This window comes from Andrena cerasifolii, chromosome 1 (genome assembly GCF_050908995.1).
Source record: "Andrena cerasifolii isolate SP2316 chromosome 1, iyAndCera1_principal, whole genome shotgun sequence".
Lineage (NCBI taxonomy): Eukaryota > Metazoa > Arthropoda > Insecta > Hymenoptera > Andrenidae > Andrena > Andrena cerasifolii.
The window spans coordinates 18,885,042-19,923,707 of NC_135118.1; the positions used below are offsets into that span (position 1 = coordinate 18,885,042).

General features: G+C 39.1%; 50 protein-coding genes and 5 long non-coding RNA genes across 129 annotated transcripts; 28 read left to right on the forward strand and 27 right to left on the reverse strand.

Moving 5' to 3' along the window:
* Positions 1-77,214: 77,214 nt before the first annotated feature.
* On the reverse strand, positions 77,215-125,529 carry LOC143368598 (uncharacterized). The gene is made up of 3 exons (XR_013085261.1): positions 125,334-125,529; positions 125,193-125,252; positions 77,215-77,419 (listed from the first exon to the last, which is right to left on the reverse strand). It is a non-coding gene; the product is annotated as an uncharacterized LOC143368598 (long non-coding RNA).
* A 985-nt stretch (positions 125,530-126,514) lies between these two features.
* Positions 126,515-132,358, forward strand: Sas-6 (Spindle assembly abnormal 6). Its single transcript, XM_076811124.1, has 4 exons — positions 126,515-126,885; positions 127,094-127,620; positions 128,469-129,217; positions 129,448-132,358. The coding sequence occupies exons 1-4, from the start codon at positions 126,697-126,699 to the stop codon at positions 129,993-129,995; spliced, it is 2,013 nt and encodes a 670-aa protein (XP_076667239.1). The 5' UTR covers positions 126,515-126,696; the 3' UTR covers positions 129,996-132,358.
* Positions 132,359-133,421: 1,063 nt separating this feature from the next.
* Plekhm1 (Pleckstrin homology and RUN domain containing M1) lies at positions 133,422-137,686 on the reverse strand. Its single transcript, XM_076811056.1, has 3 exons — positions 135,708-137,686; positions 133,682-134,317; positions 133,422-133,609 (listed from the first exon to the last, which is right to left on the reverse strand). The coding sequence occupies exons 1-3, from the start codon at positions 137,013-137,015 to the stop codon at positions 133,442-133,444; spliced, it is 2,112 nt and encodes a 703-aa protein (XP_076667171.1). The 5' UTR covers positions 137,016-137,686; the 3' UTR covers positions 133,422-133,441.
* Positions 137,687-142,743: 5,057 nt separating this feature from the next.
* Positions 142,744-196,488, forward strand: LOC143368864 (serine/threonine-protein kinase PLK1). 2 transcript variants are annotated; one of them, XM_076812048.1, is made up of 8 exons: positions 142,744-143,888; positions 175,707-175,811; positions 178,572-178,688; positions 182,337-182,551; positions 184,944-185,373; positions 186,892-187,382; positions 187,592-187,725; positions 189,190-196,488. In XM_076812048.1, exons 1-8 carry the CDS (start codon positions 143,094-143,096, stop codon positions 189,531-189,533), a joined length of 2,631 nt encoding a protein of 876 aa, XP_076668163.1. In that variant the 5' UTR covers positions 142,744-143,093; the 3' UTR covers positions 189,534-196,488. The 2 variants fall into 2 exon arrangements, with proteins under 2 accessions (XP_076668163.1, XP_076668173.1); XM_076812058.1 differs by having other exon boundaries at positions 187,595-187,725.
* Positions 196,489-198,190: 1,702 nt separating this feature from the next.
* Positions 198,191-225,640, reverse strand: LOC143368830 (uncharacterized). Of its 4 annotated transcripts, none has more exons than XM_076811953.1 (19): positions 225,334-225,640; positions 219,660-219,960; positions 218,757-219,026; positions 218,000-218,147; positions 216,435-216,649; positions 215,148-215,303; positions 213,373-213,525; positions 212,425-212,562; positions 210,514-210,784; positions 209,690-209,877; positions 209,017-209,318; positions 208,006-208,586; positions 205,874-205,968; positions 203,759-204,099; positions 202,986-203,425; positions 201,756-202,080; positions 201,389-201,641; positions 200,130-200,259; positions 198,191-198,769 (listed from the first exon to the last, which is right to left on the reverse strand). In XM_076811953.1, the coding sequence occupies exons 1-19, from the start codon at positions 225,418-225,420 to the stop codon at positions 198,364-198,366; spliced, it is 4,800 nt and encodes a 1,599-aa protein (XP_076668068.1). In that variant the 5' UTR covers positions 225,421-225,640; the 3' UTR covers positions 198,191-198,363. The 4 variants fall into 4 exon arrangements, with proteins under 4 accessions (XP_076668068.1, XP_076668059.1, XP_076668078.1 ...); XM_076811944.1 differs by having other exon boundaries at positions 219,660-219,965; positions 225,339-225,639; XM_076811963.1 differs by lacking the exon at positions 213,373-213,525 and having other exon boundaries at positions 219,660-219,965; positions 225,339-225,638.
* An 8,339-nt stretch (positions 225,641-233,979) lies between these two features.
* Positions 233,980-240,727, forward strand: Als2 (Amyotrophic lateral sclerosis 2). The gene is made up of 14 exons (XM_076811876.1): positions 233,980-234,606; positions 234,733-236,061; positions 236,145-236,711; positions 236,803-237,172; positions 237,257-237,458; positions 237,596-237,776; positions 237,908-238,074; positions 238,158-238,267; positions 238,348-238,559; positions 238,627-239,184; positions 239,280-239,456; positions 239,530-239,698; positions 239,784-239,966; positions 240,035-240,727. Exons 1-14 carry the CDS (start codon positions 234,266-234,268, stop codon positions 240,080-240,082), a joined length of 4,614 nt encoding a protein of 1,537 aa, XP_076667991.1. The 5' UTR covers positions 233,980-234,265; the 3' UTR covers positions 240,083-240,727.
* A 2,527-nt stretch (positions 240,728-243,254) lies between these two features.
* LOC143368810 (corrinoid adenosyltransferase MMAB) lies at positions 243,255-245,363 on the forward strand. The gene is made up of 3 exons (XM_076811901.1): positions 243,255-243,730; positions 244,397-244,760; positions 244,841-245,363. Exons 1-3 carry the CDS (start codon positions 243,654-243,656, stop codon positions 245,066-245,068), a joined length of 669 nt encoding a protein of 222 aa, XP_076668016.1. The 5' UTR covers positions 243,255-243,653; the 3' UTR covers positions 245,069-245,363.
* Positions 245,346-247,151, reverse strand: Sbds (SBDS ribosome maturation factor). Its single transcript, XM_076811887.1, has 2 exons — positions 246,808-247,151; positions 245,346-246,652 (listed from the first exon to the last, which is right to left on the reverse strand). The coding sequence occupies exons 1-2, from the start codon at positions 246,936-246,938 to the stop codon at positions 246,025-246,027; spliced, it is 759 nt and encodes a 252-aa protein (XP_076668002.1). The 5' UTR covers positions 246,939-247,151; the 3' UTR covers positions 245,346-246,024.
* A 1,651-nt stretch (positions 247,152-248,802) lies between these two features.
* Positions 248,803-388,515, forward strand: Ssh (Protein phosphatase Slingshot). Of its 6 annotated transcripts, XM_076811984.1 has the most exons (9): positions 248,803-249,026; positions 254,460-254,515; positions 293,331-293,490; positions 335,244-335,422; positions 344,599-344,664; positions 377,623-377,817; positions 381,401-381,670; positions 382,949-383,505; positions 384,046-388,515. In XM_076811984.1, the coding sequence occupies exons 1-9, from the start codon at positions 248,970-248,972 to the stop codon at positions 386,055-386,057; spliced, it is 3,552 nt and encodes a 1,183-aa protein (XP_076668099.1). In that variant the 5' UTR covers positions 248,803-248,969; the 3' UTR covers positions 386,058-388,515. The 6 variants fall into 6 exon arrangements, with proteins under 6 accessions (XP_076668099.1, XP_076668108.1, XP_076668150.1 ...); XM_076811993.1 differs by lacking the exons at positions 248,803-249,026; positions 254,460-254,515 and adding an exon at positions 277,019-277,428; XM_076812035.1 differs by lacking the exons at positions 248,803-249,026; positions 254,460-254,515; positions 335,244-335,422 and having other exon boundaries at positions 293,471-293,490.
* Positions 388,516-388,665: 150 nt separating this feature from the next.
* Positions 388,666-390,741, reverse strand: LOC143368923 (striatin homolog). Its single transcript, XM_076812156.1, has 6 exons — positions 390,644-390,741; positions 390,105-390,328; positions 389,747-389,936; positions 389,373-389,574; positions 388,983-389,177; positions 388,666-388,912 (listed from the first exon to the last, which is right to left on the reverse strand). Exons 1-6 carry the CDS (start codon positions 390,724-390,726, stop codon positions 388,751-388,753), a joined length of 1,056 nt encoding a protein of 351 aa, XP_076668271.1. The 5' UTR covers positions 390,727-390,741; the 3' UTR covers positions 388,666-388,750.
* Positions 390,742-391,475: 734 nt separating this feature from the next.
* On the forward strand, positions 391,476-430,640 carry Gprk1 (G protein-coupled receptor kinase 1). 2 transcript variants are annotated; one of them, XM_076812072.1, is made up of 15 exons: positions 391,476-392,090; positions 409,824-409,900; positions 417,216-417,289; positions 417,389-417,490; positions 421,053-421,127; positions 421,235-421,296; positions 421,417-421,468; positions 421,853-422,044; positions 424,010-424,317; positions 424,421-424,595; positions 427,702-428,079; positions 428,168-428,222; positions 428,305-428,453; positions 428,528-428,620; positions 429,034-430,640. In XM_076812072.1, exons 1-15 carry the CDS (start codon positions 391,978-391,980, stop codon positions 429,190-429,192), a joined length of 2,064 nt encoding a protein of 687 aa, XP_076668187.1. In that variant the 5' UTR covers positions 391,476-391,977; the 3' UTR covers positions 429,193-430,640. The 2 variants fall into 2 exon arrangements, with proteins under 2 accessions (XP_076668187.1, XP_076668196.1); XM_076812081.1 differs by lacking the exons at positions 391,476-392,090; positions 409,824-409,900 and having other exon boundaries at positions 417,216-417,313; positions 417,386-417,490.
* Positions 430,641-431,070: 430 nt separating this feature from the next.
* On the reverse strand, positions 431,071-433,970 carry LOC143368881 (uncharacterized). 2 transcript variants are annotated; one of them, XM_076812091.1, is made up of 8 exons: positions 433,772-433,970; positions 433,449-433,604; positions 432,989-433,309; positions 432,741-432,905; positions 432,371-432,570; positions 432,125-432,293; positions 431,848-432,007; positions 431,071-431,785 (listed from the first exon to the last, which is right to left on the reverse strand). In XM_076812091.1, exons 1-8 carry the CDS (start codon positions 433,841-433,843, stop codon positions 431,373-431,375), a joined length of 1,656 nt encoding a protein of 551 aa, XP_076668206.1. In that variant the 5' UTR covers positions 433,844-433,970; the 3' UTR covers positions 431,071-431,372. The 2 variants fall into 2 exon arrangements, with proteins under 2 accessions (XP_076668206.1, XP_076668213.1); XM_076812098.1 differs by having other exon boundaries at positions 431,074-431,785; positions 432,989-433,588; positions 433,772-433,952.
* A 138-nt stretch (positions 433,971-434,108) lies between these two features.
* On the reverse strand, positions 434,109-439,773 carry Mrpl50 (mitochondrial ribosomal protein L50). Its single transcript, XM_076812168.1, has 5 exons — positions 439,644-439,773; positions 439,419-439,519; positions 436,271-436,473; positions 434,424-434,543; positions 434,109-434,321 (listed from the first exon to the last, which is right to left on the reverse strand). Exons 1-5 carry the CDS (start codon positions 439,716-439,718, stop codon positions 434,188-434,190), a joined length of 633 nt encoding a protein of 210 aa, XP_076668283.1. The 5' UTR covers positions 439,719-439,773; the 3' UTR covers positions 434,109-434,187.
* Positions 439,774-439,883: 110 nt separating this feature from the next.
* Positions 439,884-473,688, forward strand: Skd (mediator complex subunit skuld). Of its 3 annotated transcripts, none has more exons than XM_076811915.1 (17): positions 439,884-440,020; positions 458,466-458,802; positions 460,360-460,528; positions 460,637-460,782; positions 460,882-461,311; positions 462,408-462,557; positions 463,710-464,280; positions 464,360-464,566; positions 464,637-466,349; positions 466,430-466,775; positions 467,408-467,706; positions 468,000-468,191; positions 468,382-468,693; positions 468,775-469,113; positions 469,220-469,504; positions 469,660-469,931; positions 470,028-473,688. In XM_076811915.1, exons 1-17 carry the CDS (start codon positions 439,952-439,954, stop codon positions 470,158-470,160), a joined length of 5,970 nt encoding a protein of 1,989 aa, XP_076668030.1. In that variant the 5' UTR covers positions 439,884-439,951; the 3' UTR covers positions 470,161-473,688. The 3 variants fall into 3 exon arrangements, with proteins under 3 accessions (XP_076668030.1, XP_076668037.1, XP_076668045.1); XM_076811922.1 differs by having other exon boundaries at positions 460,640-460,782; XM_076811930.1 differs by lacking the exon at positions 462,408-462,557.
* C1galta (Glycoprotein-N-acetylgalactosamine 3-beta-galactosyltransferase 1) lies at positions 472,968-477,728 on the reverse strand. Of its 5 annotated transcripts, none has more exons than XM_076812124.1 (7): positions 477,295-477,728; positions 476,139-476,232; positions 475,900-476,052; positions 475,629-475,804; positions 475,341-475,548; positions 474,423-474,561; positions 472,968-474,339 (listed from the first exon to the last, which is right to left on the reverse strand). In XM_076812124.1, exons 3-7 carry the CDS (start codon positions 475,946-475,948, stop codon positions 473,793-473,795), a joined length of 1,119 nt encoding a protein of 372 aa, XP_076668239.1. In that variant the 5' UTR covers positions 475,949-476,052; positions 476,139-476,232; positions 477,295-477,728; the 3' UTR covers positions 472,968-473,792. The 5 variants fall into 5 exon arrangements, with proteins under 5 accessions (XP_076668239.1, XP_076668257.1, XP_076668231.1 ...); XM_076812142.1 differs by having other exon boundaries at positions 476,139-476,220; positions 477,280-477,728; XM_076812116.1 differs by having other exon boundaries at positions 476,139-476,229; positions 477,126-477,728.
* Positions 477,729-481,561: 3,833 nt separating this feature from the next.
* On the forward strand, positions 481,562-486,607 carry Sax (type I BMP receptor saxophone). Of its 2 annotated transcripts, none has more exons than XM_076812189.1 (7): positions 481,562-481,617; positions 482,184-482,377; positions 483,402-483,642; positions 483,949-484,217; positions 484,695-485,335; positions 485,443-485,674; positions 486,054-486,607. In XM_076812189.1, the coding sequence occupies exons 1-7, from the start codon at positions 481,596-481,598 to the stop codon at positions 486,189-486,191; spliced, it is 1,737 nt and encodes a 578-aa protein (XP_076668304.1). In that variant the 5' UTR covers positions 481,562-481,595; the 3' UTR covers positions 486,192-486,607. The 2 variants fall into 2 exon arrangements, with proteins under 2 accessions (XP_076668304.1, XP_076668294.1); XM_076812179.1 differs by having other exon boundaries at positions 481,568-481,869.
* Positions 486,608-488,772: 2,165 nt separating this feature from the next.
* On the forward strand, positions 488,773-499,029 carry Usp16-45 (ubiquitin specific protease 16/45). 2 transcript variants are annotated; one of them, XM_076812213.1, is made up of 14 exons: positions 488,773-489,237; positions 490,282-490,418; positions 490,492-490,682; positions 492,037-492,193; positions 492,899-493,066; positions 493,533-493,754; positions 493,913-494,175; positions 494,712-494,896; positions 495,112-495,463; positions 495,545-495,874; positions 496,197-496,428; positions 496,758-497,024; positions 497,290-497,471; positions 498,002-499,029. In XM_076812213.1, the coding sequence occupies exons 1-14, from the start codon at positions 489,150-489,152 to the stop codon at positions 498,072-498,074; spliced, it is 2,847 nt and encodes a 948-aa protein (XP_076668328.1). In that variant the 5' UTR covers positions 488,773-489,149; the 3' UTR covers positions 498,075-499,029. The 2 variants fall into 2 exon arrangements, with proteins under 2 accessions (XP_076668328.1, XP_076668319.1); XM_076812204.1 differs by having other exon boundaries at positions 488,774-489,237; positions 496,194-496,428.
* A 2,121-nt stretch (positions 499,030-501,150) lies between these two features.
* On the reverse strand, positions 501,151-502,875 carry LOC143369009 (uncharacterized). The gene is made up of 2 exons (XR_013085321.1): positions 502,209-502,875; positions 501,151-501,520 (listed from the first exon to the last, which is right to left on the reverse strand). It is a non-coding gene; the product is annotated as an uncharacterized LOC143369009 (long non-coding RNA).
* A 66-nt stretch (positions 502,876-502,941) lies between these two features.
* LOC143368992 (uncharacterized) lies at positions 502,942-505,500 on the forward strand. Of its 4 annotated transcripts, XM_076812328.1 has the most exons (7): positions 503,155-503,287; positions 503,400-503,614; positions 503,765-504,016; positions 504,107-504,340; positions 504,415-504,644; positions 505,061-505,223; positions 505,295-505,500. In XM_076812328.1, exons 2-7 carry the CDS (start codon positions 503,470-503,472, stop codon positions 505,483-505,485), a joined length of 1,215 nt encoding a protein of 404 aa, XP_076668443.1. In that variant the 5' UTR covers positions 503,155-503,287; positions 503,400-503,469; the 3' UTR covers positions 505,486-505,500. The 4 variants fall into 4 exon arrangements, with proteins under 4 accessions (XP_076668435.1, XP_076668452.1, XP_076668443.1 ...); XM_076812320.1 differs by lacking the exon at positions 503,400-503,614 and having other exon boundaries at positions 502,942-503,287; XM_076812347.1 differs by lacking the exon at positions 503,155-503,287 and having other exon boundaries at positions 503,427-503,597.
* Positions 505,501-507,145: 1,645 nt separating this feature from the next.
* Positions 507,146-576,551, reverse strand: LOC143368957 (uncharacterized). Of its 10 annotated transcripts, none has more exons than XM_076812232.1 (16): positions 576,278-576,516; positions 566,050-566,393; positions 563,153-563,458; positions 559,527-559,715; positions 558,915-559,425; positions 558,487-558,717; positions 558,077-558,376; positions 557,560-557,694; positions 556,669-557,426; positions 555,854-556,043; positions 554,530-554,862; positions 551,811-551,847; positions 548,440-548,582; positions 528,148-528,582; positions 527,408-527,881; positions 507,146-520,770 (listed from the first exon to the last, which is right to left on the reverse strand). In XM_076812232.1, the coding sequence occupies exons 2-16, from the start codon at positions 566,352-566,354 to the stop codon at positions 520,699-520,701; spliced, it is 4,419 nt and encodes a 1,472-aa protein (XP_076668347.1). In that variant the 5' UTR covers positions 566,355-566,393; positions 576,278-576,516; the 3' UTR covers positions 507,146-520,698. The 10 variants fall into 10 exon arrangements, with proteins under 10 accessions (XP_076668347.1, XP_076668357.1, XP_076668338.1 ...); XM_076812242.1 differs by having other exon boundaries at positions 554,539-554,862; positions 558,077-558,379; positions 576,278-576,515; XM_076812223.1 differs by having other exon boundaries at positions 558,077-558,379; positions 576,278-576,515.
* On the forward strand, positions 566,387-568,112 carry LOC143369013 (uncharacterized). Its single transcript, XR_013085322.1, has 2 exons — positions 566,387-567,115; positions 568,013-568,112. It is a non-coding gene; the product is annotated as an uncharacterized LOC143369013 (long non-coding RNA).
* Positions 576,552-578,925: 2,374 nt separating the features above from the next.
* LOC143369025 (cysteine-rich PDZ-binding protein) lies at positions 578,926-580,800 on the forward strand. Of its 3 annotated transcripts, none has more exons than XM_076812391.1 (2): positions 578,926-579,045; positions 579,305-580,800. In XM_076812391.1, exon 2 carries the CDS (start codon positions 579,331-579,333, stop codon positions 579,631-579,633), a length of 303 nt encoding a protein of 100 aa, XP_076668506.1. In that variant the 5' UTR covers positions 578,926-579,045; positions 579,305-579,330; the 3' UTR covers positions 579,634-580,800. The 3 variants fall into 3 exon arrangements, with proteins under 3 accessions (XP_076668506.1, XP_076668513.1, XP_076668522.1); XM_076812398.1 differs by lacking the exon at positions 578,926-579,045 and adding an exon at positions 579,054-579,190; XM_076812407.1 differs by lacking the exon at positions 578,926-579,045 and adding an exon at positions 579,091-579,212.
* Positions 580,801-587,300: 6,500 nt separating this feature from the next.
* LOC143369017 (uncharacterized) lies at positions 587,301-605,291 on the reverse strand. Its single transcript, XM_076812377.1, has 4 exons — positions 604,716-605,291; positions 595,908-596,152; positions 593,203-593,353; positions 587,301-591,266 (listed from the first exon to the last, which is right to left on the reverse strand). Exons 1-4 carry the CDS (start codon positions 604,846-604,848, stop codon positions 588,406-588,408), a joined length of 3,390 nt encoding a protein of 1,129 aa, XP_076668492.1. The 5' UTR covers positions 604,849-605,291; the 3' UTR covers positions 587,301-588,405.
* Positions 605,292-607,392: 2,101 nt separating this feature from the next.
* Positions 607,393-609,512, forward strand: Not11 (CCR4-NOT transcription complex subunit 11). Its single transcript, XM_076812460.1, has one exon. The coding sequence runs from the start codon at positions 607,672-607,674 to the stop codon at positions 609,034-609,036; it is 1,365 nt and encodes a 454-aa protein (XP_076668575.1). The 5' UTR covers positions 607,393-607,671; the 3' UTR covers positions 609,037-609,512.
* Positions 609,513-609,652: 140 nt separating this feature from the next.
* On the forward strand, positions 609,653-611,303 carry LOC143369055 (uncharacterized). The gene has a single exon (XM_076812472.1). It carries the CDS (start codon positions 609,900-609,902, stop codon positions 611,136-611,138), a length of 1,239 nt encoding a protein of 412 aa, XP_076668587.1. The 5' UTR covers positions 609,653-609,899; the 3' UTR covers positions 611,139-611,303.
* Mfe2 (peroxisomal multifunctional enzyme type 2) lies at positions 611,304-617,205 on the reverse strand. 2 transcript variants are annotated; one of them, XM_076812437.1, is made up of 16 exons: positions 616,877-617,205; positions 616,673-616,810; positions 615,495-615,647; positions 615,138-615,410; positions 614,940-615,056; positions 614,731-614,861; positions 614,594-614,653; positions 614,457-614,517; positions 614,224-614,387; positions 614,043-614,166; positions 613,781-613,956; positions 613,427-613,603; positions 612,287-612,404; positions 611,977-612,174; positions 611,804-611,901; positions 611,304-611,729 (listed from the first exon to the last, which is right to left on the reverse strand). In XM_076812437.1, exons 1-16 carry the CDS (start codon positions 616,938-616,940, stop codon positions 611,610-611,612), a joined length of 2,172 nt encoding a protein of 723 aa, XP_076668552.1. In that variant the 5' UTR covers positions 616,941-617,205; the 3' UTR covers positions 611,304-611,609. The 2 variants fall into 2 exon arrangements, with proteins under 2 accessions (XP_076668552.1, XP_076668562.1); XM_076812447.1 differs by lacking the exon at positions 614,594-614,653 and having other exon boundaries at positions 616,877-617,203.
* Positions 617,206-617,916: 711 nt separating this feature from the next.
* Veli (L27 and PDZ_signaling domain-containing protein veli) lies at positions 617,917-620,204 on the reverse strand. Its single transcript, XM_076812485.1, has 6 exons — positions 620,060-620,204; positions 619,947-619,985; positions 619,785-619,826; positions 618,649-618,761; positions 618,340-618,585; positions 617,917-618,267 (listed from the first exon to the last, which is right to left on the reverse strand). Exons 2-6 carry the CDS (start codon positions 619,981-619,983, stop codon positions 618,109-618,111), a joined length of 597 nt encoding a protein of 198 aa, XP_076668600.1. The 5' UTR covers positions 619,984-619,985; positions 620,060-620,204; the 3' UTR covers positions 617,917-618,108.
* A 1,141-nt stretch (positions 620,205-621,345) lies between these two features.
* Positions 621,346-627,160, forward strand: LOC143369036 (uncharacterized). Its single transcript, XM_076812422.1, has 8 exons — positions 621,346-621,549; positions 621,640-622,168; positions 622,245-622,367; positions 622,435-622,643; positions 623,361-625,891; positions 625,972-626,105; positions 626,188-626,400; positions 626,789-627,160. The coding sequence occupies exons 1-8, from the start codon at positions 621,536-621,538 to the stop codon at positions 626,996-626,998; spliced, it is 3,963 nt and encodes a 1,320-aa protein (XP_076668537.1). The 5' UTR covers positions 621,346-621,535; the 3' UTR covers positions 626,999-627,160.
* Positions 627,161-628,623: 1,463 nt separating this feature from the next.
* Rab21 (RAS oncogene family member Rab21) lies at positions 628,624-630,910 on the forward strand. The gene is made up of 4 exons (XM_076813029.1): positions 628,624-629,053; positions 629,243-629,410; positions 629,480-629,598; positions 629,677-630,910. The coding sequence occupies exons 1-4, from the start codon at positions 628,913-628,915 to the stop codon at positions 629,915-629,917; spliced, it is 669 nt and encodes a 222-aa protein (XP_076669144.1). The 5' UTR covers positions 628,624-628,912; the 3' UTR covers positions 629,918-630,910.
* A 377-nt stretch (positions 630,911-631,287) lies between these two features.
* Positions 631,288-636,938, reverse strand: Rhogap68f (Rho GTPase activating protein at 68F). Of its 3 annotated transcripts, none has more exons than XM_076812813.1 (10): positions 636,727-636,938; positions 635,965-636,072; positions 635,156-635,299; positions 634,713-634,893; positions 634,423-634,641; positions 633,725-633,823; positions 633,454-633,641; positions 633,184-633,384; positions 633,003-633,097; positions 631,288-632,919 (listed from the first exon to the last, which is right to left on the reverse strand). In XM_076812813.1, the coding sequence occupies exons 1-10, from the start codon at positions 636,773-636,775 to the stop codon at positions 632,746-632,748; spliced, it is 1,458 nt and encodes a 485-aa protein (XP_076668928.1). In that variant the 5' UTR covers positions 636,776-636,938; the 3' UTR covers positions 631,288-632,745. The 3 variants fall into 3 exon arrangements, with proteins under 3 accessions (XP_076668928.1, XP_076668918.1, XP_076668937.1); XM_076812803.1 differs by having other exon boundaries at positions 633,003-633,109; positions 636,727-636,935; XM_076812822.1 differs by lacking the exon at positions 635,156-635,299 and having other exon boundaries at positions 633,003-633,109.
* Positions 636,939-637,098: 160 nt separating this feature from the next.
* On the forward strand, positions 637,099-658,379 carry LOC143369310 (uncharacterized). Its single transcript, XR_013085373.1, has 3 exons — positions 637,099-637,455; positions 654,747-654,900; positions 658,146-658,379. It is a non-coding gene; the product is annotated as an uncharacterized LOC143369310 (long non-coding RNA).
* On the reverse strand, positions 637,542-729,514 carry Mical (Molecule interacting with CasL). Of its 8 annotated transcripts, none has more exons than XM_076812538.1 (27): positions 729,162-729,514; positions 658,711-659,056; positions 658,307-658,631; positions 656,862-657,220; positions 656,497-656,754; positions 656,058-656,260; positions 655,553-655,683; positions 655,227-655,474; positions 655,027-655,149; positions 654,227-654,454; positions 652,926-653,165; positions 652,116-652,257; positions 651,882-652,003; positions 651,609-651,833; positions 651,033-651,192; positions 650,789-650,952; positions 650,512-650,714; positions 650,259-650,437; positions 650,063-650,187; positions 643,107-646,667; positions 642,968-642,997; positions 642,124-642,268; positions 641,896-642,043; positions 641,688-641,797; positions 641,442-641,615; positions 640,992-641,106; positions 637,542-639,868 (listed from the first exon to the last, which is right to left on the reverse strand). In XM_076812538.1, exons 2-27 carry the CDS (start codon positions 658,996-658,998, stop codon positions 639,772-639,774), a joined length of 8,103 nt encoding a protein of 2,700 aa, XP_076668653.1. In that variant the 5' UTR covers positions 658,999-659,056; positions 729,162-729,514; the 3' UTR covers positions 637,542-639,771. The 8 variants fall into 8 exon arrangements, 7 of the variants coding, with proteins under 7 accessions (XP_076668653.1, XP_076668673.1, XP_076668637.1 ...); XM_076812558.1 differs by having other exon boundaries at positions 651,609-651,812; positions 729,162-729,513; XM_076812522.1 differs by lacking the exon at positions 637,542-639,868 and having other exon boundaries at positions 640,157-641,106; positions 651,609-651,812.
* A 116-nt stretch (positions 729,515-729,630) lies between these two features.
* LOC143369283 (STING ER exit protein) lies at positions 729,631-731,382 on the forward strand. The gene is made up of 4 exons (XM_076813042.1): positions 729,631-729,845; positions 730,292-730,448; positions 730,635-730,863; positions 731,137-731,382. Exons 1-4 carry the CDS (start codon positions 729,725-729,727, stop codon positions 731,281-731,283), a joined length of 654 nt encoding a protein of 217 aa, XP_076669157.1. The 5' UTR covers positions 729,631-729,724; the 3' UTR covers positions 731,284-731,382.
* A 67-nt stretch (positions 731,383-731,449) lies between these two features.
* LOC143369103 (uncharacterized) lies at positions 731,450-744,557 on the reverse strand. 10 transcript variants are annotated; one of them, XM_076812573.1, is made up of 10 exons: positions 744,351-744,554; positions 742,814-743,038; positions 741,645-741,842; positions 740,057-740,185; positions 736,185-739,924; positions 735,690-736,105; positions 734,492-734,683; positions 733,878-734,414; positions 733,545-733,778; positions 731,450-733,454 (listed from the first exon to the last, which is right to left on the reverse strand). In XM_076812573.1, the coding sequence occupies exons 2-10, from the start codon at positions 743,005-743,007 to the stop codon at positions 732,375-732,377; spliced, it is 6,720 nt and encodes a 2,239-aa protein (XP_076668688.1). In that variant the 5' UTR covers positions 743,008-743,038; positions 744,351-744,554; the 3' UTR covers positions 731,450-732,374. The 10 variants fall into 10 exon arrangements, with proteins under 10 accessions (XP_076668688.1, XP_076668741.1, XP_076668706.1 ...); XM_076812626.1 differs by lacking the exon at positions 744,351-744,554 and adding an exon at positions 744,139-744,341; XM_076812591.1 differs by lacking the exon at positions 744,351-744,554 and adding an exon at positions 744,056-744,341.
* A 52-nt stretch (positions 744,558-744,609) lies between these two features.
* On the forward strand, positions 744,610-747,695 carry Cdk9 (Cyclin-dependent kinase 9). 2 transcript variants are annotated; one of them, XM_076812934.1, is made up of 7 exons: positions 744,610-744,860; positions 744,957-745,041; positions 745,310-745,400; positions 745,482-745,648; positions 745,883-746,124; positions 746,640-746,787; positions 746,861-747,695. In XM_076812934.1, exons 1-7 carry the CDS (start codon positions 744,754-744,756, stop codon positions 747,167-747,169), a joined length of 1,149 nt encoding a protein of 382 aa, XP_076669049.1. In that variant the 5' UTR covers positions 744,610-744,753; the 3' UTR covers positions 747,170-747,695. The 2 variants fall into 2 exon arrangements, with proteins under 2 accessions (XP_076669049.1, XP_076669058.1); XM_076812943.1 differs by lacking the exons at positions 744,610-744,860; positions 744,957-745,041 and adding an exon at positions 745,048-745,220.
* Magu (SPARC related modular calcium binding-like protein magu) lies at positions 747,647-800,033 on the reverse strand. 3 transcript variants are annotated; one of them, XM_076812751.1, is made up of 10 exons: positions 799,484-800,033; positions 770,190-770,349; positions 767,261-767,632; positions 765,195-765,419; positions 754,715-754,795; positions 752,328-752,408; positions 750,129-750,362; positions 749,886-750,058; positions 749,611-749,776; positions 747,647-748,323 (listed from the first exon to the last, which is right to left on the reverse strand). In XM_076812751.1, the coding sequence occupies exons 1-10, from the start codon at positions 799,571-799,573 to the stop codon at positions 748,235-748,237; spliced, it is 1,671 nt and encodes a 556-aa protein (XP_076668866.1). In that variant the 5' UTR covers positions 799,574-800,033; the 3' UTR covers positions 747,647-748,234. The 3 variants fall into 3 exon arrangements, with proteins under 3 accessions (XP_076668866.1, XP_076668875.1, XP_076668884.1); XM_076812760.1 differs by having other exon boundaries at positions 754,715-754,765; positions 799,484-800,029; XM_076812769.1 differs by lacking the exons at positions 752,328-752,408; positions 754,715-754,795 and having other exon boundaries at positions 799,484-800,028.
* A 7,042-nt stretch (positions 800,034-807,075) lies between these two features.
* LOC143369232 (uncharacterized) lies at positions 807,076-813,619 on the reverse strand. 2 transcript variants are annotated; one of them, XM_076812921.1, is made up of 4 exons: positions 813,340-813,619; positions 812,341-812,471; positions 807,486-807,693; positions 807,076-807,385 (listed from the first exon to the last, which is right to left on the reverse strand). In XM_076812921.1, the coding sequence occupies exons 1-4, from the start codon at positions 813,415-813,417 to the stop codon at positions 807,158-807,160; spliced, it is 645 nt and encodes a 214-aa protein (XP_076669036.1). In that variant the 5' UTR covers positions 813,418-813,619; the 3' UTR covers positions 807,076-807,157. The 2 variants fall into 2 exon arrangements, with proteins under 2 accessions (XP_076669036.1, XP_076669026.1); XM_076812911.1 differs by lacking the exons at positions 807,076-807,385; positions 807,486-807,693 and adding an exon at positions 810,003-812,048.
* Positions 813,620-813,755: 136 nt separating this feature from the next.
* Positions 813,756-820,292, forward strand: Med23 (mediator complex subunit 23). Its single transcript, XM_076812665.1, has 11 exons — positions 813,756-813,973; positions 814,280-814,524; positions 814,602-814,734; positions 814,803-814,985; positions 815,060-815,344; positions 816,688-818,833; positions 818,909-819,148; positions 819,222-819,381; positions 819,458-819,745; positions 819,812-820,018; positions 820,104-820,292. The coding sequence occupies exons 1-11, from the start codon at positions 813,929-813,931 to the stop codon at positions 820,240-820,242; spliced, it is 4,071 nt and encodes a 1,356-aa protein (XP_076668780.1). The 5' UTR covers positions 813,756-813,928; the 3' UTR covers positions 820,243-820,292.
* A 576-nt stretch (positions 820,293-820,868) lies between these two features.
* Positions 820,869-823,173, reverse strand: LOC143369260 (pyrimidodiazepine synthase). Of its 2 annotated transcripts, none has more exons than XM_076812985.1 (6): positions 822,822-823,173; positions 822,396-822,553; positions 822,146-822,310; positions 821,939-822,071; positions 821,754-821,869; positions 820,869-821,057 (listed from the first exon to the last, which is right to left on the reverse strand). In XM_076812985.1, exons 1-6 carry the CDS (start codon positions 822,844-822,846, stop codon positions 820,935-820,937), a joined length of 720 nt encoding a protein of 239 aa, XP_076669100.1. In that variant the 5' UTR covers positions 822,847-823,173; the 3' UTR covers positions 820,869-820,934. The 2 variants fall into 2 exon arrangements, with proteins under 2 accessions (XP_076669100.1, XP_076669108.1); XM_076812993.1 differs by lacking the exon at positions 822,822-823,173 and adding an exon at positions 822,651-822,671.
* A 195-nt stretch (positions 823,174-823,368) lies between these two features.
* Rhogap15b (RhoGAP_ARAP and RA_ARAPs domain-containing protein RhoGAP15B) lies at positions 823,369-845,833 on the reverse strand. Of its 6 annotated transcripts, none has more exons than XR_013085349.1 (16): positions 845,212-845,830; positions 844,031-844,235; positions 842,985-843,230; positions 839,958-840,744; positions 836,408-837,227; positions 834,491-834,956; positions 832,876-833,065; positions 832,142-832,274; positions 830,034-830,273; positions 829,507-829,719; positions 826,047-826,468; positions 825,672-825,911; positions 824,459-824,661; positions 824,333-824,374; positions 823,625-823,904; positions 823,369-823,537 (listed from the first exon to the last, which is right to left on the reverse strand). XR_013085349.1 is itself a non-coding variant. In XM_076812684.1 (15 exons), exons 3-15 carry the CDS (start codon positions 843,068-843,070, stop codon positions 823,766-823,768), a joined length of 3,981 nt encoding a protein of 1,326 aa, XP_076668799.1. In that variant the 5' UTR covers positions 843,071-843,230; positions 844,031-844,235; positions 845,212-845,830; the 3' UTR covers positions 823,369-823,765. The 6 variants fall into 6 exon arrangements, 2 of the variants coding, with proteins under 2 accessions (XP_076668799.1, XP_076668825.1); XR_013085350.1 differs by lacking the exon at positions 845,212-845,830 and adding an exon at positions 844,993-845,032; XR_013085351.1 differs by lacking the exon at positions 842,985-843,230.
* Positions 845,834-849,254: 3,421 nt separating this feature from the next.
* On the reverse strand, positions 849,255-853,981 carry LOC143369069 (uncharacterized). The gene is made up of 2 exons (XR_013085333.1): positions 853,084-853,981; positions 849,255-853,016 (listed from the first exon to the last, which is right to left on the reverse strand). It is a non-coding gene; the product is annotated as an uncharacterized LOC143369069 (long non-coding RNA).
* Positions 853,982-854,077: 96 nt separating this feature from the next.
* LOC143369218 (uncharacterized) lies at positions 854,078-874,251 on the reverse strand. Of its 4 annotated transcripts, XM_076812888.1 has the most exons (8): positions 872,107-873,914; positions 869,163-869,489; positions 866,473-866,616; positions 864,148-864,308; positions 863,287-863,574; positions 861,829-862,069; positions 860,097-860,361; positions 854,078-859,631 (listed from the first exon to the last, which is right to left on the reverse strand). In XM_076812888.1, exons 2-7 carry the CDS (start codon positions 869,487-869,489, stop codon positions 860,119-860,121), a joined length of 1,404 nt encoding a protein of 467 aa, XP_076669003.1. In that variant the 5' UTR covers positions 872,107-873,914; the 3' UTR covers positions 854,078-859,631; positions 860,097-860,118. The 4 variants fall into 4 exon arrangements, with proteins under 4 accessions (XP_076669003.1, XP_076668994.1, XP_076669013.1 ...); XM_076812879.1 differs by lacking the exon at positions 872,107-873,914 and adding an exon at positions 874,136-874,251 and having other exon boundaries at positions 854,078-860,361; XM_076812898.1 differs by having other exon boundaries at positions 854,078-860,361; positions 863,293-863,574.
* On the forward strand, positions 873,984-880,138 carry LOC143369290 (polyisoprenoid diphosphate/phosphate phosphohydrolase PLPP6). Of its 3 annotated transcripts, none has more exons than XM_076813074.1 (4): positions 873,984-874,106; positions 879,032-879,166; positions 879,244-879,343; positions 879,425-880,138. In XM_076813074.1, exons 2-4 carry the CDS (start codon positions 879,056-879,058, stop codon positions 879,817-879,819), a joined length of 606 nt encoding a protein of 201 aa, XP_076669189.1. In that variant the 5' UTR covers positions 873,984-874,106; positions 879,032-879,055; the 3' UTR covers positions 879,820-880,138. The 3 variants fall into 3 exon arrangements, with proteins under 3 accessions (XP_076669189.1, XP_076669179.1, XP_076669171.1); XM_076813064.1 differs by lacking the exon at positions 873,984-874,106 and adding an exon at positions 874,986-875,141; XM_076813056.1 differs by lacking the exon at positions 873,984-874,106 and adding an exon at positions 878,339-878,605.
* LOC143369255 (uncharacterized) lies at positions 875,143-876,674 on the reverse strand. The gene is made up of 5 exons (XM_076812971.1): positions 876,411-876,674; positions 876,226-876,347; positions 875,825-876,148; positions 875,481-875,748; positions 875,143-875,410 (listed from the first exon to the last, which is right to left on the reverse strand). Exons 1-5 carry the CDS (start codon positions 876,458-876,460, stop codon positions 875,332-875,334), a joined length of 843 nt encoding a protein of 280 aa, XP_076669086.1. The 5' UTR covers positions 876,461-876,674; the 3' UTR covers positions 875,143-875,331.
* Positions 880,139-881,624: 1,486 nt separating the features above from the next.
* LOC143369250 (alpha-tubulin N-acetyltransferase) lies at positions 881,625-918,173 on the reverse strand. The gene is made up of 8 exons (XM_076812956.1): positions 917,197-918,173; positions 906,540-906,689; positions 896,117-896,288; positions 889,462-889,603; positions 886,085-886,190; positions 885,803-885,890; positions 883,511-883,557; positions 881,625-882,021 (listed from the first exon to the last, which is right to left on the reverse strand). The coding sequence occupies exons 1-8, from the start codon at positions 917,298-917,300 to the stop codon at positions 881,739-881,741; spliced, it is 1,092 nt and encodes a 363-aa protein (XP_076669071.1). The 5' UTR covers positions 917,301-918,173; the 3' UTR covers positions 881,625-881,738.
* Positions 918,174-920,146: 1,973 nt separating this feature from the next.
* Positions 920,147-928,935, forward strand: Cyp4aa1 (Probable cytochrome P450 4aa1). 2 transcript variants are annotated; one of them, XM_076812790.1, is made up of 7 exons: positions 920,147-920,305; positions 923,132-923,300; positions 923,399-923,776; positions 927,456-927,528; positions 927,609-928,144; positions 928,217-928,396; positions 928,479-928,935. In XM_076812790.1, the coding sequence occupies exons 1-7, from the start codon at positions 920,291-920,293 to the stop codon at positions 928,670-928,672; spliced, it is 1,545 nt and encodes a 514-aa protein (XP_076668905.1). In that variant the 5' UTR covers positions 920,147-920,290; the 3' UTR covers positions 928,673-928,935. The 2 variants fall into 2 exon arrangements, with proteins under 2 accessions (XP_076668905.1, XP_076668897.1); XM_076812782.1 differs by lacking the exon at positions 920,147-920,305 and adding an exon at positions 921,610-921,772.
* Positions 928,936-929,690: 755 nt separating this feature from the next.
* LOC143369302 (selenoprotein K) lies at positions 929,691-930,901 on the forward strand. The gene is made up of 4 exons (XM_076813088.1): positions 929,691-930,100; positions 930,186-930,270; positions 930,347-930,421; positions 930,507-930,901. Exons 1-4 carry the CDS (start codon positions 930,082-930,084, stop codon positions 930,598-930,600), a joined length of 273 nt encoding a protein of 90 aa, XP_076669203.1. The 5' UTR covers positions 929,691-930,081; the 3' UTR covers positions 930,601-930,901.
* Hbs1 (translation elongation factor EF-1alpha (GTPase) HBS1) lies at positions 930,762-937,310 on the reverse strand. 2 transcript variants are annotated; one of them, XM_076812725.1, is made up of 10 exons: positions 937,196-937,309; positions 935,952-936,196; positions 935,790-935,855; positions 935,421-935,720; positions 935,308-935,349; positions 933,299-933,854; positions 932,775-933,004; positions 932,501-932,696; positions 932,214-932,419; positions 930,762-931,517 (listed from the first exon to the last, which is right to left on the reverse strand). In XM_076812725.1, the coding sequence occupies exons 2-10, from the start codon at positions 935,992-935,994 to the stop codon at positions 931,063-931,065; spliced, it is 2,094 nt and encodes a 697-aa protein (XP_076668840.1). In that variant the 5' UTR covers positions 935,995-936,196; positions 937,196-937,309; the 3' UTR covers positions 930,762-931,062. The 2 variants fall into 2 exon arrangements, with proteins under 2 accessions (XP_076668840.1, XP_076668850.1); XM_076812735.1 differs by lacking the exon at positions 935,308-935,349 and having other exon boundaries at positions 937,196-937,310.
* A 287-nt stretch (positions 937,311-937,597) lies between these two features.
* Cndp2 (Cytosolic non-specific dipeptidase 2) lies at positions 937,598-940,269 on the forward strand. Its single transcript, XM_076812835.1, has 6 exons — positions 937,598-937,799; positions 938,036-938,167; positions 938,260-938,710; positions 938,787-939,215; positions 939,474-939,947; positions 940,027-940,269. The coding sequence occupies exons 2-6, from the start codon at positions 938,127-938,129 to the stop codon at positions 940,069-940,071; spliced, it is 1,440 nt and encodes a 479-aa protein (XP_076668950.1). The 5' UTR covers positions 937,598-937,799; positions 938,036-938,126; the 3' UTR covers positions 940,072-940,269.
* Positions 940,225-943,951, reverse strand: Fuca (alpha-L-fucosidase). Of its 2 annotated transcripts, none has more exons than XM_076812856.1 (7): positions 943,837-943,951; positions 942,418-942,706; positions 942,104-942,355; positions 941,669-942,031; positions 941,000-941,218; positions 940,457-940,677; positions 940,225-940,391 (listed from the first exon to the last, which is right to left on the reverse strand). In XM_076812856.1, the coding sequence occupies exons 2-7, from the start codon at positions 942,686-942,688 to the stop codon at positions 940,299-940,301; spliced, it is 1,419 nt and encodes a 472-aa protein (XP_076668971.1). In that variant the 5' UTR covers positions 942,689-942,706; positions 943,837-943,951; the 3' UTR covers positions 940,225-940,298. The 2 variants fall into 2 exon arrangements, with proteins under 2 accessions (XP_076668971.1, XP_076668962.1); XM_076812847.1 differs by lacking the exon at positions 943,837-943,951 and adding an exon at positions 942,862-943,161.
* An 89-nt stretch (positions 943,952-944,040) lies between these two features.
* On the forward strand, positions 944,041-946,843 carry Uch (Ubiquitin carboxyl-terminal hydrolase). 2 transcript variants are annotated; one of them, XM_076813015.1, is made up of 7 exons: positions 944,041-944,182; positions 944,275-944,286; positions 944,502-944,630; positions 944,709-944,866; positions 944,939-945,080; positions 946,178-946,253; positions 946,340-946,843. In XM_076813015.1, exons 1-7 carry the CDS (start codon positions 944,147-944,149, stop codon positions 946,495-946,497), a joined length of 711 nt encoding a protein of 236 aa, XP_076669130.1. In that variant the 5' UTR covers positions 944,041-944,146; the 3' UTR covers positions 946,498-946,843. The 2 variants fall into 2 exon arrangements, with proteins under 2 accessions (XP_076669130.1, XP_076669123.1); XM_076813008.1 differs by lacking the exon at positions 944,275-944,286 and having other exon boundaries at positions 944,052-944,194.
* A 6,669-nt stretch (positions 946,844-953,512) lies between these two features.
* On the forward strand, positions 953,513-1,005,763 carry LOC143369315 (proton-coupled amino acid transporter 2). Of its 4 annotated transcripts, XM_076813102.1 has the most exons (12): positions 953,513-953,753; positions 967,008-967,052; positions 979,542-979,618; positions 989,350-989,466; positions 996,505-996,655; positions 997,769-997,896; positions 998,423-998,507; positions 998,634-998,906; positions 999,678-999,856; positions 1,000,684-1,000,716; positions 1,000,993-1,001,165; positions 1,003,121-1,005,763. In XM_076813102.1, the coding sequence occupies exons 2-12, from the start codon at positions 967,008-967,010 to the stop codon at positions 1,003,366-1,003,368; spliced, it is 1,509 nt and encodes a 502-aa protein (XP_076669217.1). In that variant the 5' UTR covers positions 953,513-953,753; the 3' UTR covers positions 1,003,369-1,005,763. The 4 variants fall into 4 exon arrangements, with proteins under 4 accessions (XP_076669217.1, XP_076669235.1, XP_076669227.1 ...); XM_076813120.1 differs by lacking the exon at positions 967,008-967,052 and having other exon boundaries at positions 953,514-953,753; XM_076813112.1 differs by lacking the exon at positions 1,000,684-1,000,716 and having other exon boundaries at positions 953,515-953,753.
* Positions 1,005,764-1,007,278: 1,515 nt separating this feature from the next.
* Positions 1,007,279-1,016,466, forward strand: LOC143371568 (cilia- and flagella-associated protein 99; the record flags this gene model as incomplete). Its single annotated transcript, XM_076816868.1, has 11 exons — positions 1,007,279-1,007,581; positions 1,007,659-1,007,800; positions 1,007,999-1,008,222; positions 1,008,947-1,009,078; positions 1,011,274-1,011,510; positions 1,012,323-1,012,405; positions 1,012,493-1,012,697; positions 1,013,007-1,013,148; positions 1,014,130-1,014,323; positions 1,014,500-1,014,642; positions 1,016,263-1,016,466. Coding segments are annotated over 11 exons (1,950 nt in total), but the record flags the coding sequence as incomplete, so codon positions are not given.
* An 8,526-nt stretch (positions 1,016,467-1,024,992) lies between these two features.
* Positions 1,024,993-1,033,655, forward strand: LOC143369328 (uncharacterized). Its single transcript, XM_076813142.1, has 8 exons — positions 1,024,993-1,025,418; positions 1,025,518-1,025,643; positions 1,026,398-1,026,605; positions 1,027,875-1,028,353; positions 1,029,522-1,029,699; positions 1,030,531-1,030,752; positions 1,031,812-1,032,041; positions 1,032,960-1,033,655. Exons 1-8 carry the CDS (start codon positions 1,025,392-1,025,394, stop codon positions 1,033,119-1,033,121), a joined length of 1,632 nt encoding a protein of 543 aa, XP_076669257.1. The 5' UTR covers positions 1,024,993-1,025,391; the 3' UTR covers positions 1,033,122-1,033,655.
* A 367-nt stretch (positions 1,033,656-1,034,022) lies between these two features.
* On the reverse strand, positions 1,034,023-1,037,929 carry LOC143369346 (zinc carboxypeptidase-like). The gene is made up of 6 exons (XM_076813167.1): positions 1,037,753-1,037,929; positions 1,036,822-1,037,340; positions 1,036,010-1,036,097; positions 1,035,683-1,035,885; positions 1,034,843-1,034,927; positions 1,034,023-1,034,367 (listed from the first exon to the last, which is right to left on the reverse strand). Exons 1-6 carry the CDS (start codon positions 1,037,894-1,037,896, stop codon positions 1,034,174-1,034,176), a joined length of 1,233 nt encoding a protein of 410 aa, XP_076669282.1. The 5' UTR covers positions 1,037,897-1,037,929; the 3' UTR covers positions 1,034,023-1,034,173.
* Between the last annotated feature and the right edge of the window lie 737 nt (positions 1,037,930-1,038,666).

A 1,038,666-nucleotide genomic window follows, 5' to 3' on the forward strand; every position in this document is an offset into this window, starting at 1 on the left:
TAATTAAATAAAAGCTATTTTGCAATTTTCAGAATTTTTATGAAATTCCAACGTTTCGGTCAGTGGTTATGACCATTTTCAGTGGTTATACCTCGGTCACCGTTCAACCGACTCGTACGTCGCACGTTCCCAGCAATGAAAGTGTTAATTGTTTGAGAGAAAAATTTTCTTGTATAAACGCATACGCAGTATTTTTCTGTTTATCTAACTTTCCTTGAAAATGGTCATAGCCACTGACCGAGACGTTGGAATTTGATAAAAATTCTCAAAATTGCAAAATAGCTTTTATTTAATTATTCTATAGACCGAGCCAGTGCGCCGAAATCATCTCTTCTAATTAGAACAATTTTTACGGTCGAAATTCAAATTATCATGTGATACTTCAATGCATGCATCCCATATTTTGTTCTATTATAAAAGGTTGCCCTACATTGCTTCACACTTCATACAGTAAAATAACGATGAGAAGTGTCTATCTCTTATTGCTTCACACGAACTTGTAACACTTTCAGATTTACGTTCCTCACGTTAAAAGATATGCAGACATATGGGGGTCACTTTATGCTACAAACTTTATATGTGTAATACTCATTCAGATAAACAGAAAAAATGTTAGTAAACATGGATTTGAAAAAAAAACCTTTAACTTAAATTACCTTTCTTAATTCTCAAAATACAAAAAAAATGCCGAGTTTGCACAGTCCGCAGTTTGCATGATTTTAAGGAACAAATATAAGAATTCTTTTTCTCAAGGTGAGCTATAAGATGAAAAATATGAAAACACTATTGTGTCATTCCACCTAAAAAAGCAAGTTCAACAAACACTCTGAAAGTATTGACCTTGAGAAATATATTTGCCTCATTAAAGTGTAATAAAATTGTGCAAATTAAATCCTTAACCTTTTTTCGTATTTTCTAACTAAACTAAATAAGTTCTTCAGACGGTCTGTTTCAGGTGGATCACCCTGTATGCACAATGGACATACCAAAGTACTTCCATTCATCGTAAGAGCTGTTGGATACGTCTACCGTCCATATGAATGTTTTATATGACTCAGCACGTCTCCCCGTCGAGGTACGCACCCAAACTAACTTTTCCCCTTATTTCTGGACAAGAATCCAACATTTGTTGCTTCAATTTATCTAACAGTAAACAAGACTAGCTGTCGATATTCCACGTTCTTCAACCTTTTTAAAACCAGTACTGTCTCTGCTAAATAAATATGTCCTAGGTTCCAGCCATTAAGCTACAGAAGTGTCTTCCCTGACGATATCCAAAACTGTTCAATTAAATCCCTAAACTTATCAATTGTCGCAAAACATGGTACTGTAAAAGATGCGTAATGTAAAAGTCGCGTCCAATTCAATCAGCTGTGAATTTTACTACTTAAGCATTCCCTAATAGGTGTCTATTTAAAACAGCGCTGCTCTGTGCGCCACTTTCATCAAACAGAATAACTTAGGCGTAACCTACACACGGCTAGCTTTTGGACCCATGTTGATTAATACCTTGCTTTTTTTATAAGCACTGCACAGTTTTTGTTGGGAAAGTAATTCACCAGGATTGGCAATAGTAACTATGGAGATCCTGGGTTGGCAGGACAGTCTGGTCTTGTCTTGACTTCTGGTGTGCTGCTCTGGCAGAGTTTGAGAGAGAGAGAGTATAAGGACGGTAAAAAGTAAGAGTAAAAGTAGCGTAAAGTATCCAGTCGATCCTGGCTCTCTTTAATTTGTGTTTCACTGAAGGATATTCTATCTAGTTCCTGTACACTTAAGCCTTATAATCAACACGTTATTTACGTTCATTTGTGAGTCGCCTGATTGAGTCTGAAATCCACGTGCAACCTCAACAGCTTTTACAACGAATTTGTGAAACTTGCGTACTTAGAAACAGAGTGGATTTCTTAAATTAATACTTGCACCTAAAATAATGAATGTAGGTAGAGTGCAGGTGGAGTCTAGGTTACTGATGGATTTTGTTAGAGGTGGAATCAATTGTTGGAATTTTATCTGATTTTCATCCGTCGTCTTCCGCGAGATCATATCGCGTCCGTGTAGTTGCAGCAGTTCTGATACATGCACAGAGATATCCCCCACATGTGCATAGCGTGACTCATGCCGTTCCAAAGGCAGCGTAACGTAACATTATTGTAACATAATCGCTTATACATGTTATTTCCACATACCGTGCCACAACTGAGTTACAGGAACGTTTATCGCAATAATGTGTCAGAATTTTATGCCGCGCATACAGCTGACGATAGGATTAGTCGTTTTCTTCAGGGTTACATTTAATGGCAGCATGATGTGTCTTCGCTGAATCTCACCACTACACTACCAGTTTTTTAATTTATTAGTCTTCTGTTTTATTGCTGTAACTTTTCTGATCCGTATTGTACATTTCACGTACAGTTCTAAATTCGTATTAGGGATCATCCTTAAATTATGTAAGGCTTCTGGGAGGGGAGGGGGTCGCGAATTTCTTACGTTTTCTTACAGGGAGGGAGGGAGGAGTCAGGTAGCGCCTTACGTATTATTTTTTAACCTAATTTTCAATAAATACAATTTCAATTCTCCCATTCATTTAAGAAGGAACCCGGGGAGTCAGGCAGCGCCTTACCTAATATTTTTTAACCTAATTTTCAATAAATACAAATTCTAGTCTCCCATTCATTTAAGAAGGAACACGGGGAGTCAGGTAGCGCCTTACGTAATATTTCTATACGTAAAATAAATACCTTTTTTCCAAAGTCTACTTACAAACTATTTTTTCTCTCAAAATATTATGTCTGAACAATAACTCTGTAGATTTTTAGCTTCTAACATTGGAATTTGTAAAAGTTAAAATTGTTCGAAGATTTTCTTCGTGTTTCCCCGGCACATGGTAATCTAGATTTTTTTTACAAAAACTGTGATGAAATTTAAAAAAAAAACTATTGGAATACATTCTACAGACCTTAAAATTGGCCCATGATTTTTTTCATAACGATTGAATACTTCAGATAGGAATGGCAGTCGTTGAAAAATTGTTCTAGGTGTGAGCCACCCAGGTGTGTCAAAGTTGACCGAAAAAAGAGGTGTGTCAACGAAGGGTTAAAAGACGGTTACAAAACACGTGTTGATTAGTTGACTTGTAGTATCACTGAAATGCGCGTTATTACATCCTATTACGATTACCGCCACTGTTGCTTTCCACACCGTTGTCACTTCTGCGTTGGTCACAGCTCCGACTCCAGCGCTAGGGGGTGCACTTTTTCGAGAGTACGGAGAAAGAAATAGCGGGCATACGTATATTTTGCAGTGTTCACTTCCACTGTGGTATAATAGGATGTGGTACCGCTATCATTCCCGCTATTATCGCCAGAGTGTTTGCCGTGGACTGTTCTTCTTTCTGACTCAACCTGTAGCCGTCGAGGTTTGAGCCACGATTTTCCTCGTGGCTTGGCACGCTTCCACGAGGAGACGCGAGGAGCTGTAGGGTCGATTTAAAAATAGGCTATTGGCTTGTCCTTAAAGGTACGCGTTACTTGCAGGTTCTCGCGCAAGAACCGAGGCCATCAATTTCTTTCGGCACAAGGGAAATCGTATTACAATGAAAGGATTTCCATAACGATAGATGTGGAACGGCACTCTTATGGTTATAGAGTATAGAAATATGGGTAGAATTTCTGATAAACACTTGTACTGGAAGGACATTTTAAATCCTTGCAATGATGTACAGGGTGTATAAAAAGTGATGGACACTACTTTCAGGGGTGAATCTACACTTGTGGATCGGTGGACACTTGTAAAAAAAGCTTGCCGCAAAATTCTTTATAAAATTGAAAATGAACTCTTTTTCTCCTCATAAAGCAGAGCATGTTGAAAAAGCATTTAAAAAAGCTTTAAAGTTTAATTTTCAATGTTATAAACTATTTTGCGGCAAGTTTTTCTTTTACAAATGCTCACTGATCCAGAGGTGTAGATTCACCCCTGAAAGCGGTGCCCATCACTTTTTATACACCCTGTACTTCATGCATATATGGTTCGCGAATGTAATGTTGGAGTAACATATGTTTTTGTAACGATGCTTTTACAACGTCACACTTTATAATGATAAAGTAAATGTACTGTCATGAGGGTGAACGGTCAGGCAGGTGTTTAGAAATTTAAGGAACAAGTAAACATGTATACTAGGGCGGAACGATACTGTATAGGCGAGAATTTAAATTTGAATTTTCAGGTGGTCTGGGTGCGGGATAGTTATCTTTTGATTAACCAAACACAACTGTAACAACAAAAAAAATTGGAAAAATATTCGTGTCTGCAGGTTCCTTTTTCTCTTAAAAATGATTATATGATCATGTTTAGGAGAACAAGGAACCTGCAGACATAAATATTTCTCCAAATTTTTTTTACAGTTGTGTTTGGTTAATCAAATGACAACTATCTCGCACCCAGGCCATCTAAAAACTCAAATTTAAATGTTCCCCTATATAGTATGATTAATTATATAATCATTTTGAAAAAGAAACCTGCAGACATGAATATTTTCCAAATTTTTTTTACAGTTGTGTTTGGTTAATCAAAAGACAACTATCCCACACCCAGGCCAACTGAAAACTCAAATTTAAATGTTCCCCTATATAGTATGATTAATTATATAATCATTTTGAAAGGGGAACCTGAAGACATGAATACTTTTGCAATTTTTTTTTTTACAGTTGTGTTTGGTTAATCAAAAGACAACTATCCCGCACCCAGGCCAAATGAAAATTCAAATTTAAATTTTCGCCTATAGATATAGTATGATAAATTATATAATCATTTTGAAAAGGGAACCTGCAGACATGAATATTTTTCCAATTTTTTTTTTTACAGTTGTGTTTGGTTAATCAAAAGACAACTATCCCGCACCCAGGCCAACTGAAAATTCAAATTTCAATTTTCCGCTCCGCCCTAATATACTATACTATTAGAATCACGAAGAATATATAAAACTAGCTTTACTACTCGGCTTCGCCCGAAATTTTGATTCTAATTTTATAAAAATAATTTTTTTTTAGTTTTTTTTTGTGAAAATGCTCACATTCATCTGGATTAATCAGGCATAATGAGCTGAGGCACATTTCTTGATCCCAGAGTTTATCGTTCGAAAGTTTTCAGGCGACAGGCAAACACACAAATCTGTATAAGCTTTCTTCTTTATATATTAAGATGGAGTGTAATTAAAAATTGAGTTATTCCTCTAAGAAAAATCGTGGAATTAATTTTCCCATTTGACGATTCCAAATACCGCCCCGTGGATTTGGCTATGAGTACTGAATATAAGAATTAAAATAGTCTCGTCGTCGTTGCGATGCACATAGCCATGGTAGCTTCGAATTAAAACCACCAAGCTCTTCTTAATTTTCCAAAAGCTTGGAGGATTTCTTTTTCACTTTAACAGGAGAAATAATATCATTGACTAACATGGTGCTGTCTCTTGTTTTAAACTAGCAATAATTCAGAGTAGTTTAAACTATTATTAAGAAGCAGATGTATCTGGAAAAAGTATACCTGTAGCCTTACAGATTTTAATTTGTTTTAAGAACACTCATTCGCTTCCTAAGTCCTGCATTGTGCGATTTATCCTTTTCAAAAAAGTGAGTGGTAATTAATAATCCTTCAAAAGCCAGAGTATCGTTCTATAGCAAATAAACAAAGGTATTAGAAATACATTTGGAAGTACCTGCAGATAAAGTTGAAGCGAATGGAATATCTGTAACATCATAGTCGAATGAACCTTAACCTAGCTGCTCAAACCTAGCAAACTTGAAATGCGGCAGGAGGGACATGGTGGGGTGCTGTATATTCAAATTACGGGGTGACCCTCCTCGAAAACTTGCCGAAGGGGAAAGGGGAATTACCGTGTATAAGCCAGCAGGCTTGCTTCTCTAAAATCAATAGGACCGCTCCGAACCCGTGTACTCTGTTCAGCTTGCCGAGGCTCGCTTTGAAAATTCGAATCTTCCGCTGCCACGAAATTTACGTCGGAATCAAGACTCAACGCTATTCGAATAGTAATTTAAGCCTCGTCAGACGGCACAATTTCACAACGTTAACAGACGGCAGAGGCACAATAATTGCACCCTCGAATATTTTATATGAATATTCTCACTGTCGGTATAATTTGTACGATAAATTAATAACATTTAGACTCAATGAAAATCAATAAAAAAATTCCCAAATTTTCGTTTATAACGTAAATTATCTATTTTTTTTTACTTTGTTTTATAACAAAATAACATTATCATTAAAAAAAATCGCATTCTTTTTTTCTTGCATTATCTTCATACAAAATATATAGGGGTGCCATTGTGCCTATGCCGCTGTTATCGATGCAACCCTAAACTCGACCCCTTATCTCGGAAGGGGGTTGGAGATATTTTTTTGAAATTTGGTCTATATAATCTAGACCAAAAATTTAGAGATGTCACGAAAGTCCTCCACGGCTTCTCGAAAAAATGTTATCGCAATTTAAAAACGCAAAAGTTGCAAGTCTACCTATGCCGTCTCACGAGGGTTAAGGGAGGTTTTCAAAGAGGGTTTACGAACAACGAAATGGAATGCATTGAATGAGAAAGAAAAACGAAGAATCTGTTCTAGTGAAATAAACAACTGAAATTCTATTACATTTCTACGAAATTTGTGTATCTATACTGCCATAATCTGAGCAGAAGAGAACATCGGAGAACTCATGTGGTGTACGAACAGCGTAATAAGCTCTTCAGTAAATTACCCAATTAAATAGGAAGCGATTTAACGAGCTATACATTTTACACGGGTGGAAACGTGGCCTAAAAACGCTTTCTCGTCGCTGCTGTCCGAGAAAAGCGATCCCTTTTTAAGTGCCTGACATATGTGACGTGCTCTGGTAAAAAGAGGCTAACGTGCGAAAACCACTTTTCGAGATAAACGCGTTTAAAGTTATGCACTCCGTAGCGGGGTTGTCTGTTTCGTTTTCAGCTGTTTTCTCTTGCGTTTCGATGTTTGTATTTCTAGCTGGATGGTGTTATGTGGTATTTCATTTAACGTGCATCAGAGTATGAATGCAGATGTGGTCCGCAGTATTCTTGAGCAGTGAAAAGTTTCGCAAAGAACTGGTAATTTTTTCACTGCTATATTTGCGAACGTTTTACTTGATAAATTACTTTGAAAGTTGATTTTCATGAATAATACTTGAAACTCGTCGAAATCGAATTGTTCGCACCCCTTTTCATCAGAGCGCGCCACATATGTTTGCCACGCGGTGCACCTGCAGGAACCTTCGGCTTAAGGGGGTAGTGGACTATTTCAGCTTAAAAAAATCGATATTTTTTATTTTACTGCTCCTGAAAGTCTTATCCTTTACGAACATTTTAAACAAATGTTCATGAAAAATTCAAATAACTGTCGAAGTTATAGCAGCGAACGCAACACAGTGTACCGCCGAGTAACCGCGCGATAAAGGTAGCACCCCGAACTTTGAAGCCGGTTTTCTCGAAACACCATTTTCAGAAACGGTGTACGTCATAACTCTTGAACGAATGAATATTTTCACTTGAAATTTTAAATGCAGCTGTAGAATTCCATTCTCTATCGTGCAGAAATTCCGCATCAATATTGGATGTTTGTAAAACATTTTATAAATAATTAAAGACGATTTTCCCCGTAAAATGTGGAAAGAAAATTGATTAGTGTGTAACTTCCACAATTTTTGTTCAAATTCATCGGAAAATTTCCACGCTGTAGATATTTGCGTATAGAATAATCACTTCAAAGCATTTTGCTTTCAGATGATTGGTTCACCTGAACCGATGTACACCACCTGCAGCGGCGCTCCGTACAGGACTATCTTCAACGATTAATAACTTCGACAATTTTATACATTCCGACGATTTTTTTTGCTGTAAATACTCGCAAACATGCCCACAATAGATTGCCTAAAGCACGACTATAACGATTGTTTGGTATCAAACTAATTTAGCGTCAAAGAAAGTAACGATTTTACGTATCCAGTAGTCCACTACCCCCTTCTTAAGGGTACTAGGCAGTCGTTCCTGTCTAAAATTAAGCATTTCTGTTTCAATTAATTACAAAGAAACATAATGAAACTGAGACTTGTTCCTTGGCATGAAGTTTATTAACATCATAAGCTTTAAAAAACTTGTTTGTTTATTAAAGAAAAACGTAGTACAATACAGCAGAAACTTGTTGCATATGAAACAGATATAACTATGCTGCTACAGAATCATCAGACAAGAAGTTATCACACAGAATGTATTTTCAATTCTCCAGCCGTCGAAATAGTATACAAAAACATCCCCTGCAAAAAACTACATATAGGTACACCACTCCTCATGGTTTCACACCGATAATCATAACATTCAAATACAAAGAGAAATGGTCCCCTGATTCAGTGGTAAATGACTAACAGTTAAATAAATTACATCCCGTCGAATAATTATATATCTGTCTCAAGCAAGATAAACAATAACAGCCCTTCTAAAACGCTGTGGTTTAATAATTGCAGGTCAAAGTACATCGAACTTTTACCTCTAAAAAGAAGACATTCTGTTGTAGAAAAAGAGAACAGTAACGCAAGGTTCCCCATAAGGGAATCTATGACGGTGTGCAGTTTTTTGTCCGGTCAGGAGGCAAACATTCGCGATCCCGCGCGTCTCTACGGTGAGTTGTCCTCCGTCGACAGGTTCCAGTCGAAACAGGATCTGACCAAGGAGGGCAGTTTTCTCGCGGTGGCTGCTGTATCCTTCTCCTTGCTTCTCTCCCTGTGCTTTTTTACTTTTACGACGGATAGTCGGATACCCTCGTAAAAGCGACGCGCACGGCCGCGGCGCAGTTCCGCGCGGCACAACGGGGTATAATCGTTCGGCTCCGAGTACCTAATTTCCAACTTTCTTCCGTGGAATCAGCCGCCTTCTGGGCCAGGACATGGAATTAGGAAGGCGCTGCTCGAGAAACTCCGGCCCTCGGCAAACTACTACGCAAGGGCTTGCTCGCAAGGTGGCTTTTGATCGGCTTAGAGCCGTCTATTTGCCGGCCTCCTGAATTTAAGCGGGTGAACTATCGTCGGACGTTAAGCGCACTGTTTACCAGCTAGACCCCACTGTTGGTTTACGAGGAAAAAAAAATATTAGTAAAATCTGTAGTTACGAAATTAAGGGGTGAGTGGTTTAAAGGTAATTGGGGAGCTGCCAGTATTTGAAAAAAAGGGGGAAAGTAGTGAAATCTACAGATTTATTAATGAAAAGCCTAAAATGATAGAAATATTAATAAAACACTTATTCGTTTTACCAAAATTTAATAAATAAAATTGACGTTTTTAAGTTCTGAGTCACGTGATCTGAAACGCCAATCACGGCGCGTGACGTCACAAATGGTCACGCGACCATGCAATGCGTTTTCGCGGCAATTTTTTTATTCCAAATAAAAATTACATTTTTTTTCATGTTAGAGGTGTAGCAAAAAATTAATATTAATTCACCTGTCTGGAATCGTGTTCACCATCAAGCGGTGCATCGCGTACACGCTCTCACATTTATATTCATAACTTTTTTTCCTATAAATATACTTCAAATTTTCTTTTTGCGGATTAAAGTCAACGAAATGACGCTTAAAAAGTAAACCAAAAAATTATCTCTATATTCATTTATTACTTCAGAATGTGCGTTTGAAGAAGGGCCTGATCTGGGTCTGTCGAGGGTAACCTACCCCCTTAATGTCGCGTATATTTAACGACGCCCTGCACACGAAGATACACCGTGCAGAATACAAATTCCCATGCGTTCTATTTTATGCTATAGAATCGTAATGCACATCACGTGTCACAAATAAAACATTAAATTACTATTCCCACTGTACTGTAACGAGAAACAGAATCGACGATCGACTGGATTGCAGGTTTATCAAGATTCGAACGCGAATCTTGCATTTATCGCGTGTCTGCTTTAATCAATCACGCTGCATGTACATGGTGTCGACGAATTCTTTCTGCCTGAGTCCCATGCCTGTAATGGCTGTCCCCTATAACGTGTACAAAAATATCTGACCAAGGGAGCGCGAAGCTGGCGGCAACGAAGCATGAAGTACAGAGAAAACTGTTCGTGTGATTTTATTGCTTTGGGGAGGGGGAGTATGGGACTCTGTTAGGCTGGAAACGCTTGGTTCGAGCAACGACCGTTCTCCTATATCCTAGGCGCGACTACATCCTAGAGGGTCTATCTAAGCGCGCATGTAAACATGTCAAAGGGGGCAAGGGGGCGGAGTAACAGTGAGAGATCAAAGATCGACAGCTCAGGAAAAAATAAGGATCTCGATCTCGGGTCGATCTCTAGAACGGGTCGTGCGACCCGACTGAACCGTCCGAAGAATTTATTCGTGCCCTGACTACGAATACGCGGAATCACTCTCAGTATGATCGTACCATTGGATCCTGACCACTGCGAGACTCTGTGGCTCCTTGCTCACACTTTTCATAAGTCTTTGCGCAACTGCTAGATGACCCAGCGTTCACTCTCTTCATTTGTTTTTACATAAATACTTTCCACTGATAATATTGAATCACCATTCTGATAGAATGTAACTTGCGTATCCAGAGACACTTAACTATAGATTCTATAGAAGTTAGAGAACTAGATATGATAAGGCAACCATTTCATCCAAACGTTTACATATCTACGCATACGATATTACTTACACCCTCTTATTTTGAGGCAAGCATGCATTAAAAAAATATGAGAAAAAAATTTTGTATTCTCAAAACACGTATTAATAAATAGAAAAAAATTCAATTTAGTAAACACATTTTTTTTGTGACAAATAAAGTTCTAAACAGCGGTACTTTATCAAGGAGTCACAGTGGAAAGACCCCTTAATTGAGTCTAGGTCGTAGTTTTTATTATATTTAGAGCAGTGAGACGAGTAAGTCAACCAACCCCGGCTGTGGGGTTAGCTGACAAATGGGATGGGGTTAGTTGACTTGACATTTACTTTTCAGTTTTAACCCTTTGCCTGCGAAAGGCGTATATGCTGTCACAATTATATCAATATATACGAAAGGGGTGTAATACGCAGCCAATTCCTTCAATATAGTATAAGACAGGCGTACATAAATATCCTAAGACCAACAAATTTTTTTTATTTTTTTCACTCCTTCACACTTAGTTTTTTTTATTAAGTATCATGGTGTTAGATACTGTAATTATTTTCTACTTGTTTGTTATGGTCTATTTGGAAACCCTGAGAGTTGGAAGGGTGGTTAGGGTGTAAAGCTGCTAGGGATAAGTTTGGAGGGATTTGTGGTGGGGAAAGTGGATTTGAGCAGTTAAACTCTTTGCCTCGGCTGCATCTTGAGGATAAAAAGTGCAATTTTTACTGACATTCCTACGTTTACAAGGGAAGATCTCGAACCAGAAAATTCAAAAAATTCTGAAACTTTGTGAATATGTAGGGGATTTCCACCTGATTACAACGAAATTTTCGTTTGCTGCCCAAATTCACTCGAAGCGGGTAAAATTAACCCCTGAAAAATCGGCTATTTTCGTAAGAGAAAGAATAAAAGTTTGTAGTATAAATTATAATTTTTTTTTACGTTTTTACAATTTCCACTAAGTTTTTCTTATAAGTTTTTCTTATATTTATAATTTAATAAAAATTAAAAAAAATATATAAATTTACAAAATTAAAAATTAATTAAAAATTAAAATTATAAATTTTTTTTTTTAATTTCTGGAAATCTTCAAAAGGCATCCCGACTCCTCCAGAGGGCAGTGTGGGATTTTTACCCACTAAAACCTCACGGCCACCATGAAATTTTTAATAATTTCCATGTAAATATCTCTACTATTAAGGCTCGGACACCTATTTACTTACTTTCGACACAGATCCATCTTGCCAAAGCTCATAAAAATCAGTGTCTACCACATGATGTCCTCCCCTTGTAAAATACAAAGCCGAGAAGTTTAAATCGTTGAGAACGGCCATTTCATTTGCAGCAACCTAATATCATTTTGTGATGTCATATTCCAGCGATTAACTCACAGCGTCATTAACAATCCTTTCGTTACTATTACTCCAGCAATTAACTAGCTTAGAATTATCATTAAGCTCGTTATAGATTTACATAACTTTTTCGTACAATTCTGCAGTTTTCACTGCGTTTTAAAATTCTAATTATGCGTTTCCGTGGAACTTACAAGAGCAACGGAAATAAATGGGAGCATAGTAATTAGCCCACACATTTCATTAAACATTGCACCGTGCAAAATGAGCTAAATTGTAAAAGAAAAAAGGGAAGCTTGTCGTTCGCAGCACAGTGTTCTACTTATATTCTCATACAATTTTCATTCGTGGCTATGTTTAGATCCAACCGGCGCCACTGTACGCGATTTGGGTACTACGCTTATTTATTATGTGCTGTTAATTAAGAATTAAGTAAAAACGCGAGTAACATTTCACAAGATGCACACTAATAGGCGCGCTGTGTGCCATTAAAAAGCAGTGGCAACAGTGTACTTAATTAGTACTTAACGAACATCAGGGTTGTGCATATTCATAAGGTAACAGAATAAAGAAAAACTTAGTGGAAATTGTAGAAACGTAAGAAGATAGTTGGGCGAATACATTAAAAAGTGGCGTGTATGTATCGTACGTATTAAGGCGAAAGGAGTCGCGAAGGCTTGGCGATTTACTAACATCAGGGCCATCTAACTGTTTTGTAGAACCATCCTACTTTTCTTTCGCCGCTCGCCAGGTGCTCAACTTGAATCATAGAATAGCCGTTTGATTTGGGATCGAAGACTCGATGCAAGTCCGCAGAGCAACTTGCCTGTGGAAAACAGCAACTCTTCACCGGCGCGTTTGCAGAGCTTCTTGGAGGAACGATAAATATTGAAAAAATATGGAAAACTTTTTACGAACATTGGTGATACAAGTATCGGTAATTTATCCAGCAACAATTTCTGTCTGTGCTGAGAAACGGTGGCACGGAACCGACATTGGCAATTTCAATTGATAAAATGGAACATCTTGTTCCTAGTGTTCCTTCTCGAGAATCTCTCGGGAAATTTTGTAAATGCGTATTTCTTATTTCTCAAGAAATACTATTTTTCTCGAGAAACTTAAGTCGACGAACATTATTATAAACCTCATTTATTTTCGGAATTGAATTTTTAGTTAGTTCGATTTATGTATTACTAGTTAATCGCGAACGTATAAACACATCTAGAATTTATAATAAATCTTATTAGTAGCATTAGAACCTGTATGAATTACAATAGAAAATCTCAGTTGAGAAGATTCGACATTATTAAATTCTTAAATTCTTATTTAACAATTTAGAAAAATTGTGTACTGAGTTAAGTACCTAATGAGTTTCTTGTGGCTATTAAAGAAGAAATATAGAAAAGAGGAGATAAGACTATTGTATCCCTTATAAAATTGTTGCATAGGTAATGGAGAATCTCTTCAAGAAGATCCAAAAGACGCATTTTTAAGTAACTAGACTTTTCGGAAAATATAACGGTAACCATGATTCTCCTGAAAATACTGGAAAATTTACGGGTCCTCAAAATGAAGAATTACCATTAAGAAAACAATTAGAGACAGCAATCGCAGAGAGCCTCCAAGAAATTAGTATCAACCAAGAAGACGATAAATTCTGGACTTTAAGAAAGGAACTTCATATTTTTGAGTCCACTGGTAGGACATCCAATTTGCCATAACTTTTCGATATGCTACATAGGATCAAGTGAACATCCACTCAAATCGAAAGAAAGTTTTGCTACAGCTACAGATTTTATCACAAAAAAAAGAAACAGATGAAAAACCATTTTAAAATAAAAAAGTAATGTTTCACTTTGCACAAGTTTTGTATTAAATAAATAAATATATCAATCATATTTAATATGTGTTTTCTTTCATTTACAGAAGGTTTGTGCAAATTAAACAGGAATGAAAAATTAGTTAAAGGTTTCTTGTGTTTTTGATAAATATTATCAACATTATTCCAAAAATATCAATTTTGCAATATTCCTTTCAATTTCTCGAGAATTCTCGTGAAATCCAGCCATCCGTCCACCAGCCATTTTGGTCTGTAACATTCAATAGCCGTTTCTTATAGATTTTTGTGCGCTGAAAACAAATCCGCAAACCGTTTGTCGAAAAAATGATAATTGTCTTAGTATTAATAATTCGCAATAACTCCCTTGCAATCTAAAATACATGATATACATATACATACTAGAAACGCAGTCAGATTTATTCTACATATATTTAATTCTAATATACCTACAATAAGCAAACGCACACATACACACATTCACGAACGCACGCACAAGAAAGAGAGAAAAAGATTAATGCAATTTAAACGTATTTATTCAGTTTAGCAACACCAATTCGGAGCGCAGCGCCAAGTACTTTGAATAAAATATTTATTCGTCTTAAAATATTTATTTGTACAAAAATATATCTGCTTAATATTATTTAATACATTTCTTTTTTGTATAAATAGCCATTGTTATAATTGGCGCAGTTTTTGTATACCATTAATTTTGTAAAACTATTAATTTACGACAATGCCTTTAAAGGGGATTCTTTTTGATGGGTTAATTAAAATGTCCGCGATATGAGTAATGGAATCTATACGAACACTGCTGTGTTTTAGCTGTGTATATGTAGTTGTGTAATCTCAAGCGCAGTTGGAAAGCACCTTTATGTACTCGCAGCTCATTTTGCTTTCACATCTTTTCTTTATTTCATAATCATTATTATCTTCTATTTCTTCTGATTTATTTGATAATACTCTTTTCAGTCCTCGACTTTGCCATATACTTGGCGTATTTATTTTACTTTTTTTTAAGTTTTTTACAGGGACAACCATTACTATTTCAACATAAAAAATGTTCAAACTTAAAAATTTGCATTTTTGTATTAAATTGAATTTCTCTAAAACCGAGGATGATGGCGACAAACGGTTCCCCGGATTCGTCTTCAGCGCACAAAAATCCGCAGGAACCAACTATCGACTGTTACAGAACAGAAAAAGAGTTGCATTCTGTTGGACAGTGTAATTGATGTTTGCCAGCTATTTGCTCGTTGCTTCTGAAGCAGAACGGTAATCCAAAGCAACAGTGGCGTCGTTTACGACACGAGCGCTTTGTCATTAAAACTGTAAACTAGAAACTGGTTTCCACGTAAAGCCGTGGATCTCGCGGGAGTGAGAGCACGGCGGATCATTGACTAGGTACCCGGGCGAATAAAATACGAAATTGTTGGGTGGCATGCTCGATCGCAGCGAAGAACGGGTGGGATAAATTATTGCCGGGACGCGACGACCGAGCTCAGACACGCGATCGCGCGTAAGGATCAGCAAGAGGCTTTTCGACGTGCTAGCTGGAGGAACGAGTCCGAGAGAAATTGCGGGCCGAAAGTTTGTCTATCGTGGAAGGAGAAGTTTTTTAAGCGAGATCTGTCTCTCTGCTGGTACCGGTTGCCGGTGGCTGCTATTATCTTGGCCAACGAAAATAGGTGTGCACGAAGTTAAATCAGAGGCCGGAGGAGCGGAAGGCTAAGAGAAAACAAGATCCCGATCTCTTAACCGGTCGTACGATTGAAAATGGGGCCCGCGCGTGTATGTAGGCACCAGACGGTCGAAGAGGCTCAGCATCAGGGCCGGATAACTGTTAGGTGGAACCTCCCCCCACGCCAAGGAAACTCTTCGTTCTACTTTTTTTCTTTCCCTCCTTTCGGACCCTTACAATGGATCGGAAGCGGTGCTCAGCCTCTGCCACGATGATGTCACTGCGACACCGCTTGGTAAGAAGGATCTGTATTTGGTTGAAAGGGGTATGCTTGGAACAGGGCTGAGGGGATTCAAATCACTGAATATTAACCCTTAAATGGTATCCTGGGGTCGCTCGTGACCCCAAGCACCCAAAGGTCGATGTTTTCGGTTGTCTAAGTTGGTAAACTGAATTTCTAATTCATTTTATAATAGTAGTTTAAGTTTCTACGCTTCTATTATTTTTTACATTACCTAAGAGGAAAATATTCATAGTGGTTGCTCTAGTGTCGGCTTTACAAATTTCTGTGTCCTTTTTTATTTGGGGTCTGCCACGACCCCAGTATACCAGTCACGTTTGCCAAAAACAGTATACCAGTTAACCCTTAACCACTACGAATATTTTCTTCTTAGGTAATGTGGAAAATAATAGAAGCGTAGAAAGTTAAACTATTATTATAAAATTAATTAGAAATTCAGTTTACCAACTTAAACAACCGAAAATTGTATATCGAACTTTGGGTGCTTGGGGTCACGAGCGACCCCAGGATACCAGTTAAGGGTTAAGGGTTAAGGTGGAACGAAAAAAAAAATAAAATTGTGACTGTTTCCTAATACTGAGAGAAACTTGGCTTTAGTGACACTGATCAAGCCCACAAAAGCTAGATTCTGTCGAAAATAGTTTGAGGTGTCGCAAGAACCTTGAAGTATTAGGTAACTTTTTGTTTTTTATCTATATGTTTTTAAAATTTTCTTCAAACGTCTTAACACGTTCACTGTTCAGCGCACTAGCTTACCTACTCGTCTTTCGTGCGTTCAGCAAAGCAACAGGACGCTTAATTTAACCCTTCGTGGTCACACGTTCTTATAATCTCAAATTGGTCACATGGAGTTCACTGTACCCGAGCGTCATTTTTTCAGGTACCATTTTTGCGATTTTGAATCTTTTAACTTTTCAGTGACAATTGTACATTAGGGCGGAGTGGAAAATTTAAATTTGAATTTTCAGTTGGCCTGAGTGCGGGATTTTGTCTTTTGATTAACCAAACGAAAGTGTAAACAAAATTTGGAAAAATATTTGTATCTTCAGGTTCCTTTTCCTCTTAAAACTGATCATATAATCATTTAATCATTTTTAAGAGGAAAAGGAACCTGCAGACGTGAATATTTTTCCAATTTTTTTTTTACAGTTGTGTTTGGTTAATGAAAAGACAATTATCCAGCACCCAGGACAACTGAATATTCAAATTTATATTTTCGCCTATATAGTATCGCTCCGCCCTATAATATACATTCGTAATACTTATACAATCATGGCCCAATAGTCTTTTTCTAGAAATATAAATTTTTATATGATAAAAGGGTCTAGCAGGGTAAGCATGGGCAAACCGCCCTCATGCCGATTCTTGGAGTTGTTATTTTTTCAACAATGCTCCTTGCCTGAAACACCATTATGTAATGTTTCAGATCGCTACCCCCCTGTTTAAGGATAATACGGGGGTTAACGCCCTTAACGTTATTATTTTTTTCTCGGTTACTACTTAAGATATTTAAATGAAAAATAAACGAAAAATAGTTACATACTAACTGCACTTTATATATGTTTCTAAAAATTACAAATCAATTATTAAGGGTAGAAAAAAGAAATTAATTTTTTGGGGGTGGTTTATGGAAACAACCCTTTGAGTGACCACCTCCAAAAAAATGAAGAATAATGCTCTATTATCGAGTTATTATATATAGAAACCTGAAGATAGTCGAGATGGTGGAACATAGATAAATAATTTAAAGAAGATCAATATATTATAAATAGGTGGGGTTTTGTGACGAGAAAGAGTATTTGTCGCGAGCCTGAGTACGTTTCATTTAAATGCGAATGGCAGAAACGATTGCGGTGCGTTTGGGAGATCGAAGTGTAAATGAAGAGTGTTTGGGATTTATTGTTTATGTATAGTGTCGGGCAAAGAAGCGAGTCCTTCGCTCAAATACTAGAAAATATTATATAATAAGTAAATTCTTTTGAATTTTTTATTTTAGATGATCGAATTTCGAGCAGCAGTGGTCACCGCAGAAGCCTTTTTTTTAGAGAACCTTCGAGTGACAATAACTTAGTTATTGATAAATATTTTTAAATAAAAAAAATACGATGCACGGTACTAGATGCAATCCTTTAAAGGAAAAAAGATTTTTTGAGAAATGTGTTATAGCTTTGGAGAAAAAAATTTCCAAAGACCACCCTTTTTTCGGCCTCCTGACTGAGCATGACCCCTTAAACAAGAAAGTGTCTAAGCATCAGTTAATTAAACTCCTTAACGACGCACTGCATTTTAGAAAAACGTTAAAAAATTACAACATTTTGTTATATTTCTATCTTACTAGGTATATTAATTTGTATAATCTGGGATGAAACACTTTTTTTTTAAAAAAAAAAGAGCGTAAAGCGGTTACTATCCTATCGAACGTAATATTACCGAGGTGGAATTTTGAGAGTGTTCGCAAGAAACGTAATATTACAGAAGTGGATCTTAAGGGGTTAATGCAAATTGCTCTAAATTAAATGCTTCCGTTTTTGAAAAGGCTGAACCAGAGGGGACAAGAAGAGTCACGTTTAACTTGGCTCTGTGGGCGGTTGCTATCTGATATCATGAGTATGGAAGCACTTCTGTAGTCCAACGTGACTACATTTTTGTCTGATGTATGGAAACTAATTTTTTAAGAGGTTGCCAGTTTTATGTAGACACGATTTTAACATGAATAAAAAATGATGCAACAAGTAAAATCTCCTCTTTCCCTTTCTTACATCTTATTCTGTAAACAGTATTCAGAACGATGCAAGATAAAGCAAATAATAAATTCAGCGCACGTTATTTGTTGGTTTTCAGTACATTCTCTTTTTTCCATTCTCTTCCTCTGAATTTGATACGTAGATAATATACCTGTGTACCTAGTTAAGGTGTAATCATTAACTGCAATTTTTAAAATTGTTTAACATCGACTATAATATTCTGTAAGAATGTAACATAAATAAATAAATTATAAATATTATAAATAATACCTTAATCTTATTAATGAACATCAAATCATAGTTCACAACAAGATCGTTCTATCGCGTTGTTATTTAGTCTGATTGTAATGTGAAAACGTGTCTAGTAATAATTAATATTTAGTGTTTTTCTATCATAAAATTTGTCGCACGTTGATGATAGATATGAGTTCTGAGAGGACTTACCAAATTGTTCTCAATTCATTTTCAAATGCTTCGGGTTTCTCCGAGAGCTGTGAAGTTTTGGTTGCACAACTTATCCAAGGATCTCTGCTAATCCATTTACATGTATAAAACCTGACATAGGAGAAGGTCGTCGGCTTTATGTAGACACGGTAGACACCCAACAAATGAAAAAATCCCGGCCCTCTAAAGGTTAATAAGACAGATAGCATTCAAACTCACCTTTCACCCTCTGCTGCTAATAATATTCAATAATGTATACCGTTTTAAACGCGCTAAATATTAATTTTCTTGAAAGCTACTTGATCAAAGCGGCAAGAAAATTTCAACTGCATTACTGGTCATCGAATAGAATAGTACGACCATTCTAAGCCACTCATTTCATAGCACAGAACACATTCGAATTAGCCCATTTCTCCACAGTCGTCTCGTCTCAAATGCTATGCGCGGAATGTATAAACGCTTCTAACGCGAAAAGCTCGCGACACGGGCAGATGCTTCGTCTACGATATCAGGGTCGTTCGTTTTATTGGTGTAGGTACTGGCGCAACCTTGGGTGTATCATGCTGGCATACGGGTCCTGGAATATTATTAATTTTAATACCCGTCCTGAACACGCATGGCTCACGCGTAATTTGTTGCTTCTTCTACGAATCCGTGTAATCGAACGCGAACGCACGCGAAAATTAAAGGATGGTAATGCGTAAGATTCCGAAGGTACAATGGAAAATGCTAGATACTGATGGAATAACATTGAACGTAGATTGCCGCCCCGCAAATTCAATTAGATTCATGACCATCGTAAATTACAGTAACGTGATGTGCGGACAATTAGTCTGTACGCTGCAACTGACTCGCAGCGAGTGGAGAATAATTGCGAACACGTGAATATTCTGGTATACCGTATTGTTTAAGGGGTTACCTGCCGTCAGCAGGTAGAAAAAGAATCGATTCTTTGGGAATTTATTTGGGGAAGTACATGCATATTTTTATACACTGGTTTTTGTAGTCAGATGAGGGACACTTTAAAGGGTTTTTATATTATGGTTTGGTGTAAAAATATTTAGTTATTGTAAAATTACGACTGATTTCCCGGAAGCTGTTTTTAGACCGGTGGCCACGGTTTTTTCAAAATCGCGTCACCAATCTTTCTGAAACTTTGTAGGTTTCTTATAGACAGTCAAATCTAGACTTTAGTCGAAGTATTTATTTTTCTAATGCATAGTTTTTATTTTATGCAGGAAAATAAGTGTTTCTTTCTATGAAAGTCGATCATTTCACTTTAAACATCTGCCATTTTGTCCCAGATTAATATTTTATGAAACGGAACGATTAAAGACTAGATAAACTATTGTACTAACTAAATCTTCCTGGTTTTTTTAATTCAGATAACCCAGTTCCGAATAATGTTGGTCACCGCAAAACGTGTTTCTAAAAACAGCTACCGGGAAATCAGTTGTAATTGTGCAATAATTAAATATTTTTATACCGAAACATAATATAATAACCTGTTAAAGTGTCCCTCATCTGAATAAAAAAACCATTACAGAAAAACATGCATCTACTTTCTGAAATAAATTCCCAAAGAATCGATTCTTTTTCTAACCCCTGACGGTAGGTAACCCCTTAAGGGAACTAGGCTTTCTCTTCTATATTAATCCTGCTTTCTCTTCTATATTAATCCTGCTTCCAGTTCCTTAAATAATACTGATTAAAAAAATATTCCTAACTTCGATATTTTTACCCTTAAATATTTCTTCAAAGATCTGCTCCAGAACTTTTAGTAATCAAACATAAAATAACTGTTAAAACTGAATTCTTACAACACAGTTAAAGCGCTCATGTAAAAAGTTAACTTAACCCTTCGTTGACACATCTCCTTTATCGATCAATTTTGACAAACCTGGGTGGCTCATACCCGAAGCAATTTTTGAACGACTGCCATTCCCATCTAAAGTATCCAATTATCATGGAAAAAATAATGGACCAGTTTCAAGGTCTCTAGAATGTATTCCAATAGTTTTTTCATTGAAATTTTATCGCAGCTTTTATAAAAAAAATCTAGATTACCACATGTCGAAAAAAGGCGTAGGCAATCTTTAAAAAATTGTAACTTTTACAACTTTCAATATTAGAATCTAAAAATCTGCAGAGTTATTGTTGGGATACAATACTTTGGGAGAAAAAATAGTTTGTGCGTCGGCTTTGGAAAAAAACTATTTATTTTGCATATAGGCTGGTAGAGAGCGTCAAAATCAGCTTATGGGTGGCTCACACCCAGAGTGTCAACAAAGCGTTAAAACAGAAACGAAATGATTTAAAAGTTCGATAAACAACTTTTATTTCTAAAAGTTAACAGTTTCATCCGACCCCTGTTTCTCACTGATGCATTTGGACGTAAAAAACAATGCAAATCCAACTATTGTCGAGTTTTAATGGTGGAGCTATCGTGCCACACGATCGGTAGCAAAGCGAGGTACGAGTACAGTTCGATGAATCGTTGTGTTTTAATACGACGTTGATCACGTAGTCGTAGAACATGTACTATTACGTTGCATCACCAATGCCACAGGTACTTTACGACTGATGTGACAGTCCCATTTTTCAACTTCAACGTTTCAAACATCGTAGCATATTATTTTCTATACAGGAATAGGGGGAATTTAGGTAAAACATTCCTAACATGTACATAATTTTCAGTGTAAATTAAATGAAACTTTTAAATACACATAATACAACAAGCGTTTCAATTTTTCAACCATTCACCGTTGAATTCAGCATAATTTCCATTGAACTTAACGATAACTTTCTGGAAGGACTTGTACATACAGTGGCGGACGAAAGAAGGTTTACAACTTTTAAAATCGCATAACTTTTTGCAGGTTTTTTTTTTGAGAAGCTAGAAGAATTAGTTTGCTAAGTGGCGTGTTTTGTTGTTTTGAAAATAAAATTCAATTGGTCGGAATATCAAAAAAAAAAAATATAGTAAATTTCGTCGTTTTTTAAACTTTTTCCGCCCCACTTTGCCGCGGTCTCCCCTATGTAGTTCATGAGCATTATGAGAAATGAATGTACATGCCTCATGACCAGCCGTAAGCTAAATAAATTGGTTTAGGAAATTCGGAGTCAGGCAGTACCTATACTACCTTGACCTTGGCCTTTCAGATTATTACCTGCTGGGGTCCCGACAGACATCCCTGTAAATTTATACAAAACGATGTGCCAAGGGTACGCGACGAGTATTTCTGCCCGCCAAACAAAGGAAATTGTACCTAAATGCGGGAGATTACCAAAATGAGGAAGTGTACTCATAGGAAATAGTGACAGCTACTATGTGGGTATTTTAGAAATTAAAGTAGAAGCGTAGAAAGCTGAAATTACAGACGGAATGCAAACGTAATATTCGCTATTTATTTTTAAAACATTAGTTTATTTAACTTTATTTGCTCCTAAGTTCGCAGGGCATTTACATAAACTAACACTGTTTCGTGTAAATCTTTTAAAACATTGGGCATTAAAATTCTATTTCATTGTAATTATGTAATTATGGAATTCTAAGTTACTACTCGCAGATATACATAAACATTTATTTTCATGGTACTAAAAAGAAAGGACAATATTCTTTGCACGGTCAGTGTTCAAGTATTTAATCACAGATTAAATACAGGACAAATAATTTTTTATTTATTAAAGAGAAAACGTCTTAATTTGTACACAAATTTTAATAGAATTCTTAAACAATCTGTTGATTTTAGTAACAAATTTCAATCAATTTACTTATTCTGTATAATTACAACGTTCCCGTGAAGTCTGTTGATTAGATATCCAAGTGCATTTGTAAATATCAAATGTGATAATATTCTTATTTTTTACCACGCTGTAGTCTAGTAAATCCATTAATTACAAATTATATCAGACACAGGCGAAAATTATTTGAAATACAAAGTAAGAGATAATATTTGAAATAATAAATTGACTTATCTATTTAAAAAAAAAAATTTAAAAGCACCCTATTTTGTGCCAAAACAAAAATAAATAAAGTATTTCAAAATGATTGTTTTTTAGGTAACTGTTTCAAATAAAATAATATTCACTGCAACGATTCCTTACAATTAGCCTCGGAAAGTATTTACGAGATTATTTCAGACAGTGATTCAAATATAAAATAAATTAGAAACTCATGAAAATTCAAATGAATTAACTTAAGAGTATTTGAAAATAACTTTTAGTCAAATAAGATACCTAATGCAGTATTCGAATAATCATTTCTAAACTATTTTACCCCATCAACGTCCAAGCCTGAATAATAAAAATTTCTTCCTGACGAGTTCAATATTGCCAAATAAATGCCCGTGAATATTTTCCATTCATTTTACAGAAATATTATTGCTTTCAACTCTGCCATCAATTCGCAGCCGACGAAGCAAAAAAACTTTCCGATAATGAGACAACAAAAAAGCAGACTTTCAATTACTACAGTCGAAAAACTCCCTGGAAGACCGTCAACGCTAATGAACAGAATCCTCCTGAGAGAGTTAATCCAACGTACACGGTAGATCTAATCTCGAGACTTTCTCTCTGCCGAACCTGTGCTATATTCTTCGAAATAATGTCGAATAGATTGCCTGGACCTGTCTGCTCTTGGAAAGTCGCTCGTTTTGTTTCGTTTCCCTCGTGCAACATCAGCAGAACTGGCGGCCACTTTGATGCTCCATCCAAGTTTCCGACTACGTCCCTCTACAATCACAATCACTTTTATCCTCCCCATTTCCCTCTGCTGCCTCTGTTTAAAAGAGCCTTTAATTGGGAAAGCTCCGCTGGGGATCTCGAAAGAGAAATTTCGGAAATATACGCGGTGTTCAAAGAAAAATGACTCAAACTTTTTAGGCTCATAATTCGCCTCCAAACGGATCAGAAAAATCTTAATAAATACGTATGCATACAGTAACACTTACCGAGATGTGAAAGCTGTCGCGTCATTAGCTTTTTACGACAGTAGTTTCATACCGATTTCTTCCGAATTCAAGGTAAATTTCAACTCTTCACTGCGAAGAAGTGCGAATGCAAATATAGATGCGCAGGCTGTTCGGTAACAGGTCTCAGAAACTTGAAGGGGCGATTCTATATGAAAATGTAAGTCGAAAGTATAGAAGAAATTTTTTTGATATCGCGCTTCGTTTTCGAGAAAATTGACTCTGAATATCAGCACAGTGCGCGTGCGCCGATGTACAATCTAGGCGCACGGGGTGGGGGTCGCGCTGAGGGAAGGGGAATCGTCTGCGGTCGGTGCCTGAGGGGCACAAACTGTGGTAAGGAGAATCGCCAAGCTACGGAGAACGCGGAGCGTTCCCCTTACCTCGGCATGCTCATCAGGCGCTAAACTGTACTTCGATGCACGCGTACTCGGCTAAAATTCAAAGTCAATTTTCTCGAAAACGAAGTGTGATACTGGAAACTTTTATGGTATATTTTCGACTTATTTTTTCATGCAGGATCAGCCGTAAAAGTTTCTGACACCTGTTGCCGAATACCCTGCAGATACTTTAATCTTAAGATAAATTCTTAAGATTAAAACCTAACTGTAAGAAGGCATATCTTTTGTAAATGTGCTGGGGAGCAATGTGTCCTATCTCCAATACTGCGCATATGTCGATAAGAATTATTTCCAGGGCGTCTGTTTGTTGGGATTTTTTTTACTTATTTCAATGAGAACCATGAGCTCTGAATGTTTGCAACGGTTGTTCTTGAAACACCTTGTATGATATAGATCGGAGTGGACGAACGTGATTATATTTATTTATCGATCTGACATTTTGATTCGACGTTGAATGAACGAGATCTGATACATGTGAGTGATCAAATCGATCACTGCGATATTTCTGTTTTGCTGAAGATTTGGTTTTTCCACTTTGCTGAAGATTTGGTTTTTCCACTTTGCTGAAACGTTTTCAGTTAGGACGTAACCGCGACTCGTTATATATGTGCATTAGGGTGGCTCTTATTTTCGACTTTTGAATTTTCTTCGGGACACCCTCCGGAATAGTTCCAAATAATTAAAGAAAAATCCGTGTAAAGTTTGACCGCGATCGGATAAAGGGAAAGGGTGCCCCTGGGTCGTTAAATATTTAAACCGTTATTTAACAGCTCGCGAAGTCGATTTTATATAATATCCTCCGAGTTATTGATTATATAAAAAAATATGTCAAACAAAAGTTGTAGATCCGGACAAGGAGCATATTTTATGTTGTATTACTTTTTCTCGTGCGACAAACGGTTTTCGAAAGTAGTCCGAGAAACTAAAAAAATTAATTTTTTCCTCAAATTTTGAAAGTTTAAATGTTTCTAGAACACTTTTTATTTATGAAGGCGAACAAAAAATAGATTTTTTTATTTTCCAGGACTCTTTATAAACTCTATATAGGCTCTATATCTTCGATATTTTGCGGATTTCGGTCCCAAAATTTTAGGAAACATAAAAAAAGCATAACATTGATATTTCTTTATGTTTTTCACTTCTCAAAATGGGGCCAATCACTGTCAGGTGGCCAACCACTGTACTCTTTACCCCTATGCCAATGTTCCCACAGTTTACGATACAACTTGTTGCGGATTAGTTATTTTATTATTTGATTGTTTTCGGTGTCATCGATCGTTAACAATAAGATAGATTGGTTAACATTTTCATTTGCAGTTAATAGTGAATCCGTGTATCTTCTTATTTTGTTTATATTAAAAATTTATATAAATATTGTATTAAATTTTTTTATATTATTTTCTTAGTTTAAAAAATTCGTTATGCAGGTATGACGAGTTCATGATGATATTTTATTAAACTACGAGGTGTTTCCGAAATTGTGGTACAACCAGAAAGGAAGTGATTCCTCGTGCAAAATTGAGTTGAAAATATAGAATGAAATTTTTCATTGCGAGAAAATTGATTTTGCAAAATCAGCAGAATTGATCAGTAAATATTCCACGACTGCAAATGAAATGAATCTTCGTGCAAAAATAGATTGAAACTGTGGAGTAACTTCTTTTCATCAGGACTTTGCCTTCGAAAACATTGGTTTCCAAAATCCGTTGAATCTGCTAATGGATTACGAATTGGTTCCAGAATCAAATCAGTTTTCTAAAAAATTCAACCACATTCAAAGAAAAGTGTGTAGAACGTTACGCCCCATCCCTCCTCCGAATTCGCCAAAAATGTTTCCCCCGAACCACTGCGTCAAAGCTGCAGTACTACTGGACGCGATTTCCTTAAATTGCTTTTATAACAAATTGTCAGCAAATGCAGGCATGCCGATTCAGTGTTACTCGCTCGTGTACATGTGAATCGGAAATTCGAGTAGGTATTCGTGACACGGAAACAAACTGTCGCTAAAATAATTATTCTCTCACTGCTTTACCAGTCTGTTCGATTCCTGATGTACCAATATCGGATAGAAACCAAACTGAAATGGCTGTTTCATTCTGTTTAATTGTTCCGTGATATGTTTCCCGAATATCGAGAATCAAGCGACTGTCCACAAACTCGTAATTCGCATTTTAAACTGGTGCCTCGCATTTTAATTGCTGCATTTTTAGGAATTAATTAAAGGAAAACTACTATATATAATTTAATGGGATTTTTTCCATTGTATTAAGGATGTTTTAGATTATAGAAATATATTTTTTATTTTATAATTAATCATTGCAGACGGCACTGGGGAGTCGTTAAAGTCAAGGCGTCAAAAAATTTATTCAAATCGGTGGGACCTGTATCCCCAAAAGTTATTATCCGATTCGACTAAAACTTTTCTTATATTGAAGAATGTACTTCCAGCTAGGGGGTGGGGGGCAGAACAAATTACAAAATAATATTATTTTAGAAAAGAACGGAGTTATTTAAATAAGTTCGCACCATTTTTCGTTCGTCAAGGTAGGAGACCCCTTAGGGGGTAGGTTACCCTCAAAATTTTCGAAAATTTGTTTTAGGATGCTTGCATATTCCGCTAGCTACATCTCTTCTACGTATTTTAAGCGCAACCGTGCCCCGAAATTCTAAAAATTGCACATCAGATCGGATAACGATGTCCAACTTTAAACGCGGTTTCCCAGAAACTACGTTTTCCAAAACGGTGAACATAAAATCTCGAAAACCACCCCAGCGATTTGAATGAAAATTTACAGGGAGTTGCAGGAAACTATTCCCCTCCATGTACTGAAATAATTATTCTTTTTTACTGTTTATAGTATTAACAAACATTACCCAAAAGTACTAGTCACAATTTGTATTCATCTGCTTGTAATTAATTCGCAAAACATACTTGATTTTCGAGCGATCTGACTGCCTAGTCCCCTTAAGGGGGTTACGTCCACATAGAGGTCCGGAGAAATCATGGAAGTTCAGGATTTTTTTTGAGAAAAGTACAAGTGAAAATCATACACAATGTTTTTCTACTAAAAGATACATCTTTTAACTGTATCATTCTAAATTATCATGAGATATTATTATTAACTAAAGGAGATATCGGCTTGGATATGAGTCCTGTTTTTTTAAGCAGTAAGCTGGTGGACATTCCCTAGGCCAAACGATGCATCTGATATCAAAGGTTCAAATAAAAATATATAACTTCCAGAAGTACCTGACGATCTCACATTTTTAAACTTTCCTTTAAATTTTGCAGTAATAAAAATACTTGCAAAACCTTCTTGAAAAATGAGAAGAATATTCCCACCGAAATACCATATTTCAACTTCAAACGGTCGCCCCCTTTTATCAAAACACACAATATTAAAATTCGGAGAACGTCAGGTACTTCTGAAAGTTATTATTTTTTAAAATCTATTTAAACTTTGCTATCCGATGCATCGTTTGGCCTAGGGAAAGTCCACCAGCTGCTGCTAGAAGAAAGTATCAATGAAGAAGGGTTTCGCGGGGGTTGATGTAATTTTCATTGCCGCTGCAATAGTAAGCAGGTTTCTTCTACATTTTAGAAGAGCATTGTGGTAGCCCGTTGGAAGCAGCACTTGTTTCGGCCGAAATATATAGTAGTTTATCCGATAAGCCATTTCCTCCGCGAGGAACACGCGCGCCTCCTCTCTGCCTGCTGAGGGAATTTCAGAGGTGGAAAATGATCCCTCGCAAATACCGTTCTAGCTCGGCTAACCGTAGACGGAAAATCAATTTCTGCTCTTGCAAAATTTCCTGGAACGTGTCCAATTAAGAGAAGGCCACCGGGAGGCGGCCGCAAGGTTTTTCTTTAAGCGGAAGCGCGAGCAAAACGAAAGAGTCGCCGTTGGGGAGACATCCGCGAGGACGAGGTCCTGTTATCAGGATAGATAACGGTGATAATAAGCGGCTCTTGCTTCAGCGGATCGCCTCGGAACTCGTTCCGCTGTCCATTAAATCGCCATGCTGTTAAAATAGTACGAAGTAACGATGAACGATCGTTAGGAAATACGATTTCACGCGACGAAGCAGCTTTTTAGACGCTCCTCTACTCCAATCGTTCGTCTTTACTGATACCTCTCCCACTTTCAGTTACTAAGGCATCCAACTGCAAAATATAAATTGCCACATTTCTGCTGACCTCGCGAACTTATCGTTTCGTAGCTGAATTGTAAGATACCATCGATAAATTATTCACGAAATTATTAAATTTCCTGATATTTTATTAAGGGGGATGCAATATTTCGGACGCTGGGAATAAGGTGATTCTTGGGAATTTTTTTCTAAGAAACTGTTGTGCGGATCTGCTCCAAACTTTCAGGGTATTTTATTTCACATTCAAACAACAAAGATTAATTTTTTCGTTAGAAAGTGTTCGGTAGAAATGGAGATATAGGAACACGTTCGTTAGGACTCGCGCGCCGGAGTTGCAAATTTGCGATTGTAATGGTGGCCCCAATTCTCCCTCAAATAAAAAAAACCAAGGATTTTCTTATTTCTAGTACAATTACATTGTGGATGAACCTAACAAACGGGAAATTCTTCGTAATTAATACCCCCAGAAATTCGAAAACGTTAAGTGTTTATTTCATTATAAAAACCATCACCGAAAAGTGGCTCGATTTTTCGGCCGAAAGAGTAGCACGTCCCCTTAAACTGTTATTTAACGAATTACTAATCTCCTCTCGAACGTGGCATGTACATGTCATTATTAATTATGGCCGCGTAATCGAGAATACACGAGCAAAATGCAAACTGACGTGATCAATACTCGATGAATGATAATTGAATCTTTGTTAAAGTAAACTAGGTTAAACAATATTCGATGAACATCTAATAAATATTATCGACTTTTTAATTAGAAGGTATTGAGAATGCTGAAATTTCTCTTTGACGTCATGTAATACGAAACTGGAACTACTTGAGGTAATGAAAATTGTGGAAACTTATACCTAATAAAGTGTAGAGAATTTTATTATTTAAAACCCCAAACCGGTCTGGGAAAAAGTGTCGAAATATTAAAAACTGATAAAGTACATTCATCAGACCCGTCTCTTTTTCAAGTTTCAACAGCCTTATTTAGCCATTATTATTATTAGTGTGACTAAAACAGACGGTGCTGATATCGTCAAGCAGCTCTCGGATGCTGTGGGTTACCAGATTTGTGGTTCAAAAGATTTTACTTATGTTACAATTTACCCCGTGTTACAATCTGCCCCGGTCTCCCCTACTATCTCGTGCCAAGTACATGCGTATTTCAAAACTGAATACAGAAGAGATATTTACATATTATTATACCTTTCCGAAGGAATATGTTTTATTGCAAAACCATCGAATTATTACTTTCTCGTAGCTTATTATTGGTTTATTCAATTTTTTAAAGTATATTGTTACATCAAACACTATTTCTACAGAAATAAATGTAATACCAAATGTCAAGTCTATATTTTACAAAATATTATTTGTTGTGTGTACACAATAATATTTCCTGAATAAGCAGCTGATAACTTTTAACGGAAAATTATACAGTGCGCTTCATAGCAGGTGAGCATAATTTCGGAGGCGAATTGGGTACACAGAAATAATTAAAAAAGTGCATAGTGTTTATCTATTTTTACCTTGCTCACGAGTTATAGGATTTTTTTGTATTTCCATAAATCCAGTTACAAACTGAATTGTAGAAATATCTAAGCAAGAGTGACGCTTATATGTAAACTTAAGGGGACCTTCCGGTCTAAAAGTCGATTTTTTTATTTCATTTTTCGAATGTTCAACCTTTTTGGAATAAGTGTTTAAAAGGATTTGTTGAAGTTCGTAAAATTTCCGAAGTTATAGGCATTTGAGTAGTGGCAAATGCATGGGCAACAACCGGCCACTCGGCGTCCACGTAAAAGTTTAAACGCGTTTTCGTCGAAACAGTGTTCTCAAAACGGTGGGACCTGTATTTTCAAAAGTTATTATCCGATTCAACTGAAACTTTTTTTATTTTGAAGAATATACATCTGGCTAGGGGAGATACGAGAAAAAAATACAAGAAATTGAAAATTTATAATTTTCAAAGACGTTGAAAGGGTGAACAATATAGGGAAAAGTGACTTCAAACTGTCGTTATTTTCTAAAAAAAATGTTATTTTTGTAATTTATTCTGGTACCCCCTAGCTGGAAGTATATTCTTCAAAATAAGAAAAGTTTGAGTCGAATCGGATAATAACTTTTGAAGATACAGGTCACACCGATTTGGATCAAGTTTTTTACCCCTTGACTTTAACGACTCCCCAGTGCCGTCTGCAATGATTAATTATAAAACAAAAAATATATTTCTATAATCTAAAACATCCTTAATACAATGCAAAAAATCCCATTAAATTATATACAGTAGTTTTCCTTTAATTAATTCCTGAAGATCACCTATTTTGGGGGCTCTAGACCAGAAGGTCCCCTTAAAGTGAGACTTGGCTACGCTGGCATTTTCAAATTGTCTCTCGGCATGCGCATTGGAGACTTCATTTAGCACATCATACTTGTAGCATAGTGCCCTCGCAGAAGTCTGCCCTGAAACGCAGAGATCAAAGTGACCTCCTTCGGCTTTAAATGCACACCGAATCAGTTACTAGTTAGCCAGTTATTAGTTTTTAGTTGTGGAACCAGTTAGCCTAGGCCAGTTTGTCACAAGAAGTATTAAAACACAAAAACGACTGTAACTTGGGGACCAGATCAGATAAGACAAAGGTCTATATCAACTTTTTGGTCGAATTTATCCCTCAACCTGGAAACGAATAATGTGAACTATATAATTATCTAAGAAATCCTGAAAGTTGATCCTACTACGGAACATACCTAATTGGTTCAATGCTCCAGAACAGTCTAGGAAATATAATGACGAGGACACACTTCCAGGGTAAGTCGAAATGCTGTCTATGTAATTTTTTGAATACATTTTCAATAACAGAAAATCAATTTCTCAAAATATACCAGTCAAATTAAATAGTATCGGTTATCTAAATTTTATAAACATCAACAAGTGAACACAGTGATTTTATAGAAATTATGTAATAAATATCATTCCACAGTACAAACGATTAAGAGCAAACATAAATTTATTTGATGACAAGCCTGCAGTTGGCCATTTAAGTGTTTTTAAGATTACACGATGAGGGCACAGGCTTTGAACGTTAGATCACATCAGGGTACCACGTATGCATGTACTACATGTCACTATTATTGCTTCAACCTTGGCTTGAATTCGTTTCAAGCGAACTTCGAAGCTACAAAGATGTCACGTTCCCCATTTGCTTGTTTCAGAAACATTCGTCAACTATCAGTTGCGAAAGTGATAATAAATGCGAACTTTCTTTTATCCGTCGAAAATTCATGTACCTTTCCTCCTGAGCCTTTTATTCCTCGAACTAAGAAAGATAATAATAAATATTTCTGTATGAAACAGTCGAGAACATTTTCTAAATGAACCTATTGCTCCATGAATGTACGTAGACGACAAAGCTGCGATGCAATTTCAACCGAATTTTAATGCACCATTATTTTCGTTCGTGCTGTTGCAAGTCGGTATTTCAAATAAATAAACTCTGATTAAATAATCGCATTCACTGGCAATAAAAATAACGCACTCTGAAATGTTTTTTAAAAAAAAACACGAATAAATTGTTTTCTCGGACGAACCAAGATAAAATGTCACTGCAAAAAATGTGCGGGATAAATCGTATAAATTTAGTTCCTGAATGGTGGAAATGGTTTTCTTCGTTCTAACCGATTCATTATTTTAGAAATATGCTTCGCTGCCTTCAATTTCCATGGTAAAATTCAGTTCGAAAATTTTCGCGTTGAAAAAAACGGTGTTTTTTTTATGTAGAGATTTAACCAGAAATTCTATTACCTACGTTAAAACCAAAGTGAAAAATAGGGCATGACGCAGCAGCGAATCATCTGCTGTAAATAAAAGAGACTGAGGAGAAAATTTCGATGCCGATATAAAGGAAGGAGAGACGTAAGAGCAAGAACAAGAACGCTAAAAAGACCCACGACTAAATGGTTTAAAATGTTCAATGCTGATGGCTTGAACGTTTCAAGAATTTGCTTAAAGAATCGTTCGGTGAATGTTTCGACGATTCGATCGTGCAAGCCTTGAAGATTGGTTGCAACGAGCCGTCGTTCGAAGCAATCAATTTTTATTATTAATAATTCGCCATTCACACCCCACGTGAGCCCATGACCTATTACGAACCCTACTCGTCTTTCATTTGCGTCACGTGTCTATTTTATGCGACCTGTGCTCCTGCAAAATCAATCTCGAGCCAATTTATTTTTAAACAAATATTTAAGCGACATCCTCCCTGAACAGAAGAAGTTCAACGTTACATTTTCTTCGACGACATCAACGAATACTTTACAAAATCAATACAAAATAAATAAATACCTAAATAATAAAAAAAGCGCAGAAAATTTGTTCAGTACCAAGCATCGATGTGAAATAAATCCTGACACCAAAACAATTCTTACTCGTCCGGTAATTCTCAGTTGATTCACGAATATTCAATCTCAAAAGATCCGCCAAAAATGTGTATTTACAAGGAACGTCACCCATTCATGCACGTCGATTATAAAGAATATTGGCAGGCAGATAAAGCGCCCGAAAGTATTAGACACATATTTTTTTTATCGGCGGACATTCATGCTTAGGGTGTGAACCCTCCAAGGTTGGGGGTAGACAGTTGGGCCGTGCAATAACTCGAAAAGCAATAGAGGTAAAAAAATATGTTAAATACACAAGTTGCATGGTTTTTTAGGGGGAGTAATATGACGTAAGCGAAATCTTCGCGAACTCATACGTGGCGCCACTGTAGCTGACAAATTACATTTTTTTGTCAATGTCTGTAGTACAACGTATTTATTTTTGCTGCAAATTCATGAGTATGAATAACAAACCGGAACTCACAAAGTTTAATTTTTCCAATTTCCAAAAAGTGATAGTACCTAAATCGAACTAAGTAATTCGGGTAATTACGTAGAATGCAGGTGTTTCATTGCAGATTGCAATGAATCTTGGATATATTGTAAAACTCAAGATTCTGAACAAGTTTTTCCTATACACGTTACCGCCGCACGACCTTCGTTTTCGAGATATTTGCGAAAAACTTCGGTTGACTTGTTCTGAGGCAACGCATTGTCGCATTTCCCTTCCCAACTTGTTCCGGGTGTTAGTATTGGTTGGGGATAGATCAGGAGTGTCGAACCTCCCCACCCCGAGAGCCGCACGAGTCGGGCCCCGGGTCAGCCGGTTCCCCCACTTATTTTTCTCCAGGCGTTGCACGAGGCCCGGCAGGGAGGGAGTGGGGCACCCGGAGGAGAAATTCATCAGAGTGAAGTAGGTGCGGAGGGGGCCGCACAGTGGTCCGAAATCCCCATATCAAGGAAAAAATATGATAGCATCAATGTGAAACCTTCAATTTATACAGAACTTGGTATCCCGGGGTTTATGAGGTCGCCGATTACAAATCTGAAGTCAAAATTAATAAAAACAAAAAATCTCCTTAGTATAGGAGATATTTGTATGTCAATATAAACGATTAAATTAAAATATCTCCTAAACTAATAGTCTTTCGACATAAGTAGGTTAATACTTTGTCGTAGGAAATGATGAACTGAATCCAGTAATGTATTAAAAAATACATGGTTCCGTTTAACAAAACATCGGTGACCTTCATACATATGCCTTTATGCGTCTACATATAAAAACTATTTATATTAAATTATGCCCTCCTAGAAACCATTCAACTTTTATCTAAAACATTTTTCGATATTATGAAAAACGAAAGCAAGATACTCCAAATACTTATTGATAAAAGTTATAGAAAAAATGCTCCCTACACCAAAGCCGCAGGTTTACGCAGCTGAAACCTGGTTGGTTATGTACTCAAAGGTATAACACACCACTAGTATTAAGTCTCACCTTAACGCTAGCTGTCGCGAAAAAGTTGCGTAATTAAACTTCGATTCTATTGTTAAAAATACCTATTTGTTCAACTTATGTCCTACTGAAATCAACGAGGGAGTCACTGAATTAATTCATGTAATATATATGTTCAGTACGAACACAATCAAACTACAAAATTGCGTTTTCCTTTTTAATTTGCAGATAGTTGAAATTCTATTTGAAAGATAGTGCGTTTGTAACTCAAAATTGCAGGTGTTCTGTTCCCCGAATTTCATATTATAATTTCCTTACAAATTAAGGGTATTTACAGAAAATTCCTGTTGGTTCTGGTGCTTCAACTATCCTACTATGGAATTGTGTTGAAAAAATTCTGTGTATTCAACATTCAAAAAATGACTTTTTTCCTCTATTCAAACCACTGTGGGCCGTTCTCCTACGGCTCTACGGAGCAGGCGAAGAGGAGAAGGAGCCACTGCGGCTCGAGAGCCGCTAGTTCGACACCCCTGGGAGGGATGAATGCAGGCGGAAGGGGGGCGCCCGCCTGCGGGCGCGTAAAGGAAGATAGCGAACCGATGTGACTTTGGGGATGTTCAAAATAAGACTGCGATTACAAGTATCGCAGGATGGGGTCTCAATATCGCTATTGTTGTCAAGGTCATCGTTCTAAACACTTCTCATTAAACCTTTTGGTGGTCGGCTTTGGTTTACGAGATATTCGCAAACAACACAACTTAACATTAGAATTACCTAGTTTAACACATACCCACATCGGTGCTGTGCACTATTCTGATGTGTGCTAAGTTGCACTTGTAATATTGCACTGTGTAGTTTTGATATGGAACCTACCCCCTCAAGTATTGGCATGCACTGATGAATCACCCTGCATCTATAACATGCCTACTTTCTTCCACCTGATATATGTACATACCCAATCGTAACATACCGCACAATGTTTATATTTTCCTTGTAAACGTGAAATAATTATATGCAAACCGTGATGGTTGTCTGCTTCTTCACGCGAGACTCATATTGCCGATCAGACCCAAGAAAAGTTTCCGTCAAAATTGCTTATTCCCTACGTAACGCATAAGCATTTATCACGGTAGATTGAAACCACCAAAGATTTTTATACTCGATTTTCTCCAATCCGAAACACCCGTATAAACAAAGTATAACTCCACATTTCTGACTGACTTTAAAAAGTAAAGTAAACGAAGTTGTACGATCCGTTGCGTGACACCCTGCAGGTACATACACTACTGCACAATTCTTCAAACTGTCAAAAGATACTCCACGAACCTTTTTCCTCGCTGTTGAACGAATGTGCTTGGTTAAGTTATACAAAGGGCAAAAACAGACGATGAAAGTTTAACGTCCACAAACGAAAGTGCCGCGAAGCTTAAGCCACAAAAACCCGATTCCGCTTTAATTCAAGTACACGTACAGCGGCTATGGGTCTCATTGGCACTTGGACCTATAGTCCCGTGCTTCTCACGCTCTTGTTCCTTGGCACAGCTCTGATATAACGATCGACGAAGGAGGTCGAAGTAATTTCCACGAGGGAAAAGCCGGGGCTGCGCGTTCACGATACGGTCGATTGTTGGAAACGCAACTGGCAACAATAAGCGGGTTGGCTGAAATTATTTAACGATATCGACCGTTCGGTCGAGCCCAACGGTGTGCCATAATTGCCGCGAAAATGTTCGCGGGAAAGGCCGCGACAAAGGCAATCAATCAGGGCGTGACGCCGGTATGAAATTCGGATCCTCTGTTTCGGTCAATTCATTTCGACAGTGCTATGGAATTTAGCAACAACCGCCACCTCGAATATGTTTTCACTACGACGCGAATGTAAAAGGTCGATATTAACTAGCGCTACAATTGGAAGAGAGGACATATTAGGTGGCAGAATAAACTGATAGTGTAATGTAAAATTGTACCAGTAAATTGTGTTGGTATCGCAGCAGGGGAGACCGGGGCAAAGTGAACCTCGGGGTAAAATGAGCTCTCTTAATTTATTCTTTAACAATAGAATATATTTACAAATTTTGGTGACGTAATAAATGTGTGTAATACCACAATGATAATTATGCACATTCAGGTATCGAAAAATGGAAATTCATTTAAAAAATTAAAAATGAAGTTTTAGAGACTTCCAATTTGTTTTCTTTTCGATTTAGCTTTTTGGATAAATGAATCTTAAATGTGATATTTTAACTCCAATTTTTTTCTGCGTGTTTATAGCAAGCTTGTAAACATACATGTACACGCGTTTGGGAAAACATTAATCCTAACATTATTAAATAATTAATTTTCCGCTGAGTACACATTCGGGGCAAAGTGACCGGGGTAAACTGAGCTGCAGAGAAAAGATGCGCGAGTGATGTGCGCAATAATCTAACCTGTCAGCTAGCTGGGAAACCACGCGGCGTGATGTAACAGAATCTCACCCCAAAAAAATGAAGAATCTGCCACAGTTTTTAACAACCAGGGTTAAAAAAAAAAACAGCAACTGACGTGCTACACACGCCATCCCAGCGCAAGGGGTTAATAATTACCTATATCCTTAATTAAAACTCGTATTTTATTTCAGCTCACTTTACCCCAGATAGTAGCTCACTTTATATGGGGTGAAGTGGTCGGTTTGGCATTTTCTTTTCAAGTTGAATTTTAATATACTTTCAGTTGATTTTAAGTATTGCTATTCGTCATTTATCAACAGCAATGTTCAAATTATATTATAAATCTATTTTCACACATTTTTATGGAACGGGAGAAATTTTATTCGACTTCAAACTTTTTTCGCGCCACTGTGCCCCGGTCTCCCCTACATTTGTTACTATTGCAAAGCTGTACAAGGGATGAGAAATATATTTTCACTTCATCTGATATACCTTGGGGAAACTGGAAGCCCTTATCTAATTTTCATTTCAGGTGTAATATGTACATTTTTATATTTATATTTGCGATGTAACATAAACTTGCTTTCGTGGAGTGTAAGAAAAGTATTTCGAGTAAGATTCCCACTACAGTATGTAGTACTTACCTACTGCAGAAGACGTTAGCGAGATCGTAAAACGTATTAAAAATACTGCAGCTACAGAGAATATGACACTATCAGGAAAACCACGTAACGTAAGACGACTACAATACGACAGGTTCGTCTTAGTCGGAGAAGACCTGTTATAAATCCTTTCATTACTGTGAGGCAACTAAAAGCAGAATTATATTTACCTATTCAAGAAACTCAAATTCGAATGCGAATACAAGACGCTGGTTTTTAATTAGGGGGGGGGAGGGGTAGCAAGAAAGCGACCGTACATTTCCAAAGTGAACGCTCGTAAACGTTACTTATTTGCTAAGCAATGTGTCAATCGGTTCTTGGACTTTTGGAAAACAGTAGTACTTATTCAGTGACGGGTCTGTGAGCTTCGATCGCACCCGAGACAGAAATACATATGTCTGGAGAAAACGCGGTGAAGCACCTATTGTACCCACCATTAAACACGGTGGTGGATCCATACCTGTGTGGGGTTGTTTCCCGGGTTCTAGGGTAGGTGATTTAAATTTTATTGACGGTCCTTTGACAGGGCAAGGGTATGCCAATCGTTTCATTCTGCAGCAGGGTAATGATCCAAAGTTTGAAGAGTTGCAAATAATTTTTTTGAGGAAATGGAAAATTTAAGGGGTGAAAAAATTGAAAAGAGCATGAAGTTTGAAATAGATAATCATACCATTGATAATCTTATTAAAAGTTTGCCAAAATACTTGAAGCAGTTATTCGTAGTAGAGGTTATCAAACGGCGTATTAAAAAATATATTTTTTAAATTTTATGTATATTATTCGTGCTGCCAAGCTACTTTCCGCGGTAAGTTAAAAATAAATGTTTATTTCTTCAATGGTTGTAAGAATATTCTCAACATTTTTTCCACTCACACGTTTCGCAACATACAGCTGTTTTGTTTATGGCAAGACCTACCATTTGTTTAATATTTTATGCTACTTTTACGTAATAAAAATCGTATTTCTGAGCGTGTGAACTCACTTTCCGTGGCTACTGTATCCGCATGTTTATTATAATACGTATAACATTCAGAATAACCTTCCAAATAATCTGTCAAAGTTTTTTACACTTTCATAGTTACTGCTTTAATTTTAGAGTACTGAATTTCTTGGACATGTTTGAATAGTATTGCACGATAATATGTATCACAGTATGATGTTAACTGCACAGAGGTTCTAGTCCAGCGTATTTTCGGAGCGGCCTTAAATTGTGCACGAATTAATTCAAGAAAGTGGACGTTTAGTATTACGTAGCTGTAATATTTTACTCAAAATTAGAATATATATTTAATACACTAATAATGTTGTTTAGTATGGTATTCGTTAAAATATTGCCCCTTATGAGGGGATACCAATTTTAGTACCTGCATAATAAATATGCTATAGATGTAGGCGTTTCACCCCTTCTTTTGTTCGCTGCGCAAATTCGACATTTCCTACAAGAACGTATTTTATTTCCTCTAAGAACGACCTTTTCTAACATATGTTTCCACATATTTCCTGATAGCCGTCCTGGAGGATCCAAATAGGGGACACTGGCGGTGTGGGTGTATATTATTTCTTTATATTTTCGTGCGCCCAATATTTCGCCAGATCTACTAGGAAGTGTACATACGTAATTCAGTGTAATTTTTAATTTAGTTTGGAAGAACCCTGGAATAACTGGAACAAAGCATAACCGACCATCCAGCAAACTATTTTCTTCGACCAATTCAATATTTTCTGTAGCATGAAATAGTAAGAGAAATACATACTCATCGGCTTTGTCAACACCCTTTATAAAGTTGTCATATTTGTCAATGCAAACTACTTGTTGCAGTATACTACTATTTAGAAGTCTCTTATCAGTTCTAGGATATCATTCCGAAAGGGACCGATCGAGATGAGGTTTAGTGGGAGGAGTGGGGAGGGGGGGCTGGCGAGTTTGTAGAAATATCGAAAATGCGAAGATACATTTTCCACGTTAAATGATTTGCAGTAACATTGATGCATCGCGTAGTATTGCAACGCAGGTTATTCCGATTTCAACTCTGTTCAGTTAAAAGCTGCATATTTCACAATAAATCGAAAGACAATAAAATAAATATTGACTGAAGTGCAAATATAACTTTTCCACTCGATAGAAAGCACGCGGAACACCACTGCTTTCCTTATTTTCCTGACACTTTCACCGACACAAGGGCAATTACATAGACTCCTGATTTCTCAGTTCAGTAATTAAATTGACAATATATCTTTCCACATAAGTATCATACTCTATGTATGTATATATTCCATACTAAATACAGTTTCGTTAGATATCTGATCTATAAGCTGGCTACGTGTCAGGCGGGCGTAGTTTACTAATTACGCCAATAAACTGTTGCTCTTTGTTTTTCAGCTGTAAACTGTGGTCTAACTCATTCGACGGCCGTAAGTTATTGCGCGAGGTAACGTATACGATACGTGCTCGCTGGAAAATACAGATCAGATCGTAATCGTGCAGATATAGTGGGGCAACCTTAAATTGCCCGCGCTACTTTCTCCCATTCGAGCCGCCAGTTCGCCACCGTGTGAAAACGGCGCATTGATAATAGCTCGATAAAAGAAAATTTAAACGGCCGTTAAAACTAAGGATTACGACTTCGCCGGTAAATATACACCGACCAACGCTATTTCTGACCCACAGATGCGATAAAAATATTCGCCACCGCTGTAAATATAGCACGCCTTTGAGCACCCGGATTCTCGTGACAGAAAGTTCGTAGAACTTACCGTGGGGAATTGTACATTGCGAGAATTATCCAGGATTCAACGTGTCCGCGTTCCCTTATGTGACGCGCTGTTTTTGCTACAAACTAACGGGAGCTTCGACCGAAATAACAAATCGCGTTTCTAAGAAAGTAACTTCCTCGGACGCTAGCTTGGTCGGTTAATAACAGCAGGGAGAGTTGCTTGCACGAGGGCGCAGGGAAATAAACTTACAAGGAAACATCCCCAACCCGGAAATTCCAGAAATTATGAAACTTTGGGGATGTGTAGGGGAGAGTGGGGATGGTTGAACCATGGGGATAGTAGAGCCACTAGGGATATTTGGTTTCTTCTAGTAATTTTCGGCTGCCATGTTAAATATAGTTAGGTCTATGCTAAAGCGACCAGACGCCCCGCATCGTGCGGGACTGTCCCGCATTTCAGCCCTTTGTCCCGCATTGAAAAGTGTCCCGCAAAGTGTCTCGGACTGGACATGTAACCTTTTACATTTTCGCAGTGGCATAAAGTTACTGTTTCCTCTACTGTTTTCGTGGGTGAAAAAAGAAATATTTTTAATTTCGTTTGAATGTATCAGTTTATAATCACAAGTATGCATTTGTTACGTACGCAGACCTATCTTTGAATGCAGTGACCCAGCGGGGTCACCGTTTCCTGCAGTGGTGTGACACAATCGAGTTTTCCCCGAAAACCTAATATTCAATTGTGATCGGAGGCTTGTTTCCGATCTGTTGTTTCTTTATAAGTTAACACACGGCCAAATTGACTGCCCGGAGCTCTTGGCAACTGTACGCTTTCACGCCCCACAACGGCATCTGCGCTCCAGACCCCTGTTTGTAACTAAGGAACCTGGGTACTTTAACTACACAGCTGATCCCGTCAATAGAGCTATGTATGCGGCGAACCAATATCTCACTGATTTTGATGTGTTCTCTATGTCGTGTGATTCATTCCGGCACAAATTGCTCAGCCGACTCTCCGAATAAATGTCCCCGATGCGTAAGCACATATGCTTAGGTTTTTAGAATAAGTTACCAGACTCATTTCTCTTTGTACTAGTTAACATGTTTTGTATACTAAAGGGTATTCCTGTTGATAATAATAATAATAATAATAATAATAATAATAATAATAATAATAGTAATAATAATAATAATAATAATAATAATAATAATAATAATAATAATAATAATAATAATAGTAATAATAGTAATAATAGTAATAATAATAATAATAATAATAATAATAATAATAATAATAATAATAATAGTAGTAGTAATAATAGTAATAATAATAATAATAATAATAATAATAATAATAGTAATAATAGTAATAATAGTAATAATAATAATAATAATAATAATAATAATAATAATAATAATAATAATAGTAATAATAATAGTAATAATAATAATAATAATAATAATAATAATAATAATAATAATAGTAATAGTAATAGTAATAGTAATAGTAATAGTAATAATAATAATAATAATAATAATAATAATAATAATAATTTTCCTACATTTAAGTTTCTCGAGGAAAATAGTATTTCTCGAGAAATAAGAAATAAGCGATTATAAAATTTCTGGAGAAATGAAAGAATTCTCGAGAAGGAACACTAGGTTATAAAGGGACGCAGAATCTTCAAGGCACAGAGTTCGGTTGTCGCTGCGCCGAATTGGAGTTCACGACCAACCGCCTTGTTGAAACCACGTTCGTTTAGTCGTTTTGAAATATATATATATAAGTATTGCAGCAGCTCATATATTTTTTGCTCACCCGTCCCGCTTCCTGTATCCTACCCCACAATTTCATACCAAAGTAGTGCGAACAGCATTCATTTTGATCGTTATACAAGGATGGAAGTACTACGTCCGTATCTGTGACGATATTAAATTGCATATCTACATGTTATATCTAATCACAGAAGGAAATATACTGTTCGGATTATACGTCGCTCTAATGACAGAACATTTGAATAACAGGTTTTCGGATGCTGGATGATCTACCGTGATTTTGCTAAGAAAATTTAATCTACGCCTCCTTGGAAAATTTATTTCACTCTTATCCGAATGTCAGACCTTCTTAAGTACACGTAAAAGATTCTTATTTCCGCAGGTAGAGTTGTAGCGACAAAAAAATTTCAATTCTGCTTCCTTGCCGCGCAAATCAGAGACCGGTGCGCTAAGAAATGCTTGCACAACTGAAATAGATTCCTATCGCTGATAAACCGAGGTGATAAAAAAAGTTAGCAATTGTGAAGCGATAAATCGCCGTCGACGGAGGCGTAAGAAGAAACGAGTTTGCACAGTCTTCGGCAGGCGAGCTCGGGGACTCGGGGAACCTTATTCGCCCGGCGATAATAACTCCTGCATATCGCTCCTGGAGAAACCCGACGAAGTCATATCTCGGTCATCAAGGATACACCTCGATTTAGTCGGAAACTTTTATGGTTTTTATACACGCTAGTTACTTGATAGCGACGAAGGATAATCACGCGCGTCATTGAGATACGAGGTACGCTGCTTTTGATTAATTCGAAGCAAGTTTTCTTTCAGTGAGATAACTCCTGCGGGAGAGTACGTATTTTTACGTATCCCTCGTCGGGGCTGCAGAATCTTGTTTGTAGAACAAGATCTTTGCGAAATATGACCCTGCTATGAGAATGCGTTGAGTGTTTCACTTTGATTCCTCATCCGGAATGTCAGGGCGGTTAAAAGAAGGAAGACATTACGTAAGTAGGTACGTTCGTCGATGGGAAGCCATTCAAATCATTCTCATTTAAATGCTTCTCTGGCCAGAGTGTATCTCACTTCAGACATCATCTGCCATTGCGGAGCAGAATCCCAAGATCTGGAATCTAGAATCTAGAGTACGAGGGCCAATGTATAACTGTGTTGGAACGGCCCCTCATTGCCAGGCGCAAGCATCGTCCACCATGTGATATTAATTTCATTTGTAAATGGACCGAATAGGAATTGCGACGTTAAGATTATTTATAACTTTCCCTGAAACTCCAAAATTCGAATCTGAGAAATACTTATTTAATATTCATTTTTTACCTAGTAACTGCGTTCGAACGCCGATTATTGTGCTGTACGCTGTAATTTACTATAATTGTTGTATACTATATACACTGCTTCTGGTTTGTAGCACTAAATGCGCAGATAAATAAATAACAATCAGGGGTGAAGTTGCATAATGCATGGACAGGATTATCTTTCGCAATTTACATCAGTTTATGTGGAAATTGCGTTGATTTGGTTTTCAAAGCTCATTTTAAAGCGTTGATACCTTCGTGTGTAATAGTGGAAATAACATTGGTATTATAGAAATTCCTTCGCGAGTAAAATTAAAAGCTCCGTAAAAGAAATTCGAGCTGAAGGCAAATGCTTCGAGAGGCTTTAAGTTCTAACGATAACGATCTGTTTTCTCGATATAGCGATAAATGTTTAAAAACACGATACCACGTCAGATACAGATATAACGTAAACTCGATGGACTGGAGGAAAGGGGGGGTGGGTGTACCAAATATTGCGCACAGTGAATTCGGATGAAACCAGTTTGTAATAGTTGTCTACTTTTACAAAGTTTATTGAATTGTACACAAGTCGTTCATTTAAAAGGATTGAATGAAAAATGTATAAAAAAAAATTATGTTAAACGATTTATTAAAAATGTAGTAGAAACTAAATTAAAATGCACTAAAAACTAAAAAATAATTATTTTCTTGTAGCTTAATTTCGATGGTTTTAAAATGGGGTTTGATCGCTTTAAATAAAATCGTGGGGCCCGATATTTCAAAACAGGATATGAATCACTTTAATACTTCACCTTCTGGTTGCACATGGTGCCCCACGATTTTATTTAAAGTGATCAAACACCATTTTAACACCATCAAAATTGAAGTACAAGAAAATAATTATTTTTTAGTTTTTAGTGCATTTTAATTTAGTTTTTACTACATTTTTAATAAAATCGTTTAACATATTTTTTTTATATATATATTGTTTAATTTCTAGTTTTTAGATTTTGTGGATTTACATTTCACAGCTCAGACTTCTTTACAAATATCTTTTATTGCTGTATACAGTTTAACAGTTTTTTTAAACGTTGTAGTGCTACAGTCACTAAAAAATAATTCTTTTCTTGGACTACAATTTCGACGGTGATATACGCACGCCTGCAAAGTTTTACGACAATTGGATAGTTGGAAGTGGGTTAAATTTGAGTTGCCACATTTGAACCATACATACAAACATACAAACATGCAAACAAACAGAGGATCGAATCTGAATAAAATCGTTTAAAAATAAGAAGTATTCTGCTGAGTGAACAAAGACATACTGCGTTTATTTTATCATTTATTTTAGAGATACAGGGTGTCCCAGAAAAAGTGGGAAATACTTTAGGAGTGACTTCAGCACATCTGAATAATAAAAAAAAATCATATAAACATATGTCCTATTTGATTTTCAACAAACTGTATCTGCTTACATTCATAAGATATGATCAAAATGACTTCCTCGTATCTGAGTGCAAGCCTTACTCTCTCCATACGTCTAGCTGTTGCTCGAAAGTGCTGGAAACCTTGTTCAATTCTTCCACGAAGAGTTTCAACACCGTCAGTGAGCGATACAAAATTCATTATAACTCGAAAACAAAGTCAAATAGGACATATGTTTATATGACTATTTTTTATTGTTTATATGTGCTGAAGTCATCCCTAAAATTTTCCCCACTTATTCTGCATATAACAGTAGTTAACAGGGTAGACACCCTGCACAGAACACGTAAAAAAAACTAATTTAATGTTTCAATAACTCACAAGGGAAGATGCCGAACCCGAAAATTCAAAAAATTTGGAAACTTTGTGAACATGTAGGGCATTTCCTCCTGATTACAGTACAATTTTTGTTTGCTGCCCAAATTCACTCGAAGAGGGTGAAATTAACCCCCGAAAATTCGGCTGTTTTCCGATTTTGCGTTATAACTCGCGAACTGTAAGAGATAAGAAAAATGTTTCAAGACAAAAGTCACTTCTTTTAATTAGCTCTAGCATTCGGTAAGAAATTATTTTACAATTCACGAGTTGTAACACAAAATCGGAAAATAACCGAATTTTCGGGGGTTAATTTCACCCCCTTAAAGTGACTTTGGGCAGCAAACAAAAACTGCGTTTTAATCAGGGGGAGATTCCCTTCATATTCACGAAGTTTCAGAATTTTTTTAATTTCTAATAAATCATGTGTAATAAGTATTGTTTTATTTTTTTTTAAATAAAACCACTAAAAAAAATTCCTAAAATTATTCATCTCCGCCGCGGCGAAACGCATGTAACCCCTTCAAGGTGGGTTTAGACGAAACGAACGATTGCTCGTTCGCCGCCCACTTCGACAGAATTCGTGCTCATTTAATACAAACAGCAATCTTAATTTGCAACTCTTCATCACTTGGATTTTGTCGAAGTGGGAGGCGAACGGGCGTTCGTTCGTTTGTTCTAAACGCACCTTAAGATGTGGTGCTACGACAAGACTATTGTATTCATCCTATCAAGATCTGCAATCGAAAAGAAGAAGGAAACCGATTCTGCGACATTAAAATTCCATTGTTTAAAGCCATGTTTTACAAAAATGGCTGAGCGTTAGCAGAAATTGCTGGTCCCGATCGTAGCCTCCGCTCGTTAGTGTACAAACGGCTCTGAGGTTAGGATGGGTTCATATTTGTAACAGACCAGTGAACAGAATGTTCATAACATCCCGGTTGCGTGCACACTTGTACCATCTGCGTGTAATCGGAGTCTAGCGAGCCGACACCCTACAACGACGCGGGCAAAACTTGCGACCCATCCGCTTCAAACGGTAGCCCCCTGATCGCCGCTACTGAACTCCGTGCGGCGATCGTGGGCCGAAAGGAAAGAATCGGAGCGTACTGTCGCCCATGCACCGCCACGCTTTTTCAAACTACAGTATGCACTATACAGGGTGGTAAACAGAAGGGTTAGGGACGTACAGACATTAGAGTAGACGCACAGTGGGGTAGGAGACCCCAAAAGTTGGCGAGAAATCGAAATACAAAAGAATGTTTACATACGTGATTTTTTATTCCTGGTATATAGTTCAAATATGTGCGCACAATAAAATGTATATCCACAGCCTGCTGCAACTCTTTCTTGCTTACCCGAGTCGGTCAAAAACAGTTAGCTGTAGGAACTCTTTTATTCGAAGCGACTTATCAAACGATTTTGCGTAGCTATTTTCTTGTTTTCTGTGTTATAAATTTTTGTTTCGCGACGAAGACGTCAATTTCAGGTGTTTATTTAACTACTTTTTGTTAAATAATAATACCTTCATAAAGTTTAATTCAGAATTGCCTCGTATAACCTTAAGGGGGTAGGTTACCCTCAAAAGTCCTAAATCAAGCCCTTCTTCAAACGCACATTATGAAGTAATGAATGAGTATAGGGATAATTTTTTCTTTTACTTTTCAAGCGTCATTTCGTTGACTTTAATGCGCAAAAAGAAAATTTTAAATATATTTATAGGAAAAAAAGTTATGAATATAAATGTGAGAGCGTGTACGCGATGCACCGTTTGATGGTGAACACGATTCCGGACACGTGAATTACCTAAAATAGAAAGTAAAGGCATTTTTATAATCTGTAAGACAGTCTCCATCTTGTGCAAGAAGCAAAATTTTGTTAAACAAATTAATACAATTTTTATATCGATGTTTCTGATGTTTTCCCTTTTTTGTTGGAAAAACAAGAATCGCGAAAAGAATCGCGAAAAATTTCCGAAATCAGCGATTTTCGAATCGCGAAAATTCCCGAAATCAGCGATTTTCGACCTTATTCGGCGATCTTTAAACGTTTGTAGCTCGGAGCAACGTTAACCGATTTTCATGAAATTTTAGGCACGTATACAACTTACCGCAATCTACAAACGGTTTTTTTTTTAATTTTCATTACAAGCTCACAAAAAAAGTTTAAAAATCGACCTTTACTATTCTTTTCGCTATTCCAACCAAATACATTTTTTTTCAAAACGACGAAACGCGTCAGTTAGCAAACTAATCCTTCCAGCTTCTAAAAAAAACTCAAGTTGTTTGGACCAATTCTAAAAAAGTTATGCGATTTTAAAAAGTGTCCGAATATTAATTCGAGTCACTGTATCAATATTTAATCCCGATCCGCTCGAGTCTAACCAATATTCCATCTATGCCGCATTTTCTTTGCATCTTACCCGAGAAACTGGACGCCAGTTATAAAATAACCTAAAAATTAGGGTCTCCATTTTTAATCATCAGTATTACATAGCTCCGAATTAAATTTGTGAAAACTCGAAAAGGGGAAAAGTAAAATTTAGAAAATCTGACCGAAGTATGTATCAACTAAAATCCATACGTTACATAGTACAACCACTTTCTACACTGTATCTTCGAATATTTCTCTAATAAAAAGCGTGGAACATCGGAGACACGTTACATACGCTTCGCAATGAGAGTAATAAAATGGCAGCAATAGATACCGACTGTTAAGGGGGTATACCCGTTTGAACCCTCGGAAAATGTATACATTTTGTGGATTTTTTTACAAGTCAACGGTTTGATGCAGATTTCCCGTTTTTTAACTATGTTTACATAGTATTATGAACTACTTATAAAAAAAGTTTCAGTTAAAAAACTATTGTTTTTCGGAAGTTACGGATACACGTCCGAAAGTCTCTCGATTTTAGACGGCTAAACGGTGGCCCTAAAAACTCGCGCTACGTTCAACCAATTTACTTCAAATTTTGCATGCAGAATCATAATAAGATTCCGCATCGTCCAACGAAGGCGATTTTGAAAATTTTGAAAAATAAAGAAATGGTGAGAGATCAAAGGTAAAGTTAAATTTTTCTAAGAGAAAAAACCTTTTTCCTTTATAAATAATAAACGGGGAATCGAAATAAAAAAAGCCTTCGTTGGACGATGCGGAATCTTATTATGATTCTGCATGCAAAATTGGAAGTGAATTGGTTGAACGTAGCGCGAGTTTTTAGGGCCACCGTTTAGCCGTCTAAAATCGAGAGACTTTCGGACATGTATCCGTAACTTCCGAAAAACAATAGTTTTTTAACTGAAACTTTTTTTATAAGTAGTTCATAATACTATGTAAACATAGTTAAAAAACGGGAAATCTGCATCAAACCGTTGACTTGTAAAAAAATCCACAAAATGTATACATTTTCCGAGGGTTCAAACGGGTATACCCCCTTAAGGAGCAGCTAGCAGTGAACGAAATATTCTATTTCACCGAGGCAATGATGTAGAGTGAAAACGAGTGTGAGCTCTGCGAGCGTATAAGCGCATATTAAACGGCGATAAGGATAAAATGAAAAGGTGACGGTACGTCGAATGATCGCAAGAACAGGAATCGTGTTTTTGTTTCTCTAGAAACGCGGAGTACGTGACCGTTCACACGGACGGTGCACGAGGCGCCCGCGAGGAAACGTTTCCTCTGGGGATCATTTGTCACGTATGACGCAGCCAACTGTTTTTCAATTTGGCACTACGTCGTATCTTTAACTCGTGAGTTTGGTCGCGTCCGTTTATCAGCGAGGCGACGCCGCAGCAGCTCGTTACAGCGCGCTTAGGAGAAAAGCCCAGGGCGTGAGCGCGCCGATCTGGCTGCGTCGGCGTGCGTCGTCCGAGAACACTCGCAGGCAAACGGGGTCACAGCATCTTTTAGTTGAGAGACGCGCGGAAGGATGAAAAGGGGGAGCAAGAATACGATTCTGCTGTGACGGGTTCCTTTCGCTGAGTGGGAATGCATAATTCTTTTAAAAAATAATACAAAGAAATTGACCCGACCTGAAGCACGTTTTTAAGTAAAGCAACAGGCATTTAGCAGGGGGAATGTGTCTAAAACGACCCCCCCAAGGCGTAATTCATATCAAAATACAAATGCACATTATTTAAATAAGAGTAAAGTAGTTTTTGTTAGTTAGTTTATCTACCTGATTATTGGCTTACATTAAACTTAGCTAACTGATCTAACTAAAGACACATAGGTGCACAAAATGATCCCTAAGTGGGATCCTTAGAAAAATAACCCCCAGGATCACTTTATATCTACTGATAATTAATAAGACGAACATTAAAAAGCACTGATTTATTTAAATAGAAACAGAAATTCAACCGAGTCACAAAATATGCGCCCATAATAAATTATAACAGTTTTTAAAAAAAAAATCAAATGTTAGATAATTTTTGGCTCATAATCAATGAGTAGGAATACTTAAAATCAACTAGCAAACATAAGAGAATGAGGTCAGCTTCACAGACTCAAATTTGTTCGCACCCCCTAGGATTCCTGGGATCATTTGACCCTACTAGAGAGGGATCATATGACCCCAAACATCCAACTCACATTCAGTGGTTGAATTTAACGTCAAATTATTACATTCGCTAAGGAAACATACGTTGAATTATTGTCGAATGAATTGTCATTAAACCCGCGAAAAAAACAGCTGTCGTACTAAACCGCTCATGACAAAAGTTACGCAACATTGAAAAAGACCTTACCTTAGATAAAAGGCAGTAATTTTGATTTTTTTCACGACGTACAGGCTGAAAAGGTATCATTTTACCCTGAGGGGTCGTTTTAGACACATTTCCCTTAATTGGGATTCATTAACGAAATACCTTGTACCTACAAAAATGCATAACGAAACGTTTAAGGACTATTTTAAATCAAATATACAATTAGCGCTTTGAGTGACGCAGGGTTTGGAAAAATGGCTCCTGAACTCGCTCGGAGCGATCGTTTCTGCTGGAAAATTTGTTGTCCAGCTGGCTTCGTACTTTGAACACATGCCGACGCTAATGCGAATTTAAATCTCTATATTTGCTATTAGATGTTCATAATAACACTACCAATGGATAGGTGAGGTATTCCGATGAAAACAAGTTCAAATATCACCTGATTCAGGCTATTTTCAATCACGCGATTCGAGTCGCTTCTAAATTCCGTAGGCACACGTATCGTCCATAACGTAAGACCAGAAATAATCTGAGCAACATGGAGTTCCCATTCTCTCTCGCCTCAAACATACTGTACTCTCTCAACAGGTGCTCAAACGAACCCTCCCCCTCTCTGAATAACCCGCATACTCTTTGCATCTCCTCACTCCAAAACACCTGCTAATTTCCTCCAAAATGCCACATATCGCCTTCGGTAATCAGTCTTTGACATCCATCTTTCTCTGTATCGACTAGGCATCTTGGTATCCCGTCTATTTCCATGAAGATATTATTATGCGATGTCAACAAAGTGGTGGTACAATTTAAAAGGGAGTGACTCCAGGTGAAAAACGCTTCGAAAATTTACAGTAAAAGTTTTTCGCTTCAAGCTTCGTTTTTGAAAGAAACAATTTGGAATATCCATTAAGTACGTGTGCGCTTAACAACGACCTTGCTTACGGTTGATTTAATGGGCGTAATAAACGTGCATTAACAACGTATCGTAAACAGAAAATTGTTTACAATGTACTGCGAACAAAATATTCTACAGCGATGCTCGTTGGCCCGAGGCATAGGCGAGGCCACGTACAAGCGCAGACGTATTTAACGGCTGTTTAAAATTATTTAAGGCAAACGAAATCCAAAATCAAAACATTATTATTCTACATTTTCGACTTGTTTTTGTCCGTCGTACAATACCACCACGTTCTTTCGAGCTGCGCAGCCAGTTCCAAATATTTCACTCATTGCATTCCATCATTGCAAATTTTGCACATGGCACGTAGCTCTGGAATTCCTCCAAAATTAAATTCTGCTGGATTTCCTATTACTCGAAAAATAGTGAATTTTAATTTTACCGCGGATAAGCACTGTATCTTCTGCTTCGCAACGTTTTTATAAAGAAATAAGTACCTCTTGTAGTATTCCTTTGTTACCGCGATGTAAAAGTAAACAACGGTGTTTGGAAAAATTTATCTAGGATTATTCCACTAGGCCGTATCCATTGATCGTTACAATTACATACCCATTGCGTACTCATTCAAATGTGTAGCCACATGTTGTTTACTTGAATGCACGTTTATCTGAAGCCTCTCGTGTGATACTACGTGTAATTGTTATAAGTGTGAAGATTAGATTGCTTCAGGGTCGCTTAACGTTGCCGCTTTTTAACTGTTTTCCTGGCAGCGACACGTTTCCGCAGCAAAAATCTCCGACTGTTCCCTGGCATTCCCGTATTTTCACGCCAGTGCGACAGGAAAAGTACGAATCTAATCGTACATTTCATGTAAATTCTAAACACTCCGGGGACCATTGTTAATTACAACGAGAAATCCAGCAAACTTTATGAAGACGAATTTGTGGAAATGGATTAAATAAAAGAAATGAATTATAGGAAATGAGCACTGTGCTAGGGCAGCGTCTGGGGATCGTTAGGGTTAGGGTTTGTGCCTAAACTAACCGATATTTTCTCACAAATGGCGAATGTGTGATAAAGTCAGCCAATCTCGAGGCCTACTTCCCTTTTCTCGCTGTCAAAGAGTCAAGGGCACGTTAAGAACAAAGAAGGTAACGCTAGTTGCTTTCTTACAGAGAAAGTGTATCATAATATGTGGGACCCACTTTGGGGATGAACAGGGGACACAAAAAGAATGAAAAGAGTTCATGTTCTATTTGACCTTGTTCCAGAGTTACGGCCATTTTTATATCTCGGTAATGCGCAGATTTGTTACCTTAAGGGGGTATACCCGTTTGAACCCTCGGAAAATGTATACATTTTGTGGATTTTTTTACAAGTCAACGGTTTGATGCAGATTTCCCGTTTTTTAACTATGTTTACATAGTATTATGAACTACTTATAAAAAAAGTTTCAGTTAAAAAACTATTGTTTTTCGGAAGTTACGGATACATGTCCGAAAGTCTCTCGATTTTAGACGGCTAAACGGTGGCCCTAAAAACTCGCGCTACGTTCAACCAATTTACTTCAAATTTTGCATGCAGAATCATAATAAGATTCCGCATCGTCCAACGAAGGCTTTTTTTATTTCGATTCCCCGTTTATTATTTATAAAGGAAAAAGGTGGATTTTTCTCTTAGAAAAATTTAACTTTACCTTTGATCTCTCACCATTTCTTTATTTTTCAAAATTTTCAAAATCGCCTTCGTTGGACGATGTGGAATCTTATTATGATTCTGCATGCAAAATTTGAAGTAAATTGGTTGAACGTAGCGCGAGTTTTTAGGGCCACCGTTTAGCCGTCTAAAATCGAGAGACTTTCGGACATGTATCCGTAACTTCCGAAAAACAATAGTTTTTTAACTGAAACTTTTTTTATAAGTAGTTCATAATACTATGTAAACATAGTTAAAAAACGGGAAATCTGCATCAAACCGTTGACTTGTAAAAAAATCCACAAAATGTATACATTTTCCGAGGGTTCAAACGGGTATACCCCCTTAAGGGGGAACAACACCTTGAAGCCGGAAAAAAGTACAATTTTTTGGAATTTTTTGTTAGATATCCATACTTCGTAGGAAAGTCACTGATATGGGGTTTAAATGTGCATGTAGTGGGCAGTATTTTAGAATTTTTATGTGACAAAATATACAGTTTTAATCAAGTTATAGAGGTCGCCGTAGAGCGCGCCGCGTCGAACACGATCTGATGGTTTCCCACTTAATTCGCGTCGCGTTCATCTGAGAAAAAAAAGGAGACCATGTTTTCAATCTATATTAATATAGTTACAGTTAAGCGCACGGAAATTTAATTACAATAACTTTTGGAGAAATGGCGGAGGTTAAAGGGGAAAGTTCTAAAATTTCGAGTCACTTTAAGGAAACAATCAATATATTTCGGGGTGGAAAAAATAGTAAAAATAATTTATTTTTAATTCCCGTACGCTTAACTGTAACTGTATTAATATAGATTGAAAAAATGCTCTCCTTTTTTTTCTCAGATGAACGCGACGCGAATAAGGTGGGAAACCATCAAATCGTGTCCGACGCGTCGCAATTTAACGGCGACCTCTATAACTTGATTAAAACTGTATATTTTGTGGCTAGCGCGCAAGCCACGTATCGCGCTTTTCATCGACGTCTGCCAAGGTCTTATCCTCCACTTGGAGGTCTGCCATGTTGCGTATCGTTCATTAAATGCGTAAACAATAAGTATATGAAATTTCGGAACTGCAAGAACGACGTTATTGCGCTAGAAATTTTACCTCTTTGACAGTCCACACCCCCGCGTTAGTTTCCCCGGACTGACGCGGCAGACCAGCGACTTCGTATTCGGCAACACTGATCCAACATTTTTAAGGTGACATTCTACTCTCTCGGTCGAAAAATCCGCCAATTCTCGGCGATGGCTTTTATAATGAAATTTACACGTAACGTTTTCGAATTTCGGGGGGTACATTGTACCACTCTTGAAATACAAGAATAAATCATTGTTCTGTGTTTATTTTACTTGTTCACTTAAATATTTCCCAGTGAAGTTGGCGTTTTCAGAAATAAAAAGAACCAAGCATATTTTTAATTTGCAGGAGTATGGCTATCCCGCTAACCACAAATATCTTAAGATTCCTTTAATATTTTCCAACATTTTGTAAATAATAACTGTGACTGCACTGACAAGGAGAGTATTTTAGCTGTCCGCCTCCGATCATTTTGATTTTTGGATATGTTATAGAGGACCGAAAAATAAGAAATACGTGTTTTTTTATTTTTCCCCGTTTTCATATTTAGGGGGGTGAAAACTGCGTTCAAAGTTAGGGTTGGAAAATCATTTTTGTGGAATATCTCGAGAACTATTAGAGATAGGGGAATAGTGTCAATGGACGAACTTTGTGTCTTTGAATGCGAAATATGACTGTCTCACCAGATTTTCAAAAATCCATAAAAATGATCTTTCAACCCTAACTTTGAACGCAGTTTTCACCCCCCAAATATAAAAACGGGGGAAAATAAAAAAACACGTATTTCTTATTTTTCGGTCCTCTATAACATATCCAAAAATCAAAATGATCGGAGGCGGACACCTAAAATACTCTCCTTGTGAGTCACGTTGACCCGTATGTAGCCAGTTCTCGGTCTATAAGGACCCAGCTGAAAGTAATATCATAAAAGTGTAGATAAAAAGCGTGCTTACAATATTTGCGAAAGGTAAGACTGTACGTCGTCAGGAGCAGCTAAAGTTTTCGTGAAGTCGGGCAGATAGATCGCATCCGTTTCGTTGACGTTTAAGGCATGTCGCGTTTCGAATCTGATTTCGTCGAAACGTCATGGCACGTCGGGGGAATTTACGTTACTAGACGCAGCGGGTATCGCGTTCAACGAACATAATATCCTCGGCTCGGTGGCAAAGCGGGGCGCAGATAGCAAAAATATTCGCCTCGAAAAATGCGCTCGCCGAGAGCTCTGGAGTACAGAAATAATCCCCGTTCGCGCAACCATTTTTCTCCATTAAATTCCAGCGAAGAAAGAAGCGAAGCGAATAGGAAATGGCGTTCTTCTTCCTCGAAGACGTGCATTGTTCTACCAGGGTACATAACGTAGTTCGTGAATCATGGATTATAGATCGTGAACGGAGATTCATCGAGGCCCCCCGCACTTTTGCGGGCTTCGTCCACAAGTAAGGGAACCTCGCACTCCTTTCTGTTTCTTTTTTTTTCACGCGTTTCAAGTAGAAAATGAATTCTATACAGGGTCATCATTTGATCTTGCAATCCGCGCTCGCGCGAACAAGTGAAATGGCAACAGCGCCTCACGGACGCATTCCACTACAACCATGCACCGGCCCGGCGTTCGGAGAGCTGTTAGCGCATAATATATAAATATATATATATATATATATTTACAATATATATATATATAATTTGAGATTTGACATCCTGTTTTATTGTATCTTCAGCTATTGTTCTGAACCTTTTTGGGACAGGGAAAAAAAAAATATATATATATATAATATTTTATAAATATATAAATATATAAATATATATATATATATATTTTTTTTTTATTGTATCTTCAGCTATTGTTCTGAACTTTTTCCCTGTCCCAAAAAAATTCAGAACAATAGCTGAAGATACAATAAAACAGGATGTCAAATCTCAAATTATATATATACATATATTGTAAATATAAAGCGATAGGATTAAATAGAATTAAATACCTAATTTATATATGTAGGTAATTCACCCCACAAATAAAATAAAAAAATTAATTTTCTGGCAAACGTGATCGCTTGCAAAGGCCTGACCGACACGAAGGGGCATTTTTCAAATCCTTGCGCCAGTCAAAGGTGTTAACATCGTAGCATCTTACTAGGTTATCGCAACAGTTCCATCCATCCGTCGATGTCTCGTTGGACACAGTAAGTCTTATCATTTCTAAGAAATTTCTGCTACACGCGCTGTCTGCAGAGGATAAACAGGACAGGTGAAGATATTTTCGTTAGCCTAGGGTTTATCAGGCATTCGGAGTATGCATGTACGTCGCGTGAGTATCAATGTGGTGCTTAAAATAGCTTAAACCGCTGCTTCCTTTACGGTGCCATTTTTATTGGAAAATTAAACAATTTTGATAAACAGAATAGCACGCGGATTGTAAGAAAATGAAAAAGTACCATAAACTCTCTTTGAAAAATACAATATTTATTTTTTAAAGGAAAGTACGGTAGGTGTAAAATTATCACGAGTGTCGTTGATGAGTGGAGAATTTCATTTTTAATAAAAGGCACTTTTAAAAATGAAATTTTTGTCTTCCTGTAACTAACCAGATATATGCAAGAACTTATACAATCGTTATTGGAAACATTTTCATATTAAGGGGGAATCCTATTCTTTGTGCTAAGAACATAGCAAAAGTGGGGATTTTTTTTTTAAGAAACTAGCGATTTGATTTGTCTGAAATTTATACCATATTTTGATGCACCTTTGTGGAAGCAATAGTTTATTTTTCATTAATTTTCCATAGCAAATATAGGAGTTATAAATGATCGACCAACATGCTACGCAGAATTCGTCGTCCCCTAGTGTGCAGGATATATCTTCCTGGTAATCTAAACCAGACAAGTGAAACGGCGTTTCACTGTATACGTATGTAGCCATAATTTGATGAGCCAGAAAAAAACACAAAAATTTGTTGAGGAATGTGGAGAGCTTTCAAATTGAAAGGTCTAAAACTTTAACCTTTGCTATACAATTCTGCGCTATTTTCTTATGTAATCAAAGAAGTATATAACTTATCGGTTCCCTGGTTCATGAAAGTATAAAATAATGTTTCTTGGACATACAGGCCAAATTTGAAGGTAATCGGTTCAATGGTTACAGAAAAATCGTGCACGCCAGCTTACCAACGGCGGCGTGGTAATCGCTCATGCATAACTCCTATATTTATTATTAAAAATTAATAAAAAAAAAACTACAACTTCTTCAGAGATGCATGAAAACATGGTCCAAATTTCAGATTATTCGAATCGCTAGTTTCCTAAAAAAAAAAAATTAAATTTCGCTATGTTTTTAGCCCAAAGAATAGGATTCCTCCTTTAATACTTTCTCATCATTTTGTCACGATGAATTTGAAATCTGAATTCGCATCCTTCTCGAAGAAAGCGCCATGTAAGGTACAACGCATGCGACGTTAAAATACTTAAAAAGTGTTAGGTAATTTTTATTTTTGTTTTTGAAGTGTGAATATATGTAAAGATGAACTTACTATTCCCTTTATTATTTTTGTAACGAAATCGAAGTACCACGTTTGAACTTCAGGAATGAAAATTAACATTCAACGGCCAGCAAATAGACTGAAAAGATATGAAAAGTACGGTAGCTTCTATTTTCAGTCAGGTGGAAGTGTCCCCTCTACTGTGTCTTACAAACACATTCGCGAACAGGTAGAATGGATTCGAACATTAGACAGAAGCGGCAGTCAGGAATCAGCAATCAGAAAAACATCGTAAATTGTCGACGCGCGTGCATAATCGAAATACTATCGCCGCGCTACGACGCACATCGCTATCACAGCGTTAACCCATAAACATCGCACATCGTCAGAGGAGCAATGTGTTTACTTGTCGTTGATAAAAAAAGTTTTGATGTTCGTCTTGTACTGGGGGGCAGGAAAACGAGTATCGACGCGAATATTCTTTCTATTAAATTTCCTTATGAAAATTCTACGAGCGCAATTTAGTTTAGTAAAAACGAAAATTCATATCAATATGTATAGTGTTGTCGACTAAACGTGAACAATGCGTAACAGATTCTAAAACATACATCCTCACTTTAGAAAAAAAAAATGGAGAAAACGATTACTCGAAATATTTGGAATATTCAGAAAATTCAAAAGTTCAGTAATCTCGCATAATTGGGTCACTATCTATCATTGTAGATTTTGAATAATGTAATTTTATTAAATTGTAATAAGACCTTCTAAGCCAGTTGTAGGAGCACATACTGTGCTTAAAGGCTCTGCACAATTATCTTACGCACATGTTGTAGTGGCAAATGTTTCCTTTGCAGAAATTATAAATTGGAGAGGCGCCGTGTTTCTCGCGAAATGAACGGATTTCTTTAAACGGAAAGTTTAATTTTAACGTCGAAATTTTAACATTCTCAACGAATTCGCTGCATTTTTCAGAAGTACACCGTACACTGAAACATAACGTCGGGAATAAATGCACGCGAGTATCTTGCGAGCACTTTGTTGTTCCTGATTATTAATTCCTCTTACATTATGGATGAAAACGGTAAAGATTTGCAGCATGGGTACCGGGAAATAAATGAAAATCTGTTTACCATAAACGTACATGCAAATACAAAAGCAGCATAAAAACATAATAGAGTTAATACAATAAAGTAAATTATCATATTAACATCAATTATTTTTAACGAAATCCTGGTCATTAACAATGCGCGCCTTCGGTATGTGTTATGCAAATTTGCATTTAACAAATGAAATTGTTATTTATCATTGTTGTTCTACTCTGGGGATCTCACTTTCCTTCGTGAAGCAATCAGAAACAGTTATCAGATGGTATGGCGCACAAAAAGATAGTAATACCGCGAAACTACTAACTTTAAAGAAAATATGCAATCTGGAATACGAACAGAATGATCGAAATATACAGAGTGACACAAAATAATGGGACGATAAGAAACATGCAAATTGTTCATGCAAAAAGAAATCGAAAAGTCCTTTGCCGTTTTGAGATCAGAGGCTTCGTTCTCGAGATATTAACGCAGTGGAGCTTCCAGGCCGCGCAGTTTAAAGCTGAAACAGCTGAGCGCGGAGCAGGGACCGCTCGCACGCACCGGCAGCAGGCACGCGTAGATACAGGCCCACGCACACAGTAGAACCGACCGCGCTGGTTCAAACTGTGAAAATGGGTTAGCGCGGTCGACTTTGTTGGCAGTGAGTAATTATAAATGAAAATTTTAACAGCTAGTTTTGCACGTGGCTTTTACTTTACAAGCGATATAGCGATCTGTACAAAGTCGAACAGGCAGGTGAACACCCTATTATGTCGCCACAGTACCCCGTCACGATCGTGGCTTCTCCAACAGGCTCTACTGTGTGTGTGAACCTGTATCTGTGCGTACAGCTGACTCGGTTTTAAAATACTTTGGAAAAAAAGTGAAAGAGAGACTCACCAGTAGTGATGCCTCTTAGAATCCGAAGTCGCGTCCTTTCTGAAATAAATAAAAAATAGCAATTTCTTATACAGTTATCGATGAAGCACACAAACGAAATAAGAATAATAATTTTTCACACCGTATTCGTGGACAATTTATTAATACCGGAAATCGGGGTTCATTTACTGCAACATTTACGAGAAGATTTATAACTGTTTGTTCAAAAATTCGGCGGGACTAATACAATTTTTTTATTATAAAAATAAAAGAAAGCCCTTCGACCTCGCAGTACTGCTTAAGTCTAACTAAATAATTATACAAACAGATATTTACTGCGTTAAAGACGAATAATTATATCACGGCCACGTTGGCAAAGGAATTTCAGAAACGTGCAATAAATTCAAAAACATGCAGCCTCGCTTGAAAAACGACAAGAATGTTCTCTAATCTCACGCGCTTTAGTGGATAAAATATCGTCGTCTTGTATTATCTTGCGAGAGAAGGTGTTTATGAATATTCTGCGCAGTTAATATAAAAACAAGGAACTGATTAACGGGAAGTTATATCAATTATGATTACAGTAGGTACACGTAGACACCCACGCAAGACAGATCAATTAAAAGCGATTAGCCACTGTGCTGGTTCAAAATGTTAGACCAGATCCACAATTTATTTTCCAGGTAAGCAATGCTTTTTTCATTGAACGTTATTAGTATAGTAAAACTACACTCTTCAAAGAGTACAATAAAATATAATCATTACAAAATATTAATTCTACGTAAAGTTACGTGTCATCGAAGTGGATCTGTACGAAAAAATAGTTGTTTTGTGGTTCTCAACATTTTTCGGTGTCTAATGAACAAATCGACGTCAAATGTTGATTTTCAAGTTAACAATGATAAGCCAGTATTTATTATCCAACTGGCAATAAATTAAATTTTTTGGCAAATTATTATGGCATATATATATTATATTATTATTATAAATTAATTGGCAATAAAATAAATTAAATTAAGCGACTAATACATACACAACGTTGAATGGAACCTTCTGTAAAAAGATTGTTACTTTTTTTTTAAGAATTTCAAATCTACAGCGAAATAGGGTAGATGTCCCATTTACTGTCAGTGTCCCTATTACTGCTACTTTATTTGTTTCGCTTTAAAAAAAACGTAACGTATAAAGAATAGACATATAAAGAATGTACTATAATAATAAGAAGAACAGTCCCAATTTCATGATAAATTCTTTTTTACACTATTCTTTATACATTGCGTGTTTATTAAGTAAAATAAATGAAGTGGCAGTAATAGGGACACTGGCAGTAATTGGGATATTTACCCTATGTACTATATTTAGGTTTCAGAAATTATTGCTTTAAATATAGTAGGTACATCATGACCACAACTTTCATTATAATATCTACTGATTTCACTATTCTGTACCTACGCGTTAATTTATTCTTGTCCTTTTACATAAAATTAACTTAACTATTTCTACAAATTTTAGATAGAAGGTTCTGACCTAATCACGTGACGGAACCGTAGAATAATCACTCCCGCCAAATAAGTGATTTTATAAAAGAATAATTCCGCAAGGTAAGTTTTATAAAAACACAGTGAGAAACATTTTTTGTAGCAATGACTACCAGTGCTCGCATCATTTGTTTCTTATTGTTTAGAATCCACCGGTTTATGGTGTCGCAATATTTTTACAATTTATCAGCACATTACACAACAGTAGTATCGTCGTGGAAAACAATATGGGGCCGTTTAATATAACTCATAATCATTATCATATGCTGCGATAATTTTAATCTTCGGATAAATTCGAAGATACGGGCAATGACGAGTTAAATTACACCACTTATGCACGTTTGTGCGTTTTCGGTGTACGCGTCCGAAATGGTAATTTTTCTTCGATCCACGCTTTCCTTTTATCGACGTTCGCCTTTGAGCGATAGATAAAAGTGGAATTCAGGGAATAGCAAGGCCTCTTTAAAGAACTTTGTATCATCAACGCTACATCAACGCTAATACGACATATTAGCATTAAGTTAATAACATTCTTAGAAGTAATTACATCGTGCGAGGGAATAGATACATACATACATAAGTACAAAACGAGAAAAGTCTGAAATACTAAAAAAGTTTACGACAACACCGAAATATTATATTATAAAAGATGGCATTGAAAAGGAACAGATAAAATTGAAGTAGTAATTTCAGTGATCATATTTAGGGTGTCCCGCAATCCCCTCTACCTACAGATAGTGTCGGTTTATTCAAGATCCAACTGACGCGCTGCGCTTCAGAGTTTCCTCTATTTTTGGAAAAAAAAGTTTTATGACGATTCTTTTCATCTCGATTCTTCCAGAATCGATTCTTTGGTTCAGATTTTTTAGAAGGATCGATTCTTATATTTCGATTTTGAATCGATTCAAAAATCGTTCTTTGAGGTGAATCGAACACCCCTAACACTGTACACTCTTTACCCCTATAGTACTCAGCATGCTACAACTGCAAGTGAAATGGGTATTTGTACAAAAATATACTAAAACTAGCATATCCCCCATCTCGGCTTCGCTCGAAATAGTAGCGTGACTAATTCATAATCTGTAAACTGCAATCCGTAAACTCGAGAGCCCTCGGCTACTTATTCCCGCCGCGGTGCTGTTTCGCAAGCGAGAAGCGCTCGCCCGGTCGCCGCCTGGCGGTCGCGTCCCGAACTACTATTATTTAAGTGTCAGTATTTAGAAAAAATAAAAACCTTAGAACCTTCCTCTCGCCAGGACGAACAAAATGATGTAACACAATTGTGCGTACAGTTCATATTTACTGCGAAACCGCATTTCAAAGTATGCAACTTCAATTTAATATAATAGTATAGATTATACCACAACTATGTATATTTCTTTCAAACGCGACCCTGTTTCTCGGTGAAAATCAGTTTCGAAAATGGAAACGATTGTAAGTCGAGTGCAAGTGTATTCGACAGATTTTCAAAATTGTTAATCAATTTACATTTTTTGTTTTCTCGAAAACAAAGCGCGGTCCAGTAAAAAAAAAGTTATTCCACTATTTCGACTTAATAATGTACGAAATTTTATTTTATCTGCAATTGTACCGTATTCGTTGCTACATCCTGCCAATTTTTAATCAAGCGTGATCGAAACATGAAGGACTTTCATTTTAATTTCGTCGACAACCAAGGCCCCTACAAGTGAATTTCTATTTTACTTTTTCGAGTTTTACTTACGTGTAAAATTATTATACCTCGTGATTACACTAGTTACTGCAAGTCGCCCCATATAAGTGAACCTTGACAACAGATCATCATTTGTTTTGGAGTGTGATATTGAATAAAAATTCTCAGCCGACTTTAATCGCCCAATTGTTATCGAGTGATTTTTAACCTCTGAGGTCGTACTTAGATTTAGATACACACTCTCGTCTCACTGAACCGTGATTTTGAAAGATGGTCGTATCATCTTAACAGACCATCTTCCAGCTCAGGGTGCGTATAGATTTCACGACGTAGATGCCAGCTTCCACGCAAACGCCTGTTCCGGCCTCACAAAGCACGCCTCTGCCTCGTCTGTATGAAATTACACTCTTGGTTAAGGGTCTTGAATTTTCTTCTAAACGAAGTATATGTACATGGTATATTCAGAAGCGCATGTATATAAAACTGGTCGTGACGTGCACCCACGTTTCCTCAGCCACAGTCGAGAAACTTGCGTAAGAACGTTTTTGGAGTCTATTCGCCTCTTAATTGAAGCCACGAAACAAAGGAATGGAAAGTAGAAAGTCTCTAAATTCTACAATCTAGATCAACGTTAGAAGTCAGAAATACTTTTTGGGACCTTCCTCTACCTACTTGCTAGTAGTGATGGGAGCTTAATCCGCCTTTTTACAAGTTCAGTCAAACTCAGTAATAACATCGTTAGGTGTCACTTCGAATAATTCCCGCAGACATTTCAATCAAAGATTCTATGTACAATAACAAATGCAACGTTGTATATTTCAAATCAAACATTACACAACGATCAGTGTGTACCTGTGGTCCAAATCACACGCAACGAAATACAGACACCGAAACTTAAACCACCAAAATCATGTAGTCAATGACTTGTCGATCCAGCATATCGAAAGGAAACTCAAGAAGACTTGGCCAGAAGACCTCACTAGATAAGCTCGATTAAACCGTCGATGGACGATTTCCGACTCAGGCCACTTAATATTCAACACGTTTACTCATTACTCTTATTTATAAATAATGCAGAGTAGATTGTAAATTTGCAAATAAATAATAAAAAAAACTTCGAATACTATTTTAATGTATGAATTTTTAAATCTTATTAAATCTTGAAAACTGTAACTTGTTTTTCGCCTATCATTTGACCAGGAGTGGATTTATGTATAGGCCGAGTCGGTTTGCCAGAGACGGTACACTTGGAGCAGAGATGGGCAAAGAATTATTTGAAATAAAAATTTCGTACACAAATTTTTATTTCAAATAATTTTTTGCCCATCTTTGATTTGGAGGGATACAAATTTTGGGGAGCGACAAATTTCGAGACAACTTTAAAAACATTCACTTCTTTATTATACAGCGAATTAGCAATAACTCATATGTGAGTTGTGATATTGAAGTAATTATGAAATTGCCTCGACTCGTTTGAATTAAAATATTTTATGATATTTCGCAGAAAGGGTGGCAGACACTTGTTAGCCTAGGGCTAACAACGCGATGTCTCCAAACTCGGCCCTTTCCACACGTACTTTCACAATTCTAATTTTAATTCCACACGTCTATCTCTACTATTAAAGCAACGAAAAATTTATTAAGATTTCGAAGATTTCAGACTCCTCACATTTTTTCAATTAGCTAGTCTAATTTTGACATATGAAAAAAAAGCAAAAATATGACCCAATTGTACCGTGTTAGCACATTCTTAAACAGCGTGGAGTCCAGTTCGCGTACTGCACAGTACATCCTGCACAACATCAAAGACAGGGCCACTTACGAGAGACTCAAAGAGTTTATGTCCCGAGATCTCAGCATGGACGTTGTAACCGATCCCACGCAGAGCACCACGTTGAGTAATTCCTGTATCGATCTGCATTTGATACACGAATACATTTCATGTCATAGGCCTGCGTTGGTTATAACAAATTAAATAAACGCTCATCTATACTCCCTGTCATTTAAGAAGGAACCTGCCGACCGACGAGTTTTAGACCGGTTCTGCGCAGGTTGACGCTCATTGGTGCCGGGACCCCCACCAACGCTTTCTCGGAGCCAATCAGCTCATTCTACATGCGCGAAACGGGTTCCTTCTTAAATGACTGGGAGTATAAAAGCAAAGTCGCTGTACACGAGTCTGTATATCCTTTAACTCAAAATCTACAAGGTGGAAGTCGGTCGAAAAAATTTCGAAAAAATTCAAGGAATTATACAACGGATATCAACTTTGAAGTCACGAAGAATACCTCCAACAATTACGTAATTACATGAAACTGAAAAAATGGATAACCTAGAAATTGGACAAAGGAGCGGGAAATATGAAAACTTTGCAAAGCATAGTAAAGGTACAAGTAACGACAAGAATTTCCACTCGTTCTGTTGGTTTCATTGTCAAAAAATGAAACAGTAAAAGGCAGAAAACGTAGTGAGTATTTGATAATGATATCAGAATAAGATTCTAAGGTGAAAAACAATCGAAACCCATGATAAGTATTCCTGGAATTTTCGCGAGCAAACAACATTATGTCACAGCGCCGACGAGAACGTTCATGTATTTTAACGAACAGCTTGAAATTGTAATTTCCACCAGCTCCATCGCTGGAAGAATAGATCTCTCGATATAGATTTGTATAATTACACGGCTCACATGCCCAAACACGTGTCTCCGCAGAGATGTATTTCACGAACCTACAGTTCTATCTCCCTTCCAACGATGCAATTACCATGGAAAGCAGTCTGGGGAACTTGAAGCACTTTTCTGAGTGTTTTCGGAGTCTGAATGAGATTGAAGAATGTACGTCGATGGAATCAGACATTGCCTTCGATCTATAGATACGGCAACTCCGCACAGTACACGCCTGGAATCAGGGCTGGCGCGAGGATGGTTGGCGCCCTCGTGCAAGAAAATTTTTGGCGCCCCCAAACTTTTGCACCTATTTTCTATTTAATATGTTTTGTCTTTACGAGGTACAATATATATAAAAAAAGAATTACATTTATATTTTGTTTATGTGGGAGTTGGTTTCCTTTATTATTAAGTGCGCGATATAGTTTTTATCGCCCCCTTCGGCTGGCGCCCTTATGCGGCGCATAACTTGCATAATATTACCTTTAATTCAAATAACATTCACTTTATTATTCCTGGCACGATTTACAATATTAATGCGAAATGTTTAAACAAATCGGGAATCTGCAAGACATTACCTGTATGATAATTAATTTTGTACCAGTAACGTATTACAAGGAAATGAATACAAATTATGACTATTTAGTAGTTTTGGGTAAGTGGGCGTTTTTCTGTGGTTTTGCAGGGATTGCAAAAACGGAGGTTCTAATAGAATTGAGAATTTTTACAGCATGTTCAAAATATATTTTTTTTCTGCCCCGAACCTCAACATTACAGTGTAAAAACTCTAGTTTCCGAGATAAAAAAAGAAACAGGTATCTGTGCACCCCGAAAATCGACATTTATCGAAAAAATCGCCTTCACCTATAGTCTGATTTTCGAGAGTTGAGACCTGAGGCGGGTCCCTCGGACGAGGCGTGGTTAAGGAGGAACCAATCCAAACCATTCATCTTTCAAGATGATTTTTAATATACTCCAAATTTATTTTGATTATTGCTATTCGTCATTCATCAATAGTACTGTTTAAATTACATTATAAATCTTTTTCCACACATTTTTATTTAAAGGGAAAAATTTTATTCCACTTCAAACTTTTGTAGGCTCACTTTAGCTCGGTCTCCCCTAACCTAAGTTTAACTGAAGTTCCTTGCGAATATCTCGAAAACTAAAGCCGAACGGCGGTAACATGTATAGGAAGAAGTTATTCAGGATCATGCTCCCCACAACATATTTCAAGGTCATCGAAATCGGCGATGAAAACCTGAAGTAAATAATTAACCATAAATGCAAGTTTCTGCAACGAAACGGTTAAGTAATGAAAAGTTATAGAATAGAATTGTAAATACATTCACCCTTGCTAAAAGGTTCCAAGCGAAATTACTATGTATTTGACATAATGTAAATATTAAGCAGGTCCTACAGGTCCAAATAATTTGGGGAAATGAATTTAATGAAAGAATATTCAAAGAAAGTGAAATATAAATATTGACACTTAACGTCTTCGTGATTGTTTTATGATGAGACTTGTATAACAAGAAGAATCATAATATGTTCCTCGAGTTTTCGATTCTGAAAAGCGACGACGTATCGGAGCTATTGTGCAATCACGGCCCAAGATTTATTGCCCTTTTTTGACAATACGTAGTCATACGGTACTGTAGAACATGTTGGCTAAACAATAGGTACCACCGATTCTTTTCACAGCTATTGTGCTCTTATAGTCGCGTAATTAATGTGGAATGCACGAGGCATGCCAGCACTGCCGCACCGTTATTCCAATTTAATTGGAACTGGATGGTTTCTTGCCACTTAACGCTGGCTTAATGACTTAAGTACAACTAAACATAAAGTTGCTCGTGAAAAAAGGTAAATGGAAGTTCTCTCGACGTGTTCAAATAACGAATCACTTTCGTGCAAATTACTTTCCCTAGTCTTTGGCAACAAGATGAGATCGATGTCGAATGTAGATTGACGTTGATGAGCAATGACAAATTTACCCACCCATTTGCTGCAGCGCTCAGCGTCAAAATAAGTATTCGCGCCCAAATAGCTTCCCCATATTTGACAATATTTATTCGTGGAAAATATACTATTTCCCTTAAAATTCTATCGAAAATATTCAACTATTAGGACTTTAACGTCGCGGCATCCTTTACTAGCTACTAGGTTAGCAGAGGATGCTGCATGCTTAAGCATTTGCTTAAGAATAAGTAGCGACTGCGCATACCGCCTTATGTCTTTGATATGTTGACAGATGGTTTTAATATAAGTGATTTTAAAACACAAAAATATGCCATTTTCTTTTATATTCGGCAAGTGGTCAACAACTGTACCTGGACCGGTCAACAACTGTACTTGGACCGGTCAACAACTGTTGTTGGACCGGTCAGCAACTGTTGTTGGACCGGTCAACAACTGTACTTGGACCGGTCAACAACTGTTGTTGGACCGGTCAACAACTGTTGTTGGACCGGTCAACAACTGTACCTGGACCGGTCAACAACTGTACCTGGACCGGTCAACAACTATGCCACAACCGGTCAATAACTACAATTTTAAGTTACGTTTCTTTATAATAGGTGACAAGGGCCCACCGCCCTAATATCATAACATCGAAACTACTGATTTCTCAATGTTTCTCTGGTGTTATAATCATCTTCGATACTGCTCTTTCCGCCTGGTTTGGGTTAGGTCTGGGATAGGTCCCCAGGGAACCCCAGGGAAGTCCCCGAGTCCTCGGGGAATCGGTGCGGAGTATGCATCAACATCATGCGCGTGAGGGGGGGGGGGGGCAAGCGGAGGAATCGCTAGCTTGCTCCCGCATCAAGTCCTCCTCCTCAGGCGCGCTACTCCGCACCCGAGGACGACCACCGTGGAGTTTTAGTGGGTGCAAGCCCCACATAACCCCTGACCCTCCCCCGAGGGTTAGGGGTATCCGTTAGGGATTTCTCCACGAAAAAAAAAAAAAAAGGTCTGGGATAGGTTCATACAAAACTTCATTTATAAAATTCAAGTTACTTATTCCATAGCGTTTACCTAAACTGAAGCTCTAAGGTGGCCAACTACCGTATCGTTAACCCTACCAATCGCGAGCCGCAAAAGTGTCTAGTGTGAAAATCCCCCTATTGTCGTCGACTGTATTCCTTGGTTTCTCCTGAAAACTTTGCGGCGACTTTACTAGACACACTCATCCCTCGTAAATAATAAGAGAAACGCAGGGAGTGCGGTTTAGCTCGCATCAAAATAACGAGGGGTGTAAACACAGTGTTCCCCTATGAGGCACGAAGACGACCGGCATGCTGCCAGTGCGTAGACACCGTGTAAACGTGACAATGAGAATGCGGAACGAGTGCCTATACGGGGTGATCCTTTCCTCCATATCGCGGCAAACCGACCGGAAATCGACCAAAGAAATCGTATCACTGATGTCCCCGACTGAAGACAAATAGACTGGAAGAGCGGTTGTTTTTATCGAAGCAATCATCTTTTACAACCTGACGAGAGGAAAGAGAACGCTTTGCAAACTGTGAGCTTATCGTTCGGCCCCCGCTTTGGCCCGCCGCGCCGCGCGACGAAAAACTACGTAGGTATACGTGTACATATACACAGTGCATCACGCGACGGGAATCGATAACTCTTGCGCGACGGGTCAAAACACAGTTCGAATTAATCGACAAGTGCTAGTCTACAAGTATGTGCATCAAGCTAGTTATATTACTTATTAGTTACTAGCAGCATTCTCGTAAGAGAAATTGAATTTAAGATGAAAGAAAAATCGAAATCTAATATAAAAGCTTATTCTAGAATGTGTACCAACGAAACTACCTTATGACTTAAAATGGACCATGCATCCGCCATGTAGGTGATTGACAATACATTCGTTGTCCGGGGGTTAATTAACGGTTTGGCGCAGGTAAGGTGGCAGAAATTAAAAAAAAAAAACGAATTACATACGTACACATTTCGGGTATGCATTTATGCGATATAAAATTATTGGCAAAAACGAACTGGGGAAGTGGTACGATAGAATCAATATTATTAAAACTTTATTGGAATCTGTATGGAGGATTAAAAATTATGAAAATGCAGGTCTGGGTTATATATATATATAACTTATATATATATATATATATATATATATATATATATATATATAACTGGGATATATATATATATAACCCAGACCTGCATTTTCATAATTTTTGATATATATATATAGGTTATCGAAAAATGCTGTAATTTTTAACAGAATCGGTGAAACTAATATATATATATATATATATATATATATATATATATATATATATACATATATTTAAAAATAACTCCAACATGAGCTATTCCACGTCAAAACGAATAGATGAAAAATTTAGTTTCACCAATTCTCTTTAAAATTACAGCATTTTTCGATAAACTTGCAAAAACAGAGTATACTGAATTATTATTATATATAGTATATATACTGTATATATACTGTACTATATATAATATTTAATAATAATTATATATGTATAATTTTATTTATTTATATAATATACAGTGAGTCCAGTCTACTAGGTTCTTCAAATATTTATATTATAAACATCTGAGTCGCGGTGCCATTACAAACAAATATGCTGGGTCACACGGCAAAAAGGTTAAAAAACGCTGCTCTGGTAAATAAATCGATAATTTCAAGGAAAAACCATATAAACTCAGGTACACCGAAAAGTTCAAGAAGTCTTAAACATAAAGTTCCGCAATGATTTCTCTCCATTATCCCCAATTAACCCAAAGCCGAAACCTCAAAAAGTTAGCAATTGTTCTATGTATATTTACGCGAAACTACGAGTACCTACGAAGATACTTTTTTTTTATCATATTAGTGCGGAACCTATAAACTTGGCCGTCGCGAGTAAACTGAGCAAGACCATACGGCTCAGCCACCGCAAAGGAAAAAGGGAACAAGTTTTCGACTGGTCTGTCCCTAGTGGAACGAATGTTGCATACTATGATTAGAACATTCTGGTCTGGTGGAGCCTACCAGTGGGTGTAATTAAATTAGTCATGCCAATAACCGGAGCCATTTTGGGCCTGCTGGCGAGAGGAAGTGGCAAAGAAAATCTCACTTCCGGCAGCGTCGCCAGGGCAGATCGGCGTCGCTTTAGATCCTCCATGGGGGACGACGGCGAAGAGCGAAAGAGAAAAAAAGAAGAAGCGCGAACAGCTAGGTACGGCGAATGGAAGAATATCAATTTCCCTGCACGTGTTGTTGGTTCCTCGCAACGTTTGCATTTCCAATTTCCTGTACGCTTTCCTTCTTCCTTCCCTCCTCCTCACTTGCCTAGTTACACCACACGGATTTACCTAGCAAACGTAGCACGTGGAAACAGATTCTATGACCTATCGAGCATCAGCAACGAGTCGAGCATAAGCTCGCACAGATTTGTATTTCTCAATTCTCACTGTGCACAGCGTAGACAGATTTTAGACAATTGTCGTATAATATAATTTTTTGTTGCTTCGTAATTAATTTAAATTTTCAACAGTTTCATTAGACCCCAGTTTCTAAGTAATTCAGACAAATTCATACAACTAGAACGAGATTTTCTATCATACAAGTTCGCTGCTTCAAACAGCTTCAGCACCAAAATCTAAAAAATAATTCCCCCTTGTTGATTTCACGTGGCTTCGCTTCACACAGGTGTAATTTTCGAAAGGTATCGAAAGATTTCGAAAGAAATGAAACTAAGTAAACATCAGTAATAAACAAACCACGATTAACGAAAATTTTGATTACCAGAACGTTGATTAACACCAATTAACCGAATGTTCGAAGAGATCAGATCACTCCTTGATATAATATACTATATGCTGTGGTTAATAAAAGAAAACCCTGTCGTTTTATCCCTCAACTTACTCAAAACTACAGTGAACACAAAAAGAGTAGAAAAGTAGGAAAAGTTGAAATTGAGGAGTTTAGGTAAAATTTTAATAATATCCCTAAACATTCTCTGGCACTTAGTGATTTGGAAGCAGCTGTGGGATAGCACGAAGTCCACTCAGAAACTACAGTCACCGAAATACTAACAGACAGAAAAATAATATCAATTCGCAGCTCACAAATCAGCAAGATTGGGAATTAGTGTAGAAGATTGAAAGAAATTGTTCAAAAAAAAAGTTTAAGGCTTTCTATAATCGAAGGGTCGGCTGCAATAAGGGAACCAGCGCTCGAAAATCGAAAAAATTATTGTCCAAATGCTAAGAAAGATTGGGGAACTAAATGTTGTTAAACTGAATTTTAAAAAAATATAGTGTTGTAAAGCTCGTCAGGACACACATTTTTTTTCTATTTACAGTTTCTTTATCCAATCGTTACTATTCGAGGTGAAAATTATAAACAAAATCTTTTTCATCGCCCAAAATCATTATTATTTAGGTGACACCGAAAGTCGAAGCGTCGCTGGACTTACGCCACTTAAAACTACTTAGTATGCCGAGTCAGAACAAAAACCGCAATAATGATTACGCGTCGAAAGGAAAGGGAAGACGGGAACAGTTTAACGAGCTTCGTTTCCGAAGGATCGGCCGCGCCTTTTCGGCCGAGTCACGAACAAAGGAAAGGGCCTGAGATCTGGCAACAAGGGAAACCTTTCGGAAAGGATACACCATGGTGGCGATGGTGGTGGCCAACCACGGTGCCTCCACCCCCCCAAAAAACATCTGTCGGTAGACGGGCCTGCCATATCCGCACGTCCGTTCTCTTTCTTCGGAAGCAGCGACCGTGCAGCAGTCGTGCACCATGAAAAGTACCCAGTGCGTCATTCGTCGATGCTATTCAACAAAACAGCCCTCCCCCTTTCCCTTAATGCAGGCAAGTATAACTTTGAAGTGACGGTGAAATGACGCTTTAACAAGTCTTACTCTTGAAATTATCATACAATAAGGCATCAGTGTTATTTTTGCTTATGAAAAGTGACTAAATTCTTATTTTTCGCGTGCCTGAGACTGCGTTTCTGATTGCGCTGTTTGAGAAATTTTGATGGTCAATAGCAGAAACAATGTTACCTTACGTCTCAGACATCTAACGATCATGAAACGATTGATTATACACAAAATAACAATAATATGAAATAATATGAAATAGTGTGAAATAGTGTGAAATACTATGAAATACTATGAAATAGTATGAAATAGTATGAAATAGAATGAAATAGTATGAAATAGTATGAAATAGTATGAAATAGTATGAAATAGTATGAAATAGTATGAAATAGTATGAAATAGTATGAAATAGTATGAAATACTATGAAATAGTATGAAATACTATGAAATACTATGAAATACTATGAAATAGTATGAAATAGTATGAAATAGTATGAAATAGTATGAAATAGTATGACATAGTGTGAAATAGTGTGAAATAATGTGAAATAATGTGAAATAGTGTGAAATAATCTGAAATAATCTGAAATAATCTGAAATAATCTGAAATAATATGCAATAGTATGAAATAGTATGAAATAGTATGAAATAATATGAAATAGTATGAAATAGTATGAAATAGTATGAAATAATATGAAATAGTATGAAATAGTATGAAATAGTATGAAATAGTATGAAATAGTATGAAATAATGTGAAATAATGTGAAATAATATGAAATAATATAGAATAATGTGAAATAACGTAAAATAATGTAAAGTAATGTAAAATAATATATAATAATATAAACAAATAGCTGGTGAACATATATAGGGCCAGCGAGGACTATCACGGAGTTACCAGAGCTATCACAGAGTAACCAGAGTATGCGTGAAAATTTAATTTTGCATATTTTCAATTAAATATACTTAGTAAATTTCTGCTAACCTATTATATGTTTGTATGAAATTCTAAAACTATGACGGACTTACCCGAGTTTACCCTACTTGCTTCTGGTCGTTGTTGCATCCACTTTCCAACTCTGTACGCCTTTCGCATTTTGTGTAAATGGGTACGGACTATTTTTTCGTTAATATGAAATCTTATTGCTGGTGTTTTGCACGTCGCCTTTCGACCTGTGTCAATGGTGTCCCGCAAGTCAACATCATTGACGGTACTGAGACGCCCTTACTGCGGTTCATCATCAAGAGTTTCATCTCCCGTTCTGAATCTTTTGGAAACACTTTCGCGACGTACATTTACTTATATAATCATTCTCGAATGTTATACAAACCTTCCTGGCTGCCGGAGTAACTTCTACTCCAACTTTGAACTCACGGAGCAAACACCCGTAAATAACAGCGTTCGTAATGGAGATTTTGAAGCGAGTTTCTGCACGAAAGACGATACGCTAAAGACGAATTCTTTCTATTAAACTGATGCACCTTAAGGGGGTTATTCTGGTCTGACGAGGCGTTTTCGTCGCGTTATATCGGAATTTTTTCACAAAGAACCCATCAATTTTATTATTATTTAGTTTATTGCTGCATGTTTACTGATGTTTGAACTATCTTTACAAATTTTATCAATAGAAAAAAAATTAAAATCAAACACAGTTGACTGCTTTAAAGTAATGATGAAAAAAGAAACATGGTGTCACGGTGCCCACGATTGGGCTCGTTCTAGTGATCTATAACAAACAATGAAAACAGATTCTTTATCTGTATGCCTGTGGCTATCGTTCCTACCAGAATGATAAAAAAATATTGAAAATGAAGCAAATGGCGGCGGTTTGAAAATTAACTTTCGATTTTCGCACAATTTTTCAACTTTAAGGGTCTCTGAAAGTTTAAAAACAAAATATTTTATCACAATTCTGGTAGGGACGATAGCCACATGTGTGCTGATAATATATGCAAAACTTGGACAGAGTTGGTCCAGCCGATCTTGAAATATCATGGTCACCGGTTCGAAAAACATGGTTTCGAGAAAAACGCGTTTAAAGTTTTGCGTACAATTTAAACAAATATGAGACCTAGGAGAGTAACGGTCTCTTTGTAACCAAATGGTCGATTTTTGTGTTTTAAAAGCCACAGAAATGCACCCCCCCCCCCCCCCACCACCACCACCACCACCCCCCGAAAGAACAGCCCACCGAAACTTTGCCGAAATACATTTGCAGGAACAAAACTGTTATGCGAGCTGTTATGAGCGCGCCATATACCTACCTATTCTGCACCCTGTAGCTCTGCAAATAATACGAATTGGAAAAAATCCCTTTGCACACGTATTACCCATATAATGTACCTGTAGAAAATGCAAACAAAAATCGATTTTTTTTTGCCCGTCAGACCAGAATACCCCCTTAAGTATTTCTGCCACTAAAATGCGTAGGTGCAATAAGAAAGTCGTAAAACATTTGTGCAGCAAGTGTCGAAGTGACCGCGCGAGAAAAACCGCACGAACTTTCTTGGGCACCTAATAAACTAACGATTTTAAATAACTATCAAATCACTAGAACAGAATCAACCTTCGAAGAAATCTAAAACATTTGAAACACCGCGAGCAGCGAAATAGCGGTTTCTTAATTTAGCTCCTTACATGCTCGAAATTGGTTTAATAATTGCTTTGAGGCAGCGCGAATTCCGGTTGCGAAGAGAATGTTCGCTTCGTTGCGTATAATTAGAAGATATCTTGAGAAATTTAAAACATCTGCATGAATTCCGTCTTTCCTTTGAAAACACGAGGCGGCTGGAATTGAGTTTTAAGTTCAGCACAAGCCAGGTTCTTATCATAAAAGAAACATAAGAGAAACACCATTCGCATACAAAGTATAGAATAATCCCGAAGCTATTCTCATATATTTATGGGAGAAAGATTTTAATGCCTCAGAGATGTATGAAAAATCTCTGTCAACAACCCGAATGTTATTCCTTTTTCACGTTCAAGTTGATGTTATCAATTCCTGGCCATTCTTCCCGGGAATATTTTTGCGCAGTAGGTCCACTTTACTGATACTTATTTTTCAATTTTACTAAGAGAAATCGCGGAAGAAGGCTCGCACAGGTAGCCGGACCTCTCTTCGAGTTCCAAAAGTCTTGGAGGACGCGAATGCACGCGAGTAAAGAATGCAAAGTCCCGTGACACTAACAAGGCCAGGTGTCGACAGTGCCTATACAATGGTCAGCGTTAGAAAAGAGTCTGGTGCATTTAAACTTGTAAGCCGTGACCTGGAGCACCGCGCACAGGCAAAGCATAGATCAAGCCTAGTCCCACTAAGCTTCGCACGAATTTATCTTGGGACTGTGCATTCATTGGCCGGTGGACATTTATGGCTAGGCCAAAGCGAAGAACGGAACTTCACTGTAGAAAATCCACGTCTTGATAGAAGCGATAGACAAGAGGCTGTGCGTCTAAAGGTATAAAAGGTACCGGGATAGTGGAACCAGCCACCACAGCCATTACTTTCAAACATCATTCATTTATCACGTTCAATAGGATTCGTGGGCGCCCGCTCGCCCCCGTACTTATTCTTTGCAGCCACTTCTGAATTTTAAATACCTTCCCTGCTGTCACTCCAGACGCCTCCTTAACAAACTTTATCTGTTACATGCCAAATAATTCGTGTATCTATTCCGCACAATTGAGGGGCCCGGTGGATAATAGGCATACCGTAAACTGGGGCGGCTTTGCCCGCGCTGGGGTGACATGGCCCAGTTTTCGGAAAAACTTTATTTTATTTTATTGTGAAGTGATTAGAGCATACGGTGTTTTGTAATCGATAGCAATAACTTCTCCAAGGTCAAACGAAAAAAAAAATAGTGAATTCAATCATATGGTGATTATTCAATCAGAGCAAAAAATTACACGAATAAAATTTTTTGTTCCAAGTGAATTTTGTGATCTCCGAATTTTGTGCTGTTGGGAGAAAATAAACCTTAGAATCTCGTAGAAAATTGTTAGACAATGCTAAATATTTTATATGGTCCACATATTTTATATTTGTTTTCTTTTTTGTTGTTGTAGGAGATGCCGAGAGTTTATAAAGTTAAGCTTGGAAGTCGGTCATTCAAAGCCGCCGAAGTTTATAAGATTCCCCGGAAAACCCTCGACAATAAGTTCAGGGGTTTATTCGTCAAAAAATGGAGGGCAGAGACATGTATTTCGGCGTCGGAGGAGAAGTCAATAGTAAGAAGAAACAAACATACATTCAGCGACGACGTTTCGGCTTTTTTAAATAATTTTTTTTTATAAACATATGTTTTGGTAATACTAGTCTTATGTATCCATTAGAATAAGAACGGTTGCTCAATCATAACTCAATAATGAGTTTTAGGCATGTTTTCAATGAAAAATTTCACGTGGGCAAAGACACCCCAATTGAGCGGGTAACTTAGCCCACCATGTTTTTTTGGCATTTCAAAAGCGCACGTTTAAGTAAAGAATTTTTGTTTAAAAGCCTATTTAAATCTATACACCATCTACCGTATAATAATATTTTTGAACAAAAAAATTGAATGCACTAGGAGCGCTAAAAAAGTTATTTGAAGTTCAAAAGTGGGCAAAGTCACCCCAGTTTACGGTACGCCACCGTTTTGTGATTTTAGAGAATAGCAAGTTGAAGAAAAACTTGTTCTCATGGGAAATGCGATACGAAATTGTAATTATTTGAAACGGTACTTGAATTAGATGGTGAATGACAACTGTTATCAAAATTTAGCTGGAAAATTTATTTTAAGGGCCTCCTTCTACTTCGCATTTTTTTTCTCAGGGCGAAGAAAATTTTATATGATTCTGCTTGGTGACACGTAGGGGAGACCGGGGCCAGTTGATACGTTCGCATAATCAAAATTGTAAAAACACCGTTTTTTTTGGACAACGCTTGAAAACTTGAAAGGTACAAACAGTTGATTTGAAGAAGCTCCTAATTCGATAGAAATAATTTATGCACTTGCAGCTCATTTTGATTTCACATCTTTTTTTATTTTATAATTATTATTATCTTCTATTTCTTGTGATTTATTTGATTTCATGCACTTGGCGTAATTTTTTTTATTGTTTTGAAGTTTTCTGTGGGGTTAGAAATAACAATCCCCTGAAAGTTACCAGATTTCCTTGGAATAGAACATATGTTTTTCTAAAGGTGGATGGAAAACAATGAAATGAATTCGACCACGCCATGTGTGGTGCGAGTGTACCGAAACATTTGGAAATGAAACGCGCTCTGAAAGTTGCGATTGAGAGGCAGATACATATAACAAACCTGTTTTCTTTCTCAAGCAGGGCTGCATGCAGGCCCGAGTTGCAACACAGAAAAAAGTCGAAAGGTGAATCGCCTAACGTTTTCTGTGTTGCAACGCTCGGTCTGCATGCGGCTCTGATCGAGAGGGGAAACAGGTTTCTGCCCTCTGTATCTCCGATAAAGCTTCGAACCTTCCTCGTGCCCATAGCTTGCGCAAATTTTTCCATAAATACCGAATAAAATTCGTGCCTCGGTGAAAATACTTTCTCCTGGATTTCAAGTGGTTTTCGTGAAATGGTTTCTTTACTCGAAAAAAAATAAGAATAAAACACTGCTCTTTCCGGCTCAAGCTGGCACTGTCAGATTAACGCTTGACAATGCTTTATTATTTATCGTTTTATTGTTAGACCACGTTTAAAAGTCAGACGTGTACACGAAATGTAAGACAGAACAAAAGACAAGCTCGGTTGCTGCTTAGTGTGTTCTTCTTTCCTTTACATCAATCGCCAGCCATCGAATGTATTTCTATCAGTGACAGGATATTTACCTGCAACAAGAAATTAAAAAGCGACTGTAAATAAATAAACAGATGGTAGAATATTCTAAAGGGTTTCCCGTCAATAATTATAGTAATAATATTTTATTAAAATATATGAACTGTTTTTAGGCCACTAGCATTATAGGTAACTCAATATTATATATACATAGTAGGGCAAACCAACCAGCGAATGACCGAATTGTTGAATCTATGGACCTTTGAGATTAATACTTGAATATATTTATGTATAACATCAAAACAGCTGTTGAAATTGCATTTAAATTTATTTCTCCTGAAATTTCTATAAAAATAATTATTTATTCTTGTTGTAATTAAAAAAAAAACAAATATAAAATGCAAAAAGTGTAGAAGCCCAGTAAATGACCGCGTACTTTTAATAAGAATTGTACTTGTTAATGTTTGCTTAATACGCGTAACTAACAATATAGGATATTAAAAGTGCAACTACACTCCATTTATAAATATATAATAATGTTTAAATTTATAATTGACATTTCTTTGCCTAATGGTCATTCACTGGTATACTATCAATTACTGGTTGGTTCTCTTTCTTTCGTTTGAATTTATATAATGCTAGCTGACGCTATGATAAACTAAATAATAATAATTATTTATTCATTTATTTATTTGTTATTTATAGACTATAATACAATCTAAGACGCGTGAAATGTATATTCAAAATTTCAATGAAATCCGTTCAGCCGTTTAGGCGTGAAAGAAAGACAAATAAACAGGCAAATCTGAAAATCATTTTAATGGACCGAGTCGCTAATAACCCAACTTAGAAGTTCATGCGACTTAAAATAAGTAAATTAAAAAAAAAAGAAACAGACAAAGTTTCACTTTTATATACTTATTAGTAGGGATTAATTCTGTATTTTGAATAGTGAGAACTTCCTTGCATTATCAGAAATCATATCTATTAAGCTGATTGTGGATACTGAATTTGTTCATATTTTAAAGACGCATAAAGTGTTTATATAGTTTCTCTGTGAGATTAAGTTGAGAATCTCAGGTTTCAGGGAATTTCTTTTATTCGGGGTGGTAGGTGACTTTCACACCTCCGATTTCACGCTTCACTGAGTTTTATGGCTTTCGAAGCTCGAGAATGGGGAGCGGGATAAAGAAAGATAACGTTAGCCATTAAGAAGTGAAAATGTCAAGTTCCGCATTTCTCATCGGATCTTCGCGAAAGTGGCGCCAATTGATTCCTTGTATTTTCTTGATTAAAAGACGCTAAAGCCCGTGTAAATCGGAGCATAATTAACGTAATTGCGTAGGAACTTAATCTACAGAGTTTAAAGCCAACTTCGTTAAAAATAGGCCAATTTACATGAAATTTGGTGTAACGTCCGTATTAGGGCGGAGCGGAAAATTTAAATGCGAATTTTCAGTTGGCCTGGGTGCAGAATAGTTGTCTTTTGATTAACCAAACACAACTGTGAAAAAATTTGGATAAATAGCAGGTTTCTTTTTCTTCTAAAAATGATTATATGATTATATGATTACAACACCATTTTTAGGAGAAGAAGGAACCCACAGACATGAATATTTTTTCAAAAATTGTTTACAGTTGTGTTTGGTTAATCAAAAGACAACTATCCCGCACCCAGGCCAACTGAAAATTCGAATTTAAATTTTCGTCTATATAGTATCGCTCCGCCCTATTGCTTAGCCATGCAATGAAAGAACTTGACTTTCTGTAAAATTGATGAAACATCGCGCTCGAGCGACCCCAGGCATGCGTGCGACTCGACGTCTCGTTCGGCGACGACCGATGCTGCGGCGCATTAAGTGTCGCTCGGGCATTTAAATCACAAAATCAAATTCTATATTTTTCATCGTGTCGATATGAAAGTGACAGCAATGGATTCCCGACAATGTCCCGATTAGGTGACACCAAAATCCATGTAAATCGGACTATTTTTAACGAAAATAGCTTTAAATTGTGTCAATTATTTTTTTATCTAATTTCGTTAATTATAGTCCGATTTACAAAATATTTGGTGCCTTTTAATCGGAAAAACTCGAGGAATCGATTGGTGCCACTTTCGTGAACGTCCGATGACAAATGCGGGTCTCGACATTTTCATTTCTTAATGGTTAGCGTTATCTTTGTTTCTTCCCGTCCCCTATTCTCCAGCGCCGGGCGCTGTATCGGGAGGGTTCCCACGCAAAAGAATGGTAGTGGGGATGATTGTATCAGCTTAACCTGAGTAAAAATAATTTAACCGGAAACAACTGCGTCTTAAAACGTTGTGTACACGACGGAACAAATTATAAATACTTGAGCACTTTGTATTCAGTCAAAAGTAAAATTCATACGAATATTTAATGATATTTTATTCCGAGAAAGGAAAAAAACAATAGTGATATAATCGACGATCAGTGATTTCAGTTTGAAAGATATAGAGCGAACGGAGAAGGTGATCAAAGTCGATAACCATGATACACGTATTTGTTAACTGAAAATAATCCATGGCACATCCATACGAGATAGTGTCAAAATATTGCGTCTTTCTTTCCTCGCGAAAAAGTTTGAGACTACAGACAAGTAAGTTTGGCATGAGAGTGATGCTTTTTTTGAAGCAACTACCAGCGGGGAATGAAAATAGAATGTACCTAGCGTTTGAGATACTGCATTTCCAGAAAGTATTGCTACCTGCGCGATGGAAGTGGGCGTTCTTGGTTACGAATTCGTATCAGAAAATCGGACAATTAAATACAGAAAAATATTGCATATAATTAGATTAATTAGTGACGATGATAAAAATTAAACACGACCATAATTTGCAGCGAGAAAAGGAATCATTTTTCAGAGTTATAAAGCCAGAACGACGCGATTCCTCGACGACACCATATATATTAATTCACCCTATATTATTCAGCAAACGTTGAAGAACGCATCCACATAGGTGGCGCCAAAACGACAGACCTAACCTAATGAAACTTAAAACTAATGACTAAATCTTATAGAACAGACTTGTACGCACACTTTATTAATCCTCGGTTGTCACACTGGGTCAAACTGACCCTGCAATATTTACTTTTTGTCGGAACTCTTGTTGCTCCAAATTTTTTGTTCAATCACGATGACACTTTAAATGTCAACTTTCAACGATGGGTATATATTCTACAATGTTTAAACTTTATCTCAGAAATTTTGAGACTTAATTTGACAAATAGTTTTTAAGTAACAACTGATTGAAAATTGGCAGGGTGCAAATAGACCCAGTGTGACAACATTTTTCAAAAAAGTAGGTGTGACAACCGAGGGTTAATTCGTGATAAATTCATTTTCAGGAAACTTTTACCAGAACTTTAATTCAACAACAATTCTTAAAATATTTAAATTCTGAATTACACAATGGGGAAGATGACGCAAAGCTCGGCGCAGAATCACTGCAGGTTTGCATTAGGGGACATGTGTGAATGGTTTGCGCGCAAATTTTTCACTTGTAGAATGTATGAAGTTTTGTAGTTACATATTAACGTTTTATACTTAGAGCATATATACATGGAGGTCTCATTGAGAGCTGGGAACTGTCGCCAACATGGTGCGAGAGAGAAAGACATGTGCGAACTGGTGCGAGAGAGAGAAGTATAGAGGTTCCCATCGACCGTAATGCGCATGCGCCGATATCGTGTGAGAGACATGTACGAACTGGTGCGAGCGAGAGAAGTATTGAGAGTCTATACTTCTCTCACTCGCACGATATCGGCGCATGCGCATTACGGTCGATGGGAACCTCTATACTTCTCTCTCTCGCACCAGTTCGCACATGTCTTTCTCTCTCGCGTGAGGTTGGCGACAGTTTCGAGGCAGTCAACTTTAGGCAATGAGACCTCCATGTACACATGCTCTAAGGTCTAAGGTTTTATACCACACCGGTGACAAATGGCACGTGTGCTCCTGGCGTCACGGGTGGGAAAAAGTTGCAGTGCTCTTCCCCATTGACGCTCGCGGTGGAAGTCTTACATTGAATATTTTAAACAAACTCTTAGGCCGCTATTCATAGTCGCTACTTGTTCTTAAGCATTAGCTTCCGGGAAATCAGTTGTAATTTTGCAATAACTAAATATTCTTACACCAAAACATAACATAATAACCTGTTAACTCGGCGGGAGGCGCTACTGGGCAAAATTTACCACAGTAACGCTAGTCGCGAAAATATGTAGACTGTTTGAGTTCTTGTTACAATTTTTTAAAGAACTTTAACCCTTAACTGGTATCCTGGGGTCAGTCATGACCCCAAGCACGCAAGGTTCGCTGCAAAATATTTGGTTGTCTAAGTTTGTAAACTGAATTTCTAATTAATTTCATCATAATAGTTTAACTTTCTACGCGTCTATTATTTTATACATTACCTACGAACAAAATAGGTATTCATAGTGGTTGATCTAATGTCGACTTTACAAATTTCTGTGTCCTTTTTTATTTGGGGTCTGCCACGACCCCAGTATACCAGTCACGTTTGCCAAAAACAGTATACCAGTTAAGGGTTAATAAAGATTTTAAGATATTTCATAAATTTTGTTTGATTCTTAAAACACTGTACTTCAACATAAAAATTACTAAGTTAAAAAAATATATTCTAAAACCGTGATTTTTTACGTTTCAATTTTTTACGGTAGGTAAGCCCTTAATACCCAAGCACGGAAACGTCGAATGGGCAATATCGCATTCGGCCCCAGTACAAATACTTCTGTCCTGCTTTTTCAGTGGTCTTGAAGTAACAGTTATCTCGAGAGTAATTATATTCGAAAGTTCCGCGTATAAAAATTACGCCCCGCGCTCCGCAAGCCGGAGGAGGAAGAAGTAGGTACCGACCAGGGGATCGGCAGAAGCAGTTAAATCGGTGTACCACAGGAAGTGGTACCTCCATTCGATTTTCTTGTGGGTCAGGAGCGTGGGTAGAGGCGAGGAAATGGAGCGCCTCTCCTATGCGTTGCCCCTCCCGTCTCTACTTTCACCGTGCACCGATACTTCTGTTTATCCAGCTCTGTGGAGGTGCACGTTGCTGCACGGCATCTGCCGGGCGTGTAGGTGGTCCATGGCACAACCGACGCGACGCCTTGGCTCAGCGTTATTTATCGCCGACAATAAATTCGGAAATGCTGGAAGCGTGGCAACGCGCGCCTTTGTATAACAACTTCACGGGGTTATACATAGGAGTTTGATTAGATAACGACATCAGCTACCGTTTATACCCGTGAGAATATGCAGAAACGCAGCATACCTGATGCATATGGAAAATTGTAAGAGCCGAGAGACTGCTTTTGTACACTACCGTTCTTCTAGACTATCTCAGCTCAAGAAATCGATTTTTTTTTATTGATTCTGAAAGGCTTATCCATTACGAACATTTTAAACAAAGTTTTAGGCCCGCCCAGGGCCCTATCTAAAAAAAATTTCGATTTCATCCAGACACTATTTTTTTTTTTTTGGTACTATTTTTCCCGAAACGCCATCGCCTGGACCTTTCTCCTTAAACCCGCTACTGGCTAACGGGTTATCTGTCTGGCGGAGAGCTCACTGATTACGAACCACTGTATTTCCTGCTTTAACTAAACTCACATATAAGATTCAACTCCCACAAATACAAATAAAACTAAAACTAAAGAATAATAAAATCAAAACTTGTTTAATCTGTAGTTTTCTAAAACTTCGTTAAACGAGATTCGACTTTCGCTTAAACAAAATTTCACGAAGAAACCCAAATAACTGTAGAAGTTATAGCAGCGAACGTAATTGAGCGCACCGTCGAGCAACGGCCTCGCAGAGCGGTATTGGCATCGAGGATTTAACTTTGAAGCCGCTTTTCTCGAAACACCATGTACATCGTTACTCTTGAACCAATGAATATTTTCGCTTGAAATTTTTACCCGACGTGTAGAATTCCTTCCTCTACAGAGTGGAATTCCCGCATCAACGTTGGATGTTTGTAAAACATTTTATAACTGATTAAAGACGAATTTTTTGCGTGAAAATGTGGGGAAAAAATTGATCCGTGTGTGACATCCAGAATTTTTGTTCGCATTCATCGGCAGAGTTCCCTCTGTAGATTTTGGTGTATAGAATAATCACCCCAAAGCATTTTGCTTTCAGATGATTGGCTCACCTGAATCGATGTACACCACCTGCAGCGGCGCGCCGTACTTTCTTCAACGATTAATAACTTCGACAATTTTATACATTTCTACGATTTTTTTGTTGATGTATTTACTAGCAGGTCGCTGAATTTCGTTTCGTTTTTTTAAAATCGCTGCCAAAGTAAAAAAAAAACTTTTTTTAAAAGCCTCTTTCCATGATCTATCTGTAACGTCATCTCTAATCTGTAACATTATATTTTTGGAGAAACAAATTTGCTTTTTAAAGCTTATGATGTTAATAACCATTATGTCAAAGAACACGCCTAAGCTTCAATTTATTTCTTTGTAATTAATTGAAAAAGAAATGCTGCATTTTTCGACAAAAATGACTGCTTAGTACGCTTGAGCCTTAAAATGTGTGCAGTATACCATGTGCGGAAATCCTCCAGCCTCGTTTGTTTAATTACGGTCGTTGAACGCCTGTCGGCGTTCCTCGCACAGACTGCACTGACTAAACGCAGTCTATCATTCTGTCCTATATAGGCGAAAATTTAAATTTGAATTTTCAGTTGGCCTGGGTGCGGGAGAGTTGTCTTTTGATTAATCCAACATAACTGTAAACAAATTTTGAAAAAATATTCATGTCTGCAGGTTCCTTTTTCTCTTAAAAATGTAAAAATTCGTAATGTGAATCTTATTTAAAAATATTTAAATATTTAATATTCATTTAATATTCATTTAATATTCATATTTAAATATTCATGTCTGCAGCTTCCCTTTTCTCTCAAAAAAGTAAAAATACAAAATGTCAATCTTATTTTCTACATTTTTAAGAAAAAAAGGAACCTGCGGACAGCAAATATTTTTCCAAAATTCTTTTACAGGCCAGCTGAAAATTCAAATTTAAATTTTTGCCTACATAGTAACGCTCCGCCCTATTGTACGATGTACATGCGTTCATGCAGTGTTAAGAAGAGCTACCGCTACGACCTTTATGCAGCGTTCTTAGCCTACATTCGACCAGATTAAATAGAATTTATTGCCGCAGCATTCTAAAAATCGATTAATTTTTATTGAATTCTAATTAGTTACAGTGCGAATGAAAATACTACACGCGGTAAGTAGTGTGGCTTTATTGACGTAAAAGGCCTAACGATTGCATAAAATTTATGTTATCGTTGCGTTATCAGATCCGACGGCGCTCACTTGTCGAAAACGCCACACCTTGGGAGACACTCCTACGAGAAATATCCCGAGTCGGAACGAAAGAACAGCTGATAACAAGTATTTGTGCCTGATACGGTATCTGTCAAGAGTTCGTGCAAATATTTGCAATTGTACCCGTGGGAGACGAATTTGTGATATTAGTAAACAAAATGACGTTATTTTGGCAAGGACAGAATTATGATAAGCTTCATAACCCGCATTTTCTACGATACGACGTTGTCCATGCCTATTAGACTCGAGAAATATATACTAAAATTTAGATACAAAGAAGTAGATACTATAATGCAAGTTTTATAACAAAAAGAAATTTTCAAATGTAAGCCAGTGATTTGTATTTCAGTAAAGTCTAATTTTATTCTTATACGAGCTCGTTGTTTAATAAAAGAATTTCAGTTGCAACGGAATTTTGCCAAATGAAGACGTCATATGCCTGCTGTGTAAATTAAATGATCAGACAAATTTGAGAACAGGAGAAACAATGTTTCTAACATGCTACTGTAATAAAATTGTATTTGCACATACTTCAAAACGTGAGTACTTATTTTTTTTTTAATTTTGAAGAAATAAAGACGTTCTATGGGTGTAGGTTGAAAAATAATTGCTTTAGAAATTTTAAGAAGTTCTTTTGAAAAGCTGATTCCCCATATGTTACAAGATAGGGGGACAGAAATCGAGGATGGTGTGTAGCACACTACACATCTGTCGAGGCTGTTGAGATTGTAGGCGGATCGTGCTAGCATTGAATAACAGAACGGAGAGCCGTGCTCGAACGTTCCAACTCCAGTCGCGCACCAGCTTGCATCCAGTTTTCAGAGGCCTGACTTCCACTCTGAAGCCATTCAAAAAATGGGATTTCCAAAAGACTTATTTCACCAAAACAACCCACATTATGAAATTTCAATAAAATTGTTCTTTCTTGTTTTATAAAATTCGTCCTCCACTACGGTTCTTTGCTTCTCACGTGTATACACTTACTGTACTTTCAATATAAAAACAATTATTCGTGATCAATCGTTCATTGCTCCTGAGTGAGAAATTATAAAAAAAAGGCTTCACTCGTTCTGGCCGAATGTTTTATTAATTGACGAGAAAATGGGTCTCATTTTTAAGTGAATCTAAACAATAATCATTTGGAAAGTATATAACAAAGTGGAGGCTTGGATTATTCTAAAGAAAAGTAACGGTGGCGTATTTGAAACTAAGTAAATACCAATTTACCTTCTAAAGATAGTAAAATACGTTGTATGAAATTTTCAGTTTGAAAATTTAACTTATAAAGTATTCAGTTTTTCGAAATTTGTCTTCAAAATTATCTTTGCAAACGAAGTATCGTAGGAAGATGTTCATGTATTAAAAGAGCAAAGATATGGAAAAATGTGTTGGAAATTCTGTGAAAAGATTCTGAATTAATGTAACAAAAGCGTGGAAGACTTTCAGGTTTGAGAACCACTGCCTAAATCCGGTGAATTTATGTGGAATATTAAAGCGTGCGTCACCGGCTCGAGGTTTAATTTGTCTTCGTTATTTGTTGCTGTATGGCAATGAAATCTCAAGGTGAGAACAGTTTGACTATCTTCAAGTTCGTCAATTATCTGACAAATGGCAGGCATAAAAGGAATATGAAGGGCACTTGCAAGAATGCGTATAAACGAGCACGTGTAGACATTCAGTCGTGCAATCGTAGAATGTATAAAAGGATTCCTTTCGTTTCTGATAAAGACTGAATCCGTCCGAAGATACTTGGAATGGATATGACACGATTTTCATTTATGCTCAATAGGTAAAGGACCCAGTTACTGTCACCCTAAGCTGTTTTACGTAAAATAACGAATAAATCTTGTGAAATGATGCATAGAAAAAAATCAGCACACAACTGAAACTGTTATTTATACGATACAAAAAACAGTACTTAATTTTTTCTCCAATAATTTGAATAAAACGATCAAAAACTTTACAGCGGATATTAGGAGAGTGAAACCGATGACTCTCTTACTAGCGAAAGAGAAAACAAGGCGTTAAAGAAAATGCTGTAATTTTTAATATTTAAGCTATTAACATAAAAGAAATATAATGTTCTAAATAATATAAGCATCGTAGAAAGTAATAAAAAGTCAAATTCAACGATTCATTAAGTCTTTTTACTTATTAATTGGGTGACAGTGATTGGTACATGCGTTTCAAGCATTTTGGTATTACTGCCATGGCAATAACTACTCGTGTAAAGACAACATGTCGTCATTACTGACACCCAAAGCCATGATTTTTGGAAAAAATGACAGTAAGTGCGACAGCAGTATCAGGTTGGCTGGCAGTAATTGAGGTTCAGTAATTGAGTTAAACACATTTTAAAGGTGTAATTTTTTTTCATCAAGTAAACATATTAAACAATAATAAATAACAAGGACAACACTATACATTTAATCTATAAATACAAAACTACAAGACAGTGTCAGGGTCAACGCTTAAAGTGTCAGTAATTGGGTCCTCTACCCTATGCGACACTCGGATCTTTTCCATCCTTTATTCTAATTTATAGTAACATTAGGACTCTCACTACAAACCCACTTATTATATTCTTCTGTATTCGACTACATGGCCAGTCCGAATATCCGAATTCATCAAAATCAACTGGAATATTATATAGGAATATTTATAATATATTATTCAAATATTATTACACGTTATACAAAGAATCTACTTTATACAATTTATTAGCTTCTAAAATAATGTAAATTCGATAGAATGGACATGCAAAATTTTTTAACAACGATATATCTTTTTCAAGTACAAAGTTTTATTTTGCAGTTAGTATGTTCTCAACTGTGTAAAACACCTTGAACGGAGGGAGGTGCGGCTGGAATACTTAAAATGTACTTAGCTGCACAGTTCCGCTACGACAGGAAACTTATTTGCATTTAATCTCCACCAATTTAAGAACCGCTCACCCGACGTGTGAGGCGAACATCTGTTACTAATGAAAAATAATACTTAAATACACCTAAATGTAGTATTACATATAATCTATTTCGTGTTCAAATATAACATTCGAAGAATCTTTGTTGCACTCAGGTATGTGTAAAGTGTTACATGTATATATAAACAATCTCAGTCCTAATTAACCATTTACACTCCCAACTGATTCGCCGGTCGATCGACCAGAGGCACTTACAATCAATGTTGGGGCTTATTAAATAGAAAAGTTTGAAACAGGAAATAATATAAGAGAGGTATTTCAAAAGCAGTAATTAATTTAACTCCACCAATTACCAATTCTTCCATTTCCAGAAGGTATAATGAACTCAGAATGTAACGTTAATTTAAACTTCGGTGTGCCTGGGGGGCATACTTCCGATGCAGAGTATAAATCTAAAATCTACAACCAGCATAGTCTCTGAATTTAATACAAATCTGCTTGCACAATGGAAACAAAACTATTAACAATAACCAAAATTCGCTAAAAAAAAAAACACGAAAACGATTAAATCGTGAGATTCTTTTTTACATTAGAGTAAGAATCGGTAAATAAATGCAACGCGAGATTCGTGCTTCCAGAAATCTTAAAAAGAAAAAAGTTGGATTAAAAAATACTGCAACCATTTCGATGCTGCACATTTATTAATTTTCTGCTATCAACTATTAGTATTATCAGTGACATCTTTCACTTATGAAGAATTTTCTCCGAGACTTTTACTTACTATATGAGAAGTACATTGTCTCAAAACATTCTATGGCTTATAGATTCGTTTTTCAAAAGACTGATAGAAGACAGCGACAAAAAAAAATGATAAAACAGACGTCTAAATGCTGATACTTTTCCGTCATAAAAATAGAGACACTAATGAAGGGGGCTTTATTAATGGGATTATGGATAAAACAAAGCACTTTCATGAATAAAACAAAGTTCTTTAAAGTTGTTTTCATAGACACGTAACACGCTGTACGTTTAAATTGTATAATGGTAAATCAGTTGTAGGAAAGAGAAATACTTATGAGCGGCAGCTTGTAGGTATGTGGGAAAGACGATGTGTGTAACTGTTAATTTATGCGCTGCCACTCCAAGTCATCCAAACGAGGGACTAATATTGGTACATTTAAATTAATTCTAACGCTTCCCGCGTAACAACCAGCGGAAGTGAAAATGTTTTCAAGAGCGCAGTTGCGTTTAAGGATACCGCCGCCTAATGAATCTATTTGAACCAAGAATGCTGACGGCAGTGGCGGATTTGCCGCCTGGGCCCCTACTTAGAAGGCCCGCCCAGGGCCCTATCTAAAAAAAATTTCGATTTCATCCAGACACTATTTTTTTTTTTTTTTTGGTACTATTTTTCCCGAAACGCCATCGCCTGGACCTTTCTCCTTAAACCCGCTGCTGGCTAACGGGGTACCTGTGTTCTTATTGTCAGGCGGAGAGCTCACTGATTACGAACCACTGCGTTTCCTGCTTTAACTAAACTCACATATAATATTCAACTCCCACAAATACAAATAAAACTAAAACTAAATAATAATAAAATCAAAACTTGTTTAATCTGTAGTTTTCTAAAACTTCGTTAAACGAGATTCGACTTTCGCTTAAACAGACTAATATAAATAGTGTATCAGCGTAGCGACTGTATCGTGACTATAAACAGTTAAAAATACCACCACACCTTACCGAATTTAATTTCCGCGTAAGGAGGAACACCACTGTGGTGGCCGGAAAAGTAAGCCGATTTTTGAGAATTTTTTTCAGGAATAATTTACAGCTTTCATAGAAAATTTTTATTACCTACCTTTAGTACAATGTCGTAAGAGACTATAAAAAATAAAATAGAAAAACATCCATAAATTTTAATGTATTAATCGTCTAAATGGACATTTGCCGACATCGCAGTTAATTCGAATAAAACAAACGAAGAAAAGAGATTAAAGGTTTGATTTGAAGGCAGCGCTGATTCATTCGATGGAACGGCGCGAAGAGAAATTGAATCTCACTGTAGAGGGAAAATGAGAGTTTGTACTTGATGATGAAATTCGAAGAGCCGTGATGGGCAAGATAATTCGACTGAAACACAATTATCTGTGTCGAACGGAGGAGGCGCCCCTGGTTTATATTTTCAGATATTGTGTCTATTGTCCCGCGTTTCTTTGACAGGTATCGATCGGGCATTGTGTAACGAGTGGCGTGAGCGGTCGCCTGTTTCGCCGTCATCTAAGTACACTCCACTCGACAGGATTTGAATCGAATCTCCTAAACAACAGACTTCCCTTTCGCAACTGGTGCATACCATGTGGCGAACGGCCACGCATCGCCGTTCGCTTCTACAATTTTTAGGCTTTAGGCCATCATTCTCATGCGTGCCACGTTCCAAACTTTATCCCAGTTCAGAAATTGTTACCTCATCTATCACTATAGAATAAACCATGGATATGCTGGTAGAACACATTAATCATGAGTAAAAAAAAAATGGTCATTTTTACCTTACGGTGAAAAAAAAAACATAAAAATTGCCCCTTTAAGTGCTGTTAATGCAAATAAAGTTGTAACAGGAAATAAAGGATTTTTTTAACTAAATCAAGCCATTTATTCTAGACTTATGTAATGTATAATATAATATATTAAAAGGGACCTGAGTTGAATTTTTAACCCTTAACTGGTAACGTGGCGTCTAGGAGACTCTGCAGAATTATTTTTTTGTGTAACACTTGTGTAACGTGTGGACTATCGACCACGTGGATTCAAGTATCTTCCTAAAGGTGGTGAAAGTTAATTTGCTTCTTCTGAGTGATAATGTTCTAGCAATTGTTCTTCTGTTTATTAACGGGGCCGAGACTCCACGTCACCGATAACGTACTTTTCACATATCGTTTATATTGACTTTTACTGAATTCCTTTATACGTTGTGCAGTATAGTGCAGTGACATTTATTAGTATTTATTACTTTTTACTCCCGCAAACGAACGACTTGAAAATTCTAAATATTCTTTCACATGTCCAGGAAAACTACATAGGAAAATATCTTCTATGTATTTTAAATGTAGAAAACCAATTTGTTTTCAATGTGTACTGCTCAAAAAGTTTGTAAAAATTGTTCCATAGAAAACGAATAACGTTCTCTGTCTTTTTGTTCTTGTAGTACTTTATGTATTGCAGTTTTCCTTATATTTAATTTATATACTTCGTTTTTATTTTGAGGAAGTTGTTTATTTGATACTGTAACCGAAACTAATCACACATTTTCGATATCTTTTTGTATACCCCATAAATAAAATAAAACGTAACTTCTATATTTGCCTTCTTTTCATTCGACGTTCAGTGGTTTTGAACAAAACATGCAAAAGTATCTCTTCAAATATGCAATAAAGTCATGAATAACTTCAGTAAGGTGAATGCCCCAATTTCTGCTCCTGTCCCCATTTCTGCTCATTTCGTATTTTTCTTATATTTATATGCGTTAAGTTTGTAATATAGTTGCAACAAAATAATTATAGTAAAATACTAATAGTTAGACATCTTGAAATATATTTCTTAAATAGATTTTTCAATTGGTTGATTTACTATTAAAGAATTAATCAATTACTCTGCAAATTTTGATCGCAAACAAATTTTTTACACCTTCTTTATGACGAGTTACCTCTTAAATGAGCAGAAATTGGGACATTCACCTGATATGTTAAAAATAAATTTAGACTCGACAATGTCAAATTATTAAACAGGAGTTTGTGAGACTCCGCGTCACCGTTTATATCACAATGGGAATAGGACGTCACCAGTTAAGGGTTGATATAGAATTTACTTAAGTATTTATCTGCATCTATTCAGTATTTACAGAATAATAAGATACAAATTATGATTTAATAGGACACAGAGAGGTGATAAGCGATAGGTCTCTCCGTCTCCATTTCTTAATACCCGGCTCTCTAGTCGATCGCGTCCAATTTCTGCGAACCGAGCCGAAATCGTACTGCCCGCTCATGCTTACAGCCCGAAACGAGTCTCGGATTACCGAAACTTTCGGAATCCCGAAATTTTATAGTATAAAGATAATATATCGACTTGCTGTGTTTCACCAATAAACCGAGGAAATATATATCTTGCAGCTTTTGGTGGACATGTTTATTTAGCTTTTTATAGCAATAACTCGTTAAAAGTTAAGAGTGAATTTTGAGAAATAATGTACCTTTAGCTGCAATTGTTCGTTAATATTCGTTTGAAAATAGTGGAAAATATTAGACGACGTTTCATTTGTTCATAGAATTTGTAAGCTGATACACCTGTGTGGAAAACAACTTATAATCTTTTTATTAAAAGAAAACATACTTCAAATCCAATTACATTTAGGGTTAAATTTAATATCAGCAAAATTTCTTTACATTGAACGTCATACATTACACACCTTTCATTTTGTTATTATAGTTTCTGCATCCTCCTTTTCGTCTTTTATATTTTGCTGGTACTAATGCCAGTGTAATAGACATTATTGCAATTGAACTTGCAACAACTGCATAGCTTTCTGGTATCTTGCTCATTTGCCAAGCTGCTTAAGTTCAATCGTTTTATTGGAGTATATGTTATTTTAAAAAAAACTACAACGACATTAAACAAAATTTATTTACACTCTGAGTCGTGGTAGTTCACATTTGCGTCGTAGTATGAGTTATTAAAATGAATGGTCACCATTTACTTCAGTGCGTAGCACTAAAAAATTATTGGATCAAAATGGATATTATTAAAAGAGATAGGCGGGCATTAGAACAAATAACACGGCACAGTTACAGTAGCATCATAGAACATTGTGCAGCGTGGATGAAGTATGGTTAATTAATAATGGTGTAGAGTTTTCACGATTTAATAGTTGGCTTTATTGCTTGCTCTGCTCCTGTTTCAATGCAATTGGAAGAGATTACTCGCGCGGCGGACATTTTCAGAGCAAAGTGCACGTACCGCGTATTCAACTAGGTGAACTCTTCCACTCTTTCATAAACACAAGAAGACACGCTCTAGATTTGTTTCCCCCTTGTGTCATAAGTGAACTCTGAAAAACTGGGACGTGGCATTTGCATCGAAAGAATTACCACTTACAACGGTCTGCAGGGCATTTGCAAGTACAAAGTGTGCACGCGTTTCGTACTAATTACATATTAGGTTGGCGCATAAGGTGTGCAATATTTATCGAAGGAGGTTCAGAGAGAAGTTATACAGTTCCGGAGTGACTTTAGCCAGTAGATATAATTCCCAGCAGCTTTGATACCATTTCTCTACCTTCAGAGGTAGAATTACTTCGGTCCCTTTTCGCGAACTGTGGAATATCATTTTCAGCGAACTCTCCGCTTAGGGACCTTTTGATATGTAAAGACTGATCGAAATGTTTAAACAAATGGAAATTGGAGGAATTTTTAGCGGATATCAAATCGATGGAGGATCTTGACATACTGTTTAAAACTAAAATGTAGCTTGCTGGGAATTATTCCCCAGACAAATCCTAATTTCACTGGACCAATTTCCCCACGTTTAAAAAAGACCAAAGAGAGAAACGATCCCTCGGCGTGAATAAACGCCAACGCCACTCGAAGTGCTACGGCGAGGAGTCGACCAGTGCATGCATACGCGTCAAATTTTCGAATTCGATTTTCTTGAAAACAATGCTTCATACGAAACAATATTCTTGTGCGTTGTCGATTTATTTTTACACGCAAAACCCCCTCCCCCCTCCCCTGCTCGTATGTACTACCCATACTGCCACATCCTGCACAGTTTGCTCTGTATATGACCGAGCATTGTCATGCAAAACTCATTTTCTATTGATCGGAGAGGGTTGTTTTGCAACCGATTTCTGCACGACTGCGTCGAATTACGAACAATACTGTCCTGTATTCATATTCTGTTTTATGCAATGAAACTCTATGCTGTTATTTAAATTAAGGCTTCGCCAACAAGCAACAAACGTTTTGCGCCAAGCTAATATAATAAACAGCAAAGTTTTCGACTTATATGTCCCCGCAAGACATTTCTTGGTACCAGTATATAAAATCCACAATTCATGCGCGATACTGTATTTGCTAATAAAACTAAATGTTTTAAAGGCGATATAAATAATTTTCATAATGTTCGCGTTTCGGTAATAGATAGTCTTTTTGGGCCTAGACAGCGACATAAGTCTTTCTGTCAGTGAATGGGTACGATTCATTGGCAATTGCTTTCTGTGGTCTTATTTGACCCTACCAGATTGACAACCGCAGCTCACAAGGGGAGGACACCATGTGGTAGACACCGATTTTGATGAGCCTTGGCAGGATGGATCCGTGTCGAAAATAAGTGAATGGGTGTCCGAGCGTTTCAGCCAATAGGCCTTAATAATAGAGATATTTATATGGAAATTATTAACAATTTTATAGTGGCCGTGGGGTTTTAATGGGTAAGAATCCCACACTACCCTGCCGCCACCAGGGGATTCCCCTCTGAAGGAGTCGGGGTGCCTTTAGAAGATTTCCCCAAGTTAAAAAAAAATTATAAAAAAATAATTTGTAAAAAAATTTGTAGTTTATTTCTAAAGTGGAGACATCTTCAAAAGGCACCCCGACGCCTCCAGAAGGGAATCTCTCGCGGACGCTAGGGTAGTGTGGGATTTCTACCCACTAAAACTCCACGAGCACTATGAAATTTTTAATAAATTCCATGTAAATATCTCTATTATTAAGGCTTATTGGCTGAAACGCTCGAACACCTATTTACTTATTTTCGACATAAATTCATCGTGCCAAGGCTCATAAAAATCGGTGTCTACCACGTGGTGTCCTCCCCTTGTCAGTTTTATTTTCTGGTGTATGTGTTATCATAACTTTTAGGACGTGGGCTCCTTTGGCGTCTGAAGCAAATTTGGTTCGTGCGCCAACAGATTTATAGCAAATTCTAGATTAAATGTTACAGAATACTTGAAGAACGGATTTAACGAAAAGTTGAATGGAAGGTTAGGAATCCATCGCCTGGTTCATTTCGTCACCAGATTTAAAGTTGAGTTATCGTTCCTCAAGATAAATAATGAGAAGTGCTGTATACTCGACAGTATTTAAAGCTTCAGATGATTTGGAATAACGAATACAAGACTGTCGTCAAGAAATAAAGGAAAAAATCTGGCGTCGTTGAAGCACGAAAACTTTATTCTTTAATGCAGCGATAAATTTGTCTTCAATCGCCTATTTACGAACACTCTTGCGAATTATGTATTCTGTATAATTCGTTTTTACTTAATACTAAAGATTGTCGTTTGTTAAGATAAGATGCTCGATTGGAAAATATACATCATGTTTGTACAAATGTCTCGTTTATATTTAGTAATGCATACACATATTTACACTGCGGTTTTGTGAATATCAAAATATGAATTCTATATTTTAATACATCAAACATTCGCAGGTCGCAGTGGCAGCGAAGGAAATAGTAATAAATGTAGAACATTCCCCTTTCTTTTTAATTTATCGTAGTTATAGTCAAGGCCTCGTTCCCACATTCTTTTTCTTTCTTTTTCAGAAATGCAGTGAACGCTCACGATTTACTCAATCTGTTAGGGAAAAAACATCCCCTTCCCTGTTTTTCCATTCTCCTTTATCTACCATCTTTTTCTCTTCATCTTCGCCCATACTGTATACATAATCAGTTCGCTAGCTGAACTAAATACTTACTAAATTATTCATTAAAGAGGAAGGAATATCTTGTTTTCATCGTTTCTTCCTAGAAATCTACAAAACTTCGTTGACCCTCCCTGCGTGCATATAACTAAATTTATAAAATACACATTTTTAATCCTTTTTTGTCAATGTAAAAACGTAGTATTTTGTTTAAAATAATCGTTTAATTGTGCACATGCTTCTCTAGTTTCGTCGTTGACAACAAGAACATTGTTAGTAATGTTACAAATGCAATTTGCAGTCCGTTACATTCTAGTTAACAGCAGCTGATACCATGCCGAAAGATCGCGTGTCCTGTTACATGCACCAGGCATTTCGTAAAGGTTGCTACATACCCCGAGGGTCAAAAGATGGACTACTACATCGATTCTACGTGGTTTTAGTTCTGTTATTAAATCCATTTATATTGTCACTATATAATTTATCACTTTATTACAAATCGTTGACAAAAGTTTCCGTAAATGTAACTGTTTTCGAAACGTACCGTCAGAATTATTACACTGACTCTCATTAAATTTTCTGGTTAATGTTAAATGTTTCCGAATTTAAATAATTATACAGTGTGCCTGACTTATCTGTAAAAGATGAAGTATTTCGTAGGTAATTCAAGATAAAAAAATTGTTATTACAAAAGTTTTACATTTAAAAAAGTCTCATACAAAGGTTTGTTGTAGGTGTAGACGTAGAGGAGATTTTATGGTCAACTTAATTTCTTTAAATGGAATACTATGCGTTTTTATACATAATAAAGCGTTTGTTCGGACATCGTTGAATTTGAATTAACAAACATTATCATGTTGTGATTAAAAAACCATAGGGATTCATTTAAAGAAATTAAGTTCGCCTCGAGATCTCCTCTGTACCTACACCTATAAAGGAAGCTACAATTTGTATGACATAATGTCCCCCTTTACATATAAAAGACACTTTCGTAGGAACAACTTCTTTACACCTTCAAATACATACGAAATGCTCTACCGTTCTCAAATAAATCAGACACTACATATTATATCCCCTTAAGGGGTTAGACCATCTTGGCCAGGTCAAGAAATATCGCATCTTGGGGAATTTATTTATAAGTAACAAAAACACTTTTATCGATACAAATTATTCAATGAAGATAGAGACATCTTTGAATAATATACACAATTTTTTGGTTCAAATATCAACGCATTCCGAAAATTTTAAATGCGTTTTTCTCGAAAGCACGTTTTCCGAAACTGTGCCTACACCGTACGCTGTCATTTGAGTAAAACTCTATGGATTTTTATACAATTTTGCACAGATGTTCTTAAACGTATTCTCTATCGTCCGATTGTCAATTTTTTTCGAGATTTTAATTTTTACCTGCCTTAAGCGGAAATAAAGTCCATTTTCTTGCACGCGAAAATGAGCTTTTTGCTTCAAAGTGTAGCGATTTTGTTATTTATCAACCATCGAAAAAATTGGCGTTCGGGCGATAGAGAATACATTTAAGAACATCTGTGCGAAATTGTATAAAAATCCATAGAGCTTTGCTACAGCGTACACCGTTTCGGAAACCTTGATTTCGAGAAAAACGCATTTAAAGTTTTCGGAATGTTTTGATATTTGAAGAAAAAAAATTCTACATATTATTCAAAGATGTCTCTATCTTCATTGAGAAATTTTTATCGATAAAAGTGTTTTTGTCACTTAGAAATAAATTCCCAAAGATGCGATATTTCTTGACCTGGCAAAGGTGGTCTAACCCCTTAAACAGTAAACACGTTGATTTATAATATTTTCCATCGCTATGCTCCAAGCGCGTGAGTTTTACAAGGATAAACGTTCAAGATTACGCAGAGAGCAGCGTTTTCGCCGGACCTCGTCTTTTCAGCATTCAAACGTATCATACTGTTCTTATATATCTTAAGATTATTTTTATTTATTTATTTATTATTATTATTAACGGGTAACCCTTTAGAATGCAAAAGATACAAAGCGTGAAGCAAAATATAAATGTAAGCTTTACAAAATAAATTAAAATAAAGTAGAGTAGAGTAGAGTAAAATAAAATAAAATAAAATAAAATAAAAAACATAATCAGTGTAAGTACTTAATATTAACGCAACAGGTCATGCGACCTATTCAATGACGAACGCTGAAACAAAAGTAATCTGAGGCCACTAAGAGAGACACCAAACAAATCAATGTCAGGGAAACATTGGTTAGCCCAACTCATAGCTGTACTTAAGGGGCAAGCCGTGTAATTACGGTAACCTGGTTCCCATTATATTTAAGCTTGGAACAATAAGGACCTTAGTGATATTAAAAATATCTAAATGTTTCCACAGATTTCTTTAAACCCTAACCCAGACCTAACCCAAACAGGGTATTTTCTAAAAAGAAAAGAAAACTGGATGTTACTCCTTAAATAAATTTTTATAATCACTTATTGAATTTGATTGAATTTGCAATAAAAATATGTTTATCCGCTCAACTCCCCCCTCCCAAAAAAATTAAATCCTGAGGGCGCCACGACTTGTTGAAACGCAAATATGATGCGAAACAAATGCGAAAGTAATGCGAGAGCTTCCAGTGGAAGCTGCTTCAAAGTTTCATTGCCCATGCAACTTCTATCAGGCACACGCGCAGGAACGCAGATTTCGCGGAAGTGTACAACGCGCGCAGCAATCTTTCGCTTATTTTCATTATCGACCCTAATACCCTAACACCTAATTCCGCCCGTGTTCCTGAAACCGAAGCCAGCGCACTCGTTAACATCGGGGCCCGCTCGGGACCGTCGATTTCAATGTTGAGCATTAAGCAGAGCTTTACAACTTCCCTGATCATAAGTCGCGTCCGGTGTTGGTCCTGTCCCGTACAAATAGACAAGGTATAATTAAACATCAAAGGCGTACTACTGGTGGTTAACAGTCGGCTGGTGCGCGACTGTACAATGCGCAAGCCTCTTCCTATTTTTAGCGATACCAGATAGGACGGTTTTTAAGCGAGCGCGCCCTTTGAACAAGTGGAAGAATTACGCGGTGGGTGGGAGCAGCGTCTGTACGCGCCAACGATCGCTGGATGCGGACCTCGTGGTCAAAAGGGTCGACGGGGAGCGGAACAGGGAGGGGGTTGGTACGGCGCGGCGGAGGGGCGAGGTTAAGGGAACAAATAAAACTAGACTGCGGGGACAGCTGGTCGCTGGGGCTGCGCCGCTCGAGAGCCGGCGAGGGCGAACAACAAGCCCATATGACGCACGCTCGGAGCGCAGCGCATGGATGCACGCGAGCGCGCTGCGTGCACGCCGCACGGTCGCGGGACACATGCATAATGCATATGCATGCGTCCCTCGCTATCGCGCCAACTCTCGTGGTCAACGTTCCAAGACAGACGACCGCCACTGATAAGTACCGACAAGAACGAAAACTGACCGACTTTTACTCCTTTTACTCTTTCGGCGATCGTTTTCTCCGAGCATCTGCGTCAATCTCGAAACCCAGGCTCTTCAGGGTACAACGTGAGCCAAGTGATTTGCCATTATAACAAATGCAAATAGAACAGAATTAGAATTTCAAATACCTATGTACGATTGCACAGAGCGAAAGAACATTCTGAAAAGTCAATAGTGTAGCTACTTATTTTTTATATTCGAATGGACTGTTAAGAATGTTATGGAAGAAGAATATCCTTTTTCTTGAGCACCTGCGACTCTAATATTATTACTATAATTTATGTAATTATTCTTATTATTTCCACAACTGTAACTTAATAAAGAATGTACAGTCATGCTTCAGAAACTGAACGAGGTCTATCCCTCAGAAAACGCAGGATCCCATAGCCTCATTTCGAGTTTTATCTCACTCGCTCTCAGCGTGTCTCGTTTAGGCCAGATCCACACTATCGAACCGGTCCCGATTAGGTCTCGATCAAAAGCACATCCCTGAGCGTCCACACTCGCCCGACTTGATACCGTGGACGCTCACGGATATGATTTTGATCCAGACCGGACCGTGACCGGACCGATAGTGTGGAACGGGCCTTACTGCCTCCTCGGCGGTGGGTCGGTAGGCTCGAACCCTAGATAAAAATCCTGACCATGCACCGTAAATCCCACAGGGGTAGCACTACAGACTGCATTACGAAGTGTTTCCCAATTTGTTAAAGATGAGTTTCCGTTGTACGTACCGATTTCTTAAACAAATTACTTTTGTATAAATGGTGCGCATTAGAAGAAAAGTTTCGAAAATCCGCGAATAAGATTGACAGTTTTTCGAGCGTGTGTCAAAAAATTTGTTTTCAATCAGAGAATCCGTAGGTACAACGGAAACTACACTAAGATAATTTATAAAATAAAAAAAATGAAATTTGATCTCGGACCTGCTGCTCCACAGTTACACATTCGACCAGCTAGCGCGGGAAAGGGGTCTAGAAGATTAATTAATACATTAAAATTTATGCATGTTTTTCTAATTTTTTTTGTATAGTCTCTTAAGACAGCGTACTAAAGGTAGGTAATAAAATTTTTCCATGAAAACTGTAAATTATTCCTGAAAAAAATTCTTGGAAATGGCTCCACTTTTCCGGCCGTCACAGTGCTGTTCCCCCTTAAGGTAGGCTATTACAACGCCTCGCCTCGCCTCGGCGCAACTTCTTTTCCCACTCGCATCTAGGATCGCGCCCCCTCGGTTTTTCCGTACCTGAAGTTATCCGAGTTTGCATCAGTTCATGTGTTTGGTCAGTTGCTCAGATAACCTCTTCCTGTGCAGTTGTCAATTCAGTAGGCTCACACTGCGCCTCGCCTCTCTTCCTCAACATCTTCTCGAGGAAGAATCCACGGCCCGGAGTCGCGCCGAGGCGAGGCAGTGTGAGTTAACCTGTCAGACTACATAAGAAAAGCATAGGAATAATAAAATGAGTCGAGGCGAGGCGAGGCGTGATGAGAGCCTGCCTTTATACCGTTGTAGTAATTTAGAACATGAAGACAGAAAAATTACATTTCCTATAAACATGGCTTCGATACGAAATTGTTTTTTAAGGGGTCAGGCTCAGTCAGGAGGCCGAAAAAGGGTGGTCTTTGGAAATTTTTTACTCAAAAGCTATAACACATTTCTCGAAAAATCTTTTTTCCCTTTAATAGACACTGAAGTTTTAAGAAAAAATTATTTCAGTTTAAAAAAAAATTTGAACAATTTTTGTGCAATTATTTTAAACAAATGCAGGTTTTTAACATCGGGCGCGATTTTAAAAATCTAGAAAAAAGGAGAATATAGTTCTGTCCTTTCCCTTGATGGACAAATTCTCAAAAATATGGACGTTTTAAAATTGGCCCTGTAAAAATTGTCGAAAGTTGACGCTGCGTCGCCCAGCAACGCGGTACTCGCAGCGGCCAAGCGGCTATACCTGATATTCTTATACAGGATTCTCGAAAATGGTAAGTATTTGAAGAAAACTGAAGGAGGAAAACTCTTACTGTTTTTTATATCCCACATAATACGGTATCTCAATTTTTGCTGTTCGCAATATTTTCCTTGAAACGGGGGTGACTTTCAGTTTTTTAAATGGAATGCTATATATTTGATTACCAAATATGAAAGCGACTGTCAAGACAAACTCAACCATATGGTACACTATGACCTTCAAGGCCACAAGGTTAGGAATGAACGGAAGAACCTCAATCTATTAGATAGATGGTTCAATATATTTACTTCATTCCTAATCTTGTGAGGCCTTGAAGGTGATAGTATACCATATGGTTGAATTTGTCTTGACAGTCGCTTTTATATTGGGTAATCAAATATATAGCATTCCACTGAAAAAAAAAGCTGAAAGTCACCCTCGTTTCAAGGAAAATATTGCGAACACCAAAAATTCAGATACCGTATTATGTATATGAAAAAACAGTAAAAGTTTTCCTCCTTCAGTGTTTTTCAAATACTTACCATTTTCGAGAATCCTGTATAAGAATATCAGGTATAGCCGCTTGGCCGTTGCGGGTACGCGGTGCTGGGCAACGCAGCGTCAACTTTCGACAATTTTTACAGGGCCAATTTTAAAATGTCCATATTTTTGAAAACTTGTCAATCAAGGTAAAGGACAGAACTATATTCCCCCCTTTTTTTAGATTTTTAAAGTCGCGCCCGATGTTAAAAACCTGCGTGTCTTTAAAATAATTGCACAAAAATGGTACAATTTTTTTTTAAACTGAAATAATTTTTTCTTAAAACTTCAATGTCTTCTCTATAAGCACCGTAAAGCTCATCTCCATCCGTTTACTACTTCCATAGCTATAATATATTGAAAAAAGGTAGCACTTAACTTCAAACAGCTGTAAAATCGTAAATTTTCAAAATTTCGAAAAATCCTTTGAGGTACGTTTAAATATCACTAAAGACTACATCATATTCAAATTTCAGCAATCCACGAAAACTTACTCCGACATTTGTCCGAGTTCGCATGGAATGTCTCGGAGGCTAACAAACTCCCCATCCATATATTTCAATATACATTACGTTAAAAAAAATGTATTTCAATATATCAACTACACTGCGAAAAGAAGAAGCGCCTTAGATTCTCTAGCTGAGAAACGTGTCTCGAGGACGATGAAATCCGTTCTGGATAGTTAAGCCGTATTTTATGCAAATAACGACGCGTCTCTAGTGTAAACTACACAGCCGTTCCACTTGCTTTGCTTTTAACAGGTCTCGCAACGCTTTGAAAAGAGGGAACATCGGCTGGCAGAGTTTTATGTCTTACTTCTTTTTTTGTTAAATAGGAAACGAGAAAAACACAGTAAACGAGGCCATACGATGCGAGATGAGAAACGGTATAGCAAAACGAGGCCAAACCGCAAGATTGAGGAAACTTTTTTTTCATCGTCCTTTCTTTAAAAACATTGCCCACTCCCATACGGATACCAAACGGTTCAAGGCTCGTCTTCAACGTTACTACACTCCTTTGGGGTAAGTCTTAAGAGTGACCCCACCCAGAAGCTAACAAAAAGTTTGGGATTTTTTTGTTCGTATAAATAAAAATATTGGGCTTGGATTTTTTTACATAGTGTTAAAGCAATCTTTATTTTGATAGAAAAAAAAATTTGTTATGGAAAATTGTACAAAATGGCGGCGAACAAATTGACTTCCCGGAGCACTGCAAAAAACTGGCCCACACTCCCGGGAATGACTGGATCATCTGAAAAGGAAATACAACAGAGATATATAAACAGGAATATATTCTCTACAACCTAGCGTAGGATTTTATTGATATTTCAATTATTCGATTTTTTACAAGCACTTCGGTACAAATTTTTATGTAAAAGATTCAGGTCAGTTCTTCAAACTGCTACAATTTCCAAAATAATTCGAATTTTGAGAAAATCCTACGCTAGGTTGTAGAGAATATATTCCTGTTTATATATCCTTGTTGTATTTCCTTCTCAGATGATGCAGTAATTCCCATTTTGTACAATTTTCCATAAAAAAAAATTCTGTCAAAATAAAGATTGCTTTAACACTATGTAAAAAATCCAAAGCCAATATTTTTATTTATACGAACAAAAAAATCCCAAACTTTTTGGTGGCTTCTGGGTGCGGTCCCCCCTTAACCCAGGCTCGAGGGCTGTACTAGGTTAAATATTTTAATTTCATCACTTTAACTTACGACCCAATTGCATTTTCATTTTCGTAAAAACTTTTCGTAGTTTCGGAATACTGTAAAGAGGTTTCTACCAATATGTGTCTTTCTCGTTTGTGTGACACTATGTTGAATATAAAATCGTACGGAAAACCGTAGCAGGGTTAAAGACATCAAGAATCAACGTCTGAAATTTCACAAAATTTGATGCGTTGGAAAAACATTTTTCCGAGTGGATTAAATCTATACTTTGAAAATGGTACGACTTCGAGAGACGGTAAAAATAAATTGGCAAACAAGTATAGCAAGGCTGATTCGAATCTTGCGTGGGTGCAACCAAACCGAGCATAAACAGTTACAGGGACGCAGATGCAATTAATCGTCAGATAAGCACACAATTGGAAGGTGATTAAACTTCAAAGTGAAAACAAGGGAGCGTACGCGCGATATCGAAAAGGCAAATAAGTATAAATACATTTTTGTCCAAGGCCTGCGAGAAAGTGCTTACACATTCCGCGCTGTACGCAGAGTATTGAGTTGCAATCTGTAAATGCATGTATTTCTGAAAAAAAACACCACGTCACAAAGCAGTTGAAAGAAATTCGAAATATGCTGGCGACTGATAGAGGTAATTCGAAAACAAATTAACACATGTATCGCAACAAATATGCAAGTGCCATAAACTAAATATAAAAAGGTATGGTTAAATAATATTTAATCTTCTTTAAGCGTCATCTTACACACGTGACTTATTTCTGTGGAATATTCCGTTCCTCTTTTTAATCTGTTCTGACTTTGATGCATATGATTCTTTTGTTTCATATACAATTCAGAAAGTACACAAAACTCGATATTATTGTATTTTATAGATTACAGTAATTGCAATGCAATCCCTTAATTTTTTATGAAATATTAATACGAATAATTTTTAATTAAGAAACCGTTTCTTGAGAGACGGTTACAAGGGTAACTTTATTTTCTCTTTCAAAAACAAAATTCGATATTATTATAATTTATAGATTACAGTATTTGAAATGCAATCCCTTAATTTTTGTGAAATATGAATGCGGATAATTTCCAATTAACCGTTTCTTGAGAGACAGTTACAAGGCTAATTTTATTTTCTTTCTCTTCATACCGACATACCACAGTAGATTAATTGCAAAAGAGAAAACTAGAATTACGTCAATTATCAAAATCACTCCGTTTCTTTTACAGTGCCAGAATCTATTCTATCGCTTTCACCGACACGAAATCTTGCGTGTTGCACCTAGTTGGGTCTAGTACACCTAAACTGATTGTTTTCTCTTTTCATTTGCATACAATGCTTCATTTATTTATCATTTTCGTCCGTGAAGATCTTGAGACTCGTCACTGACCACAGCTGAAATTAATTCGTCTTTCCTTTCTATTACTAAACACACTCTTAAAACCAATATAGATATTCTACACTATCGGTGTAGTTTTCTTATTGTTAAATGGAAGGGGAGGATTCTTCGATTTTGGAAAAAAATACATTTTTGTACTCGTACAAGTGATAATAATAAGGGAAAAATGATAAAAAAAAATAGTATTTTTTTTAATTTGCACTTATTCCGCCATTACGATTATGATTACTTAAAAACCGCGGAATTACAACGTTCAACGCGATCCATGTAAATGTTTAGACACTATGATGTGTCTCATTCATGATAAAGTAGTTACATCACGTGCTAGTTACAAAAAAAAAATAAAAAAGAATAAATATGTTGCATATTTGCAACAGTATGCAACGAAGGGTTAAAGTAATTAATTCTGACTGTACGTATGTAGGAAAAATGTTTTTTTAATTACCTCAAGTCAAAGTTATGTGATTGGTTTAACCTTCAACTTTTATTTTCTATTACACCTCATAAATTGTAAAGTAGGGCGGAGCGATACTAGATAGGCGAAAATTTAAATTTGAATTTTCAGTTGGCCTGGGTGCGGGATAGTTGTCGTTTCATTAACCAAACACAACTGTAAGAAGATTTTGGAAAAATATTCATGTCCGCAGGTTCCTTTTTCTCCTAAAAATGATCATCTAATCATATAATCATATAATCATATAATCATATAAGCATATAATCATATAATCATATAATCATAATCATTTTTAGGAGAAGAAGAAACCTGCAGACATGAATATTTTTCAAAAAAATTGTACAGTTGGGTGTGGTTAAACAAAATACAACTATCCCGCACCCAGACCAACTGAAAATTCAAATTTAAATTTTCCGTTTTTAGAAAATTTGAAAATATGCGGTTTCTAAGCATTCACATATAATCAAAATTACTGCGCATTTACTATCATTATCAGTAAACAAATAAACATACTAATTATTGCACCATGCCGCAGAAGGAGCAGGTGTTTTGCCTAGAATTCTACATTTTTAAATAAAAATTTGAACGACAGCATGAAAACAATTTTAATGGTAGGGGAGATTGTTAAAAATGCATAATTGGACTCGCTATCGCAGCACCTTTTTAAACGATTTTATTCAGCTTCGATCCTCTGTTTGTATGTTTTTGTGGTTCAGATCTGGCAACTCAAATTTAACCCACTTCCAACTATCCAATTGTCTTGAAACTTTGCAGGCGTGCGTAGTTTGGATGACAATACAATATTAAAAAAAAAAATTAACCCCGAGCGGGTGAAGAAATTACCCAGTCACCGATAAATATAACACAAATCTCGCGCGCCATCAACAGTCAGCAGCCACGTATAATGCGCTACTTAGCAGTCTTAGCACTCGCATTATTTTTCATTTTGTCCCGGGCTGCAGGTGGAAATACGACATTGTAAATAAGAAATAAAAAAAAATTAAGTTAAACGATTCTATTTAATTTGATCAAAAATGCACCAAAAGCTACAAAATAATTTAAATAAAATCGTGGTGCAGAATATTTTACCGCTTTTCAAAGCTCATTTCGACGCCTGATTCTGTATGAAATTGTTTCATATCCTGTTATGAAATATCCTGCCTCACGATTTTATTTAAATTATTTTTCAGTTTTTAGTGCATTTTTGATCAAATTAAATAATTCATTTTTTCAAAATATTTATATTATCATCAAAACTACGTAAGTACGCCTGCAATGTTTCAAGTCTATTGGATAGTTGGAAGAGGATTAAAACTGAGTTTCTAGATTTGAAACAAAGAAACAGATGATTGAAGCTGAATATAATCGTTTAATAAAAATAAATAACCTAACACCTGAGAACAAGTACGAATGGCTTTAAGGTATAAATTGTAGATTTAAATGCTAATGTGATACGTTGATACCGTGTTTTCTGTTTAAACGGATGGTTGATCGCAATATTATAATTCAAAGGCGTTGTAACAATATTCATATATTCTGAGGAATTAAAAAGTGAAATTTGTGATAATGGCCTGACAGTTGCCATTCGTGTGTCCGTAGCAGTTGAAAGGTGCACGGCATAGTATGTACTAGCCAGGTAATCAAGAATACATTCTTCTTAATGTGTTTATAACGTGCTGTTTACATGGAAGATAGTAGAACTGCGTGTTAACTACGAAGCAATGTGTAGGTACGCTTATTTCTTAGGAAGTGAACTCGCTAGGTTATGCTGCAATTATAATTTGTGATTTGAAACATGGTATTACCACATTTTGCTTCGAACAATTATAAAATATAATACGAAATGTTCTTTATGGGCATGAAATACGTTGCCGGTTGCAGATACGAATCGAAGTGGGGTGCACTGTTTCGCCAGCTAGATGCAGTACGTGTTATCGTTTTTAAACGATTTTAATCAGCTTCGATCCTCTGTTTGTATATTTATTGATGACTGGGGGTAATTTTTTTTTTAAATATTGCATTGTAAGAAAATTAGATAGTTGGAAGATTTTGTTAAGAAATTAGTGCCAAATTTTTCAAGTAAAATGTACACAAATTTTGTTTGGAGAGCTATTATTTGAAAAATAGATAGTATTAGAACACGATGGTTTGGTTGTTGTTCACCAATTTAGCGCATATTCCAAATCGTGTTCATACTTCGATCAGTAAAACTTCAAATTTCGTAAGCCAATGGGTATACCATACAAATATATCTTTTCTCCTCCCCACTTCAACTGATCAATTGTTTATTGTCATTTACTGAAGATCATACAATGCTTTCTCACGGTGTTTCACCATCAACAGCCAGTCCCTATTTGTAACGTTAGGTAATAAATCAGCCAAGGCAATATATATATTCCTGCCTTACTTGCTTCAATATGGTTTGATAATAATTATTGTTATTTTTATAACACGTGTTCTTATACACTTTTCCATTCCTGCCTCTATATGGTTTCATAATAAATAAATCAAATAAATATTATATATATATATATATATATATATATATATAACAATAATTATTATGAAACCATATTGAAGCAAGTAAGGCAGGAATATATATATATTGTATATATATGATTTATTTATTATGAAACCATATTGAGGCAGAAATGGAAAAGTGTATAAGAACACGTGTTATAAAAATAACAAACTACTTTTTTAAATACTTTGCACTGACAGGAAAGTCATACTTTGTTTTGCATCCTGCAGTTCTTATAAATCAATTGTACCTGCACGTGGTCGCTAGATTTTCAATAGCAATTTTCTCGAAAACGAAACTTCGGTCGAAGGAACGTTATTCCACAATTTCGAGTTACATATGTATTTGCACAAGAATTCATTTCATCTGTGTTATACTGCATGTACTATACTGCGTTCTCCCCATGCGAATCAGGCATAGATAAGTGGAACCGACGAGTTTCCAAAACCTACTTCTTCGAAATCGAATGTCCATATAAAAATATATTATTCTTTGTTTTCAATTTATTTTTTGAATCAAGATTCACCCCGTTGGAAATCGTATCAGTAGTCGAGGTGGCACCCTCTATAAATGTCTCACTATCTATAATCTCATCGTGAATTTTCATATTTTTTACCATGACACAAATCTAAAAAAAAAAGTCGCGCTTAATATCAAAGTTGGCCAAGTATAAAGAGACTTCATATTTTTGTACACGTACCCCATAGTGAGCACATAGTTTCCATGCTTTACGATTACTCTCAGCTTGAGACACTCAGGTGTGTATTATTAGACGCGTATTTTGAGCGAATCTTCCAGAAATAGGTAAATACCCGTGTGGCTTTCGTTTCTAAGAGGCCGCACAGTGGGGCGGATCGACACTTAAGTAGGGATTCACTTAATTTTTTTACATATTTCATCATTTAGTGATTACTAGCTTTAGATTGCAGAATTTAGATACTGATTTTATAAAAAGAAAAAGAAATTTATTTTTCTGTGAAAGTAGACACATTCGTCTGGATTTGCCAGGCATAATGAGCTGGGGTATATTTCGTGACCCCAGAGTTTATCACTGGAAAGTTTTTAGGCGATAGACAAACACACAAATGTATTAACTTTCTGCTTTATTACAGAGTATCTTACACTTAAGATAATCTAAGATTGCAGGTAATATATTGTACAATAAATACAAAAATCATTTAAATTTCTGATAAGAAACTTAAATAAAATACAGAACTTGATTATGTATCCGAATCATCTAGCAAAGATAATGTTTCTGGCCACGTTTGTTTTCTCCGCCCTGTTCTTATCAATGGGATTCTTGATGTTGAAATATATGGATAGTAATTGTTGAATTCAGGAGCGGATTGTCGTGGGTCGTTATGAGAAGCTGCTTGCTTCCTTTTTATTTGTTTCCCCAAAACTCGATTCCAATCACTCTCTGATTACACGCATGATTCATTCTTATTTATCTAGCGTTTCATTATTATTTATCTAGCGTTTCATTCATACTTTTGCACGTTTCACACTGTCTAAAATAATAAAAGAAAACTATGGATTATAAGCGTTGTTTGAAATAACCGATGCTGTTTTATTCATATACTAAATACACTTGGCACTTTAAATTTAAATATCTTAAGGAAACCGCAAATTTCCGCAAATATTCTCAATTGGATATCATACTGGACATGTTAGTTTATATCAAGAAACTTGTTACAGCATGACACTCGGTGACACTCATCTTTGTTTTCCTTCCATTTTATTAAAACATGACTTTATGACACATTGAGAAGGGAATTACAAGGGTAAATTTAAAGATATTTTACTTTCTTTCACATATTGATCTTTTCAGATAAACTCTGCGCATGAAATTTCGTCAACTTTGACCGCCTATATCTCAATAACCAATCGATATATTTAAGAAATTCAAGAGGTATTTGATGCACTGATATATATACAACAAATTTGCTATAATAGCAAAAAGCTGCTATATACTTCGAAAATTGAATTTTGGCCAGCTTTTGACAATTTGGGACCACTGTGCGCCGCTGAGCGCAATAACACAGAAATTATAATATGTAGATAAAACATCAGAAATCGGAAACATGAACTTCCCTAACAAAAGGTACGCCGTGTAAAATCCGCATTCTATGACAATTACTGTGGGTCCAAATGTACCCAGACACGTACAGCACTATTATAAAATACGAAATTAAAATTTTAATTAATTTTCATTTTCAATATATTTGACATTCTAATAGGCACATTACAAATTATATCAAAATATTTTGTTTAATTAGTAATAGCAATTATAAGTTGTTCGAAAAGATCCTGCATTTAGCAAGAATTATTTACTTCACAGTATCTATAAATCGGGAAATTTTTTAAAAATCATTGCTTTTGTCTTTGCAGGGCTGCCACGTTGTTCAATTCATTTCGTATGTTTTACTTTAAGATAACGGCTTAACTTCACAAATTATTTTAACTTATCCTTAACTTTTACTAATAACATTACAAACACATGGGATAATTACGTAAATAATTCTATGCTCTTTCCAAAAAATATGAACAAACGTATGACAACAAAAGATTTCAAACTTCTTGTTCTTATACTCATTCTTTATTTTAAATTTTAATGACAGTCACAGAAATCGACGCGCCAGTTGGTAATACCCCTTAAGCGAGTGTCGTTAATTATAAGTGACACCCGTTATATTACGTAAGTAGTTTCTAAAGTTAATGACAAAGGATCGTAACGTGTTGCAATGATGCCTCGCAGCGCAACCGACACAGTAGCGTTATTTCCACGAGTCAACATCGCAGCGTTACGCGTTAATAACGAGGAAAAGCCGGGCAGGACGTGGAGGATTCACAGATTTATCGCACACCTACGCCGCGATCAAACCGGTTCTTCGTACGCTTCGACTTCTTAACCTTTCAATGGCTCATTTCGATCGGATCGACCGCGAATCTTAACCTCGCACTCCAATCTCATTAAGAGAAACTAGCGTGTTTAAAAACACATAGAGAAGCAATTAAGAATTATACCTAGAAGAGAACGTTTCCAATTAATGTTAAATTTATGCATATTAAGGCATCGCGAGGTACTGCTAATTACCAAAAAAAAAATTATTATTAATAGTATGAAATAAAGGGGCATACTCCAGATAAGGTTTCGAAAAATCGTAATTTTTTAGAATCCGATTTATGTACTTACAATTTGGTTCACACGTGTAGAATGTCTCTGTCTATGGTGCGACGGACGACTTTTGAGAAATATTCTATAGTTTTCGCAAAATACACAATTAACTCATCGATTTCCTCCAAAAGAACCAATTTCTTTAGTCCGAGGACGCGTGAAATAGAAAATTTTCAATAGTTCGCAAAATGTCGTTGTAGAATGAAAATAATATGCGGGATAAAAATATGTATCTAAACAGAAACTTCAACTAACAAACAGAAGACAAAGAATTTTAGAAACCTTATTCATAAACTGGAGGTAAAAAGTTTCTTGAGCTAAGAAAATACCCATCGAAACAATTCACTTCGAATAAATTTATCTATGTATTATTCATCGAATAAAAACCGCTTTACTCAGCACTGTACAAATAAAGGATAAATATAAATTAATCATTATATCCTCGTACTATTTAGATATATTTTTCTGGCGCCAGGTAATGTCTGACTACAGGCATTTGCAACTAATCGTCTGCTTCACAAGGATCTCAGGAAGCAGAACATATACTGTTGTATGTCCACCGTGTACAGGAAAAAAAGTACGGCGATGAACGGTACGAAAGTTTGAAACTATCAAGAAAAACAATTGGCCAATGACGTACAGAAGCATGTTTCGTATGCAGTGCGCAACGCGCGTGCACACGGGCGCGGCGTGGGAAGGCATGGGAAAATTGTGTAGAAGGACCAGGGTTCACAGCTGGAGGGGAAACTAGAGACCGAAGGGAGCGCCGAGTCGTTGGACGCTCCGTTGGAGCGTAGAGAGCCAAGCGGAGTTGGGAATCGCGGCTCTTTCACGACGAGGGGGGCACGTGGAGGCACCAAGGGGCTCCCGAGGGGCGGGGGAGGGGGGATGATGCGGGCCGGGCTTGCGCAGCCTCCAGCGCTCGAGGGTTAAGGTCCGTTACGCAACGTAATAATCCTGCGTTCTTTTTCTTCGAAAAACATCGCTCAAACACAAACCAGTTGAGACCTCGGATTAAAGTCTGTTGTGCAAATCGTTCATGTTACTACGGAAAATTAAAACGGCTCTGTATTTGTATTTTGGTCTCGACGAATCTGTAGTACCGTTTATTTTATGTGGTGACAGATACTGTAATGGGGTTTATTCATTATTCACGAATCTCAGGATATTAAATTTTACTCCAAAACACTTTGGCAATTTTTGGTACTGGACGTGGGCTTATTTTAGAGATACGAAAATTGTGGTAGAAATTTATACTTCAAGCAATGTAAACTAAAGCTCCCGTAACTGTAGTTAAGGAAGATAAAATGGGCGAGTGGAGCGAAAGGGAAAAGTGTAGAGAAAATTATAAAATGGTGAGAAGTTTTAGTATCGTAAGAAACATTATGTAATAGATTACCAAAATAAAAGTGTCAGAGACACGTTTAATAGTGTAAAAAGTAGAAGAAAACCCCTAGAATAACTGTCTCCATTTAAATTAAATGCAATCCTGGTACATACATATATACAGAGGTGTATAATAGTCACATCGTAAGATGAAAACCATCAGCGAGTGTTAATACGAAACAACAATTAGGATTTGCCAAAATAATGCGCGTCAACTTATTGACTTTTGGTGCAATGTTACATTTTGCGATGGAAGCGAACGTAATATCTGAGGAGCAGATGGTTCTGCAAAAATATTAAGGAAACCAAACCAACTATCCAACTCACAAAATATCTGTCGGTGCTAATAATTTGATAATAATTCACCGCAGCCTTATGTGCAGAGGAGATACTTTCACAATGGATATCAGACTTTTTTTTTACGCGTATCAACATTTCTTTAACATTGCTCCGAATATCGATCGCCGTTTAACATCTGTCGACAGACATTACCGCAACTGCGAGTCGTAGGTAGCCACAAGAGATACTGTGTATTTTAATATACAGACAGCAGTAAGACGGCTTTTACTTATGGCGCTATATCGTCGTGTTCGCTCCATAAAACAGAGAAATTCTGGCGGCGACCAACTTTCGTCATTGATTCGCGCCGAGTTTTCGAGCCAACAAGATACTTCCATTCAGCGCGATGCTTGCCTACGACAAACGAAATTCGAGTATACGCCAAAGTGCCAATGTTTTTTTTTCTGTGACTTCACGTGTGCGCGCGGGGGCACGTATACACAGCGTTGCCGAATTTCAGTCGAGCGGAGAAAAATGGCCGTCGTGCACGGCCACGGGGAAGCGAGGGGTAAAGGGAGAACAACAGATGCGAGGAGGGAGAGTGGAGACAGAGGGAAAGAGAGACGAGAGTGGGAGAGTTGGAAGAGAGAAGAGACGAAAGCAGTTGTGAGAGAGACGCGTGAAAGCCACTGATACTGGGCGACAAGGAGGGGAAAGATTGAGGGGAGATATACTCGAATACTCGACCCAGTAGCGCGGCGCTGTCCAGCACAGGGGCCCCTCACGCGCCTACTTCCCCTTCCAGCCTTCCTTTCGAGCAGCGTGACTTGTCGTCAAGGAAACCTCGCGACGCTAAAAAGGAGACCGTGACAGTTCCATAGACAAGGAAGCTCAGACGCCATGCGCGACGCCGACGTTCATTGTTACTCTGACTCGGCCGCGTCTTTGCGCCATGGCAACGGCGGACGGTGGTGGAGACGGCTTTTGCCTCCCAGGAGCAGAGTTCGGAGGGATTCGGCTGCACTTATGAAGGGGGAAACACCTACAAGGGCGGTGGTAATGTGTGCGTGACCGACGCAGGCGCAGTTCATCCATACATTACCACCGCTCCTGTAGCTGTTTCCCCCTCCATCAGTGCAGCCGAATCCCTCCGAACTCTGCCCAGGTGGCAAGTCGGACGGCGCTGCAGTAGCGTAACCATGAAGCAAGTATAGAGGAGGAGACATAATGGAACCTGATTAATCTACACTTCGTGATAAAATGACAAAACAATGTTAGCGAGTTTAATATGGGTGCACAAATAGGAAGCACAAACGCCGTGTGAAAGTTGAAAAGAGAAAATCGTTCGTAGAGCTTAAGCAAACGCGCGGACGCTGTAAAATCAGAACTGTTTGTAAGTTTGAATCACGTCTAGCTTCATCGACTAAGAAACAGATAGATCGAATGTAAACTAAATATTACACTCGCACTGAAGTGGGTAAACGGCATTAGGAATGTACTAAAAATGCTCAGAGCATCTGAATGCAGATGAAAATGAAGCTATTATATGCGGTAACAATAAGTAGGAAACAATATTTACTAATCAACATGTTAAAATTATGAAAACTATACACTTACGAATTTATAAGGCCGAACACGGTTTAATCGTCAATAACATTCGAAACATGGTAGAACGCTGCAAATGATCTTTATTGGCGACGAACAGGTTAGACAAAACATTAAATTGATTGGAATAATTGTCAGAGTTAGTTCCTGGAGAATTTGCGTAGTAGCGAATACTTTTCAATAGAGCAAAAGCGTATAACTAAAAAGAGGTCCACATTCATCCCGCTGCGAGTGGTTTTTGTGAATGCTTGAGAAGGGAACCGAGCGACTGTGCGCTCCCCTCTCCCTATTACGCCATTGGCTCAACTTAGCGAGGCAGCACGGGCAACCGGCTGCGCTGTTGCCAAGCGGAAATCACAGACCTCTGCAGCATTTTCTTCTTCTACGAAGACACGTTACGTTTGCTTGCCGCGTTACCTCCTGCACCAGCCAATGCCAACATACAACCAACGCAATCACCGAATTGATCATATTTTATAACAATGCCATTAATAACAAGTAGGTACTTTCTTAGTCCACTCCTGCCCTTTAATATAGATAACATTTGATAGCATTTGAAGCAATCGCTGCTTTATATAGAGAACAAAAAAAAAACTATCAACAACCCGATATATCGGGTTTCGCGAAACGAAATGGTTCGTTGAAACTTTAATATGCGATGAGACACGATTTGAGATACATTGAAACGTGTATGAAGGGCAAGGTAGGTAGATTTACATGTATGAAAAACGAAATTCAGGAATAACAGGGAGTGAAGTATTCTTTTAACACTTTCACTATTGCTGTTGTAGTATTGACATTCGACGCGTCTCACGGAAGTCAAAGGAGCCATAAAAGTCCGATTGAGTAACGCGACTCTGTAGGTGTTTCTACGCTATGAATGAAAATGATATATTGGATGCGGAAAGGCATGTTGACAACAGTAAGATATAAATACAATGAAATAATTGAAATATAGATTCTGTAACATACCAGCCTTGTAGCCTTTCAAATAGATTTTGCTTACTGCCTCCCCGACCGAATTTCCAATTTTACACGTACAAATATATACTGTTCAAAATTATTGGAGGATTATGACTCGTGCTCATTACGAATTTCGAAATTCAATTAGGTAAAACTTCATTTATCAGAACCCGCCGGGGGGACAAAACAGTTTGGAGAACTAGATCGTTCGTATAATTTGAATTCACTGATTTTCTCCACTACCTGTAATTTTCTATCCAAACAATCAGAGTTCTGATACGGGTGAGTGGATTTGAACACACATTTTTTCGTTCTTCTGCTTACTAATGCTTCGAACCTCGTAACTTCAACTTATAATTAAATATGGAATACATAATTATGAAATATGAACTGTAAAGCATATAATTACTTTTAGTTTATTTAGTTGTTTTGTAAGGGCTTAGCAGAAGTTCAGCAAATTGTCAAGCATTGTCTAAAATTTTGTTCCAATAAATGGAATTTAGATAAGAGGAGTTCTAATGTAGTTAAATGTAACATCTAGATACTATCTATATAACAAAATACTAATCTAAGTGGTGCGAGGATTGTGTAAAAAAAATTAACGACGAAATTAAATACAAATGTTTTAATTGAAATGTAAATGCAAGGGTTTTAATTCCTAAATTGCAAATTCGCTCACCATTTCTGAAGACTTACATTAGTATTAGTTTCCGGACTGGATAGAAATGGATTTAATTTTCCCGATAAATTTTAATTGTCTATAAATATTGAACAGCAGAGATAACAAGCGTGGTTTTCTCAGTGTAATCAATCTACCTTTATTAATTAGTCCCCACCAATGGTCTGTTGCAACTGTTAATACACATGTTGCTCGTTTTCCCTTGTTGTTAAGAATGGTGCACGCGGAACGAAGTTTCGTAGGAAGCGATTCCACCGTATTCTGCGATCTTTAAGCGTTTGTAGCTCAGAGCAATGTTAACCGATTTTTATGAAATTTTAGGCATGCATGTAACTTACTTCAATCTACAAACAGGGTTTTACAAAGGGTTTTTTAATTTTCATTACAGGCTCCCCAAAAAAGTTTAAAAAACCACGTTTACTATTTCTTTTTATTTCCTATTCCGACCAAATGCGTTTTTTTTTTTCAAAACAGCGAAACATGTCACATAAACTAATCCTTCTAGCTTCTAAAAAAAACTCACGTCGTTTGGACCAGTTCTAAAAAAGTTATGCGCTTTTAAAAAGCGTCCAAATACTTTTTTTTACTAACTGTATATCCTTTCAAAGAAAAATCAAAGTTGCAAAATTACGCATTCAGACAGAAACATGAATTAAGATTCTGAATAACAAAACCTATTTTAGTAAAACACTCAGTCCACAGATTATTAATGGAACAACGTGACACCGTTTTATTCAGCTTCCTGTTTCATTCGTTAATTCGTATGTCGAAGCAGAAAGAACAAATCCTATTTATTCGAATTCAAGCTAAACAGCATCATATAATGAACAAAAGCTTTCAAATACGCGGGTAGAAAACCGATTTTCAATTCCAACATGAAATTAAATTATATAAATGTTAATGTAAGCGGAAATGAAGCTAAGTATAAATAAGCATACTACTAAGAATGGAAATTAATACGCGAATCTTCATCAATAACAGAACATGTAATATGTGTTATAAATTGAACGCCTTCTAGAATCCTCAAAGGGTTTTATTTGTGTATCTTTACACTGTTGGTTTTCATTAATAAACACAGATATTAATATAATAGCTATACATAGTATACACAGGGTGGCACTTGAAAGTACCTCTGTTGTTTTGGAACTTATGAAAAATGACAAAAAAGAAGGTGTTAGATTTAAAAGCAAAAATATGATAGAAACAATACCGATACATACATTACTGTTATAAAACCGATATACGACCGATATGGAATCGATATGACATCTACTCTATAAAACCGTAACCGAAATCCATGTAGTAAAAAATTTCGGTTCCTCGCAACTGTTTCAATCAGAACCGATATATAACAGTTTAAAACAGTTGCTTTACATGCAATTAAGTAGCAGAGAAATGTGCTGATTTTGTTTTGAATGTCACTTTTAAAGAAATATATAGTCTTGCTAAAAAAAATAGTGGTGACCCAGAGAACAAAAAAAACAAGATTTATTTTGTAGTGAAAAATTATGCTGCTACTACTCTAGTTCCCCTTTTAAATTGAGCAACTTTTATCTCGATCTCCTTTTCTTAAGTTCAGGAATACCAGAAACATTCAGATGTATACTTTTAAGTGCCCTACTCTAAATATATAATGGGCCATAATTTCTGACTAACTAGATTATGACAGCTTATATTTACATACTGCGGTTATATGTAAATTCTTTATTCGAACGAATTAGATCTCCCACCTCATCATATTCCACGAACTATCTTATTATTTAAACTGCCGGCGGTGGTATAATTCTGTAAAGGTCTATGTGGAAGAGCTACAACTGCGTCACTCGAGTATATTATCTTTTCGCGATTAATAAGAAGAAACATAAAATTAACGTTCAGCTATGGACACCTGGGTCCAACTGAGAGCTAATAACAGAAAAGATAAATGGAATAAGATGAGACAGAAATCTGTATAATCACACGTATTATTTCTGCTGTTTTGCCCAAAATTAGAATTTCTTCTAGGTACTCTCAAAAAATTATAAATGAGATCCATCACATAGAGCGAAGAGTTTAATGTTTATTTACACTACAATGTAATATTACTAATTTTATTTATACTTCATTCACTACGTACACATTAATAATAATTCGTATCGAAATTACTCGCATTAATATTCAGACATCGCACCACTCCTGAATTTATTGTTTTTCGTAATAAAGAAATACTGGAATACTCAGTTACTTATTCTATGATCAGTGACACTATGTATTCCAGTTTGCAAAGACGTAAACAATTTTTTTGTAACGTGGATACTGTATTGTATAACAGGTTTTAAATTTAGGCACCTTGTAAACGTGCCTAGGCATGTTACTATGTGTTATAAAAATATGTGCGCATTCCTTAAAGAAATTTAATGAGAAATACTAAGACTACGGAGGTTAAAAACGTTTTTAAATTTTATAAGAGTAAATAATGCAAAATCGTTTGTTTCAAAATTACCCTAATGTTCTAAAAAAATCGATCCATTCAAGAGTACCATTTCAAATGGTATGAAAGGAAGATATACCTATATTGATGCACCATATTCAATAAAAATCATTTGAAAACGTTTAAAGGAAAGACAAAAGGGCTGGCTCTGCAAAGTACTGAGACTGTATTTTGTTAGAAAGGTATCTAATTTTTTAAAAATTATTTTTATAACGTAATAATGTCATATTATGTTACATTAAAACCCATCGTACAGCGTACAATAATATTGCAACTACAAACAATAAAACTGTTTACCTCTTACCTTACTGCAACATAAGTAATTCAGTTTATAGTACACAGCAAATTCCGAATTCAGTAACGTCCAAATAGCACAACTAAGCAGTTGCACATCTTACAATGATCGTAAGATCGTAACTTTCGTTCCGTCTTACTAAGCTCGTAAGACGAAAACAATATCGAAGAACTAAGCTGCCAATTACTTTGCACCGATTACTCTATCGCACCGTCATAAACGTTAAAGATAAAGATTCGCTTAGAGAAGGAAACAGGTCATAATATCATCCAGATTATATCGAGAAGCCGTCGGGTTCGAGCCGTTCCAACTTTCATAGTTATAACGCGCTCCCTAGTTTTTCTTGGTCGTTAGGATTTTCGCCGTAAAGAGAAATCGAAGCGACGCGTCGCGTCGCCTCGGCTATCGATGCCATGGAAGAAGGCCGAACGCAAAGGCTCGGCTCGTTCCCCGTTAATTTCGGTGGCGTATCGATCGAGACAAGAATATCGATGGAGTAATACTACGGCGGTGGCCAGTTTCGACAAATCCATGTTGAAAAAAAAAGGCAAGAACCAATACGAAATGGAGGTCGATAGCGTGATGACCTCGAAGCGAATCGGCAATTTTACAATGCCGTGGCCTCTCGCACGAAAGATGTATGTGTGTATGTACGTGTGGCGTGGCGCTCTGTAGTATGGTGTACTCGGATGCCACGTTGCCACGTCTTCTTTCACTCACCGTGGACCGGCCGAAACGTTCTCGGCGAATACGATGCTTCCTCGGCTTTTTAAGCCGTACACCAGCAGATATCTTTTAAAAGCAGCGCTGTCCGCGGATGGAGGTCCTCACGCAGTTTTACCTCCCCCTGCCTCAGCCGCCGTCCGTATGTATTTCTGTTTTGTGCCGTGTTTATATCGAATGCGGCGCGCGCGAGCGCACGGCGGCGTCGCGTCGGCCACCGTCCGTGTGTATACCACGGTAGGGAGACGCGGTGGGGGAAGCTGGTTTACTCCGACGCGCAACTGTGGACAGCAACGCGTTTAAAGCCAACGACGGGCGATACGGGCATATCTCTTTAAGAAACCACTCGCTCAAGTCAGTGGTGTAGAGGAGACCGCGGCTAAAAGTTCCGATTTTGATAAAACATAAAAGAATGACTGGAAAATAATGTAGTTATTCTCTTCACTATTGACTAATTTTTTTTTATATTTATGTTTTATGATTTTAAGCTCGCGATTAATGTATTGTAATAGGTTTTTCATAGAAAGTAATTTATTTGTGGCTGGTCGAAGCGGAACTTCTTACCCCTTTATGGGGCAAGTTGTTATCGCATTGGGGTAAGTTGTTTCTAAGATATAAGAGTTGCCTTTTTAATAAATTATTTCATTTTCTAATGAAATAAAAGAGAATTTTATTAACAATGTTTATTTATGAAGGATCGGATCAACAAAAATCTTTAAAATGAAACCGAAACAGTATAATAACTACATTAGGGTCAGCTTTAGAGATGAAGCGTGACGTACATGGTATTAAGGGGGTAGTTTACCCTCAAAATTTTCGAAAATTTGTTTTTAGGATGCTTGCATATTCCGCTAGCTACAACTTTTCTACGTATTTTAAGCGCAACCGCGCCCCAAAATTCTAAAAAATGAAGGAATTACGGTAAAAAATGTACGAGCCTGCACACGAGATCGGATAACGATGTCCAATTTTAAACGCGATTTCCCAGAAATTACGTTTTTCGAAATGGTGGACATAAAATCTCGAAAACCGCTCGAACAGATTTGAATGAAAATTTACAGGGAGTTGCAGGAAACTATTCCCCTCCATGCATTGGCAGCACATTTTCAATATAAATTCTTTAAAAAAAAGATAAAAAATATTTTTCCTACAAAAAAGGAAAAAATCAGAAACATCGATATAAAAATTGTATTAATTTGTTTAACAAAATTTTGCTTCCTGCACAAGATGTATGCTGTCTTACAGATTATAAAAATGCCTTTACTTTGTGTTTTAGGTGAGTCACCTATCCGAAATCGTGTTAACCATCAAACGGTGCATCGCGTATACGCTCTCACATTTATATTCATAATTTTTTTTCCTATAAATATATTTATAATTTTCTTTTTGCGCATTAAAGTCAACGAAATGACGCTTAAAACGTAAAACCATAATTATCTCTATATTCATATATTACTTCAGAATGTGCGTTTGAAGAAGGGGGCCTGATTTGGGGCTGTTTAGGGTAAACTACCCCCTTAAGTACTTTTTAAGTTTACCCTCTATGACATATAAAGAAACGAATTTGTGCCCACTTACTCTCATTATTCATGCTACATATTGTATAATACTATGATAGTGGTTTCCATTTTGTTGTACGCAATACTTTTTCAAGAAGCGAGAGAGAAATTTGAAAAGTTACATGCGTGACATTAAATGAGAAATAGTTGTTACGTGCTGAACGAATAATAGCGGGTAAGGAGTTATCTAGAGATTTTTGGGAGATGGCCGTTGAGAACCACTGGTTTATGTAAGATTACTATTACCCACAATAATTTTGATATCTGACCCATTTTCCCACTGTTACGTATAACGTTCTTTTCACAATCAGTCCGTCATTATATTAAAGCTGTATAGTGTTCAATTTCTTTAACTACAAGTAGATAAAGTACTCTAAAATGAATTAAAGTAATTGATAATGTTAACATACCATTTTTTATCCTCAAATTGCGTACTATGTACTTGGGTACAAGTAAATTGTATTACTTTATTTAATAATAACAAGAATGTACTTACATTATATTTTGAAAGTTTAACACTGCAGTGGTAAACGTAATTTAATTTCAATTGGATATTGCATTTCTCCTTTAACACATTCTTTCTCCAATTAGGGCTGGGACTATTTGTCGAATTTTTCAGTATTCGAGTATTCGAATACTTCAGTAGCTCAATTATTTGGCGAATATAATTCGAATATCCAAGTATTCGAATACTATTCGAATATTGAAGTATTCGAATACTATTCGAATATTGAAGTATTCGAATACTGATGCATTCGAATAGTATAGTGTGAATTATAAATCAAGTTCTTTAGGTTCATTTGTCAGGGTGAAATCTTGTAAGCTAATTTTGACCCACTTCATACTATTCGAATAATAACATTCGAATGTATCAGTATTCGAATAATAACATTCGAATACATCAGAATTCGAATAGTATTCGAATACATCAGAATTCGAATAGTATTCGAATACATCAGAATTCGAATAGTATTCGAATAGTATTCGAATAATAACATTCGAATACATCAGAATTCGAATAGTATTCGAATAATAACATTCGAATACATCAGAATTCGAATAGTATTCGAATAATAACATTCGAATACATCAGAATTCGAATAGTATTCGAATAATAACATTCGAATACATCAGAATTCGAATAGTATTCGAATAATAACATTCGAATACATCGGAATTCGAATAATAACATTCGAATACATCGGAATTCGAATAATAACATCCGAATACATCAGAATTCGAATAGTATTCGAATAATAACATTCGAATACATCAGAATTCAAATAGTATTCGAATAATAACATTCGAATACATCGGAATTCGAATAATAACATCCGAATACATCAGAATTCGAATAGTATTCGAATAATAACATTCGAATACTCAAATATTCGAAGTTTATACGTAGCATTCGAATACTTGTAAAATATCGAATATTAAATTATTTGAATAGTCCCAGCCCTATCTCCAATACCTTGAGCAATAATTGTGAATACACACTTAAACCGTACACTTAATCGCTACCCCTTTTTCTTTTCTTTTATTGAACAAATAGACAAGTATTTAAAGCTGTTCAAGGAATAAAGTGTGAAAAACATTTATATCCTCCGTTTTCATAAAGATAACTACTCTTTAAAAAAAGATCATTTACATTGCCATGGTAATGAAACTTATCACGAAATGTCCATACGAAGGAGAAATGCTATTAATCATCCTGGCCCTCTAGATGAAAAAGGGAGATCTACGACAGATAATACGAAATCGTGGAGACCTTCGGCCTAGACCGAACGGAAAGAAAAGAAATTCTGGAGCTGCGTTGGCAGGTATACGCTTCAGAACCCGAAACCAGGTAGGTTTGCAGGTAAAACCTGTCCGCTTGGTTGGCTTTTTCTCTTTTGCGAGTAGGGCAGGTGGTTACAGCACTCAACTTTCAAATGCGGAAGGATGGAAAAAATACGTGACGAAACGCGATGGAAAATTGCGCGAGGAAACGATGGCGTCCTGCTTCCGAGGGGACGCCATTTTTCGCCGACTCGAGTCCCTTCCTCGTAAATCTTACCGCGCGGCGTTATTCTTCGAGGATGAAGAAGTTGCACGCTTCAACGATGATATCGTAAAGTTTCCAGCACGGGGAAACATTTACGATTTCTTTGTGCATTTTCGAAACACCCGCCCAGGAACCGTATTGTTACACCCGCCGCCGAACATGAGTCACAGTTTCGTCGATCTAAGATTCTCTTTGGAAAGTGTTCATTCCATATTCGACAGCCAGAGAGTTTCTTACCGCGTCGAATTTAGTTTGATTAACATAGAACATCACCCAACTGTTACGCGCCGATTTTTGCGAAACACGGCATACAAGCAGAGTACCCAAAAATATTAGAGATATTTTTTTAGTTCAGGGAGTGAAATTTATCTTTAAAGTTAGACCTGCAATAAAGGTGTTAGACAGGCACCATTTGAGGGGTAATTAAACATTGGTTAAACCCAGTATGTATAGTGTATTGTTTTATAAATTCATTCTTCAAACTCCAGTTTCGAGTTATTTGACTGAATAGTTTTCCAACCCCCAATTTTGAAAATTAATTTCATCTGCTAAACACGAATTTCCGCCGTTAAAAAAAAAGATGTATCTAATATTTTTATTTTTTTTCAATCTAATGTTTTCCATTCTAATGTTTTTATTCGAAGAATTATTAATATTTGTGTGCCAAGTCTCATCAAAACCGGCGTGCAACAGTTGGGTGATGTTCCTTGTAAGAACCTCCGTTCATTTCAAGTTAAATGTTCATTCTTTTTATCCTTATGAAGTATACTTTATGTTTATGTAATTTGTGTAATTTTAGGTGGTTGTTGAAGGCAGTCATTTGAGTTTGAATCTTCCTAATATTTTATGCGCCACATGTTTTGTAGCAAACTCATGCTCGTTGTATATTTTTCTTCAATTTCTCAACTGTTAATTTGCAACTTTTACAACATACACAACTGTATCTTGTAAGTGGAATAGAGATTTTTCAACGGTGCAGTTTTACCGGCGACGAATTTGGTATAATTCGAAATCGTGACATTAAATTTAATAAAATAAAATAAAATTTTTAGTGGTGTCCTAAAATTTAGAGGAATCGCATCTGGGATCAAGACATCGATTTTGCTCAGACTATTATATACGGTGTTTCGTAATAGATGATACAACCGAAGAAATAGTGATTCAGTATATAAAGAATAATGCAGAAAAAAAATTGGTCACAAGACTTGTGTAGCACGCGTGCATCTGATTAAATGTCAACAGAACTTTTAAGAAAATATGATACAAATGTGGATTTATTCATTTTCATTTGTGGAGCAACCAGGAATATTTTAGCTTTACAATAGTATAAATGTATTAAATGTGCGAAGTATATCAGAGCGATAATTATTTCTTCACATTTTTTAAATGTGCTTTTGAAAACCAGTATTAATATAATTTCGCGCATGATCACAGAATATATTTTACAGTAACCAACGCATACGATTCCATTTCAATGTGCCCTCGACTTTTCGTCAACAAAAAAGTAATTTCAATGTTTTAACTTTTTTTAGCAAATCATTGAAATTCGCCAAAAAAATTGTGACGTCCGCTGTGATGAACGTCCGGTGTATGCGTACGTGTGGAGTAAGACCTCGAGTACACTGAACTCTATTATACCTACTTATCATTCTAGACACAGCTGCAAAAGAAAGTGATGATTGGCGTTTCACGACAATGAAACAAGTATCCCTTTTGTTGAATCGGTTTGTACATTTACATTGTACATGTCGATTTCCAAGCGAAAAGTCCTCTATTTCTGACATGTAGTTAATGTAAATATTGCCTCTCGTGTTTTCTCTACGCAGCAACTGATTTCAATGCTTTGAAACGAGTAGCCTATGTATCGCCTGATATTTCACGTAGTTTCTGATATTTCGTTAGTAGTATTAAAAGCAAATATCTGTGTATCAATAAAACGGTGTAAAGAATATCTTACACGGAACTCCACTATTTTACAATTACACCACATCCAATTTTTAAATTCACTTAAAAATGATCGATTATTAAATCGAGACCTAACCTCCAAATTAGTGCAAGCGCCAAGAAGTAAATTTTACAGGAAAAGGTATTTTCGTCGTCATGCTGCAATACCAACAGCGTACGGCAAGTTTGTTCTCTCCGTTTCTCAGTAACAGTTCATTTTTGCGTGATAAAATTTTGCCAGCTGATGCGTGGTACAAAAAGGCGTCATTTTGCATGAAAACACACAAATCAGAAAAATGTCATGCCATTACACTAATTTAGTGGTTAGGGCTCGAAATGTTTGGACGAGCTTCTGCTGATTAAGCGAATTGTGTGCAGATATACTACGCGAATAATTTGGCGAACAGTTTGTCGAATGCCGAATGTGTGGTTCCGCCTTAATAAACAACTGCCGGTACGAATGTGCGTTTAGGAGTTTGTACAACAGCTTCAGATGTATTTGTCAGAGGGCAGCACAATGCAAAGAGTTAAAAGGCAAAAATGAACGAAAGCAGCGCTGTAAGCAAAACCGGTCGACGTGTTCTTGACACGAGACTTGCAGCAAAAAATATTCTTATTTTCAGAAATCCCCACTACAGAAATTATTTCGATGTTACATAATCTACCATGGATAAAAATTATGAGCTTACCAGTTCATGCTTACGCGTAGAACGCCTCGTCAGATTCAAACTGCAACTGTCGTATCCAACCTATAACCGACAGGGTGCAGGTTCAAGGTTTCAGTTTTCACAAGAACATCACTTGTCGCTTAGTAATAATTGCACACTCACTTTCACGATACTGTCACCTCGCAAGTTTCTCCTTCGTAAACAAGGACAATGACTTGTCAGACACTTTTCTGGCAACATATTCAGCAGGAAAATTGTCAGCCCCGAAACGGTCGCATGGCATGGCGACCGCGGTTACAACTCGACATATACGGTGGTTTAAACGATACGTCACATCCTTGAGCTTCGGTGCCATTGGCTGGTTACAAAAGAATCGACCAATCAATTTTATGATTTTCTTACTGCGCGGGAAAGTAAAGTAAGCTCTGCTATAAACATCGAAGATATATTTAAATAATTTATAGATTGCTTTTGGTAAAAAACTAAGAAAACATGACAAATTGGAATTTTCAAAGCTTAACATATGAAAAATGTACTTTAAATGTGTACTAAATTTAATAATGGCCACACATACGTGGCTGCATGCAGCGGCCATTGTATTATTCCCTCCATCGGATTCAAATGATATATTCTCACCTTAATTATAATAACAATGAAATGTGGTAAAACAAGCTCGGAATTTCAATTTTATGTCGATCAAGTAACATACAAATTTAATTTAATAATATTTCTCTATGCAGTGATTTATACAAATAAATTAATAATTGGTTTAATAATAAATTGAAACCTCTGTTTACAAAACTTATATTAAAATTTGCGTAGTATAATAATAATATTAACACTTGTCTTAATATAAATGATTTGCAAAAAGACAAAATTGCTGTCGTTATTTATGTATACCAAATATTCCAGAAATACATATTTTAGAATGTTAAAACTCAACAATATACTGCAGTTACAATATCTTTAGAAGTCTTGTAGGTGTTTAATATCGATACAGTGATTTATGAATCGCATTCTTCACAAAGTAGTTAAATATTGGCTTGCGTTATTAGGAAATGAATGTTTCAATTCCAGTATCATTCAGCTCTTCCTAATTTTTAACATTTTTACTGTAAGGTGGCGTACTTATAACATTTTTTTTTAATAGTAAACACGTATAACATTTCCAGTATATAACATAAAAAAATAAAATTTAATCACCGTTCTTCATACTCTTCATAGAACTGAGCGAAGCTATGAACCATATTGTCAACTGAATAGTAAAAGAAAAATGAATTTTACGAAAACTCGCAGAGGGAAGGGGGAATTAATATGAACGCTTGACGCTGCGGTGGCAGCACTTGAAACACGCGTGCATCAACTAAGCACGTAGTATACAGAATTTGAAAGTTTCGATGCAGATATTTTTTTTTCAATTTACGAAACATTGACAAATGAGACGAAAATCAAAACGCTATCCCCGTTATCTAAAGTACCGGGTAATTAAAGACTGACAGATGATCGTTAAACGTGCAAACGAACGATGAATTATTTAAACAATTCAATAGGTAGTGGAGTGACTGGTGATTCTGGCCTCCAATTGAACAATGTTGAAGTGTTGTATACTAAAGTGCAAAGAGTTTACATTAAGCCGCAAAGTAAAGAAGAACGTCAGCGCGAGCTTCGAGTCAACGTGGAAATTCATGCCGGTATTAGCCCTGTTTGTCGGAAGGTAACATCGTGTGCAATGATCGTATTAACCTATATTTTCTTCACGAGATTTACACATCACAATTATTCTTTGCCAACTATCATTTTTAGTGTACATGTACTATCTACTTATTACTGCTTTCCTTATCGCATATTTCGAAATGAATGTTCGGAAATGTTCAGAGAAATGTCTGAGCGGTTTAATAACACAGCGTATATTTATGTTACAGAGTTTGTGCGTCATGTTAGCAGACGATGCTGATCCTTGCTTTCTTTACTCGCTATTTATCACAGAAGACGATTTTAAAATTCTAAAGTCTCAGCAAGGGCTCTTGGTAGATTTTGACAATTTTGCGACGCAATTAATATGTCTGTTGGAGCAATGCCAAATGCCGACGGCAAACCTAACAAGAACACCCCCAAAATTTTTACTACTACTAGCAGAAGAGAGTGGCGAATGGATATTCAAACTGGTCGAAACAAATAACTTTAAACACTTGTGTCATTTAAGCCTGAATATATCGCCGGCGAGTGATTCCGATCTGAGGACCCACATGGCTTTGAAGATTAAGCAATTGAAGGAGAGTATTTTGCAACAGAATAGAGGCGGAGTTGCGCTTGAAACAAGACTGAACGATTTGTCGAACAAATTGGAAACGAAAACGAAAGAGCTGGAACACGTGGAGCAGAAATACATGACGGAGAAGAATCAAATGCAATTGTCTTCGTCGGAGCAAATAAGCCTTGAGAAAGACAGGTAAGGGCTGTACTCAGGGCTGTTCCTGGGTTTTGGCCGCCCAGGTGCGAAAACAATATTGCCGCCCTTATAAATTTAATATTTTTTAATTAAGAATTCGATATGCAGTGTTTACTTTTATATCTATACAGTGACGGATGAAAGCAAGTTTATAACTTTTAAAATCGCATAACTTTTTTAAAATTGGTCCAAACGACATGAGTGTTTTTTGAGAAGCTAGAAGGATTAGTTTGCTAAGTGACGTTTTCGTCGTTTTGAAAAGAAAACACAATTGGTTGGAATAGCAACAAAAACAGTAAAGGTTGTTTTTTAAACTTTTTTTTTTGAGCCTGTAATGAAAATTCAAAAAACCCGTTTCTGGATTGATGTAAGTTGTATACATGCCTAAAATTTCATTAAAATCGGTTAACGTTGCTGTTTCATTTCCAATCAAACCACTGGCTTGATCAGACCGGACCGCCGTAGCGAAAAGGGTACACTCGTGGCGCGGAGTCCCGTTCGCTAGCGGCGCTCCCGCAGACTGGGGTGCCGTTGCGAAAGGGTTACAAGAATTTCTACCTACTTTCAAACCTCTCAGGCTTGTGCGAACTTCGCACTACTCATGTTTTCCTCGTATCTAGTGTGCTTATATAAATTTTTGGAGGGTGTATTTTTGTGCAATGTTTAGTGCTTATGTATCCGGTTCTTCCGGGCGACCCGAAACGATTCGGACTACCCGGATTTTTCGGGCCGCCCGGATTTTACGGGTACCCGGCCCAGCCCGGTCGGTCGAGCCGAGTCAGGCTCCACTCGCTTTATTCGAGTACCCGACAGCTTTACGATGTATGCTTACTAAATATTTGCTACAGGTTTGCTAAAGCTCGCTTGGAATGGCAGTGCCAAAGCGAGAAAGAAAGAGTGGAAGTGGAACGTAGACATACGGATACTATAAAACAGCTACACACCGATCTTGCGGAATTGCGTACACAAAACTTAACGTACAAGGATAAAGTGTCCCTTCTCGAAGCAACGAACGTGGAACAAGTAAAGCAGCTGCAGAATCTTGAAAAAGACCTTAACGTAGCTCAGAGAGATTTGAATTCATTGAAGAAGCAAAATTCTAAACTGGATACAGATTACCATGACAAAGATAAATCAGTGAATAGTTTGAGGACAAAAGTTGCTGTACTCGAACAGGAATTAAAAGATAAAGGTATACTGATTACTAAACACACAGAAATGTTGAAAACAGTAAAAGAGCAGAAACAACAGCTGGAAGATCTATTGGCTGAAAAAGAAGGTCAATTACAGCGTAAACAGAATTCTTTACGAAACTTGAGCGATGAGTTGGTTAAAGCTAATGAAATATTGACAAAACTACAGAACGAACTTGCTTCGACTAAATCTAAATTAAAATTAAGAACTAGTATAGCACTCGAGCAAGAAAGGCTACTAGACACTAAACAAAAAGAAGTTGGTCAATTAGAAAATAAAATGGAATGTTTAATTAAAGAAGCCAAAGATGTGAAAACAGAGGTTGAAAATTTGAGAGAACAGCTGAAGATTCAACAAACACAATTGGAGGAAAAAGAGAAGACAATAAAAAATAATGACAACGGTAAATTTGTTTATATTTATCATTACGAACTTTCTTATTTATCAGTGACTGACAGAAAAGTAATGAATTTTTATTGCATAATATCAAATACCTTATTGCTCTGAAAGAATTATTAAAATTATTAAAAAAAATCTCCTCGCTTGTTTCGATTTCTATTTGTAACTTCCTCTTGCAAGAAAAGATGTTGGAAGTTCGTCTTATATAACTAAAATTAATTTATCTGCTTACAGTAATTAGTTGGTTAAATCGGCGGTTAGCGGACAATCAGTCTCCGTTACAAAGTGCTACTGTAGCAGCACCAATTACTGTGCCTTCCTCAATTCAATTGACATTGCCAAGAACAAATAAATTAATTACGAATAAATTTGAAACACGTACACCTGCGCCCAGTATGATGCAGACTAATCCATTGTCTGGAATGCCAATGAGGAATCCAATTGTGCAGAATCCAAATATCAATCAAACTACACGCATGACAGCACGGTCAATGGGCGTTGGTATCACAGATAGTACAATGGGCATATCAACGTTTAATAAAAGCGGTCAAATATCGAGTACTAGTACACCCATGGAACGTATTAATTCTTTAAATAAGTTACCTGGCAACGTGGCAGGTGCATCCTCGATGCCGACTGTCGCGGAAAATAACCCATCTCTACCATCAAATGGTATAAAAGCAAAAGGTACAAGCATTACGCTGCAGGGTGGATTGAGAAGGGCAGGCTTGTCCGATAAGCCAATTTTACCATCCGCATATTTTCCTAAAACTTTACATTAATGGAACGCGTGAGAGAGATTGCCAGGATAAATATATATACAGATGCTGCGCGCGTGGCATTGCCATAGAGAAGATATTACGAAGTGGCGCAGCATATTTGCGGTAAAAACTGGCAATATTTTGAGCCTGATGTTACAAGACAGTACAAAGTAGTTACTCAAATAAGTATTATCGAACGAAGTTCTAGATTTCAAGTTTAAAAATACTGTTCGAATAAGTTTACACGTATTGTGAGAAAGTAATACATACACTTATTTTCTTACGTTTTAATAAGAATGTTACGAAAGTGTCCGAAAGTATTTCTTTCGCTACATCTATATCCGAGTGTATTAATTGTAATATTATGGAGAAGCACATTATCGTTTTTTATAAATAATAACTATCGTTTTTAGTGATCAATTTGTAGTTAATTATCTATTTTCCACAGACAATAACAGTTTATAATAGTCTGTATTTCGGCATATAATATGTACCTGTGTCTATAGTATTGACCCATAAAAGAATTATTTAATTTATACATTAATTGCACGCACTTGACATTTTTTGACAGTATTGTACGAGTTTAAAAGTCACTTCTTGCGTTACACTTTAAACTTGTCAACATGCGTATATCTCATTACTGTACTACGTATTTTAAACTTTGAACCAGCAAAATGCCATAAAACGATCTAATTAGCAGTTCAATTTGCTCGCAATCCATCATGACATACAGTCGTTATTTTATTATTGGAAGTTACCTGGAAAGACTTTAATTATACAGATTTTGAGGATTATGTAACTATTATGTTTGTTATGAATCTATTAAAAATATCAAGCATCGAAGCAGGGCCGTTCCTGGCGGGGCTGCAGAATGTGCCCCCGCACCTGGGTGGCCAAACTATAGGGCGGCCGCAAGCCGTTTATTATATGTAAAGTTTCCACTAATAAGAATAATAATCGAAACTCTTTTGCATGATAACTGTTTAAAATTGTGTATATATAGATATAAAAGTAAACACTGCATATGAAATTCTTAATTAAAAAAATATTAAATTAATAAGGGCGGCAATATTGTTTTTGCACCTGGGCGGCCAAAACCCAGGAACGGCCCTGCATCGAAGTTTGGCTTAAGAAACGAAAGTATGAAATAATTAAAAGTAACAGAATCAATGTGCCTTATAATATGTGTTAGACTAGAAAAGTTCATATCATTTCACTACAAATCTATGTTTAGTAAAATTCGCATAATATTGTCTTAGTATTAATAAAAAATTTTGCAAATTGATAATACATATTGTGTACATATACATACATTCTAAATACAAGATATTTTTCAATTTCATTTGCCAGATATAACGTGATATTTTATACTCTCTATATTGGAATTTAGAATTATTTCTTAAGGGGTCATTCTGGTAATCACGCCGCAAAAATCGGCAACATTCAGGTTTGTTTTCTCAATGAATACAATGAATAACAATGTCAAACTTTTTTTCATTTATTAAGACGCGATTTTGAACTCCAGATAACAATGAAAAAACACAATTAAAAGTGTATGTAAAAAATTGTTGCGTATACATTACAAGTAGCTTAATAAATGAAAAAATGTTTGACATTGTTATTAACATTGTATTCACTGAGTAAAAAAGCCTGAATGTTATCGAATTTTGCGGCGTGATTACCAGAATGATCCCTTAATAAAATCAGAATGATAATACAAATGAACTTAATGACAAGCTTTCAAAATTATACGATTTGAAGAAATGTAAATATGTTAAGAGCATGTAAAATTGATGAATCGGAGCCATGCTGTGTTCAAGAATCGATTAATATTTTTTGTTATTTTATAATTTACTCGTATGAAATGTTTGTACAAATTTTTATTACACAACATATTTTTAGATGTATGATGAATTATTTCTAGTCTACAAGGTACTTGATGTGTCTCATTTGTCTCAGTAAGTCGACGACGCGATAATTTTATTAAAAACAAAATCTAAAGTTTGCATAGACTGGCTACAAATGCAGTGATAAATATGGCAGGAATATATCGTGTTAAATGATATGGTAAATATTTAACTGGTAAAACTACTCTTTCAACAAAATTTAATTAACAGGTGTTTCAGTATCTCGAAGCTTGAAACACAATGATAGCCAGTATATTCAAATTGGAAATTTTATTTACATTGTAATAAATTAAAGTCAACAGCTTAACAGCATGCACATGTATCTGTTGGTTACAAAACATGATTTCTCTTAATTGCGTACATATAACAACAGTATTAAGTATATAATAAATATAATAAGTATAAAATAATTTTATAAATTGGTATATTTTACAACCTTTTGTACATACAATTTTAATAAAATTTATATTACATAAATACCTTTAAGACTTATCCTTTAAAATATTTATCCCTCACACAATTAAAAGCTTTTTGGAAGCTAGAATGTAATAAAAAGTTGAATTCATTGTTTACCATAAATAAGCAGCAAAATAATTATGTGGAATAACAAATATTTCTAAATAGATGGCGAGAAAGGTACAGTAAATTCAAACTAGTGAAATGTTGAGATGTGGCTATATTTATAAGGAAATAGAACTGTAAGGCTGTAAGAGGCAAAACATAAGATAAAACAGTTTGGTAAAAATCTGCGAGTGACTAATTTAAATTGAGCGTGATCCATTACAGCTGTTACGTGCCGGCTACTTTTCACGCGATATTTTCTAAAAATATTGACAATTGTAAAATCGAATACAAACGCGATAATTGATTCGACCACTTAGTGGGTTACGGGATTTTCCCTCGATTAATTATTGCCGATCAATTATTGTCCTTCGTCTGTCGCCAACGTGTAATTGTAACCTCCGAAACAAAACCAACTATTGTTAAAGTTCTTTTATATTATTTATCGCTGTCAAACCCATGTAAATTCCCCATTTATGTTCCACCTTTAATTTCCCGTTCGCTTATTTTGTAATACATGGTAACATTCACTTTAAATCTGTCTCATTTGTTTCGAACCAGTCTCTCCAAAAATACCACATCCTGATTAAGTAATCTGTATTGGTTGTAGGCAAAAGCCGTACCCCAAAACAATCCTGATTTTTCGCGTAATACGTGCAAATTGCTAAAATCTTTAATTCGTTAAGCGTTGCGTGAGGAAAATTAGACTCAACCGCTGGGTCGCTTAAAATTAAACGCCCTCACGTAACACAGCTGAGGAGAAATAGTTTTGTGAAATGAACAGATCACTTGTGTGAGGCATATCTCTCCCGTCAACTATATATTTAAATGTTATCATTGAATGCTGTAATATCATAGACACGAAATACTTATTACTAAATTGTAGAAAAATAAATTTTTATTAAAAAAGCGTTAGTTAAAATATTTAACTTAAAAGAAAAGCAGAATACTGTAAATGGTTTGAAAAAATAAAAATATATAATTTATCGGAAATTGCATTTATTGGTTTGCGTTATCTGAAAGTGTTGCTGCATCATCCACTGATAATTCTGTGTATCCCATATCTAATAGTGGAAGGTCCATTCGTTTGCGTCTGCGTTCACATTTCGGACATGGTTTATTAGCATTCAAACATTTAGCATGAAACACTGCGTTACATGCCCCGCACTAAAATCATTTAACACTAAGTAATTGCGCTAGATTTTTATATAAACATTATAATAAGCAACATCAACTTACTCTATATGTAGATTCCATATCAAAGGGATAGATAACTTTCGGATTATTGCAAATTTCACATATGAAACCCTTCTGACTACAAAGCCAACAATTTATTACATGATTTCTTGCGAACTCTACTACTTTCTGTAGTTGTTGCGCAAGCGTTCCATTAGGTATGTCAAGAAGGTCAGAGACAGAATATTGATGAACGTGTTCATATAAATAGTCTCTAGGGGTAACCTTCTTTTGTAAAGATTCAATTATAGGCTCGCGACAGGTAAATAAATAAGCTCTTAGTAAATTTAACTGAATTCTTAATGATTGTAATTGAGCCATAGTATCTACAGCCATATAAATCCGTGGGTTCAAGGTTTTAAGATCCAATAGTATTGGACAGTCTTGCAAATACACTGCAGCTTTTTTGCAAACAGGATAACATTTTAAATCCCAATTATGAATCACTCGTGATGGGATAATATACTCATTTGGCGACATACACTTTGAACAGTAATAATTGCCCGAGTAAAAGCAAACGTGTGCTTTTGAAAAACTCATACCAATTGCGTGACCGCATTCAAAGCAGCTATAATTCTGTACATCTAGACCTTTCTCTCTCTGAATCCTCCCCAGTTGTTCATCAAAGTTTATTACAACCTACAAATAAATTATAACATTTCACGTAACATCGCTATTAAAATTATTACTTTCTTACAAGGGAACACCGGGAACCCGGACTCACCGATTGAAACGCAACTTTGTAGGTTTTTAGAGTGATTCAAAACAAGAACAAAGGTGTGTTTCATTTGGGCCCTATCGCTCTTTAAGGGGGTGAAACCTAACCTCAAAGTCAAATTGCCACTTCCACTTTTTCGCGTATAACTCTCAAAGTACAGCAGACAGAAAAAAATGTTTCAAACAAAAGTTTAATGGTGCAATAAGCGCTGCAAACTTCCGTTAGCAAAATTTTGAAAAGAGTTAAAAAAAACATATAACTGACGAAAAAAACGCTTTTCAAAATTTTGTTAACGGAAGTTTATAGCGTTTATTGCACCATTAAACTATTGTTTGAAACATTTTTTTCTTTCTGTTGTACTTTGAGAGTTATACGAGAAAAAGTGGAAATGCCAATTTGACTTTGAGGTTAGATCACCCCCTTAAAGGGCGATAGGGCCAGGGTTGCCAGATCTTCGGCATTCAGCCAGAGTCTCAGGTTTTGAACCGTTGTCTCCGGCCTCAGGCAGGCACAATAAAAAACCTTCGGCAGAATAGAGAATATTAGCGAATTCAACAGGCACGCACTTGCACTGGTGTAGCATGCCATAAAAAATAAAAAATAAAAATGATTAAACTCTGTAACAAATTCTAATGAATATTCATAATACTTGTATTATTATTATTATTATTCTTTATAAGAAGGCGTTACTATAATGAATTTTAGATATCTGTTTTCTTATTGGTCCCTTTTTTCTCTCACTCCTACCCCCCACCATCCCCACCCTCGCCCGAGTGCAATCCTCAACGAAATTGAAATCTCCAGCAAAATATCAGGCCTGATCTGGCAACCCTGGATAGGGCCCAAATGAAACACACCGTTGTTCTTGTTTTGAGTCACTCTAAGAACCCATAAAGTTGCGTTCCAATCGGTGAGTCCGGGTTCGCGGTGTTCCCTAGTTAGATGAAATTACATATTTCAGATTTAATTAAAATAACGTGACCAGACGTCCCGCATTTGAGCCCTTTCTCCCGCAAAGTGTGCCGGATTGGACATGTAAGCTTTTACATTTTCACAGTGGCATAAAGTTACTGTTTCCTCTACTTTTTTTCTTGTGAAAAATAAATATTTTTAATTTCGTTTCAATGTACCACATTATAATCACAAGCATGTATTTCTAAATATATTGTAAATGCTTTAATAAACTGCCGAAAAGATCTCCTCACGTATCTGTTGACCCTTTCTTATTTTGCTTGCTTGTCCCGCATTGGAACAGAAAATATCTGGTCACTGTAAATTAAAACAATCATTTGAGCACAATAAAAATTATACCTTGTTCTCTGGTTGAACTTTGCTTTCATTGCTTGTCGTTTCCTTTTTGGGGTACTTTTTCAGAAACTCCTGGAGGTCCGATGCTGATGCACTTCCAGCAGTATGATAGCTTTGAATAATCGAATCGTACGTAGGTCCCTCGCCTGGTGTACGAGGTGCGTCTGTCGCAGAATCAGGAGATATTACAGACGAAGTTAAAGAAGACTCACAATCCTCAAAGGAAGTGGACCATCCCAATCTTCTGATTAATGAATTCCCTACCGCAGTTGCAGCATTGTCGTGCGAAGCGTCATGATTTTGTACGATATTTTCAATTATCGAATCTTCTATATCTGATATTGCATTAATTGCCACGTTCTGCTTCGGATTACCAGTGCTTGAGATCTGGTTTCCTGCTCTCTCTCCCTCTTGCAAATCATGTTCCTCCTCCTCTATCGAAGACTGAGTATTTCTAGAATCGTTGATCAATTCCGCATCGATATTGCTTGGTCTAGTATTAGCTAATATAATTTTCAAAGCTTCGTCTTCCTTAATGCCAGCCACGTTATTAAGGGCGGTCTGCGACGAGTTGAACGAACCTAAACTACCAATAGAGCTAGCCGTTTCAACTTCATCGAAATTCTCACCGTCGGTCAATTCCGTGGTTATTGTTTTCGCGATATCTACCGCGCTAAATACAGGGCACGATTTCATTGGTGGCGACCATATACCTGCTAACAATAGAGGGGTGTTCGACCAGAAATTTAACAAGCTACTATTACACGCGAGTTCGAAGTGAACGTAATCTAAGTTCTCGATCAACCTCTGTGCAACTTCCACCAGATCGGTGTCCCTAATGAACGCAGAAGGACTGTAGTACGGCTTTAAAGCTGAATTGTCTCTTCTTATAGAACAAAAGTAGTTAGCTAGAAGACCTTCGTTTAACGCTAATCTTATCCAAGCTCTGGAATATCCAACTTCCGTAGTTAATTGGCTGAAGGCCTGTATTTGGTCTATAATTTGCCGATGAGAGAATATTAGCAACGGGCCCCAGAAGCTTGGTTGTGGCATAGCATCAAAATCCGGACCACTTAGAACCTCCGTTACTCGATTCAAAAGACTGTCCTTTAAGCCGTGTAAGAAAATGGCTTCCAAAACGGAGCAAAGGGTCATGCTTTCGTCGCAAATGCCGACTGTTCCGTCTTCGCCCACACCTGGCGCCCCTTGCATCTCCATTACGCAGGTATTTAGCTGCTTCTGCAACGACTCTTTGATTAATACATTCCTCTTCCTCGTCATGGAGTTGACCGTCTTCAGAAACGAATTCATTTTCACAGATTTGGTGTACCACAGCGGACGTAGTTATATCGTTACAGCCACTTCTTTCGAGCATCTTTGAAATCCTAATGGGGATGAATTACCTAAACTTCGCAAGGTAACTCGGTGAAATCGTTTTAAATCGGACCAATTCGACGTAGCTGATGTTACGTAAATTACGTTCGCACGATTCGAACATTAGGCTGATACTGACAACGAAACAAGGAAGTGCTGCGAGAAGGAATACAAATCACAATGCGATAAGAAAGGCACGCGAACTTCGAACCAGTTGTAATGCATGTCAGCGTTATCTCTGTTCCTTGGTGAATGTACGGGAAATAGGTTACATCACATAAAAAGACAACACTAAAATCACTCGATTGTTTATCTTAATCTTTCACATTCTCGGTGCCTGTTACCAACTAATTTCGGGAATGTCAGCTCCGTTATCCATCCCACGAAAACGATGATTACGTGCTTTTCAACATTCAAAACATTCGTTCGCTATCTACGTCGTTACAATAATCAACACCATCTCTGTCACTTCGTTGACTTTTCTTCAACCTTTTAGTACACATACTAAGAGATAGATCGCGTTGCGATATACGTATCGATGTAATATTCATCGGCAGCTGGTGCATTTGACCTTCTTAATGATGCTCGCCACTTGAAACACTGTTATAACTTCTCGTCACATCAATTACTTCCAATGATGTTAGAACCATCGATCGTTGCAGTACTGTAGTAATTATATTCTTTGATAAATATGTTGCATTGCTGTATACAAAGTGTTGGTTAGTTTCCCATACAAACTTTCTTCGTGCGTTTTGCGATAAAAAATAAGACGAAAATGTCATGTAAACGTAGGCCCGAAAATGTTTTATTAAACAGTTATACCAAAATCTGTATCTATCTATGTTTTGCAGTTTCAAGTGTCGCCCGTCTCTATTGATACGAACCTGACATCGATGTAATGTTGAATCCATTGCACAGAGCAAATGTCATCGTGATTTTGTGCAATTTCAACAATTAGGCTTGTATCAATAAAGGCTGACACTTCGAAATGTCAACATACGTATATATTCTGCTCATCCGATTCTCGCCTCTAATCAAGGTTGCCTGATCAGGCCTGATCTTTTGCCGGAGATTTTAATTTCATTGAGGATTGCAAGCGGCCGGGGGGGGGGAGGACCAATAAGAAAGCAGGCATCTAAAATTCATTATAATGGGCAAATTCCACTTATGCCCAAATCGCCTGTGCTTTTCATTAAGCTAGATTTCCCTGAAGGCAACGTCAAGAATTTCAAAGTCGGTTTTCTCGAAAATGAAGCGCGATATGAAAAGAAGTTACTCTTTCTTTTCGACTTATAACAAGTAAATAAGTCGGGAAAAAGGTATAACATTTTTTGATATTGCGCGCTTCATTTTCGAGAAAATTGACTTTGAAATTCTTGACGATGTGTCCAGTCGCGTATAAGGAAATCTACCCTAATGAAAATCTCGGGCGATTTGGGCGTACGTGGAATTCGCCCAATGACTTCTTATAAGGGAGTAATAATAATAATAAAAGTATTATGAACATTTATTAGAATTTGTTATAGATTTTAATATTTTTTTTATTTTTGTATGGCATGCTACACCAGTGCAGTGCCAGTGCGTACCTGCCGAATTCACTAATATTCTCTATTCTGCCGGAGATTTTTATTGTGCCTGCCTGAGGCCGAAGACAACGGTTCAAAACCTGAGACTCCGGCTGAATGTCGAAGATCTGGCAATCCTGCCCCTAATGCATATACACGGCGGCCAATATCGTGCTTCAGATTAGCATTCGTTTGACCAACATTTCTACAATATCCTACTAATCCTACTAATATAATAAATGCGAAAGTGTGTTTAGGTGTTTGTTACTCAATCACGTCGCAACTACGCAACGGATCTTTCTGAAATTTTGTATATACGTAGTCTTGGACCAGGAATAACATACTTTTGTATAGGATACTTTTTATTCCGATTTTTTTAACCGATCTGGACCAAATTTTGCATAATTACTCTCAAGAACCGTGCGGAAAATATAGGCTAATATGAAATCTGGGCATCCCACCCCTTCCCCCTTATTTCACCCCCTTGACACTCCGTGATAATCGGAGTTTTACCCGGACAACGCCGGGTACTTTAAGGTTGTGTGAATACAGTTTAGAGCAGGGTTACCAGGTGTACTGAATAAATGGCGGTACGACCCTCATATTTTTTAAGTCGGCGCCAGATTTACAAGTGCAAATGATGAGACGTCGACTTGAAAAATATGAGAGTCGTAGATTAAATAAGGGATTCAATTATTTTCTACTTTTTAGTGCATTTTTATTTTTTTTAAGTCGGTTTTAATTATTTTTTAAAATAAGGTTAAAAAAAACTTTTTTCATATTTCTCCATGTTATGTAAGAAGAGGCCGAGAGGGCTATAATTAAAATTAATTTCACTGATTAACTTATTACCTACATAATTCCGATTGTAATAATGCAACTACACAGGAGAATTTCAAATTCAGATTTTTAAATATAGACAGTTTTACGGCAACTTTAATGTGTATAAAATAATATCTAACTTCGTAATGCTTACAGATACTTTTGTCGAAACTAACTGTTGGCATTGAGGCCCTGCTTGCACCCAGCAGTACAATTAAAACCTTATTTATGATCAAAGTATTTTTTGTTTTTGTAACGTATTTATACAAGTTTGCCTATAAAACTTGCAGTGGCCTTAAATATTTTACTTAAGAATATATAGGTATACCTATGTACGTGTTTAATGGTTCAGGTGTCAGGTATTAGTTAATAACAGTGCCGTTAGATCACTTGCTAACTGTTTCCAACGAACAAGCACCTTCGTTTATAAACTTTGTACATTGCATTAGTATGTATGTGTTACACCTTAACATGGCATGTTACACTTTCTATTACGATGATGTAAGCGCGTATTATTACGACTGCTGTGACACTGAAAGTAGACAGTTTAAACAATACCAGTTCCATTGCATGCCCTAAGTAGTGTGAAACAGAATACCAAATGGCGCCCAATTTCTTTCGATTCGTTACAAATTGCTTCGGTATATCAATAATAATGGAAGACATATTTTTCCAATAAATCGTCGTCTCTAAACAAATATCTAGCAATTAAATAGCCCCGCTTTGGTCTTTCCCAAGTATTTATAGTAAAGAATGAAAGGTGCGAGTTAAGTCGCGTGTAATTAGATTTTGTGTCAATGCCAGCCAAGATTGTCAATGATTGCGTTAATATCGTGTCGTGTATCGGAAATTGCTTTTTAAAATTGATAGGTATACACTTCATAAATCCCTGATTAGATATAGCGCATTCGATTTATCAATTTAATCGATGCACATTCTGCAATTGTTTATAAATTAAGAATTATTCTCTGTACGTGTTTACAACTCATGTCATATTTTATAAATTCACATGCATGAAAACGGGCGAATTTCTTGGACGACGACGCAGAATGTTTATTTTCTTCGTGCCTCTATTCTAAGGACTAGGTTGGTGAACAGTGAGTTCAATGCATCAAGTGCTACAGATAGGCCCATGAATATTGTGGGGCTATTGATGCTACCATTACCTATATGTCCAAATTGTCTTAAAAGGGCAAAAAAAAGTGACTTTTTAGTTTTAAATGAAAACTTTAACTTTTAACTTCCAACTTCAAACAGGGTCTCATATTACGAGCAGTTTTTTAAAACCATTAATTTCGTATTTATTTTCTCTATTTTCATAATAAATAAAATAACAGTATCTGTGAAACTAATATTCGTCTTAAGTACCTGTGTATGAATGCCAAATATAGCGGCGCAAAAACTTTTACTTTCTTCCCTTTCTATTCCCCGATATTTAATCAAACATAAATGGGGTCTCGTATTCGGTGCCGTTACTCTATAGTTCATTATTTAAATTAGTAAACCTAAATTATACAATATCTCGCATTCTTCAATTTCTTCCAAACTGAAATATAAGTTCAAATATAAAACAAAATTATCATCCGGCAAATATTAAATTTATAGCCGTAATAAAGTGTAGGTATACAGGTACAAAAATCTCACAAAAAAAAAAACGAATAAAAGTCAAAATAAATTTAATCATTTCCCCGTGTCGAATCTCAACATGTATATATTACTTACGGTTGTTTATGTGTACAGAGCAGAATAACGAGATTGACTACTCTACTTATTATTATGCATGGCTCTGTTCCGCAAAATTTATTAGGAGTGTCCATGTGTTCTGTCATTCCCGTTAGTGTCCCTTGGTATTAAAGCGGGCACCTGAAATTCTGGTGAAACGTCAAACACTTAGGAAGGCAGGCTTATGAAATACATAGCCGTTGCTTTAGATTCTATAACCAGGTTCTTTCTTGCTATACCGTTCCTATATTTAGATGTGCACTTAGCGCATCTTAAATGTTGGAACAGGTATATGTACCTTGTGTGAATGACCGAATACGCATGATGGGACGATGCGTGTTCCCCGCTTGACGGCGGTAAAGTCCTGGCACGGGAGAAGAAGAAAGAAAGAGAAAGTACAACAGAAGCGAATAAGCGGAAAGAAGCAGGCAGATTGAACACGAGGACAACGAAGCAAATAGTAGAATCAGGGCCGTACGACTGTGCCTCCAATTACTGCCTCCTTAACCGGGGAATCGTTTGAGGAATTCTGCCGACTAGATTTTCACAATCAACCATAACATTATTTCTTACCAAGTACTTATCGAAGCATCCCTTTAATAATATTCGGTTCAGTAAATAACACCAGCGATTTGTTCGATATTCACCAACTTTGTTGCGATTAGTAATCTACTAATTTATCTAAAAAGTACAAAAAGAAGCGTGAGGAAAAGTATGTGCTCGATAGCTTGGGCATCCATGAAAACACAGATAAATTTTAAATGAAATAACGTCCTTTCCGGAAGTGAAAGAACAATGCGTACCGACACTTGATGTTTCCGCTTTACAATACTTTAAAAACAATGCACTCTCTCACGATTGCGGTGCGTATAAAATTCAACGTACTATTTTGTATTCATCAAGATAGGCAATGAAGACAAAGGAAGCAGGCACTTCGTTCCACCGATGTCACATTTATTAAAAGTGTCCCCTTACTTCACATCTTCCCAATTAATTTCCTAGAACCCATTCTATGAAAATCAGCTGCTTCAGAATCATTTCGCAGGCTTCAGTTTCCTCTAGCACGTTGCCAGACGCCGGAGACGCTTCCTTGCTCGGTCGGTAACTAGTGACGTTTCTCGTTACCGAGAAACTGGCTAATCGTGACTACCGAGCGAAATATCTTGCGGGCTTGAGACGCATTGTCATGTGCGTGCGACTGTGCGCGTGGACGACGAAAGATCCGCGCGATTCGTGGTTGCCCGACGCGAGGAAATATCAAAGTGAATAGGTTTTATCGACGGCACTGAGGGCTCGAGTGGCGAGGGTGGTGGAAAAGAGTCGTTGGTGGGGAGAATAGAGACCGAGGGTGTCGGTGGGTCGGTCGTTGGTGCGGTCGGTGCGCGTGGAACAGTGGCGTTTCGTCTGGTGGAGCGATTGGGGTGTGAGCGTCGCTGGCAGATCGGTGATAAGAGAGCGCGTGCGTCTCGTCCCAGCGGCAACGTCGCCGCGCACGTCCACGCGTTTCCGGACGCTTCGTTCTTTTCTTTTCTTCCGCGATCTCGGCCAGCTCCGACAGTCGTTCCGGCGGTCCTGCCGACGGACAAGTCGATCGTCCTTTCGCCGGCCGCGTTTAATGCCGCGACGTCGTTATCGAACGATCTCGGAGTGCACGTGTGCGTGATGGACGTGAGGGGGGCGGGGGGGAAGGCGTCGTCGTCCGTGTTAAATGCCGAAATCGCCTGTAACGAGGGGATGCGGAATCCCGTAGAGCGTGGATCGTCCGCCGATGGGGAAACGAGACACGAGCGGCCGCGGAGGGAAGCAGAGCCTTGCCTTCTACAGGGGGTGCGCTGAATAATTGATTTCCTACGCACGTAGAAGTACGAGTATCTTGCTCTAGAAGCGAGATCGTCGGGCGATTTAAATGAGACTAGAGATGCTACCGTCGTGCGCGTTCGAGGTGCAAGTGGGGAGTTCGTCGCCTCCGCGCGAGTACGACGCGACGAGCAAGAGCTTCCTCCTGGAGACGATGCCCGGTGACTCGCATACCGAGACGGCGGCCCGCCGTTTCTTAGAGCCGGGGGTCGTCGCTCGATGCCAGGAGGAGAGCAACGAGGCCAGCAAGACCAGCCCCGAGTCCGAGTGCTCGAAAAAGAAGATCGAATCAGCTGGTAGCAGCAGGCCCGTCGGCAATCGGCCGCGGCAGAGTTTCTCCAAGAGCTCCGCGTCTCTGCAGAGCTTGATCCGCAAGAGGAGCCGAAAGCACGGCGCGTCCTCGTTGCCCTTGGACGTAGAACTGTCCTCGTACTCCTCCCATCCCGGCTGCCCCGTCGACACGCCAAACGAGAACGGTGGCGCGACTTATCGAAACGACGAGGAGACGTGCACCACCACGCGCACCTCCACCCTCATTTACGCGCCCCCCGGGCAACCTTCGCCTAGATGCGAGAATAACGTTCAGGATGTATCAGCGACGACCAACGTTGGGAATCCCGCGAACATTGCGACCGCCGCGACCAGCACCAGCGCGAGTAACGTTACTTCGTCGGCCAGCGGGAGCCACTTCGGTAACACAGCGTCTTCTCTGATAAGGACGACCAGCGTGATCACGGCAGGACCGTCCACGTCTTCCTGGAACAATTCCGCCGAGCAGGAGTCGGATTACGTCGTCGATCCTGCTCAGGGGAATGCTTACTACAAAGGACAGTTCCTCGGCAAAGTAAGAAGCGCTCGTAAATAAACAGACACCTGTCATATATCCCTTGCTTCCTCTCGCGTTAAGGCGCGTTCACACGTATCAGCTCCGCGACGGTTCGGTGCCGTCGGCGTCAGTTTGTGTCAATGTCAACGCCGATAACTGACGGGGAGAAGCGCGGACTGCTCCCTTTCGAAACAGGGAGAGGATATTCTTCACCACTGACACTGGCAACGCCGCGGAACCGTAACGGAACTAATATGTGTGAATCCGCCTTTACCTTGCGCGACGAAATCTGGTCGCTCTTCGAAATCACGGTCACGGTCGTGACTCGCTTGCTCGGATCGACGAGGTTCTGCAACTACGAAACTTTATCGTTAGAAGCGTAGATAGTGCAGTCTTTATTTTCTATATTTATTTCGCAACATCATTCACAGTTAGTAAACAATTCGGATATTATTCCGAAGGGGACCGGTGGCCGATCGAGATGAGGTTTCGGAGGAGGGATGGGGAGGGGGTGTGGACTATAAATCTAAAATTGTTGCTTCGGGTATTTGTTAGTTTGCGAAATATTAATAAAAAGTTATTGTTAATTCTTTTTTATATTTTTTTGGCTGTACTTCCGAATGGCCCCAGTGGCTGATCGACACGAGATTTGTGGGGAGGGTGTTTGGACCCTAAATCTAAAATTGTTGCTTCGGGAATTTATTAGCTTACGCGATATTAATAAAGAAACTTTTAATATTTCTGTTGACTTATTCCGACATTACGCATTCCACTTTCCAACTTGTTTTGGATATTAGTATTGGTTGGGGCTAAATTAGTGCGGGGGGCGCGTAAAGCGATGTAAGTTTGGAGGTTTCAACCAGAAACTTGGAGATGCGATCCATCCTATTATACAGGGTGGATACCTATTACTGTATTAATAGGCAATACTCTAGGGGGTGATTCTACAAGCCAAAATAAGACGAAAATATAGAATACAATTTTTTAATATCGCGCTTCGTTTTCGAAAAAATTGGCATTGAATTTTAGCTAAACATGCGTGCCATTTAGGCGCCTGAGGGGCACGCGGAGGTTAGGAGAACGCGTCCAGCTGTCCGTAGGACAAATTGGGGGGAGGGCACGATGAAACCCCGTCAGGGTTACGTATATACAGTTGAAAAAAATAATTTGTAAAAAAAATAACAATACTATTTTATTAATATTTCGAAAACTAATAAATTCCCGAAGCTACAATTTTAGATTTAGGGTCCACACCCCCTCCCCACCCATCCCCTCAAGCCTCGTGTCGATCGGCCACTGGGGCCATTCGGAAGTATATCCAATTTTTTTTGGATATTGGTGCAGGCCCCCTACCTGGGAACTCTCCGGTCCTGTTTTTTTTTTATTTTTGAAATTTTGTAACCACAGTCCCATTTTTAGCATCGCCAAACTCACATCGGTTCGCTGCCATGCTTTATGCGCCCGCGCGCCCCCCGCATTAATCTAGCCCAAACCAGTACTACACTGCGTTCCATATAAGAGTGTACCAACGCTCCTACCGATTTGCGACCGATCTGCGCAGCTCCCATGGATCTGACACACGCCATTGGTCGTAGCACTTTCGCGATTGGTCGCAGTACTTTCCCTGCCGGTTTACTACCAATCAACAGTGTATCCCTGCGCGAAACGAGTATGCTCTAATGTGGAACGCAGTGTCATACTCGGGACAAGTTGGAAAGTGGAATGCGTTGTGTCGGTATAAGTCAACAGAAATATTATTAACCCGGCGGGAGGCGCACCCCATATTGTAACACAGGTTATCGCTACCGGGTCAAAAATACCCAAAATTGAAACGTAAAACACCACGGCTTCGGAATATATTTTTCTAACTTTGTAATTTTTATGTTAAAGTACAGTGTTTTAAGAATCAAACAAAATTTATGAAATATCTTTATTAAAGTTCTTTAAAAAGTTGTAACAAAAATTCAAACAGTCTTCATATTTTCGCAACCAGCGCCTCTGTGGTAAATTTTACCCAATAGCTCCTCCCGCCGAGTTAAGAAGGGGGACCGTGGTAAAGTGATTAAAAAGACTCGGTAACGTGTACCTTTTTATGCACAATTACCCCTGTATCTTTTGAAAGCATTAATTGCCGAAGCTAAAATTTTATATTTGTGGTCTTTCCACACCTATCATAATACCCACCAAGTTTCATCTCGATCGGCCATCGGTCCCTTTCGGAAGTGCAGCCAACAATTCTTGTACTGCGATGTTGATAAGCGTTAGCCGTTGATATTTATGCACGCCAAGAACACGGAGGAGTGGATAGAAGCAGCATTACTCTATTTATATTTCATTAATATTGCTGTTTAACAAATTTTGCGTGTAGGTATCATGGTTGTTTCGAAAAATTAGTAATTGAATGTTTCGACGAAGAGGGAGCCACCATCGCGCGTCGAGTGATTCAGCAAGTGAAATATGTTTACCTAGAGCACTAAAGAGGTGAGTATGCGCATCCGCCATGTTGGGTCCTCCGAAGAGAGAAAATTATTGAGTACCCGCCTTTTTGCGAATTGTCAGATTCACTTTATAAAAAAAAAATATGCGTTGCTGATATTGATACATGGTAGCACGACACATTATTAGAGTATTTTCTCACATTTAAGTTTATATTTGGTTTATAAAGCGAATTTGACGATTTTACTCAAAAAGGCGGGTACTCACTAATTTTCTCTCTCCAGAGGACCCAATATGGCGGATGCGCATACTCACCTCTTTAGTGCTCTAGTTTACCTACTCTTACTTCTATAAATATCTACTGTTTATGGGTTAGTTTATTTTTATTAATTTGCAACTGTGTTTAGGACATCATTTTTCCCTCTCATTCGTGATAATTCGCAGACAGGAACGTTGAAACGAGTGACGTACTCGTCATACAACTGTCAGCCATCTGTGTGTACATATTTCTGCGAAAGTATAGCAGCCCCGTATCCTCTTTCACTCAATACGCTTCCTGTTTTATCGGAAGCTGCATTCAGTGTACAGAACCGACAGTTGTTATATTTCACGAGAAACCATGCAGGATAAAAAGATTTGTCAATTATGACGTCAGCACTTGATGGCATACAGAAGTTACCCAATACTGCATAAATCGGTGGTCGAACATCATCCAGTAATAATTAACTGCAAAGGAAAGAGAAACGGAGAAGGTAACTTTGTATGACTTGTGTAATTTAATAATTTAATTCCCCATTTGTCGTACCGAATCTGTTCTTATTCTAAACCTAACATGGGGACAAATACGACTTCAAAGTTGGTAAAAAAAAATCGAATTAAGCTAAGCATAGTCCCAGTAACTTGATTACATACATTTATTTATTTCTTACGGACAACTGCATGTAGAAAAAAATGAAACACGCTACTTTTCGTAACGCGTGTCTTATGCATGTAATCAAATACTGGGACTATGCTTAGCTTATTTTTTTTTAACAACCTTGAAGTCGTATTTGTCTCCATGTTAGGTTTGGAATAAAAACAGATTCGGTACGACAAATGGGGAATTAAATTATTAGCTCTTTAAATTATTAGCTGCTTTAGCAAAATGATTAGGTCACCATGAAATGAACCGTTGCCAGAACGTTTGAAAAAGTAAAAACAATGCCACTAAAATTCCTTCGATTCTGATGTAAAGTCTTTCTAAACTGTGTACGAACTTGTTGTTTTACAAAAAATTTAACAATAAACCGCAAACATTTGCAGCTTTGGTTCAAATTGATCGGTGTACGAATATATCCTACACTCGCTGTAGGGTAAAGGACCCAATTACTGTCACCTTAGGCTATTTTACTTAAGGGCTCATGCTCAGTCAGGAGGCCGAAAAGGGGTGGTCTTTGGAAATTTTTTACTCAAAAGCTATAACACATATCTCAGAAAATCTTTTTTCCTTTTAAGGATTGCATCTAGTACCGTGCATCGTAATTTTTTTATTTAAAAATACTTATCAATAACTAAGTTATTGTCCATCACTCGAAGGTTCTCTAAAAAGGCTTCTGCGGTGACCACTGCTGCTCGAAAGTCGATCATCTGAAATAAAAAATTTAAAAGAATTTACTTATTATATTATATTATATTATCTAGTATTTGAACGAAGGATTTTTTTTATCAGACGCTTAGTTTTTTTTTAATTGACGAAAATCAGGCAGGATTTATGATAAAAATTGAAACTTTTACTTTAAACATCAGCCATTTTTTTCCAAATCAATATTTCGAAAAATCCTTCGTTCAAGTACTAGATAATATAATATAATAAGTAAATTCTTTTGAATCTTTTATTTCAGGTGATCGACTTTCGAGCAGCAAGTGGTCACCGCAGAAGCCTTTTTTTTTAGAGAACCTTCGAGCGATGAACAATAACTTAGTTATTGATAAATATTTTTAAATAAATAAATTACGATGCACGGTACTAGATGCAATCCTTAAAAGGAAAAAAGATTTTCTGAGATATGTGTTATAGCTTTTGAGTAAAAAATTTCCAAAGACTACCCTTTTTCGGCCTCCTGACTGAGCATGACCCCTTAAAATAACGAATAAATAAACGTTGTAAAGTCATACACAGAAAGAATTATGTAATTCAACTTATAATCTATACTACAGATTATATAGTATAATTTATTTATTCGTTATTTTAAGTAAAATAGCTTAAGGCGATAGTAAATTGGGTCATTTACCCTATATTGCGACTGTAAGGAGAAGCACAATCTCAGAGACGTAACCATTTCTCAGTCGTATTTTGTCGAATGGAAATTAGAACTGGGAATTAGACTGTGTCACAGATATAACTTTGCAAACAAGATGACACAGACTCTGTAATATGTATTATAAAACAGCGAGAAAATTATAGTAATGATTTCACACACAGAAATATGCCTTGTGTCATAACAGTTTTCGTTTAAGTAACACAGAACATATACATACAGTACATAGAGTGTGTAACATTCGTATGTCGGTTACCATTTAAACTTATTTACTTTGATATTAAGGTCAGTAGTGTCTGTGTTTACATCTTACCTGCTCTAATTAGTTCGAAAGTTATATTGGACGTACGGTGTCCATTTCTTCTCACAGTATATGTGAGCACTAGATTAATTCTTGCTAACATTCTTCCAAGATTCTTATCCCGATTGATATTCGGACAGTACCTACGTCCTCCTGCATTTGATATTTTATATACATATCAACTTTTCCTTCTTTTATATTACATTAAGTTATTTTCTAGTCTATACAACCACGTACATGCAACTGTTTCTTAATTGCAGTATCTATATTAAACCAGCTTTCGAAAAAAAAACTGGTACATAATTTTATTGCCACTTATACCTCTTAATGGGGGTACTGCCACTGCTTAATTACCACTTTTAAACGTTTTTCTGTAATATGAGCATTGTTTCTCATTTAGCTTGAAGCGTATTGCAAGAAAGATATTTCATTTGAAGAAAGCTGCGTAGGGTTTTATAAACTGGGATAAGTAACTCTGTGTTAAAGTAGTTAATATATTGTTTTAGTAATTGCTTCATACATACACGGAAATGGAAACGTGGAAGTACCGTAATATCCAAATATTTGGAAGAATAACCGTGTGTAATACAAATAACTGATCTAATTAGGAGAGATGATTTCGGCGCACTGGTTCGTTCTATTAAATAATTAATCCCAGCAATGAACGTGATAATTGTTTAAAAGAAAAATCTTCTTGTATAAAAGCATACGCAGTATTTTTTCCTTCTATCTAACTTTCCTTGAGAATGGTCATAATCACTGACCGAAACGTTGGGATTTGGTAAAAATTCTAAAAATTTCAAAATAGCTTTTATTTAATTATTTAATAGACCGAACCAGTGCGCCGAAATCATCTCTTCTAATTAGAACAATTTTTAAGGGTCGAAATTCAAATTATATTATTTACAAATAGCTAATGCTATTTTCGGTTCCGGAGAAGTGTATCTACTAAAATCATTAAGGGGCTGTTCCGGTCTAGAGCCTATATAAATAGGTGAACTTTAGGAATTAATTAAAGGAAAACTACTATATATAATTTAATGGAACTTTTTGCATTGCATTAAGGATGTCTTAAATTATAGAAATATATTTTTTGTTTTATATTTAATCATTGCAGACGGTACTGGGGAGTCGTTAAAGTCGAGGCGTGAAAAAAATCATCCAAATCGGTAGGACCTGTATCTCCAAAAGTTATTATCCGATTCGACTGAAACTTTTTTTATTTTGAAGAATATACTTCTGGCTAGGAGGGGGCAGAATAATTTACAAAAATTACATTTTTTTAAAAAATAACAACACTTGAAGTTTGAAATCACTTTTTCCCTATACTTTTCATCCTTTCAACGCCTTTGTAAATTATAAATGTTCAATTTTTGTATTTTCTTCTGGTTCCCCCCTAGCCAGAAGTATGTTCTTCAAAATAAAAAAAGTTTCAGTCGAATCGGATAATAACTTTTGGAGATACAGGTCCCACCGATTTTGAGAACACTGTTTGGAGAAAAACGCGTTTAAAGTTTTACGCGAGCGCCTCAAATGCCTATAACTTCAGGAATTTTACGAATTTCAACAAATCCTTTTAAACACGTATTCCTAAAAGGTAGAACATTCGAAGAATGAAATACAAAAAATCGATTTTTAGACCGCAAGGTCCCCTTAAGAAGGGAAAACTATCAAGTTCCGCATTTCTCATCGGATCTTCACGACAGTGACACCAATGGGTTTCTTGGGTTTTCCCGATGAAAATGATATCAAACCCGACATACTTCGAACTGTAATTAACGAAATTACCTACAAAATTAATTCGCAGAATTTAAAGCCAACCAACTTCATTAAAATTGGGCCCACTTGCGCAGAAAGCTAGCAACCCTCGAACCGACAAGAAATTAGTTAAACGCAGGATGGATTCCATAATTTTGTAATGTTTATTTCGCAAAAAATGACCAACCCATAGAACAACCCTTTCATTATACAATTATTAAAACTACCAGGCTACGTTTCGAGCGCTTCGAAGACAGTTACCTGTGTAGCTTTGATTTACGATTTGTATTATGGGGTATTAACCGCCCCCGCTTTCCTTCCCTGGTAGTCGTCGTAAATAGACTCGCTATGCTTCAGAACAAACGCATATTCTGTACGGGTAGTGACTCAATCTCACCCTTGTACATTTATTTCTCTTTTGCGTCACCCGCTAATCTCTCGTGCTCCTAAACATACACTTCGCTCTCTACTGTATCTTTCATTGAGCTTTCCGTGACTCAGAACCGTGAATTATCATTGCTCATAAACTGTCAGGAATAGTTTATCAACGCTGACGTAGCGGTTAAATTTGATATTAGGTACAGAGGACGCCCCTTGGTGCCAATTTATCTGTGTACTTTAATTTTCTAAATTCGACACGATGGATGCCATCGCAATTCGATCTACTTCATGGTTAGGCTACTTATATTCCATTATTCTACGACATGATTCTATTAACTCCAGTTTGTGTAATGACACCTGACGTTTAATACTCTCCAGAGTAATTATTCACAATCATTTGTGTTTGCACGATGTTGCCGCTTCTAGCTTTGACGAGTACAAATTCTCTGCTCGGTGGTAGATTCATTCTCTGGCTTTTAGTCAGCGATGAAATTGTAGACATCAGTTTGCCAAGGTGTAGGGCCGCAATCTTAATGCTCGTAGGAACAAAGTGTAGGAAGTGATTCACTTGCTACTACTCGTTTTCGCATACCAGGAATTCTAATGCGAAACGTTCAGAGAAGTTCTGTCACCATAGCGGAACCCATTTCCGAGAGAAGTTATGGCCAACAAAGGACCGTGAGAAAGAAAGAATTCTGCAACGATTAAATTAGCAACGCATTTCGCGATGACTGTTGCTGAGAAGGTTTAATTTATACAATTAAGAAGCCCTGTAAGCGAACAAACGACACCTGATTTCTAACCGAAGAAAAGGGAATACGGTGAATCAAGCATTTGTAATGAGCAATGATGGTGGATGATACACTTACTGACAGAAGTTAAGAAACAAAATAATCGTTTGGGAATTACTGTATATTCTTCATCTTGTGAGATACATACGTTGTAACTAAAATTAGCATAAAGAGATAACATTTAATACATCCACGTACTGTAAATGTTTTTTTGAATGTACGTGTCTGAAGACTACAATTAATATTGATCGAAAGGAACGAAACGAAAGCTCTGTGACAAAAGTTCAGAAAACTAAGTGACAAAAGTTAAGATACATAATTTATAATCACTTTTAACAACAAATAACGGTGTGTAATGTCTGTAATTTTCGTGGTAATCTAATAAGATGTTGGACAACCCTTGGAACTGATGACTGCATGGCATCTGCGTGGCATTGATTCGATTAATCGAGGACAAAACTCAGCCGGTATTTGAGACTATATTGTTGCGATTTTTCCCAATTGACGTTCAACGTAATCCCAGAAATGTTCAATTGGGTTCAAGTCTGGAGATTGACTTGGCCACTTGATTACATTACGTATGGGTATATTACATACACCTCTTACACTATTTACAGATTCAATACTTGAATCTAATTAAACACTAATGTCTATTTTAACTTTCTTAGTTGTCTACTAATATTCTGTGACGTATATGTTACTATATTTGTAATATTCATAAAATTGTTTGTTCTTTATGAAATTTATTTCTTATTTCTGTACCTCAAATTTTTCTGAGCATTTTGGTTTCTTTTACATAAGTTATTATTTTGAATGCATATTTCTGGTCATACTAGGTTCTGGTTCTTTGATGATTGTTGGAAGTTCTGCTTTTTCTCTTATGTTCTTGCTTACTGGACATTCTTCCATTACCTGTTTTACTGATGACTCTGTATTGCACATATTACAGGTATGTAATTTTAGTACCAATGCCACATTCTTATTCTAGTTATGCTTTGTTCTCTTCTAGACAGAGTAAGTGCTGAGTTTGTTGAGTAGATATTTCCTCTTTTCCCATGAACTCTAGTTCCTTTGCTTTGCAACCACTCCTGATTCTATTTTTTTTTTAAATCTTATGTACTTTAGTGCATCTTCAACTGGGTTTGCCAAATTCTTGAGATTTTTATCTATTAACCTTTCAATACCTACCAATGTCGAATTCTCCAAATCGAAACTGCACAATGGAAAAAGAATCCCTCCGTCATTCAGTAGATTTTTATATAAAAAATAAGCCCACAAAATTTCAGAAAGATTGGTGCAGTAGTTCTTGAGATATCTTGCTCACCGTTTTTAAAAAGGCTTCTCGGATGTCGTTGTATTTTTTATTATAAACGTAAATATTTTTCTACGAAAAAATTACCAAATGTTCTTTAAACGTTGCTGTTTTAAGTGCAAAAAGTTCTGCGAAGATATATGCTTCCACTTTTTCAATAAAAATTCATAAACATTCGCCTCTATTCGGCCTCCTGACTAGGTACAACCCCTTAAGGCGCTTTCGATTAAAATCAAAGTAACGCCCTTATTTAGATCCTACTTCAACATCGAAATTTGATAGCCTGTAAAAAGGCGAACCCTTGAATGCCTGCATTCTGGTTACATAAAATGTCACACGCATCGAGTCGCCGCGGAATTATTAATATAAAGTGCGGCGATCGCGTTATCCTTGTTGCGTGAAGAGGGAAGTGCTAAAAAAAGGTTGGCGCATGAAAAAGCGGGATCAATTTTCAAGCTCTGGGAGTGCGTCGCGTACGGGTCGGCTTGTTACGCGATGGAATCCGGCTTATGATCCCGGTAGAGTGATTTCGCGACATTTGGCAAGCGACATTTGGAGGATATTCGAAAAATAGCCGCGAGGCATCGGTGAGCATCGATCGGTATCGGTTCAGGTCTCATAGGAAGTATCCTCTGGCTCCGGTCGGCTCGATCGATCGGTAGCAAGATGCGATTTTGCAAGGTTTCGCGTCAGCGAGAAAGAGGGAAAGAGAGGCGGATAATTTCAGAGGACGCACGCTCAAACTGTATCCTCTGCTCGAGAAAACCGGTCGTCGTTTCGTCATCCCGATTATCCGCACCAGGTTGCTCTGGTGTTACTTGGTCTGGTTCGCAACCTGTGTTAGAAATATCAAACTTTCCGTTATGCTCGCCTCTTCGATACCACTTCCAGACAAAACTCACCTCTGATATTTCCGTGTTCTGTTGCTCGTGCACCTGTAATATAACCCGCGTCCTTATCTCGATTAGTCGCAACTGGCTACGTATCAGGAACTTCCTCTCCGCGGCACTGCCGCGAAAGCTGCGAGCTTAAGGATTCCGTTGCGGCAATTAGACGGGTTTGTCTTAATTGATCGCAGTGTTGAGACTCGGATGACTTCTCTTATTTGCATGCGAGTAGACGCTGTAGTCGTAGCCTGCTTTCTTGGAAATTAAACATACGAAAAGGTGGCCCCAGATAAGAGTTCAATGGATTTAGGGTTCTAGTAATCGTTCCGTTGTCTACATTTTTCTGCGTGACATTGTTATTATTATTATTATTATTATTATTGACGGGAAACCCTTTAGTGTACAGAGATAAAAAAATATTACCATTATACACACCTTCGTCTTCAATACTTACAATGGACACGTATTTTAATATTTGCTGTAAAATCTAAGGTAACCAGCTAAATTAACAATGCAATATACAGGGTATTTCAGAAATCGCGGTGTAAACGGGAAGATGAGTCGAAAATATATGTAGAATGAAAAATTTTCATGTAGGGCCCCATTTTCCAGAAAATTGAATTTGGAAACTCGTTTCACTTGACTACAAATTGGACAGAGTGCGGAAGTAAATATGGAACAATTGCGCGCGGAGTGGATCCTTGTTTCAAAAACGAGTCGAAATTGTAGAACAATTTTTCTTCGAACGTGATTGTGTTTTTAAGAAAATATTTGAGTATTCGAATGCTACGAATAAACATCGAATGTTTGAGTATTCGAATGTTACGCATAAACTTCGAATATTCCAGTATTCGAATGCTACGAATAAACTTCGAATATTTCAGTATTTGAATGCTGCGAATAAACTTCGAATATTTCAGTATTCGAATGGTACGAATAAAATTCGAATATTTGAATACCTATTCGAATTCTACGAATAAAGTTCGAATATTTGAGTATTCGAATGTTACGAATAAACTTCGAATATTTGAGTATTCGAATGTTACGAATAAACTTCGAACATTTCAGTATTCGAATGCTACGAATAAACTTCGAATATTCCAGTATTTGAATGCTACGAATAAACTTCGAATATTTCAGTATTCGAATGCTACGAATAAACTTCGAACATTTCAGTATTCGAATGCTACGAATAAACTTCGAATATTTGAATACCTATTTGAATTCTACGAATAAAGTTCGAATATTTGAGTATTCGAATGCTACGAATAAACATCGAATATTTGAGTATTCGAATGCTACGAATAAACTTCGAACATTTCAGTACTCGAATGCTACGAATAAACTTCGAATATTCGAATACCGAAAAATTCGACAAATAGTCCCAGCCCTACATTACACTAGACTGAGTTCATCTTATAAAATGTTTATAAAACTTCAATTCTGCGCCGAGAAGACCACGGGACTCTATTCTAATTGCAAGAGAAAGTCTCTAAAGAAATAATGCTCGCATCTCATTTATTCTATGAAACCGTTCGATGTTTGCATAGAAGAATATATTACCTTCGCCGGTAATTAACGAAATAATTACACGTTGTCCTGTATCTGCAGCGTACGTACGTATCTATAAGTCGTACCACGTATACGTACGCACACATCGTATTTTGGTAATTAGCAAAAGGTTCTACCGCGATGATAACGGTGTGGTACACGTGGACTGCGTTTTCTTGCAATGTTGACGGTACCTATCTTCACGACCATACCACGCTCGCGTTACACAGATCACTTGCGCGGATAGAATGCTCTTCTATCTCGGCTATTTATGCGTCGCTTGAAAGTTAGATGCATATAGTAGAAATTGTTCGTAACTATGCAAGCCGGCCTTTGTCCGTTTCTACTTGCATAGGTACACGTGTCAGTGACATGTGCGCCTTTCACTGATTGGTTGGTACTCGTGTGTCAGTGCAACCACGAGAATAAGTTCAACGGATGGGCCTCTTCCTCTCCTTTCTCTGTTTCTCCTCAGTTTTTCCCTTTCCCCTCCTCCTTCACTTCCTTTTTCTTTTCTTCCACAGGCGGTTCACATGCATAAAATATATGCGAGTTCTCATCATTTCTATGCGGGACGGAATTCCTCGCGTCTATTAAATTAATTTCATAGATCGCGCTTCCATGAGAATTCATTCTCCGCTTTAAATTGTATAAAGAGAATATGTATCTTAACGAATGTACATTATCCAATTAAACCTGCTATAATTATCTTCCGCTGCTTCTACATAAGTTTTGAGTTACCATTCCTTCTGCACGGTATAACATTTTTTTTTTATTTGGAACGTGTAATCGAGGGATGTGTAGTTTTTTTTTAAATGTAGCTCAGCTTTCCCTTGAACATTTTTATGCGGATTATATGTTCTCGATTATTATTACCTATTTAAACATAGCTGGTAAATTTTTATGTGATTCTTGTAATCATGTGTAATGATATTGCTTTGACGAGCGAATGTTTGAAGCTTGATTAAAATATTTTATATTAAAAGCAGAAATTTGTGGGTAACTTAGTTTTCAGATCGTTCAACTTTCACGGTTGTACTTTCGAATACAATGAACAAAAACTTTATAAAAAAAGTAAAAAACCGACTTCAAAGGCGCGCTAAGAAGAATAAAATAATTTTTCTATAAGTCGGTGCCAAAATGTAAAAGAAATTAAATCGACTGGACGCGTGACGGCCCACTAAATTTTTGCGCGCTGTAATTCCGGGGCGTTAGTGAGCTAATGGACTATAATTGATAAAGGTTTAGAAAGGTTCACTTTGGCACCGACTTAAAAAAAAATTTTTCCTTTTAGCGCACCTTTGAAGTCGTTTTTTAAACTTTTTTTAAAAAAAGTTTATTATTTTTTAATTTTTAGTTACCTTCGTTCGAAGTCGTTTGCAAAACATTTATTATGGTATGTACCAATTGGGGAACATACTCCATATAAGAACGAAAGAATCATTCAAATCGGTTCACGCGTTACAAAGTTATGCGCGAACATACATTAAAACTGGAATTCTAGATAATTCTAGAGTATCTAGATAATAATAAAAAAAATATCATGGTACCATCGGCTCTTCATACGCTTTCAAATAAAAAACGAATCATCGAAATCGATGCTCCTATGCGGAAGTTATGCGTGAACATACATACATAATGAAATATACGTGGCGAATTGAGTAACCTCCTCCTTTTGAAGTGGGTTAATAAAATTATAGCTACTATTTATTTCGGTGTATCTACCTATAAATAGTGGTTATCCATTTGCAGTAATGTAATGCTTCCGTTATGTCATGCTACTTTGAAATTTCTCAACTCTGTATTTTATAGCATACAGTTATAAATTTAGGAAAAAGAAAATATACAAGTAGAAAGTAACACTACTAAACTGCTATAAAATTTGAATTGCTCATGAATTGCTATGAAAAATAAGAATAAGGCAGATGTACAGTGCATTAGGTAATATGCATATAATAACCGTATAAAAAAGGGAAACATACTGCATAAAAATTCTCTGCAATAAAAATTAGAGACCTCGATGAACTTTTTACAAAGCTCCACAAAAAATTAATAAATTTTCACGACACAATCCATTTACTAAGGTACCCACTAAGGGATTGCTTCAAATGTATCATAATTCGATTATATTTCTCTGCGATAAACATGTATTAATATTATATTTACAATTTTGTATAATTATCATTATTAACACTGCAATTACTATTAATTAACAGCTTATGCTCAAACCGTAAGTAGCAACTTACAATAATTGTTAAATGAAGATTCAGATATTCGTAGTGTCTGCAGGATTCTGATATAATTATTATATTACCCAGTGTTACATGATTATTAACTTGATACGGTGGCGTGATCCGATCTTAAACAAAATTGTGTTCACGTTTGTATCTCTCCTATATCTCCGTTGAGGCGTGATTTGATGTCAGTAATAGCTCACTGTTACAATTTGCACAATAAGTTTAGCATCTTAAACGGAGCATGACATTTGTTAGTAATTATCCGGAAAAGTAATCGACCTGAAGAAATATTGTGAAATGGCATATAGGTAAGCGATATTAATGGCTCGTGAAGAAATCGATGCACTCTGTATACTTGGCCAGCAGATCGCGATACAGGCTGGCTGCTGTTAACGTAACTGAAGAACTGGTATACTTTTTCCTTGCACGAGCATTTACTCTGTCCTTAACTAAATGCAAAATGAAGAAACACTGTTTCTTTAATAGTATCTTATTCCTTAAGCTGTTTGAAGTCCTGGTTGAACGATACGATTCAAAAGACTAATATCTTTCCTTTGTTTTTATTTTTAATTTTTAAGCTGAGCCACTTTAACTTTATAGTTTCCGTATTAAAAGAATTTCAACAAAACTTCAATATTTACTTTTTGTATGAATTAATACTTATGTGTGTAGGTATTAATATCTCCATTTTTGCTTTTTGAATTTGTTAGTTATTTTATTCGTAAACTTTACGGCACTACAGCATCCACAATTTAATAAAATCCTCTGAAATTACTAATTTTACAAATAACCGTCGAACGAAGGTAGAAGATAGACTTCAGATTTTTATTGCAATATAATTTTGTTACAATAATAAATGTGGTTTAGCCTTCCGAAATTGGACAAACTACGAAGTAGCTGAAAATGATGAAAATATTTAATAACATGTTACACAGGATAATATATTATTATACGAAGTATCTGAATTATTTCGATTCTCATAAATCTGTGAAGATCAAATTTTCACTATCTTCCCTAGCCATTCACTACGCTCTTATAGTATCCTTTGCCTATAAATGTCTCGCTTCTCATAATCCTTTACTATACTTCTTCGAAAGGTGATGCGAAACGGCATTCCGTGCTGTCTGATTCACTGTACATACTTCGATCTTGTCGGAGCTGCAGCAAGAAGTTGCAATCGAAATTATAATGCAAAAAATTCCATTATATTCGAAACTTTTGCGGGCCTTTTTTCTTGTCTTCATAGCCCATGCCTTTCGCATTGCGTAGATACACATCGAGTAATAAGTGTGTGTATATACAGTCTGTCCCACAAGAGCGTGTTCCTCGCGTCTCCGGAAGGAATCATTAGATTTAAAAAAAATCTATATTGTAAATAAAAGTACGTTTTACGAACTAATACGCAATTACCTATTATATGGTCCCGTCTCCGTTGTTGTCGACAATCGCTTGACACCATTTAGGCATGCTTTCAACTAACTTCTTCGCATACTCCGAAGATAAAGACCATACTTCTCGAATTTCCCGAGGCACTTACTTGACCGTGAATATTTTAGTTGATTTTAGCATATTTTTGGGTGCTGAATTCGAAAAATGCAATAAAAACATCATAGCACATATCTCTTTTCACTAACAATTTCATTCAATCCTATATTGCAACATGAAAACATGAGAGCAAGTTGTAGGAAAACTGTAAGTGATGGAGCAAATGTGGGGTTACTTTTGCATTTGCAAGTCCAAGTTCCTGTAGAACCAGCATAGATTTTTTTTAAAAAAATTGACGACCTTCAAATGTGCAGCTGAGTTATTATTAAAAAAGAATACGACGCTAGTGCCCACTGCCCCAGCAATGAGAGAAACGAGGTATCGATTAGTCTGCTGAAGCACACTCCGAAGTCAGCTGACGCAAAAGATAAAGTGAGTAAATTAATGAAAGGTCAGGCTGACGGCTAAGGGAACGTCGATAGAGGACAGAAATAGGATGTCGAAAATAATAGGCTGAGCTTCTACACTATTAACGAAGCTGTTCGCGGTTGGCTACAGTATAAATATTCTGCTCCAATTAGACCAAAAGTCCCTGTTTATTGATCACCAGGATCGATAGTTGAAGAGCGCTTTTAATACGCTCACCGCGTATGCGGCCAGCCACTCGAAGTTGCAGCATAGCTTAGCTTATAGCTCCCGGGTGGATCCCCGGCTTATGGGTACTAGGCAGTCGTCGTTCCTGTGTAAAATCAAGCATTTCTGTTTCAATTAATTACAAAGAAACCAATTGAGACTGAGACTTGTTCTTTGGCATGAAGTTTATTAGCATCATAAGTTTTAAAAAGCATTTTTGTTTAGTAAAAAATATGCATTATATACGACGCTACAGACGGATCATTAAATAGGCTTTTTGAGAAAAAGTTTCTTTTGTTTTGTAGTGATAACTCAAAGATGGAGGTTCCAATCGATTCAAAACAAATTCGAGCATCTTCATAAAATGTGTAGTTTCGGACCAGACCTAAAATAAAGTTAATGAAAACTCTTATTGTTTATGAAAATGAACTAAGACCTCAGCTTTTGGGACTTTGGGGATGGTAAAACCTCATCAATGGGGTCTCAATGGGGTTTCAGTTTATTTTCATAAAGAATAAGAGTTTTCATTAACTTTAATTTAGGTCTGGTCCGAAACTACACATTCACAACTCCGTTTCTGAGTTATCACTGCAAAACAAAAGAAACTTTTTTTAAAAAGCCTTTTTAGTGATCCATCTGTAGCGTAATATATAATGCATATTTTTGACTACACAAAATTTTTTTTTAAAGCTTATGATGTTAATAAACTTCATGCCAAAGAACAAGTCTCAGTGTCAATTGGTTTCTTTGCAATTAATTGAAACAGAAATGGTTCATTTTACACAGGAACGACTGCCTAGTACCCTTACGGGGTAAAACCACTCTAGAGGTAGAAAAAAGACCTAAATTTGATAATTTATTTTGAGAGTATGACAAACGAAATAGAATCCCTTTTCAGAGGGTTTATTTAATACATATTGAAGTACGAAAAACAATTTTTTTATTGTCATTTTTATACAAAATGGTGGCGATAGAGCCCGTCGTCGAAAACAGTTTTTTAAAAAAAAAAAAACACCGCCACTGGACGACGGATTTCTCAGCACGATGAGTCCTGAAACAAACAACAAAAAAAATTATAATCTATATAGAATTGGCTTTGGAAGTACGTAGGGTTTTTTTTAAATTAATTTTTGTGAAAGTGGTGCCCTTTTTAAAAATGAATCGATTTTTTGCCCTAAAAATGAGCATTAAATTGTTTATGAAAGAAAAAGTTTACATTCAATCAAAAAACGGCTACGTACTTCCAAAGAGAATATTGTTGTGAAGCTACTGTAAAAATTTCAAATCGATCCATGCAATAGTCTCCGAGAAATCCGCCCTCCCAGTTTCAAAAAAGTGGTTTCGTGAAAAACGCGTTTAAAGTTTTATGAACACTTTAATCCTTGAAATATTTGTTTACCTCTAATCTGCGATGCCTGCACCATACATTTGGCCATCCAAGTCGAGGTTCGTCTCCTCCTCTTCCTTCCTAGATGCTTTTAAGGATATTCGGGCCTTTTTTTGCGGCATCGCTAAGCGATCTCTCGGAAAAGTCGATGCGGCGCTCGTCAGTTTCCACGCAGAAGTTATAACACTTCGGCCCAATTGTTATACCCAAATTCTGCATGAGCCTCATGACAGTTGATAGCCCGTCATTATATATGCCTGCACTAATATAAACTGCCGTGTCGAGAACATGTTTGCCGCTGGAAGTCGATTTCGGAGCCATTGACCAGACTGTGGCGTTAAGGGGTTATGCCTAGTCAGGCGGTCGAAAAGAGGCGAATATTTGTGAATTTTTTTTGAAGAAGCGGAAGCGTATATTTTTACAGAACTTTTTGCGCTTAAAAGAGCAACATTTAAAGAACATTTGGTAATTTTTTCGTAGAAAAATATTTACGTTTATAATAAAATAACAAGCGACATCCAAGAAGCATTTTTAAAAATTTGGTTTTGCGGTGAGCATTGCCATTCGGAACCAGATTATCTAAAATAAAAAAACAAAAAAGATTTCGTTAGTATATTAATGTATCCTCAGGTTGACGGAGAGAATTTTCCGAAATATTAAGTTAAAACAACATGGCAGCTATTTAAAGTTGAAATCCTGATTTTTTCGTGTAATTTTTGCATAAATTCGAGTACCTACTCGGTTCTCTTCGAGCCGCTCGAATAATTCGAGTACTCGGCTCGGCTCGCTCCGAATTTCAAGCCACTCGAATATTCGAGTACTCGCACGCTAGATATTATACAGGCGAAAATATGTCAGTTCGCAATTCAGAAGGTTTTGGAAATAAGAATGCGAAGTTAAGACAGCTATTACGTAAATAATTATTTAAGGCTTTATCTTCTTGTTTGGTATCTTTCCTTACGTAAAACCGCAGTTATTCGATTATCTAGGAAATACGATTATACGAACACCTTGTAACATGATTGGTTCGGATAATCGTGGTTCAACTGTACCTATTACTAATTTCTCGAAATTCTCGGCTGCGAAGCATAATTGTAAACCATTTAGCATGCACGAATTTATAGGCATTACGTATGATGGCTAGTCCGTGTTACGCAAAGAAAGACCATCACGATTCATTAATCTTATTCGATTTCTGGGGCGACAAGTTGTCATATGAAGCCATTTTTTCACTTCACGTGTCCGCTTAGGAAATCCTGTAACCTATCGGCCGTGCAGAAATTTTCGACGCTGATCGACGTCTGTATTCTGGTGCAGCCTCGCGAAGGAAATCTCCGCGACCGGTTTCTATGGTATGCGTGTATATACCTCATTGATTCGATTGTAAAGAAATCATTCGATCTACGGTTCATTCACTTTTTTTTTTGTCGATTGGCATTGCCATATCTCTTATACAGTTCCTGTTGTTCGGTCAAGCCTGGTTTTTCACTTATGGCGAAACGGTGTGCCGACTATCATTAGGCATTCGAAAAGGTCTGAACTGATAGTTTGTTGTTGATGCATGAATAAATATAAATGAAATTACTGGCCCGTATGTGTAGAAGCAAGTATAATCTTTTACTAGTGATTTTGCAAGCAAATGCTCAGCTCCGTATGCAATAAAGCATGAAGTATTTATTAGAAATAGTTTTTTTATTTATTTTCCAGTAAATACGTAAAATACGTATGCGTAACACATAGTAAGGGAGATTGGAGCAGATTGTAAGAAAAAATTTTCACAGTTTTTTCTAGAAAGTGTTTTCCTCAATCAGGAAATAATTTGCGTGATCTACTACTTACATATGTGGTGAATTAATTGCGCGAAAGTACGTGGCAAAACCTTGGACACTTAGACATCTAGCTTCGTCTTAAACAAATCTAAAGCTTTGTTACAATGTGCCGGGGTGAATTGTAACACATCTATTTTACTTATTTAAATACAAATATGAACACAAATAAACATTTCTAAAAAATATAAATGAAGACACGTATCATTATTAAACATATGATATACATGAGTTAAACAATAATTTTACTTAATCATCTGATTCTATCAAAATCTTCTTTTTCGCTTTCTTTACTCTTGTGTTTGTACGTTTTAATACTTTTTGGATTCTAGACTGTTCTCTTGTGCGTCTAGAGCATCTTCTTTCTGGTGTGTCAGCAATTAGCTTGCTTAATGAATTATTTAATAATTTGAAAGCAGTACAAGTGTAAATAAATATTTTTGCAACACCATTTCTAAAAAGTTCACTCACGAATAAGCAAGTGCCGTCGTAAACAATTTCCATATGAAACTACTTGCACAGGAGCACATGACAAAAAAAGAAAAAGATTTACTTTGCTAAATGCTGTCGTTATTTATAAATTTTTTAGGTGCTCCCAAAGGAACATCGCACGTAGGTACTTGAAAGTGTTTAAAGTAGTATTCGCGCTATTTAAACAAATAACGTAGAGAATTAAATAATCTAGCAGCAGCTAATTATTAATTATTTTCCGCTTGGGTTTTCTTAAGTACGCGTAATTACAAGGTTAGAAAATGGTAAGGTGTTATGGAAAGTAACTGAGAAGTTTATGAAATACCTTGTAAATGAAAGGAGATAAAACCCTGTAATAGACCTGTTAATTATGCGCGCTGTGGGCACGGAAAGAAAAAGGGCAACTTTAAAATGAAAGAAGAGGTGGAAATGAGAACAAGGTAAAAAGCAAATGAACCAGGATCAAAATTAGGTCGCTTCCAGTATCCTGAGTTAAACAGGATACGATTGAGGTTTTGCAGTCTCTACTCTGCTTAATCAGCGATAAATAGAAACATTGTTGGTGGTTTGTCAAATTTTTTTATTTTTTTTTTATTAAATACTTTGAACCTGGACAGGTCCTTAAGCAAACTTTTCAATACAGAGACGATATGTTACTACCTATGAACTAGATATTTACAATGTTTGAACAAATATGAAGGTAATAATGTCAGTTCTTGGTTTTAAAAATGTTAGTTGCTTAAGATTATTATAGTAAAAAATATACGTATAATGTGTTGTTGTTTCTTCAGAGTTTGGCGATTAACAATAACAAAACTGAGTTTCTGTGTAATCAAGTAATTATATTTCGTCGTTTAAGTTTATTTACAATACTATGTACAAAGTTCCTACCTGTAATCAGGAAACGACATTTAATGTCACTGATCACCCTGTTAATCTCTATTTCCAAGTTCTATTGATACCTTTAATTTATAATTACTCTGCGTGAATTGCCACGTGCACAACTGTTTTCTGTTTACCCTCTCCGTCCTTCACACGCTCTACTTTATTAGCGCTCGAGACAGCGCGGTTAAATGTTAACATAAGCAGAAATCATCGTACTGTATATTAATATGCAACGCTCATAAGCTAATGTGTTTGGAACTACATTTTTTTGTAAGTCCGTGATAATTTTTAAAATTAAATTTTACCCCGAAAATTAAGCCTCTCATAGTCGGGTAGTTTATTTATAAGTATTCAGGCCCGTGATCTATTAATGGCATTAGCAGTTTCATTCACCAAGTCAGATAATAAATATAGAACAGGCCGCTTAGAAGCAGCTGAGCACAATTTTTTGCGAGGCGTGTCGGTTTAATGCCTCCAGTAAATGGATCTGTCCTATTAAGTTTTCGGAATATCGAAGTAGTATTACTTGAGAAGCAGTAGAAAGCAGTAATATTTCACTGTTACTCGCTACACTGTTCCTGTTCCATTAAGGGGACTGGGCAGCCGAAAAATCGACTTTTGTTACTGCATTTTCCGAAAGTGCTATCTTTTCTGAATAAAATGCCGCTTGGTTTTTAGTAAAATTCGCAAAATTGTAGATTTGGCAGCTAAAAACGTGAAGCGGCAACCTATAGCGTCGCCTTTGCCCAGAAACTTTAAATGCATTTTTCTCGAATATTTTTTCCTCTTCATTTTTTTTCCTGATTGCGAACGAATTGAGGTTCAGATCGATTTGGAAAAAATTACAGGATGTGTAAAACATGTGCCATTTCGGGGCAAACTGCTTATTTTTTAATTGCCCTAATTAGCACCACGCAATAAAGATCCTCGTTTTGTTGTTGCTTATTACTGTGAGTAGTATAGCCTCTAGATCCGATAATTACCATTACATAATAGAAAAGTGTAAAATGTAAATGGGCTAGGTCTGATAGAAATGTATTTATTAACTGAAATATATTTTCATTAAGTCTGACACGAGAAATTGCAGTGAAAAATGCTTGGATACGTTTGGTTCAGATAAATCGATGTATATCCATTCTGACGTAAACATAGCATCCGTTTTCTTGCAGCTGTAGCATGTGGTATCAATGTCGTGCAGCAATTTGTTTTAAAATCCATGGTGATCCCATCTGCCAAACGGAAACAGGGACAATGATTCTTCTTTATTCGTTCCCCCATTTACCGTGGTTGTGTGAATTAATAACATACGTAAAGAATGTATTTAGGAGACTGTCGGGAATATTTCAACGTGGAAAGAAAAGTAATCTGAGGACAAAAAAAATCAAGACGAGTATCTGATATTATCAAATGTTTATTTATTATTTAAAAGCATTAAGTGGTAAATGTAAAGTTGTTTTTTTTTACAAATTTATAGTCAATCTCATGGATCGCTTAGAAAAATATTTGGTCGACTGCCATAAAAAATATCTAGTACCTAAATTCATTCGATATAAAAAAACACAACATTTTTATAATTTCCGTTAGTATCACTACTATTGAACGTAGAACTTCCTTTCTTTTTGAAATCTTTTCCGCGTTATGGCGGGAGAAATGACAGAAATACGGATTAAAAATCTCATGTTCATAATTGGGCCGCTACCAAAAATCGAAAATTGAACGGAAAAAAAATTCGAACGCTTAATAATAGCGCTACTACTGCAGATTACAAAACTTTCTTGTTATCTTATGTCAGCTGATTTACTGACCAGATATATTTTTCGTTAGTTGACCAGACTTTTTCTAGGTGATCTACAGGGCTGTCCATCACTCTTCCGAAAAATCAAAATGTTATAATAAAACATGGTAGATTTATAGTTTAACTTGTATGATTTTAGGTAATAATTAATATTCGATCACTTTGCATAGTGTCTGGAAAAAAATTTAAAAATTACCATACTTTTCAGTTCGCCACCCTTCGTAACTCCTTAACCCTTAAACCGTACGTCCGGTCTACTATTTATAGTGAATCACTCTTGAAACATTCTCTGCCTTCAGCGTAAATACATGAGGGTAAAGGGAGACTTTGTGTTAGGATTTGAACGAAGGGGACGTAACTCCAAGGAGGTTTCCTTAATCCACAGACTCTCGAGTCAGATCCGCAACAAGAGTTTATTGTAAGGTATGCCTTTTCAAGATGCTACCAGACAGAGGTCTCGGTGCGATATTTCCTTGACGTTTTACTGGCTCACTTGGATATGGCTGCAAGCGTTTTAATACGGTACTAGCAAAATACCCCGCGCTTCGCTTCGGGTCTAAGAGATATTAAGGACTCCCCGTGAAAACACAGTTTACCCCTTTTCACCCCCCTAGGGGTTGAGTAGTGGAAAATCCTGAAATTGATTTTTGGGGATTTCTGTGGAAAACCTTTGCATGCAAAAACCGAGTTGATATCTAATCGGGCCTAAGACATATTGAGAAATCCGTGAAAACACAGTTTACCCCTTTTCACCCACTTGGGGTTGGAATTTCCAAAAATCCTTTCTTAGTGGGTGCCTACGACATGAAGACAATGTACCTTCCAGATTTCACGTTCCTAGGTTAAACGGTTTGAGCTGGGCGTTGATAAGTCAGTAGTCAGTCAGGACTTCTTCTTATATATATATTATTTATTTTTTTACTTTTATATTTTATATATATATATTATTTATTATTTTCTTTACGTTATTTTACGTTATTACCTTATTTTTCACGCTTTTCTGAAAAGTTGTCAACTACTGATACCTTAATATATATATATATATTATTTATTATTTTCTATATATATATATTAAGGTACCAGTAGTTGACCATGTATCAGTAGTTGACAACTTTTCAGAAAAGCGTGAAAAATAAGGTTTTTAGAAGTGGCGAACTGTGGGTATTAGGAGCCGCGGCGCGCTGTTGAAAAGAGATAGTTGCACTTCTAAAAACCTTATTTTTCACTTTTTTTCTGAAAAGTTGTCAACTACTGATACATGGTCAACTGGTACCTTTACCCAATATATATATATAATGGTAAATAATGGTCAAATGGTGCGTTGATGGGGGAAGAATGAAGGAAGTCGCGTGGGCCTCCAAGCGTTGGAGTCTATGGTCGTTTTAGGTATTTAGGTGAGAAGATATCGTCAGATATCACTTGACTGGCGGAGGTCCTGCATGCCTCTGAGTCCTGCTGTTTTGGGGTTGCAGGCGTGTTAAATATCACGGCATATGGCGGTCATGTAGGATGTAAATAGGTCTTCGAGTTCCAGAGTTTAGGGTTGCATCGGTGATAAGGTAGTTATTCTGGAGCGTTCCTAACACCGCTACCCTAACGAACTCCGGTTACGAAATTCTTTCACCTCACTTCACAAAGGTTTATTAATTACTTGTCCTGGCTGTACGTCTGTCGTCTGTGAACCTATGGCACATGGATCACTACATGATAGTACCAGCTATACGTTTCCCTCGAACGAGTGTCGATAAATTTTTAAATTACATTTTTATACGAGACGCGCTCGTGGGTTGGCGTCCAAACAATTTTTACGTAACGTTTCTGAATACTCTAAATGTTCTTCTTCGAGCTCTTGAATTCTCTTCGTAATTCTCTTTCTTGTATAGTGTAGACTGATGATAGTTGCGGAACTACAATTTTGAAAAAGATGTACCGCTCAGAAAGTAGTCCTGTTCGCTTAAAATAGAATACTAGACCGTGTATTTCGGGTAGCTCATTTACAGACGCTTTTGCTGGTAACTTAAGATCGAACCGTGTCTAAAAAAAGGCACACGCGTACGACCCATTTTTCTTTTTAATTTGTTTCCATTGCTTTCGCGACTAACATTGTTTTAAAAAAAAATTCTACGATCACGTCGACTGTTTCGTGTGACGGTGTACCTACTATTATATAGCTGTATGCTTTTGGAAAACTTATTTCTGGCAGACTTTATTTTGACATTAGGCTAGGGGAGGTTCCGGTCTAGAGCTTCAAAAAATAAGTGATCTTTAGGAATTAATTAAAGGAAAACTACTATATATAATTTAATGGGACTTTTTGCATTGTATTAAGGATGTTTTACATTATAGAAATATATTTTTTGTTTTATAATTAAGCATTACAGACACTGTTTCGAGAAAAACGCGTTTAAAGTTTTACGTGGGCGCCGAGTGGCCGGGTGTTACCCATGCCATTTGCCGCTACTCAAATGCCTATAACTTCGGGAATATTACGAATTTCAACAAATCCTTTTAAACAAGTATTCCTAAAAGGTTGAACATTCGAAAAATGAAATATAAAAAAAAAGAATTATAAAAATCGGTTAAGTAGTTTTGAAGTTACACCACAAAGAAAAAATCTGATTCATTAATCGACTTAATTATTATTATTACGAGCAGCTCTTTTCGTAGGTCTACCCATATTTTTTCAATAAATGTAGTTATATGTTTAACTAAAAAGTAAAAATAAAACCGACTTGAAAAAAATAAAAATGCACCAAAAAGTAAAAAATAATTTTTTTCCTTATTTAATCTACGACTCTCAATATTTTTAAGTCGGCGTCTCATCATTTGCACTGTGTAAATCTGGCGCCGAATTAAAAATAGTGAGAATCATAGAATAAATAAGAAACAAAATTATTTTTTACTTTCTGATGCATTTTTATTTTTTTCAAGTCGATTTTTAAAAAAAAAATTGTATTACATATAACTTTTGCATTTGAGAAAAACGATTTTGAAAATAGATTAAATCGACTCTGAAAACCCAACAAATCTCGCAACAGACGATGTCTCGGTTGCTTTTATTTAAGAACCAGTGTCAGTATCAACGTACTATGTACCTACAATATGCATTTACGATAGATTTGTGTACAAGTCTGAAGTATTCAGTTTTTATCAAGATTTATTAATACAGAAGCTGTTGAAAATGTTGGCTGTGTTTTTGCGTACAACACACGTGTGCGACCTAAATTAATCCTACACTCGTTTTAGCATACTTTTAACAACGCTGCTATGGATGCTATTTATAAACACAATAAGCAATATGTGATTTTTAATAAGACTTACTACCTTAATTTTCAGCCTAGTGCACTCGTATCGGATAAAGTAGAGTCTCATATCTTCGATATTTTTGAGAATTTCGGTTCCAAATTTTTAGGAATCATTCATGACATATCAAACACTGAAAATAAGAATTTTTTTTAACTTTTCGCATATTTCAGTATATGCCTCCTCTTAAATGTTTAAAAAATAGTCCTCGAAAATAAAAATTCCATTTTTTGTTCACTTTCATAAATAAAAAGTGTTCTAGAAGCATTTAAACTTTTAAAATTTGAGGGAAAAGAAGTTTTTTTTTAGTTATTTGGACTTTTTTCGAAAACCGTTTGTCGCACGCGAAAAAGTAATACAATATAAAAGATGCTCCTTGTCCGGATTTACAACTTTTGTTTGACATATTTTTTTATTTAATCAACAACTTGGAGGATATTATATAAAATCGACTTCGCGAGCTGTTAAATAATGATTTAAACTTTACACGGATTTTTTTTTAATTATGTGGAACTATTCTAGAGGGTGCAACGAAGAAAATCTTGAAAAAAAAATTTCCCAAGAATAAGTAAGAGCCACCCTACTAGAACGAGCATGACTCGGCTCGAGGAACCGAACCGAGCCGAGTATTCGAAAAAACCGAGCGGCTCGAATTTTTTCAAGCGGGCCGAAAGAACCGAGCGGGCCGAAAGTACCAAGTGGGCCGAAAGTACCGAACAGTCCGGTGTGTCGAATAGTTTGAAGCTTGAATGCTCGGTCCAATTCGAACCGCTCGAAAAAATTCGAGTTCTCGGTTCTATTCGAGCCGCTGGAAAAAAATCGAGTCCTCGGTTCTATTCGAGCCGCTGGAAAAAATCGAGTCCCCGGTTTTATTCGAGCCGCTGGAAAAAAATCGAGTCCCCGGTTCTATTCGAGCCGCTGGAAAAAAATCGAGTCCCCGGTTCTATTCGAGCCGCTGGAAAAAAATCGAGTCCCCGGTTCTATTCGAGCCGCTGGAAAAAAAATCGAGTCCCCGGTTCTATTCGAGCCGCTCGAAAAAATTCGAGTTCTCGGTTTTATTCGAGCCGCTCGCTTTTTTCGACTACTCGGCTCGGTTCGGAAACGGAGTCTCGACTCGGTCCGAATTTCAAGCTACTCGAATATTCGAGTACTCGAGCAGCCCTACACCCTACTCTACACGTGTAAGGACTAAACTTAAGAACGTTTCTGAGCCTTTCAAAATTCGTCTTCCTTCGCCCAGCTTGTGACACGTTTCGACGTAGGCAGGTAAAAAATTCGCGACCTCGGAACGATTCATTTTCTGGCCGTGAGCAAGGACTAAACATACGCCAGCGGCTGCGTTTAGAGTAATTTGAATCGCGTGACGACCGCGACACTAGACACTACAGGAATTTCCCGTCTTGCTGATTCTCATGTTTCTCTTCCTCCTCGTCCCCATGGCATTTCCCTGCTTTCCTGCTGCGCTATCTAAATGCACGGGGAATTTGTGAAATGAATCTTACAATCATTGGCAAGAAATCGATGCTCTCTGACTTCGATTTTTATCGTGAAGTTTGACTATGAATTTAAAATATAATTTGACTGAAAAAGAGACATTGCAATATTAGATTATTCTATTATTCTTCCTGTGTAGAAATAAAACAAAATAATGTATTCGAACTGTTTGTAACAATTTCGTATGCGCGCCTCAGTAAATTGGTATTGGTATTTTAAATATATCCTTGCGGTTTTAAACATTTCTTAAGCGGAGAAAGTAGGAATGTGGCAGTTTGTTTCGCAAATTCCACCAGGTATTATTTGAACACGAAAACAGCAAATTAATAAACGTATTAACGAATGGATATTAATGACTAAATTTGAGTACATTAAGATTAATCGTCTGAAAGTAACTGTACTCTAAATTGCACCTATTTAAATGGCGAAAATATGTTGCAATATTTACTTTTTAAATAATTCCGCTAAAACCTGCGTTTCTGATAATATCGAAAGTCTAGTTTAATAACACCTGCTATTCACGGAAACGCACAATGATTGTTGTAAACAATTCATATCTTTCGTTTTTATACATATAAAAATAAATTGTCCGCCGCCATACGAAATTATTAGAAAACATAAAGATTTAATAAATCTCCACTAACAAGGGAACACCCCGAACCCGCAAAATTCCAAAAATTCCGAAACTTTGTGAATACGTAGGGAATTTCCTCCCGATTACAACGCAATTTTTGTTTCCTGCCCAAATTCACTCTAGGGGGTGTAATTGACCCCTGAAAATCCGGCTATTTTCCGATTTTCCGTTATAACTTGCGAACTGTAAAATATTTTTTTTTACCAAATGATAAATCTAATTAAAAGAAGAAACTTTTGCCTCGAAACTTTTTTTCTATCTCTTACAGTTCTCGTTATAACACAAAATCGGAAAATAGCCGAATTTTCAGGGGTTAATTTCACCCCCTTCCAGCGAATTTGAGCAGCAAACAAAAATTGCGTTGCAATCAGAAGGAAATCCCCTACATATCCATAAACTTTCAGAATTTTTTGAATTTTTCGGGTTTGGGATCTTCCCTTGTAACACAAATTTATTAAAAAATTTAAAAACAGAGGGGAATTACTGAAGAAACTTCTTGTTTATTTGGGAATGAAAGAACACAATTATGCAATTATTATTTTGTTAAAGCAGAAAATAAATACCTACGCGCAGAAAAATATGGTGCGATTAAAATTCTCATTCAATCCTTAATTCCGCAGTCGCCCGACAAATGGATGGCTCTGTACTTTCGATCGTGTGACGACACAGCCGCGACAAGCGAAGTTTTCGTAATGTCGAGGGATATTTTCGAACCAGTTATTCTGGCAATTGGCCCGCGAAATACACGCACCCCTGTTCGACGAAGGAAACGCCAACGCTGTCGCGTGAAGTTACGAGCCGTCTCATGACCAACTTCGTTATTGCTCCGTCCTCTTCCCTTCCATCGTTCGTGCCTAACGAGATTTTCAGGAAAAGCGCAACAGCCGTATCCTGCGCTGCACGTGCTTTCAAATTTTATCGTCGCGCGAGTTTTCTGGTCATTTGCCGCGTGAACCAGCACTTTATGCCAGCGAAAGGATGACGATGGAAACGTGGTTGCAATTCACAGCTGAAGTAACTATTTGGAAAAAAAGGAAGACGTGTTAACTCAGCGCTTGAAAATTCCTTCGCGTTGAATCAGACACGTTGATTCGCCGTGAACATCTGATAATTTCACTCGTACGGAGGGCGTAAACAGTGCATCAGGCTTGTAATAATTATTAAATACCCATACAAAAAGAACTTGAAAAAAAGTCAAAAAAATTACGCCAAGTACATGAAATCAAATAAATCACAAAAGAATAGAAGATAATAATAATTAGCGTATGAAAAGAAGATGTGGAATCAAAATCAGCTGCAAGTACATAAAGATGCTTTCCAACTGCGCTTAAGGTGATACAACTACATATGCACAGCTAAAATGCTGTGTTAATGCATTCCATTACCCATATCGCGGACATTTTAATAACGTGAAGCTACTACTAAAAAACAACTTCTTTGAAAACACCTCTGTCCGTAACCTTACAAGACCAAACCAAGTAGCAGTGTCATGCATCAGAATTGGCCACACCAAAATATCCCATTCACACATAATGAGTAAAGCAGACACTCCAATTTGTGATATATGCAACACCAAATTATATATATATATATATAAAATATATTTATAAAATAATAAAAATAGGTGAAAATAGTCTTTATTAACCAGAACTGGCAAAATATTGGGCTAATTTTATATATATATAATATAAATATATTTTATATTATATATATTTTATATATATATAAAAAATATATTTATAAAATAATAAAAATAGGTGAAAATGGTCTTTATTAACCAGAACTGGCAAAATATTGGGCTAATATTGATGCAGTAAGGGATGGGACCACCGGGGCATCGCTATCTTTCGAATAAAAAAAAGATATACTGACGAGTTGTGCGGGGGCAAACATAAAAAAAATACATACGGGTCGAATCTATAACCTTCTCCTCCTTCGGTTAAAAAATATATTTCTAGGCGCACCTAGGTAATTTCTGCTTGTTAAAGGATGATTATATCGGTTTGTCCTAACAGTGTCCCTCTGATGGTTGTATTATAAACAAATAAGGTAACAAAAGCTACTACCATCTCGCGCAGAAAAATCATTTTGTGCAAGACACCATGTAAAATGACAACAACCTGTGTGGGGCATCAAAGATATCCTTTGTCACACATATTTAACCCCTAGGGCTAGGCTACACATACCACTTGTAAGTCGTACGACAGTCGTGTCGTTTATGCCAGGGCCTACGTAACATGTGGCGACGCGCGCACAGAGTCGACAGGACAACGATCAGCCGTTGGGCACCTGCGACTGCTTCGGACTTTTAAGTCGGCCGACTGTCGGTGGTCGATGCATTGTATATGGGTGCGGACACACAAACGACAAAAGTGTCGTTAGATAGAACTATATTCTGTTTTTTCATCAGATTTTTAAAATCCCACCTGTTGTTAAAAAACTGCGTTTAAAATAATTGCACAAAAATGGTTAAAAAAATTTGTTTCTGAAACTGAGATATATTTTTCTTAAAACTTCAATGTCTTTTCTACAATTCGCCGTAAACCTCATCTCCATCCGTTTACTACTTCCATAGTTATAATTTATTGAAAAAAAGTTAGCACTTACCTTCAAACAGCTGTAAAATCGACATTTTTAATGTCGTAAAAAATATGTTCGTTTTTATTCATTCCCCCGCCAATTTTCACTACCAACATAAGTGTACGCTCAATTTTGTGAGTAACTGTACGTATATCCGAGGAAAAGTCGTGAAGTTTAAAGGCGATTCAGTTACGCTGTATATAGGAAATTCTAATCGAAATTTTAAAAACGGTCATTTCACCGGTCGTGGTAGGAATAGTGTTAAATAGTATCATAGCGTAACACCGGTGTTACACGAATTGAAAGAATTGTGCGCGCCATTTGGGAGCTTTTTCATGAACTTCAAAGCGTTACTTTGCTATTACCATATGTAACAAGTGTCCTTAGGTCAGAAATACATTCGTAGAAATTCCACTGTGATACACTGTCTCGTATTGTCGATTACGATTCAGTGGCCAGGGCCACTGAAAGTACCAGGTAGATGCTATTTTTTTCTCTCTCAATTATTTCGGTTTTCCTTTTCGAATAAATTTCATGTCGAACATAATAACGTACGCAACACTGGTGTAACACTCGTTACATATGGTAATAGTAACGCTTTAAATTTCCTGAAAAAGCTCCCAAATGGCGCGCACAATTCTTTCAGTGCGTGTAACACGGGAGTTACGCTACGATACTAAGGGTTAACATCGTTTCTAGTAAATCGAAATAAAAAAGAAACACATATTTAACTGTGTTGACATTAAAGAAATCGTTTCATACTTCACCAATTTAATGCACTGTTGCGTTTTTATTTTAATATTGAAGAGTAAAATGAATTAGCATCCACGAATAAGCCGAGGCAAGAAGAAGTGTCACGCTTCTGTTTAATTGCAAAGTAAAAGTGTCCCACAAAGATGGGGAACGATTTGCAGAGCAAATGAAACAGCGCATATCGTGGAGGCCGTTTTTACTTTCATGCCCGTTAAATCTACCGTGGCAAGGCAATAAACGATAATTCAGAGATGTTCTTGAAGGATGAAAGCAAGTGTTCTTGAGGAAGGAAGCCTTTCACTGCAGCAAGACCAATCGGATGTTGCGGGGAAAATTGTGGAATCTAGTTTAAGACCGCTGATTTTAAAGAACGTAACTTTTTCCCGTCTTTCTCTGGTCTCTCCTCCTGATTTTCTAAGTCTGTAGTTCTTTTGCCTTGGAAATGTTATCCGTCATGTCAGCAATGTGCCTAGCGTGTTAGACCCTGGATCTACGATAGCTTTATCGACAGACATTGCCTTATTGTACACTTTGAATAATGTACGCAACGGTGGAGAATAATATTAATTATTTTATAAGAATTATTTCACCGGCGACGCGCTAATTAGGTTTTACATTCGTGTCCATTTTTGTTCTCAGGGTGGTTTCGCGAGGGTTTACCTGATGACTGACGTCAGCAATGGAAATCAATACGCTTGCAAGATTATTCCGAAGAATCGGATGCAGAAAATCCATATGCAGAAGGTACGTCTACATTGACTACAGTATCGCGATCTTTTATTATTTATTCGCGCAAAGAAATAACCAGGAATTACGTGGATCATTTTTATGAGTAATGTTACAGTTACGAAAGCAAGCAGGTTACACAGTTGTTCGCTATTTGATATTCGATCATGCAATGCTCGCATTCCTACTGAAATCATCAGTTTTAATTTCTTTTATCATAAGCTACTCTGATTTTGCGGCACAAAGATGGCATCCATTTGCAGAAATTACCTACGTAAGGTGAACGTCCCAATTTCTGCTCATTTAAGAGACTACTCGTCGGAAAGAAGGTGCAAAAAAATTTGTTCGTGATGAAAATTTGCAGAGTAATTGATTGATTCAAGAAATATATTTCAAGATGCTTAACTGCTAGTAATTTGTAATTAAATATGATGCTTTAAATGTCCGTATTTCTGCTCACGGAAAATAGCGATGTACGTATTTCCACTCACCATTTGTACCAACTTCTGTTCACATAATATGTTGCCTTCTCAGGTTAAAATAAGTTACATCTTTTATGGAGATGTTTCATAACACAACAGTAAAGCATAAAATAATGATAAACAAAAAATAAAATGTAGAGTAGAAATGCGGACACGACAGTGATTCACTTGACCCTAAACCTAATCACCTGTTTTCTACTTAAAATAATAAAAAATAGTACAAAATCTACATCCAGAGCACAAGGCGGTATCTGTTTTTGTTAATAAATAAGAACTTTTACTGCAAAAAAATTTTTCTGCCCCAATTCCTTACCACAACCAGCTAGAACACAGTCGAAAAATCATGTGTCTCTCATTTCAAAAGTTTTGCGGCAATATTTGGTTATGCTGCACTTTGATCAGACCCCAAGCTCGTGCAACACTCGCGTAAATGTTCAAATAATTTAGAATTATTTTGTTGCAACTACAGTACAAACGTGACGCTTATAATAATAAGAAAAATACGAAATCAGCAGAAGTGGGGACATGAGCAGAAATTGGGACACTCACCTTATCTACGCGTGACAGTCATTTGATTTCGTTTGTTGTTTGTTTTTATTGTTTTCCTGTGTTTTAAGCAGGATGGTGTTTCAAGCTTATTTTTGCTTATATTGCCCAACGAACACTATAGTCCCATTTTTTTTTGTTCCCTCCTCTTTCCTTTGGGTCCCAGCAGCAGCGCACCGGATGAAAAGTGGTCTCCCATCTTTCCCCAGTACACCGCCCCGAGATGCTTAACTTCGGTGATCTAACGAGAACCGGTGTTTTCCATCACGGCTACGGCCGCTGGTATTTGATTTGGTTTTGAGATTAATTGAAAATTCCTCAAGCCCCTATTCGGTGTATCTTAATTTTAAAATCAAGTACGCGTTTATGTTACGTAAATATGTTATAACGGGTATACATATGTATAATTTTCACTTTTTAGAAAGTAACACGAAATAGAGGAGAATGCGGCAATATTTACGGTACTTCAAACTCGACAGAATTTACTCCCCATTAACATGTATCGTATATATAGTAGTCTCGTTTTGCTTTAAAGTACATATTCTGCAATAAAGAAACGAAATCAAAGTGACAAGTACGAAGAAAAAATTATCGTGAAAATAAATCCTCTATAACTGAAATTTTCAGATCATTGGTGAACATGAAATATTGTGTATAAATTAAAAGGTTAATTTTAATCTCATTTCATAAACATTTAGCTGCAAAATGAAGGGCGGTATTTTCTATGTTATGGTAATTTATTGATTATGTCTTTATATTACCACATGCAATATAAAACACAAATGTTATTATCATCTCACGTGTACTTAACCCTTCGTGGTGACACGGGGTGTATAGCACCCCAGGATATGTATTTGCCAACGTTTCTGTGAATTTTTACACCTTAATAATAAAATTTAAAAATTTGGTGAATTTTATAAAAAAAATCGCTTCTATCCACAACTATTTTTTCATATACAAATTTCAACGTACCAAAAGTTAAATTTACATCAGTTGAATCTGAAGGAATTCAAAGCCCAGTGCCTTTTAAAAATAAATATTCTAGCACAGATTCGTCTAATTTTTCGTTTTATTATTTGTCTTTCGGGAAGCACTCGGGAGCAGATAAAATTTACACCAAATTAAAGGGCATAAAAGGAACTAATTGTAGTAAAAAAAATGAAAGAACCGATGTTTCCTTTTTTTTTAATTCTCTCCAGAATTTACAAGATGCGACAAAAAATTTAATGTAATGTTAATGAGTCTGATTAGACATATATTTTGAAAATATAGAATAGAAATAATATTTTCTATTAACTTTAAATAAACATCTGAATAAACAACTTAATTCCAAATACAAAAAATAAATAAATTAATACACAAGAAAAATTTTATATTTAATGAAACGAAAGAATGATATATTTTGCTTATTTTCAAAAAAGAAGAAAAGAAAAAACTTATAAATACAACAAAAATGCAGCGGGTAAATATCTCCTATGTGTAGTCTGTGGCAGCTTGCGTTTGGTTATTCGACTTTGAATATAATTACTGACCTTAAATCCTTTATTTATGTTACTAAGTTATGATGTTTTTATATCGGAGGACTATTTACTACCAATTCCATCAAGTGAAATATAAAATTTAAGAACTCAAATTTTTGCTTTTTGCACGCGTGCTAGACTGCGCGATTAGAATAATCTAAAGCATAATTTCGAGTTCTCCAGGTGGCCCGACGTGACTGCGAGAATAATAATGATCCGTTTTGTTGCAGATCGCACGTGAGATCATGATTCACAGGGAGCTGAATCACGTGAATGTTGTTCAGATGCATCACTACTTTGAGGATAACCTGAACGTGTACATGCTTCTGGAAGCCTGTCCTCGAAAGGTATCGTATGTCCCATCCCCCGTATACCTACCTGCCTGCACAGTTTCCTACGATACATTCTCTGTATGCGATCGCAAGAATTTCCCAACCTTCTCCTTTCGAGCCACGGCCGATCCCCGTTGTGTTCGAAGAATGAGAGGAGTCCGCGTATATACCTGTTAGCAGTTAGATAAAGCCTCGTTCTTCCGAGGAACCTCGTCAGAATGATCAACAAGAGGCACCGTTCAAAGGGACGACCTTACATCCGATTGTGCAAGGATTTACAGGCACGTTTAAAGGAATAGAACGTTGCTTTACGTCGCGCGTTCGCTCGGAAGGTCCAGGGACCTACAGGTCCACCCTCAAATAGGCATTCGATCCTCAAGAACCTTTCGAAATAATTCAAAGGCCCCCTGCGTGAAGCTTCGACGAGAATTGCAGCCACCTCGACAGGTAGCTTCGTGACGTCAAAATTCAAACCGAATTATGGTTTTATGTAATGGACACAAGGATAAATGAACTTCCGATTGTATAAATAATATATATATATATATAAAGATATTTATTTAACTTCGTGAAGTATATTGGAGTTTCAACTGTTTTGGACTGGACTTCGTGACTGAGACTGGTGGCTTTTGGATTAGTAATGCTCTCGGATAAGGGGATGCGATGGGGTTGTAAAGGTTTCGGAATGTAAGAGAGGGAATGACGGGATAGGGCAGAAAGGCAGGGTTTTGGATAGGTGACGCATTAGCTTGGGCGACGATGGGTAGCAGGGGTGACGCAGTATTTACATTTACGCAGCATTTGGGTAGTTGGTCTGATTCATGTTTGCGGAAATAAAACGATAAGTAAAGGGTCAGTACATTACAGTATATCCTCTCTACGTAGGGTAGATGCACCATTTGCGGCCACTTTAAGGTATTGTACCAGTTTCGGCCACTTCTTAAAAAATATAATATTTTTTCGCGTAAGCAATAAACGTGACCTTATATTTCTGGCATACTAAACAAATTATTTGTGACGTGAAATTCTCCACTTAATAATGATCTGCGAACAATTTAAAAATAAGTCTTTCATTCTTCATAGAATATCAGTATTTTTAATTGTAGCTTACATTGTGGGGAAAATTGGTTTCCTGTTATTTGGGAGAAATTTAATTTTGTAGCACCATTGGCTGTTTTAATGTGCAATGTTTTACTGTTGTTGGGAGCCTGCTAACGCCTTTTCGTACGGTTGGAAAAGGGGACAAGCACTTGCACTCTCCACGACTGATCTGTCCACTTGTTTGTACCGTTAGGATGTTCCGGACCGTCAACTAATCACTCGATTATTTCTCGCTCCTTGAATCCTCGGCATTGCCAGTATGTACTAACTTCTTCCTCGAATAAGTTATTCAACAAACTATTAAAAACCTCACGTCTCGCAGAGGGGAAATCCTGCGATTTTATGGCCAAAACCACAACAATAAATTCCTCAATTCGATAAAATAGATGCAAATGTCAATTGAAGAACTAATATCAGTATCAAGTGCCACCAATTTTATACTGTTAAATGTTTTAATACAAAGCTCGTATATGTGAGCTTAGACCGATCGCAAAGAATTAATCCAGATTTTCAAGTTGCTTCAAACACTTGTACTGTGTTATCCAAAGATCTGAAAATAATTTCAAGGCATGGATTGAATTCCTGGTGGTGCGTAAGATATCTTTTTGTCCTCAAAATAATTGTTTCGGTTTTTAATACGTAATTTATACAATTTTTAAAGTAGTGTTTTAGAAATAACCTTTTCATATAAGAATCAATTTTCAATACATAAAATTTTACCTATTTTACTTGGAAAATAGGAAAAATCTTTATCCCTCGTAATTTTTGTAACTGCTGTTTTTCGGATAATTTAATCCCTCATATATATTAGAACGTGAAAGTGCCGAATTTTATATATTAAAAATAAGTCTTGCGGCTTTCACCACGAAAATGGATATAGTTCTTCAATTGACATCTGTATTAAATTTGTAAAATTAAGAAATTTCATTTCTGTAGTTTTGGCCATAAAATCGCAAAATTTCCCCACTGTGCGTCTGTGTTATCGACGTGCATGGAAAGTCTGGAAGTTAAGTCTGGATATTGTGTTTAATTCGTTAATAAAATAATGTTCCATTGGCAAATTTCCTAATAAAGAATTTTGTCACCACAAAATTCTATATTAAACGTTAGCGTAAATCAATGCACCTGCTGACGTTTCAAAACATAATGGCGTGCTCATAATTGCGTGTAGTAGGTATGTACATACTTAATCGATCGATGAATATTTTTATCGGAATATTCTGGTATAATGTGGCACACAGTGTCTTTCTATTATAAGGCAATTTTCATCTTATATTTTGCAATTTTATAGTTTGTAATGATCACAAGCTGTTGCAGAAGTGCTTCGTCTATCTTCTTTCCTAATAATTCAATCTAGCAGATTCATTCCTTTTGTCAAAGTGTATGGTAGTTTAGCGTTCTTCTTCCCCCAGTTAGAACTGAAGTCGCGTGTTTGCAAACAAGTTTGCAACCTTGATGAAGACAATTATCCGTGACGCACAGTGGTGGTTCTTTGGAACTAAGTAGCGACACATCGTAAATTCTTACACTTTAGCATTTGGGGTCAAGATAATCGTCTTTTTCTGCTGCAATTCGATTTTTTACATTAATTTACACGGTCATCCATAAAAGCTGCGCGAAGTCACGCGTGCTTCCTTTTTTGTAATATTGCTTCCTCGAACAGCTAATGGGAATCCATTTCGCGCACGTGTTTTCATTTAAGCGTTTTCAGGAAATAATAATCAGGTGCGTTTGTCTTTCTTTTTACGATCCTTGTAAATAAATTCCTCCACAAAGATCTAGGAATCCCTTATGTTCCAAAAATAGAACTACGCACGTCCAGGAGCAATTGGACCGATTGAAATTGATCATGAGACATCAACAGAAGTAAATAAGATTTGCTATGTTTATTGTTAACTTCGTGGAATGCATAATGTTTGTTTTTATTATATCTGTGACTTTGAATTTATGATCTCTTTTTACCGAAGATAACCAAGTTCCATGATACTGATTTTTTTATCCTAAACAGGCTCCTCCAATTTCGAATATTTTACAAAAATTTGGCAATATAATCTTCTGCCGAAATCTTATTTCAGTATTAAGTTGTAAGTTGATAGCACTTGAAAAATTAAAACAAGGTTTTAAAAACACTTTTCATGAAATCCTCTTCACACTTCAGCTTCGATTCCATCAAACATTTAGTTGTGATGGTACCTACTAAACAGGAATAATTTTATGGGATACACGTTTAGAGTTTGATAGATAATTTCGAAAATTTTCAAATCTAAATTTGGATTTCCCCCTCCCTCAAAACTCAAATTTGGGTTAGAACTGGCCTGGCTATACTACTTAGGTTCCCCCATAGCCAGAGATGGGCAAATTTTGTATTCAAATAAAATTTCGAATAACGAATAAAAAGTTAAAAAGATTTAGAGTTAGCTTTATTCAACACATGGCGAATAATTTTTTTTAACTTTTATTCATTATTCGAAATTCTATTTAAATAAAAATTCCGCCCACCTCTGCCCATTGCCCATCTAATTTCAAGACACAGAAACAACCCCCGTCATTTTTCCTCGACAGAGTTTGATGCACGTGCTGAAATACCGCGGCAAGGTCACGGAGCCAGAAGCACGGTATTACATGAAGCAAATGGTAACCGGCGTCGCGTATATTCACTCTCAGAAAGTTGTTCATCGGGACTTGAAGCCGGGTAACATGTTCCTATCGGATCGTATGGTCGTCAAGATCGGAGACTTCGGGCTGGCAACGAGACCTGACGGGCAGCGCAGGCGAGTGTAAGTCTTCCTCTGCATATCTTAATTACTCTACACGCTACATAGAACTGGCAATTGGACTTAGAAAATGTCACGAGTATAAAAAGATACGTATCGATATTTTCCGGTTCAATTATGTGGAACGCCGAGGGCAATAGTTCCGTGATCGTCAGATCTGATCGTTGGCTTCGTTTCTGTTTGTATGGGTATTGCACGGGGAATTTCACAACACGTCACGTGGGTACAATTTGCGGGACGAATTAGACGCACAGAATCAACGCGAAGAATTCACATAGACCTTTGTAACTTTGACTTGTCTCCCTAGTTACAGGTGTTTTGGTGTTTCTATAAGTTACATGCGTAAGGTTTGCGGGCAGAATTAAGATCAGGTTTAGTATCACTACTTAGCATGCTTGCATTGTTACACACGTAGGTACTCTTTGCTTACTATTGCTCGGCATACCTTATAGAAGTCTGCTTCCAAAGAAAACGTTTCACATTTGAAGTGCCCACGTAGAGCCGCAACATACAGTGGGTGGCCAAATTATAATACTCAAACAAAAAGGTTTGGGATCTGGAAAGTTTAAGCGATGGAATAAAATTAAATACATTTAGGTATATAGGTTTAAGACTATATTGCACCAGAAATACAATTACTCAATATCTGGTGACTCCACCTTTAGCTTTTATGACGGCTTGGATTCGGCGCGGCATGCTTTCAATGCATTCTGTGGCTACTTCCTAGAGTTTTGGAATATTCTGCCATAAGATGATATTCTCTATTATTTCTGTCTTATTTGCAATAATTTTAACCCCGCTCTTTTAAATCAAGCGAGATTTATATGTTGAAAAATTACTCACATTATTGCCAGATGTTGTAGGCTAATCGATAAATGAAAAAACAATAACATTCGCGCATTGTTCCTTTAATTACAGCCGCGACTTTCACAGACTTTGAGGAAAATGTTTGGAGTATAATAATTTAGCCACCCTCTGTATGTAGTATGTACGTCCAATGAAGTTACTAGTTAGTTATTATGATTTCAGTTGTAGAATCAGTCGGACTAGCTCAGTTTATCGCGGGAATTATTGGAGCACGAAGACGCATGTAACTGTAACTAATAACTCGATCAAATAGGACAAATGCGCAATGTACATAGGTACCTATATAAGAACTCTTCTCTTTGTTTCTGTGCGCTTAATTCGTAGAGGAAGCTATGCACACTTGTTATGGAACATCCTGTATACCACTGATTATAACTTTCTTTGTATTTAAATTGTACAATTATTTTAAGATCTACATGGAGACTAACGAGGACTGTATACGCACATGTAGAACCATATGTTTTTGTCATGCTCCTATAAATTAAGAGAAGAACTATTAAAAGTTATAAGTTAAGATTCCTAAGCTCTTACGAGTTTAAGGATTCAGTCCACTGTGAAGTCGCGAAAAATTGTCATTCTTTAGGATTTATTTTTTAGTAAACGGAACGTCCAACGTAAATAATTTTTTTTCTACTTATTAATACACTTATTGACAGTGTAAAAAAATATTTTTTAAATTTTAAACAGTTTTTTTTATAAATATATATCGCACTGATGTGAGCGCCTCGAGAAAGCGATGCAGTGCTGGTGCAGGTGATTCCGGGAGAACGGCGGATTTGAAAGAAAAAATTCAAAGTGTGTTGTAATCATTATGAGTGTGGTTATCGCCGGAACCAGGATTATTTTTACTGATAAAAAATTAACAAAATTACAGAAGTTTGAAATTTACATGTCGAAATACGGTGAATTCTTCAATCATTTTGCCTTGTAAAAAGTATGAAGTGGTTAATCCAAAAAGGTTTCCGTGGTCCCGGCCATAGCCACTGATGTCCTGAATAACGTGTAAAAATTTCAGACTGATTGGTCTAATAGTTTTTTTGCAATCACCTTTACCAGTTGCAAAAATGTTGTTTTGAGATAATTGCGTTGTAAGTTATTTATTATTTTTTTGTATAATATAAGAGTAGCTTAATAAATACCAAGAAGATCGATCGCATTATATGTTGTATCTACGAAAAAAAGAATCTTTAATAATAGCTTAATTTTTCAAACCGTCACAGTGGACCGACCCCTTAAAGCAGAGATAGGCAAGAATTTATTTAAATAAAACTTTGAATAACGAATTCTCGTTAAAAAAATTATTCCTCACGCGTTCGAAATTTTTGTTAAGTTTCATTCATTACTCGAAATTTTATTTAAATAAAAATTTTGCCCACCTCTGGCTTAAAGTAGCGATTTACATTCACGTTAAATTTAATTTATTTCACACTTAATATTAAGTTTATAGAACATTTAATTTATAGGAAAGAAAACTTCATACCTCGTGTAATTGATACTGGAATTATAAATAATTCGTTTGTATGCGCAGGACGATATGCGGAACACCGAATTACATCGCACCGGAAGTGTTGTATAAACAAGCGTACAGCTACGAAGCGGATGTTTGGGCCCTCGGTTGCATACTTTATGCCCTGCTGGTAGGGCAACCACCTTTCGACACCGCGTCCCTGAAAGAAACATACGCTAGGATATGTAATAATCATTATCGAGAAGTCGACGACTCGATAGCAAGTCGAAGTGGCCAGGACCTCATAAAGTGGCTTTTACAACCGAATCCTGAGCTCAGACCGTCCTTGGAAAGGGTGAAGGAGCACGCTTATCTCACCAAGGAACTCGTACCAGTTTCCTTACCTCATACCTGTTGCTACCAAATGCCACATGCGTCGATAATCGACCCCATGGCGTCACCCTCCTCGAATTCTACAACTTCTAGGAGTCAAAAATTCAATAAGAACCAGGTAGGTAAATTTCTAACCGACAAGCCACATAGTAGGTGCCAATATAATTCTTCATTCAGGATTACTGCATTCTGAAATATAGTCGTTCTTGTTTGACTTTTGGTTTTATTGCAGTGCACTTGCAATTTATACTGTACATGTAAATGGTTTGAAGTTTCTGAGTGTAAATTATGTGCTTTTGGAAACTTCGAACCGAACTCATTATAACTCATTATTTTATTATGAGATACTACTAAAAAATATACTGAGTGTTTAAAACAATTATAGAAGTTCCTTAGGATTCATATTATACCTGAAAATCATGAAAAAAGTTTTCATTATTACCAACAATTTCAAGCTTTCAGTGTCAGAAATTTTTAGCCTGTATTATTATTTTTATAAACAAAAGTACTATATATACCTACTATAAGACCGATTCGTCTTCTATATAAGTACTTATATAGAAGAAGTTTCGACTTTTAAAATAGATCTTGAAACTAACAAGGGAAGATCCCGAAGCCGAAAATTCAAAACATTCTGAAACTTTGTGAATATGTAGGGGATTTCCTCCTGATTGCAACGCAATTTTTGTTTGCTGCTCAAATTCGCTGGAAAGGGGTGAAATTAACCTCTGAAAATTCGGCTATTTTCCGATTTTGTGTTATAACTCGCGAAGTGTAAAAGATAGAAAAAAAGTTTCGAGACAAAACTTCTTTTAATTAGATCTAGCATTTGGTAAAAAAAAATATTATACGGTTCACGAGTTATAACAGAAAATCGGAAAATAACCGGATTTTCAGGGGTCACTTACACCCCCTTAGAGTGAATTTAGGCAGCAAACAAAAATTCCGTTGTAATCAGGGGGAAATTCCCTACATATTCACGAAGTTTCAGAATTTTTTGAATTTCCGGGTTCGGGATGTTCCCTTGTAAGTGATAATTAATATTTTTAACGAACTTAATAATTTCCTATCATTTTGTCTAAAATATAAAAGGAAGTTGTTTACCTTTTCGACAATTGGAATAAATATTTCGTTTTACCAAAACAATTTATTCAATATTCCACTATTTCTTTACTTAAGAAATAATGTATAAATTAATATAGAAATGTTTTCTTATTTCATATGATATTTCCTATTTCTCATGAAATATCCACGATATGATTAGTTAATAATCAGGGACCTGTTATTGGATTTTAAATGAACGAAACCGGTATTGCTGTCGCAGTACTGTTATCGCAGAGTTGTCAAACATTTAAATTCCCAATGTGACTTTACCGAAAGTACGTTACAGTAATGTAAACATTGTACACGCTGCGTCGCGTTGCAAAGAAATATAAACATGGTAAACTTATTTAGATCGTACTACAACATGATTTTCGAAAGTAAACCCTTGGTAGTTCTCAAACCTGAAACGTAAATATTGCGTCCAACATTAATGAAGCATTTAGCCTCCGGTACATAACCTCTTAATTTAACTTGCCGTTTAATGTTTTTCATGCCGTGCACACACTGACGGGTATTCTAAAATTTTCCTCAGGTTTGGCCGAGCATGTTGTCGCAAGAAGTGTCCCATCGATATCAGCAACAAACTGTACACATGCAGCCGCCGCCGCCGCCGCAGCAGCAGCAACTGCAGCCTCAACAACAGCAACAGCATCAACATCAAATTAATCGATCTCAGAAAAGTTTACGAAAACAGTCGAAAGTGATCAGCTGGCTAGCCAGAAAGCTTCCAAAAGTTCCGAAGTTCAGGCAACGATTGAACAGCGTACTCTGCCCTGATCAGAAGAAAATTGGCTACGTGGCGCAGAGCGTGCAAATGCACCGAGCACTGGAAGCATGCATTACCGAAATGAAGCACAAAAACATGTCGCAGAATCCCCCGATTGTAGAGGAAGTTGTCCCTCTTTTCATCACTAAGTGGATAGATTACTCTAACAAATACGGCCTAAGTTTTCAGCTCTCAGATAAAACCGTCGGGGTTCTCTTCAACGACAATACGAAAATTAGTTACACGCATGACAGAAGGTCCAGTATCCCCTTTGCAGTGAGCGCATATGCTTTAACCCTTTGGACTGAATCATATTTTAGGGTAAATGAATGGAAATGAATTTCTATAAAATAGATTAGAATGCAGAGAGAGGACGATTTTTTTTATAATTTATCACAGTACAAAGGGTTAATCAGATCTTTAATTCTGCTGAATTTGTGGGAAATATGTATTTCTATTTGCACAGAAGGGTGGAGTATGTGACTACCGAGGACGAAGTAACAAAGTACCATAGAGAAGAGGATGTTCCAGCTGCTCTGCAGAGGAAGCTGGAATTACTCCAACGTTTCACACAGTACATGGATAATTTCATGATCGAAGGTAAATTAACTTCAGTACGATCTGGTGTTAACATTATTTTATTAATGCAATATTAATTGAACGTGGAAGACCTCCTATGGTTTTACTACGGTTTTTTTTATATATTAAGAAATAAGAAGGCAGGATGTTATAGCGTAAAAAAGTTCTGTCGCTCTTTTAATTAGTTATATAATTTTACTTAGAATTTGCCCGAACTCGTGGCTAAAACTAATATCTTCAAATCTATGGTAAATTGTTGAAATAAATTACAATAACATGACTTTGGAAAAATATTCATGTACCTTTTTAATGAATTTTTTTTTAATTATACTATTGTATAAAACATTCTACGTGGTTTAATCGTAAATGATAACTGTTATAATACACTGTTGAATAGATGCAATTACATACGAACTACTTTTTAACTACAGAATTAAGAATTTCTGACAATTTTGGACATATTTAGAAATCTGCGAGAACGGGCGTGAGATTGTCGCAGCTAATTTCAATCAGAATTTCTGTGACCTTTAAACTTTACTTTAAAAAAGAAATCGAAGTTTGATTTCGCTTGATACACGACTATTCGCTCAAAGAAAGAAAATACATATGTATATAGGCCTTGCATTTTTATCTACCACAGCTGTAGAGATATTCAAAAAATAATACAATTAATGTAAATATGAATTTCGAGCATATTAGATAATACCAACGTCGACAGATTATCTTGTTACATCGACAATAAATCGTAACATAATTTCTAGTTTTCCCTAAAAAAAATATCATTTTCTAACGCTACTAAGCTTGAAGTTGCATATCTCTTAGAGAATTTGCAGATTAAACATTAATTTTAATGGAAACACATGCTCTGATATTTGACAAATGAAGTACAATTCACAGAGTCTTAAAATAAAGAAAAATTATTTCTGGCCATGATTTCGGGCAAATCCGCCACTGTGAGCCATTGTAAAAGATAAATAACTAATGCGATGAATCTATGTAGACTGGCGTTCATAAGTATTAGAAATCAAATAGCGTATTTGAGAAGAAATTCCAAATTTGATGCGTAACGTTACACTTTTTAGGCCCACCGTTTAGCCGTCTAAAATCGAGAGACTTTCGGATATGTATGCATAACTTCCGAAAAACAATAGTTTTTTAACTGAAACTTTTTTCTTAAGTAGTTCATAATACTATGTAAAGATAGTAAAAAAAACGGGAAATCTTCATCAAGCCGTTGACTTGTAAAAAAATCCACAAAATGTACATATATTCCGAGGGTTCAAACGGGTATACCCCCTTAAGCTACCAATTGCAGCTTTCCCTCTTCGTGACGACCCAATTAGGTCACGAATAAGAGCGACAAAACTTTTCCACAGACCTTGTACATACATCCATTTAGCATCATATTTAACCCCCCAACTCATTTTCGTAGACACATACAACGCATCTATACGTAATCATAATTGTTCGTTAATATTGTTGAAGGAGGTGAAATTAAGGAATACAGAGTGGCCCCAAAACCGTCGAAGAACGCGTTCGTACCGCGAATGAGACGGTGGCTGAGAACTGACAAAACAATCGTGATGGAACTGACAGTACCTCTTCTGCAAGTGAATTTCTTCGAGGATCACACCAAGTTGGTTGTCTCGCAGGAGTCGCCTAGTAGAGAATACTTGATAACGTACATCGACACTACTAGGCGTACCTCTTCCTATTGGCTGAGCGATTTAAGGGATTTCGGCTGCACGCCGGATCTCTACGAACGTTTGTATTACGTGTGCAAAGTGTCCAGAGAGTTCGCAGAACTGCATAACAACACTATCGCCTGACCATCAAAGACGCACCACAAAGTGCAATGTTCGTCGAAAGGCTGAGGTTCGTTTCACCTAAAAAATGATGTTTCCCTTTCGGCCAGCTGCACCCGTGCAAAACGCTTAACGTATTGCTTTATGTTACACCTTTGAAGATTGCTGATTAGAAGGATTTGTTAAATTTGATAGTATAAGAGAGGTATTTACGTTAAATCTGAAGTGGATATAAATTGCCGACTAATTATCATTGTTGCATAAATTTTGTTGTAACGTGTAAAACTACATAGTGGATTTATTTAAAGCAAATCGATCGGTAAGAGACCGTCGTGTGTTTTGTTATGTACATTTTATTACCTAAGAAATGAATAGATAAATTATATTAATTTAATTTCTACGATAAATCAGTTGCAAGCGAACTGTCCTGTTATCGAATTATCAAAAAATATTCATTATATTGAAGAAGTTTATCTCGCATACTTGAGTTTCTGCATTGAACGAAAAGCATTGCATCTACGAATGAAATGTTTGTTCGCAACAGTCCTGTCTCAGTTTCGAAGAATTCTATTAATATTGAAAAGTCTAATGAATGCTAAAGTAGGCGTACGGAATATACACTTAATAATATATTTTATTATATAATGTTAATACAAAAGAAACGTCTAAAGATAATAAGTACTAATTTTAGATTATCGTAAATATTTTTGTATATTAAGATTAATGAAGTAAAATAGTCCATAGTATATGAGATAGCGAAGTTGAAAACTGAAAAAAAAGATGAAAATAATTTTGTAAAAGTGCTTTAACGTCATACAAAAAGATCTAATGTTTACTACGTTGTTTCATACGAATGAGATTCAAGGAATAGTTGTTGGTAATGTCCCATCGAATCAGTTTAGAAATTTAACAAAATTCGAGGTGCAGCGAGTGCAGCTGAAAGAAAGACATTATTTAATAAATGTACACGGATGTCAGCTTCGCGATATTAATACTGTTTCAGCCTTCTTGGTGTAGACCATTTCCTTCTGAAAGTGTATCCCAATTGACTCTGTGAGTCATCAAATCTCTGATGAACAGACTTACAAAAAGGACAAGGTTTACACCCAGAGACTCTAAACTACGATATTAATTGTAAGAGCCTGGGTCATGAAAACCTCAGGTACCTTCGGTGCCCCATGTTCAAATTTTGCGATCGATTATTTCTTTTACGAGACGTAACAAAGTTGTGATAGATTATGTTTTGTACGTGATTAGAGGGGATCAGCAAATAGTTCACAGAGAATCGTTGATGCAGACGTTCAGAAGGAGGGCCACAATCTTATCTCGTTTTTGTTCCTTGAAATGTTTTGTAACCACTGTAGGGGTTGTTTCCATGGGACTTTCAATTACGAATAACAAACTTTCGTAGACAGCACCGGTGAAGAGAACCAAGTAAAGGTTTGATTTCGAACAGTCGCGTTATTTGCATTTGGCAAGAATTGTGTTACAGTTCTGCTGTGAACTATACACGCACACTAGTTCGAAGTTCTAATGATTACTGACAATGAGTGCAACTCCGAACACATTATCGTGTATGCACTTGCTACACCTACAGTACTTTATAAAGGTCTGAACCCTATACTTACCCCCAATCGATGCACCTAAAAGATATGGATAAAGTGTATTCAGGAGAGTGTCTGAGAACGACGATTTTTATTTTCAGCGAACATTTGAGAATCGATCTTCTAATATATTTCGAGTCGTAAACTTTGCACGGTGCAATAATACTTTTTAGTTTTGCATCGAGTAAAAGAAATTAATGAATCTTCGTTTTAATTCCTGAATTATACCTTCGTTGCTTCTTTATTACTATTTTTCAAATGTATACCTTTTTACCTTACACCAGACTCAAACGTTAAGTTTATTTACGTTTTACAGTTTGGAAATAAATTACTGTAAGAGTGGCAAGTTGAAGTTTGAAATGGTAAATCTTCCAACAAGTGCAATACACGCATTTCGTATTTGTCTTTTCATAAACCTTCAGTTCCCATCAAATCACACTTACGCTTAATTGTCAGCAAACATTCAATTTATGTGATACTATTTAAACACGGTATATCTATTTTAGTCGACCCGTTACGTTATGATAAAAAGCGTGCTTCCAAGATGTCTTTTCCAACCAATCTTTGAACCATTGTGAGCATTTTATAATGACGTTTGTTTTCGTGTAACGGTGATAAATCGTAGCGCAATTATTCTTGCCGTGAAAAAGTTAGGTCAGGGCTGCCCAACATTATGCTCTGGATCAACGTTGTTAGTATATAATAGCAAAGTAAATTGTTAAAGAACGAGACAAGAATTACACGACTTTAATTACGCAATTAAAATGTACGAAGATCGAGGGAATGGAATACATTAGTACGTAACATTGTATTAACAAAAACATGCTTAAACTGCAACAAAAAAGAGACTTTCATTAAATGAAACGTAGATGTAGGTACTGAAAGAGACAGTTTCAAATGATGCCAAACATTCGTAATCCAAGTGCCTATATTAAACAAGAGTCTGTCTGTAATGTAAATTGTAAATTTAGATCTCGGATCCATTTGCTTTATGGAAGCTTAATTTCTAATCTCTATGAGAAAGATTGGCGAGAAAGAGAGAGACGAATGAAAGATTGCAAACGCAAACTGGTGGCTTTTAGTGGATGGCCTTGTCTTAAATTATTTCAAATTGTATCTACGGTTTGATACTCGCAGGAATGAAAACGTAACGTTAAGTGGACCAATTGAATTGGCGTAAAAGCAGCGCAGTGCTGCTTAGCTGTTCTTTTGAAAATGGTCGTGATGCATGAACGTTTAAATCAATCGTGACATTTTTTATAGATAATTAAACACGCGTAGGGTATATTGAAACAGTACCGTTAATCTTGACGGTATGCAGCAAAAATTTGGGGTTCGGTGAATTTCGTGCCAAACGTTTCGATCACTCATTTCGTTTGACGGGATTGTACGACGCATGACTCACTCGTTAACCGCATTAGGCCTCGTAAATATTCAAAGATGATTGTACCACTTTGTACGGAGTGTAAGAAGCTTATTTGTTGCGGCTTTTACAAGTGATTACACACTTGTTTAACGTGTTCTACTCATGGAGGGGATGAAAAGTGTTAATGGAACGATTTTTTTTTGTATTCATTGTTTGGAAAATAGTTCCTTTGACACTTTTTATCCCTTCAACGAGTAGAACACGTTGAAATAAAAAACATTTGACCTCTTTCTCTACTCAATTATGAAACCCGCGAAATATAATTGTTTTACACTCTGTAGGTATGTGAATTCAGAAAACATTACATGTTTAGGTATTGATTACAATACTATCGATACCTTTATTGTTTTAACACCTTGTGGGCGCAATTAGCGTGCATAAAAGTACATCAAGTACTGAACGCGCATGGGCGTCCGGAGGGGAGTGCAAAAGGGGCAGTTGCCCCCCCCCTGGCTTTTGAGAAAAAATCGCTTATTTTTAAAAACTGATCTTTATTAAGTTTATATGAGAAAAGGTAATATTTTTAAATTTCGGTTTTAAATTTTTGATTAAATTGGCACTATAAATGGATTAAAAAAGCGAGAGGGGTATATTTTTCTTTACCATCACACAAAGTTGCCCTCCCCTGGAAAAAATTCTCCGGACGCCCTTGTGAACGCGTATTTCTTTATTCGATGAAAAATCTCGTATTTTTATTCTTTATACAGGGTGACTCGCGTAACTTGTCCACCTCAAAATAACTCCTAAAGTATTAAATTTTTAAAAAGTAGTGATTCTTCTATAAGTATCAAGCATTATTTGTCCTAAATCTAATAATAATAACAGGTGTATGGAGGTGAACGAGCATCACTTTAAGCATCTACCTAACAAGAGAAGATCCCCGAGCTCAGAAATTCAACAAAATTTGAAACTTTGTAGATATATAGAGGATTTCCATTTTTTTGCTGTCCAAATTCATAATGCGGGGGCGAAATTATCCCCTGAAAATTCGGCTATTTCTCGATTTTATTTTGTAACTCGCAATCTGTAAGAGATACAAAAAAGATTTCAAGACAAAAGTTACTTCTTTTAATTAGGACTATCATTTGGCAACTTACAGTTCTTACAAAATCGGAAAATAGCCGGAATTTAAAGGACCACTTTCACCCCCTTAGAGTGAATTTGGACAGCAAGCAAAAATTGCGTTGGAATCAGGAGGAAATCCCCTACATATTCACAAAGTTTCAGAATTTATTGAATTTCCGGATTCAGGATCTCTCCTTGTAAATAGTGAGACCATGAACAACGTTCTTGCAAATATCTTGCTAATTAGTAGGTTTAAGATAAATAAGGCTAATAATACCTTCTTATAGAAAACTTAATGCTGCTTTAAATTTTCATACATAAAGGTACGCATCCCATTTAAAAAAATTCAAGGTCACTTGATATCTCGTAAACAAATAGGTCATTTAAAAAAAAACATTTCATATAAAACACTTTTTCATAGAACACATACTTCAGAAGTTTTTCGAGGCGGACAAGTTACGCGAATCACTCTGTACATCAATCAAAGCTATTAGTTCTAATGATTTTGGTCGACTGGCCGCTAACAAGGCCCAATCCCGCTGTATCGCAGCACCTTTCCCTTTCGTGACACGTGGTAAAACCCGTGGGAACTGTCCACAAGGTATTAAAAGCATCAAAGGTCGAACTTTCATGTTCAAACTGATTAGCGTGGCCCCACGATTTAGAATTCTCATAAACTGGGCTGTAGTTTGTCAGATGCTATTACCAAATTGCACAACAAACACCAAATCACGAGAATCAGATGTTTAATTTAACTTAAAATTTCGTTGTTACGAGTGCTAAGAAGAATGATGAGTTAACAGATTGCGCTTCATTCGAACGATACTTGACACGGTGTATCTTCGAATCGGGCGGCAACACGTGCACGCATGATAGCGTATGTGGTGCGTATATAGGTAATATACGAATTGTATTTAACGGTGCCGTTTCCCACGTGCTTTTAATACGGTTCGATACAGTATGACCGTTCGAAATTGTCACTCGTTTGACACCTCTGCGGTGGAACCCTAAAAACTAGGCAGGTGCGATTTAGGTTAATTGCGTCGTATTGGACATCGTTCCGGGTTCGATTTTTAATTTGCACGCGGGTGTTTAAATTCGTTGCACGAGTCGGACCGACTTAACGATGCTATTCAACTTAGGATGTTATAATGTTTAATACGCGTCTATAAATTTACCTTAACGCTATCTATCAGTCTCCCGAGTACTCGAAGTATCAGTAGACCGTTTACAGCTTGCAAAGTGCCGAGCTTCCTGTAGCTTCCTGTAACACTTTTCAAACAATTGACACTCCTGAATTACTTGTTGGTATCGTTGAATGCCAAGTCGAGCTATACGAAGCTTCGACTAATTCGCACGTGCTCAACTAAGAGATCGGAGGATTCTTAGTAACCCTAGTCACGGTCGTTTTTCGTTTCGATAGGATAAGAGCGAAAAGAAGGGTAATCACTGCCATCGGTTAACGCCGCAGCAGCGTGTTGCTGCTGTATCTTCAGGCTGTTACGTTAGATAACGCTATTTATTATCATTCGTAGTAGTAATTACTATTGTAACTTTTTATTACGAGTACACTTGTTAAACATCGCCACGCATCGATACTGTTATTGGCAATTTCCTGCGTAAAATTTTCGCTAGATGCTTCCATCAAAATCGAGCAACGTCGCTAACACGTATTTACTTTCCAGCTCGCAGCAGCGCAAGTAACGAAACTGGTGCACGCACGCGTTTATGAAACGCGACAACCCGAGTCATGCGATAGCGATGAAACTTTTGTTACATATATTACGACGCTTTTCTAATCGCATTCTATCTTTTCCTTCCTGATAAATTCGTCGTCGAAATGTGCGTGTTGTGAAAATTTCGGAAAATGAGAAGCATCTAAATCAGTGTTGTAAAGACTCGTCGACACAGATCTCGTATGGAACCTGTAACTTTTGTTCTCGTACAATGATGCGCAGCTACAGCATGACTGCCGCTGTAACCCGAGTGAACGTAACTGCGTTTCGGGATTACATATTTCCTTGTAACGTCATTATGAGTTATCATAGAACTTGTGATGTACATTAGCAATGCTATTAATTTTATTAGCACTTTTATTATAATTATTATTATGTTATCATTATTCTCGTTACTAATATCATCGCTTCCGATAATATTATTGGTTCTATTACCTACTTTAATTATATTATACTTGTTAGTACAATGACCATTAACGATAACTCGCCTACTCATTTATACGTAGGGTAATTTACTTTTGAGCGAGCAAGATGTCGACCCGCCTGGATCGTTTCGAATTCTATACTGCTAGCTATGATTTATTTTTTATCGATACTTTATATCGCCAGGGAACTTTGCACGTGTTTCGCTCAACTAAATGGCAATCGATGCTAAGGATCTCAGATTCGTTAATTTATCCATCTCATGCGAGGAAAATCAAAGGTTTAGATACGTATGCGACAGAGTGTCCGTATATTATTCGCTCGTATTCTATGCATGTGTACAGAATATTTAGAATCTACTGTACATATACAATGTCGGAATCTAAAATTATAAGCATTTCTGCTTATTCCTTTTGAACGCTTTGTTTAAACATTTATGCGTCGAATATGGTACGTCTCTTTAGAACTTGCTGTATGCGTGCATAGAGTATGATGGCTAACGATAGAGTTGGATACGGTGGAGATCAGCGTTTCGTTATTGAAACGCTCTATGAAGTTGCGATTTTGACAAGGTATGTTCACGACATATAGTCATCTGGGAAGAATTAATTTAAAACGATTAATGTGATTTTATTTCGTTCTCTCACGTGTATACACTTAAATATACCCTATGTACATATAAATCTACTTATTTACCGGAAATATAGTATAAAATTATTGCTTCATTCTCTGCGATTCATCTTCCTATTTACCTACATCTGAAACTGATCTGGACAGCAGAATCTGACGTCAGAACTGCAGCAGTCTGTGTCCGCATTTGGCTGCGTTCTGATATGCAGAGCCTGAGGTGCAGTGCCTGATGTCAGATGGACAGCAGATCGACAACAGATTTCGCCGTCTGCTAGGCAATTGCTTGGTAATTCTGGACCTCAGATGGCGCTGTTGCTGTGCCTAGCAGACGGCGAAATCTGCTGTCGATCTGCTGTCCATCTGACATCAGGCTCTGCACCACAGGCTCTGCACATCAGAACGCAGCCAAATGCGGACACAGACTGCTGCAGTTCTGACGTCAGATTCTGCTGCCCAGATCTGTCTATCAGGGGACTCTATAGAACCATGCGAACTGTGGATTTTATTAAAGTATTACGAATGTCTTTCACAAAAGATTGAAAATCATCAAGGGAGATGTGTTTTCAGCATACTTTCTTCACTAATGTGACTTGCTCTATATACATTGCAAGCAGTTCACCATAAATAATCTATTTTCTTAATAATTCTTAATGCTATGTCTTTCGACAATTTTTGTCGATTTACCTTATTTGACAAATTTACAGAAACTTGTGCGAAACAAGATGCTCTGTCTATCTATCTATCTAATCTTCTCTGGACAACCTCCAAGCCAGCCTGTGCATCCCCTTTATTTCTATCCATCCAAGCCTGTGCATCCCCTTGAATTCTATCCAAGCCTGTAGGTCCCCTTCATTTCTATAATATAAGCTTTACATAAAAACTCTAAATTGCTGGTATACAAATATCTGACAATTTAAATACAATGCAATTTGTTACTACAATATATTATTATTGTAATATAGGTATCACTGACAGTATGTAATTAGTAGTATAAGTTAGAATCTGCAAAATTATAATAATAACTCGACAATAATGCTTGGAAGTTGGACATGCTATTGTAACCAAGTACAGAGGAGGACATACTATACTGAATGATATTATATAAAAATGAATGAAAGGAATAATACTGGAAATAATCTCGCTTCAATATTATATTTATTTTTAAAGTAACAGGAATAAAAAAGTAATTCGCAGTAGATATAGGAAGACTTCAAATTTTGTTTATTTATTGTTACATTTTTCCAAGACTATTTTCATCCAGTAACGTCTCCGGAGAGCAAATCAAAGAGCGGGAAGTGGCGCAGATGTTTGGAGACAGTGACTGTTTAACGAAGAGACGCAGAATTTTCGAACGCCTCTTGAAAGGCCTGCGCCTCTTATTTGCAACTTTAAGGCGATTCCTTTGAAGCTGAAAGGGTGTAGCCAGTTAAGATGGTCAAATGTGCCCTTGAACCGAATTCGACTCACGATGAATCATTCGAAAGCTTATTAAAGCAGAAACATTTGTGGCAATTTTCAACTTCGTATCTCCACCCGGAGGGTAGTAAGGGGCAAAAATAGGAAATCAGGAAATTATTTTTATCTTTCCATTATAAAGGTGAGAAATAAATGAGAATACCGAAGGGAAGGATTAGAAATGAAAATTAAAAGTTATTCTATTTATTATTATTACGTTATCAATCAACAAATTTTTGAATAATTTTAACAATCGGTATAATTAGGAGATTAATTAATAGAATCCCAAGTTAATTTACAACAGACACTGATAGAAGGATAAAGGAAAGAAAAAGGTAGACGTGTTTGTGAATAATATAATATTTAAAACAATTATTTGACACTTAAAAGTTGATCGAATCTGATAATTGGAATGGTCAATTTTCTCGACGATCCATACTGCATATGAAGTTTCATATACCAATAGAAAGAATTATACTCTTACATGACGCACTGCTTCCCTGAAAGTGATTCCCTTAGAATTCATATTGAGAAACGAAGATAAGGATTTTCGCCACTGCACTTCCTGCAAAGATAGCGTTGTGATAGACCTCCATGCTAAGGTCGAGCTCGATTTCCTGAGGACCTGGTATGCTTCGCGTCATCACCAAAACGGCTTGTGTCGGTTCTGGCCTTCTCAGAGCGAAACACGACTCTGTGGCACGTTGCACACCTGGCGGAGCACGGGCCTCCAAGAACGCCATGCTGAACTGTATGGCCGAGCCTGGTAGATGGTATCCTTTCATCTTGAACAGCTCCTCCGGACGGTTGGACGAAATCGGCAGCAGACTCACAAGGGTAATGAAGTTGTAGGAATAATGGGACGGTGACCTAATGCAGGCTGTGTCACTGATACGACAAGGCCATGTTCGCACACATCGGCTGAAATATAAATACTTTACTTTAATATTCGGTCGAAGCAAGTTGATGGAAAAGTAATGAACGAGTACAACATGTATGCACATTCTGCGACGAATAGTTTGAGGTTACTCGATTTTTTTATCTTTTTTATACAGGCTGTTCCACCTAAATCAGGCACCTAAAATCATCTTCTCTATGAGACAAACATTTTTTCATTTGTACATGGTTTAAATGGGTTCAAAGAGCGAATACATGCCAAGGAAAATTTTATTCAATGCCATTTTTCTCTACAATTTTTAAGGTCATCCATGTTCCTTCAGGTGGAAATACACATTTTTAAATGATCTTAGCTTCGATCTTCTGTAACTTTGTTTGTTTCTTTGGTGCATGGTTCAAATCTGGCAACTCAATTTTCACCCACTTTCGCTAATTCAATTGTTTTGAAACTTTGCATGCGTGCGTAGGTTGGATGAAAGTGCAATTTTTTTAAACAAAAAGGTCAAAAATAAAATATATAAAAGTTATGTATAAAAAAAAACCACAAACACTAGAATCTAGAGAAATATAAAAAATAAAAATTCACAAACACTAAAAACTAGAAAAAATATAAAAAAATATATAAATCCACAAACACTAAAAACTAGAAAATAAAAAATATATTAAAAAGAATTTGTGTTAAACGATTTTACTAAAAATGCACTGAAAACTGAAAAATGATTATTTTCGTGTACTACAATTTCGATGGTATTTTCTCACTTTAAATAAAATCGTGGTGCTTTATTAAATTGATTCATATTCTGTTATGAAACATCCCGCGTCACGATTTTATTTAAAGTGAGAAAATCCATCGAAATTGTAGTACAAGAAAATAATTATTTCTTAGTTTATAAAGCATTTTTAGCAAAATTGTTAAACATAAATTTCCTTTTTTCATATATTTCTTTATTCCTCTGTATATTGTAATTGGCGTGGATATACATTTGAATGAGTATAAAGCGTGATCTTAACATGTCCGCGAACTCGAAATTTTAAAATCCAGCTCCCAATGCTTTATTGTATGGTCGATCTACTAAGAGAAGTCTCAGGCTTAATGTATCGACTTCCACCGTAAATAATAATTGCTGCTGATGAAATGAAAACTTAATTTACTGATAAACATGAGTGTCTTTGAAAATTGTTCGAAAAAAATATCCTCGCAGCGTTTTTGCTCGTTGAAATTCTTCAAAATACAGTGAAACATTTTTCATATCGTCGCAACTGGAAAAGAAAACTAGAGTGGCCTAGTTTAAGTGGGACACTCTGTACTTGTGAAATGAAACAACCAGATTGATAAAAAGCGCATTCCGCTCGGAACTAAATTAATGGAAAGTACGACGCTTACTTTTTCCTTTCGTGATCACGATGATATCCTGATGGACAATTTATTCTGTTGCAACGAAAACTACCCCTGGTGTTGTGACAAATCTCGTCGGTTCCTCTGCAGACGAGACCCGCCTTACATTCGTCAATATCTTGAAGAAACAATACAAGATTAATCGTGGTCAAAGAAACGACGAAGTTCGTGTATCGTAATGCCGAGAAATCCAATAGCGATGTAGGTGTAATTTGGGATTTGAGTAATGGCCCAGATCTCTGGGAAGACTAGGTCAAGTACAGATTATACTACGTAATTGCAAGAAACCGGAGGTAGAACGCGCGTTAACAAACGGCTGAAACTGCGAGTATATCGTGTCCATACATTGCTCCTTGCAACTGTTACGTAGCTCTTTGTAAAAAATACATTTTTTTCTATAGAAAATACATAATAATTGACGAAGTCTTACTAGCAGTTAAGTTGAATATACCCAAGCAAGTTTTACACAAATAAATTCATTATGTTTGAAGTTAAAAATCAGTCCTTACAGGTACAAATGGCTATATGTTAATGACCCTGCTGTAGCTGCCAGTTAGAACCGCATTAAAAAATTTTAAATCCGGATTGATGCGGTTTTCTTCCCGTAAATTCCAGACTGAACCCGATGAAATATTTTCTATCGGTTTCAAACCGGATATGCATGTAAAAATCTTGACGGTATGCATCCCGTGAATTATTTGCTCTGCTAATCCGGATCGCGACGGACTCGAAAGAGCTTGTGGCATTTCCAGATTTAGTCCGTAAGATTTTTGATCCGCAATTTCAGATACGAAACTTTACGGGTTTACACAAATGGCAATTCCTGATAGAAATTGATAAATTTCACACATGCAAATCCTGTTTCATCCATCGATCTGGATATCCGCATTGAACCGGATTCGTTTTTGAACTGGCACAAATCACTGCTTGAAAATCCAGGTAGTACCGCATTCAACCAGATAGATCCAGTTCAAAATTCAACGCGGTTCTAACTGGCTGTTCCAGCAGGGGAACCACATATTTCTTATAAAATTACGTTCTATACAGTAACGCCATAGGGATGAAGAACGATTAAAGAACGTTACATAATGTCTTACCAAAAAATTCAACGCAATTATACGACAAATTATAAATCTTATTAAAAATCAAACAAAAGCAACAATAAAGAAATCGTGGATTGACGAGTATGTGTAGTCGAATTAGTAGCGACTCGGCAGCGGGGGGAGTCTTGGCAAGGGTATGCGTACCTTCGCATGTGCGACCGTCAGGGCTAAGCTTGTAACCATCCGGACATTTGCAACCGTAGCTTCCTGGTGTGTTCTCACAAATCCCTATGCAGAGATTATTATTTTTAAACTCCGTGCATTCGTCGATGTCTGTGCACGAACGATTGTCAGGATTGAGCCTGAACCCAGCGTTACAACTGCACCTGTAACTTCCCCAAATGTTCAAACACGTATGCTGGCACAAACCAGGTGTCCGTTGACATTCATTGATGTCCTGCAATTTCAAGCACATACAGCGGTGTAAAAATAATTAATCACTGCCTTGCGGTTTCTTCGTGCGATGGATATTTCGATTATTTAGTCCGAAGCAACAGGATTCGCTACATACTTGACATGCGCCGCCGAAACCCTCGGCGTTTTCAAAGCCACTTTCGCAGATGCATCGATAAGAGCCAGCGGTATTCTCGCATTGACTAGTCGACCCACATAGATTGCCGTAAAGGCTGCACTCGTCAATGTCAACGCAGTCCTTATTCGGTCCATTGACGTGACCAGGTGGACAAACGCAAACGTAACCACCCACCCTGTTCTCGCAGGTTTGATCCGGAGAACACTCGTGGCTGCCATCCGCGCACTCGTCTACGTCCACACAATACTGGCCTGATACTGTATCCAAACTGTATCCATTGCCGCATATCAGTCTCGATACACACCTGAAATTAATGTATTTAAAAATTACTCCAGAACATGTAACTGGCATTGCTATAGCTATTTAAATTCGTTAGACAATTTTGAAGTTTATGTGCAACATATTTCACTAGGTTGCTGGATACAGGGCGGTCCAGTAAGCAGTACCACTGTAATTATTCCTGAAACTAGAGTGTTTACAATTTGAAAGTGGCAAGGTAAAAAGGGAATATTCTGTGATGATAACGATTTTTTCAGGTAATTTCGCTTCCGTTAATGCCAAGCAGTGATATCCACCAACAGTTGTCCCGTAAGAGTGTCTAAAGGTGCGATCCCACGGCGCGTGGCGTATGACTCGGCGAGCCTATAGTCTGATTTTCGAGGGTCGAGACCTGAGGCGGGTCCCTCGGACGGAGCGTGGTTTAAGGAGGAACCAATGGTACGCTAGGGATTGCGTGCGGCGTTGCCACCATTGGTTCCTCCTTAAACCACGCTCCGTCCGAGGGACCCGCCTCAGGCTGTGATGCCAGATCGCGGACGGGTTCCCTCGAGAATTTCCCCCACCTCGCGCACACTACGCCGGAGCAGCGTGTCCGTGAGTTGGACTCCGAAGCGCCGAGCTCACGGACACGCTGCTCCGGCGTAGTGTGCGCGAGGTGGGGGAAATTCTCGAGGGAACCCGTCCCCGATCTGGCATCCCAGGCCTCAGGTCTCAACTCTCGGAAACCAGACTATAGTAGACTCCTCGAATGGATTCAGCGAACTCGATAACGCCGCTAGCCCGAGCTAATCATTCTAGGCGAGTTCATCGCGTAACTCACCGAGCCACGCGCCGTGGGATCGCACCTTTACACTACATTTCGCGAAGGTACGAAAAGAAGCCAATTAGTCAACCAGGTATCAAGCTTGTGTGAGAGTTTATATTACACACTTGTAAGAACCAATTGTGTTGACACAGCGCTGCATCGTCCTGCCACAGGGATTTGGATTTCGCTGACACTCGTCTACGTCTATGCACTTGTTTCCAGGACCAAGCTCAAATCCACGTGGGCAGTTGCGTGGTTCTTGAGGCGTTAACGACGGAGTGGCGGGTGATGCGGTTGTCGTTGTCAATGCCGTAGTGGTTGGCGCTCCAATTCGGGGCTGTGCAACAGGCCCGCGTGGGTTACGGTCGCATCGGTAGGACCCAAGCGTATTCCTGCAATGGTATCCCCCGCCACAGTCGTGAGTACCGAGGAGGCACTCATCGTCGTCTTCGCAGATTTCGGTGGCGGCGTTCAGAGTGTACCCTGTGCCACATGGTAGGAATCGCGTGCATGTGTAGCTTCCTATAGTATTGTCGCACCTCTGCGTCGGTAAACAATCATCTTCCTGCAACAAAACAATTTCGACTGTTCTACTATATGCATTCTAAATGACGAATTTTAGTTTAAAACACCGAGAACTTAAACTTTAATCTTTGGGGATATGTAGAGGATATATAAGTATGTATTACGCAATTTCTTTTTGCTGCCCAAATTCACAAATTCATTGAAAAGAATTTCGCAGCAATCATATTGTTTGTATCTTCGAAGCTAGCACCTTCTCGTGGGCACTATTTTATATCATAAGAAATGTCGGAAGCATTTCAAGCGACAACGCGAATACGAGTACCCTGTAGAAACATGTAAATTCAATTGACACAGTGTGGCGTGAATCCTTTACCTGCATTTGACACTCGTTGATGTCCACGCAAGCCTGCGTCAAATTTTCCCGCCTGAAGCCACCCTTACAGTTACAGGTATAACTTCCTGGTGTATTAACGCACTCCTCGTTGCTGCTGCACGCGCCTTCTACCTCGCGGCATTCGTCGACGTCGACGCAGCCGCGATTCCTGACAAACCTGGTACCGTCCGCGCACTTCTGATTTGCAGACGCTGGCGACGGCGTCGTGGCCGGTTTCCTAGTGATTGGCGCTGGAGGCTTCGAGCAACTGTAACCACCCGGCTGATTATAACAAATCTCACCTTCGCAGGCGTCCAAACCCTCTGCGCATTCGTCTATATCTGTTGGATGCAATAAGTCTGTTATAATAAACATAGTCTTCCACAACGGTCAAAGTCTTTACTCTACGGTCAACGATAATTTCAGTTACAACAGTTATTGCAAATAAACTTTCAAATACACTGACAACCATTATTTCAGTGTTAACCCTTCGACAGTGGCTGGCTTACCAACTGACCATAGGGTGGACACTGGGTACATTTCAACCGAAAATCTAATTTCAGCCATGCGCATCGTAGAATAAGTTTTTATATGAGATTATCATCTTGCTGTAGTCTGGAATCTCTAATTTTTCTTTTATAAAGATGTGATACTGCTAGGTAATAGGTACCTAAGTGACATAAGTATGGGATGGGCCCAAATGAATCCTGTATCAGATAGGCGAGAGTAATAATTGTTACTTACAAGGGAAGATCCCGAACCCGGAAATTCAAAAAATTTTGGAACTTTCTCAATACAGTAATCGCCCGTTATGAGTCCGTCGAACGGGACTGGTGGCGGACTCATAGCGGGTTGCGGACATGGTTCCGCGCGGCCAGTGACTGTGCCGACCCTTCCCTTTCCTCTCGCTCGTTGTCCGGTTCTCTCACTCTCGTCCGCAGGCTTCCAAAAAATGGTGGGGATAGTCGCCGGACTCTCAACGGGCAGAAGAAACGGACTCATAACGGATGGTTACTGTATGTAGGGGATTTTCTCCTGATTACAAGGCAATTTTTGTTTATTGCCCAAATTCACTCTAGGGAGGTGAAATTGGCCCCTGAAAATCCGGTTATTTTCCAATTTTGTGTTATAATTCGTGAAGTGAAAAGTAATTTTTTTACCAAATGATAGATCTAATTAAAAGAAGTAACTTTTGTCTTGAAATTTCTTTTCTACCTCTTACAGATTGCGAGTTAGAAAATAAAATCGAAAAATAGCCGAATCTTTAGGGGTTAATTTCACCCCCGCATTGTGATTATTGGCAACAAAAAAAAAATGCGTTGTACTCAGGAGAAAATTCACTACGTATCCACAAAGTTTCAGAATTTTTTGAATTTTCGGGTTCAGGATCTTCGCTTGTTAGGTATTTCCTAGCAGTATCACATCTTTATAAAACAAATAGAGATTCTAGACTACAGCAAGCTGATAAATAATCTGATATAAAGTATTTACATACACCTAGCACGCTATGTAACAATCTCAAGTATAACTGAGTTAATAGTACAAAAGATAACGAACTATCTACCAAACACTTCCCAAAAATCATTATTACTCAATTTCACCTTCTATTTCAATTATATTTGGAATTAAGATTAATTCTTAGTGGAATTATGACTTTATGTACCATATTTAAAATTTGCACATACGAAATACACAAGAGCAAAACACATTACGAGCAACGTTATGACAGTGCAAGACAAACTAGGACAATATGGCGCGTACAGACTAACGAAACCTAGATCACATGCATATAAACAGCTGACATTAAAGCTGACACATGCGTAGCCATAAAAAAAGTGTAACATCGTATTTCCAGACGTATTACACTTTGCAAGCAAGTAGAAAAACACTTTCAATCACATCCCCCTGAAAGGTTTTATGCAAGTAATAAGAATTAGATTATGAAGGTTGATTTAAAAAATTAATTTTCTTACTTTACCGTTCTCCAAGTTGAAAATATAGAAGCAAACGACATGCTATTAAAATTGGACAGAAATTTAATGATCGTAATAATAATAGTAGATAGTCATCTACGACTTTTTGGTACGGCAAAAGCTGGAATCTCTCAAAGTTTACCTGCGCATCTTCTTAATCGGGGGTGGTATCTATATCCTGAAGGGCAGGCGGGTCTCTGACGCTGGCGTTGTCTGACTGGCGTAGGCCTTTCACACCTAAATAAATTAAACTCGTGGAAAGCTATTGACTTCATCTTCTTTGACAATGTCTTACATAATTGTTAAATAAAACTTCAAGACCCTCTTTAAATATCTACGCGAAACTCTTACAGGAGTTCCGTAATCATATTATGCAGGCTGCAACGTGACTAAACTTTGTTGCTGTATTATTCTGCTCTCCCTGACAATAAAAAAAGGTCATATAAACATAGGTCCGGAAACTCTTCCTTGCCGAGGTATAACTACTTTTTGTTTATATTGAAATTTAACACGAATGCCTAGCACAAATAGAATTATAAGCACTGTTATCATTGCTGTTTAGTTAGAAGTAAATAGTGTAGTAGAGCAAGCTATCCTGACATCGTAGTGAGCGTATGCCGTAGTAAATCAGTCACTTTTGAACGTCATCGATAGTATTTGAAACGTCGATGCGAAGGGTGTATATTCGTTCAGAAGGAAATCATTTCCAGCAATTGCTTTAATTGCGGGGGCAAAAAATCGAAATTTCTGTTCGATTGTTTATGATAGCCACAAGTCTTAGAAGTATTTTAAAAGAGATTTCATTGAAAAATTCAAAAAACTGCGACAGTTACAGCCTACAAACTAACGGACCATCATTGTTTCTGTGCTACCAAAATCCAGTGACTTCTTAATTTTTTTTATGAAAATCTCGAATTTTCACAGACCATATCAGAGGTTTGCGCCGAAATGACACATGTTCTACATACCCTGTAATTTTTTCCAAGTCGATTTGAACCTCAATTCGCTCGCAATCAGCAAAAAATGAAAAGAAAAAAATATTCGAGAAAAACGCATTTAAAGTTTCTGGGCAAAGGCGACGCTATAGGTTGCCGCTTGACGTTTTTAGCCGCCAAATCTACAATTTTGCAAATTTTACTATAAACCAAGCGGCATTTTATTGAGAAAAGATAGTACTTTCGGAAAATGCAATAAAAAATCGATTTTTCGACTGCCTAGTCTCCTTAAAGCCGTTTTTCTCAAAACTCTGTTTCTCAAGACGGCGAACATCGTAACTCGAGAACGGACCGATATTTTTTATTGGAATTTTAACTGAACCTACAAAACACTATTTTCCACAATGTGGAACTCACTCACTAAGATCGCATAAATTTAACAACATTTATCACAGAATTACTGCAGCAAAATCCATCAAAGTTGATATTTGCGGTATAGCTCCTTGAATTTTAATTAAAAAATTTTCAACTGAGTTCCGCATTGTAGATTTTGAGTTAAAGGATACTCATATAGATCGATTTTGCTTTTAGACGAGTCGCTCGATCGGAATCGTGTTCACCACGCGGAGGCGCGCATTACGCAAGCCTTCACTTTGACGACTTGTATATTAATTAATTTTTAATATTTTGTAAACATTCTTACTTGATAATACGCCTTCTATCCCTAAGAAAGTATTTAAACGAGCGAGTAGTTTAAGTTATTACTGGCTCTACAATCTAGCCCAGCAACGACCGTTGATTTTAGCTGTCTAATACCCATGCACCCCGTTAAGTACGATTTAAGCGTCCTTACAATATACCCAAACGAAAAGTGTCAATATCTCGGGGAGGAAGAGTTTCCGGACCTATGTTTCTGTGACTTTTTTTCAACCTTAGGAATAGTAGACTACGGTACTAAAGTTCGGCCACCCACCACGGTTGCACCCTGTACAACGCGATTGGTATAGGAACAGAATTCTGCTACTATACCCACAGGGGCGAATCCAAAATTTTCTTGAGGAGGGGGGGGGGGCGTAGGTCTGAGAAATAAACCAGGAACCTTTCCCGATAATATTTTCCTGCTAAATAAAAAAGTGTTACTTTTTTATATCAATTTATCATATTTTCTCTCACATTGCTAAGTTAAAATAAGTATTTTGCAAATGAAAATAAGTATTTTTCCCTTGAGGGAGGGGCCCCATGCAAGCTCCCCCCACCCCTCTGAATCCGCCACTGTTTACCCATGGAAGAAAGCAAACATTAATTTTCTGCTTCAAGGGGTTGAATTCTTTAAATATACCTGTACGTGCCAAGTAGATTGATGCATTTCTCAGAGAACCTAGAGTCACACTTATATTGGCCAGTACTGCATTCGTCGATATCCTCGCAGCCTCTAGTAGCCAGAGAGTACTCGTACCCAGATTGACAAGAAGGCAGCCTGGTCAAGCATTCGAAGCTGCCGTTTTTATTCACGCAATATTGATGCAATTGCAGCCGACAACTGTGAAGATTCTCCGAGCATTCGTCAATATCGACGCAGCTGCCATTTAAGGAACGCTTGAAGCCGTTGCTACAGGGGAGTATCAGCTCGCAGAAGAAAGAACCATTCGTGTTCACGCATCTGTGAGTGCTCTGAGGACAATCGTGTCTGCCCAGAAGACACTCGTCCACGTCTTGGCAGCCTTTCATCGTCAGACTAAAATACCATCCAGTGGTACAGAGTGGCGAACACTCGTAGCCACCGGGGACATTGTGACATTGCTCGTGGTCCCGGCACCCTGGTCCCGCCACACACTCGTCAACATCCACGCACTCTCTAGTTCTTAAGTCCTTCGTGTATCCACGCTTACAAGGCTCTGAGATTGGAAAACGATTGACCCTCTGAAAAATTAATTTCCGTCCAATCTTTTCCACTGCTCGAATTATTTATTTTTAATACAAAGGCATTGAGATATACATTCTGCCAAGAATGGACCGTTGGGCTTAGTCACTCGCAAAAGTGTCGTAAATTAATTAGTGACTGATTAGTTATTTCGGGTTATTTAGAAGTGGTCGATTAAGTTCACTCAGATTAATAGAATGACCGAGGAATAATTTGATTCGTTATAAGATTTGTATCCAGAAAATCAAAGAGTATTCACAGTTAAATTTTTTGAAAATTGTCAAACGAGAATTCGATCGAGATCTAAATAAGCAGAAACAATGTGTTCAAAGACAATTCTAATGCATGCCATGGAAGTGAATTAATTAAATCTAGTGGTAACTGATGCTATTCTAAGGCGAGTAAATGTTTTCGTTCGTTCATTGGTACCTGTATTTTATTGTTCCTTGCCTCATTGAATGGTTGAATTGTTGTCGTCGTTGCGAACGCTTCGCAGAAATAGGAACCATTCGTGTTAATACAGTAATGAGTTAATAAATTGCAGGAATGCAATCCAAGTGCGCATTCGTTTATATCTTGACATGATTCATCAACATTACTGAAGTAATCAGTACGGTTATGCAGTTGGAAACCAGGTGGACACACTGGAGAACATCTGTAGCCACCCTCAACGTTCACGCAACGTTCAGCGATTCCACAGTTCGAGGAACCATCGATGCACTCGTTGACATCTATGAAAAAAGAAATTTTTATAAAAGTTACGAAATTATTTGTGTATAAAATAACGGTAAAAACAGTTTTAAGAAAAATGCATTTTTAATGCCTCTTAGAATAATTGCAAACTGCATTTCTGGTAATTATAAAGAACAGGGCACACGTCGCCGATTTTGATGACCTTGAAATATATTATCAAGGTCATCGTTCTGAATAACTTTTCCCTGTACATGTTACCTTGATAACATATTCCATCAAAATCGGTGAGGTGAATCCTTTTCTATATATAATTACCGTCTTTTTTTTAGTGACATGCAAATCTTTTGGATAACGATTTTAAATACATTTTTTTAGAATGTTAATTTTTAATACTCTCTCTCTCTTTTACCAATACAGGCTAGACTGCGCTGATCAAAGATGAATCCCGTCTCGCAAATCACCGTTTGATTAGCAACTGGGAAAACAGAATTTGGAGAAATTGCACTTTGTGGTTTGTACCCTCTGCTGTACGAGAAATTGCGACCCTCTTCGTCCTTTTCATACATATCCACACCTTCTTCCTTCAATAGTTCACATCTAATTAAATATATAAGAAATAGTTATTATTAACTCACTATAATTACCTGCTACCGAAGGAATTTGTGGCAAACGAAAATGTTAATAGATGTTCCTCGATGCTTTAATATACTTATACATGCAGGGTGTAATGCTTCAAGAAAGAACATGTCAAAAATATACAATAACATTTTTTCACTTGGAACTTCGTTTTCGAAAAAATGATTCAGTGACTTTTTTAAACAAGCGTGCAATCGACTAAGAATTGGCAGAATAGGTGCATAAATAAACTGTATCCTGATTCAAAAGCCAGTTGAAATTTTAGAATAATTTTTTTTATCGAGCGCAACTTCGTTTTCGAGAAAAACGATTTTGTAAATCCGTGGAATATGTGTGCACTCCGTCGTCAAAACCGATTTCATGGAAAATGAAGCCAGAATTTTACATTCACTATTGCGTTCTACCAATTTATTTCTTAGTTTCCTGTAAACGAACACCAATGTCAAAAAATGTTATTCTACATTTTCGATTTATTTCTTCGTGATGAATCACCTTTTCTCTATTTGTGTTGCCAATAACTGAGTCCTCTGTATATTTATAATGAGAAAATATTTCCAAGATCCCTTATTGCAGGTGAATGGAATTTCAGAAACCTACCTATAACTACCGATTTCATTGACACATCGTTCATCTTCTTCGCAAGAGGCCAAGTGCTCCTTACATTCATCAACATCGACACAGCCTTCCTCAGGATCAATCGACGGCTTGTACCCCGCAAGACAAAGCGACGATTCTGTTCTTTGATCAAGTGAAGCCTGAGGCAAAGAGTAATTCGCAGAATCCACACATTCGTAACTACCTATTGTGTTTTTACAGGTAGTATTCGGCTCCACACAAGGACGACTTGACTCGATGCATTCATCCACGTCTAAAAATACAGATTATTATACAAAGTTTTTGAGAGATTTCCGCAGAACTTTCTCCAAAATATTCTACGCCTAAAAATAGAACGAAAATGTTATATAAATGTAGGCTCATAAATGCTTTATTAAAAAGTTATAACAAAAATATAGAATACGAGGAAAATGCTGTGTCTATTTTTTACATTTTATCTCTAGTCTGCTGGATACAGTGTCCATTTAGACTTTTAGACACTCCGATACGTACAGGGTGTTTCACTAGGGTGGCCTGTATTCCGATTCGACTGAAACTTTTTTATTTTGAAGAATATACTTCTGCGTAGTGGAAAAACCATTGGCATTTAAAAATTTTTGAAAATTTGTAATTTTTAAAGGCGTTGAAAGGGCGAAAAATATAGAGAAAATGTGATTTCAAACTTCAAGTGTCTGAAAAAATGTCATTTTTTGACATTTTTAATGGTATTAGTGGGTTTCATGGCCTTTAATAATCTGGCACTGTTTTTTTTATTTCAGACCATGGTTTAGGTGCTAAACGTTCCACCGTTTTGAATGAATTCCATCTGATTTTCAAACCATTTATCATCTTCGGGAAGAATCGAACATGAGCTTCAAGAGCTTAGTATGAAGATTGTAACAACATACAGGGTGTCCCAAAATTTCGGGATTTCCCGGAACAGGCAATTCCCTGATGCAAAAAGACATCGAAAAGTCTTTTACAGTTTTGTGATCCGAGGCTTCGTTCTCGAGATATTAACAGTTGAATATCAGCGGTTCAAGTTCCGGAGTGCGCAGTTTAAAGCCGAAACAGCTGAGCGCGGGACAGTGGCCGTTCGCGCGCACACGCAGGAGGCACGCGGGGATACAAACCCAAACACACAGTAGAGCCGACCGCGCTGGTTCAAACCGCGAAAATGCGTGCTAAACGTACAGAATAAAAGTTTGTCGTAACTCGCTTATTGTTAGTTTTCGAGAAAGTTGACTTCGAATTTCGGTTAGGTACGCGTACACTGAAGTACAGTTTTAGACGACCTACCCATACTAAGCCCTTATTCTATATTTTTTACATATTTTTCATGTAAAAGTACTAGGTGTAAAAACATGTTTGTCATTATTTCTTTCACATTGTATGTTTGTTATAACTTTTTAAAAAAATGTTTATTACTTAATGTTTATTACTTATTTAATGACAAAGAAGAAGAGAAGTAAGCATACCAGGAAATAGATTTCAATGAAATGTCTAAAGGTATTAGTATATTTTACGTGTAATATTTGAAGGCTTTGAATTAAAGTCATAGCTTAGCAGATTTGTTTTAAACTAGAGTTGATGGTTTCTAAAATGTACGAAGAATATAATAAGTATTACTCACATGCAAGTACGAGTACGACTCATGCTACACGAAGCGCAGTCGTGTGTGGGAATACGCAGGTGAAAATATTCCCAGTAGTTTGATTAATTAGTTAGGATATGAAAGATTGTTTTCAGGTATGAATATATATATTCATGCATGAACAAATGTATCTATATATAGGAAAGAAGTTAGAGATTCGCAAAAGAACATGCATTCATTAGTATTGATAGAATAGATTCAATTTAATTAAGTAATCATTATATTAACGAAATATTTAAAAAAAAATCAGAATTATTTACCAACGCAGGTACCCAAATTGATATTATAAATAAATCCTTTTTCACATTTTACGTCGCATTCATATGCACCTTCAATGTTTCGACAGACTTCCGTGCCTTCGACGCAGCTATGAATACCTTCTGCACATTCGTCCACGTCTAATGACGGATAAAAAGGAAAAACAAAACAGTTTTACAATTTCTCCGCGCAAGCATGTAAAGTGACATTATTAAAATCTTATTTTATTCGGATTTATAACTACATATTGGCACGTGTAACTACTTAGGTATTTAACTTTTAAATGGAAATTTCGAGATTTTATACATCATATAGTTGCTCTTATCGAGAAACAACTTAAATCTTTATTTTAACCATTTATCGTTAATTCTTATGTTTTGCGTTTTACTGCTTAAATCTACCCTTTTATACCATTTATAACTCTAACATAAGTGTACTGTGCGACGTATCCTGCGCTTCAACACAGAGAGAGAGAGAGAGGGGGGGGAGAGAGAAAAAGAGAAAGAGAGAGAGAGAGAGAGAGAGAGAGAGAGAGAGAGACAGAGAGTGATAGTAAGCCGTCCAAAATTTCACAGTCTTCTTGTACCAAGTCGGTGCGTGAATCTATGCTATTGTACGGAAGCAGCAGTTGATACAACCACGTACAAGGAGAGGTTCATAAAAAAAAAATTTTACCTACAAAACTTATTTCTGAATTTTCTTCAGAATTACAAGAAAACGTTTTGATTAAACTAATGTGTACTTGGCTCTTTGGGCCGTGTAACTTTCTTCTGAGAAGTGTTTGCGCATATTCAAAAGAGACGAAGATATTTAAACGTTCCCAATTAATGCCCTACCCTGTATATTATGAAACGAGAATTTTTTTATTACGCCTTCACATAGCCTTGTAGAAATTTCATATCGTTATGCATTTTTATTCGTCTCTACGCTAGAAATTACGTAATAGATACCTTTACATTGTTGTGAGAATTTATCGAATTTAAATCCAGCAGGGCAAGATTTTATTCCTTTCATTTCGAGGCAACTGAAGCTACCTTGTGTATTAACACAAAAGCTTTTGATACCAGGGCATGGTTCAGGTAATATTAGACATTCATCAATATCTGAAAAATTATTCAAACTTAACTATATTTGTAAAACATCGGCACGCTAGCACACCCCGCTACTACTAACTTCAATGCGCGTGTTAATCTCGAAGTAAAGAATTATAAATTATGTACATATAGACTTCAAGGTGTTGCGATTTAATTATCAACTGAAAATCTAACACTACTAAGTTGCAAGAAGGTCGATTTTCCATCGAAATAACTATTGCTACGTATATAAAAAATGAGATTATATAATAGCTAGCTTGCATTTTGAACATTAATTTTGAGGCAAGGTTTATTGATTCGTCCAAATTTATTAATTTCTTTATTGAAAATGCTCCGTTAAATTCGTACCTGAAAATTTGAAATAGGGGAGATCGGGGCTAGTTGATACGCTATTCTGTTTTCAATTTTTTTCATTTTTTATTTGAATTAATTACTTAATAACAAATATGCCAAAATATGCTTTAGTCCTTCCTCTTTAATATATTGCAAATGAAAAGTTGAGAAAATACATACAAAATGAATGAAAAAATGTTATTTGGAAGATCAATTTGTATGTATCAAAACTATTTACTTTTTCTCTATATAAACGAAACCAGTTAAAAAAACGATTGTTAAAATGGAGCTACATATATACGGTGTCGAGATAATTCGTCTGTATTAACTAGCCCCGGTCTCCCCTACTCAGACTAAATATTAAAAAAATAATAATAAAACAATCTCCTCTTTGTGTTTCTACGAAAACTAGCATGGACAAGTGTCGTTCGTGCGTGTATACTATACATTGAAAAAATTACTGCAGGTATTATTTCGTCGAACAAGTTAAACTAAATTGCGTAGATCGTGTAATGAATCAAGCAACTCCATAATTAAAAGAATTTATGCGAAGAGGTCGTGCAAAAATCACGCGAAAAAATCAGGATTTCAACTTTAAATAACCGCTATTTTGTTTTAAATTAATATTTCGGAAATTCCCTTCGTTAATCAGAGGATACATTAATATACTAACGACATCCTTTTTGTTTTTTGATTTCAGATAATCTGCTTCCGAATGGCAGTGCTCGCCGCAAAACCTAATTATGAAAAAGGCTTCTCGCATGTCGGTTGTTACTTTACTAAAAACGTAAATATTTTTCTACGAAAAAATTACCAAATGTTCTTTAAATGTTGCTTATTTAAGTGCATAGAGTTCTGTAAAAAATATACGTTCCCGCTATTTAAAAAAAATCACAAACTTTCGCCTCTTTTCCGCGTGCATAGGTATGACCCCTTAATAACGAGCCGACAAGAGCCGATTGCATCCGAAGCTAACCGAAGTGCCCATGCTGAATCTCTGCCTTTTCCCCTCCAATCCTATGTTTCCCTCGCCTAAAGTGGCGGTTTACGCTCCGTTCATATGTACAGGGTGTCCCAGAATCGAGGGACAATCCGGAGCATGCAAAATCCTGATGCAAGAAGACATCGAAAAGCCCGTCACCGATCCGAGGCTTCGCTCCCGAGATATTAACAGTTGAATATTAACGGTGCCACTTCCGGGCCGCGCAGTTCAAAGTCCGTCAACTCTGGGACACCCGGTATATCTATGTACCCGACACATTCGATTACCCGCGGATCCCCAAATTTTTAACACATACCTGTACAAAGGTTCGTGGTAGGCTCCCATTCGTACCCAGGTGGGCAATCTTCGTAAGGTAGATTTTTCAGAAGATCTTTCGATGTGCATAAATAAGATCCTATAGTATTTTCACAGCGACCAGGGCACAATCCTTTTTCTGTGCACTCGTTCACGTCTAAGCAGTGGGGTACACAATGCCAAAAGTAACCATGGACACAAGCGAATGCGCAACGCAACATCACGAGGATTTAACGCTCAACGACAACGCTTTCTTCGTTTAAGCAAATACAAAATAAGCTCAAAGACAGATTTCAATGGTACGAGAGAAACTGAAACTTTTAGCGACATTGAAAGTCCTTGGCCATAAAGAGGAAATAAATATAAGCAGTTTAAATAAGTGAGCGACTTAAGGCGAATGTCCCAATTTCTGCTGATTTAAGAGGTAACTCGTCATAAAGAGGGTGTAAAAAATTTGTTTGCGATGAAAATTTGCATAGTAATTGATTCATTCTTTAATAATAAATCAACCGATTCAAAAGCTATTTAAGAAAGTTATTTCAGGGTGTTTAACTATTAGTAATTTGTAATTAAATATAAAGCTTTAAATGTCCGTATCTCTGCTCACATAATATGTTGCCTTTTCAGGTTAAAATAAGTTACATCTTTTATGGAGATGTTTTATAACACAACAATAAAGCATAAAATAATGATAGACAAAAAATAAAATGCCTTCGAGTAGAAATAGGGGTTACAGCATATATTGAATTGTGAGGTTGCTAAAATTTTGACGAGTAGAAATGCGGACACGACGGTGATTCACTTGACCCTAAACCTAATCACCTGTTTTTTAATTTAAAAAAATTAAAAATAGTAAAAAAATCTACATCCAAAGCACAATGCGGTACCTGTTTTTGTTATTAAATAAGAACTTTTACTGCAAAAACTATTTTCCGCCCAATTCCGCTTTTCACTCGCGTAAATGTTCAAATAATTTAGAATTATTTTGTTGTAACTACAGTACAAACTTGACGCTTATAATAATAAGAAGAAATACGAAATCAGCAGAAATGGGGACGTGAGCAGAAACTGGGACATTCACCTTATACGAAATTCAATTCCGTGAAGTCCGGCAAAATGCACGATTTATACTCTGATTAACATGCAGTATGTACATACAGTGTGGTACATTTCCAGACAATTGACAAAAATATTTCATCTACAGTAAAAAAGATTTTTCTTTCTTACAAATGTTCGAAGTGAATCTGTGGTTGTTATTTCATACATCCAATTTACATTTCGTACTCACCGTCGCAAACCTGATTGGTGGCGTTATAGCGATAACCAACTGGACAAAGGGCCGACAAGTCACTTTCCTCCTTTGGCACAGTGGTTTTCTTTTCCGAGGACTTTGGAATGCAAGAACGTTTATCATCCGCCAGGGCGTAGCCAGGGTTGCAACTGCACGTTATTGCATCTCCGCTGTCCGTGCAACGTTGCTCGCATGGGTTAGTCTGTTTGCATCTAAACAACATAGTGCGCAGAAATATACTATGTACAAGAAAGTTAATATTTCAGAAGAATTATTATATTGTACTTAAGAAATCAGTAATCTAGTATTCGATATTTAATATTGCTAATTGGTAAGTAATAATAATAATATAAAGAAGAATTCATATACAGGGCGTATTATTGTGTGTGGTGCAATCGCGAAGGGAATGATTGTACCTGCATGGAAAAGAAAGAATTTGCAAATGAGCCTTCAATTTAAACAAAAAAAGTGGATGCCAAAATCAGTCAGATCGTGAAATATTTTTATAATTGCTGTGTAGTTACAAAAATATTGTGTACTGTTCAAAAGTCAATGAACCTATATGTGGAATTTCAGAACAATCCACTCAGTAGTTAATTCTTTATAAATTCCTGAACATACAAATGTTTCTCCGGCCACCGAAGGTGAAACCCCTTCTAACCTTAGAACATCTACTAATCTCTTTCGATATGCACGTTTTACTAGCGATTAGTAAAATTTACGTATACAGCTTTAAATTTGTTATTTAGTGAATTTTATTTTTTATCAGTATTTTCAACAATTTTATTTTTGCTACAGTTGTTTTCTTTTTTCATATTCTTAATCTTAATGTACAATTCGAAATCATGTTTGACAAATTTTATCCAGTAAAAAATAGACAAGAAAATGAAAATAAAACACCGGTAGTAGCATTTCTGGTCGAGCAAAAAAGTGGGGGTAGAGCAGTCATTCTTATACAGAGGTGTTTGACATGAACATAAACATTACGTTTAGTATTTTAGGATTAAATTCAACTTTTGGAGAGAATTTTTGGAGAGAACGTTTGCAAAAAAAATCCCCCCAAAATTAATTCCTTTATATCCACCCTTGAAAATTGATCAGCAATTTCGAAAAAAATATATGTGGTAGAGCTAAAAAGTACCTACTAGGTGCATTTACGAAACATTGAAACATCTTAAGTAGTTGCTGAGAAAAAAAATGGTAAAGTTTAGGGTTGTTACCCCATATCATCCTAGCGAAAGGGGGTAGAGATCTGAAATTTCTCTCAGTGGTTTTTTAGGTAAAGAGCATTATTTGGTACACATAAATACTAAAATTGGTGCTGGGACCATTTTCCCTATGCTTACCCAGCTAGACCCTTAGTATTCTAGGGTTAAATTCAACTTTTGGAGAGAATGTGGGGAGAACGAATGAGGTGTGAACAAGGGTGTGCTCGATATTATTGTAACGATAGATAGGAAAGAGTGTGGAGTGAGAGTTGGTGTAAGAGAGCGAATTAAAAAATAATCATAGGCTCCAGTTTGTAGAAAATAAAACGACAGTTTAAAACTAGGCAAACATACCTATCACTTGGCAGGTCTTGTGTGCAAGTTTTTCCATCTTGCTGTAGGACAAAGCCCTCGCGACACTTGCAATAATAAGATCCTGGTGTGGGAACACAAATGTCAGAGCATAATAACCCTTTCATGAGTTGGCAGATGTCATCTAACGCTGAAATTTAATATCTTCTGTAAACTCAGTCGCGTCAATATTATTGATCGTAATTTCATAACATAGCAAAATAATTTAAGTTAAAAGGTAATTGACTGCTAATTGACAACAATAAAAAAATTCATACTTATTTTACGAAAAACCCCTCTCTATTACCCGAAGATAAGTTTTTTTTCTAATTAACGACCTCATATTTTTTATCAACATTTCCCTAATTTGAGGGATGAGTCTAGATGTCGAACGATGACGTTCTATAAAATATTTCGCGCCAATACGCATTTTCCTTAAACGACTAAGATCAACAGGTATGTAAAAAATTGAAATTGTTTACAAGGAAGTGTCTTGGGCAGTTACGAATACCAGTTGCTTCATAAGCTTAGAAGGCTTAGGTCTGATACCCGCCACGATTAAATTTTCTTGCAATATCTATAAACGTCTTACTGACGTCTTTTAAAGAACTGCATTGGACCTAATCCAGACCTGACGAAGACAAGACGTCCTTTACACTGGGTATTGCGTGACCAATTAAAAAATGCAATACCGACTTGACTGACTCGTCTTTGCCACAATTTTATAACTGCAATATAAAATAAGTGTTTCATAACTTACGAGGCGTAGGAATTGATGGCGAATTAGATGTCGAATCCAACTCAGACGTCGTCTGATCCGAGGTAGAAGGCGTCAAAGAAGAAAAAGAGGACGATGATGAAATTTCGGTGCTCTCACTAGGCGAAGTCGCGTTTGTAAAGTCTGAGGTAAACGTTGTTGTGGTACTCGGTGACGCTTCGTGACAGCACTCCAAAAACGCAGGGTCCCATGGAATTCCAAAGGTAAATTTCTTGAAAGCGCATCCTTGACCCATGGATCCAGTTAATATACCTAGAATCGTGTTGAAGCAAAATGTAGATATCTTTTCAACAACTGGACGGTCAGAAATCTTTTTGTAGACGTAATTATTTACGAAAGCATTCGCCACAAAATCTATTAAAATTAAACATTGGAAAATATTAGAGATGTACCGACTATCCGGCCACTTTTGTAATCGGCAACTAGACGATTTCTTGGGGGCCGATTAATCGGCTAGTCGGCCAAAACCCTAGTCGGTACATCTCTAAAAAATGTCTTATTCATTTTTTGTTTTATGTACTCATTGCCCTCAATAACGTTGTAATTTATGAGGTTTTCTTGCAAATAAATTGTAATGCATTATTTTATTTCAACAGGGGTGACCACTTGAAAATTTAAAGTTACGTTTTCAAGAACAACGACGCAACGCAAAAGAGAATGTAAAATATAGGGTTGATTTGATATTCTGTTGAACTTTTTGGTGCGGATGCTATCTGTGACCCTTAATCTGGCAAGATGCAAAATTAGAGTCAATTTCAGTAATTTACGTAATCAGTATTCAACTATTAGTCAAATGCAAATTTTGAACTGCTTCTGCTATAAAATCTACAGTTTTTGAATTATGCCGCTATCAGTGCTAAGCAGCGATACTTAATTTACGGTTACCTAATTTACAGCCTTCGCAGCAGTCGCGGTGGTAATCGCCGGGCCCCGTGCGTCTGGCTTTCGTGCCCGTAACGCATGCTAAACCAGCGCGTGCATCCGATTTTCCTTTCTCGCACTGTCGCTCGTGATACGCCCTCACGCAACAAATGTCCACAGCCTCCAAGCAAAGCCCTTGCTCTACTGTCGGCACTCCAGTCACTGGGCCCGAGAACTTTTCGCAACCGAGCCCTTCCATGGCCCACGAAGTACCGAGGCCGCAACATTTCTCAAACTGTGCTTCCATCCTGGCCTCGACCAATACCTTTCCTGTAGAACGAACATAAGCGGCAATAGAATTTTTTTCCAACATATAGGAGTGTTTCGACATCATTAGTCTCGGATAAAATATTTCCTCTCGTACAGTCGAATCTTCATTTCGCAGTGTTTGATAATAATGAGTTTAGTTGCGAGAGGTTTTAGTTTTTAACCGACTTCAAAAAGGAGGAGGTTATAGATTCGACCCGTGTATTCTTTTCTTTCTTTTTATGTTTGTCCCCGCATAACTCCTCAGCAAATGACCGATTTCGATGATCTTTTTTTTTTTCGAAAGAGGGCGATGAACCGGTGGTCCCATCCTACACTGCATCAATGGCCAATTCTGGTTAATAATAAAGACTATTGTCACCTAATTATTATTATGTTATGTACGTACACGCATACCTCCTAAGCATGGTATATATATTTATTTATTTTTTATTTTTTGTCTTTTTAGTTATATATATATACTAAAAAGTCGTAAATTATTTTTTACTTTTTGCTGCATTATATATATATATATATTTTTATTAATTTTTTTATTTTTTGTCTTTTTAGTGTATATATATATATATAAAATATATATACTAAAAAGACAAAATATAAAAAAATAAATAAATAAATATATATATATATATATATATATATATATAGTATTCATAATACCATGTAGAGATAGTAAAAAACGGACAATCTTCATCAATCCGTTGACTTGTAAAAAAATCCACCAAATGTACACATTTTCCGAGGGTTCAAACGTGTATACCCCCTTAACGTAGCTTTTGGTTGGAAACGGTTCCATAAGAATGTATTGAAGCTAATTTTTTTAAAATAGCATAGCATAGCATAGCATAGCATAGCATAGCATAGCATAGCATAGCATAGCATAGCATAGCATAGCATAGCATAGCATCGCATCGCATAGCATAGCATAGCATAGCATAGCATAGCATAGCATATCATAGCATAGCATAGCATAGCATAGCATAGCATAGCATAGCATAGCATAGCATAGCATAGCATAGCATAGCATAGCATAGCTTAGCATAGCATAGCATAGCAAGGCACAGCACAGCACAGCACAGCATAGCACAGCATAGCACAGCATAGCACAGCATAGCACAGCATAGCACAGCATAGCACAGCATAGCACAGCATAGCATAGCTTAGCTTCCCGATGGATTGCCGGCTTAACCGTTTATTTCTCCTCTCGATGATTGCCATAAGCCCTTATAGGTATAGCCATAGATCCGTTTCTTTTACATCCCGTATGGTATCCTCGATTTAATGGGTTAAATCTTAATATTTCGTTAGAAAAGATAGGATGAGAAACTTGTTTATTTTAGGTCCAGCGAAATTTGTTTAATTTGTACGCGAACTTTCTTGTCTACTTTAACCCCAGTAGAAGCTTGTAAAAGTAAAGCCATGGTCATATGGAGCACACAGTGTCCTTCCTACAGCTTATTTCTCTTTCGTAGCTTTTGTTATTTTTCAATACGTAGAGAAGGGAAAGGAATGGAGGAAAATTATAACAAATTAGTGACGTCCTTCGCTTGGGGTACCAGTAGTAAACCTGTGACATAGAGTTATCTCTTATTTGCATAACATTTTTATAAACTCCCGGCAGAATTTACGTCCACTGTGAAATCCTTCCTGAGAATGCAGCGATAAGAAGAACAGTTTCAAACAAGCATGCTTGTAACAATTTCTATGGCTACGATACTACATATACTTATAATTAGACTAACATATGGCCTTTATTGTCCTAGTATACTGTGTGTTATTCTTTCAAATATCGTTATGAGTAATTAAATACAAAGGACTGTGAAAGCTGTTGACGCACTATTCAAGCTATCTTCGTTTGTGTTTCATTCATGCCGCGAAGTATCTAATCACTTAGAAGTTCTTAGAATTATACATATTATACGACACAGAACGATTTGATTCCATTGTATCGTTAAACGATTTCAATCGTATAAATCGCATCAATTAAATCTTTCTACACTCCGCTGCTTTTACTGGCCAGTTAGAATATAAGTCTCAGCATTCGAAGTATCGTTTGTAAAGGATAGCCCAATAATTATTTGTAATTTGTGTTTCATTTTATATAAGGCACGAAAGGAGTGAAGTGTCTAACATTTTGAGTATACAATTACCTATGTATCCACTTGGTTTTTCATAAAACTTATTTGACTATAAAACATTCCATAAAATATAATATTTAATACGCAGTTTTCTTAAATACGTTTCCTTCTCTACAGAATTAGAAAATAGCCAAAATGAGGTAGTACTTGTATTACCATTGTACTTCCATTAAACAAATGATACGGCAATTGAATTTTCGACTGGTTAAGTTGAAGGTCGAATTACTTTTCCATGAAATTAGCGCTTGTGTGTTTGTGGAAGTGATTGTGCAACAGTGTTTAAATAGAAGTTACTATAAATCAATAGGGAGTACTGACGTCGAGTAGTTAAAATGAAACGCATGATTTGTTCAGTGATAAGAATGAAACGAGCACGTACGCATCGTTGTTTTGTTAGAAACCTGCGCACCCCTTTCCAACATATTCAGTGGAACTAAAGTGTGGTCGAGTTTGTAACTTCGAATTTATTTTCAGCTAGCAATTTATTTATCTATTAGCAGTGTATTTCTGCTTTGTCTTATAACAAAAATAAAACAAAATTTATTTATAATAGACACAGTTTCGTGAATCTGATCTAATGATCTTACGGTAGGTACACGTATTTACGTACTGATTCAGGGTGTAAGTCGCCGAATATGTTCTTTGTCACTCGTGACAAGAATACAATAACGAGGAACACATTTCGCAGATGACTCTGAAGGACTATCGTTGACTACTTGTTTAATTGTGCTACCGAAATCCTTCTATCCAAATGTCATTTTGCTACCCCTTCCATTATCTACAAATTTGCAATTATGATTGTTAAAGGGACCTTCCGGTCTAGAGCCCAAAAAAATAGGTGATTTTTGTGGCCCAAATTCTTCCCTGAAATAAAAAAAACCAAGGTTTTTCTTATTTCTAGTATAATTACATTGTCGAATGCTACGAATAAACTTTGAATATTTGAGTATTCGAATGTTATTATTCGAATACTATTCGAATGTTATTATTCGAATACCATTCGAATGGTATTATTCTAATAATATTCGAATGTTATTATTCGAATAACATTCGAATGTTATAATTCGAATACTATTCGAATGTTATAATTCGAATACTATTCGAATACTATTCGAATACTATTCGAATACATCAGTATAGGTGTGAAGTGGGTCAAAATTAGCTTACAAGATTTCACCCTGACAAATGAACCTAAAGAACTTGATTTATAATTCACACCATACTATTCGAATACCTAAATATTCGAATAGTATTCGAATACCTAAATATTCGAATAGTATTCGAATACCTAAATATTCGAATAGTATTCGAATACTTGGATATTCGAATTATATTCGCCAAATAATTGAGCAACTGAAGGATTCGAATATTCGAATACCGAAAAATTCGACAAATAGCCCTAGTACTAAATACGTTACGTTATGAATTATTTCTTATAAAGTGATTTTAATACTCCATTCGAAGTGTTCAAGATAGCAAATGTAAGGCATACAGGGAGAGCTCTCGATCATGGAACTCCTTCCACTAATCGATTCCATTTTTTCTTTGGCCTTACTATACCCCGTTGCAAGCCTGAATGATATACATAATTTACGGTACCTGCACAAGTCCAAGAAAATCGCTGCGCTCTCATCAACATCAATGACAAACTTTGAATTGCTATTGAAGCTAATCGCAATAAAAGTCACTCTAAGTATGTCATCAGAATAATGAAAAAAAAACAAAGATTGTATTTTGATGTATCATTTAGTAACACGTTATAACATTAGCTGCTGTTTACCACTTTTCTATTTTTCATGCCGGTATCGGGAGATTTTCAATAATTATTATAATACCACAAATAAGGGAGAAAATCTTTTTCGGTAAAGTGAAATATCACAATGAGAAGATCATTTTTCTCAAAGCTACCACTTTCTAACTTCCATGGTCATCAATGTTTCTTTTAAGTAGAACTACGTTTCTTCTTAATACTTACAGCGGCAGAGAAAAATATTTAACAATAACAAATCAGTCATATACATCTAAATATACCCAAATATATTTCATTATAGTTCTGATTTTTTCAGGTGAGTATCTTTTTATTATAAATGAAGAATCTTATTGTTTAATGTATGCTCAATTTTTCATACTAGCGTAAACGTATGAATATTTTCTCTCACTAATTTCTATGTCCCAATACGATATTTCTTTGATATTTTGCAATGAGTCGTCAATCTAGTGAAATACATATTCCTGAAAATTTATTTATTTTTCAACCACTTATTGTTGGTTGAAATTACGTGGTCGCGGCTTACGGATACTTTTCACTGGCACTGCGTGTTATAAACAAAGTAAGAAAAACTGCAACCACACATGCATATTTATATGCTATTTACATATAAGTACACGCCTATGTACGTCGCGAGAACATGAATATCTGAAATCTGCTGACATCTAATGGAGCGATATAATTACTGTGTACGCTGTGTTTTCTTTATATGAAATGTTTCTTGATGCTTTTCAGTAAGCTTTTAAGTGTTCACTAACTATTAGGGAAATGCATATACGGTTTCATATAAAGATAATTACTGGATGACCGTGAGAAGTTGCAAAGGATGTCCTTGGAAAAGAAAATTTCCCGTGATCTTCTCATAAGTTTAAAAACAACGGGGATGTTTAATTGCACACCTTCGGATGCCCCACCCTATATAAACAGCCGAGTAATTCGTATCTATATCACAGAAACTTTACAGCTCAAAATATTTTCACTTCAAAGTTAAACAAACATTCTTTTTCAGGGCAGAAGTTGCGCATAAAAGCCCAATCTCCCCGGACAATTATTCCGAGGAAATTACTTGTGTCTTTTGTTAAAAAATAAGAATTTTAATATCTGACTGACCGGACCCTACTACCCCTAGATTTTCCTCGAAACGTTCGCTAACGCGTAACTACAGGGTTCTAAGAATTAATTACAATTACATTCGCGTTACTTCTCGAGCACAACTCGACTGTCTTTAATATCTCAGGAACAATTATTATTTCAGCATTCGTTACTAAATACTAAACCGTTAATTATTTTCAAATTCCTCGTCTCGAAGACTCAGCGCAACTTCGCATCTAACAAGTGTGCGCTATCCTCAATTGCTAGTTCGGAGAAAACGGTTCACCTACCGCACGTGCGAGGAACGTTTAAAATTTGAGCAACGAGTTCGCCGAATTACTATCCAACTGTCGATTAGCGAATAATATTGAGAGACAGTACCTTGCCTCCAAGGGACGAACTGCTCCAACTGAACAGCCAGAAGCAGCAGGAAAAGGGCGCGTGGATCGGTAGGTCGAATCATCTTCCTTCCTCGATCGCCGTGGTCAATCTGTCGAATGTTCCTCGCGAATGTCACACTCGGCCCTCGCGATACTTATTCCCGTGTGAGATGGTTTCTGTAGTTTCGCCGACCTCGTGGATCGGTAACGCAAATCGCTTCGCGTCTCTATTCTGTCGCTTGCGCTCCGGCCGAGCGCTCAGCGTGCATTGAAACGTTTAGTTAGCCGGCACCTCGGTTTTCTTCTCTGCACCTTTCTATGCGCATCTCGTTTCTCCTCTTCCAGCATAGAATTCGCTCCCTCGTCGCTCCTAAACGTGCGCGCGCACGCATACTAGAGCGATCTTAGCGATGGCACTGATCCGAGACTTGTCGAGCCTTTGGATAAACTGTGAATGAAATGAATGGGCCCCGAGTTATTATTCCGCACGTTTACCACTTATCGATAAATCGTAGAATTCTACACTGTTCGTTCGGTAGGCGGGCTTGGGTCTGAAGAATTTATTCAAACTTTAGCGGATAATATAAGGATAATTTGAGTCGTATTTTCTGTTTCTATGTTCGCTGTGTATGGATACTCGTTATGGAATTACATGCTCGTGTTTTTGTAGGCATTATTCTCTTTTGTACTTCTCACTTTGCCAAGTATCCACCAATGTGTTATTAAAGTCCGTGATCAGCAACCCTTGTTTGGTTCACAGCGGTTGTCGACACTAGAGCTGGGACTATTTGATAATTTAATATTCGAATATTTTACAAGTATTTGAATGCTACGAATAAACTTCGAATATTGCAGTATTCGAACGTTATTATTCGAATACTATTCGAATACTTAAATATATACTGATGTATTCGAATACTTAAATATTCGAATACTTAAATATTCGAATACTTAAATATTCAAATACTTAAATATTCGAAAACTTAAATATTCGAATATTTAAGTATTCGAATAATATTCGAATATTTAAGTACTCGAAGAGTATTCGAATATTTAAGTTTTCGAATACTTAAATATTCGAATAGGATTCGAATACTTGAATATTCCAATTATATTCGCCAAATAATTAAGCAACTGAAGTACTCGAATATTCGAATACCGAAAAATTCGTAAAATAGTCCCAGTCCTAGTCGACACGATTAGAAGAAAGGTGGGATAGTTGATGACAGTTTTGCTTTTTTTTTTATTAAAATAATACCTACTAATGGTTAGCCTTGTTTGTATTTTATTATTTAAGTTGTAATTCTTAGAATATTCTCAATATACTTATACAAATTTGAGAGTTGAAAACTAAGTTTAATGACAGAGTTTAAATATTTTCTAGCAGTGACGCGTTGCACAAGTATCCCCCACTGAAGAAGAGACTTGATCAGCGAACTTTAAGAGTAAATAGCACATGGGCTTTCTAAAAAATATTTATTATCTTAGTCAATAACATGAAATAAAGGGAATATCATGAAAAGAAAGTAAGCTATACCTAACTTGAAAGAATCACTGAAAAAATAAAACCGAAGAATTAAACTCTATGACATAAAAGAGCATAAACGCATTTTTAAAAGACATTTCACTTATAAGGGTAGGATACCATGTGGTAAGCACCGATTTTGATGAGCCTTGGCACGAGGGATCTACATATGTCGAAAATAAGTAAATAGGTGTCTGAGCGTTTCTGCCAATGAACCTTAACAATGGAGATGTTTACATGGAAGTTATTAAAAATTTCATTGTGGCCGTGGGGTTTTAGTGGGTAGAAATCCTATACTACCCTGGCGCACGTGGGAGATTCCCTTCTGGAGGCGACGGGATGTCTTTTGAAGATGTCTCCACGTTAAAAAAAGAATTTATAATTTTTTTTTATAAATTTTTGTTAAACTTGGGGAAATCTTCAAAAAGCACCCCAACTCCTTCAGAGGGAAATCCCCGGCGGCGCCCCGGGTAGTGTGAGATTTTTACCCACTAAAACTCCACGGCCACTATGAAATTTTGAATAATTTCCATATAAATAGCTCTATCATTAAGGCCCATGGGCAGAAATGCTCGGACACCTATTTACTTATTTTCGACACAGATCCATCGTGCCAAGGCTCATCAAAATCGGTGTCCTCCCCTTGTAAGTCAGACATACCCTTATTCTAATTAAAAATTGAGCGATAATATAATCGGTGCTTGATAGTAACGAGTCTTCAAGAGGTATGCTAATGGTACACATAAACTGGGTACTTGAGTCCAAGTTTAGTTAATTATTTCAGCTACAGTTAGTATAGTATTACTGTATTCATAAATTTTATAGTCATACGTTATATTCTTGTTTATCCAGGTCCGATTTATTTATTGTATTTAACCTATTCTTATGAGTGAAATAATTTTGTAACAAGACAACACTTTTAGGTTCTTCTTTCTTCTATTTTTCCACCTTTCCAATTATATTTAATATCAGTTTTTTTCATTTATACAAGGTTTGTGCAAATTAGACAGGAATGAACAATTAGTTAAAGGTTTCGTGTGTTTTTCATAAATATCATCAACATTATTCCAAAAATATAAATTTTGTAATATTCTTTTTAATTTCTCAAGAATTCTCGAGAAGTATGATCTGATTTTTTATTCCTCGAGAAACAAAAAATATCGAGAAATCAGGAACACTAATTTAGAGTTTGATTTAGTAACAGAGAAATCTTTCTTCACTGAATCTACTAGCCGGTTATACCACTGTCTTATTAATTTTTTTCTGTTTGTTTGTAATCGAAAGACGTATTATTAATATTAGTATATATGTTTAAATAACTCAAAATATAGTTGGCCCAAGCTCAATTGGTCAAGACCACTTTACCAACTGTGAGTCACGTCAGATATGAGTACTACTCCACGTATCAGTTTGCAGATTCGCGGAGAATAATTAGGGATGAAATGACAGAGTAGCCAAATGATCCTGAGTGATTAAAATTGAGTTTGGACCAATCATGAAAATGAATACAGAGTATTTGTCTGTAAGTAAAAAAAATACGCCCGCTGAAAAACAACCCACCAATCTTCAGATTCGAATGAACTGAAACCAACCGATTTATTAATTTTTTTTTAATGTTTATTGGCAATGCTATCGAAAGATATAAAAACTAAAAATTGTATAAAGTAAATAATACAATTACATAGTTTATCCTATTACATCCTATTAGCCCTAATAATTAATACTCTTTAGGATGTGTCGTTGTATCTGCTTTTAAGATGGTGTTCAGCGTGTGAATATCTGTGTATAGTACGTATAATATAATACCTACGTATTCAGAAAATTAAAACTTTTGTAGGCAATAATTAAAAAAAAGATAGAATTCTGATTGAATCCTCGGACTGTGATGAAAAATTTTTAGTTGGAGGAGCTAAATTTTGGGTAAATTTGTTTGAAATCACCTTGATTTTAATTGATTATGTTAAAAAAATTTAGTTGGAGCAGCTAAATCTTAGTAAATTGATTTGAAATTAACGCGATTTTAATTGGTTACGTTAAAATTTTTAGTCGGGGTAGCTAAATTTTAGTAAATTTATTTGAAATTAACTTGATTTTAGTTTCAACTTTTTATTCCCATAATTTATGGTTTGACTTTGATGAAAATGAAGCTAATATACCATGCGTAGCACAATCTAATTGCACTCCTCATAATTTAAAATACATACGCAAGGTGGGTCAGGACGGGTGGTATAAACGAGAATTGGGTAATTCGTTGGACAAAAGTAAATCGAAAATGCAGAATATAATTGTTTTTTTTGCATGAACGTTGATTTTCGAGAAAATCGATGTTGAAAGCTCGTCATTCATATGCACACTCGATTAAAAGTCAGCAGAATTCACAAATGATGTGCAGTAATTGGAAGCAAAACGTATGCAGGGTGTAAAAACAAATTCGAAATATAGAATACATTTTTTTATTATAAAATGTAATTCTGTGGGGATTTGTTTTTACCCCCTGCATACGTTTTGCTTCCAAGCTAATTTGCATGGTCTCTCGTTTTCTTATTCTCTGATTTGCACCGAAGTTATTCCTACGAAAATATGGCGTATCAATATCAATAAATTTCATATTAATGAAATTGCCCTAGGATCAACCAATCAACGTTCTACACTTGACGCTATTGCGTTGCTTAAAATACATATTGCATACTTCATAACAACGTTTATCATAGTCAAAAGCTGTGGAAGACTTTCGCGTTCCTCCCATCAACATCTATTCACCCCTATCCATTTATAATCCTTTTTATCTCGAAAACGAGTAGTCGGTTTCGCCTAGAATTGGGTGTTTCTTACACAGCTCGTTGAGTTCTACGGTTCAAGGTACGTCTAATTAAAAAATTACGTTTCTATTTCGGCATTCTGCAGTGGCAAGGGTTTATTAGACGCGCGAGGGTGTTAGTCCCATCGCTACTCCGCGCTGGGTCTCTTTCTTTTTCAAAAGCGTGGTCCCCTCCAGGAGTTTGAAGAGCATCTTCGTCATAGTACTGGTGACTTCTTCCGTGGCATGTGCTCCCCGCTCTGTGTCACAAAGCACAAAGATCCTTTTTTTGCCGGTGTTCCGTGGACAGTGGACGCCTTGTTGATCTCACGAATTTCCGTAGCACCCACCACAGGGAGGAAGAGGGCAAATCCTGTGTCGCTTTCAGAATAGCTCGCCGTTAAGATACTTCCTCTTTGTATCGATCAGGAATCGGTGGCGAACCTACGGGGCTACCCTTCTTTCGAATTGATGCTGTAACTTATTTACGTTCCGACCAACACCAAGTTCTTCTCTCGTCGATAAATGCGAGAGTCTAAAACTATTCTGTAATTTGGGCAGCACAATATTTACCTTGCGAAATATGTCGACAAATGAATACGTAAAATTCACCGTCGATCATTGGGGGTGCAAATTTGTTATTAAGAGTGGCTTCTTTTTGTATTATTTATTTGGGGTCGAAGAACGTTTTTATCGTGAAATGTTAACTAATTTTATTATCACTAAAATACCATTCCACGAAATACAAATATAAAGATTTATTTTGCTCATATTATAGTAATCGCTAGAACCACCCCTGAAACTTATTGAATGAATCATTAAATTTGAAATTTAGCGTTTCCTTGGATGATAATATAATTTGGTGAAAATGTCCTAGTTTTATACGCTTCCCAGGCAGAATTAATTTCCGCAAAAGTTCTTATACACCCCTCTTGCTATAAGGGCCTCAATTTCATCGAGGGGAAAATAGAAAACAGCTGCATAACGATAGGCAAGTTCAAGGTGAGTGAGGGTTTTCACGGAGTTTAGTCGATTAATTAATATCGGGTAGTGGTGGGAAATTTTGATAACGGAGGCTAGCGAGAAACTTTCTTCGCGAGGAGCAGCCAGTAAACCAAAAACCATCGTTAAGTTAACGAGGTTGCGATGACCGTGACACGCGCAACATCGTGGCGGTCGTGTGTGTACTGTGTAACACCCAGTTCACAGTGTCCTGCGTTGTGAAAAAGTTGGATATTTCGCCATCCACATCAGCCGTCTGCACGCTTACGCATCGTCGTCGAACCTGACGTGCCTTTTTTGCGGGCTCCTCAATGGCACCATGTGGACGGTCTGCTCGCGTTCCAGAAGAGAATCAACGGGTCCGGACAAACAACGCGTAACGATGATATAACACGAGGAAGGTGAGGAGTTTCTTTCAATGACCGTAAACACTAAGCCGAGGAGGCCTTCAATCTCGCAGATTTACAGTGATCTCTATCATAATTTCCTTCACCACAGTGGACATAAATGTTCGGATAATTGATTATTTTGAATAATCAAACGATTACAGTTTGATACAAATTAGTAGCATGGATTGAAAATTAGTAATAAAATTAAAATTTTGAAAATCTGGAATCCGATTTCTGGAGGGTAAGTGGATTCCTAGACTTTCTTAAATTTAGTTTATTCCCTGAAGTAGGGGTGGTCAAATTTAGTAATTTGATTTAGGAATAATTGAAACAATATAGAATGTACTCTAATTAGTAGCATGGATTAAAAATTAATAATAAAATTAAAAATTTAAAAATCTGGAATCCGATTTCTGGAGGGTAAGTGGATTCCTAGACTTTCTTAAATTTAGTTTATTCCCTAAAGTGGGGGTGGTCAAATTTAGTAATACAATTAATATAATTTAATTTCTTTGATCTGAAGCGTTGGCTAGAACTGAAAATTTGAAAATCTGGAATCCAATTTCTGGAGGATAAGTGGGTTCCTAGACTTTCTTAAATTTAGTTTATTCCCCAAAGTGGGGGTTGTCAAATTTAGTAATTTAATTCATGTAGTTTAATTTCTTTGATCTGAAACGTTGGCTAGAACTGAAAATTTGAAAATCTGAAATGGAGTTAAACAAAGAATGATTTTATTTATAGTAAAATAATATTTCTCATTATTCCCTTCGCCCTACGCTTTGGTTTTCTAAACTTGTAAGCTACTAAGTCTTATATTCCCGTTAGTAGTACATACCTACGAATATTTCTGAAGGGTTAAATTGTGCTGCACTTCGTAGGTACTACCTTGAACTTGTGAACGCTTGAGAATGTAAAAGAAATCATTTTTAGAAATATAAACATCATCGTCGTTACTTTCATTATCTGCTCTGTTGTTTGTTCATTTTTACGAATATTAGTTCTTTTACCCTTTTCTCAATAAATTACTATTTTACATTTTAAAGTAGCATCTATCAAGGTAATTCCTCAGACAGATCTTTTGCCACATAACAACTATTAGCTACTACTATATTTAGATAATCGAGCGTTGAATTGAACGGCGCGGCGCGTGGCTCGCGCAGGTATTAATGCGCGATATTTATCGGTGACTGTGCATTTCGATATTTGCCTGTTGATATTTTCATATTTTTTATCGATATTTCAAACACTAATATTTACAGGTATCGATAATTTTCTTCAAAATATCGACAATTGTTACTGCACCTTCTTTCGTTCAAGCAAATTCAAGCTAGTAATTTTCAAATTACTACGTGTAAGTAAAATTCAGTAATTTTTTTTTCATACACTTATATTGAATGATGCCCATGATGTTTCTTATTGAAATATAAATTCTAGTTGCCTTTATAAATATGATTTGGAAAGTAAATTACTTGTTTTTATTTTAACACTTTTGAATATTAATTTAAATAAAATAATTTCTTAAGGGGGTAGACACGTCACGTGACCTGGCCGATTCGGCAGGTCGGTATTACAGCAGGTTTTTTCTTCACTGAATGGTATTACCCATAGATACGCCGCTGCCTGGTTCACGCGAGAGGGAGCTGTTTGCTATTTCCGTATTTTATTCTGAATAAGCACAGACGAGGTATAGAATTCTATACGTGTTATAATAAAGCCCAATCTTTGGATCAATCTTTAAATATCTTTGTTCGTTTCTTAATAGTTCTGGTTAATATTCAACAATTAAATTTAGTTCAGTTCAATAATCTTTATTTCGTTCAAAGTTATTCGTTACAAATTGTCTTGTTCAACCAACTTCGCACGATTCGCGAGTAGAACCCTTTTGGGTTCCACGGACAAGAGACCACATTGAAATTCCCTCGAACAGTCAGAATTCCCTGCCGGCTCCGCAACACCGCCCCTAGAAAGAATTTGGGAAAGGACGGTTTCCATGAGCAAGGGAATTATACTTCTTCCATACATGTAATAATTAACTCTTATGAAGAAAATCCTGAGATCAAAATTTTTCAAAGGGTGATCTTCGGAATTCTACGGAATGTTGAACTTTTCTCTACGGATTTTCAAAAATCTGAGTTGGCAACACTGCCCTCTGGTGGCATTGATGAATATGTTGATTAGTCGGCTTCAACGTAGCATTCGCATATTTCCAAATGAGAGTTATTCACTCGTTATACATAGCGGTGGTATGCAGGGCTCGATATTGGAGGGCGCGAGCATGGCATCTGCCCTAGTGATCCTCTAGGGAGTGATCGGTATAACCGCAGCCATTTTGGAGCAAAACCGGAAATAACATAACCTAAACGTTTATCTATCTCTTTCTATCTCTCTCTTTCTGTCTCTTTCTATCAGTATTTCTGTCTCTTTCTTTTTTTACAGTTTCTTTCTCTGTCTACTTCCGGTTTTGCTCCAAATCGCGGCAACCAATCAGCGACGATACACGTTGTTCCGATCACTGCCTAGAGGATCACTAATCTGCCCAGAGCGGCAAATTTGGGGTCGTCGGAATCGGTAGAAAAAGAAAATTAAAATCAATAAAAACCAATAAAGAAATAAAACTTTTGAAACGCGGTAAAAATGTTGACAATATACGTTTGAATTTACTATAAAACTTTATAATTAAACATAAAGGGCGGCAAAAGTCATTGTTGCCCAGAGCGGCGGAAGAACTAGATCAGGCCCTGGTGGTATGTGACGAAGAGAAGTAATAAACTGAAACAAACCACTCGTTATACATCGCACGTAAATATTTACGCAATCTTGTCATCTTGAAGAACATAAATGTATCATGAAATTTATCATGAAAATATGATTAAAAAATCTCTCCTCGGAGAAAAATGTTCATTTGTAAACTGCACTTAATGATACAAGTGTCCCCGCCTACAATCTGATAGAAGTATCATATGACAGCTGATATCAGGTATTCGAATGTTAGTTACGCATTCGCGATAGTTGGGTCGAAGGAGCAATCGAGGCTGTTAACAAGTTAATCATTAGTTTAATCATGTTAATATGTAAACTTCTTCGAGTACTCTTGCAGACAAGCCCAACGGAAGAGACTCAATCGCGAATCACATGACAAAAACGTTAATTAAGTCCACTGTCTTGTAAAAAGCGTTAGATTATGCAAACTATTTATCTGTCAAACATCTCGCAGAATGGAGAAGCATATGCACTTGTGGAGAGGCGTTGATAAATTGTCGTACACTTTTGGCGACAAGCCAAATGGCACGATCTGCAGACTGGTCACTATTAAAGACCACATTTTCATAGCGACCACTTCTAGCAATCTGTACCATGGAGAGGTATCGTTCTTGGCGGATGGCCCTCCTGTGTTGGTTTTCCAAAGGGCTGAATTTGAGGTGATAGACATAGCATCCAACTTGGAGTATTTATTTATTGTAGATAATAACGGACATGTTTTGAAGATAAACCCTCAAGATATGAGTGTAATAGACACCATAATCCTGAAAGAAGAAGTAAAATGTTGCAACCACGGGTGGGTTTACATAATTATACACGCTTAAAATTATAGCGAACAATCCCTCTTCGGTTTATATTACTTACAGCGAATTTGTCTACGAGTTACATATTAAAACGAATTAAACGAATTATGCCATTACAGATATAAACAGGAGAACGAAGTTGTTAAAGTAAAATCGATAGCAGTTAGCAATCAAGGAGCACTGTTCGTAACGGAGAGCGGACAGCTCTGGGCTAGCGGGAGTCAACCGCAAATAGACACCGATAGCCCAGAGCCTAGGAGGGTAAAATTTTTCGAGGGCAGAACTGTATCCGCTGTTGCGTGCGGTACTAATTTCAACGTGGTTGCTGTAAGAAAAACAGCGAAAGCTATAAAAGATGATACCGATAGTGAGACTGAGCTGGAGGAAGAAGTGTTTGTTAATTCCTGCCCTCAGTGTCTCAGTACCGTGTTGCTAAGTCCTGGGAGCTTAACATCGTCGGATACTTGTCCACCTGGACTTCATGTACAGCAATTCAGCGAAGATCGCTCGACTAATTCCATTAGTGCTTTATCGATCGCCAGTAAAGAGCACGATGCTATTTCGCCTGGAGAAATCACTAAAATGGATCGGGTGTCCGAGATAATTGGGAATGGAGAGCAATGTTCTAATAATCCTGTAGATTCCGATAAGGAAGAAAAAAGAAACGTTATTTTTATAAATACGGAAGCTGCGAGGCAGTTTCTAACTAGACAGCTCTCCTGGGTTTCGTCTTATGGAAGTATTAAAGAGGACATGCCCTTGGAGAACGCTGAGAAACCGACGAGGCTAATCAAGCAAAATATGTCCAATGTAGCTAATTTAGTTTACGAGGGAGTGAAAAACGTTGGCGGCAAAGTGGTTACGTTATCTAGGCATATGAGTGGAAGCTCGGACATCAATGAATTCAAGGATGATAGTAACGAGCATTTAGAAGAACAAGGGGAAGATTATTTGAAGCCTATAGCCACCAGTTTGGCACTAAGTTTGCGTTGCGAAGAATTTCCTTGGTCGTCGAGTACTGGCTCCTCGGAGCACGAATTATCTCAGCAGGGTTTGAACGAAAGAATTAACATGTTAACGCGTACAGGCAACAATATTCTATCTACCGAACTCTGGACATGGGGTGATGTGCAGTACGGGCAGTTGGGAACAGGGGATATGATTAAACGCTCGCGACCCGTTTTGGTAGCAGATCTGAGTAATACTGGGCTCAGGAAAATTTCATGCGGCAGATTTCATGTACTCGCGTTGACGTTAGATGGAAGAGTCTTCGCCTGGGGAAGAAATAATCATAAGCAAGTGACCCTGGAACCAAGCATGCATCAAAGTGCACCTAAGCTGTTCACTACACAGTTATATCCGAATGAAAGATCCAAAGACATAGCGGCTGGTAGTTTTCATAGTTTAGTTATGATGCATCATGGTTTGTACTTTATTGGTCAGTCTAGGTAAATAATTTAATTATAAATTATATCGATAAGAAATCAACTGAGTGTTATCTGCTTGTAGAAACTATTTATCATGATTTCAGTAAAGCCGGAGAAATGTTCCAGTTCGACACTGAGACGAGCATCGAATTCAGTACACGGCAAATTTTTAGCTCCGGGGAATATAGCTGTTGTTCTATGATCAACGAAACAGAAATCGATATTTCTGAAGATTTGATAAATAATCAAATCTTCTTGGAAGAGATATTAGTCGTTTATCAAAATTTAATCAAACCATTCCAAAAGAAGGGTGGTGCTATGCACGAATCAAATGTCTACGAAACATTATGCCGATGTTATACAGAGCTATTAAGCTTCAATGTATTAAATATTATTACTTTATGGGACTATTATAATCATATTGGCGAGGCATACGAGGTGACAATCGTTGCTAATGTTGAGGAATACATTACCGTGTACAAGTATTACTTAAACGCAATATGCGATGTTATTTCCCTCAGTGGATTTTCGTACATTGCAAAACTAATTGAAGTACCGCAGAAAGTAACAAACCTATTCAAAAACAAATTGAAAAGTAATGAAATTAAGAAAGTCACTAATGAAGTTATTATTACTATGGCATTGCAGCATCCACTGCGCAAGATAAATAGGTAAGTATTCGCGAACAGAAAGCTTCTACGCTATTGCTACTTCACTGGTTCTCTGAATATGCAATAATAAAAATGATATGTATTTACGTAGATATCAAAATATGATTTTGAATTTGATAAAGTGCAATGGTACAAGAATGGGGGTGGAACGGTTGCAAGAAGCTCTGATAAAGTGGGAGCACGTATGCGACGAACGGGAGAAGCGGCAGAAAGAGGCTGAAGCTACCAAGTCGTTTTGGGAAAGTTCTGGCAAGTTAGGAGAGTTATTGAGATCTCCCGATAGAAGACTTATAAGGGAATCACGAACGAATCCTTTATCGATACTTAACTCTGGAAGGTTTTCTACCCATTGGTTTGTTTTGTTAACTGACACGTTTATCCACGTAACTGGGGCTTCTTATACAGTTCATCCACTTCAGACATTGTGGGTAGAGATTTTACCAGACTCTGAAACAGTACAAGTACGTTAAAGAAGATCGCATGAAGATCAGCGTATCGCGCATTGGTGTATGCGTACCGCAATTTCTTCAACATTTATGTTTCAGAATGCAATATCGGTAGTAGCACCGGAGGACTCATTTGTATTATATACTCCGACACCCTGTGAGCGTAATGAATGGTTACACGCTTTACAAAATGCTATAAAATGTAGTCTACAAAAGGTTATTGGACACGTACCTCCAATAGTACGTTCTAGCTCCTTCACTTTTACAAAGCACAGTGTTTTCAAAGATGCAAAGTACGACGGTTCGTAAATCATTGATGACAGTATTGTGTAACACGAGTTTTATATTGCCACTCTCCGTCATTGAAAGTTACTTTAATTTTAAAATGTAGAGAACTGTTATATATAAGAAAGTAATATCGTTTACTTCAATGAGCAGGACGATGGCTGCATGGCAAGCCGCATGGTTCTGGGAAAATGGAATGGCTCGATGGTCGAACGTACACTGGACAGTTTCATAAAGGTGTTATTCACGGTAGCGGTAAAATGGAGATTCCCTCACAGGGTGTATACGATGGACAATGGAAAGACGGTCAACAAAATGGATATGGGACAATGAAGTCAGTTTCTTTTAATGAATATTAACCTTCCTGAAACTCGCGTGTTTGGGAAGGTTAACGATCTCGATTAGCAAGTTATACGTAGATAGGATAGGATAGGGTATATAACAGTGAAATTTGAAACATTGTAGGTATAATAATGGGGACTTTTATGAAGGATACTTCAAAGATGGATTACCACATGGTCATGGTGTTAAGAAAGAAGGTCATTTCATGGCATCTGTAGCATCTGTTTACATCGGAGAATGGGCTGCAGGTGTGAAGCAAGGCTATGGAATTATGGATGACATTATGACAGGTATAAGATGTGTTAATTTCGTTTTGTAATAAACGAAAGATTTATCGAAGGGCATGGAGTTATTAAATAATACATTGTTATAGGTGAAAAATACTTGGGGTCCTGGAGCAACGGTATGAAACATGGCTGTGGGCTAATTGTAACTTTGGATGGTATTTATTACGAAGGAGTTTTTATGCAGGATGTTCTAACGGTAGATACTTGAATATTTTCCTAAAATTGGCAAATGTAAATGTGAAAAAAAAATTATAAGCAGATATAATATTTTTAAAGGGCCATGGCGTGATGGTGTTTGAGGATGGTACGCACTATGAGGGTGAATTTAAATCAGCTGGCATATTTTATGGAAAAGGTACATTAACATTTCGAAGTGGTGATCGGTTGGAAGGCAACATGAATGGAGTGTGGAACGAGGGTGTGAAAGTTATCGCAACGCTGCACATGAATAAAGCTAGCGGAAATGTACAAACTAACTCGAAACCGACGTAAGTAATTTATTAATCAATAACTGTGCGCATTTATAATTAAGTAATCTTTCCTCCTATGGCATAGATCTTTTGGAAAGCTATGCGTGTCACCAGATCAAAAGTGGAAGGCTATATTTAGGCAGTGTTATCAACAGCTCGGTGTGCAGGAACCGGGCTCGAAAGTCTCAAGTGTGAACGACAAGTCCTTGGAGACGCAACGCGTATGGCAGAACGTCGCCAGTATAATAACTAAGTCGCGCCAAAAGGCCACGCAGCAAAAAGGCCTTTTGGCAACTATTTCTATTAGCAAAGAGAGAAACAACGAAGTCACTGACGAATTGGATACAATTCCATGCTTTGGAAAAGACAAACTCACTGTTCAGACTTACAATGACGTTTATAAGTATTTGATTACCGCTTTCGAAAACCCACATCATCCATTAGGTGCTCTTTTAACGGAAGTAGCGGCCGTGTACACAGCTACTTACGGCGGTGTAAGAGTTCATCCTTTGTTGCTCAGCCATGCTGTATCTGAACTTCATAGTATTACCTCGAGAATATATGAAATAGTCATTCTATTATTCCCGGCATTACCGCGAGGCGGGAAAGAGTTTGTACTGGAGACAGAAAATACAGAAGAAGGGTACGGTTTTGGCTTTAATTAACCATTTGCTTATTCGACATAGTCAATGTTTGTTTAACATTATAATGCTTTGCTCCTTTAAATTGTTTTATTAGACAAGTTATAAGTGCTGCCGCGATACTTCACCCTATATTATTGCCTCGTGTGCATTCGGCGCTCTTTGTACTGTATGCTTTGCATAACAAAAAAGAAGACGATGCCTACTGGAAACGATTAATGAAATGGAACAAGCAACCCGATATAACGTTAATGGCTTTTCTGGACATTGATCAGTATGTACCTATGCTATTAACACAAGCCACGAATCGTTACGTTCATTTTCAAAACTAAGTAGTGAAATTTCAGAAAATTCTGGAAAAACGCGACTGTAATGAATCTAAACGAAAATGGATTGTCGTATCAAAGTGAGTCGTATTTCAGCGATGCGATAGAAACGTTGCAGCAATTGAAAACAACGTTTTCTCCATTAGAAAAGTTGTTAGTTGTCAGGAATACATTTGAACAAATGACACAAGTAAGCGTACATATACATAAATTCATAATTCATTGTAGAGATTTTATCGGTTTCATATCAAATCGCTGTATTCTGTTTATAATAGGCAGTTCAAAAACAGTTGGGCTCCACATATTTATGGACAATGGACGAGTTGTTTCCTGTTTTTTATTTTGTTGTTGTACGTGCTAGTGTACTACAACTAGGCAGTGAAATACATTTTATAGAAGATTTCATGGAACCCTATTTACGAAATGGAGAACTTGGAATTATGTTCACCACTCTTAAGGTTGGATTTATTGACTCTAGTAATCGTAATTAGAAGTGAAAAGATTAGTCAATATACTCTTCTTACAGGCATGTTACTATCAAATATTGCAAGAGAAAATTAACGTGGGCGATTGAACATGCGGAGAGCATACTTCTGTAAACTAGTAAAACTATGAATGCAAAGAACAAATTCTTATAGTTCTTATTGTAACAAATTATTAAGACACTAATACAGGTAAATGATATTCAGTAAACTACAAAAAGGTACCTCAGAATTTAATATTACTTAATTATAAAGGGTCTTCCCGAAATCGTGATACAACCGGAACGGAGATGATTCCTCGTGCAAAAGTAAGTCGAAATTTTGACTATATTATCGACTTACTTTCGCATGAGGAATCAGCTCCTTTCTGGCTGCACCACGATTTCAGAAACAACCTGTGTATAATGTAATTTAAGAAGACGTTAGGCATATTGTAAAATGAATGATTCGTATACTATAATTGTTAAAAGGGATTAAACGTATTTGTTGCATTTAATATAAATAAAATTACATATTAGATTGTTGAGTCATAATACTATAAGTAGTGGAATTACATATCACTTTATTCCGCGAATGTATGAATGTACAGTGTACATATATTTAATTTGGTAGTGTATTAATTTGGCGCCATGTATTTTTATGCTACCAAAGTGAAAGTAATTTTGAGATCAAAAACTTATTTATTTATATTAATCGCACATTCATTTTACTTTTTAAGAAATAAACAGTGACTAAAATGTATATGTATATATATATACGTTATATTCAATATTATGTGAGATATTGTACAAATAATTATGCACTTAAGGGGGTACTCTAGTGTAGATGAAGAAAAATTTAAAAAAAAAATTCCGAGTATTACTTCAAACATACCTTAATATGCAGGATAAATGCAAGATAGTATAAACTTGTAGTTCTTGTTAAATAAATTCCCGAAGATGGCGTTGAAAAACGGGCAGTTACACTGCAGTACCCCCTCAACTTGGGAGTACATACGCAATATTAAAAAGTGCAAAATGAAAAACTTGTTGGTATTTGTTTCTCTACTAATGTTATATGTTTCTTTTAATTATCTACTGCCATAAGCATTACTTAATATCACAATAACATAGTATTTTATGTTACAATGAATAGCTGGGTTTGATAAACATCAGAAACCAGTAAAATGGTTATCCCATAGTAAGAATATTGTGATACTATCTGCAATAACATGAAATTAGATGCCATAATAATGATTATTAAAATTCTACATTTTATACTGTATGTATATTTTAAACGTCTCATGCCTATTCCATGTAATTTACAAATACATGTATTGGTTAAATAAGATTGTATATGAGAAACTAGTAAATATACTTAATCCATATGAAGTGCATTAAAAATATTGAATAAAGTGTGCATACCTTGAACTTTCATGACATCATTATTCCTCATAAAAACACCCCTTCTGTCGGTTATCTGGAGAAAACATCCAAAATATCGATCAAAAAGTATCTATACAGGGTGTTCCAAAAATGCTGCGATTGCATTGAAGGGGGTGATTGCAAACAACTTTTTCCTTTGCGAAAATATTTTCCGACGTTTCGTTAACGAGATATTAATAAAAAGCACCGACCAATCAGGGCGCGAGTGTGGCGGCTGAGTTCCCGCGCTATCGTGGCCGGCATGCATCGAAGAAAATTGCGTAGAATCATTCTAGAATGACAAATGAAAAAGACGTACCAAATAAAATCGAACATTTTGTCATGGTTTGTTTGTCACTTAAAGTGAATAATGAATAACGGATGAATGGGTGAAAATCATGTGTAACGTAAAAAGACGAATGCACAGTTTTTTTTTTAGAAGAATCGAAAATAATAATTATTTGAAGAGGGAGGATAAGGAATACGTAAATTTCCTTGTGTTAATAACGTAGCCACGAACAGGTAACGCAATAGGAAATGAAAAGTGATCGCAGTTCGTTATTGTGAAAAAAATTCCCTAATTCAATAACGGTCAACACTGTTGCTGATAATGAATAAGACTGTTTAAAAATCCCCAAGAAAAAATTACGTACGGAAATTTGGAGAATTATCGCCGGAAATTAGCCATAGCCTGCGTTAAATTAAAAAAATAATAATCACCAATAAAGTACCTAAAACTCACCTTTTCGGAAATTCACCTGCAGCTTGAAAACCTGTGTCACTGGGTCACTTGAACCGATCCTGGTCACCGATGGACGCGCCCAGTTCACAGCTGGTCCCAGGTATACGACACCACAAGATAATAGTCGCAACGTCAATTGCGTTTGGGTTAATGTATCGAATATTCACTTCACTGCACGCCTACTAACACTGATTACTCAATTTATTTTTCATGGAACGTGTTATTCCTACGTCATAAAAATTTGTGGAAATGAATTTTCACTTGGGGTTCGGAGCCGTGGGTATTCCCGCGCAAATTCTCGCGCAGCAGCACTTGCGTCCCCGTTGTTCGGAAGGTACACCCAGAACATCGCGTAACAGTGAGCAGAAAACACTTCTGCGACGTGATTCCTAGCTGACTGACAAGATTTTTTCCAAGCAACTTCCTCTACCCATAAGTAGTTTCTCTCGTTCCATTATGAGTTAACTCCCACCAGGATAACCGGCCTTAGGTAAAAAGAAGCCAGCACATTTCCGAAACACACGTCCTTTGCAGCCAAAAAATCATCAGGCTGATCGGCCTGAGCATTTCGCTAGAGTCGCGGTTTATGACCGTATTGACAACTTAAATTTTTTCGAGCGGCTCGAATAGAACTGAGAACTCGGATTTTTGCGAGCGACTCGAAGAGGACCGAGCGGGCCGAAAAACCGGACGGGCGGAAAGAACCGAGCGGGCCGAAAGTACCGAGTAGGCCGAAAGAACCGAGCAGTCTTTTTCATTTGCCATTTTACGCAATTTCCTTCGATGCATGCCGAATTGTTTGTTCATAGTCACAGCGCAGCGCACGACCACGCTATCGCGGGAACTCAGCCGCCAGATTCGCGCTCTGATTGGTCGGTACTTTTTGTTAATATTTATTTACTTAAAATTTACGCACATATACCACCAAAATGGCCGGCAAAGTATCCAAATTCTTAGGTAGCCACTGTAGTGGCGAGCCCGGCCCTCTAAAGGTTAACGAAACCTCGGGGAACATTTTCGCAAAGGAAAAAGTTGTTTGCAATCACCTCCTGAGTCACCCCCTTCAAGGAACCGCAGCATTTTTTAAACACCCTGTATAATAAAATGTTTTGAACCGCAAAAGTAGTAGTAAATGTGTAATATGTACGCACACATGAATCGTTAAAGTGTACATTGAAAAATACAGCCATATCAAAAGAAGATAAAAGTATAATGCTAACACATATATAGATCCCCATATCCTGACGGCCACTTTTACGGTTCGTCGCACACGTGAGACCTTTTCCGTAAAAATATGAAATTCATTGAAATCTGAGTCGCGTGTACTTCATTTGAATCTATTCCGTGTGTCAGTTGAAAACATTGAAGTAAGTAAGATGGTCTGTGACAGTGCGCAGGTTTTGTGTAGCGGCATAAAGCGAATTACCGATTCCAAATCGTAACGTTTGCTACGAACAAAATTGTGCACATAGAACGACAGTATTGACGCAATATCAGTGCAATTCGCTTGTCACAAATATGGAAGTAGTTAGAAGTGTATGGAGAAAGCCTCTTTTAATGTATAAGGTCGGAATGCAGGCATCTTTACGAAATAGGTACATGGTGAGATTATGATATAACCTAAACATCATTTCACATCTGTAGCATTTTCGGAAGAAAACTGATTACAGAACGTAAAGTAATTTTATCGCGACAAATTTTCAGTCGTGCCCCGTTAGCTTTTACTCAGCGGAAATACGAAGCAATCGGCATAATATTTCACGCCTTACCATCGTATCATAAGCATTAATATGCCGGTGTTCCGTCGTCTTGTTTTACTTCCACTGACATGTTTCTAATTACTTAGTTATTTCACGTTTGTTATAAATATTATGTCATCATTAGCGATGTATGGTAATACACAAGAAGTTTCTAAGGTAAAGTGACCAGATATTTAAAAAAAAAAGGGTTAACATATCCCTGAGGAGATCTTTTCCGTAGTTTATTAAAGTATTTACAATACATTTAAAAATACATACTTGCGATTATAAAATTATACATCGAAACGAAATTAAAAACATTCTTTTTTCACAACAAAAGAAGTGGAGGAAACACTAACTTTATGCCATTGTGAAAATGTAAAAGGTTACATGTCTGATCCGGGACACTTTTCAATGCGGGACAAAGGGCTCAAATGTGGGACTGTCCCGCACGATGCGGGACGTCTGATCACTTTATTCTAAGGTAAAGTCATTTTTTTATTAATCACATTGCAATAACAGTTCCAGATCGAAGGTAACAAAAAAAGAAGCTTCTCTAATCCGAGACGAGGATTCACGATTGATAAACACAGAGGTTGACATAAGTTCCCAAGATGATGTAACATTTAATGCTCTTGTCTCAACCGAAGAATTATTGGCACAGATAGGACTGGCTAGAGAATTTGCAAGTGATGGCAAAGTTGAGCATCCTTATGTTGATAAATTGAAAAGAGTACAGATGATTCTGTTCGATTTAAGCCACGCTATATCGAAGTCGATGCCAGGCGAGAGTAAGTCGTTTGAAAGCAAACACATTAGCGACTTGGAAGAATGGATATCGGAGTATGTGAATCAGTTGCCCCCTCAAGAAACCTACATTATTCCGGTAATAACGAAACATATTCATGTTTTACATCGTGCTAAGCAATTTCTCTTCGTGCATTTAATTTCATATATTTGTGGCAGGGCGGTGGCAAAGCTTGCTCCACTCTGCATTCGGCGAAAGCGATATGCAAACGCGTAGAACGAAGCGTTGCTTCGTTGGTTCAGGACGGTTTATTGAACAAAGAAGCACAAATATACTTGAATAAGCTGCAGAACTTCTTATTAACGACGTCGCGCATTGCAGCTAAATGCGATCAACGCACAGAAAATATATATATTCCTAGAGCAGAGCTCACTGAAAATAAGTAAATTACAAGTTCTAGCAGAAAAATTTATAGAGCGCTGTTTCCTGATCTGTTCCTTTCAAAAACAATAATACGAATAGTTAACCATGTATTAGAACTTTGCCAAAATGTTAATTGTTTTCAGATATATTTTCAGAACATAGGTAGGCTGTAAATATTTTTTAATCGAGTTATAATCGACAGTTATTAATTGTATTATTCTATTAAAAATGTACATAGTAGTTACGCAATGTATCAACTGGATCGTATTTAAAGGTTTTTAATAAATTGTAACGCTAAGGTACAACCCTTAAATATAACATTTTATATTTCCTTACATGCTGTTATTTACAAACGCTATGATTCGTACAGTTCATTTCATTCGATTAATTTCAGTGATCGCACGATGTCATGAATATTTTACTTAAATAAGTTTTGCACGTAACTTTTAATTGTACTATACTTGTACGCAGTAAAAGTTCACGTTTTATACTGAATTTGATCCACATAGATCAGGGCTGCACACGGAGCCTTTTTCAGCGCCTAGCGGCGAGCAACCGACCGTGCGTCGAGCTGTCCCGTTGCTAAGGGTAGAATCAGTGAGAACTGCCAGTGGTGTAGGTGCGGGATGGTAGTTCCCCACAAGGAACCTAGCCACATATGCTTACGCTACGCGCCTACGAACCCGCACCTACACTACTGGCAGTTCTCCTCACTGATTCTACCCTTAAGGCACATCCAGACGCTGATGCAAGAGTCATGAAACACTGATGCATGCAACGGGACAGCTAGACGCTGAAAAAGGCTCCCTGTGCAGCCCTGGCATAGGTGAATGGAAGGAAAACTATGAAACATATATGTATTGTAAATAGATGTATAATCTCGAATAATGTAATCGAACGTGTATAGAAACCATGACATTTAACTGTAACAAGGGCTATACGATTATAATAACTAACAACATTTACTTAGATTTATAATTTATTCCAAAACTTCATCTCCTTCAACAACTTCTTTTAAATTTAGCAGTTCGAATATCCCGGATCCTTTTGTTTCAGACCTTACCAACTCGTGTATTTCTCTGTACTGGCCAGGATCGATTAAGCATACCAAATTCAGTGTTCCGTTGGCCCATTCCTCGGTTTCCAGCTTCGTTACCAGTTTCTCTATTTTAGTTCGTAGCTTCTTTGCCTCCTTGCCAGAAACCAGGACCCTGAGTCTCATTTGAGCTCGCTCCAGTGGCATCACAGCCTTTAACTGAGGAATAACATCTAGAGTCTGTTGTTTGACGTTTCGATTCGGCTTCACGGAGAAATGTATGTCCCTCATAGCTTTCTCTATCATTGTCACTGTGTACGGACGTTTAGTTTCTGGATTTACGCATTTGTCAGCAACAGTCGTGGCAATGTCTTTAAACATAGAATCTAAGGCGGAATGCCTTTCTTTGTCGGAAACTTGGAGCTCCCCCTGTTTGAGAATCTCCTTACAGATTTCTGTCTGATCATCGGTATTGAAAGCCTTTAGAAGATCTTCCTTTTTTGCTACTTGTCCTTTCGAAACATTCACGAACACTGTATGTGTTTGTAAAACCTCGTCGATATCTTTCTCTCTGAAAATTAACACAGCTATCACTGTTGTCAATGGAGATTACGAACATTCTGTGCGAAGAGAACGTAATATGAGTAAACAAGGTGACGTCAAATTTTTTGGTTAGGATGTGTCAAGAACGTACGTCTTTGTTTTGATCAGCTGTAAAATACTTACAATTTATTCCTCCATGAGATTACTTTGTTTCTGTAACAGGCGATCTCAAATCGTTTCCCAGTTTTCTTCATGCGGACCACTGCGACGTTGGTCAATCTTATTTGGTTCGTTGGCGTAAAAATTAACGACATTTTCGGTAGTGGGCAGAAGAGCAACACTAAATAGTTTCAGCATACAACACTGGCGTTGAAGGAAATTTGAGTGCACTACATCTTAAACGTTCCACGTATAGTACATACGTCGTTGGTTCTTCTGCAAATTCTACGTATAACGAATATCTCCAATGCGATTTTGAACTCTTGCTGAGTACTCCCACCAAAATCCGTGCTCGCAACAGTCGCAACTCGCAGCTAAACGCAAATAAACTTCTTAAGAACATCACAAGCGGCGCTGGTGTCGTAGTTTTCAATGTTTTCATGACTTAACGCATGCTTTGGCGTAGTTGTTATTATAGATAACTATAGATATGTAGGTATGGTATCTGTCAGCATTAGTGGGACGTTTTACAGCGCCCAATCTCTGATCCATTTAAATTTATTAATATGTTATGTTTTATTGTTTTCCAGTGTTTTAAGCAGGATGGCGTTTCAAGCTTATTTTTGCTTATTTGCCGAACGAACTATAGTCCCATTTTTCCCCCCTGTCTCCTTTGGGTCCCAGCAGCTGCAGCGCACCGGGAGAAAGGTAGTCTCCCATCTTTCCCCACTACACCGCCCCGTGATGCTTAAGGTCTGCGCACACATATCCGTTCCGTGTCGGTACCGTTCCGGCGTACCAGTGGTAAGAAGAAGAGGGGCGTAGAGGGTCTCTTCTTCTTTCTCCGCACGACGGAACGGTACTGACACGGAACTGATATGGTTGCGCAGACTTTTAACTTCGGTGATCTAACGAGAACCGGTGTTTTCCATCACGGCTACGGCCACTGGTAAATTTATTAATAGCTTACAATTAGTGAAAGCACTCAATGACTGACCACTAGTGATTGAGACACGATCACGCATTTTCAGTCTTTTGTTTTTAGTTTGATGTTGCAAAAGATAGAAAATGCGTGAATGTGCCCCAGTCACTAATGGTCAGCCATTGAGTGTTTCTACTATATAATTGAGGCATTGAAAGCAACAACGGACTAACCCACAATGAAAAGAATAATAATTTAGTAGTGCTTATTAGAATACATTAATGCTATTAACTCAATTTCGAAGAAAATGTGGGTTAGTCTGTTGTTGCTCTCAATGCCTCAATTGTAAGCCATTAATAAATTCAAATGGATCAGAGATTTCCCGCTTCCGCGTTAGTTCACAGAGACATCGCATATGGCGCTGAAAAATGTCCTATTAATGTTATGAAAGATACCTATCTATATATACCTATGCTCTCGATTCACAATCGAATCGTCGATGTATCTAATTTCTTTCGCAATATCGATACGTTTGAAACGTTCTTTCGGAAATGGCTTAATTCATAAACTTGTACTTAATGTGGAGACACTTTCGCCGATTCTCATATATTTATCAATATCAATCCTTTAAACAGTAGACTATTTCAGTAATCTATAAAAATACAAGTCGTAATTAACTTAATACAGTTTCGTGCTTAAACAATGTTACAACGTCCTTAATCATTGTCCCACTATTTCTAACGAAAGTAAAATGAATTATATCGATCCCTAGTTATAAAATCATAAACAAAACACGAAACAATACGAAAGAGAAGAAGAACAAAAGAAACACTCCCCTCGATCTAGCAGGAATTTACAAAACTTTTTATGTCCGGCATGAAAAGAAAGAAGCGAGTGTCAATTGCTTGAAAAAAATGCAATTCTTTCAACGATTCTACCAAGGCTTGATTAGAAACGTTCCATGAGTTCCTTCAGACCAAATGTCCATTTGTTGAAAGAAGAACTAATTGTGGAAGAATTGCACTCGTGACGTCACCGCGCGATAAGGAGAATCGCGAAGCGCGCACTCCGTGACCGGGCGCGTGCGCAGACCGCCCGCCACAATAGACTGTATCAAACATGGCCGCCGCGAGCGTGATGCCGTTGGGAGTGCGTGAAAAATGATCGTTTTTTCGTGGTTCGAACGGCGCGATCGTTTGTACGCGTGTGCATAGTGGCAGTGAGTGTTATCTTCGACATTTCGACGACGTGGAAGGCCCTTATCATGGCGTTGGTCACCGTACAGCGGTCCCCGAGCGTGTCCAATTCCCCGCAGAGTTCGGTGAGTTTTCTAGCTTCGTGCGTCTCTTTGTTGTTACCCGCCGTCAATTTCCATCGAAAATGTGTTCCCTCGAAATTCCCCCTCCCTCCCCTCTGTCGCTCGTTGCCTTGCGAAAACGCCGTGCACGAAACCCATATCGGATAGTTTAGACTGGCTCGCGGAGCCTTTCCTTATTTGGAGGTGCATTGACAGCCGCGCGAGAAAGGGAATCGAGGAAATTCAAAGTTTCCTGCTCCGTGGACGTAGTGACAGCGAGCCAGGAGATCTCGCGTCGTGGTAACGCCACGGGCCGAGTGGTAAACAAAGGCCCGTGTTGACGTTTCCCTCCCCAGCGTATGCACGAGTTCGCGGTTAGCGTTTCCCTGTCTGATCCGCACGGAAGCGGCACGTTTCCCTCTGTGTCTTTCCGCCAAACCTCTGGCAATTTGTTGCACGGAACGACTCGTTCCTAGCACCAATCACCATCGCGCCCGTCGCATTTACGTGCGTATCTTGTTGCGCCCCGCGATTACACGCTCCCGTAGGCGTACGCAGGCTCGCCGAGAAAAATTGTGGTCTGGCCGCTGGTAAAAATTCACGTCAAGTAGAGAATCCGGGTATCTCGGCTCGTCAAAGCGTTCGCTTCGGGCACGCTCGCTTTCTCGGACACCACTCGGATCCTCTTCTCTGCTCACTTGTTTACGTTCTCGCACGAAATTGAATTTCAGACGGGTGGTTCGCGCTATCTTGTATTCGCGCGTGCACGTATTCTTTCAGCGTAGTTTTACCACTGCACAAACATGCTTCTCTTTCACCTACATACTTCCGAAGGGAACTCGGTTCGTTTTCTCGCGGCTTAGGTCCGCTTTTACCGACAATTTTACTTTCATCGGTTACCGTGAAACCGAGAGGTAGCTTGATTCGAACGTTCATCACGATAGGAATACATTCGAGCGGTGTCCAACTGTGGTCGATGTCGATCACGGGGCACAGCGCTGGGGCACGCGTTCGCGCCGTCGCGTCGCTTCGCGTTGCAGGCGAAAGGGAAGTGGAGAAAGAGAGCGAAAGGAACGCACGTGGAGAGCAGCCGTCCCGCTTGTATCTGCTCTCGGCGAACGAGCGGCCGTGACGAGTGCGTTCTCTATGGGACGGGCAGAGAATGATTCTGCTTGTGACAAAAGAGCCTGCCACCCCTGGCGGCCGATGCCAAACCACCCTCGTGTGGCGTGTCTCTCGCGTTCTTGTCCGACCAGAAACGAGTTCTTAGACGAGCAGTTCGCTGGTGGTTTTCGCGCGATCCGATCCAGGGACAAGGTCACGAGAAATGATACGCTTCACACGTGTTCCAGAGGCTATTCCACGCGCATCCACTTGAATTTTGTCGAAGTGTAGGGGGCCATCTTTAAATTACGTAAGGCCTTTTTTGGGGAGGGGGGGTCGCTAATTTCTTACGTTTTCTTACAGGAGGAGAGCCAGGTAGCGCCTTACGTAATACTTTTTAACCTAATTTTAAATAAATACAAATTCTATCGTTAATGTTCCAGAAAATTAGTTTTAGTTTAAATTTCCCCAAACCGAGTGAAATGAAGTATATAAACCTTTAACTTTTAATAACCGAAGTTAAATTTTAATAACTGAAAAAATGAAGTGTACAAAATATTATATAAGGAGTGGGTTGGAATATCGAATCTTACGAATTCTTATCCTGAGGGAGGGAGGGGGTAAGAATTCGCCAAAATTACCTTTACGTGATTTAAGGACGACCCCTAACTGCAGATGATATACATAGACTCGCGCAGCTAGCAACGCTGTTCTATTCAATGACTGTACTTTCAAATAATTTTTCTCGTATTTTTTCGTCTTTTCGTTATCTCTCAGTCTGAATATCGTTACGATGGAAAACTTTCTCGAAATCTGCTGTTACTAGTAAGTAGGGCACGAGCCATTCTGTTTTAATGGCATTCAAAGTCCCGGAATACAGTGGCGAGTCGGAGGCATCTGTTCGAACAGGGAGTTCTTTGAGCACTCGATAAAGTCACAGGCCGAATGGGGGCGGTCGGGAAGGAAAGTGTTTGCCAAAGGCGCGATGCTTGTTTTAAAAACAAAGTGCCACAGTGACGTGGCTGGACGAAGCTACACGTGCACTTACACGTGTACTTACACGTGTCTGATGCATACTCGAGTGTGCGCACTGAAAAAACGTCGGGACTTCGCCGAACGAGCACCTGTTAAGGCCGCCTTTGTTACACGATTTCACCCGTCGCGCATCGGACCGGCCATCGCTTGCTTGCCTCTCGCGGGCCGTCGCGCGATAATTCGCCTCCATTGTCGGGACTCTGTCGCACGATACACGACATCTTGGTGAAAATAAAGGCCGACGCATACAATGTAGCGAATCCCGTAAATTGTCGTTCGTTCGTACACAATTCAGTACGTGAAAAATGAATTTTGAGGTTAAGGATCTCGACCCAACAGTCCGTATTTTACCTAACGTAGAACAGTGAATTCTCTGCGTGTAGAATAAGACGTAGTAAATAGCTTAACTTTATTACGTTCGTATGTTTTACTGTATAAAATCATATTGTTTGAAAAAACCGTCGCAGACTGTGGAATGCCATAACCTGCACGGACATATTGTATTCATTAAATTCGGAATTGCAACAACATACTTATTGTTGGATGATGAATTTTTTCAACTATCTAAAAGCGGAACTGCATCTTTCGATTCCACACTGATCATTGATTTTTTGGAATCCTGAAATTTTGCGTTAAGTGAATTATTCAACAATGTCTTTCGAGTTGGAATTTTATAAGTTGGATTTAATTTATGAACAAAGTTCCTAAAGTGCTCAGATTCGATAATTCTAAATGGAGTGTTACATCCAAAGAAAATAATCTTCTAAAGCTTTATTAATTTCTTCAGAATCCATGTTGTATACATATGTAAAAATTCGAGTATCTTTTGCACACCAAAGATATGAAATTTACTAAACAATTTTAATTATTTATAATTTTTATAATGATATTTTAATCTTTTTTTTTAAAGTAATTTAAAATATTGTGCAGTAAAAATTCAATGTAATATGTAGAGGTTCATAATTTGTATTTGAATTTTTTACATTTTCTACATTTTATACAATTGAAGGGTCGGATGCAATAAGGGAAGCTAGCGTTCGAAAATGGAAAAAATTATTGTCCAAACGCTAAGAAAGATTGGAAAGTTAAATGTTGTTAAACTGAATTTTAAAAAACATAGTGTTGTAAAGTTCGTCACGACACACATTTTTTGTATTTTCAGTTTGTTTATCCAATCATTACTATTCGAGCTAAAAATTATAAACAAAAAATTTTCCATCGTCCAATATCATTATTTCTTTAAACATAAATTGCGATAACTTGAGTAAATATTAACGGATCCTTATGAAACTTAAAACATAACTTCAGAAAACTCTAGCGAAACCGTAAAATGTATGCACAAAACCCTTATGTTAACAAATGTAATGATATTTAATTAAAAAGTAGTATAGGACATAAACCATGCTTTTCAACGTTCGCCGTTAAAAAGTATCCAGACAATATTGAGGTACAGTGAGTAAAAAAAGTATTTGCACGGTTTTTAAAATCGCATAACTTTTTTAAAATTGGTCCAAACTACATGAGTTTTTTTTAGAAGCTAGAAGGATTAGTTAGCTAAGTGACGTGTTTCGCCGTTTTGAAAAAAAGCATTTGCTCGGAATAGAAAAAAAAATTGTAAAGTTCTTTTTTTTAACTTTTTTTTGTAATCCTGTAATGAAAATTCAAAAAACCCGTTTGTAGATTGAAGTAAGTTACATATGCACCTTAAATTGCATAAAAATCAGTTAACGTTGCTCTGAGCTATAAACGCTTAAAGATCACAGAATAAGGGCGAAAATCACAAAATTCCAGAAATCAGCGATTTGCAATCAAGCTCGTGCAACACTCGCGTAAATGTATTTAAATAATTTAGAATTATTCTCTTGCAACTGTAGTACAAACATAACGCATATAATAATAAGAAAAATACGAAATGATCCGAAATGGGGACATGAGCAGAAATTGGGACATTCACCTTACTCCCCTTATTCCATCCGAACCTTCAATAATTATTTACATTTTTTACGCGAGTCATGTATTAAATTCGATGTAACGTAGTTAGGATTTACATTAATTTTTTTTATTCACTTTTTAATTATTATACAATATCCATATATTTTAGGAGACCCCGATAATTTCCACCACTGCGACCCAGTTCCAGCGACAATTAACGTAAAATGTTCGCGTACCCCTGTAATTCCAAGAACGGTCTCAATAATTGAATAAAAGTCAAGAATTCGCATCGAACGAGCTGTCCATTAGCAAAGTACCATAAACGCCTAAGATGCCGTGTCGTCGAGCATGCCACGCAGAAAACGAGCCCTTAAAATCAATAGCCCCGCGCCCCCGACGAATTCATCCCCTCTGGACGCGCTAGAAAAATGCAACTACCCTTTTGGGGCGGTGAGTGCACTTGGTAGGCCGCGGAGCATTCAGCGCATGCAAAGTGCATACTGGAAAAAATGCCGACCCTCTTTCGGCTCCCTCGTTCGAGGGGTTCCGGGAGAGTTAGTCATCCCCTGGAATCTCTCCTCGCCTCCTATCTTCATCGATATCGCGTCGAGACCCAGGGGGGGTTCTGTTCCTACGAATCTGACGGTCGCAGATTTTTCGTTTGTCGAGCTGGGTGCGTGCAAATGTGGTGCAAGTTAGTAGGGAATACAATCCCGGGATCCCGACTGTTTTCTGGATTCCATTTTTTAACGATTTTATTCAGCTTCGATCCTCTGTTTGTACATATGTTTGTATGGTTCAAATCTGGCAAATCAAATTTATCCCACTTCCAACTATCCAATTGCCTTGAAACTTTGCAGGCGTGCGTAGTTTGGATGACAATAAAATATTTTAACCCTCGTCAGACGGCAGAGGCACAATTGCACCTTCACATATTTTATTTGAATATTCTCACTGTCGGTACAATTTGTATGATGAATTGATAACTTTTCAAAAAAGATAGCGCTCTTTTGTGCTTTCTGGTTGCTACCAGAGATACAACAGAGTTACCCCAAGCAATTAAAGCAGTTGCACCCCCCTTTGATCGAATAAGAGTTTCTACGGTAAACTTTCAAATCTGAATGTCCTTAGGTTTCTTTCAGTTCCTCCTGCTCGAGAGCTATTCTCTCCAAGCTTCCGTGCCGCTCATGTTTCAATTATTCTCAGGGTGAGTGGGATACAGAGTAGGTGCCCCAGCGATACCGGAAGCGTTCCTATTCCCGCCAAATTAAAGGCTTGCGCGATTTTCCAAACGATGATAACCGGGATTACTCTAGATTGAGACACGATCCCTGAACGATTATAGTTGGCGGTTCTTTGTTTAATTATGGTCGCTGTTGATTACAGGATTCGGGCGCCGGCGCGCCGGCGGACGATGACGAAGCGGCGAGGAGCTGCAAAAGGTGAGCTTTCTCCATAATTCTTAAGTTTGATATTGCTGTCGATGGGAAATGGATTTCAAGATTTTCAAGTGAACGGTCTATGCATTTGGAAAAGGATTTAGGTGCTACTTGATAGGCCATTAAAGTGGTGTAGGTGTACCGAGCAATAGTGAGGCCATTCAATGCGGATGATCAAATAAAAAGTAGGAAAGTGTATACTCCATACCGTGGAAATTCTATGGGGCTAGCGGTGGCTAAGTAAATTCGGGGTTTAACAGGCGATCTGGTGTTGAGACATTACGATTGGTGAGTGTAACAAAGAACCTCTCATGGGCTCTTTTGTTTCCTATTATGTTCTGTTAACTCTCTATGAACCTCACAATTCCTCGGTATGAAAATAATGTATCTTTGGGAGTAGTGTTCCTGATTTCCCGATATTTTTTGTTTCTCCAGAAATCAGAAATGAAATCATATTTCTTGAGAATTCTCGAGAATTCCCGAGAAATTGAAAAAAATATTGCAAAAATGATATTTGATAATATTTATCAAAAACACAAGAAAACTTTAACTAAATGATTATTCCTGTCTAATTTATACAAAACTTGTATAAATGAAAAAAATAGATGTTAAATATAATTGGTAAATTTATTTATTTAATACAAAATTTGTACGAAGCGAAACATTACTTTTATAAAAAAATAGCTTCCGTTTGGTTGGCATAAATCTAATGCTGTCATTGGTCAAGAATAAAAATACACAAATTGTTCTACACGTGGACGGCTATGAGTCCATCTGTAATAAACGAATATTATTAAAAGTTAGCAGACATAAATTTATAAATATCACGTCATCGATAATAATTTACAGTAAAACGAGATACTCACTTTATGTTTACAACAAATTTGAAGTCGATCCTTCCATTAATGGGCACAATCAGGGTTGCCACCTTATCACCATATAAATCCCGGAGTGCCACTCATTCTAACCCGGAGATTCGAATATAAACCCGGAGATGAAAAAAGCAAAAAAAGTTTTGTTCCCGAATATCCGCAAAACAGATGTGCAATTCTTTTAAGCTCAAACAATTCAGAATTTAAAGTATATATTTTTTTTAATTAATAACTTTTATCTATACTATTATATATATAGAGAGAGAGCCGATTTTTATGTTCGCGCAAAACTCAAGACCTATTGAACCGATCTTCCTCAAATTTTAGGATGGACATAGACTATATAGCATGTCTCAGAAACGCGTTATTAACATATAATTTATGTGTAAACATTTCATGTGTACGGCTGTTTTGCAGACCACGTGATCTGTGTATACGACAGTCTACTTCGCGCGCGCATGCGCATATTCGGCCCGCGCGATACCTAGCCCGCAGCAGTACCGCTATGTCACCACCAGATGGCAAAGCTTTTCGCGCGCTTTCTCGCTAGAGAAGTGGATTACCGCGGACATATATGTTAGAACGATCGTATGGATATAACTTGCTGCTGCAGAGTTTGAGCAGTTCTCCGAATTTGAGCAGTCTCTCAAAAACACACTTCCATGGTCCCAGATTATGAAAAAATGTAAGAAAGAATATCGATCTTCTCTCAAAGTCTTATGCCTTACTATCGCCTTAAGGAAATGTGTGTGTTAAACAAAATTAAAAGTCAAACGTGAATAATATTTCAAAGTTAAAAACCAAACAACTACAGAACTCTCAAGAGTTCGACTTAAACTTTCAAACTGATAACTATTATTTTCCTTTTTTTTTAATTATTAATCCTTCACAGATACAATTTACAATGTCCGCTCTTGATCTCAGAAGAATCTATAATGGCGAATCTCCGTTCTTCGTTTTTTTTTAATCTCGTAAAACCATCACCTCTGATTCCGCTCGAATTGTTTTCACACGATACATCTCCTTAGCGAAGATGGCTTCGCTAACATGCATATAACCGGGGAGACGCTGCACCCTGAGGAACGCCACAAACAGCTGTAAATGAAACTGCAGTCATTCAGGTAGATTAACGCCGACGCGTAACGAATTGCGAACACCCGGGCCGTTATGGAGGATAATTGCCTTCTGTTCGATTCTCCATCGAATCGAGTTAATTAATCGTCGTAGCGTAGGGATCCGCGCGCGTTCTCGAGGAATAGCTTCGGAGCAGGGAGCTGTTACTTAATCGAGCAGACGAGCTCCATTCTGGGAAAGGAGATTCGCGTTCCCGGCTTCCTCCTGGCAATAACTCAACAGAACCAGCTCTCCTCCGCCGGTGGAAAGTCTCGTGCGAACTTCCTCGAGCCTCCTCAAGAAATAAACATTCGCTAATTTGCAGGAAGTCGCCGCGACTCACTCTCTTCTTGTCTTAATCGTTTGACTTTCTACGACCAGATTGCTTGCGTAATCTGTGCAAAATCGAACTAGCCACCCTCTGTCGCGGGGTCAGGAAAAAAGTTAGGAAATTAACTTTTCCACGAGCAGCGGACGCGCTCTTCTACGTTCCCCCGCGGAAATTGTCCCTTCGCGTTTTCTGTAGCTGAGGAAATGAATTCCGCGTTGAAACGAATAACGAATTCGCTCGAACTTTGAACACTCGTGCACTTCTGGCAGTATTTTCTCAAAGTTAACTTCTAGGGGTTCATTCCCAACGAACAGGTACGATTACTTACAGTTGTTTGAGAGCAACTGTGTAGGCGCATATGTATATAATGCGTTGTTATTTCTTCAGAGTAATTGATGGTGATCAACGATAACAAAACTGAGTTCCTCTGTAATCAAGAAACGACATTTAATGTCACTGATCACCCTGTTAATCTCTATTTCCAAGTTCTGTTAATACCTTTAATTTATGATTACTCTGCGTGAATTGCCACGTGCACAGCTGTTTTCTGTTTACACTCTCGTCCTTCACACGCTCTACTTTATTAGCGCTCGAGAGAGCGCGGCAATATTCAAATTAAATTAAAGGAATTACATTTCCTTTACATGTGTATAAGTACAGTCGGGGGCAGGGATGCCAGGAATAAGTTTCATATGAAGTAGTAGGGAGTAGTAGATGGGGAACAGCTCGAACAGCTATGGGAATAGGGATTGCAAACCGGTAAATCGGTAAATCGGTTTGAAGTTTTTTTTTCACTGATAACGTAAAAAATATGCGCTATATTGCTATATATACAATTTTTACCGGTAATTCGCCAAATTTTCACCGGTAATTCGCCAAATTTTCACCGGTAATTCGCCAAATTTTTACCGGTAATTCAATAGATTTTTACCGGTAATTCGATAGATTATGTATTTCTCGCGATTTACCGGTAAATATCGAAAAATACATAATTTATCGATTTTCCGGTAAATATCGAGAAATACATAATTTATCGATTGTCCGGTAAATATCGAGAAATACATAATTTATCGACATACCGGTAAATATCAAGAAATATAATTTATCGAATTACGGTTAAAAATTTGGCGAATTACCGGTAAAAATTGTATGTATAGCAAAGCAGCGCATATATGTAGCGCATAATTCCGTCGATATCTACTACGTTATCAGTGAAAAAAAACTTCAAACCGATTTACCGATTTACCGGTTTGCAATCCCTACATGGGAAGTAGGAACTCAGTGACGTAATAGGGAGTAGTAGAGGGAGAATCCTCGCATGGTGTGCACAAGTCGTATTAGCATTTAATATAACTTTATACACGAGAGGATTCCTCCTCCACTACTCTCTGTAAGTCATGTGCGTCTTACTGTTGGCAACCCTGCTCAGGACTCTTCTTGTCTCCCGACTGTATACTATAGTCAGTTGCTAGTTATTCATAATGTATTATGACTGCGTTAGACTACAATTCAGGGTCTAGACCGAGCAACCGTGGGGTTTGTAGAAAGAGTTAACAAGCGAGAATGAGAAATGAAGGAGTCCATGGAAGATCGTTTGTTACCAGTTATCGTCGGGTTTAAGGGGGGAAGCCACTGTGACGGTCGAAAATAAAGGCTATTTTCAAGGCGTTCTTATAAAATGAAATTTAACTTTTTACGAAAAAGCTTTACTACCAACTGAAAATACATATATTTAACTAATAGTTTATGCTTCTAGATTAAAAAAAAATATTCGCTAGTATTACCACAACATAAGATAACGTTATGCTCTGCAAAAAAAATTACAAATTCAACCATATGGTATGAAGGGGAAGGATAGAACTATATTGTATTTAATTACAAACTACTAATAGTTAAACATCTTGAAATATCTTTCTTAAATAGTTTTTGAATTGATTTATTCATTATTAAAGAATTAATCATTTACTCTGCAAATTTTGATTACAAAAAAATTTTTTACACCTTTGTGACGAGTAACCTCTTAAATGAGCAAAAATTGGGACATTCATTTTACCATTCTCTCTGCTGCGATAATTATCATGATCATTGATTAATCGTACACGATTGCCAATCGTAACTCACAAAAGTACCCATTCCTTTGTTCCATTGGTAGATTTATTTTCCTCGCAGATGCTGCAAATTCGTCTGATTCAAAGTTGAAAAACCTTTGAGGGTCTCGAACGATCCCAGAATTCGAACTCGATTGAAGTCACTGTAGGTTTGTGATAATTGCAACGATACTTTTCAGTCAATTGTACTCACTGTCAGCTAGCGTCGATTCAAATTCTAAACAGTAAGTTCATCGAGCGCACGAATCATCTTCTTCGCGATGAAATCCAGCCACGTTTCACAAGCATCTCGAATCGCCATTTCTAGCTGCCTCGCTACCTTCCTCGCTATTTTTGGCACGAAAGCGTTTCAACGGAGCACGTATCTGATACGCGACCTTTAATCTGGCTTAAGTTAAAGGTCACGCCGCGAAATAATTCGACCCCGTCGAAGAAGCGGTTTCCGCGTGAACGAGGAGAAGGTTCGAGCCTTTTGCCAAGCTTACGATCCTCGAAACGAAGAACCGTTGCTATATCAGAGTGAGGGGAAGGTGCAAAAAATTGGCGCTTAGTTACGAGAATTATGATTACTTAGATGTCTCGGCAAACGTCTACGAAATTCATCATTTCACCGTTAACCCTCGATTATTCCCTATTATACAGGGTGTTTCGCAATAGATGGTACAGTTGAAAGGGTAGTTATTCAACATGAACAAACAAGTAGGAATTCTTAATAAGAATCCTTCCTCCAGAAAATCAATTTTGAAAATTTACCTGGAATAGTTAGATGTCGCTATGATTTGGGAGAAGACAGTAATAAATGTGGTAGAATCGAGGGTGAAATGGACCTTGGTGCAAGAATAAATTGGAATTGTGGGATAATATTTTTTAACGAATCTCTGTTTCGAGAGAACCATTTGAAGATGGTACCGATTTTTAAACGACCCCACGTAGGTAGGTATACTGGCAGAATTTTCAAAATAGACTTTTTTGAAATCAGAGCCTGGTTTGAAAAGAGGTAGGTAGGGGAGAGCGGGGGCAAAAGTAACATTTTTTACATTTGGCTTAGCCTACAATTACCTTTTATAGATATAAAAATTACAATTATTCATTAAAATAGTATGTTTCTTGGGCTATCATTTGAGCCCAGATTCAGCCTTACGTGATAAGTAGTCAAAGTGTTTATGGCAGTTTTACGCAGTGACTGTCATTGTTACTTTTGTCCTGCAGGGGTAGTACGAAAGTAACACTAATTATTTTCAGGAGAATTAAGTAAAACACTTCTTCCGACGATAGGATTTTTTATTATAAAAAAGCGAAAGAAAACATTTAAATACACATATTTTAAGTAACGCTAAAATCAAATAAATTTTAAATAACGAGAAATAGAAAACATAACCAGCTTCGGACATTTCTTTGGTATTGTGTATTTTGTTGAATGACAGGTATTAAATTTTACATACTCCGAATTAAAATTATGGCGTACGTAGCGAAGATCACCCATGCTGCAGTCTTCGTGGTCTAACCCTTAAAATCTAGACATTTGGGATGATTTTCTCTCGAACAGCTTTCACTGAAAGGATCCAATCAAATCAGACGTAGGGTAAAGGACCCAATTACTGACACCTAACCAATTACTGTTACCTTAAGCTATTTTACTTAAAATAACGAATAAATAAACTATAGTATATAATCTATTGTATAGATTATAGGTTGAATTGCATAATTTCTTTTGTGTATGACTTTAAAACGTTTATTTATTCGTTATTTGAATAAAATAGCTTAAGGTGACAGTAATTGGTTAGGTGTCAGTAATTGGGTCCTGAATTCCTATCCTATATGCTATTTTGCTCGCCCAAGTAACATGTTACTTTCGTCCCCATAGTGACGTGTTACCTTTGTCCCCAGTCATGGTTTTTCAGAATAGAACTGTTATGACATACAAACTGTACAAGACTTGTTGAAATCAAATACAGGAACTTATAAAGACATTATCTAAGAACGCTCTATCAAAAAATTGGTTTAATATCTATAGTTTAACTATGAATATATATAAAAAAAAAAAAATAATAATAATAATAGGAGAAACTTACCTGAATGATCTAAATAACAATTTTAGCTTGCCCACAGTATACGATTTGTGTTACTGCTCAGCGTCACTTAGTACAATAAAAGAGACACTATACATATGTAACTGTGTAAAGCAAACGTTTTGGAAATGTTTGTGGAAGGGGGTAGAAGGTGTGTTACTTTCATGACGCCGTTACGTTCGTCCCCGCTCTCCCCTACTCTATAATCTTTAAATTTTCACATCCACATCGAACGAGTTTTCGAAATTGATTTTCTCAACAAAAAAAAGAAAAAAAATCGAAGTCTTTTATAAACAAATTTTATTCTACTTTTCCTACTTATTTTATCATCTACAATCGGTATTACGAAACGCCCTGTACCGTAAATATATAACAAAATGTTTCAAAAACCTGCCAATGTTCCCCCAGTTTACGGTGTTATATTATCGGCCATACTGTGTGGCGTATAAAATTGTTTTTTTAATTTTGTGCAATTCTCTTCAAAGTGTAATTCCCTTTCAATGAAGTAAAAGGAGTTCCATGGAAATTCGATGGAATTTGTGTAGATAGAACACCCCGTACACGGTTCAGCAACGATGTAGATCACCGTATGAATCGAACGAGAAGTTCGATGCGAGGGAACGTTTTCGCGTTGAACGAGGCAGATTTATGGACGCGCGAAAACGAATGGATCGGACCGACGGGCGGCAGTATTTTACTTATAATTGAAGCTGTCTTTAGAGTAATTCGATTTGACTCGGCTAGGAACGAACAAAACGCTGATTATTTATGCGCTGTTTATTATCGCGGGAATGTCGGCTCTCGCGACTGGTGATCTCGAGTCGCCTTTTTGGAATGCTACGGGCGGAGTGGCCGCTGGGAGGAATTCACAATAAGTTTCGTCTCGAACTTGGAAAGCGTGTAGGAATCGCCGGAGAAAGATGATCGAGGCTGTACATTTGAATACGTCGTTGAATCCTTGTCTTCGTGCAAGCTAAAGCAACGTATAATGACAATCGATTTCAAAGAGGAATGTATTTCTGATCTTCTATCAGTGGATGCTCGAGTGTTTCCACATCTCATGCCCCTTTTGGGTTTTAACTTACAATAGCGAAGAAAATAGTTACCATTTTTTCGATTTGCTTTATTTATTTATTTTTTTTAACGTCAACTTCAGACCTGTGGCATGTGTTTAATATACACATTCCGATGGATAATTGAAAGCCGTATAAAACCCAGTTAAAATTGAATTTATGTAACTAACAAAAAATAAATTTTACGACATTGAACTGGATAATACATTCTTGGGGCCGACAAAGGAGTTACCACTTTTGGTATTCTTTTAGGCCGTTCTAAAAGCAGAAGGTGCCCTCACAAAATATCAGATTTTTTTATTACATGGCGAAACATATTAAATAGAGAACAGGTGCAAAAATTTAGGGGCGCCAAAAATTCGCTCGCATAAGGCCGCCAACCATCCTCGCGCCGGCCCTGCTGATGGCCGTGACAATCGAAGGAAGCTATCCTTTTGGGGACGGTAGTATTGTGCAGAGAGCAGATTCCGTTTGAGTTCGGAATAATGGATTCCCGTGGCGGACGTTAATAAGTTTGCGGTCGCGTTGTGAATCGGCGACAGGTCATACGGAACGTGAAAGTGCAGCACCGCAATCCTTGCTGCCGGGACGTCGCCGAGCACTCGTGCTCGATTCAGGTGAAATTCTATTTCTTTCCACGGAATACAGGGCAATACAGCTGGCTTTCGTGAACAGTAAACTCACCTGCTGTCTTTTGTGGTTCGTGAGCTGAATCGATCCGAGTGGATAAACTTTGTATTAACAAATGAAACGCACTCGGATAAACGCATCGATTCTTTTACAGCTAAGCCAGACAGGGTGGATGCACCATTTGTGGCCACTTTAAGGTACTGTACCAGTTTCGGCCACTTCTTAAAAAATATAATTCTCTTCCGTGTAAGCAATAAATGTAACCTTATATTTCTGGCGGTATACAAAATATTTATGACGTGAAATTCTCCAGATAATAATGATGTGCGAGCAGTTTAAAAATAAGATAATTATACACATGGCCGAAAACAGTGCAATGGCCACAAACGGTACGTTTACCCTACTGTCTCCGTGCCTCGCGAACTCGATCAATTCAAAAGGGAAATCTTTGTGCTGTTCATTGAAATAAATTCAGACAAGTCCATGCACTTTTTCCTTAGATTCTTCCGAACCTAACTCAGACTTCGCCCAGACTATCTTAGAAAAAACCTTATCCCGTAGAGAAAGCTTCAAAGGATCTATAGAGGCCGTCCTTAAATTACGTAAGGGTGATTTTGGCGATTTCTTACCCGCTCCCTCCCCCAGTATTCGTAAGATTTGTTATTGCAACCCCCTTCTTACGTAATATTTTTTTACATTCAATTTTTGTTCAGTTATTAAAATTCTTTTAAAGGTTTATACAATTCATTTAACTCGGTTTCGGGGAATTTAAACTAAAACTACTTTCCTGGAACATTAATGATAGAATTTGTTATTTATTGAAAATTAGATTAGAAAATATTACGTAAGGCGCTACCTGACAGTAGCGTAATATATAATGCATATTTTTGATTACACAAACATTTTTTTTAAAGCTTATGGTGTTAATAAACTTCATCCCAAAGAACAAGTCTCAGTTTGAATTGGTTTGTTGGCAATTAATTGAAACAAAAGTGCTTCATTTTAGACAGGAACGACTGCCTAGTACCCTTAACCTAATTCCCCCTCCTTCGCACTTATCTTTCCCTCTCTCTCGTTCCTTACCCTATCCTTACTCTACTTCTTATCCGATTACCCTCTACTTCTTACTTTCCCTCCTCCTCAGATTTTCCTCCGTGCTCCCTTGTCTTCTTTCCTCCATCTTTTTCATGCACCCTTCCCTTAATATCATTCTTATCATTTCCTGTCTTTCCCCCGCCCCTTTCCTCCTCTCCACTGCACCTTTCCAAAACGTGCTCCCACGTTTTCTCTTCTCCCCAGCGTACCCTACAGATCTTTCCTTCTTCTTCTTCCCAGTACCTCGCTTCCCTCAATTCGTTTCCCCACCCTCCATCCCGCAATCCTCTTCCATCTCTCTTCTTTCCACCCTCTCCTCAGGTACTTTGGAATTCCTTCCACTCTCACCTCCCTGTACACCTTGTTGTACCTGGCCCCTCTTAACCTCTCTTCCATTTCTCCTTCTTGCTTTTCTGTATTTTTTCTTTCCACTTCCCTCCATTCCATTTTTTCCTCCTCTCCTTTCCCTCTCCACCGTAACTCTGCTCCCATCCCCTTTCCTCGAAGTATGTACTTCCTTCTGCCTTCCTCCCATCTCGACACTCTCCCTCCTCCGTCCGCTCTTCTCAGTACTTTCTTCTAGCAAACCCTGGGCGAGAGTTTACTGTATAACCGACGTATAACCGTTATGGAACCGATATAATATCGGTTCTGTAGAACCGGAACCGATATAGGCCAGTACCTTTTTCACTCACAACCACGGTGTAAGATAGAGAGGTGGACCGACTCTATCCCCACTCCTGTGATCTTAAAGAAAAATTACCTGTCCCTCCTGCAGAGGGTGTAACATGTGAACAATATCACGTTTACTTTCTTATGGAATAAATCCTAGTTTAATGGGCAGTCCATCTTTTTTCATTTAAAAAAGAAATTAGATCATTTAATTAAATTTACAGAATGGGAGTGTGACGAAATTATTGAACACGATTACGAAATGGACGAGGTAATGCCCTGCATCCTTTATTATATTACAGGGTATATCTGCAGAAGAATGCTCAAAATAACTAAGTGTGAGCCATGCAGAAGTGCATTTATTTCTGCGTAGGAGAATATCCTTTCGGATTGCCTGGAAAGCGAATTAGTTACTGTAAAGTCGCGGGGTGGGCTGATTCACCCCAATGTACATTAATACAATTTTTTAAGAAAATTGAAATCTCGTATTAAAATCATTTAAATTGTACAAACGTATATGAATTGGTGATAAATGACCTAATAAATGAAAATTCAGAGAAATTTTCTTTCCCATGTATGAAGCATAAGTAATACACTGTTGCTTACTGCATACATTATTATTTAACCTCAAGGATGCGACAAGTAGCTCGAATAAAAAATAGAGAGCATTCTAAGAGCAAAGAAAAAAAAAGAAAACAGCTAAACTGTACAACAAATAAATATTTCTATAATTGAAGCAAAGTCTTAATGTGTGTTTATTATAATATTATCCTAAGTATAATTTATCTTCATAAAATAAGCATTTAATGAATAGACAATAACTGTACAATAAGACAATAACTTAGTTATTGATAAATATTTTTAACTAAAAAAATTGCGATGTACGGTACTAGATGCAATCCTTAAAAGGAAAACAGATTTTTTGAGAAATGTGTTACAGCTTTTGAGTAAAAAATTTCCAAAGACCACCCTTTTTTCGGCCTCCTGACTGAGCACGACCCTTTAAGATCACAGCAGTTTTGTGGTGGGGGTAGCGTAGTCGGTCCACCTCTCTATCTTACACCGTGCTGACAACTGTTTCAAGATTATTTCGGTTCCTATTACTGTTTCGAGAACCGAAACTCATATCATAACTGTTCCCAACCCCTGAAACTAATCTTTCCAGCTTCTAAAAAGAAACTCATGTGGTTTGGAGGACTTCTAAAAAAGTTACGCGATTTTAAAAGTTACAAACTTTCTTTCATCCTCCACTGTATTTCAATTTCACGAAATCAGTTCAAGATTCCTGACGCCAAGCAAAAACTGACCAATTTAACATAGAATGATCCTGAATTCTTCCAGACCAAATCCACACCTGCTGCCCCTATGGTCCGTCAATGAAATTTATTCAAACGGAGAAGCAATGCATTATTAATGGAAACGCATTGAAACAAATCCATGGGTTCTTCCTCAGTACCTACCTACGTTCCAATGAAATCACTCGGTCGTGATACTTGCAGAATTATCGGTGCCACTGTTCGATGGATTACCGTTCGTCGGCCCTAAGTTTTCATTCCGCCGTGCCAGGAGAGATCTCGAGGGATGGAGGGAATTGTTGGCGCGGTCGCTGGATCCTTTTTGTTTCACGGAACGATCGCGTTGCGCGACTGCTGGAGCAGTTTTCACTTTTCACGTCCATTGTACCGCGAGCGTCAGGTGAAAAGGAGAAACGAAGGATTCCGGACGACCCGTCTGGACACCGTGGCCGAGCCAAGGTGGTCTACCTTGAACGGAATTCTCGGTCGTTCGTAAATTTCGCTAACAAAGAGCCGCGGTCGCGCACGAGAATAATGGCCGGACGTTGCATGTCTTTCCCTTCGTTAACGATGCTGCTCGGACAATACCGGTGCCATTTTGCGCGAGTAAACAGCATAGACTCAGAACTCTCCACGCTACTGGGATCCTCGGCGCTCGTGCGCGGGGGATATTAAGGGGGTATTCCCATTTCACGCGTCTTTCTTGGTGTGGTTTTTAAAATTCAATTTGAAAGCGATTATATTGGGAGGTCAGCTCATAAGTTCGCGCGGGATTTTGTACCGAAATTTCGATCAGTATTTCAAACATACCTTTGAATTTTATGAAAAAAAAAAAAAAACGTAGATAGGTAATATTATTATTATGTATGTATAAGAGGCATCGACCGCTTATCGTTCTGTGTTTAGAAATCGTATCGTCAAGTTATAAACACACCGCGGCACGAACTTGTGAGATGACCTAATAAACTGAGTGAATTCGAGATTTTTCTCGCATATTTACTTATATTCCAAGAAAGTACAGAAAGAAACGGTTTGCGCGAAAATTGCACTTTTTTGGATAGATACCACTTAGAAAAGAAAAATTCTTGCCCGACATTTAAATAAAGTTTTCAGCATGTATACAACTTACTTAAATCTATAAATGTTTTTTTTTTGAGTTTTTATTACAGGCTTAGAAAAAAAGTTGAAAAAAAAACGACATATACTATTTTTTTTGCTATTCCGACCAAATGCCACTTTTATCAGAACGACGTAACACGTCACTTAGCAAACTAATCCTTCTGTCTTCTCAAAAAAACTCACTTCGAGTGATGGACAATAACTTAGTTATTGATAAATATTTTTAAATAAAAAAATTACGATGCACGGCACTAGATGCAATCCTTAAAAGGGAAAAAGATTTTTTGAGAAATGTGTTATAGCTTTTGAGTAAAAAATTTCCAAAGACCACCCTATTGACTGAGCATGACCCCTTAACACAAATTTTGTATATATGACGAAGAATGACATTTCGAATACACACATCCATATCCTAGCAGTATAGATACATAATGGACATGCATAGTGAAGAAAATAACTTTTCGATACCCTAAAGTAACTTTTGCTTACTGATTTAAAATTGTAATATAAATACTTTCTTCGCAAGTACGTGTTTTCTCTATTTTTTAATATTTAATCTGACCATTTTTAAAGTAATACTGATCGGCACTTGTCACTTTTAACTGCCTCGTTAATCAAAATTTATAATTTAAGTTCAAAAAGCTGGTCAGGGGCGATTGTAACATCGGCAGTCGGGGTCGGTTGTACCAGGACAGAACCGAGTAGTGACAAAGATTAATAATATTGTCTTGTTTAATAAAAAATGGGTGCAATCTGATGAATGTAAGGATTGATCACACGAAAAATGCAGCAGCCAAAACGTTTCCTATTTCTGCCACAATGGCGACGCCGCATAATTGGCTATAAATTTTACTTTTTTCATTTATTATAATAATTAAAACCAATAAACATATAAATTTGGTAAAGTTAAATTTGTGCTACTATCGACTGTATGCAGTGTTACAACCGACCCGGGGTCAGGGACGGTTGTAACACTTTCTCCGCTTCTCATTTCTTATTAATAACCGGAACATTACTTGCCATACAACGAAAATCTTGTGGCTCGAATAATGTCAGATAAGAAAGTATCATTTCCTTAAAAAAAAAACAAACTGTTGTTGTAACTGAAATATTTTTTGCGTAAGCGTATTCCAAAGTCAAAGTGTTACTACCGCCCCCGGTCTACCCTAACTCTGCCTACGGGATTGCCGCACCACTATACGTAGCATAGACTAACTACACCCAGGACTTTAGTCAAATCGGCAACTCGAGCCCTGTGCACTCCCCTCGCGAGCGACTTAAGTCTACGAGAATCCTCTGCAGGAATAAACCAGGGAACTCTTACGACTTCCCCTCCTTACAATCAGCAGCTTTTCTTTCCTTCGCGATGCAGTCACGCCTCAGACTCGCAGCGCGCGATATTTATGCGCTAAAAGCTGACGCGTAGAACAATCGCGCGGTTTTCGATGAATATTGCATTAGTTGCGTCGGAGGGACTAAAAAGCGCAGTGCGTTATTGTCAATCGTGACGCGCAAAGTTCGTCGAGCGTCGTTCCAACGCCGTTTCACGACGGGGGCTGATTCTTAGAAACTATCGCAGCCACTTGGTGGATCGTTTCACGCGGCGTTCGATGGGTTTCATCCGAAAAAATAAGCTACCCCGTCCCGATAGGGTAGCGGAGCCCAGCACACCCTCGTATCCTCGGAATTAATTACCTTGCCCCACAATAAATGACGTCGCTGCGAAGTAGGTAATGGCCTGTGCGTGCAGAAAACGCGCCGAGCATCGCAACGGATCGCTAAATGCGGCCTCGTGCGAACCCTGCGTGAAAGAGACGAGACGCGAGAGTAACACCTTGCGTATCTCATTGTGCTCGAGCATTTACGTAATCGCCGCCGCGATTACACTTTCTGCATTTCTTCTCCCGTTTGGTTTTTTATTGCTCGACCTGGCTGAAGCGTACTAGAGCACACTCCTGCACCCACCCTCTAGGTGTTCGCGGCCGATCTTCTCGGAAACGTATCTTCCCACAAGGAAAATATGTGGTAAACGCAAAACGAAATTCCATCACTTATTTGGGACTCTTTTATTCAGCTTGTAATGTATGTATTACGGTGGCTTTTAGTTATTTTTGGTAATTTTTTTCAAGATTTTCTTTGAGCCACCCTTCAGAATAGTTTCAGATAATTTTAAAAAAAATTTGTGGAAAGATTGAGCTCGATCGGATAACGGGAAAGGGTGCCCCTGGGCCCTTAAACATTTAAATCATTATTTAACAGCTCGCGAAGTAGATTTTATATAATATCCTTCGAGTTATTGATTAAATAAAAAAATATGTCAAACAAAAGTTGTAGATCCGGACAAGGAGCATCTTTTATGTTCTATTGATTTTTCTCGTGCGACAAACGGTTTTCGAAAAAAGTCTGAGAAACAAAAAAAAAACAAAGTTTTTTCCCCTCAAATTTTGAAACTTTAAATGCTTCTGGAACACTTTTTATTTATGAAGGCGAACACAAAAAATGGAATCTTTATTTCTCTTCCAACTATCCAATTGTCTTGAAACTTTGCAAGCGTGCGTAGTTTGGATGATAATAATATAATATTTAAAAAAAAATCAACCCAAGGGGTGAAAGAAATTACCACCAATAAATATAACCCCTAACCACAAATGCAAAGGACTTGAAATCAGCCACTCGCGTTCCTTACGAAAACGACAAAAAGCCGCTGCGTTCGGGGCGCCAGTCGCGTCGCGATTACCGAAAATACACAATTTATATCGAGAAATGATCCGTCACGCGTGTGCGAATAGTAAAACTAAAACTTTGCAGGCGTGCGTAGTTTGGTTAACAATACAATATTTTAAATAAAAATAATTACATAAAAAATCCACAGAACACTAAAAACTAGAAAATAAATATATAAAAAAAATTGTATATTAAACGATGTTATTAAAAATGCACTAAAAACTGAATTAAAATGCACTAAAACCTACAAAATAATTCTTCTCTTGTCCTACAATTTCTAATAACAGAATATGAATTAATTTAATACAGAATCAATTTGAAAATTTAATTTTTTTACTAAGTAAATCAGTGGCATCCTAACAAACATGGGTTCGGAAACTCTTCTTCTCCTGGCTAATATTCTGCGATTTGTTTATACTCGTCGTCGCCTATATTTTCAGCCCAGTTTCGTCCAAAAATGCTCGTGTCTATCACACTTACACGCGCGCAACATATTACTTGGTACTGTCCTTTAACCTTTAGAGGGCCGGGATTTTTTCATTGAAATTGTAAATTTTATTTTCATTGAAATTGTAAATTTTATTTTCATTGAAATTGTAAATTTTATTTTCATTGAAATTGTAAATTTTATTTACTTAAAATTTACGCATATATACCAACAAAACAGCCGGCAAAGTATCCAAATTCTTAGGTGGCCACTGTAGTGGCCGGCCCTCTAAAGGTTAAGGCTGGGTTTAACAGCAGTAGTGATATCGTATCTTAATATTTTCATCGTGGTAGGTACGATACAATGAAGACGATTAGCATCATCATTATTATTAATTGTTGGTAATATTCAGAGTTTCCCGCGCGACCGTCAATAGCCGCGTGACGCGCATTCGTCGATCCCCTTTTTTTTGTTCATTTGCAGCTCTCTTTTGGGGTCGTTCACCTTCGACTGGCGGCAGCTGCAGCCGCGGCTAGATCCTCCGCTGTACTCTCCGTTTATCGCCCACTTGTCAATGGGCTCGGTAATGAGACACGCAAAACACTCGCGATTTATGTTTCTATCGCAGACGCGAATTTTTTCTCCGTTCACCGGTTCGAAAGGTCCCGCTATCATTTCCTGCCGATGATTCCGTTCTGGGAATGATTGACATTGCAGTGGAGGAGCGTAGCTGGACTTCAGGTCTTTGGAAATACACGTCCATTCATTTACACGGACAATAATCGTCTGGAGCAGAAAATTGTACAGTGGTTAGACAAAATTTGTCTGTTTTGTAACTGCTCCAGTGGTTATCACTATCTGCGACTGCGACCTGAAAGAGGCAACGGGTCTAGCAAAAAGTCCAGTCTTTTGTAGCTAGTAGGGGAGAGCCGTACAATACCTACCAGCTTACAGTACCGACCAAAGCTAGTTCTCGCTTCTTCGACCAGATATTAATAATTTATATGTATTAACAAATGAAAATGACAAGCCTCTATAACCTATTTCGGGGTCATATTGTTTACTCCATTGCTCTCGATGTTCTCAGGCATTAAACGCAGGGGTAAAGAGCACAGTGGTTGGCCACCTAACAGTGATTGGCCACCTGACAGTGATTGGCCCTATTTTGAGAAATGAAAAATATAAAAAAATATCAATGTTATGCTGTTTTTAATGAACATATTCATATTCCTTGTACATTTTTGCTTCGAATGTAATCAATATTTCTCCACTCATTATATACTGTGATTATATTTCAAAGCAGATAGCAGACTCGGCTTTACAGCTTGAAAATTACAGCGATTCGATAAAAAAATCATAAGACTACAGTTGAAAGTTTTCGAATATTTTAATGTATTTGTGATATCTATATCTCTCATATTCTGTATATATTGATAAATAACGATCAAAACTTTATACAAAAAATTATTTATTTGTTAAAATTATACATATATTATGAAAATTACAGGAGGCCAACAACTGTCGTATGAATAATGTTGAATAGCAATAATTGGCCGGGCTGCCGGCAGCTATTTTATAACCGTGATAACAGTAAAACAGTTATACAAATATGAAGCGTGGTATTATATTCCGAGGGCGAAAATCGAAGAGGCGCGAGGTGTTGCTTGTTGACGCGTACGGAGCAGACATTGCGGGGCTCATAGACAATCGATACCACTTTCCAAGGATTTCCGTATCCATTGCACGACGATCTCTATGATCCATAGTTCATACGGTCGTAAGGGACACCTGTCTGGAAGGTTGTGGTCTGTTCGTTTCAAGCAGTGACTCATCTAGACGTCGCGGATCTGATTTTTGATTCTCCGCGCGGTTTCCAGCGTGCTTCCTTGTTTCCTCCGGCAAATACCGCGCAGGTTCATAAACACGGAATTCGTCCTTTCGTATTAACTTTTGAGTACCGACGTGCTATTTTAGTTACATAAGTACCGACGTGACGTCTGCTAGACCACCATAGCTTTACTAACGAAAACTTTTATGTTTCCTGATATTATTCTAAAAAAAAATAAAAAAAAACGTTTCTATGTATTGTTAATATATCTAGTTATTGTATAAGTAAAACAAAATATAGAAGTTTTCATATTTATTACTAATTATAAACATTAATATTGCAGTTTCAAATTATTTGAGGGAAAAAAGTAACATTTATCTTAATAATTAACATTTATCAATTAAACAATCACTTTTTCTTGACAACATTTTTTCTTAAAGATTACTAACTAGATAAACAATAAAAATAAAAATACAAGGCATCAAATTGTAAGAACTATCAAAGCTTACAAACAGTCTTTGCATACAGGCTTGCTGCATTGTAGGCACACATGTTTGACAGAGTTTTCTGGTTTGATTTCCCTCTGCTTCATTTTCTTCCGTCACATTTTCTGGTGCATCTGGCCCAAGAACTCTATTTATCGACAAGCGTAATTCTCTTGGTAAATGTTTGTTCAGAACCCGGCGCTGCATTTGTGGAACGACCAGAGATGTTGCCAGTAGTTTCAAGAAGACAGATATCTGTCTACTGTTTTTTTTCATGCGAATACATGGCTGATCCATTTCTATAATTGTCTGGAAATAAAAGGGAAAAACGATATAATCTGAAAAAAGTCGTGCCAAAAAAAAAGTTACATAAGTACAGACTTATAATAATCAAAACTTACCGGAATCGCACGCGCCGACATAGCCACTATCCACGAACGCTGCCGGGCGACTGTCCGAGGGGTAGAGAGAAGCGCCGGGGGATACGTCTTCGCTAACAAATGTAACTAGACTTTTCGAACTCTCAAAGTCTCTGTCGGACCACACGTCGGTACTTAAAGGTTAACTCCCAGACGATTAACAGTCTGCGGTAAACCGCCAAGCCGAGCAAAAATAAACGCGATCATCGATCGTGTCGGTGGGTGCGTGGAAAGAGCAAGGGGTTGATCATGGGGAGAGAAAAGAGGGAAGCGCGGCAGACAGACGATGTTGCGCGCGGGTGAGCGGATCAGTGATCGAATTAGCGATCAAACGGGTTGTCCTTTGTCTACGTGCAGCGGCTGTTAAAAACTTTTGACCGACGCCGACCGTCTGGGTTGCTGAAGGCAAAAATAGTCCGACGGTTTACGCCTTCGCTGATGCGCGCGTTCGCCAGTACTGACGGAAATACGCGCGTAGAACGTGATAGCTCAAGCTATCTAATTGTTAGTATGTCTTAAGTATTATTTGGATGTTATTATAGAGGTAGTTACGTACGCAGACCTATCTTTGACTATCTTCTTAACCCTTTCGGGTGTCCGGAACGCAGGTGACCCTGCGGGTCACCGTTTGCCGCAGTGGTGTGATGCAATCCAGTTTTCCCCGAAAACCTAATATTCAACGAAGGCACTCATGTTCCCACTACTTTCTAGCCGAGTTTCATTGTATAAAAAGGGCCACGAATCCATACTCGGGGGCTGATTTCCAGTCTAGCACGTTTAGACGAAAGAGGCTTGGCGAGATCGAGTAACATTCTCCTTCGAGTATTATTTTAACCTAAACCGTACAGTATGTAGAGCTGCTGATAGGTGTTGTAACTATTAAACTCTTTGAGACCCCCGCATTTCTCAGTGCGTAAAAACCGAGAAGTGGACCAGGTACCGCGACAGAAACACTAAACAATTGTAAAAGACTGAGCTTATATATAGAATATAATTAGTTATTTCTAAACTCAGAGTTACTTCTTTGAATCATTCATCATCTGAATCTCCTCTTCGGGACCAACCCACATAGATACTCCTTTACCGCTCAAGGTGTATCACATCTTTAAGTTACTAGGCTAAGCTAACATTCCTAGTGGCTCCCGGGGATACCAGACCCCGGTTCGTCCACGATATCCACCTTCCTAGTGGCTCCCGGGGATACCAGACCCCGGTTCGTCCAAGATATCCACCTTCCTAGCGGCTCCCGGGGATACCAGACCCCGTTCATCCGTGAAGCTTATCTTTCCTAGTGGCTTCCGGGAATACCAGACCCCGGTTCGTCCACGACATTCAACCTCCTTACAGCGGCTCCCGGGGATACCAGACCCCGGTTCGTCCGCTACTAACAAACCCTAATAAACAAATACAATCCTCGGCCTCGCAGCCGCCACTCTCATTGCCCTCAGCCTCGGCTCGTAACAAGGTTTAATTAGGAATCGAAATTGGGGAAGAAATAGCCGCAAGTTAACCCTTCGTGGTCACAATGGGTGTATTGTACCCCGGGAATAATTTTCGAGTTAAAGTGTCGTGTCTTTACGACTTCCAAAGGGGATTTATCGCAAGAGAAAAAATATATAAAAAAATGAAAAATCGCTTTTTTCCCACAACCGTGGAAAATCGCTCATTCTTAACTACAAATTTTATCATATCAAAATTTACATTTCTAGAAGAAAAAACTATGAGACCATGCTTTTATAAGTATTACGAACGTACAATTACCACTGAAAAGTTAAAGGATTCAAAAATACGAAAATGGTAACTGAAAAACTGACCACGGGGTACAGTGAACTCCGCGTGACCAACTTGTGATTATAAGAAGGTATGACCACGAAGGGTGAATTCCTGCAACGGTCTAACGAAAAACGCTGCTAATCAAGTTTCCCTTTATCTGTCGAACGATAAAGTGTCCGTAAATAAGAGGAGCTCTTCTTATATCGCGCATTACAATAAACAAGTCCTGGCTGATCACTCTTGCCTTCCCCGCTGCCACGGCTCTCCTTATCTACGGTTCGCAGGCTTATCCCAGCATCCTGTCCGACGCCTCGATCCTTCCTGAATTACGATAAGAAGAGAACGAGCCGAAGATAAGGGATGAATGTGTGCAGGCTGGCTCAGAACTGTATCTGCACCCTTGGCTGGGCAGGAAAAGTTGTAAAAGCAAACAGGAACTTTGCAAAAATTGATTAATTTGCAAATCCACAATTACAAGAACCTTATTCCTTATTTTTACAAGTTGTATTAGCCAGTTAAGGTTGTATCATCTGTCAACTCGACGTCCTAGGTTAATCTTCATAGGGTCTTACAAGGGAAGATCCCGACCCCGGAAATTCCAAAAATTCTGAAACTTTGTGATTATGTAGGGGATTTCCTCCTGATTACAACGCGATTTTTGTTTGCAGCCCAAATTCACTCGAAGAAGGTGGTGAAATTAACCCCTGGAAATTCGGCTATTTTCCGATTTCGTGTTATAACTCGCGAACTGCAAGAGATAGAAAAAAGTTTCAAGACGAAAGTTACTTCTTTTAATTAGATCTAGCATTTGGTAAAAAAATATTTTACAGTTCACCTGTTATAACACAAAATCGGAAAATAACCGGATATTCAGGGGTCAATTACACCCCCTTAGCGTGAATTTGGGCAGCAAACAAAAATTGCGTTGTAATCAGGAAGAAATCCCTTACATATTCGCAAAGTTTCAGAATTTTTTAAATTTCTGGGTTCGGGATCTTCCCTTGTTAGTTTAGTTTCACCCCTGGTGTTACTCAAGAACTTTCAAACTCCCATTTTATCAGATTTGAACTAAACAAGCTTGGCATCTCCCGACGGACGATAAAAGTGGCAGTATAGCAAGCAGTGGCGGATCTAAGAAAAAAGGCGCAGGTGGCAAAGGTTCAGAGGGGCCCATTTATGGAAGAAAATGAAGAGGTAGTTTACTAAAAACGGGCTAAGTGTAGTAGTACAGAAAAAAATATAGTGTTTGGTTAAAATCATATATATATATTTTTTTTTAAAAGGGCCCTAGGGCCTTCTGAGTGGGCCTATTTTTCGGGAAAATGAAGAGGTAGTTTACTAAAAACGGTCCAAGTGTAGTAGTACGAAAAAAATGTAGTGTTTGGATATCTATACGTAATTATAATTTTTTTTGGTTATGAGGCCCTGCGGGGGCCTTCTGTGCAAGGGCCTAGGCGGCAACTGGTCATCAGCCGCTCTGTTAAGGGGGTAGCCTGGTGTAACTAGTTGGATATCGAGGTATTTTTCGGGAATTTATTTTTTAAGAAAGTATGTAATCGATCTTTCTGAAACTTTCAGGATATTGTATTATCTGATTAAGGTAGATAAAAAAAATTGTATTAAAAAATTCATAACTAAAAAGATGCAAAATTGAACAAATGGCGGCCTCTTGAAAAAAGTTCACTTTTTCCAACGAAATTTTGCCTTAAATGTGTAAAAAAGTTATTTATTTAACCAATATCATTATACCAGTAGCTAATCTCTGTGAAGAAAATGTTTACAAATATCCGTGCACAAGGCCAAGTCGTGCGGTCGAATATTTTTGTAGTTACATTGTCCGCCAATTGTAAAACTGTCGTTTCGAGAGAAACGCATTTAAAGTTTTCTGGTAACCTGGTGCTCCGTAGCAAAACCGGCTATATCCGCTTTAATTGTTCGATTTTCCTTTTTGCGGCTTTGGGAGCATATTATCGTGACGTTTAACTATCGAATTATGCAAAAAAAAAATCGGTATCTTCGCCCCGCTACACCAGGCTGGCTCCCCTCTTAAATCCGCCAGTGATGGTAAGTGGAAACCGACTAAAGTTTGGCAAGCGTCAATGGAGCCCCCCAGAAACCCTGCTAAGGTTAAACAGCGGCAAGTTTTTGCCCGTAGTTCTGAAACACCCCGTATTGGGCGGTGCACATGCGCGAGGAAGCCTGTATACACGGAGAGGCGCGTGAACACAGGGCGGAAATGTGTTATGGTGCCATGGAGCACGTCCTTCCCTCCGTTTTCCACGCTTCCACGCTTTCCTCGATCGACCGAGTCGCGTTTCGGCCCCGTAGCTTAGGTTAGTGTCGTCTCTCGCTCGTAGGGTGGGGCGAGCAGTGGAGTGGGACGGTGAACCGCTCCCCCCCTCCCCTCCCGTGGTTCCCCGACTCGCGCCGCACTTCAGTCGCCTCGCGTACGTCGAACCGTGCAGGTCTCTTCGTTCCGCTGCGTTCCTCTCAGTCACGCCGGACACGGTGCGCGCGGTATCCCGTTTTGGTCGTGTCCCTTCGTCGAATCCCCCAACCGCGTGCCCAGTTACCACGAACATTCCAGTGAATAATCGCCGCGTACGTTCCGGTTCCTCTTTACCGACCGCGACAAGATTTTCGGAAACCGTGCGAGACGATGTCGGTCGAAACGCCGTCCTTGGAGGAGTCTGCGGCCGATGGAGCCGCGTAGCGCGCAGACGATGGATTGGTCGTGCGATCGTGCCGTTTCGTGTCCCTGAGTGACCTTAGCATCGCTGGACCCGTGGCATGCGTTGACTTAATGGTTTTCGAGAGCGTCGAGATGCGGAACCCGGGGTTCCTCCTCGAAGACGCCAGACACGGATATATTCAGTACATCAGGTACAGGCAGCTGCAATTTATTCCGTTCGGCTCTGTCGTTACTCCGGCCGTCGTTTCGCGAGAACGAGTGAAGCGGCCAGTCAGTCCGTAGGCGCGCGTGTTCGCCGGATACGCGCGCGGCTGCGCCCTGCAGCGACGCGAATAGGGTAATGTGTCATTGAAGCGGACGCCGAGCGCTTATTGTCCGGGGGAAAGAACGATATATCTCAGTGGGTATCGACAGTCTTCGAACTCGTTACGCGATCTTCGCTCGCCGTTAAGAGGTGCGACGGAGAAATGGCGGTTTCTTTAAGCTCCTCGTTGGAATATGCCGTGCTTTTGGATGTAACGATTATTCTATGGGTCACGGATTATTCCGCGTTTGCAGTTCTGGTGGATATATTTAAATTCTCTATATTTAGAGGCATTCTGTGGTGCTCCACGCTGCAGAGGCACAGGGACAAACAAGTATCCGTGCAGCTCGACCCTTGGTGTCACCCAGCAACGATCTTTTATCTGTCGCGCTAAATTTAAAAGCATATGTAAGAGGATATGGTCAGCGGATGATATGGGGGAATTATTATAGTGGAATGCAGAAATTAGTGGAAAGTGTACGTTAGCGCTATCTAATAAAAAATTAATGAATTACACAGTAGGATTCGAGGAAATTCCATCTGGATTTATTAATTTGGATTATATTTTATTTACTAGCGCGATTTAGTTTTGAAATAAACATCACTGATAGTAAATTTATTTGGAATTAATCGCAAATAAATTACTAGTTGCCATTTTTTACTTTTTGTCCATTATCGTCAAGTGCGATTCTGATTATTTCCTACGCGACAGTTCTTCCTCCCACGAGCTCAATCAGCCCACAAACATTGATTATGCAACTTCGAGACAGGTCACAGATTAGGAGCACCGAAATGGTGCAGTGTATATACAGGGTGGTTCGTGTTAATGCTGCTGTTTGCGGGCAAGGTGGCGAGGCTTTCACGTCAGCTGACTTGGAGCAACAGCTGCACCCTTTGTGCCGCGGCGGGCCAAAGGGGAACCCTCTGAAGCAATTATTTTTCAAAGGAGAGAGAGAGAGAGAGAGAGAGAGCTGCCGTGGAGAAGCATGCTTTTGTACAAGTTTCAAATCTCTCACGGTGGCTGGCTTATATCTGCTGTATCTTTCATCGTGACGCTGCGTTCCAAAGGCTATATAATTCTACTTTTCGGTTGTTAATAATAACAATAGTGCGCATACGTCTTCATTGCACGCGAAAATAAAATATTCTGCAAAGGGCGAACTACAGCTATAGGTTGCTATTAACTTAACTTAAAAAATTACCATGATATAGATTAAATCGTAATTGAAATAATAGTTGAAAATAAGAAGGAGGTCAGAACTAACAAGAACGAGTACTTGCCGAATATTGTAATGTACGCGGACGCTGTGCGTTTGAAATATGATAGGGAAGTTAAGGGGACCTTCCGGTCTAAAAGTCGATTTTTTTTATTTCATTTTTCAAATGTTCAACCTTTTAGGAATACGTGTTTAAAAGGATTTGTTGAAATTCGCAAAATTCCCGAAGTTATAGGCATTTGAGTAGCGGCAAATGCATGGGCAACAACCTGCCACTTAAACGCGTTTTTTTTTCGAAACGGTGGGACCTGTATTTCCAAAAGTTACTATCCAATTCGACTGAAACTTTTTTTATTTTGAAGAATATACTTTTGGCTAGGGGGGAGGGATACCAGAAGAAAATACAAAAATTGAAAATTTATAATTTTCAAAGGATGAAAAATATGGGGGGAAACTGCAGAGTGTAATTTTTTTTTATTATATTTTTTCAGTGGTTAAAATACATAAAACCAATTAATACAGAGTTCAGGTAGGTCCAGCTTTCTTGAGCGGATAAACCTACGCTAAACCTGTACTACTTAAACTGTTGCAAACAGTGAATTGCAAATGCAAAAACGCAAAAAAAAAAAAGAAATGTATCATACATTATACGTTTGGCGCTAAAGGGTTAACGCGAAATGTGTGTATTTGCCCGCGTCCACTGGTCCCAACATTGCGTCGATGCGCTGACAAGGGAAGATCCCGAAGCCGAAAATCCCAAAAATTCTGACACTTTGCGATTATGTAGAGGATTTCCTCCTGATTACAACGCATTTTTGTTTGCTGCCCAAATTCACTCGAAGGGGGTGAAATTAACCCCTGGAAATTCGGCTATTTTCTGATTTTGTGTTATAATTCGGAAACTGTAAAAGATAAAAAACAAGTATCAAGACAAAAGTTACTTCTTTTAATTAGATCTACCATTTGATAAAAAGATTATTTTGCAGTTCACGAGTTATAACAGAAAATCGGAAAATAACCGGATTTTCAGGGGGCAGTTACACCCCCTTAGAGTGAATTTGGGCAGCAAACAAAAATTGCGTTGTAATCAGGAGGAAATTCCCTACATACTCACGAAATTTCAGAATTTTTCGAATTTCCGGGTTCGGGATGTTCCCTTGTGAAGTCGATCATCGCCTCTGTCGGATTGTACAGCAATGCGGTGTTGCTTGGAGACCAGGAGGCCACAACACGGACGACTAATCGTTATTCAAATTTTGGTGTCTGCTTCCTTAGGTGTTTACCTAGGAACTCTGGAAATCTTGATTACCAAGGAACTTTGCCTGAATCTGACTTCCCACTGTTATTCGAAAGGAGGCGAGGTTTTTTAGGCATTTCGTCCAGTGGATTCGGTTCACTTTCTCTTGTAACGAATCGGTTATTTTTGGTGGATAAAATAATTCACTAGGTTTACTGTATCAAAGATTTAATTCACATGGTACTTACATATCTACTAATTATAATTTTTTAGAGGCATTCGGTTGAAAGGAAAGTGGGTAACTCTTGTGGTTTTTCATTTTTTCCCACGGTTTATGCAGAAGAAATTAATTTAAATTCGCTGTGCCGATTATGAGTAATTTAATTACGACGTTAAGTTTATAACAGAGCGTATCGCTGTATCTCGGCTTCGCACAGCACCGTGTGTATAGTTATCTGTGTTTTTTCACGACCCATTAATACCGCGAATAACTCTGCACGGCACGGGTGCAATAAAGATATGTATTACTGCTATCTGTGACAAGCGAAAGAGAAAATGTATGAATAAAGTTGATTCGAAGTAAAAAAGGAAGGAAGCCAGTAATACAGCGGCGTAAAAAGGTGTCTAATCTCGGCGGTATTGCTTCCTGGTTTCGCGTTAGACAAGCTGGCGCCACTACGGTCGGTCGATATGTCATCACCAGTCTGGAATTCATTTCGGTGGTCGTTACTTCCCTTTCCACCGTGAAGTAGCATGGATACGCGAACAAAACACCGCGCAATAACGCAAATGAATAATGTCCTCATTGGTATTCACTCCGTTTAGTGACATGAATTGAAAATCATAGAGACTGCCAATATTACGTAGGGCAAACCAACCAGTAATTGACCGCATACCAGTGAATGACCATTAGGCAAAAAGAAATGTGAATTATAAATTTAAACATTATTATATGCTTATAAACGGAGTGCAGTTGCACTTTTAATATCCTATATTTTTAGTTACGCGTATTAAGCAAATATTAATAAGTACAATTCTATACGTTTTGCATTTTATAATATTTTTTTAAATTGCGATAAGAGTAAGTAATTAATTTTATAGAAACTCCAAGAAAAATAAATTTAAATGCAATTTCAACAGTTCTTTTGTTGCACATGAATATATTCAAGTATTAATCTCGAAGGTGCATAGATTCAACAATTCGGTCGTCGAAAATTTGAGAAATTTCAATTTTTGTCAGCTCAGGTGAGAAAATTGTTCCTCGGTTCACGATGCTGACTTGGGCTAAACAAGTGGCGGGAATGGTTCATTCGACATTAGCCCCCCAAAATCCCAGCCAGCTTCGTGCCTCCCAGAATCCCCGCAGATCTCGGGTGCCCCGTACTCCCGTGATTTAAAAGCTGGGGGATTCTCGAAGGAGCAGGTAGCGAGAGAAGAACCATCTGTCGTTTCGTTTCAAACGAACTCGAGAAGGCGATGAAGAAGCTGGTCGCGAAGCGATGGGGAACCGGTTCGTCGTTCATCTGGTTTCCACGGGACCGAAACTCTGAACGCGGAGCACGTGTTCCTTGGCAGAAGCTCGGGGGACGCTTCTTTGTTGTGTCGCAGTGCATCTGGTGCAGCCCCCCCCCCCCCTCCCGCCGGGCGTGCACTCCTACCTGCGCTTTCCCCCGTTTCGGTAAGAGAATCGAAAGCCTTTTGGAAGGTTGCCGCCGATCGTCTGACCGCTCGTCGACGTTCGCGTTCACCGTTTCCGCTCTAGTTGGCTGGCTTCCAGCCACTCGTCTGCTGGGTATACGTGTGTTCTTTCTTCTACGAGCGAGACGCAATTTTCTCCGCGTAAACGTCGCTTTTCCCGTTCATCGCTCGTCATTGCGTCATAGGGAATCACGGCCCCCCGCCGGTGAAAGCGATCGGTCGCCGCCGAAGACGAATGGGGACGCGATGGATGCGTCCCCAAGAACGATCCAGCGAAGTTCGAGCCTCGAAGGGCGATCGACAACTATCTGCAACGTCGTGGGATTTTCAGCTGACATAGTTAGATTTGCGCACTCACAAAAGTATCCGTCCACCCTGTATATAATATGAAGCAGAGTTATGGTTATTGTTACATATTCTATCGTTTTGCAAATTAGGATGTAGTTGCAATACTAAATTCAGGAGAGTAAAGAGTGACCCAAGAAATAGCCTCTTTTTGGGCCCACGATTTTAGAAATGAATTTTATGCGAAAGGATACCTTGGGACTTTTAAGTTGAGGTGACAATTAGTCTCTGAGATATGGGAGGCGAAAGAAGTGAAAATTCGTTAACGCGTCAGCCCATACGCTTCGATGTACGGACTGTGTTTTGTGTCAGTATGATAATTAAAACAATTACTTCCAGGGGCTTTGCTGACTGCTAACAACGAATTTCAACTTACAAAGGGAGGCCGCGACATCTGGGACACGGATTTTGATGAATCTTATATATATATTTTTTATTAATATTTCGAAAACTCTGGGATAGTGGATATATATATAGTAGTGTAGGTGTAGTAGACCAATATATGTCTCACATGTTGGGTCCACTATCCCAGAGTTTTGGAAATATTAATAAAAAAAGATGTTTATGCGTTAACGAACAGAAGCGATAGCGAAGTTTATTGTAATGAAGAATAGCGACGCGTGTAAAGGGCAGGTCTTGCACCGGAACTTTCATGGGTGTTCGATTCATCGCTGGGATCATTTTTTTCTATAAATGTATTTTGTATTGTTTTATTCCCCAAAAGATAAAGTACTAATTTTTACATTCTAAAATATGACATTTACCGTAAAAACAAATGAAACAATAAAATTCACGACACCATGCACATCTAATAAAAGATGTATGGCCACAGGTACATTTTTAATTGTACAATTATTCTCTAGTGGACATTGCATTTAATTTAAAAGAAAATACGTCGCCTACACGGCTTATAAGCTTGCTTATAATAGACCCGCTATAGCGAGCACGTTCCAAATACAAAATACATTTATAGAAAAAAAATGATCCCAGTGAGAATCGAGAACCGGTGAAAGTTCCGGTGCGAGACCTGCCCTTTACACGCGCCGCTATTCATCTTTACAATAAACTTCGCTATCGCTTCTGTTCGTCAACGCATAAACATCTTTTTTTTATTAATATTTCGGAAACTCTGGGGTAGTGGACTCAACATGTGAGACATATATTGGTCTATTACGCCTACACTACAATATATATGAGATTCATCAAAATCCGTGTCCCAGATGTCGCGGCCTCCCCTTGTTAGATTTCCAAAATTCACGGGAAAAATTCAGAATCAAGAAATATAAATGACTGTGCAGTGGGTGTTTTTTTTTAATATATCGTCCACCACATTACGAACTTGAACTTAGATTTTCAAAATTCACAATGGCCGATTAAACACGCTGGACTATATATTTTAAAAAGCACCCACAACACAGACATCTATATTTATTGATTTTTATTTTTATTTGTGCATCTTGAAAATCTAAGTCCCATATCTCAGAAACTAATTGTCACCTCAACTTGAAAATTTGTTGTGATTGATGTCTCATCGTAAGGTATCATCTGGCACAAAATTCAGTTCCGAAATCGTGGGACCAAAAAGAGGCTAAAAAGGCCCAATTTTTGGGTCACTCTTTGATCAATTTAAAATTTAATTTACATTAAAGATTTAATGTTGTTATGAATAAAACTGCTACATTATGGTACCCATTGAATTCAGCTTAATGTCCCCTGCAGTATTATCAAAATAAATCATATGTTTCCACTAAAAAAACTCAAGATGCACTTGGTTTTGCTGTGAAAAAAAAATAGATATTTTCATAATCGATATTGTCGTTCTATGTTGCCCATTCAACACAGATAAATATTTGTTAATAACTTCTTTGTTATCACGCAATCCTACGCGGCTAAAAAACCGTACGGACCGTTTGAGTGAACAGCCTATATACATACTAATCGCTTCTGCTTTACATAGCAGGTGATTTAACCTACATGCATCATCTTCATCGCGAAATTAACTTCGAAAGAGTTTTTCCATTGTGTATCATCTCGAGGTGATGGTTTATTCGAGATCCATAGTACGTATATAGTGCTTTCTTTCGCTAATAGGCAACGGGCACGCGATGGGAATTCTCCTGCATCGCCGCCGTTAGCTTCGCTAAATTGTTTTCTTCGTTGCACGGGCGAATCGTTATAAAAGCACGCGGATAACTTCGAACTGAATTTTCAAAGAAACGCCGCGGATACGTAGCCGTGAGGTCATATTCTTGAACCTGCGTAAGTGTGCTCGGTATTTCCGCGGCGATCCTCCTCGAGCTGTCGTGCAGCTGCGTCTGCTGCATGCACGTTGAATCACTGGGACCGATTACTCGTGCTGCCGGAGGGTACGGGGAGGGAAGAGGTTATCGGGAAGCCCTGCGCGCGATTCAGCGGAATTATATCGACGATTTCTACCTTTCTTATTTCAACTGCACCGCGAGTGGCTTAACCACTTGGATTGGGAATTAATTTCTGTGCTCAGCTTATGATAATAGAGATTTTCCAAAAAAGCATCATATGCACTGCTGCTCATAAACGTTAGGGCGCCTGTATGTATTACAGCACCTATAGGTTTCGCTGCATTTGCACAAAACATGATGTTTGGTACAGGTTGAATACTTTCCACCAGGGCTTGAAACCGTTATTATAAAGATTTCGGTTCTTGAAAGAGTTATGATGAACCTTTATTCGGAATAACCGTTATAAAGACCCTAAATATCAGATTATATAAGTATAAGTTAGAGTTCCTATAGAGCTGTATATTTTTTATTTTTTAGGTTCTATAACTTTTATTTTTTTAGGTTCTATATAAGTTACAAAGCGGTAAAAAAAATTGTTATAAATAAGTATGCAAATATATATTATGTACACATTTGTACTTATGTATACAAGTGATCCTTGCATACCGCCGACTGTATACATATTCATATGTACAAATATATATTTACTTACTTATTTATAATAATTTTTAAATAATTTGGTTACACAGAGTAATCTACAGCTGTAATATGTTGTGATTACATTTACTGTAAAATTCTGTACAATTTTTACAAGAATCGGTTTTATAACCGCTTTGTAACTTATATAGAACCTAAAAAATAAAACTTATAGAACCTAAAAAATAAAACTTATAGAACCTAAAAAATAAAACTTATAGGACCTAAAAAATAAAAGTTATAGAACCTAAAAAATAAAAGTTATAGAACCTAAAAAATAAAACTTATAGGACCTAAAAAATAAAAGTTATAGAACCTAAAAAATAAAACTTATAGGACCTAAAAAATAAAAGTTATAGGACCTAAAAAATAAAAGTTATAGAACCTAAAAAATAAAAGTTATACAGCTATATAGGAACCGTAATTTATACTTATATAATCTGATATTTAGGTTCTTTATAACGATTATATATATTTTTTCACTTGTTTTTTGCTGATTCGAACACGGTGTTAGTTCCTATATTGTCTGTGCAAATTACTGTACTGCACATACTTGTTGTAATGGGCTTGTCCCGTAAAATAAATATATTATTATTATTATTATTATTATTATTATTATTATTATTATTATTATTATTATTATTCCGAATAAAGGTTCTTCATAACTCTTTCAGTCAAAACCTTTATATAACAGTTTGAAACAGTTATTTTCGAAACCTATTCAAGCCCTGCTAAATACTACTTACCTCATTATGTGTACGTTTCTGGCGCGATGTTTATAGCAACTTTACTTCGTTTATCCCTCCAAAAACCTCCCTCGAGGAGATCACACTTTCCCCATGCACCCTGTATAAGTGCATCCAGTAATAATGAGGTCTCCACTGCGCACGCCCAACCCTCCCCTTAGCTCCACCCACAAACCTCTCTATTGCTTGCTACATCCATACCCACAGCTACAATTTCCAACATGAAAGGATACGCTAGACATTTAAGGGTCAGTGGACGAAGTGAATCTCGCCAACCAACCCGTTCAATGCCCCCCCCCCCATCCCTTCAACATCCTTTCCTCGCGTGGGAAAAATAATCAATCGGACGAATGTCGGGCGTCGAAGGGCCACTCGGCGTCTCACTCGCGGCGGTAACCAGCCGTGAAATCGGACTCCCCGATGCAGAAGCACGGAGTACCGGTACGTGACACACTTTAACCGGGGTTATGCGAATCGCATTCTACTCGAAAGGTCTTGGTTGCACGCCGATGACAATTGCAGACGCGCGATTGCATCTCGGATGCACGTTCACCGGCGTCGAGGCGTCCCGCGCGCCCCGTCCAATGACATCATCCCTGTTTGCCCACCATTTGTATCCGTTCAGCGGGGCACGAGCTCACGATTCGAGCCACTTTCGCAATTTCGATAGTGCTGCCTGCCGGAGTCCTCGGCTCCGCAGCAGCGAAGTAGGCACCAGGAGTGCGATCGTTTCCGTGGATTTTGAGGGCGATTAAAAAATTAGTCCGGCGGACCCCGTCTGGAAGCTGCAGGGGGACAGTACGGATGGGCAGAAATTCGATTCTGCACGGATTCTCCAACGCGCGGAATGCGAGAACGCGCGACACGTCGAGGAGAGAGGCCACTGCAATTTCCTCGAGGGCTAATAATACAGGCCAGCAAAAGTTTGCTCCGCGAAGACGCGCCCACGCGGCGCGGATGGGCTCTAGCCCGAGGCCGCGAGATCATTTTAGTATCCCATCGGTCCTCTGCCTAATCGCTCGCGCGTATCGCGCACTCTCTGCTGGCCTCTTCACGCGCCCGAGGAACCCTTGCTCGCCGTTGTTCAACGGAAGGGCTCTTTTTCCTCGCACAATAGCGCAAACCTCCTCGTTCAAACTGGGATAGGGCCCCACCGAGTTCCGCGTTCATTCTTTTGTTCGCGCTGGCGAGCAGTGAATCTTCTGGTGCTCCGGGCGTGTCAGGAAGTAGTAGCGTTAGTGAGCTTTTTCGGAAATTCTTCGGTGTGCTCTGTCGACTTTGCTGTTCGCCGAGGCTGTCGAAGGAGTGCACCATTACGGAGAAAGCTGAGGAGGACGCCCCTGCGACAGGGAAGGCAGGGGTACCAACCATTCGCGTGGATGGTTACGTGGACAGGTAGAGATGGGACTTGTGATCGTTGGGGCAATTGCTTAGGGAATGATTTTTGTGACTCACCTTCGCATGTTTCTTCATTAACGCTCGCCTGGCGGGTGTAAGGCTCGTTTGTGCTTAAGCGAAACTACTTGTGTTACTCGTTACTTCAGCCTTACTGAAGTCACGTTGATCGACTTTAGTTTTTCTTAAAATTCTCCATTGTAGTTCTCGAGGATATGATCAATGATAAAGTTGCTAATATATTTATGTCTTTTAATTTGTAAAGTTGATCAGTTTCACTTATGGATAACCCACTTACTAAAATTATTATCTAAGGAAATAGGTACAAATTTTAGGTCATACCAACATTAAAGTCAGGCAGTGAAACAATCAGGTAAGGTGATTGTCCCAATTTCTGCTGATTTAAGAGGTTACTCGTCAGAAAGAAGGTGTAAAAAATTTGTTTGTGATGAAAATTTGCAGAGTAATTGGTTAATTCTTTAATAATGAATAAATCAATTCAAAAACTATTTAAGAAAGATATTTCAGGATGTTTAACTACTACTAATTTGTAATTAAATATAGTGTTTTAAATGTCCGCATTTCTGCTCACGGAAAATAGCGATGTACGTATTTCTAATCACTATTTGTAATTTCTGCTCACATAATATGTTACCTTTTCAGGTTAAAATAAGTTACATCTTTTATGGGGATGTTTTATAACACAACGGTAAAGCATAAAATAATGATAAACAAAAAATAAAATGCCTTCGAATAGAAATAGAGGTTACAGCATATATTGAATTGCGAGGTTACGTTGCTAAAATTTTGGTGAGTAGAAATGCGGACACGACAGTGATTCACTTGACCCTAAACCTAATCACCTGTTTTCTACTTAAAATAATCAAAAATAGTAAAAAATCCTGTTTTTGTTATTAAATAAGAACTTTTACTGCAAAAACTAGTCTCTGCCCAATTATCGATTACTAATAGTGACTCTGTTCCTTACCACAACCAGCTAAAAAACACGGTCGAAAAATCATGAGTCTCTCATTTTGAAAGTTTTTCGTTGCTTGTGATGCACTTTGATTAGCCCCATGCTCGTGCACCCCTCGCGTAAATGTTCAAATAATTTAGAATTATTTTGTTGTAACTATAGTACAAACGTGACGCTTATAATAATAAGAAAAATACGAATTGAGCAGAAACTGGGACATTCACCTTGGATACAACTGAAAATTGTCCGAATAATGTCGTGTTTGCTTCTATTCTCGTCGGAAAAATCTCGCCAATTCATTGGTAAAAGCTTTGCCAACATATCGCGGGACTTAAGGAAAATGTCATGTTACATCAGCTGTATTACTATTCTAATTCACACCGACACGTTGCACAGTGTTTCCAAATCGCTAAAAAGCGGCAAACCCCTCAAAACGTACTTCAATTTAGTCAGAAATCAGTGCACGGGGGTTTTTACCGTTTAAAAAAAAAAAACAAGTAAAATAAATTAAATGTGTTAATTTTTTATTTTTTTTTGGTATAATATAAGAGTAGCTGAATAAATACCAAAAGGATTTATTTCATTATATGTTGTATTTACTGAGAAAAAAATCTTTAAATACAGCTTGATTTTTCGACCGTTCACAGTGGAATACCCCCTTAAGGGGGTGAGTGGAGTGAATGATTCGGGGAGCGTAGGGTGAAGATCACTAGTGAAACTAACTCGCTCCGTTTTGCCACTAAGGCCGCGCGTTTTTAGCAACATTAATAGCCCTCCGTCACAGCGTGCTTGATCCCTTATCGCGTGAAAGTAATGGCAGCGAGCTCTCGATAACGAAGGTTGCGAAAGAGCGCGTCGCCGAAGATAGATTTTCAGGTTTCTCTTTTCTCCGATTACACGCGTGTAATCGCTACCCCTTTCCTGAAAGAGAAACTTCCCATTGTGTGTCGCCGGTACCGGAAGCTTACGCGTGCACACGAAATGCCGTGCTCGTCGTCCGGTTCGCTGGACGCTGCAACGAGAGTCGACGCTGCACTCGCGTCTTTGGACTTTCTTCTTTGCGAACGGTATCCAGAGCTTGCAGCTTCCGGGTTACGAACTTTCTCAGCTGTTTACGCCTGATGCGACAGCCTGAAGATGGCTGGAAGTGGCTCCTCTGAACTAGGGCTGGGACTATTTGTCGAATTTTTTCGGTATCCAGAGACTCGGTAGCGTCTCGACGCCAAGTACATGAAAGACACCCGTATATGTCGACTGTCGGTACCGCTATCAATTTACTCGTCGCACGGCTATTCCAACCTAACCTGAAACTTATTTCATTAATAACTCATTACGCCTGCAATATTTTCTAAATTTAAAGGCATTTTTCTCATGTATCCTCCGTTTCTGAGTTATCACTGCAAAACAAAAGAAACTTTTTTTAAAAAGCCTTTTTAATGATCCATCTGTAGCGTAATAAATAATGCATATTTTTGACTCCACAAACAGTTTTTTTAAAGCTTATGATGTTAATAAACTTCATGCCAAAGAACAAGTCTCAGTTTCAATTGGTTTCTTTGCAATTAATTGAAACAGAAATGCTTCATTTTAGACAGGAACGACTGCCTAGTACCCTTAATGCAGGGGGCGCGCAAAGCACGGTAGCGAACCGGTGTGAGTCGGGGTGTTGACAGGAGCCCCCACACACCCAACATGTGCTCTTGAAGGCACCCTCTTCCTAGCAAAAAAGTTATGTTTCAGAATCAGATTCATCCTAACATGCGGCGGCGTCGGCGCCGCCGAACAGAGTCAGGGTGTTGACGGGCATCCGCATGTTTCTGGTTCAAATCTCCAAACTCATATCCGTATCAAACACTAATACCCGGGACAAGTTGGAAAGTGGAATGCGTTGCGTCGGAATAAATCGACAGACGTTTTTCGCAAATATCTCGAAAACGAAGACCGTGCGGCGGTAACATGTATAAGAAAAGGTTGTTCAGAATGCTGAGCTTTACAACATATCCAAAAATCATTGAAATCGGTGACCAAACACCTATTCTGCATAATTACCGAATATTCGAATACTTCAGTTGCTCAATTATTTGGCGAATGTAATTCGAATATCCAAGCATTCGAATCCTATTCGAATATGCAAGTATTCGAATCCTATTCGAATATCCAAGTATTCGAATCCTGTTCGAATATCCAAGTATTCGAATCCTGTTCGAATATCCAAGTATTCGAATCCTGTTCGAATATCCAAGTATTCGAATCCTGTTCGAATATCCAAGTATTCGAATCCTGTTCGAATATCCAAGTATTCGAATCCTGTTCGAATATCCAAGTATTCGAATCCTATTCGAATATCCAAGTATTCGAATCCTATTCGAATATCCAAGTATTCGAATCCTGTTCGAATATCCAAGTATTCGAATCCTATTCGAATATCCAAGTATTCGAATCCTATTCGAATATCCAAGTATTCGAATCCTATTCGAATATCCAAGTATTCGAATCCTATTCGAATATCCAAGTATTCGAATCCTATTCGAATATCCAAGTATTCGAATCCTATTCGAATACCCAAGTATTCGAATCCTATTCGAATATCCAAGTATTCGAATCCTATTCGAATATCCAAGTATTCGAATCCTATTCGAATATCCAAGTATTCGAATCCTATTCGAATATTTAAATATTCGACTAGTACGGTGTGAATTATAAACCAAGTTCTTTAGGTTCATTTGTCAGGGTGAAATCTTAAAAGCTAATTTTGACCCACTTCACATCATTCTATTCGAATACATCAGTATTGTGAATTTTCCATCAGTTTTCGAATAGTATTCGAAGTTTATTCGTAGCATTCGAATACTTGCAAAATATTCGAATATTAATTAATTCGAATAGTCCCAGCCCTACTCTAAACGAGGGGCATGGAAAATTGTACTTACAGAAAGCATTACTCGAGTGTTGTGTTCACGTTTGCCTTCTTTCAACGAGGGCCGTGGAAAAACGTATGACGTAAAGTAGACTCCATCTTTTGACTAGATTCAAATACTTAGCGCACACCACGTGCGGAAATCCTCTAGCCGTATTCATCAAGGGGGACAGCACTATTGAAATTTCGAAAAATCCTGAAAGTTTCGTCCTCTGTGAATATTCACAACAAAGTTTCACGAGGAAATTCGATTAATTACGGAAATTATAACGCTGAACGTAATTCGGTGCACCGTCGAGTAACGGCCACGCGGAGCGGTATTGGCGTAGGGGTCTTAACTTTGAAGCCGCTTATCTCGAAACATTTTTAATCACCGTGTACATCGCAAGGTTTTGAACGAATGCATATTTTCGCTTGAAATTTTAACTGGACACTTAGAACTCCGTTCTCTACAATGTGGAAGTTCCCCATCAACATTGGACGGTTGCAATTTTTTTTTATAAATTATTAAAAATGATTTCCCCGTGAAAACGCGAAAAAAGTTTGTTTCGATCGTAATTACCACAATTCTTGTCCAAATTCGGCGGGGAAGTTCCACATTGTGGCTCTTGGTATAGAAATTACTCGCCACAAAGCATTTTGCTTTTAGGTCACAGGTGTTCACCGGAAATTATGTACACAAGCTTCAAGTGCGCGACGCGTGGTGCCACTTTCAGCGCTTAATATTTTGTTTGTATTTACTCGCAAACGCATGCAAAACGGACTGTAAAAGGTACGCGTGTCATGGTTGTTTAGTATTGAAGTAATCCAACATAAAAGAAACCACCGATTTTACCCTTCCAATACTGCTGTACCCCCTTAAGGGGACTAGGCAGTCGAAAAATCGATTTTTTATTGCACTTTCCGAAAGTACTATCTTCTCTGAATAAAATGCCGCTTGGTTTATAGTACAATTCGCAAAACTGTAGATTTGGCAGCTAAAAACGTCAAGCGGCAACTTATTGGCATTTTCTTATTTCCGCTACGCAATTTGGTGGTGAAAATTAAAGCAGTCTAATCGGGTTAGCTGTCACATGTAATTGGCAGTTTTGGGACTTTCGACTGTTTGATGATCGATTTTGTAAAATTTAACAGACTATTTCATGACAAAAATATTATTGCACTGTTTCAATACTTGTTGTGACACCAACCGATTGACCCGATTACCGAGCTTACTTTAGTAGATGGCGCTCTCACAATATTTCCCAATATTCAAGAGAATATCATTTTGGATTAAAAAGAATTTTCTAAGATAAGACTTTTTATATTAAAAATAATAATAATAATATAATAATATAATAATATAATAATATAATAATATAATAATATAATAATATAATAATATAATAATATAATAATATAATAATATAATAATATAATAATATAATAATATAATAATATAATATAATATCATTTTTTTCTCTCAGTTTTTCCCAATAGCGTCACCTTTGCCCAGAAACTTTAAACGCGTTTTTCTCGAATATTTTTCTCTCTTCGTTTTTTCCCGATTGCGAACGAATTGAGGTTCAGATCAACTTGGAAAAAATTACAGGATGTATAAAACATGTGCCATTTCAGCCCAAACCTCTGATCTCAGATAGTACTTTCGGAACATGCGATAAAAAAAATCAACTTTTCGACTGCCTAGTCCGCTTAAGCATATATTCAGAACGCCTATAGGTGCTCAACGCACGTACTGTATGCTTTAACTCAGTGTATACATACACGCGTCCATAGTGCTCGAAGATTTACTAAAATACACTTCAGGAAGCGTAGCTATAGGTGCACCAAGCCACAGCGAGGTTTCTAGGATGAGTTAAAAAAGAGGGGATATAAATCCGAGAAGTCCATAGGAGATCTTTACTTACCTATTGAATTTCGATTTTCATCATTGCTAACTCTTTCTTTCGCACATGCGCATTTGCAGACCTCAACTGCTGCTCAGTAGCATCGTAGCTGACAGGTAGGGAAAAACGCGAGGATTGTGTTCACTGAATTTCACTCTTAATAGAATTTTAATTACTCCGTAATAACGGCAACTACTTTACCACAAGAAACACACATTTATGCTCTGACCTCAATATGGAAATCGCACGTAAAAAATGCAGCCTTTTCACGTGTCTCAGAGTTAGGTATTGATTCCAAGACTTGATTGCATTGGTCAGCTATTTGGCAAGCAGTTTTACTGTGTGCTTATTTTTCTTGTTACATTACCAAGCTTACCGCTAGTATTTCTGTTGATTAGACTCGTTTCTGTTTCAGCCTGAGCGAATGCTACTTCGCTGGCAAGGGCGCGGCCCTGGTTCTACCGCCGAACGAAAGGGCCAGACCCTCCAGGAGGGTGTCCGCGGCAGGATGCGACATCCAGCAGCACTTGCAGTCCATGTTTTACCTGCTCAGGCCAGAGGAGACCCTCAAAATGGTGAGTAAAGAGCTTTCAGAAAATGTTTTCTGAGAACCTTCACCATTACCGGCGACCCAACTTCGGCTATTAAGGGGTCATTCTGGTAATCGCGCCGCAAAGTTCGGCAACATTCAGGTTTTTTTCCTCGGTGAATATAGTGAATAACAATGTCAAACTTTTGTTTTCATTTATTAAGCTGCTTATAATGTATGCGGAACAATTGTTTAAATACACTTTTAATTGTGCTTTTTCAATGTTATCTAGAGTTCAAAATCGCGGCGTTGAAAAGACGGCGGGAGTGATTTCCGCTTACGGACTCATCTGAAGCTAAAAAACAAAGCTGATTCTTAATCATTATGAGTACCGCTATCGCAGGTGCCAGAATTAGCCACGTAAGTCAAAATTTAACATAATTGCGCACATTCAAACTTCAAGATGGGAAATTTCGAAAATTTGAGAAAGTTTGAATGAGCGCAATTTTGTTAAATTTTTACTTACGTGCCTAAGTCTGGCACCTGCGATAGCGGTGCTCATAATGATTCAGTTTGGGTTTTATTGTTTCAGATGAGTCCGTGAGCTTAAGGGGAGGTTCCGGTCTAAAAGTCGATTTTTTTTTATTTCATTTTTCGAATGTTCAACCCTTTAGGAATACGTGTTGAAATTCGTAAAGTTATAGGCATTTGAGTAGCCGCAAATGCATGGGTAACACCCGGCCACTCGGGACGCACGTAAAACTTTAAACGCGTTTTTCTCGAAACAGTGTTCTCAAAACGGTGGGACTTGTATTTCCGAAAGTTATTATCCGATTCGACTGAAACCTTTTTTATTTTGAAGAATATACTTCTGGCTAGGGGGAGGGGGCAGAAGAAAATAAAAAAAATTGAAAATTTATAATTTTCAAAGGCGTTGAAAGGACGAAAAATATAGGGAAAAGTGATTTCAAACTTCAAGTGTCGTTGTTTTCTAAAAAAATGTTATTTTTCTATTTTTTTCTGGTTTGCCCCCTACTCAGAAGTGTATTCCTCAAAATAAGAAAAGTTTCAGTCGAATCGGATAATAACTTTTGGAGATACAGGTCTCACCGATTTTGATCAATTTTTTGACGCCCTGACTTTAACGACTCCCCAATGCCGTCTGTAAGGATTAATTATAAAACAAAAAATATATTTCTATAATTTAAGACATGCTTAATACAATGCAAGAAGTCCCATTAAATTATATATAGTAGTTTTCCTTTAATTAATTCCTAAAGATCACCTATTTTTGGGGGCTCTAGACCGGAACCTCCCCTTAAATTACTCCGGCCGGCGAGGTATTTCTCTTCAAAGGCGCGATTTTGAACTCCAGATAACAATGAAAAACACAATTAAAAGTGTATTTAAAAAACTGTTCCGTATACATTACAAGTAGCTTAATAAATGGAAAAAAAAGTTTGACATTCTTATTCACTGTATTCACTGAGAAAAAAAAAGCCTGAACGTTGCCGAATTTTGCGGCGCGATTACCAGAATGACCCCGTAATCCTTAATACAAGTCGTTTGCTAGGTAGGGGCAGAGATGAGCATTATTTAAATACTGTTTAAAATAAAAGCGACTTTGTTTGACTCGAATCAAATATTTGTCTTTTATTCGAACTCGAATTTTTATTTGAAATCATTTTTTGCCCATCTCTGGATAGGGGTTTGTATGTAATGAAAAAGCCTCATCTCATTTTTCGATAGAACTCTTCGTTGACCGATTTCTTTGCTTCTTCTTGTGATTGTACCTTTCCCCGGTTTCTTTGTTACGGGTTGGTCAGCATATAATTTTGTTTGACATGCGATGAATTCACATGGATGGTCACTTATAAAGTGTTCGAATATTTCAGCAGGAGTTTGTTTTTTTTCAACTGTTCTCCTTTGATTCCAGATTGAAATGTACATATTTGTAAATCTGGATCTTGTTAATTCTATTTTGTCTATATAATTTTCATCACATACACACTTTCATCGCTAAAATTCACTCTTGGAAAAACTTGAGTCTTACATTGTTCGAACGATTTTAGAGTGCTTTAAATCGACGAGATTCAGGATTAGAAATTCAAACATCCTCTTAGAAAATTGCGACTCTCTCTCTTTTTCACTATACACCGTAATGTCGTTTTCTACTTTCTTTGATAGTTGCAAACTTTTCCCCGCCAGATTTACGAACAGTCATTCAAAACTGTCCATGTAAAATTCAAATCACTACCCTGTCCTGCACTACACACCGTACTATTCCCTTTTATACTCTTTCACAATTTCGAACTTCTTCTCACCATACTCTCGAACAGTAATGCGTAAGCTCTCGCAGCAAAGTTCGAGTCGCGCTCATTGTGCCTTGAATTCAACAGGAGGGAGTCGCTACAACCGTCTTTACCGCGATATAATTCAAATGCATACATAAACCTAACGATGTTTAAGTATATGCCATAGAAACTGAGTATATAGACGATAAGGAAGCTTAATAGACGAATCAATCTATACTATTATATAAAACTGAAGTTGCAGGCTTTGAAATGCGGTTTCTCAGTAATTATGAACTGTACCCACAACTGGGTTACATCACTTTGTTCGTCTTGGCGAGAGGAAGGTTCTAATGTTTTTATTTTTTTTTTAAACAATTAAATAATGATTTTAAAATTATAGTAGATCGCAACGCAGACGCCGACTGGGCGAGCGCTTCTCGCTTGCAAAATAGCACCGCGGCAGGAATAAGTGGCCGAGGGCCCTCGAGTTTACAGATTACAGATTATGAATCAGTCACGCTAATATTTCGGGCGAAGCCGAGGCTGGGACGCTAGTACCTACATATAACCGTTCACGAATACGGACTCAGTGTTGGCAACTCAGATTTTTGAAAATCCGTAGACAAAAGTTCAACATTCAATAGAATTCCGTAGATCCCCCTTTGAAAAATCCGTTGACCTACGGATTTTCTTCAGAAGTGTTAATTATTACATGTACGAAAGAAGCTAATTCCCTTGCTCAGGGAAATCGTCCTTTCGCAAATCCTTTCTAGAAATCTTATATTTCGACTCTCCCCTAATATCCTCAAAAAAATGATCGTCACAACAAAAATTCACAAATTACGAAAATGGTTCACGTGCAAAAGTTGTGGAATCGACTTTTACTAATTCCACTTCAGTACAAGAGCTTTTCCCAAAAATAATGTTTTAAGAAAGTCGTTTTCGCCAAAGACATTCGTCGCGACGTAAATTCACGAGAAGGAATTAAAAAAGGTCACATGCAAAGATTCTAAAATCATCTTTGCTAATTCCTATTGTACTCGTTCAAAATGCAGGGTAGTAGAACAGAAAATAATAGCTTGAATTCCAGCGATTAAGTGTGATGAAAAGCTCTTGTAGTGAAGTGGAATCGGCGGTTTGGTTCGTAAAATCAATGGCGACAGATGTCGCTTAATAGCGACTAATGTCGTTAAAAAAAAAGTGATTCTTTTGTTGATTATAGGTTACTACCTCATGAAAAAGGTAAAAAATCCGTAGATTTCAGTTTACAATCCGTGGATCCGTAGATAAAGTAAAAAATCCGTAGATCTACGGAAAAATCCGCAGGGTTGGTAACACTGTGTGAACTATTCAGTTTCAAATTGCGTTTCGTTCTCATGCTACTTAAATAAGCGATAAAAAGAAAGATTCGCTCTCCTCACTTAACTCCTTGCCCAACGATTTCTCTAGAGGTTGCAAATGCAACAGTTAACCTAAATGGAAGAAAACACGGGTAAACTAGTGATTAATGAATGAAGTGTTAGATTAAAATGAACACATTAAAGACGTTAATATGTTTCGTGCCATTGCACAGTGGGGAGATTTCGCGATTTTATGGCCAAAACCACAAAAATAATTTTTTGAATTCGACAAATTAAATGCAAATGTCAATTGAAGAACTAATATGAATATCAAATGCCTCCAATTTTACTGTTAAATGTTTTAATACAAAATTCGTGTAGACTCTCAAATATTTATGTTCATGTGAGATTAGAACGAACGCAAAGAATTAATCTAGATTTTCGAGTTACTTCAAACATTTATATTGTGTTATCTAAGGTTCTGAAAATAATAAGGCATGGATTGAATTCCTGGTGGTGCGTAAGATATCTTTTTGCCCTGAAAATAATTATGTTTCGATTTTTAATACGTAATTTATACAATTTTGAAAATAGTGTTTTAGAAATAACCATTTCATATAAGAATGAATTTTCAATACATAAAATAGTTATCAATCCCATAATATCCTGCAATGATTTTCATTCCTATTTTACGTTGGACTATTTTCATTCTATAAATGCAATTATTAATTGCTAATAGTTGTTAATCTTGTAATTATATGCATTTTTTTAAACACGATCCAGTGTGTCTTGTCTAACATACGACGTAACTGTGACCGAGACTGGTTCACATGGTATACATTACAAACCTTTTTATTCTTTTTTAAACGATTTTATTCAGCTTCGATCCCCTGTTTGATTGTTTGTATTATCTATGTTCGTTTGTCGTCAGAAGCGATAACCCTTCTGTTATGCCCTGCTGCGCTGCATAATACGCGCTCTTCAACCAAATTCGAGAACATCGACTTTGAAAAATTCTAAATTCCCTTATATACAGGGTGACCAAACTGACGCTGTGATGCCAGATCGGGGACGGGTTCCCTCGAGAATTTCCCCCACCTCGCGTACACTACGCCGGAGCTGCGTGTCCGTGAGTTGGTCTCCGAAGCGCCGAGCTCGCGGACACGCTGCTGCGGCGTAGTATGCGCGAGGTGGGGGAAATTCTCGAGGGAACCCACGTCCCCGATCTGGCATCACAGCTCTGACGATCGCAGTCGATTCCTCCTTCTTTCCTTCTCTTTTTGACTGCGATCGTCAGACTCTGGGAGGTATGCAGAGAGCCGTTCAGCGTAGCATCAAGGCGGAGGTGCCCTCGGTGGCTCGCGAGCCACCAGTTACTCAACCCTGCTCTAGGGGGTGATTACACAGGCAAAAATAAAACGAAAATCAAAAGTGACGTAATTGCGGTAAAGTCTTCGAGGAAATTCACCCTGAATTTCACCTAAATACGCGTGCATCGTAGGCGCCTGCCCCTCGAGCTCAGGGGAACTCAGAATTTTTTCAAAGTCGATTTTCTCGGATTTGGGCTGGAAAGAGCGCGTCTTATTGCTTTGGGAAATTAATGTCCAAGTGAAGACCTTCGCGTGCACTAAGTATCAACATTTTCTGAAATTGCCAAACCTGAAGGTCCCCTTGTGAGAGTTTTGCAACTGACTGGTCTTCCTCCGTCTTTTTTTTTTTAAAATTGATCACCTGACTGCGTCTGATCCAGTAAGTACTTGCATGGAACAGAAGCCGCGTCATGGGCGTGACTCGTTGCCACGAGGCAAGGACTGAAGGGGTTAATCTTGGAGCGTCAAAGGAATCGTTAAATAACCAAGTCAGCGTATCGTCAGCCAGCTTGAAAACGAGGACAGTTGCTCGTACGTCTCGTTACACGGACGATCGCCGATAAAAGCGGTTATAAGTTTATTGGAGAGCAAATGACAGCGAAGGACATTCTCCATCGATTATCTGCTCCGTGCAATCGCCGAAAGTTCAAGGGCAGACACTCTGTTTCGCACGAAACGCGCGTCGCGATCGATAGCTCGGGACCCAGAAGAGCGCGCCAGTTCCGGGAAATTGAAATTGGCAGCCGCGCCTCGATTGCCGCGCTTTGGCGTTCAGTTTCGACTCGGGGAGTTTTTTTTTTGTTTTCGTCAATGAAACTCACAGTGTTTCCGCGACTGACGTTAACAACGTATTCAACAGTTCTGCGCGTCACGTATTTACGGCACCGCCACTCCACGTGTCAGCCCAACGTCACTTACACGCTACACGAATGATTTTGCACTTTACGTGGATAAAACAAGAAAGGGCGCATAAACTTTTTTATGCCGGCATTCGAGGGAATAGACTTGCAGAAATTTAAGCTGTGGAGTTTGCGGGTCTACAAAAGTTTAGTGACGTCATTAGTGTCACAATGTTTGAATGCGGAGAAGAGAGAAGAAGATAATTAATTGGGAACGTAGGAGATTGAGGGTAGTAATAATAACAGCGGGGGTCACTTTATGCAACCAGGGGTTAGATTGTGACAAATGGGGTTTTCCAATGTCCCTCCACTTCTATTGGATGTAGATAGCTTGTTTTAGTGTAGATCAAGGGGTTACGCCACCCTGAGGCGCTGGAAACAGCACTAAACTAGACGAATTTTTGTTTACTGATACTATGAGGTTGAAAATCATTTCTTTCCTTCTTATGTGTAGAACATGTATTAGCGCATATATTGTATAAATACTGTACAAAAATAGTAAAAAATGACCGAGTTATTTGTTGTCCCGCGGAGCTCGTCCGCCGTGACACGCGCGACTGATATAACAAATTATAACGCCCAGGCTCATCTGAAGTGAAAAACAGAGTTTTAGTGGGTAAAAATCCTTCACTACCCTGGCGCCCCGGGGGATTCCCCTCTGTAGGAGTCGGGATGCCTTTTGCTGATATCTCCGCGTTAAAAAAAAAAAATTAATTTTTTTTTTAACTTGATGAAATCTTAAAAAAAATTATATTTTTTTTAACTTGATGAAATCTTAAAAAAAAATTATATTTTTTTTAACTTGATGAAATCTTTAAAAAAAATATAATTTTTTTTAACTTGATGAAATCTTAAAAAAAATTATAATTTTTTTAAATATTTTTTTTTAAAGTTGGTAAAATCTTTAAAAGACACCCCGAAATTTTTAATAATTTACATGTAAATATCTCTATTATTAAGGCCCATTGGCAGAAACGCTCGGACACCTATTTACTTATTTTCGACATAGATCCATCGTGCCAATGCTCATCAAAATCGATGTCTATCACATGGTGTCCTCCCCTTGTGAGCGCCATGATATCTCTGGGATGGATGCAATACACACGAAGCAGGTTCCACTCACTTTTACCCGAATGGAGTCAATATCCACAATATCTTTATTTCGCGAGCTCTGGAGAACGAAAAATTCATGAAAAGTCATTGATATTGTCTTTATGAGGCTACCGTTTGGTTAAATTATATTTGTACATTTTTTAACACGCTGCAGGAAACAGCTAATGTCTTCTCAAATGCAACGACATATAAATAAATATGTGAACAATTTAAAATTCCTTAGCCTTATACCTAATCTTTTTAATATTGAATCCGAAAAATTGCCCAAAAACAGCGCACCAAACAAATGTGAATACTCTTTTGATTCGAAGAATATAATATGTACATACATATATACTATGTAATACCTTCATGCGGTTGGTGATCAATGTCGCCCGTTTCGCAAATTGCATGTTATTAGGTGATAGGCGTCCACCCTAAATAATTTTCCTAATTACGTAGATTTTTCTAAGCGCTTTACATTTCTGCCAAGTTCCTTTCTCCTTGGTCGTGGCTGCTGTAACGTAAACAGGACCTAGAAGAAAATCAACAAGGCTACGCAAGCTAATGCCCATACAGATAATAGAGTTAAAATTCTTGTTAACTCATTGTACCCAACTTAAACTCTGTAATATTTAACTCATAATCATAGTCCACTGTGCCGTAACATCTGTTCGCGAAACGAACGTGGCTACACACCAGCCGCATTGAAGTCAGGACATTCTCCTCTGCGCGTTTGTAGTAGTGAGGACAGAATCGAATAAATCCAGCTATACCTAATTAAAAATGTACATTCGATTGCGTAATGCTGTTGAAGATGTAGCGTGGCTTGTGGCAGGCGATTTTCCAAATGCACAGTGGTGAAACGTGTGCACGCATTGATGTAATTCCACAGCTGTTGCGTAACATTTCGGACGTTGTTTCACTGGAATCTTCGCCATTCCTCGGCAAACGAGCGAGCAAATTTCACATAAATCAAGGCAGAGTTGATTTTCCTTCTCGACAGGCGCGCGAATTCACAATTTAATGAATATAAAGTTGTTACGACGACGGACGTGATTCTTTACTACCGGACCAATGTGCCGGGAGACCTATTTGGGAAATATTGGAGCGCACCATAGCGGACCAATACGATCGGCTGCTTTTCGACATGATTCAGAAATGGCATCGATATTCTTACTGATATTGCAGTGACGAAAGGTTAGATTGTAATCAGAGAGAGGATTAAAATGGTTTCTGGATAGTTCTAGCGCATGGTCGTGAATCTTTCATAGATTTCATGCTTGTGGGGAAAGAGGAAACTGGCAGAGCGTAAGTCTTCTCCAAAAATGACTTCGTTTTACTATTTCGTTCACGTCGCCAGCCCAGAAAGTCCGGGAACCTGTGCAAACCAACGGCAGGGTAGGTATTCGCCGCGTGACGTCAGGCGATCCTAACGAGAGCAAACTGCCTAGCGGTCGGTGATTGCGAAAGCAATCTCTTCCGAACGTAGCTTTCTACGATTCGCGAACGAAACGTACATTCCGTTGTTTCGGAAAAAAAGCTGCTTCCTGATCGTATCGGGCAGGCTCGATTGCCTCTGAACCTAAGGGTACGTTTATGTTGGAGCTGCGATCATAGCGTCGGGAAAGAAATATTTCTTTCTCGACGCTTTTATCGTTGGTCATCTACGTAGTAAGCGTTGCTCTACTCGCTGCTCCAATGTAAACCGTTCCATCATAAAACAATATAATGTATTTCGACGCTTCGCTCTTACCGTCGCTCGGATCGTTTATCGCAGCTCCAGCATAAACGTACCCTAAGGCTGGGATGAGTAAACTTTATTCCACACTTTAGATTCATTTTTCCATAAGGAATCGCCTCCTACCCGTTTACATCACCCTTTCGGCCGGAAATCCCCTTATCCGAATAATCATGTCTCCTATAAATTTGGATACTGTGAACGCGGTCTGCTGTATTGGCAGGAGACTCCTAAATAGCTGCCTCTGGAAACCTATTTGGAAACAGCGCAAGAGCGAGAATAAGGTGCATCCGCAAACTCCCCGATTAGGCTGTGCTGGAAAGAGCGAGAAAGTCTCCTCCGGACCGTTGATAAGTGAAAAAAGGAAAGTAATAACAATAAAAACTGGTCGTGTAAATCTTTCGAAACACTCGAAGCACACGTCTTGAGCGGTTGGCCGAGCGGAAGCGGTCGTTTCCCATCGGCCGCGACCTCGTTGCGTCGCGTTCGCCGGCGACCCGCGCATGTGGGTCGCCTTTAGCCCACTTTGCGATAGGTTCCAGGCGACACCGATCGCCTGGATCGATCCCACGTGGAAAATTCCAGGTCGCGCCGTGCCGCGTGTCGCGTGCTGGCTACGCGACAGCGACAGTAGTTTTCGAATTGGAACGCGCTGCATCTCCCCGACTTACGTACGAATTAGCCGTCGCTTGTTTCACGCTTAAAACCAGGGCAACGGGGCACGGTGCTCGCGGTTCGGATCTGGCGTACTCACGTGAGGGGTGCTTCTTTAATAGAAGCCCCGCATCTCGATGAAATCTTATTCAAGCCTAGCTGCTTCTTAGATTGCCACTCTTCGAGAATGAAAGTACATTCGTTTAACCTTTGAATGGCGCCTGGCTTACCCGATGACCGCCTGGCGGATGCAGGGTCCGTTCTGACCCAGGATATATTAGGTCGTTCCATAAGCATTGCAGCTTTTTTTTCGCTGCGGTGTAGGTGAGGATAAGTAACCTTCTGTTAATAATCAATTAGGTAATCATGTAGGGGAGACCGCGGCTGGTAGGACAGTTTTTCAGTGTTTGATTTTTAATAAATTTTGTGGACGAAATATCATTAAAGTGGTTAGTATATTTGATAGGGCATACATTTGGCTATCTGATTAAATTATTAATGTTCACTCAATGTGACAACAATTAAGGTATTTTAATGTTTTTCTATAACCTTCCGTGCTGGTCAACCAGCCCCATGATCGGGGTTGGTTGACTTACAGTATGGGGTAGATTGACTATAGGTACAATCAGTTAGGAAAATGTTATTAGCAACTTGTCTCAGTGGTAATAAAATAACACAATGTCGCAAGAGTTGTTTCATTATAAAATATTAATTTCTCTCTTTCATATTTTAAGGATAAACGGAAATCTTTTTCAACTTAAACATAAATTATAATGTATTTATAACATAGTGCCATTTAAACTAAAAATTAAAATCGCTTTCTCAATAACTAAATAACAATTTAAACCTTATTGACGTTATCAGTCAATCAGCCCCCACCGATCATTTTGTCTTCAATAATCTATATAACCTTCAATTCTTCGCGTATAAACAAAATACTGTGTCAATAGATTGTCTAATAAACAAACTTTAAAATTTTCATACTTGTAGTATAATCAAAAACGATGCAATATTATAATAAGGATATCTAAACCAAATTTAGAAATGTTAATTTTTATATTACATAGCAAAATGTTCCAAAAACATGCCAATGTTCCCCCAGTCTACGGTACAGTCTATAGCGATGTCTTAATCAAATGTATCGATACCCGAAATTTTTTTCAAGTTATTTTCCTTGATAACGGAAAGCTGGATATATATATATATATATATATATATATATATATATATATATAAGTTCATTGACGGAAAGTAGGCTGAAATCGCGCTTCGAGTCCAATAGCTCGAGGCGTCCCTGACACAGGTCAGCTACGGCAGGGATGCAAACTGACCTCCAGAAAAATAAGCTTGGGCGAACCTCGACCCAGTTCGAACTCGGTTACGTCTGCAACGGGATGCTGGAAGGGGCGACTTGAGTTGCGTTTCAATAATAACTTCTGACCGTCCCGTTAACGGAGGTCCAGGACGCTGTGGAATGAAGGGCGAGGCGATAGAATCGATTTCGACGAGATAGCTCCAGTGATAAAGTAACGATAGCGATCCAACTACCCTGGGAAATTGAGGGAGGATTTTAAATTGTGCTCGAACTTGGCCTCTGAAGTAGCTTCTTCGTGGTCTTTTTATTTAATCGAAACTATGCTAGGCAATTCTGGCATATATGCATAATCATCAGCAGCGTGTTCAGCTCTTCATAACTTCTGAACTCCATCAACCAATTGTAGGAGAACCTGGGGCAAAGTGAAGTACTTAAAAATGATTTAATAACACAGAAAAATAACAAAAACAAGCACATTGTTTTACCATAGGTGTTATATTATACGATTTTGTTTTCTAAAATCCATAATACCAAAGCTCTGTCACTTTAGAATTTGACAAAATATTTAAAAAAAAAGATTAACCTCTGAAAACAGTGACCATCGCTTCTTTAACGCCTTGCACAGTTTATAGGCTACAATGGTTGTTGGTATGTTGAAGTAATTAAAGCTAATTTACCATACTCTCGTATAATTGATAAGCTAAAAAAATAACACGTATACAAATAAGGCGTTACTTCCCTGACTTGAATTTTGAAATCTTGAATAAAAACTCTAAATACTTTACTTCGCTAACCAGCAGTCTCGCAAATGATAATGGCTTCCTTTCGTGGCATACCTGCCAGAATATCCACTGCATAGTACTACTATATAAGTAGTAGCCTGTACAAAACATTATTTCACTTTGCCTCGCCATTTCGCTTTGCCACCATTTCCCTTACATCACGTGTGATTGCAAACAGTCGCAGAGTGAGGTCGAGTTTGACCTAATCTTCATCAGGAGAACCTCGCAAATGCAGTTGCGATACATTCGCGAAGGTCTACTAGAAAGAATAGGAATTTAAAATTCTACACTTAGGTGACTGATTCTAAGCTGGGCTGGCATGGGAAGGTGGCGAAATACAAAGCGATTTCCACAAGGGAGTCAAAGTAGAGGAGAAGGAAGCAGCCAAAGTTTAATAGCAAGGGCAAGATGCAGCAATATGGAGGAAAACAACAAGTATTGGAGAAAGGAAGGGGAAAGGAAATGCAGACTGCGTGAAAGAGAGCTTAGTATACTAAAGCACTTAGTAGAAGACTACAAAGCAGTCGATAGACCGGGGCACGGGATAGAAAAGATATTGGAGGGGTCAGCGTGTGAGAAGACAGTGGGATGGTTAAGGGGGGTGGGAAAAAAAGTTAAGAAGTAAAATAGTACAACAAAGACAGATTTAGCGTGTAGGCATAAGTTTAAGTAACGTAAAATTATATAGTTTACAGAAGGGGGGAGGGTAGGAGCGACGGGTGATGATATGAAAGGATGACTGATCGCTAGATTGTAAAGCCAAGTCCCGTTTCAAGGCTGATGAGGCCGAAATAAAGTATTTATCTACAAAGCGATCACCCAGCTCGACCCCTTCTCCTCAGCAAACATTTGGACACTCTCGAATACTTTCGACGCTTTACCAACACTATGCACATGAGAACCCCTCGCGGAAGTACCTCGGCGTGGAAGCACGCCGACGCCAGTCACAGTGCTGGCAGAAGTTCTAAGCGCATGTATCTCAGCTGATGATACGGTTCAATCGGACAGTCGATCACCCTCTTCTATTTCACCCACGGCCTCGCATCTCTCTCTTCCTATCTCGCCTCTCCGCTCTGGCAGTTGTTAGGGACGAAGTACAAGCAGTAATGTCAGAGACGTGGCGCGTTCAACGCAGGCGAAATACGGTCTTATAATTCAGAACGGGACACGCGTGTTAAAGCTGTCGGGATTCCTTCGCGAGCCGGTCTGGGACCGAGAAACTGGTCCCTACAAGGACAACGAGGTAAGGGGGACGCGTGATTCGCTACAGGTCGTTTCGTCGGCTGCTTTTCAACAGGGCCCCGTTACTTTTTACGCTCGCGCTTAAAAGCGCGCATGCAACTCTTGCCCTCGAACCGCGGACAGCCTTTTACGCGGAAAGTGTCAGTGACCCAGGCCCCCGACCATTAACCCGTTCGCCTGACCACTTCCGGTGCTTTGTGCGCCGATCTGCCCGTTCGTTTGTTTCCTGGATTCGAGCGATTTTCGGCGATCCAGGGCAACTTGGACGGTCGTTCGTTATGAAAGGTGCATCCACGCCATTTTTGTCCCCCCTTACGTTAACGGATGTTCGCTAACATTCGTGGTGCTTGTGTGCCATTACACAGGCTTGCAAAATCGAGCATCAAAAAAAACTTTTTTATAGGAACTTCGAATTTCTAAATGCGAAAATAATTCGATTTGCTCCGCCACTTAGTTTTTTCACAACTTGCTTTGACGTTGTTATGTCGTAATATCCGATTGAATGAAATTAGATAGCAGTGATGAATGGAACGTGGTTTGAAATTTGTATTGTTTTTTAATTCAGCGCCCAAAGATATTTTGAAAACAACTAGAATATTCGAAAAAGGGTTTCCATCGCTGTGGATTTTCATTGCTGTGAGTTTTCATCGCTGTGGATTTTCATCGCTGTGGATTTTCATCGCTGTGGGGTTTCATCTCTGTGGGGTTTCAATTACTGTGGGTTTTCACCGCTGTGGATTTTCATCGCTGTGGGTTTTCATGGCTGTGGGTTGGCATGGCAACTTAATTTTCCATATTTTCAATTAAATATACTTAGTAAATTTCTGTTAACCTATGATTTGTTTCTCTGATGTCTGACCTATCATTATATCCTAAGCTCACTTTCAGAATATGTAAATACATATTAGCAGTTAATAGACAAATTCTAAAACTATCACGGACTTACCAGAGTTTACCCTACAATTAATTATTTCCCGGTTCTATCAGCCTCTGGTGGCTGCTGTTCAGTTTTGTTAAAGTCTGTCATGCTCTGTAGCCGACACGGTAGCAAAGGAACAAGTTTAGTCGGGTCTAAAGCACGCTTCTGCGCCTATAGATCTCTCTGCCGTTCACTGGACGGAACTATCGCGATAAATTATCTTCGCCCACGCGACCGTCGGTTTTCCGGGGTTTCGTAAGGTCAGCCTCGCCGATAAAGCTACGGGGACGTCGATAGTCCGGCGATCATCTCGAGACCGAGGGTTTTTAACGCGTACCGCGGTATAACCGAGCGTCAGCTTTCTAGGAAAACCTTAAGAAATTCGACTTCAATATTTAATTGCAAGGAGACACACCGGCGGTGTGAAAGGACGGTGGTAAAAAGTGGCGAATTTTTGAAGTCATGGGAACAGTGAAATCCTTTCTCAGCATGACTGTGTATATTCTATGATGCACAGTAAATGCACAATCATAACTCCCCTGGGTGCTACGTTTCGTCCGCATTTTACTCGAATGAAAGTCTGTCGGTAAAACAATGATTGACAGAGTTGAAAAAATCATACGAAGAAGCTGTGGCAGATTGATGTGCAGTCAAATTGAAAAATTATAATGTTGTAGCTACATAGGAACAATCGATATCTACTTAGGTCCCTCTGTCTGTGACAGACGGTCTTAGTTCGCTGTTGACGCGTTCCATTGTGGAATATGATAAGACTCAGTTACACTGATATCATTCAAATAATGTTAAAAATTTCGTCTGCGCGCTGTTAACTAAAAGTAATAGTGGACTTGCTGCTAGTATTGAATACAGGTGCAGGATCGTCATATGGTAACAATTTTACGGTCTGTTTGACGCGAATGCTCCATTGATTTACTTGCAAATGCCCCAAATACTTATTTCTCGGATGGAACATCATCTAAAATAAATGAGACTAAAACATAGGAAGATAGGTGGTCTATGACAACGACCGTGCTCTTGCATTATGCAGGCATGTTTATTCCAACTGTCCCCTCGTTTCTAGGATAAATAATTATTGGTTTTCTGATTACTTGGAAAGTATGGAATCATTCTGTGACAGGATTGTTTCCCGATAACTTTAATAATCTGTTATTTTCTATTACTGTTCTCTCGATTTTTCAGCCGACTCCTTCGTTTTATTTCAGCATCGAAATGAAAGATACGGATGTCTGTTCGATGATATTTTTATTTTTGATAAATATCGTGGCTTACCCGCGATTCACGTGGCACAGGATATGTTAAAGCGTCTTGGCAAACACTCGTTCGCTGCCTTCCGGCTGCTTAACGGATTGATTGCGTCTTAAAATGTTATCCTCTCTGGCAAGCTGCAAAGTGGACTTGGTCCTTGGGAAGTGTAAACTAATTGTAAGGAAGCTAGCCACACAGCGGTGCCAGAAATTTAAATAGTTCTGCGCAAATACGTTTTTGCAGTTGAAAGAAAATTAATGAAGAAATTGAACAGTGTCTTGTGTGTTCAATGACGCGTCCACTTTTTTTTATGTACTACACAGCGATCACTACTGCGATCGTAATCGAACATATGGGGAGGGGGGCAAGTGGTTGATCGTGGAAAGATTTTTTATGAAAGATACAACACTTACAAGGGAACATCCCGAACCCGGAGATTCGAAAAATTCTGAAACTTTGTGAATATGTAGGGAATTTCCTCCTCATTACAACGCAATTTTTGTTTGCTGCCCAAATTCACTCTAAGGGGGTGTAATTGACCACTGAAAATCCGGTTATTTTCCGATTTTCTGTTAGAACTCGTGAACGGTAAAATAATTTTTCAGTTACAAAATAAAATTGGAAAATAGCCGAATTTTTAGGGGTTAATTCCACCTGCTTAGAGTGAACTTGGGCAGCAAACAAAAATTGCGTTGTAATCAGGAGGAAATCCCCTATATATTCACAAAGTTTCAGAATTTTTTGAATTTTCTGCCTTGGGATCTTCCCTTGTTAGTGAAATAAAACTTATTTGCGTTAGTTAATGCAGTGAATGGAATAAAAATAGAAATTCAAGGATTAATGCGAAGCTGTAATGTTACCAGGAAAGGCATTTTAGAAGGAAGCAATATAAGTTCTGTTGAAATTATATTTAGCAATTCTTTGGATTCTGTCGTAATATTTAGAGGGCGCAGCTTTTTTACTTCAGATAACAGATTATTCCTACACAGGTTTACTGACAAGCAAATGTTTTCAACCCGAAAATTCTGATCATAATGAAACTTTGCGTGAATATTGAAGAATTCAACGAGCAATTTCTTTTTCTGCGGAAATTGACTTTGAAGGTGCGAAATCATCCCCTAAACTGTGTTTTTCCGGTTTTTAATATAACTTTAAAAATGTATAAAAAAATAGACCAAATATTAAGAATAAGAATTGTTCAATTTTCTATGCTCTATCATACTATCAAAAGAAAAATAAGCACTGAATATCTAAGATGGCATTGAATTTTTCTTGCATCTCCCAATAAAATTCTATACCGCTCTATCTTCAATCTACAAATGATTCAGCATTGAAAAGGCGCGATTGATATCGAGATCAGTTTTATCCCTGCTAACCCAGACAGCTTTCTCAGAAGGAACGATTGAAGTTCCCGGAGACTTGTAGGATCTCTCGAAGCCAATAATCTCTAATTTCAATATCCGCACGCTTGCTAAAACGAAACTGGGCTATCACGGCACTCGAACAGCTAAAACGGGTTTTACGACCGGCTTCTGGCCACCTTGATCGCCTCTATTTGCTTCTTTTTTTATACTCCTTACCGCGCACCTTAGACTTGAACCCCAGAGCCTTACGAAAATTCACTTCCAATTCGCATGAATAATCTCTTACAAAATAAAATCCACGACAATTGTTTTCTCGAACTCGAAACTTCACAATCACTCACAAAGAGAGGTTCCCAGGTGTCCGCCTGCGATTGCTCTGAATTTTGGATATATTTTAGAGGACCGAAAAATAAGATATACGTGTTTTTTTTATAGCGGCCTGTTTTCATATTTAGGGGGTGAAATCAACCCCCAAATTTACAAGATTTTCAGGTTTTCATCTCCGATTGCTTTGGTTTTTGGATATGTTTTAGAAGACCGAAAAATAAGAAATACGTGTCTTTTTATTTTTTGTTGTTTGCCTGTTTAAAGGGTGAAACCACCTCTTAAAGTTCGTAAGAATAGTTGTTGCCTGCTTCGATTGCTTTTGTTTTTGGATTGAAGAATATACTTCTGGCTAAAATTGAAAATTTATAAGTTTCTAAGGCGTTGAAAGGATGAAAACTATAGGGAAAAAGTGATTTCAAACTTCAAGTGTCGTTGTTTTCTAAAAAATGTTATTTTTCTAATTTTTTCTGGTTTATCCCCTACTCAGAAGTATATTCCTCAAAATAATATTTCTTTATATATTTTCATTTCTCAAAATAGGGCCAATCAGTGTCAGGTGGCCAACCACTGTACTCTTTGCCCCTATAGCGTTATAACAAATGACACGCGTCGTCTCTCAATCACAGAGAGTATAATTATGAAAGAGGCTTCAGCTGGGAACATGACATATCGTTTGTACAGGTAGCGCCACGAGAACCGTTCGTACATAGTTCGGACTTGTTATAATGGATAGTTACTTTTATATATTAATCATTCCTTTTAATAGGTTTTCTAATATTCCCGCCAAGTTCGGTACGCGTGCCTCGTATTTGTCATCCCTTCCTTCCCCAAACCATGTGCACGAAATATTAGTAGAAGTGTCCGCGAAAAAATGACCAACCGTTTGAACTGACCGAGTGATCGAACACACCCAGCCATACTCGAACGAGCTTACTGTAATTGAGAGGGATGCCTCGCAGTACCGTTTCCCATTTTATTTTCCCATAAATCGGCGGGCAGGGCAGGGCGCCTGGATACTTGCCAGTGGCCTTTAAGGGGACTAGGCAGTCGAAAAATCAATTTTTTTATTGCATTTTCCGAAAGTACTATCTTTTCTCAATAAAACGCCGCTTGGTTTATAGTAAAATTTGCAAAATTGTAGATTTGGCAGCTAAAAACGTCAAGCGGCAACTTATTGGCATTTTCTTATTTCCGCTACGCAATTTGGTGGCGAAAATTAAAGCAGTCTAATCGGGTTAGCTGTCACATGAAATTGGCAATATTGGGAATTTCAACTGTTTGATGATCGATTTTGTAAAATTTAACAGACTATTTCATGACAAAAATATTATTGCACTGTTTCAATACTTGTAACACCAGGCGATTGACCCGATTACCGAGCTTACTTTAGTAGATGGCGCTCTCACAATATTTCCCAATATTCAAGAGAATATCATTTTGGATTAAAAAGAATTTTCTAAGATAAGACTTTTTATATTAAAAATAATAATAATAATATAATAGTATAATAATATAATAATATAATAGTATAATAATATAATAATATAATAATATAATAATATAATAATATAATAATATAATATAATATCATTTTTTTCTCTCAGTGTTTCCCAATAGCGTCGCCTTTGCCCAGAAACTTTAAACGCGTTTTTCTCGAATATTTTCTTCTCTTCATTTTTTCCTGATTGCGAGCGATTTGAGGTTCAGATCGACTTGGAAAAAATTACAGGATGTGTAGAACATGTGTCATTTCGGCGCAAACCTCTGATATGGTCCGTAAAAATTCGAGATTTTCATAAAAAAAATCAGAAGGGACCGTTGCCGCTTGGCCTTTTTAGCTGCCAAATCTACAATTTTGCAAATTTTACTATAAACCAAGCCGCATTTTATTGAGAAAAGATAGTACTTTCGGAAAATGCAATAAAAAAAATCGATTTCTCGACTGCCTAGTCCCCTTAAGACGGCCCTGCTGTTACGCGATACCGTAACTTTTTAGTACTTTTGCCGATCCCGCAGCGTGTCCGGGTGCGTCTGGCTAATTGTAAGTGAACGCAACGTGCACGCCCGTTTGACCGTGCGCTGTCTTTGGTACCTGTTCACCTTCGCTCGAGCAGGATGCCGTGAATTCGCAAACACAGCTCGCAGGTGTAATCGGGCAGCGCGCGTTGGATCTTGTGCCAGGTTTCACGTGCCCGATAACTTTTCCCTTTGCCAGCGAGTTCTCTGTCGCGGAGTCGTAGATGCTTCCTTCGACGTCTCGAGTTGTGACGGGGACGATCCGAATCTTTCTCACGATCTCCAAGCAATTCGATGATCAATTACTTACTTAGAAGATCCGAAATGTATTGCAAGGTGGAGTTACTTGGTATCAACATCTGATATTGATACTTGTCAAAATAAATACTAAAAAAATTCTGAATCTATCGATACTATCGCAAATAGAATCAAGTGTTTAATAGTCCAGTGAAATTAGGATCTGTCTTCGGAATAAATCCGAGCAAGCTAAACTTTGGTATGGGTAATTTAGTTGTTCGTTATAAACAATATGTCAAAACTACCCATCGAACTGACCGCCGCTAAAAATTTTACAGAGGGTTAAACAACGCGGTTTTTCACGAATATCTCGATATCTAGCAGCTTTACGATAAAAATAGTTATTATGAAATTTATAGCTTAGGGAATTCTCTACAGAAAAGGTCCTATGAGTTTTTTTCGTAGGAGTAATCATTTTCGCGTATGTCGGGTTACCAAGTTCAACCGTCATACAGGAGTTACTAATCCGCCAGGTTTGAAAAATGCCGCTTCGAGATGATCGCGTTTAAAGTTTTGACAGAAGTTATTTTCGCCGCGCAAAGATCGCAGATGTATACGGTCTCGTCATGACCAAAGACCCTCTACCTAGTTCTAAACAATATATTAGCTTATAGTCCCTCTTGTTACATACATTTGGATTAATTAGAAGAGATGATTATTTCGGCGCACTGGTTCGATCTATTGAATAATTAAATACAAGCTATTTTGCGATTTTGAGAATTTTTATCAAATTCCAAATAAATGATAAAAGGTAAAAATACTAAGTATGCTTTTATACAAGAAAATGCGTCGCACGCTCCCAGCAATGAACGGGATAATTGTTTAAAAGAAAAATTTTCTTGTATAAAAGCATACGCAGTATTTTTTCCTTTTATCTAACTTTCCTTGAGAATGGTCACAATCAGTCGGTCACTTTGTCTTTAACAAATATGGTGCCTAATTCTTTGTTTGTAGGTATGTCTGACCGTTCTCGAGTGAAATTCTATGAACGCCACCAAAGAATCTCTCTCTACACCTGTGTAAATATTTTCTCACGTAAAGACTTTTCATTTTTCATTACATAAAATCGTGATCAAAAATTATTTTAAACTTGGAGCCTGTTCATTTTGATAGATGAGGTGGTATTAGTTTATATAAAGGATACAGGATATACCTATGGTATTTTGATATTGATAGAGCCACGAACAGCAGTAGACGCATAAACTTTCTAGGTATATGATCGATTTCAGAGTCAGTGTCATGTTCATTTCGAAAGCAAACCAGACTTCTGATGTAGAGTTTAGGCAAAATATGTATAACAGACCTAGAGAAAGAAATATACAGCAATATTAAACTTCAGTGGTACTTACAGTAGTTTACTCAAATAGAGTTTATTCGAATACTTTCTATATAGGTATGGGCTTCATCTTTAGGAGATATTAATTGTGACAAGAGCCTAATATTGTTAATGACAAACATGGATATTTAATTGGGAATGGCAATGTAAATGAGAGACAGTGAAGGTGTGTTTATGTTGAGTTAAAATCAATCGGCAAACTATTTTTAAGAAAATCAATTTTGTATTTTCAAGTACCCACCCACAGATACCTGTGACCATCAAACTCCGAAGTCCTTATAAAAACCTTGGGCCATTCCCCCAATGAATTACAAGTTGAAATCAAATTAGACGTATAAACTTCCCAATTTGTCACACTGTCATACAATTCCATCGTAGAAAAATTGACAAAACACTAGAGCTGTCACTACCCGACCCGCCGGGTACCCGGGTACCCGTGAAATACCCGGGTAGACAAAAATTACCTGTGAGATACCCGGGTAGACAAAAATTACCCATGAGATACCCGGGTAGACAAAAATTACCCGTGAGATACCCGGGTAGACAAAAATTACCCGTGAGATACCCGGGTAGACATAAATTACCAGTGAGATACCCGGGTAAACAAAAATTACCCATGAGATACCCGGGTAGACAAAAATTACCCGTGAGATACCCGGGTAGACAAAAATTACCCGTGAGATACTCGGGTAGACAAAAATTACCAGTGAGATACCCGGGTAAACAAAAATTACCCGTGAGATACCCGGGTAGACAAAAATTACCCGTGAGATACCCGGGTAGACAAAAATTACCCGTGAGATACTCGGGTAGACAAAAATTACCCGTGAGATACCCGGGTAGACAAAAATTACCAGTGAGATACCCGGGTAGACAAAAATTACCAGTGAGATACCCGGGTAGATAAAAATTACCCGTGAGATACCCGGGTAGACAAAAATTACCCGTGAGATACTCGGGTAGACAAAAATTACCCGTGAGATACCCGGGTAGACAAAAATTACTCGTGGGATACCCGGGTAGACAAAAATTACCCGTGAGATACCCGGGTAGACAAAAATTACCCGTGAGATACCCGGGTAGACAAAAATTACCCGTGAGATACCCGGGTAGACAAAAATTACCAGTGAGATACCCGGGTAGATAAAAATTACCAGTGAGATACCCGGGTAGACAAAAATTACCCGTGAGATACCCGGGTAGACAAAAATTACCCGTGAGATACCCGGGTACACAGAAATTACCCGGCTACCCGGGTATGCATGAGATGCCCGAGTAAATGAGTTAGTTGAGAATTCCGATTTGACAGCCAATCCTCTTTCGACTATCGATCATTTTCGTACTCGGGTACCCGAGTACCCGGGCCAACAGAATTGCTCTAAAAACCACCCATACAAACGTACCGTAATTGAGCATGTTACTGAGTGTTTAACATCCTGAGCATATAAAGGTATTACATAACAAAAAGTATCTGAAGCCTTGACGACGCGACATCCTACCCGAGTTCCACTTTGACTAAACCGTGATATAGTTAACACGACGTTCCGACAATCTATCAACCTATCAAGCTATCAAGCTGACATTTAAGATCACTTCATTCCTTACCCAATTTGCTCGAATTGAGAACGAAACAAGTGTTAGCAGTTGATATTTCAACTGCTTATCGAAGCACGTACCTACTGCGCGATAGCATACCTAATGTCTTCCGCCAACGAATAGGTACGTCAGCTCCCGCGAACAAAGAGTCGCGTGAAATCAGCGCAGCTCCAAAGGCGTTAACGCTAAGCCGCTAAGCAGTGCTCGAAGTTGAGCAATGCCGATGCGCAAAGCGGATCGTGCAGACACCAGCATTTCGTTGGCGTGTCACGATCGTCCTATTGTGTGTCCCATTGTGATTCGGTCACGGCACACTTTCATCGCGAGATCATGCGACAACACGGGAACTAACCGATCGGGTCACGTGACAGCACTAAAAAAAGGCATGTGAACGATAGTTGATATTTCGGTGGTTACTAAAGATTTCGGTAGCTTCTGAAATGTTTCGGTGACTCTTGCAATATAACTGGTCCCTGCCAACTTTCCGCGGTTCCTGCAGTGTTTTGATGATTCTCACCAAATTTTGAAGGCTTCCGCGGTATGTCAGCGGTTTCTACATTGATTTTGGTGGTTCCTGCAAAATTTCGGTTACATCCGCGATAATTATTTATGGATTTACTTCCGTAAGGAATTGCTGGCTGATCGAGATGAGGTTGGGGGGGGGGGGGTGGAGCCTAAATCTAAAATTGTAGCTTAGGGTATTTATTAGTTTAAAAAATTGTTAATTGTTTTTGGAATTTTTTTTTGGCGTTGGTGCAGGCCTCCCTACCCCGGGAGCCTTTGCTTGCGTCCCCCTATTTTTTATTTTTGAAATTTTGTAATATGTATATTTTATAATATCAAACTGAAGAAATTTAAATGGTTGAAACACAAACTTGCAACGTTTCAGATGTCCCCAAATTAGGATGTGCAAAAAACATGGCATGAATAGAGAACATTTACGACCTATTCTTGAATGTGCATTCGGATGTACATTATGAGCAATAAGATACTTCGGTGGTCCTCGCGAAATTTCGGCGTGCCTTGCGAGTTTTAATGCTTCTTTTGTGGGGTTTTGGTGTTGGTTTGCAAAATTGTAGCGTTTTTGTGTGAAATTTTCATGCATTCTGTGAAATTCTATTGTTTTCTTCGATGGTTTCGGTATTTTCCGTGAAATTTTGGTAGTCCTCTCGAAACTTCGGTGGTCCTCAGGAAATTTCGGTGGTTCTCAGGAAATTTCGGTGGTCCTCAGGAAATTTCGGTGGTCCTCAGGAAATTTCGGTGGTCCTCAGGAAATTTTGGTGGTCCTCAGGAAATTTCGGTGGTCCTCAGGAAATTTCGGTGGTCCTCAGGAAATTTCGGTGGTCCTCAGGAAATTTCGGTGGTTCTCAGGAAATTTCGGTGGTTCTCAGGAAATTTCGGTGGTCCTCAGGAAATCTCGGTGGTCCTCCGAAAAATTTCGGTGGTCCTCGCGAGATTTCGGTGGTCCTCGCTAAATTTCCATATATTGAATGTAGTTTTGCGGTAATTCGATGAGTCCTACAAAATTTCCTGCCCAATCTCTAACGCGTCCCGCGGAACCGCAGCGGGCGTCCAAAAAAATTTCGCGTGCTTCCAGCGAAAGTGTCCCTCACGCCACACCTAACCATCGATAATGGAGCGCGTAACAGCCAACGAAATTCGCCAGCGACGATTACATAAAACGATTATATCACGCAGCGGGCTCGTCACGGTCCGCGACGAGGCAACTGGTCCGCGGGCCTGAGCGATTCCGTTCGCTGACAAAAGGCACGATTTCGCAACCGAGCCGTGTCAAAATGTGCACTCGTTGCTCGTGATATAATCACGCTTGCCCAACGTGAGAAAAAAAAAATACGGTTTCGATTGCGTAAGTCTGATCCGCGCCACGATTTCAACAAAATCCACCCGCCACGCAGAACAGGGCACGCGGTGCCACTACGCCTGCTTCTGGGCCAATCGATATTCGGACAGTCGAAATACCGAAGCGACAGCAGGCTCGTCCTTCCCCAGGTCCCTCAAATTTCTAACCACGCTGCATTCCTGTATGCACACCGCGGAATCTCAGGCGACACCTGCGCAACTGGAACGAACCTTGCCTGAAGAGTGCTGGCCTGGACCTGCATCCTGGAGAACCGGCGTCGTTTCACTGGTCCGCTTATTAGCTCGATAAAAACTCGTTAGTCTGGTGGCGGTTAGCCTGCGCGCGAGCCTCCCGAGGTGGAAAGAAGTCTACTTTAAAACAGGTTGCGCGTTGAACTTACCTGCTCCGCGGTATATCCGTATCGTTTCAAGCGGATACTCGCCGTTTTACGTCCGCGCTAGCGTTTCTCCGGGCTGGCTATTGGTATCCCATCGTGTCTTTCTTTCCGCCACTTGTAACGTCCATAAAATAATGGCCCTTTCTCTGCCAGCTAATGACAGTTCTCCCGGAGTCTTATTGCAGCGGTATATACGCGAACGGAGCACGCGAGGGCCTCGCGAAGAGTGCTGGAAATTAGTTTATTCGTGGGTAATGACTTGAAGTGGAGTTCTTGGACGATTCTCCGCACGCTAACCTTGGAGAATCCCAGACAAGTTCGTAGGAGGGGAACGTAAGAATTGTCTACTGCACGAGGATCTGCGGCGTAGAAATTCGACGCGAATGAAGTTGATCGGAAGTGTCAAGTCGACCGATCGCTGGCTTTATCGGAACGCCGAAGGTTCTCTTTTCGCGGGGACAAACTTTTACTCGGCAACGCAATTTTCTCCGGCCACTTCTCTGAGCTTTCGATCGAACGGGACACATCTCAGCGGTAAAGGCGATCTTAAGACGGTGTAATTAAATTCGAAGTGGTCTCGCTTGTTGGAAAGTTTTCGAGTAACCGGCTGCTCGCGACTAATAGTTAATATTAATGTCGTGGGCCTGCGTTAATCGTTGGAAAAAGGACGTTTATAATGCAATTTGACGGCGCTTCCTCGACAGGACGCGAACCATCGAATAATTATTAATCCGTCGTTTCGACTCGCACCTCGCGTTCATCGTGTCGATTCGCGTGTAAGTCATTACGCAATACCGTTACATACGAGCCACGTTGCCTGGGAACACGACTCGACATCAACACACAGTCTTTCACGCGTACGAGCGCACAATGAGTTCGATTTTTCCCATGGCCAAGAAAATGGTCAGAGGTCAACGAAACGTGGGGCAACTGGATGTATCGAAGTGAAGGTAACTAACAAGGGAAGCTAGGGAACCCGGAAAATCAGAAAATTATGAAACTTTGCGCGCAAGGAGAGTAGTTCATCCGTAACGCAAAGCTATTTTTTGTTGGTGCCACGCTACGGTTCCGCCGGGTGGAATTAGCCCTTGAAGGAAATGCAGAATTTTCGTTTACGTGGAACATGTAGAGTAACGGCGAGAGATGTCAGAAGAAAGTTTAAACAGATGTTGCATCTTGTTTTTATATTTACAAAAATTGGTAAAAATAATTATCCACTAATCCATCCTTTTCAAGTTACTCCCACCACCAATCCTTAAAATTACATTGTAAATGTACGTGAAAATAAGTACCTGCTTCTGGAGAACCTCTTTTCATATATATATATATATATATATATATATATATATATTATCAGTCAAACACGTCACTGATTAGTTTTAATGAGTATTATCTTTAATGCAATTGTAGGTACGCATTGTCTTGCGTAAATACTTGAAAGATGTCTAAAATATATATAAATAATAATTCAGACTTCAAATTACATAACACAGGTTTGATTTATTTACATAAATATATAACTTAAATTATTTGTATATATATATATATATATATATATATATATATATATATATATAAAATATATATAAATAATAATTCAGACTTCAAATTACATAACACAGGTTTGATTTATTTACATAAATATATAACTTAAATTATTTGTATATGTATATATACAGTCTGAATTATTATTTATATATTATTTTTTTATATATATATAAGACAATGCGTACCTACAATTGCAATAAAGATAGTACTCATTAAAACTAATCAGTGACGTGTTTGACTGATAATAACAGCACGTACGTACATTACTCGAAGCGTTATTTTATTAGCAATTTTGCAAAGCACGCGATAAATAACATATTGCGTGAAGATTTACAATTAATGCGTAAGATATATATGTTATCATTGTTTTGAAATATTTTTATGATGTCACGAATTTCGTTGTGCACGTCAATTTCTACCAAGTTCTACGTCTCTCAAGTCCTTGGGCACGATATCTCGAGAATTAGTTGACCGACTTATTTGAAAATTTCAGAGAACATTCTACAAAGCTGTTCGTACTTAGCTAAGCGAATATTTTTTTTACTGATTGCCTTCGCTTTATTTGAAACGGAAAGTACAACATATATGTCACAATTTATATTTAAGGGGGCTAGGCAGTCGAAAAATCGATTTTTTTATTGCATTTTCCGAAAGTACTATCTTTTCTCAATAAAATGCCGCTTGTAAATGCGTTTTTCTCGAATATAACTGTTAAGCGGATCTTTTCCAAATTTTCAGGGTATTTTAGTTCACATTCCAACAATAAAAATTAATTTTTTCGTTACAAAGTGTTCGGTAGAAATGGAGATATATATGAACACGTTCGTTAGGACTTGCGCGCCGGAGTTGCAAATTTGCGATTTAAATGGTGGTCCCAATTCTTCCCTGAAATAAAAAAACCAAGGATTTTCTTATTTCTAGTACAATTACATTGTCGATGAACCTAACAAACGGGAGAACAGTTAAAAGTTGGCAAATTGGTGGGACTTGAAAGAAAAAGTTACGATTCTGCTCCAAGATATTTCGTACTATTTGTGGAAAAAGAGTTGTTCAATTCAATTTATTTATCAAACTTATAGGTCCATCGACAATGTAATTATACTAGAAATAAGAAAAACCTTGGTTTTTTTATTTCAGGGAAGAATTTGGGCCACCATTACAATCGCAAATTTGCAACTCCGGCGCGCGAGTCCTAACGAACGTGTTCCTATATCTCCATTTCTACCGAACACTTTGTAACGAAAAAATTAATTTTTATTGTTTGAATGTGACCTAAAATACCCTGAAAGTTTGGGAAAGATCCGTTCAACAGTTTCTTAGAAAAAAATTCCCAAGAATCACCTTATTCCTAGCGTCCTAAATAGGGATTCCCCTTAACGTAATTGTCCAATACATAAAAAATAGAATAATAAATTAGCACCCATTTTGAGAAAACATTAACAGTTCCTACTGTCATGTCGGTGGCTTATTTCTAGACCAGCTTGCGCGAAAGAGGAATTGATATCTCGAAGAAGTAACCGGAGATGTCTTGAGTTAAGGCATATTTAAGGGATTAGAAGCACCGTCTGCTAGAAAACGAATTAACCGTAATTAAGTAGGCAGTCAGTAGGTTAAAACACAGCGCTGCTCGGCTAACCTAGCATCACGACACCCGATAAACTTGCTCCACTTTCGAAAGGGTCGACACGACGTTTTGCACGCGTGAAACTGGTTCAGCACGAGTTAACTCGACACCTTTCAGCGCCGAGAGCGGAACAATGGGGTTTCGAGTGTCTCACTCTCTTGGTTCGTTCGTTCTTTTTCATCGATTCGCAATTTTCCATTGAGCGGGCCTGTCGTGTACGGACAGCGAGCGCAGTCAAGCGGCCACGTACTCGCGTTTTCCCTTCGAAATGACGAGGGAAGCTGAAAAGGGTGTCCTATTTTCTTGAAGCTCTCCTATGTTATTTTTCCCGCTCGTTTTTAGATTGTCACGACAGAGATGTTTATTTTAAACTATACTATGTGACTTTGTTATAAAATTTTGTACCTTGTATATTTCCTGATGTTATGTGATTTTATTATAAATGATTTATAATTTTATGCTCATATGACTTATAAATTATAATTTTCTATAAATAGGCATTTAAACACTGCGTACTCGAATTTAATTTAAGGGGGCACTACCATGCTGAGGCCTGAAGAAGTATTTTTTAGGGAAAAATTCATTTATTTCTTCATTTTAAAATTTCTTTTCTTCATTCCTTGACGATACTAGACATCTGATAAAACAATTTTGGTTGGTATATTAGAAATATGTATTTTGGAGAATCATTGTATGGAATTTCTATGGAAATACTTTAGTAAAAATAGTTAATGCGGGAAATATGACCTTGTTAAATCCCATACTGCCCACTTTGACTCACAGCAAAGAAATTTGATTTGGTCGTGGCTATCATGCAACGTACAGATTTGTAAACGTATTGATTCGTTGAAAAATGGCAAGCTTTCAAAGAAAAAAGTGAACGTGAGCAAAAATATGAGCAGGTTTGGAAGCTTTTCTGGGAAAGTATTAGAGAAACGAAAATCCTTGTGTGCAGAGATAAGGAGTGGAAAACCCATTGTCCTGTTTGAGCTCTTGGGCAACTTATTGTTTAAAAATTCAACTTAATATTTCACTTATTTAAGTATTCTTGGAATGTTAACCCTTTGCACTGCAATTTATTTCCTTGCCAATGAACCATCTTTTGCTCACTGCTGCACTAACCAAATATAGAACATTGAATCAGGCAAAAATATAGTACAGTGATTTGAAAATCAACGATACTTCAAATTTAACCCATGGCACTTCGAAATGTGCATTTCAAGTACATCGAAATTTATATTAACGTTGAATGCTGACGCCACTAAATTTTACAAACACACAGAGAAAAAATTATTTTCTTAATATCGTGAAAATGGTGTTGCCCCTTCAGAAGTACTCATGCAGCTCGTGATCTATACTTATCAGAGGAGTTCACAGATGTTGTATTATTTACCTGTTTTAACAGCGTTAGATATTAAGAACTTGTTGAAACGGATGTGTACCGAAGGCTCGTGTTACGTTTGTGTTTATCGAGTAGCGCGGCCGATAATATTTTATCGTACAATCGGCCAGCAATAAGTAACATATACACAGTCACTGATTCCCTTTATTTGCACACAACGAGTCATAATTAGAAGCGAGTTAGTCACTCGCCGTATTAGAGCAGAAAATTGCAATTTACTTGTCTCAGGAGATACTACATGTTCTTCCAGAGGTTTCCACACAAATCTCTCCTGGTAAAAACACGCCACCACAATTTTCAACCCAATTACATATTTACTCCCTTTGACCAAAAGATTTCTCTGCGTTTTACACCTCTGAATTATTACGTGCGCACAAGTCAATAAAGCTTATTTTAATTATTCTTCTTTGATATCATGGTGGCGTTACTGCTGTTAACCTCTTTATTATTTAAATTATTTCATTCATTCTTGTATTGTTTTCCTTTATATTGTTCTTATTTAATTGTTGGAGTATGGTGTCATGGACCCTGTAACGATCCTTCTTTATTTCGACGTTTTTTTCACGCGAGAATATAAAACTAATTGCAGTTTCATATTCTTTACTAATAGGATTTTATTCGAATCACTTGCGTTAATATACTTACAGGAAAGGCTTGAATTCTCTGTTCGGAAAGTATGTCAAAATTTTACTGTGGAATCTCACCAGTTAGGTAACGAAGTTTACACTTTACAAGTTAAGGGTTAAATATTAAACTGTATATATTACTGTTAGTAATAGGATTACTTCTTGAATAAGATAAGAATTTTAGGTCATAAGAAGATCACGATGTAGGGTAGACCGGGGCGAACCGGATCACTTTGTGTTTGACGGTAAAAAAATACTACTTAAGGTAAATGTCCTGATACTTGGACACGTCCCAGTACCTGAACACTGGTGTAAATAATACTGATTATTACATGTAATATTCGCTTTATCCATAAAAGAACTATTTTATTCAATTATTCAGATATTTAATAAAATATATTTATGTGCATATTTTTTTTTAGTAAACTCGTAACACTCGTAATAAAAATAAATTTTCTTGAACTCTGTATTGCTCTTATATATATTGTTTATATATATAAAATTAAAAATTTAAATATATTATAATATGTACATCTGTAATAATTTATTCCTTTTTTTGTTTATGAGACGAAACAATATTCTATGCGACAGAAATAACATGCATATAGATATATAAATGTCAGTAAATAACCCACGATTTTTACATATAACTGCATTCTAACATATGTAATTTATGATAAACTTTTCTATATATAAAATAATAAATAATATAATAAAATATAAATTTTACCAAAAATATTATATATATATTACATATTTATGTTACATATTTTAATATATTTTAAATATGTAACATGTGTAATAATTTATTCTTTTTTTTGTGACCATAAAATTTCCTGTACAATGGGCTTGGAACTATTTATGTGGATAGTAATAGCAATATTCGCGTACCTACCCATACATACAAGTATACAACAACAATAATAGAAAGTTAAACAAGTAGATAACAGTTAAATAGGCTAAGAAAAATAAGAAAGCAAGGAAGCACACAAGGAAAGTTAGAGGAAATTAATTTATTATTTCTAATATTTAAAAATTACAATTCTAACAAACAGAAATTAATATTAACCTTTAGAGGAGCGGGCTATAGTGGCCACCTAAGAATTTGCATACTTTGCCAGCCATTTAGGTGGTATATATGCATAAATTTTAAGTGAATAAAATTACAATTTCAATGAAAAAACCCCTTACTCCAAAGGTTAATGTCAGTCCCAAAGTCAGCCAGAAATTATAACTCTGTCATTAAATCTACTCCTGAGCTGCAACTGAACACTACTTAGGCACATGTTATTCTTAGCAATTTTCAATACCAGTTTCGAAAATTTTCGTACGCAAGTCGTTGCAGAACTTCTAAATACTATAAAATCCCATCACATTCGACGAATGCTCGAATGGTTAGTACGCACTAATACTCGAGCACTGAATAAATTCGACAAATAACTGTTACTGGATTGCACAGTCCACAAAATGGGCCCTACTACCATGGCCGCCCTTTCTAATAGCCACGAATTCGATCGAGACTCGAACGCCAACGATTCCTCTTGTTTTTCGATCGGAAACCGACGGATGTCTGCGGTAAGCCAATGCTCGCGAATATCTGCTTCTCGTGTCGCGCGTAATTGGATCATCCTGAGAAAGTTCACTGACTTTCGGGAAGGCGAGAGTGTTCCACGTCTCGTGGCCGAACACGATTCCCCGCATCTCCGTTCGCCTAAATTTCACAACCGAGCTGCCCAGAAGACAGCAGAAACTTTCGACAGAAGTGTAAGGTACGTTGCCAATCTATAAACGTCCAGTCACTAGGTATCGTAATTTGCAACATGGATTGCGATACTTCGCGCGCAAGAACGTGGCACACTGGACGAACATGTATACAGGGTGGTCGAACGAATCTGAAAGAGGGAATCATATATACGAAAATATAAATCGAAAATGTGAAATAACGTTTCCCGTTTCGGCACTTTGTTTACAAGAAAATCGATTTTGAAAGTGCTTATTGTGCAGTTGGCTAATAATTGGCTGAACATAGTGGGCATGGTGCAGCTGCAGATGAAATGGATCATTGTGCAAAGATGATTCGTAACAAAATTGTGGAATAATATTTTTTTCACGAGACTGTTTTCGAGACATTTTTCTTTTAGAAATCTGCCGAGTTCACGTGCATTTCCATAGAAACGGATTCCATATACAAAACAGAGTTTCGTGAAAATAAAATCTTCGAAGAAAAGTTATTCTACAGTTCCAACTTATTCATAAGAATTATATAAATAGTTATATAAAAGTTCGTGTGATTTTTGCATGAAAAAATTAGGATTTCAACCTCAAATAGCCGCTATTTTGTTTTAAATTAATATTTCGCAAAATTCCCTCCGTCAATCAGAGGATACATTAATATATTAACGAAGTCTATTTTGTATTTAGATTTTAGATAATCTGGTTCCGAATGGCAGTGCTCACCGCAAAAGCAAATTTTTAAAAAGGCTTCTTGGATGTGGGTTGTTACTTTATTATAAACGTAAATACTTTCCTACGAAAAAATTCCCAAATGTTCTTTAAATGTTGCTCTCTTAATCGCAAAAAGTTCTATAAGAATATCTGTCTCCGCTTTTCCCCAAAAAATTCACAAACATTCGCCTCTTTTCGGCCGCCTGACTAGGTATAACTCCTTAAGCATCACGGTGCTGTGTACTGGGGAAAGATGGGAGACCACCTTTCTCCCAGTGCGCTGCTGCTGCTGGGACCTAAAGGAGAGAGGAGGGAACAAAAAATGGGACTATAGTCCGTTGGGCAATAAAAGCAAAAATAAGTTTGAAAACGCCATCCTGCTTAACCCTTAACTGGTATACTGTTTTTTTCAAACGTAACTGTTATCTTGGGGTCGTGGCAGACCCCAAATAAAAAAGGGCACAGAAATTTGTAAAGTCGACATTAGATCAACCACTATGAATACCTATTTTGTTCGTAGGTAATGTATAAAATAATAGATACGTAGAAAGTTAAACTATTATGATGAAATTAATTAGAAATTCAGTTTACAAACTTAGACAACCAAATATTTTGCAGCGAACCTTGCGTGCTTGGGGTCATGACTGACCCCAGGATACCAGTTAAGGGTTAAAACACAGTAAAACAATAAAAACAAACAAACAACTGTTCACGAACAGTATGGGAATGGAATTTCCTGCTCGCGAACTGTTCGCTGGTGAGGACGCACCTTTACGCGAGCAATGATTATAATAAGTTTGCGAACAACTCGCGAGCATTGTGTGCGAACAGTGTTCGCTAACTGCTCGCTGGTGAGGACCCACCTTAAGGGGGGAGCCTGGTGTAACTAAATGAAAATCGAGGCATTCTTCGGGAATTTTTTTTAAAGAAAGTATTTGATAGATCTTTCTGAAACTTTCAGGATATTGTATTAACAGGTTAAGGTATATAACAAAAAAATTTTATTAAAAAAGAGCGGCAAATAATAAAGTTATGCCCAGTCCGTTGGCGACGCAATTATTGCACTGCGGGCAACGTAGCGTCTTTTGGTTTCGTCTGAAACCAAAAATCGAACAATTTTCTTTTAGTTTATGAGTGTACGCACGGAATGAAGAAATTTGAAACTTAAAAGATGCAAAATGAACAAATGGCGGCCTCTTGAATAAAAAGTTCGCTGTTTCCAACGAAATTTTGCCTTAAATGTCTAAAAAAAAGGTATTTATTTAAACAATATCATTATACTAATAACTTAGTACTATGAAGAAAATGTTCACAAATATCCGTGCACAAGGCCAAGTCGATTGGTTGAATATTTTTGGATTAATATTGCCCGCAAAGTGTGAAACTGCCGTTTCGAGAAAAACGCATATAAAGTTTTGTGGTAGCCTGGCGCTCCGTAGCAAAACCGGCTATATCCGCTTTAATTTTTCGAATTTCGTTTTGCGGCTTTGGGAACATATTGTCGTGATGTTCAACTATTGATTTATGCAAAAAAAAAAATCGATTTCTTCGATCCGCTACACCAGGCTCCCCCCTTAAGAGCAACCTCTGCGAGCACACGCAGCGGCTCCTCGGTTGCACGCGTTAGGTCGCGGCGACGAAGAGACCGTGTGAATCGATGATCGATTCGAGCGGAGAGGGACGGAGGGGAGAGGCCCGATCAGGGGACCTTTTGGCCGCATGTTCTCCACGTCTCTCAGCGATTCGCTTTCGTTTCACGACGATACAGGCGAAGCGGCAGGCATCGCCGATCGCGAAACACTTTCACGGTGGCCTTTCGCGACTCCTCGCGTGGGATTCTCTTGCCGCGGAGGATCGAACGATCCTCGCGGGGCCTTCTTTCGATCGCGATCCAGATAGAGGGAGGCAGGGAAGGAGGTTGATCTCTACCGACGTCGGTGTACCGTTCGCGATCGTAGCTCGCTCTTCCAGCAAACAGTAAATCCTCCCACGATGACGAGTATTTATGCACTGATTCATCGCCGCCACCGAAATTATTCTATCTGTTTCCCTGCTTCTTCTGGACCCTCTAAGACCTTCCGCGAAATCCTCGTCACCGGAGAAGTGAATCATCTGTTGCAAACCCGGATGAAAAAAAGATGTAGACCGGTTATACTTTAACCTTGCGGTACTCGTTTTTGGATGAAAGAAAAAAACGTTTTATCGTGGTCCATTTTACCCAGCATCCCTATGTATCTTCCAGCGGACATTTTTGCATAATGCTACGTACTTGTCAGGTTCAAATTCAGTTTGGAAGTGTCTCTGAATGAAAACGAAAGTGTGCCACGTATCCTGCTGGCGAGCGGGTCCGTGTACTCGCAAGATTCCAATGTGTCCGCCTCCGATTTCTTTGGTTTTTGGGTGTGTTTTAGAGGACAGAAAAATAAGAAACAGGTGTGTTTTTATTTTAGCCTGTTTGTATGTTTAGGGAGGGAAACCACCCTTCAAAGGTTTTTAGGTGTTCGTTTCTGATTACTTTGGTTTTTGGATACGTTTTAGAGGACCGAAAAATAAGAAAAAGGTGTTTTTTATTTTGGCCTGTTTGCATGTTTAGGGGCTGCCTAACTACCCCCAAATTTCGTAAGGATTTAGTCATCTTTCTTAATGATACGTCACTGTGCACGCGGTGCACGACGCGAGTGCTCGCGAGACCGAAATAGACGCGAGTACAGAAAGGTTAAGGGGTCATGTTCAGTCAGGAGGCTGAAAAAGGGTGGTCTTTGGAAATTTTTTACTCAAAAGCTATAACACATTTCTCAAAAAATCTTTTTTCCTTTCAAGGATTGCATCTAGTACCGTGCATCGTAATTTTTTTATTTAAAAATGTTCAGCTTGCAATCTTTGTACACTATTTGCATCGCGTTGTATAATCCATTAGCAGCTAATACTGCCCTCCTTAGTTAATCTCTCCTAACTAGCATTTTTTCATTTTTGAGATACGCTGAAATATTTAAAGTTCCACGCGTCTTTTACCCTTTAAGAAAAGTTGGAAAACTGTAGGTGCTTCGTAAAGATTTATAAACAGTTTAATGTGTTTAACCTAACTTCTTTCGAAATGCTTAAAATAACCTATCTAAAACAATTAATTAATTTTAATTTGAATGAAGGAAAATAAGAACGGTACAAAGTAAATGATAAAACTTCAGTTTTTCTCGGTTGTTTCAAAATGTTAGATAGGACATTTTAACTAAAGGGGGCAGAATAATCTGTACATGATTTTGTCATTATCAAAGGTTTCGAGCAGCACCAATATTTATATACCGACCCCCTACTGAGAATGCTTCCTTATTAGTAGCTGACGAAATCCTAACAGAAAGCTGGTCATCCAACGCGTCACCCAGGCTCGTTGTCCAGGGGATGATGGGTGAGGTCAGAGACACGTTGTAGTGGCTTGGTAAACGCGACCTTGGCGAACTCGTCTCCGCCCTCTTGAAGGCCATACGCGCGAAGAAGCAGCGAACATATTCGCGCATGAGACACGGCGTAGCCGGTGCGCTTTCGAGTGCCGTCTGAGTGCAGCAGCAACGTCTGGAGATGTTATCGTCCTTCTAACTGCGAGTCGTGCCGAGGCTGTATCGTTGGACTCTCCCTCTCCGTGTCCAGCATGCTCGTTGGGATTCCTCTTCGCTTTCGACGGCGGACGCCTCGAGAAATCTTTTAACCCTCGGAAAGACGGACCCGCGGAAAGCGAGGACGGGTCATTCGTGACCCGCGCCGAATTCTCGTACAAACGGGTTAATTATTTAATTTTCCTACCGCTAATAACATAAAACTGTTTAATAAGAATTTTTAAGCTTGATATTTAAAAAGCTGACTTTATTATCTACTTCGTTTCCGCGCTTAACAATTCTAGTAATCGGGTCGTTATGTAGAAGAATATGCCTGTTAAATTTCAAATGGAAACATAATAAAAATTAGATGCGGAACGTAATCAAAATTAGAATAATCAAACTCACTAAATGGACGTATTTAATATCACCGTGGAGAATTTGAAACAGAGAAGGTTAAAAGAAATTAAGTCGACTAAGAGTCGGTAATCGTGACGTTACTAACAAAATGCTAATAGAAATTTGGTCGTCCAACATTGTTTAACTTCAAAATGGAAGGAATTTCCTCGCGAGCTCGGGGCAACGTCCGTGGTGAAGATCTCTGATAAGCCACGTAGGTCTAATTGTTAGACGGTTTCGACAGTTTTATTGGGGCGCTGCTGGCCGATGAACTGTAACAGTTGGTACCAACGAGAGCTTCTCGCGCAATCTTGTATCTCGTATCGCTCGGTAAACACGTGTTGCATGTATCAAGTTGGGCTGTGAGCTGTGAGGTAGCGTAGGTAAGGTAAATGTCCCAATATCTGGACACGTCACAGTACCTGGACACTAGTGTAAATAATACTGACTATTTTATTAAATTATTCAAATATTTAATAAAATATATTCATGTACATATTTTTTTTTATTAAACTTGTAACACTCGTAATAAAAATAAATTTTCTTGAACTCTCCAGTTTACACCATTTTAGTATTGCTCTTATCTGATTTGCTAAACAGTCTCTACTTTTTCTTAAGCGAATATAATTAATAATGTTTAGTATATTGGTACAACTAATACATTTTTAGAAAACTGGTACCTTGTAGTATTATTTTTTGATTGGAAGATTAAAATTAAAGGTCTTATTAGTTTTTCATTCGCGTGTCTATCTACTGGTACAGTGAAATTCCGGAACGACCCTAAACCTGTCCATGTGTGCAAACTGTGAAATAAATACGAGTTATTGTTAACACAATATTAAAATCGTTATTTAACACCTTAGCAATTATTATCTTGTTTTAATGATAATATTCAATTCAACATTCATGTGTAAAATTCGCGTGTCACACTCGAATACACGTAATCTTAAAATTAATCATTCAATAATAGATTATTTTTACTCAAGTTTGTTTACTGATTGGAATAAATTATTTATACAGAAAAAATGCGAGTAGAAAAAACTATTGTGCTCTTTTTTTTTAATTAATTTCCCGAGAAAATATCCAAATTGCCGTTGTTTCATCATGTGTCCAGGTAATGGGACAGTAAAATCGAGACACTGGGACATTCTAGTTAAGCTGTCCAGGAATTGGGCCATTGTAAGGACTATGAATTTTCAATATGTTACAAAATTATTCAATTCAATAACATGTTGGTTTTTTTTTCAAATAATAAAGTACACACAGTGCCCCATGTAATTGCAAAATCGTTTTTATATAAATCGACTGGTATAACTGCAAAATTCTCAATCGCGTTTCCCCCTTACCTTAACTGTCCAGGTATTGGGACATTTACCTTACCTCTGGCTGCGTTAAGGTGCGATCCCATGGTGCGTGCCTCAGCGACGGCAGTAGGCTCGTCAAATCTGTTTAGCGAGCGCGAGTCGGCAAGCCCTGGGCATTTGCGACGAGGCGGCTAGCCCAAGCTGATCATTCCCACGACGCGAAGCTCGCCGAGCCACGCGCCGTGGGAACGCACCTTTAGAGTCCGCGATAGCGAACTGGGTCGTTGTATGTCATACGACTATGCGCGTAATGCCGCGGATAAAACGCGAGGAGAAACGCAATCGTGTAACTAGCCCGTGATATCGATCACGGTGAGTGCATAGATCACGGCCTGCGCTGATTTCTTCGCTCGATTCCAGAATATTCGTGTTTTTCTTGCAATTCGAGCATTTGCGAATAATACTTAATAATGAAAATTCCTAACAATTAACGATTGTCTCGCTTGGGATAGTTGAATGTTAAGTGGAAAATGGAAGATAAATTCTCTGTAACATAATTTATGTGGTGTGTTTACATGTACGTTGGGGCGGGGCAGCTTTAAGGGGTTATGGCTAGTCAGCTTTCGAGAAAGAACGCGTTTTTGGGGAATTTTTTGTGGATTTTCTACTGTATATTTTTTTTACAACTATTCGCTTATTTTAAAAGTACATATGTGTACAAACTCTCAGTAATTTTGTTATAGAAAGACATTAAAAAATGAACGAATAACAGCCATTCTCGCGGGAACTGTTTTGATAAAGGCGCTGTGCGGTTTTCTCTGAGCCGGATCAACTAAAATTAAAAGTTCAAAAACATTCTGTTAATATATGGTTGAATTCTGTAGATGAACGAAAGCTTTTTCAACACATAAATATTAATTCATTTTTTTTAAATTATTCTTTTTACTTAACATGCCTAGGAGAGGATGCCTCCTCGTCTCTACCTATATGGTTGTCCGAGCGATATTTTTTAAGCAATTGTACGCTAGGACGTTGCACTTCCGGGCGTGGTAATTATCCACATTTAACCCTATTACGCGGTTAATTAGGCAGCCCACGTCTCCTTACGGGGCACCACGAACTGTGCACGTTTCCTTCCGCGACGTAACAAGCCGACAGAGTGTTATAATCCAACGTGAAGCGTTTTAAGCTGATTGGATCATATAAATTTACTTGAACCGTTCTTGAATTCAAGCACATTAAAGCGTTTTGGTTTAAATGTTTAACCCCATTGGTTGTTCACAATCGGAACGCTCAGCGCACGCCTCGTGCGGGACCCCTCTAGTCATATATCTTAACCATAATCGCTGCACGCCTATGGGCGTTCCCCGCACACGTTGCATGCGTTAGACGAACCCATATATGTATACACAGCTCCCAAAGGATTAATGACAAGCAACGTTGCGTACATACAGTTTCACGACTTTTTCAACTCGAAAGACACGGTTACATTATCGCCATGATATAATATGAAATAATAGAATCCCACTTCGAAATATAACAGAAGTCACTTATGCACCGACTTTATAATTATATAATGCTGTTATGTTGTCAAATTGGACCCTGCATCCTCTATTACAGGCGAGCTTTCCGCCGTCGAAGAATTAATCGTCATTTCATATTATCCCTTTCATCTCCACGTATGATAGTTTCTTCCTCTCCGTTATTCGTTTGCAATAAAGTATAAGGTGTCAGGTGTAATTAAGTATCAATGCGAACCGGGTCGCTGAATCTCGTCCTTTACACAATGCTATTGTACGTACCTACATTTACTTTTGCATCTGGTATTTTCCTCCTTTTTATTTATTTATTTTTTGTTTGCGTTGAGTGTGAAATAAAGACAATTTATTATTATTATTATTGTATAACGAATCATCTTGAACAGGCATATGCAACAGCGTTCCGTTTTGAGGGGGATAGAAAGAAATTACAGCAAGTCTCGTAGACCGAGAAATTTATACACTCGCGACAAAAAGAACGCTTAGGGTCAGTGGATAATTAACGGAACGTAATGGTAATTTATTTGCACTTCCTTACTTCGTTCAGTTCAGGCAAAGTGATCAGCATTACGTAATTAAATATTTCTTATTTAACAACTCTGTTTAACAAATAAACACGCAAAAAAAAAACATAATTCGTCTAAGCTTTGGTCTCCTGATGGCTACCTAATTTCTGTACAAAATAATCTAGCCACGGATAAAGCGGTCGCAGATTGTACACCTGTTGGCCGGGAAGGCATTAAGAAATCATACGCCATTTAAATATAATTTCTCCTTAATTATTCTACTTGAAGACACGTCCATTTTTTCACATTCAGATTTTTAGTTTTCCTTTGGATCAGAGTTGGTTCTTCGTGAGATACTTCGGTTTTCGTCTTTATTAGTAATTGAAGTGTTTTTTTTTTTCATTGGTAACGTAGTAGATGTCGATGGAATTAATGAACGCATATAGGCGCTATATTGCTATACGTATATTTATCGAATTACCGGTCAAAATTTGGCGAATTATCGGTAAAAATTTTAGGGTTTTTCTGGCGATTTACCGGTTTACCGATAAATCCCTAATATCGACAGGGAACCAGGAAACGTTTGTCAACGGGAACAGCACGAACGTTACGGTTGTGCAACTGCACTTCTCCGCCGTGTCGTTAACCCCGCGGCAACTTCTGTTTCGCGTCCCGAGACGACACAACGACGATAGTGATCTCCCCGGTCAAGTGTATATATACAAGATCGGATCGGAATCGCGCGACGTCTTTATCGCCGCTTTCTCTCCATTTCCTTTTTATCAGACGAGCTTGAAGCTACGTTTCACCTCTCTACGTGCCCACCGTCTGCGTCGAGTTTGTCAAATTTCTGAGACATCGATAAATATTATTATTAGGGGTGAGCGGGGACAAAAGTAACACTTTTTACATTTGGCCTAGCCTACAATTAGCTTTTGTAGATATAAAAATGCAAAATTGTGCCTTAAGATACTATGTTTCTTGGTCTATCGTTTGAGCCTAGATTCAGCGTTAAGTGATGAGTAGTTAAAAAATTACGGCAGTTTTCCGCAGGGATTGTTACTTTTATCCTGCAGGGGTAGCACGAAAGTAACATACCGTGGGAATGAAAGTAGCGCTAATTATTTTCAGGGGAATTTAGTAAAAACACTTCTTACAACGCAAAAAAAAAGGGTTTTTTATTATAACAAAAAAAAGAAACGGTAGAAAGAAACATTTAAATAAATATATTTTAAGTAACGATAAAAGCAAATAAATTTGAAATAACGATAGGCATATATTCTACAATGTTCAAACTTCAGCTCAGAATTTTTGAGACTTAATTTAACAAATAGTTTTTAAATAACAATCGATTGAAAAGTGGCAGGGTCAAATTGACCCAGCGTGACAACGGCGTTCGAAAAAGTAGGTGTGACAACTAGTGGTCCTTCTCGAGAAATTTTATAATTGCCTATTTTTTATTTCTCGAGAAATTATAGTATTTCTCGAGAAACTTAAGTCTAGGAAAAATATTATAAATCTCATTTATTTTCGTAAATGAATGTGTTACTAGTTAATCGCGAACGTATAAACACATCTACAATTTATAATACATCTTATTAATAACATTAATACCTATATGAGTTCCAATAGAAAATTACAGTAGAGAAGATTGGATATTATTAATTGTTGAAGGTGCTCTTAATTCTTATTTAAAAATTTAGAAAAATTGTATACTGAATTAAGTACCTAATGAGTTTCTTGTGGCTATTAAAGAAGAAATATAGAAAAGAGTAGATAAGACTATTGTATCCCGTATAAAATTTTGCATGATCCAGAATTTCTTCCAAAAGGGTCACAAGACGAATTTTTTCATTTAACAGCCAAGATAGATATTTCTAAATCGTCAAAATATAACAGTAACAGATTTTGCCACAAAAAATAGATTCGCTGACGCTACATTAGACGCATTGTGCTATATAAAAATAAATTTTAAAACCAAAAAGTAATATTTCGCTTTGTAAAAATTTTGTATTAAATAAATAAATTTACCAATTATATTTAATATCTGTTTCTTCATTTACACAAGTTTTGTATAAATTAGACAGGAATAATCATTTACTTAAAGTTCCCTTGCGTTCTTGATAAATATTATCAACATTATTCGAAAAGTATAATTTTTGCAATATTTTTTCCAATTTCTCGAGAATTCTCAAGAAATATGTTCTGATTTCTGATTTCTCGAGAAACAAAAAATATCGAGAAATCAGGAACACTAGTGACAACCGAGGGTTAAACCAAACAGGTAAAACTCAGCCCATTTTCATACTTGCCTGTACATAGGAATCATGGCGTTGAAAGGGTGAAATTATAATACTCCTTATAAGTAAGAACAATTTTGAAACTCGAAACAGACATACCGCGCTAAATGATATACCCAAGATTTTATAATTAAAATAAAACATTTTACTGTGACACGTTCGGTGCGGAACGAGAAACTCAGAAAACCAGCAGTGAACGTTTTAATCCAAACGAGTGGCACCGTTTTCACGTGCATCGATTATTTAAGAACGGTTGAAATTAGACGTGCACCACGAAGGGGCCAGAATTCTCAATAAAATTCTTTCCTCTTTTGGAAACAAATTAGCAACATTCGTTAGTCGCGATCGATCGCGTCAGAAACGCTCTTCGCCTGGACGATTCGTAAGGAGAAATTGTGTGGTCTGATTTCAGGCGGTGAAACTGGAGTCGGTGCATCAAGGGAGGACGAGATACCTGGTGGTGGTGTCCTGCACGGGAAGGCAGGATGCCGAGGAGAGTTGCCTTCTTGGTATCGATTGTCACGACAGGGCGACCGTTGGTCTCGTGCTTCGAGTACTGGCCGACACTGCCATTACTCTCGACGGCGACGGGTACGTTGGCTCCTTTCAAATTTCTTTACAGCTTCAGCCAGTCCTCGTACCCAAGTAGTTGTATACCTCCGTGTAGCCTTGCTCGCAATTTTATCGCTCGGTCTCTGCTGAACAGCCATGTACAGTAGTGCCTCGAAAGAAGGACGGGGTTTCTGGAAAGCATGCAACCACCTTTGTTCCGGCAGTGAAACTGCTAGGGGTGACGACACCCCCTAAAAAAAAATTGTGAGTTTTCATATTATCGAAAATATTTGCGAAACCGTAAAAGATATGGGGAAAGTGTTTTTTTAAGGTGGTGGGTTTACCCTGAACTGCCCAAAATCAGGCCCTTCTTCAAACGCACATTCTGAAGTAATAAATGAATACAGAGATCATTTTTGTTTGACTTTTTAAGCGTCATTTCGTTGCCTTTGATGCGCAAAAAGAAATTTTTTAATAGATTTATAGGAAGAAAAGTTATAAATATAAATGTGCGAGCGTGAACGCGATTCCGGACAGGTGAATTACCTAAAACACAAAGTAAAGGCATTTTTATAATCTGTAAGACAGTATCCATCTTGTGCAGGAAGCAAAATTTTGATGAACAAATTAATACAATTTTTATGTTGATGTTTCTGATTTTATCCCTTTTTTTGCAGGAAAAATATTTTTTATCTTTTTTTAAGAATTTATATTGGAAATGTGCTCCCAATACATGGAGGAGAATAGTTTCCTGCAGCTCCCTGTAAATTTTCATTCAAATCGTTGAAGCGGTTTTCGTTTTATGTTCACCGTTTTGGAAAACGTAGTTTCTGGGAAATCGCGTTTAAAGTTGGACATCGTTATTCGATCTCATGTGCAGGCTCGTATATTTTTTACTGTAATTCCTTCCTTCTTTAGAATTTCGGGGCCCGCTTGCGCTTAAAGTGCGTAGAAAAGATGTAGCTAGCGGAATATGCAAACATCCTAAAACCAATTTTCGATAATTTTTAGGGTAACCCCCTTAATGCAATGATTTACGTTTTTTGACGTCCTATGAAAACGGCGATACAGAATTTTCGAAAAGAATATTTTCTCCCGAATTTATCTCCATCACTCTTTTCTCGAAAATTATTTGTCAGCGTATTATGATATCAAAAAACATAAAACTTTGAAGCAAACTTTCTTTTCGAAATCTTTAACGATTTCACAGATATTCGCGATAACATGAAAGCTCACAATTTCTTCGAGGGGCTGTTTACCCTGCATGTAAAGATAATTAAAGTCGAATTAAGTCGTTTTATCCATATGAACGTTACGTGCCTACTATCTTTTAGCATCTTTACTGCTTTTGTGCAAGTGCGATTACTAAATTTTCGTGTTCGCTTGACTCGTCTCCTTTGATACAGGGAAAACTTTAAATGACCAGTTCGCTCGTATTTGCCAATTGACTGGCCAATCTCGTTACTGGCACCGGGGAGGTTAAGTTTTTATTCCACGCTGGAAGAGCCAGTCGAGTATGATTCGTGGAGGCGACGAACAGGCTCCTCGGAACTGCAAACATCCTGCATTCATCGCCTCGATATCTGCGGATCGGGGTATGCACATATTTTGCACGCGCGACGGAACAAAAGGAAAATCCGCCGGCGGATAAATAAATCGACCGCGGGTCCGTTTCTTCCCCTCCCCTCTTGCTACTCCCTTTGTACAGGATACGAGCGATTAACGCGGACGCCAAGCTGGAAATAAGATGGAGCGTCGATGCAAAAAGCGATATCACCCGAGTAAGACTCGCTTGGCTCTTATGTAACGCCGCTGACTGGAAGGCACGTGTACGAAAATGCTAATTAAATCAGCGATGGACGTTTCAGAAAATATTCAAGGGGCAAATAGAAATCTTCACTCGCCCGTAGACTTTGATCCTCGGATCCCAATTTCGGATTTATACTGAGCACAGATGAACGTGACGTCCACGAAGTTAATCGCGAAAAGCAGGCTTCTTTATCGGGCATCAGATCAAAGTTACATTTAATCACGCGCAGTCCCTTTGGTAATTTCCCGTTCTACCACAGCGCCGTGTAGAATCTGCTCGCAGATGTCGTTCGAGCGATCATGAACTACAATAACTACGTGGTCAGTATTACATCATGAACTAACAGATTTTGTAATCTATTAGGTCGGTGCAAAGGGTTTGTTCGCTCACTGTCAGGTGATATTATGTGTGCAGAAATGCTTTCTCGCTACGACTACTTGTCCATACATTTATCAGGAAAGCGAGAAAAGTTGATAGATAGCCAAGGAGAATACTCTGACTAGGAAGACATGTAAATTAAAATTTTCACTTTTAACGCCTCATGGTCATTTTGCGTACAATAGACCCGCCTTTTAACTTTGGAGCTTGATACCGGTTAGTTCCTGACTTCGAAATGGCATTGGCCTGACTTTTTACGGAAATTTGAGGTTTCCTCTTCCGATAGAGACAGGCAGTTTCTGGATCAGAAGAGCGTTCGTTGGTGAGTGACAGCCGTTAGAAAACCATTCAGATCTCAAAGTAAATACTTCTTTTGAAACGCACACTATGAAACTATATTTTCGAAAAGAATTATATGTTATTAGTATCAGCCAAAATCTGTACGAAAATGAATTGAAAAATAAAAAAGTTATGATTTTTTTTTAAGTAAAAAAATTCATTTTTATGTATTTTTGTAACTATTGGGATTTTTTTGTCCCATTTATATTATAATAATAATAATAATAATAATAATAATAATAATAATAATAATAATAATAATAATAATAATAATAATAATTTACAATTAGTAACAAGTAGTATATGGAACTTAGAAGTTATTCGAATTACGGATAAGAAAATAAGGGAGAGTGGGTTAAACACGAACGCGGGGTAATCGCGAATGCGATGGTTACGGCGTTTTAATAAATAAAAACTAACTTGCCACTCAACTAGCTAATAGTTTAGGTCGTATCCACTGCCGGCATAGGTGCGTTGAAAGCAGAGAGCCAGTTGGACAGAACTATCCTGGCAGATGTTACCATTTGACCAAGGCTTGACAGACTTCAAACAATCTCGCCAAACCTTGCGTCACTCAAAGGCCTATCGATGCTAGTTCGGGTTTTATTTGTTCATCGCTCCTTCGAACAGCAGGGAAAGCGAACAGGATTTTACGGGTTATCAGCCGTTTACTCCCGCAGATAGTTCCGTACTTTCTCCTCTGGCTCTACGCAGTTCTATTCCGCGTCGGATAAAAACGATAAATCGCTTGGCTGCAAGACAGCTAACCTGCAATTAACATTCTGACGACCATCGAAGTTATGCCTGATCGTGCCTTTTCTAAACATCGCGTTAGCGTTATGCTCAGGATCGTGGTATTATACATCTCTTCAAGCACTTGCCAAAACATTCGCCATGCCTCTTAAAGGAATAAAGCACTGAAGGTGTGTGAAAAGTATACGAGCATTCTTCGTACGAGCAAAGATGGATTTCTAACTTTACACCCCCCACCTGTACATGTTTTATCAAATTGTATATATTTTTTCAGACAAAAATAGATAATATTTTTACTGTTACGGGTTAGGTTATTCAATTGGATTGTTATTCAATTTAAGGGGTCAGTCCACTGTGACGGTTTGAAAAATTAAGCTCTTTTTAAAGATTTTTTTCTCCGTTGATACAACGTATAATGCAATAAATGTTTTTGTTATTTATTAATCTACTCTTATATTATACAAACAAATATTAAAAGAATTTTTTTAATTTGTTTTCAAACTTTAAACGCGATTATCTCAAAACGACATTTTTTCAACTGGTGCAGGTGATTGCAAAAAAACTATTTGATCAATCAGTCTGAAATTTTTACACTTTATTCGGCACATCAGTGGCTATGGTCGGGACTACAGAAGCCTTTTTTTATTAAACTTTTCATACTTTTACAAGGCAAAATGCTTGAAAAATTCACCGTATTTCGACACTTAAACTTCAAACGTCCGCCATTTTGTTAATTTTTTATCAGTAAATGTAATCCTACTCCCGGCCATAGCCACTGATGTGCTGAATAACGTGTAAAAATTTCAGACTGATTGGTCAAATAGTTTTTTTGCAATCACCTGCACCAGTTGAAAAAATGTCGTTTTGAGATAATCGTGTTTAAAGTTCTAAAACAAATTAAAAAAATTCTTTAAATATTTTTTTATATAATATAAGAGTAGATTAATAAATACCAAAAAGATTTATTGCATTATATGGTGTAACTACGGAGAAAAAAATCTTTAAAAAGAGCTTAATTTTTCAAACCGTCACAGTGGACTGACCCCTTAAGGGGGAGGTTCCGGTCTAAAAGTCGATTTTTTTTATTTCATTTTTCGAATGTTCAACGTTTTGGGCATACGTGTTAAAAAGAATTGGTTGAAAATCGTAAAATTCCCGAAGTTATAGGCCACTCGGCACTCACGTAAATCTTTAAACGCGTTTTTCCTGTTCTTTTCATTAATAAATAAAAACTATGAATAAATAATGCGTTTTCTCGAATACACATGCTATTACCTAAGAATTAGTAGATGTCCCGTTTTGAAGAAAAAAATAAACAGTCACGTTAGGTATAACTGTCCAAGCCGATATTGCTTAATCTCCGGTAAATGCAAATTTAAAGTTCAATCTATTACAATAAAATCTAGAAATAATGGAAAGCCATTGCAAAATACATCAGTGTTTCATATGCAGATTTTTATTAATCTACTGAGAAAACCTTAGAAAGTAATTGCTTCGATTAATCCTTAAGGATGTCAGGGTGGAATGATGGACTTGGTCAGATCTTCTTGGATACAAAGTTATGAAAGTATGTTTCGTGACAAAGTTTCCCGCGACTTTGCTTCATTGAAGGTCAGCTGAAAGTCAGCGTGCTCGCACCGTTGAATTCTTATTTTCATAAGTTACAACATTACATCAGAAACACGTCAGTCATCCCATTAAAAAAAAAAACATCAGTGACCTTGATATTTTTAAAAACTGATGTCGAAAAAAAAATCCATTTTCCGTCGGCGTATTTCAATGTATAACGATTCTTGTATATTTACAAAATTTATGTGCATTTTCCAAAAGCCTTATTCTCTATAAATTCCTAAAAAAAATACCTATATTATACTGGCCTTCGAAGGAGAAAGCTGTAAAAATCGTTTTTCTTTCAACCTTCTAAACGAGAATGCCCCCTTAGTCCGCAACAGGCTATACCATCTCGCAAAATTCGAACGTGATCCCTCCTCCTTCCGCCCAGCCCCAGAGACCACTTTCTAACCGGTCCCGCGGTGTCTGCGTCCGGTTCCTTTCGGTTCTCCTGCGAGTGTGACTCATTAGCGCGGCGCGCGCACTCGAGCCCGAACCCGGCAATTAGGTGAATAAAACGCTGCCCCCTCGAAACGGTACATCGAGCAGCGACGGAGGGGGCGGGCGCGTACCAGCTACCAGCGGTGCGCGGCGGAAAGGTGAACGCGAAGGTCAGCGCCGCTCTCTTTTGCTTGTCGAGGGGCATACGGGCGTAGGGAAATGGAGCGCGTTACCGTAAGCCACGTTAGAGCAAGGTGCTTGACAGGTGAGCACCAAGGTCTCGGTGGAAGGTCGTGCCAGTAGCTGGCAGAGCCATCGTAGTCGGCTCGCGTCGTTTCTCCTTGCTCCACTGTCATTTGGAGGCAGTGCGCAATATTCGCTTCCAAAACTCGCGTCTTTAAGCCTCGTGGCCACTAGCAACAAACTTGCGACGTTTATTGCGCAAGAAACTTGCACGAGTGTTTACACTACAGCAATATTCTTGCCTGCAAGTAGTTGCCAGGAAAATCTTGCTGAAGATATGTCCCTCGTGTCTAAACCACGGTGTAATAGACAGGTGTTCCGACTCTGCACCTTTTACCCCATCGATTTTGTGTGCCGATTACTGTTTAGTTTGCCTGGCCGCCGCGAGAGGCGTCGTGACTTAGAAGGCATATACATATGTGTTAATGAGATTGTGGTAGTAAAGATTGTAATGGTATCACTGGGCTTGCCAGAAAAATCCTGCGCGTAATGGAGGGGGAACATGCCACACGCATGCGTGGCGTGTTCCCCTTCCACTACGAGTAGGAATTCCATACCAGGCCTGTATAATATATGTAAATACCTTTACAACAGCCACGAAATCTGCCGGGCGCCAGAAGAACTAGGACGAAAGTCACCCATGCTGGACAGGAGTCGGAGAACACCTGTCTATTACACCACTCTACACTGCAGTGTTACGCCTGAGAGTTGACAGCAAATATTTATACATAAAGTATCTACTATACTGTCGGTCCAACAAACTAGAATTTAGAATTAGTCGAATAAAAATTTAGTTGAATAAAAACGTATTCGTTATTCTCGAATAACTTCACTTTATTCGAAATTTTTATTCGAGTTCATTCGAATACAAATTTATTCGACTAATGCCCAACTCTGCCGCTTCACTGATTTTACGATCTCGGTACGCATACCTCTCCCAGCTACTACATCAGACAATCGAGCGCGTAACGCAGACTAGTGTGCCGACTCTTCCCGCGTGAACGAGCTAAGAATCACCGGGAACGACGATGAAGCAGTCCGCCAGGAAGTCTCGTCCGCGACGTAAGCTCCTGTTATACGTCTCACATCCTGATGTCACGCTTGGGACGCCCTGCGTCAAGCTTGAAACCTAGTAATCTTAAACATTGGTACCGCTGCCATGCTCCTGTCGGAAAGTCGGCCGTGCCGCACACCCCAACGTCCCGCTAGGGGGACACAGTTACTTCTGAAAGCTACCCACGAACCAGGTACCCGCTTCAGCGCGCTTATTCCGGGGAAAAGGCGGCGATTACGCTCCGGCAGCGTAAAGTCTCCGTGGGTTTTTTTTTTCCTCTCTCTAACTGGTCGTTACCAACCCTCGGCGATGTTGGTGGCTTGTAACGGCGGGAGGTACCGTTTCTCCAGGGGAAAGCTGTTAGTGGAATTGTAACGGACTTCCCGGAAACCTGACGTCGAACTTGGGGCCGTTCAGTTCCAGGGCGACTGGCGGCGCTCGCGTGGTCGTCGATTTTTACAACGCATGGGCTTTTACATAATGCGTAATTAACGGTTATGCTGGATGTGCAGCGTGTGTCGTAACGAGCGGGAGGGGGTGGGGGAGGTGGTTGCGTTACCATTGCAGTTACGAGCTGAGAGTTTGTTCGGCTGCGTGACGCCAATTGCCGCCGCGAAATCGGGGCTGAATAATCGCTGGCCTAGAGGAGAAAGAGTAAACAAGGAGTAGCTGGCGAAGGGGGACGCCAAGCATTAGGAGTTTCAAACCTTCCCCAGAGCTATTTGATCGGTTAATCTTTTTCCTTTTATGTCTCAAAATATGGAGTTAGAATGTGTACAAAGCAATAGGGAGGAAATGGGGATAGTTGCGTACCTACTTGGAGCTCCGAACCTTTGCCAGCCATTTCTCTGCTTTTAAGCTTGGAAATATTTGCGGAATTACTGACGTACCAAGCAATTGCGAGACGAGGTCTAGAAGACAAGGATAACTGAACAAACACTCGGAGCTTCGAAACTGTTCTGTCGTTTAATGCGTCTTGCTTTGCCTGCGATTTTCCCTGCGCACGCTTCAAAATGTAGAATTATGTGTGATTATAAAAATAAATGTGGGTACGCCTAGCTGGGAACAGTGAGGTCTGGTAAACAAAGATAACTGAACGCTTGGAGCTGCGAAACTGTTGCAGTCTTATTTTTTCGATTAATCAGTACCTACGCCTTCCTTTGCCGCCAATCTCCTATTTTTAAGCTTCGAGCTATAAAATTACAGATATACCGAGCAATAGTGACGTCTCCAATGCATAGGCCCAAATTAGAAAATGAAACACTGAGTGGAACTCCGTAATCCAAGTTCCGTGTGCATAGTGAAGTGACGAATAGTTTGGAGGTTTGGCAAGCGATCTAGTATCGAGGACTATTTAAACCGGAACTCTTTTATCTCTCACCTTTTCCAACGCCTACGAACCCCACTATTCGGTTAAGTCGACTATCCGGCCACCTTTGTAGTCGGCGACTAGTCGGCAAAAAAGGCCGATTGATCGGCTTCCTTTTTGTGAATACTTACCCATTTTCTCTGTCTCTCTTTTTTCTAACGAGTTTTATAATTATGCTACATCTCTATGTACCGACTAGTGGCTGACTAGTCGGTTAAGGGGTTACCGCATCCTCAGGCGCTCCAAACAGCACTAAAATATTTAGACGAATTTTTTTTACTGATAATATGAGGTTGAAAATTATTTCTTTCCTTCTTATGTGTAGAGCATTACATTTCTACCGAACACTTTGTAACGAAAAAATTAATTTTTGTTCTTGGAATGTGAACTAAAATACCCTGAAAGTTTGGAAAAGATCCGCTCAACAGTTTCTTAGAAAAAAATTCCGAAGAATCACCTTATTCCTAGCGTCCTAAATAGGGCTCTCCCTTAAGCCAACTTATCTGGTCACTTTTGTAATCGGCGACTAGTCTGCTTCTTGGGGGCCGATTAATCGGCTAGTCGGCCAAAACCCTAGTCGGTACATCTCTAATACTTATAAATGAATTGGACATAAATGTCGCAAAGCTGAGTGGGCTCAACGACTGCCTCAGAGCCTAATTATGTCGCTTCGTTTCGACCGACGATAAAATAGTCGGTTAACCTGTTAACCGGCACATTTTTCAATCGAAAGTGCTCCTTAGCTGCGTAATGACAAATGGCAAAAAAGGAGTTAACTCGTCTTGCCCATAGCGGGCACGAATATGTCTTAATGTTATTTCTGATGCAAGTAGAACGGTAAACCTAAAGACAGAGGGATCTCCACCGATAAATAGGCACAGAATTTACTCTCGAAATATTATTAGTAAGCAAAGTGAATTTTTATTTTAATCTATTAATCATATATGATGAAAATGGCAAAGGGAAAAGGAACAAAATGAAAGCGAAGAGACATCGGAAGGTATACTGTCTCTGTAGTGGCAATTAGAAACAGATGATATTTGTATTCTTTCGCAACGGGCGCGGTTTCGTAATATCAGCGACGAGTTAACTCGTCCTCGCCGGTTAACAGGTTTAATGCGTGATCGGTGGTTTGCCCTGTATAACTTGAACGACATGACCCTCGAATGTTCCAGGACACTCGATACCTGATTCTTTTCTTCCCTTTTCTGTTACAGAGGCTTCAGCGTCAGCGTTTGCGGTCGACAGCACATTTTCAAGCCAGTATCGGTGCAGGCTATGTGGTAAGTCGAGTTTTTCAAATGACGCAAATCGAAATATGTAGCTTAAAATTTACGAAGTATCCTTTGTATTTCTGTTCATTTACTTGTTAAGCTTTCTAATCGATTCATTGTCAGAACAAAGTAACTTCATAGAAAAAAAACCCTTCATCCTTAGTGTTCTGTTTGGGACATTTTCACCTTTTAAGATTCGAGATACAGAATTGTAGGTACACCCAGATATATTGCGAGGTCTAGTAAACAAAGATAGTTGAACAGTTGGAGTAATCGTCGTACTTTTAAGCCTCAACATGTACCATTATAGCAAAGTATAGGTACATCGAGCAATAGCCAGGTTTAGGAAACGAGGATAGCTAAACACTTCAAGTTTCAAAGCAGTTCCAACCCTATTTAATACCTGGTTATACCCAGTCAGGCGGCCGGAAAGAGGTGAATGTTTGTGAATTTTTTTTGAAGAAGCGCAAGCGTATATTTTTACAAAACTTTTTGCGCTTAAGAGAGTAACATTTAAAGAACATTTGGTAATTTTTTCGTAGAAAAATATTCACGTTTATGATAAAGTAACAACCGACATCCAAGAAGCATTTTTAAAAGTTTGCTTCTGCGGAGAGCACTGCCATTCGGAACCAGATTATCTAAAATCAAAAAACAAAAAAGATTTCGTTAGTATATTAATGTATCTTCCGATCGACGGAGAGAATTTAACGAAATCTTTTTTGTTTTTTTGATTTTAGATAATCTGGTTCCGAATGGCAGTGCTCTCCGTAAAACCAAATTTTTAAAAATGCTTATTGGATTCGGTTCTTATTTTATTATAAACGTAAATATTTTTCTACGAAAAAATTACCAAATGCTCTTCAAAGGTTGCTCTTTCAAGTGCAAAATGTTCTGTAACAATATATGCTTCTGATTTTTCAAAAAAAATTCACAAACATTCGCCTCTTTTCGGCCGCCTGACTGGGTATAACCCCTTAATCGATCGATTTGTACACCTCATCTTTCTTTGCCAATCACATTCCTTTTAATGGCATATGTGATAAGTTCATGAAGAGACTGACCTAACTTCTTATAGATTTCATTCGTTTATCAGAGTATCTTCATTTCTGAATATGATGCTACCTTTTGTACCAGCGGCCATGGCCGTGATGGAAACACCGGTTCCCGTAAGATCACCGAAGTTAAACATCACGGAGCGGCGTACTGGGGAAAGATGGGTGACCATCACCTGTCTCCCGGTGCGTCGCTGCTGCTGGGACCCGAAGGAGAGAGGAGGGAAACAGGAAAAAAAAAATGACTATCGTTCGTTGGGCAATATAAGTGAAATGCTTGAAACGCCATCCTGTGTGTTAAAAAAACACACAGGAAAACAAAAAATACAAATACATGCTACCATTTGTTTGATCAGAACAAGAGGGTGGTTAAGTTTAATTTCACTGCCAAAGGACGTTCTGTGACCACTTCCTACCTGGCAATACTGAACAGCATACCTTCTTTATAAACGAAAAGGCCAAATTGCTTACCAGTAAGCTTAATTTCTGTGTCGTTTCTAAGATAAACGATTCAATTGACCGAGAACGGCCATTGTCGCGAACCTAATAACCATGACTAATAAATAACGTCGCGTAATTGCGATAGATGGTCCGAGACGACACCCACGGAAGACGCACAGAGTCGACCTACAGTCAGAACGGGCGCGAAAGGATCCGACCCACGTGCACGCGGAACACGATCGATCTTTCAAATGGAACTAATAATAAGTCCACTTCTCTTGTATCGCAGCTGCATCTTACCTTTCTCTGCTCGAGTAGTGCACTCACACCGAGGACAGTTGCGTTTTACAAAGAGGAGTTGGAACCAAGACCAGTGTTCTTTTCAACGAAACTGGCCAAGCAACTGGTAACTGGAAAATGAAAATATCTCGATATTTTGCAGAAATAAAATTCAGGTGGCCCCAGTGACGTAGATACTAGGGTTTGTCGGTTTTTATTTATGAATTGGTAAAATTCGAAAACCGGGTTTTAAATTTAAAAAAAAAAAACGGTTTTATGTATTAGAATTAATATGCAGAAATTAATAATTATTTAATTAGAAACGTTAACATTTTTACTTGAAACTCGCCTGTTTCAAACTGTTATATAAAGGTTCTGACTGAAAGAGTTATTCAGAACCTTTATTCGGAATAACCGTTATAAAGAACCTAAATATCAGACTATATAAGTATAAGTTACGGTTCCTATATAGCTCTATAACTTTTATATTTTAGGTTCTATAACTTTTATTTTTTAGGTTCTATATTAGTTAGAAAGCGGTTATAGAACCGATTCTTGTAACGATTGTACAGAATTTTACAGTAAATGTAATCAGAACCTAAAAAATAAAACTTATAGAACCTAAAAAATAAAACTTATAGAACCTAAAAAATAAAACTTATAGGACCTAAAAAATAAAAGTTATAGGACCTAAAAAATAAAAGTTATAGAACCTAAAAAATAAAAGTTATAGAACCTAAAAAATAGAAGTTACAGAGCTATATAGGAACCGTAACTTATACTTATATAGCCTGATATTTAGCTTCTTTATAACGGTTATTCCGAATAAAGGTTCTTCATAACTCTTTCAAGAACCGAAATTTTTATAATAACAGTTTCAAGCCCCGATCCTAACTGAACGAAATGAAAAAATTAACGATAAATAAATGACTTCATTCAGAAAATGTTTTGTGTCGCGTTTCGACCCGAAATGCCCCACTGTGCGTCGTGCAACCACAGGAACAATATTATCAATATTTCCCAACGTATTAAAAGAATTAATGCTTGTACAAACAAAACGATTCATTTCCTTCGAATCATACCATCGCATGTACCTATGTTGACAAACAGAAACGCGCAGAGGATTTTCTGAAAACCGAGTTACACCCCACTCTGTATAATTAAAAACTGTCCAAGTAAGATCGAGTATGGGTTCATTTCTACCTGAAATCCTGGCCCAGTCACTGGCAATACTTTCATAGAGATGTAATAGAAAACCGAAATGTTAATTCTCGGTGCTTTGGGGGAGGGTTTTTCAAAAATGTCGACGTGAAAACACGTCGGACCAGCGCGTGCAGGATGGGAGTCTCTCGGCGCGTAAACACGGCCACGTCAGTGAGAGCGTTAAAAAGAAATTCCCGCCCAGGGAATTCGCACCCTTCTCCCCTGCGCTTAGATTCGCCACGTGCTCGCCAAAAGGGCGCATTGCGCGGAGCGAGGCCACTTTTCGGCTGGGTAGAATGCTGGAAAGGAAGAATCGAGGCGCAACCGAGATCCTTATCGACGCGGAAGAGGATCAAGCTGAATGGAAGGAAAAATGAAGCGTGGGCCGTGGCTTAATTGGTCGGCATCGCAATTGTCTTGTGCCACGGGTGGACGATGAGGAACTTTCTTGCCTGCCCAACCTCTTCCGCTCGTGGATTTTTCAACGCGGGTGAAAACGCGTCCCGATCTTCCCACGCGAACCTTACATCCTTGCGATTATGCCTGACGGCCCCTTTTGTTCTCGCGCTTCCCCTTTAGAAACTGGTCTGTGCAATTTGGCCGCTAGGTCGGATTTCGATTTCTGACTCTAATAATGACCGATGGGACTGATCGAACAGTTTCTCACGGTTCTCAGGAAATTCGATGATCAAACACCGTAGGTAGTTTTTTAAGTAACTAGCGTCCCCCGCGTCGGCTTCGAGATACTAGCGTGACTGCTTCGTGTTTATTAGAATTAATATATTTTAAGGAAATTAAGTATTTAAAAAAAAAAGGTTAATTTCTTCATAATATTTTGGAGAAGAGAACATTCTCTCCTTTGGGAGATGTACTTTTCCTTCGACGCAACATATACCAGGCGCTTCTTCTTTGCATGTTAATAACGTAGCCTATGTCCGTCCTAGAGTATCCAGGAATAACGTGTTAAAATTTCAGGAAGATCGGTTCGATAGGTCTTGAGTTTTGCGCGACATAAAAATCGGCTCTCTCTTTATATAATAGTGTAGATGCAGATGCAGTGACTTCGGTACATGGGTTAGGCGAGGATAAACAGCTTTCTGTTAATCAAACATGTACTGTAGGGTAAATGTTCCAATTGCTGCCAGCGTCCTTATTACTGCCACTTCATTTGTTTTACTTAATAAACACGCAACGTATAAAGAATAGTGTAAAAAAGAATTTATCATAAAATTGGCACTGTTCTTCTTATTATAATAGCACATTACTTTATACGTTACGTTTTTATTAAGTGGAATAAATAAAGTGGCAGTAATAGGGACACTGACGGTAAATGGGACATCTACCCTACGTAAAGCTGAAGTATTTGGTCACTTGTTACATGTACGTTTGATAGCAGAGAATATATTACAGAATAAAACATAACAGTTGATTATTGCTTGCCTTCGTCAAATTACTACTTCTCTTTTTATCTTGGTATATTGGATTTGCCACTTTAATCAATAGATAAGCCTATCACTGCTACTTTTTATGCGATCGAACTGTTCATATCCTGATAGCTTGTATTCCATTTCTGCGCTTTAGAATTGTTTAATGGCATTTGATTTTTGGCAATTTTGTAAATATTTTATGATTGGTCATGTCGCTGGCAATTGTTTTGCTGTCAAGAAAACGTTTGTACGACCAAAATGAACAGCTGTGTCTCAGGGAAGAGGAGCCTTTGATAAAATCCCTTTAATTTTGTTTGACAAAAATCTTCGTGGCTCAGCTTTGACACCGACTTGCACTAATAAACTCTCCAAATACTTGACAAATAATTTTCACGAGAACTTCAAAATATATACTTTCGAATATACTACCGTTTATTTAAAAAAAAAGTCTTCGAATTTAAAAAAAAAATTCTGAATATACTTGCGTTTTCAGACCTTGCAGGTAGGCATAACCCCTTAACGACAGCTGGATAATGGAGTTCGTGACACGAATATCTAACAATATAGAAGTGCTAATACCCTTATGTACATACAGAATAAATAATGAATCCTCTGATGTATAGAACTGTGAAAGTATCGATACCTACTGATCGCATAAAAAAAAACTAACATAAAGAATCAATACTTACTAATATTATTTGATTATCGCATATTCACACATACTTTTCACACAGGTTTGCATACTTTGCTGCTGGGAATCAATAAATAAAAACTATCATTCCCATAAATACCCAATACTATCTTCTGTTAATCTCAAGTTGAGCCAATTAAATAAAATTAAATTCTCCTCTAACACTCCACCTCTGAAATGTCGAAAGAAAAAACAATTCCTTGGAATTAATCGTCCAAGTACGTTTCATCCTTCAGGTTCTGAGTTTTAATTGCTAAATAGAATAATTGATTTTCCACGTAGGAGCAAGATTCAATCGATTCGTCAATTGTCGAGGGGTTTGCACGATAACGTTTCGCGTGAGACTGCGCTGACAACTTTGATGTTGGTATCAATCGTTCCCCTCCACCATGTCGCCAAACTCTCTGCCAGTCCGCATCACTGGTGGCCAGATACCAGCCCCCTAGACGCGTATCCGTCAGTGACTCTATTGTCGAGAAACACGTGGCGAGGACCGTTACGGCACAGACGAGAACTCCGTCGGTCTATCGTCGTTGACGTTCTCGTCGTGGTCGTCCTATTTTTGGAGAAGCCTCGTTGGGCTCGACCATCCACGTGGTGGGGTTGCTCGCGACCATGGACCATCGACCGCGCCATTTATGGGCGCGTCGCGACGCATGGTCACTTTGCCGAATCGCGCTCTGTTGACCCTGAAACCCTGCTTCCACCCCCAACCGTTAATTCGACGCTGCATGCTGCACTTTTATGCGGGCATAGGTAACTCACGACGGAACTTCGATAACCCGAAAATTTCGATTTTTTTTTTAAATGCGCAGGTTTGTAGGGGACCTCAATAAAAGTACCAGACAATTTTTCTTTTGCTACTCTTTGGTTCCTCAGGGTGCAAACAACCCTTAAAGATTAATGCACGTTTCATTATGTACGTTAAACTATGCATCTTCATCGTTTATAAACTGTATTGCAAATTAATTTAAACGTAAAAATATGTTTTTTTTTTATCTTCAAATAAGTACTTAACGACTGGTCACATAGAATAGCCTGTTTTTGCAGACTTTTTCTAGGAGAAATGAAATAAATATTAGCATTTAACGTAACCAGATTTAAACATGTTAGATGTCTTCGTTTAAAATCTCATCCCACAATTTTTCAGTGCATTCTCAATCACAGCAATTTCTACAAAGTGCAGTTTATTTGAAATTGAAATACAAGAATTTTCAGCAATGGTTAAGCAAATACGTATGGCAGGCGTCGCGCGGTGCGTTAATTAAAATTAAAGAATGACTGTAAACGAGACGCGAAGTTTGCCCTCGTTGAATTAAAAGATTCTCCTAAGTGAACGAATAATTCATTTAATTTGAAAAATCTTCGATTAAAAAACCGTAATTTATATTTAGGCAGGCGTGTTTTTATAGTTTCTACAAAATCGACTGTACGCGAACTACGTGGCCTCGTGAAAACAGCAAGTTCCTCACCCCTGTTTTAGTGATCCTGAAACCCTTTCGCGGATGGTGGGATAAAGATTTGCAAGATATTTTCATGCATTCTGAGTGCAGCGCCTTGACACAGAAATCCTGGGCAGGCTTCTAGGTGATCCAGGAATCGTGCCAGTTGAAGGATCTTAATTAATGCGCATAACCTAATTAATCCGCGGTCGCCTTGCGTCCGAGACCAGTCACCGAAATTGCTATGAAGTTTTTGCCCTTCCTACTTCGTCCCGATCCCGAGGCTCCTTGAGCGAAGCATCAAAAAGGCGTGCCCCACATGGGCGGGCAATAAATAATTATCACGCTCCGCGTCACTATTTACATAGCTAATTAACGATCGCCGGCGAACAGAGCGTGGAGCTGCTCTGGTGGGAGGGGGCCGGGCGGCGGAGCTGGGATATATTTTACGTTCGCCAGTTACTTTCACTGCTGTCGCGCTGCACGTCGATTCGTAATGCTATCCGCGTGTTAGGTAATCGATGAATAACGAAGCGACAGCGCGGAAAGAAAGCGGTAATTCGACAGGAAATTTCGCGTTTGGCGCGCTTCGTGAATGGGACGTGGGATTCTGCGCGATTGGAGGGGGGTGTCTAGTAGCGATAGAAGCTATGCCGTGGATAGTATCGGAACGTGAAAAGAATCGTTGAATCTTGCGCGGATATTTTGAGGAACCGCAGGAATGCTTATAAGCATTATATTATTGGAATAAAAACATTATTCACAGATGTTACCGATTCCGAACAGAGTATGTAGCTTGGAATCTTAACCCTCGCTTGCAGGTGGCTGGGTCATTTCTGACCCGTATAACCAGATGCTTTCGGGAGAGAACAAGTGTATTATTAAGATATATTCGATTTTGTAATTTCAATTATCCAGTATAGTTTTTGTAGTTAGGTATGCTTTATCACAGTTTTGATAGTAAAAAATAAAAACAGAAAGGGAAACCTGCACATAGTCCAGATGTTTTATTTGTATGTAATAATTGCCAACAATACGTTTTTAACATACATGCAATGAAAGAAAGTGGAACTTAGTGTATACTGTGTAATAATAATGATAGGTAAATAATTTTTTTTTATAACATTTCCAAGTGTAGTTCCCTGCGTTTTGCCCCAATGTAACAGTAATATTCGCTTAAAAAATAAAATTGTTTATGTACTTTTTCATGGGTCAAAGTTGACCCACCTGTAGTAGTAGTAAACTTCCACCCCTAGTAAAGCTTGATTGGTGCGATGACTAGTTTATAAGTTATTTGTTTATTAATATTTTTTTTCTATAGTATGGAGTAATGTTAATGCTTATTTAAATCTATAATCTTTATCTACTGTTACCAGCGGCCGTAGCCGTGATGGAAACACCGGTTCTCGTTAGATCACCGAAGATGTTAAGCATCACGGGGCGGGGTACTGGAGAAAGATGGGAGACCACCACCTTTCTCCCGGTACGCTGCTGCTGCTGCTGGGACTTGAAAGAAAGAGGAGGGAAAAAAGAATGGGACTATAGTTCGTTGGTCAATATAAGCAAAAATAAGCTTGAAACGCTATCCAGCTTAAACACACAGGAGAAACAATAAAACATAAAACAACAACATATATCTACTGTTTCAGTTTTAAGCAGGGCCAGGAAACACAGTTTTAGGTATATATCGTGGTCAGTGAATGTTAGTTTTTACAGGTGGTCCATGAACACCCCACGAGGATACTTATGCTTCAGAAATTCACGTGCGCGCTGCGGGTTTAAAGGGGTATTCTAGTCTAGACACTCATTTTGAAGGTGATATTTGGAAATTAATTCTGGAAAACCTATCGCACCTACAGTACAGAGATTTTGCACACGTATTTAGTAGTGTTTGAACTATCAACACAAATTTTTGGAATGCGGTATATTGAAATTTGAACAAGTTACACGCCGAAGCGCAGGTCATGTCACCAGACAACGACCCCATCGGGCGCGCGAATTGCGGCCGCCCTAGTCATCTGAAACGAAAGTACCAAAGATTTTTTTAATCTATATTTTAGTGTAGTTATCGCCCGATAACTAAAACTAAATAAACTAAAACCCCATTGAGACCCCATTGATGAGGTTTTGCCATCCCCCAAGCCCCAAAAGGTGAGATCTTAGTTTATTTTCATAAAGAATAAGAGTTTTCATTAACTTTAATTTAGGTCTGGTCCGAAACTACACATTTTTAGAAGATGCTCGAATTTGTTTTGAATCGATTGGAACCTCCGTTTTTGAGTTATCACTGCAAAACAAAAGAAACTTTTTCTCAAAACGCCTATTTAATAATTCATCTGTAGCGTCGTATATAATGCATATTTTTTACTAAACAAACGTGCTTTTTAAAGCTTATGATGTCAATAAACTTCATGCCAAAGAACAAGTCTCAGTCTCAATTGGTTTCTTTGTAATTAATTGAAACAAAAATGCTTAATTTTAGACAGGAACGACTGCCTAGTACCCTTAAGCCCCTATAACTCTGGGGGCTTTTAGAATTTCACCTTAACATTTTAGGGACATATTTTCGAAACGCAAAAATAAATTATTATAAAATCAACAAAGAAAAAAAATCGAATTTTTGGGTAGAATATCGCCTTAATGTGCTAAATCTGTAGTAGGGTGCGTGTCTGGACAAAAAGTGACCCAGCTAACAAGCTATTTTACAATAGTGCAGATTTCCTATGACGCATTGTTCGATTCAACAGGTTTTTCTTCACGCCGGCATAAAAGACGTCGAGTTTGCCAGTTTTCAGGTCACCTCCAACAGGTTTGGGTGTGGTGAGCGCCCAGCGATAAGTGTTCCTCTTTCTCGGCCATGCAAAACGAGTCGCCTCCGATTTTAATTATCTCGCACCGTAGATTGCGTCGAAAGGAGGTGAGACGAAGGAAAGAAGTTGATAAAACAGGGGGAGCCGACGTGATTACTGAAATGAATGTCAACACTTCCTCCCTACATCATGCTACCAATTAATTGCTCGCTGTATCTGTCGATGGGTCAATCACTGTTCATGGAAGGCAGAAACCCTAAAGGCTTTTTCACACACGGCACTTTTGTACTCGCTTCACTTCACATAGGCAACGTTATGTTATTTCTTTTTATTGTCCAACTCATTCGCTCGTTAATCGAGCAGAGATCTTTTGCTCAGTGTTGCACTTAGCAAATAAACAACTCAGAAGAAGGAACAAATTTAGTTCTATTCAGTGTTCCTGATTTCTCGATATTTTTTGTTTCTCGAGAAATCAGAAATGAGATCATATTTCTTGAGAATTCTCGAGAAATTGAAAAAAATATTGCAAAAATTATATTTTTGGAATAATGTTGATAATATTTATCAAAAACACAAGAAACTTTAACTACATGATTATTCCTGTCTAATTTATACAAAACTTGTGTAAATGAAAAAAATAGATATTAAATATAATTGGTAAATTTATTTATTTAATACGAAATTTATACAAAGCAAAACATTACTTTTTGGTTTTAAAATTTATTTTTAAATAGCACAATGCGTCTAATGTAGCGAAGAAGCTCTCGAGAGTATTTCTCGCAAGTGGACATACGTCCGAGAGTGACTGTAGAAGAGCGACGTTCAACTCTGAGACAGCGGACGCGTTGCAATTTGCTCTCGAGTGGATAAATAATAATATTACTATCCGACAGTTGCTTCCGAAATACGAACCCCAGGTTCGTACTCTGCGAGTGCTGTAGGCTCGCGTCGCGGCAGACACGGTGTTGCCAGATAAGTGTTGCGAGGCACGGCGTTGCCAGAGAAGTGTTGCTAGGCGGTTAGCCGGGAGAAATGCGCGGCCGAGGCAGTCTGCGCCGAGCCAAGTGGCGAGACACATTTTATGTACGCCATTTATTAACCAACTCAAAATATATAACTATTTCATTTCATCCACCCAGCAATTCCTCTTTCTACGTTGCTTCTTTCTCTTTTTTAAAATATTATAAGCAATAATCAAAGCACTAAGTTTTCGTTTATCCATAATCACGGCCTCACTTCGTTCGTAGCTTAAAAGAAACCGAAAGAAACTGCAGAGAGTAGGCTCGCGTCGCGGCAGACAAGGTGTTGCCAGATAGGTGCTGCGAGGCACGGCGTTGCCAGAGAAGTGTTGCTAGGCGGTTAGCCGGGAGAAATGCGCGGCCGAGGCAGTCTGCGCCGAGCCAAGTGGTGAGACACATTTTATGTACGCCATTTATTAACCAACTCAAAATATATAACTATTTCATTTCATCCACCCAGCAATTCCTCTTTCTACGTTGCTTCTTTCTCTTTTTTAAAATATTATAAGCAATAATCGAAGCACTAAGTTTTCGCACATCCATAATCACGGCCTCACTTCGTTCGTAGCTTAAAATAAACCGAAAGAAACTGCAGAGAGTAGGCTCGCGTCGCGGCAGACACGGTGTTGCCAGATAAGTGTTGCGAGGCACGGCGTTGCCAGAGAAGTGTTGCTAGGCGGTTAGCCGGGAGAACTGCGCGGCCGAGGCAGTCTGCGCCGAGCCAAGTAGCGAGACACATTTTATGTACGCCATTTATTAACCAACTCAAAATATATAACTATTTCATTTCATCCACCCAGCAATTTCTCTTTCTACGTTGCTTCTTTCTCTTTTTTAAAATATTATAAGCAATAATCAAAGCACTAAGTTTTCGCTTATCCATCATCACGGCCTCACTTCGTTCGTAGCTTAAAAGAAACCGAGAGAAACTGTTCTATCGGATAGTAAGCTCTCCGCGAGTTTTCTATCGCCTACCTGAGGGTAAAAAATTTTCGAAATTGCTCTCAAGTGGACACACAATTTGAGAGGTAACTATTGAGAGTAACTTGCGCGAGTTCTCTCAAGTGGACGCGTACCTTAAGAGAAAGGAATCGAGCATCCCGGAATCTCTAAACATCAGACGAGCTTACTTGTACGTGAAGTTCGATCGTAATTGTATCGAGCGCCTCGTTCGAAGATGATTCCATCCCACCCGATTTAAACCCAACGAATGTAAGCCTAAAAGAAGAAGAGCGTGCGACGCTCGCAGTACCAGTGGTGATCCACAGAAGTTCCACGCGTGAAAAGGCCTCGCAGGCTGTCGAAGGGGGCCAGGCCAGTCGCGGATGGCGCGCTTCTAAATTCAGATTCCTGCTCGCGAACGCGCCTCGGAGCAGGAAGGGTTCTCGGATTAGCGGGGAATTAATGAAGCATCGCCAGAGGGGAACCGGTTCTCGACCGGATGACGAAGACGTTGGCACAAAGTGACACCTCGCCGGGATGATAAGACCGTCGATACTCGATACGAGGCCGTTCTCGATGCCCGGCCAGATTCTCGAGACGCGTCTCACCGGTTGCTCCCCGCCGCGGGCCACGAACCTCCGTCAATTATCGGTTCGATGACCGACTGGCCGTCGCGAGTGTTTCGCCAGGTCGTTTTACATCATTGGGTCGTTCCCTCGCGATCTTGCCCCCTCCCCTCGGCATTTTCACTTTTTGTCAGAGAAATCGCGGCGTACCCACGCGCGCACACCCCTCGCCCAATACTTTCGCGACCGGAGCAAAGAATACGCCGCTTTCCCGTTCAGAGAAAAGCTGGAAATAGACTCCGCGAGACGACTTCCTGGTTAGCATAGCGTGTCGCGGCGGTTGTGTCGCGATCTTTTGTTTGTAAAAGGCCGGCTTGACCTCGAAAGTTGGTGCTGCTGGTGTGGAATTGGACAGCTAGCTTAAAGTGGACTTGACGCGCGAAGTCGATGTTGATTTAATGCAAACGTGATCCGGATTCGAATCTAATCTCAGAGTTTTTAACTGACTTATCAGTTCGACCTCGGATCGCTATCTGAAACACAGTTAACCCTCGGGCGGCCGCGTGGTGAACTCAGCTCATCAGTTGAAAATAATCATTTTAGCCCCGTATTACGCTTCAGAAACGGTTTCTCTGTTGACAGTGGTAGCTTAAATTAAATGCGATGGGAAAATATTAGCAATGTATCCAAAAATGCAGTAAATGTATTTAAAGCACACAGAAATAGTATATTGTTAGAAACATTTAGGCACCGCGTCATAAAAGGGGCTGCACGGGTGAGCCTAACCAGATGTGGCCAGCGTGACGAGTGCAGCGACGATGGGCCCAACTAGCGCGACGCCATAGCTGTCATAAAATTAGCATCGGGGTCCGTAGGATTTTTCCCAAAAGCACAACTGAGGACTTTCCACAGGACGGAAAGGCAGTCTTCTATAGATCTCGAGTCAAGAAGGACTCCATCGTTACTCTTGTTCCAGTCATTGCAAAAAAAATATATATATATATTTTTTTTATATTATTTTTTATATTTATATATATATATATATATATATATATATATATATATATATATTCAGCAATAACTATTTCAGCAAATTCTCCCTGTTACATTTTAGACTTTCTTACAATATGTACAACATTTTGAACATCAGAAATGAGAATCAACTGGCACAAGCTTCATAGGGTTCTTGGAACACACCACGATCGCGCGGAGAGAATGTTTGTCTTACCGAGACCTAATGAAGGAAATACGCAGATCGGTGAACGGAGTTCACAAAGCGCGCCCGCTCGAGGGTTAAGGGCACTTCCCGGTAAAATTGCACAGAAAATAGGCGATTTCTGTGATCTTTTCTACAAAAAGCTATACAATGTAAGGCTGTGAAAGTTTTTGTACTCTATCCTACTACAAATGCAGTGAAAGTTTTTTAATTCAGTGTTATCCGCTACTGGCTTTGATATGCATTACGTGTTGCAATGGTGTAAAGATGAAAGTACAGCACTATCACCATCAGACCTCCAGACGGGGCCATCAAAGATAAAAAAACTCAAAAGCTTCTTTAAGGGGACCTTCCGGTCTAGAGCCCCAAAATAGGTGATTTTTAGGAATTAATTAAAGGAAAACTACTGCATATAATTTAATGGGGGTTTTTGCATTGTATTAAGGATGTCTTAAGTTATAGAAATATATTTTTTTGTTTCATAATTAATCATTGCAGACGGCACTGGGGAGTCGTTAAAGTCGAGGCGTCAAAAAGTTCATCCAAATCGGTGGGACCTGTATCTCCAAAAGTTATCATCCGATTCGACTGAATAGTTTCTAATTTTGAGGAATATACTTCTGACTAGGGGGGAAACCAGAAAAAACATTTACAACATCGAAAAATGTTTTTTTCGCCCAAAAGTGTCTGTAAGCAAAAATGGAGAGGTTGAAAATTCATAATAGTCTATAAGGCGGAAGCATGTGTAATTAATAATACAGTCCCGTTTGAATTTTTAGAGTCGGTAAGTGTTACATTTTTTACATTGGCGATGGTGCGAGAAAACCGTACGTAAAAAGCGTGTTTTTTTCTATTCTTTACTTAATTTTACGTTTATCAAGGAGTATTAAGGCAATTTACTGTTAATCCTCCCGTCTCTTCAAATGTAGCCTCAATCTCGGATATTTATTTTTCCTGGCACCAATTTACTGTATCTACTCTCAGCGACTGCTACCTGCGCTCGGAACTCGCGTCGCTTACCGGCCTGTAAAATCTGACGCGCTAAAATTTCACCTGATTTTTGATGTTTTGAGAGTTTTTGCAACAAACGTTTTCGAGATCTTCAGCGTTTCTCAAAGCTGCGTCAACGTTTTATCTAGCAATCGGTAGATGTATCTAAACTCTAGCGTTTTGTAATACATATTCTGTATTTTAACCGATAAGGAGGAAGGTTGGGTTGAAACATGGGCGGTCTTCGAGATTTTTTTTAAAGCGAACTACATAGCGTATCGGAATGAAACTTCTTGCGTTAATTAATGCACGCATAAATCTACGACATGAATTTATTTTATCTATAATGCATTAATTATTAGTAATACAGATAAATGGGTTGTATTTAAATGGAAATGGAAGAACACAGCCGTGGATTACCTACAAATTTAATGATGCATTAAATTCTTAGCCAGTTTTTATATCGCAAGTGAATGGCTGACATTCACGGTGGACGTTAATCGGGAAGGTTCATGTTTCAGGCTGCCAAATGGATGATGCTTGACATTTTTTTTAAGAAGCGGTTTACGATGTAATAAAGTGAAATTGTTCGTGTTAGTTAATATACCTACTTATCGAGATATATGAATTTATATGTTGTTTACTCTAATAAAGCACAGGAGTAAATCAAAGATAAAATTACGAATGCCCCACTGTTGTACCTACCAAAACTGACGTATATGTGGTTGGAGAACATGATTCCAGCTCGCACAGTAATCAGAAACACAGAAAACAAACAGATTTATATTTCACTAGCGTCCCCCATCTCGGCGTTGCCCGAGATATTAGCGCGACTAATTCATTTTTATTAGAATTAATATCTGTTAAGGAAAGTATTTTGAAAAAAGCTTGATTTCTTCGTAATATTTCGGAGAAGATAACATTGTTAGTATAATGATTTTCTGAAATTAGGATGAATTGTTGTTGCGCGTCACCTGCTGGAGCAATGATGGCAAATATTATCCATCGCTCCTGTTTGAACTTCTCCTAAGTTAAAATACCTAGTTAATTCCTGGATCATAATTCAATGCAAACCTTCCGGTAACGTTCACTCTAGGGACGTGCGGGTAATCGAATGTGTCGGGGACCCGAGCGGTCGGGTCGGGTCGGGTAAAGTCGGGCGGGCTCGGACGGGGGCCCGGGACAGTCGGGCCTACGGGTAGTTCGATTACTTCGGGTAGCGCGATTGTATCGGGTAGCCCGATTATTTCGGGTAATGCGGTGCTTGATAAGTTCATATACGTATTCAGCTTTTTTAAACAACCGAATACTCGAAAAAAATGTACAAAATCTTTACCTATTTGAAACTTTAGAATAAGATGATTTTCATATTCATATGCTTGTATATTTTTATTAAACACTATGAAACATCCGGAAAATATGCGTTTTTAAACATGTATTTAGTATTGCGATATTAAAAAAAGGAAGTTTGATGCATTATTAACAATATTTTCTGGACGTTTCGTAGTGTGTAATAAAAATATACAAGCATATGAATATGAAAATCATCTTATTCTAAAATTTCATATAGGTAAAGATTTTGTACATGCTTTTCGAGTACTCGGTTGTTTAAAAAAGCTGAATACATGTATCAACTTATCAAGCACCGCGTTACCCGAAATAAACGAGCTACCCGACACAATCGCGCTACCCGAAGTAATCGGGCTACGCGACACAGTCGGACTACCCGTAGGGGCCCGTCTGTCCCGGGCCCCCGTCCGAGCTCGCCCGACTTTACCCGACCCAACCCGAGCCCGAAAAGTCGGGTACCCGCACACCTCTAGTTCGCTCTTATAAGTCCAGGATTTACCAGTGTATCTTAATATATATGAAGCGGAAAGTGTTCGTGTGTTTGTCTGTCGCCTAAAAACATTCGAATGGTAAAACTCAGCGGTCACGAAATTTGTCCCAGCTCATTATACCCACCTAATTGCACGTGAACTATTTTCACAAAAAATATATAAATAAAAAACAATTTTTTTTATAAAATCAGAATCTAAATTTCGGTTGAAGCTGAATAGCAAAGCTAGTATTGCATACTGTCGAGCAGGAGTGGATGATCTTGACAAATTTGATCGCACCTGGGTTAATCCGATTGGTAGCAATACAATCTGCTGACACTAATATTCAAACGGAAAAAGAATATTACCATTTTTCGACCGTTTTACAGTAGTCTAACCCTTTAAAGCGACATGACGCTCGTACAGCACACAGAGGTCGCCTTCAAAGTGTTACCCCCGTTCAGTAAAGTTAGCAAAATTAATAAACACGACGATATTCAGAATATCCAGATGTACATTACCGTTGAAATTTATTATCCTCTATAGGAGCGATTATTTCACTAAACAGAACAATTTTATTTATTTTCATTATACTTGAAAGATTTATATCAAAACGAATTATTATATTTAAATTTAATCAAAGATCACTAGAATGATCACAAAATTATCCACCATTCAATCAATCATTCAACGAAATTCCAATTAATAAGTGTAAAAGGAATAGAATATCTAGCATCAAATCAAAGACATCCATTCCTCGGTAAGGAAGTCAGAAGAAACCGAGATAAAATAGCGCCGAACACACAAGTTCATACCAACGACCTCCTCTATTCAGAGCTTCGCATCTTCGCCAATCTTTCTGTCTTGACGCAACAGTTTAAAGATGTATTTCTGAAATCCTAAACTTTCCAAAAAAAAAAGTAAAAGACAAATCATTTGTTTTGCCCCGAAACTTAAAATACAACCCCTTCGATATCCAATCTGTTCGGGCTTCCATTGCGGTTTTGCAGTAAGCGTGATTTCCGAAGGAATCCCTTTTAACGGGCCTTGACCAGTGGGCGTGGGCCAGCTACGGCTTTCCAAACTGGTTCCGCCTATCACGCAGGCAGACGTCGATGGATAACAGCAGGTTGCGAGCCGTCGCATTATCAGGGTAACGCAGCGCTGGCTCGCCGATAATGGCAACTGACGAAAACCACAATGCACCGTGCCCGATTGACGCCCATCGAGCGCGTATCGAACGCTCGCGATCACTACTCTTCCACTGCGCCTGGCCCTGTCGCTGCGCCATCCGGTCACTATTATTCTCAACCCTTTCAGTGCACATACACTGTCTGTTCGCGCGCACCTTCTGTGCGGAGAACCCAGGATTCGCACACGCGATGAACACCAAAGGTCCTTTCACACTTGATGTGTACTTTTGTCGCTGGGGACCAATATGTCAGATGCATTCGCTTCGCGGAGTTAGCGCTGATTTAACACGTTCGTCCTGCACCAAAAATAGTTGACTGTCCTCAGATGCCGGAAACAGATTTTTGTGTTCACCCTTTTATGCTACTTTCGACATTTAATAACATTTTAACCAAAAACAATTTGTTTTTGTTAGAAAAAAAAGGGATGTTAGCAAGCAAAAAATCTGTTAGCAGCTTTCGTACAACTTTTTCGGTATGCCCAATAACTCCGTTCAACTAAACGCGAGGTAGATCCAATCCAACTCCACATCTTCGTCGCTCCCACTGTCAAACAAATAGTCTTCAACCGCTTCCTCCGGTTCAACATTCGTAGTACTCCTTGTGCATCTTCTGAACCCAGATGTCGACGGTTCAGGTGCTTTTGGGGGTGAAGGAGCATCGATGCATTCCGTCGAGTTCAAAATATTACAAAATATAATACAACAAATATTATAAAAATATCTCCACAAAAATATATGACTAAGAAATAATTTTGAAAAGCAATTACGTTAGGTAAGGGCGAATACTTTGCGCTTTTCAAAGATTCGCCTCTTCCCGACAAAATATTACGGCTGAAAAATAATAAAATATGATTTTTTAGAATATTTCAGACAACCAATTCATCATTTCCTTGTAATAGTAATGAAAATGGACGAAACAATAGATGAAGAAAGCGTACGAAATATAAAAGGAATAAATGATTAGAAATTACGTCGAACACCCCAAACTCGAAAATTCTGTCATTTCACACTTTTTTCGCGATGTTTACTCCTCAAAACTGTATATTCCAAAATATTTAATATAGAAATTGAATAAAAATATTGATAGGAAGTAGAATACGACAGAAAAAAAAACACAACTTACCTGGTTAAATAAAAAAAAAACAGCTGCAGAAAGTTGAAAAAACGCTGCAAATTTGTAACGAAGGCGTATGCAAAAGGAAAACGCGATACTTGAAAAATCCTTCTTCCCCTTCCACATTTATTGGGACCAGGCCCAAGACGTGACCGTACGCGTCACCCCGTACGCAACGTGTTAAGAAAGACGGGGTAGGAAATAAGTGAATAAATCAGAAAACACAGGCGGCGAATCCGTGAAAACACGCGGACACCACCGAGAGTGTTAATCTGAGGAAAAAAGCGACGAAGTATATCCTGGTGAACGACGGTCCCCAAGCACCGGCGCATGGGTGTCAGTCAGATCATTATCGACGGTAGTTAGTGGCCCAGGCCGGGCGTCGTTGATGTCACCGGCCGTTCTCGGCTCTGCTCTTGTGCATGTACAGTATAATCGTTTCCATTCCTTTCACTGTTGGTGACCACGGCGTAGAACAGGTCGAGGAGAGGATACACTGGATCGTACGCGTGCGTAGCTCGTTCTGCTTCGCGGAATAACCGCTGGCGAGATGGGCCGCCATGATCTAGATACGTTCGCGGTTCATTACGCTGGATGATTCCGGGCGATCGCTGTCCCGAGGTGATAAAGAGGAGCATTTAGCCGCGAACATCCCCACGGCCTTTCGAGGATCTGAATTTCCTCTGACAGGCGGTCGAGTTCGCTCGAGCCCGCCTAGATTAGGCAGCAACGATAACTCCTGCCCGATACGTACACTTGTAATGGACACAAGGATAATTGAACTACCTTTTATGAATAATATTTATAAAGATATTTATTCGACTAAATTAAAGATATTTGAGATTCAACTTTTTCGAGCTGGACTCCGGGACTGACAAGGGGAGGCCACCATGCGGTAGACACCGATTTTGATGAGCCGTGGCACGATGGATCTATGTCGAAAATAAGTAAATAGGAGTTCAAATTAGGTGTTGAAGCAACCAGTAAATGACCGCATACCAGTGAACGACCATTAGGCAAAGAAATGTCAGTTATAAATTTAAACATTCCTAATTATATTAATAAGTACAATTTTTATTAAAAGTATGCGATCATTTACTACATGTTTTGTATTCTATATTTTTTTTTGTTTAAATTACAATAAGAATGAGTACTTATTTTTATAGAAATTTCAAGAACAATAAATTTAAATGCAATTTCAACAGTGGTTTTGCCGTTATACATAAATATATTCAAGTATTAATCTCAAAAATCCATAGATTCAACAATTCGCTAATTCCCTGATCGGTTTACCCCACTTCCGTTATTTTTTTTCGCAATTCACCCGAAGCGGTTTCCAAGAAGCGTGTCCTCTAAGGGAAAGTACCGCTGAATTTTACAAAGCCGAATGCTCCACCGCCTAAGCTACAACCACCAACGATTACGTTGTCTCGCGGCGATCCAGTCGGCAGTGGTCGCGCAGCTGCTTTCCAATCACGAATAATCTCCGATGGCTGTCCTCGGAGAACACCTTCGCTTTCGATGACCATGGTCGATCGTCTCATTACGTGCCACGGGTCGCGAAAGCTCAATGGCCGCGTTGCCCGTTGTAAACGGCGGCCAGGAACGGGCGATCGTTGGCAACTTTCACGGTTATTCTACGAACAGAGGCCACGCAGTTTATTTCTGGGCGAGATTGTTCCACTTTTAAAGCCTAACGCCCAAGAGCCAGCAGTCCTGGCTACGAAACACGAGCAACGTGTCCGCGACAGAAGTCGGGCAAATTACCCTCGCCTCTCTGCGACGAATTTTCTTCGCCGCGAAGGCCCCCCTCGTTCCTGGACGCCTTCTACGACCCCCGCGAACCTCTCCACGTTTCGCAGCGTGGTTTCACCGTGGTTTCCACGGCAGTCTGCACTTTCGTTTCTACTCTGCATTCTGGGAACACTTCTGCGTCAATTAACGCCGTTTGTGATTCCGTCTATCGAGGAGAATTTAGGTTCCACCCCCTTGTAACGCGTTCCCATTTTTTTTTTACTTCAGTCGTGGAGATTTTACATTGAAATTAAGTAACCGCGACACTTGCGCGTGAATTAATTCGATTTGCGATGGTATTTTCTGTAGAGAATTTATATTCCTCTTATTCGGACGTGTTTACAATTTTTTTTCACTCGTGGAGGTTTTATATTGAAATAAATTGCTCTGACGCCTCCACGCCGAGTACCTTGGTTTGGGATTTCGTTTTCCATGGAGAATTTAAATTCCTCCTATCGCGAAATGTGTTGGCAATTTTTCATACCCAATCGCGGTGGTTTCGCATTGAAATAGAGAACTATAAAATCCCGTAATAGTGTATCGCAGGCATGGGTAGATCAGATTAAAGACGTTGTAAGCTCACAGAGTTTCTCGTTATTTACCCATTGTCTGCGATAAGTCTAAGTCCCATACGCGCGTGCTTCGAAAATGACTCACCGGCTGCTTCGAGGATTGCACAAACGCGGAGCAACAGCCCGCAGGTGCATCTTCCACTGCACCATACGCGTGTCCGCTTCAGCGACCCGCGACTACATTGTTCCTCCTCTCTCCTCTGTCGGAATGTACAACACTGTCGTTGGATCAAGCGATCCACCGAGTGACGCGAACTGAATTGTACGATTTCCTACGCGCGCCGGGGAAATGCGATTCGCCTTGAAATCCAGAAAACGAGAGTTCCGCGAACGACGTTGCCGCACGACTCGTGTTGAAATTTAGAAAGCTGTATTTACTCGAATGTTGAGCGCGCGCGCTCGTACCTCGAAATCACTTCGAACGGTGCTTCCACGAAGTACCACTGCTCTCCGCGGATGAAACAATTGAAACGCGGCGCAGGGTAAAGTCGTAGATGCTCTCCGCCTAGGAACGAATAATGTAGCCAAAGAGATGCGAGGAACTGTGAGTAAATTGGGAGACGAGTTGAAGAACGTTCACCACAAGAATTTGGAAGCGGGGCTATTTCCTTAGTCGCTATTTAAGGCTGTACTTCCGAATGGCCCCAGTGGCCAATCGACACGAGGTTTCTGGGGAGGGTTGGGGTGGGTGTTTGGACCCTAAATCTGAAATTGTTGCTTCGGGAATTTATTAGTTTACGAGATATTAATAGAAAACTTTTAATATTTCTGCTGACTTGTTCCGACATAACGCATTCCACTTTCCAACTTGTTCTGGATATTAGTATTGGTTGGGGGTAGATTAGTGCGGGGGGGGGGGGGTAAAGCGATGTAAGTTTAGAATTTTGAAGCAGAAACTTGGAGATGCGATCCATCCTGTTATACAGGGTGGATATTTATTATTTTATTGATAGGCGATACTCTAGGGGGTGATTCTACAGGCCAAAATAAGACGCAAATATAGAATACAATTTTTTAATATCGCGCTTCGTTTTCGAGAAAATTGGCTTTGAATTTCAGCTATACAGGCATGCCATTTAAGTGCTTGAGGGGGCACGAAGAGGTAAGGGGAACGCGTCAAATTACTGGGAGGGCAGGATGAAACCCAGTTGCAGTTCAAAGAAATAATTTAAAAAAAAAAAATTAACAATAATTTTTTATTAATATTTCGGAAACTAATAAATTCCCGAAGCTACAATTTTAGATTTAGGGCCCACACCCCCTCCCCACCCACCCCCTCAAGCCTCGTCTCGATCGGCCACTGGGGCCATTCGGAAGTATATCCCTATTTAAGGCCAGTTCAACAGCGCGTGATGCTTCACTAGTCCAGAAATAGATTTCGTAGAAGATCCGTCAGGAAATGGGCGCGAAGTCCGCATTTTTCGCGAAAGTGGCGACGTAACGGGCCCGGTCTCCAGCGGACCTGTAAAACTTCGCCCAGGTCAAGATCCACTTTCTTTCCCAAAGGTCATCCTCCTTTCTCACGTTTCCGGGCGGGTTCCTCGCACGGCCGCGTAAAAAACCGTCGGAATATCGACGCTAAATATGGTTGGACTTGCTCGTTTGTCATCCCCCCACCACCACTGCCGGCTGTCCTACGCACGCTATTCTCATTTGCCAGATCCTACGATCGGTTCGGAGTGTTTGCCAGTCGACGGAACGTGGCCGCGCTAAGAAAAACTCCTTCGTCGGAATTCAGCATCCCCGTGCGTCTCGTGCTCTCTCTCTCTCTTGCTCTCTTTCGCGAATTTAAGCGTTCAACTGGTGCGCAGATGGGTTCTAATCATACCCAGAGGTTTGAGGAACTGTGGCAAGTGACAAGTATCTCGTGACCACCGTTTAACTTGACCTTTCCTGGGCCCCCAGCCAGGAGCAGGTGTGTGCATGCTCAGAGGAGTCTGATGGTTCAGCGAGAATTGTACGCGTTCGTTGCGCATTTTGGACACTTTGGGGACCTGGATAGTTGGGTAGTGTCGTACAGGTGTGTCAGTGATCATCCGCTGAAAAGATTCATCAACGGTGAAGCTGGAGTCTTCGGGATAAACAGTAAGAGGCAACGCGATTCCTGCATTTGGTGGATCCTGAACGCTTCAAGAAGGAGCAGATAGCTTAGATTCGTGTTGTACCGGGCCAGTCGAGCGGTATTAGGCTTTGAGCCCTGGAACTAGCCAGAAAAGGGGCAGCAGACACCTCCGTCGAGGCACATCGATGACCTCGACGAGAATAACTTGCAAGGCCGCACATCAGCCCCGGGAGGAAACATGGTGACGCGTGGCTCCGTTTACGTGCTGATTCTGTTTGTCCTGCCCGTGATCCTGTGGCTGTTTGGAAGTCCCAGGAGGAGCAAAGTTCTGGGGAACGTCACCAGAGCCGTGAGGTAAGGCCCCGATCGATAATCTTGCCGGAGAAACTTGCGGGACGAGCGAACAGATGCGCGATGTACAACAGGCTCGTTCGATTGCGGCCACGTACCTACGTTCGATTAGTGAATTAGTGAAACGCTTCGCATGGTTAGCCTTTTTCTTCGCGGACATTTCTACAGTATTCCGTGAGCATTGCGTGGGCATTGCCGTAGGAATTATTTACTTCGAAGACTAATCAAGTTCATCATTTGCGGTTCATCGCTTTTATTTCCGAGGCCACTGATGTACGAATGATGTACCTGCTCCTGTGGAAATTTAATCAGTGGCAATAGGAATAGTTTTGCTGCAAAGGCTAATTGCAATTTTAGGATGACTCCAAAAGCGGAGGCCTTCGTTGAATGTAAAACTTTTTCGGATACATCAGTATGCGATATTAAAGTTATTCTTAGCGTCAGTCGACAAATTTAATAATTTGATTTAGGGATATTTGATGCAATATACAATATACTCTAATTAGTGGCATGGGTTAAAAATTAATAATAAAATTAAAATTTTGAAAATCTGGAATCCTATTTCTGGAGGGTAAGCGGATTCCTAGACTTTCTTAAATTTAGTTTATTCCCTAAAGTGGGGGTGGTCAAATTTAGTAATTTGATTTAGGGATAGTTGATACAATATAAAATATACTCTAATTAGTGGCATGGGTTAAAAATTAATAATAAAATTAAAATTTTGAAAATCTGGAATCCTATTTCTGGAGGGTAAGCGGATTCCTGGACTTTCTTAAATTTAGTTTATTCCCTAAAGTGGGGGTGGTGAAAATTAATAATTTGATTTAGGGATAATTGATGCAATATAAAATATACTCTAATTAGTGGCATGGGTTAAAAATTAATAATAAAATTAAAATTTTGAAAATCTGGAATCCTATTTCTGGAGGGTAAGCGGATTCCTAGACTTTCTTAAATTTAGTTTATTCCCTAAAGTGGGGGTGGTCAAATTTAGTAATTTGATTTAGGGATAATTGATACAATATAAAATATACTCTAATTAGTGGCATGGGTTAAAAATTAATAATAAAATTAAAATTTTGAAAATCTGGAATCCTATTTCTGGAGGGTAAGCGGATTCCTGGACTTTCTTAAATTTAGTTTATTCCCTAAAGTGGGGGTGGTGAAATTTAATAATTTGATTTAGGGATAATTGATGCAATATAAAATATACTCTAATTAGTGGCATGGGTTAAAAATTAATAATAAAATTAAAATTTTGAAAATCTGGAATCCTATTTCTGGAGGGTAAGCGGATTCCTAGACTTTCTTAAATTTAGTTTATTCCCTAAAGTGGGGGTGGTCAAATTTAGTAATTTGATTTAGGGATAATTGATGCAATATAAAATATACTCTAATTAGTGGCATGGGTTAAAAATTAATAATAAAATTAAAAATTTGAAAATCTGGAATCCTATTTCTGGGCGGTAAGCGGATTCCTAGACTTTCTTAAATTTAGTTTATTCCCTAAAGTGGGGGTGGTCAAATTTAGTAATTTGATTTAGGGATAGTTGATACAATATAAAATATACCCTAATTAGTGGCATGCGTTGTTGATGAAGTACCAACTACTTGAAGTTGAGATGTAATGTTGCCGCGCGAAATAGAAGTGTTCTAGGTGGGTACCTACGGCGTGGCAATGCCCACGTTCACGAAATACTGTAGAAATGTTCGCAGAGAAAAACGCAATTCGTGGGAAGTTGACTACTAATCGAAGGCACGCGGCCAGAATCGAACTAGCCAGTTGTACGCGCCGCTGTGTTTTCACGTCGGTGGGGATTCAAAGGAAGCCCCATAACTCGGTTCCGCGTCGTTTGGACCTGCTCCCAAAATAAGAAACTTCAGGTCGCGCACGTGCTGCTCGGCGACCATCATTCTTCCATTTTGGCGGACCACTGCGCCGCGTACCGTTGGCTGATCCTCTTTGTCTCATCGCACGCGATCTTTCCGGAGCCTTTTTCTTTCCCCGCCGCTGCCTGGCAGTTGTCCAGCGGAGAATTCGCGCGAAGAGAATACGCGCCTGCGACGAGCCGCGTTTCCAGAGACGGTGCAACGATCGTGTCGCGTTCGGGCCCTACAGCATCGAATCGTAAGCTTCAGTCCCAACTTCGTCGCCACTCGGTACAGCTCGTGGAATAAATACAGCGCACTCCTTGGGAGTCACACTCAAACGGACTGTGTATAAAGCGACACCCCCGAAAATAAAAGCGGTTATATGTGTTTGCCAGTCAAATAAAGGGCCTTGCAGACCCAGAATGCGCATCCACCATAGTGCCCTCAGGGCCTTAATTGTTAGACTCGTAAGCGGTTGAATCACGATCTCGAGTTGCAAGGCACGTTTATGCGTTTCATTCTTTGCGAAAGAAGTATCGCCAGGTTCAACTATATGCTTGTAGTTGGTAGTGGTGTTGCTTGGTCTCGCGTAGTTGTTAAATAGTCCTGAAGTCACCCAGTTTATTAGAAACTAGCATCCCCCATCTCGGCTTTGTCCGAGATATTAGCGTGACTAATTCATGTTTATTAGAATTAATATATTTTAAGGAAATTAAGAATTTGGAGAAAAAAATCTTGATTTCTTCGTAATATTTCGGGGAAGATAACATTCTTGGTTTAATGATTTTCTGACGTTAGGATGAATTGTTGTTGCGCATCACCTGCCGGAGCAATGATGGCAACTATTATCCATCACTCCTGTTTGAACTTCTCCTAAGTTAACATACCCAGTTAATTTCTGGATCATAATTCAATGCAAAGCTTCCGGTAACGTTCACTCTTATAAGTCCAGGATTTACTAGTGTATTTTAATATTCATGTAAAGCAGAAAGTGTTTGTCTGTCGCCTAAAAATATTCGAACGGTAAAACTCAGGGGTCGCGAAATTTGCCCCAGCTCAATATACCCAACTTAATCCAGATAAACGTGGCTATTTTCACAAAAAAAAGATAAATAAATAAAAAACAATTTTTTTTATAAAATCAGAATCTAAATTTCGGGTGAAGCTGAGTAGCAAAGCTAATATTACATACGTCGAGCAGGAGTGGATGATGATCTTGACAAATTTGTTCGCACCCGGGGCATAATAACATCCACACGGGGTACACAAAAAATCTGCCACAGCAATTTGTAACCATACGATCATTCGAACATATATGTCCGCGGTAATCCATTTCTCTAGCGAGAAAGCGCGCTAAAAGCTTTGCCATCTGGTGGTGACATCACGGTACTGCTGCGGGCGAGGATACACGGGTCACGTGGTCTGCAAAACAGCCGTACACATGAAATGTTTACACATCAATTACATGTTAATAACGCGTTTCCGAGACATGCTGCATAGCCTACGTCCATCCTAGAGTATGCAAGAATAACGTGTTAAAATTTGATGAAGATCGGTTCAATAGGTCTTGAGTTTTGCGCGAACATAAAAATCGGCTCTCTCTTTATATAATATCAGGTCGTCGAGGATGAAATTTGTAGAAAAACAGGCAAAGTTGGTTGATAACTTACAAATATAAGGAATTATTTTATTCATCAAAGTATGCACCCATATTGTCCATACCCTTTTGCCATTTAAGCGGAAGCTGGTTGGTTCAGGCCGGTGGTATAAAACCCTGGCGGACAAGAGTCAATGAATTCCTGAAAGGCCTGTTTTACAGTATTGTCGGAATTAAATTGTTTTCCTATTAAAAAGTTGTCGGAATTGCGGAAGAAGTGGTAGTCAGTGGGGCGGTATTCCCAGTCGCTACTTATTCTTAAGCAAATGCTTAAGCATACGGTATCCTCTACTAACCTAGTAGCTAGTAAAGGATGCCGAATGCCTAAGCATTTGCTTAAGAATGAGTAGCGACTGAGAATACCGCCCTTACAAAACCTATTCCTGCAGAAAGAAGTGTCAATATAAAGGTCCGTAGCTTGCGTTTCCGAATCATCGCCTCGGCGTGAAAACACGCCGATGCCAGGCGACGAGTGAAATTCTCTAATCGTGAAAAAGTAGAGTTAAAGAACCGATATCCAGAAACTATTCAGAAGTTGTTGCATTTTCCACTTGCGTTTACAAGTCCGTTGCATCAGTTCCACTAACTGCACGCGTTCTCATCTCTAAAGGTGCGCATAGTTGCTGGAAATGGTTCCTTTATGCCAAATGGAAGTCCGAAAATGTTTCTGCCCATCGCTAAGGTCTTCGGGTTCGAGGTAACGACACCTCCGTTCTTGCCTTCCATCCACGGCGAAGAGCAGCTCGATTAGCCACGTAACCGGTGACATCGAATTGGATTCGTGGCCAAGCAATCGGCCCGTCATTGCTTGCTTCACCAGCCGTTCCATTTAGGATCAGCCGATGACGCGGACTCATTATAATTACGATGCTACGCCCCGAGCTTCAGTCACTCTCGTGCTGTTGTCCTCGTCGTGCTGTTGCGCAAACCAGCATCGTACCGCGGACGCGCCTCGTTAATTGCCCGCGATTTGGCATGGTGCGCGCGCGCGGAAGTGGCCCGAAGCTGGACCCGGTGTCCAACAGAAATCGAGCCATCATCCGATCGGTGTATTTACCGCGCAGACCAGTCGATATATGAGTGGTCTTCGGTGGAGTAATAGGCGGAGCGATTCATCTGTCGTTGATTCATTCATCTTCGAGAGGTATATGCCTGTTCTGCTACGTTTGACGTTGTAGTTTTTGGTATGTGTGTACTCCATGATTACTCTGCACGTAAGAGCCGCAGCTCCTGCCTATCAGAGGAATTGCAAATTAAAGAAGGAAACAATTCGCTCCAATCTGTAAACAGTGACGACCGAGAACTATTCGAGTGATTTACATACGCGTAAACATAACGCACAACTTTCTTCCCTCCTACTTTCGACTCCTCATTCGATAAGCCTGAACTCTGTTGTATTTAGAATTTCACTACTCGATTGTTCTGCTCCCTCATCTTTTTCTAGAAAAGACATGGGTCCCTGTCGCAGTTACCAGTTCTTTTCTTTCGTACGAAAAGAAGCTTAGGTCCTTTTCACACGAGTCACTTTCGTGACAAGATCAGGGATTGTAACCCGCCCGGAGCGGGTTACTAGTGACATAAGACAGTCTGGTTTAGACAGCCACTTAACGTACTCTGGTCGTCCGGCAGAAAAAATGAGCAATCTTCATGAATTTTTTACTCAATGAATAGCAAACATAATCGTGCAAAACTTTTTACATAATATTCATCTACTTGTGCTCTGCTCGATTTTTCAGACAGATGACCCTCTTAAGTGGCTGTCTGGGCTAGACTGTCTTATGTTACTAGTAACCGGCTCCGAGCGGGTTACAATCCCTTCTTAAGATTTGACATTTTGAGCTGTGTTAACACAATTCTTACATTCTCTACCTTCTTCTATCCTTTCTAAACCAACGCGCAGTTTTATCAGATGAATGTACCTGTTCGAAATGCCATTCGCGAGCCACAGTCATGTCCCGTGTGAAAAGGCTCTTAACGCTTTCGTACCACCGATGGGTTTCTGTGTTGTTTAATGCTTACTTTATTATCACCTAATTGTCGTTCTATTACTATTGCCATACTAGGTACCACAGGTAGACGATGATGGTTTATTTACCGTCGATACTTATCCAAAGTGAAGCTTTCATCAAACCAGCAAGCGTTTGAATTCGATGTTAAAATCAAAGCGGGAGACGAAGAATCAAACAATTTCTATTCCCCCCTGTTATATTTCCCAAAGCAATTCTGTTTTTGCCAACTGAACACATCCCAAATTTTCGAATTCCACTGTTCCCCAGAAACCGGTTACACCGGTTTTCGAATTCCACTGTTCCCCAGAAACCGGTTACACCGGTTTTCGAATTCCACTGTTCCCCAGAAACCGGTCACACCGGTTTTCGAATTCCACTGTTCCCCAAAAACTGGTTACACCGGTTTTCGAGTTCCACTGTTCCTCAGAAACCGGTTACACCGGTTCTCGAATTCCACTGTTCCCCAGAAACCGGTTACACCGGTTTTCGAATTCCACTGTTCCCCAGAAACCGGTTACACCGGTTTTCGAATTCCACTGTTCCCCCAAAAACCGGTTATACCGGTTTTCGAACTTTCACAAAGAAATATATAATTATAATAGTAAATAAATATTTGTACTTATTTTAAAAATGTTCAGTTTCCTTAATATTTATGGAATTACAAAATTATGGCAAAATAAAATATACTGTATCTATACAAAACTAAATAAATAAAAATTAAATTAACTAAAATCCGCACAATTTTTTAGTTCACTTAATATTTATGGATCTACAAAAGTATAACACAATCAAATAGACTGCATACGAAAACCAAATGAAAAAAATACTAAAATCCGCACAAAATATAAATTTTCTACAGTGCGAAATATAAAAATATAAACTCATGAATACAGTTTTACAGTAACGAGTAAACTGTTACATACTACAATATGCTTGTGTCCGAGGCGAGTTTCAAGTAAAAATGTTTCTAATTAAATAATGAATTCATTTCTGCATATTAATTCTGATATATAAAACCGGTTTTTTAAATTTAAAAGCCAGCTTTCGAATTTTACAAATTCATAAATAAAAACCGGTTTTTAAAGCCGGTTTTTAAAAACCGACAAACCCTACGTGAAATGGTCCTTGCCCGAGGTTCAGCATTGGCGTGACGATGCTCAGGCCAAGCAATCGACAGTATCGGGTGCCGGTTAAATGCGAGCCTGTTACGTAAAATGTTTAATTATAAATACGTGGCTGTCCTCGTCTCCGATCATCTCAGTCGTCGGCTGTTACGCAAAACTCGCGGCACCGCGACATCAGGAGCAGCAGCCTGACGTCCCGCCGCCGACTGGGTGGTTCGCCCCCTGGCAAGGCCGGAAACGGCCTTATCTAATCACGCTGCGACGGGAAAGAGCTACTCGAGGATCTAAGAGCATCGCTTCGTATCTGTAGATAGCGATAAAAATAACCTTACTCTTAAGCAAGTTCCTCGTGGTACCTAAATATAGTTTTACGTTCGACGATGCGTTGCTGCACTTTTTTCGTTTTTTTTTTATTTATTTTATTGATCATAGTTAAAATTAATCTGAAGTAATTTCGACGCCACTGTTGTATAGAGAGTGTTGGAAAGTCCGCTGACAAGGAACTGACAATGAACAATTTACGATTTTGAGGAAACTTGGCACATGGGTAGAGTATTTGAATATGTTGAACACGCATTTCTGTTTATCAGCTGAAAGTCGTGTTAAGGGGGTGAAAAGTGTGAGAATTCCACTTGATTCTAGATTTGGGAGCTCGAAAAGTGGAGGAGCAAAGCCGGGAATCCACCTGCTGGAAGCTAAGCTAACAAGGGAACATCCCGAACTCGGAAATTCGAAAAATTCTGAAACTCTGTGAATGTGAAGGGAATTTCTCCCCGATTATAACGCAATTTTTGTTTGCTGCCCAAACTCACTCTAAGGGGGTGTAATTGGCACCTGAATATCCGGTTATTTTCCGATTTTGTGTTACAACTCGTGAGCTGTAAAATAACTTTTCCACCGGATGATAGATCGAATTAAAAGAAGTAACTTTTGTCTTGAAACTTTTTTTCTATCTCTTACAGTCTGCGAGTTATAACACAAAATCGGAAAATAGCCGAATTTTCAGGGGTTAGTTCCACCCCCTTCGAGTGTATTTTCTGCGTTGCTAACACAAGCGAGTTTGCAGCAAACTGCTCGCTGCCAAATTTTCTTAAATTTCTATATAAATTAGTTTTAACCTAATTCTATGATGATACTAATTTCCTTATTCTGGGTAGCCACTTCTGTTCGTATTTACATGTAAGTATATAGCACTGTAATCAACTCCCCAGAATAAAAATTGTCACAGGATTTTCGGATGCTTGAACTTTAGTCGCAGTAACTCTTACTTTCAAACAGTTTTCGAATAATTTTTATACAGTCTTGCAAAGAAGAAAATAACGTTAAAGGAAGTCCATATGATACAGAAAACGCTAAAGGAATTAATCTTGAAACAGTTATTACGATCGAGTTGTTATACTCTGTCCGGTGCTGTATAATATTTTATCAGATAAAAATAATAAATAAAAATAGAGGAGAAGGCACGAGTAAGCTGAACAATAAATCGTAAAGCTGACCTTACTTCTCGAACCAAAGCAACGGTGATCCCCCTTTAATCTCTGCGAAACATTCAATTCGAATATCCTCACTCCGAATTAAGCTGATGAGATAGAACTCTTAATCGCGTCGGAGTAAAATCCACGTTATTACGTGGTCGAGTTCATCGTTGCGACGCCAGCGGCGGTTATTAATTCTTGTACACGTACAGCCGCGATCCTCGACATTTAGAGAGGCGGATCTCAGCGATAGATCGTTCCATCTGAGTACTTTCGAGCTCCTCTTACGAGCAAGGCCAATAGTATTCCAGGAGTGAAACTAACAACGATGATTCCCTTGCGACCGAGCAAGCATCACGCCGCCTCCCGGGGCAATCTTGCGTCGAAAAAGTCTTGAATAGTTACCTTCACCGTTACCTAAGAGCTTCAGCACTTTACGTTGAACAATCGATCGCCACATTGCGTCGCGTTTCCTCCGTTGAACTGCGGTTTCAAAATATTCCGAACCGCGGCACTATCGGAATGGGGAACACTGCTGATTCATCGTTGAACTTGCACTGCCCCCGAGATCTTGCTAACCATGCCAGGTAAGGAGTGCTCGGAACAGATTAAAAGAAACACTTAGATGGCAACTAAAAGCGAGGCAACTAATATTCGATCCGAGATGCAAACGAACCACTGCACATCCGATTGCAGCCAACTTGTTGTCTTTATCGTCGCCTAACGATACGACTCTTGGTTCTCTCTCGATTACCGAGAGTTATCTGTCGTTAGCGGTTTCCTAGAGACGCGGTAAACCGCAAATTGTCCCGCGCTGAATCACGCCAGGAAACTGTGCACCCTGGCTTCCTGGACATTGGCATCCTTGGAACGTTGTAGCTCGGTTATCCACGGGGATCTTGACGTGTCGCGGAACACGTAAATTCCCTGGACACATCTGAAACAGTTGTTTCTCGACGTAGAAAGCATGCAATTATAGGATATAGCACCGATGGACATTCGAAATATCTCTTTCCGCGGTAAAATGTTCGTGCCACTTTGATTCTTGATGGTAGCTTGAGAAATATGAAAGGAACTAACAAGGGGAGGACACCATGTGGTAGACACCGATTTTGACGAGCCTCGTTATTATCTATGATTTTCGAACTCCCACTGATTACTCTAACGGCACGCTTCACGAGTCGCTTCTTTGCCCGACACTATACATAAACAATAAATCTCGAACACTCTTCATTTACACTTCGATCTCCCAAACGCACCGCAATCGTTTCTTCCATTCGCATTTAAATGGAACGTACTCAGGCTCGCGACAAATACTCTTTCTCGTCAGAAAACCCCACCTATTTATAATATATTGATCTTCATTAAATTATTTAACTATGTTCCACCATCTCGACTATCTTCAGGTTTTTATATATAATAACTCGATAATAGAGCATTATTCTTAATTTTTTTGAAGCTGGTCACTCAAAGGGTTGTTTCCATAAACCACCCCCAAAAAATTAATTATTTTTTTCTACCCTTAATAATTGATTTATAATTTTTAGAAAAATATATGAAGTGCAGTTAGTACGTAGCTATTTTTCGTTTTTTTTTCATTTAAATATCTTAAGTAGTAAGCGAGGAAAAAAATAATAACGTTAAGAGCGTTTACCCCCGTATTATCCTTAAACAGGGGGGTAGCGATCTAAAAATTTACATAATGGTGTTTCAGGCAAGGAGCATTGTTTAAAAAATAACAACTCCAAGAATCGGAATTAGGGTCGTTTGCTTACCCTGCTAGACTCTTTCACCCATAGAACAACTTGTCGATGCGTTAATGTGTCCCTATTATTATTTTACAGGTCTGCCCTGCAGACGTTGCACAAGGTGTCGAGCAAGGCGCGCGAGCAGAACTACTTCCTGGGTGGCCTGTCGCATGACTGGGTCAGTTACTATGAGCAACGAATCGAGAGCGATCGCTCGTGTCTCAACGAGTGGCATGCTATGGACAACCTGGAATCCCGAAGACCACCGTCGCCGGACAGCGTACGCACCAAGTGAGTCCGCTCTTTCCACAGACTGTCGTTTAACCCCCCTGTCAATAACCGGGTACGCATTTTACAACTCTCGCACAGTGGGGAAATTTTGCGATTTTATGGCCAGAACTGCGGAAATGAAAATTTTGAATCTCACAAATTTAATACAAATGTCAATTGAAGAACTATATCCATTTTCCTGGTCAAAACGTTAAGATTTATGTTTAATATATAAAATTCGGCACTTTTACGTTCTAATATATGAGAAACTGAATTGCCCGAAAAGCAGCACTTACAAAAATTACGAACGATAAAGATTTTTTTATTATTTACATTTATACACTTTCTTCTTTGTTAGAGCATGCCTCTGCTACAGTGCAGCAGGGCATAGCAGAAGGGTTATCGCTCCTGACGACAAACACACGTAATACAAACAAACAAACAGAGGATCGAAGCTGAATAAAATTGTTTAAAAAAGAATAAAAAGGTTTGTAATGTATGTAAACACTGGATCGTGTTTAAAAAAAGGCGTATAATTACAAGATTAACAACTATTAGCAATTAATAATTGCATTTATAGAATGAAAATCATTGCAGGATATTATGGGATTGATAACTATTTTATGTATTGAAAATTCATTCTTACATGAAAAGGTTATTTCTAAAACACTACTTTAAAATTTGTATAAATTACGTATTAAAAACTGAATAATAATTATTTTGAGGACAAAAAGATATCTTACGCACCACCAGGAATTGAATCCATGCCTTGAAATTATTTTCAGATCTTTGGATAACACAATATATAAGGGTTTGAAGCAATTTGAAAATCTGGATTAATTCTTTGCGATCGGTCTAACTTCACATGAACATAAACATGTGCGAGTCTATACGAGCTTTGTATTAAAACATTTAACAGTAAAGTTGGTGGCATTTGATACTCGTATTAGTTCTTCAATTGACATTTCCGTTTATTTTGTCGAATTGAAAAATTTATTTATGTGATTGTGGCCATAAAATCGTGAAATTTCCCCACTGTGTCTCGGTTAAAAGCTTTTCAGCATCCCGCCAAAACATCGGCGTCGTTACTTAGAGGACATATACATATGTGTTAATAAGATTGTGGTAGTAGAGATTGTAATAGTATTACTGGGCTTGCCAGAAAAATGCTGCGCGTAATGGAGGGGGAACATGCCACGCATGCGCGTGATGACGCTGGCATTTGACTGAACCTTGGCGTCTATTGGTTCGTCGTCACGGAGTTATCACGCGCATGCGTGGCGTGTTCCCCTTCCACTACGAGTAGGAATTCCATACCAGGCCTGTATAATATATGTAAATACCTTTACAACAGCCACGAAATCTGCCGGGCGCCAGAAGAACTATGACGAAAATGTCACACATTCTGGACAGGAGTCGGAACACCTGTCTATTACACCACTCTACACTGCAGTGTTACGCCTGAGAGTTGACAGCAAATATTTATACATAAAGTATCTACTATAATGTCGGTCCAACAAACTAGAATTGAGAATTAGTTGGGCCAAACACTACTAAAAGTGATACAAAAATGCTGACGTGCACGTAGATTCGAAACCGAATACTATGGTCCAGCTACTTGCTTTCTACTCTCGCCAAAAATTTCCAATTCGTGTGGAAGTAAAATCTTTCTCAGAGAGAGAAGATTATCGGGTGTCTACACTATGACAGAATTCACTTGCTGAGACCAACTGTCGCAAGTAATCAGAACTTGCTAGAGTTACTCTCAGGCGTATTTACACAGTGCTGACATCAACTCTCGCAATGAATGTCGCAAGTTTATTGCTAGTGGCCACGAGGCTTAATAGTAGTTGCATGGGAGCAAAATTGTTACTAAAAACCAATTTCAGGATTTTGCCGTAATCAACCCTTAAGGGGGTGGAAAGGGGTAAACTGTGTTTTCACGGACCTCTCAATATATATTAAGCCCGATTAGATATCAACTCGGTTTTTGAATACAAAGGTTATCCACACAAATCCATAAAAATTAATTTCAGAATTTTGCCCTAATCAACCCCTAAGGGGGTGAAATGTATTTTCACGGATTCCTCAAAATCTTTTAGGCCCGATTAGATATCAACTTGATTTTTTACCTCGAAAGGTTACCCACATAAATGCCTAAAAACCAATTTCAGGATTTTGCCCTAATCAACCCCTAAGGGTGTGGTGAGAAGGGGTGAAATGTATTTTCCTGGAGTCCTTAATATCTCTTAGGCCCGAAGCGAAGCGCGGGTATATTTCCTAGCGTTTAATAAAACGCAGAGAGTTGACAAACGCGCATAAACTGCGGTAAGAACTCATCAATTTTATATTATATTGCGGTCTGGTTATGATATAAAACTCTTATTTTCTCACCGCAACGTAAGTAGTTTCGAGTGGGTCGAAACTGACCCAGCTCCGTATCATGCCAGGGTTAAACTTATAGAAGTGTGTGAATTATTAGACTCAAGTTATAAAACTACAAGTAACAAGAGCTTCCTTTGCAGATAATACTTTATTCACACTTTACGGCTATAAATTCGGTTTTCAATTCATAACTTAAGAGTTCGCAGTTCGTCTTAATCTCTTTATTGTGATGCCAGCTGCGAATTAAGCGCTCTATTTCAAAAGTACGTAAAGGCGCAGCAAACATCATCTAGACTCGCGACGACAAGAGATACACGCACTAAAAACAGAAAGAGCTGCGAACAAACAGCTGAAATACCAAAGATTTCAGTTGACGAGTGACTGGCAAAACAGTTGCGGAGAGAATAACATTTCCCTACACTTTTCCGCGCTTATAATCATCGTGAAACTGGAATGAAGTATGCATCGACACGGGTCCGGTACATTCAACCAACAATATCCTCAGATTTCTACAGAAACCAGAGTCTAACAATTTGCACACCTCTGTGGAATCACGCGATTCATTGGCTCCCGTTCGCAGAGGGGTTGAACGTTACTCTCGCGAACACAGACATTCATCCCACCCGACTCATTCGTGGAGAACTTGATAGACATCCGTTGGTTACTTGGCCGGCTACTCTTTTTCCCCTCGCCATGTGCGAATTCGGCGCGAGCAAAATCAGAAAGCTGTTGGAAAAACAGCTGGCCGTCTAGGCGAGTTTAGCTTGGTGCGCTGCCAAAATCGCTGGTTTGTTGACGTATCTCTTGGCGTTTTCGATAGCTCGCGGACCGTGCCTTTATCGCTATCCTTCAATTATTTCCAGTTTCTGCGTCTATCTAGCGTCTATTTCGAACGGCATACTCGCGGCTGTTGGGGCCGCTGAAGCTGTTGGGATTTCCGCATACGCGGGGCATCAGAAGTTTCGCAATTCCTTGCAACTATCCAATTAAAACTTCATCTTCCGCTGGCGCAGAACTTTCTCCAGCTGCCGTCCGCGTCTAACCACGCCTATAATCCGCGTCTAAGAATATTTTGTTAGATCTGGAGAAGGCAGTTATCGTCGCTGATAATCGTCATAGTTATCCAGTTTACTCCGGGATATGTCCGAGCGCGCAGCTCGGAAACTAGGACGACAAAGATGTGCTAAACAGTGGTGCCCATTTGATTTTGTCGACGCAGGCCCAGAGAAAGGGACGAGACTGAGCGCGTGATCCGTTCGACGCTGAAGGAGATCATGATGTCCGTGGACCTCGACGAGGTAACCTCGAAGTACATTCGAGGTCGTCTCGAGGAAGACCTCGACATGGATCTCGGGGAGTTCAAGCCGTTCATCGATCAGGAGATGCTCACCATTCTCGGCCAGATGGACGCGCCGACTGAGATATTCGACCACGTGTATCTGGGTAGCGAGTGGAACGCCAGCAATTTGGAGGAGCTGCAGAAGAATGGGTGAGCTTGATAATTTCCTCGATTTCAGGTATTCCTTAACCCTCCCGTTGCAACTGGCGCCTACAGGCACCGGGAATATTCGCTGACAGTATGCTGCAAACGCCCGATGGCCGCCCAATTACGTTTCATCATCGGACGCTAATAGCAACGTAGTTTAACCCACTGACAAAGGAATTTCGGTAACCCGAAAATTCCGATTGCTTTTTAAACTCTGCAGGCTTCTAGGGAATCTCAATAGAAGTATCAGGCAATTTTTATTCGCCCCTACTTTTTTTTGTATTTGTATTTGTATTTTTTGTTATTCCTGTGTTTTTACACAGGATGGCGTTTCAAGCATTTTTGCTTATATTGCCCAACGAACATTAGTCATTACCATTTTTCCCTCCTCTCTCCTTCGGGTCCCAGCAGCAGCAGCGCACCGGGAGAAAAGTGGTCACCCATCTTTCCCCAGTGCACCGCCCCGTGATGCTTAACGTCGGTGATCTGACGAGAACCGGTGTTTCCATCGCGGCTACGGCCGCTGGTCCCCTACTTTTTTGGTTCTTCGGGTTGAAAACACTCCTTAAAGGTCAATGCGCGCTTTCCTGTTTCTATGCATGTCCTGAGAACTTGTTTGCCTCGCTGAAATGAGAATTGATTGGTTATTATGCTCTATAAAAGTGTGCAGCAAAGTTACTTAATCGTTCGCGGCGGAGCACGTTTCTTTATTTAACCTCCGCATTTCAAAGAATTTCAGTGCGACCTAAGACAAAATGAATTCTTCGTAATTTTTATTTTATTGCAACAGCAGTAGCCGCGAATAATCCTGAAAACAGTTGAATTTGTATTATATTTGGGCTCAGTTTGGACCAATTCATGAACAAACTTTGTCTCTATGTATGAAGTAAAAATTATTCCAATTTCAGTTTGGCGATAAAGAGCCAGATAGCTCTCGCCACCTGCCCCTCTCGACCATGGGAATATACATGGGTTCCAGGACGACCCAAAATTGAGTAACTGCAGATAAGGAAACGCGCCAGTGCTCCGCATAATGCGACACTTTGGTCCCAACCCAGTTGCATTTGAGCAGACATTACTGCAGTGCCCGTTAGAGAACACGCCAGAGCGAAAGTTATGCCCAACATTGCCCAATAGTGCCTTGCTGTGAATTCTTCCGCAGCGGAAGGGTTAAGGACCTCCTCGAAAACGATTCCCCTTATTTGAAATCTCATGTAACCTTAAGTTTCGTGGCCTTTCCACCGACGTCTTCTAAGCCGACCACAATTGTTGTCTGTTCAGCGTCAGGCATATACTGAACGTGACTCGGGAAATCGACAACTTCTTCCCCGGGATGTTCACGTACCTGAACGTCCGCGTTTACGACGACGAGAAGACCGACCTCCTGAAGCACTGGGACGACACCTTCAAGTACATCACCAAGGCGAAGAAGGAGGGGTCGAAGGTGCTGGTGCACTGCAAGATGGGCGTCTCGAGGTCCGCGTCGGTGGTGATCGCGTACGCGATGAAGGCGTACAACTGGGACTTCTCGCAGGCGTGGAAGCACGTCAAGGAGAAACGGAACTGCATCAAGCCGAACAACAGCTTCCTGCTGCAGCTGGAGACGTACCAAGGGATCCTGGACGCCATGAAGAACAAGGAGAAGCTGCAGAGGTCCAAGTCGGACACGAATCTCAAGTCTCCCACTTCGGTGAAGGATCAGTCGAAGAAGGAGGAGAAGTCTGACAACGTGGACAGCGGCCTTCAGGCCATTTCCGGCTCAGAGCTGAAGAAGACCAGTCAAAGGCCCAAGAGTTGGTCGCCAAATGTGAAGATCGCTGAGAACATGTTGCCTTCTGGTACGTTGCGTTTTATGAATAAAGACCCCGTAATGAGTGACCAAGAATAGATCTAGGATCCTGTACCCTCGGGAATATTCTTTTACACACCACTCGTGTGGATCTCAGGCTAGTCACTATATCTCTGCAAGGGACAATATTTTCAGTTTCATCTCTGAAATAGCGTCACAACATTTGCGAACGTATTCTATAACGTGGAGGTAGAAAAAAGTCGAACATGCACTTGACTAACAAGAAGATTAAAATCGATTTTCCCAAAAACATTGCCTCGATCGAAAAAAAAAGATATTCTACAACTTCGACTTATTTTTCTACAATGATCCACTTACAATTGTCAGATGTATGCGCTCTGAACAAATATTCAAAGTCTTTTTTCTTGAGAATGAAGCCCCAGATCAATCATTATTTTCTTATATTTTGATACAGTATGAAGATTTTTGACTACTTTCCCCATTCCTCAAGTGGGCCCTATATATTTCGGGTGACCCAGAATTCTATCCAACATTCACAATTCTCGATGTAATCGGTGCTTTGTTGCAGTTCCCCTTTCCCAGTCTCTCGAGAGCATCGACAAAACAGGGAGCACAGAAGTGACCAGGGAGGACCTCCTCCGCTCCACCAGCCAGAAGCCAGGCATGGCCCAGGAGGCTAGGAACGTCCTGATGCCCTGCGGCAACGGTCAGTCGTACAGCGTGTCTCAGAACCAGATCGTTCACTTGCCAGGCCCGTCTGCCGACACACCGAGCGTGAAGAACAGAGTCAGCAGGCTGGAGACTCAGGGCCAGAGGAGGAAGGGTCTGGTGCTGAACCTGACGAACCAGTTCGAGGCGGTGAGCAGCAAACCCTCGTCCCCTAGCTCGGACACCGACAGCAAACCGCTGCCACAGAGCCCCGTCTCCAGCGTGAACGAGAACGGGCTGGTGGAGCAGTCGTCCGAGGTCATGTCGGCCGTCACCGTGAAACAAGAGGTCTGGGACCCAGGCGAGAAGCAGGGGAAGAAGCCAGAAATTGGTAATGATAGTGATTGTCTAGTCTGGACTGCATCGACCGATGCAACGTGTACCAATTCGTGTAGTAACGCTAAGACTAACGGGGAAGTGGGTGGTGAGAGTGAGTGTGTCGCGACCACGACGCTAGTGTACCCTGGTCACCTGGGTCGGAAGCCAAGGAAGGACGGTGACCCGTTCAGCACGCAGGTGGACAGAGTTTTCGACAGGGAGGAGAGGCAAGGGGAGCCCGTGACAAGGGAGTCTCCGAGCCGACAGAGTTCCTGGAGCAGCTACGACAGCGCCGTGATCCTGGACAACAATTCTGTGCACAGTTCGTGGGCCACGCTGCCGTCGAGGAACAGCTCCTGGGGTTCGTACGACATGCGGCCGTCGGATCTGCTAGGCTCCAGCGGTCTCTTTCCTTACGACAAAGAGGAAATACCCTGGCATCCAGGCACGGTGAAGCGTACAAAGCAGAAGCTGGAGGAGAACACCTCCTCTGGGACGGTGAAACGCGTATGCACGCAGACTTCCGACGGGGACGAGAAGGACAGGCTGCCTGCAGAGGAGGAGTCGTACAACCCCGTGCTACTGCACCACACGGCGTCTCCCACGCTGCGGAGGAGAGACACTTCGCCTAGCCAGGAGAATAATTTAAAGGTGGATCCGGTTAGAAACTCCCCGAGCCCCGTCAGGAGGATCGACATCTCGCCAGCGTCGATGAGTCAGGTTGGCAGACTGTCCACGAGCGCGCCAGCCTCGTCGTCTCTCTCCTCCGACCAGGACCTACCGTCGTCCTTGAGGTCCTGCAAGTCGGAGAGCGAGACCTCGAGCCCCTGCGTCGTCAACACCACTCAGTTTCACTCTGTCAAGCACCACAAGATGGTGCTGGAGAATTTAAGCAACAAGTCGGTGTTGAACAAGCGCTGCCTGTCCGTGGACGACTCGCCGGAGGCAGAGTGTTCGCGCAGCATCTCGGGCATCGTGAAGAATCTGAAGAAGGAGTTCGAGGCGAAGTCGACGAAGCTGGAGAAGAGCCCTGAGAACAGCTTCGAGAGCGAGTCGTCGTCGATGGCGGCCACCCGGCCGAAGAGGGACGTAAGGATGAGGAGCCTGCCCTCGTCGCCAGTGATCCCCCACAACGAGTCGAAGATCCAAGCCCCGTCCGAAACCAAAGACAAAGAAAAGGTGTGTGGAGTGTCCTCGGAGAGCACAGAGGACCGCTCGGTTAGGGTCCTGGTGGGCAAGTACGAGGTGAAGCCCGACACGAGGAAATCGACGGACATACAGCTGCGCGTGCACAAAGACAAGGACACCGCGTGGGACTCGATAGACGCGCAGAAAACGAAAGTCACCCCTGAGTACAGTCGAAGATCAGCGCCAATCATGATCAACAACCACTCGTCCCCCCTGTTCACAGAGGGCCCCGAAGCGCCCGGCAGGCCGCCAGTACCGTCGATCGTGGCAGCTAGCAAGAAACAGCAACAGCACGGCAGGACCCATCCCCTCGCCAGGCTGCAGGTCAGACCTAGGCATAGCAGTCCCGTTTACAACACCATGTAGAAGGGGGGACGGGGCTGTTCACTCCTGTTTGTCGAATCTGTGCGCGCGTACCTGAATGCATAGGTATGTTGTGTCCACGATGAAATTGTGTGATCTCTATTGATGCCAACGAGTCGAGGATGACACGACGGTCCTCTTCGGGCTCGACGACAAAGGATCGACGGGGGACAAGGGTTCAGGACTCGGTTCCCCGGCCATCGTCGGTTGTACAGTTCACTGTGCCACGCTCCGCGACAACCAGATACCACAGGACACATCCAGCTCGATGTTTCTTAGGGCTGATGCCTGTGCACGGACCCCTCGTGTCGCTCTGCGCAAAGGTCGCGTCCTCCTTGACGGACTACTAGGTGATCGCGAGCAGAACAGAAGGCTGTTGGCGATACTTCCCGCGAGTTTCGGTGTCCACGATCTCCGTCGATCGCGACTCTTTCCTAGGTTCGTTTTAGTAGCATCGAGCGGGCGTCTCGGAGTCAATCGAATCGACTGAAATCATTCTCCTCTGATTAGGCGCGAGGACATTTTCGAAGGCAGCCACGGGGCAATACTATGTATTGGAGAAGACCAGTGTCTTTTCAGCCATTTTCGTGGAGTTCGTCCCCGTTCACTGCTGTCGAATGGTCCGACGCAAACGGCGATCTTTGCGTAGCGCGATACAGGCACCTCATATAGGCCGTTTCAGAACTATGGGTACAGATGTAACTGGTTTAATAAAGCTCCCACAAGGGAACAGAAGAGTTCTGATACAAGTACGTCTGATACAAGACTGATCGTCAGACTGATCAATAAACCCATATTTCTCGTCGTTTCCCTTACAGCGACCATCCTCGCGTCTCCCTTAGTCCCAGATGCAGATTTGAAATAGTTCCTCTGTGATCCATCGAAACTAGTTCGTTCCCTTCGTCGAGCTCCACCATCCGGTTCAACTGTTGGTACCCATACTTCTAAAACACCTTGACTAGCGCTTTAATTCTACGAGACACCGAATACACATGCCCCTCCCCCACCCTATCCTCTCCTGTGCGCCGTTTCGTCGTGGAGCGTGATCATAAGGCACGTTCAAGGTCCTTCAACGTTTTATGTTCCTTCTTCGTCAGACGTGTCTTTGGCCTGCTCTTAGTTCAATTATTTTTTAAGCTGGAAATGCAACAATTTTGTAGGAGGCCGACGGAAGACTTGTTATTCCTACGGCGGGACGCGTGTCGTCGCAGACCTCTCTATGTATATTGGGCTTGGAATCAAACGCGATGTGTTTCTTTCCCTTTTTTTTTTTCGTCTACGAGAAGAGACGTGTCGCGCAGAAGTTGGAGCCAGCGTGCTCAGCTGTTTCGACGTATGCAGAGGCGCCACGGCTCGGTCAGGCTGTGAACGAAAGGTCCGAGGCCCGCGTGCGCACTCGTGCTTGCTCCTGCTTCTGCTTCCGTTGTGATTTTACGCCGCTGAGAGCGTTCAAGGTGAGAGGGAGAGAAAGGGTGAAAGAATGGGTGTGAAAGAAAGCGCGCGCGAGAGAGTGAGAGAGAGAAAGAGAGTGCAAGAAAGAAAGAAAGAGAAAATGAGAGAGAGAGAGAGAGAGAGAGAGAGAGAGAGAGCGGGAGAGGAAGAGAGAGAGAGCGATTGTGTACAAAGAGAATGACGTGTAACGTTAAGCTATACACACTATTAGTAATATTAGAGCGAACAATGTGATTAGGAATGGTGCACAGTGCATGTGAAGAGACGAAAGTAGCGTACCCCCTATTTTCTCCGTGAGAGGAGTGCCACTGAATCGTTGGAACGATTCATGCCAGGCCTCTGCAATCGACCAATCGTAATCGATCAATTCTACACATTGTACTCCCCTCCATGATCGTGTAGCATCGCTGTGTGCAACCCACCCACCCCAACCCTCCCGTCACTATTCATTTGCCACCGTGTTCGGTTGATATATCGTTGATATACCGCTTCTTTCCGTTTTACCAACCAGTAACGACGACGACGATTGTCTAGCGAATATTTTATCGGAGGAGAGGAAACACGGCTGGTTTGGTCAGCGGTCGTCGTTCTCAGACATATCATCGGACTCGTTCGTTCTGTTTGCGTTCGCAAAGCCATGTCGACCAATTTTATACTCCCCTGATGATGATGATGTTAATGATGATGATGATGATGATAATGATGATGATGATGATGATGATAATGATGAAAGATGATGATGACAATGATGATGCATGCGAGGCCCGTTTTGATAAGATGCACCGCGACGATTGTGTGTGCGTGTGTGTATGTGTGCGTGTGCGTGCGTGTGTATTAGAAATATATTTTATTACTGAGATAATTTTGCAGATAATTTCTCATACGTTCATTCTAACCGCTGTTGTCTCTCGGACAAAGTATTCGAAACGGAAAACAATCCTGAGAGCGAACACTATTAAACTGTAACACAATTGAATTAGAATAAAAAAAAAATGTTACTTCGCCAATATATTGTGCTTTGCGTTGTCGACTCAGAAAGACACAGAGCCCCAATTCGAGACGATCGACTCGTAGAAGCTGCTGTGGAATCGTGATGCGATTCCAACGTAACCTGAGGTACCATCAACCGTTCAGTCATCCACCAATGTAAGAACGCGAGTTTGCTTTCGTGGAAACGTTTAATTCCCAAGGGCACAACAGACAGGCAAGTTCATGCCGCTGGAAACCATTGAGATGACCTCTGGTTAACCAGGTTGGGCGTCAATCTCGAAGATTCGCCTGCCGGCGCAGAAGGCGAGTTGCGGCACCACCGATATCGACCTCGTCTTCCTCGCGTGCTTCGGATTCACTGGACCGACGTCCAGGTCATACGTGCCTCCGCTTAGGTTACTGACCATCGCTATGCTCTGCCAAAGAGACATGATTGCCATCGTCGCGTGGACTGCTCAGCTATTGGAAAATCTACCGGCAACTTACGACGTGAGATCTCAAGTCGATCACCCTGAAGAGATTATCGTCTGTTCCGCCACAGGCTATGAACATATTCGTCACGTATTTCCCACAGTAGAGCATAGAGGAATAGCTGTCTGGCTCCAGAGTAACCAAGAGCTTCCCACTACCATAGTCCCATAGTTGGATAGAGTTCTCCCTTTGCCAGGCACAGGACAGGATCTGCGCAGAGATTGCAGGACATTAGAAACCAGCGTGCGTGGTGAATGCGATAGGAACTCCATCTGAACGATATTGGCAGAACTGTATCATGGCCACCGCCTTGTCGCTAGGATAATTCTATACTTTTGTATCTGCCTTGTGAGATGGAAGCTGTCGATACGAATATAGCTATGTTTGAATTTTCTACTTGAATACCTCCCTCCCGTTCGTACTGATGTCGAGCCCGTCGCCACACATGTGGACCCCGGATATGCGTCGAAGGGCGTACGGCTGTCTGCTGTCCCAGAACTGGATCGTGTCGTCCCAGCCGCCTGTGATCAACTCGTGCGCCGATTTAGGGTTGAAACAGGCACTGAAGACCCTCGACCTGTGGCCGTCCATCACCTCCAGTGAATCACTGCGAAATAAATTCGTATAACAGAGTTGCCGTGATTGGCAACCACTGTACGATGACACATCGCGATTTATATTAACGTAATCGAAACAAGGTTGACTCGAGGCGGTATAAGTACTTGCGTGTACTTCGAGTCGATCAAGCGAGATAGAAAAGAAATTACGTTCCGACGAACCTTGCCTGAAACACCCTTTCCTGCATCTTGGTCTCCTCGTCGTACAAGTAGATCTTCGCGTCGTCGCCCACAGTTACGAATTTTGGCAGATGGGAATGATAAACCAGGCCAAGGGTTTGCCTGTTTTCTCGTATCGTGTAGAGGCACTGAGAGCTTGGATAATGCCAGCATTTCACGCATCCATTGGCGTCTGCGATCGTCAAATAGGATAAGAAATGGTAAATAAGGAACTGTTAGTGTTTTTGCGATCTTGGATTTAAAGAAAAGAGCGATAAAATCATTCGACTAGGCGTAAGTCGAAAAATCATTCGAGTACTAGGTATAGAGAATAGATAAGACTGCTAGGATTTGTACTAACAGGTCGCAATTACTGTACGCGTGATGGGATGGGACCTGCGAACTGGTCTGTGCCTAATCGCAGTCGTTGGACTTGGTTTCTGGATCATTTCTGCGTCACGCAACGACAATGGGTCTGCGCCGCTGGTGGTTTTGTACAGTCTAACCGTGCCATCCGTCAGGCCTGCCGCCAAGAAGTCATGGGTCTCCGTATAACATATACAAAGGATATCTTGCTCGATGTCTCTAGAACCAATATTCCTTTATCTGCCAAATTTTGATCGATCGAAACTCTGAAAGCGTTAAAATCCCCCCGCCCCTCATTGGTTGCGTAGCTTTATAACCTATTAAGGTTCTCAGAATGGTGAGAAGATTCACTCTGAGAAAAATAACTCTTCCATCATTCTTTTTATCGTCAGTTTTGCTCCTACAGAAATACAGAGAGATGATCTAATAGCCGTTACAAATCTCCCACCTTTAAAGTAATTAACGAAAAATTGATTTCGCAGAAATGCATAACCAATTGCACCGTTCGTTTTGCTTAACGACATGTTTGCATACAACTGTCTGATGACCGTTACGTTGCCATCTATTCGAACTTGATCTTGCACCAATGGCGGAGAGCTACCTTGCGCGTAATCCATCCTACTCGGCCGCGACTCATTTGACTTCGCTTCATCGATGCTACTAACGCTAAGAAAACAATTCTCATGCAATTCCCACAACGGGTGAATTCCACTTACGCCCAAATCGCCCGTGGTTTTCGTTTAAAAATGTATGAAAATCTCCCGAAATATGGAAGAGAAATCTGCGGGAAAGGTATTATCGGAAAATACGAGTTTTTAAATATAAATTATCACTCGAAAACAGGAACATATAATTTATGATATTCGTTTTATTACAAAAAAAAACGGAAAATTCCTACCGTCGTGGGCGCGGGCGATTTCGGCGTAAGTGGGATTCGCCCTTGCGCATAATCTACGAATAGATTCCATTTTCGGAGAAAAAAGGAAACCAGTAATACATACCACTGCGAATCGAATTTTGACAAAGGTTGAAACTTAGAAGTTCGTGTTCACTGACCTACCTGCCGATAAAACAGTCATTCTAACATGGGAATTATTAAGCAAACTTTGGGGGTTACGGTCGTTATAAAAATCGGAATGACGATCGATTTTGCGTTGAAAGACTTCAGGCATGTTATCGGATCCATATCGACCATATCCTTACATTCTCATTTTGAACCATGGTAAGCCGCAATCTTATTAACTGTCGCTCGAGGACGGTGCCTCGTCTATGCTCCGTTAAGCCAGCCGAAAGATGTCGCCGCGGTCGGCTGGTGGCGTTCAACTAGCCACGGACCAATCAGAGCGCAAGTGCGCGCGGGCTCGAGGCTCGCGAGTTCGTTGGCTGTCAGTCCGTAAAGAGTCCGCTACAGAGGAGCGTCCGCGCGTTGAGTGATAGTAATCGCGTGCAAGCCCGCGTCTCCTGCGCGTTCCATTCATTCTCGGGGCGAGGGACTGGCGGATATGAGCACGTCGAGGTTCGACGCCGTGTCGCCCGCGTGAACGGTCAACAGTTTTACGCGGGTGAGTGTGTCGCGTACCACCGTGGGGGGAGTGTCGTTAACCTCGTAGAGCTCGTCGAGAGAGATCTCGGGGGTTTGATCCTCGCTGGAGTTATCGCGCACAGATTCCCCCGACACGGAACTGTCAGACTCGCGAATCCGATTGCACGGCGATCAGTCGATCGAAATGTCGGCGATAGCCGCGTCGTCCCCGGCGTCGCGACAGTGAGAAACAGCGTCCGCGACGGTCCGCCGAGCGTCGTCGACGGGAACGAGTCCAGGGTGAGCCGTGTTCGCTGGTCGAGAGATCTAGAGGCCACCAAGGAAAATGGCGGACCTCGAGGCGGTGCTGGCCGACGTCAGCTACCTGATGGCCATGGAGAAGAGCAAAGACATGCCGGCCGCTCGCGCCAGTAAAAGGATCATCCTGCCCGATCCCAGGTACGCCCTGACTCGTAGATCCGGCCGTGTCGTCCAGTGCCGTTCGCCGATCTGGCCACCCCAGTAACGCCTTGCCACTAGCGATGGGAACGATGCGCTCGTAAGCAAGCGGCAACTGCTCCTATTAACGTAAAACGCCTCGGTTACGCGTAATCGCTTCGGAGTTTCGATCTGCTTTGTTTCCTGCTAGATTGTCGGAGCGAACTGAAGGAACTTCTGCAATTAGGTGCTCTTGCGCGCAGCATCGCTCTGGTTATTAGCTCGAACGGGCTATCAACAAGTTTTCAAATTCAATCTTACAATTCGCAACGGGGGAAACAATTCATAACTATGCTGCTCGTAAAATTAACTAGCGTTAGTAGCACTGTTATAAATAATGGGATAATGAGATGCAAATATCGATCGATACATTTTCTACTTCGTTAATATTAGTACACAGACAATATTCGTACATGTGGGGTAGTAGATGTGATGTATTCCGATTCCACCTTGCTTTTATTGGCGTTCGACAGCGTCGATTAATCGATGGGGTTTTGATTGATTGTGTGCACATTTCGAAACGGTGGTCGAATTAGGCCCATCGCTACATCTCACCACGTTTCCTGCCCCTCCCTTTTTCGGTCCCGGAGCTCTTCCTTGTTTGACACGAGTTCGCCCGCTCGGTCTCCCTCTGCTGTTTCTCGGCGCATGCGCGTGCATGCCTCTCGGCTCCCTGGCTTCGGTCCGCCTCGGCGGCCGGCGCGCCGCGACCGTTCCGCAAAAATGTTTACAAACAGTGGGCTGTTGGCGATCGGAGGCGCGAATAATAAAAAAAAAAGCAATGATCTGAAATACCGACGGGTTTTGCGATGCGATTGAGAATGTTGGGCAGTCAATAACCCTCTGCGATCGAACAACAAACATCTGATGATGACCATCGTTGTTTAGCGTTATGTACTTGTGACAGCTGGAGGAGAATTAAGTTGGTCTAATTGCACTTGTTGTGTGACCTTAATAATCATCGCGTTGATAATGATAACAATAATACTGGTTTATCCCTCTAGATTCGACAGGATCTAAAAGTCGTGTGGATTAATTACATACGTGTAAGACATAACGACCTATAACCTATATCTTCTGTAGAGAACACGACGAGTTAGGAAAACAATGTTCGCAGTGGTGCATGATAATGCTTTTCTATTTCAATAAATTCTACAAGGGGCTGTCCTTAAATTTCGTAAGGGTAATTTTTACGAATTCTTACCCCCTCCCTCCCCCAGTATAAGAATTCGTAAGATTTGATATTCCAACCCCCTCCTTACGTAATATTTTTTACACTTAATATTTTTAGTTATTAAAATTCTTTTAAAGGCTTATATAATTCATTTAACTTGGTTTCGGGAAATTTAAACTAAAACTACTTTTCTGGAACATTAATGATAGCATTTGTATTTATTTAAAATTCGGTTAAACAATATTTGATATTCCAACCCCCTCCTTACGTAATATTTTTAGTTATTAAAATTCTTTTAAAGGTTTATATAATTCATTTAACTTGGTTTCGGGAATTTTAAACTAAAACTACTTTTCTGGAACATTAATGATAGCATTTGTATTTATTTAAAATTCGGTTAAACAATATTTGATATTCCCACCCCCTCCTTACGTAATATTTTTTACACTTAATATTTGTAGTTATTAAAATTCTTTTAAAGGTTTATATAATTCATTTAACTTGGTTTCGGGAATTTTAAACTAAAACTACTTTTCTGGAACATTAATGATAGAATTTGTATTTATTTAAAATTAGGTTAAACAATATTACGCTACCTGACTCCCCCCTTGTAATAAAACATAAGAAATACGCGACCCCCCCCCAAAAAAAGAAGCCTTACGTAATTTATGGGTGGCCCCCAAGGTCCGAAAATTATCAGGGCACAACGACCAACCTAACCTTATTTTCCTGTGATACAACAACTGAAATCGATGTTTATAACGGATTTCGAAATGAGAGCACAATCTTAATTTTCCGTTTTCAATGGAAAACTACGGGTGGAATAAAGCTTTGTCCCGTGTTAGTGACAGGAATGAAGTCATTGGCCGATTATTTGAGAATCGGATAGGATAGCATACGTACGTGGTATGTAGGATGCGTCGGTAAATAGGTATGCAATGTGATGAAGATTAGCCTCGCTATAATCACCATATGTATGCACCATATATGTACATATGCGTACACATACGTACACACGCCATTGAACACAGAACGTCGGTCAAAGTCGGTGCCCGGTGATTTGACGAACGGTCGAACCGTTGATCGATACTCCGCGTCGATTATAATGTGCCAATGTTTACACTGCCGATGTTATTTTCGACCCGTAAAACACGGACGTTACGAAGGTACGCCGTGAAAATAAGTCGATTGGATAGCAGCGGGCTTCCCTTTTGCTGGCAGCCCGCCAACGGCAAAGACGAACACGTTTCACGTGCTACGCGACCTCTGGATAAGGCGAAGTGACTTGGACCAAATCCGCGGAACAACTGTCTATCAGAATTTTCTTTATATCTAATTTCTTAATTCATTTTTCAGTTGAATATGCAGGTTATAGACGCGAATAGGTACGTGCGCTTCCGCTCTTGTATCGTTACGCGCCTATGTGTGTTGTACATACAATCGAAACCACTTAAAATTCGAAATAGTTCCTTTTTGCAAATAGGAAGTGAGGTAGAGAATAGTCGCACGCTATAAGTGCACAAAATACGGAGAACTTGGATCATCACGAATTTTATGGAAAATAATAGTGTAATTACAGTATGTACTTAGTGATTAGAAATAGTAAAATAATAGTGCCACTACATTGGGCATTAAGAACAATGGAGGGCTCGGATGCAATAAGGGGACTAGCGCTCGAAAATGCGAAAAGGTATTGTCCAAGCGCTAAGAAAAACTGGAAAATTAAATATTGTTAAACTGGATTTTAAAATATATAGTGTTGTAAAGCTCGTCACGGCACACATTTTTCTTATTTGCAGTTTTTTTATCGAATCATTAGTATTCGAGATAAAAATTATAAACGAGAAAAAATTCTTCGACCAAAATCATTATTTCTTTAAACATAAATTGCGATAACTCGAGTAAATATTAAGAGATCGTTATGAGACTTGAAACATAAGACTCAGAAAACTCTAGCGAAGCCGTAAAATGTATGCACCAAACCCTTATGTTAAAAAATGTAATAGTATTTAATTAAAAAGTAATACTGGACATAACCCATGTTTTTCAACGTTCACCGTTAAAAAGTATCGAGGCAATTTTGAGGTACATATAACTTGCAGCGACAAAGTTTTTCCTTAATATACAAGGAAGATTTTCACCAATTTTCACACTGATTAATAAATAATTGTAGAAGATATGACGATATATATAAATCTCACGCGCCACCAATAGTCAACAGCCGCGTATAATGCGCTATTTAGTAGTTTTATCGTCATATCTTCTACAATTATTTATTAATCAGTTTGAAAATTGGTGAAAATCTTCCTTGCATATTAAGGAAAAACTTTGTCGCTGCAAGTTATGTGTACCTCAAAATTACCTCGATACTTTTTAACGGCAAACGTTGAAAAACATGATTTATATCCAGTATTACTTTTTAATTAAATATTATTACATTTTTTAACATAAGGGTTTTGTGCATACATTTTACGGCTCCGCTAGAGTTTTCTGAGTCTTACGTTTCAAGTCTCATAACGATCTCTTAATATTTACTCAAGTTATCGCAGTTTATGTTTAAAGAAATAATGACTTTGGACGATGAAAGATTTTTCGGTTATAATTTTTACCTCGAATAGTAATGATTCGATAAACAAACTGTAAATAGAAAAAACGTGTGTCGTGACGAGCTTTACAACGTTATATTTTTTAAAATACAGTTTAGCAACATTTAATTTTCCAATATTTCTTAGCGTTTGGACAATAATTTTTCCCATTTTCGAGCGCTAGTCCGCTTATTGCATCCGAGCCCAATTTACAAACATGTATTAATATGGAAAATCTAACTTGATAGCACACGCCTCGTTCTACAAACTGTATCACAAATACTGTTAGTAGTTGGGAAACTGTTCCCATCACGGTGTAACAGCCGTGGTTCCCATACACAGAAATCTCGTAGCTATTCTTTTACATCGTGAAATCGGTTAGCAGCAGGAGCCATCTAGCATTGAATACAATAACTACTACTGTGCGCTTCGCGATCACACAGTACGCGACAAAAATCTAAATTAGGCATTACTCATCAGTCACACATATATACAGTAAATCCAAAATGAAATTTCGATTTGCAAATCCCTGTTCCTGACATCGAATGGGTATCCAAAATAATCCATAAATTGCAGAAAATTTGATTCACCAGTTATGTGCTCTCGGCAGGATTCGCGAGCTTTCTCATTTTCTTCGTTAATGAAACAGCTGACGCTGATAATTTTGTTTTAATAAAACAAAAACATCCCGCAGCTCTGCAATTACGGAGTTTTTTGCTTTCCGCGCGCAACGTGGTTTCAAAGTGACAAAAAAAAACTGGAAGGGGATGTCAAAATGTTCAGGAACCGTGTCGCCGAGCTCCGTAACGCGCGAAAAGCGTGCTAGAAGGGGACGCCGAGTGCGTGCGTCTAGCAATAATTCATCGCGGTTTCATAAACCGACCGAATTTTTCCAAGCGTTGTTTATGCAGCAAGACCGAACCGCGTTTCACGCGGTAGAAATTAAACGCGACTCGGAAATAGAAATATTCCGGGGGCCGTAACTCGAGGGCAGTGTTTCCCAACCTTTTTCCGTGGGAACGAACTTACTTCCGTCTTAGAAACACATTTAATGGTACACCCGAGCATGAATAGCAGACTGTTCTTTGATATTTTATCATTTAAATACTGCTTCTTAATTTCATCAGTAATTAGGGGAAAGGTGGGATAGTTGATCACAGTTTTGCTTTTTTTATTAAAATAATGATAATGGTTTGCTTTGTTTGTATTAAATTATGTAAGTTGTGATTCTTAGAGTATTCTCAATATACTTGTACAAATTTGAGAGCTGAAAACTAAATTTAATGATTGAATTTCAACATTTTCTGGCAGTGATGTTATGCACAAGTATCCCCCACTGAAGGGGAGACTTGATCGAAAGGTTAGGGAGACTTGGTCAGTGAACTTTACGAGTAAATAACACTGTGATTTAACAAAATGACAAATCGATCATCAGACAGTCGAAATTCCCAATACTGCCAATAATAGGTGGCAACTAACCCGATTAGACGGCTTTAATTTTCGCCACCAGATGGCGTAGCGGAAACAAGAAAATGCCAATTCTGTCGTATTGCTCCTGTCTCTGTTCTTCTATGTCTACGTTTATTAGGGTTGTTCCTATCTCTCTTCTCCCTCTCCTTGCTTTCTCTACATCTTCTATCTCCATTCCATTTCTTCTGTAATACTGCTCTCTATCTTTTCCCCATCTAGATTTATTTCTTTCTTATTTTTCTTTTATTAATTATTATTAAAACAAATTTCCAACATTCAGTTATCATTTTATTGTTCCTACCTTCTGTTTTTTTTCCTCGTATTTTTGTGCTCTTTTTCCTGCTTCTGTTCATATCTTTTCAATTTTCGTCTCTTCTAGGATGATATATGCATGTGGCTTTTACATAACTACTACGTAGTCAGAGAACAGTTTCGTAAACGTAGAAATGAAAACCAGAAAGAATCTGAAAGCTTGATGTTATGGTTAGGGATTGCAAATTTACCGACTTTTTCAATTACCGGTAATTCGGTAAAATGTTCAATCGAAATCGGTTTACCGGTATTTACCGGCATTCTAGCTGTATTTGCGAATGGCCCCAGTGGCCGATCGACTCGAGATTTGTGAAGAGGGTGTTTGCACCCTAAATCTAAAATTGTTGCTTCGGCAATTTATTAGTTTACGAGATATTAATAAAAAACTTTTAGTATTTCTGTTGACTTGTTCCGACATTACGCATTCCACTTTCCAACTTGTTCTGGATATTAATATTGGTTGGGGTTAGATTAGTGCGGGGGGCGCGTAAAGCTATGTAAGTTTGGAGATTTCAACCAGAAACTTGGAGATGCGATCCATCCTGTTATACAGGGTGGATACCTATTACTTTATTGATAGGCAATACTCTAGGGGAGGAGGGAGGGGGGGGGGGGGTGATTCTACAGGCCAAAATAAGACGAAAATATAGAATACAATTTTTTAATGTCGCGCTTCGTTTTCGAGAAAATTGGCTTTGAATTTCAGCTAAATATGCATGCCATTTAAGTGCTTGAGGGGGGCACGCGGAGGTAAGTAACGCGTCCAGCTGTCCGTAGGACAAGTTGCTGGGAGGGTAGGATTAAACCCCTACGTGTATACAGTTCAGAAAAATAATTTGTAAAACAAAAATTAACAATAATTTTTTATTAATATTTCGGAAAATAATAAATTCCCGAAGCTACAATTTTAGATTTAGCGTCCACACCCCCTCCCCACCCACCCCCTCAAGCCTCGGGTCGATCGTCCACTGGGGCCATTCGGAAGTGTATCCGGCATTTTTTTCAGCTATTGAAAACATAAGAGGCAAAAAAAACTTTCTCAACTCTAATCGAGCATTATAAAAAATATATGCAAATAAAACTATTTTGCAGATAAAATATAAAATGATATAACATAAAAGAGATATATTTGTATAACAATTGACTATACTTATATATGGATCTTCACCACGAAAACAATGAAAAGAATCTTAACTTACATACACAATTAATTACTTTTGTATTTAACAATTCTTTTTAACAAATAAGCACCCCCAAAAAACATAATTTGTCTGAATTTTGGTCCCCTGATCGCGACTTAATTTTTGTACAAAAAAATATCCAGCCACGGATAAAGCGCTCTCAGATTCTACAATTTGTTGGTCGAGTAATCATTAAAAAATCATATGCCATTTGTATATATTTTCTCCTTACTTTTTCTACTTGAGAATACGTCCATTTTTTTGACGACTTAATTCAGATTTTTAGTTTCCTTTCGGATCAGAGCTGGTTTTTCATCAGATAAGTACTTGGGTTTTCTCATTATTAGTCGTTGAATTTTTTTTTTTCACTGATAACGTAGTAGATGTCGACGGAGTTAATAAACGCATATATCCGGTATATTGCTATACGTAATTTATCGAATTACCGGTAAAAATTTGTGGGTATTTCTCGCGATTTACCGGGAAACCTGTTCACCGGTATTGCAATCGCTAGTTATGGTGTCTTCGTGTTGTGTTCCAGAAGGGGTTGTTTAAATCCATTTGTTTTATGGTGACCTTCCGGTCGAAAAGTCGATTTTTTTATTTCATTTTTCGAATATTTAACCTTTTAGGAATACGTGTTTAAAAGGATTTGGTCGAAATTCGTAAAATTCCCGAAGTTATAGGTATTTTAGTAGCGGCAAATGCATGGGTCATTCGGCGCTCACGTAAAACTTTAAACCCGTTTTCCCCGAAACAGTGTTCTCAAACTCGGTGGGACCTGTATCTCCAAAAGTTATTATCCGATTCGACTGAAACTTTTTTTATTTTGAAGAATATACTTCTGGCTAGGGGCAATACCAGAAGAAAATACAAAAATTAAAAATTTATAATTTTCAAAGGCTTTGAAAGGATGTAAACTATAGGGAAAAAGTGATTTAAAACTTCAAGTATCGTTATTTTCTAAAAAAAATGTCATATTTGTATTTTTTCTGGTTTCCCCTCTAGCCAGAAGTATATTCTTCCAAATAAGAAAAGTTTCATTCAAATCGGATAATAACTTTTGGAGATACAAGGTCCAACCGATTTGGATGAATTTTTTAACGCCTTGACTTTAACGACTCCCCAGTGCCGTCTGCAATGATTAATTATAAAACAAAAAATATATTTCTATAACTTAAGACATCCTTAATACAATGCAAGAAGTCCCATTAAATTATATACAGTAGTTTTCCTTTAATTAATTCCTAAAAATCACCTATTTATTGGGGCTCTAGACCTTAATGCAGGCTTTAAATTTATGGTGAAATTTGAATTTTTCTAACATCACTATCACCCGTCAGTTTTCTGTAAAAGCTCCCACTAGTCTTCTCGAATTCGAATCCTGAATACGAACCGCTCTCTTTGAGCGTCATTCAATTGCGATTCAATTCTGGCACGGAGTACGTTCCAAACGATTCGCCCCGCTACATTTAACTGACGAACCGTCCAGTTGCGTTCGATTTACACGACGGGCGAGGAAAATCGCCCGAAAAGTCAAAAGATCATGGACGCTGGGTGGCTGGGAACAACTGAGAAAGCGATATGTAGTCGTTTTCCCACTATATCATTGGCTCTGATAAAAGAATTTTGGTAGTTCAAAGTTCCCTCCAATTTTCAGAAATTCGACATTTTCCCCACTCGTACATTTCGGAGTTTAACAGAAAATGTTCAATTTTCAACGTGCACTTGCGGCACGTGATGCTATTATTAAAACAAACATTTCTCTTTGCGCAATCCGTGCGGGGAACGCCTATGGGCGTTCAGCGAGCATGCATAACAAATGCGAATGGAGGATATCCGCACACAGTGTATGCCCAACAGTTTTATTTCAGCCCCAATATGGTTCAACCCCTTAAGGATGTGTCGGACGTACAATATTAGACAAAAGTATATGAAATTTGAAATACTCGAATATCCACGTCTTACGCATAGTAAATATAGATGTAAGGAACTCGAACGACAGTTGGAGTCTTACTTTTAATCCTAGGAAGATATGTTTGACTTTACAAATGCTTTCTCAAACATTATTAGCTAAACTTTTGCCAGTGAAAATGCCCGGGATTCACAATTTTCTCAAGTAATAATTTATATCTTTAAAACGGTGTGGCGAAAAAGATTGAAACACGGCAGATATTTTCATCTCCCCTTAAACTACATGTAAAAAAAAAATTGAAAACATTGGCACCATTTCTTCAAGATTTCTTCAGCTGTTTTATCCGTCGAGATCGTCTCTTTCCATACGTGTAAAATGAGTGAAGATTAAAATCGTTATAACTCAGTAACCGTTTCGTGAATTCGTTTAGAATTTTTCGAGCATAACAGGAAGATTAGAAAGAAGAATCTCGCAAGTTTTAATCAACTATTTTGCAAACAGGACTAATACGCCCTTAAATTATTTTACGGCTCATACCGGCGAACCGCCAGCTGAATAAAAAAAGTTACTATTGGCTAAGCTACTCTTCAAAAAATCGGTGAAAATTTGAAATTTAAAATCGTCCGATCAAATACACGTCAGAATTTGGACGATTTTCCAGCGATCGGATAACCAGAAGGGCGAGTGTTCGCGGTTAATCCCCGATCTAATCCGTCGAATCCCATAAGGGATGTTCTTCCACGCGTCCCGGCTTCCCTCGGATGGCGGCGCGCCGACCGAAGAACGGGTTTCGCCACGATGGAAGGGAGCACGCCCAGGTTTCGGTGGATATTTACAATGCGAAGTCCCCGTCTAAATTTACGGCGTTTCTTTTTTATTCCGAGCCCGCGCTCTCGGCCCGACCAGCGAGAACGAGAACGCACGCACGCTTGCGAAACCGCGCGCCCACTGTTCGCGTGGCGAGAGCGGCAGCGGTGGAAGGGAAATTTAAATATTTGGGGGAACGTCAGAAGCGTTTCCAGCCGTAAAACCGCGATACTGGTTTTCTTCGTTCGGCAACAGTTTGGACTTCCCATTCCGGAGAATTATTTTGACTGCTGGCCGCGCGCGCGTACCGACGCGTTCACGCGGCCGCTGGTACGTAGTAGGGTGGCCGTACCTAATATCGCCTAGCAAAAGTTAAGTCGCTGCCAATTGAATAATAATTAATATTTTTGCACGCAATTCGTTTCAAAGTAAAGAGAAATTATACGTCTTTCATGCAGCATAAGTTAGGTCCGCCGAAACCTAGAAATTTTTAATTAGGAATTACAAAAACGTAAGACATGCAAAAATCTGGTTCTAAAAAAAGTGTACCTAATATCGCCTGTTCAAGAAATATTGATTGATTCTTGTATATATGAGTTTTCAAAGTCATTTTCATTTTCATGTGCTTTTATTATTTCTTGCTCTGTAAATGTTTTTTTCTTTATTAATCTTTGATTTTATTTTTATTAGAAACATATAGAAATAGGATTTTTAAAATATTTTATTGTTTTCGTTCGGATGTAGATATTGGAATAATAAAGTTTATTTCGGTCGCTCCGCAAATTTCGTGACTCTATCTGTAACAAACATTGCATCGAAACTATTATTCTCCGGTAGGCGGTGTCGAGAACACGCATACTGGTTAAAGAGAAACGGTATTTTCGTTACGAAAAATATTTGAATCGATTTCGATTACTTAAGGGGACTAGGCAGTCGAAAAATCGATTTTTTATCGCATTTTCCGAGAGTACTATCTTTTCTGAATAAAATGCCGCTTGGTTTATAGTAAAATTCGCAAAATTGCAGATTTGGCAGCTAAAAACGTCGTCCGTTTTTCTCGAATATTTTTTTCTCTTCATTTTTTCCTGATTGCGAACGAATTGAGGTTCGGATCGACTTGGAAAAAATTACAGGATCTGTAAAACATGTGCTATATCGGTGCAAACCTCTGATATGGTCCGTAAAAATTCGAGATTTTCATAAAAATATTCGGTGACTTCTTAATTTTTTTATGAAAATCTCGAATTTTTACGGACCATATCAGAGGTTTGCGCCGAAATGGCACATGTTTTTACACATTTTGTGATATTTTTATACTGCCGGAAATAAGAAAATGCCAATAGCCGAGTACAGTGAGTAAAAAAAGTATTTGGACGGTTTTTAAAATCGCATAACTTTTTTAGAATTGATCCAAACGACATGAGTTTTTTTTTAGAAGCTAGAAGGATTAGTTTGCTAAGTGACGTGTTTCGCCGTTTTGAAAAAAATGCATTTGGTCGGGATAGAAAAAAAAAATTGTAAAGGTTGTTTTTTAACTTTTTTTTGTGAGCCTGCATTGAAAATTCAAAAAACCCGTTTGTAGATTGAAGCTTATTCTGCGATTTTTAAGCGTTTATAGCTCAGAGCAACGTTAACCGATTTTGATGCAATTTTAGGTACATATGTAACTTACTTCAATCTACAAACGGGTTTTTTGAATTTCCATTACAGGCTCACAAAAAAAAGTTAAAAAAACGACCTTAACAATTTTTTTTTTCGATCCCGACCAAATGCATTTTTTTCAAAACGGCGAAACACGTCACTTAGCAAACTAATCCTTCTAGCTTCTAAAAAAAAACGCATGTCGTTTGGACCAATTCTAAAAAAGTTATGCGATTTTAAAAACCGTCCAAATACTTTTTTTACTCACTGTATGTATTCAGAAACATTTGTATGGCCGCAGGCGGATTTCCACGTATCAGTTCTGCCAGTGTCAGTGGTGAAATCGTTTCTCTGTTTTCGAATAGAGCAGTTCACACTTGTTCGTGTCAGCTACTCACGCTGAAACAAAAAGACCACTTGTTGACAACCGCCAACACTGAACCGTCACGGAACTGCTATGCGTGAATCCGCCTTAAAGGCACGAGTACGCAACAATATTGTATTGTATATTTTTTTTTCCTGTTAAACAGGATGGCGCTTCAAGCTTATCGCTTATATTGCCCAACGAACTCTATAGTTCTATCTTTTCCTCCTCCCTCTCCGTCGGGCCCCAGCAGCATTGAGGAAAATTCTTACCGTTGCATTATTGCCCACACTTCGTCGCAAAAATAAGCAAAAAATTCCTAGTGTAACAATTTTTTATATAAATGAAAAAAATGTGAATTTAACACCAGTGTTAAACCAAGCATAAAGGTACCTACGTATTACAATATTAAGCCAATACTCGATCGAGGTCCTGGTTACACAAACTGTGTAAACTGTACAGGAAGGGTTACAGTCTTGAGACATTACGAAAAAGAACGCATCAGGATATTTTCCAAAGATTATTGCTCCACTCTGACCCATATACTATGCTTTCTGATGCCATTCCGAAACACGCGAAAAAAAAATTTCTCCGAAGCTTCTCGAAATGGTATGTCACAAAGAAAATGTAAATGAAAGCACAGAGAGTACAAGTACGATATCCGATTTATCAGAATCTAAATAAATGTACTTGTATATAGGCAATAATATTTACTATCTGAATAAAATAGCATATTCTCTTTTATAAACAGCATTTATAATCCTGACTTTGTTTATTATTATTTTCAACAACATATTTGAACTATATAATCTTCTATAAACGTAGGAATGCTGCATTTTTCATGAAAATCGAAAAAAATAAAATTTTCACATTAATTAATTTCAAAAATGTTTTAAAATTAAGATCGCTATACTAAACTCGACATTTTGATTATATAATTTTAGGCGAACATCGGAAAATTATCACAATTTCCGCAAAAATTAATTTAAAAAACAGGTTTAGGCCAATGCTATTAGGTCTTCGATATTGAAATTTACATTTCGGACAAGATATTCGTAATCAGCGACTTGAAGAACAATTTTCGTGCAAATCTATCAATTTTTTAATATGCACATCCGTCATATTGGATTCGCCATTTTGTTTTAAAAAATTTGAAGTTCAGATTCATAATCTGCGACCCCAAAAACCCGCGTGCACTGATTTCTGACTAAATTAAAGTACGTTTTGAGGGGTTCGCCGCTTTTTAGCGATTTGGAACCACTGTGCGTCGATATGCTCTTACACGGAATACAGTATAGAATCTCTACGAATGTATTTTTGCTCTAAGACAACTTGTCACATATGGTAATAGTAAAGTATCGCTTTAAAGTTCATGAAAAAGCTCCGAAATGGCGCGCAAAATATTGTTCAATTCGTGTAACACGGGTGTTACGCTAAGGGTTGAACTTTACTCTACCGTTACTACACTGATTTCATTACACTTTTAGAATCACATCGAATTAGTGGGTTTGAAATTACTCTTCCATATTAGTTTCTGTTCCGAGGCATTGCGTTTAATAAGGCCAGCATCGACAAAATACCTGTTCGATCCACATGCGAGTAAGTAGCAGCACAAAGGGTTAATAACTGTTACACATAAAAGCACGTGTGAAACGCATCCACGCGCGACACAGAGAGGGTAGAGGGAAATAATGAAGAGGAAAAGGGGTGCAGTGCGTAGGGGAGGGGGAATTATGGAAATAACATCGTTATATCTTGAGTAGAAGTTATTACTTTTCGCGCGGCAAAAAGTGAGTTAAAAATATGTAGTCATTTCAGAATTCTTTTGATACTTCACGATAATATTTGAATATTTATGAATATAGACGGGGGGGGAAGGGGGAGCCATAACTACTGACGAATATTGCAATATTCTCGACACGATGCTCTTTTTCTGACCCCCTCCCATTTTAGCACCTTTCGCATTTAGGTTCCAGTTGACGACGCGGGTATCCTCGAACACACACGCTCTTTCGAGTCGAAGCCCTTAAGCGTGCCCCCTGTATCCATCGAAGATATCGATCGCGAAAGTGAACGACCCCGTGTCGTCCCCGCGATTTATTCTTCTGTCTCGTTTTCTGCCAAGTTTTAAGGGACGTCGAGCCGACAGCGGCGATATTAAGTCCCCTGGATTTATGGCGCTCGCTCACGAAGTCCATCGTGCCCCGCGACCTGTGGTTGTGCAATGTCCATCCACGTTTCGCAGGCCCGGGAGCGTCGAGTTTCAGCAATCCTTCGAGCGTTCAACAGAGCCGACGCGATGCCAGAAGCTATTGGTATGAATAAATGGATATTCAGGGGTCGATTCGACCGTCCTTTCATCTTCTACGCGGTGCTGCCGATGATGCCCCAATTGCGCTACGACAACGGAGGAATTGCTATTTCTTCTTTACGTTGCTGCAAGTCGAGAAATTGCTCCACAGATTTCTCCTATTTATTGATGTTAGAAACCAGGGGGGTTACAGTCAGTCGCAAATGTCTGCGTACAGACTATCTTCTGATATCGTAGAACAGGCCTTCCCAAGTAGGGGAAATGCACTCCTAAAACAGATGTTTCGGTTCTCCCTCCACCGGTGCGCCTTCAGCTAAGGTGGGACGACTCCTACAACCCTCTCTCCGAGGAGACAGTAACGTCGCTGGCAAGCATGTTGGGCGTTTTAGGGCGAAAGTATCAAATGTGTCAAATTTTTATAGGAAATTTCATAATGACTTAAAAATAGTAGTACTATTAATAGTACTTTTTAGTTATTTAAGCTACATAACTACATTTATTTGAAAAAAAAATGAGCACTACAAAAGGAGCTGTTCGTAAAATATATATAAAAAAATTGTATGTTAAACGTTTTTATTGAAAATGCGCTAAAAACTAAAAAATAATTCTTTTCTTGTACTATAATTTTGATGCTGTTAATGTCACTTTAAATAAAATCGTGGGGCACGATATTTCATAACAGAATGAAATAAATGAATTTGTTGTTAGAAAGCTTTCATTCGCATTAATGGAACAAAATATTTTAATTGCGAGATACAGATTGTAATATGACATAAATTTGATAAACTGTAATTGATAGTGTTCCCCCTGCCAATCGATACTTCCACTTCTGGTTGCACATGGTGTCCCACGATTTTATTTAAAGCGATATTAACACCGTCAAAATTGTAGTACAAGAAAATAATTATTTTTTAGTTTTTAGTGTTTGTGGATTTATATTTCATCGCGATGCGACTAGCGTCCCGGACGCAGCGGCTTTTTATCGTGTTCGTAAAGAACGCGAGTGACTCATTTCAAGTCGTTTGGATTTGTGGTTATGGGTTATATTTATCGATGACTGGGTAATTTTTTCACCCGCTCTGGGTTAATTTATTTTATTAAATATTGCATTGTCATCCAAACTACGCACGCCTGCAAAGTTTAAAGACAGTTGGATAGTTGGAAGTGGATTAAATTTGAGTTGCCAGATTTGAACCATACAAACATATCGAAGCTGAATAAAATCGTTTAATTGAAAAGATCATCACGTTATGAGCGGACAAACATAAAAAATACATACGGGTTGAATCTATAACCTCCCCCTTTTTGAAGTCGGTGAAAAAGTTCGCGTGCTACTATATTCGCCATTCATTTATATATACTTAAGAAAATTATTAGTTTCATATATACCATTATTTATTATGGAAATACAAAAAATATAAAGTGTATACAATATTAATGGTTTTAAAAAGCTGCTCCTATTTACAGTTAAAAGGTCACTTATTTTTTGCCTTTTTAAGACACTCTGGATATACCTATGAAGGCAGCACCAGTAGCCTCACAATATTCATGGGCCCATCTGTAGCACTTGATGCCAACATGGTCTTTAGAATAAAGGTCTAACAAAATAAACATTCTGTTCCACATCCGATTCGGAACTATCTTCTTTGCCCCTCTTCTGAATCATCATAAAAATAATAATAGGGTCTCATATTTGGAACATTCTAGTTTAAAAAAAAGAAGTTAAATTTATCTAGCAATGAGAACAGTTTATTAATCTTTCATTTAAGGGGTTATACCTAGCCAGGAGGCCGAAAAGAGGCGAATGTTTATGATTTTTTTTTTAAACAACGGAAGCATATATTTTTACAGAACCTTTTGTACTTAAAAGAGCAACATATAAAGAACATTTAGTAATTTTTTTTTGCAGAAAAATATTTACGTTTATAATAAAAATACAACGACTTTAAAGAAGACTTTTTAAAAACGGTGAGCAAGATGTCTCAAAAACTACTGCACCAATCGTTCTGAAAATTTGTGGAGTTAATTTTATATAAAAATCTACCGAATGGCGGAAGGTTTTTTCAGTGTATTGTTTCGATTATTTCAACGAAAAATGGCTTCATGGTTATCACTAATGGCCGTTTTTCGTTGATAAAATCGAAACTGTACAATGGAATAAAATCCCTCCGTCATTCGATAGATTTTTATATAAAAAAAAATAAGCCCACAAAATTCCAGAATGATTGGTGCAATAGTTTTTTAGATATCTTGATCACCGTTTTTAAAAAGGCTTCCTGGATATCGTTGCATTTCTATTATAAACGTAAATATTTTTCCACAAAAAAATTACCAAATGTTCTTTATACGTTGCTCTTTTAAGTGCAATAACTTCTGTAAAAATATATGCTTCCGCTTTTTCCAAAAAAAAAAATTCACAAATCACATTCTATGCGAGGTATAACCTCTTCAACGATAATAGAATTAATGGATAATACTAAAGGGATTCACCAGAGGCTGAAACATGTTGCGATGCATACGTTGATCAACAAGTTTCATGATACATGTTACTGTTCAGCATGAGAAGCGACTTGCATCGATGTAGGAATCATGCCGTCCTGGCTATTGAGCAAGATGCCAGTTTCACGAAACCTAGGAGTCGATGCATGCATCGGAACATGTTGCAGCTTCCGAAGACCCCTTTAGACTCCAAATTATTAAAGGAAATTAATCAAATAACTTACCTTTAGGCTGAGGGCACACGAGCGTTTCTTTTTTTTCGACGTACGTCGCGACGGCGTTAGTGGTCGTCCTTAAGGGGACTAGGCAGTCGAAAAATCCATTTTTTTATTACATTTTCCGAAAGTACTATCTTTTCTGCATAAAATGCCGCTTGGTTTATAGTAAAATTCACAAAATTGTAGATTTGGCAGCTAAAAACGTCAAGCGGCAACCTATAGCGTCGCCTTTGCCCAGAAACTTTAAACGCGTTTTTCTCGAAACGGTGGGACCTGTATTTCCAAAAGTTATTATCCAATTCGACTGATTTTTTTTTTATTTTGAAGAATATACTTCTGGCTAGGGGGGATACCAGAAAAATTTACAAAATAGTGAAAATTTGTAATTTTTAAAGGCGTGGAAAGACGAACGGTATAGGGAAAAAGTGATTTCAAACTTCAAGTATTGTTATTTTGTAAAAAAATGTCATATTTGTAATTTTTCTGGTTCCCCGCCCCTAGCCAGAAGTATATTCTTCAAAATAAAAAAAGTTTCAGTCAAATCGGATAATAACTTTCGGAGATACAGGTCCCCCCCCCCCCCGATTTGGATGAATTTTTTGACGCCTTGACTTTGACGACTCCCCAGTGCCGTCTGCAACGATTAATTATAAAACAAAAAATATATTTCTATAATCTAAGACATCCTTAATACAATGCAAAAAGTCCCATTAAATTATATACAGTAGTTTTCCGTGAATTAATTCCTAAAGATCACCTATTTTTTTGGGCTCTAGACCGAAAGGTCCCCTTAAGGACGGCCCCTAATTCTAATATACTGTATGTATTGTCGTGACGTCCGTTAAAAAAAAAAACGCTCGTGTGTCCCCAGCCTTAATGTTATACAAAGTTTCTTTGTAAATGGCTATAAAAACTCGTGATGAGGAAAAACTAACTTAATGGCGTCTTACCGATACAATCGTTTCCGTGAGAACCGCAATCTCACGCGGGCTACGTCGTCATCTGTTTTAATAGTTCTAAACATTGCTGCAGCATTGCATAATATATATTTCCACTTCCTTGTGGAGATACTATAGGGTCTCATATTCGGCGCCGTTAGTCTGCTAAAAATATGTGTAATTAGCAAGGTTCAAGCGAAAATGAAATTCGCTGCTATCGAACCTATCCTCAACGATTAGAATATAATTGCTATACTCGCGTACTTATTTCTGTTGCAGTGTGAGAAGCGTAATGCACAAATATCTGGAGAAGAAGAAAGAAGTTACCTTCGACAAAATATTCAACCTATTGTTTGGTGAGCAATCTTTGTTTATACACTTTGCTCGTTGTGTAATACAACGAAACAAGCCCCACTGAATCCCGTTAATCCGGCTCGACGGGACGAGGCAATTAGCGTGCGAAAAAAGTCACGAAGGTGCTGACAATACGCAAATGCCAGTGTAAATATTATTCTCGGATCAACGAGATTCGAATTATCGGCAGCGTTAATCCGATTTGGATTAATCGAGATGTAACAAGCGAAGGTGCATTTCAGGTCCCTTTAATCCGCATCCATGTTTACCGGCGCTTATAAATAAACGGCAGCAAATTTGTCAACTGATCAGAACTACAATCCGAACAGTTTTACATTCATTCGAAAGCAACTTTAAGTAATCAAGTTCTTCGTTTTATTCGCAAGTTAGTGGAAGGAAAATGAAAGAATATATATCGAAATAATGATACTTCCCTGGCATTCAATTAATACTCATTTCTCTACTATTCAAAAAAAATTTATTCTACATTTTCGATGTATGTTTCTGCAAGGAATTGCCCTATGACCGGTTTTACCAACCATTATGGCCCACACTGTATATACAGCATTTGAGAAAAACAAAACTTGATTTCCTCGTAATATATTCAGCAATGTAGGGTAAGCAGGCCAGTAGATGGACGAATCGTTGTTTAATCGTTAATATTGAAAGAACTAGAGTTTTAATCCATATTATTGTTCTTTTATTTTGTAGAAAAAACGTTTGTTGCTTTATAAGACATGAATATATTTATTAAAACAAATTGTTTGTATGCGAAAAATTTTTTATATGTACGGTCTTCTTACGCCAGTATGCGCTAGTCGCTCGATTCTTACAAGGGAAGATCCCGAACTCGAAAATTAAAAAAATTATAAAACTTTGTGAATATGTTGGGAATTTCCTCCTGATTATAACGCAGTTTTTGTTTGCTACCCAAATTCACTCGCAGCGGGTGAAATTAACCCCTGAAAATTCGGCTATTTTCCGATTTTGTGTTATAACTCGCAGACTGTAAGAGATAGAGAAAAAAGTTTCAAGACAAAAGTTATTTCTTTTGACTAGATCTATCATTTGGTAAAAAAAATATTTTACAATTCACGATTTATAACGGAAAATCGGAAAATAACTGGATTTTCAGTGGTCAATTACACCCCCTTAAAGTGACTTTGGGCAGCAAACAAAAATTGCGTTATAATCAGGAGGAATTTCCCTCCATATTCACAAAGTTTCAGAATTTTTTGAATTTTCGGTTTCGGGATGTTCCCTTGTCTCAGTAGCCATTGCTCATTCGTGTCTTCGAGTTAATAAAAAAACGTGTTTGGACGTATTGTAAAGAGGTATGTAATAGATGGTTGTATTGAAATATGAACAATTTATAAATAAACGCGTAAACAAAGAAAAATAAAACGATATAACTTATAAAAATGACTGTCCATGTACTGGTATGGATTTCCTAACCTAAACCCAGTAGATGGACAGACTACAATTGAACCTTTTGAAGCAGCTTTTTTGTTAATAAACAGAAAGTTTACACATTTACTTGTATGTAGGTACCTTATTTTTCTTTTAATTTAGATGGCAAGCAATAAAGAAATATATACCTTATATCAATATGCACATAATGATATACATGTCAAATCGGGACATGTCCTACACGATCCAGATCGTCTGATCACTTTAGGATAGATATAACTTCACTTTATTTGCACCCTGCGGCCATAACCTGTTGCACAGTTTTCGGACAATGAAGACTGCATGCGTTTTTAATTTCGATGAAATAAACTATATTTTAACAAAGAAATGCGTTAATCTAGGTCACTACTACAGCTAATAAGTCTTTTATGGGTCATTCCTCGCGAAGTCGGACACTTTTCGGAGTAACATTTCGGATTTTGGTGCAACTTGGATATGTCGTAGTCTTTAGGGGTATATAAACATATCTCGAAGGATTTTTCGAAATGTCAAAAATTGTGGATGTTACAGCTCTTTGAAATATAGTGTTTACTATTTTTCCAAAAATTATAACTGTTGAACTAATAAACTGATAAAAATGACCTTTTGTGTGCTTACAGTGCAGATATAAGAGTACCTAATAAAAATTATTTCACTTAATAAGAACGAATATTTAAACCACTTATTTAGTAATTGTTCTAAACAAATGCAATTTTTTACTAATCAACGATAGTAATTATCCCAACTAATAAACTAGTAAGTCTGTAGCTTCGAAACCGTTTGCAAACTTTTTATTGCAATTTTCTTTCTCTCCCTAGAATTTCTTAAACAACGGCTCTTATGTTATATTCGCGTGCTAATCCCTACGCTAATATAAAAGCTAGTCATAGTTTTGTAAACAGGAGAAACGCGCGGGTGGGTGAATGGTTGTAAACGGTAGTGTGAAAACGTTTTGTCATTTAGATTATCGGGTTGTAAATCGACGAGCGAGCGGAAATAATGGAGGTATGTACCTCGGCGCGAAAATGGAGCAGCTTTGGCGGCACGCGATGAAAATCAATGTTGATGGGAATTTTTTCGCTCTTCTATCGATACACGGGACTATTTTCTGTGCTTCTAAGTATAGTTGGTCTGCAAATATCGCCGCTTTTTACGCGTAATTATAGCCCCGCAACCGGTGGCCATCCGGCTGCGAGAGAGAATTGAAAATCAATTTTGTGACGCTCGGCGGACCGTGCGCTAATTGACCGACAAAACGCACTTGTTTCCATTAATTAAGATAACAAGCGCCGCTCGTCGATGCCTTCAGACGCGAAACCACGGGAATACTGCCCGCGCAGCGACCGAACGGTGGTTGGGAATCGTAGAAAGGTGAAGTAAATTCAATTTTTCAACCTCTTTGGAAATCCCTGACGTTTTAGCCAGGTTCTTATGTCTATAGACTGAGTTTTGGCGTGGGTAAGGGTTGCCATAAGTCACCCAAAATTGTTTGGAAAAGGTTCGAAGATGAGGAAAAATGGGCGCTTCGAAACGATCACATTTTCTCTGAAATTGGCGTAGGTACTTTATCTCACTGTATTTTCCTAGGGATGAGAGTTGACTTAAAAGTGATTATGTATAGTTGTAGAGTGTCTTTTCACCTATAAGTACATGTAATATGACAAATACTCTTTCGTGAATCTCTAGATTATGCTGCTTTTCGGCTTGGGTGACGTTTACAACACGTTCTTCGCGATGAGTTTTGCATGAGCGTAGGTATTTGATAGAATCTACTTAAGGGAACCTTCCGGCTAGAGGGGAAACCAGAAAAATTACAAATATGACATTTTTTTAAAGAAAATAACGACACTTGAAGTTTGAAATCACTTTTTCCCTTTTTTCATCTTTTCAACGCCTTTGAAAATTATAAATTTTCAATTTTTTGTATTTTTTTCTGGTATCCCCCCCTAGCCAGGAGTATATTCTTCAAAATAAAAAAAGTTTCAGTCGAATCGGATAATAACTTTTGGAAATACAGGTCCCACCGTTTTGAGAACACTGTTTCGAGAAAAACGCATTTAAAGTTTTACGTGTGCGCCGAGTGGCCGGTTGTTGCCCATGCATTTGCCGCTACTCAAATGCCTATAACTTCGGGAATTTTACGAATTTCAAAAAATCCTTCTAAACACATATTCCTAAAATGTTGAACATTCGAAAAATGAAATAAAAAAATCGACTTTTAGATCGGAACCTCCACGTAATATGGCTGCATAAGAATTTCTTGCAACAAGTTGCATCGACGCGAGTTATAATGCGATTTATCATCACATAAAAATGTATTTTAGCATAGTGCTATGCAACCTAGAAAACATTTATGTATCATAAATATAACAAAAAAAAGTGTAAAAAGTTAAATAGTGATGGCCATGTGAAGCCATCCGGAAATTCGACCGAGAGTATAAAAGTTGTTTATAAGGATAGTTCCTTATCTTAGAAAAAAACATAATACCAGAGTCAGATTCTACGGCTAAAAAACCCCCCAAAACCGCTCAATTTAGAATGAATAAGGTATAAATAACAGTGATATGAATTTGGTTCACCTTTCTACGATTCTGGACCACTGTGCGACATCGAGATTCCCCAACAACCACTTCTTTCGTTAGGGTTCAGATTGCTTCGAAGCTCCAAATTTGGTGATCGATTGGAAAATTTTTTAATACCTATGTTATTTAAAAAAAAAAAGTGCAACCTTGAAAGAAAACTTCAAGTAAGGTCCAAACTACACATATGTATAGAGCTTTGGAGTTTTTAACATGTTGACGATGAGGCATTGAATTCCTGTTACATAGGGTAGTGCCATTTATATGTTTTCTTTAATAGAAAAATACGAGGGAAAGGATTTTCAAGTAGTTGCAAGTAAAAAATAAAATCAGAGCCTGTACAACTGAACTGTCTCTGGCAATAAGTCATCGGTGTGTTAATATATGAAAATTGTTGGTAAGCTTTTAAAGGCACTTTGAACGCGAGTGCATTGAAAAGTGCAGCTAGATTCGTGTATCTTGCGATAATAATTGTGTGTTAAAAAAACAGTTAAAGTGGTAGACAGATAAAATTTACACGGCATATGAGCTGGTGCTTTTACAATATCTTAAGATTAGAGATTACGACTGATGTTTAATAGATTTCTCTTCGGGCATTTCTAACTAGACAGCTGTAAGAAAAGGTTTGTTTTAATATCCTACTTTGAATAGACATTTCTGAGAAAGCATTTGAGGTAGAAGCTCGGAATGTTTATTGTACATTCGTGCTATACATGTGCTCACAATAGATTACTATCGTGTTCGGAACGCGAGTGTGTTTTATACAAATAACTTTTACATTAAAAATTAATGATGCACCTTTGAGTCCTAAATTTTCACGCGTAATGATAGTCTGCTTTTGTCGACATTTAGATTTCAATATACTGTACAATATTGTAGCTCTCTATTTTACTTAGACTTTAAAGTATGTATATCTACTTTTGTATTTTGCTCAATGCGACTGGAGTACACTCTCGGCGTTAAATTTCTCAATTTTTTCCTTTAAAAAAAAATTAAAAGCGACTTCAGAAAAATAAAAATTAACTAAAACATACATAATAATTTAATCCCTTGCTTAACCTATGACTGTCATATTTTTAAGTCGGCGTTTCATTATTTGCACTGTGTAAATCTGGCGCCGACTTAAAAACTATGAGAGTCGTATATTAAATAAGGGATTAAATTGTTTTGTTACTTTTTAGTGCATTTTTATTTGTTTGAATTCGTTTTTAATTTTTTTTTAATTTCATATTTTTTGTCTTTTTAATTTTATATATGTTGACGCAACACGCATAGGGATATGCGTACATAACATAATAATAATTAGGTGGCAATCGTCTTTATTATTAACGAGAACTGGCAAAATATTGGGCCAATATTGATGCAGTGTAGGATGGGACCACCGTCCTCTTTCGAATAATAAAAAAAAAGATTAACAGAATCGCTTCATATGCTGAGCAGTTATGCGGGGACAAGCATAAAAAAAATACATACGGGTCGAATCCATAACCTCCTCCTTTTTGAAGTCGGTTAAAAATTGCAAATAAATAAAATCTTTAAACTACTGTGTTCAGAATGAAAATTTTCGAATTTTTAACGATTATCACGAATAGAAGTGGTTTTAATTGAGTGGTTCTCCGTAGCATTCCTCTCTTTTGAAGAGTGAATCGCCAAAAAGTAACGCTGGAAAAAATATCTAGCGTGGCTCGGAGTGGGGGAAGTGGCCTTGACCACTCAACTGATCTTATTCTGACTATAGAGTGCATAGAGACCGAATGGAGGACGCTGCACTGTCCTGAAGAGCAGCTTTTGATTGCTGTGGCGACTTCTTTGCCCAATTACTTTGACTAGGCCATAAAGAGCACTCTTGCGTTCGTTTCGTAGAGTCCGTCCGCTTGTTCACAATACCTTTAACCTTTATATGTATGTATAGCGAATATCTTACCAGTCAACCGCATGGCGGATATGAGGTCTATTTTGACTCACAACATAGCTTCATTGCTGGACAGCCAGGAAATCAACTCTAATGCGAGATTCTAAGCTTGTTATCACACCAAATCCCGCTTCCCTTAGAAATGTGGTACTGATAAATAATAAATAATATGAATAGCTTGATATTGTGGTTAAGAGGAAAATCCACGAGGCTGGGAAATAAGGGAAAAAATATCTTCAGCTGCCAATTATAATGTACCGCAAATTGGGAAGCATTGGCATCTAATTATCATGTATTAAGTAACTAATTAACATGTATTTCGGATATGTATGCATAACTTCCGAAAGCAATAGTTTTTTAACTGAAACTTTTTTTTAAGTAGTTCATAATACTATGTAAAGATAGTAAAAAAAAACGGGATAACTTCGTCAAGCCGTTGACTTGTAAAAAAATTCACAAAACGTACACATTTTCCGAGGGTTCGAACGGGAATACCCGCTTAAGAGGTTACTCGTCAGAAAGAAGGTGTAAAAAATTTGTTTGTGATGAAAATTTGCGGAGTAATTGATTAATTCTTTAATAATAAATGAACCAGTCGAAAACTATTTAAGAAAGATATTTCAAGGTGTTTAACCACTAGTAATTTGTAATTAAATATAATGCTTTAAATGTCCCTATTTCTGCTCAAGAAAAATAGCGATGTACGTATTTCTACTCACCATTCGTACCAATTTCTGCTCACATAATACGTTGCCTTTTCAGGTTAAAATAAGTTGAATCTTTTATGGAGATGTTTCGTAACTCAACAGTAAAGCATAAAATAATGATAAACAAAAAATAAAATGCCCTCGAATAGAAATAGGGGTTACAGCATATATTGAATTATGAGATTACGCTGCTAAAATATTGGTGAGAGGAAATGCGGTCACGACGGTGATTCACTTGACCCTAAACCTAATCAGCTGTCTTCCACTTAAAATAATCAAAAATAGTAAAAAATAAATCTACACCCAGAGCACAATACGGTATCTGTTTTTGTTATTAAATAAGAAATTTTACTGCAAAAACTATGTTCTGCCCAATTATCCAATACAAATAGTGAAATCATCAGTCATAACTACGGTACAACCGTGACGCTTGTAATAATAAGAAAAATACGATTGAGCAGAAATGGGGACATGAGCAGAAATTGCGGCATTCACCTTAGTTTCGGACCAGACATAAATTAAACTTAATGAAAACTCTTATCCTTTATGAAAATAATTTAAAACTTCATCTTTTAGGGCTTGGGAATGCACGAAGAGAGACCGCTCAAAACGTGCATCTTCCCATCACTCGTTTCCCACCCCCCTCTCTATATGATTCTCGTGCTTTCAGGTTACCTCTTATTCAAAGACTTCTGCGCGAATGTGGCAAAGGAGCCGATTCGGCAGCTTAGGTTTTACGAAGAGGTTCGTGTTAGCCCGCACACACACTAGTTAAGTTCCAGTAGCGTAGCGACACGCGTCGCCATCCAACTCCATAAGGAATTTCTCATTTATGCATTGTAGATCAAGGCGTACGAGAAGCTCGAATGCCCGGAGCAGAGGAGGAAACTTGCCAGGGAAATCTACGACAATTTCATCATGAAGGAGCTGCTGGCGCACACCCATGTGAGTGAATTTTCATACGGCCACCCCTTCCCGCGATGAGGACTCGGAGAACTTAACGATGCCAAAGATTTACCGAACTGAAAGCTTTCCGTTGTACGCACTCTGTACCTACATATTCTGTCGGGGAACTTGCAGCTTTCTGCCAAGTAGAATTTTTGGTACATCCTCAGCCCTTGAAGTTCGCGCGTTTTTTTTTTTTGCAATATAACTTTGGGACATTCCACGCGAAATCGGACAATTTTTGGAGTAACATTTCGGATGTGGCTGAAGTTTTAATATGTCGTGGTCTTTAGGGATATATAAACATATCTCGAAGGATTTTTGGCAATTTTGAAAAATGTCGATTTTACAGCTGTTTGAAGGTAAGTGCTAACTTTTATTCAATAAATTATAACTGTGGAAGTAGTAAACGGATGGAGATGAGGTTTACGGCGATTTGTAGAGAAGACATTGAAGTTTTAAGAAAAAATTATTTCAGTTTCAGGAACAATTTTTTTAACCATTTTTGTGCAATTATTTTAAACAAATGCAGTTTTTTAACAACGGGCGCGATTTTAAAAATCTGAAAAAACAGTATATAGTTCTATCCTTTCCCTTGATGGACAAATTTTCAAAAATATGGGCATGGCAAAATTGTAAAAACACAAGGTTAGGGACGAAAGAAAGAAACTCTATCTACTAGGTAGTTAGTTCAATATATTTACTTCATTCCTAACCTTGTGTGGCCTTGAAGGTCATAGTGTACCATATGGTTGAATTTGTCTTGACAGTCGCTTTCATATCGGGTAATCAAATATATAGCATTCCATTTAAAAAACAAAAAGTCACCCTCGTTTCAAGGAAAATATTGCGAACACCAAAAATTCAGATACCGTATTATGTTGGATATGAGAAACAGTAAAAGTTTTCCTGCTTCAGTTTTTTTCAAATACTTACCATTTTCGAGAATCCCGTATAAGAATATCAGGCATAGCCGCTTGGCCGCTGCGAGTACCGCGATGCTGGGCGACGCAGCGTCAACTTTCTTCAATTTTTACAGGGCCAATTTTAAAATATCCATATTTTTTAAAATTTGTCCATCAAGGGAAAGGATAGAACTATATACTGTTTTTTTTTCAGATTTTTAAAATCGCGCCGGTTGTTAAAAAACTGCATTTGTTTAAAATAATTGCACAAAAATGATTAAAAAAATTAATTTCTGAAACTGAAATAATTTTTCCTTAAAAATTCAATGTCTTCTCTACAAACCACCGTAAACCTCATCTCCATCCGTTTACTACTTCCACAGTTATAATTTATTGAAAAAAAGTTAGCACTTACCTTCAAACAGCTGTAAAATCGACATTTTTCAAAATTGCCAAAAATCCTTCGAGATACGTTTATATACCCCTAAAGAATACAACATATTCAAATTTCAGCCACATCCGAAATGTTACTCCAAAAAGTGTCGGATTTCGCGTGGAAATGTCTCTTTGTAACAGTGCGAGACAGAACAACACTTTGAATATAAGAATTGTTTATTTTCCTATGTTCTATCACACTGCCAGAAGAAAAATAAAGGTATGTTAACAAGACGCGGTAACTTTAAGAGCTGATTTCACCCGTTCAGAGCGAGCTTCCATAGAAAAAGATTGCTCCTTGAATACTTCCCGTTCCCTCGTGGAGTTCGAGGTTAATACATCCTGAAACTGTGTTTTAAATATTAACGCCGCTTGAAAAAAACGTGGTTTACGCGAGCCTCCATTAACAGGAAGAAAGGCGGGCTCGAAAAAGCTTCTCTCTCCTTTATCCTTTTACGCGCAAGAAATCACCAGAAATCGCCCGAGGACTGTGAAGAACCGTGTAATGAGGTTGCACCCTTGCTCGCAGGCCTTCGCCCTCCCTATGAATGTTTCAAGAGGGCCTGGAATAGGTCCTTTCGCGGGTTTCTAATCTCTGGCCCTCGATGTCTTCAGAAGAGAAACTATTTCCGTGGCTTTTTCACGCGACTTTTCCCCCGGTTGGTTCACCCCTAATTTTAGCCTCGCCTTCCATCGCTCGGTGCCCACGATTTTCCCCTTCGACGCGTTAAAGAGCCCTCGTTCGCTGGCGGAACGCCTCGACCACGCTAAATCCGCGAGCGAAAATTCTACCGCAGAAGTTTTTTCGTTAGGAGGCATCCTTAAATCACGTAAGGGTATAACATTTTGGCGATTTCTTGAAATAAGAATTCGTGAAATTTTATATTGCAAACTTCCTCCCCCTAACGTAAATCATTTCTACATTGCTCTTTTTCAGTTGTTAAAATTCTTTTAAAGGTTTTTAGAATCCATTTAACTCGGCTTCGCGCGCGCGTTGAGCCATGCTTTTTTAGGCTACTCGTGTTGAAAATTAGGTTAAAAAAATATTACGTAAGACGCTGCCAGACTCCCCCTGTAAGAAAACGTAAGAAATTCGCGGCCCCTCTTCGCGCCAAAAGCCTTACGTAATTTAAGGACGACGCCTTAAGGAGGGTTTTCCCTTCCAAGAGGCCTGAATGACGTGAATATTTTCCGGAATTTATAGAGAATGAATTGATCGGGGGATGATTCTCAAATTCTACATACAGTGGCGGACGAAGGAAAGTTTACAACTTTTAAAATCGCATAACTTTTTTAGAATTGGTCCAAACGACGTGAGGTTTTTTTTTTGAGAAGCTAGAGGATTAGTTTTCTAAGTGACGTGTTTCGTTGTTTTGGAAAAAAGTGGAATCGATCGGAATAGCAACAAAAATAATAAAGGTATTTTTAAATATTTTTTTGAGCCTTGGCAAATATAATTTCGAGAAAAACTTCTCTAAAATTTTATAATGATTCTCGTATACTTACGAACTTGGTATTATTATTATTATTGTTGTTATATCTTTATTACATTCGCGTTATGTAAATGACACGAAGAGTATACTTGAATGTTGAATAAAAATAAAAGAAAAGGAAACAGAAAGTCATGAAATTCGTAAATGTGAAAAAGCGATGCTCAGCTTTGATAGCTACTATTAAACCTGGCCTGCATTGTCCAAAAGCCAGTGAACATGCACAGTGGCGGACGAAAGAAAGTTTGCATCCTTTAAAATCGCATAACTGTTTCTAGCGTTTGTCCAAGCAACGAGTTCTTCTGAGAAGCTAGAAGGATTAGTTTGCCTTGTGACGTGTTTCGTCGTTTCGAGAAAAATTGCCAATGGTCGGAACAGTGAAAAAAAAATCGTCAACATTGCTCTGAGCTACAAATGCTTAAAGATCACAGAATAGTGTCGAAAATCACGAGGAAACAGCTTCTGAAAAAGACTCAAGTCGTTCGGACCAATTCCAAAGAAAGTTATGCGATTTCAAAAGGTGCAAAACTTTCTTTGAATTTGGGAGCAATCCACCGAGTAGCTTGTTCTTTACTAACTCCTAAAAAAAAAAAAACAAAATCCATATTTTACGAGCCCCCGATGGAAGAAAAACCCCGTTAATCGATGATGGAAGGATGTCAGCGAACAATTAATACCCACCCCGGCATGTCGTTTACACGGTGGCTAATTACTCGATTGTCCTCATTTCAGGAATACTCCGCGGAAGCGGTGTCCCACGTTCACAAGTACCTCATGAAAAACGAGGTCCCCGTTAACTTATTCGAGGTTGGTCCCTCGCGATCTCGTATCGCTTAATTCTAACTAACGCTAACGACTCGGTAGATAACCGCGTCGATCCGAATTATAAACCGCAAAACCGATTACATTTCCAGCCGTATATCGAAGAAATTTTTAATCACTTGAGGGGGGAGCCGTTCAAGAAGTTTCTCGAGAGGTATGTGTCTTGCCCACTAACGGGGAGCGAAAAGAGAGAGAGAGAGAGAGAGAGAGAGAGAGAGAGAGAAATCGCTGGTCAGCTTATTTTCTAACAGTTGACTTTGTATACCTTTTTCAGCGAGAAGTACACTCGGTTTTGTCAGTGGAAGAACTTAGAGTTAAATATGCAGGTAAATTTACATAATACACCCGGCGGATACGTACGGTGGGCCAAAGTCGCGAGGAGGAGCTAGGACACGCGAATTCCTCGCTCCAAATCCAACAGAGAAGTCTTTTACAGTCTCCAGCGCGACTTCTGGGCGGTCGAAATTCAGGGTGCGCGCGGCCGAAGTCGTTGCGGCCCGAAACTTCTTGATCCCTCGTATCTCAGCGGCGAACTGTAACGATCGCAGAACTGTAAGAAACTTCTCGCTTCACTTCGGAACGGCGAGTCTCGATTTTGGGGCATCGTACGTTATCGGCGAACAATCAGGCTCGTCGCGGGTCAATTTGGAATCGCGATTCAGGATCCGTTTGCTGTATTCAAACGTAGCTTGGATGAATTGTTGCCACAGTTGACGATGAACGACTTCAGCGTGCATCGGATAATAGGCAGAGGCGGTTTCGGCGAGGTGTACGGCTGCCGGAAGGCGGACACCGGTAAAATGTACGCGATGAAGTGCCTCGACAAGAAGCGTATCAAAATGAAACAGGGGGAAACGCTGGCACTCAACGAAAGGATAATGCTCTCAGCAGTCAGTACTGGAGTAAGCTCTATTCGACAATATCTAGTAGGAATCACCCTTAAAACTGTCTTACGTGAATCCGAGGAGTTCTTTTTTATTTAAAATGCATAGCTACTTGTGTATTGTGCTCTGCAGGGATATACCTCGCCTACTCGCCGTGGCAATTTGAATATTAATTTTAATTGCCAATGGTGCGATAAAGTCGTTTGGTAATAATTTAATAATAAGTATTGAGTAAAAAGTAGGGTTTGTCGGTTTAAAAAACCGGGTTTTAATTTGTAAATTTGTAAAATTTGAAAACCGATTTTAAATTTAAAAGGAAAAAGGTTTTATATACTGGAATTAATACGCAGAAATTAATTAATTGTTTAATTAAAAACTTTGACATTTTCACTTGAAATCGCCTCGGACCAAAGCGTATTGTAATAGGTAACAGTTTACTGTAAAACTACTCTTCATGAGTTCATATTTTCAGAAAAACAATACCAAATGGAATAAAGATTTATAATTGGGTACCAGCTTTTAAAAGATTTATATTTTGTACGGATTTTAGTTATAATTTTTTTTATTTGCTTCTTTATAGATAGAGTATATTTCTTTTTTATATTTTTGTAATTCCATAATATTAAGGAAACTGATTTTTTTAAAAATAGGCACAAGTATTTATTTACTATTTTAATTATATTTTTTGTGAAGATTCAAAAACCGATTTAACCGGTCAAAACCAAAGGGAATAGTGCAATTCGATTTTTTTTGTATAAACCCTACTAAAGAGGGAAGGTACACCTAACCCGGCAATTCAAGAAATTATGAAACTTTGTGGATGTGTAGAGGATATAAAGGTATGTATTACGCATTTTTTTTGCTGCCTAACTTCACTCTAAGAGGCTGAAGTTGACGGCTGAAAACCCCCCCTAAGGTGAATGTCCCAATTTCTGCTCATGTCTCCATTTCTGATCATTTCGTATTTTTCTTATTATTATACGCATTACGTATTTTTCATGAGCAGAAATATGGACATTTAGAGCATTATTTATCTAATTAGAAATTACTAATAGTCAACAATCTTGAAATATCTTACTTAAATAGTTTTTGAATTAGTAGATTTATTATTAAACAATTAATCAATTACTCTGCAAATTTTCATCACAGACCAATTTTTTACACCTTCTTTGTGACGAGTTATCTCTTAAATCAGTAAAAATTAGGACATTCACCTTATTCTCCGATTTTGTGTTATAACTCGCGAACTGTAGAAGATAGAAAAAAAGTTTTCAGGAAAAAGTTACTCCTTTTAATCAGGACTATCATTCGGTAACTTACAGTTAGGCAATTCAATCCCGGGATCCCGGCTGTTTTTTTATTCTAAAACTCCCGGGATTAGATATAACAAGTTATAACTTATCCCAAGAATTTCAAGAATTTTTAAAACCCTAAATTACTTAATAAACAACTGAAGAATATAAAAATGGAATCCAAAAAACAGCCGGGATCCCGGGATTGATTTCCCTACTTACAGTTCCTACAGTTCAATTTTAAAACAGAAAATCAGAAAATAGCCGGATTTTCAGGTGTCAATTTTACCTCCTCAAAGTGAACGTGGGCAGCCCAGAAATTGCACAACACATATACATCCCTTACATTCGAGTACCGTTCTATTTGAAACTCAATTGAAATTCCGAGAAATCCTTTTGCACACCCGCTTGACACGTCCAAAAGATGCAAAACATGCGGAAAAAGATGAATTTTCTGAACCTCCGTTTAAGAGCGCTATCAGCTTGGCGCCTTCTATCGCTTTTACGACATCCTTGTATCTCCGCAAGGCACAATACCCCCAGCTAGCAACTGCAGCGATTACACGGGCAATCATGAATGTATTTCTTCAGCAGCAACAAAAATTCCTAAAGCGAAACGAGCTCTGCTGAGTTTCGAAGCTTGAATCTCCGTAGCTCATTCGAGTACTACAATCCGACTACCTACTTCTAGGTAGACTGTCCATTTATAGTGTGCATGACGTACGCCTTCCAAACGCCGGACAAGCTCTGCTTCATCCTGGACCTGATGAACGGCGGCGATCTTCACTACCACCTCAGCCAGCACGGTATGTTCAACGAGAGGGAGATGAAGTTCTACGCGGCGGAGGTGATACTGGGGCTGGAGCACATGCACCGCAGGTGCATCGTCTACAGGGACCTGAAGCCCGCGAATATACTGCTGGACGAGCACGGCCACGTGAGGATATCGGATCTCGGGCTGGCCTGCGATTTCTCCAAGAAGAAACCGCACGCGAGCGTGTAAGTACAGGCGAGCCGCTTCGATGCCGATCGCGCGCTCTTCATCCTCTGCATGCGCGAGCGTCCATTAACCAGAGAAAACAAAATTACTGTTCCGTTGCAGTGGGACACACGGATACATGGCGCCGGAGGTGCTCTCGAAAGGGGTGACCTACGACTCCAGCGCGGATTGGTTCTCGTTTGGCTGCATGCTGCATAAACTGCTGAAGGGGCACAGTCCTTTCAGACAGCACAAAACCAGAGACAAACACGAGATAGATCACATGACCCTGACCAAGGTGTGTGTAATAGATTTTGGGGAGAGCTTTTGGCATTTGCTTTGTAAGGTCAGGGGCTGGAGACAGAGATTCGGCGACCTCGGGCGAAATTCTTCGTGCCGTCCTTTGGAAATGCACAGGGTGGGGCAGGGGATTAACCCTAACTTTGAAAATTAATTTAAAGAATACTAAGAAGGGTAGAAGAGATCTATCTTTTGCTGTCAGTGCGTTAACATTGGAAGTTTATTTCATGAATTTGTGAACAACACGCAGCACGGCTACAAAGGCCGGGAGCAGACGCATGCCTACGAGCTTAGGAGACCGCAAAATCGACCTTCGTACACGCTCGATGTTTTCGGTGTTCGAGTGGTCCTCTGCGCTCCAACCCTCCTTTTTAAAACACTCTCGCATCTGCGAAAGTTCTCTGACCACAGCATAATCAATTCCCGGTCAGGGACAGCGTTTCTAGGTGGAATGTGATAGCGAGTACACGTCGCGACGGTAGACCTGCTTTGGCAAAAGAAGGTTCCGATGGCAAACGCGCGCTGTTCATCCAACCACGTCATTGTTGCAACTGATAGTGGCGTTAACCCATCAACGACCGAGCCCTGAAACGAAAAGCTGACCGTGAGGCCCGGGCCCTCGGAACGAAAACCTTTCCACTGCTTACTCGGTCGGTATTGTCATTTCCTTATTTCCGCTACGCAATCTGGTGGCGAAAATTAAAGCAGTCTAATCGGGTTGGCTGTTACATGTAATTGACAGCATTGGGAATTTCGACTGTTTCGATGATCGATTTTGTAAAATTTAACTGACTATTTAATGACAAAAACATTATTGCACCGTTTCGATACTTGCGCGACACCAGTCCTGTAACGCGATTCACCCGATTACAGGGCTTACTTTAGATGGCGCTCTCACAGTACAGTGGTCCCCGTCCGTGAGGCGCTGTTCCCATTTTACGAGTTCACGCGAGCGCGGGTTGCAGGATAAAACGTTGACCCTGTATTTCCCAGTAGGAAATACGGCTCTAAGGTCCGTACGAGATACAGAGGCGGGCGACCCATAGAGATATATAGACGGGAGTGTAAGCTGAGGGGGGGTGTAAGGTTCGCGGTAAGGGGAGCGATAGAGGCAAATCGGGTAACGCAGTGGTTATGCGTGCCGAATGCTTCCAAAGATAAACCCGACGTGCCTGTATCTGACCTCTGCCTTTTCCCTTCCAAGCCTACAGTTCCCCTCGCCGATAGTCCCAGCTTCTGCTCCGTCTGTATAAGTGTATGAGGCGACCAGTGGAAAACGCAGGGTCTGTACGAGATACGGAGGCGGGCGACCAGTGGAAAACTTCGGGTCCGTACCAGATACTGAGGTGGTCGTTGAGGGGTTAACAGAAACTTCCCCAATTACTGCGTCATTTGAGCAAATCCCCATCCTCTGAACACCTTCCTTCCCTTCTCACTGCCTCCTAGAAGTTAAGGATAATTCCCTGCCCCACCCTGTATAATACTACTAATAATAACTGTTGTTTATACTTAATACTTACCAGCAAACTTCGACGACATGGAAACTCCGTTTCTCTTTTAAACTCTGCAGGTTTGTAGGCGACCTCGATAGACGTATCAGATATCTTTTTTTCTGCAACCCCCTGGTGCTTCAGGGTGACCTGTTTCCCTGTATATCTTGTAAATTTAGCAGACATAAAAGAATTGTTGGAATAAAAGTTTAATGAGTTATTATGCTCCATAAAACTAGGCAATTGAATTGTTAAAGTTTTTAGTCCGAAGAAAAAAAACCTTCCCCGCTGAAAGTTTTAAACAGTTTGATTGCACCTTTTTATAGAGCATAAAGAACATTTTTATAGGAATTCTTTTACATCGGCTATAGTTGTTCAAGATATACAGGGAAATAGAGGAGCACACATTAACCTGTAAGGGATGTTTTTACTGTGAAACACCAAAAAGTAGTGGGAAAAAAATTGTCTGCTACTTCTATTGAGGTGCCCCATAAACCTGCAATGTATCAACAAAAAAATCGGGATACCATAATTGCCAGGTTATTATTAGTAATGGATTCGATTTTTTTTTACTTTTATAGTCAGGTTTAATGACAACGTACATTACAAGATCAGAGTGGTAGACATTATTATGCTGTATATAATTTAACACTATTCCTATCGACACTTCACGCATACCTATTCCTACCGCGACCGGTCTTTAGCACAACTTATATTTTTTTAATGTAGAATGACGATAATAGCCAATTTGACAGTATAAAAATATAGTTTCTTTTATTCAGAAGTATATCATGTACATACGTATATTTGAGGAAAAGTCGTGAAGTTTAACCCTTCGTTGACACTCTGGGTGTGAGCCACCCATAAGCTGATTTTGACGCTCTGCACCTTCTACATACAAAATGAATACCTTTTCCCCAAAGCTTACTTACAAACTATTTTTTCTCTCAAAATATTATATCCGAGCAACAACTCTGTAGATTTTTAGCTTCTAATATCGAAATTTGTAAAAGTTACAACTATTTAAAGATTTTCTTCACTTTATCTCGACACGTGGTAGTCCAAAATTTTTCTACAAAAACTGTGATTAAATTTCAATGAAATAACTATTGGAATATATTCTAGAGACTTTAAAACTGATCCATGATTTTTTTTACGGCGACTGGATTCTTCAGATGATAATGGCAGTTGTTCAAAAATTCATCCGGGTGTGAGCCAGCCAGGTATGTCAAAGTTGCTCGAAAAAGGAGGTGTGTCAACGAAGGGTTAAAGGTAGTATTATTATGAAGGGTTAATAGAAAATATAGAAATTTAAATTTGCATCAGCGTCGCTTGTGCTGAAAGCTCAGGACAAGCTGGAAAAAACTTTCTGAGCAGAAGCGATCGCTGGAAAATGGTCCGACTGACTTCAACCGTATTTCACCGAATCCTGCGCCACTCAAAGTGTTAATAAGAAAAGGATTCGTTTAAATTATCACTTCCTTACATGATTGGGCAGCCTCCCTCTCCCCTCCCCAAAATAAAGTCGGCGAAGCGTATGAATTCCTAATAAACGATTATTTCTGTAATTTCTTTCTAACTTGTAATCGATTGCTGGTGAACGTATTCTTTCAGAACGTCGAGCTACCAGAAACGTTCTCGCGAGAGTTGCGCTCGCTTCTGGAAGGCTTGCTGCAGCGAGACATCAACAACAGACTCGGCTGTCGTGGAAGAGGGGCGGACGAGTTAAAGGAGCACTCGTTTTTCAGCGGTATCGATTGGCAACAAGTTTATCTCCAGAAATACACCCCGCCACTTATACCGCCGCGCGGCGAGGTGAACGCCGCGGATGCGTTTGATATCGGCTCCTTCGACGAGGAGGACACGAAGGGCATCAAGCTGACCGACGCGGACCAAGATCTGTACAAAAACTTCCCTCTGACCATCTCTGAGAGATGGCAAGCCGAGGTTGCCGAGACTGTGTTCGAGACAATCAATAATGAAACGGACAAGGTACGATTCGTTGAATCTTTTCACCTCCAGCTGTTCAATCCTCGCGTTATGATTGCATTCTCACTTATCCTTTTTCATCCGCTCGTAGCTGGAAAATAAGAAGAAGGCGAAACAGAAACAGAGGTTCGACACTGATGAGAAAGGTGAGGGGGATTGGTAGTTGTCGACGGTGCGGATTAAAAGAAGAGGGCGATGTGTTGTTCTGATTGAATTTATTTATTACAGAATCAGACTGCATTTTACACGGTTATATTAAGAAACTAGGCGGTCCATTCGCAAGCGCGTGGCAGACCCGCTACGCGAAACTTTACCCTAATCGGTTAGAGTTGCACCCCGAGTCCACGATGAAACCTGAACTAGTTTTCCTCGACCAGGTAAGAGGCTAAGCGGCGGGATACAGTGCCGTGCGATTAGGAGTCGAATGTTCAGACGTGATTGTAAATTTTAGGTTGAAGAAGTCAGCGCGGACCTCCAGCACGTGAAGGGGGAGCAGTGTATCGTCGTCCGTACGAGAGACGCGAAAATAGTACTTACGAATCCCGTGAGTAAAGCTTTGTTCAGACTCCGCGGAATTACAAACTCTCGTCGCTTTAGACCCGTTCCTTAGTCACTAGCTGTAATATATCTACTCGTATCAATTTCGCAGTAACGTAAATCCTGCCAGCCTCGTAGAATCCTCCGTAGGTATTGCATGCGGGTCCAGTAGTTTGACCCGACTGCGCAACAAATTGCAATTACAGCCAGTCCTGTTTTGAGTTTCGAGCAATTTAACGTGCCCCTAATTCATGCACAATCAAGACCGTAATAGCAGGCCACTGATGAATATCGCCACCCTACTTGCAAACTAAAGCGACTAAAGAGCTGCAATCAAGCGTCGCGCAGCCACGGATGCAGCAGCTGCGACGGTCCCCCACGTACGGCGGTGCCAACAGGCGTGTTTAATTGTTCTTCCAGGACGAGATCAGCCTGAAGGAGTGGGCGTTGTCGCTGAGATCCGCGCACAAGTGTTCGATGGAGATGTTAGGTAACATGGCGAGGAAGGCAGGCAAGATTTACGGGACGGAACGAGACGCGGCAATCCCGGCGATGCAACGTTCCACGAACGGTAACTAGCCCATTGCTAACGCCTGCACACCGTCGTCATACTCCAGTCCCACTATCCCCCAGCAGCAGCAGCAGCAGCAACTTTTTTTATACTGAGAAATCAACGCAAAGAGACCACGAGAGAATTACCAGCGTGTACGGCGAACGGAGGGGCGAGATCTCCTGCAGCCGGAAGTATCTAAGTCTCGGAACAGCTCCAAAGGAAGCACTCTTTGAACGGCAGCTAGCGTCGCGCTGTTGTATAGAGACTCTAGGAAGTAGTGTCGTACGAACCGTCACGTCGTTATATTTATACGTTAGCTATATGTGCAATGTGACGTAGGAACTAGCAACTGATCAATGCCCATCGATACACACACTCTCACCAACGCGAAATCCACACACATATACACACACGCACCCACATGCCACAGGTACTTACCCGGCCGAAAGAAGATCCCCAAGAGGCGGGCTCGGGCGATACAGTCCGTCGCTATGACGATTGGTCGAATCACCTATTTGGGCACACTTTTAAAGACGCGGCACACGTATTTTGGTTATTGGCTGCAGTAGGCACATACATTGTCTCACCGCGCGACGAAGAGAGCGATCTGACCGACGAGCGCCAAAGCAATAGCGTAGGCATCTCAGATAGTTAACCATTAATATATAATAACATAAAAATTTCCATATTTTTCACAATATATTCAGGAAAGTATTATCACTGGTTTGGTTAGATTTTTCTGATTAAAATAAGCCCAAACGCAATCTCGCACAGATTGTTTGAAAAATAAGGAAATTTTTATTTTATTATATATTAATGGTTAACCGTCTGAGATCCCTACGCTATTGCTTTGGCGCTCGTCGGTCAGATCGCTCTATTCCACTCGATCTCGATGGGTTTTGTTCGCTCTCTTCGTCGCGCGGTGCGACAATGTACGTGCCTACTTCAGCCAATAACCAAAATACGTGTGCCGCGTCTTTAAAAGTGTACCCAAACAGGTGATTCGACCAATCGTCATAGCGACGGACTGTATCGCCCGAGCCCGCCTCTTGGGGATCTTCTTTCGGCCGGGTAATAGTACACGTATAGGATACCGCTGAGGACACGTGAATACAACTGGTAGTGTATTATTGTTACGTCAGTACGAGATATGCCCTGGTCCCGATTATACTTCTACACCAGTCCTATATCGCTCGTTTACTTAATTTATTTACTAATGCAGGACGATTTTATATTGTCATTACGTAACGGTGATACGCGCGCAAATTCGTTTATTTATTGTGTTGAAGGAGGCGAGAAAGAGAGAGAGAGAGAGAGAGGGGGGGGGGGAGGGAGAGAAAGGAGACCTCGAAACAGTTTATACATTGTCGGCAGCTACCGAGGATCGTTGTGTAATAACTATGTATGCTCGACTGGGTTACAGGCGAATTCGTTCCGGCAATAAAATTGTGCGACGAACGCAGATCTTGTATAAGCTTCTTCATTTTATTCGGTCCCCGTTCCAGAATAAGAATGTAAGTAAACAGACGATGGACCTGCTTGATCTTAAAACACTATTCACTATCGTTCGAACTACTGCAAGAAAACTTTTCGTAGCCTAATATGTGATCTCCATATGTTTTCCAGCCGAGAGTAGGCGTACTTACAAATAAACCTCGAAACACTTCAGATTTCTTCAAACCTGTTGCCAGGCTTTCAACTAATATACCAGCCATTGAAAGCGAGAAGAACTTGAGAATTTTTTTAGTCTCTTCAACAGAAAACATTTATTTCAGTCTTTTATGTGGATTTATGAAAATAACGTATCTTGTGCAACCTGAAGAATGTTAGGGGCCGTCCTTAAATCACGCAAGGGTAATTCTGGCGATTTCTTACCCCCTCTCTCGCCCAGTATAAGAATTCGTAAGATTTGATATTGCAACCCCTTCCTTGCGTAATATATTTTGCATTTAATCTTTTCAGTTATTAAAATTCTTTTAAAGGTTTATATAATTCATTCGACTCGGTTTCGGGAAATTTAAACTAAAACTACCCTTCTGGAACATTAATGATAGAATTTGTATTCATTGAAAATTGTGTTAAAAAATATTAACATAAGAAACGTAAGAAATTTGGAATCCCCTCTCCCCCAAAGAAGCCTTACGTAATTTAAGGACGACCCCTTAGTAGCTGTAGGCAGCTTGGTTCCGACTTTCATTCGAATGCTTTACTTTTCACGGATTTCCCTTAGGAACAGAGCTAGCGTGGGAACCACATCGACAGACTTGAGTCTTCGTTCCAAGGGCTCAAAGTCCACTCTTTCCAACCACGAGGCAGGATCGACTTCCTTCGGGGGAAGAGGGCACAGTAATCGTTCTACTGCGGCGCACAAACAACACCAGCTCCGGAAATTCAGTGGGTCCTTGATCTCGCCGACCACAAATTTCAGATACCCTGCTTGCTCCTCGGTCATCGGCTTACCGATTATTTCCTGGAGAGCTTCCTGAATGTTGTTAGGCGAAATGCATCTGGTGCTTCGCAGCGTCTCTTCTTGGAATTTGTTGAATACCCTACCAAAGACTAGTTTTCTTCCCGAGGAAACAGAAACGTGTCTACTGAGGTACTCCAGCACCGTTAACCCTGGAAGGAATATTTGTCTGTGTTAGCCAAATCCCAGGGCATTTGATAGGCGTTGTACACACCGCGTAGACTTTCACTGTCGAGAATCTGGAAGCGAGCCATTTGGCGGGAGAATACTCTTGGTGTATCCGCCTCTGTAACGTTCGAGGATGCGTAGGTTCCTCTCGAACGCGAGTAACTCTCACCTTTCACCCGAAAAGCCTCCTCGAATGCGATTCTCCTCTGGTGACACATAAAAGGAAGTCATTTAATATTACATGTGAAAGTGGGTTCAGTGGTTCCGAAGGTTTATTTCGCGAGACCCCCTGCTACAATTATGCGCGAAGCCTGCAGTCTCACCCTGATCGAAAACTCTGCCTCCACCTTGTCTCGATCCAACTCCCTGCATAAATGTTTCAAGATATCCGGCTGAATGAAACTAGTGAGCATAGCAGGGGTTACATTAGCTTGTGCAGAAACTTTCTTTGGAGACGATGGGTTTTCTGTGTCGCCATTGCATGTGCGAATCCTAGCGAAAGGAAAAGGAAGGGATGTGATATAATCTTGCATTCATAGTCACATATGAATGAAATAAGATTTACTAACGAAGTCCTCCTCGAGCCATCTCCTATATGTGATATTTGAGTTTCAGTCGGTTCTAATAGATCACGAACTTCTGCTTGGTGTCCATAAGCTGAACCCCTCCTGCACTTGCCTTTACGCAATCGTTTCCCTCTCCTGCGAATGATGACAGGTTCTTTGCTTGCTCTTTCTGTTTCGCATCCCTCCGCGTCCTTGCTAGAGCTCTTGGAAAATCCGAAGATTTTATAATTAAATGACACGTGGTGTACCATGCTAATATGTTACACTTATTGTATTCTTTTCAGATCCCTGTGAATTTGTTAAATTCTAACTTGAAGCAGTTATGTAAAGGCTCTTGCATGAACTTTATACGGATTCGATAATCAGAAGATACCAGTTCATCTGCGCCAGCACTCGGAACCGAAGCTGGCACATCTCTCGCTGACTTTGGAGAACGCGGCTGATGACGAGGAGCCGATTTCGCCAGAAAAATCCCAGGCTTGCGAGGCGTCGGCGGTGGTTCTAAAGTCAGAGCGTGCCAAGTGAAAGTTTCATTTTCCTAAAGCAGTAATTCTGGCCGGTTACCACAACCGACACGAGTCACGGTCGAATATTGTATCTAATTTAATCTTTAATAAACACCATCTGCTTCTTCGAGTTTGCTCTGAGATCCAAGACCAAAGTAGTCCGTTCTCGAGGGTTGCAGGTTACAGGATATTCATCCTGGGTGGGTCTGCTGGTTAAAGCAGGGCCGCTGGCAAGGGTGGGTGCGGGAGTCAAAGGTCTGGAATCGGTATCGGTGTACTTTCTGAACAATTCCTCAGGAACGGTGGTCGCGTCGGCGTTCACTTCCTCCGTGGCACCGACATTTCCACCCACGTCGACTACACTTGCCCCAGCCACCAGATTCGCCCTTATCATATCCATTTCTTCTGGCAACAACAGGGCTTTCCCCTCAGTTGCCTGAGGAACAGAAAACGCAGCATGTCGTTGAATGTGGACACAAATTCAACGGCTTCTCTGCCGTTGCATTTCACTCTGATGAAATACGATGGTATTGCTACAATATTATACAAGCTTAGAAGCGCAATACGATAAATACCCATGAATCTTTGGCTCGACGCAGAACCTCTTTCGCCTCGCAATCAGCCGGATGATTGCACAGTACAGAGCAGCCATAAGGATAAGGATTGAACAGGCCAGAAAAGGGTCGCAGGATAAATGGGGCTGGTTTAGCAGATCCTGAAAGCTCCACACGCTGTAACAGATGAGACACTTATATTTCTTAACTGCCGGGCTTAAACGGTTCCTTAGGAATGAATTTTACCCCGTCGATTAAATGAATTCGAAAGAGTGATGTTTCTTCGCTGGAATCCACTGGTTCGATTCCTTTAATTTGTGATTGAATTATTTTTTAAAACGTACCTTCGGTTTAGGACGACGAATGGGTTGAATGCATGCCTCCATAAGGCCTGTGGCGCTGGCAATTCCCTGCATTGCCTTGTCTAAAGCTATATTACCACTGTGCAGTCGCGAATCGTCATCAGGGTAAATAAAGCAGTCGCGGGTCGTCTTGGAGCGTTGCTACGCGCGCTGATGGGTCAATTGATGGAAGCTATCGCGCCACTGCCAAATCGTCCGGCCGTAACAATATGAAGAACAATTAAAGGAAGGAGAACCAACGCGATTAGCACGATAACGTACTGTTAATCAGCGCCTGCAACGATGGAGGAGCATAGTCGGAATATAATAACGCAATGAACTGGTTAGATACAAATACATTTATTCATCTTACATACGATATAATCAACGTTGATAAATCTATTTATTTTGTGCAAGGTTTAAATCTTCAGCAACTCCTCCAAGTAAGGATCTTCTTGTTGATGTCCTGGATATTTCTTCTTATATTTCAAACCGGTCACCAGAGTGGAGCTCTTTGGGAATGCTGTCTTACCACCGAACATTGTGTCCGTGTCTGAAATGATACCACTGATAAATACTTATCGCGTCGAATTAGTTAATTGTACCCCGCTCAATGGTGAAGCGAAAATGCACAGCATTTGTGAAAGCAACTTACCAGGATGGAACCGAACATAGTCGTAATTAATGTGCAAGTTCTTCGGCAGCTCCGTGCCGCGCATACTTTCCAATGGAGTTTTTTCGTTTACTGGCGTCTGATAGAATTCTTTTAAGTCGCCTGAAAGGTACAAGGAAAAGGATAACACCTAAAGTGGCGTCGACGTGTTTTCGCGTCAATGTCTTCTGGAGAGGACTGGAGATATTTTCTGAGAGTCCACCTAATAATTTACTTTGAAAACCACGCACTCGGAAATCGCTTTGTACTACCAGCAATCGAGCCTACGACGAATCATCTAATAATGAAACTTTCTGCCTGTACGGGGCCATTCCTTAAATTACGTAAGGGTAACTTTAGCGATTTCTTACCCCCTCCCTTCGCCCAGTTTAAGAATTCGTAAGATTTGATATTGCAACTCCCTCCTTACGTAGTATTTTTTACATTTAATTTTTTCAATTATTAAAATTCTGTTAAAAGTTCATTTAAAATTCATTTAACTCGGTTTCGGGAAATTTAAACTAAAACTACTTTTCTGGAACATTGATGATTGAATTTGTATTTATTGAAAATTAGGTTGTAAAATATTACGTAAGACGCTACCTGACTTCCCTCCCCCGTTGTAAGAAAACGTACGAAATTCGCGATCCTCCCCCCCCCCAAAAAAAAAGCTTTACGTTATTTAAGGACAACCCCTATATTTGTTATAAGGTCTGCATGAGAACATCACAAATAGATCGATGAGATTTTCATGATGAAAATATGTCAAAGCTCGATCTCACTCGTACTATTTTTAATAATAAGTGGCATGCAATTGGTCCATGCAGGAGTGACTTGAATTGCGTATAATTAAAAACAGTCCGAATGATGTATTTGTATTCATTTTCATCTCGGAAACCACGCCCATCCATTGGGTAGTACTCACACGAAGGTCTAACAGGAAATACAGAAATTTAAAATTTCATTAGTATCTGGTTCAAAGCGCAGCGCAAGCTGGGTAACACCTTCCCGGCCGAAACAATCTCTGGGAAGGGCCTGACTAGAAACACTATTTCGCTAAACCTTACGTGATGATGCACAAAGTATTATTAACCCCCGTCAGACGGCATAGGCACAATTGTAACTTTTGCGTTTTTAAATTGCGATAACATTTTTTCGTGAAGCCGGGGAGGGCTGAAGTTTCGTGACATCTCTAAATTTTTGGTCTAGATTATATAGACCAAATTTCAGAAAAATATCTCCACCCCCTTCCGAGATAGGGGGTGTCGAGTCGAGGGTTGCATCCATAACAGCGGCATAGGCACAATGGCGCCCCTATATATTTTTTATGAAGATAATACAAGGAAAAACGAATGCGATTTTTTTTTTAATGAGAATGTTATTTTATTATAAAGAAAAGTATAAAAATGGATATTTTAAATTATAAAAGAAAATTTGGGAATTTTTTTTATTGATTTTCATTGAGTCTAAATGTTATCAAATTATCGTACAAATTATACCGACAGGGAGAATATTCGTATAAAATATGCGAGGGTGCAATTGTGCCTCTGCTGTTTGTTAGCGTTGTAAATTTGTGCCGTCTGAGGAGGGTTAAATCTTTCAGTAGACAAATTCCAAGGCGTGTACGCGTGCGTAAGCACAATCGAACTGTGCGAATTCAAAAGAGCCAATCGAAATAAGCCCGAATTACCAGGAGCTCTGATTAAATGTGATCAAACAACCATGCATCGTTTACCAGTAGCATTATCGGCGACAGTATTTCGCGAGTCGTACAGATCTCGAGAACTTTGTATAAAACAAGATTCGAGTGTAATTATCAACACACTGCCCGGATTTTTTGCAGGCCTTACCGATCGTTTCTATGCTACACAGTACTGAATTGGGGACAGTATGTTGAAGTTGTCGCTCGCATGCAAAAAAGAGATTGAACCGCTGCAGTGGATCCTCGAGTTTCGTGTCGTTGCTTGTCGAAATCGCTTGATCCTCGCAAATCTTGTTTATTCGGCTAGACACATCTTCAGGCGGATTGTACGCCTGTCGGTATCTTAGGAATCTGGAACAGCCGAAATAAAATTGTTACAGGCTTACTAAGAAAACGGCGCAACCGTAGCCTTAGTAAATCTTGAAGAGAAAAAACGAATGTTCCCAGATTATCTTCGTAGCAAACACAACCGTCTTCGTTTCATGTCGCATTTCCAAATAAAAATGAAAATAAAAATAACGTTGTAATCGAGAAAAAAAAATGAAATGCAACGTTTTGTTGACATTAAATGATGTGAAGTATATTTAATTCATCGAAGTAAATGACTATATTTATCATCCCTGAAACTCTGCTTCCGTTTTAACAGAACTGTACAGAATGTTGGAAATATCGATTTTGCGCTTGGGGTACCTAGCTTTCCTGTTTCGTAAACGCCTATTATCTTGATTTTGCGTTGGGAAGCCGATTGCAAATACAACGACGAAGCAGTTAAACCGAAGAAACATAACATTTCGTAAAATAAAAAATTCTTGACGAGAGTAGTACGTCAAAAAACATTTACGACAGAGTCGATCATAATTTCTCCTTAGAAGTAGTTTTAAACGATTTTTAAAATAATCACTAGCGAACGTTTCTTAGATATTAGTTCCCTAGATTAATTTTCAATAATGTCACCGATCAGCTGTGAAAGTTTACTTCTTTTTTTACTGTGGATAATAAATTTTTGAAAATATTCGCTGCAAATAAGTCGCACTATTCGGATAAAATACTTGCGACAAAATTCGTCAGGTTCTTTCGCTTTGAATGAACGGAGGGAATAAACGTCGTGGAAACGCGCCTTAAGGACAAATGTCGCGCGTTCGACGGTTACTCAAACCGTGAATATGTATGTAGTACAAACCCGCGATCTCTTTAAGAATGTAAGGAAATGTTGTTAAACCCAACGTATTTTCACACTCCGTGCGTACTTTCCGTTGACATGTTACACTGGAATTACGCATTGGCGACGCAGCCTTTCGAAATGCATTGCACTTATTGCTCCTGTCAACATAATTCATTGTCCACGGACCACGGATCGATCGCGAACCACGCGTCAACCGTGTGGTTCGACAAAGCAGTACATCAACAAAACGATTCGTATAAGCTCGAACCTTCCTTACCAAGGAGTTCTAAATTTAAAGGTTCCTCGCATTCAAACATTTCCCATTGTGTTGTTTAAAGCAGACTGTATCATCTGACAGTAAGAGGCATGCAAGGCATACATCCAACAGCTTGGTCCCCTCTTCCTGAAAGACATCGGCCACATATGCACCCATTGTGGTACGACTTCTCGAAAGACTATATTCGCCGATAGCCATTGATTTCGCGCTTCGCAAATCAATATCGCCTCCTCCAGATTATCTCGGCACGATTCGCGTGAAACTTTTCGTACGGTGTAAAAGACTCCAGTTAACGGACGAAGCGCGGCAAGGGAGGCTTCCCTTCGTGGAAGGAGGAGGGGGAGGGACAAGATCGATGTCCGACGACCGTACAGTGGTGCCCCCAGTTGTGCTTTCGCAGGATACAGTTATGGCCAATATTGGCCAGGAACGAATCCGAGAACAGAAAAGCCCGGTGGCTACCCTCTGTCTGGCATTCTACTCGAAATTCCGTTCGAAATTCAGATTACTACGGGCATCCGGTCGAATCTAGGAACTTGCCAAGCCTGGTCCCATGCTCTAAAGAGTTAACGAGATTTATGCACACAAATTTCGGGCATGTCTAGTATTTGGCGAGCGTTGAAACGCAGCCCGAAGAGAGACGCTTGCTGAGGAAAACTGGAGTGCAGTTTCGATTCTTTCGTGCTTAAATCTTGATCTATGCAACGAGAGAATGGCGCTAGTTTGTCAATGTTAATTACAAGGACGTAGAAACTTGGTCTTCCAAACAGGTGTTCTCAATGAAAACTGGCACAACCGGGCAACGACAATGTATCGAGATTAAATTATCTCTCACGTTTTACGTTTAATCGTAAATGCAATTTACTTTACCGTTGTATTCAGATTAATATACATATCTGTAAAGTTCGTTACATTTGTGAAAAGCACGAGGAGAAAAATTTAGTTTTTGTATATTCCGAAAAAAAAAAAATTTCTGCTAGGTAGAGCCTGTGAGAAATTTGTAGACGAAATTTCCTTTGTAGCAGTAGATTCGTTGAATTTTGCTCTTTGAGAAGACAAAAAATTTCAAAGTTACGTAGCAGACGAGAATTCTAATAGTCAACGGAAAGTCTCGTGTAGCGGTACAAAAGGGTATGGCCGGCCGTTATAACAGACGCAAAGGTGGAATCAAATTCCGCTTACAGATATTCCTGATTCTAAGTGAATTCGCTTTCTGAGTATCATAACATTCGAATTGGGTGGCATTTGAAAAAAAAAAAATTCCTGCCACGTTTAATACAGTTGCACGGAAGTTGACATCGAAACAGAGCGGGTGCATGTCAGGCCTGAGAGTATAAAACGATATTTTTACGCGTTATACATATGCAGTGTGTAAATTTTGTACGCCTCATTACTTAGCACTATTTCGACACGAAAGCACCGTTTCCTTAAAGTTTGATTTCTCGTTGAAGTAACATTAATATCCGTAAGTGTACTATGGAAAAAATGCTTGGAGAATTTCTGCTTAATTTTCAGTCCCATTTGTTAAAGTGATGCTAGCATTTTTCCAAGCGTTAGTAAATAATTCGATCGCATCCTATGAGGGATTCGATAGCGCGTTGCGACATTCTCGATCCCATCCGTGGTCACATGCAATTCCCGAGGAGCGAGTTGCACAAGAACGCAAGGGCCGGGGCACCGGGAGAGCCGGGGCCTGCCCTGAGAAGCTGTCAAACGCGGCGGTTGATTGGCTGGCGCGTGAAAGAGAGGTGGCAAACGGCAATATGGCCACAGTGTGTCCTCTGCCTGTTAGCCAGCGGCGCGACGTAACGCGAATATTTCGCTGGAACTCGGGCGCGAGCTAAGTGAATCGCTTACCCTTTGGTGGCAAGGGACTTGTTGTCATCCTCGAATCGGCGGCACGGCTTTTTCGCGGTCTTCTTGCTCTTGGACCGTGTTATATCGTAACGCAGGCTTGCCTGTAAAATGACGGTGATCTCGTTAGTGCACGGTGCATACGAATCGAGCACGCTCGCTCCCATTGGGGAGTGCGGCGCGACGGTGATGGTGATTGAAAAGTGCACGTGAAGTGTCGACACTGACCGTGTTTACGGCGAGAATAGCGGATGTACTTTTCAAAGGAATCGCGAGTAAACCATGCCTGATGAGCGCCGCCATCTTCTTCCTCGTCGTCGAAGCGGACTGCGCGAGTGAGCGGTAGGGGTCGCCTCGGGCGGCTGCGCTTGTTGTTTCCCATCGTCCGCCATTTTACGGTCGCCATTGAGAAGTGAAAACCCTCCTAAATGTTCTCGAATAATAGCGGCCTCGCCGTGTGATTTTTCGGGGCCGAGAGAGGCGCGCCGCCGCGAAAAAGTGTTGCTAATGAGTGTACGGCGTACGATGGAGAAGCCATGACGCATCCGTCGCATCAAACGAACGGCGCTAGCCTGGAGGACTGCCACACGAATTTCTTCGCACTGGTGAGTGATCAGTGAGCCCACTATGCTCGATAGAGTCTTCGGGTACCGTGGGCATATTCTTCCCCGTTGTGTCTGGAGCTTGGGACGAGCGAGCCTGGCGGCTCGCGCGACGGTTACCAGTTGCCCCGACGTCTGCTTAACGGTACCGCGTTAACGTCGCGGGCGCAAGTCGCCCGGGTTAACCTATATATCGGAGAATTCCCGTGGGCAGTACTCGATCGTTCGTGTCGACGTCGGTGTTGTGTATCGCGGCACTCCTCTCCCCTCCCCTAAACCTCCTGCCTCGCCGTATATACACTCACGCGTGTATATACACGTTATGTGTACATACATACGGCGCGTACATGCATGCGTAAACATATACATACGTGCAGCACATATGCGTTTACATTATATACACGTATATATGTGTATATATATATATACATAAGCGGTCGGTAGCGAGCGAGCGCGCGCGCGCGCAACCGACTGTGTGTGTGTGTGTGTGTACGCGCGTCAGTGGAATTTGAAGTTTGTTATGCGATCCAATGTCATGCTTGATTCACGTTGTCGGCCCTGAGTTCTCCGATGCTGAGAGAGAAAATTAAGGAGTTCGCTGCAGGGTTGAGAACCGGTGGGCTTGCTGCATCTATCCATCGATCCCAGTGGAATATCGTTCGATAGAATCAGTGCTAGTGGTGGTAGCTGTTTTAAAACGTGACGCTCGCGTCTCCTCTCGCGGCCAGATAACGAGATCGTCTCTCGTAACATTCCTTTCGCCTTTCAACGCAGCCAGGAAACTGTGTCAGACATTGTGCTCGCTCCGTTCGAAAGTCCTCGTCTAGGGACTGTTTCTCGTCGGACCCGACGAACCTATATCGATGTGTATATAGACGAACTCTCCCTCCCCCTCCCCCGTCCTCCTCCTGCCCCTGCCTGTATACGGAATGCTTCGAAAATCCAGAGGTGGCTCGGACATCGGGGGGGCGCGCTGCTTCATTGGGAATAACAGTATATCCGCGGAGATATGCTCGAAAACGGTCTCCTGTCAGATTGTCAAGCCTGACAAGTTCGTGCACGATCGGAAGTCATTTGCAAATGTAGCTCACGCACGATTCAGCCTCGGTGCATTTAACCTTTTACGGACGCTAATCGGGATATTCTCTCTCCTTCGCACGTTCTATCGCCAGCTCCGCTTCGGTTGTAATATTATTCTTGCGACTTTCACGATTTATGTACAAGTGTTCTCGCGTGAATTACATACCGTGTGCGCGTAGCCTAGCGCGTCCTGTCGGTAATGCAGGACAATTATGCCCGTGCTGAGATGACAGTAACGGTATGGTAAAAATTTGGAGTGGCCTCCGAGTGATCTACTCCGCCTCTCGAGGAGGTGGCGGCGGCGGCGGGGGGGGGGGGAGGGGATGGAATGCGCCCGCAGAGTTTGGCCACCTATTTTGGAAGCAGCCTGTACGCAAGGCCACTGGACTGTCTCTTTCTCGATCGTGCAGTGTGCATACGACGCACGCTTGCCACGGGTATAACGGCGAGACGGACACATTTTTCTGTTAGAGTCGCGCCGCATTCCCACGGAACAGTCGATCAAAACATTCGTCACGGAATGCGCTCCCCGATGCTCCTTTCCGGCACACGGCCGCCGTGCCTCTTTTTGTATTCTTGCGCAATCCAATCGTCGCCCGAGAAAAGTTCCAGTCGGCACGCGTTGCGATCCACTGTTCGTTTAATCACTTTTATACGTTCATGTCAAATATCGTCGGGGTGGGGGGTCATAAATTTCGTGGAAGTTCAGTGATTCGTTGTCATCAGTTCTAACGGCGGTTACAAGAAAAACTACGCTTCCATTTTGGTTTCTACAGCAGCTATCCCCCGCGACAGTACCCTGCTGTCATCCCCTTCTGCCGGTCCCGCGTGATTTCGATCCAGGAAACAATCTCGAAGTAATCCTACATCGTCCACCCGGTGTAATCCGATTTCCAGCCGTTCGTATTTCTACCGGTGCAACATTGATGCGCGCAGTACCGTAATCGCGGTGATGTTTACTGTCTAGCTGTTCGGTGCTCTTCTAAGGATATTTTAGACGCTGGACCTTCGAAAAAAAGCACGGTAGAATTTACCGTGTTTACCGCTAGATGGCTATTGATAGCAACCGATTTCCCGCTGTTTAAATAGATGCAATGCTCCTACATATGGGCATAGCTTCCAACTTATATATAGCAGCACGGACAGCAGAATCTGCCAGGCGATATTCCGCGTGGAAAGGGAAACGTTGCCATTGAAATTAAATTATGCACTTTCAAATTGCTTTATTAGTGCCGCGGTAACGTGATTATTAAAATCCTGGGGAATACATTGAACACTGTTAAAAAAAAAACCTCGCATAGTGGGTGTATATAGGTAATTTTTTCATTGAAAAAAAAAAGAGCTGAACAATCGATTCATTTTTTTGTGTAGAGCTCCCGTAGTCGTTTTGTATTCACGGGAAAATTCGAGCTGCTACGGTCAGGTAGGAGCAATGCTCGCTGGGGGCAGTGGTTCTCATTACAAACGCACTCAGGGATGCGTTCCGTTTATCGATTTGGAAATTAGCGATTACGTGCACAGGCGAAGCCATAGATTTTTTTTTTTATAAACATGCACGTTCGACGAGGTCCCCAGATGTGTTTGCTGTTTAATAATTGCAGATTATAAATCGCTGCCATTTTTATTGCAGTCAAAATTTAATTGCAGCGCGAAGGCGAGGTGTGCGCAATACTTGGAAGAATCACTGATTGCGAGATTGTAAGAAGAAACTGTGCTAATGCAATATTAAGGGGAGCGGGAACTTCCTTCTTCGTTGACGTCGGAATGACTGAAATGCACGCAGTCAGGTAGCCTTCTAGAATTCGCACGGTATTCCGTACGGTTATTTTCCTGACAAACTGTGGCGCAGCGGTGATAAAAGCAAGTCAATTCTTTTTGGATATTATAAAACAAATTTCTCCCACCCTGTTAAAACCACGATGTTTATCCAGCAGAAAAAAGAAGCCACGGTTCAAGTGCAGCCAGATCTCTTAAGAACAGAGTGGTGTGATCTCGAGAAACATGATGGATGGGCTTTTAATATTTTTAATTGAAATCTGTGACCGTTTCTTTGCGCAATGCTGCATCGCTCGCATCAAGGCTCCCATATATTTTCCATAAATTAGGAACATCAGGATATTCATTTCCCAAAACGTCCAGACCGATATATTTGGTTTCTGGACTGGCTGCTTTGACTATAAATTAATTCTCTCACACGTGAGGCAGTCGTGCCAGAGTTTTCTCCCATTTTTCATTGGTAGCACAGACGATTTGCTAATACTAGCTTCGCTAATGCAGGTTTCGCTGAAATATACTTGCACCGAGCAGTAACGAGGTCTCCAAGTGCGCATGCGCAAACAGAAGAAAGCTCTACAGCGCGATTCTGTGGGAAAAGCAGCGGCTGGATTCGATATTTGCCAAATGACTTACCTCCTCGAGCAAGTCTCGACCTGTAATCACGCAAACAAACAAACCTACCGATAGGCAAGAATTATTTAAAAATATTCATCACTTAAAACAGAACGCGGGTTCATTGGTTTCACTTAAGGGGACCTTCCGGTCTAAAAGTCGATTTTTTTTATTATTTCATTTTTCCAATGTTCAACCTTATAGGAATACGCGTTTAAAAGGATTTTTTAAATTCGTAAAATTCCTGGAGTAATAGGCATTTGAGTTGCGGCAAATGCATGCGTAACATCCGCCCACTTAGCACTCACGTAAAACTTTAAACGCGTTTTTCTCGAAACAGTGTTCTCGAAACGGTGGGACCTGTATTTCCAAAAGTTATTATCCGATTCGACTGAAACTTTTTTTATTTTGAAGAATATACTTCTGGCTAGGGGGGATACCAGAAGAAAATACAAAAAATTGAACATTTATAATTTGCAAAGGCGTTGAAAGGATGAAAACTATAAGAAAAAGTGATTTCAAACTTCAAGTGTTGTTATTTTTTTAAAAAATGTCATTTTTGTAATTCTTTCTGGTTTCCCTTCTAGCCAGAAGTATATTCCTCAAAATTAGAAACGTTTCAGTCGAATCGGCTAATAACTTTTGGAGATACAGGTCCCACCGATTTGGATCAATTTTTTGACGCCTTGACTTTAACGACTCCCCAGTGCCGTCTGCAATGCTTAATTATAAAACAAAAAATATATTTCTATAATCTAAGACATCCTTAATACAATGCGAAAAGTCTCACTAAATTATATTTAGTAGTTTTCCTTTAATTAATTCTTAAAGATCACCTATTTTTTTGGGCTATAGACCGGAAGGTCATAAGAGGTAATCACACTGCAGAATTTTATCTCTCAGTGAATACAATGAATAACAATGTCAAACTTTTTTTTCATTTATTAAGCTACTTGTAATGTCTACGGAACAATTTTTTAAATACACTTTTAATTGTGTTTTTTCAAAGTTATCTGGAGTTCAAAATCGCGCCTTTGAAAAGAAATACCTCCCTGGCGGGAGTGATTTAAGCTCACAGACTCGTCTGAAACAAAAAAACCAAGCTGATTCTTAATCATTACGAGTACCGCTATCGCAGGTGCCAGAATTAGCCACGTAAGTCAAAATTAGACAAAATTGCGCGCGTTCAAACTTCAAGTTTCGAAATATTTAATTCTTACTTGAAGTTTGAATGCGCCCAATTTTGTTAAATTTTGCCTTACGTGGCTAATTCTGGCACCTGCGATAGCGATACTCATAATGATTAAGAATCAGCTTTGTTTTTTTGTTTCAAATGAGTCTCTGAGCTGAAATCACTCCCGCCGTCTTTTAAAAGGCGCGATTTTGAACTCCAGATAACATTGAAAAAAAAACGCAATTAAAAGTGTATTTAAAAAATGGTTCCGTATACATTACAAGTAGCTTAATAAATGAAAAAAAGGTTTGACATTGTTAGTCATTTTATTCACTGAGAAAAAGAACCTGAATGTTGCCGAATTCTCCAGCGTGATTACCAGAATAATCCCTTAATTCGCGAACATTCAAATTTCCCCAAAAGCATTGGGGCATCGAAAAGTTGCGTCGTGATCATTGCTATTAGATCTCGAAGACGTTTCGATGAGGATCCCCCCGCGAGTCTGATCCGAGCACGAAGATTCTGTAGGCTTTCATGAACCAGCGTACCGAGGTCAGCGCGAAGCAAAAGTGGCCAGCTAAAATCGAGCGAGCGAGAACGGTGTGTAAACTCTGTTGTAGTTTTAACGCGTCACGTCACGTCCTCGCGGTGCAAGGCTTTCACCTAGGCTGGTCAAGCCCCCTTCGGCCCTCTCCTGTTTCTCTCCACGGAGCGAAGCACCAGTTTCAACGTAATCTAGCCGAGTGACTTGGTCGGCGAAGAAGCCTCCGCGTGCCTCGCGTATCTCGCCCAAGGAATCGCCAGAAGAAACCAATGTAACCAGAATATGTAGCGTTTCCCTCGTGACGCCTCGCTTTTGGCCACTTTCTTTCTCTCTTTTAAGCCAATTCCATATATCCGAAAGTGTCTCCTCTATCGGGACGGTCGTTAACCCTCACAAGTAAACATTCACTCACAGGGAGTAGAGCTATCCTCCTATCTGGTTTCTTGCAATGCTTAAAAGTATACGATAAAATTACAAATTTGAAAATCTAAGAGTCTGGTTTCTGGAGGGCAAGCGGGTTCTTGGATTTTCACTAATTTAATTGATTCCCTAAAGTGGGGATGGTCAAATTTTAATAATTTAATTTCAGTTAATTGATATATTTCAATATAATATACTCTAATTTGTTGCAGTGCTTAAAAGTAAATAATAAAATTAAATATTTGAAAATCTAAGAATCTGGTTTCTTTCCTTTTTTAGTTATCTCCAAAAAAGCGAAATTTTTATTAACCCTTCGTTGACACTCTGGGTGTGTGCCACCCATAAGCTGATTTTGACACTCTGCACCTTCTATATCTAAAATAAATACCTTTTTTCCAAAGCCGACTTACAAACTATTTTTTCTCTGAAAATATTATATCTGAACAATAACTCTGTAGATTTTTAGCTTCTAATATTGGAATTTGTAAAAATTACGATTTTTTGAAGATTTTCTTCGTGTTTTCTAGACACATGGTAATCTAGATTTTTTTTACAAAAACTGTGATGAAATTTCAATCAAAAAACTATTGGAATACATTCTACAGACCTTAAAATTGACCCATGATTTTTTTCACGACGATTGGATCCTTCAGATAAAAATGGCAGTCGTTGAAAAATTATTCCGGGTGTGAGCCACCCAGGTATGTCAAAGTTGATCGAAAAAAGTGGCGTGTCAACGAAGGGTTAAGAGAACTACCTTAGAAATTATTTACACAAACAATAACGCCATATTCGGATTCAGCTGCACAAAATACATACAGAATTCAGGTTTTATTGATAACACGAGTAAAATAGTTGCGTTGCATATATAATTTTCAGGATTTCTTAGCTACTACGAGTACTTTAAAAATATACATTCCAAATCGGGAGGCTCTATTCCCTATAACTGAATGTTTACTTGTCAGCAATGGACCGTGGGATTTTCTTCGCGCTAGACAAACGTTGCCCTCGTCGATTATCCTCACCTTTAACTTGTCCGACAATTATGTAACGAAATTGCCTCGTTACTTCGCTAAACTCGTACAAAATTGGGTTAACAGGTTTCCGAAATCGCTAATTTCCATTTGTATACAGGTTGTAGTCGATCCGACGAGTATTGTTTGCGAAATTATTGGCTAGGTTTAGACGTGTCTGAAAGCAGAACTCGATCTGATATATTTCCGTTAGTCAAACAATTCTACCAATTGAGATTGAATCGAGGCTGTGAATGGCGACTTCCTTTTCAAGATTAATATTCGAATAGTCAATATCCTTTGAAAGAATACTATCGACTTAAGGGGGAGCACCACTGTGACCGCCGAAACAGTAAGCCATTTTTAAGATTTTTTTTTCAGGCATAATTTACAGTTTTCATAGAAATATTATATTACCTACCTTTAGTACGCTGTCTTAAGAGACTATAGAAAAAAAATAAATAGAAAAACATCCATAAGTTTTAATATATTAATTAATCTTCTAGACCACCACCACGCGAGCTGGTCGAAGGTGTAACTATGGAACAGCAGGTCCGAAATCAAATTTCATTTTTTTGTTATAAACTATATGAGTGTAGTTTCCGTTGTACGTACGGATTCTTTGATTGAAAACAAATGTTTTGAAATACGCTCGAAAAACTGTCCATCTTATTCGAGGATTTTTGAAACATTCCTTGTAAAGCGCACCATTTTTACAGAAATAATTTGTTTAAGAAATCGGTACGTACAGCGTAAACTACACTCATATAGTTTATAAAAAAAAAAATTAAATTAGATTTCGGACCTGCTGTTCCATAGTTACACCTTCGACCAGCTCGCGTGGAGGGGTCTAGAAGATTAATTAATACATTAAAATTCATGGGTGTTTTCCTATTTATTTATTTTTGTATAGTCTCTTAAGACAGCGTACTAAAGGTAGGTAATAAAATTTTCCTATGAAAATTGTATATTATTCCTGAAAAAAAATCATAAAAATTACTTACTTTTCCGGCCGCCACAGTGGCGCTCCACCTTAACGTTCCGAAGCCAATTAGAACTTCACCGGCGTTGCATCAGTCCACTGCAGGAACGGTGAAGTCACCGAGGGAACTTCGAAGGATTCGCAGGGAGCGCGCGGTGTTTCGCGTACAAAAGAGAGACTCGCCGCGGCAGCGTACTACATCCACTTTCGAGCGGCGCGTACGCAAGAGGATTCCGCTTCGGTACGCACGCGAACGTAACGCTCGTGCTGCTTTAACGACGATCGTGTAAGGAGGGCAGTAACAGAAATGGGAACTTACAGCTGGCGGGCACGGTCTACGCGCGGCGAGTCGCGCGCCGCCGCCGCCGCCGCGATAAAATAATTAAATCGCGCAGTTTCTCTTCTCCCTCGGTCGACGTCACCATTCAGTGTGTTGCACCCTTCCGTTTAACACTGGATCGATATTTCCGATGCGCAGCTCGATCCTCCACTTTTTCCGCCTGCGCTTTTTTTAGAAGCGTGAAAGCGTCGAGGGGGGAGGGGGGATAGTTTAAACGCGGTACCCGACGGGGGAGAGAAATTGGCGCATGAAATTTCCTACAATCCGGCGAGGCACGCACGAAGGGAATTGGTTAAACGAGGAGAAAATGTGGGACGGCGGTTGGAGAGGACACGTATGAATATAGGAAGCGAGGAAGAGAGTAGCCGCGAGAAACGATACGCACGCGCGCACGCCGTCGGAGAAAAGGAATAGGAATAGCGGCGCGTGGACGGGAAAGGATGAAACGAGGGAATGTAGGGGATCCCCGCGAGTTGAATCCACGCGGGCGGCCTTGCACGTCGCCTTGCTTGTATTGATCAGCAAGCTTGACAGCCCCGTAGCGTTAAGCCGCGTATTCACCTGTGCATTCGCCCCGAATGTGCATTCGGCGCGCACCGATTTTTTGCTCGTCCGGTGTTCGGCGCGTGTTCGGGGCGCGGCGCGCATTCGGGCCGATCCGCTTGTTGGCGGTCCATCAAAGCGCGCATTCGGGTCCGAACAATACCATGAAATGGACGCCGCAAATTTCACTCAACCCCGAACGCGCGCCGAATGCGCGCCGAACGCGCGCTGAGCTCCGAACGAGCAAAAAATCGGTGCGCGCCGAATGCACATTCGGGGCGAATGCGCAGGTGAATACGCGGCTTTACGATGGGCGCCTTCGCTCGCCGATTATTTCGTCGCGCGCGCCGCGACGCACCGGTAGCAGCGTTAGGCGCCATCGTCCCCTCGCTTCCGAGATCGATATTTTTTTCCCTATCCTCCTTGGTCTGTCGCCTCCGAGAAATGGCGCGACCCGTGACAACCATAAGCGCGCTGTATTGGGGGGAGACGATTACTGTAAAGAATTTTTGGAAACATTTATGTACTTGGACGCGTCGGTGAGGTTTCGTGGTAGGGTTAGAGAGACTCCAACCGCGCGTCTGTTTACAATTGAGGGATCCGCTAATGTCAATAGCTGCCCAGCGATACATACAGCATGGTTTACTGCACTTGTCGCCAGATGGCTATTGACATTGACTGATTTCTCGCAGCTGAAGACACGCGAGGTTCCTGTATATGCATGGGGAAACGAACTGACGCTTAACCCTTTGCACTTGAGCGATGCCTTTCACGGGACGAGAGGCTTCGTACAGCTTGAGCAGTGCCCTACAGATGCGCATGGTTTATTATATGCTATATTGGCCTCTAGAACACAAATGCTCGTCGAGTCGACGACCCTCACGGTTCAATGTCGCGTAGAAATCTAGTGAATGGCCATTAGGTCTCTTCATCTGGTTAGTATGTTTTTTAGCGTCAACTCGCGAATGTTGGGAGACTAGTTTGCGACAGTTAATCTCTTTTTCTAGCTTTTGAAAATCAGCTTCGATGACTAACGAGGGAACATCCCGAGCCCGGAAATTCCAAAAATTCTGAAACTTTGTGAATATTTAGGGAATTTCCTTCTGATTACAACGCAGTTTCTTTTGCTGCCGCAATTCACTCCAAGGGGGTGTAATTGACCCCTGAAAATAATTTTTTTTTACCAAATGATAGATTTAATTAAAAGAAGTAACTTTTGTCTTGACACTTTTTTTTCTCTTACTGTTCGCGAGTTATAACAAAATCGGGAAATACCCGAGTTTTCAGGGGTTAATTTCACCTCCTTTGAGTGATTTTGGACAGCAATATAAAATTGCGTTGCTGTCAGGAGGAAATGCCCTGCATATTCACAAAGTTGCAGAATTTTTTGAATTTTCGAGTTTGGAAATCTTCCCTTGGAAGACGTCGTCCTTATTATTACTTTGACGAATATATCTAACAGCGTTACCTCTAATTTAAATAAGATTCGTTTTAACGCAAAGGTTACGCAATCGCTCACCGGTTCGTTCACACGAGTGCAAATGAATGATTAATTATGAAAGCTGCTCCATTGCGTTTGTGCTGTTCTCTGTGCCACCTTCAATGTCTGTATTGAAATGTTCATTTTCCCCAATTTCGATGCAAAGAATAAAAGTACTTAAGGGATCTGAATGAGTGAGTGTGATAGTCTGTGAAGAAATTTAAGTCTTCATCGTATATAGTAATTTCATTGTATTTTGTTCAATCTAATTATCCATTGATATCTAAATGTTAATTTACATTACATTTACGGGCGGATTGTAGCTTGCAAACATGTACTTTGGACTATACCTACAGGTTCCCGATATAAGTATATTTCTTAAATTTAAATAAGCAAACAAAGGAATATCTTATATCCACTTTTTTCAATATTTAATATCCATTTTTTTTTCTCTCCATTTTAAAAGCACGCAGTTGCCTATATTGCCTATTTCGTAATTTAGTCCTGAGGGGCCGTCCTTAAATTACGTAAGGGTAATTTTAGCTATTTCTTATCCCCTCCCTCCCCCTGTATAAGAATTTGTAAGATTTGATGTTGCAACCCCCTTCTTACGTGATATTTTCCACCTTTAATTTTTTCAGTTATTCAAATTCTTTTAAAGGTTTATATAATTCATTTAACTCGGTTTCGGGAAATTTAAACTAAAACTACTTTTCTGGAACATTAATGATAGAATTTGTATTTATTGAAATTAGATTAAAAAATATTACGTAAGACTCTACCTGACTCTCCCCCCTGTAAGAAAACGTAAGAAATTCGCGACCCCCTCAAAAAAAGCCTTACGTAATTTAAGGACGACCCCTGATCACGGTTTTTGCAAAAAATACTTGGAATGAATGTGTTTAGAGTTCCCTATTAACCTCTTGACTTATAATTCTTGATTTATAATTCTCACCATACTATTCGAATACATCAGTAATATAAATATTCGAATAGTATTCGAATACATCAGTAATATAAATATTCGAATAGTATTCGAATACATCAGTAATATATATATTCGAATAGTATTCGAATACATCAGTAATATAAATATTCGAATATTCGAATAGTATTCGAATACTTAGATATTCGAATTATATTCGAATACTTAGATATTCGAATTATATTCGACAAATAATTGAGCAACTGAAGTATTCGAATACCGAAAAATTCGACAAATAGTCCCAGCCCTAGCCTATAGGCGCCTTCCGTGTCAGACAGCGAAACTGCGTCGAGTGCCTATAGGCGCCCACAGTAGCCTAGGGGTTAAAACTCTTATTGATTAATAGGGTAACTAATAAATCTGTAATTCACAGCTTCGATGTCATATTTCCCTTAGGGTAAAGAACCCAATTACTGACACCTAACCAATTACTGTCACCTTAAGCTATTTCACTTAAAATAACGAATAAATAAACTACAGTATATAATCTGTAGTATAGATTACAGGTTGAATTACATAATTCTTTTTGCGTATGACTTTACAACGTTCATTTGTTCGTTATTTTAAGTAAAATAGCTTAAGGTGACAGTAATTGGTTAGGTGTCGGTAATCGGGTGCTTTACCCTAGACAACTGAATGCTGTAAATATTACGATATTTCCTTTACTGAAAAACATGCGTTCTAAGAGTGAAACGTAAGCATGAAAACATATATTCTCTAACAGTAACATTCATTACATCCCCCGAACTAATTTCATCGCATATCATTTTCAATCCGTCATGTCTGTAAATAACTTCGACTGTTCACGCATGTTAGCCGTGAATTGCCTCGAGCGGAAAAGGTTATTAATATTTACGGGCACCCTTACAAGTTCAACCGTTTAATTTTCATGATTTCCGACGAGAACACGGAACAATGCAGAACTGGGTAAAATTCGTAGGTTAGCACATAACAGATGTATGCTAAGATGTACGCGCAATGTTTCCCGGACTTTTCTGTTTAGTATAAAAAAAGCAGTCGGTGTCAAGTGTTCGCGCATACCTATTTGAATTTGTTCCGGTTATATCAGCTGGCGGTGTGACGTAAGGGAACGCGCTCGCCCGATTGGCCGAGGCCGCGCGGCCCGCTCGCGGCTGCGCGTGCCTGTGCTAAACGGCGTCATCGTGGCGTCACACAGTAGACGACGCGTGTATGCACTGGCGCTACAGTTCGTAATAATGAGAAAGTGCGCGGCGTTTGCCCATTCCATTATTACTATTATCATCGTCGTCGTCATACGCATCCCTACCCTCGGGATACAATCCTTCGCTACCGACGAAACGTCCAGGCATTAGGAAATAGGTAAACTTGTACCATTTCATTGTTAATCGAGAAGCTTAAACGCCACGAGGTTTCTTAAATTCAGGACGTTTGTAGAGTAACTTAGGTATTGTGAACATGAAAAAACCTGCGCCTTTCTCTCTCTCTCTCTCTCTCTCTCTCTCTCTCTCTCTCTCTATATATATATATATATATATATATATATATATATCCCTCCCTCCCTCTCTTTCTCTCTCTCTCCCCTCTCACCCTCTCTTTCTCTCTCTCTCCCCTCTCACCCTCTCTTTCTCTCTCTCTCTCTCTCTTTCTCCCCCCCTCTCTCTCTCTCTGTGTGTGTGTGTGTGTGTGTGTAGCAGTTATAGGGCAAGACAGTTCAAGCGTAGATAATATTTCCAGAAATATTTGTAATATAAGAGAATATTATTAGGCCAAGTTAAGATGTTTTGGGATACTTACATGTCGGCTTAATTTGCTTTCTTATACAAGAGGATGTCAAGGATATATCAAATTCATCGATGCTTTTTTTTTTAATGGATCATGCGTTTTAGCTACTGTGTTTTTAGAGTGCTCAAAAAAACGAATTTAACGGCATGTATAATGTGTCATTTGGACCATTTAGGCACATATGTTTCAACTAATCTGCTTTATACACATAGCTTTAAGGGGTCATTCTTGCAATCACGCCGCAAAATTCGGAAACATTCAGGGTCTTTTTTCTCTCCCAGTAAATACAATGAATAACAATGTCAAACTTTTTTTTCATTTATTAAGCTACTTGTAATCTGTACGGGACAATTGTTTAAATACACTTTTAATTGTGTTTCATCAATGTTATCTGCAGTTCAAAATCGCGCCTTTGAAAAAAAAAACGGGATTGATTTCTGCTCGCAGACTCGTCTGAAACAAAAACAATACGAACTGATTCTTAAGCATTATGAGTACCGCTATCGCCGGCTCCCGAATTGGCCACGTAAGTCGAAATTTGACAAATCGCGAAATTTCCGAAATCAGCGATTCTCGATCTTATTCTGCGATCTTTGAACGTGCGTAGCTCAGAGCAAGGTTAACCGATTTAGATGAGATTTTCAGCATGCATAGAACTTACTTCAATCCACAAACGTGTTTGTTTTTTTGAATTTTCATTACAGGCTCAGAAAAAAAATTTTAAAAAACTGACCTGCACTATTTTCATCGCCATTCCGACCAGTTGTATTTTGTTTTTTCAAAACGACGAAATACGTCAGGTAGAAAACTAATTCCCCTAGCTTCTAAAAAAAAGACTCAAGTCGTTTGGACCAATTTTAAAAAAGTCTGCGATTTTAAAGAGTGTCGACTTACTTTCCGATGCGACTGTGTCATCCAAAGTGTACGGTTCCATTTGAAAACACGTCAATGACCTCGACGCAATGCTTGACACCTTCCTACAGGGAAAAGGGAATGAACAGTGCTCAAATAAAGATTCAGACTCCCGAATTGCATCGCTATTCCTTCGGAGCTGTTATAAACGCTAGGGATCGTTTCTGCTTTAAAATTGTGCTTTTCGCGCGTAACGTCGTTTCTGCGCATGCGCCGGTTGCAACAACGCGTTTGGGGGATGCGCGGAGAAGAGTCGCGATCGGTTGTAAGGCGCGCATTGATAGCGAGCGAGAAACACCGACTAATGGTGCGAGAGCGAGGAAAAGTGTACGAACGGAGTGCGATAAAGATATCGAATTAGGGTGAATGGACTCTCATCGACCAAGATAAGACGTTTCCCGTGGCCGGTGACCTTGGTACATAACTGGATCGCGACAAAAGTGTCTGTTGTGCTTTTTCATTATAATTTTTTTTTTCACGCTTTATCGTTCGCAAGTTCATTGACGTTTCTGTACTGGATGCAATAGAAATGTTCTTGAAATTCGCTAGCGGCGTAACGGCGAATCGAACGATAGCGTCTGATTAAATTAAAATTGTAGATATCTGCTTACTTCCTTCGTCGCTTTCACCTTCAGTCTGTTTCTCGTCGATTATTGTTTGTCAGTTGTCATAAGTATCAGCGCACCTACTTCGTGTGGAAGAACTCTGAAAAACGTTGCAAATTTATTGAAGAAGTCTAATAAATTTTACTTCATTTGGCATTTTAAACCAGGCAATTTATTTGGCATTTAAGGGGGGACCGCAGCCAGAAGTCACTAAAAAGTTTGGGATTTTTTTGTTCGTATAAATAATAATATTGGGCTCGGATTTTTTACACAGTGTTAAAGCAATCTTTATTTTGATAGAAAAATTTTTTTTTATGGAAATTTGGGCAAAATTGGCGGCGAACAAAATGGCTTCCCGGAGCACTGCAAAAAGAACTGCACCACAGTCTCGGGGATGACTGGATCATCTGAGAAGGAAATTCAACAAAGATATGTAAACAGGAATATATTCTCTACAACCTAGCGTGGGATTTCCTCAAAATTCGAATTATTTTGGAAATTGTAGCAGTTTGAAGAATTGACCTTAATTTTTTACATAAAAATTTGTACTGAAATGCTTGAAAAAAATCGAATAATTGAAATATCAATAAAATCCTACGCTAGGTTGTAGAGAATATATTCCTGTTTATATATCTTTGTTGTATTTCCTTCTCAGATAGTCCAGTCATTCCCGGGAGTGTGGGCCAGTTTTTTTTGCAGTGCTTTGGGAAGCCATTTTGTTCGCCGCCATTTTGTACAATTTTCCATAAAAAAAAATATTTTCTATCAAAATAAAGATTGCTTTAACACTATGTAAAAAATCGAAGCCCAATGTTTTTATTTATACGAACAAAAAAATTCCAAACTTTTTAGCGGCTTCTGGGCCCCCCCTTAAATAAGTAAAAGCAGTGGAAATTATTCAGTCTGTACGAAATATCACATTTTCTGCAAATACAGCAGGTGTCCAATTACCTGTTAACGACAGTGTATGGAAACCGACGCAGAGTGTTCATTCGTGAGAATAATCTTTTAACGATAATGTTTGCATCATTGTAATTTCTTTCAATACGGGATTTAATGGCGGGATACTGTTCTCGACGTTTTTGTTAATATTTCGTTAAATACACTCATCTCTCGATTGATAATGAAACTGAAGTAGAAGTGAGAAATACTTCTGCTGATGACGATAGCAACTTCGAACCGAGTAAAAAGAAAAGGTGCCTTGGATTACAGTACTGACAGTGATAACCAATAAAATTAAAATTTGTTTTTTCAAACTTTCGTTATTATTGTTTTTTGTGCAAATATGTGAAATGAGTATTTTTATAACATGCTGGCAGACTTCATTTACGCGATTCTCAACCACTTAAAAAAATGAAACACGTGGCACAAATGTTCCACGCAAATCGGGAGACGAGTGTAGGGGAGACCGGGGCTAGTTGATACGTTCTTCAGTTTTCAATTTTTTAAATTTTTGTTTGAATTAATTACTTAATAACAAATATGCCAAAATATTCTTTGGTCCTTCCTCTTTAATATGTGGTAAACGAAAACTTGAGGAAATGCATACAAAATGAACGAAAAAATGTTATTTCGACGAATGCAAAGTGTGTCAATTTACCCCGCTGCGGGGCTAGTTGATACGTTCTGCAGTTTTCAATTTTTTAAATTTTTGTTTGAATTAATTACTTAATAAGAAATATGCCAAAATATACTTTGGTCCTTCCTCTTTAATATATAGTAAGCAAAAACTTGAGGAAATGCATACAAAATGAACGAAAAAATGTTATTTGGACGATCAATTTGGATGTATCAAAACTATTTTCTGTTTCTCCATATAAACGAAAACAGTTAAAAAAAAAACGATTGTTAACGTCAAGGTACACAGACGTACGCTGAATCGTGGTAAAGAATTGAACAACAAACTTCACATATCTCGCTGAAATGGAGCTGCATGTATACAGTGTCGAGATAATTCGTCTGTATCAACTAGCCCCGGTCTCTCTTAATATTATCGAGCTTCTATTGTCTTGCACGGTGGTTTCATCTATCGCACCTGTGTCACAGCAGACTTTTAATGCTCGCGGTTAAATCGGTGATTTGTTAGGTTGCGTGACAAATGGAATTAGAATGCGACGAAAGTTCAAGGACCGACCTTTCTCAACGGTCAACGAATGTTAGACGCATACCTACCCCTGTAGTTCCCAACCTGTCTTCGCTAATTCGGACGGTTTACCGGAATGTTTTTGAATTAAATGCTGAAATTGATAATTATTTTAATAACTGCCAGCGTGACAGGAACAATTTCAAATAATCACAATGAGCCACATTGGACTTTTAACATTTCAAGGGGCCGTCCTTAAATTACGTAAGGGTTTTAAATTACGTGGCGATTTCTTACCCCCTCCCTCCCCCAGTATAAGAATTCGTAAGATTTGATATTGCAACCCCCTTCTTACGTAATATTTTCTACATTTAATTTTTTTCAGTTATTAAAATTCTTTTAAAGGTTTATATAATTCATTTAACTCGGTTTCGGGTAATTTCTCCCGAAATTGACTCCACTCCCTGTAAGAAAACGTAAGAAATTCGCGACCCCCCCCCCAAAAAAAAACCTTATGTAATTTAAGGACGACCCCCAAGTAAAACGTCGTTTACTTTTAAGAAAAGTGTTACGACGCTGGGAATGAAAATGTAAAAATTGAAAATTTAATCGTAAAATTAAAATAACGAAGCGCGCGCGTTAACCCTTCGTGGTCACGCGGGGTGTATCGTACCCCAAGAATAATTTTCGAGTTAAAATGTCGCGTCCTTACGACTTCCGAAGGGGATTTATCGCAAGAAAGAAAATTTAAAAAATTAAGAATATTGTTTTTGTCCCACAACCGTGGAAAATCGCTCATTTTCAACTACAAATTTTATCACATCAAAATTTACATTTCTAGAAAAAGACTATCACACCATGATTGTATAAGTATCACGAACGTACAATTGTCACTGAAAAGTTAAACGATACAAAAATACGAAAATGGTAACTGAAAAAAAATGGCGCTGGGGTACAGTGAATCCCGCGTGACCAACCTGCGATTATAAGAAGACGTGACCACGAAGGGTTAATAAAAACCGCGTTCACCAACGACGTTAACGCGTACAAACCACCAATCACTAAACTCAAGTTACTGCATGCTATTACAGCAATGCCAGTGGCTTTCTTCGCATCCTAATCTGAGACCGTAGGATCCCCCTGTTAATGACCAGTAATTAACGTTCAAGAACAGCGAATAAAAATAAAACTGTACCCGTTAGCACTTTGAGTGGCGCAACGTTCAGAGAAACAGTTTGAAAAAGTTCTCTCTAGCTCTAATGAGAATTTGAATTTCTATATCTTCTATTACATCTGTACAAAAGTCCTGCAAAATGATGGGCGAGGTTTCCCGACGAAAATGAGTCTGAATACATTATTCGGGCTATTCTTAATTGCGCATAATCTGCAGCAATTGTACATACATCGCGTATAATTGAAAAGTAGCCCAATAGCATTCAGGAGGATCTACTAAAAACTATATAAATTAAAGTTGTCATTGGCAGGGGTGACTTATCGGTAGCTCGACGTGCAAGAGGTGCAAAAAGAGAGCTCGGAGCTCGGTCGGTTTCCAAAGGAAACGTCAGCCGGGAACCCCCCTGGCGTGAAAACACGTCGACGCCACTCACAAAGAGAGTATTTTAAGTATCCGCCTCCGATCATTTTGATTTTTGGATATGTTATAGAGGACCGAAAAACAAATTATACGTGTTTTTTATTTTTCTCCGTTTTCATATTTGGGGGGTGAAAACTGCGTTCAAAGTTAGGGTTGAAAAATCATTTTTGTGGATTTTTGAAAATGTGGTGAGTCAGTCATATTTCGCATTCAAAGACACAAAATTCGTCCACTGACACTATTCCCCTATCTCTAATAGTTCCCGAGATATTCCACAAAAGTGATTTTTCACCCCTAACTTTGAACGCAGTTTTCACCCCCGAAATATGAAAACGAGGAAAAGTAAAAAAACACGTATTTCTTATTTTTCGGTCCTCTGTAACATATCCAAAAATCAAAATGATCGGAGGCGGACACCTAAAATACTCTCCCTGGTCAGAGTGTCAGTTCCCGGCCCCTCCGAGGGGAGATTTTCCGCGAAGGGAAGGACAATTGTAATGTAGCTTGATCTAACGTTGTGCATCGTTGGTTTAATTGGCAGACGGACCTCTGCGGCATCAAATGGAGGAAGCTCGTGTGGGGCGAAGTGGCCGGCGGTTTCGGGGGCACCCCCCTCGAGGACCCGGTGCTCTCGAGCTTCTCGCGGTGCCTCGCGGGCGACATTCTGTGCGTGTGGCGGCGCGTCGCCGCCACGCCGTCCACCTCCGGCCCGGCGACCGCCTCGGCGAGCGGGGCTGCAGGCATCTTCGACCTGGGCATCGCGCCTTCGCCCGCGCCACCGCCTCTCTCCCTCACCGCCGCCAAGGAACTCTGGATCTTCTGGTATGGCGAGGAACCTGATCTCTCCGGTCTCGTGTCTCCGGAACTCATTGCGTGCGGTGAGTAATCCAGTCCCCCCTGACAATCTGGAAGATGATCCCCGTATCTCTTCTTAGACGCCCGGGGCGGCGCTGGCTCTTTACAGCGCTCTAACAATAAGTTAAATAGGGATGCCTATAACGGAAATGTGGAAGGTAGCATCAGGAGGTCACAGGAGTCCAGTTGGTACTAGTACATTTTGTCCCTGACCTTGGGAGTGGTCTGATCAATGCACCTCCGCTTACGCAAGACGAAAGCGGGGGGGTTGCAGAGCTTTAGGGGTTAATGGAACGCATTGAGAGGAACCAAGGAAGAGGCTTGCCAATGCACGTGTATGGAAATCAGTTGTTTCGTACGCTTTTGTCTGGAAGAAGTAAGGTGTACGAGGCGAACGGAGCGGTAACGTTGCACCGGGACCGTGTTTCTCTCTGCCACGGGGTCGCTGAACCGTGTGCTTGTCTGCAACCTCGGTGCGATGCAACGCGCGGGGATCCATTACTGTGCATCGCGAGATGAACACCGACTGGCGAACCGTTAGCCCTAGACGAGCCGACACTTTGAACATTGTAGACCAGGGAGAGTTTAAAAAAAAAAAGCATGCGACATCATTGATCTCAGGAAGAACGTGCCTCTCTTCGTGTTTCAAAAGAAAGGAAAACACTGTATGCAGCACCTCAGACTGCGTTCAACGACCTCTAATGCACAACGTTCAAAGCCATTAATCGCGGAGAACTGACGAGAGGTTACTTGGTAAATGACGATAATTGGGATGAAATAGGTACAGATTTATTTAGCTGGAAGTAGGTGCAATGGCAATTTGGGATCGGCCTTAAATTACGTAAGGCTTTTGGAGGGGGTCGCGAATTTCTTACGTTTTCTTACAGGGGGGAGAGTCAGGTAGAGTCTTACGTAATATTCTTTAATCTAATTTTCAATAAATACAGATTCTATCATTAATGTTCCAGAAAAGTAGCTTTAGTTTAAATTTCCCGAAACCGAGTTACATGGATTATATAAACCTTTAAAAGAATTTGAATAACTGAAAAAATTAAATGTAGAAAATATTACGTAAGAAGGGGGTTGCAATATCAAATCTAACGAATTCTTATACTGGGAGAGGGAGGGGTAAGAAATCGCCAAATTACCCTTACGTAATTTAAGTAACGGCCCCTTTGTTGGTTTTATCAAATTCAAAGACGCGTTGTAACAGGGCTGATTAAATGTCTTGGTGAACATTTTTTGCTCTCCGCGAAGGCTGCTACCGTCGATGTGTCTCGCTGTAATATTATACGCGAGATTACCTTTCACGATGGAATCGACTGCTTCTCTTAATCAGTGGTGGTCTGGTAGTGGACATTTCCACGATTCGACGAAGAAAGTAGATCGCGGGAAAAGAGCAGAAGATCTGCATGTACCGCTGAACTAGAAAGGATACGATGGATATAAGTTACATGTTACTTGTACACGAAATTGATTTACCACTTCGGGCAATCATTCGATTCGTTTGCGTTGCGTGCTGCCTTCGAGCGTAATGTGGATGAGTGATTCATAACATAGATATTTATCCGTAATTACAGAAAGTGAACAGGGTTCTTGGGAAAGCGGATTATCGTACGAGTGCCGGTCACTTCTTTTCAAGGCTCTGCATAACTTGATCGAGCGGTGCTTACTGTCTCGTGATTTTGTCCGCCTAGGAAAGTGGTTCGTACAACCCTATGATGGATTCGAGAAACACCGTTGCAGTAGGTACGTCCTCCCATCATTTCCCAGTCGCACCTCTTTGCTGAAATGTGCCAACCTCTGCGAACCTTATCGCCACTGTTTTAATACGAACAACTTGATTGGAATTTGCAGCAGCCACTTGTCATTCTCGTTTGCGTTCTTTGTTCATGGAGAGAGTACTGTATGCGCAAGTGTGGACGTCAGGCAGCACCCTGCTGTGCGACATCTTACAAGGGCTTGTTTGCAGCGCACCCAAACCTCCCAATCTGGTGTTAAAGGTATGCATAATGAAAATTATCAAGGATGAGTTTAGAGAGATAATATACAGACAGCGATTGTTTCTACAGAATCTCATGATCACCTGTTTCTCGTTGCAGTGATTCTAGCCCCTTATGGGCTGGCAGGCACTTTAACTGGTCCAGTAGGACGTACGGACTGTCAGCTTCTCGAAGAATGGAAACACTTTTATCCAATCAATGGCAGTAACGTCGAGGCTGGCCTTCCACCTCTGGTGGAAGTGCTCGTCGGTGGTGTTCGCATGCGTTATCCTTCTTGTTACGTCCTCGTCACAGACATGGATGACACTCCACCCGATACTCCTCTTTCTCCACCGAGTAGTCCTGCCAGTTGCGAACACCCCCTGTTAGATCAGCAGGAGCTACGAGCAGCCACAGAATTACCAGAACGTGTATGGGCAGAATGTACTTTGGGTTCACCGATCTCTGCTTCCAAGACAGAATCTTCCACGGAACCTGGAAACTGGACCTTCACAGACCCAACGCAAAAGTCTTCCTGTACCTGTTCAAAGTAAGTAACAATCCCTGAAGCGACGTGTACCCGTGGACATATAACTTTTACTGCATTGTGCACGTGTGCACCAGATTTTGTACGATTACATTTTTATAGATTCTATCTGAACATAATTTCTAACATTACTTTCTCCTCGTCGCTTGAGTTTATACGTCGCCAAGCGAAGGTACATTAAAAAGCAATGCAGTAATAGTAATAATGACAAGAAGTAGTACTGTTAAGTATATAAACTCTCAAGGTGTTGTCACAATATTATGCAGAGAAAGCATTAGTTTATTATTATACTTTCACGTGTTGTTTCCTTTGCATACTTATCAAGTGTAGCAGTATACGTATATCTCTTTCGACTGTCTTCTATGTTTATCTGATAACGTTCGAAGTAATAATATTTACAATTATTATCGATTCTGTCTGCATGTTATAGCACAATTTATAAAGTGTAGTTTCAAAATGTTACAGTACATTGGTAGTAAATATCTTTTTTTTTTAATGGCTGCTGCAATATGTGCATGTCAATTTAGTTTTTTTGAGAATGGTTCGAATGCGACTGTTTCTTTGAAATTAGTTCTTTTATTTATATGCAACGGAACATTCCTGTATTAAAAAACTTCCATCGGGGACAGTGTGAATTTCACATTTTCGCCAAAGCGACACGCGTTAAGCGTACAGTATGTTCATACTGTAACAGTTGGATGGAATATTATTAACACAGGGACACAATGTAACAGTTATATATTTGTTTACGTTAAAACTGCTAGGATGTAAGTTACTTTGGAAGCACGAATTGTATTGAAATTAATAAATTCAGGTGAATTCGAACGAATTGAAATTGAAAACGTTCTCCGGGGTGAGAAACACGTATGCTTTGGAATAATTTTAGCTACAAGAAAAGTTGTTGCCGCAACGCTATACGTCTTGTTGCAAGTCGCTGGCTGTGCTGCAAGACGTATAGGCGTTGGAGCTAATGAACAGAAATTTTATACACACTAAGGTAATTTATTAGTAATAATATTTTACGCAGGCTTCAGTAAGTCAGAATAGTTGAATTAATTAGATGCAGGAGAAAACGAGATGTTAAATACATCGGTTGCAGGTATGCGACCCCCGGGGGTTGGAAGAGCCTGGCCTCCTCTCAGGTTCAGAGGGAGAGAGTAGATAAAGGTGGACGGAGGGTCGTACCGTTTCATCGACGCTCTACCACCCAGTGGGATGCTTGTCCCTCTGTCCCTGCTAATGCCCCCAGGTGGGTAATTTCTGCCCCGATATCAATAAGAGAATCATTTTTCTCATATCTTAATTAATCACCGCAATAATGCAAATCTCATATGATCGTTATGACGCCATAACATCATCTTTTAATTCACATTGCTTTATAAAAGCTCCGCTCTATTTATTCAGCCATACGAGTAACTAAATCTAATGCACGAATAACGCATTAATCAAACATCATTGTGCAATTATTTTTCTTCCTCTCTTGGGCGGGGGAGGGGGGAGGGAGGTGTATTTTTTTTTCTGGAAGAGGTGCGAATATTAACATTGGTAAATCATATGCGACAAAGAGAACATGCGTCGGTATATTGTCTGAATAAACAAGAATGTGGTTAACGTTAACTACACTCATGCTGTAAGAAGCAGCTGAGACAAATATTTTGTATATACTTCTATGAGTGGGATCTGTTGCGTATGCGTGCTTACTAATTACACATCATAGTAAGTATATTCATGTGTAATTCGTAAATTAGTATGTCTTGTGCGTGCGCTGCTGATAATATTTCAAACTTGAAGTATCATAAAAGTGACAAATGTCAAACTAATTTCGAATAAAATTAAGTAGTTTCGTTCATCCTTTCTTTTTCAATGAAAGTATATATCATTTGGTATAGAAGATATATAAGTAGAAAAGACGTAGTTCTATGGTGTTGGTAGACAAATTCTCTTCCCAACTGCTAATGTCTTAATTTCCCAAGAGAATGCTTTGCATGCTTCGTCGAACGGAATTATTCGTAATCTTAGCATGTCTTCCGTAGCTTTATTCCTTCTGTTTATTTAATGTAGATATACTATTCCATACGGTACCCTCAATTTCTGAAAGAACAGTCATTCTTACGTGTAAACGTGTATACACAATACTTAACAACATATGAACAAGTATTTTTAACACAATTCCTGACTTGTGTAAGGGTTCTGTAGAGTAGTGCAATGACTGTAAATAATTGTATCGCAAGACATTTTTTGTAAAACATTCATGGTGGGTGACCATACTTTCATCGTTTTCTATCCAGCATGGATCAGCTTATCGACATCAGTTCTGCTCATCAAGTTAAAAGCGTTAGAAATAATCAGAGTATTTGAATTACAGAGCAGTCGCAATAACTATGCCTTTAATTCCAAACAGGTCTGTACTGAATAGAACAGAGGCGCCAAGTACACCACCAGGAGGACCTCCTTCTTATTCAAGGGGACCACCAACAGGAGGAGATTGTCTACCAGTTCCATCTGTCGGCTCGCCAGGTTCCCCAGCACCTTCACCTCTTCCAACTCCACATTCCGAGCCAGCATCTGTTCCACCAGCAGAGCCTACGATGCCTACTCTCAGTCCTCAACCGCCACCCAGTCACACGAACACTGCCCCACCGTTAACCCCTTCTCAAGGCCCGAAGTCAACCTCCTCTGCGTGTAATAATCAAGTACATAGTCCAGCTCCTGGACCAACTTTGAAACGACCGGTCTTAGTCTCCAGAGAATGTGAGGATATATATTTAGAGAACGAACAGTCATTACCTTGGCTCTACGATTACTCAACGCAAGAAGCATGGCTCAATCATCCTGTGAAACGTTTTAAGGAATCTAATAGCAGTCCAGTCACTGTACGGAGCAGCAATACATTATATCCACCAATGAATTCTCAGGTTCCTCAATCTCAGACTCCAAAATTAGAAATTAAGCAGGAACCAAATGCCACCGTTGTAAGTGGTCTTTCTTAATCCAACGAGACGTTCTCCGTCACGTTCCTATGTATATATGATTTTTATCGATACTCGACAGGGAGATTGCATCGGAAGAAGAACAGACCCTTACGAGTTCGACGCAACAGGTGAAGAAAACGGCACGGGTGTCGACGGGCTTAGACGGCAAAGAGACGATCCTACTAAACCAGGATCTTTATTTACCAGCGAAGGTCTACAAGCATCCTACAAAGATTTAGATCAAATCTTCGATAATTCCGATCCTGATACATCTAGCGACGAAACAGTACGTATTGTTTTTATAGGGTATTGGACATCTATAGTAGGACATGAAAAACACGCAAAACTTGTTACAGAATTTGAACCAACTTCAAGTACAAACACCACCGGAGTCGAACAGATCCAGTGGGCTACACGAAGAGACCAGAGTAGACGCCAACAACAGACATAATAACCGAGGTGTGGGCGTGCTACGACCAGAAGAACTTTCCAAAATGTTCCCCACACCGCCATCCCTAGAGCATAATCCGGTCGCCTCGCCTTGCCAGTTGAACGACCCTTTGATGGACCAGACGGAACTTTCTGTACCTCCACGACCACTCAGGCACCTCCCTGACATCTATCCGAACATGGGATCCCCTCAAGAGGAGCCAATCGACGATTGGTCTTACGTGTTCAAGCCCGCGCCCATCTGCAAGATGGTCGGTTCTTCCAAGTACGCCCCCCTCACGAATCTGCCCAGCCAGTCTCTACCACCCGTCACACTGCCATCGCACTGCGTGTACAGACCTTCCTGGCAGTGCAATCCCACTTCGAACAACACGGACAAACCGCTTCCACCAACTAGACCGGGCTCGGTCCAACAGCAACCGTGCCCACCGAGCCCAGCGCCGTTGGGTGCACCGTATCGTTCTGCCACCATCTCTGGAAGACCGCCGCCGCCGCCCTACGATCAACCGAGCCCAGCCACGTCCACCACCTCCTCGTATTTAAACAAGAACTTGAACAGTATCGAGGCAGACACGCCAGGCCCTACGCGAGCGCCGGAATCGAATTCCCTCGTAGTGAACATCCTCTTAGCGGACACAGCGCTCAACATCTTTCGCGATCATAACTTCGACAGCTGCAGTCTGTGTGTCTGCAACGCGGGACCCAAGGTAGTGGGTAATATCAAGGGCGCGGACGCGGGCGTCTACCTGACGCACTCGTGGTCTGGCGGTGCCCTGTACCAAGACGACGATCAGATCAGGTGCAGCTGCGGTTTCAGCGCGGTGGTGAACCGACGGCTGGCACACAGGGCGGGTCTGTTCTACGAGGACGAGATGGAGATCACAGGGATCGCGGAGGATCCGGCGGAGAAGAAGAAAACGTCTCTGGTTGCTCTGGCGTGCGGAGCAGGTAAACCATCAGAGGGTTTGGACGTGATACCACCCAGTGTGTTGGAGCTGCTGAGGGAGCAGTGCCTGATAGTGCAGAGCTCCGCGAGCAGCCTGTACAGGGCGTCCAGGATTTACGCGGCGATGAAGGGCTACCCGATGCTTGCCCCCACTGTGAACATGTTGGAGTTCAACGATGGGAACGAGGTGTCGCTGGCGGCTCTCGATCAGGGTAAAATCGACGGCACGCATAACGAAAGAACTAACCGCGTGAACGGTGTGCATCGATGGGTGTTCCTTAGAGCGAAGGGTCCTCAGTGTAGCGGTGACATTGTACGGATGATGAGAGGCCTGCAGCCACTGCTGCAGGACGCCGTGCAGAAAAAGTGCACCACCAGGATGTGGGAGGCGCCGTATACGGTTGCTGGCCCTCTCACCTGGAGGCAGTATCATCGGTTAGCGGGCCGTGGGACCGACGACCGTTGCGAGCCACAGCCGATACCCGCATTGGTCGTTGGTTATGATCGGGACTGGCTGTCTTTGTCACCTTATGCTCTTAGTTACTGGGAGAAACTGCTCTTAGAACCGTATGCTGGGCCCAGGGACGTTGCCTACGTGGTGGTAGCGCCCGACAGCGATTGCGTTATCAACAAAGTGAAATCGTTTTTCCGCGAACTATCCACCACGTATGAAGTAAGTAACCGGCATTTCTGCAACGTGCGTTTTCATTTCTTTTCGCTACTGGATCCAAGCATTCTGGCTTTTATGTTTAGATCTGTCGGCTGGGAAGGCATACGGCTATCTCGAAGGCACTGCGCGATGGTATTCTTCGGGTTGGGAAAGCGTCCGTGCAAAAGCAAGCCAAACAACCGATAGACGACTGGTTTAAACTATTAGGAGAGAACCAATTGGGAGAGCTATTGCGGCTATACGCTCAAGTGTGTAATCATCGATTAGCCCCGTATTTAACGCAAGTTATACAGGATCGAAGTCTGTTAGATCCTGGTGACTCGCAGCAAACGAATAGGCAACAACAGCAGCAACAGCAAACGACTATTCCCGTCACTGACACGATGCCAGCCACGCCTGACGTGATGACCAGCAAACCCGAGTCTGTTGGTACGTTTCAATACTCGCTCTATCTGTATTAAAGGGAAATGTTTCCAACCGGAAAATTCTGATGATTTTAACGGAACTTCGTGTGAAGGAGCAATTTTTTGGCGGAAATTCACTCTGAAGGGGTGAAATCAGCTCTTAAAGTTATCGTGTTATTTTTTCATTTTTAATACGACTTGGTAAGAGTAATCATTGTTCAGTTTGTTATGCTCCATCACACTGCCGAAAGAAAAACACAGTTGACTTCGGAGCTGACTTCCCCTTTTAAGAATGAATTTTTGCAGAAAAATTCACACGAAGTTTCATGGAAATCAGAATTTTTGGGTTGGGAACTTTCCCTTGTAACTAAACTAATTCTACTTTTTATGAATTTTATCCACATTCATGATGCAATGAAATACAATATGAATATTTATATACAGTAATGAATGAAAGATACTTTAAATTTTTACCGTCGTCTGTGTTTTATAGAAAGTAGGAAAATTGTTAATGTAGTCCAATGTAGCCTTATTTATTGTTATACTGATTACCGCTGAAATCTATAGATAGCATATTTTTAGCAAAGTGTGAAAAATTATAAGAAACTGTTGTGAGAAAAGTTGATGTAGTTGCATATGAAGTCTGCACGCTTTCAGAGGGAGAAAATCCCAGAAGCGAAACTCCATCGTCGGGTACAGCGACAAATTCCAATTCTAATGCTGGTAATACGACACCAACTTCTCAAACTGCCACGATACCCACTAACACCACCGCGGGTCCAGACGAAGAGGAAGTCGAGCCACCGGCTGTTGTTGTTTATTTGGTAGAACCATTCTCACTGGGAGGGCCCGAGGATTCTGATCGCCGGAGACTCGCGATTTTAGCTCTGTTACGCGCCTACTCGGCAGCAGTTAATAGTATGCCTGAGAACATCAGATCCAACATCAACGTCCAGGTGAGGTTTCATCATTTGTATCCTCGATTCGAAATATTAATCCTTTGTGTCCCGTTGTAGAATTCAACTAACTTACACATTGACATCGGAGAATTTGTACTCATATAGAACTGTACAGGGCGTCCAGGAAACATGTCCCGTTAGATTCTTGATACGACATGCAAAGTGCTTAACCCCATCACTGTCTACCACCAACACGCAAAGGATTAATATTTAATTTTCTGTGTATTACAACAGTCGAAGGATTGTCTCGATATCGAAGGAAATTTCTAACGACGCGTCTTTTTTCCCAGCTAATATCCTTGGAAAGCATAATGGAGTTAAGTCGGGCTAGGGAAAGGCGAAAGATTCAGGACGAGATGAGAGCCTTAGCGTTAAACGTGTTCCTACAGGGCCGGCGATTGTTAAATCACAACTCCACGGTAAAAAGTCTCACTGGCTTTGGTACCGCTGCCGCTGCAGATCTTTTCCTTAAGAGTAAAGATGTAAGAGACACTCTATTCCCGCCTTCTCGTATTCGATCGGTTCTTTCTAACGATTAACTCGATCGGCCGTTAACTTGCGTGTTGCTTGCGTCCATTTATACCGGTTCGCGGGAAGATTAGCAAGAAAGAAACAGACCCGTGGATCAATCTATTTCAGTCTTATTGTAATATTCTTGCAACTCTACATCAGGAACGGAACCGAGCCCCGTACCGGTTGTACGCACCGGCCTACGTCCTGGCCCCTCTACGAGCGAAAAGCGAAGCACCAGAATCCTTTGGTATCGCTGGGCCAGAGGAATGCGCGGTTCTCTATCTCAGCTATTGTCTCAGCGAGGATCAATCCTGGCTGCTCGCGGTCGCCACCGACGACAGAGGCGAGATATTCGAGACAGCCACCATCAACATCGACATACCCAACAGGAAGAGGAGGAAACGAGCTTCGGCCAGGCGAGTAGGATTGCAGAAATTGATGGACTTCATACTCGGCGTGATGTCTCAAGGTGTAAGTACTTAATGTGAAAAGATATTCAAAGTCCGGGCAACGTTGACGACCTAAAACGAAAACACTTTTATTCGCGCGTAGGTGCAACCATGGAGATTAGTGGTAGGTCGCGTGGGGCGTATAGGCCACGGCGAGCTGAAAGGATGGAGTTGGTTGTTATCTAGAAAAGCGCTTCTGAAGGCCTCGAAACATCTGAAGGAAATATGCGGCCAATGTAGTCTTCTGTATCCGTCGGCGGCACCTTGCGTGCTCAGCGCCTGTTTAGTTTCCCTCGAGCCAGACTCGACACTGAGACTGATGGCTGACCAGTTCACGCCCGACGAGAGATTCAGTCAGGCGTCGGTAAACTGCCAATTATCCACACCGCAGGATGTCACGTGCACTCACATTCTCGTGTTTCCTACATCTGCTACCACCCAGGTAAGTTTGCGCGAGCCCTTTCTTCAGATGGAGCACGGTGAGAACATCAGTTATGTATCACAAGGGCGGGGCATACATGGTTTCTAATCTAATTGTTCTGGTACAGTCGTCACAGACTGCATTTCAAGAGCAGCACATCAATGGACCAGAATTAGGGGACGACGAGCTGTTCTCTGCTTTGAACGACGACATGCCGGAAGGTATGGAAGGTATGGGAGACTTCAACGATATATTTAACGTATGGCCAGAGGCTGGCGCTGGTGGAGGACAAAGTCCTGGTGGCAGTCCACATCGTCCAGAGGGATCACCGCTGGGCGGAGATGGCGGTGGTTCGGGTCTAGGCAACCACGACGGCCCGGGTAGTCCATTTCCGTGTAGCAACACGCCAAGAGTAAGTTCAGAAGAGAAACTTTCACTATAATCTCAAAACGCGGCCGTCCTGAGCGTATTAGACATGAGAGTTTCCGTTGATTGAATACTACAGCGATCAGAAGTATAATGGACGCGAGGTAATTTAACTCTGACAAAACTGTTGATGAATAATAGGTAGCAGTTGCTGAACAGGCAGAGGAGGTTGGAACGCTGTTGCAGCAACCGCTTGCTCTCGGTTATTTAGTATCCACTGCGCCAACGGGACGAATGCCACCATGGTTTTGGTCAGCTTGCCCCCATCTTGAAGGCGTTTGCCCAGTGTTCTTGAAGAATGCCTTACATTTGCATAGTCCAGCAATACAGCAGAATAGCGACGATCTGTTGCAACAGCAAAGCGCACTCACCGCTCATCCACTAGATTCACAGTATACCACCGATGTGCTCAGGTTCATATCATTCACTCGATTCAATTAAACTGATCGAAAAGCTGTTGGTCCACGCGACCTGATGAGTGAGTAACTACTTATTCCCATGGCTTTCAGATACGTATTGGAAGGGTACAATGCACTGTCGTGGCTCGCGGTGGACGCAAACACAAAGGATCGGCTATCCTGCTTGCCAGTGCACGTGCAAGCGCTCATGCAGCTCTACCATGCAGCGGCAGCTCTCGTCTGACCCACACCCTCTCCCTTCGTAGTGCAGTATATGCACCTCTCTCACGCACTCCTTAACCATACCATCACTTGGGGCTTTACGAGAGCAACTGGTTTCCTACATCAGTCTTGGGCTGTACGTTAGCTACTCTGAGAGATTCTCCGGAAGACTGGCAGAGAGAGGAAGTAAGAAAGAGAGAGAATGAATGAATGAATGAATGAAAGAAAGGAAGGAGGGAGAGAGAGAGAGTCCTTCGAACGCGAATACACTTAGAGGTCTTTTTCTTTGCTCGGCTTTTGTTTTTCAATTGCTGCACTGTAAATGATAAAAGCAGTCACCCCGCGACGATTTAGCGCGGAGTCTCGATGGCGACAATCGTCAAAGCACAATAATTCTTTTCAAACTTCTGTTCACGCGATTTGCTGAAAAATGGAAACATGAATACAGGAGTACAGTACTCCGTAAAGGGTCGCGAATTATCCCCACCACTTTATGGAACTGACCTAAGTGACTAGCCCATCAGGCCACTTGAAGCCACTTGGAGTGTGCGTACGACGGGGAAACGCGATGTTAACAGCTATTAATTTATGCAAAAATAAAGCATTCATACATCCAGTTTGTCCTTTTAAACGCTATTGACAGATTCGCGTGATCGCCGCGATGAAAATGAAGCCAAACACGAATGTATATGGATTATCTTTAGCTAATTATGTAGAGTATTCACTCGCTCGATGATTCAAATTACTGTTGTTTAGAAAACGCTTGGGAATTAACTGCTCTTTTTCGCCGATTTTCAAAAGTAACGCCCTCTTTCTCCCGCCGCGCGTCTTGGCCCCCGCGACGGCCATAGTGCCCGAGTCACCTCGGGCGCGTACCATATGAACTTCGCGTGGCGCATTAAGGCGACACTCGTATCAATACGTTTCCACATCGATGTGTTTTTTATTGCCAGCGCGCCACGCGCGGTTCATATGGTACGCGTCTGAGGTGGGGGACTAAGACGCGCGGCGGGAACGAGGCGTTGCTTCTAAAAATTGGCTGAACTGAGCAGTTAATTCTCAAGCCCGGTTTGAAAGATTCTTTTAATGTTTAACTTGTGGCTTATTTGACCACCAACTTGACGCCTCGATGCCAATACCATATGCAGCCGGGCGACATTGATGTGCTGATATTTAGGCGTTCGAGCCAAGGACCAGATTGAGCAGCGACCTTTTTTAGGACCTCTGAAAAAGTTCGCGGTCGACCTATAACGGCGAACTTGTTGAGGAGTCCTACTGTAGGTAGCTCGTACTTCTTGTTTTACTGATAATCGCGATAGAAAAAGAGAGAAACAAGAGAACACGGAAAAGCTACTAATTAACGACCATGTATTGTCACGTACCAAATGAGGTTTGATGATTGATCGACTAGAATTGCATGCAGTGAACAAGAACAGAGATTGAATGAATGAATGAATGAATGATACTGTGAGAATTGCGTGTGCGTTTTAGGGGCGTGCATGTGTGTGTGTATGGGTGGTAGAAAGAAGAGGGAAGAAAAGAGAGCGCGTTAAAAGAAACCAACTTTCAATTGCCTCTCTGTCGATAGATAGTTCAATTACTAATCAGAATCTCTAGAAAATTACGTAACTAAAAAGTTTTTAATTGTAAATTGAATTTTGTACAAAGCTTTTATTATTAATAACGACGAAGTAATATAAATGATATTACGTTGTTTTTTAATTTTATATAGATGATGTAGACGAGAGAGTGAGTGGGAGAGAGAGAGGGGGAGAGACAGAGGGAGAGAAAGAGTAAAAGCACGCGAGAGAGAGGGAAAGAGAGAGAGAAAGAGAGCGAGAGAGAGAGAGAAAGGAAGAGCATGCGCGGAAGATGGAGGCGTCACTTCGTTTTTATAAGTATAATGCCTCGTACAAGCCCCTGGTGTGAGATAAGTATGACAATTATATAATATTATATTATATTGTATTATGCTCGCGCGGCACTGGGTCACTGTTATCATGTTTCCTGGACCCGTTAGCGCAAATTTTTCGATGCTGTTTGACAAATTTTATTCGAATTAGGTGACCTCTATTATAATATTATACATACGATTAATAGTGTAAAATATTGTTTTTAAATAATTTATGAAGTGAGAGACATCGCCGAGATATTAGGTAATTGAGAATGAACGGAGGGAGCGAGAGAGTTAACAAAGGAAAAGAGAATGGAAGAAGGAGAAGTTTGTTCTCTGCCAACTTAGGAAAACGAAAAAAAAAAATGAGAAGAGATGATTTAACGTACGTAAAACGAAAATTGTGCAAGCGAAACGTAGCGATGAAAAAATATATATGAGGGAAAGATATGAATAAAAAGACAAGACGAAGAGAATACAGGGCGCGTCTGAATGAAAAAGCCGACACGGTGGCTAGTTGCGTCAGTCGCATAGTACAAATATGACTTGTACATAGCAACCCCTAATTCCTCTCCCCCCTTATAAAGTTAATTGGTTAATTTACTCACACACCACACTCACACTGTATCTATAGTATTTATTATCTGGGTAGAAGATCATTATTGGGATTATTATTATTAATTATTATTATTACCATTATTATATTAATATTACGAAATACAGTTTTATGTGTATATATATATATATATACATACATATATAATTATATACCTGACTTCACGCAAAACGCGTGCTTCTCTTACAGTTTCGATGTTGCAAGCATAATAGAAACGCCCTCCACACTATTCGTTCTCATCCCCCATAATATAAGTCTCAAAATATAAATTATTGCTACTCGACGGTACTATAGACCAAATTACATCTAAGCAATAGTCTTTAATTATAAGAATTCAAAATAGTGATTACTATTGGAATATTAATTCATTGCCATATCATCGATTGCTCGATAAAACGCTACTATATATAACATATTAAACTGCAGCATTTCTTATATGCTTGTAACATGCATACATAGATGGATGGGTACCTTACTTTGACATTGTAATGAAATTAGAAACTTCTCATCATTACACATAGGTATGTATAAATATTATATATACTGTTTTCTTTTGAGAAGTACCCGCGACCGAGCGGGGGAGGGGGGGGGGCGAGCTTCTTTCAAGACGGGTAGTCTGTTCGGCTTACCTTTAAGGTGTACGCACACATATCCGTTCCGTGTCAGTTCCGTATCAGTCATGCTAGTGGTAAGATGCAGACGGGCGTAGATGGTCTCTTCTTCTTACCACTGGCACGACGAATACGGAACTGACACGGAACGGATATGTGTGCGCAGACCCTTACTCTCTACCGCGGCGAGTGAGAGGGCACATGCCAGTGCCAAGACTGACAAGCCCTAAATTGCGATCGACACTGCCAAGGCGTCGTCTATCAAAACAAAAAAAAGAAGAGACGACTTCTTTTCCAGACAGCACTGTGTTTGTATCATGTATATTTTCACAACATTTTCTTTCTCAATGAATACATTTAACTATTTAATTCGTTGGCCTGAACGGACTAGCGTAGTACACATAAAAAGAAGAGAAAAACCGTGAAAAAGGTTACTGTTTGTGTTTATACCTAATGATGGGCACGAGAAGAGTAAGTTTCAAGAAAGCTTGCAAAAGGGAGAGTTGCCCATCTCCACTTATATTCCAAATGGACTAGTATTCGGTCGATATAGTGGTCGACTGATGCACAGTAAGTGTTTCCATGCCGTGCGTGATGCCGTATGGCCTTAAGTGATAAATTAAATATTCCAGAACGTACATCATGTTTGGTGATACGTAATGAAACGATATCGCACTATCGGAACAGCAATTGAGACCGTCTTTGGTATCGTAATAAATGTACTTCCAGTACCAGAAATTCTTGTCCACGTGATTCGGAATCAAGTGGTGCTCCGGGACAAAAGGGAAGAATCTTCCGCGACCGTGTGGATCTCGAGTGTCCATCGCTCTAACTTCGACTTTTTCCAGGCACTTTCCCATTTCCACGTCCTCTGCGCCTCCGTTATCCGAGCGACACTTGGTATCATCCGGCAAAGCCTTCTCCACAAATTTGCGCAAAGCTTCTCTGCTAAGTACGTATCCTGCGCCACCGCTCATGTACCCCTGCTTCACAAACGGTTTGAATCTACACCCAAAGTACAGCGGAGAACTTGGGTTGTAAGATGACAGCATATATCGTAAATTTTCTACGACCACGTATCTGCAAAGCATTATTAACATCTTAACTCAATTCAGAGAACAGACATACGATGGTAAATATTGCTAAAATGTTAATAGACGAACGTATCGTCATCAGCTTTCATGAACCAATCAGCTTCATCTTTGTACTTTTCATAGGCATATTTAAATGCTTCTTTAGTTTTCGCCCACAAATTGTCCCTTCCTTCCTTTACTGGTAAAACAACCGTGGGTAAATGTGTATCTAAACAGGAAATGTTTAATACTGCTATTTTAGATCTGTTTTATCTCAATTTCGTGCTCGTAGATAGTGATGGGATTTGAAGCGCTTCGAAAGGCTTCGAATCTATATATATATCAATACGATAAAGAATAAAGAATTATTTTATTTCTGAAACAGGTATGAATCCTCGGCGATTCCAGGGTGGCGTCCCGCTGTCGAGGGTGAAAATGTGAAATATTCATTCCAGCGTATTAAGAAATTCTTTATCGTATCGGTATGGAACTGACACCGATGGATTCCTTATGTTTTTCCGATGAAAATCATACGAAATTTCATGTAAATCGGACTATTAATAATGAAATCAGCTTCGAATGATATAAATCAATTTTTCATGGAATTTCCTTCATTATCGTCCGAATTACGTCGTTCTTGGTGTTAGTTTCATCGGCGAAACATAAGGAATCGATTGACGTCGTTTTCGCAAAGATCTGATGAGAAATTCAGAAATCCTAGACATTTCTCAATTTTTAATGGTATTCAAACCCCTTCGAGGGTCGAAAGCCATACAATTTGGTGAGGCACCGGGGAGTGTTGTCCTCGCCACGGGGTACCAGGCGGCATTCTGTACATACGGGTCCGAAACCTACCAAGGTTTCGAACTAAGAGTATCGAGACTTCGAAGCCGACCAAGACTTTTCAAGAGTTTTAAGCTTCGAAGTAGTCGCCTGACATTCAAGACCGATTCGAAGCGGTTACAAGCGCTTCGAGTCCCATCGCTACTCGTAGATGTAATAATTTACCTTCGGCGGAACTCATAAATAAGAGGATGTTGCAACGTTTGCCCCATGTTGCTTTCACATGTTGCGCTTTACTCTGATGGTTTTCCGGGCCAGTCATGATCCAGCAAAGAACGCGGACCTTTTTTGCGAGATCCTGCGCAACCTTACCCTCGCCTTTGTGGAAGTCCTCATCTTCGCCATGAAATTTTACCTCTGTCTCAGGTCCAATCTATTAAACATATGTACAACCCCGTTAATTAAATAGAAACAGATCTTCTGTGAAGTATTAATAACATGCAACGTATTCACCTCAGATTCCAATTCTGAGTAATGATGTGGATCTCTTGAGAGCACAAAACTAGCGGGAAACAAGTTAAACATGTATGGCACATCTCTTGTAGACGTTATCAAAAGGCACGCTGAGAGAAATCCAAACACCACACCCACCGTAAGGGTTAGTATCAAGTATTTGCCACTTCTAACACCTACGATAAAAGGTAAATCACTTAAAAGGAACATTGCTCTCGCTATGTTCCCCGTACAGAGTCGCCGGCGAAGGCGTCGTTAAATCTCAGTTTACCATTAATATTTGGGAGCCTTTGTCGAACCATGATACATGACAGAAGCATGTAACTTTAATTTAGTAAATTACAAATATCATTATTAACGAAATAGTTTCATTTACATTTGTTACCAGTCAGGAGTGCACATTACACAATTTCGGCTCGAATTTCTGCAATGTAAAAAAGACATAACTTTCTTAACTTAGCAGATAGAACTCTTCGATTTATTAGGAGTCGTGAATTGCGTCTGATATACCTGAGAATTCCAGTAGATATAAATGCAAAATTATCTCGGCCATCGTATAAATGCGGAATTCTTTAAGTAAATGGACATATCTCTACCTTCGCTCCTGTAACGCAAAACGAACGGCATTAGCATTATTCTCCTTGAACCCCTGCATTCGAGCATAACATTAAATTAATTACACATCTTGATAACCCAAGATAACAATAACAGAGTAAATTAATTATCCATATACCTCTTAACAACAGGCTTTGTTCATTGCAATATTAAAACGAAGCTTGTATGTAATAAAATTATTAATAAATACTGTAATAACTTTAAACTTAAGTCAGTTTTATAGAATTCGTCAAACTTTTGTGAAATTTTAATATATTTGAATGAAGCTCTAAGTACAGTATCAAACACATATTCACCAACAGCCGTGTTGCATAAAAAGCACTGAAAACAGTCATATACACATTGTCCAAAACTTTAGAACACTATAAACGATAGCCCTACTTAATTCTAATTCGTAATCTTCGATGGGATTACACAGATAACGGAAAGCCATATATTATTCTGATAAGATCTACAACCAAGATACTATTTCGGCTTTATGTGATAACGTTTACTTAAATACCTTCGCCATCACAATATGACCCAATGCTTCCTTTCATAATTGATTAACAATGCTAATTCATGCTCTTTGTCTATTACTCTGTAATAAGCAGGTATATACAGGAAGGACAAGCAGACCAGGTATGTGTTGTGAAATGTTATACAACCATTGTGTTAATGGGACACTGCACAATAGCACAATACAAGGTTATTTACAGAAAGATATGTGATTAAGAAATAGAGGTAGACAGGGAAAAGTAAAATGCTGACATAAAATTTCTTACTCTATAGGAGAGTGCTGAAGCATTCTGTCCTTGAAAGAATTATGTTTTACCGTAATTTGTACAAGAACTATCACAGAAAAATTGCCTAATTTGCAGAGTATCGCTGTGCCATACTTACGATCTATCTTTTACCGGATTTTTGTCACAGCAAGTTAGACTACTTTTCGCTACGTTCGATCGAAGAAGATTATGTTGAATTAGCATATATTTCAAAGCTGCCCGTATTTCAAACTGTAGGTAACCCGTTTCGCAATATTATTACCTGTGCATACAGTTTATCTACTTACGTCGGCAAATACGCGCAGCAAGAACTGATAAGTATTAATAACGATTTTGAAACGGAATGGCTTTGAAGAAGCTCGACTGCGTGTTTGAATAGAATTTCATATCGAACATAACTCATTCTTGCTTTAATGGCACGCCAAATTATAAAAAGGATGTTTATTTCGTTCAACGCGCAAACATGAAAATTTTCGCGAGGACTGGAAAAGTTTCATGTTTTTTAGAGCTCGTTTAACTTCTGGATAAAGTCACTCTTTCAAGCAGTAGCAGCTTAAAGCTTTAATACAATACTACTTGTTGGCGCAGGCTATCGTATGTCAATATAGATACAGATTGTAATGTAAAAGTTATTGCAGCTTCCTACGGCCAGGTCTGATAAAAACGAGATAAGCTACACGTATATTGATACGATATTCGCGATAAAAGCACTTAAAATGTTTGACTAGCATTGACGCATATTTACGTCCAAATTAGAATATATAGATAAGTAATACCTATATAGTATAATACATTTTGCCGTGCGCGACTAGCGAATTCGGTACCTCGCACTGGTTCTAGCTAGTGCCAGAGAATGACTTGGATTGGTTGATACTTATAGAGTTATCTTCGTCTCTATCAGAAACAACCAATCCAAGTAATTTCCTGGCACTACCTAGAGCCAGTGCGAGATACCGAATTCGCTATATGTTTAGTGAACAGAGGAAGTATTATTGGGTCTGTTCCGATTTCCGATGCACACATTGAGTGCATAGGCCGCAGCGCAGTCGCTGCGCGCATTCATAGCGTTCCGGTTCCGACAGCGCATGAACTGCAGTAACGAAACGAAACTGCTTTCGATGCTTGTGAGGTTGCGCGGGAATGTTCAAACTTACTTACAATTAGCTATGTAGTTGGATGGATTACGTTAAATTTAATTCGAGACGGTGGTCGAAGCACGCTTCCTAACTACATCGGTTACTTCGTCCTAAGGATCGGGGACCGACTCCTAACGAAATTTGATGGCTTTATTAGTTCCTGGATTTTCTCAACCAGAGTTTTTCTACTCTTCTTGAACAGCGGCAATTATTGAAAGCGAAGACCATATTTTATGAGTTTTACAGGACGAACTGCGGCTTATAGACGTCGTGTGCTATCTGGGGACGCGCTATCTCTTTATAGCAAATTCGGCACCCTTGCACTGACTCTGTCCGATGCCACAAATTATCTTACATGACTTTGATTGGTTGTTTCTGACAGAGACAAAGATAGCTTCATAAGAATCGGCCAATCAAAGTCATGTACGATAATTTCGGGCACTACACCACACTACACAGAGTTAGTGCAATGATACCAAATTCGCTATTACTTTGATCTAGGGATATTTCAAGCCACAGTTGATTACTACATTGTCAAACAAGTATTTAGGTGAAATTGAAACAGCTATAGAAACAAAATAATCTTACTTGTAGAAAAATGGTCCTTTTCAATTTATGATAAATAAATTTTGCAGGATAATATATGGGAAGCGTGGTCCTATAATTAATATATATAATATATTGGACCCCACTTTGGATGTAGGTATAGGTTTTTATTTTCCCCTAATTTATAGTTTCTTATACACTTCGGATATGTTTTATGTTTTACTGTTTTCCTGTGTTTCAAGCTTATTTTTGCTTATATTGTCCAATGAGCTATAGTCTCGTAACACTTCGGATATTAGGTTTACGTTTATTCTTTCTTTGGCATAGAACATTCTTATATAGCCCAACGAACTTTAGTCTCTCATGTGCTTCCTCTCTCTCCATCCGACCATTCCGGTTTTCTCACTTTCATACTCATATTTCGATGCATTTTCCAGTCTATCTCTACATTTTACATTTTTTTCCCTCTCCATTCTCTCATCACACTTATCCGTTTCTACCTCCTCTCCCTTTCCTCCTACTAAGTCTTATCTTTTTCCCTATATCACATCCAAATCACTTTACATCAGGCACATTGTTTGATATCACAGTTTCCTTACCTGTATCGCATTAGCTTCTTCTATTCTATTCTTATTTCTAATTATAAACTTACATTTACATTTACCTTTACATCTAAATTCACTTCGGATACGAATTCAACCGTTGAAAATTATCAGAAAAGTTTGACGATGTTACTTGTGCGATATAGTGACTTTGTGTTCTGTCAACCGATATTCGATTACCCTCGCAGGTCGCAAGAAATACTCAAAATGACTACTACTTACCTTCTATTTCAACGCATATCTGTAGATAGACGTCTTCTCATTGATAGTATTCTTTCCGCAGTGATACCGCAAAGCACAGACGTCTTAAAGACGTGAATGTTGTACGTCCGTTGGATATCTTTAGACGCTGCGTGCTATCTCGGTAGGTATTACTCGAATTTCCTGGAAATCGTACACACTTCTGCAACGAAGTATTCGAACGTTTCATAATACCCTTTCTATAAACACTGGGTTTCAAATGTCCCCACAAGCAAAATTACAATGGAGTTAAGCCAAACAAGCTAGGCAACAGAATTCAATATGTTCTTATCAGGAGAATATACGAGCAGACAGATATGACTCATACAATCTCGAGATACCAGCTACAGCCAGTGGTGGGTCAGTATTTTTCACCGCATCACAAATGCATTTCCGACATGTCGCAAGTGTACTTTAAGCCCATTTCGTATGTGTCATTTATCGCAAATGTAGTAAATAGAAATATTCATTATTTCTAGGCATCAACAATTAAGGTGTTGGAGAAATATAGTTGGGTAAAAATTATCTTGTGCGAATGTTCTTTCTCGAAAATGCGTAGCATTAAGACAGAACAGCGCACACGGCTGAACGATTCCTCGCTTTCATCTTTGATACGTACAGCGATTTGCCCAGCGCGTCTAAACGTGCGCAAAAATCAAGTTTTCCCAAACATACTTAAAATTTTGATAGTAAAACGCGTTTTTCCAATCCATTTTTTTCGTGCGACGCAGTGGAATAGGCCTACAGAGTATAAAATAGTATCCCATGGGTAATGTGGAAACTTATTGATACGGGTGTCGCCCCAATGCGCCCCGCGCGGTTCGTATGGTACGGGCCTGAAGCGCTCCAAGCACATTGGTCGCCGCGGGGGCCAAGACGCGCGGCGGGAGAAAGGAGGCGTCGCCTCTGAAACTCGGCCGAAAAGATCACTTAATTCCCAAGCCTGTTATAGAGCTATCTTCGTCTCTATCAGAAACAACTAATCGAACTTATTTTCTGGCATCAGCACAGAGTCAGTGCGAGATACCGATTTCGCTATCAGAGGAGAAGCAGTTCTGCGCGCATGCGTTTCTACAATCTTGGATTATTTGAATTTTTCTATTTCCAACAGATATGCGCGCATTTGGAAATAAAGAACCGAGCGGCCACGCAACAGTGCAAGGATCGGCGGGTTTAAGCTACGCTGATGGAGGGGGAAACACCTACTGGAGCGGAGGTAATTTACACTAGGCGCCAGAATTGGCGTCCCTTCGGAAATTTGGCAACGTTGCATGTCACTACAACCGCTGAGTTATGCCTAGTGACATGCAACGTTGCCAAATTTCCGAAGCGAAGCCGTTTTAACGCCTACTGCGGAATTCTCAGTCGCTACTTAGGCTGGTATTCATAGTCGCTACTTATTCTTAAGTAAATGCTTAAGCATGCGGCATCCTCTACTAACCTAGTAGCTAGTAAAGGATGCCGAATGCTTAAGCATTTACTTAAGAATAAGTAGCGACTATGAATACCGGCCCTAGTGTATGCGTGAAACGCCACGATTGGAGACGAACCAACGCTAGCGCCAAGTGAGTGACGCCGCGGCCAACCAGCGTCGACAACATATTTCCCGGTGACACTGGTTGGCCGTGGTGGCGGTTCGCGTTGGCGCCACTTGGCTGGCTTGGCGCTGGCGTCAGTTTACCACCGTTTCATTTTTCATACTCTTATATCGAATGATACCCATGACCGTTCTTATTAAAATGTAAATTCTAGTTTCCTTTATAAATACGATTTGGAAAGCAGATTACTTATTTTCATTTTATTACTCAGAACCATAATTTAAATAAAATATATTCTTAATGGTAGAATATAAAAAGTCTTATCTTAGAAAATTCTTTTTAATCCAAAATGATGTTCTCTTGAATGTATGTAGCTTATTTTTTAATTGGTAAATTCATACGATCTTCGACTTTTTGAATAATATATCTCATGTATCGATATTGAACAAATAATTATATATCGATAAATATTATCGATAGTTGGGTTCAATATCGCACATCACCAGTGTGATCCGTCACAAACAAAATGATGGGAGCGCCACCCACAGGTGTTCTTTTTTTCAACGTAAAAATAAAATACCGCCAATTCAATGTTGTTCGCTCATATCTTAAATTTTTCGTTGGCCATTATTAAGAGTAAAAATTAATATCAATTGCATTTAAGATATGAGTGCATAAGAAGAAACTTTAAAAAAAATCGATTTAATTCCTACTACCCAATGTTTTGACGTGCATAGCAATGGCGGATCCTATGTTTATCACATATTTCATATTATCATTGGCATTCAAATTATGTCCAGGTGGGCGACAAATTTTTCAATTAAAATGTATCGTACGCGGATTACTTAAAATTGATTCAATCACAAAAACCCGAGTTACTTTCTATCAGTATCATACTGACGTACAGAATATTTGTGGTTATCTGCAGTAAACAACATTACAAAAATCTTGTATAATGTAACTACGGAGAAAGGGATTCAACTTTGTTTGCCTGGCTTTCCCATGGCTTTAGATTTGTGTACCCAGATGATTGCATACACACATGTATATGCTCTGGATAACAATGCTTTCTGTCTTCAAATATATTCGAATGGTTAACAGGACTAATTTTTAGGAGAAAAGGGGAAGCTTACTTTGGCGGAACATGACTTTTCTCTCGAGGAATCACTGAATCACAGCGAAGAATCGCAAAAAGCCATAGATATAATGGATCTTAATGATAATTCCATTGGACATCAACGTGTCAGGTGTCATATTTGCGAGGGACCAGACTGTTCATATACAGAAATCTGCCATAACGCGGTTACTGTAATATCTATTCCATTATTGCATGTGCTGTCGTTTGCTGAGATGTTGCCGGCAGAAGCTTAGTGGTCCGATTGATACATCCCACAGGCCCACGTTCACTAACCTAATCGTAGAGATAGGGCACACGTATCGTGCCTATTGGTTGACGTGACAACGTCGACGAATACAAAGTAAGCGAATGGAACACGGGCGGTGGGAGCCAATGCAAGCGAAGTAGCCCCGTTTGCTGCTTGTATTGTCTGGGTTTCTTCTTCTCAGCAAACGACAATACTACGAACGAGGGGTCATTCTGGTAATCATGCTGCAAAATTCAGCAACATTCAGGCTTCTTTCTCTCAGTGAATACAATGAATAACAATGTCAAACTTTTTTTTCATTTATTAAGCTACTCGTAATGTATACTGAACAATTTTTTAAATACACTTTTAATTGTGTTTTTTCAGTGTTATCTGGTGTTCAAAATCGCACCTTTGAAATGAAATACCTCGCTGGCGGAAGTGATTTAAGCTCAAAGACTCATCTGAAACAAAAAAACCAAGCTGATTCTTAATCATTCTGAGTACCGCTATCGCAGGTGCCAGAATTAGCCACGTAAGTCAAAATTTAACAAAATTGCGCTCAGTCAAATTTCAAGTTTCAAAATTTTCCATTTTTACTTGAAGTTTGAATGCGCGGAATTTTGTTAAATTTTGACTTACGTGGCTAATTCTGGCACCTGCGATAGCGGTACTCATAATGATTAAGAATCAGCTTTGTTTTTTTGTTTCAGATGAGTCTGAGAGCTGAAATCACTCCTGCCGTCTTTTCAAAGGCGCGATTTTGAACTCCAGATAACATTGAAAAAACAAAATTAAAAGTGTATTTAAACAATTGTTCTGTAAAAGTTTGACATTGTTATTCATTGTATTCACTGAGAAAAAAGAGCCTTAATGTTGCCGAATTTTGCGGCGTGATTACCAGAATACCCAGACCCCTTAAGGTAAAAACTATAAGAGAAATTATTATCTCGTCTTACATTCGATAGTGTTGGAAATCTAGAGTAAGACAACCGGATGGTAAGGATAGCGTAAGTAGAGGATGCACTTCATCGATAGATCAAATGTTATTAATATGCAATAAATATCAACCACCGCATAATACTCAAAATGGTAATAATAAGAAGAGACATGTTAGTGGATCCATGGGTGTACAATATTACGTCGAGTGTTGTCAAACAGACTTTTGTAATGATGGACCATTTCCTATATTACAAGATTTTAATGGGGGTAGGTATATCTGTTATTAACCCGGCGGGAGGCGCACCCCATATTGTAACACAGGTGGTCGCTACCGGGTCAAAAATATCCAAAATTGAAACGTAAAAAACCACAGTTTCAGAATATATTTTTTTTTAACTTTAAATCTTTATTAGAGTTCTTTAAAAAATTGTAATAAAAACTCAGTCTTCATATTTTCGCAACTAGCTCCTCTGTGGTAAATTTTACCCAGTAGCGCCTCCCGCCGAGTTAATGTACTCGTCTATTTCTATTCTATTCATAATTGTATATTATTATAATTGTATATTATTTTAGATGGTATCGAAGAGAATTATGCAGTTAAATTAACATTGGCCATTTTGGGTCCAATGCTTGGTTTCTGTATCATCGCTGGAGGTGTATTACTTTACTTATTGGCATATAGAACACGTAGAAAACGGCCCTTGGTCGCGAGGCGCAGTAAGCTTGTTATAGATTCAGAAATCGAACCATCCATTCTACATTTCTCATTTTCTTCACCGACATCCACTAATATTTATCCTAATGAACTTCGAGCAACTGCAGCTGGTGACAGCACATTGAAGGTATGAATCAGAACATACGCTTGTAAAGTCAATGGTGGGAAAGTTTGAAAAACTTTACGCTATTATCAATCTTGTCAACAGTTAAATTTGTATCTATAGTTCTAAAATACTTGTTCTTCCGAACGAATATCAATACATTTTTTAAAGGGGTCATTCTGGTAATCACTGAGAAAAAAACCTGAATGTTGCCGAATTTTGCGGCGTAATTACCAGAATGATCCCTTAAGTGAAATTTTTCCCATGAATCGTGTTCTATAAATCATACTTTATTTATTTAAGAAAAAACTATAATTTATAACAATGACACTGTACTCATTGGTAACTTCAATATTCGTATCATTGTGTTATTAAAAAGTTTCTTGACTTCTTACGGAATAAACGAAAGTTTTTTCTTCTTTTTTCTGCTTTGTCTCCGAACAAAGAAATATTTTTACAAATTATAAATTTATATATAGTATGAATCTTGTATTAAAATAGGAATACCTGGATGGAAGAAGTTTAACCAGTGGTTCAGGCTCTGGTTTGCCATTGTTAGTACAAAGGACGCTAGCTAAACAAGTAGCATTGGTGGAATGCCTTGGTAGTGGAGGTAATGGTGGATTTGGTGGAGAAGTTTGGAGAGGAATATGGCATGGGGAAAATGTCGCCGTGAAAATATACTTCTCACGAGATGAAGCAGCTTGGGCTCGGGAAACGGAAGTCTATTCTCAATTATTGCCATCGAGACATGATAATATTCTGGGTTACGTTGGAAGTGATATGACAAGTAGAGCGAGTTGCACGCAACTATGGCTAGTAACACATTATCACCCAATGGGTTCCCTTTATGATTATTTAAATCGATCACCACACTCTCTAATGCACCATCAAACGCTCAGTATCTGTTTGAGTATCGTCAATGGTTTACTTTATCTTCATACGGAGATTCATGGAACCAGAGGAAAACCAGCGATGGCACACCGTAATCTGAAATCTAAAAATATTCTTGTCAAAACTAATGGCTGCTGTGTAATTACTGATTTTGCATTAGCAGTAACACAAGATCGCTTATCTACAGATAGAATTGACTTGAAACAAGGTACAAAACGGTACATGAGTCCAGAAATGCTCGATCAAACGTATGTAATACTTCTCACCTTTTGTTCTCCTATAGAAAAGTAAAGAATTTTACATGTAAATCCGGAAATATTTTGTGGGATATATTATATATCTTAAATGTTTTCAGGATAAATGTGGAATGTTTAGAAAACTTCAGGCGAGCAGATATTTATAGTCTGGGTTTAATACTTTGGGAAGTTTGTCGGAGATGCATAAGTAATGGTGTTGCACTTGAATACATAGCACCATATTCTGAGTGGCTTTCTAATAGCCAAGAACCTTCCATCGAAGAAATGCGAAAATTAGTATGTTTGGATCATCATAGGCCACCACTTCCTAATAGATGGCATTCTGACCCTGTAATTATCTACTCAATTTTTTAGCAGTTGATTTAGTAGTAAATCATTTATTATTTATTATATATGTTAAGCATGAAAACCGCTATTATATTTTTTCATAAAAATTGTTTCGATGTTTCTATACGTTAGTAAACATCTAATATTATATTTAAGCTTAACAACTGAAAGATTCTTTATACTTTAAAAGCGATAGTACAATTTTATAGTGTACATGTTTTTATTTCGAAGTAAGACTCGATATTAGTTCCCGTTTGTCCACCTGAACATTTTTCATTCTACTAAAAGTTAACATGATATACATATATAGTTTTAGAAACGTTTCCAATTGTTTCAGTATATATCATGCAAATTTGACTGTCAAATAATTTTTATTTTACAGACATTGGCTGGTTTGGGAAAATTAATGAAAGAATGTTGGCATGAAAAGTCTGCAGCACGTCTACCTATTCTCCGAGTAAAGAAAACACTTGTTAAATTAGCAACTAATGATACACGTGTTCATTTGTCTCTTGACTAAGCAGCATGTATAGGATCATATATTATTTTACGCACGTATTTATTAGTACCAAGTAAGCTCTTTGGAGTGTTCCAAATTTTCTTACGTTTTTGGCAAAAATATGACGAAAAGTATGCAAAATTTATGCTACTCTTTCATTTTATTTTTCAATTACGTGTTTTACTCTGTTAGCTCCTCTTACATTAGTTTAATGTATATATTTATAGTTAAGGTAAGATGTAAACTGCCATTTGATAAATAATCCACTTAAACATTCATTTGAAAACAATTTGAAATGTACGGGAAATAGATTCTCACTTGACATGACGTAAATGTTACATATTAGCGTCTGTGGTGTAATACTCATATAATGCAATTTGTGTTCCTGTGTAATGTATACAGTAAAAATTGATTTATTTAAATGTTTAATAATGAAATAGTTTTTATACAGATAACTTCAAAATTCCTGTTTTCATCCCTATTACTTATTTAAGTTGCATGTAATATATATATACAGGATTTCAACTAATTATTTAAAATTTTCAACAATTTGCTTATTGAGTTTAAAAATGGTATTTTGAGGAAAAAAATTAATTTTGCTGTCATTTCTTTAAACGCGCTAAGGTTTAAGGCATTGGAATTATTATTTCGAGCCTAACAGGCCTTCTGCGCATTAATTACTAAACTATAGTCTGATTTTCGAGAGTTGAGATCTGAGGCGGGTCCTTCGACGCAGCGTGGTTAAGGAGGAACCAATGGTAACGCTACGCCGCGCGCAATCCGTAGCGTACCATTGATTCCACCTTAACCACGCTCCGTCGCAGGACCCGCCTCAGGTCTCAACTCTCGAAAATCAGACTATAGTGTATAGTGGGGAGAATTTTGCCCAATGATGGATGTAAAGAATGGTGCATATTTAGTTGCGAGGGGTTTAAGCAAAAGACGGAAGGGAATCGCCTGTTTATACCATGGACCATGGACATAGGAATACAGTAAATCCTAGTTACCAGCCTGTTTCTAGCCTCGTTAGAAGCCCGGCGACTATCCCCACCATTTCTTGGAATCCTTCGGACGAGAATGGGGAAACCCGTGAACGAGCGAGAGGCTCTTTCGTTTCCTCCCGCTTGCTCTTGGGTTTTCTCACTCGCGCCATTGGCCACGTGGAATACATACGGTGCCACGGATATAGGAATATAGGGACGGAGGAATAGTTGCGGGGGGTGATATCTTTGCGGGAGGGGCGACGAGGTAACATACGCCTTCTTTCTATTGGCTGCTGCTTCGCACAAGCGCAGTGATGTGTAATGATGAACGTTTGTCGCGTCGCAAGCAGGGATAGTGGCAGCCATATTTGAAGCGTTTCTCGGAGTGTGGTATACAGTAGCGTGTTAAAGAAAAGGTTATTAAGAACAATGGAACAATAAATGATGTTACGTCAGTATCTCTGCTCTAATTCACCACTCTTCAATTTTCATTATTTTTACAATTTATATTCGTGAATAATCACTCCGTTAGTACATACTTACAATTAGACGTATGGATGTAAGTACTAATCTGTAGCAAACACTTTTTCATAATTAGCGGTACAGAGCATGCGTAGAATGCAACCAGTCAAATTCAGGCAGATGTAGTGCTATCCCCCACCCCCCTCAAATGCATATCGCTCCCCTAGCCAAAAGTCGCACTATTCCTCCGTCCCTATATTTCTATGTCCATGGCTCGATCAGCCGCTCATTTTCGTCTTCTGCTGCGCCTTCCCACTTTCTGCCATGTTAAAATATGACCGCCTAGTTACATTATGGGGTTTATAATGTACTAACCCAACGTCGTGTAGCGTAAACTCTAGAGGCGCGAAGTTTGAACAAGACTACACAAACGTACATAATAGGAAAGAAAAGTAAAGGTGAAGTTAGAATAAGCCTCCAAGAGTTTGAAAACAATTATAGATCCTTCTGGTAAGCATATACTTCACGACTGTAAATTGATCAACACTTACCTGAAAAACGGATGCAAGATTGGTGAAATGAACAAAAATTTTTAATACTTTTCACAAGGATTCATTGTCTGACACCGATTTAATTTTTCAAAAAGTAGCACATCTCTTAAAAGTAAAAATTAACAATGAATTTATTTTACCAAGCGAAGTTTTGCTATGCCTTGTTAGAACGCGAACATACATACAGTTAAAAGAATTAAACAAAACCAGAAAAAAATCCTGTGATAAAATTAGAGCCATTACAAAATCTGTGCAAGCACAAAAATTTTATTCCTAAATTAAAAATATTATTTTTATCTTATTTTTGTCCTTGCATCATGGTATGAAGTACCAATCACCATTACCTGCAGTCTATGCACTCAATGCGCGAAACGGAAGGCACCCTATAATCTTTAGTTGTATAGGTTGAACGAATGTAATCCCTCTTGATTCATTTAAAATTAACGAATATTTCTTTACTTTAGTTAAAAAGTATAATGTATATGAGAATACTTTAGCCAATCAAATCAGTGCGTGCATCGCGTGCATACATTGACTATTTATGAATATATTACACGGTGTATTAAGTTGACAACCCTGCTTAATGCTTATTCACGGTTTCGGTTTCGATGAGATATCGTGATTTGAGATAGCTCATAAATGTTGTTGCACGTAAAATTACAGATCATCAATTCTGAAGGGAATACCAGGGAATAGCAATTGTGATTGTGACACAATTTCTTAATACAGTATTTCATTTAGGTTACAATGACTGATTACTGTGTAATTTAGCTAGATCCGAGATCCTTTTGCATGCATTAAAATAAAAATACGAGGGCACACAATATTGTCTGCTAAAGTTCGTTCTGGTTTGTAAAAGCCTTAGAATATTTCATGTAACAAGGTGTTTGCATGCTTTTTGTTTACCGAACTTGTGGCTCTGAACAAAGGAGACAAAGGAATTATAACAATTGGACGGTGATGCGATTTGGTAATCACTTAAAATGAGCAAAAAACGCTGCAGACAACCAGACGCATCCACAGAGCTGATCGAGGACTTGTCCGAGTCTTCCGACGAATCAAGCCCTGAAGGTTAGAATCTCTTTCTCCCAAAAGGCATTTCGAAATGGGCTCACTCGTGTTTTAAGTAGTTAACAAAACCACGTCTCTAACCACACTTATTTTCAAATCATTTTTAAATTTATTAAATGGTACACTGTATTGCATTACACTTAAATTATATTCTAATTCAGCATGATAATAATTAACAAATTGATAGGGTATTGAGTTTTACTCATAATGTAACTTCTTTACACATGATCATGCGGATTAAACAATATTTTAAGAACAGTATCTTATACGAATATAACATTATCACCTTAAACCTGCTACGTTTAAGTATATTTTCCTTATAGAGAATCGTACTTTTTTTTACATAAAGGTATCAGCACATAATATACAAAAAATAGAGACTACTGAATATTTCCTATCATATATCAGAAAATAGTTTTATCATGTCCATATTTAAATGTCCTACTTAATGGCAGATTTAACAGGGTGGCCGATGAGCAGTTGCCACCTGGGCTCCTGCCTAGAATGCCCCCCAGGGCCCCATCCTTAAAAAAATTATGATTTTATCCGAACTATATTTTTTTCTGTATTAATACACTGAGCTGATTTTATGCAAACACTATATTTTTTTTTTTATACTTTTCCGTACACTTACCCCCTTTTTAGTAAACTACCTCCTAATTTTTCCGAAGTAATGGGCCTCTCGGAACGTTTGCCACCTGGGCCTTTTTTCTTAAATCCGCCACTGGTCCTATTTAAAACTTAGTAACTCTCACTATCACATATATTATATTGTATTTACAAGTTGCAGTTGGTACACTTATTACTTGAATTTGATTGCGATGGTAGTTCAATTCGGTTTGTTCATTTTATCTGTCATGTCATAATAACTTTCACAAACATCAAAAAGTACAAAAGTTGTTTGTAAAATGTGATAGAAATTATGTAGCTGCTCAATGACGTGTTGCGCGAAATACCGCGGCAAATTATAGCACCATGCCTGTATCAATATGTATCTGATTCTTGCCATTAGTTTTTGATGTAATAGTAAGTTTTGTTTTGTAGGTAGCAGATGCCCGCATATTGCAAAAGCAGTGAATTTTAACAAAGTTAAGAAATGTATTAATAAAATAAGAATTAGCACTGAATGTTCGGCTTGCAAAAAAAATACAGCCAAAAGTACTTCAAAGATTGAAGAACAGGTATTAATATTGTAAATTACATGAATCTTAGTATCTTGCTGCGACTATTTATAATTTATAAATTATACTTTAGGAATGCGCAGTAAGTTCAGGAGCATTGATTTGTTTACAATGTGGACAACAAAGTTGCGAAGGGAAGGAACATGGACATGCTTTAGAACATTACAAAACACCACATAGCGACTGCCATTCCATGGTTGTAGACACTCGTTGCTGGAGTGTTTGGTGTTATGAATGCGAAGCAGAAGTTAATACCGGTGCCATGTATGTATAAAAACAAATTTACGCATTAAAATAGTATATAAAGTAAAACGCGTTCGAACTTCAGAGAGCAGCCTGTGTTTCGAAAAGATCGAATTTATTACAATTAAATATTATAATCATAGTTTTTAGAAGAAAAAATATGAATGAAAATAAGTAGGAGGCTGTACAATGCTTTAGAAAATGCTACTTGTAACGAATTTAATAAGAAAGTTAGTTAAATAATAACAGGAATTGAAACGGTTCCGAAAATAACTGTTTCAAACAGTTATATATTGGTTCTGACTGAAACAATTATGAAGAACCGATATTCTAAATAACTGTTGTAAGGAACCGAAATTTCTGACTATATCGATTTCGGTTACGGTTCTACAGAACCGATATTATATCGGTTATAACGGTTCTAGAACCGTTATTTTTTCGGTTCTAAAACGGTTCTGGAATTGATTCTCGCATCAATTTTACAGGAATTGAAATAAGTAAATATTACGCTTGCAGACTACTGTATATTAAGAATTTATTTTGAAGAAATATATCTAAGAAATTCCACAATCTGCAATTTATCGCACTGTTTCAACTCTCGGATGGCCGTGCATGGGTTTCTTTTGTCCAAGAGCTTCTCCAAACATCCCAACTCGCGATGATTGACGTAAGCTAAAAATTGTTTACGTTAGGCCCGTTTCAGAGTTCAGCGGAGCGTCCGCGCTACCTATATTTCTATACATTATATAGAAATATTCGTCCGCATCCGCACCACATGGTGACTTTGAAACAAACGCAAGCTTTCACACTTTCACAGTCAAGCGGATTCCGCCACGCAGTAATAAACAGCTACACATCAAAACATTGACGTATATACGCTACTGAGATGAGGGCTAAAGCAAGAATACACGTCTGCGTTCAAATTGTGTTGACAAAATAAATCAACAATATAAGAATCAATTTACGAATCGAATTGAACCGACTCCAGAACCGATATAGAACCGAAAAAATAACGGTTCTAGAACCGTAATAACCGATACAATATCGGTTCTAGAACCGTAACCGAAATCGATATAGTCTGAAATTTCGGTTCCTTATAACAGTTATCCAGAATATCGGTTCTCCATAACTTTTTCAAGAACCGAAACCGATATCATAACTGTTTTAAACCCCTGAATAATAATTCACTTGAATCTATAATAAAATGACTAAATAAGTTAATATATAAAATAAAAATTATGAGTGTTTATTAATCTTTAAACAATTCTTCAATATTTCATGTTCTCTTGTAACCTGAAGATTTAAATACTATACAGCTACAAAGTAAGCGTCTTAAATTATTATTGCACCTTAAATGATTATTCTAAATTTTCAGGGGGAAGCTTCAAAAAACAGTGGATTTTGTGAAGAAATCTTCCACAGTAGCATGTAATGGACGGCAAAATAACACGGCAGTAAGTCAGTGTCGAAAACAGGCTGTAGATGAAAATGTGCAGAAAGAAAAAGTTTTATACAATCTTCCTAAAGTGGGGGTATGTACACTTTGTAGCACTAAGTTTTTATTTTTCTGAGTTTTACAGTCTGATTTTCGAGAGTTGATACCTGAGGCGGGTCCCTCCGACGGAGCGTGGTTTAAAGGTCTGCGCACACATGTCCGTTCCGTGTCAGTTGCGTATTCATCGTGCCAGTGGTAAGAAGAAGAGACCCTCGACGTCCCTCTTCTTCTTACCACTGGCACGACGGATACGGAACTGACACGGAACGGATATGTGTGCGGAGACCTTAAGGAGGAACCAATGGTACGCTACGGATTGCGTGCGGCGTTGTCACCCTTGGTTCCTCCTTAACCGCTTCGTTCCCTTGTACGTGTTATGTCGCGGCGCAATACCGTTCGTGCGATGCCGCAAACGAGTAAACGCGCGTCTTCTGTGGCAAGCTAAGTGATCGCGGAGCGAAAACAGAAGACGCGTGTTTACTCGTCTGTGGCATCGCACGAACGGTATTGCGTCGCGGCATAACACGTCCGAGGGAACGAAGCGGTCAAACCAGGCTCCGTCCGAGAGACCCGCCTCAGGTCTCAACTCTCGAAAATCAGACTATAATAACTTCGAACGTTTCATTTTGCACGAAACGTATGTTTAGGAGAAAAAAGCTTATGTCTAAAAAAAAAAAGAGAGATGTTTATCCTGTATTATTGTCGCACAATAATTAGAATGTTAAAATTTCTATTACTCCAGGGTTTAATGAATTTGGGAAACACTTGTTTTTTCAATGCAGTTCTGCAATGTTTAGTGCAAACACCTTTCTTAGTGAAAGTTCTCGATGATTTACGTCTTCCTGGACAGAAGTTCGTTCTACCAGGAGGGAAACACAAACTTGCCAATTGTTCCGAAGAAGTTGAACTAGTGAGTCAGTTAATTATTAATAATTAATAATAATTGTGTTTCTACACAAGGTGCTTAAAAATCAGAGCAAAATCTGCAAGTATCTCATGGCAAAGAAATTGAAAAGATCTGAGTTTTCATTTTTAATAGAAACACACGTTGATGCTTGTTTATATAAGTTCTGCTATTAATTTGTAAACTGCACCCCTCTGTTCGTAGTTAAAAATAAGTAGTTTTTTTAATTTTAATTGACTTTAACAGTGTTTCACGTTAGAACCATTTCTTCTGATATCTACACACCTTGTAATGTAAATTTACATGATCAAATTGTACATTTACCATAGCAAGCATTTTGGAAGGCATTTAAGTATTATAAGAGAAGATTAATAAGTGTATCTCTAAGTGTATAATATGCTTAAATCTATAATTTGATAATGATAATCCAGATAATTTATAAAATATTCGTTAAATGAAAAAATTCTTTTAGCCACCTATAGAAGGCACATTAGAAGGTTGGGGTAATTTCACATCAGTTTTACACAAGACGCTCGTAGAAATGCTAAATTCAGATGGACGTCAAGCTTACCATCCGTCGGAGTTGTTGAACTCATTTAAGAAGAAAACAATGCAATGTATGGATGGGGGGCAACATGATTCACATGAACTTCTTAGGCACCTGTTAGAATTAGTCCGATACGAGGATCTCAGGGTGAGATTTAGTTTACTTAATTTCATAGTTATCTTGTGCAATCTTTGGCTATTTTTAATAATATAATATGATTATAAGTAACGTGCTATACAGTTGAATGTAATTTTGTTATATATTTACTGTTAATTGTTTTAGTTTAATGATGTTATTTTTTTCAGAGATCTCAGAGTATAATTCTAAAACAAGTTGGTTTGAACGAGAAAACAAATCCAAATGAGGTAGAAGTTAGCCTTAAATCTCGTGTAAAGTTTTATGGAAACCAAGCTAATGCAAAAATGCTTGGCGCGGACGTTATTTTTCGTGGGGTTTTAGTTTCCACGTTAGAATGTCTTGACTGCCACCATTCTTCACAGAGCACAGAACCTTTCCTAGATCTTAGCCTGCCATTAACGGTTGATAAGCCACAACCACCAGCTTTAGGGTAAGAGCCATACTCTAAAGTACACGAGTAAAAGAACGGAATAGTTGAAGAGTACGATTAGTAATCAGTACAGGATATTAGAAAAATAGTTATAAATGTTAACCCTCTAAATTAAATAATCTTATTGCATTTACATTTATTTAACCGCCTCGTTCCCTCGGACGTGTTATGTCGCGACGCTGATACTGTTGGTATAAAGTCACAGACGAGTTATCACGCGACGCAATACCGTTCGTGCGATAACTAATACATATAGTTATTCTATGTAATCAGTACACTTATAGAAAATGAATCCTGTATAATATATATATACAAACTACGTAATAAGTGAACATTCATAGTCACATCTCGCGTGCTGTATAGCTGTGTATACTCGGCAGAATCGGACGGAATGAAGTATAGAGGCTGATGTAACGATCGATGGCACTGTCGATATTTTATAATGTCTTATTTTCTGTGTGGATGTGTATATGTAGAGTGCGCGTGCACGCGTGTATACATGCATGATCATTTTTCTTGTTATAATATCACTTTAGATTTGGAAATTCTGATGATATGATGGGAAACAATATATCACATACCCCATCCAAGTATCAATTAAAAAAAGAAAAGAAAGCTGCTCGGAAAAATTGGAAAAATAAGCAACGAGAATTTTTAAACAATAGTGATACTGATTCTAATAGAAGCAATAGTGTTGAAGAAAGTGATGGCATTGAATTAGGTAAATATATACTCTCATGTTTTAAACAACTTTCCCAAGATAATATTGTCTCGCGTAACTAATCTTATAAATTATTTCGAATCATTACATAATTCAGCGATTGGGAAAAGTATATTTATGATATTTTTTATTAGCGCTGATATCATTGCAGTTCGTAAATTAACAAGCATAACAATTTTTGTTGGTGGAATAAATAAAAATGTATACCTTTGCAGGGGGGAGTGGTGAACACAGTGACACAGAGGACGCCAAGAACGTCCTGAAGAAGTTAGCTTTAGACGTGGGTAATCGACAGAAGATGTTTCGGTCACATATACAGGATATACATCTAGATAACTTAACAAATAGTAACACGGACCGTGCTAGCCCCAAGTGCCCCATTGGAACTTTTTATACTGCTTTGAAACAGTCTGCTTTGCCAAGCCCAGCTTCTCCTTCAATTGATCCAGTAAAATCAGACGAATCTATGAACGAAACGCCACTAGATAACTATATAAAATGCAATTCAATAGAGAATCTTCCTCCACTAAAACCTCAAGGTCCTCTCAATACAAACTTTTTGCCCAGGTATATTAGCTATAGTATAAAAAATATTGTTTTTATTAAATAATTTTTTTCTTTAATTCAGTGATCAATTCACTTGTTCAGCCCAAGTCCAGCAGATACACCTCTGAAGAATGCGTTGGAAACGAAAGTTATGGATAGACTAGATAATTCTGAGAGCCCAGAGCACGAAGTTCCGATACAAACTGGATCCGCTTTGTCTGCATCTTTAGCAGTGAATTCAGATTCGACTAGTCCGGAGGAACAAACTCTCAGCTTGGGTTCGATCACATCGAAAGAAAGTCCCATTAGCTCTGTCCCTATTCTTACAAATGGTGAAACTTTGGAAAAGATTGTAAGACCGACGTCGGGTGTTAATTCAGTTGACTCCACAGTTGCACATAGCGAACAAGAAAAAGTTGACAGCAATCGGTGGTAATACTTCATTTTAATATATTAATTAGACTACTTAGTGTTGAATTAAATTTTCATTTAATTTGAATGGTATTAAACGTTGGAAAATTATTCTATATTAATAGATATAAAATACATGTACATTATTAAAGTGACCGGCATCAGCACGAATGGATGACAGTCAAATTTAAAATAAGCGTTGCAACGCGACATTTATTCGATATACATAATGCAAATTAATTTTTTTTATATTTTACTGAGATAAATTTTACAAATGTTTACACGTGTGAGTTGTGTGCAAAAAATCACAAGATTCGAACTTCTACATTTATTTAAACAGTAGGGACGCAAGGCAAAAGACGGGAGACCATTGGAATGAGAAATGGACGCAACGGCATCATCGGAATGGAATCAACGGTATCACTTCTGGGATTTTACAGTCATCACCTACTAGATACTCAACTAACGAAGGAGAGTGTTCCATACAATCCTGTTTGAACCAATTCACAACTTTAGAATTAATGATCGGTAGCAATAAAGTTAACTGTGAGTCTTGTACTGCCAGGAAAAGAAAGGTATATTCGACTTCAAGAATAATTGCAAACATATTTCCTTTCATATTAAACATGTTACTACGTTCAATTTAAACGCTACATTTTTCAGTTACAAAAACACTTTACACTGTGAAAACTAATTTTATAAATGATAGTAGTTTTTTTCATTATTGTATACAGTAGTAAAAAATACTCCATTGTAACATTCAATCCTTTTTTAACGAGGGATATTTAATCGTTTGTCATAGATATAATGTATTAAAATGCATGAATTCCAAGTTAACGTGTTACAAAAGGATAAAAATATCCGAGCAGTAATAAAGCAATATATGATTTCTTTGTTGCTGCAGGTGAAAGAGAATTGTGGAATGGTATGCCCATCAAGTACAAAGCAGTACTTGATCTCTCGAGTGCCTGCAGTCCTCATTCTTCACTTGAAACGATTTCAAGCGCAACGGCTTGATTTTCGAAAAAAAACAAAGCATGTTTCATTTCCGGTATTACTCGACCTAGCGCCTATTTGTAAGAATTATAAGAAATCTAAAATGTACGCATTGTATGGCGTTGTTGAGCACAGTGGAACCATTCATGGTGGACATTACGTTGCTTACGTGAAGGTAATTATCTAAATGATAAAAATTACTTTTGAGTTTTATATCAATCTCTTCTATTTAATTCTTTGGGTGCTGAGTATTTGAACGCTTAAAACTATATTTTCTGAACGCCTATGTGCAAACGCATATACGTGTGTATGCGTCCATAGCACCCAAAGGTGCTTATGTTTTGAGGAAAAATCTATACTCTGTACAGTCAGATCCACAAAACAGAAAACTTGCATGCTCGATGTTAGAATGTTTAAGGAATTGTAAGTGTGGTTTTTAGTCACGAGTACCGTTAACATCAGACGATCCTCGGTGGTCCTTTTTATCATCAAAGGACGTCAAAGACGAGGAGGAAAATTCGTTTTCGTTGAAATCCAATTCCGAAACAGAAGAAGCAACCGACACCCATTCGTCTACAGTAGAACCACCACCAGGAAAGTGGTATCATGTTTCAGATTCTAGGTACAGATTTTTATCATACATATAATTCAGGAATGAAAGGATTTAATACAGCGCTGTCCAGCGTAGGGGCCCCTCACGCGCCTGCTTCCCCTTCCAATCTTTATCTCGCACAGCGTGCCTTCCGTTCTCAAGGAGACCGCGTGGCGCTACGAAGGCTGCTATGACGGGCTAGCGTCTTCGCGGTTAGCGTCGCGCGGTATCCCTGACAACGCGAACGAGAGTGGGAGAACCCCAAGCTCCCGCGGGAGCGACCTTGGACAGCGCTGATTTAAATTGAGTATTATATGTATTGCAATAATATTCAATTAAGATTTACATGAGAATTTGTCGCTTGAGTCCAGAAATTAAGAATACATTAAGTTGACGAAATTGTGTTTAATTTTGTTTTAATTTGAAAACAAAATTAAACACATATTCGCATATCCAACTGAACTAAATAAGCTGTATTATTACTTTAATGTGAGGTTTTTCAATGACTTAAACATAGATTCATATTTAGATTATCTGATTTGTTGAATTCTACTTTCTAGAGTGACCGAAGTGGACGAAACAACTGTATTGAAAAGCCAAGCTTATCTTCTCTTTTATGAAAGAATTCTTTGAGCTCTGTTATCCACAATCGCTGGATTAAAGGCTGGAAAATTCTAATTTTACAACAGCGAAATGCATCTCAAAATGTGAAGGAACTTCGATTATTTCGATCAATTAAACTCAACACAAAGATTTATTTTTGGAGAAATCAGATTGTTAGCGTAATAGTAATTGTCAAATGTATAGTTTATTAGTTTACCAATTGAAGACTTTTATAGAAATAATTTTTTTTATTGTATTTAATTACAACATTGCACTATCGACAAATACTGTTATTTGCTATTCCTTGCTACTTCAGTTTCATATATTTTCATTGCTCTGGAATATTTATTTTATGTAATATTTAAAGCGTTAGCAAACAGCTGCGCACAATGTTTAATACTGGTTTCACATTCATATTTATGTCTGGTCATAATTCTAAAAGCTGCTAAACTATGAAGAAAGTTATGTAAAATTAAAATTTTTCCACAAAAATTCAAGAAAGTTTCTCAAATTGCATGGGTGAAACATTTTACATAGAATTTGATGAAACTTTACCTTTATATTATTATTTTAGTACCCTTTTAAATAAGAATCCTGTAATCACTTTCTGCAATTTTGAATTTCAGTAGACTGTTGATATTTCTCTTATATTTGATTAAATATCGTTGAGATAAATAAAAAACTGATGCTAAACAATTAATTCATAACGTTTTCTTTTGCAATAATACACGACTAATCGCGACGCTGTTTTATACTTCTGAGAATTTAATAGAAGTATATTGTAATATACTATTTAAAAGTACAATAAACCTAAATGTACATGCACAACAAGAGTAAGATCTGTCCTCGACCTTTGCTAACAAAATATCCATCTGAACTGATTGCTCTTTGGAAAAGTGAAAGAAATCAGGAGTGCGTCTGTTATTATTATAAAGTTTTGTACAATGTACATATAACTGTTTATTAAACATATTTCTAAATTCTCGAGGAATACTTTTCTTTACCATGTTCAAAGTGATATTATTAACGGTTCTCTCTCAGTTAACTCCTTGCCTGGCACTGGTCATTTGAGATTACAATGAATCGGGCATATCACAAGTCCCTTTCACAACACTGCGTGCGCGGCGAGCGTGCGCGATGGTCGCAAGCGTTTACCGTGAGCACGAAAACCGCTTCGCAAAATCTTGACACAGGCCCGGCTCACGGTAAGCGCTTGCGACCATCGCGCACGTCCGTTGCGCATGCAAAGGACAGAGTGTCAGGCGTCCGAAAGACGGAGCGAGACAAAGTACAACGCGTCGTCTGTCTCCTACCGTTCCTCTGACTCGCTCTAGTTCCATCTCGCTCTCGCCTTCGGCAAGAAAGGAGGGAGAAACTATCGCTCGAAATAGTAAGTACACCCCCCTCTACATGAGTGCATTGCACTCGCAACCTATGCGGGTCGTTTCCGCAACGTCGATCACAGAATACGGACTTACATATTTTCACTCGCCACCTACGCGAAGCGTTTCTGAAATGTGTAAGCACTAACCCTGACTCGCCGATCCGTACTATACAGCGTCATAAACACGAATGCCTCTCGTCCTTTCGGTGCAGCCTCTCGAACTCTCGTCGATGATTCTGACGTCATCGGCCTTCCTCGAGCGTCCAAGTTACATTGTATGTCTTATGCATCCTACTGGGCCTCGCCTTCTAAGAATGCGAGCGATGCCCAGTCTTGTATTCAATATTCCCGCATTGGGCGTTATAACTCCCTTACAGTCGACATACAGAATACAGTCTTATATTCCACAGGCAACCTCCGAGGGAATATATGCGAACATGGAAAATATGCGATATATATAATTAATATACAATTACTTAATTATCACAATAAGGTTTGTATACAGCAACAAAAGATATTTGTAAACAAGTATTAGATGTCCCAATTATTGCCATTTAATTTATTTTACTTAATTTTCGGCAATATTACAGGAATTATTCGTGCAACGTTTCGGGAATATTACAGGAATTTTTCGTGGAACGTTTCAGCAATATTACGTTGAACGTTAAAAAAAATGCAAGGTAAATCAATTAAATTACAATAAACATTCACAATTAAATATTCGTATATTTTATTCAAGTACATTAAGCATCCTATAAATTCTCTTACTGGTTTATCAGTCTTAACATCTCCCTGTTCACGTGTCGCGTTAGCCTCAATTTGAGTTCTATTGGAATAATTGAACAGGATTTACAATTTTCAGCATTAAATCGTTTCAAGCTTCCTAGCGCATATCACGTTTTCATTGATTTTTAATATACCCTTCTTCTGTCATAATCTATTTCCACTCTCAAGAAATGTTTTAGCTTCCCTTTGTCTTTCATTTCAGATTTACAAGATAGTTTCGTTTTGTATACATTAATCATTTCTAACTTAGGAGCAGCCATGACAATAATTTCCAAATACACAATTTCCCTTTTATTAGAAACATTAGCGACCCACCCTTATCAACTAAGCTCCTATTGAATCACTCGGCTTTGCCATTCTGCTGGGGTGTGTATGGAACAGTGTAGTCAATACTCGTTTCATTTACTTTGCAACATTTCCTAAATTTATCTGAAATATTGTACCTGTTGAGACTGTAAACTCATATTGACATAACACATGGGTTCAAATACTCCCGCCATATCTTATAGGCTCAACCTCGCGACCGGAATCGATTTCACCTTTAATTCAGTTGAATCGTAACTTTTAATCCAGTTGAATCGAGCGTCCTAGGCCCATAACCTGTTATTATTTGTATTTCTACAGGTGAACCAAATCTTATATGCATGGACATTCTTCTATGTATAATAAACTCGCAACATCTATCAAGTATTAAGAAAGGTGTCCCAAAATTACGGGAGACATTGAAAAGAACTTTACATCTTTACCCCACAGATACATATCTGCACAATATTGCAGGAACGCTGCCACTGCTATATTGCACTGTCAATATGTACGAGTATTGCACAGCGAGAAGTGTGTAATATTCCAAGAGTATCGGCATTGGCGTAACTAGGATTTTCGTCTCTCGCTTTCTCTTTTTTTTATAGGTAGAGGAAATCTTTATATACATACACATTTTATACCAATCAGTACGTACATATTTATTTAACATTAAAACAAAGAGTAATCTGAGTACAAAATTATTGATCATTTAACGGACGAATGTTTTTTACTTATATCGATAGTTTCTCGGGAGGGGCCATGCCACGTTTTTTGGGGGGGGGGGGGGGCAATCCGCATTTTGAGGGCGCCAGGCCCACCCGGCCCCGTAGCTAGTTCCGCCAATGAGTATTTTAGCGCAATATTCCACGGCAATGTGTGCAAAATATTCCAGGACCATTGCAGAAACGTTGTCATTGCAGTATTGCATTACAATGTTTGCACAATACTGCAGGAAAAGTGCAATGCAACATTGCAATATGCAGCTCACAGTTCCGCAACATTCCTGCAACAGAGTGTGCTGTAGGAGTATAATCACCCCCGCCCTAGAGTATTGACTATCAGTAGACTAACACTCTATATGTATAAGCTTGTTCCCCTCTACTGCTTTCTACTACGTCACTGACAATGAACTGCCTGCTCGGCAACGTTTCCCTACATCTGGCAACCCTGTCCCTTTGCCTCTTGATTTTTTCTGTTTTTCTTACCGTATCATTACAGCATAAAACAACTTTCAACTTGTTCCAATAATGATATTGATATTATATGTACATATATTATTGCAGTAATATATAATAATTGATAACAAACTACATTTTCAATCCTAATGCCCGAAACGTTGCAGGAATACATTACGGCAATATTACACGGGGCGGACATAGAGATACATACGTATTGCTGCAACAATAGCAGTCTCTGCAATATTTTGTGCAATATCGAGATATTGCTACAATGTTATATGGGAGTTAATACCCACATAGCACAAAGACGTCTTCAGGCCAAAAGAGGTCTTTTAAGTCTTTCAGACTAAAAATAGACGTAAAATGGACGTCGTGTGCTATGTGGGTATATTTCGTACGACTTCGATTTTAACTTGCTTTTGTAGAATGATATGTAGCGTAGCACAGATTTCCAATGTTATTTATAAAATACTACATTTAGACATTCGATAATTTCAAAGATATAAAATATACCGTTTGCAGTCGAGTGCAATTACCGCGTATTCCCACACATCACTTTCTGTTGCAGAAATATTGCTGCAATGTCTGCAGGTTCCATTGCAATATTTCTGCAATACATATTGTGGAAACATTGCCGTGTATGGCCGCGTGTGTCGCCGCTGGCGCCGCGTCCCTATCCACACACCAAACGTATGCATACCGTTGTCCTGTAGCTCAGTGTTTCCCAACCTTTTCTAAGCCACGACCCTGTTTTCATATTTAAATGACTTGCACCCCCCCCCCCCCCATATAAGGTAAGGTAAATTTAAGAAGGTAAAAAAAATCACATTGAAAATAGGTATTTCAGAAGATAATTCTAACTTAATAATATTTAATTATCTTAGTACATATATTAAATATACTTAAAGATATTGAATATATTCAATTATCTTATTTAGTGTAATGGTTGTGCTGACATCTGGGTAAGCAGCTTATTCTTTTTTTCATTTTTGAAAAATCAGTGTTAGATCATTAATAGAATATGGCAATGTATCCATATTAAAATTAATAAATGCTATGAATCGTCCATTAAAAATAATTGCGGCGACCTCCCAGAAAATGCTTCGTAAGCTTCAAGTTGGAAACAGGCTTGCCGAGGAACAATTTCCTGGGCAAACTTATTAGGGAGGGGGAAAACCTACAGGAGCGGTGGTAATGATGCATGAAACGCCACGATGGGGAGTCGAACCGACGCCATAGCCAACTAACGTCGCCGAGAAATATGTTGTCGACGCTGGTTGGCCGTGGCGTCTCGCATCGTAGCGTCTCACGCACACATTACCACCACTCCTGTAGGTTTTCCCCCTCCACAAATAAGTTTGCCCAGGAAAATGTTGCTCAGCAAGCCAGGTTGGGAATCGCTGCTATAGTTCCCCCTCTACCACTCCCTACTACGTGCGTGACTGTAGCTCTACTACTTCTGGAAACGCTGCATGCGATTCATCGTCAGAGCGACGTAAACGCTCGAGGACGAAACGTTACGTGTACTTGTAACTATTTTCTTATAGTTCCTGTTATTGTCTTCAAAATATATTTTATTTTCGTTATCATCGGTAAGTACAAGTAACATCACGGTAAAGACAAAGCTATCATACTGCAGTATTCAGTATTAGTCTGGCTTCTGCAGCGTACACTTTTTAATGAATTCCCATAATTATTTTTCAGTAAAAACAGTAGCACATGTCAGAAGAAATGTTAAAGAAAAAATGGTGTGCAGGTAAACTCATCATGTTGGATGAATCTGGAGAAGAGTAAAAGTGTTTGGCCGGATCATGTAAAAGCATCTTATACACTCAGTAAATTAATTAATAAAGGAGTTCCTTCGCTGGAAAGTAATGAATGGAATACTTGTGAAATTAAAAAGTGGTTTGGTTCAACAGGTATATTTCTTTCATTAAAGTACAGTAAACCGTCCTATAACACGGTATGAATTAATCATGTTATAGGAGGGTTGACTGTACTATTTCTATAAATTCAACCTCAATATGCATAAGTTAATATGTTACATACTAATGAATTATCTGTGTCAGATACTAACGAGCGAACCATTGAGAAAAGGGACATTGCCATGAACACTTCTCGCATGCTTGACTGCGGTGCAACAGATCAAGAATCATACAGAAACGAGTTCAAACAACAAAGGATAAAAACTGAACGCATTCACGCATTTAGCGAGGAAGAGGACCTTGTACATCAACCGCCACAGAAAAAATCAAAAAAGCTGAAAACTGTATTCCCAAGGCCACCTGCACCTGGAATGTTGGAATTACATTCGGAAGAAGGTATTTTTATATTATTCATCCATTATTTATTATGAGAATAAAACTGAGGTAGTATAATAATATGAACGTTAATTATACGATGAATTCTAGGTTTCGATGCTGCGCCTGGATTTTCATCATCGCCGATAGCTGACAGACACATCGAGTTGGATAATTTTAATGAAACAAGTGAATTCGCGATGCACTTTACACCTGAGTCCCACATTTCGCATAACATTGCACGACCGGAACCAGCACTATCGACAGAAATGAGACCAGTAGCATCAGGAAGTATATTTCCTAAAAGTGAATTTCCAGACGTACAGGATGATATCTCCCCAACGGGTAAGATATTAATTGTAATCCTAAATCTGATTTTTCATAAAAAATCACGTATGTTAATTAATCTCTTTATTCAGAGTATCAAACGTTCGTGATGAGGAAACTGTCAGAAATTTCTATATACGTGAGAGACATCAGTGAAAGATTACAGCGGATCGAAGATAAAATTTATCAGTACAATAGAGGGAATAACATTGATACACATTACGTTTATGATGACACAGAATTAGGACTTCCTGTGCAGGATGAAGTCAACTTACTAAATTTGGAAGCAAAACTACACGATCCTTCTGTTTTCAATAACATGGTAAGTTTCCTTGTGACGTAAGAATAATAAATGTTCTAATACTATAATGCAGTAAGAAATTTAACTTTACTAGCTAGTTCTGTACATACCTGTAATTTATAAAATGCATTGCAGCGTACTTATACTATTGTACGGCGATGGGATTTTCTTCCGCATATTTCTTTACTTTCTGCGCTACAAGCTTTTACTTTTCATATAGTTTCGGTGCAAACATGTATACTGTATAACTTTCACTGTATTTTGGAGAGCATGAAACATTTTGTATTCATTTTAATGAGTAAGGTTCAGTTATTTAAAGTAACAGCGATTGTTATTTTTCATTGCTTTAATACATTGCGCGATTGACGTTGCATGAATATTCTTTTTAATGAAGCCGTTTTTCGTGACTGGAACAATTTATTAATGACTTCTTATAGGTTCATATACTGAAGAGGAGCGGTGGAAGCAACGTTGCTATTACCACAGCCACAATTCTAAATAAACTAATAGGAAGTTCTCTGGCTGAAAACTACAGCTGGCATGGGAGAAAACAAAAAAAACCATTCGCTAATTTCTCTCACATTGTGAAGTTAATACTGAGTAGGTCATTTTATTGTTTTGTCTGATTTTAGCACTTAAAATTGTAAAATAAATTGTATGTATTATTCCAGGATCGGTACACGCTGCGTGCAGCGAAAAGCAATATAGATGTACAGATGCAGACATAACATCTGCGGGTGCAAAGTGGTTAGCCCAATCGAAAACACGGAGCAAACGTATAGAGATACGAAGCAATAAGAACAACGGAATAAGTATGGAGGGCCATGTACATATGAGAACTACTGACTATAGAAATATATGAATATTTAATTGTTAATGTTTATTGTAATTTAATTAATTTCCATTACATTCCTGTAACGTTTCCATAATGCTTGAAGAATATTGCCGAAATGTTGCACGATCATTGCTGCAGTCTTGCAACACCGTTTCCGTATTATCTCAGCAACATTTCCGAGTTGTTGTAGAATCATTGATGCAATCTTGCAAGACCGTTTCAGTAATACGTATATCAGCAATACTGCCAAAATGTTGCAAGATCCTTGTGCAATATTACAAATCTGCGTCGCAATATTACTTAGATATTACTGCGATATTACGTGCTGTATGCGTAGGTACCTATAAGCGGGATTACGTGACTGGTGAATTGAAAGTCCAGAGATCGACCCCCGTTCACCAAGCATACAGGGTGTCCCAAAATTCAAGGACTTACAATAATTAGCCAACTGTGAAAATGAGTTACCGCGGTCAGCTCTACTATGTGCGTGGGTCTCTATCTACGCGTGCCTGCGAGCGGTCACTGATCCTTGCTCAGCTGACTCGGCTTCAAACTGCCCGGCCCGGAAGTTGGACCGCTAATATTCAACTGTTAATATCTCGAGAACGAAGCCTGGGATCCCAAAACGATAAAGGACTTTTCGATGTCTACTTGCATGAGGGTATTGCGTGTTCCGGATTGTCCCTTAATTATGGGACACCCCGCATAGACAGAACATTAGCTGCCACTTTAGGCGTGGGGGACTGTAGGATTGGAGGGGAAAAGACAGTGATTCAATAGTGACACGGTGCGGCACCGCGGTCGAACGTGAAATGCATTGGCGTAGCTAGGATCTACACTAGAGGATTTCATTCAGGTGGGAGCAATAAATAGTGAAACAATTTTTTTATTACAATTTATGTACGTAGGCAGGAACCAATATAACCGGGATCGTGTAATGCGGAATCACTTCACAATTTAATTTATTTTTATTTTGTAATATACTAATTTAATTTTGGGCGAACGATTAATTTATTTTTTTTCCTGTGTCAGGGGGGAGGGGGCAATCGCCCATCCCTGCCGCCCCTTCACTACGCTCATGGTGAAATACACTGCAGCAGGGATGCACAATAAAGCTATTTTTTTTATTCGTCGGGGGTTTCAATTTCTGGCGCGCGTTCGAGTCACAGCGGACCGGGGACTCCCGGCGAGGAGTTGAGACTTGCGGATTGCTTCGATTATTCCAGCCGAATCAGGCTCGACTTACTTTCGTCGAATAGATATTCGATTAGCCCAGGACAGGAATTTATAAACAATTTTCCATTCCTTTGAATGTATTATTTGGAACATGAAAAATAAGAAGTTAATCGAAACGATGCTAGATATTTTTAATAGAAATATCCAGAAATGAAGAAATTTGTCGTTCCCTTAAAAAAAAAATGGGAGATACCAAAGAATGCACTGATCCTTAAAATTTGAGAGAATTTATCGTTATATCTGATAGCATTTTCATGCCAATGATCAATTAAATAAAATAATCTTTCATCTATCTTAATCGCTCGTTTATAGGGAAATATTTATTTAGTGGCCATTTATTATACTTTTCTACCTGCACGTCTTATTTATCCATTGAATTTTGCAGAAATTCCTTTCGAAAAGGAATTTAAATAGAAATTACTCGGGTATACGAAGCAATAATCTAGGTGCATTTAGAATTTGAATTCAAAATTACATTTTATTATTATCTTAATATGGACTAGTATAATATTACCATGTACACATTCAGTATCTCACTTATAATTTGTAACTTATAATACACTCACAAACATTGATAAAGACAGTCACGATATCTTGTAGCATGTTTTTCATGACTGAATGAAGCTACGGCGCAAGCTCTATTTATTATGTATAAGGTATATTTTATCACTTATCGACGTTACAAATGGTTGCGTTTAGATTATCTTACCAACGATTCGCTTAAGGTAATGTTGCGTCTATCGTTCGCACTGACTTTGCACGATCAGTGATCGTCATGGAATTAATATGATGTACCCTTTCTGAATGCTGGCATCCCGTTGCTACACGAAACCCCTTAACGTAATTATTATCGAATGAAATCAAAGATTTCATTCGTATCAACCTAAAACTGGTACCTCAGATTTTATCATTCGATTAAAATCAACTTTGTCCACTTCTCGTTCGTTATGAATTATAATCAATGAACAGAAAGTATCATTTAAATTTACACACCTTCAATTACATTTAAATTACGAGTTAAGTCAGAAAAAAGAAAAAGAACTGTCAACGTTTTTTTTTTGTTTCAAGTCGTTTATGTCTTATGATTTCCATCATTTAATTATTAATTGTAGCTCGATTTATATTAGCCAATACGATTTAAGTATATTCTCCTAAATAAAAACTCGTTGCCTTTTTATGTATTTCATCTATGAACCTTTCATCCGTAAATTCAAGTTTCGGCCTTTATATAAAAAGCTATAAATTATGATCTCGTAACCTATATTGGATTCTTATTAAAATTAATTTGCATTCGTTTTTAATCACACAAATAATTCCGACCGCTGCCATATCTTGTTTCATTGCGTACAGCAAGTCTTATAACAAATATGAACATCTTTCCTTTATTTGGGCACACGAACATTTACCATATCCTACGGTATGAGCACCTTAATCATAGTACGTTTCATTTAAGATAACTTTTTCGTTACGATTATTGAAATTGATGGAGTTCTTTGTCTGTGATAAATGAAGAGAATGCGTCGCGTTATGAAACGATGTGTTCCTTGTCCGTTTTTAACATGAAGTTTCCTAATTTAATATATCAAAGCCCCTTATACAATTTTCGGAAGCGAATATAGGGGGCGTTTTCTGACAAATACCACATAAAATTGTTTCTAAATAATAAGTGATGCGAGGAAACATACAAGCTTATATAAATTAGTTTCTCTACACAATCTGATACTACCTATCAACAAAAACGTTTGTTTTGAATTTTTTAAGATCAATTTATGCTTTCTATAGGAAATAGTACATATGTTTATAAAAGGAAACAAGTTTAACAAACTCATTTGAAGTATTTCATTTAAACTGATATTGAAATAATTCAACGTTCGAAATATTTACTTTTGATTTTTAATAAATCGTTGTTTCTTTTGATACACTTGTATTGACACTAATTATTTTCTAATTACCTCTTCTCTTTTTAAGAATCTATTAAATTCACAATTCCTACAGATTAATGACATTTAAAGAATCACAAAGCGACTTTGGAATATAAATGTATAAAACTTTCGCTTACATAAATATTTCGAATAACAAAATAGTAAATAAAAAAAAAAATTATTCGCTTTTCTTCTAATAAAGATTTCTTTAAATAATTATTGGAAATTATTCGAATAATTTGGAATGCTATTTTCATATTGACAGAGAAAGAAGAAAATGTTTTTATTATAGCATCGTAAAGAGAAACCAAATTTCCAGCTTGCACTTTATAGAAGTCATTGAAGGTCTTGCATAAAATTTCGAGCGAATAAAAAGAAATAGAGAAACGTATACAGTAAATCCTTCTTATGAGCCCGTTTCTACCATGCGTTTAAAGGTCGCCGACTATCCTCACCATTTCTTGGAATCCTTCGGACGAAAGTGGGGCAACCCGGGACGAGCGAGAGGCTCTTTCGTTACCTCTCGCTCGCTCTTGTGTTTTCTCACTCGCGCCATCGGCCGCGCAGAATAGTGTCCACAACGCGTTATGAGCCCGTCGCCAGCCCCGTTCGTCGGGCCCATAACGAGGATTTACAGTACAAAAATAAGGACAAAATTCTCTCGAATAGAGAAAGTATACGTTTATCCATCGAATAAATCGTATTGGACAACATAACAGAGTAAGATTATCCAAGTTCTTCATACGCTTCAGATAAAGGATAAAGACGAATAATGTCTATGATGTCTTACTCCAGGGTAATGATGCGCGATATATATATATTATTTATTGATATTTTTTACCAATATTTCAAACACTGATAATCATAATTATAGGTGTCGATATTTTCGGTGAAAATATCGATAATTTTTACTGCACCTTCTTTCGTTCAAGTTAATTCAAGCTGATAATTTTCGAATTACTACGTGTAAGCAAAATTCCGTGTTTCTTTTTCATTTTTTTTTTAAATATAAATTCTAGTTTCCTTTATAAATACGATTTGGAAAGTAAATTACTTGTTTCCATTTTAATACTTCTAATCTTAATTTAAATAAAACAATTTCTTAATGCCGTATAACAAATTTTATCTTAGAAAATTCTTTTCAATCCAAAACGATATTCTCTTGAATATATGAATATTATTTTCAATTGGTAAATTGATAAGGTATCTTTCGTACTCAAATCATCAGTATCAACACTTTTCGAATAAGCATTATCGATAGTTGGGACCAATATCGCGCATCACTACTCCAGGGTTGACTAACACTCGCGAGCCACCAGGGGCGCCACCTCCGCCCTGTGATGCCAGATCGGGGACGGGTTCCCTCGAGAATTTCCCCCACCTCGCGCACACTTCGCCGGAGCTACGTGTCCGTGAGTTGAACTCCGAAGCACCGAGCTCACGGACACGCTGCTCCGACGTAGTATGCGCGAGGTGGGGGGAAATTCTCGAGGGAACCCGTCCCCGATCTGGCATCACAGCCTCTGCCTTGTTGCCACGCTGAACGCCTTTCCCCCACCCCTCCATACCACCCAACTCTGACGATCGCAGTCGATTCCTCCATCTTTCCTTCTCTTTCTGACTGCGATCATAAGAGTCTGGGAGATATGGAGAGGGCCTTTCAGCGTGGCAGCAAGGCGGGGGTGCCCCCGGTGGCTCGCGAGCCACCAGTTAGTCAACCCTGTCTTACTCAATTAAATGGATTCATATACGTTTTTGCCTAAATAATGCCCAACACCATTTTGAAACGATCATGAAATACTGCAAAAAAGAAAGATTTGTCGTCGATTCTACAAAATTCTATGTAAAAGAAAATCCTTGCAGGAAGCCTTCTTACGTTTCCTCGAATATTTTTGTTATCATTTACAAGCACTTCGCGCGGCATTTAAGTAGAAACACCCTGTCTATTTGTAAGTAGGCGTGGCGATGATATATGTATACCTATCTATTTATTTTATTGTACAAGCGACCATAAGAAACTCTGTACGTTTCAGTTATCTAACTTGTAATACTTCGGTAGCGTTGTGTTAAGCGATTTTCTTGAAGAAACTTTATCAGACGCTATTGCAATCAACGGCACGATGTAGTACGTTTTTAATATACCACACATATATTTACGCGCACTCAACGCGCGTTTACGTTAACAGTACGCGGCACTGCTTGGCAGCGCAGTTCCGTGAAAGTCGCTTTTAGAATTTCTTACGGGTTCCCCTTTGAATTTTCAACACAAGACGGCAAAGGCGGCTGGCGTATCCGAACGATAGAAACGCAATCGACTTGATCGCACGAGGACTATCAATAATCACGCAAGGTCAGATTGACAATAACCTTATTTGCAAATTGTTATATTAAAATGTGGCTAGACACGTTCAGTCAGGGTGGCTCGCGGTGGCTGAGTATTTTTTACTTTATCATTTTATCTTTGTGTGTGTATATATATATATATATATATATACATATATATATATATATCCATATATATATATATAGGTATTTATATTTGTATTTATATTTATATTCATATTTATATTTGCATTTGCATTTATATTTATATTTATATCTGTATCTGTATTTGCGTACATACGTATTTACACGCGCGCATGGATATACATACGTACGCATCATATATTCCATCTTACACTTACAAATTAGCGTAATGACTAGATAAGTTTCGGCCACCCAATATAAACATATTGTTTGATCCCATATATTCTATTCGTACCATTCCATCGATCGCCAAATATATGGATAAAAATTTCCATGCCAAAATTCATTTCCTTGCGTATGATACTCATCATATCCTAAACACCGTGCTATTTCATTCCCTACCCCCTTTCGAACGCGACGCTTATGAAAATTCCATTGACATCACCTCGTCTTCGCTGAACATTCTGGTGTACTTGCGAAATGCCTCGATTTATATATGTATACAGATTTTGCAACACAGACTCCTCGGTTTACATAACAATGCGTAGTTAACGAAGGAAATTCAATACTCGCGTATAATATTCAACATTTATTGAAAGTTCCACGTTTCTGAGCGAAAGCATGTACGTATAAGGATTCGGCTCGCGCAGGCTCTGCGACACTTTCTTTACTGCGCGTTTAAATCGTGGAAGATTTGAAGAAACGTTGAAGATCATTGAGGAATTCGCTTATAATTCATTAGCTACTGATGATTTTGGCAGTTATCCGCTAAGAGCATAAACATTAGAAACGATTCGTCGAGAACAGTATGATTGGTGTTCTGAAAGAAAGCGTCCAAAAGGGTTTAAGTTAATTTTCTGATGAGATGGGATACGTATCTTTCTTTTAACATGATATACGAATTGTGTATAGTTGTTATGATCTACACTTATTCTGATATGCGATATGTAACACGCTGCCTACGCTTTCTTGATTAACAATGAACTTTCTGGACTTGTTTAAGGCGTTTTCATTTATAATTTAAGCGAGAGCATCTGAAGAGATTAATGGTAAATTAAGTCTGTAGTGTATGCTTTAATGTAAGGTTTCCAAATTTGTATCAATATACAACTGTCTATGTTCATAGACAATGCACGCAACAAACATGTGAAGAAACTTTCTTGTCACGTAAACGTACTTGTATGATATCTAGTGGTATGTGGCTATAACACTGTGACAGCACTTATAAATGCTAAATATACGTATATGGGAATATATTCAGGAGAAGTATGAATATGTATGTACGTATGTGCATAGAAAACATTTTTTTTTAAATAAAATAATCCTGGTAAGCAATGTGCTTCTTTCTTAAAAACTTAATTGATTTTCAAAATTCAAAGCAATAATATGATTCTGTGCGATTAAATTTACAGGGGATACTGTACAAGATGTAAAGAAAAACAGATTTATCGAAAATTTCATAGCATGAGTCTATGTGTCCGGATTAGTAGAAAGTTATTTAAAGAAACACCTGCTATGCAATTCATTGACAAATGTATGGGGTTGAAATTTAAGATCAAATGTGTTTGTGATCAAAATATTAACAATTGTTTTTTGAGAAAAAAACAACTCATTTATGCCATACAATTCCTAATGATGAGTAGAATATATTACATGTGAATAGGATAGGAGTCTATTGCACTATATAATTTCCACTAATCTACATGTAGAACTTCATCTGTGGAAATTTGATAAATAATCTTTTATTACATCATGCATATCTCGTTCAAAACATTATATGATCATAATACAAAACCTCACCATAAAGGGCACTTTCCAGTCAAAACATAAAAAAAAATTTCTTGCATATTTTCCTCCCACAACATCTGAAGAATGACCAGGTAAAATTTTGGAACCAAATTCCTAACGGTACAGATTTTACAGGCTGTTCAGGGGGACCAACAGTGTGACGGTCTTAAAAATAGGTGTTTTTTGAAGATAGATTGTGGCGCAAGTATAATAGATAGAAATGAGTTTTTTATTTTAATTAATAATACATTTATTGGTCTAAAAAAGGAATCGATTTTTATTTTAATCGAATAAACACGTAGGAAATAGGGCGCTCGTGAACTAAGTAGACGTACGTCGGCGCTCGGCGTCAAACGTTTAGACGTTTTAACTATCTCCACGATAAAAAATGCAATTCTTGAGCGAATCTAAAAATTCAAACGGGATTCTACTCGTAATCACACTGGCTTCCGCGCTACCCACTATTGCGTATTTTCATAGACTCAATTTTTTTTACGAAACATTTTTGTGCGAGTAAACCCATGTTCCGGGACACTATCGTTTAAACATATGGCAATCATCGCCCAGTTGTTTCTTAACACTGCCCGAGGGTAGCGCGACAATCACACATGTGTAACTAAGGAATATCTTTGTGTTTTTGATTTTGGATGATCCTGTCTAAAGTTATCGTGGCGGTAGTTCAGCCCTATTTTGTTTTACAGCGATGCAGCACGCAATGCATATCAGAGGCAGGGGTGGGCGAAAATGGAATAAAAAAATTGTTTTATACTCTTCATTTGTAGCAGAATAAAGTGCAAAAAGTTTTAGATCCATGCATTGTGTACTTTTTTCTAGAAAAAATCATAAATGTCACCTGTTTTCGCGCCACTTGATCGGGAAGTGCCCTTAAATAAATGAATCTGTACTTATATTTTTTGTAAATATACTAATGATGCTGGAACCATTAAAAATATATTTGTATAGTTTCTCAAGCAATGTTTAAAAAAAAAGATTTTCCACCTATTTCAATCTTCAAATTTCAATGGCAAATACAGTATCTATTTGTAGAAAGAATTTGTACGTTTCACTTTTTTTTTTAGATACTACATATTTCGAGGGACATTCAGTATACTGATACAAATAACTTTGCAATCTTTCTGTTATCATGCTTTATATATTATCGTATTATGCATATCAACAAACTCATATATATTTTGTCTTTGTCAGTATTATATTGAAATTTAATATAAATAAAAGCGTCACATATTTCATTATGAAGGGACTGCAAATATAGTAAATGCATTTTAAAGTGTTGCAGTGAAGGTGGCTTTACAACTTGCATTACATTATATCTGAATGAAAATAATTATTTGTGTGAATTAGTAAATGAATTGAGTTCTTTAAATTAAATTAAATTTCCATGAAACTGTAATACAAAATCCAAATATAAGAAATAGAATAGTTGTATTATAATATATATTTCTGGGAGGGGGGGGGGGGTCAATTTTGAAAATCAGTCAAGTTGACAGGCGACGATTGGTTACTAAGTTACTTGTTTGAACCCATTTTGAGCGAATTAAAAACCTGTATTTTCCGATAAAGGCTCTTTCACAGATTTCTCTTCCATATTTCAAGCGATTTTCATAAATTTGGGAATATTGACCCTCGGGCGTTGCGGGCGATTTGGGCGTAAATGGAATTCACCCTTTGTAGCGCCAATTTAATTAAAAACTTAAAAATATTCTCCTTTTTAGAACATAAAGAATATTTTTTAAAAATAAGCGATTTTTTCTTAAGCCAGAGGGGTGCAGTTGCCCCTCCCCCCCACCCCTTGCTTCTGGCTGTGGACGCCCATGTTCAAGCGGATCATCATTCTCTTAATTCCACCCAATAAATATAAAATCAAATTTCCACATATAATTATTGATCCCATTAAGTTGATGAATATATCTATGGTGTACTATTAAAAGCAGGTAGAGAGATAGTTGGATACTCTTTTAACAAAGCTTAACGCAATGTGTAACTTCAAACAAATATTGAATGAATATTTGTACTCACCCTCACGGGTACAACACTATGTATTTCATAATGATGGTAGTGTTAATGATTATAATAATAATAAAAATAGCATTGAACATTATTTTGAGTAGGAAATAGTTAGCAATACATATATCTGAATTCACACATTATTCATCATAATGATTATGTGGAACATCCTTCATGAATCATGCACCACTCAATGTGTAAACAATACGAGCTTTTATCAAACCAAATAAAAATTAATGTATCTTACTGGCTTTGTAATGAATGTATCTTCAAACATACCATTTTGTTTGGGGCTATTTGACCTGAAATGATCTACATTTCTTCAGTACAGAACTATGAAGATAATATTCATAACTAAATCATAATCATTTTAGTTCAAATGCACCAGAGCAGAGTACCAGGTTTAACAGTTGCAATTAATGCTAAAGTAACACTCGGTGGGAAACGTACCAAGTGGAGCTTTCTTTAAAATCCTTTGAAATTTCTGTGAACAGCGTTTTATGTTGGGAAATATGTTATTGTATATTTCATACTGTATAGAAAGTAACTTGGATAAAAATATTGCAGGCTGCAGAAGGCATCCATAAAAATTTGGTTCCTGAAACTTTGAAATTCGATGTTTCAATTCAGTCAAAAACAAAAACAATTTCTGATAAAAATTCTCCTCTTAAATTCAATATTTTACTCGCAATCGAAGTCTTATATAAATCGAAGTCTTAAACAAATTATTTAAAATGTCTTAAGTTATTATAACTACTTAGTACAACACATACGTAAAAAACCACGGTTTCAGAATATTTTTTTTTTAACTTTGTAATTTTTATGTTAAAGTACAGTGTTTTCAGAATCAAACAAAATTTATGAAATATCTTAAAATCTTTATTAAAGTACTTTAAAAAATTGTAACAAAAACTCAAAAAGTCTTCATACTTTCGCAACTAGCGGCTCTGTGGTAAATTTTACCCAGTAGCGCCTCCCGCCGAGTAAAACAAAATATTCAGCTTTACAATATGTTTATATGAGCGTTTTTATTTATATTGATAAAAGTTTTCATTTATTGAAAAACATAATTTCTTTGGTTGTAGCAGTATTCTTTAAATATAATTTTCAAATATATTTTAGTCCATGGAGCAGAACATTTGAAGAATATTTGAGGTGGAAAATTTGTTATTCTTTGAAATAATATTTCAAACTGTGTATTTTTAAATTGTTCACTGCGAATTGAAGACAACAGAAATTTCCACTTGGTTACGTTACACACGTATACGCAAGGATATTTATATTTCGTCAGACAGAACATAAAAAAAGTTCAATTCCAAGGCATCGTAAGTGGCGCTAATAAATAAATTCAGATGAAATAAGATTGATATAATATATGTTTTTGTACACATCAATTGATGTTATAATTAACTGAGTTAATTAGGGTTTGTAAACCTTTTTTCTTTGATTAATATTATATAATGCTTTAAGCGGACAAACTTCTAATCTTTTTATGTAAACACTTTTCCTTGCATTCATTATAGTCTCTCATTTCTTTATTTCGATCTCCCTCTGAACTCTTCCTTTTTTATGCTCAAAAATGTTTATATAATGATTCATACTAACACAATAATGCAAATAGCGGATGAGAAGTTACAAGTATTTTTGGATGTAAGTACTCCACGGCTCGCTATATCGTGAAAAACTTTTTTCTTTTTAGATACAGTGTCCTTTTGCTACTGTACATATTTTCTGTTTGTATGACAGTTACTAAACGTTTATTTTAAACAGAGGAGCAGATTAAATGTGCGATAAATTTAAAATATGCCATCTGAATGAGATTTTGAATTCTTATCATAGCCCAACCAAAGGTACAATTTCTCAAATTTTAGCTTGTTAACGGATCATTGAGTGTGACACAAATTAAACGAAAGCATTAAATATAAAAATCTGTATACAGTATCATATATGAAGGACAGTGTTTTAACATTGCCATGAGTTGTACACAACTTTCTTTAAGCACATGCTCACTTAATCCGTATAAGAACAAAAGTAGGACTGACTGGCATATAGATAAATAGAGCATAGTAATAAAATAAAGAAAAAGAAGACAGAAGAATGAGAGGATATGACAATACAGGGAATAGAGAAAAATAGCCCTGGAAGAGATGCAAGTTTTATTAGATGAATTTTTTTACTACCGCTAAACACGTAACCATGCATATAACAGCTCGAAGAAATGCTGTTCAATTATGTAGGAACATTGGTGGCAAAGCTATTTCGTTTTGGACACGTTAACGATGAATAGTATTTTGTGAGCAAAGTCGAAAAGTATTCACCCTACAGTATGGTACGTTGCGGTATAAAAGAAACTTGTCTACAACCCGTGACACTCTTTTAAAATACCAGACTTGTGTAGTATAGTAATATGGTTCACCATATTATTGAAGTTTAGAAATTTCATTTAATTATTCACAATTTCATTTCTGTGATGAGATGAAAACATTGTTTTATTCCTTCTTATACGTATATTAATACATATTTATTTATAAATACGCATTATTTATTTATAAATACACATAAATACGCATAAGATGCTACGGTAATTATAACAGTGACAATAGTCGTTTTATGCAATAAGATCATCATTTTTAGAATGTACATACAAGCAAATAGTTCGTTTAAGTCAACCTTGAATTACCTACATATATGCATGAATTATTTAGCACGAATACTTCACATGTACATTTCTTAATAAATAAATTAAAATGGCAACGTGAGATTTACATTTAAAGAAAGTAAAAAGGAATATGACCGTTTCGAAAAAATAGGAAAAGGAAAATCGTCTTTTTTCCAAATATATGAAAGTGAAATTGAAGAATCAATTGAAACGAATGATTCTTATTTACGACATACTGCTTATTCGCATTTCTGTAAGGAACAAAAAGGGCATACATATCCTTTTCTAGATTTCAGTGTTCAACTATAAGTGTTCAGTTCCATAAATATTGAATTGCCTTGTCATCATGAAACACAGAATCAAACTTTGCTTTTTATGAATGTTTCGGCGTTAAGATGGAAATCATGATAAACCGAAATTGAAATTGCATAATGAAAATTATTATTGTACGCGTTATCTTACACACCATTGGGAAAATCAGGCGACTCGACGTATTACCATACTTAAGTTGCCACTTAATGTACTTTGGCATTGAAATTTTATCAAACTCTCATTAGAAATCTTAAGATTTGCGTATCGCACTTTTCACGGCGGTTGAAGCAAAAGTAAAAAGTTTTCAGCAGAAAATAGATGGAACTTAAAGTTAATGTAATGCGCGGTATTTACATAGAAGAGAACTCCTCTCCGCATTAATAATATTCTGTTATCAGTTGTAAATTTTAGTAATTTTTTTCAGTCGCAGTATTCCATAAAGTCAAGATTAATACGTCTTTTTAATTTGATTCATATTCAATACGTAAAGAGTATTTTTCTAAATAGTTGAGTAAGAGCATATTAGTCGCGATAGTTGTAAACGCTTACATAATTATTTAGTGAGATTACTCTCGCTTGATTACATTAATGATGAAAGAATGATGTAGTAATATTGCACCACAAAAGTTGCTTCTTACAACTGACAATTCTAAGACACCATTGTTCATCAGTAATAAAAATAAGTGCGTTCAATTTTACGCAGTATGTTACATACAGATGTTGCTTTGTAGATCATAGAATTACTCCAGTAGTTATTCACAAAGTATTTGTTATTAGCAAAATGTAATGATTCAGATGAAATTCAAGAACGAACTTGTTCCCTCTGCTTCGTGGAATCAATGTAAAACCAACAGAAGTAAGAAAGTGGCTTTGCATCTTCAAACATCAAGTTTTGTAGTTGGAATTTTTCACAGTCAATTTATTATTAAGATGTACTAGTAATGAAAATTTTGAATTTCGAACGTAACATTAAGAAAAGAGGCATCCTTTTAGACAGAGTTGTTGATGACATTAGAATAGCAATGTTAAGAAAAACTATGCAACAAGGAATGAAAATAGTAATTTCCTAATAACTTATTTGGATGGTTATATGAGTCTGGGTATTGAATTTCTTTGTAAATAATTTAAATTGTAAGTAACTCGATCCGATCGAAGTTACGGTTAATAACTGCAAAACGCATTCCTCTATTGAAAGAGGTACTCTTCCGTATAACTACCGTGATATTTATCACGAGACGACGCAGTCAAAACATTAAGCAATAGATAGGTCTTAATTGTAATACAAATTAAGTTACTAGGGCATTACGACCCGACAATAAAAAAGATTAAATAAATCATGTAATTTTCATGGAGCCAACAAAATATATGAAGGCCCTTGTAGAAACATACTACGTCGTTAACTACGTAATGTACAGAGAGTTCCAGCCCTGCTCTAACGTTCATAAAGAGCTTTGTGCTATGTATAATCGTGTGCATTGCATATTTTCCTTCCCTTACCGGATATGGAATGTGATTCTCACTGCTGGTTTCACAAAACAGAGATACCTACAAATATTTTCCATCTCCAAGTCAATAAAATTCAATGGTGTAATCATAATCTACCCGATTATCCTTCTATATAACTTCATCAATTTATCAATTTATCACTCATCATTTTAGCCATTCAATAAATCAAACCTACGAAGGTGATATTGCACCAAATAAAATAGAATTGCTTCAAAAAGTGTATAAATGTACACGGTGATTGTACAAAAAATTATCATATTTTACTCGAAGAACAACCTACTGATAGGTTGCGTATAATAAATTAAGAAGACTATTACACGACTTAACAACTTTTAAGGCAAAAATAGAATGATTTATCAAATAAATAAAATTCTTGTACTATACAATTTTTTTTTTACGGGGTAAAAATAATTTCTATGAAATCACTTTGCTATATGTATTATACCATATAAATACGAAAGATAAGATAAAATGATTAAAAACTTTCTAGTGTGACTATTGTTGGAATCACAGTAACACCATCGTTATCTATATTATACATACAGGGTGGGTCACTTGATATTATCATCTTGATTTAGGTCAATATTATTATCTGTAGGGAGAAATGGATTTAAGTAAAGTTTCATGGTTTCAAGGGGGACACTTATGGGTCAAATGAAATTTTTTTAGGCGGGGACGCTTCGAAAATTGTAGGTGACCTTTGATTTTTTAAATAGGAACTATTACCAGAGCTTGACCATTAAGAGCTGAGATGGTTGCATTCAGAAAAAAATGTACTACAGTTCTGCTATAAAAAAACATCTGCTCCCATTTAAGAAAACAAAGGTGGCCTTAAAATCTCAGCGTCTCTCCACCTAGAAAGATTTCGTTCCACCAATGTTATGTCTTGAAACCATGCAACTTTACCTTAATCCATACTTCTGTGCAGATAATAATATTGGCGTAAATCAAGATGATAATATCAGGTGATCCACCCTGCAAAGTGTAACAGATACTGATTATTTTATACACTATTTGTAGTTAGAAAACAAGCATAGAGAATCCCATTCATAAATAAAATGTTTATGCATATATTATGTATATATATTTTTTTGCTCTTTGCAAATATTCAATATATTAATGTTTGTCGCAACATGTTTACGTAAATTCTGTTGCTTTGCTAAGCAGGAGCTGGTGAGAGTATACGAATAGAATTCCACAAGAATCGAAACACAAAGCAATTTGCGTCGAATAAATCTGTACAGAGAGTAAAGTAGTGAGTAGTTTGGTAGTGGATGGCGAATGTATTGTCTGTTCACTACGCATATCAGCCAGGCAACCAAACGCTTATATGTACACTGGAGACTCCTGGCCTGTTAACAGCCTAAACATCGACGTGGGCATCGTCTTCATTAATATCTGAAATGAAAAACACTTCATAAGGAATATATGTGTTTACATGAATGTATGCGTTACAACGAATATTGCTTTATCATATTAACCAGAACCTGAAGAAAACTATTTTTTTTGTCTATCTGAGTGCAGACTGCAAATGTGCTTCAACAAAAATGTAATAATTAAGACAATGTCAAATATTGCAAACAATGCAGCATTGAAGTGCTTCAAAGTTATGGCACAAGCCAAAACATGTAAGTACTTTATGTGAAAAGAAATCTAAAAAGTTTTTGATTGTCTTGTTTCTTCATCATTTTGCAATCTGACAATGAGACTTCATTTTCCAAATGTGAGTAATCAAAATTTAGGAGTCCATGGAAATTGTATGGAATATACACAGATGTGGATACTTGTCCTTCTTGGAACATTAAATGTACAATCAGTTTAGTTGCTAGTTTTGTGATTTTTGGACGTGTGTCGAGAAGGGTTGAACACTCTGATTGGCATTGGCGTGTTTCACGTCGTGGGATTCCGTCCTGTGCGTGGCTTTAGTGCGTTTTCACATATTTTTTGGACTGTCGAATATATTGTCTGAGAGTCCCCGGAAAGTGTTAATGAGAACGAATTTTACTTTGCTATTATATGGATATTATATAGATATTATGCTTAGGAGAAAAAAAACGTTTTCTCTCCCTGTCATTACTGAAATAATATGCACCCGACTTTGATGGAATTAGTATGGAGTAAGATCAGAAAAATAGGGCTATCATTGCTTACAAATATGTTTTTTTGTTATTTGATGTTTTCTTCAACATTTCCTCTGATTATTTTGTTGTGGAGAATATTTGGACAATATCTACTGTACTCTTTAATAGAGATAACAGCCAGTAAAGAAATGCAACGCTAATTAGGCATTTTCTAGTGAATCCTGGTATACCATTAATCTATTCTCTTATGTTCCTCAATTACTCAGGTATTCTAAACTTTCTGAGTGAAGTAAGGTTCCTAAATGTTAATTCGTTATATTTTCAAAACGGAACCACAGATTGCAAGATACTGAAGAACTTTTCGATTTCTTATAATTTTTTAGCACTCTATGCATTTAACAGTTATTCCAGCATACGATAATGGGAACTGTTTGGGACTGGAAGTTTAAAATTTCCAAGTTTTTAAAAGGCACTACTCCAAAAACGAATTAGCAAATAGACATTACCTATTAGTATGATCGCAGTATAATGTTGTTATTAAGTTCTACACACAAGAAACGATACCATTAGCGTAAAAATATCTTAAGTGCACCTAGACCACGTGAACTTGACGCTTGCTCAAGCGGGAGGAAAACGCGAGGGCCATCGGTTCCCTGCCCTCGTGTTTAGAAAAATTCTGCTCAACAAGGATTACCATGATCACAGGCGCTTAACGGGTAATAGATTAAAATGTGAAAGACTCTTGGAATTATTGAAACGCAACGAATACTTTGACATTGAACGGTTCTTTTTTCTGCCCCATCTACTAGGCCCTCCTTTTTCACATTGCAATTTGCGTGGTCCAGATACAGGTATGACAAAATTAAGTACTGAATGCTACATAATATATCGTTTACAACTTAGTAGATCTCCTTCTACAACAGTTTAGCATTGGAAATTACACGTGTTTCCACAGTCATTTATACTGTATGCGTACGCGCGCCTGCTATAGGTATGTTTTAGTAAATAAATAATCCATGCAAAAGTAGTGCTTTAAAAATAAACCATAGAGCGAAAAACGTTGCTAACGTACACACGTAAGCACACATTGAAGTCCACAAATAATAAATATATTATAACAATCAAAATTGAGACTGCAGCACTCTACATATTAAGGGGTTACGCCACCCTGAGGCGCTCAAATCAGCACCAAATTTCACGATTTTTTTTTTATAATACTACGAGGTTGAAAATTATTTCTAAACTTCTTATGTTTCGGGCGTGTATTAATCATTATATTGTATAAATATTGTACAGAAATATTAAAAATTGGCCGAGTTCTCTGTGTTGTCCCGCGAAGCTCCTCCGTTTGAATGGACTTGTAAAATTCATCAATTAAAAGTTTATAATACACTCCTCACATTAATTAAAGGATCACCTCTAGGAACCGGAAAAATAGGGGCAAGTTCACATGGTCATAACTCCGGCAAAAATAGTCGTATCGATATTTTGAAAATATGGTTTGAAAGGGTGGAATCCCTACTTTCAGCTGTTTTTTTTTCAGATTTTAGCTGCATTGCTTTTCAGCAAAATTATAACGATATAAAGAGCACTTGGTGAATTTTAAAAAAATTTCTTCAACTTGCGAAAGTTCTCCACGGGGAGTATGAAATTTTATACACAAATTCCATTTACACCAGTCGAAAGCGGTTACTTTCCTGTGTAAAAGAAGGTAATAAATTTCTAGTGCGATTTTTTTTGACCGCGTTATTCAACTTTGAAGCAAAAACTGTTTTTTTTTTTACTTTAGTTGCTTCTAGCAAGCGAAGGAATCATCGTAGAACGTTCATGAAAATAGCAATAGAAAGATTAGTCTTTTCTCTTTAAGACGCATCGTTGGCTTTTACGAGTTGGTTAAAATTTCGGTCTATGATGTCTTTTCGAAAATATGCTTAAAAATTGCACAAATTCCAATTTTCTCCAACTCGCTGTATCTCCGCGAGGGATAACCGGAACATCATTGTCTTAAACTCGTTTTAAAGCAGAGAGTCTGCCGATTCTTTTGCGTTCCACCGGAACCCGCTGCGATATTTTCTTAGAAAAAATGGAATTCGTGCAATTTTTAAGCATATTTTCGGAAGGACATCGTAGACCGAAATTGTATCCCAATCGAATAAGTCAAAGATGCGTCTTAAAGAGAAAAGACTAATCTTTCTATTGCTATTTTCATGAACGTTCTACAATGATTCCTTCGCTTGCTAGAAGCAACTAAAGTAAAAAAAAACGGTTTTTGCTTCAAAGTTGAAAAACTCGGTTAAAAAAATAGCACAAGAAATTTATTACCTTCTTTTACACAGGAAAGTAGCCACATTCGACTGGTGTAAATGGAATTTGTGTAAAAACTTTCATACTCCCCGTGGAATTTTCGCAAGTTGAAGAAATTTTTTTAAAATTCACCAAGTGCTCTTTATATCGTTATAACTTTGCCGAAAAGCAATGCAGCTAAAATCTGAAAAAAAACAGCTGAAAGTAGGGATTCCACGCTTTCAAACCATATTTTCAAAATATCGATACGACTATTTTTGCCGGAGTTATGACCATGTGAACTTGCCCCTATTTTTCGGGTTCCTAGAGGTGTTCCTTTAATTAATGTGAGGAGTGCATTCATTTTCTCCTTTCCAGTATGTTTTTTGTTTCAAGAATAAGCTCAAAGGCACTTGTACGTGAGCACGTTAGCAAATATTGCTAAAATTACGTATTTTTCGACTATAGTTTCTCAAACCGTTAGAGTCATGAGGGTTAATAGGTGCTTAACTATTTGGGGAATATCTTAAAATTACAAATTGTGCCTCTGGTTCTACTAGGTTTCTCAGGAATTTTTAATCAAACGGTTATAGAAAGAATTTTTTACGCGTAACTTTAAGTACACACTTTTCGAAAAAGATTTCAGCTAAGAAGCTTCCAATTTTTTCTGTACATTCTTACTATAATATTACTAACGCATGCATGTTATTACTACGTACAAAACTTATGCATTCTTAAAATAAATGTACAGAATTTAAGTATGTATGTGAAAAACAATGATTAGTTGAAGACTATTCACGTATAAGTGTCCTTAAGCATGTAAAACCTTTACAAGTGTGTAACTATTAAACTTTGAAGCTGCACTGTTTCCCTCAGTTGTATTCAATTCTGTCACTACGCAAGAAATATTTTGTCTAATAATTAAAGGAACATTGTTATAACAGATATAATAGCATTACTACTACAGACTAATTGAAAATAAAATCCATATTATATTATACAATGTTCTGAACAATTAAATAACACTAACGTAAGAGGCTTTCACCTAAGCGGCGTCCTTTTCAGAGTAATGACCCGATGATATTATTAATTAAGAATAATATCTCACCAGTGTTGCAGCTTCATCAGGGGTCTGAAGATAAAATGACAATCGCTGTGTCAGTGTGTTTTGAGACCACTGATGAAGTCAACTGCAATGCTATTGAAACTATTATCCTTCAAGGATAATTAATAATAGTTACTGATCTGGCATCATTCGAGTGCCTCGACTTTTGCCATTTAAGTCCAAGAACTTCAGATATCAAATCAGTGGATCAATTACAACTGACTTTTCAGAGCACATGCTACATAGACTCTAGGGCTGCTCGAGTACTCGAATACTCAAGCAACTCGAAATCCGAACAAAACCGAGCCTTGATTTCCGAGCCGAGCCATGTACTTGTAAAAATCGAATGACTCGAAAAGAACCGAGTAGCTCAAATGTACTTGGAGCAGATCGACAGATTCGAGCAGACCGACTGTGTCGAGTAGCTTGAAGCTTGCACGTTTCAGGCAGTACGAATGATTCGAATAATTCAGGAAATATTTATCTACTGGAATGCAAATAATGGTTCTTAATAATGTGAATAATTACAATGTAAGCTCTAAGTGAAAATATTTTGTAACTATTCAAAATATGTACTAAATTCAAATCTCTTCTTTTTCAGCTTTTTCATGTATGTACGAACGCATTCATATACATCTCTTTATTTTATCTATCTTTCCTTCTTACTTTTTTATTTTCTGCCTTCTTCGTGTGCGTTATATTTCTGTCGCGCCAGTGTTAACAAACGGTGCTACTCATAATAAATGACTAAGTATAAATAAATAATCAAATGATTGTGAAGTACTTGTACATGTTTGAATATCTAGATCTTGCATTTTCCATTTTAATTTTTTATGTAATTAATGTAAGATCGCAATACTAATCTGTAAAACACCTTGTGTTAACAGTGACGCGACAGAAATATAACGCACGCGAAGGCAAAAAAAAATAAAAAGAAAAGAAACATAAAATAAAGAAGTATATAAATACATCGTCGTACATGTATGAGAATATAAAAAAGTAGAGATTTGAATTTAGTACTTATTTTCAATCGTTACAGAATATTATCATGCAGAGTTTATCTTTTAATTATTATTCACATTATTAAGGGGGTATTCTCATCTAGAAGGCCTTTTTTTTGCGTTTCTTTAGAGGCGATGCACAAAACAACTATACAATTTTCATCGATGAGCATTATCCACACGTATTTATTAACGTTTCACTTAGTTGTAACAAAAATTTCAGCCATATATAATAATAATAATTAATAGAAATATGGGTCATCTCGTGAAGCGTGTGAAAAAAAAGTTCCCTCATGGTGCATACGATTTCAGCTATTCCGCTGATCCAAAACCAAAAAACCAAAAGGATTCTTAATCAGTAAGAGTGTGGCTATAGCCGGTAGCAGATTTATGAAAAAAAATTAAAAAATCACAAAAAGGCGGGACATTGAATATAAAATTTATCTTTTTCTCCTTTAAACGGCTTTAAACTTGTGAAAAAAACTATTTCGCCATGATTCTGCTACCGGCTAGAATTATATGTTTTCTAAAGGTGTACGAAAAAGATGGGCCAGATTGACCCACTAGAAGTTGAGATATCGTGCGCACCGTTTTGAGAAAAACCTATATCTCCAGTAAATTATTATAATATATGACAGAGTTTCTTTTACAACTTACTGAAATGTTCCCTGATAACCATCTGTCTCCAGTCTGACATCAGATTGGTAGCAGGGTCTGGCTCTGGCATGAGAGCGCAGAGTCTGATGTCAGATCGGTAGCAGATCCGTGGCAGATTCTGCCGTCACTGACATCAGGCTCTGCACCTCAGAACGCAGCCATCTGCGGACACAGACGACTACGGTTCTGATGTCAGATTCTGCTGCCCAGATCTGGCTATCAGGGTTAGTAAATACGTGTGGATAATGCTTATCGGTAAAAATTGCGTAGTTTTTTTGTGGGTCGTCCCTAAAGAGAATAGAGGATCTCGCCCGTCTAGACGAGAATACTCGCTTAAGAACCCTTTTTACATTCCAGTAGATCAGGGGTGCACAGGGAGCCGTTTTTAGCGCCAAGCTGCGAGCAACCCGCCTGTTCCGTTGCTAAGGATTCTATCAGTGAGGAGAACTGCAGCAGTGTACGTGCGTGCTCGTAGGCTCGTATCGTAAGTGTATATAGCTGGGTCCAAGTCATACCAAATGCAAGTACACTACAGCAGTTCGCCTCACCGATTCTGACCTAAGCAACGGGACAGGCGGGTTGCTCGCAGCTAGGCGCTAGAAACGGCTCCCTGCGCACCCCTGTAGTAGATAAACATTTCCTAAAATTCCTATTCGAATCACTCGTACTGCCCGAGACGTTCAAGCTTCAAACTACTCGACACAGTAGGTCTGCTCGAAAATGTCGATCTGTTCCAAGTACATTCGAGCCGCTCGGTGTTTACGAGTACTCGACTCGGCTCGCTTTTCTCGAGTACTCGATCAGCCCTGTTAGGCAGGCCTAATGGGACAAAGCATGCAAAAGTGCTGACTGAAAACAAAGTAAAAAAAAAAAAGAAACTAGAAACTTTGAGAAAGATTTATATGTACCTCGCCGACGGATGTGGCAAGAAGATTGACGATCTTCTCGTGCGGCACAGCGACGACACTTTGATTGTTGATCTCGATAATCCTATGACCCACTCGAACACCTCCTCTTTCAGCGATCCCGCCTCTCAATAGACTACATATTACTCCGTTCTGTACACTAAATCCTAACTGATACTTGGTGTCGGGCCGTTTGATTTTAACCTCGACTACTGGCGCGCACGGGACGACGGTTAGCTTAACGACCGTCTGATTTTTCGAATTCTTGATGTAAGTCTGACAAGTGGATAGAGGCAAGCCAACTAACGAGACGCCATTGATGGCTATTATCTGATCACCAATGTTTAACTGTCCACAACGGGCAGCCGCACCAGCCGGTGCCAAATTAGCGATTACGACCGTTGGTAGCATGGAACCCCATCCAGATTCAACAATCACTACACCTAAAATTTCACCCTTCGCCTTTGGTACCACTACCTGTAAGCATGCAACAGCGAAGCTCCTTAGTATACGGCACGGAAAACCCCTGAGATTGTGAAGCAAATGAAACGAGTTGTATCTTTTTAACAAAAAAAAAAAGAAAAAAAAAAGATTCTTCCTCTATTGCGCGTCGATAACGTGTATCAATTTGAATTTCATCATTACTCTGCATAGCTACGCTGAAGATACGTATGTATCGCAGTTTTCCCTAGACGAGTGCGCAGAAGCTTACTTGGATTACGAACGAGAACTCGATAAATTACCTCCTTTTGCATCTCCTTTTTGGCGAACATCTGCAGTTCGTCGCCAAATATCTCTTGGGAATTCAGTACCTCTTGGTAATCCATTTCCTTCACGAAACTGTGATCCTCGATTCCATTTGCTTTGAGGAACTCCATGTAAGCTACTTGGAACGCTTGCCCAATGCTTTGCGCAATGAATCGAGCCTCTTCGCTCTCAAACACGTGGCAGATCATCTTTGGGGTTCTGTTGATCTTCGGTGCCTCTTCCATTTCGTGGGGCACGAATCGTCTTCTTGCCATTAACACCACAACGTCACCAATATCTGCTATGTAAGATATTGTTCTTAACGCATGATCCATCATAATCTCCTTCAGGTCTGTGTTCAGGACCATGATCTTTTCTGTTGAGATGAATAGATCAACTTCTGTGCTTGGTTGCGTTTCGCCATCCGGTGCCTGCATGTAGATATCACTATTTAGTAACAAATTTCCGGTCTGGATAGAGCGACGTTGGAAATGAAAAAACATTAAAATCGTTCTGTTATGATATTGAAATGAAAGCAGGGTTACAAGGATGCTCTATGGTTTTAGCTGCTATTTTCTCCTTTACACTAAAGTGCATTTGACTCCCTCCGATTAAACGCACTCACACAGTGAAGGACGCGGCCCCTCTTAGGCGCTGATTATACAGTAGTACACAACATATGTGCATATGTATATCTCAGTACAGTAGTAACCCCAGCCCCAGCAGTTTTTTTGTGCGACCGTTTTCATCCTCATCCTTCATCACCTGAAGTCTTAAGCTCAGTGGACCATAACAGAATGACAAGGAAAGTTAGGAGATACCTATAATAAAAAATTAAATTTGCATAATTTTCATCCTGTCTTCATGAAAATAGTACGAATTGATTGGTAAGGTTCTTCTAATGAAAATGAGACGTTTAAACACGACATAAATCGGACTACCTTTAGGATTATGGATACACAGTTAAATGACAATATAATTTACCGCCGTACACGATCCTAAAAATGAAAAAGAGAACGTCACCAATTAATTTGTACTATTTTCATACAGGTAGAACGCAAATTATGCAAAATTAATTTTGTATTATATCCCTTCACCAGCGCGATCGCTGGACAGCAGCGATGCCCGAGCTTCGAGAGATTTTAGGATGGTTTTTTTTTCAAATTAACGTTGCAAAGAGCTATTGGGAATTAATCGAGGCGCGCTCCGCTTTTATAATCGGTTTACTAATCGCACCCCAAGTTACTGTAATTAGGTATGAAAACAATGTCGACTGGTCTCGTATCCGTCTCAATTTAAAATTTTTTAGCTACGACACGGGGTTGACCGCCGCCTGACACATTCAGACCCAAAAAATTGTAGAAAAAAATTTAAAAAATTCAAACACCGCTACAATCAAAGACACGTTTCATTAGCTATCCGTTACGTCCGATCTATGCATGCACTGCATTAAGGATAAGATAATAAAAAAAGGAAACCACAACAATAGATTCTGAGGTTTCCAAAACTAACACATAATTGAATAAAAATTTAATTTCTCAATTTATGAAAGTAATGATACAGAAACAACTATTTAGCCCAGGGGTGCACAGGGAGCCGTTCTTAGCGCCTAGCTGCGAGCAACCCGCCTGTCCTGTTCCTAAGGTTAGAATCGGTGAGGAGAACTGCAGTAGTGTATATAGCTGAGTTCAAGTCATACCAAATGCGCGTACACTACTGCAGTTTTCCTCACCGATTCTAACCTTAGCAATGGGCCAGGCGGGTTGCTCGCAGCTAGGCGCTAAACACGGCTCCCTGTGCACCCCTGATTTAGCCCATTGTTTATCAACACCATGAATTTTAAAAAGAACATTAAATACAGTATCGAATAAACAGCTTGCAAAAGCTTTTCACAACAATTACGATTAAAAAAATTGATAAAAGAAAAATTAAGTAAATGTAAAATATTTTAAATTATTCATCATTAAAAGGGAATAATGTTTCCTCATTTTTCGGCGCAAATTGCATTTCGATATCTTTTACAGTTTAAAAGTTACACGAAAAAAGGCCCTAAATTCTTCAACCCGGGTCGGGAAATTTCAAATAGCTCTTAGCGACGTTAATTTGAAAGAGAACCTTCTGAATGCCGGCCGGTGAATGGTTGTGGTGGAGTGCGTCTGCGAGGCGGTGTTGCCATTTTCGTCTGTTCGCGCGCGCGCAGGTTGCAGTTTTAACGGATGACCCTGTATGTAGGGAGCGCCTAAGGCCCGGTGCAAACGAGCGGTCTGCGGCAGTTTCTAGCCGCGTCAATATAATGTCTGGCAGTACATATATGTATATGGAAAGATATATAAAATATGTATGTTTTGCTGCAGTATTATTAAAATTCCACGACGGCAAACTGCCGCAAACCGCTCGTCTGCACCGAGTCTAAGAGGGGCCGCCTCCTTCATTGTGTGAGTGCCGTTAATCGGAGGGAATCAAATGCACTTTGCGTATATACATATCGAAAGAAGCGTTGAACAATGGCTGAAACCCTAGAGAGCATCCTTGTAATCCTGTTTTCATTTCAAAACATATCAGATCGATTCTAATGTTTTTCATTTCCAACTGCACTCTACTGTGTATATCTACTTGGTTCTTAATCTTGTACGAGTTTGGATATCATTGCATCGTATATTGGTAATTGTGTTTCATCTGTATGATTTGAAATATATATATATGTATATTTTTTTAAAGCGACGAAACTCTTTTACTCCCGCCTCCCATTTATACCTTAAGAATTTTTAATCCTTGTTAAATATTAAGCAAGTTGAATAGTAATGTGGAAGTATACGTACCAATGCCTATCACGAGGAAGCAGCATGTACAATAAAATAAAGAAAAGGATTAATTAATTGAACAAGACGATCGGTAATATACAGAACAGAAATTACTGCAAGAAAGGATGCGCAACATTGAAAATGCAGTTTTCAGTAAACTCGACAAAAAAGAGCTAACGTCCACTTGTATCTTTTCAGTACTGAAATTTAAAAAACGATAATATATCAGCACTGCGAATAGTTGAAAGTTCTTCTGTAAACCTGAGAGTTTGCTGAGAAAACCTAATCAAATGTGGCACGCAATATTACGAAAGATATGATATATTAAAGTACGATTTATTTGATTAATTATGTTTAATTGCACCCATTTTCACTGGCAACGAGTATGTCTAGACGATTTTTAAACAAAGAAAATTATTAGCTAATCTAGAAGACCATTTGGTTCCTCTTTAGGTATAGTCTTCTTACAAATGCGGTATATTATAAATATTAATATAGTATTGAACATAATTGTTTGTTATAATCCTTTAGCTATTTCGGAACACGAATCTTATGAAGTCTTACAAAGTAATGCGAATAAAAAAAAAACGAAAAAGTATTTTTTTAAATAAACCATATGGATATGTATTCAAAAGGGAATAATTCTTTTTTAAAATCCTACATGTGTCTTTAAGTGTTCTTTTCTTTTAAACGAGATTGTCTTTCCAATTCACCAAAGCATAAAAGTGATTGCGCACGGACAATGTCTGTTTCATTTCACGTAAAGAACAAAATTTCATATTTTTTTAATAATTTCTTCCATACCTGACCGTGCGCTCTTATGCACCTTATGCATTATATGCAAAGTATCATGCATCACATAGGCATTGTTTTAATCGTAATATTAACCACGCTATACTGATATTTTTAAACATGCGTAGTTTCTGCAACAATTTATTTTTCGCCTCAAAGAAGACGTGGTTTCCTAAAATTATTGTGTTTTCGAGTTCATTTTGTATAATTATTACCCTTCTGTTATAAAGTATTCTTGCATAATCGAGTGTAAAATAATGACGCCAAAATGATACCGATTGTGAGCATCATATAAGATTTACAGTAGCATCACGCCAATAATGGATAAACCTGTTTCCATATTAATTCAATTTTATACTATACTACCGAATCGCATGCAATGTGAAGAAAGTTTATTTCCTAGTATAAATTTAATAAATGAAAAAAGGGCAAGTACAGAGTACATGATTAATAAATGTTAAAAACATGAATATATCAGAGACATACATACTTAATAAATGTATAAAAAGAATAAGGTACTGCCATCGTACATCATACAGGTAAGAATATTACACAGAAATTTAATGCGTCAAACATTGACGAAACTACTTCGGGCTCGTCTTCTGTTGTTATTCCCTAATACTTACAATGAATTAAACGTAACAAGACCCTCAAACCTATCGACTCCAAACGATTGATACTTTTCTAAAGAAAGCATAATGTAATCAATTTTTATATAAAAAGGTATCGTATTAATACTCTTCAATTGGTATAAACTTCACTTACAGGGAACGTCGGCCACCCGATACACGCCGATTTTAATAACACTTGGCACATAGATAAAGTACCCGAAAACAGTGGCGGACTGGGTCTAAAAATCTAAGGCTATCATTTAACCCGGCAGTGCACACGTACACTTTTGAAACACAAGAATACGCGTGGGGTGTTCATGGACCCCCAGTGAAAAGTAACATTGATTAACCACGATATAGAAAAATTTGGTTTTGACTCTTTATTGACACTCACACAACATAGATCTTCACGAACATTAGCATTACTCCATAGTATACGACAAAGAATATTAATAAACAAACAATTTAAGTTTTATATATATACTAAATCCAAACAATGTATCTGAAAGCTAAACTGAGTGTCAACTTCATTGCTAAAGAAATAACAGACGGCGATAAGATTTTCTAGGGGTGGGTGACCCCCAGTGTGCACTGCCGGGTTAAACTACTAATACAATGTAAATTTCAGTTGCATACAGTAATAATATTGGAACTTCTATTATATTTCCAAGCTACTAAAAGTTCATTAACATTTTTAACATGTCTGATATTTAAGGAGGCCCACTTCATCAGGGGCCCACAGGGACCACTTGCCATCGGGGAAGCTGACATCCCGGCCAGTCCGCCACCGCCCGAAAACATTAAACAAACACGTACTGATTTTTTCATTAGCAGGCATTCATGTTCAGGGGTTGAAATCGCTCATCGAAGTTGGGGGATTGAAAACTGTTCCTACAAATCAAGCTAAAACAGAATGTTATATACAGAAGTTGCTTGGTTAATAGAAAGGAAATCAACATGTTTATTGGTTCAAGAGTTTCTTCACGTCTCTAATACAAAAGTCTACTTCATTAACGTGGAATAAATAATAATAGTTATGCAGAATTGTTAATGATTCATATTCTACATAACTATTATTAACTATTTTATTAACAGCTTACATCCAAAATTTCTACCCCAAAAGTAGGAGCATTTCCAACTTGTCTACATGTGTAATGTAACGAATAAAGATACTCACTATCTCAATGATGCAGTTCATATTTATATTCTTTTTATTGACACTAACTGGCCATTCTAAATTTACACATGAATACACCTTTAATGAAAATTGACTCTCCACATTACAATTTTCAATATTACTATAACTGTTAAACAAATCATCCTTGACTAAGCACTTAGTATTCAATTTGGACATTTAAAAAAAACATAAATAGAATTTATAATGTATTTACTTTTCTAAAGAAAGCGAAGCTGCTGCACAGATTAACGTACAACATTTAAAAGCTGAATATCACGATTACCCAGGGACATGATTTTCCGAATATTCAAAGATTCAGTTTTAGAAAGCCCCATTCCCGACAAGCCTTCCTTAGAAAATCATCAGCTGTTCGAGAATGAAATCTACGAAGCTACCAATAGCCCTGCAACTGACTGATAACGTATTGTCGCTCATTGTTCAACGCATCAAACGAACGCTGCTCTTTGAAGGGATAAAACTCTACGATGGAACATGAAAAACTCGAGTCAGAGAAGTCCGTAAGATTCGATCACTCGTTGTCAGTGAAAGAAAGTGAGGGGAGAGGGGGTGGAGAGTTGAAGTCGGGGGGAATGCAAAACGGGGGATAAATAAAGAAGAAGAGAAGAAAATAAATAAGTTCAGATAGGAGAGGTGGAAGAATAACAACGATTAGCATAGAATATATTGATACATCTAAGGGTTGGAGGGCGGACCTTGATCTTAGTCACAGCCTCCCGCACTATGTGGTTGTTAAGGCGCTTACGTCTCCCTTCCTCTTCAACTTCAACCGAGCCGAGAAAGTGAAGCCTGAAAACGGTGGTGGGCTCCATAGAGCCACTGATCGGGGCCAGTTTCGGTTGAAGTCCCACAGTCTGCGACTCGGACTGGCCCCCACCAGCCGCGCTCCCTATAAGTTCTTCGCTCGAGTCGCACTCGTCATCCTCGAGGCTTCCTTGCGAGGCAATGCTGCACCGACCAAACCCTTGCTGCCCCCCATAGCTTAACAGCGTAGCCTGGATACCTGTAGCCACTGGCCCCTCCTTCCGTAACGCAAACAAACAAATGCTCTTGCTATAGTCGGGGCAAAAGATCTTTGGTCGCTCAAGGTCACTTCGTCGACTGGGAATCACGCCAGGCACGACCCCACCCCCACTTTTAACCCTTTTAGCACGAAGGTCGAAACGCTTGGCGTACATGGTGCGCAGAAATCCTCCAGTCTCATTCGTTGCCGGCACTCGCTGACCGCCGATATAAGCGTTGCCCGCATAGACTGAATACGTATACGTGTCCATTACTGTACATTGTACTGAAAGGGTTAACGGTCTCGTTACGGCCCCTGGCTATCGCCTGTGCGATCGACAACATGTCGAACTTCCTTCTTTCTCCTTCGCGCTCGTTCGACGCAGCAGAAAGACGAAACGAAGCGACGTGGGGGTAGCTAAACGATACGGTGGGGGTAGTTCCTCAGTGGCCTTGAGCGGCCAAAATCTTTTGCTCTGACTACAGTCATATTACCACGCACCACCGATACACCACGAGCGAACGCGAGGAATGCTTTTTTTTTTTGGTTCTACGTTAACTTTTCATGTATTTCCTTCTGTTGGATTTAACGACAAACAGCACTATCGTGCAGTACTAGCTCCATTCAGAGTAAACGGATCTACTGTAGACTCGAACGTTTAATCGGTCCCCGTTTCTTTTTAGCGGTGTGAAGGGCTAATTAATGCTATTGTACCTTTTCTACTAAATACGATGAGAAACACGATCGGTATTATGTATGTTCGTGTTGCTCTTACACTTGGTCGGCATAGAAGAGATAGCGTGACGTTTGTTAAATGATACCCTTGAAATACTGGTATGTCGTAAATTACAGATTTCGATCGAAGTCCATGAAAAGCAATTAAAAGAGGCCAACAAACTGTACAGAGCTATCGAGTTTTAACAGAAGCCGGCACAGTATCATGCTTTTTCGAGAAGTATCGTTTCATACACAAAATACCCTACGTTCTGTCAATGTTTAGGACGGTATGCAGAGTCGTACGGATTGATAAAATCTTAGGGAACATTGAACATTCAACATTGCAGTATTGCTCCATATGAAAGGTACCTCTAACGTTTAAACACAGGATTATACACATCTAAATGTTGTAGAAAATGTTTACTCCTCCGGTGGTTTCCAATTCCCTTTTGCGATCACATATCTTCGAAGTTACGTTAACGTGCAAATTATTCGCAAATCCTTTCACTTTACGGCACTTCACGAGATCAACAGCCTGTAAACCTAATCAAATGCCTATTACAAATTCGTAGGTAGTAAAGCACTTTCATTGGTATTATTGTTGAGAAGAATTGAGCATCGCTAAATAATTTTTCTGAATTTAATTTTGTTTGTATTTGTTACGAAAATATCGTTCCAGGAAGTACAAACTGCAAAGAACAGAAACTACCCCCTACCCCTATGCGTAAGAAAGAGAAGTATACAACTGAAAAATATGGTTTTTGAACGATATTTTTAAGCGATATTTCCTATCATCTTATCTATTGTTTTTTTTTTTTTTTTTTTTGAATAATTTTACCGTATTATTATACATATGTGCATCAACATAGCAGACATTAGACGCGTGTTATACAAAGTACATGGTGCAACGGAATGTAAAATCTGCTACATAGAGTTAATAAGTTATTAAACTAATAATTCACACTGAAATGATTAAAAATTGAATATCACCTTAAACGTAATGCAAAAATTATAAATTTTAAATCACTGCACTGTACGTAGTTTTTCATATGAGTTTTATGTAGACTAATTGTATGTATATGAATAACACACAGGTGTATATGGATAATTAATGTAATAATGTTATAATAACGTTATAACAGTAAATAAATGTTACAAATGGTGATGGAACAAGTTATTCTAAACACATCAAATTTCTCTATACGTATAATATTTCATCATTTGAGAAATATTAAACATAAGAGAGATTCATTAATATAACAATATTAATATCAGACACTTGATATAATGAAATAGAATTTAAATTTTTTGAGTTTATGTATGGTTAAAATTAATCAACAAATGACCTAAAGATATGCAGAAATACATGAAAATATGAAATTATAATAAAGTTACTTGAAGAAAAAAAATAAGTCCATATTTTGTGTTAACTATATAACATTTTCGTATATCATCAGCTGTGAATTAATATTATGTACATTTTAATTCTATGTCATTTGTTACTACCACTTATTGCGTATTTTTTTAAAGAATTATAGTGAAGCTTTTAAATGAAAAATAAAGATGCAAAGTTTAAAATACAAAGCTTGTTGTACGATCATTAATACATACGTATAATATTTTTTCTACTAACAGTTGAATTTAAATATTTTGTTAAAGATTTATCATATTCTCATTTTTCCATCTTATTTCTCTGTACAATTAATATTTTTTTTAAATATTCTTGAAACTTTACAAAATAGTTTCCCCTTCTCTTTTAACAAAACAGACCTTGACTCTTTAAAACGTCTTCTTTTTATACCTACTACATAAAACCGTTCAATGCCGTATAGTGATGAATCTTGCGGAACATATTCAAGGAAAGATCTCTAAACGCGAAATTTTCATCTGTATACGCTAGTCCGTACGTTCACGCGAAACGTAAATGCTGTACTTTTTGCCCGTTTACTGTGACATATATTACACGAATTCTTTATAATACACGATCGTGCAGAAAAAAGATATAGTGCTGCGTACAATCTACGAAGCGAAGAAGGGCAGACAACTATACACAAGAAAATAGTCATAAAGGAGCCGAATAAAGATAGTTTTCTTCGTGAAACAGTGTCAGTATCTTTTTAATTAAGACAATTACAATTTTCACCATGATTCGCGTTTAATCGAAACCCTAATGCAATACCGAGCGATTTAACACTTTGACTGGCGTCGTCGTGTTTTCATGCCGAGGTATTTCCATCCTACGCACGACTTCGGCGTGCTTTAACGTCGATATTTTTTTAAAAGCATCCAAAGTATTGTGCAAGACTCCCCCTGATTTGAAAACTTTGTAACTCTGAAACACTTTGTACTTCTTCACGAGTCATCCGACAATGAAAATCCTAATTTATATCTTCTCTTTTAGATCTTCCTGAAAATATCGACTAATAATGGATTGATGAGATTTTCCTGATAAAAGTGAATCTGAACTCAACCGCGTTCGGGCTACTTTTAATCGTACTTGATATACAAAGTGTTAGCAATGAGTGGAACAACCGTGCAGATGGTGATTCTACGCGCAAAAGTACGTTGAGAATGTAGAATACAATTTTCTTTAAAAAATCAAATTTCCGAGATCAATTTCAAAAGTGAAACCGATTCTTAGTTAAGCGCGCATGTACTTGACAGATTTTCAAAATCGATATTCTTGAAGCCGAAAGGTCGTTCCAAAGAAGTTACTCAGCAATTTCATCTTGGTTTTGCACGAGATTTTAATTTAGCTGCAATTGTAGCATATTTACTGTTGCATTCTGCCAAATTTTAATCAGGTGTACACGTACCTAAAGACTTTTCAAAATCAATTGCCTCGAGAATTCGGGTTCCTATAAAAAAAATTCTATATTTTCGATTTATTTTTGTACATAAAATCACCTCCTTTGTGTTTCTACTACTCGTTGCAGAACGCCCTGTATAATTGGTCCGCAGAATCCAGAAGTAAATCGAATAACGCATAATTAAAAATAACCCAAATAAGATTGTATTTGGACTCACCTTCGTCAAAAAAACAGCTCAATCATTGACAAAACTATCACAAAGATCTAACAAAAACTACAGAAATTTAAATTTTCATCAGCATCGAGGTATGTGCTAAACAAAGCCTGACCGATTTGAAACAGTATTTCGTTAAACTTTGCGCCACTCAAAGTGTTAAGTGTGAAATAATTAAAGTACAATTACAATCCACTGTCAATGCTTGCATTTTCTGTTGTGTATTATTACATACATGAAACCCATCATCCCAGTGATCATTTAATTTTGTACAGGGTGCTCATCGTAACAGTATCCACGATCTTTTAATCACTTAACTCATTTTTAATTAAACAGCAAAGAGTTGTATGAAAATCAATCAGTTTTTGACCGTGAATGAAATTTTTTATAAGATCAAGCGCTCTTTGTGTAAACCACTTCTAAGCACCTGGCATGAAAGTACGTCCCCAAACATTATTCTATCTATTGGTAGGTAATTCAGTTTACTATTATCAATTCGGTCTAATGAATACATTAAATATAATATATCAATTTCCTAAAAATATTATACGTTTTTTTTACATTACGCACTACTTTTGCCTCATTTATAAGACTAAATGAACAAAATAGAATGGTGCTTGTTTAAAGGATCAATGTAACACAGTGTTTTAACCCTTCGTGGTCACACCTTCTTATAATCACAAGTTGGTCACAGGGGATTCACTTTACCCCAGCGTCATTTTTTCAGTTACGATTTTCGTGTTTTTGAATCTTTTAACTTTTCAGTGATAACTAAAAGTACTATACGTATATACACTTATACAAGCATGGTGTAATTTAGTCTTTTTTTCTAGAAATGTAAATTTTGATGTGATAAAGTTTGTAGTTGAAAATGAGCGATTTTCCACGGTTGTGGAAAGCGATTTTTATTTTCTGTTCCTTGCGATAAATCCCCTTTGGAACTCTTAAAGACGCGACATTTTAACTCGAAAATTATTCCTGGGGTACAATACACCCCGTGTGACCACGAAGGGTTAATAACGAAATTTTTTAATAGCGGTTAAAAAAAGATTAATTTTATATATCCCTCTTAAATTATCGTAAGCGGTTAAAAAGTGGTGGATAATAAGATGAACTCTCTGTATATCGAATACGTGTACACATTCGTGTATGGTAAAGGAGAAACTAAAAGGACAAAGTTTATTATGTAACATCGGATATTGATAATGTTACGACACCGTTCTGAACAGAATTCCTCCGTTAGCTGCTTGTATTTTTACAACTGTTAATGAACTGCACGTTTACTCCAACTTCGAAAAAATTGCTTTCATACTTTACACTATTTTATCCAGCTCCTGTTCTCAGACAAATTAACACAGTAAAACATCAAAATCACATGGAAATATGTGTTCGGTGGTCAAGTGGTGGTGGTAATAACACGGGGAAGGGGGTGGCTATAATAAAACATTCAGATTCCTTCGCGCAGTGTGATCAATTTTGACGAACGTCCAAATTATATAGTCTCGTACGTTCAACTTAATAGTATTCGAATATTTTCTAACAAACACTTGTAAATATCTTTTATGCAGAGTGAGGCACTTACAACAGATCATCTGAGTAATTTCCATATTATTGAAAACACGAAGAAAATATACAATTAAACGATGTGGTATATAAAACAGGATACCTGGCAATGGTAGTTCTTTTTAAAGTGAATGTTTGAAAGATTTCTAAAACACACTGATGTATCTTCGGTACTTACATAGAACAGGGCATACCTCGCTGATGTCGATGACCTTAAAATATGTTGTAAAGTTCATCATTCTGAACAACTTTCTCCTATACATGTTACCGCCGCTCGGCTTTAGTTTTCGAGATATTCATAAAAATATTTTGATTTTTATTCGGAATCAGCTACACTTGTGTTGATCGCTTCCGATGTGTCGGTATAGGTTCGGGGCTAGACGGTGGCCCTCACACACCGAACAGGTGCTCTCGAAAGCACCGTCTTCCCAGCGAAAAAATTAGGTTTTAGTTCAAAGCTTACAAGGGAACATCCCGAACCCAGAGATTCAAAGAATTCTGAAACTTCGTGAATATGTAGGGAATTTCCCCCTGATTACTACGCAATTTTTGTTTGCTGCCCAAAATCACTCTAAGGGGGTGTAATTGACCCCTGAAAATCCGGTTATTTTCCGATTTTCTGTTATAACTCGTGAACTGTAAAGTAATTGTTTTACCAAATGATAGATCTAATTAAAAGAAGTAACTTTTGTCTTGAATTTCTTTTCTATCTCTTACATTTGGCGAGTTATGACACAAAATTGGAAAATAGCCGAATTTTCGGGGGTTAATTCCACCCCTTTCGAGTGAATTTGGGCAGCAAACAAAAATTGCCTTGTAAACAAAGTTTCAGAATTTTTCGAATTTTCGGCTTCGGGATCTTCCCTTGTTAGTTCAGGCTTAACTGGTTCTAAAACATAATTTTGTTGCTACTTAGGAAGGGGGTAGTATAAAGATCGGAATAAGATGTAACTACTTTTTTTTTTGTAATGTAGAAACTATTTTCGCGTGTATCTCGGAAACGAAAGTCGAGCGGCGGTAACATGTATAAGAAAAATTTGTTCAGAATCATGGCCTCAACAATATATTTCAAGGTCATACAAATCGGCGAGGGGTATCCTCTTCTATATCATTAGCATCAGATATTTTATTTACCATCAACTTCAAAAACTGTGATAAATGTCTCGATTTGAAATGTTGAATATTTCTTTATGAAACGTGCAAAACCACAAATTTTATGACAACTAATTTCAAATAATTTTACAAGATCATTTTGACTTTGTTAAAGGATAGCGTTGTACTCTTAGAATTTTCAATCCGGAGGAAACATTATTATCATATGTCCTCCCTAATACTAACAACGTCATTTGAAATATTTTTTTTAACTCGGCAAATGTTAAAATTATACCTATTTCCAGCTGGCCTGTTATAAGTGTATTATTCTATATTAAAACGTTTAATCTTCTTGCCAATTTGCTCAGTGACGCACCAGACATGTTTTATAATTCCTGTCGAGTACCTGTTTGACGAAATTTAATAATAGAAATTTATTTTATACAATATCAATTTTCGAATTTGTCGTAGGTACTATATTTAGCAAATAATTGAATATTACAACCCTAATTATACAGGGTGTTCGTCGTAACGGTCACCACGATATTTTAGGAACGATGTTTTATGAACAAAAATTAGTCAATACTCAATCGGCAAGAATTTGCCGAAACACTTTTTCTTCAATAAAAAATCAGGGACACCTTTACATTTTTAAATGGCAACATATAATTTTTGTCAATCCGGTATTGTAACTGGCATCGAGAGAAACTCAGCTATATCAAACTCAGTTACTTTTCTTCAATAACGAATTCTTTAAGAAAATCATTCTTAAATGTAATAAGGCTCCTTAATACCGCGCAAGTCAAACGTTAACGTAGGGTATTGATACATACTTTGTATCCTTATTACATTTCAGAATGATTTTCTAGGCAAGTTATTGAGGACAAGGGAATGTATTTGATATTGCTGAATTTCTCTCGGTACCACCTATAATACCGGATTAAAAAAATTATGTGTATGATGTCATTTAAAAAATCAAAGGTGACCCTGATTTCTTTATTGAAGAAAAACTGTTTCGGCAATTCGTTACCAATTAAGTGCTGATTAATTCTTGTTAATAACAGTTTCTTGTTACATTATCAGAAGTCACTAAAAAGTGACGATCGTTACAATGAACACCCTGCACGTACAACTGACAAAACAATTATATAAATTTGGTTACCTTTTTTCTTTTTAAATATTAGGTCTCAAGAAATATACTTCTAAATGTGAGTAGAAATCATTATTATAAAATATTATTTTAAGTTTAATTTGACATAATGAAGAAATCAAATAATTATTTATTCATAAAAGAATGCACAAGCTTCTAATTTTATATACGGAAATTTATATAATACATAATATAGGTATATATTTATATAATCATTTTCCTACGCTTCGTTAAAATATCTGGCACGAAGATTTTTTGAGATTTACAATCAACTCACTTCTACATTATTAAGCTAATTCAATTTTTTTTATAAAATATCATATGGAGAAAATAATTCGAATACCTGGCGCTCAGAGCTAACAAGGGATAGCTAACAATAAACAGGATATTTTGAAAGAAAAATCGAACGAAAAACTGGTTTGTCGAACAAAGAAATCTTTGACTAAGGCATGTGCGTAGAGAAAGCACAGTCAAGTGCTAATAGTTTAACGATCTTTATCCGTGCTGATTAATATAACTTAATACAGGAAATGGTAAGTGCGAAAAATCGACTTAGCTGTAATTTTTTTTTTATAAAAATTATAGATTTACTTTCCTACTAAAAATATTTTATTCGACATTAAAGAACTTTCAGGATTTCATCATCCTGATTGGTCATACTTTCAAATTAGTAAGCTTTTAAAATAAATATATTTGGGTTAATCTTCGTGACATTAGTAATTTTTCTCCTCGGTACGTATTTAGTTTTATTCGATGTTGTTCTTATGTCGCAGTTCATTTTCTAAATTTGTATACACCCTGCAGAATGTGTGTTGTCTTAAATGGTTTTCGTAAAACAGACACAAAAGAATGTTAAAAAAAAAAATTTGATTTTGAATTTACTTGATTCATTTCACGCTGAATTGATAAATACTAATTTGCTTCCAGTCGAATCTAATATAGATCGCCATTAATTTAAAACGTTTAGAATCAATCATCATGATGAAATGTCGAAATTCGTGTTACTAGCGGCTTAGAAAAAATCACGTATCTACTGAACGCAGTTCAGCATACATTGTTTTCTATTATTGTATCGGTATAATTATAAATAATTCACCGACGTGTAAATAAATAGATTAAGAAGAAGAAGAAGAAGGCACTACCATTGTTACGAATTTATAACAAAATGCGAGTTTTAAACATGACCTCGATTTCATTCTCGCGGTACTCCTGCTTTGTGCGAAAATAAACTCTCAGGTTTAACCGAAGTGGCAGATTTACTTCAATCTTATTAATTTCATTGATTATCATTAGATAGTTAAGATGTAATAAGCAGACGCGTATAAATGTCATAGTACAACTATCATGACACCCTATGTTGCGCGTTTGAAAGTTGCAGCTTTACTTGTATGTACATGCAAGAGCGCGTTAGTGCACTATATTTAATGTCGTGACATACAAATTACATACAAGTAGAAGTCCATTCATCTGAACATCTTAAAGGATATAATAATCGTTCAGGTTTCAGATAATGTATACATTCATGTAATCCATTATCAATTTATCGAGTTTCTCGCCGGTTTCATCTAATTTAATATTCTATAACAATTAACTTTGTGGGTAAAATTTCGAGAATTATAATTGCCTGATATGTTGCGAATTAATCATTAAGTTCATTGTCTCTTAGGATCATTGATTGTTTGTCCTTTTTTTTTAAGGCGATACTTGCATATAAACGTTTATATAAGTGGAGTAATGATTGGCAACAATTCAGATACCAGATCAGTGATACATTCAGTAGATATAGGATCGAATAAAATTTCGTTCGAATAAGTGGAGTCCTAGTGTATGCACATGTTATAGAACCACAGTAATGTTACACTTTTGCAGTGTAATCACATTAAGTCTTTTAAACAAAACCTTTCCAACAGAATCACTGTTATCATCGATAACTACACGTACATACTACACAGACAATGCAATAGGCCATAAGCAATGAAAGTTGTTGTTAAATCAATAAAATAAACAGCGATGTTTATGAGAAATTATTGAATAGTTTTATCTGTGTCAGATATGTACACTGAAGTATTTCACATAGCCTTATTGAATGGAGAATCGTATCATTAAAAAAAAAAACGTATGTGTGTACGTTCGATAAATGAGAGATTCGTAAGTCAAAGAAACTAAATGGTTCTTCGTGTCTTCGCCGTCATGTTCACTATAAAAAAAATATCGTTAAACCATTTTTATTATTTTTAAGTAATTAAAAAAGGTCTCGTCAAAATTTGTAAGGGTGTCACAGATCGACAGATTCGCTAATATTTTTTTAGTACTATTTTTACTATAAGACGTCATAGTACAAAATTACGGACTATTGAAAGTCAAGTTTTTAAGAGCCTTCAGATTTTTTTAATTTTACTATTTAAAACCTAATAGTGGAGTTCAAATTTTCAAAGACCTGTAATTTTGTTGTATGACGTTATATTTCAAACTGGTAGTAAGAAAAATGTTGATTTTATTATCGTCTATAACACTAAATTTATGGCACCAAGTTTTCAATCATCGTGTATTTGTATGCGTACAGTTGACAAAGACCAAGATGATTCTTTTTTTTAGTGGAATACTCTTATGAAGTATAGTAATAATCCACAATAAGACACTGGATGACCGTTAAACTCATTTAAATGTGGGCCCCAAAAATAGTTGGCTACAGAAAGTTAAAGTGTGCCTTCTAAAACACTTCAGTTTTGCCTACCGATTCCCGATATCACCGATTTTTTATGGAGATACTGATTACGCTGCACGTGCCTCACACTATACAGGAGGTTTCATAATAGATGTCAATTGAATGTACATCCAAGCACTTGACTAAAAATCGGTCCCATCTTTAAAACCGATTTTCCCGAACCAAAGCCTTATCCAAAAGGAAGTTATTCTACAACTTCAACCTACTTTTATTACACAAGTATTCATTTCATCTTTGCATTTGCAACTTCTAGTCAGATGCACGCCTACTACAATAGATGAGTTTTGAGGATCAACATTTTTAAAAATGAAGCTTCCTAAGAAAAAATATTCCATAGTGTCTATTTATGCATATATCTGCCAATTCTTAACCAGGTGCACCCGTATCAGATGTGTTTCCAAATTTCATTTTCTCAAAATTAAATCTCTGTATGACGGAATTTTATTCTATATATTCAATATATATTTTTGTACGTATTTAAAATCGCTTGCTTCTCGGTTGTACCATCTACGACGAAACATCCTGCATAAACACTAAAATCCGATAAATACTAGATAATAATAAATAATCAACAGCTAATCGTCGTATGAAAACATTAAGAACCATCTTGCTTGTGGTTGAAATTTCTCATTTGTCGAATACAGCATATTAAGAAACGAAAACATTCCAGAAGCTGAGAGTCCTTTCACCTTTTTGCTTAAAAAATATTAACGCAAAGTTTCGTACGTCTATATACACAAATAGGTCTGCTGATAAATTAGTAAAAAGTAAAAAAGTCAGCCGGACATCTGTGCTGCACGACAGAAGCAAAACGTTTCCATCTACGAAGATTGAAACTAAAAGTCTGTCATGCATTTAACGAATGAATAGTGCAAAGGTACGAGTGTCTAAAAGTGGATAGTCTATTTTTTACTTTTGCAGCTGTAAATGGCTTATAAATGAAACAATTAACACGCGATTGATATGTGATATCTACCGTTCACATAGAGCACAAGTGAGTGCACAAGACGTTTAGTTCGACATTATAGGCACCCCAACATGTCCAAACATGATGGTAATCATGATTATACGATTACGATAAGATAACCATTAGTAATGGTTCATCAGACATAGTATTATACAATATGAATACCAATAAAACGAAACGTACAGAAGGTTCCACATCAAATTACACAGCGAGGAAACCTTTATCTGCTGCTTCCCGTGCTTATCTCTTGAATCACGGTACCAAAATGTTCATTACCGCGATTCTTCTTTCTTTCTACAATTACCATATTTTTATGTTTACAAAATATCCAATATAATAAATCCTATTTGTCATTTTGTTTTGAACCGTTACTGTCCCTTGTTTCAAATACACTCATCCTTAGATCCCTTTTTATACACGGCGAATCATCCCTCCGTTTACGCGGTCTCATTTTACGTGGTCAGAAAGGTATATCTTTCTATCCGAACTCTCAATGTCGAAGCCGCCACCCGTATCCAAACTTACCACAGCAGCCGCGACTGCACAATTTTAAAAAAATCATTAAAAAACAGACACGCTGGTAATGAAACTGAAGTAGAAGTGGCAAATGTTTCTTGTGATGAGGCTAGTATCTTCGAGCCAATTAAAAAGAAACGATTGCCTGCTTTGAAGTAAGTACAGTACTGGCAGCGACAACGAAAAAGAATTAAATTTGTTTTCCTGAACTTCCGTTATTATTGTTTTTCGCAAATATGTGGAATAAATATTTTTACAATATAGGCGGGATTTGTCTTACATATTTGTTGTTTGCACTGGCAGACTCCGCTTGCGCGATTTCTCAACCGCGTAGAAAAAAAACCCAACTGGAACAAATACCTACTCCGCGTCAATCGAGGAACGAGTCAATTGGTAAACATACTCGAGATGCTTTAGGCCGCGTCCAGATCTGAACCGAACGGCGAACGAACGCCACTTGAGACTCCCTACTGCTGCGTTCCTATGTGTGGAACGTATATTTCTAGCGATTCTCGCCAGTTTAGACAGAGTCTCGTGGCTCGCGACAGATAAAGATTGAAGGACAGAGAGTGTTTAGAGTAGTGCAGGCCAAAGGATTCCCTGCCATATGACACCGAGGAAGGGACCTCGGGACCCTCGACCATAGGAAAGTCAGGCTCGCCGAGATGTTCGGGCTGTTCCCAGCCGATGTCGGTGAAGTCCCGAACCATCAAAGGAATGGCTCACCCACATAGGGTAAACAACTGTAGTGGTGCATCCCTGCCCCTAACACCACCATGACTCGTTGTCCTCCTTGCCATTGGGGGTGTCAAGTAGTTTGAAGAAGCAAGACAAGTTGGTGATAAACGAAGAGTGTCCCACAAGACCTTCCCAAGCGTACCTACGCCTACGGTTCGAAATGTCTACGGGACTCTCAGAATAGTTTCACCGTTCGCACCAGCACCATGTCCGCAGATCAAGCAGCCGCTGTGTATATCTGCATGCATTACATTTATAAAAAAAACAGACAGCAACAGCAACTGTCCTTCAATCTTTAGCTGTCGCGAGCCACGAGATTCTGTCTAAACTGGCGAAAATCGCTAGAAATATGCGTTCCACATGTAGGAACCGGCATTAGGGAGTCTCAAGTGGCGTTCGGTTCAGATCTGGAGGCGGCCTTAGATAGTACAAGTAGATACCACTGTAGACAGTAACGATTTTTGGGGATTATTAAGATACATACTCTCTTCATTTCAACATTCGGAAGACTAATGTTACCAGTACAGCATGGTATACAAATATTTGACACCCTGAACTTTATGTTCGTATATTATTAAACGACGTTTCATCAAAATATTCGCTGTACTAAATGGATGCGATTCATTGGAAACATGAAATTAACACCATGTCTTGATGTATTTAACTTCAATAGAGAAATGTAAATGCAATATTTTGTAAAGCATAACACATCTAATAACACCAGATGTAAAAAAGAAGAGAAAAATAAAAATCCTCGCCTCATCTGCTTACACCTGGACTACTGCGTTGGTCGAAAATGACTCTTCTACTACTAAAGTTATAGTAAAGATTACAATATGCAAATACGTTTCTTTTAATAAAAATAACTAAGCATTAATTGCTAATATTTTAACATTTCTTTATGCCCGTTTTCCCCTATAGTTTAAGTCCAGTTTCGTCCAAAAAGAACTCGGCTCACGAGTAGCCTTTTCTTACTAGAGGTTTTAAACTTAAAAATCAAAATCTGAAGTTTATGAATACTGTGCGCAATAAACGAGAGAATTCAATTTCAGTCAGCTGTAAGTAAAATAATTTAATTTCGTTCTACACACTTTAAAAACCAATACGCAAAAATAGTTCTAACACTTTGGTCGTAAACGTTATTGCTAAAGACTGATATCTTGCATAGCAGTAGTCATTCGCGGCATTCGATTGCATGTATGTATGTGCCAACGCTGTATCGAAATATTAGATCCTCGTGGAAGTTTCGGTTTTCAAGGCTGGTTAATTTAACGTGGAACGATCAGAGGAAATGAGAGCACACAACTTTAAAGGGGGTGAAAAGGAAGCGTTGGCCGTAAAAGGAGAGGAAATGCGTGAAGTGCAATCGTAGAATAAGATAATGATAAGCATACCTTTATCCTGGAGACAGCTTCTTCCGCCTGGCACATACGAGTCGACTTTGTGGGTTCTCCTTCACAGACGAGCTGAGTAGATCCGAGGTATCTCGCTCGAAACAAGACCCCTTCGATTAAAACTGAAGGATCATCGAGGAGAGCTGAAATAGCCATAGAGATGTACCATTTAGACTTCTTATCCAGTTTCGCGTTGCTCAAGCAACCAAACAATGATAAATAGTTAGACGAGAATTGAAGAAGTTTGACCGAGGATACGCGAACAGAAATAAGGGCGATTTCCAAAAATGTTTCATCTTTTCTCAGAATATCTCTTAACATAATATTCATATCTCCCATTTCACAAAATTGCTAGTTTCGCGTTGCCTTCTAATACGTTCCCATTCGGGCAAAATTAGCAATTACTATTACTCCATTTCATTCCTATAAGCGTTCTACACCCCTTTCATAAAACTGTAACGTAACTTCACGTTTACTATTATTTTTCATTCTGAATGTAATAAATTATCACTTGGAATTCATCTAGATATTATACTTGCGGTTGACACATATTAGCATTACTTATTTCGATTAAGCCATTATTATTGATTTAAGTGCAATGACTGATTGAATACCTGCTTAGATTTGTCAGTGAAAAAAAATCTTATCAATCGATGTCTGAGCTTTACATTATTATATTCAAATACCATTTTTGTTTATGCGAAGTTTTAATCTTCATCCTTTAAATTACTTCAGATATAATTCTGTCATTAAACTGCACTGTCCAACAGTCATTTTGGCCTGTAAGATTCAATAGCCGTATCTTATAGATTTTTATGCGCTGAAAACGAATCCGCAAACCGTTTGTCGCCATGAAACTCAGTTTTTGAGAAATTCGATTTTGAAAAAAAACCTGCAAATTTTCAACTTTGAACATCTTTTGTGTCGAAGCTATTCGGTTGGTTGTTGCGTCAAATTATTCTATAAACCCTCCCGAATACAGCGATATAAGTTATTGGTGCATAATGATATACACTGCCGCTTAGCGTCACACAATCGCTTAACGCGCGTGACTACCACTGTCGACAGCACAAAACGTGACTTATTACTTCTGTTGGTGGTTTCCGAAAGAAAAATTTCTGCTGCATCGCGTGGATTAGTTAAATTTTCTCCTAGTTTTTAAAATATATAGCAAGTTATCTGCAAAAATTGGTGCATTTCGGGTATCCTTTTCCCTTTGATCGTTGTTTAAACATATTTAAATGCTTATAATTCAATAATAACTTATATCGTTGTGTTCGCGAGGGTTCATAGAATAATTTGACAGACCTTGCAACTGAATAACTATTATTGTTTCAACACAAAAGATGTTCAAAGTTGAAAATTTGCATTTTTTTTTTCAAAATCGAATTTCTCGAAAACCCAGGGTGATGACGATAAACGGTTTGCGGATTCGTTTTCAGCGCACAAAAATCTATAAGAAACGGCTATTGAATTTTACAGAACAGAAAAAAAGTTTAATTTTTGTTGGACAGTGCTGTCGGTTCCACGAGTAAAATTATATCGTTTACTTAACAAAGTCAGAATTAAAATTCTTGCACAATTCTCAATCGAGATAAGTGGTTCAAGTAAACATTGTAAATCTTCTTGGTAAACGTGCTAATCAAATGTCTTGTAGGAACGCTACAGAAGACCATTTCCACAATACTGATCAAAACAATGAACGTAATACAAAAATAAAGGGGCATATGACACGTATGAGTGAAATGTTAGATGCGTCTTGTCAAGGTGTTTGTAAATGCCTCATAACAGGTTGCCACTTCGATTCCATGTATTTTAATATGATGAAGAGACGTAAACATTCCGTAGAGATACAGATCTGTATTTCCCTGGTATCCAATGATATAACATTTATTAACCAGTCAAGCCACAGCTGCAGACGAGAGTTTTAGAACATAATTGATAGCAACCTATCTATAATTAATATTGTCTTAATGCTCAAAATAGGATACGTCTACAGAAATTGTAGTACGTACTTATTATTTAGAGAATATAACAAACAGCATGAATTCATTGTTTTAAAATTCATTTATAATATTTTGTGTTAAAGAATATATAATAATAATAATTATAATAATAAGTATTTATTACACTCCCATCTGCATAAAATTAACACAAAATAATAACAGTGCTAGAGTGTAATGGGCGAGATTCAGCAAATTTGCTGCTATTAAATCTAACCCAGAAGAAAATAAAATACTAGAAATAATGATAAGAAGAATATATATATACAAATGAGTAGAAAAAAACAGACGCGTTTAATCTTACTATGAAATTAGTAAAAAATTATATAAAAAAATAGTTTATATTCTTTTTCTAGTATTTAATATATTTTATAAAATATACTTTTGTTATTTATGCGTATATGAGTTACACTAATGTTGTATATATAAAAAGAAACATCAAAATTTATTATTCTGCAATTTTTATGTCTGAAGATGGTATAATTTTCACTGAGGGATATGGCCAAATATACTTCAAGCCATTAGTGAACATTATACAAGCATGAAATTCTATCAAAATTGCAGACATATCATTTTCGCGTGTCATTTTATAACTAAATTTGAAAAACAGCTTGACTGGTTAAATTATTTATATTAAACACAGCAGAAAACTATGATTAAAATTATACTAGAATTACCTACCAAATGCATCCAACCGGAATGCAGCAAATAAAAGAGAAAATTATTTATTCATTTGTTAGTAGACTGTGTATATAGAATATATTGTTTTATAAAAATTGTAATTATGCATTTATGTCTCTATAGAATGATAACTATCTATTTGTGAATTATTAAAGCAAAATTTATAGTTTTTAACTTTGGATAATTTTTACTTTGTAAATAACAACCAGATATTGTATTTGCGAATTTGTACTATACAAATAATTCCTTTATACATATTTGCATATTTGTGTATTTCTGTATAAATTCTCGTGTCAAGAATATATCAAACGCGTAATAGGTAGGGGTGTTTAGGTACCCGAAATTACGGGACCCGATTTGCGATTCGGGAGCTGATTTTCTTGCTTAAAAATTCTAACATCTGAGTCTCGGGTACCCGATAGATAACTTTTAAGTTGTGATTTTGCAGTGTCATCAGATATAAAAAATTTTCAGCAAGAAAATCGGCTCCCGAATCGGAAATCGGGTCCCGTAATTTCGGGTATCCGTACAGCCCTAGTAATAGGTAATTGTCGCTGTTGCTGCAAAATTATTTTGATAATAATACTGAAAAATATTAGAAGACTTGTTTGAAATGTACCAATGAATAATGACAGAATTTATAGTTCTGTTTGTATCCACAAAGAATATAAAAACATTGTTCATTACCTTCTTTGTTTCTGCTCTTCTTTTTCTCTTCTTTGTCCTGTGAAATATAAAATTCTTAATGTACTTTGCATGACATAAATAACAACATGTAAAACAATATTAAGACTACGTGCTTTTCGCATATCACATCTCATACGACTGTTTTAAGCTCTATTCATGCAATAAATTTCGCAAACCCAATGGTTTCAACAAATAATGTATTTGAAAGTCAATTTTTTTGTTAATATATGACTAAACTGAAGCAACATTTTAGTCGCACTGATACATTATGCAAGCTTTTTGATATTTTTCTTTTATACAAGAATAAAACACTGTTGCGATAAAGCAAACAGTTTTGCCTAATTTAAAGCATTAGAATAAAAGGCAAATAATAGTGGTAATTTATAGTTACGTAAGTAGACTGAAAAAACACATTTTTTAAGCAATGTGAAAAATTAAAAATGTGTGAACTGTTTTCATACAAAACAAAAATGTATTTCTTATAAAGTTTTTGTGACATAAAACTTTCTTCATAATATATTTTTAATTATTGTTACAGTTAAGTAACAAAAGTTTATTCTTAAATCATTTTAAATGGTATGCCGTATCCTTTCCCAAACAAGGTGAATATTAATCACAGTATGTAATTACCGACATAAAAAAAAAACAGAATAATTTTCATTTCACAATGTTCCGGAATAGATTTTAAAGCTGTACCTATACTTATTTTTTAGTACTATCTTAAAATTATGTAAGTTTCGCCAAGTAAAGTAACTATATGTAGCCATATGATATAAGATCAGAATATACCTTCCAACAGTATATAATCTAGGAATTTGCGTCATAAGAAATGAACAAATTCTACAATTGCGCCCTTAAAATGTATTGTATCAAAAAAATTTGTTGCACTTTCCAATATTACTTGTAATATAAAAATCTTACAGTTTTGTCAAATTGACCACACGTTAATATAATGCTTCTCAGAATACATGGAAGGTAGATTAAACTTTACTTGTTAGTGTACACTTGGATATGCTGTAACTTAACTTCTAAAATAAAATAATTGACCATTCTATTATGATAGTGAAGTTGTTAATTGAATTAAATAAATTCTATTAACATATAATATTTATACAGAGAATTATTGGGTTGTTAGATTAATGTTCATTGTAGACCAGTGTTTCCCAACCTTTTTTAAGTCGCGACCCCCTTTTATAATACTCAAAGAATCTGCGAACCCCCATATAAGGTACAGTGAAGTTAATAAGGTAAAGAAAACATTAAAATATGGGTAAATATTCACACCAGGGGAGTCAGCCCTAATAACGTTGACCGTTGATTCTGAACATCTTCCTATATAATTATATTACCGTTGCTCGGCTTTAGTTTCCGAGATATTTTCAAAAAACTGGATCGGTAGGTGGTGGGGATCAGATGGTTTAGCCGCCAACTTTTAGAAGATTTAAGATAAAAAATGTGTAAATCTCCCAAAAGTTAGCCGCTAAACCATCTGCTCAAATCAATTACCGATCACAGCTTTTTGCGAGTATCTCGGTATCCAAGGAAACATCATCTATAAGGAAAAATTGTTCAGAATGTTCACCGTGACGACATATGTTGTCAAGGCCAACGTCATTGCGGCTGAGTCCCCTTTTATCAATATTTATCAAAACAGGTATTTCAGCTTTCAATTCTAGTTAATAATATTTAATTATCTTATTTAGAGTGATAATTGTGCCTGCATCTGGGTAACCAGCTTTTTCTTTTTTTTTTCATTCATGAAAAATCAACGTACATTATGAATAGAATATGGCAATGTAACCATATTAAAATAAATAAGTGCTAAGAATCGTCAGCTAAAAATAACCGTGGCGACCCCTCCCAGAAAACACTTCCCAATCCTTGTGGTGTCGCGACTCACAGGTTGGGAACCACTGTTGTAGAGAGTTAATTATGCGAAGAGAAACAAGAGATGGAAAACATGCAAAGTCCTTTGTTTACAGGAATCAAACAAGCAAAATGATTCTACAGATGGGTTGAACTAAACATATTATGATGTCATGGCAATTAGTTATACTAGAAACTAAATTTTCTATCTTTAATTGTAATAAATTTAAGAGAATAAGTATTTTTGATATCCAAATTAAATACATTGACATGTATTATAGTATTATATCCGAATTTTTATTTTTCGAAATGAAATAAATATTTGTATCAATATGAGAAGAGCAAAAACTCATTGGATAAAATAATTCAATATGTATTACTAATCTATAAATATTGATTAACTAATTTGAAAATCGTATATATGTAACAAGCGGGAAGAAACAATTACTTAGAAATTTTAGATGAATCACTGCTTCTGGTTGTCGATAAACCATTATTTACACAGTACAATGATTATTTTTGTGGTGTTTTCATCAAACTTTAACATTACAAAACAATATTTGCTCTCACTCAATTTAGCATAACACTGTTGCTAAGATTAAATGTAAAAAAATATATTTAAAAAAAAGCGGAAAAGAGAGTAAGAGCAGGAGCAGGAGCAGGAGCCGGAGCAGGAGCAGTAGCAGGAGCAGTAGCAGTAGCAGTAGCAGTAGCAGTAGCAGTAGCAGTAGCAGTAGCAGTAGCAGTAGCAGTAGCAGTAACAGTATCATCATCAGCAGCAGCAGCAGCAGCAGCAGCAGCAACAATAGCAGAAGAAGACAGATAGATTCACATAATTTAATATAAAGGGCACCTTTTTCACCTTGTTGCCAGATTCCTTGAGACTCTGAGGGGACGAGGGAGAATTTTTAGCTGGAGTCTTCTGTGGACTTGATGTGGTTTGCGTAGGAGTGGTAATATCACGATCGGAAGGTGGTGGTTGTATAACGGAAACTACCGGAGGAGGCGAAATAGAGGCAGAAGCGGAAGTGGACACACAGGCAGAAGTCGAAGCTAAAGGTTCTGAAGATGCTAGCGGACTTTCTACCGGAGCGACACTCAGGCTTTTCGGGGGAGTTTGCTTAGGAGTTGACAGTTTTCCACTCATCGGTGGTAACATTGTCCTAGTTTTAGGCTTCCTCCAGCCCTATGTAACACCAATTACGGTTATATTATGTTAGTCGCCTTACCAATAAAATACCTTCTCTCAACCCGTGCATTTCCACGGATTTTTTTTATACATATTCCACAGTTTCTTTTGGTCACTATAATCTGATTTTCGAGAGTTGAGACCTGAGAGGCGGGTCCCTCGGACGGAATCCGTAGCGTACCATTAGTTCCTCCTTAACCACGCTCCGTCCGAGGGACCCGCCTCAGGTCTCAGCTCTCGAAAATCAGACTATAATCCTTTATTTGATTAAACCTTCTTTGATCAATATCTGTTTCTCTACGGTATATCGCGCTAATTGTAAGTTGTTTCTCAGATTTTATTAATTCTTGTAATTCTGTTATGTAATTAATATAAGTTAAATAAAATTTCATGTTAGATTTGTTGCGGAAGAATTATTAAAATCTAGTGGTACTTAATAGAATTATTTCAATTAGTAATCATACTTATTCTGTTTTATTTTTTCTTTAACTTACCAAATAAAGGATTAAGATTTTGGAATGTGTATCTATTGCCAGCGAATTAAAATTGTACAATGTGAGAATCGTTTTTTCACTGATTAGGAAAGTTTGTTTTAAAATATATGAAACTACTGTACTTAGTAACAAACTGTTATATTTCAAGAATGCAAATTACTAATACTTTTACAGCAATTATTACTGTGATGTTGACACTCCATACATTTAAATGGGATTATTCCACTTATTATCAAAAATAAATTCATATATTTCACATATCTATCACATCGAAGTAAGTTACGAAGAATATAAAAAAAATAACGATCTCACTTTGCGTATGTATAGAACTCAATTGTCCCTTTCAATTCTACTCAAACGGTTCTCAGTAACTTGTATCATTTCATCAGTCAGTGACGTCATGCTTTCAAGGAACCGTGTTAAAATATTATTTTTAATGAAACGCTGTTAAACAGTTATATATATAATGACCTTCGGCGTATTCCAAATCTTACCTTATCGTCATAAAAACCCTGATCATCTGTTCTTTGCTGGCCAAGTAAACGATCAGTTTCAAGATCGGTGTCTGCCTCCTCTTCATCTGGACCTTCCTCGATTTCAACGTCTGCATCTTCACCCGCACGTCGAACTTCCGATTCATCACTGTTATTTTCTACACAAATTCTCCGCCTGCCATCCGATATACTAAATTTTAGTTAGATGTACTTAAAGAATAACGATTACTTCGTAAATATAAATAGATGTATGTAACTAATAAATAGGCAAGTATCTTTCATGATTTTTTCACAGATTTAAAGAATCATTAAATTGTATTATTTTTACGATATACTATTACAATTTAGACAACATACATAAAACGTTATTTATTTCGACAGAATGTTATTTAAATGAAATTTGTAATGAAATCTTTAGAAATTAAAAGAACTGATTAAAAATATTTGGGCGTCATGTATTACACGATGAAGAAGAAATTAGAATGAACATGGGCAAATAATTAATAGAGCATGTTTTAATGCGATTATGAATGTAATCCAAGGTAAGTAATAGTGAAACTTTAATGTAATCAATCTGTCTTACGGATTCGTCTAACATATCACTATATGATACGAAAAGTAAAAAAATATTTTTTTGTAGAAATTTACTAACGTCAATCGTTCATGTATGTAACCATATTATATCTACGCAAACTTCAGGGACATAAAATCCAAGAAAGTACAACTCATAAGCAATGGAGATAATTCAGAAATTAAAATAATGTAAATAAATTTATATAGAATAATATAAATTTATGAAACAGAGAATAAAATACCTTGGTATCCAAATTGGGCTGACATTGGGTTCGGGTGGTTCTTCGGTACTAGACTTCACAGGTAAAGTCTTCGTCCTTTGTAAAGCCATTCTAATATCTTTAATCGCAGCCTCGACTTCGCCACCTATTTCGAGACTGACAGTTTGTCTAGCTTGAGGTGCTGGGGGTGGTGGTGTACCGAGAGGATCCAGACCATCAAGCTGCAACTCATTTGTATCGTACGAGTTCTCTTTTTTAGGAACAAACAAATCAGGTGACGAAGTTTTTAAAGAATGCAAAATATCCTTGCTGACGGTTAAACCAGAAAGATCTTTGCCAACTGAATCGCTCTCTGTTGGAGTAGGATAACCGGTATCATTAATCCGACTTCTCTGAATGATCTCCTTCTCGATTTCGTTAATTTGTCGTTTCATCAGCATCACAGTTGGATTATTATTATCAGTATCGCTGGCATGGCCGCTAGACAATCCATCTTCGAGGACCGGCATGCTAGTGTATATTCTCAAAGAATCTGAATTATTTCCTAAATCGCCGACTGATCCGAGAAGCCCACTAGCTGGTATTAATTCATTATCCATCATCATTAAAGAAACTTCACTATCGAGATCTCCGCAGTTACTATCGCAGTCGGTCGTTTCGGGACTTAACGTAAAGTTGCGAGAATGCCCGACTTGTAATCCGACTTCTGTCTCTCCGAGATCTTCGCTGCTACCGGTGCCCACCGAGAGGTCTAGGAAATTGTTTTCATGCTCACCAGTCTGAAAAAGGGATCAATGGAGTTTGAATTAGTTTGAATGAAAAAAATATTTACATATATAATAATAGGAATGCTTTGAATTTTAATGTTTTCTTATAAATTAATGTGTACCTGGTTCATACAAATCTACTTACACTTTGTAGAAAATCGCTTCTTTGTTTCTTCGGAGATTCATGTACAAGAACTTCTTCTGTTGTTGGTGGACCACTAGCTAATCGCTGACCAACATAAGCGCTTCCTCCTTGTCTTCGTAATTCGTATTCAAGATCCTTGTAAAATAATGGTGTTCAATTTACAACAAATTGTAGGTAAACGAACACTAAGAAAATTTTAATATATTATCCATAGCTACGCACCATTAATTCAATTTTAAAATTAAATTTTGCTTTTACTATGAAAATTCTAAACTGACTGTTTGGCACATTGTACTACACATATTACTGTGTTTATGTATTAACAATAGATACAAAAAAATGCAAATAAGAATTGAAGAAAAAGATTAAACACAATCAGCTGAATTGTGTAAAGATGAAAAATTTGTTTGCTTCCGATATTAAAGACAGATCAAAAGACTATTGTGAATTTTACATTACATGTTTCCCTTCTAGTATTCGGATAATAATAAAAATAGGATACGTAAATAGTTAGTACCTGAAATGGAAAAGATTCAGTGCTATTCTCTTTTTCCTTTGTTGGCGGTGGACACTTAAAGAATTCCTCCAGCACTTTTCGCGTCTCTGAGAATTCATACAAATAATCGAATGTACTTCCACCAGATGATACTAGATTACTTATGTTGTCAGTGGACAAAGTCGATGGTTTTAAAGAGTCTTCTTCTTCATCCTCAAGTTTTGGAGATGGAGGAGAGGCATTTACAGTCTGATCATCTGAGTAATTTATATTTGTTTCTACCACAGCCTTTTCTACGATGATTTCTGCAGAAGTATCCTCCTTCTTAAAATAAAGAATGAATTAACAATCTATTACTGATCAGTAACAATAAATGAATTCATGCCAGTGTCGAAAAGATAATTTATATTCCTTGAATTGAGATATAGTACCTCATTATGACTTGGTGTTGTTGGTAATACTCTCTGTGGAAAACCAGGCCTTGGTGTCATGTATACAGATGGCGATGACAGAAGACAAGGAAGCTGAGTGTCGCGTACTCCATAACGCCTCGGACTCTCGGAATACTGTGCTATAGGTAATTCACCAATCACTCTTGTCACTTTGTGATTACGTTCTGAAGATGGTGAATCCACTTCGCAATCACTAGCTGGTGTAACCACCTAAAAGTTCAGTTTATTCGTTAGATACAATTTTACTTTAAAACTTATCTCAATTAACGTTTTCCTCGCGAGAATATTAAACATACATGTAAAGATACATTACATTCAATTGCATTCATTATACTTCATTTGTGTCGGGTATAAACATAAATTCGTTTAATTTGCTTAACAAAGATATTGACAAAATAAAGCAATACCTTAAAAAACTCTGAAGTATTACGATGATATGCCGTTGTCGGACTAGGAGTACTTCCAATGCTAGAACTTAAAGGTTCTGGAGGAATGCGACCTCTTTGGGATTCTTCAGACTCAAGATTTGAATTAGTTGATGTAACTGGATTAGTATTATTTGAAGTTAAATCTAGTCGCAAATTTTGCCAGTTATCATCAATGTCATCAAAGACAACTACTTCACCATCACTGACTATAGCCATGCTTCTGGCTGGTGTTGTGTGATTTGACTGATAATCTATGCACCCCTTTGACAACCCATAATCGAGATCAGTAATATTTTTTGGTACACCATATTCTACGTTATTGCTATTCAAAATTGAGTCATAATTAATAATACGATTGCTGTGATTGCTCTTAGGGGAATCATAGTCGAGGATAGATTTTGTCGGATTATGCCGCACCGAATGTATTTCTGATGCGAATACGGTTTCTGTTACTTCTCTATTAGATCGCTGTTTCCTTGTATCACCACATCTAGAAATATGCAAATGTTCTCACAAAATAAAGACAACGTATGAATAATTTACTAAATAGAACATGCACAGTTTATTAATAATTAAGAATTGTTAAATTACCGGCTCCTTAGTTCCCATATAGTTTGAGTATTTGGAGACTTATTATTTCTTTTAATCGATAGCTTGTTGTCTACTTGAGTATCCTCACTATTTACGGAATTTGATGCAGCAAGAAAACGTGATTTTCTAGCTGCCACTTTACCTCTGCTCTGAGAAAAGACTTCTCTCCCACCAGCAATTTCTATAATTCTAAAAAAGATAATTACATGAGATCTCGACAGGTCATTATTCTTTTGTAATCTATTACATTTTAAAAAATCACTAATGTATTATTAATCGATTTGTGAAATATTACTCGAGGAATACCCTATGTTCTTTTAACTTTAAATAAACGCGTTCACCCGAAATTTAGATTCTGATTTTATAAAAAAAAAATGTGGGTTTTTTTGTTGTTGTGAAAACGCTCACATTCATCTGGATTAGTCAGATATAATGAGCTGAGGCACATTTCATGAACCCAGAGTTTAGCGTTGGAAAGTTTTTTGGCGACAGACAAGCACACAAACATGTAGAAGCTTTCTGCTTTATATATTAAAATTATTATGTAACATATCTATGTGCATGAATATGAATAAAAAGTAAGACATAATAAAAAGTGTATCAAACACATACAAGTACAATATATTGACAATGTACTTTCATGGGTTATCTACTTATACGAGAAATTTGAACTACCATAAATCTTTTGTTATTGTTTTGCTAGAAATACTATAATCCATTACTTTTATATATCAAAAGTAAGATTTCTATAAGTTATTTAGTGAATTTTACAGATTGCTAGTTGCTTACTTTAAAAGTTAAACAAAATTTAAGCAACTCCTTTTAAGTGCTTCCTATTTCAAGAAGTAACAAAATCATTTAGTAGATAATTGTACTAAATTCAAACGATCGGTAGATGTTAAGTTAAAAAACGCAGCATTTCAGTTTATATTACACATACATAAATTAATTGTAATCAGCTTCTATTTAAAATAAAGTAACCAGATATTTTCTGTTTCAATATAGAACAAGCAAGCAAAAAAAATAAGGTTTAACAAATCCGTGAGGATATCTTTTCCGTGGTTTATTAAAGCATTTACAGTATATTTAAAAATACATACTTGTGATTATAAAGTAATACATTGAGACGGAATTAAAAATATTTCTTTTCTCGCAACAGAAAAAGTAGAGGAAACAGTAACTTTATGCCACTGCGAAAATGTAAAAGATTACATGTCCAATCCGGGATACTTTGCGGGACAAAGGGCTCAAATGCGCGACGTCTGGTCACTTTAATTTAAAAGAAACCAAATTCTAAATAATACTTGGAAAATAAATATTGCGTTTGTAGTACTGTATTAACAATGATTGCATATATGGCAATCACGTATTACTGTAGAAACAACTGGCATAATGTGTATTCCACTTTTATCGTCATTGTATATTTACTATAAATTTGCGATTAAAGTAAAACAAACATTTGTAACAGTCAAGTAATTAATTGAAATGTCAGAAAAATTACGTGTTGCTTACAAAGAGTTAATTATGCATTTTTAATACTAAATGAAAATAATAACGCTGCTTTCATATAAAATTTATATGATAGTGTAAATATAATATTAATTAATAGGCTTATAAAACAACACCGACGATATTTGTACTTTTGAGGTTATACAAAAATAATTAACTTGTATTGCTAATAGTATTCACTTCACACTCATTTTTATATAAATATTATGGTTGAATAATTAAATATATTAGTTAAGAAATTATTTAGTTCATAGTTCCTTTATATTCTCATTAGTACAAAAAAATACAAAATATAATAAACTATATACTGTACATACTGCATTAAAGGTACGTACACATTTACAAAATTTTATGAAAAGTAATAGAATCGTTTTAAATATTCGACGATTTATCTCTTGGTAAGTGGTTTTGAATTAAAAATACCAACCACTGCAACTGGAAAAATTTGAGTTACTTTTATACGCACTGTTCAGTAAATTTGCGACAGATAGGATTTCATTAATCCAACTAGAATTTCTATAAGTTCACTGAACCTTGTATCTTAATTAAAAACCGATTTTGATAAAAAGACTTTATCAAAGAGTCATTGATAATGATCGACGAACTAACGTAAACAGAGTATATAAGTAAGTACATGCCTGATCGTATGTACGTACAAGATTTACTTTACTACAATGTGAAATGTGAACGCATCATTTACTTCTCAAGTATTACTTACACTTTGTTAACAAATCTGCTGGTCTAAAACTTTATTTTTACTGTAATGTACAGTTTGTGCGATATACTTTTCTCCATAATCGCCATAAATAAAACTCAAGAACATAAGTGATGCACCTAACCTAACATCAATTGCCAAGTAATGTTTATCGACTACAGTTCGATTGTGTCGTTGACAAGATTATCGATTGTTTTTTACACGTGTGTGAAAAAATTATAAACGTTTGACTGTTTATCTAACTGAAGGCACTGCATATAATACTTCGTGGTGTGAATACAGTTGAAAATATTTATTATTAGTCTGTCGTTCAGAAGCCAGTAATAAAAAATGTTCCTGATAGATAAAAAAATATTGGAATTAACGTCTTACATCAATTCCATGATTTAATGTATAACTTAATAATAAATACACTATGTAATTTATCTAACTACTTTATTATCAAAATTACTGTACATAAAGCAAGTGAAATATAAAAAATTATACTGTGTGCAAAATGAGCATACATGCACTTTACTATTTTACAATTAGAATAATGAAGTTCAAAATTTAGATGCACTATTTGATGTGTACCTAAATATTAGCTTACATTTATAGAGTCATAGGTGTTATGTATTCTGCTTTCGAATTTTTGAAAATTTACTCGCAGGGGAATACCGCGAACCCGGACTCACCGATTCGAACGCAACTTTGTGGGTTTTTAGAGTCATTCAAAACAAGAACAACGGTGTTTTCCATTTGGACCCTATCGCCCTTTAAGGCGGTGAAAACTAACCTCAAAGTCAAATTGGCACTTCCACTTTTTCGCGTATAACTCTCAAAGTACAACAGACAGAAAAAAAAGTTTCAAACAAAAGTTTAATGGTGAAATAAGCGCTACGAACTTCCGTTAAAAATTTTTGAAAAGAGTTAAAAAAAACATATGACTGATGAAAAAAAACTCTTCAAAATTTTGTTATCGGAAGTTTGTAACGCTTATTGCACCATTAAACTTTTGTTTGTAACATTTTTTTCTGTCTGTTGTACAGAGTTGTTTTTCAGAGTTATACGCAAAAAAGTGGAAGTGCCAATTTGACTTTGAGGTTAGTTTTCACCCCCTTAAAGGACGATAGGGTCCAAATGGAAAACACTGTTGTTCTTGTTTTGAATGACTCTAAAAACCCACAAAGTTGCATTTCAATCGGTGAGTCCAGGTTCGCGGTATTCCTTTCTCAGTATCAGAGTGAATTTATGCTACAACGTTTTATTATCAAATCGGATTCTATTATTGGATTGCATGGACTGTATTTTTTTTTACAAGGAGCTATAGCTTGCAGTTTAGAAATTTCTCTAATTTGCTTTTAGCCCTTAAATACTACTACTATATTTTACCATTCACATAATAGAATACAAACTAACGTACCTGGAATCTCTTAACTTGTAACTGCGATCACCCTTGGCGGACGTTAAAATGTACACAGGGCTCTCCTCGGGCCCACTATCATCCTGTTGCGAGTGACCCTGATGATCGCTACCTGGAAGGCTACCATATTGTGGTGCATCCTCGCTACGGCCGGAGGCAGAGGAGGAGCTTGAAGATAGTGGTTTTGTGTTAAGTGTGCCGAGCGAATTAAATGTTCCAAGTGGACCGCCGACGCCGCCATTGCTACCGCTGACACCAACGGATAGCTGACTCTCGCCTGCGAAACCGGACACCATGCTCGTCGTCCTAAGAAATACAAGCATTTTTCAATTATTCGTTAAATGCACGTGTATTATTACTGAAAATTATTAGAAGAATTAAGATTAATCATATATGTATATTAAAATACATTTACTCTGTCAATAGTAAACAGTTTTATAATAAAAGCTGATGTATTTGCTTTTTGCGATAATAAAATGAACAATAGTTGATCAATGGCAGCAATTATTTCACCTTTTTACAATTTACTCTAATTTACTCTGAGTAAAAATTGGACACAGTATCAAGGATCAAACTATTTAGGGCTAATCAGATTCAGACAAAACAAAGAGTCTATATTGAAGTGGTATACAATTATTTACTGTTTAATTTAGTTACCAAAGCATTATTGAAGTACTTCATGATTTACTGTTTATTTTTCTTTTGCAATAACTTTAACACATACTGTTAATTTTGGGCACTGATTTAAATTTAATCGGAGGTACAAATTTTCTTTGTATATCTTGCTTTGCTACAAAGTAATTTTTTTAATTCAAATTTGGTTTATGAAACTGTGCCCTATGAAAACTGTAAAGTTAAGGAAGATAACATTTAAATTTCATCATTTGGGACCTTACCAAGAAATTTTTCTTGTCATAAATATGTCAAGGAGTTATACAAATTCAGGTTAATCAAAATATTTAGATCCATGTAATAAATTCATTCATGCGTCTAGATCCGTAGAAGCATGAAAAATTTAAGCTAAAATTGGCTTCTATTAAAACGGGTAGATGAAAAGAACTTCAAAGAGACTGAAGTTATAACTATAAGCTGTAATATATTATACTATAATTAGGGTAAATGTGCCGTATTTCGGCCCCTACACAATAGTCAGCCTTTTCGGAAATAAATTGCTTAGAAATAAGAAGTTAAGAATGAAATCTTATATATTTAAACGAAACAATGATCAGTGCACTCTCTCCTTCGAATGTGGGAAGTTTCATGCCTTTAGCGGTAAAAATATGAACTACAGAAAGCTTTATTGTGTTGGCGATTGGATGGTTGACGACTGGTGAGTCAATTTGAATTAATTTAGTACTATAGGCGACACTTGGAAATAGTGTATACCAACATTATTACGAAGTTTTTTATGTTCAAATCTTGAATACGCGATTAATAATATTCGAATGAACTTTTCGTGAAATTATAATTACATTTAAACTTAGGTTAGTAAGTATTTTTGAAGTGGCCGACTATTGGCATTCAAAGTATAAGGAAAATCAATAGTCAGCCGCCCCGGCTGGCTACTGGATATTGTTAAGAAATCGCTAATTTGAACCGTATTTACCAAACAAATAAAGCTCACTTTTCTGAATCATCCGTTTTTATTTTTTTTTTCGCCAAAATTAATGTAAAACCAGTGGTCGGCCGTCTAAAACACAAAACGGCTGACGACTAGACGATTAGTCTATTAGTCGCCCGTTATAATTTAAATCAGGGTTGACTAACTGGTGGCTCGCGGGCCACCGGGGGAATCTCCGCCTTGCTGCCACGCTGAACGACCCACCTCCATACCTACCAGACTCTGACGATCGCAGTCGAAAAGAGAAGGAAAGAAGAAGGAATCGACTGCGATCGTCAGAGTCTTGTAAATATGGAAGGGGGCCGTTCAGCGTAGCAGCAAGGCCGAGGAGCCACCAGTTAGTCAACCCTGATTTAAATAATTAGAATTTTCAGGAAAAAAATGTTTTTAAATTTTGAGTATACGCATTATGAATTTTGAACCACTTAACATTCTGATGATTAACAATAACTATACTATAGGGTGGCAGATACATATATAACCTGATAGAAGAACCTGGTTGACTATTGGCATACGAAAAGCTGGAGTTAGGATTTTCCTGGCTGACTATTGGTAAAAAGGACGTTTCTGGGTATTTTAGATATTTTAAATAATAATTGTTATACTATAAAAAAAATCATGCACACATTTGAAAATATATACTTTAAAGAATTTAACTGACAATAACGCATTTAAAAAATAGTATATTAATAATAACAACGCGTAACATGAATTTCCGCTTTTCCTTAAATGGCCGACTACTGGCACAGTTACCCCTATATTTCAGATATAGATTCTTAATAACATAAAATGTATCTGAGATATTAGAAATAGGTATAGTAAAACTGCTATCTTAATAGTATAAATAGAATCTCTCTTTCCAGGTTTTTCTTGACTGTTACTATCCGTTTGTACCACGCAAAAAAAAAATTGAATCGCAACATCAAACGATTAAATCAAGCTATATATGTATGCAGATGTCAATGTGCGAAACAATTGTAAAACGGAAAATACTGTTGGACAGAAAACAAATCGGAAATGGAATTTACAAAACAATCGTATGCCTTGAAATTCGTATAAACAGAAAGGTCGATGCACGTTCTCTGTTTGTTATCAAAGCACTCGTTGAAGTTTAATTTAATTTCAATATTTATCGAGATGTAACCATTGTTCGATGATGATTTCAAACGAAGGCTATTAATGTTTTATTCGATATTTCGATAGATCGTATCGCATAATGTGTATTCGATCTGGTATTCGATTAGGGGTAATGATCGATATATCGAAGAGAGCTTACCTATCGGAGATATCGTGCTCGAGGTCGATCATGTCTTCCGGTATCGCGCGTGAGTGGTTCGAATACGTGTTCTTGGAGGCGATTGCGAGGGTGGTTGTGAGACTGTTTGCGAACGTAGTCGCGAATGTGCTCGTGAGGCTAGTTGCGAGGCTGGTGGTAACAGAGGCGGCCTCCTTCTGGCAGAGGCTCTCATGCGGCTGACTGATCTGCGTGGAGGCCCCCGGACTCGGGGGTGGGCCGCCCCTAGGCCGACATTTCGGGAAAAGTCGGTTCAAGTCTGCGTTTTCCAAGATCAGGCTTGTCATCGCCACGCCACAATCATTTCTTTTATCAGCCTGTCCATTCTAAAACATCGTAACGTATCGCAACAATATACGTACATGTCTACATCAATCTCAGGGCCTCATAAACATTTTCAATGGCGCATGGTGCTGGCGGAATGCCGTTTCAAGCTTTTCAGGACTTTTCGAATGGCTGCTCCCGTAGAGAATGTCTACGAAATGTTTTATGGTTCGTAGCTCGTCGCACGCTCTCAATACATGCCGACGCTAATGAAGATTTCAATTTCTATATTTTTTCTTAGATCATCGTGATGGTATTGCCGATAAATGCGCGAGGTTTTTCTAATGGAATTCAGTGTATTTTTCATTGTGTGTAATTTGAATCACTTTTGAATTACCTAGACCAAGTTTACACCGTGTATGATTTCATGAGATTGAATTTAGACTCATTTTCATCAGGCAAGCCTCGCCAATCGATTGGTAGTACTTTTATGAAGATCTAATAGACAACACAGAAACTGAAATCTTCGTTAGTGACTCATCCGACACGCGGCCGTCGCGTGAGCGGAGGGGTCGTTGAGGTCGCAAAGGACAAAGCAAACTCCGAGCTCGATTTGTTTTCAAAACAAACATCCGGGGACTCTTGGACAATACTTGCGATGCCTTCCAAAAATGTCGACACGAGAACACGCCGAAGCCGTGAGAACAGAGTGGAAATTCCTCGACGTGAAAACACGCCGATGCCACTCGGAGTGTTAAGACTCTCGTAGTGTCATAAATAAAATGTATGTATATGTGTAAATGTATGTATAAATAAAATGTCGAGGAAATGCTAATAATTGTTACTTTCCCACTGTTAAATAAAGCATTGCGACTTTCGACTCTTCTTATTATTCTCGAATTAATCCTTGTAAGTACTGCATACTAGAAGACATGTTTGGTAACTGACAATGAGCGACTGTTTTACTCCTTTTGTTATTTCTAGGGCAGTGAATGATTTGGGTTTTCCCTGTAGTAGGAAAAATTTCTAGTGCTTAATAGATAACTATTGCTCTTTACCTAATCCAGCTTACTTGTTGTTTAGGTACCTAGCCCATTTAAGTAGTTCTCAGTTATAATTTCTCAAGTGCTCGATTTTATACTTTTGTGGTAAAACGGATTGAATACTTCCATTATACGTATATTTGTTTTTTTTTATTGAAATCTCAGACACTTATAGGATGTGTGCAGAGAATTATAGTTTTTGCAAGAACTTAAAATTATCAACATTTCATGTTTTACAAGGTAGTTCCTCTTGTTTATACTCACCCCGCCCTTTATCGAATACCGTAAACGGAGGGAACATTGGCAGCTACTTAACATGTATTAAAAAAGGAAAAGGATAAAAATTTTATGCATTCTCACACTTGTACTAGAATCACAAACGATGAAATGTTATAATAGGGTGACATAATAAAAGATTGAATATAAAATATGCATTGAATATAAAAAGAAACAAATTTAAGTGTTAATGTAAGTTCAGATTTGGTAAAACTTTAGCTGTTAGAAATTGTAGGTATCGATTTTCGACACTGAACCGTGGGTCCGCCATTTTGTTTTAAATGCAAAATTTAAGAATCGGCTCGGTCAACGACCACAAAATGTAATAAATTTTAATGTCTTGATTTTTTTTTATGTTTCAGATAAGCGTAGAAGGCGGAATTTATGGCACCGCACTTCTACTCATTCTGCAAGGGACTAACTTTCAGCGACTATAGCGAGGGGTGGGAGAGTGCTTTTTTTTTAATAAAAATTCCTTTAATACTTACAAACAGTGATCTTTCGTTTGCAACAAACCCCATCATTCTAGCTTTTCAATTTCATATAGAAAAAATTCAAAAAGGAAGATTAATTTTCGGGCAAAAAGGACTATGCCCCCTTAAAGCAAATGTAAATATATTAATTTTTATACTATACAGCCAAACGTTCCAAAAACATGCCAATGTTCCCCTAGTTTACGGTCCGTTAATTACAAAAGAAATAGTAAGGAATAAGAGTACAGACACTCGATCTCATCTGGAATATCAACATATAATAAAAATAAAAAGAAAATGTAAATATTTAAATTAAGGGAATTGCTTTTTATATTGTTTACAGTTTGTGTTGCGATTGAAGTAATGTATAAATCTAAATAAAGTAAAAGTTGTTTTGTGTTAGTGGATAACGCAAACCAAAGGTCGACATATAATGTCAAAGATGTATATGTATATTGTTTACGAAGAAACAACTATTTATATCTAATGGCTAACTAAATGAACGAAAATAGTCTTTCAGTTTCGTTAATTATTATTATTGATGCACTTTATGCATTCGCTAATATTTTGGCATATTTGTAAATTGCAAGCAAATGTATCAAATGAGAAGAGATAAATGTTTTAGTTCAATAAGGTGTATTAAATTTATTTTTCTGCTGCTTATTACATATCTTGCAGAAGAAACTTTGTATAAATAAATTCATTCGATTGAATATTAAAATCATGAATGTTACGAGCAACATCATTTCTGCTTTTGTTAGTAATGTATAGGTTTAATATTTTGGGGGAGGGGGCAGAATTTTTATGCAAAGTATGAAATAAAATGCTAATATAAATGTAATAATAAATACGCGATCGAATTTAAGTAATGACGATTATTTTACAGAACTAAACGTAACATCGTTTTGTTAAATCGCAAAAATATTCTTACATTTATTGTTAATGTCGTGGTAAGACGATGTAGAAAAAAAACATTCACAATAATAAAATAAGGATACTGGTAAATTGTTAGTATGATGCTGTAAATACTTGTAAAATTGGCTAGTGTTGAACTAAAGATACACCGGTGCCAGAGTTATTGATTAAGTTATTGATAGTTAAATACACGCATTGCACGTGATATTTTCAGTACACTTATCTTGTCTTCGATAACTTTTCAACATCGTAGGAAGTTATTTCGTCGTTTATTACATTATTATATGTCCAATGCTATTATTTACATTAACCAATTTATATTATTTATATTTATATCAATGTATATTCCTATACCATTTTTTATTTTAAAGAAGATGTGATAGAGTCTTTTTCGCAATGCTAATAAACAAGTCCCTTCTTCACACCCATTTTTTCTTAATAATAAGATGAATACAAATGAATGTGGTTATAACAAATATCGTGAATCAAATCTGGAATATACAAAAGACCTATAAATTTTGCAATACCTACTCGAGGCAATAGATTTTCTACGATTATCAGGGTACAACAATTTTATAATAAAAATGGCGCTACTATTGTTTAAACTGATATATACTTTCGTTGCGTTTGAGGAAAAACGTAAACTTTACGAAATATATTGTCGTACACAATAGTGTTTTACACATCATGTTTATTGCATTATAACGTTAGTTTGTATGCTTGCAATACGAATGTCGTTTACTTACGATTAGGCTGGAGGCACACGAGCGTTTTTTTTCGTCGCGACGGACGTCAATTTTGACGGACGTACGTATACACCGCGCGCTAGCGTAAGTCGAATATACTGCAATGTATTGTCGTGACGCTCGTAAAAAAAAGCGCTCGTGTGCCCACAGCCTTAGTGTTATTAGAATCGACGTTAACAGTCTTCGTAATGTAAACGCAATGTGGAGTGAAGCTTATCTCGCGTCATCATTAACTTCGTGTTTGCGATATGATTTCGCGGTGATCGCGAGCGTCGCTTCGTTGCGCATGATATTTACGTTGGAAAAGACGTGTGTACAAAAGAAAACAGAGAAAAATACGGGGAACAATGGCAAAATAGGGAAGCTGATGGAGAGAAATGGATGAAGTGATAAGGTATGGAGAACAGTAAAAAGAAGGAACAGATAGAAGAAGTGGAGGAGAAGGGGATGAGGGAGCAAAAGGGATGTATACGTTGAGAAAAGCGTAGTAGGGAAATGTACGAGTTCTAGTCAAAACAAACGAACGGAACTGGACAAAGGCAAAAAGAAGGGGGTGTTGCGGATTTGAGGAGAACACGTAGCCAGTAACAGAAGAAACACAAAGAAAGGACGATGAAAGGGAGTAAAGAGAGTGCGAGAGGGAGAGACAGAGAGAGAGAGACAGAGAAGGAGCGACAAAGAGAGAGAGAGAGAGAGAGAGAGAGAGAGAGAGAGAAGAAGCGACAGAGAGATAGAGAGAGAGAGGGAGAGAGAGAGAAGAAGCGACAGAGAAATAGAGAGAAGGAGCGACAGAGAGAGAAAGGTGTGGTGGAGGGCGAGGGTTTGGCCCGCGCTTCGTTGAGCGTGGAATCAATAGGAGGTCACTGGCACCAGTAGATACAATCGGCACATTTTAAGTCCACTAGTATTGCACAGCTTACTAACGTATTGACCCTGCTTTCTTTTATGATTAATTCGAGAGAGACATGTGTGTTTTCGCCATTTGATCTCACCCCTTCCAGCTCTTAAACTCTCCATCGCTTTTTTTCCCTTGCGCTTCCTTCTGCTGTTTGTCTGTACAACGCGTTTGCAACACGATATTAGCAAAAAATGCTGATCAAGATATATCATACAAATAATGCTTTTTAACCGTAGAATTTTACTTTGCGCTCGTTTCTGTTTTAGCAAATTCCCCCTCCCCCCCCCCCCCGCGTACCCCCTAAGTTTAAACGTAATGAATGGTTTTAAGTCTCACCAGTGGCAAATAATTTGTAGGGTTCAAGGGAGAATTTCATACTCTTTTTTACTATCATTTATGGTAGTGAACCCTGTACGGAATTTACAGTAGAAAAATCTTCTGGGGCCTTATTTGATATTTTCATGGTATTCGATGGTATTGAATATGCCTATATAAAAGTGGTGGCAGTAATTTTATTTTCGGAAGCCATAATGTTTGATCAAAGGAACTACTGACAATTGAATAAGTTTATAAGGGTATAATAATATGTTTTTTTCTAATGAAACAACATTGTCCCAAATGTATAAATGTTTTTTTTTTATTAAAATCCTAAAGGCTTATATGTGTACATCCTATGAACAATAGTTGTTGTGATACTTGAAATTATTAAGACTTGTATGATTAAATACATTATCGACATGAAGTTATTAAAATTTTCTTTGGTGTATTTTGACTTTCTCACTAACAAATAATGAAAATACAAAAAATAATTTGTTACCTACAATAATTGGATACTGTATTTCGTGTGAAACTTTGAAAATACGAATTGATTTTTTTTTCAAATTTTGAAGTGTATTGTGGATATAAAAAAGGTTTACACATTTATTTTCACTATTCTGAAGTGCTTTGAACGAGATCTCACCAATTTAAATAAAGGGGAATATTTGTGCAGTTTTCAGTAGTGATCAGATAGTTTTCAGTAGTATCTTTGACACAAAAGATTGACTCTGAACAAATAATAAATGCGAGAAGTGCCAAAGTCCCAAATATTTGCTATAATTTTTTTTAGAACAATTAATTGAATAAAATTATTAAAACGTCGATTAAGAAATTAATAGAATATTCATTTTACTAAAAGAGGTAATAGCACAAATGTATGTTATTATATTTAGAACATTATATTATCATTATAAATTCCTATTTACGTCGTCAAAGAACATTTATTTTTTCAGAAATGTGATGAAAGTTTGTAGTAATATGTTTATTACTAGTGTCTTATCTGTTGATGAAACACTTCGTTTGCTTTAGTTCTTTTAAATCGGTGGTACTTAACAGTTACTTCAAACTGTAAATTGGTTTACTTTTCATTCTTTGATCTATTTCAACGTTTTGAATGTAATGCATACCTACACTTTACTTCATACAGACCGCTCTGAATTGAAACAATAAGAGTAATTTCTTAATTATTTATATTCATCAATACGCAGTATTTTGAGATTTTCTATTTCTACATGCAGTGTGTAATGTTAATAAATAATACTTTTTATATTTTCCATTTGAATTTCTTAATAAGAAGTATGTATGAAAATTAAATAAAAATTAGTAAAAATATCTATCGTACATAGTGTGTTGCATAATTAAATATTAAAGTTGTAATATTACATATTAAAGTTGTAATTCTAACATCTGATTCTTCTTTCACCGTGAAGTATTAAAAGAACTTCGATTTTGAAACTCTAACTCCATGTTTTGTTATAGGAAAATGGAAAATTATGGAGTTTGGAAATAATAGGTATCTATATCACTGAAGCGGCAGACAACTTTATCATATTATTCTAAATTCGTAGTAGCACAACAATTTAATCAACATATTTTCGTTTGCCCAAGCATTTGGATGAACTTTACTTTTGTTAAAATCGTATAATATTTGGGGAATATATTTTATCGCAATGTTTGTAATGTTTCCTCACTCGAAGAGTATAAAGTATAACTAGCAAATATGAATACGGAATACGAATATTTAGAAAGATAATCAAACTCATTATGAAATTGAAGCAGCGTGTGGATTTTGAAAAATCACGTACAAAAATATTCTTACGATCGGTATACATATTGCCAATCGTATTTGTGTGAAATAATCAAACTGTGAGATCATTTAAAACGAATATTTTTTTCATACGTTGAGAAGCATTATTTTCATTTACTTACTATACAAAGTTCTTGTCAACAAATATCCGTCCCCAATTTACATATTTTTCTCAAACAGTTTCAATCGAAATGTTAAATTCCCAAATAACATTATTTTCATAATGCGTAAGAACATAGAAATACACCATCGAAATTTAACATATGTATAGAATAATATCACGTCTACTTGATGCAGTTGAACTCAAACTTATCTCCAAGTTGAAAACCACGCCACATTTAAATAGTGAAAGAAGTATAAACATTATCTATTGTAAAACCATGAACAAATCTATAGCACTGAAAGTGTAGAGGAGCAGAATTAATTTTATTCATGAAAGACGAAATTAATATTTATGATTGTAAAGAATTATTCTGAATAACGATAAAGCTAAAGAAGTCGGCAGGCTTCCTTTTATATTATATATTAAATGTAGACGTTAAAGCGCGTTTAAATATTATGGTGGGCATGTAATTAGAAAACGATAAAAGTAATAAACTATCTTAAGGAAATTAAGCATGAATAATGCAGCAGGTAAAAGCTCGAGTTATTTTATCGTATTTGTTTTAACTGGTATGTCCAGTCGGACTAATCCTCGACAAGCGGGCTAAATGAAAGGACAATGGAAAGTTAAATGAAAACGCGGTTTTGAAACGGGGGGAGGCTTTTTGTACTGGTAATCAGACTAGCTCATAGAGCGGCAGAAGTTTTGTGGGCCCAGTAGAGGTAGACATTGTCTACCTATGATACAACGTGTCAAATTCCCCCACTCGTGGCAACTTCACCATAAGCTTACGCTTTAGGTTGCCATGGATATACACGTTTCTCGCGCTTGGCCGACGTTCAGCTTTCGATGGACAAAGAATAAAGAGGATCCCTTTCATGTGCTACATTCTGCACAGAAATGCTAAACCCACGGTATCGGTCGTTATAAATTGGGGGATTAGTAATTAACTCACATCCAGTAATGTGATATTTACTCGACTTATACGCAGATGTATGAAGACTTGCGATCAGGCAATTATACTGCACAGTGCTGAATAAATTATTTATGAATTTTAATGTGACTTTTCGATTTCTCTGCCTCGGTTATACGACGATAAAGTACCAGAATAGAAACGAGTTTAATTAAACACATAAACTAATGGAAACATCAATTAGGCTGTTTGATGTTTTAGCTATAAACTTTTTAGTCGTTATCGCAATTTTTGGAACGATAATGTGATGAAAGTTTCCTACCTTGGAATATGCATCTGTGTTGTAAATAATGTTTAAATCTTAGATAAACGCATTGTATCTATTAAATACGAAGTTACTCTGGTTTAAACGAAAACGGTCAGATCGTTATGTGTATACTTATATATAAATTTTGTATCCTTGTTTCAGCGTGTCTCAAAATATTCATGTTAAAGTTAAAAGCACATTCGTCAAGTTCGCTTTACGTGCGAAATGCAGAGGAAACGTTTGAAAAACGTTGCCCGATAAATTTTCGACGAAACATGGCCTATATTTCTTGCTAGTGTTCACTGACGACACAATTTAAAATTCGCCACTTGTAATTTCAGCCATATTATTTTGCTTGTACATAAGCCACCGTCGTTGTCTTTTTCGTTGGAATAAAGGCTCCCCCAAACCGACGCGAATATCCGCTCCGCGCCGCGGATCAGATAAGGCAGCAGTTTTTTTTATACGTGGTGGCTTATGGGCAGCCTTATCTGATCCGCGGCGCGGAGCGGATATTCGCGTTGGTTTGGGGGAACCTCAAGATGGTAGTTTGGAATGAAACAGTAGTTTGATGAGAAGAAAAGTAGATACATTTATACAGTTACTAGCTGAACCGTTACCCGGTTTCAGCCGGGAATTATTTATGTTTGCAAAATAAAAAAAATAGCCTGTAATCTAATCTAGGGCGTATGTAATGTATATTCAAAATTTCATTAAAATCCGTTCAGCCGTTTAGACGTGAATAAAGGACAAACAAACAGACAATATTTTACTTCTATATATATTACTATATAGTAGGGATTATATCAGTATCAACTTATCAAATATCATAATTTAGTTTCTTATCTCGTTCCACTTGTAATAATTTAAATGTAGCTAACGTATTGGCTACAATCTCAGCTCTGATCACAAGTGTTATTATTATTTATTGTAGCGCGTATATAACCAGTTGTTTATAGAAAATATTGTAAAAGAAACATCATACTGGAGGAAATACATGTAAACGACTGTACTGAGCAATTAGATACGTCACGTACCTATACGAAAAAACTCCACTTCTTCTCGCGATCTATATTCGCATGTATCGAAATATTTCTGTATCCACCGTTTCCTCTGGAAAAATGTTCCTATCGATGACAAATGACGGGCTCGAATTTTCTAATTAAAGCAAGCACGATATTACCGACACACGATTTGCTATTTACGGGTTATAGTACTTTTTCGCCAAATCGGGGACTTTCCGTAACGTCACTCATCGACGCTTCGATGTATTAACAGATGCATCAACATTCCAATGATTAAGAACTAAGAATCGAGAAGTTCTCTTGTCCACGTTCGTGCCTGCTTCCATTACTCGTAATAAACGTCGAATTTCGAAAACATCCCATCCCGAAACAGGCATACAGAGAGAAAGGCTTCTCGTAATGTTTGAATAGGAATGGGACAAAAAAGGAGAATTTTATTTTACGTGGTCATTGGGTACGTTCAATTGAAATGGAATGCACAGTAGCTCGTAGGCGCTTCTGTTTAGAAACGAGAACATCGCGAATCACCAAACAAACCAGTTGTCTGACATCTAAACAAGAGGCATGTACAGTCTGTCAAAACCTTACCCGATGAGTCAACATGGAATTTATCTCCTACAGCGTACCGAAAAATCGCAAGTGGCAATCGATCCCGCGATTTTAATTGCACTCGAAAAGGGGGAATAATACGAGAATAGAAATTTTTTTCCCTAGTATTAACCGCGCATGGACGACCATTTAGAAAGTTCGACGATATTTTGCGTAAATTTGAAGGGAAAACAGAGCGGGAGGGGGGGGGGAGAGGCATTGGTTGCAGGCGTCTTTTCCCTCGTCCAGAGAATTCGCAGAAGCGACCCGACCTCTTTTCACAGGGAATTGTCGATTTATTCGAGGGAATTCAATGAGAACGGAGGAAACGCGAGAATGGACACGCGATTCCAATGTGAAAACGGGCTGCACGAGCGTAATCAGGTCTTCCGTCGGAGTCTCCTGTCGTGTCGCGACTTGCGAGGAAGAGGAATCGATCCAACACGTTAACGCGTGTCTGGCATCGAGGATGGCAGCCACCCGAACAAAGTACGTCTTACGGGGAACAGGATTACTATTATCGCTTCTGATTACCTTTTTGTGTCCGTTTTGCAGCGTACACTGGTCACTGTGTTATGGCACGGTGCACTGAATCAGAATTGTCACACGAAATGTCGCAATAATCTGGTAATACGTTCGCGAGCATACAGGTCTTCAGAGGATAGTCGGCCACTGAGCGAGTAGATGGCGCCCGCGCTTGTACGCCACCCCTAGCGTCAAATTTTCCTTCAACCCTCTTACCCCCACTAACATTGCTCAACGCTTTTGACTAGATGGTTGATCGTATGATTCTAATCAAAGCGCCGAAAGTCAGCGCCAACCCACGAACGCGCAAAATTCACTATAGCCAGAAACGCTGCGGTGCATACGTTCCGGCTGATTCGTTCGTTAACCGCTTCACGAACCGAAAACAACGCCGGGCGATTGCATTGGTGGGAAGCGTGGAATAACGTCACGATAGGCTCTCGCGATTTTAATCTGGTGTAATATATAGCGGCGTTAGTCATACAGAGGTAAATGTTTACTATCAATAAGATGCGATAATAGAAACTGGAATGGTGAATGCGGCCTGGATATCATGTCAATGACGTTAATGGCTTAATAATAACAACTTATGTACTCCTTTTTTTCATGAAAAATGTAACGAAATATTATGAATCTGATGAAGATATATAAATGATTGCGTGTATACCTACGAATGAGAAATCGATTCAATTATAATTTTCTTGGGAATCAAATAAGATGAAGCAGGATATATGTGGAATGTATGATACATTTGCTATGGAGTCTGTGACGATTCGTATTCAATCTATTAGTTTTTCATATTCGACGCTATTAAATTAATCATAGATACACGATGAAAAAGTTCGTCACATGTTCATCTCTATATAGATTGATTTTACTCGTCGATAATTATGAAACAAAAAGTAGTTTAATGAATTGGTAAAATACAAAAAAGTGAACAAGAGATGCACGCAGTAACCGTGAAATTCCTATAAAGTGAAGATGGGTTGGTTAAAGTCAATATTTTTCTTATCTAAAAGTTCCTCTTTTATAAAATATGGAACAGAGTCAAAACTGTGTTGGGCGCACATATCTCGATATTACGTGTTATCAGGCCACTGGTGAGGGTATAACATGTTTAAATAATGATAATAAATGTCCACTTTGTTTTAAAACAGCATGTGTATGTATATTGTCAGGTAAATCGGTATACCTATAGTAAAAGCAACATACTCTTCATGCAACTTATGCTTTTCTAGAAATATCAAGCAGTAGAAATCATGTACTATAAATGTATATTCTCAAATAACGGCGATTTTGTGGTATCATTTTTGCAAGTCTATGTTTTACTTACTTTATGTTCCTAAACGAACGTATGTGATACAATTTTCAATTAATACCAAAAACATGAAGTTTTTTCAATCTATTGAGAATTAATCAATGGACTTTTTTATTTCTTATCAAATAAATCGAATTTCGAGGGTACAGCAAATTGTATACGATTTAATATGTAACTATACATACGAACAGAATATACAAACTTAAAGACAATTGTTAAAAGGCATTAATAAATTAAATCCACTTGCGAATTTATATATTTATAAAAACTGAGGTGTATTTTTTTTTGATCCTGCATCCTTATAAGGACAATTGTAAAGTCATAATGAAAATATCTAATGTTACGTAATGATAAGACAAAATGTGTAATTAATTGTAATTACAAGAATTCAAGAACATAAGTGAATTTACTTAATAATCCATATAACAATAATTTTTAAATTTGTTACAAGCAGTTTTTCATTGTTCAAATCATGTTATTTTTCTGCAACTTTTATTTTGATTTACTCTTTTCTTAAATTTCAAAATTCTCGATTTTTTTCCTTAATTTATTTCCTAAGCTTAAAAACTTTTCAACTTGACAGTTATACTAGGGATTTTGTCGTAATTAATTTTGTTTTCACAGCCTGTAATATTTCTATTTTTGATCAAATCACAATATCGATTGTAAAGATACTGATAATCACAATTACTAAAAATTTTCCTTAATCAATTTTCATTATGAAATGAAATTGATTAATGTCACAAGTGATGCAGTGCTGTGCTAAATAAAGGTAGCTGTATTGTAAATACATGATGCGCGGATGCATTATACATACATACAGGGCCGGCGGAAACCATTATGCAAGTAATGCGCCGCATAAGGGCGCCAGTCGAAGGGGGCGGTAAAAACTATATCACAGACTTAATAATAAAGGAATCCAACTCCCATATAAACAAAATGTAAATATAATTCTTTTTTTATTGTACCTCGTAAAGGCAAAACATATTATATAGAAAACAGCTGCAAAAATTTAGGGGCGCCAAAAATTTGCTTGCATAAGGGCGCCAACCATCCTCGCGGCGGCCCTGTATACATACAGATATGCATTGCATGTAAATATACAAAGTTTTTATTGACGTAGCGTCTGGTGACGCCTCTGGATTCTATCACCAGAGGGCTGCAGTCAATTATCAATTCACGTTAATTATTGATCAATATCTAATTTTTATAATTAAAAATATCCTTCTGCTTCTAATATTCTGGCTGCGTCTCCTCGACAAGTTTAATAAATAAATCCAGATAGCAAACGCGATTGAAATGCAATGTTATTACTTTAACCCTAATTCCACCCTAACCATTTAATTTCTGCCGCCATAAACAAGTGATAAGGACGCCATCTATCGGTGATATGTGTACGCAAAAGCAACTATATATGCAATTTTTGTTTTTGGTAAAGGTGCAGTGTTGGTAAGGTTCAGTAAGTACTGTCATTTGTTTTTCAATCAGTGTCGTTTTACTTCTTATTAACCATATGAATAAATTTTTTCAATCCCATCGAGTTCTGTCGATGCGTTCAATTCTATGTGTAGTGTTTTAGTATTACTGAAAGTACAGTTGTAAATGTAACTATTCTGTTTTTTAACAGTATACTCAGTTCGTAATACTTATTAGAGAGTTAGTTACACTTATTCATAAGGGTTGTATAATATATACTCATGTATTGCCCCTTGTTCTAGGGTTGAAATTTTGGGTGCGATTCAAAATGGTCTGCGAGAAGTGCGAGAAGAAATTGGGAAAAGTTATAACTCCGGATCCATGGAAAAGTGGCGCGAGAAATACTTTAGAAAGCGGAGGGCGTAAAGTTGGGGAAAATAAAGCACTATCTGCTGGAAAGGCAAGATTCAACCCATACACTGCTGCTTTTGAGACTTGTAGAATATGCAGGCAGAAAGTACATCAAGTTGGATCACATTACTGTCAATCGTGCGCATATAAAAAAGCTATATGCGCAATGTGCGGAAAGAAACTAATGAGTACAAAAAACTACAAGCAATCGGCCACATAAGATGTTTCGCTTTTGTATCGAGGAATTAAATTCGTATTAAGAAATGAATTGTAGTGCCATCAGAAATAGGCGAATGTTCGACTTGTAAAATTAAACAAATTTGATATATTTAATATTTTCTTTACAGAATGTAAGCTGTAAATATGTAAAAGGAAATATCATTTTATATTACTATTTTCTAAAGGTAGACAAAAGTTATTATTTTCAATTTTTATACGAAATAAAAATGTGATGTTTCATTACATTTAATCTTCTATTTTTATGTACGAACTTTATAAGATATATCTGAACTCTTGAAGTGCATTATATATGATTACTAGGTATTGTTTATAGTTAACGTGCCGGTGATTTATTAGATATAATTATTGTTGCAATATACATTCAGATTGCCAAATATTTTTCGAACCATGTAATAGAAGAGTATAAACCAAATGATAATAATTTTTGGTAAACGGATTCTATACTCTGTACCATTTGATTTAATACCTGATTATCTACATGCGTGTGTATTTGACCAATGAAAAAATTTACATTTATCTCATGTGTGAACATACGAAGATATAGTACTTAGGAATTATTTTCTAATGAAATGATCTTTTATCGGGTTAGAATCAATCCAGTTTTAAAATATTTGTACATATACTTTTAAGTGATATTTTTATGTTTAAAATAGTGAAATATGTGTACAGAATGGAATAGTAACAATATTCATTTGATATATCCACTATTGTTTGGAATATTAAGAAATCGTGTAAAAAAGATTTCAAGGTATGAAGTGGGTCATTGTATCGTAGTAATATTTAATTAATGTATTTAAATGGAATGCTACATCTTTTTATTATTAATTTGATATCTGCTATTGAGATGATTTCAGCGATATAAGAATACGCTAGTCGTGGTCATATAAACTGTTAAGAAGGGTCATAAACTACTATCAAAAGGACATCGATTTTGTTGCTTTTATAGTAGGTGTACATATGTGACAGCCCACCCATTATATCATTTTACCACTGTTCTTACATCAAATAATAACAGAGTAATTTCGGATGGACAAATTTACTGTTCCATTCTATACCTTATACACCTGATACAATATACTTTTGAATTGTTTAAGATAGTGAAAATAAGTACCAAACATGCTTGTAGTAATAATAAATTTCTTCTTATTATACAAATAGCATTAGGTTACATACAATTTAAAGTCATGAGTGTTTTTTTATAAACATGGAAGACTTTTTTGAAAACACTCTACTCGAGTCCGATCACATCTCCCCAATATTGAAAGGCATATAGGTATACATAGAAAGAGCAGGGTGCATGGCTGCAGCTGCGAAAAGTACATATTTTGCAATGGATATTGCGATATTGAATTATTTCCGGCCTTGAGGAATTTCAACTTCCGTGGGAAACAGTTGAGGTCGACAGCAACCTCTACCAATGTGACAACATTGACGAGAGGTGTAAGCTGGCAGTTCAACTTTAACCGCGGCAGCGATCGGATCGGTGAATGTGCCTGCACATTATTTCGTGATTTCTCGATTCATGCATCAATTTCATCGATTACTGGACTATGTATGAGGTCGTTTAACAAGATTCTGCTGCATTACACTCAATATCAAGAGGCCTTTCTGGAAACAATTTACGCGAGTCCGAACACTACTTCCCACTGCTGAGAGATGGTTAGAAATGTGATGCGCTTTTGCGATCGTGTGCAATGCGATTGTAGAGTCAGTACATATTTCGCGATAAAGTATTTCATAGAGCACTGTGTGGACGCGAGTGTAGAGTGAATGTTTTGCGCATACAGAACTATTTAAGCGAAAGCACCGGTGCTCTAAGTGCTTTTTCATCGTGAAATTACTGTGTCGTGCAGGGTGCATGGCTGCAGCCACGGAAGGTGCAAGTTGTGCAATCAGCATTGCTACAAAAAATTAATTCTAGCCTTGACGAATTTCCAGTTAGCTGGGAGTCGGTCGAGCGCCACAACACCGCAAACAACCCCTACCAAAGTCATAACATTGCCAACTGGTGTGACCTGTCAGTTCGACTTTACTCGCGACGGTGATCGAATCAGTGAGTGCGCGTGCATATTATTTCGTGATTTCTCGATTCGTGCATCAATTTCATCGATTACTGGACTATGTGGGAGATCGTTCAACAAGATTCTACTACATTACACTCAGTGCCTAAAGGACTACAGTATTTCCTCGTTAGCGGCTCGCTGGTCAGGACCGGCGTTGAGCCCGTATCGCGAATAGAGCCCTAATTCCGAGTGTTCGTTTCTCGCTTCTTTCTAACCGAAAGACGGAGCGAGACAAAAGATCAACGCGTCGTCTGTCTCGTACTGTCCTCGCTCGCTTTCAGTGCCTCTCGCTCGCTCTCGTCCCATCTCGCTCTCGCCTTCGCCGGAAAAGAGTGAGACAGAAGTGGTGGGGATAGCGAAAAGTCCGTATCGTGTACACCAAACCGAGCCCGTGACGAGGAAATACTGTATTTTCGAAACACTTTACTCGAGTCCGAACATATCTTCCCACTGTTGTGAGATGTTTAAAAACATTCGCGATAAAGTATTTCATAGTGCACAGTGGCCCTGCGTGCTAGTAATATGAACGGGAACGTGAAGTCAGTGTTTTAACGCATCTAGAATTAATTCAGAGTGTTAGGAATTAATATTGTATTAGGCGCCATGCGGTGGCGACTGGCGACGTAGATGCAGGTGCTGCCATGAGGCGGGGCGAGCGTGTATGCACATAGACTGAAATTTAATTTCGAATTCCACTTCTCCCAAAAAACCGGTTAAACTAGTTTTCGAATTTTCACAAAAAAAAATATAATTAAAATAGTAAATAAATACTTGCACTTATTTTAAAAAAAATCGGTTTGCTTAATATTATGGAATTACAAAAATATAACAAAATAAAATAAACTCTATAAAGAACTGTGGGTGACGGGAAAGTGAATGACTTCCAGAGTTCAGTCGTGATGGTCTTTATTGATAGACGTTGAACAGGCACGGTGTCGTCCGTACCGTTCGCTGGTTTTGCTCTAACTGTAACTGTGGGCTCTCGGCGCGGATCTTTCGGGGACCGTTGTCTCTCGCGTCGTACAGGATGTTTATACAATAACGTATCGACGACGGTCCTCGTCGCTTTCCGAGAACCCCCAAGATGCAATCGTAGCGCTACGCATCGACGCCGAAATTCGATACGTCGCCGATATCGCTGATGTCGCCGACGACCAAACTACGAGCCTGGTCGTATTGAGGCGGCGTGCTCGTTGCACGTGCCGCCACAGAACGAAATAAAAAAAATTATAATAACTAAAGTCCGTACAAAATATAAATCTTTTAAAAGGTGATACCCAATTATAAATCTTTATTCCATTTAGTATTTTTTTTCTGAAAATATGAACTCATGCAGAGTAGTTTTACAGTAAATTGTTACCTATTACAACATGCCTGTGTCCGAAGCTATTTCAGGTCAAAATGTTTGGAATATTGCACGAAATATTCCCGAGACGTTACAGGTTCATTCCTACGCCCGCTCCTATGCAATATTGCAGGAAATATTCCTGTAACTTTCGGCAATATTACAGGAATTATTCGTGCAACGTTTCGGGAATATTAGAAGAACTCTCGTGGAACGTTTCGGCAATATTACAGGAATTATTCCTGCAACGCTTCGGCAATATTACAGGAGTTATTCCTGCAACGTTCCGGGCAGTTGAGCCAAAAATAAAAATAACGACATACGTGTCTGTGGCGGATAATCGTAGTAGTAGCTATATTATATATACATGTATAGTAATAGGGAATGTGCGGCCCGCGGCGGCGAACAAGTTGCTCAATCCTGTCTTACATTAACACAAACTAAGAATATAATTTCTGGAGAATATTAAGAAATTAAATACACAATACAGTAAGATAAAGATTGCCATAGTTTTCTTTGTAATACCTTTATCTGAAATAAAACCATTATTGCACAACCATTTATTGCACAATATTATAAAACAGGATGAATCGCGTAAGATATATTTTTATGTAATTCTAAACATCAGGGAAATATTTCGGATAACAGAATTATCTGTAACACTTTTTACAATATTGTCATTGTGTACGCGCTTTCATGTTACACTTAAAATAGATTACCTAATATCTTAAGTACTGAAAAAAATTGATTGCTTTCTTGAATCAGTATCTAAAGAATTGAACTACACCAGTATTAATTAATTATTATATTTACAACATTTTACATATATCAGAAAACAAATTTCTAAAAATTTCTTCGTTTTATGAAAAAAAAAACAATTTAAGTATAAAACATTGATTCACCTCTAGCATACACACATTCATATATATATATATATGCATACGTTCTAAATTATTATAATCATTCTGTTAGTAAATACAATATGTTTTTTTTAAGTTTTAACATTAGCTTTTTCGATTTTCTTACAATGTTTCGTATTTCATGATTATATTTCCCATAAGATCACTCTGCCGGATTCTTATATAATAAGAATCATCGGCAGCGCACAACAATAATGAATGGATAAAAACAGTATTATACAAATAGAAATGGATGAAACAGCATTATTCAAACAGTGATCGATTTGAAATATCCTTGGACAGCTTCAGTGATTTATTACTGGATGACCAATACCAAGGATTATGCACGTTGTCCCTGCCGTATTGAGTACATGTCTTTCGTTACAGTAGGTATGTTCTATTTTATTCTCTATTTCTCCTGACACGTACTCTTCCTACGTTTCCAGTACAAACTAACACTAACTACATATAATATTTAATCCGAATGTATGGCTTAAGTAGGCATGATGGAACATGATTCAGATGTGCAATGAATTCTACCCTTGTTTAGTCATGAACATTGTACGTGGGTTATAGATTCTTAACACCATTAGAAATTACAGAGTTTTCTAATTCAAGTAAAATAGAATTCATATAACATTTTTCTTTTCGATCATCCGTCACAAATGTATTTAAATTTGTGTAAATATGTATTTAACTGCCCTCTGCTTACGACGAAAAAAAATCAATTATAGACGAAATTACATTTTAGCATCCAAAAATAATCATTTATACGGTTTATTATAAAGGAGATCTCGTATATATATATATATGTACATATGCATATGACTGTTCGAGGGTCAATCGTGAAATTCAATTATCATTACCAATATCAGTCTAAGGGATATCGATCCAGACAATGATATAAGGGGCCGGTTCTTAAATTACGTAAGGGTAATTTTGGCGATTTCTTACCCCCTCCCTCCGCCAGTATAAAAATTCGTAAGATTCGATATTGCAACCCCCTTCTTACGTAATATTTTTTACATTTAATTTTTTCAGTTATTAAAATTCTTTTAAAGGTTTATATAATTCATTTAACTCGGTTCCGAGAGATTTAAACTAAAACTACTTTTCTGGAACATTAATGATAGAATTTGTATTTATTAAAAGTTAGATTAAAAAATATTACGTAAGACACTACCTGACCCCCCCTTCTCTTGTAAGAAAACGTAAGAAATTCGCAACCCCCCCAGAAAAGCCTTACGTAATTTGAGGACAACCCCTAAGGCACCCAAAATTTATGTAGATCTTTTGCCGTAGAATAAGACGATTTATCTATTTGTTCATCTTTGTCAATCTTTCATTTATCGAAAAATCATATTAAGCACCGAGGGTTGTTTTACGAATGAATGAAATATACATAGGGTGATACAACAACAGGTAATCGAACAAAAAATATTATGAAGGGCACCTATTCTAATACCAGTCGAAGCAATACGATTTCGCCAGAATTCTTTGCAACATTCTGTTCTAAACAAAAATAATTGCAACTGCGTCCTTTTTCTGTTTAAAATAGTAAAAATCTGCCTTTAGAGCACGATACGATTACTCATTTTGAAATTATTCTCGGTGCATGCATATATACATGCGTGTAATTCGGTACATCGTAGTTATCTATTACACAATCGCCCCACTTAAGAATGTAATGGACGGATTTAGCAATGTGAAATTGAGATTTTGGACGCTTAAAATATTGGTGAAAGGCAGCAACAAACTTTTCCATACATATTCGTATCTTCATCGCATTCTGCGACGAAAAATCATCGAAACGGTGGGTAACATGAGGTAAATATGTCTATTAGTTGTTTTTGTATTACAATCTTTACACATTATTTTTCTTATGATTTATTTTGCCCCGTTGTCCGAATTAAAAGCATCACGCTACACTATGAATAGAAGACTGTTTATAAAAGCTTTTCAGTGGCAAACAAAATGTGCTATCAGGATTTAAATATTTATACATATTGTCTATTTTGTAATATAAAAAAATTCAAATAAATATTCCACTGATTAAACATGGCTAAATATGTAGACACCAGAATATACTTATATAGTTCATCATCATTTTCAGCGTGTAAAATAATTCTAAAACCTATGTACTGATAATTGATTATAAAATTTGTAGCACAATTTTGATTTGTTCTATAAATTAATTAGTAATTCAGATTTGAGCATTTGTTTAATTTGTTATATTACATGAACAGCTTTTATATTTGCCTTTTGTAAGCATATGAAAGAAATATCGATGAGAAAGCTTTCTCTGTAACAAAATGTTTTTTTTTTATATTTCTTTAATATTTCTTCTACCTTGTAAATTAAAGACATAAACATCACGTTTCTTCAAGATATTATACTTATTTTAAAGATGACAATCCCTTTAATTGTCACATACACTTGTTACGTTTAACGACACTGTGTTAATGAAATCATAAAAATATTGTACAACATTCTTATATGGTAACGACCATTATTTCGTATTGTCCTTAGATCTGATGCTTTGCCTCATGTTACCCTGTCACTTTTAACTTTGCACTATAGCAAAATGCAACATAACAGAATTGCAAATGTGACAACCAATCATTTACATAAAAATATTATATATATTTTTTATATTTTAACTAATTCAAATAATTTTGTACACCCATTTTCCTCGGATTGAGTTGATGTCGATCAAATTGCGCAAGCATCACCGTAACACCAAGAATCGTACAGAATTACCTAAAACTGTTATTACAGTGATTCACATATTTATACATCAAATGGTTAACAACTTTTAAAAAATCAACGACATTGAATCTCTGTGCCATGTGTTAACTTTTGGCCTAATGAAATGTATCATTATAATAATCAAAATAGTGGTAACAATAATGGTAAAAAAAAATTGGTAAAAAAAAGCATGTTGAAATTGCACATTAATTTGCGCAGACCAGTTTAGTTTGAATGTTATTATTGTCATATAGAATATAATTCATAAGAAGTAAGTTTTCATATGAAAATCCTTTCTTGCTGAATAACTAGATATGCGTGTAACATGTAATTCAAATTTACGATACATGTTGTAATTTTGTACCAAGTATATCGTTAAGCATATCCGATGCATTTGTACCTAAAGTTTGCAAATCAGGTTTCTATAGTTACTGTCATTCCTGCTGTAATAGTTGCACGCTCGCGTGACTTTGCAGCTTTTGAAAATAGTAATTACAAGCTTACGTGTAATATAACGGCACCTAGTAATTGCTATCCTCGCATAAAAATAAGAGAAGGTCAGAGATATCTGACCTCGAGTATTAGGTATATTTCGGCACATCGTTTTTATGGTAATTCCGATATGTATTCCTTATAACGAGGTTCTTAAATATAATTCATAAGAATTTTAAAAGCAACAGATTCTATGTATTAACTGTACATAAAGTACTTTTACATTCTACTCTTTTCTTCTATTCGGTAACTGCATATAATAGCATTACAATCATATGATACATAAAGATACCAACAGTCGTAGAATTTCGATGCTGGTTACCTATTATTAGTCGCATACAGGATGTTTCTGGGACGTTTTCTAAACACACCGGATCTTTACAGTATGTACACCCTCATACATATTGCATTCAAAGTTCAATCAGTATGGATTTGTATTATAAACCAGAGACAAATGCAGGGAAAGCATATCTAAAAGAATCGAAAAGTTTTAACAGGGAAAAACTTTTTCTTTAAAAGGCCTTGATCCTTACTATACAATTTACATATTTTATAATAAAATGCTCCTTATATTATACAAAGAATATGTACGATTCTTGAGTATTCTGTGATCCTTTATAATACTGTGCTATCTTATAAAGATGTAATTTATGTATAATACAAATCCTAATTGTGATAATTTTTAAAACAAGAAACACGTTGAAAAATAATAAATACAATTTAATTACAACAATAAACGCTTTTATCAAAACATAAAAAAAACACGTTTTTAAACAAGAGCCAGTCTTTTCATGGAATCGAAGAAGATACTAAATAATTTTTTTTTCGACTAGTTCAAGAGCAGATCTATTCAAGATGAGCATAATATATGTATGTATATAATAGCGATCGACATTTCATTTGTCCATGCGTGAAGGTTACGTACAGATATTATAATTGTTCTCAGCGGGTGTTGCATCCCCTACTGCCGACTTCAAAGTCTGCCTACTGTGTTCAAAACATTTTGGAGAATAAGACAACAGTTAGCTCGGTTAGCTCGACTTATTAATTTGTTCCTTATTATCCCAATGCTGAGGATGGAATCGACGATTGTACATTACATATCCGAGGACATAATTATTGACGGACAACTTTGATGCCGCTGAAATACAAGACAATGGGTATGTGTATACAATTGTTTGGAATTCACTGGTCGTTATTCGTTCTCATCGGTTTTGTTCTTTGTCTTCCAAGAATGTCCACTGATCGAGTTTCTTCGAAGCAGTATCCAATTGTTTGACTTCCTGGCTCGTGTCCGAGTCGTCTGGTCCCTTCGACTCGCTGGCTTTATATTCGGACACGTAAATGACTTGTTTCTCAAGGTGCCCTTTCTTATTAGACTTCGCAATGTCCGTCCTCCTGGGCGGTACCGGAGGCTTTCTATTAGAAGCAGTCTTCCCATTCGACGCCACTTTGATTTCGTTCTGTGCCGACTTCTTTTCTGCGCCCTCGTCGCCGTCCTCCTGATGCTTCCCACCGTTGGTAGACAGCTTGATCTCCGTGATGTAGGTCATCTTGTGCGGCATCGGTGTGTTCGGTAGAGGTGGTCGACTATCAAAGTCCTGTGGATTATAATCCATCGACTCGCCGACTAATCCGCTGTCCTCACTGTTTTCACCACTGGAGACACTGATATTGTTTATGTTACGGCGGTCCTCGCGGTCGAACACGCTCTTGCTGTTCACAGTCACACCGGAGCCAAACTCGTATTCGTCCTCGTCTTCGTCGTTCTCCCGGTCGATTCTTTGACTAGTGGGGGCCTCGATCACTCGCCTGGCCGGTGACTTCAGCTCTATCGACAAAGTCTCAGTCACGCTCTCCCTGTGCTTCAGCGTCGCCCCGTGCGTATGAGGTATCGAGTTCGCTTCTTCTTCGTCCTGAATGGTCATCGAGTCGGAACCGTTACCTTCGGTCGAGTTCGAGGAGTAGTCCTGCAATGGTATCGGAGTGGACGATCGTTTCGCGGAGAACGCCTTCTTCTTGCACATCTCGTGCCGGTTGCAGTTCTCCCCGCACGCGTGGCATCCCCTTTTAACACTGACCTTGGCCATGGGCTCTTCGTCGACAGGTTTCTTGCCAGCGTACGAGACCTCCTCGTTGCTAGCAAACGAGCTATCCTCTTTCCAACTTTTCACGGAAAACAAGTCCTGCTTCTTAGACTCGGCAAGTCTCGGCGACTTCTCCGCGTACATCTCGAAGTGTCTCAGAGCTTTGCCGAAGTCTTTACTCGGCGTTCTCTCCTCCTCGTCCGAGAAGCGTTCATCCGCAGTTACGCTGTCGCTATTAAAATCCTCGGGCAACGGCGTTCTCTGCTTGAACTTCCATTCTACTTCTTCCAGAGTGGGACTTTTCACAATCTGACCGTCGTTCACGATTCTGGCTAACGAATTGTCCTCGTCGGGGTTAAACATCCGTTCCGCGTGAATAAACTCTTCTGTGAGCCTCTTGCTCAAGGGAAGGTTGTAAAGCTCGACGCTGGTGTTGTCGTCCGCAGGGTCCTCCCTTGCCTCAGGATTCTCATCTTTCAACTTGATTTCTACAGCAGACTTGGATCGCTCCAGGGAATCGGTGCTCTTCTTAGCCATCCTAGATTTCTTCGCTCCGTCGCCTGAATCTTGCTTCTTCCGCCAGACAACGTCCTCTAGGTTGCCCCACTCGTTCGATTTCTTTAGCAACCGTCTGTCGAAAGTATCCATCTGATCGAGCTTAGTCAAATCTTCCGTGGATTCGTTGATATCTTCCGGCGGAAGTGGCGCCTTGCGCTTCTTCGTGCCAGTGTCCGTCATGTCTAGACTCTGAGCTCTCTCGAGTGTCGTCGACGTTCTGCATTCGTACTTGGACAAATCGCCTAGGCTCGCCGCCTTCCTATAAACATCGTCCTCCTCGTCGTCATTGTTCGCCTCGGGTATGGGCGTCCGATGAATCGTAATGTCGGCCGAATTTAGCTCGATGGTAGTGAAGCTGTTCTGTATTTCGCTATCGGTGTCGGACTCGGAGTGTCTACCATCGATTATCAAACTTTCCATCTTCTGCTCCGCCTTCTCCACATTCTCCCGCGCCTTGTTTACGTAGTCGGTCAAGGATTCCGCGTAGTCGGCGATGCTGTTGATCTCGTCCTCCTTCTGTGCATCGTAGTCTCTCGTCAGGGGCAAACCCTTCTTAGCGGGGGAAACGTGCTCCGTCTCGTAATTGTTGCCCTTTGGAGGTGGCGGAGCTTTCCTTTTGTTCTTCTGTACATTCTTCGAATCCTCTGCCTCGATGGACTCCGCATTCTTTTGCGCGTTCAACAGCTCCGAGCTATTTTTACGATTACGACGGGCGGCCATAGCTGCGTTGTGCACTTCCATTGGTACCTCCGAGGGAATGTGGATCGACGCATCCGCACCTTTCCCACCTTTATCCGTCGCATCGACGTTACGCGCCTCGAAGATTTCGTTTCTCACCTTGGAGCTTAATGCTTGGGAATTTTGATGACGCTGTGCCTCTTCCTTCTTGTCGCTGGCCAAGGGACCTCTGCTCATGCTCGACAGATGCTTCTCTGTGTCGATCTTCTTCGAGTTCCTTCTCTCGAGGTTCGTGTTGTGCTCGTTTTGATTCTCGATCCGGTGAACCGTCCCGTCGAGGGCGGGCAACACTTTGATGCCGAACTTGTGATGGTTGCCCTTGGATTCCTCGTGGCGTTTCTCAAACGTCTGACTACTTGGCGTAGACTTCGAGGACTTTAACGTAGAATTCATCGTCGAGTAGTTCGAATTGATGGATTCGTTCGGGTCGACTATAAAAAGCCTTTTGGCGACACTCTTCGACTGCGAGAGCTCTGGAATCGACTGGCTCCTGTACAGAGGGTGGCAGATCCTTGCCGCAGTGGGGCCGACGCTCTTCTTCAACAGGGTGGTCGGTTTCGATCCACTTCCTCCACTTTCCACCTCGAGCTTCACATCGTACGGCGACGCGTAGCTTAAAATTGTTAGGGCGTCCTCGTACACCATGTTTCGGAAACTAATTTTTACACTGGCTATACGATCACCTGCAATCATATACAATATGATAATTAACATCAGATTTGCCTTTAGTTTGACTGTATATCTATTAAAGTATACAAAGAGTGATACACCTGCAAATGTACACTTTACTATCTGAATTGACGACAGTAAGGGAGATTTTATATGATAATGCCAACGAAGGGATATGGTAATTGAAAAATTGAGCCGTTTATTTTGTAAGTGACCTAAGTCCATTTATATTTAAAAAAATTTTATATATAAATATTTAATACTAACTTCAAGTTGTACATGTTACTACAGTCAACAACAACAAAAATTGACAAATGGACTTAGGCCACTTTCAAAATAAACGGCTCAATTATCTCTTTTGTTGCTAACTTTTCCGGCATTCTCAAGCTACACACACTCATCAAAGGAATAGGTGTTTTTATAAATGGAGCTATCTGCTTTCTCAAGGTGTTATACTTAATCAGGCGGCCGAAAAGAGGCGAATGTTTGTGATTTTTGTTGTTGTTGAAAAAGTATAAGTTCCATATTTTTACATCCTGATTATCCTGTTTTTTTCACCTTTAAATAGCCGTCATTTGGTTTTAAATTAATATTTCGGAAATTACCTCCGTTAATCCTTAGAACATATATACATGGAGGTCTCATGACCTATGTTTCCTGTGGATCCAGTTGCCGTCCAACATCGTGCGAGAGAGAAAGCATCGTGCGAACTAGTGCGAGAGAGAGAGAGAAGTACAGATTCCCAGTCGACCGTAATGCGCATGCACCGATTTCGCCGGCGACGATCCGCGGTTGCTATGATTATCCTTGTTTATCACATGCGCTCGCACGATGCGTTTCTCTCTCGCGCTATATCGGCGCATGCGCATTGCGGTCGATTGGGAAGCTATACATCTCTCTCTCGCACCATGTTGGCGACAGTTTCGAGCTTTCAATGAGACCTCCATGTCTATATGCTCTAAGCGTTAATCAGAGGATACATTAATATGCTAACAAAATCTTTTTTGTTTCTTGCTTTTACATAATCTGGTCCCGAATGGCAGTGCTCACCGCAAACCAAATTTGTAAAAAGGCTTCTTGGATGTGGGTTGTTAGTTTATCATAAACGTAAATATTTTTCTACGAAAAAATCACCAGGTGTTCTTTAAATGTTGCTCTTTTAAGTGCAAAAAGTTCTGCAACGATATATGCTTCAGCTTTTTAAAAAAAAATTCGAAAACATTTGTGTTTTTTCGGCCGCCTGGCTGCTTAAGTACCTAGTACGTAAAAACGTATCTTCGAATTTATCTTTAACCTGTTATTAACTTAAGTACTAACAAAGCATATGGTTTCACTTTAAAAAATAGTAATATTCCTAGAGACTCGAGTGCGATAAGCTGAAGTAAAACGATCCTTAATATTACAAATATTTCGTTCGTCAAAGTTGTAGCAGGCGAGTAACTTTTATTTTCGTCACTAACGTAGCTTCAGAAGCAACAAAAACATTCAGCCAAGTACATTTAGGCGTTTCTATCTGTATTATCAAATAATAAATATTCATCAAGTTATGCCAATAGGTACACATAATTATATAATTAATTTTCGTAAACGCAACGAAGGTATCCAAATACCTACATTTAACGGTTTATTATATTTTAAAAGACTTCTCTTAAAACTCTGTATTGACTGTATTACACAGAAAAATAATTTCTGTAACTCCTGGCCCTGAGTGGAGTCGAAATTATTATACACCGTGTAAGTGTTGTCCGTTCTAATGAAACATTTCAATAATTAAACAACGTTTAACAACGAAACTTTGGTTCCAGAATCTAATTTCCAAATTACGTTAAACTTTATTTAAAACATCCCTAATGTGTCCACTAATGCCTATGTATAATTCCAATTCACCCAGCTCTGGTTACAAGTAACTCTATTTAGAAGCGGTGTTTAAATTTAAAAATAACAACTAACCAGGATGTATACGTCCAGATTCTGATGCGGGTCCACGGTGTAGGAGATCCTTAACAAAGATTCCCTCTCTCATGTTGCCACAAATGTTGAATCCCAGCCCTGTGAAATCTCGGCTTTTCAAGCTAACTACGCTCACCTTTGTGGCTTTTGGCTGCACAAACGAAATTAGTCATTAGGACACAACTGGCAATTATGCGATATTTATACATGATTCTCTATTTTCAACGACATACAAGGTGTTCGAATGTCAAACAATCAAATTTCACCTCTATCTTCTATGAGTAGAAATAAGAGAAAAAAATGGTACATACAAATATAAATCAAAAAGCTTCTATACATTGGTGTGTTTGTCTGTCGCTTAAAAACTTTCGAACGATAAACTCTGGGACCACAAAATGTGCCTCAACTCATTATGCCTGACCGATCCAGACTAAAGTGACTATTTTCACAAAAAATAAAACTAAGAAATTTTGTTTTATAAAATCAGAATCAAAACTTCGGGCGAAGCCGAGTAGTAAAAGTAGTGCTTTATAATCATAGTGTATTGAGAAAAAAAAGTTCATTTATGTTTCCATGTAGGTACTAGAGAGTATAGTAGCGAAATATGATTTTCCCGTAACATAGTTATATCGAATTATGAAATATATTTTTATTCGGAGAATTAATTTATGTCGATAGCGGTCAAAAGAGAATTGTCCAACGAAGCCAAAAACATGTCGCATCAAATTAATGCGATAAATTTGGACCGGTGCCAGTTTAAAGCCGGAAAGATTCCACTGCAGCAATTCTCTGGCAACAGGCAACATGCGACGTCGTCGCATTTGATTTTCGCATGCAACACGCCACCCTCGCACGCATCGCGTGCAACCACACGATGCCTTGCGTTGCCTCAATGGAATCGCACCTTTACAACTAATTTTGTGATTCGCCTCAGACGCTACGGACTTCCTCTTCGCCCAGACTTCGTAACGGCTACGTTAACTGTACATGTAACCAAATTTGTCCATGCACATATATGTACCTGGTATGTTTGGAATATTGAAATGAAAATTGTATTTCATAACTAAGTCTGCATTGTTCGTCTACATATATGGATGTAGGTACAAAGCCGCTTAGAAGCAAGCTGGCTCTATTGGTACATAAGAAATGCGTCAATTGCACTGACTTTTACATGCAAATTTTTCTGACAAAATTATATTGGAAAGCACATTCGGGGTTGTATTTCTATTAGTTCTACCGGTGTGTAATAGTGATTATCTTACAGTGACTCGCATTAATATTCGGACAGTTTTTAAAATCGCATAACTTTTTTAGAATTGGTCCAAACAACTTGAGTTTTTTTCAGAAGCTAGAAGGATTAGTTTGCTAACTGACGCGTTTCGTCGTTTTGAAAAAAAATGTATTTGGTTGGAATAGGGAAAAAAATAGTAAAGGTCGATTTTTAAACTTTTTTTTGTGAGCTTGTAATGAAAATTAAAAAAAAACAGTTGCAGTAAGTTGTATACGTGCCTAAAATTTCATCAAAATCGGTTAGCTCGGAGCAACGTTAACCGATTTTGATGACATTTTAAGCACGTATACAACTTACTGCAATCTACAAACGTATTTTTTTTTTAATTTTCATTACAAACTCACAAAAAAAAGTTTAAAATGCGACCTTTACTATTCTTCTCGCTATTCCAACCAAATACATTTTTTTTCAAAACGACGAAACGCGTGAGTTAGCAAACTAATCCTTCTAGCTTCTCAAAAAAACTCAAGTCGTTTGGACCAATTCTAAAAAAGTTATGCGATTTTAAAAAGTGTCCGAATATTAATGCGAGTCACAGTATATCTCTAGCATTTCTTAACCGAAGCTTTCTTATTAATTTTAATAGCGCATTTTCTAGCTCGATAGATTCCTGATACGAGGAAGTATTAATAAATTCGGTAATAAGTCAAATCACGAATAAACTAATAGATAAAATACTTCCACCTGCAAGCTTCCGGTCGTTTTGATTAGTATGACACGTTTATTTCACTTTTAATAGAAAATTAAAGCAATTCGTCGCTAATAACACTGTCCAACAAAATTGAACTTTTTTTTTCTGTTCTATAACATTCAATAACCGTTTCTTATAGGTTCTGGTGCGCTGAAAACGAATTCGCAAACCGTTCGTCACCATCGGCCTCAGTTTTTCTCATTTTTCGCCCTCAAAAAAACTGCAAATTTTCAAAATCAAATTTCTCAAAAACCAAGGGCGATGGCGACAAACGGTTTGCGGATTCGTGTTCAGGGTGAAAAACTCTAGCAGAATCGCCCAGTGAATATTGCGGAACAAAATTCGTGTTGGACGATTTTAATGTAAACATTTGAGGCAGTGAGTGCAACAACGGACTAACCCCCATTTTTTTTCGAAGTTGAAATAGAAGTAATAATGTATTCCAATAGGCTCTACTGATAGTACTAATCATATAAAATAGGGAAAATATTTGCTTTTCAATGTGGGTTAGTCCGTGACTGCCTCATTTATCCTATGACGAAACAGAGCAGCTATATTTTCACGTTTCATTCAGGGATTATGCACCGCATTCTGCCTGCGCGCTAACTTTGGGATTGCATGGAAAGGTAACGAAAGCCACTCGGTAAGGTAGCCTTGAAATTGCGTACACACATGTGTGCGCGGTGGTGTATGTAAAAATGAGATAGGAGAGAAAGCACTTACTCCGAGACAAGAATCGTCGAGAGTTTTTCGCTTATCATTGCGGTTAGTGGTTCCCAGGCCCAAGGTCGTCCAAGAAGTAGACCATCGCACAGAATCTTTGCCCGGAGTATCTCCAGATGCCGCGGATACCGCTCCCTCACGAATTCGATTAACGGACGACGCCGTGACGTCCTTGAAACAAGGATTATCGAAGGCGTAGGCTTCTTCGACGATCTCTGGGTCTGTCACCAGCACTAAGTGTTTCCCTGAAAATGTTCGAATAAGACAGAGATGTATTACGCAGCAGGTGTAGAATACAAATTCACGCGGTTTAAGCGTCGCGAAAAATGAATTATTTCTCTTCGTATCTCTCGGTTTGTATTAGTACCCTTAGCAGGAAATTATTATTATTATTTCTCTGTTAACGGAATGAGTTGGTTGGTATAATGCACGTAACGAAGACAGCAATGAGGGATCGCAACTTAATTACAATATAAAATGAATATAACAACTTGTAACTTGTAATTAGCACGATGATTAACGAACAGCACAGTGCATTTTTCAGAACCTGGAAGGAGAATATTCGATTGAAACAATTGGCGAATCTATACAGAATTTGTGCGTTAATGTATAAAAGCTTAGGACTTTTGAGCAATTAATGCTCGTGTTACATCACTGAAAGGCCATATGCTCGTAAGTAGGACGAGGTTTGCATATTATAACGGAATACATAACATTTTTAAGCGAAGAAAAGGATTGAGGAAGTTTAAAAGAATTTTTGGATATTCTTCCGAGTGGCCCCTGTGGCCAATCGACGCTAGGTTTGAGGGGAGGGGTGGGGAGGGGGTGTGGACCCTAATTCTAAAATTGTAGCTTCGAGTGTTTATTAGTTTCCAAAATATTAATAAAAAGTTATTTTTAATTTTTTTACAAATTATTTTTTTAACTGTGTGCACGTAGCCTTAACGGGGATCCACCCCCCCACACTCCAATTCGTTGGACGCGTTCCCCTTACTCCGCGTGCCCCTCAGGCGCCTAAAAAGCACTCGCATTTAGCTGAAATTCGAAGCCAATTTTCTCAAAAACGAAGCGGGATATTAAAAAATTGTATTGTATATTTTTGTCTTATTTTGGCCTGTAGAGTTCCCCTCCCCCTCCCCCTCCTTAGAGTATTGACTATCAATAGAGTAATAGGTATCCACCCTGTAAAATAGGAGGAATCTTATCCGCAAGTTTCTGGTTCAAATCTTCAAACTCACATCGGTCCGCTACCGTGCTTTACGCGCTCCTCCGCACTAATCTTGCCCCAACCAATACTAATACCAGGAACAAGTTGGAATGTGGCATGCGTTGTGTCGGAATAAGTCAACAGAAATGCTAAAAGTTTTTTTCATTAATATCTCGGAAACTAATAAATTCCCGAAGCAACAATTTTAGATTTAGGGTCCACACCCCCTCCCCTCAAACCTCGTGACGATCGGCCACTGGGGATATTCGGAAGTACAGCCGAATATTTAAAAAGATTCCACTCTTCTTCTAATTTTAAGCACTACCAATCAGGAAATACTTATCAAGAGCGTGGTAGAAATGTTTAAATTGAAGTTTAGACATGTAGGTAGTTATTGACTTGATTGGGCTTTATTTATTTTAAACTTGCCACAATTTTACATCACATTCGGAGAAAGTAAGTCTAATAATTCTGCGAATGCAAAAATATCTGCGCGAGAGAGAGATGAATAATTTCTCTTTACTATGAGATGAATTGCTTGCAAAAATATCAATTATTATTCAATTGACAGCGATTTAACTTTTGCTGGACGATATTAGGTACGGCCACCCCAAATTACACAAACAGTCTTATGTGTGAAAAATAAGATTTTGTAGCAATTTTATTGTATAACACAATTACGTTGCAGAATGTCTTCTAGTTACCTGAACGCAGATAGTAAATGATTTCTAAGACACACCAGTTTCCTTATTATGTAGTTTATGTCATCATAAACGGTGACTTCATCGTACAGATTTATACTTATTTAGTATGTTTAGCAAGGTGCCCTCTGTGCGCGTGTATCTATGCAGTCACAGACACAAAGGATCATGCATTCCATTCTGGATAGCGCTTCTGAAGCGTGCATTTTTACCATGTGTCATTCAGTATCGTGTTATTCGAACAGATCATTCGCGTAAGGTTTACGATCAATTCAATTCTTCATTTCGTTGTGATAGAAACACCAACAGTAAATATTTAACTGTACCACAAGTTAATCGCTCGTTACTTTAATTAGACAAAGCATTAAAACTAGATACTATATATTTATCATATTTTGCTTTCACCAAATTCTGTCCTTATCGAAGTTTAAGAGCCTTCTATTACACAGTACAACAGCCGTTTCTAATAGGTTTTCGGCCCCTGAAAAAGAATCCGCAACCCATTTGTCGCCACCACCCTCAGTGTTTGAAAAAATCGATTTTGGAAAAAAACTGCAAATTTTCAAGTTTGAGCATCTCTTGTATCGAAACGGTAATAGTTATTCGGTTGGTTGTTCCGTTAAATTATTCTATGAACCCTCGCGAACACAATGATATAAGTTATTATTGCATTATGAACATTTAAATATGTTTAAACAACGATCAAAGGGAAAAGGACACCCGAAATGCACCATTTTTTCAGATATTTTTCAATTTATTTCCAAAACTAAGGGTCTGGGAGAAAATCTGACCATTCCACGCGATGCAGCGGACATTTTTCCTTCGAAAAGCATCGACAGAAGTGGCAAGTCTCGTTTTGTTTTCAATACAGAAGCGAAATAGTTTGACAAAACGTGCGGCGCCGCCGATATATATATATATAATATAATATAATATATATATCAATTTTTATAATTGTTTTTAATGCTTCACAATATGCCAAAGTCAAGCGCTAAGCCGGAATTTAATCCGCTGATTGGTTTCTCTACAATTTCACAGTAGTCTACCCCTGTAACTTGTAATGATTACGTGCTATACGTAATAGAGAATTAGGTATATGTACCTATAGTGCCTCTACGAGCCATAGTCACTAATGCTGAGTTTACACCTGACGAGTGTTCGGCCGAGTGAGCCCACTGAGCCGAGCACTCGCCCAGTCTTAACGCACAGGTATTCTATGTAGTACTCGACCGAGTAATCCGGCGGGCAAGATTCTCACTCGGCCGAGTAGCAGACCGATGACTCGGCCCAGTCACTCGTCAGGTGTAAACCTACCTTTAGGTGTGAGGTCACTCGGTGGGGTCTTAACCGATACCCTGCTGGGTACGGGCCGCCAAACGTGCCCGCTACTACCTCTTGCAGGACTGTGTTTACGGAAGACCAGGACAAAACCGAGGTCCTATAGGGTGAAATCTCCAAAGTCACTTCAAGACATGCAGTGATTTTAATTTCAAATAATTTATATTACAACTGTTCTAATGCAGTAGGTACATACAGTGGCTCGCATTAATATTCGGACACTTTTTAAAATCGCATAACTTTTTTAGAACTGGTCCAAACGACTTGAGTTTTTTTGAGAAACTAGAAGGATTAGTTTGCTAACTGACGCGTTTCGTCGTTTTGAAAAAAAAAAATGTATTTGGTTGGAATAGCGAAAAAAATAGTAAAGGTCGATTTTTAAACTTTTTTTTGTGAGCTTGTAATGAAAATTAAAAAAAAAACCGGTTGCAGTAAGTTGTATACGTGCCTAAAATTTCATCAAAATCGGTTAGCTCGGAGCAACGTTAACCGATTTTGATGAAATTTTAGGCACGTATGCAACTTACTGCAATCTACAAACGGTTTTTTTTTTAATTTTCATTACAAGCTCACAAAAAAAGGTTTAAAAATCGACCTTTACTATTCTTCTCGATATTCCAACCAAATACATTTTTTTTTTCAAAACGACGAGCTTCTCAAAAAAACTCAAGTTGTTTGGACCAATTCTAAAAAAGTTATGCGATTTTAAAAAGTGTCCGAATATTAATGCGAGCCACTGTATACCTTACTAAAAATGGATTTGTATTTAATATGTGCTGACAATGAGACAATTTTTTAAATAGCCAGTAGCAAAGTTTAATCGATGCCTTTTAATAATGATAATCAATTTCTTCAATTTCTTTTTGATTTTATTAAAATCGACATCGTAACACTTTAGGGCCCCGTTTTTGTCCTGGTCTTCCCTAAACACAGTCCTGCAATAGGTAGTAAGAGAGGCCACGTTTAGCGGCCTATACCTAGTAGGATATCGGTTAGGGGGGTATGTATACCCGTTTGAACCCTCGGAAAGTGTTATGTTTACGAGTGTCTGGAAATAGAGTTGGGTCTCTTCTTCGCGGATACCGACGAAAAGTACAGTTGTCCTATACACCTTCGTTGTGATAAAGGGAACAAGTCTAGGTAAATTTTTCATAATCATTCCAGGATAATAATCCATCGTGATTGGGTCCATAATTTCCTTTTCAGCCATTTCTGCTCTCACAACGCTGGAATTCATATGGTCAGTTTACCAATGGTCTCTCAATTGGATGAATACCCTTTATTTTCGCGTACTTAGGCAATCTTAAGCTTGGACAAGTACCTAACGAATTAAGAAAAATTCCGTAGCTTTGGTAAATGTGTGTAGGTAGTTGGATATTAACCCTGAGTATCACGATATTTTTATTTCACCCAGAAAAATTCTTATCGGTGCATGTTTGCCCACGCTTTAGCGTAAAAATAAGCAAAAAGTTCCTAGTGTCATAATTTTTATATAAATAAAAAGTATCTATGTATTATATGTTAAGGGGTGTACCCGTTTGAAGCCTCGGAAAATGTGTACAATTTGTGGATTTTTTTACAAGTCAACGGCTCGATGAAGATTTCCCGTCTTTTTACTATCTTTACATAGTATTATGAACTGCTTAAAAAAAAAGTTTCAGTTAAAAAACTACTGCTTTTCGGAAGTTACGCATACATATCCGAAAGTCTCTCGATTTTGGACGGCTAAACGGTGGGCCTGAAAACAGCTGTATGTCGCGTCTGAAATCAAAAACAATAAAATCTTCTTATCAAGTATGTCAATAGCTATCGTCCAACGGGGCCGATTTTGATAATTTTGAAAAATAACGAAATGGTGAGAGATCAAAGGTGAAGTTACATTTTTCTAAGAGAAAATGCCACCTTCTCTCTTTATAAATAATAAACGGGGAATCGGAATAAAAAAAGCCCTCGTTGGACGATGTGGAATCTTATTACGATCCTGCGTGCAAAATTGGAAATGAATTGGTTGAACGTAGCGCCAGTTTTAGACCCACCGTTTAGCCGTTCAAAAACCAAGAGACTTTCTCATATGTATGCATAACTTCCGAAAAACAATAGTATTTTAACTGAAATATTTTTTAAGTAGTTCATAATACTATGTAAAGATAGTAAAAAAAAAACGGGAAATCTTGATCAAGCCGTTGACTTGTAAAAAAATCCACAAAATGTACACACTTTCCGATGGTTCAAACGGGTATACCCCCTTAAGACCATGGACATAGGAATGTAGGGACGAAGGAATAGTTGCGGGGGGTGATATCCTTGCGGGAGGGGCGACGAGTTAACGTACGCCTTTGCTACAAATTATTTTGTATTAATAATTTATTTTACCCTTTAGGGGCTCGGTTTTGTCCTGGTCTTCCCTAAACACAGTCCTGCCAGAGGTAGTGGGGGGGGAGGAAGGAGTTACGTTTAGCGGCCCGTACCCAGCAGGGTAGGTATCGGTTAAGACCCCGCTGCGTACCTCGTACCTAAGTCACTATAGCTCGTAGAGGCGAAACTAATAGATTGAAAAGAGTATTGTTAGATACAAGGATGTCACCAAACTGGTTGTACAACGCGACAGAGCGTCATTGCCCACGAAAGTATGTAGGTACATAATTCGAAAATGTAGGAAAATATGTTTCGATTTGAAGCTTCGTTTTGGAAAAATGACTGAATATTTCTTAAGGGGGTATTCTACCTAAAATTTCGATTTTTTTTTGATTTTCTAATAGTTTAGGGTTTCGAAAATATCTCCCTAAAATATTAAGGTGAAATTCGTAGAACTCCCAGAGTTATAGGGGCTTAAGGGGAGGTTCCGGTCTAGAGCCCCAAAAAATAGGCGATGTTTAGGAATTAATTAAAGGAAAACTACTGTATATAATTTAATGGGACTTGTCGCATTGAATTAAGGATATCTTAAGCTACAGAAATATATTTTTTGTTTTACAATTAATCATTGTAGACGGCACTGGGGAGTCGTTAAAGTCGAGGCGTCAAAAAAATTGATCAAAATCGGTGGGACCTGTATACTCAAAAGTTATTATCCGATTCCACTGAAACTTTTTTTATTTTGAAGATTATTCTTCTGTCTAGGGGGGCTAGAAAAAATTACAAAAAAATGACATTTTTTTAGAAAATAACGACGCTTGAAGTTTGAAATCACTTTTCCCTGTATTTTTCGTCCTTTCAACGCCTTTGAAAATTACAAATTTTCAATTTTTGTATTTTCTCTGGTTTCCTTCCCAGCCAGAAGTATATTCTTCAAAATAAAAAAAGTTTCAGTCGAATCGGATAATAATTTTTGGAGATACAGCGCCCACCGTTTTGAGAACACTGCTTCGAGAAAAACGCGTTTAAAGTTTTACGCGAGTGGAATGTTACGGATTTCAACAAATCCTTTTAAACACGTAATCTTAACACTCTGAATCAGGTAGTTTTCTAAGGGTTTAGGGGCAAACAAATATTATCATTATCAGTTTTCAAAACAGAAAGCTAAAATTTAGATCGTCGCAGAAAAATAAATCAGAAGGATCAAAGAAAAATTCGAGTCAACATTACAGCTGATTAATTAAATCATGGACGTCATATCGCGATGATAGGATTGCCATTATCGACGTTCCGGAGATTTGAATGCCATTGCAATACATAGTAGCATCGCTGTCAGGGTTAATCGAGACAAGCAGAATAAACAGTTTAATTCTTAAAATAGTCACGTATTCCGCAGATCAGAAATTCCATTAGTTAATCCTCGTTCCATTCGACAGGATACAAGTTTAAGGTTTGGGCGGGTAATACATACCCAGAAGAAATCTTCGTAATGATGAAATCTGGTGGGAGTTGATGTTTGAGTAGGCACGGTACTTGATTATGAATATGTCTAATTTAGGTGTACGTATGTACTTTTCCACTGAAAACGCCATTAATAACCGTGCCATGTACAATTTTCTTCTTGAATATATCTGCATATTACTTAGTTGCAAATTGCGAAATATGTCGTCTGTATAATTTCAGCGTTTATGCATGGACCGGAGAAGATTATTTTACTTTTATGAACCTGGTTTCTTCCTACAAATGGCACTGCTGATCTAACTTGTAAAAGCAAATGCAGAATCGGTCACTAAAAGTCTACAAAAGCTACAAGATACGACACACTTCTCGTTAAAGTTCGGCGAGCAATATCCGAAATTATTTTTAAAACAAATAAAAATAATATCTTCTTTACAATTAGGAGGCTCCTACGCGCATAAAGTAGATGTGTTTACAAAGGACCGTTCAACAGTTTAAAAGGTTATTTTACATTTCCGTCGCTGGTAAAAATTTGCATTCTCTATCTGCAACTTGGATGCGCACTTTAAACCACGCCAGCCGCAATTACATAATAGTTTCTTGTAGCTACCGATCACCGGACTCGGAAAGTAGAAAAACAACTCCGAAACCGAGCGTACTTTACGAACTTAATTTTTCACCTGATGTATTTCCAACGTTTCTGCATTATGTACACATAAAGAAAAAGCCCACCACTGATTGCGAGTAGGCGTATTCGGTGTGCATACTCAGCGTTCCATGCGCGACGCATTCCACCGAAACAACGCACCGATAACGGCTACCGTCCTAAACGTGATCTTACAGAACGCATTTTCCTTGGAGAATAATTTACGTACCAGATCTTAAACGTCATTCCACGAATAGCAATTCCAAGTTCCAACGTGCTCGGGCAAGAGACTTTCGTGTTCCATCGTGTCAATGGAGTAGCGCGCCAAGGTCTGCCTTTAACGTGGATATACATACAACGCATCAATTGCGACGCAATAGCGAAAAAGATCGTGCGGGACGATAACGACTGCTGTACCTTTTGGGCGCTAAACTACGTTCCCTATAACTCTGCGCGAGAATCTCTATTTATCTACAATATCTACAACGACTTCACTGATCAACCTCTAAAGATCCATGCTTTAATGTTCGTCAGAATATTTTCCTACGCTCCCGATGGTACGTGCCATTTTAAGATGCAGGATGTTCGACGGTATAATATAAAATTCCTAACGTCTTGGGGCAGGCTAATTTCTCGCGTAAGTGCGTCACTCTTATTTTCTATCCGATCGGTCAATTGGGAAACATATAATTATCCATTGTTTCCGTGGGGGAACTGTGTTGTTCTCGATTGTGTACGCGGTCGGTATCGACGGTTGCAGAGGAGCCACGGAGAGGTAACGCGTAGCAATAAATTCCACTCTGTTGCGCAAGAAATTCCATCAAGTTTATATCCACGCCTCGCCTTGCCGGAGCGCGACGGTAGGGACAGGTAAGTGCCGACGAATCATTGTCCTCGATGATAAAATACTATTTATTGTTGGCAAGAGCGAGCCAGCCTGCGAGCGGTCGTGGCGATAACTTGAACTCGGCAAACTAGAGCGCGCTCGAGCGATCGAGGGTACCGCGAATGCGAAACCGCAACGATCTGTCATCGAGCGTTCCGACCGCCAGCCGCCGGCAGCCGGGATCGTGAAATTCGGGGAAAAGCCCGTTGGAACTCACCCTTGTGTCTACGCCACTGCCTGTAAAGGAGCGCAGCGACGACCAGCAGGAGAATCGTTGTGAGGAAAGTACCGACCACAGCCCCTGCCACGCTTCCTGCCCCGAAACAGGTATCCCGTGGCTCGTCCTCCATTGCTCCTTCTCAAACTCTCCTCCGATGCATTTCCAACACGGCTACACGGTGCGGCGTACTTTCGCGTTTACTCCTGCAAGGAATTTACCGGCCCCGAGATTGCGTGGTGACTAGGGTCCGCGCGCGCTGTTCTCACCGCGACTCCGTCCTACGACGTGCATAAGGAGACATTATTTTCACTCGGCGAGTCGTTGCCCTTTTACCGAAGAATCACCAACGCGCGAATCGAGGACCGTCCTACTGCCGTGACACCGTGCACGATACTGGGAGAAAGAGAGCCAGCTTTGGCAGGAGGGACAGAGAGAGAACGGGGACCCATGGATCGAGTAAAACAGGTAGCTGCGCAACAGGTGCTTCTGCCTGCGTGGTGGGGATTCCACCATTCCACCTCTACGCGATCCGCCGGGCAAACGGCGCGGGCAGGGGGAAGGTGGAACGAGCATGCGGGCAGATAGTGGGGGCACGCGGCATTCCTTCGCCGTTTCAGAGCTGACCGTATTTTCTGTTACCTAGCCTAGAAGCGCTGCGTGAATGCAAACTCCGTAGGCGTGTAAGGAAACCATTCGTGCGTCGATTAAGGTTTTTTTGTTTTACTGTTTGTTCGAAGTAAAAATACCGACATCAACGGGAACAAAAATTCTACACGGCAAACTACATTAGCTACGATTACTGGGATTTTTAAGGCAAATCATTGAAAGTAAAAATATTTTCATAGGGATATATGTACACCAAATGCTTATTTACATGTTTATTATTGTTGGAGTTTTTTACCAGCAATAATGAATAATCAATATTACTTTAACGTTATTATAAACAATACTTTCTGTAGTTCGAATGTAAATATTGAAATATCTCCTCTAATTATGATTTATATATAATAAAAAATATTCATAGCGAAATACATATCTTGCAGTGTGTCATTTAAACTTAATAAAATATAATGATAATTAGTATACAGAGTATCGCGTACAATAATAATACATCGTAATTGTACAATATTATTACTTCCAAATTTATATGCGAGTATATCGAGCGATCAACATTTTCTTTCAAAGTAGTTTGAAGCATAGTTGTTTGCGAAATTGATAAAAAATGCGAAATATTTCTAAGAAGTCACATCAGGAATAATTAATCGAATAGTTGGCGAGAGTACTCGAAAGGGCGATAATAATTTGTTACCCTCCATGGATAACTGTTTATAAAGGCGGTACGGAAATGAATCAGTTTTGTTACTTTTCTTTATTTTACTGTGTCGCATTTATAACTTAAAGTCATACGTGTTGCAAATGATTAATTCCAAATTCGCTTATTCAAATATTCTTAATTATTTTTCCAACAGTACATGTTAAGTGCCTATATAGTTTCAGAAGTTAAGAATAAAGCTTGAAATATTCAGTAATAATCGTTTTAAATACAATTAGTATTGCAATCTTATAAATAGGAAACGAAGCTAATTTGAATATATTGTTAAATCATTATTACGAATTTCGTGAGTTATTGACGATCAAAGTTAGATGCGCGCCAGCAAACCTGATTACTTCGAGCGTATCGTAACGTACCGTTTTCTACGTGATTCTTTCTAATTTATATGCATTTGATCTCGATCTAGTTTGTAGACACCGGAAATCCTAAAGTGTGAAATTATAATTAACAATCTATAAAACTTACATTGAAGCTTTCTTCTGTATTACAAATTTAATTTCCGCGATTACGGTGATTAAAACATATTAAAGGTTGCATCAAATTGAGAATAGATAACAGGAATATCCTAAATGAACAGCGCGATATTAGGATTTTGCATGCAAGTGAATTATCACGATTATAAGAAATCAGGTTTATTTATAAAATAATTATTTTCGAACAACTGATTTTAAATTATGTTAAATTCAGCTCAGGATTCTATATATCGTGTAAATATTGTTATCGCAATTGAAGTTGTTTATAAACAGATTGTCTATACCTATTTTTATAATTCATACCTCAATGAAGAGAGTAAAAATTATAAATAGTATAATAATACGTAGAAAAGAGTTCACAGAGAATACAAATCTTATTATAATTATAATCGAAAATCTTATTACAACCTATCCCCCATTAGTAGTTGGCACGTATGAGTGGGTTGCTAACAGTTAATTATCATTATTCATACATGCATGATACGTACTTTATGTAACGAATTAAAGCATTTTATGTTAATTAATACGGTATTTGTCTTACCGATTGTATTAATCAAAATATTACATATTTGTGGCTATATATTTACCAATTACAACGTCCATCATACAATATAAAAGTTTGACAAAGCTTGATCTGATTTCATAAACTACTATAAATTTAAACACCGTTTTAGGACTAAAATAAAATTGTGTTATACATGTGGTACGTATGAATATGTTTGAAAGTAGCGCCGAAATAAATATAGAACGTTTAGTTGTCCTCGTGAAATGTTAGATGGCGCGAGTAAAACTTTTAATCAACGCGGTGTAGAAGTCTACCTTTCAATTTTGTATGTGGTTCTGGTATACTATTCATTCCACACTATAGTCAACTGTAGTCGAAATGATCCAATGTGATTAACCGAGATTAGAGATTGCTGGCGTAGGAGATTCTATACGAATTCTAGTCATAACCTGTAAAGTATGAATCGCAAAATGTAACAAAAGTACATGTTCGTGTATTAAACGTTGAATATTACTATGTCACATGTACCAATCGATTTTAAACGCAGATCATTGTACTTAAAGCGTGATATTCATGAATGTAATAACCGCGAGGAGAAAACATAATCGAGGTGCTGTAACCTAGCTTAATTTGTTAGACAACATGACGCTTAATCCAAAAGGTTTAACAAAATTATTGGATATCCTTGAAGAGGAGAATCTTGACACGAGTTTGGAAAGTCTTTGCAATCAAATGCATCAGTCGTTTCCAAAGGAAGATAGATTCAAAGTAGGAATGACGTTGGTTCTTCTTTTACAACACATAGATTTATTGCCGAAAAATGTTCAGCGCATTATAGCGGTGGCATTGCTGTACGACCTTTATAGAGGAGAGCCACTGGCTTCTACACCATTCGCGCCTGTTTTCGTACAGGTTTTAAAATCGCAGGAAGATACGAACAATGGCGTACCAAAGACCAACTTCTCAGGACATATACCAGTTTTGTCCCAGTGGGAGAGAAATCTCTTGATAAACTTGTTAGGGTACAATCAGAAAGATGTTTTAAAGAAAACCGCACGACAGATTGTGGATGAGCTGTATTTTGCATCAGTACCACCCATTGATTTAAGTAATTTGCAAGTACAATTAACTGAACGCCATTCGGAGCTACCTGCCATCGCTAAATGTGGAAATCCAGTGATTCTACCAGATATGGATCATTCCAAAGTGACAGAGATTGACAAGAATGCAACGAAGAGTATGACAGATGTCTTAATCGCTAACGAGCGTCCATTACATAGCCAGAGCTATCGTCCGGAGTTTTTAAGATTAGCGCCACCTCTTTACCATTCAGTCGACGAGTTACCGTGGTTCAACATCACGGAGCCTGCTCAGTTTACAATTGAGTATGACACTAATATGTGTGTTTCCAATTGTGCTGGCGCAGAAGCACGCAGATTAATGGGTAAAGCATTTAAAAGTGTATTGACGCTACAACAGCAGCAGGATCTGGTTAATGAATTAGACAGAGATCCAAAACTGGTATACCACATCGGCCTTACCCCAGGGAAGCTACCAGATCTGGTGGAAAATAATCCTTTGATTGCAATTGAGGTCTTGTTAAAACTTATGCAATCAAGCCAAATAACAGAATATTTCAGCGTTTTGGTAAACATGGAGATGTCCCTCCATTCAATGGAAGTGGTCAATAGATTAACTACTACCGTTGATCTACCAACAGAATTTGTTCATTTGTATATCAGCAATTGTATTTCTACATGCGAAACTATAAAGGATCGTTATATGCAAAATCGTTTGGTACGCTTGGTTTGCGTTTTTCTACAATCCTTAATAAGAAACAAGATCATAAATGTGAAAGAACTTTTTATCGAGGTTCAAGCTTTTTGTATTGACTTTAGTCGCATCAGAGAAGCTGCAGCTCTATTTCGCCTACTAAAGCAACTTGAATCTGGTGATATTGGTGGACTTAATGCACCAGCTACAAATAATAAATTAGATATGTGTTAATGGAATTAACATTAAATCTTTCAAGTGCTGATAATTGATAGGCTAACGACATTTTTAGCTATTTTTTTTATTAATTAAATTACAATGAATTCAGATGTAACGTAGTGTTTAACAAAGCTTTTTTTTAAAGTGAGCATTGTAAATTTAATCAAATTTTATACATAGTTTTGATGCGTGCGAATAAATAATTAGCTGCAACTCATTTATTTTTTATTAATTATAAAAATATCAATATGATACTATTTTCAATCAAAAGAAATGGGAAAGACATTTTTATAAGAATATACACACAGAGTATATTTATTTACATGTCATGATTTTCCATTGTTGCAGCTAAATACAATATATTTATATCATGATTAGGAGTGTATTATAACATGTGTGTCGTGAAGAATAATGTAAATTATTTTCTAGTAATAATAATAAATTGTAAAAATTGTTATGAGACACAAATAATAAAGCTATTATTATTTTCATTCAGATTAAATATTACTTATGAGAAGCCGATATAGAAGTGTTTTAAATTGGAACCTGTGGAGTGGCAGCGCCGTAATGCTCTAACTAGTCCTAATTCCTAAACCATGTTCACAAAATATTGTAGAAATGTTCGCCGAACGAAATAGAAGTGTTCTAGACGGGAACCTGTGGCTTGGCAGTACCCTAAACCATGTGGAAATAACGTACACAGTTGGCGATTTTGGTGCAAGTGGAACGCACCCCTAGTCTAACCTTCATATAATTCGTAATCCATAGCCGCGGGAAAATATAATAACAGAATCCAGAAACGGTTCGGAACGGCGGACGAAATGTATATATTGAACCTTTTCCGAAATAACATGATATATTTCTTGTAATATCTTCTGATGCTTGACAGCAGAGCAATGTCTTCTCTAACTCTTAGTAAATTAAAAAGAAAGACACCTACAGAGAAAGTTGATAGAAGGAAAAAGAAAATTGATCGATTCGATGGATTGACCGAAGAAGAAGTCCAGAAATATACCCTGCCAGATTATCTTGCAATGAACTTGGACATAGTGTTCGTTGGAATAAATCCTAGTTTAATGGCAGCCCATCGTGGTAGATATTACGCAGGTCCCGGTAACCATTTTTACAAGCTACTGCATGAATCCGGTTTAACGCCGCGATATTTCAACTATGAGGAAGATTACAAACTTCCTCAGTATGGGATTGGGTTGACAAATATAGTTACAAGAGCCACAAGATCCTCTGCTGATCTAAAGCGTACAGAGATCAAAGAGGGTTCGAAAATCATTGAGGAAAAGCTAAAGATTTATAAACCAAAAATTGCTGTTTTCAACGGTAAATGCATCTATGAGGTGTTTGCAAATAAATTGGGTAATTTCAACTTCGGATTGCAACCGGTATGCATTGGAGAGACTGCACTTTGGGTCACTCCTTCGAGCAGTGCTCGTTGCGCAAACTTTCCTAGAATGACTGATAAATTGCATTTCTTCACTGCTTTAAGAAAATACTTACAATTTTTGAACGGAGAAATTACAGACATTGATGTAAAAGAGTTACTGTTCGAGGGAACATGCAAACAATTTATTCCACGAACTTCTAAAATGTGGAGACGAAAGAACGTGTCTACATTTTTACATGGCGGTAGGATCGCCAACAAAGACACTATCTGTTTGGACACATCTGATGAGAATGTGGCAATAGCTCGTAGCACAGAGTTTATTGTGAAGCATATAGAACCTGATGAAAATAATGAAACTATAAAAGCATGCCGTACATGCGAAATCAAATCATTAGAAAATTTGGATACGTTTTTCGAAAATAATGTCCCTCTAGGAAAGGAAGATATGAAGCTTGCAAGTAGCATAAAGAATGATTTAGACTCGATTGAAATCAGTGATTCACAAAAAGCCGTGAATTCTGAAGTAGAGCTATCTAAAGCTAAAGTGAGCAACAATAATAAAAAGAGGAAGAGTAAAAAACATTCTCAGAACCCAGTTAGAATGAAAGGTCATTATGGAAATAATACTGATTCTGATTTTATAAGTTTAATAAAACAGAGGCTGGAGGAAAAGATAGACACTGATTTCTCTCAGAGAAGTGATTTAGAAAAGAATTAATGGAACAGGGATTCTGCGCGAGTAGTGTGACTGAAAGAGTACAAAAGATATTTATAGATGTACATAATTCTTATGCTCCAATAATAATACATTTTTTTTATACCTATTGAGCTGTTCTGTAAATGTAAAAATGCATGGATAATAAAGCAAACTAGTCCAAAATAATTCATTTGTATTGTTTTTATTAATAACGAAAAATATTGTGGAATATAACAATAGGAATCATTATATGTAAATTTATCTAAAGTTAAATTTACACTTACATATCTAGAAGTATAAAAGCTTAACTTTGTTGGTAAATTCACTGTAGAAATCAATCGATGTGTATAGCATACCCACTTCATCCCGAACCGCTACATAGCAGTTAAGCATTATAAAAGTATAAATGTATTTAATGACCAACAGATAACAAATATACAGATCGACATAACAACTGTGATGTATTAATTGTATAACAGATACTGTAGACAATTACAATTTCGATTTAGCAGATTCCATAATAGTACCCAACTTTTGAGTAAGCATTATGTTCCCAGTGATCTTTAGCTTTCCTCGCATGAACGCCATTTGTGGCTTCAGTTTGCCCAAAGCCTACAAACAGGTGAACGAGCAATACAGACGTGTTTCAATTATTAAGGATTGTATTAATATCGAAGGAAACTTACGATTTGAATCATATCTGAATCCTCAATTGTCAAGGTTGCGTCAGCTTTCCCCGACTTTGGCTCTCCTCTATACAGTTCAGGTCTCTTCAAATCTAGAGCTTTAATGTACCCAACGTTTAGATACATAATTCACGAGAAATTAGTTAAAATAAATTATAAGTAGCTATATTTACTCCACGATCTTGCTAAATTTCCTTTCACCAGAATGTGATATAGAAAAACTGCATTCACTTTCTTCACATCTTCAGGATTTGCTTTCACATACTCGCCAATCGTTGCAAACACTGCATCAGATTGGACACTTTCAGTTCCGGAGGAAAGATTTGCTATTGGTTGTTTAACTTTGGTGTCTTTCAAGTCAACATAAGCACCTGTACACAAAGAATTCAAAATGTTTATTTCACTAGTTGTAGCTAAAAATGTTGCGACAAACCATATTTCAAGAATTTAAATTTCAATAATTCACAATTTGCATAAATTCACCTGTTATGACTGCTGTATTATCCTCCACCACATAAGTCTGGAAATGTATCCTGTTTCCATTTTGCCACATATCAGTTCGCAAAGTCTGTCCTGGGAGTACTGGTTTAGCGAAACGAACCTACGATTCATGCAGCATATTAATTTACATGAAATCGTTCCCACTTGCTCAAGAGAAGTGATAACTGATATTTACCATAAAACTCTTATAGTAAAAGTTATTGATTTGTACATATAATATAAGGGAGTATTCTGGATTTAAAAGATCTTGGGAATTAGTCTTGAAAACGTACTCTTAAAGTACTGTGTCGAAATTCGTAAAATTGACAGATTTATAAACTGCGGCATCAAAATGAACTCAAGTTCCCGCGCAATAGTTACCCATACATTTACTTCAACCATTAGTCTTATTGGCTAATTCACCCAGTTTCTGTGACATGATTCGAAACAAATTAGAAAAATTTTCATAAAAATTGTTTCATATGCTCCTAACGAAACAGATATCTTCTTGCGAAAAATTTGCGATCGCTAAAACGGACAGAAAAGGCACAAAATAAATATATAAATATACAACATAAAACCATGTTCATACATCGATAAAAAAATTGAGAAAGGTAGGAGACGAGACTCGTATCAGTAGAAAAGACGGATACATATTCCATTCTCAACATTCTTATTCTTTAAACTCTTCGTGAATAAGGACGGACCTTATTATCCTTAAACCTGGTACGAAAAATATTTTACGCATTGTTCTTAAATCAACATGTTCCAAATAGGCGGCATAGTTATCTCAGAAATTATTAGATTCATTTGTGCCTTTCCAAACATATGAAGTAAATATTTCGCTATGGTCCGAACAAGAATTATATCGATATTAGTAACAGTCTTTTACGACTCATGAAAGTTGCAAAGTTTGTGCTGAAATCCGAACTTCAAAATTAAAAATTATTTTACATTATTTCTTCTAATTTAGATGATAGACATACTTATGTGGATTAAATACATGCATACATGCAATTTAAAACAATCGAATGACTCATACATTCTACATGGCCAGATGAACGTACAGCGAACGTCTTAACAGCAACATTATACGTATGGAGATTTTTTCAGACGGACAATGACATAAATAATGCAATATACCTTAATAGCTTTGAATAAGTTTGGATCACCATCGGCGTAAGTTTGAAGAACATGACGAACAGAAAATCCAAGAGAGCATAGTCCATGAAGAATCGGTCTTTTGTGACCGCTCATCGTGGCCATATTCATATCGATGTGCAAAGGATTAGTGTCCCCGCTCAATCTATACAGTGCTGCCTGGAAATCATTGAATGAAATTTCAAGTGGAGAATTAAAAACCATTACAAAATATTGTGACTATCTGGAAATTAAATATCTTGCATAAAATAGCAAACAAATGTCTAATAATGAGCAACTGAACAGGATTTAGTGAATTTGGCATAAAAGAATTATTACAAGTTAATCGCGCTATACCTGATCGTAACTAGTTTTTTGAGTAACCGAAGCATCAGGTTTTCTTGTTGGAGGTTCAATGGTCGGTACAAGATTCGTAGATGTTCGTTTGCCCTGAAATCCGCCTGCTCCTATTACGAACACTGAGATCTGTCCAGTAGCTATCTTATCTCCATTGGTAGTATCGTATGTTTCCACTGCAAAGACCCAGTCAAATGAATTGCAATTTCACCTTTCCCTTAGAAAACAATACAGTTATTCATAAAAAATGGTGTTCATGTACTTTGTATAACAAATACGGCACCCTTTCCCTTATCAAGTACGTCCAGAAGCTTAAAACGCGATTCTACTGCAGCTTCTGTTGGCACTGTCTTATGTACTTCAATATATTGTTCCCCGTGCAAGATCTGAAATTACGAATCCATAAGACATCTTTCGAACGAACAGTGGACAGAATAAATTACCTTTGTTGGGTCTAATTGAAAGTTAGGTAAATTTTCTTCAAACATCGAAGATGACATACAATACATTGGCCCATATAGAACATAGAATGTGGGCAATACAGCAAAGTTCTCGTGATTCTCATACAGATAACGTAGATCAGAAGGATCTTCGACTGTAGCACCAACTGTAACAAACGTTTCATTTGCAGTAATGTTATAAATAGGGTAAAAATATTATAATAACTGAATCATACCTCCCAATGCATACAATATAGTATCTCGGTAATTATAAGTGTGTTTATAAACATTGCCACCCTGAAAAGCAAACATTTGTTACACAGTTAAAGATAACAGTATCTAATGTCATGCTACGAAATGGTATCTTATTTACTTGTACAGAATTATTGGATTTCATTTCTTCGATTACAGCCATATATTGCCCTGTCACGTCCTTAAAACACATATAAATTTAATAAGAAATAATCTTAATGGAACGAACTTTTCTAAAGTAGAGAACTGTTTATGTACCTCGACAGAATCAAAATGTTTAGCAGACGACATATCAGTAACAGCTGACCATTTTTTTTGAACTTCTTCAGGAGTGACATCGCTCGACAAATCTTGCCTCAAAGTAGTTCCGGACGCACGAATCATATGATCTAGAAAAACCATTAGTATAGTGAATAAAGCGCAAAAGTTTATACTTTTGTTTAATGGGATATATCTTAGGTAGTTACACTTTCCGGCCCAACCCAATGCAGACTCGATAATAGAGCCATTCTCTGTACATTTCTCGTGACATAGCCAAACAACTACAGGGGCTATTAATTCAGGCTTTAACTGCTCGAAAAAGTCTGCAGGAGAATATTGAATTAGTATATTCAACTATAGTTGTATGTATTATGTAATGTGTACATAGAAAATATTTTTTCAACCTGGTGGTAGGATATCTTCTGTTAAACGAGAACCAGCTGTCGGTATTATTACATTCGTATGTATGTTTTTCTTCTTGCCTTCGATAGCTAATGTATTAGCCAATCCAACAAGACCCATTTTGGCTGAACTGTAATTAGCTTGGCCGAAGTTTCCATATATACCACTGTTGCTAGATGTCATTATTACTCGACCGTAATTTTGCTTCGCAAAATACGGCCACGCAGCTTGTGTAGTTCTAAATGCGCCTTTTAGATGAACGCCCTGTATCAAATCTGAAACGAATTGTGAAAATTGGATATTCTCAACTTTTTCAGCCAGAATTAACAGTACAACTAGGAGTAAAGTATTATGTATACCCCAATCAGTGTCCGCCATTTTAGCAAAAGATTTATCTCGCAAAATTCCGGCATTATTGACGACGATATCCACTCTTCCAAATGCATCAATGGCTGTTTTGACAATTTTCGCGCCATCGAGGACAGAATCGTAATTAGCCACAGCTTTCCCACCTGAAAAATTATTCCTAAGCAGTTACAAAATGATACCGTCACTTTCAAAGTACATTTTCTAATATAAATTATGAAATAATTAAGCCTACTTTATTATGAACGTGTATTTTCTTTTGGTGTAATGAAAATAAGAAATTGTATAATGTACAACGAATTGACGAGTGCTTGTATACTGAATTCATCCTAAGAGTAGACTCGTTCTGCGCAGGGATATACTGTTGATGACATATTTTAAGTTGATTGGTGTGTCAGAACATAGTGCATATACAATTTAGAAGACATGTAGTTTAACGCACATTTTTTTAGTGCACATCAGGGTAGCGCACAGCAAGATTTCACGCACAAGATAGTACGGTAAACTTGCCGATGAACAGGGCCCTCGCTCTTCTCATCGCCGTCGACTGTTTCACAGCCAATGGTATTAGTAATAGCTGGAGTTAGATCACGGCGAGGGAGCGGGCGCGCAAAGCGTGGTATCGAACCGATGTGGTTTAGGGATGCTCAAAGTGAGACCGCGGCTACAAATATCGCGCGATGGGTTCTAAATTGTATATGCACTATCTTGTACGTGAAATCTTGCTGTGCGCTATGCTGATGTGCACTAAAAAAAAAATGCATTAAACTGCATGTGTTCTAAATTTTATGCAAGCTATATTCTGTGTCCTATTTTGATGTGCGCTAAATTACATGTGTAATATTGTACTGTGTAGTATTGATATGGAGCCTCAATTTATTACCTGAAGCTCTAGAATGAAAGATAAGAAGATAACTTTGGAACTTTTGTAGCAGTTACTATCAGATAATACATTAGTCATTTTCATAGTGATCTGAATTATAAATAACTATATCACGACAAATGTTATATTGTATTAATGATGTGTTCAAAAACGATTTTGTATTAAATTTAAAAATCAAACAGATGTAATGAATCTCGACACACATGCAAATGTATCCATATGGACAAGAAATATGTGTACACAATATGTTTCTATGGAAGTAATAATTCTAAATATATATAATCTGACCATTTCTTCTAATTTCTTCAACGACCGTATCTGCTGTTTTAGTGCTACTTCCATCGCCATGTCTTCCTCCGCCTAAATCATTTACCACAACACTGGCTCCTCTTGAAGCGAAGAGCAATGCATACGCACGACCCAAACCTGAAAAGGGAATTAAGGATATTAAAGCATGTGCAAAAAGAACCAAAGTAAGTGCTTAATAATTACCCGCTCCTGCTCCTGTTACTATTACTACCCGGCCGTCGAAGCGCAGTTCCTCTGGACCCCTCATTTCTCAAATTAATATCACAACTGTGCGAGGTGAGATAAAAAACTGAAGGTTTTCAAGGACCGGCGGCAACTTTTATATATGTAAATCTCTTTTTCAGTAATGAGCCAGCAAAATTTTAAAACGGTTAAAGTCCACTCCACTTTCAATTACAAGTGATTATTCTGTTCCTTAAGTCTCGTTCACCTTAGTTAAGTTGTATTTCAAGGCAGGTAAAGTTTAAAGAATCTCTACTTCACTTGGAACTTGAAAGAAGCCTGAAAGGATATTTCAAGTAAAGTAAGTAAATAACAGGTTCACATTGGTAATGTGTTTCAAGTTACTTGAATTTAAGCGACTTCACGTCAATATGCAACATGACTAATGTGAACAAGGTCTTAGATTGGCATACTTGATAAATACGTTCACGTAACCACCGTAGTGTCGCAATCTGGTGGAGAAATGCAAAATTGATCTTCTTACCAGATAAGATTTCAAATGAAAATAGTTTTTTACAGTGACATAAATTAAAAAATTCAACATAAATTGAGCTTTGCCTCCGGAGCGCCTCTCTGTTGATTTTCAGCATAAAGTTAATTAGAAAAATGATAGAAAAACCCCTTTGCGACGAGGCATACAAAATGTTCAATGGTTACTGGACTAACAGGTCTACCTATACATTGTCGATGCTACTACACCCAATAGACACTTCGCGAAGTTTTATTAGTTCTTATTAGATAAAGCACAAAGAGCAGTTGCATGATCACTTTTTTCTTTTTTTTTACCGCTTTTTAAATTCTACATGTATAACATTTTTTCAAATGTAAATTTATATAGACATCAAACGATTTGAATTTTTCATGAGTAAATAGTAAACGGACGCTCATTTGGCCGAAGCGCGGCGACCACGCATCGCCCATATAACACAACAGCAGCGACGAACAATTTGCTTCGGTTGCCGCGCTTCGGCCTTTAGAAGGAAAGTAACCATAAAGCTATGTAATATTTATACGCAAGATTTTTTTAAAACATAAAAGACAGCAATAGTTACAATAGCAGTAGAATTTCGCTAAACTTAAGTCATAAATTACGTTATTTAGAATAGATGGAGGTGTTTATAGTGTACAATCATGGAGAAAGTAAAATGATACTAATATGCACGTAGTTGCTTGATTTAACAGGATTTTTATTCTTATTGCATGTGCTGGCGCCTACGTGCTGCTCTTTGCTTGTCAAATCGCAGTTCCATTTCCTCTAAAACACGTGGAGTGTATCGCACAACTAGCTTCACAGAGTTTTGTGCCTGTTTTAGTAGTTCTACCGCTTTCTCATGATTTTCTCCTTCGACACACTAAAATCATAACGTGTACATTCAATGTAACGAAGTAAATTAAGAAAATTTGTTTGCAAATGTTAGACGAACCACTCCATTGACTGAGAGAAGTTGATCGCCTCGTTTGAGGCCGCCGTGCCGATCAGCAACACCTCCAGGAATAATTCGCGAAATGTAAATTGGCGAATTTTGCTCCTTGCCTCCCATTACATTGAAGCCAAGACCCTCCTCTGTCTTGGGTAATTCAACCACTCGTGGATGCGCATGACCTTCGCTCGCTGCAAAAGCAGCAACTGTAGCTTTAGCTGTGGCTGATGCACGAACATCTTGAGAGCCCTGAAATTATTAACACTAGTACTGTACCAAACGAGCCATGCTGCACATACACAATAACAGTACCTGAATGTCTACAGTCTCATAAACATGTTCATACACCTCACGAACAGCACTGAGGAAATCACTTTGTAATACTTTTTGTAAGGCAGCTAATTTAGTCGCAGGTACTTCACCTCCTACAACAAAAACATATCTGGTTAATGTGAACACATTCAAATGCAACAGTTTGATATTAAATGAAACTTGTCACATACATTAGCTGTATAAGAAAATGAATCAAAGCAAGAATGTTACGTAGAATTGATCACTATATAGTCATACATAGAAAATATAATAAAATTCTTGTAATATCAATTAGTACACTAGTTACGCTCTTTTAACCCTTAATCACAGACGTCTTAATTTTATTTATTAAATCACTGTTACAAAAATAAATCTAATAAAACTATTTTATTTAATGATATATATATATTTGTTTCTTAAGGTTTTTTATAATATTTTATAAAAACAATGATTATAATGTTGTGAGCGCATGCATACTCAGAGTAGGACTGTTCGAGTTCCCAAATATTCGAGTATAAAACCCGCAAAGATATGCGAGGTCGTAAATTAAACATTCAAGCAGCGGCAGTCTTTGATGCCCCGGCACCCAGCAGTATACTATTGTAGGAATATCAGTAGAAATTGAGTCTCAGGCCACATGCCCTGAGCCCTGAGGCCGGCCCTGAGTGAGGCCCGAGCCCCTTATCTGCCCATGTATCTGTCAATTCGCTCGTTCCGACTCCCGAAATATGTAAACAGACAGTTCGCTATCATGCTTTACCCGCCCTCTGCACTAATCTAGCCGCAACCAATACTAATACCCGGGACAAGTTGGATAGTGAAAATCAACAGATGTTTTTCGCAAATATCTCGAAAAGAAGGTCATGCGGCGGTAACATGTATAGGAAAAAGTTGTTCAGAATCTTGATCTTGATAATGTATCCAAAACTCATTGAAATTGGTGAGGATGGAAAACTTCTAAATAATTATCAAATAGTGTACCACTCACTATCAATTGAAGGTACACAAACGCTAGACCCTCCAACATTTTCCAATAGGTTGTGATAGTGAAATAAAAATTTGGACTCATCTCTGAGGAGAGTACTCTGTAGTTAAGGATTAAATATGTTGTAGTTAAGATACATCTAATTTATTACCTTTCTGTAATTTGTCTAGCAACTCGATGGACCTCTTAACATCTGCAAGCGAATACATAAGATTATTAATTGTCAGTAAGTTTACTTGTCGCTGAACGAATTAAAAATTTTACTAATTTTGCACTACTAAGTTTATAAATCTATTACTGTAATGAAGTTTACCGTTTGCTAAAGTGAGAGGTTCGCCCATCGTAACCATGTCTGCAGAAATGAAATATCTTAAAGGGTATCTTATGAAGCAGTTACATTTCAACTGAAAAAATAGAACCACTTACGGATGTAGCGTTTCCTTTGACTGTAAGTCCGACACAAATAGACAGAAATTGTCGAAAAAATACGTCAACAATTCGATCTATCGACCAACAAATATGAACTTAAAATACATGATAACTTGAAAGGTGTCCGAATCTCTCTTCCAAAAGCCTGTAGGGACTTTAGTCCGGGAACAACCAGGGGTGTGGTGTTGCGCGATTCAGTGGGGATTTTGTAATTACACGGCGGGTTCGTGCCCGTGGAGTGCTGAAACACTCAGCTCGCGAGTTTGTGCGGGAATTTAAATGGTTGGAGAAAATAAAGTGAAGCACTTCTGAATAATTTCTATGTTCTGATTTTAATTGATAGCTATATAGACGTTTACTGTACTGCTAACAAGTTCAATCTGCCGTTTTTACAAAGTCGCTCCTTGCTTGTGCCCTCTGAGCGCCCTACTCCTCTGACTCTGGGGCATTCTTCGAAGTTCCTCCTCAGGTCCTTTCGTCCAATCAAAACGATGACATCCCTCAAGCTTCGTCAGTGGGTTGTCCTCTAGCTCTCTCTCCGTCCTTGGCCCTGGTGTGTGGTTTCCCAGCGTAAGCTTGTGGGGCCGACCTCATGGCCGTCCGCGACTATGTTAATGGGAGAGGAGACAAAATCAAACATCTTTTGTATAAGGGGGGAGGTGTTGCGAGTTGCGATTCTCGCTTTAGCGGCGTTTAGCGCAAGCTCTTGGAGTGTGAGGTTCGAACTTTAAAGAGTTAAGAATGAAGTTTGTTACATTTGAAATTTGTATTCGCCTCCTTCCTTATCGCTCGAAAACAATGTAAAAAAAGAAAAGAGGAACGAACGTACGAAGAAGCCTGTTTCTTCGCCTCGCAATTCTTCTCCGACGTTGTAAAAGCACGGACGTGTTGTAATAAAGCTCAACTTTTGATCAATCTTTAAATATCTTTGTCCGTTTCTTAATAGTTCTGGTTAATATTCAATAATTTAATTTATTTCAGTACAATAATCTTTATTTCGTTCAAAGTTATTCGTTACAAATTGTTTTGTTCAATCAACTTCGCACGATTCGCGAGCAGAATCCTTTTGGGTTCCACGGACATAGGACCACATTGAAATTCCCTCAAACAATCAGAATTCCCAGCCGGCCCCGCAACACAGTACGCTGCAATACGCTACCTGGTGGCGAAAATCAGAACTGTAAGAGTAGGTCGCCACCAGGTAGCGTATCGCAGCTTAGCCAATCCCAATAGCCAGCGGCACGAAATAAATTGCGGTATTTTTGACACTTTCGCGCCAAATTTGTGGATCAGTCAGAATAACTGACGATCAGGTGGATCAGAGAGTCATGATATATAATTTAGTGTCGCAAGATTTTCAATAGTGTTCGGCGCAGATCAAGTGAATGATTATTTTCATTGGAAGGTTCTTAGGAACCACTAATATATTCTCATCTGCAATTGAATTGGTTATTGAAACTATTAATACATTTTATGTTAACAATTTTGTAAGAAACATTCATGTAGGAAGCACAAATTACATTGTTGTGTAATAAAAATTGATACTGTTAAACCCTAATACAAATTTTTTATTCCAGTAACACAAAGAGGAATTTAACTTTTATGAAAATGACTGAGAGTTGTGATCCTGCTCATGCAGATAAGGAGTTTAACATAACTGACAAATCAAAAGATACAGATGCCATTGATGAACCAAAAGAATATGCAGAGAATCAGCAAACTGAATCTATTGAGATTAATGACTGTACTAATACAGATGTTGATGTCAATATCCCAAACGAAACTACGGAAAAAGACGACGCAAATTCTATGCACAAATGTGATGAACCTAAAAGCAACGCGTACGAAAAATCTTCTAAGCTAATAGATAGCGACTCGGAAGGTGAAAACATGTCCAATTCTAAATCAAAAGAAGAAAACCCTGTTTATAATAGTTCAGACGGTGAAACGTTTCATTTTGACCACAATGTTTCATTCAAAAAGCATTTAAAAAAGAAAAATGCCATTAAAAAATGTTTGGACAGCGATTCGGAGGATGCATCTAGTATCGTTAATGGTAGCGATGATAACGAAGTTATCTCAAATAAGAAAAAGATTGAGAACATTGTGAGTAGGAATCTTAACAGGTATTTAAACTTTTTTTTTAGTTATCTAATTACTCATTTAAAATCATATTTTGCAGACGCAAAGTAGACTTCAAACTCTAATAGACTCAGAATCCGAAGAAGAAAATGAAAGGCAATTAATTCCTGTAGACGAAAATAAAGAACTGAAACAGGAACATTCTAAATCCAAGATAAGAAAAGTAATATTGTTTTAATATATTCCAAGCTTAGATCAATATAATTGTTATACATGATATTATACTTTAGGTTTCGTTAAGAGCTGCCAAAGAGGAAGCCATGAGACAAATACACAGTGAAACTCGACGGTTAGTGAGGGAATCAGAGATTTCTCTCCCTTATCACAGACCGAAGCAACGGACGTTGCAAGAATTTTTGAGTAGGAAAAAGGTGTTTTCAGTTCTCCCAAAAGCACCTACAATGGCAGCTAAACTAAAAATGTCCTCTGCTATCGTTGAGTAAGTAATTCTTCAACTTCAAAGAATGATGTTTCTGAAATTGTCGTGCAACCGGAAAGGATATGTTTCCTCGTACAAAAATACATTGACCATATGTCAAATTAAATTTCTTCATATAAGGCTCCATTTTTGAGACTATCAAATTTGGAAACTCCTTTAGTCAGGGACCTGGAACGAAATGTTTTTTCGTTTCTGTTCAGCTTCGATAATAATAATTTCGTTTCGGTTAATATCGTTCCTGCTGAAAAGTATTTCATTTCCATCAAAGCGAAAAACAAATTTTGTTCCGAACCGGTTATTTCATTTATAAAAAAACTCGTATAAACTTATTTTAACAATTTTATTGCCTTTGGTACTTATTAAATATTGTATGTTACAGTTATGTATTATAGAATATCGTATATTATGTCTTATGCAAAAAGTTCTAACGAAAAAAAATTATTCCATAATTTCTAACTATTTTTAGACGAGCATTCATTTCATTTACAATTGTAGCATATTTACTGATCAATCTTCCTAATTTGTAGTCCGGTGTGTGTGTACTGAATGACTTTTTAAAAACTATTTTCTCGTGAAACAACGCCCCGTATGAAAAAAATTTCAACCTACACTCTCAACTTACTTTTGCACAAGGAATCACCTTCTTTCTTGTTGCAACATGATTTCGGAAATGCCCTATATATCACTTGAAGCTTATGCCATTTTTTCATTGAATAGTAAAGTCTTGAAAGAAAAGGAGAAAGAAGCAGAAATATTTTACAAATCCTCTGATTCGGAGGAAGAAGAAAGAGAAAATCTTTCTTCATCAGATGCGGAAGATACAAGTATAAAATGTACACAGGTATCTAAGAAGGATATTGTTTCAAGAAAATTATTTGACGACAACAATTTTTCAATGGATAATGATGAGGAAAGTATGAAAACAAGTGAAGCTTCAAATGCAACGAAAGAAGTTGGATGTAATAAGTCCATGGTGAACGATATAACAGAAAACAATGCAACTGTGTCAGCAATACAAGAAATTCATTGTGATACTAATAATGCAGAGAATGAAAGGGAAGTAATTGTGGGACTAGCTGAAATACCTACGGATAAAGAAGTAGATGAATTATTACAAAAGAGAGATGTTGAAGTTGAAGATAGAGAAGACAATTTGCAAAGTAGTGTCAGTAAGAGCAACGATGATGAAAAGAACGATCCAAGCACTGCCTACGAAACCTCCGACGTGTCTACTTCAAAATCCAACGATGATTATGCGAGTATTGTAAAACGATCTTTAGGACTAACTACAGAAGAGTCAGATGAATACAACGAATATGGTTTACCACCACCTACATTCGATGGCTCTCCGATTATACACCAAAAGGAACAGTTATTAAACATAAAAAGTTTGAAACCTAGATTAAGAGGTGCACCGGGTACAATTATTGATTTATCAGATGGTATTAAAGCAAATAAAAAAGGTATAAATTCTCTGATTGATCGATTTGTTTGTAAGCATTCGATAACTCATGAACAAGTTCATGATGCGTCTGATGTTACGGCATTAAACATAACGGAAACCCCGAGTGGAGTATCAATTGTCAAAGAAACGCTTCCATATAAATTTCCGAATTTCGCAAACGAAGACACTAAGCTACAAAAACCTGGAGCGAAGTTAACACGCTTGAAGGAAGAGTTGAAGCATAAAATGGCATTGAAACGGGATGAGGAGTGGAAGCAAAAGGAACAGGATATGAAGGAACAAGAAATAGAGTGGAATGAGTCCATAAATGAAGAAGACGGTTTGAGTGAACCATATTCGCCCAGCATAGAATCTTACATAAGTAAGGAGGATGAATTAGAAGATGACTTGTACACAAAGAAAGAGAAGAAGAAAAGTAAATGTGCTTTCGTAGATGATGAAGCTGAGGTCAGTGACGATGCAATGATAGAAGATGAAGATGAAAACGTAGAGGAAGACGAAGGAGAATGCGAAAGCGTAGTTTTAGAAGATGACGATGATAGCACTGATGTGTTCTCGAACCGTAAACCATTTAAACGGATTGTACATACGTTAGAAGATGATTCAAGGTCTTGCAGTACCGAAAATAACGAGGATATAATAGATAAGGATGAAAAAACAATCTTGCCACGAACAACTATAAGTACAGGCATGTTTAACGCGAGCGAGAAAGATGAAGCCAGTGATAATGAAGGGGACATTCCAGTCTCTCAAGTACATGTCGAAAACGATCTAGAGCATCGATTAAGTCAGACACCACAAGCAAAAACTAACAGCTTTAATTTCATTTCTCCAGTGACTCAATTGACAGCATTAAATATTCGCTTGGAATCAGAAGGCGAGCCAGCCAAAGCGGAACAGCAGGTGCTCATCGATGAAGCTGATCCCTTCTTGATAGAAGACACGCAAACTAAACAATCGTCTAACCAAACATGTGACTTCAAGGAACAAGCAGCATCGCAAAGGAAGTTATTTACTAGTCAAAAAGATATAACAGACGAGGAGCTTATGCAGTTATGCTCAGGCAATTTTATGCAAGACAAAAGCAACTTACATCTATCAGAGGAGCCAAGTGTAACCGAATCGCAATTATTAGGCATATGTTCGGGGACATTTAATACGCAAGTGAACAATACCCAAAAGTCGACGAATGATCTTTTAGATGAATCATCGCTTCACCATAGTGCATACGATAAGAATCAAGGATCAAGGAAAAATGTGAAACCTTGGAATACATTAAGCGTTGTGTCTTCCGATGACGAAGATCCAATAGAAAAAGAAATTAATAAACGATCGCGTAAAAAAGTGAAGAAACTGGACCTATCCGAAGACGAAGATGAGGAAGATAATGCTTCTGCAGCATCGAGCGATGAGGAGGACAATGAAAATGATGCAGAAAAATATATTGATTATGACTCGGAGGAGAATGAAGTAGTTGTTCCAAAGAAAAGCATAAAGCAGTATGCGACTACATTTTTAGACGAAGAAGCAGAACTTAGCGAAAGTGACTGTGATGTATCTGCAGACGAGGATGAGAAGGATTTAGACAAACTAGAATACGAGGAAGGGGACGACGAGGATGTTGACGAAACACAAATGAAAAATCAGTTAGGAAAGCTTCATATGAAGCAAATGCTAGACGAAGATCAGAATGAAGTTAGAATGCTCAAAGAATTGCTGTTCGAAGATGGAGATCTGTACAGTGAGAGTGCAAGAGAGCGAAAATTCAAGTGGAGAAATATAGGTACAGAGTAGAATGTGTGAAAACAAGCAATTAAGAACTCTTTTGACCAACATAACATCTAAAATCTCTAATTTCTTCAGATAAACAGGATGATAACAATCAGCTTCAACCGTCAGAGGACAAAGATGGTTGGGTTGACGTATCAGACGACGAAGATGAAGCAAAGTGGCGTAAAGTAAGGCATGAAAGAGAAAAATTCCTGGCAGAGAAAATGGTAAAATAAATTTTACTGATAGCAGAAAAAATATTTATAGTGGTACATCTTTTTATGTTCCATACACATGTTCTATTTTTAGATTAACGTAGATACTGAGATTGAAAACGACTTGAACAACAGTCAAATATTTAAGCTCGGCATGAAAGTTCTGAAGAGGAAACGAGTCAATGAAACTGAAAGACAAGACACTTTGTTGGAAGTACTTGACTCCACGGAGATGTCCAGAATGCCTCACACTGTAGCAGACATGTTGTATAGTTCAAATTTGAAAGGCAAATCGCGCGTGATACATGTAAGCCAGGCTTGGGAATTAAGTGAACGCGGCGGCCGATTTTCAGAGGCAACGCCTCCTTTTTCCCGCCACGCGTCTTGGCCCCCGCGGCGGCCTAGGTGCTTGGACGGGTCAGACCCGTACCATATGAACCGCGCGTGGCGCATTGGGGTGACATTGTATCAATAGGTTTCCACATCGTCCCAGAGAGCACGAATTTCGATGCGTTTTTGTTTTGTCAACGCGCCACGCGCGGGTCACGTGGTACGGGTCTGAGGTGCTTCAAGCATCTAGGCCGCCGCGTTCACTTAATTCCCAAGCCTGATGTAAGCTGTTATAAAAATAATGCTCATTGACGGACATACTGTTATTGGAATATTTGATACAGCAATGTGTTTTGACTTTTTAGAATGTCATGCAAAAACGTTCATTTCTCGCGAGGGGACAGGAATCGCTATCTCGTTTGGCTGCTTTAACAAGGCAAAAAGATGACAAGCCATCACTGACCTCAGTGAGTTCAAAAAACTTTGTTTTCGCACACATTGACCCATCTGCAAAAAATGGGAGTTCAGTCGGAGAGACAAAAGCCGAATACTGTAAGGTAAAGAGAAAACATTAATTTGTTTTAATTTAAAGTTTGTTTAGTATATAAAATTCTGCATTTGTAAATGTTGAATATATAAGTCGAATAGTTAACAGAAGGTAATACAAGTTGAAGAATTTTTGTAATAATATATATTTTATAAGCATTTGTTTGAAAATAAAGTATTAAATACATATTTATATTTATCGTCGCAATGTATGTATATGTAGTGAATTTGATTTCCTCAGACCAATCACACTTACAAAGTGAATAAACCTGTCCTTCCCACGCGCGATGCGCGAGAGAGATGTTGACAGTGTCATAGCATCGACGAAGTATATCTAGGCTAGACCGGGGACCGCTTTTCGAGTGTACCACGGGGTGCCGGGCGGATCATCCTATGTACTTATACCTGCACGCATACGCCCCCGCCGCTGCGCTGGTGCGTGTCATGCGAAACCGTTATTCGCAAATTTATTCGAATAAAACTTCATTTTATTCGAAATTTTTAGTCGAAGATTATTCGAATAAATAAATTTTTATTATATTGGGCGAATAATGCCCAACTCTGAATGTAAGTACCCCGGCGTATCACTTGCGTTAAGGTCTGGGCACACATAAGTTTGGTGTCAGTCCACGCAGAATTCAAGAACTCTTTCCATGACATTGTGTATTATTCTGTATAAATAATTAATGTGTGTAGCCGGGTACCCGACGGATAAAAAAGTAACAGATCTAATGTCGACTTCTACACGGCATTAACTTATACTCAATAGTTATAGAATATTTTCATTTGCAATTTACATTTTGATAATTCACATTAATAAGAACCATTTATTTACATTCTATTCTCCCTGTCATTTAAGAAGGAACCCGTTTCGCGCATGTAGAATGAGCTCATTGGCTCCGAAAAAGCGTTGGTGGGGGTATAGCCAATAGTGGCTTCTCCCGGCACTAATGAGCGTCAACCCTCTGTTTTCGAGAAATTCGATTTTGAAAAAAAAAGAAAAAATTTGTCAACTTTGAACATATATTGAGTTCAAACAGTAATAATTATTCGATTGCTTGTTCCGCCAAATTATTCTATGAACTCTCGCGAACACAACGATATAAGTTATTATTGAATTATAAGCATTTAAACATGTTTAAACAACGATCAAATGAAAACGGACACCCGAAATGCACCAATTTTTGCAGATATCTTTCTATATATTTCAAAAACTAAGGATCTGGAGAAAATCTAACTACTACATGCAGCAGACATTTTTCCCCCGGAAACTATCAACAGAAGTGGTAAGATACGTTTTGTTTTCAATACAGAAGCCAACAGCGGCGGACGTACCAACAGCCGCTCAGCGACAGCATTGCTTAAACGTGCGCGACTGCCACTGTAACACATACAGTAATAGTTTAACTTACTTAAGAAAAACTATTTCCCTATTTATTTATGCGTGTATTGTGATCTTCCAGGGAGTGATCGGTATAACCGTAGCCATTTGTGGCAAAACCGGAAATAACATAACCTAAACATTCACTAAATCGCCTGCTTTAGAAGCTGCTGGTTTATATATCTCTTTGTACTTCCGCTTTTGCCACAAATGGCGGTAACCAATCAGCGACGATGCAGGTTGTTCTGATCACTCCCTGGAGGATCACTGTGACAAACACACATGATTTGCCATCTATCGGCAATACATTTAAAGCAGGTACAGATGTTTGTGCCTTTTGTTTGACGGCAGTCAGTGAAATGAAAACAGCTGATCGCTTCGTTTTGACGTTGCTCAGCGAAGATAAACCTTTTTACTACGCATCGCCGCAGGTCTGTAACACCTCCGAATCGTTATGACCGATACTTGCCGATATACTCTATGAATTATACTATCAACGATTATTCTACGTAATTAGAAACGTGATATCGTTCTCTAAGCATATATTAGTTACTTGCAAATTATGGCCAGTTCAGTTACTAGCACTGGTAATGGTTATAATTTCAAAGTGGTTTTGCTCGGTGAAGGATGCGTCGGCAAAACTTCCGTTGCATTGCGGTACGCCGAAGATAAATTCAATGACAAGCATATCAGTACCTTACAGGTAAGAAATACCGTTCTACTCATCTCCTTTTCTCTGTTCCGTACTTTTACACGGATTTCAGTAATATTATAACAGCTTTTATTTACAAGAGCTTTACAGGATTGTTTGAGATATTCTCGTGTAAAATAAATTACGGAGTTTCGCCGAATATCTGTTGGCAGATCGTGTAAAACCTTTGCTCATTTTCAGGCTTCATTTTTAAATAAGAAGCTGACTATAAACGGGAAAAAAGTGAACTTAGCAATATGGGATACGGCTGGCCAAGAAAAATTCCACGCCCTAGGACCAATTTATTATAGGATGTCGAATGGTGCCATTTTAGTTTACGATATTACTGATGTGGACACATTCCAGAAGGTATACATTGAAAGAGAAATCCTTCCGCCACTCCTTTGCACTGACTTTACGCCGATATACATTTTGTAGGTAAAAAATTGGGTCAAGGAGCTGAAGAAAATGTTAGGCAGTGAAATCTGTTTAGCAATAGCTGGCAATAAAGTAGATTTAGAAAAAGATAGGAGTGTCTCTATAGAAGAAGCCGAAGAGTAAGCTTTTACGTTCGATTCAGCTCTACCATTTCTAACAGCTGTTTGCACGTTAATCGTACAAATTTTTCTCACCAGATATGCCAAACAAGTTGGAGCCATGCACTTTCACACCTCCGCCAAGTTGAACCAACATATCGAGGAAATGTTTTTGGATTTAACACGACGCATGATGCAGCACGCAGACGAGGTTGAACAGAAATCCACATTGACGAGGACAAGTAGTACACGTCGAAATGTTGTGGTAGTCGAAGACGAGGCTGATGAAACGGAACCAGTTAAGAGTTCCTGTTGCGGCGGTTCTTCGCAAACATCTTAATTTTGAACATTCATTTCGAGATGAATTTTAATGTCGAACAAGTCGTATATATAAATGTATATACTTGCAGGCAGCTGTAATATTTCCTTTTTCTTTTTATCGATACTCTTTTCTGCTATAGGACCATGAAACTATCGTGTAATGATTACGAGGTAACGTCGAAGAAATTGTTATAAACTGCATTTGTGCAATGCAGAAAGTGCACTACGGCACTTCGGTACAGAACCAAATATATTTTTTTTTGTTTAGACTTTATAGCGTACGTGAACAGTCAACGTTGTTATTTTATATTTATAAAAAGTTTACTTATTGTGACTGTTTTCATTTATATGTTACTTTGTTGCATTAAATAAATCAATAATAAATCGACAGGTAGACGTTGAAAGGATCTCGCGATATTAAGAGGATTCGGTGTTCTAACGCGAATGAAATTTTTTTTTGAATACTTTGTAACTGCGATCAAATATCTTCTGTGAAAGTTATTGAATTTATAGACTTTTATACATACGTAAGTAAGGAATTATTTGAAACATCTCTCATAATATTTCAGAAAGAATAGCTCCGATTAGTGTAATTTCGTATGCAAGCACCGGTTATAATGTATGTACATATTGATATTGGTAATTTTATTGTACAAAGTTTATAGAAGCAGCGACTGATGAGCTACGTGTATCGTGAAATTTGTAATATCTCATTCCTTTAAAACGAACGGTAACATAGATTTAAAACGCGAAGCCTAAATAATTTAAGCTAAGCGCAAGTATAAGAAATACTGATTATATTTTGAGAGTTGATCTTTTATGTATTTCAATATTTCATTACATTGACAGATGTTCGGTTGACTCATAAACCAAATATCTTGTTATTCATATATATCATATGGCCGGAAGATTAATTATAATCACCAGGTGTACGTATTTCTGTCATATAAATCTATGTATATTTAAATACCATTGTGTTTTAATAAAAAGTTAATTAACGTATATAATATAATGTTACTTTTTGGGAATGCTTTCGTTTTATAGCTGACAATTTAGATTAGTTTATAATTAGTTACAAATCAAAGGACTATTGGTGAAATACCTTAAATTACATGCACAGTATTCGTGAGACTAAAGTACGATATTCTACTCTATCACAGGTACATACATGGATCATAAGTATCCACAGATTCCTCTATTGTAGCAACATAAATACTTTCTCGTGATGATTTGTTAATTTGCGACACAGCTCCAATCATAGCCGGATAAAGTAAATTTGCGAATTGGTCGCCCTCAGAGACTTACGACCAAGAAGCTCGTAAATTGGACAGAATAAGAAGTTATGAATTGCGTGTTAACACATTTCACGACACATTGATTATCCTAGTCTTGTATAAATAATCATGCTTTATTACAGTAATTTCATTCTATCAATAACAACAAGGAATGTAATTCAGTTGTATCAGTTCTATATAGGTCTGGGTTAGTCTTTTTCGATAACAAAGGTTGCATTAGGCGGTCAGCCTCTATTTTATCCCAGAAACCCATAATGGCAGGACTATTTAAAAAAATGTACAAAGATACTTGATCCTGGAAAGATTAGCGTAGGTCTTTTATCCTTACAGTGACAACGGACACATTATGCTAGACATTACATTACACAATACCCTGACAATGATTTTAATCTAACTGTTAAGTTACGATAATAATGAATAACAATTTTTTTTATAATTTTCACTACTATTTTCAACTAGAAAATAATCATGCGAATTATTCTCTCTTCTTTCTCTCTTTCTGACGAATCTGTTATGCCACAGGCTACGATTACGTTGAATGTTACAGACCAAACGTCACATAAACATGCTAATCACATCGATAATTTATTCCATTGTATTTGGCAAGTTGAAATTGAATTTTCTGGTGTAATTGAGAGTTTTCATAATTTATATAGCTGAGAGGACAGTTCCATTTAATCAGACTAAAATTTTATACATCGCTACTCCGTTTTCGTACTTATGTACAGGACTTCAATACAGAGGATGCCATATACCATGTTTTGCTTTGGCTGCACTAATCAACTATAACAAGATATAATCAATAGCTAAATAATTATGACTTTCATGAGTGTTGTCATGTTCGTTCTCCTTAAATTAATAGAAGTATGCAAGCAAGGCATCATGTACACCATCGTATTTCTGCTTCTCTATTTTTGCCATACTATTTCTAAATAATACTAAATTTTACAATAATTGCATGACATTTTCATGTATCTTTGGTATACCATTAATTTCCATATAGATTTACTCGTTTAATTTTCCAACTAGCATCCGGAGTCCTTCATATTATTTAAATACCTAGTATTCTCAATCCCGAAATTATTGTACCAAGTACCAATTCACTAAAAAATCTTGTGCAGGCTGTATAATTAAACATTATTTATGACATTAATAGGTATGCAAATATTTCTCTATTCGTATATTCAAATATAAAAATATTTTAATCAACGAAGTACGGATGTTATAATTAAATGTGAATTATTATACACGAATTGTTACGTTCACTTCAAGTTCCAACAAGTTTGATATGACTTCGAAGATCTAAAATTGATAAATGAGATTTCTTCTTTTTTTTTTATTACTTTTACAGGCTAAGACGGAAGTCTATGAAACTTGTCGAACACTTCGTTAAAAATCCTATAAAATTTCTCTTCGAAGTTACTTTGCATTAGTTTATACAATATCAAACTTGGCAGCCAAATTTGTAGGATTTCTTCTCTACAACATACACATAAAGTACTAATTTCGTTTCAAATTAGGCCTTCGGCACTTGTCCCTATAGCTTATCCCTTTAAATAATAAATATTTCATCCTGATGAGTGAATAAAAAATCTATGAATTGATTAATAGGGCCTATCGCAGAGAGCGACATGCCGCGCGATGGTGGTGCTCTGACGAGATTTGGACCAAACACCACAGCCAGATTACTCGATGTCATTTTGTTTAAATCACATCTGTCCATTACCTGTAACGGCGTGTTTTACCAATGAATCACAAGCGATTTAGATTCAAATAATTCGATATAACTACTAGACTAAATGTCCTTACCCTTGATAAAAACTGTACGATGTATTTTAAGACCTGGTAATTGTCTTCTGGGAGCTTTTCAAGCACTAATATCTTGACTCTTCTTGGACGTTCATCTTTTGATAAAGCTGAAGCATGAGCACTTGAATACTTCTGCGCGACGTTGGTAAAGAATAGACAGAAATCGAATAGCAATATTTACCTTGAAACTGCGTTATTTCATCGTACAATTCATATGTCATGAGAGGTTCGTCCAATTCACGGAGAAATGTTTTAAGGAGAACTGCGGCTATGTGTGGATCCCCTTGGAAATCGACAGGTAACCCTTGATTACATCGATGCTGAAGTTCTTTGACTACTGCCACGTTAGCTGATCGCCTAAATATTCCTTCCGTTTCCAGTGCTGTAAATTCACAATAATCCTATTATTACGCTATTACACGATGGTGCATAATGGGATGGTTCAACGCACCATCGGGTGTGTCAAGGAATTCAATACACTGCCGCACTATCGGTGGTATAGGATCACCGTTGCTATTTTCTTTAATAAATGGGAGACTCGCTCCGAATTGAGTGGTACCAACTGGCGTTGTTACCGTGCTCTGAGGTGGGCTTGTTGGCAGATTCTTTTTATTCTTTAACATTAGCTGTTCATTATGTCTGAAAAGTAATATAATCAGTGAAAACTCGGTGATACGACATATTTATGGGGAAACTTTCACAGTTACGAAGGAAATGCTCACTCTATTACTTGAGGAGGTATAATAAGTTGTTCGAGATTAATATATTGTGCTAATTCCTCCAAATAATTCACGTACATCATTTTACGCCCGAACTTCGCACTGAAATGATAAAACAAAAGTGATATTAGTACATTAAAATTAGAGATATGTACAAGCTAACAAGGGGAGGACACCATGTGGTAGACACCGATTTTGATGAGCCTTGGCACGATGGATCTATGTCGAAAATAAGTAAATAGGTGTCCGAGCGTTTCTGCCAATGGGCCTTAATAATAGAGATATTTACATAGAAATTATTAAAAATTTCATAGTGGCCGTGGGGGTTTAATGGGTAAAAATCCTATATTACCCTGGCGCTCCCGGGGGATTCCTCCCTGAAGGAGTCGGGGTGCCTTTTGAAGATTTCCCCATGTTAAAAAAAAATTTATAAAAAAAATTTATAAAGTTACTTTTTAACGTGGAGTCATCTTCAAAAGGCACCCCGACGCCTCCAGAAGGGAATCTTCCGCGAGCGCCAGGGTAGTGTGGGATTTTTACCCACTAAAACCCCACGGCCACTATGAAATTTTTAATAATAAACGTGTAAATATCTCTATTTACTTATTTTCGACATAGATCCATCGTGCCAAGGCTCATAAAAATCGATGTCTACCACATGGTGACCTCCCCTTGTAAGAGCGAGAAGGAAGAAAAGTTACCTGATGGCTGGCTTGAATATTTGCCATACGATTCTAATAAAATTGGTTGGGTGTACTAAATATAAAGCTTTTAAATTCTTCTTGTATTTTCTATCGAAAGCTTTATACGCTTGCCACAGCCACGATAACGGTGGCTTATTCTTCGAAGTAAGACCATAGTGGAAGTAAACCAAGCTATAATCCTGCTCCACAAATGTGTCTAAAGTATGCGTGAGATACCTGTCGAGTAAATACATCGTTAGAAAATCCGTGGCGCGTACGATTAAATCGTAAAGATCGTGCGAACGAACCTGAGAAGTTTAGCATGATTAAACGTTTCCTTCCCAACAGGAGGTAATTTACATGCGGATACTACTATTACTTTACGACCAGCGCTATCGTCACCAACCACCTCTACAATACCGTATCTCGCAATATCGAGATAATCCTCCTCGTCGGCCAGTTCACCGTCTAACGCAGCGAGGTCCTCCGCTGCTCATCACAAAAGATTATTTTCACTCTAACTTTCAACATTAAACTGGCTTTCTGTTCTCCCTTTCGCCTCCTCTCAAGAAACAAATACCCAGCATGATTTAACGCTAACAAATGAAAACAACGTGTCATCTATCCCTGACTCGAGCGCGTCGTTATACCATGCAATAATAAACTGTACAATGATCTACATAATTCACCTGCTATGCCCCAAATGCCATGACATTTAGTGGCTACTAACAGAAGATAAAAGGTCACACACCGGATTCGATAACTGGAGCATCTACCAAAGCTTCTTCAAAGTTCTCTTCGATCGTCCCATCGCTTACTGGGCTCTCCAGATAATCTATCCCAGTCCCGGCACCACTGCTAATCAAATCCAATTTTTCTTCTAAAAGCTGTACAGCTACAAAACGATTATCTTAATTATATTCTACAGTAATTACGCAAAACTACGTTTAAGCTAGTTCTGCAGATATTCCTCGATGGATATTTTAAACTGCGATAGAAGCGACGGCAGTACGAACGATACACAGGGCTTAGCGGAGTTTCTGATACGAGCGGAAAGAAATGATGCTTTGCAAGAAAGTAAGTCGAGAATGTAAACTTTAACTTCCGTAATCCAATTTTTCGGAACTAAGTCTTCTCAAGGTATTGTTAACTTTCCGGTTGTATCAGAAACTGCACGGGATACTTCCTATTAATCCATAGTTCTTTCAGCCGGCGTTGGTAACGTGGGGAAATGTAACAAGAGTAGTAACGTGGGGTCCCACATACCTTGCGATTAATTTAGTGTATTATAGAAATCCATATCTTTAATTAAATTTGCAATACCCAAAAATACTTAACTAATTAAGCATCTTTAATTTTCAACAAAAATATAATTTCTAAATAGCTTATATAACGAACAAACTAAACGCGTTGTTAAAAAGTTATACTCAATTTAAAATCTGGGATCTGTGAGATTCCACCTGACCAGCGCCGGGTAAAATACCAATATTATTATGTAAAACTGTCTTCAGTTTCGCGCGACGAGCAGTTGAAATGCGATCGCCACTTGAGATGTCTTACCATTATTCGAAGTGGTTTGCAACTCGGTATCGTCGAACTCCAAATTGGGCTCGTAATCGTGGTAGTCGGACAAACTTGGGTATGGGTCTTCGACGTCATTAGCTGTTGCTATTATACAAACAAAAATATGCGCGTTAAATGCGTATACCAAATATGCTTGAATGAATCGCGAGCCACCGCCTCGGTAGCCGCGATTCATTATTCAATCAATGGTTCATAAACAGACACTTGGAGACTCTCAAGTAACAACTCGAAAAGACCACCTTTGCGTAAGAGGTATCGCGGCAAATTGATAAGTAGTATACATCTCGCGGTTTCTCGTTATATATCATTTTCCCCGATCGCGTTACGCGGCATCGGATGTCCGATAAACATTTCGTAGCTGTTCATCAGTGTTTACAAACTACCGTGAGAATGGTTCGGGCACTACGGCCGGAATAATTTTACCAATGCCAATAGCGATGGAACGTAACCGAGGTACGGGATTGTGTCAAGATACCGTCGAACTTTCCGTTTCCCGACACGCGTCATCCGTGTCAATACGCGAATTTAATTCGCAGCTTATCGACGCGCTTTTCGCCACACATCGGCCCGAGACTCATCGTGGGACGTTCGTTCCAGGGAACGAACGAGGGAAAAGAAGAGGAGAATGCCGATGCCGGGCGAACTGTTCCGATCCAGGCCTCTGCGGCGATACGTGGTTGACGTGACGTTTATTTGACACCTAAGGGTAGCGTCAACAATCGCGACGGGCAAGCTCACCTGTCAAAGTTCGCGACGGGCTAAGCGTCGGTTGATAGTCCGCTTCCATTTTCTGGCAACTGCGCGACAAAACAGTGCCGTGATTAAATAGCGGGGCCCTTTTCTGCACCCTGCGTTTACAAACGGACAACGTTTCTCTTCTCGAACGACATTATCTCGACGCGGTATGGCAAGCCGACGTATTCACGTCACGCTTTCATCTGTGTGTCGCTAATTGTAATTCGTAGTCGCTCGTCACTCCCTTTCCCCACTGCGTGATTAACGAATATCTTCATACTGGCTCCTATTGGCCAATCCCTACACATTCGCGATACGAACGGCGCGCGCTAAAAATACGGGGATCACGTGATAGATTTTAAACGTTAAATTAAGACAATTACATATACACGCGTACGTTTTGTTTGCAAATAAATAAGCATTGAAATATAGGTCACTTAGCGCGATGCGCCTTTGGCTTTTTAATCGCGGCACAGATTTTAAAATCACTTTCGAAGGAGCCGCTTCCGCGCGATTCTTTTCGTAGTGCGTTCAAATGTTTGTAGCCGGGGGCTTCCTGAATTCGAAAGTTTCAAGTAACGTCTTTTCGTTGGGATAACGTTGACTTACCGTTCGAAGGAATTAGTTGGATTCAATGATTACGAAGTGGTTTATGCTACTTAATTTGAAACTTCTACGTGTAAACGAAGAATATGCACTGGAATTTCTTCTTCAGTTCCATCGAGATAAAAGGTAATACTTGTATGCATTAATTATTACTGAAAGATCGAGCGAAAGATTTGACGAGATCGTACAAGTTTTTAATAATGAATTACATCTGGAAAACACTGGTTCTAAATTTTATTACGGTAAATACATGGTAATTACAGATGTACGTATACATAAATTCATAATTTACTGTAGTAAAGAAATGCAGCTTCTTTTATGGACATATATAACAGCGCAATTAACTAAAATAAGTATATGTAACATTCTGACGGAATCATAAACAGAAGCTGTAATGATCGATTGGATCATACTTAGATCAATTTTGCACAAGCTACGATACTACTTCAGTTACTTTCTTTAACGAGACTAGTTTCACTTGTAACGTAGTTGAACGGTTTCATAAGGATGGTCAGAGAGAATCAAATTGAACGCACAGGTTGTCGATTTCTCATTCGCACAATTTACTTTCAATTATTTATGTTGCACAATTCCACTTTGTAGGCACGCACGATTGCTAAAATCGTAATAGACTCCTTGAAATTAAGATCGGACGTCACAATTGAGAGACAAGCCGAGGCAGTTAATTATTTTCTTGTATAATTACGAGGCACATCGTATAAAGTATTTAGAGTAGTAAGAGGGGTAACTAAGTCTACAAGATCAGTTTCTTGCACCGCAGAATCGTGAAATCAACAACTATTGATGACTACTCTCAGTGGAAGAGATTCGAGAGAAGACTAGTATCGATCTTGAAAATATTAAATAAGGATACATTAAAAAGAAAAACTGTTTAGTTGATTACACGAAGTCCAACTAAATGATACTAGATATTATTATCTAGTATGCTTTAGTCTTCGCTTCGAGTTACCGTTACCTAGAATTGCTCAGTTTTAAGGGAAACATTTATTTTTCACATTTCAATCTTATTTGCTTGAATTTCACTGTAGCCTAAACGGTTTACAACTATATATAGCTTATCAGCACATCTTCTACAACGGTGTTTTAATATTCTCTAATACACAGACATATTTTTACATGGTAGATTATTAATTTAAATTCTTATTTAAATGGCAATGACGATTAGAACGACCGCTACGCTTCCTACTTACATTTTGTGAAATTTTTTCCCATTAGAATCTACAGAGAAACTTCTTTATTGCAGTTGCGTGTATACTCTATTATTGTGTTTTTACATATCAGTTAATTGTTTAAATATCTAGCATCTCGGGCAGAAAAGTTGGCAGCTCGCTTCGATGTATGTAACTGACTGTGTAGATTATTATGAATGTCAAAGGAAATTGAAGGCTGACTTTAACGCCTTCTTTTCTGATTATAAATATAAGTTCATTTTCCAATCGTAGTTATATTTCATACAAAACTTTACACGTTCGTGGCTTATCAGTATTTCATAATTTCTCGTACATTTTGTTCAGCAGTCTCTTTGTAAACATAAAAATAGATTTATACATCTTATTGGATTATGGAATATAGATATTATTCGTACAGGTATATATATATATATACGCATACATGCACACGAATAATACATATATCGTAATGCACGTCATTGTAATGCAAAAGGTATTTACTATATCACTTCATCATTAGTTATCCTATTCGATTGCAAAATACAACCTCGTATGTCTGCAATAATCAAATTTATGTATGTATAATGATTACATTTCGATCGATTCACATGAAAAGGCAGAGTGTTCTTCTCCGTGATAAATTATTATTTCACAACTATGGTAAATGTTTCGCAATGACAAAATATATATGTATTCACAACGTTCTTTTTCAAATCCGTATGTCACATTGTATTTCTGTACAGGTCGCACGATATATGTGTGCAATAATTTTCATTACAATTATATAAATATTATTAATCGTATAGTTCTGCTCATGATTAGCCTTACCTTAAGATTTAAGGAATAAAGATCGAGTGTCGTTTATGATACAATTCCATGTGCTCCAGCAATTTCAAAATACATAATGTATAATACATAAATCGTGTATACTGTCAATGAACGAACGTTATTAAAAACGTGTTACGAAGTCTGCGACTCGAAATAAAACTATTAAGTTCGTGATTTAAAACAGAAAGGTTGGTCCGTGTCTTCGAAGGCCAATATCGTATAAGCGTGATTCGTTTATACGCGATAAAAGACTTAAAACGCAATGTATAATTCGGTATGCATTAAAAATTACAGGCAACTTACGACTCGAACCATACTAGTTATCGTTTGCTTCTTATTTACAGTATCGTCAATTTCGTCATTTCTTAAAATTCGGTAATGAAAAATATAGAATGGAGTATATGTACAGATAATGCGATTCCTATTAAACTGAATACTTAGGGCCAGATTTTTTAATTGGCGTTAATCTGAGGCCTTTAGCCAACATTTGAGCTTCAAGGTCGCGATCTTCATCTTGATACCTAAAAGAAAAGTACGTTTCTATTAACTGCTAGATGTCACATTCGGATTGTTCATGTCATTGAAATGGATAACGGCTATATTTCGTGCAGGTAAAAGGTTACGATTATCGATTAAACGTAAAAGCAACAAAATGTTTAAATGATCCTTTCGAGTGAGAACAAATTATTAATCACCATTTATTGAATATCTTTCTGTCTGTGAAAATATACAATATACTTCCATTCGTTTCTTTTTTTTTTTTTTTAAATATGTGTTGAGATATGTGTTTAGGAAATAATTACCATAAACACATACAACAATATATTTTATTCTTTTCGGAGTGTCTGTTAAAGGACAGCTTAAAATTTAACAACAGTTACATCACTATAATTCTAATGATGCTATATTTTTTAACTCTGTACACGGCTAAAAATAGTTTTAAGTACAACTAAAATATATTCATTCTTACATTGGCACTACAATACAGTCATGTACGTGAACACGCCACTTTATCACGATGCAAAGAAAACAAAAAATTTTGTAAAAGAAAAGAGTAAAGAAAATAGTGTATATAGGAATGACCATGCGTACTTGAAATATGAAAGAGGGCTCAAAAAAAAAAAAAGAAAGAAAAACGAGTCCATGCTTTCATGACATGCGTAATAAATTAAAAATTGCTGGCCAATAAAAGAAACTGTATAGAGAGCGCTACTCTGTTCATTAGTTCTGATTATATAAACAGAACATGTACTGCATTGTAATGAAAGGTAATATTTAGTACTAAATTTCATAATATAATGATACGAGTTGTATTCAAAATTCATTAAAAAAAAAAAAATCAAATCCGAGATAGTATCTTATTGCACTTATGAAATGCGAGCGATGATTAAGTATCACTTTTAAAATTAAAGCGAATACAAAAATAAAAACGAGTATCAGGATGTGAAAAATGTTAAAGGCCCTTTGTTAACAAAGAATTCTATTACGTTAGTGAAAAAGAAGTATACGAGTAAAATGACTATCAGAGTGAGCACAAGTGATGTCTCATTGAATTCGTGAGAGAAAAGATTAGGCACGTGCGAGGAACAGGCAACTGTATGTGTAGGGAAATGGGTTAATGCTTGGCATGTAGATTTACACCACCTTTGTCGCTCTTCTTCTAAAAGGGCGATCAGCGAATCCCGTTTCGCTACTATCTCCAACATTTCTGTCAAAATCTCCCCTTCCTTTTTCACGTCGGCACTGGTCTTTTTATCATCTGGAAAATTTAAACAAATTTTGCAAAATGATTTGGTAAAAGGACATTTAACCCCTCGTGATCACACCGGGTGTATCGCACTCCAAAAGCAATTTTCGAGTTCAAATTTCGCGTCTTTATGACCTCCAAAGCGGATTCATCGTGAAAAAAAAAATAAAAATGAAAATATCGCTTTTTTCTGCAAGCGCGAAAAGTTAAAAGATTGAAAAATACGAAAATGGTAACTGAAAAATGACGCTGGGGTGCAATGAACCCCATGTGACCAATTTGTGATTGTAAGAAGGTGTGATCACGGAGGTTTGAGAGACTTCGTGGTAATGCGTTGAAATATTAACCATCATCAGCTAAACGTTCCCGCAATTCTTGCTGCAGTCTTTCGTGGCGATCTTCAAGCTGAACCTCTTGAGCTCGTACCAAAAGTTCCTTCTCGTATCTGCGCAATTCCGTGCGGTCTTTCATGAGATCAAACCACTCCCTGAGTAAATCCGCTTCTTCTCGATCGGAGCACTCTAGATGTTAGAAACGTTCTTCGTTTAAATATCTGCATCGAAATCTTTGATAATGACAGCGGCTCATCTTACCTCCCTCTCCACGAAGAGCTTTTTCAACGCTGACACCTCTACTTTCTAATTCTCTTTGTTTCACTTCCGTTTCTTCTAGTTTCCTTTGGATTTCTTGAGCCATACGCAGCCTTTAAAATATCCATAATTTTAATTTTCGAACGACTCTTGTACGAGGAATTATTACATTATTAAGTGTTGAGAATATAAGATATTCTCGTGCGCATACCTTTTCAATTGTGCTTGCCTAGCTATACGTTTAGTGGTCTTTGATTTACGAGAAATACTATTGCACGATCCTTCTGTCACTGTGACCTTCTGCATGCACGATGCTGACACTGCTGTTGTCTTTGTATCATCTTCTGATAAACTATCATCTGTCAAGTTCAATACAAAGTGTGAGAAACAAACTTCTTTTACTTGATATATGTATGTGATATATTGATGTCATTAATACCTGATACTTGTGAAGTAGGAATGGTGTAATTAAGCGGAGGCGGTGGAATTGGCGGTGGATTCTCATTTAGGACGTTTCTTGTGAGCATACTCTCGCAAACACTTTTTGGTCTTGCATTAGTCTTTGGCGGTGCGATCTTATCAAGCTGAAAAAAGAATTTTCTGTAATACTGCTTTTCATATAACACTACGTTTGATAGATATGAAAAAGTTAGATCGCTTCTGAAATTAAAACATATAGTTTCAACATTGAAAATAGAAACTGCAATGATAAAAAGACACTATTAAACTAGTGTAAGCTCAACCACATAAAGTTAACGCAGTTACAAAACACACACACACACACTTAATTGAACATATATGATTATGTAACTAACATAGATCTGGCATTTAACATCTGACACATATAAATATCCGATTGATAGTGTAATAAATTGAATTGTACATTGCGAGGAAGCTTAACAAGAAATTAAGGAAACCTCTCATTCGCCTTTCTACAAACAATACTTTCTCAACATTTACATTTGTACGCTCGTGTTAAGAGCAATTTGATTAAAGCATACAAAGGATGAACGTACTGAAATAAGTAATCTATATATGCTAACGAATAGCATGCTTGCTGTCCAGGAAAATGGTTACTACAAGAACTCAACAACTCTACGTTATAAATAAAGTTTAACACAGCTTATGCTGATTAATGTGTTACCCTTTGAAAGCAGACGAGAAAATGCAGCAAACGAAAATAAAATTATAGTACCTGCACGATATACAATAGCGAATACAAATAGTGGCATAAGAAAGCTAATACTGGAAAAATTAGTATCAATGACTTATGAGTTGCTTACATCTGACCCTTCCGAATACGATTTACATAACTGAAACATTTTAGAATCCAATTAGTGGAGAGAAAGTCAGGAATACGTTCGCTCTATACAATGGGAGAAACGTAGAGTGTACCAAAGGGAAGAGAGACTGCGTACGTACTTTGCTTTTCGATTTAGATGTCAGGCGGAACATAGACAATTTGTCTTTCTGATTGGACGGCGAAGGTGAGGACTCCTTTTTGAAGAAGAAATCTGACACCGCTTGAATGATGCTTTTCCTTCTTTCTGGATCCTTGGTTTTCTGTTTCTTGTCTCTTTTCAAAACAGTAGCAGAGTCATTCTTCGATTTCGGAGGGTTACCAGTATGTAGCAGCTCGTCCATTGATTTTGCATTGGCAACGGTCAGACCTGAGATATTTATTGCCTCTGCTATAGCCTTCACATTGTCCGTGCTCTTGCTCGTCTGCAGCTTCAAACCAGTTTTGTTTGCTCCAAAACTATAAAGTCTCGGTCGAGCTTCAGATGGCACATCCTCTTTACTCTTCTTCTCCTCCATCGAGAGTTGCCTTCGTGCCACCTTCATCCTCAGTTCCTTAATCCTGTCTCCCGGGCTGAGACCTAAGTCCTCGTCGCTCTTCAATCTAGCTCTTTCTCTAGCATCCTGCCGGGCCTTCTCTGCTGTTCTCTTCGCCTCTTCATGTTTTAACCTTGGTGGCGCAATCGGTGTCCTAAACATCTTCTCTGCTTCGTTATCTGCCTTGACTGATGCGGCATTCTCAGAAGGCTGGATCTCACTTCTGCCATTTTCACTGTACGCGTCCTTTCCAGTCTCCGTCTTCCAAACAAACTGCTGTGGCTCTCGAGACGTTTCTGTTTCCAGAGATTTCTTAGCCTCAGCAAAAGTAGTTCGCAGAGGACTGTTCGTCGGTGTTACCATGGGCGTGGGTACAAATCTATTAACAGGAGAAGCATTGAGAGCCGGTGGCCTTATTGGTGATAGAACAGGGGTAGAATTGAAAGAGGACGCCCTGGCAGCTCTTCTTGCTTTCTTCTCTGCGGACTTCTGTTTATGGGCCTCTACTTTGTCCATCAACAAGTCTTGTATCACGTTCTTCTGCTTAGACCTCTCCCTTGTAATTTCTTCCAACTTTCTTGAGGTAGTTGGAGAATTAAAACTATTATTCACCGCAGTCTCCTGGCTCTTGATTTCTTCAGCTATCATTTCGGCGGTACGAGCTTGTATAGAACTCTTCGAATTTTTCCTCTTTGATTTCCTGATGTCTATAGAGTCTTTGGCGTTGCTGAACTCAGCGATCCTAGATTGTAGGCGCTTCACGTACTCCAGGTAATCAGGATTACTAGAATCCGCGACTGTTTTTGCTTGCTCTTCCTGAATTGGTGCTTGAGCTTGAGTGGGAACTATGGAGACTTGTGGGTTCACTGGACTAGCGAGGATTGTAATTACCTCACTGGTCGTAGTGTCTTCAGCTGGCTCGACGATCAGCAAACTATCTTCCTCCATCGAGTGAAATAGTTCCTTGTTCACTGCCTCCGCAACAGGCTGGTCCTTTTGCCCGCCGTTCGACTTTGTCTCCGTGTTTGCTGCAGCTTCGTTCTTCAATTTGTTCGCGACATCATTTAACTTGTTCATTACGTCGTCCATCGTGACTGGGTTTATCTCTATCACGTTTCTGTCGTAGTACGCTTCTTCTTCCGAATCATTCTCCAATTCCAATTTAGCTATAGGAGCGTCAATGTGCAATTTGTCCCTTGTAACCACTGGCATAGGTGTGCTCTTAATGTTCACGAACTCGACGTACCCTCTGTTCTTCAGCATCACCATATTCGAAGCGTCCTGCAGACTATCATCCAACAGCGAGTCGTTATCAGTATCCATGAAGTCTATGTTCTCGCCATTGGCCAGAAGCTTCGACGTATTGTTCGTAGGAATGTCCATTTGCCTATCCAATTTGAAGGAATCCAAGTCCATGTCTGTTAGGTCCTCCTGTTTCGCTATCGTGATGGGAGTGTAACTAATCTTGGTAGAATCGGATAATTTGGTAGCGTTCCTTCTCGTGGTTATATATTCGGGATTGATGTTGAACTCCACGTCTCGCAAGTCGTCCGAGACCAGAACCTCTCCATCTCGAGCCCACTCCGAGAACTCAGTCTCGGTAAGTGCTGCCGTAGTTACATCATTCTCTTCGGAGTCGTCGTGCTTGTTGGACACAGCAGAGGCTACTGAGGTCGGGCTACTGCAATTACTGGCGCTCTTCTTACCATCGTCCTGCAACTCTAACTGTTCGATCTCGTTCTTCACCAGTTCCAGCTCAAGCGACGTTTTGTTCACGCGAACAATCGAGTCTGGAGCTGCGGCGGTGATGTTCCTGTTCAACTCTTTGTCTCGTAATAGCGAATACTCTATGGAGTCAGGTTCGAATGACTGGCCGTCGTCGAAGTCTTTACATTTGTCCGCCTCCTCGTCCAACAGTAGATCCCCGTCTGTGCTGTGAATCTGTAAACGCGGAGGGGACAAGTTCGCAGTGAGCAGTTGCTGGTTCTGCTTCCTCTGCTCCGCTTCGTCGTCGCTGGACGACAAGGAATCGCTGTCTATTTCTGAATCTCCAGAGCTAGCGGCTTCCTTTGTCTTCTCCTTGTTCTTACTCCAGTCCACTTGGGGCACGATGATGGAGGTCTCGTGCAGAGGGCTTCGCGGCCGAAAACCATTCGTTTCATCTACATTCGCTGTAAAATTGCTTTCCACCTTCTGAGAGTTCTTCACGTTTTCCAATACCTCCGAGCTTTTAACCGTCGCGCTCACTTGACTAGATGCCACTTGCTCCTTACTCGGCTCTTTCTCAGCCGCGTTCTTGGACTCGTTACAAACTATACTAGGAGCGGTCTTTGACTTAAGAATACTTGTCTCCTTCACTAAATCTGGTAGCTGGGTCTTGGATATTTCAGGCAAAATCCTAGCTTTGTAAATGGGATTGTCGTTGTTCAATAGATTCTGGGGGGAACCGTTGACGGTGCGTGTTCGCGCGGGTGATGCTGAGAACAGATTCGTGGGCGATATCAGAGACAGTTGAGTATTGCTCGACCGTAGTTTGCTCGTTCCCTGCAGGAACGCTTGCATCGTAGGACTCGGCTCCGGAGCTGGATTCAACAGCTTCTGATGCTGAGAAATGGCATCTGTCAGGTTTCGTAACTGAGTGTCCACGTTTGACGCTGACCCAGACTTCATGACGGAACCTCCGAAAGCTGCGCTGCCAAGCAAGTATTTCTTCTTCAGCTCCAAAGACAATTTAGATGCAATACCTTCCGTAGAGTGAGTTCGATTCAATAAATAGTCCCCTTTACGTGGGTTTAGTAATGGAGCTCTGTTTGTACTGTTGGACCCTGGTACATTTGAGTTACTTTCCTTCTCTGTGCGAGAAGGATTCACAGTATGGTCCGTTTTCATTAACTGTGGCTTCGCGCCCGGATCTCTATCCTGCTTTAGGTTTCCATTTACTGACGATATAACTTTGCTCTTCACTTGAACTTTCTTAGCTTCTACGTAGTGCCCTCTGGTCTTGCGGACGTAGGAATCGTTGATCGTTATTTCCGGGATTTCGTGCTGGGTAGGAGTGGTGCCATCGTGCTCAAATTCGGAGTCGGTTGATATTTCTGTGGCCGAGTTCTCCTCGCTCTCTTCTGACGTACCATCGTTAGAGGCAACCTGCGGAGAACAGATAACTGTTAATAGACGAAAGACGATAGCATAAACATCAGGTGTTACTACAAAACAGAAACTCATTTTTAGTGTATTAGTGAAACGGAAAATGAAATGCCAAGAAATACAATGCAGTAGATCATAACAATCCTCTGTACGTGGAAGTTTATCAACTATCTTTAACTATTTTCGCTTGCCGCAGGTTGATAGCGTGATAGTAAAAGAATTAACAGCGATATGAACGTATTAAAAACACGTATAATATTCCTGACTGACATAGTGAGATTTTTAATAAAGTATTGGCTGGTGGTAATTTGAAAATTAATATGAATTGGTAAGTTACATTGCCAGTTTCAGCATAAACACTAAACCAAGCACAAACAATTAATCGGTTTGAGTCACTGTTAATTTCAAATTAGTCGAATAGATCACTCCAATCATATATAAAAATGTCTTTACCTTTTTGTCAATGGCCTTGGGTACTTTAAAAAGATACATCACCATCAGCCAACGTACAAGTAATATCTATGTTTTTTTACTTTATTAACATATCTCACAGAATTTCCCTAAATGTAAACCGTAAAACTGAAAAGTACACTCTCGCAGAGATATAACAAGCGTGTTCATAGATTGGTTCGCCATACTTAATGCACTCGTATATGTTGTATGAATTAATTGCTCTACATGCGCTAAGACACTACACATTTATCTTTCCTCGATCGATCATTCTTAGGAGGTATGGATTTCGTAGATTCACATTGGTCGGATTTCATTGATGGAAGAGACTTCGCGGGATGAGAATGTTTCTGTTCCGCAGAAGTGTTTCCTATTGTATTCGAAAGTTCGTTCGCTTCATTACTATTGCCGGCTACTCCAACAGAATGTTGTAGCTCATTGGTTCCTGTGTGTATTGTATTTCTGTCTGTATCAGTAACAATGTCTGGTACAGTTAATCTTTCATTGATTATGGTAGAACTTGATTGCACAGTGGAGGTAGATTCTTCTAATAAAGGGGCAACGACAGATCTCCTTTTCGCAGATCTTTTTCTCGCTGGAATTTCAGGAATAGATTGCACACTGCAAATAGGAGATTTCGCCGAAGAACTTAATTCGTGTTGTACATGCTTTCTTTCTGGTCTCTTTGGAGCTTCGTCCACTGCATCCGATAAAACTGTATTATTACCTATATTTATTTTGTCCGCCTGTTTCGGCGCTTCAATGATTTGTTCGACAACTTTAACTTTTGCGAGCAATTCAGATGGAAAGCTTGTTAACTCGTAAGAAGATTTTGAGTTCTTATGTAACACACCGGCTTCATTAGCAGTTTCTTTTCTCGTGTTTAGTGTACTGTCGCTTGCATACATAGCGTTAGTTTTATCAATATGTGTTACCTTAACTTTATTGAGTTGTGGTGTCAGCGTTACCTGTTTCGCATTAGTTTCAACTTTTTTATGAGAATTAACCGTGGTAGCTGTTTTATCTTCACGTAAGTTGACGTTCATGGCGATATTGTCAAGTAGTGGAGTTAACACTGTTTGTCTCGCTTCACTTTTAATATCTTCACGAGAGTCGACTGTGTTTTCTGTCTTATCTCCATGTACCTTACTTTCTAAGGTACTCCGTTCTAAATTTATGTTCCCTTCGCTTATAGAATATGTTTGACGTGTAGAAATTTCATTATCTGATCTTTGAAGAGATGACTTACGTTCTTCTCCTTTATTTCCATTCCCTACTACCTCATTTTGTTTATCCGTGCCTTCCAAACATAAATTCGTGGGCGGAGCTTGGAAATGTAGTTTAGGTTCTATGTCTTCGGTATCAATTGAAAATAGTTCACCCTTCGGTTCTATTTCTTCAATCTGGATATTAATAGCGTCAATATTGTTGTCACCCATGCTCACGCTTATATCATCCTTATTCTTAACTTCCCTGTCGCCGATAGCTGCTAAGTTCTCAGAAGATCCAGCTTTTGCAGTTGCAAAATATTTCATTATATCTTTCGCTTCAACCTTCGTAGACAACTTGGGTTTAATGTCTAATTCAACAATTTCCACGTCAGGCGAATTCTTATTTCGAGTCTTCGTCTTTTGTTTCGTCTCCTGTACAAAATACTTATTCATCTTCTTCTGAGCATTTTCCGTGGACAGTGGTCGAAGTTCACCCACCGGAATTTTGTTTCTCGCTTTCCTCTGCCGCAAGTCTCGCTTCAACTTGTCAAACGAACTGTTTCCGTCAGATTGGACTGGTTGGTGAAGAACTTTTTTGGGAACCGTTAATTTTGTAACTTCCACAGACGCCTTTTCTGATGGCCTTTCGTTCGTAGGCGACGGCGAAGTGATGGTTACAAGTGGAATTTGTTCGAGGTTTTTTATGAACAGTTTTAGTTTATTCCCCTTTTTGTTCAGCACGTCACCTCCGAATCCCTCACACTTTCTTGAGTCATCTGACTCCAATTCTTCTGCACTGCTTTTGTCCAGAGTATCAGACATGTACAATTCATCGTACAAAGTTTCGGTCGACTTGTAAATTTCAGACGAGGAGGATGGCGATGATTGTCGACTGCGACTCGGGGAAGAAGTAATCAGATCCGGTAGTTTCTCCTTGAAACTTCCACTTTCTTCGGTGTTAAGCAGCATTGTATTATCATAACTAGTCTGACTAACTGGAATAGCATCTGGAAGCATAATTCCTGCAAACGCTGTTTGCAGTTCAGTATCCAATGTATTACTTGTTTCTGAAGTTACGACTAAACCAGAAGGTACATCATTCAATTCATTATTCACAGAAATTATGTTTCGAGTTGATTCGTTACGGACAAAGTTGATTATAGAATCGTCATTTATGAAAATTATTTTATCGCTTAATTCATTGCTGCCGATGCGATTCAGTTCAGAATTAGACTGACTACGTTCATCTTCGTTTGCCAATGCATTTGGGACTTCCTCGATTCTATTTGCACTCGAAAGAACATTTCCCTCGACTACACTCTCACGCTCTGCAATACATTCTTCCATGTTATCACTTTTATTTAAATAACCTTCCCCGACCAAACGATTGGAAGTGCCTAAAGAGGGGCCTGTATTGGCGATATTATTTACCGCGTCAGCTGAAATTAAATCTAAGGAGAAATCAAGTATTGGAATTATGCTTCCACATGCTTCGCTCCGGGATGTGTTCCCTACTTGTTGACCCGTATTTGCTGTTAATATATCAGTCCTTAGTGTCTCTGTGTTCGACGAGCTCTGAATACGTTTAGGGTCAACAATGTCCTGATCAATTAAGGTATCACTGTTATTCGCCTCCTGGGAGGGCATTAAATTAGGGGCTTGCACAGAAATAGATTGGGGAAGTGCAAGTGACTCTTGAGTTACGTTATCTACAGAATCTTGTGAGATTTTCACCTCCGTTTCCGAACCAGTGTCCGTGTCGGAACTGCGGGTAGGATGTTTCAGCCAAACCTCCTGCTTTCTCAGCTCCCGAGCGCGTATGTCTTCTTCGTCTTCCGTGGCAGTTGTACTCTCGTCGTCTGTGTAACAACAGAAATGATCAGAACCATCTAGCAATATATTTATCCCGAATTCAACAAGATCACCTTACCTTCATTCGTATATTCGTCGCTGGAGTCCTCGTATTCGTTACTTCCGGTGTCAGACTGTCCCATCGCAGCGTGCGGATGGGAGTATCGCAACGTCCAATTCTTCGCGAGTTCAAGAGTTCCCTCAGTGGTTAATGGTTGGTCTATCGCCTCCTCGTACACCTCGTTATCATCTGAATCGCTGTTAGAATAATATATTGATGAACAGTTTCTGATACTCTCCACCTGTATTTTCAGGAGAAAACACTGACTTACCTCATGTCTGATATATCATCGCTAGAACCCATCTCTGCAGTGGAAGCACCGAAATTTCTGTCGGTCCATTCATCCTCGTCCATTTGACTTTGGGGTTCTTCGGCATCCGATATGCCTGCCAAGTTCTCAAACTCTATTCTCTCAGGCGTTTGGCCACGATCGAGCAAGTCAAGGCCAACAACGCCCTCCAAAGGTATCTTCGCCTGGAAATAATGTTCCCGATTTATACCACCAGCCTCGACAGACTTGTGCACAGAATTTAAAGTTCGAACTATACCTTATCAGGCGTCTTCACGTTTACAGGCGCGTTTGGTATATTTTCTTTATTTAACGTCGCGAGCTTCTTCTTCTCCGAGCGAGCTTTTATCGTTCCTGAGAAGCCGAAGTGTTGCGTGCAATAGAATCGCCCTCCACTCTTGTCCCTATCGAATGTGTGATTCCCTGCGATTGAAGAAGACAGTGGATAACAAACGGAATCACCTGCGCGACGTATTCTGTAAAATATAAGGCGAACTTCGAACCTATTCTTAATGAGGTAGAACAATATTCACAACGGAAACATCCGCGGTGGAAGAATTTCCCTTCGGCGCTAAGTCTCTCCATCAAGTACACCCTCTTGTTACAGAAATGGCACATCTCCGACCCTCCTTGTATAGGCAACGTTATCGTGGGTTTAATGTTCTACGAGAAAAATTTGAACGCGCGAGATTAGTAACGATCAACTTCAACGCTTCGATACAGAAGAATATTAGTCAGCACATGGGTTTCTTAAATTCTAATCTTTTAGTGACATATTAAATCGTAACAAAGATATTACAGATGTCTGATATTTTAGTGAATAGTTTAGTAGAGGAAAAGGCTGTGCGTATGAGATTTATGGGATGTTTACTAATTACCGTACACTATGCTAATTCATCGAAATGCGTTTCTTATGAATCCTATGGAGAAGTAGGAACTAGTATTCACAGACAGACAGGCACATAGAACGAGTCGACTTTCTTCCAACCAAATACTGCACGAGATACAAATGATAGACTTCGGACACCTTGCTGACTACGTATCCTCGAGTACTGAAGTTTCTGGATAGTCGTATTTACCGATTTCTGCATCTTGGGCTCCGTGTCCTGACTTTTATTCGAAAACTGCTCAGCCATAGCTGAGACTTTATTGTACCCGAGCACATTACCCTCTTTGATCTTCCTGTCTATATTCTTCAGGGTATTGTCAATATCAGCGTACTTACTATCTGTATCCTTCTGATCGCGCCCCTTCTTCTCCATCTTGATTTGTCGAGCTAAAAACTGAATTAAGCATATACACATCTGAAAAACGTTGACCATCGACTACTACTGATATTTCTGTATGCCAACCTGTTCTCGACTCCATTTAGGCACGCGTTCTACTTTGTCGTGTCGCGCGGAACGACCCATCTTACTCTCCTCGATTTTCTTCTCAATCTCCTTCACGTTCCAATCAGTTTTCTCGATTTTACCTGTAGGGTGCAATGCCAGAATTATGTACGGGCGCTTTGCAAGCGGAGCACGTATACAGCAAGGAGTATTTGCAGTAACAACACTGATGAAATACGGCACTTAGATACGAACCAATGGCACGCAGAAGATCTCTTGGTTTCTTCTCGGACGGAGCAGATCCTTTCAGTTTGTCCTCGATATTTTTTATTCTCCCGGAAAATTCCTCGTCGATGCTGTTTCTACGGTGACCAGCGTGTATCTTGGGTTCCCTGTCCTAGAAGGAATTCGCAGTTTGAAATAAACGGAATTAGTGGATGGTAAAACGTGAAGACGATCACAAATCCATGAAACTTATAAACAAGCAGAAATGCAATATAATTTATAGTCGCAGTACATATATATAGAAAAAAAAACCCAGAAATTTATTAATATACATTTGAAGCTGTAATAAATTAGCATATCTCACTTGTTTCCTTCGTAATGTGTAATATTAGTGTGACAGATCTTTTAAAAGTATATAAATTCATTCTGTCGATATTATGAACACCCTCTTTTAGTTAGTAATGTGAATGGAAGTCTTTGTCTCTCCAAGTATTATTGATGTTCGCATCGCATGCACGTAATTCGAAGTTCTCGATCCCTTTCGTATCATTAGTCAACACACCTGTCATTAATTTATAGTGGAAAATAACAAAAGAAGAAGAACGCCTGTTACAATGATGTGAATTAGTATGTAAACGAATGATACATACAAAATTGATTGCGTCATCAAGTACCTATTATATCTCCCATTAGTATATTGTTGGATGAGTACGATAATCACATTCCTGGAGTTCGCGCGATTGTTTTGTTAAAGGTTTACTTAAAACAACAATCAAAAAAGAAGAAAAAAAAAACAGAGACATTTTACAATCCCAAAATCATTCACTCTGTCCAGCTTACTGGGTACAAGATTTTCTGTTCTAGATATTTCACTCTATCCTTGAAATCCGGCGCTGTTTGGCGGTACAAGAATATCGAGTAATCTTCGAACGGCTCGTCTTTCTCGCGTTTCGCGTTCGCTTGCAGCATCTGCATACTTTTGTAGAATTGCTGTGTCGCCATTTTTCGCAAATATTGCCGTCTTCTCATACGCTCCACACGATTCTTTTCTATGTCCTCGAGTCTCTTCTGCCTTTCCTCCTTCACATGCACCGCAAAACACGTACAGCGTTGACATTAATTCAAACATCGGGGATCTTAGCGCGCCTCTCTTGTTTGCCAATTTAGCTCTGATTTTGCAAACTATTTAGATGATACAACGTATGGACAGCTTATGTTACGTGGTTTAACTATCTATTGAAATCGGTACGATCACAAACAGGGCAGACGAAGATCGAGGGTTCTCTGGCTCAGGTTCGGCTAAGTTACAAGTTTTCATTCCGTTTGTTTATTTTTAAAAAGTAGGCCTAGATTTATTTTCTAACGGGGCATTCGATTATAACATACTGGGGAGGAGTTCTATTACAATCTATCCGGTCTAAGTGATTTTAGTAAATAGGACGAATACAAAAGCTGGCGTAGCAAATATATTATAACATAGACATAGATATAGATATAGAAAAGGTTTTACAACATAACCGATAGTGTTTCTCGCAATATTTCCACTGATACTTTGGTCGACTATGCGAAGCGATTAGAATGTAAGAACTTCCTTCTGCACCACGGCAATGGTAACTCCAATAATTATGATTAACAACGATACGATTATCCCACGATACATAAGTGCTTCAATCTTCTGCCACCGTGACTATAGGATATAAGCATTGTAAGTCTTACGCGTGTGTATGGGATGTTAGTGTTCAATATGTAACACCTCATGGAATATCTTCATATGCGGACTGCAATTACAGAAGCTCGCACCATTATTGTACTTTATTCCATAAAGCGTTAAATATGTGACTGAACACTTCGCATTTAACCCCGACTCTTTGAATCTGCCAGTACATCTGGTTCTATCGTATACAAACAAAAAATCCCAGTAAACCTACAATAGTGTGATCGAAAAATTCTGGATCAGTGAATGCGAAGTGTTGATCTCAAAGTGAAGTATAAAATGAATGCTTTAACCATCGTCTGCTAACTAAAAGCTTCAGAAATATGTGTACGTATGATTAAAAATTTATGGGCAAAAATGTCTTTCTGTGCCCTCTAATTTTTGTTACGATAGTTGATACTCCGACTTTCAACGAAAGAGAACTTACCACTGTCGCTCCCATTTTCTCTGTGCTGCGTCTCTTTCGAGAACGTCGGCTAATAGTGTCCCCCTTCTTGTCCGCGGGGTTTAAATTTTCGTTATGTCTGGATCGTGAGTGTCTCGTTCTCGTTGCACTGTCCTGCCTGGCGATACGGTCGAGCAAATGAACCTTTTGGTCAGGCGTTAATTGGCTCAATTGTTTACTATGAGCGGGCCTTTCCTCGTTTTCGGGTTCCTTCATGAAACACGAGCAATGTATCGTTACACAATAACGCAGACCGGGCATCGTTACGGTAATCTAAGAGGAATGGAGATTAGAATTGAATGTTGGCTCGTTAACTTTACTGTTCCCCATACGACAACACTTGCGGCATTTTCTATGGAAATTATTCGCAGGCTTGAATAATCTCTTCAAGGACGATGCGAACATGTTACTCCGAAGCTTATCTCTTATCCAGCTTATCAGAAATCTGCCGTCCGTTCCCGAGGAATCTCCTTCTAGCGCTTCGATTCTATTATTATTACAGTCTAACCACCTGACACTTTCTCGAGAGGCAATTCGAGGATTGGGACATGAGAATGGTTCTGCTCCTCGGTCATGAACGATGTATGACGGAGTACGACTCCTACGGGACGAAGGATCGGGCGTTCTTGGGCTTGGAGGATATGTCTCGGTTAGCGGTATGTATTCTGGCGATGGTAAACGTTTCGCCCCTGATTTCGAACATGATACCGAATACTATAAAACACGGAATATACGTTAAAAAATCTCTGGACCTCTTCCTATTACCGCGCGAATCTACTTACTAGTTTCGGGTGCCTGATGTAGGGGATTTCGCCGCGGAAAACCTCGTAAATCTGCGTCAGATAGGAGAACATGGCGAGCTTGTCAGGAACGTCGCACTGGGCCATTTCCTCTCCCGTCATTATCTGCAAAATTCAATATTTAACACGTCTGAATATAATTCTCCCGAGTTGAGAGTTCACGCTGCAATTAAATAGCTTACAGGTGGTATGCCCAATTCCTTCTCTAAAACGTCGAAGGCCACCTGGTTGTTCTTCGTCACGTCGTCTGGCTGCAGGCTGTGGAAATCGATTAGGTCCGGGCGGTATCTGTGAATGATCGCAGAAATAGCCAGGCCGTTCTTGAAGGAGGCCCCCATGTCCTCTATTTTAACCGAGTCGTAGAGAGCGACCTGCTTCTGCAGCCAGCGGAGCAGCATATCTGGATGCACTTGACAGTCTCCACGTAGGTCTGCGGGATAAATCGTGATTCAACTAATGCCAGCGGTTGTTCGGCTGTACCGCAGAGCGCCGCGGAAGAAATACTCACCGCGACGGCGACGTTTCTTGGGGATATCAACGTCCGATTGCACGGGGGGCTTGATGCTGTCGGGATCATCTGTATCGAGGAGACTTCGCACTTGCATTGGAGTTACAGAGGATACATTCAGATTTGGGTATCTTAAAGAGAAGACAGCGAGAAGACAATTATCGGGGAAAATAAATGACGCTGAGCATCGAGTATCATGTTTGACAGTGAACGAAAATTCAACAGCTACGCGAAGAGCCGCGCGGGCCACGAGTTACTCTGACATGGAAAAAGTATAAACGCTTGGAAGCCTCGACTTTAAAGCAGTTTACAAACTTCGCACGCACGCGTCTTCATTGATACCTTTTTTTATTTAAATGCGAGTTTACAACTAAAGTGTGCACGCGTACAAATCTCGGCCGTATAGATCCGGATACGCTGGGCTAACTTAATGTATACAGATGTTTGGACCTAACGTGACCTATATAGCGCAGGAACGTTACGTTACCAAAGTAGTGCGTTATACCTGGTGTGAGGGTCCAGCGTGTACGCGGCGTAATCTCTGTTTAAATTTTCCGGCGTGGTCTGCCCGAGTAGTCTGTAAATCGATTCTCGCTCCGCAATTACTTCCAGAGGCGACATCGAGGCGCCCCATTGCTTGATCGCCCAGCAGGCGTCCAGCGAGCTCAAAAATCCCCTCGCGCAACCGGAGCCCGTTGGCCAAAAGGGCTGGAATAATTGTCGCATTTCAGTTTCTGACACTTCCATTGCACAGGGCAATTAAGCGTGGCTGCTGTGGCACAGTATGCACCAAGCGATTCGAAGATAAAAAGACAGCACCAGCAGCTTTGAATAGCGAGCACTGGGGACACCACTGTGCAATGGTCAACGATTAAGATTAGATTGGAAATACGGGCGCACGGAGTGGAAGAGGAACTGTAGGGTATAAAGAACTCGCGATGTACCTCGAGGAGGCTGTCGCCCACGAGTATCATGAGCAATCTGTGACCGCGACGTTCCAGGATACGGCTAGCATTCTCAGCCGCGTACATCGACGTGAAATCGAACATGGCCACGTCTGGTTGACCGTAGTGATTCACCGCGAATTCCATGTCCATCATCTGGTATTCCGTGGAGAATTCGGCCGCCTCTCGAGCGTAAAGCATCAATGCCTCGCGATCCACGTTCTCTTTGGCGAGCAGCTTGGCAGTGTCTGCGTGGTCCTAAGCACCATACAAACCACCATTAACGTTCAATGGTCATACGCGAGCGCTTCCACGTTCTAGAAACGGCACCGGGAATCCGGGCGATACGCGTAGAATGTCTATACCTGCAGAATGACTCCCTTGTCGATGAGACTGTGCTTCTTGGCAGTCATCACGAAGTAATGAGTGTCGTCCTTGTAATAGACGATGTTCTCTAGATCGATGCCCGTCTCCTGGTATAGTTCCTTGAAGAACTTCTGATTGAAAATAAAAGCTACCCCGCTGATCTCTTCTACCCGAGCCTCCGCCTCGGTCCGTTTGTTTATAAAGTTCGCCGTTATGGCGATGGCTAGCTTCCCCCGAAACTCTTTACGCTTGAAGCCCTCCAGGGTGTTCCTTTTACCGTCTGCGCCGATCAGAACGTCGAACTCGTATTGGGAGACTGGATGATCGGCCGGCGTTGCTTTTGCTCTCCAACCGATTTCTGGAATATTTAGAGGTGAGATGTTTTTTAAGAAAAGTTTCTTCAGGTAAATAGCTTAGGAAGGGCTGAACACAATTGAGCACCTTGTGGCAAGAGTGCAGCTCCAACTTTACCAACTTCGAGTAAATTAGTGAAAACTTTTTAGAAACTTATTGCTTTGAGTTAATATTAAAAAGAGAACACTAAATAGGAGTAAATAGGTTTATTTTTTGCGTTTCGGCCTCAAAATGGGATGAGAACGTTAATTGAAATATATATATTTTCACAGAATAGCTATTGAGTTGATAAGTTTTTATTTTTATTTTTGGCGAAAAAATATTCTATAATCAAAATAGAAATATTGATATTAATATTAATATAAATATAAAAATTCTAAATCGTTTGGTGCACGTTTGATGCAAATAAATAAAAATAGAAATATTAATATTAATATAAGTTAGAAATATTAATATTAATATAAATTAGAAATATTAATATTAATATAAATTAGAAATATTAATATTAATATAAATATAAATTAGAAATATTAATATTAATATAAATTAGAAATATTAATATTAATATTGAAATAAATTAGAAATATTAATATTAATATAAATTAGAAATATTAATATTAATATAAATATAAATTAGAAATATTAATATTGAAATAAATTAGAAATATTAATATTAATATAAATTAGAAATATTAATATTAATATGAATTAGAAATATTAATATTAATATAAATTAGAAGTATTAATATTTTCCTTTATTTGCAATAAATCACTCCTTTACTATCGGCTTTGCATCAAACGTACACGAAACGATATAGATTTTTTTACATACTTATATTACACACCATAACTCAAAAACTGTTGAAAATCGCTGCAAGGTCCTCAATTATAACCCGAATATATCTGTACTTTCTACTTCACTGTTACAGAAGCTCAACCTAATTTCAACTTAACCCACCGCTATTCGGTAATGTGTGCCGAAACGAAGTGGAGGGCATTACGGGTCAGGAAGCTTTCACGTGTCGGAGGGTCGGTTACGCGATCAGAAAGGGTCGACTACACGTTTAGAAGAGGGAGGTGAACTACTCACTGCCTTCTTCCTGGTTCTCCGGAGGCGGTATCAAAGAATCGAAGCTTACGTTCTCGTGGAACTCAACACCGAGGATCAAAGCGACTTTGAGCAATATACACTGAAGCTGCCGGATGCTGATGTGATCGATGGACCCGGCGCAAAATTTCCCGAAGAACTTCTTCGCGCCGAGGCCGCGGAGGTCCTGGATAACGAACGGCCATAGGTGGAGGACGTTGTTTCTGGACATGCGGTCCCTTTTCTCCACGACCACCACCTTCGCCCCCAATAACTGCGCCTCTATCGCAGAACGGAGCCCGCAGGGGCCACCGCCGATGATCAATACCTGAAGAGAATTTTCTCTCGTTAAGAAATCGGCCATTAACAGCTAACGTGACAATTAGGAAAGAAACGTATGAACTGACTCTAGTGTTAGGGCACGCCTTGCCACGATTGTAACACTTGTGATTAGCCCTCTGATCGAACTTCTTCCACAGGGCCTGGGCCTTCCAAGACCGCAGCTTCGACTTCAGTTTCGGATAGAACTGGCTGACAGTGTTCGGCCGGATCTTCAGCAGCTCGCAGAGCTGCCTGAAGTGCCCGAGGATGGACTTGAGCGTGGCCGCGTTGCAGAACTGATCGAACACCTCGTTGGCCATCGCCACTTCCGGCGAGTTCGCCGGCGGCTTTCGACCGACTTGCTGGTGGTCCATCTTCCTGATCCTGGGCTTCCAATCTGAATCAACGATGGCGCCGTCACTGTGTCATCACCTGCGACACGGATAGGTTCATTTTCGGTAAGTCATACAGTAATTCAGGTATTATCGCATTAGGTAGTGCAGGGAAGGTGGGTTAAAGGGGGGTATGCCACTGTAATGGCCTGCAAAAGTAAGGGTGTTTTCGGGAATTTGTTTGTCAACCAAACAACGCAAATAAATCAATGTATTGCTTAATATAATTAATATGTACATATTGAAGGGTAAACAAATATTGTTTTGAATCAAATGTGCGCGGCGGCAAAATCGTTCCTGTGGCGTCAACAGCGCCTAAGAAGCAGGGCTTGAAACCGTTATTATAAAGATTTCGGTTCTTGAAAGAGTTATGAAGAACCTTTATTCGGAATAACCGTTATAAAGAACCTAAATATCAGACTATGTAAGTATAAGTTACGGTTCCTATATAGCTCTATAACTTTTATTTTTTAGGTTCTATAACTTTTATTCTTTAGAGGTCCTATAACTTTTATTTTTTAGGTCCTATAACTTTTATTTTTTAGGTTCTATAACTTTTATTTTTTAGGTTCTATAACTTTTATTTTTTAGGTTCTATAACTTTTATTTTTTAGGTTCTATAACTTTTATTTTTTAGGTTCTATAACTTTTATTTTTTAGGTTCTATAACTTTTATTTTTTAGGTTCTATAACTTTTATTTTTTAGGTTCTATATAAGTTACAAAGCGGTTATAGAACCGATTCTTGTAACGATTGTACAGAGTTTTACAGTAAATGAAATCACAACATATTACAGCTATAGATTACTCTGTGCAACCAAATTGTTTAAAAATTATTATAAATAAGTAAGTGAATATATATTATCTATATATAAGAATCGGATCTATAACCGCTTTGTAACTTATATAGAACCTAAAAAATAAAAGTTATAGAACCTAAAAAATAAAAGTTATAGAACCTACAAAATAAAAGTTATAGAACCTAAAAATAAAAGTTATAGAGCTACATAGGAACCGTAACTTAGACTTATATAGTCTGATATTTAGGTTCTTTATAACGGTTATTCCGAATAAAGGTTCTTCATAACTCTTTCAGTCAGAACCTTTATATAACAGCTTGAAACAGTTATTTTCGAAACCTATTCAAGCCCTGCTAAGAAGGGAAGATCCCGAACCCGGAAATTCAAAAAATTCTGAAACTTTGTGAATACGTAGGGGATTTCCTCCTGATTACAACGCAATTTTTCTTTGCTGCCCAAGTTCACTCGAAGGGGGTGAAATTAACCCCCGAAAATTCGGCTATTTCCCGATTTTGGTGGCAACTCCTCTTAAATTGGAGTAGAAGGGAACCACAGGCATTGTTCTCTTAAATTTTAAACGGTGACTCCTCGCTGAGCCTCGGGAGCAGGAACATTCGACGGAAATAAAACGCGGCTGCGGAGAAGATTCCAGGGGTAAATCTGGTGTCGTGTCGGTTGTGGAGGAAAGAAGCGACACGCGACTCACGAAAAGAAACCGCAAAGAGGCTGATGGGGACAAATACTATCGATTCCAGTAGGCACTGGCATCCAGGCGAATTACAGAAGTTAGTGGAAGCATTTGCCGCGGGGACGCTTCGCGTAACGCTAGGAACACTCGCTCCACGGATATTATTCATCGCGGTGACACCACTCCTGCTCGAAAGTCGATCATCTAAAATAAGAAATTCAAAAGAATTTACTTGTTATATTATATTATCTAGTATTTGAACGAAGGATTTTTTTATCCGATGCTTAGTTTTCTTTTAATTGACGAAAATCAGACACGATTTATGATAACAATTTTAAACTTTTACTTTAAACATCAGCCATTTTTTGCCAAATCAATATTTCGAAAAATCCTTCGTTCAAATACTAGATAATATAATATAATAAGTAAATTCTTTTGAATCTTTTATTTTAGATGATCGACTTTCGAGCAGCAAGTGTTCACCGCAGAAGCCTCTTCATTTAGAGAGCCTTCGAGTGATGAACAATAACTTAGTTATTGATAAATATTTTTAAATAAAAAAATTACGATGCACGGTACAAGATGCAATCCTCAAAAGGAAAAAAGATTTTTTGAGAAATGTGTTATAGCTTTTGAGTAAAAAATTTCCAAAGACCACCCTTTTTCGGCCTCCTGACTGAGCATGACTTCTTAATGCGTAGCTATACACCGCCATTGTGCGAAGCTTTTTCTGCTTCGTAATCAGTATATCCTTCACAAACGGGCTACAATAGTTTCCCTCCTTACTCTTAACTGTGTGCACGAAACGTCGCCCGTTCCGATTCTACATTATCGCCAATTAATCGGCAATAAATTTCAATTGGACTCGCGCAATATTGCGCGCGACTCTTTTATCCATTGAGACTGTTCCCTTTTCTCTCGAGCGATCTCCTATAGAGCCAGCATCCGAAGAATTCTCCATTCATTATGCAACCAATCCGGAGCAAAACAGACAGAGCACTCCTCTCGCAAAAGAAGCTCCCATAAGAAATTGCAACGCAATTAAATATCCCACCCCTTGGAACTTAAAGCTCCAAAACAAATGGCCACAGTGAATCACCCCAGAATCGTCTCCTCTCACACTTTTCCACCCCGGCTTCTAAGAGGCATCCCCAGCAGGCTCTCCATCGGTTAAATCGCGTCGATCAGAATCGATACGCGAAAAGATGAAGCGCAACTTCGTCGCGCGACGCGGACCGATTCCGTTTGCCCCGCGAAACGGCACCGAAACGGTTCATATTGATTTTTCATTATCTAAGACAGCACGGGTCGGTGGGGAACGCTTTGAAGCCAGCCTGCAAATAACCACCTCCCCCTCTCTCCTGGATAAAGAAGATCCCCGGGGGAAAGAAGGGCCACGTAGCCGGGGCAGCATCCTCGAGCCACTCGAAATGTCACGAGGTGCTGCCCGAGATGCCTTTTGCGTGCCTCTCGCGGCTCGACTCCGGCATATAGATCAGCGGCGCTCGTCTCCCCGATAAGTGCAGGCCAAATGCAGAGAGGATCGTTGGCGGTGAACTGACGCCCGTATCGCCCGGAGAAAAGCTGGCAGGCAGAGGGGGGTGGGGGAGGAGATTCGGTCACGCTCTCCTATTGATTTACGAATCAATTTAGAAACGACTTCCGCGATACGAGTACCATAATTCAAGCTGATCAGTCGACCGTTCCCTGTAGCTTCTAATGCACCACCGAGCGCGCTGCAGATAGCCTTTGGACTGTGAAAGACCCTGTTTTTAGTCGTTTCTTGTGTTCACACTTTGCTGATTAGCTACTTGGGTAGATGCTGTTGGTTTGCGGTAGATTGCCAGAGGGATTCTAGGGAAGGAAGAGACTTTTGGTTGGGAAGTTACGGGGAAACTATTCTGGGGGCTCGTCACGGCCTTTTTGCTAGAAGAGACCCTCGCCTGTGCCATTCTAGAAACAAGGGCCCTATTATTTAGTAAGAGGATGCTGGTTGCTGGCCCTACAAACTTTTTCCTACTTTAAACAATAGCATACTCGATGTCCATGCGAGTTCGAGTCACCTCATTTTCTAACGCTCACCTGTAAGGGCGCGTGGCTCTGCTCCAAAATCACATGAAGTCTGATAAATGTTCCAATTTTTAGCCATGGGGTATTTCAGTGTATCTGTTGGTTTTTTTTCAACGCCATCTTCGAGAATTTATTTAACAGAAACTGTAAGTACTGTCTGGCGTTTTGCATGCATATTAAGGTGTATTTGAAGTAATAAAATGGTTTGGAATTTCGACCGTAAAGAATTTTGAAAACTTAAAAGGAAATGTTATCGCCGATATATATATATATATCTCGAGAATTCTCGAGAAATTGAAAAAGATATTGCAAAAACACAAGAAAACTTTAACTAAATGATTATTCCTGTCTAATTTATACAAAACTTGTGTAAATGAAAAAATAGATATTAAACATAATTGGTAAATTTATTTATTTAATACAAAATTTGTACAAAGCGAAACAATACTTTTTGGTTTTAAAATTTATTTTTAAATAGCACGATGCGTCTAATGTAGTGTCAGCGAATCTGTTTCTTTTTTGTGGCAAAATCTGTTACTGTTATATTTTGATGTTTAAATTAGACAGGAATAATCATTTAGTTAAAGTTTTCTTGTGTTTTTGCAATCTCTTTTTCAATTTCTCGAGAATTCTCGAGAATTCTGAAGAAATAAGATCTCATTTCTGATTTCTCCAGAAACAAAGAATATCAAGAAATCAGGAACACTACCTACGCCGTGATCATCCCCCTTTTTAGGTGCCATATTGACACCGTAAACAAACAATTAAAACAAATTGCAAAAATTCTTTTTAATTTTTTATTTGCATAATATAAGAGTAGCTTAATAAATACCAAAAAGATTTGTTTCATTATGTGCTGCATTTAATAAAAAAAAAATCTTTAAATATAGCTTCATTTTTTGGCGGTTCAAAGTAGAATGACCCCTTAAACTGATAGATATAATCTGACATTTAGGTTCCTTATAACAGTTATTCAGAATAAACGTTCTTCCTAGCTGTTTCAAGAACCGAAATCGATGTAATAACGGTTTCAAGCTCTGCTTTTTACCCCTCTGTTTCACCATGGCACGTTGCTGAGCACAAGCCAGCAGCAAAAGCAATTTACCACAGTTGTTTTGGCAATAGGAGTCAAGGGTATCCTGTATCGATAACACCATTGTAATAGCATCTCTGCTAACATCAGCATTAATTGTCAACACGAACCCCTCGTTAATATCGGCACCAATTACGAACTACAACATTGCCTGGCAACTATCGACAGCCACGTCAGCGCGAGGCCCCAGCGCCTCGAAGGGACGAAAGTCGTTCCTTCCGCCGGCTGCCGTCAGACGATAAGTTGGCCGCGCGATTTCATCTGGCAGCAACCGAGGCGAGAGCGAACGCTAATTTCTCCCCGTGCCGTACAATGGCTTGTTGTGCACGGCCACGTCTTCGCGAGCCACCGAGCGCAATATCGCGCCGCGGACACGTCGATATTACACGGCGCTCTTCTGCACGGTCCTTTGAACTTACGACCCGATAACTCCCCGACGCATTGCCCCGGGAAAACGGAAGCACGGGAGGAACTTTCTCCGATAGACGTCCACTCCAAGATCAAAGTACCCGGCCCGCCGCAATATCGGCTCCCATACCGACCCGCGTTCTTTTCCATCCCCGTCGACGGTGAAAATAATTCCTACTTCTATACATCTTTATTTTTCCAAGGCTGTCGCTCCCGCCGGCGATATAATTACCGGCACAGGTCTTTGAACCGTAGGGCGTAGAATTACGCGATTGTAAACATATGCGGGTGGCAGAGTTGGGCATTATTTGAATGAATTTTTATTCGGATAACCTTCGAATAAATATGTCGAATTGAATGAAGTTATCCGAGAATAACGAAGCAATTTTTATTAATAATTATCTTCTACCAATTATTATTAACGAACTATTTGTTATTCTGGAATTACTTATTCGCAATTCTTATTCGAGTAACGCCCAACTCTGGCCATTCTTCGTTTTCATTATTACATAGATACTCTTTAATTCAGTGCTCTTGGGTATGGAATGAATCGCAGAGTTTTTTTTTGCAATTTGAAGGAGGTAGAATTAATAAGGAACGCGGAGGATTGTGGGTCGTTAGATGTGGGCTGAGTTCCGGATGACGACCGCTGGAATTGTAATTCGTAATTTCATAAATTTGTAATAGTTCTAATTGAGCCAGGCTGCTTTGGAGAATCGAGGGAGACCAGAGAGGCGAATTGTTAGATTTGATGAATGGGATGTTAACACCGAGGAGAATGTATTCTTTGAAATGAAGATCTGATTCAGGTATGTGGGTCGGCCTCGCAACGTGGAACGCGTTAATAGGATGCTGTGCTACGAACGTGTGCAAATTTTGCCAAGTGAACTACGTTAATAGAATCAATTTGCAAGTCACGCACTCGTACAATGGATACTTGTTTTTATGCAATCTTCTAATTTATTTGCAATCTACCCGACATAATTATCCGAGTGCTTTTATTCACCTCAGTGCGATTCCCTGTCTCGATTAATTTCTATTCAAACTGAAGCTTCCGTTCCAGAACACTCATAACCACAGGTTTACATTACAGCGGTTTTATTAATCTTGAAATTAGAGGTCTTCCAGAACTGCAAAGTTGAAATTAGGAGCTGAAGCTCATAAAGTAAAGAGCACTGATGAATCGGAACAAAATTTCCACTGAGGAGAACAAAAGAGTGTCCTGACTCGGGAACAAAGATCTTCCGTTGGGATTTGTGCCAAAACGTTGGCAAGGATTTTAGCGCCGTCGAATATCATGTATGTACAATATATGTATGCACAATCCCAATCTCGAAAGAATCGCGTATTCATTATTGTATAAGGGGTGTCATGAACTTTATTAAAAAAAGGTGAAGATCCTTATGATATATATAAAAAAGAACAAATTTCTTTTCAGATTTTTGGAGTAAAAAATAACGCCACAATTGCCGCACAGCTGATAAATATTTTCCATTTCAGTCATTCCGCGGTGGAATTTTTCATATCCACACCGTTGGACCTAGAACAAGAAGATAAAAAGTTTTGTCATCTACACACTAAATACTAGAGAAGTGCCAAAGATTTCTAAGAAATATTGATTTCTGAAGGAATGACGAACGATTGAAGACAGTTACTCTTTTTTTTGTTAGAAAATTTCTCATAGAAATGTTGATTAGAAAAAGAGTTTTCAATATTTTACAAGAATCATTGGTACTTCTGTAGTATTTAATGTGTAGATGACAGAACTTTTTGTCTTCTTGTTCTAGGTCCAATGGTGTGGATATGAAAAATTCCACCGCGGAATGACTGAAATGGAAAATATTTATCAGCTGTGCGGCAATTGTGGCGTTATTTTTTACTCCACAAATCTGAAAAGAAATTTGTTCTGTTTTTTATAGATACAAGAACCTTATGTTACATTTTTAATAAAGTCCATAAATCTCTTTAAAATCACCTGCAAAGTTACCATTTCTGGTCCATCGTTGTTACCCCTTGACGCCTGTGAATCGTGGCAATCTCGATTAGCGGAATTTGTACACGAGGTATATGAATTGCGATACACGGTTTCACGCCATCAGCGTAGGAAACGTTTCTCGTTGTGAGCACACGATCAGCTGTTCCGGCCATTATCACAAATTGTCGGGGCAAACGAGCGTCATCCGACGTCCACGTTATACCTACGCGCGCATACTTTTCGCCTCTCGTACCTTTGTTCCACCAAGAGGCTCCTCATCTCTCAAGAAACAACGAGGTACTCCACTCATGCCAGATCTTTAAACATTCTGCGCTGCGACGTTCACCAGCGCCGATACTTTCGACTTGAAACCTCCGCTCGACAGTAGCAATGTAACGAGCTTAAAACTAGAAGACTGAAAGGCTCAGAAGAGTCTAACTCGCGAGCCTTTTTATTCCCTTTTAAAAGGGAACTGCGAAACACTTAATCTCTGAAACGTATAGTATTTGTTGCTGAACGGACGTTTATTGGTGTATTAAAATACCTGTAAATATTTCTCGCGGAGGAAGTAGCAGTCACTTTAACACAAGCAGCATTATAAGTATATATATATATACTTAATTTTTATATTAAAGTAGTGTTTTAAGAATCAAACAAAATTTACGAAATATCTTAAAATCTTTATTAAAGTTCTTTGAAAAATTGTAATAAAAACTCATACAGTCTTCATATTTTCGCAACTAGCGCCTATTTTTTCATTTACACAAGTTTTGTATAAATTAGACAGGAATAATCATTTAGTTAAAGTTTTCTTGTGTTTTTGATAAATATTATCAACATTATTCCAGAAATATAATTTTTGCAATATTTTTTTTTTTAATTTTTCGAGAATTCTCAAGAAATATGGTCTCATGTCCGATTTCTCGAGAAACAAAAAATATAGAGAAATCAGGAACACTAGACATAGCATAGCATAGCTTACCTCCCAGGTGGACCCCCAGCTTCACAATTTATGTCCCGGGATTGCTGACCAAAACGTACAAAAAAATCCATGACGTCTCGGAGAGATCATGGATTTTTTAAGGTAAGGGGTTACATAGTGATAGAAGGACACTCAGAAATCGAAGAAATTAATTGTTCTAATAAAAAGAACATCATCTAAAATGCTTAGGTATAGTGAGGCTATTACTACGGGTCCAAACGGACCCAGCCGGACCGGGTTAAGACCTTAAAGGTCTGCGCACACATATCAGTTCCGTGTCAGTACCGTTCCGTCGTGCCAGTGGCAAGAAGAAGAGACCCTCTAAGCCCCTGTTCTTCTTACCACTGGCACATTTAACACAAAGAATTCGTACAAATTGTTGGTATTGTAAAAAACTGACTTGGCAGTTTTGAAGGAATGGCAGTATTAAACGCAACTTATAAAAATAAAATGAAAAGCATAAACATTCCGCCAGTGGCACGCGTTTGAAAAAATGCACCAAGATTTGGAATAAATTTCTAGTGTCATTTCTGACAACAAATTGGTAAACTCAGCAAAAGTTATGGGTAGAGTTAAAACCTACGTTCCTTCATTAACATTTTAAGATAAAAGAATTTGTGGATCGAACACTTCAGATTCTTGACTTTTGTACATTACATCGAACACTGTGCACTGGCACGACGGATACGGAACTGACACGGAACGATTATGTGTGCGCAGACCTTTATACAGGGTGATCCTTTCAACGTAATGCATAATTTGGCTAAAAATTGTTTCTAACAGAAGTTAGATTTCAAAATTCAGAAAATTTCTATGGCGCCCCGTTTCTCCTGATGCCCTAACCACGTGCTCAGTTCGCTGATTGTTAATGCAGCACTGGACCCAGCCACCGACTTCCGTGTGATTGCTCGAACTATTGGCCGTCCGAGGGTTAACATATTCAAACATCTGCCATTTTTTTTCGCATCCTTTCGACATCCCGCGGCGGATGAGTGGTGGACAGCCGATGCAGCTGGTTAACAGTGAAAGTGTTGGGATCGATTAGCGAGGATCGGCGAGAGCCACCTCGCAGAGGGACAGCCGAGGAGTTTAGCCGAGGAAGTCGCGCTCTATCCGAACAACTGGCTAAGGGGGTCGGGGGCCCGTGGCAAAACGGCGCGCAGAAATTTACCGTAAGGCTTGTGCCACCTGCGACGCTTGATCGGGCAAGTGACCCGAATGTTAAGCGTTGAACACGGCTGAGGAACGAGCGCAACCGGCCAAGCGGTTCACTGGGTTATCTATTAGAAGTCTAGGAACACTATTGAGCAACGGACCGACGCCGCTGTTAGCAAGGTGTCTGGCGGTAGGTTTTGGAGCAGCTTGGAACGGAGCCATTATCATCCCCTCGTTCCTCGCCTCTGTCGCGGGAAGGGACCGCGGGAGTGCACCGATCCGCTCCGGATTCGGGCAGAAAGGGTCGTGGAGGTGTCGAAAACGCGCGCTGCTTAACCCTCGAACGACGGATGGGGCTCGGGCGATCGCGTAGAAGTCGACGACCTGGGCCGGCTTGGGCCGGCTTGGGCCGGCTTGGGCCGGCATTAACCATACTAAGGTGAATGTCCCAATTTCTGCTGATTTAAGAGGTAACTCGTCATAAAGAAGGTGTAAAACAATTGTTTGTGATGAATATTTGCAGAGTAATTGATTGATTGTTTAATAATAAATCAACCAGTTCAAAAACTATTTAAGAAAGATATTTCAAGATTGTTAAGTATTAGTGATTTGTAATTAAATATTATAATGCTCTAAATGATCGTATTTGTGCTCGTGAAAAATAGCGATGAATGTATTGCCCCAAGCTCGTAAAACACTCGCGTGAATGTTTAAATAATTTAGAATTATTTCGTTGCAACTATATTACAAACGTAACGCATGTAATAATAAGAAAAATACGAAATGAGCAGAAATGATTTTTCAACGACGTTTAAATTGAAATCTTTCGATTTCTGAAGTCTTCCCCGGAAACCCAAGAAAGTCTCGAGCTTCCAGAATTCGAAACTTTGCATTTTTTTTCGTGATTTGAAGCTCTCGAAAGCTATATAAGAAAATGTGACATAAAATAGTCAATAGAGATTTATATCTCTATTATTATTATAATTAGTGTAATTCTATTATATAAAATTAATATTATTATTATGATAATAGATTAATATTAAAATAATATTATTATAATAATAGATATAATATTAATATAATATTATTATAGTAATAGAGATAATATATAATAGAGACTACAATAATAATAATAATTTATTTAAAAATTCTCTTGGCTTCAGTTCTTAAAGCAAGATATTCCACTTACAAAACAGAATCAACCCTTCAAGTTTCAAGAGTTTCGAGCTTCGAAGCCTCATAAAGTATCGAACCAAAGTTTGGAGAATTTGAAAAATTATCTTCGAACCCACCCCTAATTGTTACAGTCGGCAACGTTACGCTTGGTCCCAAAAAGACCCAGCGCCGCTAGCCGAGGGTTGAGGTAATTGGGCGACAGTCTATACCAGTGGAAACTAGGAATAGTAGCGTGTTATCGCGTTGATATTACTGCTGGGAAAATATTATTGCGTGACTGCTGGCTAGGTATCCACTGACACACTAAATTGGGCATCAATCACTTCGCAAGTCCTGTAGTTACGAGAATTGTACACACTCCGTGCATTTGTGGGTGATGCAATGAATATTTCTAGCAGTGTATATGTTAACGGCCCTAGCGTGCTGCACATTCGATAAACAACATGCTGTTTATCGAGGGTATTTAGGTCATTCTTCTGAATTCTTCGGAATCGCGATGCTCCGATTGTTTCACACGGGGAGTGGGTTTGGAGGCAGAGAAATCGATAGGAACGAAAGTCGTGCCGTACGATCGAATTCAAATCACGGTCCCCGTGGAAATGATTGGATTTCTATGACGGTATTATAGTGGACAGAGGTGGAATTCACCTAATCCAGGACAGGATGCAATAGCAATCAGGCGCCTAATGAATATTCAATAATATATATTGCTTCGTTATCGGTGAATTATCTATATGAATACTACAGTAGCAGAAAATCAAACAGTACTGAAACACCATTTCGATCAAACCCCGAACTTGTCGCTGTACCCCCCAAAGCAGTTCATAAATATTTACAAAATAGCGCTTGTATAAAAACTGGAGGTCTTTGTTTCGCGGGTATTAACATATCCGTATTTTGATTACAAACACATTTATACGTGTAAATGCCAGAGGTCGAATGAAGCTGTTAAAATTTTCAAATAATTATCAAGGAATTGTGAAATAGCGCACCAGCGGGACACCCTCGGTCGACAGCGAATTGAGATTCAGTGTTGGATACGAAAATTTTCATATTACTGATTACACTTTGCTGGGAGTATTACCGATGGATTGGTGAGTTTATGTCGACGAAAATGAATCCATACACGAAGAAATTCGGTCTATTTTTTATTATGAAAACATGCTTAGAATTCCAGTTCCTCGGTTTAAGGGAAAAACACGATTCCGGTGATTAACTCACAAGATTTGTCCTGCATATAATACCAAATACGTACTAAACGTCCAGGCAATTTTTCCTGAAGGCTGCATTAAAGCAATATTCAGCGAACACTTTACAATTGGGCGAAGTCATTGATATTCTCCATTTAAATTCTCTTCTGCATTATTAGATAGTGTGTAATAATTTTAAAAAGGAGACACTTCCCAGTGTGTGAATTACTTTCGGTCAACTTAGTGGCGTTCGCTAAAAATGGACCGAATCTCTCTATATTTGAACTCATTTTCATTGGGAAATCCTAAAAAATCCATTAGTAATACTTTCATGAACATTTATCAAAAACATGAACATTTTACTTTTCTCTACTGGGTATTTTACCTGACCCAACGGTTTTAATGCTCTCGGCAGTCAACGGGCGGTCTAGCCGGGGACCGAAGGCCCTCGCTCGCACCGAGGAAGCAAAACTGTGGGGTGGGTAGGTCTTTCCCGATGATCCGGGGAAAAAAGCTATTCAATAATCCGGGGACCACTGTATATATATAAAATAAGCACACTTGAGGAACAACCCAACCCCGCCGAGCGACGCCTTAAGGGGAGGTTCCGGTCTAGAGCCCAAAAAAATAGGTGATATTTAGGAATTAATTAAAGGAAAACTACTATATATAATTTAATGGGACTTTGGTTATTGTATTAAGGATGTCTTAAGTTATAGAAATATATTTTTTGTTTTATAATTAATCATTGCAGACGGCCCCGGGTAGCCGCTAAAGTCAAGGCGTCAAAAAATTGATCCAAATCGGTGGGCGCTGTATCTCCAAAAGTTATTATCCGATTCGACTCAAACCATTTTTATTTTGAAGATTATTCTTCTGTCTAGGGGGGAAACTAGAAAAATTACAAAAAATAACACTTTTTTTAGAAAATAACGACACTTGAAGTTTGAAACCACTTTCCCCTGTATTTTTCGTCCTTTCAACGCCTTTGAAAAATATAAATTTTTAATTTTTTGTAATTTTTCTAGCCCCTTCCCTAGCCAGAAATATATTCTTCAAAATAAAAAAAGTTCCAGTCGAATCGGATAATAATTTTTGGAGATACAGCGCCCACCGTTTTGAGAACACTGTTTCGAGAAAAACGCGTTTAAAGTTTTACGTGAGCGCCGACTGACCGGGTGTTACCCATTCATTTGCCGCTACTCAAATGCCTATAACTTCAGGAATTTTACGAATTTCAACAAATCCTTTTAAACAAGTATTCCTAAAAGGTTGAATATTCGAGAATAAAAATAAAAAAAATTGTCTTTTTGACCGGAAGGTCCCCTTAAATTACGTAAGCGTAATTTTGACGATTTCTTACTCCCTCCCTCCTCAAATATAAGAATTCCTAAGATTTTATATTCCAAGTCCCCCCCCCCCTTTCTTGCGTAATATTTTTATATTTTAAATAAAAAAAAATCGACATTTAGACCGGGACCTCCCCTTAAACAGTGCGCGATCAGATGCAAACAGCAAAGCGTACGGAACGGAACGGAAGGGACGAGCGGCGAGGAGCCTCTTTTTCACGAGCGTCCGCGATGTATCGGCGAAAGAAGCGCGGCGCTCGGGGGGAGCGAGATTCGCCAGTTTCGCTTCTGCCACTCGCTTTATCTCCGCGTATCTCTTGCGCCGGAACGAGCGACATCATTGGCGGGATACCTGTTTCTCGTGGAACAAAGTAACGGCGGCCTTTATACATAAACGATCGCAGGAACCAGGGGGGGGGGGGGGCGGGCAGTGCTCTATAAATATGTACAGCGTGCGAGACGGTTTTGAGCTGGCGCTCGGGAAGAAAGGGTGCCACCGGCGAAATGGGGCAGCATATTTCCGTTGGAAGAATTTCAGCGGAAGCTTCGAAGGGACTGAGGCCTCCGCGCTGCTAGTCTTTTTCAGGAAGAAGGCACGTCGTCTCGGCGCACCTCGCCGTCGCTGGGAGCTCGTTAAAAATTTACTCGGCCACCGAATAATCTTGTAAAGCCCTTCCTTCCTCGGATCGATCGACCACGGCTGTCGGTCGCCGCTCTCGTTTGACCTTCTTTCGCGAAACGCTCCCCCTTGCGTCAGAATTTATTCGGCGCTGACAACTCTGCCCGACCTCGGCGCGCAAATACGCCGGGGGATTCCCGCCCTACCCGAGGTTTTCGCATTTCATATTCTCCGGAGAACGGTGAAAGTATCGCTTCGGAATCAACGGATGTTCGCGGGGAGTATTTCTCGAAAGTTTGCGCCACTGAAAATTTGGCTCTTTATGCAGAAAGCTACCAACCCGCAAAATTAAAAAAATTAGTTAAACGCAGTAGGGATACCATAATTTTGTGGCCCTTATTTTGCAAGAAATTACCAACTTGTAGTACTTCTTTTAGGTACTTAGATTGCCTATACAATTATTAAAACTACCAAGTCGTAGTTCCATTTTAAGCTTAGCCCTTTGAATCTGGGGAATTTGAGAACAAAAATTTTTAAACACCATTGTTTCCCAGCAATATTTATTATTCTGATGTAACGTATATATTCGTTGCCCCGATTCAAAGGGTTAGGAAACAAAGATTAGAGAAAAGTTAAAATGATATTCTTTGTAATAATAATAATTCTTTATTGCACCAGTAGACGTTACGAAAGTAAGAAAAGAAACAATATCCACATATAAGAAATCAGGAAAGAGAAAAATAGTAGAGTTAGAAATTTTATAGTACCTATGTGTGAAGGTAGAAGTACAGTATGCTACTCACTATTGTAAAACAATAACAAGAAATAAAATATACCCAATAGAAGTTACTTTTTTTTTTAACAATTAAAATCTTCAAAGTAAATTTACTCAATTTCTGATCATTGAGGGTTGCTGGCTTCCTGCATAACAAGTGAATAGGGTTGAGATGGTGGAACAATAAAAGAAAGACTACCGAAGCGTGTCTTTTGAAGATGGGTGTCGTTGAGAAAACACCTGCGTAAGTATGAAAGTTGCGTTCTGACGAGAAAAGGCTTTGATGTAAAGGTAAAGACTACAATGGTTGGCCACTTAAGTAAGAGTGTCACATAAATGTCGAATTATAAATGTGAATTTAGTAAATTTGAAATGTAAATCAATATAAATAAGTACGAAAAACCCCTAATAATCTAAAAATAAATAGAGTTCTCCTTGTTACTGATTTTCTCTTTTTTTAAAATGTTTTTCTCTTGCTGCTTTATCCAATTAATTCAACCAAATTTCATTTTTAATTCCAATTTAATTAAATAAATTTAATAATCAAATTGAATTTGAATACACCAATTAAAATTCAAACCACAAGAAACTTAAAATATAACTATACAATGTAACATACATAATAGTACTTCTTCTTTTTATTTAATTGTAATATAATTATGTGAATGTTGAATCTTTTTTAAAAATTACCGTTTCAATACCGCTAATGAATAGAGGGCCAATAACTGTTTTACCGTTATCATTAACTATTTTACTCATTATCAGTTACTATTCAACATTATTCATGACAGTTGTTGGCCTCCTGTAATTTTCATAATATATATATAATTTTAACAAATAAATAATATTTTTTATATAGTTTTGACCGTTATTTATCAATATATACAGAATATGAGAGATATAGATATCACAAATCCATTAAAATATTCCAAAACTTTCAACTGTTCTCTTACGATTTTTTTATCGAATCGCTGTAATTTTCAAGCTGTAAAGCCGAGTCTCCTATCTGCTTTTAAATATAATCACAGTATATAATGAGTGGAGAAATATTGATTTCATTCGAAGCAAAGAAGTACAAGGAATATGAATGTGTTCATTAAAAAAAGCATAACATTGGTATTTCTTTATGTTTTCTCATTTCTCAAAATAGGGCCAATCACTGTCAGCTGGCCAACCACTGTACTCTCTACCCCTATTTTATTTAACCCTAGGTAGTCACCTGTTTTTCTAAAGCAGATCGATTCGACCCAAGCCAATTTTCAATCAGCTGCAATTTAAAACCCACTTCTTAAATTAAATCACAAAAATTCTGAAATAAAGTTTGAACATTGCAGAATATAGTTCACCCGTTGAAAAAAAAATACCATTTAAAGTATCGTCGTGTCTAAGCCAGTAGCACCATTTCCAATACTGCCTCAAAGATACTTTACCTCGATGATATTTTACCCCATTTTTGACCCAGTGCGACAGCCGAGGGTTAAAAGCCGCTGTCGTACGAACAAGGTGGATGGGGGGTACTCTGCCGGGGAGTAAAAGTTCGACTTAAAATGTACACTCGTAGCCTCGCAGACGCCCCTTGAAAATCAATAACCATTTTCAGTCGGCGCTCTCTCTGCTGCCTCTTGTACGGTTTTCCTTTGACCCAGAATCCTTCGCGCGCAATACTCCCGAATATGAAGAACACGAGAAACCCGATGTACAAATAACGAGGGGCTGTAGCAGTTCAGTATGGCAGGGCAGAGGGGGGGAATGGAGTTCTGTAACGCGTTTAGATTTAGCTCTGTATATAGGAGTGGCTCCCGAGGGGTAGACTTTTTGGCGAAACACGTAACAGTGGAGCGAAGGGAAGGAAGGGGTAAGAAATAGGACCGGAGGTAACTGAATGATACAGTGGAGGAATGGATATGCAATAACCTTCGGCGGTTAATATTTATAGCTAGCATTCTCCCGCAAGTCAACAGTCGCTACCATTGTCCATGGCAAGCAGTTGCAATTTCAAATAGATCAGGCCAAATAAAGGAACGATAACAGGAATTTATCCGTCGACCAAGGTCCGCACAGTGATTGAAAAAAAAATGGACAATGGACAGAAAAGAGAGTGGCCGTTTCGGTGGGTGGGGAATAACAAACACTGTGCACGAGTGACCACAGAGGAGGAGGTGAGTGTTCCTCTATAAATACGATGCTCGAGGTGGGCGAGCGAGGGATGCAATCCCGTGGAACTAGAGCGGCCGAGCCGACGGACCAATTTTACAGACTTCGTGGGCGTCGATGAAGAAGCTACTCGTGGCACCGCGCAACGTATTCCTGGACACCAGTGGTTGTAACCAGTGCTCGTCGAACCGACCGAGCGGATACTATTTTCTTTCAGCCCTGTCGCTACCCTCGGGTCGTCCTATCGCCGGCAACTTTCCTCCAACGAGTGAGCCATATGGTGGACGCGTAATTTGGAAATGGTATATACAACCGCAGTTAGTTTCATTATGACTTTGGAATGCGTCTCCGTTTTGTAGATTTTACGGTGGAAATCCACGCGGAGATAAAAATATCGTGTGTCACGAGACAATTATTTTATTTTTTTTTTTTAGTTATTTTGTGATTAGTTTTATGAGATTAGACTCTCGCGAGACAAGTTTCATGGTATATTTTTAAACATCTAATCTTTTGCGACTATTTCCATTATTTATATTCAGTTCGGTGTTTCCCAACCTTCTTTGAGTCCCCCTTTTATAAAATTCAAGTAACCTGCGACCCCCCATATAAAGTAAGGTTTTAATAAGGTAAAAATACATTAGAAATAGGGTAAAGGACCCAATTACTGTCACCTTAAGCTATTTTACTTAATCAACGAACAAATAAACGTTGTAAAGTCGCACACAAAAAGAATGATGTAATTCAACCTATTACCTATACTATAGACTGTATACTATAGTTTATTTATTCGTTATTTTAAGTAAAACAGCTTAAGTTGACAGTAATTGGTTAGGTGTCAGTAATGGGGTCCTTTACCCTAGGTATTTCAGAATATGATTCTAACTTAATAATATTTAATTATCTTAATACATATATTAAATGTACTTAAAGATATTTAATACAGTCAATTATCTTATTTAGTGTGATGGTTGTGCTTGCATCTGGGTCACTGCATTCCGGACACCCGAAAGGGTTAAAAAGTCAAAGATAGGTCTGCGTACGTGACAATGTTAAGTCAAAGCAATAATTTTGCAAACACTTTTTTCTAATTTACTAATTCCTTAATAATTTCATTGAATTTATTGAAAATATATTATCGCCAAGACAAGACAAACGAACCGTGATGAATAGCTAAGCTCGATGACCCTGGCGGATGAGGATCCCTTCCGGAAGAAGGGCTCCGTGACGGAAAAGCAGAAGCAAGGACCCGTGATCAAAGAGAACTGAGAAGCCTGCAATGGAGGAAGAAGTAAATACCTACAAGAATAGCCAGAAGGTGGCTGCGAGATTTAGTCTCCGTTAGATACGCGAAGGCAGGCAGCAGAAGCAGGTACTAGAAGGGACAGCAGGGCAGAGAGTCCATAGAGTAGGCGGAGGAGGAAGCGACAAAGATATAGGAGCACGTAGCGAGCGCATACAACAGATTAGGGGGCACAAAGGAGGGCGGCAGACCTGTCGGAGGGCACAAAGGAAGGACCAGCATGAATGAAGGCAATGTTTAGGAAGAGAGGGACGGAAGGACGCGGTGAAAACAGCACAGGATACTGTGCGCTTACCCTTTAGCATCGAAAAGCATGAAATGAACAAATATATTACAACCACCACGCGATACCTCCATTTCGATATTTCAATATCTCAACACTAGGTTTTTAGCTTGTCTTCGCCAGACATCACCATCCTATAATAATAAAACGCCTAGGGTAGGCACAATTCTTGTTGGAAACCCCCCTAGAAACGATTCTTCCTGGAAATTTGAAATTTCACAACTTTTGAGCCGCAGACGGGTGCCTGTCTAATTGGTCACCTGAATGGAATTTCGAGGAGCCTAAGTCACGCTCATGCCCAGCGATATTTGGAACACACACCCCTAGAAACGGAATACCGATTTTTTCCACTTTCGGGTACTTTTCTGGTACCTACAGCAGGCACCTGTCCCGTCTTGGGTCATGCCATGTTGTTTGCGAAGAAAGGGAAGTAAACTTGCCAAAACTTAGTGTTCAGCAGTGCGTAAAACTCGTAGGGTGGTATTCACGATTCTTAAGATCATCGTAAGATTTTTACGTTTCTTAAGATTATGATGATCTTAAGAATAAGTAGCGACTGTGAATATCGCCCTTAGGGTCTACGAGATAAACATAAACCTGTCTCAGGCCACAGGTACTACCCTTTTCCGAATTTTCCAGCTTTTAGCATTTTCACGGCATCTTTGAGTGCCCAGGAAATTTCAGGCTGAATCTGAACCTTTTAGGCCACCGGGAAGTACGAAAAAAGCGTCTGGACAGATTTTGCTAACAAACGAACCGATAGATTTTGAGTAAAAAATTTCCAAAGACCACCCTTTTTCGGCCTCCTGACTAAGCATGACACCTTAAGGGGGGAGCCTGGTGTAACTAAATGAAAATCGAGGCATTCTTCGGGAATTTTTTTTAAAGAAAGTATTTGATAGATCTTTCTGAAACTTTCAGGATATTGTATTAACAGGTTAAGGTATATAACAAAAAAAATATATTAAAAAAGAGCGGCAAATAACAAAGTTATGCCCAGTCCGTTGGCGACGCAATTATTGCACTGCGGGCAACGTAGCGTCTTTTGGTTTCATCTGAAACCAAAAATCGAACAATTTTCTTTCAGTTTATGAGTGTACGCACGGAATGAAGAAATTTGAAACTTAAAAGATGCAAAATGAACAAATGGCGGCCTCTTGAATAAAAAGTTCACTGTTTCCAACGAAATTTTGCCTTAAATGTGTAAAAAAAAGTTATTTATTTAAACAATATCATTATACTAATAGCTTAGTACTATGAAGAAAATGTTCACAAATATCCGTGCACAAGGCCAAGTCGATTGGTTGAATATTTTTTTAGTTACATTGCCCGCAAAGTATAAAACTGTCGTTTCGAGAAAAACGCATTTCAAGTTTTGTGGTAGCCTGGCGCTCCGTAGCAAAATCGGCTATATCCGCTTTAATTTTTCGAATTTCGTTTTGCTGTTTTGGGAGCATATTATCGTGATGTTTAACTATTGATTTATGCAAAAAAAAAAATCAATTTCTTCGATCCGCTACACCAGGCTCCCCCCTTAAGACTTAGCAAAGTCTTCAGAAGGATCTGGAGGTGAATCATCGACATTGGCTGTTTCTTTATTCTTTATCTTCGCTTTGATCCTCGCCGCCGCGGCAATAAGAGCGTGCCCTTAATGTCGTTCCTTTTACCGCGGCCAGGGGTCATAAATTTACGGCAATTAGCGGTATCAACGCCGATAGACGAGCACCAGACGATCGTGCAGGTTGTGGACCTCTGTCGCGTTATTAACGGCCGTGCAACGACACCACGAGCCACTCACCATGTGCACAATAAATATGCACATCGTTGCTGAAGCACGTGGGCGACACTCTCGTTCGATGAACGACGGGGCGACCACTATTTTCGTCGCGTCGATTTTATTGGATGAGCGTGTCTAGCCCCCATGCGCGAGCCGTCGCGTCGCTGTACCTGCTCTCACTGGTCTATTATCGTCGTCGCCGTCTTCCGACAGACTCCGTTCGACTTGACGAGCGAATTAATTATGGAGATTAGCGCGATTACTCGGCCAGCGAAATTCAACGGACGTGGAAAGAAACGTGGAAGGTCGATTAGATTGCCGGAGGTCGAAGTACCTTTGGCCGTGGATGGATTATTCATTGCTGAGGTCGATATTCGCGAAATGGCTGCCACTTTTAGCTGAATTAATTTCATGGATTTGATATAATTAAGTAAACGGAATTACTTTTATATCTGTTCTTAGTAGAGTTAATATTTATATTTGTATATGTTTGTTCGGACCTACTATTCAAAAATTGAAACGCCCCGATTCAATGTACGCTTGGTACGAAATGTTAGAGGAGATCTGCTGCCAGGTCCAGAGTTGGCCCTTTAAGGGTTGATTAGGGTAGAATTTAAAAATTGGTTTTTAAGCATTTCTGTTGTTAGGCTAAAACCGAGTATCGATATCGAATTAGGCTGAAGAGGTTTTGAGGAATCCGTGAAACAGATTTTACCACTTTTCATCCCCTTAGGGGTTGATTAGGGCAAAATCCTGAAATTTGTTTCTAGGCCTTTGTAAGTAAAAACCAAGTGTATATCTAATCGGGCCGAAGAGATTTCAAGAAATCCGTGAAAGCACATTTTACCCCTTTTCACCTCCTTGGGGATGGAATTTAAAAAAATTCTCCATTAGTGGGCCCCTGCGTCATAAAACAACGTACTTTCCAAATTTCACGTTCCTAAGTTAAACAGTTTAAGCTGGGCGTTGATGAGTCAATCAGTCAGTTAGTTAGTCAGGACTTCTTCTTTTATATACATATGTAAGAATAATAAGGAATATATAGATGGGAGGCTAAATGAATTTTTGTTGCAAGATTGTGGAAATTGCTGTAGAGTATTAAATTTGATTGAACCTCGCTTCTGTGAATGCTGGGTTTAATATCGATTATATTATAGGGACCTTTCGTTCAATCATCGATTGTCCTCGTGTCAGGGCCAGGGTCTGCTGGATAGCGTTACCGACGTAATCCACAATAGCAAATAGGATCGATTAGCGACTCAAGACCTCCAAGAAGCTATCCCTGTTTCGTATTTGGCTACCCTACTTCATCCCATCTCTCTGTTACTTTGTGCGAACAAAGGCTTCCGACTTGTAGCTATGTAATAACTGCTAATCCATGGTTACACGTCGACGGTACAAAAGACACTAACGTCGAGTTGAATTTCTGAGGGTTCAAGTTTAAACGCACTTTGAATCAGCGTTGCAATCACCTGTGAACCGACTCACCATCCAAGGATCAGGGAATCGCGTTAAAGTGTCAAATGATCAATAAAGGGACCAAATGAGAACACTCAGGGGTTAAAGAACTCGACGGTCGACTAGCAATTACGAACAGATGGAAGTGCGCTGGCAGTGGCGTAGAAAGTAAGCGCGAAGGAATTCGTCAGAGTCGCAATTAACGAGGCTTCTTAAATCCCCCTCACAGACAATTAGCGCGTTTGTCAACGCTGACAGACATCCCCACAAACGTGGCGAATAAAGTGTGCAGCCGCTGGTTTATCAAGTCGTATGCATGTGCCACGAGCCACTCGAGCGAGGCGTGTGGTAGCTGCAATGGGTTTAGCGAGGTGTACAGTGGCTGGAAACGATGTAGCGAGGTGTACAGTAGCTGGAAAAAGTATAATATGGTTTATAGTAGTTGGAAAAGGTTTAGCGAGGTGTTATTAATATTATTAAATGACTTTCTTGCACCATTACAATTAATATGACAATGGCGAGTAAGCGAGGTTCAACATTAACTGCTCTACAACCTAACCCAAAGAGACGATAGGAGTTAAGAAAAAGAAAGGAACTAAATGTAGCTGGAAAAGGTCTAGCGAGGTGTGTAGTAACTGGAAAAGGTATAGTATGGTGTATAGAAGCTGAAAGCGATATAGCGAGATGTATAGCAGCTGGAAAAGGTTTAGCGAGGTGTTATAGCAGCTGGAAAAGGTTTAGCGATGTGTTATAGCAGCTGGAAAAGGTCTAGCGAGGTGTGTAGTAACTGGAAAAGGTATAGCATGGTGTATAGAAGCTGAAAGCGATATAGCGAGGTGTATAGCAGCTGGAAAAGGTTTAGCGAGGTGTTATAGCAGCTGGAAAAGGTTTAGCGATGTGTTATAGCAGCTGGAAAAGGTCTAGCGAGGTGTGTAGTAACTGAAAAAGGTATAGCATGGTGTATAGAAGCTGAAAGCGATATAGCGAGGTGTATAGCAGCTGGAAAAGGTTTAGCGAGGTGTTATAGCAGCTGGAAAAGGTTTAGCGATGTGTTATAGCAGCTGGAAAAGGTCTAGCGAGGTGTGTAGTAGCTGGAAAAGGTACTGCAGCGAGGTGTATAGTAGTTGGAAAAGTGTTAGCTAGGCGTATAGTAGTTGGAAAAGTGTTAGCTAGGCGTATAGTAGTTGGGAAAGGTATAGCGAGGTGTTATAGCAGCTGGAAAAGGTCTAGCGAGGTGTGTAGGAACTGGAAAAGGTATAGCATTGTGTATAGCAGATGGAAAATGTACTATAGCGAGGTGTATACAAGCTGGAAAAGGTTTAGCGAGGTGTATAGTAGTTGGAAAACGTTTAGCGAGGTGTATAGTAGTTGGTAAAGTGATAGCGAGGTGTATAGTAGTTGGTAAAGTGATAGCGAGGTCGTAAATTAAACCATCGCCACCAACTGACATAGCGATGTACACTGATTAAGACTTCGGGTCTCTACCTTCTCATATTTCTGCCACTACGTTTGTGCCAACTCTAGAAACACGCCTGTTTACTTTAACGCTCCACCGACTTTACGACCTCGCTATTACCTCGTCCAGCTACTATAAACGCTGCGCACACGACAGATGCACCAGCGCTCGAAGGAAAGTGCGCTGCACTCACAGCCGTTACACTTTTGCGGAACACTTATGTTAGAAAATCGGCATCGACTTATCCCTAGTCTGTTACTTTTGTTGCGCTGTTAATTAGCGCGCAATTACGGAAGGCCCGGCGGTAGTTAAAATGATTCGCACATCGCGGATCCTCCGTTAACAGACATCGCGTAGTACGTTAATGTTTCGCTTCAATTAGAAAGTAGCACTTGCAAGGATGGCAGAGCTTTAGGAAGCGATGATTGCTACGGGATTACGAAAAAAAAAGAAGACTAATTGGGTTATAAGGAGAATCGACCACGTAATACGTACAAGAATTCCGCTTTGCAGACTTGTTAAATTCCTTGTTTCCGTACTGTATACTTAAGTACAGTTTACTTCAACTTTTATGTCCGTGGCTCTCTTTATTATAAGTGATAGGTCACGCTGTTTACTATTATCCTTTATAAAGTGTAAAGAGCAAATTGGTTTACAAATTGATCAGAAGCCGATTAAGTATTCAATAATTTCTTGTGACACTTCAGAAGACCTCTACGAACCCAGTTGCACGTCACGCGGCGCAAGAAATAATTTCATTATCAAATTCATCTATCTATACTAGTTATTATATAAATTTGAAGTTGCACACTTTGAAATACGCTTCCTCAATAAATATGAACCGTACCCACATGTGTGTTACATCACTTTGTTTGTCTTCATAAGAGGGAAGTTTTAACGTTTTTATTTATTTTTAAATAATCCATCTACCTACATATATAAAACAAATACCACTGACTTACTTACTCGCTCACTGACTCATCACGATTTCTCTGGAACCACTGATCCTATGACCATGAAAGGTAGGTGCAGGTGCTTGCAAAGAAATCTTTTTAAAAACTCCCTCGCCTTCACTGAAAAAAGATATATAACTCGATCAACGCCGGGAGCTTTAAGCTAATCCTTCATAAAGTACCTCTAGATCGAACGAAGTAAAAAATTATCGCGGTGGGGACTTTTTAGTTACCATTACTATTATCGATCACTGGAAGCAAGACTTATGAACGCTGAAATTGAATCGTATTGTTCACCGTGCTTAATCGTATGCAACAGATACTCGACGTTCTGTAAAACGATTTTAACTAGTTCTACGTATCCGGGGGTATAGCTAGGCTAACAAGCCTTTACCACCCTTTCTGTGAAATTTCATCAAATATTTTAATTTAAAAGCGTCGAGACAATTTTAAGATGAATTCAATATGACAACTTACATACGAGTTATTGCTAATTTCCTATATGAAAAAAGGAAGTTGTTTTTAAAGTTGATTTAACAATCTATATTTAAACCTTTTTCAATTTCTTTCCCCTAAAATTTGCCGCCCCAGGCTGCAAAGCCTACTTGCAAGGGAAGTTTGGCATCTCGAGAATTCAAAAAAATCTGAAACTTTCCAGAAACGCAGCTCAAGTGATGCTAACAATGTAACTATTCTTTGATTCGGCAATAAAACGGTCCTAAGGGCGAAAACACCCACTTCAAAAAATTTTGAGTTTTCAGATTATCGTGAATATCTACGAAACTGTAAAAGATATCAAAAAGAAGTTAATTTCAAACTTTTGTGTTTCTTTATGTTCTATAAATCAACGATAGAGAATTTGCGAACAAATTTTTTTTTTTCAAAATTTAACTCCACGTTTTTTCGACAATTCTTTATCCCGATATTGTAGAGTATCGAAATCCATGAAACTTTGAACCTTTTTTAATACCTTTTACGGTTTCGCAGATATTCACGATAATATGAAAATTCCCAATTTCTTTGCGGGGGTGTTTTCACCCCTAGGACACTTTTATTGCCACATCATAAAAATAGCTACGTTATTAACATCAAGTGAGCCACATTTCTGCAAATTTTCAGACTTTTTTTTAATTTTCGAGTTGCCGGACTTCATATCCACCCCTGACGGTGATTCTACTGGACCAGGTTCCATCTCCATTCTCCATAAAAACGACGAAAATTAGAAAACAGAAGTGTTACAATATTTAGTGACCTGTGTCACGTCACGACCTTAACTTTTTTTTAAAAAAAATCACCAACGGCACCTGTAAGGTGGTGCCATTGTACTTATAAAGAAACGGAGTAATTTTCACAGATAAAACGCAAGGATATGTTCAATTCTACAACGAGCGATCTCGAAGTCAGGCAGCAGCCGTCGCGAAGTCGTGGGTCGTTCTATTTGCCGACGAGGAATCCTCATGCGTGTACGAAGAGGGCTTTTGTGTTGCACAACGCGAAAAAAAAAACACGCTTGGTTTCGAAGAGCGGGGCGCGCACGGACGGGTCACGCTGGTTGCGCGTTAAAAAAAGAAACTGAACAAAGTGTTCGCGTAAATTGACTACGAACTGGGGCAAGCGTGGCGCAGCTCTGACCTCGTGCCATCCCCCGGGCGGGCACGTTCAATACCGAAAGCACAAGGAGGCGAAAAGGCATTGATGACGTGTTAAGGACGCCAGAAAAGGCCCCGCGAAATTCTTAATAAATGCTTTCTTCGCGCGACGGAAATGTGGCTGCGTTAGATGTTTAAGCCCGATGGAAATTCAGACATATTGGCCCAAATTGGCACATCATATAAATAGCATTAACAGCTAAAGTTTTACCAATCTGAACTCACACTGACACTTAAATTTGTATCTTTTTATACTCAATGCACTGTCTTTATTAATTTTTTTTTAATTAATATTTTTAAATTTCGTTTAACATCGCATCGTTTGTGATTGTACAAGTGTGAAAGTGCGTACAATTTTTGTCCTTTTCCTTCTTTAATACATGTTAAGTAGTTGTGTAATATTACCCATAATTTCAGCTCCCTTTTATTTTATTTTTATTTCGACGCTGAATTGAAAAAAACACGTTTTTCCTTCGAATAAAAGCTTAGCCACTGATTAATATCGTGGGTCACCGGTGACCCACGTGGCACGGAACGTGCTAATGGCCCGCTGACGTCAGGGTATTAGCATTAGAATAAGATTACGGTATCTCGAACGAATTTCTAGCATGAAACCTTTAAGTGTCTGAAAGATGCTCCTCCTGGGACAGAGGTTTGCGTATCGTGAATGAAAATCGTTGCACGGCGACGATATAATAAGCGCCGCGACCAGAATAAAACGTCACTTCGGTGGTTTCGCTGCCAAGATACGAAAATAGGGTTAAAACCGAATTCGAGGGAAGAAATTCGATACGCTGGATGATCTTGATGGCGGGGGAATAAATCCTTCGATCAGGAAGGGGGGTTTAATTAAGACATTCTGACCTTGATCCGTGACAGTCAACTGCGAGGGCCTTGCTATCGGCTCGATCAACGTGCAGGTCTTTGCAATCGACTCGTACAACATAGAAGTAGGGGTGTGCGAGAGTACGCGGAATTTGCGAGCTGAGCTGAACTCGGTTCGATCGCTCCGAATCGGGCGTATGAATTTTCTGAATTGCTTAAGATTCAGGAACTGAAAGCAATGCGAGCTACTTGAGAAACTGAAACGGCTCGAATATTCGAGGCTTCGTAAAGACTTCGAATTACTTGCGTTACTCGTAAATATTCGAATTATTCGAAATACTCGAGTTACTCGTAAATATTCGAATTATTCGAATTATTCGAATTACTCGAGTTACTCGTAAATATTCGAATTATTCGAATTATTCGAGTTACTCGTAAATATTCAAATTATTCGAATTACTCGAGTTATTCGAATTACTCGAGTTATTCGTAAATATTCGATTTACTCGAGTTACCCGTAAATAATCGAATTGCTCGAGTTACCCGTAAATAATCGAATTGCTCGTAAATATTCGAATGACTAGCAAATATTCGAATGACTCGTAAATATTCGAATGACTCGTAAATATTCGAATGACTCGTAAATATTCGAATGACTCGTAAATATTCGAATGACTCGTAAATATTCGAATGACTAGCAAATATTTGAATTATTCGTGAATATTCGAATCACTCGTGAATATTTGAATGACTTGTAAATATTCGAATTATTCGTGAATATTCGAATGACTCGATTTAATCGAATATTTATGTATTTAATATCAATGCTAATCTAGCTGTATAAGACGCTAGTAACTCGTAGCATTTCAGTACGGAAGAAGTATGTACTCTTATAAGCAGCTGTGGTCGAAATATCAAGCTTAGTAGCAAGAAATCCATCGATCGACTGGCAAGGGAAGATCCTGAACCCGAAAATTCTAAAAATTCTGAAACTTTGTGCATACGTAGGAGCTTTCCTCCTGATTACAACGCCATTTTGTTTGCTGTCCAAATTCACTTACACGGGGTGAAATTAACCCCTGAAAATTCGGCTATTTTCCGATTTTGCGTTATAACTCCCCAACTGTAAGAGATAGAAAACAAGTTTCAAGACAAAAGTTACTTCTTTTAATTAGATCTATCATTTGGTAAACAAATTATTTTACAGTTCACGAGTTATAACACAAAACAGGAAAATAACCGGATTTTCAGGGGTCAATTACACCCCCTTAGAGTGAATTTCGGCAGCAAACAAAAATCGTGTTAGAATCGGGAGGAAATTCCCTACACATTCACGAAGTTTCAGAATTTTTTGAATTCCCGGGTTCAGGATGTTTCCTTGTGGGCAAAATCTGGCTTCCAGTTGCGTTCCAGCAGTCCGAATTAATCGTTCTTTTCTCCCCGCGACATCGCCCCAAACACAAAGGACCCCGTTCCGCTTATCCCGGGAGCAGAAAACGCGCGTCGAATGAATTCTGGGAATTAAATTAAATCACGATCGGCGCCACAGAGGAAAGCTTGAAGCGCTATAGGTCACGGGCGTCAGGCCGCATCAACTTTTATCATTCGTTCCACCGGTTTATAAGAAGCGCCGAACGAGTTATCGGCGTTCTTATGTCCCTGCATTGTTCCGACGCGAAACCGGGACGAAGTACAAAAGGGGCCGCGGGAAAGGGGAAGAAGATAAAGAAGGATTACACACTCTCCGTGCGAATACTTTCTAACGAGCGCATATTGGAACATTCCCGCGGATGTTTCCTGCATCCAGTGTGTAAGTACTTACACTGCCGTACTTGTTGTAGGCACGTTTAATAAAGGAGAAAAGAGGAAGTTCCTCCAGATATTTGCGAAGCCTATAGCAATCGTTTCATTCTATTTTACTATCTTAAAAGTGGCTTCCGAGCTGCGATTTGATTATAGTTATTATTATTGTTATTATTCAAGTATTATTGACAGAAGTATTATTCCTCTCTTTGAGATATAACTGTTGATTCTGGTGGTCAACATTGTACAAAGGGTGGTGGAGATAGATTTTGAAAAAAAAATGTTTTCCCAAATTCTGTGTCGCCGCTTTATAGAATTTTACTTTCTACCACCATTTTTTATAGAGAAGGTGTTTTCAGCGTTAGGACTGTTTTATTGTCGAATCTAGAAATAGTTAGATTAACCTCACTTGAGCTACATTTCTGCAAAGTTTCAGATTTTTTTTCTTCAAATTTTCGAGTTGCCGAACTTTCTTTGTTAGTCTTACGCACACGGACTGAGTATCCTCATCCCCTCTGATTCTACAGACGTATACATGTGTATTAAAAACAAGGAGTAGCGATGTGATAAAGGGAAACAATAACCAACTATGTTACGTTTTATTCTGTTTTCTCTAACGAAACGTGGACGCAATAAATGATCAAATACTTTTCAGCGGTAGTAGTAATCACAGTCTGTCAGCTCCGGTAAGAGGTAAAGGCTGTCCGCGATGATTTGTTGCGTCGCCGCGAAGCGGACACGTTCTCGGAATTTATTCCGCGCGTACCTGCACGAATACTGATGCACCGTGTTCTATAACGACGTGACAAATGCGCGTCGCTATTTTAACACGACCTACCAGAAGGGTATCGAAAGTATCTTGTACGTTAATTAACGATATCGCGGTGGTGGAGGAGGCCCCCTGAGTGACCGGTTGATTTTCTTCCAACGCTATTGTAATTCAGCCCTTGGGCTTCTTAGTCGCCTTAAAGTTTCAATCAACATCAGGTACTGGTATAATTGAAATCAGTAGAAGTTCATTTAATTCTACGAATTAAATGAATTATTTATTTCTCTGAATTTCTTTTTATTCCTGATTTACTTCTCTATTTCTTCATTTTTCTTATTTCTCTATATCTTTTTTATTTCTCTATTTCTTTATTTCTCAATTTCTTTATTTCTCTATATCTTTTTTATTTCTCTACTTCTCTGTTTCTCTACATCGCTGTTTCTCTATTTCTTTATTTCTTTATTTCTCTATTTCTCTATTTCTTTATTTCTCCATTTCTTTATTTCTCTATTTCTTTATTTCTCTATTTCTTTATTTCTCTATTTCTTTATTTCTCCATTTCTTTATTTCTCTATTTCTTTATTTCTCTGTTTCTCTATTTCTTTATTTCTTTATTTCTTTATTTCTCTATTTCTTTATTTCTCTATTTCTTTATTTCTCCATTTCTTTATTTCTCTATTTCTTTATTTCTCTATTTCTTCATTTTTCTATTTCTTCATTTCTCTATTTCTTTATTTCTCTATTTCTTTATTTCTCTATTTCTTTATTTCTCCATTTCTTTATTTCTCTATTTCTTTATTTCTCTATTTCTTTATTTCTCTACTTCTCTGTTTCTCTATTACTTTATTTCTCTATTTCTTTATTTCTCTATTTCTTTATTTCTCTATTTCTCTATTTCTTTATTCCCTATTTCTTTATTTCTGTATTTCTTTATTTCCCTATTTTCCTATTTCTTTATTTATTTTATATTTCTTTATTTCTTTTTTATTTTTCTATTTCTTCATTTCTCTATTTCTCTATTTCTCTATTTCTCTATTTCTTTATTTCTCTATTTCTTTATTTCTCTATTTCTTTATTTCTCTATTTCTCTATTTCTTCATATCATTATTTCTTGTTTATTTATTTACTTATATCTTTATTTCTCTATTTCTTTATTTTTCTATTTCTTTATTTCTCTATTTCTTTATTTCTTTATTTCTTTATTTCTTTATTTCTTTATTTCTTTATTTCTTTATTTCTTTATTTCTTTATTTCTTTATTTCTTTATTTCTTTATTTCTTTATTTCTTTATTTCTTTATTTCTTTATTTCTTTATTTCTTTATTTCTTTATTTCTTTATTTCTTTATTTCTTTATTTCTTTATTTCTTTATTTCTTTATTTCTTTATTTCTTTATTTCTTTATTTCTTTATTTCTTTATTTCTTTATTTCTTTATTTCTTTATTTCTTTATTTCTTTATTTCTTTATTTCTTTATTTCTTTATTTCTTTATTTCTTTATTTCTTTATTTCTTTATTTCTTTATTTCTTTATTTCTTTATTTCTTTATTTCTTTATTTCTTTATTTCTTTATTTCTTTATTTCTCTATTTCTTCATTTCTCTATTTCTCTATTCTCTATTTCTCTATGTTTATATCTCTATTTCTCTATTTCTCTATTTCTCTATATCTCTATTTCTCTATTTCTTCATATCATTATTTCTTGTTTATTTATTTACTTATATCTTTATTTTTCTATTTCTCTATTTCTCGATTTCCTCGTTCCAAAGTCTCGCGTCTAATAAGCGTACGATCGCGAGGAAAGCCTCCTCTCTATCGACGAACGAATAATGCGGACAGAAATTTAAAAACTGATTAAAATCGAATCCCGCGCCTTCCTCTTCGACAATAAATGGCAGCGGCTTGCCGCAAATGGCAAAGCCGATGCACGGAACGGAGAAACCGCTAATTGGCGCCGAACTGCGCAAAAACGGTATGCGTATCGTAAGAAAAAGAGTTATCGCGGTGTAAATGCAAATCAGTGGTGCACGGAGTTCCGAGTGGATCGATGAAGCGGGACGATAATCGGGACAAGTTTATCACGCGGTAGCCGGGGCTCCGTCGATCTAGCGTAATTAACGTACACGGCCTTGATTACATCCCCAGATAACACGGACGCGACAGAAAAAAGTATCATACCCGATCCGACGTAATCATAGTCCATAACGGTCCGTTTAATCGCTAACTGCGTGAGGCGGGAACGCGAAAGCCGAGGGGGACGGAACTTTTACTTATCCCCCTCGATTCGTAATCGATAACAGCTGCGAGATTTACGAGCTGCCTCTCGCGAGATCGTCGACGCGCGCTTCACGCTAAATTAACGATCTAGAAAGCTGAAAAGCATGGCGCACACGCGACGGGAACAGCCGAGGAGCAAGCTTCGCGCGCCGGGACCATTTCGGTTTATCCTCGAAGGGATCGATAGGCGCGAACATCGGAGATCGCGGCCTGAGATCAGCGAGATGGAAAGTCGCGGAACTAGGCTGATAACCAATTAACGCTCGGTGGTGATAGGTGCGGGCGGCTCGTTCACCCTGCTGCCGAAGGATGATTTCTCGCGGAAGTAAAATGCACGCTCGGCGAGGAGGAACGAGTGGCGGCCGCCGCGAGATAACGGGAATCGCGCGGTGGTGACACTTCCTTATCGGGTACGATGTTAGTACAAGCCGAACCGGCGAAGGGCTAATTCAAAGTGGAACGATAAGAGTTAGGCATGCCGGTGGGAGGGAGAGAGAGAGAGAGATAACTGGTGGCCATGATAACGCTTATCGTACAGGCTTGCCGTGTCCTTCTCTCGGCGACAGGTTCACTGTTGTCGCAGAGATATCCGATTCGATGATTTACAACGGCTTTGAAAAACCCTTTCTAATCACATTTAATTTCGCGGCGACGGTAATGTATGTACTTATATGGTGACGCGATAAGCGGAGCGTGATAAGTCTTCATTGCCTTTTAAGGGGGTAATCTACTGTCAGCCTGGTTTCAAGCGGCGATCCATGTACAATCGCGATATGTGCATGATGGACACCGATGTTACATTGATCGTTATGGAACCATTCACACGACGATACTCGAAAAAACAACGAAATTCGGTATCCATCATGCCTACGTGTAACTAGTGTTCCTTCTTGAGAATTCTTTCTCGAGAAATTTTTTTTAAATGCTTATTTCTTATTTCTCAGGAAATACTATTTTTCTAGAGAAACTTAAGTCTACGGAAATTATTATAAATCCCTTTTATTTTCGGAATTGAGTTTTTAGTTAGTTCAAATTGTATATTACTAGTTAATCGCGAACGTATAGACACGTCTACAAATTATAATAAATCTTATTAGTAGCGTTAGAACCTACAGTGGCTCGCATTAATATTCGGACACTTTTTAAAATCGCATAACTTTTTTGGAATTGGTCCAAACAATTTGAGTTTTTTTGAGAAGCTAGAAGGATTAGTTTGCTAACTGACGCGTTTCGTCGTTTTGAAAAAAAAATGTATTTGGTTGGAATAGCGAAAAGAATAGTAAATTTCGTTGAGAGTGGTCGAGCTGAGGGTGACTTTTGGAAGTGAATCCCCGACACGTGGTCGTGGAGCGATAGCGTCAGGGTTATACGAAGAGATACTAATGTGTGGACGGGAGAAGCCTAGATTAATGATCCATGGTTCACGAGACCTGATATTAATGACCCCTGGGAGTCACAGAACTCGGCGGTTACGTCAGACTGGATCCGCGTTAATTGAAGGTTGTAATCGGTTCGAGCAACTCGAAGGGCGTTGCAATGGGTTCGAAGCAATTAGAAGTCTTCACTATGAACTAAAACAACTTTGTGAACTGTTGCAATAGGCATCAACTACCTTTGACTCGTTGTAATGACCGAAACAACTTTGCCTATCGTTGCAATGGCCCATGAGTAGTGAGGGGATGAAGTATATTGGAAATAGGTTGGAATCTGACTGGATACTTTCGAACAGTTCATCAGTATTATTAATATTATTATTAATATTATTATTAATATTATTATTAATATTATTATTAATATTATTATTATTAATATTATTATTATTAATATTATTAATATTATTATTAATATTATTATTATTAATATTATTAATATTATTATTAATATTAAATAGAAATAGGTTGGAATCTGACTGGATATTTTCGAACAGTTCATCAGTATTATTATTATTATTAATAATATTATTATTAATATTATTATTATTATTAATATTATTATTAATATTATTATTATTATTATTATTAATATTATTATTAATATTAATAATTAATATTATTATTAATATTAATAATAATATTATTATGATTATGATTATTACTATTATTATTAAATGGCTTTATTGCACCATTACAATTAATATGACAATGGCGAGTAAGCGAGGTTCAGCAATAATTGCTGCTCTACAACCTAACCGGTCCTAACCCAAAGAGACGTTAGGAGATAAGAAAAAGAAAGGAAGTAAAGGTTAAATAACTACAGAGGAAACCGTAAGAGAATGAAAGAACGAGTATGTACTTCGAAAAAGAAAAACAATACATACTTTCAAGCAGACTGGAACCTCGACGAGATAGGTTTGAACTCCCTACTTATAAGTAGAACCGAAGCTTTATCATTCTCTTTGTGCCGCCCTTGTTTTTCTTCATTCAATTTAAAAAATGTACCGGTCACCGGCAGATAATGTATAATTAACGTAGCAATTAATTAAATGCCCCAGATAGGATAATTTAACCATACGAAAAGCAGTTAAGATAAGAGAATAAATCAGGCTGCTTCTAGATCTCTACAAAGCACGTAGGATTGATTCTGTACCTTTACTAAAAATGTGAAAGATGTGTGGAACTTCAAATATTTCATCATAGGTAGGTTGAATAATGAAATATGCTAGATAGGGCATTTTAACTAAGCAGGGCGATATTGGTATTTGAAATTAATGCTGGATAGTGTAACCGAGGCATCCGAAGATCTTCGCATTACCAGCCACGCAGTCGTCGCACTTCTTCAACAACATTAATTGAAAACTTGCACGTGCTTACGTTACGTATGAGGCACCGAGAACAAAAACAGACTAACCCATCTTCTTGCGAAGTTGAGTTAGTAGCAGCAATGTACTCCAATATACTGTACTAATCATATAAAATAGAATTCTTTTCAATTTAAAACCATACGGCATAACAAAATCACTTGCTGCATTGAAATCGTGTGGTGCCATCTGTGTGCGACACTTCTTAAAATTAAATGAAAGTTTAATTGTGTCCCCATTAGGAAGCATTTAAAAATTATGACTGCACTGACAACAACGCCCGCAAAACAAAATTCCGTTGGAACCCTATTCCTTAGATCATCTATTTCTCTGTTTACCGAGTACTAGCCTGCTGTTGCTCTCAATATATGTAGACAGAGATGGGCAAAAGTTCTATTTAAATAAAATTTCGAATAACGAATAAAATTCCTGCCCCGTCTATATATGCCTATGCCCGTGGGCCCGTCTGTCCCGGGCCCCCGTCCGAGCCCGCCCGACTTTACCCGACCCGACCCGACCGCTCGGGTCCCCGACACATTTGATTACCCGCACGTCCCTACACTATATGTGCCATCACCTGCAAAAGATCATTAAAACCGAAGTGGACCAATTATTGCGGTCCATCCCTAGTCAAAGACAACAGCCATCATGTACCACATCACGTTACACCGAGCCAGCAAATTACCCCTGGCGCTGAAGGCGCTAAGCCCATCGATCTGCCCCCGTACCAATCCAACTGCACCAACCCCCGGTAAAGCTGTTTCGTCTCCAGCCTCGCCTCCCCGCCCACCCTCCGCGGCGCTGTTCGCTTTGCATAAGTAACAAGTTTCAATTAACCGTTGATTCCTCGGAGACGTCGTTCGTTATCCACCGCGGGCATCGTAGCGCGATTATAATCGCCGATGGGGCAGGATTTAATGGGCCGACTTTCAGCATATAAAGGAAGGAACGAGCGGCCGGGAAAGGGAGCTCGGAACCTCGCGGTCTCCAGCGGAGCCAGCCGCAGTCGGCGCGGGGCAGAAGTGCGCCCGGCCCGCGATGAGATACGTGCCCGTAATTGCGGGGGTAATTGGCGACGGTGAAAATTTCACGCGATCATCCCGCAGGGAAACACTGCTGCCGCGAAGGCCTGACTAGGCCTATCGTAATTAGGACGGCTCGCAATAACGCCGCGTACGCGCATTAAATAACGGCCCAAGGACGCGGGAAACCGAGGGCGTTTTAGCATACAATGAGAGAGGAGGAAAAGAGAGAAAAATCGCCAGCGGCAGGGTAATTAGATGAGAATCTGTTTCCTTCGACGAGGCGCTCCTGCCAGGCAACGGCTCGTTTAACCGAGCCAATAGGCCAGCTAATTTAATGTGTGTCGGCGCGTTAGCTCCGCACGCGGGTGAAGCAGCCGTGATCGCATCAGCTTGGTAGAATCGAACGCTACTCGGCTGAATTGGATCGAAGAATTGCTGCTGGGGGTGAAGGAACTCCGGCCGACCTGTACGCCGGGCTTCTGTTAAACAAGGTTGTGTGGAGCCGGCGATTTTTGCGTTCTAAAACGGTCGGCTGAGGGGAACGGGTGGCCGAGCTGGGCACGGAGGTGCCACCAGACGCATTAGTTTAACTGGAAAGCACTGGGCGCGATAAATGTCCCGGGGAACGTTTATCTAGATAGCGGGGGCACGGTGAATCAGACCAGTCGGTGGTGGACTTTCGGATTTCGCCCCGATGAGTAATCCTGCTGCCGCGGAAGCGTTAATGCGCGCGGGGGCTGAAACTGCGGATCTATAATTCTTTCCGCAAACAACGGTTGCTAGATGATCCGCGAGTATTCCGAGGGACGACCATAGGAATACGATGCAGTGTATACTATTGAAGAGTAATAAAGTGGGATCTAAGAAAAAAAAGTCGCTTTCAGCTCTCAAGCGTAGCCACTACGACTTATCGCGGTACTTCGCGGTGTTCCTTTCAACTATTTTGCCCGCATCTACTCCGCCACACAGTGTTTAGAACGAAGGGAAAAATTGAAGAAACTGAAGTCTATGATCTAGAAATTCTTGTGTCATGAAATACTGAATAGTATCTATAATTTTTACTCAATTTGCCAATTTCACGCTCTCGCTAAGTGATAAGACACTTGTGCTAGTCTAAAGCAGAGATGGGCAAAAAATTGGGTACGAAATTTTTATTTGAAATAATTCTTTGCCCATCTCTGGTTTAGAGTATCGTAACTGTCTTATCGCTAAAAAAATTGTGTACGAAATTTTTATTTGAATTAATTGTTTGCCCATCTCTGGTTTAGAGTAACGTAAGTGTTTTATCGCCAAAAAATTTGTGTACGAAATTTTTATTTCAAATAATTTTTTGCCCAAAAATTTGTGTACGAAATTTTTATTTCAAGTAATTTTTTACCCAAAGATTTGTGTACGAAATTTTTATTTGAAATAATTCTTTGCCCATCTCTGGTTTAGAGTAACATAAGTGTTTTATCGCTAAAAAATTTGTGTACGAAATTTTTATTTGAAATAATTCTTTGCCCATCTCTGGTTTAGAGTAACATAAGTGTTTTATCGCTAAAAAATTTGTGTATGAAATATTTATTTGAAATAATTTTTTCCCCAATCTCTGGTTTAGAGTAACATAAGTGTCTTATCGCTAAAAAATTATTTGAAATAAAAATTTGTATACGAAATCTTTATAGCAAATAATTTTTTGCCCAACAATTTGTGTAGGAAATTTTTATTTTAAATAATTTTTTGCCTATCTCTGGTTTAGAGTAACATAAGTGTCTTATCGCTAAAAAATTATTTGAAATAAAAATTGTGTACGAAATGTTTATTTCAAATAATTTTTTGCCCAAAAATTTGTGTATGAAATATTTATTTGAAATAATTTTTTCCTATCTCTGGTTTAGAGTAACATAAGTGTCTTATCGCTAAAAAATTATTTAAAATAAAAATTTGTGTACGAAATTTTTATTTCAAATAATTTTTTGCCCATCTCTCCTCTAAACATTCGATCCCTCACCTTCAAGTGTTTATACGAAATCTACCATGACTTTTCCATCCCAAATGTTGCGTTCAGTTTTAAAATATCAGTCACACGCGATACGCGTGATAAAAATAATTGAATAAAAACATGCCTCGAACAAAAGATAGCCAGTAGTCAGTTAACACCAAGTAACAATAATGCAAATTGGCAGAGCACTTCTTATTCGATAAAAAACCAAGATTATCACAATATGTTAATGAAAATGTCTACTTTTTTATACGCCAATCAATGCAGCTTTCTATTCTTTTCAAAAAAGTATTAGGGCACTTAGGTCGAAGATCCATCGGTTTAGAAGTCACGATTTTCTTCCTGAACACTGTGCGCCGGTGACTAACAAACAGCTTGCGTCCAGAATGACGCGGATACTCCTACGTGTGCAAGCACGGGAAGACGTCAGAAATGCGGGTCCCTGACACGTCAGAGCACGACGCGTGCCGCGTCGGTTATGTACGTACGTGCAACGTGCAGCAAGGTACGTTCAGGAGGAAGCCAGGGGGGCAAACAGACACGAAGAAGAAGCTGAAGAGGAAGCGTCTCGCGGGTGGCGAATGGAAGGCGACGGTGTGTAGAGGGGGATAGGCTCGTGAGAAGTTATAAACAGAAGTTAGAGTGGGCGGACAGATAGACAGTGGAGGGAAGGGGGTAAATTAAACGAAAAAAAAAGAAGGGTCGAAAAGGGGGGTTCGACGGAAAATGAGGGCCAAAATGTATGGGAGAGGACAAAGCGGAGTTTCGAGGGAAAAAGAGAAGAACGAGCTATAGCGGTAGCAGGAGGGGCGAGGAGGGAGTTGTAGTATTATGGGGGTTGACGAACGTTTTGTTGGCGGGGGTTTGAGAAGCGTCTCGACGCCTGGCGCCGTAGGACGGCCCCGTCTATGTTCCCTCGGATATATAAACGCACCCTCGACCAGTAGGAGCTTTGTCCTGGGAAAGGAGTGACGTCAGCGGCAGAGATCGTGCCACCCCCATGCGAGCGAACGAACCGCCGGGGTTGTTTTCGGGATAACAGCAAGTAACAGTCTCTGTCGCGAAATAATTATTCTGAAATGGCAGTTTTTCTTACGCGAGTCAGTAGAGTTTCGATAAAAAGTGAACGGTACTACGTAGCCATTTTATTTCCTATTTGATGAATTTTCTATAACTTAAGGCATCCTTAATACAATGCAAAAAGTTCCATTAAATTATATACAGTAGTTTTCCTTTAATTAATTCCTAAAGCTCACCTATTTTTGGGGCTCGAGACCGAAACCTCCCCTTAAATGAAAATCCCTTTCAGCGAATGCTGCCAAGCTCCGCGAAAGATTCCACGAATAAGCGTGCGTTCGGATTGGCTGCAAATCGCAGTCTGTCCATTGGAACTTCCGCCGATGTTATCGATTCTTCGATAGCAGAGATGTCGATGATTGTATTTCAGGTTCGAGATTATTTTTAATGAAGAGAGTCGGCTCTGACTCAGCAATGGAAAATCCGACAGTATTTGATCGGAGAAGCTTCAACGGGGAGGGTACGTATTTATCCTAGCAACACGCGAGGGAGCGAGCGCCGAGACGCCTTTCAGACCGTAGCAATAAAACTGGCGTTCCCCGGGAGTGGCTGTATTTGCATGAGAACGCCATTGACCGCGTAAAGATGTCCCGTGATGGGCATCGTCATCGTGCAAATACGCTCTTGCTCAGACTCCAACACCTTCTTCCCTTTTCTTCGCGAACCTTGGCAGGTTATTCCCTAATCTTAGTCGGCGAAACGGACAGCAGTGAACTCTGACTGTTCGCAGTTAACTTAATTAGAACTTTTAACGTCGACCTACTCCTCGTCGCTACCCTTATTCAGAATATTTCTTAAAATAAGAATGCGATATAGAATGCTTAAGGGGGACACCACTGCGACGGTCGGAAAAGTAAGCCGTTTTTAAGATTTTTTTTCCAGTAATAATTCACAGTTTTCATAGAAAATTTTGATTGCCTACCTTTAGCACAATGTCTGAAGAGACTTAAAACAAAATAAATAGAAACACATGCATAAATTTTAATATATTAATTAATCTTCTGGACCCCCCACGCGCGCTGGTCCAATGTGTAACTATGGAACAGAAGGGCGAAAATCAAATTTCTTTTTTTTTATAAATTAGGGCGACTTGTGTAGTGAATGAACGTTGCTCGTGTAATACGAAAAATTAACGCCTATCGCGCTCATTTTACGTTGAAACTTACACCGAAATTTAGGTAAAACGTTTTTCTTTTATTTATACAGCATTAATTCTGTTTATTCAACAGTTAAAATTTCTTATTTTACCAATGAATGAACAACTTACCGGTCTTTTTTTCTCTTGACACTTTCGCTGCCAGTGTGGAGATTCGGTTAACCCACCGCAGAAAATAAATTTCAACTATGCATAATTATGATCTTATAAGATTAATAAAGTATCAAATCAGTAATATTATTGCAATTGGAGAATGAAAAATTATTTATACAAAAAAGTCGTCTAAATACATTGGAAACTTAACCCTCTGTTATTATCCCGTTCATTCACTAGGGTACCGCTGTTCAGTCATTAGAAATTCATGTTCATTCACTGGTCACTGGCCCATTTTTTGTTTAATCCTCTGCCAAACTGTTAATGAAAGTTATGACTATCAAACATCGCTTGAATGGTGTTCCGGGATATCTGACTTTAGTAATAAAACAGCTCGCTTATAGCAATAACATTCAGGGGGTTAAATAACGACTTTTGAATACTAATTTTAACCGATACGCAGCTTAAGTGTTCATTCACTGATTTTTTAAGCAAATTATTTTTGTAAAAATAATTAGAAGAGAAGAGAAGAGAAGTTTCGAAAATCCGTGAATAAGATGGACAGCTTTTCGAGCGTATTGCAAAAAAATTGTTTTCAATCAAAGAATCCGCACGTACAACGGAAACTACACTCATACAGTTTATAAATAAGAAAAAATTAAATTGATTTCGGACCTGCTGTGCCACAGTTACACATTCCACCAGCACGCGTGAGGGGTCTAGAAGATTAATTACTATATCAAAATTTATGCACGTTTTTCTATTTATTTATTTTTTTGTAGTCTCTTAAAACATGTTCCTAAAGGATGATAATAAAAATTTTATGCGAAAATTGTAAATAATTCCAGAAAAAATTCTTAAAAATGGCTTACTCTTCCGGCCGTCACAGTGGTGTTCCCCCTTGAAACACAACACGCTTAAGTGACTTCTGGGTAAGATTATAATTTCCCCTACGACCCCTAGTAAGAGTACATTCATGTTGGACGAAGTAGCTGTTAAATTAAATACAACACAATATTTACATTTACTGCGTAGCCTTTTTCAGATGCAGGTACCACTTTGCGGAACTTGAAAGATAATAATTCTCCTTCAAAATCACTCCTGCTTAATTTCATTATTTGGTAATTCGGTTAATCTTTGCAACACCTTAAACGACTGAAATTGCACTATTATTACAGCTCTACTATAAAGACACCAAAGACAGCTATTTTTGAGCAGCTTTTATCGCCGCCTGATCGGCGCTCTTGCTTCTATCGCAGCTCCAACATAAACGTGCCCTAGGGGAAGCAGCGAACGTTGATCGCGATAACAGTAGCGGGGGACTGTTCGCTGGATGATCTAGATCTTCAAACTCACGGAGATCCGGCGTTGTTCCACGCGAAAAAGGTATCTTTCCGCGAGACAGCTGGCTTTTCCGCAGACTTTCTCCTCGCGCTTCCTCGGGCCCTCTTCCAGTCCCCCCCCCCCCGTCCTCGTTAGACGCGCGCGCTGCAACAGGAACGCGACGCGAAGAGCGAGCTGAGGCCTCTTCGGCGTCCGTTGCACCGAGTTTTCAGGGTTTGTTGCTCCGTTAATTAGATCGCCCGCGACGGGGACGGTCGCGAAGGCCTCGAGGAGGCCGTGGACTGGCCTCAACGATCCCTACCAGCCAGACTAATGGAGATTTCAATTCGCCGGGCCGACGAGCCTGGGCCTTCGAAATCGCTGGCCGTCGGTCGATCCACGATCGGCCGAAGATACTGCCGACGATAAACACTTAAGGGGTTACACGCCACCCTGAGGCGCTCGAAACAGCACTAAACTAGACGAATTTTTTTTACTGATACTATGAGCTTGAAAATTATTTATTTTTTTCTAATGGATAGAGCATGTATTAGTGCATATATTGTATAAATACTGTACAAAAATATTAAAAAATGACAAAGTTATTTGTCCTCCCGCGAAGCTCGTCCGCCGTTACACGCGTGACTCACCTAACAAATTATAACGAACATGTTCGTCTGAAATCAAGAACCCGATGATTTTCGTGTTCCTTAATAAAATACCTACGATGTAGCATAGGGATTTGAGAGAGAAAAAATTATTGCACAAATGAGAGCAAAGTGAAAAAATTATACGTTTTTCACATGAAAAAACGAATTTAAACCATTAATTATATACGAATGGGGTATAGGATGGAAAAAACTGATATGCTACATCGTAGATAATACCATTAAGAATATGCGTGCCAAGTTTGAACTCAATCGGACAAATAGTTTTGGAGATATTTGATAGGTCATCTTTGAAAATGTAGTTTCGAGAAAAACGCAGAAGAAGAAAAGCAGAATGGTCGCTACCTGCTGCGGAATATCGACATCCGCGCCTCGTTGAAAGCCTATAACTCGGCTATTTTGGGGAATTTTTGCGTCTACAATGACTTAAATTATTCTTAAAACTTCGCGTAATAAGAAAATGCAAAAAAAAAATCGTGTTTTCAAAACTTTCAGGGTGGGGTAACCCCTTAAGGTAAATGTACCAATGACTAGCCATGTACCAATGCATGGCTACTGATTCAGATATTAATTATTATTAAGCTATGTATATCAATCAGGCACATTATATTGATTAATTTGTGTTATATAATCCTTAAACTTCATACACTAAAAATGATTTTGATAAATATTATGGTTAAAACGCTTAAAAAATTGTTTGAAATCTCACAGTAAAGACGCCACCGTTTCCTTAAACGGCTTCCACTGACAAGGGAACACCGCGAACCCGTACGCACCGATTTGAGCGCAACTTTGTGGGTTTATAGAGTGACTCTAGGCAAAAACAACGCTACGTTTCATTCCTGCCCTACCGCCCTTTAAGGGTGTGAAAACTAGCTCCGAAGTCAAACAGACTCTCCCACTGTTTCGCGTCCAACTCTTCAAGTACGAGACAGAAAAGAATTGAAACGGAAATTTAATGGTAGAATAAGCACTGCAAACTCGCGGTCACAAATCTTTTAGAAGCTTCGAGTTAATAGAATAAGCTCTTAAAGATTACACACCTGGTTCTGAGTGAACTTGTGCGTTGGAACGCTTGAGAATGTAAAGCAGATTATTTCTTTATCTCTGAATGCCTGATACCCGATTAATCACCTTCCGTTTGTTTTGATAATTGCTCGCAGGGGAAATTCCGGAATTTTCGATCGCTTTGTAACGTGTTCGGCAACACTTACGCGCGTACCTATAGGAAATTACGCGCAAGTAGAAAGGCACGCGGGCTAGGTACACAGAATGCTGCAGGTAAGTGTTGCGCGCAATATTTGCAAAGAGGGCAAACAGCTATGACGACACTCGCTCGAGATTCTCTCCTTCAGATAACATACGAAGAGTGAGAAAAAACGTTTCTTCTTCCATAATATGAAATCTTGAATAAAAGATGACGAACCGAGGGCGCCGTTTGTGTTTTCTCGTACCTATTGCGCTCTGGCAAATATTTCACGCGTCACTCGCTCCGCTGAAACACCCTGTATACTTAACACAGCAATAGTGCCTACACGCGTCAGTGTTTGCAACCTCATTTTAGAAATAGAACAATTTGGAATGGTAGCAAAATGTTTGCGCACAAGTTAGCTCCGCTATGCTTGTATTGCAATTTGCGAGCTAGTTCCTTCAAAACAGCGCTTTCGCACGAAACATCCAAATACTGCGATACTCCGAGAGCTGCTGTATTCCGTAATTATAATATTTCCATTTATTTTCTATAGTAACATTGAAAATACAATTTACGGAAAGTTGGACGAAACACAGCTTAATAGATTTTAGAGCTAGAGGGTGATGTCGAGACTGTTCGAAACAAGTGTTTTGAAAGAGATATTGCGTGTTATATATAGGTGGTTTCGGTGGTTCAGAAAGTGGGGGTTGAAAGGGACGAGGCATAGAGATCAAGGTGCAGGGATGAGTAATAAGGGACGGATGAAGTCACAGGGAAAGGAATTTAGGATATTTGCTATTGCTATCTGTAGAAGTAAAGGAATGACTGAAACTGGAGAAAAATAAATTTAAGTTGCGTTGGTATACAACAGAACTACCATATTAATAAAATGGGCCAATAGGACTGAGTGCAATAAGACACCAAAAACTTAACCATGTTAGCAAAAACAGAAGGAGCATTAGTCACGAACAGCACTAACATTCCCTAAGAGAAAGTTTAGCAAAGACTTAAAATTGAATAGTGCTTCAAAAATTTATTTAAAAACTCCCAACTTCGTCCGAATCTCTTTATACCTATGTTACTATTTTCCACTTAATTCTTAGAGCAACGAAAATATTCTTTCGGACACTCGACACTAGGGGAAGGTAGGGCAAAACGGGGTAGTTAAGGTTTGATGATGAATAAAACACAGATTTTCGTAATAAACTAATCAATTTTATGTCTGAACCATTCTTTGGTAATAAGTCTTTCAGTTTAACTGTGAATCAACCTGAGTTTTACAGGCTTAAATTGAATAAATACAACAATTCAGAACAAGTCGTTTCTCCCCATCTTGTCCCACGGGTAAAAAACAATATAAATAAAGTATATATATGTATATATATATAAAGTAATTATTTATTGGGTTGGCACAGGAGGCACACATGTATAGCTTCGTCGTTCTCATCTCCTACATCAACACAGAAGAAATGATCCCATTTGCCACATATTTGGCAGCTTATCCACCTTTCCACAAGGGAATCAGTTCATTTAGACTAATTAACAGAAAAGAACTATCATTTTTCTCGGCCCCTCTTCCATTTGTAGTTTTTAACCATCCTGGAACAATGAGAAGCTTTGATTTCTATTTCTAGCTAATGAAAATGAGAGTTACCCCACCATGCCCCTGCTCGTCTCACTACAATCATATGAACACTGCCCGAAACGTTATTTACAAAAGTATACAATAACATACGTTCCTTATAGCCAGCTAAATTCTGCCTTAAAAACACATACATATACCGGAGATCTTCTATATTATTATATCATTGTGACGAGTGCTAAAAATAAGGAAAAATTAAGGAAGCCAATAAATTATAAATTCTGATCTAACTTCGTCACTCGCTGCTCACGAACGGCGCCGATAGCGACGCATCTAACGCGTATACTCAATTTCAATCAGTGCGTTTGAATCGCGAGATACGGGGGGTAGTACCCCGTCCTGCCCCACCTTCCCCTATGGGAATTCCTTCAGAGGGTAAATGTCCCTTTCATAAATTAAAATGGAAGAAAGAAACTAAATTCCAAGCGTCACCAGGACTGTAATCGAGATTTCATTATATCCACCATTTGGATGGAACGCGAACCCCTAAGGAGCATGGCAGCCACCCTGTATCGACGCGATTTCGGGCATCGTGAAACCCTCGGTCTTAACGGCGGGGATCCCGTATCAAATGGAGCTGCCCCGCACTGCACGGCGTTAGAAACGCGAGACCTTTCGAGTGGCAAAAATAGACACGAAACACGTTCCTCTTCTTTCCGTCTTTTCCGGACTCTATGCCGCCTCGATGTTACTTCTAAACGTAGCACGGGCCGCGCACTCGAGGCAATTAAATGCGGAGCATGATTCACGGGACGATCTGCGAGAGAGATCGTGATGCAACGATCCTTTCTATACGAACCGTCGCGATGCATCCTCCACGCTGCGGCTCGTATATAGGTAACTATTCGCTCGTTGGTATACCGTCTTTGCAGAAATATAGTGATGAGTCCGCGAACCTCGGTACTAGTACTTTATCCACCACGTATCCGCGATTCCACGATCTCGGTCTGTTGCCTGGGGCGAGACTGAAAATTCAATTCTACTTCGTAGTCGTCACAGACAAAACTGTACCTTCCGAAGGTTTGATGATTTTCCATCTGGCAAACCTTAAGGATTTATAGAAGCAGTTACTTTCTAGGTTTCTTGCGACACTAGATTAATAAAAATTGGGCCTAGTTATGCAGAAAGCTAGCAACCCTCAATCATCTGAAATTAAGTTTTAGTTTGAAGATTTTAATTAATTGTTAAAGAATAGCAGCTCTATTTCTATTGGCTGTATTTTATTTCCAGTTATGGTTTTACAATGCTTTTTAATGGGTTATTTAATAGTGAGTAATGTAATTAATATTATTTTAAATTTTCTCTAGTTTTTATTTTTCAAGCCTAAATGAAACTACGGCTTGGTAGCTTTAATATTTTTTACAATGTAAGGGTTGTTATATGGATTGGTAATTTTTTTGCAAAATAAAGATCGCAAAATTATGGGATCCCTGCCTACTGTGTTTAACTAAGTTTTTCTTATTTTGAGGGTTTGTAGATTTTTGCATAAGTTACAATGGAAGATCCCGAACCCGAAAATTCAAAAAATTCTGAAACTTTGTGGATATGTAGGGAATGTCCTCCTAATTACAGCGCAATTTTTGTTCGCTGCCCCAAAATCACACTAAGGGGGTGAAATTAACCCCTGAAGACTCGGCTATTTTTCGATTTTCTGTTGTAACTCGGGAACTGTAAGAGATAGAAAAAAAGTTTCAAGACAAAAGTTACTTCTTTTAATTAGATCTAGCAATTGGTTAAAACAATATTTCACAATTCACGAGTTATAACAGAAAATCGGAAAATTACCAGATTTTCAGGGGTCAATTACACCCCCTGAGAGTGAATTTGGACAGCAAAAAAAATTCCCTTGTAATCAGGAGGACATTCCCTACATATCCACGAAGTTTCAGAATGTTTTGAATTTTCGGGTTCGGGATCTTCCCTTGTTAGACCAATTCGTATGGAGAGCGAGTTACGTATTTTGCAATAACTTCCAATTACTACCTGATTCATTGTAATAGATTGAGCTTTAAATTTATATTCGCCGAAAATTAAGAAGCACATATGGACTTCGTCAGATTTACCAACAAGCTAACGTTCTGTTCTGGACCTGAACGTGTCCCTGGACTTCTGAATAATTGTCGGCGAGATAATCGAGGGTTCTATAGACTTCGCCCTCCGTTGCTTTTACATCACTGAATCTCTGCCAGGCACAGTACCACTACCATATGCAATTCTAACGAATCAACGAAGAAATACCTAAAGAAATATTTAACAGGTTCAGTGGCACGTGTGCTACACGTGGTTCGTATTTTTTATCGCGAGTACACCTCCCTTTTCCCCCTTCAAAGTGACATGGAACAGGGAAGAGAATAAGTTGAGACTACCCAAGAAAAACCCAAGTTCAATTTCCTTGTAATTGAATCCTGCGATGCAACTGTTTAACTCAAATGAGAATACATACGTTTTCTTCATAGCACAACTCGAAACTGGTAATTTCATTTGATATTACTATTATTGCATCGCCTAGTATGGGCGCAGTGCTGCATCACAAATTGCACTTCGTGCTTATTCCCACCTTCTTACGAGATTTCCTAGGATCGCGTTACGTAATCCTCCTTCGTCGTTGAAAACTTAATTTCTACCTTTGCAGCCACGTCTTACGCGACGAAGAAACGACACTCGGCAGAAATTCTTATACTGTTCCCGCAGATGCTTCATATAGTAAAGTGGGCCTCACATATTATGGGACACCCTGTATTAGGGATTGCAAACCGGTAAACCGATAAATCGGTAAATCAGTTTGAAGCTTTTTTTCACTGATAACGTAGTAGATATCGACGGAATTATGCGCTACATATATCGAGAAATACGTAATTTACCGGTAAATATCGAGAAATACGCAATTTACCGGTAAATATCGAGAAATACGTAATTTACCGGTAAATATCGAGAAATACGTAATTTATCAAATTACCGGTAAAAATTTGGCAATTTACCGGTAAAAATTGGATGTGTATCAATGTAGCGCATAATTCCGTCGACATCTACTACGTTATCAGTAAAAAAAAAACTTCAAACTGATTTACCGATTTACCGGTTTGCAATCCCTAAATACAGTCTTCCCCGGTTTATCGCGAAAGATTCGGGACCGGGGAATTCTCGATAAACCGGGGCAGGGGAAGTAGTTAGCAGCTAATAAACTGAACCTTGTCAGGGCCCTCGCCCGAACCGTCTGACAAGGGGACTGACCGACGTAAACCGAGAGTGAGTGAAATAGCGCGTCAACGGGAGACCCTCGGTCAACGGCGAATCGAGTCATTCAGTACTGAATTTGAAAATTCTCATATTACCGATTACACCTTGATGAGAGTATCACCGATGGATTGGTGAGTTTATGTCGACGAAAATGAATCCAAACACGAAGCAATTCGGTCTATTTTTTATTATGAAAACATGCTTAGAATTAAGATTAACTCACAAGATTTCTCCTGCAATTATCGAAGTAATTTGCCAATCCTGGTAATACCAAATACGTACTAAACGTCCAGGCAATTTTTCCTGAAGAAAATTTTATCTAATCATCTCAAAATATGTATAAATCAATACCAAAAAGACTTTCCCCGTACGTGTTACAGTTTTTTTTTTAAAAAATCACGGTTTTACGAGAATGTGCCCTTAACAATCAATGCTAACACGCGTTCAGTTGTAACTGGAATAGATCCCTACGCGGGGAGTGCCGTTTAAATTAACCAACGGAATAATTATAATTATCGATGTATTGATCACGAGGCTTTCTCGCGGTCGATCCCTCGGCGATGGTTAAAGTTTCCATTCGCCCACCCGTGGCGATTAAATGGTAAAGGAGCAGCTTCACCGTGAAGCGTGGGTGTGATCTGCGTTGAAACGTAGGGTGCGTATATAGCCATCGATGACGCTGCTCGCCGCTGCGATATTTCAATTTATTAATCAGAATCCATTCGCAATTCGGTCATCCGTGGTAGCCAGTTATATTCGTCGGGCACGCAACTACACGATCGAGTAAATTCCGCCGGTGAAACGTTTCTGAATACCGCCTCGTCGGTTATTCCATAATAATTCCCATGGGTAATAAACCAGGAGGGACTGGCAAGGAGCAAGACAAAAAGATTCCGTGACTCAAGGTAAAGATAATGCGCTCGAGCTTAGATGCCATTAGTCATTGCGCGACTACTTGCTCGTTCGGTAAACAGAGGCTCTTTCGTAACCATGATCACGCGTTGAATGAAAGAGTCCAACGAGTTGTTGATTGATTAGTACTCGATTGTACACTATGTATTCGAAAGGATTAAAGTTTATATTTATATATATATATATATATATATATATATATATATATATATATATATATCTGAAAGTTTATTAATCCTTTCGAATATTATTAAATTTATATTTTAAACTTCCAGATATATATATTTTTTTTATATTATATATATAGTTGCCACCTAGATCCCGTCGGAGGTAAAATATCCCCTTGTCTGTTTACCGTTAAAAATGGTGTGAATTTTTATATTATTAAATTTATATTTTAAACTTTCAGATATATATATATATATATATATATATATTTTATATTATTATAGGGTAAAGGACCCAATTACTGTCACCCTAAGCTGTTTTACGTAAAATAACAAATAAATCTTGTGAAATGATGCATAAAAGAAAATTAGCACACAACTGAAACTGTTATTTATACGATGCAAAAAACAGTACTTAATTTTTTCTTCAATAACTTGAATAAAACCATCAATAATTTTAAGCGGATATTAGAAGAGTGAAAACGATGACTTCCTTACTAGCTAAAGAGAAAGCAAGGCGTTAAAGAAAATGCTGTAATTGTAATATTTAAGGTATTAACATAAAAATAATATAATGTTCTAAATAATATTCATTAAGTCTTTTTACTTATTAATTGGATGACAGTGATTGGTACAAGCGTTTCAAGCATTTTAGTATTACTGCCATGTGAATACAGCACGGATCGTTACTGACAGACAACGTCATTACTGGCATTCCGTTCATTGTGCGATCTACCCAATTTCAGTCTCCCGACTTCGGTTGAACGGATAGCTGGATATTGGGGCTAGCGTGCACAGTTGAAAGTTACTTTCAAATTTAATTAAAGCAAAAAATGATTTTTGAAAAAGTGACAGTAAGCGTGACAGCAGTATTAGATTAGCTGGCAGTAATTGGGGTGTCAGTATTAGCTTAGCTGGCAGTAATTGGGGTGTCAGTAACTGAGACAAACACATTTTAAGGGTGTCAGTAATAGATCGCGAAATATATTTTTGAAATTGATGATTTTATGCATAAAAATCGAAATTTTAAGGTTCAGCAAATTTTTTTCATCAAGTAAAGATATTAAACAATAATAAATAAAAAAGGACAACAAAAAAAAATATATGGAGGTCGTTAATTTAAAAAAAAAAACTGATTGTCAGGTAATAGAGACGGGTTTTTCGTACAATAAATGCCCTTGCTCGTGTCAATTGAACGTATAGTTTTCCCTGTACACTGTCAACGCGGTTGAAAAATGTCATTCTCAGGAAAACGCGTTCAAATTTCCGCGGAAAATACTATATCCCTCCGTCAATTTTACGAATTTCTCCATAAAATTTCGAGAGAGCAGTCTTGAGACGCGCGTCTTTCACAAAACGTAAAAAGAAAAAATCAATTTTTCCGATTTTTTACAGTAGCCTCCCCTTTAAGAAGGGGCGCCCTTGAGAAATCTAGAGAGAAAACTTTGCCTCAGAAAACTGTTTTCTACTACATTGGTTAACACGTGTGGCACTTTTAATTCGCGATTCCGTAGCGAAGAGGCGACTTTTAAAATGTGACATCTGTATTTTTCGTCGTTTTTGCACGGCGTGGAGAAGAGCATAGTAACGTTGGACTGGCCTGCACAATCGCCTGACGCGAATCCAGTCGAAAACGTTTGGGGTTGCATAAAGCACAAGCTTCGAGGAAAATGTATATTCGCGGTCAAGCAGTTATCTCGAAATATTCGAGAAATGTGGTCTTCATCTTCGGAGTATGCAGAAAAGTTAGTTGGAAGCGTGTCTAAACGGTGTCAAGCCGATTATCGGCAACAACGGAGAGACGAGGGCATATTCTAGGTAACTGCGTGTTATTAATTCATAAAACGTACTTTTTGGCAATATTGACTTTCTTTAAATTTAATGATTCCTTTCGGAGATAGGAGCGTCACACTCTTGTGGGACAGACTGTATCTTTATCTTTTCCGTCGTATGTTCGAGGGTCATCAGTTGCACGTTCATTGGCACGCCTCCTATAAATTACCTTTTTAATTTACCTGTCATTGATACGCGAGTTTATCGATCCTATCTCCGCGGAACGCTCTATCTGTCGTGTTATTCGTGAGAGCTGACAACGCGCGATGGGCAACGGCAATCCAGGTGATTGAAAGTTGGAACGCTTTTCTAGAATTGATGGAGTAGGGGGGCCAGGGCTAGTTGATACGTTCTTCAGTTTTCAATGTTTTTCATTTTTATTTGAATTATTAATTTCTTGATAACGCATATGCTAAAATATACTTCGATCCTTCCTCTTTAATATATTGTAAATGAGAAGTTGAGAGAATACGTACAGAATGAATGAGAAAATGTTATTTGGACGAAGGTAAAATGTATCAATTTACCCCACTGCTAGTTGTTACGCTATTCACTTTTCAATTTTTTTCATTTTTTATTTGAATTAATTCCTTAATAACAAATATGCTAAAATATAATTTGGTCCTTCCTCTTTAATATATTGTAAATGAAAAGTTGAGAAAATACGTGCAAAATGAATGAAAAAATGTTATTTGGACGAAGGTAAAATGTATCAATTTACCCCACTGCTAGTTGATACGCTATTCACTTTTCAATTTTTTTCATTTTTTATTTGAATTAATTCCTTAATAACAAATATGCTAAAATATAATTTGGTCCTTCCTCTTTAATATATTGTAAATGAAAAGTTGAGAAAATACGTGCAAAATGAATGAAAAAATGTTATTTGGACGAAGGTAAAATGTATCAATTTACCCCACTGCTAGTTGATACGTCATTCTGTTTTCAATTTCGTTCATTTTTTATTTGAATTAATTACTTGATAACAAATATGCTAAAATATACTTTGGTCCTTCCTCTTTAATGTGTAGTAAGCGAAAACTTGAGAAAATACATACAAAATCAATGAAAAATTTGGATGTATCAAAACTATTTACTCTTTCTCTTTATAAACGAAAACAATTTTTTAAAAAAAACTATTGTTAACGTCAATGTTTGCACACGTACGGTGGATCGTAGGAGAGAATTGAACAACAATCTTCACGTATCTCGTTGAAATGGAGCTACATATATATACGGTGTCGAGATAATTCGTCTGCATTAGTTTGCACTCTGTATCAACTAGCCCTAGTCACCCCTGTCGGAGAAATAGAAAGGGATGATGACACTTGGACGGTTATAAGAGGAGTTTTGCATTTTTGTCAGGCTACGTGGGAGGCGTGTGCCAAGAATAGAGATTAGAACGTTATTTCGGTGTCCCTGTCGACTGCCAACGCGCACCATTTCTACTTTGTACACTCCTTCACTGTGATCAACGATTTCTCACATTTTCTGCTCCATTTGCTCCGCGAGTTATAAGTTCGGGACGCTCCAACCGCCCACGGTCAACGATTCTCCAACTTTCTTTCCCTGGATGATTGCTTCCATAGCTGCGGAGTGAAGAGCGACAAATTCGTTGCTCAGACTAATTCATATTACCAATTATTTTGGCAAGCACAATTATTTCCCCAATTGCAGCAATTCATAAATACTCACTAAAATTAATTTTATCATATTCATCGATTCATCAAACTAGACTGATAATAATAATTACATACATAAATTTTTATATATTCATAAGATACTTTATATTATACTCAATTATTACAATAAATCTGTTATCTATCCTAAATAGTGAAATAAATAAATTAAAATATGAATTTATTATAAACAAAAAAAAAATTACATTCTTCCTATTCATAATCTCATACTCCTGTTTCCCACCAATAATAACATTTATCTTAAAATGATTACTAATTGATTTGGGGCGAGGTGTGGGCGTCACTGACAAGGGAAGATCCCGAAGCCGAAAATTCAAAAAATTCTGAAATTTTGTGAATATGTAGGGGATTCCCTCCTGGATACAGCGCAATTTTTGCTTGCTGCCCAAATTCACTCGAAGGGGGTGAGATTAGCCCCTGAAAATTAGGCTATTTTTCGATTTTCTGTTGTAACTCGGGAACCGTGAGAGATAGAAAAAAAGTTTCAAGACAAAAGTTACTTCTTTTAATTAAATCTAGCATTTGGAAAAAAATATATTTTACAGTTCACGAGTTATAACAGAAAATCGGAAAATAACCGGATTTTCAGGGGTCAATTACACCCCCTGAAGGGGGCTAAAATGATTATTTTCAACTGTTGAACTGAGTTCACCACGCGCCTGCTCGTGTACCTGTCATTGGCGCGCCCGGCCGAGGGTTAACCGCCCTGGTCGGCCGCTAGTCGGTGCGTCTTTAATAATCAGCAACAACATTAGCCAGTAAATATATCATATTCCCTCCACCGTTGACGCTCGGTTCATTCCCTTAAATTGCCGAGAAACACGATCTCCCAATTGCTCTGAGCAAGTGGGCCGACAGGAAACGCTGCATTTCCATTCCGCGTTAATCGTTGGACTTACTTTAAATAGTGCAGCGCATTAAATTCAGCCCTTAATCGCTAGTCGGCGAAATTCACGGAAATAGCAGAAGAAGCAAGATACTAGTGGGAAAGGGTGGTTGCGCGATGCGCAGTGGTCTGGAGAGCGGCGTTTCGTGGCCAAAATTCAAATAATACTTATATCGATTTCTTTCCACGCATATTTTGATCTGTTACGACTATTTATACTAATTGTGATGTAATACGATTATTCAGAGTGAATTATTGAAAGAATAGTAATTGTTACTGTGCACAAAAGAATGAAATATCACGGCAAAATTCTAGACATGTTTATGGCTGTTTTGTAAGTCAAAATCAATTGCTTTTTTAATAAAATTCGATTACATTTAGTTAAGTTAGCATTTTTGGAAAAGTAGACAATATTAAAAAGATAGAGAAAGAACGTAAAACGAAAGTACGGGTAAAGAAGTAAGACGAAAACTGATTGATAAATATAGCTGAAATATACATATAAATGCCTGATTATTATACGTCTTCTGAATCCAATTCTAAATTATTTAAATGCCTAAGTATGGGCATTGATTGTTTCTTCATTATCTTCATCTGAATCCTCATCATCGTCAGTCGTTTCTTCGAAAGATGAAGTTGAAGAACTTGATGTCGATGCTTTTTCGTCGATAGATGGAGAACGCAGCAACAATATAACTTCTTCTGTTATATACATATATAACTAAATTTTAATTTAGAGAATTTATACTGTAATACTGTATTGTATTGTATTTTTTGTTTTCCTGTGTGCAAAGCATTTCGGCTTATATTGTCCAACGAACGATAATCATTTTTCCTTTTTCCCTCCTCTCTCCTTCGGGTCCCAGCAGCGGCGACGCACCGGGAAACAGGTGATGATGGTCACCCATCTTTCCCCAGTACGCCGCCCCGTGATGTTTAACTTCGGTGATCTAACGAGAACCGGTGTTTCCATCACGGCCATGGCCGCTGGTTATACTGTAATATATAAAATTAAATGAAAACTTCAAACTGCAAGAGATGGTTCACTGTGCGCATTCGGTAAAAGACTAATCCGAGGAGGCAGAAAGACACTTCGAACGAGCCAATATCCAGTGTTTATACGAATTAATACTAATAGAAGATAAAGTCCACGGAATGAAAGCGTTTCAGATTTCCCTCAACTTCCTCAGGCGCCTTTCAAGTGGTTGCATAGGGACACGCGTTCAGAACGCAAAACTCCTCGCGCGACGGATTTTAAAATCCCTATAGAGCCAAAGGTTGCAGGAAGTTGCACTTAAAATTTACATGATCTGAACAGCAGTTGTCTAAGCTTTCATATAAAATAGGTCCGATGTGTATCACTTCTAATCATTTTTTTATAAGCCTTCTCGAAGTGTAAATAGTTATAAATTTTACATTGTTTATACACGCATTAAGAAATGCTTATAACACATATAAATAACTAAAATATATTTACTTACCTATATACTCGTGTAATACAAACCCATATTTTATTGTTCTATAATGAGTAATTACAACAATTGGTTTCACTTAAAATTTCATGATTTACACTTTTGTAACACTATATCTGATTATAGAATTGCCTGAAATATATAATATGATTGGAGTTTGAAGGTTTCGGGGGTTATCAGTACATAGGAAAAAAAGAATATTTCTGTAAACATTGAAGTTGAAAAATTGACTTTTGGCCACAAAGCGCCGCTTTCCAGGCCACTGTGCGATGTCGGGGCACGCGGCACAGGAAATCCGACATCCAAGTCGCGCAGCCATCATTACAACTGCGGCGGAACGTTATCGTCTCGTGAGTCAACCGCACGGACCGAATATCGATTGTCTACGATCGTGTCTGCCGGTCACGTTTCAATGACACGACAAAAATGGAACGATCGTTCAATAAGGACCCGTGGCCATGGTTCTGCTGTGCCGGTTTGTCTTTTATGCGACACACGCAGCAGCGCGTATCTGCGTGGTTTCGCCAACTAATCGACCGCGGGTCGAAGTGCCATTATTTCGCTTTATTGCCGCGAACATTCTCAAACTCTTTCCCGAACTCAAATTTTAAATTCACGGACATGCGAGGATTCACGGACATGCGAGGATTCACTGAAACGATCGGACCATTTCTTTACACGCGCTCGTTTACCAAGTAATAGTGGCATTTCTAGGAGTTAGGAGGCTGTTCCGGTCTAGAAGCCCATAAAAATAGGTGATCCTTAGGAATTAATTCAAGAGAAACTACTACGTATAATCTAATGGGACTTTTTGCATTGTATTAAGGATGTCTTAGATTATAGAAATATATTTTTTGTTTTATAATTAACCGTTGCAGACGGCACTGGGGAGTCGTTAAAGTCGAGGCGTTCAAAAATTCGTCCAAATCGGTGGGACCTGTATCTCCAATAATTATTATTCGATTCGACTGAACTGCTTTTTATTTTGAAGAATATACTACTGGCTAAAGGGGAAAACCAGAATAAATTACAAAAATGACATTTTTTTAGAAGATAACGACACTTCAAATTTAAAATCACTTTTCCCTGTATTTTTCGTCCTTTCAACGGCTTTGAAAATTATAAATTTCCAATTTTTTGTAATTTCTTCTGGTTTCCCCTCTAGCCAGAAGTACGTTCTTCAAAATAAAAAAAGTTTCAGTCAACTAAGTAACTCAGTAAACTAAGAAAAAACTTCCTTTTGTTTATTTCGGGCAAGAATTAAAGGCTCCACTTTTCCCGCCATTTCCCAACTCCAGTCGCAGTCTACGCGCATCAACAATTAATCAATTTCGTCCGGACGAACTTGAAATTATTCAATTAAATTTTATTTACGTCTTGCATAAACATATATGAAAACACCCCGAAAGTTCTGGAGAGTTCGACTTGATCCATCTGTGTTAAAAAAAATCACGAAAAATCACCTTTTTCAGCGTCCTAAACCAGATTCTCCTTTACGAGGTGAAGGTCCAGAATCAGCGAAAAGAATCCTGACCAATAGCTGCACCTATTCTCCAAGCCCCTTTTCACGAGTGTCCGCGAAGATCGCCGGAAATGCACGAAGGGGCCACACGCTTCCCGACCGAGCACGGGGACGAACTCGCTGCGAGCCAAGTCGACGATTCGGCGTCGAGTCGAAGCGAACGAGAAAGCGGGGCCGCGGACAGTTCCACGGAAAACTAGAACACAGCGGCATTAATCGTAGCCGCGATGCGGTTGTTGCAACGCAATTGTCCCCGGCAAATCGACGTCTCTATCACCGGCATCGAATTCTTTCGCGGTGTTTTTTTTACGCTTTCTACACCGGGTGGAGGAGGAATGCCCGATAGAGCGGCTCGACGTTCGCGCAGTCGAAGTCGAAATAATTATGTGCGCGCGGTAGAAAGTGGCCGGGGGAACGGTCGAAAACGAAAGTGGCCCGAAGATTCTCCGGGTATGGAATTTAAACAGATATCCAAGTGCACCGTGCCCGCTTCACAGCCCCGCGAGTCCCGCGTCGTTAGAAAGCAATTCGAGCAGCCTAACGTTCCTTCTTTTTTTATCCGCCAGTTTTTTCCTACGAGTCCGTAAAAGTACCGTTCGAGAGCGGCGTAACGCGACGGGACGAGCATCGTTTCGATCCCCGGTTTCGCGAGGCTCACAAATTTTCTGTCGGGATGCTCGCCGGCGCGGAGAGCCCCGACGGGCCGCGCGTAAATTTATCGCGCCCAGTCGGAGGTTTCGCGCGTACCGCGGAATTACGCGGCGTGACCCTAATTAGACTTTTCCATCGCCGTAGTTTAGCCTAACGCGCGGCGGCGGCTCGCGTGGCCGACGATATAGCCGGGCGACCGATAGCCCTCCCGATCGCCCGGATAATAACTGTGCATGGTGACGAGGAACGCTGACGAGGCTTCGAGAGCATTCCACCCACGCGCGCGTCCGATTCGTGACGTATTCGCTTCGTAGGGACACCGGGGCTAGTTGTTGCGCTACTCGGTTTTCAATTTTTTGCATTCTTGCTTGCTTTAATTAGTTAATAACAAATATGTCAAAATACACTTTGGTACTTCCTCTTTAATATATAGCAAGCGAAAACTTGCAAAAATACATAGCTACGAATTGAATGAAAAAATAATGGTATTTGGACGAATGCAAAATGTATTAATTTAAACCCACTGCGGGGCAAGTTGATACTGCTGTGGGGCGTGTTGATACATCTGTAAAATATCCGTTCAATGAATAGCTAATAAATTTGAAAAATCTAATTTTAATCTAGATACCTTTCCAACAATATAGACTCTAACTGAACAAAGACGTATTCTAAAAATCAAACAGATTTTTGAACAAACATAAAATACTTTTTTATTTTTATTTTATGTCTGGAATATCCCACTTTAACATAAGGTGTATTCTTCTTTTTGTTAATATATCTTAATAAACTCGTTTGGTCAATATTGCATATTTTCGCGCTTCGCTTTAATGATTTTGTTTTTTTTTCTACCGCGACACACGCTTTGTTAAAAATATCTTGCGATATCTCGCCACGCTTTGTCTTTTTGATATAATTTCGAACCACTTTCCTAGAAATAGAGGGAAGAAATTAAATTGGAAATAGTCGGGGGAAATTGATACACTGTATCAACATGTCCCAGAGAAGACGTATCGACTTACCCTACAGGAAGTCATTATGTACAAACATGTCCATAAAAAAATGTGGAGCATATAAACAACATAAAAAGACATAATTACCTTACCTTCAAAAGACTCGATGTGATGCCAAATTAGTTCTGGTTATAAAATTCTCTATAGCGTCTCAAAACGGATTGGAAAGTGAACACGACTATTTACTTTTTCTCTACATAAACGAGAACTGTTACACATACGGTGTCGAGATAATTCGTCTGTATTAACCTGCCTCTGTGTCAACTAGCCCTGGTGCCTCCCCTATATGTTAATTTGGAGTTTCAGTGCCATCAGACCTTTGTCATATTTGTTAGAGATAATAAATTCATTAATAATACAAAATGCACAAAAATATATGCGTTTAAAAAATAAGGTATCGTTGTTTTAACGTGCTTTTACTTTGCACCACTTTCCTCTGCAAAGTACCTACCCTAGGGTAAAGGTACCAGTAGTTGACAACTTTTAAAAAAAAACATGAAAAATAAGGTTTTTAGAAGTGGCGAACTGTGAGTATTAGAAGCCGCGGTGCGCCGTTGAAAAGAGATAGTTGCACTTATAAAAACCTTATTTTTTACGTTTTTTCTGAAAATTTGTCAACTACTGGTACCTTTACCCTCTACTATATTTTTTTACGATTTTTTTATCACATTTGGCGGTGAAGTGTATATCTTCCTGAAAAAAGTTGAGAACCCTAGTCACAATATCGTCGATTTCGCGAACGTCTCGAGGCTAGAGCGAACCGCAAAACGTATTCGGATTGAGTTTCGTTCGTTGAAACCATAGAACGATAACGTATCACCGAGCGCGTATTCCTTAGTGAAGCGGTTCTTCTTTCCGCGAAGTGCACTTGTGCGGCTGGCTAGAGAGTAAAAATGGGGAATAACATTCATAGGCTATCGCGCGTTTGCCCCTGATGCGTGAAGATCGATAAACTCGTAAATTCTACGGCGATAGCAAGACCGTCGAAATATTCTTCCAACACGGCTAACAAGGGAATCTTGTTATCGATTGATATTTCTCAATTTTTTTTCACTGATTTTTTTCTCGATTTTTTTTTCACTGATTTTTCTCAATTTTTTTCACTAATTTTTTCTCGAATTTTTTTTCACTGATTTTTCTCGATTTTTTTCACTGATTTTTCTCGATTTTTTTCACTGATTTTTCTCGATTTTTTTTTCACTGATTTATCTCAATTTTTTTCACTAATTGTTTCTCGATTTTTTTTCACTGATTTTTCTCGATTTTTTTCACTGATTTTTTCTCGATTTTTTAAAAACCCTGCGGGTTTGTAGAGGGCCTCAATAGAAGCATCGGGAAATTTTTCGTTTGTGCTCATTCTTCTGTGTGAAAACACCCCTAAATGTTAGCGAGTGATTTCCTACTTTCCTGCATATCTTAAAAACTATAGCAGGTATAAACAAATTATTACAATGAAAATCTAACGGCTTTTTATGGCCTATAAAACTGTGCAATCAAATTATTTAAAATTTGTAATTTAAAGAGAAAAATGTGCCCCACCAGAAATTTTAAACATTTCGATTACATAGTTCTATACAGCATACAAGACCCATTAAATTTTCTCTATAACAAGCTTTTCATATCTACTATAATTTTCAAGATATACTGGCAAATAGGAAAACACTCATTAACCCGGGTGAATTTTTTTCGCGTGATTTTTGCGCGAAAAAATCTGGACTTCCACTTTAAATAGCCGGTAACATTTTGTTTTAAATTAACCCCTTAAATTTTCCCTCCGTTAATCAGAGGATACATTAATATACCAACGAAATCTTTTCTGTATTTTGATTTTAGATAATCTGGTTCCGAATATCAGTGCTCACCGCAAAGCCAAATTTTTAAAAAGGCTTCCTGTATGTCTGCCGTTACTTTGTTATAAACGTGAACATTTTTCCACGAAAAAATTACCAAATATTCTTCAAACGTTGCTCTATTAACTGCAAAAAGTTCTGTCAAAGTATATGCTGCCACTTTTTAAAAAAAAAATCACAAACATCCGCCTCTTTTCGGCCGCCTGGCTAGGTACATCAACAAGAATTCAAGGCCCAATTTCGCGCAACGAAGCCCATAAAAAATCTTTGAATTTCATGAACTCACGCTCGATTCCTGAGAATCTAAATATAGATTCTTAACGAAGATGACGACTCAATGAAACAGAGCAGTTGGCCGATATTATTAGAAGCGGCTCGCGCCGCAAAATCCTTATGTCCACGCCAAAATATCCCTTCTTCAGGAAGACCGCCGATATTTTGGGTGCTCTGGCCGCTCAACCGTGGAATTTCACAGTGTTTCCCAAAACAGATGTTTACTCCCTCGAGAATCCCCCGCGCGGCGGAAATATCGAATGATTCATCGTTTAGCGGGAAGCAGGTACACAGGATGGTTCGTCCATTCCTATCGCCCAGCGTTATCTACAAGCACCTTCATTGTTTTTGATAATGGGAAAGTGCACGAGAGAATACAGCGTAGTTCTACAGGGCAGACATCGAAGTCCCGCGGAGTTCCACGTTGAGGATCTGCCCCAGGTTAGGATCGGAGGTGTCTGGAGCAGGGAAGACGGTATACTATCTGCAGGAAGCGAGCAGTGTTTCGCTAGGCCGCGCATTGTCAGCCAGAAAACTGCGATCAGAGGACGGCGCGCCAGGTAGAAGAGGACTGACGTACAGCCGTCTGAAATCTATTGAATAGCGGGGCATTGTGAGGGGCGGCAGGAGGATTTCACTGCACGTTCCCGTCGGTTTATTTTCCAGCGAGCTTACAAAAGTGCAGTGGCACAGCTGCGCGAGGAAGGCGCAGACCTTACCACTTTGAAGATCGCAAATACCACTTCGCGCTGTGCAGAGTACACAGGCGTTTATCTTGAGAAGCATTACTGAACTTTTCGACAGCTCGCACTCGCCCCGAGATGATCGTCGAGGCGAGGGAGGAGCTACTCTGTTTTCGTGGCATCTCAGAAACGAGAAATCATAGAAAGCCGTGAGAGATCTGGCGGTATCAAAAAGATCGGTTAGATATGGATGGATGCTCTAAAATTGAATGGGTCTCCTGGAGGGCGTACGTGGCAAATTTTTCAAGGACTTCTGGATTAGCAGTTAACAGGGGTAAATTTTGGCTGAAATAAATTGGAAAAGATAGCAAATTGTTTTTGCATGTAACTTTTTATTTTTTCAGTCAATGATAATAGTATGGATTAACGTTTTTTGAAATAGAATTTCTGTTTATTTTCCCTGGCAATGAAATTAATGGGTGGTTTTTAAAGGTAGGGGCTTGAGATAACTTTAAAAATAATTCACTTTTCTTCACGTAGCAAATCAGCAGTAATTCATATGTGAGTTGTCACGTTGAATTGATTTTATAATTGTATCAACGCTTTTAAGACATTTCGCGGAAGGGTTGCAAACGCTTGTTAGGCTAGGGGCGCCAAATCATCGAATCCGCCCCTGGCTGTTAATCAATTACTTTCTCATTATTGAATTATTATTTAGTTTAGTTAGTCTTTAATTGCTACGGTGAGCAACGAAATGTTTTTACGTCTTTTAGGAAATTCTATGGAATAGGATATACGCCTTTCTTTTAGACACCCAGTCGATTAGACTTTGAAATTTAAGGCACTTTGATGAAGTTTAAATTGGGCCTAAAATAAGAAAGTTTCGAAATAAATATTGTAGCTAAAATTTTCATTAATTTGTTTGTAACAATTTTTTTTAAGTTGTGTTTCTAAGACAAGAGAAGCCAAAATAAAAATTTAACTCTTGCTCATTTTTACAAATTTCAGAATTTTGAAAAATCTGTGCGTTCCATTTTAGCTGCACTATCTGTTGGGAAGAAACTAATTCATTTTCTGATTTTAGATCATCCACGTCCGAGCAATCTGGTCGCCCATGAACCCGGGGCAGCGTCGCGCATCAGACTGTAGCCGCGATGTTTTTTTTTCATCTTTTGTAATAATATTTTGCAAACGTATTAAACTACGATTAAATAATATATCTGTAAAAGATCAATTTATTGTGAACAGTAGTTTCGAGTAAATTTATTTTTTAATTTAGGCTTAATTTAAGGGAGGTGGATGAAAATCAGCGGTTCTAGCACCGGCATTTTGTTGAGAAAAAAAATGAACAAACTTTTTTTAATCTTCAAGAGATATATAATAAATGCCCTTAAATAGATTTTCTACAGAGTTCATTATTTAAAAGAAAAAATCTTACTATATAAAGCAGAAGGCTTCTATATTTTTGTGGGTTTGTCTGTCGCTTAAAAACTTTTGAGTGATGAACTCTGGGATCACGAGATGTGCTTCAGTTCATTATGCCTAACTAATCCAGACGAATGTGATCATTAAAAAAAAAAAACTAAAAAAATTTATAAAAAATTTTTTTTATAAAATCAAAATCTAAATTTGGGGCGAAACCGAGTAGTAAAGCTAGTTGCTAAATAAACCCACGATTTTCATGCGTCCAAGTTGGCACCCTCCCTTAAACCCTATCAAGCTGGCGCGCCCCCTTAAGGGGAGGTTCCGGTCTAAAAGTCGATTTTTTTTTTATTTTACTTTTCGAATGCTCAATCTTTTAGGAATACGTGTTTAAAAGGATTTGTTGAGATTCGTAAAATTCCCGAAGTTATAGGCATTTGAGTAGCGGCAAATGCATGCGTAACACCCGGGCACTCGGCACTCACGTAAAACTTTAAACGCGTTTTTCTCGAAACAGTGTTCTTAAAACGCTGGAACCTATATTTCCAAAAGTTATTCTCCGATTCGACTGAAACTTTTTTTATTTTGAAGAATATACTTCTGGCTAGGGGGGGAAACCAGAAAAAATACAAAAAAATGAAAATTTATAATTTTCAAAGGCGATGAAACAGTGAAAAATATATGGAAAAAGTGATTTCAAACTTCAAGTGCCGTTATTTTCTTAAAAAATGTCACCTTTCCATTTTTTTCTGGTTTACTTCCTAGCCAGAAGTATATTCTTCAAAATAAAAAAGTTTCAGTCGAATCGGAGAATAACTTTTGAAGATACAGTGCCCACCGATTTGGATCAATTTTTTGACACCTTGACTTTAACGACTCCCCAGTGCCGTCCGTAATGATGAATTATAAAACAAAAAATATACTTCTATAACTTAAAACATCCTTAATACAATAACCAAAGTCCCATTAAATTATATACAGTAGTTTTCCTTTAATTAATTCCTAAAGATCACCTAATTTTTTTTGTTTCGAAACCTCCCCTTACGTGCGCATTTCTATCCTGCCCCCGGCAAAGGGTCGATCCAGCTCTATCGTGAAAGCCGTGGCAATTCAGCTTCAATTACTTAATCTCCATACTTTGCGTCTATGTCTTCACCGGCGGCTATGCCCCGTTTGCAATTGCTATTTAAGACGGGTCTACTCGGTGCCAATGAATCATCGATCGAAGGACAGCTCGATATTCAGACCGCGTCAGCGACGGTTAATAAAAAGTTTTCTGCGTATCAGTTGCAGCAACTTTGGCGGCACTTGCTAGCGCAAACAGTGACTAACCGCCCGGCGAGAGGTTTGAGCTCGCGTTACGGATTGTTTGGACGATAATCGGTTTGCTCGCGAGGCGATTCTATTGGCATCGTCTCGAGTGGCCGGCGATAAGTCGTTGTTTAGAAGAAGTTTTCAATGAAAAGTTAGATAGGCACACATCGGGAACTGGCTAAAGTGATCGCCGTCAATGAGCGCAAACGAGGTCAACGATAAGGGGGTTAGGATATTTCAAAACAGAAGATCATTTTTCTTGTGTCAAGATCAGTGAATGGAACGCGCGGTTAAATATTCGCTATTTTAAAGACGCATGAGGGTATCGAATTATGTAGGGGAGAGGTTCCGCTCTTAAACTCTAGCAACGATCTGAAGTTAGAATTTTGAGACAGGGTTATATGTATATAGGGTAAACACGCCAATAAATGAACACTCAAGGCTAATGAATGAACACTTTTATAAAATTATGTTTGTAGCGCGATTCATTCCACGTGCTGCAAAAATTGTTTGGATATGAAGCAAGAAATTAAAAGAAGTTTCTAATTAATTAGTTGCTTATTTTAATAACTTGGTTTACTCGTTTCAATGTAAAATGTCCATTCACTGGTACGTGTTCGTTTACTGGTACATCCACCCTACAGAAGTTGTGGAAGAAGGGATAAGGATGGCGTGGAAGGAACTATGGAAGGTGCAAGGGTCGATGATGGTGACTAAATCTGTTATCGCTGTACAAAGGATTTTCCGAGGGTGACTACTCGCGATGCGCTGGCATGTGTTTAGGATGTTGGTGATGTATAAGGTGAATGTCCCAATTTCTGCTGATTTAAGAGGTAACTCGTCATAAAGAAGGTGTAAAAAATTTTTTTGCGATCAAAATTTGCAGAGTAATTGATTAATTCTTTAATAATAAAACCAACCAATTCAAAAACTATTTAAGAAAGATATTTCAAGGTGGTTAACTATTAGTTATCTGTAATTAAATATTTAATGCTCTAAATAATTTAAATAACTTAGAATTATTTTCTTGCAACTATAGTACAAACGTAACGCATATAATAATAAGAAAAATACGAAATGAACAGAAATGGGGACATGAGCAGAAATTGGGACATTCACTTTATCTAGCTGGCATCCATTAATAACATGAGATCTCAAATCCTAAAACATAATGCATTTATGAATATCGATTTAAACTTTATAATAAATGTAATAAATGCATAAGATGAATGTAAAATATTCTACATTAAACCTGCCTTTAGAAAAATACTAAAATACAGGATAAAACTGCATTGCTTGATTATTATCAGCTAAAATAAACTGGTGAAAAGCTACATCAATCACACCTGATGTTATTAAATGTTTATAGCACGCACAAAATAGGGTGAAAGCTGAAAGGATTTTGTTTCTATTTCGCATTTTCTTGATATTTTTACCATCAGATGTTTATATTCATTAAATATTGGAAACTCTCCCCTATTGGATTTAATTAATTGACTCACTGTTTCTACACAGAAAACTGGCCATATCTGTTAGGCGATCTACAATAATTTCGAGCGATAAGACTGACAAGTGAAAGCGAAATCGTAAATTTTAACAGTTGAGTGGAATGTACCTGAAAAAATGCCTCTGCAAATCTCTCAATTTTCTCTGAGAAGTGAAGAATTCTATTGTAATTATTCCCGGTAAAAGTGTGCTGTTTTCGACGGCGATCATTTAAGCTCAAGCCGTAATTGTTGCTTTCACTTTTACTCGAATAAATCATTTTGCCGTGCCTGGAACCAATATTGCAAATTCGTTTTCTACGCGCGGCTCGGGAGAACCGTGGATTGCCATTAATTAATTCCGAATCTCGTGATTACTTCTCGAAGATTAAACTCCAGGCGAATCGGTGCTTTCCATCGTTCGCTTTAGTCCGAATAAGCGAAGTTCCGAGCGCAATTAACGAATATTAAGGCCCTATGCGAATTCTCCGGGCAACTTCGCGAACTTCTCAACTTCGACTGACGAGTATAGATCGCTCGACAGAATTCTAATCGGACGACGAACATTTTGTGCTCGTAGAATCAAGCAAATAACAGATCCCTAAGAACATCGGTAATCTTAAATCAAATTATCGTCCCACTCAACGTATCCGACACGACTACCGATTTTAAATTCTTACCGCGATAATTTCGATAAGATTTATTTCACCGATTTGAAGCTTTTATTACTGGAAACAATCAACTGCGCAGTGCAGACGATCCGATACACCACCTTTAAGGTCATTAAACGAATATTAAAACCGACTTCGAAAAAATATAAATGCACTAAAAATTAAAAAATAATTTTTTCCCTTATTTAATCTACGACTCTCGATTTTTTTTATGTCGGCGCCTCATCACTTGCACTGTGTAAACCTGGCGCCGACTTAAAGAGATTGATAGTCGTAGATTAAATAAGGGACGAAATTATTATTTACTTTTCAGTGCATTTTTATTGTTTTGAAGTCGGTTTTAATTTCTTCTTAATTTTTGTATCTTTTACTTTTTAGTTTTTTAAATTATATAACTACACTTATTTTTTAAAATATGGGTAGACCTACGCAAAGGGTTAAAAGTAAAAAAAGAAGCATTTGCTAGAAGCGGAAAATTCGAAAAATAAGCGACTTGAAAAAGTGAGAATAAGGATATCTCTAATTCGTTATGCGGGTTCTACAACTCAGCGTGCGGAAATACTCTAAAATGCGAGGATGCATGAAATAGAAATTAACCAGTACTAGCAAAGTATTAAGGGGGTAGGTTACCCTCAAAATTTTCGAAAATTGGTTTTTAGGATGTTTGCATATTTCGCTAGCTACATCTTTTCTACGTACTTTAAGCACAACCGAGCCCCGAAATTCTAAAAATTGAAGGAATTACAGTAAAAAATGTACGAGCCTGCACATGCGATCGGATAACGATGTCCAACTTTAAACGCGATTTCCCAGAAACTACGTTTTCCAAAACGGTGAATAAAATCTCGAAAACCGCTCGAACGATTTGAATGAAAATTTACATTTACCCTCTATGTATTGGGAGCACATTTTCAATATAAATTCTTAAAAAAAAAAACAAAAAATATTTTTCTTACAAAAAAAGGAAGAAATCAGAAATATCAACATAAAAATTGTATGAATTTGTTTAACAAAATTTTGCTTCCTGCACAAGATGGAGACTGTCTTACAGATTATAAAAATGCTTTTACTTTGTGTTTTAGGTAATTCACCTGCCCGGAATCGCGTTCACCATCAAACGGTGCATCGCGTACACGCTCTCACATTTATATTTATAACTTTGTTTCCTATAAATATATTTAAAATTTTCTTTTTGCGCATTAAAGTCAATGAAATGGCGCTTAAAAAGTAAAACAAAAATTATCTCTATATTCATTTATTACTTCAGAATGTGCATTTGAAGAAGGGCCTGATTTTTGGTTGTTGAGGGTAACCTACCCCCTTAAGCCAATCTAAACCCTGCTTCGAAGAAAAAACAGATCATCAAAATCGTATGCTGAGGAGTTATGTGAGGACAAATATTAAAAAAAAAACATACACACGGGTCGAATCTAAAAAACCTCCTCCTTTTTGAAGTCGGTTAAAAATAAAAAAGAACCAGGGACATTTTTTCTGCATTCACGCGTTTTATAAAATTTTGATAATCAATAAAGCACTTGCATTAAAAGCAAGTTAGGCGGAGGATTCTAGATTTCTGGTTGCATTTTGTAACCTGTATTTAAATCTAGGCGAAGGATTCTAAATTTCTGGTTGCATTTTGTAACACTTGCTCCCACTGCACGATGTAGCAGAAATGACACACGTCCATTAATTCCAATAAAAACACGCACGCGTAACCCAGTATTTTTTCATTATTTTAAACTTTTTTTACTGCACAAAAAATGCGCAGTGTAGGGTTAATCCAAGCAACCCTACCTACCAACATAAATGCTAAAAGCATTCTAAAATTGAGTATTAACTTTCGTCTAAATAAGGGAGAGAAAAGGGGGATCGATGTCAATTCACGTTTCAGACGTTGACGTAACAATTACCCCGACGTATTTTACTAGGACTTCTGAAAGGGTTCACAGCTACGATCAAGCTATAAACCTTCCTGGAGGTCCTGGCAAGGGTCGTACATAAACATCTGGCCCTCAGGGTTGCTTCAAGAATCTTACGTCGAACATTGAGTTTCAAGAGGGGATATCGAATACTCGAATGACTTTGACATAAAGTGGTCTGAAGAGTCGGTTGTTTGGGTCAGTCTGAAGAGGAGGTGGGAATAACTCGTGAACTTGTATGGAGCTCTTAGGACGAACCTATACAGAGGTCCTACTTACACTAATACAATCCATTAAACATAAATCAATATTTCTTTCATCCCCGAGCAATAAGTTCGTTTTTTTTAAAAATAGTCTAAAAACCATGTTTAACAATAGAAATAAACCATTCGTGCAATATGGAGTGAAAGATTATATATTTAAATTTAACGTTTCAACCCTTCCCTGCGTCCCCATAATCACTTCAGGCAGGGTACCAAAGTTTAAAGTCGATTATCGAGCTCAACGTTCGGGTCAATCAGTAAAACGGAACTTGCGTGTGTTTAACTAACAAGGAGAGTATTCTAGGTGTTCGCCTCCGATCGTTTTGATTTTTGGATATGTTATAGAGGACCGAAAAATAAGAAATACGTGTTTTTTTATTTTTCCCCGTTTTCATATTTGGGGGGTGAAAACTGCGTTCAAAGTTAGGGGTGAAAAATCATTTTTGTGGATTTTTGAAAATCTGGCGAGTCAGTCATATTTCGCATTCAAAGACACAAAATTCGTCCACTGACACTATTCCCCTATCTCTAATAGTTCTCGAGATATTCCACAAAAATGATTTTTCAACCCCTAACTTTGAACGCAGTTTTCACCCCGCAAATATGAAAACGGGGAAAAATAAAAAAACACGTATTTCTTATTTTTCGGTCCTCTGTAACATATCCAAAAATCAAAATGATCGGAGGCGGACACCTAAAATACCCTCCCTGTAAGTAGGTCCGTCCGCGAGTTTCCAATCTGTTCCCTAAAGAGGAGATCCCAGGCGTGGTTCCCCGACGCGCGGAGGACGAGGCTTGAATTTAGTCGACCACGCGAAAAAGGACAAAGGCCGCGCGAGCTTTTATCTGTTGCAAAGCTGTGCACGCGGCCCACGCGCGGCGTGCACACCGGCTGCCTTACGCTACCTACGTTACACACAGCGATAAAAATTGTTTGCACGGGCGACAAACTCCAGGCGTGGATTCCTACCGCATCTCGGCTCGCAACAGCTGCGGCCGAGATTTTTCCGAGAGATTCAGGGGAGTGCACAAACGGGGAAAGTGTTTGGGGGACACTCCAGCGCTTTCGAACGAGAAGAAAATTCGATTTCACGCTGCATAAAGACGTGGCACAAGCGTTTCAAATGCCCTTAACGCGTGGGCGAACTGTGCGCGGTACTTTAAGCCGGGATTATTTCTAGGAATTATTAAGCATTTTACTGGGGAGAAGAATTCGACGATTTGCGATTTTTGAGCGACTCGAAAATCGGGCCGGCTAAATTAGCGGAGCTGCAGGCGAATTTACACGGTTCACTTTCATCGAACATTGCGGCTGATTCAACAAAATTGAAACGAGAATGTTTGCACGTTTCAGTGAAATTGATGAAGCTGCGATCGAATTTATGCGCAGTTCGATCGTCGAGAGCCGCAAAAGTTCTAGTGAGTTTAAAGATAAATTGACTAAACAGTTCACAGTGGCTCAAGAGTTTAACAGCTCAAGAACAAGAATTCTAATGGCCGGCGTATATTCCAGTTGTGCTCGAGCTAAAGAAATAATGGAGCAATTCGAATTTTTCCGCCCAGTTCCGAGAAGAACGCTACGTTGAGCCGCGGCGGTGTAGATAAAACCGAGCTTGTTTATTTGCTAAACAGAAGTTCTTTCACTCTCGCCCGCGTCCTTCGACGACAGCCGATGCAGGCAAGATCGTGTGTCCCGATCATTGCGCGCGCGAGAAACGTGCGAAACGCGTTCTGTCCTGCCTGCAAGAAGCGCGTTAAACCACGCCGTTTATCAATAATTCAATCGATCGTTAAAAGTCACGATCGCTCGAATCGAATTAGTCCGAGTCCGGATATCCTAGCTGAAGCCATTTTTCAGACATGACTGAAGATCGTTATGCAAGCTCGCGAATAGGATTTAACGATTACTCGCTTCGAATTATCTAACTGAATCGTTACATCAACAATTTAAGCGATCGAACTTCTACGAACTCCGACCAATAATGCCTCAGCTATTCCTCCTTGTGGTTAGAGCCATTTGAAATTCGGCAACCACGAGGATAATTACCCACGTGTAAATGACAAACATCCTTCTACTCACAGAGTGATTCCAGACCGCAGAACTTATTCTCGACCTTGCTAATCTGGTGCCGCGATGGTGCTTACAAGCGGGCAAGATTCAAAACTTCCATGACAGGCACGCAACGACACGATCGCGAGTTTATGACATGGCTGACTTCTCGTCAGCTGACGGATAAGCGATACCGAGATCTGTCGATACGCAGCGATACGTATCGTAACCTAAAAACGTCCACGGTGCACCGCTGGTTTCATTGCGCAGGGATCGTACGTAGCCCCGGCCGCGCTACGAACCCCCCTATCGCATTATAAACACCGTCGACTCATAACCATAGACAATGCGCTGTGTAGGCCCGTGCGTTTCCCTCCGCCGCGACCCCGTGAAAGTAAACAAAGAGAGCCGTCTACGGTTCCGCGGACATTAGACCCTAAATCGATTAGCTATTTTCGCGAGTCACGAGAATCCCGTAGCGCCTTTGCGCGTTCATTTCCGATGTTTTCAATGTCAGAAGGCATCGCTCGGTTCCCGTGGCCCTTTCGCGCCTGCTTTGTCAGCGCGGAGGAAGATTCTCTAAGCACGATCGACGGGCACCGTGCAATCGAATTCCAGCGAGGCAGCCGGCGCGAATGTTTCGACCGTCTTGTTCCCAGCAAGTTGGAAAAGCGTGCAACGCGCCGAGTACGGAACCGAAGGGGGCGCGGTCGTAAATCTCGTGTAAAACGAGGGGGGAAAAAAAAGTGCGACTACGTGCGAGCTACTGCTGGAATGCAGAAGGAACGTCAGGGTGAGGAAGAGGGAGAGTGAAAGAGAGGCGACAGGGACAGAGGTGGAGCCGTCGTGTGAGCCTTTTGTACGTGACAAACGTGTGTGCGATACGTACGTGCTGCTGCCTGTGCGTGTGCCTGTGTGCTGTGCGCGAAGGGCCGCTCTGCGTGCACACCACCAATCAAACGTCGAGTCACTGCACTTTTTCGCCTTCCCTCGATTTCTTAGCAGCTCACATTACCGCGCGCGTCCATGAGCCGGATTACTGTTCGATCGTGCACCACATTACGGCGTGCTTATCACACTATTCACATTCTCTGCCGCTTTTAACTGATGAATGTCGCGCGACTCTGCCCGCCCACCATTGGCAACTCGTGCGTAGCCTCTGCGACTGGCCTCCTTCGACTGGCGTCCGTCGCTCTACTGCTCCACCGCAACTGAACGCCCAGCGCGCCCAAGTGGAATTGCCAATCGCAGGAGGCACTGGAAAATCCTCTTTCGTCCAACCTTTCTCTAGTACGCCGCTCGCCTCGCGAGATGGCGACACGGTTCCACGTGGCTAGCGTTATCTTGTGGCGATAACAGTAAATGGTAAAAAGATGTTGTTTGGGAAATAATAGTGAAGGTGTTGAATGCTGTGAGTTGACAGTTGTGCTGGTGGTATAATTCGAAGCGAAAATGCCGAAAGTAGTGTCAAGGAGTATAATATGTTCTGATACCAAAGACCAAGAAGAATACAGCGAAGAAAAACCGCTACACATCTATTACTGTTTGTGTGGGCAAATGACGTTGATTTTAGGTTAGATTTACTTTGCTTGGTATCTATACGTTTCATTCAGGGCCGGCCTTCTTTATAAAGGGGCCCGGGTGCAAGAAATATTTTGAGGCCCCGAATAATTTCTTAACAGGGAAAAAAGTGTAACATCTTCTCACAGAACGAAATCACGAAAAAAAGGATAATAATAATAATTATAAAGAAAATAAAAAAAAACGATAAAAATTAACATAATTTCTAGAATAGATAATAATATAATATAATATTAATAATGATATGGCAATAAAAAAGTCATATACTTAAATATGTTCTAATTTCTTTTTTTTCTGAATTTTAATCAAATAAATTTTCGTTTTCATTTATCCTTTTTCTGGGGCCCCTGTACACCCATTGCACCCCCCTTGTGGCCGTTCCTGATTTCATTCCATCAAACACTGTTACGGTATATAAATGTTTGTTCATTCTTTCAGACTGTGCCATAGAAAAGTTACCTTTGCGAAAGAGAGACGGTGCACGAGTTATCGATGGAAGTAAGCATGCCCACAAAATGACCTGCGAGCAAGACGAAGCCGTGTATCTGAAACGGTCCGAGGGGATAGAGAGGCAGTATCGACAGAAGTGTAAAAAGTGAGAAATATTTCCCTGCATTCCTTCGTTTTTATTCTCAATGATGCATTTGTTATGCCTCTGTTGTACATATCTAAAAAAGAAGTTTCAAGAAACGTAATTCTTGGTGGTATTTACATTTGCGAAGCATTCTTTGCGAGTCGCGACGAAAGCTATTAATCGTAGTTTGTACGCACGTTTTCGCAGGTGTGGACTTTTCTTGTATTATAAACACGACCAAGGAACGAATATTGTATTTATCGTAAAGGGTGCGGTGATCAAAAGTTCTGGCGAAGGCCCTATGACGGATATATATAATCAAGTAGCTATAGAAAAACCCAAGAAGATAATGGTGACGAAACATACGAAGAATATGGGGAAGTTCAGTTCGGTTACTGTTTCTACGATCGACGAGGAAGAGGACGAAATTGAAGCCGTAAGTTACATGTACAGCGATGCATTGGCGGCGAATGTTAATTTCTCTGGAAGAATTAAAATCAGTAGAAGCGTCTACTTGCTAAGGAAACTACAGGGCTATTAAAGTATTTTCTAAATCGCTATTAGTGTTTAAGTAAAGGAATATACACGATTAAAATATAATGCCATAATTCTTAAGTCTTAATAGAAATTTATCACAGCAGGAAATTAAAGAATTTGTACTGTTCTGCGAAAGACAGTTAATATTAAAAGTGCATGTTTATACTTTCAGAGAGAAGTCGCTGATTCATACGCTAATAATGCACGAATAATTGAGAAACAATTAGAGAGAAAAGGAATGAATAAACGAAAAGCCATGCCTCCCCCTGAAACGGATCCGAAGAGAACAAGGCCCAGAGGAACATTATTGGATGTATAAAGATATGATTGTATTATTATCACCGCGTATTTAAGTCAAACACAATTGTATAGAATGAGAAACATTGAAATAAAATGTTGTACAAATTTGTTTTATAAAGTTCCGACTGATTGTTCGTGTACCAAAACTTTTTAGAATGTAATGACTTGAGTAATTAGACCATCCATTAACATTATATCGAATTATTTATTAACATTACATAAAAGTAAATATTTAAAATATATAAATGACTAGATACAAATATTGCATAGAAATGTACATTGCAAAATATAGATATAAATGTAATAATAAATAAATACAGTAACTACATTAGATTCATTAATAAGGATCACTGGAGGGTGAACGGAGTTCTACTTACAATCAGAATTAGTTGATAAGATGGCAACATTAAATGGTAAGACAAGGAATTGCTTTACATATTACTGCAACTGGAGAAAATTAGTAAATACAATTCTATGAAAATCAATTTCGGGCGATATGGCTCCTTAATGCGGAAGAAAAGAAGATATCTATCTACATATATCATCTAGCTGGCCATGTTAGATCTACCATCTATGAATATGCTGTGTGTAATACTATGACATATTAATGCGCACATTGGTTGAAAATTGGGTGGGACGTTAAGCTAGCTGCATCCGTGATCAAAAGTGATGTTCTCATCGATATCCTAGTTGTGCAATATAATAACTCAATGAATCGATACTGGAAAAAAAGACGTCTCTAAAACATTTATCCCCCACACTCTGCCCGAGATCAGATAATTGAAAAAACGATTTAAATCGAAACTTGTATATACCTAGTGCCATATCTCATTTATATAATTACCTTTAACATTACAACAAAATCATAGCACATTTTCTATAATATCTAATAAATGCATTTCAAATATATTCCCTTTCTTGACGATCGCGTCAACTGCAACTTGCGTTAAATTAAAATTATATATAATTCTATTTTTACACATAGAGTACGATTCCGCAATTGGAATTATCACGTTTCGCGATTACAGACGATGGTTTTTATGTTATAATTCATAAAACTAACGGGCGCGATGTACGTACAAAAACATACACGGCGGCCAGTCTATAAATTTAAGTATTGATCTGAGAAGATTTAATATCCGGCTTTTTAAGTATCGTGGGCTCGTCTTTTAGAAAGGTTCCCGATCTAGAGCCGACCGTGGGTTGTTTCGCTACTTCCCCGTTATGGCACTTATTCTTAACTTTGTCGTCGCAAGTGGCCTTACCGGTTGCCCTTTTAGCGGTAGCAGCAGGTTTCATCATTTTGTTAGTGCCAGACGATTTTGGGGAGGATCTTTTACTGGGGCTCTCGGAACCCTGCTGGTTCGGCACTCCGTCCTTCTTTTCTCTTTTTATGTTAGGATGGTTAACCATGGACTGCGTAAGCGCCCGCGTAGTGGCGGTCTTAAACGACACGTTATTCAATGACTTACTTGGGACATCCGGTGTTTTTGCGGCGTCTAGAAGGTTCCTTCGCAAACTGGGCGAACCGTGGTAGGCGCTTATAGCCGCTGCCCTGCTTCTGCTAGCGGCTGTCGAGCTTTCCAGCGACCTGGCCGGTCTTCTCGGCACCGTCAGCGGACTCCTCTGCTGCATCGGCGGCGAGCTCTTCTTCACTCTGTCGTACACCTGCGTCTTGCCCGCCGCCTTCCCCAAAGTCGGCGAAAGCTTGTTCGACACGTTCGATTTGGGCGTGGTTGTTATCTCGGTCATGAGACTGTCCGTGGACATCGAAGTGTCCATTTTGTTCGTTTTCTTCTTAACAGGCGCAGGCTTGATCTTCGATTCTGCCAGCGAATCTACAGACAATCCTATCTCCGCGTTCTTCTGCTTAAAGGAGGGCGATTCTGGGCGCGTGATACCGCAGCTTTTACTGATCGTGTCCTTTTTAGTATTTGCTCTGCTCGCGTTTGCTTCTGTTAAGCTGTCCGAGGAAAGTGCCTTCACGTCTTTCTTTATGGTCAACTTTATCTTTGCCAGAGGCTTCTTATCGGTAGCGCGCTTCATCGCGGGACTAGATGTTCGAGATGAGTCTGAGGACGAAATCATTATCCTTCGTCGCTGCTGTACGATTACCTTCTCTGGATACGCTGGCTGCGGTGTGTCTTTAGGAACGGATTTGTTTCTAGGCTCCAAGTATCTCGATTTCACCTAAACATTAGTGTACGAACAATGTCCCACAAATAAATACATTTCACGATCTACGGAGTCGTAAGAATTTACAGTAATGAAGGAAGTTACCTCTATTTTGTTCGGCCACGATTTCGGTCTGTTCGCATCCGTAGTAGTCGGTTTATCATCTGGTATTTTACGCTCCGGAGGATCGCTTTTCGGTTTGTTCACAACTTTCTTCGTTTGCTGTGCCACTGTCATCTGTTTCAAAGTTTTGTCATTATGCTCGGATATGACCATTTTCACGCGCTTCAAATCCAAACTACGATTCGTTGTCAAACGAATCGACGGCGGCTTGGGTTCCTACAAAAACAATCGCATTTAAACGAGAATAAATATTCGTATAATCAGAAGCAATCCCATAAATTGTGATATATTTATGTATCGTGCAACGTTATTTACTTTCACAAAATTAGAATGCCTTGATTGACGTTTCGATGTTTCATGAGGTAAGATTACAAGGCAAGCCAATTCTTGTATTCTACGTCGCAGCTCCAAGTCCATTTTCAACCATGTAGTGGTCCTCGCTGCCCTCGCCGCATCCCTAACTAAACATTTCTCCACTCGACATTGAATCTTCTTCAAGAAATCAATGAACAAAGCACCCCACTTCATTTTGTCTTGAGTCTCCTCCAGCTGTGCCGAAGCTAACATTTTATGCAACTTCGAGTAACTCTTGCACGCTTGTTCAGAAGGCAAGCGGTCTGCTGCTGCCAAGAAGTTGTCTTCCAGACGACTGATGTTCCATGTCAATTCTCGACCAAGAGATTGGAAATTTTCATTCCCCAGAACGCCTGAGAAGTTATCCGACAGAAACTTTACTGACGTTTCCAACAAATTTGAAACCATTCTAAACACAGGCTCGGCCCAACGAACATTTGGCAAGGTTGCGAGCAGCTTATCACAATCCATCATAGTTTGAAGTACATTATCCGTTGACTAACGTTTTGTAACAAAAAGAAAGTGATTGTCGCAGCTTTAAGAAACAGTTAAAGGATACATTAAATATTCCATACCATGTGTACGATATGTTGGTGATAACATTTCTCCATAAGCTCTCTTGGAAGAGTTGCGAATGCCTTGCACGGCCATATTCGTACGAAGTGTCTTGTGATCCATCGTAGAGATTTCCGATATACTTCGTCAAGGCCATAAGCGGCTGCCAAAGGCATGCATTCCAATACACCAACAGCGCATATTTGACAAGGCTGTAACAGAGTATGAATAATTGAGGGCTCGGATGCAATAAGGGGACTAGCGCTCGAAAATGCGAAAAAGTATTGTCCAAACTCTAAGACAAATTGGAAAATTAAATTTTGTTGAACTGGATTTAAAAAAATATAGCGTTGTAAAGCTCGCCACGACATACATTTTTTCTATTTACAGTTTGTTTATCGAATCATTACTATTCGAGCGAAAAATTATAAACAAAATATTTTTCATAGTCCAAAATCATTATTTCTATAAACATAATTTGCGATAACTTGAGTAAATATTAAGGGATCGTTATGAAACTTAAAATATAACTTCAGAAAACTCTAGCGAAGCCGTAAAATGTATGCACAAAACTCTTATGTTAACAAATGTAATAATATTTAATTAAAAAGTAATACTGGACAAAACTCATGTTTTTCAAAGTTCGCCGTTAAAAATATCGAGGCAATTTTGAGGTACATGTAACTTGCTGCGACAAAGTTTTTCCTTAATATACAAGGAAGATTTTCACCAATTTTCACACTGATTAATAAATAATTGTAGAAGATATGACGATATATATAAATCTCGCGCGCCACTAACAGTCAGCGGCCGCGTATAATGCGCTGCTTGGCAGTCTTAGCACTTGTGTGTTGTGCATCCTTTTTACGGCTTTGCTAGAGTTTTCTGAAGTTATGTTTTAAGCCTCATAACGATCCCTTAATATTTACTCAAGTTATCGCAATTTATGTTTAAAGAAATAATGATTTTGGACGATGAAAAATTGTTTGTTTATAATTTTTAGCTCGAATAGTAATGATTCGATAAACGAACTGTAAATAGAAAAAATATGTGTCGTGGCGAGCTTTACAACACTATATTTTTTAAAATACAGTTTAACAGCATTTAATTTTCCAATATTTCTTAGCGTTTGGACAATAATATTTCCCATTTTCTCAATTATTACGTCACTAACAAGTATCTAATGCATTCTATTATGGAAACGCAGGTTGTAGGTACCTTATGAAACAGATGGCAATATTTAACTTTCAGCGTATATCCAATAACTTCTTTAAGACCCTCCAAGCACAACATATCAGCCAATGTTGCTAGTTCAACTATGCTTATAGAATCCGGTATATTACTTTCTCCGCTGTATATGTGGCACAGCGCAAAGTGTACCGCATCATAAGAGTATCCTTGTAGGGAAATAATATTCCCCGCACTTTCAATCCATCCGCCACTAAGAATTGCTGCAAAGTATTGACAGCGAGAACTCAATATGCATTTATGAGCTCTTATACGACGACCAGCTACATCGATTGTAACATCTGGATTGATTTCCTCCAAAAACATTCTCAACAGGTCTTCTCCCAATCGATTGTATGGTCTCGCTCCTGCCAAACTCGACGTTTCAGTTTCCTCCGTACTTCCTTCTGCAAAGCAAATAGTAATATCTTATTCACGCACTTCAAGTTCAAGTACATCTTTCTTCTTGTGTAAAAACTCACGTACCGGCTCCAGAACGACCCATGCTACTCTGCATACTGCTTAGGTCAGATTCTGATATAATACCTTCGCCGTCGTACTCTCCTGTTAGGTCTTCGAGAGGAGATTTTTGCTTAGACGGCAAGGAGGTGCTCATGACGGACGTGAATTTCCTAGGAAGCGGTCTAACCGATCCGTTTGTTCTGGACATAACCAATTTACTCTCGATCCAAGAAGTCTCTGGTATACTATTGCACATGCGATACGCAGTCCTGTCTTCCTTCGCAGTTAAAATATCCGCCGCGTGGGATGCTACCGGTGTTTTATCTAAATCCGACAATCGAACGAAAGTGGACGTTGCTGCCTTCAGAGTATGCCCCGCCGGTCTTTCAATCTTCTTTAACGCTATACTATGGTTCTCGTACGTCGCCTCCGGCTTCACGTAGTCCGGGCTTTTCAGTTCACTTTCGATCTTCTTAATCGTCTCACTCAATGACTTGTGTGTCTCAGATATTTTATTACCTACGGGAGGAACTACTTGGGCTCGATCTATGTTTGGCACTTCACCGTTCAACAATTCGGACAACTCATAATCTTGATTGTCGCTGTCAGGGGATGGCCCGCTACCACTGCTGATGTCAAACGTTTCACTTTTACGCGTCTGTCCCTCGGTACTCTCCGTGCAGGTCTTCTCCCACGCGGAAGTTTCTGAAAACTCATCTTCGTAGGCTTTCGCGTCGTTAGCATTAATATTCTCCGCGCCTCTTTCAGGCTTCAATTCCGTGTACTCGTGCTCCTTTATACTTACGCGAAGTTCCTCATTGATCACTTCTACGTGAGAATTGGGAGGTGTATCTCTCACATCGTATTCGAAAGCATCTTCCGAAGATGTGTCCATATTATTCAGCGCACCGTTCCCCTCGTGGAGGAGCTTGGAGTTCCTTTGGCTGACGGATTCTGGTTTTAAGGCGTCGCTCAAGGAATGACTGGAGGAACTGGGCTTGGCTTGTAGTTTCTTTAAATCTCCACGGTCCACAGAGAGACTGTGCGCGCGTTTGTGCTCTTTCCTGAACATTATTTCTTTCGCTACATGCCCATTGTTACTAACACCTTGCGTCTTATCAACGTTCCAGGAATGCCGCTTAAAAGCTGGCCGCGACGAAGACAATGTCCTTCGCCTCACCACCGGAGAATCGGACTCTATGTACATAAACACGCTCGGTTTACTTTTCTCCCTAACACACTTCTGCTCGCTCGGCAATTGATCTTCTCTGATCGGTATGCTGTTCTCGCTGGAGTTAGCATCGTCCGATTTCGCTTCCACTCGTTTCTCACAGAACGTGGAGAAGCTTCTCCTGTGCGTAGGCTGCACAGTGCCTTCTATGTTCTTGGGTGGGTCGCTTAAATCGATAAACATAGAGAAAATGTTTTTCTTATCACCTGCCTCGCTAAGCTTCTCAGGCTTGCTGTTAGCCTCTTCTGTTTCCGGCTTCTTAATTTTGGACGCAGTAATATTCATATGGGACATATCAACATAAAATTCGCAGTAAGACTTACTACTTCCATTCTGCTCCTTCCTCTCCGCTGGGCAACTCTGTTGCTGCGAAATGGGCTTGGAGTCCATGGCTTTCAAGTTAACGAAAAACCCTAAGCTACCCGGCTTCTCGTGGTTACTTATTTTTCGAACAGGTTTTTTAATACACTCGGGAGTCGAGAAGCTCTGAGACATGCCTGCATTGGAATTATTCACTGGCTTGGATTCGTTCTTATTGCAATCGCTCATGTCAACTACCCAGGCGGTCATCGAAGAGGCCATTCTCGTGGATTTCATTCGCGAGCCAGGTTCGCTCATAATAACGGAACCTCCGGAAACGATTGGGGTGGACTCTGTCTTCCGTCGCACAGTCGGACTATCGGTAGGCTTAGAATAATCCGACGTGCTGACGCCACCTGAGATAATAGGCGTGGTGTCGTCGCATTTAGTTATCTTCAGTAGATCCGCTCGACTCTGTTTCTCTAAAATGCAGTTCAACGTAACCGGCAAACTCTGACTACAATTGCTCGACCCATTGTCCAACTCCTCGTGGCAGTCTGTGACCATCTGGTCGCTGGCACTTTTTGTCACTGGATATATGATACCAGCCGTGGTCTCATTCTGCGGGGGACTATTCGATTCTGACGCTGCCTGATTAATCTCATACTGTTCGTTGTCTAATGAAAGATACGGCATTGCATGGTACTGCGTGCCGGTTGAAATTTTACCATCCATAGTATACTTGCTTAGGACATTGCTGATAGGAATCGAGGGTTCGTCTGTTGGGTCGAAACAGGAATCGCCATCGACACGGTGTCCCGAATACTGAGGTATAGCATTTTGAAACACGAGGCTGCCTTGTCGCCGTTCATATTCTTGCCTTAACACCGATACCTTCTCGTCATTAGAATCCAACTCGAACGTGTTCCTCCTGATCAGGGAAGGTCGTCGGGCATCTTCCATTAAATTTGTGTCCTTCACCTTGGTTTCTTCGTCGGTCTCGTTTTTATTATCTATCGCGCTAACGGGGGAATCATTGTCGTCATTTACTCGCGGCATGGCGTGTCGGTCATTGTTTATATTCTTATTATTGTCGGGGCAAGGAGAAGGGTGCGCGCTTTCGCCACTGTCCGCCTCCTTGATTTCCACAGCCAAGGATTCTTTATTCGTTTCTGCGTTTATCGTTATCTTATCCTCGGATGTGGAGTCGGTCCTCTTAATTTTACGCGTGTCTGCGAACGGCTCCAGGTATTCCGTGAGCTTCAATTCCCTTTGAAATTCCGCTACTCTCTCGTGCCCGGTTTGTAGATTGGATGTCTTGAAGGACGTGAATTTATAACACTGCTCCCCAGCGAGATCGTTCGACTTGCCTGTAAGGTACTCGGAGGGATAAGGTGTATACGTTTGCGCCTTCTCGTCGAGGCATTGATTATTAATCGCGCTCGAAGATGGGACTTCTACTTCGTCGTTCAGCGTTGACGCGTCGATAAAATAATAATTGCTCGCGTTACAGGAACTTTTTTGTTTCGGCGTGTCGTGGGACGCCGCAAGTCTTGCATTTTCTGATTGTGCACGCTCGATTTCGGAATAATTGGAATGGCATTTCCTCTCGCCCCGCGGCTTCCCGGCCTCTTTTCCCACATCAGTGCTCGCAGAAGACGCGTTACCGAGGTCGATAAATTCAAACGACTCGTTCTCGTCGCTACCGCAGTCTGACTCGTAAAACGGATCGCTAAGTACTTGATTCTCATATTGAAAGATTTCGTCCGTCTGCAATTTCGCTTTCTGAGCATTCTCCGTGGATGAACTGGAGGAATCTAGCTGCGGCTGTTCCGTATCGAAAGAGGAACATGTTGCGCTATGGTCGCTCGAAGCGCAGTCCATTAATCTTGACTCTACCTTTATGCGACCCGCGCTGCTGTAATTATTGGTCGAGTCGTAGCGCTCCGCGTCTGCCACCACTTTCTGATCTTTATCATTTCCACGTCTAATACGTATCTTATCCGCATCGTCGTTCGCAGAGGTGCACTCCGTCACTTGCAGCTCCTCGAAGTCGGTACTCGAATTCTCAGACGTTGTGTTTTCATGTGGACTTACAGAACCAGTCTCCAAACCAGAATCAGCCATATCGGACAATGTCGGGCTCACATCCGCAGCAGCATAATCTCTCACATCTCTTGAACTTCCAATGTTTGTCGTCGGATTGGTGTTTGCTGACGTGCGATCTGCATATCTTCGACACAAGGACAAACATTTATGAATACAAAGTGAGAAGGACTACCTCTACGGGATCTCTTTTTCTTTAACAGAAACGCAACTTTCTTTAGCGCACGGAACACGTTTTAAAATAATTATAAGTTGTAACCTTTCGTTGGTGCCGGTAATGGTATTAACACGGGATGCATTCGCAAAATTTGAAGCATAAGTAACGTTCAAGATAAGTTGCACCAGTAGCTGTTCTTCTTGCGAGTAGTTTGTATCGCTGTATAAAAGCCTGAAAATCCATAAGATGTGGGTAAAATATATGTAGGATAAAAATGGGGAATGAAATATCTAATATGTGTTAAATCTATTATGTGGATTCTATGATTTCTATGATAAAAGTGACGAATGAAACAACGTAGCATGCTGATGGCTATAATCTATGCTATTTATCACAGTGTATATTGTCATACAAACGTGAATATGAGAACACTTAAAAAAACATGTGCACAAAATAAGAAAGAATAAAATACATAGAAGAATCAGGTCGCTTGTTGTTTCCTACTGGTAGCAAAATAGTATTTACAATTTCAATAATCGAGAATTAAGGGATAATGCCACTGTAGAGCCCGGAAGAGCAGCCTGATTTTGAGATTTATTTATGCGAGAATAGTCAATGGAATACAAAATCTGTTTGAAGGCCTTTATTTTACATAACTTGAAGTATGATCACAATTTTTTGAACAAATTTTAAACATAAAACAGCAGCGCCACTGCTCAACAAAAGAAGCTTCTTCTGAAAAACAGTGTTCCGCGACCGGAAATATTTCTCCTTCAATTTTTTACCCAGAACAAAAAAACAACAATTTTTTAATTCTATATAAGATTATTTCGGGTGATACACGAGGGAATTAAAAAATACTGTTTTTTTGTAAGAATGCTGCGTGATTGAACAAAACGTTTCAGCAATTTTTCATGTCACTTTTTGTTCAATCACGCAGCATTCTTACAAAAAACAGTATTTTTTAATTTCCTCGTGTACTTCCCCAGATAATCTTACACAGAACTAAAAAAATTCGGTTTTCTGTTCTAGGTAAAAAATTGAAGGAGAAATCTTTCCGGCCGCGAAACACTGTTTTTCAGAAGAAGCTTCTTTTGTTGAGCTGTGGCGCCGCCAGTTTGTATTAAAAAATTTTTTTAAAAATGTGATCATACTTCAAGGTATGTACAATAAAGGCCTTCAAACAGATTTTGTATTCCATTCACTGTACTCGCATACAAAAATTCTCAAAATCAGGCTGCCTTTCCGGGCTCTACAGTGGCATTACCCCTGAAGGAAAGACAGTGTCTACATGTCCTTTTGCGCATCGAATATTAAATAGTGCGATTAATTAGTAGAATATATAACACAAGTACACAAATTGTTCGTAGGTTGAAAAAATTATAGTGTTTTATTAAATAAATATTTCTAATACAGGATCTATACAAAATGCATGCAGATAAATATCTTTTAATTTAAATAAACAACGTATGTGGAGCTTTAAGAATATTAATTCAGGAAAATTTGCCTCCGTTTCTTCGAGTTACTATAACTAATCGCTATACCTATTTACAATCTGTGTACAGCGTAAATTCTCACAAATGTTCCTGAATTAACCAACAGTCCATGCAGGTATGGCCTGCTGTATTCGTGTGGCAAATAGTTTCCATAGATACTGCTCCTAGGCAAGCGATTAGCAATGTGGCTGTACCTCACAAAGCCTTCGATATGATGAAAAATTTCCAGCTTATCAAGGACGCAATCAATGCGATTGTTAGCATATACAAAGTAAGGCTCGAGAGCCTTATAAAAATGCGGAGCTCTTGTTCTAACGATACACTGGTTTGCTCGTATTGTGTCGTATCCGTGTATTATGTTAAGATCACAATACAAGGAATCCGTAAATATTCTACAATAAAACACTCTATTCAGTTCATATATTTATGAATTTATATTTTGTACACATGGAAGGTTTTACACAAACATTCTCCTCAATTACAATTCTATAATGATCATAAAGATAAACTCCAAACGGATGCAATGATTGATACACGATGGAATAAAACACAATGGATCCTTCGCGAGTTCTTAACTTGCTAACAATTTTAAATCAGGATTCCCGAATGTTTCATAGTTCTGTACAATATATGCCAATCATTTCAATATCACACATATTAATTACACAGAAATCAGATGACATTACCAAAACCAATTCATTAGAACTGTAGACACACCATGCAGGACCTTACAAGAATGGTTCGCGTAACTCGATTCTATTCGACGATGGAAATTTCACTGCGTGTAAGATAATCGATTGCCGAGAAAATATTACTTGGCTTATGGGGGTAGGTTACCCTCAAAATTTTCGAAAATTGGTTTTCAGGATGTTTGCATATTTCGCTAGCTACATCTTTTCTACGTATTTTAAGCGCAACCGGGCCCCGAAATTCTAAAAATTGAAGGAATTACAGTAAAAAATGTACGAGCCTGCACATACAATCGGATAACGATGTCCAACTTTAAACGCGATTTCCCAGAAACTACATTTTTCAAAACAGTGAACATAAAATCTACAAAACTGCTCCAATGATTTGAATGAAAATTTACAGGGAGCTGCAGGACACTATTCTCCTCCATTATTGGGAGCACATTTTCAATATAAATTCTTAAAAAAAAAAAAAAAAATATCTCTATATTCATTTATTACTTCAGAATTTGCGCTTGAAGACGGGCGTGATTTTGGGAGGTCGACGGTAACCTACCCCCTTAAGATCGTTTTACATTAGTTGCACCTTGAAACCCTTAATCGATATCTCCTTCGATGCATTAATGCGAATGAAGATCATTCTCTAATGTAATAATGTGAAATTCTTACTTTACCTCAAAATATTATCTTGCAGATTATTAAGACTTTTCGCAACAACCCGATTCCTTTCTACACGTTGGTACTTTTTAAATAATTCGCTCGACGGAAGTTCAGGCACGACAGAAGCATAAAGCTGATGGCAACAGAGCCATTGGTGTGTTCTGTCTAAATTTCCACTTCGCTTGTTGTTGCTCCTGCCTCCAGCCATGAGACATGTTTAATGTTTCATACTTGTACACCTTTAATCCATAAAACTTTTATATAGAAACACACATATAGATTAACCCTGTTACATCTACGCGCGAGTAACTTCAGAACTGATCTAACACGTTGAATCGGGTATAGGGAATTCAATCCCGGGATCCCAGCTGTTTTTTGGATTCTAAAACTCCCAAAATTTGATATATCAACTTCGAGAATTTTTAAAAACGTAAATTACTTTATGAACAACTGAAAAATATAAAAATGGAATCCAAAAAATAGCCGGGATCCTGGGAATGAATTCCCTAATCAGGTATCATTGGAATTGTTACACAAATATATTAGGTATACCACTTTGTCATTTTATGTAACGGAGTTCGTGTCCGTGAGTACAAACATTTGATTGATTAAATATAAAAGTTTTAATAGCCATGCTAATAACGTTTTAAAGTGTTTACATGAATTTAGCAGAACTCTGTACATGAAACAACAAGAAGTGAAGAGGTGTGAAGACATTGACGATTCCCTCTTTAATTTATGCATCGCTGACAAAGTACATAACAATTTCAAGGTCAACATAGTGGATACCCCTTGCATAGCAATTACCATTCCTTTAGCGGTATGTGTAATATTTAAACAACGATCATAATTTGCTTTCACGATCCGCCTAACGCGCTGTGAACCAAGAGGCATCGTATATCTAATCGCGGAAAATGTTACATAATATTGTTATTCGGGAGCATCTTCGAAAACACGTTGTGTCCGGAACGAAAGCATGAAACATGTTATGCACTGCGTTTAACCTTAAATTCGATCCTAATCCCATATGGGTTCGTGATTGAAATATCTCGATAAATGTTCAACTGAGCCACTAAAAATCTCACGGAATTCAGACAGCGAAGTGAAGATTAAACGTCTACGGCTCTAGTACACCTGAGGCCAGGATTCGAAATTTGAACCCGAGCATATTACGAGCGAGGTAAACGCTGCCGACTGATCGATCGGTTCATAGGGTTTTACACACTACGCTGAACGAAGAAATGTGCAGAACGTACTGTCAGGCAGCCACCGCTTTTTGACGTTTAAAAAGCACCGATCGAACACGCCTTACTGGCTGTCATTCAACGCATCTTCGTACCGTATCCCAGCCGTGCGTCTCGGTTCCCGATATTAAACGGCGCAACGTACACGAGTTGCAGCGTCTCGACAGAACGAATCTATTCGCCGGGGATTACAGAGGGATGAAGATGCATCCGTGCAGCTTGTCGTTACGTTCTAACATCTCGGCGGATGGAATTTTGACAAGACTTTCTCAATAATTTATTGATCGCGCTCGGTACATATACGTACCTGTCTCGCATTATTTCGCTTCTCGAACACCGGTCCGGCTCTATCATGATTATGCGTGGTTACAAGCCGTAATCGTCTCGCGCATCTTGCTCGACGCGGCCGCTACAAAGTTCGGCGGATATTAACGGCACGGTGCCACGGAACGTTCGCTTGTTTGTTGTTCGAAAGGCGTAAATATGCGACGACTGTTCTCTCTCGATACGAAAGCGTGAGACTGATATTGCGTACTGCTCGTGTCCGCCAGGTGGCGCGCGGATACCAATCAATCTGCTTGGCCTCCCGTTTGAGGTTAGGCGGAGAGATGTCCTGTCAAATACTCGACTCCGTACCGTGGACCATCGCGAGCTCTCGCCTACGATGCTGTTGTGCTGCGGGAGTTATGTTTACCTGACGAACATCGAACATGAACACAAAGGAAAAGGAGAAGTACATCGAGGAGTTCGACTTTCCTCATTGCGACGAGTCATCGAAATATGAGAAGGTCGCGAAAATCGGCCAGGGCACCTTCGGGTGAGTACGGCCTGGAATTCGTGGCCCCTTTCTAGGTTACGTTCGCGCGTGACCGAACAGGATTTTTATTTGTTATCGTTCACGGACCTTCCGCAGGGAGGTGTTCAAGGCCAGAGATAAGAATTGTACTAAAAAATTCGTAGCTATGAAAAAAGTGTTAATGGACAATGAAAAGGAAGGGGTATGTACACGTTCAAATATTCCGTCGTTTAATGCATCTCTTTCCATTATTTGTCCACATCATCCGAGTATGTAAATGTACCAGCCGTCTGTAAAGAAACAATAATTCGTTGTATTCGTGTTATGCCTTATACTGATCCTTGCGTATATAAGGATAGTATGTACTTGCGTTGTAATAAAGTATGTATACAGAAACAAGGTATCTGGAACATTATATTCCTTTTAGACGTCAGGGTACAATGTGATATTATTTGCTCTTCTCTTTGCAGTTCCCTATCACCGCTTTAAGAGAAATAAGGATATTACAATTACTGAAGCACGAGAATGTAGTGAATTTAATAGAGATATGTAGAACAAGAGGTATATACTTTGCTGTAAAGTACAGCGGCAATTATTTCTTATTTAAGCCGAGGAGTAATTAATATTGAAAATTGTTTCTAGCAACTCAATATAATCGTTATCGTTCTACATTCTATCTTGTGTTTGACTTTTGCGAACACGACCTAGCTGGTTTATTGTCAAATGTAAATGTGAAATTTAGTTTAGGGGAAATTAAGAAAGTTATGCAACAATTGTTAAATGGTCTCTATTACATCCATAGTAATAAGGTGAGTAGTATAATTGGTAGTAGTAGTGTAAAGGTACCAGTAGTTAAAAACTTCAGAAAAACGTGAAAAATATGGTTTTACGTTTCACAGTTCGCCACTTCTAAAAACCATGTTTTCCACGTTTTTCTGAAAAGTTGTCAGCTACTGATACATGGTGAACTACCGGTACCTTTACCCTAATAGCAAGTTGTAAGAATGTGACTTGAATGTTAATCTTTTTGTATAATTCCACAGATTTTACATAGAGATATGAAGGCTGCAAATGTTTTAATAACAAAAAATGGTATACTAAAATTAGCCGACTTCGGGTTGGCTCGCGCATTTAGTGCTAATAAGAATGGCCAACCGAATCGTTACACGAACAGAGTTGTTACTCTGTGGTACAGACCACCGGAACTCCTGCTGGGCGATCGGAATTACGGCCCCCCTGTAGATTTATGGGGAGCAGGCTGCATAATGGCCGAAATGTGGACCAGGTTCGTATCTTCGTAATTTTTAAAAATTTGCTAGCGATTAGACACCTCTTCCAGGGGCGGATTTTGAGATTCCGCGACCCTACGCTAACAAGCGTCTGCCGCCCTTTCCGCGAAACATCATCAAATATTTTAATTTAGAAGAGTCGAGACGATTTCAAAGTTAAGTCAATGTGGCAACTCAGATCTCATTGCTAATTCGCTGCATGAAAGAAAAGTGAATTGTTTTTAAAGTTGTATCAAGCCTCCGTGTTTAAACCTTTCTCAATTTACTTCGCTCATAATTTGCCGCTTCCCAAAATCTGATGCTCCCTAAAATTTGCTTTGTTAAACAGGAGCTACATGACGAACATGATGAACTGTTATAAGTTTTTTTTTAAAAATATTCTTTAAAGTACAAGCTTTCAAGTGTATATTACGATTTTTGTTTAACTAAATTACTTATAGATAAAAAAAATTCATAAAATGTCCCGTTTTCAAATCTGCCCCTAGCCTCTTCTCACTTCTCAATCTTACAGGTCACCCATAATGCAGGGAAACACGGAGCAGCAGCAGCTCATATTAATTTCTCAGCTATGTGGTTCCATAACGACAGAAGTGTGGCCTGGAGTGGAGAATTTAGAATTATTTAATAAAATGGATTTACCTAAAGGTCAAAAGCGAAAGGTAAGTACTATAAATGCTGGGAGACTCTAATACGTTTTTGTGATTAGTGTACTGAAAACACATGTTTACGTAGGTCAAAGACAGATTGAAGCCATATCTGAAGGATCCTTACGCGTGCGACCTGTTGGACAAACTTCTAATTCTTGATCCATCCAAAAGATACGATTCGGATTCTGCGCTGAATCACGACTTTTTCTGGACCGATCCAATGCCTTGTGATCTTAGCAAAATGTTAGCGCAGCATACGCAGAGTATGTTCGAGTACTTAGCCCCGCCAAGGCGCCCCGGCCATATACGTCACCCGCATCATCAAGTACCTGGAGGGCCAGCAAAACCTAGTTCTAGTATGGCCGACAGTGGTTACCAAGACCGCGTATTCTAGCATATTTCGTTCAGAAGAATGTAGACTGCCGTTTATTGTTCATCTTCATCCGTTTTGATAATTTTGATAAATCATCTAATGCTTTGATTTCAATTTCATCGGTAACACTACGCATTTAAGTTAAAACTAAATGTCTCATTTATACAAATTCTCATAATAAGATGTAAGATTTTCTTATACATATATATACATATATATATATATATAAATTTTGTACAAATAGAAGCCGTCTCCTGATTTAAGCCTTATATATTTCCAGAAAATGTTGTTTCTTCAGTTTTCATTCCGTTATTCGTGCATTATGTTTTACAATCCTTGATCGTTATAAAGGGAACAGCTCGATTACATATTAGCCGTTACTTTAATTTTATGATCGTTACACATTCAGAATTTACAAATGTTCGCATTTAAATTTCTCACATTGTTATTCCGTCAAAGCGTCCACCTGTTACCTCGAAAACCAGTCCGGCAAGCCTGTCGTGTGAAAACAAGATTTTATTTCAATAAACAAATTTCAATTTTACAATTGTCTTCGAGTCGATAGTGTTAATAATTATAAAAGGGATCTTAAACACGTAAGAGCCTAAATCTTCTTAAGTCTAAATTAAAAGATTTCGAGTAGCACTCGTGCAACAAGAGTATGACAATTAGCGAGCTCGATAGCGTTCAATGATTTTACATTTTTATTTCGCGGCCGCATTGTCGTAGTCATGAGAAAAGCAGCGTTGCGCGTATCACCTAGAACAGAATATTAAATATGTACACGATCGTATGCCCGTAATACTTTGTTACTTCTATCCTTACAGCTCTACCGTTATTATGCTAAAATACACTCTCGAATTACCAATCTGTGAGGTACAGACAAATATAGTCTATATTAAAGTAAATGACGTGACAGTGGTATTTATCACCGGATACAAAAATACAAATAAAATTCTTCTAACAGTAACTGGCTTTCCTAAGAAAGTTCCATTGCGCGTGTTACGATCGTCGTGTTAAATGAATGATCACTGCGACATGTATCGATGAAGTAACGAACACACATTATTTATATCACATATATTCCTAATCGTCCTCGGTTTTAAGAATCTGGTCTAATGGATTCGGACCCATTCTCTTCGGCTTTGTCGTAGATGCTTTCTCCGTACTCTCAGCTGAAATACATTCACAAGCACAAAATAAGTCTCCTTCATAATTAACGTTTACAGTTAACTCTCGCTACAGGGGGCCGCCCTTAAATTACGTAAGGGTAATTTTGGCGAATTCTTACCCCCGCCCTCCCCCAGTTTAAGAATACGTAAGATTTGATATTCACACCCCCTGCTTACGTAATATTTTTTTTACATTTAATTTTGTTAGTTATTAAAATTTTTGTTAAAGGTTTATACATGGTGGTGGACGAAAGAAAGTTTACACTATTTAAAATCACATAACTTTTTAGAATTGGCCCAAACGACTTTAGTTTTTTTGAGGAGCTAGGCTAAGTTTGCTAAGTGAGGCATTTCGTCGGTTTGAAAAAAATTGTAATTGGTCGGAATAACGAAAAAAAATAGTAAAGGTCGTTGTTCCAACTTTTTTTTTCTGAACCTGTAATGAAAATTCAAAAATTCCGAAAGCAGCGATTTTCGACCTTATTCTGCGATCTTTAAGCGTTTGTAGCTCAGAGCAACGTTAACCGGTTTTGATGAAATTTTCAGCATGTACACAACTTACTTAAATCTACAAACGGGATTTAATTCTCATTACAGGAAAAAAAGTTGAAAAAACGACCTTTACTATTTTTTTTACTATTCGGACCCAATTGCAATTTTTTTCAAAACGACGAAACGCGCCACTTAACAAACTAATCCTTCCAGTTTCTAAAAAAAAACTCAAGTCGTTTGGACCAATTCTAAAAAAGTATTTCTTTCGTCCGCCACTGTAATTCATTTAACTCGGTTTCGGGAAGTTTAAACTAAAACTACTTTTCTGGAACATTAATGATAGAATTTGTATTTATTGAAAATTAGGTAAAAGAATATTACGTGAGGCACTACCTGACCCCCCCCCCCCCGTAAGAAAACGTAAGAAATATGCGAGCCCCTGCCGCCCCAAAAAAGCATTACGTAATTTAAGGATGACCCCTAGGCGCGCGCTCAACGCATAGCGTCGACGATTCTGAGCCGTCGATGGTGCGAGAGAGAGGGAGAGGGAGAGAGGGGGGGGGGGGTAGGCAGGTGAAAGACGAAGCGAAACAAAGTATCATGCTTTTCCTCTTTCGTAGCCAACGATAACGACCTGTCGACTCTTTCGTCCCCTTTCGCTCGCTCTCGACCGAGGGATACCAAGAAATAGTGGGGATAGCGACGCGCGTTCAACGCATAGTTGAGTGCGCTCATAGCGAGAGTTTACTGTAGCAATTCAACTCTTCTTAAATTTGAAGAAAAGGGGATAACAATTACATGGCGTAGGGCGTTGAGCGTTTAGACAGCTAAGCCATTCTGTCATGCTGATCCTTCTGTCGTTGTTGATATCACAGTACCTGGGCAATCTTTTGCCACATCTTTGAAGCAGTCTGTTACTAGCTACCATGGTGCGGAAACTTTTCCACTCTTTCCTTTCTAAAACCTGCAAGCATATAAAGGATATCCTCGTAACTTTTGATGTGCCAGATAGTTGCATGCAGCTCGTATTACTGCAGATCTTCGATATTATTAAGCGAAACACCTGTACGTGCCTTATTCTTGTTCTTATCGAGCATCACAAAGTGCCAAGTCGCTATCTGCTCCTCCTTAGAAGCTTGCCACTTAGCTGTCGTCTCATCCGAATCTGTACCTGAAGCCTTCATCTTCTTTTGCATTAGATCCATCAAATCTCGCAGAAACAGTTGCTTCTTCTGTTCAGGGCAACCTATCACATGTTTCAACGTTTCAGTCACGTTCTACGGTTAAGGTGCCAAGGAATTGTGTAGTTTCGTTACCTTTCATGGGCCTGCTAGGGGTGGGCACTGGATTACAGTTCGGGGTGCGATCTTTAGAAGACGTTCCTGGGATTGGTTTACCAGTGTCCTGGTACACGCACCAACAGTAGCCAGAGTAACACTGTACTCGATGGTACCTTCCATCGGGAGTGCATTCAGGCACGTAGAACTTCTTTTGAGAATGTTGCCTCTCGTCCTCCAGTACGGATCGTCTGTCCGTTAAGCAATCGTTTGCTGCAAATTTCATATACAATACACATTATCAAAACCCACTGGACTACGTACATCGATTTATTCGTAAATCGATCAACATGATACACAGGGGCGGATTTGGGTACGGGCTAAGTAGGCTGCAGCCTGGGGCGGTAAATTTTGGGGAGCGATAAATTTTGGGAGAGCGGAAAATTTTGGTAAGCGGCAAATTTTAGGGAGCGGAAAAATTTGGAGAGCCACAAATTTTTGGGAGCGATCAATTTTGGGGAGTGACATATTTTGGGAATGACATATTTTGGGGAATGACAAACTTTGGGGGAACGGAAAATTTTGGTAAGCGGCAAATTTTAGGGAATGGAAAAATTTGGGGAGCCACAAATTTTTGGGAGCGATAAATTTTGGGGAGTGACATATTTTGGGAATGACATATTTTGGGGAATGACAAACTTTGGGGGAACGGAAAATTTTGGGAACCGGCAAATTTTAGGGAGTGGAAAAATTTGGGGAGCCACAAATTTTTGGGAGCGATAAATTTTGGGGGAACGGAAAATTTTAGGGAGTGGAACATTTTGGGGAGCCATAAATTTTGGGGGAACGGAAAATTTTAAGGACTGGAAAATTATGGGGAGCAACATATTTTGGGGAGCCACAAATTTTTGGGAACGAAAAATTTTAGGGAGTGGAAAATTTTGAGGAGCAACAAATTTTTTGGGGAGAGATAAATTTTGGGGGAGCGGAAAATTTTGAAAAGCGGAAAATTATGGGGAACGGCAAATTTTGGGGAGATAAAAATTTTGGGTAGCATCAAATTTTGGGAAGTGACAAATTTTTGAGGGCCACAAAGTTCGAGCAAAAGAAATTGGCAAAGGTAGCTTCAGATAAGTTTAAAAGCAATTTCTTTTTTTTCATGTAGCGAATTAGAAATGCCTCGGATGTGAGTTGCGATATTGAATTAATGTGGAAAATGTCTCGCCTGTTTTAAATTAAAATATTTGATGATATTTCGCGGAAATATATCCGCCCGTTATCATCCATTGCTTAACTTAAAGTACCTACTCGAAGAATCACTCACAAGGGAAGTTACGTAACTCGAAAATTTAGAAAATTATGCAATTCTTTATGCAAGTAGAGTAGTTCATCCGTAACACAAACCTATCCTTTCATGGTACCATAGTGTCGTTTTAAGCCGGGTCCAGACCTGAATGAGTATACGCTGAGCAGGCTGAGCGCGCACGAATATTCTGATGTGGACGGGGGGTGCAACGGTAGCCAGGATCGCATGCTTCTACATCAGAAAGGGTGAGCGTGAACGCATATGCTAGCGTGGACGTGTCATTCGTGCGCGTCCAACCTGCTCAGCGTATACGCATTCAGGCCTGGACCCGGCTTTAGGGGGTGAAGTCACCCCTTTCGAAAAGCACAGAATTGTCTTTGACACGGAATATCTCGAGAACGGTTAGAGATATCGAAAAGAAGTTTAAACAAAAGTTGCATCTTTCTTTTATATCTACAAAACCGCGTAAAATAATTATCGGCTTAAGGACCTGTGGTGGGGGTAACTTGAAAAGTACGGATTTCTCGATAATTATTTTTACTCAGTTTTTTAGACATAAAAAATACATGCAACTTTTGTTTAAACTTCTTTCCGATATCTCTCACCGTTCTCGAGATATTATCCAACGAAAAAGAAAACTCTGCATTTTCCTCAAGGGGTGATTTCACCCCCTAAAACCACACTACGACACCAACAAAAAAATTTAGGTATATCTTACGGATGAACTACTCTACTTGCACAAAAAGTTGCATAATTCTCTGAATTTCTTATCAAATAATCTTTATTCGAAGAAAAACGCCCAGAAGCGGAACCATGCTTCTCGCTGCAGGCAACGATTCAAATTCTAGGCCTTCTAGATCAGCGAACCCGCCTCAGGGGATTAACCGGGATCATCGTTTCGATCACTGAGTATAAAAAGGAGGCACGCTTACCATCGCTGTCTTCTTTAGTGTCCGTTGGATCGTCGTTGAACGTTGGCCGAGAATGCACCGGGGCAGGATTGCCCTTCAGCACTGTGAAATACGAGAGAACAGAATCATAGTAAAGTCTTCACCATCCTCTCGAATAAAGTAGAAGAATCGGCCCTTTCACCGGAGACGAGCTCTGACATTACAGTCGATCTATGTACAAGGCTTCGTCTCCTTCAAAAATTTCGCCTCACTCCCGACGAGCGTGCGCAGCGAAAACTTCGGTTTCTCTGTACAGTTTGTTAATGCCAGCGGTTAATTTAGAAAATAATGATACTCAGTCGAGGATATTTACACGGGCGATCAAAAACATTGCACGTTTCTCTCGTACTTTCCCTACAGAATTTTGAAAAAAAAAAAGGAACCGTCACCACCCGACAAACAGGATCGTTCACACACACAGATGCATACGCGCTCGGACACATATAGTTCTTCTCTTTCTCAGTGTTTTCTTCTTTTTTTTTACAGTACATGCATGATAATTAGAACAGAAGCGTTACACAAATTCTATGGTACAATATACGCTGTCGCGCCTTCGATCCTCGCGCTGCGACTTTATACAGAATCGATGCGCGATTGATGAGTGGGTGGTGACGCACAGCTTAATGGAGAACGGAAATCTGCGAAACGAGAGTGGCGAAATGGAGTCGTATTTTTTTTTTTTTTTATCGCAATGATAAAGTCTCGCGGGCTTTGTTTCCTCCTGAGGGCGCGCGCCCCTGAAAATGTTCGCAGGACACCGAGGAGCATCTCGGCTCGAGAAACTGAATCGGGCAGAAGATACTCGGAGCAGTGCGGAATACACGAGGCGCGAAAAGTAAGAATCTTTTGGATGAGACCATTGCTGTTCAGCCGCTGCAAGGATTCCTGCGGATTTTTCTGCGCGCGATGTTTCATTAGCACTTCGACCCCTTTTCAGCAAACATTTGCGTTGCCCAGATACTGAACGCATCGAGGCTAAGTGTATTTTGTGGAAGAAACTGGCTACACTGCTTGACTTCTGTACTGCTAACATCGAGTAGTCGCGATGGGTCTCCAAGATGGTTAAGAAACTATTGGGAGACGGGCTTGGAATAGTTATTGCATCCCTCTCGAATTAGCGCGCAGAATTTCCATGAAAATGATAAAGGGATGAGTGTGCGATTTATTTTGGCCAGGAGGTGCACGTTTTTCCAATAAGTATTTTGACAAATTGTAAGAGGCAATTATGAATAGAATTTTGCGATAATTTGTGAACGAATATTTCACGTTCAGATTTCTTTTCGCACGACTCGAGATTCGATCACTTTGAATATTCGAATACTACTGATTATTCGAATATTTACAGCTCTAATTTTGACCCGCAGCAACAATGATACTGTATCCATTTTAGACGGCTTTCTTGTTATACTAATTGAGGATTTAAATATTTGTAGATTTTTATGCTATCAGTACAGCAATATTAACAGCGTAGAAAATAATAAAGAACGCGACTGTGTAATGGAATTCATCAAATATTAAGGGGAGGTTCCGGTCTAAAAGTCAATTTTTTTATTTCGTTTTTTGAATGTGCAATATTTTGGGAATACGTGTTTAAAAGGATTTGTTGAAATTCGTAAAATTCCCGAAGTTATGGCATTTGAGTAACGGCCACTCGGCGCCCACGTGAAACTTTAAACGCGTTTTTCTCGAAACAGTGTTCTCAGAACGGTGGGACTTGTATCTCCAAAAGTTATTATCCGATTGGATTGAAAATTTTTTTATTTTGAAGAATATACTTCTGGCTAGGGGAGATACCAGAAAAAATACAAAAAATGAGAATTTATAATTTTCAAAGGCGTTGGAAGGGTGAAAAATATAGGGAAAAAGTGATTTCAAACTTCAAGTGTCGTTATTTTCTTAAAAAATCTCACTTTTGCATTTTTTTCTGGTTTACTCCCTAGCCAGACGTATATTCTTAAAAATAAAAAAAGTTTCAGTCGAATCGGAGAATAACTTTTGGAGACACAGGTCCCACCGATTTTGATCAATTTTGTGACACCTTGACTTTAACGGCTCCCCAGTGCCGTCTGCAATGATTAATTATAAAACAAAAAATATATCTCTATAATCTAAGACATCCTTAACAGAATGCAAAAAGTTCCATTAAATTATATAAAGTAGTTTTCCTTTAATTAATTCCTAAAGATCACCTATTTTTAGGGGCTCTAGACCAGAACCTCCCCTTAATCACGCCAATTGCGAACGTGTTTGCAGGAAATCCATAAGAAACGTGGCAGCGGCGAAACAGTGGCGACAGTAGAGAGGCTCGAAGAAGAGGATTCACAGAAGTAAGGTGAGAGTGGTTGTGGACGTGCAGAACTGGGACTCACCTTGGTCCGTGGCCCGGGTCCTCTGGGCCTCAGGGACCTCGGGGCGCTCGTCTGCGGGGTTCAGCGACAAGAACAAACGTACTAAATGATAACAATGATGTCACTCAGCCGACCGGCCTTACCTATATGTACAATGTTTTTTTGTCATTCGCGCATCGCAGGTTTTTCTAGCAGAGCAGCGAGAGCGGTGGCGAGCACATCGATTCGGGGTCACCCCTTCGATGCGTCTATTCTCCAAGCGGCAGTCTCACACAGCCCCGAAAGTATTGCGCTTCTGTTCCCCGTACGTTTGCTTCGCGGGGCTCTCGATATTCCCATTGCTCGTTTCGAGGGGACGCGCCTCATGCGGTGGCTTAGCGCGTGCCATCGGCACAGACCATGCGAGAGCTACGCGTTAAAGGGGCATGCATTTGGGGAAAACGTCCCGGGAGTTACGAGAATCAACGTGCTGAGTGGCCTTTCCGCGGCGAACGGGTACCGGGGATTATTATTTGCACTTTGCTGAGAGCATTGGTGATTCGGGAATGAGTGAGAGAGTAAGTTGCACTTGGAAGACAGAAAGGAGTCAGAACTGACTCGAGCGAGGAGACATTGAGGAATCCTGGGCACGACGAATGCCATTACTCAACATGCAAGTGGCCACGATTATTCTATGCATCCACCGTTTCACAGGCGATTCTACTTTTACGATTGGGCGGATATATGCTTGGAAGCAAAGTGTGTATACCACTTCAGAAGGCTGAGGCGAGGATAACAAGCATTCTACATTGGCTAAATAGACGAGAGTGTCTGCGATATTTCCTAATCTTCTCTACACTACGAATAGAACAGAACGACAGAAAGGATATACTAAACTGTAGGGTAAGTCCGGGACTGCCGGTTCACCTGATATAAAATGGCTATTAAAACTAACTAATACTGATATTACTCAATTTAGCAGAATAAACCTAAGGTATGTTCTGAAGAATAAACCTAAGGTATGTTCTGAAGAATAAACCTAAGGTGTGTTCTGAAGAAAAAACCTAAGGTGTGTTCTGAAGAATAAACCTAAGGTATGTTCTGAAGAATAAACCTCTAAGGTATGTTCTGAAGAATAAACCTAAGGTGTGTTCTGAAGAATAAACCTCTAAGGTATGTTCTGAAGAATAAACCTAAGGTATGTTCTGAAGAATAAACCTAAGGTATGTTCTGAAGAATAAACCTCGAAGGTATGTTCTGAAGAATAAACCTCTAAGGTATGTTCTGAAGAATAAACCTAAGGTATGTTCTGAAGAATAACCCTAAGGTATGTTCTGAAGAATAAACCTATATGTATGTTCAGATTTCTATGCTGATTCAGGAAAAGTGGTCGATATTTGTTTTAAGTTAATATTTGCTGAGAATCAGGTTGAAATCTGAAATGCTGGCATATGAGCACCTCTCCCCAGGTGCCGGGATAAATGTTTTTTGTCGTTGGCAGAGGCCACTCATATAATTGTTAATTATTCGTGAAAGAATAACAAAGAAGACAGGAAAATAATTTATGAGTGAATACTACAATTATTACAGATTTATTGATATTTAATTTGTTTACGACCAACAAGTAAGGAACCCACCGAACGCAAAGTGAACTACCTACTGCCGATTAAATAAATAAACAAATATAATAAAAGGAATTATAGCTCGACCATCTCTTCTTTCTGTAGCGAGAGATGGTCTCCTCGTTAACTTTGGAAGGAAGAGTCAATGTGGCCAAATACTTTGTCTGAATTGTCCCTCGACACCTCTACGATCTTATTATCCAAAATATTAAAGGAAAATTAATTTAGAAGTATGTTTCAAATACGATTATGCACACCGCTGTTTAACAAAAGATAAATTACCTTTTACAGCCTATAAATCCAGAAAAATACAGACGGAAACGAAGTGACGCTATTCATCAAACTGTTCAGCTTCTCGAGAAGCAATTGGTCTGTCCTTTAAGGGGGCACTCTACTGTAACTGCCCGTTTTTCAACGTCATCTTTGAGAATTTATTTAATAAAAACTATAAGGTTATACTATCTGGCATTTTGCCTACATATCAAGGTAGGTTTGAAGTAATGCTCAGAATTTTTTATCTAGTTTGTTGCACATATACATAGATATAGTCGGTGGTGCAAGCTTCTTCAAAACAATTCCGACGTGCGTGGGTGTGGGAGCTGTTCTAGTCATCTAAAATAGAAAAACTAAGATTTATTTTCTTTATTATATTTGTCGCTATGGTTCTTTTTCCACAGAGGTCCGCTAACAATAAAAATCTGCAAAATTTAGCTTTTTCCGTTCCGTAGAATTTATAGTATACAGTATAGAGACTCGTCCGTGGTTCAAACCTTAGCGACAAACATAATAAAGAAAATAAATCTTAGTTTTTCCATTTTGGATGACTAGAACAGGTCCCACACCAATGACCGTTGGAAAAGATTTTTTTTGAAGAAGTTTGTGCCACCGACTATATCCATGTATATATGCAACAAACTGGATAACAAAATTCTGAGTATTACTTCAAACCTACCTTAATATGCAGGCAAATCGCCAGATAGCAGAAACTTATAGTTTTTGCTAAATAAATTTCGGATGAGGGCGTTGAAAAACGGGCAGTTACACTCTAGATTACCCCCTTAAGGGGGCAGGTTACCCTCAAAATTTTCGAAAATTGTTTTTTAGGATGTTTGCATATTCCGCTAGCTACATCTTTTCTACGTATTTTAAGCGTAAGCGAGCCCCGAAATTCTAAAAAATGAAGGACTTACAGTAAAAAATGTACGAGCCTGCACATCACATCGGATAACGATGTCCAACTTTAAACGCGATTTCCCAGAAACTACGTTTTCCAAAACGGTGAGCATAAAATCTCGAAAACTGCTCCAATGATTTGAATGAAAATTTACAGAGAGCAGGACACTATTCCCCTCCACTATTTTCAATATAAATTCTTTAAAAAAAGATAGAAAATATTTTTCTTACAAAAAAAAAGGAAAACACCTAAAAAATAAAAGTTATAGAACCTAACAAATAAAAGTTATAGAACCTAAAAAATTAAAGTTATAGAACCTAAAAAATAAAAGTTATAGAACCTAAAAAATTAAAGTTATAGAACCTAAAAAATAAAACTTATAAAACCTAAAAAATAAAAGTTATAGAACCTAAAAAATTAAAGTTATAGAACCTAAAAAATAAAAGTTATAGAACCTAAAAAATAAAACTTATAGGACCTAAAAAATAAAAGTTATAGAACCTAAAAAATAAAACTTATAGGACCTAAAAAATAAAAGTTATAGGTCCTAACAAATAAAAGTTATAGAACCTAAAAAATAAAAGTTATAGAGCTATATAGGAACCGTAACTTATTCTTATATAGTCTGATATTTAGGTTCTTTATAACGCTTATTCCTAATAAAGGTTCTTCATAACTCTTTCAAGAACCGAAATCTTTATAATAATCAATTTCAATCCCTGGTTATTTACACGCAATCTACATAAGGACCCTAGCCTCGTCCAGTAGCGGTTTACTCTCCAAACTCTAAAGAACCCTAACTCGCATCTAGTCCCCGCGAATCTCAGCGCAGCTCACTGGAGAGCCCAAAGATGGGATTCGGCGAGTCCCCCTTAATCGGTGGCCCCCAATTAGCCGCCAAATTTACGAGCTCGCTGTGGCCCTAGCGGCGAGTACGTGTGCCGCAGTTACGTACGCAGAAGCCTGCTCGGCGTTGCTCGCGGAACGAGCTGATAGTTGGCGTAGGCGCGGATTTACGAAGCGACGGGTCGCGCGGGCGGCCGTTCATTCTCGTAGGCCAAGCCGCGAGTACGGAGCATGTGCGCGGGGTCAATTGCTTCCAATTCCACGGCGGCCAGCCGCGAGTGTGGGCAAACTTCCGGCAGGATTCACGAATGTTAAACGGGGCCGACTATGGAAGACGACCCTTGGCGCGCGCGACATCCTGTCCAGGCAACGGCTCCCCGTAATTTATGCCACGATTTAGACGCCGACGACGGCGACGTCCGCGACGACGGTCTTCCGGCGTTATCCTCGGACGACACGCGACGGCCACCGGTCTTTGTGATATTTTTATTTATAGCCGACTTCAACGACGTCGCACACGCGCCCTTCCCTCGCGGACCCGTCGTCCCAGGCTCCGTTTTAAAACCCCCTCCCCCCCCGGCCTCTCTACCCCGCGGCGTATGCCTCATGTAATATGCAGGCAGCAGGTAATTAGCATGCATGTAGTGCGCGGTGCATCGGGATGTTAAGTAATTATAGATTTATGCGGTGGGCGGGTAACGAGAAATGGAATACTCGCAACTGCGGCTGTGCTGGGCTCCGAGACGGAGGAGGGTGTAGTGCTGGTTGTAGAATAGAATTGGGGATGGAAATTCTAACCTGGAAATTCGAAACGTCTTGAAAGTTTGTGAATATGTTGGGGATTTCCTCCTGATCACAACGCAATTTTTGTTTGCTGCACAAATCCACTCTAAGGGGGTGGAATTGGTCCCTGAATATCCGGTTATTTTCCTATTTGGTGTTATAACTCGTGAACTGTAAAATAATTTCTTTGCCAAATGATAGAGCTAATTAAAAGAAGTAACTTTTGTTTTGAAACTATTTTTCTATCTCTTGCGGTTCGCGAGTTATATTACAAAATTGTCGAATTTTCAGGGGTTAATTTCACCCCCCTCGAGTGAATTTGGGGAGTAAACAAAATTTGCGTTGTAATCAGGAGGAAATCCCCTACGTATTCACAAAGTTTCAGAATTTTTCGAAGTTCCGGGTTCGGGATCTTCCCCTGTAAGAAGGGAGCGTTCCCAATCCGAAATTTCTGATTTTAGTGGGACTTCGTGTAACTGTAGAGAATTTTTGGAGAAGGTAGGTTAGACCGGGTCGGTAGTAACGGGGGTGAATGTAACACGTTAAATACCTCAGAACATATAATAGATATTAATATAAATTTTGTATAGTGGGCAAAATAACTTTTCGGTATCCTAAAGTTACTTTTTCTTACTGATTTAAAATCGTAATATAAATGTTCCCTTTGTAAGTACGGACTCTTTCTTTCTTTTTAATCTTTAATCTGACCTTTTTTAAAGTAATACTGATCGTTACTTAACACTTTTAAGTGCCCCGTGAGTCGAAATTTATAATTTAAGTTCAAAAGCATGGCCGGGGATGATTGTAACATCGGCAGTCGGGATCGGCTGTACCGCAACATAACAAAGAAGCTGAAAAATATTACTCTCTTCTCTGCATTGAGAATTGAAAGATGGGTGCAATGTACTGAACGCAAGGACTAAGCACCTGAAGAATGCACCAGCCAAAGTGTTTTTTATATCTGCCACAATAATTGCGATGCCGTATAATTGCTTATAAATTCTACTTCTGCTCATTGATATACCATAATTTAAATCAATAAATACTTTAACCTTGTAAATTTAAATTTCTGTCATTATCGACCCCATGCAGAGTTACAACGGCTCCGGGGATCAGGAGCGGCTGTAACACTTTCTCCGCTTTCCATTTTTATATTACTAACTTGGATATTACTTGACGTACAGTGAAATTGTTGTGACTCAATAATGTCAGATAAGTAAGTAACACTTTCGTGTACGAACTTTTATTGTGAATGTAATAGTTCTTGCGTAGTCGTATTCGAAAGTCAAAGTGCTACTACCGCCCTCGGTCTCCCATCTGTTTAAGGAGAAATTTTTCTCTGCTGAAATTCACTCCGAAGGGTTGAAATCAACCCCTAAAGGTATCGCGCCTTTTCGTTTTTTTAATGCAGTGCAATAAATAAACCCCTAGATTCGCAAGCTTCTGAAGTGTACCACTGTCAGCAGGAATGACATAAAGTAGCAAGTAGATCATTTAAAAAATAAATGTTTGAACGAATGTGAGTGAACTGAAAACGCGAGGCAATCGCGTGGCAGTGAACGCCTCAATGTTCTCTGTTTTAATAGAATTAAATTCCTTCACCCCTCTGCGCATTTATAACCGTAACAAAGGGATTTCGACAAAGCAGAAAACTGAGGCCTTGAGACGGGGTTGAGATTGGGAATTCAGGATCGAATGATGGATGCTTTAAGGCGTGACATATTAAGGGGGAAGCCTGGTGTAGCGGATCGAAGAAATCGATTTTTTTTTTGCATAAATCAATAGTTGAACATCACGACAATATGTTCCCAAAGCCGCAAAACGAAATTCGAAAAATTAAAGCGGATATAGCCGGTTTTGCTACGGAGCGCCAGGCTACCACAAAACTTGAAATGTGTTTTTCTCGAAACGACAGTTTTATACTTTGCGGGCAATGTAACTAAAAAAATATTCAACCAATCGACTTGGCCTTGTGCACGGATATTTGTGAACATTTTCTTCATAGTACTAAGTTATTAGTATAATGATATTGTTTAAATAAATAACTTTTTTTTAGACATTTAAGGCAAAATTTCGTTGGAAACAGTGAACTTTTTATTCAAGAGGCCGCCGTTTGTTCATTTTGCATCTTTTAAGTTTCAAATTACTTCATTCTGTGCGTACACTCATAAACTAAAAGAAAATTGTTCGATTTTTGGTTTCAGATGAAACCAAACGACGCTACGTTGCCCGCAGTGCAATAATTGCGTCGCCAACGGACTGGGCATAACTTTGTCATTTGCCGCTCTTTTTTAATAATTTTTTTTTTTGTTATATACCTTAACCTGTTAATACAATATCCTGAAAGTTTCAGAAAGATCTATCAAATACTTTCTTTAAAAAAAATTCCCGAAAAATGCCGCGATTTTCATTTAGTTACACCAGGCTCCCCCCTTAATGCTCGTCGAATGATAGCTCTGAGGGCATACGGAAGAAATTTCGAAACTAAAGAGGGCTATCGCACGTCTCGCGTGTCGGGAAATGTTCAGAACCGAGTGAATGCATAAATTTCTACGGAACGCTAGCACACGGCATAGTACAGAGGGCGTAGGGAGCTGTACAAAAGATAAGCAGAGGTACTCGAGGTCCTGCCAAGCAGAGAAGCTCGCGCGCGTAATGTTTATGGAAATACGCAACCCCTTGTGGGAATGAACTACGCGATCGCCGCGGGCCTCCTCTCCACTCGCTTCCTCTAAAAATCCTCGAGCGCGAGTTATCGCGCAGTATGAAAGTGTCAAGCGATCGTAGACTTAGCGATGAGCGGGGGAGAGGGGGCGGGAGGGAAGAACGGGCCACTTTAATTGGAAAGATACACACTCCTCGCATGTAAACGAAGATTAAGAAGCGTTATAATAGCGCGGGGCGATAAAACGATCCAACTGCGACGCTTTAGATCGCTTCATCCCAGATCGAGTAAATTATGGCTCCCCCGTAAGAAACGTCCATTTATCTGCTTTTAAAGCGCGATACAGCGCTCGTCCCGTGACTAATAAGCTACGATAGCCATATGCGTCCACATGCTCGTAATTTAATCACCCGTAATTAGAACCACGATGAATTCGTGCGATTCTGACTGCACGTTCCCCTCTTAAGGGGGAACACCACTGTGACGGCCGGAAAAGTAAGCGGTTTTTAAGAATTTTTCTCAGGAATAATTTACAGCTTTCACAGAAAATTTGTATTGCCTGCCTTTAGTAGGCTGTCTTAAGAGATTATATAAAAAAAAGTGGAAAAACATGGTTAAATTTTAATATATTAATTACTCTTCTAGACCCCCCACGCGAGCTGGAATGTGTAAGGGAATCCACCGGGAAGCTAAGCTAAGCTATACTATGCGATACTATGTTTTAATTTAGCTTTTGGAGGGAACGGTTCCATAAGAATGTATTGAAGCTAATTTTTTTAAAACGTAGCATGGCTTAGTATAGCATTAGGGCTGGGACTTTAAAAAAAAGAGTTTAAAAAAAAATTCTACAAAATGTTAGTCGGTTAAAGAAAAAATACGTTTTTGCTGCGGTTTTCGTGACTTTTAGGTGTAAAAAAAAAATAAATGTTTAGAAAATATTGACTCGATTTTAATAGGGGCGATAGTGACACTTATGAGGATTAAAAAAACGATTGGTTTAATTTTTTCTACCCAGTAAGAAAGCCGCCAGTCTTTGGACGAGTCCAAAACTGTGAAAGTTGTAAACAGTTTAGGTGATGAATGAACAATAGATGAATAAAACTGAGTACAAAGCACCAGTATCGTGTCTTTTTTCGTCACCTAGAAGAAAGATCGTGAAGTAAGAAACGTGAACTTCGACGTGGATCTAAGGTACGTGCCCGCGGAGTAGCTAGGAAGCGGAGCAGCAACCTTCACCCAGGAAACGAGGAAAGAGACTATGCGCGGCAATTGCTCCCAAGCGATTGCAATGCGACGCGGGTAGATCGATTAGCACGTGTTAGGCAGCGTTGGTGAGTATGATCGGTGGTGTTAATCCCGATTTACGATCGCCATAAAACCTGGTCGTAGCCGTGAATTTACGGTCGCGATTTAACGCCACTTGTGCCATCAGTTTGTCACTTGAAGCGCGATGGGTGGGTCAACAAGGTGTAGCGAGTGGCTCCTTACCTTCTTGGTAGTTGATCATTAGATATTAGTGTCCCAGGTGGGATTTGGAACATCGAAAATGTCGAGTTAGCATTGATAAAGTTTGGCGCAACGACCAAGAATAATGACGGTCGTGTATCGAGTTTAACCGTATTGTGTCATTCTTGCACGAGGACGATCATGGATTATTCCTCCGTTGTCTTTTTAACGACAGCAATTGGGTGGAAATGTGTTTCTCTGCAGGAATCTGCCACGAGGTGTGTCAGAGTTACAGGTGTAAACTTAATTGGTTGATAGAGTTTGTGAGATGCAAGAGGGAAAGAGTTTCCCTTGGCACGAACTTAATTTCTATTTCAATTTTAAGCGATCTCTTTGGTGTGAAAATTTTGAGGTAAACTCTTTAAGACTTTTAAGGGGACATTCTACTTTGATCGGCCGGAAAATTAAGCGAGGTTTGAAGATTTTTTTCTAAGTAAATACAGGGTATAATGAAATAAATCTTTTTGGAATTTATTAAGCTGCTTTTGTATTATACAAACAAAATGTAAGAAGAATTTTTTGGGGGATTTCCCCACTCAGGCTTATCCGAAATAAAATATTCGAAAAGATTCTGAATCTATATCAGTGTCACTATCGCCCGAGCCTCAATTAACAATTTTTTGTTGAACAATTTTTGGGTGTTTTGTCCACCTTCTTTCCAAACCGGCACTATTCTGTTATTTTTCTACAAAAATTGTTAATTGAGGTACGGGCGATAGAGACACTTGTACAGATTAAGAATCCTTCGGAATTTTCTGTTTCAGATAAGGATGAGTGGAGAAACGAATTGCACCGCGGACATACCCCTTTTTTTGGGTGTCATATGGAAGCTATAAAAAGAATTCTTTTTAATTTTTTTGTATAATATAAGTTAGAGTAGCTTAATAAATACCAACAGGGTTATTCTACGCGAAATCGGACACTTTTTGCAGTAATATTTCGGATTTTAATGAAGATATGTAATAGTCTTTATTGATATATAAACGTATCTCGAAGGACTTTTCAAATTTATAAAAATTGTGGATTTTAAGTTCTTTGAAATATAGTGTTGACCTTTTTTCAATAAATTATAACTGTTGAACTAAGAAACTGATAAGAATGAGCTTTTGGGAGCTCACAGTGGAGACATAAGAGTACTTAATAAAAATTATTTCACTTAAAATAAAAACAAATCTTTGACCATTTATTTTACAATTGTTCTAAACACTTATTTATTGAAAATAAAAATCAACACTATATTTCGAAAAGCTAGAATACCCACAATTTTTTACAATTTTGAAAAATCTTTCGAGATACGTTTATATATCACTACAGACTACAATATATCCAGGTTTCAGCGAAATCGAAAATGTTACTCCAAGAAGTGTCCGATTTCGCGTGGAACGACCCAAAAAGATTTATTCCGTTATATAATGTATTTACAGAGAAAAAATCTTATAAAACAGCTTAATTTCTCGGCCGATCAAAGTAGAATGCCCCCTTAATGATGTTGCACCTGTAATTTTGAAACGTCCTGTATACCGAAACGCAGATCCTAGAGACAATCTTTCGTGGCGCAACAGCGTGGCGCCGCTTCGCAAATATCAGCGCGTTCAAAACTGATTTATCCACCCAATAGCCTCCAGATGCGACCTTGAGGATTCTCGCCTACCAATGCTTAGAGTTGACAATTCGGAGTACGATCTGGATTTCTCTACAAAAAGGAAACACTGTGGATCATTGTACACTAAATTTCTTCTAATTTCAATTCCTTCGTTGGCGTAGGAAGGAATGATTTTAGTGTTCGAAGGAGAGGATCGATGATCGCCGATCGTGCAAGGCGTCGGTCCAAGAGGTCCGACAGGCCCCCGAGATCTCCCCTTATCTCGCGTGTGCGTCTGCACGTGTGTATATGTGTGAAGCACGTGCACCACGTGTTAAACTTACGAGTGAAGTCGTTCGCGAGGCAGGCACCCCATTCTTGCCTGGAGAGTTTCAAATCCCGATTTAGGTCGCACGTGCGGGCGAACGTGCGAGCACATTTCTTCGGCCTTACCGCCTTCTTCGCGAGCCGCCGGAGCTCCTTGTACTCCGTCCTGTCCAGGTAGCCGTCCCCGTTCTTGTCCAGGGTGACGAACTTCCACGACAGCACCCGCTCCACGTTCTTGTCGCCTATCGATCAACCAACCGTGCAGAAGCGATATAAAAAAAAACCGCAGACCTTCAGACACGCCCCTCGCCAGGGACACTGAAGGGGTTTGGGAAAATGGGGGTAGTTTTCAGTCCATACTTGCTCAATTTAAGGGAAACCACCACTGTGGCGGCCGGAAAAGTAAGCCATTTTTAAGAATTTTTTTCAGGAATAATTTAAAGTTTTCATAGGAAATTTGTATTGCCTAGTTTTAGGACGGTGTCTTAAGAGACTATACAAAAAAAATAAATAGGAAAACATCCATAAATTATAATATATTAATTAATCTTCTACGCCTCCCCACGCGAGCTGGTCGAAGGTGTAACTATGGAACAGCAGGTCCGAAATCAAATTTGATTTTTTTTTTTATAAACTATATGAGTGTAGTTTCCGTTGCACGTACCGATTTCTTAAACAAATTATTTTTGTAAAAATAGTGCGCTTTAGAAGAAGTTTCGAAAATCCGCGAGTAAGATGGATAGTTTTTCGAGTGTATTTCAAAAAATTTGCTCTCAATCAAAGAATCCGTACGTACGACGGGAACTACACTCATATAGTTTATAAAAAAAAAATTAAATTTGATTTCGGACCTGCTGGTCCATAGTTACACCTTCGATCAGCTCGCGTGGGGGGTCTAGAAGATTAATTAATAGATTATAATTTATGGATGTTTTTCTATTTATTTATTTTTGTATAGTCTCTAGAGACAGTGTACTAAAAGTAGGTAATAATATTTTTCTATGAAAACTGTAAATTATTCCTGAAAAAAATCTTAAAAAATGGCTTACTTTTCCGGCCTTCACAGTGGTGTCCCCCCTTCATAACACTAGTTCACACTGAAAATGTACATTTGATGAGAGGTGACTATTCTTATGGATTTTCTCCCGCTGGATTCGAAAATCAAGGTTAAAATTTTGTTTCATGGAACAGTTTTTAAGATATTGTGATTTTTTCAATCTTTTTTACCTCTTCACTTTAAAAACCATGTCTGGAGCTAGATGTGCCCGATTTGGTCGTTCTTGGTACCAAATGAAAGACATTGAAATGCTGAACAAATATGTATAACGGGATCTTTAATTGGTTAAGCGGTTCAAAAGAAAGCGACCGGCATAGTCACTTGTCAAAATGTGGGATTTGAATTTATTCACTCAACCGCTAATAACTTCGTCATTTTTCGGTCGATTTACTTCTGGTTGGTGTTATTTTTTGCGTAAAAGTATCATCTTTACGCGCATGAACAGAAACCAGCCGTTTTTTATCCGTTTCTATTTTCCCGCGAAGGGATAAAAAAAGTATAAAAAATAACAATATCTTAAAAACTGTTTCATAAAATAAAATTTAACCTCGATTTTCGAAATCAGGGGGAGAAAATCCATAAGGGAGGTCACCTCTCATCAGCTGTACACATTCCCTGTAAACTAGTGTAATCTATCAACGGTATTATCTATTCGTGTTCTCGTGCAAAACCGAAGGACTTCGAGCTACCCTTGCTTTCTCAGCCCCTTCAGCCGTGCTCTAGGGAATTACTGCGAAACCGCTACGGGGGCGATGGATAGCAGCTTGTTAAATTCGAGAAGTGCCAACTCGGAGCAACTGAATTTACCAAACTTTAACTTCAGCATCCATACCAATTTTAAGATATCACGACACAGTCTCGATGATCCAAGGCACGCTGTACCAAGTAGATAACTCAGCAGGGTGAGTTAACCCTGGCGTGCTCGGATTATCGAGACTCCGGTGTACATAGGGTAAGGGTAGGCTTTGAAATCAGGTGTTCCATATTACGTGCGTTTACCCTGTTTATCTTTTATCCCAGTCTCACCGTCAGCGGAGATGTTGGTCCGCCTGTACTCGATCTTGAAGTTCTCGATGAGGTTGCCATTAAACTTGGACTTCTCCGCGCGGTCGCAGGTGTTCCTGTGATTGCTGTTGTACTGCCTGCGCTGCTTCCAGCTCGGCGAGCGCCTCCTTTGCCCGCTCCTGGTGGAAGCAGCAGATCTGGGACCGGGTTTCAAACATCTTGGTCTTTGGTGTCTTACCGAGGTGTCGGGCAGCGGTCTGCCCTGCGGCGTCACGCACCAGCAGTACCCGGTTTCCTCGTGGCACTGCACCGGTGCGTACGTGCCATCCGGACGACAGACTGGTCGTGCGCCCGGCCTGGCGGTCAGCCTTGCGGAGAAGCACGCTGGTGTCTCTGGATGGGCAGGTCCAATCACATTTTCGTCCGAGTTATAGATAAGTAACCGTTTCGTCGAAGCGCGTACGGTCTTCCTAAATTGTTTGGCCAAAATGTTGCCGCGCGCGAACCCGCGCAATATCGCGCGCCCAGCTTTGCACGTGTTTCAATTTGTGGAACAACAACGACTCTATACAAAGATCGCTAAAGTATTCGCCTGGGCTGAACGCGCAAGAACGCGCGCTTTCCTTTGATGCGCCGACGCTTATCGAACGCCAGCGATATGGCGCGTTACCGTCCGCGCGGAGCATCGTGCCGCGGTTTTGCGCGCGAGGAGCGCGAGGCTGGATTCGAAGCGAGCGCTGTTCGGTAGGTAGTTAGGTGCACCGTTGGAAACGTCTTGTTAAGGAGGAACACCACTGTGACGGCCGGAAAAGTAAGCCATTTTTATGAATTTTTTTCAGGAATAATATACAATTTTCATAGAAAAATTTTATTACCTACCTTTAGTATGCTGTCTTAAGAGACTATACAAAAAAAATAAATAGAAAAACATCCATAAATTTTTATGTATTAATTAATCTTCTAGACCCCCACACGCGAGCTGGTCGAAGGTGTAACTATGGAAGAGCAGGTCTGAAATTAGATTTCATTTTCTTTTTTATAAACTATATGAGTGTAGTTTCTGTTGTGTGTACCGATTTCTTAAATAAATTATTTTTGTAAAAATGGTGCGCTTTACAAGAAAAGTTTCAAAAATCCTCGAATAACATGGACAGTTTTTCGAGCGTATTTCAAAACATTTGTTTTCAATTAAAGAATCCGTACGTGCAACGGAAACTACACTCGTATAGTTTATAACAAAAAAATGAAATTTGATTTCGGAGCTGCTGTTCCATAGTTACACCTTCGACCAGCTCGCGTGTGGGTGTGTAGAAGATTAATTAATATATTAAAACTTATGGATGTTTTTCTATTTATTTTTTTTCTATAGTCTCTTAAGACAGCGTACTAAAGGTAGGTAATACAATATTTCTATGAAAACTATAAATTATGCCTGAAAAAAATCTTAAAAATGGCTTACTTTTCCGGCGGTCACAGTGGTGTTCCCGCTTAAGGGGTATTTGCGGGTTTCTGGTTTCAAGAAATCATTTATTATTATATATGTATCAATTGATAGTATAATATTTTAAGAATGTTCAGTTAAAGTTTCATCAAGAAGTTCGGAATATTTTCGAAGTTGTAGAAAAGTAAGAAGCAAAGTAGGTCGTCCGAATTATTCGCAGGATAGGTGCGTTTCTCTCGAAACACTGTTCCTTAAACTGGCGTGCACAATTAAAAGAGAACTAATCGTAATTTTGTCTAAAACTTTTTTGCCTTAACTTTTTATATATATATAGTTAATAGTTAACGATTTCTTTGTTTTTAATTGGAGAAAACGGGTGTTAAAAATAGGCGAAAATTATAGCTTTTTATTCAAACACGCGCCAGTTTGGGTTTTTCAATTTGTTTCAATATTTTCAGGGGGGTCCACTAGCTTTGGGCCTAAACTTTAAAAAAACCACTTGCTTCTTCGATTTCCGATGATTGAACGAGGTGCTACATTGCACGCCGCAAACACTTATCTTTTAATTCTTTTTATGACAATACAAAAATAGGAAATTATAGTGCAAACATAGATTAATAAAATGCAAAAAGTTTCATGAAGGTATCTTGAACAGTTATTTATAAAAAAAATTCTAAAAACGTATCATTTTTAGGCGTCAAATCCGCAAACACCCATTTAGACGAATCGAATGATAGCTTCTTATAAACTTGCAAATGAAGCATCTTAGAAATAAGCTTATCGAAGCTTACAACTTTCAAATCAGACAGGATCAAATTGGAAGATACTCTTAAAATTCACGATTTCGAGCTTTCGAGTTACATTGATCAAACCTGCGCACCTACTTGTCCCATAAACTTAGGTCCAGACAGAAATGCTTCCTTCCGAGCTGCGACCTGTCAAGTTGCACGTAGGAGGCTGAACACGTTTACGAGGATGCCGTCCTTATCGTTATCTGATGCCTAACTGTGTCTCTTTATATTCTCTTATTATGTCTGAGTAACATCAAATAATATTTACTGGCTTCTTTTCTCTAACGCGCAACTGTTACGGCTGCAACTCATAGGAAGCAACTGCGCACTAGGTTTATACGGTGTTTCCTTTCCAACGTCATTAGCGGAGCACGCTGGTAAAATTTGGTCAAACAATTTAGCAGCAACCTGTATATTTAATTTATTCTAAACGTATTCTAACGTAACTACAAATCGATTCCCTTTGCCCTGGAAATTTGATTTCGGAAGGTCCAGAAGTCTACAGGGGTACTGATAGCCCGGCTGTAAATTTCTGGGTAGCCGCACGTTCCCATTAATCATTTCGTATCTGGTACCACGATCTGATCGTGCACAGAAATCAAGGTGGACACGTCGCTGGAACCGTTGTCGGGGTTCTGAGGTTCTGAACGTGGTATCGCGCGACCATCGGTACAGTAACTATTACTAGCACTATCGCGGGAAGAATGTATCAGCCTACCTGGACAGGGGCCAGTGTGTTTGATAAGAATAGACATGCCTTGACACTGCTTCGAAATGACCTGACACTGACTCGAATACGTAACACCGTCGCTCCCACATACCGGTGTGCTCGCACCGTCGTTCATTGTGCACTCGGCTATCCTTTTCCTGCACTCCTCCTAAAACACACAACCCACACGTTACGCGTGACAAGTCAAGATATACCAAGCCTCCGACGAGCTCCGAATGTCACTTTAATAACACTCATTTCCCGCCGAAGCGCTCGGCGAAGCGTTCCTTCAACCCTTCACCAAACGAAATTAAATCGTATACGGTTTAATCGCTCGTACGATGTTTAAGCGCTTAATTAAACAAGATCCGAGATCGGTAAACCGCTCCTCCTGGAAGGCTCGTGGAAACTCGAGATTGTGTTTCTTTATTCTCGTGTAACAGCCCCCAAAATTTATGATTTTTTTTTTTAAACTGTGGTTAATATTGCATTAAACTTTTTGGGGATATAAGCAGGCATCTTTAGACTTGTAGATTTTTTTTATGTAGATCCTTCGCATTAGTTATTAATTATTGTGAAATCGTGTTAAACTCTTCGACGATGTTTGCGTCAGCCGTAGCACCTAGCTCAGTCATCTGATTGCAAAAAGAAGACAATTTTGTTAAAGTTAAATAATTTACGCTTAGACGGGACCTAAAGTTGTAATTTCAGTTTTCATTTATAATATTTTTTTCGTCGATATAAAGAATAATATGAAAAATTTGTTTGAGAAAAAAACGTACTTTTTCTTTCAAACGCTATAACTATTTCAATTTTTCTTTTTTTTTTCTTACAGTGGACCAATCCCAGCGTAAACTATCTAACTTTAAGAAACTACTATCTTTTTTGCAATCAAATGACTGTGATAGGTGCTACATATCTCGCCAACGGGAGTTACATCGTCGAAGAGGTGGACAAGATTGCATAATAATTAATAAATAATAAGAAGGATCGATATAAAAACAAATATTTTCTGCAAGTTTAAATATGCCTCCTTATATCCCCAAAAAATTAACCCAATATAACCAACAGTTTTTTAAAAAAAAATCTTAAGTATCAGTTACTTTTGGGGCTGTTAGACGAGAATCCCCCTTAAATTGGAGTGATCTTAATTAATTCCAAACGGAATCCCGGCCTGATCAGAATAGACTGATGCTGACGAGGTTCAAAAGGTTTCGGAAACGGTCTGTTCTCTGTGATCATCGTAATGAGCATTAATTATATTAGATTCAATTACTTATTTATTTCTTTATTTCCTTTTGCGAGTAGACCCCATTGTTTACAATATGAAAAACGAAGTTCATTACAGCACACGACATTATAAAGCACAAAAACATCAAAGACAAAATGAAAATTAACTGATAACAACGATTTAGTAAAAACAAGAATTAAATAGGTAACTGAACGAGTAAACTTGAAAAGAAATTATCATATCCTCCCATAGAAAACTCTGAGCAGTTCAGACCTAAACTATATTAATAAATTGTACTCGCAAAAAGACAGTAGGACTGTGCAACTTTGACAAATAATCTGGATGCTGCATTTGTTATTATAAGATGATCGCGGAGGGACGCAAGTGAAATTCCACCTTATAATAAATATCTTCAATTCGCGGTGAGTAATATCCATGAATCATTTTAGCAGTACACTTAATCGACTAGTCAAGCACGATGTTCGGAGCGCCGCGTTTCGCCTCCTTATTCGAAGGATACGATGACTCTTCGCACGGGTGTCGGCGAAGAAAGGATTAAAATGAGAACTGGCCGGATGTTTCGCGGTATGACTAATTCTTCGACGATTTTCCTTGAATCCATCGACATCGTTCGGTGTTCCAAGAACATTCTGCCAGCGCATTATGCTATCATTCGTGACCTCTTACGCGCGTCTGCGAATCTCATTTCTTGTCCATAATTGGTGGCCGCACCGCAACCTTCGAAAAGAATTCAAACTCTCTTCGGCTTTTAAAACACCGCGCATAGAGCTAATCCTTTCGCGAACGTCATTTAAACATTTCCACGAGTTCCTTCGCACTTCTATCTAATCGCCACTTTGCATTCACAATTACTGTTTTATTATCGTTTATTATTTTATGTTTATCTTCAAAAGTCTCTATTCTATTTACAATTTTATTTGCAAGCTATAGCGCCGAAAGTTTCCAAGGATCAATGGATAGTTTGGGGGTTGATAGATCGTCAGCAACGAGCGTTAGTTTGTTCCAAAGCAGAGCTGAAATTATACGAATAGTTAGAATAATTTCGAGTAGAAATAATTTCATCGGGTATTCGAATATTCGAGTAAGCAGCGCGTGTGTCAGATAAGGTGTTACGATGCTGCAGCGTCATTTCCGACAGAATAATGAAGGACGGATTGTATTCGTTTGGGGAGAATAACACGGTTTGCAAATAAAGTTTCCTTATACCTCGACCCTGTCTGGCTGTTTTACAGCGAAAGATGTTATCTTATCGTACAGGAAGGTGAAGACGCGGCAGTAAATCTGCCGCGAGATGCGACTACGGGAATTTATTTATTGAACTGGATGACTCGGTGCTAGCATGCGAAATCCTAGCCGATCGAAAGCCTCTCTACTCCAGAAATGATTCACGCGAAACGGCGTGGAACAGAGGCGTCTTTAACTCGGAGGAGGCGCCTCTATCCAGTAAAGAAGGCGCCTCCGATCCATCAGAAGAGGCGCCTGTATCGTTGCGTCATGCATTTGCATTGCACGGAATGTGAAACACGATTTACCATCTTTAATGGGCGGCCGTGTCGGCAATTACTATCGACGAAACTATCGAATGTATCGCCGAGGGCTGCTAATTATCGCGCATGAGATATTGCCCGTCATTCAACTAACATTTCCTATATAGATACACACGTCCTAAATATGGTGATTCTGCTGCGCCGTCAACGTGATATCTTGATCGAGGTAAATATACAGTAATTATTAATAGGGGAAGAGGGGAAAGGAAAGGTTGAGACGGATTCTGGGTCTTTGAGGAAGTTAGGGGTTTGCGAAGTTCTGGGGGTTGTGGCAATTTTGAGGGGTCTGGAGATCTTGGAAAGGATCGTAGGAGTTTTGGCGATTTTAGGATGAATCTTAGGAGTTCTAGAGATTTTAGGAAGAATCTTAGGAGTTTTAGAGATTTTAGGAAGAATCTTGGGAGTTACGGAGATTCAGGGAAGTATGTATCTTGGGAGTTATGGAGATTCAGGGAAGAATCTTGCAATTAGGAGTTCTATAGGTTTTGTGAAGAATCTTAGGAATTCTAGAGGTTTTGTGAAGAATCTTAGGAATTCTAGAGATTTTGGGAAAAAGTTAGGAGTTCAACTGATGTTGGGAAAAAATTTAGGAGTCCTAGAGATTTTAGGAAGAATCTTAGGAGTTGTGAAGATTTTGGAAAAAGTCAGGAGTTCAACAAATTTTGGGGAAAATGTTAGTTCTAGAGATTTTAGGAAGAATCTTACAATTAGGAGTTCTATAGATTTTGAGAAGAATCAGGAATTCTAGAGGTTTTGTGAAGAATCTTGGGAATTCTAGAGATTTTGGGAAAAGTCAGGAGTTCAACTGATGTTGGGGAAAAATTTAGGAGTTCTAGAGAATTAAGGAAGAATCTTTGAAGTTTTAGAGATTTTAGGAAGAATCTTGGGGTTATGGAGAATTACGGAAGAATCTTGAGAGTTGCGGAGATTCGGGGAAGAATCTTACAATTAGGAGTTCTACAGATTTTGAGAATAATCATAGGAATTCTAGAGCTGTTGTGAAAAATCTTAGGAATTCTAGAGATTTTGGAAAAAGTCAGGAGTTCAACAGATATTGGGAAAAATTTTCGGAGTCCCTAAAGATTTTAGAAAGAATCTTCAAAGTTCAACAGATTTTGGGAAAAAATTTAGGAGGTCTAGAGATTTTAGGAAGAATCTCCGAAGTTTTAGAGATTTTAGGAAGAATCTTAGGAGTTGTGGAGATTTTGGGAAAAGTCAAGAGTTCAACAAATTTTGGACCCAATTTTAGTTCTAGAGATTTTAGGAAGAATCTTCGAAGTTTTAGAGACTTTAGGAAGAATCTTGGGAGTTAAGGAAATTCAAGGAAGAATCTTAAGAATTCCACAGATTCTGTGGTGAAATCTACGAGTCCTAAAGATTTTCGGAATTATCTCCGAAGTTCTATAGACTTCAGGGAGAATCTTAGTAGTTATGCAGATCCAGAGCAGAATCATAGAAGTTCCACAGATTTTAGTAAGAATCCAAAGTTTCGAAAACCCTAGAAATAGCCAAAAACTTCAATACCCGAGGATCCAAGGCTCCTGCAAAGTCTAAAGACGGCGCGAAAGATTCTACAAACCGTGAAATACCATCTTAGAGGGTGCAAAAGAGACTCCCAAGAATTCCAGATTCTTCTTTCTCAAAGAAAATAGGAACGCCAGTTGCTGCGTCGAAAATAGCTAAACACCCTTCTACCATAACAGAATTCCTTTCCCAAGGAAGACGCCATCGATCTATTAAAGATCCATCGAAGGTGGCGCCCGATCATTGCTTGCACACCCGCGTACTCGGGAATGCGCGACGCCGTTCGCGATCGATGCAACGCGATGCAATACAGCGTAATACAGTGCAACGTGGTGCAGCGCGCGGTATAATCGAACCGCGCGTCGAATGCTAACGCGATCGACGATACACCCGACGTAGCGCTCGCGCTTGGCGCCAGCATGGACGCGATCGAAGGAAAAACGCAGGATGCGACGCGAGAAAATTCTGTACACCGCGATCGATCGAAGGACAGCACGCCAGCCGTCCTTTTCCCTAGCCAGAGAAATTCTTCGCCACTTTTAGCGACTCCTCCACTCCCAGGCTGCTCGTTTCTTCTTCCTCTACGTCCAACAGTCCCGGAATTACGGAACACTCTCATACTCGGAGGAAAAACTGCTCTGTTATTTCCGGATCGCGACGACCACGCCGCAGGGGGAAACCGGCGATTCAAATCGAGCACGCGTGTCGCTCCTTTTTCTCGTGACCGTTCGGAGGCTGTCCGTTGCCACTGCGACAAGATCGTATCGAGCTGCATACGCAATATAGTAGCCCTCTTTGTGTCATTCTCTCGGCGTTACGTGTTACGACAGCGCGTTTCGCTGGCGCAGCCTGCACGCATGCACACCTCCGTGCACTGGTGCACTCGCGCGCGGACCCGGGCGACGCTGCGAGGGCGGCTCGGTGCACCCTTGGCACAGGGTGCTCGATAAGTAATACCGTGGAACAGTCGAGTATGTAATATGTAACGTAATTCGTTTATCTTCTTTGGCTGCTGCAAGCTCCCGTTTTTAGAAGTCTATGAATGTCTGTGGCCATTAAAGTGACAAGGGGGTGATTTGGAAGGGTTTAATCTAAAGGGGTGATTCGGAATCGTTGTTTGCTGATTATTGTATGATTTTTGTTATATTAAAGAAAATGGGTAGGTCGAGGTTTTATCGTTTTGATTAGAACAGACGGGGATAGGGGAACTTTGGCAACCCGAGAATTTAGAGTTTCTTTTAGGGGAGATTTTCATTAAAAATTTTCGGAAAGTCGATTTTGTGTGTGTCGAAGCGAATCGACCTCCGAACGATTGCAACGTACAGGAAACACTTTAAACTCTGCACGTTTGTAGAAGATCTCAATAAAAGTGTGGGACCATTTTCTTTTTCGGCTAACCTTTTTTTGGTTCCTCAGGGTGGAAATCCCTCAAATGTTTGAGATTTCTTTAAAGTTTGTAATTCGAATAAAAAACGAACCCCGCTATGATTTTTGAACGTTTCGATGGCTTATAGTTGTTAGAGCATAAGGAACCATTAAAATCTAGCAATTTTTTATATTTGCTGTAGTTTCCAAGATATACAGAAGTATAGGAAAGCACGCATTAAACTTTAAGGCAGAGATTGGCAAAATTTGTATTTAAATAAAATTTCGAATAACAAATAAAATTGAAAGCAGTAGAAAAATTTATTCGACGCTGAAGTTGAAATGCTCGACGAATAAAAAAAAAGAACTTTATGCGTCGAATAAAAAAATTAACTTTATTCGTAAAAGAATCCAAAGTTAAAGTAACTTTTATTCGATTCGTTATTTAAATAATATTTTATTTAGTTAGTGCCCAGCTCTGCTTTAAAACGCATTTCCCCTCTGAAGAACCAAAAATTATCAGAAAAAGAAAATTCTTCAACAGTTCTATCGGGGTCTCCTCCAAACCTGCAGAATAAAAAAAAATTAGAACTTTCGGTTTACCGAAGTCCCCTTGAATCTGGGTGTCCCGAATTGAAAATAATTTCCCTTTAAAAATTCTAGATAAAAAATCAATTAATTGCAGTCCCAATAAGAACCATTTACTGATATTTTTTATCTAGAATTTTTAAACGGAACTTATTTTCAATTCGGGACACCCAGATTCAAGGAGACTTCGGCAACCCGAAAGTTCTATTTTTTTTTATTCTGCAGGTTTGGAGGATATATATATATATATTCCATGTGCCTGTATTAAATCCAATTAGAGCCCCGCAAACGTGGACCGAAATTGCATAGAGAAGCCAGGTTCGGATGAAATTCACGATCAGCTGATTCTTCGACACCCTGTAGCACCGTCACAAGCCACTCAGGCGAGCGAGCGCATGTAGCCGCGATGACATAACATGATTAGTAATTATCTACGGTGGTTAAGTGGCGTCACAGCGATGCACCTGCTATCCTATGCTCACAATCGCGCGCGATACGTGCTGATACGTTTTCAGCATGCACTCCCGCGAAAAGGGGGGGGGGGGCGGGAGGGTGGGGAAAAAATCCGATACAGTAACGCATTAACGATGTTGAAGGACCATTATACGATAGGGTTACGTAAGTCTTCATAGGAAGCGGGTAACTCAGGCAGCGCGCGTTTTTTTTTTTTTTCATTTCGTACCCCCACTCAGGGGCAACGATAAAGACACGTTGCGGGCCTGGCGTACGTGTGTCTAATGAGGGGTTCCCAGGAAGGCGTTGTTTCTTTCCATAGACCCGACGACGAGGGAAACACAGTGATTTGTCAGTGTCTCTGATTATAAGGTCGCAAGTGGAGGCCCTTGGAAAATAACGTTTAACGGCCCAGCTACTTGTGGCGTGCCACTGTAACGCGTTCTTCGCGGAACTGTGCTTTACGCGCCAATAAATCCTGGACGACGCGATTTCACGTGGGAGAGGCTGTTCAGGGTTTGAAGATTCGAAATAAGAAGCATCGAGGTAGAGGTTCCAATCATTCGCTTCGCTCAAGTTTTATATATAATTCGTTAGAGTGGTCCTTCTTCGTACAGCGCCGGACAAAAATATTGGGACACCCTTTAAAATAGAATAACTTTTTAAAAATTGGCCCAAACGACTTGAGTTTTATCGAGAAGAGGGATTAGTCTACTGGGTGACGTCTTTCGGCGGTTTGAAATAAATTGCAATTGATCGGAATAGAGAAGAAAATAGCGAAGATCGCTTTTTTTAACTTTTTTATTTGAGGCTGTAGTGAAAGTTTAAAAATCCCGTTTGTGGATTTAAGTAAGTTGTATATAAGGTACAGAAAATTTCATCCCGACCAGGACTTAAAAGTGGTAAGCCACTTTGATATTTTGTTAAAATAATATTAAAAGAACATTCAATTTTCTGCAATTTCTGTGTATATGATTTCTCGTGCTTCCAATCATTTTTTAGAGGACCTCTCTATATACAAACGCTAAAAAATACAAAAAATGAAAATTTATAATTTTCAAAGGCGATGAAGGGATGAAAAATATATGCCGTCTAAAATCGAGATACTTTCGAATATGTATGCATAACTTCCGAAAAACAATAGTTTTTTAACTGAAACTTTTTTTTTAAATAGTCCATAACACTATATAAACATAGTAAAAAAACGGAAAATCTTCATCAAGCCGTTGCCTTGTAAAAAAATCCACAAACTGTACACATTTTCCGAGGGCTCAAACAGGTATACCCCCTTAAACAGTATGTACTTATTTCTCAGTGAGAAATGAAGTTATACCTTAATTCTCTATAAAAGTAAACAGATAGCCTTTAAGACTTATATAAAAACTGTTACCAACTTAATTTATTAAAATTTGGCCTTACAACCACTGTTTCTCAGCCCTCCATATCCAGAATAATTCACTCACTTTCAGCCCTTACCATTGATCCCCGTTTATCCACATTTTATATCCACCTGGTGCTTCAAAGAGTCATCCGCAGTGGCTTGAAGATAGAAAATGACAAGGAGGGTCCCCTGGAATAGGCTGCAATCACCCATTTGGCACAAATGCTGCATGTAGTTAGTACCCCCGCGATGCGCGACGAATATTTCAATCACTTTCAGCGCGCATTATCGATTCTCGTTCAGCTGCACTTTCTATCCAACTGTTGCCTGGAAGGTAAGGTCAAGCATTCTCGCTGGCCTCTGATAACAACGGATAATAGTGCTAATTGCCAATTCGTATTCAGCCACCTGAATCCCCGCGCATGACGCAACACGCGGCTTCTCGCGGTTGTTTAAACATTCGTGGCTGATTATCGGCTCCCAGCCGGCCGGGAACACCCGTGGAATATTAAAGGACCACTCGCCCGCCCCTATCCTCCTCGAGGACTCCACCGATTCGCACATATCCCCCTCGCAGCGGCCGTGCACTTAACGCCTCCGTCCGCGGCATGTATTTTCGCTTTGCGATGCAAAGGACGAGCCTTCCCGCGAATATCCTCCCGAACCGATTTCCTAAATCCGCCAGCTGGACTCCGGGCAATTTAATTCGGATAACACGGCGGCTGGGTATTAATAGAAACGGTCGTGAACCGATAGTGACGAATGTGTCCCAGGGCTTTTTGGCCGGTCGCTGATAAACCGGCTCCGGTGCAACAGGATCGATTCGAATTCGATCGGAAACGCGCTGTCCACGCAGGCGAATCGGGAGCGCTCGCGAAATCCGCGACACCCTAAACGCGGCTGGACGTAGGTGATCGGCGACAGGTGCAACGAGCGATCACGCGGTGGTCGATGCCTATTTGTATAAATTTGCATTCGCGCGTCGTCGATCAGCTAGCACACAACCGGCGTTCTCTTTCGACGAATCTTAATTAGATTAGCCGTCGATATTGCGGATTCGATAATCCTTGGCGGAAGCCGATCGTAATGGAACCCATTTGTCAAATTTTTCTGTGATATCATATCGGAATTGCGTACACTTGGGTGCGGCGATACAGAATCACAATTTTCTTGGGTTTTGTCAAGGGGTTATTCTAGTTTAAAACGCGCTTTATTTCACAATCTTTGGTATTTTTTTTATAGAGCACCTGTACTATGATTTGCGCCAAACTTTGATTTATATATTTATCCACGTTTCAGTAATGTTTACAAATTCTTGTAGAGAGAAACAATTGAAATTTGGGGCGGTGAAAGCGTTTGATCGCATTCGGTAATTTCGGCTGTTCTGTTTGTATAAAATAAAAACACCAAAGTGATTTTTAATGAGGACTAGTTGGGCTGTAGGCGGTAACAAATCCAAAGAAAAAAATCGACTATTAAAAATATGGCAGCACTTTGACTATTATTTTTTTCATGTTTTTCACACTTTTCGCGAACTAAAAAACTGAAAAAAAAACTATTATTATTAATTAATTTTGGGACGGACGCGATAGAAACGCGTGCAGTGAAGGTGCGCAAAAAATCTGGAATCAACCCGTCAAATAGATATTAAGATATTATGGCATCATGGTTTTGAGAACATCGATTTTTAAAGTAGAATAACCCTTTAAGGGTCAATGACCTGTAGAGCCCGGAAGGCAGCTTGATTTTGAGAATTTTTCTATGCGAGTACAGTGAATGGAATACAAAATCTGTTTGAGTGCTTTTATCGTACATACCTCGAAGTATGCTCATAATTTTTTTTTAATTTGTTTAATACAAAATGGCGGCGCCACAGCTCAACAAAAGAAGCTTCTTCCGAAAAAACAGTGTTTCGCGGCCGGAAAGATTTCTCCTTCAATTTTTGACCTAGAACGAAAAACCGAAATTTGTTGAGTTCTGTATAAGATTATCTCGGGAAGTGCACGAGGAAATGAAAAAATACTGATTTTTGTAAGAATGGTGCGCGATTGAACGAAAGACGGAACTGCGACAACCTCGAAATTGTTGAAACGTTTTGTTCAATCCCGCACCATTCGTACAAAAAACAGTATTTTTTAATTTCCTCGTGTACTTCCCGAGATAATTTTACACAGAACTAAAAAAAAATCGGTTTTCTGTTCTAGGTAAAAAATTGAAGGAGAAATCTTTCCGGCCGCGAAACCCTGTTTTTTCAGAAGAAGCTTCTTTTGTTGAGCTGTGGCGCCGCCAGTTTGTATGAAAAAAAATTTTTAAAAATCGTGACGATACTTCAAAGTATTCAAATAAAGCCCTTCAAACAGAATTTGTATTCCATTCACTGTACTCGCATACAAAAATTCTCAAGATCAGGCTGCCTTTCCGACCTCTACAGTGTCGTTACCCCTTAATATCATTTAATTACATTTCACCTGCCACAGATTATAGCTAACAAATTCTACGACCCTCTTACGACTTCCTAATCTTTCAACATCTTACTCCCCGTTTCAATTGTTAGCACTGCATTATCATAAGCAGTTGTGACAGCCGTGAAAGAATGTTTCCATTTGTTAAAGGACATTCTGCAATATTTCTTCGATGCTTCGTGTCGCAACGAGTAGGTGATTAGCAGTAGCATTCTTCCTTTCCCTCGCCGGCAAAGGAACACGAGATAAAAGCCGGCTCGCAGCGTGTCCGAGACAGCCCCGTGGCGTGTCGCCAGCTCAAATTTATTTTCCTCCTACGAGGAAACGTCGCGCGGCGAACCCGTTCGGCGTGGCGCAAAATCGTGTTACCGAATTTTTTCTCCTGCGTTACCGCGCGGCTGCACGCGTCGCGGACGAGACAAGCGACACGCAGAGCGCGTCGAAACGGCCCGCCCGGCGACAATTAAGCGCGATCTCGCTCGCTGGATATTAATTTCTTCGTAAATCGCGAGGGCAAGTCCCACGGCTGGCGCGCGACACGCTACTCGGTCTCGGGGCCTCGTTAATTTATCGGTAAACAAATTGCACGCGAGCCGACTGGTTAGCAGCTGGCTAGAATCTCAAGAATGCCGCGTTTTGCATGATTTTCCTGTTAATAGATCGGGCGGGGTGGAATTCATCGCGCTCGTTCCTCGAAACGCGTTGACTTTTAAAGAAGCTAGCTTCCTCGTACGAGGAAGCAGTTAGAATTCTTTTCATTGACAATCCAAGCGTGTGCGTTTTATTGCTCGTATTTGCGCACGCGTTTCCCGGTAGCCGCGGCTGCTTGTCGAGCAGCCATTAAATGATCGCGTCGAGTATTGGAGTAACTAACTATTCAATTATTCTGACCAGAGTTTAAGTTCATGCTCAACTTCGTTCGCAGCAGGTAGGTATGATTCTGATGGTGGCTAGGGTGAAGGACCCAATTACTGACACCTAGTTAGGTTGAATTACGTAATTCTTTTTGTGTATGACTTTACAATGTTTAGTTGTTCGTTATTTTAAGTAAAATAGCTTAAGGTGACAGTAATTAGTTATTTTAAGTGAAATAGCTTAAGGTGACAGTAATTAGTTATTTTAAGTAAAATAGCTTAAGGTGACAGTAATTAGTTATTTTAAGTAAAATAGCTTAAGGTGACAGTAAATAGTTATTTTAAGTAAAATAGCTTTAGGTGACAGTAATTAGTTATTTTAAGTAAAATAGCTTAAAGTGACATAAATTAATTATTTTAAGTAAAATAGCTTGAGGTGACAGTAATTAGTTATTTTAAGTAAAATAGTTAATAGTTAATTACTGTCACCTTAAGCTATTTTACTTAAAATAACAAATAAACGTTGTAAAGTCATACACAAAAAGAATTATGTAATTCAACAGTTAATTACTGTCACCTTAAGCTATTTTACTTAAAATAACGAACAAATAAACGTTGTAAAGTCATACACAAAAAGAATTATGTAATTCAACCTATAATCTATGCTATAGATTATATACTATAGTTTATTTATTCGTTATTTTAAGTAAAATTGCTTAAGGTGACAGTAATTGGGTCATTTATCCTAGTAATAAGGTGTCACATCGCGGGGCTTTCAATATGTAATTTCAATTTTTAACGCGGAGTTGGATGTCCGAAGGCAATAGGGAATACATACGCGGCTTGAGTTAGGTAAATATGAGCGGGAGAGGCTGTCAAGGGGGACTACAGAAGAAGGGAATGGAATAGACGGAACGTTTTGAAATCGACACACGCTACCGGCAAAAATCCTGGGACCAGGTCTTGGTGAAAGCGCGAGGCATCGTTCGATGAAGATTTAGCGAGGCTGACAGAACAAGTAGTTTCGTTTTTCCTTTCAAGCTTTACCTGATACTTTTGCTCTTACGAAACGAAACGCCCGTGTAGCGAACTGGGGATTATTTGCAAGCTTTATGGAAAATGAAGGTTCACTTGGTCGCTTAAAATTGCAGATGCAAAATAACAGTTATATTAATTTTTGGGGGGGAAAAGTCATTATGTAAAAATTGATTTTTATTTCAATGGAAGCCAGTTCTCGTTAGAAATTTCTCAAAAAATGAAATGATTGAAAAATATTAATTTTTGATTGTCTGATTACGACTAACCACTATGAATGATTAAAAGTTCTTTGCCCACCAGTAACCGTTATCGATGACGGAATATTTTCCGGAGGAAAACAATTTTCTGGTTACTGTCGATAATTGTTAATTGTTATTAACACTGCATCTAATTAGTATTTATGGGCGACACGAACAAAATTAATTATAAAACTCATATATTCTATTAAAAAAAAAACGGTAAAATGTACTACAATATCTTTTATCCTATTCTTTGTTTCATATATTTTCATAAGTTTTCTTTTTTTGACTCAATAAAACATATAAGTTTTATAATTCTCCCGATACAATAATACAATAATCCCAATTGGTTGATGCAGAAACAAGTGACAGGCATCGAAACAGGTATGTAAAATCTTTAGGTTTATTACAGTTCTCGGTCGAAACCTGTGATTTCCATCACTTTCAACTGTTGGTAGCTCATAGCTGCGTTAACCAATTTCGACGAAATTTCCAGCGTGTATACAGCTTACTTAAATCCAGAAACGGGTTTTTTAAATTTTCATTCCAGGCCCAGATAAAAAAAATTGGAAAAGGAACCTTCACTATTTTCTTCGCTATTCCAAGTAAACCTAAGCAGTAAACTAATCCTACTAGCTTCTCAAAAAAAAAAACTCCACTGGTTTGGGCCAATTTTAAGAGACTTATACTATTACAAAGAATGTTCGAATACTTTCGTGAGCCACTGTAAATGTATCATCCTGCTTTTCCAGCACTGCATCCAATTTTCCTCGTACATGGAATGAGCATAGAGTTCATCACAAGAAATTCAAGAAAAACCGATCCGTTTGACCCTACTCTCCCCCGCAGCAGACCAAAGTTACAAGTCCACCTTAAACAGCAAAGTGCCAAAACGATTGAAAACACTGTACCCTCTAGTATCAATCTTACTACACATTACAATCCTTGTAGAGTAGAAGCGCCATTTTTGACTACTTTAAGGTTTTGTACCAGTTTTGCCCACTTCTTAAAAAATATAATATTTTTCCGTCTAAGCAATAAATGTGACCGTATATTTCAGGCGGTATACTAAACAAAATATTCATGACGCGAAATTCTCCATATAATGATCTGCAAGCGGTTTAAAAATAAGATAATTATACACATAGCCAAAAACAGTGAAATGGCCACAAACGGTACACCTACCCCACGCGGGTGTCCGAGGCGCCACGAAGAAAAGTGACAACCGATCGGCGAACAAAGGGGGAGTCACCGTTTCGACGGATCAAGCCTGAGAGGAGGACGTATATTAATTAGCCACGGGGGCCGAGTCGCACCTCGAATCCACCGCTAGTGGCAAGGAGACGGAGTCCTGTTAACGGGACGAGTGTTAATCACCGAGGCATGTCTTGACGGCGCCGTCCGTCGCCATTGACACGCGCGCCAATTATCAGAGCACATTTCCCGCCGGTAGCCGCTATTAATTGTAGGTTTGCCTGGCGAGTACGTCACGATCGGTAATGACGCACAAGGAATTGGAACGTATAAAAAAAAAAAAGAGAGGAAGAAGGAATGAGACAGCACCGCGGGTCGGCTGCGGGGGCCAGAGGGAGAAAGACGGAGGACAGCACCGCGGATTGCCAGCGGGGACAAAAGGCAGATACGGAGAGAGAGAAAAGAGGGGGACGAAATATTCCACGGATGAAAAAAAGAAAAGGAACAAAAAAAAAGGAAAAGAAAAAGAGAAGTGTTGCGAGCAGCAGCAGGTTGGCGCCATGCCTGTGGCACCGCTCTGCCCCCGTAGTTGACACCGTAGAATTGATTATAGAGTAGCAGGATTGATTTGAGCCGCGATAAAACTCCGTATTACCTCCGCCGATCAACGATCAAGGTCCTGGCCAGCAGCGATACGCCGCCGATTGCTGAAATTACGATCGATCTAATTGCTTTTCGAGCGGGATCGTTTACGGCGACGGTAATTGGTATTCAGGTCGGGGGGGGGGGGATCCGGAATCGGCGCGGGATCGAGCGAACCGTCTCGCGAGACGTCCAGATACTAGATAGCAAGGAAAGAATCGGTACGCGAGCGGAGGGGTTTGGGGGAATAAAGAAATCGATCTGGCGATCGAGGCCCGACGACGAAATATGTGTCGCAGCTAGCTGGCGACCAGGTCCTTGCGCAACGGCGACCTGATATCGGTATCGCCACCGGTCGTATCGGCACTTCGCTTCCAGGTGAACGTAACTTGCCGTCTTACAGGGAAGATTGCTGGAAGCGTAAGGGACATTCCATGCGAACTCCGACAGATTTCGGAGGAAGTTTTCGTGGATTGCTGAAATTTGAATATGTTGTAGTGTTTAGGGTTATTTAAACGTACCTCAAAGGATTTTGAAAAATTTTGAAAAATTACGATTTTACAGCTGTTCGAAGTTAAGTGCTAACTTTTTTTCAATAAATCATAGCTATGGAAATAGTAAACGGATGGAGATCAGCTTTACGGTGCTTATAGAGAAGACATTTAAGTTTTAGGAAAAAATTATTTCAGTGTAAAAAAAAATTGAACCATTTTTGTGCAATTATTTTAAACCAATGCAGGTTTTTAACATTGGGCGCGATTTTAAAAATCTAAAGAAAGGAGTAATTTTTTTTTTTATTCTTCGATATGTATATATTAACTACACTAAGCAACACATTCATTTACTTGCGTTGTTTGGTTGAAAAAAATTCCCAAAAATACCCTTACTTTTCGGACCGTTACAGTGTTCCCTTTAGGGGACCTTCCGGTCTAGAGCCCCGAAAAATAGGTGATCTTTAGGAATTTATTAAAGGAAAACTACTATATATAATTTAATGGGACTTGTTGCATTGTATTAAGGATGCCTTAGGTTATAGAAATATATTTTTTGTTTTATAATTAATCATTGCAGACGGCACTGGGGAGTGGTTAAAGTCAAGGCGTCAAAAAATTGATCCAAATCGGTGGGACCTGTATCTCCAAAAGTTATTCTCCGATTCGACTGAAACTTTTTTTATTTTGAAGAATATACTTCTGGCTAGGAAGGATACCAGAAAAAAATACAAAAAATTGGAAATTTATAATTTTCTAAGGCGTTGAAAGGATGAGAACTATAGGGAAAAAGTGATTAAACACTTCAAGTAGCGTTGTTTTCTAAAAAAATGTCATTTTTGTATTTTTTTCTGGCCCCCCCCCCTAACCAGAAGTATATTCTTCAAAATAAAAAAAGTTTCAGTCAAATCGGATAATAACTTTTGGAGATACAAGTCCCACCGTTTTAAGAACACTGTTTCGAGAAAAACGCGTTTAAAGTTTAACGTGGGCGCCGAGTAGCCGGTTGTTGCCCATGCATTTGCCGCTACTCAAATACCTATAACTTCGGAAATTTTACGAATTTCAACAAATCCTTTTAAACACATATTCCTAAAAGTTTGAGCATGGAAAAATGAAATAAAAAAAAATTTACCTTAAGGGTGACAAATATTAAAAATTGTATTTTCCTCGAAGCAAGTAGTGGCACAAGATGTTAAACAAATAATACATATCCTTAGATACAGTGTCCATTGCAAGATGTAGACACGGTGACAATTTCGCGCAGAGTGCGGCAATTCTCCCATAATTACACTAATACATATTGAATAAATGGAGAAGTCGATGTGGCGTCGGACTCTCTGTACTTTCAGCTTCCTTTGCCCTAGGTTTTCTGTTAAAATCGAATGGAAGAATATGCTTCTCGCGTCGGTGGAAGGCGCAGTTGCGATAGGCATCGTGGGTCACCAGCCCATCCACGTGGCACAATGCGTTGGACCATCCTACCGAAACGAGCAGCTGATCTGGTGTTTTGGTGTCGTGGGCCTGATGGAATTTACAGCAAAAGCTCCATTATCGGAAATAATATGGATTTCCCTATAACATAGGGCTGCCATCGGTGAAATCACTAATCTAGGACAGAGAGCATTAAACCCCGGGCATCTCCACTTGAAACCCAGACGCTTTTATCTACTTCTTATATTAGGTACGATATCCCGAGGCAAAAAATTCTGTAAATTATAGATTGCAACCGCAATCAAGAAATAAAGATAAAATATAGTTGTACAAAGTAGAGAGATGTTTCGAGAAGTGGTCAGGTCCAGTCTCGCTATTTAAAACGATTACGCTGGATGCTGCGTAAAAGTCTGGGGTACTGAGATGTATTTTACGCGTTGCTGATGCGCCTCGAGTGTGAACGCAACGATAATTCGCGATACCGCGCGCAATTCGCGAGCTTTCCTCGCGATCCTTCTCGTCCGACCGTTCCCTTGGCAATCTGGTTCTGGTGGCTAGCTCGCTCGCGACTCCCGTTCCCTACTCACCACTCTGCATCCTTTTGCTTTCTTGTAATTCCAACAAATACGTGGATACATACTCCGCGAGCTAGTTTTCGTTTCAGTCGTGCGCAGCTAACAGTTTCCCAGATATTAATTGTCCGCTTCCTTATGATCTCAGTGCGGAAGGTGAGTCACAAGGTGTTGCCTAGGTTGCTGCATCCTGTGCTTTTTTCTTGCTCAAGGAGCGCTGGACAATTAGCGGGAAAATGGTTTGATAACGACAATAATAAAACTCGACGCGAATATTTAAAGCAGTGTTTGCAATTACTGCTTCCTGCGATCCTCGAGAAAGGAGGAACACAGTGGTCGACTGGGTTACTGGTTGAGATGCTAATAATCGAGGACCTTGCCGCAAAAGGGGTGCAGCTCCGTCTTTACCAACTTCGGGTAAATTAGAGAAAAATGTTTATAAAATCATTGCTTCGGCTTGACATTAAAAAGAAAACACTAATTGAAAAATATTTTTTATTTCAGACAGTAAGTTGAGTAAGTAATAAGTAGTTATTGAGTTCATAAGTTTCTATTTCTATTTTTGACGAAAAGATATTCTATAATAAAAATATTAATATTGATATTCCTATTTTCACTTATTTGCAATGAACCGCTCATTTATTATCGTATTTGCTTCAAACATGCACCAAACTTCGAGTAAATTAGAAAAAAATGTTTGCAAAATCATTGCTTCGGCTTGACATTAAAAAGAAAACACTAATGGAAAAATATCTTTTTTTTTCAGACAGTAAGTTAAGTAATAAGTAGTTATTGAGTTGATAAGTTTCTATTTCTATTTTTGACAAAAATATATTCTATAATAAAAATATTAAAATTGATATTCCTATTTTCACTTATTTGCAATGAACCGCTCATTTATTATCGCATTTGCTTCAAACATGCACCAAACTTCGAGTAAATTAGAAAAAAATGTTTGCAAAATCATTGCTTCGGCTTGGCATTAAAAAGAAAACACTAATTGAAAAATATCTTTTTTTTCAGACAGTAAGTTGAGTAAGTAATAAATACTTATTGAGTTGATAAGTTTCTATTCCCTTTTTTGACGAGAAGATATTCTATAATAAAAATATTAATATTGATATTCCTATTTTCACTTATTTGCAATGAACCGCTCATTTATTATCGCATTTGCTTCAAACATGCACCAAACTTCGAGTAAATTAGAAAAAAATATTTACAAAATCATTGCTTCGGCTTGACATTAAACAGAAAACACTAATTAAAAAATATCTTTTTTCAGACAGTAAGTTGAGTAAGTAATAAATACTTATTGAGTTCATAAGTTTCTATTCCCATTTTTGTCGAAAATATATTCTATAATAAAAATATTAATATTGATATTCCTATTTTCACTTATTTGCAATGAATCGCTCATTTATTATCGCATTTGCCTCAAACATGCACCAAACGATGTAGAATTGTCAGAGGAATAAAGTCGTGCTCAAGCCACAACGTAACACCAAGAAGGAAAAGCAGAGAAAAGGAACGACGAGTTTAACCAGAAAACGCGTCCACTGTAACGCATGAATTTTTATACAACAAACGAACTTCGTTCGCAACCTGTGGAAACTGTTGCTCCGCCAAACTGCACGCTCGCGTGAATCGCGAATGGGCAACGATACCGGTGATATATCCGCGGCGCGCCCGTTTCGAAGGCTATCCGCGAAGAATCCCCGCGAATGGGCGAATGAGTGACGAGCAGGTCGGCCAGCGCGGATGCAAAAGGAAGGAGCAGGCACAAAAGGCAGAACGGGGAATATCTGCTAACACCTGAGCATTCGGGAGAAGCTGCTCGCGTGTCGCAATGCACGAGAAGGTGCACGTGTGTTCGCCGCAGAGAGGAGAGCGGACAAGGAGGGCATGGAAGAGGAGAGGACCTCGTAAGATATTGGCTCTCCCCAAACAGGTTTCTTAGACACATTCTTTCTGGGCTTGATGCTCGCCATTCGTGCAGCGCACGGCCTCTTATTAATTATTGCCCGCGTCCTGGCCCGATTAACGCGCGAAAGTTACGGCGGCTTTGTCGAATCTGGAAATCCCCCGTGCAGGACAGGGAAATTGTTAAACCAGCCTAAACGTCTATTGGATATCGAAGACGGGTGTCTTTGGCCTGGGCGCGCACTATCGACTCCTCCGTCGGCAAGCCTGCCCAGTCAAAGTAGGTACTGTCCATGAGTTCTCATCAAGGAAGCAGTTTACCGCAGCAATGTTGAGTAGAAGGACTCTTGCTCCTTAACCCTTTGAGTCCCAATTATTGCCAGTGTTCCTATCATTGACACTTTCTTTATTTTATTTAATAAACATGTAACGTATAAAAATAAGCTTTCTTGAATGTACTGTACGGTTTTTATCATATATTGATTTGTTCAATTACTGTGAACCTTCAAAGTCGAGCTGTGTCAGTGAGCAAACAAAAATGTCCTTTACAAAGCCAACTTTCCCTTATTTTTTTTCAAATTATTCCAAAATCGTAAACTATGTCGAAGAAAATGTAGTTTTCTTTAAGGGGAGGCCTACCTAGAACGGTCAAAATAAAATGCCACTTTGGGAATTTATTTTAGAACAACCGGTAAACTTTTATTATTAACTCGGTGGGAGGCGTTACTGGGTAAAATTTACCACAGAGGCGCTAGTTGCGAAAATATGAGGACTGCTCGAGTTTTTGTTACATTTTTTTAAAGAACTTTAATAAAGATTTTCAGATATTTCATACATTTTGTTTGATCCTTAAAACACTGTACTTTAACGTAAAAGTTACAAAGTTAATAAAAATATTCTGAAACAGTGGTTTTTTACGTTTCAATTTTGGGTACTTTTGATCCGGTAGCGACGACCTGTGTTACAATATGGGGTGTGCCTCTCGCCGGGTTATACACTAGTCTATTGGAAAAAGTACATCTCGCGGATATTTCAGTATTTTTTGTGGTAAAAAGTATTGAAAGGTTTGTGAGTTATAGGTGATGCCCGGGACGTCCTTTTTTTTAAGCGCTTTGCGTTGACAACCGTAGCTCAGTGGAGGGCCATCCAAATTGGAAAATAATTTTGAGACAAAATGGCGACTGTGTAAAGTTGAATCATCGATATTTGGCAAAAAATCGCTCGTTTTTTCGAGTGTAAAAACAAATCTAGGCAAAGAAAACAGAAAAGCTCCCCATAGCGCTTAGATTTTTAATACCCTAAAATAGGCCTGCAAAGCCTCGAGTAAATTGGTTCATTAATTTTTGAGTCGTGTGTGTCACCGACTTTGGAAACTTGATTTCGAGGAAAACGCGTTTAAAGTGTCGGGTCTGAGCGCTACACCGAGGAACACCTACCCACTTACACGCGTACAACTTTGTCAATTTCGGTCGAATTAACTTGACACTTTCAGGAAGTATTTTCAAGATGTACTTCAAGAAAATATAAAAATCGAAAAATCAGTTTTTTGAATATTTCTAGGTAGGCCTCCCCCTTTAAGTTGACTTTAGCATTTTTATTTTTCACGTTCCAATCGCTTTTGGAGCTGGGTGCTAGCTAACAAGATCCCGTCAGACATGGCGGTTGACAATATTGTATAAGTCCGTCATTTTAAAACTTTAAGTAATAAATAATGTATGAAACTAAAGTTAAAATGTTCCCTGACAAGTCCTCAAAAAATTCGATATTTCACTGAAAAATTACCGAAGAAAGCAAATTTTAAATTTACCCATTCCTTTAGGCCTACAACGTGGTGCACCCCCTTAAGAAGAATTAATAAAGTAGCATTAATAGGGACACTGGCAGTAACTGGCACATTTACCCTATGCGATCAATGAGCGCACTTGCGCGGGGAACGCCGATAGGCGTTCCGCGAGCACAGCCGCCAAATGGGGCTGAAGGGCTTCCGCACGCGACGAACGAAAAGCGACTGGACCTCGGTACTCGAAGGGTTTAGGAAAAGAAAGTAGACGTCGGCTCAGCTACCGATGTATAGAAGGTCGATAGCAGCACTGGGCCTCACTTCTGTACCTCATCTGCTACAGTCCTTTCAATAAAATCTACCATATAATAGTTTAGATGCTCAAATAGTCACAAAACGGCTAAAATAGTGGCCCACGCATTTCCAGCTGGAGCGGGTGCAATTTGCTAATGAAACTGGCGAGGCAGAGTAATGATTTTAACTGGGGATCAGATAAAAACGAGAGAGAGAGAGAGAGAGAGGGCCGGGGTAAGATATGCCAATCGTGGGTACTTGGAAGCGACCTCGTGTCTCTTTTTCCAGGTAAGACTGTCGGCGACTGGTGGAGCCCGATGCACGTGTGCACCTTCGACACCTTCGACGCCTGGGCTGGGCCCCAGGCTTCAGAGATCGTTTTATCTGCTCGCGCCGAGCCGCGAGAAAGTCGAGATTACGCGGAAGTGGGTAGCTCTGCCGGTGGTGTCGGCGAAAAGAATTTGTCTCGCGATTTGCATACGTTCAATGTTAACGAACGAAATTCCTGGCCGGGTAACGAGCAAGAGGTGGACCCCGGCACGGCAGGCGGGAAAGAGAGGGCCGCGTGCACGCGTGAAACGTGTTCGGGTCGCATATATAATGAAACCGAAGATCGTTTGTTCGCTAGATTATGGATAAAGCCGCGAGGACGCCGGCGCGGAGCGGCCGTACGTATTTAATTTCGTATCGCCCGTTTTATGAGCGTAATGAGATAGATCGGCGGAGAAGCGGAATTGGATGCACTTGGATCACATTGTACGGGGAGATTCGCTGCCGCGATGGCGGATGCTTTTAACGTCGCTGATATCGTTACCATCTGGGAATGGCATTAACTGTTGCCCACTGATGGACTGGTATAGACGAACCAGTAGTAACTGGAATGGTGCGTCTAAGTACTGTTACGATGTTCGGATCTTTAACGTCGTTAGTATCGTTATAGTTCAGCGATGGTATTACTACTTGCAAGGGACGATCCCGAACCCGAAAATTCAAAAAATTCGGAAACTCTGTGAATACGTAGGGGATTTCCTCCTGATTACAACGGAATGTTTGTTTGCTGCCCAAATTCACTCGAACGGGGTGGAATTAACCCCCGAAAATTCGGCTGTTTTTCGACTTTGTGTTATAACTCGCGAAATTTAAGAGATAGAAAAAAATGTTTCCAGACGAAAGTTACTTCTTTTAAGGGGTTATACCTAGTCAGGCGACAAAAAGAGGCGAATATTTGTGAATTTTTTTTGAAGAAGCAGAAGCAGATATTTTTACAAAACTTTTTGCGGTTCAAAGAGCAACGTTTAGAGAACATTTGGTAATTTTTTCGTAGAAAAATATTTACGTTTATAATAAAGTAACATGCGACATCCAAGAAGCACTTTTAAAAATTTGGTTTTGCGGTGAGCACTGCCATTCGGAACCAGATTGTCTAAAATCAAAAAACAAAAAAGATTTCGTTAGTATATTAATGTATCCTCTGATTAACGGAGGGAATTTCAGAAAGATTAATTTAAAATAAAATGGCGGCTATTTAAAGTTGAAGTCCTGATTTTTACACGAAAAAATCACGCGAAAAAATCAGGATTTCAACTTTAAATAGCCGCCATTTTATTTTAAATTAATCTTTCGGAAATTCCCTCCGTTAATCAGAGGGTACATTAATATACTAACGAAATCTGTTTTGTTTTTTGATTATAGATAATCTGGTTCCAAATGGCAGTGCTCACCGCAAAACCAAATTTTTAAAAGTGCTTCTTGGATGTCGCATGTTATTTTATTATAAACATAAATATTTTTCTACGAAAAAATTACCTAATGTTCTTTAAACGTTGCTCTTTGAAACGCAAAAAGTTTTGTAAAAATATATGCTTCTGCTTCTTCAAAAAAAATTCACAAATATTCGCCTCTGTTTTGTCGCCTGACTAGGTATAACCCCTTAATTAGATCTATCGTTTGGTAAAAAAAAATCTTTTACAGTTCACGAGTTATAACAACCGGATTTTCAGTGGCCAATTACACCCCCTCAGAGTGAATTTGGGCAGCAAACAAAAATTGCGTTGTAATCAGGGGGAAATTCCCTACGTATTCACGAAGTTTCAGAATTTTTTGAATTTCCGGGTTCGGGATGTTCCCTTGTTAGTACTACGGGGCGCTGTGTTTACAACGTCTGTTATTATTGGTAGCAGACAATAGCACTGATAATCTTGTTGATACTGATGGATGTAACGTATCTAGTGTTCCTAGTATATCTGAGTTCCGAGCGGACATATCGGTATATGGAATATTTCAATTGGGACTTGTGTCTTAATTCTTTCGCTGCGTATTTAAATTTAAACTTTTCCCCATCAACAGTACGAGAAAGTGTTCTGAAATTCCCCATTTCTTGCGTACCACCGATTAAAAGCTCATTACTTTCGCAGTTTTGCACTTTTTCCTTCTCCCACAGCTATATCGACAGCTTCATTTCATACAGAACAAGAAACTACATCTATTTGCAACTCCGGTGGCGAGAGCACGGCGGAATCTGATAATTTCTCCACAACTAGCGGCGATTTTGTAACATAACAAATTTCGTTTATTTGTCAACATGTACACAGACATATCCCAAAAGTTTTGAGGAAGATTCGTTGCACTGGCTATTTGAAACAAATCCCAAATTTGTCCGGTTTTTAATACCCATTTCGTGTAATTGGTGCCCCCTTTCATCTTCAATTTCTCGACAGTACAACTTCAAGTCTAAAATTAACCACTACCTTTACATTTGGTGTAATAAATTTTTTACCTAGTTGGAATTTCGTTTGAAATTATAGAAAATTACGAAAATTACTAAAATTATTAAAAACAAATTAATAATTGCGATTATGAATCGCAACAGAAGCAAACAAGATACCACTTCCTTCGTTGACTTTATTAAATAGTATTAAATTTACTATACAGATAACATATGGTTACCAGATCGTTACTAGATCTGTTGCTAAAGTTACATACCTGTATTTTTATTTTGTAATAAATACACATTTTCATATATTTTCATGTGAATGTAATATATACTAATTTCCACATATTTTTATTCTCATTTTCATGGAAACAAGACTCACTTTAAGTAGTATATAGGTATATAATTTCTAGTTAAATCTTACTTAATTTTCACTTTCTTCAACTGTGATTTGAAGTAGCTAAACCTCACTCGAATCAATTTCTCAAGATATTTTCAGATTCAGGATTAAAAGCGGCATCGCTTTGTCCCTATTAATCATTTAAAAATTTTCCAAGACTTTAAATTCACCCTGTAATACCACGATCCCACTGACACTGCTCCAAGGGACCCAAACTTTTCCAACGGCGAAAACCCACAATTTAACCCTTCCAACTCCAGCTTAATATGCGCTGAATGTCACACTTGTTAAACCCAGAGCATTGCGGCAGGGACATTCAAGTGAATCAAGAATTCCTTCACACCTGCAAAGTTTCCCAACATCAGTACACAACTTTAAGCATAAATATCAATACACCTCCGAGACCCGTGTACTTGAAGCGCAAATGGGTTAACGTCCACGAGCTGAAGCGCTCGCGCAATGAGTGGCATTTATCGTAACGAAAGAAATTCGCGTGGCGCGAGGAGCGTTACTGATTAATGGCATTCGCGAGCCTCGAATTTCGAAGGCCGATCGAACCAGGCTAAACGCGCCAGAAGGGAGGGAGAGAGAGAAAAAAAGAAGCGAACATTGGATAGGTTATTTATCGACGCGAGAAGCTGATGAGAACGTACCGGGGATTCGAAGCGAAAAGGCGAGAAGGGGAGTAGGGGGAGGGGGAAAAAAAAGAAGCCGTTCGGATGCCGAGAGTGTGCCCACGTATGAATTCCTATCAGTGGCGGACCTGTGCCCACGTAAATGGTTTCCAGGCAGGAGAAGCCGGGATGAAAAAAGTTTGACACATTCCGCAGGTGTGCTTCCTTCCCGGGGGGGAGTTCTGCGCTCCGAAACGCTGCGGCTCCGCTCGTTTGCGATGTTTCCCTACGATACCGCGAGAACCAGTTTCGGGGAGGCCTCGGGGAAAGTGAAAATGTACCTGCACGCGCGATCGATGTCCCACTGGGTCTTGTTTCGCGAAATTTCAACCGGGAGCAAGGTGGAACGAAGTTACGAGAGGGGTGGCCGATTTGGCAGGAAAGGGCGGGTCGACGGTGTCCGGGTTCGAGATATGGATTTGGAAATGTGGAACTGAGATGTGTAGGAGCGCCTCAGGCTGAAGCACGCGAAGGGAAGATAAAGCGCTTTGGTTCGCCAAGTGGTAGTTCTTGGGACAGTTTAGGAAAAGGGACTGTCAGTACTGTAAGTTACACAGTTCCAAGTCGATAACGAGAAAGGCGCTGTAGCAAGTAGAATGGCTCACTAAAAATTGCAAACTTTAATCATGGGGCATTAATTGTCAAATCGCTCGAAGGTCAAATATTTTTTTTTTTTTTTGGCGAATTAATTCCAAGGAGACGAATACAAATTGTGACTAGTACTTTTGGGTAATGTTTATTAATACTATTAAGTGTAAAAAAAATTGTTTTGGATAATATATAGATGTATATGACGGCGCTACAGTCGTCTGATGTGTAGGCGTTTTTTCTGCGGTTTTGCCGTAATTGCGAAAAAACTGAGGTTGGGATTGACTTGAAATTTTTACAGCATGCTCGGAATATGTTGCTTTGTGAAGTGTAGGGGAGACCGGGGCTAAAAGTTCCGGGGGTAAGTTGTTCCGACGCCTCTATCTTCGAAATAAAAGGGGCATTGTACTTTAAATTATTTTTTCCGTGCGAGTTGATCACGCCACTCTGTCGCCCACTTTAATAGCGTCCGCGACAGCGAATTGTTTTATTTCATTAGAAAATGAAATATTTCATTAAAATGCAACTCTTATATGTTACAAGGAAATTCCGAGACTTTGTGAATATGTAGGAGATTTCCTCCAGATACAAAGCAACTTTTCTTTGCTGCCCAAATTCACTCTAAGGGGGTGAAATTGACCCCTTAAATTCCGGCTATTTTCTGATTTTCTGTTATAAATCGCGAACTTTAAGATCTGCGAGTTAACAAATGATAGTCCTAATTAAAAGAAGTAACTTTTATCTGGAAATTTTTGTTCTATCTCTTACAGATTGCGAGTTACAAAATAAAATCAGAAAATAGCCGAATTTTCGGGGGTTAATTTCACCTCCTTATTGTGAATTTGGGTGGCAAACAAAAATTGCATTGTAATCAGGAGGAAATCCCCTGCATATTCACAAAGTTTCAGATTTTTTTGAATTTTCGGGTTCCGGATCTTCCCTAGTTAGTAACTTACCCCAATGCGATAACAACTTGCCCCATATAGGGGTAAGAAGTTCCGCTTCGATCAGCCACAAATAAATTACTTTCTATGGAAAACCTATTACAATATATTAAATACAAGCTTAAAATCAGAAAATATAATAAATTTAACAATAAATTAGTCAATAGTGCAGAGAATAACAACATTATTTTCCAATCATGTTTTATATTTTATCGAAATAGGAACTTTTAGCCCGGTCTCCCCTACCTCAGCATGAAGTGTAAAAGCTCTAGTTTGCGAGATAAAAAAGCAGTCATCTTCGCACCGCGAAAATCGACATCTATCCTGCAAATCGCCTTCTCTTAGTCACCATTTAAATAATTTTGGTTAAATCCCTTTTCCAGAAATGTCCTCCAAAATTACAGGTTCTGGGAGAAACATATTCCACGAAAACCGCTGTATCTTTATTTTTAAGCTCGATATCAATGCAAAACCAAAAACCCTTTTTCTAAACCAATTTATAATCAACCTCATGTGGCGCCATGTGTAAAATAAATATGTATTAAAAAAATATATTTTTCCACTCTACGCGACGGTCATAAACCCTGCATAAAAGGAGAAGTCTGCCCTCGCATTCATCCCCTTGTAATTAATTCGCAAAAACTACTTGATTTCCGAGCGATTTTCCTGCGAATTAATCCCCTTGATACCACTTCGCACAGCCAATCTATATAAGAGAAACTAAATCCCACGATGAGGTGAACTCATTTCAGAAGCGACCCCTCGGGGGTCCACTGAGACTCCCTTGAAGTCTATAAGCGCCGCTGCAGAATTCGATCGCCTAGCAATTTAAATGTACCCAGTGGCGTGCTGGATTGCCAGTCGCAGAAAAGAAGTTCACTGGAGTTCGCTGGACGAGGATAAGCGTTTCCCCGATACCCCGAAGCGTCGAGCCGCAGAAAACGTCCGGCGGAAAACAGAGCAACAGAAAGCGCGGCATAAATCTGCTATCCGCCGATGGAATACTCGGCGAGTTGCCGAGCTGGTGTTTTACCGCGCCAGCGATAGGTACCTTTTTCAGGTCAGAAACTACTGTGCGCGAAAAGCTATTCTAGAACGTGTTCCTGGAACCGCGAGAACAGTCGCGCGTTATCGCCGGCGAGAGGGAAGGGAAGGTTCCCGCCAACGTTCGCGCGTTCCATTTCAGCTGAGATTCCAGAAAATAATTGGAAGCCGACCGTTTATCCGGCCGGCGAGCGGATGAAAAATCGGCGCTATCGCCGGCTCTGCTACCCCTTTTGCCCCAACATTGCGGAGACACAGTTTACAAACAGTCCGGCCGAGCAGAGAGAGCAGACACGTCGCTGGACACGCGGCCGCGGTTTTATCGTAATTAATTCGATAGCGGGGCGAAACGAATGACCGCGGCGTAAATAAATGGCCGGTTTCTTATTCCTTCGCCGGCCGTCCGTGCCCGATTGCGGTATCGCCGCGGAAATTGATTAGACCCAGCGATTTCTGTTTCGAGGAGAGCACGCGATCGAAGCACAATGGCTCTCGCCTATTGCCGCAACTCTGCGCGCAAAAAGAAGAGGAGCCAGGGAACGCGTGGACGTTGCGTCCGCGGACTTGCGAAACAACGTGCCCGCGACTGTAGGTACCGGAGGAATTCGAAAATTCTAATGTCCCGTGCTAATTGGGCTAGCTGTGGTCCACGTAATGAGAAGCTACTGTTTAGAACAGCAGCCGAGTACAATGGAAGATAATTTCGCAACGCGGTGGAACCTGGAGTACGCGAGGGTTCCAGATTCATTGGAGCACACGGTAGTTTGATAATTCATCGAGTGGTTACTGCGTAATGTGGAGAACGATCCTCTGGTTACACCGTGGTCCTTAAGATACCTTTTGTGCTTGAATTGACGAGAGTGAAATATAAATTAGAGCGACTCCTTCTTACACTTTTCACAGCAAAATGGAAAAGTGTTTCGCAACTAGGGAATTCAATCCCGGGATCGTAATCCCGGGATCCAGGCTGCTCTTTTGGATCCTAAAACTCCCGGGATTTGATGTATCAAGTTCTAACTTGTCCGGAGAATTTCGAGAATTTTTAGAAACGTAAATTACTCTATGAACAACTGAAAAGTATAAAAATGTAATAAAAAAAAACAGTCTTGATCCCGGGATTGAATTCCCCATTCGGAACAGAGAGGAAGTTTCTCAAAATTTAAACACAACGTGGACGTTTCATATCCAAGGGATTTAGGATTCCCGTGACTCGACGCAGTCCGATTCTCGGAGCTCCAAATTTCAGCGAACAGCCTAGCCCCGGCGTTAGTCGAGCTGAACAATCGAGGCCCCACTGCATCGCCTTGCGACTGTAAAACCAGTGGAGTTATCGGTGCTCCACATAATTAAGTTAGCAGCGAGCACTGTACAGCGAGGCCCCGATTAATCATTAGGAGCGAGATACCGCGCGGTTATAATTGTATTTGCGAAAATGAGAGGAGAAAGGAGCGGTTTAGCGGATCTTTGATCGCGCGTCGAATACACCCGCTATTTACCTTTCCTCTTTGCCCGGGGCAAACAAAAGACTATTCGTATCGGCGCGGCGGGAAGCGCAAAGAGGCGGTGGCGTTCCGCGGCACGCCGAGCGCTAAGAATTTTTCTGCCGGGCCACCGACTTGTAAACCGTCCTGCCGTTCGTTCGAAGCGTTCTTACCGCGCTTATCGAGCCGCCCGCCTAGTTAACGAACAACGGAGCCGCGCGAACACCATCCGCAGCCAACTACGGCTATGAGCCACTCTGTTCGCACCCGGATAAATGAACAATCGCGCCGAACGGACGAACGTGGAGACCCAAATGATCCATGGACTACGACTCTGACGAATAGCCACCACTTTGGAATTAGATATTCGATTCACTCAACCCTTCGGAACACCACCAGGGTTCCTAAAGTTACAGAAGAACGCTCGCTTACCTTGGCCATGGTGACGGTGTTGGCGGCGGCATCGAGGTGGACGAGAACTGACAGTACCGCGGCAACGCGTATCATCGGGTTGATCGTCATCGTGCCCTGTGTGGTGGTTACGTCCTCGAGGGGTCCAAGGGCCCCGTGGCTGGCCCGCCGCGCACGTACACTCCCGCCACTCACACCTACTCACTGTCCCCGGCACATGGCATCCGCCTTTTCATGACCCCTCGGTACCTCCGTTTACGACTGTCCGCGACCGCTAACTGACTTCTCCTTCGGCCCCCGGACACTTGCCTTGCCACTGGCCGGCCGTTCCACTGGGACGGGGCCTTAGGTCCCTCCTGGTGGCGCGCGACTCGACGCACCGGACGGGGGTAGCTGGACGCAATCGATGGGGAGGGGGGAGAGGCCCCACGAAAAGACGCGACTGTATGTCCAGCCGTGGCAACCGCCGGCGAGCAACTGGCAATAGTGATGCCAGAATCGTGGGACGTGGGACAAAATCATACCCACCCCACGGCCAACCGTAGTATATACCCCTCTTTGCTCGTTCCGCACTAACACAGCCGTGCCCCTACCTTCTGTCCGTGTGCGCTTGCCTGTTCGGCGCTTTCCGCCGACAATCCACGCTACCGAAACCCGAGAGCGCATCGGTAGCAAACGGGAGGTCGGGCTGTTCAAATCCCGGTGCCGTGGGTTTTACTTTTTTTCTCTTAATTATTCTGTAATTTCGCTTTCCAACTCCTAAGTAAATTAGGGGCCGGAGAATTATTCATTTGCGAGGCATTTTCGAAGCCTGACGTTTTGGTTCGCGATGCAATTCGTGTTACCGAAAAACACCCGCCGCAAGTTCTGTCGTTCTATCTTCCTGCTAATATAATAAATGCGAAAGGGTGCTTGGATGTTTGTTACTCGGTCACGTCGCAACTACGCAACGGATCCTTCTGGAATTTTGTACATACGTAGTCTAGGACCAGGAATAACATAAAGGATACTCTTTATACCGAATTTTTTAACCCATTTGGACCAAATTTCGCACGATCACGCTCTAGAAGCCTGCGGAAAATATAGGCTACCATGAAATCTGAACATACCACCCTTCCTCCCCTTATTTCACCCTCCTGACACTCCGTGATAATCGAAGTTTTACCCGGGTACTTTAAGCTAGAAAGCAGAAAGTGTTTGTGTGTTTGTCTGCCGCTTAGGAACTTTCGAACAGTAAACTCTGGGGTCACGAGATGTGCCCCAGCTCATTAGGTCTAGCTAATCGAGATGAATGTGACTATTTTCACAAAAAAGAATTTCTTTTTTATAAAATCAGAATCTAAATTTCGGGCGAAACCGAGTAGTAAAGCTAGTAAATGAATAGATATAACCACATAAGTAGAATTAGAATTGTGTGGGATAAACGTAAGTGTTACTACAAACTGATCTGCTTTTGTAAAGTAATTTCACCGATAGAAATGTACGGGAAGGTGGGAGGCATATGGAAGCTACTATAATATCTATCCGGTGGCAAACTCCTCGTTGCTGGTACGCTCCTCTTCGTCGCTTTCGGGGATTTTGATTGTTCGAAAAAAGGTCGAGAAAAAAGGACGCAGTGTAGCTTTGGGACTTCGATACGTATATGTCGCAGGAGAATAATTGTGATATCAGCTTCGTTGTCGACAAAATGTTTTTACCTCGGTAATGGGCTTGGCAATCGCAGCCTTTTTGTAATACAGCTAGAGACCTCCACTCTAATTGAGGTAAGAATTAGTCTAGGCTTTTTAGGAAAAGACAAATTTCACAATTGTCGTGCGACATATATACCTGGGATTTTCTTGTTAAACGAATGAAGTTAAGTAACTGTTTGCTGGTGTATGGTATTGGAATATTGGAATTCGAAGTATTGTAATTATTGTGGAAAGTGTTATACTTTTTGGGAGAATGTTTGCTGCAGGATGTGAATTTCAATGTGTTGGAAGTGTGCGTATAGGGTAGATGTCCCAATTACTGCCAGTGTTTTAAGTAAAATAAGTAAGTAAAATAAATAAAGTGATAGGTAATGTATTATCTGGCAATAATTTGAACGTCTACCCTATGTTGTTCGAATTGGATGCTTGAAGGGAATATTACTAGTGCACTTATAAAGAAACCCTTTTTCCATCATCGTCGTTTTTCTGTCTAAATGTGATACTCAAAAGTATTTCGAGGAGTTTTAGATTTTAGATTTTAGTCTGAAATGAGACGCGTAACCCCGATCCTTTTTTATGATAAGAATTTTCTTTTAAACGAGTTTTCAAGTGATTCAGAAAAGCAATTAGAGGATTGGCTGTCTAAATGACTTTGTTGCTCACTAAAGTATCTAATACCCTGAAATCCTCGAATATCTTACGCGCGTGATTCAGAAGAAGTGTCAGTACATAAAATACGTGGCGTGTGTTTCTTTCGTCTTCGAACTAGAAACGCAATCCTCTGTTTGGAGCAACGTATTAAATTAAATGGTAATGTATAACGAGTGTAACCATATGGATACGTTTGGCCATAAAATAGAAGAATGTATGACCGAAGGCCTGAAAAAGCAAAGACTCTTAATCATTTTGAAACACGCGTCCCGCCTCGAAATTTTCTATACTTGTACTTAATTCACCTGCAAATATTTTTCTACTAAGAATCTTCCGTATACCAATGCTTCATTCCCTGCACGTAATCTCTTAACAATTATCTCCGCCGACTAACCCAACAAACATACAAACTTCATAAAACACTTGTCTCGTCCATTGGATCACGGAGCAGCATATCGCAATTACGCGGTGCATGTAAAAAATGTCTCCAAACGGTTGCTTTGTCTTTAAAAAAAAAAACTGTAGCATCCTCGTAGATTACAATAAAAAATAAAAGCTTAGCAATGCCAATTACTTTAAAGCTACTGCGTAATTGCAGACGATGCTCGATCAAATTAATTCATCAGCGAAATAATTCTTCGCGTGCGAGGAATTGACTCCGCGAATTCGGGAAGTGACTTACGCAACGATTAGTTTTACCTCGCCTCCTTATCACATCTCGATCGGAGCAGCAACACCTGACGCTGCTGCACCGACTGTCAGAGATAAGGCCGAAAATACCGGGGTTTGTTGATTGCCGCGTCGCTCGCGACAAAGTTAAACCAAGTCACACACGCGCATCTGAAAACAATCGAGATCGCGTACCCGTCGAAAGATGCAGGCGCCTTAGAAACGAAAAGAAGAAATCGCGAACGATTCAGCCGTTTCGATTTCCCCCGGTCGACAGGAGTGTATCGCAAACAATGTACTCTTCCGAGTCTTCTGAGCGGTGTTAGTAAATTAGAAAGGGCATCGCTAGAGCGCTGTGTCCGGTCGTATCGAGCGCGTTTACGATCGGATCGGTACAAATCAAGCAATTCCGATGCGCTCGGTTTCGCTTTCTTCCACGCGAGAGGCGGACTCCTCCCGGGCAGTTCCGCGCGATCGAAGAGATTCATGAGTCATCGAGAATTCGAAACCGATTCAGAACTGGTTGTTTGGCCGATGGAATGTAGCTTTTAACAGCGAGGGAGCGAGGAGGCGACGCGCGCCGGCCGGGGAGGGTGCGCGAGAGGGTGCAGGCGGATTATACGCGTTTAGGAGAAGCGGGGAGGGCCTCGCACACCTGCGGCCGTCCGCGTTCCTCGTTAAATTTCAATCGGGGCGCTGATTTATTCCCTCGCTGTCTGTACTTCGCGCTTCCACTGCGCCCCACGCTACCGATTGTCTCCAGGTGGTCTGCGAGAAGCCTTGAATCGGCGAACAACGCCGCCGTGTCCTCTGAATTAAATAGCGCGCGAGCGTATTGTTCCTGGCGAATATAAGCTTCTCGGGCGCACGCTCTACTATCGGTCTCTGATTTCCCTGGACGGCGCTCGCTTACGAGTGGCACTTATTACAATTCTTAAAAGTACACCGGCTGTTTATTACTTACACGGGGATACTAGTATTTTCATTCACTTACACATTAATGCTTGAAATACCAGTGAAATTAGCATTTCAATGGTGCGGTTTTAATATCACTGGTAGCACAAGCAATTTATACAATCAAAGTACTAGAACCAAAATGGTATCTAATCTTTCAATATCGCCAGCCCATTATGCTGCTCAGTATCAATTTATCAAACTAGCATTTCACGCCAACTGCACAATCCACGCAAACCAGTATCCCATTTTTAACTACCAAAGCTTGACACCGAATAGATTCAATTTCCTCGTAGTTCAACCCCTCAAGGAATAATGCGATTTGTAACTGTTCGAGAAATACGCCAAACTCGCCTGGTTACGCCCAACGATTTACACCAGAGTTATATACGTGGAACGCCTAGATGTAATGCAGAACGGGAGAGGGCCTCGGTGGCTTAATCTCGCGATTAAACTCGTCGCCGGATTTAAAGGCAAACGCGCGCATACGTTAGCCGGCCCATCAATAATTCTCAACGTTGTCGCGTGCAAGCAATATCTGTCTTCGAGACACCTGCCCGAGACAAGCAAACACAATGGTGCTTAATCGGCCAGAACGATCGAACTCTTCGATTGAACTCGTTCCACTGGTAGGCGTAGCAGAGCGAGATAATAACTTGCTATTGCTCGGCTACCTACGTGCCCGTGCCTGTAATTCGCTCGTAGGGTTCGCCATTTAACCGCCTTCGAGACAGCTTTGCAAAGCAGCTTCGCATTGTGCTTGCTTTCCCCCGGGCAACGAGGAACACTTTCATACATCCCTCGGTGTTCCGTGAATTTTTCACTGGACTTCGGATTGGATTTCGAAGAAAAGTTACTTGATGTAAAATACGAAAAAAGATTCTTCCCAGCGGGACGATTTTTATAATAGACAATGAAACCGCCGTTGAGATCGGAGAAAGGTGGTCATTTGCATGGTAAGTGCACTGGGAGCATCTGTTGGCGCCCGACCGCACTCCAGACCCAGCCGGAGAAAGTGGAAGATCGCGTGCGCAATTATATAGTAATTGGCTGACGTAATTGAACAGGCAAAAGTAACGATTATTCAGAGCTGAGTGGCAATCGGGTGATCCATAATTCCATCCGCTATTCCCGAATCTCATAATCCCCAGGGGCTCAGAGATTCTTGTTTCGACCAATGCCCCATTCGTCAGCTCGGTCTCAGCGGTGATTTTTACTTTCCCGAGGGGAATTCCGTGGTCGCGAATTCTGAAATCGACCGGTGATTGCGTCCCTGCTCACCGTGCACGAAGGGACTTAACAGGCTGCACGTTGGTCGAGCCGCCGGACAGCAACTCACTTCGTCGTCCACTCCGGCACACCTGTTCACTCAGGTATGCGATAATTCCCTCTCTTTTCATCCTCTACTCTCTCTCTCTCTCTCTTTCTCTCTCTCCCTCCGGCCGGCGCAGCCTCCCCGTCTCTTCTCCAGGTTTCTTTTGTCTCTTTCTTTGCTCCTCATCACGACACACCGACGGTGCTTTACCGTTGTCTCGGTGATCCTGGACCCGAGGGATCGAGCTGGCAACTTTGCAGCTTGACCCTGCAATCTTCTACCCTGCAACGATCCTTCACCGCCTCGCGCAGCCCGCGCGCCACCCTCTGACGATCCTCCTGCAAACGATTAATATCAATGTTACGCCGATGATGGCACGGAGAATAATACGAGCGAATGCTCAGCAAACTGCGCCAGCTTATGATATCGATGCTCGCCTATTGTGAGCCGGGGCTGGTTGCGCGGCAGCTGGTTAAAATTCATCTTCTTCTGGTTCCCGTTCGCCGTGTACGCACGGTGCCGTCAAGTTTCCATTTATTACCAGGAGGAGCCCAACGGGGCACCAGCAGCCCTGACAGTTTCAGATTGTTTCGGACCGATTGGAGCGAGTGGTCGGTTCAGTCTATAGGGGGGCTCTCCCCCGGAGAGTCGGCTCTCGACCTGCTCGAGCTGAAGAACCAGACAATAGGACGCCAACATCCGAACCGCCCCGGCACTTGTCTCTTTTTGTCCTGCTGCTCGTTTGCCCCGGTGTTTTCTGCGGCGTTTCGCGCTCGCTGCAAGGAGACGGAAATATTGAATCGTCTCCTCGGTACTGCTGGGATTAGGTACTTCTTCGATGTGTAAGGTGTTAAGAGGCTGGAGGTATACAAGCTTGAGTAGCTGTTGCGGCTTATGTTCCGATGGTGACCAGGAGACTGGGTCAAAGTGTGCGTCGAAAAATAATCAAAAGCGAATTATATCGTTTACATGCGACACGATGCTGTGGCTTCAACTATTAAACGCGACTCTCCAACTTCTTTGTAGTATCTAGTACGGAGGCATTTTTGAATGAGTATTTAATTCAGTAGCCTTTCACGTTCTACTTGGAATGTCTCAAGAATATGTACATTAGTGATTTCAAACGTTTCAGTCGAAGCTACAAGCTCGACTCACACAGAGAATTTTCGCGATGAAGTTTGTAAATATGCAGTTGTCTCTCTCAATTCATAAACATTCACGGGTATCCGACAAAATATTATAATAATATTATTATTATGATATAATAATAAATTATAAATTATATTATTATGATATAATAATAAATTTTAAATTATATTATTATGATATAATAATAAATTTTAAATTATATTATTATTATGATATAATAATAAATTATAAATTATATTATTATTATGATATAATAATAGAATATAATTATATTATTACAGTATAACTCGCTTTCCTACTCGGCTTCGCCCGAAATTTAGATTCTGATTTTATTAAAAAAATGTATTTATTTTTTTTTGTGAAAATAGTCACATTCATCCGGATTAGCTAGATATAATAAGCTGGGACTAGGGAATACAATCCTGGTCATTATTTACTATCCCGGGGTTGCGGGATTTTTTAAAGTCTATCTTGGGATTCCGGCACTAATTCCGGGATTAGGTAGTAATAGAAAATTCCAGTAATTAAAATGATTTATTACGTGCTAAAATTCTAAACCTTTACATAAAGTAAACAAACTTACTTCCTATCATTAGTCTCAAACATAAACAAAAATTATTTTCAACAATAAAAACAGTAGAACAATGAAGAATATTAAAGTCTGAATAAGTAGGTAATATCAGTAAACCAATGTGAAGATTTTCTGGAAATGCGAACAAAGAAATAGCAGAGCACCTGAAGTACCCTACCTACAATGCTTCGACTTTACGTGTTCAGACAAGTTGCGATTTGCAACTCGCGCGATTTTGAAATAGCGGAAGGTGAGAATGTCATTGTAAAAATAAATATAGTTTAGTTAGTTACATGCGACTTAATATTATTATTTAAATAAATCATTATTATTATTGTCCATATTATTACGAAATAACTATGTTGATTTATTCCGTCCATTTTTTATATCTGTCAGGCGCTCATAAAGTAATTCACATTTTTAAAAAAATCCCGAAATTCTCGGGATTAGTTGTATCGAATCCCGGGATTTTTGAAATCCAAAAAAGCAACCGGGATCGCGGGATTGTATTCCCTAGCTGGGACACATTTCGCGACCCCAGAGTTTACCTTTCGAAAGTTTTTAGGCGGCAGGCAAACACACAAGCATATAAACATTCTGCTTTTATATATTAAGTTAATATAATTATTAATAATACTAATATTGAAGAATAAATACAAAAGTACCCCAGAAAAGGTGGACTTAAGCTCGGCAGTTTAATTCTCAACGGAGTCATAAAGTATTTGCTTCAGGACCCTCGTCCCATCTTCAAGTTTACAGTATCTATACGACGGGCACTGTACAGTGGACGCTTCGTGTGAATATTTCTTCAGCAATATCGTTTTACCGTCCTCTTCGTCCGTCACGTTCCAGGTATTGAGAAAATACATCGCGTAAGCGGTAATGTCGTTCATCGCCAAGGTGGACCACGCGCATACGTACACCTGATCGATCAGAGAAACGAATTAATCTCCTGAGAAAGATCCTTCGATTATCTCCGCGGCGGGGCATGCATCCGTCCTCTTCCGTTGCGCCGCTACTTACGCTGGTCTTCAAGATCCTCCCGCAAGAGTTCATCGTGTCGAGGATCACCGAGCACGTCCTGGCGATGTGCGCCTCTCGCGTCGCTTTCGTCTTCACGTGCTCGTCGATGTAAGTGTCGAAGTCGTCGATCAGGAGCACGGAGGGCAACGTGGCGAAGGTGTGCAGCTCGACCAGCCGTTCCACGAGAGCCTCGTAGTCCTCCAAGTACCTGGGACGGTAATTTCTCGCGATCATTCCCCGCTCGTTTCATAATCGAGCACGATTGCCGCGGCGTTCGGCGCGGGTGACGCAATCTCGTTGCACGGTGACTTTGCAAGTTTGCTGGCGCGCTTTGCGCGTTTCAGGAAGAAACTTCGAGTGGTAGGTACAGTGTTTCCTCGTTAGCGGCTCGCTGGTCGGGACCGGCGTTGAGCCCGTATCGCGAATAGAGCCCTAATTCCGAGTGTTCGTTTCTCGCTTCTTTCTAACCGAAGGGGGGAGCGAGATGCATCACTGCGTGCACGATGGTCGCAAGCGTTTACCGTGAGCACGAAAAACGCTTCGCAAAATCTTGACGCAGGACCGGCTCACGGTAAGCGCTTGCAACCATCGCACGCGCCCGTCCCGCACGCAAAGGACAGAGTGTCAGGCGTCCGAAAGACAGAGCGAGACGAAACATCAACGCGTCGTCTGCCTCGTACAGTCCTCGCTCGCTTTTTATTATTATTATTATTATTATTATTATTATTATTGACGGGAAACCCTTTAGTGTACAGAGATACAAAAATATTACCATTATTACATAAAAAGATAAAAAATGAGAGAAAGTTATAAAATATATATATACAATAATAAAATAAAATAAAATAAAATAAAATAAAATAAAATAAAATAATATAATATAATATAAAATAAAATAACAAAGATAAAAATGCCTAATCCCAGAGCAAGAGAAAATTTACAATAGGGGATGCCTAAATAATTTTAGTGCCTCTCGCTCGCTTTTAGTGCCTCTCGCTCGCTTTTAGTGCCTCTAGCTCGCTTTTAGTGCCTTTCGCTCTCGCTTTCGCCGAACAAGAGTGAGACAGAAGTGGTGGGGATAGCGAAAAGTCCGTATCGTGTACACCAAACCGAGCATATAACGAGGAAATACTGTAATAGGTATCGAATACGTGAATCGCTATATGCACACGTTTCGTCGTGCGAATGAGCTCTTAAAATCTTGGAAGCTGTCTTAAGGTAACCGCTGTTGTTCACTGTTCAAGAACTTTTCGCCGAGCAGATGTTTTAGATGGAGAAATTGATTGTACTTTTCATCGAAATTGGTAGTGGGCTTTTGGAACGCCGTGCATTACTGTTCGCTGTATTTATTATATTTCTCTGGCGGGCGAGCAAACGAGTATCAAGCCAGACTTCTTAGTTTTTCAAGAACATAATTGGAATATTTCAAGCGCTATGCAAGATCAGGTGCTGAATTTTGGACATGAATGCTGATACACATCGCTCGTTTGCTGCAACAATCACATAATTCAAAATTCAACGATTTTTCGGGAAACGGGTTCAAAAGTTTTGTTAGCCAACAAACGCTTTTTCTATACTAATAACTCAAAAGCTTTCAAATTTTTAGTTGCATCGTTGTTGCAGCAAATCAGCGATATGTCTCGCCCCAGTGGACTTTCAAAAACATCCCTCATATTCGGAAAAAAACTTGCAAAAAGAATTACAAAATTTGAATTAAATCACAAATTGAGCGAGGGAAATTTTATTCTTAACTTCGATTCACAAAAAAAATGAACGAAAAAGAAACTGTTTAGCTTGAGGTGAGATAATATCTTCTTCGTCGTATCCATCGACATAACTCAACTTATACTACTTTTCTCGGATAAAAGAAAATGGGGGAAGAGTGATATTGGCTGGCATCTACTACCGGAGCCATAAGCAAAAGACAGCAATTTAGAAAGTATTAGCGCACTTATCTTATTTTTATCAAAACTCGATCTAAACTCATTTGCTCGCCCGCCAGAAAATTTATTGCTGTGATTTTACGTCGGCAATGGGGAGTTCGGTAAAAATTGAAGCGACGCGAAGGAGAAAGGGGAATTTTCCTCTTTCGCCAGAAGCGGCGTTCAACGAATCCTCCACGCGGACACAGAATCTTTTGCTTGAAAAATAAACGGAAGAAGAAGGAAGCAGTTGATTTGCGGCGAACCCCCGGCCGACCGTTTATTTTTCTACAGCTTCTGGTGCCACGATGGATCGCGCATAAAAATTTCGTACTCCGATGTTTACGCGCAGCCGAAAGAATAAACCTTTCTGAATTGACTTTGTGTATTCACAAAGTATTAGCTTTACGAGGATTAATACAGAAAGAAGTGTGGTAAAGAAGAAATGGATCGAGGAAGGAAGAAGAGGAATCGTTTCCAAGTCGCTCGCATCGATCACTTCTAAACGCAATCCTTTTCCTCCCAAGCACTGTACAGGGTGCCTCAAAATGAACACAAATGGCTATCTTATTTTAAAAAAATTATAATCTCTTATTATCCAATTGTGGAAAAAAATTGTTTGGAAGTATGGAGGATCGTTACCAAGCTTCCTCGATTATCCCATTACGTATCGTAATTACCACATTTTCTTAAAGCTATTTAGTACTACATTTGACACACGCGCTGCCTGGCAATTTTTTCTGTTTGATAATAACAGTTTCCAACATTGACTGGTAGATACAGATCGCCGTGCCAGAGTAATAATATCCTCGATACTCGCTAAAGAACCGAAGCTTTCCGCGCAAGCACCAAAGTACTGCGCACTTGCCTCTATAATTGTATGAACAACGTTGCTGCGGCGATCTACGAGCGTTCAACGCAGCGCCACTTCTGAAAATACGGTCGCTCGTAAACAACGCGTATGTTTATGCGCGCGGAATGCCAATAACTGGCGCGTGTGACGCGCAAAGTAACTAATGTTCCTTGACCGATCGCTTCCGGTACGATGAACAATGTTCTCCAATTATAAAGCCATTCTATGCGCCATTGTTCCCTGACGAGCAAAACTGCATCATCGTTCGAGATAAGCACACCCATTGCCAAAAAGAAATATTAGGTCAGTGCACATGAAATGGCCGTATCACATGGGGAAGTTTGAAGAAAAATATATTCTGCTGCTTAACTATTTTATTTATTATCATCTCTCGAGTCCCGAGCCAGCGTTAGAGATTCTTATTCCATCTCTACATATTTCTAATGTGCACCAACCTAATACACAGCTCCCCTCAGAAATTAACATAAATGTAAACTTGAATTTTCGGTAAAACTGATCTCACACGAGAAAAATAAATATACTACTGAGAAAGTGGCTCTACTTTGTTCACGTAAAGAGACTACATTCACACCCTCTCTTCTTCCCACCTGCTACCTCGAAATCCTTAAAGCTACTGTACTAATTTTAATATCTTCATCGTTTCTATTCGTATCCTCTGCCAGTTGCACGCTTTCCTTTTCGTTCGTACTTATTCTTCCCATCCGTTGTTCCTCTTCTTGCTCTTCGGTACTTATCGGGAACAGGTGTGCGATCACTGCCAGAGCTTCTTCCTTCGACAGACTAGATGTAGGTTCTCCCTCTTCATATTTATCGACTAAGTTCATGTACCGCATGTATTCCAATTCCTCGCAGATCTGTTTCCATACCCTGATTTTACTGTCCATTCTACTCAATCTGTAACATCGCCTGGATCTTTTAAACTCTACTTCTAGTTCTGCCATCTTTTCTACGCTCATCTTTCCTTTCTTTCTAGCTCTTAACAAGATTCTTCTTTTCTTGATAGTTTCTTTCCTTAAGTTACTCATATCCTCTGTCCACCAAATATTAGGCGGCCTCCTGGTCAGCGCCGTACTCTTCACAGTTTTCGTGCATACTGCATTCACATATTTTAGGAACTTATTAATATCCTTTACACTCATCTCCTCATCTTCGGGTATACGTTCAACTGTTCTCTCGTATTCATCCGCAAACTTTGTTACGTCAAAAGCTTCTATATTCCATATCACTGGTTCTCGTTTCTTCTTCTGTCTGTGGAAGCTTTTATTTATAATTCTTTTATACAACATGTGTAACAGGTATTTTTGGTCCGGCGCTGAGTAATCCTGTAGAACTCTGCCGTCGTGCACTAGTCTAAACGCTACTCTATCAAATGCAGGGATATCTATCTTAGAAACCCCAGCGTTTCTCTCAAATCTGTAACTCCCTGCTGTGTTAATGGGGATTAAACCCATGTTCAAGAAGAACGCGCTAACATTACTCCTGCGATTATTCTTCTTTAAGCCCCGCAGGGTAGATTTGGCATTTAGATCTCCTGCCACCAAAGCTCCTGGACCAAGATTCCTCCTCGAACTTTCTACTCTAAACACAATCATTTCAAAGTCCCGAAACTCAATGTTGGGAGGTATATACACACTTATTATACAGTGTGTACCATCAACGGGGCCACCCACAAAGCCATCCACCTCAATAATCGGATCTTGGTTATACTTGAGTCCATTGAACTCAGTGATCCAAATCGCCGCTTTCTTATCGCGGCTCACGACCCATCTGCCCGGATTAAATAAAGGCTCAGATATAATCACCACGTGGACATTTTTGTTCAGCAGTTGTTTCGCTTACTAAATCATGCGCTAATCCAACCACGCACATGTGGAGCCTCCGGAACGCTCGCCGGCATTCGGGACTCGAAAGATACTCTACCGAGAACGAGCTTGGCGATTTGAAAATAAGCCGAGATTCAGTTAAGTGGACGTATATCTGACGCCCTCTTTTTACGGGAACGAATCCCGAAGGCCGATGCACGTGCAGAGGCATCGCAAGAAAAGTGTGTTCCGCTTACATAAATCTCATCAGCTTGAAAGCCGCGGGTGCTGGATTACTTCTGTCGTGACAGGCAGCCGGCAGGCTCTCCAACGGGGCTGGCGTAATGTAAACGACGCGGCGTCCTTCTTCGGCCCAGTAAATTGCTGCCTGCAGAGGAAAAGCCGATTCCGGAAATGTCAGGACCCGATCGTGACAAAACAGAGGCCCCGTAACTAGTCCTCGCCGAGCGCGCGCCAAAGGACGCTTAACGGAGCTTTTACGATGTTGTCACTTGCGTGGCGATATCCCGCGTCAACATTCGAGAGATATTGTATCTGAACGTTGTTGCGAATAAAATTTTTCAATGACCTTGAATTCTGTTAGCAATCGTAGTATGTACGTGTGAATTTGGAATTTGGTTCACGATGAGACGGAAGTCGATCGCGTTATCAAATATCTATGGAATGTTGACGACTGTGAATGATTTCTTTATTTCGAAAAAAATTGGAAATGCCTTGTGAACGCGGTGTCTGTGAAAATTTTAGCGAATTCGATACCTCGCACTGACTCCGCACTGGTGCCAGACAATTACTTGAATTGGTTGTTTCTGATAGAAACGAAGATAGCTCTATAAGAATCAACCAATCCAAGTCATTTTTTGGCACCAGTACAGTCAGTGCGAGTTACCGAATTCGCTATTTTATTCGAAGGAAAAAGGTGTTATCGATTGAGCGTCGAAATCAAAGTAGAATAAAAGGAGCTGAAATTTTTCTATAATTGATGATCGCAATTTAGTTCTCTAGACGCTTTTTATAATCCTACCAAAAATCTGAATTTCCACCGCGACACCGAATGTGTTAACTTAGTTTTCCGGGAATTAATGAAGATATGCTGTATATAGTGGCGTTAAAGGGGCTGCTGTTTGAATAGTCCGATAAGAGTTCGAGAACTTAATTTTCACCGTTCCTTGAACTTATTATGTGTACAGGATAATAGACCTATTAGGTATATGTTAACCTTTTCTGTTATAATTTACCTCGAACATAAATGATTTGCTCAGTTCCGCTGGCCCGCAGAGTAACGTCGATTTCACACTGTGCTTCGCCGAGAACATCTTCGATATTTGAAATTGTATTTAGGTTATGACGCGAGGCTCCTTTCGTTCCTGCGATAGCGATAACTGTGTGTCACGAGCGAAACATAATACGTGCAACGAGTGGCGAAGATTTATTCTAAAACTTGACGTTCGCGATCCCCAATTACTTTATCGCTACTTTGTACAGACTTTTCGTAAACACTGGCTAGCGAACGAAATTTGAATGGACCGTTCACCGTAAAATTAACGACAGTGTCATCTTTCGACGTTCATGCTGAACTTAAATTGAATGGTAACGACATCTCACGCGATAGCCGTATCACTACTTAATAGAAATGCATGTGTAGGTTGTGCAGATGTAAACAGAACTTGACGTATGTTTACAAATTTGTTTTATGCATTCTGCATCACGCGTAAATTTTAAAAAACGAGCTATGGAAAAGGCATATTTGGAAACAATAACTTCCCTTTCTGCGTGCTAACTATCGATCTTCGTCGCGCTTCATCTGGGAACCGGAATATTAGAAAAATGAGCAGCGAGACGCAAATCACTAATATAGTCAGCGATATTTTGGTAAGTATGCATTGTTTGAACGCTATTCGCCGTGATTTTGGCATCTTGCGTTCTAGTTTACACGCGTTGTTATTTGCAATGATAATTTCGGACGATGCGGTAGTGGAAATTACTAAAGATTACAATCTGGTTTCATAACGCATATATTATCATTACGAGAGAGTGAGTCGAGTTAAAGTTCCAATTATTTTCGAGTGTTTAGCATCAACGCGGTTACGAATCTCGATCTGTTTTCATTGAGTTTCCCGAAAATTCTAAATTTCATACATTATCGCGAGAATAACGGATTTTATGAAATTACTGCAGAAAGTAGAAGCTATAGAAGAAGCATTTAGTTGCGTACTTGTGCACCATCCGAATAGCGAGAGCGAGAAAATAGCGGCATGGCAGGTAGAGTTGACTTCCGCTATGTCGAACCTGTCCAAAGAACAGCAAGAGAACGCTGTTCGACAATTTCTATCCATGGCAGCGGCTATGACTAATCACAAACGATTGCAGCTTTTATTGTCTTTACTTGAAAATTTAGTTGTGTCTAATGTTCTACCAGCAAGGTACCCGTTATCATTCTAATACAGTTTGAACGCACTTATATGAATTCGTAATAAAGTCCTTGCTTATATGATTTTAGACTCGTTTGCGAATGTATTTTAAGTTGTGACAAACTACAGTATCAATTAGAGGACTTCTGGGTCGAATGTTTCGTGCTTATTCGCCATATTATCGGCGGAGTTGATTACAAGGGTGTCAGGGAAATAATGAAGGTACGTATCGAAGGAGCCAATTTCAGAGCCGTGTGGACAGGACTCAATAAACGTTTATCATAATATAGGGATGCAAGGAAAAGGCACTAACTATCCCTGCGAAGTTGAACGCGTCTGTTCAACCACAATTGAAGGCTTTGGAAAATGTAATCGAGTACATTTTCGACAGAAATGCTTGCTTATTACCGAGCTACTTTATTGTGAATGAAATTCAGAAGGCTTATCCTGATGGTAAAAACTGGCCGCACTGGGTACGTCGTTTAAACCGCAAGGCTTATTATGTTCCATTGATTCGATGGTGCTTCATGTGACTAACTGTTTATAGAAATTAGCGAAGTTGCTATCAAATTTTGTCGAAAGCTTTCGCAACACCGCGCAAATGGTGTCTATAGTGGGGCATTCGAAAATGTTGCCAGTTGTGGAACATACTGGATACGCAGATTTGATTAATCCTTGGGTACTCGATACAACCACGCTGAAGTTTTCGCTGAAAGGGAACTTGCCTTACGACGAGGATTTGCTTAAACCACAGACTGGGTTACTTAGATATGTTTTAGAACAGCCCTACAGTAGAGACATGGTGTGCTCGATGCTTGGTTTACAGAAGCAGGTATATTTTTGATTGAAAAGATTAAGAGAGGATTATACTTTACGTAACGCTAAAACAGGCCGATTTCCGGGAATTCTTTCCGAAGAAATTATTATGCAAATCATTTTGAACCTTTTTTCTGACTTCATTTTTAACATTTGAAGATACGAAAAAAAATAATTTTATGTTAAGGATGTATCGGACGTACAATATTAGACAAAAGTATATGAAACTTGAAATGCTTGAATATCTACGTCTCACGCATAATAAATCTAGATGTAAGGAACTCGAACGATGGTTGGAGTCTTATTTTTACTCCTAGGAAGGTATTTTTCACTTTACAAATGCTTTCTCAAGTATTATTTGCTATATTTTTTGGCTGTGAAAATGCCCTGAATTCACAATTGTCTCATGTTATAATTTATTTCTTTAAAACGGTGTAGTGAAAACAATTGAAACTTAGATATTTTCATCTACCTATATACTATATGTAAAAAAAGAATGAAAACATTGGTACTATTTCTTCAACATTTTTGCAGCTGTTTTATCCGTCAAGGTCGTCTCTTTCCATAAGAATACCTGTAAAATCAGTGAAAATTAAAATCGTTATAACTCAGCAATCATTTAGTGAATTCGTTTAAAATTTTTGGAGCACATCGGGAAGATTAGTAAGAACAATCTCACAAATTTTCATCAACTTGGTACCATTTTGAAGATAGATCCAATACATCCTTAAAAATATGTATTATAGAGACATCTTGCTACAGCGTCGCCGCCGAAGTTGTGAAACGTTGGGGGTTCTACCGCCTTCAATTTTTGCCTAGAATCAAAAATCCAAAAATATTCTTATTATTTATGAAATTATATCACCGATGAACCCCGAAAACAATAAATAAGTCGAAAATCAACAAAACTATGGAGCTTAGGAGAAAAAGTACGATTTTCTAGGACTTCTTTTTATCTATTTATGAAACATTAAATTATTAAAATTATTTTTTTTATAATTCTAGAGGTTCATCGAGAATTGTTTGGAATTATCTAGTTATAAGAGCAAGTCGATCGGTTGAGCAGTTTTCTCTAAATCACCCCCATAAGTTTGAAGAAAGTACTTTCGAGAAAAATGCATTTAATGTTTTAAGTAAAGAAAAATTATATTTTTTTAAACTTACAACTGTCTGGCGCTAATCTGTCATTCCAAGTGCATAGAGTAGATCCTCAACTTCTTCGAAGAATTAGTTTTGTTTCATTTACGCTTATTTGCGCATTATCCGAGCTAATAAAGTATAATCCCCCTTAAGCGAAACAAAATTATTCTAAGCATTGGGGTTCAAGCCCGTTACAGCATTATTTTCTTTTTACCGTAGCAAAAGCAACGATGTATAGCTTTAGAGGAGCAACTAGTCGAGCTCGTAATTCTTGCCATGGAACGCGCGGAAAACGAAACGTTGCCAGCAGAAGGGACAGATGGAACTGTTGCGAATCATTATGTGTGGCTGCACCTCTCATCGCAGCTCATATACTTCGTACTGTTCTCATACGCCTGCTTCCCAAGTATCGTAATGGCGATACATGACAAGCTAGCAGGCAGAGATTTAAGAAAAGGGCGAGATCACTTGATGTGGGTCTTACTGCAGTTTATTTCTGGGAGTATTCAGAGAAACCCGTTGTCGAACTTCTTGCCGGTACTAAAATTGTACGATCTTCTTTATCCAGAGAAAGAACCTTTACCCGTTCCGGATTATACTCAGGCACTGTGCACTCATCAGATGGCTATCACATGTATATGGATACATTTGTTGAGGAAAGCTCAGTCTGAGCACTCCAATATTCATAGACCGATACCGCACACATTGAAACTTCACCACGAATTCTTACAGCATTTAGTGATGCCCAATATTTCCCTCTGTATGGGTTCAGACTACCGCATCGCTTTATTGTGCAACGCATATTCGACGAACCAGGATTACTTCGGTAGACCAATGGCAGCTTTAGTGGACACTATACTCGGTACCCAGAAAGGCCAGCAACAGCAGCCAATGCAGACGTTACAAAACAACGCGGCTCTTGCGAGCGGCCCTACCACGCCGTTATCTATGTCGATCCTGGACTCGTTGACGGTTCATTCGAAAATGAGCTTAATACACAGTATAGTCACTCACGTGATTAAGTTGGCGCAGTCTAAAAGCAACATGGCACTGGCACCAGCGCTGGTCGAGACTTACAGTAGACTCCTGGTCTACACTGAGATAGAGAGCCTCGGCATCAAAGGTTTCATCAGCCAATTACTTCCAACAGTATTCAAGTCCCACGCCTGGGGAACATTGTATACTTTGCTGGAAATGTTCAGTTACAGGATGCACCACATACAGCCGCATTACAGGGTCCAACTTCTGTCTCATTTGCACAGCCTCGCAGCTGTGCCACAGACCAATCAGACACAGCTTCATCTGTGCGTGGAGAGCACTGCCCTTCGCCTAATCACCGGCTTAGGATCCGCCGAAGTGCAGCCGCAGTTGTCTAGATTTCTGTCGGAACCTAAAACGCTCGTGTCCGCGGAATCCGAAGAGTTGAACAGAGCTCTGGTGTTAACGTTAGCTCGGTCTATGCACGTGACAGGGACAGGGTCGGACAGCCATAGCGGTACATGGTGCAAGGAACTTTTGAACACAATCATGCAGAATACTCCTCATTCCTGGGCTAACCATACTCTCCAGTGTTTCCCCCCGGTGCTGAGCGAATTCTTCCAGCAGAACAGTGTGCCCAAGGAGAACAAGCAGCAAATAAAGAAGGCGGTGGAAGAGGAATACCGAAATTGGGCTTCTATGAGCAATGAGAACGACATAATAGCACACTTCTCTGTACCCGGCACACCACCCCTGTTCCTCTGTCTCCTGTGGAAGATGATCTTCGAGACTGATCGCATTAGCCCCATCGCGTATAAAATTCTAGAGAGAATCGGAGCCCGAGCTCTGTCGGCTCACCTACGAAAGTTCTGCGATTACCTTGTGTTCGAGTTCGCCAATAGCGTGGGCGGCGGGCAGCACGTGAACAAATGCGTGGACACGATTAACGATATGATCTGGAAATACAACATCGTCACCATAGACAGACTGATTCTCTGTCTAGTACTGAGGACTCACGAAGGCAGTGAAGCTCAAGTGTGCTTCTTCATCATACAACTCTTACTGCTGAAGGCCATTGAATTTAGGAACAGGGTCCAGGAGTTTGTTAAAGAGAACTCACCAGAGCACTGGAAGCAATCGAACTGGCACGAGAAGCATCTTGCGTTTCACAGAAAATTCCCGGAGAAGTTTGCTCCGGAAGGCATCATGGAGCAAACCAGCGGAGGGCCCAGTCAATATCAAAGCTTACCAGTTTACTTTGGGAACGTCTGCCTGCGATTTCTACCAGTTTTCGATATTGTTGTGCACAGGTATTTGGAAATACCAGCCGTGTCGAAAAGTTTGGAGACGTTGTTAGAACATTTGGGATGTTTGTACAAGTTTCATGGTTCGTATTACTTGTAATTGAAAGACGTACGTACATCGTAGTCAGGCGTACTTCAGTCAATCTTATGAATTACAGACCGGCCAGTAACGTATCTTTACAACACACTGCATTATTACGAACGCAAGTTAAGGGACAGGCCGCCTTTAAAACGACGCTTAGTGTCTGCCGTTTTGGGCTCGCTGAGAGAAATCAGGGCGCCAGGATGGGCGCTTTCAGAAGCTTATCAGATGTACATGACTCGGTCGTCCGACGACGTTGTTACGTGGATGCCAGAGTTAGATTACTACATTCGTTTGGTACAGAGAATCGTAGAAAGTAAGTGGTGCATTCTTATCAGACAAAATTCCTGTACTCGTAACGCAGCCTTTTCCGTAAATTTCTTTCGCAGCGATGTCAGGCACAGCTCATTTCCCTGCCACTGATTGGAGATTCAACGAATTCCCAAACCCTGCCGCACACGCACTGTACGTTACATGCGTTGAGCTCATGGCGGTACCTGTTGCTCCTAATTTGGTCGCCAACTCGCTATTAGACGTGGTTGCAAAGGGGTAAGATACTGTAACTTATTGCTCCATGTGTGTCTGAACCTCGAGAAGAATGTTGACGAACTTTAAAATGCACCAGGTACACGGTGATACCATCGGATGAAATTCACCTGTGGATAAACTGCGTGGGTTTGCTGCTAGCTGCTTTGCCAGAGTGTTACTGGTCAGCGCTTCACGACCGACTAGTAGAGACTATTAGCAATCCAGGATTAGCCAATTGGCAGTACAGTAATCTAACTCCTTTCCAAATGTTCAATTTTAATAACACTCACAACAGCCTGCTGGAAAATAAATATAGCTATATGCTGGCGCTGGCACACTCCGTATGGCATCACGCTGGCGTTGGACAAATCACCACTATGCCTCAGTAAGTCTGCAAATGAACGTATCATGTTTCTGGGCCTAATTTAACGTAAATTGCAATTCCGCTTAGGTTTATCAAAGAGAAACTTCAGCCAGTTGTGAACAGCGAAGAGCAATTAATATATGCGTGCCACTTAATTGGACCCACTTTGGCACGATTCAATGCCGAAAGGCCACATTGTGTCGTAGAATTGGCAGTCTGTTTATACGAGATGCTCGAGCAAGTGGATCGCCTTCAGTCCCATTTAAAGTACATGGATCCAGTGTGCGATCTATTGTATCCTTTCAATAACGTTTACTTCCTTCGTCGTACAATCGTTCGGGAGAAGCAAACACATTTTCCTTAACGTACGCTATCACAGGTACCACATAAAGTACATGTTTGTCGGCGACATGATGAAAAACGAAGTCGAGTGCATCATACGAAGACTAAGGCCAGCTTTACAGATGAGACTACGATTCATTGCACATATCAACATAGATGAAATTCAGTCTTCCTGAGACATTCCTAGCGCGAACAATGTAGAAGTGAATACGTGTTAATGTAAAAAGGTTCGTTTGTACGTTTGCACTTCGAATGAATCGATATTAGCTTTGCGTAGACAGTGCGTTACAAATACATATACTGGAACTATTGTCCGAATTGAAACGAGATTTTGTTACGTTTTTTCTACGCGTTAAGGCTACTCGTATATATCTTAAATAAAAGAGAGTCACCTTTCTTACTGTGCAATTATGCAGCGCGCATGTGGACAGAAAGTAGAAGTGTTCTAGCGAAGTATTACAGGTACAACGAAATGTAAGTTGCTCTGTCTAAACGGTATATTTATGACGCTTAATGCTACATTTATTTTCACAGCGCATATGACAAACCAGTACTGATACATTAAACAGGTTCGTAAGTGTATATTGTCGCAGTAGAAAGCATAAGTTACGAAGCTCAAACTTTTATACATATTTATAAACTCACCGATCCTATTTATTTGGCAAACGCAGTTCGATATGTTTCGGAATTAGTCGTCGCAAATTTTATCGAACCATTACTGTAATACTGTAATCTGTATTGCATATGTATTACTTTAAATATATAAATTAAGTACCAATATATGCACATATCTGTGCATGATATATAAAAATTAAAGTGTTTTATTATTGCGTATTACGGAAGTAATTTTCTATTCCTATTAAGATAGTTAAAGTTTGTCGTAGTCAACGTTTCCAGCCTTCAAGTCTATGATCAGTTGTGCGAACTTTTCGTGCGAGCACAGATTCTCTTGCACGAATGGCTGCGCTTTCATCGCTTGGACCCATTTCAACTGAAATAAATTGACGTTAGCGAACAGTACATACAGTGGCGGACGAAAGAAAGTTTACAACTTTTAAAATCGCATAACTTTTTTTAGAATTGGTCCAAACGACATGAGTTTCGTCGGTTTGAAAAAAAAAAATGCAATTGGTCGGAATAGCAACAAAAACAGTAATGGTTGTTTTTTAAACTTTTTTTTTGAGCCTGTAATGAAAATTAAAAAAAAACGTTTGTAGATTGAAGTAAGTTGTATACATGCCTAAAATTTCATTAAAATCGGTTAACGTTGGTCTGAGCTATAAACGCTTAAAGATCGCAGAATAAGGTTGCGAATCACGGAAATTCCCGAAATCAGCGATTCTCGATATTATTCTGCGATCTTTAAGCGTTTATAGCTCAGAGCAACGTTAACCGATTTTAATGAAATTTTAGGCATGTATACAACTTACTTCAATCCACAAACGGTTTTTTTTTCAATTTTCATTACAGGCTCAAAAAAAAGTTTAAAAAACAACCTTTACTATTTTTTTTTTCAAAACGACGAAACACGTCACTTAGCAAACTAAGCCTTCTAGCGTCTCAAAAAAAACTCATGTCGTTTGGAGCAATTCTAAAAAAGTTATGCGATTTTAAAAGTTGTAAACTTTCGTTCGTCCGCCACTGTATTTTGACGTGCAAAATAGTTTGCACCGAATGTTGTGCTTACCGAGTGCGGGAACTTTTCGTTGCTAAAGTTCGTAGGTTCCTTATAAATTAGAACCAGAGCCCTGCGCCTTTCGACCCAGGGCCACATCAATATATCCAACATACCAACTTCAGCTCCTGCAGTAAAAGGTGCAAAAATAACAGTGCCGATAACATTTACTGCTTCTAAGAAACTACTTCACGAACCTCCAAAGAACTCAGTCCCACGCTCTTTGAGTTCTTCTTCAAATTCCACTAGCAAACTCGATATTTCCGCTACAACTTCGTGTAGAGGCCTTTTGTCGTTACCATGTACGCAGCCTGAGAAAATACTAACGATCTAGACACAACAGACAATCGGATAATCATTTATACTTCTGTCTGTATATGTTTCTACACACCAGCTTCTATTACCTTGGAATAATGATCCAGCAGCTCCAAGTCGCGAGCTTTTGTCTCTTCATGATACAACCGAGGCTCGGGATACTTCTCCTCGATATAATTTGCTATCGCTATCGAATCCGTAACTACCTCACCATCAGCGTCGACTAACGCTGGCACTTTACCTTCTGGGTTAATCTGAAGTGTAACTTGCAGTGAGTATTTTACGCATCGCTACTGTGTTCTACATGTAGATCATAAAATCCAAAGTACACGTGTATACCTCGTAGTACCATTCCGGCTTATTTTTCAAGTTGATGTTAACGATGTCATGAGGAATCTTTTTGTAAGCAAGTATTAATCGAATTCTGTGCGCAAAGGGACAGTATTTCATACTGTACAGACGTACCTGTCCCTTCACTTTCGCTGGTTGTTCAGAGCCTGCAATACAATTACACGGAAGTGAGATAAGGACAGTTTAAGGAGCCACAATGAATCGCCAGTTACTTAAGAATTATCCTAGCTTTTAAATAATTACCCGCGATAAACCTTTAATTGCGCAGTAAATTGAGAAATGCGGGTGAAAATTTGGGGACTCCCCCGTGATGGTTGAGCAAGGTACTGACTCGATTAATTAAGAGCGTGTGTCAAGATTTCGTAATGAGACGATCGTGCAACTTTTAAGAAAAGAACGATATAATGTACTCACCAGCCCCGAGATGCTCGCTGCCCATATTTGTATTTCTTAGGGGCGGCAGGAAAGAATTAAATAAACGATATATTTCGAAGAAATGGAGAAATAGTTATGCTCGAAGTGCTAATGCAATGATTAACTCCGATAGTGAATGGTACGCGATTAATTTTCTCCAAGTAATGACGTGTGGTCAGCCGTCTTTCACCGCGCAGATGGTAATGTAATTATTTCCGGAAGATATAGACTGCTGCGATGCCTCGACTTTCACTCTATTTTTCAAGCGACCGGGCCACTAACAATCATTATTTACACGTTCATCGTTAGCGAAGACGGCGCAGACTGACAGTTCCGCGTTGTTTCTCTTTTTTTTCTTCTATTTTTTCAAAGAAACTAGGTCGATCCTGCGCATGACCGAAAGTCGATTGATCGAATCGAATTTTTGAATTAGTTATACGCAACATATTTTTATTATATAATACTTGCGGGTAATGGGAGATTACCATTAATTATGTTACTAAAAAAAAGAAAACGCCATCGCAACCAAGTCTCGGACAAATAAAAATTCGTTCTGCGTATTTATTTAAAAATAAAGGGCGACAAATTACATTACGATGAACATTTGTAAAGTACAATACGTACATACAAGAATCATTGTATAAATCTTCATTTAATAATGTACAACATGTCAAATTTCATTTTTCATTGACAACCTGGTCAGATCATTCGAAGCTCTGGAATAATTGAACAGGTTTCAGTTCGGACTTGTTTCTGCCGTAAAGTTCGTTAATGATATCGTTCGGTTATTGCAATGTACGTACCATTTATGTAGATTACTATGGGGGCATAGTGAAGTCACGTTCGTATGAAGGCAAGCATGGGCATTGGATGAAGACAAACTTATTTAACATATGATACAAAAATAATTAATTGCTACTGATCTTTAAAAATAAGTTAATCTTTTATGGATCCATGAGATTGACTGCCGAGGGCCGGAGATTTAATTGATACTCCCCAAAGATCATAGCTGCTAACCATTTGTATTGTTCGTCTATTAATGCCCCTGCCAACGTGTAACCGAAATAGGGACTTTCTTTACACCTGAAACATAATTTTTATTCTCATTATTCTGTAGCTTCTCTCGGCCACGTTTCTCAACCCCTTGCCATACTTTCACGAGTCCGACTCGTGATAACAATTTCGAACCAAACATGAACGAGTCAGGCTCGTGGAATTAAGTTCCGGCCAACCATGTAATCACGAGTGATACACGCGGTGTCAAGTTCGGACCATTTATTAGGCACTAGGTATTTTTGTGGTCGAGATACCGGCGAAAACCGCTAAACAGTTCTCGCGCACCACTTTGGCCCGTTCGGCGGGCGTCGTCCCCTACCGGTTTGACCCGGATTTTGTCGAGCTAAGTGGTACGGCAAGGGGTTAATTAACGTAGACAAATGATGTTGACTCGAAAAATTTCATTACAGCTCATCGAGATAATTTCTTTAGATAATATTTCCCTTAATAGTTACCTCGTTGGTTTTTTATTTTTTACTATAAACGTGATGGACCACCTGAAACGAAAAATATACAAGCACACGTATTTTCTGCACTTCTTGAAAGAGGCTTTTTCAAGCAATATTAAATAGCACGCTCACCCTGTCTGTGGGTTTCGTTTCGGCTCGTGGCCCAAGTACCAAACTATATCTTCTATCTTCCACTCGTACAATTTATTAGAGCAGACTTTGTCTTTGTAACAGCAAAGCTTCGCTTGACTAAATTCGAACAGGTAGTTCTTGAAGTGTTTCGCCTTTCTGTCGGCGAATTTGAGCTCCCCGGATGGCGTCAACGGTGGTTTCACCTGAAAAATAGTATTGCTAACGTTACTGTGAAACGCGACAAATAGAACTATAAAAACAAAGTGTAGGTATGTAAATTTCTCCAGCTTTTTCGGCCACTTTAAACGATTTTAACGAGTAGTTCAGGGAACACAATGTGCCACGTACGTCGAGATAGCTAACCCGACATTCTTTGCGAATAAGCAACTTTTACATTCGTCAAAGTGAACTAAAACCAACGGGTACGATCAAGTCCAATTAAACTGCATCCTGTTTGTGTGGCGGGCAAGCATACATCTATCTTTCCCTTCTGACTCACGCAATCTGATCCACGGTCGAGCAGGTCAGTATGGAAAACAGTTTCAGACTTGCACGACCCTGAACCCTTCCAACCGGCAACGGTTCCCGTGCATTCGGCGCTCGTGTGAAACGAATAACAAATTTGCAGATCCACAGGGTGTTCCAGAAACTACAGATACAAGCTGGAGCGGTTACCAGAACTGGTGAAAAGAACCAGAAGAATTGTAATAAACGCAAGTTCGCGAGCGAAGCATTTTCTGAGACACGAGTCGATAGGTTTTTCGCTCATTTGAACTGTTGATTTTGAGAAACCCCCCGAGTAGTATACCTAGGCCGGTTCTAACCCAAATTTGAGTTTCGAGGGAGGGGGGAATACAAATTTGGATTTGAAAATTTTCGAAATTATCTATCAAACTTCTGTCGTATCACTTTGAACGTGTATTGAACGTCTATCGTACCACTCTGAACGTGTATTGAACACATAGATGTTCAGAACGTCTATCGTACCACTCTGAACGTGTATTGAAAAGATAGATGCTCAATACACGTTCAGAGTGGCACGATAGACGTTTGATAGATAATTTCGAAAATTTTCAAATCCGAAATTGGATTTCCCCCTCCCTCAAAACTGAAATTTGGGTCAGAACCGGCCTAGCTATGCTACTCCCCTGCACGTTCATTTCCATAGGTAGAGCTACAATTTAATCTTGCGCTTCGTTGCCTTCGTGATTACCAGAGGCACTATATCCTTGTAAAGCTGATCCCTTTTAAGAATGAGGACGTTGTCCTTCCTATCGTCGGGATCCCAGTATCCCCACCTTGCCACTGTCTCGAGGACACGCTCGGTGTGATGCAGCGGCCGTTCCAGTGCGCCAGACAACGTGTACTCCTCCAGGCACAGCTCGTGGGGTGGTAAATTAGTTCTCTCAGCCAGCTCCTGGCAAATATCGAACGCAGTCTTTTGTGGCCCGATCTACGAACGAAATCATATTCCTCTGCTCGTTAAATCCCATATTTTCTATCAAGCGTCGAATCATTCTTTAAAATTTAAATTCACAAAATGTGTTAATCGTTCGAAATTAGGATAGAGGCGAAAGGAGATTCTCACGGTCACGTTCACGCATTCCCCTTCCTTGGTGAGCACGTATATCCATATCTTGAGGTCACCGGAGGGTGCACCTCTTGGGCCATTCTTCGAAACGTGATGCTTCTCGATAATCTCCAGGATCTTGGCTTCTTTCGCCAGGTCCGCAGCGGTCAATTGATAGAGCTTCGGATAAAGCCTGATCAGATCGCCGATCACCCTGGTCTCCGCTCTGTTCCATTCCTCGGCGCTGTTCTCGCCGGCGTGCATCAACGTTGGCCCCCAAATTGCGGACAAGTTTTCCACGGTCATCAAGTTCCTAGAGCTCTGCTGACTTAGGCAATAGAGGTGAGCGAGGATCCTTCGAAGCGTCGCTGACGGCACGGGATTCAACGTGGATAATAAATTCCGGTACCTCAACACTCTTTCGTTCTCGTGATTGTTCTCTGAAAACGAAAGTGCGAGGAGGGGGATTGCAATTAGAATTGTCGTCCTTCGAAATTAAGTCTAGAATCTAAATGCTCTACGCGTTCTTTTGTAATTTCAAATCCAACGGGAATGTCCAGTATCCAATTTGTCATTAACTCCTCATTTTTGTTCATTCGAGTAAATTAACTCTACATGCAGGTATAGATATTAAGAATTTGCAGAATACACGGTAGATAGTTTGACCGCACGTCGGATGCAGGGTCCATTTTGCGGATTTGGAGATTTGGCGCCCCTAGGCTAACAAGCGTATGCCGCCCTTTCCGTGAAATAATATCAAATATTTTAATTTAAAAGAGTCGAGACAATTTCAAAATTAATTCAATATGGTCGCTTCTCGTATGAGTGACTGCTAATTCGCTATATGAAAAAGAAGTTTTTATAGTTATCTCAAGCTTCTGTGTTTAAACCGTTTCCTATTTCTTTCACTCAAAATTTGTCGCCCTCTAAAATTTGCCGCCCCAAACTTTTCGCTCCCCCAAATTTGCCACTCCACAAAAGTTCATATGCTCCAAAACTTGTCGCTCCCTTAAATTTGAAGCTCCCCAAAATTTGTCGCTTCCTAAAATTTGTGCTCCCCAAAATTTTCCGCTCTCCAAAATTTTCCACTCCTCAAAAATTTCCACTCCCTCACATTTCCGTTGCCCAAAATTGTTTGCTCCCTAAAATTTGCTGCTCCCTAAATTTTGCCGCTCCCCAAAATTTGTCGCTTCCTAAAATTTGTGCTCCCCAAAATTTGTCGCCCTTCAAAATTTTCCGCTCTCCAAAATTTGCCACTCCACAAAATTTTCCGCTCTCCAAAATTTGCCACTCCACAAAATTTTCCACTTCCTCAAATTTCCGTTCCTCAAAATTGTTTGCTCCCTAAATTTTGCCGCTCCCCAAAATTTGTCGCTCCCTTAAATTTTAAGCTCTCCAAAATTTGCCGCTCTCCAAAATTTGTCGCTTCCTAAAATTTGTGCTCCCCAAAATTTTCCGCTCTCCAAAATTTTCCACTCCTCAAAAATTTCCACTCCCTTACATTTCCGTTCCCCAAAATTGTTTGCTCCCTAAAATTTGCTGCTCCCTAAATTTTGCCGCTCCCCAAAATTTGTCGCTTCCTAAAATTTGTCGCTCCCCAAAATTTGCCGCATCCTCCCTCAAAATTTTCCGCCCTCTAAAATTGATACACCGAATATCCGCCCCAGTTCACACCCACCTCAAAATGAGTTTCCATAGTACATGTTTCATCTCGTTATCATCCAAAAATTCTTCTCTTTTTCAAGGAATTACACTAACACCAATTAACGCGGATAGTTTGGTATTTAGGACGGGTCCAAATCGATCCCGCATCCACTAGGCGAGTGTTAAACTACTTAGGTATTCATCCGATTAGAAGCCGGCATACGTAAGTCGCACGGTAAACGGGAAAACCGATTGTCCTGTTAATCGAGAGATCCACGTTCGTCCCCCCCTGGCACGTTATCACCGCTGGCGAGCAATAATGATCGCGTGCAGCGTTTATCGAAGACGCGAGCGTAGTACTCGCGTACATACACCGTTGCTTTCGCCGAAGGAGCACGTAGGCTCGTAATGAAGAACCATGATTCATCGACGACCTTCGTGCGTTTCTCACGCGACGTTTCGCTGCGAACGGATACTGAAAATCAACTGCCAGGGGTCGCGCCATTTACTGTCTTCGAGTTCAACGGTCGACCGTTACTCTACTAAATACACAATCCCCCTTTTGGAGCTAACGCGACGTAACGGATAAGCAGGATATCCGAATTATTATTCGCGATGAAACTGTGCTACTAGCAAAAAAGAAAAACATTAATAATCATAATTAGCGCTCAATCTATGGGGGGAGGGGGTGGAGGGTGGCCGGCAGGACAATTCCTCAGAGTGGCAAATTTGGGGGTTGCGAAATTAGTTAATTGGTAATTTCTAAATATTAAGTTTTTAAAAAACAAACAGCTTTTCTAATTCAACAAACACCTGCAAAAAATTCACTCACAATCAGAGCAGCGGAATTTGTAAATTCATGAAATATTCCGTGTCTTTGCTCATTTCAGTTTTGTTGAAGAACCTTTTGCTTTCTTTAATAATCTTCTTTCAGTTACGTATAGCGAGGTGTACAAGCGGGAGAAACGTTTGAACGAAAGATGGCAGAATGATAAGGATTATATTATCCTCCGCGAAAGTTCGCTCTAATTATCCATAATCGTCGATGGCCGCGTTGAAACTCGTTGAATCCGTAAGTGATGGTAGCGGAAATTCAACGATATGCTTCCTGATGGGACAGGCCACAATGTGAGAAAGGACGCGTGGGTGCAAACACGAGCCAGCTCGGCATTCCTCTTATAATTACGTATGCAAATGCCTGGCCGGGGGCAAGCAGCGATTTATTTGCACGTACCGTCACTTCGAGAAAATCTTTTATCTCTCTTTGCGAACAGGACGAGGCGCTCGCGCTGTTTCTCGCGTGGACGAATAAACGCTCGTGCATAAAACCTGCTAAATAAGCTTGCAAATACCGAGGCTCCGGCTTAAGCAAAGGCTGTAGATAGTTTCCCACGCGAGAGCTATTGGGGATACCTCGCCTAACATTCAGAGTGTTTACAATCTCAAGTACTTTCTCTTATTCCAACGTTTCTTATCTTCCCAACAAAGAAATCATTCTGCAAACAGTTGGAATTTCCCGTGTCGACGAACTTTCTAACTAATTCTGCAACCTGGGAAGCGCATCGGCTTCTTACCGAACCAATGACTGGTTTCCCAAGTGGAACAGGCGCTGCAAGATAGTCTCCGTGTATTACAAAGCGTTACCAACGACGTTAATTCTCTTAGTTCGTTAGTTACATACTCCTCGGCGCACTTGCCTGCTGCGAATCTATATTTAAATAATACATGTTACTTCTACGGTGCTCCATGATACTGAATTTCTCTGCTGTTGAACAGAGTTACAATCGCATCACGCTCGACCGCGACGTGTCAAGGACACGGACAGGCTCCTTACCTGAGGTAAGACAAAGATGATCGTGAATGGTGGCGGGGAACAATGGGTTCGGTAAGTCACGGAGAAACCTCCTGAGAACCGTGGCGACGTCGTGCTCCGTATACGCGCCTTTCGTTATTTGCGCAGCCCATGCGTCACGGCGGAAGGCGCCCAGCAAATTGACCACGGCGCTGTTCGATCCGCTCCGGCGATAAATGCCCTCTGTCATGATACCTTCGAGGTGACATTAAGATATACAAAATAGATGCGGCACGTTCGTTGCGCACTAACATCGAGATGAAAATACAATTTCGCCATTCATATGAATGTTTTGATACTCCAACTGTACGACTGGGTCGTCAGCTCTCTATTTGCGTTTTAAATCAAGACTAGATTATTAAAGCTGAAGTTAAATCAACAGAATAGAATAGTCAAGAAGCGGAGCTAGTGGCAGTGGAGATTTGGTCTTCATTATAAATCTTTTCTCTTTCTCTGGTTAATTATCTTTGAACTGAACGTTACTCGCGACGATGTGGGCCATTTCTTACCGTGAACGTAAATAAAATTGATACACTTGTCGAGGATCACAGGCACGTTGTCCTGCGTGAGTTGCTGCTGCTCCAAGTCCGGGCCACAGTTTGTGGCTGCTTGGTGAAGCGCATGCCTCCATGCAGATCCCTCGTGAGTGCCTGGCGCAGCCACGTGCACCGCACCGCTGCCACCCGCGTCCACGACTACCACGGGAATGGTACCAGCACCAGAGTTAGGCCCTTCTTGGTCTTGTAGAACTGTAACAGAATATCCAATTCATATAAATAATCTATAATCCATATAGAAATTAGAGTGGCTTTATCTGGGAATTAAGGGGTTAGACCACCTTCGCCGGGTGAAGAAATATCGCATCTTTGGGAATTTATTTCTAAGTGACAAAAACACTTTTATCGATAAAAGTTTTCAATGAGGGTAGAGACATCTTTGAACAATATATACAATTTTTTTTTAAAATATCAAAACATTTCGAAAACTTTAAATGCGTTTTTCTCGAAACAACGTTTTCCGAAACGGTGTACGCTGTAATTTGAGTAAAACTTTATGGATTTTTATACAATTTCGCACAGATGCTCTTAAATGTATTCCTTATCGTTCGGCCGTCAATTCTTTCGATTGGTTGAAAAATAACAAAATAGCTACACTTTGAAGCAAAAAGCTCATTTTCGTGTGAAAGAAAATGGACTTTATTTACGGATAAGTCAGATAAAAATTAAAATATCGAAAAAATTCACGGTCGGATGATAGAGAATACATTTAAGAACATCTGTGCGAAATTGTATAAAAATCCATAGAGTTTTGCACAAATTACAGCGTACACCGTTTCGGAAAACGTTGTTTCGAGAGAAACGCATTTAAAGTTTTCGGAATGTTTTGATATTTTAAAAAAAATTGTATATATTGTTCAAAGATGTCTCTACCCTCATTGAAAACTTTTATCGATGAAAGTGTTTTTGTCACTTACAAATAAATTTGTACGCTTTGTACAAAAACAAGTAAAACAAATTAAAAATATTGTATGTAATTGTTTTGGTATAATATAAGAGTAGCTTACTAAATACCAAAAAGATTTATTTCATTATACGTTATATTTAATGACAAAAAAATCTTTAAAAACACCTTGATTTTTCGACCGTTCACAGTAGAATACCCCCTTAAATGGATCACCGATACACAGCTATTAGCACATTTATCTCTTTATCTCTATTTCGTCTGTGCTTCTATTGAATCGTTCTGTAAAGCTGGAATCAAGTCATCTAGCCATTCTACAATGCACCGACCACTGATTCGCGGGAAAATTAAGAGGGAGACAGTTACATTCGTGGGCAGGAGATATTGTCTGATTAAGGCCGTAGAACAGTTACCCCGAGGACACCACTGTATGGCGTTCTACAAACATCGGAATACACGGAAAGGAAGAAACGTAGCTGCCAGAGGATCGTTTATACATTCCAGTCGCCGCGTCCGTCGCAACGGCTGCATGTTTGTGACTCCTCCATTGCGCAAGTAGGTCGTACGAAATGTGTCCACCTCGACAATCGTCGGCGCGGATAAAAAAAAGTTATGGTCTCTTCGTCAGTTGAACGAGCAAATGGGTTAATGATAGTTTGATCGATCGCTAATCCTCGATTGTTTTCTAATTTGTACAACGATTACCACTACCAACACTAATGTCAACACATTGCTCTCTGTTTACGTTTTATAAACGTCGCACGCTCTTAATTGCAAATTCCACTAAACGTTCGTCGCCGTAAAATGAATATTAACTGTCTCGGTATTCATCGCTCTCCCGTTAGTTTCTCTGGAAACCACTGTGGGGCGAGTCCTGGGTGTTACGTTTCATTGGCTGGCCCTCTTTGGTATGCAAATAGGTTGATTGTTTTATTTTAGGCTGCATTAGCAAAATAACCGGTGACGCCTCTGCGCGGCGGGTCGAAAGATCATTTTAGTTCTAAATCTTAATACCGTCCGCTGACAGGCATCTGGCAAGGTCGTATCCTGTAGCCACGTGTGTCGTGGACGGCGAATAATTGTTGCGGTAATTGTAACTAGACGGCAGTGGCGACTAAATAAAAATTGCGATTCCTTCGTAACGAGGGAAACATACCGATGCAACGCGCCTTTCGAAGGTCAAGCTCTCCAAATGTGATGGCCATGAGGGGGTCCAGAGATTTCGTGTAAATCAGAGTCCTTTGGTGCAGGAGGACCCAAGCAGGAAACCACGTGCCTGTTACGCCTTCCTGGAACACGCGTTAGTGAAAGGTTAATCGATACCATGTAATATTTTCGTTCATACTAAACCATGCTTACTGATACCTAACGCATTACGCGTACAATACAGTGCAAGTGGTGCGCGCTACGTTGCCAAAGAATATTGATTTTAACCCTCCGTGGTCACACCTTCTTACAATCACAAATAGGTCACTTTTGGTTTGCCATTCTCGTATTTTTGAATCTTTTAACTTTCATGTTATGCTCTAATAACATTTCTCTAGAAATGTAAATTTTGATATGTTGAAACTTTTTATTTAAAAAAAGTAGTTGTGGATAAAAGCGATTTTTTTTTGTTAAAATTCACCAAATTTATAAATTTTAGTATTAAGGTTTATAAAAATTTACAGAAGTATTGGCAAAGACGTATCCCGGGGTGCGACACCCCAGTGGGATCGCGAAGGGTTAATATTCTACAGTTGCAAAGTATCCTGAACCAACAGTAAAAGATGAACGTACCTTCAATTGCTAGGATAGGTACTCGCAAGCTTGCGAATTTAAATAATTAGGGTTGTTTTTTTAGAAGAGATAGGGCATATGTATTTGCGTAGTGTTAGGAATGTGGTGTACCTTCAAGTAGGCCCAACCTGCCCTCGTCAGCTCAGCGATATACTTCTTGGGAAAGACTGGGGTGACGGCCTCCAATATCCTCTGAGCCCAAACCCTTCGTTCAGTGACACCCTTCGCGTAGAAGACGTGCACACTCGGTCTTTCTTCGGTGCTAATTGCTATGCAATGTACTGTTTCGCCATCGACTACCCTGAACATTTTAAATTGCCTCCGTTATCCCCTGCTATCTTCATTGTATGCAAATTACGTTTCCTCTCCTTATTTAATCTCACCGCGATTCTTGCTGTTTTTACACAGAAAACTATTCCTTAAAAGTATTACGCCCTCGATGAAGAATACTTATTTAAGCTTCTCGTACTACATTCCTGCTTCAACATAATACTCACCAGACAATGCAAGAACTACCCTACACTCCGAAGTGGATTGAGATAGATAATTCGTCGATCTTGCATTTAATTCTATTTATGTACGCAATCGTTAAAACAGAGGATTCGCAGATTTATTTTTCGCTTTCAATTATATTCTGTAGTCCTTCGAGCTTCACTTTAAAGGTAAACAGTGTTTAACTTCGTTATTTATGGAGTCGTGCCTAGTAGGCTGGCCAAAAGGAACGTGGCATTCGGGAATTTGTCTGAAAAATCTATAGTGTTTTTCTTACAAAAGAAACTTTTTTAGAAAAACCTCTTTAATGATCTCATAGCGTTATATATAATGCATATTTTTGACTAAACAAACGTGTTCTTTTAAAGTTAATAAACTGTGTGTCAAAGAACAAGCCTCAGCTGCAATTTATTTTCCTTGTAATTGAATGAAAAAGAAATGCTTCACTTTCGACACAAACGTCAGTCTAAGTAATACCCTTAAGGGGTTATGCCTAGTCAGGCGGTCGAAAAGAGGCGAATATTTGTGAATTTTTTTTGAAGAAGCGGAACAGTATATTTTTACAGAACTTTTTGCGCTTAAAAGAGCAACATTTAAAGAACATTTGGTAATTTTTTCGTAGAAATATATTTAAGTTTATAATAAAATAATATATTAGAAACGGTAATAATATAATATATATAATTTTTTAATATATAATTTATTTAATAATATAATAAATTAGAAACGGTAACCATGATTTCCGAAGAACTAATGAACCGATTCACAAAAACCTTGAGGCATTTGATTCGTAATTGGACTCGCTATCGCAGCACCCTATAAAATAATTGTTTGAAACACGGGTTTTTTGTTCCTCTGCATTTTTTTTTGTTTATCTACATTTTTACCCCAACAAGGGGTGCTGCGATAGACGTTAAAAGAAACTTTAAGAAGTTGTTTGAATTTTTCATTTTGGACTATCCTGTAAGTAATTTTCGTGGTTACCGTTTTGACATCTCTTTTTTGCAGCACCTGCACTAAGCGCTACCTAGAAAATGCACCAAGACCGAGAACATAAAACAAAAAATGTTTTTTGCGCCCTAACGAGTGTATCAATAAATGCCAAAAGTATTTTTTAGGATATGTTATAACCTCTTCTCGCAAAAAATTCATAAAGATGGCCTATTTTTTAAGCGGTTTGACCGGAGGGTCTGCTGAATGCGCGTTCTTCAGCCATGTGAATGAGTATACTCACTTCACATCCTGTAGCAGATGAATGCTGTACACTGTGTCCAGATTAATTTCCTCCTTCAGCGTGGACATGCCCTTGTCGGTGTAAAACTGGAGCTTCTTGCCGGACAGCACCGCTGCTCTCTGAACAAGGTCCTTCGCTCTTTCGATGCCGAAGCCTGTCCTGTAGACGACTCCCCTGTGCGTCGCAGGATGATGCGGGCTATTCACCTTCGGCCTCTCCAGATTCGTCGACTTAACGCTGGGCACACCTGTCCCGTGGTCGCGGCTCCTCGACAGCAATTTACTGCCACTCTTCACGAAGCTGATCATGTTTGGTCTGATGCTGTGGGCCGCGGAGTCGTACTTCAGCTTCTTTAGTTTCTGCATCACGCCGCGACGTCTGTGCTCCTCCACGGCCTTCCCACTGGGAGTGCTCGTCGAGCTTTCTTCGGCGTTGCTCGCCGTCGAAGTGATTACCGTTGTCATGGCTGGAATGGTTACACAAAGTGGAGGTATTTAATACAATCCATTCGCCATCGGAGGGTTGACTGTCAAGTAGCAGGATGACCAAATAAAGGCAAAATCAACGATGAAGTAAAGATAACGTGCATCATTTCGGAAAGAAATTTAGATAGGCGATCGTTTACAGCTAGAGCTGTAAATATTGGAATAATCGGTAGTATTAATTATATTTTAGTATATAACTTTGTTTAGAGTTGTTTTGTAAAGGTTAATAAAATTTCAAATTTATCGCTTGAGAAACATATAATTGTAATGGCCAATATGAAAAGAATTTCACGATAGAGTGTGAAAAAATATTTCATGGCCAGATTCCTATTCGGTACTATCCGATATTCGATCAATCCGAATATTCGAATACTCCTGATTCTTCGAATATTCGAATACTCCTGATTCTTCGAAGATTCGAATACTCCTGATTCTTCGAAGATTCGAATACTCCTGATTCTTCGAATATTCGAATCTCAAATTCGAATTCCCTGGTATTCGAATCTTAAATTCGAATTCCCTGGTATTCGAATCTCAAATTCGAATTCTCTGGTATTCGAATCTCAAATTCGAATTCTCTGGTATTCGAATCTCAAATTCGAATTCTCTGGTATTCGAATCTCAAATTCGAATTCTCTGGTATTCGAATCTCAAATTCGAATTCTCTGGTATTCGAATCTCAAATTCGAATTCTCTGGTATTCGAATCTCAAATTCGAATTCTCTGGTATTCGAATCTCAAATTCGAATTCTCTGATATTCGAATCTCAAATTCGAATTCTCTGATATTCGAATCTCAAATTCCAATTCTCTGATATTCGAATCTCAAATTCGAATTCTCTGGTATTCGAATCTCAAATTCGAATTCTCTGATATTCGAATCTCAAATTCAAATTCTCTGATATTCGAATCTCAAATTCGAATTCTCTGATATTCTAATTCTCTGATATTCGAATCTCAAATTCGAATTCTCTGATATTCGAATTCTCTGGTATTCGAATCTCAAATTCGAATTCTCTGATATTCGAATTCTCTGGTATTCGAATCTCAAATTTCGAATTTTCTGGTATTCGAATCTCAAATTCGAATTCTCTGATATTCGAATCTCAAATTCAAATTCTTTGATATTCGAATCTCAAATTCGAATTCTCTGATATTCTAATTCTCTGATATTCGAATCTCAAATTCGAATTCTCTGATATTCGAATTCTCTGATATTCGAATCTCAAATTCGAATTCTCTGATATTCGAATCTCAAATTCGACTTCTCTGATATTCGAATCTCAAATTCGAGTATAGCAGATCGTCGCGTGTTCCTCGCGACAATGCGCGACAATAAATATCTAGAGTCCACAAATACTCAACAAATTCAATCATCCACCCGTTCCCATAGACCGCATGCAAACTGGCTAGATCCGAAAGCCGATGTTTACCTGGTGAAGCGGCGTCGTTGGTCGCCGCGGTCGCGGCGTTAGGAGCGGCTGACGGGGCGTCATTCGAGCGAAGTTTCACAGCCGGCTTCCGCGGGGGCACGGCAGGTTGCTTCCGCGTGACCAAGTGCGCCAGCTTGGGCAGCAGGGCCGGGTTCTTCGTTATCAATGCCTTATCAGGCAGCGAGGAGGTCTCGGCGACCTCGTCGTACTCGCTCTGCGGAAGGGAATCGAATCGTTTCGGCGGTTCCGGCGGCACCGCGGATATTTGCGGATGCAACATATCCTTCTCGCCCACCTCGTCCTGCTCTTCGTCATTATCGGCGGCTTCCTGGAAATCGAGGATGCTACCGGAGCTGCTGGGCGAGTCGCTCGTGGCCAGCATCGCCTCCAGCAGCATCAGGTCGTTGTTCTCGAAGTTGCTGTACACGTTCTCGTCGAGGGTCCTCGCGAACGGGTCGAATTCGACCAGCACCGACCTGCTGTTCTGCTGCCTGGCCTCCGTGGCGCTGGGCGCCACCTGTTTCTCCTCCGACAGGGCCAGCACCGGGGACAGGTTCTCGTAGAGGGAGTTCTGCACGGAAGCATGGCTGTCGTTCGAGGCCGACGACGTCCTGTCCAGGAGGGACACGTCTCTGTCCAGCGCGTCCTCCTCGGCGCTCGATATCCTGTCCAACTCGTCGGCTCCGTCCGATTTGCTCGGCGGCGCTGTGTCGTAAAAGGTCCAGGAATCGGACCTGGACAGCCTCCTGCTGTCGGTCTTGTCGTACGGTAGGGACAGGTTAACGTCTGATAGGTTCAAGCTCTGGTCGGAGTCGCTGGCCTGATAAGAAGTAACAGGAGGTTCATTGATAATATGGGATGAGGCACCTGTTGTATAGGGTGCTTTGTCGAATTCAGGTCGCTTGTAAGACAGGAAAGATTGGATGGATCTTGGGGCTTTCCTGTGTTACCGCTGTGCATTTGGAGTGGTGGTCAAAAGAAAGTTTAAGGGGTCATTCTACTTTGATCGGCTGAAAAATGAAGCTATTTTTAAAGATTTGTTTCTCAATAAATACGGCGTATAATGAAATAAATCTTTTGGGGATTTATTAAGCTACTCTTATATTGCACAAAAAAATTTTAAAAGATTTTTTTAAATTTGTTTCATATGTTTTTTTATAGCGCCAATGTAACACCTACAAAAAAGAGGAATATTCGTGGCGTAGGTGATTTCCCGACGCAGGCTTATCTGAAACAAAAAATTTGAAAAGATTCTTAATTTGTATGAGCGTCGCTATCGCCCGTAGCTCAATTAACAATTTTTGTAGAAAAATAACCGAGATTTTTCTCGGGGAACATTCGAGGAAACACTCCTTTCGGGAACGTTTTCTTTCAAACCGGTGCCATTTTGTTATACCTCAGCATAAATTGTTAATTGAACTACGGGCGATAACCACACTCATACAGATTAAGAATCTTTTCGAATTTTTTATTTCAGATGAACCTGAGCCGGGAAGTCACTGACGCCACGAATATGCCTCCTTTTTGTAGGTGTTACATTGACGCTATAAAAAAACATATGAAACAAATTACAAACAATCTGTTTAATTTTTTTTGTATAATACAAGAGTAGCTTAATAAATTCCAAAAAGATTTATTTCATTATATGTCGTATTTATTCAGGAAAAAATCTTTAAAAACAGCTTCATTTTTCAGCCGATCAAAGTAGAATGACCCCTTAAGGTCGACATATGTCCCACATGCGTCTAAATGATTTTAATACTAGATTCCAGGTACATATTACGTTAGAGTAAGCTATTCTGTCTGATATTTGACTGTGGAATATGGTTCCTTCTTATCGAAGTATAGTAGCTTTATCACGGTGTCCATTTTAAACTTTTTTTTACCATCGATATTTATAGATGTACTCAAAGAACTCTTTAATTGTTTAAATTACAAAAAAATGTCACAGAATAAATAGATTCTGTTTCATGAAGCACATTGCATGACCGAGTTCAGTGACCTACAATACTACGACCTTCAGATGACTATCAACACTCACTCCGGAAGTGTACAGCCTTACGAAATCCTACCCGCGAACTTTCTCCTACGACGCGCCGTGATCGTTGAGCGTTTCCACTCTGCATTTCTTTGCCGTAAATATTCCAGTTGAAGGTCGTATCAAGCTCATAGAATTCTAGGTCACCGAACTTACCTCTGTATCAGGGGTGCAATAAAATTCCATCATGTGCTCAAAATAATTCAACGCGTCCTTAAAACATTAACAGCTATCAGATAAATGAAACAATTAATTTCAAGTATTCCTCCGGCATTTTCTTGTACTGAAAACAGGGGAATTCTTCAAGTCAATAAAACTATCGTGACTCAGGCCCCTGCATATACTACTCGACACTATTTTTCGTCGAACATGTGGTATGTATGTATTAATTGAAAAATAAATGCCCAAGAAAAGGAACGTGCAATCTTCTTAAAAATTATGTAAGAAGTAAATAAGACGGAGAAACAAATTTGAATTCGGGAGATTTACATACAATTTTAGAAAACTTATAAGGAGTGTTAATTTATTGCGACACTTTTTTTTTATGATAAAGTTTGTCGCTTTAAATAGTCACTTGTTTACCGCCTTGGCCAGATCAAGAAATACCGCATCTTTGGGAATTTATATTTCTAAGTGACAAAAATACTTTTTTCGAATAAAATTTTTCGATAAAGACAGAGACATCTTAGAATAATTTATACATTTTTTCAAGTTTTCTTTAAAGACAAATGCGGCAGTCGAGAGAACGTAATTTCTGATGAGCAGGTTTCTAAAAAATATATTTAACAATTGAATATTAAATAAAACTAAGTTGTCTATCGGCCGACGATCAATTTTTCCAATATTTTAATTTTTACATGACTTATGCGTAAATTAAGGTCCATTTTTCTTACACACAAAACGGAGCTTTTTGCTTCAAAGTGATTTTTCAACCAATCGAAAAATTTGATCGTCAGCCGATAGAGAACTTACTTTTATTTAATATTCTACTGTTAAAATTTTGTTTCGGAAATCTGTTCATTATAAATAACGCACACCCTCCAACCGTACAAGCCATGGTATAGGTACTTGCGACTGCCATGTTTATTTTTAAAGAAAACTTGAAAAAATAACATTTTATATATTATTCAAAAATATCCCTATCTTTATTGAACAATTTTAATCGAGAAAATTGTTTTTGTCACTTAGAAATAAATTCCCAAAGATGTCTCTGTCCTTATTAAACAATTTTAATCGAGAAAATTGTTTTTGCCACTTATAAATAAATTCCCAAAGATGCGGTATTTCTTGACCTACCCAAGGCGGTCTAACCCCTTAAATTTGACACAATCAATCTTCTTCTAACTAATAATTGCTAATTTAAAACAATGCCACCTAGGTATGTATCAGATGATACCTACGCTAATTACGTTTAATTAATCGCTTGACCGATCGGCAAAAAATAGTGTCCAGCTCTATACAGTCCGCATGACGGCCCAAGACATCCATTCCTGCGCCATTATAGCTCATTACCTGATTGAGCGCGAAAGTGAGGAGATTGAAGGACTCGGGGAAGTCCCTCTCGACTTTGTCGGAGACGGTGGAGCTGATCGTGTCGTATCGGCTGCTGCCTGACGTGACGGACTGCAGCTCGTCGTAGATAGACTCGTCAGGAAGCGGGGGTGGCGGATAGACCGGGGGCGGCGGGCTGTGCCTGGTCCCGGACAAGTCCTCCTCGTTCCTCACGCTCCTCAGATTGCTGTTCAGCGGGCTGTAGAACGAGATGCTGCTGAATATGTCGTCGGCGGGCATCGACACGCACCTCTCATCCTCCGCGGGATCCTTGAACTTCTTGCCGCCGCCGGTGTTGTCGCGCATAAGCTCGTCCTGGTTCAGCGACGTCAGCCGCCTGGTCAGCAGATTCTTCACCGACTTCTCCAGGCGGATGCTGGCGTTCCTCGTGCTCGAGATCACAGCGCGGCCCTTCATCGTCACCTTCTCCGATATCCCGTCCTTCAGCTGGCGGGAGCTGGTGCTCAGGTTCCGGAAGAACTCGTTGTTCGCGCCGGACCGCGAGTCCGGTATCGAGCGAGTGTCGTCGCTCTTCTCCGACTGGCTTGAGTCGCTTTGGCTGCTGTGCCCGGTAGCCGGAAGTGTCGGTGGTAGCCTTCTCGGCGCTGGCACGGGCCGCTCCGGGACCATCGATCTCGGCTTCGGGATCGGCTTCACCTCCATCTCGAAAGGGAACTTCTCCATCTCGATGGTCTCCTTTAACCGAATGATCCAGGTGCGCAGCAGACGCGCCGCATGCTTTGGTCCCCTTAACAATGTTTTCGCTCGCTCAAATATGTGTCGAACAGAGTCATTGCTGATCTTCTAGTGTATCTACATCTATACTGTGTGTGGCAATTTGTTTGATGGGCGAATCTGAATATTTTATGAGTAGCAAGGTTAAAGAGGTAGTCGAATGTGCTTGGCCTAGTAGCAATGGGGATCTTTGGGTCTAAGTAGATTGGTGGAGATTTGATAAGGGAATCTTTTGCAGTACTCGTTCTGATTTTAAGGCTGAAGCTTAAGACTTAAGGGGAATCCACCTAAAAGCTATGCTATGCTAAGCTAAGCTAAGCTAAGCTAAGCTAAGCTAAGCTAAGCTAAGTTAAGCTAAGCTATACTATGCTATGCTATGGTAAGCTAAGCTATGCTATGCTAAGCTAAGCTGAGCTATGCTGGGCTATGCTGAGCTATGCTGAACTATGCTGAGCTAAGCTAAGCTATGCTGAGCTAAGCCGAGCCATGCTGAGCTAAGCCGAGTTATGCTGAGCCATGCTGAGCTAAGCTGAGCCATGCTGAGCCGAGCTGAGCTTTGCTGATCTATGCTGAGCTACGCTGAGTTATGCTATGCTATGGTAAGCCGAGCCATGCTGAGCTAAGCTGAGCCATGCTGAGCTAAGCTGAGCCATGCTGAGCTAAGCTGAGCCATGCTGAGCTAAGCTGAGCCATGCTGAGCTAAGCTGAGCCATGCTGAGCTAAGCTGAGCCATGCTGAGCTAAGCTGAGCCATGCTGATCTATGCTGAGCTAAGCTGCGCTGTGCTGAGCTACGCTGAGCTATGCTGAGCTATGCTGAGCTATGCTATGCTGTGGTAAGCTAAGCTAAGCTATGCTGTGGTAAGCTGAGCTAAGCTATGCTATACTAAACTGAGCTATGCTATGCTATACTAAACTGAGCTATGCTAAGCGAAGCTATATTATGCTTTGCTATGCTATGTTATGGTAAGCCGAGCTATGCTGAGCCATGCTGAGCTAAGCTGAGCCATGCTGATCTATGCTGAGCTAAGCTGAGCTATGCTGAGCTATGCTGAGCTATACTGAGCTATGCTGAGCTAAACTGAGCTGTGCTGTTTTAAAAAATTAGCTCCAATATATCCTTATGGAACCGTTTCCCCCAAAACCTAAACTAAGCTGTGCTATATTTTTTATATTTTATACTACAGTCAGACATAGCATAGCTTAGCTTAGCTTCCAGGTAGATCCCCAGCTTCAAGTTAAAAAAATGTCTAACTTTCCTATGTAAACAGCTCGAAAAGAAGATGAGAATTTATCGTCAGTATTCTCATTCACCAACACAGTGAATACTCCACAATATGGGAAGAATAATTGAAGCAATTTGAAAAACGTAGAACGAAGTCTTTTTCAGAACTGAGTCGGACATTTCGCGGTACAATTGCGTGGTCATCAATTGTTCCCGTATCGTCCGCAGCCTGGAGCACAGAATGACCTGATACTATCGCGTTCACTGTAACACGAGACGTAACGCGAGCCAGACGGAATAAGGAAGGGCAGAGAGGCGGCGAAGTGTTTTAATTTGGTAATTTATTAATTCGCTGCTCTTTACTCTTAACAGCCACTCGTGCTTAATCAATAACGGCTGGCTCGAATTGAACGTTACTATACTTTCAATGGTATTCCGTCGTTACGAATTGCAAACCTGCGGGTACTCTTGCTGTTAAATAAATCACGTGTAATGCCGGAATAGTCCAGAAGAACTGGAAAATACGCTTCACGCTCCATGCACAAGTCTAAGCAGCTATGCACTTTCAATTTCATTAACAATCCGCTAACTTAACAAATCTGGATTGAAACCGACAGTGGTCGATTAAGAATTCGGTCGCGATGCATAATTTCGGATCGACGAAAAGCGTGAGCGGGATTGCGGCGCTGCCGCGAAGCGGGTGAAAGTACGCTAAACTTATTGAGCAAATGGATCTCATTTCTGCTGTTGCAACGTACACGTGCAGCGTGCTGGCATCTATTTGCATATCAGTTTGGAAACATGTTAATGAATATTCTTTCCACGCATCCGAGAAGAATCTCCAGAGGAGAAGAGCACAGAAAACGGTCCATGTGAGTTAATAATATATTTGCGTGTGTTATTAACGAGACTGATGCAAGAAGAAGGGTTGAACGTTCCAGCGGCATTTAACAAAGGTTATTTAAGCTCCAATGTAAGATGTTAAGTGTACGCATAGAAATAAGAGTGACTGTATATCGTTTGATCATACGTTGCTAGAGACGAAGACGATTCCTCATGTTGGGTATCTCGGTGAACCGTCGAACTCGAAGAATTGTTAACATTCGCTCCGTACATTACGATAGTTACTTAGGTAATAAAGACAGCTCAGCGCGAAGTACCTCTGCACGGTTGAATCACCGCATCCGAGTCACGTGATTAGGTAATATGCGGTTGGAATAAATCGAGCTTTATAATTTCGATCGGCCCCGTTTGTCATTTCGGTACGCACCGCTTCCTAAACAACACAATTTATCTACAATCGATTTTCATGCAAATTGAATAACTGAGTTTATAGTTCGGCATTTGTAATAAATCTTGCTGAGAACTATGTACACGTATAGAAAAGATTCATGAACGGGCGAAAAAAAAAATGGCCAGATCATTTCACTCAATGTGACAAATATGGAGATCGAGGTGCATCATTTAGGAGAAACGATTTGAATAGTAATTACGCGCCAATATCCTATTCAGTATTCCGTGGGTGACGCTGAGGCAGTAAGCGTCCCCTCAATTTGACTTATTAGCATCCTTAAGGTCAGAAATCCTTTCAAACAACTCCCTATTAAGAACTTTGTTTAACACCGTATAGCTACAGTCCAATGCCGAACGTGTACACACGCACAATTAGCGCCAAAAATTTAGGTTAGGAAACCGCATGTACGAGCTTACGATTGGTAATACAATGGTTTTAGATGTAGGACAACTGGTGACAAATTTAGTTCCTTCGACTGTTAGTTAATAATCCAATGGCGATCAAGTGTACTGAATAAAACGTTAATCGTTGGATTTCCCTATAAGTACGTGTAAATGCGAGTAATTCGAAATTCACGCTTCCCGAGAAAAATGACTAATTAACGTCAGAGACTTCGCCGCGTTTGAATCATCGTTACGAACCACGCGACCAATGGCCACAGGCCCGACTCTTGGAACACTGAAAATCTTGAAATTCACAGTGACAACTGTTCGACGGCGGCCGAATCACCATCGCGCGGATATCCGACACCCGATGTATCGAGTTTCCGGTTCCACACTAACCGAGCGATCACGACGTCCACGTTTCCATGGTTCTTCGGTTCCGACTCTAACTAGGCTGGACCCAGTTTCCCATGTTCCTCATTGTCGAACAATGGCGAAGCCGTTCGTTGTTCCCTCCACGCTCTCAGTCGAGAACGGAACGTGAATCATGGTTAAGTCGCGCCAGCAGATCCATCAGAGTTTCTAAAATTAACTGATAGCCCCGCTGCAAATGATAAGTATTCTCTCGTTATCCTCTAATCGGCTCTAACTTCCTTCCGCGACGTTAAGAAGCAAGGACTTTTGCTCTAAAATTAGAGCTGGGCTTCGGATGAATACTCTACAATCTACGCTCTACCGAATAACTACATTCAAGCTTCAGAAGAAGTTAATTCATTTACTTTTGCCCAGCGTTCCACTTTCGCGTACAGAAATTCCCGCTGCCGTTCTATCTATGTCATCGGATTACTGGAGTTGAGTCAGGCGAGAAACTACATGATTAGTCTCGCTATCGAAGAATTCGATGGATCACGGTTCTCATAAGACAGCGATATTTAAACGAGAGAGGTAAAGATGGCGCTACGCGAGCATAACGCGATACTGGTTTTTTTTCTTCTTCCATTAAATGCCGCGACGATGATGCACCGTGAACGAGATAATCGATAGAACGGTGGTATCCTTTGTTGCGGCTCGGGCAACGCGGGCAGAAATGTGGTCGACGCGAGCAGTCAATAATATAAAGGCGCTCCAATTACTCCCATTAACCGGCTGACACACTTGGCAACCGTTCGCTTCAGGCAAATATTTGCCAAAACGTCAACAGGCCCCCGCCTTTAATACGCGCACAGTTTCGTTGCTCGCGTAACGCGTCTGTTTATAGTTCGTGACATTGAGAGAAGGCAGCGACGCACCATCTTCTTTCCCTTCGGGAACACCCACGCGTCGATACCCAAGCTGACAAAAAAATTCCATTTGCCACTTACTGGTTTACAGGTCCCATACGATAAAGCTGTACGATCGCGAATAATCTATGGCCAGCGATCAGCGATGCTATAATCAACGTTCAGCAACCTCTGCCACGCTGTTTACGTGACCCCAGTTGCGCCAGATGTAACCAGTTTTCAAACGAGCGCCGCGACTACTTGTTGATCCATGGATGCACCGGGGTAGTAACACCAAGCGAGAGAATAGCGGGCACTTACCTTGGAGCGTTTTCGAAACGAGCCTCCGGGAGGAATCACGGCGAGGTGCCTTTTTCTCCCGCGAAGCCACGCAGAATAATCCCGTGCACGACGCTATTTAAACTCGGGGCCTCTTTATTGTCCGGTGGGGTCAGAGACCCACCTGGCCGATGGACGTCGCCACTGTCATCATCTCGCTTCCACGGTCTCGCCTCTCTTTCTCACCTTTGGAAAAGGTACACTGCCGTATCCACGGGTGCGACGCACACCGCCACGAAATAGTTTAGAGGCACACTGGCACACGGACCGAGGAGGGAGGGCACTCACGCACAACGTGGCAACGCACACTCACGGAATCCACGGTTCACGATCGAGCTTCTCTCCTTTCTCTTCGCATTCTTTGACATCTCCGTGGTGTTCACCTCTGTATGCGGGAGAGAGGCCGTTTTCTGCCGCTGGAGGTTATAGAAACGACGGTTTTCAAGTAGTATTCCACAGCGAACGAACTGCGTGCGATAAGATAAAGGGAGAGAGAGGCTGGCACGGTTTTGTTTCAATAGCACAGTTCGCGCAAACGCAATGGGCGCGTAGTTCTTTAAGCCTACGCGAGACACGCGATACTGCCGCGCGATGCGTCCCTACCCTAGGCACTGCCTTGTCCTGAACTGTCCTCTCTTCTTTGCCCCCACTGCTCCACCTCGTGGGCTCTGCAGAGGTGGTGGCAACTCGGGCGTTGCATGCACGTGCATGCTTTCAGAGTGCACACTGAATTATTTGCCGAACTATTGGAGCATTAATAATATATAGAAAAGTATGATTAAGGAAATAGTTTGAGCATAATGAGATTTAAGTTTTGTATTCTTCTTAATCTTTGTGTTTTTTTTTGTTGTATGTTCCTTTCCCTCGTTTCTTCTCCTCTTATTTGCGAGGAAACTGTTGGGTTATAATGACGAGAACCTTTAACTGTAAAGTGTTGTTAATCGTTTAAGTTGCTCGGAATGATGCTACTGCAACTTCTTGGCGCAGTGCTTGAATCTTATGTACAATAGTTTCTTCAGCCATTGAGTTTTCGTTGCGCCTCTTCTTCGAGTCCCTGGGTCAAGTGTTAAGGGACTAAACTTGACTGGCCATCCGGGCCATGCATGACTCATGCAATTGTCAGCCACACTGGCGAGCCGATAATTTTTATGAACTGTAAGGCAATTGGATACGATCGTGTGCGCAGCGTATAGAGACGGAGTTCTGTTTCAACTGCTCTTTCACGACTGTGCATAGCTCATTCCGGCGTTTATTAACCGCCTTGGCGAATTCGCAATCAATGACGCTCCGTATGCTTTGATTACCATTCATTCATTGGCTTTACGTTAGCTATTCAACGGAATAGGCTAATGAATATTGAGGGCTCGTGCATCGATCATAAATTTGTGTAATCGAATATTCCTGTCCCATGAAAATTATATTAATGCAAGATCATAGACTAGCGACATTATCAATGTGACCTTATCGAGCAGTGACTCAGTCGTCATGGACAAGATACTTAATCGGAAGTTTTCTTCAATGCGACTCATATTCTCATTTTCGATAAGATAACGAAGTATTATATAGTGGATTGTGATATTTGCAAACTTTTCTATGAAATACCCTTTTGCACATGACTAGTACTCTCGCTATATAATACTTCCATCAACATTTTGCTAGTGGGGATGCTACCCCTGGCAGCGATTACTTCTAAACAGGCCATAAAGCCCGTACATTCTTCAAAAATTCAGGGAAAAACCGCTAGCCCCTCAAACGGGCTATATGTCCTCAGTGAATCCTTTGCAATATTGTTATGTCGTACTGGGTTGGACTCCAAAGGATTATAATAGCTGAAAAAGGTATAACGAGGTCCCAAAATCGGTAAATCGTTAAAGTAAACATGTTCCGAACATCGACAGAATATAAGAAGATAACCACCCGAAGCCTCAATCAGAACCGTTTCATCAGTCGGTGTTGCCGCTCGATGATTTAATTTACGACCTCGTTCTTATACGACAGCTTGCGGTCCAAGGAGATCAAAACCATAAAATATCTTTGATCAATCATGTATTTGTTGTGTTGACGAGAAAACTGCTATTCCAAAGTCGTGCCAATACAGAGTGCCTTTTCGGACCCATGCACCCAAGCAGACGTTTTTGGGGGAAAATCCCAAGGGGCGTCCTTGGGTGTACATAGTTCGACGCGGTGATATAGCGAACTCGTAAATTTTCCTGTCACGCGGCGGCACCGATTGAGGCCCAAAGAGTCAGGGCCGTAAGTGGCATTTCAGTGTAGGGTTCCGCGTTATATGCAGATAAGATATATTATATATCCAGGATAAGTTATATCGAGATAATGGGTTCGATGTATTTACTTCGTACGGCTCAGGGAGAGACCTAAGTTCTTATCTCCTCGATATAGTATTATTATTTTGTGGAGTTTCACGAGCTTCAGCTCGGTGTATTATTATCAGTATCATTAGGGGAGAGTCGTACAGTACCGCCCAAAGCAATTTAGATCTCACATTAGTTGATTGCACTATCGATGGAGAAACAAATGAATACTATAGACCTGAGCAATATATTCCAGCGACGTTCTGTTTTCTTCAGGATTATCCGAGCTCTAGAAAAAATAATTTTGCCATATTACGCACATTATATTTGGACTATTAGGTATACAATACATAAATGTCCCGGTTCTTGCAATTTTCGTTGTATATTACGCATCAGGCATACAATTTTTTCCACGCGTTCGTCGTGCAGTCCCGGCCAATTTTTTTTTTTAAATTTTTTCTTTTAATAAAAGTCCTTAGGTTTTTACAAGGAAAATAGACTAAGAACGATGTGGATGCGTCTTTGAAAATGCTATTTCAAAATAAAATTACACTAAAATAAACTAAATTAAACTTAATATAGACTTTGATGAACAAGTCACTGAGTACATCGTTTGTAAAGAATCCTTCAGCGAAGATTGGGTGTAGTGCAGCTTATGGGCTCACGTGGAGTGTACGGACCAAGAAAATATAGATCATTTCACCTGTGATATTTATAGACGTGCCTAAATAAATGTTCTATTCTATTTTTAAATATTTTTTATATTAAATTTATTAATTACTTTGATCTTAAAATCTACTAAGTAGTTGGCTGATACTGTACGGCAATTTTGTATTCCTGCAAATTATTAATCTTTATGATAAAAATTTAAGAAAAACCGTTTGACCCCTTCTATTAAGCACAATTTTAGCAACAGTAGTTATACAATTCCTTAATACGCTGTAATGAATATTTCACTCTTGACTGCGGGGCGCCGACCTCGATTCGCTGCGCTCGGCCGATGATTTAGGCCGGCCGGCACACATGTTTCAGAAAAATTAACTTCTTTATTCGTCATCGTATCGCTATGGAAGTGGCACTAATGGATTCCTGGTGTTCTCCTGATTAAAATCATACCAAATATCATGTAAATCGGACTATTTTTAACGAAGTTAGCTTGAAATTATGCAAATCAATTTTTCATGTAATTTCCTTTATTATGGTCCGAATTGCGTCGTTCTTGGTGTTATTTTCATCAGGGGAGCATAAGAAATTGATTGGCGTCGTTTTCGCAAAGATCTGATGAGAAAATTCCCGAAATCATCGATTCTCGACCTTATTCTGCGATCTTTAAACGTTTGTAGCTCGGAGCAACGTTAACCGATTTTGATGAAATTTTAGGCACGTATACAACTTACTGCAATCTACAAACTGTTTTTTTTTTTTAATTTATATTACAAGCTCACAAAAAAAGTTTAAAAAACAACCTTTACTATTCTTTTCGCTATTCCAACCAAATACATTTTTTTTCAAAACGACGAAACGCGTCAGTTAGCAAACTAATCCTTCTAGCTTCTCAAAAAAACTCGTTGTTTGGACCAATTCTAAAAAAGTTATGCGATTTTAAAAAGTGTCCGAATATTAACGCGAGCCACTGTACGCACCTTTTCCACTCACTACTCTACTTAATCAATACCGATCAGCGGGAGTCAGCGCAAGAAAACAAAGTACATATTTTAATGAAACCTTTATTAAGACTTTATCGCGCCAAAGTCAAATAGTGACCATTGGCGATACAAACAGGTAAACGTTGTCCCTACGGGGCCCTCGATGCAGATGCATGCCCGACGATTCGCTTTCCGCGAGACCGTGCCTGAATCGCGAGACTTTCGCCCGGCGAACCGCGGGATCATGCCCAGCGTGTGTATGAATGAAAGGTTCAACGAGATCGAACAACAGCTGCGCGCAGCGATCACACGCGTAGCCACTATGTCGCGAATTATAAATAAAACGGGCCACGAGGCTCGCCGGTCGGAGACATCTGCATTGTCCAGTGAACCAGCCCCTGGGTGAACTCTACTACCTTAAATCACAATGGCGACGACAAGTTTTTATTTCCTTTACTTTGTTGTTAATTATGTCACTTAGGGGTGATCGTTACACGTGTGCACGTCAGCAGGCGAGCCCGCGGCGAGCGCGCGTGCACGGCCTTCGAAGGTTCCGTATACGTGCGCGTGCATCGAGGTTACCGAGATCCTGGGCGCCTCTGAATTCCCCCAACATTGCCCTTAAAAGGATTTTCAGGGATCTAACGTTTTGGAATGGCTAACTATCCGAGCCACTGTGCCACGAAGGAGGGTGGAGCAATTTAGATTGCAGGGGGCAGACAAAGCTGATCATTGGCAGTTCAATTCTTTTCTGTTCAGGACCACTGCTACTTCCTGACTTACAGAAAGTTTCGAGTAAAATCTACATCAGGGTTGTCGTGAGTTCTGTGGAGGCACAAACTTTTTCCGCGCGTGGAATACCACGTGCCATTTTACCAATTCTTATTTCTGTTCGCAGGCTACTGATTTTCAGGCTGTTGCAAATTTGATCTTCTAATTCGTACTCCCCCGCAAAGCCGGGGAAAATTTGTTCCGCTGACCCTGATCTGTACGGGGGCGCTAACGAGACTCGGATCGTTAAGGGCATTCTTGGGGCTCGCTGTACAATCGTCGAGGGGAGCACATCCAACGGGCGCGTTATTCAATGTTATTAATCTAGAGTACACGATAGAGTAGTCGACGAACTTTGGGACGGTGTTAAGGATGAGCGTCGCGGCGCCCCTCGACGTGCCGCGTCAAAGGATCTCGATGCACAGATAAAGAGGTTTGGCTGTTTCGGCGGCAAGCGTCTCGGACATAGCACTTTAGAGATCCTTAACTATTCCGTTGGCGGATTAAGATACGCAAGGTTCCGTTAAAATTCTATCCCCCCCCTCCCCCTCCCTCCCCCCATTCGCTGTCCCATCGGGCCGCGGGACCGTAAAAAAATATCAATTGGCTCACCGAGCCCTCGTTTCCGTGACGTTCTCGGAGTCGCCGAGAGAAATTGGAAAATCCGTATACCGTCGTCGACGAGATCGCTTGAGGCCGTCCGTGCAAAAACAGATGCACCGTGCACGCGCGTCGTTGCATCGCGGCTGCACCTATCGAGAGGAACGATCGACGGAATATATATATATATTATATATTATATATTATGTTATAGGTACAACCGGAACACAGAGAGACAATTGTTAAACAACGCGATTAATCCTTGACTGACGCTATCCTTTTCAAGTTTGTATTCTACTAATAAGGAACGGAACAATACGAAGGGGAGAGTTTAGATAAGGAACATTCTGGGGCAAGTTACGGAGAGAAGCTACCAACCCTGGATGATCTGAAATTGAGTGAAAGCTTTAAGATTTTAATTGTTGAAAACAAGTAGCTTTGTTTCCGTCAAGGGCGTCCGCAGACTTTTTTCCACGGGGAGGAGTAACTTTGGGGTGATTGTAAAGAAAAATATAGCAGGTGAGGGAAAAACAACCCTGGCGATGACAAGTGGAGTAGACCCTCTTGTTTTTTTTTAACCCATTTTGTAGTTCCAATTTTTTGTAGTAAAAATTTAAAACTCAAATTTAAAAATATTCACTTTTTTAGTATTAATTTAATAAATATCAGTTTTTAAAAATATGCGTGTTTTTCTCAAAAGCCAGGGGATGTAACTGCCCATTTCGTCCCCCCCCGCCCCAAATACTTGATTTCTTGTTGGTGTTTCGCAATGCTTTTAATGGGGTATTTAATAATGAGTAGTATTATTTTATTAATAGTAATTAATATCATTTTGAATTTTCCGCATCTGTTGTTTTTTAAGCCTAAAACGGAAATACTTATAGCTTGGTAATTTTAGTAATTGTATAAAGTAAGAGTTGTTTCATGGGTTGGTAAATTTTAGCAAAATAAAGATCACAAAATTTTGGGATCCGTACTGTGTTTAACTAATTTTTTTAGCATTTTAGGGGTTGGTAAGTTTCTGCACAACCGTTCCCGTTTGTCCCTTCGAATTTGCAAACGTAAAACCAACGACAGGGTAATAGTAAGAAGCCTCGTTGGTAATAATAGATTGTATAAACATAGAAGAAAGCTTGTAACACAGAAGCTGTGCAAGTTCGCTAGAATTCAAATGGAAATATTAGCTCCGGAGTCAATCAATTAGTCAGTTAAGAATCAATCGATCCACTCTCTCCTCGGTCCCCTGAAAATTGCCTACAATTGGGACGCGCGGCAGAGAGCAGAAGGCGGGAAGTATGGTAAATACAGATTGAAAGAGTCTGAAGAGAAAAATCTTTAGGCACACCCACACACACATACAAGTACATTTACATATATATAATATATGTATAATATAATATATATATAATATGCGTAGAGCGCAAGAGTCTTTTTTTTTATCCTTTTAAATTTATACTTATACACGTGAAGCAAATCGTAAATCCGGACTTCAGATTTGCCGCGCGCAATTTATCGCGCGCACACGCGGACGTCGGTGATCAGGCGTGGGCCCGTCTCTGGCGCGAGCGAAGTCCCGGACTCGTCATCCGTCCCCGAACAACCGTGCGCGCCGCGAGCAGCGCTTTTACCTAGACAACTTTCATTCCGTTGATCGGTACTCGTCCGTTTACGATAATCGAAAAATAAGTTATCATAGTACTTTGTACTTGTGAAGAAGCCGATCGGTGGTCGCGGAAGCACTTGCCACGTACTATATTCGACCCGGGGGAAACGGGGAGCCCCGATGGCCCCGCCGAGGATCACCCACGTCGCAGCGACCCGCCATTTATTCCTCCCGTAGACGGACGCTTAAAATCTCCCCGCACCGTGGTCCGCGCCGATTCGCGCGCCTCTCACGTATCGATAACTATAATGTAGTAATTACGTCGTAATTCAATAGCAAATATATTATCACATTCAGATTGTATTAATGTTTAAGACGTTTTTTTTTTTTTTCGTTTTTGGCCGGACGTCCTTCGACAAATTCAGACACCTGTCCCCGTATGTCCCGTGTCGCGAAGCTTCCGGAGCCGTTCGCCGGCGGCTCGCCTGTACAGTGGACTCGTTTACACCGATGGCTCCGCGGACCTCGCGGCTTTAGTTCCAGCTCTATCCCCGGGATTCGTCGTAACCGCGCGACTTTGCAATTAGACGTCAATTCCTCGAAGGTTTCCAGGATCGACCAACCCCGACCACTTTGCGTTGAAGATCGTTCGCGCTCCCTCCCCTCTTCCCTCCCCTCCCCCTCCCTCCCTCCCAACAACACTTTGCTCGATCGAACGGAATGATTTCTCTGGCTTTGTCGAAAGGGTTGGAATGTTAACGATAGGAAATTCGAGTGGTGTATTGCTTTTGTTAGGGCGCCCTCCGATTGGACGATGATCGACGAAAGCTCGTGGTTGATCGCTCGCACGTAAATCTACGAAACATTAATATAGAATATATTATCGTGTGGGTTTATATAAGGTATACGTTAAGACACTTACCATCTACTGCAAAAGTTCAACAGTTAAAAGATTGTAACAACTAGTTCGTGTTTCGTGCGAGGCGATCCCGCGGGCCAGCCACCCCCTCTGTTTTTTTCTGCTTCCAAGGGCTGTTTAGCAGAAGGGAGGGCTGGATCCTGCGAGTCGACTCGTCGCAGCCATCGCCTTTGCATTCTTTCATTCTCCTAAAACTCTACTCTCTCTCTCTTTGTTTCTCTCTTTCCACCCTTCTCGTTTAGCATCGTACACTCCACTTTGGCACGCATCATCCCTTACTGTTGGCACGACATTTACGAACAATGAGCTTGCTAGAATTAATTAGAGTAAACCTCGGACGCACCTGAGATCGATCGTTCGGACGACACGATTAATAAAAAGACGTTTATCGTACGTATATGCGCCGTATACTATTACAGAACGCCAGTGGATCTTGTTACTTGGCTCGAGGAGGCTCTACGTCCATTCACGAAAGGCAATTCCTTAAAGCAACCATTGATTCCTATGTCTTCGTGAATGTTTTCTCATCGTGAGGGTTTTCACACTTTCGTGGCTCGAGTTCTCGTGGGCGATACTGCTCGAGGCGTGCGGGCGTCAGTCGTGCCGCTTTGTGCTAAATTTTAAGGTAGATTCGGTGGAGACAGGGGCGGATTTGTATTTGGACAGAGGCTTGAGACAACATTAAAAACAATTCACTTCTTTTTCACTTAGCAAATTAGGAATAACTCATATGGGAGTTGAAATATCGAATTAATTTTTAAATTATCTCGACTTCTTTAAATTAACTGGCACTTGTCGGTGACGATTTTGAGAAAATTTATTTATTTTGAGAAAATTTATTTATTTTGAGAAAATTTATTTATTTTGAGAAAATTTATTTATTTTGAGAAAATTTATTTATTTTGAGAAAATTTATTTATTTTGAGAAAATTTATTTATTTTGAGAAAATTTATTTATTTTGAGAAAATTTATTTATTTTGAGAAAATTTATTTATTTTGAGAAAATTTATTTATTTTGAGAAAATTTATTTATTTTGAGAAAATTTATTTATTTTGAGAAAATTTATTTATTTTGAGAAAATTTATTTATTTTGAGAAAATTTATTTATTTTGAAAAAATTTATTTTCTCAAAAATGTGAGCTCGTGATTTTCGACCTACGCTTTCCTCTTCTTTTGTTAACAAAAACCAAAGCATGACACTAATCGAAAGATTTATTTTCTGAAAAATATGAGCTCGTGATTTTCGACCTACGCTTTCATCTTTTTTTGTCAAAAAAAAACCAAAGCAAGACACTAATCGAAAAATTTATTTTCTGAAAAATGTGAGCTCGTGATTTTCGACCTACGCTTTCATCCTCCTTTGTTTTTTAAAAACCAAAACAAAACATTAATCGAAAAATTTATTTTCTGAAAAATATGAGCTCGTGATTTCCGACCTACGCTTTCCTCTTTTTTTGTTAATAAAAACCAAAGCAAGACACTAATCGAAAAATTTATTTTCTGAAAAATATAAACTCGTGATTTCCGACCTACGCTTTCCTCTTTTTTTGTTAATAAAAACCAAAGCAAGACACTAATCGAAAAATTTATTTTCTGAAAAATATGAACTCGTGATTTTCAATCTAAGCTTTCATCTTCCTTTGTCAAAAAAAACCAAAGCAAGACACTAATCGAAAAATCGTCCGAAGCTCTATATTTAAAGATCGCCTGTGAATTTACTGTGCAGCAAACGAAAGAGACCACTGTTCCAAAGGGGCACGACCCCCCAGCTGCACTCCTCGGAGCGGTATCGCCTGTTTCCCGTCATGTCTAAAAGCATCCACGACCGAGACATTTCACCTTTCTTTTTTTTACCTGGAAAATCGTCCTGCGCGACGGTTGAATCGAAAGGAAAGCGGCGGGCGCACACATGGCGTGTGAAGTGCCGTTCGCGCGTGAGAACCTTAACGGCTAGAAATTATCTAAACGCGGCCGTAGATCGATCGTTCTAAATGGAATAATCAATCGAGCGATTATCAAAAATAGAATATCATTACGAGTACAATACATAACGAATTCGTATACCAACAATCAACAATGGCAGTCGCCGCGATACCACCGGTTAGCGGTGTGGTATCGCGGGACCGCCGGGTACCAAAAATATTATCTCACGTAGGAGAGAGAGCATCGCGTTCCGCGTGCATACGAAAGCCTCACGCAAAAGAAAAACCAAAGAGACGACGATCCTCCTCAGCTCTGGGCACCCCGTCCCCGCGCGGCAACGGCGAAACGCGGCGGGGCCCCGCTATAACACGCGCACATGGTAAAATCATGCATATATATAAAAAGTCGAGCGGATCCGCTACATATGCTGGCGGGACGAAACCCTCGCGAATACAAAGTACCGTTCACATACAATATACGTATATCAAAAGCAAGAAAGTATTATTATATATACTGTACACGCACGCGTATCACGGAAGTACACAGAGAAAAATGCGTATAGCTTCACTAATCACCCCTCGTCTCATCCCTCTTTAAATAATTTTCGTGGTCATCGTTACGATTCATCGAATTCCGCAATCACTCAGTTGTAAACCTACTTCGAATCCTAATTTGATTTTAGAAGTTAGGGCCGTCCTTCTTCTCCTCCATTCGCGATTAAAGAGTCGCCTTAAAAAAACACTGCAAGTGCCAACGAAATTGAATTTTTCAGGAGAAAGAAAAACGTCCCTGACCTTAAATTATTTACGAAATCCGATTTGTTTGGATTGATGAATGTGCTTAGGTACACGATAACCCACATGCATCACAAAATTTACTATTCTTTGCATTAATGTAGTCGAGATTCGTGGTAAAAGGAAGCGTATTTGTGGAAAACACTGTATGCGACAGCTCTTAGTTGTAGAGAAAAACTGAATGTGCCATTCATTTAAGCAGTCCAAGTGCCAGTCCTGTTTACTTGTAGCTTAACACTCGTTCACTGCCAGGCAAATGTAGCTTAATAATAGAGATATTTACATGGAAAATGTTAATAATTTCATAGTGGCCGTGGGGTTTTAATGGGTAAAAATCCCACACTACCCTGGCGCCCCCGGGCAATTCCCCTCTGAAGGAGTCGGGGTGTCTTTTGAAGATTTCCCCAAATTAAAGAAAAATTATAAAAAAAATTTCTAGTTTTTTTTCGCTTGGAGACATCTTCAAAAGGCACCCCGACGCCTCTAGAAGGGAATCTCCCGCGGACGCCAGGGTAGTGTGGGATTTTTACCCACTAAAATCCCACGGCCGTTAAAATTTTTAATAATTTACATGTAAATATCTTATTATTAAGGCTCTTTGGCAGAAACGCTTGGACACCTATTCACTTATTTTCTACATAGATTCATCGTGCCAAGGTCCATCGAAATCGGTGTCTACCGCATGGTCTACCCCTTGCTGGTTTCGTTTACGGAGTCGATCGATCGTAACGACGCCCTTTCTCGCGAGATCCAGTCGCTTCGGGGACGTTTTACACTGCTTCCTTTCTGAACGCAGACACAGGCGTCTCGGGCGAGAAAAACGAAAGGAAACTCTGAACCGCAACGTGTTGTGCATCGAAGAGCATCGAAGAGCATAGATCCTCTTCCCGTGCCTCGCTTAGCTTCCCCTTAGAAATCGTTATTGACTAGAACGTTAGTTATGATACATTAAAAATTGACACCCATTTATGTTATATTATGCATCCGCTTGGCCTTTATCCACTTCCCCGCTCCTCGTTCCATTAATTCTCTCCGGCGGAGGAAACGTTACGGGGCAGAATCGTTTCGGGGACGGTCTTCGATTCCTAAGGAATGGAAGAGAACTTGCGATATTGATTCCTGTTAAACGTTCTGCGAGGACAGAGTGAAGCCGACACACGTAACAAGTATTTGAAAAATTGTCTGCAAACAATTTTCACATGCCTACTTTGCTCGACGCTTTCGACGCAAGCGTTATATTCGAGACACGTAAAAAGTTATAGTTCGTTGGAAAATCCTGCATTTGGTACTCTTTCTTTATATATATATATATATATATCATATATCTATATAGTAGTACGATTCTTTAAAATGGCTAATATAAAACGTTAAATGATATTAATTGAAAGTATAATAATATCGTTTCACGTAATTTAGGCTAGCGTGTCGATGGGCGACAGCGCAGAAGACTTTCCAGCCCCTTATCGCTATCACTATGAAATTCGATAAAATTCTCTCGACTACCCTCTCATCGGTTAACGAGCATATTGTACGTACGCTATACACCTGCCGCGATATTCCCGTCAGCATAACACCACCATTGTTACACGCTAAATAGTAATAGTGATAATGATAATAATAATAGCAATAATAACAATGTAGACCGTTAACAATCATAGTATACGGGGTTAAATGTAGGAGGACGTGACGATAATATTACCTTTGTGAAATAGCACCTTTCCTAGAGACCGGAGACCTCGCGCTACCTCTCATTCGAAATTTTAGAGCCTCGGTAATACAGTTTGTCGCTCGGTTAGAAGCTTACGTTTGAAATAACATCATCGAATTGGCAATTGCCCGTCTGGCAAGCAAAATTCAACGGTTTCCCGACACATTCACTAGGCCCGATCTATTTAGAGGGGGCGTAAGTGGGGTAATTGTCCAGAGCGGTAATATTGGTAGAGAAAGAAAATTAAAATCAATAGAAACTTAGAATAAAGTAAAACTTTTTTAAAAGCGCTACAGAAGTCGACTTTCGGTGTTCATAATAAAGTAAAACTTTTTAAAAAGCGGTACAAAAGTCGAATTTCAGTATTCAATAAATAGGGGAGCCCGCGACAGGTTGTTACAGAGCAGTTTAAATTTTTGTCGTTGTGTATGCTGTTTTTGTAGACGGTTCGCGCGGTCCCACGTTTTTATGTTTTCGCTACTAATAGTAACTTCTCTATTTCTGCTTCAATCTTTTCTGCTGACTAGTCAGATAAATGTATGTAAGTTAATATTACCACGTTTGAATTAGTGTCCCTTTAGCTACGGATTCATAACAATTACATAAGAATACACCAAGCGGGTATGAACTTAGAGCATTTTATACACAGTGGTGTCGACCGGGGCTAGTTGTTACACAAGAAACGGGGCATGTCGTTGCACAAGAAAAGAGGCATTTCAATGCAGATAAGAAATACAACTACTGCGAATATTAGACAACTGGCGACAGTCAATATTTGTTTGCTTTTGTTTGCACTGTCTCTCTCCTTCTTCGAAGTTAAAGAACACGAGAAGTGGGCAAAAGCTAAAATTCCCTTTCATGTATGCATTAATTGTGAGTGCCCGTATAAAACGGACGGCGATAATTATTCACCTTTTTTTTTAATATAATTGATTCAATAGTGTTTTATTCTTTTCAACATAGATTATTCATAATTTTCTCTTTTATATTTAGTGCAATGGATTCTCACAATTAATAAATTTACTTTTGTCCAAGCAAATATAATTATATCTTAATATATAAAGCAGACAAATTCTATATGTTTGTGTGTTTGTCTGTGGCTTAAAAACACTCGAACGATAAACTCTGGGATCGCGAAATTTGCCTCAGCTCATTATGCCTGACTGATCCAGAGGAATGTGACCATTCCCACAAGAAACATAAAAAAAAAATTTTTTTTATACAATCAGAATCTAAATTTCGGGCGAAGCCGAGTAGTAAAGCTAGTTACTCATAATTAGCCTCTCTTCTAAAATTCAATCCTGTACCACCTTGCCCCTTACTGTGTAACACCTAGCCCCCACTCGGGGCACTTTGATACATCATGACTGAGCCATGAAGCTTTCTTCAAAGTCTTGGTTTTCGTTTAATTACATGAAACAGCGGTCATCTGTAGATGAAAGTACGTACTTCCAGTGAGAGTCATTAATAATATTGAATATCGGATGCAAAAGCAGTAAAAAATCGAAAAATGTAACTACCCTCGGTCTCCCCTATACCTACAAAAAAATTTCACTCACTGTCAAAGATTGTATATTAAAATAGTTATTCATAATTAAATATAAAGGGTGGCAAAAATAATCGTTGCCCAGTGCGGCGGAAGATCTAGATCGGGCCCTGCGTGCTCGGTATTGAAAACGTGAAATTGGTTGCTCGCGAGTACTAAATAGAGGAATGTTTAAGGCTTTCTCAGCCCGAGCGTCTCGCGGTCGTCGGTACAGGATAGCAGTCTTAATAATCGCCGATTCTCCGTTATCGAACCACGTCGATCGACGCGAAGCTACTCGGAAACAAAGAACGATGTCAGACACCGCGAAGCATACCTACTTTCAGTCTTCCTCTATAATCCAGTCTACAATTCTAGCACCATTGCGCAGCTTTATCCTTCGTTCGCCGTTATCTGTACGGCGAGCGAGACTCCGTTAATTAAACCGACTAATATAAGATCTCGTTAAAATTCGACGATTAGAGTAAATTATCGACAATCGCATGCAATTCTCTACGTGTCGCCTATTCGCCAGGAGGGCGGGTAGCATCGTAGGCGGTCGAAAGTCGCAACCCTCTATTCGTATACTTGTCCGCGCACTGCTAGGAATAAAATCAGATTACAATCAGAGATTTACGACAAATCCGTGGGAATTACTGCGCGGCGCTGAGACTCGCGAGTCTTCGACTTTCGACTACCCTCGCCGTCGCTGATCTTGCTACCTCCAATTGACAGTCCCCTGTACCACCCCAGAGCTCCCGGAAATCTATAACGCGCTAAACTTGCGCCTTTTACTTGAAAAATATACACCGCTGCTCCTCCAGATGCCTCTCTAAAAGCGAAAGCAAATAAATTGACAAAGTGACCCTCGAATGTTATCCTGCCAAAGTACCGTCTACGCTCCCGTTCTCGGGGTGGCGAAGCCAGCGACGGCGCGATTGGCTCGGGCAATGTAAAACTTCCTCCGCGGTTCTAATAACCTAAGTCGCAGTATTGACAAAGTTAGGACGTGTGAAACGACGAGGATCCGTTCGACCGTTCGCGGCCGGGGACGTTCGATGTACTTTCTGGCCGCGGGCTGCTTCGCTAGTTGGTGGACTCTGAGTTTGAGGACGGCGAGGATTGCGGGCTCTGGGCCACCGGGGTGTCCCTGCCGATCGTCGGCGTCAGAAGCATGCCCCGGGGACTGAACGTGTCGCAGTAGAGATTCTCCTTTTTGTGGACTCGTCTCACGTGGCTACGCAGGTTGTCGCGACGCGCGCTTCTGTACGCGCAGTGCGGACATAGATGTGGTTTCTCGCCTGTGTGCATTCGCCGGTGTTGGATCAGCTGGAAGAAAACGAGGAATTAGTAAATTGTTCTGAGGTCGCAGTGGAGAACTTTGATACGCGGGGCGGATGCGGTGACTATATGCCACGCGCTGCCCGGGGTTCTTCGTTCTGTCGCCTTTATCTAGGCGCATTGCGTGCATGTCCCTATTACGGTGCCGTTATATTTAAAGAAGCCGCGCCAAAAAAACTCGCGTAAATAAATAAGGAAAGGATTTTTTTTTAATTAAGTTAAACTATTAAACTATGCGTTGCGAACGAGAAGATTGCATTTTTAAACAGTTAAAGCATGGTAAACGTTTTTTCAGGACAGGTTTAAACGCTTGTCCTTATTAAGAAGCCCTTCAGTGCTCCTTCTGTAACTGCTAAATCTAACCTTGTTTTCCTTCTTCAGAAAGAAACGGAACGCTAGAGATTCTGGGGAACGCTATTAAAAAAAGGCACCGCAATTGGGGGCACAATAACACCAACAACGCACTTTTCAGAGCACCGAGGCCAAAACCTGTATTTTCATTTAAATTAAAAAAAAATAAAAAATTCACATTTTTAACCCGGAAAAAATGCCTTATTAAAGAGAAAAGTTCAGAAAACCAATATAAATTTTCACCAAGCAGCATTAAACTAAGAGAACTCAGTAATTAATTCATTCGTGAGCATGTTCGCTCCAAAGCACCGTAATAGGGACATCTACCCTAGAGCAGGTAGAAAGTCTTCAGAGTTCACAAATTAGAATGGGAGATCCGCGAAGATATTAGTAACCCAGTATCACTTAATTCCTGGTTTTACCGTGAGCTGAGCTAAAACAACCCTTACACTCTTCTTACTGGCGCGAAGAGGAATCAAGTGTCATTAATATTCATCTAGTCTCAGTCGCTCAGAACACACGTACTTCTACTTGCGATTAGTAAAAGGCTATCGATAGGCAAAGTTTGATACTAATGTTAAGGACACGCGGGACTACCCCTTCTAAGCAGAGACCCATAAACGAAGGTCCCGCATTTACGGTCAACATCCCCACGTACTTCCTCCGCATCCTGCTGAATCAATCAAGAAACGGCTACACCCACTACATACAGCCAGAACAGTAGCTTGGAAATTTTCCGTTCATTTACATATCTTCTTTGTCAAACTTTCCCGTCGCAAGCGTTCGAGTACTTGCATGGCCGTATATCAATCTCGAACACAAGCGGGGATCAGCGACGCGATCGCAGTCTATTTACATAAACCGAAAGTTTTGATTTACAGGGTGGCGGTAGAAATATCCGCGTGATCTACGGAATTCAAAGGGCGCGTAGAATATCGCCGGGATTTACGATCGGCCGGGGATTATACCGCATCCGCGCGGCGCGGATATAGAATATACTATAACAATCGCGGGTCCATAGATTCAAAGTTCGTTGCGGCGTTTTGAAATTTTTACCACCTCGATACAGGGGCTCGGTTGCTCCTTCGTCGCGTGAGATATTACCTTTTTCAATTGGACCGTGCGGAAAATGCAAATGTCACAACAGAAATAACGGTCGTCGCGGTGCCTCCTCATGTGCCTGCTGAGATCTACCTCGGAGGATCGGTCCGCCCCGCAAACAGCGCAGCTCACCCTGGTCTCCGGCGCTGTGCCCTTCGCGTGGGCCCTCAGGTGCCTTTGGAACGCCTTCTCGATGGTGCAGGCGTACGAGCACAACGAGCAACGGTACTCCTCCCTTTCGTATCTGCGCAGCGAAAGCCACAATTAGTCGGAACTAGTTGGCTACGATTCGACGAAGACGATCCACGGAATCTCGCGGGCCTATCAAATTTTACGCTGGCGGGGGTGATTTGAAATTATTCTTGGATCGAAGAAAAGTAATTATGAATAATAGGGGGCAGCAATTGGAATTTCGTTGAATCTCAGATATATTGTAGAAAGGGGGATCCTGAGTAATATGTGGTTTGTCCGAAGCCTGGGAAGATCAAACATTGAGCACTGAAATTTTCTAAAAGCTCAGCCGAGGGTTGGGTTCGTCTGTAAGGAGGCAGCCTTATTTAGAACGCTAGGTGATTCTTGGGAATTTTTTTTCTAAGAAACTGTTAAGCGGAACTTCTCTAAACTTTCGGGGTATTTTAGTCCACATTCAAACAATAAATATTAATTTTGTCGTTACACAGTTTTCGGTAGAAATGGAGATACAGTGGCCGAAATAATGATAGGTTCACTTTAATTGGTTGACATAAGCTAGCTGATTCTTGGGAATTTTTTTATAAGAAACTGTTAAGCGGAACTTTTCTAAACTTTCGGGGTATTTTAGTCCACATTCAAACAATAAGTATTAATTTTTTCGTTACACAGTTTTCGGTAGAAATGGAGATACAGTGGCCGAAATAATGATAGGTTCACTTTAATTGGTTGACATAAAAATGTGTTTTATGTTGTATTTTTGATTTTATTGATTATTATTTATTCGTTCTAATGCAATTAACAAAATACACAGTTCAATTGAGCAACATAATGTTCATTAGTGTCAGTTACCAATTTTCTATCAGAAAATTTGAAATATATGGGCGAAATAAACGTAGGTTCATTATATATTTTAGCATAAAAATTTAATAAATAAAAAGATTTTCAACTCCGGCGCGCGAGTCTCCCCATTTCTATCGAACACTGTATAACGAAAAAATTAATTTTCAGTGTTCGAATGCGAACTAAAATTCCCTGAAAGTTTGGAAAGGATCCGCTTAACAGTTTCTTAGAAAAAAAATTCCCAAGAATCACCTTATTCCTAGCGCCCTAAATAGGGCTTCTCCCTTAAAAATCACAAAATTAAAAAAAATAGTCATACGCCTAATAATTCTCGAGATACTCCAGAAAATATATTTTCGACCCCCAACCGTGTTCCTCTGCGAAATACGAGTCGGTACCGATAGAAAGTTGCAGGAAAATCTTAAGTACCTATACCTGACGCGTTGCAATGCCAGGGTACGCTTTTTCCCCGTGGGTGTCATCCCCTGGGCCACGTGCGCGGCCACGTGGGTCTCCATCTCGCACCTGCTGCTCGTAGTGAAGTCACAGCCCGAGGACGGGCAGGTTTTCGTTTCCCCTGGCTCCGTGCTGGAAACCGGCGGATGGCAGTCGACGATGTGCTTCCTCAAAGCCGGCCTCGTCGGCGCGACCACGTCGCAGGAGCCGCAGGAATAACCGCGGTGGACGTTGCTCACGTTCGGACTGCTCCCACGCGACCTGAAAATCAATCGCAACCATCCGAAATCAACCCAACTTGTACATGCCCCGCTGCAAGCTTTCGCTAACATCCGCGCTATCCCATACATTACGCTAACAAAACGGGGGGCGGGAAACATATCCGAAAAAGTTTGTCCAGCTGAGTCATCCGGGGGATTAAAAATATCCCCCTGAATTTCGTAATCGGTGGCTCGCGAAGCGTCCGTAACTCAATGCCAGTCGATAGCCTTTGATTTACGGGTACCATTTATCCTGGATTCTCGGGGTATCAGAAACAGGCTCGCGTAATCAAGCCGGGGAGGATGACTCGCCCCTCCGCGATCGACAAATTTCGATGGCCCGGTTTCAGCGGCTCAGCAGCGCGCCACGTGGAAAAGTATGCGGCGCAACGATTCGCCTGGCCTTGGCGCGAACCCACGAGCTCGCGTGGAGAGGGTTGCCGGCGGTGGTAGCCGGGCTAGCTTATCTGACCGGCCAGGATAAAGATGAATTTAAGCGCCCGCGTTGCGTGCATTAAGTAGCTTCCTATGTAAGCCGCGCCGCGATGGAAGGGGTTGGTAACTGGATGCATACTTCTCGGTGTAAGACGAATGCTCGCTCTCCGAGTCGCTGTCGGAGGGCATGTTCGGGATTTCCGTGGCCTCCAGAGCCGCGGTCGCCGCTGAGAGTCTTCCGAGCATGGCGGTGTAGGCGCCCAGGACCCAGCCATTTAGAACCGGCGTAACTGTCCCCTCCTATCAATCGAAACAGACACTTATGCGGTTGCTTCGTTTCGTATCGATCCTGCCTGTTGTTTCGGGGTCGTAACGTGTTAAGTGTTCTCTTAATTAAACGAGGGTTTAACGAACAGTGTTCATCGTTTACGCTAGGGCACCTCTGCGAGTAAGCTACGAGGGCTTCAGGGTATTAACCGGTGGCGATTGACGTTCTGACGAAATCGCTGACGCCGGAGGCTTACAGACCCCTGTTTAATAATTTCACATCGTCAAGCCTGAATTTATTTTTAAAACAGCGTTCATTCGCTGTGCGCTCTTCGTTCACTGGACAGGTCACCTAATATGGAATAGAGATTCTGTAAGCGAATTTAGAATTTTTATTTGATACTTCTGAAGGTATACTCGGGGTGGTCAAAGAGCAGGTGGATTTAGGGGGAGTTCCCTTAACGCTGGACGCGTTATTAGCTGTGTCTGCAATATTTGAAAGGCTACCGAGCCGTTATTCCGCGTAAACCGCAGAGGGGTGGAAAAACAGCAATTAGAATTCGCCACGTTCCAGTCGCGTGCGCACAGCTAAGGAGATTGATTTAATATTAGGCATTTATTTCTTCTTACTTGAGAAAATCCTTGAGTCTAATATTGTATTCGCTAGTACCTACTGTGGTTCTTTTGGGATTCGTGGAAGCTCCTGCAAATATCTAGGCACAGCCTGTATGTGCAACGAAATATGGGAGCACAATTTTTTTGTTCTCATTCATAACTTCTAACAGTTAACAAATGCTGCCTCTTATAATGGTGTTTAAGCTGCCAAAACCAGAACTTCATCAATAAATTATTCAAAGTGCCGCAAGTCACTAAAAAATCATTATCGCGGAAGGCATTCCTTGAATTCGTAGTTTATTCCCCGTGTACCTACCTCGAAATCTGTGTTCATGACTAGCGCTTCTTTTCTCATTTTTTATTTCATTATTCTGTAACTTACTGTGATTATCTTTTGCTATAAGTATTCTCGTTCTTAATGGGCTTGTCCCGTGAATAAATAAATAAATAAAAATAAAAAAAATTATTTTTATTGATCTTATGAATTTTATTTTACCACACGATAACACATCTTTTTAAAAGAAACTCACTCGTTAGATGTACTAGCTGTGCATCCTACGTGACTGTTATCCAACAACTGAAGAATAACAGCTCTATGCGAATGAAAGCGCAAATGTTTAAACTGAAAGAAATGCCACATACGAAACTTTAGAAACATGTTTAAAAAACAAAAAGTCACCTAATAAGTTACCTAATAAGTTACCTTCAAGGTTCTTGCGGCACCCGAGTTTCTGTTTGACAGAATCTAGCGTTTAAGATCTAGCTTAATCTGCATCACTAAAGGCAAGCTTTTTTTCACTGTTAGAAAACAATCGCGCGATTTTCATTCTTTCTTTCCACCCTACTGTGCAACGCATATAATTTCTTTTTAAAGAAGGCTTTGTTTCCTCAATCAGGAGGAATGGTCTCTTTTAAGGGGTCGTTTAGGCGAAGGAAAAAGCTGGAGGCCGCTGGGAAATAAATCTAAAAAAGTATGGCGAACGTGGCACAGGGTTTTATGCTTGGGGCCATTCAGTTCTTGTGGCGTTCAACGCGGGACGTTTGATCGAGCACTTTCGCGAGCAAGCTCTCCTGTCAAAGGAGGATAGACGTGCATCCTCGATCTGATCCGCGGCGAATAATATTTGAAGCGATTAGCGTGCTTATCTACTTCTGCAAATAAGTACCGCAAATCTATTTCTTACGGAACGTTTCGCACGCCTCTACATCCAATCCTCTATCTCCGCACCTGTATCTGCTAAAAAGGACCACACACTGTGACGCAGGAAATAAATTAATCCAGGTCTGATTAAATTGATTGGCCCCATCGCGGGAAGTGATCGATTCGCGAGTCACCCGGCTAATATCACTTGCCTGTTAAGTGCTCGAAATGCTACCCAAATCAAGTGAAACTAAACGCTGCACAGCCACTGGTCGATCGGCGTTCCGCTTTGTCGTCGCACCGATCGACCTTCCCGCTAATCTTATTTCAGCCGCGGACAATCGCGTCTTCCCTTGCTCCTTTCCAATTGCGCAACCTTCCGTTTCTCTTCTAGAAACTCGGCCAGGTCCAGCTTCCGATAAACGTTGGCATTAAACGAACCTTATCGAATGTGAGGTAAGCCATCGGGTCGAGTAGCTTCGTGGGAAGATTATTGTTGGCCGAGCGATGGGAGCTGTTTGTACTTCCGCTGTCGCTCTCCTCCCCGGCGTCTTCGTTGTCGTTACTTTCCTTTGGTACGGAGGTCTGTATAATTAAGAGAAGAAAATAATTCAGCTTGTATCTCGCGGCTTCTCGCGTACTACATACTCGAGACTCTCAACTGTGGCTCTTAAAAAATTATAGGGGTATTCGACACCTGCTAAAATGTCATCAAAACTCCAGCAACCCTCTTCGTAAAATTCTAATTACATTTCCCTACAACTGAATCTCCCCACCAAACGCAAAGGTACCATTTACTTTAGGCTGGCGCTTATTTGGCCCCAACAAATTATTTTTGTATTTTCTTCGCGAGTAAGTAATATGGTATTAATTTTATTTCCTTCAATTGCATATCAGGGGTTGCTACCAGGCGTTGAATTTTGTGCCTTTTAAGAGCAGAAATGCCATTTTCTTTTCGACGTGTTATATTTTTTAAACAGACTTGCTTAACGTTGGAGTATTATTACCAAGTAAATTTGTGAACCAACAACTTTTGAAAATAGACAATGTATATTTGTAAAAGTCTAGTAGCAATGTTTACTAGCCAGAATGGCAGGAGGGCTGGCAAGGTGGGTTGCCATGTACTATTCTGGAGGGGTATTCTTGATATAATGAATATAAGTGTGAATTCGTCTTAAGGGGAACACCACTGTGGCGGCCGGAAAAGTAAGCCATTCTTAAGAATTATTTTCTGGAATAATATACAGTTTTCATAGGAAATTTTGATTACCTACCTTTAGTACGCTGTCTTAAGAGACTATACAGAAAAAAAATAAATAGGAAAACACCCATAAATATTAATATATTAATTAATCTTCTAAATCCCCCCACGCGAGCTGGTCGAAGGTGTAACTATGGAGCAGCAGGTCCGAAATCAAATTTCTTTTCTTTTTTATAAACTATATGAGTGTAGTTTCCGTTGTACGTACCGATTTCTTAAACAAATTACTTTTGTAAAAATGGAAATTCAATTTGTTGAAACTACACTCATATAGTTTATAAAAAAAAAACGAAATTTAATTTCGGACCTGCTGTTCCATAGTTACACCTTCGACCAGCTCGCGTGGGGGGTCTAGAAGATTAATTAATATATTAAAATTTATGGATGTTTTTCTATTTATTTTTTGTTTATAGTCTCTTAAGGCAGCGTACTAAAGGTAGGTAATCAAAATTTTCTATGAAAACTGTATAGTATTCCTGAAAAAAATTCATAAAAATGGTTTACTTTTTCGGCCGTCACAGTGGTGTTCCTCCTTAAGGGGGGATTGCGCCTTGTTCAGCCGAAAATAGGTAATTCTTTATGAATTTTTTGCACAAAAATGGTTCGACAAATTAATTTGAGGTTTGGCAGGCTGTTTTATTGTATCTTGAACTATTGTTCTGAATTTTTGTTTGACAGTGAAAAACATGGCAGATACAGGGAGAGCGTTGAAAAATAATCGAGTGGCCCTGACGCTGACGAAAAGTACTGTAAGGGTTATCCAAAATATAAGAAGGAAAAGAGATTCTTAAACTATGCGAATGTGACTATGGGTGGAGGTAGATTTATTGCCGTATCTGTTACCGTTCCTTTTTTATTTAAACAAGTTTTCTCCTTCAAAAGGCCATTTTAACATTTTTTTTAATTTTTCCTAATGCACCTACTACCCTTGAAATTTATGAATGTTGTTATAAAAATCTGCCGTTAATATTGCATTAAACTCTTTTAGGACGAAAGGAGGCACCTTTCAACTTGAAGATTTTTTTTATGTCGATCCTTCTTATTATTTATTAATTATCGTGGAATCATGCTAACCTCTTCGATGTTGGCGTGAGGTGTAGCACGTGTCACAGTCATCTGATTGCAAAAAGACAAAAATTTTCTTAAAGTTAAAGAATTTACGCTGAGACTGGACCTAAAATTTTATTATACTTTCTATTTACAATACTTTTTTCACGGATGTAAAGAATAATACGAAAAATTTGTCTAAGGAAAAAACTTACTTTTGCTTTCAAACGCTATAACTCTTTCAATTTTTCATTTTTTCCCTTCAAAGTGGTCCAATCCCAGCGTAAACCATCTAACTTTAAGAACCTTCTACCTTTTTTGCAATCAAATGACTGTGATAAGTGCCACACGTCCCGCCAACAGGAGTTACATCGTCGAAGAGGTGGACAAGATCGCCCAATAATAAATAAATAATAACAAAGATCAACATAAAAAAAAATATTTTCTGCAAGTTTAAAGATGCCTGCTTATATCTCAAAAGAGTTTAATCCAATCCGACCAACGGTTTTTTCAAAATAAATTCCTAAATATCAGTTCCTTTTGGGGCTATTACACGAAAATCCCCTTCAGCAAAGACTAAAATTTTAATAAAAATATTAATAAGCGGGTAGCAGCCCCTAAACACGATGAAACGTAATGAAACTTTAACGAACCCCGTTTCTTCAACGCAAAGAACAAAACCTTACTATCCCAGCAATATTTAAAAAAAAAAATTGAAACTCAATCACCACCCCGATCTACTTATCCACCTAAACTAACGTCCAAACATCCAAAAGCACCGGAACCGGACAAGATGACCGGTGACTGGAACGGTACCTCATACCTGATTATCATTTTCGTCCGATTTTTCGATGTTTCCTTCGTTGTCGTCTTGTTGTTGGTCATCATCCCCCTCGGCGTCTTTCTTGCCGGCCTCCCCGTCGCTGGCGCGGCCGGCGGGCTTGATGACCAGCTCCATGGGCCCGTACGGCGGCGCTGCCGAGGTGAGAGGTAACGGCACCATGTCCGGCCGCTGAAGGGGGCTCAGGGCGAACGCGGCCCTCGGCAGCAGCTGCGTCGCGCTCGGTGGCATAATCGGGTGCCTTCGGGCGAGGCGCGGGTCACCCCAAAGTTCACCCGCGGCGTGGAGACTCCAGATCCCATATTCCATCTGCAATCACCGTTCTCAACTGGGTCATCCGATGGATTCTCAGGCGGGATGGCCCCGCGAGCTCGGTCGGGGATCGTAGGGACGAGGAAGGACCTCCGACGGCACCTGAGAACGCCGCTCCGCAGGGGGGGGCGGGGAGGGGGTAGGGGGCTGTACTATTTAAAGCGACCGCCGATACGCTTAACCGGGGAGGAGGGACTGAAAATGGGAGCCGTCATGTGGTAATTGAAAAAGCGATACCAGTATCCGCTGCCAGGAAGGTATCCATTATGCGAGGCCAGTCGAATTTCGACGGATGAAATGCAGATGAGGCTAAGCGCGAGACGGGAATAGAGCGCCGGTTAATAAAGAATAAGGTCTCCAATCTAGCTAGACCAGGATCTTCTATCAATTACACCGGAGGAGGTTGAACTGGCTTGTACTCCGTGGTTTGGATCTATCAGACGAGTCCCTAGAGTCCGGTATAGTTGACGTAGCGCGGTTTCTTTCTGTTTAATCTTCGCAGGGGGATGTTTGTTTATTCAGCCGTGTCGTCGAGCTATTAGCGAGAGCCTGGGGCGCGGAGGGCGCAAGAATCGTCGATAATCGATGAAAATAATTCAAAGCAGTACAATGGAAACATAATTATCGCGTGCTCGTTAACGCGTTTCACCCTCGCTGCGATTCCTCCGCTACAGGGCGCTTAATAAATTAACGAAGATAATTTTCATAAAATCAGAACTGGCTTCGCAACGCCGACAGGCCGCGCCGGAGAGGTACTGCAATGTATCTCCGTAATGAGGCGCATACACGGCTCTGCGATTCCACGAGGAATCACCCCGGTCGAACGGGATCGAAGTTCGTAGCTCGCGCTTGCTTCGCCGGAAATTCCCGAACGGAGACAATGCCCGCTAAATCGCGGGTTGTTTCGCGAAGGAAACAGAAGGGGACAGCAACGTTCGCGCCTAAGTAATTTCTGCCTCCCCATTAAAAGCGAAGCTCGGCGGAATTTTCGAGCGCGCAACTGTCCTGTAATTGCGGCCCGCTTTGCAATGTTTAATAAATAAGTGCGCGCGACGAACGGGCACTGAGCTCGTTATTTATGAAGAGAGAGAGAGAGAGAAAAAATACTCCGCCAGCCCTCATTACTCGCCAAACTGTCGCGAAACAGTAATCCTTTTAATGACCGTTTCCGTACCGCGGGGAAAAAAAATAAGTACGCGTGTGCGATCGCTCGAAACGAACCCAGAAGGACTTTCGATCGCGGAAGTTCGCGACGCGCGCTCGTCGATGCGGATTGCCGTTAAAAATAACGCAACAAATGTCCCCCGCTAATAAATCCCATCGATCGGCCGCTTCCGCGGAACGTTCCGCTGGCCGCGGGATGAAAATTCCGCGTTACGTTAAATTAATCTGTATAGTTATGCGCCCATCGACAGCTCGTCGATACTCCAATGTAAAACTAACAAAAGCCGCGGCGTAACGAAACAAAATAATTCCGCGCAAGCGAGATGGGGCGGGTATTAATTAAAACAAATGACGGGATGAGCATTAAATTATTCTGCGAAAAAAAAAAAAACAAACAACGGATAGACGCTTTCCAAGCGTCGGTTTCCCTGCAAATATATTATCGATTCTTCGCGTGGAACACGATGTTTCTCGAGGAACGATTTACCTGCGCAATTTATAGCGGAATAAGGGGTTGTACTATTGTTTATGCGTTCGAGTGGAAGCAGAGGGTTTAATTCGTTGCTGGATTTTAAGAGGCTGTCTGTTAGGGTAGTAATTGATAGAAGTTCGAACACTGCGGGTAGGGGGCACGTGACTGAATAATTCGTAGGATACGCGAGGGGTGTAGTTTGCGAGGATCATGTAAAATGTAAGACTGCAGAGTGAACGACGGTATTAGGTCAGCAGAAATTGGTGTACGTACGCGGCGTAATACCTAAGCGGAGATTTGTAACAACACTGCGCACAAGCGAGAAGGAATTTCATTCGCGCTAGTGGAAGAAGCCGTCCGTGGTCAGACGTCCCGGTGCCTCTGCCCTCGGGAAGCGAAGAAACCGAATGCGCTGCTTCCCGTCAGCAACAAGAGGTAACCCGAATCGCAGGAGGATATTTCTTTAGTCGCCTGACGGGAAATCGTTACGTTAACAAAAGGAACCTCGGACCCGACTGCCCCAGGATCAGACGTCCCGATCCTCCGTCCACGAAGCGAGAAGCCCAGAGGCAACCTCGAAGATCCCCTCAGGCCGTCTCGTTTCGACAAACAAGACCCGTCGAAACGAAGCAACAGCCCATACGCAAAGCCGTGCCGAACTAAAGAAGCCGTCGACTCCGTCCGAGCCTCTCTAACGAACAAGATACCCATAGTCGTTCCCCTGAATGAAGCATGCAGGCAAGCTCCGAGGCATTCGCACCGCGGCAGGAGCAAAGAGACCACAAGGAGGAGTCCAGAAAGGAAGTCGAAGCGTGAGAAACCGTAACGAGCCAGCCTGGCGACGCAACGACGTCGACGGAGCTCCGCAGTGACCTCCCGGAGACTCCTAATTCGGAATGCGAGCTTGCGAGATATCCCAGACGTGCCCGGATGGTGGGCGAAAGTGAAACGTAGATGGTATAAAAGGATTCCTCTTACGGACGCCCGTCCGGTGGCCTACCGCAATTCAGGCCGATCGTCATTACGGTAAATCATCCCCCCGGTCACGGATTGCCCAAGAAGCAGCCCCGATGCCGATCTCCAGCGTTACCGGAAGTTACGCGGCAGTGCTGCGGCGACGAGTGACGTGTGCACGCGCGGACCGCGAGACCCGCGAGTCCTACGGAAAGTACGTATAGGTCCGGATACGTGCCGCCGCGGAACGAACTCGCGAGATTCCTGACCATTGGACCGACCCTCGTGCATGCATACTTTAGCATAACGTTCTCTATACAATATCCAGAAAGAGGGACGAGGAGCTGGATGAGGAGGTGGAGGAGGAGGAGGTGGTGGAGGAGGTGGCGGCGGAAAAGAGAAGGACGGACGGAGGGTTGAGGGTGGAATGAGAGAGGAGGCGACGACGAAGGGAGGGTCAGATACAGACAGAGATATACACCCCCCCTCTCGCCTGCCGCTCCTCCACGCAGTCCTACCTAGCTGACCCCTTCCCATTGCCCTCGCGAATCGATTTGTTATTGTTTTTGTGTCTGTGGTCGTCGCGGCGAGCGGGGTGTACATCGGGTGGGTGGCGGCCCGGAGACCCGGGGGGGTATCAGGCGGCTCGAGGGGGCGGGTGGTCGCAGCTTCAAAGGCTCCGCACGGTTTTCGGGACCAGGAAGGGCGAACGGGGCTGCTACCACCCTGGGACAAAAGGGGGGAAAGGGAATCGCGCGGTAAGAGAGCACTTCGGGCGGCTCGAAAGAGATGGACGAACAGGGTTACGCGCATCCCGGCCAGCGGTGCAGCTTTCCGCGTCCCGGAGCCCGATTTTAGTCCGACAATTTCGGTGGACGCGTCCGAGGAAGCCAGTGGCATCCGATCTTCTAACAGTGCCCGAACCATCGATCTCTCAATTCTTTACGATTCTTCCTCTTTTTTTCACAATTTTTTTTATTTTTTATTATTTTCTTTTTTAAATGTTACTCCTCGGAAGAGCATCGAGCGTTCCCGTTGCGCCGCTCGATGCCCAATCCCCCCACCGGGGGGAACAAACGGTTCTCCTCGCAGCAGGGTGGTCCCGCTGGCTACGCCACTGGCTTCGTTTCTAAAAAGGAGCGAGAGAAAATGGGCGGGCAAGGATGGAAGCTGGCACACTGATGAGAGAGCAAAACTGGGCGGGGGTCGAGGGGGTGGCGGACGGAAGAAACGGCAGGGCGAGAGGGAGGAACCGCGAGGCTTAAGCGGAGAGAGGGGTTAGTTGCTGCTGGGTGCTGTGCGAGGAGGGCGTGAGGGGAGGGAAATAGATCGGATTGCGTGGTCGGCACGAGGGTTGGCCCGGTATGAGTGCAACGGGAATAGAGAGAGCAAAAGTGAGGGGGCAAGAGACAGTGATGCGTTATACGGCGGGGAGTGGGGGGTGGGTGGGGGAGGATGCAGAGGAAGCGGGAACGGGAATGAGGCGGGTCGGTGGGAAAGAGAAAGTGCGGAGGTAAGACGGAGGGATACGTCGGCTTGACAGGTGACAACTGATCGGACCACTGACGTCACAGATCACTCGCCCGACCGTTCTCTGCACGTGCACAAACGGCGATTTATCGCACACATGCACACAGGAGGCACACGCGCGTGCATAGGAGAGCGGCGACGGTGGTCGCGCGCGGGCGCGCGCGCCCGCGACGTGTCGCGTGTATCACGCCGTTGCTCCCACGATCCGTGCACAGAGTACGTCGTACGTAAGCTTTCCACGCCGCGAGAAAAAAAGTACCGCGCGAGAGGCCGAGAGAGAGAGAGAGAGAAAGAGAGAGAGGAAGGGAGAGAGGGAGAGAGAGTGCGAAAGGGAGAGAGGGAGGCTGTTGTACAGAAGGAGAGAGAGAGAGAGAGAGACAGAGAGGGAGAGGAAAAATAAAAAAAAAAGTGGGAGGACGGCGCCGTTAAAGAGACAGGGTGAAACGGAACGGGGAGAAAGAACGTGGAGAGGGAGAGGAAATTTTTCGGCGGAAGTAAGTAGTAACGTATTTACGATGCTAACCGGCCGATAGCCCCGCGCGACGCCTCTATCTGGTTACCATTACACTCGGATGTATGAAATGCGCCAGCAGCATACACCATCCCCCCACAATAGCCCTATTTATGATTGGGCAAAATTGCTTTCCATGCGCAGAATAAAATCGCGCGCGGCCAGAGGAAAAATCCGCGGGGGTTGGATACACGCGAGTGCCGCGACCTGCGCCGCGCGTCCCCCGACTCGGTCCCCTCGAGTCCCCAAGCCGTGGAGCATCGTGCCGCCGCGTCTGATTTACTGCAAAACAATCGTCCACTCGAGGACGACCCTCGTTCGTCTGATTTTCTTTGCGGTGCACCCTCGCAAAATTCGGGAAAAATTAAATATGGCGAGTGCTCGCGGTCATGCGCAGACCGCGCCCCCGGCCGCCGCTTCCGCCCCGCCAATCACCGGGCGACAGCTGATCTCAGTGAAATTCCGTTGGCGGCGCTGGCCTCGTTCGAGGATGCGAGCGCGTATCTTGCAGCGCTCGCTGAGATAGCTCACCTATTATCTTGCTGCGATTTCTTCGACGAGAGAATTACTTTGAGATGTTCCTCTCCGCCTGGTAGCGTTTACTGGTCCTAATTTCTATGATGACTGAAGGCGATATTTCCATATGAAACTCCATCGCGATAATCAGTGCTGCATTAATTTCCAAAATATGGCGACGTTCACTTCGAATTTGTCGTATCTGCATTTTCGTTAGAATAGTGGTGACGTCGTGCCTACGTCAAGAATTTCATGATTTTCATGCAGTACTTATGAATATACGAGATCTCGCGGAACTGTAGATACGAATTGTGCAATAGAATCCTCACAATTAGTTTTCCACGTATCGCACCGAAAAGACCAATTAGTTCCCGGACTTGAATCGGTCAGAGCAGTTTTCGTTCATTTCGCAAGTTACGCTGCTCGATTCAGTTCGAACCTGCAGCTCTTCCAACATCCCACATTCGTCTGTCACAAATATAAAGGAATTTCGAATTTAATAGTAAGAAAGCAAGTTAAATTTTATTGTATAAAAATACTAAACATATCATTTTTATGTACGAAACTAACGACGAGTATTTTCTAATCACATCAAACATATTAAATCTGTTTTACAAGCGATCAGGGTTCTCGTCGTACGCACGAACTTACAAGTTCGATATCGCGGCGCTGAAACTTTTTCTAATATTCCTTTAATCCGGACACTCTGTTAAAGACAAGGAGGTGGCTTCCAGTACGAGAGCTTGTAAGTCGCAGAGCTCTTTCTCCAACCTGGGAACATAATCAAATTGTATCCAAAGTATTCCGCAATGCGACTAAGAGCCTGGACCGACAATCGTACCTTTTGTGATGACCCTCGATATCGTTGTACGTGTTCAAAAAATCTTTAATACCGTCGTTCACGCTCTGATAAGATTCGTTCTTCGTTCCAATCAAATCCATAATCGACTTCAAAGTATCGTTACATAATTTTAAGGCCTCGGTTGTTTCCTCCCATTCTTCGCGCGTCTCGGGAAGAACTATGTTGTTACAGTGAAGCGTGTCCAAGCATTCCAGAAGAGAATGTAACTGCGACAAGATGCTTTCCAATTCTTTAATATCTGTGTTCTCTGTAAGCAGAATAAAACACGAACTGCTCGCGGCGCGCTAACTTTGGAAGCATAAATCTTTGTCGACGTTACTGACTAGTATATTTATTTGCATCCATAATCTGCGCATCTATTTCATTCTGGGCCTTGGTTAAATTTATTATATCCCTCTCTCTGGTTTTCAGTTTGAATAACTTCTCTTCGTTACGTTCGCGTTCTTTAGCCATCGCTGCCAGTTGAGAGACGTACAATTTCTCCATATCTTCTACTTTCTTCTTCAAGATGATATCTGTCATAATATTCTGCAAATACTCGTCGTAAAGGAGCATCAACTCGATATCGCTGCAATCGGCGTCTCCTTCCACCGCTGCTTTAGTAGGAGCCATCGATATTCGATCCACCGGAACCCTCCTTGTAGCAACTAAGTTAATGAACCGATTAGTGTCTTACGCGCAGTGAAGATTCACTTTGACAAGAAGCTTACGCTGAATTTCTCACTCTGTGGTGTAGCAAAGTCAAATGGTGCCATCGTCGACCTGTGACGAGACATGCCTGCGCGAATATTAGATGTGCTCTCCACTGTGGTTCTGTTTAGTACTTCTGACATAGGGGCCTGATGTCTGAAAGATGTACAATAATTATTACATGAGAAAGTAGCCAAAAAGAAGATCCTCTTTCATTACTTCTTGACTGCGCCGCGACGTTTCGGTGTTCCCGGATTATCTTTCTGCATTCTTTTACTGGAAATTATCTTCGTTCTATTGATTCAAAGCTTACTAGAATTACGCTGTGTATCGTGACATTAGCTTTAATCAGTTCTATGCAGTAAGGATTGGAAAAGGTACCAGCTAAAGCTCGAAATTAATGTTAGGAATAACAGCAGTGCACAGCAGTTAGAAAATTGTCGGTTGAATCCGTTCGAATTCTTCAACTTTCTCCTTGTGGAGAGCCGCCACGAGAGGCGCTCCCAGCGCCTGCCTTCGAACGTGATGTAGCCATGAACATAGGAATATAGGAACGGAGGAATAGTTGCGACTTAGGCGAGGGGAGTGATACGTATTCGAGGAGGGGGGAGAGCACCTGCATTTGCCTGGATTTGATTGGTTGATACCGCTAATTATGAAAAAGTGTTTGCTACAGATTAGTACATACATACGTCTAATTGTAAGTATATACCAACGAAGTGATTATTCACGAATGTAAATTTTAAAAATAATGAAAATTAAAGAGAAATATGCATCTATAATTATTAAAATATATGAGGTGAGTACGCGCTGCATACCACACTACGAGAAACGCTTCGAATATGGCTGCCACTATCCCTACTTGCGACGCGACAAACGTTCATCATTACACATCACTGCGCTTGTGCGAAGCAGCAGCCAATGGAAAGAATGCGTATGTTACCTTGTATGTTACCTGGGCCCCTGCCGCAAGGATATCACCCCCCCCAACTATTCCACCGTCTCTATATTCCTATGTCCATGGTTTACACCTTCAAAGAAAGACTAAACGTCTAACAGAGAGTAGTCTAACAGTAAGACTTCCCACAACTTTCTACTTCAAATAACAGTCAATTAGGGCTGTTCGAGTACTCGAATATTCGAGTAGCTTGAAATTCGGACCGAGCCGAGACTCGGTTTCCGAGCCGAGCCGAGTACTCGAAAAAAGCAAGCGGCTCGAATAGAACCGAGAACTCGAATTTTTTCGAGCGGGCCGAAAGTACCGAAGAGTCCAGTGTATCGAGTAGTTTGAAGCTTCAGTGTTTCGTATATTTTAGAATATGTTTATATACTGGATAATGGTTTGTAATTATTATTATTATTAATTACGAACCATTATTCCGTTAATAAACGTATTATTATTATTATTATTATTATTATTATTATTATTATTATTATTATTATTATTATTATTATTATTATTATTATTATTATCCAGTATATAAACATATTCTAAAATATTCGAAACATTTAAGCTTCAAACTACTCGACACACCCGACTGCACAGTTCTATTCGAACCGCTCGAAAAAATTCGAGTTCTCGCTTTTCTTCGAGCTACGCGGTTCTTTCGAGCCGCTCGCTTTTTCCGAGTACTCGAACAGCTCTAGAGTCAATGCGATTCGATACTTTCATCGGAAATTTGGAGAGAATCTCGAGAGTGTCGAGATCTCGCCCGAATTTTTCCGACCCATTCCGAAGCTCGGGTTTCCGTCTTCCCGAGCCTCGAGACTCGAAACGATCCGCACACTTCTACTCAAGATTTATCAAGACTTTCAAGAACTTTACGTTCCGAATAATAGTTGAAGCGATTCGAAACTTTCGTCCGCGATTCGAAACTTATGTTCAGGATTCGAAGCGATTCCAAACTTTTGCCCGGGATTCGAAGCGATTCGATTTCCTTGGCGATTAGTTATGACTAATGAGATTCGAATCGCTTCGAATCTGTACAGGATTGAATAACTTCGAAGCGAATCTGCAATTATTCATCCCCATCCCTCGACACGAGGTAGGTATTGCGACTTGCGAGATATCCCGGCAGGACTGCAGGAGTGGGCCTGCCTTGATCGAAAAGACGGACAACTCAGTAGCCATGAGCCGTCATGAGTCAGTCGTTCCGCGTTCGCCAGCCGTTCGTCCCCGCAACTCCGGATTCAGTGTCGCCCTCTACGAGTGTAAATATTTTGTATTCGATGCAAACGGAATTTAGACCGACTTGATCGAACTGATAACAGATGACAAAATTTTATAGATTTTGATAATAATAACGACTATCAGTTATGTAAGTGTCCGGTGCATGTTCATCGGTACAGCACCTGGTTAACAGTTAGTTAATATTCTTTCGAAATAAAACATGCAGACCAACATGGAGGAAGAGGTATAATCATTAATAATTCAATTTCATTCTATTTAAATATAAAAATGGCACCATCTAATGATTGCCACTTGTAACTCTTATCTGTTATCAACACATTTGTTGCCTCGATTACATCGAACAACTGAAACATTAACCAATCACTTTAGAATAGCAGTCGAAATTCGTTACCGAATTTATTCAAATCAAATCAACTATTCACCTCATTCTTCTAGTAATGCTTACCCTTCAGTAGCATGAAATAATGGACAAGCGAAGAACACATTTTCCACTTGAGATTTGATAGCACGTTTCCCTTTTGGAATTAGAATTAAAATAAACGAATTTAATACATAACTTTTCATTTCCCTTCGTTTACAACTTACGTCCGTTATATTAAATTCTGTGAAACTAGTAACTGTATTAAGAAAATACCCTTTCTTTTTTCAGGGCGCTAAAAGAGAAATTCCACCAATGTTGAGAACCTTGTTGGCCTTCGATATTCAGTTAACTGAATATTTTGTGAAATGGGTGGAGAACTTTATGCCTATGAGGCAATTAAAAATCCATTATACAGCGTTGGAGGTGTGTTTACAATATTTAAACTCGTATAAAACCTTTCGAGCTTGTCTCCATTTACATTGTTATTTTTACCTATATAGATAACTTGTCATGGTATACTATGGTTCTCCGCATTGCTCGCCTCTATATGGATTTTTAATAGCAAAAGTTTGTACCAAATGCAAGTGAATTTATTGATAGGTAAGCAGAATGGTTTAATTAAACAACTACACGAACATACACTTTACGCGAACTAATCCTAACGTACAATGATTCTTTTAGCTTTACTCTTGGACATTATCATCATCGGCTTGGTAAAAGCACTTGTAAGACGAAGGCGACCCGTTTGTACTGACGATCCTTTCGCAATGGGGCCTGATAAATATTCCTTTCCGTCGGGTCATGCTAGTCGTGCGCTACTTGTAGCCTATTTCTTTATATATTTATGGCCCGTGCCTATGATCTGTTTCCCACCGTTATTGGCATGGGTTGTCGCTGTATCTCTGTCTAGGCTCTTAATGAAAAGGCACTACATTCTCGATGTTCTCACAGGCTTGCTCTTAGGCTACGGCGAAGGACTCCTTATGAGTCTTGTGTATTTAGAGCGTAATACTTGCTTAAGCTTCATATCTTGGATAACGGATGAGAAAATAGATGGCGCAGAATACGACGTATAGGTGTGGGTTCTTTTTGGTCGGTGAATGGTTTTTTGGTTGACTGAAACTGCAATAGTTTGGATTTTTAACCGTTCAAATCGATTAATGATACTTGAATGTGTGATATTTTAATGCTTCGTGGCCTGGGACTGGTCGGTCGAACCTCGAGAATACCAAAGCAGGAGAAACGGCGACGATAATATTAATAACGGTATAATGTTGGAGTGTTAAGGCTGCTGAGAAGATATTTTACAAAAGTCTGACGAAACGGAGAAAGTTATTTGTACGAGAGAAGCTTATAATCGGATATCTCGGAAATAAATCGCACTATTTTGTACTATATTCGTTTATTTTTCTGTCACGTGATATAATTGTTTTGACAACGACGATCCACTGTTATACTTGGCTGGTATTATCGTCATCACCGGTTCATTGATTTCTACGAATTTCGTAATAGAAAGTACAAAATCTTCAAGGCCGACAGATGAATATACTTGTTGCAGACGCTGTTTTTTTTGTTCTAACGAAATATTGTTCGTGACAAGATTCCAACGGGATAATAATGCAGTTTACTGTTATAAAAAGGAAAGGGATGGGTTCGTTGATTTATATGACGAACTTACGTATCGCTATGCTTGCGGAATATGGAAATGGTCTTATACATTTTCGTGTGTGTATAAAAATTACAAGCCAGTTTACATATGAATTCTACACGATTAACTTCACGTCGTGGTACTACGATTCGAATTCATTCTGCTGTGAAAGGTTACTAACAGTTTGAATGATACGACCACCTCGAACAGCTGAAGTAATATTTATTGGATATTCCTAGAATTATATTCAAGAATAAAGTAACAGAGCGTAAGTGCGTCGGATAAGTATTTTGTATACATATCCGCCCGTTTAATTTAATATTAAGTCCAGTACTAAAGTTTGAGAAAGAAATACCAAGGAAATTATTGAGCTTTCTCAAATTTCAATTGCTGTGACTTAAGGGGTTATGCCTAGTCAGCTTTCGAAAAAGAACGCGATTTTCAAGAGTTTTTTCTGGAATATCTACTGTATATTTTATTACAACTATTCGATTATTTTAAAAGTACATATATGCAGCAACTCTCAGTAATATTGTTATAGACATTAACTATATATTCATACATTAAAAAATGAATGAATAACGCGAAAGCTGTGTTGATATCGGTGAGCAAGATATTTCGGAAAACACTATCATTTTGTCAAAAACCAACTTTTTGAAAAAACCTTCGTTCATCTACTGAATTCGACCATATATTAACAGAATGCTTTTGAATTTTTAATTTTAGCTGATCCGGCTCAGAGAAAACTTGCTCACCGCACAGCGCCTTTATCAAAACAGCTTCCGCGAGAATGGCTGTTATTCGTTAATTTCTTAATGTTTTTCTGCAACAAAATTACTAAGACTTGCTACATATGTGTACTTTTAAAATAAGCGAATAGTTGTAAAAAAAATATACGGTAGATATTCCACAAAAAATTCCCGAAAATCGCGTTCTTTTTCGAAAGCTAACTAGGCATAACCCCTTAAGTGTTAGGAAGTTTCTGTTCTGTGTGCACGGTCTAGCGTTCGATGCAGTCTCGCGATGAATAAATCAACAAGGGCCAGTGGTAACGCGCTATCTTTTCGTGCTATTCGTACATAAAGCGAGAAAGAACTAATTTCATCCACCGGGCGCGCGCATTTTCTTTTGCTTCTGTTCAAGTATATTCGCAATATACTTCGCAATTTTTCTTTACAGTCATTCTTTTTATCGCCAGGATCGCTACTAATGACTTTCCCATAAATATGTTGCTCCTAATGACTCTGTCGCATATACAAGCACTACAATTTTCCAATGCAAATCTCCCGAGACTAATAATAAATAAAGAATAATTCTATCCAACGAAATATCTCGGTTTCAGTTCTTTTACCATAAAGGCGAATGGTAAAACTTGAGATCCAATCGGGTGTGCTGATTGGTACCGGCTACTTCTTGGCTACACGAGGGAGACGGTTTCATGCTCTTCTCAGTTTTCTCGGTTTCCCGTAAAACGGTAACCAGGGGGGTGGGCTGATGATCGGGTAAAGCAGGTGTTGGTACTGTGGAGAGTTCGCTCGTGCGCTGCTTCTGCTCCTCCTCGGAATAAAGACTCAACGACCGCGGTCGCTCTGGTTTCGAATGTATAGCAGCCGATGCGGACGAGTTCTCACTGAAAAACCAACTTTCCATGAAATTGTAGTGGAAGCATACTAGAGAATACAGGCATGCATACTGCGATCGTAATTCTAACAGTTTCGAGGGAAAGTATTATGCTTGCCCGGCGAGATCGCAAGGTTTAATTAAAGGTTATAATGCTTAAAGTCGCAATAACTTCTGTTTATGTTTCGCCTGTATTTTATTTTACAACTTCGCGGTAAAACAGATAAGACGGCACGATACGTTTGCGATGTAACAGGAAACACCATGCAGGGATCAAAGCATTCGCAGGTGACAGAAATGAGATTTTTACTTACTCCGCAAACAAGAATGAAAAGAACATGTCGCCGGTGTGCAGAGGATTTTGGGGATATTGAGGCTTGTGTGTTTCATGGGAGTTGGATTCGCTTTAATATCTGTCAACGAAAAGGAAATAAATATAAATCCATGCCCAATGTTCAATGAATATCTTTTAATAATATGCACAGGTGCGAGTGGTCGTTGGAAATAAATGATATACATGTCACAATAAATAAATACCACGCACATACACACACACATGCGCAAATTAATCTAACAAGAGATATGATTATCGATAAGCCAAGTGTCTGTGCGTTAAAAAAAGTGTCGTCAGAAATTAAACGATACGGAGGCATTTGCTATTTAAAACTTACTCTCTCCCTCTCTCTAAGAATTGAACCCCTTATAGTGTTTTACATAATTAACTTTTTATAGTACATTTAAATTACTTTTACGATCTCCTGCACTTCATTTTTACAATGCATCGACTATAATATACGCCATAAAGGGATCTTTCTTCACTTTATATGTACAATTAATCGGCCGTCAAGTCAATCGCTACCGCCTCGCAGTCGCTGAACGACACAGTTCTACAGCATCTTTGAATACGATACAGAATCACGATACACTGAAGAGACGGGAATCCGTTTTCTTACAACTAAGTTGGCCAGACAGGCCAGATAAATATTAAAGTAGAAGGTAACAAGTTCGTGGCGGCACGAGAGCTCTCGAACCGTCACCTGCCGCGGTAAACAGAGCGCCGCAGTTTGGAGACGTACAGAAGAAAGGTAAATAGTAAACGACCATAATTAAATATTATAACGAACGGCCGAGATCGTTAGGTCGTCGGGAAATCGACGATTCCAGGTGTCGATTTCTCTCGAACCGCGGACGCAACAGAAACACGTTGAACGCGAGACTCAGCTGCGCCCATTAGCCAGATGAATTTTTAATACTATCAAAGTGTCCACCGCTGTACATTTGAGTTATCAATGGAGAACGTCATCAATAAATTGAAAAGTTACTTGTTTAAGGCAACCTATGTAACCATTCGAGTATTAATTGGAGCTTCTAGGTCAGACGTTCGAGGGAGGCTCACCTCTCCAAGGTACAAACGAAGAAATTAACATTAGCTAATTAATTTAAGCAGCTCGCAGAATCATTCAACGATCTGGATGGCTATATCTTTCGATTTTACTCACCCAGTACGCTCGGCGGAGGGACCAAGCACAGCAGTGTTATGGATTATCTAGAAAGAAGCGTTAATGCATCCTTAGTTGCGTTTGTGTATCGCGTTAGTGTTTGGATTTTCGTTTCTGATTAATGGTTAGTCAGCAAATTCACATTGTAAAGAATTATTACAGTGTCCACTGTTGATTCTCTCCTACGCTTTAAGGGTGCCAAGCAGTCGTTCCTGTCTAAAATGAAGCATTTCTGTTTCAATTGATTACAAAGAAACAAATTCATTAAATTAAAGTCAATGAACACTCTTATTCTTTATGAAAATAAACTAAGACCGAATCTTTTCGGCCTTGGGGGATGGTAAAACCTCATCAATGGGGCCTCAATGGGGTTTTAGTTTCTTTTTATAAAGAATAAGGGTTTTAGTTAACTTTAATTTAGGTCTGGTTCGAAACTACACATTTTGTGAAGATGCTCGAATTTGTTTTGAATCGGTTGGAACCACCGTTTCTGAGTTATCACTGCAAAACAAAAGATACTTTTTTTAAAAAGCCCCTTTAATGATCCATCGGTAGCGTCATATATAATGCATATTTTTGACTAAACAAACAAGTTTTTTAAAGCTTATGATGTTAATAAACTTCATGCCAGAGAACAAGTCTCAGACTCAATTTGTTTCTTTGTAATTAATTGTAACAGAAATGCTTCATTTTAGACAGGAACGACTGCCTAGTACCCTTAAGGGGTCATGCCTAGTTGGCAGGCGAAAAAACGCGATTTTCGGGAATTTTTGGTGGAAAATCTAATGTGTATTTTTTACAACTATTAGCTTGTTTTAAAAGTACATATATTCAGCAACTCTCAGTAATTTTGTTATAGGAAAATATTAAAAAATGAACGAATAACAGCCACTCTCCTGGAAGCTATTTTTTCAGCGGTGAGCACGATTTCTCCGAGCCGGATCATCTGAAATCGAAAAGTGAAGAAGATTCTGTTAGTATATGAATTTATCCGGTTCGTGAACGAAGGATTTTTGTTTTCGATGAAAACTCTATTTTTAATTCACGAAAAACGAACAATTCAGACATCGAAAAATCATGATTTTGCGTTAAACGGCCGCCATTTTGACAGAAATCATTTTTTTGAAAAATCCTTCGTCCACGAACCGGATAAACTCATATATTAACAGAATCTTCTTCACTTTCTGATTTCAGATGATCCGGCTCGGAGAAATCGTGCTCACCGCGCAGCGCTATTATAAAAACAGCTTCCGCGAGAGTGGCTGTTATTCCTTCATTATTTAATATTTTCCTATAACAAAATTACTGAGGGTTGCTGAATATATGTACACCTGAAATAAGGAAATAGTTGTAAGAAATATACAGCACATTTTTCACAAAAAATTCCCGAAAATGACGTTGTTTTTCGTCTGCTAACTAGGCATGACCCCTTAAAGGGTTACTCGCACTCAGGAGCTAGAAGAACGATTCTTACGGAATTTATTTCATAAAGTACATGCATATTTTTATGCAAAGGTTTTCGTATTCAGATGAGAGACACTTTAACAGGTTATTATATTATATTTTGCTGTAAAAGTACTTGTTTGTTGCAAAATCACAACTGATTTCCCGAAATGGGTTTTTCGATTGCGGTGACCGCGATTTTTCAAAAACCGCTTCACCAATCCTTCTGAAACTTTATACGTTTCTTCTAGACATTCAAATCTAGTCTTTAATCGAAGGATTTATTTTTCCAATGCATAGTTTTTATTTTACAGGTGAAAAATGACTGTTTTTTCCTACAATCGACCATTTCACTTTAAACATCCGCCATTGTAGCCCAGATTAATATTTTATAAAACGGAACGATTAAAGACTAGGTAAACTATTGCAACTAACTAAACCATCTTCATTTTTTGATTTCAGATAACCCAGTTACGAAAAATGGGCACCGCGAAACGTGTTTCTAAAAACAGCTTCCGGGAACTCAGTTGTAATTTTACAATAAATAAATACTTTTACACCGAAACGCAATATAATAACCTGCTAAATTGTCCTCCGTCTGAGCACAAAAACCTTCGCACAGAAATATGCGTGTACTTTCTAATATAAATTTAAAAAAAATCGTTCATCTTCTGCCTTCTGACTGCGAATAAACCCTTGATAAAAAGGATTGCAGAATTAGAACTTCTGCTATTCCATTTATACTATCATAATGTTTTAATAAAAAGATTGAAGCGTAGTTTAAGTACGTTTGCTGTACGTTGTACTGATTCACTGACGGATACCAGCGTTTCATGGTGTTGTACTTACATTCGCCATGGAACAAGGTGGTCGTGCTGCAGCGTATCTGCCAAACGAACTGCGCGTAACAGATGAGGGATACTGGAGGCCATTCATACTGAAAAGACACGAAAGCTTTGAAACTGGTCTCCTCCTTAGCTGTGCCTCCTTAACTACTGAATAGAAAGCCTGTTTCGGATAAAGGATAGTTCTCAAAACGTTGGACACCTCATTGAGTAATAAAGACTCGCTTGAATCGAAGCGATTCCCTAATTATTCAAAGAAGTATATGTCCGCGGTCAGTATACGTACCTAGAATTGCTTTTTCCAATGTTATTGTGAACATTGCTCTGTCCACCAATGTCGATAGTTGTTTTAGGAGGCAAGCTGTATCTGTTTGACCTCACGTCCTGGCGCTCTGCAATATACAAAATCACAAACACATTAATTAAGAGAAGGTGGAGAAAAAGAAATGGAATGAGCTTAATGCTACGTTTATGGTGGGATTCTCGTGTAACAGCCACCGAAATTTATGATTTTCTTTAAAAAAAAAAACTATCGTTAATATTTCATTAAACTCTTTTGGGCTATAAGGGGAGGCATCTTTAAACTTGTAGATTTTTTTTATGTCGATCCTTCTTATTATTTATTAATTATTGTGGAATCAGGTTAGCACCTGCCACAGCCATTTAATTGCAAAAAGAAGAAAATTTGCTTAAAGTTAAACAAGTTACGCCGAGGCTGGACCTAAAATTTTAATTTTAGTTTTTATTTAGAATACTTTTTTCGTTGATGTAAATAATACTATGAAAAATTTGTCCATGGAAAAAGCTTATTATTTCTTTCAAACCCTATAACTCTTCCAATTTTTCATTTTTTTTCTCTTTAAAGTGAATCTATATAATCTTAATCTTATCTAACTTTAAGAAACTTCTATTTTTTTGCAATCAGATGACTGTGATAGGTGCTGCACATCCCGCAGAGGTGGACAAGATTGCACAATAATTAATAAATAATAAGAAGGATCGATATAAAAACAAATATTTTCTGCAAGTTTAAAGATGCCTCCTTATATCACAAAAGAGTTTAATCCAATACGACCAGGAGTTTTTAAAAAAAAAATTCTTAAATATCAGTTACTTTTGGGGCTGTTATACGAGAACCCCCCTTAAGTTCCAAGTATTTACTGAGACCCAGAATTTAATAATACAAATGGGAACCCCCAAGTTCCTCAATCTATATAATCTTAATCTTATCTAACTTTAAGAAACTTCTATTTTTTTGCAATCAGATGACTGTGATAGGTGCTGCACATCCCGCAGAGGTGGACAAGATTGCACAATACTTAATAAATAATAAGAAGGATCGATATAAAAACAAATATTTTCTGCAAGTTTAAAGATGCCTCCTTATATCACAAAAGAGTTTAATCCAATACGACCAGGAGTTTTTAAAAAAAAAATTCTTAAATATCAGTTACTTTTGGGGCTGTTAGACGAGAACCCCCCCTTAAGTTCCAAGTATTTACTGAGACCCAGAATTTAATAATACAAATGGGAACACCCAAGTTCCTCAAGAACGTTCCTTATCGAGCTCCACCCGATTTCCAAGCTGGCTACGTCACAATCTATGATTAAAAGCAGACAAATTGCTGAGGTACGGTAAGGTCCGGCATGAAAATTGGGGCAGCTCATTTATAATGGACAGGAGAGCAAGTCAGGGTGTGTATCGTTTAAGGACAGCTTTGGATCGATCAGGGGGATCGCATAACAGGGCCGTTAATCGTGTATAGGGTGGCATTGACCGCGATTTTATACTTCCCCGGGTAAGAGTCGCCGATTTAGGGCACGAGGTGGCCGAAGGACACCATTATAAGACGAGCCGACCTTCGCTTCACCATTCTTGTACCTTTAACTCGGAACCAGGCCGACAATGGGCACATGGACAGCCTTGTACTTTTACGGAGACACCTTGAAGACCAGACGCGTCGCAAGGTTTAGTACAATTTCTTCGATCGATACCGTCTGACCATAAATTTCATGCCACCTTCCAGTAAATCGGTAAGAAACTTTATATACGTGGGATAATTCAATGCGCGAGGCCTCTCGCGCAATTCTAACCATTCTGTTTCTTACTCAAGAAAACACTGGCCACCTACCCAAAGGGCTCTATTCAATAATATTTAATAAAAAAAAATGAAACGATGCAAGTTTCAAATATACTCGTTGCCTACTTATTCTTAATTCCCCCCTTGCTACTTAAATAACACGCAGCTGAAGAGTTTAATGAAACGGTCACTTAAGCACTATTCCATGCAGATGAAGAGCAATTACTTATGGACAGATGCAGATAAATGGCGATTATTTACGGACAGATGCATGCGAGTGCGATTGCTTATAGACAGATGCACTTGAACGATAGCCGTGCGTGTCATTTTTTTATGCATTTAAAAAGGCACCGCTTTCTACAGAAACTGTTTCCAAACTTGAGTCAGAGTCGCTCAATATCCGAGTAGATTTTTATTCGAATAATTTTCCATAAGAGTTGCGAATAAAATAAAGTTATTCGAGAATAACGAATAAAAATTGATTTGAATAATGGCCAACTCTGACCGGAGTATCCACACTGTCTTGTTTTAAATGCAATTTGTGCACGAATGTGCGATCAGAATGATCTCGACGAGAGTGGTCTATGCAGGCTTGGCAGCCTATTTAATCTACGCCGCGGAATTGGGGGTAATTGTATGTGTGTTTACTGATACCGGATCATCAATCGTTACGGTAGAATCTCGCGAAAACTGCGGTGTCTCTGCCACTAACGAGCGCAGCCGTAGGTCCACCTCCAACCGAGTAATTAGGGACAGAACTGTTTAACGAGCTGTAATCCTCAAACCTCGTTTCGCTGCCGCCGTGCCGAAGAAACCGCGAAGACGAAGCAATTTGTAGCGCGGCGCGTGAGAACAAAGCTTCTACCTCATTTCTTCCTGCCATAAAATCCTGTGGCCACTCTTTTTCGATTCCCCTTCGACCCTCTTATTTCCCCTCCTTCCGTCGGCTTTCATTAATCCCCCACTAACGACCTCCCACGGGTAATTAAAAGAATAGATAATTATTTTGAATCTCCCCGCGCTGAATTAGATCGTTAAAACATGGGACTCCGGTAGACCTACCCAGTGGCGCACCCAGAGAGGTGGCACCCCCCGAAGAAGAGGGAAAAATAGATTAATATAACGAAGTGATGTTGTCACTGAACAGATTCAAGAGCTTTGTAAAAAGAAAAGAAGACTGGATTTTATTTTTTTATTGAAATTTTCATAATCACGTAATGAATTTTATTGAGTTTGCATTAGAACTATTTCTCTCCGTTCAATTCGGCTCGGCCACGATTAAATCCTGAGTGCGCCATTGGATCCACCGTACGCTTCTATCATTAATTTACTAATTCGAGTTTATCGGAGCAAGTGAATCTTCGCGCGAAAGAAGTATGTAACGAAGTTACTTCCTCCACTGTTGTAAGATTCATTAGCGAAGAATTAATATCGCGCGAACGTGGCAAATTGAAACAGCAACTGTTACCTTTTATCCTTACAATATAACGGTAATTGTGTCTAAAAATCACTCTGAAGCGATACTTTTTCAGCCCGAGATCCTGTACAGTTGGAGTAGACTGAGTAAAATAGAGGCACGTACCGTCGTCGAAGAATCCTTGAAAGACCACGAACTTGTTGTTCTGCGGGATTATTTTGGAGAGATCGTAGTACTTGTCTAGGAAGGCTAAGAACTTCTCCGAAGGTCTATCGATCGCCAGCTTCACTGGCCTAATATTCTCTTCCTGCAAATTGAAAGTAACGTCAAGTATTATCCTCGCGTTGCGAAACAGTGTCTACGTAGAAATTAAAGGCCGGGCAGCATTGCCACTGAAATAGACAAAGGAATGAATTAAAGGATGAAATTAGAGGGGAAAGAGCTTGTGCGCCGTTGAAAGAAACAGCTTGAACGAGTTCAGTCACCTTTTCGGTTACCTTCGACCGTAACACCCACGCGTAACGACCTTTTGTCACGCTCCTATTTAAGAGCCTTCACTAATTTGCCACCGTAGGCCTGAACGTTGCTCTTTCTTATCGCGAAGCAGTCACGACGCCAACTTTCTACGCGAGCAAGTATTATCCTTCGTATCAGACACTTTTATCGGGCTGCCCTCACGAGAACGTTGGATTTTCCCGTCAACTATCGGTCATCTGACCTTTTTTAAGGTCCTCAATGTCAGAGGTTTTAAAAAATGGTTGCTCTTATACAGTGGCGGACTGGCAAGTGGGCCCTGTGAGCCCCTGATGAAGTGGGGGCCCCCCCTTAAGGGGGGAGACCACTGTAATGGTCTGAAAAATAAGCGTGTTTTCGGGAATTTTTTCAAACAAACAACGCAAGTAAATGAATGTATTGCTTAGTATAGTTAATATGCACATACTGTGTATTCAGATACATCAGTACAGTATTCGAATACATCAGTACAGTATTCGAATACATCAGTGCAGTATTCGAATACATCAGTGCAGTATTCGAATACATCAGTACAGTATTCGAATACATCAGTACAGTATTCGAATACTTGGATATTCATCAGTATTCGAATAATAATACTGATGTATTCGAACAGTATTCGAATAATAATACTGATGTATTCGAACAGTATTCGAATAATAATACTGATGTATTCGAACAGTATTCGAATAATAATACTGATGTATTCGAACAGTATTCGAATAATAATACTGATGTATTCGAATAGTATTCGAATAATAGTACTGATGTATTCGAATAGTATTCGAATAATAATACTGATGTATTCGAATAGTATTCGAATAATAATACTGATGTATTCGAATAGTATTCGAATAATAATATTGGTGTATTCGAATAGTATTCGAATAATAATACTGATGTATTCGAACAGTATTCGAATAATAATACTGATGTATTCGAATAGTATTCGAATAATAGTACTGATGTATTCGAATAGTATTCGAATAATAATACTGATGTATTCGAATAGTATTCGAATAATAATACTGATGTATTCGAATAGTATTCGAATAATAATATTGGTGTATTCGAATAGTATTCGAATAATAATACTGATGTATTCGAATAGTATTCGAATAATAATACTGATGTATTCGAATAGTATTCGAATAATAATACTGATGTATTCGAATAGTATTCGAATAATAACATTCCAAGTTTATTCGTAGCATTCGAATACTGAAATATTCGAAGCTTATTCGTAGCATTCGAATACTCAAATATTCGAAGTTTATTCGTAGCATTCGAATACTTGTAAAATACTCGAATATTAAATTATTCGAATAGTCCCAGCCCTAGTTGACAGTGCCTTAGCCATATGGTTAATCCGAATTCAAAAAGACAATAATATTTAGAAACTAGAAGCCTACGTCTATTACATGACGATAAAAGAAGTCAATATCGCAAAAGATAACAAAATAGCGAACCACTGGAAAAAAAAATCATTTTTTTGGAGTAAAGATCTTGATAAAAAAAAAAAGGAGGCCGTTAACTTAAAAACATTGATGGTCACGTAATAGAGGCGGATTTTTCGTACAATAAATGGCTTTGCTCATGTCAATTGGACGTATAGTTTTCTCTGTACACTGTCAACGCAGTTGAAAAATGTCATTTCGAGAAAAACACGTTCAAAGTTCCGCTCGGCTCAGTCGCGCGATTGACACCGCTTCACGGAAAATATTATATCTCCGTCAATTTTACGAATTTCTTCATAAAATTTCAAGAGAGCCTTCTTGAAACGAATGTCTTTCATAAAATATGAGAAAGAAAAATACACTTTTCCAATTTTTTACAGTGGTCTCCCCCCTTAAGCACCAGACGATAACGATATGTTGAAAATCTTAATGACCTTTTAGCAGCTTGAAAATACACTAGAAGTTCCAATATTATTACTGTATTCAATTATAATTTACGTTGTATTACTACTTTAAAATATTTAAAACTATTTCCAAATATCCACCAATTATCAAAATTAAAAAAAAAAAAATTAAAAAAATCAGTTATAACAATCTGTAGTTACATTTAGTATCTACTGTGTACTGCCAATAATATGTACACTGTAATTACTAAAAAATTATCCATTTATTTCACAAAAAATTAAATTGAACTTTTTTACCACTTGTGTATTGTTTGTAAATTTTATTTATTTCTTACAAAAAATAAACGATCGCCTTGTAGTTGTGGATGGAACCCCTTTGTCGCCTGGCAATCAATATTTGTATACCCAGTCTGCCACTGCTCCTACATACATCATTTATTACAGGAGAATCAACTATTTATATTATATCAGACTAAAATGAAACGGAGCTGATTCTCCTTCATACTTTAAACACACATTCAACGCGGGCAATTTTAACGAAATAAAATCCCACTCGACCAAATACATAATCCTTACGGCGATCAACAAGCCAAACTGTGATTCTACTGTTTCTTCTAAATTTTCATCAAGTGCCAGTGAAAATACTGAGAATCGTGAAACACGATAGTAAGAGACGTCGCACCCGGCTGCGTTTAAATAAAACACAGCACGTACAGTTACTTGGGAAATGGTGATTAGAAGATCGCATGCACGCGTCTGGTTCGATATACGCATTTGAATCTCCACGGTGGATGTGGACGAGGAACGGTCACACGATTAAAACCAAAGAAAGTTAGCATCGATCGGCGAGCGCGGAAGCCAGGGGGGAAGTCGAAAGAAACACGGTGGAAAAGACCAGTCATTATTCCGCTTAAACCCCGGCTTTGTGCTCGGCTGTGCGTTCCGGTCCGTGTCATTCCCGCTGCAGGGAAAAATGAGAAATCCTTCATTTAAACGGCAGTCATAACGGTACTGAAAATAGCGACACGTTGCGTCTAGAATCATTCTGGTTTGTATATTTCGCACTTTGGATCCGGGGACATTGAAATATGCTAGCGGCGAAATTAGAAGGGTTATTCCCGGCTCTGCGACCCTTAAAGTATAATACAGAAGCACAGTTAGGTAAATGTAGAGAAGAGAATTTTTTGCCGTATGCCACGTGCGGGAATCCTCTAGTCGTATCCGTTAGCCACACTCGTCGAACGCCCTGCAGGCGTTCAACGCACAGACCGTACTGATTCGTAGCACCCGGGAAATTAAAAGGAGTAAAGCAACTTGTGAATAAAGAAATTATTTTGGGAAAAGCTAAAGCAACTTGTGAATAAAGAAATTATTTTGGGAAAAGGTTCCTCCTCGTTTATAATTCTTTATTATTTATGAATTAATTCGTAAAGTGTGGTGTTTAGATTAAAAAGGGGAGAAATGAAGGGGGAGCATATAGCGTTTACAAAACTACCAGGCCACGCGGGAGTCAAGAGAAGAAGAGAGGTTTAACAAGAAGTTCGTAGCAGTGGTTCGTATACCAGATCTTTCGCCGGGTTCGGCTGTGGCTGGCGCACTATTGTCAGAATCACAGCAAGTGCTGCCGGCTTAGCGACACGTGAATTCACCTCGCGGTTTCATGCACGCGGCTCTCGACCATTACAATTGCCAGCCTGTACCGGTACTTTCCCGTAATTGAAGCTTATTAGGCCTCACTTCGCGTCGTTTTATACGCCAGAGTCTGCCATTAGCACGCGAACCGTGCCAGCTTCTTGTGCCTCTCGCAAGAAAAACGTCAAACTTCGCGGGAATTATGGAAAATTATATTAACTTTGGAGGAACACCGCGATACCCTTGGCGCGTTCAAACTTCGAACCCTCGAGAATTTCTCCCCGCCTCTACTTTCTCCCGCGTGACATTCTTGCGCAGATTCTATCGACTCCGATTAAGGGGTAATGCCACACTGATAGGCCAAAAGTGGTAGATTAGCTTTTGAGGTAATTTTAAAGAAATTTACGAACTTTATTAAAAATGTAACATAAGGTTCTTATTGTATAAAAAGGAACAAAAAAATTTTCCCCAGATTTTTTAATAAACAAATAGCCGTTCAACCGATACAAATTTTCCATTCGAGTCATTCGGCGGTGGAATTTTTCACGTCCGCACCGTTGGGCTTAGAATAAAAAGACAAAAGGTTTTGTAACCTACACGCTAAATACTAGAGATAGTGCCCGTGAGTTTTGAAGAATATTGAAAACTCTTTTTTTAATTAACATTTCTATAAGAAATTTTCTGGCAAAAAAGAATTGTTTTCAAATGCTCGCCAGTCCTTCAAAAATTAATATTTTTTTCTCGAAATTTTGGGTATTTCTCTAGAATTCAGTGGGCACATGACAAAACTTTCTGCTTTTTTCTAGGTCCAACAGTGCGGACGTGAAAAAATCTGCCGCGGAATGACTCACAATCCCGAACCTGAGAATTCAAAAAAGTCTGAAATTTTGTGAATATGTAGGGGATTTCCTCCTGATTACAACGCAATTTTTATTTGTTGCCGAAATTCACTCGAAGGGGGTGAAATTAACCCTTGAAAATTCGGCTATTTTCCGATTTTGTGTTATAACTCGCGAAGTGTAAAAGATAGAAAAAAAGTTTCAAGACAAAAGTTACTTTTTTTAATTAGATCTATCATTTGGCGAAAAAATATTTTACAGTCCACGAGTTATAACATAAAATCGGTAGATAACTGGATTTTCAGCTGTCAATTACACCCCTTAGAGTAAATTTTGGCAGCAAACAAAAATTCCATTGTAATCAGGAGGAAATTCTCTATATATTCACAAAGTTTAAAAAATTTTCGAATTTCCGGGTTTGGGATGTTCCCTATTGTGCCATTGTTTTTAATTAAAAAAATCTGAAGAAAAAAAAATTCATTCTTATTTATACATATCATAAGAACCTTGCGTTACCTTTTTAATAAACTTCATAAACTTTAAAATCGCAATGATCGTGGCGTTACCCCTTAAAAAAGCTCCCTTTTCCCAATCTTTCTCTTCCTGCCCCGTTCTAATTTCAATTTCTCCACGATCGCGAAACGACGAAGTTTCGCAACGTCCAGCTCAGCAGGGAATGACTGTAACAGCCTGATTTTGCGCAAGGCTTCCGTGGAAGTAGTTCAGATCAAGATCGCACGGGCGCCTTCTGCTTTTACTCGGGAAGCAATTACGTTTCGTTTACATCGTGGACACGATTCTCATACTGCGTGGGCGGATAGAAATTTCGTGGCACGTTTATTCGCGCCTGCCGTGTTGGGCGCGAGTGGAATCACAGTCGTGGAATGTATCAATAAGATGTTACAAAGTGTATTTTCATTTTCTCTCAGTTCAGACAAACAAAAACTTAGGTACTCACACGAAGGTAAGTGCACAATGAAGGAAGCTTTATCAGGCAGCCAGGCAATGCCTGTTGAATCGGTGAATACACACATACCTATATTAACCCTTAACTGGTATCCTGGGGTCGCTCGTGACCCCAAGCACCCAAAGTTCGATGTACAATTTTCAGTTGTCTAAGTTGGTAAACTGAATTTCTAATTCATTTTATAGTAATAGTTTAACTTTCTACGCTTCTATTATTTTATACATTACCTAAGATGAAAATATTCATAGTGGTTGCTCTAGTGTCGACTTTACAAATTTCTGTGTCCTTTTTTATTTGGGGTCTGCCACGACCCCAGTATACCAGTCACGTTTGCCAAAAACAGTATACCAGTTAAGGGTTAAGGGCACTAGGCAGTCGAAAAATCGATTTTTTATTGCATTTTCCGAAAGTACTATCTTTTCTCGATAAAATGCCGCTTGGTTTATAGTAAAATTTGCAAAATTGTAGATTTGTTTTTTGTGAATATCTCGAAAATTAAAGCCGAGCGGCGACTATATGCATACGAAAAAGTTGCTTAGACTCGTGTCCCCGAGAATATATTCAAAAGTCATTGAAATCGATGCTGAAACACCTTTTCTGCATGATTATCCAAAAAAAAAACGTCAGCTTTATTAGTCGCAAATTTTCATATTTTAAAACCGTTTCACACAGTGCTAAATTTATAAAAGGATTATACACTTCATCGCAGGGTAGATAATAAACACACAAGTCTTTACTTTGTTAATACCTAATCAGCTGGCCATTATTCTTATCCGCATGCGAAGAAGTTTTACTTTATAATTTTATCAGAACAGATTTCCGCGAAGTCCAAGTAACGCACTAAGCAGAGGCGTAAGGTTATCTGTTTCCAATTAGATGTTGCCAATAATAACGACTTTTGCCCCGGGCCCCGTAAGCTCTAGGGGCGGCTCTGACTTTCCTGTACTTTGGTCGAATAAATCAAAGGAGCTTTTGCGACGGCACAATAAGCGTCTACGAATCACTTACGGAGAGCATGTACTGATAGAGGATATTCCCAAGGCCCATGCGTTGCCGCGACTCGTGAACGTAGAAGTCCAGGATGCATCGAGGCTTCAGCTGATAATGGGCGCCAGTCTCGTCGAACATGAAGAGATTCTTCGATCCCGTCTTCAGCAGGCCTACCACGCTGCCCAGTCCGCTGAAAAATCGCATAGACAAGGCTGTAACGTTACGCGGCGATGATTCACGGTTTGTGGTCCACCGAGGCTCTAGGTGGCTCGACGTGGATAGAGTGGATGGATGCCTCGGTGCATCTGTGCACGGCTGAGTGACGCCTAGAATTTAATAACGGGTAGGTAGGCTAACCGGACCACATTCGTCATCGGGCCATTTTCGTTGCGAATGTCTCCTTGGTGCATGGATACACTTGCTATTCGCGTTCTGCACCATCGCGTTCGGATGGTTTATCGAAGGACCATCGAATGTGAGATAATTTTAGGGCTTGCAGGAGATTAATTAATTGCGCTGGCATTTGTTAATAGAGGAGTGAAGTAGTTAAGGAACGGACTGAGTAAATGGTCGAGCTGTTGAATAGTCTGGTGGAGAAGCAGTACAGTAGTTTACTGTTCAAGTAATCAAGTAGTTAAATAATCGGAGAATTTTATGGCCAAGTAGTCAAGTAGCCAAAAATTCAGATTAAACGGTAAATCAGATACGCGATAATACAGAGCCTGATGGGCAAAATTCCGTGTAAAAAAATCACGGCAATTAGTCTATGACGTTGCTCTTCTTACGCCTTGTTCATTAGCCCTCACTCTCGCGGATTGCCGTCCACTTAGAAGACCGGAAAACTTTCTCAAAGAAAAGCGACTGACTAACCAAGAAAGTGTGGAGAATACGGTCAAAGAGATTCCGTAGATAGTTTGTGTGAACCAGATATCAAGAAACTTATTCATTATCAAAGTTATATAGAATAAGGTGAGCATTCCTTCGTCGATTACCGGGGACCGTCCCCCAAAGCACGATTTATGTCGCCTGGTAATTTTTGTCCCCGATTTTGCCCCCAATTCTGATTTTAAAGTCTCCTTTAAAGTTACAAAAAAAAAGATCAATATGAAACCGAAGCCACGAATTTGCTATTAATATTCTTGCTAATTAATATATATTCTAACTCTTACTCTTACTCTTCGTGTAAATCACGCAAATTATTTCCTGATCGAGGAAAACACTTTCGAGAAAAAACTGTGAAAACTTTTCTTGTTACAATCTGTTACCAAATTAGTTATAGCTAATTAATATATATTAATATTGTAACAGATTGTAACAAGAAAAGTTTTCACAGTTTTTTCTCGAAAGTGTTTTCCTCGATCAGGAAATAATTTGCGTGATTTACTACTTACAAATTTGGCGAACTAATTGCGTGAAAGTACGTGACAAAATCTTGGACACTTAGACATCTAGCTTCATCTTAAACAAATCTGAAGCTTTGTTACAATGTGCCCCAGTCCCGAGGTAAATTGTAACACATCTATTTTACTAATTTAAATACAAATATGAGCACAAATAAACATTTCTAAAAAATATAAATGAAAACACATATCATTATTAAACATTTGATATACATGAGTTAAACAACAATTGCTTATTCATCTGATTCTATCAAAGTCTTCTTTTTCGCTTTCTTTACTTTTGTCTTTATACTTTTTTTATACTTTTTGGATTCTCGATTGTTCTCTTGTGCGTCTAGAGCATCTTTTTTTCTGGTGTGTCAGCAAATAGCTTGCTCTATCGCCATTTAGAGCGGAGTAACTAGTAGCTTGTTACAATTTACCCCGAGCTTGAATTTCTGCGTTTTATCTCAGAAAAAGAGAAACTAAACATCAAATAAATGCGTACACATTGTAATAAACCAATGTGTACTGATTCGTTTGCTACAAAAAAAGCAAAAATTCAAACGGTTTCTAATGCCGGTTAATTGAAATAAAAGTGCCAAGACAACATTTACTGACGTGCTCTAAATACTAAGATTCTGTGCTACAACCACAAATTGAATACGTAACGCTTGTTTGTGTCACTAAAACCGACGGTGATGATATCGTCAAGCAGCTCTCGGATGCTGTGGGTTATCAGATTTGTCGTTCAAAAGATTTTACTTATGTTACAATTTACCCCGGTCTCCCCTAGAGTTAGTCCCTAATAAATAAATCTCATGTCCTCGGAAACCACAAAAAAATGGCCATCTTAATACAGAATCTCTCCATTAATCCATTAACTGACGGCTTCCACCAAATATTTATTATTATATGTAAGTACAGATCAGTGGTTTCCAACCTGTGAGTCGCCAAGTGTTTTCTCGAGGGTTGCCGCGGTTATTTTTAGTTAATGATTCTTAGCACTTATTTATTTTAATGGTTACATTGCTATATACTATTAATAAGGTAACACTGATTTTTCATAAATGAAGAGCAGAAGAAGCTGGTTACCCAAATGCAAGCACAACCACCACACTAAATAAGATTATTAAATACTAGCGTCCCCCTTCTCAGCTTCGCCTGAGATATTAGCGTGACTGCTTCATGTTTATTAGAATTAATATCTTTTAAGAAAATTAAGTATTTTGAAAAAAAGATTAATTTCTTCATAATATTTCGGAAAAATAACATTCTCTTCTTTGGGAGATTTACTTTCCCTCCAGTGCCACATATACCCGGCGCTTCTTCGTTCCATGTTAATAACGCGTTTTTTGAGACACCCTACAGAGCCTATTTCCGTCCTAGAGTATCCAGGAATAACGTGTTAAAATTTGAGGAAGATCGGTTCAATAGGTTTTGAGTTTTGCGCGAACATAAAAATCGTCTCTCTCTCTCTCTCTCTCTCTCTCTTTATATAATAGTATAGATTATTAAGTTAGAATTATATTGTGAAATACCTATTTTTAATGTGTTTTCTTTACCTCGTTAAATTTACCTTACCTTATACGGAAGGGGGAGGTTACAGGCCATTTGATTATTATAAAAGGGAGTGGCGACTTCGAAGAAGTTGGGAAACACTGATACAGATTTCACCTGCATGCTGTCGGTAGAACTACAGATTTTAGCCTTTAATCGAGAGGAAAATAAATCGCTCGATTCCACAAAAAAACCTTCCAGAACCGCTATCGTAATCTAATAAAATCAACTGGAACGCAAGCTGCCTACATAGAGCACCTGTGACTTGCAACATTTCGCTCACCCTTCGAGTCAATGGATTAAAGATTTTCGCGTGCAAGCAACGCTACCTGACTTCCTAATCTATCGACAATATCCAAGATCGACCGTTATAATGCACCGCGTTACCCGAGGCAGCTGATTCGTATCTCCAGTGAACTCGCCTCGTCATGGGGATGCCCGCTTTAAGTAATTAATGGTGTATATCGTAATAGGATTTAATAGCGCGAGTATCTGGAATCTAAAGATCCAGCGATTGGCTTGGAGCACGTAAGTACCTACGCGTAAGTAAAATATTAAGTTTTCCTGATCGAGGTGGCTGTTCGCATAGCACAAAGGGATCGTCCTTAATTTACGTAAGGTTTTTTTGGAGGGAAGGGTCGCGAATTTCTGTGTGTAACATTTTATAGAAATGTGACTCTGTGTAACATTTTATAGAAATTTTATCGCTTCTCCCATAACAGCCTGTGTATAAGAGCGCAACTTTGATTTCAATTTTTTCATAAACCGTGCTGTCAATCGACTTGAAATTTTAACACAGTGCGGACTACACTTTGGACATTAGATCAAAACACTTTTCACAGAATTCTCATTATTTTTGCTCCGGTATCGAACCTCCTTAAGGACGTTCATTGTTACAATCCAGCAGAGGAGGTCGGGGATAGTTTGGAGCCCAAACTACGTCTTCAACACGTCCAGAAGACGCCTTGGTTACGGCAGAAACAGGTGTTTCTCACTATAAGACGTATTTAAGACATTTTTAAGACGCTTGTCGGTATTTGTTCGATTTAATATAAATTTAAGGAAGTAAACTCAATAACAATTTATTCCATTCATTTAGTTCCAATTGATTTTATTTGTATTATTAATTATGTATGCTGGATATACGCAAATTATGCATAACCTGTATAAAACCTGTTCGCAAATATTCGTTCAAAAACATTTAGGCCTCAAATACACAAGTGTTAATTTAACACCGCCTTTTCTTTGCTCTGACACGCTCTGGCACACTCGCGAAACGGTCAGACTCTCTCGCACGCACCGCCGGCCGATTCACGGCCGACCCAGTGCACGGTGGCGTGTTTTTTTGAGAAAGTGTGAATAAATTCAGTTTCCCACTTGACAGACAATGACAATGTAAGCACAGTAAAATGTTCTTACATAGGGTAAATGTCCCAATTACTGCCACTTCATTTATTATACTTAATAAACACGCAACGTATAAAGAATAGTGTAAAAAATAATTTATCATAAAATTGGGACTGTTCTTCTTATTATTATAGTACATTTTTTATATGTCTATTTTTCATACATTACGTTTTTTTTTAAGTGAAATAAATAAAGTGGCAGTAATAGGGACACTGACAGTAAATGGGACATCTACCCTAGGTTTATTAAAATGGTCAAAGTGTGTTGCTTTGGTTTAAAAGTATTACCGACTGCTCTATAAATGTTTGAAGTTGAATGAAATTTTTAAGGCACTTCTCCGGACGTTCTACTTCGTCTGCGTTTGGCGCATCAAAGATTGAAAAATACCTGTGATGATATAGTCGACAGTATAGTATATTTCGAGACGGACAAAACGGCCCATAGATCAACGTTTTCCGATTCTTTTAACGCTTTCTGTAAGGTTTTCGGATAAGCACATTTTATTTGCAACAATTTTATGTATATAAAAAATGTGTTAAAATATTTCACGCTGAAATATGTCTTATTCAGATGGCAAAAGTGTATACTATCGAATGAAAGCAGAATTTATAATCTCATTAAGGGGACTAGGCAGTCAAAAAATCGATTTTTTAGTGCATTTTCCGAAAGTACTATCTTTTCTCGATAAAATGCCGCTTGGTTTATAGTAAAATTTGCAAAATAGTAGATTTGGCAGCTAAGAACGTCAAGCGGCAACCTATAGCGTCGCCTTTGCCCAAAAACTTTAACGTTTTTTCCTGATTAAGAGCGAATTGAGGTTCAAATCGACTTGGAAAAAATTACAGGATGTGTAGAACATGTGGCATTTCGGCGCGAACCTCTGATAGGGTCTGTAAAAATTCGAGATTTTCATAAAAAAATTAAGAAGTCACCGGATTTTGGTAGCGCACCATCATTATAGGTTGCCGCTTGACGTTTTTAGCTGCCAAATCTACAATTTTGCAAATTTCACTATAAACCAAGCGGCATATTATTGAGAAAAGATAGAACTTTCGGAAAATGCAATAAAAAAAATCGATTTTTCGACTGCCTAGTCCCCTTAACGATTTAACGTCCGAATCGTCAATGGCTGATTTTAACATAGGAAGTTATGGAACCCGGAAGTTCAGAAAATTATGAAACTTGGTACACAAGTAGAGTAATTCACCCGTGACACAACCATATTTTTTGCTGGTGCCATAGTACGATATTAGGGGTGAAATAACCCGTGAAAATAGCTAGAAATTCCATCTTTTTCTATATCTACGAAACTGCGTAAAAATAATTTTCGAAAAATCCATAGCTTTCAAGTTACCCCCACCACCAAAGCTTAAAATTCAATTTTTGTACACTGCAAATATATGCACAAATACTTCTAAAAAAAAACTCCCTTTCATACATATAAATAGAAATTTCATACATACGAAGAAACAAAACCTCCACTTTTACCGCTTTTTAGTTTGCAACAAAATTAGCAACATACTTGAAATCGCCAGGTCGAAATACGTAGGAACAGGGCATAAAATAATTTATTCACAACTTGTTCCCCAAAACACGCCACTGTGCGTTCCCCGAAAACCGGCCATGCACGTTAAAAGGCCCCGCGGTCCACGAAAAGCTCATCGGTCGCGCGCGCGACACCGTATCGTTCGCATCGTCTTGATCGGTACAAGCATCCCGATTAGTCAGTTAGTAGACCGCGGTGTGTAAAGTCTTTGCATCTCAGATCCCGATACGTATCCCAAGGAGTAGCGATCGAGCGGAAAAGGAATCGTGCATTTTGGCTGAGAGGAGATTAAGCGCAGAAAAGGCCCCGGACGCTGGGGGCGTAGCAGCCAAGGGTCTCGAGGCACCGAGACAAAGCCGTTCAGTCTCTGTGCAAAACTCACGGTAAAACTACTCTTCGAGTCGACCAAACCGAATATGGAGCAAATTATTACAAACGTATCGGTAAGTAACCGGTTCCAAGCCTTCATTGACACTTATCACCAGCGATAGGTAAATTTGTCGGTTATCATGCCCCTCACCCATTTGGGGGGCATGATTCTGAACAACTTTTTTGCCTATACATGTAACCGGCGATTGGCCTTACATTCCAAAATATTCGCAAAAAAACTTTGGTAAACTTCACCTCATGAATTTAAATGGAACTTTTTTTAAACACTTTAAAACGCTCCCCCCCCCCTCCCCCCTCTACACAGTATTTCTGATGACTTATTCCGACAGAACGCATTCCACTTTCCAACTTGTCCCGGGTATTAGTGTTAGTGGGGGACAGGTTACTGCGGGGGGGAGCGCGTGAAGCATGGTAGCGAACCAATGTGAGTTTGGGGCTGCTAAAAATGAGACAACAATTGTTTTTTTTTTATGTCTTCGTCGTAAACAAACTCATTTGTCAGTTTTTAAAAACCGGACTTACAGACCGGTTTTTTTTATAGCTTTGTAAAATTTGGAAACCGGAATTTACATTTAAATTTAAAATTCCGGTTTTGGATACTAGAATATGTACAAATTAATTCGTCGTTTAATTAAAAACGTTGAGGTTTCGGATCGACATCGCCTCGGGTACAAGCATATTGTAGTAACATATTGTACTTAGTTTACTATGAAATTAGTCTTCACGAGCTCGTATTTCCCGAAGAAAAATACTAAATGAAATAAATATTTGTAATCTATATTTCGGCCGGATTTTAGTTTGCTATTTTATTTGGTTTTGTATGCAGTATACTTTATTTCGTTATATTATTGTAGTTCCATAAATATTAAATGAATTGAAAAATTGTATGGATGTGTACGCACTGCAGTTATTTTAATTTTTTTTTTATTTGGTTTTGAATAGACGGACTATATTTTATTTTGTTATAGTTTTGTTGTTCCATAAATATTTTTAAAAAATAACTAAAAACTTTTAAAATAAGTATAAATAATTCTTTACTGTTTTAATTATATTTATTATTTTTATAAAATTTCGAAAATAGTTTCTTGAGAATAGTGGAATTCGAAAGCCGGTTTTTGTGTAAGTCCTAGTGCCAGGCATTTGGAGGACACACGTCGACCAACTGCAATAAGTCCCCCGACTGCGTGGTGTGTAGCCTAAACCACTTCGCAAAGGAGTGCTCCAAATCCCCGCAGACTCCTGCTAAATGTTTTAACTGTGGTGACGTGCGTCCTGCAAATTGTAGCCAAGGTCTTTCATTACTAACATACCTGAAGAAAAGAAAGAAATCACTCCCAGAACAAGTCTTTCCCGCTGCTATCGCCAAACCCATCTTTTATCCACCAAATCATCTCGCAACTAGCCTTCACCCCCCTCCACCCAACAAAAACTGGCTGGACCCAAACATCACCTATGCACAAGCTACGAAAACAAAGTGTTCCAAGAAATTAACTCGCTTGGCAACCTGGAATACCATCTGCACATTGCCACACAAATCTGAGACCGGCTTAAAATGTGTAAAACCCTCCCAGAAGAAATTCTGGGCATCTCTACAATAATGTACAATTTCCATGGCTAACTTTCCCCACAACCTCGTCACATATGGAGCACTACTAGCGCTAAGACTAACAAGGGGACACCATGTGATAGACACCGATTATGATGAGCCTTGGTACGATGGATCTATGTCGAAAATAAGTAAATGGGTAATAATAGAGATATTTACATGTAAATTATTAAAAATTTAGGGTCTTAGTGGATAAAAATCCCAAACTACTCTGGCGCCCGCGGGAGATTCCCTTCTGGAGGCGTCGGGGTGCCTTTTGAAGATGTCTTCACGTAAAAAATAATTTATAAATTTTTTTTTATAAATTATTATTTTTATAATTTTTTTTTTAACTTGGGGAAATCTTCAAAAGGCACCCCGACTCCTTCAGAGGGGAATTCCCCGCGGGCGACAGGGTAGCATGGGATTTTTACCCATTAAAAGCCGATGGCTACTATGAAATTTTTAATAATTTCCATGTAAATATCTCTTTTATTAAGGTCCTTTGGCAGAAACGCTGGGATACCTGTTTACTTATTTTCGACATAGATCCATCGTGCCAAGGCTCATCAAAATCGGTGTCTACCACATGGTGTCCTCCCCTTGTAAGGCAACCGAGCTTTTAGTCTTTCTAGAGGCTCGCAATATTAATATTGCGCTTATATCAGAGACTGGGCTCAAACCCTCTAACATCTTTAACATAAAAAACGACTCATCCATCCGAATGGAAAGAACTATCAGTCAAGGCGGAGGCGTCCACAAGAACATTAAAGAGAATACATACAGTGAGTGCCACTCAAAATCGTACACTCTAACGCTTGCCAGATTATCGTTTGAAAAATATTGTTACCGTAGATGTAAGATGAAGGTTTCTTAGGAATAAACAGCCTAACATAATTGCATTCAATATATACTGATTGGAAATAAAAAGCTTCATTCGTAATAAGAAAATTATACATAATTCGAAATAATGTACAGAAAATGCCAGTCACTGAAAATCGTACATGTGGAAAAATATGTTATCGTTAATAGAAGAAAAAACACGATAGTGCATTTCAATATTTTGTGGGGTATCCACGATTATTTTCGACTGCTTGTAAAATTCTCAATCGCGTTTCCCCCCGTACCTTAAATGTCCAGGTATTGGGACATTTACCTTAATTATTGCGTCTAGTAATCCTTCTGACAGTGGAATTACTTACTTCTTTGCCTAAATACGTTTCTACTTCTGCAGTTAATTTTGGTACAATATTCCTCGGATTATCTTTTACAAATTGTCTATTATCTTCATGCTATATTAAAATATATAAGTTATGCTAAAGACCGGTCGTTTGACCGGTCGCGGTATGAATAGGTATGCGTGAAGCGTCGGTAGGAATAGCGTTAAATTTTTCGGGGCCCTATGCATAGATATTTATTATTATAAAATTTAGAGGTACATATAAATGCATCTCTTTTTAGCCCCGCACAATTTTGGAACCCAGCCCCGCACAATTTTGGAACCCAGCCCCGCACAATTTTGGAACCCAGCCCCGCACAATTTTGGAACCCAGCCCCGCCTAATTTTGGAACCCAGCCCCGCCCAATTTTGGAACCCAGCCCCGCCCAATTTTGGAACCCAGCCCCGCACAATTTTGGAACCCGGCCCTGCTTAGCCTATATACAAATCCGTCCCCGACTATAGGGCACACCAAAGCTTTGGGTCGCCTACGTTTCCCATGGAGGGATTCTGCAAGGATAGGAGAGCAGGGAGTTTCCGCAACCGAGGCGACACCAGACACGACATATCGATCCGCCCGACCATTTTGCACGCCATGAAACCCCTTATCCCGGGAAATACAGCTTCCTTTCTGCACGATGCGCTCGCTTCGAGTTACATTTTTTAAAGAGGGTCGCCGCTGGCCTTCCGCCATTTACCCACGCTTTCGCTACGGCGATTAAATCGAGCATCTGCATCCGCGCCACGAACGTTCCTCAAAGAATTCCTGATACTAAACGAAGGTCGCACCTTTCGATCCCCTCCGCAAAAAAGTCTCAACCACCACCGCCTCGGTTTCTTCGGGGGCGATTAAACCAAGCATTTTCGTTCGAGCACAAAAATTTAAAGCACACTTCTTCGGTGTTAATCCAAGATCTCACCTTCAGATTTCTTCTGTCTTATTTCGTTTATGCTTCAGGTTAGATACTTTAAGAACGCTGCTAGGTACACGGTCTATTAAAGTTTTAATAGAAGCAATTGAATCGAGCACTTTCATATTCGACTATGGATGTTTGAAGTAGACGTTCTCGGAGATCGACAGATTCATGATTGATCGAATTACAGTTGTGAATGATGGGACTTTTTAACCGATTAAATTACAATAATTAATGCGCTTAATATCCCTTTTACCGACTTCAAGGAACTACGGAAGCTTTGAACAAGGCATCTGACAGTCTTGCTGACAGAAAGCAAAGAGACTTTACGCTGAAATCGTATTTCCATAGGTAACACACTGCAAATATCACGGCAGAGTGCTAATGCAAAGTGACAGACCTGCAAACATTTACCTACGTGATATACTCAGTAAGACTCACTTGTTAGCCTCGTTGTCCACTAATAAATAAACTACATGGTCCGTGTCCCGAAGTTTCAGGGCGCTGGTTATTGACTTGTTCAGCCCTTGAGCCCTTGCCGAAGCCTCGCCCATGTCGTCGAGGACTCTGCTCAGCTGCCTCTGACATTCGCTGAAACAGGAATTTTTTAACAAATTAACACGGGTATTTGACTAGAATGGCGCTACGTGTGCACAGAACGAGCTGTCTCTCTCTCTCGATTGGTAGGTATCAGAATTGCCTTGGTTATGCAATCGTCGCTGCTATTCTCGAGAAACTCATTTGCCAGCCTCAAAGACTAGGTTCTCGCATATCGCACGGAGAAATAAACAATTAAGAAGCCCGCTTCCTGAAACTTCGCCGCGATGCTCGAGGACAGCCCGTTAACAATTCGACCTCGATCGCGCTGTTATTTACTAACGTGACCCGCGAGCCGCGGCTCACAACTCAAATAGCACGAAACAGCTGCTCCACTTTCGGCCCGCCTCGCTTTCCCCCTTTTCCTTGTAATCGATTCGCTTTATCATCTCTTTTTAAGAAACTCCTAGGCCTCTGAATTCCTGGCCAAGAGGCTGACCATCTGTCTCCGTCTCGGCCAACCCTTGGCTTCCCAAGTGGAGACCTTTGTCCGTGAGTGTAAAGGAGTTTGCAATCACAATCATTTAGAAACTGTTTCTACGCTATCGCGAAGACCCACTTCCCAAATTATTGTCCCAAAATGCGTCCGAAACACAATTCTATGGAGTTGGATATTTCGAATCGACCTCTTTGTAATCAAATGCCCCGATGAACACACTATATTACATAATTAAAGCAAAACCTCTGCGAGCATCGAACCATCAAATAAATTTAAATTCCAAAAGTGCAGCTCTTCGATGAATTTAATTTTATAAAGTCTATTTGCACTGCGGCCTCTCAGAACTCCCGAATCTCGAGAGAAAAAGGAACATTTAACTCAATAAGAAAATCACTAAGATTATAAATTTAGGAATACTAATGACACTTATAAAATTTATCCCATTAAACATTATACATTTAACAATTGAAATAAATCAATTCATTATACCATTTATTTTAGCAAGAATAATTATTTCACCAATTACAGCAATTAATAAATACTCACTAAAATTAATCTTGTCATATTCATCCATTCATCAAACTAGATTAATAATAATAATCATATACATAAATTTTTATATATTTATAGGATATTTCATACTATACTCAATCATTGCATTAAATTTATTATCATTATTAAATAGAATAAGAAGTAAACTAAACTACGAATTCATTATAAACAAAGAAACAAAAATTACATTTTTTCTATTTATAATTTCATACTCTTACTTCCCACCAATAATAACATTCATTATAAAATGATCACTAATTGAAAATTTATTAATAATAAATAATCAATTAAAACTAGTTTCAATTATCGTAATAATCTCCAGATGCCTTATAATCTGAAGATACATCAATTTTACCGACTTGCAGTTTGTGGAAGATCGATCGTTACGTCGACCGTGGCAAAATCCGCGGTTGTTTGTTGGCCGTCGTTGCTCGCTCCAAGAAACAATCAATAGCCACGTCGCCCGCGCTAATAAGCTTTTTCCACCAAACACGGCGATTCCGTAAATCGATTACACAATCCGATTATGCTCCGACGCTCTGAAATTAGAGTCTGACTCATTGTCAGCGTCCCAGCGCTGCGCGTTTCCACGTTCCGCATACCTGTATCCAGGGAGGCTCTAGAGTCGCGTAATGAATCGACGACACGCGGGACGTGTCGCCTGACGCGAACGAGACACTTTAAAATGGTAATAATTTCCCATGATTCAATCCACCGCGCGCTAGGTTTCCCATATTTTCCCCTCCCGCTTGTGTAATGCACCTTGCGGAAGACAATCGTAACCTGAGAGCGACCCAAGCGACGCGTAAAACAATATTCTCAGGCGCTACAGAGTTGTAGGTGCAGTGTTGTCTCTGAAATTGCACGCGCTTTCAGATTCTCTATACGCGTGAAGCTATCCCCGCTACTTCTTCCGTAGTCGCCGCACAGTCGAAATACCGAGGATCAATTGATTTTCTTCGACTGAGCGAAAGAATTTGGGTATCACGTATCAAAGAAAAACGCGAAGAAGCCGAATGCCGAACGAACAAACGACTGCGCGTCGCACAGTGGTCCGAAATCCCCAATATAAAAAATATAGTAGCATCAATGTGAAACCTTCAATTTATACAAAACTTGGTATCCCGGGTTTTTTGAGGTCGCTGATTACAAATATGAAGTCGAAATTTATAAAAACAAAATATCTCCTTAGTGTAGGAAATATCTGTGGGTCAATATCAATGATTAAATTAAAATATCTCCTAAACTAATAGTTCTCCGACACAAGTTAATACTTTGTCATAGAAAATGATGAAGTGAATAATCCAGTATTGTATTAAAAAATATATGGTTGCGTTTAACAAAACATCGGTGATCTTCATACTAATTACATTAAATTATAGCCTCCTAGAAACTATGCAACTTTTATCTAAAACATTTTTCGATATTACGAAAAACGAAGGGAAGATACTCCAAATACTTACTGGTAAAAGTTATGGAAAAATGCTCCCTACACCAAAGCCGCAGGTTTACGCAGCTGAAACCTGTTTGATTATGTACTTAAAGGTATAATGCACCACTAGTATTGAGTCTTACCTTGGCGCTAGCTGTCGCGAAAAAGTTATGTCTAATTAAACTTCGATTCTATTGTTAAAGATACCTATTTGTTTCAGTTATGTCCTACTGAAATCAACGAGGGTGTCATTGACTTAATTCGTGTAATATATATGTTCAGTATGAACATAATCAAATTACAAAATTGCGTTTTTCTTTTTAATTGCAGATAGCTGAAATTCTACTTGAAAGATAGTGTGTTTGTAACTCAAAATTGCAGGTGTTCCACTCCCCAGCTTTCATATTATAATTTCCTTACAAATTAATGGTATTTACAGAAAATTCTTGTTGGTTCTGGTGCTTCAACTATCCTACTATGGAATTGTATTGAAAAAATTCTGTGTACTTAACATTCAAAAACTGACTTTTTTCCTCTATTCAAACCACTGTGCGTCGCCCCATACCACTCGAGCGCTCGAGGAGGAATCAAAGCAAGCCGAATAGGCTACTCGTCTCTCAAATTGCGTGCGCCCGGCCCCGACGCTCGCGTATATAGAGAGACAGAACTGTATTTGGTCATAATCTTACGCATCCTAGGACCTTAAACCACCAGTGGGGCCCAGGGGCCCTGGCACCCTCCAAAGAAGGGGCTTTGCAAGAAGAAAAGAAATCCGGATTTAATTCTTCAAATAAATTATTATAATCATCTAATGAATTTTACTGAATTTTCATTAAAAATATTTTTATACGATCAACTCGGCCCCAGCTAAGACTAAATAACGAGTGTGCCACTGTTCTCCATTATCGCTTTGAATGACGCACGGTTTTGAAAAAATGTCCCTTCGAATTGGTCAGAATTTTCCGAGCGATCGCTCCTGCCGGGAAACGGTTGTGCAAAGCGTACGAAGCAAGCTCCGAGCTTTATTTGTTCTCAAAGTCAATATTTAGGGACTTTTCTAACAATACTTTCGATGCCTTCAAGATAAGATTTTTATATATATATTTTATAACTTTCTCTCATTTTTTATCTTTTTATGTAATAATGGTAATATTTTTGTAACTCTGTACACTAAAGGGTTTCCCGTCAATAATAATAATAATAATAATATCGACGCGAAGATGCGCCGGAGCGTTGCGCAGGACGCAGGCCCCTCGGCGTGGAAACACGCCGACGCCAGTCGAAGTGCTAATATCAAGAGCGGTATCGAATTCGTCCCTCGCTACTTTTGCGACGTGACTAGATGTACATCTCTGCAGGGCACAATAGTGGGTCGCTACTCGATGCCCGTTTCGGACGCGAATCGATCATAATACCATAAGTTAATGCGTCGTAAGATCCGACCCGATTCTGGAACTGGAATCGAGCCAATAGGCTACTTTGCGATGCAAATTGCGACAGATTAACCTAACGGCGCGGCAGGCGGGATGTTTTCGCGAGACGTTGGAACGGTGGCGAACGATGATGGATCATCGGCCGCCATGTGATCGTTTCGATCACCGGCGGACGGTTCACGTGCCGCGAGGACGCGTGTAGTATGTACTGGCTATTGGAAATTTTGGTCTACCTGTGTCGCGTGCCAGGCAGAACGCTCGGTGGCTTATCGAGCTTGGCCTGTCCAGAGAAAAGATGTAAAAGAATTCTGGGGAGATTAGGTATATGTACATATTGTTTAAGGACGTGCAGATTCTAGACGTAGATATAAGAAATTCTAGATTCCTTGCAAGAAAATGATGGAGAATCGGGGGGTGTTTGAAGAAGACATTCCACCACATCGAGCAGTTGCAAAAAAAGGGAAATGGAAATGTATTAATCTTTAGCGCACCGGCATTTCTTCGTGAAAACAGTGGTTTATATAATGCATAGCGTACATTTTGTGCAGAATTTAAGGACTTGTATAAAGCCCCAAAAGAGGATTTGCCATTCCTCTAAAGGTTAAGGGGGAAGCCTGGTGTAGCGGGTTAAAGAATCGATTTCTTTTTGCATATATCAATAGTTGAACATCGCGAAAATATGCTCCCAAAGCCGCAGGGCGAAATTCGAAAAATTGAAGCGGCTATAGCTGGTTTTGCTACGGAGCAGCAGGTGACGCAGGTTTACCAGGAAACTTGAAACGCGTTTTTCTCAAAACGTACAGGAGACAGAAAAAATGTTTCAAACAAAAGTTTAATGGTATAATAAGCGCTGCAAACTTGCGTTAACAAAATTTCGGTAGAAGTTCCTTCTAGTCAGGTATTTTTTCTTTTTATACTCTGTTAAAAATTTCTGTTAACGCAAGTTTATAGCACTTATTGTACCATTAGACTTTTGGTTGAAGTTTGTTTTTCTGTCTCTTGTACTTCAGGAGTTAGACGCAAAACAGTGGGAGTGCCTATTCGGCTTTGAAGTTAGTTTTCACACCCTTAAGGGGTCATGCTCAGTCAGGAGGCCGAAAAAGGGTGGTCTTTGGAACTTTTTTACTCAGAAGCTATAACAGATTTTTCAAAAAATCTTTTTTCCTTTTAAATATTGCATCTAGTACCGTGCATCGTAATTTTTTTTTTTAAATATTTATCAATAACTAAGTTATTGTCCATCACTCGAGGGTTCTCTAAAAAACAAGGCTTCTGCGGTGACCGCTGCCGCTCGAAAGTCGATTATCTAAAATAAAAAATTCAAAAGAATTTGCTCATTATATTATATTATCTAGTATTTGAACGAAGGATTTTTTATCTGTTGCTTAGTTTTCTTTTAATTGCCGAAAATCAGGCACGATTTATGATAAAATTTGAAACTTTTACTTTAAACATCAGCCATTTTTTTCCCAAATCAATATTTCGAAAAATCCTTCGTTCAAATACTAGATAATATAATATAATAAGTAAATTCTTTTGAAATTTTAATTTTCGATGATCGAATTTCGAGCAGCAGTGGTCACCGCAGAAGCCTTTTTTTTTAGAGAACCTTCGAGTGATGGACAATAACTTAGTTATTGACAAATATTTTTAAATAAAAATAAATACGATACACGGTACTAGATGCAATGCTTAAAAAAAATCATTATTATGTGGAGAATTTCACGTCATAAATATTTTGTTTAGCGTACCGCCAGAAATATAAGGTTACATTTATTGCTTACACGGAAAAACATATTTTTTAAGAAGTGGCCAAAACTGGTACAGTACCTTAAAGTGGCCACAAATGGTTTATCTACCCTACATAATATATCGAAGTTGCTCCGTCATAAATCGCAGAAAAGCCGTCGTTAATTGTTACCATTTCCTGTTTATTCACTCAAATCCATTGAAATGCTTCGTGACAAATAAAGCCAAAACAAATCATCGAATAATCTTCGCACGGAACGATAAACAACCCACTCTTATCGAAGATGCGAAAAGCGATCTCGCATTTAACAACCTCATCAACGTTCCATCGGCAATATATCATCGCCCCGAATGCAAGTGTCGCTGGCAGGCTCGGTATTAATTAACTTTGATCCGAACACGCGGAACGGAGCACCCTCCGGGACCGGTAGAACGTGAAACGCGCGGAGCAGTCCGATAAATAAGGGAAGAGGACTCGTATACAAGCAACTCAAAGCTGCACGCTACTTTCACGAGGCAAAAAAAGGAAGAAAATCATTTCCATGAATATGCATCGAGAGCGTAGATTATTACGCGACGAGTGAAATCACCGAACTCGTTTTCTAAAAAGGAGTCCACGAATGGAGATTGCTCTCGACTATATCTACGTTTTATTTAGCAGCAGACTTCCCGCCCAAAAGCTGTGCCACGTCTATCTATGTCATTATATAATAATGTTCGTGGCATGTATGATTCTATATAGGGTAAATGTTCCAATTACTGCCAGCGTCCCTATTTAAGCCACTTCATTTATTTTACTTAATAAACACGCAACGTATAAAGAATAGTGTAAAAAAGAATTTATCACAAAATTGGGACTGTTTTTCTTATTATTATAGTACACTCTTTATACGTCTATTCTTTATACGTTACATTTTTTTAAAGTGAAATAAATAAAGTGGCACACTGTGCCTGTCCCCTATTAAATAAATAATAGGAACACTGACAGTAAATGGAACATCTACCCTATGCATGTTTGAAAGCGCAAAGCTGAAAAACTACTGAACCGATGCGAATGAAACATGGCAGAATTATTTACTCACGTTAATATCTAGTCTTTATCATACCGACCTTTTGTAATAGCCACAGTTTGGTTTTGATCACTAAAACACTGATGAAAATTGTCTGAGAAGTTGCATCGCGAGGTTGAATTAAAATTCAGACACTCATATTTAGTTTAGAAATTAATTTTTTAAAAACAGCGCGTGATAAAGACTAGTTTCTTTTATATACTTTAAGGTACAATTTCCTTTTTCTCTTTTGGATATTCTTGGCACCGCAAACTCCTTTCGCGACGCCTTGCTTTGGTCAACAGCAGCTACACAGCGAGACAAATTATTATCGTAATATTTTTTTGGAAAATATTCTTTAAATCATAAGCTGTCGTGTGCATATTACGATTGTTGATTAACAAAATTACTTATGGATAAACAAAATTCATAAAAACTCTGCAGTACTACACTGCGTTCCACATTAGAGCGTACTCGTTTCGCGCAGGGACACACTGTTGACTGGTAGTAAACCGGCAGGGAAAGCGCTTCGACCAATCGCGAAAGTGCTACGACCAATCACGAAAGTGCTACGACCAATCGCGCGTGCCAGATCCGTGGTAGCTGCGCAGATCGGTCGCAAATCGGTAGGGGCGTTGGTACGCTCTTACGTGGAACGCAGTGTAACCAAAATCAACTGCACTAATCAATTGGCATTTTCTTAATTCCGCTACGCAATCTGGTGGCGAAAATTAAAGCACTCTAATCGGGTTAGCTGCCACATGTAATCGGCAGTATTGGAAATTTCAACTGCTTGCTGATCGACTTTCTAAAATTTAACAGACTATTTAATAACAAAAACATTATTGCTCTGTTTCAATACTTGTAACGCGATTGACCCAATAACAGAGCTTACTTCAGTAAATAGCGCTCTCACAGTATTTCCCAATACCGCATCGATATTTTGCTAGTATTATATAAAACTATGAGAAGGCAGAACGTGAATTTGCAAGCGAAATTATTTAATTAAGTATTATCGCCCCCTGCTAGCGTTGCCAGGGAAACATTGCTCGTCGCGTGAGCCTCGATGATTTCCTCCGAAGCATTCAGCCACGATTACAAGCGGCTATTACTTTGCTGACGTAACGCGCTTAGCTGTAACAATGCGAGCGAGATTTAAATTGCCACGATAACGTATCGCGCGGTAGCCAGGTGATCTCTATCCGCACAGTCTCTCCGCGTGGACTATGCTCCACGAGAGCGGAGGGAGAATACATACTGTTCGATCTTACCTCCGGTCTATTCAATCTCACGTGTAGGTAATTTACGACGGAGGACGCACTATTGTATGATAAAATTTCAGGCAGAGAGCACGTGGACCGCGTAGCACATGCTTGGAGCGCAATGCGATGCAATTAAAATTATAATTGTAATGGAAGTATCGCGTGGATCGCGAGGGGTAGAGAGAAGTAGTTTAGAAAGTAGGTGCGCGAGTAATATCAGGAAAATGTGAGTTGAAAAAAAAAAAATATGAAAAAGATGCGACTGATAATATGGTTATTCGCGAAACTGTTATACCCACCGACATTAATTCTGTTACGCAGCAATTTGCAGCGTGCAGTTTTCACGTTCCGCGGAGCATGTGTATCGATATATGTGGGTTAATGATATGGGTGGTCTTCACTCGGGGAAATATTACGCACAAGTTCGACGACGTGGGATCAAGGTAATCGAGGAAGTCGATTAATCGCCCGCTCTCGTTCGACGGGACGCGTGGATGCCACTTGCTCTCTTTGCGCTGGTGGCATTACACAATTTCGACCATATAAGTCCAGAGGAATAATTAATTCTGACAACTGTTGTTGCCAAGTCTCTTCGATCGAAACGTGAATTAATTAATGCAATATTATTCAGCGAAAAAATTTCCGAGTGACCGTGCGATGCATTGCCCGGAGAGGAAAAGTGACGATTATTACCTGTATCGCACGGAATCGTGTTGCGTGAGAACAGGGCGAATAACCGCGGCAAAATTACATCACAGACTTCCGCGAGCGTTACGAGTCATCGCTCGAGAATTCACGAACGTTCAAAGTTGCGAAATACGCGATTAATGCGGCGTCAAACGTTCACGTGCAATGCAAACAGCCGAGAACAAGAGGCGCCGAGTAAACAGAATTAAAAATACAGGTTTCACGGGAGTCGGTGAGAAGCTACGCTTCAAATCCAGCTCTTCGAAATTACATTTACAATCGCGAGACTCGACGCGAATGAAACGCGTAGGGTCAAGCTGAATTCGTTCCTCGGCGCATTTTGTTTTCCAGTCGCCCACTGGCCCCGCTCGGAACGCCCACATCGGGAAAGAACAAAACGGTCGATAAAAGTCGCGAGGCGGATGAAACTGGAGCCTTTTTACCGTTCAGATAATCCATTTGCCTTGGCGGAGTCTTCGAATAATTAAGAACGAATTTTGCGGTGGTTTTGTAACACCTTTTTACTAAAAGGATTTGACAACATGACGCGCGACACTGTGCACGAAACTGTCCTGTAAATTTTGCTTAAGACATTACTCCACGTGTGGGTGCAAAACGCTGGGAAATGTAGTCAGCAATGTGCATCGCGTTACGCGCACGCTGCTCGGTGGAATGTTAGCTGATCGTGTGCAGAGGTCGAGCAACTTTAGATTTGAAAATATTAGCAGCATTAGGGGGCCAATCAGGGGCCAACTGGCTGGTTTCCTGGAGTCAATACTGGGCAAACCGCTCTCCCCCCTCCCCCCCTCCGCCCCCCACGCAAGTGCGTGCCAGCGTTACGCATTTCACGGCGAGCGAAGTATGTACCTAACATCTGGGCTTAACAGGTGTAGCGTATTCTTAAATTCAACTCTGCTGCATCCTTTGGGCCTTTTGACCCAACAGTCACCTCATTTGTTAACCTCTACTATGGGCTTGGGTCTATTCTGACCCACTCGCTTTTGCACTACTTCGAGGTCTTCCCCAAATTTGAGAAGAATATGTAAAGTTATTGCTAGTATGTCTCGCGTTTTTTGACGACAAATCCTAGGATAGATGTACTCAGAACGTTCAATATGATAAATAACCTAACCAATTATTAAGATACATCATTTTTACGAATTTTAAGTATGGCACCTTAACCTGTAATTTAAAATCCCAGTAGCCCCTTAGAGTGCAAATTATACAAATCTTTAGATGCGTGGATCACAAGACAGATTCATTCCAACTCCTGTTAGAAAACTGACTATTTACGTGCATCGATACGAATAAATGCGGCAATGGGATTCTCGCATTTACAATCCGTATCTGCGTTGAAGCACGCTCGGAGTAGTATGTGTTCGAGCCACGCCAACGCGTGTGTCTGTTTCATTGACATTTACTTTCGCCATCGATCTACCGGTAATATCGGTCCACGAGCCAGTGTCAACGTGCCCGAACACGTCGGGACACAGTTTATTTACGCCGCGGCATGGAGGGCCGATTATGTTTCGGGAAGTAATCGAGACGCAACAACGACTTCGAATGACCATGCCGGTGTCATCAACGCCAAGTGAAAGTACCGTGCATGTTCCACATTACGGGATAACCTTGAAGACGACGACCGCGATAAATAACCTCTTACGTCCGACCGATTGTTATCCAGCTACTCGTCCCCCTTTTTTTTGCAAACAATTCAACTCCGGAGACACGCTCGACGCATAAATAGATGCACGCTGATATTCCACTTGGCACTGAGTGTACACGCATGTGCATATTTAGTATTACGCGTTCCACGCTTATAGCCATAGTTCTCGCGAAAGAAGTCGATCGCGACACCATCGGAGAAGTTCGATTCGAGGTAATCAAGTAATACTTACTGTAACTCGCGACGATCCCCTTTGAAGTCCTCTGGGGCGAGGGTGTGCGTGACCTTGTTGATCTTCCTCGGCAAGAGTTTATTTATATTGAACTTGAACTCCATGTCGACCACGGGTTTCTCACTGCGTCCGTTTCCCCGTTTTTCAATACGCTCGACGACCCGATCCTTAACCCCTCGCAGCTCTTGTCACTACACCGACCTACCCACTTTCCAGCTTTTTTTTCGAAACTGTATCTCGAACGATTATCCTGAATATGGCGGTCAATGGCATCCACCGAGGCAACTTCACTGCGCGTTTTCCTAAGGGGGGGAGGAATTCAGGAACCTGCACACTCTGTCACCGTTCCACGGGACTGTCGGCGTTGTCCGCCCTAGGACGGAGTCTGCCTAATCACTGAACGACTCGATTTGTTTTTGCCGTCAGTCACGCTCCCTGTCAGATGAATTCCCTCGCTGTCACGTGGCCCAGCGTTATGACTTCTATTTTCGTTTCCCGGTGCCACTTAGCTGGCTGTCCCCCGTACCAGTCGCACGCGGGATGAAATCTACGAATCTTCTCCCGATAACGCGACAGCGGTCAGTGATCCGAAGACAACGAGGAGCACCTTGGCGCTAGGCTGCACACGGTTCCCAAAATCGATCAGCGTCACGCAGGTCTAGCTTACTTCGCGGCTCGTAGCCGACTGACATCCATTGTTCCCGCGACGCACGCTTTTCCCCTACCACGGAAAGAGTTGCGTGAGAAGTTAGGCGACGTGCATTGTTGTATATCGCCGATAATCTGACAGCTAACCGATGCGACTGCGAAAGACTTCGGCCGTCAGCTACAGAGAAAGTAACTAGTTTCTGGTGAGAGACTCGAGTCGCCGGCACGGCTGCTTCGCGACGCGATCGAGCGATAATGAATTTGAGGATGTCACGGAGTTTCACCTGACGAATCGCTGGATGTCTCACAGTTTACTGGTGAGCGGTACGTTCAATTTTTTCCTGAAAGCCGCGAGTCGCGCCGAGGTGCGCGCGCACGCGACAGTCGCGAGCCGTGACGACGCGTCAACGCGCATGCGTCGAGATTCCTTATTTTCTCAAAATAAGGAGAACTATTTAATCGAAATAACGTAATTATGTAATCGACAGTGGTGCCTGCTCGCGTTCGTACAGAATTTAGCAACGTGGAAAACGTACGATGAGATTAAACTGCGTAATAATTGTATTGTATTTTTAAACTGTATTGCAATTTGGAGAATGATACTGTATACAGTATACATACCTGTTATTCTGCTGTTCTATTTCATTTATAGTAAGCCGACGAGGTTAAATTAACATCTGTTAATCGCGATTTTATCTGTCGCTGTATTATGTGGTTCGCGGTATCGACACTAGATGTCGATAAAACTCAGTTTAATGTTGACACAACTATCGCACACTTCAGACGGGAAGCTGTGGATCGATAACAGTTAAATTTTTGATTTATAACGCCATCTATTGAAATAATACAAACGTACAATACAGTAGAATACGATTCGCGTCTAGCAACTCTAATTATACTTAGAGGATGTGAAAGTAATCTGGACGAGAGATGTATTTATTTATACCTCGCGTTAAATATGTATATCCCCCTTTACAAATTACCAAGTTTTTAATTTATACTTCCTTCTGCCAATAAGACAACATCGGACGAACTACTGCCTTCTATAAGCACATCCCATGGATGTTGCACGCTTACTGATCGAGCAAGCAGATGCATCGTGCTAAATTTGCGCGCGCATCTATGGGGAAAGCATGGTGGCAGGCAATCTTCGTAGAATGCGTGGAACAGTCTGGATCTCGCGAGGGTAATGATAGGTGAGCACAGAGCACGGGAATTGATATTAAAAAACCAGGGCAATTATGCGGCACGTAACAATGAAGCGCGTGGGAATAAATACAGGATTACCGAGGAAAGATTTTCAATCTAACGTCGAGCAGAGAACGACGTACAGTTCCTTGCATAGAGTACGTCTAAAGTGTTATGCACATACTGTACAGGTCTTAAACTTAATTTATATATTTTTTCCCCGCGATAAAAACTTGTAACACGTAGTTTGTCGCAAAGTAAACGCAATAAGCACAAATTTGCAAGGATAATACCCGCGTAGCGAAATAGTTGGCAGGCTTCCAAGCTGGGTAGTCAGATCGTGGACTGATACGGGACGTTCCTAGAGCCGCAATTAATTGTATTCGACAACCGTTTTGCATGCGACAAAGACTGAAAGCGCGAGAGAATTTTAAGGCGAACAATGAAAACGGTACATACCGATTGTACACTCAATTTCAATACTTTTCTCCATTCTACAAAATCGGCAGATAGATAATAATGCGCTACGAATTGGTGGCGTGCAATAACGTACCCATTACAACGAAACGTATATTGCATTATAAATAACGAAGTCTTCAGCGATTTTCGACAAATGTTCGTGTTACAAATGAGTTGTAACAGGAACAATATCAGTGGCGACATGTTGATAACAGGTGACATTGATACTTATCAGCACAGACATCCGTGTAATTGGCCGCAGACGTGAATTAATGCGATTTCGTTTTGTAGAGTCAGTATGAAAGATAAATCGTCCGCGTCGCATAATATTTTACTAAAACATGCGGTGCTTGCGAGATTGGCGGGAAAGGCATTCCTTAATCGGTTCCGTTCTTCGTCTATCTTCCGTAAACAAGCGCCTCTGTCGAAGTATCCCCCGGGGTTTGGTAATCAGTAACGGAGGAGGCGCGACAATTTATTCTAAGGACAAAGCTTTTCGAGGTTCTTTTATCTCTGCCGCGACCCTGAGGGGAAGGATGCGCGGCCAGGCATCATCTTTGGTGACCGCCTCCCAGAAGCTGAGCGGGAACGATATTGTATAAAGCACGCCTGCACATATTTGCGGTACGTGATTCGTTTGTAAACTGCCCGTTAATAAACCTCGTGAGACACCTCTTGCTCCATTACACCTATATAAACTACTACTGGCCATCAGCGAGGGTTTAGTTGACCGATCACTCTAATCGCGAGTGCGGAGGTGCTCCTTACAATACGCGCCACGGAGGGCTATGGTATTCCTATGGTGTTCCTCAAGGTGAGGTGAAACTGCTGCCCGCTGATCCCTCGGCTCTCGTTCAAACAGAGAGATAGATGCGAATGAAACTAAATATATTACGCTAAGACAAAGCCTCGTGCGAGTAACGCATTACTTCGTGATTACCGGGGAACAATGTTAGTAAGTGCTACGTTAGGCGGAATTAACAAATGCGAATTCTAAAAACGCCCTTTGCTCGTTCGATTGGAATAGTTGAGTTTCTCTCGGCGAACCATGCGACGCGAAGAAAACGGTACCTATGTAACGCGCACGTGTTTTCCTTCGATGGCCCACTAGACCTGTGTTTGGTTGCAGTAAGTGCCTACTGGTAGCGGTTCTGTAAGCAGTGGCGGATTTAAGGAAAAAGGCCCAAGTGGCAAACGTTCTGGAGGGCCCATTTTTTCATAGAAATGAAGAGGTAGTTTATTAAAAACGCGCTAAGTGTACAGAAAAGAATATAGTATCTGGATAAAATCATAATTTTTGTTTTGAAAATTGGGCCCTAGGGGATCTTCTGAGCAGGGCCCATTTTTCGGGAAAATGAAGAGGTAGTTTAGTAAAAACAGGCTAAGTGTACAGAAAAACAATATAGTATCTGGATAAAGTCATAATTTTTAGTTTGAAAATTGGGCCCTAGGGGATCTTCTGAGCAGGGCCCATTTTTCATGAAAATGAAGAGGTAGTTTAGTAAAAACTGGCTACGTGTAGTAGTGCAGGGAAACAATAGAAATATTTTTTCGAAGATGGGGCCTTGAGGCCCTTCTGTGCAGAGGCCCAGTGGGCAACTGCTCATCAGCTGCCCGCTAAATCCGCCACTGTCTGTAAGAGACCTTAAAAGTATTAAAGAATGAAAAGCGAGTATATCTGTTTGAATCACTGTATTTCACGAAGAAGCAACGAAACCTTGAAGAATGCCCCTCGGGTACGCAGTCGCCTCGAGCCTCCCTTAATTAGGCCCCGCCGCAGTCCCCGGAAGGGCCTTTATTATGACACCCCCAAGTGCCGGTCGCGCTTTCTCTTTTCCACGACCCTGGAATCACCTCGAAAGACATTAGAAATCCCACGTTCCTTACAGTCCCGTCGGACCACCGTCTGAACGCCGGGAAACACGAACAATTCGGTGTATTAATAATCGTTTAATAATCGGCGCGCTGTTAGCACGTGGCAAAATACACACGCGTCAGTATAAATACTCAAAAGCGGACGATGTCGGGATGAAAAAGCTTACGCGACTCCTTCATGTAAAGTGTGACGTATTCTAAGTACATTATGGACTTCGAACAAATCTTGAGTGGTCCATGACTGCCTTGGTGGGAGCGAACGCATAAATAAGCTGAATCCCTATGGGTACGTCGGAGTTCCATGTCGCGGCTTTAAACATTTCGTCAAAAGTGTGCCCCGCGTAACGAGCGAATTAAAGGATTCTCGTACGTTCGATTGAACATGGTCGTTACAGCTCAGCAAATAGTAAGTGACACAGAATCGTCCGAGTGCGAGTACATTGCTAGAAGTAATTGTAAGTGAAGCATTGCGAAGTTCAATCTCGTCTGCGCTGGTTCAACATTTTGCTGGCCCAGTAGTACACAATCGTTGCCATTATTGTTGAGGAAGCTCGGTTTTGGTCAACGAACCTTGCTCCCAGGTGTGAGAAACATTATTATTCGACTGGCATGTACGCGTGCCGCTGGCACGTTCCAATAAGACAATTAATAAACTATCCAACTGGAATAGGTAATGAATGGCCCTCGTAGAACTTCGTAGGCAAGCGAATTTCAGTCTGCGCTGAATGTCCTTCAACCTCCACTAGGCTTCCCCCTTCGGTACAATCTATAAATATACATTCGTGTTTATTAGTACACTTACAATTAGAGACATTGGTTCATTCAAGTGCGTGACAATGTACCGAAGTACTTTGAAAATGTTTTTTTTTTTATTTTGCAAACATTTCGTTCAGCCGGTCACTGAAACCCAGACACACTAACGATCGTGAAAACAGATTCTTGGACGGAAATAGTGGTTCCCTAATCGGAGGGTAAACGCGTGTACACTTCCAAGACTGATTAGGTGTGTTAACGAGTGCCATTTTCCCTTCGGCCACGAAAACGACCAACGTGAAACGGAAGCGAATGAAAAGTCATTAACAGAATGGTGATAATAAAAGCAGCATCGACCTCGGTGGGTTACTTCGTGGGGAATATACAGAAATAGTTTCGAAATACGACGCACGCGGAATTACTGTTTATATACGTAGGAAGTTACGTAGATATTAGGGGTGGGTCCGAGGCTATTTTTCAAATTCTCGAAACTCCAACTGGAGAGTTTGTAAAGCCTCGAAACTCTCGAAACTTGAAGTGTTGATTCTGCTACAAAACAGTGGAATATTTGGCTTCGAGAGTGAGCAGAATATTTGCATAAATCTCTATCGACCATAGTTAAAAAAAAAAAATACAAACAAAAATTATACAAACTCTGAAGGCATGCTGCTAACTGTTCTTTATTCATTGATTTTCTACTATTCTTATCTGGCTGTCCTGAGTTTCGAGTCGCGAGAAAAAGTGGGAAGTTTCGAGTTCTCCAAATTACTAAATCATCACCACGATAATTAAAGTACGTTAAAATTCAGGAAAATCCATCGACCAACAAAGTCCCCAATTAACACCTTTCCAAATCTATAATATTCTTCGCCGCGACGCTAAACGAACCCAGAGTTATTTAATTATTTCGCACGCTCCACTGGAAGTGCATATCCGCGAAACTCGGCTGGAATACTTTTGTAAGGCATTCGCGAAGGATTGTGCTGATTAAATCACGCTTGACTTTGATTAGTGGGACCAAACGCCAGGTGGTGTGTGGGCTTACCTCGTCATTTTGGCCAGTATCTACGTCCTATACATTCTGAAGAATTACATCAGGTGCGTGATATTCATTTCGCGTCTGAATGGTCCGAAGACCGTGCCGATCCTCGGGAATGCGAGGTGCGTCCTGAAAGATAACCGTAAGTAATCGGCGGACCCTAAATTTACGCACATGCTTGGCGAAAGCAATAAAACGATATGCATTATCGAAATCACGTTGGAAAATATCTTTCCGCAGTACTGTCTAGATTAGCATACGAGAGCCAAGATTATGGGCGCGTGATCAGGATATGGCTGACAGGATTGCCGTACGTGATAATCATGGAGCCGGAGGACATCCAGTTGGTCCTCAGCAGCATGAAGCACACGCGCAAGATATTCTTCTACAAGCTGCTGGACAATTTCCTCGGCAAGGGGTTGATCACAAGGGACGTGGTAACGTGGCGGACACACCGGAAATTCCTCCAGCCGGCTTTCCATCTTCATATACTCGAGAAGTTCACCATCACCTTCGCGGAGTGCGCGCATCACCTGATGAACGACTTCCTTCGCAGGGACAACCAGGAGATTAACATCACGACTTTCATCAACGACTCTGTCTACGACATTTTGAGCGGTGAGTGTCGATGCATTCGATTTGCCAATAGAAAATCCTCAACGGCAGTAAATAGTGTTACTGGTTCCTGGGCCTTTTTTTATTTCTCGAGAAACGATTGATGACAGTGTATGTCCCTAAATTCAACTCGATTTTCTTGCAAGTGGATGTTTAAATAATTAAACTTCAATTTCTGAAGTAAACATATCCTATGTGATAAGAATATTTTATTTAAACAAACACGGAAGGATAACAAACGTAGAAGTAGTAAGAAGTTGATGTTTAATTATTTTAATATTATATACCTGTTTATCAAAGAAATGATAAGGCACAGTCCAAGAAAATGAAACTTCTTTTCTGTTCTGAAAATATTCACTGGGTGATTCTTGTAGAGTTTTTCGCTCTGAACGAGAATCCGCAAGCAGAATTGCTGTATCACCTTCAGCTTTTGGAAAACATGAGTTTTTGTAAAAGCACACGATTTTGGACAAAAGTGAGGTATTACGTGAAAATTAAGAACGCTAGACAGTTGAACTTAGTCTCCAACGATAGAGGAGAGTTGCCTGAATATATCACTATATATATTTATTAAATTGGAATGTTTTGAATGTATGTAAATAGGGCTGTTCGAGTGCTCGAATATTCGGGCGGCTTGAAATTCGGACCGAGCTGGGTACCCGTAAAATCCGGGTAGCTGGAATTTTTTCGGGCGACTTGAAAAATCCGGGTACTTAGTTTCGAATCGTTTCGGGCCGCGCGGAAGAGCCGGATACATAAGCACTATATATTGCGCAAAAATACACCCCCCAACGATTTATATACGCACACTAGATACGAGGAAAACATGAATAGTGCGGAGTTCGCGCAAGCCTGAGGGATTTGAAAGTATTTAAAAATTATTTTAATGAGTAAACTTCAAGACTATAAATTAATCATTACCCACTTGGAAACGGGTGTTTGGCCCGAAACGATTCGGACTAGCTACCCGGATTTTTCAAGCCGCCCGAAAAAATTCCAGCTACCCGAGTTTTACGGGTACCCAGCTCGGTCCGAATTTCAAGCCGCCCGAATATTCAAAACATTCGAATTTAATAAATATATATAGTGATATATTCAGGCAACTCTCCTCTATCGTTGGAGACTAAGTTGAACTGTCTAGCGTTCTTAATTCTCACGTAATACCTCACTTTTGTCCAAAATCGTGTGCTTTTACAAAAACTCATGTTTTTCAAAAACTGAAGGTGATACAGCAATTCTGCTTACGGATTCGCGTTCGGGGCGAAAAACTCTACAAGGATCACCCAGCGGATATTGCGGACCAAAAATCATGTTGGACAGTATAATTGATAATTAAGGAAGATTCAGTCGTATACTTAGTTGGCTTTAGATTTTTAGTTTTTTTTCAATTATTTTTTAGAAAACATAATTCATCTAATCTTGAGTTGGCCTTTCGAGTTCGTTTCTTTGTATTAAAATCATTAGCAACCGAAAAATTGCGGTCACATTGTGTGGACGTAGATTTAATTAAAGGCAACGCATCCCTTACTAGTTCCAAGTTTGCTGTCCATTTGCTAATCTTTACGTTAAATTCTCGAGTGAGAATCCGATATTTATTATTACCACTAGATTTTAATTCCCTTAAGCTTTCTGTTATAGACAAATATAATTGATCTCGAAGAGACAATTCTTCTCCCGTATTAGATTCCCGTATTTCGTCGCAAAAATTGTGACGAAATTGTTAGCATCAAAACCACGAATTCAATCGCTCTCTTCTTCGCACTCTCTCTCTCTCTCTCTCTCTCTCTCTTGCATCCCACACTGTTGATGTCTATAATCAGAATTTCCCCAAATCTTGTATTTTCTACTGTACAAATTTTGTAGGATGTTTTTCGAAAAATTAATTTCTTAATTACACAATTTCTCGAGAAATAAGAAATCAAAAACTGTACATTTTCTCGAGAAACTGTGGAGAACGAATCCTCGAGAAGAAACACTAACTATAAATGTAAGTATGCGAGTCTTTCCACGCGGAATACTTTCGTCACGCATACTTATCCGCACATTTCACACATTATTTATCTCATCGACAATTATGTCTCGTCTGTAATAGCCATTTCGTTTGAATTAGATTAAAGACTTCTTGCGTTTCCTGATTTTTATTGGTTTTTAGGCTCTGTACCTTTTCTAATGCGTAGAATATCGTGGATATTCGTGGAATATATCTGTTTTTTTTTTCAATTACCGAAATAGCCTACCTTCTATATGCAAAATAAATACCTTTCTTGCAAAGCCGACATACAAATTATTTTTTTCTCAAAATATTATATCTGACCAAAACCTCTGTAGATTTTTAGCTTCTAATATTGAAATTTGTAAAAGTTACAATTTCTTGAAGATTTTTTCGTTTTTTCCTCACACATGATAATCTAGATTTTTTTTACAAAAACTGTGATACAATTCAAATGAAAAAACTATTGGAGTACATTCTAGAGACCTTGAAATTGACCATGACTTTTTTTCACAACGATTGGATTCTTCAGAGAAGAATGGGAGTCGTTCAAAAATGACTGTGGGTGCGAGCCACCCAGTATGTCAAAGTTGATCGAAAAGATAGGCGTGTCAAAGAAGAGTTAAGCACGCAGCCTGTGCCCACGGAATTAAAATACAATGTAACAAAAGCTTAGCGGGTCGTTTTGCATTATATATTTGTGTTTACCGTGACGGAAGCTTGAAGTAGCGAGACGTTTTAAATTATTTGTGTTTACCGTCCTTTTTCCGCCAGGCTGTCGTTGTTTGCGCATTCATTATTCAGAAGCGAGGCGCGCATTAAGGGAAGGTGCTGCCACTCTTGTTTGAGCTACTAAGTCAATCGGTGCCAAGTTTGATTTTCAGAATTGCACGCGAATGCGCTTGGCGCATGAGTAAGAGAGTCAACGTTATATCCTGCCTAGAAGCATCTAACCTTTTGCAATCCTTTCATCGAAATCGGCAAACCGTCGCGGACAGTTTACAGAGACGTTTCATCACGTTCACTCATCACGAACTGCCGCGTCGCGGCGAACATATTTTAAACAATTTGCAGTCAACACATTTGCACTCGGTTTTATTTCTGCATCTCTCTCTCGCGTTAAACACGCGCTACTATTATTTCATAATATTTGCAAAAAAAACAAGGGGCCTCATGCATATGCATAGAACGTCCGCAGCACCGAGTTTGTGTAATTATTTAAACGTTTCGCAAGCATGCAGCTCAATGCGGTTGCCTAAAATCGAAGGAGCTGGGACTGTTTCATCCATCGCGCGCGCTTCAACTCTCGATACCTTAATTATACAGTTTCTTTAACGCGTCAATAACATTGAACGCGGCGCCTGTTTTGTTATTAAAAGTGCTCGGCAGCCTTTTTGTTCGCCGCAGCGTCTTGAAATCTACTCAGGTTCCGCGCGGCCGATAGATGCTGACTGTTTCATCGAGTCGCAGAATCGCCACGCTTTCAATATCAATTAGCATACGAATTGAAATCAAACACGCGCGATTCCCGTGGACCTCCCACGCGGGTCGCGAGCTCTCGCCAAAGAAAACGCACTCGCTGAACGTCGCAGGAGCGTATCGGCTCGTAGGAATTTTAATAAAAATGCCCGAAGGCTTCTATGAATCATTCTACGAATGCTCGAGCTGACCAATTCCGGTTGCTGTTCGCAGAGACTGTTTTGGGGATAAACCGGACGAGCCGACGGTCGAACGCAACAATGGAGGATGACCTGCCGTTCAGAAAGTTAGCAATTAAAGCGCATTACATCATAACACTCATCTCGCGGTCGCAGGCAAGACTAAGTACTCGAATCTCTCTTTTAGAGGCCAAATCATGCTTCTGTACCGGCTGGTAAGGCCTTGGCTGTTGATCGAATGGATCTATCGATTGACCAAACACGGCAAGCAGGAGGAGAAGCAGCGGAGGGACCTCTTCGACACGTGCTTGGAAATGATGAAAGAGAAGCGTGACCTACTGCGCAACAAAGGTTCCGACGTTGCCGAGGAAACAGTGGGAGCCAAGAAAATGTCCCTGCTGGAGTACATGGTGGAGATGAACGAGAAGAATCCTTGCTTCAACGACGAAGACATCGTGGAGGAGTGCTGCACGTTCATGCTAGCCGGGCAGGACTCGGTTGGCACCGCCACCGCCATCACGCTCTTCCTTCTAGCGAACCATCCCGAATGGCAGGAGAGGTGCATAGAAGAGCTTGATAGGATATTCGACGATGACTCGAGGCTGCCCACGATGAAGGACCTGAAAGAGATGAGATGCTTAGAGATGTGCATCAAAGAGACCCTTAGACTGTACCCTAGCGTGCCGATTATAGCCAGGATACTCGGCGAAGACGTGAAAATAGGTATGCCCTTAATTACCATTTTGATGCCATTTAATTGCGGTCGCCTTTCACAATCGAGCGAACACTCTTCAGGGAAGCACCTGATACCGAGGGGCTGCGGCGTGTTCATCTCGCCCTACAGCACCCATCGTTTGCCGCACCATTTCCCGGAACCGGACGCTTTCAAGCCCGAACGCTTCAGTCCGGAGAATTCCGAGAAGAGGCACCCTTACGCTTATTTGCCCTTCAGCGCGGGACCAAGAAATTGCATCGGTAAAATCGCGGCTGAAAGGAAGGAGTTTCTTTCTTAAAAGCTTCGCCGACTGTTAATCCAGCGTTCGGTGTCTTTTTGCAGGGTACAAATTTGCCATGCTCGAGATGAAGTCGATGATCAGCGCGATCCTCAGGAAGTGCCGGTTGGGATCGGTACCCGGGAAAGAGGAAGTGCGACCGAAGTTCCGAATGACGATCAGAGCGCAAGGTGGACTCTGGGTTAAGGTCGTCGCTCGCGATCAGACGTCGCCAGCCGCTGTTAAAGTAGTTAATTAGCTCGGTGCTTTTTGTGATCGCTTGTTTATAGTACCTTAGTTATAGTTTTGATAAAAAGCCTTTTAGGATAATGATAGAACCTGCGAACTGTAAATTATTGAAACTTACACCAGTGGCGTGCTCGGGATTTAATATTGGAGGGTGCCGAGTCCAGCGGATAAGAATATTTTTAATGCAAATTCAATAAAATTCGTTAGGTGATTATAAGAACTTATTTGAGGAATAAAATTAAGTTTTATCTTCTTTTTTATAATGCTCTTGAATTACTTCAGTCGCGGTTACATTAATCTTTATTTGGGGTGCCAGGACCCCTTGCCACTCCCCACTCCCACCCCCCCCTCTGGGTGCGCCACTGTCTTACACTGATTGTGAGCGAAACGCATTTGCGAACTTTTAAATAGCTCGGTGAAAATATTTAGAAACGGAGAATCTTTAACAAGGGACAGAAAACTATTTTTCGTATTTCGAAGTATGATTGTGATGTATAAGCAGTAGCGACTGCTTAGCGAGTGTATGCCAAAATAAATGGTTTCAAACTGTTTGCGAAATAATTAATTGGAAGTTTATTACGCGGGAGATATGGGAGTCCCAATAAGGAAGCTCTAAAGAATTCTATTTAGTTGATGAAAGGTTTTAGGATTCCAAGGTGTTCGCGGGGTTCCAGAAGTTTCAGAAATAATGTGCGCTAAATCTTCAAGATCAGGGCCGTTTATGTTCCTCCTATGTGAACCCGAGATCGCTAATATCGAGTATCACCAATGCTAAATCGTTGGCGTCAGGCCTCATGGGTCTGAGGTCATCGGTATGAAATCCCACGAGCCCAGGAACTTTGGGGGTTCAAGGTGAATACAAATTGAATGATAATATTTGAACAATTATTAGCCTAATAATAGAGAGCGCTTAAATAATACAGACGTGACCAACATACGACATTCTGCCATATGCATATGTATGCAAGCGTCTTACGATGTACATATAGCGTGATGTTGACATACCTTCGCAAGGTCTTGACCGCACTTTTCAATCGTATTCTCGCATAAAACACGAAGCTACTTTAATTCGCAGGATACATACCAATTAACAAAGCTATACCCTGCACAGAAATGCTACCTTTCAAATATCATACCGTTTTTAATATTAAAACGAGCCTGCCCTACTCGCATTCGCGTGGCGTGGAATATTTCGTGAAGTTAACGTCATTACAGCGTATGCATGTGTTCGTGTGCCAGCAAACGCAATGCATTGTCTGACCGTCAGTCTGACGTGGTGTTAGAGCTGTCAAGAAGGCGTAAAAACACATCTGTACAACGGAACACATTATTCTTTCGAACGTGCTTCAGAGAAATTCTTGCCGTCGTGCCGATCGGGGAAATTAATCGAAAGAATACTTCCACGGGAAATTGTGAATCATGGTTTACGTATCTGGAGGTAATAACCTTAACCTCCGCGTACCTTTTAATATCGTGTAATGTAACATTTTTGTCGCGTAGAATTACTGTTAATAAACTTTTAGATGGGACCATTTTGGACACGCCTCCATGGAATTTGAAACGAGTAGGCAAAGTCTTCACTGGCATAATTTTCATGATTATTATGTTGTAAGTAGGTTTGCCCGAGTTCGTTACATATTTCTCTCAACGCACCAGCGTCGTCGAATAATTTGATTTCATTTAGTTTCAGGACGATGCTGAATCCTAACCTGAACAAGTACGGTAGTGATTATACAAGAGATTACAGACCTGGGTCTGGGTAAGATATTCGCCGATTTAAAATATTTCGATAATTGCAACGTGCTTTAAGAAACTCGTATTTAAGACGCGTTTTTGTTGTACAGGCCTCCACGACCGCCAATGCGTAGATTAGGGAGACCTAACACCGGGGACACTATAAACGTCCCATTCGGTGGATGTAGTTCGTGCAGTAGGTAAATTAGAATGCGAGAGACTGTTCGCAAGGGGCAATGCGGATTGATATTGCAAAATTTCTATACAATTATTTCGATTACACCGTATTGAACATCGTATGGAAAGGAAATACAGGAACCCAACGTTTCGATGATACAGGATTCGTGCAATAAGCGAACAAAAGATTTTCGCAGAACAATTTAATAAACATATTACTTTAATTTTACAGTAAAAATGTTACAAATTATTATAAATATATTACACATCATACACTGGCTAAGAAAAGAAGTGAGCATTTTGTAGCAAATAAACTTGTATGTACATATATGTTGATATAAATTAACAAGAACATGACAATTATATTAACATTTGTATAGATTTAGCGGCACGTAATTATACGACAGTTGCGATATATCCATAGTTCCAGATGAAAAGCAAAGTTCGTCCTTGGAATCTGAACTCTGAATATGCGGAACTACTGTGTCGTTACTTGATCTTTGTAATAAGTCCAGCTGCGACTGTCGTCCCGTCTACGCGTAACATAACTCTGCCCAACTGCTTAATATCTTTGTACAGCTCCATACATACCGGGCTTTGCGTTGTAATCTCGATAATGGCACTTGCATTCTTTGGTAAGCACCGCGGTCTCTTCTTTACAACTTCACCAGTAGTCCTGTGAAGCTGGGCTACTAATTTCGTAATAACAGCCGGTTGCACTAAGGATTGTTGGTGCATCACTACTGGAAGACCTTTCATGATTGGTATTTTAACTGCGAATATGACTACATGCGCTTGAAAACATGTAGTTACGGGAACTGGATTTTGCAGATTGCAAATAATATCTCCAATTCCAACGTTTTGCTGGTCGATGCCTGACAATGTTAAAGCAACGCGATCCCCAGCAAATGCGTTTGTTACAGACACCTCGTCGATTTGTAAACCTGAAATTCAGTTTAATAAGTTTCATATGAAAAGTATTTATTCCGTAACAAGTGGTGTATTTATTAAGGGTTACTACTACCTAGTCAGGCGGCCGAAAAGAGGCGAATATTTGTGATTTTTTTGTAGAAGCGTATATTTTTACAAAACTTTTTGCGCTTAAAAGAGCAACATTTAAAGAACAGTTGGTAATTTTTTCGTGGAAAAATATTTACGTTTATAATAAAGTAACAACCAACATCCAAGAAGCATTTTTAAAAATTTGGTTTTGCGGTGAACACTGCCATTCGGAACCAGATTATTTAAATTCAAAAAACAAAAAAGATTTCGTTAGTATATTAATGTATCCACAGGTTGACGGAGGACATTTTCCGAAATATTAATTTAAAACAAAATGGCGGCTATTTAAAGTTGAAATCCTGATCTTTTTCGAGCAAAAATCACGCGAAAAAAATCAGGATTTCAACTTTTCGCTCACCGCAAAACCAAATTTTTAAAAATGCTTCTTGAATGTCGGTTGTTAGTTTATTATAAACGTAAATGTTTTTCTACGAAAAAATTACCAAATGTTCTTTAAATGTTGCTCTGTTAAGCGCAAAAAGTTTTGTAAAAATATACGCTTCCGCTTCTTTAAAAAAAATTAACAAATATTCTCTTTTCGGCCGCCTGACTAGGTATAACCCCTTAAGGTAGCATACCTTTAACTACTGCTACTTCATTTCTTGGTAGCACCAAAACTTTATCACCTAAAGATATCATGCCTGTTTCTACATGCCCCGAAACGCAGAATCCAGATCCGGTACCCTTGAATATGTCATTAACGGAAAAACGAAACGGTTTACTTATTGGGCGCTCGGGACATTTAAAGTTATCAATGACATTGACTAGCATGGGTCCTTTATACCTGCGCAATTAAAACATATTGATTAATATATAAATACACTGACTAGTTGGATATAATAAATTGTTTAAGTAATCATTATACCAATTAGATAAAGGCTCTTTAGGTTTTGTCACAATATTTTCGCCCGACAAACCACTGCAAGGAACAAAAGTAACTTTATCTCTGAATCCAGCTTGCTTCAAGAATACGCTCATTTTGTCCACTATTTCATTAAATCTATCTTTCGACCAGTCCACCGTGTCTAATTTGTTTACTACTACAGCTAGCTGCGATACACCTAAAACAAACTAATCAGTTTTAACCACAAACAAGACTATAGATGCATTACGTAAATCTTGTACATAAACTCTAGTACCTAACGAACGCAATAATAATGCATGTTCTCTAGTTTGGCCCCCGCTATCGAAACCAGTTTCAAATTCTCCTCTAGTAGCATCCACTACTAATAAAGCCACATCCGCTTGAGTAGCACCAGTGATCATATTTGGTATGAAGTCCCTATGTCCAGGTGCATCTAACAAAGTAATAGATTTTGTTTCCGTTTCAAATTTGGAATGGCCAATATCCATTGTTATCCCACGTTCTCTATATAAAAACACATATTAGATGAGCTCGGGTACGTAAAATAAGATACAAAGGCCCGGTGCAGACGAGCGGTTTGCGGCAGTTTGCCGCTGCGTTCATTCGCGGTGAAGCAATACCTGCGTTTGTAAAAACGAACGCAAACATACCGCTTAGTAGCCGCAAAACTTTGCGTCCCGTGTGAACTGCTTCATATAAATTTATGTTCAGCTGAAACGCGCGTGGCAGATTGCCGCAAACCGCTCGTCTGCACCGGACCAAAGAAATGATACTACGTTATGTACAAGCTTCAATTACCGTTCTTCTCCTGTTTCGTCAAGCACCCACGCATAAACAAATGACTGTTTCCCTATCTTTTTGCTTTCTTGTTGATACTTGTGTATCAATTTTGACGAGACTTGTCCTAAGTCACATAAAAGTCGTCCCAGTAGAGTGCTTTTACCAGCATCTACGTGCCCAACCACCACTAGATGTAACTGCTCTTTGCAATCTCCTCTTTTACTTTTATATATTTTCAAAGCATCTACCTTCTCTTCGTTAAGTTTGATTTTAGAATCCAAGTCAGACGTCACGTGTCCAGACACAGGAGACTGACACCGCGGGCTGTTCGTGCGGGAAGAAGTGACTTTCTTCTCTTTTGGTACGATATGTTCTTTCCTCTTTACCTCTGGGCTGTTATAATCAGGAAACGGGCTCTGAGAGCGAGGGCTCTCAATGCGAGAATTCAATTGTTCTGTACTTTCTGCTCCACCTAAATCGAAACCTTTCACAACAGACCGTTTTCCAGCAGGAATGATTTTCACGTTGGAAGGCGTTGTGACTTGGAACGTAGGCTTCGATGACAATTGTTTACCTATCATAAAATTCAACTATTGGTCACTTTAGCGTTAGACGAGGAAGAGAAATATATGAAGAAAATAAAACGACTGTGTATTGTTAATTTGAAAAAGATACACTTTTATCGCAGAAATCGTTAAAATCTAGGTACACGAGTAAAATATAAGTACATATATTCTTCGACAAAGTATATCACGTTCTTTTATATACGTCCTCTTTTTATATTCGTAATTTGTACGAATGAATCATTTAAATTTATGTCCATTACAATCACATTTGAACGCAATAACACTTTGTACTTCAAAAAATTTGTACCTAAGTTCGAGCTACGTGTCACTGTACGGACGGTTTGTTAAACACGATGATATGGAACTGAAAAGTCGAAACGTTTTACGGTTTCATATTGCTGCTCTTGAGATTTAAGAATTGGTTTTTTCCACTTCCACGATCTACATAATGTTCTGCCAAACAGGGAAACATTTTGTTTCGTGTAAGGAAGTCTAACGCTTTTCAAGCAGCTTAAGTTTAATGTCGTAGGGAGAACAACATATGGGATTTCAAAATTCTGATTAGAAATGTTCAAGCTTGTATTGGGAATGTTGTTATCACTGCTTGTCAATACTTTTAGCTCTTTCTGACTACAGTTATCTGAAACTAAAGATGTGGCTTCTTTCAAAGCAGAACTCAAATCAATCATCCAATTATCCGGCGACGGTGTCCGAATACCATGTACATTTGTCAACGAGTCTTCTTCTGTCTTTAAATTCTGTGAACTAGGTTTAATATTGGTACAATCTTCAGAAAGAGCAAGCACATTCGATATGCTCTTCTCAAGTAGATCCATAGAATAATCTTTCTTCGTAACATCTATCGAATTTAATTCTACGTTTCTATTCGTTAGAACGGTAGATAAACCTAATTGTCTATCATTTAAATCACTACTCCCATTCTGTCTGATTGACAATTTCGGTATTAAAAAATTTGTATTAGGCGAGAACGGTTTCTGAGTAGAATTTGTATCGTTAATTAAACTACTGGATTTTTGTAAATGATGGGCTGTTAAATCTGCTAAGGAATTGAATGGTACTGTATTCGAGCCAGTTTGAGGTTCTCTTATACTATTCGTTAAGGATTTAGCATGATTCGTTGTAATTTCAGATAAAGATGAAAATGTCGTAGGGTGATTGCTAATGGTCAAGTTCTTTAAAGTTTCTAAATTATGTTTAAAAGACGCATTTGCAGTAGCATTTTCAATGCTGTCTTCCTTTTTAAACGATAATTTAAGTACGATAAATGAGCTAGTTTGTGGCTTAGCAGATGTAGCATCTTACCTTACCGACGGATTCAAGGGCAGCGCATGAAACAGAAAGAATTATAGGTCAAGAAATAATCGACTGATGTGCGAAGTATTCTGACAATACAATGTCGCTCGATAAAGTTCTGTTTCATAGTATTAGTGTATAACATACCTGGGTAATGTTCTAAGTCATCCTTGTTGCTCGCGAGTGGTTCTGAAAATATAATTACGCAATGTAGTATTTAAGCTGCGAAAATGATAAAGAGAGATGTATAATCTACGTACCAACGACATTCTTCGGGGGAGATTCTTTTAAAACTAAATCCAGCGCCACATCCGCATTGAAATTGGATTGGAGAATTTTCTTCTGAATCTCAGAGTCAGGTACTGTGTCTCCTATTATGTTCTTTATAGAATCCATGCACGATACAAGCTTAGCTCGTTCTAATTCTGTAAGTACTACATCTTTCTCGTTAGAAGGTATTACAGATTCTTCTCCATCCTCGTTGTCCTCTACTATATCAGGTTCCGTAATGAAAGATGCCATGTTCTGCTGTTTGCTCCGATCAAACAAGAACTGCTCCGCTGCGATTAAAATCATTACGATCATTCCTAAGATCTGCATATGTCAACTGTACGCTGAACAATACCTACCACTGGGAGATACGCAGTAGTCATCTTCCACGGAATGCCCATAGACATCGTCATAACCTTCGTACTCTGCAGAAAACCCATATTACATCGAGAGATGTAACAAGATGTTAAAAGGCACGCTTGAATTGTTAATTGTTTTATAAGAACTTCTTTGTTACGTACCTTCCGAGTAGTTCATAGACCGTACGGATCTGTGGCGGGACATTTCTCGAACTTGCGCAAAATTTTGCAACGCAAATATAGTAAAATGAGGTAGTCTTTAATATACTCTGTTATTTACAACTTTCCATGTTGCTCGGGAGAAAAGCTGAGAAAAGCCAAAGATGAGTTCCGACCAGTTCTGACATGTATGTATGTTGGCAACTGTTGGCAAAGTTCGAGCATACGAATCAATCAGAATTGTCAACCTTAGAGCATATAAACATGGAGGAAGCATGATTAAGCTATAAAAATACCTGGAGAGTGAACAGAGCAATGGCAGCCGGTCCGAGAAAGAGGGAAGTAACGGGTGAACCTATCTCTGTCTTACAACAGGCTGTGGATGTACAGTGCATGTAGAGTGAATTTACTGCGCACACAAAATCATACGTAACACAGATAGTACAGAGTGAGAGGGATAATAGGAAGACGAAGGATAGGTTCACCCGTGATCTTCTATTTCCCTCGGATCGCTGTCGCCTCTACTTCTTCCAACTGTTGTTCATTCTCCAGGTATTTTTATAGCTCAATGGGAAGCATGCAAAGGGCGAAAATTTAGACGGCGGTAGAAAGAGAAAGATATACATTGGGGACAGCCTTTTTCTTTCTAGCGCCAGGAGCGACAGTGTTTTTCTTTGGTGTTAGAAAGAGAGAGGGTGTCCCGAATGTACATCTTTCTGTTTCTACCGCCGTCTACATTTTCGCTCATTGCATGCTTAGAGCATATATACATGGAGATCTCATTGCCATATGTTTTCTGTCCTCGAAACTGTCGCCATCACGCGAGAGAGAAAAACATGTGCGAACTGGTGCGAGAGAGAGAGAGAGAGAGAAGAATAGAGTCCCAATCGACCGTAATGCGCATGCGCCGATATCGGTTCGAGAGAGAAAGACATCGTACGAGCGAGAGAAGGACGGCGATTAGGATTCTATGGCCGGTATTCTCAGTCGCTACTTATTTTTAAGTAAATGCTTAAGCATTCGGCATCCTTTACTAGCTGCTAGGTTAGTAGAGGATGCCGCATGCTTAAGCATTTGCTTAAGAATAATTAACGACTGAGAATACCGGCCTATATTTCCCTCACTCGCACATGTCTTTCTCTCTCGCGTGATGTTGGCGATAGTTTCGAGCTCTCAATGAGACCTCCATGTCTATATGCTCCAAGATTACATGCTTCCTCCATGTTTATATGCTCTAAGTTGTCAACTATCTTACGCGTATAGTTTTTTTACTCTTTTCCAATTAACTCGCGTTTGTCCTTTTCTGCGAAGTCACGCATAAGTATTGGTTTGTAATTGTATACAAGCCTCACCTGTGATTGGATAATTTGTATTGTCATCGTCGTAACTATATGCCATGGAATAAGTTAAACACCTGTAAGCATAGATAAATAATAATTAACTGATTCCATTTAAAATACATTTATATGTAATTCTGAAGTAGTATTATATACATTTCGAGCTTACAAGTATAATTATAATATTCTGTAAATGTTCTATATCGTTCTAGATTAAGCAGTGTCGGGTTTGTAGGAACATTTTTCGCAGTCGGTATAGTTACAATTTAAAAGTCGTTATCTATAATTTTATGCTTTATCATCCCATTTTCAACATTATTATTTGTAACAATTAAAGTATTATTATAATTATTAGAGAATAAATTAATTTTATAATACTCGTTTATCAACGTAATATGGATTGAAGGAAAATCCATTGTTTCTTATTCGTTTATGAGTAAGATTTTATTTTCGTTTATTTAAAGACTTATCAAAGTTTGAGCAAAGATAATTGCACAGAAACGCCCCTGATCTGGTGAGTTGAGCACGTACATACGTGTACACTGAACCATATTTTAAGAAAATAGATTTCAATAAAATAGAAGTAAGAAAATGGGATTTGAACAAAAATTTCTTTCATTTCTTCAAGATTTTTAAGATACGTTTGTTATTTCGCTTATGCTGTTTTAATTTTGTGTATTTCTACGTGTTATATATATACACAAATATCTGCAACATGTTCACTAGGTTTATAATTTACTATATTTGCAGAATATATTGTCAGTCTATTGTGTATCAAAGCAAACCTCAGTAGTCCCTCGAGGAAGATAGGTTGCGTCTAAGTAACGGAAGAAACTACAGAATGGCTTCAGAACTTCCACCGACTTTGAGAAATTTATTCAGGTATTTCTAATAACGATATATAGTTTCCGCTATCGCGAATTCATAGTGCAGTACCAACGTAACTATGGAATTAACGTGCAGTTAATTTTCAGTTATATTGACAATCATAAATCAGAATATGTAAACAACTTGCGGGAGGCGGTGGCTATAAAGTCTGTCTCGGCATGGCCAGATCACAGAAATGAAATAATTAAAATGATGAAATGGGCTGAAATAAGATTGAAAGAGCTCGGCGCTACTACGGAGTTAGTAGATATAGGAAAGCAAACCCTTCCGGATGGAAGTAAAATTCCTCTCCCACCTGCTTTGTTAGGAACTCTTGGGTCCGACCCACAGAAGAAGACTGTTCTTTTATATGGGCATTTAGACGTGCAACCTGCGTTGAAGGAAGATGGCTGGGACACGGAGCCGTTTACTCTCATCGAGAAAGATGAGAAATTATTTGGTCGTGGAAGCACGGATGACAAAGGCCCTGTGCTCTGCTGGATACACGCACTGCAGGCTTACAAAGCTATCAGTGTTGATATTCCAGTGAATCTCAAGGTAGTTTCAATTACACCGATGCATTTAACGTCTCCTCTGTTTTAGCGTCTACCTATTAATTATTCTTCGATCGAAGTTTGTGTTCGAAGGTATGGAAGAATCTGGTAGCGAAGGATTGGACGACCTTCTTTGGGCACGTAAGGATACATTTTTACAAGGTGTGGATTACGTGTGCATATCCGACAATTATTGGCTGGGTACCACAAAGCCATGCATTACGTATGGCTTGAGGGGCATCTGTTACTTCCAATTGGAAGTTACTTGCGCTTCCAAGGATCTGCACAGTGGTACATTCGGAGGAACTGTGCACGAAGCAATGGCAGACTTGATTTACTTAATGGATACGATGGTCGATGTTAATGGAAAGATTTTAATAGACGGCATTTACGATAATGTCGCCGAGGTCACTGAAAAAGAATTGGAGTCCTATAAATCGATAGAGTTTGATGTATCCGAATTTAAGGAATCTATTGGAGCGAATAGACTGGCTCATAACGAAGACAAAGTTTGCATTTGCAATTATAATAAATTAAAGCCGGGAATCCACCGGAAAGCTAAGCTAAGCTATGCGATGCTATGCTATGCCATGCTACGTTTTAAAAAAGTTAGCTTCAATACATTCTTATGGAACCGTTTCCACCAAAAGCTACGTTAAAACATAGCATCGCATAGCATAGCTTAGCTTAGCTTCCCGGTGGATTCCCGGCTTAATACTAAATCTTTGCTGTACTGTTTATATAGGGTTGCATTTTATTTCCGTTAGATTGAACTGCTGATGCATCGGTGGAGGCAGCCTAGTTTATCTCTTCACGGCATAGAGGGTGCATTTAGCGAGCCGGGCGCAAAGACTGTTATTCCAAGAAAAGTTATTGGCAAATTTTCAATTAGAATAGTGCCAAATATGACTCCCGATGAAACCGTTGAGAAGGTAACAACGTACTTGAAAAAAAAGTGGGCTGCTAGAGGTAGTCCGAATACGATGGATGTTAGTATGGGTCATGGAGGAAAAACTTGGTCTGAAAATCCTGATCATCCAAACTACATGGCTGGTCGGAAAGCCACCAAACACGTTTACAATGTAGAGCCTGACTTATCGCGCGAAGGTGGCTCGATTCCAGTTACTTTGACGTTCCAAGAAGTGACGGGCAAAAATGTGCTGCTGTTACCAGTTGGAGCTGGTGACGATGGAGCACACTCTCAGAACGAGAAATTAGATATTCGCAATTACATCGGGGGTGTAAGTATTCTTGTATGAGTAATATAGTATATAATAATCGTTATACTTGAATTTAATAATTCCTCGCTCTTGTTTTTAGACTAAATTACTCGGAGCTTATCTGTACGAGGTAGCTCAACTTTAATATAAGTACGTATCCGTGAACACAAGCATTTACACCGAAGTATTATAAAAAGCAATTTTGCTATATAATATACAATTAGGATTTTAAGGGGGATAGGTCACAAAGGTACCGTTTTATAGTTTATACTCAGTTTAAATCATTTTTTTTAAATAGATACAAAATATGTGGTGTTTAATAAAACAGGCATTTTAAAAACCATTGCACTCTTGTTTCTTAAACGTAGAACTTTACTTCTGATTTATTTTCACCACCCAAGCTGGTTGTCCTTTATGAAGTTCTGGTGGTAAAGCTATAAACAATTTGTTGGCTAATTGTGCCCACTAAAATGAAACATTCAGTAATAATTAGTTTATTATACGTCGTGCTTTTAAATGTAGAAACATACCTTAATTGGCTGTGAAGATCCAAGTAAGAATATCTGGGCATTGGCAGGCACTGTAATTGATCCTAAGTACAAGGAGCCATTACTTGGCCAAGTAAGAGTTATTGCATAAATTTCTTTGTTATTTCTATGTGTATACCACACATTCTCGGCCAAGGTATCATTCTGTACGATCCAAGGTTTGGTATCGTAAATAGCTTCTTTATTTATTGCCAACCAATGACCTGTTAAATAACGTTCTTTTTCATATCTTCTAAACATTAATTTTAATCGTATATAGAAAAAGTTATATCTGCAGGGTTATCCACTTAACTCGGAACGCGCGCGCGCGAGAACATATGCTTTGCTTGGCCTTTTTCAGACAATCGCCTCGAGATTTGTCCTCAGGCTCAGGGGGAAACGACGCAGAAACTCTAAGCAAGGCGTTGGTACATCGAAAATCTAATTTCTTCTTTAGGATACCGACTGACTACTTGATTAATTCATCTGTTCTCGCGCGCGCGTTCGGAGTGAAGTGGATAACGCTGTACAAGGTGACAAACATACCTATTCCTCGCAGTCTTTCTTCAAATATTGGAGAAATGATGCCATCCTTTGTGGGTCCAACATTCATTAACAAATTTCCTCCGCAGCTTACAGTAATTACTAACTCTTTTATTAACTCTGGTAAAGTGAAGTATTCCGACAAAGCAGCATTCCTGCGAAATCCCCAAGATTTCCTATCGATGGTCATACAGTTCTCCCATTTATGCGATTGAAGTACTCCTGATGGTTTTGTATAAGAAATAGAATAAATTCAAAGAGAACATATTTGAAGCTACAGTCGCAGCAGAAAGTAAGTTGACACTCTTTAAAATCGCATAACTTTTTTTAAATTTGTCCAAACGACTTGAGTTTTTTTTTAGAAGCTAGCGAAATTAGTTTTCTAGGTGAGGTATTTCGTTGTTTTGAAAAAAATTGCAAATTTAGATGAAATTTTCAGGCTCAGAAAAAAATTGAAAAAAACGACCTTCACTATTTTCATCGCTATTCCGACCAGTTGCAATTTTTTTCAAAACGACGGAATACCTCACCTAGAAAACTAATTCCGCTAGCTTCTAAAAAAAAACTCAAGTCGTTTGGACCAATTTAAAAAAAGTTATGCGATTTTAAAGACTTACTTTCCGATGCGACTTTAGTTATAAGAAAACTGAAAACCTTTAGTAACATATTTACCAGGATTGTAACGATCGGTACATGTATAAAAGTCACCATGATGACATGGTATATTTTGACCCCATCTATCGTTAACAACAACTGTATCCTTCACAGGACTTTCATTGTACAACCAAGATAAAAATTCTTTCGATTTCCAGTAACCATCCGACGCTTCCCAATCACCGTCAGACCATATAACTTCTGGTTCATACTTTTCTATTAACTCGTGCAGTTCAGGGATTGTTTTTTGGTCGACGAAAACCTTAGTAGTGAAATTGTTTCCTTTATCGAATAAGTACTGAGGGTTGTACCATTCGTATAGAGAATGATACAGACCAAATTTCAAATTAGTCGAACTTCTTATTGCCGTTGCCAGTTCGCCTAATTTTGAAAATTATTAGTCAGCGACAGAAAAATACGATAGCGAAGTCGAACATTAAACATGATCGATACCTATCAGGTCTCTTCGTGGTCCAACATCCATGGAATTCCAACTGAAGGAGTACTTCGATGGCCATAGCGTGTATCCCTCGTGATGTTTACTTGTCAGTACAACGTACTTTGCACCTGAAGCTTCAAATATTTTGCTCCATTGGGTGGCATTAAAAAATTCGGCAGTAAAGTCACGAGCAAAGTCTTGGTACGTAAAATTCGGTGGATACCTTTGTTTCATGAAATCGCGATACTTAGTGCTGCCTTGTTCTTCTGCAAGTAGTAAATGAAATTAAATTCTCCGCTGGATTGGAGGAAAATAAGAAACGCGTTACCTTGCCAATTATTCCAAAACCATTCGGAGCCGAAGCTGGGAACGCTAAAGACACCCCAGTGAATAAAAATACCAAGCTTTGCATTGTCGTACCAATCTGGAAGCGGTCGCCTGTCCAGGCTCTCCCAGCTTGGAAAATATTTAATGACTTCGGTGCCTTCAGACCAAAGGGACTCATGGCTGTTTCTATCCGCTGCTGTTACCACATACGGATCTTCTAGAGATGCACACAGTACGCAGAGTATTGGTAAAATATAAATTGGTAGAATCATTGCACTGACCAGTGTTTACTGAAAATAATTTACATAAGGTGTTTATACCCTTATCACTTGTATTATGGAAATCTTGGGATGAAGTTCATTCGATTATCTACTCTTTATATCCACTATCTCATGTGAAATTAATTTCAATCAGAAAAATATGTAGCGTGAATATAATTCTGTACCTATCCCTTGTTTAACCCTCCGGGTACAGAACTTCTGAGCCTGGGTCTTTTCAGACCCACGCCGATAGTTCACTAACACATATTCACGGTCGCTCGAGACCCTCACCGATACTATAGTAAAGTAGTATGATCGCCGATATCGTGACCCTCATCAAGATACTATGGAACCGGGTGGAAGGGATTTCGAATTACGTTTGGATATTTGTTGTACATATACGAAATAATAATAAGCTTGGGAATTATAAAAAAAAGGATGTTTATTCAAAATTTATGTTATTGTATGTATGACAAATAATAATAACGATAACAACGATAACGATGATAACAATAAAAACAACAAAAATAATAGAGGCTGTAAGATAATGAATGCAAAAACACGAATATATCGTTTATTCGTCCAGAAAGCAACGAAGCGTCGTTGTCAACTATATGTACATTCGCGAATGCCCCCCGGGCCTCGGCAACGCAGTCGTCTCGAGCTTCCTATTGTTGCCCCAACATAGTCCCCGAAAAGGCCCGGTTTATGAAACCCCCGATAGCTAAATCCCGCTTGGCTGCGGCTGACATACACAGCTCCGTCACTGTGTACGTTAGCGCTCTTAAGCGGTGGGTCAAAATTGATCCAGACTCAGGATACCGGAGGGTTAATGAAAAATTTGTATCAAATATATTTGAATGAATTACTATCTACATGCAAGTAATTTAAGACAGCATGAAACTAAATAAAATTATTCTTTACTTTATTCCTTTTTCAATAATGTCAAGCAAAAGGAGTATTTCACACTTCTCTCAAAACTTTTCCAAAAGAACTTCGAATAGAGACATCTAAACAATCTCAGCAAAGTGATAATAAAAGGTAATAAGTAACTGCCACAAAGAAACAAAAAGTTAATAATATGCATCAGATATTCTACCCGAAGCAGATTTAACAAAACATTTCACATGCACAATATTCCAGAAAAAAAGGCTAACTACTTTGTTGTCAACTGTTTTGCGATTGCTTTAAAGCCTTATCACTGGCCAATAGTGTGCTGCTATACATATAGAGCGTCTGAGTAAGATTATACTAAATTCGCCGGGGTGTGGTGTATATACGATCAGTAATACCTAAATTTTGCGTACAAGTATTTCTTAATACAACAAACACATTGCCGTGATCGAACAGAATCGCCCGGGACAATTAGTTTCGTGGAAATTTCAATTACAGGATACTTTAAGTGAATCTTAAGTTGGCGAACAAAGCATCGGATTTGCCGGATATTTTCGACAACCACGATAATTCACCATGACTACTTGGATACCATTGGAATCAAATCCGGAGGTGGGAAATTTCGTCTTAAATTTCTATCTTGCAACGAAAGGCACTCTAGTTTTATTGTATCATTAAAATAATTGCCATATTCTTTGTTTTAGGTTATGACGAAGGTAAACCATCATGACTTTCAATTGTTGATACATATTGGACTTCGCTTTTATAATCTTAACGTTCCGTAAATATTTCGTAGAATATTTATTCGTGAGAAACTTGACGTTGATCATAGAACGCCTTTATGTAAACAGAACGATTTCTTCTATCGCCGAGTGAACTTTTTGATAAGGCACTTTATATCGAAGTTTCTATCCGAACGTTTATTTTACAGCTCTTGCACAAAGTAGGTGTGCCGAAGGAATGGTCTATCGTCGATGTCTACGGTTTGGAGCCGGATCTGTTGGCACTTGTACCTAAACCGGTCCTTGCTGTTATTTTGCTTTATCCTCTGGGTAAAAAGGTGGTGAAATTGGTATTACACGATTCCATTTAACGGCCATTGTTTATGGTGATGTTTAACACGTTTCTCTGCTTATAGAGCGATAACACCCTGGAAGAAGAAGTGGAGGATGTTAAAGAAAGCAAAGAAAGTACTCCGAGTCCACGCGATCCGTCGATTTATCACTTGAAACAATATATTCACAATGCTTGTGGTACCATAGCTTTAATTCATAGCGTTGCAAATAATCTGGATAGGTAAGTTTATGATCGGAAGTACAAAAGCGCGTCTACCTTAGATCGAACGTTACGCGCTACATCCCTTTGCAGCATAAATCTTAAGGATGGTTTCTTAAAAACTTTCTTAAACGATTCGAAAAATCTTTCGTTTGCGGAATGTGGAGAGCTCCTGATGAACTCGAGCGACATTAGTACTACTCACAAAGAACTGGCGCAAGAAGGGCAAACGGAGGTATGAGTTTCAGTTTGACTCTGATGTCCAATGATTCCCGACCGGTGAGTCGCGACTCTCAAGTGGGTTGTAAAATGTTTTCTGGGGTGTTGCCACGGGGTTTTATTTTTTAATATTATCAAGTTAGAATTATATTCTGTAACTAGTTTTTTAGCCCGTCTTCGCCAGGCATTACTATCCTATATAATAAGGCGCCTAAGACAACCATAATTTTTGTTGGTAATCCTCCTAGAAATAATTTTCGCTGCGAAATACGAAATTTTACAACTTTTGGGTATCAGAAGGGTACCTATCTAATTGGTCTCCTGAAGGGAATTTGGAGGGGCCTAAGTTACATACATGCCCAGACTCACTGCCCAGCGACATTTGAGACCCCTCCCCCTAGAAACGAAATAATTCTCGATATTATTACAACAACTAATGTGTGACAAAGCCCCCGAATCCAAGAAATTTGTGGAGCATATACACTCTTATAACACCGCTTTTCCGTTTGCCTCCATGAGAGCCCAAATAAAGGGCACATTTCGACTCTGCGTTGAGCGCGCGTTTGTATCCCCTCACTCCTTGGAATGGAGAGTGAGAGAACTCGTGAGCGAGCGAAAGAGGACGAAAGATTCGACACGAAGTTACCGTCGGCTACGAAAGAGAGAAAGCACGATACTTTGTCTTGCTTCGTCTTTCAGCTCGTGCTCGAGCTCAACCCGCGTGCGGGCCTACATGCAATGCAGCAGCGGCTACTACATTGTACATAACACCTGTTGTAGGTCACAGGGACTACCCATTATCGAATTCTCCAGGTTTTGGATTTTTTGCGGCACCTTTGGGTGCCGAGGAAACTTCTTGCCGAATCTGAAACTTGTAGGTCATCGGGAAGTACGAAAAAAGCCTCTGGAAAGATTTTGCTAACAAACGAGCATCCACCTTAAGCGTCTTATTATACCTATTTTTAAAGTGGTTTCTTTACCTTATTAAATTTACTTTACCTTAGCTGAGGCGGTGTCGCAGAGTATTTGAATATTGTAAAAGGGGATCGCGACTCAAAAAAGGTTGGGAAACACTGCTGTGATCGTAGAAATGTAATTGAAAATATTTTATAGGCACCAAATGAGGACATACCAGTGTTCCATCATTTTATGGCATTGGTCCATAAGAATGGATTTTTGTACGAACTAGGCGAGTATCTTTATGTTGATGATTTTATCGCGTAATTGTGTAGTAAGCGATATTCTACTTAACATTTCGAATATTGAAATTTTCAGACGGACGCAAGCCCGCGCCTATCAATCATGGCCCAACTAGCCCGGAAACGCTATTAGAAGATGCCGCGCGCGTTTGTAAAGAATATATCGCTCGCGATCCAAAAGAAGTGTGCTTTACAGTTGTCGCTCTCGCTAAGGGTGATCTGGGAGCATTTTGATTTAATGTCTAACCTACAGTGTACACATGTTAAGATAATTGTTCAAATTATTTATTCTGTACGCTACATAGACACAGCCTTTTTGTATCGCATTTATTAATATTTGCTTATTATTGCCTCGTAATGTGTGTATTCGTGATGTAAACGTATATTCGCAGGTATTCGTCGCGCTACCTTCCACGAGGATACAATCTTTCTCTGTGAGATGAAAAGATCGTCGGAAGTGTCTCGAGCCAAGTGAAAATCAGTCTCGAATATCTAGATTATAGTTTCCTCGACGGTTTGTTCGAACTTTTCTTATATTTTTGTAAACTCTTTCGATATTAAACTTAAGCTGACGAAGTGATTTGCAGTACCACGTTTTCTTCTATGAATATTCCAGTAATTTCGCAAGATTAAGGGACGCGAGAGAGAAACAAAGTGGAAAGGATCGAAAATTCTTATTAAGAACGTCCTTGAATTTTACTTTCCAGCTCGGCGAGAAAGAAACATTTCATTTCGTTATTATTACATAATAATGGACCTTTCGAATCAACGCCAACCACTTCAAGGCGCGCCGTCATAAATATATTCAAATAACTCAGTTGCTTCCAATTAATTTTTCCTTTATTTTCGCAGTATCTCCATCCAGGGTCTATTTCGACCGCAGAGTAAACCTGTTTCAATGAAACTCTGACATTATCGACGAACAACAGCTTGTCTCCTTCATTTTTCCTCGTTCCGTTTTCGCGGCGATCAACGCGGATCAATTTACTTGCACGGCGGAGAATCGGATAATGCCGAATGCATCGTGATTTCGATCACGGGCGTGCATTTGTTTCCCCTGTTATCGGAGGTCGCAAAACTTGTCGGTCAGTGACCAGAAGCCAGCAAAAGGCTCAGTTATTTTCGATCCTCTTCCGAGAGCGAGCATCTTGGCACCACTCTCTAAATAGTAGCTTCAAAACACAAAATAAAACCGAAATTCAGGCCCCCCCAATTCGGTCGTTTACTGTGCCTCGCGTGCTTCTTATGCAATCCAATGAAGTTCGACGATAACAGGGCGAAGAATGAAAAGCAATCGCTAATTGTAACCGTCTATGTTTCGCAGGGTGGCGCGTGAAGAAGATGGTTTATTGGGGCTGTATTAGTCATCGCTTGACGCCGCCTACTTTCCCGGGTGAAATTTTCCACGCCTTCGCCTTTCGACCGACTTGCTTGGATAGGAAAATTTCCATGACCCTCGGCCAGGCAACTGTTAAATTCCTACGAGCTTGATAACGTTCGATGGATCATTCCCGGATAGACGGCGTATATATTACACAGCTTTTTTCCTTCGTATCGGGTGATTTGTCAACGAGCACATTACATAAGGGTGTTTCAATAGCGAGCGCGATACGTATTGTGGGATAGTTGAGGAAAACGCATCGCGGGGTCTGATTAACGCTCCATGGAAATAGCTGGGAAGGCCAATTGCATTATTGTTTATCCGTTGCAACGATTAATCTTCGCGTAACGATCTTGAAATTTTTCGTAGACGAAGGAGGGAGAAATAGTAATCGTATTACAGCGCGGATGTTGTTTATTGTTTCAGGCGCATTCTATTTTCTGTCCGGTTTGTTATTTACGATCAGCGACAAGTTCATTACTAATTCGTCGAAGGCTAGGTGCCTCAAGTTTATCTGCGGTTTGTGGGGATCAAAGAATCCCTCGACCATATTTTCCATTGATAAGTAACGTGGATTCGCAGCTTGCATTCAAATGAATGTACAATTTGATAGTAACAGGCGATGAATTCTACTGTTTATGGAACGACGAACGTCTGCGTCATCCGAGTGGAAAATTTTGGTGTTCCTCGAAGCTGGTTTACGAAGATAAAAGAACCCGTGGCGAAGGGGAGGCTTGTCGAAGGAAAAATAAAGATTCCTTCGTGATTCGTAAAGATAGAATCGCTTTGGTGTTTTGGCGTTCTTTCGTGAAAAGATGATTGCGGCTTACGGAGGAGGCCGGAGTCTTGGAAGGCTTTTCAGAGAATGGGAAGGAACAGGTAAAGAACTGTTCGCGCGCAAAGACGAGTGGAAGGTGACAATTATGAAAATTATACAGGTAGAAATAGCCTGTCGTTGCGCAGGGAAACAATGAAACAGTGTGAGAGGCGCGCGCGATCCTTCAATGTATTAACACTTGAAATCAGGAACTTCGATCTCGATTCTTGGAACGACCGATGGGTTTATTACTGCTCGCGACACGGACGGTAACATAGGCAGAAGAATTTCGTTTCACGGCGATTACACGCAGCGTTACGTGTTCCCGTCGTGTTCGATGTAGGTGATAACGGTCTGAAAGTAAATTTGCTGATCCGTCGGAGGTATCCGCGCTATCGATAAAGCTCTTTACGATGGCAATTTGTTAAAGCCATACGATTAAGCGCGCTAGATAATCGTCGGGAGCTGATCTACACTAAAATCAAGACAGGCGAGAACACATGACGCTCGCGTGCGCGCGATTATTTCCCCCTTTATTTTTTGCTGACTATAGATCTGCGCAATACGGAACGAAGATTGTGGTAATGGCGATTGAACTTGTACCGTGACAGCTAATACCGTCCTCTTTTAAACACAATACACAGAAGATAATCTTTATTGCGAAATGGTATGAGGATTATCTACTAACAAAGTTCTCTTATCTACCATGCCACGAAATAGAATATTACCTCTTTTCGAATTATTCAAACTCAACTCCATCCCCAGCGTTCACACTTCGCACGCGTCATTAATGGGGATGATAACGGGTGGATTCCTCGCCTATCAAAATTCTACGCTCATATGGAGGGTAAGAGGAAAAACAGGGAATGTCACAAGCAGCTTTATCGAGGAAATTTAGTCTAAAATACTTTAGTCCACTAGTAAAGAAACAGGGTTCGATGAATTTGTCTGCATTCTTTATAATGTGAAGCTTATGCCCTAAGTATTAGCTGCTGGACATTCCCTAGGCTAAACGACGCATCTGAAAGTAAAACTTCAAATAGATTTTAAAAATAAATGACTTTCAGAAATACCTGCCATTCGGATATTTTTAATTTTGTTTTCAATTTTGCATTAAGGGTAGGTCACCCTCGATAGCCCTAAAACAGGCCTTTTTTCAACCGCAAATTTTAAAGTGATAAATAGCAACAGAGACAACGTTTTTTTCTAGTTTTAGTCGTTATTCTATGAGCTTTAACACAGAAGAAGAGAAGTCTAAATATCTCTATGGACATAAAAGTTGTGAGTAAAAACGTAAAGGCGTGTAGGTGGTGCACCGTTTGATGATGAACATAAAATCTCGAAAACCGCTCCAACGATTTGGATGAAAATTTAATGAGGGACGCAGAAAAACATTCCCTACTATTTGTCGGGATCAGATTTTCGAGATGAATTCTTAAAAAAATGATAAAAAATATTTTTCGTACAAGAAATCGATAAAATCGCATTTTCAATATAAAAATTGTATTATTTTTTTTTCTCGATTCACGATTAAAACTAGGGAAAAACGTTGCCTCTATTGTTATTTATAACTTTACAATTTGCGTTTGAAAAAAGGCCTGTTTTAGGGCTATCGAGGGTGACCTACCCCCTTAATGGGAGTACTTGCAAAGCCTTCTTGACGGCAGCCTTAAAGTTTTACGTGAGCGCCGAGTGGCCAGTTGTTACTCGTGCAATTGCCGCTACTCAAATGCCTATAACTTCGGGAATTTTACGAATTTCAACAAATCCTTTTAAACACTTATTCAGGGGTTGAAACGGTTAGTGATATAATGGGCCGAAAGAAATACGACATTGTTCGTAAGTATTTTGAAACGTGCAATGACAGAATGAAAATGCGATGCACAGTTGGAAGTTGCTCTGCAACAATTTATACTTTGTTTAAATTTTTAGGCACTTAAGGGGGCACCCCACATTTATAAGGGTTTAACTTAAACGTAACTTAAAATAAAAAAATTATTTCAATCTACTTTTGAGAATCAATTTATTCTTCACAGATTTATTATTTAATCATAATTTAAAAGGCGCTTGCGCATGGTTGAGGCGAGCCTATAACCGATATATAACCATTACGGAACCGATATAATATCGGCTCTGTAGAACCGGAACCGAAACCGCTATAATATCGGTTCTGCAGAACCGGAACCGATATAAGCTAGAACCGTTTTCACTCATAACTGTTTCAAGATTACTTCGGTTCTCATAACTGTTTCTCAGAACCGAGACCGACAACATAACTGTTTTCAACCCCTGCACTTAATCCTAAAATGTTGAACATTCGAAAAAAGAAATAAAAAAAAAGATAAAATTTTTAGACTGGAACCTCCTCCTCTTAAGCTTTGATAACAAGGTGGAGAATCGATGTCTCCGAGTTAGCGAAACATGTCGTGTACCGGGACATTATGCATTCGTCCATGGCTGGTTGAGTTTAAGGTCATCGCGCGCCCGTAAAAATGTTATGTACACGTACGGCCTCGTTTCCATTTATGGCCCGCAATATATGGCAAGGGTACAGTTCAACAGATCCTTTGTTGGAGTCGAGCGGATCGCGTGGGTAATCGATAAATTTGGTCGGCGGTGGTGATCCTTTCAACTGCGGACGTCCAAGCTATTCAGCTACAGACAGATGGAAGGACCGCGAACGCGGTATAAAAGGATCTAGACACAGCGCGAAGAACGTTCCATTACAGCCGGGACATTCCATGCGAAGTACGTTTTCGTAGATTGCTGAAATTTGAATACGTTGTAGTCTTTAGTCATACTCAAACGTACCTCAAAGGATTTTTCAAATTTTTGAAAAAATGTCGATTTTACAGCTGTTTGAAGTTAAGTGCTAACTTTTTTTCAATACATTATAGCTATGGAAGTAGTAAACGGATGGAGATGAGCTCTACGGTGCTTATAGAGAAGACATTGAAGTTTTAAGAAAAAATTATTTCAGTTTAAAAAAAAAATAATTTGAACCAGTTTTGTGCAATTGTTTTAAACAAATGCAGGCTTTTAACATCTGGCGCGATTTTAAAATGTAAAAAAATAGGAGAATATAGTTCTATCCTTTCTCTTGATGGAGGAATTTTCGAAAATATGGATATTTTAAAATTGGCCCTGTAAAAATTGTCGAAAGTTGACGCTGCGTCGCCCAGCACCGCGGTACTCGCAGCGGCCAAGCGGCTATACTTAATATTCTTATACAGGATTCTCGAAAATGGTAAGTATTTGAAAAAAACCGAAAGAGGAAAATTCTTACTGTTTTTTATATCCAACATAAAATACGGTATCTGAATTTTTGGTGTTCGCAATATTTTCCTTGAAACGAGGGTGACTTATAGTTTTTTAAATGGAGCGCTATATATTTGATTACCAAATATGAAAGCGACTGTCAAGACAAATTCAACCATACGGTACACTATGACCTTCAAGGCCACACAAAGTTAGGAATGAAGTAAATATATTGAACTATGTAGTAGATTGAGCTTCTTCCTTTCATCGGCAAGCAGCGTCAACTTTCGACAATTTTCACAGGGCCAATTTTAAAATGTCCATATTTTCGAAAATTTGTCCATCAAGGGAAAGGATAGAACTATATTCTCCTATTTTTTCAGATTTTTAAAATCGCGCCCGATGTTAAAAGCCTGCATTTGTTTAAAACAATTGCACAAAACTGGTTCAAATTATTTTTTTTAAACTCAAATAATTTTTTCTTAAAACTTCAATGTCGTCTCTATAAGCACCGTAAAGCTCATCTCCATCCGTTTACTACTTCCATAGCTATAATTTATTAAAAAAAAGTTAGCCCTTAACTTCAAACAGCTGTAAAATCGTCATTTCTCAAAATTTTTCAAAATCCTTTGAGGTGCGTTCAAATACCACTAAAGACTACAACATATTAAAATTCCAGCGATCTACGAAAACTTACTCCGCATTAAGGCGTCAGCAGTCTTTCCACTCTAATTTCCGTAGAGTGTTCCACGGACCTCTGATTTGGAGGAACTTTAATAGCGGATGGCGCGGTGACAATAATATATACCGCGATAAGGATGCGCTAGGAAATTGCGTTGGCCATTATTCGCACGCGACGTGGTAATTCCGCGCGATCGCTTTGCACGCAACGCCTCAGCGAGCGCTGAACCAGCGCGAAGGATTTCCAAGGAGGTCGAACTGTCGTCGATTCCATTCGTCCTTAAACCCACAGCCGTGCCGGAAGCACGAGCACCCGCAATGCCAGCAAGCACGCGTGCTCCCCGAATTCTCCGCAGACATTTAAACACCATGCCCGCCGATTTACTTACGCGCGCCAGCTGCCGCGCAGTTTACCGTGACACAGAAACCGGCCGCCGATTTTTCCACGATTGATCGTTGCAGAATCACGATCCCTCTCGACGCGATCCAGAAGGCAGCTCGCCCTTGAGCCGCGCGAAGCATTCGCTGCTCCGAAAGTAACGCGCAATCGATGTAACGCGCTCTCTTATCAATTCCATCCGCGGGATTCAGACAAAGACCGTAAGCCGTCGTAAATCGCCCGTCGGGTCATCGGATGTTGCATCAGAGTGCTGATTAAATCGTTAGCAGGCAGTGGCATCCTGATCTTCCCAGAACAGATTACAAGCCTCGCCAGTGCAGCTCCTCTGTATCTAATCTGGGCCAGAAAGGAAGAAAGAGGGACGTCGAAACACTCGTATCGTTACTTATCATTCCCAACGGCATTCGGCGGACAGCCCCGTCCCCGTTTGCAGGAAACCGTTCCCTTCGGAGGCCGAATTCACCGGCCACGTAATCAGACAGAGTAAACAGGATGCGCCTATACAGGCGTCCGAGCGCGGTCGCGTAAACTGCGACCCTCGAGGCCCGCGTACTTTTCCGTGAACCGATTCTCCGGAGGTGAAGCGCCTCTGTTAACGCAGGGTGTGTTGTCATCGGTGACGAGATTTTTAGGGCGGCAGGGTGGAGGGGGGGGGCTAGCCAGGGATGAGGGATATATGACCCAGGGGTGGGTCGGTCCGGTGCGCCGAACGTCGGAGGTAAAGCCAAGAGAGACACCGGTCGGAAGAGGCGACGGGGCGAAGAGGCAAACGGCGAGTGGCGAACGGTGTTCGGTGGCGAGGCTCGCGTGTACCTCAGTAGCGCGACTCGGTCTCAGTCGCGCGGAAGCAGCCGACCGTTGCACGTGCTTACGAACGGGACGACAATCGCCGACATCCATGGGTTACCAGTGCCCATTCGCGCATCTGGATACTTTGAATTAACCACGAAAAGGTAAGTCCACCTCCTGCCGCCCCTCGGACTCGATCTGTTCGAACACTCGGTGACCGAATATTCGGTGTATCGAAGCTCCGCTATTGGACTCGTTGGCAAGTGTTCGCCTCGCGATAGCAGGACCGTGGCCTTACTCGCGTTACAGCGGCACACCGTGGTTATTCTTCTCCTCAGACTTATTCCGCAGCGATTTATTGTTAATTCTGATTTATTCCGCACGCATCAATCGGGGTTGCGTAGACTCGGCCGAGGAGCGAAGGTTCTGCTCGCGCTCGGATACGTGCGTCGCACGTAACGATGAACTTTAAGCTGCTTTCCTTCCGAACGTTTCTTGATTCAGTGGCTTCTCGGTGTGTTACACGGGCACTTGCTCGGTGATCGAAAGTTGTCATCGCGCGTCAGCGACGGGGGGCATTGTTTTGGTTAACGTTGAATGGAAGGCAGAAAAGGGGAAGTCTGCTTCGGAGGTGTTCGAAGATTCGCAGTGATTACATTTTGGAGCATTGGTCGAGTGCGCGTTTATCGGTTGGCAGTTGTGATTACATATCCAGCTTCGGAGACACCGAGCAGCTCTGCGGGACGGTGGCTCCATTGTCTCCGGCGCGCGTCACCGGGGAAGATCGCGCCAGAGGCGGATAGCGCGGAGTGGGTTTTGTTCGGCGGTTTGATTCACGGGGGCGTTTAAATAAACTGGTTTGTATCTGGGACGGTGCGATCGCAACGGATAAATGGCCCTTTTCGCTGGCGTTATTTACGCGCTTCGCGCGCACGCAGCGGGGCACGCGGGGCGTGATTAAGCGTCTTCTAAAATCCGCTTATTTCGGTGGCTCCGTGCTCGGGGCGCAGTGGACGTGCCCTTAAAATACACGACGCGCGAGCGGCCGCTCCCCTCCTTCGATCCCCGGTCGCGCTTTTGTTTTCGCGATCTTATCGGGAAGCGGCTGACTTTTAATTCAGCCGAGCGCTGGATGCCAGCCGAGCGTTTGAATGACACTGATGAATCGAGCCCACTGCGAAACCTGTCCGTGAAATTGCCTTTCTTCCAGCACGCTGGTTCTTATCTGCCTCGCTCAAGCTTTACTTCACTCTTTATTTTCGCGCTCGAATCGACGGCGCTCTATCGGTTCGGTATCGACCACTGTGTCTGCATCGTTCTAAATAATAAATTAATGGGACAAGTCTCCGTTGGCCCCGGGGCGTTTTGATCCACGAAGATGTGGGCATCGGTATAACGTCATCGTCATTCATGGATACCTGTGTCTTTACGCTTCGGCATGTACACAGTTCGGCTGTAGTATCTGAGAGGCTCGAGAAGGTGAACGCTCAGATTTTTTGCGGAGATTCCTTCGATAGGAGGAATCTGTCGTTTAATGGCTGTGCTTTGGTGAATGATAGTTTAGTAAAGGGACAGTGGTCAGGGTTGTTTCGATGCCACCATGGCACCGATACTTACAGTACTCGTTACTTGGATCGAAGGAGAAAATATTTAAATTGTATTTAAATATTGATTTCGAATAGATTATTATCCTTCTCGACTATCGTTTTTTGGACATTTTTGCAGGCCCCCCTACTCGGGAACCCTCCCGTCCTGCCACTTTTTATTTTTGAAATTTTGTAGCCACAGTCTTGCTTGTAGCATCGCCAAACTCACATCGGTTCGCTATCGTGCTTTTAGCGCCCGCGCGCCCCCCGCGCTAATCTAGCCCCCAACCAATACTAATACCCGGGACAAGTTGGAAAGTGGAGAATGCGTTGTGTCGCTATAAGTCAACTGTAAATATTGTTAGGAGGAGGGAGTGTGGTAAAGTGATTAAAAAAAATCGGTAAAATGTACCCTTTTATGCACAATTACCCCTGTATCTTTTGAACGCATTAATTGCCGAAGCTAAAATTTTATATTTGGGGTCTTTCCACACCCCTCGTAATACCCACCAAGTTTCACCTCGTTCGGCCACCTGTCCCTTTCGGAAGTACGGCCAAAAGTAGTTCTGCATTCTCCACGCTGCCTCGATTCCTGTAATTATTCCCCTTCACACTGTCAACCACCCCAAAAGCGTTAAGAACCAACCGAAGAAAATTGTCGGTCAACCCGTTTTCAACCGAAAAATGCGGTTCAATCGGGGCTATTTAGGTGGCGAGCGAAATTTTTGCGTGGAAGATTACGGTGTCTGTGGCTAAAAACCCCGTTGCCCACTAGAAAAACCGCCCACCGACAATTTCCCCCTGGCTTCTTATTACTTTGACGTGATTGACGATTAAAAAAAAAATTAAAAAGTGACTTGCCACAAATGCTTCTCTCTCGATATCTCATAAGTCTTTGAAACACCCCTAACAGTGGTTCCCGACGGTATTGAAACTTGGACTAAAGGTTTGCGTCGGAATAAGTGCTCCAGAGCTCTATATTGAGATCGTGAATTGAAGGATTTGCATTAGTGTAGCTTTTAATAGACGCCACGAAATGAACGGTTGATTTTTTTGTATAGTATTCGAATACATAAATATTCGAATAGTATTCGAATACTTAAATATCCGAATAGTATTCGAATACTTGGATATTCGAATTATATTCGCCAAATAATTGAGCAACTCAAGTATTCGACTATTTGAATACCGAAAAATTCGACAAATAGTCCCAGCCCTAGCTGTTATGGTGTGAAGTAGGTCAAAATTAGCTTACAAGATTTCACCCTGACAAATGAACCTAAAGAACTTGATTTATAATTCACACCACACTATTCGAATACATCAGTATTCGAATACTTGAATATTCGAATAGTATTCGAATACTTGAATATTCGAATAGTATTCGAATACTTGAATATTCGAATAGTATTCGAATACTTGAATATTCGAATAGTATTCGAATACTTGGATATTCGAATAGTATTCGAATACTTGGATATTCGAATAGTATTCGAATACTTGAATATTCGAATAGTATTCGAATACATAAATATTCGAATAGTATTCGAATACTTGGATATTCGAATAGTATTCGAATACTTGAATAATCGAATAGTATTCGAATACTTGGATATTCGAATTATATTCGCCAAATAATTGAGCAACTGAAGTATTCAAATATTCGAATACCGAAAAATTCGACAAATAGTCCCAGCCCTAGCTAGTACGGTGTGAAGTAGGTCTCTCTCGATATCTCATAAGTCTTAAAACACCCCTAACAGTGGTTCCCGACGGTATTGAAGCTTGGACTAAAGGTTTGCGTCGGAATAAATGCTCCAGAGTTCTATATTGAGATCGTGAATAGAAGAATTCGCATTAGTGTAGCTTTTAATAGACGCCACGAAATGAGCAGCTGATTTTTTCCGTACTCTATTTTCGAGTAACCGGAAGGGACGCAAAATCATTACGAAATCTGCGATTAGGGGATGAATCTGTCACGCGAGTATCGCGATCTTCGGCTCGGACACTTTATTTAGAGGATCGTGTTTTAAAACAGTGGGGAATGAAGTGCGGGGTGAATCAGATACCAAGGGCGATAGGAATAGCGTGCTTAATACTATATCGTGTCCGTTGATGAGTCATTCGAGTAGGTGATCCTTCAATTATCATATTTTGAGCGGTATATCGCATTCCAACGCGTGTGACACGTGTCGACGCGACGCTATACCGCGAACTAAAAATCGCGATTGTTGACACACGTTTTCGATGACGAATCAGAATAACTCCGTTCCGATAAGGGGATAGTGGGACTTTCGCCGCATTCCCTTTTGGCGAGAGCGCAATACCAGGAACGGTAATGCACGTTTCTCGGTGTTGCACGGGCGGGGGAAAAAAATTGATTCGATCGGCACGCTCGGTTCGAGGGTATCGATAATGTTTTGACTGCACTCTGCAAACGCCTGGCGACGCTGTCTGCCGTACTGTTTGTCCAAGATGCGACTATTCAGCAATTTAGATAAGGCAAAGTCGCGCGTATGTGTTATATACTTGTCACGTAATTTCGAAACGTAGCTGTTGTTAAATTCGCGGTAGCGATACTTACATTGTGTTTCCAGTGAAGAATCATCCACACAGTTCTTAGATGTTCGGATCATCCGCTCTGTTTTCAAGGCACAGCCAGGCGAGGAAAGTTTCCGAGATTCGAATCTCAGGGGAACGAAATTATCCTGCCCTCTTTCCGTCTTAATTAACTGATTTCGAAATAGAAGGAGATAATGTTCCATCTGATAGGACGGTTGTTACGAAGACAGCACGAGTTTACACGCATTCCTATCATTTTGAATGGCCGCTACGAGCACGGGCCCATCTTCTAATCTTCAAGTGCCCGCGTTTCTGCATGTGTGCTGTGTGTTAAGATCGTTAACGGAATGTTTATTACGTCACGTGACGGAGAACACTGTACCCAACAGGCGACAGATGTGTCGCAACATTCCCGTCAATTGCCTGTCATTGATATTTGGCGATTATCCACGTCGGATGCAGCCGCATTAGATCATCCATCGGGCTCGGAAATAAAACGGGACCGTATCTGGTTTTTCGTCGACCGGCGAACCCGTGGCTGAAACGATCGCCCTGACACTAGCCGGTCGATTTTAAGGGCGCGGCGCCCTTCCAGCAGCAGAATATTAATTAATTGAAAGAAGCTACCCTTTCGTTGCACTTTCGAAGAAACGATTTTACACACCAGTCCTCCCGCGGCTCCCTCGGCCTTGCTCTCGCGTGCAATTCGGAGACGTCGAAGAAACGAAACGAAGGAGAAGGGGAGAAATTAGGCGGTCTGGGCAAATATTGACAGGCGATTGGGCGATGAAGCCTCTGACATTTGAATAATCTTGGCCGATGCATAGCGGCACGTGCAGCAAACGTGCCCGTATTGCGCCGTTGCGTGCGTCTGAAGGCAACTTTGTACATTTTAATCAATGAGAAGTACGCGGGCATTCCCACGAGCCGCTTTATCCGAAGGATAACGAGTGCAATTTACAACACTACACTTGCTCCATGAAATGTCAGGGCAAATGCCGATCGAACTTGCGCTCCGGCATTCTTTACGAATAGAGAGAATGTATGAAGTTATTTTATACAAACTTTGAGTTTAAAGTTAAGCTAAGAGTTGAGGTTTAAATTTTAAATTCGCAAATTAAAGTTTTGGCGTTGCCATGGAATAAAAGAATAAGGAAAAATTGTCGAATTTCACTGATGCAGTGGAAATATAGTATTTTCACTACTATATCTTTTTCTAACAGTGTATAGTACAGCAGACAAAAATATAGTACGGTTGGCAGTAATTAGGGTAGAGTAGTCGAATATGACGACCTCTCCTAATACGAGACCCCAGCTTATCTCCGCCACAGAACTCTTGAGTGTCATAGCGATACTATTTCTTTGCTAACTAACCGTGTAATTAGTTGTTTTGTCCGCACAGTGGCATTGTAATCTATTGAGCGGCTTGAGCAAGCACGTATTTCTGAAATACGTTGCAGAAAGTTTTTGAAGTGGTTCGATTAAATTACAAGTACCTCTAAAGTGGTAAGTGTACAATGATTTTCACGAATACTGTTGCGTAGTGCTTGCAATGGAGTTTAAGGCTTACTAGTTGTATATCGTTGTAATGATGAAGACTTAACTTCGCAGCTACTTAGTAGTCAGGACTAATGTTCCTTCTCGAGAATGCTTTCTCGAGAAATTTTATAATTGCTAATTTCTTATTTCTCGAGAAATATTATTATTTCTCGAGAAACTTAAGTCTAGGAAAAATATTATAAATTTTATTTATTTTCGTAAATGAATGTATTACTAGTTAATCGCGAACGTATAATCATTTATTATTAATAACAGTAGAACCTATATGAATTCCAATAGAAAATCACAGTGCAGAAGATTCGATATTATTAACTGCTGCAAGTGCTCTTAAATTCTTATTTAAAAATTTAGGAAAATTGTATGCTGAATTAAGTATCTAGTGAGTTTCTTATGGCTATTAAAGTAGAAACATAGAAAAGAGGAGATAAGACTGTTGTACCCCGTATCAAATTTTTGCGTGATCCAGAATTTCTTTCAAAATGGTCAAAAGACGCATTTTTTCATTTAACAGTCAAGATAGATATATATATAAAACGTCGAAATGTAACAGTAACAGATATTGCCACAAAAAAGAAATAGATTTGCTGACAGTACATTAGACGCATTGTGCTATTTAAAAATCAATTTTAAAACCAAAAAAGTAATGTTTCGCTTTGTACAAATTCTGTATTAAATAAATAAATTTACCAATTATATTTAATATCTATTTTTTTCATTTACACAAGTTTTGTATAAATTAGACAGGAATAATCATTTAGTTAAAGTTTTCTTGTGTTTTTGATAAATATTATCATTATTCCAAAAATATAATTTTTGCAATATTTTCTTCAATTTCTGGAGAATTCTCAAGAAATATCATCTCACTTCTCATTTCTCGAGAAACAAAAAATATGGAGAAATCAGGAATACTAGTCAGGACCACTGTTCCTGGCGGGGGTGCAGAAGGTGCCCCCGCACCCGGCGGGGCAAACCTAAGTGCGGCCGCAGGCCGTTTATTATACGTAAAATTTTGATTCACAAGAACAATAATCGAAACTCTTTTTCATGACAACTGTTTAAAATTATGTATGCATAGATATAAAAGCAAACACTGCATATTAAATTCTCAATTAAAGAATATTGAATTAATAAGGACGGCAATATTGTTTTTCCACCTGAGGGGCCAAAACCCAGGAACGGCCCTGTTAGTAGTTACCATGTTATTGTTCCCAAATATGAGACCCGTGAAAGTTCAACTGATGAGATTGAAGAAGTAATTATTCCAAATGATAAAAGTGATTAAGAAAGAAAATTATGATACAGAATGCTTGTTTTGCTTTACTCTTCAGATGTGCTAGCTAGGTGAACAAAGGGTTAAGCGTACGTATAAAGTGGGCTCATGAAGACTGTGGTAGTGAAAAAATAGATTTCACATGCCGACTTCAAAAAAAGAAAGGAAAAATAAGTTTCAGGAATAAAAAAACTGAATCTCATATTAGGAACCCATTTTTTTATCTGCGTATTTGAATGACTTTCGTTTTCATTTTATTACGAAGAAACGGAATTTTTGTTATAGTACTTTCCACTAGGTTGCTAAAGAACACATATTCTACTTTTAAAACGTGTATCGACTTTTAATAAAAGTGTTCTCAGTCAAGATTTATGATGTTTCTAAGAAATGGGTCTCATATTCGTCTACTTTACCCTACTCATTCGCTCGCTGTTAGTTGATATTAAGTATATGGAAATGTATTTTTTTACTACGCCTACTTTTACCAGAAAAAATGGCACAGGGTCATAGACAGCCAAGGGAAATAGGTACTTTGATTAAAAAAAAAACCGTAACATATTTTTACTTCTAATAAAGAGATCGGCTCAATGAAGCGAATAAACATTTGCGATCTAATACTCGGACTCCTCGAAAAGTAGCGTTTCTTCATCGCGTCCGGTAGCACGAAACAACTTTTCCATTTATCGCTCGCATTGTTATTCAAGGTCCGCCGCAATGTAGCTTCCTGTTCGATTTTTATTCCAGGTATTGGGTCTTTGCCACTGTGCCTCGCAATACCGCGTGGAATTGGAAGATAATTAATTCGGAGCAGTTCGCAGTGGGCGACTGTCTGCCGCCTATCGAAAAATATCGCGCGCGATATCCTAATTTCTTATTGGCGCCCTGTCCGCGTCGAGAAGTTGCAACGGATAACGTCAATCGATCATTAACAGCGTTTAACTGTCGTCGATTTCAATTCCATATCTTGACGAATGCAAATTGCTTCGCAGCGATTTTTAAACGATTTTATTCAGCTTCGATCCTCTGTTTCTATATTTGTTTAATGTATGTATGGTACAAATCTGCCAACTCAAATTTAACCCACTTCCAACTATCCAATTGTCTCGAAACTTTGCATGCGTGCGTAGTTTGGATGACAATACAATATTAAGAAAAAAAAAATTATTCCCGAGCGTGTGAAAAAATTACCCAGTCATCAATAAATATAACTTAACCACAAATCCAAACAACTTGAAATGAGCCACTCGCGTTCTTTACGAAAACAAAAAGCAAAAAGCCGCTGCATTCGCATAGTCGCATCGCGATTACCATTATTTTCTTTTTTAGTTTTTAGTGCATTTTAATTTAATTTTTGCTACATCTTTAATAAAATCGTTTAACATGAATTTTTTTAAATATTTTTTTTCTACTGTCGTTCCGATCTTGGGAATCTATTTTGCACCAATGTTAGCCCGATAAGATTTATATCGCTCTTCTACGAGGTACTCGAAATCTTTCCAGTCGTTGCTCTTCCTGTAGCAATTTGAAATGAAACAGAAAATAAAATCGAAATTATATTATCCCTAAGGGGAATATTTACCAAAGCCTACTAATTCTAAAAAATCTTTTCCGCGCTATAATTTGCTTCGAAAATAGCGACAGTTCTGATATACAGCCGCTTCAGATGGTGAAAAAGATTCCTCTATAAAACTCCAACTTGATGTTCGTTCGCCCTGCAAATGCTCCAGTTGGCAGAACTTTTGCCGCGACCCAATACTTGCAGCACAGAGAGTGTTTCTTAACCGTACTCCTCCTTTCCCTCCGCGTCAGACTTTCATCCCGCATTATGCAAAATTTATCTCAAGCTTTCCCCTTCGAGGCAGAGCAATAGACAGATAACCGAGGCCCGGGAACTTTTGCGCGCCGCTGTATTTTTCTCCGCAGCCGTATCCTGTTTTCATGTATGTAACAGATCGTGGATTCCGGTTATCGACCGGCCTGCTCAATTTATTCCAGACAAGATCAATCGCGAGCGAGAGCGGACAATAGTCAGGCTTACTATCAGTCATTCCGCTGCGTTGTGCTCACCTAAAGTCCGTCGCGCGGTTTGGCGAAGCGCGGCGACGAGAAGTTTATAAACAACTGACGACCGAAGCGCAGTGACGATTATTAATTATTATTAATTTCATCGGTCCGCTTCGCGGCGCTTCGCCAAAATCCGCGACGGCCTTCGAGGTCCCTGGTCGCGGAAGATACAACGCCTCGGTTTCGGTGAAACCTCTATCAGAGATCGATGGAGCGATCCCATCGGTTTCGCGCGCGACAGAATGCTTTTCCTATTGGCCATTGGCAGTTGGCTCGGTATTGCTGTGCTCGGCGTCTATTGCGCGGCTTTATCTAGCCGGCTGCCGGTTTCGGTGGCGAGGGCAAGGAAATTTCCTCTGATCTTCGTCCTCGGAATCTCGCTCGAAGCCACCGAGCCGGACGGTGATGTAATCGGTTCGGTTCGCGGCTGATAAAAACGCGCGCGAAACGAGATCGAGATCGGCGCGGCTTCTATTCTGGCGTTCTGGACTCGAATTCTCAGGTGGGACCGGCGATGGGCATTCGGTCAGCTTCTCCATTTGCGAATTTGCAGACCGACGTGTCATTCTCCTGCCTCGGATCACTTTCAACATTATTCGAACCTTCTACGTTTTAAAAATCCCCATGCGTGTGGAAAGTGTTTCTTTATAATTTCGGGATGTACCACGGTGCGATCCGAACATCGTGATGAACTGAAATTTTTAGGAGTTGGGAGGGAGGGGGAGAGGATTCGTATTATAAAATTTTAGCTTCGGGTGTTTGTTAGTTTATGAGATATTAATAAAAAACTTTCGACATAATACATTGAAATCTGCCTATATAGATGTTGCTAATGTAATCATCTTCTCGTCATCGTCAATTGTTCCGCAGCCGACGGTACAATAGCGATATTGACCTGAACACGCGATGCTTGTAATTCTCATTTTTAGTATTCCCGAACTCACATCGGTTCGGTACCATGCTTTACGCGCCCCCCGTACTGACATAGCCCCGACCAATGTTAATACCGTCGGCTGTGAAACAGGGCTGGGACTATTCGAATAATTTAATAGTCGAATATTTTACAAGTATTCGAATGCTACGAATAAACTTCGAATATTTCAGTATTCGAATGTTATTAATGATGTATTCGAATAGTATGGTGTGAAGTGGGTCAAAATTAGGTTATAAGATTTCACCCTGACAAGTGAACCTACAGAGCTTGATTTATAATTCACACCATACTATTAGAATACACCAGTATTCGAATACTTAAATATTTGAATAGTATTCGAATACATAAATATTCGAATAGTATTCGAATACTTAAATATCCGATTAGTATTCGAATACTTGGATATTCGAATTATATTCGCCAAATAATTTAGCAACTCAAGTATTCGAATATTTGAATACCGAAAAATTCGACAAATAGTCCCAGCCCTAGCTATTATGGTGTGAAGTAGGTCAAAATTAGCTTACAAGATTTCACCCTGACAAATGAACCTAAAGAACTTGATTTATAATTCACACCACACTATTCGAATACATCAGTATTCGAATACTTAAATATTCGAATAGTAATCGAATACTTGGATATTCGAATTATATTCGCCAAATAATTGAGCAACTGAAGTATTCTAATACCGAAAAATTCGACAAGTAGTCCCAGCCCTACTGTGAAACAGTCGAAACAGTAGACGGCGACAATAAGATGATTGTGTTAATAACGTCTGCAGATTTCAATGTACTATGCTGAGAGTTTTGATTAATATCTCAGAAACTAACAAATACCCGAAGCTGAAATTTTATATTAGAGTTTCGCTCCCCCTTCCGCCCAACCCCTAAAAATTTCGGTTCATTACGGTGGTTGGGTCGTACCGTAGTACAGCCTAGTTTTGTTGTACTTTTGGAAGTGTATGTGCGACTGAAGGATACATTTTAAACGACATGTTGTATAAGAAATAGAAGACTTACATAGGCGTTGAAGACTACCTAGATTCCAGATCTTAACCCTTAACTGGTATACTGTTTTTGTGCAAACGTGGGTCGTATACCGGGGTCGTGGCAGACCCGAAATAAAAAAGGACACAGAAATTTGTAAAGTCGACCCTAGATCAACCTCTACGAATATTTTCTTCTTAGGTAATGTGTAAAATAATAGAAACCTACAAAGTTAAACTATTATTATAAAATTAATTAGAAAAACAGTTTACAAACTTAGACAACCAAAAATTTTGCAGCGAACTTTGCGCGCCTGGGGTCACGAGCGACCCCAAGATACCAGTTAAGGGTTAAAAACTGTTCAGTTCGATATTTGCAGTGGCTCGTGATCCACGTTGCAGTTGAAAGTGACTCGAAACGTCTCGAATGATCGGTACCATCGCTAGGTGCAACACCTGCACCGTGCAATTGGGTCGTTGAGTGTTGAAACGCAGGAAACCAGCGTCTCTTGCTCTTTCCCCTTTTCAACTGTCGCAATAAGAAGTAAGCACGTGGATCGATCCTAAAATAGAGAGTAGCCCCCCTCGCGTTGTTTAAACAATTCAGCGTCTTCTTTTAATGTCAATCCGCAGTGTCCGAGTTTCAATGAATCTCGTCGCAGCTATATTCTTTCTAAAATACCTTCGTCAAGCTACCTCGAAGCTTGCTCGCTGCCCGAGCAATCTGTAGCCTCATCAACTGTTTCACACTCGCCATTAATTGTCAATTGCCGCTTCTGCATCCACGCGAATTAATATCTTGATCCTTCGATAGGATGCTGCGCATACGCTCGTCGAACACTCGCGCTCGCCAATAATCAATGTAAACATACCAGCTGTATATAGGGTGTCTCTTAAACGGCGTATTTCGCGTACGTGGCACGGTTCCTGGTCTCGAAATAACACAATATTCTAAAACAGTACCTCTTCGTATAACCGAGCTCCCCATAGAGCGTCTCGTGTTTCGCGCCTACGCTTTGATAAGCGCTCCAAGAACGCGAATCATTGTAACCCCCTCGCGACAAGGGAAGACATTTCTGTAATTCGTTGGTCCGTTAACTAACTTAGTATCGCATTATTAAAAGGCAGCGCGCATCGAATCGCGGGGCTCAGTTGACACGGAGAAATGGCGCTTGGCCGGGAATGGTGGAAAGTGTTAATTAGAAACATGTATCGGGCGCGCATCGAGAGCGAAGAATGTCAGGCCAATAGAAAGACTAATTCTGGCCAAGACGATGTTCTGGCCGGCGGCGACGTGTCCCTTCCTGGTTGCACGTGGTGCGAGCGCGAATTCCTGAAGTTTAGCGGGGCGCCGCGTTATCGAACCCAGGCCCGTCGTCGCAACGTCGGAAGTTCGATGCGAAAAATATCTGGCATTGGCTATTCTTGACTGGGCGCCGTTTATACGCCTGTATGGTCGTAGTTTCGGCCGATACTACGTGTCGAGAAAAGGAACGATTGTATTCTTAGTAGGAGATACGCTACCTCAAGCTGCAACCAGTGGTACACTCGGCATTAGCGCAAGAGGTTGCTTGACGTTGAAAGAAATTTCACGTCGGCTGTATTATGATTTTCGGCTTCGATTAAAACTCGACCCTTTCCACTTCGTTCGTAAGTATGCTCGTCTCGGTATTAGAATTATTGCGACCACGAGAGCTCGAAAGAGAAGTTTGCTCGCTCATTTTGGGGGCGTAGACTTTAGTGGTAAAAAATGGTGCGAATTTTGTCATTTTCAGGGCAAATCGAAGGTTAATCTTTCCTCTTTATTTTGCAATTTCAATCGTTTCGATAGTTGATGTATTGCGCTGGCTAGAACTACTGGTTGTAGTCGTCGTTCTAGGGGCTCAGGCATTATTCTAAACAATTTGTAATGGTATTAATTTTCGGCTTAAATTAAAGTTCAATACTTCCTCCTTAAGGGGGGATTCTCGCCTAACAGGCCCAAAAGTAACTGATATTTAAGAATTTTTTTTTTAAAAACTCTTGGTTATATTGGATGAAACTCTTTTGTGATATAAGGAGGCACCTTTAAACTTGCAGAAAATATTTTTTTTATGTCGATCCTTTTTATTATTTATCAATTATTGTGGAATCTGGTCCACCTCTTCGACGATGTAATTCCTGTTGGCGGGATGTGTAGCACCTATCACAGTGATCTGATTGCAAACAAAATAGAAGTTTCTGAAAGTTAGATAGCTTACGCTAGGATTGGTCCACTTTAAAGAAAAAAACTGAAAAATTGAAAGAGTTATAGCGTTTGAAAGAAAAAGTAAGTTTTTCCTTAGACAAATTTTTCATATTATTGTTTGCACCAACGAAAAAAGTATTATAAATAAAAGCTAATATTAAAATGTTAGGTCCAGTACCAGCGCAAATTATTTAACTTTAAGAAAATTTTTTTCTTTTTGCAAACAGATGACTGTGACAGATGCTACACCTGACGCCAACATCGTCAAAGAGGTTAAAACGATTCCACAATAATTAATAAATAATAAGAACGATCGACGTAAAAAAAATATTTTTTGCAAGTTTAAAGATCCCTCCTTATATCCCAAAAGAGTTTGATGCAATATTAACAATAGTTTTTTTTTTAAAAAATCAAATCTCGGGGGCTGTTACACGAGAATCCCCCGTTTTCGGGGAACCTGGTGTAATCGGCAGATCGAGGTTCTATTGGGGAATTTTTTGCAAGGAAACTATACGCGCAATCTTTTTAAAACTTGCAGGGTATATTATTATATATTTCAAGAAGTGAAGAAACATTTTTTATATAAAAATAACGCGGCAATTCCAAATGGCGCAAGTGTTTCGGAGCGGCCTCTATGTGGAAGTGTCCTGAAACCACAAAACCAAATAGTTTTGTGTTTTAAATAAAATTACGCTATGAATGTACCTCAATCATTTCGTTTTTCACTAAAATATTTCACGTTTACTGTGCAATAAAATCTATTAATTTCAATAATAATATTCCGGATTGAGTTTCATCCAGACCGCAATTTTATTCAAAACACCTCAGACTGCACGCAGTTGAAAAACTCGGTCGCTCCGAAACACTTGTGCCATTTGAAATTACCGCGTTACTTTCATCCAAAGAAAAATGTTTGTTCGCTTCTTGAAATACATAACAATATAGCCTGAAAGTTTGCAAAAACATTGCATGCATTGTTTCCTTACCAAAATTCCCGATAGCTGGTATCTACGAAGAAAATGTTCACAAATATCTATGCGCAAGGCCAAGTCGATCGGTTGAATATTGTTTCAGTCACATTGCCCGCCAATTGTAAAACTGCAGTTTTCAGAAAAATGCGTTTAAAGTTTTCTGGTAAATCTGCGTCACCTGCTGTTCCGTAGCAAACCCGGCTATAGCCGCTTAAGTTTGTCGAATTTCGCTCTGCGCTTTTGGAAACATATTTTCGCGACCTTCAACTATTGATTTATGCAAAAAAACAAATAATTTTTTTCGACCCGCGAGACCAAACTCCCCTTAATTTGCCACTGCATCCACTGCGTTATTCGAGCCGTTACACCTGCTACAGCCCCGAACGCAAAGCTCTTTATGGCGTCTTCAATTCCCTGCCGTGTTATCAAACTTCACTTCCCATTCTTCGAACGATTGTAGTGTTTATTTAATTAAAAGCTGCGCGAGCTATTCGCAGAAACCATTGTGCCGCCGAGACGGGAACCTCGGGCCAACCCTCAAATGGGCCATTATCATAATTGTCCGTGGAATCCAAGTCGTGGCCATGCCAGGAATCGTATTAAAGACGTAATTGAGTTTAAGAGCATAATTCGTGCCCTTTGCCATCGTAATCGCGGGTGTGCGCTACTATGAATCGAAGAATGGGCCACTAATTTGTAATTGGTACCGTACTCTTCTCCCTGGCCACGATTATCTTCATCTTTTTATTACCGCCGCGCTCGGAACGTCTGAAATTGACGGGAAACTTCCTCTGATACTCGTCCCGCGGGCCATATAAATTGCTAAAGTAAATATGCACTTCTGCCGGCGCTAATAACGACTTTATCGTTTCCTTTATTTTCCCAACCAATTTGACCGTGAGCGCTGTTTCCTGCGGCACCGTAGTCCCGCTCGAATAATTCCGCGATCTCGAACGTGTTCGGCGGGGCGCAGACTGGCTGGTTTTGAGAGACAGATCGACGGTTCCTTTTCTGCCGTGGACTTCCACTAATTCCCCGGCAAGGTCGAAAGCATATCGCTTACGGCTGAGGCCAGAAATTCGATGCGGAAACGTCACCGAAGCGAAACGACGCACGCGGCTGGGGAGGGAAAGACACTGCGGACAAGAAGCGCTCCCCTCGGGTAGACACCAGTGGCGGATTTAAGAAATAAGGCCCAGGTGGTGAACGTTCCGAAGGGGCCCGTTTTTCGGGAAAATAGGAGCGGTAGTTTATTAAAAGAACGGGCTCAGTGTAATAATACAGAAAAGGAATATACTTTGGATGAAATCTTAATTTCTTTTAAGCAGGGGGCCTGAGGGGCCTTCTGAGCAGGGGCCCAGGTGGCAACTGCTCATCGGCCACCCTGTTAAATCCGCCACTGGTCGACACCTATGTTCGCCGCGCTGGGACACGCTTTTATTGTCGGCATGCTCTCGGTTGCAACGCGAAAGTCCCATCGCGCACGGCCCGTTTGTCTGCGCGGCCTGGTATCTCGACCGCAGATAAGCGCTCGCCGCCTATCGCACATCATAATAATTACAATTTGTAATTAGCGACAAAAATAGTGGACATTGAAACAACTTCGCGTAAATATATGTGCGCGCGTATTCCGTGGCCATTGTATTAATCACTGGCCTCCTCGTTATCCTGGTAGTGCTTGAAAAGGAATTTTCAAAACTTCCTCACGCCAATTACAGCTGAAAGGCGTGCTAATCGGGAAGGGAGAGGATTGAGTTGTTATTCTTTCGTAATTGTAAGAGGAAGTGGAGGGGAATATCGTTCTGTTTAGCAAATTCTATTTTCTTGTCGCAGGGCCCGATCCAGGGGGCCGCAGGCAGGGCAAATTTGGGGGCGGCAAAGTCGGCAGAAAGAGGAAATTGAAATCAATAAAATCCCATAAAAAAGTAAAACTTTCGAAAACGCGATAAATAAGTAGTTAATACATGTTTGAATTTATTTAGTATCAAACTTAAAAATTGTTTTTATATCACCCATATAGGGTAGAGGCACCGGTAAGTTGACCGTGTATCAGTAGTTGACAACTTTTCGGAAAAACGTGAAAAATAAGGTTTTTAGAAGTGGCGAACTGTGGGAATTAGGAGCCGCGGTGCGCTGTTGAAACGAGATAGTTGCACTTCTAAAAACCTTATTTTTCACGTTTTTCTGAACAGTTGTCAAATACTGATACATGGTCCACTACTGGTACCTTTACCCTAATTACTATTACACTATGGAAAGGTGCTTACCTATATTACAGGTCTTAGATTTTTCCCTTTTCTTATATTTATTTTGTTTCATTCGTTAAATTTTTTTTTAGATTTCAAAAATAGGTACCTACCACCTACGTATATATTTTATTTTCTTTTGTTCCTTCCGTTCTGAATATTACTATTTCTACAAAACAAAAGGCTTTTGCTAGTCAACAAATTCCTACAAAAAAGTTTCACTCTCTGTCAAAAATTCTGTTTTAAAATAATTATTTATAATTAAATATAATGGGCGGCGAAGATCATTTTTGCCTACAGCGGCGGTAAAGCTAGATCGGGGTCTGTTGGTCGCTTTGTTTTTCAAAAGATTCATTCTTTCGCAAGAATAATTGTGGCAGTATTTCCTGACGATTATACGACTGATCTGTGCAACGGGGAAGGACCGAGATGTTGTTTTGTTTTTAGCGCGCATCTCCTATCGAGTCTATCCGTAAAATCCTATAAGTCAGTCACGGTTATGAAATCGCTGATAACGCTTATCGCCGTTATCTGCAATAAATTTGGTTAAATAAGGGACCATCGTGGTACGCATTTAAAAGTAATATCGTTGACGCAATCACAGCCCACGCTATCGCGTTACTTGCAAATAGCTTTTCCCTGGTCTTCGACAGGATTGTTTGCAACAAATGCTTGCAACTGGCGTATACGACAGATCGAGGAAAAAAATCGTAGGAATTTTTTGTTATTTCGAATTTTATTCAGAAAATTTGAAAGTTATATTAATACTAATTCTTCCATAGTGGCATCCACGTGTTTATTCGAAACAAGGTACCTAAGGGCACTTGCCGGTCGAAATATAAACAATATTTTCTTTGCATGTTCTTCCCACACTATTTCAAATTTTTTTAAAATTTTAAAACGAAATCACTAACGGGACTGATTTTAAAAATAAATGTTTTTCGAAGATGGATTGTCGCGCTGGTATAATGGATAGAAAAGTGATTTTTCTTTTAATTAATAATACATTCATTGAACTAAAAAGTGAATTAATTTCTGTTTTAATCGAATGCGCACCGAAAATAGGGTGCTCGCGGGCAAGTCCCCGTTACTAGACGAACGCGCTCGGCGTCAAACTTTAAGTACGTTTTTCTCGAATCACGTTTTCACGCACTATCGTAAAGAATGCAATTCTTCAATCTAAAAATTCAAACGGGATTCTATTCTCAATTACACTCCATTCCGCCTTACCCACTGTTATGACTTCTCAAGCACTCAATTGTTTTTTACGTACACTTTTGTGCGAAAAAAAACATTTCTCGGGACTTTTTCGGTTAAACACGTGGCAATTATCGTCTAATTGTTTTATAGCAATGAGAGTGGGTAAGGAAATAACTACACATCTGCGATTAAGGAACTACTTTTGTATTAATACTTTGGAGGACCCTGTCTGGAGAAAAATGGAATAGAAACTATTTTTTATACTCTACATTTGTCACAGAATAAATTGCAAAAACTTTTAGAACCTTACATTGTACACTCTTTTCTCGAGGAAATCATAGAAATCAGCTATATTTTCCCTGTGATCATTGCGAGGTACCTATGAAAGGACGAGCAACTGCCAGTGCTTTGCAATTTGTGGTTGTATGCTCATAGAGGCGTACAGATAATGGATAGGACTAGAGATTCTGAAAAGCTTAGAACAGAGAAACCTTAATTAAGAAATTTAATTCCCTCTGTAAAAATTGTCTCTCGCATTTCGAAGTACATATTCTATTTTGTTGAACCACTTCTCTGTGAAAATATTCCACTTTTCCTGTGCATTTGAAGCTAGTCTGTGCCTGGTGCCTTAATTGCAGCGACGTCTGTTCAGGCACGGTCCAGGACCACTGGCAGATAAGTAGAAGAGGAAGCTACCGTGCCCAACAGTGTAAGAATCGTGGTTCAAGGGCTGGAAGCCATGGCATCGTTTCCGAACATATATTTTTAACTGCTTCCTGAAGCATTATAGTGTTACGTGACATATTTTGACGATCCCTTTAAAAAGAATTCTTTTATTTAAAGCGTTTACCCTGTTAAGTCGAGTCGAGCGTGGGACGTAATTATCGTCGAATTAGTTTAATACCTAAACTGGCGTCGGCCCTTTCCTAGCACGGCTGGATGACACCTGGAGTAATTGAGCTCTTCCTCGTTACGAAATCCTCGACCTTGCGATACGAAACGATCAGCGTCCGCCGATCGCGTCGTTCGCCACGCTTCCGGCGCAAAGGAACCCTGCCATTTTCTCTTTTGTCTGATTTTTTGGCGCCATTGTGCGTCCCGATGCATTGCCTACAGAATTAGAGGATTAGATCATTAGTGCTTTGAATAGTTGAAAGAGTACCAATTTGGGGGGGGGGGATGAAAGGCGTATTGTGCACCAAAATAATGCACCTACTAAATTATACTTTTACGATTTAGTTCACGCGTGTATCAGGGTTCTTAACCTTTTTGTGTCACGGAGCCTATAAATCCGACTCTTCAACGCTCCCCTATAAACCTCGCCATTCCTATATTCATAAACACTTGTAATGAATTATATCGCAAGGGAAATTAATTGTATCGAAGCTTCGCTTGTAATTGGAGGATTACTGTTAGGTTTCGTCATCGAAATTCACAGACCCCTGAAATTTATCCACGGCCACTTAGCAACAGATCGCAAGGGTTATTAGGGGCGGATATTTGTATAGGCTCAGTAGGCTGCAACGTGGGGCATCAAATTTTGGGGAGTGGCAAATTTTGGGGAGTGGCAAATTTTGGAGAGTGGCAAATTTTTGGGAGTGACAAATTTTGGGGAGCGGCAAATTTGAGGGAGCGACAAATTTTGGGGAGCTATAGATTTTGGGGGGCTGTCAATTTTGGGGAGCGGCAAATTTGGGAAGCTATCAATTTTGGGGAGCGGCAAATTTGGGGGAGCATCAAATTTTGGAGAGTGACAAATTTTTGGGAGCATCAAATTTTGGAGAGTGGCAAATTTGGGAGCGGCAAATTTGAGGGAGTGACAAATTTTGGGGAGCTATAGATTTTGGGGGGCTGTCAATTTTGGGGAGCGGCAAATTTGGGAAGCTATCAATTTTGGGGAGCAGCAAATTTGGGGGAGCATCAAATTTTGGAGAGTGACAAATTTTTGGGAGCATCAAATTTTGGAGAGTGGCAAATTTGGGGGAGCATCAAATTTTGGAGAGTGAAAAATTTTGGGAAGCATCAAATTTTGGAGAGTGACAAATTTTTGGGAGCATCAAATTTTGAAGAGTGACAAATTTTTGGGGGCGTCAAATTTTGGAGAGTGACTAATTTGGGGGAGCGGCAAATTTCAGGGAGCGACAAATTTTGGGGAGCTATAGATTTTGGGGGGCTCTCAATTTTGGGGAGCGGCAAATTTGAAGGAGCGACAAATTTTGGGGAGCTGTAGATTTTGAGGAGCCGCAAATTTGGGATAGCAACCAATTTTGAGAAGTAACAAATTTTGGGAAGCATCAAATTTTGGAGAGTGACAAATTTTTGGGAGCATCAAATTTTTTAGAGTGGCAAATTTGGGGGAGCGGCAAATTTGGAGAAGCGACAAATTTTGAGCGAAACAAATTGGAAAAGGTTCGAACACAGAGGTTTGAGACAGCTATAAAAACAATTCCCTTTTTTCCGTGTAGCGAATTAGCGATGACTCATATGTGACTTGCCATATTGAATTCACATTGAAATTACTCCGTCTATTTAAAATAAAAATATTTGACGATATTTCGCGGAAAGGGCGGCAGACGCTTGTTAGTCCACGGCCGCGAAATCTTCAAACTCGCCCCTGAGAAAGATAAACTTCACGAGCAAAGATCGACGATGCCGCGAAGATTCTCAAGCAGCTAATCCTTCAGCTATCACGAGCAGCGCTTTTTTAATTCCCCGGGAGGCTGTCTCGACTCGTGTAATCAGAAAGCATACACCTGAAACGGATATCTACGTTAACCGATCTCGCGTTCCGTGACGCAGCGTTCGCGAACGTCCGAGGCAACGGTGCCAAACAAAGGAATAAAAGGCAGAAATCGCTCGTCCTGGTTTCTAAGCTTGCGTAACATTATCTGCCGCGTGGCGGGAGCTGTAGAAAAAGGCGTGGATTTAATTTGCCTTCGCCTCCTCCTCGCCTTGACGGTCGCTCAGAACCAAGAAGTTTCCGCATCGACGAATTCGAGGAAACCGAACGGGTCGCGGCTAATTTACCGCGTTCCACTGAAAGTAGAGAATAGTCGTAACGTGTGAGTCACATTTAGGTTAACGCGTCCGCGGAAGAATTCGATTAATTGGGATGCTGGCCTGTCGTAACAAGGCGATTAGAGACGCGCGCGTCTCGCCGCGATTCTTACGAAAACCGAGACACAGTCCTCCTCGTTTCATCGCTCGCCTATGCTTCGTTCCCCGATTATGTCCGGAACTAGAGATTAGCTATCTTAATACGCTAATAAAGAGTTATCTCGTCGAAAGTTTTCCAGCACGGAACCGGGAGGGAACCGGTTAAAGGTTCGCGGCTGCTGATAACGCGCCGCAGCCGGCCGATTATTCTCTTAACTTGGAAAACAGACGAGGGTAATCGCTCGCGGTGTCGTTGCATTCTTGATGGCGCGGCGTTTAATAGCCCCCTGATGTTTCCAGGGGAACGAAGTCCTATCGCGAGCGCCCGTGTAATCACGCCGGGGTGTGAGAGACTGCCGATCGATCTCCATTAACGATTGCACAGCTGTCTTTAGATGAAGATACTTGCAACGAGCTGCGCGTCGGAATGTTTAAAGAAGCCAAGCGGAAAGATACTTCTGTCGATTCAGGGAGCTTCGACGTACCATTTCTACATAGAAATTCTACCAACGCCGCGCAAACTTTGCCCGCTAAGTATTCGAAAAAGAGCAACCAGATCGGACCAGAGGAGACTGTAACTCCTGCATCTGCCGCGGGCTTCCATGGAAGAGCATTAATAGGAAACAATCGAGCCTTCCCTTTCCAATAAACCACTCTGTGTAACGACGCCTTAAAGACCCTTGACAGACTCGATTAAAGAAAAATTGGCCAGCCGTAACGTCAATTATTATCAAGAGGCAGGTCACGAATTCCGCAGACTCCTGATCCGTCGTGCACGTGACCGCAGCAGAAAGCGAGGATAAATAGTTCGCAGTTGCACACGTGCACGCGCCATTTCTGCTGGGTAGCACGCTTCTGCCCTGCGATCTCCCGCGGCTCATCGGGCTCCTAAGTTAACCCTGCCCAGACCTTCAGCTGTGGATTTAATACGGCGCTAAAGATCGAGGAACGCGCGCATTAGCGGCGTGCTGCTTTCTGCTCCTGGGAAGTCAGAACGGTGTCCCCGCTGAAAGGGAGGCGCGATTGGTTAAGGGAGGACGCGAGGGTTGAACAGTTGAGGGAAATATATAGTTGCACGTGACATTTCTGTCTCGGCGCGTTTTGAAAGAATCCGTCGCGAGCACGCACGCACGGATTACTTAAGAGAAGTCAATCAATGGCACACACATGGCCCCGTCTGGCTTGCTGGTGCTGGTCCCAGTTAGGAATCGGCCCCGAGCGTGCCGCGCGCGATCGTCCGCCAATGGAATATTACTAGAATCCAGCGACAGGGCGCACAGTTGGTCGAGCAAATTTAATGGCAAACCGCGAGGCGTGCAAACTAACGCTAATCGTAATTTGCGCGCCTCCGCCAGCACCCCGCTCTTCGTCTGCTCGTCCGGCGATCCGTGTTTCGAGGCTTATCGACTTGTTGTTGGTGTCTGTAAATACGAAAGTGTTCGCAGCCGGTGATTGATTATGATTGAGCGCCATATTCGACGTCTCAATGTGCTTGTTGCTGGGCTGGCTCGAGGCAGAGCCTGCTGACAGTCGGCGTTGCGCGGGGGTGCGAAATCGGGGATTCTGCTGCCACGGTGGTTTAAGGGGACTAGGCAGAAGAAAAATCGATTTTTTATTGCATTTTCCGAAAGTACTATCCTTTCTGAATACACTGCCGCTTGGTTTATAGTAAAATTCGCAGAATTGCAGATTTGGCAGCTAAAAATGTCAAGCGGCAACTTATAGCGTCAATTTTGCCCAGAAACTTTAAGGGGACTAGGCAGTTGAAAAATAGATTTTTTTTATTGCATTTTCCGAAAGTACTATGTTTTCTGAATACACTGCCGCTTGGTTTATAGTAAAATTCGCAAAATTGCAGATTTGGCAGATAAAAATGTCAAGCGGCAACCTATAGCGTCAATTTTGCCTAGAAAATTTAAATGTGTTTTTCTCGAATATTTTTTTCTCTTCATTTTTTCCTGATTAAGAGCGAATTGAGGTTCAAATCGACTTGGAAAAAATTACAGGATCTGTAGAACATGTGTCATTTCGGCGCAAACCTCTGATTGGTCCGCAAAAATTCGAGATTTTCATAAAAAAAATTAAGAAGTCACCGGATTTTTTTTATGAAAGTTTCGAATTTTTACGGACCATATCAGAGGTTTGCGCTAAAAATGGCACATGTTCTACACATCCTGTAATTTTTTCCAAGTCGATTTGAACCTCAATTCGCTCGCAATCAGAAGAAAATGAAGAGAAAAATTTTATCTATATGATTTTAATTTTTTTTTGTCAAAATAGGTATTCTCACAGACTTATGCTTAGGTTCAGGTCGTAACTAGACATCTTTCACATATGTGAATTTTTTTTCAAATCGACTTGTACCTCTGTTCTTTCGCAATCACTGCAAAACGAAGAGGAAATATGATTCCGAGAAAAACGCGTTTAAAGTTTCGAAAGAGGAATTAGTCTACCTGCGTGCGCGCAGAAACGGTTTATGACGCGCTCGACCATTTCGGCTGCCAAATCCTTAATTTTGCGAATCTTAACGTAAACCAAACGGCATTTTACTCGGGAAGGGTGGTACTTTCGAAAAATGCAACAAAATCGAGTTTCTGACTGCCTAGTCCCCTTAAGTCTTTGCACAGTGTTAGAGGCACTGGTGACACAGGCATTGGCAATTTTGTTGGAATAATAATAAACAAATCCTCAATAATGAATTTCACCGCGCTTGCTTCGTTTTAATTGTCCAAGGCTTGTTTCATCTACGATGAAATCTGATCCCATAGGCAGAAAAACTTCAAGTAAACAGATACCAGAGTCTTGCGTAAGAAGTATCACTCCTCCAGGATATAACTCATACAAAATCTTTTTCCTCAGATTTACAGAATCGATTAAAAATGTTTATTCCTCATTCTTCGTTTACATTTACTTACCAGGGAACATCCCGAACCCGGAAATTCAAAAAATTCTGAAATTTCGTGAATATGTAGGGAATTTCTCCCTGATTACAACGCAATTTTTGTTTGCTGCCCAAATTCACTCTAAGGGGGTGTAATTAACCCCTGAAAATCTGGTTATTTCCCGATTTTCTGTTATAACTCGTGAACTGTAAAATAATTTTTTTTACTAAATACTAGATCTAATTAAAAGAAGCAACTTTTGTCTCGAAACTTCTTTCTATCTCTTAAATTTCGCGAGTTATAACGCAAACTCGGAAACTACCCGATTTTCCAGGGGTGAATTTCACCCCCCTAGAGTGAATTTAAGCAGCAAACAAAAATTGTGTTGTAATCAGGAGGAAATCCCTTACAAATTCACAAAGTTTCCGATTTTTTTTTAATTCTCCGTTTCGGGATCTTCCCTCGTTAAGAAATTACCCCTTAGCCCATTGCATAATACCACGATGAACTACGCTCGCATTTGCGAGGGAATCCTACGTGCTTAATTCCTACGATTTTTAGTTGCAATTTTTAGTTTCGCCAAAGGAACCTTACCGAAGATATTTTTGGCTCTTTAACTATTTTATTTCCTAGAATTTCTGTGACATTTCTCGAGCAATAAGCCAGCGCTAATTGTTACTGTACCCACCGCCACAGGCAAAGGAGCTTTTTACGCTGTCCCTGCAATTCCATTATGCACCAGCAGAGTAATTAAAAATCGTTATTCCACGTGCATCGTTTCCTCTTGTTCTCTTCAATCTGATCTCTTCCTTCCCACGCGCTGTAGTTACGTTCCCAGCGACTTGGGGCTGAGATCCAGTGATACAAATCCTTTGTTGCTCGGCACCGCCTTTATTCGCGATTACTCGACGGCTGTTTGCCGCGTGGCCGGCTCGTTAAACAGCGGAATAATACACCGAAGGAAATCGAAGGAAGCCAGCAGATGTTCGCTCGGTCACGTTTCCGTGGGAAACTGGATCGTGGATCTTCCATTGAACCCGGCGCGACCTTAATTCGATCGGTCGTCGCTGAAGGAAAGCGAGTAGTCGCGGCCGTAGTTGCGGCTTAATTAACACTTTATCTGCCGCTCGCACGTGTACACGCGACATCGCGGTTTCGGCTGTGCATACGGGCCTAAGAATTTAAATTATTCCGCGTTCATCGCCTGTAACGCTGTGCACAGGAAGAGCCGCGACCCTAAAGGAACGATGGAGGCGTCTGAACAGATGGGAATTTAAGAATGGATGGACAGTAGGCGTGAGTTTGCTCCGAGAAGTGTTAATTAGTATTCCGATGACTTCGCTACGCTTCAATTTTTTTTACTATGTCACGCGAGCCTGAGGACTGGATGTGGTTTGAAATTCGTCGTCTGTGAAACCGCGCGCCCGAAAAAATTCTCTGCAGATGCGATTAAGAACCAGTGGACAGATGGGGAACCCGGGAGAGATGGGCAGTGGGCGTAAGCTCGCTCCGAAAATTTGTCGAGTGGTATTTCGACGACTTCACGGTCACGATTTCGTACTGGGACGTGTGATAAGAATCCAGTGTTGCTTGAAATTCGTCATCCGTAAAACCGTACGCTCGAAGGATCCCAATTGTATTTATAACACGAGATAAAAGATTTGAGGCACGTGTAGTAGGCGTAAATCAGCTGCGAGACGTGGCGCAGCTGATTCTGTTCCCAGGCATCCGTTGCTCCTTATCTGCTGTCACGTATCTGGGGTTTCAGTGGAAAAATATTCGAGGGAGGGAAAGTTTGCCGCGGTCAGGGATTTGAATGAATCGTTCGTGATTCATGAAAATGACGTGTCCATTTGACGGATCGAGCATCTTTTCAGTGTCTCTCCCTTTATTCCACAAATGTCCCAGTGATATAAAGTCATTGGGGAGACATGGACCTTGATACTTCAGATAAGATTCTGATTCAAAAGACAGCCCTTCGACTCCGGTGCTCTTCGAAATCTCGAGTAATGAAATTTGCAGCTGGGGGCGATGAGTTCCAAGTTGACGAAAGATGACAGGCCCCGATCTTGGCACAGATTCTTGTGTGTCTTCCTCGTTCACCATATCGCTCCTGTGTGCGCGTCGTTTTTAATAGAAACACCTGATAAATCGAATTATCAGCGTTCAAATATAGATTCGATTCGTGTTTATTGATGCATAGTTCGGTTACACCCTTGATATCGCAACGTTGATTATTATTGTTTACACAGGCTTCCACGGCGAAAGGGGATTGTATTGATGAGTCTTTTAATTGTTCTTTTCAGATGGAAATGCACAACAATCCTAATATAAAGAAGAGTTCCATGCGTGGTGACGAAATGACGCTGAAGGAACCTCACAGGTGAATGACCATTTGTTTTGTAACAACTGTTTATTACCACTTCATCGTTGTTTAACTGACAGTAGTTTTTGTCAATGTTTCCTTTTACTCGCTTGTAACTAGGGTTCCTTTTCGAGAATTTCTCGAGAAATTTTATAATTGCTTATTTTTTATTTCGCGAGAAATATTGTTTTTCTCGACGAACTTAAGTCTAGGATAATCGCGAACATATAAATGCATCTACAGTCTGTAATAAATCTTATTAGTAACATTAGGACCTATATGAATTATAATAGAAAATCTCAGTAGAGAAGATTCGACGTTATTGACTGGTGAAGGTGTTCGTAAATTCTTATTTAACAATTTAGAAATTTAGTTATACCTACGGAATTAAGTAACGAGTTTCTTGTGGCTATGAAAGAAAAAATATCGAAAAGAAAAGACAAGACTATTGTATTCCTTATAAAATTTTTGCATAGGTGATCCAGAATCTATAAGACAGGTATGTATAAAACGAAAAAGCAAATTATAAGTAGCTAGACTTTTCGGAAAATATAACAGTAACCATGATTCTCCTGAAAATATTGGAAAACTTACGGATCCTTAAAATGAAGAATTACCATTAAGAAATCAATAATTAGAGTTAGCATTTGCAGAGAGCCTCGAAGAATTTAGTATCAACCACGAAAAGATCAACCACTCAAAACGAAATAAATTTTTCTACAGCTACAGATTTTATGGCAAAAAAAAGAAAAGAAATTGATTAAAAAACTATTTTAACTAATTAAAGTTATTTTAATTAGTTATTATTTTAACTAACTAAACTATTAAAACTAGTTTTGTATTAAATAAAAATAAATTGTATTTAATACCTGTTTTTTTTTCATTTATACAAGTTTTTGCAAATTGGACAGGAATGAACAATTATTAAAATTTTCTTGTGTTTTTGATAAATATTATCATTATTCTAAAAATATAAATTTTCTAATATTTTCTTCAATTTCTCGTGAATTCTCAAGAAGTATGATCTAATTTCTAATATCTCGAGAAAGAAAAAATATCGAGAAATCAGGAACACTACTAGTAACGATACTCAGCTTCGTAACGAGTGACATAATTGAGTACTATACATATTTCATAAGTAATTCATTGGAAGTATAACTGCAATTTAATTATCTGTCACCTGGACGATTAAATAATTCGCTACGTTATGACCTCACGTAACTACAGGTTGTGCAACGTTTATGTTGTTAATTAGAAAGTTATTATCGTAATGCGCCTGCATAATCTTCTACTACCTCGTTAGTCTTCTGTTTCTTATGATTCTTCTTAAATTAGCAAGAAGCCAAGGAGATGGATGGAAAGATTCTACGTTATTAAATTCCTTTTCCTTATAAATTATAAACGATAATATTATGAGAAGAAGTAATGAGAGGATGTGCCGAGGATGTTTGATTTCTCTTGCTAAGTTTGATTTACGAAGCCTCTAGCTCACTTGACTGCACAGTGGAAGAAGACGTACCTACTCAGCCACATTAGAAGTATTCTATTCTAAATCCTTTAAATTCTCTGCTGACCCAATACATAAATTTCCTTCCATCTATTTCTCTCCAAAGTGCATCCACTTATCTTTCTCACTATATTCTCTTCACCTCCATGATAATTTTATTTTCACTACTGAACCTACATTTCAAACTGGGAGCCAAAACGAAGGGAACCGAACGAAAACAACTTTTATTCGATACTTGAACTTACGTAACTTTAGATAAGTATTTCTTAACTTACTTAACTCACGTCAATTTACTCGTAAACCTTATCGCCGCCATGGCGCTTTAAGAAATTAAACACTTCTTCCTTGAGACGCTCACAATTTTTATAAACTCTCCACACTTTTTCCTAAATTTCCTATTTCACCCAAGATATTTGAAACTTTTCTCAAGACTCGTCGAATACATTACAAATATCCTATCTTTAAAACAACCACAGTGGGGAAAATTCGCGATTTTATGGCCAAAACCACAAAAATCAATTTTTCAATTGCACAAAATAAATGCAAATGTTAATTGAAGAACTAATACGAGTATCAAATGCCACCAATTTTACTGTTATAATAATTTCAAGGCATGGATTCAATTCCAGATGGCGCGTAAGATATCTTTTTGTCCTCAAAATAATTGTTTCGGTTTTTAACACGTAATTTATACAATTTTTAAAGTAGTGTTTTAGAAATAACCTTTTCATATAAGAATGAATTTTCAATACATAAAATAGTTATCAATCCCATAATATCCTGCAATGATTTTCATTCCTATTTTACGTTCGACTATTTTCATTCTATAAATGCAATTTTAATTGCTAATAGTTGCTAATCTTGTAATTATATGCAATTTTTTTTTAAACACGATCCAGTGTTTCTTGTCTAACATACGACATAACTGTGACCAAGATTGGTTCACACGTTATACATTACAAACCTTCTTATTCTTTTTTAAACGATTTTATTCAGCTTCGATTCTCTGTTTGATTGTTTGTATTATGTATGTTTGTTTCTCGTCAGAAGCGATAACCCTTCTGCTATGCCCTGCTGCACTGTAACAAAGAAATGCTCTGACAAAGAAAAAAGTGTACAAATATAAATAATAAAAAAATCTTTATCGTTCGTAATTTCTATAAGTACTGTTTCTCGGATAATTTAGTTTCTCAGAAAAATATATTAACTTAAAAATATATTCTCAGAAACTAAATTATTAGTTAATATATTTATATATGATAATTACAACGTAAAAGTGCCGAATTTTATAAATTAAAAATAAGTTTTCAGGTTTTGACACGAGAACCAGTCTCGGTCACAGTTAAGTTCTTCAATTGACATTTGTATTAAATTTGTAAAATTAAAAATTTTCCTTCCTGTAGTTTTGGCCTTAAAATCGCAAAATCTCCCCACCGTGCACCGTAGAAACCTTACAAAAGTATAATTTTCTAAATTCCCTGATTCTCTACCAAGCCATTTAAAAATGTTCACAAGCTTCTTCAAGCTGCATTACTGATACCCTACCTCTGCACCGGGAGATTGCAAAATCCATCTCCGCTCATGATCCAGTCGTGAAACATCTCGCTACCTTGGTAGCCATCTCCATTGATTCTCGGTGCGGCTGCAAGTCTCGCGAGGTTCCTTTTTAGAAAGATTGCGCCTTATCCAGTTCATCGATGCCCGAAATAGTCGTAGGGACAGGCTGGTAGCATTGAACGGACAAATTGCGAAACGCCTTAAGCTTATATACGTGTTCCTGTTTCAATGGCAAGAACGGAGCCAAGACGTGACGTGGAGCTGTTGGCACCCACCGATATTCCTTCGATCTAGCATCGAGGCATAAAACTTCCACGGCATTCGATTCGGGTTTCGCCCGCTAATCCGTCTTTCATAAGGTCGGCACGGCAATTACACGGAAAGTGCGGTTGCAAAGGAATCGAGGCTGCTCCCTCCGCCTCTATCCGCGCGGATCTCGTTACGTAATCCACATTCTCATCTGCAAAGGATTTATAAACACCGGCAAGCTGCACGGAAACCAGACGTACTATTAATTAATAAGTTACTGCATGCATCCTTCAGAAATAACAGTCTTGCTTACCGTTGCTGTGGCAAGCATCAATTTGCATAACTGACAACAGTACCTACCGATTCGAACATTGTAGCATTAATTGTTCACAAGAAGACGTTTCCGATACGAAAATTTCAATGAAACTTCGCGTGAATGTAGAGCATATTGGAGGATCCAAGAAGCAATTTCCTTTTCAGTCGAAATTCAGTTTGAACGGGCGAAATCCACCCTTAAAGTTGTCGCGTTCTTTAACTTGCTTCATTTATGGTTCGATTGTTCGAGACTACCTTGATAATTAAACTGATTACTAGGCAAATCTGTAGAACACTGGTATTCTTCTGTACTTTTCTGTTGCTTCGTTTTGGAGGGAAGATCCCCAACCCCGAAATTCGAAAAATTATGAAACTTTGGGGATTTGTAGCGGGTATATAGGGATGTGTTTCATAATTTTCTTTGCTCCCCAAATTCACTCTGAGAGGGCGGAATTGACCTCTGTGGTAGAAATGACTTTCTAAGGGTAGCAACGAAGCTCGATCCAGGACAGTTCTGGGGTAAGGACTCAGCGGTCTCCAGAAGGCATAGCCTTCCCCACTCCGTGGCCAGATCCTCCGGGGACAGAGTCCCTATTCTTTGGCAATACGGCGTCAGGCCGTTAGTCATAACGAAACTCTCTCTCTACAATTAAATAAGCAATCCTTCGACACCCGATAGTTGAAAGACCCAAAGTGGTCGCCAGCCATCGCCCGTCGCACAGTGGTTCGAGCATACTACATGCTAGCTGGACAAAATTATTTTTTCGCGGTATTGGGTTTATACGGGGTTCAAATTGTTAGAAACAAACCTGATTCGTACCACAGTTTATTATTTCACTAAAAATATCAATGAAATAAAAATATGACTAATTCAATAAAGGAAAAAGAACAAAACGACAGTATTGTACTTTAACTATAATTATCAGTTGCAACATTATGTTTATTCCTGTAATTTCTGAGTTTTCTGTGGAGTTTTAAAAAAATCTCGAGCCACAGTTGACTCACCTAACATAAAGTGGCTATTAAAACAGTGTTTTGCTATATGTTCCACGTCGTTCCACGCAACAGGGGTTGAATGTACGGAAAGTGTAGACTTTCTAGTTTTTTTAATCACACGATCGATCTGCAAAAATTTGCAAAACTATATTTTGTGAATTTTTTTCGAGTGCGACGCTCGGCAGAAGAGATAGCACTGTTGTTATATTTCAGACTCTATAATGTAATGTGATGTAATTAACAAGAAATTAATAGTTATAAGGCACACTTATAATTATAGTTAATCTATAATACGTATAGCGTCTGAAATACTGTGCTATCTGTCCTGCCGAGCGTCGTACTCGAAAACAATTCACAAAATATAGTTTTGCAAATTTCTGCAGATCGATCGTGTGATTAAAAAAAACTAGAAACTCTCTACTTTCCGTACATTTAACCCTTGTAGCGTGGAACGACGTGGAACATGTAGCAAAACACTGTTTTAATAGCCATTTTATGTTAGGTGAGTCAGCTGTGGCTCGAAATTTTTTTTAAAATTCCATACAAAACTTAGGAATAATCATAATGTTATAACTGATAATTACAGTTAAAGCACAATATCTACTGTCGTTTTGTTCTTTTTCCTTCAGTGAATTAGTCATATTTTTATTTTATTGATACTTTTGGTGTAATAATAAACTGTGATACAATGTGAACCCCATATAAACCCAATACCGCGAAAAAATAATTTTGACTGTTTAGTCTCATGCACCCCCATTCAGGAACACACGCAGCCTAAGTCCCAGTCGTAAACCATCGAAGGCAGGACAGCGTGGGGCCATCCGCCCTCGATTCTACCCTTAAAATTCGTGATGCTAACATCTGAGAATCCGTCTATTTCCCGACTTTGTGCTATGCCTCACGAACTGTAAGTCACCAAATGACAGTCTTAATTAAAAGAAGTAACTTTCGCCCGAAAACTTTTTTCCTATCTCTTACAGTTCACGAGTTAATTCCCAAAACAGCCTGACTCTCAGGGGTGAATTTCTCTCCCTTAGAGCGAATTTGGGCAGCAAACAAAAATCGCGTAAAGCCTACCTATATATCCTCTGCATATCCCCAAAGTTTCATAATTTTTCTTAAATTTTCGAGCTGCGGATCTTCCCTTGTTAGTGCTTTGCAGAATAAGCAGCCCGCAGCGGATAGTTTATTATCTTGGTGACTATTTAGGAGCTCCGAATGGTTTCTGGAAGTGCGCACTTATATCGCGGGGTAGCGGTTAGTAATTTGTACGTGGAAATGACGAAATTAGTTTAATTATAGTGTACGCTCTCATCGAGTACCGTTGCTTGTTACGTGGCGCGGGCTTCGAAAGGGAAATCGAGGCACGCCGGTCAAAGAATTATAAATAACGCGCGATAAATTCGACGTGGTTCGTGTCGCCGTTGCTGCCCGGGAAGGGAAGTCTGAAACACATTGTTCGGGAGTAAAGCAACCTTTCTGACGTGCACAGAGGGGGCTTCACCTTGGTACGTTTGTTCGCCCGTGCAGGACGCAGGATACTTGAAATGTAGAACGGATTAGACTGTCACTTTCACCTGCTTGAATCATTCTCATGACCCACGCATTCCATTTGGCGAGTACCAACTACCCGTGCAAATTCTTATCTCTCCATCGAATTTCGGTATCGTTCCCGCCGAGTGGAGAGACTCTCGCAACGCAATTGGAAATCGATCAATATTTCTTGCGTGATACAATGCACAGTGACTCGTAAGTTGCTTCGTAGGAATTAAAAGAAAAGTAATGAAAACCGCAATGGATCCATGGTTTTCATACTTGAGTTTCGTGTTCTGCATGGTCGGACGCGGGTGGTCTTTCAAATTCTCATTCTGCTTTTTTAATTCGATCGTCCACTATTCGGCGATTTTAATGTGATTTCGCAAAGCAATTTTGATACGTCAAGCGCTGCTCGATCTTTCCTATGATCCAAGTAAAAGTGTAGGCAGCCGGGTTGAAGTAGACCGCCAGTGTTGCGTTCGCGGAACAGGGAGAATGTAGAAATGGAGTGCGCGGTAATCGGAAGCACTGCCAGCAACTGGTTCGAGGTTCATGGGAAAAGTCAGACGTAACTTTATACAGAAGTAGGCACGTCTGGCGGCGCATTCTAGTTGCACTTGTTGCGCGGCTGATGTCGAGGAACAAATCTTCGTTTGTTTATATTTCAGCTCCACTTTAGCGCCGAGCCTTCCTGCTATCCCTTTCTGGCATAAGGCAGGCGACATAGGGCGGCATAAACGCGATGTCGTGATTAGTGTTCCTGTTTTTGTTCGATATTTTTTGTTTGTTGAGAAATCAGAGATGAGATCGTATTTCTTGAGAATTCTCGAGGATTCTCGAGAAATTGAAAAAAATATTGAAAAAATTATAGCTTTGGAATAATGTTGATATTGTTTAGCAAAAACACAAGAAAACTTTAGCTGAATTATTATTCCTGTCTAATTTATACAAAACTCGTGTAAATGAAAAAATAGATATTAAATGTAATTGGTAAATTTATTTATTTAATGCAGAATTTGTACAAAGCGAAACATTACTTTTTGGTTTTAAAATTTATTTTTAAATAGCACAATGCGTCTAATGTAGCGTCAGCGAATCTATTTCTTTTTTGTGACAATATTTGTTACTGTTTTATGGGTGTTAAATGAAAAAATGCGTCTTTTGATCATTTTGGAAGAAATTCTGGATCGTGCAAAAATTTTATACGGGATACAATAGTCTTATCTCCTCTTTTCTATGTTTCTTCTTTAATAGCCACACGAAACTCATTAGATACTTAATTCAGCATACAATTTTTCTAAATTTTTAAATAAGAATTTAAGAGCACCTTCAGCAGTTAATAATATCGAATCTTCTGCACTGTGATTTTTTATTGGAATTCATATAGGCTCTAATGTTATTAAATCGATGTATTATAAATTGTAGATGTGCTTATACGTTCGTGATTAACTAGTAATACATTCATTTACGAAAATAAATTAGATTTATAATATTTTTCCTAGACTTAAGTTTCTCGATAAATTATAGTATTTCTCGAGAAAGAAGAAATTAGCAATTATGGTATTTCTCGAGAAATAAGAAATTAGCAATTATAAAATTTCTCGAGAAATTCTGGAGAAAGAACACTAGTCACGACACTTGGCGTTTCAGATCGACGTTTCGACGATTGTACCATCGTACTATCGTATTCTTTTTCAATCGCGATCACACTATTACATATTACCAAAGAAATTCTTTTGATTTCGGTGCTATATCGGCTTCGATATAATTTCGCTAACATGATACCGGTTTTTAAATCTCTGCCTACAAATATCTTGAAAATTGTGATAATATAGGAAGACCGAAAAGATTACCGGTAAACATAGGTAAATATACCGATATTTTCACATAGCTGTATGATCTCATACCCGTATTTTCGTATTTCGGTTTCTATAAGGGTCACGAAGATACAACCGAAAAATACGGGTATACCAGTACTTTACGTACCGGTAGTAGTTCCTGGTTGCGCCCAGCGTCGGCTTTCAGTTACGAAGATGCGTTCGATAATTAGAAACGTCATTAATTCCCGCCCGCCGTATCTCGTGATCCGCAGACTTTATGCTTGTCTTTGGGATTAACTGAGAGATACTCGCTTCGTGATATTGCACTTTAATTGTGTACAGTAATTCACTGATACCGCACCATTCGAAACGTTCGAGGTGCCTTTTCAGATTACTATTTACATTCCCATTTAAATCGATGGTTAATTGACAGAGAAAAATATTTTAAACAGTTCTCCGCTATTGTTTAGTATTATTCTGAAGCATTGCACATTACCGTCGTTAATGAAACAGGACGATTAGATACAATAATTAATTATGTCGAGAATTATGCAAGCAAGAGTGAAGGTGGTCATGAAAGGTAGTGTACAAGGTATCCCTTAAAACAATGATTACCTTCGGTTGGATCGACGTGTTCTTTCCATTAGCGTTAAGAAAAGAATTCCACGCAGAAAAGCAGCAGTTATCTTCACAAATTCGATAGGAAGCATAACTTTAAAAACAAACTGTTTGTTACGTCACATTATCATCCTCTTCGACCCATCCTTTTTTACGGACACCTTTCTTTTCTGGCTTTGCTCCAATAAAAGATGACCTCTTTCCAGTGGACGACCTCGTACCTACAGAAATGATATTTCCTAACATAAGTTCTTTTATAAGGAGCTACACACACCTAGGACTGGAAAAAGTAGGGTGAATTTCGACCATTTTTTTTGTTCATAGAAAATTTTTTTTTTTCAACACCTGCATGAAAATGAGTCCTTTTTTACACCTACTGAGCGGGAGCAAAATGATCAATTTGCAGACGTATCGCGTTTTCTACTTGTCTCCCAAGGTCGAGAATCGCTGATTTCGGGAAGTTTAAAAATCGACCTTTACTATTCTTTTTACTATTCCAACCAAATACATTTCTTTTCAAAACGACGAAACGCGTCAGTTAGCAAACTAATCCTTCTAGCTTCAGAAAAAAACTCAAGTTGTTTGGACCAATTCTAAAAAAGTTATGCGATTTTAAAAACTGTCCGAATATTTATGCAAATCACTGTATGTAGCCCTTTAACCCTGGAGCGCCGGTGAACTCAGTTCACCAATCCGCGTATTTCTTTGTTCACGTCTCGGGAAGAAAAAACATTCTTGGGTACATTGCTATTATTTTCCCATCACATTTAATCGAAAGTTACTAATATCGACAGAAAACCCGTTTCTGAAGCGTATACTTTATATACAAGGAGACTAAAATGATTATTTTCAACTGGTTCACTGGGTTCACCACGCGCCTGGCCGTGTACCTCTCACTGGCGCGCCCGCCCGGGGGTTAAATAAAATAAGGACCTTCGCAGCGATCATTTTTGGAGCTGAATAGCTTGGCCTGTACAATAATTACCTATTTTCGAATCAAAAGCTTTCCATACAACACGATTTCCTTTCTCGCGATGGAGGAAGAAATTATTCCGGGTTCATAGAACATGTGGAGCGCTTGGAATGTTTGAAACCTACGACGAGATAGTAATATCGGTACTCTGCAATATTAATAAATATCTGTTCCACAGAAATGGCAGCACGTACGGAGCCTTCCAGTCGAAGGACCCCATTCTGGCTGTCGAAAAGGGCAACGATTCGGAGAACGGAACCAACGAACATGGGATTTCCGTGAACCACCCAACCTCGTAAGTTCCATTACCTCGAGAGTCCAATTTTCCTGCTAGCAAACCAGCGCGACGGTGACCACCTCGCGCGCACCAAAATTTATGTACAACGTCATTCGTTCTTGTCATCATATTTTCCTTGGAAACGCCACTTAAATACCAGCGTACGCGTATAAATTTCAAGCGCGCGTTACTACAGCGATCTACACCGAGGGCATTAATAAATCTCCGGCGCTCTTTGTAGAAAATCATACCTAAATGAATGCAACGACCGCCGAGATTCGCATGTTCATTTCACTTCCAGGAGCACTGCTCGGGACGACCCTTCCCGCCCGTTTTATTTTCTAAAAATTTTTACAGCGACCTCTTCGAGGCGAATTTCTAGCAACGAGAGTATTCAACAAGCTGGACGTTGCTGGAATATTTTAAACGAAGAATGCGTTTCGTTATCCTCGTGTGTGCACGGATGCGTTGCCGCAGCCGCAAGGATGGGTTTCCCTTTGCGGTTTCGTCCGCCTACGGTTACTTTCCGTTCCCCGCGAGTATTTTCTTTTCACCTTTTTCTACGGTACACCTTTGACGCGTATGATACAGCTGCATCGCGGCATACGAGGCCGTCCGAGTGATTCTTTTACTTTTCATGGCAGACGGGGGTGATCCGATTAAACTCCTCGCCCAGCTCTCTCTGTGTTTAATATCGTTTAGTGTTTGCTTTCTGATTGCGACTAAAGCCGTAGTTCCATTCCTCAGACCGGTGTCTTCGATACGTAGAAACTGAATGCTCAGCCGTGGCTCATGCTTCCCAGAATGTTTATTGCAATTCGCAGCGATTCATCGTTGCGTTTCGGGCTGAGTAGCTTCGCGAAAATAGACGTCCGAGGCATCGCGGTTGATTCGAAAGTGTCGAACGACGTTTACCATCGAACTATGCCCCCAGTGCTCTGCCGATTTAGAGTAACGGTGCGTTGCAAAGTAACGGAGATGGAAAGTAGCGTTTTCTTAATTGGACAGTTCTCTTGCAGAGTGCCTTTGTGAAAAGGTATTTGGCCCCGAAGTGTGTTTACTGTTTATCCTTTCGGCACCGCAACCATTGCAACGTGTCATGCCAAAATCCTAGCAGGTGCGAGGGACATTTCGTCATGCCTCTCGAGCGGTTTGTCCATTCACTCGATAATTTAACGAATTCTTGCTTTTACTCGCTCCTTTAATTAAACGCATCAAGATGATACTTCGAATCAGTACAACCACAGTTTTAAGCGATACCTCGAAGCAGTGGCGCACTCAGGATTTAATCTTGGGGGAAGTTGAGATGAATGGGCAAAAATATTTTTACTGCGAATATAATAAAGTTTATTAGGTGATTGTGAAAATTTATTTAAAGAATAAACTCCAGTTTTCCTTTCTTTTTGCAAAGCCCCTTCTTTGGGGGTGTCAGAGCCCCTTGGTCTTCCTTTGGTTGCGCCATTGCCTCGAAGTATTGTACAGTTAACCCTGCTATAACGCGATTGATTCGTATCGCGTTATAAGAAACTCAGAATTACATAGTTAAAAATTATATTAATTTGAACCGCGTCATATGGAAACCGCATTGTTAGAGTACCGCGTTATAGGCAGGAGGGCTGTCGCAATTTTTTTATTCGCGTTATGTGGAAACCGCGTTACAGGAGGATTTACTGTATTCTAAAGAAGAGTCGCTAGGAATTGGTCACGTTTCGGTGAATCCCTTCGTTCTTCCTTACTTGTTTGAAACAGCAGGGTAATTCGCCGGGCAACGCATCAGCTCTGTGAAACTGTCGCTCGTCATTGCGACAGTTAAATCACACCCATGCAGATCTAGATCTCCCCGCCAGCGTAATTGCCACGAGTAATTAAAGTGCATTACACGAGGCCTTGTGGCATCGTGCGTCACCGTACCCTTCGAGACGATGTTCTTGACCTCGCGTCCCGTTCACCGGGGGGACATTTAAGGCAGCGAAGGATTGGACGATGTCGTGCTTTTCTTAAAGGATACCATCGTGGAGATAGTAGTAGAACACTGAATAACTATTGGATTCAACTTTGAATTGTCTGCTGGTGGTTCCTTAAGGGGGTATTCCACCTAAAAATTCGATTTTTTTTATTTTCTAATAGTTTAGGGCTTCGAAATTATGTCCATGAAATGTTGAGATGAAATTCGTAGAACTCCCAGAGTTATAGGGGCTTAAGGCCGCAGCGTGGCACGTAATCGTTCCCTCGACTCTTGTGTCTAAAGAGGCTATGACTGCCAGCAGAGTAGAGAGAGCTACCCAACATGATTTTTTTTAAGCTGAGAAAGGTTTCCTCTACGGTCCTGGTATAGCAGATTAGGGATAAGTTACAGAAATTTGCCGTTATCTTAATTAAAAACTTTAAACGCGTTTTTGTCGAAACAATTTTTTTAAATCGGGCGCACATTTTTCTCAAAAACTACTGGGCCGATTGAGCTGAAATTTTACACACATTCAAAGTGAACGTATACCTATATCCCGAACTAGAATTATATCAATAGTTTTGATACAACCTCCCCCACACCTCGTTTTAGCTCAAGAAAAGTCGAAAAGTCATATATAAATTTTTAAACAGCTGCGATTTCGGTAACAATGTCCGGACTTGGTTACATCTAGTTCGGGCGATAACTACACTCGTATAGTTTAAAAAAATCTTTGGTACTTTCGTTTCAGATGACTAGGACGGCCGCAATTCGTGCGCCCGATGGGGCCGGTTTGTGATGACATGACCTGCGCTTCGGCTTGTAACTTGTACAAATTTCAATACAATGCATTAAAAAAATTTGTGTTCATAGTTCAAACACTACGAAATATGTGTGCAAAACTCCTGTCCTGTAGACGCGATAGGTTTTCCAGAATTAATTTCCGAATATTACCTTCAAAAACAAGTGTCTAGACTAGAATACCCCCTTAAGCGGCTGTTCCGGTCTAGAGCCCATAAAAATAGGTGTTTTTAGGAATTAATTAAAGGAAACTAGATGCGTATAATTTAATGGGACTTTCTGCATTGTATTAAGGATGTCTTAAACTATAGACATATTTTTTTTGTTTTATAATTAATCATTGCAGACGGCACTGGGGAGTCGTTAAAGTCGAGGCGTCAAAAAATTCATTCAAAACGGCGGAACCAGTAGCATCCAAACCATTGGTCTGAAATAAAAAACAATGCCAGATTATTAAAGGGCATGAAAGTCTTTCGCGGACCGACCAATAAAAATCACAAAAAATTACACTTTTTTAGTATTTAACGACACTTGAAGTTTGAAATCACTTTTTCCCTATATTTTTCGTGCTTTCAACGCCTTTAAAAATTATAAATCTTCAAAATTTTGCAATTTTACTGGTCTGTCCACAAGCCGGAAGTATATTCTTCAAAATAAAAAAAGTTTCAGTCGAATCGGATAATAACTTTTCGCGATACAGGTTCCACGGATCTTAAGAACACTGATTCGAGAAAAACGCGTTCAATAAAGTTTTACGCGAGCGCCGAGTGGTTGGGTGTTACCCGTGCATTTGCCGCTATTCAAATCCCTATAACTTCGGGAATTTCATAAATTTCCAAAAATCCCTTTAAACACCTATTCTTAAAAGTTAGAACATTCGAAAAATGAAATACAAAAAAAATCGGTATTTACCCCCGAACCTCCCCTTAACTCGGCGGGAGGCACTACAGGGTAAAATTTACGATAGAGGCGCTAGTTGCGAAAATACAAAGACTGTTTAAGTATTTGTTACAATTTTTTAAAGAACTTTAATAAAGATTTTAAGATACTTCATAAATCTTGTTTGATTCTTAAAGCACTTTACTTTAACATAAAAATTACAAAGTTAAAAAAAATATTCCGAAACCGTGGTTTTTTACGTTTCAATTTTGGGTATTTTTCACCGGGTAGCGACAACCTGTGTTACAACATGGGGTGCACCCCTCGCCGGGTTAAAGTAGCTTTATTCTCGCGCAGAATTTTGGAGAACACAACGGTGGTTCCTCAGGGAGAAATTATTTCCGAGACTTGGAAATCAGGGGTAAAGTGTTCTTTTGTATGATAGATTTCGATAGCAATAGAAAATCCTTATTGAATAACAATTTAATTATTTAACTCAATTTTGATCCTCTGTCGTTGAATCCTTAGAGTGACTTTATTCTCACGCAGAGTTTTCGAGCCTGCCAATGGTGGTTCCTCATGGTGACTCCTTACTGTATTATGATACAACGAGTTAATAATAAGAAGCCGGTGAGCTTCGCGTCCGCCTGATTCTTGTATTCTACGCGTTTTAAGTGACAGTTCAGCGACTTGAATATATTTAGCTCGTTGCCCGTCTCGCCTGGCGATCTTAAATTACAGGGAGGACGAAATTACCCACTTTTTTAATAACAACGTTTATTGTTAGCACGCCGAAGCGCGCTTCTTCCGACAGCACCGTGCCCGGCTTCTCTGCATGGCGGTCACGTGCACCGGTAATTTCCTTAATTCGCTAGCACGCGCGATGTACATGAAAATCACAATGTGCGATAATTTACAGGAATGCAAATGAAGCGCACATTAACGCACGGTAGTTCCCCGACGGCGCTGTCGTTGTTGCGCGATTCTTTAAGCGTCGTTGCTTCATCGAGGAAATTCTGTCCAATTCACGACGGACAAGCTAAAACGAGGCACTCGGAATTCGGTTAATAGATAATTTGTTTCCTTAACAATACCGACGATTACAGTTACGCATTTTAGAATGCAAATATTTCCATGTCTTTTTTTTCTTCGTTGATATCTGCCTGTACAGATAAAGCGGCGTCAACGAACATGATTAACGAGTGACATCGACGATAGGCCTTTCCTGCAACCGCGATAGCCGAAGACGAATCTCAAAATAAGTACGCTGGCATAGGCTCACATTGGTTCGCGTAATTTCCACATTTAACTCTTCATTTAGCGAATCGCCCGTGCTCTGAAATATTAATAGTAGGTATTTTAATCGATTGCGTAATTACGAGTTTCATTGAAACATCAATTCACGAAGTAGAGGGGGGCTGGGGGGTGATTGCGTTTATCAACACTCGTAAATATAAGTGTCTTTAATAAATTTCCAGTGTCCATTGACAGGCATTTTTCTATACCCTGCTTGCTTTTCTAAAAGGAATAATTATTCGTGCACTGTGCTACTGCATTTGCGAATCTTTATCGTTGAAATAAAGTTGGACCGCTGCTTTGGGAGCCATAGCTTGTCGATTGCTTTTACAATGTTATTCTTATTTGCAACGTGTCAGGAGGTGAAGCAGGGCGGTAAAAAATTCGTGCGAATATCTATAGATAGGCAAGTCGCATATTTGAAACGGAATCTTGCCTACTTTATTTCGGTCGCTCCGCTTCTATTTCGGTTCATTCCTCTTATTCGAAGAGTGATCGCACTCGCGAATGGTCAGCGATATCCACGGATCACACGCTGCACGTGCTTCTCCAAGGCACAGAATCGTGGGACGGGCATGGGCGAACGTTTTCAAAGTCGGTCGGCCGGTTCATTCGCCGGCGATTTTAAATTAGCTCGCGCGGACGGGACACGGGAATGCTTGGAAAATTTTGCTTGTCAACCCTGCCGGCCTTTGTGATGCCGCTTGACCGACATCTCGCGACGAGGAATGAATCTCTGCGAAGCAAATTGCGAAGGGAACGTTGAATGTTCTCGTGCGAATATACCTATGAATAGATTGTTATGAATTAATCGGTTACAAGCGTTGGGAAAATTGAGACTTACAGATTACTGTTGATGATGTATGAGTAGGCCATTTGGGGGGAGGCGAATGATGCAATTGGAAATATTTGGAATGATAGATTATGGAGGATTCGGGTAATGAGGAATGTGGAACGTGAAAATTTTGAGTGTGGTAAATGTGGAGCACAAATGTTTTGAGCACGAAAAGTGGGAAAGATAAAAGTTTTGAGCCAAAAAATGTGGAACATAAAAGTTTTAGTATGAAAAATGGGGAACATAAAGGGTTTGAGCATGAAAAATAGGGAAGATAAAAGTTTTGAGGAAGAAAAATATGGAACATAAATGTTTTGAGTATGAAAAATGTTGAAGATAAAAGTTTTAAGTATAAAAATGGGGAAGATAAAAGTTTTGAGCATAAAAATGTGGAACATAAATGTTTTGAGCATAAAAATTTGGAATATAAATGTTTTGAGCATGAAAAGTTGAGAAGATAAAAGTTTGGAGCATGAAAAATGGGGAAGATAAAAGTTTTGAGCATAAAAATTTGGAACATAAATGTTTTGAGCATGAAAAGTTGGGAGGATAAAAGTTTGGAGCATGAAAAATGGGGAAGATAAAAGTTTTGAGCATAAAAATGTGGAACACAAAAGTTTTAGTATGAAAAATGGGGAACATAAAAAGTTTGAGCATGAAAAATAGGGAAGATAAAAGTGTTGAGGAAGAAAAATATGGAACATAAATGTTTTGAGCATGAAAAATGTAGAAGATAAAAGTTTTAAGTATAAAAATGGGGAAGATAAAAGTTTTGAGCATAAAAATGTGGAACATAAAAGTTTTAGTATAAAAATGGGGGAAATAAAAGTTTTGAGCATAAAAATGTGGAACATAAATGTTTTGAGCATGAAAAGTGGGGAAAATAAAAGTTTGGAGGATGAAAAATGGGGAATATAATAATTTTGAGTATGAAAAACATGGGATAGGAAATTTAGCGTGTTCATAGTGATAAATGATAGAAAAGTGGAATCGATTGTTTAGAATATAGAAATCATAGAATTCTGGATATGGAATATACAGTGCGGAATAAAGAATACTGGATCTATGGAAGTGGATTTCAGTGAATGAGGAAATGTAATTTATTAGTTTTTAAACTGGTGTAGATGAGCTAGAATTGTTCAGGGTTTTTCTGTTGATGTCATACGTATCTATGACAGTGATCGAATACATGTTGCGTCTTCAACCGCAGCTACCCACAAACACGTCGACCGACGGCACGAATATATGTATTATTTCGGTAATGTACAACGTTACTGATGAACGATATGAATTATTACAGGTATTTAGAAACAATGATGCACCTGTTCAAAGGTAACGTCGGCTCGGGTATATTTGCGTTGGGGGATGCCTTCAAGAATGCTGGACTTCTGCTGGCTCCGCCTCTGACGATCTTCCTTGGGGTCATCTGTGTTCACGCACAACATATTCTTGTACGTAAAATCAATTTTCCTTCTCCCCTTAAAATATATCAAACATGAACAAATTTAATACATCTTCATCACATCCCCACCTAATATTTACTTCACCCTTTGCTACCACTATTAAAACAGTAACCAAGTTTTTGATCAAACTGTACTTCACTATGCTCAAGTAATAGTCCTCGCAAAATTACCTACTTTTAAAGAATTAAAATCCTACTAAATTAATTTCAATATCCACACAACATCCATGCTACTTTGATAAATCCATGGGAGTGCGAAAGTTTACATCATTGAGGTTTTGCAGCAAGGCGTTTGACATTTTTTAGGGGTGGTAAGGTCCCTAGACTTTTTTTCCCAAAGCTCAAAGCTGAAAAACTTTGAGACTAGCGCAGCTTTTACAACTGGCTATATCCCTTCTAGTTACTATACTAACAAGGGGAGGACACCACGAGGTCGATACCGATTTTTATGAGCTATGGTACCCTGAATCTATGTCGAAAATAAGTAAATAGGTGTCCGAGCGTTTCTGCGAATGGGCCTTAATAATAAAGATATTTAATCATTAATATGTAAATTATTAAAAATTTCATAGTGGCCGTGGGGTTTTAGTGGGTAAAAATCCCACACTACCGTGGCGTCCGCGGGAGATTCCCTTCTGGAGGCGTCGGGGTTCCTTTTGAAGATGTCTCCACGTTAAAAAAAAACTTAATAAAATTTGTTATTTTTATAAATTATTTTTTCTTATAATTTTTTTTAACTTGGGGAAATCTTCAAAAGGCACCCGATTCCTTCAGGGGGGAATCCCCCGGGATGCCAGGATAATGTGGGATTTTTACCCATTAAAACCCTACGGCCACTATGAAATTTTTAATAATTTCCATGTAAACATCTCTACTATTTACTTATTTTCGACATAGATCCAGCGTGCCAAGGCTCGTAAAAATCGGTGTCCTCCCCTTGTAAGTAATAAGAAGATCTCTAACGCGCATGCCCAAACAAACTCTGCCCCTCAACTCTCTAAAAACCTCCCTTTAATCATACAACGAACTGCATATAACAGCGAGATCATTGACTGGCAGCTGAGAAAGCCTTTAACGACACAGATATTATTGTTGACCGCAGGTTAAATGCAACGAAGAGGCGACGCGTCGCGTTAATGATCCGGCGGCTACGTCCGGATTCGCTGGTACCGTGGAAATGTGCTTTGCCACCGGTCCTCTAGCACTCCGAAAATACTCTGTGCTTATGAGGTTCGTATGCGTGTCAGAGGAGGTTGAAACAGAGACAGCATCGGCTATCTTTCTTGGCGTTTAGATCGAAATCCGTCTGATGTCTCTCTTCGAGACTTAACGCGCATAAAATTGGAAACGAAAGAAGGGATGATCGACAGTGTCGAAGAATTCCTTCATTTCTCTCACTTCCTTTTCATTCTCTCGTTTCGTTACTTTTCATTTCGACATACTCCGTTTGGATTTAATTTCTATTACGTCGTGATAATCGTACGGGGTGATTCTTATCGAGAACAGATGCGATTGCCTCCGAAGCTTCGAGGAATTATTTAGTGCCACTTGAGCTCCTCTCAGCAGAATCTATGAAAAACTACTGCTTCTTTTGCTGCATCAAACACTCGACTTTCAAATGCCACCTACCCCTTCGCTTTTACGCAAAGTTCTCTCTAAAACAATCGCATCGATCGCTTCGTAAGATTCACCCCACGCGACACGTCCGATCAACTTGTTTTCATTATTTACATTTCCGTTCGTCGCTTTGTTGCAGAAAATTGGTTAATATATTTTTGTGTATCACGCAACTCGGATTTTGCTGCGTTTATTTCGTTTTCATTGCCAAGAACATGAAGCAGGTGAGCGATCCAACATGCTCGTTTTCTCCTTACCGAGAGTGTTTTAATCCGTTTTGGAATTCTACTAGTGGCACCACCCTGGAGCCCCCCAGTGTTCTGCTATCGTAACGGCGATTGTTTCGGCAGGTGCTGGACGTGTACGGAATCTCGATGGACGTCCACCAGCACATGGCTGTGATCCTGATCCCCATAATGCTCAGCACGTGGATAAGGAACCTCAAGTACCTGGTGCCGCTCTCCTCGCTGGCGAACTTTCTGGTCACCTCCGGTTACCTCGCCACCATGTATATAATGTGCCACGATCTGCCGCCCATCCAGGAGAGGCGGTACATAGCCGATTGGCACCAGCTGCCTCTGTTCTTTGGCACTGTCATATATTCTTTCGAGGGTATCACGCTGGTAAGCATCTTGGTCCGCGTCAACACGTGCTTCGCCGCATTTATGTAACCACGTATAAATTTGGCAACCGACTTCGTCGCGACTCCTTCCACTAATAAGAAACATCCGTGCACCGCGAGACGTTCGCTCCCAGCGAAATCGACGCCGTAGTGGTCCCTCCCAAGGTTGTACTCCTCCATACGAGGATATTCTCGGGATTCTGTAGTGGAGCAAAGGATAGCTTGGGTGTTTTGTTTCAGAGTATCTTCAGAATTGATGGGGAAATTACGAAGTTTTTAATCATTGAACCTCCGTAGAATTGCACCCTCGTCTGTGAATGTATCTTCTTTGTGATCATGTCTCGAAAGCTCTTGCAGAGGCCAATAATTTTCTTTAATATTTTTAAATCTTTCGTGCGAGAATGTTTCTGAGATATTTGCGAAACAGAGCATTTTGTGAGTCGGGTCTTTTTTTAAGATTTCATCCCTCTGTATCAAACCCTTAGCGTCGCACTAAATTTTAGAAATGCGGTAAAAAATTACCACCTTTTTATGTTTCTATTTTACTATAGAGGAAATTTTTATAATCGGGGTTGGAACACTTTTTCGAAAAGAGCGTTTATTTTTTATTCTTGGTGTTACGGGTTAAAGGTCTTTTAGGAATTAGTGGAGAAACTGGAAAACTGAGATGTTGGTCCTGAAAACTGCTCCAATTAATTTCGGCAGCGCGCTGATTTCAATTATTCATCGGGAGGATTTAAAATGTTAAACAACCCTCGTTGTTATATTCCAGGTGTTACCTCTGAAGAACGAAATGAAGAAGCCAAGTAATTTTAATAAGGCGCTGGGAGTCTTAAATGTCGGGATGGTAATTGTGGGCACAATGTTCGTCGCGATGGGTTTTATATCTTATTTAAAATATGGCGACGCAGTGGCTGGGTCCGTCACTTTAAACCTTCAGTCGTCAGAAGTGTAAGTATAAACGTATTTATTACTTCATACATGTGGACATTCTATGTATTATTCAGTTGGAATAAAATTACAACTCGTGACAATATCTTTCGGCACAGGTACATGTTAATCACTCGCTAAATAAATTTACCCACTAAAGGCTTCCCAACCCGAGAATCCTGATTTTAATGAAACTTTTTAAAGTACATAAGGCGCATTTTTTTTCTGTGGTAATTCACTCTGAAGGGGTGAAATCAGCCCTTAAAGTAATCGCGTTGTTTTTTAAAATAACATTTCACCGGTGCGAGATAGAACAAAACTTTAAATATAAAAGTCCTTCAGCTTTCTATGATTTATCACGCTGCCAAAAGCTATATTAAAAAGAACAACGAAAAAGCGCAATAACTTTAAAAGCTGTTACGCTTACCCCTTCAGGGTGAATTCCCCCAGCAAAGAATGCTTCTTGCACACTCAATATCCTCCACGTTCGCACGGAGATTCATTAAAATCTGAATTCTCGGTTTGAGAAATAATTCTGCAAAATTTCGATTTTTACGAATTTCTCCAGCTTCTAATTCGATTTACAATATCAGGAGAATCCGGCAAGTGATTAGCAACTACTTCTAGTGGCCCGCTAGCATTACCATAGCCTAGGATACTTTTCACGTTAAGTCGAAACCAATACCGTATGTTCTACAGTAGACTGTTATGCGTTCAGGTCGATAAGTCGCACTGCGTTAAGAAAATAATCGAAATTCTGTCAGACAAAAAACGAACAGTAACGAGACGCAAAAACCTAGTTAAGAAACCAAAACTCTTTGTAACATAATTTTCTGTTGCATACGAAGGGTGGATGGGAAAAGCGTCGTCGTGCTTTCAAGGTTTCTATCATATAGTGTGTCTTTGTGGAAGTGTTCTACTTTACAAGCATTACTCACTTTAAAGGGAGTTTCGTTGTGTTTCCATTAAACGTATTAACAATCAGAGATTTCTACCTGTTGCGTGCCAGCTTGAATACCGCATGCTGCGTTATTTAACAAACATACCAAATGTAGCTATAGTCCCGATACCCGGCGAATGACTTTACTCTCCTCCTTCACTATCAAGCAATCGGTACTCCTTTCAATTATTCACGATGTATAATTGTCTTCTTACAGCTTACCCCAGTGCATAATGGTCGCCATCTCGTTGAGTATATTGTTCACGTATGCACTTCAATTTTACGTTCCCGTTGCGATCGTTTGGCCGGGAATCGTCGACCAATTTGGCCCTTTCAAGTGGCCAGTCCTAGCAGAGACTGTTTTCCGCTCGGCGTTATGCTTCCTCACATGTAAGTTGAACGTTCTACGCCTTGAACTTCCAAAATCTTCCTCGTCGACACACTTTTCGCTCGCGCATTGGTGGTGCGAGAGATTCAAGATTTCAAGTGACTCACAAGGGATGATCCCGAGCCCGAGAAATTCAAAAAATTCTGAAGCTTTGCGAATATGTAGGGGATTTCCTTCTGATTACAACGCAACTTTTGTTTGCTGCCCAAATTCACTCGAAGGGGGTGAAATTAACCCTTGAAAATTAGGATATTTTTCGATTTTGTGTTATAACTCGCGAAATGTAAAAGATAGAAGAAAAGTTTCCAGACAAAAGTTAGTTCTCTTAATTAGATCTGTCATTTGGCAGAAATAGTATTTTACAGTTCACGAGTTATAACAGAAAATCGGAAAATAGCTGAATTTTCGGGAGTTAATTTCACCCCCTTCGAGTGAATTTGGGTAGGAAACAAAAATTGTGTTGTAAACAGGGGGAAATTCCCTATATATTCACGAAATTTCAGAATTTTTTGAATTTCCGGGTTCGGGATGTTCCCTTGTTAGTACTCGTTTAGGGTACACGTATGTAATATGGAACACCTGATTTCAAGAGCTTGCCAAAAGTAGGGGATTTTATTCCTTTTAAATTTAATTCACACGAGGGGACGTAGGAACTGACGCATAATTTTGTTTACATAGTAAAATATAAAAAAATCATATGTTTGGAATTTTACTAAAAAAAAACAAACTAAAGGGAGTGAAAATCGGCACACTGTGGGCCGGATTTTAAATTTCCTGCCTTTTAGGTCTTTTTCTTAAGATATCGAAGTAAAATTTACGCCAAAAAATAGGAAAAAATTATTGCTTTCTAATGACGTATAATTTAATATTTTTTACATTTATGTATTTATTATTTTTTTAAACTTATTTATGATTTAAAACATTAATTTTTGTTTGTTTGGTACCTTATTTAATGCCCTTTACACTGGTTTAAGCAAAATGTTTGGGAAGCTTTTCGTTTCCAAATTATAAGGAAAATTCGAATAATAAAGGAAAGTAGCAACAAATCGGTTTGTTTAAATTACAGACCAAGCTTTTGCGATAAATATCTTCTTTTACTAGCAACTAATACAAACAATCCATTAAAAAATATTTTTATATGCAGTAACGAAAATAGCGACATTTTTCAAATTTGATTAGAAATATCTTCGAAACGCCAAAAAGTTCCGCTTTCGGACTAATTGCAATAGCTTCAGTACACTCTCCTCTAAATAATCACGCAACGATCATTTCCCCCCTCGTCTCACAGCTCAAATTATTAATGTTTAAATTTACCAACGTTCGATCAGTTCGTATAAGTAAACTTCAAGATTATAAATTAATCAATACCCACTTGGAAACGGGTGCCGCGGCAGTTCGAAAAAATGGTATCTACTTTGTCACGCCTAGGAGATTTGTAAAGGAAACTGAAAAAACATTACTTTAGTCACTAAAAATAAATTTTTATTAATTTGACGATACAAATACAATAATATACGCTCTTCTACACATTTCTTTATCGAAATTTTACGATGTTCCATATTAAGTGCCGTTCCATATAACCTGCCTTTACCCTATCTTCTGCAACAATCAGTGGAAAATGAAACGGGTGATTCTACGTGGAAAATTGAGGCGATAATTAAGAGTAACGAAATGACCATGGAGGCTTCATTTTCGGATTATTAATGTCGAAAAACTTGGGTCAGAGCGCCCGCTGTACGTGGCCTCACTGACCTGCCCCACGCGCGCCGCTGACTTCGAATTGCCGTAGTTCAGGCGTTCCCGATAACTAGATACCGAAGCTCCCACCGCGATTTCGTTACTCTTCATTCCCGCCTTATTTTCACACTTAGAATCTGCCAATTAATTTCCCACCATTTTAGAAATTTATGGAGACGAAGATTCACGATGATTAACTGGTGTTGTGGCTCTGTTGCAGTTGTCCTAGCAGAGGCGATACCTCAGCTGGGATTGTTCATATCCTTGGTGGGCGCCGTGAGCAGCACCGCGCTGGCCCTGATATTCCCACCGATCATCGAGATGGTGGTCTGCTGGCAGAACGCGTCCCTCAGCGTCTTCACGATGACGAAGGACATCGTGATAGTGCTGATCGGTTTCCTAGGGTTCGCGACCGGAACGTACGAGAGCCTCACCTCGATCATCCAAGCGTTCAGCGCGAAAACGTAAAGCCATATGCAGTCGTCGTATAGAATCATTATATTAGTCGTTGCTCGTGCACGCGCGGGAATCGGCGGATCATGACATCTACGTGGACACCATGGGCAATGATCGTTGGCAAAGCCGGGATTCTCTTTCGTCTCTTCTTCTTCTTTTTTTTTAAATTTCGTAGACTATTATTGTTAATATTATTTATTAGCGCCGAACGGACCTACCGGGGATCTAGCCGATTTCATTGATCTTCCTCTAGCATTCAGCGTATTCTTGATTGTCCCGGATCTGGGAGGTAGCTTCGTCATCTGTGATCCGTCTACAGCTACGTAATCAGAAGCCTCGCGTAGTCCAACGAACAGGGTAACAAATCTCGGGGGACCTCGGTCACAGTTTCCGATTCGAATGTTCTTTCTGTAACCTCAAGCTTGAATGGAAGAATAGTCATCTGTTTCCTGTTTGATAAGGGAACAGATGGAGAAGAAGATTCTGAAATTGGTAGCTGCAGTCGAGTCGCCACGCGTTGCACCTTAAGCCGCGTTCCCACATGCGCGGAGCACAGCGCGTAGCACTCTCAAGACACTTAGAGCGATCGTCTTTCAAAGTGTCTTCAAGCGTCTTCAAGTGGCTTTGTGCTTTTGGCATGTGGTAACGCGGGCTTGCACGCGTCATCGCCTAATACGTAAATTCACAGCGTCAGTTGCTCGTGTCCCAGGGTCAACGTTAAACTAGGATTATGCCGTAGACACGTAGACGCTTAAGATTCTAAAAAAAATAAGAGAGAAGGGAAATTGACTGTTACCGTAATTGTACCGTGATACGTAAACTAGTAGGACCTGGAGAAGCAAAACAATCGGATGATAAACGGACATTATTCTTTCTTTTCTTTCGAATCGTTGTAAATTGTAATTGATACTCGAGGATCGTGTGATATAAAAAGACAAAGGGGTGTAGATTATTTACGTATTTCTCGCCGAACGGCAGCCCGGACGAAGGTGCGGGGAATGCCGCGCAGCTCTCCGAACTCCTCGCAATTTCTTCATCGTGATTTCGCGGTTCCAGCTGTGAGAATGTCATGTATGTATCATAGTTGTGTTAGGGTGACCAGCGTTTCAATTCGAGCAGACAAAGACGACGGAACGAGAAATATATTTTTTTAAATACAATTTTTTTTTTTGTACAGCCTGCTTCTTCTTTTTTAAACACAAAACGACCCTGATGCGAGGCGTGGAAGTAACACAAGAACGATATTGGTCACCCTGAGTCACAATTAAGTTCCGCCAGCACCGATACACGTCGCACATCGTTATCTGTCGTTTCATTACGAAATTTCATTATACTTAGCGTTTACCTGCGACGCGATTAAACACACACCCCCGCAGACGGGGTGTGTCGTATCTGTGAGTAACTGATGTGACCATACGGTTTAATGTACATTTTTATTTATTTCTTCTCTCGCCGCACGATCGATATTTATGAAAGGGAACGGCGGAAGGAAGACGACGAGAAGTTGAACATTGTTCGATTGTATTATGTTATCATGGATGAAAGCATCGACTTGGAATATTTCTTTCTGTCTGTAAAGCTACGCAGCACCGGCAAAAAGAGACGCATACTCGGAGAAAGAAAGAACGAAGTGAGCAAAAAAAAAGCCGAAGTGGTGTGAAACTTCGATGACCGTTTTTAAAAGATAGATCGATTCTCTCGTGCACCGGAATTGACAATAGATAGTAGCAGAGTCACAGGCACGCTTTCATTTACCTTTATTCTTACGCACAGTAACGAAGGGAGGATACTTGAATAAATAGAGGGTGTTGTCCAGTGTCCCGAGCAAACAGAATGCGAAGTAGATGGGTGTTCTTTAAAATTCGATATAGAGTAGTGAAAGAGAGTGGACTGGATTTGGTACGTAGATAGTATTGTAAAACGCCGCACCGCAGATTCGGTGGTGTGCGTATATCTCACAGCGATCTTAGTCGCTCGAGCGAAATTCTCGAAATTCTCTCGCTGCTCATCGGTCGAAACGTTGTTTGATTTGTGTCTAATGTCGAATAGTGCAGCCCCTCGAGCCGACGGTGGATTTCGATTACCCTCTTGGATCTTCCGTGGACGCATTGTACCGATATAGTATTAATTATTTAAGCGACTCGTCGATTGTTAGGGGGCCGCGCACAAGTGGATTGCGCCGCCTCGGAGTACAAAGTCTCTCAGGGAAATTTTATATACGTGTAGATACTCAGGTGTTCTTGTTAGGGTTGTTTGGAGGTGTAAAGTGACGATGACACTTTCCTTTTCTCGGAGGTTGATGAACGATAGTCAAATAAACATGCGTGATTGTCTATTCATGTACCACTGTGTTCATTCAGTGTTGGTCGATGGGTAAAATATTGGCGAATAAATTATTTGAAATTTACTGGCTCTACTGAATGATCGTTGGTCTTGGAACAGAGCTGAGTCGAAGGCACTGATTTATGGGAATGCTGAGGAAATACTTGTATACGCAGCCAGATAGCACACGACCCCTTAAACACGTCCACTTTACGTCTGCTTCTGGTCCGAGCGTCTTATTACCTGATTTGGACGTTTTCAAGACGTACGAATCGGTTCGTCCTAAAGATTTCAAGCAGGGCTTGAATAGGTTTCCAAAATAACTGTTTCAAACTGTTATATAAAGGTTCTGACTGAAAGAGTTATGAAGAACCTTTATTCGGAATAACCGTTATGAAGAACCTAAATATCAGACTGTATAAGTATAAGTTACGGTTCCTATATAGCTCTATAACTTACGTCTATAAAGAACCTAAATATCAGACTATATAAGTTACGGTTCCTATATAGCTCTATAACTTTTATTTTTTAAGTTCTATAACTTTTATTTTTTAGGTTCTATAACTTTTATTTTTTAGGTTCTATAAGTTTTATGTTTTAGGTTCTATAAGTTTTATTTTTTAGGTTCTATAACTTTTATTTTTTAGGTTCTATAACTTTTATTTTTTAGGTTCTATAACTTTTATTTTTTAGGTTCTATAACTTTTATTTTTTAGGTTCTATAACTTTTATTTTTTAAGCTCTATAACTTTTATTTTTTAGGTTCTATAACTTTTATTTTTTAGGTTCTTTAACTTTTATTTTTTAGGTTCTATAACTTTTATTTTTTAGGTTCTATAACTTTTATTTTTTAGGTTCTTTAACTTTTATTTTTTAGGTTCTATAACTTTTATTTTTTAAAGTTATAGAACCTAAAAAATAAAAGTTATAGAACCTAAAAAATAAAAGTTATAGAACCTAAAAAATAAAACTTATAGAACTTAAAAAATAAAAGTTATAGAACCTAAAAAATAAAAGTTATAGAACCTAAAAAATAAAAGTTATAGAACCTAAAAAATAAAAGTTATAGAACCTAAAAAATAAAAGTTATAGAACCTAAAAAATAAAAGTTATAGAACCTAAAAAATAAAAGTTATAGAACCTAAAAAATAAAAGTTATAGAGCTATATAGGAACCGTAACTTATACTTATATAGTCTGATATTTAGGTTCTTTATAACGGTTATTCCGAATAAATGTTCTCCATAACTCTTTCAAGAACCGAAATCTTTATAATAACAACGGTTTCAAGCTCTGATTTCAAGACGCCTGTGTGGTATCTGGGCATAGGCGCTTCTTTCGTGTGATTTTTAACTGTCTCACCTTTATTCCGGTAATAATCTAGGTGGCCTAGCTATTTTCGTGATTGCACGACCATAAAGTACACGTTGTGCTGTTCGTTTTCTGAAAGAAAAGTCACGAAACTGAGCATTCTGAATTTATCCATATTATATTATTGCAGTCTGAAGTTCGATGGAGATTTAAATTACTTTTCAATGACGAATTTGCAAACTTCTCATTCGCAGAATGACGGACTGAGTAATGATCTACTAAGTTAATAACTCACTTTGGTCCACCCAGAATGGATTGCACGGAGGAGGAGGTACACTTTGAATTCAGCATCGAAAATTTCGCATTTTCTTTTGCATTGTAATTGCCCGTTTCTGTTGGAAAAGGCGAATGTTTTTCAACTGAGCATTCTACTCCCGTTGATGAAGATTTTGGATATTTACATGGCCATGGAGCACGAGTTAAGCCCTGACGAATTTTGCCTACTGTTGTTTGCTAGAGAGGAGGCGAAAGGAAAGTGCAAATTAGACGTTGATCCTTTAAAGAGTTATGCACACGATCCTGAAGAGTTTAAGGTTAACAGTTATCATTAATAAACGAACATTAGTTACTAAATAAGAGTACCGCGTGAAATGCTTTTACGTTCATGAAGGCTCTGTCAGTTTCTGTGCAAAGTGTAATCGTCGACCTGTTCATGAATATTATTCGTCACGAATCGTTCTTGGAGGCAGTGAGCAAAGATATTTTGGAGAAACAACAGTGTCGTAATTACGATGACTTACATCAGACCATGGGTAAGTGATTCGATAAAGACTCTTCTTGCGGGCAGTGACTCCACCTCGTCGAAATTGCGATTATCCCTTTCACGAAAACACGAGATTAATTTTTTAATAATTATTTAGGAATGTTTGCCGTTGTTATTTCAATACTTCGAAGCTTACTTGCTCTCATCCACTTAATTTATGCATAATCATTTCACTTTTTAATTACAGCGCTGGTGTACATCCTAGCGTACAGAATATTTTCTCTATTCTTCGAAAACTCCATCGAATGTTTCGTTCACTTTAAATTAAAGAAAATGTTGTTCCTGGTCTCGTACCTCCTTCGTCCAGAAACCTCCAACATGTTCTACCAGAAGGGTTGCTCGATATACGAGGTAGATTTCGTGGAGCAGAAGCTGATTTTTCCTTTTTTGGAAGCGACGTCTTACTTGGAGGTTCCTTTCCTTCGATTCCTTAAACGGGTACTAGGCGGTCGTTTCGTCGAAAATCAAGCATTTCTTTTTCAATTAATTACAAAAAAATAAATTGAAGCAGATACCTGTTCGTTGACACAATGTGCATTAACATCGTAAGCTTTAAAAAACGTTTGTTTCGCCAAAAATGTGCATTATAGATGATTTTGACACTCGATTATTGATTCGATTTTGACGAAACGAGACGAAACTCAGCGACCTGCTTATCAATTCTTCTTTAGAATACCGCTGATTCTGCAGCGAACCTGTAAAAGAAGCAAAATTATGAAAATGAAGATTTTTAAAAAAAAATACGTGTTTCGTTAAAAAAACGACGAGGTTTTAGTTTCTTTTCATAAAGAATAAGAGTATTTATTAAATTCAATTTAGGTTCAGGTCGAAACTAAACATTTGAACCGTTTGGAACCTCCGTTTTTGAGCTATCACTGGAAAAAAAGAAACTTTTTTTCAAAAACCTCATATATAATCCATATTTTTGACTAAACAAACATGTTTTTTTAAAGTTTATGATGTTAATAAATTTTGTCTCAAAGAACAAGTCACAGTTTCAATTTCTTTCTTTCCAATGAAGTGAAGAAGAAATGCTTCATTTTCGGCAAAAACGACTGCCTAGTATCCTGAATCTTCTGATGAATAACACGTGGGATTCATTTGAATCAGTCATCTCTCGATTAACATTCGACAGAAGCTTCATGATCAGATCAAACGGCAAATACAGAATACGAAACCACGTAAAAAGGAAGTGACTATTCCGAAGTTCATGAAAGTCCTTAATCGACCAAGGCTTCAGGTGCGAGCACCTCCGCCTTCACCAGTAGTAAGCGATCTTCTTCCCCCATCATTTCAGAAACAACGCATAAAACAAGTAACGCACAGTGCACATATACCGTGGCTACTTCTATTTCCATAAATTAAAACAACGTGTAACTAACGGTCGAAGTCTATAAGAGCCCGACAAGGAAACGTACCTTTTTTTCCTCTTCCAAAAAATTCTGTTCCCGGAGAAGTCGATGCTTCGATCGGGCCTTGCATTTGGAGCGGAACTCGGTTTACAGCGTACCGAAAATAAAGCTATCAGTTTGTAGTAATGCAGGATTAAGGGGTCATTCTACATTGACCGGTCGAAAAATTAAGCTACTTTTAAAGATTTTTTCTCCGTAAATACAATATATAAAGAAATCTTTTTTTTTTTAGAATTTATTAAGCTTCTTTTGTATTATAAAAAAAAAATTAAAAAGAATTTTCTTAATTTGTTTTAAATGTTTTTTTTTTATAGTGTCAATATGGCAACTAAAAACAGAGGTATGCTCGTGGCGCAAGTGATTTCCCCACTTAGGCTTATTTTAAACAAAAAATTCGACAAGATTCTTAATCTGTATGAGTGTCGCTATCACTTTTACCTCAATTGACAATTTTTGTCGAAAAATAATCAAGAAGGGTGTTTCATTAAACTTTTTTTCAAACCGGTCCCATTTTATTTTTATAATATAAGAGTATCTTAATAAATACCAAAAAGATTAATTTCTTTATGTGTATGTTGTATTTACTGAGAAGAAAATCGGAACAAATAGGTTAATTTTTTGGGCCCATCATAGTAGGATGGCCCCTTAAGCCGGGCCCACATTTGTTACCGCACCGCGGTCCGTTACCGCGACCTGCTACCTACCTGACCGGCAGTGGTAACAAGCGTAAGAAACTAAGGGGCTAGGAGAAAATCTGACTACCCCACGCGATGCAGCAGACATTTTTCCCCCGGAAAACATCAACAGAAATCGTAAGTCACGTTTCGTTTTCAAAGGTACGGCTATTGAATGTTACAAGTTCAGATGGCTGTTGAACCGAGAATTATCGGCAAAGAGATATGTCGCTTTGAATAGTCGACTTGTTTACTAATTCTTAAATTTGAAGCAATAACTAATCTTTTTCTAATTAAAGTTATCACTTATGATAATTTACAACAATGCCATATATGTATCAGATGATACACTATTTACTTTACATGAATTTCTTTTAACTTTTCGCGTGACGGATCGGCGAAAAATAATGTCGGGCTTTATAGGTCGCGGTAGCAGAGGGGGTTGCGGTAACAAATGTGAACCCGGCTTTAACCCTTTAGCTCCCGCACCTAGATCCCGTTGAAGGAAAAATATGCCGTTATCTTTTTATCCTTAAAAATGGCCTGAATTTATATATTTTTATTAATTTTTGTTGTCAGTGGTTAAAATGCATAAAACCAATTAATACAGAGTTCAGGTAGGTCCAGCTTTTTTCAGCGGATGAAACTACGCTAAACATTGTATTACTTAAACTGTAGCAAACAGTGAATTGCGAATGCAAATGGCAAAACGCCAAAAAAAAACGGAATGTATCATATATGATACGTTTGGCGCTAAAGGGTTAAGTGTAAAAACTTTCCTACAGTTTCTGCAAGTTAACAAAATGGCAACCGTATAATTGCTTAATTACTTTAGAACTGGGAATATAAATATCCGAGGCGCGCTTCCAACTCTCTGCCAAATAAATATAGGGAGTTCATCTCGACCAATAACGCTTAAGTTCGAAATCCAAAACTCCACCCCTAGAAGGTTAACCTACCTTTTAAAGAAATATATGAGCCGTTTATTTTGAAAGTGACCTAAGTCCATTTAGATTTAAAAGTTTGTTCTATATAAATTTTTAATACTAACTTCAAGTTGTACACGTTTCTACAGCCAACAAAAAACAATTGACAAATGGACTTAGGCCACTTTCAAGATGAGCGACTCATATAAAATTCGTATGTAGACATCCAAGGCAACGTAGGTATACATATACTCCCTAACGTGTATACTCTTTGTAAATAAATTACTTCTAGCCTGATAAATCTCACGTTAATTAAAATAGTAACCCATCAACGTTAAGCATCAAAGGGACTTAACGCGTCCACATCGACTCGATTCGTAAACGCAAAGTCGTCGATTTAACGAACCCCGAAGTTTTCCTTTTTTTGAAGACCCCTCGTATTCTGGATAGGACGTGTCGATGACGAAATTTTTCCGCCACGTTCCGCGGACGAATTACGTGAAGCCCTCGACGGAGTCGAAATTGCAGTCGTTGCGCGCGGCGAACAAATTGCACGCCATGAACTTGTTGAAGGACGCGAATGAAAATGCACCGAGTTGTTCGCAGCGTCGTAAGAGCTTGGCGAGATCGACCGAGGGTGAGAAACCTACGGCGACTTTCGTGAGAAAGTCAGCCCCGACTTTTAAGGTGACTTTTTAGAATTTGTTGTTGGATGTTTCGTTCTTAAAGGGTTCAGGTCTTGAATTGTCGAAAGATCGATTTTTTTCTATTTCATTTTTCGAGTCTTCGACCTTTTAAGAGTGCGCGTTTAAAGGGATTTTTTGAAATTCGAAAAATTCCTGAAGTTATAGGCATTTGAGTATCAGCGAATGCGTTCACGTAAAACTTTAATCGCGTTTCTCTCTAAACAGTGTTCTTCAAACTGGTGGGACAAGTATCTCGAAAAGTTACTAACCGATTCGATTGAAACTTTTTTTATTTTGAAGGATATACTCTTTCGCGGTGGACAAACCTCTGCGATTTTTAAAATTTTGGAAGTTTGTATTTTTTAAAGACGTTGAAAGAAAGGAAAATATAAGGAATGAGTGATTTTAAATTTCAAGTGTCGTTATTTTTTAAAAAAATGTTACCTTTTGTATTTTTTACAGGTTTGCCTACTAGGGAATTTCATGCCCTTATAATAATATAATTTGGCATTGTATTTTATTTGATACCGATCGAATAAAATTGCGAAGTATCCCATAAAGCATTGAAATCTCGAGCTTCCACTAACAGATGTTGGTGAATGTCAGATTTCAGATCTACCTATCAGCTCTGTTGGCAAAAGCTCAAAGTTCCAAACAAAAAAATGATAGTGTTAAGTGAACAATATTGGTATCTAATGTCACACTGATATCCGAGTCACTGTTGTTCACTAAACTGATGCAAAAGTGACTTAGCACTTTAACATTACTTTGCACTTTCTGTCTGTTCGTACGTAGCATTGTTTTGTTTAACAGCCTGTCGAGGTGAAACAAACTGCAGCTTCGATTTTAAGGGAGTGCGCTCGCGTGATAACCGATGAAGAGAAAGAAATAAAAAAGTAACGAAACGAATTGTTTTTCATTTAAAAAATCCTTATTTTCCTCGTTGTAAAGCCTCGCTGAATTTCTTTCGTGAAATCTCTTAGATTGAAAGAATTGGCAGAGGGTGGGCTCGATCCTTCTGCGATATTGAAGCTCGAGGAAGAGAAGCGGAAAGAGAGGAGAGAGGAAGAATTACTGAAGATACAAGAGAAGCATCTTTTGGCGCTGCTGACACGCGAGGGTGCTTTTATCGCTAAGAAATCGTTACTAAACGATGTCAAATTGCACACTGACAGCGTACGGAAAGAGGTATTTGCGCTTTAACTTTTGCAAAATCGTGAGTAAACTTTGGAGGTGTACAGGATCCTCTGAAATGGTTTAGATTAACATTCTATTAATCATGTCGGTGGAAGAAGCTCGCGCAAACATAAATCCACATATGCTTCCTTTAGAAATTGTTAGGCTTCCATAGTTGCACTTTCAGGGAAATATTTGTGGCAAGCTTCTTGTGAGTCGTAGATAATTTTTTATATATTTATGATAAGACAAAAATTGACGCTAAGATATTTATTAGCGGGACTTAGGAAACAGCAAACTGCTCTCTTCGTTTGTTTAAAGAAGCAGGAACTGTACGAGAAGCTGGAGAAATGGAGGGAGGATTACAATAAGGGGATGATGGAAATTGTTGAGAAGTGCCGTGAGATCGAGCAGTCATCTCGCGAAGCTTTCAACGCCATGATTGACGAAAAACGACAGAGGGGTAAAATATATGTGAATAACCACTACCTACTGTGGCCCGATGGAAAGAAGACTGTTGAAAGGGGCAAGAGGGGTTCTTCGCTCGCATTGGCACCCGCCGCTCATGTCCCGTTTGCTTACTTTGTATTTGTCGAGGTTGTCACGCCGACCAGTAGGGATATACAGTGACTCGCATTAATATTCGGATACTTTTTAAAATCGCATAACTTTTTTAGAATTGGTCCAAACAACTTGAGTTTTTTTGAGAAGCTAGAAGGATTAGTTTGTTAAATGACGTATTTGGTCGTTTTGAAAAAAAATGTATTTGGCTGGAATAGCGAAAAGAATAGTAAAGGTCGATTTTTAAACTTTTCTTTTAAGAATCGCGAAAATTCCCGAAATCAGCGATTTTCGACCTTATTCTGCGATCGGAGCAACGTTAACCGATATTGATGAAACTTTAGGCACGTATACAACTTACTGCAATCTACAAACGTTTTTTTTTTAATTTTCATTACATGCTCACAAAAAAAAGTTTAAAAATCGACCTTTACTATTTTTTTCGCTATTCCAACCAAATACATTTTTTTCAAAACAACCAAATACGTAATTTAGCAAACTAATCCTTCTAGCTTCTCAAAAAAACTCAAGTCGTTTGGACCAATTCTAAAAAAGTTATGCGATTTTAAAAAGTGTCCGAATATTAATGCGAGTCACTGTACTATTCGGACCTCATACTCGGACCCTGGAGTTTCTCGAGCGATTTCTTTCCATCGGGGCAGAGTATGTTTCTATAATATTCGCTACCTTCGTGCCCTATCGTGACCTCATCATCCCCACCATAAAATTGATGTTCGCAAACATTTGTAACGAATTTGAGACCATGATGGAGATTCTCGAATCAACGGAACCCCCTATCATCGTGAAGAATTGTGAAAAAATTCTGTTAATTTCTCATAATTGATTTTTGGTGGAGTTGACACGATTTAATTACCTTGATCAGCTGCAGAAGTTTCGGAAGAATCGCGTCAATTAAAGGCACAGCTGTTCAAGCAGAGGGAGGATGAGACCCAAAGGAAGATTAAAATGATTCAGGAGATCAAGACTATCCAGTCGTTGCGAGCGTTGCCATTGAAGGACTTCGATCCTACGGAAACCAGTGGCTTGGGTCTTCTTTGTGAAATGTCTTTGGCAGAGGTTCGGCATGTTTTTTATAAAGCTATAACATAGATCGAGCAAATCTTTCGCTTCTTTTGAGAACAAGAGAAGAGTCCTTAACAATTATTTCTGCTTTCGTTTGATTTTAATTCAATATTTAATTCAACATAATTATAAGAAATCCTGTGGGATATTTTCTTTCCTCTGCGCTTCAGTTGAGGGAGAGGCTGTTTTGGATGAAAATGAAATTGAACGAGGAGATGGACAATCGGAAAGCTGTCGTAAGTCGAGAACGCGAGAGGCAGAAGAACTTGATCGAGGACACTCGAAGAGCACTCGAGGAATACAAAGCCAGCAAGTTGGTTATGGAACTTTTATCGCTGTCCATAATCCCGATATACCTACCGGAAATTAGAGAAAGTTAGAAAAAGATTTGAAAGTGGAGAAATTGCAAGTTTTCCTATAAATTCTCACCTCCATATGTAAACGATCAGTGAAAGAAAATTCATTCGGGAAAACGTCTCTCTATTAATTGCAGTGGCATGATTATCACTCGGAGCAATTTTCTCCACTCTGAACCACATCAATGATGATTGTTAGCAAACAATATACTGCTGGACAGTATTTTTTACCGATCGGTCAGGCGAAAAGTTAAACAAAATTCATGTAAAGTACATAGAGTATCGTTTGATACGTAGATTGCATTGTTTTAAATTTTTAATTATTAGTTAGAAGAAGGTGACGTGTTGTTTCAAACTTAAGAATTAGTAAACAAGTGACTATTCAAAGCGACAAACTTTATCGTTAAAAAAATGTGTCGCAATATATTAGCCCTCGTTATTAGTTTTCTAAAATTGTATGTAAATTTCGGGTATTCAAATTGTTTGCTCTGTCTTATTTATTTGTTACATGATTTCTAAGAAGATTGTATATTAGGGCGGAGCGGAAAATTTAAATTTGAATTTTCAGTTGGCCTGGGTGCGGGATAGTTGTCTTTTGATTAACCAAACACAACTGTAAAAAAAATTTGGAAAATATTCATGTCTGCAGGTTCCTTTTTCTCCTAAAAATGATTATATAATCATACTATATAGGCGAAAATTTAAATTTGAATTTTCAGTTGGCCTGCGTGCAGGATAGTTGTCTTTTGATTAACCAAACCCAACTTGAAACAAATTTTGGAAAATATTCATGTCTGCAGATTGCTTTTTCTCCTAAAAATGATTATATAATCATATAATGAATATTTTTCAAAATTTATTTACACTTGTGTTTGGTTAATCAAGAGAAAACTATCCCGCACGCAGGCCAACTGAAAATTCCAATTTAAATTTTCGCCTATATAGTATCGCTCCGCCCTATTTTATATTGGGGTGGAACGAAACATAGTGGCAAAATATTTTTTTATTATTCATGACTTCTAATAGTTGGCAAAAGTTGCCTCTTATAAAGTTATTTGAGCTGTGAAAGTTAGATCTTGCTCAACAAATTTTCCGAGGTGCCGCAAGCCATTCAAAAGTCATAGAATCAGTAAATATGAATTTTTAACGGCTTGCGGCACCTCAAAAACTTTGTTAAAGTTACCACTTTTGAAAAGTAATAAGCAATTTCATATTTTGTGGGGGCACGTTTTGCCTTTAGGACGGCCTAAAAAGTTAACAAAAATGGTCGAAAGTCCAACGCAATATTGAAACGTCGATGCCGGAAATTTTTCCAACTCTCTTAATGGAAAAATAACGTGTGCAGGGGTCTATGGTCTATCACAAAATGCTATGTCACGCGATTCCAACTCATTCGCAGCTCTTATCTAACAGAAACATTGGTGTTCCGTTTTACCCACCCGTTCCGTTTTACCCCACTTTCCCCTAAAAATAAAACAAATCGAAAAAGTGGTAACCCTTTTGTCCGCTACTGTATGTTCATACGTATATTGTAACAATCACTAGAAAGTTGTAAATGTAGTTTTTGGGTTTCTCAGACGAGTTGCCCCGCCGTTTAAGCCCCAGCAGCGATCTGCCCCGGTCACATCAGTGGAAATAGAAGCATTGAGGAAGAAGCTTGAAGAACGCCGAGCCCTCAGAGTGCAAGCAGATATTACGCGTGGCTCGAAGCTGCTGAAGTAACGACTCACGTGCCGTGTACCAACTTATTATGACAATAAATTGTACATAATCCACGGGTACTTATTCGCCGCATATTCGAGATTATGTCACGATGCATTTCCGCATATTCATGGTTCACCGCCGATACTACTGCTTTCCTCGTATTTATACCACGCGCGAGTTTCAACGGATACCACTCGCATCCTTATCGCTGTATAAATGTTATAATCGCTAACAACCCACGCCGACGTATGATTAGAAAAGTGGAAAGTTACTGGTCAACGATATCTGGCTTCTGTGACTTGGATTTTCAGTTCCAAACGACTTTATGCAGTTTCGACCCTTAGGGTCTGTTCCTGGACGCTCGGCCGATATGGAGAGTCCAGCGACAATACCTGGACGCCAATCGAACAGGAAACTCCGGAACGCCTCATTAGAGCAAAGTCAGGCGCCGCATGCACATTAGAATCCCCTAAAATTGTATAACGCAGCGAGACGAAACGTATGAATTCTTGAACATTGTGGCCCTCTCCTATCAACCAAACCATGTATTCCTATCTAATCCAAATATACCCTGTCTGTCCAGCAATTATTCTTCATTTCAATCCACGAAGGCTACGGAACTAGAAAATAATAATTTTTTAGTTTTCAGTGCATTTTAAATGAAATCGTTTAACTTAATTTTTTTTATATATTTTTTTTATTTTTCTCCAGTATGGAGATCGATTTTTTAAATGCATCGATCTGGAGAGCAATTGTGGTGGCATCTGTGCCGATTAATTGCATTCGTTTCTTATGGAACGACTTTCAGCTGGAAACGGATTAGTCAGCTTAATATCTGTAAACAAGAGCGATCTTTGTTTAATTTGTCGAAGTTGTCACTGAACGAGAGGAATTTTCCGGGGTAATCGTGACTGAGGAAGGAACACGTGCCGCGGCATACATGGGAAACTGAAAATGGAAAGCTGCGGTGTTACTTGTTAAAGCAGTGTTTATCAACCTTTTATGTTTCACGCATCTCCTAAAAAGTATGTAGGTATATAAACGGTGTTCCCCTTGTATAGATAAATAAAACTATGGCTGTAGTGTAACAGTGGGAATAAAATAAAACATAGAATTTAATGAGTTGTTTTTCAGGGAAACTTAGGAAAATAAAAAGTGCAGATTAATTTTTGGAATTTCACTTATTTTGCGAAGTGTGTTTTTTCTTTCAAAAAATGATTTGTTTGTTAAAGTATCTATAATTCTTTGTGCTGTCTTTGTAGATAATTAACCAAAGTTCATTTATCTATAAAGTAAATCCGATTAGAATCAATACTTTTGTTTCCATTAAACTTCTCCCTTGAGTGTTCGTAATTCCCCTACTCTCCCCTAGATTAATTTTTCTATTCATAAATTACATATGTCGATAAACACAAAGAGTGATATAAACAATTTAACAGTCGCCAGTTATTAGATTTACCCCCAAAAGTTTTACCGCGTACCCCACGTTGAGAATCACTGCGTTAGACAGAAATGTAAAGGTGCGATCCCACGGCGCGTGGGTCGGCGACTTTCGCGCCGCGGTAATGATCCGCTTGGAGTAGCCGCGTTGTCGCATCGGACATGAAGAAACTAGGAAGTAAGTACATATGGAGGGTTCAGAAGGAAATCAGTGTAAGTCCATTAGCATTAAAACCGAGTTTACACTGTTTGTCCTGTGAATAATTTTGCCCAATTAGTAATTCCGTGGTCAATGTAAATACCGCCATTTATTGCTTACGTATGAAAGTGGTGACTTAATTGATTTATTACCAGAAAAATTTAACAATAAAAAGGTTCTTCAACTACGAGACTCATTTTCAGGGAAAGCTGGACTTACACTGATTGTATTCTGAACCCTCCATATGTATGTATGCACGCGTTGTGTATATCCGGCACTTAACAACAACATACGCGTGCTAGTTTTAATACTTTTAATTCCTTTTTAATTCTGTTGCAATGGCGGGTCCAGAGCGTAATAAAGTATAAAAATATTATGCGACATTCTGAAATACTTGTTAGGTATACTTTCACGTCCAAGCTGCCTTGTAGGTACCTGCATGTGGATTTGCGGCACCTGCGGCCAAGATATCTGTCTCATTGATTTCACTTGTTGCCGTTTTAGCTCGTATACGCGGTTTTTGGTCCACGCTACCGGCCTCCATAACCTCTTAGCTACTGTAGGGTAGGTGGGGGTATTACTGCGGATGCCCCGATTACTGCGGATATTCTAAAACAGATCATATTTAATGTTGGGAAGTACATAATCTCTTGAAAATTTTTGATAAAATTATTTTAAACTCTATTGCAGATAATTATTAATAAATATGTACAGCAAAGTTATTATTAATTCTTTTATCGTAGTTTGAAATTCGTCAGGGCGAAACTTCGGTCGATTCCCGATATGGCGGTCATGAACACCTACTTGAAACGCATTTATATTTTTGTTATTACTCGATAGAGTAAGAGTTATTTTTTTTTCAGAAAAACAGTAAATCAGTCACCTGCATTTTAGTTTTAATTTTTATTTCTCAACGCAGTATTAGGTGCTGTACTTTACACCATACGCATGTATTACTGCGGACCGACGACAGCGCAATCTAACCTTTCTTCCGACCGTATTCACTGACGAGATATTTGCACTAACATTATGTTTCGCCTGACGTCGGACCGCAATAATACATGCAATGACATTGATCGACAAATCTCTGTGTTTTTAATTAACTGTGCTTATCACCCCGCCGTCGTATTTTTTTATGGAATTATTAAGGTTCCACCTTTCTTTTAAAAAAAGAAGGAGGAACTTCCATTCATTCGAACGCCGTGTCGAGGGTTTTAAAGTTAACCTACCTTGAGTCCGCAGTAATACCCCCACCTACCCTATCTCTGTACGGGAATGCTCGACGCAGACTGCGCGCAAATAATGCAGCACCGTTTACAAAGTTGAAATTCGCGATAGCCGCTATAGTGGCGTACAGTAGCTAAAAGGATAAATACCTTTACCATTTTAGTGTAAGTAGAACGAGACGGACAATTGCGGTCGGGAAATCTGCCACTGTACAGGCCTCGTACTTGACACACTGACCACTTGCACAGTAAATCAAGATCGTGTCAACTTTTTCCACCTTTGAGTATTAAGGTATCATGAAGAGATAACTGACTCTCTTAGGCGTCACAACTTAGACTAACAACAGTGTTGAGGACAACTTTTGGGGCATTTCCGCATTTTTTATCTTAAATCTTCCAAAAGTTGGCGGCCCCGCTCACGGGGGCCGCTAAACCATCTGACCCAAGCTAACTACCGATCACAGTTCTTCACAAATACCTCGGAAACTAAAGCCTAGCGATGGTAACATATAGGAAAAAGCTGTTCTATATATTTACGAGGTCATCGAAATCGACGCTGACTACCGTTTTGTGAATAATCACCCATTTCTTCCTATCTCAAAAACTGTAGAAGAGATACAGCTGGCTTGTCTTAGGCGACTCACTCGGTACACTTAAGGCATTACCAATTTACATTTGCCGAGCTGTCCACGATTTGCATGCTTAACTCGGGGATACTTACTCGTTAGTTGTTAGTACGTGGTTTTTTTTTAGAACGTTTCCAGAATATCGCCTGAAATTAGTCGAAGAAATGGCAAGTGCACATCGCGGTTGCGTTCAAGACCGAATCCCTGTCCGTTCTTAAAAGAAATTGTACGTCGATCAGACCCACAGTCGTTCGATGACCGTCTGCTGTCTATTGCCACAGGTTGCGTCGCTTCAAGAATACACACAAGAATATAGGGGAAACCGGGGCTGGATGTCTCAAGGGGTAGGTTGACTAATTGTTAACAACTTTGCACCGACATATGCTCTACTGCGGTAAGATTGACTGGAGGAAGAAGTCACTTTTACTACGGCATGCATTTATGTTCCATCCCGCGACCGCACGTTTTTTAACAGTTTGTCGAAAAATTGGCTACGTAAGTAAATATTTTTTCTTAATGATTTTATTTTTTCACGCACTATATAGTTATAATGGATTAAATGTTAAGGGACTATTTTAAAGCTTGTTTATTAGACGATCTATTGCCACAGTATTTTTGTTTATACATACATAATTGAAGGTTATATAAATTATTGAAGTGAAAATGATCGGTCGGGCCTGGTTGACTAATAACGTTAATAAGGTTCAAATTGTTATTTTGTTATTCAGAAAGCGATTTTTATTTTTGTTGAAATTTCACGATGTTATAATTACATTATAATTTATGTTTAATTTAAGTTGAAAGAATTTTCAGTTTATTATTAAAATATGAAAGAAAGAATTTAATATTTTATAATGAAACAACTCTTGTGATATTGAGTTATTTTATTACGACCGAGGTAAGTTGCTATTAACATTTTCTTAACTGATTGTACCTATAGTCAACCTACCCCACACTGTATGTCAACTAACCCCGATCATGGGGCTGGTTGACCAGCATGGAAGGTGTTAGAAAAACATTAAAATACCTTAATTGTTTTCACACTCAGTCAACTTTAATAATTTAATCAGATAGCCAAATGTATGCCCTATCAAATATACTAGCCGGTTTAATGATATTTCGTCAACATAATTTATTAAAAATTAAAAACTGAGAAACTGACCTACCAGCCCCGGTCTCAGTCAAGAGTTATGATGTTTTTAAGAAATGGGTTTCATATTCGGCAACTTTACCCCACTGATTAATTCAAACTTCGCCTCATTACATAATTTGTATTTCACGTATTCTCGCATTTTAGAGTATTTCCGCGGTTTGAGTTGTAGACATAAAAATGCACTAAAAAATAAAAAATTATTTTTTTCCTTATTTATTCTGCGCTATCAATTTTTTTAAGTCGGCGCCAGATTTACACAGAGCAAATGATGAGGCGCCGACATTAAAAAATTGATAGTCGTAGATTAAATAAGGGAAAAAATAATTTTCTACTTTTTAATGCATTTTTATATTATGTATACATTTTTCATACAATTTTTATTTTCGAAACCATTTTTTTTATTCGATGAAACTTATTAAAAAAATATGCTTATAGAAATACATGAAAAGAAACTTGAACAGAAAGTCTTTACACATTTTATATTTTACATTTTAAATAGAGGTACATTTCTAAATAAATGGCTGTTCCTTTGTAGTGAATCTTGCAGTATTATATTGTTGACGAAAAATGATCAAAGAATCACTCTCAAGACAAAATGCTAGAACAAATTTCGACATGGCTCTTTCCCGTCAATTTACACTGCCTATTTCTTAAAAAAAATAATTTAAATATGACATAGAACTTAAGAAACAAAAAAACAAAATATTTTCCTTTTTATTAATGTAGGTATATAAATAAAGTAACATCGGTCTATGCAATAAAGAAACATAAAATTTGTTTGCTAAAAATCAAGAGAACTCTCTTTTACTTAATATTATTCTATACAAAAATTCTTCTGCGGGTGTTTATAAACATGTGACACAATCTTTCAGGGTCGGTTCTACTCCGTAAAAGAATAGGCAAAGTTGATATACACATATATTCGATAATGCTCAGTTTTACAACTATAAGCAATTTTATATTCTGTAAAACACCGGTCTGGGCCGCCTGTCAATAGAGCTGTTCAAGTATTCGCAAAAAGCAAGCCGGGCCAGGTACTCGAAAGAACCGAGCGGCTCGGATAAAGAGAGGGGTACTGTGATGCCAGATCGGGAACGGGTTTCCTCGAGAATTTCCCCCACCTCGCGCACACTACGCCGGAGCTGCGTGTCCGTGAGTTGGACTCCGAAGCGCCGAGCTCGCGGACACGCTGCTCCGGCGTAGTATGCGCGAGGTGGGGGAAATTCTCGAGGGAACCCGTCCCCGATCTGGCATCACAGGACGGGTATGCTTAGGTGGTGCGGTACAGGCGCTAGGAGGGGGTACGCTTGGCCGTAGAATGGGGGTACGCTTGGTCGTAGAGTGGGGGTAGCGCCCGCAGGCGAAAACCCACGATTCTGGCATCACTGTGGTCGCCTGTTTAGCGTCGCGCGATAGCGTGGATGTACCAGTAAATGAACACGTACCAGTGAATGGACATTTTTTATTAAAATGAGTAAAATAAGTTATTAAAAGAAGCAACTAATTAATCAGAGACTTCTTGTAATTTCTTGCTTCAGATCCAAACAATTTTTGCAGCACGTGGAGTCAATCGCGCTGCAAACATAATTTTATAATAGTGTTCATTCATTAGCCTTAAGTGTTCATTTATTGGTGCATTTACCCTATCCCTTACAACGCGGGCGAGAGTGGCAGAACTCCGAGCTTACGCGTGAGACGCTAGCCCGGCTATCACGTCATTACAGCCTTCGTAGCGTCGCACGGTCTCCTTGACAATGCAACGCACGCTGCGCGAAATAAACATTGGAAGGGGAAGCAGGCGCGTGAGGGGTCCCTACGCTAGAGAGCCCTGCTTTAAAGGCTGCGGTTCCAATGTGCGGCCGGCGACGGTCCCACTAGTACAAGGGGGAAGTATGCATCTGTTTCTCCCTTGCACTAGCGGGATAGTATAACCGCTATGGAACTTATATAGAACCTAAAGAATGAAAGTTATAGAACTATGTAGGAACCGTAACTTAAACTGACATAGTCTGACGTTTAGTTTCTTTATAACAGTTATTCAGAATAAAGGTTTTTCATAACTCTTTCAAGAACCGAAATCTTTATAATAACGGGTTCGAGCCCTGATTTAAAGAGCCGCAGACCCACGTCAACGCGTCTTTGACGCGCGCACTCAGCGCAGCGCCCTCTTTCGGCTGCGCTTGGCGATCGCTGCTCCCTCCACCCTGGGCGAACTATTAACAAACTGGAATATAGGATGATATAATTAAGATTAAACTGAAGAACTCGACTCAATGCGGCTATCGCCTTCTAACGACTTCTGGTTTTGAATACCGACTAACGACTGCCGCTCCGAGGCATCGCCTTTGTCGCCGCACGCGCCTTGACTTTAAGTAGAGCACAGTGTCGACAATGCTTATGTGTACCGATGGTTTTGAATATATTGCCCGTTATTCCTAACGGGCTGGTAACCCACAGTATCGTTTCTCTCACATAACCATCGCTTCGTCCATATTCTGTTCCGATGCCGTGACAATACTACCCTGATTGCTGTACAGTTTAGGGGAGACCGGGGTAGGTTGTAACGCGGGGTAAATCGTAGCATAAGTGAAATCTTTCGAACCACAAATCTGGTAGCCCAGAGCATGCGAGAGCTGATATAGACGATATTAGCACCGTCAGCTTTAGTGACACAAACGAGCGTTTGTGGTTGTAGCCCAGAATTTTAGTATGTAGAGCAGGTAAGTAAATTTTGTCTCAGCACTTTCACTTCAATTAACCGTCATTAGAAACCGTTTGCATTTTTGCTTCCTTCTCGCAAACGAATCGGTACACAATGGTTTATTATAATGTGTACAGCATTTTAGTAATTTAATGTTTAGTTTCTCGTTTGCTGAGATAAAACGCAAAAGTTCAAGCTCGGGGTGAATTGTAGCATGCTCCTACTTACTCCGCTGTAAATGGCGATAAAGCAAACATGCTATTTGCTGACACACCGGACGAAAGACGCTCTGGACTTTATACCGAGGAGTGGGAAGTGAGCATACTATGGTCGAGCTCGAGGGCGCATCGACTGCCCTCAGGGCAGTGCCCTAGGGCGGGCTTAAGGTCTCCGCATACATATCCGTTGCGTGTCAGTTCCGTATCCGTCGTGCCAGTTGTAAGAAGTAGAGATCCCTATTTCACGTGTATTTAAATACACGTGTACACGTGTATTAAACGTATCCGTACCTCAATCCGTGTGTCTTTTAGTACACGGGTACCCGTGCACTATTTCACGTGTATTTAAATACACGTGAATTTAGATACACGTGTATTTATAAATACACGTATATTAACGTATCCGTATTTTGATTCGTCTGATTTTTAATATCTATAGATATCCCAGAACTCTGGGGGATTGCGAAATTCATAAAAGAATTAATGTATTTAAATATATTTACTAGAATAATATGCGGAAAGTATGGTTTTACAAATTTTCAGATTGCAAGTAATAACACAATTATAAAATTAACAAGATTTATTTAATCGACTACCTATTTTGATACAAAAAATTAAGGCGTTACTGGTAATAAGCGAGCTTCTTTTTAGACGCAACGATAATCCTTAAAATTGAAAAACATCACTCGGTTTTATTACACTTATTGCTTAAGTGACCGCCATTACCCATTCTCCCGTAGTTAATGCCCAATTCTGATCAAAATACACAAATACGTTGATACACGTGTATTTAAATACACGTGAAATAGTGCACGGGTACCCGTGTACTAAAAGCTACGCGTCTTTTTACTACACGTACCATACCATGGTCTCTAGTAAGAAGAGACCCTCTACGAACTGACACCGAACGGATATGTGTGCGCAGACCTTTAATGCGCACCCCTGGTCTAAACACACTGACCAGTTCCATGGCGACACAGTGCCGGCGTGCTAATGGTAAGAATAGCAGATCCGATCTGTAAAGGAACTGATAAGAGTGTTTAGACCTTAGACGAAACATGGCACAGGCACAAAAGTCTCTGCAATCGAGGATAGTGTATGCATGTTTGATCTCAACTCGTGAGAAACTAGAGGGACAATTGACTCAACCTTCAAGATAAATCATTGTTATCATCGACGAATGACATTTTCCAGTTCGTCACGGAAGCCACGGAGCGTAGTAACATTACCCATGTTTTACAGTAGGGAGATGGTGGGAGAATGCATGCTAAACTAGAGGCGATCATGGGACGTTTCTTCTCACAGTCTTTCCAGAGTTATCGTTAAGAGTGTACGCCACGTTACCGTCGCTTATAAACAAGCAACGTTCCCTTAAGGATCGGAGAAAGCTGGAAACGTCTCTACAATAACAGATAGCCGCCCCTCGCCACCGCGTCAACATGGTCACCGATAAAACATCGAAAACCGTAAGATTTCCCCTGTGCATCGTTAGCTAGCGGCTGCTCGCCGCGTGGATTCGCGAATAATGGCGAACGCTTGGTTATTCACGGTGGTATTGACCTCAGGTTCCAACTTTCACCATCGAAAACAACGTGCTCAAAGGGGTGTCGACGCCGCGCGTCTATCGTTACACCAGCGTCGGACAGCTACTGTTCGACTGTTTGATGGAAAACTCAGCCTGCGTTGGACAGGTACGTCGAACGATTTGCTTACCGTTTCTTACAATGCTCTTCATTAATACGAACGATATCAGTGAAAGTGACTTGTGTGTCGTACACGCGAACGAGGACTTTTTACCACGTTAGCTGTGTTTAAGGGAAACTTTGATTTAAACAAATCATGATTTATCTGAATAGCAGTTATGAAAATGCCACTGTAATTCATTTTCATTTTACACACACCTGAAGAATAAGCGTACAATAACGTGATTGGCAACATTCGCTTTGCAAGAAGACAGGAAGTAAAGGAATTAATATGCACCTTAGCTGCATCCACAGTTTGCGCCAGCAGCTAGAATACGATTATGCAACAGGTGGTTTTCAAGTTGCAGCTCAGAATTTATGGTATCGTTAACTCGCTAAATAGGCTTGCCACTCGTCAGCATAAAATCGACGCACAAGTCAATGTAGATCGTAAAGAAACTGATTTACTCTGAATGTACCAAGAATGACGTCAGAAGTTTGTCAATCTGCTTTTTAATCGTTCAAAGAAGAAGAGTAAAAAAAATAACAGTTTCACGGTGATCAAATAATTGGCCCGCGTTTTAAGCGCACCAGGAAGCCTGCTTTACGAGTTTCCACCTAAAAATGGATTTGAATACGTTTTCAGCTAACGAATTAAATGGACTAAAGAAATTAAAAATCTCTCGATTTAAATCTCTCTTTCAGGTTTAATTTTACAAATAGAATGTGGGTGTTGCCCTGATCAAAGAATCCGATGTTCCAGGTGGACGTGGTCACGGAAGTGGAGGAAACGTTCGGTGACATAGCGGAGCGCGCAATAAAATGCGCTCTGTGGATGCAGAAGCAAGGGGTGACGTCAGGGGACATTATCGCTGTTTCTTCGCACAATCATCTCGATTCCTTCACTCCCTGTTTGGCCGCGCTTTTTATCGGCGCCTCTTTCAATCCGTGGGACTGTGAAATGAACACTCGTAAGTCCTAAACCATAATCTCGCGCGCTACCTCTGAAAAACTACCCCCCCTGCCTTTTCACGAATTTTTACATTCCCCCGACCAACGCGCGAGTTAAAATAGTATAGGTTTAGGTAAAGTTCGAACAGTATGTAAACTGTCTTCTGAAGCACTCCAAAGCCAAGTGTAAACGCGGCTTTACGTCAGGAAGCGCGCTGCAGTTTCGCACAACATAGGTACTTATCATTTCATCATGTAACTTTGTATCTTCTACTGCAAAATGATTCACCGAATAAATTAATTGCTTCACGCCGAGAGAACGGCGGGAGATAAAGCCGGTCAATTGCCTGTATCCAGGCGCGTAATAGTGTCTTAGAGTGTGCAGTCTGTTTCTATCGATGTTAAGTACATACGCGCTACTGCAGTCCTTATCTTTGGAAGAACGTTACAGCACGCGTGAATTCTACTCGAGCGTGTCTGTTCACAGGGCTGCAAAGTTGATGGTCGCGAAACCCTAGTAGCATTTCTGGTTGGCCCACAGTATCCCCAAGTTGGGAATCAGTTGGCCATCAAAATGCCAACAATAAATGCTACTAGGGAAGCTTTTCCCAGAATGGTGTGCTGGTTTTATAGGAATCTGAACTTCTGAATGCAGAAATTAACTCGGATCCGCTCCTTCGCGTTCAGCTTTTTCGCAACTTGCTTCGCCGTCTTTATGTTGCAATACACGGTCGAACAACTACTGAACTCATTCGTGTCAATTATTATGAACTCGCTTAATCACAGTGGCGAACAATTACTGAACGCATAATTCACTCGCGTGTATTGGCGATCCAGTATTTATGGCCTCCTAGACATTTACCTGCACCAACCAATGTTTTTCAAAATCAGAACACAAAAATATAATAAAAACAGCTAAGAAATTAGGAAAAGTTTTTTTTCAAACTACCACATTAGAATGATCATTTCACCCTGGAAGTCATTCTTTCTCAATTCCAATTCCATTCGAGAGGACCTTGCTCTTGAAATCGCATAATCACGATTTTGAAAGGGACGATGCCATCCATTATCATCCTTCCATCTTCGCCTCGCACGTGGACGCACAGTAAAATGGCCAGACATCACCCCGCCGCGGATTAATTGGCACTAATTAAAGTTTGCCCGGGCATGCACGCGATGATTAAAAATACATAGCGCGGGGAAGACCACTTACGTAACGATCATTTATTCGGAATGTGGTACTGTGCAGTCGGTTGCGTAACGATCAACAATCTATTGCGTGTCGATAGAACTTGCCCGTCATTTGATGACGCTGTCCCAGCCGAAAGTCATCTTCGCGAACGAGAAGTCCGTGGGCGTCGCCATAGAGGCGTCGAAAATCGAGGTTTTCCACACGAAGTTCGTGTGCTTCGGCGATTACCCTGGCGCGGTACCGTTCTCCGAGGTGATGAGTGGCCACAGCGAGTCGGCGGTGGCTCACTTCCGATGCACGGAGATCGGTGATCCCGAGCAGACGGCCACGCTGCTTTATTCTTCCGGAACGACAGGATTGCCGAAGTGCGTGCAGCTGACTCATCGTGGATTGCTCTACGCCCTGGAATCGTTCGGCGCCATCGACATGAAGGCCAATTTACCCCTGTGGTTCAGTTCCCTGTACTGGATTAGTGGTACCCTACTCTCCATGAAGAGCATCCGTGCCGGGACCAAGAGGCTCGTCACTCCTAATTACACCGCGAAGATCGCCTGCGAAATAATCGAGAAATACAAGGTACCAGACTTCTCTGCCGTTAACCTTTGCCATAACGACGGATCAGCGCCGCGCAAGTGCCGCTGGCGAAAGTAGACAGCGCGGAAGGCTTTACTCTGTTGGTGAAATTATTGCAGAATTAGATTGAGGAAAGTTGAGTGTTTCGGCTGGTGAGAGTGAAGCTTCTTGAGGAGTTGAAGGCAGTGGCGCACCCCGAGGGGGGCAGGAGCCCTGGCACTCCATCATACATAGAAGGGGATTTCGAAAAAGAAATGAAAGCTAGATTCTTTTTTAAATAGCTCAAACTATGGAATAGAATAGAACGGAATACACTTTAATTTTTCGGGATATTTAGAGGATATATAAGTATGTACTACGCGATTTTTTTGCTGCCCAACTTCACTTAAGGGGGTGAAATTGACCCCCTGAAAATCCGGCTATTTTCCGATTTTGTGTTATAGCTCGAGAACTGTAAGAACTGTAAGTTACGAGATGATAGTCTTAAGGGGCCATGCTGAGTCGGGAGGCCGAAAAAAGGTGGTCTTTGGAAATTTTTTACTCAAAAGCTATAACACATTTCTCAAAAAATCTTTTTTCCTTTTAAGGTTTGCGTCTAGTACCGTGTATCGTATTTTTTTTATTTAAAAATATTTATCAATAACTGAGTTATTGTCTATCACACGAAGGTCCTCTCAAAAAAGGCTTCTGCGGTGACCACTGCTGCTCGAAAGTCGATCATCTAAAATAAAAAATTCAAAAGAATTTACTTATTATATTATATTATCTAGTATTTGAACGAAGGATTTTTTTATCCGATGCTTAGTTTTCGTGGGAGAAACAGGGCGTTGCTTCTGGAACTCGGCCGAAAAGTTCACTTAATTCCCAAGCCTGATATAGAAGATTGTGGCATGAAAATAAAAATTTCCTATTTTTTTAATAAGTTACTAAAGCTCGAGTAAAGTTATATTTGAATGTTTACCTTTCGAAAAAAAAATCTGCTTCTATCGGGTAACAAATTAATACCCGATGAATACACAGCTTTTAATCGGTAGTAAATGAGGCTAGCAATGACGTTATCTGACCCAAATATCATATTTTACGTTTTCGTGATATGTATTTACTAGCGTTTTCAGGTCATCATCTCTTCCAGGAATTCTTTTACGATTCATTGTATTTGAATTTGCTGTAGGTTTCGTGGATGATGCTGAGCACCAGCATGGCAAATCGGTTTGCTCGGTACAACGGTTTGCACAATTATGATCTGTCGAGCGTGGTCTTTATCCTCGTTGGAGGTGCTGCCATGAAAGGCGATTCTCAGGACCTGCTGAGGAAGCAGCTGCCAAAGACGTTGATTATCCAAGCGTATGGTAAGGCGTACAATATCAAAAACCAAAAGAAAACGAGGGAATTATTCTTTTAAGATGATCCATTCTTTGCACCCCAGTACTCCAATATTACAGAAGCTAGTTACGCTACACAAACACAAACATTCGACAAAACTCTTATGGTATCGGATACACCTACCTAGAGTTGCCACCATTTTTGGGAAGACATATAGTATATTTGTGGAATCTTGAAAATAATATTCGTAGTATTTTCAGGGAAACTTAGGAAAATAAAAAGTGCAGATTTATTTTCGGATTTCACTTATTTTGCCAAGTGTGTTTTTCTTTCAAAAAATGATTTGTTTATTAAAGTATCTATAATTCTTTGCGTTGCCTTTGTAGATAATTAACCAAAGTTCAATTATCTATAAAGTAAATCTGATTGGAGTCAATACTTTTGTTTCAATATAACTTTTCCCTTAGGTGTTCGTAATTCCCCTACTCTCCCCTAATAGAGTACGGGTGGCAACCCTATCCTACCACATTTTCACATTTCTAATATTTCTAATATTTGGTTTGTCCTCTTGCAATTTCATATTTGATCAATTCTTCAGACACGAGATCGTCTTTATTCCGATCTCACTTAGAGCTCTTTACCCTTTTAGACCAGTACCTATACATATTCCAAACGGAATCATATCTCACTAAAGAATAATGAAGGGAAACGAAGACAATTTTTTTAGCAAAGAGTTAAAGTTCAACTCTTCTCATGTTTCAGTATCTATCAAACAGCCGAGCACTGATCGTCTTGATTTGCACGCAAAGTCTCATTGAAATCGACGTGTAATATTAATACCTATGTTCCTTTTGCAGGTATGACGGAGCTCGGTGGCGTGGTCACTGTTCAATTACCAGACTCCACCAGCGGATCTTGTGGCGTGGTTTCCGCTGACTGTGAAATAAAAATCATCGAGCCTAAGGTAGGGAGAGCACTGGGCCCGAATCAAAGCGGCGAGCTGTGGGCAAAGTCGCCGGCCATATCGACAGGCTATTACAAGAATCCTGAGGCAACCAAGGACGTCATCGACGAAGACGGTGAGTGTGGCGATGGGCTGGTGTTACGAAAGTTTAAAGTACGTAGTATCTTTGATGAAACTTGCGCATTTTGACGTTTTAAAAAATGAGATGGAAATAAAAGAAGAAGATTAGAAACTTCTTAAGGGGTTGCATACCCTGGACAGGTCGGAAAATAGAGTCATTTTTATGATTTTTTTTTCGTATAAAGAAACGTCATATTGAAAAATCAAGATATACACCTTGATGTGTATAAATTAAGCTGTATTCTCTCCAAAATGATATTTGATATCTTAAGAAATGTTGCCATAGCAGCCCCTTCTCCCAAGGCCTCTTCATAGTTACCACATTTGAGGTCTCAAAAATATCTCAGAGGTTATTGAACCGCTTTGAATAAAATTTTGCACGAATATTCTTAAGACTATAATCTGATACTTGTCGGCGTGGATTTGGAAAAAATTTATTTTTTGAGAAACGGCAGCTACTCAAAGTCAAGCATGTGATTTTCAACCTAAGTTCTCATCTTCTTCTGTTATTAAAAAAAAAACAAGACACTAATCGAGAAATGGGCTCCACCCCCCCTTTCTGCTTTCGATAATTTTTCAAAATTCAAAGTGATTCAATGAGCACTACTACTCTATGGGTCAGCTTTTTACCAAGAGCATTAACTAATGGGAAATGAGGGAAATTTCTCAACCCCTTCTATTCTTTTCTACTAGTCTTTTAACTAGTCAACTGGACTATTTTTTAAACAAACTGTTAGCCCGTTCTGTTGTTGTATCCATTACAATAATGTCTATACAAATGAATTTCATACGTTTTCTTACAGATTTTCAATTTGAGAAGCCTAAAAAACGACGTTTCATCGCACACGCGAAACCGAGTTAAATGAATTATAGAAACCTTTAAAAGGATTTTAATAACTGAAAAATGCAATGTAAAAAACATTACGATACGAAATAAAGTCTGACGAATTCTTATACTGTGGGAGGGAGGGAGTATGAAATCGCCAAAATTATTAAGGATGGCCCTTAAGTACATTGACGTCGCAAATCAGATATTGAAAATTACTGATTTCAGGCTGGGTACACTCGGGCGATCTCGCTTACTACAACGAGAAGGGCGAGATTTTCATCGTGGACAGGCTGAAGGAAATTATCAAATACAGAGGACAGCAAATAACGCCGAGCTTGATTGAGGATCTCCTGCAGACTCACCCAGCGGTTTTAGAGGTTTCCGTCGTCAGTATACCTCATCTTACGGATGACGAGCACCCTGTCGCCTTTGTCAGTAAAGTACATAACAGAGAGGTGAGCTGAAACAAGTACCTTATGCTAGAATTTATACGGCGCCCTTAAATCAGGGCTTCTCAGAAGACCCGTTTAATAAAAATTTAAAAAAAATTCTCTGTTTGCGCCCGACGACAGGGGTGACTCTCACAAAAAGCACAGAACCCCACTGAATCGCCTTATGATGTTTATAAACAATATACCTCGGTTTCTCGAAAGAACCGCTCAATGGAAATTAAACAACTCTCCTTTTGCGTCCGAGGTGCCCCTGTCATTGACGCCCTTGACATCAAGCACCCCTATGTTTTGCATAGACTGCGTTCCTCCGACCCTACCCCCCTACTTTCAAAAATACAATTCTGCAATCTCATCTAGCCAATCTTATGCAGAGAAAAAAATGCGGCTGTCTAACATGAATTAAGAACTTAAAGCTTTGGCTATTGCGCTTTTATTGCCATCCATAAAGACCGGAAAGCATATGCGTCACACCAAGTTCCCTTCGTAGCGTAAACCAACCAGTGAAATACCGAATTGTAGAATCTATGGACCTTTGAGATTAATACTTGAATATATTTATGTACAACAACAAAACAACTGTTGAAATTGCATTTAAATTTATCTTTCTTGAAATTTCTAAAAAATATAATTACTTATTCTTATCGTAATTTAACGAAACAAAAGAATTATAAAATGCAAAACGTGTGGAAGCCCAGTGAATTACCGCATACTTTTAATAAGAATTGTACTTATCAATGTTTGCTTAATACGCTTGAGTAAAAATATAGGATATTAAAAGTGCAACTACACTTTTGTTTGCCTAATAGTCATTCACTGGTATGCGGTGAATTACTGGTTGGTTTAGCCTAATTGAATCACGATACAGTCAAGACTTCGAGTAATCATTGGAATCGTTAAGATTATAATCGATTCATTTCGCAGGTGACAGAGCAAGAATTGGTGAACATGGTGGCGAGTAATTTGATGGATCATTATAAATTACGCGGCGGGGTGAAGTTCCTGCCAAGCCTTCCTCACACCCCCAGCGGAAAGATTTCGCGGAAGGAACTGAAGGCGATAGCGAAAACGCTCGCGGTTTCTTAAATTGCTAGTAATAATGATTTATTATGTAAGGTTTATTTGTAGCACTAGAGTAGCGATTAAGTAGCACGATATATCTGTCACTGACTTGTGGAATCGTTAGTATTAGTGCACGAGCCAATACGGCTGTCATAGGTTGTGATTTGTGTAATATGTCTTTGCAGTAGGTTCTTGGTAGGTATGTACAAAGCTTTGACTCTCGATGTATGATATATTTATGCCTCCGCGAGTGTCTACGAAGTGTGTAATTTATTGTGTATAGACAGGGGGAGACGCGCAAGTTATGACAAGCGTATGCCTCCGAAATTATTGACGGCAGCAGGTAGGATTGCATAATGAAGGGGCCCAGGAGGATACTTTTCAGACAAACTTACGTTTTTGTTCTGCTGGCAGCTCTTTTTAATTAATGCCCGAATTGTTTCTGTACGTTTATGCGGTTGCAATGGTATAGTCAGAATACAGTTGTGAATCAAAAGATATAGTTAATCAGTTTGCCTCTGCGAGACTACAATTACGTATAATTAAAGATATCTAAAATAGTTCAATTTAAAAAAGAATTTTCAACGCCTCTGAATTTGCCAATTTGATCGGGAATTATGTTATCCAGAACTCTTAATCTTGTGGAATAATATTTTTAGATACCAATATTTTTAGAAATACTTAGTCAGCATTTTCGGTATAACTGTAATAACTAGAATTAAATATCTTTCACAGGAGTTAAAAAAAAAAATAACGACAGAAAGGAGAATAAAAGTATTGCATTTTTTATTTATTTATTATTATAATTAACGGGGAAAGCCCTTGGTAATTTTATGTTCAGACAGACAGTAAAATCGATATTTTCTTCGAGTATCGTTTCTGCGATAAAAAATGATCAAGAAAGGGGAGAGAGTGTCAACTTGGATATTTTAAAAAGAATTCAGTAAAATTTATTATCCGTATTCGTTTACCATAAATATGATGGTCGTTCCATATACTTATTGCCATATCACATTTCTTAACAAAAGTTCATCTTTTCAATTATGATCATCCGTTCGGAATAAATTAGTCGTGGCTTATTCGTATCCACGGGCCTTCGCTTCCTTGAACATGCCGACCAAGGAATCGAGGGTTTCCTGTCCAGTGGGAGTAATTTGGCTGGCTGGCAGCAAGAAACCATAACGACCAGTGTCCCGTAATTCGTAGGTGTAAGTGATGGGTGTGTGGAAGGTTCCCTTCACCCAGTCCATAGAACTTCCGCTTGCGACATCTAAAATCCGGATATCAAACATTTGTAAAAAAAAAAAAGTCAAATACTGATACATATCGGCTGTTCCCACTGTGCAAAATTAATTGCTAGCATTTCCTTCTAATCGAAGTGCAGCACTCAACTGATCGTTGCCTCGGAAAGAGATATCGATCACCTAATTGAAAACTATCTGTAGTAACTTGCGACTGTCCCTTTTCTTCTGTATTCCACAGATATGAGAGTATTTATAATCGCGGAAATTAAAAAAAAATATATGAAACTTTGGGGATGTATAGAGGATATAGATGTGTGTTAAGCAATTTTTTTTGCTGTCTAAATTCACTGTAAGGGGGTGAAATTGACCCTTGAATATCCGGCTAGGTATTTTCCAATTTTGTTGATAGAACAAAAAGTTTTCAGACAAAAGTTAGGGATCTTCCATTGTTAGTAACTGTCCTGATTTTGCTGCTTTACAGAAATGAAAGTGTGCACTCACAAATAGTTTCGGCGATGTTCCCAGTGCGGTAACTAGTTCCATATCGTTTGGAAAGAGCCTGGATAGTCTTCTGGCCGATCTGGAGCTGAAATCACATGGGACGAATTGTTCGTAACTTCTCGTTACGCTTGTAGACGCGTCGCGTTATCAAAGTCTAATTAGCGAATCAATCGGGGATTGTATCTTTTGATGTCCAGCTGCAGGGCCGCGTTTATACTTTTGGAGGCCTCAGGCGCAAGATCATTATGAAACCTCACCAATTTTTCAGCTGCCTCTAATTTCTATACTACGAATTTAATATTTAAAAAGAAGTATTTTACTTTGCGACTATAACTAGGCTGCTATTTCATATTGTTGTTTGCCAGAGGCAGGGTTTTAAAATGTGGCCCCACAGAGAGTGAGGCCCCAACTTGCGCCTAGTGCGCCCTATGGCAAATGCGGCCCTGTCCAGATAAAAGAGCACACCATTCGTCATGATTACCGACCGATAAGAAGCGTTCATTATCATTCAAGATGTCCCAGTAATGATCGATAAAATCGGACGTGTTGATAAAATAATACGCGGCAAAAGAAATTATCGATTAAGAGGGAGCATCTTTCCTTGTCTTTCTAACAGAAATTACATTGATTTCTAATCGAGAAGGATGGAGGAAAATGGTACATCAGCTTAAAGCTGCAAAAGTCTATTTCATTCAAGCGGACTGTATAAGTGATTTTCCTTATCTTTTGCAGATTTAGGTGAACGAATTTTAATCGAAGAAAAAGGGAGAAAAATGGGATTGACTCTTAATTAGTCTCGTTGTCAGAGAAGGGTAACTTGAGTCTCATGCTTTTACTTACGGAGTCGTTGTAATTTTCCAAATGTTCCTTCGTGTGGCCGTAGGGGAACATCAGAAGCTGGGAGTAGCTGTGGAACGCGATGTAGGCGGAGAATTTCTTAGAGATCGAGCGTAGGTATTCTGACGCGGATTTCGTTTCTACATCAGAGAATGCAGCGCTCCCCCCGTACGTTTCAGAGCATGGGCTGCTGCTGGCACCACCAGCTGAAAAATAGAAACAAATCGACCATGAGGACCTTCGCGATAATGTTAGGCAGTGCTTTGGCTGCTGGATAGAAGAATTTCCAGCTGATCAAGCGACAGAAATAAAAGGAAACTTGAAACTTACACATCCATTTGTATCCCCAGTTCCTGTTGGGGTCGGAACCGTAGCAGAAGGTGCCGTAAGGCTTGCGAGTCTTCCTCCACATGCGGTTCTGCAACGCAAACGTCACTGATAAAGCGTATCAATTTCATGACGCGCCAGCTATCAATAAAACACAATTATTTCTACAAACATCGGTATTATAACTCTGGAAAATGACGTAGGAAGGTATCTCTTTCTCTGGCACTTCGAGATTTCGAAACAGAAGCTAATCATGTCTATCAGACATGTTTGCAGATAGCTTGTACAGCAAGCGCGTGCGAAAAGGGTAAAAAGAGCGAGTAATCGACAAGTTGCAGTATACAATAGATACCTAGTGACGAACAAAAAGAATACCCTTGCTCCCTTTTAAGCCATACACCACGAACAAAGAGATATTTCTTAAGTACTGCTTTTAAAAAAACCTCCCATTACCAACCACACCATGCAACACCATGCACTTCAGTGGCAGGCTGGGTCTAAACGTATTACATTGGTTGTCAGGAGACAAAGGGGGCCCACCCACCCCCACAAGGCTATCATTTAATTTTTATAAGAACTAAACAAAATTTCAAGAAATACATACAGTGCTAAAAAAAGTACGATTAAAATTGTTGTGAAATGAACGAATATTATTTTAGTAATATTCAGTAATATTGTCTAATGTTTAAGGGGGCCCACTTGCCCGATGGCAAGCTGACACTGCCCAGTCCAACTGATAAACTCTATCCTACGACCCGCAGGTTCCTCAGTCCCCTAGACAACCCCCCAATTCCCCAACGTTCCCCGCAACTCACCGTGGTGTGCGTGTACACGTATCCGTCAGGGTTGAAGACAGGGAAGATGTACCAGTCGTGGGACTCGGCGAGCGATCGAACGTCAGTGTTAGTGCTGTGCAACAGTTCGTTCAGCATGTAAAGGATGGTGGCGGGTCCGATCCATTCCCTAGCGTGGATCCCGGCCTCCAGGACGACACCAGGCTTGTTAGCGCCGAAAGACAGCTTCACACCCTTGATCTGACGTTTCTCGTAGGTATTTCCAGCCACGATCACTTGGACCTTCTTGGGGTTGGCCTTGGCCAGGCTCTCCAAGTAGGCGTAGATCTCCTCGAGGGTGTGGTAGTTGTTTAGGTCGAAGGCGACCAGGGGCTGCACTGCTGGCCTCTCGTTGTCGATCAGGGTTTGAACGTTGTTGACATACGTCTCGTAAGGGATTTGGAACTTCTCCATCAGCTGGATGAAGTCCGGCACCTTGTGCGGCGCCACCATCACGTCGGCGAAGTTGTCTCGGACGCTTGGCTCTTTCCACATGGAGTACTGTGAATTTTAAGGGGGTTGAAACGATTATCGCGGGGACTGTGATTTGGGATCGAGGGGATTGAAAGGGGTGTCGCGAGGTTTGATGGTATCTGGAGGTGCGGTTAGTCCTTTTGATTCAAGGTGGGAAAGAGATTCCTAGTTTGGGTGGAGGAAGGTGGAGGAAATTGGAATTTGATGGGTTTGAGGGATTAACTTGTCTTCTTTTTTTCAACTCTACTTGGTGGAGCTCTTTTGCTCGCAACACTCGAAAGCGACTTCTTCTGATATATGAAAATACTGTTATAGTTTTCCTGGCGGATAGAGTTTGCTGGCTATAGATCGGGGGATACACTCGCGAAAGAAATTTTGAATGATGCCAAACGCAGATGACGATCCTGGGTTTTAATTCATATAGGATTAACATACGTACCGAGTCAGACACATCTTCCAAGGTGCGCACAATCGACAACTGCTCCTCCGTGTTAGGCGTCACACGGAACACCTTGTAGTTGTCATATTTCACCTTCTCAGCTGTCGCCAAAGCGACCAAACCGACGAGAATTAGCTTCCACATGGTGCTTCTGCTAAACAAATATCAACACCTTTATCAACGCTAGGTTCACCCTCGTTTCTACACCCATTTCCACGAGCACCCGTCGAATTGGCGGGTAAACGAAAATAAGCATTATTTTCCAAAATCGATTTATTCCATTTAAATATACCTTAAGTACAAATAGTATTAAGGTGCACTCTTAAAAGTTAGAAGGCCTAGGAGGAAATGAATGTGTGTATAACTTCTTTGAGCGCAATTACTAATTTACGGTACAAATTGGTTGTATTAATGCTATGGCTTTTTTCGCTGTCCCCTTTCGAAATTTGAAATCCGCCAAATTGCTGTAAACACAGCGTAACAATCGAAGCTACACGAAACAAACTACTTCAACTCCCAATATCGAACGGGCGATGGAACGTGTCGCTAACGTTTAATTATAATATTTAAACGATAATTCCCGAAGCCATCCACAAGTTCAACGTATAAAAAAATGTCCAAAAATCCGTATAGAAAATAAATATTAAGTCGGTGCAAAAGTTCGTTCGGTTTATTCAGTCGAAAGTCTTTATGGCCTCTTGCAATTTTTCTAGTGAAAGTGCAAGCAGGTGTAATAAAAGAAGACGCTTCCGTACACCTGATATGGCCTAACGAATTTTTGCACTGCCCCAATAATTACGAACACAGTAGGGTTCTATTAAGATGATCGTCTTACCCTGTCCTACCACGAGAGAAGTTTGCGTGGTCAGTCTCTGGTTCGTTGTATTTAAACGGTTTATCTGCACACGGCACCA

Coding starts and splice junctions, on each gene's coding strand:
- Sax (XM_076812179.1), top strand. CDS start 481,809: ATGGCGGATCCTATGTTTATCACATATTTCATATTATCATTGGCATTC. Junction 481,870..482,183: donor GGCATTCAAATTATGTCCAG/GTGGGCGACAAA, acceptor ACTAATTTTTAG/GAGAAAAGGGGAAGCTTACT. Junction 485,336..485,442: donor CCAGAAATGCTCGATCAAAC/GTATGTAATACT, acceptor AAATGTTTTCAG/GATAAATGTGGAATGTTTAG.
- Veli (XM_076812485.1), bottom strand. CDS start 619,983: ATGGTTACGATGGGCGAACCTCTCACTTTAGCAAACG. Junction 618,762..619,784: donor GCTAGACAAATTACAGAAAG/GTAATAAATTAG, acceptor TTTTTGTTGTAG/GAGGTGAAGTACCTGCGACT. Junction 618,586..618,648: donor ATGAGACTGTAGACATTCAG/GTACTGTTATTG, acceptor TAATAATTTCAG/GGCTCTCAAGATGTTCGTGC.
- LOC143369036 (XM_076812422.1), top strand. Junction 622,169..622,244: donor AGAAAAAGATTGAGAACATT/GTGAGTAGGAAT, acceptor CATATTTTGCAG/ACGCAAAGTAGACTTCAAAC. Junction 626,401..626,788: donor GCAAATCGCGCGTGATACAT/GTAAGCCAGGCT, acceptor TTGACTTTTTAG/AATGTCATGCAAAAACGTTC.
- LOC143369017 (XM_076812377.1), bottom strand. CDS start 604,848: ATGGAGGACGAGCCACGGGATACCTGTTTCGGGGCAGGAAGCGTGGCA. Junction 596,153..604,715: donor GCAGTGGCGTAGACACAAGG/GTGAGTTCCAAC, acceptor GAACATTTTCAG/GGAAACACTTAGTGCTGGTG. Junction 591,267..593,202: donor ATCTGGACGTATACATCCTG/GTTAGTTGTTAT, acceptor ATATGATTGCAG/GTGATCGTATAGCCAGTGTA.
- LOC143369346 (XM_076813167.1), bottom strand. CDS start 1,037,896: ATGTGGAAGCTAATTCTCGTCGGTTTGGTCGCTTTGGCGACAGCTGAG. Junction 1,036,098..1,036,821: donor ACGTGTACACGCACACCACG/GTGAGTTGCGGG, acceptor TTTGCGTTGCAG/AACCGCATGTGGAGGAAGAC. Junction 1,034,928..1,035,682: donor TGGAAAATTACAACGACTCC/GTAAGTAAAAGC, acceptor ATGTGATTTCAG/CTCCAGATCGGCCAGAAGAC.
- LOC143368923 (XM_076812156.1), bottom strand. CDS start 390,726: ATGGATTACGCGCAAGGTAGCTCTCCGCCATTGGTGCAAGATCAAGTT. Junction 389,575..389,746: donor GAAAGGGTGTTTCAGGCAAG/GTTCGTCGGAAC, acceptor TTTATTTCGCAG/TGATTCACTGGAGGTGATGG. Junction 389,178..389,372: donor TCAGTACGAACGGGAGGGAG/GTATTCAAGTAG, acceptor ATCTCTGCGCAG/ATCCTGTCCTGTGCCTGGCA.
- Rab21 (XM_076813029.1), top strand. CDS start 628,913: ATGGCCAGTTCAGTTACTAGCACTGGTAATGGTTATAATTTCAAAGTG. Junction 629,054..629,242: donor AGCATATCAGTACCTTACAG/GTAAGAAATACC, acceptor GCTCATTTTCAG/GCTTCATTTTTAAATAAGAA. Junction 629,411..629,479: donor ATGTGGACACATTCCAGAAG/GTATACATTGAA, acceptor TACATTTTGTAG/GTAAAAAATTGGGTCAAGGA.
- LOC143369250 (XM_076812956.1), bottom strand. CDS start 917,300: ATGGAGTTCAAGTTCAATATAAATAAACTCTTGCCGAGGAAGATCAAC. Junction 906,690..917,196: donor GGGGATCGTCGCGAGTTACA/GTAAGTATTACT, acceptor TTCCTGTTTCAG/CGAATGTCAGAGGCAGCTGA. Junction 896,289..906,539: donor GTGGACAACGAGGCTAACAA/GTGAGTCTTACT, acceptor GCGATTTTTCAG/CGGACTGGGCAGCGTGGTAG.
- Sbds (XM_076811887.1), bottom strand. CDS start 246,938: ATGTCGTTAATTTTTACGCCAACGAACCAAATAAGATTGACCAACGTC. Junction 246,653..246,807: donor ATCTCATGGAGGAATAAATT/GTAAGTATTTTA, acceptor GTTAATTTTCAG/AGAGAAAGATATCGACGAGG.
- LOC143369290 (XM_076813056.1), top strand. CDS start 878,582: ATGCAGACCAACATGGAGGAAGAG. Junction 878,606..879,031: donor AGACCAACATGGAGGAAGAG/GTATAATCATTA, acceptor TTCTTTTTTCAG/GGCGCTAAAAGAGAAATTCC. Junction 879,167..879,243: donor TCCATTATACAGCGTTGGAG/GTGTGTTTACAA, acceptor TTACCTATATAG/ATAACTTGTCATGGTATACT.
- Mfe2 (XM_076812437.1), bottom strand. CDS start 616,940: ATGAGGGGTCCAGAGGAACTGCGCTTCGACGGCCGGGTAGTAATAGTA. Junction 614,654..614,730: donor AACATTTTGATTCTGTCGAG/GTACATAAACAG, acceptor ATGTGTTTTAAG/GACGTGACAGGGCAATATAT. Junction 611,902..611,976: donor AAATTTAGCAAGATCGTGGA/GTAAATATAGCT, acceptor GGTACATTAAAG/CTCTAGATTTGAAGAGACCT.
- LOC143369103 (XM_076812573.1), bottom strand. CDS start 743,007: ATGGCTGGAGGCAGGAGCAACAACAAGCGAAGTGGAAATTTAGACAGA. Junction 739,925..740,056: donor ATTACCGGCACCAACGAAAG/GTTACAACTTAT, acceptor CTTGTGTCGAAG/ATATGCAGATCGCACGTCAG. Junction 736,106..736,184: donor CATGGGTCGTTCTGGAGCCG/GTACGTGAGTTT, acceptor TTTGCTTTGCAG/AAGGAAGTACGGAGGAAACT.
- LOC143368810 (XM_076811901.1), top strand. CDS start 243,654: ATGGAAGTAGTTAGAAGTGTATGGAGAAAGCCTCTTTTAATGTATAAG. Junction 243,731..244,396: donor CAGGCATCTTTACGAAATAG/GTACATGGTGAG, acceptor TTGCAATAACAG/TTCCAGATCGAAGGTAACAA. Junction 244,761..244,840: donor AAGAAACCTACATTATTCCG/GTAATAACGAAA, acceptor TATTTGTGGCAG/GGCGGTGGCAAAGCTTGCTC.
- Uch (XM_076813015.1), top strand. CDS start 944,147: ATGACTACTTGGATACCATTGGAATCAAATCCGGAG. Junction 944,631..944,708: donor TTTATCCTCTGGGTAAAAAG/GTGGTGAAATTG, acceptor CTCTGCTTATAG/AGCGATAACACCCTGGAAGA. Junction 946,254..946,339: donor TGGATTTTTGTACGAACTAG/GCGAGTATCTTT, acceptor TGAAATTTTCAG/ACGGACGCAAGCCCGCGCCT.
- Usp16-45 (XM_076812204.1), top strand. CDS start 489,150: ATGAGCAAAAAACGCTGCAGACAACCAGACGCATCCACAGAGCTGATC. Junction 490,419..490,491: donor CTTCAAAGATTGAAGAACAG/GTATTAATATTG, acceptor ATTATACTTTAG/GAATGCGCAGTAAGTTCAGG. Junction 493,755..493,912: donor TCCGATACGAGGATCTCAGG/GTGAGATTTAGT, acceptor TATTTTTTTCAG/AGATCTCAGAGTATAATTCT.
- Als2 (XM_076811876.1), top strand. CDS start 234,266: ATGGAGAAGCATATGCACTTGTGGAGAGGCGTTGATAAATTGTCGTAC. Junction 238,560..238,626: donor CAAACTAACTCGAAACCGAC/GTAAGTAATTTA, acceptor CCTATGGCATAG/ATCTTTTGGAAAGCTATGCG. Junction 239,967..240,034: donor TTATGTTCACCACTCTTAAG/GTTGGATTTATT, acceptor CTCTTCTTACAG/GCATGTTACTATCAAATATT.
- LOC143369255 (XM_076812971.1), bottom strand. CDS start 876,460: ATGCAGAAAGATAATCCGGGAACACCGAAACGTCGCGGCGCAGTCAAG. Junction 876,348..876,410: donor CGTCGCGGCGCAGTCAAGAA/GTAATGAAAGAG, acceptor TACATCTTTCAG/ACATCAGGCCCCTATGTCAG. Junction 876,149..876,225: donor TGACTTTGCTACACCACAGA/GTGAGAAATTCA, acceptor TCATTAACTTAG/TTGCTACAAGGAGGGTTCCG.
- Mrpl50 (XM_076812168.1), bottom strand. CDS start 439,718: ATGGCGGCGCTCATCAGGCATGGTTTACTCGCGATTCCTTTGAAAAGT. Junction 439,520..439,643: donor CTATTCTCGCCGTAAACACG/GTCAGTGTCGAC, acceptor GTCATTTTACAG/GCAAGCCTGCGTTACGATAT. Junction 434,544..436,270: donor GTGTAGCATAGAAACGATCG/GTAAGGCCTGCA, acceptor TGTACCTTTCAG/GCGACTTAAAAGAATTCTAT.
- Hbs1 (XM_076812725.1), bottom strand. CDS start 935,994: ATGTCCCGCCACAGATCCGTACGGTCTATGAACTACTCGGAAG. Junction 935,721..935,789: donor CTACTGCGTATCTCCCAGTG/GTAGGTATTGTT, acceptor TTTTAATCGCAG/CGGAGCAGTTCTTGTTTGAT. Junction 932,697..932,774: donor ATTATTATTGCGTTCGTTAG/GTACTAGAGTTT, acceptor AGTTTGTTTTAG/GTGTATCGCAGCTAGCTGTA.
- Gprk1 (XM_076812072.1), top strand. CDS start 391,978: ATGGCGGACCTCGAGGCGGTGCTGGCCGACGTCAGCTACCTGATGGCC. Junction 421,128..421,234: donor TCCCCGTTAACTTATTCGAG/GTTGGTCCCTCG, acceptor TTACATTTCCAG/CCGTATATCGAAGAAATTTT. Junction 428,454..428,527: donor AACTAGTTTTCCTCGACCAG/GTAAGAGGCTAA, acceptor TGTAAATTTTAG/GTTGAAGAAGTCAGCGCGGA.
- LOC143369260 (XM_076812985.1), bottom strand. CDS start 822,846: ATGGGCAGCGAGCATCTCGGGGCTG. Junction 822,554..822,821: donor CAGCGAGCATCTCGGGGCTG/GTGAGTACATTA, acceptor ATTGTATTGCAG/GCTCTGAACAACCAGCGAAA. Junction 822,072..822,145: donor TGCTGGATCATTATTCCAAG/GTAATAGAAGCT, acceptor TGTTGTGTCTAG/ATCGTTAGTATTTTCTCAGG.
- Cdk9 (XM_076812934.1), top strand. CDS start 744,754: ATGAACACAAAGGAAAAGGAGAAGTACATCGAGGAGTTCGACTTTCCT. Junction 746,125..746,639: donor ATGGCCGAAATGTGGACCAG/GTTCGTATCTTC, acceptor TCAATCTTACAG/GTCACCCATAATGCAGGGAA. Junction 746,788..746,860: donor CTAAAGGTCAAAAGCGAAAG/GTAAGTACTATA, acceptor ATGTTTACGTAG/GTCAAAGACAGATTGAAGCC.
- LOC143369315 (XM_076813102.1), top strand. CDS start 967,008: ATGACTGTGACAGATGCTACACCTGACGCCAACATCGTCAAAGAG. Junction 998,508..998,633: donor TTGCCAAGAACATGAAGCAG/GTGAGCGATCCA, acceptor TTGTTTCGGCAG/GTGCTGGACGTGTACGGAAT. Junction 1,000,717..1,000,992: donor AGCGTCGTCGTGCTTTCAAG/GTTTCTATCATA, acceptor GTCTTCTTACAG/CTTACCCCAGTGCATAATGG.
- C1galta (XM_076812124.1), bottom strand. CDS start 475,948: ATGCTTCTGTCATGTATCATGGTTCGACAAAGGCTCCCAAATATTAAT. Junction 474,562..475,340: donor ATTTATGAGTTCCGCCGAAG/GTAAATTATTAC, acceptor TTTCCTGTTTAG/ATACACATTTACCCACGGTT. Junction 474,340..474,422: donor ATGAAAGCTGATGACGATAC/GTTCGTCTATTA, acceptor AATGCTTTGCAG/ATACGTGGTCGTAGAAAATT.
- LOC143368992 (XM_076812320.1), top strand. CDS start 502,957: ATGTTGTCGACGCTGGTTGGCCGTGGCGTCTCGCATCGTAGCGTCTCA. Junction 504,017..504,106: donor GGAATTACATTCGGAAGAAG/GTATTTTTATAT, acceptor GATGAATTCTAG/GTTTCGATGCTGCGCCTGGA. Junction 504,645..505,060: donor CTTCTGTTTTCAATAACATG/GTAAGTTTCCTT, acceptor GACTTCTTATAG/GTTCATATACTGAAGAGGAG.
- Cyp4aa1 (XM_076812782.1), top strand. CDS start 921,749: ATGGTCGTTACAGCTCAGCAAATA. Junction 923,301..923,398: donor GTGCGTCCTGAAAGATAACC/GTAAGTAATCGG, acceptor ATCTTTCCGCAG/TACTGTCTAGATTAGCATAC. Junction 928,145..928,216: donor CGGCGAAGACGTGAAAATAG/GTATGCCCTTAA, acceptor AACACTCTTCAG/GGAAGCACCTGATACCGAGG.
- LOC143369302 (XM_076813088.1), top strand. Junction 930,271..930,346: donor ATTTTCATGATTATTATGTT/GTAAGTAGGTTT, acceptor GATTTCATTTAG/TTTCAGGACGATGCTGAATC. Junction 930,422..930,506: donor GATTACAGACCTGGGTCTGG/GTAAGATATTCG, acceptor TTTGTTGTACAG/GCCTCCACGACCGCCAATGC.
- LOC143369328 (XM_076813142.1), top strand. CDS start 1,025,392: ATGGTCACCGATAAAACATCGAAAACC. Junction 1,030,753..1,031,811: donor GGACGTCATCGACGAAGACG/GTGAGTGTGGCG, acceptor TACTGATTTCAG/GCTGGGTACACTCGGGCGAT. Junction 1,032,042..1,032,959: donor GTAAAGTACATAACAGAGAG/GTGAGCTGAAAC, acceptor TTCATTTCGCAG/GTGACAGAGCAAGAATTGGT.
- LOC143369025 (XM_076812391.1), top strand. CDS start 579,331: ATGGTCTGCGAGAAGTGCGAGAAGAAATTGGGAAAAGTTATAACTCCG.
- Ssh (XM_076811984.1), top strand. CDS start 248,970: ATGGCGTTGGTCACCGTACAGCGGTCCCCGAGCGTGTCCAATTCCCCG. Junction 335,423..344,598: donor ATTACTCTCGACGGCGACGG/GTACGTTGGCTC, acceptor TTTCTGTTACAG/AGGCTTCAGCGTCAGCGTTT. Junction 377,818..381,400: donor CCGGACAGCGTACGCACCAA/GTGAGTCCGCTC, acceptor TTGTCGACGCAG/GCCCAGAGAAAGGGACGAGA.
- Not11 (XM_076812460.1), top strand. CDS start 607,672: ATGACGCTTAATCCAAAAGGTTTAACAAAATTATTGGATATCCTTGAA.
- LOC143368881 (XM_076812091.1), bottom strand. CDS start 433,843: ATGCAGGGAATTGCCAGCGCCACAGGCCTTATGGAGGCATGCATTCAA. Junction 433,605..433,771: donor TTCGTCGTCCTAAACCGAAG/GTACGTTTTAAA, acceptor CATCTGTTACAG/CGTGTGGAGCTTTCAGGATC. Junction 432,906..432,988: donor CAAACTCGAAGAAGCAGATG/GTGTTTATTAAA, acceptor TTACTGCTTTAG/GAAAATGAAACTTTCACTTG.
- Magu (XM_076812751.1), bottom strand. CDS start 799,573: ATGACGATCAACCCGATGATACGCGTTGCCGCGGTACTGTCAGTTCTC. Junction 770,350..799,483: donor ACACCGTCACCATGGCCAAG/GTAAGCGAGCGT, acceptor TGTGTGTTTTAG/GAGGAGTGCAGGAAAAGGAT. Junction 767,633..770,189: donor ACACACTGGCCCCTGTCCAG/GTAGGCTGATAC, acceptor CTGCCCATCCAG/AGACACCAGCGTGCTTCTCC.
- Mical (XM_076812504.1), bottom strand. CDS start 658,998: ATGGACCACCAGCAAGTCGGTCGAAAGCCGCCGGCGAACTCGCCGGAA. Junction 650,188..650,258: donor CGACGAATATACGAATGAAG/GTAAGGTGATCT, acceptor GTTGTTACACAG/ACGACGAGAGTACAACTGCC. Junction 642,998..643,106: donor CATCTAAATCGAAAAGCAAA/GTACGTACGCAG, acceptor AAAATGTTTCAG/TTATGTAAATCGTATTCGGA.
- LOC143369218 (XM_076812879.1), bottom strand. CDS start 869,489: ATGGAATATGGGATCTGGAGTCTCCACGCCGCGGGTGAACTTTGGGGT. Junction 866,617..869,162: donor CGGACGAAAATGATAATCAG/GTATGAGGTACC, acceptor TTAATTATACAG/ACCTCCGTACCAAAGGAAAG. Junction 864,309..866,472: donor CTTACCTCACATTCGATAAG/GTTCGTTTAATG, acceptor TTCGATTGATAG/GAGGGGACAGTTACGCCGGT.
- LOC143368957 (XM_076812223.1), bottom strand. CDS start 566,354: ATGACAAGCCTGATCTTGGAAAACGCAGACTTGAACCGACTTTTCCCG. Junction 548,583..551,810: donor GAAGAGCAGAAACAAAGAAG/GTAATGAACAAT, acceptor TGGCTATTTCAG/CTCTCCTCGATGATCCTTCA. Junction 528,583..548,439: donor AAGCTGTCTCCAGGATAAAG/GTATGCTTATCA, acceptor ATCTACATGCAG/GCACCGGATGGCGAAACGCA.
- LOC143369055 (XM_076812472.1), top strand. CDS start 609,900: ATGCTTGACAGCAGAGCAATGTCTTCTCTAACTCTTAGTAAATTAAAA.
- Rhogap68f (XM_076812803.1), bottom strand. CDS start 636,775: ATGGAAGCGGACTATCAACCGACGCTTAGCCCGTCGCGAACTTTGACA. Junction 634,894..635,155: donor TGCTCCAGTTATCGAATCCG/GTGTGTGACCTT, acceptor TGTGATGAGCAG/CGGAGGACCTCGCTGCGTTA. Junction 633,110..633,183: donor TGAAATAACGCAGTTTCAAG/GTAAATATTGCT, acceptor CTCATGCTTCAG/CTTTATCAAAAGATGAACGT.
- Med23 (XM_076812665.1), top strand. CDS start 813,929: ATGAGCAGCGAGACGCAAATCACTAATATAGTCAGCGATATTTTG. Junction 815,345..816,687: donor TGCTTGGTTTACAGAAGCAG/GTATATTTTTGA, acceptor TTTTTACCGTAG/CAAAAGCAACGATGTATAGC. Junction 818,834..818,908: donor ATGTTTGTACAAGTTTCATG/GTTCGTATTACT, acceptor TATGAATTACAG/ACCGGCCAGTAACGTATCTT.
- Cndp2 (XM_076812835.1), top strand. CDS start 938,127: ATGGCTTCAGAACTTCCACCGACTTTGAGAAATTTATTCAG. Junction 938,168..938,259: donor ACTTTGAGAAATTTATTCAG/GTATTTCTAATA, acceptor GTTAATTTTCAG/TTATATTGACAATCATAAAT. Junction 939,216..939,473: donor TGGCTCATAACGAAGACAAA/GTTTGCATTTGC, acceptor TATTTCCGTTAG/ATTGAACTGCTGATGCATCG.
- Fuca (XM_076812856.1), bottom strand. CDS start 942,688: ATGATTCTACCAATTTATATTTTACCAATACTCTGCGTACTGTGTGCA. Junction 942,356..942,417: donor GTTTTGGAATAATTGGCAAG/GTAACGCGTTTC, acceptor TACTACTTGCAG/AAGAACAAGGCAGCACTAAG. Junction 940,678..940,999: donor AGAAAGACTGCGAGGAATAG/GTATGTTTGTCA, acceptor GTTATTTAACAG/GTCATTGGTTGGCAATAAAT.
- LOC143369232 (XM_076812911.1), bottom strand. CDS start 813,417: ATGTTCTCGGCGAAGCACAGTGTGAAATCGACGTTACTCTGCGGGCCA. Junction 812,472..813,339: donor GCAAATCATTTATGTTCGAG/GTAAATTATAAC, acceptor TTTCCTCTGCAG/GCAGCAATTTACTGGGCCGA. Junction 812,049..812,340: donor TTCAAGCTGATGAGATTTAT/GTAAGCGGAACA, acceptor TAATCCGGGCAG/ATGGGTCGTGAGCCGCGATA.
- LOC143369283 (XM_076813042.1), top strand. CDS start 729,725: ATGCCGAAAGTAGTGTCAAGGAGTATAATATGTTCTGATACCAAAGAC. Junction 730,449..730,634: donor TATCGACAGAAGTGTAAAAA/GTGAGAAATATT, acceptor ACGTTTTCGCAG/GTGTGGACTTTTCTTGTATT. Junction 730,864..731,136: donor AAGAGGACGAAATTGAAGCC/GTAAGTTACATG, acceptor TTATACTTTCAG/AGAGAAGTCGCTGATTCATA.
- Skd (XM_076811915.1), top strand. CDS start 439,952: ATGACGCATCCGTCGCATCAAACGAACGGCGCTAGCCTGGAGGACTGC. Junction 440,021..458,465: donor ACACGAATTTCTTCGCACTG/GTGAGTGATCAG, acceptor TTTAATTGGCAG/ACGGACCTCTGCGGCATCAA. Junction 460,529..460,636: donor GAGAAACACCGTTGCAGTAG/GTACGTCCTCCC, acceptor TGGAATTTGCAG/CAGCCACTTGTCATTCTCGT.
- LOC143368864 (XM_076812048.1), top strand. CDS start 143,094: ATGAGACTAGAGATGCTACCGTCGTGCGCGTTCGAGGTGCAAGTGGGG. Junction 143,889..175,706: donor AAGGACAGTTCCTCGGCAAA/GTAAGAAGCGCT, acceptor TTTTGTTCTCAG/GGTGGTTTCGCGAGGGTTTA. Junction 175,812..178,571: donor AGAAAATCCATATGCAGAAG/GTACGTCTACAT, acceptor GTTTTGTTGCAG/ATCGCACGTGAGATCATGAT.
- Plekhm1 (XM_076811056.1), bottom strand. CDS start 137,015: ATGAATTCGTTTCTGAAGACGGTCAACTCCATGACGAGGAAGAGGAAT. Junction 134,318..135,707: donor AAGTTCAACCAGAGAACAAG/GTATAATTTTTA, acceptor ATTTATTTGTAG/GTTGTAATAAACTTTGATGA. Junction 133,610..133,681: donor ATATGGAATCTACATATAGA/GTAAGTTGATGT, acceptor AAATGATTTTAG/TGCGGGGCATGTAACGCAGT.
- LOC143368830 (XM_076811953.1), bottom strand. CDS start 225,420: ATGATTCGACCTACCGATCCACGCGCCCTTTTCCTGCTGCTTCTGGCT. Junction 218,148..218,756: donor GCCATCAATTCCTACGCCTC/GTAAGTTATGAA, acceptor ATTAAATTTCAG/CGTTAGATGACATCTGCCAA. Junction 213,526..215,147: donor TACCACGAACCTTTGTACAG/GTATGTGTTAAA, acceptor ATAATTTTTCAG/ATATTGATGAATGTCTAATA.
- Rhogap15b (XM_076812684.1), bottom strand. CDS start 843,070: ATGTACGGAGCGAATGTTAACAATTCTTCGAGTTCGACGGTTCACCGA. Junction 824,662..825,671: donor ACAAGGATATAGTGCCTCTG/GTAATCACGAAG, acceptor ACTATTTTTCAG/GTGAAACCACCGTTGACGCC. Junction 823,905..824,332: donor AAAAATAAAAAACCAACGAG/GTAACTATTAAG, acceptor ATTATGTTTCAG/GTGTAAAGAAAGTCCCTATT.
- Sas-6 (XM_076811124.1), top strand. CDS start 126,697: ATGAATTATTTAAACAATTCAATAGGTAGTGGAGTGACTGGTGATTCT. Junction 126,886..127,093: donor TTAGCCCTGTTTGTCGGAAG/GTAACATCGTGT, acceptor TTTATGTTACAG/AGTTTGTGCGTCATGTTAGC. Junction 127,621..128,468: donor ATAAGCCTTGAGAAAGACAG/GTAAGGGCTGTA, acceptor TATTTGCTACAG/GTTTGCTAAAGCTCGCTTGG.